Source organism: Eulemur rufifrons, chromosome 27, assembly GCF_041146395.1.
Source record: "Eulemur rufifrons isolate Redbay chromosome 27, OSU_ERuf_1, whole genome shotgun sequence".
In the NCBI taxonomy this organism is placed as follows: domain Eukaryota; kingdom Metazoa; phylum Chordata; class Mammalia; order Primates; family Lemuridae; genus Eulemur; species Eulemur rufifrons.
Window position 1 is genome coordinate 23,822,720 of NC_091009.1, and position 1,140,172 is coordinate 24,962,891.

Below are 1,140,172 nucleotides of genomic sequence, written 5' to 3' on the forward strand. Positions count from 1 at the left end.
AAAAAAAAAAAAAAACACCAAGACCACCATTACCGCTGCTCTCTCCAATAGCTGCAAACGGTCGCTTTGCCTATAGTTTCTTAACATCCAACTAAGATGCCTCATAAAGCCTGAAAGCCCACAGTGCCATAATCATAATCACTTTTTAAAAGGGGGGTAGGCAGGAATACACTAATCAGGCACCCCGTGGTGCCTCTCTTCCTCTTCCTGTTCTCCCAGAGTTGGAGGCCTTCTTCCAGAGAGCATGGGCCATGGGTCCAGAACCACAATTCATTCATTTTCATTCATTTGTTCATGCATTCGGCTATCAGTCTTTTTTCTTTTTTTTGAGACAGAGTCTTGCTATGTTGCCCAGGCTGGAGTGCAGTGGCAGTTGTGGCAGTTCACAGATGTGATCATCGTGCCCTACAGCCTCAAATTCCTGGCTCCTCCCAACTCAGCCTCCCAACTCAGCCTCCCAAGTAGCTGGGACTACTGGCGCTCACCACCAAGCCCAGCTTATCAATCCTTTTCTAAGGAAACCTTGTGCCTTAGACTTAGTGGTAGTCTCTGGAAACTTTTTTAAAAATTACATACGGTGCCTACCTTCCAGGAGTTTACAGTCTGGGAGATAAAGCATTTGACATTTTCCAGGAGTGAGCAGCATAACCTCCCCTCCCTTGCCTGCCTCAAGCCTGTGTTTCCACTGAATTTGATCTCTATCTGTGGGCCTGTCTGCACACTGGACTACCGCCTCCTTAAGTAAATACTCAACAGATAGGTGTTGGTTGGATGAATGAGTAGCACTGCCTAGCGTGGTGGGGATAAGCCCAGCGTCTGCACCCTGAGGGGACCCATTGTCAACTCCCAAAGTCTCACAGAATCCCAATAAGAGTTTTGAGACCCAAGACTTGCAAGGAAAGACCAAAGTTCCCTGCAGCCTTCCTACTTCCTTGCAGCACCCTCCTCAGGGGAGGCTGATTCCTGACCCAGACGCCCTGCGGGGAGGGCTGGCCTGTCAAAGCCTGCATCAAAGAGAGCTTGAGAAATGCAGAGCCTCGTTAACAAAGGGTCCAGACAAAGGGTCCAGACAGCCGGGGGCAAGGGTTTGAGGGGGTGGAGGTGGGTGAAGGGAGGCCCTAGGGTGCCAGGGGCTGCTGCTAGCACGTTTCAGAGCTAAAGAAAGAGAAGCACAGGTTAACATTAGGGCCAGGACCCGGGCTCTGCCACGCCTGTTCTGAAGCTGGGGCTGTGACAAGCCTAGGGGAGAGGCCCAGGCTTCCTCAGGCGTTCTGCCGGGTGTGGGGATAGAGCCAAATTGACAGGTGACGTTGGAATTCTCCATTTCCCCTGTTGGAAGCAATGGGCCTGCCCCTCCCCCGTCAGGGTGCAGGTTCTCGCAACTGCTGCCGTCTCCAGAGGCAGAATTGCCTTTGCTCTGAGAAGTCATCCGGCCTCTTATCCATGCTCTTGTGCAGTAGGGTTGGGCTGGAGGTATAGACTCTGGGTCTGCAAAGTGGTCACAGCCAGGAACCCAGAAGAGTGACCTTCTTCATCTGGGATTTATGAAGAGGCTTCAGGGAGCTGAGGACTGCAGGGGGCTCCGGGAGTGGGGGGCAGCTTCTGAGAGCCAGGAGCCTGCAGAGCAGAGGCCTTCCCTCCCCCACCCCAGGGCGGCTCCTGGCAAGAACACAGGCAGGCAGGGACAAGGGGAGGATGGGAGAATGTGCAGGCCCAGCCGTGGGGGGCTCTGGGTAGGACTCTGGCCATACGAGCATCCAGAGACCTGCTAAGATACAAGGGTCCTGCTTGTGGGGCCATGGCTGCTGGGCCTGAGCACAGTGTGACCTCCTTTGGCAGGAGAATGGCATTCCTGCTGGGTTCAGGTAGGGTGGAAGGATCATCCTGGGGTTTGGTGTGCCTTGGTATCAAAACAAAGGTTCAGCCAAGTGGGTCCCTGGGGCCTCAGCTCAACCCCCCCCCCAACCACACGTGACAGAGGTGAAGAGCTCAGCCTCTGGAGTCACATAGATCAGAGTTCAATTCCTGGCTCTGGCATTGATTAAGCTGTGGGACCTTGGACAAGTCACTTCATCACTTTGAACCTCAGTTTCTTCATCTGTAAAATGGGTATATAATACTATTTATTAATACAACATAGAAGTGTTGTGAGTAGTCCATCTTCAGAAGAATCGAACAGTTGGGGCATGGAGAAGACCAGTGACTTGTGAGAACTGTGGATGGGGGGGCCTATGTGGGCAGGTGCTGATGCCTCTGCGTCTGGGAGGCTCTAGACACCAGGCAGCTGCATTCCCTTCATTCTCTCCGTGCCCCACCCCAAACACCCAGTCTGGGGAGTCTAAGCTGCAAGGACCTTGGAGACCACCCAAGGCTGAGAGAAGTGTCAGCCAGCTTCTTAGAGGCAGGCCTGGGACTGGAGTCCTGCCCTCCTGACTTATTCTGGCAAATACCACAGGGATTAAGAGCACAGCTTCTGGAGTCCCTCAGAGCTGGATTCAAATCCCAGCTCTACCATCAACCACTTCATCTCTCTAATCCTGTTCTCTCATCCCTAAAATGAGAATAGTATTTGGCCACACCTGGGAGTTATGCTGGTCAATATGGCAGCCACTAGCCATGCGTGGCTATTTAAATTTAATTAAAATTAAATAAAATTAAAACTTCATTTTCTCAGTTGCACTAGCCCCATTTCAGATGTTCAACAGCCACATGTGACTAGTGGCCACTGTTTTGGACAGTGCAGACATAGACTATTTCCATCATTCTAGAAAATTCTATGGGTGACTGTTGCCTCAGAGGATAGCTGTGAAGACAATATGAAACAACATAGATCAAGTGCTTAGCTCAGAGCCCGACTCTGAATAAACAATGCCGCTGTCACTGTTGTCCTCAAAGTCTCCTAAGTGGTCCTCTTCCCGGCCAACGGTGGCCCGAAGCCCAGGGCATTCCTTGGGGGCATGGCCACGGTGGCTGCCTGAAGGTACCACAGCGACACATCCCCTGGAGCCACACTCCGAGGCTGGGAACGAATTGTTCAAGCTCTGTACTTTCCCCATGAGGAAACTGGGGCCCAGAGAAGCACAGTGACTCTCCCAAAGTCATCTGACAGAACCGAGGGCAGAGTCTGTTTCATAACTCCTCACCCAGTGCTCCGTCCTGCCTCCCTGACTCGCAGGCTCTCAGAGCAGGCTGCGTCAGGATTGTCTGGTGGCTTCTTAAAAACTCCGATTTGTAGGACCCACCTCAGATGCGATGAGCCAAACTCACAGGCTCAGGAGCTCCAGGTGCTTTTGATCTTTAGCCAGTTTGGGGGCACGAGGCCAGGAGCCCGGGCCTGGCTGGCTCAGGCCGCTGGTGGAGGAGTAAACAAGCCAAGCTCAGGGAGCAGAGGCCTCCCCTACCCCGCAGGGCCCCCTCAGCTGGTCTCCCCAGTGTGCCCTCTTCCACCTCGCTGACACACCTCAGAAATCCTCAGGATGCCTTGGCAAAGGCCAGCGAGCTAGGCCCTCAGCCTGCTCCTGCTGGGTGTGACAAGGCAGCTGCCCTCGCCAAGGTGGGCCAGGCTGGGGCTGAGGGGGCCAAGAAAGCGCTCAGACCTCAGCACAGTGCTCCCTGAGGGACCGTTTTTGGTCTGGACACCTTGACTTTGCCTCAAGCAGGTTGGCCCATGACGAGGGAGCCAGTCACTCCAGCCCGGCTGCCAAGAGCGGCCCTGACAAGATGGCCGCTGGCCAGCCTTCCGCGTTGTTTGGCTCGGGAGGACTGCTCTCTCCGACGGGAAGTCTTTAATCTCCACAACAGCGGTAATCACGAGTTCATAGAGTCCAGCTTCCCATTCCAGGGAGCTCAGTGGGATTGGCGATCCAGTCCTTTGCAAGGACAGACCATTTTGTGTGAGCACAGCAAGTGTCTCGCTACCCAGCGGACCTGGGAACACAGACAACACTTGCTGGCATCTGCCCCTGTGTATCTGTGGTGTAGCTGTTGCCCTGGGAACTGATGAACCAATGGGGTGGGGGTTTAGGCTAGGGGTGGGGGCTGAATGGCTCATAATCACTTTCCAGAAAGTTTCCCTGTTCTCCACAACTGGCTTGAGACCTTCCCTGCTCCTGTCAGGAAACGCTCAAGAATGGGGATCCCTTGGATGGGTGGAACCTGTGTCTCCCGCACTCTGCTCAGGCTTCACAGGTCTCTCATCACAAGCACCAGCCTCCTCCCCTGGCCCCAGAGAGCAGAGCCCACGGAGACCTCATCTGGCTGGAGCTGAAGTTCAGAGGACCCTGGATTCTGACACCCACTCCCCAGAGAAACGGACATTGGGGACATCTCCATGTGGCTAAATGGCCCCTCAGGGCACATTCACTCTTCACCCACAATTCACTCAACAAGCCTCAGCTGAGGGCTTGTTATGTGTTCCAGCCTTCGGGAACTGCGGCGAAAAAGAGACACAGTCCTTGTCCTTGTGGAGCTTACAGGGGATCAGGGCGGTAGATGACAAACAGGTTAGTATATACAATGCAGTGTGAGTCAGGGAAAGGGCTATGGGTGAATGAAAGCAGAGAGAAGACAGGGAGGGAGGGGCTGTTGGTGACAGGGCACTTGCAGGAAGCAGGCTCAAGACTCCCTGCCTTTCCCTGGTGTGAAAACATCCTGGACTTCCATTGTCCCCTCCATAGGTGGTGTCTTAGTAATCAGAGGCTAGGCTGGCGAGGTGGCTCATGCCTGTAATACCAGCACTCTAGGAGGCTGAGGTGGGAGGATCGATTGAGGCCAGGAGCTCGAGACCAGCCTGAGCAACACAGCAAGATCCCATCTCTAGAAAAAGTAGGAAAACAAAGAAAAGAAAGAAGGCAGAGGCTAAAATACCCATTGCAGACCCCTTGTTTGTCCCCTCACTACCCCTCACGCTACTTTCCTGACAGTCTACTATTCCTCTATCTAAAGTTACCAACCGTGAACGACAGAACTTTTGTGAAGTGATAGGAATTAGCAAGGAGATGTTGTATCCGTTACATTGAAGGTCACTTGAACTCAAACCCAGGGCTGACAGTAAGCTGTGCTCACACTGCCATGGGCTTGATCACAGGGAAGTGTCCCCTGTAGGCTACTCTTTTAACTTTCACTCTCCTGACCTTGGAATCCTCCAGCCGGTCCCCTCCTTTTAGGATAACAGAGGTGCAAAGGTGTGATTTATGATATGGGAAGGTCTGCTGGAGGCCAGTTTGTTGGTGTTGACACCAAGGCATTCACACTGGCCGCCGCCTTGCAGGGACGGCCCTGCTTCCCTGCGACCGACTGAGCCCGTGAAGAGAAGGTAAGACGGGAAGTGGGAGGAACGGCCTTCCGGGTCCTTTGCTGCCTTACGTTCTGGCTTCAGAATTCGAACTTACAACACGGGTAATGCACCAGCCTGACAGATCACCCTACCGAAAGGAGGGTGGGTGGCGCGAGACCAGATGTTGCTCAAAAGTGCAGCCTCACAGCCTCCACTTCCCCTGCGTAGAGACGGCTCCGCTTCCAGGGCTCACCATTGGCCTCTCCATCTGCTGACTCATCCTCATGCAGCTCCAGCCCAGGAAAGCTGAGCGGAGCAAGGAGGCCTATTAATAGCCTTTTCCTGGGACACTCACCCTGCCTTTTTCTAAGACGGTTTGAGAACCGGCCTGATGCCCTGTCCTGCGTTCCCACCCCTACGCCACCAGCGCTGTCCTCACAGAGACCCAGGAGTAACAGTGCTGGGCACTGACTCGTGCCTGGAGAGCTCCGGAGCTTCCATTCTGTCACTTCGAGATCTGTCAGCTTTTCAAGATGGTAGCCTGCTGATTTTGGTCAGAGCGCTAGGCAGAGGTGGAGCCCTTCCGGAAGTGTTCCCAGACGGGTGCACAGGACCCTACCCAGCTGCTGCCTGGGACGCTATGGTGGTGAAGAGGAGGGTGCAGAACAAGCCCTCCAAAATGTCCCCAGGCCCAGCGGGAACACAGGTGCCCAGCCTGGGGGGCAGGACGTACCAGCACCAGCCAGTGTGGCTGGGTGTGCCCCGGAAGAGGCTCTGCAGGCCCTGGGCTTCTGCCCGCTCCAGGGCACAAGTGGAGCCCAACTTGGCCAACACCTGTGCTGTGTGGTGGGGAGGCCAGGCCGCCTTCCTGGCCACAGCCCCTCCCAGAATGGCCTGCTTCGGGAGGAGAGCATCATCTGCTCCCACGGTGACAATCGGTGACAGGCTTGAAGAGCTAAGAAGTAGTCCTGGTTCTTGATCACTGCGTTGGGGGACTGGCCTGCACATTCTCCACGGGGGCCTTTCGAGATGAAGGGGAGGCAGCCTCATGTTGTAGAAAGAACACCATTGTCTCATCTCGGCTTTGTCGTCAGCTGTGTGACCTTGATCAAGACGTGCCCCCTCTGGGGCTGCAGTTTCCTCAACTATTAAAAGATAGTGTTGGACAAGATGAGTTTTAAAGTCCCTTTCAGACCTGACCTATCTCATTAATATCACGTGCCTGTTCAGGAAATGACCTGCTCAGGATGACAGGAGAGGAGCTGAGGTCAGTAGATGGAGGTGAGGGGGAGAGGAGTAGAGGACATTCTCTCTCTCTCTCCCCACCCCCCCACCATGCCCCACGGGCAGGGCCATTGCTCCCGGGAAAGCAGAGTCCCTGGCGTGGCTTTTCCAGGCCTGAGGCATGCCTTCCACCCTTAGGCACTGTCAGCTGAATCTCTGCTTCCTCCTCCACCCCCAAGCCCCACAGTTCTTCCCTTCCCCCCAGCTCCTTTATGCTCAGGTCAGGATTCATAAGGCTCCCAGGAGTAGGGAGAGCTTTGTGAAGGAGGGAGAGCAAGGTGAAGGGGGTCTGAGGCAACAGGGGTGTTGGGAAGAGAGGAAGAGAGGGAGAGAAAACTTAGAGCCTGATGAGACCTTGCCAGAGGAGGTAACCTCAATGCTCCCCGCTGACAACCATTAAGACCTGTGTGGCCCTGAATAAGTTGCCTGCCTTCACCTTTCCATCTGTAAAGTGGGCACACCTGCCCTTTCTGCCACAGGAGGTTAGCTGGGAGCATCCACAGCCCCTGGACGGGCTGCTGTTGGCAGGGGGTGTCACTGGGGACCAGGGGGCCAGGGCTTCGTGGTTTAACCTCTGGGCAGGGAGTAGCCCAACCCCCAGCTCCAGGATACCTCAACACCCGTGGAGGGGAATCCAGGCTAAGGTGCCCCTCCCCTGCCCCTGAACTTGGCACGAAGGCAAGATGGAAGCAGCTGAAATGATTTGTTGGCTGGCGCTCCAGCCTGCACGTCTGTCTAGCAATTGCTCATGCCCGCAGAAGCCACCTAGCACGCGGCTCCTGGATCCAGATTTCTGCAAAGCAGTGCCAAGAAAACATGGGAGGGAGGCAGGGCATCTGGCCGATGAGCTTGCTTGGAGCCAAGAGGGAGTTTTTGGTTCGAAAATGGATTGTCTTTTGCTCTGTTGATATTTCTCTGGCATTAGTTTGCTGACTGCAAAAGAGAGGCTTTCGGCCAAAAAGTAAGTGTTCATAGAACAAATTGGCCAGTGAGAAATAACGCAATGTAAAGAGAGAGGGGAGCTTTCCTTTGCAGCGCAGTATCGTAAGAACAATAAATATGAAGGAGCAAGGTCCTAAGAGCACACGTTCTCAATCAAACTGGCTGGGTACAAATCACAGCCCTCTGACTAATTGTCTGACTCGGCCTCAACTTCCTCCTCTGTGAAGTGAGGATGATATAGGTGAGGCTTACACTGAGGGTTTTTTTTTTTTTTGTAAGGCATAACTGTACCTGGTACATAGTAAGTGCTTAGTAACTAGCACTTGTTATTTTATTACAGACATTTGGCACCATTGTCTCTATTGTTAAGGAGATTTAGAATCCAGTTGAAGAGATAAGAAACAAACATGCAAATTTAGATGATGAACAATATTTTGACCAGCTCAACAGAGCAGCACATGAGCAGGGTACGTGATTGATTGCCAAGCGGGAGGGACAGCGTCCTGAAAGGCCAGGTGGTCTTGCCACGGCCACAGTCTGCTTCTAGGCTGCCAGGCCTCGCCTCCCTTAACCGTATGGAAGGGGACAGCCATGGCCTCTCCACAGGTGTTTGGAGAACATCAGGGTGAACACCTGACCCAGCATGGGGTCGGCCACAGGCTAGGCAGGGACCTCGCAGGGCCTAGAAAGATTAGCTGTTCCAATGAGACTGTTCCCAGGAAGTCTGGACCGGACGCAGGGAGAAACTGAGGCAACAGGCTGGGGGAGCAGGAGATGGAAAGAAAGACATCCCGAGGTAGAAGCGGGGGCTGGGCAGGGGCAGGTGGAAGAGACATTGCGAGGGAACAACAGCAACGATGACCAAGAGGCTGCCTGTTCGCAGAGCTGGGGCCAGAGCAGAGAGAACAGAAGACAGCATGGGAAGGCCACAGGGAGGCTTTTGATGAAAGACAGGAAGAAGCCGCGGGGCAGCCGTGTTCCTGCGGGCCTTCTGAAGGAACCTGGGTGAGTCTTTGATCCCGGTGACCAAGGAAGCTGGACCGCGATGCAGAGAAGGGAGGGGCCGTGGGGGGCTGTGCTGGGAAGAGGGAGGGGCTCCTGCCTGGGAGGCTGGGAGGACACACGACAGGCAGAGGGGCTGAAGGAAGGAGCGGAAGAGGACCTGGAAACATGTGAAGACGAGTTTGGTTGGAGCCCAGGACTGGAATGTCAGAATTCAGAAATACTCAGAGAAATACACAGTTGTGTAAATTAGGCTGCGTTTAGTTGTAAGCAACAGAAAACCAAACCAAATCCGGGCCAAGCTGCAGCAGAAATGGGCTGGTTCACATTTAGGAAACGTCACGAGGTGTGGCAGGCCTCAGCCAAGGTCAATCCGGAGTTCAAAGCCACGCCAAGAGTCAAGGTGGCAGTCTGCCCTCGGTTCTTGGTGCGCTCTTGGCTGAAGGATAACCAGATACACCAAAGTGTCAAGTCCAGACTATCATCCTGGCCCCCTGACTCCCTGCTTGGAAAAGTCACCAGCAGGACCAATGCAATGGAATAACCTCAGGCAGGACACAGTTTCACATTGTAGAATAAAACAGGTCTGTCTCCACCAGTGGAGAGACAGACAGACAGTCTCTGTCTGTCTGTCTCCACCAGTGGAGAGACAGACAGACAGTCTCTGTCTGTCTGTCTGTCTCTCTCTCTCTCTCTCTCTCTCTGACGTCTCAGATTGTTTCTTTTTATTAGCCCAGTCTTGGGGCAGGCTCTCGGGAGGTGTGGGTTGTTATCAAATGTCAACAGGTGTCCTCAAAAATTCCAACTGCATTATATGAGCTCTCTCTAAGAAAGCCCACCTGGCGGGGAGTGAATCACAATGCAGATTCAAGCTAACGGCATAATAATTACCCTTAGGTTACTCTAGGTCACTTTCTAAATTCTACTGTGCCCGGGCTGGGAAATTCCCAGATTGATAAAGCCTGTTCTCCTTCCCCGGGTGTGGCAGTTGCTCCTGCTAGGATTAACGGTGGGACAACACCACAATGGAGTGCCCACCCCTACCCCTCTTCCCAGGTGGAGCAATTGCTTAAAACAGCACCAAAGCAGGGCACCCTTGTCCCGAGAAGGGCCGGAGACCCAACCATCTACCTCTCGCACGGAGCTTGCGTTTACCCCTGTCCTCTCTGCTGAAGGAGGCTCCATCCTAACTTCACCCCCATGGCTCTAAGCCAGTCTACCAAATGACCAATTTGCCAAAAACAGGATTTAAAGAATATTCTTTTTCAAAACAGTCAACAAATGTGCTTTTATTTTTAATGTGATTCAGAAATTGGCTTTCAGTGAATTGCTTTCAGAAATCTGTTTTTAGGCAAATTGCCCTGCTTCCAGCTAGTCTTGAGAACCAAGATGGTTGGCAGCAGCGCTTTGGACTATAAGCTTCTCAACTCACGTCCAGGAGAAGAAAGGGCCTCTGTGCCCAGCCTTACCAGCCGAAGCCCCGAGGTTCACGCTGGTGGTTCAGCTGGGCTCACACTCTGTCCCCGGAGCCAGTGACGGCAGCCTGGAGAACGTGCTGGCTGGCTCGGACCTAGCTCAGAGTCTTTTCCTGAACCAGTCACTCGGGCTGGGGTGATGGAGATACAAGGGGGGCTGTCCCCATTCCAGCCCCACTCCGGAGGCTGGGAGTGGGCGAAGTCACGCCCAGGGCACGTGCCTGGCGAACTCCTGTTAGGAAGGCCACAGAGTTGCAGATGTGGAAAAAGTAATTAGCAATGTCATTTATAGCTGGTGACAGTCTTGAATAGCCAGCCAAAGAGTTTGGACTTTATTCTATCGGCGGCCAGGTGACACCGGAGGTTTTTAGATCTGGGGAGGAAGCTCTTCTAGGTGGTGTTTTAGGAAGATTAATCTGACTGTAGAATGGATGCAAGTAGGGAAATGCGAGCAAACCAATGGGGTGACTAGGGAACCAGGGAGAGAGGTAATGAGGACGAAACTAGGGAACTGGAGTGAGAAAGGAAAGGAAGGGAGGACTGTGAAGTATTCTGAAAGAAGAAGTAATAGGTGTCTTATCAGACAGTAGGTAGGTGGGTGGATGGTAACAGGGAGGAGTCAGAAACGGCCCCAAGGCCTCTACCTGTGTAAAATTCTGGAGTTTCTGCCCCATACCCTTAATAAACCCTTCATCTGAGATCTGTCCCCTCACTCTTGGTGCTGTTTCTGCACCAATTGTTTTGGCAGCCTGGTGCTCCCTTCCCTCCTGGCAACTGTCCGCCCCTCCCCCACCCCTCCATGGCTATGGTGGAGGCCACCGTGTTTATACACAGCTTTTGTCTAGGGACATCTGACCCAAGATGGATCGATCGGAACTCTTCCTCAGCTTGGGACTAGCATGGAGAAAGTGATGTCTGTCTTCGGGAGGCTGAAGATGTGATTGGCGCAGTCAGTGACCTGCTGCTGGCCTCCTGCTTTCACACGGACGGAGGAGCGCGAGGTCTCTCCGTGTTGCATGACGCCGGTCTGCAACCTGGAGAAGGAGGAGGCAGATGCAGATATGGCTGCTGGGGCAGAGCCTGGGAGCAGCTGCCTGGGTGCCCGTAGCTATCAGATTTCTAGATGTACTTCCTGTTCTTGGGTTCTGCAAGACACCCTTGGCTTTTTCGTATACACTTTAAGCAACTATTTCTGAAGTTGTGAAATTAGGAGTAGCCACTGGTTCTAAAGAGAAACTGCATCAGTTTGGAATTCATCTGCTCTACCAGTGCGTGTCCTGGAGGTACTCGAGCTGGCCCACTGTGTCGAGGTGTCGTGGGTACTTGGTGAGCAGACCCTTCAGTAGAGAAGTAAGCCATGGCAGTGAGTGAGGCCAGACAGAAAGCGGAGAGAAGTTCAGAGGAACCTTCAGAACAATCACAATTTAGAAACTGGAAGGTATAAGGGGACCCAGCAAAGAGACAGAAAGGGATTTACCAGGGAGCTGGGGGAGCTGGGACCATAGTGTCTAAGAATCCAGGAGAGGAACAAATGCAAGGATCTTAACCAATAAGGAAGTATGGGTGACGCAGGGCAGGCTTTGGGGTTGGTTGATTCCGCAGCTCCCGGATGTTACTAAGAACCCAGATGCTTTCCATCTCTGCCCTGCTGCATTTGGCATTGGCTTCATCTGATGTTGACTCCCGCTTTGGTTGAGAGGTAACTGCAGGGAACTGGCACGGTGGAAGAGAGAGGAAGCACTAGCCCAGTGAGATTCATCAGTGAAATGCCATTTACTGATCAGCTTAGCTTATAGGACTAGCCATCCCCTCGTAAGCTGGGGATGGGGTCAGTGTCACCTGAAGCCTGTGACAGCAGAGGACGTGGGACTCCAGCTGAACATGATCAGGGTTCTGCTGGGGAGGGGGAGCTGCAGAGGCAATGAACTGTTCCCCCAACACGTGCCCTGCCAGGCCTGCAGGAACTGGCCCTGCCTCACTCAACTGTCTCGCTCTTTCTGCTTTGGTTTTTTTTTTTTTTTAAGAGACAGAGTCTCGCACTGTTGCCCCGGGTACAGTGCAATGGCATCATCGTAGCTCATTGCAACCTCTAACTCCTGAGCTCAAGCAGTCATCCTGCCTCGGCCTCCCAGAGTGCTAGGATTACAGGCATGAGCCACCGCGTCCGGCCTCACTCTTCCTGCTCTGTAAAGTTCCTAGAATGTACTAGGCTTCTTTCTCTTTCATCGTCTTATATGCTGACCCGTCTGTGAGGAACAGTCTCCATTATGTGTTGCCTGTTCTTATATAGACTTCAGTTAATGTTAGTCCTTAGAGAGAACTTCTCTATTCTAAACTGAATTAGGTGCCCCCTCTCTGGCTTACGTCCCTGTTGGAACCGAGTCCCAGGTTGTAAATATGTTTCTATTACGTTCACTTGTTGCTCTGTGGGGCGGGGGCCGTGTTGTTCTGCTCAGCAACAAACCCTCAGAGCTCAGCATACAGCCAACGCTCGGGACACGTTTGGTGAATGAATTCAATATTTCACTCATTTCTTTTTCTAACTCATATCTATTATCTTTTTTAAGCACCTGAGACATCTTTGGAGATTACTTAAATATAAAGATTTCTACAAAACAATACACATTCCGGAAGAATAATGACTTTAAATGAACGTTAATAATAAAGAATGCTTTGAAAGCAGGTAACGTACCAGCAATGGAGCAGAGAGGTATTTTTTTTTATCATGTCCAAGTATCTTATGGTGCACATCAGTGACCCTTACGTAGATAAGGACGAGACCAGGGCAAATCGGTGAACTAGTTCAACACCATCTCGGCTCCGTCTCCCACCTCACTACTTACACTAGCAGACGTTTATCAGATGCTTCTTCCGTCCCAGCCACTGTGCTGGGCTGTGAGATTTGGCCCCGGTTTCAATCCTGCTTCTAACAGGGGTCCTAGCACCTCCTTCTCCCTCTCTGGCTTTCCTCAATTCAATGCCGCAAATATGTCTGGAACTCACAGTAGGGTGGAAGCAGTGATAAATGAGTGAGTCCGGGACACTCCTCGTGCTACGATGCACAACCATGGTTGTGAGGTGCTGCGAGATTTTGATTCATGAAGGTTTACATTAGGGTCATTCTACTACTGAGGCAGGAACGGAACTAATGCATCTTAAGAATGGGTTTCTACTAGAAAGATTGAAACAAATAAGTTTTTCTGATGAACCCTCCAGTAATCCAGTGAGGATTCTATTACCAGAACATTCTAGCCTGCTTTGCTAGTTAGAGTTTCTACACAGAAGGGGCTTACAGGCTGGCAACGTGTCAAGGAAGGAGGCTGAAGTTTCATCTTGAAGTCATGTTTACACGGCACGCGTGCTGTTTCTGCTCAGACTGTTTGGCTATTTGAGATGGCCAGAGGTGACTGTTGGAATTTATGGGGGAAATTAAGTCTTTGCCCCTTCCCAGCTGTCTCTTGGAGCTACCACTGATCCAAGTTAACTGAAGCATAATTGCATTTTGTTTATCAGAATTTCGGCTATCTCAGGCTTCAAAATCTGTGAAGATTTAAAAAAGAAAACTTCAAAGGGAAGAAGCAGCAGTGGTCTGCTCTGATAACTTGTTCATCAATTTATTTTCCAATTTCCCCATCCTCTTCTCTCAAAGGGGAGCATGAATGAGAACCTGACTCTCAGGCAAGGCTGATGTCCATGACAAGCTATGAGATGGAGAATATTTATCTTTTTGTTGTTGTTGTTTGGTTTTTGGCCTCGAAAAGAAAAAATAAAAACAAAGAAAAACGTTGTTAGAATGCCAAGTTAAAAATCTGTAAACTGGCAATATGGACGCCTATATTTGCCTATTCTATTCTGCAGGGACAGCGTGGCATCAAAATCAGAGGAATGTGCTGTGCAAATGCAAAGGATGTAATTTAATAGTTACCAAATGGCCTTTCATGTTTTATTATCACTGATCCACTTCTTGCACACTGAAGAAAAAAATGACGAGTGTGTGTTTACCCTTCTCACTTGTGCTGAATGAACACATTTCACTGAAGGAAGGCAAACCTAGACAGGCCTGGTTCAATTGCACAATCGGATATTAATACAGTGTTTTGAAGATAATTGCTTTATGACCTCAGAATGAATCAGCTCTCGGGTCAAGGAGACATTGAACGCAGCAGGCGACACACCTGCCGTCCCCCCATGTGGTGCGGTTGTAGCTCAGTGGGGCTGAGCTTCACTGTCACACCACGTGTGTACCATACTCGCAAACTGGGTTAGTGAGAATGTGTGAACTTGGATTGCATTCTCGTTCTCTTCTCTAGACTATGCTTGGGAAGCTAGGTTTTGTGATTAGGCAATCCTACCGGGTGAAAGCTCTTGATGATGATGACGCTCCTTACAACAGCTAACATTTATTGTGCACCGACTGTAGGCCAGGTACTGGACTAAATGCTTTATGTCCTCATCTTTGGAGCCCTCCCAACACCACCGTGAGGTGTGTTTTGTCATCTCCTCATTTTTCTCGTCTTGCAGATGAGGACTTTGAGCAGCCAGCAGTTGAGTCACTGGCCCAAGAGCACACAGCTGGGATTCAAACCTAAGTGTGCCCGGCTCAGAAGGGGATTTCCCGAGAAATGAAAGTGTCGAGGTCTTGGGATCTTGCGCTTACAGGGCCCCTTGCAAGGCCCTGTGCTTAATTTTGAGTTTGTAGTTTTTTATTCTTTTTCTTAAAGAGGGCTTCTAAATCATGTTAGCTGAAGCTCCCACAAAATATGAATCCATCCTTGGCTTGACCTCAGAGCTTCCATTCTTAATCTCCAAACTGTAGTTTCTAGACAATCATAAATAACCTTAGTGCCAAGGACTGGCTTATTTCCCATCACATACTAGGTGATTTGTTCATAGTAGGTGCTCAATAAAGGTTGAATGAGAGCACATATGATGAGTAAGTGTCCAACTTGAAAACCATGTCATGGTTCAATTACCACTGTGTATTCAAGACCATGGGATGGAATAAAATGATGTGAGCCCTTCAAAGAAACTGGCTCTTTTCCGACACAGAACATGAAGTAGCAGTTGAGTTTCTGCCAGGGTAAAAGAGCAGACAGTGTAGATTTTTCTCTGTATCCTTTGTCGTTGGTGAGTCCTGGGGAATGCCACACTGATGAATTTGTGGTGCCTTCTTCTTTGCACACACTTCCATAGGAGACACCTCATTTCACTTAGCTTCTCTAATTAATAAAAGGAGAAAACAAATTAAAAGGAAATCCCTGAGGTAGCTGAGACTCAGTGTGCCTAAGTGGATAAACAATATAATTGGAATCGCCTCCCCTTGTGAAAGCACTGTACTCAGGCCTGGCTTTGAACAAGTAGTTCTTCTCGTTTTGCAAGAGTTTGCTAGTGTCGTTTCAGAGGAAAGGCTAGGAGGAAATGTGTTTAAAATACAAGAGAGTTTTTGGTTAGACACACAGATGGTACGGATTGAAACATATTTGACGTAGCTATTGAAAGAAGTTGGTGAGTGTATTATATGTTCCCCATCTGCCAAAAATGTAATCTTCCCTCCAAGCATGTACCCTTTCAGGCTGGAAATTCCAGCGTCCTCATGGGAAGCATTTTTCCCACAATTTACACTGAATTGTGTGTCAGAATGAGGACGTTCTATGGAGAGTGGCCCACCCATGGGAACAATTAGTGGTGGCACCCAGGACCCCCGGTGCCTTTCCGATGACCTGATTCCAGGGCCTTCTGCCTACTGTTTTCATGCAGAAGTGTTCCCTGATGCAGAGGACATTGGTCCACCTGGGTCTTGATGCCTTGAGTACAAAAGCAATGACTTGGTATTATACAAACCAAAGCTAACTTGGCTGCTCTTGTCTGTGACAGTGATACAATCAGCAAAATCATACATTGTTGATCAGATACTGGGGCTGAAGAACCATTGATACACGCAACAACTTGGATGGAGCTTAAGAATATTATGCTGAGTAAAAGAAGCCGGACTCAAAAGGCTACATATTGTACGATTCCATTTATATGACATTCTGGGAAAGGCAAAACGATGGGGATGGAAGACAGATCAGCGGTTGCCAGGGGTTAAAGGATAGCGGAGGGTTTGAAGGGCAAACACTTCAAAAGGGCAGCAGGAAAGAATTTTGGGGGATGATGGAACCGTTCTCCACTTTGACTGTGGTGGTCACACAACTCTATGCATTTGGCAAAACTCAGAAGTGTGCACCTCAAAGAGTGAATTTTACTGTATGTAAACTAAAAACTAAAATACAATAAACCTGTAATTCACTAGTACATGTATAAACAGGTCGGTGGAATATCATAGAGCTAGAAATGGAATCAAGTATAGTTAATGCATTTTGCTAAAGTTGGCCTTTCAAATCCATGGGAAAATACATGGTGCTGTGAAAACTGGCTCTTATCATTAAACAACAACAACAACAAAAACCCTGACCTTCCACCTTAAATCAAAATAAATTCCAGAATTAATTACATACGTAATGAAATGAGAATAATACTTAAATGAAAACAAAAATGAGAGTACTAGAGGAAAATATAGATGCAATAATCTTTGATGGGGAAGGATTTTTTTAAGGACAATTTTAAAAAGCCAGAAACCATAAAGAAAAAAAAAAGAATTGATTTTCTTTTTAAACAAACAAAGAATAACCACTGATAAGTTAGCAGACAAATGACAAACTGGGAAAAATATCTATGACACATATGATAGCCAGAGATATCTGTAGCAGATTCTGGGGTGCATCACCCAGACCCTTTCTCCAGTATCGAGGTGTCAGTCCCCCAGCTTTCACGGGGGGTTGTGGCTGACAGCTCATACCTGAGTTCCTCTCCTGCAACTGTCCGCAGCTGAAGAGGGGCCTGAGGTTATGCCCCCCTCCCTGGGGGCAGCCCTCATTCAATGACTGGTCAATAAAGGGGAATAAAGGCCTGGGCCCCTTGTCTCAAGGTAGAACCGTGAAGGGCCATCCAGCTCCAGAGCCCTCTGTGGGGTCAGCTAAGTGAGGCCTTTGTGGCAGTTCAACTCCTCCTTCTGGCCAGTCCTGCCGTTTTGCCTTCCCTTTGTTTTTGATGCCAAGGGCACTCCCCGGTGAATGCCTATATGGACATCTCTGTCTCAGTCTGTTGCTGGAAAACTCAACATAAGAAAATATCCTTAATATGTAAAGAACTTTTATAAATCAATAAGAAAATAGAAAAATGGGCAAAAGACATAAAGAAGAAGGTAGGCCATCACTTTTTCTCTATTTGGATACTCTCTCCTGCTGGAGAGGTAGGATTTCTGTCTTCCCCTTCACTCTGGGATTCTCTCTCTGGACTTTTCCATTGTCTGTTGAGTCAAAAAGGCTGCAGCCACCACCACTTGGGTGGCCCGGATTGAACAGTTTGGACCAGCTCTGCTCCTGGAAGTGACACGAATGCCCTAATGGCCTGGCTGCCTGCTTCTTGTGCCTTCCTCTTGTTGCCTGGACTTTCTTCTCCACTGGACACAGTGAGATCCAGGATTTGGGGTGAATTTAAGAAAAAAGTGAAAGAAAGAAAGCTACCCCATGCCTAAGTCACAGGGTCTCTGCGTGAGGCCTGGCCTAGACCAATATGCTCCACGTGGGAGGTCAGGGCTCGTGTCTCAAAGACAGTCTTTGCTGTCAGCCACTGTTCTCTAAGGACGGCCATCCCTCAGGGACCTCATGGAGAGAGGCCACTGGCCAGAGTACAGGGTCTGAGCCTTCCTGGGCTCCCTGGCCAAATGCTACCTTAATTTCACCACCATCCTCAACCCACAAATGTAGGCGAGAACTTCTAGGGAAAGTGCACAGCATGAGAAAAGAGTCGCAGGGTGGAAGCCTTCTTAACATGTCTGGCTCAGCCAGATGGCTCTCTCAGAAGTTGCTTTTAGGGAATTTTTGAAGTTGTAGATCATATCACCAGAAAGGGAAAACAAGCGTCTTCAGCAGATTCCATTAGAATAAGGGTAACCCATGAGGTCATGTCTGGTGATGATAGAATTATTAAATATCTTAATTATTTATTAATTTATTCAAGGCTTGAGAACACTGGCATTAGCATTACACAGTACAGACTTTCAAAACCAAGCCTAAACACCACCTGGCAAACCACACGAATGAGCAAGGAGCCGCAGACCACACTTGAGATTGAGTGCCCTGAGACGTGGTAAGTGATGAACAGTCGACTTTCTGAAGCTATGTTCAAGGGAATCAGGATTGAGTGGAGAGTAGAATTTGGCCACCTCTTGTTGCAGTGGTTCTTCTGTTGGCGTGCACACCAGAGACTCCCGGGCAGCTTTTGCAAACTCCACTTGTCCCGCCCTTGCCTCTGCAGACTCGGATTCAGCAGGTCTAAGGTGGGGCTCCGCATCTCAGTAACCACTGATTAAGGCTGATCCCTAATTAGCAGATGGGCAACTGAGACCCAGAGAGAGAAAGCAATTTGTCTAAGGTGACAATGACAATTTGCCAAAGAGCCAGGACCAGCACCCAGGTTTCCTGACTGATCCAGTGTCCTTTTTACTATCCGAGTAGAAGTGCAAAGAAATAGTTATTCTTATCCCAACTGCCTAATTACGCTCAATTACTCAAGTATCCACCTCAAAGAATGGATGGGGCTCTGTGCTTGGGAACACAGCTCAGAGAGGTGCACTACTGCCACACAAGCCTGCCATTGAGTCACAGCGGCAGACATCCCTGTCCTTTACTGTCAAAGACAAGGCCACTTGCCCTGTGTATTCCACTGTAGTAGACAAGATAATGTGTGACACACATCTCCCTGGTTCCTGTACGCTCTTGCCCTGTGGTTTGTGGTTGTGGTTGCTTGTTTACAAAACCCGACTCTCCATTTATGCTATAGCTTCCCAGAGGGGCCTCTCTGCCGCTGTCCTTTCCTAGTTGTTTCCCCCAAAGCTGCTGAGTTTGACAGTTGCATTGAATGCAGGAGACACATCCCACAGTATCAGTCAAGGGATAAGTATTTGTTGAGAGAGAGAGTACACGCTGTGCCCATGTTTAACCATGCTGTAGTTAGAAGGCATTCCAGGGTGTTGGGGAAAAGGAGGATAAGCTGCCTCAAAGCTCCCTTTTGGAAAAGTAGGTCCCCTGATTCACAGGACACCCAAAAGAACACTAAAATGCATTCTCCTGGTGAAAAACATCCTTTGGCTACTCTGGAAAACTTCTGTTCAACCTGTCTACCCTAGGCCTGTCTTTATCAGCTCAGCTACATGCCATTCTCAACCAGCTCGAAAGTGCCACGTTATGTAGCAGAGATCTGTCAGCTGCAGGTTTTACAGCTCCCTGGACATTTGGACTTGTCACCCATTACAACCACCTGTGTTTTACAGTTGAGGAAATCTAGGGACTGAGTGTTTAAAGCCCCGCCAAGGTCACTCACATGGAGTCCAGAGTACAACCAGAGCAGAAGGGAAACTTGCTGGGTTTCTAGAATCAAAGGACACTGTAGCTGGAAGGGATTTAAGAGGTCGTTTGGTTCACTTGCTTCCCTGCGGGGGAACAATGAAACCATCCAAGACTAACAACTGGGGGCAAAGGCTTCACAATGCTTCCAACCTCTTGCTTCAAGTTCTCACTTCCCCACAGTTCTTCCTTAAGTCTAACCAAATTCTCTCTTGCTGTTACTCTTTCACCCTCTCAACCAGTGTTTAATGGAGAGACAGTGTTTCTCTACTGTGAGGCCTTGCTTATTCTATTAAGAGTCGGCTCCAGAGAAGTCTTTTTTTTTTAAAGAGATGGAGTCTTGCTATGTTGCCCAAGCTGGTTTTGACTCCTAACCTCAAGCCATCCTCCCATCTCGGCCTCCTGAGTAGCTGGGATCACAGATGAAAGCCACAATGCCCAGCTCCAGAGAAGTCTTGAACAACTAACTCACTTGGAGAGGCTCCGTGGGGGCTGCAGTAAGCAAAAGCAGACTTTTCTGTATTTTTGGCTCTTTCCTGCTCTGCCTGAATGTCAGGCAATTGCATTTCCTTGATCCACCCTCTCCAGGGATTACTCTCCCTGCAGAAGGCAAGGCTGAAAGACAAGTCGATGGAACGCAAATACAGAAGATATTGAGCAACGGTATTCACAACCACAGTACGCTGCAGGGTGAAGGGTTTTAGGGCAAGCTGATGGAAGGGGTTTTTCTGATTCTGATGGTTATTGTTTAAACGGTATCTGCTCCAGAAGGAGACTGTGTCATCCCCTTCCAGGAGAACTTAAAGACGGGAGAAGGTCTCGTTATAGGGACAGTTTCATTATGCTCCCCAATGGGAGAAGAAAGATGGAGAAATGTTTTCTGAACTCTTGCCAACTTTACAGTGGCTCTTCCTCTGGTCTGAAAAAGCACCAGTTCTAAGCGTTTCGAAAGATCAGAGTGTGTGAAGAAACTCATAAGCAAACTCCAGCTAAATGAGATCGCCTTTGAATTTGGCTCTCACCCTGCATTAAACCAGCAAGGACAAGCCCAAAACGAGATGGTTCTTACATGACTCCCTGGGCAAAGTTTTGAAAACTAACAACTGACATTTTCTTCTTGATATTTTCCCACCCTACTGCCTCCTTCAATTAGACTGTGCGGTGGGAGGAGAAACAGACTTCTAAGATTATTCCCATGTACAGGATTTTATTTTGTTACGTCTCCTTTGGGGGGAAACTATCCACTAGCATTTGCATCAATTGCTCTTGAATTGCTACCTAATATGAAATGCGTCAATTGGGAGAAGAATTTCTCTTAGCCAGTTCTCCCTAGAGGTAAAATAAGATATTTCATACTCTATGCAGAAGAGCTTCAAAGAAAAAAATATGACAAATCTACGGCCTGTTCTTTGCACCAGCACTCTTCAGAACACTTGTCACCAATCTCTTCTAATCTCCCAACAAGCATATCCATCAATTAGGAAGTATTTACTGAGCCCAGCATTATACGGGACAGTGTGGGGCTTACCCCCAAATACAAGGTTTAATCTCTGCCCTCAAAAAGTGTCCAGGTCAGTGAGGATATAAGACTAACTTGCAGGAAACAATCAGAGGCTAATGCTAGGAAATATACATTTAGGTTCTCAGTGGCATGAAGCAGACCTTAAATACAACAGGAATTCTACCATTAGCGGATTGAACTAGTCAGGTAGCTTTTAGTAGAGGTATACAGCCTGAGCTGGCTTTCAAGAAAGGAAAGATTTTGGAGAGGCAGAGCAAAAAAGAAACAAACAAACAAACAAAAAGAAGTAATAAGAGAATTATGAAAATTTAAACTGGCATTTAAAATTTTTTTTTTCTTTAAAAAATTTTTTTTTATTATTATTATTATTATTTTTTTTTTTTTTGAGACAGAGTCTCACTCTGTTGCCCAGGCTAGAGTGAGTGCCGTGGCGTCAGCCTAGCTCACAGCAACCTCAAACTCCTGGGCTCAAGCGATCCTCCTGTCTCAGCCTCCCGAGTAGCTGGGACTACAGGCATGCGCCACCATGCCCGGCTAATTTTTTCTATATATATTTTTAGCTGTCCATATAATTTCTTTCTATTTTTAGTAGAGGTGGGGTCTCGCTCATTGCTCAGGCTGGTCTCGAACTCCTGAGCTCAAACGATCCGCCCACCTCGGCCTCCCAGAGTGCTAGGATTACAGGCGTGAGCCACCGCGCCCGGCCTAAAAAATTTTTTTTTTCTTTTTAAAATTTTACTGGAGCCATGCCTCTTCCACAGCTGGACAGAGCGGTGCCCGGCACTGCCCCAGGGGTTGTGGGCTCACCATGAACTTATTATTATAGATCATTTCAATCATATAAAAAGCTACAGAAGCCCCATATCCTCAATGCTCAGCTTCAGTCTTTCTCAACTCATGACCAATCTTACTCCATCCATACCCTCACCCACTTTCCCCCAGCACCTGGATTACTCTGAAGCAAACCCGAGACATCAGATCATTCCATCTGTAAAAATCTCAGTATTTCACTAGCATTTTGATGTAAGCATGATCAAATTATACAGGTCAGAGCGTGTTTCAAAAAACAGCACAAAACTGAAAATCTTGGCATAATAAAAAGATCCCGCAAGCCTCAGCCAGTGGCACATTTATTCCCAGTTCTATTCTGTTCAGTGGCATCCCAGTACATCAGAAGAATCCCTAATGTTTTCTGGGAGGAGGTTGCAATGTATATGTCCAGAAATGCATGCTTTTTGCTGTACTGCTCAGACCTTAATGGAATGTCGGAAGCATATGGACAAACACTTGTCCCTGTACGTCTGCTGCAACTTAAGTATATTTCTCTATGCTATTTTCAACATAGAGCAGAGTGGTATTTTGAGAAGACATGCCTTTCTTAAACCAGAGTCCAACAAAAGTGGCCAGTGGAATCTGAGGGTGGGGGGACAGTCTGGGTCTGGGGAAGAGAGGGAGCGGGTAGGAGTGGGAGGCAGACAGGGCAAAGAGGCTCTCGAGGCTCCGGCTGGATGTGAAACTGAGTGGGAGGCAAAGAATGAAAGTGGAACATGTTAATCTTGGAATGAGGATGAGTCATGCAGAAAATGAGATGCTTTCCCACTGATGCTCTGAATAATACCCCTTGACTGGGAAAAGAAACCAAATAAATGTTGCTTTGATGGCCGTGGCGATAGACATGGCATACAAAGTGTGCCGGAGAAGATGAGGCAGCCCTCCTTGCTCTCTCGCTCTTCCTGGGTGACCTGGAGCAGACCGTTTAACCTCTCAGGATCTCACACTCCTCATCCTCAACAGAAGGGCAGTGAGGCTAAGATTATCTCTGGGACCCTTGAGACCAGCAACATTCAACAATTCGGTTAATGGAAATGTGTCATGAAAGAGCAGGTAGATGTGGATTTGGGGTGACCTTTGGAGGGTGGCTGCTAGCAGTAGGAGCAGCAATAGCAATGGAGACGACACATACCATGCCTAAGCTGTAATATGGGGAGATAAAGTAATGGCACTCGCTCACATTTATTAAGTACTTATGTGTCACTCTACTAATCGGTTTACGTACATTATCTCCCTCAGTCCTTAGGACAACCCTAGGAAGTAGGTTCTAATATTATCACAGTCCTGAGGAAACTGAGGCACAAAGAGGGTAAGCAATCCACTTAAGGACCATTGCTAGTAAATAGGAAAGCCAGGATTGAACCCAAGTCTACCTGAATTCCCTTAACCACTGTACTACTCGCTTGCCTGTTAGGCCAGTGAGCACAGCATAAGTATTAATACTAACATCTTGTATTTTATCATTCAGTCAAAATCCAGAAACCTTCATTATCTATCTGACACAACAGCCAGCTTAAAGGGGTTTCTGCTCGCCAAATCTGGGACAAATTCAGCACCAAAATGAAGTACAGTAATGAATTACAAACCGCTGAAGAAATAGGAAGTTGTGAGTCCTTACTGATACATAAATTAATGGGGAGCAAGGAGGGCTCCTGCGTACAGCAGAATACCAAGAGTTGGCTGGTAAAGGTGGAGGGACCCTTGGAGCCAAAAAACATCCTCATTTGGAAATCATCGCAGTAAAGACGGGATCAGGCAGGAATCATCAATGGATGTGAAATCTAAGGGGAAATGTTGGTGAGCAAGATATCTGCGTGGTCTTAAAAGGATCTCCCCAAAGACCGATTATTAGCTCAAAGGAGAAAAAAATTAATTATATAGTTGAGAAATTGGGCAACACCTTGACAGGGTGATAAAAATCTCCATTACCAGAAAGGGGCAGATGAAGTCGTGTGCCTCCAGCTGTGATACCCTTAGAAGGGCACGATGTTAATTTTGCGATATTCCAGCCAAGAGTGCATAACAAGACATCACACAAATGCAAAATAGGAATGTTTCATTTAAAAAAAAAGGCAAGGGAAACTGTATCCTTAAAAAATGTCAACACCGTAAAAGACAAAGGCAGGCTGTGGAAATGTTCCAGATTAAAGGAGGCAAAATGGGCTGACCACTGGACGTAAGCCTGTCCCAGGACTCCGCGCTGCACAGGAAGGGGAGGGACGGGCACTGCTGCAAAAGACATCGTTAGAGCAAAGGACAACATTGGCATATGGACAGTACCAATGTAAATTTATGAAGTTGATAAATTTACTGTGCTTATGTAAGAGAATAGTCCTATTTTTATGAAATGCACACGAAGGTATTTAGAAGTGAAGGATTATGATGTATGTAAATTACCCTCATATAGTTCAAAAGAGAGAGAGAGAGAATGCAAAAATAGCGTCAAAATGAGGATGGGGGAGAATGACCTGAATTGAGCCCCGAGAGTAACTGTAACCCCACTGGAGAAGCTTCTGCCTGAGCCGGCTCCCTGCAGTTTAGGGGTTCACCAACCAACCGAGGAGTTAGCCGGTCACAAAGAGAACAGGCTCCCAGGTGAACATGTGAGAGTAAGTCCACTGTGAGAAACATCAGAAAAACCAACATCTTTGTATATGTTAGGAAAAGATTTCCAGGCATGGGGCTATAGCCTAGTTATTTCAACACAAGTCTACCCAGCACAAGAATTCGCCTGTTCAAGCTCACCTTCCACTTGCAATATATATTTGAAATATATTGTGACCAGAAGTTTGACGGGCAGTTGGGAAAGGCGGTTGACAAGCAGCAAACTGCTGTCATTGACAAGGACACAATACATGCTAGGGCTTGGGGACACTGCAGCATGAGAAACAAATGAGTTCTTATTGTTGCCATGGACTCGAGTCACTACCCCATGCTAGGCCCTAGGGATACTGCAAGGTAAAAGAAATGATCCCTGTCCTCAAGAAGCTTTGGGGAGAGGGAGGAAGACACACAACAGGGATACATTACAGGGCAGTAAACAAAAAGGACCAAGCATGCGTGTTCTTGTCATTGTATGTTAGTTTATGGAATAGGACAGTCAGGAAAAGCTACTGTAGGTGTGTGGCACCAAGGCAAGCGGTAGGAGTAGCTTTTCATTCATTCATTTACTCGCTTTTTCATTTATTCAATCGTGCATTGATTCTATTTTTTTAAATTGCAAGGTACTGTGCAGACACTTAGAACAATGAGATAAAACATGCTCAGGGGAAAAGGAAAAAGTATTACTACTAATGATAAAAGTGTGTTAATGATAGTAATAGCTAAAATCTAGTGATTAAATATTTATTAGCTATAAAACTGTATTAGTTTCCTGTGGCTTCTGTAACAAAATACTACAAACTTGATGGCTTAAAACAACCGAAATTTATTGTCTCAGGGTTCTGGATGCCAGAAGTCTAAAACCAAGGTGGTGGCTGGACTGGGCTCCCTCCAGAGGCCTAGGAGAGAACCCCCTTCCCTGTTTCAATTTCTGGTGGCTCTTGGCATTCCTTGGTTTGTGGCTGCCTCACTTCAATCTCTGCCCTCGTCTTCACATGGTCTTCTCTTCTGTCTAATCTCCCCTTGTATCTCTTATAAGGACACTTGTCATTGGATTTAGGGTTCACCTAGATAACCCAGAATGAGCTCTTCATCTCAAGATCCTTAATAACATCTGCAAAAGACCCTTCCCCCAAATAAGATAACATTCCCAGGTTCCAGGAATTAGGACACAGACATATCTTTTTGGAGGCCACCATTCAACCCACCAGAGGCCCTTTCCATGGACCAGGCATTGTCCTAGGCATCGTATATGTATTAACTCATCTGATTCACGACAACCCAATAAGATAGGTTATTATTTTGGTCTCCATTGAGAAAATGGAGACACAGAGCCATTAAGTAACTTGGAGCCATCACTTAGGACAATTTGACTTGAATAGAGAGCTTGTATTGAAGAGTTGTGAGAGATAAGTTTGGATAGAAAAGTCAAGATGACATGCAAGATATTTTAAATACCTGGATAAACTGTTAGGCCTTATTCTGTGGGAAATGGGAAGCTACTGGGAATTTTTGAGCAACAGCAGCATGTGAGTATTGATGCATGGGAATATTAATCAGAAAGCACCGTGTAAAGTAGATTAGAGAAGCAGGGAATGGAAGCCTTATTAGCAAATGCTCACATAATTGCTAAGAATGATGATACAGGCCTGGACCAGAGGTCTGGCCACAGAAACCGAAAGGAATACTTAACAGCTCGTAGTTCTTTTCATCCCAACATGTGGAGCCAGACTCTTTTTTCCATGTGACTTAGCTCTTCCATCTTCCTAGGTTGCACATCAGGAAATTGAGAGATAAGACGCTCTCCATTGCTCCAGTTTAACAGATACTGGTTCTTCCATTAAAGGATTGCACTCAAAATTTGGAGGCACTTACATGAGCATCTTCTAGAAACACAATTTCCCCTAACTCTGATTGTGGTCACTTCTAAGGCAATGGCACTTTGGGGACTGAACAATGTCTCTCCTGAGGTTAAGAGATGGTCAACTCTGACCTTATGATGGAGTCAACCTGGAAGCCAATGTAAAGCATAAATAAAGTCCATATCAAGGGCTCAGGGGAACGGTCTGTAGAGATGGATATCATGAAGTTAGACCTTTGCTCTCTTCCTGTAGAATCAGCAGACAGACGGAAGTGTCTCTACTCTCATCTCCCAGCTACTCTTCTTGGAGTCTATTGCTATTGCTGCTCCTGGTGCAACCTGAATACTAAACACCCTTCATTCATTTTTGGTCTTTTAGGCTACCTGTGAGGATTTGATCAGTAGTGCCTGATGGGACAGACATGTCTTGTCGGATAATGGAAGGTTTGCATGCAAGTGGTACTGTGAGTGGTACTACAGTGGTACTGTGAGCGGTTCTACAGTGGTACTGTGAGTCCTCAGCCCAACCCGTTACTCAGGCTTCAGGGGCCATTAATCCTGGCCAGAATAACAAAATGTTTCCAAAAGCTGTAAAGTCATTATTTTTCTCTGACATAGCGTAGGCAAAAGCCGAAATGCTTATTTGCACCTGGAGTTTGATTAATTGTAAAGAGTACTTTCCTACAAGGAGAAGACATTTGATTTCATTTAAAAATTTAATATAGAAGTGATATCTGTTCATTTTAAAATAAAATTCAAATATGACAGATGAATATAAAATACAAAGTAAAATTAATGAATTTTTAAGCATGAAGATATTTTTTTCTGGGAATCTCTTAACTCCATGCACTCTCCTCCTTCCACAGTTAAAAGTGCAATGTTGTAATGCCTGGGAACTCAAAGTGTGGCCTGGGACCATCCATGAGCTCCATCACCCGGGAGCTTGTTGTACATGCAGAATCTCGGGTCCCACTGCAGACACATTCGGCCAGAGTTCCCAGGTGATTTGTGTGCAAGTTAAAATATGAGAAGCACTGGACTAACAGATTGAGGACACTGTTTCCACTAACATTAGCCCTTCGGAGGATATTCAGGTTGTTAAAGAAACTGAAAGTAAGAAATGGATAAAAGCGGTAGGCAGAAAACTAATTCCTCCAACAGAATTATGTGTGACTAGGACCCAATTTTGGAATATATCACTAGAGAATCAGAACTTGGAGTGACCTGTGAAAGAGGTGTCACTCACAAGTAGGCCACCTCCCCTTAGTCCTTATGGTAATTACAAATTAATAAGAAAATTATAGAACCAGAAACTTTTGGAATTGAGATGAACTATAGAATTTGCAGTAGTTACTGCATATCGGTCTCAAGCCTCAGACTAGGTTTGTTCTCCCCAAATCTGGGTATGAAGTTAAAAATAAAAATGTTGCTAGGGCCTCACACTCACAAGCTGTGGGATCTTGGGCAAATTTCTTAACTTCTTGGAGTCTCGGTCTATAAGCTACAGAAGCTGCCCTGCAAACTCCATAGGGTCATCATGAAGCTCAAAGGATTCTGAAACCGTGTGAGAACCTAGAATGTTATCATGGCAGATTTCATGGGTGGGTCCCAGTTTCATCCAATTAATTGCCTCTTGTGTGAGATAATATCCCAGCAGAAGGGTGGTAGCCTACTTAAAGTAAAGAAAAAGGTGAGCTAATTAATGAATGTGTCATGAGGTTTACTACACTGTCCGGAGGAAATGGGTCCTCTGATCCTCATGTTGCAGTGTAGATACAGGATTGTGGGTGTTCAGTGGGATGTGGGATACAAGGATCTGTGGGATGAATACGAGAATTACTAAGTTGAGAAAAGAAAATTTATCAACATTCATTCATTCAACAAATCTTTACTGACTACCCCCTCTCCCATGTGCCAACCTGGCTAGGGACATAGGTGACCAAAAGCACACACTTGTCCCTGCCCTCATAGAGTTTATGATCTAGTCAAATATTCGGTTTAATGTAAAATTGTGCTTTTGCTAAGTGCCACAAAAGAGCAGGGCAATGAACTGAGAGAATGTATGCTGGAGCGATCTGACCTGGTCAGAGGGGTCAGGGAAGACTTCCTGAGGAAGCGATCCTTGAGCCAAAAGCTACAGAATGAGCAAGAATTAATGTGGGAAGCGGGGAGGGAACAGCGTGCTAGGAGGAGGAACAGAGCACAGGCCTTTGGGCAGGAGGGAATGTGCGGACTCATGGTGGTCAGAAAGGCCAGTCCTGTTAGGTGGAGTGACATCATGGGGCTGGGGAGGGCAGCCAGGGCCACACTGGGCCTGCCCCAGCCCTGTGCACCCACGTGGTTCTCCTCCAAGCACTGGGAAGCCACTGAAGGATCTCAGCTGCCATGGTGGTGGGGGTGGTGGAGGATGTGTATTGTGCAATGATCAGAACTGGGTTTTGAAAAGATCATTCTGGCAGCAAAATGGAACGTAAGTCAGGAGCAGGAGGGCAGAGTGGATGTGTGGAGACAGGCAGGATCCTTTTACAGTCTAGAAGAGAGATTGGAAACACTCCCCTCCATGGAAGTTCCAACTCCTGCCATCTAAGTTCTGCCTTCCCAGGCAGCCTTCCTTCTAGGAGGCCCTGCCCACCACGAGAGAGGGCGGGTCTGTGTAATGAGCTCACCCCTCTAGACAGAGAAAGTGAACAAACTGGGGATCTGACTGGCAAATGTGTCCTTTCTGAGTCCACGTGAACGAGTTCTCCGCAGGTGAATTAATACAAGCGTAGTTTGTGAATTTGTGAGTGGAGAACTCAGCCCTGGGTTCATGGTGACCCCAAGTACAGGTGGCCTGAAAGGCCCCACCTGCCAGTATCCACTAGGCAGCTCTATCTTTATTCACCTCTTAACTCCAGCTAAGAAACCACTGTATACAACCCCTCACTGAAAAGATGCATAAAGGGATCCCCAGAGAGGTTTAAGAACTTATCCGAAGTCACAGAGTAACTTTTAAGGGCCAGTTCGCTGAAATTGCTATCATCCTTATTAGGTTAACTGATCCTTTCAAAATGCTCTGCCGGTCAGCATCATCTTTATAGACAAGTAGTGGATAGAGTCATACATTTTTACATTAAATTTCATTTTTTTATACTTTTATATTACCTTTACTAGTTGGAGAATTTCATTCTTTTTAAAACTTCTATACTTTGTGCTTTAATTACAATCTCTAGCCCCAAGAGTAGAAAGGCTAAAGAAAGAATAGGCATTCAGCCTAAACCTTCAAGCTTTCAACAGTTTCTGCTATTATGTGACACCGCACCCAAGAAATTCGCAAATGCTTTTAATGAGCCTTTCTGTATGAGTGTCAGGGCCTTTATGTCTATTTAATTTCCAAGCATGACTAGAGAACTTAGATCCAGTTTTCAGTCTCCAAGAAAAATGAGCTTCCTTTTGCTGCTAGGCCTCACCTGCCATTCTTTAGCTTACCCAGCAAATACAAAAGGCTAGGCAACTCCTGGGCCTCCCACTGTACTATACGATTCTACTCTCCACGCTGTTCCTGTTTTCCCCTTTGCTTCCACGTGGGTTTCCTGCTCTGTTTCTTTCGTGTGGTTTCCCTTACACCTCTGAGATCTTTTGTGCTGTTTCTGGGCTTTATTACGGCATTGTTACTATTCTTTGTTCTGCTGACTGTTCCTCTGAGATCAGCTAAAAAATCAAACTTGGCCCTTATGTTGCTAGAGATTTCAGTTCATATTTATAATAATTATTCAAGTATGTTCCAAAAGACAAACATAAAACCACCAAAATCTGATTTCCTCATCATTTTTGCTTTCAGATTGAACATTAGAAGCGATTTACTGTCAACCAAAGTCAGATACAACCTGGTTTTCACATGGTTTTGTTCCTGTCTTTCCAAGCAAGGTACAGACAGCTTTATACACTCCTGATTTTGATCACCCAGATTCAGAAGGATGTTTGTGTTTAGCAGTTCTTACAAGAATCCTCCCAGATTCTTTTAAACTTTCATTGAGAGCAAGGAGAATCCAGAGGGCTTTGAGATTGCAGTTTGTGGTAAGCACTTGACTTTCATTCAAATTGGCAGTCTCTTTCCTAAAGGAGCATTATTTTGTCATCTTTAAAGTATGCTGGGTTTAGTCAGTTTGGATAGGAAGCAAGTCATCAGGAGATTTCTCAAACTTTAGGACGAAAAAGCCAAGCCATCTTACTTAACCTGGGGCTATAACCTCCAGGGGTGTTTGTGCATAATCCTATAGTTTGCCTTCATTTTAATCCATTCCTGGCTGTATAAACACTATCCTAAGACAACCAGCTGAAAAGGGAAAAATTTGAGTCAAGTTACTGAAGTCTTTTGCCTATGCTAGGGGGAAAGAAAATTTGTTTGACTGAAATGTTTTGCGGTTAGGTAAATGGTATTACTCTCTCTGGAGTGCATGCTTATAACTTTGCTACAACCCGGAAAATATACTGCCCTTTCACCCCTAACCCCCTGCCAGGTTATGAGGGAATAATGCACATTGTCTGGGAAATGGCTTAAATGTGTACACGAAGTAGTTCTCAGAAGTGACTACTGAGTTGAGCCTCTAAGCCTGTTTTTATATGGGTCTAAACATCTCCCAATTTAATTTGTTTAGTTATTGAAGGATTGCTACCCTGTTTGTGAAGCATTCCTGACTTTAGCATCTTATTGATTCTTCTTGGGTATCAAATTCTCACATTTAGAGACATCAACTTTTAAAATAAAGGGTCACAGCAGCCCCCAGGGGAGGTCAAAGGGTCTTCCAACTACCTCCTGGACATTTCCATCAAGATATCTTGACTCATGAGTGGCTCCCCAATTTCTATATAGGAGGGACTGGTTGGAAGGTTTGAAGCTGTGTTTAGATATGATCAGAAAAATGTCAATTGGCCATATCAAAGGATAGGAAGTTGTAAAATTCAGTGATCTGGTCCTCAGCACTGTCAAAATCCAGACTTCACTTCAAATTAAGCACATTAAAAATGGAGCTCAATTTTTCCGTTAAAACCAGCTCCTTGGCCCTTCCCTTCCCAACTTTCTCACCTGTTTAAGGCTGTATTTTCCTTGTCAAGTTAGAAATTTAGTGACTGTCTTTGTTCTCCTACGTAGCTTTTGCTTTCCCAATACCCAATTAATCGTCAAATTCTACCAAGCTTTCCTTCATAATGTCTTGGAAACTTTCCTCTATTCTTTTCAAAAACAGAAACAGAAAGTGAGGATCTGGCTCTCCAGTCTGGGGAGATGAGAAACACACCACATAAAAGGGGGAAAAAAATTATAGGAATAATAAGAACACCAAAACAATGCAAATAACATATCTTCAAATAAGCCTTATGTACAGATCTTAAAAATGGCTGGCACTGTGTTTTCTTGTAGCAATCTAGAGCAGCTGGGGTCCTTCCTCCTGTTCAGGGACTGTGGTGAGGCCTTTGGGGTCCAGCTCAGGCCACTCTGATGATTCCAGCCACCACCTAACCTTAAATCATAAGCCTTTCCCTTCTGGATCAATTTATCTCCACCCATAGCACAATGCATGTATATTCAACCTAAACCAGTGTTAGCGCAATTTATGAAGAGTATTTCATTGTATTTTAACGATGCTATGTTTATATTTTATATATCTCCACCTGGACAAAAGCTCATTCCCCCTCCCCATAGCAACCGACACAGGATTCCACTGTTTGTAGTCTATAAATAAAATGTTACATCATAGAGCCTTAGAATTTTACAGCCAGAAGGAATCTTAAGAGTTTCATTTGTCCAACCCTTTATAAACCAAGAAACAGGTCTAGAGAGATTAGGGGACTTGCTGAAAGCCACACAGCTCGTTAGTCACAAGGCAAGGACCAGAACTCAGGTTTCTCCTGCTTGAGGTCTGTACCCGAAATTGTCCTTAGATAATCAGTGACAGAAATACCTGACCTTACACAAGGTCCCCTGGGGATGACGGTGATAGGGGTAATTTGCTTCACTAAAACATTTACAAAGATTCATCTGAGCCACTTGCAAGACCCTCTGGAGGACTAACTGCTCTGCTTGGTGCTGAGCAGAGTCACAAGTTAAGTGCGGCACTTGTTTATGAATCTGCCGGCCTAATCTCAGGCTCCTCTGACAGGCGGGCCCACCCAAGGGCCCCGCACGGAGGGGCTCCCCCTCTCGACCCCTCCCTAGCCTCCGATCTGTCACACAGCCGCCGCCGCGCGGCCCGCCCCCACGTGGACTCGGCTGCGAGGATCAAAGTCTGTTTGCAGCCCGGCCCCGCAGGTGTTCTGGGGGCTATAATGACCCACAGCGTGGGAGCCCGGACTCCGCAGCGCCAGAAAGGCCCCGGGCTGCCCCGCCTTCTCCCACTGCACGCGGCCCGCGCCCCCACGACGTCCGCCGCTGCACCCGGCCGCGGCCCCCAGGCCCACGCCCGGCTCCGGGAGGAAAGACCCCGCCCCCATCAGTTGGCGCCACGACCCCGCCCCCTCCCGCCCCTCTGAGCCTCCATCCAATAGAGAGCGCGGATGGGCGGGACGCGGCGGCTGTCGTGAGGGGGTTCTGACCAATGGGAAAGCGTGCCGGGCCTGGTGGGCGGGGCGTCAAGGCCTTGTCACGCTCGGGTCCGTGTGAAAACGGGGGTTCCGAGTGCAAAGCAAAGTTTTTTTGTAAACCGTCTGCAAAGGCGGGGGGGCGAAGAAGGCGCCCGAGACCGGGCCGAGTGCAGCTGCCGTGGCCGCCGCCTTTTTAGCTCCTCAGCCGTCAGCTCCTCAGCTCCTCTCTCCAGTAGCAGCAGAGAAGACCAGCAAGGAGAGCTCTCAGATGCTCGGAGCCTTCTCCGCGCGGAGCTGCCGGTCGCCTTCGCCCGCCGCCCTCCTGTTCCTGCTCCAGCTCGTGGTGCCTCAGCTCCGGGAGCCCCTGCTCCCCGCCGCCGCCGCCCCGGTGTGGGTGTGGGGGCTGCTGGGGCTGAACCGGGCCTCGGCCCCGCGTCCGAGCACGGCCGCCTGAGGAGCTGCTCATCGCGGCTGGCCGAGGGCGCCCACAGGCGCGGGGCTCGGCGGCTTGACCCCGGGCTCGCCCCCGTGCGGCCGCGGGGGCCCTCAGCGGTTTCCCGAGCGGCCTGACTCCGGCGGCAAGAGCCCCGCGTCGCCCTCCCTCCTCAGTCTCCGGGTCGCCGGCCCTCCGCGCCTCGCCGCCGCCACCTCCCGAGTCGCCGGGCCGCGCTCGGCGGGCCCCTCAGCCGCAGCCATGGGGTGCTGGGGTCGGAACCGGGGCCGGCTGCTGTGCATGCTGATGCTGACCTTCATGTTCATGGTGCTGGAGGTGGTGGTGAGCCGGGTGACCTCGTCGCTGGCGATGCTCTCCGACTCCTTCCACATGCTGTCGGACGTGCTGGCGCTGGTGGTGGCGCTGGTGGCCGAGCGCTTCGCCCGGCGGACCCACGCCACCCAGAAGAACACGTTCGGCTGGATCCGGGCTGAGGTGATGGGGGCTCTGGTTAACGCCATCTTCCTGACCGGCCTCTGCTTCGCCATCCTGCTGGAGGCCATCGAGCGCTTCATCGAGCCGCACGAGATGCAGCAGCCGCTGGTGGTCCTCGGGGTCGGCGTGGCCGGGCTGCTGGTCAACGTGCTGGGGCTCTGCCTCTTCCACCATCACAGCGGCTTCAGCCAGGACTCCGGCCACGGCCACGGTCACTCGCACGGGGGTCATGGCCACAGCCACGGCCACCCCAAGGGGGGCCGCGTCAAGAGCAGCCGCACCGGGGTCGGCGACATCAGCGTGGCCCCCGGCGAGCAAGGGCCTGATCAGGAGGAGACCAACACCCTGGTGACCAATAGTAGCAACTCTAATGGGCTGAAGCTGGACCCAGCAGGTAAGCAGAGAAAGTCGCCGCCGCAGGTGGTTGGGACTGGGGAGCCCAGACCCTCTTGGCCCTCGGCGGGATGGCCCGCACGCCCCCTGGTGCCCGAGCGGGCCCGCGCCGCGCCGCCTCATTCGCGCTCCCTCCTGGTCCCTCCTGGTCCCTCCTGGTCCCTCCTGGTCCCGCACACACCCCGCCGCACCGGGAAATTGGGTCCCCCTTCAGCAGGAGTGTAAGGAGTCTGGGCGGTGCGGGTGTGGTGGGGTTTATGTAGGTGGGGGCTGTGAGTCTGGCCCTAGGAAAAGGGTCAGGAGGTGACCGTGATGCCTATGCAGTCCTAGAGACTTTTCTAGTTATGGTTATAATGGGATCAAAAATCCCTCCCAATTCAATTCCTTGGCCCTTTTGGGAAACGGAGAAAACCCCCAATTCGTCCTTAGTTGTTGGGTGTTGGAAACATTGCTCTGCCAAAGTAGTTCTTGTGCCCATCGAACAAGTTTCATAATATTGCATTCACAGTGTATCAACCTTGGTTAAAGGTTTCTTTTATAGACTGCAATGTATGTTTCAGCTAATGGACCCGTAACCCTGAAAATCATAGATTTAGGATCTGTCTGGGCAAGTTTAATATTTACTTCACTTGGGACTTTTCATAATCGTACCGAAATGAAAGTGATAGTAATTCTTTTCATCTTATATTTTTCATGGATGCTTTTCATTCTAAACATCAGTGCTGTTGAAGGAAATTTGGAAAATAAATGTTGAAAGGAGATGGGAAAGAGTCAACCAATGTCCTACTACCCAAGCTCAGTGATATTAACAATTTGGTGCATTTTCTTTCATTTATATTTATTTACTATATTATATCATACAACATAGACAATTTTCCTTTTCAAGTGCATGATATGTTAGTGAAATTCAAATTGTACGTTGAAAGGTTTAATGAGTGAATTTGCTCTCACTCCACCCAGCAAGGTGTCATGTCACTCCAAAGAAAATGAAACTGCTGTAGCGTGTAGTTCCTTTAGGAGATCAATACTTTTGCTTTGAAAGCTAGGGCAAGTAGTGATCATTTAGTTCCAACTTTTCTAATAGTCTCTGTGATTATTGATTTGTCAGTTTTTAAACTCTGTCTACCAAGAGGCTTTTATATTCATGATAAAAGTTTAAAAGTTAAAACTGGTTTTATTCTCAAGCAATTAACCTCAGTGACAAAGAGTGACTCGAGAGAGCCCAGCGTCAAAGCAAGCATTTTATGTTAGTAGACTTATACATAGCTGCATTTAATTTTGGGTGATAGAGTTCAGTTTTGTATTTTCTTTTGTATATGGCAAAAAGTATAGCGGAATGTTTACAGGACTGAGCCCTATAGAAAAGAAATACTTTTTTGGAGGTGTGTAGGAGAGAGGGTGGTTAGGAAAATGGAAAAGCAATATCATAATGACTTAATTTAACCCTGGCCATTATGTCTTGGATTGTTCCCAGAATGTCAATTTATATTAAGTTGCTCTGAGCACCTATTTTTATTGTGCTTTATGAAAAAAATTTTTCCTTCTTCACCACTTAGATGGAATTAGACTAGGATGTTTATATAAACACTTTAAATGTAATTGATACAAAATTTTTATTTCTTTGTAGATCCAGAAAAATCCTTAAATAATGATGCAGTGGAAGTACAAGTGAATGGGAATCTTATCAGAGAACCTGACCGTATGGAACTGGAAGAAGATGACAGGGCTGGACAACTTAACATGCGTGGAGTTTTTCTACATGTCCTTGGAGATGCCTTGGGTTCAGTGATTGTAGTAGTAAATGCCTTGGTCTTTTACTTTTCTTGGAAAGGTTGTTCTGAAGGGGATTTTTGTGTGAACCCATGTACCCCTGATCCCTGCAAAGCATTTGTAGAAGTAATTAATAGTACTCATGCACCAGTTTATGAGGCTGGTCCTTGCTGGGTGCTATATTTAGATCCAACTCTCTGTATTGTAATGGTTTGTATACTTCTTTACACAACTTATCCATTACTTAAGGAATCTGCTCTTATCCTTCTACAAACTGTTCCTAAACAAATTGATATCAGAAATTTGATAAAAGAACTTGGAAATGTTGAAGGAGTTGAGGAAGTTCATGAATTACATGTTTGGCAACTTGCTGGGAGCAGAATCATTGCCACTGCTCACATAAAATGTGAAGATCCAGCATCATACATGCAAGTGGCTAAAATCATTAAAGACATTTTTCATAATCACGGAATTCATGCTACTACCATTCAGCCTGAATTTGCTAGTGTAGGCTCTAAATCAAGTGTAGTCCCGTGTGAACTTGCCTGCAGAACTCAGTGTGCTTTGAAGCAATGTTGTGGGGCACTGCCACAAGCCCTGTCCGGAAAGGATACAGAAAAGACCCCAGCTGTTAGCATTTCTTGTTTAGAACTTAGTGACAATCTAGAGAAGAAGCCCAAGAGGACTAAAGTTGACAACATCCCTGCTGTTGTGATAGAGATAAAGAAAATGCCAAACAAACAACCTGAATCATCTTTGTGAGTCTTAAAAGAGATGTTGATATATGACTTTTTGCTTTAAACTGCAAGAGGAAAAAGACTCAATTGAAATTCTAAGTTTGCCAAGTAGTGTAATTGAAGTACTTGTCTGGTCACACAGTTTAATTCTATTTTTGTAAGAACATAATGGGACTGCATAATAGAGTTCTATATTACAACTTTGTGATTATTAGTACAGAGTACAGCTATGCTGTAACAATTCTGGAAAGCCAGTTTTAACACTATGTTACATTTTTGTTTAAAGTAAGTATGAACCTTATAACATAATGACATTTGATTTCCAGTTTTCCCGTGATAAAAATTAGGGGGATAAATAAATTAAAATTGTTACTGGAATTTCTGTGCTTTTCTTTTCCCCCAGTGTTATACTTTATTAGAATTATATTAATAATTGCTAGAACTCTAAAATCATCAGCAATTTATTTCCTTTAACATTTTAGGTAATATTTACGTGCCCTTTGAGATCATTCCATAGCATAATGGGAGCATATTTTAAGAGTGACTCATGGCTATTAGTAGGGAATAAAAGTTACTATTCTGTATTCTATATTGTTGAATATTAGTCTAATGAATAGTGAGATAATTAACAAATTGAACTATAGTTTACACACAATAGGGCATATGAGAAGTAAGAGCAGGGATGGAAGTTTACCAAACTAAATACTTAGATTATTGTATATTAATATTCAGACCACATTTCTAAACTGTTTTGAGAATTTCGACTCATTTTATCCTACCAAAGTTAGTCTAAAACATGGACATGTTCACCAGCATTACTTGCTTTCAAAGATTGGTATAGAAAGAAACATTGAGCTGAAAGTTTACTCACAAAATATATAAATATTTTTAAAGATGTTAACTTAGCATCTAATAATTACATGCTAAATGCAAGCTATTAATGTAATTTTTTAAATTGTGAATGTTTAAAAAAAAAAACTTTTCAAAGTTAAAGTCATTTCATGGTGACCAGTCATGAATGGATTTTAAAAAGTTTTCCAAGCACAACCAACAATGCTTGTGTTTTGCCAAGAGCCACTACCTTGAAAGAAAAAAATCAGGAAGTTAATGCAATTTGGATATTAAATTCTTAGAAAACAAGATTAATATATAAAGCATTCTATAAGTCATCCTGTCTTGACATTGCTTGGATCTTCCAATAGTGGCTTATTTTGCAAGATACCACCTATCTACACAGGAAATTGTTCTTGGCTATTTCATTTTTGCTATAGATTTCAAATCCGACACAAATATTATTTAAGGATATTTAAGTTATATTTTTCTTGACTGAGGGGTTATGCTTTGTGATAAGAATGTAGACTTTTGTCCTCAAAGGGATGGATATTAGCATCAGTTATCATGTATAGCTCTATTTTTCTAGAAACAAGGTATTCTGACTACTTCAGTAACTTTTATAGCTGACTACTTTTGGGATTGGCTACCTTTTGGGATTTGAAATAATTTGTTGTTTAATGGGTCAGGAGATGAAAGTGTTGGAATTTGACAGTTACTTTTTAAAGGGATGATCTTTGTGGTGTTTTGTTTTGCTTTTCCTAATATAAGCCTGTTGCTGGCAATGGGCCTATTTAAAACAGCTGATTTTTCCAATGAGAATGTGGTAATTTTAGGAACGTAGTTTGTAAGTTCACATTTACTATACTGGGCCAAAACCATAACCTGCCAGTTCTGCAATACATCTCGATCTTTTAATACTCTTATCTGCTATTGTATAATTTAATTCCTAAAGTTACCTTGAATTTTGCAAAAAGGTTTGGGTTTCTTTTTTGAAAAACAGCATTTGGGGGATCTCATTATCTGGGTAGATGAGAAAAAGCTGTGAATTGTACTTATGTACATTCCTGATTTAACACTTTATAGAACATTTTATTAAGATCTGAAAACAATGTTATATAAACATTTTGGCAATGATACAATAGATAACTGGTTAACTATATTACATTCATTGGGGTTTTCTTTACAAATGCTCTATTTTGGGTCTGCGTTTTAAAGGAGGTATGACTTCTAAATATAAGACATCAACTGAATGAGGATTTTAAAAAATGGTATATAAGCATGGGACAAGGGCTATGGTTTGTTTTTTTTCAAAAGTGCTTTGAAGATAACAGCCTTTAGGTTTTAGTTATTTCACGTCTCATAATTTTTAAGTAGCTTATATATAACAAAGTGGTACCATAAGATTTTCTTTTTTCAAAGGACTTTGTCATAGCAAAATCAGTGGGCACTGACTCACCTTTTGAGTTTTAGTGGAGAATTTATTTATTTCTTTACAATGCACTTTCTAACCCATTTTAGCTATATTAGCATAATCCTTAAAAAAAAAAAAAGACACGCTTTATATTTAAATATTGTCGGGATTTAAGTGTCAGTTCCAAAGTAGTTTATTCCTTTCTGAAAGAAAATGAGGGAAATATCCTGAATTATTAGACAACTTAAAACCCAATATTTAAATATGCTGTTTTACAACACTGCATCAGTTTTAGGAGTTGCATCTCTCCTGCTGGCTCTTTTATATTTGAGCAAGATCAGCATAGAATATGTGTTTAGAAACTTGTCTGTTGTGTGAGTTTAGTGAAAAAGAGGTGCTGCATGTACCTGAATTAAACCAATCAGAGTTTTTCCCAAGCCTTAGTGATGAGAGATTTGATTCTCCATTGTCACTATTTAGCTTGGATGATTGTTTAGTTTTTTTTGAAGGGTACCTGCATTGTAAAAGTATGGACTTGAACCTGAAAAGCAAAATCCTTAAGAACCTTGCTATGTGTGCTTTAATGTCTTAGAAAACAATATGTTGAATAACTAAGGTATGTAATTTGAATAGGAAAAATTTCCATCAAGTGCACCTTGGAAAATCAGTAGGTAGAAGGCTACGTTAATATGTTTGTGTCTTGTTAACATCCTCAGTTAATTAGGAATTTTTGAAAGTTTTGAGGGAAAAGACCTATGGAATCTAATGTGAAATATTTAGTAGGTTAACTGGTATTGAGTTGAAGATTTTTACTGTTATAAGCAGATAACATTTGAATGATAAAAATGTCATTAACCTGCTGTCTTAAGATGTTCACACAAATACAGAGAGTAATTCTACAATATAAAAATATTTATTTTAATACTGAGTTTCAGTTAAGTCATAAAACAGTGTTAAAAAACTCTTGGGAAGGTAGAGGGATTTTTGTTGTTTTTTAAATCGAAACCATGTCATAACAGTGTTTCACCATCTATGAAATGGGAATTGTAATAGCACTATTTTGATGTAGCTCTACCAATATTATGTGGTGATGCTATTTTGTTTTACTAACAAGCTCTGGAATATTTAGCAGTCATTTTCACTGGCACAAGAGCCTTTTGTATGTTATTCAATTTAAACTTTTAAACCAAAAATTTTATGGTCCAGTGTCTTTGGCAAAAAGATGCTGGAGGGAATGTAACATACAATTAATGTGTGATTATATATAAAAAACACAAATTGCCATGTTATGGTTCTGCCTTGAAACAGCACAATGAAGTATATCAGTGTATTCTGTGATTCTTTATGAAACTTCCATATTGTGTTGTTTTTGTGTCTGCTGTTGCCTGTCCTTTGGACCAGATGTGGCGCAATTAAATGCAGTTATCATCTCATTAAATGCAGATGCAGATAAAATGTCTTTAGTGCTGCAACATTTTACTTAACTTTTTGTATGTTTTATGACTGTGTGTTATTTTCCAAAGCTGTTCCTACCTCACCATGAGGCTTTATGGATTGTTATGTATTATAAATGTTCTATATGAGACAGACTACTGTGTTTCTTCTCATTTATTAAAAGTTAAGTAGAAAAATAAACTAATTTTAATATCTACTTCGCTTGTGCATATGGCCTCCACTCCTATACTAGGCTGGGTTATATAGAAGAGGGTTGGATTTCAGGTATTGAAAGGGAAATTGCAGTTTGACACAAATGTTACTAGTGTGTGGAGTGACTGGGTTACAAGACAGTGGTGTAGAAAAAAACAAATAGAAGTTGAAAAGGTAACACTGCAAAGGCTCACTAATACAAAATAGTGGCTGTGAAATGTTTTTTGGTTATAAGGATTGAGCTTATAGATTATGTAGTTATGGTTATGCTTGTGATAGCGTGATTTTATATATACATATATATAAAATACATATATAGGTTTCTGTCCCTGGTTACTGGCTCATAACTCCCATAGCCCTGCATACAGTCTTTTGCTATAATGTTGGGGCGCTTTAGGCCTCAGGAAGCAGAATCTCTCTTTCTGACCTGTCCTTTCACTCGCCCAAGGTGAAATCTGCTTGTGAGTCAAAAGACCCTCCTTCCAGAGGAGGTCCTGCTCCATACCCTAGAGAAAGGAAGGCTACACAGAGAGGCCAAGAAAAGTCTAAACAGACAGGCCTCCTGGGTTTAGATCATGTGCTTTTTGTTCCATCACATTTCTACACTGTTATCAATCATGCTTATGTAATGAAGCCTCCATAAAACCCCAGAAGGACAGGGTTTGGAGAGCTCTGGGATAGCTGAACACATGAAGGTTCCTGCAGGGTGGCATGTCCAGGGAGGGCATGGAAGCTCCGGGCCCCTTCCCCTATACCTTGCCCTGTATATCTCTTCATCTCTATTCTTTGTAATATCCTTTATAATAAATGAGTAGATATAAGAGTTTCCCTGAGTTCTGTGAGCTGCTCCAGCAAATTAATCAAACCCGAAGAGAGTCATGGGAGCCCCAACTTGAAGCTGGTTTAGAAGTTCTGCAGACCTGGACTTCCGACTGGTGTCGGGGGGAGGGGGTAGTCTTGAGGACTGAGCCTTCAACCTGTGGAATCTGATGCTATTCTCCAGGTAGATGGTGTCGGAATCCAGGAATTAAATTGGAAGATACCCAGCTGGTGTCCACTACTTGTTGGTAGGGAAAACTCCCCACATTTGATCACGGAAGTTGTCTTCTCTGTTGATGATTGTTGTGGTACACGAGCAGAGAAAAAACACGGTTTGGGTTTTTCTCGAATGCTGCTTCTTTTTATACTTGCTATTTTTTATTTATAAGCACAGTTAGTAACGAGTATTATTAAGTATTTTACACCTACAAATCATCTGAAACTATTAACCCAAGAGTTAGTACATTAGTGTAGTTATATGAGCCTCAGGACGATCACAAATGTAGTTTCTCATATAAAAATTTCTTGAAAGAACTTGTATTTCTGGGCCTGGCGCAGTGGCTCATGCCTGTAATCCTAGCACTCTGGGAGGCCGAGGCGGGAGGATCGCTTGAGGTCAGGAGTTTGAGACCACCCTGAGCAAGAACAAGACCCTCATCTCTACTAAAAGTAGAAATAAATCAGCTGGACAACTAAAAATATATAGAAAAAATTAGCCGGGCTTGGTGGCGCATGCCTGTAGTCCCAGCTACTCAGGAGGCTGAGGCAGGAGGATCGCTTGAGCCCAGGAGTTTGAGGTTGCTGTGAGCTACGCTGACGCCACGGCACTCACTCTAGCCTGGGCTACAGAGCGAGACTCTGTCTGAAAAAAGGAACTTGTATTTCTGGCTGGAAGACAGCCCTTGAAAAATCAATTGACAATAAATGGCAGTGGGTAAGTAATTAAGGGAATTGAACTGATAAATACAGCAACTATTGCGAAGAAGGGATAAGAATCTTCGGGGAAAGGGTTAAGTAGCCTAAAACGGAAAGGAGTAGGGTTGAGAGACGAGGAAGGATGGAATAGTATAAAGTGGGGGCCAGAGACGTGAGAGGAGATTGTAAAAGAAAGGGTTAAATGTGCCACACCAACCAGTCGGAATTTGGTTTTATAGAAAAAGAGGAAGCTATCAATAATTTTTGAGTGAAAAAAATGAGAAAATGGAAAAGGTGAAAAGGATAGATTTGGAGTGGGATGTAGGCAAAGTGAGGCAGGAAGACAAATCAGTTTACCAGGTAATTCAATGCTAAGAGCCTGAACTAGTGATTCCCAAATACACGTGCCTGCATTTACATATACCAAATTTCAATTGATTCTACACACATTCATTTTTCATATTTTAACATTTCTGAAATCACAATGCATAGCTACAATCCACGGTATCTTATAATTGCTGTTGGCCATTTTTCCTTATCGAGATGCGTCTTACTCCTCAGGGTTCAGAAAAGAATTAACCTTCCCAGGCAATACGGTCTTTCAAAAAGTATTTGCCAACATTTCCGAAAGCATAATTTCATGTCCTATGCATTGCACGTTTGGACGAGAGCTGTTTCTTTTGAATTAAATGAAAATATTCCAAGAAAGTCAAGTAACATTTGTTTTTAAGCAAACTTCATAGACACTTCTGAGCCTTCAGAATTGACCAGCATTTCCACTCCCCAACCCCACATGCAGCCTATATAGCCTTTTTCCTTTTAAATCAAGTAACTTATGCATTTTTAAAGCATTTGGCATTTATTAAAAAAAAAACCCAAAGTAGTCAGAAATCAAAACTTTCTTACCTAAATTAGACTTTCTTAAGTTATGCTTTAGTACTATTTATTTTGAATAACATGGGGGAGAGGAATTACAACCTTTTTTAGGATTTAGGGCCTGTCTTGGTTTTAATTCAGCCCTGTGGACAAGTGCCAATCTTTACAAACTAGTAGTGTTTTCACCTAAATGGCCATATGGTAGTATTGTTTTGACAGACTAACTGCTTCTACTGGAGCAGGAAAGCTGTGGCTTAGATGAGCTCAGGGTTATGCTGAAAACGGGGTCTTTGGGGCATGAGGAGCAGAGATGACTGAGGCAGATGTGGATAAGGAGACACAGGGAGAAGATCACCGCTTTTCAACGGGGGTGCTATTAGCATGGGTGGGATGATTCATCACTGTGCAGAAATGTCCTGTGCATTAAGAAGTTTAGCAACTCTGGCCTCCTTCCACACAAATGCCTGTGGTTACCTCCCTTCCCTGCCCATTATCAAGACACCCCAACCATTTCAGATGTCCCCGAGGGAGACAGTATTACCCTACTGGAAACCACAAAAGGCTAACCCAGTGGGTTCCCTTCTAGTCTTTCCCACAGGAACCAAATGCTACATCTGGTCCCTTCCTTTTACATAAATCCTTTGTGTTTTGCATGAACTTCAGTTTCTCCCTTAAGTCCAGGAACCATGCTTCCATACCTTGATAATCAAATTGAAATTCTGAAGGTTTGATTTCTGAGGCTAATATAAGCCGTGATAAAAGGATCGCTATAGGACAAGGTAGACAAGAGCTCCTCTGATCTTTTAAGAAGATTGTTCTGCCCAAGAAAACTGTAGATGTGGCCATATGAATTTGTCATGGAAACCCTTGGCTAGCTCTTTTGAAGTATAAAGTAAAAATGGGTTTCTGGCAATATAAAAGGGACTCAAAACCCAATGCCTTTTATTAAAAATCCAAATTTGAATATTCATATCAAAATTTACAAGGACTGACCCTAATTTTTCTTTGTAAAGGTAAAAAACTCAAGGACAATATTAAACAACGTTTCTGTGGACTTTTTATAGCCTGGAACAAAGGTGGCCTTTAATGACACCTGCCCTGGGCTCTTGCATCACGCTTTGGATTCCTCTGGAAGGACATGGTGACAGGACAGTATTTATCGATAAAGCTATTGGGTCTCAAGTTTCTATTCATTTTTAACAATCAATGCGCTGGAAAAATTGGGCTGTAGACAGAATAATGCCCCCCCCCCAAAGATGTCCATGTCCTAATCCCTAGCACCTGTGAATACCTGTGAGGGACTTCACAGGTGTAATTAAGGCTCTGGAGGTGGGGAGATTATCTTGGATAACCTGGATAGACCCAGAAGCCTCCTGTGAGAGGAGGCAGGAGAGTCAGGGAGAAGACCGAGACGACAGATACTAAGACAGGAGCAAGGGTTGTGGTGAGAGGTTGGAAGGTGCTACACTGCTGGCTTTGAAGATGCAGGAAATGGGCATGAACCAAAAACATGGGTGTCCACAAGAAGCTGGAAAAGGCAAGGGGACAGATTCACTGGAGTGATGTTCGCCACATCAGTCTGTCCTCCTTATCTTTCTGCTTGTCCCACTTAGTGCCTGCAGAAGGAACACAGCTCTGCGGACACCGTATTTATTCCATAAGACCCAGTTTGGACTTACGTCCTCCAGAACTGTAAGATCATACATTTGTTCTGTTTTAAGCCACTGAAGCTGCGGTAATTTGCGATAGCAGCAATAAGAAACTAATATACATATAGTAATGCATAAATATAATTTAAGCACTAAATTTTTATAGTTGCTATTACAAAGACTCTGCTCTTATTGGAGTTACATTACAGACTAACTTATAAATCAAATTTGGTCAGAAAAGGGCTGGACACTATGAATGGTGGTGGTGGTGTAACTTTTTGCTTAATGCTTATGCAATAATTTATGTGAGATAAGTAAGTTTATGAAACATTGATCTGTGATTTTGAGATAGGAAGGCGAGGGTGAGGTTGAATAGTGAAATGAGCAATTTTCTTTAGCTATAGGTGTGTTCTGTTTGTGGGTTGAGATACCAAGTTTAAGGGGTAAATAATTCCTTAAGGGGTTTGGTGGGAACCCAAACTTCCTCGTGTGCTACAATGAGACCCAATCTGAACCAAGGGAGAGTTCACAGTGAGAATCTACCTCACCTGGACTAGATCGTGACCTGGGAAATCCCTCAGGCCTCCTGAGACCACTGTGGAGCGGCAGGCTGTTCTTTTTTTCTCCGTACATTTCCTCTTTTTGTCTCACATAAAGCCTGTCTCCTCCTCCTTTCCACCTTCCTCCTCCCTCTCTTCTCTCTACCCTGCTCTTCCAAACCCTACCCCTTGTTAGGCTTAAGACCTTGGCTTGCAGTTTCAGTTTTTAGATCTGTGAAACGGGGATAGTGCGGCCCTTACAGAGTTCTTGTGAGGAGCACATGAGACAAACTAAGCTTTATCTACCACATTCTGTGTTTTACGGCTGTGCTGAATGTTTTAGCCCGTGTAATCCTCACAATCACTCTGTGAACTAAATGCTGTTATTATCTCCAATCTAGAGATGAGGAAACTGAGGGTAAGAAAATTGAATGGCTTCCATACAACTGCTTTGAGCCTAGTTCTGTCTAAGCAGGGTCTGTGCTCTTAACTATGACATTAACACTGTAGAGCTGTGGTCCCCAACCTTTTTGTCACTAGGGACTGCTTGGTTTCATGGAAGACAATTTTTCTACGGACTCGGGAGGTGGGCACGGTTTCAGGATGATTCAAGCACATTACATTTATTGTGCAGTCAAACCTCTGTGCTACGATAATCTGTATTTGCAGCCGCTCCCCAGCGCTAGCATCATCGCCTCAGATCATCAGGCATTAGAGTCTCATAAGGAGCACAACCTGGATCCCTCGCATGCGCAGTTTACAGCAGGGTTCGGGCTCCTATGAGAATGTAACGCCGCTGCTGATCTGAGAGAGGTGGCGCTCAGGTGGCGATGCCAGCGATGGGGAGCAGCTGTAAATACCAATGAAGCTCGCCCTGCCCTCACCTCCTGCTGTGCGGCCCGTTCCTAACAAGCCACAGACCTTACAATCTCAGGCCCCCAGGGTTGTGGACCGCAGCTGAAGAGTATCTAGCACAGTCTCTGATCTACATATTCAACCATATAGCAAAGTGGTTATCCCTGGGGTCAGACTGCCTGGGTTCAAATCTCACGCTTGCTGACCGTGGGACCTTGCATAAGGTACTTAAATTTTCTGTCTCAGTTTCCTTATCTGAAAAATGAGGGTAATAACAGTATTTCCCCTAGAGGGTTGTCCTATAGATCGAATGAATTGAGGCTGGGCACAGTGGCTTATGTCTATGATCCCCATACTTTGGGAGGCTAAGGTGGGAGGATCACTTGAGGCTAGGAGTTCAAGACCAGCCTAGGCAATGTAGCAAGACCTTGTCTCTACAAAAAATTGAAAAAAATTAGCTGGGTATAGTGGCACACACTTGAGCCCAGGAGTTCAAGGCTGCAGTGAGCTATGATCATGCCATTGTACTCCAGCCGGAGCAACAGAGCAAGACCCTGTCTCAAAAAAAATAATTTTTTTAAATAAATAAAACTGAACTGTCTGAGACACTCTGAGTGTGCAAGGAGTGAGCGAGCTCTGGGGTGGGTGAGTCAGATGAACAACTCTGAGTCAGCAGCTCAGGCATTTCTGGGCACGGCTAGCTGCTTGGGGGGCTGATTGCCTTGGCGTTTTAAACTGTGTTTTCCCTCTCTTAATTACAACTTTGAGACAAGTCACACAAAGAACACCTATTTGAAATATGTTAATGTGTGGCAAAAAATAATGATTCTGCGGATTTGCTTCAGTGTCTGCTTCCCGAGATCCCTGGGTGGCATTCATTTGATAACTGTTATTTTGTAGGACATGAAAATGTCTACACTCATTCAAAATCCAATGCACAAAAGAGAAAAGATAGTGCTGATTCTGTCCAATGTGGTTTTCCATTGACTGGCATAAAGACTGCTCTTGCTGTGGGCGGGTGTTGTAAAGACAGGCTTGCGCGGAGCGACCTGGAGCCTCTACGACATCATCATTGAAAGCAAAACACTAGCATTTCATATTTATTTATTTTTTAAACCAGCTAATTTTGCTGAGTGTATAAATTAGGTCTTAAAAGTACTTTTTGTCTATTTTTAATATGGGACACATGGTCAACATACATTTGAAAACCATATATATGTACATAAAATACATATATGTACATACACTAATATATGGGTCTACAAATATTTTTTCTTGTTCAAATAAACGAAAGTTAGTGGAACAGCTTTCGCCACTTACTAACATCAAAAAGTTGAGGCTGGGTGCGGTGGCTCACATCTGTAGCTTTGGGAGGCTGAGGTGGGAGGATCACTTGAAGCCAGGAGTTCAAGACCAGCCTGAGTAACATATTGAGAACTGATCTCTACAGAAAAATAGAAAACTCTGATGGCGTGTGCCTGTAGTCTCAGCTACTTGGGAGGCTGAGGCAGGTAGATTGCTTGAGTCCAGAAGTTCAAGGCGACAGTGAGCTGTGATCGCACCACTGCACTTCAGCCTGGGTGACAGAGAGATAAATATCCTGTCTCTAAAAGAGAGAAAGAGAGAGAGAGGGAGAGAGACAGAGGTGTTGAAATGTGAGATGCCTGTTAAAAAGGGTTTACAGGGCAATTTTAACGACATCAATCTAAAGTAAAAATATTGTTCCCTCGTAAATCACTTCTTCTATGGAAAAATGACAAGGTGCCTGGTCCTGGTGCCAAGTATATCGTGGGTGGGGGTGGGGTGATGGAATGATACCTTAGTGGGACAGGCTGCGGCACGTCACCAGGCTGGGAGGGGGAGAGGAGGCAGGTCAGCTACTGCACTGTGGCCACCCCCGCTCTTTCTCAGTGGCAGGAGCAGCACCGCGGTGTTACTGGTCAGGGACAACTCTGCTGCAGGCTGGCGGGGGAAGTAAAGGGACATCTGCATGTAGGACACCATTTCTCCCCCGGGTCCAGCATCACATGTACACAAACTAACTCTGCATCTGGCGTGGTGGTCAGGGCATGGGTTTGGGGACAGAGAGATGAGGGTTGCGGTCCTGCCCTGTTTCCTGACTTTATCACTTTAACCTGGGTGAGTCACTTCGGTCTTTTTAGGGATAACAGCCGTACATGCTACATGGGATTATCGTGAGGATCGAAGCAGTAATACATGCACAGTCCTTGGCATTGGGGCCCTGTATTAAATAAATGCTCAATAAATTTGACCCTCAGGTGAAAATAAAATTCTCTACTTGCTGTCATTGAAATGTCACGAACATGTCCCCCATTTCCTTTCCCTAGGAATATTATCACTGGTCCATTCTCTGCAATTCCAGAAGGTAAATATTATTCTCCCTGAACCAACCCCAAAATGAGGCTTAGTTAGAGATTAAATGTTGTTCCCTGGGCTAGGCCTAGAGATTCAAACCCGGGACCCCAGACTTTTGATATTTCCCCTAATGCCACACTCAAACCTCAAGGAAGTTTTCTAGGATGTTACTGTTTTCCTCGGAAGCACAAATTGACTTATCCACTCAACAAATATGTATTGAGTGACTATTAGGCAGCAGGTACTGTTCTAAGTGCTAGGGATATAGGAGTGAACACAGACACAAATCCCTGCCCTTGTGAAATGTACATTCTAGTAAGGCACAGAGACAATAAAATAAAGAAGTAAAATGGAGATTAGCAAGTGATAAATTCTAAGGAGGGGGAAAAAAAAAGCAGGGAAAGAGCATCACTGAGTGTGTGAATGTGAGGTGGGTCGTTGTTATTTGTTATTTTAGATATAATAGCCAGGAAGGCCTCAATGCACAAGAAAGAGATATTTGCCAGCCAGAAGAGGTGGAGAGGAAAGCCTCTCAGATTTCCGGCGAAACAAGGTGCAAAGACCCTGGGGTGGCAGCCAGCCAGCTCTTGGAGGGCAGAAGTAGACGCTCTGAAGGAAGGTCTGGAAACAATTTCTTCATCTTTTGATTAGACTGTGAAGCAGCCTTCTTCCCCAAAGCGGAAATTTCTAACATTTAGACTTCCCCTTAAGTAGCCACCAGTCCTTTGTTGGGTCACTAAGGCCTGGGGTTGAAGCAACCTTGGGGAGTAGGGCTAGCCGGCACTTTGGGCTGAACGCATTTTGATTTGTTGTGTAATGGTGGCGATTGCCTTTGAAGGTTTTCCACGTCCCTCGGATGCTCTGCAGAGGAAAGGAAGGGACCATTTCTCAAAGCCTGACCTTGATGTCCACATCTCACTGCTTGGACTCTTAGACCTTTGAACAAATGCTTCGATTCCAAAGTAGAGATCTTCCAGCTTGATTTTACCTTCCTGGAAAAAACGAGAGCCTGCTGAATACAGCAAGTGAGAGCAGAGACTTTGGAACCAGAGATCTGGTTGAAGTGCTCACTCTGGTGTTTATGGGTTATGCAACTTTGAGCAAGTTACTGACATGCAAAATGAGAACATTAGCACTTATGTCTTAGGAGATTGAGTGCGGTGATGTAGAGGCCGTGCCTAGCACGGTGCTAGCACTTAGGAGAAGCTCAGCAAATGATCACGGTGATGATTTTTACCCTCCAGAGCACTCTTGTGCTAGAGGAACAGCCACCTCACTACTCTGTCCAGTTCCCAATCCTCAGCTAAATATTGATGAAATTGTGGTCCCTGAACATCCAGAATTGCAACTGCAATGGGCTGCATGATCTCCATGGGCACTGGGGGAACTAGGTTGGGGGTGGGAGTGGAGCCATATCAGATAAGCCAGTTAAATTCAATCAACTTCTGACTGCCTGCCCTGATACAGAAGGGCCTGGGTGTCCTTCCCACTGGCCTTAGAACAAACTGTTCTTGTGCCATTACTTGGGCAGGTCATCTGCAGGTGGATTCTGGGAAAGGGAGACCTGTTTTAAATGTAGCAAGAGAGATCACTATTTCAAGGAAATCTACATTGTGATTTAAGAATGCAGATCACTATCTCCTAATGTTTGGTTTGCTAATCCAGGTTTTCAGATTTTGATGTGTGTATTTTTGTGTTGGCAAAATCATGTGTTTCCTATCAAATACTTCTGGGGATATTCACGGCGTCGCAGAATCAAAGAGTAGCTCACTACTCACCAGAGTAGCTGGGACAGGTGCGCACCACCATCTTACATCCAATGTAACTGATGGGGGTCCATCTCAATCTGAGTTTCTTTCTTTTGTAGATAATCCATATTCTTTTCTCCCAGGAAGGACGCAGAATTTTCTCTTTGGTGTTCTGGGATTTTGCTACCATGTGTCTAGACAAGGATGGGCTGAGAGAGGAGGGGTAGGTGAGAGGATACGTGGGGGTTTGAGCCCTCGACTCTTCTCACTATCTACGTCCTCTGAGCATGGGCCTCTGGGTGCTACCACCTTCTCTACAATCCATGTGCTTTCTTCCTTTCAGGGACCGCACCATTTCTGACCCAGTAGGGGTTCTTCTTCTTCTTGTTTTGAGCTTGACTGTGGATTTATTTTATTTTTAAATTATATTTTCAAATATTAGAGCTAAAACTATGAAACATCTGCAAGAAAAAATATCCTTACTATCTTAGGTTAAGCAAAGATCTCTTACAAAAAGTACAAACCATAAAAAAAATTGATAAATTTGGCTTCATTAAAATGCAAATCTGTTCTTCAGAAGGCAGTGTCAAGAAACTGAAAAGATAATCCACACACTGGGGGGGGGGGGGGATATTTGCAAAACACATATCTGATAAAGGATTTGGAAGAAGAATATGTTTTTAAAAAAACTTCTTAAAATGCAATAATTAGGACCAAAGAATCCAATTTTTTAAAGTGAGGAAAAGATTTGAACAGAGTTCTTTATCAAAAAAAGGGTATACATGGCAAATAAGCACACGAGAAGATGTTCGATATCATTAGTCATTAGGGAAATGCAAATTACGGCCAGAATGAGATCCCACTACCCAACCACTGGAATGGCTAAAATTAAAAAGTCCTGGGTTCAAAGGATACATCCACCTCAGCCTTTGGAGTATCTGGGACTACAGGTACACACTACCACACTCTGCCAGTTTAGCAGCTTTTAACAAAGTAAAATATACACTTACCATATAACCCAGAAACCCTACACCTAGGCATTTACCCAGGAGAAATGAAAACTTACGTCCACACAAAGATCTGTTTGTGAATGTTTACAGCTATTGTATTTATAATCACCCCAAACTGGAAGCAAGCCACATACTCATCAATTGGTGAATGGGTGAACAAATCTTGACATTTTCACACAATGGAATACTATGTAGAAAAAAAAAAGAGCTTCTGATACACAGAACACAGATAAATCTCAAAGGTTTTATGCTAAATAAGAGAAGCTGGACTCAAAAAGTTCGCATTACATGATTCCTACCTAATGATATTTTGGAAAAGGCAAAATGTAAGGACAGAAATCAGATTTGTGGTTGCCAGTGGCTGAGAGCTGGAGGGAGAAAATTGACCATAAAGGTGCACAAGAGCTCTTTGGAGGCGATGAAAATGTTTTACCTCTATGGGGGGGATTATATGACCATATATATATATATATATATATATTTGTCAAGAGCCGTAAGCTGTACACTTACAAAAGGACTGAATTTTTTTTATGTAAGTTATACCTTAAAAGATTCAGACATTAAAAAAATGTGTTTTTCTCCACTGTGATTTGTATGACTTGAGCCAAAAGAGAGAGCTCTAGCCTGCACTCAGGTGGTCATCTGAGGCCACTCCCTTTTAATGAAAGGAAAGGAAGCTAATATTGGCAGGGGTGTACTGTCAAGATTGTAAGAGTTAAGTTTGCCTCCATCTTATTTCGTCTTTGCAGAAACTCTGGAAGGAAGGAACCGTTACCCGTGTTTTACCGATGTAGCTACAGAGGCTTGGGAAGCTAAGTGGCTCGCCCAAAGTCACACTGTCAACACAAGGAGAGTTGAGATTCAAACTGAGGTCCTTCTCATTCCAAGGTCAGATACTGGGGCATTTTTCAAAGCATCAGGCTAACTAACACAGGAAAGTGGATAGAAGGAACTCTAGTTTCTTTCTGTCATGTCTTCCTCTTCTTCCCTTCCCCAAGAATGAGCAGAAAGTTTTCTCCCTACAGGTGAATCTATCAGCCAATGAATCAAGTTTGCTATATTTAGGTTCTCATGAGTAGGAATGGGGACAAGAGAAACGTTTCTTGGGTCAGAAGAGAGTGGAAAGGGTGGGTAGCCGTGACTGCTGGGCTAGGAGTGGAGACACAGGGGCAGTGAGGGACAGCTTTCTGTCTGAATTGCTGATTCTATCTTCTGGACCATGATCTTTTGGGGACCTCCCTCCTGTTTGGTCTCCTCTGTCACAGTAGCCCTGCACTTGGTAGATGCCCTGCCTGGGATTGCCCTGTAACCTGTGTGGTTGGTGACAGAGCAAGCCCAGCTGCCCCTGGCCCAGGCAGGCCCTGCAGTCTCATGGGGTGGTGCGTGCCTGGCAAGGCCACCGGAGCAGGTCCCGGGAGGTCAGCCGCTGGCAGGAACTCTGCAAGCCAGCACGTGAGAGGATAGGAAAGAATTTGGAGCCCCTGAGTGCCTGGGAACGGGACACTCTGCCTTGCTAGCTGCGATTTTCCTTCCTCCCACCTCCTTCCTTGGCAAAGCTAAATAATGAGGTGCATCTCGGCAGCAAAATCCAAATGAATTTTGCTTCCCTCTGCAAGGCAAGTCCAGCTGCATAGAGAAGGGAGGGCCCTTGAAAGGTATTTCCACCTTGGCTTGCCTTATCAGGTTAGTGGAAATGGACCTGTTGTTCGTACTGGTAGGTTATGAAAACCCTCAAGGAATGTGCAGAAGGCAGATTTAGTCTGAGGAGCCAGCAGGCCAAGGAGCCGCTGAGCAAACAGTCCGGTTGTTTGCATAGCTGGGGTATTGGTGACGGGGAGCTTTTGCCTGAAAGCTGCCCCCACGGTGTTCCTGTGGCTCCTGGCAGCCCCATCCCGAGAGGGTCTGCAGGCGATGTCTGATCTCTGCTCAGCGCCAACCCCTGCCTATGCCTGGGTGGCTCCTCCCATACTGTCCAGGGCACTGAGAAGCTCAGCTGGCCTTGTGCCCCGTGAACTTGATCTCCACTGACGTCTCTACGGGAGGAAGAGGGGGGATGAGCCCCAGTGACAGGGAGGTGGGGGAACGCCGCATCTGGCAAGTCCTGATGCTCTTGAGCAGCGAGGGCTGGGCGGGGCAGAGCCGGCTCCCAGCAGCAGTGGGAGGACTGGCGGGAGGAGGAGGAGCTGCAACCTGCCACCATAAAGGGCTTGATTGAGTTGCTGACTCAGAAGCTCGAGGCTGATCACCGGTAATGACAGCCCCATGTGACAGTGAGTCCCATCAAAATGCAAAGACCTGTTTAGTCCCAGAGCCCCTCCTCCCTGCCTCGTCTAAGTGGGAGGGGCCTTTCCAGAAAACAAATCCTCAGACCTCCCCACACTCCACTCCAAAGGCAAGAATCACCTTTCTGGAAGAGGTGTTCTCCCTCCTTTCCCAAACACAACGGTGATCATGCCAACCCTCCTCCAGATCTTTAGCAAGACCTACAAGGCCTGCTGGTCTGGCTCCTGCCGCCTCTCAGCCTCATGTCACACCTGTGACCTCCACCCCTGGTCATTGAATCCGCAAAACAAATAGCACTGAATACCTGCCCTGTGTGAGGCATCCCTCTGGGCACTGAGGATATGCCAGGGAACCAGATAAAGCCCTGACGCCATGCTGTTTACAGGAAGATGGGGGCAATGGTCAGGGTGGGAGGCACCACATTGAGATTATGGAGTTATTGGTAATAACACATCTACAGAGCGGGCGGCCGAGATGCGGTGGAGGAAAACCCACTAGAAGTGAGGTCAGGGAGTGGAGAAGCCAGGGGTGCTGGTGTGCCGGGTGGCCTGTTGACACCAGTCCCCTTCCCCTCGCTGCCCTCCGTGGGACCGCAGGGGCTAGAGGTCTGGGAGCTGCATTTCCCAGAATCCCCTGCCATACGTTTCTGAGTAGTTTCCACAAACAGCAGGCACTTATGAGAGATGTGGAAGACGAAGAGAAGCAGAAATAATATTACTGTTTCTCTGGAAGGGCAATGGTGGACGAACACGTGAGCTTTGACTTCACAGATGAAGATTTGCAGATCTGCATATCACCTGTCTCTGTGATGGAGTCTGCGGGAAGTATCTCATGGGAAGTTTCCAGTGCTTTTTGTAACTTCCCAGTTCCTTGAAAGCTGGTGCCAAATTTGAAATCTAGTGGCAGCTTCCCCGACTTTTGTTCCTTCAGCCCTTCCAATTTTTTAAAGTAATTAATTCCCTGTACTGAATACCTTTGTGCTAGAAATACCTAGAGAGGTTTCTTTCTTTGATGTTTCTTTAATACATCAGATCCCTCCCATTGGCTTTTTGTACCTGCCTGGTATTTTTTTAGACAGAGTCTTGCTCTGTGGCCCTGAGTAGAGTGCTGTGGCATCAGCCTAGCTCACAGCAACCTCAAACTCCTGGGCTCAAGCGATCCTCCTGCCTTAGCCTCCCGAGTAGCTGGGACTACAGGCACAAGCCAGGATGCCCCACTAATTTTTCTATTTTTAGTAGAAATGAGGTCTTGCTCTCACTCAGGCTGGTCTCGAACTCCTGAGCTCAGGTGATCCACCCACCTCGGCCTCCCAGAGTGCTAGGATTACAGGCGTGAGCCACCGCCCCCGGCCTGTACCTGCCTGTTTGAAATGCTCTGCCCCATGCCCTCCTTTTTACCTAGTTATCCTTCAGCTCTGAGCTCAATTATTCCTTCCCTAGGGTTGTTGTTCTGATTATCTTTGCTGCATAACAAACTACCCCAAAATGTGATGCAATCAACAACCATTTTATTATGCCCAGGAATTTGGAGAGGGCACAGTGGGCATGGCTTGTCTCTAGTCCACAATGTCTGGGGTCTCAGCTGGAAGACGCAATCAGCTGGGGGTAATTGGATTGCTGAGGACTGGAATCATCTGGAGACTTTTCTGTCTTTCTTTCTTTTTTTTTTTTTTTTCAAGACAGAGTCTTGCTCTGTTGCCCCAGCTAGAGTGCAGTGGCGTGATCATAGCTCACTGCAACCTCTAACTCCTGGGCTTGAGCAATTACCCTACTTCATCCCCCTGAGTAGCTGGGACTGTAGGTGTGCACCACCACCCCCAGCTAATTTTTCTATTTTTTGTAGAGACGGGGTCATTGCTCTTGTTCAGGCTGATCTCAAACTCCTGACCTGAAGGGATCCTCCCACCTCAGCCTCCCAGAGTGCAAGGATTAACAGGCATGTGTCACCATGCCCGGCTCATTTTTTCTATATATATTTTTAGTTGTCCATATAATTTCTTTCTATTTTTAGTAGAGACAGGATCTCGCTTTTGCTCAGGCTGGTCTCGAACTCCTGAGCTCAAACGATCCGCCCACCTCAGCCTCCCAGAGTGCTAGGATTACAGGCGTGAGCCACCTCGCCAGGCCTCTCTCTCAGTATTCTTATCTCAGTTTGTATGTATTCATTATGGTGAGAGCTTCATTCGGGGCTTGCAAACCATGGCAGGGGAGGGAAGCTGGCCAGGTGTAAGAGGAGATAATCCTGAACCGACAGAGAATGTTCACACTCCCTGCAGCAAGCAGCCACATCTGAGCTCTGGCTAATTGCTGTCCTGAGGGAAGGCAGGCCCAGTACTGCCAGAGCTTCCAGTTTTTCAGGAGGGTTCAGAACTCAGGGTGTTTATGTGAAACTTTCTAATTTTAAAAAGGCTTCACAGGTCAAACGTCCCCAATGCCCGGCATGTAGTAGGCTCAATAAATAATTGTGGAAGAAGTTAACAAGTGTCCCCGAGGTTCTCTCCCACTGCACTCCCCACGCCACCTGCCATTCCTAGCTTGGGTTTCTGCTGACAAAGTCAAAAAGGGGGCACACATCACAACTTGAGGAGTGTGGGTGGGGTGTTCCAACCCTTGGTCAGGGGCTGCAGGGGATGATGGGTGAACCAAGGAGACCAAGCAGCCACACAGGCCTGAGATTGATCATGATCCACAAAACAGCTCAAAAGGCGGCCCACTCTGCCCCTATATTGCTTTATTTTTCTTCTAAACAACTAAAATGGTCCGAGATATATAATTTATTGTCTGTCCTTCCCACGCACCAAGCTAAGTCTCATTCATTTTGTTCACTCTGTACCCAGGGCCTAGGAAAGTACCTGACCTAGAAGATGCCCAGTGGATTCTTACTGAAGGAAAGTCCAACAGGTGTTAGAGAGGAGCCTCAGGGAGTTAAGCACCTTGTGGGAGGTCACAGGTAAGTGAGGAAGTGAGATTAAACACACCTGTACACACACACACACACACACACACACACACTCTGGTTACAAAGTAAGACTGTAGTTGATATTTTGATGTAGAAGAAATTCCTGGGCATACTCTAGGGCTATGTTTTTGAAAATGCTTGTGCAATTTAAGAATATAATTGTCAAAATCAGTTTCCCTATAAAATATTATAGGAAAGAAAGAGATTAAGGAATTTTGGTAATCTTTGGGAGGCATTACAGGCTTCATGATTCTATTCTATTTTATGCAAAACTGTGAATATTTAAAAATATGATTTAAATGCAGAGCTCTGGCCAAGTGCAGTGGCTCATGCCTGTAATCCCAGCACTTTGGGAGGCTGAGGCAGGAGGATCACTTCAGGCCAGGAGTTTGAGATCAGCCTGAGCAAGAGCAAGCCCCTGTCTCTACAAAAAATAGAAAAATTAGCTGGGGGTGATGGTGCACACCTATAGTTCCAGCTACTCAGGAGGTTGAAGTAGGGTAATTGCTCGAGCCCAGGAGTTTGAGGTTACAGTGAGCTATGATGATGTCACTGTGCTCTAGCGCAGGAAACAGAGCAAGACTCTGTCTCAGAAAAAATCAATCAACCAATTAATCAATGCAGAACTCAGTCCTGGGGAGAGTAAGGAGCAGAGTGAGGAAGACAGGCATTCGAGGGGAAGTGTGGCTTAGCCTCTCTGACTTCACCTGGAGGTTCATAGCAGAGAGCGTTCTGGTTTCCTTCTTTTGTCTGAAAGACATTTAGGAGTGTCGACAATTACATAGGCTTTTGGTTTTTTTGGTCTTTTTGTTTGTTTTGGAGACAGGGTCTTGCTTTGTCACCCAGGCTAGAGTGCAGTGGCATCATCATAGCTCACAGCAACTTTAAACTCCTGGGCTCAAGCAATCCTCCTGCCTCAGCCTCCCAAGTAGCTGGGACTACAGGTGCGCACTACCACGCCCAGCTGATGTTAGACAGTTTTTAAAAAAAGACATTTGGAAGTGTTAACCTTCTTCAGGTGGAGCTCACCTAGCTCAGCTAGCCGTGAAGTCACATGTTTTATAGGTTATAGTGTAACAAAAGTACCTGGTGCAGACCCAGCATAAAGACACCTCAAAATGCAGCCACTTGCAGTGACCAGCCACCTGCCTCTGTTGCTCATGGGTGCCAGAGATGCTGGGGACCCAGAGGAGGCCGCCTATTGTGACATCCATTACCAATAACATGCTGATGGAAGGTCTGGGGAGAGAAAGCAAACCCTAAACAGAGAAGTTTGTATCCTTCCAGCTTTCTTCCTATGGAACTGGGATTTGAACCCAGAGTTGCCTGCTCCTAAACCCTCCCTCTCTCCATGGGTTTTGCAGATGACCTTCAAGTATTTTTAGAACACCAGTTGATATTTCTCCTTAACAAATAAGTTAGGATAGCTTCTGGGGTCTCCCCACCCCAAGTCACCCACTTGTCTCCTCTACCTGCTTGCCCTCCAGAGGCAGAATTGCGGCAGCAATTTGGGGTTGCAGCCCTTCATCTTGACGCTGTCCCTTTAAGAGGGATGCCCTGCACCCCTACCCACCAGGGGGCCAGCAGTGCTTGGCGCACAGTGGATGCTCAAGAAGTAGGTGTTTGTGAGAGTATTAGCCACTATTTAGCACCTCCTGGGTGCCGGGTGCAGTGTTAGGTTCTCTGCAAACACAATCTCCTTTAATCCTCACAGCAATTATTTCCCCCCTTACAGATGAGGAAATTAGAGTTCTGGCAGCATAGACTGGTCCCCGCTCACGGAGCTAGCTAGTAGTGGAGGCAGGATCTGAATGGACTCCATCTGCCTTCGCAGCAGTTCCTGCGGTGTAACACGCACGGAGGTGTACAGGGTGTACGTGTGTGCGTGGGGGTGCTGGTATTTAACTTGCCCGTACCCACTGCTAAGGGCCTTCAGATCAAAGCCGTCATCCTTTGATCTCTGCGTGTGAGCAGAACTTGGGAGGCAGCTTCTTCTGGAAGGGAGGTGTTTGGAGAAGCTGCGGGGAGGAATGAATGGGAGGAAACAGGTCAGGGCGGTAGGTGGGGCACACTGCAGGCTAAGTGACACGGGCAGGTTGGGTGACAGCTCAGCCGGGCCCCTCAGTTTGGGACAGGAGGGCAATTAGGGAGGGGCTGCCATGTACCGAGGTCACGGCTGGCCCCATCGGAGCTCAGCCCAACCTGAGTGGTGGTGGTGGTGGTGGTTTTATAGCTGGACCAGCCGGACTTGTTCTAGCAGCTTCTTGGCTTTCCAAGGCCTTCCCTTCCTTTTTCCCAGGTCACTAAGCTAAGGAAATGCAGCATGTATGTGCCGGGCATCTGTTGTCTAATGTAATCCTCACAGAAACGTGTCGTTTCCACTTTGCAGCTGAAGGTGTGTTCACAGCAAGGCAGGAGGGGGCCCTGCTGTTCCTGCCGGACCCCTCTCCCAGCCGCAGCAGGCTGCTGCTGCTCACATCAGGGCAGGGCCGCCTCATCCCCTCCTCTGCTTCCCCTTTGACGGAGCACTCCTCGTCCTCAGATACACTGACGACTGTACTTACTCGGTCTGTTTCTCACCCCTTCCAGAACAGGAGCTCCACGAGAACAGGTCTTTCGGTTCCTTTCTGTTTCCTGACGTGCTTGGTCCCCACGTCCCACTCAGCTTTGTGCACGTTCATTGAATGCATTAAAGACAGAATGACAATAGTGGTCACAGCTGACTCTCACCGAGCACCCACCCTGCCCTGGAACCGCTCTAAGCCCTTTGCACGTGCTCATTCATGAGTTCAGTGAGGCACAGCATGGGCAAGTAACTCGTCCAAGGTCACACAGCCAGTGGGCAAGCATTGCAGTCTGGTTGGCCCGAGTTCCCCGTCGAGGATCTTCTGCACACTCCATGGCTTTTATTTAATACATGACCCTGGTTTTAGCTCTTCTCATGTGTGGCGTGGCCCTGTTGGTGGCACCTCCTGCTCCTCCGTCAAGTGCATAGTGACTGTCTTGTTCACTGTTGACTTAACCTCTTTGAGGGTAGGGACTGGCCTCCTTCATCTTTATTGCCACTTTGCCACGCATGGCGTCCAGCCCATTGCAGCGTTTCCTCTCCGTTTTCCTAGTTGGCTTTTGTAACCACCCGAGGAGGCGAGAAGCACAGGTATAACCACTCCACTGCCCGCATTTTGCCACAGGCCCAGAGAAGTGGATTTGTTCCAGCAGGAGGAGGCAGACTGTAACTGGGCTCTAGGTCTTCTGATTCAGCGCCCTCCTGGCCACAGTCCACTGGGGTGGGCACCCACACAACATAGCTCCGTGGGTTCTGGCTGCTGCCCAAGGCTTTGGTGGGGACCACGACCTGTTAGAACCAGGCAAAGGCAAAATACATGTATTGGGGGTGCAGGGGGTGGGAGAGGCCTCGAGGATCCAGCCAGACACTTTCAGCCAAGGCTTATGGGGGCTCCCTTGGAGCACATGAGCGTGTGAGGGGCCAATACAGCCCATGAGTGTATCCGTCAGGTGTGCTTCACAGCAGACAGGATGCAAAGCAGGGTATATTTAGCCCGCGGTTGCTGCCGGGGGCCCAGCCCAGCACCTGCTGTCTCCCAATGGGGAAAGTCTTCGGGGTGTTTTCCTCTTACCGGGGAGTGTGTTCCTTGTGGGGCGTGCGGCTCGCAACGTACTCATGGCTCAACCAAGAAATGGAAACATGCTCCCTGGAAGAAACATATCACAACTGGAAAGAGAAGATCTTTATGTCCGTCCTTCTTGTTGGCCCCTGAAGGTGTTCTGCGGACAGATTCATGCTGGGACTTGCGAATGGTGGGGAGAGGTTGTATTCACACATTCATTCATTCGACAAGTACTTATTACACCTCTACTATGCACCACACTGAGCTTGTGCCAAGAATATACCAGGAAAAACGATATACCCACTCTTCTTACTGAACTTTCAGTTTAATGTGGAACAAGTGTTAAAGGATCCCTGCTGCTACTTAATTATTTTTAGGTGCCAGTGCTCTGACGCTTACTGGATTGCATGAGAAGGTAAAATAAGGAAGCTTTTTCAGGTTGGGAGTCTAGGAAGGCTTTCTGGAGGAAGTGATGTTTAAGCTGAGTCCTTCAGGCTGCCTAAGAGTTCATTTGGCCCCTTGCTGGGAGGAGGGGGTGGGAGGGGCTGAGCAACAGCTTTGCAGGCCCAGGGAGGGGCGCGGGAGAAGACCTTAAAGTAGAAAGGAGTGTGGCTTCTGCGGGTTACGCATGAAGGGCTCCAGAGTGGCGGGTGTCTGGACGCTGAGCAGGCTGGGAGACACAGCCCTGCCCCGTGTCTGATGGGGAAGACAATCAAACTCAACCACAGGAGTGGCAGGGACATGGAGGTCTGCAGTGAGGGGACAGTTGCCACGAATAGACAAGTTCCTTCTGGAAGGCTTGCTGCAGAAGGCGTATCTGGGGTTTTGGAGTGGGAAGCGTCCTGATTTGGCAGAGGGTGTAGGAGTTTGAAGAGCTGTGTGCAAGGCTGAGGAAGTGGGGACGAGCCTGCTTTAGGTTGGAGGGAGTGGGTGGATGACTCGCTTTGGATGTGTACGTTCTGTCTCTCCAATTAATTTTAAGAGCTACTATTTATTTCACAACCACTGTGTGCCAGGCAAACACCGGTCTGTTTCATTCAATCCTTAAATAGCTGTTTGAGAGAGATAGGACCGTCCCATTGTACAGATGAGAAAAAGGAGGCCCAGAGAATTATTAAGTCACCTGCCCATAGTGACACAGAGGAGAGGTGGTAGGACCCATGATCAAAATTTGTCCGCTCTGTATGTAGCTCATAAACCTTCTATCACCCTTGGCTTCCTGGTGACACACCTCAGGGATTTTCCCTGCCTGCTCTGGGGACACACCAAGGGGTTTGCAAGAATTGATTGGCAACACGACTGGTATAAACAGACCTGTTTGTGTGCATCCCACCTCCTTCCCAGCCGCACAGAGGAGCAGCTCGGGGTTCATCCCCCAAAATGTGAGGCCCGGGAGGGTGTAAAGCCCTGCCCAACATCCTAGACTAAGTCAGAAAAAATTGGAAAACAGTCTTTTCCTCCATTTTGTAACCTCGATAGGTATCGCTGGAACATGAGCTGCATGTGGGCAGGGGTTCTCGTTTATACCAGAACAGGGCCTGGCACATAGTAGGCACAGGGTGAATTTTGTTGAAATAAATCTCTCTGTGGGCGGTGCAGTGCTAAGGGGGAATTTCACACATGCAACCCTGCCCTCTGGCAGTTCCTGGACTAATCAAACACAATGCAACACACATGCATGTGTTCACACGCACACACACCCAGGAACCAGGAAGCCAATCCTTTTTTTTTTTTTTTTTTTGAGTCTCACTGTCACCCAGGCTAGACTGCAGTGGTGTGATCATAGCTCACTGCAACCTCAAACTCCTGGGCTCAAGCGATCCTCCCGCCTCAGCCCCGGGTAGCTGGGACTGTAAATGCACACCACCACACCTGGCTAATTTTTTTGTATTTTTTGTAGAGATAGGGTCTTGCTCTTGCTCAGGCTACTAATCTTTGAGTCTTTGAGCCAAGACATTCGAGAACAGCTGTTCTCTCGCTGGACTGCAGTACAAGGAAATAGTGTTTATCTATAACAAGGTGGACTTGGGTCAGACTTGAGCCAGCCAGCTCATTTTGCCCAGCAGTGAAATGAATAAAAACACAAACTAACCAAAACCACCTAATATTTCTTTTTGGAGGTTTTTTTTTGGGGGGGGGAGGTAGGGGGGCTATAAATCTTGAATGTACAGCCAGATGGATTTGTACGTGTGTAATAATGTGTGTATACACACACACACATACACACATATCTCTCCATTCTCCTATTGACGAGCATTTAGGCTGTTCCCAATTTGGAGGGTTTATGAATAAAACTGCCATGAATACTCCTGCACATGTCTTCTGGTGAGCATAAACATTAATTTCTATTAACTAGATGTGTTCTTGCTGGGTAGGCTCATGTTTAGCTTTTGTGAATTTGCCAGAAAGTCTTCTAGGCTGTATCAATTTATACTTCTACGAGCAATACATGAGAGTTTGGAGTTTTTTTTAAATTTTTTTATTTTTGAGACAGAGTCTTGCTCTGTTGCCCAGGCTAGAGTGCCGTGGCATCGGCCTAGCTCTCAGCAACCTCAAACTCCTGGGCTCAAGTGATCCTCCTGCCTCAGTCTCCTGAGGAGCTGGGACCACAGGTCCACGCCACCATGCCCGGCCATTTTTTTCTATTCTTAGTAGAGACGGGGTTTCACTCTTGTTCAGGCTGGTCTCAAACTCCTGACCTCAAGCAATCCTCCTGTGTCGGCCTCCAAGAGTGCTAACATTACAGGTGTGAGCCACCGTGCCCAGTCGTGGAGCATTTTTAAGATGACTCACCTCCAACTTCGCTGGCCATGTCCTGCAAGATGGGCCTGAGCTATTGGGTAGTTGAGCCAGACTCCCCATGTCCTAGTGACGCTGTCACCTGACCTTAGGCATCAAGGATTCTCGTGGAGCTGGGCAGAGGCAGCTCCGTGCGCTGACAGCTGATCTGCCATGCCCCAGTGGGTTGTGCTAGTGTCACAGTGACGTCTCCAATCTGCCCACAAATAAAAGGTGGGTGGCGCTATTTATTCTGGAATGAATTTGTAGCTAGAAATTCACCTACCACAGTAGAATCTGGTCTTCTTCCCTCCTCCCCAATTCTCCACTCCACTCTGCTTCCGCCCTCCTGTCAGAATTAATAGCTGCTTCGAGAAGAAGCATCAAACGCTCTGGTCCCAGGGGAGGGAGCGGGGAGGAGAGACAGTCCCTGGGGTCTCTCACCCCACTGAAGTGGCTGAAGGATGAAAACTCCTTCAGGACCTCCGGGGGCGGGGACAGGAGCAGACAGGGAAGGGTTATGGAGAGGGGTTGAGCTGCCCCAGCTAACTTTGAGAGGTGTCCTCCAGGGACACTTGCCCCGCTGTTGCCACAGCAAACCCATAATTTACTGTGTGATCACAGTTTAAAAAACAGAAAGTCAGGGTAGTTCTCACTTGCTGGGCTCACCTCCGCCCCCATGCCAGGAGCTCCTGGGGAGAACCAAGTAAAAGGGGCCACAGCACTCGCCCAGGGCACATGCTTTGGAGTCAGACAAACCTGGCTCCGTCCTTTACTGGCCCGAGGCCTCGGGCAAGATGCCGGAGCTCTCTGGAGCTCTCTGTGCTGCCGTCTCCTTGTCCTCGAAAGGCACATACATGGTGGAGCACACACTTCCCAGGGAAGCTCCGCTTAGTCGACAGGTGACGCGTGTAACGACATTAAGGGCACAGGGTGGGCGCTCGCTGCGTCCCCTCATTACTGTCATTCTCTGGGAGTTGGGGGAAGGCAGTCAGATGTGGGGGGGAGGCCAGATTGTCCCGGGACCCCTATCTGGGGTGATCTAGGCGGCGGCCAATGTGCAGTAAGGCCACCTGCCTGATGTCAAGATCTTTACTGAGAGCAAACAGAAAAAAAACAGACTTGGACTGCAGCTAAAAAAATTACAGCGAGACATAAATTGAAGTGGGTAGCTAGGTAAGCTGCAGAGTCACTGTTCATGAAGGTCTTTGAAAAGAAGGGAGAGTGTCACCCCTGGGGCTTGGGGATGGGGTCCTAATTGGTGCCAGAGGAATGACATACTGGGTGGTGGTCACTTAGAGCCACTGGTCTCCCCCTTGGAGGCCAGGCCATGAAGAAGGCGTGGCTAGCGTGGAAGTGGCCACGAGTTCAGCTGTCCGCAGCTGCTGGATTCAGCGCCAGAGCCGGGCCCTGCCCACTGCTCCCTCTGGACTCTATAGCCCAGCCATGGGCAGGGTTTGTGACCCTCTTCCCAGGGCTCTACACCTGGCATTGTCACTTCTTCCACCCTCTGGAAGGCCTTGGCCTGCCCTGGGGACCCACCCCAAGTGGCTTCCTTCCCTTGGCTACTGTGCCTTTGAAACTGGCTGAAACATTTCCTGTCCCAAGGCACAGTTGGGCTAATGGATGCCTGGGCTTCCTGTCTGCCCCAGGAGCTACAGCCAGGACTGTGTGAGCCTGGGCCAAGCGTGAGGAGGCAGGGGTGTGGGGGCTTCCTTCCAGTTCAGGGAAGGGGCTGGACAGGAGGCAGGGCCAGGCTGAGCTGGTACTGCTGGGGCCGGTCATGCACCCAGTCTAGCACCTTGAGGGCTGGGTGGGTGGTGGAGGGATAGGGTGGTAGGGTGGGTGGTGGGGGCAGAGCTCCATTTCTGTCCCCCTAAGGCAGCCTGAGGTTGCTCCCTGGGAGCAGGGCCCGAGGCAGTTCACTAAAAGGACCAGTGTACATGAAACCACTCTAGGTAGCTTCAGGCAGTTGCTTCTGTTCAACTCTCTGAAGGCTGCATCTGAACCTGGCTGCAGGTCTCAGTGCAGGGCTGGGGTTCACTCTGCTGCTTCTTCGTGCATCTCGCCCTCTGGGCTCTGGGGCTCCTTCCCTGAAGGTAAAACTACTGGCAGTGGTAGTAGTCACAGTAGAGGTCCCGAGCCAGAGAACACCCTTGCCACTCCCTGCCTACAGAGTCCTTGGACCCCCGGCAAGGTGCCAACGGGTCTAAGGCTAGGAATGGAGTCCCAGGCAGGCCCCCAACTCTTCACTGCCTTAAGGTGGGAAGCAGGGGAGAGGACCCTCCCGCCCCCTGCAAGGTGCTGCAGCCAAGGCCACAAACACAAACAGGTGTTTCTGAAACTGCTGAAGGTCAGACACCGAGAGGGGCAGGGTGAGGATGAGGAAGGACTGGGGGAGGAGCAGGGAGAGGAGGGGTTCCAAAGCTGTCTTGTGGGGCATGGGCCTAAAGGGCCCTGGGCCCCTATGGGGGATGGACAGAGGAGGGCTAGGTGGAAGATGTGCTCATTTGCATGCTATTTTTGCACGGCATTTGCATGCTTTTCATGTACTGTCTAGAGAACAGCACCGGGGACTCCCAGGCCCCACTCTCTTCCCACCCTCCCTCTCTGAGGCACTGGGGCTGTGAGCCCAGGCGGGGAGAAGTGGACTAGGCTCCCCTCACCATGGCCCTGTCTGGGTGGGGTTCTCTGAGTCTGAGCAGAGGGTGAGGCCCCACAGTAGGGAAGCCAGGGGTAGGGGAGGGTATGTGGGACCAGGGGAACCCCCTACTAGGAGGCTGGGGGAGGCGGGTGCCAGGTGTCAGGTGAGGAGCTTTCTGGCTCCAGGCTGCTCTCTAGGCCAGAGCCGGAAGGAAGGAAGCCCGGTGAGGTGCCTCGTCCTGAATCCTTGTGAAGTTTCGTTTCCTGCTGCAAAGCAGCTTTGGCCACCGAGCGCCTTTCTTCCCCTGGCCTTGCACCCCCACCCCAACCTGCCCTCTCCAGCCCCTGCCCATCTCACATTCACCGTGGGGGCTCTGAGCAGATGGGAGGGGTCCTGTGTCCCTCGTCCTGCACTCACGGTGGCTGGCCGGCTTCCTGATCAAGCAAACACAGGGGTTTGTCTCGAGGCTCTTGGATGGGCTCTTGGGCGGCCTGGGGGGCCCGTACTCCAGCCGGCTTCTGACTGGTCAAGGGCGGCTAATCCCAGGGGGCCCCGGGATTAGCCGCCTCGGACTCTGGGTCAGCTGGGAGGAATTCGTCCCCACCCTGGTATGTGGAGCTCCTAGCTCTTTGTATCTTTTTTTTCTGACTCTCAGTTTTCTTTGTTCACTCTCATGCCGTTCATGTGCGGGTTTTTTTTTTTTTTTTTTTAATGAACTCAGCCTCCTTAGCCCTCCCAGGGCACTTTGCCTGGCATCCCCCGCCTGCTCCACCGCCGCCGGTGCCAGGGCTCATTCTGTGCCGGGTGGAACCCGGGCTGCCGCCTTATCCTCCTTCAAGGGGGCTTCTCACCCGAGGAGCAGACAGAGGCAGCAGGAGCAAGACTGGACTGCGGGGGCTTAGCCTCCGGGGAGAATTTCCTACTGTGCAAAGCCAGGCACAAGCACGGAGGGCTGGGGAAGGCTCGGCTGTAGGGGAGGCCTCCCTGGGCCCCGGAAAGCAGGACTGGCCAGGCCAAGCGGCCTGAGAGCAGCCCCAGCCTGCTGATCCGACTCCTGGGAAGTGGCTGGAGTTCATCTGAGAGGAGAGGCCGGCCCAGCTGAGGCAGGAGGCCATTATCAAAGCCAAGAAACAAACCAGCCAGCTGCCTGGCCTGGCCACAGCCTTGGCGTACCCAGGAGCCTTTGCACACGCACCGTCTAGAACACTCACAAGCTCAGTGCCCAGCGTGGAGCTGGAGCACGGGAACACACCTGCACACACTCACCCGGGCTCACAGGCTTTGTGCACGTGCACAGTTTAGAATACACCAGCAGACTCTGGTAGACTTATTCTCCAGCATTGTCTTCCTTTAGCTGAAGCTCCGTCTTGTCCTAATCTGTAAAATTTTGCCATCTTGGAGCTCATGGGCCTTAGAGTTCATACGGCCCACCCCTCCCCTGATTTCACACTCGACAAAACTGAGACCAAGTGGGGTCCAGCGACTTTATCTAAGGTCAAACAGCTGATAAGCAAATTCTCTCTTGTGTTATAGAATTTGGAACTTGGAGACGACAGAGATTTGGGCAACCTTGAAGCCCAGAGCTGGGAGGAAAGGGTGACAAGAGTTTGGAGTCCTAAAGGCCTGAACTCATCCAGGCTCACCCTCTTTCTACATGTGTGTCTTTTGACAAGTTACCAAACCTCTCTGGGCTCCAGCCCCCTTAGCTTTAAGGTAGGCGTGACCAAACCTACTTCGCAAGCTTGTCCCGTGGCTCAGTGAGTCACACACATTGGGGGCCTGGCACGGAGTCAATCCTCAGTGAATGCTTCTACAACTGCTGCATTTGATAAGGTGGCATCGCAACCAGCCACAATGCTATTTAATGACACTTACCACGGGCCAGGCTCTCGGCTTGGAGCTGGGGAGACTAGGGCAAGTGGGGCGTCTGGGGTGGGCGGACTGTGGGGTGAAGGTAAGTAAGTTCTGTCGTGTTGTGTGACTGGAGCCACAGGGGGTGCCGAGGAGAGGCCGAGCCAGATGGTGTGTGCCGAGTCGGTGGAGGGGGAGGTGGGAGCGCTGGAGAAGCTTCCGAGAATTTGAAGAATGAACAAAATCTACCCAGGCAAAGATGAAGGAAAAAGAGACTAAAGCTGAGTGAATTTCAAGGACAAACACCCAGTGGCCAGAGACAGTCTGACAGTAGAGGTACCCAGGGGCTGGAAGGCAGAGACAGTGGGATTCGTGTGTACCAAGAACATAGTCTTTGACCCGAAGGTTTGGGAGCCTCTGGCTGCAGCCATGCCAACACCTGCATTCTCCACAGAAAAGCAAATTTAGAAAATAATGAACTTTGCTTCAATTTACTCTTTTCTTCTCAAAAGTAATTGCTTCATTGTTTGCTAAAAAAAAACAAAAACAAACTTGCTTTATTAAAGGTCACAGGTGGATGAAAATGGCGGCACGGACTGGGTTCCTTAGTGTGAGAGGAAGGACTTCAGCCATACCTGAGAGACGGAGCCGCTATCCCTGTCCCGATGCTTAACAATCTGCTGCTTTGGGTCTTTAACCTGGAGGGGACCCTAAGCCCCCCAGCTAGAGACTCACCCTACATCAGTGTACTTAACACATTGCACCTGATAGTTCTCGAGCTTGTACTCAAGGTGGTGGTGGTGGGTGGGGAGGGGAAGTTTTCAGAATGTTTCATTTATTCAAATTTATTCGACAAATATTTGCCAGGAGCATTCTGGGTGTTTGGATTAGGGGCTGAACAAGATGAGATTCCTGCACTCCTGGGGCCTACATTCTAACGTAGGCACTTTGTGGCTGACGCCGATCTCTCAGGAAACAGGCTGCTGTCCCAGCAAAGGGGAAACAGCCAAGTGGTTAGGAGCCCGGTGTTTCTGAGTCAGACTAACCCTGGGTTTGAATCCCATCTGTTTGAACTCAGGCAAGTGACTTAATCTCTTTCAGGCTCTCAACCTGCACAGGAGGTTTTGAAGATTAAATGAGATGAAGGCCGTGGTGTGCTTTCTACCAACAGGTACCTAATAAGCTCTCAGTAAAAGATAACCACTAGCATTAATGATCTTTGGGAGAACTCAAAAAGCTAAGTGAATGAGCAGAAAAGAGGCTGTAATATGGTGGGAGGGTGATAATGAATTTAGGGAAAAACAGTCCAGATCACATTCCAAAACCACCGGTGGGAAGGTTTCTGAAGGGCTGGGACTGGGCTTTGTTCATTTTACACCTCTGATGTCTAGCGCATAATCGCTCATCCATCATGAGCCCTGAATGAATGATTCTCAGTGGCCAAGGCCCAGGAGAGGGACTGGGTGTCAAACAGTTCCAGGAAGACACTATTCCATGGGCTACTCTGGCCAAGAAAGGTCAATGGGACCTGGGACATCATCAGGCACTGGGTCATTTGTGAAATAAGCAAACACTGCACGGATGCCTGGTGACACATTTTTGGGAAGAGTGCAGAGAGCAGAAAGTTCAGCGGAGAGCAGGCTGGGAGCAGGGAAGGAGAGGGGTCATTTTGCAAAGGGCAAACCTTGGGGAAAGCACCCTGGAAAGTCTGTGGCAAGAAACACCTTTGGTCCAATGTCCTTGCCTTTGACCTTCAGCTGCCTCACCATGAGCTGCAGCAGCATATGCTGTTCTCACTGCTTCCCTTCAAACAAGCATGAGGGGCGTGGGTTTCCCACCCAAGAATAGGACTCTGGGAGTCTCAGGATGGTCTAAGACCTGACTGGGGAAGGGACAGCCAGGATCTGAACAAGAACAACCAGAAAAAGCGTCTAACACAGCCAGGACACTCCTCAAATGGGGGGACTTCTTTCCCTGGTTTGGGGAGGAATTCAGGGATGTTTGGGCAATACTTCATCCTCGTGTGCCCCCAGATCCGGAGAACGTTAGAGCCAGATAAAGTTCTGGTCCAACCCACACATCAGACACTTGGGGACTGCGGGTCCCAGAGCGGGGCAGTGATTTGCCCAGTGAAGTGGGATCAGGACCCACCCCAGCTGGCTGACGCACGGGCCACTGCACACGGTTTGCAAATGACTCACACAGACGATCTCCCAGCTCCTCGCTGAGACATCCAGCTGCCTACTTGACATCTCTTTTTGGATGTCAAAGGTTCGTCCAACTCAACGTGTCTCTGATGGAACAAATCAGCCTGGTTTGTTCTCCTACAGTGTTTCTGGTCTCCCGACTGGTGGCACCACCCAGCCAGCTGAGCAAGCCCAGAAGAAAAAGTCCTGCTGATTTTATCTCCTCAATACTTCTCCAGTCCCTCTGCTTCTCTCTACTTTCTTGCACCGTCACCCTAGGCAAGCTGCTCTGAACTTTCACACCTTGACTGTGACAGCTGCCCCCGAGGCCACTGTGGACCTACCCAACCTATTCCTTGGCAATGCAGCCACGTGACATGACACACACACACACACACACACACACACACACCCTGCTCGGGGAGACTTCAGTGGCTTCCCTTTGTTCTTACAGTAAAGACAAAACTTAGCAATGTGACTTCCAAGGCCCTGCATCATCTGGCTGTGTCCCCTCTCTGCCACCAGCTCCCACGTCGCAGGGCGCTCCCCGCTTTCTCCACTGCAGCCACCTGGCTTCCCTCCGGCCCTCACCGTTCTCTCTCCAGCTACAGGCCTTTGCCTGGAACGCTCACTCCCTCTCATCCGGTTAGCACCTTTCATCCTTGAGATTCCAGCCCACACCCCACTTCCTCAGGACAGCCTTCTGGAGAGGGCCACACCTCCCACATTACGCTCCTCCTCCGGCACCTGTCTCAGCCCGTGCCATACGTACGTTTAGTGAGCTGAGCGTTCAATGAGCGACTTTGCCTCACTGTGCTCCAAGCTCCAAGCAGAGACCACGGCTGGTTTTGCTCATCGTACCTGGAGCTCGTAGTTCAGTGCCCGCCACGTGGGAGGCACTTGGATATTCACTTATTGAACAAGTGGCTGGATGCAACGCTCTGTTCGTTAAGACTTCCTCTAATGGCGACACTATGGAGAACTGCCACTTTCCATCCGCAGGTGGCCTCCGTGCCTGTTTCTGGAACAAATGGGAGGCTGGGTGGTGAGATGCATGTGAACGTGGTGGGGCCACACAAGCTGTCTCCTAAGCATGTCCTTCATATGTTCCCAGAGAAGATGCCCACGCACCGGCAAGTGGGGAGAAAGGTAGGTGACGGTCGGATGCCCCTCCTGTGATTTGACAAAGGGTCACGTGCACACACGTGCCCGCGAGGAACAGAGGACGGTGGCATGTGGGTGACCTTCCTTCCTTCCTTTTTTCTTTGTTCTTTATCAGTCTTCCATCATGAATATGTGTTATCTGGTACAGAAGTAAAAAGTATAAGCGCTTTTCTGAGTGTATGTTCCACATACACACACAGTTTTTTTTAAAATGGAAGAGCCTGTGTTCAGACACCCAGGAACGAGACCTGCATCTCCCCTCAGCCTGGGACCTTTCTAAGGTTCACATCATTTCACTTCCCCTCTTTATTCTCCAAGCACCCTCCTCCTCTCCCCATCTTGGTCAGCACTCTTAGTTTCAAGTGACAGAAAACCCAGCTCAAATTAACTTAGACATAAAAGGAAACGTAGGCGTCACATAGCTGGGCCATTCCAGGCGTCGTCATTCTAGGTGCTCGAGGGACGTCCTCAGGAGGGGTCCTTCTCTGTTCCTTGGCTGGGCTCTCGTGGTGGCCAGATGCCCACCGGCAGTCCCAGGCCCATATATCCCACCAGCACAGAGAGTTTCTTTTCCCCACTAGTTCCAGCGAAAGTCCTGGTGCTGATGTCTACGGCCAGCTGGCCAGCGTGGGGCGTGGGGGTGCAATCTCTCATGGCCAGGCCTGGGCCAGGTGCTTACTCCTGGGCATGGGCCCTGTGGGAATCTTCCTGACTACACATGGGTGGTTGAGAACCGGAATGCTTTGGTCAGAATGACAGGGAAGGGCTGATGGGCAGGCCAGACAAAAGGTGACTGTCACACACTGAGCACCCGGCTGTGCACACAGTAGGTGGTTAATCTACAGTGGTGACTGGCTGATCTCGGGTTTGAACCATCTGGGGAGGGAGAGAAGTGGAGAGCCGGGCAGCAGGACCTTCTCTGGTCCCACATCAGCTGTGCAATCTCCACTAGTCCATCTATGTCAATAGGCTTCGCTTTGCACCCAGGGAGGGGGCTCCGGGTCCACGCAGGTCCCACAGGGTGAGGAGGTGGAGGGCCGGGTGTCCCCGTGAGCTCCTCCAGACACGGGATGCCCACGAGGCCGAGCTGGATAACCTGAGGACCTGGGGCCCAGCCTGGCTAAGGGAGCCACTCAGGGGACATGAGCGCCCCTGTGCCCTGCTCCCCTCTCAGCAGGCTGGCCCACGGGCTGGCAGGTTCCAGGTGAGCACTGACTGAGCTTCAAGGGATGGAGCCTCTTGCACGGGGCGTAAGATGAAGAGGAAACATCGCTTGTGCCTTTGGGAAGTTCCCAGACGGATGCAAGATCTGTAACGTGACCAGACCGAGCCCACATCTGGTGGTTTTGGCTGATGTGTCACCCTTTGGCAAAGGGACGGCATGGTGACCACCTCTGTCCCAGAGTTTAGCTCGCCCCCAACCCCCCTTTGTGTCCCTTGTCTATCCTTCCACCTCTGGCCCTGGTTCATGTCAATCACCCCACCTGGTTCACTGAGCCCCACCCCCAGCAGTGAGAGAAGCCCACTGTCTCTTCTCCCTAGAAGGTGCCACCAGGCAAGGCTGGTCCAGGCTCTCTCAGCTGTGTCTCCGCCACAGACAAAGGCTCTAGGAAGCCTGAGCCCGGAGTGAGGAGTGAGGCCGGTTTGTGCCAGCCTTGGAGGCGGTTTCCCCGGGTTCCTCCCTTCCCAAACCCTCCCTCTGCGGCTGGGGGGAGGCAGGTGAGGGAGAAAGTGACCGTGAGTTAGGGCTGGGGAGGTGAGCAGATGGAGTGTGCCGGCTGGCAGATGTGTGGAGCTAGGAAGTCACGCCCAGCTCAGCAATCCCTGGAAGCTTCCTGGAGAAACTGGGCTCAGGAGTGAGATCACAGGGCCTGCTGAAGCCGGCGGTGAGCCCTCGCCCTTCTTCCTGCTTCCTCCACCTGCAGCACCTGCCTCCGCTACCCCCCACCTGGCATTCCTCTTCCTCCCTCTGCAGCAGGCCTGCTCACACAGTGTAGGAAAGGCCGGTGTTAAGCCTGTGCACACACCTGGCGGTGCCTTGGGCAGGGACTCCCACAGGGGTCTTCCTTGATTTTTCTGCTGCCACCCAGGAGACAGATTGTCATATTCCAGGCAAGTTCATAACAAACACTTAGTGAATGAATGGATTAATGAATGAACATCTGTTATCTGATGTGAACCCTACACCAACCCTTTGAGGCAGCCCAGACGGTTATAACAGTAACAACCATTTACAGCTGGGGAAACTGAGACAGAGAAATTATGTGTCATCACATAGGTGTGCAGTGACCAAGTGGGGTCAGAACCCATGACCCTAGGTCGTGCACTAATGCCTACCACTGGTCTCTTTCGCCTACCTGCACCCTCTCTCTAGTCCCCGTTGGGGAGAGGACAGCAAGGGCGCAGGCATTACGGGGGCAGATTTGCAGCCCGCTGGCTCTGGGCTGTGGGGACAGTCACTCTGGGCTGCTCTCTCTGGTGGCTGCTATGGCCTCACCCCTGGATCCATTCTGTGGGTCCTCTCCCCCTTCACTCCACTCAATGCAGGGACAGCACTCTGGGTCAGCCTGCCCAGTGAGTCACATCAGAGGTGCCACTGCAGTTAAAGTGAAACCTGGCCAGCTGTGGGCAGTGACCTTTGACCTCCTGGCAGGTGAGTGCTGGATTAAAAGTTAAGTGACCTCCTTAACTACATGGCCATAGGGGATTAGAGAAAGTAGAATTCTCCGGGGGTTGCAGGTGGGAGATGCTGGGATTTTTGAGCATCTTTACTGGTGGACCCCCGCAGCAGAACTGGAGGAGCTCTCCCGGCACCCCAGCAGGCTTTAACCTGGTGAGTGGGCTTCAGGGGAGACAGCCTTGGGGTGCTGGGAGAGCCCCCTGACCCTCCAAAACCCACTACCAGTTCCCAGTGCAGCAGTTCCTAAGGCTTGAGGTCCTGAATCTGGCGGAGGAAGGTAACAGTGCTTTCCATGGTGTTGGTTACGTGCTTCTTATTGGCAATTAATTTATCTGATCTTCTCCAGACAAGGCTGGGCAAGAGGCTGACCTGCCCTGCCTCCCGACCTTGGCTCCCTGAATAACCCCACAGGCCGCCTTTTGAACTAGGGCATGTGGGGTGCGCGTGTGTGGCTAAGCCGGCCCAGTCATCTCAGCGGGGAGGGTTTATGGCTTTGGGAAGGCACCTTCTCGCCACTCTGCCACCAGCCCAGCCCCGCCAGCCTGCCGCGCCCTTGGCAGGACCCCGCCAGTCCCGACGGGGCAGACGGGCGCCCCCTGCCGACCGCCGAGGAGCGGCACGTGGGCGGGCAAAGGCCGCTCGGCATCGCGAACCCCGCGACCCCCGTCCCGGGTGCGAGGTCCCGGCTGCAGGGAGCTGCCCGGGCCGCAGTGACTCAGCGCAGAGGCAGGCACAACGCGGAGCGCCGGGCGGGCGGGCCTGCTCCCTCGCCCTGCCGGGGCACTCCCCCGGCGCCCCAGCCGCCCCGCTAACCCTGCAGTTAATGATTAATGTCTCCTCCGGGCAGGAGACGTCTAGGGGAGGGAGCCTCGAAGGCTCGTCCAGGCCCTGGCGGGGGCGACACTCGCGCCAGGTCTCGAGGTGGCGCCTGGGCTGACGGCTGGTAGCAGGGGAAGGAGCTGAGCCGCCTGGGCGGGCGCCCTCTCCCCTGACCCTGGTGTCCCCAGGCGTCGCACTCAGCCGCTTCCCTTACCAGATGCCCGTCCAGTGCCGGCCTCCGTGCCTGGCACCGCAGGGCGCTTTCACATACATGACTGATGGCCCCCTGCCCATTTTACAGATGCACAATCTCAGCAAGCGGAGGTGGGGCGCCCCAGGCCTCCCGTCACAGAGGCAGAGCGGGGATTCAGACCCACGCACGCCCTAGACACAGGCCCGGGGTCGCTCTACTACCCCACAGCTGCCCCACTCCAGGGACACTGACGCCCCAGTCCACCCATTTAACAACCGCCGGAGCCGAGGGAATAAGAGGTGGCACTGCCCCGCCCCAGCCTGCAGGGGTCACTGCTCCCTTCTCCGCACGCTCATTATTACCCCAACCGTAATCAGTGAGAAAACCCTGCCAAGGATCGATGTCAAGCTCTCAGGGATAATAGTTCCTGTTGTAAAATGCTCCTCTGGGCCGAAAGCGATCGTTAAGTGAAGTGCCGGGTTAAGTGAAGTACGTGCCCGGGTCCAGCATCACCCTGGACCGGTGGGGATCTCGGGCCGAGGGAGTCCAAGGTTCGTTCCGCCGCTCACCACAAGATGTCGCTGCTGCTCACGGTTAGAGGGCACCGAGCAAGACGAACTCCCAACCCCAGACCTCACTGAATCAGAAGCTCTTGCGGTGGGGCCAGCAATCTGTGATTTTCACAAGCAGTCCAGGGGATTCTGAAGCACGCGCAAATTTGAGAACCACTGGTATAAGTCATCCTACAGTCCCGCTGCCCCTGAGGTCTTCCGCCCCTGCCAGGTGGTCAGGGCAACTCAGTCTGTCACCCACCTAGAATTCCCACCCTGCTGCCTAACTTGGACAGGACCTAGCATCTCAGAACTTCAGTTTCCACAATTGCAAAATGGGGATAATAGTGCCCAGCAGACAAGGTTGTAATGAGGTAAAAACGAGACAGTGTCTGAAATGCATTTGTGAAGGATGAAGAACTATGCTGTAAGGGTACGTTGTGACTGGCTGATTTCATTCCAAGTGACAAGCTCTAAAGACAGTTGAAATTAGCTGGTTCTGAGGGTTCCATCCTCTCTCTTTTCTTAACATTCCTGTTTCTCTCCCCGCCTAGAATCATCTTTCAGCCACCCAGGGAGAGCCACGTTCAATGCAGCAGCTACGGCACAGTAATAGCTTAACTTCCATCGAGTAGTCATCGTGTTCTAGACCCTGAGTGCAGGGGTGGGATGGCCAAGCCAGTGTGCAGTGGGGAGGCATTGCGGGTCTAAGCTTGAATCCTAGTTCTCTTTCTTACTAGATACTTAACTTTGAATGAATCCCACTGACATGCTTCATGTATTCCTTGGACAGCCTTTTCTATTTCCTTTGGTGACATTTTATACCCCCCAAAATACAGAAGAATCATTTGGATTCCCGTCCAGTCCCCTCACATTTGGGCTCTTTTTTGAATTCTAATTCAATTCTGTCATGGAGCCTGTTTACCTAGAAGAAACACACCTTTCTGTCCAACTCCCTCAGAGGTATGTGAATTACTGACCTGTCTTGAGTTATCGTACTCAACCTGGTACCAACAGTGTGGTTTTCCGTATCTGTCCAAGATCCAAAGTCCCTGAGGGAGTGTGTTCAATTGCCCATCCTTGGCTGGCGAGGAGCAGGACACCTCATTGACTAGAGTATCAAGACTGTATACACAGCAGAAAGAAGTAATTCTCCAACAGAAAACAAATCCCAAGTATTAATAACTTTGGAAAAGTACACCTCAGGGCAGAGGGAGAATTACACTTGTTTATGAAACTCCAAGCTCTGGTGCCAGGGTGAACCTCCATTATCCTCATTATCCTCACCTCCTGGGGGTACCATCTGGACTCTGTAGGTGAATGTCCTTGTTCTAGGGGAAGTACACACTGGCATATTTAAGGGTAATGGGGCATTTCGGCTGCAGCTTGCTCTCAATGAGTCAGAAAAAAGACTCATAATAATGGAATATATGTAAAAATAGAACAATAGAGGGAGTGTGCAAATGAAATGTTAATAGTTGGGAAATCTGGGTGAGAAGGATATGGGAGTTCTTTTAGTATTTTTACAACTTTTATTTAAATTTGAAATTATTTTGAAGAAACAATATATTGAACAAAAGAAGAACATACAAGAGAGAACATACTGTATGATTTATATGAATTCCTACAACAGACAAAGCCAATTTATGGTGACAGAAATCAGAACAGTTGTCTCTGGGGGAGGGTGGGGAATGGAAAGAGGCAAGAGGGAACTTTCTGGGGTGATAGATATTTCTTTTCTTTTCTTTCTTGTCTTTTTTTTTTTTTGAGACAGGGTCTTGCTCTGTTACCCAGGCTGGAGTGCAGTGGCACAATCATAGCTCACTGTAATCTTGAACTCTTGGGCTCAAGTGATCCTCCTGCCTCAGCCTCACAAGTAGCTGGGACTACAGGTATGTGCTCATGCCTGGCTAAATTTTTTTAATTTTTTGTAGAGATGGGGTCTTACTATGTTGCCTAGGCTGGTCTTGAAATCCAAGGCTCAAGTGAGCCTCCCACTTCAGCCTCCCAAAATGCAGGGATTACAGGTGTAAGCCACTGCACCTGGCTGATAGATGTTTCTATATATTGACTCAGGTGTTGGTTATGCAGTGTATATGATTATTAAAACTCAGAGTATGGTACACGTCTGTGCACTTTATTATGGGTAAATTATTCTTCAGTTAAAAAGGAGGTAGGGAAAATACATACAAGAGAAGATTAACAAAGCTAGAAATTGGTCCTCGACGAGACCAACAAAAATGAAAAACCTTTGTTGATACTGACCAAGAAAAAAAAAGGTCTAATATCAAACTTACAGCTAATATCAGCAAGGACTAAGGGCATCCCTACAGATAAAGTTGAATGTAAAAAGATAATAAGAGATTATTATTTGTTAAATGCTATAGTTAGATTTAATGCACTTGTCTTATGTATTCTAAATCACAATAAATTTTTTTTTTAAATTAAATGGGTCAGAACAGCAGGACAAAGGGGCAATAAAAGTAGGATGAAAATAAAAACAAAAGATAAAGTCAAGAGAAAGGTCAGCCAGCCAGTGCAAGGAAGTATCACGGAGTATTAAAAGTCAGCGTGCTATTGGCCTGAGGTTAGAAAAATCTCGTATTTCCTGAATGTTTGTTCTGCACTAAGTACTTTGTGCTACTCTCCTTTAATTCTCATGATAGCGTACAAGGGGGGTACTTTTATTACCTTTGTTCTTTACAGACGAGGAAGCTAAGGTTTAGAGAGGTGAAATCACTTGTTCAAGGTCTCACAGCTAGGAAGGAGCAGCTGGGTCCAGAGCCTGCGGTACTGCCCTTGAGCCGGTGGGCAGGGCTGACGGGTGCCCTGTGTACATTGCTGCGTTTTCAGTGAGATGCTGTGACACAGTGGGAGCACCTAGAATGTGATGGCATCGACTAAGAACTCATTCATTCAACAAACAGTTATTGGGGGCCTGCTGGGGGCCAGGCACTGGGCTCGGTGCTCAGGAAATGATTACGAATAAGACAGACAAGGCTTAAGTTTGCATTCTAGTGCAAAGAGAGATACATAAAGATAAATAATAAAGAAAAGAAATAAATAGCAAATTCAGATGTAGTGTTATGAAGAAAATAGGCTGGGTGCAGTGGCTCACACCTGTAGTCCCAGCACTCTGGGAGGCCGAGATGGGAGGATCGCTTGAAGCCAAGAGTTTGAGACCAGCCTGGGCAACATAGAGAGACCAAATCTCTACAAAAAATTAAAAATTTAGCCAACTGTGGTGGTGCGCCTATAGTCCCAGTTACTCGGGAGGCTGAGGCAGGAGGATCGCTTGAGTCCAGGAGTTTGAGGCTGCGGTGAGCTATGATGACACCTTTGCACTCTAGCCTGGGTGACAGAGTGAGACTCTGTCTCAAAAAAAAAAAAAAAAAAAAAAGGAAAAGAAAAGAAAACGTGGTAATAGAGATAGCTGGGGGTGGGGACAGTGGATGGATACCAGAGTTAGGGGGAAGAACTAGCTTTTTTCCCCCTCTTTTTTGAGCAGAGTGACGGAGGCACCCCTGTGAGGGTCTGCAGGAAGGGTGTCGGGCTACAGGAACAGCAAGCGTGGATGCCCCGAGGTGGAATCGGTCTCACTGCCTCTCAGGGGCAGGAGGAGCCTCCACCTGTGAGGCCGGGTGGAGCCAACCAGAGAGCAGCAGCCGGTGCCTCCTTTCCTGTCGGCCAAAAATAAAACAAACTCCTCCCTCCCCCTCCACCTCCTGCTTTCTGGGGGATCCTTTACATTTCCAGGCTCCAACCCTGTAAGCTCCTCCTTGGAACGAGGCCCCAGTTTGCCCAGGAAAGTTACAAGTGAGTGGCCCTGTCAGTGTTGCCTTGGGTGGACGAGGGGAGCTGACTTATGTCACAAACAAACCATCTGCCCTGGTCTGGCCCAGTGGCTAAGCTCCAGCAGCCCCCCGAATCTTCCTGCCCAACCAGGGACAATTCTACTTTCTGTCTTTTTTTCTAGAAAGGCCGTGGCAGGTGCGGAAGCCTCCTGGGGAAAGAGGGAGTTGAGGAGACGCGAGTCTCTTCTCATCTCCTCCGAGCCATGCCCTCAGCATCTGCTCAGCTGGGGGTACGTGTGTCGGGATGAAGGTGGGGTGTGCTGCTTTCCCTGTCCTGTGGCCTGTGGCTAAAGCGAAAGTCCCCAACTGTATCAGTGCTCTATTGCTGAGTAACCGGAGTACCACAGACCTAGCAGCTTAAAACAACCCACAGTAATTATCTCCCAGGTTCTGTGGTCAAGAGTCTGGACACAGCTTAACTGGGTCCTCTGCTTAGGAACTCACAAGGGTGCCACCGAGGCGTGGGCTGGGGCATGTTCTTACCCGGAAGCTAAACTGGGGAAGAATCTGCTTCCTAGCTCACTTAGGTTGTTGAAGAATTCATTTCCTTGAGGTTACGGGACTGAGAATCCTGGTTCTGGCTGGCTGGAGGCTGGAGACCAACTCCAGCCCCTAGAGGCTGCCGGCAGATCCTTGCTGTCTATACCTCTCCAACATGACTGGCTACTCCACCGAACCAGCAAAAAGAGTCTCTAGAGCAAGTCGGCTAGCGAGACAGAACCGTATATAAAGGTGAAATCAAAGTCATCGCCTTTGCCATATTCTGTTGGTTTAAAGCAAGTCACAGTTCCTGCCCACGCTCTTTCTATTTTTGTGTATATCCCATTATCATTAGTCTTTTTCTGAATGATTTGAGAGGAAGCTGCAGACAAAATACCCCTCAAATACTCCAGAGTGTCCTTGCCCCCAAATAAGGGCACTCTCCTACAAGAACATATAAAATACAGCCTTCCAAGTTAAGAAATCAACAGAGACTCAGCATCACCATCCAATCTGTGGACCCTAGAAGTCTCTGATGGTTCCCTTGCTTTATAGTAGATGATGTTCCAGGTTGGTCTTGTGCATTTCTGCCCATACCTGGAATTGGTCTCTTCCCCAAGGAGCCCTCATTATTTCTAGGGATAATTGGCATTTCAAGACCATAGTTTGGGGCCTTGGCATCCATTTTTTAAAAATTTAATTTGGCTTTAGCCCAGGAGTTTGAGACCAGCTGGGGTAACATAGCGAGACCCCGTCTTTACAAAAAAATGTTTTTTTTTTTTTTTTTTTTTTTTTTTTTTTTTTTTTTTTTTTTTTTTTGAGACAGAGTCTCGCTCTGTTACCTGGGCTAGAGTGCCGTGGCGTCAGCCTAGCTCACAGCAACCTCAAACTCCTGGGCTTAAGCGATCCTACTGCCTCAGCCTCCCGAGTAGCTGGGACTACAGGCATGTGCCACCATGCCCGGCTAATTTTTTCTATATATATTTTTAGTTGGCCAGATAATTTCTTTCTATTTTTAGTAGAAACGGGGTCTCGCTCTTGCTCAGGCTGGTCTCGAACTCCTGACCTCGAGCGATCCGCCCGCCTCGGCCTCCCAGAGTGCTAGGATTACAGGCGTGAGCCACCGCGCCCGGCCTACAAAAAAATGTTTTGAAAAATTAGCTGGGCGTGGCGACACGGGCCTGTGGCCCCGGCTGCTCAGGAGGCTGCAGTGAGAAGATTGCTCGAGCCTAACAGAGCACGACCCTGTTTCTAAGATAAAATAAAATTTAATTTGATCTTGCATTGCATGCATTTTAAAAATATGTAAGTAATTTCATAAAACAATGTATTATAATGCCTATTACGCATCAGGCAGTTTCTGGAAGGTTAATTATAAACTAGCATAATTTAATAGCACCAAATTTCCCCAAAGAAGTGGAGGAGGCCTTGTGGGCCCATGCTAGGGCACTAGTGCAGTGAGGCCTCAGTGACTCCTTGGGGACAGAGTGGCTGTTGCCGGAATCTGCAGAATAGCCAGGTCTCCCAGCTGGAGCCTGGAGCTCGAGCGCCTCCGTGTCTGGCTGGTGAGGGAGACAGTGTTTAAGTGGAGAACGAGGCCAGGTAATGAGGGCGGGTGACTCCTGTTGCCATGGTTCCCAGCTCAGGTGACCCCAGGGAGCAAGGGCAGGGCGGGAGGAGCACAGCTGAGCCCTCCCCACAGCCTCTCCAGGCAGCCCCTCCGGTGTGCTCCATGTCGCCTGACTTCTGCATAAACAGGTAAGAGTCTCAGGGGTCAACAGAGAACTCTGAGCACTGCAGTTGCCCCTGCCCTGCTCCCGGGCCCTCACACACAGGAGCTCGGGGTGGTTGCATTTGCCCCAGTGAACTAGGATTGAGGAAGAGCTACGGAGGTCAGAGGTGAAGCCCCAATAGGAGCCCCGGGGGGCTGTCCACCAGAGTCTGTTCCTGGCTGACTCAGGCAGCCCACTGGGCAGTCCTGTGGGCAGCAGGACTCTGGGTCAGGGTGCATGGAGGTGGGGGGGACAATCTCCTCCCCTTCCATCCCGGGGGGTCCCTCCTTGCTCAGCCCACCAAGAATATGTATCATTTGGAAGACTGCCAAAATGCCTCCTCTTTCAAGCTGCCTTCCAGGACTATGAGAAGAGAAAGTAACACGGCATTCCACCCAACATAGACATGTATACATAGTCACACACACACACACACACACACACACACACATGGCTCACCTCCTCGCCTCCTCCAAATAAAGTGCTCATCCCTGTCACGCACAGAACACGAGATGTGTTTGGTGTTCACGACTGAGGCCAGGGGTGTATATGCCCAGGGGCTTCTGCCTGATTTGTTGATGCCACAAAGACAGCAACGGGCAGGGCAGTGGTTTGGAAGGAAAGAGCATCGGTTTTTGTCCTGGCTTTGCTGCTTACTGTGCTATGTGACAAGCTGCTGACCTTTCTGAACCTCTGATCTCAGCAGGTGTGGGAGTAAAGGGCATCCAAGCTCCTCGAAGCGCTGGCGCTGCCGTTCCGGGATCCTCAGTAGAGCAGCCCAGGGACGAGAGGACGGGGTGTTTGGTGAGGGAGGGGGAGCCAGCAGGGAGGGACGTCCATGGGTGTCTCTGGGTCTCTGAGCTCCCGGCCCAGCTGCACACAGCCTGCCCCCTCCTCAGGCTGGGAGCCCCTTCTCCACCTGCCTTCTCCACCTCCGGCCTTGGCGCCAGGCCCTGGGGCTGGCACAGGGTCCGGGCCTAGTGCACCTTTGTTGAGGAAATGAACGTGGGGTTGGGCGTGGGGGGTGGATGTGGTGATTGAAAATGGAGCACTTTCATAGTCCTTTATGAGTCTATCAGAGAACACGTTGGGGCAGAGGCTTCCAGAAAGAATCGTTCTCAGCCCTTGTGCCAACAGCAGGGCATCCACTCTGACTTATGGGGAACGTTGGGCCAGCCGTGCTCTTGTCCTTGGCGTGTCTTCCCTGTAGAAAGGAGTTGTGGGACGAGTTTACTGAAGGGGGACCCTACGGAGGACAGGGGAACCCAGAGCCTCAGCGTCGCTGCTGTACGAGCCCAGCCCTGGCGAGGTGGACGCTAAGAGAGTCGCCAGCGGTGAGCAGCGGGGACACCCAGGAGTGGGGCAGAGGCCAGCCGGCCGAGGGCTCAGGCATCAGAAAAAGGGGGACTGGGGGTGGCTGGAGGGAGGGGGTGAAAGAGTCACCGTCAGAGGGGACGTGGCGGAGTTTGCTGTGCAGCGCAGGGCGCAGTGAAAACCTCGCTATGAACTTTTCTATACAGTTTTCAGCAACCTCTGGATCAGGAGTGGATTCCATGGGCATCGATGTGCCGTCTAGGATGGGGGGATGGTCAGCCAGCACGTGGTGAACGAGCGAGTGAGAAACTCCTACGTCTCTCCCTTTAGTTCCCTGTGGTTTCTCATATATATGTACATTTTAAACAGAACGAGGCTAGAAAGAGGAGGGGAGAGGGGAAGGGGAAGGGGGAGGGGAGGGGGGAGGGGGCCTGAGCCAGCCGCCGGGAGGCGGTGGGCTTTCTCGTCTTCCCTGCAGTCAGACACGATGCTTCCCGTCCGGTGCCTTCTGCCTTCGTCTGTCTGGGCTGCTGTGACAGAATACCATAAACCGGTGGCTTATAAAGGACAGAAATGTATCTCTCGGAGTTCTGGAGGCTGGGAACTCCAAGATCAAGGTGCCGGGGGATTCAGCGTCTGCGAAGGGCCCATTTCCTCGTTCGTGGACAGCGCCTTCTCGCGTGTCCTCACGTGGTGGAGGGGCAAGAGCTCGCTCGGGCCTCTTCCGTAAGGGCACGAATTCCATTCATGGGGGCTCCACCCTCATGACCTAATCACCCGCCAAGGCCCTACCTCGTCCTATCATAACCTCGGGAGTCAGGACGTTAACGTACGAATGTGAGGGGGCCACAAACACTCAGTCAGTGGTACCTGGAGAGGAGACGTGGCCACGGGAACGGAAGGAGGCTGCCTGGGGTGGGAGGTGTGGGCAGCTGCGCCTCGCACGAACATTCTGTCGGTTTGGTCCAACCTCCTTCAGGGTTTGGGCTGCCCAGACCTGCAGGCTGAGTGTTAGAAATGGTTGGGAGCCATCCCCCCTGCCCGGAAAGGCACCAGGGGGAGGGAACAGAAGGAGCACACACACCCCAACACGCAGCCAGGGCTCTTCGCTCACCTCCCTGCAGTTTTTATTCCAGCCTCGCACCCAATGGCTTCGTATTTCCACGTCGCCGATCTGTTAACCAGATGCCGCCTACGAGGCGATGTTGGGGCTGCGACTTCCACTGATGCCCAGTGAGAGAAACAACCACCACCGCCTTTTCTCCCCAGTAGAAACTCACACTCAGCAGGGTAATCGCAAAGCCTGTGCTAATGGATCAAAATAAAGGAGCGGTCCACACCCACAGCCAGCCCCCTGGGAGTTAGGCCTCAAGGCAGCAGGCAGGGGCGGAGGTGGGGTAGGGAGACCTCCCTCTCCTGGTCACCCGCAGCACTTGAACACGCAGGGGAGGGGCCGGCTGTGTCTGGAGGGGGGCCGTGCTGGAACTCGGCCCATCCACAGGTGAGTCCCCGGCGTCACAGGGTCAGAAGTCCTGCAGCTCCATCCTGCCTTGGCACGAGGCTGCACCGGGATCTGTCCTCTGCTGGCTCAAAATGCTGGCCTGTGTGATCTCATTTACATTGTGTGTGTGTGTGTGTGTGTGTGTGTGTAAGAAGTATTAGGACGAAGGCACGACTCGGGAAAAAGGATGAACCTTTTCATTCAAACACAGAATGGTCAGTAGTACACCCAAGGTGATGCGCCTGGCTGCATCTACTGCAATGCCACTTAGAGCCCATTTCTGTGCCCGGCGCCCCTCACAGGGCAGCCTGCATCTGTTTCAGTGCCAGCTAACGTCTGCCAGGCGCAGGCTGGCACACACGTGGCCCATAGCCACAGCAGTCTGCAAGTGACAGAGTGCCCAGAGAGCAGGGACAGGCAGCAGGCCCAGCTGTGAGTGTGGGATGCTGGGATGCTTCTGGCGGCCCCAAATCTTACCTCAAATACCTCAAAATCAATGCTTTATGTTCCATGTTCCCTTTTCCTCTTGGATTTTTTCCTAAGCACAGCCCCTCCTCCAGAAAGTCAGAAGAACCGTCTGCACTTGAGCTTGCTTTGAGGGAAGGTGAGACTTTAGATGAGCAGAGAGGGACAGGTAAGGGATGCGGCAGGGCAGAGGCAGAGCTGTATCTTTGCAGGGCCCTGCTCCGCAGCCGGAGTCCCTCCTCCCCTGTTGGAAGTCGGTGGAGAGAGGGGACCCCTCCTCAAGAGCCCCCCACTTGGTTGTGGGGCACATCTGCAAGCAGCAAGTGCACCTGCCGCTCTGCAGAGGGTTGGGTGACACCCAGTTTGTGCCATGAGTGCTGGCTGGAGGAAGAAGGGCCCAGAGTGCCACCCGGACACAGGTGCTTTCTTGCTGCCGGGCCATCTCAGGTGTTGCGCACGTGTGTGTGCGTGTGTGTGTGTGTGTGTGTGTGTGTGTGTGTCAGGTCAGCCACTCCTTCTATAGATAATGCTGCTCCAGGAAAGAGGCTTAGGCGGGTCTCCATGGCAACCGCAGCTCAGGAGCTGGCCCGCCTCCGCGGTTCATCTGGGAAGCTATGGCTTCAGCCTCCCGGGACACCTCCACCACCCCCCCAAGAAACACCAGCCCAGGCTAGATCCTTCCGGTCAGGGCTGCTTTCTCTCGGCAAAACTTCTCAGAGACAGAAAGAGGGAAAAGCATGAGGCGCCAGCCAGCAGCAGAAGAGAAAAGGAGGGAGAGGCTTAGAGTGTCGCCTGCCCTCCCCTCCCTGCCCTCCCGCGGCTGCTGAACTTTCTGCTCTTCCCTGAAAAGATCCAGATACTCTCTTGGCCCAGACTGGGAAGTAAAAAGCAGGACCCTGCTGCAAACTTGCACCTCAGCAGAGGCTGACCTCAGCCAGGTAAGAGGGCGGTGTCCCCAGACCTTCCGACCCGCACCTTAGAGCAGCCACACCTGTAGAAGGTAGCGCTGAGGCCGGAGCCGGGAGGGGTGGCCTCAGGGTGTGGCAGGCTGGGGCCCCCGAGAGCATCTGCATCCAGGGCCCAGATGGCCACAGGTGGCCCCTCCAGTTTTCCTCAGCTCCACCCGAGTCGGCAGACCCTGCAGCATCCTCGGGGCCAAGGCCTGTCCTTGCTTTATAAACTCACGGGGAGGCCACAGCTCCGGCACCAGCAGCCTCTCAGGGAGAACCCAGCCCCAGTGTCTTCTCTTCCGCTTTTACGGAGAGGACACAGGCGGGGAGAAGACAGGTGAACCCTCAACAGAGATCCCTGCATGGATTGGAGAGCTGTGATTCGGGCACCTACTAAGTCCCAGGCACAGAGTCAGGCTCTAAAGATGCAGCAGTGCCCCAGACACGTGGGTGACATGTGGGCCTCAGGCTCCTTGACCACAGGCAGCCTGTGAGTCCCCAGTAACACACCCAGGAGAGCAGGCCAGGGCAGACTGGTGCAGCGTGGAGCTCCGGGGGAAAGACCGGGCTTGGAAGGAAAGTCCAGGCTGTGACTGTGGGATCAGGGTAGAGTGTCTTGGGGATTGGTCCCCTCCAGTTAGGGTCAGTCGGACCCGCACACTCACTCCTTTCTGCTTGCACCTCTGCCTCGGTGTGAGAACTGACTGCCATTCATTCGTGCATTAATTTAGGAGCCACTCACCAAGCGCCTACTGGGTACCAGCAGATTCGACAAACACAGCTCGTACCCTTGCAGAGTGCATGGCTGCGTGGGGCAGAAATACAACCCAGACTATGAGAAAATGTTCGTTACAGATGCGGTGCTGATGGGCCCTTGTGCCAGGCCCTGGTGGCCTTGGAGATCGGTGCTCCCTCAAGGGGGACAGTGAGGGGCAGGCTGCAGGGGGGTCCCGAGAGATGAGCAGATGTTTGTCAGGTGGGTGGAGGACCCACAGGGCAGGCCCTGTCAGAGCTGGCTTGGTGGATTACAGGTTTTCTGTGATGTCAAAGAGAAATAAGGTCAATTTGTGATCTGTGAAGTTGGACTTGGGCCTGAGCAAAAACAGGGCCAGGAGGAAGCTCAGTCAGAGAGAGGAACACCTACTAAGTGGCCTCTGCCCAGCCAGCCTGCCCGATCAGGGAAGCAGTCGGGGCTCTGGGACAGCCGGGAGTAAGTGCTGCTCCATGTCCATGGCCCTAGCCTGCAGACACCCAGCTCAGCTTCAAGGTGGAGGGGCCTGGGCCACTTCCCCTGGGTGTGGCTCCCTTTGCACTGAGAAACCAGCATTCCTGGCCCAAGGGACTGCACTGTCCTCCACCGGGGGCTGGGGGCTGGTGCAGGGCCTTGGCACTCATAGAAGCGCTGAGGCTCTCACCCCCCCTGCAGGGAGACTGGGCCTTGTTTCCAGCTCTGAGGAAGCCCCCCCACCCTGCTCCCACCGCTGAGACATCCCTAGTCCCCCTCTGACTGCTAACTGCCTGGAACCAGAGATGACTCTTGCCGGCGAGGCCTGGGGGAGGTTTTTCCAGCATAGCTAATGAGCCACAGCTGGCAGTAGTGTCTCCCAGGGAGCAATGGAAAAGACATTAACCTCAGGGATGTGCAAAAATAGGCTGAAGGGAAGGCTCAGAGAGCGTGGGGGTGGAAGGGGTAATGAAGGGGAAAGGAAGGAGGAGAGACAAGATTGGAGAGTAGAAGATAAACGGCTTGGGTGAGTGACGCCAAGGGCAGAGACAGCACGCGAGGGGTTTGCCGCTGTTCCCTGGGTGAACCCACGGCTGCACCACGAGCTTTCCTTGAAACAGGGGGATCAGGTCTCCCCACCCCATAAGCAGAAGCCAGGAACGGGGCTGGGGTCAAGCTTGCACCAATCCAGGAGGTCCTTTATTTTTTGTGCCCTTGACCCCCTTGGAAATCTGTGAACCCTATAAATATGCTGTCAGAGAAAAATCTCCTAAATGCATACAATTAAGTTCATTGGATTACAAAGGAAACCAGCTCTACTGAAACACAGCTATCAAAATATTTTTTAAAAACAATTTGTGGGCGGGTTACAGTGGCTCACGCCTGTAATCCTAGCACTTTGGGAGGCTGAGGCGGAAGGATTGCTTGAGCCTAGGAGTTTGAGGTTGCTGTGAGCTAGGCTGACACCATGGCACTGTAGCCGGGGCAACATAGCGAGACTCTGTCTAAAAAAAAAAAAAAAAATTGTGATATAGTAATATATGTGCATCTCTATCAACATGCAAAATAATGGCATCTAGTGACAGGTCTAATAAATGCCACGATTTCATAGTAGTGATGAGCATACCTGATATTCCAAGAATAACAACTTGAAAGTGTTATGAAAACATCTATAGCTCTGCTGGAGATAAAGTCACAGGTGATACTGATACTGCTGTCGTCTGTGGCCCTCAATCGTAACTAAAGGAAATACTACATTTCATTTAAAGGATTTTGGAAAAAAACATGATTTCCCCCCTATTCAATTCATAAATCTCTGAATTCTCCCTAGGACTCCACAGTAAGAATCCCTGCATTAAGTGACAGTGACAGCCACAGATCTAGGGGCACCAGCTGCTCGTTAGTTTATGAAGCACTTACACAGACATTACCTTATTTGATTTTCACAGTAACCTCAAGTAGGTACCCTTATTACCCCCTTATAGATGGGGAAACTGAGGCTCAGAGCCACGAGGCTGACTGGACACAGGCAGCCTATGGCAGGGAGGGGAAGGTCACAGGACCTGAATTCAGGGTTTCTCTGCTGAAGCCTGCATGGTTTCCTCAGCACCAGCCTGAGCTGGAGGGCGGGTGGGGGCATAGCCAGGCCACCAAGCGTGCCCCTGGGGTCAGAGGCGGTGAGGTCGGAGTGGGGGCGAGAGTCTGGGTGCAGGGGAGGTGGGGAGAGGGAACGGAAGGCAGGCGTCACTGGACAGCAAGCCCTGTCCCCACCCCAGCTCCCAGCCCAGGAGGGACACACCTCCCCAAGGTTCTCACAGAGGACCACGGGGTTTGGAGGGGCCTTCACAATCACAGGGCCCCCATCCCACCCTCCTAGCTGGCTTTCCTTTCTTCTCACTTTGCGTGTCACTCCATTTGGTCAGCTTTCCATCTGTGGCTTCTCTCCAGCTGTGGGGCAGGGACAACGTGGCATGCCCTTCAAGGCTCTCCGAATTCTTTAGCCATGAATTCACCTGCTTGCGTCCTAACAATTACAGCCCCGATCATTGCACAGGATTTTACAGTTTACCAAATGTTCCCACATACTTTCTCACTTCAGCCTCACGGGAACCCGGCAGAGTGGGCTGAGCAGGTGTATTAACCCCATTGTAAAAACGCAGACACACGGCCAGCTGGCTAATGAGCTCGAGCCGAGGCACACAGTGCGTGCTTGGTAGAGATTCCCTGGTGTCCCCTGCGCTGGCCGTCCCGCTGAGGTCCGGGAGGGTCCCTCTGTGCAGGAGAGCTGCGCCTGTTGTGTTGCAATTGCTCCTCGCTTGTTCTCCTCCCTCTCGCGAATGCACACTCCTGCGGGAGCCCCAGCACCTGGCACAGGGACAGGCATGTCACAGACACTCCCCTGTGTCTGCTGAGTCTCGAGTGAGTGGGTGAGTGGGTGAGAACCTTCAGTCTCCAGACCCCACGTCCGCCCACACACCCCGCTGTGCTGTGGCCTCGGCGCCCAGGCCCGTGGGAAGAGGAGAACCCCACGGCCACAGAAGTGAGTAGAGTAGAAGCCGTGGGCAGAGGTGCTGGGGAACAAAGCAAGCCCACCACACAGAATGAATCGGGACGGCTTCCTGCAAAAAGCAAGTTTTGAGCTAGATTTTTTCCAACTTTTAAATTACGAACATGTGCAAACATGTAGAAAAGTTGGAAGAATAGTGCAATAAACGCTCATAAATACTCCCAGATACACCAGTTGTTTATATTTTGCCATATCTGCCCTGTGTGTTCATTTGTGTGTGTACATATTTAGATACACTTGCCGAACTATTCGGATGCAAGACACGCAGGCACCCCTGAGTGTGCCCGCATCACCTCTGAGACTGCGCTATGCCGATATTCCCCACCCTGAATACAATTTTGATACTAAGAAAATGATCATTTCTTAATATTCAGCTCATATTCAAATTTCCCCAATCATCCTAATTTTTTAAAACAAGGATTCTACATCAATGTTCCTGCATTTGAGGCAGATCGTTAGTGCCACTGACTGAGCGGGAAGCAGGCTTTCTTTGTGGGAATGCTCTGAGGTCACAGTGGCGCTGCCGTGGGCGGGGTGGCCAGCCGGAGGGTGAGGGGCCTTGGAGCTTGCGCCGAGGAGTTGGCTCTGTTAATCCAGAGCAAGGAGGGGCAGACCCCGAACTGTGCACGGCACCCGGGAAGGTCACTCTTGCTGTTGTTGAACAGACTACACCCGGCACCATGTTACTCCCTGGCCTCAGCCGTGGGTCAGGTCCTGGGACGCCCTGGGATAAGGCGGCCCCCTCTGGCGTCCGTCTGGCCTGCCACCTGCCTCCCTGTCCCTCTTCTCCCCTGCTCCCTTCTGCTCTCTCTCTCTCCTGCCCTCCTTTGCCCTTAAGAACTTAATCAGACCAGCTGAAGAGCCTCCTGGGAGAACAGCTGGCCCCGGGACAGAAATAGCTCCAGCAGAAACCTTGTCTCCGCCAAAGCCTGCAGCCCTGGCCAGAGTTGAGCAGAGCATGGAGGGCAGGGAGGAAAAAATTCTGAACACCCTCCTCCCCCTGTGAGGCCCCACACCTCAGGACTCGGGTGGCACCACCCCGCCCGGCCCCTGCCACCTGGCATAGGGTGAGGCGAGTGGCAGGGCAGCTGGCTCTAGGGGCCCTCAGGTCGGGAGCATGAGCCTGACACCCAGGGAAGAGGCTCGCTAGGTAGATTTGTAGCCCAGCTGCACAACTCTCCCTCTCTCTCTCTCTCTCTCTCTCTCTCACACACACACACACACAGAGGCAACCCCAGTGACTAAAGCACCACACGGCAACCCTACCTATCACTCTGGGATTAATCCAAATAAGTTAGAAAATAAGGATCACTCCATTTATTTATGGATGCTCATTGCATATCTGCTATGGGCCTGACCCTGTGCTGAGTGCTGGGTGCTAGGCACTGGGAGCTGGGTGCTGGGAGCTGGGTGCTGGATACCGGGTAGGACGATGCACAGACCTGGTTTCTCGCTCCGTCTGGAGAGGGAGAGGGGCACACAGGCCACCACAGCACGGCGTGACCGAGCCATGAGGGGCCAGCCGGAGCGGCCTGGCAGCAGGGAAGGGAGGGTCAGGGAATTCTCCGAAAAGAAGCAAAGTGTGTGCTAAGCGCTTTAGTCAAGAATGGGGTGATTGACAGTGTCTACGTGTGTGCCCAGACCTGAAAGCGAGAGTGAGCTGGCACAGCAGGGGACGAGTGGGTGGGCAGGACTGGGGAAAAGAGGTTTGGTGGGGGACACAGGTCAGGAAGGACACAGGCGCCGCCTGAGAAAGGCCCTGAAGCCACATGGAAAGGTCTGAGTTTAGTCTCGGGGGTGCTCGGGAGCCACGGAAAGGCGGAAGCGTGGCAGAGCCTGGACGCGGGGCGATGTGCAGACAGACCCGCACCGCCCGGCGCTTCCACCCACGGAGGCTCCTCCCGCGCCGCAGCGAACCGCGTCACGTGAATCCGTGCTACAGCTACTGTTTCAAAAACATTTGAAAGGAGTTTTGCAACTGATTTAGAATTATTACTCATTTCAATGTTTCACATTTCTGTGTATATTCTGAAGCCAATGACACGTTGGGGTGAGGGGCTGATGGGCCCCGGAGCGACAGCTCGCAGACGCCCGCGCGCCGGGCCGGAGCCGCTGCTGGGGGCGGCGGAGGAGAACTAGTCTCCAGGCAGATGGGGCGGCTTTGTGGGCAGGGGACAGCGCTGGCTGGGCTGTGACACAGCCCAGCACGTTCAGCAGCCCTTGCAGGAAGGAGTGACCTGTACGTATCCGGGCCCTCTTCAGTGGTGTCCGCTGAACACCTGAAATGCCACCATTCACTCTTCTGGGGTTAAGCATCCCAAAACGCAAACACTCCAGGAAAGGTGACACATTTTGTTGCAACACCTTCCTGTGCCAGAAGTGATGCGATCCCCTGCCCCCAGGCAGAGGCTCCTGGTGTTCGTGGCTCTCAGGACAGAGCACACCCCACCCCGACCCTCAACACATACACTGCAGCCCACCCTCGTTATTTGGGGCACGTGAGGTAATTCAAGGCTGAGAAGAAAACTTCCTAGCTGTCCCTGACCCCAAGAGCACGGTCTGATGGTCTGTCCTCACCTCCCAACCTCCCAGGAAGGGGTCAGCGGGGTACTGTGAAGCCCCCCAGTTTCAGAAAGACCCACTCCTGCTCTGTCCCAGCAGGCCGGGGGCCATGTCCCTCATCCCCTGGCTGCGGTGGACCGAGGCCTCGCCCCGGCTGTCCTCCCGGAGCCCAGCTGAGATGGTGCTGGAGACGCTCATGATGGAGCTGGCGGGGCAGATGCGAGAGGCCGAGAGGCAGCAGCGGGAGCGCAGCAACGCGGTCCGGAAGGTGTGCACCGGCGTGGACTACAGCTGGCTGGCCAGCACGCCGCGGCCCGCCTACGACCTCAGCCCCGGTGAGCGGCTGCAGCTGGAGGACGTCTGTGCCAAGATCCACCCGTCCTACTGTGGGCCTGCCATCCTCAGGTGAGCACGCGACGGGGACCAGCCCCCGGGAGGGTGGCTGCGCTGCTAGGGGCCTAGACGACCCAGTTATCTGTGAGAAGGAGCAAGGGAGGGAAAGGAATCTGAAAAAGGCCATGGAATACCAGCTAGGGCTAGATGTTCAGAGGGAGGCAGAGGGCAGCTCCTGGAGGAAAGTGAGTTTTGATGGGAGAGAACCCAAGGCCTTGGGCTTCCTGTTCTCCCTGCTGGGCTGTTATTATCCTGGATTTGGACACAGCTGCTTCCTTCTCCTTTGCCAGTTTATCTTCAACATCATCTCCTTAGAGAAGTCTTCCCAGGCAACATCTCCAAAATTGGTTTCTTAATCATCCTATTTTATATTAGCTTGCACACTAGTCTGCCTGTGGGGTGAGTGTGAGTGTCTGTGTGTGTGTTAAGGATTCAGAGCTCGGGGACACTGATTAGAGCTTGGTACAACAATGTTCCTGAATATAAAAGTAGCCGTATAAACATATGCTCTGGCCGCATGGTCCTGTCTTGGCAGGATTGGTATTAAAGTCAAAGAAGCATCAAGTCCAAACAACCAAGAGTAACTTCAAAATAACTCAAGTTCTTTAATGCATTTCTCAAGTTCTTCATCTGCACTTCTTGTAAAGGAGCATAAACCCACAATCAAATGTTTAAAAATTCCCCTTAGTCTCCCCAAATCTTCCCTCACCCATCACTTTAAGCAGCATCAGCATCTACAGTACAGCTTTTTCTTTGGAATTCTCCTGAAAAGCTTCTCTCCTTCAGCCCCCTCCACACTCCTTCGGTTCTGTAGTCTTTTTACCAACCCCTCCCCTTCCTCCAGGCTGAGAACCTCACCCTCTCCTGTTTTTTTTATTCTGCCTCTCAGAAGCTCCCAAAATGCATCCATGCCACAAGCACTGGGGACAGGGGGTGGGGTGCAGTCCCAGGTGCTGCTGATGAGACCTGAGCTGAGAAAGCAAACCCACAGGTGAGGGGACGGCTGGGAACACTCACATGGGCACGATCTTCCTGTCTCATTTCTGGTCTCAAGTCACTGGTGAGAAGTTTGAGAAGTCCCGACTCTCCATGTGGTGGAGGGAACCGATATTAAATAGACTTGCTGAAGTTAATTCTCGAGCTCTAAGCAAAGACATTCTGGGCAGAGGAAAAGCTTGGGAAAGCACACAGGGACCCCACAGAACCTGGGGCAGGGAGGGCACACGTGACTCTTCCTGGCTGGAGTGCAAGGTGGCCTGGGGAAGCAGCAGGGGACGCCTGTGCATGGCAGACAGCTCACCCCGCCCAGAAAGTGACAGGCACTATGGAAGGAATCTCACAGGGCAGTGGCATAACCAGATACACGTTTCAGAGAGACCATGCTGGCCAGCGGGTGGAGAAGGGGTGGGAGAGGGTGAGCCTGAAAGTGTCACATCGGTAGGGCTGCCACAGTGGAGGGCTCCCCTTCATGCTCTGGCATCGACAGCCTTGGGTAAGTCAGGATCTTTTCATGCGTTAGCTCATTAAATCTCAGAAAATGGGCAGCCATTACCCCAGTTTACAGACGAGGTAGCTGAGGCCCGTGGAGGCCAGATGGGGCAGAGCTGGGATTTGAACTCAGGATTGCCTGAAGCAGTAGCAGCAGCGCGGGGTGGTCCCTGATTCTCTCCAAGGGCAGGGCAGAGTGGACGAAATGGGAACCGACCTGGAGGATGCGCAGGGGCCGCTCGGGGTTAGAGGCTGCCATGCGCCTGTCGCGCTGTAGCCGGTGCCTGGCCCCACCGCGCCCTCCCCCTCCCGCCCAGGTTCCGGCAGCTGATGGCAGAGCGTGAACCCGAGGTGCAGGAGGTGTCCCGGCTCTTCCGCTCGGTGCTGCAGGAAGTCCTGGAGAGGATGAAGCAGGAGGAGGAGGCCCACAAGCTGACGCGGCAGTGGAGTCTGCGGCCGCGCGGCAGCCTGGCCACCTTCAAGACCCGCGCGCGCATCTCCCCGTTCGCAAGCGACATCCGGACCATCTCTGAGGACGTGGAGAGGGACACGCACCCGCCGCCCCGGACCTGGAGCATGCCCGAGTTCCGGGCGCCCAAAACCGACTGAGCCCCACCACTCCCCTGCTCAGGAGCTGAGCCACCTGCAGGAGGGCATGATGGGCTGGTGACCTGGTCGCTGGGTCCCGGAACCTCCCCACCCACCCGTGATGAGAACAAAGAGGCGACCCCATTCCAAGACACTGCTGCACGATGGAGCAACCTCTCCCCGCCCCACCCTCTTCCTGTGGCCATAAGGCCGAGCTGGGGCTTGGAGCTGCATGGGGCCTTCTCTCCCCTGACGGACAGATTCAAGGCCTTGGCAGACAGACCATGGCCCCGTCCCCATCTCCTGTTTCTGCACGGAAAGGGGAGAATTGCCCTATTTTTTTCAAGACCCGAGTTCCCACCCCAACCTCAGGGATGTCCCACTCGGCCCTACTCCGTGGGTGATAAGGGGCCTGTTGGGTGGTGTCCATTCTCTGCTGGCGACTGGCTGATCTCATCCCTGCAGGTGGGTCACAGCCTCATGGGCGGGCAGAGCTGGAAGGGACCAGGGAGACCATTAGATCCACTCTCTTCAGCTAGTCAATGGGGGAACTGAGGCTCAGAGAGGGACACACTTTTTCCGCCTTAAACTGTAGCCAGGTCCCCATGGGCAGTGAGATTGTCCCTGCACCAATAGTCTCTGCCCCTGAGTCCTTGAATCCTTGAATCCTGGGCTATGATGGGACAGGACCAAAGGCTACATCTCTACCTACTTGTGGTCTAATTCATCTCTTATCTTGGCATTAGGGTGGGGGTCTAAGCTGCTTTCCAAGAAAAGTAGCTGGGGGAGGAGGTAGGTTACCTGTTACTGCAGCCCACAGTGTCACCATGTAAGATGCAGCTAATCCCCAGTGGCTCCTCCCAGAGGATCAGCTTCAGGGCCTCAGACTTGCTGCTCTGAAGAGCCGGGGTCTCTGTCCCGGAAGTCACACCTGCTCTCCAGCTTTCCCCAGGAAGCGATGCCCAAACCCCTAAGGACCTCGAGGGACCTGGGTGAAATGTTCTAGAAGAGCTTTGTACAAGCTTCACTGTCCTATTTTCTGACATGGCTAGATCTTGATGATGGACAAATTTGGAAGGCTGGGCGGCCTCCCCACACACCCTGGGGGTTGAAGTGGGGTGTAAGGGGCTGGGTGGGGAAAGTGTCTACCCCCAACTACCAGAGCATGCTCAGAACATGCAAGTGGATCTTAATAGTAGTCTAAGTAAAATGCCAGGAGGAGATACATCAACAGGGGGAAAATCCATGTGTTCCCTGACCAAGCTCATTGGGAAAAAAATTTCTTTTTTAATGATCTGGTTTTGGATTATTTTCACTTGAATCTGGACAGAGCATCATTATTGTGGAAAACCTCTCACAAACACTATCAAGTTAATTGGTTTATTAACATCATTGGTGCAAGTTGAGAATCACTTAAATTAGAAGATACACCTTAAACATCTTACATACTTTATTTGAGGACATAAGAAAGTTCATTCAGTTGCCAAATTTTTGAAGTAGGTCCAAGCTGTGTTCACTTTTTTATGACATGTGTGTGTGTTGTCTGGCAGGAGTTCTACACTTAAGTTTTATTGGTTTGCATTCTTTAATCATAAGACTAACAGGCATAAACAAGTTTTGGAACAAGCAGAAGCGACCCTTGGTAAGCAGACGACTCCATTGGTAGGGGCAAAAGTGCTGGGGGAGAACCAGAAAAAGGCCTACAGGCCGTGAGCTTTCTGGGTGCCCTGGGTATGCGACGGCATGTATTTTCAAGGGAATGGTTAACTTGGGGGGAGGTTCAGAGGAGGCCAGATAAGAGAATGTCTATGATTTTCCTCCTTCCCTACTACCTTAAAAATACCTCTTCTTCCCAAAGAAAGGAAGACCTTAGGCTTTCAACGTGGTGTTCTTTTTTAAGTTTAAGGAACTGGCTGCCACTGAAAACCTTCCTTGCCAACCTCAGCCATGACGGAGAGAACCCACTGGCCTCTGCAGACACTGGTTGTCCTAGCGCAGCTGACCCCAGCTGGTGGCACTCAAATTCATTGAGGGTCCAGACGTTGTTCCTCTGGATTCAGGTTGTTAACAAGATTAATGATGTCTGCTTCCATTTCTATTTTTAAAAACACAATAACCACAAATAAAACAACAAAAGAGTTTGAGAGCCTCCTTGTGAGTATTTGATGACGGGCTGGTGGCATCCGGAGGGCCTGGGTAGAGCACGCTCAAGATTGGGACGCGCAGCCTGTCTGCACTCAGCTCAACGCCACTAGCCGCCACAGGGAGTGGGTGGGTGTTGGAGCACTTGGTGACTGCATTATTTTTTCTTATTTTATTAGTTTTTTTAAAACTTGTTAATTATCAAAATTTTCAAACACTCAAAAAAGGAGAGGGAAAAATTTAAGGAGCCTCATATACCCACAACCAACATTTAGTTGTTACTAATATTTCACCGTATTTGCTTTATCTATTTTTTTGTGAAATATTTTAAGATAAATTCCAGACATCATGACATTACACCCCTAAATACTTCAGTATGCACTGCACAGAAATAACAAATTTTTTCTACGTAGCTACACAACCACTGTCACTCCTAACACACTCAGTTCATATTCAAATTTCCCTATTCCCAACAAATAATTCTTGCAGTTTATTTCTTTGAATGAGAATCTAATCAACCCTCACACTCTGAAAAGAAAGTTACAATTTGTTTTATACTTGCTCATATAGCGGCATTTAATTCCACAATGAAGCACTGTTGAAAGACAGAGTGCTTATGGAACATTCGTGTTGACAGGAAATAAGTTATGATCATAGTTCTGAAATTAGCCTAAAGATGCTCTTTACTCAGATTCTTGTTCTAGTCATTTGATTAAAATTCTTCCATGGTTACAACCGAGATTCCCTCATACTTTGAAAAGTCACGTTAAAAAGTGATAGCGACACTATACCTAATCTGACTTTTCCTTTGATGAAAATACTTGTCACGTCCATGTGTTTTATTTTCTGAGACATGCTTGCAAATAGCAACCTAAAACCTCCCCTTTCCTTGCTATTTAGAAATAAAATACTAAAATTTACCAAAATCACTTAAGGGAAATCTCAAGAGTTCCAATAGTAGGTAATGAAAAAAGTTTCTGTCTGTTTTTGATGCCATGATTCACCATGGAAATTTCAGGCAATGTCTTAATATTCCTATTGTCCCCCAACAAAACACAATATGTTACTTCAAAATTTATTCACCAACAAATCTTTTTTAGACAATTATTTTAAATTAGCACCCTGACTCATTTGTTAAAAGGGGAAATTGACATCTGTTTCCCTTTAAGAATACTATTACATATTGTATTAAATTAGCATTGCAATATTTAGCAAGGTGCTAATCTAAAAATAAAAACATTTACAAAAAATCATTTCTATATCATCTTCAAGGGAAAAAATAATGATTTTTTTAAAGTTTCTAAAGATGTTCAAGACTTTTTATATTACTGAGAAAGGTGTTCACAAGCCAACAGAAGTTGGGAAGTGTTTTCTAGAATGTTTTATTGTATTGCATTCCAGTTACAATTCCCTTGCTGGAACAAATACAACATTCTCAAAAACCCTGCAGTTAAACTTGGAAGTTTTCCAGCCCAGTCTCCCCCTCCCAGCTACGATTTGATTTGGGGAAAATTACATTCCAGGAACAAGCTGTTCCTCTCTGGGAGGACTGAGTAGTGCAGCTAACTGCTCAGAAGCCATTTCTGGCACCTGCTCAGGACTATGGGCCTCTGCTAGGCTCTCAGTAAGTGTCCAGGCTCTAAAACCCAGGGCAAAAGCGGATATAGTTGAAGTTAGCTTCTCCTTTAGCCTTCTCCTTTTGTATTACAGAAAAGAAATCGAGCCACTAGGCAAAGAAGCTGCTCCAAACTGTAAAAGGAATGGGAGAAAAATGTCTTTTGTCCAAATAAGCCAGCCCAATAATATTGCTATGGACAGAAATGGCATTGTCATCAAGACACTCCTTTATTATGTCTGAATGGTCCTTTACAGTTTACAAAGTGATCTTGACCAGGAGGTGAGGTACGTTTTGTCCCAGAAGTGGAAACCAGGGCTCCTTCCACGTGCTGCCCTGCCGCTGCCTCTCGGCAATATAGATCCTCAGGTGCTCTCACAACAGCTCCCAAATCTTTGGTCTCTGTACGCACCACACAGTGATGTGAATGTTTATGGTTTTGCTGTCACCTCTTCCCCATCCCCACTGGCCCCTGCCTCTAATAGTCTGTGAAATCCTTAAGTGCAGGAAGCAGGTCTTTCCCCTCTGTGTCTCTACCTTCTGTGTACACAGTAGGTACTTCATAAGATCGTTTTCCTTTTAATATCATCTCAGTTATTTCAAAGAATTTAATATTACCTTTAATCCCATACCAAGATAATTCACAGAAGCTCACACCCACCTTTACTCTTGCTGCAAGGACTACATATAAGGTTCTCATGGATGGGAAAACTAGAAAGTTCCCGACTGCCTAACTTTCTGTTGCCATAACAATCTTCTGCTCAGGTATATACAACGATAACAGCTGCTCATTGTCCCTAGTATGAAGTCAGCTCATCATTGTCACTTTCTTTTTTTTTTTTTTTTTTGAGACAGAGTCTCACTCTGTTGCCCAGGCTAGAGTGAGTGCCATGGCGTCAGCCTAGCTCACAGCAACCTCAGACTCCTGAGCTCAAGGGATCCTCCTGTCTCAGCCTCCCGAGTAGCTGGGACTACAGGCATGCACCACCATGCCCGGCTAATTTTTTCTGTATATATATTTTTAGCTGTCCATATAATTTCTTTCTATTTTTAGTAGAGATGGGGTCTCGCTCTTGCTCAGGCTGGTCTCGAACTCCTGAGCTCAAACGATCCGCCCACCTCGGCCTCCCAGAGTGCTAGGATTACAGACGTGAGCCACCGCGCCCGGCCATCATTGTCACTTTCTGAAGAACTTTTCATTTTAGTTGTTTTCTTCCTTTACCTCTGCATCTTATCTTAAAAGGTTTCCTGTTTTTCATCCGTGATCAGAGTTTGCTCTTCCTCAGGGGGAAAAAAGGAGTTTAACAGTGGAGCTAAAATTATGTGAATTTTGGGGCTATTGAACATTCTGGATTATAGTTCTCAAAATGATTCTCCCACTTACATCTTTGCAAAACATTCACCTCTCTGAGGCTCCTGTTTCTCATGTATTAGATAAGCACAGCTACACGGTCTGCCTTCCAGGCTTGTGGTGAGGTTAAAATAAGATCAAATCCCTTGAAAACTATAAAGGAACTTTCAAATTTAAGGACTCCCAGTTGTCTGTGACAGTCTTCCCTTCAATTAGGACAGATAACGGACAGTTGGGTGAACGCAGTGAAGAGCATTTTTCACCTTTCTTCCTCTGGAGTGTCCAGACATGGCTCTTTCATCATTACCCTTGAGCCCAATTCCCCTAATCTTTTAGATCTGTGGTTCCCAAGCTTGGCTGCACATTAGATCACCTGGGAGCTTTTTAAATATTCTGGTGACCAAGCCACACCCCAGAATAATCAAATCAGAAACTTGGGATGGGATCCAGGCATCAGTTTTTCTAAAGCTTTCCAGGTGGTTCCATTGTGCAGCGAAGGCTAAAAACCATGGTTTTAGGTTACTCTTTCTGGAGGACTCAGGAAATTCTTTGTTGGCATATCTGAATATATCTGAATCTAACATATGCCCGAATGATTTCATTTCAATAGGAGATGAATGCACTTTGGAACTATTATAATGGCCTTGTGTGATCTTCTGTTAGAGACAGACGGTTGCAAGGTTGTTTATCACATAGATGTTTACCTTCTAAGATAGATGTTTACCATCTCCTTAGCAGCATTCAAGAAATTCTTGAAGATGAAATGTGTCTTGTAAAGAATGCTGCAAATACATAAATTGCTTTATTCTATAGCAACGGAAAGATGGAGAAAGTGATGGGATCTGACCTGTTTCTTATAAACCTGCAAGAACACAATTGTATAGGATGACAATTACCTGATGTCTGTTACGGACACTATTTATAAGGGGGGGGGTGTGTGTGTGCGTGTGTAAGAGAGAGACAGAAGGAGAAATCAAGAGAGTTGGGATCCAGCTGGTGGAGTGGCTGGCTGGGGCTGGGTCGTACAGAACCGTTTCTTCTTTTCTTCTTGTGCCAAGTGGCAGAAGTCTGAGGCAGCTGGTAAAGGTAAGTGAGAGGCTGAGGGTGCTGCCTTTGTCCTCATAACAAGTCACTGGGGACATGCTGTGATCCAGTGGGTTTAAAGCCATCTTCAGACACAAGCTGGTCCTGGGAACCAAGCTGGTTCTTATCTGCAGAGGCCCTGTGAGGGCCCCCTGGTGGTCATGAGAGGCTCAGCAGAGAGTACACAGTGCTGGCTGCGAAGTCTCCGTGGATCAGCCTCTGCACCAGAGCAGAGTGGGCTCTGGGTACGCCGTTCCTCTCCAGCAGGAGCAGCCCACCCCCACCACCGCTTAGCAGGTTTGCCTGGGATGGCTCTCGGCAGGAGGAGGCGCGGGCAGCAGCTGCTGCAGCATCACATCCTCTCCCAGCCGCAGAATGGGTCATCTGCTGTGACATCTCCAAACTGTGTGACCTTGGCCCAGTTAATTAACCTTGCTCAGTCTCAGTTTTCTCATTTGAGAATATTTCACATTTGAGTAATAATATTTGCATGACACTGTTGTGGGAAATAACTAAAGTCAAGGCACATAAAAAGCCCTTGGTTATTCTGAGTGCCTCAATGCATATGCAGAGGCTGCTTGCTGTGGCCTGTGTGTGCTCCTGCTTCCCCCTTGCTCTCTTGCCCTCTGGGTCCTCCATGGCCCGTCCCCATGGTGTAGGCTCTGTTTCCCCAGGCTCAGCTCTGGACAGCTCCCATCTAAACCACATCTCATTGCTTCCATTTTCTCATCTGAGCTCCACTCCAACCCTAGGAGGTAGATGAGGCGGCAGCAGAATCTCCAGTGCAGCCAGGAGCTGAGCAATTTGCCCAACATCAAACAGCAAACTACTGGCAACAGCAGCAAGAAAACAATCTACCATTTTGGGACACTTACTACGTGTGCCAGGCACGTACTGAGCATGATGCATGCATTTTCTCATTTTGTCCTCACAAACAACATGGTGAGGCAGGTAGGCAGGTATGTTTATTATTGTTGTACAGATAAAGAAGCAGAGGTTTAGACAGTTTGGCTTTTCCAAGGTTATAAAGAGAGTACCTGGCATAGACAGGACCTGAACCCATTTCTCATCAGCTGCAGAGGCCTCTCTGTCTCTTTGGCAGTGACTTGAACCCAGTTTTCTTGATTCCAGAAAACTGATTCTTTCACAACATGATGCTATGCTCCAGGAACAACGTAGCAGATCCACAGCTACCAAAAGCACGGCACTTATGTTTTAGTATTAAATAATGCCTTCTCTTTGCCTGGAGACATTTCTGCTTGGGATAACTTATTGTCTCAAGCTGAACAGCCAAAAATTTGTACCTCTTATAACTCAGTTCTTTGATGGCCATAATCAGTTGATCCCCAGAAGAATATCAACCCCAGCCTTGTTTTCACAGCAGGGCTCAAAGGGAGGAGAAACATAATTCACTCTTTTCTTCCCCTTTCCTATTTACTTAGGTGTCATTATCTCTTACTCTGTTGGGTGTCATTTTTGGTTTTTATGGACCCACTAAGATAAACAAATCACCATTAACCCAGGCAGCCTGAGAACGGATGATACATGTGGCCTGGCTGCCTCTTAAGATACTTCAAGTCCATTTACCCTGAACGGCTGAGATATCTAAGAACACACACTTGCTTAGCTGAGGGTGATACCCCAACTTGACCCACACAGATGTCTCCTCCCAGCCATATGCCCTGTCCATGTGACTTGAGCTTTTCACAGCATGGTGGCTGGGTTCTGAGGGAGAGCGTGTTCCAAGATGATATATGGGGGAAATGATGTATTGTCATGTGCTAAACATCTCTGTAATCAAATACAAAGATCTTATTGTAATTTTGCTTTGTATTCCTGGGGGGAAAAACCCTTTAAGGAATTATGTTCAGCAATAATACCACGTTAAGGTACTAGGAACAACATATTTAACTCTAACTTCAGCACAGAATAGTACTCAAGATATTTTTAAGCTGTTTGCCTCAATAACAACATAACAGTACCTCAATTTCTAATTTAAAAAAAATCAACCCAGCACTCTCTTCCATCATTTACTTCTAATAGGAGCTAGTTTTAAAGGCAACTATAAAGTACATGGTCAGGTAGGTTAGACTGGATACACATTCACCTATAAACCTAAAGAGCAAAAATCCCAAGGATACGTAAAACTATCAGAGGCAACAAAAAAGACCAACCTGGAGTACTGCTACCTACTTTCTTATTTTATAAAACACTGTGATCATTTTTAGAGTGAAAATTTTTAGTTGGAAACTCATAACCAATGTATCTAAAATAAGAGTAATGGAAGATTACATCATGCTCCAAAATATTATTTGCTCCAAATATTATTTGAGATTATGAAAACCTGTAATACTCATTGAAAGAAGGGGCTATTATTGAAAAATGGAAAAAAACTTGGGAAGAAAAACTAAACAAGAAGCACACAGATAAGTCTTTACCTTTTTTATGCCATCTTTAAGTCTTCTGCTTTGTGTAGATTAATTTTGGTAAAATATGATGAAATTATTTTATATGTAATTATCAGGCATAATATTCAAGAAAGCAGACTCATTCTCCTCCTTCCCTATAAAATATTTGAATTTGGGCTAAGCACCCTAGGATTGCCAGGACTGGCTTGGACTTCAGGCTCTCAAGCATTGGATGTGGGCCTTCAAAACCAAAATATGATTTCCAAACTTTATTGTGTGGTAACAGAGGATGTGAAGATTGATTTCGTGAGTCCACCAATTCCCTGAACTCTTCAATGTTTTTATAGGTTTCACAGTACTGGGTTCTGCATCCTTGCTTGGCAACCTTACACCAAAAAGGCTGAGTTTTGGAAATCAAAAATTTCAGCCTGGTTTCAGCCCCTCTGTAGACAAAAAAGCAGAATTGATTAGCAGAGATTTGCTACTTGCCTTAGTATATATACCTACACTTTTCTTAATAATTGTCAGTAGAAAACAAATTTTGGACATCATTATATTTAGATGAAAAGTAAGCTGTAACACTGAAGCTTTACTTCAAACTCTAAACATGTAGTCATTAAAATGTTAATATTATTAATCATCAAGTTTTATCATCAGATTAAATAAACATTTTATACGCAGTGGCTTTATTTCAGCAACTCCATTACCTGTGCCCTAAAAAATGGGAGAAAAAAAAACTTCAATTATGAAAATCTAAATTTCAAATGATAAGAGGTTATTCTATGGGAAAAAAGAAACACAAATAAGGATTTATAAAGAATAAATAGAAATACCCCTTAACATGTTGAAATTTTAAAAAAAATGTTTAAAAGAATGAATAGAAATGAATGGTAATGGAAATAACTGATAGTAAATTTCCCGGATTTGCAAATATTGTATATTTATTTTGAAGGTTGGAATGTTTAGCAATATATGATCTTAAATTGTTTCAAGTCAACTAAGTGTTTAGTATTAGTTCTAAATAAATTTTGTGAGAGGTAAGGCTTATTAGTGAGTTTCTAATTCTACAAAGATAAAATCCAATGCCAATTACCAGGTAAAATTTTACAGTTATCTTTGACTGTCTAATTAGGACATATTTTAGTGAGGTACAACAGTTTATAATGGAATACAGTACTTTGTACATTTTTCTCTTTTTTTCCCCAGAGATAGGGTCTGGCTCTGTCACCCAGGCTGGTCACTGCAACTTTGAACTCCTGGGCTCAAGTCATCCTCCTGCCTCAGTCTTCCAAGTAGCTGGGACTACAGGTGTGTGCCATCACGTCCGGCTAATATTTTTATTTTTTGTAGAGATGAGGTCTTACTATGTTGCTCAGGCTAGTCTTGAACGCCTGGGCTCAAGTGATCCTCCCGCCTCTGCCTCCCAAAGTGCTGGGATTACAATATTTGTATGTATTAAATGTTAATTCCTATTGTCTTTTTGCTCTTTTAAAATTTTTAAATTTTATTCATTCTTTACTACAGTTTTCTTTTTCTTCCAAAAACCAATAAAACATTACAGTATCGTGTTTAGTATATGGCATACTTGTTCTTCAGCACAGTAACATCACCCAATGGTATGTGATGCCATCTGAGGCACTCTGCTGCCTGGATTTCTAGACCCCAACCACAGCCGGGCAGAGGGATAGACTTTGTTCTTGTACCCATTTAGCCTTGTATGGTGCAATGGGAAAGGAGAAGAGATCTCTGCCACTGCAGATGCCTTGACTGAAGCTGGGAAGGGAAGAAGCTTTACCTCTGAGTATAGTTCAGAATACTCATTATTACAATTATTAAGGAGAATATTCAGAACTTGGAAATAAGGTTAAGTGATGGCTGATGACCTTTTAATCTCATACTCAAGCATGGTTTAAAGAGGCTACCTGGCAATCATCTAATTATCATCTAATTCTCCAGGGAAAATAATTTTGATGGACAGAGTATTTACTCTGGCTTGGAGCTCACACATGTACATAACAAACAACTCTACAGCTAGAGGCTAACTTAAATGAAATGGATGAAGTGCTATGATTTTCTTCTCTGTTCAGTAGAAAGGATAACTTTAAAAGATTACGGCTTTATTGCCCTGTAGAATAGTTTTGTATCTAATTTAGCAATCTTATCTATGCATTCCTTTTTTTTAACCCATTCATTATAAAAAACAACAATAACCACATTTTTAATATTATCATTTGAACTAGCTTTTTCATCCTGCTGGTTCCCTCACTGAGTTAAATAAAACTTTGCCATGTGCTCCCCAATCTATTTCATTCTAATTTAAATCTATTTAATTCTAACCTTAGAATTATGTTTCTAAGATTATAATATTTGCCTTTTATTGCTGGCCAGAATTGTGCCAAATGGCTATTCCTAGCTGCAAGGGAGGTTAGGAATTTAAAGATTTACTTCTCAGTCTTTGTAGGCTAAGAAGGAAGGAAGAAGTTTCAAGACAGTAACCAGATGTGAGGGCTATCTGGCTGCGACATCTGTCACCCCACTGATCGCTAGGGTTGATTCAGCTGACCTGGCTGGCTGGCTAGGCGGGTGTCCCCTTCTTCCTTCACTGCTCCATGTGTGTCCTTCCTGAAGCTGCACACTTGGTTGAAGAACACGACCTCATGCAATAGAGGAGGACTGTTCTTCGCTCAGGGATATACAAGTAGTTGTGCTCCCCTGTTAGAACTCCAAATGAGCTCTCAAGAGAGTAACCTATAGGAACCGTCACTAACTGAATGCGTGTGTGCTGGTAGATGGTAGGGAAGTGATGAGAGTGAGAATACTGCATTTTCAATCTGCATTTGCTGAAAAAAATCTGCACATAGGTGGACTCCTGAAGTTCAAACCTCAATTGTCTGTACCATTCAAGGGGTGACTCTACTTAACTTTACAAATACTCTAACAACCTTATTCCCCTTTTCCTAGGAAATAGACCCTTTATATTTAAACCCTCTTTTTCCTGCCTAGTATAATTTACTCATCTTTAAGGTTTGACTAAACACCATCATCTCCTTTGGGGAGACCTACATGATCTACCAATGTGAAACAGAATAACCATTGTTCTGGATATCCATGAAATTGTACCCTTATGGCAGTATTCACTTTCCAGAATTTTCTGCTTTCTTGGAGCCCACAGAAAAGTGTGCGCAAATAAAAAAAAAAAACATAGTCACAAATACAGATATAAGTGTTCAAGTTCGGAATCACATTTAGCAAGTTAAAGTTAATTTCTAAACATATTTGTAAGCACCTGATTTGGAAGGGTAGATAGAGCACTAACTATTCCACACAAGATAGAAGATAAGATGAAAACTAACTTTGTCATTTTGATCATATTTATTTTCAAAGTCATAGGATATTTTATTTTCAATAGATTCTTTTTCTAAGGACACTGTAATTCTGTATTTTAATTACACTAAATGACTCCAAGAACATCATATGAAACTATGTTAATACATATTTTCAAAAATAAAATGTGACAGAAGGTGCTTGTTCACTGAATGTCGTCTTTCTCAGTGTCCAGAGATAAAAAGAATCCAATTGGCATTTTTTAATGTTTTGAAGTATGTGGGTCTGCACTACTATTCTCTTTTTTTTTTTTTTTTTTTGAGACAGAGTCTCGCTTTGTTGCCTGGGCTAGAGTGAGTGCTGTGGCGTCAGCCTAGCTCACAGCAACCTCAAACTCCTGGGCTTAAGCGATCCTACCGCCTCAGCCTCCCAAGTAGCTGGGACTACAGGCGTGCGCCACCATGCCCGGCTAATTTTTTCTATATATATTTTAGTTGGCCAGATAATTTCTTTCTATTTTTAGTAGAGACGGGGTCTCGCTCTTGTTCAGGCTGGTCTCGAACTCCTGACCTTGAGCGATCCACCCGCCTCGGCCTCCCAGAGTGCTAGGATTACAGGCGTGAGCCACCGCGCCCGGCCTGCACTACTATTCTTGATACAAATATTCAAGAGATGATGATATATACCTAAATTTTAAAGTATCTATACATTTATATAACCAACAAGCAAAATTATACATGTAATGTTTTCCTGAACATGTTGGACATTATAATCTTGTTAAACCAGTAAAAATGTAAAACAACTACCCAAAGTACTGCAGAATAAACTTCATAAACATGAAATACACGATACCTTGAAAAGGTGACGTATGTGGTCGTTTCTTCCTTTTTTTCCTCTCTTTCTTTTTCTTGATGTTTCACCTTTTGTTCTAAAAAATATTAAAGATTGCTTCAATAAAGTAAAGACACGTAGACCTTACTTATTTTTGAATAGTGACTATATTTACATGGTCTAAAATTTAAAAAGTAAAAAGTCTCCTTTTTACCCGTCAACCAGACACCTAAATTTTCCCTTAGTCGCTTAGGGCTGCTATAACAAAATACCACGACTGGGTGGCTTAAACAGCAGATATTTATTTCTCACAGTTCTAGAGGCTTGGAAGTCCAAGATTAAGGTGTCAGCAGATTCAGTGTCTGGTGAGGGCCCACTTTCTGGCCTGTAGAACACCTCTTCTCACAGTATCCTCACAGGGTAGAGAAAGGAAGCTCTCATGTCTCTTTCTCTTCTTATAAGGGCACTAATTCCACCATTAGTGGAAGGGCATCATTCCACTAATTCCACTATTTCTCCACCCTCAAGACTTCATCTAAACCCTAATTACCTCCCAAAGGCCCCACCTCCTAATACCATCACATTGGGGGGTCAGGACTTCAACATATGAATTTGGAGGGAGTACATTCAATCCATAACATTTCCCAAAGGTAAGAATAGATCTTAAAAATTTTCTGCGTATCTTTCCAAAGATAGTTGTATGCATTTATAGACTAATAGGCATATATGTTCTTTCCTTCACCATCACTATTTTCCATAAATGGTAACATATTTTATAAGCCATTCTAAGTGAATATAACTTGAAGGCCATTCCTAATCAGTAAGCAAAGGATTCCTTAATATTTTTTATGACTGCAATGTAGTCCATTGTATACAGATTTCAGAATTTATCAGTCTACTGTAGACAGACATTTGTGTTGTTTCCAATATTTTACAAACAATATTGCTACAAATGACATGTAATTGTGTTATGTTACAGGTTTGTGAAAATATCCTTAGAATAAATTATTAGAAGTGAAATTGAGGACTAAGGATTATGTGTATTTCTAATTTTAATAGATACTGTCAAATTGCCCTCCACTAAGGCTAAGTCAATTTTTTTCCTCACCAGCAAAGAGACTACCTATTTCCCCAAATCTTTACCAACATGGTATGACAACAAACTTTTGAATCTTTTATCTGATAGGTGAAAAATGGTATCTCCAATTAATTTAAGTCTGCATTTCTCTTATCATGAATAATTTAAGCATTTTTATATAAATTTAAGAGCTACTTGTATTTTTCTTTTTGTGAGTTGTCTGATCATACCTTCTGCACATTTGTCTACTGGGCTATAGGGCCTTTTAGGATCAGTAGTGAGCTCATTGCATTGGGGGAGGGATAAACCAGACTAGAAAACAGGAAAAAAAAAATCTTCTAGGACTTCATTTCTAAAACTTTAGCTTTTAGAGGAACAGAGAATGTTCCATGTATAGATTAAATATTTGGAAGAAACATTAACTAAAAACAACTGGGCTTTCTCATCTCCCCATAGCCCTACCCCAAGCTGTAAAAAGCCAGAAAGAAATTTCTACAGACTGAGGAAGAAGATATGGTGGGAAAGTGATGAGTTATAGATATTGATACATCCTTAAAAAAATGGGTCCTGTACCCTGTTTCATAGAGTACCAGGGAAGCAGTAAATGTCCATACAAGTATGAGGGCTCTGAGGTGGGGGGAGGAGAAGGGTTGAATTCTGAACCTTAGGGTAGTAACATGAAACCAGAGAAGAAATGACTGGGAGATGAGATTATGCTGACCAGGCTCTAAATAATCTTGCATTTAGTACTTAAGCATGGTAGAGAAGGAGCAGAATTATGCACACACCCCTACAGGTGATACAGAATAAAAGAGAGAGAGTACCACCATACCTGAAGGTACCAGGCAGACAGGAACGAAGCCATCTTAGTGACAAATGGTGTGGATCAGTGACTGAGGACCAGACTGGATCATGGACATCTCAGAAGGTACCTGCATGAACAGATAATACTGAGGACTAGGTGAGTATGTGTACCTTCTCCCTACCTACTCTTGGTAACACAGAGACTACCCCTACCCCACTCCCACCTCAAAATTACACCCAAAGTAAGAAACTCCAAACTGACTGAGATCAGGTTTCCATTCCCCACTAATGAACAAAAGCTTCAAAAAGAAAATAAAATGAATTATGGAAAAATAAAGTTGTGTTTCTTTCACTACTAGGATAGAGATTCATACCCATACATTATGACAGAGTTGTTCATATTATTCTCTGTAAGTTCTTAAAGATATGGATCTTTAAGATATGTTGATATATCCCCTTTTCACTTTTGTACCTATTTATTTTTTTAGTAGATTCATCAAAGTTTTGACCAGTTTATTGGGATTTTTTCAAAAATCCAATTCTTGGATATACAGTCTATTTTTCCTGTCTCTTAAAAGTCACTAAGATTTTTAATCTTTATTATTTCCTTTCTCCTACTTTCCTTTGAGTTGTATTTTAGTTGTTCTCTTTTTAATTTCTTGATTAGATGAATTCTGTTTTCCTAATTAGACCCTGGATGGTATCACATTCATATAGGTGAATTCATTTTATGGCTTAAATGAGCAAATACAATTTTCTGTAACAAACATATGGCAGAAATTTGGTAGCTATCAAAGTTAAAACTTATATTCAGGACTATTAAACACATTCTTGGTAGTAAATTGCTTACTAACTCAGAAAACTTCTTGCCCTTACTTGGCAAACATTTAAAGAAGTCCTGTAATCATGATTAGAAGAAATTGAGCAAGTATGCACTTAAATGTAAGATTTTGCCCATTAGCCTAAGGCTTTTTCTTACCTATACCACTGAATTTCCTGAAACATAAATATTATTTAGCCCTTTCTCCTTTATCTGACTGAGGATGGTAAAAACTATTTTAAATTCTCAAAATACTTGTGGCAAAAAGATTATTTCCTCTCAGTGTTCTTGTTCGCTATCATTGTACATTATGGCTTATAGTTTCTTTCCACTGTAACAGGATGAATCAAAGTATATTCAGATTTTTAATTTTTATTTGTATATTATCTTCAAAGAAAGCCTAGATATCACCAATGGAATACTGTAAAAGGAGGGAATTAACAGCCAGAAGTTTATCTTATGATCAAGAAGGAAAAATGGTGTAAGACTTATATTAATAGCATAAGCATCTTCTCAATTCTGGTCCAGGTGTCTCATATGCTGAATAAAGAAATAAAGATGCAGACAGGATGACAAGATCAAGGTTAAAAGCAGAATTTTGACAAAAAAACTGGATTTTGTTCTCTGTCCTTACCTTTTTATACACTGACTATACAAGGGCCTGATGGAGCAAAAAATACAAAATTTACCCTGAGAAATCTGACTATAAACACAACTATTGTTATAATAAACATTAATTAAACATTGTCCATTTTTAAAACCCAAAGGAAAACAGAAGGAAAAAATAAAAATAAGAGCAGACATTTGAGAAAATAGGAGGAGATGCAACATACAGAATCAATGAAGCCAAAACTCGGTTCTTAAAAAGACCTACAAAAGACAGTCTCTATTATGATTAAGAAAAAGGAAAGGGCTTATAATCGCAGCACTTTGGGAGGCCAAGGCAGGAGGATTGCCTGAGCTCAGGAGTTCGAGTCCAGCCTGAGCAAAAGTGAGATCCCTGTCTCTACTAAAAAGAGAAAAATGTTGGGTGTCATGGTGCGTGCCTATAGTTCCAGCTACTCTGGAGGCTGAGGCAGGAGGATCGCTTGAGCCCAGGAGTTTGAGGTTACAGTGAGCTATGATGATGCCACTGCACTCTACCCACTCTGTCTCAAAAAAAGAAAAAAAAGAAAGAAAGAAAAAAAGGAAAGAAGTGGATATAATTATAGACCCAGCAAAGATTCAAAAGAAAAGAAGTACATAATAGTATGAGTAATGTTATGTCAAAAAAGGAGTAAAACTTAGGTAAATGGATTAATTCCCAGAAAAATATAGTTTAACCAAAACTAAATCATGAGGGAATTTTTATTATCTGAATAGTCTTGTAACCATTAGAGAAATTAAATTTACAGTTAAAAATCTTTTCACAAAGCAAAACCAAAAATACCAGGCCCAAATGGTTTTATAGGTGAGTATCACCAACTTTTCAAGAAACAGAATTCCAGTCCTATAAACACTCTTGAAAGAACAGAATAAAAAGGCCTATATAATCCTGATCTCACAACCATACGAGGTTTTTATGAGAAAGAAAAACTACAGGTTTTTCTTATGAACATAGATGCAAAATCCTGAAGAAGATATTTGCAATACAAATCCAGTAATGTATTTAAAAAAGATAATATACCATAACCATGCTGACTTTATCCCAGTAAGCTATGTTAAAAAAATAATAAACATAATTTACCATATAATAGACTAAAAGACAGAAACTTTATAACCAGGAGATGTCAAAAATTATTAAAATTCAATAGCTATTTATCTTAAAATTCTTATCAAAACAGGAAAAGAAGGGAACTTTTTAAAAACTCAATAAATGGTTTCTACAGAAAATCTATAGCAAGCATCACTCTTAATGGCAACATTTTAGAAGCATTCCCTTTAAAACAGACAATAATACCTTTTATTTGTGCTTCTATTGTACTAGATAGCCTATATTTTATTTAATAATTCAAAAGAAGTATAAAGATTAGAAAGAAAAAGCAAAGCTGCCATTATCAGCAGATACTGATACAAGTTATTAGAGATAACAAGAGACTTTAACATGTGGCTGAATACGAAATCGATTTACAAAGTTATTAAATATCTATTAACCAGCAACTAATGGTTAGAAAATATCACTTATAATATAGTAAGAATAGGAGATACTCAAAAATAAATTGATAAAATTGTAAAAGTTTTATTGAGGATATTAAAGAACAGTAAAACAAAAGAAAAAATACCACATTATAAACAAACTCACTGTTATAAAATTGTAAATTCTACTCCAAATATGCATAAAGTATTATACTAAATAAATTAAATTTAGAAAAGCAAACTGATAGTCTATTTTTGCTAACATAAAACTATATATGTGCATTACATAGTACATAAAACTATGTACATTTATTTATATCAATTTCATTTATTTCCATCAGTATAGACAAAGAACCTAAGGATATATACCAAATATTTAAGGGGCATAATCACAGGGAAATGGAATAAAGAGAAAAGAGTGCAGAGCCAGTTAACCTTTTATTTATTTACCTCTCTATTATTTGCATTTTTTTCATAACACATATGCTATTTCTATTATCTATGTTAACATAAAAATTGAAAAGAATCTAAAGAACTGTAAGATTTTATCTGTCTGTATACTGTCCTGAGTAGTATTTGAAAAGGAGGACACTATTAGATTAGTATCACCACGTTAACTACCATGTTAACCATTCTTTGCCTTATCTCTCTTCAAATTCTTTGTATATTTTGTGTTTCTTAATTAATAAGTTCAGTATCCTCTAATAGCCAAATCTTATTCTTAAATTATTCACAATTACTGACCTTTCTTTCTTTTCTCCATTTATTCCTTTTCTCTCTTCTCTTTCTCTTAATTTTTCCTTTGGTATCATCTAAAAGTTTTAAAAAGAATTGGAAGTTTCAGCTTTATCATTTAAAAAAATTTATTGATTAAAGAATTTGAAGAATTAGAATATTTAAGATTGATGGTTTAATTAACTTTATTACGCTGATTGGAAACATCCTGAAAGATAACAAATACCATATAACAATTGTTTAATTATAGTTGTATCCCAGTATTATAATAAATATGTGGCACTTATGAACCCATCTAGAGGACAATATTCCTGGATCCACTATAATCTAAACTATAGTTAGGGTTCTACAGAGCGTAAACTTTTACAATTATTAGCAAGAACTATATGAATGCAACTATTAAACACTTTATAGGGATGAATTGAGTATTTTAAGAAGAAAATGGAAAAGGAGACTGATATGATTTGGATATTTGGCCCCTCCAAATCTCATGTTGAAATTCGATCCCCAGAGTTGTCCACAAGATGGCTGACTAGGGACATTGGTCACCAAATCGTCTCAGAAGGAAGGAGAAGTTTCAGATGAAAAAAAACAAAGCTCAGGTGTGATTCTGAGGGAAAAGTGCCAGAACCTACCAGAGATTTCATGGGAAGAAAATGCAGAGCAGAACAAGGAGAAGCAAGACATCAGCAGAGATCAACCCCTGAGAAACTTGGAGCCCCATGGAAAGGGTAGGTGGGGATTTTCCACCAAGCACTACCTACTAGTAGGGAGGACAACTTATACAGCCCATTATAATATTTACTGACTCCATCATACAGGGTGTGGCTGATTCTTACCCACAAGCACTACCTCAGAGATTAAACTGGGTGTCCCAGTATAATTCATACTGTTAAGAAGACCAAATGGCAGGGGAAAGAGAAACGATTTCAAAGACCTCCCATCATCCCCCCTCAACAAGAGAAAGGGAATCTGCCCACACACCTAGTATACGACTGCTACAGCCTACAAATAACTAGCAACTGAGAAAACCACCACACTAAGGATATCTATAACCAAGGTATCCATCCAGAACCTAGACTCCCATCAAAGTACCCACAAGCAAAGCCAAAGGCTCTTACCCAACATATGCTACAGAAACACCCATAAGAGTGAGGGGGATTTAAAAAAAAAGCCCCATCTAAACTAAAGAAAATTCAAAAACAAGAAGCGACAGCAGCTCTAGATGAGAAGGAATCAACATATGAACTCTGCAAGTATGAAACTCACAGTGAAAGGACATCCCCAAAGGAGCATACCAGCTCTCTAGCAATGGATCCCAACCAAAATGACAATATTGAAATGACAGATAAAGAATTCCAAATATAGATTGTAAAGAAGCTCTATGAAATCCAAGAGAAAATGGAAAACCAAATGAAAGGAACCAGAAAAACAATTCAGGAAATAAATGAAAAATGTACCAAAGAGATAAACATATTTTTTAAAAAAAAGCAAAGAGAACTTATGGAAATGAAAAATTCACTTAAGGAAATACAAATACAGTGGAAAGCTTTAAGACTAGACTAGACCAAGCAGAAGAAAGAATTTCAGAGCTTGAAAACAACTCTTTTGAATTAACCCAGTCAGTCAAAAATAAAGAGCAAAGAATCAAGAAGAACAGTCTATGAGAAATATGGGATTATGTAAAACAGCCAAATATAAGAATCATAGGCATACTTTTGGGTGAAGAAGAAAAAGCACAAGGTCTGGAAAAACTGAGGGAATAATTGAGGAAAACTTCCTTGGTCTTGTTAGAAATTTAGACGTCCAGATACAAGAAACTCAATGGACACCTGGGAGATTCATTGCAAAAAGAGGGAATCGGGAATCACCAAGACATATATTCATTAGACTGGCCAAAGTCACTATGAAGGAGGAACTCCTACAAGCCGTGAGGTGAAAATATCAAGTTAACTTACAAAGGAAAACCCATTAGGCTAACTGCAGACTTCTCAGTGGAGACCTTACAAGCCAGAAGGGACTGGAGCCCCATCTTCAGTCTTCTTAAACAGAACAAATGCCAGCCTAGAATTTTGTTATCTTGCAAAACTAAGTTTCATGTGTGAAGGAGAAATGAAGACTTTTCCAGACAAGCAAACACTAAGGCAATTTGTCACAACCAGACCTGCCCTGCAGGAAATACTCAGAATTGCATTATACATGGATCAGCACAACAGATAACCACCAGTGTAAAACTACCCAAAAGCTAAAGCTCACAGTTCCTGTAAAACAATAGCACAAGAGGGAAAACAAAGCAGTATCTGATTCTTCTTCCTATATTCAGTGAATATTCCTTGTGTGCTTTCCGCCATCAATGCTGAAAAGGCCAATGCTTGCTTTCCCAGCTTCCTCTGCAGCTAGGACATGGTATGTGATCCAGGCTCAGCCTATCACTGCCCAGGAGCTAATATCACAAAGCGGTAGAGACATTTTGGCAATGGTGGCAGAATGTCTAGAGGCAGCAGCGGCAGTGATAACAGTAGTGGCATCAAGTGATGGTGACAATGCAAATTGGGGCATCCAGGTTCAGAAGTGGCAGCAGTGGCAGTGTGCCTTAACTGGACTGAGCTCTGTGGCATGACATTGCTACAGTCTGGCTGCTAAGCTTCACTTTGTTCTTGTCCATATTCACAGACTAATTCTCTAAGCTTCTTGGCAATTCTGTGAGTTACTCAATGTCCTTTCAATAAATTCCTTTCCCATTTAAATCCGCTAGAGTCAGTTTCCTTCGTTTACAAGCAGGAACTCTGATTACACCGTTAATAAATCAAGAAATAAAAGTATAAGCATATGACTTCTCACACTTTTGATATTTAAAAAAAGAAGTATAAGCATACTACTTGAAAAGAATCAGAAACCCAAAGGCCAATAGTAGTTAGCACATGCAATTCCTTTAGCCTGTAATAAATCTTCCCTAATTCCACTTCTTTGCTTTTGTCTAGAAAATGCCTACTCATGCTCTAGTTCTCAATTTAGATATCATTTCTTCTCCAAAGCCTTTCCTTGTCCCCTTGACATATGCATGCCAACTCATAGCGCTTATTTGCATTGTAATAAACAATTTGCTTGTATTTATTGCCCAGTATAATAAAAGTCCTTAGCTGAAGGGACCATGCCATGCTGTACCATTATGTCTGGTACATAGTGGGTATGCTCAATATAAATTAGTTAAATAAACAAAAATTATGAAGGTTTAATAAATTTTTTTCCTAAAGCACTTAACTTACAAAGGCAAAAACCTTAACAGGGTGATAAACATACCTTCAGTACTCGAATCCGTCTGGCTCCCTGAAGAAGATGACGAAGAAGAAGGAAACACGCGATCATCTGAAGAATAAGATGCCCCTGATCTATGTCGACATCGGTGATGTTTCTGGTTTCTCTTTTTTTTTCTCTTTTGTTTGTGTTTATCTTAGAGAGATACAAAATGGAACACAATTATTTTCCCAAATATTAGCAACATAGGAAAGAGAAACAAATATATTAATTTATAAAATGTACTTGAAATTACCCAAAAGGCCTTAAAGCAAGTATAAACTCCTACCTTTGTAACTGTCAACTCTGGCATCTTCAGCACTTGTGTGTGTGGACTTCTTATCCATGTCTATAAAACCAAAATATTGACAAGTTATTAGAGAATTTAAAAAGCAAAATGATGTTTCTTGGGACAAAGAAAATGGAAATGGGATCAACCTCAGCACTATTAACATTTTGGGCTGGATTATTCTCTCTTAAGGGCTTTCCTATACATTTTAGGATGTTTAGCCATATCTCTGGCCTCAATCCACTAGATGCCAATAGCACCCTCTAAGTGTGACAACCCACAATGGCTCCAGACACTGACAATTGTCCCTTGGAGGGCAATCACTGTTGAGAACAATGCCACTGATAACCACTGGAGTAGAGTAGTAGTGATAGAGATGGAAAAAAGAGGATGAATTCAAGAATCAGAATGACCAGGAATTGCAGGTGGATTGGCTATGAGAGAAAGGAAGAAATAAAGGACGACTTCTAGATTTTTGACATGAGCAATTGGGTAGAAAACAGTATCATTAACTGAGATATGCCAACACTAAGGAAGGAATATGTTTCCATCTTTGTTTCATTGTTGACTCAATACTCATTCAGCAGCATGTTGTTTAATTTCTATGACTTTGTGTAGATTTGAGTGTTTCTCTTAGAATTGATTTCTAGTTTTACTCCACTGTGGTCTGAGAAGATACATGGTATGATTTTAATTTTTTTGAATTTATTGAGACGTTTTGTGCTCTAAGATATGATCAGTCTTAGAGAATGTCCCATGTGCTGATGGAAAGAATGTATATCCAGTAGTTTTTGAAAGAATGTTCTGTAAATGTCTGTTCCATTTGTTCTACCATCCCATGTAAATCCAGTGTTTCTCTATATATTTTCTGCTTCGATGATCTGTCCAGCTCTGTCAGTGGGATGTTGAATGGAATGGTCAGGGTTTATCTTCAGGTGTTTCTTCACTGCCATGTAACCTATTGTCGAGTTGTCGCTTAGGGCTTGGGCTTTCATAATTCTTCCTATGTTTGCTGTCCAGCCATATGTGCTTGTGACAATACAGCATGGGGACGTCACCAGTTTGACACAACCACCTTTTCAACTTTTTCTCCAAGATGTCTTTCATGATTTTGCAGAGATTTTTAAACTTTGTTCTCTTCCTGTTTTTTTTTTCTCTTCTTCATCTTCTGGAAGTTCCAAGCCTTCTTTGGTGACTGACAGCAAAGGTTCCCTCAAATTCCTTCAGCTGTTGGACACAGCACTCATGGATTGGCTCGATCATATAGACCACTTCTAAGCCATGCTTCCAAAGATGTTCCACCAAGGCTGAGTTATCTGGTCCTTGGTCTCACCTGTGATATAGTAACGTTTCCCGTTTTCCTTCATTCTGGTGCAACAGTCCTTGAGAGAAACCATCTCATCATCAGAAGCAGATGTGTAGTATCGCAGTATCTCTGAAAACTTCTTCCAATTTTGAGAGTCTTCATGTGTTCCAAGCTTTATGTTTTTAGAGAACTGCTCACAAAACTTTTTGTAGTTCTCTTTATCTTCTGCCAGGTTTTAAAAATTCTTCATACATTCTGGATATAAATCCTTTGCCAAGTATGTGATTTGCAAATATTTTCTCCCAATATGCCTTGTCTTTCATTCTCTTTACAGTGTCCTTCATATAGTAAAATATTTTAATTTTCATGAAGTTCAATTTATCAATTTTTCTCTTTATACATAGTGCTTTTGGTGTTGTATCTAAGAATCCTTTGCCTAACCCAAGGTCACAAACATTTTCTCCTATGTTGAGTTTTGTGGTTTTAAAGTCAGGTCATGCGAATCCATTCACTTCACTCTTCATTTTCAAAATTGTTTTACTAATTTAGTTCCCTTACCTTTCCTCATAAACTTTATAATCAACTAATCCATACCTACGAAAATCCTGCTGGGATTTTGATTGTAATTGCTTTAAATTCATAGATCAATTAGGGAGAACTGACATTTTAATGATATTGAATCTTGCAACCCATGAACACAGTATGGGTCTTCTTTCATCAGCATTTTGTAGTTTTTAGTGTACAAATCCTGCATGTTTCATTTGATTTATACCCAAGTATTTCATTTACAGGGGAGGGAAGCAGATTGGTTTCTACTTACTCACTTCTAGTGTAGAAATATGACTGATTTATGTTAAACTTGTATTCTGCAACCTGTTAAAATTCGCTTTTTAGTGCTAAGAGGCTTTTCTGTAGATTTCTTGAGATTTACCATGTAGACAATTATATTATCTGCAAATATGGATAATTTTATTTCTTTTGCAATCAGAACACCTTTTTTCCTCCTTTTTCTTGCCTTACTGTAATTTCTAGGACTTCTAGTAAAATAGTGAATAGGAATAGTGAGAAAAATTCCCAATCTTGGGAACATTCAGTCTTTTACCATTAAGTGTAATGATAGCTATAGGTTTTATAGCTGTCTTTTATTAGGTTCCTTTCTATTACTAGTTTGAACTTTAAAAATCATAAATGGATGCTGAATTTTGTCAAGTGATTTTTCACAACTATTAATAGGATCATGAAGTTTTTCTTGTTTAGTTTGTTAATATGGTAGATTATACTTATTGGTTTTCAAATATTGAACTAGCCTTGAATTCCTGGAATAAATGACTGTTGGTCATAATGCATTATTTAACATATTGCTGGATTCAATTTGCTAATATTTTGGGGGGATGTGTGCACCTTTGTTCACGAGGGGTTTTAATTTGTAGTTTTGTTTTTGTATTGTCTTTATCTGATTTTAGTATCAGGATAACTAACACTGGTTTCATAAAGTGAGTTGAGAAGTTTTCCTTCCTTTTCTATCTTCTGGAAGAGTTTGTGTAGAACTGGTATTACTTTGTCCTTAAATGTTTGGGGAAAATTAGCTGGTGAAACTACCTGGGCCCGAAGTTTTTCTTTCTTTCTTTCTTTTTTTTTTTTTTTTTAACACAAATTCTATTTCTTTAACAGCCATGGAACTATTCAGCTTACCTGTTTCTCTTGAGTGAGTTTTGGTAGTTTTGCTTTTGGTCAGTTTCACCCAAGTCATCAAATTATTTTTTAATGTCTGTTGGGTCAATAGTGATATCCCCTCCTAGAACATGTATACTATAGGAATTACCTAGAACAATAAAAAACTGAAGACAAAGTAGAGCTAGGGCATAACTTCACCTCAAACTGTTGTCATTTCTTCATGTCTTTCAACTCCATATCCAGTCAAATACCAAGTCCTTTTGATTTGTCCTTGCCAATATTTCTTGTAATTTCCCCTCATTCCCAATACTTCTTGGCATAGTCTCCTACCTAAACTATACCACCTAACACCTAAATAGTCTCATTGCTTTTTACCACTTTAATTCAATCATCACACTGCTGCCAGATTTATTTTTTTAGAACTCCAATAGCTCTACATGGCCTACAAAATAAAGGCCCTCCACATCTGGCTTAGTTCTGTCTTTTGAATCATAGTTCATTGTGTCTCCCTAAATTAGTGGTTTCCAACATGTAAGTTTGGAAAGAGAAATCATTAATCTCCTAAAATTGATTATAAAATGTTGTATGGATATGAATTTTACTTCCAGAGCAAAGTCTACAGTTTTCACCAAATATTCCAAATGAGAAAATTATGTCCAGTGAATACGTCAGCCTAATCCTTGTCTCTATATTAAGAACATACTATATCCTCCAACCCCCTCAACAGTTCCCACTTCAGTAGAGTGATCATTTTCCTCTCCCTGAATTTAGATTTACAATCTTTTAGAGATCTAGCCTAACCTTAACATTTTACAGATGAAAAAATAAGTCTAGTAGTTAACTAATTTGTCCAAAGTTACTCTTGTAGAATTTGTTTTCTGTGCTACTGAGATGGCACTTATCTGCTCTTTTATGTGGTCTTTTTAGGAATAAATGCCATGTTTCTCCTTCAGGTCAGCAACTTAACCTCAGATTTCTTGGAAATCCCAATTATCTTATGTAAACTAGTTACTCAAATGTTTGCTGTTAACAGTGATGATAATGAAGCTCATACTGAGGTTGGCGAAGGGAGCTGGTCAGTGGGGTACTTTTTTAAGGAGGCTAAGCACATTTTGGAGATACAAAATATTACTAAGCTCAGAGCTTAGATACTTGATAAAAATGAACACCTCAAGGGTCTGTGTGATGAAAGCTCTGAGAAGATGGTTCTCAGGCAGAGGCCAAACTTCTATAAGCAGGGACATTTTAGACAGCATTCAGAAAAAAGAAAATTCCCCAGGAGAAGAAACTAAAAAGAGGGGATGCCCAAGTATTTGGGAAAAAGAGTGGTAACGGGGCCAAGTTTAGAGTCAACTACACAACAGATTCAAATTTCAACTCTACCACATCCAAGCTCTATCACTTTGGGCAAATTAACTTCTCTGCACCTCAAGTTTCTCATTTGTATCTACTCGAAGATTAAATAAAATGCGTGTAAAGCGCTTAGGTCAGTGCCTTACTCTTTAGGCACTCTTTTGTTATGAAGAAGAGGGGAGGTTAGGAAGGGAGGAAAGGGGCACTAAGGGGGATGGTCCGTGATAGAGATTTTTATTAGGGGGTGAGATTTTGAAACAGAGGGTGTACTCCCAAAGAGACTAGGGGGAAGAAGCGGTGGCGGAAGCAGTCACATTTTCACGGTGTTGATCTGCAGGAGCCCATCACGAAGGCAGAAGAGCTGAGCACAGACCAAGAACACACCCTCTAGAGTAGGCCAAGTCGACGGCCGCTAGAGATCAGCGCTTATAATTAAAGACACAATTTGAGGAAACTGTGAGCCTGGGAGCAGCCTCATTAGCGGGGTGGGGGAGGGCGGGGGAGGACTGTCCAGGGAGTGACCAAGAGGCTGGTGAGGGACACAGAGGGACCTGAAGAAGAGTAAAGTGTGGGGGAAACGGTGGCGCGGCCTCTACCGGTTTGCTCTCACACTCTTTACAGCCATAGCCCCGGCTGGTACAGTCACTTACTGGAAACTGCAGAGAAACGACCTTTTTTGCCAGGCTTCGCAGCCCGGCCGGAGGGTGCTGAGGAACCAGGGCGGCAGACGCCGCTGAAGCTGTAGCCCTACAGCGCACTGCGGCGCTGGCGGGGAGGGCAGAGCGTCCGCGCGGCCGCGGAACGGAAACGCCCAGCCTACGCCATAGACGGGGGCGGGCGCAGAGGCGGCTCTTCCGGTCTCGCGAGCTTTCCGCGGCGGCGGTGGGCGCCGTAGGGGTGGAGGCCGCCGGTGACACCGTGGGATCTCCGGCTGCGGCTTCTCCGTCCGGAGCCTTAGCGAAGCGTTTTCACACACATCGTGAAGAACTTTAAACCCTCGGGCTGATTTCTGTAGTAGATTATCTCCAAATAGCAAAGATTGCCCGAGATTTGTTTGGGACTCCCTAGATTTGCCAAGATATAATACTAGTACCATGTTGAGAATTCCCATCTGACAATGTGGTTATTTCTCCATTAAATAAAGTCTTCTTCAGACGAAGTGTTGAGATTTTCTTGGTGTTTTGTGCGTTTCTTTTGTGAACTAAAAAAATCCTAAGCCCTCTGCTAACTGAATGGACCCCTCTGGAACAAGGGGGCCCCACAAGCCCCTTAAAACTGAGTTCCCAGCCATGACCGGATGGGAAAGAGAAAGCACAATTGCACGATATGACTCCCATAGCCTGTTAAATATATATATTTGACGTACCTGCTCAGTATAAAGTCCTGTTGCCTTTTGTCTCTTTGAAGCTCGCATGCCTGACTTCTGGCCTGGCTTGGCTTCCCAACCTGTTAGAATGGCCGCCAAGCAGGTTGGTATCGTTTGTCAGAAATCAAGCTCTCCTTTTTCCAAAGTATAAACCTCGTTTATATTTTTTTTAGTTAACACTTTTTAGATATCTTCCTAGCTATTTTTGTTGTTATTGTATTTTGTTTTCCTAATGGACTATTACTGTACGCTAGGATAGTGTGGGTTTTGATCGGTCACTTCACTGAAACTTCATATGCTAAATTTGACAGATAACCTCTGATTTTGTGGGTAACAATTTATCTGTAAATAACTATTTCAGCTTTTCCCAAGAATCCAGTGCAACTCTGACTAGTAGCCACAGGAATACTTATTTCTTTCCAGAAGTTGTTAGGATTTCATCTTATGTTTCATTCATGATGTTTTCTGAAGATTTATTTTTTTAATAAAAGGCAATTTGTTCTTTTCATAGTTTTCCAAGTCATTCTACTGTTTTTTAAAACCAAAAAATGATTATGTTTTAGCAAGTATTTTCAGTATCAGTCTCTGAGATGATTGTATATTGCTTTTCTCCATTACTCTACGATAAAAGAATGGCAGTAATAGATTTTCTAATGGTGAACCATCTTTGCAATCCTGGTATGTATTATTTTTCAGTGCATTGCTAGATGCAATGTGCTATGTATGGGGCCAAGGGGAACTCTGAAGTTTTGCTGAAAAATCAACTCACAAAAGACAGATTAATTGGAGGAAAAGCATACAAATTTATTTAATGTGTATACATGGAAGCCTTCAAAATGAAGACCCAAAGCTACAGGGAAAATTGCCCATTTTTATGCTTAGGTTCAATAAAGTGTGGACAGCTTTGTAGAAATATGATTGGACAAAAACGGTATTATCTAATGGTAATAGACACTAAGTGGGGAAACCCAGCAAGGCCTGTCTAGATTCTTGGCCTCTCTGAGCACGCATTCAAACCAGGTAGGTCAGATAATTTCTTTATAGCTAGTTTTTACACAGGGCAGAGGGAAAGCTGGAGCAATATTTTTAGGTTTTATGTCTGGCTTTGGGGAAAAAGGGGTTCTGATTTCTATGCTCCACCTTGGGGAAGAGGAATTCTAGTTTCTGTGGTGAGCCTCAAAGGAGAATTGAACTGAGAAGGCAGGAGGGCAGGAGAAGATCAGAGAAAAACTCTTGCTGCTGAGGCCTTCCTTTGAGGGTGTTGTTTTCTGAGCTCCAACATGTGTATTTAATTTCAGATTTTTGTGTACGTACCTAAATTGGATTGGCATATGGTTTTCTTTTGCTGTCCTGGGCTAGTTTTGATATGAGGTTGTATTAGGTCTTAAAATGAGTAAGACAGATTAACTTTTTGTGTGTGTGTGGAGACAAGGTCTTACTCTGTTGCCCAGGCTGGAGTGCAGTGGTGTAATCATAGCTCACTGCAACCTTAAACTCCTGGGCTCAGGTGATCCTCCTGCCTCTGCCTCACAAGTAGCTGGGACTACAGGCCTGCGCCACAATGCCTGGCTAAATTTTTAAATGTTTTTATAGAGATGGGAGTCTCACTCTGTTGTCCAGGCTGGTCTCGAACTCCTGGGCTTAAGCATTCCTCCAACAGTGGCCTCCCAAAGTGCTGGGATTATAGGTGTGAGCCACCGCACTCAGCCAACTTCTTTTTATATGACCTGGAATAGACATAGCATGTGAATAATCCATTCCTTAGGTTCTGAAGAACTCATCTTTAAAGCTATCTGGGTGTGGTGCTTTTTAAAGGGATAGTTTTGGTTTTCTTAATATAGCTCCCATAGTTATTGATATGTAGAATTCTTTTGCTTCTTGAGAAAATTTTTTTTCTAGAAAAGTATACATTTTATTTATATTTTCTAAATTTTAAAAAATCTCATATTGTTCTCATTTTTATATATGCTATTGGAGTCTTTTTTTACTTTTTCTTGATTAGATTTATCATACCAGCTTTTGGTTTTATTGATAAATTGTCTTAAAAGATACTTCTCTTTCATTAATGTCTACCTTCATTAATTTATTTCTTTGGGTTTATTTTGTTGTTCTTTTTATAGAATCTTGAGTTGAAAACTTAAATTTTCTTTAAAGTGTTTAATATGAAATATTACAAGCATGTATAAAGTCACGGAGAATAATATAATACACACCTATGTACTGACTACCTAGCTTTATCATATTTTAACATTTTCTCATATTTGCTTCAGATTTTAATATTACATGTTCAATTAGAGCTCCCTGTGAACACTTCTGCAATCTCACTCTCCCCCTCTTCCTCCCCAAAAGTTAACTACTCCCTTGAATTTGGTATCTCTCATTCCCGAAAGCTCTTATACATGCTACATATATATGTAGCTATATAAGTAACATATAGTATTGTTTTAGCATGTTTTAAACCTAATGTAAATGATATTCTATAACTTGGTTTTTGTCACTTACAGTTATGTATGTGAAATTTATCCAGGTTGAGTCATACAGTTCTGGTTTTTTCATTTTAACTGAATAGTATTCCATTGTATGACTATACCATAATTTATCCACTCCCCAGTTGCTAGCAATTTAATGATTTCCGATTTTTGCCATTATAACATGAATTAATGGACATTCTTGCCCACAGCTTCTCAGACATATGGTAAGAATTGGTATAAAATGGGCATAGTACCTGCCTAGCATAGTTGTTAAAAGGATTCATTACAGTATTGCATACATTCAGTTTAATACACTGAGCACCTGCTATGCACTGGAATTAGACATGGTTCTTGGCTTCAATGATCTAATAAGGGAGCAGACATGTAAATGCAATTTCAGTATGATGTAACCTTACTACTCTTCCTGTGTCCTCTCTTGTCCCCCTTCTAATCTATGCTCCACACAAAGTAATTAAAAAAAAAACCACTCTAATCAGATCATGCGTCCCCCTGCCAAAATCATGTGAACTTTCATTACACTTTACATAAACCACAAACCTCTCACCATGGCCTCAGCACTACAGATTCTGAGTCCTGCCTCCCTCTAACCTCATCAACTACCACTCTTCCCTCTTCTGCTGAACTCCCGCCACGCTGGCCTCTTCTCAGTTCCTTGAACCAACTTCCTTCGGCCCCCTCTGTGCAGCATTCCGATCCGTGCCACCAGCTCTTCCCACAGCCGACTCATCTTTCAGATCTCAGCTTGATTCGGTCAGGTTCTCAGTTACAAACATCAGAATCCACTCTGCTTGTGAAAGAAAGGGACTTTATTAACAATATTATGTAGCTCGCAGAATCTCCAGGAGAGACAGAGGCCAAATGTGGATGCCACAGTACCCAGACACACTCTATAGCGGTCCCCAAAGTTTTTGGCACCAGGGACTGGTTTCATGGAAGACATTTTTCCGTGGCCCGGGGGTGGGGTGGTGGGGCGGGCCGGTGCGGAGCGCAGGCAGTGATGTGCACCTGCAGGCCTGGCGGCTGGGGACCGCAGCACCAGAAGATCTAGTGAAAACCTGCTGCAGCCACCACCACTTTGCACCTCAACTGCGACTTCCACAAACCCTGGTGCTTGCCACCCGGGTAGCCAGAGCTGAGCATGTTTCCTTCTTCACCTTGCTCACTTTCTAGCTGAAGTTTTGCATTGACTATCCCTGCTCGGTGACACCTGGGTCACATGCCTGAGCTGCAATGGGGGTCAAGGAGGCAAGTTTTCTCATAGGAAATCCCTCAGACATTATAAGGTGTTGAAAGATGCTGGGCATTCAGAAAGCGTGTCACATGAACACTATCATGTTGCCTCAGCATAAAGGCCTGCCCTGAGAACCCTAAGTACTTTCTCCCAACCCGGCCCCATTACCCTGTCGCTGTACTCTGTCATTTTCTTCAAGGCACTTACCACAACTTGTATTGTTATATACTTAACTTGTCCAAATGCCTTATAAATTCCGGAGCCACAGAGTCTAGTGTCCCTGTAGAACTTCAAATAAGTGTATTTCAAGCAGACAAAAATAATTTTAAAATGTATTTTAATCTTTAGTGTGGGTCTCTTGGAAGAAAAAAACATCAGAGAAATACTTACAGGATCTGTTTAGCTTTTCTCCATCCGCCTTTCCCCTAGGGCTCTCCTTTCAAAGGTATTTCTGCCTATTCTCTTATTTGCATAACAAGCATCCAGAACCCGTCTGAGAGATACATTTTCTCAGGGCACAGGGAAGAGAAGTTGAGAGGCAAAGTCTTTCTCAGACAGAGGAGGCTGGGAACACTCACACTGATTGTGTTTCTTTACCACTTGTGGTCGACCTACAGAGTATAAATTTGAGGAGGATAAGGACAATATCCGTTCTACTTGCAACTCTCACAGAATCTGACAAATATATTGTCAATTAATATTTTTTGGGGGGGACAGGCATGGTGGCTCATGCCTATAATCAATCCCAGCACTTTGGGAGGCTAAGGCAGGAGGATCGCTTGAGCCCAGGAGTTTGAGGCTGCTGTGAGCTAGGCTGACACCATGGCACTCTAGCCCAGGCAACAAAGTGAGACTCTGTCTCAAAAAAAAAAAAAAAAAAAAAAAATAGGTACTCCCCCGTCTCCACCCTACTGTAATTCTTACATACCTTTCTCAAGAATATTGACTCCCCCTTTATGCCTAGCATATTATTTTCATCAGGAACCAAAATTAGATCAAAATGGAAAGAAAATTTAAAATCTTCTTGCTATAGAATAAAAATAACTATTCAGATCATAAAAGAGGAAAAATCGTTTACTTGGATTTACTTTTTTTAAAACAAAAATCACAATCCTTATTTTCTGAAAAAGGAGTGCTTTTTTACTCTAGAATTCCTTGTTCTGTCATCACTTAAACATTATTTCAATGATGAAGGGACTCTGAACTCTTAAGGAAACCATGCCATGACACACTTTATATGCATATAATTCGGTTAAAACACAAAACCAGTATTTTGACAAATTCACTTTAAAGTGTTTTTCACATCAACTGCTTAAAACTAGTTACAACAATATGATCTTCCACTCCCAAGGAGCACAAAGAGTGACCTTGGACATGGTTACGAACATTGAAAGCATGCGGAACCACCTGGGTCTGGCCGTGTGGGCTAGAGAATGCTTCCTGGGTTTGTCTGAGGGGGGGTGTTGAGCAACAGCTGTGCCAGAGCTTTTTCTTTGAATTTAATCCTTTGGGATGATTCCTGCAGTATGAGTCTTCAGCATCTTGAAAATTCCACAGAAGAGATTAAGAAGGTTCCTATCATTCCCAGACGGGACAAATCATGCTTCCTCTATAGGGTTAGCTGTTCAGAAATTGTAAGGTGCATGGTCATCACCCAAGTGTGCTGCTCCACGGTGGCCCTTGGCCCATGACACTTGTCCTGGCAAGTTCAGGGAGGCCTGCCTGCATAGGAGCAATGGTAAGTGGCATAACAGTGCGTAAGGGCTCAGGAAGATTAGGTATTTTTCTGTTAAGCTCAGGCTTATCAAGTGTCACAAAGACTCATCTCAACTTGTATATATACCTTCAGACCCTACAGATAGATGCATAAGAACATGATCATTTCTGTTCTTCACAAAGTACTCAGGACTCTAACAAGAAACTTCACAAGTTTATATAAATGCCCATTTTCATACCAACTTATGAATTCAAAGTTCTCAGAAAATGGGAAATACTGACTGCTTTTAGCAATCAGTTTTAAATGGGGAGTACTTTTGACATCCACAGGAAATTATAATGGTTTTCTCCCTAGGTTTTAAATTTCTTTTATCCATTTATGACATTTTCTCTATCATATACTAAATTCTGGCCAACCTCACATTAATTTACTATTATTACCAAAATACCTTCAAATTATTTGTATACACACATATATGTCTGTATATATATTTATTTGGTTGACTCTTACTGCTAATATTTGACCATTTTCGACCTTTGAAAATTGTTTTCTCATATGGTTGAACCTAATAAAATCTGAACTTTAGCTGGGTGGATTTATCTCCTTATATATTACTATGTAGTATCATTTGCTTTACTTCAGAGCAGGAAGAATGAAAATGCTTATCCTGTTCACCAGTTTTTATGCAGCCTTCCAAAACTGTGCTTGCAAACTGCTGGTAAATTTCATGAAAATATTTAAAGGTGTAGTAATTTCCACAAATTAAGTATTTAAGTAAAAAAAAAAACAAAACAAATCTGGTCCAAACTGGGGATATTGTCTTCACAATTACATCCCCCACTACTTAACTGGAACAGCTTACCTTCTAAAAAGATGGCTTTGGCAGGTTTAAGGTCAGGTCTAGAATCAACAGGCCAAACAAGAAAATACCAAAGCATTTTCAATTGGGAATTCTCTACGTCCGCAATAACATCAGTACTATAGACTGCCTGAGGCCGTGCTAAGCACCAGTAAAGGAGAGAAGCCTCAGACCTTGCTTTCAAGAAAATTACCATCTTTCAAGGGATATAAAAATATAAATAACAAGAGGATATTCTAAGAGTATTAAGTTTCAAACTGGGACAGAATAAAATGTAAAAAGACAGCACTTCAGAAGTTTTAAACTGACGTCAAACATTAAGGGCAAAAGCCAAAGACGAATGTGCACCGAGTCTAAATCCAGATCAATATGACAATCCAATGTGTTCTCCTCCATGATTCCGGACCAAAGAAGTCCTTTTATCACCCCATAAACAGTCACTAGAGATCCTCCAGGTCAGTTAAATCCACAGCCACTTTCAAGAACAGGGTGTCATCTTTAATGTAGGTGTTCTTGGGATTCTCCAAAACGGAATGAGCCACAAATCGGGGACAGCCTGATGCAATGTTCATCTCCCCATCGGGTCTTTTAAAGCTGCTGCTATTGGGGTCAGCTTTGAAGGTCTCCATGATGTGGTTCTTTTTGCCGCTCTGGTCCAAAAGCATCAGAGTCACCCTCTGTCTGAATGGCCACTGCAACAGTGAGTCAAACTCTCCTCGCATCACCACAAAGTACAGGGACAGGTGCGTCCCCTTTCCAGACCCGTCCCCATTCAGGTAAGCTCTAGCACAGAGCCGGTAGCCGCAGCGGCTGGTGTAGAAGGACTGGCTGAAGATGGACACTATGTGTCCGTCCACCGCCTCCCTCTTCTTCATCTTGTAATCTGTCACCTTCCAAATGAGCTTTCCGTTATAGCAGGCACCCTCTAGCAGCTTAAATCGCTCTTCATTTTTATTCAGCTGTGCTTTATGAATATTAATGTGCGCATCATGTTTGTTAGTCTCTCCTTCTAAAACAACTGCAAAGAAAAAAAAAAAAAAAAAGGATTCCATAGGCTGGAAAGTTGTCTTTAGAATTTGCTCAAAGTGGAATTTTGCAACCTGAAGAGAACCAACAAAATTTTGACATCCTAAGGGTGCACTGAAATTAACGCCCACAAATAGGCCATTTATACTCATATTAACTCAGGGGATATCATGTCTCAGTAAACTGGCACCAAGAAAACCCGAATGTGCGCTCTTTAAACTGAAGCTCACTGAAATGTAGAGAGGAAACAGAGCATTGGACTAGTGAAGGTGGCATGGTGAGCCCCACGCTTTTCTAAGTAGGATGCTTTTAAACAGCCAAACCCTTTTATATTTTTCCATACCTAAAACAATGACCCTGCCATATCTCTCCCTTAACTCTTCCATTATTTTCCACTTTCCTTAAAAATCATCACTTCCTGTTCTTGGAATTTCCTGGCCCATTTCCATCCCTTGCCTGTTTCCGGCCACCCCACCCCACCCCCACCCAGCTCGGGGCTCTCCCTCATTTTTGCCTGAGTGGCCAGAATCTCATGCTGCTCTTTCACAAGTAACACACTCAGATTCAACCATTGTTTATGCTGGACACATGTGACTCTATTTGGCCAGGCATTCAGTTGTTTCACAAGCACATGCAGACAAACAAGTCACCAAGAGAGAAGTAAAATATTAGACATACCTAATCTTTGATCATTGTTTTCTAGCAGGGTAATTTTCTGTTTCACGGTATCAATCGCTTCCGTCAAAGACCTCAGGTCGAATTTATTTTGTTGCTGGTTAACCATTTGTAATAACTGACGGACTTGAGCTTCGAGCCAAGCAGACTTGTCAATGTGACTGGCAAGAACCTTTCATTACCAAATGGATCATATCATTAAAAAAAATTAGTTAATATTTTCATAATCCGTTGAGATTAAATTTTTTCAACTCAAACATTTCACATTTAATCAATTAATGACATAAAAAATGCAAGTCCAGAAGAGAAAATTCAATGAGGATCACAGAGAGGAGCCACCTAATTATCTTCCTCTTCCTCTCCTATGGCAGTGCCTGTTCTAAATCTTTGAACTTCTCTTTATCTAATTTTAGCTCCTCCCTCAATTTCTCTCCACTTGGTTCTCTAACCCATCTTACATATATGTCTATTTCCATGTTGTCTCTCCTCTGGCCTCATCACTTTCTTCTCTTCTTAGAAGCTACTCTCCTGATTGACTCCTGCTCTCTGCTAGAGGCAGAAAATGGACTGGAAAAGGCCCACCTGCCCTGCCCTGAGCACTGCAGGTGGCACGGAAGGCCCTGAGTAAAGCTGAAACTTTCAATTTCTCTTTCAGGTGGAAGAGATTAAGTAAAACTACTCCACCCTTGCCCTGCATGCCTTAATTCTGACTGGTCAGCCTTTGTATTCGGAAGAGGTCAGAACTGAAATGGTAATGTGATAAATTTTTTTGTGGACATGCCCACACCTCTATAGACACACACACACATATACATACATATATGTATATACAGATGGTCCCTGACTCACAGTAGTTCAAATGACAATTTTTTTTTACTTTAAGATGGTGCTGAAGAGATAGGCAATTCAGTAGAAACCATACTTCGAGTATCCATATAACCATTTTGTTTTTCTCTTTCAACAAAGTATTCAACAAATTACATGAGATATTCAACACTTTGTTATAAAATAGGCTTTGTGTTAGGTAGTTCTGCCCAACTGTAGGCTAACGTAAGTGTTCTGAGAATGCATAAGGTAGGCTAGACTAACCTATGATGTTCAGCAGGTTACGTGTATTAAATGCATTTTGTACTTAGGATATTTTCAACTTAACAATGGGTTTATCAGGACATAATTTCATTTTAAGGTCAAGGAGCATCTGTACATACATATATACACATACATTATACATACATATACATATGTGTGTGTATACATATATACACATGTGTATACTTACATATACACACATATATAATTTCCACACACATATATACATACACAAATATAATGTGCTGACACATTACATATACTCATATATACACACACACATATATATTAATCTATATAAAATGTGCTGTATAAGTATAAAATGTATAATTTCCAAGTATGAAAATAGCCTAGATATTCTGGAATAATCCAAATTTCAAATATATTGCACATGCCATGTCTTGAAATCTTTTTTACTGTAAATTTTATAATCATGATAAAGACATTATTCCTTGGGAATTTGTTTGTGATTAACATTCATAATTTACAAAGTAAGTTTTTTTCTATATTTTAGTGATGTTTAAAGCATTTTCTTCCCCAGGGAATTAACAGTTTCACTTTGTTGACTGCAAAATACAGAACTACAGATGCTCTCATTGAATCTGAAATCAAGTGATTAATACTGACCCAACGTTACGTAAAACCACAACTGCCATAAATTATATGGAAGTATTGTATCAACGTTAAATTTACTGACATTGTTAAATGTAGTGGGGTTATGTCACAGACCTTAATTCTTATGAAATACATATTGAAGTATGCAGATGCAAAGAACCATAAAACATGCAGTGCACTCTCAAATGTTAACACACACAGAGATTGGGGGGAGGAGGAAGAGCGGAGGAGCAAATGGACCAAGATGTTGACCATGCGTGAACATGGGTGGAGGACATACAGGTGTTCTTTGCATCATCTTACTCTTGCAGCTTTTCTGTACATTTGAAACTCTCACTGCCAACTGAAAGACAAATCTTGGTGTTGAATGGAAAGGCCATTTCTCACCTGGATGTTTGAGAGGAAGCTTCCATTTTTGCCAAACAACTGTGCGAACTGCTTGAACTCCTTTTCGAATTTCTTTACAGTTTCTGTTAGCTGCTGGATTTTACTTTCTTTCTGTTCTAGGCTCTTATATAAGTCAGAAATCTAATAACAGGAATGAGGAAAAATCAGATCATTGTCATGCAAGCATATAATTATGTTAAAATAGTACTTGCGGGTAAGAAATTATTTTTAGGGAAGAAACATACATATATCGTTCTAGGAAAACATGTACAGGTAGATTCCTACATAATTCTAGGAAAATATTTGCAGGCGGTACCAAAAAAGCAGATCCACAGACTTTCTCACCAGACTTTTCTAACCTAACCCACTATGATGGTTCATCTAATGACAGTGACATCACTTGACTGAATTTCCTGAACTAGTTCTGTTCACTCATTCAATATGCACTTAGGAAACAACCACAGATGCTGGGCATGGTGGCACACACCTGTAGTCCCAGCTACTTGGGAGGCAGGAGGATCACTTGAGCCCAGGAATTTGAGTCCAGCCTGGGTAACATAGGTGAGACCCTGTCTCTTAAAAACAAAGACAACAAAAAAACAACCATAGGGTACTGATCATCATACCACATTAAATGCGATATGCACAGTGTCAATAGTAATAATCCTAGACATCTGCTTAATGTCTATCATACCCACATGATCACACCCATTCATAGCTCTTTTAATCTTCAAAGAACCCTATGAGTTAGGTATGAATATTAGTCCCACTTTTCAGATGAGGAAACAGAGGTAGAGAGTTTAAGTAACCTGTCCAGCATACAAGCTAGCAAGTGGTAGGCAAAACACGTGGGTAGCATGTTTACTCAGAATTTGTAATCTATTTGAGGGAGCAACCGGAAACCTAAAAATGATCCTAAACAACTTATTCTCACACCCATTCAATCAGCAACAACTGCCAACTTTAACTTCTAACACATAATATTATAAGCAAAAAAACTTTTACATCCATTTCTCATTTCATCTCATCTAGTTTCAGCCTCATTAAGTCTCACCTAGGCTGCTAAAGCAGCTTCCTGACTGGTCCTACACTATCTCTTCTGCCCTTGACACACAACAGAATGTAGGTTCCATGGGAGCTGGGACTGGCATGGATCTGTAATGGTCCACTATAACTCCAGCCACTGGACTGGTACCTACCTGGCACCAGAAGGTGCTCGATAAGTATTTGTTAAATGAATGAACGGCATGAATGCTCTCCCTGTCTGTAGTTTTGTTCTCCAATTTGTACTCCATACTGTGACCAGAATAACATTAAAAGATAAACCTGGGCCGGGCACAGTGGTTCATGCCTGTAATCCTAGCATTTGGGAAGGCCTAGACAGGAGGATTGCTTGAGGTCAAGAGTTCAAGACCAGCCTGAGTGAGACCCCATCTCTACAAAAAATAGAAAAATTAGCCAGGCGTGGTGGCACACACCTGTAGGCCCAGCTACTTAGGAGGCTGAGGCAGGGGGATCACGTGAGGCCAGGAGTGTGAGGTTGCTGTGAGCTATTACGATGCCACTGCACTCTAGCCCAGGTGACAGAATGAGACTCTGTCTCAAAAAAAAAAAAAAAAAAAAAGAGGTAAATCTGGTCTTGAGCCTCCTCTACTAAATGTCTCTAGCACTTTCTTTTACAGGTCCTACATGATCTGTCCCTGGCTGCCTTTTCAGCCTCATACCCATTCATACCCATTCACATCTTATGTGCGCTCTGCCCAGCAAGACCACACAACTCCCAGGCCCTGCCCTCTCAGACGCTTCTCTCTTCATCTAGAAACTACCACTTTTTAAGCCTCCACTCAAGGGCACATCCTCTCAGAAATATTTCTTTACTAACACCATCCACCCAGACCTCCTCTCCAGTTCCATGATACCCTGACCATACGCTAGTGCATAACTTATCCTTGTCGTCCTTATAACTTGCTTTTTTTCATGTTGTTTTGGCCTTTTTCCTCCACTGAATTGTTTCTTGAGACTATGTCTCCCTTATCTCTTTATCCCCTGAGCCTAGTGCCGTGCCTGACCCACAGAGGGCACCTGATACATGTTTTATGAATGAATTCACAAACAGCTTAAACAACCATTTGCTCTCTGGCTCCAGAATCCTCTATGTAGACTCCTAGAACTGACTTCCACCTACCCACCTGACCAAAAGCAAACTCAGCGTCTCCTCCCCCCCGCCCCACCTCTAATCTGCTTCTGTTCTTGTAGTGTCCATCCCAGTTGATAACATCACCATGTTCCCTGCCTTGCAGCTGACAGCATGTCATTCAGCCTCAGAATGTCTCTTGATGCCCTCTCTCCATCCCACGCCATGGCCTCGGTTCAGCCTTCACTTTCACCTCCGGCATCTTGCTTCCACCTAATACTGAAATGTTCATTATGTGTCAGGAGCGGTGCTAAGAGCCTAAATATATGATCTCATTTTACCTAACCGCAACCCCATTTACAAATGAGGAAGCTGGGTAAGAGAGAGGTGAAGCAGTTTACCCAAACTCACATGGTTAGTTAGTGTGCAGCTGGGCTGCAAACCCAGGCATTCTGGCTCTAGAGCCTTCAGCTCTTACCAAGCACTGTGCTATTAGCAGCTATCTTATTTTTAAAAACCAAGCAATTAGGTGGCCAAGCATTTTCCAATTCAAAAACCTCCATTAGCTCCCTATTACTGACAAACATTAGTCCAAACCTCTGGCCCTTAAAACCTTTCTGAAACAAGGCAGAGTATGAATGAAAAAAAAAAATAGTTGAATGCATAGTGTCCAAAACTTAGCTTACATGGAAGGCCACTGCAATCTGGATCTACCACACCCATCTCCAGCCATTCCCTGTCTCACACTCGGAAGTTCATTCACCCTAAAATCCCATTCCCTTGATTCATCAGCATCTCTCATGCCTCTCTGCCTTGGCACAAGCTCTCCCCTTCTGAATGTCCTCCTTCCATAACATTTTAACTGACAAATCTTTCTCCTTTAGAGATGCAGCTTGGATGTCCTACCTTGCAAAGTCTTCCCTGACCCCCCAGAGCAAACTGCTGCAGCCTCTACTCCAGCCTGAGTTATGGCATGGACTATGAAGCACGGCAACTCACCTGTTTCCATTTCTGTGAGTTTTTCAATGGTAAAGGCTATGTCTTGATTGACTCAGTGTCCCTAGCAACAAACATTGTACCTGACATATGGTAGACGTTTGCGGAATGAATGGATGAATCAGACAACCGATATAGAAAGAACTTGGGAACGCTACTAGGCAGCACGCCTTCCACCAAGGTTACCACTTAATAAGTCTTTCTAATTTTCTCCAGCATCTGACCCTGGAACTCACATACCTACTTTAATATGGATCAGACATCATAAAATAATTCACAGTAGTAAAATTCAGCTCCTTCTCTGAAGATGGATGGTTTTCTTCCCTATGTGGGCTTGAAAAGTCTTATCTTCTGAGATGTTCTAGCAAAATAATTAACTTTTATAATAATTGCTCAATAAAATCAGCATTTATTGAGGTTACTATGTATGCCACAGGCACTATGGCAGGCATTTGCACATATAATTTCACCTGATAATCACAGCTCAGTGACGTAAGTATGTATGTACCCACTTACCAGGTTGCAAAGCTTCTTAAGGACAGAAGTTTAGACTTACTCCAAAATTTATAAAACCCATAGTGCCTAGAACAGATAGTCAACTATTGTTTCACAGTAATATTAATTTAATTTAAAAACATCCAACACCTACTAAGTGCCAGACATTAACCAAAGGGTGTGTGGACCGGCTGTTGAGAGGCAGTCGTGGTGTACCACGGGGAGCTTAGGATCAGAGGATGTGGGTTTGAGATTGAATTCTGCCACCTTACAAGTTAAATCACATCAACATTTCTTTGAGCTTAGTTACTTCATCTGTTGAATGAGGGGGCTGGACCTAAAGATTTCAAAGGCACCTTCCAATTCTAATGTTCTACAAGCCTATGAGCCTGTTGGCCACTTAGTAGAAAAATACCTACCTCCAGTCGACTTATATTGAAACAGAGGAGAACAGAAAAATACCAGCATGGAGCAGGCAAATCCCAATAATTCCATTGCCTCCCTTATATTATATTTAAACTCTTGAACATTTACCTGTTCTTCTAACTGGATGTTCTTTTCTAAAACCAAAAGCATGTGGTCCCGCAAGGCGGAATGCTCGTGTTCCTGCAGGCTCGCCCGCTTATCCTTTGATATGAAGAGAAAAATAAGTCAGTTGTTGAGAAGCTCGGAAAATGAGAGGTGGTAGGATATTCTGCTAAAGCAGAGCCTTAACAACTTTGCTTCATTTCATAAACATGCACCTCTTTCTCCGTAGGTTGCAGGACAAATGACTCCACTGGGTCCCTTTTCCAGCTTTAAGAGTCTACAGTACCTGTGAGACACTCTTAAACTGAACAGAGAAAGAGAATCAGGCCACCGTTAAAATTTCAGTGCTGATTTCCTCCCTTGGTCTGGGAGTATATGACTGTGGGTTAAGTGCCATAATTATCATCTCCTAACTAGTCCCATATAGACCTATCTCCTTGGCAGGTTATCTCCAGATCCGTTTTAAGCCAAGACTAATTCTCTCTCCTATCAAGCACATCTCTATGCTGACTCCCATCGCTGCCCTGCTGCCATGAGCAGGAGGTATGCAACCTGATTTTAATTTCAGCCCACACAAATTTGTTGCCCTCAAAATCACAGAATACATTTGCAGGAAGAAATGGTTGCTTTTCCCCTGATCATTAAAGTATTTATTTGCAAACTGCCTATATTACTAGTAAAAGCAAATGTTAGGTGTTCCAGGTGATGCACGCAGTTTAAAGCAAACATTTATCATCAATTTCCCTTCAGTGTAGGGTTAGCCTCTTTGGTAACAGTTTGTCCCAAATAAGGTTCCAGAGAATAACCTGCCCGGCTACCCCAAGCTCTGGCACCGAGGTAAGTTCTAGAATACAACCCAACTGGAGGTCTGGGTCTGACTCTAAAGATCCTTTCCAGGGCTGGAAAGCAATCCTGCATTTCATGCACTAGAAATGTAAACACTATCCTTTTTGCAACCGAGACAACCACAAGACAAATTGATGTACTCCTCACTTATTTTTTTTAAAAAGGTTTCTCACAATATACATTTTTTCAAATAGTTTTTTTTAAATAAAAGGAATATATGCTTAAATCCAACAATACGACAAGACGTAGAATGAAAAGTAAAAGTCCCCTTTTCTCCATCTCCACACCCACTTCCATAGTCTTACTCGCCAGCATCAGCTAAGATATATACACATTTTTAACATAAATGAGAACATACTATATTTAATGCTGTTACATATACCTCATTCTTTTTATTAGATGCATAGTGTTCCAAAATATGAATATATAATTACATAGCTAGTATTTTAATGATGGTCTTGTTGGTTGTTTTTAGTTTTGTTTTTTTTTTGCTATACAAACAATACTATAATAAACATCTGTGTGTGTGTGTGTGTGTGTATGTATGTAATCATTATATACTTATGAAAGGATATCCGTGACATAAATCCTAACAGTAGAATTGCAGGGTCAATGTGTGGGCTCATTTTTTATTTTCATAAATATAACCAAATTGCCCTCAAAAAGTAAGATACCACAAATGTTTTAATCTTTGTCAATTTGATGGTGAAATTGTATTTCTTGTTATACTTACATTTATTGAGGAGTGAAATTGAGTACCTTTTCATATATCAGCCAAATGAATTTTTTCTGGAACTGCCCATATATTGCATTGCAGTGCCTATTTTTTTATTAAGTTGAATAAGTTATTCCCATGTAAAAATACTTACATATTAAGGAAATTGGCCCTTTCTTTATCTGGTCATATGTTACAAATTTTTCCCCCCAGTTTGTGGTTTGCCATTGACTTTATTGATGTATTTTTAAAAATCATATATAAGTTTTCAATACTTATGATTAAACTTATCAAAATTATATGGCTTCTGGTTTTGTGTTAGTCATCTAAAAAAGGGCTTCTTTATTTTAAGAATAAAAAATTCACTCATTGTTTCTCCTAGTATTTTTATGATTTTTAAAACAAATTTTTTATTTTGGAGTAACTTTAGGTTTACAGAAAATACGGAATGATAATATGGAACATGATAATACTTTACAGCCTAAACTTTGATCCATCTGAAATCTGTTAAAAAGACTAGAGATCAAACTTCATTTTTATTTTATATAATTCACTGAATAATTATTTTAAAAGTATTAAAAAGGTAATAAAAAATATTTTAAAACATGATTTAAGTCAATTTTGTTTCAAAATACTTGATGATACACAGAGATACCATAAAACCAGGATTTGTAATTGTAGGAGGAGTGATTTCAGAAAGTTCCAAAACCAGGTGGAAGCAATGGAGTCACAATTAGAAATAAGATATTGTGAGGGTTAATTTTATGTATCCATCTGGCTATGCTATGGTGCCCAGTTGTTTGGTCAAAACTAGTCTGGATGTTGCTCTTAAGGTATAGATGTGATTAACAATCAGTAGACTTTGAGTAAAGCAGATAACCCGCCATAGTGTGGGTGGGCCTCATCCAATCAGTTGAAGGACTTAAGAGCAAAAACTAAGGTTTCCTGAAGAAGCAGCACTTCTCAAGACTAACACAGAAACTCCAGCCTGAGTTTCCAGATTGCTGGCCTGCCCTACAGATTTTGGATTTGCTAGTTCTCACAATGACATGAGCCAATTCCTCAAAATCAATTTCTCTCTCTCTATACACATATACATATATATACACACACATGCATATATATATATATATATATATATATACATATATACACACTATTGGTTCTTTTTCTCTGGAAAGCCCTAATACAATTACACTCTTTTTAAAAATTCTCAGAATTATACGTCCTTCTGCATCCTGAATGATATCCAAGAGTAAAACCATTTGCCAAGTGAATTATACAATAGAACGCAGAGGCAGAAACAGAAAGGGGAATGACATCCCGTACCTTTACAGTACAGCCATAGTGCTGGAAAGGGCAGTCTTGTTCGGCTTCAGGACATACAGCAAGGTGTTCATCCACCTACGAAATGGACAGCCTCGAGCTTTAGAAGTTCATCACCAACTCTCCACCTGCCTGGTATCACTGCAGCAAGCAGGGGGCCACGGGGGCTTGGGACGAAGGGAGGGGCCAGGTGAGGGAGAAAGGCCTGGTGAGGGAGAGCTATGGTGCAAACCCGGGAGAGCTCGCAGGGAAAAGGGAAGATGGAGACACCGTTATCATGGGTGCAATTCAAGCCTTGAGCTCTTGGCTATGGGATTTTATCACGTACAGGCCACAGTAATTACTAAAACCTTATCTGACATATTAGTAAAATCTACACAGAGCATTATTTACAGTTACCTCAGTTCTTGGAATAATCTGCAAACACTTGTTGGGACAAGGTACCGGGTACTCAGGACACAAGTTTTCCTCGTGATTCTGAAACAGAGAAAGTGCTATAAAACTAAGCCAGGGGTTCTCGTTTATGGGCTCATGGTGACTACACGAATGTCTCCTTGGGGATGTGTGTCATGGGGCTCACTCTCTACAGCAAGTTATGGCCCAGTTCTAAAAAGGATTAAAGATGTCTGTTTTCTTGGTATAAATGGACTTCTACCAACGGAAAGGTTTTAAGGTTTTTGCAGAACTTCTCTCAGATAAACTAATTCTTTACACCTGATTCTATACAAAAATAAACGCAGAAAGATTCTTCTGATATCCTACCTGATTTACTGTGACCACTCAGGCAGAATTTAGCCTCATAAGGACGACTGTTGTGTGTATATATATATATATGTGTTTTGGGTTTTTTTTGTGGTTATTTTTTTTTTTTTTACCTGTAGATTGATGACTACCACATCCTTTTTACAATAAAGGCATTTTTTCTCTCGAAACTGACAGTATGCGCTCAAATGCTCTTTCAGATCCTTCCGCAGCACTGGTTCCCGACAGTTCTCATTAGAGCACTGCACAGCTTGAAATAGGCACTGCTGAAGATGGTCCTGCGACAGACAAGGGCAGGCTGGCGAGATCCACCGACAGGGGCGGCAGGAGGGAGGGACAGCGGGCAGGGGGCAGCCAGGCAGAAAGGCTCGCCCTGCGCAGGGTGGGGGAGCAGCGTCTCAGGGGAGGCCGCCCACTGCCTCTGCTGGGGAGGGGGTGTGGGCAGGGCTGCTCGGACTGGAGGCCGTGGAGGCCAGCCTTGTCTGGAAGGAATCAGGAGGACGGGGGATCATGGGCAAAGAAAGACGAATGCCACGCTTGTTTTAGATGATCTAGTAACATCCTCTTATTCTCAGGTTGGTTCCTTAGTTTGCCAGCCCCTCGAGGACATTTTTATTTCTTTTATGCACTCTCCATCTCTACTCCCAGCACCGAGAACTGGTCTCCACACAGCAGGTGGTGAAAGACAGGACACAGGGAAAAAGAAGGAAGGAGGGAGGGTCAGACCCTAACTCAATGAAGGAAAGGGAAGAAAGAGGAAGAAAGGGAAGGGAGAGGAAACTGCTTGCAGAAGTCGCAAAGGAAAGGAGACGGGGAAATACAGGCTCACTGGCCCAAGAGAAGCTGGGAATGGTCAGACTTGTAAAATCAGGAAATATCCTTAACCAGAATATCAGAGAAGAGTGACACGGATAGTGTTCATTCCAGGGTTCTTCACATTCTAGATTTTTCAAAAGCAGGCCTATCTCCATGAAAACCTTTGTGATACTGACAAGTTAACAAGATCTTAGTGAACTTTTCTCCCTGCAAGATCCTTTAAAACAGGCTTGGCAAGCTAAGGATCACAGGCCAGATCTGGCCTACTACTTGTTGTTATAAATAAAATTTTACTGGAGAACAACCATGCGTACTCCTTCACATATCGTCCCTAGCTGGTTTCCCTCTGAAACGGGAGAGCTGAGTGGTGGTGACCGAGACCGTATATAGCCTGCAAAGCCTAACATGTTTACTATCTTGTGCTTTTTTTTTTTTTAACTGTCTTGCTCTTAACAGAAAGAGCTTGCCGACCCCTTCTCTGAAGGAAAAGAGAGCAAACAGTTTTTTGACAGCGAGATAAATAAATATTATAGCTGTTCTTTGCCACTGGTAGTGAGAAACAAATGGTGGTGATAGTTGAAATCTACATCGTCTCTAAAATTCACTGATATTACTCCTTAACTCTCACCCAGATAGCCAACATTCATCATAATGCTTCTCGTAATACCCTACACCTTATCTTAGGGGAAGAGGGACAAGGATAAGAAATGCGTGGAAAGAAACCAGCCCTTGTTCTCTAGAAGCCTGGGATCTGGTCACTAACGTTCTTCATGGTCCATTTGAATCTCATTTCCTTTGTAGGTGTAGTGACAACAAAATTGGAAAAAAGCCTCGCTCTAGGACCTGAGCATTTAAAACAAGTGCAAAGGACACATGAAAACACAAAAAATGTTTCACGAACCTCCAGAGAAATCCCTGGATTAACAAAGAAATCATTTACACATTTATAACCTCAGTGCCTAAGGGATTTGGAGGTATGTAAGAAAAGAATGAATCATCTGAAATACATGTTCCTAAATGTGTGGGTGCAAAGGGGAAATTTCAGCAGCCTCCAGGCAATTCCCTGGAAGCTGGAGATGCCTGAGTTTTCTCCATTCCTAGTGTGATCAAAACTGAGAGGGGCCTGCCAGGCAGAGCCACATGTCTAAGCTTCCCATTTTAACATCCTTCCCCAGCTAGACGGAAGAGCAGCTTCAGAGGCTTGCCTTGAAAGGCACTCCACTCCCTTCACCTACGCTTCCCTACACCTTGTTTGTCTGCATCTCCTATCAGAGCTTCACCTTTAAACCACATCCTATCTCTGTCCTGGTTTGAGTGATCCGCCTTAGATCATAACCCTGCGGGGCAGGGTGCACAGCTGCTGGGAAACACCTACCACAGCACCAGCTGAAAGAGCAAATGCTTTCAGGGAGAGACTCTCACAATTGTGTCTTTCTGCCGTCATTCCCTGGCTCCCACCCTAGGCACCCCAAATCCTTCACAGTTCCCCCGAAATGACATGTCCTTGCCTGGGTGTTCCTTTAGTCCAGCATGTCCCACACCCTCTCTTTTGGCTCAATGATCCCTAAGCCACAATTTAAGGTCCCGCAGATACAGCATGTCTTCCACGGGCTCTATACAAAATAACCCTCCTAGTCACCCCTCAGCCCCTGGCGTGCTGCAGCACAGTAGCTAACTCAGTGCTGGACTGGGAACCCTCTGAGGACAACTCAGGGGATCCTCGTACCATACTTAGCCCAGTAACTGTCACATAAAGGGTTTAATGTGCGTCACTGGAAAAATGGCAAAGGCATTTATTGTTCATGAGTAATACCAACCTGGTAACGTCCCAGAATAATCTTGGCATTACATCCGGGAGCATTTTTGCAATATACGTACAAATTGAGGACTTCCCTTTTGCAGCAATTGTCTTTAAACACCTAAAAGATAAACACGATAGGTCTCACACAGTCCAAAACTTCACAGCAATGTGAATTAAAGTATTATTAGTTTGGTCTTCAAGTATACCTCAAAAGTTCAGTGGAAACTTCCAGATAGTGGTTAGAATGGAAAGATCACACTCACCACCATACTGAAAAAAAAAAAAGAGGCTGTCTCAGATACATACTTCTAACAGGCCACCAAACATACGAGCCAGGTCACTCGGCCCAGAGCAGCAGGCTGCAGCTAGGAAAATCTCATGATGAACTTGACTCCACATGCTCAGAGGTGAGGAGGTGGGGTTTGGCCAAAAGTGATGCTTAAGGCTTCCGGTCCCAGGCCAAATGTTTGTATTACTCATCAAATAGTGTCGCTGACGCTGTGCTGGCTTGCTATTTCAGCACAAACCAGGGGTTGGCAAACTTTCTCCATAAAGGGTGAGACAGTGACTATTTTCAGTTTTGCAAGTCACATTACAACCATTTCTGTTACCACATTTCAACTCTGCCATATACAATTCTTACATGAATGGGCACAGTTGTGTTCTAATAAAACATTATTTATTGGGGGGATAGAAGAAAACATTTATGGACACCGAAATTTGATTTTCACATAATTTTACCATGTTACAAAACATTGTTATTCTTTTGTTTAAAATAAGTTTCTATTTTGAAATAGTTTAAAACTTACAAGAAGTTGCAAAAGTATAAGGATTTCTGTGTATCCTTCTTTTGATTTTTTTCAACTATTTAAAAATGTAAAAACCATTTACTTAGCTCACGGGCCATATAAACACAGGTGGCAGGTTGGATTTGTCCCAAGATTGTAGTATGGCCACCCCTGGAGAGTGGGTCAGACACTATGCATAGCACAGCCCTCTGCCAGGCATTTACAAAACACATCACAAGGAATACAGAGAAGGAACATGTATGTCAGAGCAGGTGTTCAGGGAAAGCTTCCTGGAGGAGGTGATTAGCTGAATGTCCTGTAACAGAATTTTAAAGGAAGAAAACCGACCTTAAAGGGAAGTTTTAAAGGAGAAAATCTTCATGACCATGAAACAGGCAACAGTTTCTTACATACAACACCAAAAGAATAAGCAACCAAAAAAAGAAAAAAAATAGATGAATTAGACTTCAATAAAATGGAAAACTTTTGTGCTTCAAAGGACACCATCAGGAAAGTGAAAAGACAACCCACAGAATGGTAGAAAAAATATTTGCAAATCATATAACTAAGAGACTTGTAACCAGAACACATAAAGAACGCTTATAATTCAACAATAAAAGATAAATAACCCAATCTGAAAGGCAACTGAATAGAAATTTCTACAAAGAAGATATACAAATAGCTAATAAGCACAAGAAAAGATGCTCAACCTTATTAACCATCAGGGAAATGCAAATCAAAACCATAATGAAATACTGCTTTACACCCACCTGGAAGGCTATAATCAAAAAAGACTGAGAATAATAATTTTTGAGGAGGATTTGGAGAAAGAAGAACTCTCAGGAATGTGAACTGGCACAGCTAGTTGCTCTGGAAAACAGTCTGTCAGTTCTCAGAATGTGAAACACAGAGTTCCCATCGGACCCAGTAATTCCACTCCTAGGTACATACTCAAGAAAAATGAAAACGTAGGTCCACATAAAAACTTGGGCATGAATATTCATAGCAGCATTATTCATAATGGATCCAAAGTGGAAACAAATGTCCATTAATTGATGCATGAATAAATGCAATGTGGTATATCCACACAAAGGGATGGTCTTCAGCAATAAAAAGCAATGAATAGAAAAGGTTCATTCTACAATGTAGATAAACCTTGAAAACCTTATACTAAGTTAAAGAAGCCAGCCACAAAAAGCCACATATTGTTTGATTCTAGTTATAGGAAATATCTAGAATAGGCAAATCCACAGAAGCAAAAACTAGATTAGTGTTTGCCAGGGGCTGGGGAGAGGGGCAAAAGGAAGTGACTGCCAGATGGGTACGGGGTTTCTTCTTGGGGTGATGGCAACACTCTGATACTAGATAGTGGTGATGGCCACACAACTCTGAATATACTAAAACTCACTGAATTGCACGCTTTAAAAGGTAAATTTTATGCTAGGTGAAATAGAAGTACATCTCAATAAAGCTATTATTAAACATCATTATAATAACAAAAGGAAATTTTAGAGATTAACCAGATGAGAAAGCGAATTCCAGGGAACAGCAAGTTGCATTTCTGTTCCAGCAGCAAAATGTGACTGGAGCTATTTGGAGGAAGCGGGTGAGGAAGAAGCAGGAGAGGAGGCCTGAGGGTGGGGGCGAGAGTGTGGTCAGTAAAGACCCAAACAAGCTTCTCAAACAGGGGTGGGAGTCGGGTCTGACCTGACCCCCCAGCAGAGGAATATGGATCCCAAGGAAGTAATCCCCTTGACCACTCTCCTGCTCCAACCTCGATGTCCAATCCAACCCAGGACACTGGCTGCCTCTCCATCACCCAGAGAGCTGTTAAACGAAAGCAGTAACTTTCTTACCTCCTGAGATTTGATGACCTCCTTATCTACAGGGCAGATTGGCACTGTGTTTAATTCTCTGGAGAGAAAAATTAAAATGGAGCCTAAGTTAGGTGTTTACCCCAACAGCTCTTCCGAGAGCAGCCCCAGCACTCCAGCCCCGGGCAGGCTGCTCCCTGACTTTGCACACGCTGCTCCCTCTACCCAGAAGGTGCCCCCTGCACCTCTCCTTCAGAACCTCTCCAGTCTTTCAGTCCGCCTGAGAAACTCCCATTCATGCCCAGGACACAAACACTGAGCCACGAGGACAGAATTAAATGTCCCCTTCTCCTTTGTTTAATCCCACTGGTCCACATCTTTCTCCTTCGCTAGACTGAGAGATTCTAGAGGGCAGATGTCTGGTCCTGGTCCATGCTGTATACCTCTAACTCTTCACCTCTGCACACGAGAGCTTAGCTGAGCAAAGTGCCTGGAACACACAGGTGCTGAATACAAGAACACGTGAATGAAGGAGAACATGCCATGGTAACCCCCTTGCAAAGGTTGGCAGCATGAAACAACTGCCTTACTGCCCCTATATGAGCCCCCAAAGCCTCCTTCTCATCTCTCCTAGTTTCCTCCCTCAAAACGGCATGACCCAGGCTTTAAAGCTGCCCAGGAGTAGACAGCACCCACAGCAGCGAGGTCCCTTCTGGATGCGACAGCACCTCTGTCTCGAGGCAAGGAAAGGTCAGGGTGACTCTAACACAGACACCATCAGATCCAGGCCCTTCCCAACAGCCAGCTCCCCAGGACAGAGTATACGTCCAGGTCTGCTCTCCCGTGAGAAACAGGTGCAATCTGAATTTTAAGAAAAGGTGAGTATCTATGAACTGAGTGGCCAAAAAAAATGAAGATTATTCTTCAGGCCCTCACAGAGGGGCTCTGAGAGAATCCCTCCTAATATTCACGATGCTGAGGCCAACCACAGCAGCTCCAAAAACCATGGGTACAATTGTCACAGCTGACACCGAGATGCCGGGATGCCGCGGCCAGGGCGGTGGGCCCCGCCCACTCACCTCAGGGACAGAATGCAGTGCTGGCAGAAGCGGTGTCCGCAGCCCGTCTGGTGGGGGTTGTGAAGCACCGAGTGGCAGGAGGCACATTTGTATCGCTCTTCCAGCTGCTCCACGAACCGGTACTCTGCATTGGGCTCAAAGTCCAAGGAAATGGAGTTGCCGGAATTCTGGCGGAAGAAACCACAGGGGACGCCTCCTTGCTCCTCTGAATAAGCCATTCTGGGGGGTCTGAGGAAGAGAAGGGAAATTAAGCATGCAAACACCAAAACAACTACAGCCATCAGGTGTTTTAGTTATTGTTTCATAATTAGTGAACATCATTCACATGGTCATCCTGTTATGACTCTGTAACAAAAGTGACACCTCCTGCCACTGGAGGGCTCCTTCCTGCAAAGGTGCCATGTCTTTGGGGTGCTTGGGTTGGAGGCTGGACCAGATGACTTCTAGCAAGATTCTACAAGGCTTCAACCCTCTGTCCATCAACCTTTTAAAGGATGCTAAATTACCGTGTCAGTCTGGTCACATGCTTGGACAGAATGTAGCCAGATGTTAACTACATTATAAGCAAACTGTTCACAAATTCTTCTTCCACTCCATTGAGAGAACGGAAAGAAATGTTTTGTTAAAATTTTTCAGAAGCAGGAAACTTGGACACAAATACATTTCTCACACTATACATTTGTCTATCACTGTGACTGCAAAAGAATGAATGTTTGTATCCCCTGCCCCCCCCCCGGAATTCATACACTGAAATCCTGGCCCCCAATGGGATGGTATTGGGGGTACAGCCTTTGGGAGGTAATTAGGTCAGGAGAGTGGAGCCCTCACGAAAGGGATTAATGCCCTTATAAAAGAGGCCAGAGAGTTCCCTTGCCCCCTTGCTGCCATGTTATTACATTTGTTATTATATTATTACATATTATTGTTATTACATGTTATTATTACATATTATCACAGTAAGTCTACAACCCAGGAGAGAGACCTCACCAGAACCCAACCATGCTGGCACCCTGATCTCAGACTTTCAGCCTCCAGAACTGTGAGAAATGAATTTCTGTTGTTTACAAGCTACCCAGTCTATGGTATTGTTATTGCAGCCCAAACTAAAACAAGTACCAAGCCACGTCATTTCTCACCTGAACTAAATAAGAGCCCATTAACTGCTTTCTCCTCCAATCCATCTCCATACTATGACCAGAGTGATACTTTCAAAATGCAAGTATGATTTAAAGTTATCTCCTCTCATCTTTCAGTGGCTTCCCAGAGCGCTGAGGGCAAAGTCCACAATGCTAAGCAGGGTACAAGACTGTATCCTCCTCACCCAGCAGCATCCTGGACTGGTCTTCCCTTACTTTCCGCACTCCAGCCACACAAACTTTCTTTTAGTTCTAATACATCATGCTGTCTCCTGCCACAGGGCCTTTGCATAAGCTGTTGCCTTTGTCTAGAGTATGTCCCCATCCCCTTCGAGTCCTCTTCGCTTAGTTAACTCATATTCATGCTTCAAATTTCATTTCAAGCATCATATCCTCAGGTAAGCTTTCTCTTCTCCTCCTGGTCTAATGGCAGAAGGCCTACCCACCAGTCTGCAAAACAGGCAACGGCCTTCAGAGAGTGGCCGGGGGATATGGGTGAGTGGATTTGTTACTATGTAATCCTTTTTAAATTTGAACATGAAAGCATTACCTATTCAAAAATAAATAAACATATAAAGACAAAAACTAAATATCCTCTAAGTTATATCCAGGTTCCTCTCCTTCAGAGCAATACTTGGCTTGAAATTAGACACATACTTGTGTGATCACTTGATTTATATCTGCGTCCCTCAGTGACACACAGATTCCATCTGGTGTAGTTCATCCACGCATCCCCGTCCCCTAGCACTGTGCCTGGCACTGTGAACAATTCAGCTATTTGTTGAATTAATGTTATTGAATGGACTTTTGGAAAAACCCTCAATGGAGCAGCTGTAATTAGTGTTGGCCTCTAATATAATGATTCTTACCCTTTTTTGAGCAAGGACTTCCCTCTACCTTGGAAAATGTGATGAAAACTCTAGATCATCTCTCCACAAAACAGCATACACACCCAATCTCTGGGCATTTTAGGACCTTCTGGATCTACTGATGGTCCCCCAGTTAAGAACAGCCCTGCCTCCCCAGCAGGAATGCTGTTAATTTGGGGTACAGTGTGGGAAGTGGTGCTTTCAGAGAGTCTCTGGCAAATGGTTAAAAGATGGGAGGCCGTCTGGGGTGGTCCCTGGAGATGTTCTTCCCCGTGGCTGGGTGTGAGGAGGCCTGGCCTTCACACGCACTTGCTCTGGCTTGCTCTTGAGATCCCTCCTGGCTCCCTGCCGCCGATGAGGTCGACTGGGTCTGGGAGCAGCTGTGTGGCCTGACAAGCTAGGCGGGGTGCACGGCCCCCTCCAACACTCAGCCCCGCTCAGGGCATCTGCTGACCTTTCTCTCCTGCACGCTCTGGTGGGCCTCTCGCTGCTGGGGTGTTCCGAGCCCGGGGTGTGGCCTGTGCGAATGGAGCACAGTAAGCAGCTGGCCTCTTTCAGCAAATAAAGCTTTCACCCAGAGAAGCCCAGCAGACCGGGGGCTTTTTTCTTCTTTAATCCTGGGGTTGTTTGAGACCAAAGCCCTACCTTTTTCCCTCTGCATGTTTCCTGCAAAACTTCAAGCGTAGCAGGTGAGCAGTAGGAGACAGGAATGTTCCCCTTTTAACATGGTGGATTCTTGGGATTTAACAGAAGTTTTAATCCTGCAGATGGAGAGGCACAGCACTTGACTTACCTGCACGGCCCCGATAACCAAGACCCACCTTTCTCTCAGAGAACTGGAAGAACCGATTTCAAACTGCCCTCATCTGCCCTGGGTTCTCTAGTCCCAAGGGAGGTTGACACTTCATGTCCTATACCCTTATGTTATGTACTGTGCCTCTCTGAGAGTCTCTCCTGAGAGCAGGCACACATCTGTGTCACACAGCATCTAAATCTGGACTCTCAGAGATGCGCCCTGCAGTCACGGCCTCATTCAGCCCCCAGAACAAAGCAGCAGGATGTACAATGCTCAGTTCGGGCTCCCCTCCACTACATTCTATGCTCTTCCTGCACAAGAATCTACTGCACTCAGCTCTCTATGTTCATCTTTCTCTACAACAGCAGTTCTCCAGCATTTTGGTCTCAGGACCCCTCTTCATACTTGCTATGATTTGAATGTATATATCCCCCCAACATTCCTATGTTGGAACCTAAGACCCAATGTGACAGCAGGGCCTTTAGGAGGTGATTAAATCATAATAGACGGGATCAGTACCCTTGAAAAGGGCTCAAGGGAACTAGCTAGGCTCTTTAGCCCTTCCACCTTCTGCCCTGTGAGGACGCAGGAACATGGCACCATCTTGGTAGCAGAGAGCAAGCCTTCACCAGACACTGAACCTGCTGGCATCTTCACCTTGGACTTCCAAGCCTCAGGAACTATGAGAAATAAATGTCTGTTCTTTAACAATTATCCAGTCCGAGGCATTTTGTTACAGTAGCATAAACAGACTACGCTAACACTCTTAAAAACCAAGGAGCCAAAGAGCCTGAATAGCCAACACAATATTGAAGGAGAACAAAGCTGGAGGACTGACACTACTCAACTTTAAAACGTATTACAAAGCTATGGTAATCAAGACAGTATGGTATTGCCAAAAGAACAGACAGATCCATGGAACAGAAGGGAGAGCCCAGAAAGAGCCCCATATAAATATGCTTAACTGACTTTTGACAAAGGCACAAAGGCAGTACAATGACGCAAAGATAGTCTTTTTAACAAACGGTGTTGGAACAAATGGACATCCACATGCAAAAGAAATGAAACTAGACACAGACCTTACACCCTTCGCAAAAAAATTAACTAAAAATGGCTTACAGTTGTAAATGTAAAATGCAAAACTATAAAAGTCTTAGAAGATAATATGGGAGAAAATCTAGATGATCTTGGGTTTGGCAATGACTTTTTAGACACAACACCAAAGGCACAATCCATGAAAGAAAGAATTGATAAACTGGACTTCCATTTGATTTTGCTGTGAATCTAAAACTGTTCTAAAATATATTTTTTTAAATTGAGGAACCCTAAGAGTTTTTGTTTATGTAGGTTATTGATCTTTACCATATTTGAGATTAAAATCAAGGACTTGTTTGTTTTTAGTGCTAAGGAAGGAAAAAACTGTGGAATTTTAAAAATATTTCCTTATTAGGCTGGGCACGGTGGCTCACACCTGTAATCCCAGCACTTTGGGAGGCCAAGGTGAGAGGATCGCTGGAGGCCAGGAGTTCGAGCCCAGCCAGGGCAACACAGCAAGACCCTATCTCTAAAAAAAAAAAAAATACTAGCCATGTATGGTGGCACACACCTGTAGTCTCAGCCACTGGGGAGGCTGAGGTGGGAGGATTATTTGAGCCCAGGAGTTGGAGGCTGCAGTGAGCTGTGATCATACAACTGCACCCCAGCCCAGGTGACAGAGCATGAAACCTTGTCTCTCTAAAAGAAAAAAAAAAAAAATCTCTTTATTATTAATTTACTTTAAGATAGTAAACCAATTTTGTGTTAAACTAAATAATATTTTCATGAAAAATAGCCATTTAAAAAAAAAATTAGTGAGAAGAGCAACACCATTTTACATTTTTGTATATCTCTTCAATGTCTTGCTTAATGGAAGACAGCCAGATTCTCGTATCTGGTCGTGTATTCAGTCTGTTGCATATCCCACATCATGCAGCTTCTGGAAAACACCTCTGTGCACTCATGAAAGGAAGAGTAAAAATGGCAAATGATGTTTTAGTAGTACTACTGTGAAAATAGTTTTGGCCATGCCGATCCCCTGAAAGGGTGGTCAGGGAGCCCCGGGCAGCAGTGTGCGAGTAAAGGTTCAACTATCTACTCAACTGGGGAAGAAAGAGCTCCAGTTTGCAGCAGCTGCCAATTTCTGTGGTTAAATACTCCCACAATGGCTAATTTCAGGTTACCAATGCAAGAGGTCACTGAACTCAAGTTGTGAAGAGAAACACACAATTGGCTCTCATCTGAACCTACCTGAACTAAGTAACAGTCTATTAAGGGCTTTCCCAGCAAGAGCCACGCCAGCACCCAGGGGCCCTGCTCTGTTGGGCTGCTACGTGGGCTTGTGCCTTGTCAGCTTTGCGCTGGCAGGCCCAACACGCTGTGACTGTCACAGACGGTCTCCTTGCTGCTGCGGAACAGCCAGCAGAGGCCTGAGGACTGCACGCCCCTTCCTTCCTCTCCCCACTCATGTGTGTACTTCCTGCGCCTGTTCAACCTGCCTAAGTCAACCACCGACTCTGTTCTCTCTCTCACCTCTTGTTGTCTTATCCAGCATTTGTTTTCATGAAATTGTGTTTTTACCTCATTACACATTTTAAAAAATAAGACTCATGTTCAGCTATAAAATACGGACTTCAGATGTTTCAGAGGGATGTTCTGGTGCATAAACAGAACTTTGAGGTCTCCCAGGACAGGGTCTGTCTCCTTCCTCTGAAGCTTTCTCGGGTCTGGACCCACTGTGATCACTGACACTGACAATCACAAAACTATAAAGGCTGTTTCTTTACCTAACAAATACATTTCTCAGCCAAGTGTGGTGGCTCACGCCTGTAATCCTAGCACTCTGGGAGGCCGAGCTGGGAGGATAGCTTGAGGTCAGGAGTTTGAGAGCAGCCTGAGCAACAGCAAGACCCTATCTCTACTAAAAAAAAAAAAAAAAAAGAAAAGAAAAGAAAAATTAGCCGGTGTGGTGGTGCTCACCTGTAGTTGCACCTACTCGGGAGGCTGAGGCAGGAGGATCCCTTGAGCCCAGGGGTTTGAGGTTGTGAACTGGGCTGATGCCACAGCACTCTAGCCCAAGCAACAGAGCCAGATGCTGTCTCAAAAAAAAAAAAAAAAATGTGTATGCATATGTATATATATTTCTCTAATTAATTAGACACTTGCAGCTGGTATTCTGTCATTCCCAGGCAGCTATTTAGTGGAAATGAGTAAGCACTCCATTTTATTAAAATCTTTCCCCTCTGTGTATAATAGCTTATGTAATAGGAACAGCAAAAGAGTTTAGTTCTTGCAAATCAGAAAATCATCAAAACTCCCAAAATAGAGCCTTGCTGCCGTCAACAGCGTCTTCCTCCTGCCATTGATGGGAGGTGCAGCGTGGAGTTCGTGCTGAAGGGTTAGTAACTCAAGGCAAAAGAGACAAGAGAAAATCACATCCCAGCCGCTCCCTAAGAACCCTGAGTTTCTTTTAAACATCATCTTTGTGTCTCATAAGTTGAAGCATCTTTTCCATGAGAATTTTTTAGGAATTCCAGAGGAAAGCTGTGGATGCCACAGTTTAAATTCTTCACTTGTGTATTTCTTCTGATTCATTTCTGGGGAACACATAATAAACATTCTAACATTCTGAAGCAGTGTGAGTTTAGCCTTTAGTGACAACAAAAAGGACACATCTTACAGAGTTTAGCCTCAGACTGAACAAAGAAAAATGTGGTGTGTCTGTCCATACGACCTCCATAGCCCCCCAACATCTTGTTTGGATATAATATTATAGTTCATAAGATATAAGCCCAGAAACTACATCTCCCGGGTTTTCAAGTTAACTCTTAGGGAGTTACTGGTTACTACAGATCAAATCCCACAGTGAAAAGGGCACGAGATCAGAGACCTTGGCTTGGTCTCTCCTCTGCCACTCACCAGCTTGCCCACCTCGGGCAAGACACCCCCACAGTCCGCTCGTCTACACACCCCTCCACTGATTCAGCGTGTTAGGTCCCAAGAATGCAGAGGCTGTGACGTTGGGTCTGCCCTTGAGGCCTTCTAAGGGCGGAGGAAATCAGAAACAAGAAATTACGATATGCTGGTGGCAAGTACCACAAAAAGAGATTAAGACAAAAACCGCTGTAGTCCAGATGTGGAGTAGCTTGCATGTTCTGGGATGTCTGTGCTGATTCCACAGAGAATAAATCATCTCTGATCTTGAAGAAAAAGGAGGCATTGTTAGACAAAGGAGATAAAAGAATTTCCCAGAGGGTATCATGAAAGTTCTAGAATGGTTAATACCTAACTGTAGCAGGACTGGAATTAAGGGAACATGTCAGTCATTCGCCTGTGTGCTCAGATGCCCTGGCCTGAGTCAGGAGGTGGGGGGAGGCTGGACCCCACAAGCTGTTTCCCAGGCTCCCTGGCTTCCGGCTGGGTTCCGGCAATGAGAGGCACTGGCAGGAGACTGGGGGTGGGAGGAGGTGGGAGCCAGGGACTTCTCCCCCACCCCTTGGTGCTGGGCAGCATATCGGCAGTGACTGGGTCTCCTCCATGGCTCTGATCACCACCAGATGGCCCCTCCCTGTGGATGGGCTGCTACGAGGCAAACTGCCCACTTCTCTTCTCTGCGCAGGCCTCGCTGGGGGCATGAGGAGCCCACTCCCTAACACCCACATTCAGCTGCAAATATGTTATTCCCCAAACCCACCCAAGGCCCAGCAAAAGGTCCTGGGCTTACAGAGGAGAGCTGTGGCTGGCGGTAAGGAAAAGTGAAAATGCCCAATCCCAAGATGCAGTGACCCAAGGGGTCTCTGGGATCCGTGCCCTGGGCAGTATTGTGATAGAGAACAGCCCTGGGTTGGAGGGCAGACGCTCACCGGCTAGAAGGGTAGGCAGTTTCCGCTCTCACGGTCACGCCTGGCCTTGAATTCTATGATTCTGCTCTTCCAGGAAGAGCAGTTATTACCAGGAAAATTTAAAAAAAGGAAGAGGGAATGAAAAGCACTTTATCTATCACGTTATCCTCCCAGCACAAGGGAGAACTGAAACGGGCTTGAAGTTGCTCCAAAGCTCTGTCTGCGACAGCCCAGAGAGATCTGAAGAAGAAACCCGTGCAGACAATGCCAGGGCTCTGCTCCAACCCTTAATCGTCTCTCCCTCCCCACTGTTGGGCAGATTATTCTCACAGCTTAAAACCACCACCCCCAAAACCTCTGGGTACCTCTGTATAACCAGGCCGGTTAGACAAAGTGGAACCGGCCTTGGGGAAAGGCAGACCCAATGAGACATTTTCCCTCAGACCTAACGTGGCGTGGAGACCACGCAGAGACCAGGTGACACCACAGCAGCCAGACAGGATGTGACAACAGTCCACCAGCCCACTGTCCTGGCCCCAGGATGACAGGCTTTGGTGTCTCCGAGGCAGAGACAGGGAATGTTTTCTTTTCTTTATGATTTCACAGAAGGTTTTCTTGGGAACAGAACAAAGAATGATGTGGTGTGATAGTAACTCCTTTAAAGGGAAGTGTGACTTCTCTCCAAGTTGTCAGGAAGCCTCCGGTTCCCCATTTGCATAGCAGCAGTGAGCACTGTTGGTGGACAGCAGGGGGTGCAAAGGCTGAAGGCATCCCTGCCCCCTCTGCACACCCGCACACGCCTGGGTCAGCCTCACTCACAGGGATGCCTTTAGTGGAGCCCTCTGCCCTCGGAACCAGCCGCGTCCACCTGACTCCAGCGGATGCTTTGAAGGTATCCAGGAGATCTTCCAGGTTTGCTCTCAGAACTCAGACCGAGAGAAAAGAATAATGAAGAAAGCACCACAGATCTTCTCACACAGAAGCCTTCCCTTGTTCAGCCCCAGCCCTGGGCCCCATGCGCTGGGCTCTGGCTGTCACAGGCCCCACTGCTCTCTAGGGGACCCGGGCGAGCTCCTCAAGGGAAGGGCTACACTCATTAGTCTCCAGACCCTCAGGGTTGGCTCCAATCACCGTTCAGTAAATAAGAAAGGAAACTGAGGGGTAATGAGAGTCCAGTGGGAAAGGGCCAGGAAGACAATCTAGCAATCTAGCACAGCTCTGACTGAGCCAGAGGGCAAGGGGACCATGTGAAAAGATGTAAACGGGATCTAAGGGCTGGAATCAGATACGGGTTAGGGTGACACTTACTGAGGCTACGTCCAGGCACAGAGCCAGCTAATGTACACGCTCATTTCAATCCTGACAACAACCCTGTGACATATATACTACCATCATTCCCCATTTTCTGAATGAGGAAATGGAAGTTTGGAGAGGTCCTACTGCCATGAAGCGGTGGAGGCCCTCAGGGGATAAGGACAAGCTGGGATTCCTCCCTGCCACTCCGAGGCCCACCAACAGGCAGTGGTTACCACCACGGACTCTGGAGTAGACCTGCCGGGATTCAAGTCCTAGCTCTACCCCTTCAGAGCCATGCGACCTCAGGCAGATGACTTGGTGTCTATGCTTCTTAGTTTCTTTACCCATAAAATGGTGATAATGATAATAGTAGTTACCTCATAGAACTTCTGAAGATTAAATAAGTTATTAATAACACTATACATCAAGGGTTGGCTGGCCCACCACTTGTTTTTATAAATAAAGTTTTATTGGAACGCACCACGTTCATCTGTTTACATATCATCTATGATTGTTCATGTGCTACCACAGCAAACTTGAGTAGTTGCCACACAGGCCAAATGGCCCACAAGCCTAAAATACAGTGTTACTACCTGGTTCTTTACAGAAAAAGTTTGCTGATCCCCCTGTACATGAAGAGCTTATAATGGTGGAAAACAGGAAGTGCTGTAAGGGCCATTGCTAAGCATTTGACCCCGAGCCCCTCCATCAACATGCCCCACTCCAAGGATAACCTGAGTGCCTGACACGCCGGGCACTGCACCGGGCTGTGGGCACAGGGGGGAACAGGACACATGGTCCACACCTACAACCTAATGGGGGACAAGGGACTAAACAAACAGAGGTGGCAGTTACATGCTGTGATAAGCCCTTAGAAGAAAATAAGCAGGATGTGGAGACAGAGAGAAACAGGGGCAGCCACTTTAGCCTGGAGGCCTCAGGGAGGAGGGGGTAATTAAACAGCAGCAACCTGAAGGATGAACTGAAGCCAGGTGGGGGGCGGCAGGGAGGGCAAGATGAGTTCTGGGAAAGCCCGGAAATGAATGTGATCGCCAGACGTGGTCCTGTGGGCCCAGCTCTCCCTATGGTCAGTCTGCCAGTGAGGCTCAGGCTCACAGCCATGGCCTTCTGGGTGGCCCAGCACACTGCTGACTCACATTCACTCGGACTCCCCACGCTGTACGTACTTCCATGGTTTTTCCAGGTACATACATAGAGCTTTATCATTAGACACCTGCTGCCCCCATCTGTCCCAGACGGTGCTGCTCCTCTCACCTGGGACCCTTAAAGATCCCAACTGCTTTCCTTCTACCCAGAGCTGCCTTTCTGTTGCCATTTTTCTCATTCCTCTAATACATGCTCCAAACACATTTGTCTCCTCACTACATCCAATGGATTTGAATTCAGGGTTACGCCTATCTCCCACTAGACATTTATTCATTCAATCACTTTGTAAATCATTTCCTTGCCAAGAACCTACCATAGGCAGACCCAGACAGGAAATAAGAATGCAGCATGGTGGGCCCAGATTCCCCAGCCCCTGGAGCTCTGGCCCACTGCCCTCCTCAGCCCAGCAACACCCCACCAGCCACTTTCTCCCCCTCTCCTCCCTCCCTTTCCTGGCTCCAGAGCAGCCCCCGATGGAAACACACCTTCCAGATGGCGCCTGCCGACCTGTGTCCCTCATCAGATGCTATCGTCACCCCTCCTGCAGCCTTTCCTACCCTCTCAAGCTCATCTATACTCTACCAGGAATAAACCGGGGGGCCTGAAACATCTGGGCATTAGGGGTGTGTGTATGTGAGGCCCTGTGTGGTCTGGAAAAACATATCATGTTGGTTTGATGATCTGAAGTGCAATCACATCATCAGATTTGCTGATTGGTCTCTCCTAAATTGCTGCCCTCCCGCCCTTTATGTGACATTTAGTGCTTCCTTCTTGAAACTCCCTGATCCCTTGGCCCTTGGGCTCGTTCTCCCCCCAGCCATGACCACACCTCTAAAAGGCTCCCGATCAGCACCCCACTCTTACGGGGCTCCCTGAGGCTGAGTCAAGCCTCTGCTCGTTGTCCTGGACACAGCTCCCACTTCTTCTCGTGTGGAAGGTCCCCTCCTCCCCAGCCGACTGTGCTTCTGAATGGGGGTGGGTTTGCCCACTTCATCGAGTCATGGGGCTGTCACCTCAGACTCACAGTTCTCTCCCCTTCTCCTTCCTGACCATCCTGTTTGCTCACATCGACACGCACAAAGAGCACACACTCCAAAAGTGAACGAGATTCCAGTGGCCCCTGGAGCAGAGGGACCTGGGAGCCTGGATACACAGCCAACAGATGACAGTTTAGATTTAGCTTGGAATTCAAAAGCACTTCCAAGGGAGGACTGGTCCCAGCCTTCACCCAGCCCACCCTCCATGGCCTCAGGGTGCTCTGAGGAAAGAGAAGAAACCTGAGACCACCCCAGGCAGGCTACAGAACAGATACCCAATGAGTAGTCAGAAACTTTGGCCTGATCTTTTGGTGACTTTTAGCTACCAAAGGTCAACATCATTCTATCTGTGCCCCACCGTCCCACAAATGCTCATCCTAACAGCTGCCTGTGTGTTAGGTTTATGTCTCCAAAGCTGACCAGAGACGTGTGACGTACCCACAACCGCCTCCTGCCCAGAGCTGGGAGAGTCTGTGGCGGGGAGTGTTTTGTAAGAGGCAGAAAGGGCAATCCCCTCTGCACTGGCAGCAAGGCCAGACCTGGCCCGGGTCCAGGGAGCAGGCAGACAGGACCAGAGGCTCTCATGCCAGCCTCGAGGGGAGAGACCTCCTGGGGTCCACTACCCCAGGCACACCCCAGATGCCCAACCCACACACAGCAGGCATCCTAGAGTCCAGCTCGAAGAATGCAGCCCCTTGGGACAACATTTGACATGAGGCTGTTGGGACTGATGGGCTTGATGGGGACGACAGAAAAGGGAAAGCAGGTGGGAGCAGAGGAGACCCGAGAGAAGCAGACAGAATGTGGGGAATGGCTCCCCAGCCCACAACAGAGCCAGCCAGCTCTGCAAGGACTTAAGGGATCAGCTAGCCAAGGGTCTCACATTTTTTAAAAAACACTGAAACCCATCAAACCAAATTTTACGCAGAAACGTCAATAAATAAAAAGAGCATACAGAACTATTCTGACTGAAGCGGCCTGTTGGGTTTGCTCCAATCTCCACTGCTCTGGCAGATCTTCTGATTAGTCCTAGGGGAGCCACAGTGTGATTTTTCAAGATGATGATGACGATGATGACGATGATGATACTTGACACGTACTTTCCAGCTCGCGCTTTTACATACAGTATCATACCCAGTCCCCACACTAACCCTGTACCATGGTCATATTTGTCGTGAAGTATATGAGGCCTCAAGATGTTAAACAACTTGCCCCAAATCATACAGCTGGTACACAGTGGGGCAGGGATTTGAATACAGACTTCCTGACTCTGTGCTCTGTGTCACGGCTAGGAGAAAATGTACCACAGCCCAGCCAACACCAAAGGGGAAGTCTTTTTGTTGTTGTTGTTGTTGATTTTTAAGACATTTAAGTGCTTAACCAAAGGGGATTTTTTTTTTGACAGAGTCTTGCTCTGTTGCCTGGGCGAGTACCATGGTGTCAGCCTAGCCCACAGCAACGTCAAACTGCTGGGCTCAAGCGATTCTCCTGCCTCAGCCTACAGAATAGCTGCGACTACAGGCTTGAACCACCACGCCTAGCTAACTTTTTCTAATTTTAGTGGAGACAGGGTTTCACTCTTGCTTAGGCTGGTCTCAAACGCCTGACCTCAAGCCTCGGCCTCCCAGAGTGCTAGGATTACAGGCGTGAGCCACCATGGCTGGCCCAAAGGGGAAGTCTTGATGAGAGGCAGTACAGCCTAGTGGTTACAGACCAGCTTTGACACCAGCATGCTGGGGCTCAATCCCTGCTGCCATTTACTGACCAATGTCACCTTTTCCTCATCTAGAAGATGGGATAATAACAGTACCTGCCTCAAAGACTTAGATTAAGATTAAATGCGTTAATCCACATAGCTTACTAGCACATACTACCTAGCACATAAACAAGTACTTAGTAACTCTGCAAGTCCACCCTTCCCTCCTAGGCTTCAGTGAAGCCTAGTGAGGGATAAACTGTGAATAAAACTTCAGATTTATTCAGTGCCTGCTGCATGCAGAGGCCTGTGCCTTATTCTATCATGGGAGGGGGTGGAGTGGGTTATCAGACAGCTCCCGTCCCCAGGGAGTTTTAGGTCCAGGTGGGGATCACCCGTGTGCACAAAACCACAGCAGCAGTTCTCTGAGCAGTCAGGTCCTCAGACGCTCTGCAAGGAATCCACCCTGGAGCATGATAGAAATGCTGGCTTGGACGCCTTACCCTAGAGGAACAGACCTCTGTTTGGGGTGTCTATTTGTTATAATAGTCTAGCCTACTCTAATATACTTCAGCATCAGGATCTCTCAGGAGCAACTAGAAGTCTGATTTTTCAGAAAGTTCCCAGGCTGGATTCTATAGCCTGTGACAGTGTGAGAAGCACCAGCTGGTCACCTTTTCCTACTTCTTGGACCTCCAGGCTGGAGCTCGACCCCCTCTCTCTTCTATCTGCACTACTCTCTTAGGGAGCTCATCCCGGCTCCTGGCCTTACATCCATTTGTGGCTGACAACACCCTGATTTCTACCTGCACTCTGGACCCCTCCCCTGGACTCCAGATTCACTCCAACCACTTAGGCCATCCCTCCCCATCTCAGAGGCATCGCAACCTTAACCCATCCAGTCCCCACCCCAGCCTGCTCCTCCCACGGCCCTCCTCCCTCTCAGTGAAATGGCACCACCCACCCCTCTGCTGCCTGGACCAAGAGCTTTGGCGTCACCCTTGACTCCTCACCTACTCTCCTTCTCATAGCACCAAATCCTATCGGCTCTTCCTCCCCGCCTACCCCAGCCTACCCACCTCTCACCATGTTCGGCATAACCGCCAGGTCTAAGCTGCCACCGTCTCCCCACTGGCCACGGCATTAGCTCCCCAGCGTGTCTCACTCTGCCTTGCTCCTTTGTGGGCCAGTCACAACCCAGCAGCCCGTGACCTTTTATAAACAGAAGTCAGATCTGCGCTCCTTTGCTCCACGCCCCCACCACACCCAAGGTAGAAGCCGGTGTCGGTGGAGGTCAGGGCCCAGTGTGATGTGGCCCTCCCTTCCCTCTGTCCTCATTTCCTAGTGCTTCCCCCTTTGTCCCCTCCCTCCGGCCACGCTAGCCTTGCTTTTTCTTGAACAGTCAGCAGAAGAGCCTTCTGCTTTCTATTCCCCCTGCCTATAATACTCTTCACCCTGACACCCGAAGGGCTTGCTCCTTCACTTCAGGAATCTACTCAAATGTGACCTCCCCAGTGAGGCCTTCACTGACCACCCCACGTGGAAACCCAATACCCCAGGCAGCCCCAACCCCTGCTGCACTTTTCTCCAAAGCGCTTATTACCATCTAACATAGTACACGTTTATGTCTGTACTCTCTGTCTCCTCCTACCAGACTATAAGCTCCATGAGGGCAGGGATTGTGTCTTTTGTTTACTAGGGTCCCAACACTTAAAACAGTGCCCATGATAGGAGCTCAATAACTACTTATCGAAAGACTGAACAGCTGCCTTGGTGGTACCCTACAGAAAGCAGGACAACCTCTCTCCCGCTTGGGCTTAAATGCTTCACTTCATCTGTTTGTAAATCCAGAAAGTTTACCAGTCACAGCTAGAGAGGGCGAGGCTGGCTAATGATGGCTGATTTGGGGTGGGTGGGGGATGGGGACTGGGTGGGACGTCCAGTGAGAGGGGGAGGGGAAACCATGCCACACGAGTGAGGCATGCGCAGTGCTTCACTGACATAGCAATGTGTAGCCTCTGGCAAGGGGCCCAGTGGGGAGCTTTGGCCTAGCAGCCCCAGGTACCTGGGAAAGGGGGTTAAGTGCCGAGAAGGATGCATGAAGGTGGACAGGCCAACAGTTCAATTCTATAAACATTTATGGGGCCCTCACCCAGGTGCCAGGCATTGTGCAAGCTGCCAGAGATCTAAAATCCCATTTGCCAGGTAACACAATGCAAGGCCAGCCTCTCCCTTTCAGCTCACTCTTGTTTTCAATGTTTATTTCCAGCCTTTCTCCTTACAAACCTTGACCACTCCCCCTAGTCTCACCAGGAAACTCCACTCCTTACTGCACAGAAAAAAATAGAAGTCATCAGACTAGAACAACCTCCACTTCCTGCAGCCAGACTTGCATATCTCCTTGCACAGGGCCCCTAACCTGCCCTCTCCCCCCTGGGGTGGCAACAGAAGTGACCCTCTGAACTGGGCCAGTCTCCCCAGCTGTCGTCCACCTGGCCTGGGCTCCTGCCTCCTAAAGGATCTTCTGATGTTGAGTCTCACCCACCTGCGCCTGCTTGCTCATCAGCCTCTCCCTTTCAGCTGGCTCCTGCCCATCAGCATTCTAACAGCCCCAAGTCTCTCCTAAGATTAAAAAAAAACCCAAAAAACCCAAAAATTCTCACTCTCAGATTTCCCTAAAATTTGTGCTCTCCTTTCTCCCGCAACCAAGCTTCTTGACTCACCCTCATCTAGACTTCCACTGGCCTCTCCTCCACCCAACACTCAGCCGCTCCAGCCACTTGCACCCTCACCAACCCCTCAAGCTGCCCTCACCACGGTCACCAGAGATTTCTGGGTCACTGGTGCCAATGGTCAATCTTCAACCTTCACCTTATCTGACATCTCAGCAACCGCCCACTCTCCATACCCAACTCACACACCGTAAAACACTTTCCCTTCTGCTTCCCTGAAACCACACTGTGCTGGTATCTAAGACCACGTAAAAACAAACAACTCCCAGTTGTCACTCTCTCTCCAGCCCAGACATCCCCTCTGCGTATAGACCCATCATTGCTGCCGCCTACCTGGCACCGCCTTTAGAAGGCCTCACAGGTGCTCCAAAGCCAGCTCAGCCCGAACAGAACCCACCCCCCTCTCCCAAGCTGCCCCCTCTCCAGAGCTCCCTCTCGGCCAAGACTCATTCTCCACCTTGCCGCTGTAGCCAAACTGGCATCGCTCTTGGCAATGACTTCTCTTCTCCCACCCCCGCATCCAATTAGTTACTGAGGCCTCCTGAATGTACCTCATAAATCTGCCCAGCCTACTTCACTCCCACGACCAACCCCTGATTCAAACCACCGTCCCCTCCTCTCTCCTATAACTGGTCCTCCCTCACCTGCTCTTGCCACTCCAAAGCCTTCTTCACACAGCAGCCTGATTGAGCATTTGAAAAAGCCAAGCTGGTGTGACTCCCAAAACCTTTTCAAAGTCTCCCATTACTCTTAAGGCTCCCAATGCCTAACACACCCTACAGGGCTCACGCCCACATCTCTGAGGTCACCTAGGAGCTCCCTCCCTCCCCACTCCTCATTCCCCAGGCTCTCTGGTCTTCACGCTGTTCCTCGTATGAACAGAGAACCTTCCCTCCTTACAGCCTTCACCCAAAGGCTGGTGTCCCTTCGCTCAAGCTGTGGTCTCTGCTGCAGACATCCTCTCTTCCCTCTCTCCCCACCTCTCGCTGAGCTAAATGCATCCAAGCCCAGCTGCACATCACATATGCAGCTAAGCCTTTGTGTGTCTTTTCGCGGGTTAGGTTCCCCCTTCCTATGACGTGCTCTGTAATCACCTACAGCACTTACAGGGAATGTAATTAATTGTTTATATAATTACTATACAATATTAGTCTTCCCCAGCACTCAGAAGGCAGCACTGGGACTGTGTCTATCTTTTTGAAGGTGCTGACACAGGCAAGCACTCAAATATCTGAGTCAATTAACAGCTGCCACTTGGGATGCCTATAATGTGCCAGATACCATAGCCATGAACTTCACATGGTTGTGCCACTTAATCCACACAGCAAACCCAGGAGGTATAGGTATTATTCATCTTCCTATTTTACAGATCAGAAACCTGAAGCTCAGGGGATTACACAGTGTGTGCAAGGTACCACAGCTGGTAACTGCTGGGTAGCGATTCAGGCTTGTCTGCTGTTAAAGCCAGGCATTCACTCACCTCTTACTCTCTACAGCTCACTCACTTGGACAATGTAGGTGCCCAACCAAGAAAGATGGACAAAATGACCAACTATATCATCTTTGTTCTTCAGTCACTCTTCTTCTACAAATAAGAATTACAATTCCCCTTTTCCAAATGAGGAAAATGGGGTGTGAGGGGTTCAAAGGGTCACCTAGCAATAGGTGGCTGTGCTGGGCTAGAACCCAGGTCTTCTGGCTCCTTGTCTAGGGTGATTTTCTGTACAGTATAACTATACTTGGGCACTGAGAGGACAGTACCGGCGGGATTATGGAGAAAAGCTGTGCAGACAAGAGCTAATACAGCAGGCCTGAGACTGCTATCCCTGGAAAGGTCTGCTTGCAAGGATGGCCCTTGGCTGGCATCTAGGAACGTGGATATCAGGAGGCTCCCACCACCCCAACTGATAGGAGTGGCTCACGGTGCCTAAAGTGTTTGTGCAAATAGTGTGGTTTATGCTGAACACCTGTTTTTCTTCTGGAAGTCTGGTATTTTGTTATGCGCTAGACAGAGGTGCCTACATGACCAGCCCTCAATAAAAACCCTGGGCACTGAGTCTCTAACGGGCTTCCCTGCTAGACAACACTTGACGCCTGTTGTCACAATTCACTGTTGCAGAAATGAAGCACGTCCTGCGTAATTCCCACAGGGGAGTCCCTTCCAAGACTCCAAGAAGCTTGCATTTGGTTTCCCCTGGACTCAACCCTATGCACCTTTTCCTTCGCTGATCTTGCTTTGTACATTTGTTGTAACAAATCATGGCTGTTGGTATGACCATATGCTGACTCCTCTAAGTCTTCCTAGAAAATGAGAGATGAATTTTGAATTTGTTTTGAAAAGGGTGACAGGGCATGGACTAGTAGATTAAAAGAGGAGGCAATCTAGGAAGGAGAAATGATGTGAGGAAAGGCAAGAATAGATAAGTCAGGCGTTTACCTACAGCTGTTTACCAAGGCTTGAATAGAGTTGATGGTGAGAAAATCTAGCACTGCAATTATGAGGTGGAGGAGATGGGGGCTACAGAAGTCCACTTGTTAGAAAGATCCAGTGCAAGTGAAGTGAACCACTTAACACTATACTATACATGGGGACGGGACGTATCAAGGAAAGACTGCAAGAATTTAGAGTGTGGCTGTCCACAGCAATATGCAGCACTGCGCGTCCCTGAAGGTCTGTGCAAATGCTACTGAGAGCTTGAGGCAACATCCCAAATCACTGAGTTTTGAAATAAACCACCTTAACATGAGGAAATCATTCTGCCCCAGAATAATCTATTTCACATCCCTTAAGGGTGACTATTCCCTTCTTCCTTTATCTCTCAGAAACACCTTTGCCCAAGTCCAGTATTCCTTCTCATCCCTCTGATCCACGTCTTACTTCCCAGAAGGGCTTCCTGGAAAACCCCACCCAATTTCTCAGTCACTTCCTTCATTATGCATCTGGTTAGCGTGCAAGCCTTTGCTTTATGTTCAATTGTTTTTCCTTTACCCCAGGGAGGCACGGTAGGTTTTCCCAGGTTGCATCACAGGTATTGGCCCAGCCTCTCCCTCAGAATCCTAACATCGTGAAGGCAGAAGAGGGACTTTCAGGATCTCTGCTTAGCTTAACCCCACCCACCTGCCTCCCTTCTCCAAGGTCAAGGGCCTCCCTGAGGAACGCCTCAGCACACAGGCTGGCTGTTCTAAGCCATTGCCTTGGTAAGGGAGAACGGAAAGGGCCCTGGGTGATGGCTCTGTATCAAGTCAACCTCATCCCGCTCTGACTTCACCATCGGATCTCACTGAAGTAACTGGTCTGCTCCTGGCAGTCAAGCCAGAGCCTGTATTTTGCTTCCCAAATCTGTTTTATTTCTTCTGCTGGGTGCCTGTGTTGGGTCCCTGCCAAGCACTACTCTTCCTCCAAAGCTGCAGCCTACTCTGCCCACAAGTCCTTCTAAGGACTAAAATCCTGCCCCTGAAATCTGAGCCCTAGGGCACTAGCCCTGGATGCCGCCTGCCCCACGCTGCCCACCAAGGACTCAAGCCAGCTTACCCGCACGATGCCCTGCTCCATCCCAGCTCACCTACCCTGGCCCCTGAGGTCTACCTGGTCTACAGATTGCAAGGTGGCAGCAACAAGCTAGTTTAAATGATGGTCTACCCTGGCACACGGCAGTTCTTTTGCTTGTTTTTAATTTAAATTTGAAGGCCTTTAGGCTAGGCATGCATTTTCCAGCTCCCCAGAAACCCCACAACTCTCTATCTCTGTTAACCACATGGAAGAAGAAAACCAGTTTTACTGAATACCTGCCATACACTAGACTCTGTTTATATACAGGCTCATCTAATCTTTTCAACAACCCCAAGTGGGAGACATAACTATCTCTGTTCCCCAGTGCGAATACAGACACTTATGGAAGTTGGGCAACAGCTATGTATTAAGGTGGCCCTTCTGCAGCAATATGGAAAAGAAAATAGGAAAACGAGTGAATGGATAATTAAGTTTGTCCAGGAAAGAGTCTGTGGCCCTGAACTGGGAATAGATAGTAGATCAGGACTGGCTAGCAGGGATAGGACAAAGGTGACCAAGGAGCAACAGCTGCCACACTTGGGGAAAGGTAGAGGAAGAGGAGGCTTGGGACAGACATCTAAAGGGGCTCCAGGCTGGAGATCAGTGGCACAACCATAGCTCACTGCAGCCTGGAACTCCTGGGCTCAAGTGATCCTCCTGCCTCAGCCTCCCAAGTAGCTAGGGGTCTCGCTATGTTGTTCGGGCTGGTCTCAACTCCTGGCCTCAAGCGATCCTCCTGCCTTAGCCTCCTAAAGTGCTGGGATTACAGTATGAGACACTGCACCCGGCCTTTCCTTGAAAGTGTTGGTTTAAGCCTTGGGAATGGAAGAGGGCTCGAGGGAGAGGAGCTCAGGGAACAGGATGCTGGCCTGAAGACCCAGCCTTGGCCCCACACTGGCACTTGCAGGGCAGAGGACCAGAAGGTTAAGGAAGGGAACGCCAGTGGGGGTGGTGTGGCAGCCTCCCGGAGATGGGCAACAGCTGCACCGTGGGCTGGAGCAGGCCTGTGACCAGTCCTGGAAGCCTTCACCGGCAATCCAAGCAGCACTGCAGGTGCACAGCGCTGAGTGAGGAAGACAGCACAAGTGCTGGCCACTCTTTCCAGAAGCTTGTTAGTGAAAGAGAGAGAGGAGAGGGACTGGGAAACACGGAGTCTTCTTGTTTAACAGAAAACCCGAGCTTGTTGGGGAGGGAAGGAGTCCGTGGGAGGGAGAGGTGGAACCTGCCTGGGGAGAAGGAGAGAGCTGAATTGGAAGTGTCGGTGGAGAAGGCGCTCTCACCTTGGTCTGGAGGAGAGCACTTTCTCCTTGAGGGAAAACAAAGCTGCAGGGGAAATTCCAGGGATGTTCTGAATTGGTGAGACAGGAAATCGATGGAGCCTGTGGTGTCAAGAAATGAGACGGGGATCTGCTGAGAGTGAGGTGGTAGACCCTGCCCCCCCACACCAACAGGGTGTATGCCGAGCTCTGTCACTTAACAGTGTGTACAAGGCCTGCACATCAGATGGACGCTGTAAAATTAAGTTCAGTGTACAGGCCATTTGGATGCTACACACAGCACAATCTAAACACGCATCACCACCTGCCGCCAGATATCGATAAACAAAATGTGCTCATCACTGTCACTGTAATTTCTTGGTCCGGCTAATGAGGATTTTCACTTTATTTCTTCCCTGGTCCTCCACCCCACTCCCTCACAAGATAGGACTTGCCAGAGGCCATACCAGTCAAGGCTGCTATCTGATCCCTCCAAGTTTTCCCCTGGGCAAAGCAACAAACTTACGCTGGCCCAACCCTGGCAGCGGCGACAGCAGGTGCCCTCCGGCCCCGGGGATTGCCTCTGCCCTGCCGCATGTTGCCCTCTACCCCATCACACACACACCCGCCTGCTACACCTCTGCTGGGGTGACAGCTCCAGTCCAGGGGAACCTCACAACAGCTCTTCAGAGACTGTGTCTGCCACTGCGCCCTCTCTACTTCTTCTGGTTTATTAACTCTTAAAGACCCCTGATCGGTGACAAAGGTGTCAGGCAGCTTTTGATGACTATCTTGCTCGTTCTCTCATCCTCCTCCTGCCCAGAATCCTGGCTACCTATAGTCAAGGTACTATGGGACGAGCACAGGAATTGAAGTCAGAAAACTTGGGCTTGGGTCCTGCCCCAGCCCTACGTGATGAGAGATCTTTCAAACCACTTCTGAGCCCCAGCTTGCAACCAGATAAAGTGGAAGGAATAGCACCTGCCTCTCCCTTCTCCTTGAAGAGGTAGCGGGAGTTAATCAGATGAGATGGGCTACATCTAAACTGTACAGTGTCCTTCAGGCAGCTCAACCTCTCTCCCCGAAGCTCTACCCAGCACATGTCCCTGGCAGCTCAGAGCCCAAGGGAGGCAGACCCCAGATGAATACAGTGCAATTTAGCCAACATCTGTTTAGGCCTACTCTATGCCAGATTCCAGGATACGCACAAAAGCAGACACTGGTCTTGCCCCGAGTCTGCCTGGCTGGGCAGAGCTGAAGGACTGGGTGTCTGTTCATGCAGTAGCTAAGGCAGTTTCCAGCCCAACTTGCTCCACGTTGCTGGGAACAGACCACACAGGCATCACTGGATTCTGGGTCCCTTCGCTGGTCCCTCAGATGAGGAAGGGGTGGGCAGATTTGGCTGTCTGAGAAACCAGGGGGAGGGGCCTGGAGCAGGGGAACCAGAGACCTTAGAGCTCCATGCCTGGTCCAGAGGCGGAGCTCGAGGGGTTATTTATACTCTCAGTGCTTCACCCCCGCCATCTGAGAGATGTGAGGAATAGTCCTGCTGTGGCCTAACTCAAAAAGGTATCATGGAGGACAAAATACGAACAAAACAAGAGCCATGGGAAAATTCTTTGAAAAGGAAAGAGCTTCACAAACAAGGAGTTATTTTTTTTCTTCAAAGTCCTCCCCAGTAAAGCTGAGATAAGCATAGAAGGTTCGTCTTAGCACTGAGGTTCCTTTCCCATCAGCCTAACGGGACTGACTCAGAGGCATCCAGCTCCCACATTCTGCAAATCATCCTCCCTGAAATACCCCAGTCTCTAGAGTTAGCACTTACGGTGGATGGGGTGCCATCTCTTTTCCATATTCTCTCCACCGCCCTACTACCCACGTCCAAAGGGTACTTGGTGACACTTGCTGACTGAGGGAAACACAGTCATCCTACCCCCGCTACCACAGACCTCAGCCAAGAGGACCTAAGAGTCACCTTCGCCATCACTTCCGCTCTTCCAGATCCTGGCTCAGGCTGGAGACTTTCTCCGGCCTTTGTCCAGGATCTACGAGCTGCAGCGAAAACAATAAGAGAACCAAAAGTCTTCACAGAAGCTAGGTGTTTTCCACTTCCATCTCACATCCATCTTTCCTGCAACAATTTCTGTCTCTCTTGATCAAATTAGAGTAGACTTAGGGGTGGGGGTGTTTAGATGATCAATTATGTTACCACCCCTGTTTTCAGCTTTGTGTGTGCATATGAGGCAGAGCAGGCAGCTGCACTGGGATTTGAGAGGTCCTAGCCCAGCCTTTTGCTGCCTAAAATTATCTCTCACACACCCAGAACCGTTCTATTCCCAGAAACACTTCAACAAACTTCTTTGCATTTTATGTCTTCCAGAACTCTTTTAAAATGCAAATCTCTCTGGAGGAAGGAACCATATTCCACTGGCCCTAGCCCAGCTCTCACACGGCACTTGCCCAATAAATATTTGCTGAATTCAATTAGTTGCGAGATGCCTGTGCTCACAGTACATGGGTCAGGGCCCAGGGCTGCTGCGGAGGACGGGGCCAGCAGGGGGCTGCCCGGGCAGGGAGCCTCTCCTCGGTTCACCAACCTTAACACTCACCTAGGGCGGCTCTGCCTGCCACAGCGAGATAACTGAGTTCTCACGAAAGTAAATCTGAAATAGCCAAATATGGAAACTCTGCAGGAGGGGGCAGAGCCAGCAGAGAAAGTCTCCAGAGTGGCCCGGTAGGACCAGCAGCAACAGTGCAGCACGATAATCACCGAAAATTCTCAGAATTGCTAAGACCCCGCAGAGTCGTACCACGGGGAGACCATCTGGGGTGCAGAACTGAGATTCTGCGAATTCTCTGGGTGCCCCCGGGCAACTCACCTGACCTCTCAGAGCCCTGGTTTGCTTCAAGACCCCTTGGAGCTCACCTTCTGCAGAGGGGGACTGTTCCTAAACGAGGACGCGCAAACCAACAGTTGGTGGCGGTTTCCATTCCTCGCAAAATTAAAGTTTCATTCTGGAGTTGCTCTGGTTGGAAAGTCTTGCAAAGGTGGAGGGGTGCCTAAGAGTGCGGAGGGAGGCCTGGCCCCGCTCTGCAGTGCGGGTGTGCGGGGCATGCCCCAACGTCCACCCCCGCTGCGCACCCCAGCTGAACTGGCCCCTCCGTCCACAACCGCGCTCCGGGCCAGCGCCCCAGCTCGGGACCCCCCAGTCTCGGTCTTCGCCACACCTCTCCCTTGCTAAGAAAACCCACTCCACGCCGCACCCACTCGCCCCCATCCGCGGCCACCCGCCCCGCCGGCCTCCCGCGACCTCGGGCCCAGGCCCGCTGCCTCCGGCCCGGCCTAGCCGCCCCCTCGCGCCCTCCCCGCGCGGGTCAGGGGGTCCTGGCCGGACGCGAGCGGGCGCTTTCGGTTTCAAAGTAACCGGGACGAGCCGAAAAGCGCCCGGCGCTCTCCTCACCCCAGCCCTTCGGCCGTGGGGGGCCCGGCCGGCGGCCTGCGGGACTCACGTGTGGCTGGCGCGCGGGGTCAGCTGGCGCCCGGCTCAGGCTCGCCGCGGCTCCGGGCGGCGGCGCGAGGCGGGGGCGAGGCCTGGGGCGGGGACAGCGGGGCGGGGGCGGAGGGGCGCGGGCGGGCGCCGGGGAAGGGCGGACGCGCAGGGAGGGGTCGGGCGGAGGCTGGGACGCAGCCACCCCGGCTAGAAATCTAAGCTGCCCCCTCTGGAACCGTTAGGACCTACAAATGTAAGTCGTCTCTGATTTCCCTCACGTGCGTTTGAAGTGTAGACTTGCTCTTCCACCAGCGACAACCAGGCTCAGCTAATCCTTTCGTGTGTGGACCCACTAGCTCAAGGGCTGAGGTCTGGCTCAAACCAGTCCTTCCATGACCTTCCTTCCGTCATGGGTTTGCCAGCCGTCTATCCTGCTGTTGGCCTAACACTAGCAATCTCTTAGAGCTACAGAGCTTGCCTTCCTGTCAAGGGCTTCCCAGACATCCCCGGTGGTCCTCACAACAACCTGGTGGAGTAGGCCTGGTCGCCCCCATTTTGCAGATGAGCTGTCTGAGGTCCAGAGCAGCAACATGAAGTGACGTGCCAAAGGCTAGACGCACTCAAGTGCTGTAGCTAGAACTTGAATCCTAAATACAAGGCTCTTTCTCACAATACATTCTCTCCCAGGGTGTCTGTGCTGAATAATATTTATATTCTATGTAAATGAAATGGACCAAAATTTCAATTCTGGCTTCTTCACTTTCAGTTAGGCAACCGCGGGAGAGGTGCTTAACTGCCCCGAGTTTCAGTTACTGTACTCATCTGCAAAAGGGGAGACTAAGATCTACCTTGGGAGCCACCAGCTCAGATGGGCACAGGAGCAGGAAACAGCAGGAGGGAGGAGGTTGTGCTCATGGGGAGACGGGAGGGACACGGGAGCACCAAGGAGCGGCTGTAGGCTCGCGATGCCAGCCTGAAGTTACCTGGTCTCTTCTTTTTCAACAAGAGCCAGAAATCTAGATTCAAACGTTTTGTTTGGTGAGCCAGATTACTCTGCGAGGGAGATAACGCCTGTGGGCATTGCTTTGGGGCTCTAGATCTCGCTCACAGTCTTCCGGCGAGAAATAAAAGAGATGGCATTCCTGTACCCTGACACAGGGTAGGTGCTCAGGAGCTAGGTCTTCTCCCTGTTCCCCTGAACAATACACCTTTTATGGTTGCCTGCTTCTCACTTCTCTTCTTATTACCCCCACAGCATAATATAAGTCCATATGTTTTTTAGAAGTTATATCTCCTTTCACTGGATGGAAACATCAATGTCTAGTATGCTCATGTGCAGGTAAGCCCAGGGGCCCCGTGCTATCATTGACTGGGGTTCACTTATCTCTCCCACTTCTCTCCCCACCAACTGAATAAAACAGTCAGTTTGTTCCAAAAGTGCCATCCAAGCTTTAAATATGATGGAATCAAAGCTGGGATAGAGAGTCTTTATTGTGGTGGGAAATGGGTGCTGCATGACTCCAGGAGTCTAAGTGGGAAAGAAAATGATTTTAGATGGATGTTAGAAACCAATGCCATAATCTCAATTTCCCCTTGTTGATCATGGAGTGGAATTTGAATTGCATATGTTTATAAATGTCTATATAAAATAAACATTAGGCTGGGTATGGTGACTCATGCCTATAATCCCAGTACTGAGGCAGGAGGATTGCTTGAGATCAGGAGTTCAAGACCAGCCTGAGCAACATAGCAACATCCATCTCTAGAAAATTCCAAAAATTAGCCACATGTGGCAATGCGCATCTGCAGTCCCAGCTACTCAGGAGGCTGAGGCAAGAGGATCACTTGAGCCCAGGAGTTTGAGGTTGCAGTGAGCTATGATGATGCCACTACACTCTAGCTCGGGCAACAGATTGAGACCCTGTCTCAAAGTAAAATAAAATAAACATTAAGTGCTTACAAATGATAGCTAACATTTATTAAGTTTTATATACCAGGTACTGTGATCAGTGTTTAAGCCCTATTTTATAGATGAGAAAATTTATCTACTGAGCATTTTGCCTGAAATCACAAAATTCTTTGTTTGGGAGAGATGGAATTTGAATCTGGGAAGTGTGGTTCTGGTGTCTTTAGCCACAGACCACCCTGCCCCTCAAAGAAATGGTTGATGTGAGTTCAAACAAAACAACTTTAAGACAGAGACAAATTTTAGCAGTTTTAGTGTTTTGAAAATATTTGGTATTAAGTTCAACATTACCTCCAAAGCAAATTCAGCTACAAAATAAGAGAATTAGAGTGTACCATAAAATTTTACACGGAAGGAAAGGGCTAGCCCTTTTATCTGTTTCTTCTGGACACCTTAAGATTGCCCCAGGCTTCAGAAGACACGGATTTCAGCTGTTTAATTTGCTGAGAGGTTGCAGCCCTGGCTGTCAGTGTGAAGATGGTGCTGATGGAGAGGTGAGGGCGCCGCCTACTGGAATCGTAGTTGAATGCATTATCTTCCTCGGGCATCTCCTCCGTAACAAGACTGATCAACGTAGTGGGTTAGTGGAGAAAAGCAGAAGGTCATACTTTCCATCATCTAAAGATTGGTGAGATCACACAAGGAGGGGAAATAGTCTCCTTGGGCCTCAGATTGTACTTCTAACTTCCATTGCAAGTTGCAATGGAAAGTCTTTCTCCGTAATAGGACCACACGTGGAAAGTGTGATATGCTGTAGCAGAAAACCACTCCCAGGCAAAATGCAAACCTCAGGGAACTGCACTTGCAGAATGCTCACTTGCAGAACGCTCACTTGCTCACCAAGTAGGTGTTGCGCTGAGGCAATAAATGAATGTCTGTGGCTTTTCTGTGTATAATTTCCTAACCTAGTGATATGTGGTCTCTTTGCTTCCATCAAAGTGTGCTGACTGCCACAGAAGAGAGGCAGGAGTATTAGGAGCAGGGCAGGGAGCTTCACCCAGGACTTTTGTAAATTTTTTTTAAAGATTCCCTTTCCAAAGGAGCCTATGTATGTGCATCCAGCAGCTGCACTTTTAGCTTAGGAGCTTAAGAAAGGCCCATGTTTCTTTTGTTCCACCTTGCTTTACACTATTGTTATCTGTGTATAGGTTCAGCACCAATTTGAAAAAAGCAGACTGTCTTCATTGTACACCTGGCTAAATGTGAATTCTGTCCATTTTGACAGTGTCTTTAATAAGATTTGCACATACAATTCCTATCATTTCTGGGAAAACATTTTAACATATTAATTCTGCATAGTCACCATAAGGCATTAAAATATAGATTTTGAAGATTTCACCTTAGGAATCATGAAGTAAGATCATAGGTTTGATTGGCACAATTTGGTCTTGTTAGATTTTTTAAATAGGTCAATAACAAGGGAAACCATTATTTGGTATTTCTTTTTGAGGATGGTGCTTGCTCTATATGGAGAGATTTCAAGCAATGCTCTTGTAACCCTGGTTAGTCATATCTTCCATTTCACAGAAAATAGGACAGGAGCATTAAAAAGGAAAGGCATAAGTTCAGGAAGGGCCAATCCTGGTAAAAACTGACAAAGCTCTAATGTCTTTGAATCCAACCACACCTCAGTATTCCATGACCTTGCCCCTCTATCCTGAGAAATACCTTCCATTGGCACAGTGAGGGTCTCTCACTGTGGGACGCCTTCTGGGGCTGCTGCATCTTTTGTTCAGAATTTCAGTTCCATACTTTTTCTTTTTTCTTTTTTAAACAACTTTACTGTTATACTTTTAATACCATAAAATTCACCCAATTGATAAATTTTAGTAAATGTATACAGTTATGCAATTATAACCACAATGAAATTTTAGAACAAATCCATCATCCCTTGTGTTTATTTGCAGTTAGTTGGTTCCCACTCCCAGCCCCGGCCTCAGGCAAGAGAAGGTCTGTGTTCTGTCTCTATAGTTTTGCATTTTTTGAAAAATTTCTATAAATAAATATGTAGTGTTTTGTATCAATTAGGGTAAGGTTTTTGAGTTTCATTCATTTTGTTGTATATGTCAGTAGTTTGTTCTTTCTCATTGCTGAGAAAGTATGCCATTGTATGGACACAGCACATTTGGTTTATTCTCCAGCTGATAGACATTTGGATTATTTTTAATTTTTGCTATTATGAATGATGCTGCTGTGAACATTTGAGTACAAGTTTTTATGCGTACATACAGTTTCATTTCTCTTTAGGTAGATATCTAGGAGTAAAATTACCGGGTTGTATTGTCAATATACATTTAATCTTTAGAAATTGCCAAATCGTTTTCCAAAGTGGTTTTATCCTACTACATTTCTACCAGCCATGTGAGAAGGCCCCAGTTCCTCCACATCCCTGACAACACTTGCTATTGTCAGTCGTTTTAATATTAGCTATTCTAGTGGGGGTTGCAGGTATCGCCTTGTGATTTCACCTTTACCTTATGACTAGATGATGTGATCGTCTTTTTATACACTTATTTACCATTTGCAAATCTTCTGCCCACTTTGATCTTTAATTATTATTCTGTCCTCATTATTGACTTGTAAGAGTTCTTGTATTTGAGTTGTAAGAGTTCTGTACATATTCTAGATACAAATCTTTTATCAGACATATGTTTTACAAATATTTTCTCCTGGTCAGTGGTTTGCTTTTTCATTTTCTTAATTGTGTCTTTTGAAAAGCAAAATGTTAGTTCTATGACATACAGTTTATCAGTTTTTTTCTATTATGGATCATGCTTTCGGTGACATATTTTTTCTGTTTTTCTAGAAGTTTATAGTTTTTATTCTTACATTTAGGTCTATGATCCATCTCATGCTAATTTTGTGCATGGTATGAGGTAAGGATCAAAGTGGGTTTCGGGAGGAGTTTTTTGGTTGTTTTTTTTACATACAGATATCCTATCATTTTTGCCAGTGAATCACACTTTTTCATTGACAATTAATTGACCATATATGTGTGGACTCTTTCTTTTGTTCCATTGATCTATGTGTCCGTCTTTACAACACTATCGCTCTGTCTTGACTACTGCAGCTTTTTAACAAGTATGGAAATCAGTTAGTATAAGTCACCCAATTTTGTTCTTCTTTTTTAGGATTGTTTTAGCTAGTTTAAGTTAGAGATTGGTGGCTGTTTTTATAAATATAATTCTATTGAGACATAACTATGCCTGTTCATTTACATATTTTCTATACTGGTAGAAATGAGTAGTTGCAACACAAAAGTTTGTGAACTGCAAACCCTAAAATATTTACTATCTGGCTATTTATAGAAAAAAGTTTGCTTGCCCTTGGTCTAGGTCCTTTGTGTGTCATGTAAATTTTGAAATTAGCTTGTCAATTTGTGCAAAATTAGCCTGCTAGGGTTTTGACAGGGATTGGGTTGAATCTATAAATCAGTTTGAGGAGAATGACCATTTTAACAGTAAGAAGTCTTCCAAACCATGAACATGGTATATTCCTTCATTTATTTAGGTCTAATTTAATTTCATTAGCAATATTTTATAGTTTTTGGTGGACAGGTTTTGCACATTTTTGTTAGATTTATTCCTAAATGTATTATTCTTTTTTATACTATTGTGAATAAAATTTTCTTAATTACATTTTCAGGTCATTCATTCCAATTATATGAAAATTTGATTTCATATTGATCTTATCTCCTGTGACCTTCTTAAACTTACTCATTATTCTAGTAGGTTTTTGGAGATTTCTTAAGATTTTTTACATGCAAGATTATGTAACCTGCACATAAAAATAATTTATTTTGATTCTTGTTTTCCAAACTGTATGCTTTTGTTTTTCCTACCTTATTGCACTGGCTAGAACCTCCAGGAAAATATTGCATAGAAATGGTGACAGCAGACATCCTTGCCTTGGTTCCAATCCTAGGAGGAAGCATACAGTTAAGTGTTATGTTATGTGTAGGCTTCTTGTAGATGCCCTTATTAGGTTGAGGAAGTTTCCTTATATTTCTAGTTTTCTGAGAGCTTTTACGAATAGGTGTTGGATTTTGTCAAATATCTTTTCTGTGTCTATCAACATAATCATGTGGCTTTTGTGCTTTGTTTTACTAATATGCTGTATTGCAATGGTTCTCAACTGGAAGTGATTTATTCCCTAGGGGACATTTGACAATGTCTGGGAACATTTTTGATTGTCAAACTGGAGAGGAGGGTTCTACAGGCATCTGAGGCTGAGGATTCTGTTAATCATCCTGTAATGCACAACAAAGAATTATCTAGCTTAAAATGTCAGTAGTGCTGATGCTGAGAAACCCTGGTGTGTTGCAGTAATTGGTTTCTGAATGTTAAACCAAACTTGCATTTCTGGGATAAACATCACTAGGGTATGTTATATAATCCTTTTTGGATGTTGCTGGATTTGATTTGCTAATATTTTGTTAAAGATTCTTGCATCTCTGTCCATTAGGGATATTAGTCTTAAGTTTTCTTTTCTTGTGATGTCTTTACCTGGCTTTACCAAAATGAGTAGAGAAGTGTTTTCTTCTCTTTTATTTTCTCAAAGTGTTTTTGTAGGCTTGATATCATTTCTTTCTTAAGGGTTTGATAGAATTTACCAGTAAGCTAACTGGGCCAGGAATTTTCTGTGTGTGAAGACTTTAAGTTACAAATTTGATTTCTTTACTTGATTCAGGCTATTTCTTTTGAGATAGTTTTGGTAAGAACATGTTCATTTTATAAAGGTGCCCAAATTTGTTGGTATAAAGTGTTCATAATATTTCTTTACAATTTTTTCTAGGTTATGTAGTGATGACTCCTCTTTCAGTCTAGATTTTGGTAACTAGTGCATTCATTTTTTTTCCTTGGTTATTCTATCTAACCATTTTTCAATGTTGTTGACTTTTTCAAGAGGCAACTTACTGGTTTCAGTGATTTTCTCTATGGTTTTCCTGTTATCTATTTCATTTATTTCAACTATGATCTTTATTTCCTTTCTTCTGCTAAATTTGAGTTGAGTTTGCTCTTTTCTTGTTAGCTTTTTAAGAAGAAAGCTTATTGATTTTTAGATCTTATCTAAAATGTTTAAAGCTATAAATTTCCTTCTGAGGGCTCCATTGCTCCCTCTCATAGATTTTGATATGTTTTCACTTACATTCAGTTCAAGATATTTTCTAATTTCCCTTGTAATTTCTTTTCTGACCCATAGGTTGTTTATAAGTGTGCTTAATTCCCAAATATTTAGAGATTTCCCAGTTTTCTTTTTTTGTTGCTGATTTCTAATTGCATTTATTAAAACTCAGAGAACATGCTTTGGACAATCTGAATCCTTTTCCATTTATTAAAACTTGTTTATGGCACAGACTATAATCTATCTTGAAAATATGTGCACATGAAAATGTTTATTCTGCTGTTGTTGGGTGACATGATCTGTAAGTTTCAATCAGGTAAAGGTGATTGATGGTGTTGTTCAAATCTATGTTCTTACTAATTTTTGGGTTACGTATTCTATCAATTATTGAGAGATGGGTGTTGACACTGACCATAATGGTGGATTTGCCTGTTTCTTCTTGTAGTTTTACTGGGGATCCTCTTGATGAACTGACACTTTTATCATTACTGAATGACCATCTTTAACTCTGATATTCTTTGCTTTGAAATCTTTGACATTAATGTAGTCTTCACTATACTAATACTTCACTAACAATCAAATTTGTTTTGATTAATGTTAACATGGTATATATTTATCCATTGCATTAGTTTTCTATTGCTACATAACAAATTACCCCCAAAACTTAGCAGCTCAAACAACATGCATTAATTCAGTTTCTGTGAGTAGGGAAACTGGGACACAGCTTAGCTGAGTTTTCTACTTTGCTTATCATAGGCTGCAATCAAGGTGTTGGCTGGGCTCTAGTCATCTCAAGGTCCAAGTGGATCCATTTTCAAGAGCATATGGTTGTGGGCAGGATTCAGTTCCTGGCAGGTTCAACCTGAGGGTCTGAATTCCTTGCTGGCTGTTGGCAGAAGGCTGGCCTCAGCTCCTTGCCACATAGGCCTCTCCAACATGGCAGCTTGCTTGATTAAAGCATGCAAGCAGAGGAGGCAATATTTTGCTGGTAAGACACAAGTCACAATCTTATATAACCTACTCATAGACATGACAGCCCATCACCTTTGCTATGTTGTTGGTTAGAAGTAAATCACTAGGACGGGCCCATACACAAGGGCATGAATACCAGGAGGCAGGAATCGCTGGGGGCTCTTCCAAATGACTGCCTCTAATTTGAGGTTATCTTCTGAGAATATCACTGTTTTCCTGCTCTTTTTGCCTTTACGGAGTTAGGAGTTCCTTAATTCCGTGGGGTTTTGTCATAAATTTGTCCCCATCTGCTGGTAACTCCTCCTCTGGCTTTCCAGGAGCACTGCTAAAGATTATTTTGGTTTTTATATTTCTTATCATTTCAGTAAGATTTTTGGGGGAAGAAAAAAAAATAACTACGTTCAATCTATCATCTTGAACTGAAAATTCATCTTTTTTGCGCTGCACTTTAAATTTTTAAAAAAGTGATGTCAAAATACACATTTTCCTTATTAAGGTGGCTATAAGTAGGAAGGCTGTAAGTGTAAAAATCGCTTACATGCATTGATCAGGTATTATATTCCCTAATTTACAGATGAGAAAACAAACTGAGACTCACAGAGGTTAAGTAACTTTTCTTTTTTTTTTTGAGACAGAGTCTGGCTCTGTTGCCCAGGCTAGAATGCCGTGGCGTCAGCCTAGCTCACAGCAACCCCAAACTCCTGGGCTTAAGCAATCCTCCTGCCTCAGCCTCCAGAGTAGCTGGGACTACAGGCATGCGCCACCATGCCTGGCTAATTTTTTCTATATATATTTTTAGTTGTCCAGATAATTTCTATTTTTAGTAGAGATGGGGTCTCGCTCTTGCTCAGGCTGGTCTCAAACTCCTGACCTTGAGCGATCCTCCCGCCTCAGCCTCCCAGAGTGTCATCTTTTATATTCTATTTACTCGCTTAATTGTCAGCTTAAGAATAAATTTTGATCATAACTTACCTTCATCCATATTACACTAGAATTAAAACATACAGAAAAATATTTTTTCACTAATTTTACCAGATGTATCCACAGTGATTTATTTTTAGTTATGTAATTTAAAAAACATTTTGGTGTAGACGTTTCAAAAATGATAACCCTGAAATTAATGAAGATGGTCAAAGATTTCTAGGTTTTGCTTTTTTATAAAAATCAATATTTAGAATTTCACAGTGAAGAGGTCCTAAATTTCTCATACAACATGAAATTATATAAAAATAGAAGACATAGACATCTTTAAATCTTTAATCCTTTGATTAAGCAGCAAGCATATCACTCTTCCAGGCCAAACACTGCTTAAGCAAAAAAGAAAAATAATGACGTGCAAAATATTTACAAAATATGCAAAGCACACAATAAAGACATCTCACTATATACATGTGTCATATTACTAACGAAGCTAAGATTTTTCTACTGTGTGCTCTAATGTATGTAAATCAAATTACAGCACATCCCTCAGATACAGCACCTTGGCCCATGTCTGGGATAGAACAGATTTTATATGAATCACAATATACTGAACAGCTGGACAGATGCTGGTGCTGACCAACTTGACTGACATCCCACATACTGTGTACTGAAGGTCTACTGACAAGAGACAAGACAAGGAAAGCTGCAAAGGTATAGTATCCACATATGCAAGACAATCTAAGTGCTTTAAAAAATGCTTTAGATATTTTCTTTTAAGATATATAACTGTCACCCGAGGCTTTTAAAGAAAAAATAATTATACATTCTTGAATATTAAGAATTTTTTATCAGTTAAATTTTATCTGGTTATAATCCAGGGGCAAGAACTATTTAAGATGAGCCAAAGAGAAACAAAAGGACCAGTGCTGGAAAAAAGTTTTAGATTATGCCAGAACTTAAGAGTCTTTATGGAAAGAAGTGGCCTAAAATTGGAACTTAAAACTAATCAATGAATTTAAACCTACAGCTCTTTAATGCTGTAGAGCCAATGGTAGGGGCTATTTTTCCTGTATTTTGGGACTACATGACCTTTCAAAACAAATTAGGGCTTTACATGTCATTTCATGAAGTAGTTCTAAATGTGGTAAGAATGTGAATGTGCAAACATTTAGCTTTATGTTCCACTAGTATATAGCAATCTAAGTGATCTGTCCCTCTGCATAAATCATGATTCCAATATGAAATCATTGTATCAAAAATATTAGTAACACACTGAAATACTATCACTTGTAAAATATCCTTTGTAAGTGCTTAATGATTATGTGTTGAAGGAACAAGCCTTGAAATGTCTTTTTGTTTCTTTATAAAAAGGGGTCTCAGCATTTTTAGTTAACAGCACAATTGTGACAATATACTGATACATCTTTAGATAACACAGAACAAATTCTTAAATTTATTTTATGAAATAATGTTGATGATTTAACCCTAAACCAATCCCACGAGTACAGGTTGGCTGCAAGGAATACACAAATGTATCCAAATAGTACAATAGAGATTTATCAAGAAAACACCCTTCATATCAAATGCAGACCATATTATTAAGTATGAGGGCAATTTGAAGCTCATAAACTAAACACAAAAAGGGTATTGTAAATAAATGCATCCATAACCATATCTCTACATAACTGACAAAATATAATTCTTTTCTAAAGTCCCCAAGTGTAGGCAACTACTAGTTAAAAGCAGATAGCATTTAGAAACATAAAAAAAATTTTTTTTCAAAATTAACTTCATTTTCAAGGAACTTAAAGACATTATATTTCAACAAATTAAGTCCTCATTTGTATGTAAAATTATTATTCCAATCCTCTCATTACTGATGACAGGTCAATGACCTATAAACAAGGACTTTGCACTGGGACCCTAAACTGTATGTTAAAGGTTAGTAGGTTCCGTACATTCTTTGTGGTTTCATATAATTGCTTTGCAATTGATTAAATTGCTTTCTTTTAAAGGAATATATTAAAATTCCTTTAGGAAAAAAAGCAACGTTTTTTTGAAAAAAGGGATATGTAGCTATAATTTCTTAAATATGCATAAAATGAACATATGTCAAAATCTGAAATGCAGGCTATTTATTCTTGCACTCCTAACATAGGAAAATGTTTTTAAAAAATTAAATTAAAGAAAACAAAAGCCAAACATCCTTAACTTAAGAAACTTAAGGAGTTTTCACAATTCCTAAGTCAAAATTCCTGTACTAAGAGCCTTGACTATGAAGAGGCAGGAATATAAAGAACCTCAATAAAATAAATACAGTAAAAACAAACAAAAAAAACCCTTGGTATATAGAATACATAAATTTTTTTTTCCTTTTATGAGATCACGTTGCTGAACGTATACTCTAGAAAGGAGGCTAACTAGAGGCTGTTTGTTGTATAGGGAACTGAAAAATTTCTTAGACATCCACTTATGCTAGTCCACTGCCACAGAACTAATTCGCAGCCTCAGTATCTAGGAAGGATTATTCTTTCCTCTTTTGCATCAGTCAGATGAGCATTGGTATAATGGTGGGGTGAGAAGTTACTGCAGCTCTGTCCAATCTAATTTTTAGTGCAGTGAGGACTGTGAATCTGTCTGAATTCCGATAAGTGATGGTGGCTGTTGACCACCAACCGTGGACAACACTGGTCTTGGGTTTAGACGGGGTGGCATAGAGTTAGCAGGGCGAATGAGAGGTGGTGGAGGCTGGTTTAAAGTTGGCCGGGGCTGGATGAACCGAGCCTGCTGCTGGAGTGGAGGAGGCTGCCGGTGAAGAGCAGGGGCAGCAGGCAGTGTTGGACGAAGAAGTGGTGGAGGCTGGTTCAGAGTGGCAATGGGGGCTGTTGGTGTTGGAGTGGATGATGGGGCAGGAGGTGATGGACCCAGAGTCCGAGGAGCCTGTGGGGTCTGTGCCTAGAGGTGAGGAAACAAAAATACATGTATGAGATGTAAGTCCTAATGAACTTAATACAAAATAGTTTGGGCTGTCACAGGAAAAACAAAGCAAATCAAAACAAAACAAAAACATAACACCAGTGTTTATTGGAAGCACAAGCTTCTTTTATTTTAAACAAAACAAAACAAAAAATCAAAAACCAACGAGGCTACCAAACAGGCATCTTTATTTGTAAACAGCTTAACACTGGAAATAAAAATAAGACTATGAAAGAACAATACACTCTCCATTCTTCTAGAATCAGAACTTAGCATGTCATTATGACTTAAGAGTCACGAGAGATGCACCACTGAGTAAGTGTATTGTCAACCTTTCATGCTCATTTAGCTAGTCCTCTGACAAATTAACCTTATAGAACACCACACAAAATGGTGATTCCTCAACTCATATTAGCTCAAATTCCATACACAAACACACCTCCTCTTCTTCATCAGTGCTCTTCCCTGATGGCACATTAGAAGCACTTTTTGTCTCCTCCCCTAAAGTAGAAGCATCACCATTAGAAGCCTGGGTTCCTTGTTCTGCTTCCCATTCCTGCAATACCTCCTCTAAGTTAAACCGACGCCTGTAGTTTACAAAGAAGTTCTTCACTTGGCCAACAGTCTTGTTGCCAATTACATCTGCAATAGCTTGAAAATCTTTACCATATTTGCGGACACCTGGAAGGCAAAGTAAATAATACACCTGTGAAGGATCAATAAGGAGAGCTGTGTGTACTATACATCATGCACACACAAAAGATACCAGCAATGAAAATCCTTTCTGATAAACTCTGGTCATTTCTCAATTCTGAGATAGAGGCTAAGATATCAGGGTCACAGATGAAAACTATCAATTATGTCATTTCATCGAGCCAGCCACTTGCCTTCAACTGAACAATCAGAAACTTACCATTTTTTACATACTCAGTTATTTTCTCCAATCCTCTCTTGAACTCTCAAATATAGTCCATTTATTGTAAAGCATTGAATTCTTTGTTCCATCCTCAATTCCACATTCATTTATTTCCCTAGTAGCCAGTCACCTAAATTTGAGCAACATCGTTTGTAAACAAAACTGGATGGGAATGAACCATCTGTCTTATCCCCTCAATGGGCTGAGTGAGTAGCCTCAGGGTTCCCCCATTAAGAAAAGCAATATAATTTTGATCTTAATACTAACTTCAACACGAATGCTTGCCTATCCCACCAGGGTACCAACAAATAGAAATGAGCTAAAAATTTAAACAGAAAAAGAATCATCATCACAAGCTGATGGATTAAAAAAAGGGAAGATATTTTTCAGAGTCAGTTGGACTTTAACTCATTTAATAGTTCTAAAGACTATATGTATGAACGATTATAGTTAAAGAATTAGGTAAGAATAGTGACTACTTGAATAGCACTTGTCCTCATCATTACAACCTTAAAATTAAGAAGGGCTGTATATTGTTATTTGAGAACCTAACTTTTCATTAAGGGAGTTTCATTATAATGAAGGGTAATAACTAATTTATGAAGCTGAGATTATCAATTATGCTACAGAATTTAAAATGGATAATAATTTGCTCTTAAGGGAATTTAAAAGAAGTTCATAGACTCATTCTAGAAGGAGATGCACTTAGATCAAAACATAAAAGTTGCCAAAAATTTTGATTTTACAATTTGATAACTGCTTTTTAAAATACCAATAAATAATAACTCATTAATGGAAGAGATGAGAAAGGAGACAAAAAATGGGGGCCTAAATAAACTTAACATATATATAATCGCAGATGAGAGAATAATATATAGATATGTTAATACCCAGCAGAAATGCTAGATATATTCTTACTGATACCAATTAATACGAAATACCCAATTACCTTAAAGAACCATCATCATGATGTGACACAATTCTGTTTTTAAATTTTACTCTTATTTTAAACTAAGAATTTGGAAATAAGCATCTCTAGCTACATTAAACTAGCTGGGCTTGACTCTAAGGGGAGTTCCTTTATCTTAGGGCATTTTGGGCAGGAAGTCTGACATTATTATCCTATAACTATATCCCATTTTTAATGTAGAGTTTTGGGTTTGTAAGCTATGCTCATTTGCTCTGTTCTCAAAGGGAAAGACGTGCATAACAATAAAGTAATAATGATAGATGTTGTTTACAATGTTTTATCAATATAAATGAATTTATATTCCCACTAAATCTATGAGTTGATTTCCAGTTTGAACTCTACAGTTGAGTATGAATTCTAATGGTGACTATACCCCACTGAGGATTTATTTGGCAATAAAAACCCAAGGTTATTTCATAGTAGGAGTTATGGTTACACATTCAATTAGTTCTCTACTATACTATTTACTTTAGAAAATAGCAACTTTTAAAAGGCTGAGTTTTTGTGCCATTTCTAAATCCTAAATTTGAGACTGCTGCACTGACGAACTACTAATTAGAAACCAAATATAGTGTTCTATCAGCGTACTAATTTTCTTAAGGGATACTTAATTTACACTCTAGCAATGGCCAAACCTACTGAATACATGAGTTGAGAAATAAAAATCTTAAATAAGTTTAGGATTAGACTGTATTCCTAGCAAGAAGTCACATTAAGACTAACTCTGACTCCAAGTGTGCAGATATTATAACCCTCATAACACCTATTTGTTTTGCAAAATATATTCCAAAACCATAAGCTGTCCAAGTCTAATCCCATTATTTAACTGTGCCTTCTTCTGACTCAACCCTTTTGAGAGTAATTTTAATTTTCTCTTGCTCAATGGACTTTACCTTGTCACCAATATTGTCACAACTATAAAACTGTGAAAGCTTAACCAGCTTTGTAAAACTGAAAACGACTTCTTGTAAGAGCTAATTTAGTATTTCTAGAGACTTTGAATGTCAAGGACTTTTGCCAAGTCACCCAGGTATGTGTATTATTAACTCATGCATGCCAGTCTAAAATCTTAAGGCTCAGACCACACTGCAGACATCTGTAGTTTGGGTGAGGTTTACAATCAGTGTCCTAAGAAGTGTCCTAAGAATTAAGTATGCCCAGATATTAATTCCTTCAGCCTGCAGGATGGCTGGACATGGTCTAGAATAGCTGGAGCTCCTTGGCAGTCTCCTCAAGACACAAGCAGCTTTATCTGCTTGCCCTAGTGAGTTGTGACAAATTACATAATTTTCTCTGTATACACGAAAAAGGTTGGGAAGTACTGCCCTATGGAATACAAATCAGCATCAGCATTACTACAAGGCTGAGTACATAGGAAGTGCTTAGGATGTAGGATTTTTCTTCCCTGTAAGGCGTCATTCTATTTTTCTTCCCCAAGCCACAAGAGGCATCACATTTCCAATGACACTGCTCAACAGCATGTTTTGGTTAGAAGATGGAATTCTTAAGTTCTATACTGTGGTTAGCACACAGACAGACAAACTCTAGTGAAACACTGACTTAATGGGACTGCTCCTTCAGAAAAAGTCCCAGCTAGGCTTCCAAGACCACTAGCAGGGGTAGTCATGAGGAGCAACTAACTTGAACAACTTAGTTTCAATCTGTACCTGGGGGGAAGGGCAGTCCATTATTTTCTCATAGTTTATAACAAACAAGGCAATCTGATTGCTTTCTCAGCAAGGGAGTTAAATATAATGATTAAATCCATCCCCCTTTTCCTGAATATGTAAAAGGCTTAGGTACATTTGAACCACTGTTGTTAAGTTAAAGTCTCACTCTAGGGCAAGAGGTCAGTTTTCAAAGGTTAGTGGAATGAATAAATATTTAGAGAACTCTCAAAGAGGCAAATAATAAATTTCCCAGGAAAAAATTGTTTTCAAAGTTCTAAATTTCATTTGAGAGTTAAAAAGAAACAACTTGGCTTCCTATACTTGCAGATGATACCTTATAATCTTTAATATATACTTTTAAAGTTTTCTTTGGGAACCAACATAAAAATATAACTCAGGATATTCTGTTATAATTACGTTTTATGAAAGCCCACATTTTCCAACCAGTAATATATATTGCTCAACAAAAATATCCATTTTTTTGTTACATTTCTGGTTATACTTTTAATTTTCTAAAGAAGATGTTTTTATTAATAGGAAAGACTTTAACATAGCCACTATCTGAATTACTACAAATTCTGAAGTAGGAATGTCCACTCGTATTTTTTGAGTTCTGGCTAGTAAGACAGTAACTTTAGTAGCATTTCTATGGTGTTTCTCAACTCTGAAAACTGGATCAGATTTTTTTTTTTTTTTTTTTTTTAGCTAGAAGAGATAGCATGGATAGCTGCTTTTGGTATGTTTAAAAAGTTAATTTTAAAATTGGATTTTAGACTACCAAAAAAAACCCCACCAAAAGGGAAAACATTAACAGTAGCAAGCTGCTTTTGTGTTGTGAAATTCCAGAGGATTTTTTTTTCCTCTTTTCATAGTAAAATTTCTTAAAGTGAGCGTGTAACTTAATATAATTGGGAAATATTAATTTTTCAAAAGTCAATTTTTTTTTTTTTTGAGACAGAGTCTCACTCTGTTGCCCAGGCTAGAGTGAGTGCCGTGGCGTCAGCCTAGCTCACAGCAACCTCAAACTCCTGGGCTCAAGCAATCCTTCTGTCTCAGCCTCCCGAGTAGCTGGGACTACAGGCATGCACCACCATGCCCGGCTAATTTTTTCTATATATATTTTTAGCTGTCCATATAATTTCTTTCTATTTTTAGTAGAGATGGGGTCTCACTCTTGCTCAGGCTGGTCTCGAACTCCTGAGCTCAAACGATCCGCCCACCTCGGCCTCCCAGAGTGCTAGGATTACAGGCGTGAGCCACCGCGCCCGGCCAAAAGTCAATTTTTAAAATAATAGAAACACTAACACCCAGAAATTCCAGAGATATTGTTCTTTTCAATCAATAAAACATAAATTTTAAACTCAAACCACTTGGGAACATGCATTTCTTTCCACTTCCTATAAATCACTTCAAGAATTCGGTAGGTAGAAAAGATATCAATAGCAGTAGAAAAGTGACTGATGCATATATATGGGAGAGCTAAAAGTAAAAAAATCATATATTCTCTTTCCAAAGTCTATCCTTTCTGGGTCTTATATTCCCATCTTCCTTGTAGTAAGTTAAATTCCATTACAAAAATGATGGAAATTTTGAATCATTAATTATTTGAAGTAAGTGCATCAGAGGGCTGACAATTATATTTTTGAACCTCCATTCTAATTGTTACAATAGAAATGGTATGAATTTCTTATTTGCACTTCCTCTTGATTATTCATGTACTGGGTTACCATCTTATATTTTTATCAACTGCCAAATCTATTTTTTTCTCTTTTATGAACCATTCTGGCTTTTTTTTCACTATGAAATAAAATTAGAAAGAAGACAATTTCTAGTCTTGTAACTTTATTTCTCCTAAAAAGAAATGAATGTATGAACTATAGGAAGATAAGGTAACTTTTACTGTAAGCATAGCCCACTTGAACACAGCTGTCATCTTCTGTTTTAAATGAATGAGAAGGCAGGTAATATGAAAAAATAAAAATTAAGGTTGATATCTTGAAAAAACTGGAAAACTTTTTGTTGTTTATCCTAAGATAGCATAAAAAATTTACTTGGGGAGCATGATTTTTTTTTTTTTTTTAGTACTAGTGACTAGGAAATGAACATATTTAAGAAGTGACCTAAAATTAAAATGGCAAATGTTTTATACCATGCTTCTGCCCCCTACACACTTTAAAGATTGTTTGTACTATCATTTAAATGTATTGTTGTTTTTTTGAAAATAGCTAATAACTGTTTTACTTTACATAAAAAAATGATACACCTAGAATCTAATGCCTTTCTTAATTCTTGCTAAATAAGGATTATTTATCATATGAATATCAAGTTTGATTTAAGGGTAATTTCTAAAAGCATTATAGGTTAGAAAAAATATTTATATATGACACAAGCTACAAACAGGAATAATATTTTACCATTAACATAAATATGTGCAGACCATAACTGGTCTCACTATTAACTAATTTTTTATAATAGAAAATTTAGATTCTTAAGGCTGGAACAGCTGATAGAAATTGTAGAAGTACCTTTTCTTAGCAAATATTTTAAGAGGATTAAATTAGCAGCATTGATGATACTACCCCCCCCCCCCAGAATTCTTGAAGAATGTTATTAAAATTATAACATAGGTAGAACCAAAATTAACATAACAAGGTGATAGATTACAAAAGTATAAACTGATACCTATTTGATCTGAGTATGATTTCCCCTCTTCCAGTTAAGGAAGAAAGAAAGGAGAACTTACTCAAATGGTTAACAGGTAACAATAGTACAAGTAGATGGGACAGGAAAGGTGGGAAATAATATGTTTAAGCCCTAGGAAAGGACATTGTCTTATGTTTGTTTTGAAAGAGTTACAACAAAAATGTGTATTTAATAGTAAAACTGTAAATCTTATTAGTGGCACTAGAGTCAGTATTTCTTTCTCCAGGTCACTGTAATAGTCTATTATGAGCAAGATAAAATAAAACATTAACAAATGAGCACCAAATCAGAATATATGTGTAAAATGTCTTGAATATCAAGTGCTATACAAATTAAAACATATTAGTATCAAAACATAATTTATTATTACTTTGTAAAACTGAAATGGTCATTAGGGTAATACACACATAGGTTTACCACAAATAAAGATTTTAAAAAATAAGAAAAAACAAAAACAACTGACTGATAAGTACTTCTGGATAGCAAACTATACATATTAAAATAGACACTGCAATTACGCACCTTAATCACACTGAGACTAAGGTATAGGTGACATTACTATATGATTATACTGTTTATAAGACACACTTCTCAGTATATAAATGTGTGGGCACATGAGACAAAATGGCACTTTTTAATTCTCTCTAAAACAACTATTTTGGACATAAATAGCCTTATATTGTTTTATTTTATGTAACAACAACAAAATATCCAAAATGAAAACAAAAATTCCAAAGAGTCAAAATAAATAAAAATAGAGACATTAACACCATTAACGCATCACTAAGAAAGTACCTTCAAAATCCTAAGAACATTCATACTTCCATACAAACTGCTGCATTAGTGTAATTTATTTAAGGGGTTAGTTTTTAAATGTGCATAATACAATACTGAATGTACCTCAGTACAGAGGAAAATCTTTGGTTATATGTATTAATACTCCATTTTTAAATTTTGATATTTATAAGCTAAGATATATACAAATCTTACCATTCCCCTTCCCTTGAATGCAGCTTTGTGTAATATCCAACCCACCAATAAGAGTCAATGGACCTTAGCATTTAAAGCAGTGCTGTGGAGCGCTATCAATTACTAAGTGCTGTACAGAGAAACAGCCCAGATTTCTCCTAGGAGATTCTCTTCAGAAACCCCTTTCACTGGGATAATTTCTTATATTACAGTACAGAGTTAATATACTAACCTTTAAGCAACTGAATATTGGAAACCAGAGTTCAATCCTTATTAGGCTAAATACTATGATGGAGGGAAATATAGGCTTTACTTAAATAAAAGCAATGTCCATTCAAAATCACTATGCTAGAGAGCTATAAGCCATGCATAGTTCTAAATGAACATGAAAAAGCCACTGAAAATGCTCACTAATTTTTTACACAAAAATTTAAATTATCAGAGTCTAATTTTAAAACAGCCATTACTGAACATTATGAACTAAACCTTGTTCTGACTCATTCAGAAACTTAATTCTACAATTACGGATGTGCTCAACGCACATCCAGCACCCTGTGTCTCACTTATAGTATCAACTCTTTATGAAATGACTGTTATGCTGTGTAGGCCAAAGGAAAGGCTGACATCATCCTGCTGGCACTCTCCTGTGACATCTTCAAATCATACTGGCTGGCTAGTTCTTACTCTTTCTAATCCAAACTGCAGAATCATCTATCAGTCAATCTTTACATTATTTCCATATTTGAATGATGCTAGCACAGCTTGTATTAAATATGTTCTCTGATGAATATTTGGAAATATTTTTAAAGGTATGCTTATATATTTCACTGGGGCCTCACTCTCTCATAGCCTAGATAAAAGCTATTAGTACGCAACACAAAGAAGGTTCATACAGGAAGAAAGAAAATGTTGACCAAACTTTAAATTACACAATCAGTCCTGCAGATAGTTTAAGACAAAAAAAAAAAATCCATAACACTGAATAAAAATAAATTTGTCCTTTTTGAAGTAATTTAAACATGAGAAAATCCAAGTTTAAAATGCTTCCACTTTGCCCATGGGTATTCAAAATACAAAAAGTCTTCTGCCATATAATTAAACAAAAGTGTCTCATAAATAGTGCATTTAAAATGCTCTATGTATATTTTTTGATATGTCTCTAAAGTCTCTTTTTAAAAATATGTATACTTAAAGTCAGGTTTCTAAGCATTCAGTGGTATATCTCTTGGTGTGATACAATGAAAGTTTAAGCATACAGTTAATATTTTTCAATACCTGACATTTATCAAATAGAGAAATAATACAGAGTAATTAGAGAAACAAGAAACATATCATAGTTTATTTATGCTTTTAACTATAAACTATGAGTTACCACAAATGATATAGTAAGAATGAACTCAACTGTAGGAATACTGAAGCAGAGGTAGAGAGGGCCCACATAACTTTTTCATGCTTATCATCACCATCAGTTATCAGTGCTGAGAACGCATCATGTGCTGCTCAGGATGCAAAATGCACACAGACTCAGTATGTCACATCCACAAATACCACACAGAATTCCCGGTCACCAGGACTTTGTGGTGAACACAAGAGCCCTTTCTTGATCCATTTCTAAAGGAAGGGAAGAGCTATGGTAGTGACCTTTCATGACAAATAATTATTAACAACAGTAACTGCTTATCTTTAATATACCTTGCACTGCTAGAAGCTGCTCCTCTGTGGTCCAACGGGCATTAATTTTCTGATTTGACTACAAAATTAAAGAGAAGTTTCCTAATGAGGATATGAAGACAGACATTTTTCCAAAGTGCTCATTTTTTTAACTTTTCACCAAAATCACAGACATGAGGTTACTAAAACTGATTTATGAAGATTCCATTTTTAGAAGGATTTAAAATATATATTCTGAGTTACCTTTTACCCACAAAAAAGATACTGAAAGGGAAATGTACCAATTTGGAAGAATGACCAACATTCACATTTATGCTCTAATTAGAGATATTAAAACTTGAGAAAATCTGTTAGTCTCCCATTTTCTGACTACAATGTTCATATCACACATTGCAGATAGTAATTTTGGCCTCATTTTAAACATTTAATGACTTTATTTTCTTTAGAGAGGATCTATGACTCTAAAACGTCTTCCCTTCATATTTAAACCTATCCTTATTCCCCCTAAAACAGTGGTACAAATTAGCGTAGGACTACAGAACAAGCCTAAGTCCTAAAATATTTCTTTAAATTTCTGAAATAGAAAGTGACCCTCGATTATGAATAGATTTTTTTTTCTTCCAAAAGGCCATAACATTCCTCCCAATATTTTTGTTAAAAAAAAAGAATCCTTAAATCTAGAATTTTTATTATGGAAATATTACAATATCAAATACCTAATCAGATTTCATTAGTGGATAGCCACTGAGTAGTAAATCAAGGACTTTGACAGTAGATGGAGCAACAGAAATACATATACCTGCTTGCAGAGGTTTGCAGAAGGGACTGCCAAGATTAAGTGGTGTGGTGTAATAAATACCTGGACGTGCTGGGCAAAACAGAAAGAAGGCTTCCTTTGAGAAGGGGTGTTTAGGTCTTACCTCACCCAAGGTCTTAGCAAATTAAGAGTTTCTAGAGTATACAGAAGTTCTAGATAATACCAACTTTCTCACCATAAGTGAAGACGTATAAGTATTCAGAAGAAAGAATAAAACAAAAATTCAAAGTTAAAAACAATTTTATGAGAAGAGAAAGGAAAAAGTAAAAAAGGACTTAGAATAAAGGAAAAAAAAAGCTAAAACAGAAACCACTGTATTCCAGACAAGGAGATTAAAACGGGACAGCAGAGCAGGCCATGTAGCACACAGTGGACAGGACTCAAGGTTAGGATCCTGGTGATGATGCAAAGGAGACAGGAAAAAGGAAAAGAGAAGGAGGGGGAAGAGGAAAAATTATGAGGGACATAACAGAAGCAGCAATAAAAAAGTGAACCAAAGCTTAAAAAGTGAAAAGAAAAAGGAAACAGAGGAAAAACTAGAAATTTAAACATAATGTTCCCCAAAAAGGAGTAACAAGAATGGAGCAATAGGTAACACTGGTTGAAACATAGGCAATCTGATGCTACCTTGGCTGTGAAAGGTAGATGGGAAGGTCCTTGGTACCCAAGGATAATTGGTACTGAAACCTATTTAAAACAGGTCCAAATATTTCATAGTAAATGGTGAACATATAAAGGGTTAATTGCAATTTAATCTGAAATATGAAACTAACACTCATGAAAATTAATTTTTTTAAAAGTTAGTGATTTTCAGGTGGTGCAAAGTCAACTTATGCAACCAAAATGTCGTACCCCCATAATATTCTGAGAGAAAAAATAGTGATTTAGTTAACATGTTTTATTTTTTGGCTATCTTTTCTGACTATACAATGGTGCAACATCCTTTGGCTTTGAAAGTCGTATGATCATAAATAGGGTCACCTTTGTTTTGAAGGCTTCAGTAGTTTTCTCAAGGGCCTCCTAATTCTTTGTTATTCAAACTATTCTTTTTTGAAGTGCTTGCCTATGAGTCATCATCTTTCTTTCTTCAATGGTTAATTCTGCTGGATACTCATATGTCAATGATTTTGTAGGTGACTGAAGTCATTCTCTTGCACTTTAACAGCTATCATGAAGTTTTTCATCTTTTGCAAAGTTTACAATTTCATTTTTGTTTGTGCTGTATTTGCACTGTACTAGCAAGAGAGTGACAGAGAAGGATGATGTGATGAATGGGATACAGAACAGCTAATGTTAATTAGGGAGAATTGGTGAGTAGAGTCCAATTTTATAAATGATCAGTTCGTTGTGAATATGTTCTCATTTGGCAACTTTTGCTTCTCCATGCATTCCTTAACAAGTATTTGGATATTGAAGATCTCCTATATAAACTACCAATACCTATCTATGCTGCAGGTTGCTCTAAGGATTAAATATAATCTGAGGATATATTTAGAATATATCTAAAAAAGTATCTAGCACGGTGCCTGAACAAACAAAAGTTGATTAATTCCTGTTTGTTGAATCTGAAACTTGAGGGAAAGGTATCATTAATGACAAGGGAACAAAAAAAATGAAATAACATGCATTATGAAAATTTATTTTCATCTAAACTTCATAAAGTTTACAAGAAAATCAGGAGGTTGGATGAATATAAATAACTAACTAAAATTAAAAAGTATAGAGTATAATGGGAAATTCAAACATGAGAGAAAAAGTTACAATGACTGAAGTGGGGAAAAAGAAAAAGGAAAGTTGGAAGGGTTGGAGATTGAGATGGGATTTAGAATAGAAGTTTCTGAAAGGCAAAACTGAGGAGAAGGCATTCTCTGTGTAGCGAAAAACCGGATTTGTGTCTGGAAGAAATGATAAACCTGGAAAATTGATAATATTTAACTTAACTAAAATATGAGAAAGCCACTTTTGGAAGGACAGTAAAAATCAAGGTTGGTAAGTTCACACTAAATTTAATAAGTAATACTTGTGTTTTTTTGGGTGAGGGGTGTAATTATAACCAGAATAAGACTTGAAGCCTAGAAAATTGATGCCGTTAAGAACCCGAGAAGTCAAGAAATGCCGATGTGGGAAGGCAAGGCTAAGAGGAATTTAACGTGGGATACACTGAGAATGAGGTATTAGGTAGGACATTCAGGTGGAACTCAGGTTCCACTTGAGGCTAAAATACACTCATTCAAACACATTTTTGAAGACTCTGGGAAATGTTTATAAGGGAAAACAACAGAGTCATATCTTACTCAGTATGAGGTTATAAAACCAGCCTATGAATTTTTTTTTAAAGTTGTTTTTTTTTTTTTTCAAATTTAATCTTGAAATGTCTTTACAAAGTTAGCCAGAGGCAGGCACACAGTGTCTCAATATATCCACACAGCCAGGTATTCCTCCGGCACTGGAATGGACCACTTTTCAGTTAAACTCCAGAAGAAGCTGTTGGTTTGAATTTAAGGTAGTATGTGTTTGTTTACTCAATGGTGAAAATTCCATCCAACATCCATAATGAAAGGATGTCACCCAGCTTTGCATGAAAACATCCATAGATGGGAAATTTCGACCTTCAAAAAGCACTTCTTTTTCAGTTATAATTCTTCCCTCCTGGATTCATTATTCTCCTTGCCCCGACTTACCTATTTATCTCCATCCAAAACAAATCAAAGTGTAACAAAACATGCCACCAATACACTCACTCTCACATACTTTCAAGGAGACACGTTAATTTCCTATTTTGCAATGATTTTGGATTTATCACTTGTTTCCATTCCTACAACTACTACCCAACCCTACTAATACCGATTTACCATTTATCACTCACATACTTACTATTTCAGCAGCTATAAAGTTTCCCTGTTCTAATTTATCCTGTATAATAATGCCAGGATAATTTTCCTAAAATTAAAATTTTTCACTACATCCTTCTTATATTGAAGAAACTTTCTATATAACTTAATTTAAAAGGGAAACTTCTCTTTCTAGCTTTCACAAGGACTATTTTATTCTGGCCCTTGCCCACTGATCTCTATCACAAAGAAGCCCCTGCTCAACCCTGTTAACATCTCTCATATACTGTGCTCATTCCTTCTCTGCATCCAAGTTGGCCTTCCCAAGCAGACAATGTATGTCTCGAGTAAAGATTGTTTCAGACTTCCACTGGATTCTCACTAGCAATTAGCACAATAATGAACACATAATAACTGTTCAGGGAATATCTGTTGATTAGTTTTTAAAAGAGCTTTTAATTTCCCCCCACTGGATTTATATTTTGAATGTACTGTTCAATACCAAACCATTGTTCATATTATTTCCTCTGCCTGAAACGACCTCCTCTGCCCTTTTTGAATGTGCAAAAAATCCCACTTATCCTTCAAACCTCAGCTGAAACATCCCCCCTCTAGGAAATCTTCCCTGATTATCCTAGCCAGAATGAACAATGTCTGTTTTCCTGTACACTTTTCTTATAATTCTATCATATAACTTTTATCAGTTTGTCTTATAACATATAGGTGCAAGGCTGTTTTTAAAACAGGTGGAAAAAAAATCACCCAAGCTTGTCCTCATCTCTATGTGTTTCCGTCTTCCCATATACCCTGCCTATAGTGCCTAACATGGTGCCTTACATGAAACAGGCAATCAATAAACATATGTGGAGGTGAACAGACTTTCTCCACCAAATTTGTCCCTCAATGAAAATAACAAATACAACCAAATTAATAAGTAAAGCACCTTAGTAACTGTTTACTTCCAGTGGAGTTATTTCATTTAATGGCCTATTTTAATTATTCCAAAACATTGTTTGCTTAGGTATAGTCTAACCTAAAGGTAAGGGGATGGGTTACATGATTTTTCAAGGTCTTTACAGTGATTGTTAATCTAATATTTTGAAATATATTCAAGTCGCCCTTCTCTCAAAAGCAACAGAAATAATATGATAAATATATCCTGAGGACTTTCTAGATGATAAAACATATATATATTTTTCAAATCATGTAAGTTCAATAAATCACCCCCAAAGTAAAATTCAAATCTCAATGTATAGAAGATAGAATGCTAAGATTTTGGCTATTTTATTTTTATCAATATTTTTACAATAAACCAAAAGATATAATAAATGTTTAATAACTTCTAGCCCAGTAACTGTATTAAAATGTTGAGAATCTAACTTTGCTATTATATGAAAACATCCAAAAAGTAAGAGGCAGCATGATATATACTAATCTAGGACTCCAATCAGGACTCTAAGAATCTAAGACATAGCTAGAATTTCATTATTTACTACTACTGTGATCAGGAACAAGTCAGTTAACCCCTTTGAGTTCCAGTTTCCTCATGTAAAATAGTATCTGCTTCAAGTACTTGTATCAATTCATGTAAAGATCAAATGAGGTAGCATAGAGGAAAGTTATAAAATGCTAATGCACTGTCACATTTTTCTTTACATAATGCTAGTGAGTGAAACTGTCCTGTAATCTCATGAAAAATATGAGATTACAATTATCCTTTTCTTGAAAACTTGACAGACTTTTTCTGTAAAAATGTCTTGGCCTGGTGTTAAATGTTAAATTATTCCTTCATTTTATTTAATGATTACATATAATTCAGCTTTTCTTTCTTTTTCAGATAATTTTGGGAAAACATTTTCCTAGGAATTTCTGTATTTTAATTTTGAAACTTGTTAGCATAAAGTTCTTCCTGCTATCACATATTTTTAATATCTGCTATATTTTTTTGACTTAGATTATGAAATTATAGGCATTTAATATTTTTGCTTTTATGTATTTTAATACTTAAATACAAAGTTAAAATATTTTAATACAAAATTTAAAATAATTATTTGTTACAATAATATAACAAAAAAAGGTAAATTTTTTTTTTTGTATTACAACGTCCTTAAATAAATGTTGCTAGAATGTTTGTCAGTTTACCTGTGGTTTTGGCATGACATACCAGTCTATATATTTTTCATTCTTTTCCATACTCTAACCTTCTTGAAAAAGATTATTCAAAACAACAAACGAAAATAACTTTCCTCATAACAAGCCTTCCTTCCTGAAAGACTCTAATGATTAAGAGGGCATGTGGTTCATTGTATTTCTGAAGTACTAGTCTTGCCTCCCCCCAGTCCCTCACACATATTTCATTTGTAGATATTTCAGTCAGCCTGTGATGAGGGAGTGGGCAGGGTGGAGGAAGGTCCCATTAAGACCAAAGAAGATTATTTGATTATCACATACATAGAAAGGCAAATTCAGGATATGAAGCATAACATAGGAGTCTTAGAAAAAGAGAGAGAAAATAGAAAAGATTTCATAGTAGAAGCTTCTGTAAAAACACTTGATTGGATCTTAAAGACACTTAAGTACTCGTATAATTACCACACGTATCAAAAACATATTTAGGTTTTCAGCCGAAATACAAATAAGATTTGAGAAAATGACCAATCTATACCTTGTTTTTAGATTTTTTTTTTCAGAGATATAAGTACAAGAATGTAAGTCTACATAATAAAATCCTAATTGGAAATCTGAGCCAAAAGACAAATAAATTAAAATAAAAATTTGTTAAACTCCTTTTCTTGTGGTGTTTTTCTTGCTGTGTTACCAATTCGCAGAGGCAGGAAAGGGCTTTGAGCAAACACTGCTGTAGACCCAGAAACGCACTGGCTTGCTCATCAAAGAGCTTCTGCTGTCACATATATTGTCCTACTGGTATAACTAGTTTCCCTAATTACTTTGCTTGATCTGAATTGTTATGGGCAGGAAAGAAATAATTTACCTTAAATACAAAACGATTAGCCAAGCCTCAAAAGATCAACTATCTAAATGAAAAAAACAGAGACATAACAAATTATCCTTATTTTGAAATCTTCAAAGTACCAACAACACATATGTGTCCAAAATAGTACTTGAACACTGAATAATACCTCAAAGAACAAAGTTTCATTATATTTAATCACATATATTTTTTAGTAACATACCTCAGGAGGTTTGAATTCTTCAATTCCACCTTCCATTTTCTGTTTAAGTGCACTGTTTACTTGCTTAGCATTCTGAACCTTCAACAAAATAACCCAAAATGTAAATCAGATCACGTACTAACGTAAATTTTCGAATAATCAATAAATGAAAATGATATATTCTAAAATTTGCTTAAATTTTATTACAGGACAACAGACATACATATTACACTTAGGGTGTGATACACCACTCATTCAACTAATGAACACATTAATACACACATCTAACAAACTAATAGACTTTGAATATCTTTTAACACTGGCTCTTAAAACCAAAGACAACTGGCATAGATACGGATTAAACTGCATGAATATTTCCTATTACCATAATGTTTTGACCAAATAACAATTATTCCAATAATAATAATAATGGAGGCCAATATTTATTAGGTGTTTATTATGTATAAAATGTCATTTTTAGTGCTTTATTTGTGCTAAATCAATTAATTCTCACAATCACCCTGTGAAGTAAGTACAATCAATTCTGCTATAACATGATAAATGCATTCTTAAAAGTTACTGTACTATACAAAATCCACAATAAAAACTAAAGGGCCCACAGGGAAAAGGAGGTTGGAACACAACATTCAAAAACTTCATCAATGATACATAAGAAAACAGGAACCCAACAAAAATGGGAGCACAGTTCTACACATTCTAAATGGTTAAGAAACCCACAAATGCTACAATAAAGATGGTAGTTTACCTTGAAAAGAACCCAAAGGTTTCTTGTGGAAGTGGGTGTTAAAATGGTTGCAGCTTGTGAGTTATTGTTTTGCATTCATGGTTTGACTAAAGGCTAAGCATTCAATCAAATATATACTATATATACTGTCTTGAGTATAAAGAGTCCAGTGTCACAAAAGTCAAGGGAAAGGAATTCCAAGAAGGAAGAAATGGTTGACAGCGTCAAACATTACTCAGTAGTCAAGGGAGATAAGAACCAAGAAGGAGGCATTAGACCTGACAATTTGTTCATAAACGATCTGAAGACAGCTTTCAGTGGTACAATAGGAATGGCGTATAGGGCACAAACTAGATTGGAAAGGGTCAGAGAATAAGTGGTGGTAAGAAAGCCGAGGAAGCTAATGTGTGGTCTATGTTTATTGAGAAAGTTTGCCAGGGAAGAAAAGAGAAATAGAAAAGCAGTTTGGGTGAATAACCAGGGCCAAGGGATAGAGACATCTGAACATGTTTAAGATACAGTATTTTGGTCCCACACTATACTGTTGCAAGGTACTTACATTTTATAAGAAGTGGTGTACAGTAATGCCCCCTTATCTACAGAGGGTATGTTCCAAGACCCTAGCAGATGCCCAAAACCTTTGATAGTACTAAACCATAATACACACAGGTTAAATGTCTGTTATCGAAAATACTTGGGACCAAAGTGTTTCAGATTTGGGGGGATTTTTGGAATATCTGCACAATACATACCAACTGGGCATCTCTAATCTGAAAATCCAAAATGCTCCCATGAGCATTTCCTTTGAGAATCAAGTGGGCGCTCAGAAAGTTTTATATTTTGGAGCATTTCAGATTTTTGGATTAGAAATGCTCAACCTGTACTAGGTTTTTTCCTATATATCAATGATAAATTGGCACAATAAGAGATTAACAACAGTAACTAATAATAGAACAGTAACAATATACTACAATAAAAGTTATATGAATGTGGTCTCTCTCCCAAAATATCTTATTGTACTGTACTGTAGATAACTGAAATCATGGAAAGCAAAACAACAGATGAAGGGGGACTATTGTAATATTAACTCTAAGTACACAGTGATAAGCTAAGGATGCATATTGTAATCCCTAAAAGCAACTACAAAAAAGAAGAAAAGAAAATGCAAAGAGATATATAGGTTGTTGCAAGAGTAACTGCGGTTTGAGCATTATTGACATTCGCTGTTTGATACTGCAATACATTCTTAAATGTGGTTACTTTATACGTCATTTTAATGTGCATTTTTTGCTTTATTATTATTTTTTTTTTGCTAATGACTTATCACTCACTATTTTATATTTATTTTAGACTATGGAAATGATGTTAGACAAAAAGCAAATTCGAGTGATTTTCTTATTTGAGTTCAAATAGGTCGTAGAGCAGCAGAGACAACTCAGAACATCAACAACGCATTTGGCCCAGGAACTAACTGCTAACGAACATACAGTGCAGGGGGGGCTCAAGAAGTCTTGCAAAGATGATGAGAGCCTTGAAGATGAGGAGCACACAGTGGCAGCCATCGGAAGTTGACAACAACCAACTGAGAGTAATCATCGAAGGTGATCCTCTTACAACTACATGAGAAGTTGCCAAAGAACTCAATGTCGACCATTCTATGTTTGTTCGGCATTTGAAGCAAATTGGAAAGGTGAAAAAGCTTGATAAGTGAATGCCTCATTAGCTGACTGAAAAAAAAAAAAAATCGTCGTTTTGAAGTGTTATCTTCTCTTCTTGTACGCAACAACAAACCATTTCTCGATTGGATTGCGACGTGCTACAAAAAGTGGATTTTATATGACAACCAGCTCAGTGGTTGGATGGAGAAAAAGCTCCAAAGTACTTCCCAGAGCCAAACTTGACCATAAAAAGGTCACGGTCACTGTTTGGTGGTCTGCTGTCGGTCTGATCCACTACAGCTTTCTGAATCCTGGCAAAACCACTGCATCTGAGAAGTATGCTAAGCAAATTGATGAGATGCACCGAAAACTGCAAGACCTGCAGCCGGCATTGGTCAACAGGAAGGACCCAATTCTTCTCCATGACAATGCCCGACCGTGTGTCACACAACCAATGCTTCGAAAGTTGAACGAATTGGGCTTTGAAGTTTTGCCTCATCCACCGTATTTACCTGACCTCTCGCCAACCAACTACCACTTCTTCAAGCATCTCGACAACTTTTTGCAGGGAAAACGCTTCCACAAACAGCAGGATGCAGAAGATGCTCTCCAAGAGTTCGTGGAATCCTGAAGCACGCATTTTTATGCTACAGGAATAAACAAACTTATTTCTCATTGGCAAAAATGTGTTGATTGTAATGATTCTTATTTTGATTAGTAAAGATGTGTTTGAGCTTAGTTATAATGATTTAAAATTCAAGGTCCGAAACTGCAATTACTTTGGCACCAACCTAATAGCTGAAAAATGTAAATATGACCATGGTACACCTTTCTTTAAAGTCCTTCAGTGGTTTCCTAACTCAGGATAAATTATAAATTTCTTAATATGACTGTCTTATAAATCCTTGTCTACCGTGATTGTAATCTGCTAAAGGCAAGTAGAAACTAACGAAGAACTCTGACTTTCATCAGACCAATTATTTTTAAAAGATAATATTGGCAACAATGTTTAACCTACAGCTAAAGAGAAGTGGACAGAAATAATGAACAAGATAGTTATTTTTAGGCAATAGGTGATAAAGGCCTGAACAAGGGTGGTAGTGACGGGATAAAAATAAGAGGATTGGTTTAAAGGAAATTTCAGAGATAGAACTCACATAACTTGGTTACCACTTGGGTGTACGTGTGTACAGCAAGGGAGGAATCAAACACGATTGCAATGTTTCAACAGACAGGAAAAAAAACTTTTGGAGAAAGATCTAGCAGGCAGTTGGAACTATGGCTATGGAGCTTTGGAAAAGTTACAGCTTGAGAAATAGATTCAGACTTTACTGGCTTATAGTGTAGGGTTGGTTGACATTGACCAAGAAAATACAGATTTAGAAGAGTACCTAGATTTAAGGAATATGAAAAAACAAAGACCAACAAACAAAAAACAGGAAAAGATGACTGAGAAAGGCCAGAGACCTAATAATATCCATGAATGGAGTACTTACTATGTGCCAGGCACTGTTTTGAGCACTTATCGTATATTATCTTGTTTAATTCCTCCCAGCCACCATATTATCATCCCCATTTCCAGATGAGGAAACTGAGGCTAAGAGAAGTTAAAGAGCTCCTCTATGGTTACACAGGAAGGAGATGGTGTAGCCAAGGTTATTTATAGGTCCGCTGACTCTTAACCACCTCATTATGATGATACCCCTACAATACTACTGCTCCTACTACTGATGAGGATGAAGACAACAGCCATTATTAACTAAGCATTCAAAATGTGCCAAACACTGCTAAAAAATCTACATGTACCATTGCAAATAATTCCCAAAAACCTGCAAGAGAAGTATGACTACTGTCCCTAACTTCATAGATGGAAAATTAAAGTTTAGAGAGGTTATATAATTTGCCCAAGATCACAGAGCTAACAAGTGGCAATGCTGGGATTCAAATCTAGAACAGGAAGAGATATCCTATAAGCTGGACACAAGATAAACTTTAAAAAGTGAAACTTACATAAATGGGGGCTGAGAAAATCCGCAAACAACTGAGTTCAACCCAGGTAAAACCAGATAAGCAAAATGGACAGAATCATTAAAAATATTATTTTTATAAAATACCTGACGTTTTAGAGAGATCAACTCCATGTCCAGTTGCCTCAGGATGGTGTTGGCTGCATTGGGACTACAGGAAACAGCTACCACATCTTCCTGGGTTAAATACATGCCCTTAGGTGGACGGCACTTAGAACGCTGAGAATGATGGCGATGTTGTAAACTCTGATACTCTCTCCTTCCAAGTCCAATCTTGCTAGTTTGGACAGGTTGTTCAGTACTACCCTAAGAAAACAGGGACAGAATAACAGGTCATTTGGTTTTCACAAATGTATTATATAAACTGGAAGCAGTCTATTACGCAGTAATACTAGAAGTATCTGCTGCACTAAGTACAACTAAAAAGCTATAATACTTTTAACTAATTATCTTATCTACTAGTCCACACACACACATACCACTCACCAACTGAGGGGAAGCATATAACATAATCTCCTTGGTTAACTCACTTAATCAAACATTTAGCTTCTAGTCCCACAGGACTCATTTTAAACTCTAAATTTTCCTGTATTTAAAATTTTCCTGTTTGCTTCAGGATGAGATATATTTTCCCTCACCAATAAAGTACTGTGAACTTACAGCAAAAAAGAAGCACTATAACTTACTAAATGCAAAGTTTTAAAAAAAGTAAAAAAAAAAAGAAAAATGGGACAAATTAGAGATTATGACATGGCAGATTAGACGGCTGGTAAAAAAGAGATAACATTTCATTTTCATGTTAGAGTTGCTGAAAGAGAATTATGTCTCTAAAGGTTAAAAAGGACATGGAATTATCTTAACCCTGAAAACATTTTTAAACTCCTGATCTATGAATAAAATAAACGAATTTATGCCTCAGAAGAGGTTAGGAGAGTTCTAAAAATGACCATGAAGTCCTAAACAGTATTTCATTATTATTTATAATATTCTTAAAGTGTGATATAAAACAACAATGTTCTTCTGTGCTTCTGAAAGAGGAATACATTAGAAACTGTGTCTATTATGCTGAAGGCTATGTCATTGAACAGACCTAATAATCCAATTCTTTAGAAAAGGAACTCCTGGTAAAATTCATAAAACAACTGTATAATGAAGCATAATCCACTTCATTGCTTAAAATCCAACTCTAAGCAACACATGTCAGATTTGATGTTCAGAGAAACTCCTCCCAGGGTAGCACCCTAAAATGGCTGGATCAAATATTTTTTAAAAATTCTTTTAAATTTACTTCTGAGCTGGCCGCGAAGTGAGGAAATTCCTCAGAGGCCAGAAATGATGAGAAAGCAAGAATCCAGAGGGATAAGCAAGTATGCAGTAGTTGGCATTTGCGGAAAGCCCAAGCTTCAGTGGACAACAGGTGCAGGGGACAGGAGACAAAGCCAGTATGCTAGAAGGGGAACTCCATTAGTGTGCCAAGTAGAAAAATAAATCCTTGCTCTGCAGAGGGAGAGAATGATTAAAGGGAATCATGCCCATCTCACCCTTGGCTGAGTGGAACAAAAAGAAATCAGAAAGTCTCCTCTGAGAATCTCTAGCCATAGGCCTATATTCAACAGGCTGAGGCCTAAATTTATTTATTTATTTTTATTCCAAAATATTAAGGGGGTACAAGTGTTTTTGCTATACAGGTGAAATGTATAATGGTGAAGTCAGGACTTTAGCATGCCTGTCACCAGAATAGTGTTCATTGTACCCAATAGTGAAGTTTATCCCTCACACCTCCCCACGTGGGGCCTTAATTTTATGATCTGTCTGGCCTGAAAAACCCCAAATTGAAAATTTAATTTAAAAGTGTCTCAGGTTGGTAGCACCTACAGAGACTTAGCAGAAGCAAATACAAATCCTTTCTAGAAGAATGCACTTTAAACCTAGGTCCCAAAAATTGTTTACAGCCAGGTACAGCTGCCTGTACCTTAGAAACTTTTATTCATCAACATTTTGACTATTTCTTTGTTTACAATTATGTAGTTTCTTGGCTTATTAAGCAGAGCATGTACGTCAATTTTGCCTTTTCTTAAGGATTTTAAATCATCCTTATTATCATCATATCGAGGAGAGCATCATATAAGTGCTTTTCTAGATGGAGATTCTTTCATCTCTTCCTTTCACAGGCAGCTTTCAGTTTTCACTGACGATGTCAATATACCTGGTACTACTTTTCAATCTGCTATAACATGGACCAAACAAAATGTTTTCAAGAAAAACTGAGTAACAGAACCAGAAAGCTTGATTTTACACTTAATACTATATCATTTAAGGGTGGTTTTATTTCTTTTCCATGGATTAAAAACTAGGGATCACAGCAGGGCTTTTATACTTCTGAGTAGATGAGATAAGCCCAAAATTACTGAAACCACTGGCTAACTAGGGTTCTAGGTATGACTGCATTTCCAAAAACCTCTCATTAACATTGAAATTTACTACCTTCTAAACTCTTATATAAAAAAGTTTTTAATATGAAGTACTGCACATTCTTCTTCAGTGATTTGTAGAACAATTACTAGCACTTGTAATGATCATCATTACCTCTTTTTTGGCTTCTTTTTTGGGATCATAATCACTATCATTCCCATCCATTGGGTGTGTTTCTTCCACATCATCATCACTGAGGAAGAAACAAAGATTAGTAAACTTAATTCCCTTCTTTTTATTCTATTCTACTGCTCTTATCAAACTGTAATATACATTCTAACAATTCTACTAAATACTTGAACAGAACAAGAGCTCTCCTTGGGAAGATGAGCTTGCAATTTATATTTCTGTAGTATTTAGAAATATTTGTCCTGTTGAGTAAACAGATCATTTTAGCAAGCATTTCTAGCTCAAAAAATAGAGATTCAATGGGAAAGGGATTTTAAAAAAACATCATTTGGGAAAGAGAACACACAATTTGATATAATGCTTATAATTTCAGTTCTCCAGTTGGGGACTAAACACAGACAAAAACGAAACAAAATGATTTTATACTACACCAGAAAGATATAGCTACACTAATGGAGACTTCAGTTACTGAGGTAATTGTGAAAAGAGCCTCTTCCACAGAATATATTCTTTAATATATTCTAAATGTATGTGTTGAATATATCAATACTAAAAGGAAGCATTTGTGATTACAGTTAAAAAAGTTGAAAAGAGTTCTTACTATTAAAACTTCTGCCACTCGGCTCTTCCTGTCAGATCAGAAACATGAAATTAAGGATAAGAAATGTTTACAGTGTGTTGTGGTAATCTTTCTGCCTTAGGAAATATAAGCAATCCAAAGCAGTGTCCCTAACAATGTAACTATATAAGGGCGTCCAACGTACCTGTCACCCTGATTATGTCTATTGGCTAGTTTACGAGCCTGGCGATCCATCAGACTTGTCCTAGAGCGAGTTTTTTTCCAGGAATAGTAGTATTTTACAAGGCTTGCAATTGTCTTATCTGGTAGCTTAAAAAAAAAAAAAATCATGTCAATATTGGCAAATTTAATTCATAAACTCTGATTAACAAAATGAATACTTTTTATATTCTTTGACAATTAATAGAGGCATAAATCAAAGATATTTATGAGTACCTTATGAATTATCTAGCTAAAAAGTACTGTTGTAGTCACATTATCCCATAATACCAATTTCACTGACATTTCTGAATGAATCAATATTCCCATTTGTTCCTGGTAGGGGGGGAGAATATCACAAAGAAATTTGGAGAAAATGTCCCCAAAAGTCCCCAGCATAGCCATGTTAATATTCGGTATTTGTTTTCCTTAAAGAGCTACTCAATTATTTTTTTCTCTCTGTAAACTGGAATTTTAGATATAATTCACATAATATAAAATCTACTATTTTAAGTGTACAATTTAGTGTACTAAGTTGTGCAACCACCTCTATCTAATTCCAGAACATTTTCACAACCTCAAAAAGAAATCCTATCCTATTAGCAGTCATTCCTCCCTTCCCCCAGTCCCTGGCAACCACTAATCTACTTTCTGTCTCTATGGATTTGCCTATTTTGGACATTTCACATAAAGGGAACCACACAATATGTAACCTTTTGTGTCTGGCTTCTTTCTTTAGCAAAATGTTTTCAAGAAGAGCTATTCAGTTCTTAATAATGAGTTTTTAAAATCACCTTGTTTTAAATCTAGGTCTTAAAATGCTAAATAATGCAAACAGGCTTTCGCCACCAAATAAATTCTTTTTAGTACTAAAACGACTAATGATCATGCACTGATTTGTCAGTGATAAGCAAAGATGCAAATTCCCCACCAAAAAGGTTCTCTTTGATTATGGAAGACACCTAGGTATATCTGTAAAACATTATCTAATTTTCATCTACTCAGGTTAAAACAGTTTAATAATGCAGCAATTTCTCAGATTTGTATTATTTTGACACAACTCTAAAAATTCAGGGATTCGAAATATAGAGCAGTTTTCCTTCTCAGGGAAAAAAAAAAAAGCAGCACCTGGACAACACTGAAATAATATGCAATATTTAAAAACAGGCTTTCATATCCAAAAATATATAAATTAGAAAATAAAATCTTAAGGTCAAAAAATGAACATTTAAAAATAAAGCTGAAATTATGACTTTTTTCCTGACACAACCAACATTTAATAACTCTATTACACATACATTTAAGTCAAAATAAAAACTACTATAATGAAATAGCATGTAACTGTCATGTATGAGTGGTTGCAGAAAGTAGCACTGTATAAAAATATACCCATTTCAAAGTATTTTGTAACATTAAATTTAAAAACTTTTTTGTATTTAATAATTAGGAAGTATTCAATAACAGCATAAGAGATCACTCAGGTACAATCATAGAAAGACCAAAATTACCATACCATTTGCTGAATCCTGTGAAAGCTCTTTCCATGAAAACTAAAGGCTTGTTCAAATAGGACTTTATCTTCCACTGTCCACTCATCCGGAAAGGGAGTGAAATTAGGGAGATCAGCAAGGGACTTCTCAATGTTATGTTTATGCCAGAACAACATGCCAAGTGCCTTTGAAGAGAAATCATTCCCCTTTGGTTTTAATGGACTTATGTTCCATCACACTTAAGAAAGTTAAACACAAATTAGATTAAAATCTTAAGCCTATGACTTCAACTGAAGATACACTCACAGTTTGGGACTTTTAATCAGGGGCGCCCAGGTAGCAGACCTCATTTATTTATTTCTTTTAAATCAGGGCCTCAGAACAGTGAATGTTCTTACATACCATATTTGTTGCAGAATCTAGGAAAAACAGTGAGCTGAGGAGAGTGACTATAATTACTACTAAAGCAGGTTTGTAGGCTCGTGAAGACTTTCACCCACATTTATTAATTTCTCAATGTGTAGAAAAAAATATGCTAAAAGGGAAATAGTCAATAAATCAATACTTGAATGAAATCAACACTTAAATGAAACTATTGATTATAACACAAAACCAGAAATGCTCAGTTGGGACTTAGTAGAGAGAAATTCAACTTTTCCCTTTTTACAAGTATATCACAGGCTAACCACTTTTAAGATGTAAAAGTACCTCCAATGCAACTTTAACAATTTTTTTACCACATATATTTTTTAAAGTTTCTTATTATCATAATATATATATAGAACTATAAGGAAGCATACAAATAACTTTAATGATTGATTACTATGTCATAAGAAAGCTGGAAACGGATAATTTCCAAAAATTTCATAAGTTTCCCCTCTATTCTAAGTAGTAGGCCTTTCTCTTAACTGTAAGGTATTGAGTATGATTTAGAAGATAAACTTTTATTTTTAAAAAAGAGATACAGCAACTTTTTATGTTTTTTATTTTTAATTTTGATTTTTATTTTTGAGACACAGTCTCACTTTGTCTCCCAGGCTGGCATGCAGTGGTGTCATCATAGCTCACAGCAACCTCCAACTCGTGGGCAGAAGCAATCCTCCTGCCTCAGCCTCCCAAGTAGCTGGGACTACAGGTGCCCACACCACCATGCCCGACTAATTTTTTCTATTTTTGGTAGAGATGGGGTCTCGCTCTTGCTCAGGCTGGTCTTGAACTCCTGACCTCAAGCAATCCTCCCACCTTGGCCTCCCAGAGTGCTAGGATTACAGGCATGAGCCACCACACTTGGCCAGCAACTTTTTAAATAGTGACTTTGAAAGTTAATTTCTGCACTTTTAATAACAGTCCTTTAAAATAAACATGAAAATGAATATATATGTACAGTTACATTTTAAAGGATTAACTTGCTAAAACAAATATTAAACAGAAAGGCAAGGGTTAAAAACAAAATAGGCACTCAAAGGTAGTTTCAGAATCCACAAAAAAGTTAATTACATTTAGATATATTAATATAGAGATAAAATAAACATCTTAATTTCACAAAAATATTACTTTACCATGTTATTAACTATAGTTAGCTCTTGGTAACCAAGGGTATAGATAATTTACCTTTCTTCTCTTAAAACAAATCTACCTGGTTTACTATTAATCTTTTTTTTTTTTTTTTTTTGGAGATAAGAGTTTTGCTAGAGTGCCATGGCATCAGCCTAGCTCACAGCAACCTCGAACTCCTGGGCTCAGGAGATCCTCCTGTCTCAGCCTCCTGAGGAACTGGGACTACAGGCATGCGCCACCATGCCCTGCTAATTTTTCTATTTTTAGTAGAGATGGGGTGTCACTCTTGCTTAGGCTGGTCTCACTCCTGAGCTCAAGCAACCCTCCTACCTCAGCCTCCCAGAGTGCTAGGATTACAGGCATGAGCCCCCGTGCCTGGCCTAATTCTGATAAAGGTTAATATAATATTTAGTTGAAATGACATTTAAGAATCTCTATTTCATTTTTCCATGTTCTCCATTCCCTCATCACTATGGATAATGAACCATGATATATTTATCTCCATGTACAGGGAAATAGATATATCATATATAGATATACCATATATAGATATATCCTTTTAAAGTTATCTAACCAAAAAAAAGCCTTTTGTGATTTCATTCAAAATTCAGAAGTCTTAAATATTTCTTTAAATAAAAGGTTTAACTCTTAGATCCTTTAGAACAAAAAGTCAAAAGAGAATTAAATTTTTTTATAAATAAAAGATTTGTTTTTAAAGTCCTATCCATGTGTATTTACCCCCAAATTCACCAAAACTTACTTTTTATTTTGGTAAGCATTTGCCAGAGCAATATTGAAGGCTCTCAGAAGCTTTTAGAACTCAAAATAGAATAGGAAACAGGCACTGAGAAAAAATGTTCAAACCCTTGAGATGATTAATGTTCATAAAAGAAAAATCCTTAATGCTGAAAGGTCAGATTTTGCCAGGACTTTTGTGGTATCTATAAGGTTGGTCAAACTTAGGCACTTTCTTAGGACAGAAACTATCATGCAATACTCTGTGGATCTGATAAATATTAAGAGGAGCCTTAGTGTTAAAATGTTTCTCTACATACCTGTTCCACATTGTAGCCATGCTTCTCCTTTGCAATTGCAATATATTCATCCACTGTAATGAAACAATGTTATATAATTAATTATTCTCATTTACTTCATTTACTCAGGTCTACTTTTTTTTTTTAACAGCAAAACAAAATAATTTATATTCCAAGGGTAAAAAAAAGTCAAAGCCATCTTTTATGAAACATCATAAAAAGAGATTTATATGAACAGGATCAGAAGCTCACCTGGTTTAAAATTTTATTTAGTATGACTTATCTCTATGACTATATATCATATACTTATCAAATTCAATAACATTACTACTGTATTTTTTTTTGTATGAAGAAAAAGACCAATCTGTGGGTAGCCACCAGAATCTAATTACATTGTAAAATACAATGATAATTTATTGATTTTCTGTTGCAGTTTTTATTTGAAGAGACTTAGCTATTTAAGACCCTTTCTCATGTTTAGAGTTGGCCCAAAGCCTTTATCATTCCACTTCTGATTGCTGTAGAAAGGATGGTTTATCTATATAGCTTTGCCAGGTAAACATAATAATGACACATTTAAGTATGCTTCAGTATCCCTAAATGTTCTTAAGCTCTTCCTGCTTGCTATGCAAAGAGTGTCTGAGTATTACATTTATCCTCTATATGTAATTAAGCCAGCAGAACTATTTAGATAAGCAGTTTCAATGATGATCCACTGGCTATTTGAAGGCCTCATTGCTGAGAAGTCTGCCACATTCAACAGGACTCAATTTGATGTGAAGTCCATATAATGACCCTTTAAAATTACATACACACACACATACATATATATATATTTTCTTTAAAAATATATTTGAGAAGCAGTGGTTAAGAATTCTGATCCTGGAACAGCTTGTCTACCTGGGCTTCATTCTCAGCTTGTTGCTAGTTTTTGGATTTTAGCCAAGTAACTCATCTTTTTGTACCTCAGTTTCCTCACTTTAAATTGTTGATAAGAACAGTACCTTCCTCCTAAGATTAAATGAGTTAATAAATGGAAAGTGCTCTAAACAGCACCTGGCATATGTTAAGCACTTAATACGTATTTGCTATTATTACTGGTCAGTACAGTTTAATATATGAATATGCTACTGTAACAATAATGCTGTTAGAATAACAACTATTTTTTTATGGGTGCTGTTATATATTACTAAGTGTAAGCTTTGGTGCAGAAACTCCAAATATTACATTTTGTTTAGAACCCAAAGCACTCAAATACATGACAGGCCTAAATATATGCTAATTAAATTTAACAAAAATATCTTATAGTCCTATAGACAGAAGATTAAATAACACCAACTGACCTGTGGGTCTCAACCCTGGCTATGTATTAGAATCAGTGCGGGAGCTTTGTTCTTTTTTTGAGACAGAGTCTGACTCTGTTGCCCGGGCTAGAGTGCTGTGGCATCAGCCTAGCTCACAGCAACCTCAAACTCCTGGGCTCAAGCGATCCTCCGGCCTCAGCCTCCCAAGTAGCTGAGACTACAGGTGCTCGCCACCATGCCCAGCTAACTTTTTCTATTTTTAGTAGAGACGGGGTCTCACTCTTGCTCAGGCTGGTCGTGAACTCCTGACCTCAAGTGATCCTCCTGCTTGGCCTCCCAGAGTGCTAGGATTACAGGCATGAGCTACCACACCCAGCCAGTGTGAGAACTTTTAAAAAGTAAAATGTCCAGACTCCACCTCTGAAGATTCTGATTTAATCAGTTTGTAAAGAGACTAGACATAAGTACTTTATTTTTTTTTTTTTTTTTTTTTTTTGAGACAGAGTCTCACTCTGTTGCCCAGGCTAGAGTGAGTGCCATGGCGTCAGCCTAGCTCACAGCAACCTCAAACTCCTGAGCTCAAGGGATCCTCCTGTCTCAGCCTCCCGAGTAGTTGGGACTACAGGCATGCACCACAATGCCTGGCTAATTTTTTCTCTATATATTTTTAGCTGTCCATATAATTTCTTTCTATTTTTAGTAGAGATGGGGTCTCGCTCTTGCTCAGGCTGGTCTCGAACTCCTGAGCTCAAACAATCCGCCCACCTCGGCCTCCCAGAGTGCTAGGATTACAGGCGTGAGCCACCGCGCCCGGCCTAGACATAAGTACTTTAAAAAAATGTTCCCCAAATGATTCCAATACATAGCCAGGGTTGAAAACCACTGCCCTAGACCTTCAATCGGATATTCCACATGGACACCACACTACAGGACATGTTGGCTAAATTGTTTTCCACTGTGCTAAGAAATGCATCACCGTATAAAACCAGGCTAAAACAGCACAATTCAGTGACACCCTGATGCTCAATTTGTGAATGAAAACTTTTGCCCATAATGATGACTGAACCTGGAAAACCCGATAGTCTCTTTCAGGTTCTTAGTACACAGTCCCAGGCCAAATGAATAATTTGTTTTTTATTAAGAATGCCTCAGGGCACCCATTTCCTAGATTACCAGCTAGACCTTTTGCTGGTGTTCTAAAGCTCTTAAATAAGAAGCGTTATCAGGTATGCAGAAGCATACTTAGTTTCCAATTTTTCTTATTGCATCAATACGCATTAGACTTACTATACATATGACAGGATATCATTAATTTTCATGGGCCTAAATGAACCGTCATGAGACATCTTTAAGATGTTAGTAAATATTCTAAAAAGACAAGTTTATTATTTCACAGCTGCTAGAATTAGCTGTTCAATGTTGTTGTTGTTATTTTAAAAATTCAATGATAACTGAATGGAGGGGTGGAGATCTTAGTGTTGTTACCTGCACGTTTCCTACATCTGATGTGCCGCAAAGGATCAGGTCCGCTACATCACACTGAAGTCTAAAGCCACACCATGATTCAAGAGGTGCATGGTCAATGATCCAGAAGGTCTCCGTCCAGAAATGGAGGGCACAAAGATGACCTGATGGCTGCTGAAGTCAGTTCTTTTCCCTTTGCTCTTTAAAATGGTAATGATAGTGGGCTCTTTGAAGTTTGAAGGCATTTCTTTACAGCTCCACATACTGAGGAAAAGCCTGTGCAGATGTCTACATAGTAACTCCCTCCCCTGCTTGAGGATTTAAGCAGCAATGCCATCAGATCCTAGGTTTTTCATTCTTCATGGGCCTGACACAAATTGGAATGATCAACCCACTATCTTTCAAAAGGAAAAACATTCTAACAGAACAACCTCCATTAAAAAACAAAATAAAACAAAGACAAAAACTGTTTTTTATGAGACTCTAAAAGAGCCAGAAACAAATATAAGTCACATTTTGAATTGGCTGACAGACCCCTGTTGACATTAACATTCAATTTCAGAAAACTTACATTTGGCATCTGGGATACTGTGATATGGAGACCATACAAGCATTCCTCCATTGTCTTTATCTGTGTACTTTGTAGCACCTGGAGAAAAAAAAAATTAATTACTTTGAATATGATGGACTTTATTTACATTCAAAATAAGTATAAACAAATTAATCTTTATTTTTATTTCAGTACAGGTACCTGCAAAGGAGGACAAAAAAAGTATAGAAAAACAAAGGGAAGGAAAACAGATTTATATCAAATATCCTATTTATGAAAATCAAGGATATTTTGAAAATGCTGAAGTTTACCTCCTTTAAAGACTTTCTTAAGTATGTTAGATAGCCGTAACTTGACAGAGTAGTAAATCTGATTTAACCTTCCATACATTTGTTAGAGATCATCAGTAAAAACTCAGACTTTTTAAACTAGAGAGAATGCCTCAAGTATTGTTTTATCCCATACCTAAATGGGCCAAGATTGCTATGTTTTTAAATACTTATGTCTGCTTTTATGGTTTTTATTTAATCTTATTCCTTCCTATGAGTCTGCCAGCTACTCCTTTTTAAACTGAATTTCATTTATTTTATATTTATAAAAGTATGTGCTCTGCATAAGAAAAATCAAAGATGTAAAAGTTAACAATGTGATTTCTTCTTAATGTAATTTAAAAGTCTACTTCTAACCTAGAAGCATACTATCACTTTCTTATTTATTTCAAATCTGTTATAATCCAGAAAGTCATAAAAATCAAGCCCTGTTAAAACTGCATGTAAATTAAGAATAAACAGGATGAATGAAAGCCTCACACAGATATGCCAGCGCCAAGAACATGCCCACAGGTTCTGTCTTTTATTTACTAGTTGGTCTTTTTCTGGCTTCCACCAAATCCTTAGATACATTCAAGTTAATTTAAAACTATCAAGAAATGAAGCATTGCTGCCACGTTTTAAGCAGACTTGTCTATGAGTATGTCACAACTGACTTTTATGAGGTACTGATAACTACCATTAAATAGGAGAATTCCAAAATTACTCACGTAAAATATTAATATAATTCTGAAGCTAAATTGTGATCATCTATAATCGTGTAAGATATCTGGAATAAAGAACATTCATTTCTAGGGCTAAGGGAACTATTAGTATAATCTCCATCTAGAGAAGTTATCCATCAAGCAATAATTTAATATCATTCAATAATTTTTTTATTTTTGAAACATCATTTATCACTACTGTATATTCAATCAACAATTTCTAAAGAATCATACACTATTCTTAAAATATGAAGCTAAAGTTATCTAAAAATTTTATGTATAAGGAAAAATTAAGCATGAAGAAAAATGAAGAAACACTATCAATGTATTAGACAAATAATTATAAAATAAATCTAAAAACAAAACTTTCTGTATTTTCTTGCATCTTTAATAAAAGAGGACAAAACCAGCAGCTTAGAATTTAAGAAAATACAAGTTAGAGGTTCATTAATTAAAATTTATAGTCAATGAAAATAAACTTTGACATGTCTTTTACAAACTTCAATATTAAGATACATATTTAATTTTTAACTATGTAAATAAAAATACAAATACAAAATAGCCAACCTACTCTGATGGAAATAAAACAGAAGTCCTAAGTTGGTCAGAAGCCTTTATTTAATTAATAAAATCTAATGTTACTTCCAGTGGATATTCAAAACTTCAATCCTTTAACATGGAACTGATTCCTTTTGCACAACTGATTGTGATAATAAGATCATTTAAATCCTACTTAACAGAACATGGAATGCAATAAAGAAAGGTTTCCATTAAGTCTCAAGTTTTAACAGCACATCATGCTTAATATTTAAACATATTTCCTTGCATCTCACATCTCATTTTTACATTACAGAAAGTCTGAATTGAAATATCTTTATTAAATGTCTCTTCTGAAACAAGTATTAAACTATTTTTTAAAATATTTTTCCCCATGAAAAATTACAGTTACATTTCCAAAAAAATTCTGAACATTGTAATTAAGGGTCTGATCTGACAGAAACTGGCATTGAAGCTGTGAGAACTAGCAGCTCTTCTAATACAGGGGGTGGTGGGTAGAGGGAAAACAATCCTGTCTGATAGCAGAGAATGCCTAATTAGGCATTTCACAATGTTCTTTCCGAAAATCTGAACTGCATTCCACTATTTTCAATTACATATGTGTCAACTAGGCCTAAGAGATGACTGATGTTCATAGGAAATAAGGGATATTTTAGAGCAATGGTTAAGAGTGTGGTCTGTGGAACCATATTCCCAGAGCTTGAATCCCAGCTCTGCCACTTGGTTGCTATGTCACCTTGGGCACATCTAATTAATCTGTGCCTCAATTTTCCTCATCTCTAAAAATATGGATGATGAGAGTACCTACTTCACAGAGTTGTTAAAAAATTAAATGAATTAATATAAGTGAAGTACCTGGCTTATGGTAACCATTATATGAGACTTAATCATCACTGCTAGTATATGCTTATTGAAAACAGCTCCCTTCTTAACTTCCCTTCTTTATCCTGAAAAGGCTTCTTCTCACCTTGTCAATCAACTAAAAAATAAATGAATAAAACCTCATGGGGCTATAACTCAAATGGCTGATGTCCTCTCTCACCAACCCTTTGAAAATGAGATTAAATAGATGAAATAACTTTTTTTGTTTTTCTGGCAACTCAGATTTGCTTCCCCTCCTATAAAATAATAGGATAAAGTAACTTTTACTATTAATTTATTTACCCTGTAGGATGCTTATATCCAATAAAATTTTACCCTTTCCATTGTAAATGTCGGAACGAACTAAGATGTTAGTATTTTAAGGACATAAACCCAATGTTTATTTTGTCTATCTATATGTAAGATTATACCTCAAAACTGTCTGTTAGAAACCATACTGAGAATCAAACCTGATTTATCAATAAAATAATCACGCCTTGTAAGTATCCTACCTTCTAAATGGATTAACAAACCAAAACCCAGATCGTAAACCATAATTTTAAAAGACTATAATAGTCGCATATTAGTTCTGAAAGCAAAATTGTTGAACAATCAGTTTAAAAGTTCTAAATAAAACATTTAAAAGTTTAATCCCTTTGAAATCATTTAGATCTCTTAACTGCAATTGGTAAAGTACATTTATGAAACTACTGGAGAAAACCAACAACTAAAAAACAAAAATACAATTTGAGAAGCCAGGATTTCTACATCAATAGCATTTCAAAGTAAGTACAAAAATAAAAATCTTCTATTAAGATTTCCTTTAAGATATTAAAAATAAGGACTTTGATGGACATCATGGAACAAATATACTACATTAAAAACTTAAATATTGAGAATATTAAGATGCTCTAAATATTTTTAAAATTTTTACTATTTATACATAAGGCCCTAAATTACATAGTTAACATATCAACTTCAAACTGGGATAAACAAAGATTTTCCCGGGGAACATGAGCATGAATATGTTTTAAGAGAATCAATTTTCAGACCTTTAACTTCCCTATGTTCTCATTCCCAAGACAATCTACCTGAGAACTCACCTGTCGTCTAAGCTACATGTTCCTTCTACTTGTCATCCCCAAACAAGGCATGTCTCTCACACATTCCAAATATTACAAGAGTACATGGCACAAAATTGTAAAACCTCCAGGGTTCCAAACAGGGTGTCAGCAAAGTCCTCCTTTACTCAAGGCACCATAACTAATACAATTTTAATCAATTATGTATTAATTGTAATAATTCAAGCCAGAAGAGATTTAACACTCAGAACCTTATGTTTTCAAGAATAGATGTTATGGTGATAGAGAAGTTAGGTGATCAATAAAGTACTTTCAAGAACAAAAATATAGTATGGAAAATAAAATTCTGTGGAAAAAATGCACGGAAATGATTTCATAGATAAAAAGGAAAAATGTAAACTTTCAGAATGTTAGGAGCCTGTCTATATATTTTATAAACAGATACTATCACATCACCATAGTATTTATATTGAATTGGATACATTTAAAATAAGGATATAAAAGCTTTATTTCAAAGTGTTAATTTTTTCAATACACCAGAGATTACATTCTTCAACTATTTAAACTTAGTGACAAATAATAGATACCATCTTTAAAATATGTGAGAATGTTTTTCCAAAATTATTTTATGGGTATGCAAGCAATGTATTTTGAAAACCACTGCTTTATATACATTAACTTCCACTTACTCTTGTGATACACTCAACATTATCACCCTTTCACAAAGGAGTCAGGCAGTTCATCTAAGGTCATTATGCCATATTAGATTAAAGGAAAGAGGTGAGACTTAATCACCACACAAAATTGCTTCTCATGGTGTAAGCACAGTCAGTAGGCAATAAATAAATGTTGGGAAGATCAAGTAAAGAACTGAAAGAAAATAATCAAAACTCCAGTTAGTAAATTATAAAGACATCATTAGCAAAGGGCCCATATATTAAGGTAAATTGTCCCTAAACTCTTAATTTCCATAATTCCAATATAAATGTCAATTCTTCTCATATTCTCTAAAATAATCAGTTTACTAATTCATTATTTATGTGCTTAATTTCTATCATCACTATCATCTCTTCCAATAAAAATATTCTCCACAAAAAATCCTCTTTTAATTTTCCTACATTCTGATCATCATAGTATCAGCACCACAAGGAATTTTTCTTCCAAATGATTTGTGGCGCTATGGGTGAGCCATCTTCATAAAGAAGGATTGAGTGGTTTGAGACAAAGATAATAAAATGAGAAAAAAAGGAGAGGGAGGAGCCGACCATTTCTCAATTTCTATCATTAGTTAATAAATCTCTTTTCCTTATTTTATCTTTTCCATGGCAATGTGTTTAAATTCTGACCTAATTATATTGAATTGATATGAAATAAAAACTTTGCACAACAGTTTAACACTTAGAATAGGAATAAAATAGAGCAGCAGTACAATGCTGAATGGCATAGAGGCTCAATATACCCTTGTAAAAAGTATCTAATAATTGATAATCTATATTTGCCTGACAAGATTGGTCTATCCTAACTACAAAAAAAAAAACCTTCCTAAGTTTAAATCCTAACAGATTTTGATTGTGTCCTTGGGTTTGGTATGCTTCTGGAGAAGATTATTAAGCAGAAAATGATTAAGTGAATTTCAAGAATGTGATGTTTATCCTTATTCTAGTAAAATCAATTATAGACTGAGTAAATAAATTAAAAATATGGCTTTAATTATTTAAAAAATAGTAACATTTCAGTGACTTTTTTTCTCCACAAATATTTTATTTGGTTCAAAATAAGCAAAATGTTGATCATCAATTAAGTTTGTTAATCCAAATAACAGCCATGTAAAACCACCTAAATAATATTCTGTTTAAATGAATTATTCCTCAAATTTTCAAATTTGTTAGTGTTTAGTTTATCATGAAACAAACAAACAAAAAAAATGTTTTACAGGGATTGGGCCATGGCATGTACAAGTTTGTTCCAGCAAGAAGCCTGACTCTTAAACACAAGACCCTTAATCAATCCGGGTATAGTTGTCTATGAAATGTTGACTCAGAAATCTCCCCGATGGGGCAAAGAGATAGGTAAGTTTATAAACCTAAGAAATAGTTCTAGCTGCTGACTTCTAATTTGGAAATAACTTTATCAATACCAAAAAAAGCACACAGTACCAATGAAAGCTCCAAATCAGAAAGGTGTACATAAACCCAGAATTATTCTTCATAATTATAAATTTTACTCTTTCCTGACTAACTGCCATATGCCCAGGCATTTAATCCTGGCAAGAATTCTATGAAATGATTTTTATAGCTAGGAAAACTGAGGCTCAGGGAAGGCAGGTGATTTGCTCAAGCACAAAAATAAGAGTTGGGAATTGAATTCAGTCTATCTTAAAGCCAAAGTATGCTCTTTCCAAATGTCAAGCTAAACCCTGAGGCAGCAGGGTAATGTGAAAGTGCCATTCACCTACTGGCTACATCAATAAAGAAAATTAGTTCTATAAAGCATTTAAAATTATGTGAAGCCCACCACTACACACACCAGTAGCCTTTGAATAAAATGTATTCACGCCATTTAGAAGGCAACCCAAATCTAGTGAACATTATTGTTTTTACCTATTAAAAAAGAGACTGTCTTGACAATCCTTTTAACACTCATTAGTTCAGCCCCCTCCCTTGGGACAGGAGGAACTGCTACCTGAACTCTTTAAATGATTAGTAAATTTTCTTTGTTGTCCTAATGTGGGGGAGGAAAGAAAATCCCCCTCTATACCCTGATAATTAAATAAACATGCTGTCCGTCCCCACCCCTCCGACAAAACGCAAGCCCTATTAATTTCTAACACCGAATTCCAGAGTTATCATGAGCGGGCCCTGGGCAAAATAATGACATAGCTATAAGAAAACGAAAAGGTGGGGCCCCTTTCAAAGTCGGTCCGCAGCCTGAGCTAAGAGGGTCTGGGCAGGGTGGGGAAGGCAAGGCGCTCCACTCGGAGAGGCTCCGGAGAGGGCGCTTCCATATGCGGAACTCTCGCCCAATCCCCGCGCCCGCTGAAATCCCGTGACCGCCAGGGAGCCTGTTTGGAGAAAAGTAGACAGGGAGCCCGCAAGCTGGGTTGGCAGAGGACGCTGGAACCTGGCTGCTCGGGGAGAAAATGTCTCCTTGGCAGCTGCAGCCACTGTCCTGTGGTCTGACTTCCTAGGGCTGGCTCGCGAGCGAGGTGTGCCGCCGGCGTCTCCCCACCCCCTTCCCCCACCCCTTTTTCTCCCCGCGGCTCCTGCACTCCGCAGAGATGCCGCGACCAAAGCTACACCACCTAGCCAAAAAGAAAGAACGGAGACAATCCCGTCCGCGCGAGGGTCGGCGGGGCTCGCCCTCGGCGTCCGCCGGTGACAGTCGCCCCGGTCTCCGCCGCCCGCCTGGCGGAGCGCGGCCCTCCGCTCCCGGAGCCGGCTCGGTGGCAACTGACATTTGCAGGGTTGGTCCACACACAGCCCTCACGCACACCCTCTGCTCCAGCCCTCGGCTCCGCCGCCGCTCCTCCCCCGACCTCGGACCCCAGCCTCCGCCAAGGGCCGTTTTCCCTCTGCTCATCCCGACCCCGCTTCGGGCGGCAGGGTCAGAAAGGCGATACCAGCACCGGGCAAGTCGCCTCCAAAGGGAACCATGTTAACCTTGCCATGCACACATCTGCCCACACGCCCTGTGTCACAGCCCGGCCAAGCCTGACAGCCTCCGCTCCACGGATGCCTGCCCAGCCCAGCCCCACATCCCCTCCCAGCCCCACGCCCGGACCCCGACCCCGTCTACCCCAAACCAAGCTCAGAAAAAGGGAGATGGGATTTTGCTTAAGCAAATATATCTACCTGGATCAAATTCAGGGATCCGAGCTTGGTATTCAGCTCCGACTCTCATCCCAACATCTGCAAAGCAATGCCAAAAAATAAAAAAAAGAAGAAGAAAAGAAAAGAAAGAAAAAGAAAAAGGAACAGACACTTAATAAAAAATAAAAATCGCTGGATGGAGGAAAGAAGCGGCGGGTGGATGGGAAGATATTAACTCCGGGCACTCCAAGAGATGGCAGCGGATGGGGGGTGGGGAGGGGGGGCGAGAGCGGAGGATTGGTCGAGGGCGGAGGGACGGGGGTCGCGGGGGGTGCTGCTGCACTGCACCGGGAGTTCGAGGCTACCGCAGCGCCCCGGCTCCGAGGGGAGGGAGGGCGGGAGCGCGGCGAGGGGAGGGGGCTGGGGGAGGGGTGGAGGGAGGGGGGCAGGCGGGCTGGCGGGGAGGAGTTCGAGGCTACCACCGTGCTCGTCGTCGCTGCTGCAGCCGCTCTCGGGCTCCGAGTAGTGCAGCCCGCCGTTGGTGGACGAGGCGCCGCTGCCGCCACCGCCCGCCGGGCTCTTGGCGCTGCCGTTGGCCGATCGGTTCTTCCCCAGTAACTCGGGCCCTTTCTCCATCATGCCGGGCATGGTAGAAGAGGGGAGGGGGAAAGGTGAGCAGAAGAGGTAGGCGTCAGGGTGAAGGGGGAGATGGCTTAGAGCGCGGGCGGGAGGGAAAGGAGGAGGAGGAGACGGCGGCGGAGGAGGAGGAGGAAGGTGTTAATATGGAGCCGCCATAACCGCCCCGGTCCGGCAGTAGCGCAGTCGCCTCACAACAACCCGCCCCGGCCCCGCCTCTCTCCCCTCCTCCCTCCGCCACCGCCCGCCCCGCGCAGTCCCGGGCACCCCTCTCGGCCGCGCCGCGCTCTACGCCGCCGCCGGTATCACTCCGCTCCGCAGGGAGGTTCCGGCCGTCTGGTGGGGGGGGCAGGGGGCCGAGAGGAAGAGGGGGAGGGGCGGGGAAGCCCCGCTCGCCAAAGGGCTGGGCAACCCCAACCGAGCGCTAATAAAATAGCCGCCGAGGCGCGGCCGCCGCTCGGGCTTCCTTCCTAGGGGGCGCTCCGGAGCGCGGGCGAGAGGCGCACGCGAGGGAGCGGGACTCTTTGCCCTCTCAGGGCGGAAGGAACGCGGCCAGCCAGAGAAAGGCCCGGCACGACCCAGCAGCCCCAGTCGGGGGGAGCGGCCCCCCTTTTGCTGAGAAGGCTGCGAGTTGGGGCTGCCCTGCGGGCCTTGACTGGAGCGGCCCTGCCCAGATACTGCGGCGGGTCGGCAGCGCGGCTCCCGGGGCTCCTCCGGTAGCGTGGAGCTGGTGGCGCGCGCTGGTCCGCGGTGCGGTCGCGCAGTCTAGCGGGGCGGCCTTGGGGTTCTGAGGCCCAGCCGGCCGGAGTAGACTCGGCCTGAAGGGTCTCGATGCTACAATTTTTGTTTCTGAATTTCTCAACTAAGGCCCAATCCCCTGGGGAGACTAAGGGTGGCGGGATGAGTTTCCGGAGCAATGCTGCCCTTCTCCCCCAGCCCTTTTTCTCTGTCTTCCTCCTCAGACCTTCCATTTTTTCTTTTTTGCTACTTTAATAGTTGGGGAATGAATGCTGTGAGTGGGGAAATAACATTAGGACGGGGGGTGCCCTTGCCCAGTTGGCGCTTTCGCAGTGTGCGCCGACCTGTGGTCATGGCTTGGAGCGACCCGTGGAAAGGGCGGAGTCCTCAAGTAGAGGTGAGGCAAGACTGCATTCTGGCCGGGTTTCCAGCCTGGAAGGAGATGTGCTCTGTAATGCTTTTCTAAATTGCATTAGGCAAAAGCAATAGGAAACTGCAATTATTCCTTCACCAGATTTGAAGGCATCTGCTGCGTGCCAGGCTGCCTGGCATTGGGGGTATTTATGATTTTCTTTTTTTTTCCCTCATGAGTACGTAGAAATAAGTAAGGACTTACTGTGAGTGTCTAGTAAGCAGGTGTAGGCCGAGCAGTATTTGGGGTCAACGGTTAGATACTGTCCAAACCCTTGAAAATAGATTGTTCTGTAAGAATTCTATTATAGGTCAATGCAGAATGGATCATACCAGAAGTGAGCCTCTCTGGTCAGAACAAGCCCTTATTGAGAGAAATAACATACCTAGCTTAGGTATTGAGCCAAAAAAAAAAAAAAAAAAACCCTGGGAAGTAAATATTTGGCAGGACCCCTTCTGAAGTGGGACGTCTGCTACGCATATACTAAACTATCTGGTTCTGGTAGTGGAGATCGTCTCATTTCTCTAGTTAAGCTTGATATGACTGCATTAAATATTTGAATCATACAACTAAACCTTTTATTCTGTTCCTTTTCTCAATTAATACAGTTCTGAATGTTATTTTAATCCCCATATGGCTTTTCTACAAGGAGAGAATGCCCTGGCCAAATGAAATGAATAGCCATTTCCCTTGACAGTTAAAATTTTTCATTGTAAAATAATACACTGGTATTTTGGTTTTTATGCAGGAGCTTCTAATGAACATGATTCAACTCTTGTCCTGCAACACAAAAGCCAAGACTGAAACTGAGGGAATTCACCAAGGTGAATGCCACTCTGAGGCCTCCTAGCCCCCCAGCTTTCTAATACCCCAACTTAGCACCACCTCCTATGCACTTTTATACAGAAATGAATCTGCATTTAGATCAGAAATCAAAACATTGCAAAGATTTGAAGAGCTTTGTAACTAATTTCTGTTTATGAGTAAAACTCTTAAAATGAAAAGATTCCACTGTTTGAGTACAGCAAAGAGGGCAGAGCAGAGAAGACTGCATTCTATTGGGGAAAGAACCTAGAGGAGGAAGAGTATGTCATTTTTAAAGAAGGAAAGCAGGTTTCTGTTTTGCTCCTCAAGAAAAGGAAAACAGGCCGGGCGCGGTGGCTCACGCCTGTAATCCTAGCACTCTGGGAGGCCGAGGCGGGTGGATCGCTCGAGGTCAGGAGTTCGAGACCAGCCTGAGCAAGAGCGAGACCCCGTCTCTAATAAAAAATAGAAAGACATTATATGGACAACTAAAAATCTATATAGAAAAAATTAGCCGGGCATAGTGGCGCATGCCTGTAGTCCCAGCTACTCGGGAGGCTGAGGCAGTAGGATCGCTTAAGCCGAGGAGTCTGAGGTTGCTGTGAGCTAAGCTGACACCACGGCACTCACTCTAGCCTGGGCAACAAAGTGAGACTCTGTCTCAACAAAAAAAAAAAAAAAAAGAAAAGGAAAACACCTGACGCTGACTGGGTTCTGAAGAATAATGGGGCCGGGCGCGGTGGCTCATGCCTGTAATCCTAGCACTCTGGGAGGCCGAGGTGGGCGGATCGTTTGAGCTCAGGAGTTTGAGACCAGCCTGAGCAAGAGCGAGACCCCACCTCTACTAAAAATAGAAAGAAATTATATGGACAGCTAAAAATATATATAGAAAAAATTAGCCGGGCATGGTGGCGCATGCCTGTAGTCCCAGCTACTCGGGAGGCTGAGACAGGAGGATCGCTTGAGCTCAGGAGTTTGAGGTTGCTGTGAGCTAGGCTGACGCCACGGCACTCACTCTAGCCTGGGCAACAGAGTGAGACTCTGTCTCAAAAAAAAAAAAAAAAAGAAGAAGAAGAATGGGCCTTAGAATGATTTTCCAACAGTTAGCAAGTACAAAATAGAAAGAGAAAAGGTGTAAGGAGAAAGTCTTGGAAGTGCCAGTCTATAAGGAGGTAGAGGAAGTTAAGAAGAAGCTGGGCAAGGAAGAAGAAAGCTTTAAGAATAGGTTAGTAAACAATGTCCACTGGATGCAGAGTCATGAGAAGGGTTTAAGAAAAGGCCTTTGGATTTGTCAACTAGAAGAATGTTGGTCATTTTTTTGGGCTGGTGTTTTTACTGTTTTTTTTTTTTTAATTTTACTATTTTCATCATATTTTAAATTTGGAACAGATAATACTTTCTCATAGTTCCAAAGGCAAAAGATAGAAGAGGATGTACTTCAATGTTATATAGAGATCCCAGCAATTGCAAAAAGGCAAGGAAAAATGTATAAGGATTGGAAAGAAATGCATGAATCTGTTATTTGGAGAAACATGATAGTCTATCATATTTTAAACATAAAATTGAAATCATCTGAAAGTTAGTATTAAGTGAATTTAGCAAGTTGCTGGATACAATGGTATCTTTTAAAATCAATTGTATTTTTATATGCTAGCACTAAACAATTAGAAAGTGAATTTTTAAAAAAGTGATACCATATACAAATGCATCAAAAATTTCAAATACCTAGTGTATTAGTTTCCTATGGCTGGTGTAACAAATTACCACAAACTCGGTGGCTTAAAACAAACTTATTTTGTCAATGTTTTGGAGGTCAGAAGTCTAAAATCAGACTGTCAGCAGGTATGCACTCCACAGGCTGTGGGTGATAATCTGTTCCTTTTTCCAGTTTCTGGTGTCTGCTGCCATTTCTTGGCTGAAGCCACATCAGTCCAAATTCTGCCTCTATCTTTACGTTGCCTTCTCCTCTGTACGAGTCTCAAATTTCTCTCTGCTTCTCTTCTATAAAGACAGTATGATGACATTTAGGGCCCACCGGGATAATCCAGGATTATCTCATCTCAAGATCCTTATTTTAATCACTTCTGCAAAGACCCTTTTTCCAAATGAGGGAACATTTATAGGTTCCAGAGGTTAAGATCTGGTATCTTTAGGGTTAAGATTCAGCCCACTACACCTAAGAATAAATCTTATGAAAGATGTGTAAGAACTCTATACTAAAAATTATATTATTGAGAAAAATTAGAGAAGGTCCAAATAAGTGAATGGATATACTCATGTATTTGAAGACACAATATTGTAAAGATATCAGTTCTACCCAAATTGACTTACCAGATTTAGTCTAATCTCAATTAGAATCCCAGCAGGGTCAACTAAAGAGCAAATTTGGAGGATTTATACTACCTGATAGTAATACTTTAAAAAGCTACAAAAATAATTCATTGTGGTACTGGCATAAGGATAGAAAATAAATCAATGGAACTGAATAGAGTTCTCAAACAGATACTTAGGTCAACATTTTATTTATACAAAGATGACACTGTCATAACATGGAGAAAAATGCACATTTCATTAAGTAGTGCTGGGGCAACTGCATATCCATGTGGAAAAAAGTAATTTTGATGCATACTCATACTGAAAAAAAATTCTAAATAGGCTGTAGACCTAAATGTAAAAGGTAAAACAACTGCACTTTTATAACTTTGGGTTATAAAATATAAAGAATAGTCAAATATTTCTTAAACAGGACATAGAAATCACTATAAATGAAAATACTGAACTTTCTAGGCACAGAAAATAGTATGGAAATTAAGATGTTATGTCAGAGAACTAAAAATAGTTTTGTATTCTTGAAACATGAAGTGAACTCAGGTATGCAAGGTCTGAACCACATAAAGCCTTTTATAGCATTCAGAGGGTTAGGCAATTTACAGATAATGAAAAAGGGTCAGAGATCTAAGCAGAGAGTGATTGGGTTCAATTGATATTTTAGATGGAAATAGAATTTGGCAAAGAAATCAATTAGGAGGCTGTTGAAGTATTCAAGAAATGATGGGGCTGAAATTATGGCAGTGGTAGCAAAACTAGAGGCAGGGACAGATAGAAATATTTAGTAGGTAAAATTAGCAAAATCTGGGGATTAACTGACTATGGAAAGTAAAATGGAAGGGAAGAATCTAAACTGAGGCCAGGATTTTGGCTTGGGGTCTGGGTGGATGATTGTGTCAACAACTGAGATGGTGAATACTGAAGACTTAGGAATTTGAGGAACATGGAGGATGAATTTATTTCTGGATATATTGGGTACTCCAGGGGAGATATCCAACATGCTATTGGATATAAAATTAAGATCAAAGCTAGAGAAAGGGATCTGTTAGTGATTGTGGCTAACTAAGGTCATAAGACATGTCTTTGTCCAAACAGGGCTGCTATAACAAAATATCTTAGACTGGTTAGTTTATAAACAACAGAAATGTATTTCTCACAGTTGTGGAGGCTGGCAAGTTCAAGATCAAGGTGTTAGCAGATTTGGTGTCTGGTGAAGGCTGTCTGCTTCATAGATGGTGCCTTGTTGTGTTTTCACAAGGTGGAAGAGGCGAGGCAGCTCCCTTCAATCACTTCCAAAAACGCCCCACTCCTTAATACTATCACACTGAATGTTAGGTTCCAACGTATGAATTTTGTGGGAACACGTACATTCAGACCGTAGCAATACCTAACTAGACCACACAGGAAGAACATGTAAAATGAAGAGTATAGTGAGCTGAGAATGAAAAGCAGGAGAACACCAACATTGAAGGGTTGTGAGAAGAAATTAGAGAAATAGGAAAAAAACTCTAGGAATAAATAATATGAGCCTACTCCAGAAAAGTGTTCATATGGATAAGAAAAGAAAAAAAGGAGACTACACTTAGTGTAGTGAAGCAAAGTAATTATAGAATTATAGCCAACAATGTGTATATATGTAACTTTTTTTTTTTTTTTTTTTTTTTTTTTTTTGAGACAGAGTCTCACTCTGTTGCCCAGGCTAGAGTGAGTGCCGTGGCGTCAGCCTAGCTCACAGCAACCTCAAACTCCTGAGCTCAAGGGTTCCTCCTGTCTCAGCCTCCCGAGTAGCTGGGACTACAGGCATGCACCACCATGCCCGGCTAATTTTTTCTATATATATTTTTAGCTGTCCATATAATTTCTTTCTATTTTTAGTAGAGATGGGGTCTCGCTCTTGCTCAGGCTGGTCTCGGACTCCTGAGCTCAAACGATCCGCCCACCTCGGCCTCCCAGAGTGCTAGGATTACAGGCGTGAGCCACCGCGCCGGCCTATATGTAACATTTTAAAAGTTGAAGTACCATATGCTGTTATTTTTCTCCCTATTATCAGATGGATGTTTAAAGCTGCAATTGTATACTAAAAAAAAAAAAGACAAAACTAATGTTATCTGGGTCTATGTACATAGTAAATGCTTACTAAATGTTTGCTGAATGCAACAAATTTGTCTGAGTTCTAAATTTAAGCTTTTAGGAATTTTTCTGTAATAAAATTAGATTTTGTCTATTTTTTGTTATTGTTATTGGTTTTTAGCTTTTTTTTTTTTTTTTGAGACTATGTCACTTGGGCTAGACTGCAGTGGCATCATCATAGCTCACCGCCACCTCAACCTCCTGGGCTCAAGTGATCCTCCTGCCTCAACCTTCCAAATACCTGGTACTACAAGAGTGCTCCACCATACCCAGCTAATTTTTCTGTTTTTGGTAGGGTCTCGCTTTTGCTCAAGCTGGACTTGAACTCCTGGCCTCAAGTGATCCTCCTGCCTTAGCTTCCCAAAGTGTTGGGATTACAGGTGTGAGCCACACCGCACCCAGCCTGGTTTGTAGCCTTTAAAAACAACACACACGTACATATAATGGAATATATGTGACCTTTTCAAAAAGAATGAAGCGTATCTATGCCAACATAGAACAATCTTGAAGATATTTTAAGTGAAAAGGTCAATAGTTAATACAGCATTCATGTATATTCATATATGTGTTTGTAGACATGTGTCTATATATCCTTTCTAAATGTACACACATAATATATGTAGCTTTGTATACATGCTCAGAATGTTTCTGAATGAGTACATAAAAACTAGTTCTCTCTGAGGAGTGAGTGTCAGAGACTGCAATGGAAGAGGGTACTTATCTTCCTGTGTATTGTTTTTTTGCATGTTCTTACCATGTATATGTATTACTATTTCAAGCAAATAAATGTTTAAAGAATCAACTAATAGACAAAACACAGATAATTATAGTTAAAAAACAAAATATTAATGTAAAAGTAAAGTCACAGCTAATTGAAGCTAGTATAATGAAAAGGAAGGATGGAAAGGGGATAGGAGTGTTAATATCCTCATTTTACAAAAGAAAAGAACTTTCAGCAGGGCAAGAGTTGTGGACTGTATCTTTATTCACCAACTATATAGGCATATAGGAAGCACCTCACTAGGACTCCTGTTTTATTCGTATTATCCAGCCCCATACTGATTTTTTTTTTTTTTAAGCCAGTCAAATTTAGTAGTGGTGGGTTGTATACCAACTTTAGTTACACTAATGTTAATAAGTTTTGATAACCCACTACCATAGAACCATAGGACCCGATTTTCTTTATGATGCCAATTTTGCTGAAGAATTTATTTTTTTATTCTTTGATTCTCCTTCATTATTACTTTAGAAGTGCTGGTCTTAGAATAAGTTTAACTCCAAAATGGAGTCAAGTGACGTTGAAAAGCATGGCCAAGGGACTGCATAACATTAAAGCAGCTCATGTTGGGCCCAAACATATTTACAATAGAGAGAAGAAGGCTTTATTTTTTTAATTTTTAGAAATTTATTTTAATATTTTTAGAGCCACTGATCCCCAAGGGTGGCAGGGGAAGAGGGGATCCTGTAACATTAAGAACTGAAAGGATCTTTGGAGGTCTGGTGACCCTCTTTTTCTTCACCCCCTGGAATAGGCACCATTTCTGAAGCTAGAAATGTAAACAGATTTCCATTTAAAACAGATATAAACAACTGCATCACAGAGTAGATCATTTCATTTTTTTAAGAGGTATAAGTCTTGGAAAATATATGGGGTTTTTTTGTACCCAAAGTTCACCTATATATAAGAGAAACCCCAAATAGCAGTATCTTAAACAAGATGAAAATTCGTTTCTTTTCATGTAAAAGATACCTGGAAGTAGGCAGGACTGGTTGAAATGACAACTGCAGTGACCTTGTCAGGGATCCAGACTCCCTCCTTTTCACCCCTCCACCATTCCTGGAGTGTTACTCTTGCCTTGTGATCCAGGATGGCTGGTATGGTGCCCGTCACAACCATGCTCCACGCAGCAGGACAGAGGTAGGAAAGGCAGAAGGGCACACCCCTCTCATTAAGGAGACTTTCTGGAAGCACTGCAAACCATTTGTGCTGATATATCAAGGTCCAGAATGTAGTCACATGATCCAGCCAACCTCAAAGGAGGCTGGGAAATGTCAAAGTGCCTAGCAAAAATCAGACTTCCATTGCTAAGGACTAGGGAGGAAATGAGTACTGAAAGGCAGCCAGCAATTTGTCACAGTGGCTCTTTAAATATTTAAAAACAGCAATCAAGTCCCTCTTAAGTTTCTTTTACAGACTAAACATCATTATCCCCTTCCACCAGTCTTCATTGATATTGTTTTCAGATCCTTCACCTTTTTGATTGTCTTATGAATATGCTCTAGTTTATACTTAAAATAAGACATGCCCCTCCAACTCTGTGAGATCTGATTGGTACAAAATCAATTGGCAATATTTTGGCCTGGCGGGGGGAGGTGGGAGAAAAAAGAAAAAAAAAATGTTGGCCTCTTTTCTTGTCATATTTTTATTAATCCACCCTAAAATCAGCTTCCTTGGCAACAATTGCACATGGTTACTAAATCTGGAGTCAACTGCATCCTCTGGGTCTTTTTTACATCTGTTGATATTTAGCCTTGTCTCTCCTCACTTACACTCCAGCAGGTTTTTTATTTTCCATTTTTCCCCCCCGAGTGAATATAAATGTATTGCTATTTAATTTCGTCTGCCTTGTTTTAGCTGATCTGAACATTTTGGGAACTATTTGGATTCTAACTTTCTTACCCAACATATTATATGTCTCACATGTGGGCATTTGCACCTATAATAAACCAAATTTCTAGTTAAGGGCAGAAACAAAGTATTAATTTATATCCTCAGCATTGGGTACAGTGCCTAGTGCATGGTAGATTGTCAATGTTTGTTTAATGAATGTATGCTGCAGTTAGAAATAACATTTTCTAGATGAATTTTTTTTTAATTCTGGAATTATTTATGACATGAAACTATGAAACCTCCCTATCTTTTAAAATAATATAGACTTTTATTTGGGAGAATTATATTTGAATGTGCACATAGTCTTCTAAATAGGTTATTTAATAATTATGTTAAATTTCTTTCTGTTATATGACTTTGTAAGGATTTGTTTGGCTAAATAAAAAGAAAGAAAAAGACTAAACAGTGAAAAGTTTAAAGTTTACATCTTAATTTTGCCCCCAAACACTGTACCCTTACAACTCATTCTCTTTTTGCTCTCTGTTTCACAAATTATAAAATAGAATTCACAACTTTTTAAAATATTCTTTTAAAAGTCTTGTTTAAAAAGACTTTTAAAAGAGTATTTCATTAAACCAGTCTATAGGGAACTCTAGGATCCAAATTATGAGGTAATCTGAAGATTTGGGGATAAGATTAGATGTCAACCACTAAAATGGAAACAAAGCAACATTAAATCGCCCTATGAAAATAATCTTACAAAATAACTTTAAAATATTTCAGAAATTTGCTGTTCATGGGATTGGGGGGACTCCTAAAATACTTTCTTGGAGAGTGGAGATAGTAATCTAAATATCATGTGTCGAATAATCTATAAATTTGGCACTTAGACATTAATGACAAAAGCACAGTTGCTGGCAAATAGTAATCATTCAGATGTTAATTATGTAGGCATGAGAAATCAAATCAGAGTTTCTCCAGAATTGATCAAGGAGATGGCACCCTGAATCTATACAGTGGTCGCTTATTTAGATAGAGACATTCCTGGCAATAACAATACAAAAAAAGAATCTCTTTAGGATATAAACAGGATTTTAAAAAGTAACTGTTGCCACCTTTGGCCCACACAAGTACACACATTGTTGTCCTATTTGGAATAAAGGCTGCCCGGTAGAAAGAATTCTCTCTGACTCAGAGAAGGATCAGCTTTTTTGTTCTATTGAGACCTTCGACTTATTGGGTGAGGCCCACCCATATGCTGGAGGACAATCTGCTTTACTCAGTGTACGGATTTAAATGTTAATCTCATCCAGAAGCACCCTCACAGACACACCCAGAATCATGTTTGACCAAATAAATATCTGGGCTCCCCGTGGCCCTGTGAAGTGGACACACAGAATTAATCATCAGAGCCTCTTCATGCTTTCTTAGAACAGCAATCATCCTCAATCTACCTCTCAGGTTGTTCCCTCCACCCTCTCCCACACTGTCCAGTATCATGCTGTCCAGGTGTGTAGCCGAGGAGCAACAGACTGTACCATCTAGCCTAGGTGTGTAGTGGGCCGTACCATCTAGGTTTGTGTAAGTCCACTCCATGATGTTCGCACAATGAAGAAATTATCTAACGACACATTGCTCAGGACATATCCCTGTTGTTAAGCAACTCGACTGTATTTACAGTGAGGTATTCAACCCCTAAGGCTATTCAGTGGTGGCCGGGGGAGTTCACAAAACTACAAAATAAATGTGGCACATCTTCCAAAAACGCCAGTGTTCATACCCTGCATCCCAAACCCTTGGCTTTCCAGAGTTCACTTGAAGACAGTTTCCACACACTGCGAGTATCTCAGCTTAAGCCCCTGTGTCTCTCTGCTTTGCCTGAAGGCTTTCTTCAGCCCTTGGGGAGCTTGCTCTGCCGCAGTGAGGTGCAACACAGAAGAGGCGGTGTGAGCGAACACCCCTGGGGACAATCTCTAACCAGTGGGGAATAGAGTGGGTGGATAAATGTCCTAGCCCCTGGCGGGACAATTCTGAGGTATGTTTCTCAGAGGATCTTCAGGAGGATTGAGCCCTAGTCTCCCAGAGCAGAAACCACTCATTAAACCCACTCAATGAAGCACACTTATTGGCTTTTTTCCTTTCCCTATCTCACTTTCTCCATTTCTTTATCTGTGCTTCTTAAGATCATCTTACAAATAAAATTTCTACACCCAACTCTTTGTCTCAGGGTGTTGTTTTTTTTTTGTTTTTTTTTTTTTTTTGAAACTCAAACTAAGACAATGTTGAATAAATTAGGTTCCTCAGAAAGGGGGTCATGTAATTGGAGCCACCCCAGTTCCTAAGCTGGCTGCCCAGATTTGAAGTCTGTCCCTGTGTCAGACACTTGTGACCACTTCAGAGTGTCTTGGCCTCACTTGGCCGGCTTATCTTTTATTCCAAGTACTTATGTGGGGACCAGTTCTCTGCATATTCTTTCAGCCTCCTCTGGGTTTATCCTGATAATACCTCACCTCGAGCTTGCTTCTCACTTGGGGTTCACCTGATGTGCTGTCTTCTGACTACTGTAGAACTAGAAAGAGCTTTTTCAGCAGCTGGAAAAATTTGCACAAAAATAAGTTCACTAATAATGACCAATTCACATGCTTAGAGAAATGCTTTTTTTTAAAAAAAGATCATATATTTCAACTTTGATTTTTCATGATTAATTACATTTTTAAAAATTTTATGTAGTGTTTAGCTTAGCATGTCGGCGATACTTTATTCATTTCATCTGCCAACAACTGATATTAGACTGATAATTTACATTTAGTATTTAAATTTTATCATTTTCAATTTTACTTAATGTTTAATTTTTTATTTAAAATGTATTAAATACTTAGCTTCACATCTTAATTTTATGGATTAAAAATCTTAAAAATGAAAATATTAGTATTTCAGTTGTTATTTGAATCAAATACTACAATTTTGGTATTATCCGTATCCCCTGATATTACGTTGATTTTCTTTTAAAAGCTGCAGTTCTTTCATAAAATGATCTCTGATTTTACTCCAAGGAAACTATGTGTTCACTCTCCTCAGTAGATTGTGCAGTTTTGATGATAATAACCATCATACTTCATTAATGGAGCTCAGGAAATTTCACCCCAAAATATGCCTCCTTGGTATAAAAAGTACTTTGAATTAAAGTCCCTTTGAGATCAACAGGCCCTTGGAAGGGGCTTTCCCTCTAGCTACATAACCCGACTGGACCCATCAAAAGAAGAGCCAACTTCCCTTCCCTTCCCTGTTACCTCACTATATGGCAGGAAAGAAAATCAAGAATGCAACCAGACCTGGTCCAAATCATTATAAATGTAATACCTCTCTCTCAAAGTTAATTTAATTTGCAAAGGGAAATCATTTACAAGTCAGTCTGTTTCCCCCATATCCATTCATCCTCCCTAGCAACCATCTGTTGCCCCTAAACAGAATTACCTATATTCCTCATCTCCTCCTCCCTTCTAAAAGGAACATATAAAAATATCTGGATCCCATTGGGATATTGGGTAATCACTCTGTGAGTCTCCCTGTGCACACGGTAAATAAACCTCTTCCTCTTATTAATCTGCCTTAATTGTGAGTTGATCTTTCAGCGAACTTTCAGGGGAAAGGTGAAATTTCCCCTCACCTCCACATATTGGATCACAAGGTCCTTGAGTATGTATAAAATGGGAATTAATTTTATTAATTATAATGGGGGAATATTCCTTTCGGTGTTGTTGAGTGTTTAATAAGAAGGACCTGAACTGGACCAGCTCTGGCTATATAGGAAAATTGAGTTGAGCATAGTTGTCAGGGACCAACTGCACTTCACCAAGACACAGCCAACCAGCTGTCTCCTCTTTACATTCAATCACGTCTAGACCTGGGGACCATCTGTGCTATGTAATAAAAAGTTAAAATCCTTATGCCATAATAATAATTTTGAAATTTAATATATCTGAAGCCCTACTCATAAAAATAATTAAACAAAAGCTCTCATTTACAGTTGCAAAATTCATTTTTATTATTTTCTTATTATCTAACCTGTTTGGCAAGCAGCTTAGTCATGATCAAAGTAAGGTAATATAGATGGAAGCAATATGTAAATTGTAAAATTTGCTACACAAATGAGTCTTCTAATTAAGAGCTACAGTCTTCTTTTCTTCCTCAGAGGGAATAATCCTAAATCTGCTAACCTTTATTAATAGATTTTCATTTCCAAACACATTAATTCTGTTTTTTGAAACCCCATTACATTGTAGGCAGAAATATAGTCCCATTCTGACTCTTTAGATCTGACATGTCCAGCTACCAGGCCAGGGCAGACTTCCTAGGCCTATCTCAGGCTGCCTGACTTAGGTTTCTAGTTTTTAGAGAGGTGGAGTATGTTTTGCTTGTTCAAATTCTCCTCGTTGTAGCATTAGGTTCAATCATGCTACCTTTCTCAATAGCTTTTCTTTGAAAGCCCTGAAAAAGTTAGCTTCAAAATTATTTTAAATAATGAACAATACTTTACACCCTCTCTATCTACACCCTCCCCGCCCCGTATATTTTTGAAAATCGCTAAAAGGGTAGATTTTAAGTGTTCTCACCACAAAAAATTAGTAGGTGAAGTAATGCATATATTAATTAGCTTGATTTAGCCATTCTATAATATACACACATTTCAAAACAACATGTTGTACATGATACATATATGCAGTTTTTGTCAATTAAAACATAAATTTTAAAAAAGAAAAAATAAATTAACGTATGAAATATATAATACATAATGTATCATATTAGAAGGTGATATGTGCTGTAGGAAAATAATGAAAAGCAGGGCATAAGAAAGCGCTGAGAGTACTAGCATGGGTGGTTTGAAACTTTAAACAGGGTGTTCAAAGTAGGTCTTGATGAATAGTTGAAATCTGAGAAGATCTGAAGGAGGTAATGGAGTTAGCCATGAAGATAGCAGGCCAAGAGCATTCCTGGCAGAGGAAACAGACTGTTCAAAGGTCCTAAGAGGAGAGCAAACCTGGTGTTTTCAAGGGAAAGTTAGGAAGCCAGGATGGCTGGACTGGAGTGAGTGAGTGGAAGAATAGCAGGAGAAGAGGTCAGAGGATTGAGTAGGGGGTAGTGGTAGTAGAACAAGATCCTATAGAAATGGGGGCCATTGTTGGTAAGGACTTTGGCTTTACCATGGGGAGCCAATGGACGGTTTTGACTGGAGAAGGACATGATCTGGCTTATGCTTTAAAGGGGCCACAGTGGTTCCAATGCTGAGAATAGACTGTAAAGAGCAAGGATAAAAGACATGAGACATAGTATGAAGTATATGAAGTAGCATGAAGCTCCTGCAGGGATCTGGAAAAACACTCATGGTGGTTCAGACTAGCATGGCTGCCGTAGAGATGGGGAGAAACAGTTGGGTCAGCACAGTTGGCTGACAGATTGGAGTGGAGAGCAAGAGAAGCTGCAGAGTCAAAAGGGACTCTGAAGTGTTTAGTCCAAGCACAAAGACATTGAAGATGTTATCAACTGAGATAGGGGAAGCTAGTGGTGGAGCAGGTTTGGGAATGGAAATTTGAGTTCAGTGGTGGTCTTGTTGAGTTTGAGATGTCTGTTAGACATTTAAGTTGAGACATGGGGTAAACAGTTAGCTATACAAGTCTGAAGAGAGGGCTGATTTGGATACATAAATTTGAGAGAAGGGTAGATATGTCATTTTCAGGAGCCAATGCAAAGTAAAAATGAGAGCTCCTTGCTAAAAAATTATTAAGAATTTCAAGATGGTGACAGCAGAGCATTAAACCAAGCACAGGACCCCCTGCGGATGGGGCTTTGTGACTGCACAGGTCACGTGCCCAGGAAGCTGGCCTTGTTTGTGAGTCGTTGGCATATATATATGATATTTAAAGATTGGACAAGATCTTCAAAGGAGTGAGTGTAGATGGAGAAAAGAAGAGGACCAAACAATGGCCGCCGGGGCACTCTGGCATTAAGAGGTTGAGAAGATGAGGAGGCGCTAGCAAGGGAGATGGAAAGTTTGGAGGAAAACCCCTATAGAGTGTGGTGTCCTGGAAGCCAAGAGACAACAGGAGGCAGGAGAGATCACCTGCATTAAATGCTGCTGGGAGTGTAAACAGGATGAGGACAGGGAATCGACATGGAATTTAGCAACCTACAAACTTTTAGCAATAATACATTTTAATTTATTTTTTATGAGAAACTAGGCAAAACTAGTCAGGGAGTATCACAAACCACAAAACTTTTGGGAATGATGGTGAAAGGAGTAGAAATAAAAAGAAAAAACCTCACAACTTGTAATTACTGAAAACAATTTTTTGATACTATGTGGCAGCGAAAACATTGGGTCGTAGTCCACATTCGTAGAAACTCCCCTGAAGTGTATCACATTCCTACCTATAATCTCTGTTATATGAGCGATTTTATTTTAAAATCTTGGTAGATTTGGGACAGATAAAATAATACATCTTATATGGGATCAGAAGAGGATTTTCTGATTGGGGAAGTTTTTCCCCAATTTTTTGGAGAGTAACTTTTTCGTTAAATATCAAGTGTTTGTAAGGTGCTGATAATGTGTCTTAAAAATAATATTTTATAAAAAAATGTAGGATCCTTGAAAAGAAAAATTGCTTTTGAAATACCAATTATTCCTCCTTTCTTCGTTTGCATTTCTTATCATATTATCTCCAGGTTCTTTGGTAAGAGGCTGATATGGAAGGGCTTTGAAACAAGAAGAAAAGTCTTCCCAACCTTGAACGTAAGGTAATTTTAAGTATCAATCTGCAGGCATCAAGGGGGTTGTTCAAGAACAAAGCTTCATCTGTTGCCGGTTCTTATGCATTTTAATGCACTGTAGTCTAAGACTAAAGGGGAAAAAAAGTTTAACAAGCTTCTGACTTTGATTAAAACTCTTTTGGAGGTTTTTTTCCTATAAACATTTTATAACCCAGAGAGTTAAGTAAGGATGTTGTTTTTAGAAGAATGAGCCTCGCTTTGGAAAGCATTTTCCCAGAAACCTAAAGCCTAGCAGACTGCACCCCGGTTTTAATATATTTCTGTGGTTAACAGGATACAGCAGTAGGGGGCATCAAAGAGATGGTAAGTTTGTACCTAGACAATAATTATAATTTTGTGTTAAATATTGAGTTTGCCTTTACAGAGAGAATAAACTTACATTTCAAATAGCAAAGAAAGTTCTGCAAAGGACCTCTACCACACCCGGATCCAAGTTATCTGTTGTCAACCACCTTTACTGACTCCTTTGCCAATTATCCTGGATCTGCACAGAAATTCTTTTTATACGGGCATTTTAAGCACCACAAAGAATGCATGATTAACTTTTAGAGATAAGCAGTCTAGAATATTGGAACTGTAGGTTATGTTTGTAAGATATCTTTTTCTGAAGAACAAGACTGTGGTCATTGGGATGAAATGAACAGAAATCTAGTACACAGAGAAAGATGAAAGACGGGAGAGGGGAAGAAGACAAGCAGAGGTGCGAATGAAGCTGCAGGATCCTGCTTCTGCCTCCCCAACCTCATCTCCTGCCTCCCTCCCCTTCCTTCACTGCCTTATAGCCACCCACGTCTTGTTTTTGTTCCTCTAACATTCCAAATACCTTTCTCGGAGACCTTCCCTGTTACCTTATCTAAAATAGCAGCCCACTGCCATTGCTTGCATAATATCATTTTGCAATCAAAGTCTGCAACACACTCTGTAGGTACCTTGCACATTTTGTAAAAAAATGTTTTTTTCTCAGTCTCACCCACTATAATATGAGCTCTTAGAAAGCAGTGGCCTTGGCTGGCTGAATTACCAGTCCCTAAAACAGTACTTGATCCTGAGGAGTGTTGCATAGTTTTTTTGTTGAATAAATGAACACAGTTCATTTTACATCAGGATAAGCTCAAGTATTCAGAACTTTAGTATAACCTCATCTATAATTTTTGGATGCCTACATTTGCTATGTTTTGAAGCAGAGAACTGTCTCAATTTACTTGCTACTCTGTGCAACAGCTCAATTACATGATTAGTCAAAAAATAAATATACGGGCCAGGCACAATGGCTCACGCCTATAATCCTGGCACTCTGGGAACCGAGGTGAGAGGACTGCTTGAGGCCAGGAGTTAGAGACTAGTCTGAGCAAGAACGAGACCTTGTCTCTACTAAAAATAGAAAAAATTAGCTGGGTGTGGTGGCATACACCTGTAGTCCCAGCTACTCGGGAAGGCTGAGGCAGGAGGATTGCTTGAGCCCAGGAGTTGGTGGTTGTGGTGAGCTATGATGACACCACTGTACTCTAGCCTGGGGGACAGAGAGTGACTGTCTCAAAATAAATAAATTTACAAAATGTATTAACTATGATACCAAGGGAGATTATAAGAGACAACCATCTTCCTCCTCTTTGCGCATTCTTCAGAGCATAATGCATATTTACTTATTTGAGATTACTGCCTGTGTTGCCTTGGCTGGAAGAGCTTTTCTGTATTATTTCACAAGAACATTATGTTTAAGTTTACAGAGTCTAATTAGGGATAAGAGATTCTCCCATCGTTTTGTGGAACTCTTAAAAAGTACTTAGAGCAGTAGCAAGCTCTTTAGGTTACATTGTTACCTAGTTTCATACACTATGGAGAAAAATCTAAAAAGTTAAACTGCCAACTGTTACTCTGCCTGGGTTCTCTTCACTGTAAACTTGGTTTTGGGGGGGGGGTGAACTAAAACCTGCTTAAAAACAGTTCACATCCTGGTCCATAGTCTGTATTATGAGTGAGAGTTTGTTGACTGATGTAAGACCTAATGTGATTGTTTTGAACCACTGTGAAACTGGAAGGGAAGATGCCTGAAGTCTCTTCCTAGACTCAGTGTGCAATCTTGACAAGTTTAGTCATTTTTTTACTTTAATCTTATTATCTATAGTTGTGAATCTATAGAACATACCATGTTTGGACCTTACAGTAAATCATTCTACAGAAATAGAATCTTAGTAACAAAAATGAAAATTGCAAAACCCCAGCATCTATAGCTTATCCTGATTACACAAATTATGCACGTACAAGATCAGGACATTTAAAAAAGACAAAAAGAATATGGGAAACGTAAAACCTAGAATGTTTTAAATTTAGAAGCTACCCTGTTCCCATTTTCATGTTGGTTCTACCTTGCTTTTTAAACCTTCTCAAATTAGTGATTTATTATTTATTTTTTTGAGACAGAGTCTTACTCTGTTGCCCTAGCTCGAGTGCAGTGGCATCATCATAGCTCACTACAACCTCAAACTCCTGGGCTCAAGGGATCCTCCTGCCTCAGCCTCTAAGCCTTCCTAGTGGCTGGGACTAGGGCACACCACCACGCCTGGCTAATTTTTTAATTGTTTGTAGAGACAGAGTCTCACTATTGCCCAGGCTAGTTTTGAATTCCTGACCTCAAGTGATCCTCCCACTTTGGCCTCCGAAAGTGCTAGGATTATAGACGTGAGCCACTGTGCCCAGCCTGGACTGTTCTTATTTGGGTCGAATATGTTTGATGTTCTCTGACCTTCCTGTTCCTTGATATTTTATCTTTCTCAAATTTTAGAAAGTTTTCTATTATTTCTTTGGATTAGCTTTCTACCCCTTGCTCTTGCTCAACTCCTTCTTGAACACCAATAATTATTAGATTTGGCTTTTTGAGATAATTTTCTGTATCTTGTAGGAGATCTTCATTCCTTTTCATTTGTTTTCTCCTCTATGTGTTGTCAAATAACCTGTCTTTGAGATCACTGATTCTTTCCTCTGCTTGATCCATTCTGTTCTTGAGAAGCTTTAATGAATTTTTCAGTTCAGCAAATGTGTTTATTCCCAAAATTTCTGTTTTTTTTTTATTATTTTAATCTCTCTGTTAAACTTCTCTGATAAATTTCTGAATTACTTTTATGTGTTATCTTGGAGATCATTGGGTTTATTTACAACTGCAGTTTTGGATTCTTCATCAGAGAGCTCACATAGTGCTGCCTCATTAGGGTCAGTCATTGGTTCCTTGCTTTGTCCATTTGCAGAGATCTCGATCACTGTTTGCTGTTGTTTCTTGTGGATATATGTCTATGTCCTTGCATTGAACAATTAGTTATTTATTCCAGTCTTCTCTGTCTGGTTTGTTTTGGGGTTTTTGGATATATTTGCTTAAATTTTCTTTACTGCTAAGTTGTTGCCTCCTTTACAGCTCTATGTGGTTCAACTGAGTTCTAGTAAAGAATTAAAGTGCTGCCCTTCCTGAATGGGGGAGGTCCCAACGGTGGTATCTTGGCAGTGTGGGAGGGCTGACTAGGGTTCATGCCCAGGGGACCTATGGAACGAACCTCCTACAGTGTGGTACCACTGAACAGCCACCATGACTTGGTGTGTCCTTTGGCTGAGTTACAGAGCAGAGTTTCTAGGGCTGGAGATGGTAGTGTCACTTCCCTGCCCCTTCGTGTCTGCCTGTCCTCAGGGATATTTCTCTCTTCAGACACCTGTGATGCTCCCTTTGGGTTAAGGCAGGCACAAGTCTCCCGCCAGGAACCCAAGATGCTAGAGAAGCTGGTTGTCCACCTTAATCTCAGTTTTCCAGTTTAGAAACCAGGAGTTGGAGGCAAATTTCCTGCACATTTGGTGCCAGGCAGAATTGGGGGAGGGTAGTCATGGAAGTCCAAGTCTCTTACCATCTGCGTGGATTTTTTTCACTTCTCTGTGTCCCCAGGAACTGTCTCATCTTCATATTTGAGTTATGAAATATTGCTGGTGATAATCTCAGTACTGTGTATTATATTTGTTTTTGGTCTTCTGGGTGTGGGGGCAGAAGTGGGGAATGAAGCCAGCTTGCTTCTATGCCACTATTTTGGAGCCAGAACTCCTTATGATTGTTTTAACTGTCAATATTTGTTTATTTTTAACCCTGTATCTATCATTCCTTCCTTCTTTATACCTTGTATTACTGAGCTTCAATTAAGAATCATTTCCCTTTTGCCTAGAGAACTCTTCTATTTTTAGTTTTTTTCCTTTTGTAATTGAGATTTTGTTGGCTGTGTTGAGGATCGATATAGACATTTCAATTGTACGCAATTCTTAACATACATATCCAAAATCTAAAAAGCCATTTATTGTAATTCTTTTTTGAACATTTATTCCAGTGACTTTCCAGTTTAAAATTTGGAGGCAAATTTTCCTTAAGAGGATATCAAGTACCAGTATCAATCAAATGTTGAGAAGCTATTACGTAAGTCCCACCAATTTATTTATTAGCATATATATACTACATACTCAAATTTTCAATCTTTCACAGCACATTAACAAAGTTATTATGAAAACAAGACTACCATGACCAAAGATGTTAGAATGTACACAATTCTGACACAGCCATGATCAAGGAGTGGTTTTGTTTAAGAAATAATTCTAAAAAACATGGGACTAGAAATAATTTAAAATGTTCAGGACATTAAATGCCGGCCTGGGACTCCATATTGCCTTTTAGTATGCTCTGTATTGTAGGATTTAAAAACTAACCCCCATCTATGATATGTTAAGCCGACACCCAAGACAAAGCCTCCCATAATTCAATATCCCACACTATTTTCTGGTTGTACCAAAAGATAAACAACCTATGAATGATTTCACCTCTTAAAAAAAGACATATTTACACTTAAAAAATGGGATGAGGTGGGATTCCCTCCTTCTTAAAAATGTTTCCAGAGCTGCTAAAAAACTTGCATTTACAAAATAGTTGATAAAAATATTCCTCTGGATTGTACAGGAAGGAAGACAGGGGTCACTGATAAGACACCGTGTCTGATATTAATCCGACGTGGCTTCTCTCTCTCCTTCCTCAGAGGCTGGACTCTCCCCGGTTTTAGCTTCTCCATTTTCTGCAGGTAAATCTTTAGTTTCTTGGTTAGCCACTTGGGCCTGCTTTCCCTTTGCTCCCCTTTTCCCTTTTGATAGCACTTTTTTGTCTGAAGATTTATGCTTTGCTGCTGCCTTTTTGGGCTTCGTTTTCACTTTTGCAGGAGCAGGTGTAGCAGACAACCGCGCTGATCTCTCGGGTTCTTCCTTCCCCGCGTCTTTGGCCGAGCTGACTCGCGTCTTCAGCGTGCCGGCGGCGGGGAGGGCGCCTGCCGGGTGCTCGCGGGCCGCGGCGCGGGTAGAACCTTCTCGAAGCTGGGCTGCCTCGCAGCTGGTGCTCCTCCCGCCGCCGCCAGAGCTCCTGGAGAACTCTTAGTATTTCTTTGGATGTAGATCTGCTGGCATTAAATTCTTCCAAGTTTCTGTCTGTCTGCAAGTGTCTATTTCACCTTCATTTTTGAAATATATTTTAACTGGATACAGATTTCTAAGTTGGTTGTTACTCTTACGCCTTTCAAGATTTTATCCCAATGTCTTCTGGCTTCCGTATTTTCTATTGAAGAGTCAGCTATCAGTTTATGGTTACTTTTTTAAAAATTATGCATCTCTATTTCTTGGCCACTTTTAAGATTTTTCTTTCTCTTTAATTTTTAACAGTCTTACTATAATGTGTGTAGATATAACTTTGGGGGGGATAGGGTATGTATTCTGCTTGGGGTTTTAGAGCTTCCTGAATCTGTGTCTGTCTTTCATAAATTCTGGAAGATTCTCAGACACTGTCTCTTCAAATACTACTTGGCCATTCTCTTTTTCCTCACCCTTTGGGACTTCATTTATTATTTACAAATATGTTGGTATTTTTTACCAAGTTTATAAATCCATTTTACAATTTTCTTTTTTTCCATGCTTTTTATCATTGTGTTTCAGTCTGTATAATTTCCTTCTGATAGATTGTCCAATTCGCTATTACCTCTTCTGCTGTGTCTAATTTGTTGTTAATCATATATAATGAGTACTTTATTTCTAAAAATTTATTTTAATTTCTACGATTTCCACTCAGTTATTTTTTTATATCCCAGTTCTTCAGTAAAATTCTCCATATTTTTATCTGTTTTCTCCATCATTCCCTTGACATTCTTGAACATATTAATCAAGTTATTTTAAATTATGTATTTGATAACCCCAAGATTTGGAGTTGATGATCTGATGATCAATTTATTGATCTGTGTTTATTTCAATTATTTGATCTGGCTCAATTTTAATCGAATGCTGGACATTGTTCATGAAACTGTTTAGAAGCACTGAATGATGTTATCTTCCTCAAGAAAGGATTAATTTTTTTTCTTGTCAGCATTTAACTAGAGACAGATGTCATGAATTTCAATCGGGCTTTGAGATGGTTAGAAGCTGGGTTTAAAGCTCTGTGAACGATATTACTGTTATGCCTTTGAACTTAGAAAATAGTCATTCAGGGACCTCTACCTAAAACCTGGCATATTGTTCAGGATTCTTCCTCCAGTTCAGGCTCTGAACTCCAACTTTTGTCTGTTTAATTCCCCGAAATTTCCCAAATCTCTGCTTATCCTTTAAATATATTAACAACTATGTTTTTTTTCTTGGTTTGTTTTTACTGCAACTGTTCTTTTTCCTTTCCTCAATCCCCAGAGATTTAGGATTCAGATAATTCTTTGGGGTAAAATCCTTGCAAAATGTCATACTCATATTTCTGTGATTTTCTTCTCTTTGGGACCCTGGCTATTCAAATCTTGGCTACTCTTCTTGTCTTAAACTCCAGTTTTTGTCTTCCCATTCCCATAAGATTACTAAAAGCTATTGGTCACTGTTTTCTGCTCTGCCTCTGTCTCTTAGCTATGAAGGGAAACGGTGGAGAATGTCTGGTTTGTTAAAATTTGTTTCCTTTTCCTGTAGGATTTTGACTTTCCTGGTCCAGCTGCCTTAGTTGCTCTTCAATATCTTCAAATAGCTGTGTTTTTTGTATTTTATCTAGCTTTATAGGTGTTCTTGATGAGAGTGTTAGTTTGACAAGAACTTCTCTTAAAAAGCTTAACTTTAGACTTAAGAAGTAAAAGCCTAAACCCTATATAGCCTTTTAATGTTAAGAGAGACGTCCCCTTTCCAATTGCTACTTATTAGGCTCTCTTAAATTGTTAGCATCCTCTAGTTACACCCAATAGAAGAAAGCTTTCAAAGTTGTTCTCAAAGCATTTCTTCTGTCCTCTCCGCTTGCAGTATAATCATGCAGCTGTTCATTGTGTGTCTATCTCTTCTGCTACATCCGTCCCAGCAGAAGGTCTTTAGCTGGAACAGAACAAAAACTGCCAAATGTAGTAGTTGAAAGGGAGAAACACAGGTCTTCCTTAAGTAAATAATTTTGAGGAAAACCCTTGTCTTTTGCCCACTGGGAATCAGGGTAGTGGCCAATATCAGGGCGCTTTTGTTCTTAAGTAAATAACTCTCTCTTGTCCTACCTTCTATAGCATATCCCCCAGATGGTTATTATCACAACAGTGACTTTTCAAATTGTAATTGATACATCTCTGCATTTGCCACTACAATGTATTGGACATAATTTTTAACGCTTTTTGTGATTTGGCATCAATGTGGTTATCCATGATCCATTGATTGAATGTCGTCATGTTCCAGGCACTGAGCATGTGATGGCAAACAGACACATGGTTGTTCTGGCCTGTGACAGAAACGTCATGCCTCGAGGAGATGACTCAGGTAGAACTTAACTCCTCTTTTTCCTGACGACTGCCAGGCTGCTGTCCTATCTTGATTCAGAGTTGTGCTGTCTTCTCCCTCACTGATGCCTCGGAAATTGTGTGGTTTGTAGAGCTGGGTTCTTCCACATTGCATGCAATTTTTCTGGTTTTGGTGGTGATCATATCTTCTTTCTTGTTGGTACTTCTCTTCTCCATGGTAACTTTTTGAAGCTGCCAGAATGATGTGACTTTCTTTCTCTTCCTCTTTGTTCAGCCACTCCTGCATGGTTGCCAAGGGAAACCAGATAAGTAAGTATTAAGTGTAATATTAATTGAAATGTTCTGTGTCTCGATAGAGATAAGTGCATGACTTGTATGGCATCTATTTTAAACTAGCTTCAGGCTCTTCCTGCATTTACCTTAGGCTTTTTATCAGGCTCACAGATGTCCCAGAGTTGAGGTTCTTGGAGTCTAAGCACCAGGGGAGAGAGTCCAGACAATGTTGTTGGGGAAATGGGGGAAGGGCAAAGCATTATGGCATATTTAAGATGGTCTTTTTTTTAAAAAAAGACTATGATATGAATAAGGACAGGCCTAAATGTATTTTTCATTCATTCTTAGCAGCTTCTGCCACCAGTTCCCAAGTGGTAAAGAACTAGTGGGAAAAAACAGTCACTCACTGGATAAAGTCAGCTAACTTCATACTGTCCGTCTTTCACCTTCAATGAGCAACCTCAAAAAATGGAAGTAGTTAAGCCTTCCACAACCTCTGAAAAGACTGCTACTTAGAAGGTATTCAACAAACATTTATTGATGTCAATTTAATTGTAACAAAGTAAGTGAAAGAAATATCAAGCCATAGAAAGCCAAAGAAGGGAGGAAGTAACAGAAGGTATCTTTACTGACTTGTTTTGAGAAGTGAGGCACATTGATACATTTGATTAGTGGAATGCCAAGAAAAATAAGTATATATTTTAATTTACAGACAAGAGATGTTTTCAAATCTGTGTGTCAGACAGATTGGAAGGTGGTCCTCATGATCCCTGCCTTCTAGTGTTTGTGCCTTTGTGTAATTCCCTTTCCTTGAGAGTAGATGGGGTTTAGGACTTACTTTTAACCAACAGAATATGAGAAAAGCAATGGCATGTCATGCCTGTGATTATATTATGTTATGTAAGACTGTCTTGCTATTATAATAGACTCACTTTACAGACTCCCCTTGCTGGCTTGGTGAAGTAAATAGCAATGTTGGGGAGACCTACCTGACAAGGAACTACAAGTCACCTCTTGCCTCTAGCCAGCCTCCAGCCGGCAAGACGCTGGAGCCTCTTACAACCCCAAAGAAATGAATTCTGCCAACCACCTGAATGAAGTTGGAAGCAGATTTTTCCTCAGTTGAGCCTCCAGATGAGAACACAGCTCAGCTGACACCTTGATTGCAACTTTGCAGAGGACCCAGCTAAGCCCTTCCTAAACTCCAGACCCACAGAAACTGTGAAATAGTAAGTGTGCATTGTTTTAAGCCCCTAAATTTGTGTGATTTTTTTAATGCAGCAATAGAAAACTAATACAATCTGCATAGTCATACAATTTTACTACCTTTATTTCGTTCAGAGTGATTTTCCTAACTTATTTTCATACTTAATATGCTGTTTGAGTTTTAGGAAATGAAATATCCCGAGATCAGCAATTTTATGGTGTAATCATAGGAACAATTTGACTCTGGGGAACTCACAAGAAAAGTGTTTTTTAAAAATGATCTCATGCCAGCAATTCCTCTCTTGGGAATCTGTCCACAGAAATAAAAGCCCATTCAGTAAGTGAGGATAAATGTATAAGTGTTTTTTTTTTAATTGCATTGTAGTGGCAAAAGAACTGGAAACAAATTTTTAATAGCTGTCGCCAAATTGCTCTGCAAAAAGGCTGTTAAAATTCACATTTCCACCAGCAATGTGTAAGTACCCTTTCTCTAGTTTCCTGTAATGGAAAGCGCCTCTCCATCTCTACTAGTTTGTTAGGGCTGCTGTAACAAAGTGCCACAGACTAGGTGGCTTAAACAACAGAAATTTATTTTCTCACAGTTCTAGAAACTGAGAGTCTGAAATCAAGATGTCAAAACGTTGGTTTCTTCTAAGGTCTCTCTCTTTGGCTTGTAGTTGGCTGTCTTCTCTTGTGTCTTTACATCTCTCTTCTGTGTTCAAATTTTCTCTTTTTCTAAGGACACCAGTCGTGGGATTAGGGCCCACCTTAATGACTTCATTTTAGGTTAATTACTTCTTTAAAGACCTTGTCTCCAAAAACAGTCACATTTAGAGCTACTGAGGGTTACAGTCTCAACTAAATTTTGGGGGTGACACAATTCAGCCCATAACACCATCATTTTGGCTTAGCTCAAATATCACTTCCTCAGGAAAGCCTTTTCTGACCCTCAGAGAGATTTACATCCCTCTGTCACATGTATGCATGTGTATTTACATATATGTAAATATACATGCTTGTATACGTATCATATATAGATACATGCATATGTACACATATGTCTATGTGTATCTGACTGCATTTCTCCTTTCTGACATATCATAGTTGTAATATTATTCCATTTTTTAAAAAAGAAACAAGGGATGACCCTCCTTCATGTATATATTTGTATGTTTGTATGTAATTATGTGAATATGGAGAATGGTATAGAAGGATACAATCTAGATTGGTAACATTGGCTACATGGGCATTGAAGGGGAGCGTATGGTAAGGAGAGTGGGAAAGATGTAGTTAGCAAATAAACAAAGATCAACAACAAAAACTTGCAAAAATATGGTGTTCATGTAGCATAACCACGTATGCATGGGTAATATAATGCAATTTATTCTTTTTAAGAAGTTTTTTTCATTGCTTAGCTATTATGTAACAAACTCTCAGTGCCATAGAGCAATATGCATTCATTTAGCTTCCACATCTGGGCTTGGCTGAGCTGGCAGGGAAGGCTTTGCTGGATGTGGTTTTCCTCCTCTTCCTGGGATCAGCAGGCCCTCTTGGCAGGCTGTTATCATGGAATGGCAGAAGCTCAAGAGGTCAAGTTGAAACATGAGAGGCATCTATGGCCTAGGCTTGAAACTGGCACATTGTCCTTCCTCCTCCTTCATTGGCCAAAGCCAAGTGACCAAGTCAATGGGCGGGAAAGTACACTCTACTCATGGATGTGGGGGTAGGGGAGGCAGCTAATATTTCTGAGTAATCTACAACAGTTATATGAATATGTATTTAGAATCACACATTTCAATGTACTCATAAAGAGCTTTATGAAAAGGATAGGCTCCAAATGAATGAGAGTTATCTGAACATGGTAGACTTTGAAGTCATTTATACATTTTGTTCCTTTTACTTGAAGTGTTGTTTAATTTTTTTTGTCATGCATACACTGTTTGTATAAGCTAATAAATGACAATAACAATATTTTATTGGAGAACAAAAAGTAATTTTTCAGATAAAGGGGATGGTGGGGAGAGGGAAGGGCAGTCTAAGCAGAGAAAGCCCTCCGGAGTCAGGCGAGCTTTGCACACAGCCATGAATCCATAAACAACTTAAGTAACAATTTCTTACTTTGCCAACATCATTTTGGTCATTACGCAAAATCACTGAGTAATATAGAACTCAGTTATAACCTGGCATATTACCATGCTAATTTCATTTAATAATGATTTTATTCTATATAAGAAAATAATGAAAACAGTGGATTCCAAAAACCTAGTTGATCACTGATCAGCCAGGGAGCTTTCATATCATTTTAAAAGATACGAAAGCCGTACTGCTGATTCGAGTAAGTGAGGTGGGGCTTAGAAATCAGCATTTTCAAAAAAAAAAAAAAAAAGAAAAGAAAGAAAGAAATCAGCATTTTCACAAACTCACAGATAATTTTTATGATTACCCAGGCTTGGAAACCACTGGATAAAGACAGTTTTGTAGGCTTTTTTCCAGCTTCCCTTCTGCTCTACAGATAAACAGATGATTTCTCACAAAATGAAAAGAATTAAATTTGTGATTATTATGGGCCCTTTAGCTGTCCTGAAGGATTCATGCTATCTGTTTATATTGCCCCCAAATCACCGTGATAAACAACAATTGCCATGCCCTCCATGTTACTTAGCTGTGTAGACTCAGACTTTATCAGCAGCCATGAAACATATGGACCTGATTCTAGGGGTAACATATCTGTATGGTTGTTAGGGAGAACTTACTTAGTAAGTGAAATGTAACAGTTCATAGAGATTCTGACATCCATGCAGAACATTTTCTAATAGTGTTGAAAACCCTGCATGTAACAAGAGCACTATTCCCTAACCTAAAAATGCAAATCTTCTCTTAGATATACAGATATTGGCTCAATGACTCTGGAGGTACATGTCCTAGATACAGGTATGGAATAATCTCCTGAGTTTAATTTTTAAAAAATTATTTGGTTCCTTTTATACTTTATACTTAATAGTCAGGCTTTGAGCCTGCTTTATCTTCTAGGTAAGCACAAGATCAAACTCCTTGGGACAAGAGGAAGGGATAATAAGGCTATTCTCCATACCCTGGCTAAGGAGACAGGGGAAAAAACTAACGTCCCAAATTTGGTGGGGTGCGGAGAAATGGAAAAGTTTCAAACCCTTGGATATGCAGGAAGAGAACTCTGTAGAGAGAAAGGGGAGGCAATCCAAGCAGGCTATAAGTCCTCTGACAAGCTTGTCAGACTTGTCTCAACACGGAGAGCAAAATCAGATTGGTAGACAGTTCACAATCTGGACCAGTTTTCAAAATTTCTTGGTATTATGGCCAAAGAAGTTTGAAATTTACAGAGATCCAAGGTAAAGTAATTTTCCCCTCATATTTCACATGGGTAGGATGTGCTGAGAAAAATAAATGGACCTAACCTAAAAGTACAAGAATACATGTTTCTTGTCCTCTTGCCCATTTTGAGGGTTGGAAAATTCCATCACCACCCGTTGCATCCTAAATATCTCACTTGCCTCATCTTGGATGGTGTTTCTTACTCTAGGCTGTAAAAGATAAACACAAAGTCCTGTCAGATACAAGGCATCTCGATTTTAGCCACAGGATTGGCCAATCTGTCCCTCGTGTCAATAATTAGGAGGTGCAAGAAGAAAGTGTGGAACAAGTAAAAATGTGATTAGAATTAAAAATGAAAACAAAAGTTACCAAACTCAGCCCAAAGTCTGCTTCTGTTCAAACATGCTGCCTCTGGTCTGGGGGAATGCCATCCTAGTGTGGCTAGACGGAAGGAGTTCCAACATGGCCCTTCCTCTCCCTCAATTTTTCCATCCATTACTCTTCCCTCATAGCATGCCATTTGTCACGATGTTAAAGGTGGTAATTTCTTTAAAAAACAGAAACAAAACTCTTCCCATCCTTCTAGAGATATTTTGTATAACAACCAAGGTAAAAACACCGCCTTCGCTTATCGAGGAGAAGAAACTCGACCAAATGAATATTACTTCACTTTATGTAAACAACCTAAATATTTTTGTGTCCAAATCTACTCAGTAGTTTCATAAAAACAGCTGCACATTCGCTTCCAATTTGAACTGGTAAAGCACTTTTAAAACCTTTTACATTTATTTGAAGTGCAGCTAAGATGTAGTACTCAAGTTCAGGAAATGGCTGCAATTTACTTTCAGATTTGGACTGTTTCGATTTTGTTCTAGTGTCAGCTTAGGCTACCACAATTAAATCGGTCTTGGAAATAAAAGGATGAGTCCAGTTAAATAAATCTATTTTGTACTAGCATTTGGTCCTTGCTAAGAGAAGAGTCTCTTCTTCTTATTAAAGGAAGAACAGAGTGGGAAGTGACACGTTGATGATGATCATGGGTTAAAAAGATGATAATACAGCTATCACCTGAGGGTTCAAAAAGGGTGGGAGGAAGCAGAATGTTTTGATTGTTTTAACAATGTGTTAAATTGTGTTCTCATTTGAGTCCCAAGACAGTGACTCAGGAAGAGAAAACAGAAGGGAAGGAAAGGTTAAAATGAAGAACCATTCTGGAATGTTGACAACTGTTTCAAAGCACTGGGTTAAATGGCATCATTTCTTCCCTCACTCTTTGTAAACTCAAGCCCTTAAGTGCATCTTATTTCTCAAACAAACAAAGTTTGTTTTACCTTTGGAGAAGTCTAAGGATTTTTAAAAATTTTATTTTAATGCTAAGGGCTTAACCAAAACTCTATCAAAAGTTACAGAACAATTCAGATTGTTTTCATTGTGTTAAGAGGACCAATGATAGTGTTATGGTCTGAATGTTGTGTTGCAGCCTTAACCCCCAACACTAGATACTCTTATGTTCTTCTTTTTTTTAATTCTTCTTCTTTTTTAAAACTTTTGATTGAAAATGGAATGTTGTAGGTGACACATTGTATAATAGTAACAATGGATACTCTTATGTTCTTCTGATGATTGTTTATCTTTTATTTTAATAGGCAGCTAACTTGCTTAGACTAAAACTGTTACTGTCCCATCAGTATCTCCCGTGCATTCATAATGGCTGACCAGTAATATGGTAGGATTTATACTCATATTGTGATACCCTTGCACTTCTAGGGTTATACATTTCCAGCTGCTCTTTCAGGGAACTCTGTTCTCTGTCACACTGAGTGGGCAAAGCTTTAGTTTTGTGCGTCTGCAGATAGGAGTTTGGAGGAACATCCTAAGGCAAAACCATGAAAAATTCACAATTCTTACCATTTCAGATATGGATTTTCTAATGTAATCTTGCCTCTGGTTTCTGCCTGCTTCTGGTCACTTTTGAATGCCTTTAAGTAGTTGTCTTTCAAAAAATGCTTTGTTCAGGTTTCATAGTTGTTTTCTGTGGAATGATTTGCTTGAATACTTCACACCATAAATATGGGAAACCAGACTTTCACTCTTATCTTTTAAATGCACTTTTGATGCATTTATAATTCTATGCTAGTAACCTTTTCTTATTTCTTTTTAGTATTTTAAGAGGTGTTCAATGTCTTCTGGCCTCCATTGTTTCTAATGAGAATTTAGCTGTCTTTCTTATCATTATTCCCCTGTATGTAATATGTCCCTTTTTCTCAGGCTGCCTTAAGAATTTTGTTTACTTTTGCTTTTTAGCTGTTTGATTCTGATGTACTTGGTGTGTGTGTGTGTATGTGTACGTTCAGTGAATCCTAAACTTAGATAAATACATATGTAAGTACAGGTTGAATATCCATATCAGAAATGCTTGGGATAATAGTTTGGATTTTTGAATATTTGCATTATACTTATCAGTTGAGCATCCTAAATCCAAAAATCTGAAATCCAAAATGCTCTAGTGAGCATTTCATTTGAGCATCATATCAGCACTCAAAAAGATTTGGATTTTAGAGAATTTTGGATTTTGGATTTTTGGATTTAGAATGCTCAATCTGTATCTGTTTTTCATAAAATTTGTGAAGTTTTTGTCAATTATTTCTTCAAAGGTATTTTTTGTCCCATTCACTCTCTTCTGTCTTTCTGGAATTCCAATTATACACATTAGATTTATTAATTTCTTAAAAATATTATTTAAAGCAAAAATAGTAACATTACATAGTGAGATTTATAACATATATAGCAATAAAGTATATCACAAAATATAAAGGGATAGGAATGAAATTATACTGTCTTACATTTCATTTGTGCAATATTCACCCGAATTAGACTGTAGTAAGTTCAAGGTTCATATTATAATCTGCAGAACAACCACGGAAAATAATTCAAAGATGTGTATCTTAAAAAACCAATAGAAGTATTGAAATGTAATGTTAAAAATATTTGATTTAGCCAAAGGAAAAAGAAAAGGTTGAGGAGAGGAAGTAACAGATAGGACATATAGAAAACTATCATAAAAGCAAAGCAGTAAACACAATCTCAATAATCGCATTCACTGTAAATGGATTAAACACTTCAATTAAAAGGCAAAGATTGTCAGATTGGATTTAAAAAAGACCCAAGAGAATGCACTTAAAATATAAACACACAGGTAAGTTCAAAGCAAAAGGATGGGAAAAGATATAACAGGAAGCAGTAAGCATAAGAAAGCAGGTGTGGTTACACTAAAATCAAACAAAGTAGACTTTAAGACAAGGGCTATCACCAGAGATAAAGAGGGACATTTTATTATAATGAAAGGATTAATTCAGCAGGAAGAGATTAAAACCTAAATGTCTATAAAGCTAGCAATAAGACTTCAAAATATACGAGGTAAAATTGACAGGAGAAGTATGCAAATCCACAATTTTTAACACCTCTCTCTCTGTAATTGCTATAACCAGTGGATAAAACTAGTAGACAAAAAGTAGTAAGGGCATAAAGGATAGGTAAACCAATTTGACCTTATTAAAAGTTATAGAATATTTTATCCAACAATTACAGAATATGTGTTCTTTTGAACTGAATATGGAGTGGTTGACAAGTTAGACCACATGCTGGGTCATAAAATAATTCTCAGTGAATTTCAAAAGGTTGAAATATTACAAAGTATATTCTCAGAACATAGTAGAATTGAATTAGAAATCAATTACAAATAAAATACCTAAAAACATTCCCAGATAATTAAAGAACACACTTCTGTATAACTCTTGTCAAAGAAAAAAATCATAAAGGAAATTAGAAAATATTTCAAACTGAGTGATACTAAAAAATAACACATCAAATGTTATGGGAAAATGTTTATATGGTAATTTATTTGTTTAAAATGCTTATGTTAGAAAACAGGAAAGGTCTCAAATCAATTGTCTCACTTTCTGACTCAAGAAGCTAGAAAAAGAAGGGTGAATTAAAGCCAAAAAAGGATAAGAAAGAAAATAATAATGAGCAGACATCAATAAAATAGAAAATGTGCAAACAATGGAGAATAACAGTTAAAAGTTGGTGCTTTGAAAGGAATAATAAAGTTGACTGACCAAGAAAAATGGAGAGAAAACACAGACTACTAAAATCAGAAATGAAAGAGGGATATCACTATATAGATCCTACAGATGCTAATGAACTTTCTGGGGTGATGGAAATATTCCATATCATGACTGATATATTGTTATGTGTATGTATGTTTGTTAAAACACATTGGATTGTACACTTAAGATCTGTGCATTTCACTGTGAGTAAATTTTACCTCAATTAAAAAGTTAAATTGAATGTACTGTGCTCTCAATTGGCTTCTTTCTTTCCTTTTCTGTGTGCTTTTGTGCAAACCAATGTTTAGGTAGGACTTGAATTTATTCAACCCGTTCTGTAATTTGCAAATGCAGTCTTTGACCTATTCATTTTGTAGTTACTGTAATTGTATGTTCCTACTTCCTTTCCTCTTAGATTATGAACTTCACGAGAAGAGGACTGGCTCTTCTGTACGCCGTGTTCCGAGGACATCATGGGGTACCGTGAACTTTGTGGGTGCTTGAAAGCTATCTGGATTATATCTTGACTCTCAGCATTTGATCATAATTAAAGCTAGCAGAGCTAAACCAAGACAGGATAAAATATCAGGCATTTAAGAGGGTGAATTAGAGCATGCCTGGGAATGTTTGTGCATATACAGCACCTCTCTCTGTTCCAAAACAGATGAATAACATTTTGGGTTCATTTCACACTGTTTCTTTTCTCTTCATTACTGAGCATGATTGACTTCCTGTTTTTCATGCTCCCAGAAATCACCTCAAAAATGTTGCTCTGTTAGGAAAGAGATGACTGTGACCCACTTCTTGTCGGAAACTTATTAAACGGAAATGATATCACATACAATGCATAGGAAAAAAAATCCCTAATGTCAGTTAAATGTGTATATGAGTATGTACAACATTCCCATGGGAAATATTAATGCTAATTAAAAGAAATTCAAATGGGAGGGAAAACATCAAATGTACATCGATGTCTTGAACCTAAGAGAGTGGATAAGGTTCACTTCTCAGAGTGTGCCTGTGAAGGACAAGAAGGGGTGAGAGGGACAAACCCATGGGCAGGCAGGCGAGAGAGAGAGAAAGAAGAGGGCGAATGGGGCCAGCACTTACGTGAAGGCATCGGAGGTTTGAGTTCATCAGCTGAGGGGCCCTATGCTCCTTTCTCTCATCCTCAGCATTTACTGTGCACTTATTTTATGTCAGGTGCTTTGCGGGGCTCCAAGGCTATTGTAACTGTCCCTGCCCCTTGGAGCACTCTGGACTCCTGGGGGTATCGTGGGTAGGTATTGAAGGTCTCTATCTCTGGACATTTGGGCAGCTTTCTGTCTCATTGTGTTTGCTTCCTTTATGGATTCCCGTACTCTCCCCACTCCCTGTTTAGAGTTCAAAGTCGCATGAAGAAACATGCTGTGTCTTACCACCTCATCCCTTCTCTCTCACAGCACCTAATGTGGTGGAAGCAGTAAAGCCTTACTGTCCTTAAGCCCCGCCAACAGGGTCTTTGCCTTGGACCTTATGCCTCAGAGGGCTCCATTGATCACAAACTCCAAAATATAAATTTATTAAGGAACCCATGGACAGGGTAGCACTTGTGGTATGGTCTCAGCTGTGGCACAACATGATCCGGAATCCTAAACAGCCCCTCTCAAGACTAACAGCATTCACCTCTTTGTCTCTTGCCTGATGTTCAAAAAATAAAAGGTGACTGTGTCTGAGTGCTGTGAAGGTGCAAAAACAAACGTTACTTCTGAGGGAAGGATTTGAGCAATGCAAGTGCTTAGGTAAGAGAAAAAAACAAATTAATTAACTTGTCAATTCTTTCTTCTCAGATATATCAAGACAATACATTTTTGCATAATGAATTATATCTTAATACTGTCCAGCGTCCATTTTCTTGCTTACTCTCAATAATTGCGCATGGCATCTGGGAAACATTTTGCAGTATTAAATGATTCATATGACTCTGAAACTTATCTATATGTAGATCTAGACATAACATGTGAAGCATGATCCTGATTCTTCACATAAAATCTTAGATATAGACATTGATTTAAAAGATGGCAAAAATTACTATATGATAATGATTTATATGATGAAATGAAAATATTCTGTAACATTTTAGCAATTATAATGATTTACGCTATGCAGCTTTGTTACAATGCATGGACATGATGCATAAAAATCCATGATTTGTTTCTGAATCTATTGCTTTAGGGATTTTATTTCAGTTGCTGTTGTCTCAGTGAAATTTCTCCAAATTGAAATTAGTAAAAATAGAAAAAAAAAATGTACATAGGGACTTTTGTGGCTCAAGAAAAATTATCTAATTTGGAATTACTTATAGTAGAAGCAAATTATGTGAAAATCTTGATTATGACCACATACATGATTTTGGTAAAATGAAAGCAACAAAAGTAAATCTTATGGAATAAGTGTAATTAATGAATTATTTATGCCTCTCTTTTGTTAATCATCCAATTGTCACTGGTTCATCAACAGAACACCCAGGCATGTGCAATTGTAATTAAATTCAATTGTTTTTGATATTTAGCTGACTTGTGATCATATAAAAAACATAGTTTTACACATTTTTGAATGTTATTGTTATAAAAGGTAATTAGTCAAGGTAAGAGGTTAGAATATATTTTATTTGAAAGTTTACTAATATTATTTATAACTTTTAAGTATTTTCTTTATTGGTGGGTCTCTGTTTGTATTCTTGCTCTGGACCATGTAAATGTTAGGGGAAGTTCCACAAAGAAGTGTGTGATTAATGCATTTTTGTTTATTGGTTGATATAGGGTCTTCATGGGAAATAAACATTTTGTTCATGGTTAGAACTGTTTTTATTTTTAAAAACAAATAGTGCTTTGATTTACTGAAAATCTTTCTCTAGCTGTTTGAAACAGAAGTTTCTGGTGGTTTCTTTTTCTTCTGAACAATTTCCTTGTTTTTAAATGGTATTTGCAAATGTATCAGTTGGCTTCCTTTGCCCTTCTCTTTCCCTTCCCCTTTCTGAAAAGTTCCATGGTAAAGTCAGGAGGAGGTAAAACAGAGCCAGGTGGGCATCACATCGCATGGAGGATGGCCTGGAGGGGGAACAAGATCCCAAGCGCTTTGTGAGGAGGATCCTTGCAAGAGTCAACCCGATGTGGTGAGTCAGAGCCCAAGTGGGAGGAAGAGGCCATCCATGTGTGGGGGTCAGAGCCTGACTGGGTCAAGAGGGCATTCATCAGAGGGGCACCCCCACGAGGAGTGCCAGAGCTCAAGCGGGGTGGAAAGGGCACCAGGTGTAGGGGCAGCCTTGCATGAAGTTTCAGAGCCTGGCAGGAGAGAGAAGGCCTCTAGGCAGGGGAGACATGGCAGCGATAATGGGAGACTGATTACAAACAGGGGGACTGGTAAAAAAGTAAAGATATCAAGAAAAAGGGAAGTCAAGATTTTCACTGTCTAATGGGAAGGGAGAAAATGAAAATGAAAATGAACACTATGGTATTAGATTGGAATTGGTTGTATCTATGTGAACTCATGACTTTCAATAATATAATAAATTCAAAAAGATAAATGTAGAACTAAATATAGATGAGGAGGAGAGAGAGAGAGAGAGAGAGAGAAAGAGAGAGATAGCCTTGCCGTAGCAACTTCCCAGTAACAAATGAGCGTATCTTTCACCCAGGGTTTTAAATGTCATTTTCTACTAAAAAGAACCAGGGGTTTCCAGAGATATGACTGGGCTAAAACTTTTGGAGCATCTTGTTGAGTGGGAGAGCAAGAGAGTGCCCTAGGAATTATAGGATCCTAGGAAGAATGGGTTATATACCTTGTTTCAAACTGCGTCAACACAAAATATTTATTAGTTACAAAGAGAAGAAGAGTAAGTTTATGGTGGAGCGGCCTGGCAGATACCAGCTTAATCAAATGATTAAAGCTGATATTATCAGTGAAGGAGCCAATCAAAATGTACCACCTGATAGCCTGCAGTGAGGAGGACATAGCATTGTTTCTGTAATATTTCTGCCAAAGATGCACAACCTGAATTTAATCATAAGAAAATGTAAGACAACTCCCCATTATGATACATTCTATAAAATAACTGGCCTCTAATTTTCAAATGTGTCAAGGCCATGAAAGTCAATGAAAGACTGATGATCTGTTCTGGGCTGAAGAAGACCAGAGCTAGGACAACTACATGCAATATGTGATTCTGAACTGGACCCATAAAGGACACTAGTGGGACAATTGGGGTCTGAGGACAAAATTGTAGTGTAATATCAGGGTTAATTTTCTGATTTTGATGGTTGTCTTGTGGATCTGTGAGAGTATGTTCATGTTTGAAGGAAATACACGGGGGGGAGATTGGGGGAGATAGGACATCAGGTTGGCAACTTGCTCTCAGATGGTTTGGGAAGAATCTCTACTCACAACTTTTCTTTAAATTTGAGATTGTTCCAAATGAAAAATTTTTATTAAATATAAAAAGCTAAAAATAATTCTTTATTAAACTGATACCTGAAAATGAATAGGAAATAAGAAATCCGGTTATTTTTCTTTTGGTAACATTGGTACCAAACAAATCAGTATTAGCCAAGTAACCTAAATCCACTTCCAAGAGCAGTTTAAGTAGGACGACCCAGGGCCTTTTAATGAAATGGCAGGTGTTCAAAGGAAACAAAGTTTCAGTTAGGAGGAATAAGCTCTGGAGATCTATTGTACAGAGTGGTTACTATAGTTAATAGTAATTGAAAATTGCTAAGAGGGTAAATTTTAAGTGATTTCATCTCACCATAAAAAATGATAGGTATATGAGGTGATGGATCTATGAATTACCTTGAATTTTTTTAATCATTCCACAGTGGATACATATATCAAAACATCATGTTGGATCCCATAAATATATATAAGAAAAGAATTGCAGATAAAATGTGGGAAATTAAGTGCCTTGCAAATGATAAATAAGCACAAAATGGCATTCAACAAGGAGGAGAAACCTATATCCTGTATGAATACTCACTACTGAGGTCTGAAGTACACTGCTGAGAGTGGAGTATATTTCTACATTATTAGAACAGAAAATAGCATGTGTTTCTGCCTGGTAAGGCAGAGCCTCTCAAGTGACTGCAGTGTTAATTACTTGATTGATTGATTCCTCCTGGCTTTGTCATTTCTGTGAGACCTGGACAAGTCACTTAATCTCCCTGTGCCTCAGTTTCTTCATATGTAAAATAAGGTTAACAGTGCCTACCCCATAGGCACTCACAGGGTGAACTTAAATAAGTCAATGTATGTAAAGTGCTTAGAACACTACCTGATACAGAACAAGTGCTATATCAAAGTGTTCGCTATGGTTTTTGTTGTTATTATTGGCATTAACACATTCATCAACAGTATAATTTGCACTTGCAAATATTCATAATGACATTTTGTCACCCTACCAGGAGTCGAAAGAAGAAACTTTCCCTGCTGTGGAAGTCACCTACACCACCCTCTAGTCTGTGTCCCTTTGGACTCCCCTTAATAGCAGAGTGTCAACGCCCAGCACGCCCTGACCCCAGCTTTCTCATCCTGACCGTAGGACCCCACTTGCAGAGCTGGGAGCCCTTGGCCAGTGTACCTAGAATGTGTCTTTTATTTTCTGGTAAATGGTTCATTGTTTTCCTTTGTCTGACTCTGCCTTTGGGATATTTACCTATTCTCTCCCTCCTCTTAGAACTAATCAAACTGGGACTATTGACCAAACTCTGCCTCCCTCTGTGTCCCACAGAGCCCGTTCACTTTGTTTCATTTTGAAGTCAACAAAGAATCTTCCATGCACTCGAAACAGAAATACTGTTGCATTTTTATTTGATGTTTTGTATCTTCAATAACCATTCAATGCTAAGGCCCCCAAAGTCAAGGATTATAGAGCACATCGAACACTGACCCAGGAAGGCTTACGAAATTTTCTTAGGATCCTGTGGAAAATTCTAAGCTTCACTTATTGGTATCAATCAGTACTTAGATTTCAGTTCTTGTTTGTTTCATCTGTTTATGGGATTCATTTGGACAACTCCTTTATGGTCTGTGACTCATGTATTTATGCCTTTTATTGCTGTGTCACTGTGAAGAGCAGATGGCAGTAAATAAATTTTGACTTGATTTAAGGAATTGAATTTCCCTTGTATTTATAGATTGCCATTTTTAATGTTGTTGTCTCTTCTAAAGTTGTTTGCTTGTGGACTTCTGAGAATATACAGTGAAAGCCTGTATTTCCTTTATCGAGTCCAGCACTTATGCCTAACTGTATACATCTGTGGATAGACTATGAACTTCAGAGTTAGTTACAGCTGGGTTTAACAGTGGCTCTTCAAGAAAGTAGTTCACAATAGCTTGTATGGGTTTGGGCAATTTTCTTCATCTGTAAAATATTGACTATTATTTCTCCAGAAGACCACCAGACTAAATGCGGCTTTCTCACTACTGCCAGAAGAAGACAGGTAAGTTCTGGAAACTTGAATCGCCAAGGAGGAGCACTTAGATTTTGATCTCAAATATTTAGGTAAATTATTCAACTTTGTTAACTCTTATAGAAAAAGAAAAAACATTGCCCAAATTAGTTAAAAGTCATTATTTAAAGAAAGTAAGGTAAAATATTCTAAAGATGTCACAGCATCAGAATAAAGTGGGAGGTCTGAAGATCAGGTTTCTTTAGGGATTTTTTTCCTCTTTGAACTTGCAGTCTTTGCTTTTGATCACTTTCATCAGAAAACAATTTCAGAAACTGCTCATTCAGTTTGTCTCTACTTTTATTGATAAAGTTCTTACATCCATAATGCTCTATTTTCCCATAATGCCCCCAGCCCCCGTGCACACACGTGTGTGTTTCTCTCTCTCTCTCTGAAGAATATAGTCGTAAGGACACTCTCAACACAGAACTCCTGTGGTTTCAAAGAGGAGCTCTGGATCCTCTGAGAGTCATTCGTTCAGATCAGGTGCAATTGCCTGGATGTTTTTCTTTTCTGCCACCATTCCAGTTTTAGAGGAGGCAAGCAGGGCACATCTGGTTAAGGGCATGCTTCATTAGCTTCAAGGTTAATAGAATTGTGACTTTTCTTTTTTTCCAGGGATAGCAGGAGGATAAGATGAATAGGAAAGGGAAATTGAATACAGTAAAATTCCATTCTCCTTTAAAGAACTAGAACCCCCTTTATCATTCATATGCACGAGGTGGAAGGAATTGAAGTGTCAGCTGACATCTGATCATGAAAACCTCACCAAGGAATGTCTGAGTTTCTATAGAATTTAAAGCCCCAGACTAGTCTATTTTAGCTTCCAGGCAGGAGCTAATTCTTATGGCTACCGTAGGCCTCTCTTTCATGTGGCATTGGACTAATAATAGCTTCCATTTATTGGCAGCTACTGTGTGCTGAGAGCAAATTCAGCACGTTCTCTACTCTGTCTCGTTTAATCCTCATGACAACAGTGAGACCTGTTATCCTCACATTACAGAAAAAGAAACTTAGGCTCAGAAAGATTAAATAAATTACCAAAGGTTAGACACCAGCAAAACTGTAGAGTCCCACTTTTTTTTTTTTTTTTTTAACTCTAAAACCTATATCCCAAAGGCAATATAGACAGTGATTAGGAGTGTAGACTTTGAACCCTCATGTCTGGGCTCAGTTGTATAACCTTAGGTAAGTTGTTGAGCTCCTCTGTCTCAGTCATCTCATCTGAAAGCGGGGTTGTTAACCCAATTAAAAATGGGCAGAAGATCTGGACAGATGACACATTTATAAATGTCCTATGTCCTATGCTCAATGTCCTACGTCCTATGATCAATGTCCTACGTCTTTAGGGAATTGCAAACTTAAACAACGAGACACCCTTACATACCTATTAGAATAGCGAAAATCCAAAACAATGACAACACTAAAAACTGGGAAGATGAGGAGCAATAGTAAGTAACTCTCATTCATTGCTGGTGAGAATGCAAAATGGTACAGCCACCTTGGAAGACAGTTTGGCAGTTTCTTACAAAGTTAAACATACTGTTACCATATAATTTAGCAATCATTCTCCTTGGTATTTATCCAAGTGAGTTGAGAATTTATGTCCACACAAAAACTTGCACACAAATGTTTATAACTGTTTTATTCATAAATGCCAAGAGTTGGGAACAATCAAGATGTCAATAGGTGAATGAGTAAACAAACTGGTACATCCATACAATGGATTATCATTCAGCAATAAAAACAAATGAATTATCAAGCTGTGAAAAGACATGGAAGAATCCTAAATGTATATTGCTAAGTGAAAGAAGCCATTATGACAAAGCTACGTACCATATGATTTCAACCACATGACGTTCTGGAAAAGGAAAACTATGAAGAAAATAAAAATATCAGTCATCGCCAAACCATTGGCACTAAAGGGAAGGGAGGAGGGATAAACTGGTGGGGTATAGCGGATTTTAGGGGCAGTGAAAGTATTCTGTATGCTACTGTAATGGTGGATACATGTTACTACATACTTGTCAAAACCCATAGAACTATACAACTCAAAAGAGTCAACACTAATGTAAAGTATGGACTTTAGTTAATAGTGATATGTCAGTATTTGTTCATCAATTGTAACAAAAGTATAACATGAATGCACAATTAATAATTGGGAAAACTGTGTGTGTGGTGGGGGAGTTGAGGAAAAGGATGTTATGTGGGAACTGTACTTTCCACATAATTTTTCTATAAATCTAAAACTTCTTGAGAAAATAGATTCTATTAATTAAGTAAGAAAGTCTACCTCAAAAAAAAAAAAAGGAAAAAAATAAAAGAGCAAGCTGTTGTGAGGGGATTCAATGAATATGTATCACTCATAACAATGTCTGGCGCATGTCAAGTCCTGAATGGAAATGATGATGATGATGATGATCTCTATTACTTCCTTGGAGGTGATCAGACATTGGCCTTATTGTGCATGGGGCAGCCTGAACTTTTGATGGGAAATGTAGTGTGACCTTAGACTATCAACATAAACTGAGTACTTCTGTTTCCTCCTCCATAAAATGGGGGTAATAATTATACTTACCTCTTAGGTTGTGCAGATTTAATGCGTTAATACATACAAAAGGTTCAGAACAGTGCCAGCATGTAAGCATACAATAAATATTAGCTACTTTACTTACTGTTTCTATACTATATCCCAACCCTTAGCATTTCATGGAGCCCTGCTCAAACACACTATTTTTTTTTTTCTTTTCTTATTCCTATTTCAGCCTCAAAGCCCTGGAGTATGTTTCATCTCTATATCTCTGGACTTAGTATGGGGCACAGCACTTGGAGATGCGCTACAGAACAGAAGAATGGATGGAACTACAGAACTGAAACCTGGATGCAGCACTTCACCTGCAAGGAGTTGTTTAGCATTCAGTGTCATAAGAGCATTTAAGTTATAGGTCTTACACGCAGTATTAATGGTAAGTAGCAGATTTACTTTCCTAAGGGTACTCCTCCCTTACTATCCAATGTGTGTGGGGCTCTTCTTTTAGCTTCTTGAGTTATTCTAACATTTGGGCACTTTCTCTATAAATATGTACCTCCCATCTCTCCCCAGGCTTACTACCTGGATTATATTGCAATGAATTTTAGCCATTTGATCATCACCCCAGTTGTCATAGGTTCATAACCTTATGGCTGCCTTTGAATTTGAAAAGTATCCTTTCTGGCATGTTAAATTCCCCTCATCAAGAAAGTTTACTTAGAGTTTAACTTCATAGTCTGATATGAATTCTAGATTTCAAATAACCTCTAATCTTTTGGGGGACAGAATTATAAATATTCCACCAGAGTTACTCTTTTTCTAGAATGGTTTATCTATTTGTATGTATCTCTGTGTTTGTATATGAAAGATTGTATTGTTTTATGTTTCCTTATGAATCCAACAGATATTTAAACTGTGTAGATATTTGAATGTTCTCAAAACAGACAGAATCACTTATCTGAATGCATAAAGGTTGAAGTATTTAGGTATAGCTCTTCTAGAGAAGAAGGTAGGACCAACAAAGACACAGTTTTAACAAAAACAAAAGAGATTCTATTGATTTGCATTTTTTAGATGTGGTACAGTCATGTGCCACATTGTAACGTTTTGGTCAACAAGGGACCATATATATGACTGTGGTCCCGTAAGATTATAATGCCATTTTACTGTACCTTTTCTATGTTTATATATGTTTAGATATACAAATACTTACCATCATGTTACAGTTGCCTACTGTATTCAATACCATAACAGGCTGTACAGGTTTGTAGCCCAGGAGCAATAAGCTATACCATATAGCTTTGGTGGGTAGGAGGTTATACTGTCTAGGTTTGTGCTAAGTACTCTGTGATGTTTGCATGATGAAATCTCCTAACAACACATTTCCCAGGACTATCCCAGTTGTTACGTGATGTATGACTATAATTATGATGAATGTGAATGCATGAAGATTGGGATCAAGTTCTTCAAAACGAAAATATCTAGGGAAAACATATATACGAGGTATGCTGATACCATAGTGATTATTCTCAAGCTGAAAATACATAAATACTTTTTTACAAAGAAGCTAAATCATAGTTTGTTCACTGGTCCTCTTGATTTGTGGATCCTTAGAGGTCTAAAACATAAATCTTCATCTTTCAAGGTAGCCTGGAGGATGCGTTTGGTTTATCAATGTTGAAGTCATGGAAAATCCCCAAAAGAGAGAGACTGCTCCCTCTCTGGATAGTTTATCAATTAGTCTGTGAATGCTCAATCTTGTTAATGAGTCAATGGTCTGTGATTGTTGTTTGTCCCAGCTTCACAGGGAACTCGTAGGCATAGAAAACAATATTATGAAGTACTTTTTGTTACTTAGAAGAGAGGCACTTTGCAAAAATAAAATGGGTATATCTTTAATAATATAAATTCCTTTAGAACACTAAGAGTTTACTCTACCCAGGGTATCTTGCACACAATGGGTCCTGTATAATTATAAGGGAGGGAGGCCTCTGCAGAGCCAGGTGTGATGCCAGCATCCAGGATGAGACGATTACAATCCCAGATACTCAAATGACTTCAATAGCCTACATAAAACGAGTCTTTCTGCCCAATTTACCTACTCCCACTGCAAAGGTATAAATACCTCCTACAAAGGTATAAATATCCCATAACTTCCGTAATGTTGTTCATTACAATCAGTGCCAACTGGTTATACTGTCTCCAGGTTTAGCCCATTCCAATATATTCTCTACTTTTGCAGCTGAAATCTTTCTTAATCCCATGACTTCTCTCTTTAAATCCTTCGATGGCCTCATTTGCTCTTTGAGAGAGTAAACCTGTAACAGGGCTAACTAACAAGGTCTAACGTGCTCAGCCTGTTAACCTCTTCAAACACATCTCTACGCACGCCTCCTCTCATTCTTAGATTAAACTACACCACCTCTCGGCCTTCTATGGCAAAGCACAGATACTCTGTGATCTTTCTGGGGGTGCTGGAAAGCGAAGAGGCAGTCAGGGCACATGGAAGGAACAATCCTGCATGCGTAAGGTTTGTCCCTGGCACATAAATGACTGGGATCTCTGTTCCAGTTAAAAACAAAGCTGTTTGCTTCTCTTTCTCAGGACCTCGTGTAGCCTCATGGTTCCGGCAGTGGGTAAGAAGCTGGGTTATAATGGCGTGCGAGATCCTCTGGGTCTAAGAATCTACCTTTTTCTGCTGGGTAAGCTATCTGTGCCTTGGTTTAGCATGTTCCTTCCATGTCTCAAAATGTCTAACCCCAGGTAGCTGTAAGAATTGAGGAGAAATATTATAGTTGATGAGGCAACTGAATTATTGCCTTCTGTGAGTTTATTATCATTCCTAAGGCACTACCACCAGAGGTGTGCTGTAAATGTATAAAAACCAGCCCTCTGGGGAAGAGTGGGAAGCCCTTCTTTGCAGTGTGTGCTTGTGTCTGTGGTGTAAATATGTCCACCATGGTAAATTTCAAGCTACCAGCATGCAGTACCTCACCAGTATGGAGCTGAAAAAATAGATGCTATAAACCTCAAGAGGTAGATAATAGTAACATAGTAAAATAATATAGTATTAATAAAATAGTAAAGTAGTAAAATAATTAGGAAGTGATGAGTTTGAGCAGTTGATAGCTTTATTTTTAATATAATTAATTATATTTTAATTTTTGTTTAATTTTGAATAATGGCTATATTTAACAACTGGCTTGCAAAATTTCTGAAAATTTAACAATCAACTCTCATAAGTTGGCATAAGCCAGTTCTATCATATCACTGAATACCATTTTTCTCCTCTTAGCATAAAAGTTCTATTCACATTAAAATTCAGCAAACATGAAACTCATCCTCCTGAATATGTCTGTAGGAAATTAACGTGTGTGTAAAGGCAGATATGTCAATTAGTATTGAAATTATTTTATAAAAGTAAATAAAGGTTAGGAGATATTACACTCATCTCTTCTATCAGGCTATTTTTTTTTTCAGTATCTTTTTTCCACATGAAGGGAAAACAGATCAACTTAATAATGTATGCAAGCTTATATCTCAAACTCCTGGGCTCAAGCAATCTTCCTGCTTCAGCCTCCCGCTTAGCTGGGACTACAGGCGCATGTCACTACACCTGGCTAATTTTTTCTATTTTTAGTAGAGATGGAGTCTCACTCTTGCTCAGGCTGGTCTCAAACTCCTGAGCTCAAGCGATCCTCCCACCTCGGCCTCCCAGAGTGCTAGGATTACAGGCGTGAGCCATCATGCCTGGCCTCACAGAGTTCTTGTAGGGATTAAAAAGTACATACAAAGTGCTTTACACAGTGTGGCAAACATTAAATGCTATTATTGATTATTAAGTGCTTAGCCATTATTGTTTAATCCTTATTACTCTTTTATGAAAGTTGTTATTAATTCTCATTTATAGATGAAAACAGAGGCAGAGAGAGGTTAAGTCACTTGCCCAAGATCACACAGCTAGTAAGGTGTAGAGCTGGGTCTGAAATTGGATTCTGTTGACTCCAAAGCTCATATTTTTAACCACAACGCTAACTGACTCCAGTAAAAGATTACTTTTTTCTCCTTTGCTATTCAGTACTGACTGAACTCTCAATCAACTGGATCTGTCAGAGTATCCCGATACAAGTTGATCCTCAAAAAGTGTTTGTAGTTAGTAAGAAAGCCGGTCCTTCCACGAACCATTTCTGAAAAAAAAGTCAGTGCTCCCCAGAAAGCTGTTTGTTTGCATGTCATTTCCCATTTTCCCCATGCACCAGTGCTAATATGATTTCTTAAATGCTGAAAATACTTGAGAAGCTAATTTTAGACCTTCCCCTGTTAGAAACTAGAAGTGTGAAACAATGAGTCGGTGATCCAAACAGCTGTCTGGCCTTTTCCCCGTTACTTTGTCAATCACAGCACTGCTCTGTGTCTCAGCTTTCATGAGTTTATTTTTAATGGCCCATGTAAAGTAATTTTTCTACATACACAAAATAAGATGCTCTGTAATTTGCAACTCTTCTGTTGCTCTCCCAACCCCGAGGTAGCACTTGCTTGCCTTTGTTTTCATGTCATTTCCTAACCTCTAGGCACGGCTATCTTGGTACTCCGGCCACCTCTGGAATGATAGTGGCTCTCTGTTATTTCCAAGACCAAGCTGAAACTCATTGTGCTTGGTTTATGTAACCCATGTGTCAGCTGTACATGTATTACCCATTGAGAGCTAAATAAGGTCACCTCAAATCCTAGGAAATCCGAGTTCCTAAGATTTCGGTGTCTCTGTGGGGTGCATCTTTTGCATCAGCGCCTCCCTTATGGGCTCATGTTTTAGTGGGTTGTGCCTCTGCAGCAACTCAGATGTGTCATTCTGTTCCCTTTAAAGTTCTACAGACACTTATGGAATCCCCTAGAATTTGCCTGTAAAATTAGCTGACTTGAAGCTAATTTGGAAGGGTTTACATAGCACCTACACAAATGAATGACGTCAGATTAAGCATTAGGCATCCATTTTTTGAAATGCCTTTTAGCTACTCCGACTCCAGATTTTATTACTGGCTCTTCACCTTACATGATCTCCAATTGCATGTCACATTCCTGATTCTCCTCTTTCCCTCTTCTTTCAGGAGCTAAAGCAAATTTCTTTCTTTGTTTTAGGAAGATCACTTTAGCCACCTCCTAAAATGTTTTCCTTGGTCCCCGCTGACATTCATGCCTTGTGCTCTATCACCAAGCAGCATTCCAAGTACTGCCTTGAAAAATTAGAGAAACCTCCCTCAGAGGAATTGTGGTACCAGCTGTTAAGATAATACATGTTTCACTTCCATTATATCAAAAAGCCCATTTGACCTCCCTTCAAGCTTCACCCTTCAAGCTTACCCTTCAAGCTTACCCTCCCTACTGCTCCTATGCCTCTCTTGCTACCAACATACCATGTTCATTCTCAATACCATATTTTAAAAACATTGTAATTATTCTCTCTGCCTGGAAGCCTCTCCCATCCTCCCATAAAAGGATATATGTATAGATTTTTTGAGACAAGTTCTTGCTCTGTCGCCTGTGCTCAAGTGATCCTCCTGCCTCAGTCTCCTGAGTAGCTGGGACTACAGGTGAACACCACCACTCCTGGCTAATTTTTCTATTTTTTGTAGAGATGGGGTCTTGCTCTTGCTCAGGCTGGTCTCGAACTCCTGACCTCAAGTGATCCTCCCACCTCTGCCTCCCAAAGTGCTAGGGTTACGGGTGTGAGACACCATGCCTGGCTCCACAAAAGGATATATTTTTAAAGAGAAAATCATGCATCTTGTGCAAATATTAAAAAAAAAATCCCACAGGTCATAGATTTTATTTAACTCATTAATTAGTGAGGGAACTGGTACGATGCTATAAAAAAAAAAAAAAGATTCAAAGGCGAATCCAAAGAGCAGACATGTACATAGGCCATGCAGATCATTAGGAAATGAATTTGCTTCAAAAACGTAAAACTGGCTTCTTCAACAGTAGAGCAGGACAATCAATTGAAGCTCCATCAGAAACAATTCATTTTCATGTCTCTGGACAAGAATAATTTGCATTGTTGCCAGTTGTCTATAACTTACAGAGTTATAGTTTAAAGACCGTGAAAGGCAAAAAGACCCTGTAGATTAGAGATCTTGGAAGTATGTGCTAGACACACTGCCTATTTTTCATCGAGGACTTCCTCCTGCCGTCTTTTTGGTCCATTTCAAAGGCTTTCATGATTTTCCCTTGTACTCTCTCTCCTCCTATCATCTCCTGCTCCTCTCTCTTTTCCACTCGATTTAGCTGTTCTGCTTCCCAGTGATTAATTCTTCCCTTTCTGGGCACTCCCAACCCACCTGTTTAATAACCTACCAGCAATTTTTCTAGAATGAGCATCAAGCTAAACTGTGGTTTTCAAAATAATTCATTTCTTACCCATTTCAAACAAAACAAAACCTTTTCTTGTGTTTAGGCTTCCGGTACCTCTAATTTTTCACTTAGTGGGGCTTGGAAACTTGAATTGACTTTAGCCATACAGTTTCGTAATATGTTTTTTCCATATTTTAGATTTCAATTTCTTCTTTTTGTTGGAGGAAAATCGACTCCAGTTTAAATGTTATTCTCTTTAACAAAGAAGGTAGGAGCAAAAGGGACCGTGAGGAATTCCATGTTCTCTGCCATTTGTGACATTTCTATGCATGCATGTTCTCCAATTTGGTCCTCTGCTTTATATATTCATTTTCTTGTCCTAAGAATAAGATTTTGGTTGCCTGCAGCATTTTACTCAATTCTCAGAATGTTAAGGGAGTTAGTCTCTGGCATTTGTTTCACAGGTTGATACAACTCTTTGACATTTATCTTTTGTTATTTCTGCACTTACGTCCCTCTAAAGAGGCAGTATTTGGAGAGCTGTAGATGCTCTGGTTTCTATATGTCCCTCTTCACTTCTTTCCTTACCAGGATGATTTATAATAGTACTTTCAGAACTGTGTTGTGATGTTTAATAGTTGCTTTACACAGGTAAGTTGAATCAAGGCTCCTGAGTATTCCTTCTGTGTAGTTATTACTAAAAGGTAATTAAGTGACTTGCTAGGTAGCCACAGAGGGGCCTGTTAATGCTGAGATAGTACTTACAGAACAGGACGGCCAGAGCTAGTAAGCACAGTGAAGAGCAGAGGAGCCTGCGTCGTGGGGTGCATCTGCAGTCCAGCTACTTGGGAGGCGGAGGCGGGTGAAAGGGGCGGCTTTGCTGAAATCACAGGAAAAATATCTAATCCCCAAATTTCCTAATAACAGCTAAAGATCAATCCTACAAACTCTCTCTCTCTGCAGGCAGGCACCCTGCCAGGTTCCGCTTTCCCAACGTCTAAAAGGAGCCCAACAGATAAAAAGGAAATGTAAATCTTTCTCTTTACATTTGCCAGAAGCTGCTTTTAGAATTTGCTTTGTAGCCTCAAGGTGTTCCAGAGAAGCTCCAGGATGGACAGACAGCAGGGGGGCAAACTCCAGGCCTTAGTTTCCTGCCCCCAAACCGTATCTCAGGGGCAAAATCACACCCCCACGATAAGCCTGACTACGTCTCAGAGATAACCAAGCCTCCAGGAGCAGAGAAAACAAGACAAACGGGCAACCTGGCATCTCCCAGCTGCCTCCTGCCAACTACTCCACAGCCGCTTCTGCTTCACCCGACAAGAATCACTATATTTTTCTTTCTCTTTGTCCCCACAAAATCAGCATCCACTTGGCCTCGGTGCTCGCCCCCTCCTCCTTCTGTGGGGTGCCCCGCCCTCTCCGTCTCTTTCCTCTCTCACTCTCTCATTCTCTCTTGCCTTCTAAAGGGATAAAACAACTTTTTAACTTGTGTATATATCCTAATCTCTGTGTGAGAAACTTTTCTCCACCTACGCCGAGAGCACCTACAAGGCTTCCCACTGTCAACGGGGGGGGGGGGGGGGGGGGGGAAGCTAAACTCTGTAAAATAATTTTTTTTTAAATTTAATCTTATTATGAGAGATACAGAATTTCAGGTTACGTACGTTGCCCATGTACCGCCTGTCCCCCCAAGTCAATTTACTCTGAGCCAAATTTGAGGACCATGACCCGGAGCCACGCTCAAGAAGCCTTGAGCAAGTGGACTCGCTGTGGCTGGGTTACAGTTTGGTTTTATACATTTCAGGGAGACAGGGGTTACAGGTAAAGTCATAAATCAGTACGTGGGAGGCATACATTGGTTTGGCCCGAAAAGGTGGGCCATCTCGAAGAGGGTTATAGGTGGGTTTAAAGATGCTTTGACTTGTAATTGGTTAAAGACATGAAGCTTTGTCAGAAGCCTTGGAATGTTTTAACCTAAGGAGCTGTTTATCAGAGATAGGCCACCAGACATAGATTTGTTGTGTAAATTGAGTACCTGCAGGTCTGTCTTGAATACCCTTAGGCCTGGTAATGGGTTACAAAGGATGTCCCCAAGAAGGGAGGGGGGCATGATAAGGCATGTCTGACCTCCTTCTCCTGGCAGGCAATTTAGTTTTAGGATATTCCTTTGGCCACGAGGGGGTCCATTTAGTCAGCCGGTTGGGGAGGTGAGCCTTAAAATTTTATTTTAGTTGACACCACCCTAACTGTGGAAAGATTGCTTGAGCAATTGACACCGCATACAACAGGGTAATGAACCTCAACCCTGGTTTTTGTGATTACTAAGGTTCTTTCTTGCTAGCCCTTTGTCAGAGCGATCACTGTTCCTTTAAGAATAATAACAGCTAACACATAGTGCTTGTATTGTTCCAGGCACTGTTCTAAATGCTCTACATATATTACCAAATTTAACCCTCACAATACATATGCAAGCAAAATGGGTCCTTGTTTCCTTCCTTATGCCATTTTCTTCCGAGTCCAAGTCTCCTGCGGGTGCAACTGAGAGGCAGAGCCCAGGTCACATGCTCACCCTTGGTTGTGAGCCAGGCCGGCAGTGCAGGCCCTGGTCTTTGCCTTGGGGTAGGGGGAGCAGGTGGGACTCAGGATGAAGGAAACAAGCACAATATGGAAATGCATTTAAAAGATGCTGGGAAACCATAACACGAATAATGCCACTACAAAGACGTAGGAGGAGAAGGAAGAATATGGGATCACAGAGGCCAAGGGAAAGGTGTGTTACAAGTGCCCCCAAGAGGTCCGGTAGTATGAAGGCTAAAAACGTCCGCTGGCTTTAGTGATATGGATGGAGGTGTTAATGACCTTAGTGAGAACCATTTCAGTACAGTGACGGGAGGGGAAGTGGATGAACTGGATTGGAGAGAGAATAGGATGTGAGGAAATGGACACAGTGAGTTCAGGCAATTCTTTAAAGATCAAGAGCAGAGAAGAGGAGAAATACAGGATAGAAGCTGGTAGAGTGGGAAGAGGTGTCAGGGGATTTTATTTATTTATTTTTGTTTATTTTTATTATTTATTTTTCTTTTTTAACCTTCTTGAATCAAAAGGGGATTTTTATTTTTAATACTCACATGCAGGATTCAGCAGAGAGGAGACGTGGAAGACCCACGATAGAGAAGGTATAAAGCTGCCTTCTGAGAAGGCAGCGGGGTTGGGGGCGGGGGGGTGAGATTGAGAGTGCAGTACAGTTTCCAAAGGTGGAAAAGACGAGAGGACAGTAACAATTGCAAACAGGTGTTTGTGGCAGAAGGTCAAGGGAATTCGCATCGTTGGCTCTAATTCTCTGGGAAATGGGGCACAAAATTGAAATTGGGAGAGTGAGAAGGATGGAAGAAGTTTTAAAACGGTGAGGAGTGGAAATCAAGCTGACCTAGAGCAGTAGACCATGACCGCCAGGCGTGCCGAGGGCTCTGCTGGGGTAGGACATTGTTACGGGACAGCGATGCCAACCTGGCCTGTTTTGCAACTTCCTCCAGCGTGGCTTAGCTGCCAGGATGCAGACCCAGAGGGAGCCGATCTTGTGCTTTATCCAGAGTTGGGAATTATGAAAAGACAGAGGCAAGGGAGTCTAAGGTACGGGTAGAGAGTTACTGAAATGACAGACTATGCCATCTAAGCTGAGTAACTTGGGAAGTAAAGGCCATGGTGGTGGTAGTGCGTGGTGTTAATGAAGAGGGGAGTTCAGTGACCTGAGTAACCTAAAGATCCCGGGGAATGTTTGTGGTGGACGATGGTTTACAGATGTTTTGGGCCAAAAGCAGACGTGGGAAGCGGCCTCTAAGAAAGTTTGCAGTGATCCTTGCCCCCTGGTATTCACGGCCTCACGGCATCCCTTCCCCTTGAGTGTGGGCTTGAGTTTTCATGAGCAGAATCTAGCAGAAGTGATGGGGATGGGACGTCACTTCTGCGACTGGATCACAAAAAGACTGCGAGACTGTGGCTTTCATCGTGGACACTCACTCTTCTGCTGTCACTTGCTTGCCCTGTGCAAAGCCAGGTGCCGTCTTGCGAGCTGCCCTATGCAGAGACCCACATGGCAAGAAACTGAAGGGGGCTTTTGGCTAACAACCTGTGAGGAATTAAATCTTGTTAAAAACAGGTAAGGGAGCTTAGAAGCAGCTCCTCTGCTCGTTGAGCCTTAAGGTGAGACTGCAAGCCCAGCCAGCAGCTTGATGGCAGCCTCGTGAGAGGCCGGGCACCGAAGGCTCCAGGCTGAGCTGCACGTGGATTCCTGAGCCAGGGAAACTGTGAGGTAATAAGTATGTGTTGTTCTAAGCGGCTAAATTATGCACTGATTTGTTATGCAGCAATAGGTAACTAATATAGCGGGGCTATCAAAGTCCTAATTAGATACTCAATATTTTATTAAAAGACAAAATAAGGTCTTTTTACCAGAAGTCATGTTAGAACGAATTGCAGTAACATATAGGTTCCAACCCCATGAATGAACTGAGGAAGTTAACTGGAAAAGAAAGCATCAAAGGATCTTTTGAGAAGACTGAAAACAACTGAGACACCTAATAGTACCCACACCACCATGCCCAGTTAATTTCCCCATTTTTGGCAGAAATGGGGTCTCACTCTTGCTCAAGCTAGTCTTGAACTTCTGACCTCAAGCGATCCTCCTGCCTTGACCTCCCAGATACTAGGATTGTAGGCATGAGCCACTGTGCCCAGCCAAGATTTTTAGTGGTGTTTTAGTCTTTTAATTTCTTCAAGTGTGCCAATAAAAATTATAGTTCAAATTACAAAAGAGTGCCAACACACACACATACACCCACACACTTACAAATTGAGAACTGCTGTAATAGTACATTTAAAATGAGAGACATCTCCTTATTTCTTTTTCTTATCAGGTGGCCTACTAAGGCTTTAACATTGATCATCTCAAATGAATAGCATCTGTTTCCGTTTTATCTGCGCCACTGAACATGAGAGCTCGTTAAAATCTAAAAAATTTTATCAATTGTTTATGACTGTGTTCTTCCCCCATTCTTTTCTTTATCTCCCTTTCACAAGCTGGATTATGAGGTTGCTTTATGAGTTTTTAATATTGTCATGAAAAATCTCCCCTTGGGCATGTTTGTGCAGTAGATAACACAATCTTGAGAACTTTATTCAAATGAACTGATTCTGATGAAGTGGGCAGACACCAAACCAGCTCAGCTCAGTACCAAATACATCTCAGAGTTCTCTTCGACTACTGTGATCTTATTTGTAATACAACAAACGACCACTAGGCGGAGCTAGGGTTTAAGAAATCACAACGGCGCTGTGTGACTGATACGATGGGTACAATGATATTTTAAGGAAGAAGTATATCATTACTTTCATTTCAAAGCCTGTGACGGCCTCATCCAACTCTCTGCTAACAGCAGTCATCTGTTTACTTTGTGTTTACACAAGACGAGACAAAAGGATGATATTTGTAATGGCCCGATCTATTTAGTCACTCCAATAATGATGTCTGACCTTGGTATAGAGCTTTATGATTTAGAGTGCTGTCCTCTACATAATCTTGTTTGATCTTCACAGCAACTCTGAGAGATTGCTGGGAAAGAATTAGTTCTTCTGTTTTTGAAATTAATTAACTGAGACAGGGTGTCTTTGCAATACATTAGGATGTGTCAGGATGGTTACCCAGACAATTAAGTTCCAGGGACAGTTTTTCTCTTCTTACGTTTTTATGCTGGCATTTGACTCAGTCTGAAACTAGTGAACTATCGACTCATTGCTTCTGTGGGGCATAGGCTTAGCCTCCTGTCACACCCACTGGGGATATATAGTAGAAAGACAGGTACAGAGGATCCCCCCAAAGAAGTGAACTAAGGTCGGTTGTCTTAGCTCCTGCCTAGACACCTTGGGTGTATGAGATTCTTCCTTATACCAGGGACAGCTATAAAAACTAGTAGGTCACCCTCTGCACTGCACGTTGCCCTTCAAGCCAAGGTTACCGTTGCTTAATTAATGCCACCCCCCACTCCCACCCCAAGCATTTGCCCTTGGAGACAAGTCCACCATTTGTGACAGTTTTCAGGCAGTTTGTTCCTGTTTCCAAAGCTTACATACTGATCATAAGAGGTTGTGCTTCAGCTAAAAAAAGTTATGTCTATACATATATATTTTCTTGGCCCTTTTGGTAGAATATTCACTGGGTAAGTGTGGAAATCAGGTCAGTCAGTCAGGAAATTTACCAAACGTCAGGAGCCTGCATATGTGCCTGTGGTAAAGACAAGCCATCTGTCAGTTACCCCGAAACTTACAACACCACTTCGTTATTAATAATTGCTGGTAAAACCCTGGCTTCAGAATCAAGGTGGGGCAAATTCGATCAGGCTAAGAAACCCTACAGAAAGTCAAAAGGTGTTCCCGGAGCCTCAGAGGTCCGGGGACCCCGGCCTGAAACAGAGCAAAGGGAGAGTCACATCTTCATGCTCCTCCAAGACTCGTAATGACCTTGCTGGGGAGGAATCCACCAAGAACGCTGCTCACAATGCCCTCCTCTCTACCCAGCCCGAGGCGCATCCCGAACACAGTCCCCGGCTGTTCCCAGAGGGTGGCGCTGGCATCCCAGCCTTGGCCCACGGCCACCTGCCGCTTCCCGGCTGCGGCGGGAGCCCCCTGCTCCGTCTCCCGCAGGCCGGCGGGGGGCTCGCACCCGGTAGGGGGCGCCCCCGGCCCAGGCGCGGCTGCTCCCTCCGCCCACCCGGAGGCGGCTGCAGAGGGCCGAGCCCGGCGCGAGAGCACTGCGAGGCGGGCGGCAAGGAGGGAGGCGCGAAGAGGGCGCGAGGCTGGCAGCCAGAGGGAGCCGCCGCCCCTGACCGCCCGGGTCCCCGTGGGGCGCATGGGGCGCTTCGAGCCCGGATCGCGCGTGGGCCCCGCGCCCAGCTTCCTGCTGCCGTGAGAAGCCGCGCCGGGACGCCCCCCAGACCCGGAGCTGCCGGGAGGATGACCATGGCCGGGGGCAGGAGGGGACTGGTGGCGCCGCAAAACACGTTTCTGGAGAATATCGTCCGGCGGTCCAATGGTAAGAGCTGCAATCGGATTTCGGTTACCCAGGCTTTTTATCCGTGCCTTTATCGCGGACGCCTCCCGCCGCCCCGCGCCAGCAGATGCAGCAGCACCCGCGGGCTCTGCCGAGGAGTCGCTGCGCGGGCGCCCCGGGCTGCCTCCGGGAGGCAGGGAGAGGTGGGCAGGGCGGGGCGGGGTCTGGTGGGCCCCCATCCCAAGAGGAGAGCGCCCCCGGGGACGCCTTTTGGGCCTTTCTCACGCCGTCTCGGTCTCCTCTCCGAGAGAGTGACAGCTGCGGAGCGAAGTACTGGGAAAAGTGATGGGACGCTGGTCGCAGCAGGAGCGGCAGCGCGCTCCCCGTCGGTCCTGCCCCCGCGGCCCCCCGCCGGCCCAGGCTCTCGGGCTCTCTGGCTACTCCCCGGGGAGAGCCCGCAGTGGAGACAGGCAACTCCAGGTCCTGGCCCCCTCGTAATAATGTGATGCAGCTGCCTCCGCCTTCCATCCCCGAAGCTGAAAAAGTCAGAGGTGTAGGGACTTGGGGACTTAGGGACGTGCTGTTGGCTGCCTGATTCCAGCCGTTCAGCCACCCGCCCACTTCGAGGTTAAGGTTCGTGAGGGGCAGATGGCTTTCTTGGAGTCAGGCAGGACGTGGAGGGCACAGGTGCAGAGCAGGCTAAGTGGTCACCTGTCACGTTTCCCCTCTTCCAGTCCTACAACTGTGTTTTACGCCATTCTTAAGTCTTGCTCACCTATCACTTCCCAAACTCATCAAGCCTATAAGTAGATCCATTATCCAATAAACCGATCCTCAGCATTCATCTGTATCCCTGCGGCATTAAGATGGACAGTGGCATTAAGATGGACAGTGGCATTAAGATGGACAGTGGCATGAAGCTCTGGGCGGCGAGCAAGGATGCAAAAGAGCAGGATGCAAGGACCAATTTCAATCGCCTTTCGGACCCCCGCGGAGAGACCCCAGCCAAAGAACTTGCAGAGCAAATAGGAGTCCTGGCAGTTGGAAGGTGCAGCGCACACCAGGTCATCAAACAGCTACAACAATAGAGAGCCAAGCCTAAGATGCTCGTTGCGGGCTCCTGGACCCCTTTCCTTCCAGAGACAGATGACATTCTTCTACCAGGATGACATGAGGAGCTAACTCAGGAAATGGTTTTAATGGTGTAAATATCACTGTTTCAGACCCTTAAGGAGCTTGTGTTTAAAACGATGAGCTTTCATTGGATTTAGTTAGGGATTCTGGGAAAGGGCATGAAAAGTGACTTATGCTACTAAGAAATACTCTTTAATTAAATAATGTGATTTAAGTTTATCTTATAATAAAACACATCAACTAGCATAGCAAATCATCATGTATTAAGAACTTATTTGGAAATGATCACGTCTTTACCATGTGCCTCTTAAGAACAAGAATATTGAAGAGTGTTTCACCTCTTCCTTCAAGGTCTTCCTTATTCAAACTAAGGTGGCTTTTAGAGCAATGTCACAGTCATTACCTGGAGAGGCAAGGGGATGATATTTACTATGTGAACAAGCCACAGTGAACTCTTCTGCCATAAAATAGCTGGAGGTGTTCATGGATTTTTAAGATAAAATCATTATTTAAAAGTTACTGTGCTGTTAATGCCATTGTTATTGTCCTGTTAAGGGGTATGGAGACAATCTTGCAAATTTGGGGACCCCATTGTCAGTGACATCAACTTATAAATACCAATGACAATCTCGTTTCTTCCGGTGAAGAGGCAGTGTCCTTTAAATGAGAAGGGAAACCTGTATTTAATGTATACTGTGTATGTTTTTGTATGGAGGGAGCAGGAAGTGAAACTCACATGTTACAGTCACAAAGGTGTTGGGTTTGTAGGAGAACCTTAAGGGTCCTGGAGCTGAGAAAGGCAGAATACCTTCTAGTTCAGTTTATCTTCTTAGAGCCACTTCTCCGTAAGCATATATAGGATATCAATAGAATAAGTTGCTGGGAATATTTTTAGCGTGGGTATTTTCATTTCGGCACCAGTCCTAACAGCTTGATTTTAATTAAACAACCAAATGAACATTATCAACAAAACAAAACATTTTGGGAGAGTTGGATGAACTCTTAAAATTATCTATTTCTCAGAAAAAAAGGTTCTGATCTTGAAACATGGGATTTCATTTTTTAGTGATCCCTTTTATAATATTTCCTGAACAGGAATGGAAAAAAATTGTGAACTCTTATAAATATCACAATGTCTGCATGCATTATGTTATTTTACTGTGATGGAAACAGTCTATTTAAAGATATTGATTGTCTCGTTTTAAACTCCACAAGCCTGTTTTTGGACATTACAGTATTTAAATAGCGTTTTACCTTTAAATAGCAATACTGGATGATCACTTTATTAGGTATTTTCTGCCAGTGGTCCTGTGTGGCATTAACATTCCTCTTTTACAGATCAGAAAACTGAGTCCTAGAGATTAAGTAACTCATTTAATGTGGCAGAGCAGACAGTGCCTGTGGCTGGTGTTCTCCAGAGAATATCAATCATACATCCTTCTTGTAGCATTGTTTCTCCAGCTCTTATGACTTAGTCTGTGGAACTATTTTCATCATCCTTAAAAATACTACTCAGATTATATGCTAATGAATAATAGAACTGGCTTTGTTTGGGGGTTGTTTGAATATCTGGTGTCTGGAATATCATAAAACTGTAGGATGAGACAGACCTTAAATAATTTCTAGTCTACCTCTTCTTCTCCATCATTGTATAGGTAAAGAAACTGATGCAAGTAACTTTCTTCGTATATTTAGACGAAAAACTGATGCGGCCCCAAGCCACTTGACTTCAGTGTCATGTTCTTTAGGGTACACCATGCAAGAACTTTCCTTGTGTTACCATTCTATTCTCTCAAGAACCATAATTTCCCAGTGGAGATTAAATAAAATGTTATAACAACAAGAAAAACATCCATTTTGGCTAACAGCCATGCTACCACATCCAAACAGAATCCTAGGGCAAAGGAGAGGCTAATTATATTTCAAGGAAGCGGTCTTTCACCTTGGTCAGTGGTTTAGCTGAAGGCAGAGGTGTGATAACGGGCACTTAACATCTGTGTGCCCCATTACAAAGCACCAGGTCACTTTTCATAGAATATCACCTTTGATCCTCATAGGCCAGCAGAGGGGCTGCAGAGTTTCCATTTTCGAGTTTAAGGAACTAAGATTCCTCAGGTTAAGTGATTTATGTACTGTTAGTAGCATGAGGCAGAGTTAGAAAAAGCCAATTAGAGGCAGATCAGGGACTAGTCAGCAGTCGTTACTAGTTTATTCATTTAACCAAGATTTATATATATTGAATGCTGGAGATACAGTAGAGAATCAGAAACCCTCTTTTTGATTAAAAAGTTACATTCTAATGAATCTTGGTCCAAGGTTCTTGCCCCTGTGCTACAGTGTTGTCTGGCTGCAACTGTTATTTAGGCCTGTCACTGTATTTAAAAAACATTCCTGAGCTTTTTTTTACTGGTCTTGCTGGCACTAAAATCTACTTTAACTTCCTTTGATACATTTTGAATTCCATTTGAAGGAAAGATTTGATAATTATCCATTTTTTGGATTGTTGTAAGTAGTCAGCAGGAATAATTAACGCCCCAGATCTGATTTGATTTTGGTTATGATCACGTCAGTGATCATTTTAAATGCGACTGCTTTGTTGCCACATAGGCAAAGCCAGCCCAATTCTATTCATGGTTGGGAAATGTTGTTCCAGAATATTTTTTGATGGTTGCTTAAATCTGCAGGCACTCGTTGTCAGAATGCTCGCTGAAGCAAATAGGAGATCTGTCTCAGGAAGGCTGGCAGACCTTGGTGCCAGGAAACTACAAAAATATTACTCTAAATGGTCCCATTCTAGGCAGAACATATGTTTTAGTGTTCAGGAACCTATATCAAACAATTGTAGGTGCCAGTAGAAATCCATGCACATTAGCAGGAGTGAAATGCAGCACATTTTGGTACAGATTTATGTACATGTATAATTTACAGATTGCTAAATCAGCTGTGTTTTTGTATAGTGTTAAGTTGGTTCAGGTTGTTGATATAATTGGTTAGCAAACAGGATGGGAGCCATGGGTAATGTTGTGTCTTCCCATAGATGTGTTGAGCTGTGGTAATATTTATAAAACAGAGAACTGGTTAAAATCCATTGTGGCTCTGAAAGGGGAATGGATGATAATCTGGATTATTGCCAGCTCAACAGAGCTTGTTTTTTCTTGCAATAGGTTCTAAGATAACCTTCAGTCAAGGCTCAGCCGTCTTTCCCTGAAAGTGTCAAAAAGTTAAATCTGTTGATTGATGTTAGCTGGGGATTGAGAGAATGAAGCCTTCTGATTTAATGTTAAGGCAATAAACCTTATGAACACCATGATTTTTATGAAATCCTTCTATTTTAATAATCTATCTTAAAAGAACGGATGCATTTGAGGAATATTGTAGGTAAATTGAATCCTTGGCTTCATTCTTTCTGACGCCAGCTCTTCCTTTATGGTTGGACTTCATTTGGCAGTAGATCCTTGAAGCTCTGTAATTCTTTCCTCCCCTTTATTTTTGGTTAGTTAATGGCCTGTGAACAAACATTTAAAATCTACTTTAGTTATTTGTTGAAAGGAATCCTTTTCGTAGAATGAGTATCTGCTTTATACATTAGGATATTTGGACCATCAGTTTGTTTGTTTTTTTGTTTCTCTCTCTCAGTGGCCACACCTATAGCTGGTGAGAAAGAGAAATAGAATCACAGAACCTTAGGTCTGAAGGGCTATATAGGCAATTCCTTTTTTAGTGTTCGAATCCTCTCTGGAACATCTTTCCCAATGGTTATCCAGTCCATGCTTGACTAACTTCACTGATGGGACACTCACTTTATTACAAGCAATATTTTGTTTTTAAGCAATTATGGTTATGAATCTTTTCTTTCTTTTCTCCTCTCCTCCTCCTCCTTCTTCTTAGCTGCTGTCGTTTGGTTTCCCTAAAATATGTCCTTTTATAGCTACCGCTCATTCGAGGTCTGACCCATGGAATAAAACCTACCTGGCCCACTGCTTTTTCCAGTTGCCAACCTTTTTAAAAAGATTTTTAAACAGTTATTTTGTCTGATTCTTCCTTTTGTAAAAATTTTTTTCTCATTGTTTAATATCACAAACAGAGAAGCACATAAAACAAAATTTTGTGCATCTTAACACATTTCTGTGGAGTGAATGATGTGTCATAACCACCTATTTCAAGAAATAGGGTCTTGCCAGCACTGCCGAAGCCACCTAGGATCCTCCCGATCCAACTCCTTTACTCACCTCCCAAAGGGAGCCTCCTGATTTTATAGTGATTGCTTTTTTGCTTTACCTCATAATTTTACCACCTTGTTTTGCATTCCTCAACGCTATAGTTTTTTTTTAAATCTGTTTTTGAGCTTAATATACATGGGATCATGTATTCTTTTTCGAGTTGGCAATTCCTCCATGTTGTTGCATGTATTGTTGATTCCTTTTCACTGCTGTATAATACTTCCATGTTGTGGCCATACCACACATTTCTTTTGAATCCATTCTGCTGTTGATGGACATGTGGGCTGTTTCCAGTTTTGTGCTATTAATGCAGCTACAAACAATCTTGCACATGTCTTTTGGTGCATGTGGGCACACATTTCTCTTGGGTATAAACCTGGGAAGCATATGGTTAACTGTGGCACATGCTGCCAAACAATTTTCCGAAGGGTTTGTATCAATGTATACTCCCACCAGCAGTATATGGGAGTTTCCATGACCCCACATCCTTGCCCACATTTGGTATTTTTTCCTTTTTTTCTTTAATGGCGACATTGCCCAAACAATCTAGGAACTAATAAAACAGGGTCATTTAGAGTTATGTTAGTAGTGAGCACATGATAAAATGAAATGAAAACAAAACTGGCTCTTGTCCTTCGGGAGGTATCAGTGTCTACTGTGCGTTTCAATGTTCTCACTGAGAAGCTCCCTCACACGTGATTGTAAATGATGTGAAAGACTCGTACAGTCAGAATTATGTGCAAAGCCTGCATGCAAGGGTGGTGGGTTTTTTTTTTTTTGGTGTGTGTGTATGTTTAGGAAATTCATTTTCTTAAATTGAGAAGCAATAAACCCTGGGGACAGAGATTATGTAAGAATTAGAGCTGGAAGGGAGAAGGAACCAGGAAGTGAATGATTTATATTTGTTTCAGCAAAAGAAATAAAACAAAATGACCGAAGTCAGGACACAGATGTAGTGAAGGAATCAAAACTCAAAGGAAAATTAAAACAAAAAGCAAAGGCTAGTTTGTGGTTCAGTTTGATGAGCATGGCGGACCTCCTATGTGCCCAACACTGTGCTGAAGACTGGGGAGACCAACACGAGTGAGGCTGTCGGGATACTGGGTCTCACTGAGGAATCCCTGATGGAAACCAACATTCTTTGTAAACCTCTCCAAAGATTTAAGAGATGTTATACTGATTCAACACTTACTACATATTTTTCCCTTGTAAACACCTCACCCGAGATTATTCTTAGATTTTATAGCTATTTCTTTTTTGTGAGGTTGGATGTGGGATGACCAGATCCTGTAAGTGAATTAAAAGGAGAAGATAGCAGAATCAGGGAAGCTTTGTTTTCATGTGGTTGAAGTTTCCTTAAGAAAAAACCTCATTCCTCTGGGATATCCCATTGCTCTGTCTTCTTCGGCATGCATCTTGGGTTGCTCATCCACTGTTGGAGGGTTTCAGCATATCCTAGATGCTGGAATGTGTCTGCTGCTCTGGTTGTTCACTATGCAAGTGCAGTCTTGCTGAACAGACTGCAGTCTGGCCAACTTCAGCATCTCCTTTAGTTCTCGTGGTCTCTGCTTGAACAGTTAAGCACTCCCGTTAATGACAAAACTACTTAAAATTCTTCTGAATAGGTACTATAGAGTTATGCCAATAGTCAATTTGCTTACTCATACTAAGATTGTTCATCAGGTAAATTAAAATGACAACTCTTTTGATTAGTCCTATGTTGCATAAAGCTGATGTTCTGAAATTAACTGAGCCAATCCTATAATTATTAATGCAATTATTAACAGAGTGCCTCAAAACCATCATTTCTCATAGCTTTTTAAAGGTTCTGCAATGACATCAGGCACTTCTGTAAAGAAGAGAAATGGCTTCTTGTCTTCTTTCTCGTCCCTTAAAAAAATGATGTAGGCATCCCCCACTGGCCTTCTCAGAGTGCTGGAGTCAGCAGTTGAACGATATTGGCAAGATAAATTTTACTGATATTTATCTTCCGCTTAACTTTGGTTTGTATTAAGAGTGAAGTTGGAAAATGTATCTTAGACTAGAACTTCATGATGATGGCAAAGAAAATGGAGTTAATTTGAGTGATAAGACTATACTTATTTCAATTAAATGGATTTTTCAGTTTTTATTTTATTTACTTTTCTCCCTTCTCAGCATTAGTGGGACTGAATATATTAGAGTTCTTTGCTGCTGCCATTAAGGTTGTGCTTTGAGCTTCTGTGTGGCCCAATGAACTGCCTTATCTTCTGTTTGCCTCCCTAGAACGACTCTCTTTTCTTCTCCACTGTGTTCTGTGTCCTGGGAGGCTGACTTGTATAGATTACTCTGTAGGCTTCTGGCTGACTTCAGCTTGTGGGGCATTCCCCATGAGATGGGAGAGAGAATTTGTAGCACTTGTTCTCCTAGTTCCCTCCCTGCAGCGTCACAGTAGCCTAGCTGTTTTCCCTTGATTAAAGGTTGCATCGCCAGCTTGCTCTCTTCCGATTTGGGTAGGTTTGGAGACCTAAAGCTTCCGTCTGTTACTTACCTGGGGTACTGCGCTATCTCTTGAGGTTTTCTTTCTTTTTTTTTTTTTTTTTGAGACAGAGTCTCACTCTGTTGCCCAGGCTAGCGTGAGTGCCGTGGCGTCAGCCTAGCTCACAGCAACCTCAAACTCCTGGGCTCAAGTGATCCTCCTGCCTCAGCCTCCCGAGTAGCTGGGATTACAGGCATGCGCCACCATGCCCGGCCAATTTTTTCTATATATATATTTAGCTGTCTGTATAATTTCTTTCTATTTTTAGTAGAGATGGGGTCTCGCTCTTGCTCAGGCTGGTCTCTAACTCCTGACCTCGAGCGATCCACCCACCTCGGCCTCCCAGAGTGCTAGGATTACAGGCGTGAGCCACCGCGCCCAGCCAAGGTTTTCCTTAGTGGTGTGTGGGAGCAGGCTGCAGATGGCTGGTGTTACCTCTCAAGATCTGATCATGCACATCTCTTCCCTGTTCCTGGTTCAGGGACTTCACTCTGGAAGCTTGAAAACTGCCGTAGTGGGGACATTTACACCTTAGAAATTGGCCAAAGATATAAATCAGGGCTCTTTTCTGCCCAGAGTTGGTTTACTAGCACACTGCTGCTTATACTTCACCCATGCCTTTGTAAATAGTTCCTTTATTAAACTCTCCCCAAATTACCCATGGAGTGTGTCATGTTTTCCTGCCAACACTGACTGAAAGAGACAGTTACTCATTCTATGGATGAAACCTTTCATCCAGACCAGTAGCAGTCAAGGGGGTGAACCTGGTGAGAGGAGATGCATTCAGGTACTCCTTTTGACATGCAAAAACGCCTGTCTGCCTGACAAAGGGATGCTTGCTTTTCGGTTCAGTGAGTTGGTCACCTGCAAGCTTGATGAAATGCTTTCATGTTCATTTTCCATTTTTTTTTTATCATTCTAGAATGAGGAAATAAATGTGTGTGCTCAATCTGCCATTCTGAAATGATAACCAATACTTTTTAAAGAAAGAGGAGGTCCTAAATTCTAGCCACTCTTCTTCCATCAGATGAAGTTCGCCTTTATACTTCCCTATCTAGCTATAACACTCAGGGACTGTGCTCCAGCCAGACTTCTGCTGCTCTTCTCTGTTATTCTCTTCATTTAAAATGCCTCCTCTCCTCCAGCTCCCTAGTCCCTGCCTCTCACATGTCTCTAGTAATGCCTTCTCTCTGGATTTCCTGATTTTCTTCTTCCCTTTCTGTCTCTCTCTTTGGCTCTTGGCCTGACTCTCTTTTCAGTATCTCATGTCCTCTCTCCTCTCTTGGTCTCTTGCTTACTCTCTAGGTCTTGCTGTTGGTCTCTTGCTCTTGGCCTTTTCCCCTCCCCATGCCCTATGCCCCTCCACCCCCCCACTCCCCGCTCCTTTCCTCATCTGCCTGTCTTCCTGCCTATGTCACTATCTGCCTTTAGCCTGAGTTGCCAGCTGTCACTGTCTGCCATCCATCTTTGTCACTATCTGCATGTCATTGCTGTCTACCTCTGCCACCATCCATCTGTCCCTGTTTTTTGTCTGTCTGTCTAGTCTCTGCCTCCATGTATCCATGTCTGCCTGTCTGTCTCTGTCCAGTTCTCCCTTCACATGGCCTCTGTAGCTGCTCCCCTGTATGTCTGTCTCAGCTCCTTGTTTCTCTCTCAAGACCATCTTTCTCCATTTACTCACCAGCATGTACATGGTCAAAGATGTCTGCTCAACTCTACAGATCTCTCAGTGTTAGCGTCTTAGTTTTTGTTTTGGAGAGAAAAATCTCACTGTCCCATGGCTGGTTTCGCCAGTAGTTCATTCCTGGTCTAGTCTTCTGTGACTTGGGCCTGTTACCGAAAGTTCGGCACTTGTCCCTCAAGCTGCATCAGAAGAATGAGGACCAGTGGTTTGAGGAGAAGGAAAGAGGAGTTTATTAATCTGCTGGCAAATGAAGAGAATGGAGACTACTGTCTGAAAAATGCCATCGTCTTTCTGAGCAGAAGTACAGAGCTTTTAACGGTTCTGATCAACCCCAGCTTCTAAAAAAAAAAAAAAAAGAACAATCTCTTCTTCAACTAATATAATCTCGTGACCTCCACTGAATCCCAATCTTTGGCTAAGAATGATCTCCTGACCTCCGCCCAGATTAATCCCATCTTCTGTGGCACAGAGAACAAAGGGCACTTCCCTGCCCCTCCTGCCCACTGGCCTGAGGCAGGGATGCAGGTCCTAGTTCTCAAGAAGGAGTGGGGGATGTTTTAAAGAGACATAAAACATTTTTGCTGATATTTCAAGCCATTTCTTCTGTTACAGGCCTGGGTGGTGGGGTGGGCTAGAGAGTTTTGTGATCTGTATAGCGAGGCAGATAAAGCCAGACAGGGAAGCTGGGCATAGCCTTCAAATGGCAGGGGTGTCCCCTGCACTCCCGTCATACCTGGGACAAAGTATATATGCAAATATGTGTTGTATTAAACTGAGCTGCTCTGAGATTCTTTCCATTCATTCTGGTACTATACTCTATCCTTGCTAAGAAAGTTTTAAAATAATAGAGGAGGCAAATATAAAACTAACTTAAAAAAATTCTTTTTCTAGTACGAATTTTTTTTGAGACAGGATCTGCTCTATCACCCAAAGAGTGCAATGGCTTCATCATAGCTCACAGCAACCTCAAACTCTTGGGCTCAAGCGATCCTCCTGCCTCAGCCTCCCGAGTAGCTGGGACTTTAGGCGTGCATCACCATGCCCGGCTAATTTTTCTATTTTCTGTTGAGATGGGGTCTTGCTCTTGCTCAGGCTGGTTTTGAACTGCTAGCCTCAAGCAATCCTGCTTCAACCTCCCAAAGTGCTAGGATTATAGGCATGAGCCACCACGCCCAGCCCATTAATATTTTTATATTGCTTACTTTGCGTCACTATTTTTGAGTTCTGGTAATGAATGTTTTTTTGTGTTATTCAATGATGTTCTAAGACTTTTTTGTTCAAAGTGCCCATACAGACATGCATTAAGACATTAGGACTATAAGAATGAAAATAAAACACATGATTGATTAATCTATTGAGTCACTTTTTAATAATTGATCACATAGATGTTTCTTAGCAGTAATTCAACATATCACTGACCTCTTATTTATTAAGTAAAATATCATTCAGTAATCAAAGTCTATATTTCAACACATTTTTATATGTATTTTCATTCCCTTCCAGACTTCTTGTGGAACTGATTCATCTGCTTTTATTGTTTTAAAATCCTTAATTTGATGCTGATTGAAGATGGAGGTCATCCTTTTGAAACCATGTACTTAGGGATAAATACCCAGTAAATGAAGTGTTTGAGTTTGCTTTTGAAATTGAAATCTCTCTCTCCATTGTAATTTACTGACTTAATAAAAAATGCATTTCTGTAGGATATTAAAATCAGGGAAAGCAAATAACTATTGAATTTCTTAGGAGTTCAGTTTGTCTTGTGCAAAGATTAGACCCTTGACAATTTAGAAGAGTCATTTTCATGGAATTTTATTGGTGAAAAATATAATAGAGCCACAAAATGCCTTTTGCTGATACTAACATTTTAGATGTTTTATTTAGGTGTATCATACTGATTTAACTTCTTGCTTCTCATTCTATCTTCTCCATTCTCCCAAACATTACCAAATCTGGATTTTTTTAAAAGCAATTTCTGGTATGGATTTTATTTAGGTTCAGGTAAATCAAACTATTGTTTCCTGGTATTTGTCTAGTGCTTATACATAGTTTTTGTTCTCATCATTTATCTCAATCATTATCTTTCTATTGTTTCATTGTCCTAAGAGAAAGGAAAGTATATTTTTACTTAAACTTGCTTTTTGTAAGAGCACTGCTATCCTCAGAAATCTATAACATTGCAAAGTATCAGGAAGACATGTTCTCTTCTAAGTAAAATATCTCAAGTTATTAGAAATTGATTGTGAAATATTTACTGTAGCCCTCCAAATGACAAGTGTTGGCAGGGAACAATAAACTTGTGTGAACTGTTTGCTGAATGTAGCTTTTATCTGTGTAATTGCCTAAACTAAGCCACGTTTCTAAGTCATTGCTTTAGTTAGTTTCTCCTTTGTTATTTGTGGTGATTATGAGGAAAAGCAATTTTTAAATAATTTCTTTTTAGAATATCTCTGTGTTATGCTTTATGGGCAAATGGAAGGTTTAGAATGATTTTAACACTTCTGACTATTGTAATGTAGTTTGGCTCATGCCTCATCAGCTGAAGAAACTTTACATAGTAGGGGGAGGGGAGACATTTAAATTTTAGAGACTGTTTTATTTTATGAACCAGAGGAGAATTGTGTGTGGGTTGAGGAAGGTTGAATTTAGGAAATCGTACCTTTAATTGCATGCATTCTTGCAGCTACAGACCTCGGAGGGCAAAAAGGCATCAGAGGGAGGCAGTAGAATCTGGCTAATTTGCATCGAAGACCTGGAGACATAGGGAACTTTCAGATGAGAGCCATGAATAAATCACGGCAAGGGCAGCCAGGTTGAGCCTATACATTTTACTGAACAATTTAGAAGGGACCTGATCAGTTCAGAAAATATTAATTTGGAGGCAGACTTGGAGCTTCAGAATGGGCAATTGGCTGATTGGAAGTTATACATTCTACTTGGAAAAGATTATATCTATATCTATATCTCAATATATGAAGAGCATATTTTTTTCCAAAGACACATTTAGGCATTTTCAGTATATATAAATGGACCCACCAGTAGTGATTTATTTCTACTGTAGAATCCTTTGGTATTTGAACATTAATACTGCATATCAAGTCACATATTAATACTGCATATCATGTCATATCCCAAATCCAAACAATTCTGTCAGCAAAAGCCTGATACAATATGTGTCACCTGAAATGTATTAAGTTAAATTTAGAGGGTGTTTCTGATATTTTTGAAATGACCCAAGCTATACAGAGTCCAGCATTAAGAAAATGATATTTCAGGGTAATGACTGGTTGATTACTCCATGTGGGTGGTGGCTTGCATGTTGCAGATCTGATTTTTTTTTTTTGAGGTTTCTTAATTTGACTAAATTTTCCAGAAAACCAACTCTTAATTTCATTGACTTTTCTGTTTTCTCTTTTATTGATTTTCATTATTTTGTATTTTTCTTTCCTTCTATTTACTTTGGGTTTAATTTTGCTCTTTTTTCCCTAATCTCTTAAGGTGGTCACTTTTGGTTTGCATCCAGTTACTTAGAGAGTCAGATTTTATTGGTGTGAGAAGCATGGAGATTTAGTTCAATCTCCGCCCTCTCAACACAGGGGATTACCCACAGCTCATTAGGGACAACACTGTGACTAGAACCCAACTTGTCATCCCCTTTTTTGTTCTTTCAAATGGTGCTCTGGGAACTCTAGGGATTGCTGTGGAAGGGGAAGAGTGGATTAATAGGATGTCTTTTACCCCTCATTCTTCCATTGATTTTCATCATCGATGAGATTCCTTGGTCCTTCTCCATGTAATGTCAGGACCTCTTTCTCACTAGGTAGCCTCTGCTTGTGGAGTCTCCATGTGGCCTCTCCAGCAGCATAGGGGGACTTCTCACACAGCAGTTCAGGGCTCCCAAGAATGCAAAAGCAGATGCTGTCAAACCTCAAGGCTTAGGTTTGGAATTGGCACAGTATCAATTCTACTGCAGTCTGTTCACTGAAGCAAATCACACACCCACTCAGATTCAAGAGGAGAGGACTATGCAAGACCATGAATGTGAGGAAGCAGGGTTTATTGAGGGCTACCAATGTAATCTCAACTGTTTATAGTGATACTTTGACTGTACTAGCTATCACAGAGTAGGGGACTTGAGACCTGTAAGGGGCTGGTCTCTTCTAAAAATATATCTTTTTAAAATTTCAATGGATTTAGGGGACACAAGTGGTTTTTTGTTACATGGATGAGTTGTACAGTGGTGAAGTCAGGGCTTTTAGTGTACCTGTCACCTGAATAGTATACCTTGTACTCAGGATTGCTTTGGCTATTCAGGATCTTTTTTAGTTCCATATGAAATTTAGGATTGTTTTTTCCAATTCTATGAAAAATTACATTGACATTTGGAGGGGAATTGCACCAAATCTGTAAATCACTTTGGGAAGGATGGACATTTTAACACTATTGATTCTTCCAATCCCTGAGCATAGAATGTTTTTCCATTTGTTTGTGTCATCAGCTATTTATTTCATCAGTATTTTGTGGTTCTTCTTCCAGAAAAATTTCACTTCCTTGGTTAGGTATATTCTTGGGTACTTTATTTTTTTTGCAGCTATTTTAAATAGGTATTGAGTTCTTGATTTGATACTCAGCTGTTATTAGTGTATAGAAATGCTACTGATTTACATTAATTTTGTAATTAATCAGATTACATTAATTTTGTAACCTGAGACTTTACTGAATTTATTTATCAATTCTAGGAGCCTCTTGAAGGAATCTTTAGGGTTTTCTAGATATAAGATCATATCATTGGCAAATAGGGATAGTTTGACCTCATCTTTTCCAATCTGGATGTGCTTTATTTCTTTCTCTTGCCTTATTTCTCTGGCTAAGACTTCCAGTACTACGTTGACTAGAAGTGGTGAAAGTGAGCACCCTTATCATATTCCACTTCTTAGGGGGAATTATTTCAACTTTTATCCTGTTCAGTATGATGTTGGATATGGGTTTGTCATATATGGCTTTTATTATTTTGAGGTATGTTTCTTCTAAACCTAGTTTGTTAAGGGTTTTTATCATAAAGTGGTGTTGGATTTTATTGAATGCTTTTTCTGCATCTATTGAGATGATCATGTGGTTTTTGTTTTTAATTCTGTATATGTGGTGAATCATATTTATTGATTTGCATATGTTGCATCATCCTTGCATCCCTGGGATGAAACTCACTTAATCATGGTGATTTTTGTGTTGCGTTGTTGGATTGGATTTGCTGGTATTTCATTGAGAATTTTTACATCTGTGTTCATGAGGGATATCAGGTCTGTAGTTTTTTTTTTTTTTTTCTTATGTCCTTTCCTGTTTTTGGGATCAGGGTGATACTGGCTTTGTAGAATGAGTTAGGGAGGATTACCTTCTTGTCAGTATTATGAAACAGTTTGGGGATAGATACTGGTTCTTATTTGTAGGTCTAGTAGAATTTGGCTGTGAATCCATCTGTAAAAAGTTATTTTTTAAAAAAAGAAGAAAGAAAGTGAAATGGATTTACACACCACCAGCAGTATTTTGGAAGGGATCATATTGTCTCTTTTTCTGGACATATTCATAAGAGTCTCACCAGTGTGATTTGGGCAGTGCAAGGAGTCAGGAAAGTGGATGATCTCTCAATACCCTTGGGATCTCGGAGCTTTGATTCTTGTTAATGTATTGGAGCCCATTTTACTCTCATTCCCTCCAGATTTTTACTCAGTTGAAGACTGTCTGAAGGAGCCAAATCAGGGTCAAAATTCAGTATCAGCTCTATTACTGTTAAACTGGATTAGAGAACATGGCAGTGCCATTTGTCTCCTTCCTCAAGCCTAGACCTTGGCTTCTGGATCATGAATTACTGACCTACTCCTAGGCAAAGAAGCTGGAGCTGACAGAGCAGAGGTCTAGCAGGGCCTGTCACAAGTAGGTTTTGAGTACCACAAGGAGATAAGTAGCTCAAACCCTCTCTTTCCCCACCATGCTGGGGTATAGGCAAGTCTGAGAGGCCAAGACACACAGAGTGGATTCCTCTTGCTCTTGAGGTACCTAGAGATGGCTTGATCAATCTGATTATGGAAGGATAAGTGAGGGGGGTGAAGAGAGGGGGCAAAAGTATTCACTCTAATATTTCTTCTTTCTAGGGATAGGTAGATACCCCTTCCTTTCAGTGGAAACCCCAGTGTGGAAGGATAAGTTTTGCCCTCATATAATCTCTTTATGAAAATAGAGTTTTATAGTGGTGCTCTATCCTGCCAAACACAGAGTACTACTAGGGACTTTGAGGCTGTTGCAGAATTCGCAAGTTATGGCTGTGCTGATTCTATTAAAGACTGATGAATAAGTTATATAGTTGAGAGCATTGGCTTTGGTATTTGTGATGGTTAATTTTATGTGTCAACTTGACTGGGCCATGGGGTACCCAGATATTTAGTCAAACACTATTCTGGGTGTTTCTGTGAGAGTGTTTTTCAATGAGTTTAGCATTCCATATGAATTTTAGGATTTTTTTTTCTATTTCTGTAAAAGATGTCATTGGAATTTTGAAAGGGATTGCATTGAATTTGTAGATCACTTTGTATAGTATGGATGTTTCAACAGTATTAATTTATTTAGTCCTGCAGTCTTCAACCTCTGTGGCCTGTTACTGGTCTGTGGCCTGTTAGGAAATGGGCCATGAATCACTGCCTGAGCTCCACACCCCACCTACCTGCCATGACACCACCGCCCCCATTCCCAGTCCTTGAAAAAATTGTCTTCCATAAACTAGCCCCTGGTGACAAAAAGATCAGGGACCACTGATCTAGTCCATGAACATGGAATATCTTTCTATTTATTTTTGTGGGAGATTGTGCTTTTTGATGAACTGTCCAAGCAGTGGGTTACTTCCCTAATTAAGTTTTGCTTAGCTTCAAATTTGTTTTCCACTTACTGAGTGTGGAAAATAGTAAATAATCCCAGAGTAATTTATGTTTGGATGTGGAATGGCACGTCTGTGCATTTGGCTGGAAACTCTGTGTCACTTCACTAGAACTCTTGTATTTGGCATTCTCAACCATCAGGAATATGGCCAACCACCTGGAGGAATTAGAAAGCCTTGGCTAAGCAAAGTTGCTGTTGTAGAGTCTTGCACTGAAATTTATGCACTTTCTTCAGGAGATTCACACTTTCTGAGCCTGTTTATTTTTATGGCAGACATATTTCTAGAGGCATGGTGGCAAATGTACTCAGACCCACCTAGGTTTATTCCTTTATTTTATTTAATAGGTCTAATCTTCCCCATAAGCTCCTGCTCCACTGAACAGCAAAGGGAGACTGGTTGTAGGGGAATCTAAACTTCCCATTTAGGGGTATCTTTTGGGTAGTTCAGTCTCTTCTGGGTTCAGATTCCAATTCTACCCATCCCATTGCTTTCCTCCAAGATGGCGTGTGGCATGGAAGTAAGCAGCACTTGCATGACCTCTGGAGCCTCAGAAAATAAGAGGGCCTTATTTTCTCCCTCTTTTTTCTTGGGTCTCTGACAGTGGTCCCTGGTCTGCTGATTACTGGGCACCTAGCTGATCTCTAGGGCTCAAGTCTGCAGCTGGTGAATTCTTTTGAATGGAACAGAACTTGATGCCCCTGCCCCAACTCAACACACATTCTCTCCCCGCCCCCTCTGTCTGTGTGTATATGTGATTTGATCTAATCTAGGCTCTCACTGGCTCTACAGCTCACCTCCCCCTCCCCCATGGTTGATCCTAGGCTTGGGAAGTTTGATATGCAGCCCTTGGCTATAAGGTCAGGTCACTCCACCATGATAACCATCTGCTTATGCAACTTCAGCAGCCATGGGGCAGCTGGGAACTTCTGGGTCCCTCCCAGACATCATGGGAACTGAGGGAGGCTCAGGAGTGCTAACATGGCCAGGTTTGCTGTGCAGCAGGTATCAATCACCCAGTGTGATGTTCTGTCCCACCCCTGGACATCAGATGGGAAGCCGGGCACAAAGTCTACCCTTTTCTCCTCTCCTGTTCCTCCTCCTCTTTTATCATTGTGTGGAAGCAGGACTGTTATAGAAATCAGTCAGCACACTAGTTTTAAGAAGTAAAAGATGGTAGTTTTCAAGTAAGGGAAGAGACAAATCATTGAAAAGACAGGAGAACCCAAGCATTTAGAGGCAGAATAATTACTTCTACCCACATTAATATCTCCTGAGGGCATGATTGTGTATCACAAGATAGAATAACAATATATGATGACAAGAATGGTAATCATAGAAATGGTCTGATTTTAGTACTTAATGGTATAAGAAGGAGACTGTAATATAATGATTAAAGGCATGGATTTTGAAGTCAGATAAACCCAGGTTCAAATCCCAGCTATACACTGGTATATCTGGCTTTTGTGCATCCTCAGAGACTCAGTTTCCTCATGATAAAATGAGGAAATCCCTGACACTCCATTCAGTAAAGTAGTACCACCTCACAAAGGTTGTTGTAAAGGTTAAAAAACCCACCATAACATGTGGTAAAGTACTTAGAACAGTACCTGGTACAGAGTGAATATCAATAAAATAGTACGCATTCTCATTAATACCTAGAATATAACTTAGGTAGAATCCCTTAGTTCCTGATGATATATGTGGTGTCATGGTGTTTGTATGTAATTTATAAACAGATTGTGCTCTGAAAGGTAATTTGTAGGTCGATTGTTTGTAGCTTAGAATTAAAAGAGACTGTGTTTGCTAGGAATAGGGGAAGGGGAGGGGGAAGAATTTCTTTACTATTGGAGGCAAATGGCTTTGTAGCTGAGACTAGAATTCTTTTTTCCATTCTCTCCCAGTCCTTAGATAAAGAGGGAATTTGTAGATCTTCTATCACAGGGTGTCAAGGGAATCTCGCTCTCTGGGAGCTATAATCTCTTGCTTGGGTTAGCAGTGAGAAGAAACTATTCTGGAATTTTAAATTTTATGGTGAGAATCTTCTGAGTGGATGATAGGCTGATAATTCTATTCCTACTGTGCTTCCTATTTTTATGCTTCCTGACTAAAGTCAAAGAATATGCTAGTAGGCTGTAATATGTACACCTGGGAATGCATGTGGAATTATGAATACCTTTAAAAGATGATCAGAATACTTTTATGAGAAATTGCAGTGATATCTGGAGCTTGAAATTTATCCTGCTCTCATTTTTTAGAAAATGAAAAATTCAATCAATAACACAATTTTCTATGATTAAATTAATTAAAAATTAAGTATATGCTTGTTTTTATCAAAGTAATTTAATTCATGGTTACAAAATGAACAACCCTCCTATGCCTTGCCCTTCCTCTTATCCTACTCACCTTCGTTGAAGGCAACAAAAGAGACCGTTAAACCTACTAGATTTCAAAAGAACTTTACACTTCTTTCAGACTACACTGTTCAGTTTAGGAAATGTTGAATTTATTCAGGGAGAGAAGACCAACAAGAACAGTTATTCTGCCTCCAGAATAAAAAGCCAAAGTTCTTTGACTTTATTCATTCAAGACCCTTTCTGGTCGATCTCTAGTGTCACCTCCTGCCACTTTCCTGGCTTCCTTTTGCCTGTCTGCCCCAGCCTGCTCTGTGTCCCGTGCTGCCGGTCATGCCTTTGCTCGCGATGGATCCTCTGGCTGGAATGTTCCCTCCCCGCCCCCACCTTCTTGCGTTGACCAAAGACAGGGATCATGTTGTCATTTCTGTATCTACTGTTTTTGTATTATTTGTATCATATCTTAGACATTCAAAATGTTTAAATAAACCTTACTCCTCTTTTTAGACTAGAGCAAGTTCAAATGTGATCGCCCCGGAGTCACAGCACTTTGTCTTTCTCAAACACAGTCAGTCATTTTCTTACCTGTTTGTTTAGTTAGTTGTGTACGTGTCCATTTGTCCTGCTAAGTTCCTGGAGTGCAGGGACCATGTCTTATCAATCTGGATACCCTGTGTCTTGCATTGTGCTTGGTACCTCGTAGGCACTCAGGGACTACGTATGTGTGTATGGGAGGGATGGAGGGAAGGATTGGCGGTAGATTTTCATTAAAAGCATGTTTATAAAAAATAGTAGGTTTATAGATTCACATCATAAAGGTTGTATTTTATGTTCCTTTAAATAGATTTAAGCAGTCTCAAGGATAGATTACTGTATTTAGTGACTCCTCCTCACTCTCCCTCCTCTATAAGGTCTTGGCTCACCCCAGCCTTTGGCTCCTCTCAGTCCCCACCTTCTTTGAAGTCTTCTGTCTTTAGTGCTGTTTGCATAAAGTGGAATAATTTCCTCAAACCTGACAAGTAAAAAAAAAATCAACCCAACTATAAGGGTGGAGAAGCCTATCTGACCCAAGAATAGTTACCTCCTTACATAGATAGGGAGGGATGGTTACCCATATTGTGAATAAATTCTAAGTGCTGTCCTAGAACACAATTAACCTCCCAATTAAATGAGGATATTATATTACCATTATTTCACTTTATACTGTGTGTGTGTGTGCACGTGTGTGTGTATATATATATATAGATAAATATATATATACACACACAAACCTCCAGTTTACAACAAAAGAAGGGTGTGTGTTCTTTCTTTTTTGGGGGGGGATGGCTGGAGGTGGGTGGATACTATGTGGGGAGGAAGGAACCAAACTAAAATAATGATAACATGTAAGTTCTGAATGTTATTTGCTTAATAGAAGTCCTTGAAAAGAGGGACAGCTGATTTCCTGAGCACGAAAAGTAATGAAGACTTTAGATTTTCCAAAATATTTGAAGTGATCAGGCTCTGTGGCTCATGCCTCTAATCCCAGCACTTTGCGAGGCTGAGGCCAGAAGATCGCTTGAAGCCAGGAGTTCAAGACCAGCCTGGGCAACATAGCAAGAGCCTGTCTCTAAAAAGAGAAAAATATCTGGGTACAGTGGTGTGCATCTGTAGTCCTAGCTACAGGCTGGAGGCTGAGGCAGGAGGATTGCTTGAGCCCAGGAGTTCAAGGCTTCAGTGAGCTATGATTGTGCCACTGCCACTACAGCCTGGGTGACAGAGCAAGACCCCATCTCTGTTAAAGAAAACATACAACCCCCCCACCCACAAAAATGTAGGAAGTAATGATAGCATACTAAGCCAGTCATACATATCTGGCTTACTTAAACCCTGCATCATAAGTGAGTGATGGGCTGCTGCTCTGTGAAAGGGTCCCAAAATACAGCTCTGTGGTTGCAAAATTTCAAAATCAGTGTGAAGGTTCTGTTGTGTGAGCATCTTGATCAGCCTCTACAAAGCACTAGTGTTAGAAGGGTCTAGTTGTTATTCCTGACCAAGGGGAGGGTTCCGTGGTATGTGTGTTCCACGAGGCGATGCTCAATGCCCCATCCTCTGCCTCACCGAGAAGTCCTCCTCCTAGGATGGGCAAATGCTAGGCAGGATCAAGAAGGCAGATGCTGGACAGAGCCCAGAAGAAATTAGCTTTGGGTTCTCTTTTGCTCTGTGTTATCCATATACTTTCACTGAGATGAAAAATTAGGATTTGAATATGTCTTAGGGGAATCTGCTAGATTTCTGCAGGATTTATTGGTTGGTTGGTTAAGCGTCCTGTCTTTACTAATTTCTTTTTGGAGTACAGTGACCTTAGTTAGCATGTGCATTAGAAATATTCTTCTAAAACACTGTTCTTTTGCATTCTTCACAGGGCCATATTCCTGTTCAAGAGACTATATTTTGGAGGGAAACAGAAATACCTAGACCGATTGATATTATTTATGTCCTCATTGAATCTCAACTAATGTCTTGCCTCATGTGCCCTTTTCTTTCTTTCTTCTTCTTCTTTTTCTTCTTTTTTTTTTTTTTAACAGATACTAATTTTGTGTTGGGAAATGCCCAGATAGTGGACTGGCCTATCGTGTACAGCAATGATGGATTTTGCAAGCTGTCTGGCTATCACAGGGCAGAAGTGATGCAAAAAAGCAGTACCTGCAGGTATTTATGTTTGGGGTTGTTCTGGTAAACTATCGTGGTATCTTCTGGAAAAACAAAATGACTTACTCTGTTTGGGAATTGCCTTTACCTCATTCATTGTGTATTCAGGAATATTTATTGCGATATCATCTCTAGTTCATGCACCATACTGGGAAAATCAACGCAAATGTAAAACGTGGTTCCCACGTTGACAAATTGCAGTCAGCAAGATGGGAGACAATCGAGAAAAACTCAGGAAAACCATTTTATCTATAAAATGTGAACTCAAAGTTTTAGATTAAATTCAATGTGAAATTAGAAGATTAAATGAAAATGAAATAAATTTTAGATGATTGAAGTAATTTTAAAAAATTTATGAGCATTTTAGAAGAGTAACTATAATGTTGGAGACAAAAGCCTTGTTCACAGAGCTTTTCCTCAGCCGAAATTCTTTACTTAGAAAAAGAGAAGAGAAACAATACTTTGTTGCTTTCTAATTCATGCTGTTACATCTCTCTGTCTGATCTCTTAGCAAATTGTGCTAACAGCACAGCTGGTGTATTTGACAAGGATGCCAACCAAGCAGTGCCCTTGGGCTGTGGCATTAGAAAAGCTCTTTCAAACATCTTCAAGGTGTTGAGCTGGGCATGTAGCCTGGATCCTGCCAGCCATTCCCCTGCTGTGCCCTGGCAAGGTCTTGGCCCCCCATAGCCTTTGGCTCCTCTCAGTCCTCGCCTTCTTCAGTCTTCTGTCTTCAGTGGTGTTTGCACGATGTGAATCATTTTTCTAAACCTGCCAGATCAAGAAATAAACTCATCTAGGAAGAGTGGAGGAGTCTGTCTGACCAGGCATAGTCTTCTGTTTTTTGAAGTTGCATTTTTGTATATTAAACCAGCCAAGGAACTTTAGTTTGGTGAAAAGTATTAAATGCTTTAAAAGATTTCTATTTTCTTAAATTTTAGATGTTTGGGACTAAGAAATGGAAAGTTTATAATTTATTCCCCCTACTGCTCAAAGGTTTAGAAATTGTGACTCCTAATGCAATAGAATTCTCTTATATTCTTGTGTGCTGTTATCGTCTTAAGTATTTATATATTTATAATGTACATTTACATCTGTATCTATATTGCACACATACAATCAGAACAAGTTGAGAGAGTTGGCTTATTTTGTAGTGTGACTTGAACAGCCTTTCATTACCTTTCTTTCTTCTTATTGGCTATAACCAGACACTTTAAGGAAATCAGATAAAATAGCTTGCTAATTTAGCCAAATTTACTTTTATGCACAATTCTAAGCAACTTATTTAATTACCTGAAGATGTCCCTTCTCTAGAAATAAACACATATACCTTTGCGCTAGCTATATTCCTGATAGCTTAGGAGTCTCTTTTACTTATTTCATGCATTACATTTGCAGTCCAAGGTCTAGGTCAAGGAAACTTACACCTACCAGTAAACTACAGCTTGAAAAAGAACATGAGACTAATGAAGCTGGGTGTAATTATGGCACTTCATTTATTTGAAGACTCAACTTTACAGGGATTTGTTTTACCTTGTGAAGGAAATTGCTAGCATATATATTATACCATCATTTCACTTAAATGGAGGTCACTTATCTAGAAAATTAAGTCAGAAAGAGAAAGAAGAGAAATCCTCTTGTTCTCAGGTAGGGCTAAATTAGTCTTGATCTACTTTTTAAAGATAATTCAAGAAGCTCAGTTTATTATTTTCCTGGCTTACAGGTAAAGAGTACAACCAAAAGCAGAGTACTACACGAGATACGCAAATGGGCAACAGATTAATCACATCCCTCAGGGGGCTGGGAAGGGACATAAAATAATAAAAGTGACACAGAATACATCAAGTCAACAGCTCGGGCTCTTCTCTTAAGGGGTGTCAGAACTCAGAAGCCTGCAGTCAGCCTAAGGCTGTGCCAGTATCAAGCTAAGCATGGTGCTTGACTTGGTGCTTCAGTTTGAGATCAGGAATTGCACTTGATAACCTCTGAGGTTCTTTGTACCTCTGAAATTCTATGAATCTATGATTCCAGTCATCAAGAAAAAGTTAGATTATATTCAGTATGCACAGTTTAAAGATAGAAAGTGTATTGTTCAGGAACCCATGCCACTGTTTCTGCATCACCTAAGACAGAGGAGTGGTAGGAGTGGTCACTGCTGTCCTTCTTAGTTACTGTTGCCTTAGGGCCTGAGGGGGGCTTGTGGGCACCTTTGTCAGAGAACTGGACTTTCCAGCCCCACTGAGAGATGGCTTTTCTCATCTTGCATTTTTTTTGGTGTCCTGTGCGATAGTTCAGTCTGTTTAGCTGGGGATATATCGTGTTCCCAGAGGGACAAATGTTGGTCGTCAGACCATATTCAGTGTGAGGCCTGCTGAGACCAGTATTAGGAGGTGGAACTTCTACTCTCCTAAAGTTTTCTCTAATTTCTTTACATGCTGCTTATTTACCTCCTTAGCCTACTTTTCTCCAAACTTGAGCAGCAGGGAGGTGTCTTAGTAAGAACATGTAGGATTTTATTGTCTCAATTTTTAAAACTCATTGCTGTTTTTCCTTTTTTGGGTGAGGGGCAGGAAAAAGAGCTGCACAAATAGTGGCTGAATCTTCTGTTTCTTTTCTTAGCTGTGTCTAAATGTTTAGAGCATCAGATTGTACCCCTTCTCTGGTTGGTGAATTTTTGTGATTTTTCCTTTTTTATGGGGGCTCATTATTTTCTTGAGAATTAGAAGAGGAAAAATGGTCCAAACTTACTTGGCCATCTTTACCAGGAAGGCTCCCAGAGTTGTATTTCTAAAATGAAATCTGATTATGTTTCTCCATTGCTTAAATCCCTCCCATATGCCCCCATTGCTTTCCAGATAAAGTTTAAATTACTTCCCATGGCTTACAATGCCACGGTCTCCTCCATGACCTGGCCTCTGCTTGTTTCTCTATATTATAAATGGCAAAATTTCCCTCACTGTCTATATTCCAGTCAACTGAACTACATTCAGGTTCTGGAATTAACCTGACTCTCCCCTCTGTGCCTTTGCACATGCTCATCTTTTGCTTGGCATATTTTTCTCTCTCCTTTTCTCAGTCAGTTCCCCTTTGCTTTTCACACCTCATTTGATCTTACTTCTGGGAAGCCTCTCACCAGCCAGAGAGTGCGCTGTGCCTACTCTGTGTGTTCTGTAATTCCTTAGATGTGCTACCCTTGTAGCACTGATCATACTGTTTTCCAATCTGTTTTCTGAGCTGCTGTTTTCTGGTGCAGATCTCTCATTAGACTTTTGGTTTCTGGGAGGAGTGATGGAGTCATATTCATAGTCAAATCACTAAATCTTTTTGGATTCAATGAATGTTTTGACTGTGCGTGTGTGTGTTCCATAGTGCACAGCACAGAGCTGGGTATAGGATAGATAACATGTGCTTGTAGAATAATAAATACTTGTTAATCTAACGTGAGCTTTCTGGTTGATTTGCAGTTTTATGTATGGGGAACTGACTGATAAAGACACAATTGAAAAGGTGCGGCAAACATTTGAGAACTATGAGATGAACTCCTTTGAAATTCTGATGTACAAGAAGAACAGTGAGTATTCAGACCATTCTGAACCATACCTTTATGTGTTTAGAAAAGTAAAATATCTCCTTTTCCTCTGTTGTCTTGGTTTTTCTTCTCTCTCATCAGCTAAATGTTGTTACTTGAAGCCATTGCGTATGTTGGGATAAATGTTATTGATTGATCAGTTAACACTGTTCTTCATGGGAACATTTGTTGAGGTTCTTGTAACTAACCAGTGAAGACTTCATCTGTTTTGCTGCGGAGTTAGTGTTTTCCCTCTTAGCTTACTTACGGTGAATTGCTTAAGGCATTTGTAGACTTCAAGACTTCTTAAAGCAGGAGGGGAAGGGTCGGACAGAAACTCTGTCCAGTTCATCTTTGTATCTGTCTTCCACATCACCCAGCACAGCCAGTAACACCAGTAGGCATCCAATTAAGAGTTTCGGAATAAAATTTTGTTCTCCTGGTGACCTCAGGAGATAGTATTAACTACAGCTGCATCATTGATTTGTATTCATTTTGGCTACGATTACTCCCCCAAAGTATGTTAATGAGGTTTTTAGGTCAATAGCTATACACAAGTATAAACCTTGCTTTTTCCTTGGGCGGTTTCCTATGGAATGGAGATGAGCTCTGTCAGAAGTATGGAAAGAGGGGCATATGGCCCTAGCAGGGCTGCAGAGGTGTTAATAGCACTTTGTCTCTGTTTTTAAAACACTATTTTGTTTATAAAGAATTCTGCTTTTTTATATGTGGGATTGACTGGTAGGTAACTGGTTCAATAGAACATTTCCAGAGTAGGCCAGATGGCACATGAGGATAAGTGTTTATTCTGGTGGCATTCAGGTCTGAGTGATACGTTTTGCTCTGGGAAACAAAGAACACATGTTGCTTTTATCTAGAAGGAGCTGGGAGTTTTTTTCAGTCTGGAGTGTTGGAGCAGGTGACTGAGAGGACTGTTTGCTTCCTGGCCTGTGTGGATGCTGATCTGAGAGATTGGCCCTGGCCATCCACAAGCCCAAGAGGGCTGTTCCCACAGCCTTCACACTGGAGTTGCTGCCTCGCTCTAGGGCTGGTTCCCACCCCACCACTAGCTACAAGAGGAATGAGGTGAAAGACTGTGAAGGGCCTCCTGCCAGTCCCTCCGCTATAGGGGAACACAACTCAGAGCAACGGCTCTTACCAGAAGTGCTCCAACAGTGGCCGTCTCATGGGATATGGTCTGCACATGCGCATTGAGCTAATGGAGTAAGTTAAAGGTTTTCCACACTAGCAGCTTTGTGTACTGAATACTGTGGCTTTCCCCATGACGCAGAACTAATTGGGTGGGTCTATCACATGAAGAATGCCCTGCATTTATGCTTTGCTTTAGCATTTTCACGCTTCATTAGACTATGCATTTAACTTGCCCCAATTCAACTATACATGTTTGGCCCAGAAGGGAGAGAGAGGGAAACATAATTTAAATCGTGTTAGTGATTGCACTTGCCGTTCTCTTCAGTTAGCACGTGCCCCAGAGTGAGTACGATATGGGAGAGGGGAATCTGCTGTTTCTCGGTGACCTTGGGGGCTGAGGGCCCTGTTTTATGAGTATCTTACTGACAGTGATTTTGGTATTTGAAGTTCTGTACTTTAGGTTAGACATGAACTATCTATGGAAGCCAACTAGTTCAGCTGATGGGCTGCCAAAGAATCAGCTTCTCTTTCCGCCCTGGAGGTTGTAATGGGCTTACTGTGGGATGAACAATAGTCTCCAAAGTGGCATGTCAACCTGGGCGTGGGGCTCCACCTTATGGGTGATATTAAGACATTTTCAAGGCTAATTGTGGTCATACCCATTTTTTACCTTAGGCTTTAAGAAAATAAACTTTGTATAAGGTATGACTCTATTTTAAGATGTTGATTCTCTAAGCCCTGTCGAGTAGGCATGGCTGAAAGTTAAATTTCTCACCCTAGGTCATGTAGTGCTGGGACCTGTTGTCCAGTGTTTACTCCATGGCTGTTCTTCTCAACCTGAGTGTGGGTTCAGGGCAGGGCCGCCACATATGGTCGTGCAGGTTATTCCGTTTATGGGGGTCCAGTGGAAACCAGCTTGCGATTTCCTTGCTGAGTCCTCATGCACCCTGGTCTGGAAATGCACATATGCTGAGGAAGGAGTTTCTTTAGTTTATGCAAAGATATGTAGTTGGCCAGCAGGGACTGTATACAAGGCCAACCCTGTACATAAATATGAAGCATAAAATTGAGGAAATTATACAGATAATGTTGATTTCTTCCTAGGACCTGCTCACTACCCCCAACTTCCTCCAAATCTCACCCTCTCCTGAAGCATTTAGAAACTTTAAATTATTTGTTGAGTCTGGGAATTGTATAGTTTTGCCAGATTCTGTGTTTTTTTCAATAGCTTTTATGGAGCCACTACCCTACGTCAGATGCTAGGCTTGCTGCTAGGGATGCATTTGTGAAAAGACAGTGTCTGCTCTTACAGCATCTGCAGGGCAGGGCAGGGCAGCACACACAGAGCAGAATCCTATGTGCTTTGATGGTGATACCACATAGGTGGGTCACTTAACCCCAGTTTAGGAGGTCAGGGAAGGAAGTCTTCTTAACGGACATGAATTCCATGCAGAAACTGAGGACAGGTAGGAGTTAGACATAGAACAGGGCAAAGAGTATCCCAGGCTGATGAAAAGCATTTGGAGAGGGCAGCGGGGGAGAGCACTGAGGGTTCAAGAGCTACAAAGCAATGCTTCTCCAACTTTGATGAGCATAGCAATTCACCTGTGCGTGGAAATGCCTATTTGTAGGCAGTGGGTCTGGCAAAGGGGCTGCGGCTCAGCTCCCAGGTGATGCTGATGTTGTTGGTGCACGTAGTACACATGGAGTAGCAAGGATGGGAAGCAGCTGTAGTGAAGACTGACTTTCATGCCACCAGGTTGTGTCTCTTTCATGGCTGTATCCCTTGCACCCAACCCAGTGCCTGACACACAGAAAATACTCCACCAAAACTCATGGAGTAAATAAATATATAAAGAAGGGGTAACCAATGAGGCTGGAGAGGTTAGGAAGGGCCAGTCATGCAGCCAGGTTAAAGAGTTTAGTATTTGTCTTAACAGCAACCGTGATGGGGGACAGGGTTGGAGTGAGGGCCATTGAGGAGTTTGAAGGATATCAAGGATATCATCATTGCATTTTAGAAAGAAGGCTGCAAGCTGGGCGTGGTGATGGACACCTGTATGTAATCCCAGCAACTGGGGAGGCTGAGGTGGGAGGATCCCTTGTGCCCAGGAGTTCAAACCCAGCTTGGGGCAGCATAGGGAGATAGGGAGATCCAGCTTAAAAAAGAAAGAAAGAAAGAAAGATGACCCCCGCCTAGCGAGACTGGAGGTAGAGAGGCCTGTTAGGAGTCATCCTGGCGACAAGATGATTGTGGCCTCGTCAGGGGAAGAGGAATTTGAAAGGGAGAGATGTCCAAAGGGGTACGAGGGGTAGGCTGAGGGTAGGACTTTGTCAGTGGCCTCCAGTGATCTGCTCTTTCCTGCTTGCCGGGGCCCCAGACAGAGCCAGGAAGTAGGAAGCCGCGCATTTCCGGTCAGGTCCTGGGACCGAGCCTGAGATAGAAACACTGGTGTCTAGGTCGGACATAGAGGCAGTGCTTGGTGAATGTTTGCTGAGTGACTTTGAAAGGAATTTGGTAGTTACCAAGCAACAGTTGAGTGAAAGAACATTGCGTGATTTACAGTGAGGGCTTTGGAGCAGTGAGCAGTGTGGCGACTGGGAACAGAAATGGGTCTTGGAGAGGGAAGAGGACCTCAGTTTCTCTTCACCTCTGTGGAGACAGAGTTTGGTTCTACTTCCAAACTTTGCGGTTCAATGGAGTGAAACTTATAGCATTTGAAAGCAGGGTAGAGTCCTGTGAAGGAAAGCCCACTCCTGTTGAGATTTTTAAAAGTGAAATGTCACAGTCTAACAATATTTATTTTTTCTCTGATTTTTAATGCATTGTTTATCATGGAGAATACACAAAGAGAAATATAAAGAAGAAAAACACCTCCAAAACTTAGAGAAATAGTACTAATTTTTAGATGTGTTTCCTTTTAGTTTTTGTGCACATCTTACATAATGGATATTTTGACATATATGCAATTTAAAACTTGTGCGTTTATTTAATCTTTTATCACAAAATATCCCCATCATTAAAATTCTTCATAAATATTATTTAGAAAGAATTTTATTAATGCTTCCTCTGTTGGATGTTTATGAGGCTCAAATTTTCTTTATTAAAAACAATTTTGAGGTGAAAATCATTGTGCAAAGATAGTTTGTTGACATTATGAAATATTTCCTAGAAGTTGAGAATTGCTGTGTCACAAACGTGAACTAAGGTTTCTGAGACATTTGGCAAATAGCTGTCCAGCAGAATTGAACCCACTTCCAAGTTCTCATGCAGAATATGAGTGTCTGACTCATTGTACCTCTCCAGTATTGAACAGTATAACTTAAATGATCAAATTTTCCGCAATTAATTATTTTGTTTAATGAGTTTTTTTACTGCTAGTGAGACTGAAGTATTTTTTCTTATTTACTATCCATTTAAAATTATCCTTTTAAATGTTAATTGTTCGGATTATTTGCCCACACATTCTATTTAAGACTAGTGATTTTCTTACTGATTTTTACAAGATTTTAATAAATTGCTTTGGTTCTTTCCCCCCCACTTTTATTCTTTCCTATTTGCAAGGACAACTTTGTAGAAAGGATCTTTTATTGATAAGCATTAATATTTGTCCTACCATTTGGGGAGGTGGGAATAATTAGTAATTATTTCCTAATTACTAACTAATGAGTAATTAGGCTTCATAGTGTGGTTTGGAATGAGTGTGTGGAATACTGTTACATATTTTGAAGGGTGGATTGTTTGAAAGATTTCTATCTATTGGCTGGTCTGAAAACCTGGCATTTCTTTAGTACTATATAGTTCACATTATTACGTCCCTCATATTCGGTATATGATTTTCTTACATCAATGACAGTCATCATTAACTGATTCAGTAAATATTTATGTGGTCACTCTTGTGCTAGTCAATTAGTTTTTCCATTTTCAAACAAGAAAATGAAGAAGTATCAGCCCTGAGTAAAAACAGTACACCCTGCAACACTCCCTAGCGTGTGACTCTACAGTTTGTGCCGTGGTTGGTGGCCCAGAATCTGAGAGCTTTGGATCAGCTTCTCGGTCAGAGAAGCCCAGGGACAGGCATCTTTCAATGGTTCTGCTGAGCCAGCACGGAGAAGCCTACAGTAGGCTCAGCGCTGTGCCGGACCCTGTGGGCCACAGAGGTGCAGATATGAGAAAATGGCTCAGCCTTTGGGGAGGTTACAATCTAGTCATAGAGACAAATCTAATAAGACAATCATACAAATTTTGCTTATTTTCCAAATGGGTTGTCTTTTATTTATTCAATGGTAGGAGCTGCTTATATGCAATGGTTATTGATCCTATTTCAATAGACATATTGAAAATTGGGAATTTTTTTCTTTTAACTTTTTTTTAAAAAATAGAGGCTTTTTTCTTTTTCTTTTTTTTCTTTCTTTTTTAACCATGTGGAAGTGAAAAAGTTTTGTGTCAGTGTTTTCCTTCATGCTTCTGAGTTTTATATAATACTTAGGAAGCTCTTCTCTTTACCTAAGTAATAAAAATACTCTTCCATCTTTTGTTCTGGTAACTTTATAGTTGTGTGAAAATATTTAGAACATTAAACCATTTGGAATTTATTTTTATATATTACGTTAAGTGTCAATCTAACTAATTTTCTGCATTGCTTATTTAGTTATCCCAGTACTGTTTATTAAATAAACCAGCTCTTTCTTTTTGATTCAAAATGCCTTTTTCTTTATATGCTAAGTCCTCACACATTCATGGGTATTATTTCTGTGCTCTCCTTTTCCAAGAATCTTTTTGTACCTTATTAGCTGTGTGAGTTTGGTTAAGATACTTGCCCACTTACAAAGGACATGAACAGAAACTTTTCAAAAGTAGGTAGACTAATGGCCAAGAAACATATGAAAAAATGCTCAACATCTCTAATCATCAGGGAAATGCAAGTCAAAAACCACAATGAGAGACCACTTATCCCCAGTGAGTATGGCCTTTATCAAAAAGTCCCAAAACAATAAATGTTGGCGTGGATGCGGAGAGATAGGAACACTCATACACTGCTGGTGGGACTGCAAACTAGTTCAACCTCTGTGAAAAGCAATATGGAGATACCTCAAAGAGATACAAGTAGATCTACCATTTGATCCAGCAATCCCATTACTGAGCATCTACCCAAAAGAACAGAAGACATTCCATAAAAAAGACATCTGCTCTCGAATGTTTATAGCAGCACAATTCACAATTGCAAAGATGTGGAAACAACCCAAGTGCCCATCAATACATGAGTGGATTAATAAAATGTGGTATATGTATACTGTGGAGTACTATTCAGCCACAAAAAACAATGGTGATCTAGCACCTCTTGTATTATCCTGGATAGAGCTGGAACCCATTCTACTAAGTGAAGTATCCCAAGAATGGCAAAATAAGCACCACATGGAGTCACCATCAAATTGGTTTTAATTGATCAACACCTAAGTGAACATATAGGAAAACATTCAGCAGGTGTCGGGCAGATGGGAGTGGGGAGGGGATGGGTATATACACACATAATGAGTGCTGTGTGCACCATCTGGGGGATGGACATGCTTGAAGCTCTGACTCAGGTGGGGCAAGAGCAATATATGTAACCTAAACATTTGTACCCCCATAATATGCTGAAATAAAAAAGAAAAAAAAAGATACTTGCCCACTTAGGCTCCCCATATTTAACATGGGGATAATATCATAGTAGCTATTCCACCTTACAGAGTTGTTGTGAGAAGTAAACCACACTGTGCCAGGGCCTGGTCCCATTGTCAGTGCTCAAAGAATGATATTATTTTCATTGTTGTTTGTTCTGGGGCCAGTGCCAGTGACTCTTAATTACTGCAGTAGCTAGTCCCTGTTATTATTTTCCTTTCTAATAATTTCAAATATTTCTTGGCCATGCTCACACCTTTATTTTTATATTTGAATTGAATTTCAATTCGTCAAGCTCCAAGAAAAACAAATAAAAGAACAGCTGAGATTCCTATTGAAATTGCATTAGATTTATTTATTAAATGGAGAGGGTTGACATCTTACAAAATTGAATCTCCTCATCTGCAAGCAGTGCAACTCTCTCCATTTATTTCGGTTTTGTTTTGTGCTCTTCAAGGCTATTTTAATTATGCTGAGGGTTAAGCATTTGTTTTTCTAGCTTTCCCCTTGTTAGGGTCGAGACTGGCCTTCTTCCCTCAGAATGGGCAGAAGCAGCTTCAGAGTTTCATTAAGCACCTTGAGAGATATTCTCTTTTTAAGTCATTCAGACATCCTTTTGAAGTGAGATTGGGCATTTCAATCCTATAGGTGAGGAGTTTAAAAGGAAGGAATAAAGGAAAGTAATAGTTTTAAGCACCTGTGTGTCAGACGTGTGGGTATTGTTACTTCATATTAAGTGGGTCTATTATCCCCATTTTACAAATGAGGAAGCTGATGCTGAGAGAAGTTAAATTAATGCAGCCAAGACACACAGTAAATGAAGAGAAAGGGCTCGAACTCAGGGCTTGGGACTCTAAATCAGGTGTTCTAATGCCCAGTGGCCACTGCTTCCTCCTGGTGCTGTCTAATCCTCTCTGTACTTGTCGTTTGTCTCAATAAATTTGACCCCAGATCAATCGATCTCTTTTCTAGGGCAGGCTACCACTCCTATGTCTAGTTTCTGGATCTATCAAAATGGCCCAGCACTATGTGGCCCTTCCCAAGAGTCAATCACAGTGGCTTGGTCTATTCTGTTGCTGTTGAACACGGTCTGGATGCCCAAATGGCTGGTTATAGAGAGTATCTGGGAGGAGGCCCGGGGTAGGAGGAAGATTGATAGAGGCCAAAAATTCTCCCAGACACCTGAGCATTGCTGTTTTGATATCAGGTTGCTGGGGTTGAGGAATCCCAAAGCCAAGTTAGGTTGTGAGGTTTATTACTGCATAACCTAAGGGAGCTATATAAGGGGTGAGAATCAGTAACCAGGAATAGGTGTCTGACTTAGAACTGCCCTACCCTTGGGCACTCTCCGCCGGGAAAGAGCCTCTCTCCCAGGAGCAGCAGCCTCTGCCATCAGTAGGGTTGTCAGATGCTGTGTTGTACTGGGGTTTTACATTGTGCTTTCTTTAATAGGGGGTTTCTTTAATAGGGGTTCCTTTGTCATTTTTGCAGAAACAGGACATCAAATGCTTGCTTTTCTCAGTTTTCCATGGTAGACACTTGGGTAAGGAGGCAGAATCTTAACCTCCTCTTCCTTATTTTCTGCATGTATGTGAATATTTGTGCATTTATTGTCTCTCTAGTATCTTGATGGAATGGATCCTGCTGCAGAATCTGGGCTCTGGGAGGGACCTCAGGAGGCCACCTGCCACAGCCTCTGCCTGCAGGCAGTTCAGTGTTTGAATGGAACAAAAGTGTTTCTGAATATCTCTGGGGCTTTCAGAGGGGTAGAAGGGGAACTGGATTGGGTGGGGCTCCAGGTTCTAGATAGTTCACATTCACCTGAAGCAACTGTTTCACACATTGAGACTTTGAATAACATTTCATTAAATAAAAATCCTTTGCTCTTACATGGAAAAGCTTGAAATACTGGTCTATGCCACCTAGGAGGGACTCATCTTCTCTGCTGGAAGAATTCCAAAAATGAACATTTAAGCCCATTCTGCTTGCTTTCTTTGATTATTCGGGTAGTGATAGTGTGAGATGGAGGCAGGTCTGAGTGACCATGAAGACACTGGAAATAGGATTTAGTTTTTTTAAAACTCAGCAAGCATTCCTAAAGCGCCTACCCTGCCGAGGTAGGGTGCCCAGCTTCACAATGGCACCCTCTGGAGTTGAGTGACACAATGGCCTCAACGATCCCATGGATAACACTACATTGAATGCCATTGGAGTAGAGGTGCAGGGTGGTAAGACAGAGAGAGTAGATCAGGTCTCCTGCCCTTGGAACGGATTATTATCTATTTAAAGAAATAGTCCTCAGTTGTTAAGGTTTGAAGAGGGGCAATACATAGCACTTTCCTTCCCTGTCCGTGATCAGAACCAACTGAGAGAGATACAGACTTACCTACCAGTCACAGGTGGCACTGAAGAACTGCAGGCATCTCCTCCAACCAGCCATCTCCCCTGCCCTTTGCCTTCCCCCCTAACATTTATAGAATGGAGGAGCAGAGCAGAGAAGGGGCCAAGCTACACATATTTATTCTTTGTCACCCAAATCACCAACCCAGGGAAAAAACCCAGAGTGTTAGATTGAAAGATGTTCCTTTACAGGGAAGCACCAGATTAGAAAAAAGGATGTTCTCTCCCTCAAAAAGCCCCTATGATCAGCTCAAGATGAATTCGAATCCAATACATCCTGGCTGTTACAAATTTTTGGTACAAGATACATATTTAGATATTGAAAAGGAATGGTTAGAGTAGTGTTCAATCAAGGAACACTGCTGGAAGGAGGCGATGGGCACAGTTTGCTGGAGAGATGCACACAGCTTCAACAGATTGACCTTTTGAAATGGGGAGAGTTCATCCGTGGTGAGGTTGAACTATGGACAAGTGAAAAAGACCTCCCAATATGCCATTGGAATAGAGGTGCCTCTAATAAAATGGTTTTCATGATCTTGGACACGTGGGTTGGCATCGTCAACCCCAGTAGTCATAAATGGGATACAAAGGTCAGATGGCACAGCCCCAGCTGGAGCAGCTGCCAGGCATCAGACCTGGCTCGTGCAGTGCAGCCATGGCTCGCAAGGCTGCAGCTGGGAGGGGATGGCTCTGGGGGTTCTAGCAAGATGAGGCTCTGGTATTAGACATCATGAGTGGGGCTCCTCTCGTTTGATTTATTGCTATTTTGACAAATTAGGGGTATTTTCCAGTTTACCATCTGAAAAAATGTTTAAAGCTTTCTTTAGAGCAAAGAAAAAATGGTTGTTTGATTTGTTTGCTTTTTGTTTGATTTGTAGGGGTGTAGGCTCAGTTGCTGTTGATGCTTTCTGTTGAGTTTTCTGTTTCATTGAAAATGGTTTAAAATCCCACGAATTCTGAGGAGGGGACTGGGAGAAATAGTAACCAAAAACAGTGGATAATTCACAGGTCATATTCTTGTTGATTTTGAAATGCTATGTGTGATTTTTGTACGGTGGATTTTTCTTTCAAAACATGTTTTTCTTAAGACGACATTATAATCTGTTGGTTGTCTCAGAGCACCCAGACACTGACAGCTGAAAATTATGCAAAGGGAATGGAAAGAAGATTAAAATTACCTGTGGATGAATACACAGATAATCAAGATTTAAGGAAAATATATTTCCATTTGATTTATTTGCTGCCTCTTTGTACATTTTAGGGTTATTCATACTTACATGTGAATAAGTGGTATAGACAAATCTGCAAGCTAGTTATTGTTAAGTTAGATTGGCTAATTAAGCCTAATGTTAATCAGGGATGTCTGACTGTATATGTTGTATAGGATACAGTTTGATATAATTATGGGCAGAAAGACCCAAATGACCTCTTGGGGATCTATGTTCATCTCAAAGGTTCAATGAGTTCTCTATCTTATAAAATAAAATAACACTGAGCACAGTTTCTGGCATTAGGAAGCTCTCTAATATTTAACAACATGGGGAAATAGTTATGGTATTTTAATTTGAAAATGGTTATAAAATACAGGGTGTCCCAAAAGTCTTCATACAAAGGAAAAATTTTGTAATGAATATTTTATAAATAAAGATACATTTAGCTACAATTTCCCATTTTCCCCATGTATGGAAACTCTTGAAACATGCTGTAGTATGTAAAATATTATCCCAGTTATTGAAAATTCAGCAAAGAGTTATTAAGTTCTTCTTATATGCCAGATGCTCTTTTAGGAACTGGGATACAAGAACTTGGTAGGGAAGAATATACCATTGCCTTGTGTCTCATTTAATTTTGTATCACAGAATAAACTGGTACTTCTTGCTGTGTTGTTCTCCACGGATAGAAAATGTTTGTTTACTTTCCCTAATTATTTTCGGGAGCCAGAGAATGACTGTGCAGATATTTGGCCATTGGTACCTGAGTTGATGCCCTGTCTGAGGAGCCAGTCAGATGAGCTCTGCCACCTCTTTTGTGGATGAGGGCCATGCTTAGGAAGAACTTGGCCCCCCACTTCAGCTCAGGAACAGAGATTGACATTGAAATATGTTCATTTCCTGAGGCACTAATGTGATCACAGCCCAAACCTGCTCGTAACCCTCCCTTTCTGAGGAGACTTTGCTGGGGGAATCATTGTGGCGATCCTTTTCTTCTTCGGTGTCTTGTCATTTGTTACTGTGTTAGATGTTTTGGATTTTTGTTTTGGGGAGAGGGACTTACAAATAGTTTCTTACCCATGCTTGGTATGTGAGCCACATTGGTGAATTCCTGAAGTGAATTTTGCCACTGGGGCCCTTTAGCAATGGACAGAGTTTGAAATTCGAGTTTGCGTGGTCTGTTGGCCATGCGTGGTCTGTTGCCCATATGGGCCCTTACCTTTTACTGTCCACTGTGTGGTCTAAGGTAAGTCTTTAGGTCTCTGGACCTAAGTTTCTTCCATAAGATCAGGTGGGATTTTCAACCTATTTTCTAATTGTTTTACAAGGGTTAAGAGATCTGTACTTGGAAAACTATTTGAACCGAAGAAAACCCCCACTGAGTAGTCACTGTGAAAGTTTTTATTCCAGCAAGAAAAGAAATTAATGGTGTGATAACCTCAAGGAATGAGACCATTTAAAAATGAATTGATATCTGTACCTTTTCATTCCCACGTCTTTGCTTCCATAGCCCCCCAAATGAGAATGCAAATTACTGACCAACCTTTTGATATTCCTTTCAGGGACACCTGTGTGGTTCTTTGTGAAAATTGCTCCAATTCGAAACGAACAGGATAAAGTGGTTTTATTTCTTTGCACTTTCAGTGACATAACAGCTTTCAAACAGCCAATTGAGGATGACTCATGTAAAGGTTTGTAATTCTGATTTGTACAAATACATTTACGCCTTTTTTTTGCCTTGAGTGTGGCTCTTGTTACAGAGAATTTAAGGTTGCCAAGGCAATCTCATCACAAAGATGAAGATTTAAACTTTAATTTGTGTTGGGTAAAGTAATATGCCATTCTGGAATGTGTGAGGGGAGGAGAGGGAGAGAAGAAAATACTTTGTTTAGGAAAGCATTTGAATCGATTTCATACCTTTTAAAATTAACCCTTTGCAGTATTAGTTAGACAGAAGAGGGTAGTTAGGCAACTCTGGTATCATCAGAATCTTTTCAGATTTTTGCAAGACAAGTGTCAATCACTCAAATGTGGCAGTCCTTGACCACATTTCCTCTGATTTATGTAGAAACTTTCTTTGATTTGACCAAGTTCTACCATTCAAGATTGTTGAAGCAGACTTTAGCTCATCTCTACTTCTGTGGTTGATTAAGTCTGTGGCCAGTTACTTCATTTGGAAAATGGCATTAATGAGGCCAGGGTCTTGAGGCACATTTCCATATGGGTCATTTCATGAGCTCTGTGACCACAGTTTTTAGCTCTGTGACTCACCTCAGCACATCATATGCAGGTACTGTTTGCATCATGTGGGGGACCTAGGAAAGGAGATGGCTCAGGATTTTTGGAACAACTATACCCCTGAAGAGGTCCAGATCATCCAAATATACAAAAGATGGCATGTTATTCCCAGAAGTTTGGGGTTAGGGGGTGACATAGCACTTCTTTCACATCCTTCTTTCTTAACTTGCACACAAGATAACCAAGAGGCTAGAAACCATTTCTTCTTGCAGGGCTACCTGGCTCGGTGGTCGATTTTCCAGCCCTCCCTGAGAACTCTACTCCTTATGGTTTCCTGAGATGCAGCAAAGAGATGAGAGTAGAGTCCAGGGGAGAATCAAACTGGGACATATTCTTCTTGATGTGACAAAAGTTTTTATTATGAAATGGGCATTACAGGAGGAAATAAAAAGCATTATGGGGATGCTCTTCAGAGGCTACGTTCTCTGAGGGTATTTAAAATCCTGGCATATTTAGACATCCACATTTACGGAGTTCAGAGCACAATGCTGTGTATACCAGTGCATCCTATTTTTAAAAACTGTCTGATAGTTTAGTAAGTCAATTTCAGCTTGCCTTTTGGTTTTACAACTGCAGTAGATGCAAAGTGTCTTAGCCAGTGTCGCAGGCTCCTGAAGTCTCCCTTTTCTTACAGATTTGTGATTGCCTGATTTCTAGATTGCCTGATTTGAAGCTTTCTCAGTGCAATAGGTATTACATGGCAATAAGTCTCACTCATGATGAAATGGTATCTTGTTACTATATAGAAAGGCCAGTTGCTTTTTTAACATAATAAACTCATAAATAATATTTTAAAGGCAGTTGGATACTTTGACACTCAGTTTTGTAAGTTTTCTCTTAGAAATTTAAGATACGTGATTTGGTTGAGTCAGATGTTTTCTTTTTATCACACTGGAACCTTTGTAGGTGATGTGCAAGTGTTATTTAGCAGGAAAGTCATACCGAACAGAGAATGCGCCTTACCTGCCACCCAGGGGCCTGCATTTGATTCTCATGAAGCTTGAAAGGAGATAAATCAGAGTGACGTAGTGAGACTCACTTAGGTTTATTTTCCAGGAATAAAATGTTCCACTTCATTTAACCTGCCTCAGTGATGCATGTCTTTGCTGACAAGTCTTAGTACACACACATACGCACATGTATATACCATAGACCCTCATGAGTACACACACACACACACGTATACACATTTACCCTATTCCCTCTTAGCTGAGGAAACCAGATATTAATTCTCTTTGTCAGTGAAATAAATAAGAATAACTTGTAGCTTGAGATGTAAAAAAAGTTTAAAACACACATACACACACACACACACATTTTAGCCCTTAATGTAGGAATCCTGCGATTATAGTAGACCATGCTTAATGTCTCTTCAACGACATGACTTTATAAGCCTGTCCGTTTGAAATGCCATGGCAGATATGTTCACACCCTCCCCACTTGTCATGTCACTGTGCCCCTAGCCCACTGTGTTCCAGTGGTCTGCTTAGGTCAAAGTCAAATTTTATATTAGTATGTTTATGATGGAAGCGCATGATAATTCTCCAGGCCTTGTTAGTTGTAAGTCCATAAACTGCAGTCTGGCTGCAAGGATCAAATCTGTGGTTGGATTGTAATCCTGGCTTGACATTTCTTCTCGGATGTGTTCTCAGCCGCTCGTTTCCAGCAGACCAGCTGGATTTTCAGTACAGCACCTCAGTCAGCGTTAAAAGTCTTAACACTCTTGCTGATCCAGGCTGGTTTAAAATTCACTTTTGAGATGGAATGGAAGGGTGGAAAATCTAAAACCCCAGGACATTCCCAGGTAATTGTTCTGTGGCATAGCTGCACGGGATGTCTTCCCACCATCAGATTAGCCTTTTAAATCAACGGTGCTCAAATTGTCTTTAAAATGACTTTGTTTTCTATGACCATTTAATGTCTAACTTTGGGACTCAAGGGTGGGATGAGTGCGTCTTAATAGTGGTGAGAAAAGCCAGTTTGTGCATTGCATTTGCTGCCAGACCACCCACGAAGGGGCCAACACATGGGATAATTGCCAGTAGATTCTTTCAGCATCTGCCACAAGGTAACTCCCCTTCTGCCTCAGGCACAGGTGCTGGCCCTGGCCTTGGTTCCTGAGTCCCGTCTTTGATTTGATGCATCAGTTCTTACTGTCCTTTTTATGTGTTGGCCAGGCCCCTGACTTCCTCACCTTTGCTTTGATGTCTGCCTTTTGACTAATTCTCTTACTCTCTGACAAATAGTGCCCACAGATGGCATGGAGCAGGGAATGAAAGCCAAGCTAGGTTTGCTGTTCGGTAACAGGGCATGTATGTGTGTGTGTGTGTATGTGTGTGTGTGTGTCTGTGTGTGTCTGTGTGTAAAGGCTGAATAAGAGATTAGGTGGGAATTCTTGGTTAAAATGAGAATCCGTGATGCTCCAGCAGTTTCATTTTTTCCTTATCTCTTGCTTTTCTGTTATGCAAGATAATTGGGAGTAGGCTGCAGGATATGTTTCTGTACCGTTCTCCCTTCCGAGGAGGACAGGCAAACGGGTAGAGAAGAATTAAAGTGTAAGGTTCAGAGTTTTCTCTCTCTATATTGCTCACCAAAAGATGAGTCACCCCTCTTGTTTTCTGTCTTACCCCATGAAGTAATCTCTCATATTAAAGGAGCAAATTCATTTTGAAAGGTCCATGTATTTACTTCTAAATTCAGAGTTAAACTTGAGCCAAAATCAGGCAACAAAAGGAATGTAAAACCTTAGAGGAGATTTTTAAGAGCCAAAGACTTAGAATATTGAAGGTTGAAGGTTCTGGCAAGCTGTTGTAACTGTCAATCCTTCTCCATGTGTCTTCATGTCAGATATTTATAAGCTGCTCTTAGGAAAGATACAAAGTAATAGATAACAAGCCACAACCTCACCCCCCCACCCCCGCACCATAGTAACATTTTATCTCTATCCCTTAGGATGATGGAAAAGTGATGATTTAGTGACCGCTACTTGAAGGAGCCATCCTCAATTTTTGGTTACTTCTATAATAAATTGGTAGGAAAGAGATTGTGGGAAGAGATTTGAGGACACTTAGGCAGTGGTCCCCACTGACCGTCCATCCTGGTACCCTTTGTCCACTATTCTCTGCTGGACGTTGGGTTATGGCATCAACTCCTCTAAAAGAATTTGTGACTTTGTATATCATGACAAGGCTGGCCTCTTTTTATTATCCCTGGACTTACCCTCAGAGGAGCTAGAATTTTAACCTATCCCTGAACCATCTCTTCTGGCCTAGAGGGATGTATGGGCTACAGCACCCTCACTGGTGGCTCAGCCAGGTTGAAACCCGGCAGCCAGTTCAGCCATCGTGGGGTCAAGGCAGGGGGAAGCAGTCGTCCTTCCTGGGAATGGAGAAAGGACTCAGTAAATACATTTTCCTGATTGCTGATTGCACACTGTGTTCCCCTCCTTCTGCCTTTCCTTTTCAGTTTTCCTCTTCCCCTCCTGCCCACCCCCTCTCCTTTTCCTGATCATGTGATGTCTTTGATCTTCCCGTGGCACCCACAGCCCTGCTGTGCCAACTTTGCTGGAGACATTTGTGACAGAGCTGGAAGAACCCTGGGGTTTTCATTTGAGCTCAGTTCAATGTTGAACTTACAAATGGGATATCATTGGAGGAGTGGGCACAGAAATACCCCCTAAAACTAAACTGAGTTTATGAAATGGGCTGCTTATCTTTGGGACTTTATATCTATTGGAAGCCCAGACAGAAGTAGGGAAGTGAGAGGAAAAATATGTCCTTTATCCATATTTATTTGACACACACACTTATTGGGTGTCTTTTGGGTGTCTGGCCTCAGTCTGCACACCAGGAAATGTGCTGCACACAGAAAATGTCTGAGATAGAGCCTCTGCTTGTATGAGTCTACTTGGGGGAAGAGGCAGACAGGTGAGCAGATAAGAACAATAGAGCATCATCAGTGATCTAACAGAAGTCTGTGTAAGGCAAGTGGGGGTATGACAGAGGGGACAGGCAATGCTGGCAGGGGTACAGCAGCGTCTGGGAAAGGCTTCCCTGAGGGAGGAGGGCGAGTCAGCGGCCTTATTTTCACTGTGGAAAGTGAGCAGCTGGCTTCCCTGAGCAAGACCATCTTGAGCTAGACTCTCATTGGGTTGTCCCCTCCCAGTTGGCCTTTTGAACAATAGGAGCTTCAGTCTCTCCAGAACTGGTTCCCCTGATGGCTCTGCTATAAGGGACATCATTGGTCTAAATTGTGTGTTATCATCTCCCATCAAATTGGTTTTCTCTTCCTGTGTTTTTAACCTCATTGAATAGCTGTCACCACAGTCACCCAAACCAGAAACTCAAGGGCCACCTGGATTGCCTCTTCTTTCCCTCTACAGCTGTTGTTCAGAGTCCTGTAGATTCTGCCTCTGTAGCTGCTCTCAAGTCTCCCCTTACCCCCTGCGCAGGCCACGGCACTGGTCTAGGCCTGCGTGGTCTCTTGCCTGGGGTCCTGACTTATCTTCTGTATGTCAACCTTTTTTTTTAGTCCACCACTCATACTGTTGTTCTGTCCTTCTAAACTGCAAATTGGCATAGGTGTCTCTCTCCTTACCATATTTAGACTCTGCTGGTTCCCTCTGGGCTTTAGGATGAAGTTCAAATTTCTTAACTTACTATGTTTTTGCTGCCTAGATTCACCCGGTCTGGCCCCTGTCGGCCTCTTTAGCACCACTGCAGGCCACCTGCCCTTTCCAAGCCACGCCCCTTCATCCAGCCACGCTGAATGTTTCACTCTTCACTGACATAGCACCTTGTTTTATGATTTTCTGCCTTTTTAGGTGCTGTTCCTCCTGTGTGGAATGTCTTTCCTTCCTTCTTGAGTCCACCTAAGTTTTACTCATCTTTCAAAATTTTGCTCTAGTGTTACCCTCTCCAGGAAACCTTCCTTGACTCCCGGGCCTGGATTAGATGTGCCTCCTGTGGACAGTCTTGGTCATAACTTCCTGTACTCATCTCCGCCATAGAACTTAGCTTGCTATATCATGATTTTTTATTCATTTGTCCGTCTACTCTACTAGAGTATGTGCTGTCTCAGGCCAGTGTCTTATTCCTGTTAGTATCTCTAGTATCTATCTCTAGTGCCTGGTCCATAGTAATTATGCTTATAGAATTAATACACGAATAAATGAATCTATTATCTGGCTAGGCATGATTGCTATTATCAAGTATTTATAGAGCAGAAAGGAAAATATGGGGTTGGGAATTTGGGAAAGAATTTATTTCCTTCTTTCAGCACAGGCAGAGTTACCATCCTGGGGAGAAGTGTGACATTTCACACTGCCCGTTCATTTCCCATCCTACACCCACTCACCTTCCCATGCCCTCTGCTCAGCCTGCTGAGAGCCAGCTCCTTCCAGAGCTACTTTCTTGGAAAGAGAATCAGGGATAGGCCAGAGAGGGAGAGGCCAGTCTGAGCATGGGGAGATGCCCAGAGGTCCAGGGATCTTCCTTTTCAACCTTTTATGTTGTATCAGCTGATGGACCAGGGCCCTGAGCTCCCTCCCAGGTGGGGTCTGGGGTGTCTGCCCTGGATCTCCCTCTCATCAGTGTTCCCACAATGTGAGTTGCAGTGGTGGTAGTGAGCCTTGTGGATATTTGCATGTGCAACTGTTTTCTACCTGATTGAAAAATAAACCTCTGCTCTTGTTGAAAAGCTTTGCAGAATTCAATTCCAGCTTTGTTTTGGGCCAAAGCAGTTTCTGACTCTGAGACTCTAAGAAATCTTACTTCACAGTTCCCACAGCACATTCATAAGTGGTGCATTTGGGGAGATGTCAAAGACCCCCGTGGAGTATGTGCTGTCCCCTCCTGTTAACATGAATGGGATCCCCACAGTCCAGCCACCACACATCTCTTTCCAAGCTGACTCCAGCAGTTCCACATCTCTGCTTCATGGCATCAGGGTAGATGAAAGCACCACTAGTTTTTATCAAAGCCCAGCACTTCTGGAATGAGATTACAAAAAAAAAAAAAAAAGAACTGATTTGCTATTCTTGCTATGTTGACAAAAATTCATCTGGATCATGCTTCTTAAAAGTTGTGCAGAAAAAATAATAAAGGCCATTCTTCTGCTTAACTCCATTGTCCTCTGGATTCTAAGTCTGTCTTGGAAAGGAGCTCCAGGGTAAAATTTAGCAGATGAGATTTCTACTGGAAGGTGCTGAATGCTTGTGAACTCTAAAGGATAAAAAAATAAAATTGCCTAGTTTTGCTTTTAACTGTCATGTAAAAATAGTTGCACCCTCTGCTTATTTGCTGTATACCTATGGTTTCTGGAGCTCCTGAAACCCAAACCTTGTCTTCTTGAAGACCCTGACAGGCTTTCAAGGGTCTCATGGGGCAACTGCCATGGTCATAACTTTGATGCAGATGGGTTTTTGGATGTTAGAATGGACGACTGTCTTTGGGGGCCTTTAAAAGCAGTCAAGATCACTCAGACATCTTAGATTCTCAATAAAGACCTGCCACCAACCATCCTTCCCCCATCCCGAAGCAGACTAGGATCTGCTGGTGCTTTTCCCACCTACCCAGCGGTTGAATTCATTTCTTATTCCCCTGGCCTCAGAGAAGGTAATCATGGAATGGCCATTTGACTAGCTTGTCCATGTAAAACCCAGAACCAGCTCAGTTTCTGTAAGGTCAGACAGACAGCAGGGAGATTGGGAACAGCCAGAGCCATGTCACCATATCAGAGAAACATCTCCATTGCCTGATATTACCTGGTGGAAAACCCTTGGACCAGAGTGGAGAGATTGGTGTTCTAGACTCTTTCTCATTGTCTAATCACTCTGTGCCTTGGTTTCCCTAATAGTACAATGATACTAAAACCTGCCCTACATAAGCCACAGAGCTATGATTAATATGAAAGTGCATGGAAAAGCAAATTGCTACACACTTTCGAGTGGGTCAAGGTGCTTTTCTGAGCAGTGAGTCTTGCTCGCGGGGATGCGGAGTGACTCATGGGCTTTCAGGACAACGTCGGGGGTCTGTTTCTGACAGTGTAACAGGTGATGTGAATGTCTGTGCACCTTCAGGATGTGGTTGACCCTGTCTTTTCACTCTTCCACATGCTTCAGGCTGGGGGAAGTTTGCTCGGCTGACCAGAGCACTGACAAGCAGCAGGGGTGTCCTGCAGCAGCTGGCTCCTAGCGTGCAAAAAGGCGAGAATGTCCACAAGCACTCCCGCCTGGCAGAGGTAAGGGCAAGGGCTTGGCTCATCTTGAGCCCCATTTCTAGGGGGTGCATGGACTGAGGAACTGGCACAAAGCTAGTGTGCTGTCTTGGAGGGGACCTTCGGGATATCCCCAGACTCCTGTCTTGGCTGGATTGCAAACCACGATGTAACGTGTGACATTGGGTAAGTTCCTTCACTCCTTTGAGCTCTGCACTTTCCCATATGTAAAAGTAGGCTGGAAAAGCTCTGTTCCAACTTGCTTGAGATTACAGGTGTCAAATCACTTTTTTGAGGGGGTAGGGGAGGAGCTGGAAGTGCTTCATATACATGAAAGAATTTTTACTTATAAACCATAAACAATTTTGTTATTTGAGCGATAATATTATTATAGTAATAGAAGATGCAGGAAGCAAAAAGAAGAAAATAAAAATTACCTGTAATCCCACCGACCACATAGCATTGTTACATATTTTTAATGTGCATTTAACTCTTTTCTTTGTATATATCCTATTTCCTGAAGACTAAGAAATTCATTTTCTTGACACGTTAATATTTATGAAGTTGAGATGCATCTGAGAATCCTTGTGTACGTTGGATGTGGTTGTGTTGCCTTTCCTTTACTTTATATAATCATGAACATCTTTCCAAGTTAATAAATATCCTTAAAATTATTGTTATTCTAAGTTTTGTAGTATGGAAAATTTAATATTTTTCCTTTTGTGGAGAGAAATGAGAGGCTGGGAAGCCTTGATGAGGCGTTTTATCAGGGTTAATGCTCCCAACTCACTATTATTTGCTTTTGGTGGCATCTGGTCATTATTTCTTCAACTAGACCTTGGTGAGGCTAATTAGAGGCCCTACCCTCCACATAGCAAACTTTTATCTTACCCAAAGATGACAACATATGCTGTCCCTTTGCCTGAAGGTGGCCAGCCATTCCTTGATCCACGTTTGGATGGTGGGGCCCCTTTCTGACCTGGCTCCAGGGTCCTATACCCTAAGGGAGAAACTCCCAGCATGCTGCAGCTCACAGTGGGTACCCTGCATATAGGCACCAAATGTCAAATGAGTTAACTACAGATGATCTCTTTGTAGCAGCCCAAAGCTTTTGCCAATAGTGGGGATGGGGAGTATTGGTTTGTATCATGTTAGAGAAGGAGAGACATTTGTATGATGGCAGCTTCTTTTTTTGTCATGATGTGGGCTTGGCTTATGATAGGAAAAATACTAAAAGAGACCTTTCTACTCTCAGCCTGCACTTTCCCTGCTTCTTCTTATGATTAATAAAGTATGGCTGGGCGTGGTGGCTTGTGCCTGTAATCCTAGCACTCTGGGAGGCTGAGGTGAGAGGATCACTTGAGGCTAGGAATTCAAGACCAGCCTGAGCAAGAGCGAGATCTTGTTTCTACAAAAAATAGAAAAATTAGCTGGGCATGGTGGTGCATGCCTGTAGTCCTAGCTACTCTGGAGGCTGAGGCAAGAGTATTGCTTGAGTCTAGGAGCTTAAGGTTGCAGTGAGCTATGATGACACCACTGCACTATAGCCAAGGCGACAGAGTGAGACTGTGTCTCAAAAAAAAAGTAATCTCCTCTCCTGATTCTCTCCCCCATGCTCACTCTTATCTGGTCACACCGGCCTCTTTGCTGTTCCTTGTACATGCCAGGCTTGATGGCAAGTGTTTGCGCAAATGTCATTTTCTCTCTGCAGCTACCGCTGTCAGTCAGGGTTATACCCGAGAAACAAAGCCGGCAGGATGTTTATATATTAAGAGAATAATAGGTGATTGTGGGGGTTGGCTAAGCATGTCCAACATTTGTAGGGCAGGTCGGCAGACTGGAAACCCTTGGGAGGAGCTGACGCTGAAGTCCACAGGCAAATTTCTTCTTCCTCAGGGAAACCTCAGTTCTGCTTTTAAGGCTTTTCGACTGATTGGCTAAGGTTCACTAAGATTACAGGGGATAATCTCTCTTCCTGAAAGTCAACTGATTGTAGATGTTAATCACATCTATATAATATATCTTTACAGGACCACTTAGATTAGTGTTTGCTTGAATAAGTGGGTCTGATGGTCTACTCAAGTTGACACATAGAACTATTACAGTTCACCCTCTTATCAACTTGACACCCATATACTTTTCTTTAAGCCATAATTAATCTCCAAATAAGACAATAACAAAATCATACTTCTGCCTAACATGATACAATTATCCTATGTACAATGGAAAACATGCTAACCCTTTCCCCCAAAGAGGATGAAAAGTCATTGGTGATGTTCACTCTTTTTCTTTATGTCCTGTAATTTAAATACTGTGATATAAAATTAACTATTATTAATACATCTTATGTTATATGATAAGGGGAAAAGAAAGGGAATAAAATAATAGTATTTGATAGATATATATTCATAACAAAATAAAGAAGAATTACCCAACTCCTAGTCCTCTTCTCAATCTGCTGTTTTCTTCCACTTAACATCTTCCAATGTACTATACAGTTTATTTATTGTGTTTGTTGTTCACTGATAAATCCTAACCACTTAGAACAGTGTCTGTCACATAGTAGGTGCTCAATAGTGTTTTTTAAAAAAATTGATTGATAGAATGAAAGAAAGGAAATGATGCTAATGTTTTTGTCTACTTGTCTGGCATAAGTAGTTGCTTATTGATTGCCAATAGGAGGCAAACACCTGGGTCTCATCTCAGGGGCTAGTAAGTTTTAATTAGCCTGGCTAGAGGCTTATTGATTTTTATTGATCTTTTCAAAGAACCAGCTTTTTTTTTTTTGTTAATTTTCTCTGTTGATTTCCTGCTTTCAATTTTATTGCTTCCTGCTCTAATTTTTGTTATTTCTTTTCTTCTGCTTACTTTGGATTTAGTTTGCTTTTCTTTTTCTACTGTCCTAAAGAATAAGCTTAGATTATTGATGTTTACTCTTTCTTGTTTTCTAATACATGCATTCAATGCTGGAAATTTTACCACAAAACAAGTCTCAGGAAATTTAAAAAAAATCAAAATTATACCATGTATCTTCTCAGACCACAATAGAATAAAACTATAAATCAATTCCAAGAGTTACACTGAAATCTACACAAAGTCACGTAAATTAAACAACATGCTGCTGAATGATCCTTGGGTCAATGAGGAAATTAAGATGGAAATCAAAATAATCTGCAAACTTAAGGACAAAGGTGACATAAGCTATATCAAAATCTATAAGATTCAGCAAAAGCAGTCCCAAGGGGAAAATTCATACCCTTCTATAAAAAAGACAGAAAGCTCACAAATTAACCACCTAATGTCACATCCAAGGAACTAGAAAAATAAGAGCAAACCAAACCCAAAAGCCAGCAGAAGAAAAGAAATATAAACTAGCTTGTTTTTTTTGACAGGCTAGTTCGAGGGTGGAGCTGGGCCCTGCAGTAGTGGTGGAGTCCTTGGCGCCACAGGGCCTGGGGCGGTGCTGGCAGGCTTTGGGCAACAGTTCTTTTGCTGGTTTCTTCTCATCTGAAACCTCTTTTCTCAGCTCAGGGCGGATAGGTTTGCAGCACACCTGATCTCCTTAGCTGGTAACTCTCCTTACTAAGAAGAAGGAGAGATCCCTACATGGCTCTTTTGTAACCTATTCTGGAAGATTGACCCGGTGGGGCTGGGGTGGTGGATGCACTGAGAGCCTGTAATGCAGCTGATCTGTGTTGTCCTCTTCCCATGTGATTGTCACAGTCTAAGCTGGTGCTGGATGATCTTCATGTGCCATGGTGGATTGTTCCCCAGGCCGCTGTTGGAAGCTTGGGTTACGGGCTAGGAGAGACTCTCTCCACAGAGGCTGGCATTGTGGGAGATTGCTCTGCCTGGGTCTCTTCATGGAGGTGACAGTGGCAGCTGGGCAAGGCTATCTAGGCAGTGGTTGTAGGTGCCCAGGCTGTGTGCGTTCACTCCAACTGGGTGCAGGTGTGATGGCAGCTTGAGGATAGTGAATCCTTGGGGGAGCTTTGGACTTGGTGAGGCTGTCCTGCCAGGCGGCCAGTGGGAGGAGCCTCAGGGGCAGGGCTGCGGGCCTGGTGGTAGCGCTGGAGCCTCGGGGGCAGTCTGGGCTGACCAACAGCGGCCGGGAGCTTTGGAGCTGGGGCTGGGGGGCTCAGTGGCAGCGCTGCAGCCTCAGGGGTGGCGCTGCAGGGCCCTGCAGCAGCGGTGGAGCCTCAGGGCCCCACAGGGCCTGGGGGCAGCGCTGGAGCCTTCGGGGCAGAGCCTCAGGCCCAGGTGCAGCAGGAGCCTTAGAGCCGGGGCCACGGGCTGGAGGTAGCACAGGAGCTGCGGTGTGGGACTACAGAGTGGGAGCCACAGAGGCAGAACTGCCAGCTCGGTGACAGCGTGGGGATCACAAGGGCGGGGCTGCTGGGCGGGCCCTGGACTGCCCAGGTGCCCCAGAGGCGGTCGCGGAAGGGTTTCTCAGGTGGTGTCTGTGGTGCTCATTCTCCTGAAATTCCCCTGGGCTGGGCAAGGTTGCTCAGTTCCCAGTTACGGAGCGAGCACACAAGACCTGCTCGGCTTGCTCCCTTCCCAGCCCAGCGGGGCTGACGCGGAGGCAGCTGCAGCAAAGCTGAGCCCTGTGCAGACCTGGCACTCTGGGCCTTAGAGCTCAGAATGGTGTCAGTTGCAGCAATCCTGGAAGCAAAGCCACCAGGTCCCTGCTGTGCCTGCTCTCTAGTACAATGTGGCCGCACAGACTCCAAGCAGCTCCCCGCTCAGCCCAGAGGTCTGCTGGTGGCGGTGGCGGCCCCCTCACAGCTCGGGATGCAGCGCCCATAGGGGAAAGGTGGAGCCCAGGGTTCCCTCTTCCTCTCCTTCCCCACGTGTGGGTGCTTCCCCCAGCTACCTCTGATCTTGCCCAATGGATCACCCCTCACCTTATCCTTCGCTCTGAGTGTTCCATTGCTTCTCAGGTGATTCACAACGCCCTTTCCACCAAGGCCCATCCGTAGGTGGGCGTCCACCTGCAACTTTCAATCCTGTCCTTGAGAGCAGCACGCTAGCGCTGCTTCTAGTCCGTCCGTCATCTTGCGGCCCTCGCCCCCTCCCCCCCCCCATTCCTTTTCTGATGTTCTTTATGTACATCTTAGTGTCTGACCTATATCATTTTTTTTTAATCTCTGAAGAATTTCCTTGGACATTTATTGCAAGGCAGGTCTATTGGCAAAAATTCACTCAATTTTTGTTTGGCTGAGAAAGTCTATTTTTCCTTCACTTTTGAAGGATAATTTCCCAGGGTACAGAATTCTAGGTTGGCGGGTTTGTTTTTCTCTTAACTCTTTCAATATTTCACTCTACTCTCTTCTTGCATGGTTCCTGAGAAGTTGGATGTACAGTGGACCATTGAACAACATGAGTTTGAACTATCTGGGTCCACTTATACATGGATTCTTTTCAATAAATATTTTTTTATTTCTTGGAGGTTTATTGGAAAATTTTTTGGAGGTTTGTGACAATTTGAAGAAACTTGCAGACAAACTTTACAGTCTAGAAATATTGAAAAAATTAAGAAAAAGTTAGGTATGTTATAAATGCGTAAAGTATATGTAGAGACTAGTGTATTTTATTATTTACTACCACAAAATACACACAAATATAAAAAGTTAAAATTTATTAAAACTTATGCACACGAACACAGACCATACATGGTGCCATTCTCAGTTGAGAGAAACGTAAACAGATGTGAAGATGCAGTATTAAATTATAATTACATAAAGTTAACTGCAATACACACTATATATTAATACTACTGTAATAATTTTATGGTTACCTTCTGTTGCTATTGGTGAACTTTAGTGTTGCAAGTATCCATTTAAAACGCTGTATAACACTAATCATCATGTGAGCAGTTTCTCTCTAGTATATTACATATCCCAGTAAAAAGTGATCTCTCAAAATTCTCATCGTGGATCTCTTGTGCATTTTTCACTGTGTTAGTGCAATAACGTAAACCTCAAATAACACCATGGGACCCATACGAAGTGCCTTTAGTGATGCTGGAAGTGGTCCCAAGAAGCAGAGAAAAGTCTTAACATTATAAGAAAAAGTTGAATTGCTTGATATGTCTGTAGATTGAGGTCTGCAGCTGTGGGTGCCTGCCATTTCAGACAGATGATTCATCTTGTAAACAGATAATGTAAACTTACGGTATCAATAAATACAGTCCAGTACTGTAAATGTATTTTCTCTTTCTTATGATTTTTCTTAATAACATTTTCTTTTCTCTAGCTTACTTTATTGTAAGAATATAGTATATAATACATGTACAAAATATATGTTATTAGACTGATAATATGATTGGTAAGGCTTCAGGTCAGCAGTAGGCTATGAATAGTTCAGTTCAGGAAAGTAGTTCAGGGAAGTCAAAAGTTATATGTGAGGCTGGCTCACACCTGTAATCCTAGCACTCTGGGAGGCCGAGGTGCGAGGATTATTGGAGGTTAGGAGTTAGAGACCAGCCTGAGCAAGAGTGAGACCCCATTTCTACTAAAAATAGAAAAAAATTAGCCAGGCATGGTGGTGGTTGCCTGTAGTCTAGGCTACTTTAGAAGGCTGAGGCAGGAGGATTGCTTGAGCCCAGGAGTTTGAGGTTGCTGTGAGCTATGATGATGCCTCTGCTCTCTAGCCTGGGTGACAAAGTGAGACTTTGTCTCAAAAAAAAGAAAAAAGTTAGATGTGGATTTTTGATTGTGTAGGGATTGGTACCTCAGCTCTTGAGTTGTTCAAGGGTCAACTGTAATTCTTATCTTTGCTTCTTTATAGCTGTGTTTTTTTTCGCCTTTGGTTTCCTTCAGGATTTTTTTGTTATCTTTGATTTTCTGCAGTGTCAATATAATATGCCTAGGTTTGTTTTGTTTGGTTTTTGTGGCATTTATCCTGCTTGGTGTTCTCTGTGTTTCTGGGATCTGAGGTTTGATGGCTGACATTAATTTGGGGAGATTCTCAGTGATTATTGCTTCCAATATGTCTTCTTTTCCTTTGTTTGTCGTCTTCTTCTGGTATTCCCATTATGTTCATATTCCACCTTTTGTAGTTGTCCCACAGTTCTTGGATATTTTGTTCTTTTTTTTTTTTTTTTTTGCTTTTCAGTTTTGGAATTTTTCTACTGACATATCCTCAAGTTCAGACATTCTTTCCTAAGACATATTCAGTCAACTAATGAATCCATCAAAGACATTCTTTATTTCTATTACAGTGCTTCTTATCTCTATCATTTCTTTTTGGTTCTTAGAATATCCATCTCTCTGTTTATATTGCCCGTCCTTGTATGTTGTCTACTTGATCTATTAGAGCCATTAGCATATTAATCATAATTGTTTTAAATTCCCAGTCTGATAATTTCAACACCCCTTCCATATCTCAGTCTGGTTCTAATGCTTGCTATGTCTTTTTTAAACTATGCTTTTTGCCTTTTAGTGTGCCTTGTGACTTTTTGCAAGCCAGCCATGATGTACTAGGTAAAAGGAACTGCGGTAAATGGGTCTTTCAGTAATGTGGTAAGATGTCAGGGGAGGGAAAGTGTTTTATAGCCCTACGATTAGGTCTCAGTCTATTAGTGAGCCTGTGCCCCTGGGCTGTGAACTTCACGAAACATTCCTCCCCAGCTAGAGCTGGCTAGAGATGGGTATTTCTCTTCCTCCAGGTCAGTTAGGCTCTGATAAAACTCCAATAGGTTAGGCTCTGGTTAAGTGGTTTCTCCTGAGTTCAGGCCTTGTTAAGAACAGAGTGCCTTGGCACGTTTCAAAATTGTTCCTTTTCCCCTCCCACAGCCAGAGTTTTTCTCTGATCTTCACTGTGAGAACCTGGTAGAGCTCCTGGGGGTGAAAGTCACAAGAGTGTGAGGGCCGTCCTCTCACCGGGTCCCCCTGGGGTTTTTAACTCTCAGACTTGTCCACACAGCCTACAGCAATTTTGCAGTTACAGTGTAGGTTTTGCTGCCCAGTACTGGTTCCTGTGCAGATTTCTACTCAGGCGTGTCTGCTCTGGTAAGTTGTGATTCCCTGTCTTCACCTGTCTGCCTTTCCAGTTTTGGGGCTTCGGTTTGCCCTGCGACCTCCCTTCTCCGATGGATCTAAAAAGAGCTGGTTTTTCAATCAGCTTTTTGCTTTGATATTAGGAGAGAGTGATACGTGCTGGGTGGGCAACTGGAAGTCTGTAGGAAGTTTTAAACGGAAAAGAATCTGTTCCCTGTCGAGGGCCTATAGCTGTTATTTTATTTATTTCTCTCATTGGTTAAGTGCCATTGATCCAATGGATACCTCAGTGAAACCTCTACTACCTCTAGGGAAACATTGACCTCTCCTACCTCTAGGGGAAAAAAAGCACACGGAGACTGGGAATGCCAGTTTTGCATTTAAATGGGTCGCCCAGGTTTCAAGGCTCATTCATCTCCGTGTTCAGCAGCTCTTCTCTCCTGAGCTCAGGCAGTCTGGCTTTAGTCCTTACTGTAGACCTTATATTTCCTTTCTGGACTGATTCTAGAAAAGAAGGAAGCATTTACTGTGTGCCAGATTCTGTGCTTCTTGTCCCCTCCTTTAATCCTCTGAACAACTTGGAGCGGTTTTACAGAGGAGGAAACTGAGGCATAGGCATGTTTGCTAACTTGTTCGAGGTCACCTGGTGGTAAGTGGTGGAGTCTGGATTGCGAACCAGGTTTATCTGACTCTGAACCCAGCCTGTTTCCCATTTGGGGCAATTCCGCTGATAATTGTTCCTATTTTCCAGCCTTTTGCTACTGCTTATACCAGGGTGACCAGGATTTTTGGCTTTAGACCTGGTAGGGGCCTATGAACTTTCTCATTTCAGGATAGGAAACCAAGTTTACTTTCTGATCTTAAAAATGTCTTATGTCGGTGCATAAGGTAGGCTGGACCTTTGCTACAGGCTGGGTTCTCTGGGACGCAGACACCGAGTAACACCTGTGGGAGAAGAGGGGGAGGAAGCAGCACTGGGCAAGGAGAGCATCAGGCCGCAGTGCAGACCCCCTGGAGGGGGGGGTCTCTGCCAGCCCCACAGGGAGCTCTGGAGCAAGGACTGTCCCTCACAGAGCAGAAATGGCCAGGCCCTTAACTCTCTTCTCGCTCAGTCATTGGCAGGTGTTCACCGGGAGCTCAGCCTTCTGTCCCGTAGGAACTAACAGTTGGAGGCTACCAGGTAACTATACCTCCTGCAGCTGGGCAGAGACTCCTTAAAGAGGGATCTGAGGGGCCATCTCTGGATCTACCACCCTTTGCTGCTATGACTCCTTCTGCCTTTGTAAGGCGGAAAGTCTCAGCAGGATTTATCATGTGGCCTCCGCATGGGAGTGACCCTGTTGGGGTTTGGTCTGCCTGGGACCACTCTGTGCTCTGGCCTCTGTCTCCATGGAACTGCTTGTGGGGAAGACGTGGAAGGGAAACCACCTTTTCCTGCCACATCCTCTCTGGAATCTTCCCAGTGAGGGAGCCAGATGAGATAGGCCACTGTGATGGCTGGAGCAGGGGCACATTCGTGTAGGCAGGTCAGGGGGTGAGTGGTACCCAGCTCACAGCTCATGGTAAGTACAATTAGATGGCACATCTGGTAAATGCCATCCATATATTCTGCTGTTTTTCATGCAGATTACAGGAGTAGTGGGCTGAAATAACATTAAAGGTTGCAATCCATTTGGAAACTTACTCAGCTGTGTGGTTTTGGGCAAGTTATTTCACCTCAAACTCCTGGGCTCAAGCAATCCTACTGCCTCAGCCTCCCAAGTAGCTGGGACCATAGGCATGCACCACCATGCCCAGCTAATTTTTTCTATATATTTTTTAGTTGGCCAGATAATTTTCTTTCTAATTTTAGTAGAGACCGGGTCTCGCTCTTGCTCAGGCTGTTCTCGAACTCCTGAGCTCAAATGATCCACACACGTTGGCCTCCCAGAGTGCTAGGATTACAGGCCTGAGCCACCATGCCTGGCCCTATTCTCCTGTTGATGGATATTTTTTTAATACCATTATTTGGTTATTACAGAAAATGCTTCAGTAAACTTCCCTGTATATATATTTTTAGTCTTAATTCAGAAACTTTTCAAACATTCATAGTAGTAGAGAGTAATTTGACAAATATCCATTTTCAAACTACGATGTAGAAATTGCAAATGTTGACAGTTTCTCGCTTCACATTCTTGACAATCTAGAAATTGTAAATGTTGACAATTTCTCACTTAAATCTTTTTAAAAATTAAAATATCACCTATAAAGTTGAAGTCCTTTTAGAACTTATTACCAGAGGCAATCATTACCCTGAAGTGTGTGTCTCCTTTCTATTGATGTTTTTATATTTTTATTACTTATTTATCCATAAAACATGTAGCATGGTTGTGTGGTTTTCTTACATTTTTGAACAAATGATATCAAACTTTGATATTTTGCAACTTGCATTTTACACCTGACATTGATTTTTAAGAACTTTATTTTGAAATAATCAACTACTCATAGAAAGTTGAAAAACTGGTACAGAGAGAGTATCCTGTGCTCTTCATCCAGCTTCTCTCAATGGCATTATCTTATGTAGCTATAGAATAAAAGCACAACCAGGAAACTGACATGTATAGAATCTTGTTAATTAAACTAAAGACCATATTCATATTTCATCAGTTTTTATGAGCTCTCATTTGTGTGTGTGTGGATGTGTATAATTCTCTACAATTTTATTTCATGTATAGATTTCTGTAACCACCATGATTAAGATACAAATCTCTTCCATTACCCCCACAGAACTGCCTTATACAACCCCTTCCTACTCATACCTCCATCCCCATTCCCTGGAAACCATGCATTTGTTCTTCATCTCTACAATTCTATCATTTTGAGAATGTTATATAAATGGAATGATAGATAATGAACCTTTTGAGATTGGCTTTTTACTACTATAATTGCCTTAACATCCATCCAAGTTATCGCACATATCAATGTTTGTTCTAATTTTCCATTGTGTGGATGTATCAGTTTGTTTAACCATCAATCTATTAAAGGATGTAGAGGTTGTTTCCAATTTTGGAGTATACGAATAAAGCTGCAATGAACATACAGGTTTTTGTGTGAACATATGTTTTCATTTCTATGGGATAGATGCCCATGAGTGTAATTGTTGGGCTGTGTGTGTGTGTTTGTGTGTATGTGTTTAAGGGTATATTTAGTTTTATAAGGAAATTGCCAAGCTATTTTCCAGTTATAGTTGGCTGTATCATTTTACATTCCCACAAGTAGTGTGTGCGAGATCCAGTTTCTCTGCATCCTTGCCAGCATTTGATATTTACACCCTTTTTTATTTTAGCCATTCTAATAAGTAGGTAGTAGTGATATCTCATCAGGGTCTTAATTAGCATTTTAATAATGGTTAAAAATGTTGAACATCTTTTCATGAGCTTGTTTTCCAACCATATGTCTTCTTTGGTGAAATGCCAGTTCATATCTTTTGCGCATTTTGTAATTGGTATCTGTTTTCTTACTGTTGTAAAAGAGTGTACTGTTCACACTCTTCCCAGTAATGTTTGAGAAGACCATTCATTTCCCATATGCTGATTCTCACATGGTAGTGTTAGAATGCTAAATTTTTCCCAATGATATTTCATTTCATTTTAGTTTACATTAGCTTGATTGCTAGTGAGTTTCAACTTTTAAAATGTTCATTAGTCTTTCTTTCCTCCGTAGATTTCCTGTTTATATTCTGTGTTCATTTTTCTGTTAGGTTATTTGTCTTTTCCTGGTATATTATTCCTATTACCATTTAGTAATATTCTATCTGTATAAACATTTTTACTTCAGTTATTTTGGTTAATATTATACATGCTTTCTTTGAGTCAGCATTTTCCTGGTTTTTTTTTTCCTCCTCTTTTTACAACTTTTCTATGTGTCTCTCAGTCTACATATATCTGGCTCTCCCTTTTCATTAAGAACAATATCATAATCAACAACGTCTAACTCTTACAGAGAACTTAAACTCTATACCACTCTAATACTCTGCAAATGTAGTATTAATCTTTTACATACAAATTATATTAACCAATTGTTCCAATAGCCCCGTAAGGTGGGAGTTACTATGGTACAGATTATGAAAGTGAGGCACAGAGAGATTAGGTAAGTGGTAGCATCAGCAGTGAGACTCAATCTGACTTCTGGTACTATGCTCCTAACTACTATGCGAGAGTATCTACCTTTAAGTAAAAGACTTTAATCTGTTTATGTTTATTGTTCTTACTATTTTTTTTTTTTCTTGAGATAGAGTCTCGCTTTGTTGCCCAGGCTAGAGTGAGTGCCGTGGCATCAGCCTAGCTCACAGCAACCTCAAACTCCTGGGCTCAAGCGATCTTACTGCCTCAGCCTCCCGGGTAGCTGGGACTACAGGCATGCGCCACCATGCCCAGCTCAATTTTTCTATATATATTTTTAGTTGGCCAGATAATTTCTTTCTATTTTTAGTAGAGATGGGGTCTCGCTCTTGCTCAGGCTGGTCTCGAACTCCTGACCTTGAGCGATCCACCCGCCTCAGCCTCCCAGAGTGCTAGGATTACAGGCGTGAGCCACCGAGCCTGGACTATTCTTACTATTTGGAATCTGCTGGCATTATTTTAGTATTGAATTTTATGTTTTCTGTTTACTATCCCCCCTTTTTTTTCCTTTTCCCTCTTTCCCTCCGTCATTTTCTTCCTACTTTCCTTCCTTCCTCTCTCCCTCCCTTTCTCTCCCTCCCTGATTGTCACTCAATTTCATTTCTCTCTGTTGGTTTGAAAAGTCTACACTCTATTTTTGTTCTCCTATTAATTAAATTTATATATTTTTAACAACACACCTATCTTAAAGCTAATCACTGTATCTAACTGCTTCTAGAACAAAACAAGGACCTCAGAATACTTTAAAGTACTTTCATCCATACTCTTGTCTAGCATTTTAGTTTTTCCTTATCTTTAACTTCACCATTGGCCATTATTATTTTTCTTTTTATAGTTAATACCTAATTTGATTTGTCAACATATGTTTTACCATTTTCTTTGGTTATCATAAATTTTTGTTGTTGACAGCTTGCTTCTGGGCTCAGTTTCCTTCTTGCTGAAGCATATCCACAAGTAGTTCCTTCATAGAGAGTCTTAGAATAATAAATTCTTTTAGTCTTTTTATGTCTAAGTATGTCATTATTCTTGCCTCTTTCTTAAATCATAGCTTAAATGAATTTTTAATTTTAGGTTGACAGTTACTTCTCATGTCTAATCTGTTCATTGAGTTAGTTTTATTTCTTTTGTTTTAAATATATACTTTTTTCATTTCTAGAAATTGGTAGTTCTTTTTCAAATCTTGCTGTTCTTCAAAAATAATGTCGTATTCATGCCTGCTAACAGCTCTTTCTTTGTTATTGCTTCAGAAATGTAGACATATCTTAAATCCTCTTGGTGTTTCATTTCCTCTTGTGGTGAGTTTATCTACTACTGGAGTCTTTTGGTGGGAGTCTGTTGGGTCCCAGGTTGATGAGGCATCTGAATGTGGCGGTTGAGTCTATCAATGCTACATACTATAGTTTCACTTGGTCCATTCCAACTGTTCTGTAAAGATTTTAGCCCTGAGGCTCCCAGGCATGTGAACAGTGTGAATTCTAGCTCCTTACTTACATATGGCACAGGCTTGGAGTTCTGATATCTCACAGATAAGATTTTTCTACCCAAAGGTCCAGCCAGATGACCAGTTTCCTTTTTATGTCTCTGAGACAAGGGGTAGAGATACCCTGTTCTGTTTTCTCTGTTAGGGCAGCCCTTTGTCACCCCAGCAAGAGCATGTGGCTTCCCCTCCTGTCCCCTGCAGTATATACCTGGTTCTGATAACTGTTGCTTCTGAAAAACTCCTATGCTATTTAGTTTCAGCTCTTACCATTGGTTTTGTGTTCCTGTTATGTTTCTGATACCTGAGGTTTTGAACATTTAATAGTATTAAATGTTTTACTTTTTTTTTTTTTGAGACAGAGTCTCACTCTGTTGCCCAGGCTAGAGTGAGTGCCGTGGCGTCAGCCTAGCTCACAGCAACCTCAAACTCCTGAGCTCAAGCGATCCTCCTGTCTCAGCCTCCCGAGTAGCTGGGACTACAGGCATGCACCACCATGCCCGGCTAATTTTTTCTATATATATTTTTAGCTGTCCATATAATTTCTTTCTATTTTTAGTAGAGATGGGGTCTCACTCTTGCTCAGGCTGGTCTCGAACTCCTGAGCTCAAACGATCCGCCCACCTCGGCCTCCCAGAGTGCTAGGATTACAGGCGTGAGCCACCGCGCCCGGCCTAAATGTTTTACTTTTTAAACATCATTTCAATGTGTTTGGTATAGATGGACAGTTTACCCGTATTTACTTAGTCCTCTCTATTGACTGTTAGCTTTCTAAACACTCATGCTAGTATGAATATTATAGATTACTTGAAGTGGAAGTAAGAAGACAGGATGTGAACATTTAAAACTGGATAGAAAGTGCTGACGTTCAAAAAACAAGGTCATACCAGTTTATACTGCCCATCTAATCACAGATGCGAGTTTCTTTCTTCTCTCACCATTACTGATATTCAATACTACTCATTGTTTACTTAATCTTAAATTTTAACATTTTAATACATTTTTAAAGGAAGAGCCTCTATTTTTTATGAGCTGCACAAGGACTTGGTCTGATAAATATAGAGGGTGCTTTCCTTATGTTCATGAGAGTACTGCTCTCAGCCAGCCATCAGTAGGACGTGTCTCAGGAGCATGAGATGGCCCAGAACTCACCTCTGCAGGCAGCTGGGCAGATATGCAGAGAGCTGAAGTTGGGATGAACTTTACTTATTGAACACATGCACGGTTAGGCTTGCCATCCACATTTCCCTGGTGATGAGTGGGTGCCCGTCTGCTGTTGAGGGAGAGCAGGAGATGGTATGTCCAGGCTGAGGCCACATCAGGGTCCTTAGTTTTCTGGTCCCACAGCCCAGTGTCACCAGTGGAGGCTACTAGGATTTATAGGAGCAAAAATGTTATTCTTTTTCCTAGAACAACCTCCCTTGTTTCTCAGTCATTGAAATTGAGATTTCCTGCTTCATCCTTTTTTTTTTTTTTGCGGGGTGGAGGGGGGAGGTCAGTTGCATTTGGCTCCTAAGACTCAGGGAAAAGTGATAACACTGAAATGACTCCTCACTATGTGGATCTATTGTTTTGGAGAAGAAAGTCACTTCGGAAACAGGAAATTCTACCACAAGTACCTGGAGTTTGAGTTCATTTTGCCTCTCACAAGGAGTCTTTTAAAATCCTGACAATGGTCTCAATATGGGCAATATGGCTGTGCCTGTAGGTGGTAAGTTTGCTGCTACTGGAGGGCTTTGGGATGACCACTTCATGGTACGTTGAAGGTGAGCTTGGGAAGTGGCTGGGCTGGTGATGGCCTTCCTGTTGCCCTAAGGCCGGCCTGTGCCTCGTTGCTCCTTATGCACACGGAGGCCATGAGGTTCTACCTGGTTGGCCCTCTCTTGTCCGAGGCTGGGGTCTCGTGAGGGGGTTCTTTGCTTTTTTCCTGGGAGGGCCGTTTTGTGTATGCATTTATTATATTTTAATAAACTTTGCTTACTTAAATCAGGCAGGGGAGAACTCAAATGTTCAGTGATGCCAGGGATCAACTCTGTACTTGATTCTGGTGAAAAAGTCATAAATGACCAGTTGAAATCAGGTTAGGGATTTTCTTCAGCTTTTTTTTTTTTTTTCTTTTCTTTTTTTTCTTTACAGACAGGATGATGTAGTAGAAAGAGAAAGAGATTTGGAGTCAGTCTGACCCAAATCCTTCTCTAAAACTCTACTACATTCCAGCTGTGTGACTTTGTAAGTTACTTAGTCTCACTAATCTTTCCTCATCCTCATAAAATAAGGATACTACCTATCCTAAAAGATTGTTGTGAGGATTTGTGATGCTCTTAAAGACAAGTCTGATCTTATTACTCCCTGCTTAAAAATCCTTCAACGTCTTTTTCTTGCATCTTGGATAAATTTAAAATTTACTGGTGACTTACAAGACCAAAAGCACCTCTTCAGCCTCATCTGGCAGTTCCCCCAGACTCCGGCCCCCACCTTCAGCATCAGCCAGATTGCACTCACGCTTGTCAAACTCTGTCTTGCCCCTGCGCATTGGAACATGCCCTCCCCTGGCCTGGAAGCTCTTAGTCCATCTCTTGGCTGGGGTACTTCCTACTCACTCTTCAAGTTTCAATGTAGATCTCACACCTCCTCTGCAACTGCCCCACCCCAATCCAAACTAGTTAAGCTTCCTCTCAGAACCTGTCCTTGCTATGTACAATTTACTCTTTGAGCGTTCGTGACACTGGAAATACTTTGGTTTCATACTTGCCTCCTCCGGTAGACAAAAGCCCATGTGGGCAGAATTGGTGTCTGGTTTATTTTTATCCCCACCATCAATCACAATGCTGCCATGTAGTAAGTACTTAGTAAATGTTCATTAAATGAATGAAGGAAGAATGGAAGCAAGTACCTGGTTTAGTGCCTGACACTTAGTAGGGTCTCAGTGATTGTTGGTTCCTTTTCACATTAAGCCTTTCTTCCTCTGTCAGTTGTCTACTTTGATCACGGATCATGGAAAACTATTTGTGACTGACTTGCTAATGATGACAACGTTTTTGTGACTCAGCCTCACTACTAATTCTAATCATCCTGAATTTTAGAAATATAGCTGAAGATTTTAAGATAAAATGTTAAAAGAATACAGCTGAAGCACTCAGCAAACTAAGAAGAAACCAAGATTGTTTCCCAACTGCATTCCCACATGGGAGTATATTGGTGAAGGTGTTATGTGGGTTGGTACTGGACTGTAACATAAAGTATATGGGTTAATACTTTTCATTGCTTCCCACTGCCCTTATCTCTTCCATTAAAGAACAAGTGCATCATGGAAAAAGTCTTAAAAATAGCACCTGCCTGGTTTATGGAGAAGGGTGTTTGACAGGAATTAAGCCATTGTTTAGCTTGGGATGTCTGAAGACCCAAATCAAGCTTTATTTTGTGACTGGAGCACCACCTAGTCTTGTTAGCGTCCAGCTCTCCCTTTTTTCTCTGAGTATGTGGCTGAGTTTGTCTTCACTTTGTAGTCATAAAAACCCAAGTTATTTCTAAACAGGGGAGCTTTTCGGGATTGTACTGAGGAATAGAAAAAGCACACATATAGGTGCCTGGTGGGGGTGCCTGGAGTAAGGAGTTTAAAGAATTAGGGTTTCTTGTGACTCACAGAGGGAGGGTGCTTGACACAGTTGTGGATGATGGCAATGGTGGTGTTGATGGAGGGTGTTCTACCTGTGCCCTTAAATAATCAAGGAAGCCATTTTGGTGGTGAGCGGTGTATCCTCTGGGGCCACTCTCAAAGAGGAAGTTCTCTGTGTCTGACTTAGCTTTCTCTGCTGCCGTCATCCGGGGAGATGACAGCTGATGTTCCCAAGAGATGGCTGCTGGCTCCTTCTGCTCTTCTTGGGGCCCATCCTGGCCAGGTCTTCAAGCTCACAGGAAGACTTTAGAGTTTGCCCACAGCTTTGCCCAGTGCTACTGCCTGGTTTAACCCCGCATCTTCTCTTTCTAGAATCCTGCAGTGGTCTTGCAGCAGGTCTCCCTGCCTTCAGACTTGCCCCTTCTCCACACTGCTGCCCAGCCACCTTCACCAAGAGCACCTCTATCATCAACCTCGCTTAAAATTCTTAGCTGTACATCAAGGGCTTAGCAAGTCCTTCTCTCCTTAAATAAACTTTGTGTCCCAATGTTGCCCTCTCTAGTCCCTCTGAAACACAAGGGCAACAACAACAAACTAAAAACTCAGCTGAGCTTCAGTCACAGCAGGTCTCCCCCACAGTGAGCTCTTACACTGCCTCCTTTAAATGTCTGAGCCTTTGCACGTTCGTCTGCCCAGAATGCCCTGCATGAGTTTTGTCTGCCTTGTGGCTCAGCGTCAGGGGAGATCTTGACAATCGTTTCACATCTAAGTCTTTTCTGATCACCTAAGGCAATTAGTTTTCTCTTTTCCTTTGTTGTTAAAGTGCTATTACGTGTGCATTTCTTACCACTTTTTTAGTAATTTGTTTACACATCTCTCTTCTGTTCTAAGCTATGCATTCCTGTGGATAACTTTTAGTGTCCAACTGTCCATCAGACATTCAACCAATGGTTGTTTTTATTACACTGTAAGGATCCATAGACTTGATGGGGTCTGTGAGGATACTTTCTTTTCTTTGCTCCCTAAATAAATCTGCTTTATCAGTCCCCCTTTCTTCTTAGGCCATTTTAATTCTGCTATTCGTGGTCCCTGATCCTTGAGGAAGCCAAGGACTTTCTGGATCGCGTCAATTTAAGGTAAAAGGATATATTCCTGGAAGATTCCAGGTTCTGTGAGCTGATTGCTGGAACCTTCCTGATTCTCATCTAGAAACCCCTGAGCCAATATTTTTATTTGCACAAAAATATTAGTTTCTGAATACTGCTTTACCATTCACAAGAATACACACACACACACACACACACACACGTATACATACATACATAAACCCACATTCACGTCTCTATTCTGATTTGATCTTCCTAGTTTCTTTCTGGTGTAGGGGGTATTAGCTTCATTTTTCAGGTGAGGAAACAGAGGCATGGAGACCTTGCCTTGCCCAAGGTTGATCAGCTACGAAGCCAAGGTTGGGTTTCCAGGCTGAAACTGCCAGGTTCAGGCTGCAAAAGCTGTATCTTGATCGACTTACTGTGTTTGCAGCCCCCTCTCTAAGGCTTTCCCCACCACCCCTTCATTTCCTGACACGTCTTCTCTGCTCCCCACCTTCCTGTCTCTCACATGTTTACATGTACACACACGCCAACAGTTCACATTTTTTTTTTTTGCTTTTGAGAACTTTTGTATATTTTATTTTATTTTATTTTATTATTTTTTTATTTTTTCCCCATCCCCTCCCCCACCCTCCACCTCAGTCTGATGTCCAATTGGTGTCGTTCCCAGATTTGTATTTAGGTGATGATCAGGGAAACCAATTTTCTGGTGAGTACATGTGATGCTTGTTTTTCCATTCTTGGGATACTTCACTTAATATAATGGGTTCCAACTCTCTCCAGGAGAACCATAGAGATGTCGTATCTTCATTATTCCTTATAGCTGAGTAATACTCCATGGTGTACATATACCACAGCTTACTAATCCAATCATGTATTGATGGGCATTTGGGTTGTTTCCACATCTTTGCTATTGTGAATTGTGCTGCTATAAACATTCGGGTACATGTGTCTTTGTTACAGAATGACCTTTTTTCCTTTGGGTATATGCCCAGTAATGGGATTGCTGGGTCAAATGGCAGGTCTACTTGAATCTGTTTAAGATACCTCCATAATGCTTTCCACAGGGGTTGCACTAGTTTGCAGTCCCACCAGCAGTGTATTAGCGTTCCTGTCTCTCCACACCCACGCCAACATGTGTTGTTTTGGGTTTTTTTGATAAAGGCCATTCTCACTGGGGTTAAGTGATATCTCATTGTGGTTTTGATTTGCATTTCCCTGATGATTAGAGATGTTGAACACTTTTTCATTTGTTTGTTAGCCATTTTTATATCTTCTTTTGAAAAATTTCTATTCATGTCCTTTGCCCACTTTTTGATAGGGTTGCTTGATTTTTTCTTGCTGATTTTCCTGAGTTCTAAATAGATTCTTGTTATCAGTCCTTTATCTGATGTGTAGTATGCAAAAATTTTTTCCCATTCTGTAGGTGGTCTGTTTATTCTCTGGACTGTTTCTTTGGCTGTGCAGAAGCTTTTTAATTTAATCATGTCCCATTCATTTATTTTTGTTGCTGCTGTGATTGCCTTGGGGGTCTTCTTCATAAATTCTTTGCCTAGGCCAATGTCTGTAAGAATCTTTCCTACATTTTCTTCTAGAATTCTGATTGTATCACTCCTAAGGTTTAAGTCTGTTATCCACCGTGATTTGATTTTTGTGAGAGGTGAAAGCTGTGGATCCTGTTTCAGTCTTCTACAAGTGGCTAACCAATTCTCCCAGCACCATTTATTGAATAGGGATTCTTGTCCCCAGAGTATATTCTTTCCCGGTTTGTCAAAAATTAGGTGACTATATGAGGATGGTTCTATATTTGGATTTTCTGTTGTGTTCCACTGGTCTGTGTCCCTGCACTTGTGCCAATACCAGGCTGTTTTAAGAACCATGGCCTTGTAGTATTGTTTGAGGCCTGGCAAATTAATACCTCCCATTTTGTTTTTGTTGCTTAAAATTGCTTTTGCTATACGGGGTCTTCTTTGATTCCATACAAAGTGTATAATTATTTTCTCTATGTCTGTAAAGAATGATGTTGGTAATTTAATAGGGAACAGTTCACATTTTTTAATTCATTTTTTGTTGCCTAGTGTGTGTATAGTTTATCCATTACAAATCTGCTTCTGAGGACAAGGTCTATGGTTGTTTAAGCCAGCACAGCGTATTCTTATGGCAGAATGTGACTTCATGGTTGAGACCGTGCTGTCCAGTGTGGTAGCCACTGGCCATATGTGGCTGTTAAGCAATTGAGATGTGGCATGTCTGAATTGAGAGGTGTTGTAGGTGTGAAATACATATCAGATTTCAAATTTAGTATAAAAAAGAATGTAAACTGTCTCACTAATAATTTTAAATATTGCATGTTAAAATGGTCATATTTTAGATATATTGCATTAAATTGTTGGATTAAAACATTGAATGAATTTTAGCTCTTTGACTTCTTTTTATGTGGCTTGCTAGAAAATTTAAAATTACATGAGATTCACATTTGTGGCTTGCATCATATTTCCATTGGTTAGCGCTAGTGTAGATATGGGCTTTTGAATTAGACTTGGGTTTGAATCTCAGTTTCATCATTTAATTAGCTTTGTGGTTTTGGGCAACTTAGCTTCCTTGGACTAATTTGGCAATATGGATGAACCTGGAGGACATTATGCTAAGTGAAATAAGCCAAGACAGAAGGACAAATGCTGCATGATACCACTTACATGAGTTATTTGAAATAGTCAAACTCATAGAAGCAGAGAAAACAGTGGTGGCCAGGGTTTGTGGGGAAGGAGGCAGGGGGGAGTGTTAGTCAAAGGGTACAAAGTTTTGGTTATATAAGATGAGTAAGTCCTAGACATCTACTGTACAACATAGTGCCTATAGCTAATAATACTGTAATTATATACTTAAAAACTTGCTAAGAGGGTAAATATTAAGTATGCTTGATCACACATAAAAAAATAAACAAGAGGCAGGAAGAAACTTTTGGAATAATGGACAGATTTATGACATGGATTGTGGTGATGGCTTCAAGGGGGTATACTTATCTCCAAACTCATCAAGTTGAATACATTAGATATGTACAGCTTTTTGTATGCCAGTAGTGCCTCAAAGAAGTGGTTTAAAAAAAGAATTATATAATTATTTGGATCTTCTTTTCTAGCTTCTTTTTTGGCTTAATTTGTTCATCTAGTTCATTAGTTCATTCAACTGGCTTTTGTTAAACTTACTGTGTGCGAGGCCCTGCGCTATGGACTAAGCATATGGTGGTGAGAAGAGAAATAAGTAGCCTGCCCTCGTGGGGCTTATGATCTAGTGAGAGAGACCTCTTTAAACATGGAAACAAGCAAATACATGTATTATTACAGTTCTCCATATGTGCAATAAAAAGAACAAACCTGGTTATAAATATTAATAGGAAGTAACAGAGGAAGGGAGGTGGTGAGGAATCTATTTTAGATAGAATGTCAGGGAAGGTCTCTATAAGGAGAAGGCTCTGAAGCTGAGACCTAAAGGTTGAGAGAAACCCATCCACATGGAGAGGACGGAAGGTGCTTTCTGAGTTCCAATATGGGAAAAGTTGGTGTCTTTGCAGAAAGCCAGTGGGTGGAGTGTGGTTGGCAAGGTCGGAAGGGCTCAGGTGTGGTTGGAAAAATAGGTAGGGGCTTGTTATACATCACAGCAAGAATGTAGATCTTGATTAAAGTTTGGTATAAAGAGCTGGAGGGTTTTGATCAAGAAAGTGACCGAATGGAATACAAGTTGCTGTATAGTGTGTGAATTTGAGATGGGCAAGAATGGAAGTGGACAGAAGTTAGGAAGCAACTGCTATGTTTCTGTGAGAGAATGGTGCATTGGAAAGAGTTTTAGAAGTGAGCTGAAGAATAGTGAATGAATCCTGAGTTATATTTATTTGGTGGTAGAAGCAACAGAACTTCCTGACAGATTAGTTCTGGAGGTTTCCTTGAAGGGAGCGTTGAGCTGCACACCTTTGTGCTACCAGAGCAGATGAGAGTGGCATTAAGAAAGCCAAGCAAGGAGAGTGTTTCAAGAAAGAATGAAGATCTGTGAAATGCTGCTGAGAGGCTGAGTTAGATCAGGATGGAAGAATGCATTGGATTTAGCGACATTGACTTCGACAATAGGTATTTCCTTAAAGTGTCAAGGCAGTAGTCAGATTAGGGTGTGTTTAAAGTGATGTGAGGGGAGAAAGTAGAGACATTATGTTTAGACTTCTTTTTCAAAAAGTCTGGCTGTTAAGGGAAACAGCAAAAGGAACTGTAGCAAGAAAGGGGAGTCGATTTATGTCTAAAGATCCTAATGGAATGATCCCATAACCAAAGAGAGGTTGATGGGAAGAAAAGAGGGGAAAGGAGGGGCTGAAACACTTGAGATGTGAGCAGGACGAGGCTCAGAGGAATTGGCCTTTGGCAGAAGAGGGCACTTCCTCTGTTGAAACAGGATGAGGTGGGTAGGTGAGGATGGAGGCTGATCTGTAGATATGTGATCATTGAAAGATGCAGGAGCCTCTCTCTGGTTCTGTTTCTTCCGTGATTCATAAGGCGAAAACATGAGCCAAGAGTGAGGTGTGGCAGAGAACAGGACTTAAGAGCTTAGAGTAAGATACTATGATCTCTGACCCACCTCAGCAAAACTCAGTCTGCATGATGACATTCACCGGACATGGAAGAGTTTCAGAGCGAGTGTCATTTGCTCCTGCTCTCTTAATCGAGTTAGGTGCAGTTTAGGGACTGGGGTATGCACTGTTCAGGGAGACAGGCTCTGGCCAACGTGGCTGATTGGGGATTCAATTGGGTCATCCTGGAGAAGGTCCACAGTAGGAGATGGTGCATTCAGCTATGAGCTGGTTTCATAAGGTGACAGACTGGCATGTTGCCATCATTCAGGGACTCTATGGAAAAGCAGTAGTTTATCAAGAGTCTGTGTACAGTGGGGAAAAAAGCATTGATTTTTAAGAAACTTGACTTGGGCTTAAGGTCCTGTTTTGTCATCTGCAATGTGACTATGAGCAAATTATTTATCTTCTGAGTCTATTTTCCCCATCTGTATAATAAACGAAATGCTAGCCTGCCCATCTCATGAGCTGTGGTGATGTATGTCAATGTGCTATGAAAGGTATTTCAGGCTGCACAGATGGATGAGTGAAAAGACTCGGAGGCTTGGAGCCGGCAGCCTGGCTTCTCCTCCCAGCTTGTCTGCTTACTCACCCCTTGCATGATGCAGGGTGAGTCACTTCACCTCCATTGTACTGAGCCTCCATTTTCCCATCTGTAAAACTCCCTCACAGAGTGATTATAAGGATTCAGAAATACAGTAGAGGAGTCTGGAAGTAAAAATGCTAGAGAAGTGTGATAGATGAGTCAGTCTGATTTCCCTATTCTTTATTGAGAGAAAAACCCTGTTTTCCTTCTAGAGTCCCATCTTCAAGATGAGCATTCTTTGGCCCTATCAATAATGGCCTGTAACGGGCACTTCCTGTGGGCAGAGCCTGGTGCTAGAGTTGCAGGGGGAGGGGTAGGGAGAGTGGGAACTAGTGACGTTACACCAGGAGAAGTAGCACCTGCCTTTGGGGAACTCCCAGTCTGACTGAGGGAATAGGACAGACACAAGCCCCTCCCAGGAAGTGCATTCTGAAAGACAGCTAGCGCTCTGCCTTGGGAAGCTTCCATTGTATAAGACTAATCAAAGGAAGAAGCTATAAGCACGTGCTCATACTAATAAGGGCGAAAAAGAGGTGAGGGAAAGTATTGAGTGTGTTGTGGTCACTGGGACCATGAGACCAGGTCATTTATCCAAGAGTACCCTTTGTCTCTGGTGAAGCTCAGTTTCTCTGCAAAGCTTCTGCAGCATCACTGAGCATCTAACACAGTGCATGCCCCTATGGCTGGACAAGGTCTGTATCCGATTTGTTTTAACTCAGTAGCCAGAGATTCCATCCGTTTGGAGGACACTAATCCCTTTCCAGATCGTGATATACCAAATGACCCTGAGAAAGCTTTTTCTCCTGAGGGTGGGGGTTGTGGACCTCATCAGAGCGATGGTGCCACTTACCTTTCTAGTCGGAATCCATTCTCACACACGCTTCTGAAGAGAAAGGTGGTCGGTCTCATGGGAATCCTTCTTAGCAATATGAATAGTCATTTGTCACTATGCTAAAAAGACTGTTGAAGCCAGATAGTTAACTGGATGTAAGATACTCTTGGTCAAGGAATTTTTCTTAAGGATATTGATTTTTTCTAACAAAGAACTCGCTTTACAGAATTTTCATCTTTTTTTCTGTTTTCTGTAGTGTTGTGATAACTGCTAAAGAGTTCAGAAGAGAGTGAAATATATAGGATCTTAAGTCAAATCATAAATGCTTGGTCTTGCAGGAAATCATTCGTAGCCTTTTACGTAAAGACGTGGAAATAGAATGGGTCACATTTATTGTGATCAAATGTCCTAGCAATCAAAAATCTACTTTTAGAATGCCAATACCCTGTGGTTTAAATGTAAAAGGCTGCATCCCGGAGGCGAGAAGGGGGAAACTGAACGCAGGTCCTCATCAATCCTCCCTCTCTAGCCTAGTGCCTCTGTCAATCCTCTTTGAATACGTGTTGTAGCAATATCAGCAGGGGAGAGTCTCTGGTCAAGCTGGCATTTTGGGGAGGTATGAAGACACTATTGATTCAGGCCTCACTCAGGCAGGGCCAAATAGAGTCCCGGAAAGAATCAGAATGGTAAATCTACTTAGAAACAGTTATAGATTATATCAAACTGTCACAGGAACAGCCATTTTTCTCTGAAAGGTCATTTCCTCCTGAGGGTTTGTTACCAAGAACTATGGAGCGCTAGGTGGCTTTAGTTTGGAATCAGCAGGGGGCTGCTTACTGGTGGTATTTTTTGAGTTCTTGTGCTGAAGAGTCTTATCACCCAGACTGTATCTTGCAAACATACAACTCCTCCCTAAATAACTTTCCTCCCTTTTCACCCTGCCTTTTTCTTAGCTGCGTGCTCAGGACCCCTTCTTTGAAATACTTGTGATTCATCTACATGCGGTTGATTTTTTAAAATTTAACTTCTTATTTTGAGATAACCATAGATTCATATGGAGTTGTAAGAAACAAAGTGATCTCATCTGCCCTTTACTCAGTTCCCCTGATGTAAACTGAGGGAAAATTGCAAAACTATAGTATAATATCAGAACCAGGATATTGACATTGATGCATTCAAGGTACAGAACAAACATTTCCATCACCACAAGGATACCTCATGTTGCCTTTTTTTTAATGGTGACACCCACTTGCTTCTTGCCTTCACCCCTTCCTTAAGCTCTGGAAACCACTAATTTATTCTTTTTATATAATTTTAGCATTTCAAGAATGTTATATAAATGGAATCATAAGTATGTGATCTCTGGGGATTGTTCTTTTTCAATCTCTGGAGATTGATCCAGGTTGTAGTGTATCAGTAGTTTATATCTTTTTATTGCTGAGTAGTGTTCTATGATGCAGATGTATCACCTGTTGAAGGATATTTGGGTTGTTTCCAGTTTCTGGCTGTTATGAAAAAAGCTCCCATAAACATTTATGTACAGGTTTTTATGTGAACATAAGTTTTCATTCTTCTGGGAGAAATGACCAGGAGTGTAAGGGTCATATGGTAGTTGTGTATTTAGTTGTTAATAAACTACTAAACTCTTCCAGAGTGGCTGTACCATTTTACATTCCTACTAGCAAATACATGATCTAATTTACCTGCATTCTCACTGGCATTTGGTGTTGTCACTACTTTTTTATTTTAGCTATTCTGATAGGTGTATAGAAATATCTCATTGTAGTTTTCATTTGTTTCCTTAATGGCTAATCACACTGAACACTTTTTCGTGTGCTTATTTGCCATCTGTGTATTATTTCAGGATAGTATGAGGGTACAAACATTTTGGTTGCATTTTATGTCTTTGCCTCACCCGAGCAAGGATTAGAGGCATGCCCTTCCCCTCTACAACGCTCACCGCGTCCATTAGTTGTGAGTTTACTGCCCCCTCCCCAACCCCTTAATCCCTGGAGAGTATTACTACCCTGTAGCACCATAGTGTTGATCAGTTAGTGCTGATTTGATGGTGAGTACATGTGGTGCTTGTTTTTCCATTGTTGTGATATTTCATTTAGTAGAATGGGTTCCAACTCTATCCAGGACAATAAAAGAGGTGCTAGATCACCATTGTTTTTTGTGGCTGAGTAGAACTCCGTGGTATACATATACCACATTTTCTTAATCCACTCATGTATTGATGGGCACTTGGGTTGTCTCCACATCTTTGCAATTGTGAATTGTGCTGCTATAAACATTCGAGTGCAGATATTTCTATTTTTAGTTTTTTGAGAAACCTCCATACTGTTTTTCATAATAGCTGTGCTAATTTACATTTCCACCAACAGTGTATAAGAGTTCCCTTTTCTCTATATCCTCACAAGCATTTGTTATTTTTTGTCTTTTTATGATAATAGCCATTTTAGCTGGGGTAAGATGATATCTCGTTGTGTCTTTGATTTGCATTTGTCTGGCTATTAGTGATATTGAGCATTTGTTCATATATCTGTTGAGCACTTATATGTCTTCTTTTGAGAAATGTGTAGTCAGATTATTTGCCCATTTTAAAGTCACACTATTTGTTTTTTTTTTGCTGTAGATTTAAGTTTCTTGTATATTCTGGATATTAATCTATTGTTGGATGGATAGTTTCTCTCATTCTGTAGGTTGTCTCTTCACTCTGTTAATTGTATATTTTGTTGTGCAAACCTTTTTAGTTTGATATGACATTTGTCTATTTTTGCTTTTGTTGCCTGTACTTTTGAAGTCTTAGTCCAAAAATCTTTGCCCAGACCAATGTTCTGAAACATTTCGCATATGTTTTCTTCTGAAAGTGTCATAGTTTTGGGTCTTAAATTTACTTTTTAATCCATTTTCAGTTGATTTTTGTATACAGTAAAAGATAATGGACTAGTTTCAGTCTTCTGCTTATGGATATCCAGTTTTCCCAGCACCATTTATTGAAGAGCCTGTTCTTCCCCCAGTGCGTGTTCTTGGTGCCTTTGTCAAAAATCAGTTGGCTGTAAATGCATGAATTTATTTCTGGGTTCTCTGTTCCATTTGGCTATGTGTCTGTTTTATGCCATTACCATGATGTTTTGCTTACTACAGCTGTGTAGAATATTTTGAAGTCAGGTAGTGTGATGCCTCCAGCTTTGTTCTTTTTGCTCAGGATTGCTATGGCTATTCAGGGTCTTTATGATTCCATATAAATTCTCTAATTTTTTTTTTATTTCTTTGAAGAATATCATTGGTATTTTGATAGAGATTGTATTGAATCTCTAGATCACTTTAAGAAGTATAGATATTTTAACAATATTAATTCTTCCAATCCTTGAACATGGGTATCTTTTCCTTTTTTAATGTCCTTTTTAATTTTTTATCAATGTTTTATATTAATAGGTTTCCTTGCAGAGATTTTTCACCTCTTCAGTTAAATTTATTCCTATGTGTTTCTTTGTAGCTATTGTAAATGGGATTTCTCTTCTTGATTTCTTTTTCAGTTTGTTTGCTATTGGTGTATAGAAATGCTACTTATTTTTGTATGTTGATTTTCTATCCTGAAAATTTACTGAATTTGTTTACCAGTTCTAACAGTTTTTTTTTGGTAGAGTCTTTATGTTTTTCTAAGTACAAGATCATGTCTGCAAACAGGGACAATTTGACCTCCTCTTTCCCAATTTGGATGCCCTTTATTGTTTCTGTTGCCTGATTGCACTGGCTGGGACTTCCAGTACTATCTTGAATAAAAGTGGTGAAAATAGGCTTCCTTATCTTTTTCCAGATATTAAAGGATAGGATTTCAACTTTTCCCCATTCAGTATGATGTTAGCTGTGGTTTTGTCATATATGCCCTTTATTGTTTGGAGGTACATTTCTTCTATACCTAATTTGTTGAGTTTTTATCATCAAGGGATATTGAATTTTAACAAATGCTTTTTCTGTGCTGAGATGGTCATATGGTTTTTTCCCATCATGTTGTTGATGTGATGTATCACATTTATTGATTTATGTATGTTGAGTCATCCCTGGATAAATCCTTGCTGTTGAATTCAATTTGCTAGCATATTGCTGAGGATTTTTGCATCTATGTTCATCAGGGATAGTAGCTTGCAGTTATCTCTTTTTTGTTGTTGTGTCCTCATCTGCTTATGGTATCATGGTAACGCTGGTCTTGTAGACTGAGTTTGTAAGAATGCCTTCCTCTTCAATTTTTGGAATAATTTGAGAAGAATTGGTACTAGTATTTCTTTAAAAGTTTGGTAGAATTCAGCAGTGAAGCCATCTGGTTCTGGGCTTTTCTTTTTTTTTTTTTTGCGAGATTTTTTTTTTATTATTGATTTAATCAGTTTCATTACTTGTTTTTGGTCTGTTCAGGTTTCCTATTTCTTCCTGGTTCAATCTTGGTAGGTTGTATGTGTCCAGGAATTTATCCATTTCTTCTAGGTTTTTCAATTTGTTAGTACACAGTTGTTCATAATAGCCTCTAATGATTCTTTGTATTTCTGTGGTATCAGTTGTAATATCTCCTTCTTAATCTCTAATTTTATTTATTTGGGATTTCTCTATTTTTCTTAGTCTAGCTAAAGATTTTTCAATGTTGTCTATCTTTTCCAAAAACAAACTTTTCCTTTCATTGCTTTTTGTTTTGTATTTTTTAGTCTCAATTTCATTTATTTTGGCTCTGATCTTTATTATTTCTTTCCTTCTACTAATTTTGGGTCTGATTTGTCCTTTTCTAGTTCCTTGAGGTGCTTCATTAGATTGTTTATTTGAAATCTTTCTACTTTGTTGATGTAGGTGTTTGTTGCTGTGTATTTTCCTCTTAGTATTGATTTTTCTATATCCCATGGGTTTTGGTATGCTGTGTTTCTGTTTTCATTTGTTTTAAGAAATTTTTAAATTTTCTTCTTAATTTCTGTATTGATCCATTGGTCATTGAGGAAAATGTTGTTTAATTTCCATTTATTTGTAAAGTTTACAAAATTTCACTTGTTATTGATTTCTATTTTTCTTCTGTTGTGGTCAGGAAAGACTCTTGATATAAATTTGATTTTTAAAAAATTTAAGAATTGTTTTGTGGACTAACATATGGTCTATCATAGAACAATGTTCAATGTGCTAATGAGAAGAATATATTCTGCAACAGTTGGGTGAAATCTGAGCAATAAATAGTCATTGAATGAAGTTTATTAATTTTTTGAGCCTCAGTTTCTCACTTGTCATATAGGATAATAATTGTCTAGTAAATCAAAGTTGTAGTTGTGCATGGTGGCATGTGTGTATAGTCTCAGCTATTCTGGAGGCTGAGGCAGGAGGATCGCTTGAGCCCAGGAGTTTGAGGCTGCAGTGAGATATGATTGTGTCATTGTACTCCAGGCTGGGGAACAGAGCACGACTTTGTCTCTTTTAAAAAAAAAAAAGCAAATTTGTATTTAGAATTAAGTAAGGTAATAAATGTATGTGATTTACTACAATGCTTGGCTCATAGTAAGTGAAATAATAGTTTGTTATTGTTTCATTCTGACTATTTCTATTATAATATTTACTTCCATTTTCCCATACTCCTCTCATACCTGTTATTATACCCAATGAACCATCCAGAGGATTATGAGCATTTGTCAGTGACAGATGCTGACTGGTTAGATATTTGCAATTAATCCTAACTTAGTTCTCTCTTGGCCATATTTTTCTGTACAGGTCCTGCAGTTGGGCTCAGACATCCTTCCCCAATACAAGCAAGAGGCGCCAAAGACTCCCCCTCACATCATCTTGCATTACTGTGTTTTTAAGACCACGTGGGATTGGATCATCTTGATCCTGACCTTCTATACAGCCATCCTGGTCCCTTACAATGTCTCCTTTAAAACCAGGCAGAACAATGTGGCCTGGCTGGTTGTGGATAGCATCGTGGATGTCATCTTTTTGGTGGATATTGTGCTCAATTTTCATACCACCTTTGTTGGACCAGCGGGGGAGGTGATTTCTGACCCCAAACTTATCCGCATGAACTACCTGAAGACGTGGTTTGTGATTGATCTTCTGTCCTGTTTACCATATGATGTCATCAACGCTTTTGAGAACGTGGATGAGGTTAGTGCCTTTATGGGTGATCCAGGGAAGATTGGTTTTGCTGATCAGATTCCACCACCACTGGAGGGGAGAGAGAGTCAGGTACATCCCTCAAATCTCAGACCTTGTTGTCATGTCTTTAAAACTGAATTAAATGTGGGTGGTTAACAGCAGAGTAATTAAATGGGTGGGAACTAGCATGACTGATGTCCAGAACAGAGGGAGCATGCTTGACAGATACCCTTGCCTGCTATTCCCATCCTTTGGAGATTGGGCGGCTCTGCATGTCAGTGAATGGGTGTGAAAGAGACATAAAGCTTACTCTTATTCCATGTGAATGCAAGCCACTGGCTCAGGGGTGGTGGGGCTGCAGGAGCAGATATGCATGTCCACTGCACGGGTGAATCTGACACTTGGTATTCAGTTGCTGAATGTCTACCTATTTGTTGATTATTCTAATTATGGGGACTTTGCTTTTATCTGCTGCTGACCTTTCGGTATTTGATAGCTGATAAACTTCTCATAACAGGGATACCATTTTTCCCCTAAGTTTGTTCCCTCTTTCTTTCCTTCCTTCCTTCTTCAAATTTTGGAATGAGTTATTTCTTTGCTAAAAATGAGCTTTGGAGGTAACTGTTTGCTGAGATACTAAGATACCAGCTTGTGGTTAAGAAGAGTGGTGATGTTTTTGGATTACACTGCTGTTTTAGTCCATTTTGTGTTGCTTGAAAGGAATACCTGAAACAGGACAATTTACAAAGAAAAAAGGTTTGTTTGGCTCACAATTCTGATGGCAGGAAGGTTCAAGACTGGGCATCTGGTGAGGGCTTCAGGTTGCTTCCACTCATGACAGAAGTTGAAGGGGAGTGGGGACATGCAAAGATCATGAGGCAAGAGAGGAAGCAAGAGAAAGAGAGGGGAGGTCCCACACTCTTTTTAACAACCAGCTCTCTCTGGAACTAATAGATTGAAAACCCACTCACCTCTGAGAGAGGGCATTAATCTGTTCATGGAGGATCCTCCCCTATGATCCAAACACCTCCCATTAGGCCCCAACTCCAACATTGGGGGTCAAATTTCAACATGAGGTTTGGAGGGGACAAACGTCCAAACTATAGCAATTACTTTGGATTGTTAGTCCTACAGGCAATGGAAGGAATTAAAAGAAGATAAATGCCCTGTAAATGTGTTAGAATTAGGACATGCTCAGTCATTGTCTGAATGGGTGCCTGGGACACGTTGCAGCAAGAAGGGCCACTGGGCTGGTTAAAGTGATTTTTTCCTTTGAAAAAGCAAGGATGTCAAGTCATTGCAAAGAAAAATGTCAGATTCTTATCTAGCTTGTGTTGTATGGGAATTGTTCTTCCTTTTTCGTACTCCTAGTTGACACTCCAGATGGATTAAGATAAGGCAGTTCATTTGATAAGTCTTTAGCCTTGTTCAGCTATGGGCCCTCATTGCCTTGGATTACAGAGGACCCCACGGTCTCAGTCTGGCTGGGTTGCTAACAGGGTGGGTAATCTAGGAAGCCACCTGGAGGCTGAGTTGAGGCGTGACACATTCTCAGGGTGCAAGGGCTCATAGGACACAGATGTGAAACAGTTGGAAGGAAGAGCCTGCTCCCTGCCAGGATATCATGTCCTGGCCAATGACTCCATGTCTTACTGGTGGAGTAATGATGCCTCTTTGCCTTTAGCTCAGTACCAGCAGTGGGCGAGGACACTCCTCTCTGGGAGAACCAAACTACCTACCACTTTTCTCTCCAGTGAAGAGTAGCTCTTCCTACAAAATGCTGCTAAACATAGAGCTAGAAGGAGAGAGTTTAGGTGCTCAGATGCTCTAGATCCAGAACAGTCCATGCTTTTATCTGGGTGGTGTGTTTTAATATACTTTAAAATCCCAAGGACTAATTTTCTGGGTGGCTTGCGTAGATTTTCTAGAGGGATTAAATGAGTTAAGACTGATCTTTTACAAGAGCAGATTCATCGCTAAAGTGAATGCTGGAATTCTTAAATGTGAATTTTAGTACATGTTGGAAATGATATTTTTCTCTGTAAGCACATTTCTAGAAGATTTTATGTTAGTGAGGAAAATATCATTTTGGCTTAGGTAATTCAAATGAATTATCTCAATCTAAAAGAGCTTCTTATACAGATATGGAAAATGGAATTTAACTTGAAAAAAACCAGTTGAGTGGTTTTTATAGCAATGGTACTAAAAATTTTGCAAATAAATAGAACAGTTCTTTAGCTTCCACAGATTCTTATTAAAAATGGGCATAACTATAAATATACATGTAAATGCCTCAATATTACCTGGTGGGTTAACAGAACAGAGAGCTTCTCCCCAGGGACTGTGTACATTGGGTTGGCAATCCTTTGCCATTATTTGTGAATATCCCAGTGGTAGTTTCTGATTGCTAGATTCATGAAATAAATCAGTGATAGGAGAAGTGTCACTTATTTGTAGCTTTCTAGTTGTAAAAGGGTTTACTCTACAAGCTCTTACTACCACTTCTTGATCATAAATAATAATGTAAATATTAGGGGATTATAGCTATGATTTGCTTCTATAAAGATTTGATTTTATATTTGGTAACTTCTTTTAAAGTTTTGTCCGGACACCCAAAATAATGCCCTTTCATAACAATTGTGGTGATGCGGAAGGAGATCAATGTGAGGAGACTGACTATTTGGCTTTTAGTCCTGTTCGTATCACCTATTAGGACAGCTGTGAACCTTGTGTATGTCATTTAGCTTTTATGGATCACAGTTTTCCTGTCTACATCTTGGGGATGATACTGTTTTACCTTCCTGAAGGCACAGTGTTTGGGTAGTGGTTTGGCTGGTGGTGGTTAGAGGAGGTTGCGGGGAGGAGCAGTATGAAGGTCATCCCACCTGGCAAATCTGGATTAGGCTGAGGGGAATCCCTTTGGCTGGAGAATTCTGATTAATAGCTTAGGAGGTTCACGTTCACCACATGCTCTGTTACCCATGATCTGTTGTGGAGTCCCTAAGCTAAGATTGCCGCTCCCTCTGCTCTAGGTTCTTTTTCTGGGAGAGTGTGGAGAGAAACTAAGGAATGACTGACTCATTTCTCATCAAAAATACACAGAGCTGAATTATCTCTGGTGTTCTCCTAATTATGCCAATGGAGATCAAAGAAGATGGACATGAACAGTGGTGGTTTTGCCATCTGTGTGTGGAGTGGGAGTGGGGAGCTCTCGAAGTGAAAAGATTGGACCCACCCAAGGCCTGGGTCAAGACGCACTAGAGGAAATTGCTAAAGCAGTTGTGAATTCGGCCCTGTGGACATAACCCTTCTCCATGATTTAAGCCACACAGACTATCCCTTTGGCTAAACTTGTTTCACTTATGTAGATGGACTGCATTTGCGTCATTTTCCAGTCTGTTGGTAATAATCTGTTTTGGAGGCTGTATGGGAATATGTTTGTACATTAGTTAAACTGGTTAGAGGACAAAAGGTCTGGAAACTGAGTGAATTAAAGCTTGGAATGGGTCTGTCGAAGCAAAAGACTAATGAGTCTCTTTCATGCTCTTAGTGGATTGTTGGCTTAGTGCGCTTCATCGACTAAAGATGGAATTATTATTGACAAACCAGATTCACTCTCCCAAGGAAACCTCATTGCTTATTGCAATTGGAGTGTGGAAGTGCAAAGGGGAGAATGGGGCCAACCATGTTATGTCCCTGGTCTCAATTCTGATGCCTTAGAGCCTGGAAGTGGCCAAGAGCTTCTCTTCCTGGCTCTGCAACTTCAGAAAGCAGCACGACTAGCTAGTGCCAGCGATGCAGCTGACACTTGCCAAGAGCCTGCTCTCCTGGGAGATGCTCACCTTAGAGCAGAGCAGGAGCAAGGTGTGCCCATGAAAAGATGATAGCACCGACGACAGCATCCGTTTATTTCATGCATTTAATTTTCCAAAACACTTTCACCCCGGTGTGACTTTGCCATCCAGTTGTGCCACCTTGTACAAGTCACTGCATCTCCCTGGACTTAGTTTGCCTCACCTGTATGATGAGTCTATCCCAGCTCTAACCTTCTGTAGCTCCAGAGCGAGTATTTTCCCTGTTTTGCAGATGAGAGGAAAGGGGCAGCTTGTCCTTTTGGCTGATGGCATCTGTTTAGAGGTAATGAAACCGACCCTAGTCTCCTGACTCCTAGGCTTGTGCTTTTTCCTGTGGATCATGGTGTCTCATCAGGGAATCTGGAAGTTGGGGAAACCAAGCTGTGCATTTCAGCGCCTGGGGACCCCTCTCTGAATCATTCCCTGGCATGTCCCCTTCTGTTTCCCTCAGGTTGGTGGACCTCACAGCTGAGGGACGAGAGGTTTGGGTCGTCAGCCTGGGTGACTCTAACCTGTCACTGGGACATGTGTTCAAGAATGGACGCTGAGGACAGAGGTCGGCAGTGACTCCAGGGTCTAGTTGCCTGTCCTGCTTATCTCTCCTTGGTGAATGTTGTCACTTCTAAATTCTTCTAGGTTCGCTATTCCCAGCTTTTCCAGGCATTTCCTTATCATTGATGCTGAAGGCCAATTGGACCCGCGTATTACTTATCCTGTTAATTTATGGTTGTCAGTCCTCATTTGTGGCACCTTTTAGTTAGAAGGCTACCTTTTCAATTTGTACCCAGGTGACTCCTCTGCTGTCTAGCTGGAAGCCGGTAGGAAACTATCAGGTGAAAGTCATGAGATGACCAGGGCTTTTCTTCCCCCGTGTTGTAGCAATACTGTACAGGTGCTGTCTGTGGCTCATAATAGCAATTTTTTTTTTAAATTAGTGGACTTTATTTTTTTTAGAGCAGTCTTAGTTTATAGAAAAATGGAGTGAGATGTACCGAGACCACCCTGCCACCTCCTGCCCCCTACGTTTTTCCCTGTTGTGAACATTTTGCATATGTGTGGTGCATTTGTTACAATTGATGAGCCAATGTTGATATATAATTGTTAGCTAAAGTGCATAGTTTACATTAGGGTTCACTCTCAGTGTTGTACATTCTGTGGGGTGGACAAGTGTGCAATGACATGTATCTACCATTACAGGATCATACTGAGTAGTTTCACTGCCTAAAACATCCCCTGTGCTCTACCTGTTCATCCCCCCACCCCCACGCCCTTCCCGCTGTCACTATTCCTGGCCACCACTGGAATTCCAGCACCACTGATACCTTTTCCAGAATGTCCTAATGTTGGAATCATACAGTACGGTGTCTTTCAGATTGGCTTCTTTCACTTAGCAATATGCATATAAAGTTCCTCCATGTCTTTTTCTCATAGCTCATTTCTTTTTATTGCTGAATAATATTCTATTGTATGGATGTACCGCAATTTATTTAGTAACAGCAATTAAAAAAAATCATTACTGAATAGCATGTGTTATTTCAGCCATGATCGGTGCAGGCCCTGTCCTGGCTTTCCTCCTTCTGTGGGTCCCTAGATGTGGAGAGGTGAGACCTCGGGACTCAGAGCACATCTTAGCAGCCTGTGACAGTTCCTGGACAAAAACCAACAACATTTCACACTGGTCATTATGGCTGATAGCACAAAGGGCAGAAAAACTAAATTGTACTACAGTGTCTTCGCATTTTTTCCTTGGCATTTCTCTCTTTTATGTTTGTGCGTAGTATTTCTGCCATCCAATTATTTTGGTAAAAAGAGGACAAAACCAGACACGCTGGAGTTTTCACTCTCACGTCTCGTTAGCGGCAGGAAGTGCTGCAGTTTCTCTTTTGATGATCTCGACTTGCCGGCAGTGCCGGGGGCTGAGTCTGATTTCAGCGATGTGAGTAATGCCGCCACTGCCCCGGTGTTGGCGACGTTGCCCAGAACTTTTCCTTTGATTTATTTGTTTCATCAGTCTTCTTCCCGACTTGTGCTCACGGTGGGCGAAGGACTGTGGAGGTGACGTCAGAGGCTGCAGATGGAAACTGGGCTGTGGGTGCTGTACCCTGCGCAGACCCCTCGTTTTGATCATACCTGGGGCCGGTGTGCACGGGAGCAGGGGAGGGGGCCGGGGGAGCATTTTTAACAGCAGAAGTTGATCTGCTTTCTGCAAGCGGTGATTTACTGTGAAGCTGTGATCCCAGAGGTTAAAAAAAACAAAACAAAACTAAATCCTAGAAGAAAATGTCTCTGAGGCTATGAGACAGCTCTGTGCTTTGGAGTAAGATACTCTCGGCTCCTGTGCCTGACTCCCGACTGCTGACACCGTCTTCCCTCTCGGCCTCCTTCCTTCTGGTCAACCCAAGTTGTGCTTCTCTCTTAATTCTCTACCAGCTTTTCTTGGTAACTCTTTCAGGGTGGTCCTTCTTTAAAGAAATCGTATTGACTTTGATGGTAGGGGATGGGGGTGGATATAACTCCCCCAGGAGCTCCCCGTCTAGCGGGGGCCACAGATAATAGGCCCTGATGGAGAATGTCACTCTCTATTTATAATTTTATCTCTATTTTCTCTCTTCTCTGTTCCAGAATTCTAAGGGCACTTAGGTTAACCCTTTGTACTCTATCTCCCATGTCTCTCTTATACTCTTTTTTATATTTTTTGACCTTATGTCTTTCCGTGGTTCATTCTGGATATTTTTTTCTGACTCATCTCCCAGTTTCTCGTTTCACTCTTGAGCTTTGCCTAAGTACTTTTAAACTCTTCCAGTGAATTCTTAGTTTTGGTGGCTGTATTTTTCAAAGTTAAAATTGTCATTTGGCTTATTTTATACTTTCAAATTTTCTGCTGAAATTCTTGATCTTGTCTTTTATCTTGTCAAATACCTTAAGGATAATTATTTTAATGTCTACATTTGATAACTGAATAATCTGGAGTCTCTGTGGGCGTCATCCTATTGTATTATATTGTTTCCCTTAGTTTTCTTACAGATTATTTTATCTGTTTATGGGCTGGTTATTCTTTTTTTTTTTTTTTTTTTTTTGAGACAGTGTTTTGCTTTGTCACCCTGGCTAGAGTGCAGTGGCACGATCTTAGCTCACTGCAACCTCAAACTCCTGAGCTCAAGTGATCCTCCTGGCTCAGCAAGTAGCTAGAACTACCGGCGTGCACCATCACACCTGCCTAGTTTTTGTTTTTTTTTTTGTAGAGACAGAGTCTCACTGTATTACCCAGGCTTGTCTTAAACTCCTGGCCTCAAGCAATCCTCCTTCCTCAGCCTCCCAAAGTGCTAGGATTACAGGAGTAAGCCACCACGCCTGGCCCATGTGCTGGTTATTCTTGATTGCATACTGGACATTCTGCATGAAAAAAAATCATAAAAATATTTTGGGGCCTAGAATGGTATTATTTTTCTTCAGAGAATATTTAAATTTGCTTCATATGTGTAGCTAAGAGCACTAACAACCAGACTCACCTGAATGCAGTTTAAAGAGGTGATTTGAAACTGTGTTTCAAGACTTTTTCTGGCTCAGTTTGCTGTAGAGAATAGCCGTTGTGGTTCCAACTAAAAGCAGGACCCTTTCTTTAATAGCTTCCAGACCTTTTACTTTTGCCCCCCTAAATCCAAGAGCTGTGAAAAGCAATGGTCAGATCTTCCTCCTCTTAGCTGCCTCCATGGAATTGGCAAATACTCCAGGAGAAAACCTTCTCCAAATGCTGGACTTACTCTTTGGGTTTCCATCATCTCCTGGATTTTGGAGCCATAATCCTTCACTGCCCTGCTAGCGCATGCTGCATTCAAGCTGATTTTATAAAAGAGTCTGTCCAGGGCTTATCGTTGTTCTCAGTGGGAGAGTTCATCTGAATTTATTAATCTATTATTACCAGAAGACTCTAATTATTTCTTTGGGAAAAATCATTAGCACTATAATTATTGGGGCAGTGGCAATGGACATTTTAAAGGCTTTTGATACATACTATCTGCTTGCCTATCAATAAGATTGTACAAGTTTACAAAAGTTCATGCTACTTTTCTTTTATCTCACCATCACCAGATATGAATTTTTAAAATTGCCAGTTAGATAGGTCAAAATCTCATTGAGTTTTTATTAGGACTGTCATTTAGACTGTCTGGATTTGAATCCTCTTCTTAGCTATATGACCTTAAGCAATTATGTTTAACCTCTCTGTGCTCTGAAATATTGGGATAATGATTATATCCATCTCATGGGATTGAGGTGAGGATGAAACATGTTAATCCAGGTGAAATGAGTAGAGCAGTGCCCAGTATATCAAAATCTCTGTTAGCTTGATTGTTATTTTTTTATTAATATTTATCTCTTCTTGACTAGTTGTTAGAGTACAATGTTATTGAGGTCTTTGCTCATGCAGTTCTTCCTAATTCCTATATTTATCTCTCAAAATCTTAATCATCCTTTATGGCTTAAGCTCAGGTGTTCCATTACTTGTGACACCTTGTCTGAGTTCTCTGAAACAGGTGTAATATATTTTTCTATTCAGCCCCATAGAGTATTATTTACCACTGGATTATACATACATTCTGTCTTGTACTACACATCTACAGTCCATTATACACAATTCCAAAATCCAAAATTTATAAATTTTCATAGCTCATTTTGTGGCAAAACCTCTACTGACATGAATGTACTTGGAGAGACCTGAGCTGATGTTTACTGCTTATGGTCTTCATGTATCCCACTTAGTCTAAATATTCGTACATTTCTCTGCAGAAATATTAATGTGCTTGAGGATGGGGTGCTGCTCAACTCTGCTTATGGTCATATATGGTACATGGACCCTATTACCTCTCTGAATTCTGAAACCCATATGGTCCTAAGGGGTTTGGGTAAGGTGTTGTAGACATATTTAGATAGTTGTGTGTACTGTAAGTTTAGGAAGCATGTCTTAATTCTCATAGAACATAAATATGTATATGCTTATATCATGTATATAACATATATATTTAATGGAAAAATTTCAAAGAGAATGAGGAGAAGAAGGAAGAATAACAATATTTATCAGTTAGGGATTTAATTTGGTAAATAGTAACAGAAATACCAACAATAGTGGTCTGGAAATAGGAGTTTAGTTTTTCTCACATCATTTAAAAAACCATTGGTAGACAATTGCTGATGCTGATTTAGTGGCTTGAGTTTATCTGGGCTGAGATTTCTATGATTCTCTTGCTCTTTCCATGGGGTCACAGGATGGCCGCTCCAGTTCTGGTTATCAAGTCAATGTTCCAAATAGAAAAAAGGAGGCATGGCAAAAGGCAAAAGAGCGTATGCTTCCTGAACCTGTTCCTCTTTTAAAGATCTTTTGGAAGCCCATTTAATGATTTCTCTTTGTGTCTCAGTGGTCAGAATTGCGCTGTGTCATCTACCCCTCTCTGTAAGGGAATGAAGGAAATGTGGTTTTTAGCTTGGCAAATTGCACCCCAACAAAGTAGAGAGTCCTTAGAAAGAAATGGATATTGGGTAGACAATTAGCAGTCTTGGGTAGTATTTTTTGAGAATTTAATAAGTGTTTAATGAGTGCTAAATATTTTGTATGCCTCATCTCTTGAACTCCTCATAAGACTCTTATGAATTTGGCATATCATCATCCCATTTTACATACGAGGAAAGTGAGGCTCAGAGAGGTTGGCCATCTGCTGAAGATCATACTAATCGTAGTGTTGGAGTGGGATTTGAATACAGGCTTGTTGGATTCTAGAACATACTTTCAACCAGTGTGCTACACCTCTACTGGGGTATAACTTTGAAAGGTTAGGTAGAAGTCAGGTTATAAAGAGCTTTGACTGTAAAAAATAAAAAAAGTTTAGACTAACCCCTGGCCCACATCATTATTTTCTAAGTGATTTCGATTACATTTCTGTGCTAATCGGATCCATTGGCTTCATGCTATGGGGTTCTCCCTTTTGTTGAACCTGGTACCTTTCTCTAGCCGGAACTTGGAAAGGGGCCTATCCTTTAAGATCGGCAGAGATGGCACCTTCTCTTTGAAGACTCTCTTAGGTTGACCTGGTCACTATTTTATGCATTCCTGCAATAATCTCTGCACACACAAACCAAAGTTTCTTTATTTTATAATCATATAATCTACTTACATGGTTAATTATGGCCAAACCAATTTGACTGGAGTGAAGGGATTGTATCTTGTTCCTTTGTAATTTGTAACACTTGGCACAGATTTTGGCACACAGTAGGCACTCAAATATTGACAGAATGAGGAAAACGTTGCATGGGTGAATCAAGATCACACGATTCAGGATAATAAGAAAAAAACAAGTCTGTGGAAAGTATGTGTTTATTTTAATGATAATGCTGAACAATTGATGGCATCATCATTTGAGTGTGATCGATACCAGCTGTTCATGAACGGAGGTCTGGTATGTTTACAGGAGAATGTCAGCAATTTTGTGTTTTGAGTTAATTAACATATGCTTTTAATTATTTTACTGCCTTTTAAGGTTTAGAAGAGACTTTCTTTACTAATACTAAATATTTATAAAGTGCTCCATACTGCCTATTTTCTTCTTTGACTCTCAAAAAACCTCTATAAATACAGGTTTTGTGTGTGTTACCTTCTGACTATTGATGAAGTCTGAGACACAGAGAGGTTGGTGACTTTTTCAGAAGCACACAGCTAGTGAGTGACAGAACAAATCTTGTCTTCTCACTCTGAGGTGCCAGAATTACGTAATGTTTAGATGGTGACTTGTTTAGCCTTGAGTTCTCCACAGACTGGGGGTACAATTTAGCTTAGATACTTCTGGTTTCTTTGGAATTATCCAGCCCATACCAACAACAGCATGCCATGGCCACAATATATAGAAAAGGGAGTACAAAGAATGTGGAAGTGATACTAAAAGGTTTGGAGTATCAAACCTTCTCAGAGGAATTCGTGTTAAGCATATTCCTCCAAGCATAGGAAAGGTCTATTGATAAGACATAAGGTTTGCAGATTAGCTAAAGTGTATCTCAGGGTGTTGGTTAAGAAAGAAGAGAGCATTGGCAATCTGTGGCAGGGGCTTTTGTAAGAAGTAAAGACTTTAAGCCTTCCTTTAAGAAATAGTATTTTCTCTCTGTGCACGTATACTGTTAATATATTAACAGTTTTTTGAAGGCAAGATGGTAATCAGTGCTTATTGACTACATGAATGTCACCATGTGTATATTAGAAATCAGAGTATATGAAAAACACTTCTTTTAGGTAGAATGAGAAACTCCTTAGTAGAGCAATATGAGATGATCAAGAAAAGTCCTTTAGAAATATTCTCTGTCCCACTAGACTACTTAAAATTTCATGATATGTTATTTTTTATATGTTTACATATTAATCAAAGTAACTTAAGCTTCAGTGAGAGAGAAGAGTGTGTGTTCCACTGGCAGACCGTGGCCATGTGTTGTGGGATCCTAGACAGAGCAGGGTTTCTAAAGCATGACTGGCCTCAGAGACATGAATGGAGATGCTGAAGACAAACTGTCCTTGTCCTACTGGTCCAAAGATGAACCTACAAAAGTATTGCAAATAATGAGTGTAGATTTAGGTGTGTTGAAAACAAATCAGTAGATCCATTTGAGGCTATTTAGAAAAGATGGGAGAATTCTCATTAAGGGGAAACATAAAGAAAAAATAGAAAATAAAGAGTGCTAAGCAATAGAAGAGACTTCTTTTTTTAAGTTACGTGTTTATATAACCAGATTTCTTTGAAATGGATGTGTAAAAATGAAAAGATTCCAATTGAATAGCAGAAGCAACAAATAGCATGGTAACGCTTAGAGGAAAGAACGGGACTTCGTAAATAATGTCATTTTAAATGTTTTACAGAACCCCTTATTTATGTCTCAATCTAATAAAAGTGTTTTTTAAAAAAGCAACCACTAGAACAGATGAGATAGTAAATATGAGTGTGTTTTGTGTCTCTGGGAAAAGGTATGACAAAAACATGCTGCCTCACCTCTGTATTTATTCAGCAGTTATTGATTAAACAACCCTGTCTGACGCTGTCTCTTATTAGGTAAGTGCCCTTGTGCACATTAGTTATTCTCTCTGAACCTCGGTTTTCTCATCTTTAATGAGGGCAGTGTCTACTTGCGAGGTGTCCTGGAGATTAAATTAGATAATGTATGTAGACTAGTGCAGCGCCTGACACACTTGTAGCATTTAGTAACTAGTACTGCTGTTGTTTTTAGCCTAGGAAATGATCCAAAAGAGCAATGACTAACCTCACAAAGACACTTGGTCCTGGGAGATTTGATATTGGGAAGCTCCTCTTTATTGCTGAAGATGCGGGATCGAACCTCCTGATGACCGTCCTTTGCTGGAGCCTTGGCTAAAAGTGACAGGCCCCGGTCCCAGGAGAGATTTTACATTAGAGCCGACTCTAAGGCCGAGCCAGAATGGTAGTGCTGAGGGCTGATTCTGTTTTCTGGTTTTTCTTTTTAATTTTTAAAGTTTTTTTTTTTGTATTCATAATTGACAAATAATTGAAATTGATGGGGTACAATGTGATGTTTTGATATATACATCGTGGAATGATTAAATCAAGCTAATTAAGATTACCTTGCCTATTTGTCATTTTTAATGGTGAGAACATAAAATCTCTTTGAGCAATTTTGAGATCTGTAATACAGTATTATTAACTATGGTCACCATGCTCTGCAATAGATCACTAAAACTTATTCCTCCTGTCTAACTGAAACTTTGTACCTTTTGACCAACATCTCCTCAACTCCACCTGTGCACCCCTACCCCCACCCCTGCCTAGCCACTGGTAACCACTATTCTATTCTCTACTTCTGCGGTCCCCAAGCCCCAGGCTGTGGACTGGTACCGGTCTGTGGCCTGTTAGGAACTGGGCTTCATGGCAGAAGGTAAGCAGTGGGTGAGGGAGTGAAGCTTCATTTGGATTTATAGCCGCTCCGCATCACTTACATCACCACATAAGCTCTGCCTCCTATCAGATCAGCAGGACATTAGATTCTCCTAGGAGCATGAACTCTGCTGTAAACTGCACATGCAAGGGATCTAGGTTGCACGCTCCCTTATGTGAATCTAATGCCTGATGATCTGAGGTGGTGAAGCTAGTGCTGGGGAGCGGTTGCAAATGCAGATTATCATCAGCAGAGAGATTGGACTGCACCATAAATGTAATGCACTTGAATCATCCTGAAACCATCCTCCACCCCACCCCCCGGGTCTGTGGGAAAATTGTGTTCCATGAAGATAATTTTGTCTCTGGTGCCAAAAGGCTTGGAGACGGCTGCTCTACTTCTATAAGTTTGAATTTAGATTCCACATATAGGTGAGATCATGCAGTGTTTGTCTTTCTGTGCCTGGCTTATTTCACTTAACATTGGATCTTCCAGGTTTATCCATGTCTTTGCAAATGACAGGATTTCCTTCTTTTTTTTCTAAAGGCTGTGTAGTTTTCCCGTGTGTATATTTACCACATTTTCTTTATCCATTCATCTGTTAATGAACACTGAGTTTGATTCCATTCTTAGCAATGCTGCAGTGAACACGGGAGTACAGACATCTCTTTCACACACTGATTGCATTTCTTTGGATATATACCCAGAAGTACAATTCCTGGATCATATGTTGATTCTATTTTTACTTTTGTGAGGACTGCCTTCTGGTTCTGGTACAACCTGGGTACATATTAAAATCACTAGGTTGCCTGTTGGAAATATATATTCTCAGGCTCCAAGCCAGCCTATTGAATCTGAGTCCTCAAACATGTTGTCTTTAATATACCCTCAGATGTGTTCTGTAGCCATCCCAGCTTTTGATGGCGGACTAGCATTTGGATGCTTTCCTATTGGGTTGCGTAGTGGTGTCACTCATACTCAAGGCTCATCTCTTTGTTCCCTGTTCTCCTGAATCTTGGAATGTCTTTGAACTTTGGAGCCTGGCTCTGTTCTTCTCTCAGAGCCATGCTTTCTCTGAGTTCTTAAAGCCTACGCCATCCTTCCAGATTTGAATCAATAAGCATTTACTGAGCACCATAGAGGCGAGATGTGCAAACAAAGCAGAAAAAACCCTTATTCCCTTGCTTTTTGTGCATTGTTCTGTTGCATCTCTTTATACTATAGTGGGGATAATAAAAATTATACTATAAAATGGCTGCCATTTATTGTGTATTTACCATGTGCCAGGCACATTCTAGACTAAGTGATTTATGCTTATCATCTAATTTAATTTTTCCTTCACAACTCATTGAAGGAGGCTCACCTCCATTTTACAAAGAAGGAGACTGTTGGACTTCAAAGCCCTGTTCATTACCACTTTGTGGTTGCTATTTGTCTCTACCTCTGCTAATTGGTCAAAGAGGGCTTGAAACTTTAGTGCCCTCCCCGACCTCTTACATATGCTAAATGCACCCAAAATGTTGTTTTAGTAAATGAATGGATGCGAAGTTACTTGCAAAGTGCTCTGAGAGCACTTTGAGGAAGGAGTGATTAAATCTGAGTATGAGCACAGTGGAAGATTTCATGGTCAAGGTAGCACATGGGGCATGCCCTAAGGGAGAAGTTTTGACAGATGACACTGTGACCAAGCAGATTTTGTCCATTGCCATTGCTAGAATGATTCTGAATTGGGATGCCAGTACTCCATTGAGAACTTTAATGTCATAATGCATCTGGGTGAGTTGGATGGGTCTTAGCCTACTTTTGATATCTGTTGATTGATTTAACTAACATTAGTAATAGACTTCCTTGAGCCATAGTTTTACAAAGTGGAGTTTAAAATGTGGAAAACATGTACAGATATTTAGATTTTTAAATTTCTCAGAGGAAACAGGTGTCCTGGTGTAAAAGATGTGCCTCTGTTTGTTGAGGACCAGCTGAAGACATGTATCTTGGACCTGGTCCCTCTTAGAGAAGAGGCAGGAATGCCAAAGACTAGGAAGTTTTAACCAGGGGAAAAGTAGTACTAGCAGGGAGGCGTGAAGAGGAGCCCTCGAAGTTGAGCAGATAGTATAGCTGAGATCAGGAGGTATGAACACGTGCGGCGTGTGTGCAGGGCTTGGAGAGCTGCCCTGTGGGTGGCTGGAGCAGAGCGTGGGAGGTGAGGCCTGAAAGGTAGGGTGGGCTAAATTGTGGAAGGCTCTGAATTCAGGGTACCGTTGGGTGGTGGTACACATGATCTTTATCTAAGACTGACTCCAAGGTGGTGGATTGATTTTTATATCATCTTAGTCAGTGGGAACCAAAGTAGAGACCTTTGGAGAGCATTCTTTCTTGCCTGTTTTCCCATCGTCTGTTGTCATAGTGAAACCTAGATTGGTTAGGTTATTGTGGAATTCTAAGTCAACTCTGTGTTCTAATGTGTTAGCACTTAATATTTTTCATAGCTCTTTTCTATATGCAATTTCAATTTTGATTCTCATAATCAAAATGGATGGAATACCAATCCTGGAACCAATAACAGTTATCAATTATTGAGTTCCTAATATGTGCTAGGCACTCTGCCGATCAATGCTTTATCACCTTGAATCCTCACAACTGTGCAGGGTAGTTGTTATTTCTGTTTTGCTGATAAGGAAACCAAAGCTTAGAAAGGTGAAGTAACTTACTCTCAACTTCTAGAGTCCCCTCAGGGATAGAGCTGGGTTTAGAAACAAACTCTACTGCCTTTCCATCTTACCGACGGGGACCCTGAGATCAGGAGACGGTACCTTGCCTAGGGTCCCACTTGGAATGATGAAACAATAGCTTGCCCAGGTTATTGTGAATCTTTCCTTGACCTGTGAGTACCCTGCTGGCCACTAAATCTCCCTAGCATAACACTTGGTAACATGAGTAAATAGCATGAGTACATGGCCAGCAGGCCCTTCTGGAATGTTCAATAGTCATTTTTCTTCATTTACTCTAAGGATCCATGGTCCTCTCTCCCTTGATAGTTGGGAATCATAGCCCCTAGACCTGGCAGCTTTGTCATTATACCCTCTTCCCATATTTACAATTGAATTCGCCCATACTTGCTCTGTAAATCTGTAGAAGCAGGCTGCTTATAAAGGGTGATTTGACAGGGCTGTAACTCCAGCCTGATTCAAGATGCTGCCGTAATTAGTTCTAGATCAGCATTAGCTAAAGTGAATATAATCCATCATGCTTATTAGATGTGGTGGGGAGATGCACACCCTGAAGGATCAGCAGGAAGGACACGTTAAATAGAGAGGAGCTGAGTGTTTGCCTAGGCAGCTGGGTATACAGAGCAGGGAAGCGTGTTCGCAACACAACAGCCTTTCTGCGATGGCACAGAAGATATGGTAGGGACTGGGGAAGAAAAAGCACTTAGAAGCTTTAAAAATAAATCATGCTGGTTACAAAGTGCCCCTTATAAAAATCAAATAGTCATTCATGAGAGTGGAAAACAGAATAAGTGACTCATCAGGTAATGGCCAAAGATCTTTTCAGGCAGGATGGAGGTTTCTCCAGGTACCAGGTGTCCAAGTATCTTGACACCTATAGACTATCCTGGGAGTCTCAATGGTTTTCACTACATTTGGGAATTTTGACTGTTATTAGTCTCCTGAAGTGCTACACATGAGATACTCTATATCATAGTTGCTTAGCAGCGTTTTTCATTTTTGTTCCTCAACATCAAAACAAACCTTTATTAAGAGCCTGATTTTAACAGGCGCTAGGGCATATGAGTTGTATGGCTCTTTTGACTCTGTATTTTGGAGGACATGCCCTTGAAGACATCACTATCGTGGCTGGCTGCATAGACACCAGGATCAACTCAATTTAAGTACAGAAATTGATAGACCCTAACACTGGTTTGCATGTATATCCCAGCTGAGGAACAAATCTCAGCTCATGGCTAGAACAAGAATATTCACAGACTGGTTTTGATGTCCACTTCTGTTCACAAAATTAGTATCTTTTATTTTTGTTTCATAAACACATTGGGAATTTGTAAATAATTTCATCCATAGCATAAGTGAATATCTTGAAGAGTCCTGAACGTGTGTGGGGCAGATGCACTGAAAAAGCACAAAGATTGGCCCATGGTACTTTCTTTTGCCACTGGTGGGCCAGGCCATGATCATGGAGATACTTACAGAGGATATGAAAATGTCACTGCTTGGTTCAATATATTCCTGGTAAAACAACCTAAAATGTATGACAGTAGTACCACTTTTGCAAAAAGAAGAAAACAAAAAGAGCTACCTAGTTTTCATCTTCTGTTGGACACTTTGCCGCATTGACTTTATTCTGCATCTCACCTTATTGTAGCTAAAAGCTAAGGAGATACATTGACCATCTCTTATTTTTATCCTATGATAGGCATGTCACTTTCCAACCTGTGATAGAGACACACACAGCTAGTGAGCCAGCACCACCATTTTGGTGAATGAAATTTATTTGCTTTATTGAATATTGTCAAGTCTAATCTCAAGCAGACAGCACAAAATAAAGCATAGCTTCCATTTTATTGTTTTTCTTCTATAATAAGAATCTGGCTTTCTTTGTCTTCACCCTACTACAACATGGGTGCTGCTTCACTGCTGGGCCTCATATATTAAACAGAAATATTTATGTAGAGTGCTTATAAGTCTTCTGTTCTCAAAGAACCCAATTCCAATGCTGGTTCCCCAAATTAGTCATTATGATTATTTATTATGTCTTGGGGCTACACTTTCAAACGTGTTACTTCTAAATATTTATCTTGCTATCAGGACCTCAATTTCCTAGGTGATGGCTTACTACAATGGTCCTGGCTTGTGTTATTGTGTTTAGTTTATTTTAGGTTTATATGAATTTTTAAACAGTGTCCGCAGATATTGTAATAATAAAGCTTTTATGTCTTTTTACATCCTTTTCTTTGCCGTTATTTAATTTTATTCCCAATATCCCTGTGTGGATGTTGAAAATTTTACGAAAAGGGAAAACAAGGATCAGGAGCACATGACTTATTCAAAATCTTATTGCTGGTGGGACTGAAGATTGGAGATCTTGGTTGGAGGTCAAGGTGGTGAACTAGAGGCACCTGCACAATGTCGCCCTCATGGAGAGAATAAAAAATGGTGAATAGATGCCCACCTTTGGATCGATCGTCTGAGCAGGAGCACTGGGAATCCATGGAGAGGAGGCAGGAGTGAAGTGAAAAAGACAGAAGTGGTATGAGCTGTTCTGCAGGACAGGAGGTAATTAGGGGAAAGAGGAGAAAATCCCAGACTCCATGCTTCCATTGAGGATACTACAATGGGAGTGGCAGGAGGGCCCTCTTACCACTGCAGGCCTCTGGACTGATCCAGAGATCTGACTGAAGGCTGTGTAGCCGCCTTGCTCCAGAGAGGAGGGACGGCTGGCTTGTGAGCCCTGGGCGCTGTGGCTGGTGCCATTGTAGCATCACAACCCTGACTTTTGCCCAGGAGTCAGATCTGTGACTGCTGCCTCCCCCCTTGCCCCTGCCAGGTAGGGAGGGAGTGGGGAATCCTGGCACTCGGGTGTGCCCTGTGGGCAGGTGACATATGCCCCTGCCAATGCAGCCTCTGGGGGCCCTGGGCAGAGCAGGAGACCAAGGGCCCAGTACCTGCTTCTGGGGCCTAGGCAATCCTCTTCAACCATACTTCCTGTGGGGCCTGGGTGGAGCACATGCTTGTGGGCCTTGGTGCCCACTGCCAGGGAAGCTGGACCTCTGCCACTGATGTCCCTGCCTGAGAAGCCCTGAATGGGGCAAAAAAGCCAGTGCAGCTGTGGCCTTTGGATCTGGACCATCTGCGTGACACAGACCCTCACCTACCTGCACAGGTGCCCTGGGTGCTGCACCCTACCTTGCCTGTGTGTTACCCTCCATGTGCATGAGCGCCATGCCCCACAGACCTACTCCATCCCAAATAGGCACCCTGCACCCTGCACAGGTCTGCTCAGTTTAGGGATCTGACTCTGCCCTGCATGTAAGCTGTGACCTGCTGGCCCACTCCACACCAGGGACCACTCCACCCTGCACCCCATGGGCCTCTGGGCTGCTATGCACTAAAACCTGCCATGCCCTGCACCACTCCCTGTGCAGACCTTGCCCAGCCCACATGCCTGGCACCTTGGCTGCCCAGGACTGTATTTGTATACACCACACCCAGCGGACCACCTCCATCTTGTCTGCACATGCCACACAGCCATTCAGCTCCACCTGACATGTGTACCTGGCACTGGGGCCAGCCTGGTGACAACTGCAGGAGAATAGGAGACATGTAGCAGAGTAGCAGTGTTAAAGTCTCGCAGTGTATATGCCCCTCTCTTGCCTGCTTAAGTGTCCGGATTAGGACCCGTGCATGCCATCCAGGGACTCATCCCTATCTTCACCAAGCAACATAGGTCTCAGCAGAGAACAGGTGTACCGTATCTACTATCTATATAGAGCTGAGAGAAGTGGCCCCAGATGAAAAGATACCATCATAAAAACTCTTGCAACGTGAAAACACAGGTCTCGACACCTCCAAAGGAGCACAATGGCTCTCCAGTAATGAACTCCAAATAAAAGGAAATTGTTGAAATGACAGAAATGGAATTCAGATTATGGATGGCAAGTAAAATGAATAAAATTGATAAGAAGGTAGAAACCATTTCAAAGAAACCAAAAAAGTAATTCAGGACATGAATGAAAAATTCACTAAAGAGATAGCATTAGAAAGGAAATAATTTCAAAACACAGCAGAAAGCTTTAACAACAGACTAAACCAAGCAGAAGAAAGAATTTCAGAGCTTGAACACAGGATTTTGAAGTAACCCAGTCAGTAAAAAATTCAGAAAAAAAAACCCCAATAATGAACCATTACTGAAAAAAATATGAGATTATACAAAGTGAATGAATATAAGAATCACAGGTATCCTGAGGGAGAAGAAGAAAAAGCAATAAGCATGGAAAACCTATTTGAGAGTACAATAGAGGAAAACTTCCCTGATATGGCTAGAGGTTTAGATATCCACATACAAGATGGTCATTGAACACATGGAATATTCATTGCAAACAGGACATCACCAAGACATATAGTCATCAGTGTGACCAAACTCAAAATGAAGGAAAAACTCCTGCAAACTCTGAGATGAAAGCAACAAGTTACTTGCAAAGGAAATCTCCTAGTAGAGACCTTTCAAGCCAGAAGGGGTTGGGATTCTGCTTTTAGCATTCTTAAACAGAATAACTGCCAGCCAAGAATTTTGTATCCTGTAAAAACTAAGTTTTATAAATGGAGGAGAAATAAAGTCTTTCCTAGACAAGCAAACACTAAGGGAATTTGTCACCACTAGACCTGCCCTATAGGAAATGCCTAAAAGTGCTCTGGAAAAGAACAGTTGATACCCACCAATGTAAAAACACCCAAAAGTTAAAGCTCACAACCCTGATAAGGCAGTAACACAAGGGAGAAAACAAAGCAACTAGGTATCATTCAACATGATTACCAGAAAACTAGTATCTCACATATCAGTACTAACATTGAATGTAAATACTCTTAATGCTCCTTTTAAAAGCTATAGATTGGCTGAATGGATGAAAAACACACCCCAGTTGTATGCTGTTTCCAAGAAACCCATCTAATATAAAGGATACTCACAGACTCAAGGTAAAGGGATGGAAAAAAGTATTCCACACAGATGGAAACCAAAAGCAAGCAGGAGTAGGTATTCTCATATTAGATAAAATAGATTTTAACAATGGTAAGAAAAGAAAAAGACAGTCATCATATAATGATAAAGAGAGAAATTCAGGTAGAAGATATAAAAAGCATAAATATATATACACCTAACACAAGAGCTCCTAGATACATAAATGAAATACTACTACATTTAAGCAAAGAAATAAACAACATCATAATTGCTAAGGACTTCAATGCTCCACTGACAGAACTGGACAGGTCTTCAAGGGGGAAGATCAACAAAGAATGGACTTAAATGGGACTCCAGAACAAGGGGACTGCATAAACATTTACAGAATGTTCTACTCAAAAACTACAGAATATATGTTCTTCTCATCAGCACATGGGATATTTTCTAAGATAGATCATATGATAGCCCACAAAACAAGTCTTAGAAAATTCAGAAAAATTGAAATTGTTTCCTGAAATTGTTTTTCAGATCACAGTGGAATAATACTGGAAATCAACTCCAAGAGGAACTCTCAAATCTACAAAATGTCACAGAAATTAAACAACATGGTGCTGAATGATCTTTGGGTCAATGATGAAATTAGGATGAAAATCAAAAGATTTTTTGAGCTGAATGGCAAACATGACACAAACATCCAAAATCTATGGGAAACAGTAAAAGCAGTGTTAAGAGAGAAATTAAAGCCTTAAATGCTTAGATAAAAAGGACAGAAACATCACAAATTAACAACCTAATGTCATACCTCAAGGAACTAGAAAAAGAAGAATAAACCCAAAGCTACCAGAAGAAAAGAAATAACAAAGCTGAGATCAGAACTAAATGAAATGGAAACCTAAAAACAAAGGATCAATGAAACAAAAAGTTGGTTTGTAGACTTCTAGGTAGATGAACCACAAATAGAAAGGAATAGACTCAAAAATCAGAAATTAAAAAGGAGACAGTACAACTGATACCTCAGAAATACAAAATATCATCCATGAGTACTATGAAAATCTCTATGCACACAAACTAGAAAACATAGAGGAAATGGATAAATTCCTGGAAACACAACAGCCCAAACCTCAATCAGGAAGAAATAGAAATCCTGAAAAGACCAATAATGAGCAACAGAATTGAAGTAGTAATAAAAAATCTACCAATAAAAAATTCCTTGGACCAGACAGATTCACAACCAAATTTTACCAGACCTACAAAGAACTGGTGCCTTTCCTACAGAAAATTTTCCATAATATCAAGAAGGAGGGAATCTGCTCTAACTAATTGTATGAAGGCAGTGTCACCTTAATACCACAGGCAGGAAGGGACACAATAAAAAAAGAAAACTACAGACCAATATACCTTATGAACATAAATGGGAAAATCCTCAACAAAATACTACCAAACCCAGTTCAACAGCACATTAACCCATTGACTGACACACAAAAAAGTCAGAAACTTTTCCTTGAGGTCACAATGTTTTATTACAAAAATAGAATAAAAACTTTGAGTGTAATTTAAAGGTAAACATAAATAGGAAAATGAAATGTATTGACTTCTATTCATTGAATTCATGTTTTTAAAATTAAATTGTCAATTGTTACAATAAGAATATCAAAAAGTAAGATTTTATATATGCTTCCTGTGGCCCCTGGGTCAAAAATGAGTGAGTTAAATACAACTCTCATGGCAGTTAATGTGTTAAAAAGACAATTCATCATGGTCATGTGGGTTTCTTCCCAGGGATGCAAGGATAGTTTAACATATGCAAATCAATAAACATGATTCACCACATAGAAGCAAAAACAAGGACCACATGATCATCTCAATAGATGCAGAAAAAACATTTGATATAATCCAGTATCTTTTCTTGATAAAACCCATAGCAAACTCAGCATAGAAAGAACGTACCTCAAAATTATATAAACAGTATATGAAAAACCCACAGCCAACATCACACTGAATGGGGAAAAGTTTAATGCGTTCCCTCTAAGAACCAGAACAAGACAAGGGTGCCCACTGTCACCACTTCTATTCCACATAGTGCTGGAAGCCCTAGCCAGAGCAATCAGGCAAGAGTAAGAAATAATGGGTATCCACTTTGGGAAAGAAGAGGTCAAACTATCCCTGTTTCCTGACATAATGATCTTATATCTATACAACTCTAATGACTCCACCAAAAGACTCCTAGAATTGATAAATTCAGCAAAGTCTCAGGCTACAAAATCAATGTGCACAAATCAGTAGCATGTCCATATTCTAATAACAGTCAAGCTGAAGGTCAAATCAAGGACTCAATACCATTTGCAATAGCTGCAGAGAAAACAAAATACCTAGGATTGTACTTAACCAAGGAGGTGAACGATATTTACAAAACACTGATGAAAGAAATCATACATGATGCAAACAAATGGGAAAACATCTCATGCTCATGGATTGATAGAATCAACATTGTTAGAATGTCCATACTGCCTCAAGTGATTTGTAAATTCAATGCAATCCCCATCAAAATACCAATGTCATATCTCACAGATCTAGAAAAAGTAATTCTACACTTCATTTGGAACCAAAAAAGAGCCTAAATAGTCAAAGCAATTTTAATCAAAAAGAACAAGTCTGGAGGCATCACATTACCTGACTTCAAATTATACTGCAAGGCTGTTGTAACCAAAATAGCATGGTACTGGTATAAAAGTAGGGACATGGACCAATGGAACAGAATAGAGAACCCAGACATAAAACCATCTATCTACAACCAACTTGTCTTTGACAAAGCAGACAAAAACATACACTGGGGAAAGGAAGGCTTATTCAATAAATGGTGCTGGGAAAACTGGATAGCCACATGCAGAAAAATGAAATAAGATTCCTATCTCTCACACTATACAAAAATTAATTCAAGATGGATAAAAGACTTAAACGTAAGGCATGTAACTGTAAAAATTCTAGAAGAAAGCTTAGGAAAAACTATTCTAAACACTGGCATTGGCAAAGAATTTATGGCTAAGACTACAAAGGCAAATACAGCAATAACAAAAATAAATAAATGGGACTTAATTAAATTAAAAGGCTTCTACACAGCAAAGGAAATAATCAGCAGAGTAAACAGACAACCTACAGAATGGAAAAAAAATTTACAAACTGTACATCCAACAAAGGGCTAATATCCAGAATCTACAAAGAACTCAAACAAATCAGTAAGAACAAAACAAATATCCCTATTAAGAAGTGGGCAAAAGACATGAATATAAGTTTTTCAAAAGAACATAGATGGCCAACAAGCGTATGAAAAAATGATCATCATCACTAATCATCAGGGAAATGCAAATTAAAACCACAAAGAGATACCACCTTACCCCTCTTAGAATGGCCATTATTAAAAAGTCAAGAAACAGTAGATGCTGGTGTGGATGCAGAGAGAAAGGACCACTTACTTACATGCTATTGGTGGGATGGCACATTAGTACAACTTCTATGGAAAACAGTATGGAGGTTCCTCAAAGAAATAAATGTAGACTTACCATTTGATCCAGCAATCCCACTACTAGATATCTACCCAAAGGAAAAGAAGTCATTTTATCAAAAAGACACCTGCACTTGAATGTTTATCACAGCACAATTCCCATTTGTAAAAATGTGGAATCAGCCTAAGTGTTCATCAGTTCATAAGTGGATAAATTAAATGTGATATATATACATATACACACACACCATGGAGTACTACTCAGCCATAAAAAGGAATTAAATAATGTCTTTTGCAGCAACTTGAATAGAACTGGAGACCATTATCCTAAGTGAAGTATCTCAGGAATGGAAAAACAAACACCATAAGTACTCTCTAATAATTGGGAGCTAAATGATGGGCACACATGGACACAAAAATGTAAAGGACATTGGAAACCAAGAAGGGGGGAGGGTGGAAGCAAGTGAGGGGTAAAAACTTATCTATTGGTTACAATGAACACTATTCTGGTGGTGGGCACACTACAAGCCCCAACTTCAGCATTATACGGGTATCCATGTAACAAAAACATCTGTGTGTGTGTGTGTGTGTGTGTGTGTGTGTATATATACATATAGTATTTTGAAATTTAAAAAAACATTGGATTTCATGACCCTAAATCAATTTTATAACTCTTGCCTGATTGATTCCTGAGTATTTCCTTTGGGATTTAGATGAATTTTGCTTATTGCATCCTGTTTCAAACCCACCCCCACCCCTACCCTACACACTAGACTGACACATGTGCCCACATACACATGGCCACACAAGTGTATTCCCCTGGCACCCCTTACCTGCTTCCATGAAACCTTGAAACCTTGAAAATTTTTGCTCCTTACTCTGTCTCTAAACAATCTCTATTTCTAGAACTCAGAGGGAAATGAAAGCAGTTAGAACAAAGGGAACAATTCTAAAGCGGAAAAAAAAAAATCTGAGCAAGTTTCTCTTCTCAACTTCTCAGGAAGTTTTGCCTGAGTCACTTGCATGGTGGCCCCATTTCTGCCTCACTTTGACAGTACAGATGGACCTTGGACAGTTTGAGCATAATTATAGAGAAGGAGAACCTGGTTTCAGATTATGTCATTCTTTATTGAGATAGTATTTATAGCTAACAAACCAAGAGATTTTTATATTGAAAAAGTTTTCCCTATGTTAATGACCTGATTCACTTGGGACAACCACACAGTCACTCCTACTCAGTCACCAAGAAAGCCAAACACTGTCTATTCTTTTTTCATGCTGGTGATTTTCTTCATATAGCCATGGTGTGATAAGGGATGATTCATTTTCTTGTCTCTTCTATGACTCATTCATGGACTGAGGAGCCCTTGGGACTAGATGTAGTTTCCAAAGCAATAATATCTATAATGCTAAGCTTTCTTTTTGACAATCAATTCCCTGGCTATTCAGTCCCACATGGTCCACATGTAGAATAAGACCTGGGTTATACTCCCCGTTTCCATCTGGCTTAAATATGCCGTAAGCACTGTCTGCCTGCACCAGGTAAGAGCACGAGTGGCTTTATCTGAGTTACTTTAGCACATGTCACCCCCATTCATGAAATGGATTTGTTCCAGAAAGCCAAAGGATTACTTAGAGAGAGGGATATAAGAGTTCCTGTTATGGGATATTCATGAAACCTTTCTACTTTCAAGATACCTAATGAAGATTTTTAAAACTGTCATAGTGGAAAATGCATAGGCTCTGGAGCTAGAGGACTGAGGTGACGTCTATAACTAAGCCTCAGTGTCATTATGTGTAAAATGTAGGTAGCATTGTCTGTCTTGTCACATATATACATATAAATGCAGACACACACACACTACGCAATTGCCTAATACATTATGACATCTCTTCTAATAGCTTCTTATTTTGTTGTTTCTCCATATATCCTGGGTGCCATTCCCCCTGGAGAGCGTAGGATTAGAGTAGAGAACTGGGTAGACTCTCTCTCCCTAGTACTGTTCATATCATTGTCATGATAATTCAGGAGCAAGAAGCAGAATCACTTTCAGCCTTAGATTGTATCATAAAGCAGTACAGATTATTCTTTTCTTTGGGCTTCCGGCTGACCCACTGGTTCATTTGTACATGTCATTTCTTTTTTTTTTTTTTTTTTTTGAGACAGAGTCTCACTCTGTTGCCCAGGCTAGAGTGAGTGCCGTGGCGTCAGCCTAGCTCACAGCAACCTCAAACTCCTGGGCTCAAGCGATCCTCCTGCCTCAGCCTCCCGAGTAGCTGGGACTACAGGTATGCGCCACCATGCCCGGCTAATTTTTTTTTTCTATATATATTTTTAGCTGTCCATATAATTTCTTTCTATTTTTAGTAGAGGTGGGGTCTCGCTCTTGCTCAGGCTGGTCTCGAACTCCTGAGCTCAAACGATCCGCCCACCTCGGCCTCCCAGAGTGCTAGGATTACAGGCGTGAGCCACCGCGCCCGGCCTGTCATTTCTATATTATGTTCCATCAATATACTTTTGTTAATGTTACGGTTTTTTAGTTTATAAGACCTTTACCCCAGTAACCTCCTAGGTTGATTGCTGCCTGCTAGTATGTTGGAGGGTAGGGACATCAGGCTCTCAGCAACATGCTGCCTATAAATCTTATGTGAGTTAGTTCTAGAAAGATGACTTGATGTATCAAGTCCCTTTTTTTTTTTTTTTTTTTTTTTGAGACAGAGTCTTACTCTGTTGCCCGGGCTAGAGTGCTGTGGTGTCAGCCTAGCTCATAGCGACCTCAAACTCCTGGGCTCAAGCAATCCTCCTGCCTCAGCCTCCCGAGTAGCTGGGACTACAGGCATGCACCACCATGCCTGGCTAATTTTTTCTATATATATATATTTTTAGCTGTCCATATAATTTCTATTTTTAGTAGAGACGGGGTCTCGCTCTTGCTCAGGCTGATCTCGAACTCCTTAGCTCAAACAATCCGCACGCCTTGGCCTCCCGAAGTGCTAGGATTACAGGTGTGAGCCACTGCGCCTGGGCTACAAGATAATCTTAATACGTGCTTTATCTCAGAGAGAGAGAGAGAGAGAGAGAAATCATTGAACTGCATACATTTCTGGGGTGGTTGTGGTGAAACTGAACAACTCATACCTTGAAAACTGTTATAAACCTTTGGGAAAATAATGCAGTGATAGATGACAAGAGAAATATATTAATGTAAACTTTTGGTCCTAATCCACTCTTAAAAATATTCATTTGGAAATAATTCAAAGTGAAAAATCCTGTATGTATGAGCCAGTTCTTGTTTGTTTAAACTTATTGTAGATAACCGATTAGTCTTATAATAGTGAAATGGTTAATATATCATTTGGATGAAATATGTTTCCATTTAAAAATAGCTACAAAGACTAATGACATGGATAAATATTTATAATATTCTCATAATCAAAGAAAGCAGGCTTTAAAATTATATATTTCCTATTTTTAAACTGTGTAAAATCATGTACGCTGGGCCTACACTGGAAGGAAACATGCCCTGTAAGGTTGATGAAATTAGAATTGACTTTCTCCCCTTTTTTAAAAAATTCCATTACTCTTTTTGTAAAATTGACAAAATAAATATGACCCTGAGAGGAAAAAAAAAAAGAATAACATATGGAATTAGAGTCATTTAAGTTAGAATAGAAAAGAAAGGATGGATGGATGAGAATTTTGTTTCATACATTCAGTTGACATGATTTGGTGGTTGGTTAGGTATGAGATTGAGAGAAAGAGTCTCTGTTGACCATGAGTTTCCATCTGTCTTAGAAAATGTTGACTCCAGTAACAGAAAGAGAGCAGGAGTGCTTTTGCCATCTAATTAACATCTTAACTTTATCCCACAAGTTTTTATATATAGATATTTTCATCATCTGATAGATCTAAATATTTTTTGACCTCTATTATAAGTTCTTCAGTGAACCATAAGTTATTTAGAGCATTCTGAGCTTGGGCCAATTCATACCAGCTCAAGAGAGCAATTGTTAAATTTTCAGAAATTGTGAAAGTTAGTTGTTAAACACAGCCATTATTAAAAATAAAATTGTATAAACCTAATTATATCAAAAGGTAAACACTTATAATACATTATTTCCTATTTTACTCCATTTCACTATTATCTATAGTCTCAAGGTTATTTCCATCTGTGTATGTGGATAGTGAAAATATTCTATACTCTGCTACTGTGCGTCTCTTCCCAACTGATGCTCAATGCGGTCATGCTGATAACCTGAAATCAGCTATGGAAAAAGCATTTATTCCATGGAAATTGGCAAACTCCACAAATCAGGACATATTTCATTCTGGAGAAGTGAGCTGTTAAGTATTTATATATTTTTATATTATCTGAATTTATTTTTTAGTGCATATAATTATATGTATATACACACACATATATATATATATATATATACACAGTTTATATATACTTAAGCTTTAAAAATGCTATATACTGAGAGAAATGGTGAATTTAGTGTCCCTCCAATCCACTGTTGTGTCTTTAACAAATAGATGTGATGAGGAGTATGTAGTAGTTCACCTTCAGGGGTCAAGGAAAGGTACAGAAAACACCCAGTGGTCCTTAAAAACCCACTCTTGTGCCAATGCCCGTGACCTTATATAGGCATTGTAAGTTCTATTTATGCTATATTGGCTAATGCTTCCTCCCCAACTTTAGAGTAGTGTTTTTCCTATTATTTTTCCCCAAATACCCCCCAAGTTCTAATAATAATATCATACATTTCAATAATGCTTTATAGATTACAAAGTATTTTTATGTATAGTATCTCTTAATCCCTGCAAAGATGCCATGAGGTAGGTATTATCATCTAAAAGGCTTCCTCTCATTCTGGCCTTTAAGACTTGCCGACCAGACTGTGTTTCCTTGTAGCTTTTGTCAATGTAGACTTCAATTTTGTCCCACTCCACCTTTGTAATTCCAGACTAAGGAGTTTTAATCTTTTTGCCCGTGTTCATTTGGAAACCTCTCCCCTCCTTTAATGATTTCAATTGCCCCATAGTTACTTTTTTCAAAAGCTTATTTATACACTGGGAGAAAAGAAAGATAAAACTCTGCTTTTAACAAAGAAGCTATAAAAGTTGGCAAGCCAGTTTGCTTTCTGATGAAGACAATCATTGTAGAGGCACTAAAAGGAGAGATTGATTTTTAAAATTCATTTCTCAGTGCAGTAGAAAATTATCGTTAGGGAAACAATCATTTCAGTTACAGAACACAATGAAATCATGTTTGCTTCATCAGGAAAGGTCTACATCTGCTGGACGAGTGTGCATTCAAGTCGGAAGAGGGCCGGAGTGCATTCACAGCAGTAACAAGCCTAGGTGGTTCTTCTAGCAACAGGAAAATAGACTAAAATCTTAAGGAAAACCTTTAGAACAAGTGCTTTCAACAACAGTCTTGCTTGAGTACATACTGACTTGAGTATTGTCTCATCTCTCTCCTTCCATTCACTACCCAAAGTCTCAAAGAAACAGTAAAACTAGCTGTCTGCCTCTAATCTACTTAGTCCTTTACCTGTGACATCAGGCATCCATCACTTCACTTCATCTGCTCCCTCAAAATTCATAACTCTTAATCATCAACTTCAATGACTTTTCCTCACTCTCTAGCACCCACATGCGTATGATTCCCTATCTACCCTTTTAGCCCAACTTCTGTCAAAATTTTTATGTATTAATTTCATTCTGACCTTTAGACATTTCAACCTGGAAGTCACACTGGCATTTCTAATTTAACATATGAAAATGGAAATAACGTTATTTGAACATCTACATTTCACGCTCAATAATGGCAACAAAAAATGAGATGATCATCTAAGCCTATAGCCCCTAGACCTCTTCTCTTCAAAGGGAGAAGTTGTGCTCTGCTCTGCTCTGGTCTTGCCTAACAAGTCATAAAAGTAAGACCTGAAGAGATCAAAGTATACTCAGGTAACTTAATGGTATCCCAGAACAAAGCTTAATAATATTCATAGGAATACAAAAATAGCCAGCACTCAGTGAGGTCAATTTACAACGTCTGGCATCCAGTGAAAAATTATAAGCCATGCAAAGAAGCAGGAAAATATGCTACATAGGAGAAAATCCAATCAGTCAAAACTGACCCCGAAATGATACAGAAGATAAAATTAGACAAGGCATTAAAACAATTATTAGAACTGTATTCTATATGTTCAAGAAACAAGGGAAAAGACTGAGCATGTTAAGTAGATCATGAAAGATATTAAAAAAGACATCAAAATTCTAGAGATGACAACTACTATAAAGGAAAAAAAACATTCTGGATGGATTTAACAGTGGATTAGAGATTATAGAAGAAAAATTTAGTAATCTTGAGGACATTCCATTAGAAACTGTCCTAATGAAACACAGAGAGGGAAAAAACACCTGAAAAAAATCTGGATAAAATGCTGTTAAGAGAATGAAAATACAAGCCACATACTGGTAAAAATATATTTGCAAGCCACATATCTAATAAAGGATTTTAACCAAAATATGGAAAATACTCTTAAAATTCAATAACAAAACAAGCCCCAATTAAAAAATAGTCAAAATATTTTAACAGACACTTTACCAAAACAGATATAAAGATGGCATATAAGCACATGAGAAGATGCTCAGCACGATTAATTTTCCAGGAATGACATGAAAACTATGAGATACCACGACACACCTATTAGAAAGGTTAAAATTAAAGACTGCCCATACTAAGTGATGATGAGGTTATGGATGAACTGGAACTCTCATACACTGCTGGTAGGAATGTATATAGAACAATCATTATGAAAAATGATTTTAAGTTTCTTAAAAAATTTAAATTTCTTAAAAAACTAAATACATACCTGTGTTTCAGCTATTCAGCTTTCATTTACCAGATAGAAAAGATAGCATATAACCTTATAAAGCCTTGTATGTACATCTTCATAATAGCTTTATATGTATTTATTTAAGTGGACAATCCAAAAGTCTATCAACAGGTAATAGATAAGCAAATTGTGCTACATTTGTATAATAGACTCATCAATATAAAGAAATGAATTGTTGATATATGCCACAACATAGATGAATTTTAAAATACTTTTTATGAATGAAAGAAGCCAAAGTATACATTGTATGATTTCATTTATATAAAAATTCTAGAAAATTCAAACTAATCTATAGAGGCAGAAAGCAGATAGTGGTTGCCTGGGGAAAGAGAGCAGGCTGTGAGATGGGAGATTATAAAGGGGTGAACAACTGGCAGGTATGTGTGATTTTTCTCTAAGAGCAAATCTTTGGATTGACTTTAAATATCCAAGGTTAGTAGACTTGTGGGAGCAATGGAATAGAAAGACAAAAGAGCTGGATATTGAAGATGGTTGTTGGGGGGTAATGGAAATGAACTTTATTTTAGCTCAGAGCTCTGTATGTTCTCATCCCCTCCCTGTACTATGAGTATTGTTAGTTTGTCCAACTCTTCCGCAAGCTGTGAGCTCCATAAACAAGTGACCAGTCTTAATGTCCATGCCCAGGTCAGGGCCTTGACATAGCCAGGACTCCATAAACCTCTGTTGGATGGACTGATGGAAAGTTGAGGCCATATGGGGAAGGGAGTTATCGACCAGGGAAAAGGGAAAGGTGTAGTGTGTACTTGATGGGTTTTAAGGGCTGGTAAAGTAGGAATAAAGGTGTGAAGTAGTTGGAGGGGCTTTGTGACCAGAGATGAGTACATCAGTGTTTGAGATTTTAGAATTTGTGCAACTCCATGAGGTGACACGTCTTTAGATATTGCCTGGGCTGTGGGTGCTGAGGGAGAGAGGAGGTAAAGAGTCAAAGAGGAAGACCAAGTGCTCACATGCTGGGTGACTTGTTTGAGAGACGGAAGAAACATCACACAAGATGTGGGCACTTGGAGGACTGTGTACCCCAAGCAACTGTCCTCAGGGGGTGACCGAGGGGCCACAAGGTGGAGAGAGAACAGCAACAAGGAGGAGTAGGGTGGGATGGAATACAGGCCTTAAACCTCAAAGAAGAAAGGGCTTTTGCAAGAGAGAGGAAGGAGAATGTTCTAGAAAAGACAACAGTGTGTGGCGTATAGCTGTTTTCATTTAAGAGGGAGAAGGAGAATTGGCCTGAGTTCAGTCAGGCAGTTATTCTGCTTGTACTGAGGTGGTTGTATTACTTTAGTTCTTACCTGAACAGTATTCTCTCTCTTTATATATAATAAATAGTCAATAGTTATAATAAGGCTTTGATATAAAATTACACCATTACAGAAAAAGCATAATCTACTGGAGTTTATCCCATTACCAGTGCATTTTTCTATGCCTGAGGAAAGCTTATTCCATTAACCCACAGAACCGTGACCAGAAGAATATCTAGAAAGAAACGCTTCTGCCAGGCAGCTTTGTAAACTCAGACCAACACGCTACTAGCAGATTGCGTAGCTTCCATTAGCCAAACTCCAGAGGAGCACCATCCTGGCAGCTATGCCTTGTTACATAAATTATGTGCACAGCAGGTTCAAATGCTCTTAAAGCATCAAGAACATTCTCTTTGAAATATATTAGCATAAGTGTTTCCATCTCATTTTCTCACCGGATCCTACACTTTACAAACCCTACCTGTATTTTCCTCTGTATGTTGTCCCAGTTTTCCTGGATGAAGGCACTTGACCCCTTTCGCACAGAACCCCTGTACAGAGGGGGTCTGCCCCTAGTGGAGCTTCTGTCATAGTCCTGCGGAAGGACCACGTCCAGCCTGGTCTTTGGACCCCTGAGCGTGCTGTTTGAGTCTGCAGAGATTCCCACTGCACGTTTACGCTGAGGCTATTTGGAAAAACTCCCTTTTCCTCCCCCTCTTCATTAAGAATGACTCTTAACCCATTTAACTTCTGAATGTCCTTTATAGCACTTTAAACATTCAGGTATTATCTTGTTAAACTTTTAGAATTTTTGCTTACTTTTTGTCTCTCCCACTAGAAGATAAGGTAGAGATCTCATGTGCTTAATGTCGAATCGCCACGGCCTGGCACGAGGCCTGGCACCCGGGGCCACTCAGTAAGTAGAGCTCTCAAGCCAGTGTTTGTCAGTTGTTCCTGGATCTTTATTAAAAAGAAGATAAAAGTACCTACTTTGTGCAGTTACTGTGGTGATAAAATTAAATGATGCATGTAGATCACTTAGTACAGTATCTGTCACATGAGTTACTAGTCTCAATAAGAGGCAGGTAGTAACTGGACATATTCTGGAGCCCTTGTTCAGGGTCTGTCTTTGAGACATCTGAACTCCTGAGAAGGGAGAAAATAGCGCCCGTCAGATTCCCGCTTGCCTCCGCCTGCCTGAGCAGTAGATGGTGCCCTGGTGCTCAGGGGTAGAACAAAAACGGGCTCTGTTGCCTGGTGAAGGGGAACATGAACCCGGGGAAGAAACTGACCTCCTATATATACATGTTTTTCTTATTCTCTTTGTGTCTGTGTGGTTTGGCAATCCTTCCCTCACTGGCTTCTGGTTTCAGAAGAATACTGTGTTTGATGAAAGCAGGTTTCACATGGTTGGTTCACCGTTCTTCCATTCTTCCTTTTTAAAATCCTTCTTGTGCCCAGCCTATTGATTCCTAGCACCTTTGTATGTTATCTCATAATGTTGTTGCTAAGCCTGTAATTGGGCTGAGTGGCTCCGTGCACAGAATATAATTACTTTTGCAGTACCTTGGAATGTGCCCAAATAGTGACCAGAAGAACAATTACAATGGGTGATATGGCTAATTGTGACAGATCAGCAGAGAGCACTGATCATGTCTTCACTGAAATCAATGGCAGAAACCTGGACCATCTTCTAGTGCACCTGGTTCATTGAGTGGTTTCTCATCTCCCCAGTTATTTAACTAGCATTTGCGAAGTGCTGTGTTCTGTGCAGCCCTCTAGAAGGTACCGTGAGCTAAGGGAAGTGGAAAAGTAGCGAAGGGCATGGGTCCTGCTTTGGATCTTGCTGTCCTGTTGAAAGAGAGAAGATAGACTGGGATGTAACAACTGAGGACTGCGTACAAAAAGTCTGTATTCAAATTGTTTCATTAAGCAAAGGGGTAATCTCTTTGGGCTGAGGTTAGTTAGGGAAAACTTCTTGGAGGAGATGAGCTTAGAGTTTGGTCTTGAGGAAAATGTTAAGATTTGAGCTGACAGGGTTAAGACATCAGAAGGGAACTTGAAATGCCAAAGCAGAGGAATAAGCAAAATATATACTAGGCACTCCAAGGAGAGAATGGGGCTAGACTTTTGGGGTGGTGATGGCTTGTTATGGGACATGAGTTTGCAGAGGACATGAGGATCAGCTGACTCATGTGTGAATCTGAACTTGGTCAGTTTTCAATGGCTCTGGCAGACCCTGGGGAATTCATTGTATCTTCTTTTTTTCCCTTTAAATATAAAAATCATATAATAGCATTAAAGAAAATTATGATAAAAGAAAATTATTTATTATACATCACCCTAACCCAGGGTGACCTGTGGGGGCAAATCTAGCCCACTACCTGGTATTGGGCGGCCCTTAAGCTAAGAATGATTTTTATGGTCTTCAATAGTTGAAGAAAGTCAAAAGAGAAGAATAGTATTTTCACCTGTGAAAATGACATGAAATTAAAATTTCAGTGGCCATAAATAAAGTTTTATTTGAATACAGACATATTTCTTCATTTATGTATTGCCTATGGCTGCTTAGGAACTACAGTGGCAGAGTTGAGTAGTTGTGATAGAGACTTTATGGCCACGAAAGCCTAAAATATTTACTGTCTGGCCCTCTACAGAAAATGTTTGGTGACCCCTTCCTAATACCAATAATTTTTCATTTCTGCCTATTTGATTTTTTATCTAAAATGTACACATAATTATATATTCATATACATTTATATGCAGCTTTTCTCACTATATCATGAACATTTTTCTATAATAGCGTAATTTTAATTTCAATGAGTTCATATTTGTATAGTACTTTACAATGTAAAAAATGCTTTATATCCATTATCTTGGCTTATGATCACAACAACCCATGTGACAAAGGGGAGTGTTCCCATTCCGTGGAACTTTCATGGTGATTAAGTCATGTGCTAAAAGTCAAACAGATAGCCAGCCAGTAAAGCCAGAATTTCTGACCCCAAATCCCTTATTCATTTTACTTTACTGAAAACTATATAATTTTTTTCCCAATTAGCAATTAACAATTCCTCTATTTTTGGATACATATGCTATTCCCAGTTCTTCCTGTTTATCAGTGGTATTTTAGTGAACATCATGAATAGACTGATTGATTTCTATTTTATTTATTTTAAGGGGAAGAATTTAGATTTAACATTTGCTTTTCCGCAGAGAGACTCAATGGTGTGAATAGGGTAGGGACTGGGCTATAAGTAGGGGGATAACTCTATGGCAAGTGGTCTCACCCTTGTTCAGAAACTGCCTCCTCAGAGGTTGATCTAATTTCCAAAGTCATTTAGCAATTATTTGCAGGGTGCCTGTAGGCACCAGCGTCAGGGACAGGTAGGTTCTGGAGCTTTGGTGTTGAAATTAACAGAGTCTCTGCCCTCAAGAAGCTAACAGTTATGTAAGGGACAGTGAGGGACAAGTAGGTTGGTCATGATATTGCACAGAGTGAGTTCACAACAGGGATGTGTACTGGGTGCTTGAGAGTAGGGCCGCTCTGGCTGGGAGGTCAAGAAAGAGTTTTAACATGAAAGATAAGTAGGGAATTGTCTGGGTGAAAGGGGAAATGGAAGACAGCGAGAAAAGATGTCATTTCAGGCATGGAGACCAACCTATGTGAAGGACAGGTGGTAAGACAGACCAGGACACATCTGAGGAATTCAGATCATTCATTGTGGCTGGAGTGTAGGTGTGTGAGAAGGCGGAGCCAGGAGGAGAGAAGGCAGGGGAGCAGGTAAGGGCCAGATCACTAGGGTGGAAGTTAGGTGGGTGAGAATAGCTGAAAGTTAGACAGGTGGGCAAGAATAGTACAAGAGGAGAATAAAACACAAGACTGGGGCCATGTTGTTCCCTTGTTTATTGTGAGATCTGTCTCTTGGGCTGACGTTGATGCCCCAGAGAAGGCCATGCGGTGTATTTCTGCATCTAAAGTTAGATGAGTAATACAGGCGTTTCCGGAGCCAAGGGTATCTCAGTGACTGTCTGCCTCACAAATAAGTGTCCTAGTTTTTGTTGCGGAGTAAATGGGAAAGGATTTCCAATTCAGAAACACGGTTTTGGCCTCCAGGCTTTCACCAGGGAAGGGCAAGCTGTCCTGCCTCCCTAGGGTGGGCTGGGGCTGTGCACTCCCAGGCGTCCAGGACACGGGGCATCCTGGGATTGCTCCCTGGCCTGGTGCTCCCTAAGTCTCCATGGAAAGCACAAGCCATGCCTCCGGCCACCAGGAACATGCTCTGTACCAACAGGAGATACAAAGCCTGACCTTCCTGGTGTGATTCCTCGAGATGTTGCAGTTATTTTATGAAGACTAAGTGGGATAATATTCATAGAAGAGCTTTGTAAACTGTTAAGTGCTCGGTGGATGCTATGTATTCGTTCATCCAACTAGCTATTATCAAGGGCCTGCCATGCTGGCAACATTCTGGGTGCTGAGGACACGGCAGTGCCTGTCAGCACAGTGTTCAAGTTCTAGTGCAAGGCGTCAACAAACAGCAAGCCTCTCGTATGCTACATGGTGATAGATGCTCTGGAGAAGAGTGAAACAGGGAAGGGGAGGAGGGTATGTTGGGTGAGGGGTTGCAATTTTAAATGGGATGTCAGGGAAGAAGGTAGCATTTGGGAAACAACCCCAGGAGGTGAGTGAGGGATATGGGGTGCAAATATTCCGGGTAAAGGAAAAACCAGTACAAAGCCCTTGAGGTGGGAGGTGCCCAGCCTGTCTGAGGAACAACAGAATTCTCTGTGACCATAGGGGAGGGAGAGGAGGAGGATGTGAGTGGACAGTGGTAGGAAACAAGGTTGGAGACGTCCTGAATCAGGACAGAGAGCATTGCAGAGACGTGGGCCTTGGGTACCACTGTAAAGACTGTGGCTTTCATCCTGAGAGGAAGCCACTGGGAACTCCATGTATTATAACTTCTTCCTCCGCCCTGTTCTGGCCTCCCTGACCTGGGTGGTTTAGGTGCGAATCTAACTTTGCCACTTAATCCCTTTGTAATCTTGGAGAAGTTACTTCATCTTTCTGTGCCTCAATTTGCTTCTTTGTAAAATGGGGATCACAGTTGTTCGTAACTTACAGGAGTTATGAGAATTAAATGAGATCACGTTTTTAATAGGCAGCACATGGTACATAGTAAACACTGTGTAAGAGTTTGTTAAAAACAAAAAATTTTAAAGTACTGCATCCTGAGGACTCAAACAGATATTTATGTGCACCGATACTTGTTAGCAGCGCTATTCACCATAGCCAAAAGCCAGAAACAACTCAAGTGTCCGTCAGCAGATGACTGCATGAGCAAAATGTGGTCTGTACACACAGAGTGGAATATTATTCATCCATAAAAAGGAGTGAAATTCTGACACATGCTACAAAATGAATGAGCCCTGAAAACACTGCTAAATGAAAGAAGCCAGCTACAAAAGGAAAAATATTATAAGCCTCCACGTGTATATGGTTCCTAGAATAGGCAAATTCATAAGAGACAGAAAGTAGATTGGAGGTTACCAGGGTCTGGGGGGAAGGGAGGATGGGGAATTAGTGTTCAGTGGGTACAGAGTTTCAGTTTGGAAAGATGAAAAAGTTCTGGACGTGAATAATGGTGATGGTTGTATAACATTGTTAATGTACTTAATGCCACTGACCTGTACACTTAAAGATGGTTAATATGGGGCCAGGCGTGGTGGCTCACGCCTGTAATCCTAGTGCTCTGGGAGGCCAAGGCTGGAGGATCATTTGAGGTCAGAAGTTCAAGACCAGCCTGGGCAACATAGCAAGACTCCATCTCTACAAAAAATAGAAAAAATTAGCTGGCATGGTAGCGCGTGCCCGTAGTCTCAGCTACTCCAGAGGGTGAGGTGGGAGGATCACTTGTGCCCAGGAGCTTGAGGTTGCAGTGAGCTGTGATGACGCCACTGCAATCTAACCTGGACAAAACAGTGAGACCCTGTCTCAAAACCAACAAACAAAACAAGGTGGTTAAAATGGTAAATTTTATGTTGCGCATTTCTTACCATAATAAAAAAAATACTTCAGCTTGGTTTCTTTTAGATTTGGCCACGTGGAGTAACTTGTACTGTATGAAGAGTCAGGAAACCAGGGTTTGTGTCTCAGCTTTGTCATTTGCTGCTCTGTGCCTGGAACAAGTCACCCTTCCCTGTACTTCTGGTTCCTTATCTGTAAAATGAGGGGTGTGGGCCCAGTGATCCCTGGGGTCTCCTCCCGATCGGAGGTTCTGTGATCCCAGAACTCCTGAGGCGAGGCTTTTATCCTCACCCCTCCACTTAGATCCAGGCAGTTGAGCAGTCCCTCCCTTTGGCAGCTTCCTTTGGCCATCTGCTTTCTGGCCTGGGGAACTGTGGCTGCTTGCTTGCCTGGAGGGCCTTTGCAGCTGAGGGATCTGTTCTGCACAGATATGGGACTGTGTCCTAGTATCACCAGGAAGGGATTTAAATTACTATCCATCAATGCACCATGACTTTAAAAGGTATTTCTAAATAATACCACTACTGCCACCAACACTCATTTGTAGAATTTTAACTTTCAAATAAAATGTCCCTATGAATCATTTTGCTGTAGTCTCATATAATAGTTCAGGTGAGAGTTGGGGGACCTACGGAGTGGCCCCAGCTAGGCCACCGACTTTGGGATTAGTCTCTTTCCCTCTCTGGGCATCAATGGCCTCGTCTGAGGTTGGGCTGAATGTCCTGGGACTCTTTCAGTGCCCACTTTGTTTTACTTCTGAGCTGAAGTGATTTGGATGGTAAAGAGCTCTTGAAGAACTGAAGCCAGCTTCCTGTCCCTGGGCCTGGAATGTGTGGGAAACCCTAACTATGGAGTCCCCATGGAACGTACACGAGATACTGCCCCGGGTAGTCCCAGGACACCAGCCTGCCTCTTTGTAGGTCACCTTATAAGAGCCTGGAGTCCTCAGTCTGTGCAAATACAGCAGGGACCAAATCTAAGCTTTTTCATGGCACTTGTCCTCTGGGGATAGAAGGAGCGTCATCTTTTTATTTTACCACTGCTTTTTTTTCCTTATTATTTTTTCCATTCTGCTACTTGTTGTGTACACACAGCCAGATCACTGCTTGAAAAGAAGGTGAGATTCCTCAGTTCTCTATTACTATAGTCAGGCTGATTTGGGGAGAGGATTTTCTGAGTGAATGGGAGAAAATACGCTGATTTGGCTTATGTTTTTGGAACAGCCATGGAGACTGATTTCATTGCTTGTTTTTAAAAGTCTAATTGTAATCAACACAGAACTCATCTTTCATGGCTGCTCGTCCAACAGTTAATTCACAAAAAAATCTATACATTAATATAAAATGGGGAGAATTATAGTATTTGTCCTATATGACAATTATGAGAATTAAGTGAGTTAATGCCCGTAAGACTAAGAGTTAGGACTGATTAGAATATCTCAAGTGCTTAATAAATTGTTGTTATTTGTCATTACTTAGTAGGATTGGGTTGACACCTTGGGGTCTATGTACAACTTTTCTACTAAAATAGACTTGTACGTGGCATGTCTGTTACTTTAGTAATTTCTCATCAATATAATCAAAGAAGTGCTAGATCTTTTAAAGCAAGTTTAGAAATACAAATGCCTAGCTATAAATTGTATTCTGTAAGTTTTCATTATTTCAGATATCCTTGTTTTTTTCATGCACTTATTAGGTGAAACAGACTTTTACGTAGCCCCATGGGGGTCTACGCGCCCAGAGCACCAGTCAGGATCCCCACCCGCTTTCCTTCAGCTTACACAGCTGTTTCGGTTGAATATGCAAGACTGCTTGTTTGCAACTTTTCAGAGAGGGGGCATTATTTTCTCTCTTCTTTAACCCTCTAGAGGTGACTTCTTTCTGACAATTTAGATCCTTTCTCTTCTTTTCACTGAGAGGAGATAGTTTCTCCCCTTTATGACTCTCTCTTCTTTTTTGGCTTGATCTTTGTAGCTGGAAGACAGCAAGGTGGCCATCCTCGTGTAACAACAACTAAGAATTTTATGAGCATCAGCATGGTATACATGCATTTTTCCCACTTTGCAGGTGAAGAAATGAAGCTCCGAGAGGTTGGGTGACCTACTGTGGTCACAGAGCTAGTAAGAGCATGCCCGAGGCAGGACCGGGCCCAAATTTGTGCCATGCGTTTAGATTGAATCCCACATGTGATATGGTACGTGCATAAGACTCCTCACGGTGGCCTTGTTCTCCTAACAAGAATTCAATTTCTTTTTTCTGTGGCTTCTCTTATTCCCCAGAGTTGTAGTTATTGATTATTTTAATCCACACAGAATGATGACTACCCTTCCTTTGCCTGCTTCCAGAAACTTTGGAACTATATATTTACTGGAAGCCTCTTAAAGGAGCCATAATTTTCTTCAGAACATTCCTACAGAGATTAATCCCCAGAGGGCCGGATGGCAGTAGAGAGGAGCTCTGTGTGTGTCAGTCGCTTCACAGAATGGAAGAGTCTAGAGTGATTAGTAGTCTCATGCCACTCTCTGCTGAGCTGCAAGGAGGAATGGCCCTCAAGGGCTTTAAATCTATTTGTGAAGCTGGACAAACCACGAACAATATCAAAGGTAAAATACTGATCCTCCTTCCAGCTGGAAGGGAGCCCTTATTACCTTAAACCTAGAGATCCATGAGTTAGGATCATGCTGTCTCCCTGAGAATCTTCTGTTTCTCCCTGTGCCTTTCAGAAGTATCACAGGGCCCAGTTCACCCTCATGGCATCCTCCATGGGAACCTGCTTTGATTTCCCTGTGGTCCCTCAGAAGTGTGCTCAGTGGCTTGCCAAGCTCCTTTCCTATGGGTGCTCTGCGCCCCCCCTCCCCCATGGCTTTGGTTTGCCCAACACAGGCAAGCCAGTCCTGAACCTTGGGGATGCTTAGCGCCCTTCCCAATTCTCACAGCCATGACCCAGGTGTTTGGGCTACTCACCTGCACTTCACCATACCAGCCTCCCCAAATTCTGGGGAACATTTTGCACATCGAAACCAGCTTCTTGAGCCTCCCTGCTGTCCCCAGTGGAGGCCTTAAGGCCATACCACAAATTCCTGGAACTTGTCAGGAGGCTACACATTTGAGTGGCTTCCACTTTCTTACTTGAGTCTTGGTCTTGGGTAAGGATGAGACTGAAGTGGATTATGTTTGGGGACAGAGTGGGTGCTATTTTAAAGCCAAATTAGATTGTATAGGGAATTAACTGTGGCTCTCCTCTGCATGGAATAGATAGTGTCAGCACATGTGGTCAGGAGGCCCACGCTTCCTTGCTTCCTCGAATCTTGCTAGTCAAGGTGATGCTTCCCTAATGCCAGTGCTGTTCTGTGTCAAGAGCTCTGGCCAGGAAGTGGTAAGTGGACCAATACTCAGGCCCGATGTCGAAAATGTCTATAGACACAACCCTTATGAAATTCATTGAGGTTTTCACCCCGACCAGACCCTGACATGTTGTCACCTCTGAGAATTTAAATCAAATTAGCCTAAAGCAAATTAAGGACATGGCTAATTCTTTATCAATGTCAGAGCTCTAGGACACAACAGGATTTTATCGCTTCTTTCAGAATAAGAGAAAATACATTCTAAGCTATTTAGATTCATTTCACTTCTCAGAAGAACAAAACCTGAGATTAGTATTCTGAGAAGATGGAGAGATGCCTTGATAAAACCAGATTCTCTATTCTGTATCCGTCATATTTTATTTGGCCAATGATAAGGATTTCAATTTTCAAGGCCTCTAGAAGGAAAAAGAGCCTGATGTATAATATCACAACTGAGTATACAGTTTATTTCATGGTTTGAATTGTAAACCAAAAGGAAGTGGATGATTTTAAACAATATTTCTAAACTTCCTTCAATGATTGTTTTCTGTGGAGATTGCAGATGTGCCTTCTGGACGCATTATTGGATTAAGCAAATGGAAGTTTGCAAGCTCTCCCATTTCTGGTTGAAAGCTCCTCTTACACTCAGTAACCACATCCTGCCCCTGAATGTGGCCAACAGACCTGTTAAATGAACTAGAAGAAAGTTCTCTTTATGCACAGGCACAGGACTTGTGCTGCTTCAGTCCTTACAGTGGCAGCGAACTTGGGTTTGCCACCGTGTTTCAGTTGGCAGGCTATTTTCTCTGTGCCGATGGTAGGCATGGGAGGGCAGGGAATGTATCTTCTTTGTTTTTGTATCACTGGCAGCTCTTGCCTGTGTCTTCCTGTCCTTAGTTTTCAGGAAACGATTGCTGAATTGAATTAAACAAACCTAAAGTAAAATGTTGGAGCAATGGATGGGAAGCAAATTATATTTAAGCTTCAGTGAGTAACTTCCAATAAAATCTAGTAAGCCAATTTATTCCATTATGCAGCTGAAATGGCTTCGCAGTTCTCAGTGGTGGGATCGTCACGGAACATTTATTCTTAACGTCATCTCTGTGGTAAAGACAACAAGCAAGCCGAGCTCTGTTAATAAAGTAGTAAATCCTTGTAACAGACCACTAGATATACTACCATCACCGCTTCTCGCAAGTCACAGTTTAGGTTTCCATTCGACAAACACTGATTGAGCATCTGCAAGGAGCGAGAACTCTAAAGATGGAGAATGAAAGGCGCTGTCTGTAGGGCAAAGGGTTAAGAACATACTCTTGGAAGTCAGTTGATCTGGGTTGGAAATCTAGCCCTGCCACTTTTTACCTGTGCCGGACTGGACAAATAATACTGTGTATGGAGTCGGGTAGCAACTGCCCACCATCCTCTGCCTCCCCTCCCTGCTTCCTTCCCATGGCGCCCTTCCCCCCTCGCCGCCTCCTATCACCTGCCTCCTTCCCTGCACTTTCTGGTTCTTCCCCCTGACCCTTCCTTGCTCCTATTCCTGCCACCTCCTCCTGCCTGCCCTCCTTCTACCGCCCCTCCCCCGCCCCACTCCCTCCCCACCCTGTCGCTAGTCACCCCTCGACATCCCGACCCTGAGCACCCGTTGTTTGTCACATCGGCATGGGGTGTGCTGTGTCCCCATGGCTGGCTGTGACAAGGATGGCACTCGTGGCACTACGCTTGGTGCTGTTGTTCCTGGCCGAGGCCTTTGAAGCCTCTTTGGACTGTGCATTTGGTCAGCGTTCAGGATATAGAACACCAGACTGTGCTCAGTATAAATTACCAGTATGTCCCAGGGACTTTAACCCTGTGTGTGGCAGTGACATGTCCACTTATCCCAGTGAATGTACTCTGTGCGTGAAAACCAGGAAAACCAGGACATTAAAATCATCCGGGATGAAGCATGCTGGTGGAGCAGTTTACAGGAAAGAAGACGGAGAGACCACCTTCCCTGGCACGCTAGATAAATTTCACTTCCCCTTTTCTCTTTTCCTACGTTTCTTTGCCTGGGATTTGTTAACTCATGTTTTCTGAGAGGGGATGTGGAAGACAGCCACGTGTAGTGATGGAGAATGTTTGTTTCTTGACTTTCGCCCCTTGAGTTAATTAAGCATGTTGCCCAGATGACTTGTGCACTGTTTTATTTAGTTGGAATAAAATTAGCAGTGAATTAAAAAAAATACTGTGTATCAGTTTCTTCAACTGAAAGTTGGGTATATGATATACTTAACCTCAGAAACTTGTGAGGAGTGAGATACTGCATGTAAAATGCTTACCGTTGCCTGGCACTTAGGAAGCGTTCGGTAAACGTTAATTATTGCTCTCATTAGAGGTGTGCTTCCTGACCTCAAGGGCCTGGCAGCCTAATATAAGGCGTGACAAATGCCATTCCTGCCTCGGGATATTTTGCACTTGCTGATCCTTCTGTTGGAACATGCTTCACTCAATACTCACGTGGCTTGCACGCTCATTTCTGCTTTTACTTAAATGCTGATATCTCGGTGAACTTTTCCTTTGCAACCCTGTATAGCACTATCCCCTTCTTCCTGGCACCCCTTATTTTCATTTCCTGCCTAATTTTTCATCTTATCATCATATAAAAAAGCATTTACTTATTTATTCTGTTTATTGTCTGTTTCCCCCCAAGTCAAATGAAAGTCCCGGGAGGGCAAATATTTTGGTCTAGTTTGTCACTGATCTGTTACCAGTGCTTGAAACTACATGTGCCTCACGTTAGGTGCCGAAGAAGAATTTGTTGAAGGAATGAATGAAGGACCCTTCGTGGGAGTCTAGAGGGGAGGACATGTCTAGCTCTGCCTGTGTGTATCAGGGGTGTCTTCACAGAGAGGTGACTGTTTCTGTTGAGTCTTAGGCCAGCAGTTCTCAGTGTTTCTCTCATTAAGACATATGGGAGGGTTACATTCCTGTGTTTGCTAACTGCTTGACGGTTTCTAAGATGCTCCCATAGCTATACTCCTTTCTCTATAGGTCAAGAGAGCAAATTAGAATTCAAGTGAGAGTGATATTATTTTGGGGGATAAGGTCAAATCCCTCTAATATTTATTTTAAAAGGTAAACTACTTTCACAGTTTATACGGTGGTAGTTTTTAGTAATAAAGATGTTGTGACTGATCTTGCTACTGGGGTATTGAAAACTGTATTTGAGGATGAGTTTTCCAGACAGACAAGCCGGGGGACAGTATTTGAGACAGAAGGAACAGCATGAGCAGAGGCACGAGGGCACAGTGTGGCAGTGGAACCACAGATAACCTGGTGCGACTAAAGCAGAGGAGGCCTGGGAGGGAAGTAGTGGGAGATGGGGCTGCCCCAGGCCAAATTGCAAAGGGCCTGTTTGCTAAACTAATTTTACCCAGAAGACAGTAGGAGACGTTGCCTAGTGATTCCAAGTAGGGTTGTGTTATATTTTTAAACTTTAATTTTATAACCTAATTTTTTTTTTTCCTTTTTGAGATAGAGTCTCACTCTGTTGCCTGGGCTAGAGTGAGTGCCGTGGCATCAGCCTAGCTCACAGCAACCTCAAACTCCTGGGCTCAAGGGATCCTCCTGTCTCAGCCTCCCGAGTAGCTGGGACTACAGGCAAGCGCCACCATGCCCGGCTAATTTTTTTCTATGTATATTTTTAGCTGTCCATATAATTTCTTTCTATTTTTAGTATTTATTCTATTTAGCAATATTTCTTTCTATTTTTCTATTTTATGACTTTGCCTCACCCAAGTGGACGCTCACCACATCCATTAGTTTTGAGTTTACCCCCCACCAACCCCCCAATCCCTGGAGAATATTATTACCCTGTGAGCACCAGAGTGTTGATCAGTTAGTGCCAATTTGATGGCGAGTACATGTGGAGCCCATTCGTCCGTTCTTGTGATACCTCACTTTGGGGGATGGGTTCAAGCTCTATCCAGGAATATATAAGAGGTGCCAATCACTGTCGTTTCATACAATTGAGTATTATTCCATTGTATACATATACCACATTTTAATAAGCCACTGATGAATTGATGGGCACTTGGGTTGTTTCCACATCCTTGCAATAGTGAATTGTGCTGCCATAAACATTCGGGTGCAGATGTCTTTATTGTAGAATGTCTTTTGCTCTTTTGTTTAGATGCCTAATAGTGCTATTGCTGGATCAAATGGTATTTCTATTTTTAGCTCTTTGAGGTACCTCCAGATTCTTTTCCACAGAGGTTACACTAGTTTGCAGTCCCACCAGCAAGGTAGGAGTGTTCCTATCTCTCCGCATCCACTTCAACATTTATTGTTTTGGGACTTTTGGGTAAAGGCCATTCTCACTGGAGATAAGTGATACCTCATTGTGGTTTTGATTTACATTTCCCTGATGATTAGAGATGATTTCATATGTTTCTTGGCCATTAGTCTATCTTCTGTTAAAATGTTTCTGTCCTGTAGGCTTTCTTTATTATTATTCTTTATTCTTTTTTGTTTTTATTTTGTCTGACTGGGTTATTTCAAGGGACCTTTCCTCAAGTTCTGAAATTCTTTCTTCTCATTAGTCTGTTTTGACATTCTTGATTGTATTTTCAATTTTATTCGTTGAATTCTTCAGCTTTAAGATTTCTGTTTGGTTCTTTTTTATCTACCTCTGTTGAATTTCTCATTCAGATCATGGATTGCTTTTCTGATTTTTGTTGAATTCTTTGTATTTTCTTATATCTCACTGAGTTTCTTTAAGTTCATTATTTTGAATTCCTTTTTAGTCATTTCATGATTTCCTTTTCTGGGGGTCTGTTACTGGAGGGTTATGGTGTTTCTTTGGCAGTGGTATGTTGCCTTGCTTTTCATGTTTCATGTGTTCCTACATTGATATCTGAACATTTGGTGGAACTGTCACCTCTTCCAGTTTTATGGAGTGGCTTTCATAGGGAAGGACTCTTTTCTGCAGGTGTGTCCTATAGTGTCAGTTGGGTAGGGCACTTGGCTTTTGTTCTGGGTAGGTGCAGTAGTGTAGTCTCCAGGTGGTTTTTTGGCTGTAATCATTGTCAGCAGTGTCTGACAATGAGTGCCTCAGTGGCTTAGATTGCAGTTGTTAGTGGAGGCAGTGGCACAGCTTTGCTGGGGTAGGTGCTGCCTGGCTGGCTGATTCTCAAGCCCTGTGATGGTGCATGCCGGGTGAAGTAGCTCCACTTGGTTCCTGGAGGGCATGCACAGTTGGTGGCAGCTCTGGCAGTTTAGGGGTGATGTAGTTTTCTGATGTAAGAAGTCTCTGGGGGAAATGTGATTCTCTACCATATGGTGCTGTTAAGTTTTTAGTGCACTAATTTTTTTTTTTTTAATGTTTGGAGTATTCTGTTTTATTTATCTCATTCTACTGAACTTCAGGCAAGGCAGAAAAAAACCTTCAAATTAATAGCTTGAAATACTTTTAAACAGCTAGAATTCCAGCTGTTAATGTAATGAAAGATAACTTACACAATATTACACAACTATGTAATAGAGTATCAGTGTAAACATAGATAAATAACATAATGAAGAAGTGCTTGTTTTAGATTGTTGCAGAGGTGCCTTAAAATGAGGAAGATGTCTCTAATAATTCAGACTCTTTAATTTAGTTTAGAAAATGTTCAACACCCTTTCTGAAAGGGCACTGTGCTCTAGACCTTCCGTGGGCCTATCAGTTTCCTAAGGCTGCTGTAACATGCTACCACAAACTGGGTGGATTAATACAGCAGAAATTTATTTTCTCATAGTTCTAGAGGCTAGAAGTCTAAATTCAAGGTATTGGCAGGCCATGGAGAGAATGTATTGCACACCTTTCTCTTAGCCTCTGGTGGTGCTGGCAATCCTTGGCATTCCTTGTCTTGAAAATGCATCACTCTAATCTCTGTATCTGCATCTGTTACCTGATAGTCTCCCTCTGTGCCCATCTCTTCTCTTCTTATAAGGACATCAGTCATAGTGGATTAAAGATCCCCCCTCTTCTAGTACTACTATACTTGCAATGACCTATTTCCAAATGAGCTCACATTCTGAGGTTTGGAGAAGGACATGGAATTTGGGGGGACTCTATTCAACCCAATACATGGGGCTTCTAAATTGGATAACAAATGGCTTCTGCCTTCAGAAGATACAGTTCCTGATATAGTTGGGGAAGTGGACAGAGGAAACTGATGCAAGGCGATGTGTTCAAGTGGTAATGGGTACAGAATACTGTATACACATGGAGGAGTCAGTGACTAGTTGTGACTACATGGTAGTCATGAAAGGCTTCAGGGTATAGGTACTGACAAGCCTGAAGAATGACTAGTATACAGAAACAGAAATGCTGGGCATTCTTGATTGAGGGACCAGTCCGAGTAGGCACAGTGTTATAATTGTGCACCTACTATGTGCGATGTGTGAGACTTGTAGAGTGTATGGCTAGAGGATTGCATGGCCTTTGGGTAGTGATTACATGTATGGTGGTGGCCACTGGGAAGGGATGGAGAAGGGAGGAGAGATGAAGTGAGAAGGAGATAGGAAAGGTGATGGAATCCTCATTGTTTCTTTCCATGAATGACTGCCACAGAGTGGGATCTTCAGAGGTAGTATGTAGGCGTGGTCAAGGGGAATGGTCAAGGATAGGCTGGGTGACCATTCCCTAAGGGAGCTCTAGTAGACATTGCTGAACTCAGAGGAGCTAGACTAGCTGATTTTTTTTCTCTCTGTGCTTCAGTGGATGCAGAGGACTGCGTGAATGCTATGCTTTTTCCTAGCTCTCCAGTTCAGCAGTTATTAGGTAGAAATATCTTTTCACTGATCATATCTTGTGTTTCTCACTAGCTATTACGCTTTTTATTCCTCCTTCCTTTCTTTCCATTGCACACCTTCCAGGCACTGGAGATACAATAGTGGACAAGGAGACAAAGTGTCGTTTTAATTTCTTCCCTATGGCACTGGCACGAGGAGTACATAGTAGGTTTTCCATACATGTTGCTTTGAGTTGGGTATGAGTGAGGAAAAATGACAAGGCACTTTTGCCCAAGGCAGTAAGTTCTGCTTCAGAGTAGAACTGCTTTGAACGATGATTTCGGGGACCTCCTTATGAGGAGGTGGAGAGTAGGAGGCTGCTTATGTGATGTGTGATTTCTGAGTCATCAAAAAGGCTCCTTTGCCTCCTAAAATATCTCCTTCATGCAAGCTTTAGGTGCTTTTAATTCCACTAGTGGAAGTTGTTTTCCCAAGGTTTTCTCCTCTGCTAGAATGTAAGTGCCCTGTGGAGGGAGGATCCATTTACCCTCATTAGCTTTTTGCCCCTTAATATGAGGGTTTTCTCAGCCCTTTCTGCATAACAGGTTTTTGAGAAAAGCACAGAAAGGGAAAGGAGACCCAGGGGAGGAACATTGGATGTACCAACAGTAAACTTTGTCAAAGTTAACAGTTTGGATGAGACTGACCCTGGGGGTGCAGTCCCTTGGTCTAGAAAAATCCTTTATGATTCTTGCATCCAGCCATTTGCTTGTGTATGTTGGACAAGAAATGATTATTTCTGTTGTAAGTTTTATGGCTATGAAACTGTTGTTTTGTTTTTTAAAGGGCCATAAATCTCATCTTTCCCACTCTTCCCTCAACGAAAATAATTTGTGTGACAACCTGATTTCCGATCTGTATTGCCAAGGCTGTGCCACGTACAGTTTATGTGTTCAGAAGGGCTCTGTGTTTTTCAGGGTAGGCTAATGCTACTGTGATGAATATTCCCCAAAGTGTCAGTGGCTTATTTCAGAGGTTTCTTTCTCATTTATGTCACAATACAACTCAAGTTGATTGGGGGGAAAGGGTGTTCCATGTAGTCCTTCAGGGACCCAGGCTCCTTTCATGCACTGGGTTCACCATCTTTAATACATGGCCTCCAGATCTGACTAGCCTCATCTGAAAGGCGTTGTAGGGGAGGAAAAAGCACGTAGAGAAAGCATACTTATTTTTAACTGCATTGGCCTGGAAGTGACACAGATTTCACCCCACAATCCACTGGTGACATCTAGCCCCAGGGACACACCCACATGGAAGGAGATGCGAAAATATAGTTTAGTTGTGTATCGAAGAAGAGGAAACAGTCTCAGTGGGTCTCTGATACAGGCTTATCAGAAAGCATTTATACATTTTCATTCTGTCTGCGACATAACTTGACCCTTGGGTTGTTGTCATTAAGAGGTCAGTGGACAAGAGAGAATAGCAGTGACCTAGAAACTTTCTAGTGTTTAGACAGTGAGAAACCATTCAGTCTGCTTCATGAAGGACACATCTTTCCTTGGATTTTTGCTATATAAGGGAGGACAATGTCTTGATTCAAAGAGATGTCTCTGTTTTGTTTGCTTGTTTATTTGCTTTTTAATGGATGTAGTAAAAAGCTAAAGGCGATTTCTCTTGCATATAATCTTGCGATCATTTTAGAATAGGAGTTTTTGTGGTTTAAACAGTATGACTTCTCTAATATGTTTGAATTCTCTTTGCTGATAAGAGTATGTTAGCATGTGGAGAAAATTTAGAGGTCCTCAATCCACCACCCTCGTTGTCTAGAGAAGGGAATCCAGAGGTAACTGAATTATCCAAATTTGCAGCAAGTTAGTGTTAATATGGGTCTCAGACCACATCGTCTAGATTTCTACTCTGGTGTTCCTTTTACACCATGATGCCATTCCCTGCAGAACGACTATTTGGAGAATAGGCCTGGCCTGGCGGGATCAGTGGACACCAGCCAGAAGGGTAGAGCCTTGACCAGATGAAATCAGAAGGTTCCTTTTAGCTCTCAGGTTTCTTGATTGATCTTGTTAAGTATTAATAGGTGGTGTCTGATTGTATGATCCCTGGCCTGACAGAAGTGATGTAGCCTTTCAAGAATTTATAACTTTCCTGAGAAAATAGAATCTTATTTCTTGAGTCTTCTCAGCTATTTCTTTAATTCATTTTTAGCTTTTTTCAGCTATTTGTTTTTCTATATCTTTTTTAAATTATAAAAGTTACAATCATAATTGTAGACATTAAGTAAATATATAAGTACATAAAAATATATACAAATATAGTAAAAATTTTCCTGTAATTCCATAACTTGATAATGCAGCAATAACCGCCATTGATGTTTTGGTGTGTTTCCTAACCATTTTCCAACACATATATATTTGCATACTTATGTACAATATAACTATAATAAAATGTTATGCAATATTATGCAATATGAAATATGCAACCCTTAAAAGTTGTTTTAAAGTAAGTTATGGTATGGAAAGATGCTCATATATTTGTTTACTTATGCAAAATATAATTCTATTTGTTTTGTTTGTTTGCTTGTTTGTTTGCTTTTCAATGGAAGTAGAAAAAAGCCAGTGGAAATCTCCATTCCACACATCTTGCGATAAAATTTTAATTTTATTTTTTTAAGAATTGTATAATATTGCATCTCATAGAAATACACTAGGCTTTAAGTAATGGTCCAGGTGGGGAGGAGGGCAAGGAGTAATATCTTTGGTTCTTTTGGTTGTTTGACACCATGTTCCTCTTCTCATAGGGCATCAGCAGCTTGTTCAGTTCTCTGAAAGTTGTCCGGCTGCTCCGTCTTGGGCGAGTGGCCCGAAAGCTGGACCACTACATTGAGTACGGAGCTGCTGTGCTGGTCCTGCTGGTGTGTGTGTTTGGGCTGGCCGCACACTGGATGGCCTGCATCTGGTACAGCATCGGGGACTATGAGATTTTCGACGAGGACACCAAGACGATCCGCAACAACAGTTGGCTCTACCAACTGGCAATGGACATTGGCACCCCTTACCAATTTAATGGGTCTGGCTCAGGGAAGTGGGAAGGTGGTCCCAGCAAGAATTCTGTCTACATCTCCTCGTTGTATTTCACCATGACCAGCCTCACCAGTGTGGGCTTTGGGAATATTGCCCCATCCACAGACATCGAGAAGATCTTTGCGGTGGCCATCATGATGATTGGCTGTAAGTATGACGCTGCTGGGACAGGGGTGGTAGGGACATACTGTTTGGCCATCTCTTCTGCTAGCTGGAAATAGGGCAATGGCTACTGTGCCAGCAGGATCAGGGGTATAATAACTTAAAAGAAGGGACAAAATTTTTTTTAAGACTAGGTTTGCAGTTATTCTAATAAAGCAGTACATGCTCACTGCAAAAAAAATTTAGAAAATACAAAAGAATACAAAGTAGAAAATAAAGTCTGTCCATAATTCTATATCTCACAGATAACTGCTGTTACTTTTGTTGTCTTCTCTTACAAGGCTATTTTCTGTGCATATCTGAACACACAGATACAGATTTTTATGAAGTTAAAATGAGATCGTGCTACACAAACAATTTGGTAAACTGTTCATAGAACAGTGAATTGTGGAAGTCTCTCCATGTCTGTTTTTTTTTGCCTTTTTTTTTTTTTTTTTTTTGAGGCAGAGTCTTGCTTTGTTGCCTGGGCTAGAGTGAGTGCCGTGGCATCAGCCTAGCTCACAGCAACCTCAGACTCCTGGGCTTAAGCGATCCTACTGCCTCAGCCTCCCGGGTAGCTGGGACTACAGACATGTGCCACCATGCCCGGCTAATTTTTCTATATATATTTTAGTTGGCCAGATAATTTCTTTCTATTTTTAGTAGAGACGGGGGTCTCGCTGTTGGTCAGGCTGGTCTCGAACTCCTGACCTTGAACGATCCACCCGCCTCAGCCTCCCAGAGTGCTAGGATTACAGGCATGAGCCACCACGCCTGGCCCTTTTTTGCCTTTTGATAAAAATTGTATATATTTTAAGGTGTATGATGTGATATTTTGATATACTGTACATATACATAGTGAGATGATTATAGTGAAGCAAATTAACATATCCATCTCTTCCTATAGTCACCTTTTTTTGGTGAGAGCACTTGAAATCTACTCTTTTAACAAATTTCCTGTATACATTACACTATGGTTAACTATAGTTACCATGCTAAATTAGGTCGATTTAAACATAGCTCTAGATCTGCACAGCCCAATATCATATAAGAATAAGAATATATGAAAAATGAATGTAAAACATCTCATTAATTATCTTTTTTATATTGGTTATATGTCAAAATAATAATATTTTAGATATATTGGGTTAAATAAAACATTATAATTTAATTGGTTTTTTTCCTTTTAAATGTGGCTCCTAGGAAAATTTTAAATCTTATTTCTATTGGCTAGTGGTGGTCTAGGTCAACATTTCTGATATCTGCTTGATAGTTGAGAAATTTTCCAACTCAAAAAAGAAAAAAAGAAAGAAAGAAAGAAAAAAACACACACAGAGACAAAAAGGCTCTTATCGGGTTGAGAAATAATAGGTTATTGGAGTAATTTGACTGCATTGAAAAACAACCCTAGTTCTTGAGGAAGATACCTAAATCTGAATCATTTACCCATTAACCATTGTGTAGCTGTTCCTAGTGCTGAGTCTAGAAACAAGTTTTGGCTGCAAACGGGAATGAAGTCCCTTCCTTCAAGGGAGTCTTAGGTGGGAGTGAACCTAACAGCAGGTGGGGAGGGCAAGGGAGGAAAGTAAATGTGCTTATGTGGGTTCGATTTATTCTGAAACTGCCAAGAGCACCCTGTTGGCACTTCAGTGACAAATTGATCTGGGAGAGAACAGTCCCCTGGTGAAGTATCAGTTGGGACAGTGGTCTGGTTACTCTGGAGGACTCTTGGGCTCTGGTTCCACAGGCAGCAACCTTTTTGCTTGATGTGCTCCTTCAGGGTGCAGTTGACGAATTGATGGTTACACCAGCCAGGGACACCTGGGGCTTCAGCTGGCCTTGCTTTGTCTAACTGACCAGAGAGCCAGCACCCCACTTTGTGAGTGGACTTTGTTACCCCAAATTGTCACATTTGCTGCTTCCGACCTCCTTTTACGCAGCTATCTCGTCATGTCTGATGCAGCCCTTTCATAAAAGCCCTCTCTGCAGGCAGAGCTCGCCTGAGAGTATTTACAGAATGTGTCCAAGGGGGTAATTGATTTGTGAGAAGCATGTGCCAACGGAGCTTTTGGGTTTGCTCCTTATTTTAAAATGGGTTTTAATAGAGATGATTGCTTGGCCATGGGAAGCAGCCTTAAGGATCTGTGGGTGGCTAATTGCTTCAGCTTAATTAGAACTTGAGGTGCTTTCTCATGGCACAGAAAAGGATTTTAAGACCTTTTGCTCTTCTAAAACTGTCTTAGCTGTGACTGCACCTATTTTTTAGGCCGTGCTTGCAGCATTTTTGTGAGCCTTGGGGCACCCAGTAAACAGCCAGATGCACCGCGCTCAGGATGCGATGTGATTTCCTTCTCTTACAGGGGGAGACGAGACACTCTGTCAGTCTAAGTACCTCATTATAGCCATTACAGAGAATTTTCTAAGAGTGGTCAGTTAGAAAATGAGCTCCATTTCATGGGCTCCCCAAAGGCTTTCAAATATGAGTAGATTTCCCTGCAACTCCTTACCTGGAAGAAAAGAAAACAGTTCTGGTGGCATACAATAAGGACAAGCAATTTGCTTTTTTCCAAAACCACTCTTCTATGGAGAACATAATTTCTTGGGTAGAGTCTCCAGGGAAAACCTTGATGATTACCACCTCTTTTCTCTCCCCACCTTCTCAGAGTCAGATATTTCTATTTCTTTTTTAAAAAAGTATAATACATGGGTAGTCACCTCTGCATTATGCAGCCAACTATGATGTTTAGCCAAGCACATCTATTGAACACCATTTCCTGAACACTTGTTATTTTCTAGGCACTGTGCTAAGTATGCCACACACGATTTCTGCTGCTCACGACAACTGTATACTTCAGAGGTGATTATCTCCATTTCGTAAGGAAATGGAGGCTCAGAGAAGTTCACTCACTTTCCCAAGAACGTGGGGCTCGTAGACAGGAGGGACAGGAATCAGATCCAGGCCCCTGTCCTGTGATGCATGGCCTAACAACACAGACTTCCACGGTCTCTCCATGTTACACACGGACACATTGAAAATTCTCTCCGTAAACTTTAACAAGCCAGCAGTTTCTGCGGTGGAAACTTTCTCTGCTTGTTTGTTGTTATCATATTAATTTAAAAACAAGATTATGGTACAGACTCAGGGGACCAGGTGCTTAGGAAGTGAGCTATTTTTCAGCAACATGTCACTTACCGTTATAGCTATTCCAGTCTCCGTGTGACACACGTCTGACAAATTCTGTACTAGCAGGAAAGTTATTGCATGCCGTGTAATGCGTTAGTAATTACCCTCGTAAACTCACATTCCAGACAACCTTTGTTCAGGACAACTGCTGATGTCTTATTAGATTTATGGGGTTCTTGTTTATCTTGCTTTGCCTGTGTGTACACATGTGCACACTTACCTCCTTCCTGTACAGCTCACAGGACTGGACTGGCACCAGAGTGGAGATCTCTAGTGATGGGAAGCATCGATCGCAGCCTGTATTTATGCAGAGGTTGCCCTGGCGGTCAGGCCTAGCATTCCTTAAGGGGTAAAAAGAGACACAAAGCCAGTGGGCTTTTGAATTACTGGGTAGTTATAATTTTTTTTCCTCTTTGCATTGAATTTTACGTGCCTTAGTAATATTTCTTGGCTACTCTGTTGCAGTGTAGTAACCATAATATAGATTATCCAAGCTTTGTGTTGCCTTTCCTCCCTGATCTGTGCTCTGAACATCTCATTACAACTGAGCTAATTCCCCCAGAGGATGCCAGGAAGCAGGAAAACTAAATATTTTCAAGCTAGCCCACCTTTCTCAGTTCTGATTTAAAAAAAAAAAAAAATGTGCATTAGGAAAGGTGAAAACTGTTGGTTGAAAATGAGGTTTTGTGATTAGCTCTGGGTTTCGGGGATCTATGACATCTCCAGCTGCCTGGTTTTATGTCCAACTTCCATTCTGGGGTCTTGGTCTGGACCAGAGAAAAACCAGCCCCTCCCCTGGTCTCCCTGCCCTAAGTCCAGCAGGGACTTAGCCTGAGGTGTGGTGAATAGACTCACTTTTTTGCACACGTCTCTCCTATGTATTGGTGATGCTGAAAGAAGCACAGGCCACACCAGCCCCCTCTGTGACATCTGGGAGAGGATCTCCCCCATTCAAGAGGCACGTACTGCCTTCCCCGACAGAGACCAGGCTAGGTGCTAAGGATTCAGAGACTGCCGCCATAGCTGGTGCTCTCAGGGAGCCGACCGTCTGGCGGTGGTGGAGGTGGGTGGGGAGGACAGAGATAGGCCCTATCAGCCCACTGGACATGACAAAGGCCTGGAGATGGAGTCTTCACCGTGGCTAAACCTTGCCCTGGCCTCCCAGGGCTCCCTCAAAAGAGGAAGCATTGTCAGGGGCAGAGTCCCTTTATCTGGGAGGTCTCAGTTTCAGGTTAGGGACATGACCCCGTCTGAGGGAGCTCTCCAGGGAGAATTTGATGGTGAAGAGACGGTTCCCATTTTCTAAATATGGGCTTTGCACTTTTCTGATTCTTTCCTCATAATGTCACTGCTGTCATCCTGTCATTATAAGTCAGCCGCATCCATTTCCTTTCTCTCTGATAACGGCAGGGGGTCTAGACGTCGTCCTCCTCCGGACGTTCTCCACCCCCAAGCCTGGCATTTGGTCTCCTGCCTCAACACTGCACACCTGTCTCTTTGAATTCATTCCTTTCTTCCCAGTCCTCCTCCACCTCAGCTCCTTAGAACCCTAGCGAAATGTCAGTGCTAAAGGGACTCTCGTGAGCATCTGTTTGGTCCAGAAGAACCTCTCCTTCTAGTTCTTCTGGGCCAGATGCCATCCTGATCGATGCTTCAGGCAACCTCCCCCCAGGCCTGGGTGTTCCCAGACAGCAACTGGGTCTACCCCTAGTGGTTTCCTTATATTGTCTTCTCTCGTAGTGGAAAGGGACACCAGGTATTGCACCCCCGGACACTTGACCGAGCAGCATGCTTTGTGGCCTCACTTCCATTTGGATTGTCACTTGTATTCAAATAGGGGTTTTTCCCTGCCTCCTTCATGACCTTGTTTAAAGAGTTCTTATTTATTTCCATTTCACTTTTGCTGAATATCCATTTTTGCATTCTATATCAATATACGGGTTTTTCTAAAACGATGTGGTTTACAACTCCCAGGAGGTTAAAATGATACTTTTAAGAGACTTCAAACACATAGGGGACTCTTAATAAATATTTATTGACTTGTTGAATCTGAACAGCTGAGAAAGCCTGGATTTTTAGAAGGAGTCTTCAGTGCTCTTGGCAAAGATTCTTTTTTTTTTATAGCATATGGATTCTGCTGCTGGACAAAGACCCAAAGTTACAGTGGCATCAACAAGGCTTCCCGAAAGCTTAGGGTTGGTCTGGCCACTCTGCAGTCAACAGAGACCCAGCTTCTCTGCTGTGTTCAACACATGACTTCCATATGGGGCTCCCATATGGCTGTTCCAACGTCAGCCATATATTCTTATCCCAGAAAGTAGAAAGAAGAGAAAGGGGAAGGTTGGCCACACTCCTTGCCTTTGAGACCAAGACTAGGAAGTTGTCTAATACTTTTGTTCCCATCATTCTCTGAAACTTGGTAACCTGGCCACGCTGAGCTGCAAGGGAGGCTGGAAAATATAGTCTTTACTTTGGGTGGTCATGTGGCCAGGTAAGAGTACAGTAATATAGACAAGGAGAACAGATATTGGGGGATGACTGTAAGTGTCTGTCTCAGCTTTCTTCCTTTTCCTCATCTTCACTCAATTAATACCAGGAACTATTAGCCCTCCAGGACAGGCAGATGCAGTTGTAGCTTTATCCCGGAATTGCTAGTTGAGAGGCTCAAGTCCTATATCTGCTCTGTGCTTTGGGTTGTACCCTTTACTTTTTATGGATTAGAGGTAAGAGGCTATCCTGACAATCTCACTTGGTGGAAGTGAAAACTAAATGGGATAATGATGTATGACAGCTCTTAGAAAAAGTTTAAAATTCAGATGCCATGATTTTATTGTTGTTAATAACAGTGATTGTTTCTTGCTCTTCCAAGTTAATTCTTTATTTCCTGTTCTTAGAAAAAAAGAAAATAATGATTGCTGCTCCCTTCTCAGGAGCATGAGAAGGCTGTTTAATTTCATTTTTGGTTTCTGTTTATTTTGGGAAATGGGGCAGTGTTCAGAATGCTGTGGGAGAAATAACCTTTCATTTCTCATTTATTCTTAGAGTTCTTTTCTGGCCAGAAAATCAGCTTATTTTTCTCTAGAACCTGATATTTTTAAAAGTTCTGCCTGCCACTGTGCATTTCAGTTGGATATCCCCATCTTTGACACAACCTTCAACTAGTTCTGTCTTCCTCCTCTCCTCCCTCTCTCCCCTCCTTCAGAACTCTGGTTACTCCCACCCTGTTCTCAACCCTTAGTTACTTTGTGCTCCTAAGGCTGATGGACCCTGTTCTGTGTTTATTCACTTGCACTTACTTTATACTTCTCTATGAATGATCTTATGACATCATAGTTATTTTTTCTGCCTGCTGTATATTTGATCCAGCTCTAGTGAGACTTGAAGCTTCTGGAAGGTAGCACTTGTGATTTCCCTGTACTTCCTCATCTCCTTGTGCCTGGGCACGTGCTGCTGGAGTGTAGGAAAGAGTGGGGCCTTTGGAACCGAGGCTTCCAGGCCCACTGCTACCCTTGATCAATGCTTGGACCTTGGGTAATGTCCTCAGCTGAAAATGGAGGTACCGTTTGGGGATGGAAAAACAAAAAGATGCAAAGTATCTAGCCCAGTGTTTCCACATGGGCTGTTTCAACAAGGGTAGCTCTCTCTCTGCTCCTGTGTTTCCTTTCTGGCAGCACATTTATAGGACTCAACAAACAATAATGTTTCTCCAACCATTTATTGGTCCTTTGGGTGTGCTCTACTTTAAGAGAATTTGAACTTACATAAAATATCAGATGCATTGTAGTTTTTAATGTATATGTCATTAAATATAAGTATATCTGGATGTGAGCTTCCCTGGATAGAAAGCTTAAAAAAAATTGGCCCCACTGCTGAGCAAGTTATGGGAAGCTCTTAAATGAGAAGTCATTTCGTGTGGTTGGGAGGCCTTCCAGGAATCTCTGTCCAGGCCTGACTGACAGGATCTTCACTGGGCAGGAGTGCTCCCTCTGGAGACGGGGAGAAGGGACTAGAAACCGTCATGCCCTGAGCACTCAAGACATGCCGGGTGTCATGCTGGGATGTTTTTACTGCCCAACAGCCACATTAACAGATGTTCTTATCCCTGTTTTGCAGATAAGAAAACTGAGGTTCGGAGACACAAAATAACTTATTCAAGGTCACAGTTTAAGAGGTGGCTGAACTGGGTTTTGAATTCAGTTTTATCTGACAACAAAGTCTCGCCCTTGTTTTATTGCTCTCCTTGCTGGTTATTTTGGAAAGTGGCGGGAAAATGTCCTGTGCGGAGTGTGTGTGTGTGTGTGTGTGTGTGTGTGTGTGTGTTGGCGCAGAGTAAAGAGTTGGGGAAAGAAAGGGGCAGTGGAGAGATGGCAGGGAGAGGGCGCTTTTCCTGGAAGATCTCTCTATTATTTTGCTGTTTTTTTTTTATTTCAAAAAATTTAGGGGATGCAAGTGTTTTTCGTCATGTGGATATATTGTATCATGCTGAAGTCAGGGCTTTCAGTGTAACTATCACCAGAATTGTACACATTGTACTCAATAAGTAGATTTTTGCCCTTCACCCCCTCCCACCTTCTTAGTTTCCAATGTCTGTTACTGCTCTTTATGGCCATATACATCCTCCCTTTAGCTCCCACTTATAAGTGAGAACATGTGGTATATGTTTTTCCATTCCTGAGATACTTCACTTGGGATAGTGGTCTCCAGTTCCATCCAAGTTGCTGCAAAAGACATAATTTCATTCTTTTTTATGGCTGAGTGATACTCCCTGGTATGTATTTGTGTGTGTGTGTGTGTGTGTGTGTGTATAGAAATGCTACTGATTCACGTACGTTAATTTTGTAACCTGACACTTTACTGAATTTATCAATTCTACAAGTCTTTCAATGGCGTTTTTTAGGGCTTTCTATGTATAAGATCATATTGTTGGTAAACAGGGATAGTTTGACCTCCTCTTTCCCAATTTGAAGGCCCATTATTTTTGTCTCTGGCCTGACTGCTCTGCCTAGGACTTCCAGTGCTATGTTGAATATAAGTGGTGACAGTGGGTACTCTTGTTATGTTCCCATTCTTAGGGAGAATGGTTTCAGCTTTTCCCCATTCAGTATGGTGTTGGCTATGGGTCTGTCAAAAATGGCTTTTATAATTTTGAGGTATGTTCCTTTTATGACTACTTCATTGAGGGTTTTTTCAAGAAGGGGTGTTGGATTTTACCAGATCCTTTTTCTGCATCTATTGAGATGATCATGTGGTCTTTGTTTTTAATTCTGTTTATGTGGTAAATCTCATGTATTGATTTGTGTATGTTGGGCCATCCTTGCATCCCTGGGATGAAATCCACTTGATCATGGTGAATTATCTTTTTGAAATGCTGTTAAATTTGGTTTCCTACTATTTTGTTGAGAATTTTTGCATCTATGTTCATAAGGGATATTGGTCTGTTGTTTTTGTTGTGTCCTTTCCCAGTTTTGGTATCAGGGTGATACTGGGTTTGTGGAATGAGTTAGGGAGGATTCCCTCTTTCTTGTTGTATGGAACAGTTTCAGTAGAATGGATGCCAGTTCTTGTTTGTAGTTCTGGTAGAATTTGGCTGTGAATCTGTCTGGTACAGGGCTTTTTTTGTTGGGAGAGTTTTTATTACTGTTTCAATCTTGTTATTTGTTATTGATATGTTCAGGATTTCTGTTTCTTCCTGATTCAAGCTTGTGGGTCATGTGTTTCCAAAAATTTATCTATTTCCTCTAGATTTTCTAGTTTGTGTGTGTAGAGGTCTCCATAGCAGTCACAAATAATGTTTTTTATTTCTGTGGTATCAATTGTCATGTTTCCTTTTTCATTTCTGATCATGCTTATTTGAATCCTTTGTCTTTTATTTCTGATTGATCTAGCTAGAGGTCTATCAATTTTGTTTGTCTTTTCAACAAATCAACCTTTTGTTTCATTTCTCCATTGTATTGTTTTTTGTTTGTTTGTTTATTTGGTTGGTTTTCATTTTGTTTAGTTTCTGCTCTAACTTTTCTTATTTCTTCTGGTAGTTTAAGGTTTGGTTTGTTCTTTTTCTAGTTCTTTGAAGTGTGACATTAGGTTGTTATTTTATGATCTTTATTTTTTTCATGTAACCATTTAAGTCTGTGAAATTCCCTCTTAATATTGCTTTTTCTATATTCCATAGATTTTTTGGATGCTTGTGTCATGTTTGTTGTTCAGTTCAAAAAATACTTTGATTTCCGTCTTAATTTCCTCATTGACCCAAAGATCATTCAGCAGCAGGTTGTTTAATTTCCATGAATTTGTGTAGATTTGAGAGTTTCTCTTGGAGTTGATTTCTAGTTTTTTTCACTGTGATCTGAGAAGATCCATGGAATGATTTTGATTTTTCTGAATTTATTAGAGTTGTTTTTTGAGCTAACATATGATCTATTTTGAAAAATGTTTATGTGCTGATAAGAATGTGTATTCTGCAGTTTTTGGGTGGAATGTTCTGTAGATGTCTGTTAGGTTCATTTGTTCTAGAGTCCTATTTAAGTGTAGTGTTTCTTTGTTGATCTTCTGCCTTGATAATCTGTCCAGTTAGTCAGTGGAGTGTTGAAGTCCCCAGCAATTATGATGTTGCTCTTTATTTCTTTGCTTAGCTGTAGTAGAATTTGCTTTATGAATCTGGGAGCTCTTATGTTAGGTGCATATATATTTAGGATTTTTATATCTTCTTGTTGAATTGCCTTCTTTATCATTATATAACAACCAAATTTTCTGTTTTTAATCCTTGTTGATTTAAAGTCTGTTTTATCTAATATCAGAATAGCTATTTCTGCTTATTTTCAGTTTATATTTGCATTTTCCAACCCTTTACTTTGAAACTGTGAGAATCATTGTGAGTTAGATGGGTTTCTTGGAGATGGCATATACTTGGGGTATGTTTTTTTCACCCATTTAGCCAGTTTACAGCTTGTAAAAGGTGTATAAATACTGTTTACATTCAATGTTAGTATTGATATATGAGATATTGTTCTTTTCATCATTTTGAATGATATCTAGTTGCTTTGTTTTCTCCCTTGTGTTACTATTTTATGAGTTGTTAGCTTTTACTTGCACGTGTTTTTACGCTATTAGTTATTGATTGCTCTCTTCCAGGTATAGAGTTCTTTTAAGCATTTCGTATAGGCCAGGTCTAGTGGTGACAAATCCCCTTAGTGTTTGCTTGTTTGGGAAAGACTTTATTTCTCCCACATTTATGAAACTTACTTTTGTAGGATACACAATTGTTGGTTGGAAATTAATCTGTTTAAGAAGACTAAAAAGGGGACCCTAGTCCCTTCTGGCTTGATAAGTCTCTGCTATTAGTCTGGTGGGTTTCCATTTGTAATCTACTTGTTGCTTTCATCTTGTAGCTTGTAGTATTTTCTCCTTCACATTGGTCAGGCTGATGACTATGTGTCTTGTTGATATTGTATTTGCTATGAATCTTCTGTGTGTTTGATGACCCTCTTACTTGTGGATATCTAAGCCTCTAGTGATACGGGGAAAATTTTTCACTATTATTCGCTCAGATAGGTTTTCCATGCTTATTGCTTTTTCTTCTTCTCCCTCCAGTATACCTGTAATTATTATATTCATTCACTTTGCATATTCCTATGTTTCTCTCAGTTTTTGTTCATTGTTCTTTTTTCTGCATTTTTTTTTTTTTTTTTTACTAACTGGGTTATTTCACAATCCTTGTCCTCAAGCTCTGAAATTCTTTTTTCTGCTTGGTCTAGTCTGTTGTTAAAGCTCTGCTGCATTTTGAAAATCCTTAAAGGATTCTTTCATTTCTTTAACTTCTGTTATCTCTTTTCTAATATTTCCATCTCTTTAGTGAATTTTTTGTTCACATCCTGAATTGTTTTTTTGTTTTTTGTTTTTTGTTTTGTGAGATGGTTTTCTACCTTCTCCTCAATTCCATTCATCTTACTTGCCATCCAAAATCTGAATTCCATGTCTGTCATTTCAACAATTTCCTTCTGGTTGGAGTTCATTACTGGAGAGCTTTTGTGATCCTTTGGAGGTTTCAAGACAGCCTGTTTTTTTTATGTGGCCAGAGGTTTTATGCTGGTGCCTTCTCATCTGGGGCCTCCTCTCTCAGCTCAAAACACATGGCTGATATGGTACACCTGTTCTCCTCTGCTTGGACCTCTGTTGCTTGGTGAAAATAGGGATGGGTCCCTGGATGGTGTGTTTGGGTCCTGCTCCAGGAGGCTGACCAGGCAGGGGAGGGGTAGATGCACTGTGAGCCTTAATGCTGCTGCTCTTCTATGTCTCCCCTGTCCCCCTGTGATTGTCACTAGGCCACTGTGGCAGGGCTGGCCCCTGGTACAAGGTGCATACATACAGTGTGGCTTGGTGGTAGGCCAGGGCATACATGCGGTTTGAAGGAGATTTGCTTAGTGCGGCATTCCCATGCGCAGGCCTTGGTGGCTGAGGTGCGAGGTGCGAGCAGGGTGCAGTGCAGATGTGAGGTATAGTGGGCCTGGGGGACAGAGCAGGCCCCCAGTTCCAAGTGGGCCAGTGGGTCATAGCTCATGTGTGGGACCCCTGGACACAGTGGTCCTGTGGGGCAGGGCACCTGTGTGAGCTAGAGCAGGACTGTGGGGCACAGTGCTCGTGCATACAGGGCATGGTAGCAGTGGGACAGGGCACACACAGCACTCAGGGCATCTGAGTAGCCCAGGTTCGCAGTGTGTAGTCCACCCAGATCCAGAGGTGGTGGCTGCACTGGCTTTCACCCTGCTTGGGGTCTTCTAGGCGCTAGCAGTGGTGGTGGTCCAGCTGTCCCAACAGTGGCAGTGGCCACCGAGGGCTACAAGCATGTGCTCTGCCTGTTTCCAGCAGGAAGTGTGATTGAGTAGGATCATCCAGGCTATAGCAGTGGGTGCTGGGCCCATGGTCTCCTGCTCTGCCCAGGTTTCCTTGTGGCAGCAATGGCAGCAGTGGTGCATGTCACCTGCCCATGGGCCTACGCAGGTGCTGGGATTCCCCACTCCCTCCTCACCAAGCGGGGCAAGGGGAGGGCAGCAAAAACAGATCTGACCCCTGGGCAGAAGTACCATTCTGGGGTTGGGCTGCTACAATGGCACCAGCCATAGCACCCATGGCTTGCAAGCCAGCCATCCCTTCTCTCTGGAGCAACACAGCTGAACGGCCTCCAGTCAGGTCTCTGCATCAGCCTGGAGGCCTGGTGCGGTGGAGGGCTCTCCTGCCGCTCAGGTCGCCGTGTCCTTCAGGGGAAGTGTGGAGCCTGGGATTCTCGCCTCTGTCCCTTTCCCATGTGTGGGCACCTTGCCTCATTACCTCTGGTCCTGCTGAGTGGGACCCTTGTCCCACTTCTGTCTTCTTCACTCCTGCCTCCTCTCCGTGGATTCCCAGTGCTCTTGCTCAGAGGATGGATCCAAAGGTGGGTATGTATTTGCCACGTTCAAGCCTTTCTGTGAGAATGGCATTGTGTAGCCCGCTTCTAGCCTGCCATCTTGGCCCCCTCTATTTTGATTTATAATTATGGTGATAAAATACCTGATTGCCTATACTATGGGAGGACATTAACCTTGTTCATAGCTGGATTACTGCACCAGGCAGAGGAATTTATCAGTTTTAGATGTTAGGAAGCTCTGATGATGGAATGCCAACTGATGAGGGTCATTAATCTCTGACTTTATGGGTACCCACATCATTTGCAAAAGTTTTTTGTTTTTTTTTTAAAAAATAATTTCCATCCAAATGGAAATTGTATGTGGAGATGTTGCTGTAATCAAATCTTTTGTTTCTATTTAGCTTCTGTGTTGATTGTCATCTTTGAAACTCACAGTAGTCCAGGGGCAGGTAGTGTTCTCCCCATTCAATGGATAAGGGAACTGTGGAGTGACTTTGCCAATGGTCACCCAGCTAGTGAGAAGCAGAGCTGGGCTCGTCACTCCCAGCCCAGTGTTGTTCTTGCTCTTGTAGATCACCATGGCAGCAGTTGGTACTGGAAGCCACAGACCACACTAATGCCAACAGATTGTGGCAGCTGGTCCCTTCCTGGGATATCCGCAAAGCTTGAAGAGAAGGAGTGAAGCTGGGCAAAGAGTGGTTAAACCCTTCATTCCACTATCAGCAAAGGAACTTGATTAACCAGATTTCACACCTCTTCAGCTGCTTGCTGTCAAGCATTTATTGTGGCTCTTAATTGCTAGACTGACAACTACAGGCAGCTAGAGAAAATTCATGCAGAGGAGAAAAGAATTTTCCTTTCTTTCTTTAAAATTGGTGGGAGGAGGGAAGCCCACAAGGGAAATAGTTTCTAAAAATACATAAATAAGTATGGTCCCTGAGAAAACAAATGTTAGATTTACCTGCACGTCCCCAGAACCTCCATCAGTCAGCAGTTAGCTGAGTACCTCTGGGTTCGTTTGAGTCCTGCCCTGTGCCAGGCACTGTGTATGCACCAAGGATGGAGCAGTGAATGAGGCAGACACAAGCTCTGTCCCCTCTTTGCTTGCAATCTGGTGGGGGAGCCAGATGAGTCAATAAGTGAGATGAATCTCCACTAAGGAAAGGACAGGTTGTTATGGGAACATGTACAAGGACCTCTCCCCATTGAGGAGGTCAAGGAGGGCTCAGGCAGTACATACCCCATTTATCTGAGAAGAGCCCTGGGCCAGCCACTGAGGGCCTTCCTGAGATTTATCACATTGCGTTGATGTGTTGATGTCTCCCTAACTGGACTTCAAGCTGCCTTAGGTTAGAGGCCGTGTAAGCCAATCCCTGGTCCACAGTGGGCTCAGTAAATATTGAATGAGTGGAGGAAGGCAGGAAAAATAAGATACCATCCCTTCCTCAGTTTGCTTACAATCTAGTTTGGGAAACACAAACGTAAACAGGGAAAACCATGTGAAACTGGCAAGCATTAAATGTTCATGAAATGAACTTTCAGACTCCTGGGAAGACAACAATCATTTCTGTAACGTGGCAGTGAGGGTGTTATGAAAGAGAAGAGATTTTACTTGGCCAATGAATAATGGGTAGGATTTGTATCACTCACAACAATGGGTACGTAAGAACACTATTAATAAAGATGAATAATTGAACATATACTGTGTGCAGAACACTTTATATACATTCTTCATTCACCTCTCCTAACGCCCCTAAGTCATAGGTTTTGTTATCCCAGTTTTACAGGGGAGGAAAGTGAAGCTCAGGGAGGTCCTTATCTTCTCCTGGCTCAACCTTCTTATGAATGGTGAAGCCAGAATGCAAACCCAGATATCTGACTCCCAAGCTCATTGTCTTTCCACCACTCTGAGTGGCCCCTGCAGTCACTATCAGCAATGAGGATGGCCCTGGAGCAGAAGGCTGCAGAGAAAGCAACCACCACCCCTTCCTGCCAAATATTGGGAAGAAAGAAAGATGTGCTCTTCCTAGAGGGACTGAGCACCTGCTCTGTGCCTCTTGGTTTGTCAGCCCCATAGACTCCGTTTTGCAGTAGGCTAGTGCTTGGTGACCACCTCTGCCAAGAGACAGGGATTGCAACCCATTGCAGTAAGGCCAATTTGCTGAATTTTTTGAACACCCAGATCTCCATGGTCTTCAATTTAGAAAAGGCACTGAGATGTGGTCTTGATTTTTTACTTGGAAGACTCCAGCAGTTATTTCTGGATCCTATCACTCAGTTTGTTAGACCCAAAATACCATAGCCCATGATGGTACTAGTTCAGCTTGTTTCCATCAAAGACTGCCCCTTTCTCCTGGACAGCCCCCTTGGAATCAGTGCTACCCAGAAAGGAAACTATCCAGACAATAAAGATGATTTAGGAATGCCATCTCCACTGTCAATGAAACCGGCCAAGCTGCATATGCATCTGACTTTAGGTCAGCAGCAAAACTTACATTTCTATAATCATATAGCATAGAAAATCCATGCGATCAAAAGAGATAAGCATGGATATGAATCCTGGCTGTACTACTTAATAGCCAGGTGAACAAACTAACTAATTTCTAGGCCTGTTTCTTCATCTGAAAATGGGAATGATGCAAACTAAATGACATAAATGAAAGTAAAGTCTCTTTCCTTTTAGAACCTTTGTTTCTACCTGGTGTTCAGTCCAGAGTCACAGATGGCCTATTAGTTGACGTTGATGCCACTCTTTACCCTTTATCTGTATTGTTTGTTCATTAATTTGGGTGAATTTTTCCACCATTCCACCAGGGACTTTGGTAGGTGTTGGATGAGAGTGTAAAGGCAGGGAGAAGGTGTTATGCACGAAGCTAGTAATCGAGAACAGAGATAGCACAGTGCTTTGTATGAGAGGAGCTTGATAAGGGTTTGTTTGTAGAACTAAATGTCAAGAAGAAACTCTTCTGGTGAGGATGCAGCAAAACAAGGAGGTGTTAGGGCCAACTCCATAAATCCTCCCCTGACAGAGACTTTGCAGCCTCACAAAATGTTTCCATTTTCACTTTTCCCCATTGTGGTCCTCTCTGCGTACGTGAGAGAGAACAATTTTAGCTTTCGTGAGCTAGAGGTCTGGCTCTGAATCATAGCTACATGGTGGTAAAAACCCACCATCGCTGCAAGAGAACTTGGCAAGGAAAGAGGTCTTGGTAGGAAGAGCGAAATGAAAGGGCAGAAGTCTTTAAAAGAAAATCAAATATGCGAAAAATCACCAATGAGTCCTGCAGTTGCTGATGCCCTGCTTGCCTTGATCAGGAAGATGACCCTTTGTTCCTCCTTGAGGGAAGGAGATGGGAAGAGGAGCTGGTCTGGGCTGGAATGGGGGTGGCTGAGCCAGAGCTGGGTAGCAGGGGATGGCAGGGGGGGATGTTCCTCTGCCTGACTGTAAGCACCTAAATTGGGGCCAGACCCCCTTCTTCAAGCTCCCTGGGTTTGATATGTAGGACGCAGAATGTACCCATTGGAGAAACTACAGTAAACTCCGATTTCCTATAGAGCCAGGTCCAAATGTGCAAATTAACAGAAAACAGCAGACTGCAGTCTTGCACTGAAAACACAAAGTGATCGGGGCTGTTGGGCCATGAGACTATCCATCAGGCCCAGCCTTGCAAGCAGGAAGGCCAGGGACAGGCAGAAGCCACAGTTTCTCCCTTGGCTGTCTTTTTAATTCCTTCCCCCCTGGGAAGCTCAGGTGTTTAATTACACAGAGCTGTGCTCACATGCAAGCGCAGGCAGCCTTGGCTGGAATCCAGCACCTTGACAAGTGGAAGGGAGGCAGGATTTCCGAGTGAAGGCCTTTCTGAACACATGGTTGAATGTGTGATTTAAGCCTTCCCTCTTTGCTTCTCTCTCTCCCTCCCTTCCACAGATATTTATTAAACCCCTACTATGTGCCAACCACTTAGAAATGGCGAGAGGACAAATGGATAATTAGCCATTCTTTTTCTGTGATAGTTAATGGTCTCATGGGTACTCACAGAGATTGAGTTGTCAGGATTGAGAAGAACCTCAAAGTGGTTTCCGAGGTTGTACTGTGAACCCTGTTTCTACCATCCTTTGCTTTTGCAGTTGGCTTTTGGAACCCAATTCCATGACTTGACGTTTATCCCAATGTGTCTTCCCACCTTCCTTGACTATACCATTTTGTGAACATAGACATGGAGCAGAGTCACAGTAACAGGAACAAAACAACGGTTTCTTTTTCTGTTGCTTACCAACAAGATCGTTAGACCCCAACTTAAGTGATAGGGTATTAGTGATGTCTCACGTTGACTTGGGGTGACCATGGCTGCCTAGTCGTCCACCTGATAGGATCTGCTCTCCTTCCCTGGCCACTCCTGACACATACCACATGGTTCCTCCATTGCTATGTGAATACCCCCTGCTGGCATAGATCCTTTTCTCCATCAAAGTGCGGATGTTACTTTTACTGTGCCACCCCTCATGATGTGCAGAAACTCAGTAGTTTGCTCCAATGTGGGGGAAGCATCTTCCTCCATCGGTGCTCAACTCTGGCACTGGGACAGAGCAGGATCATGTCATGCTGCCAGTAACAGAATACGCCTTTCCTTTGACTTGGTTTTGTTTTCTCCAGTCCCTTTTCATAGACCCTGACTAGAGTTTGGTCCAGAAGACACTGTGGTGCTGGACTCTTCCTTTCCTGCTCTTGCAGAATCTCACCCTATACCAATGTTCCTAGACAAAGCTTGTTCTTGGCAAGCATCTCTACATGCAGAAATCACGTTGCTACTGTCCTGTGCTTTGGCAATGGCTTTTTAGACTCAACTTCATGATTCCCAGTAGGGTGGGCCCTTCCCCATTGGGCGGTTAAGGAAGGTTGTTGTTCCCTGACTACTTGGAGGTATAACCCTGGGGAGTGGCCATTTGTCCCCACACACCACTCGCATCTCGGTGGTTCCTGGCATCTCTCCTATAAATAAATTTTAGCCTTTTTTGTCTCCACGTGCTCGCATATAGCTTTAACCGAGTTACAATTTCAAATTTATTTTTATGATTGATTGTCAAATATATGATTTGCAAGTTTTTTCTTCCATTCTGTGGGTAGCTTTCTCACTTTCTTGAGGGTGTCCTTTGATGTACAGAAGTTTAACATTTTGATGACGTCCAATTTATCTTCTTTTTTTTCTTTTGTGATTTGTGCTTTGGGTGTCATAGCTAAGGATCTTGATCTCTAATCTACTCTCTTGGTTATTGCCTCCCTAGCCTCAAGTCGTCCATGAGTTTGATCAGCATGACAGCGGTTGGAGGGTGTTCTGGCCCATTATTTCTTCACGTTCTATCGTGCAAAAGCAGGGCACGCTCTAGAGCCACTCTTCTCCCACTCTCTGCAGAAACTTACAGGGGGCATTTCCCTCATCTGCCAGTGAGAGGATCAGAGTGAATAGGAGGGAAAGCACCGGACCATTAGGGACACACACAGCTCATAAACCCCCAACTGTATTATGGATCGGATACTTGGACACACTGTTTTTCACATTTCACCCACTGGTTGTCTCATTTCCATGTAGTGAAGAAGGCATAGAAATAGTTATGAAAATCAGTTTTTCTGGGATACTGCTGAAAGCGGGAATCAAAACTGTCACTGTGTGGAATGACAGTAAGCACTACTGTCCAGTGGGTGCCCCTGAGGGTCAGAGGGTGTTAGCTGAGTCTGGAAGGAGCCCTGCGGTACTGAACGGTGATAGCTGCCCCGGCAGCATCTTGCCGTCCCCTCCCCGGCACTGTGTCGCTCATGATGCCGTGGCAGCCAGACGTGACTGCTGCTCCCCCCATATGGAATCATCGACCTGCTTTTCACAGTCAGCTGGGCCCTGGGGACCTGGCTGTTGCTTATCCCCAGGCTTAGAAGCTGAGAACAAGGCTTAGGTCGGGGACAGAGCTCTCATGAGGTCACATGCTGACTTTTCCACAACCAGCTCGGCTGAAAATAGAACCCACAGCTTCTGGGAGTTCAGACCTGACTCCATGTTTGCCACCTCCCTTGCCCCCTCCACCAGCTGCTCCTCAAAGGCCCTGACACCAGCTGACAGAGAGCGAGGAGAGCACATCCACATGCAGAAATATGCAGGTGAAGTCTGAGTGGAGGGAAGTAGGGCTTACACTGGACTAAGTGGATTTGATATAGGAAGAATGAAAATAGTAATTCTCATTCCCTACATTGATAGACTGCTTTGGGCAAACACAGGGCTTTGTACGTATTATGCCCCTTAATCCTCAGAGTAACACAGTCAAAGAAGTGGGGCTCAGCGTGATTGACCGGTTTTCCTGAATGACACAGCTGCGGGGTGGAAGAACCAGTGCTCATGCCTGGGTCTTCTGAAGTGTTCCCTCAGCAACCCACAGCTGCCGCTTTGAGAACCCCACTGGGAACGAGGACAGGGTAGTCCAGTCCTACCTTGTTCTCTTTTCACTGAAAGACACGGTGCTCGCATAGAACTCTCTGGCTCTAAATCGTCACTGGGAACAGTTTATTGGTGGCGGTAGTCTCAGTTCACTCGGAGCTACATGCCAGGATCTGAAGGCCGCATATCTTACTCTATAGACCCAATGTTTGGCTCGGGGAGGCGTGTGTGTTGGCTGTTTGGATTATGGTCAGACTAAGGGAGGAGCTTTAACTCCAAGCCCCTGGTTTTCTTTGTGTAGAAGCTCAGCAGTACCAGGAAGCCTTGCTTTTCTATGTTTGGATCAGTCAGGATAATGACAATGTTCGTGATGATATTAAGAGCTAAGATGTGGCCAGGCACAGTGGCTCATGCCTATAATCTCAGCACTTTGGTAGGCCGAGGCGGGAGGATTGCTTGAGACTGGGAGTTCAAGACTGGCCTGGGTAACATAACAAGACCCCATCTCTATAAAAAAGTAAAAAAAATATTAGCTGGGCATGGTGCTGTGCACCTGTAATCTCAGCTACTTGGGAGGTTGAGACAGAAGAATCACATGAGCCCAGGAGTTCAAGGTTGCAATGAGCTATGATCATATCATTGCACTCCAGTCTGGGTGACAGAACAAGACCCTGTCTCTAAATAAATAAATAAAATTTGAAAAAAGAGGTATGATTTATTGGACACTCACTATGGGCAAAATACTCTTAACGACTCATTTAAGCCTTGCAACCCTATGAGATGGGGCTATTACCATCATTCCCATTTTACAGATAAGAACACAGGCACAGAAAGATGCTAAGTCATTGGCCTCAAATCAGCTAGGACCTGAAGGAGCTGGGATTCATAGATTCCAATTGCAAATACTAAGTGCGTATTAAAGACCTAACCTACGTCCAGATCCCAACAGTCAGCTTTCAGGGGTGACTCTGTCTCCCCCTGTGCTACTTCTTTGCCTTTGCTTCTGCCTCTCTAAGAGGCTGACGGTGTGCAGGGTTGTGAGGGAGGGTGAGGTAGGGTGATGCCTGATGAACGTAGGCAGTAGAGATGGTCTTCTGTTCTCCTTGCCTGTCCCCGCTGATGTACTCACTTTGTGTGGCTTTGGGAAGCTCCCCAAACCAGGCGTTACCTTCTGAGCTTCAGTTTCCTCATCTGCAAAATGGAGGTGAGGGTGTCTCTATGTCACTGGCAGGGTGGTTGAGAGGCTCAGACATAATGGCTGTGAAATCCCTGGCATGAGGCCTGGCATACAGTAAGTGCCAAATAAATAGCTGCTGGAATTACTGATTGCTGTTATAATTATCCCTCTCCTCTTCCTTTCTGTCCTTACCCCAGACAGTGACGTGGGTGTTGCCTAGTGAGCACTGTCTAGAAGTTGTCTGACCCCTGCCCCTGTCCCAAATTGGTACAGAGACCCATGAAGTGCAGGAAGGTACCAGCCCCCACGCATCCTGGGCTGCAGAGCCTGCTCCTTTTGCGGTCAAATGGCAGGCTTTATTCACATATTCATGCCATTTGCCTTTGGAATAAATTAACTAATGCTCCCTCAAGGAGAATTTCTCCACATCTTCCACAGAGAGTATCTCCTCCCTAACTGCTAGTCCACTGGAGATGGGGGCCCAGAAGTGGGGGGGATAGGGAGGCTCGTGGGGTCAGCAGGGACAGAAGCCCAAGAAGGATGCCCTCCTCTGTGGTGTGAAGGCCTCTGATAAGGTCACCACTTTGCAGGGCTGACTCAGCCACTGCTTTCCTCTTCTAATCAGGCTTCTTGCAAAGCAGTTATCTCATTATTTAAATATCCATCCTCCAGTTGAATGTTCTCACATTCATAACTTAATGACCTTAATTATGCACATTAGTGAGAAAAGTACTTGGCATTGTATCGCATTGCCTGCTGACATTCCTTAGAGGCTTATAAGTCATTTCCTGGTTGGGCCCATAAAGAGATCACAGAACAAGAGAACTACTAAGGTACAAGAGCCCTTTCCATGCCAAGCGTGGCTCACTGTTCTCAAAAGTTAGGCGTGCTTGGCTTGGCTATGCTCTGCCTTAGAGGTGAGGCTGGGAAGGAGAGACAAACAGGCATCTGGAGTGGCGCCAGTTCTGTGACTGCCCCTAAGGAGCAGTTTTGCTTTTCTAATCCTCTATGTTTTACTACCTGGAGATGGGAAAAGTAACCTTCATCTCTCCCTTTCTGAGAGGCAGACAGTTAGATTTGAGTTATGTTCTGCAGCTTGGAGCCAGGACTTTGCAGAGAGGACTTCAGTGGGGGGATCCTTGAGAGTTGACTTGAGGTGTCAACTCTTATTCCAATGGAAAGGTGAACAGGACCTTAGTCTCCTGGTTATGGCATTTCATTTTTTTCTAAATGGTTATTGAATGCCTACTCTGTGCAAGGCATATCATAGGTATTTCTTGGTAGCAAATAGACCCTTTTGTACCCTGAACCTATATATTAATATAAATGAGAGATTTTTTGCTATTTGTTGATGTAATGTAGTATATGCTATGTCTGTCATCCATGCTTAGAGAGGATGGTGGGAATGTCACTGGGTTATCCAAATAAAGACAAGTCCTCTTGCCTAATTGTGCTTCTGGAGGAGATCAGGAGAGCCTGACATTATCTCTTGATGCCATCAAGGGGCCATGAGCCCTTCCCAAGTTCTCCCAGAGAGCTTGCCAATTTACTGTCGATGTTTGACAAGCATAATTTATTCATTCATTTGACAAAATATTGAGCTGAGATTAATAAAACAATAAACTTTCAAGAGGCAGCAGTCTAGGAGGAGACAGACAAGTAGGCAGACAGTTTGATAGCATGTAAGTAGCCCTGTGGTTGTGGTTAAGTGTGGGCTTCTAAGGGAAGACATGGATAGAGGTGACCTAAACCGGTCTCAGGGGTCAAGGAACGATGAATGTTTACTGTGACCTGAGGGTGGAAGAGAAGTTAGCCAGATGAAAAAAAAAAATGAGAGACAGCAGGGCCGGAGGCAGACCAAGGATCCATTGCATCTGAAGGGAATGAAATGCATTCACACAGCTGAAGTGTAGCGGGAGAGAGCAACTAGCGAGAGTCAAGGCTCAAGCAGAAAGTAAGGGCTACTTTTGAAGGGACATATTAATATGTGTCCAAGAGCTTGCACTTTCTCCTACGGGCAGGAGGAGGTATCCAAAGCTTTTAAGCAAGGAATATTATTATCAGAGATTGGAATGGAGGGGAGCAAGACGGGAGGCAGAAATGACAGGAAGTTTTTGTATTGTTTTAGTGAAGAAATGATGGCATGAGCTGAGGCAGTGGAAGTGAGCATGGAGAGAACTGGAGGGATTCCAGAAATATTAAGAAATTAGATGGACAGCTCCTGGCAGTGCCCCTGCCTGGGGTTGGGGACAGAGTGTGCCCTTGTACTGTGGAGGGCCCACTTCACCACGGGCTTCCTTCCGAGCCGGGCAGGTAGATGCGGCATTTTAACAGTGCCCGAAAGCACCACTTTCAGCCATATGGCAGGTCTGTGGGCGGCGGGGCAGCAGCAGTGGAAACAGACGGGCTGCCCGGCAGCGATTATGAATGAGCACAGCTCCCAAAGCCAGGACTTCCCTTTCAGCCCCAAAACAGAGCCACCTCCCTCCCACCACCACCACGTGTGCACAAGTGTGAGGGCCCGGGGGTCACCAGATGGTATTTTGGCCACATCTGCTCACGCAGGTAGGGACCGTGGTCAGTAGCCGAGCAGTATCTTTATTCTCTTTCTCCTGCCTGCCCTTTGCTTGAGTGCCTCTGGGGTAAAACTGAAGAAAAGCCGTGTCTTGATGGGATTATTTTACTAAAGGAACAATTGGATCCTAAGAATCACTCTTCAGCCATTGCCATGTGTAGATTTTGTCTGTTCTGCACAGCTGAGAACCACCCGCTCTGGTGAAGGGGTTGTAGGCGGGAGCGGGTGCCCTCTCCCGTCATCTCCTCTCGTTGCTTCATTTGCTGGCACTTTGTGTTCCTTCAGGGCCTATTCATCATGGTCCTCCTGCACTCCTCCGTCCCTTGGGGCCACCTACATGTGCACTTTGGAAGCCGTGCAGCTCAGGGCCTGCACCAGAGACAGAAAGTGCCCCGTGTCTTTAGTGAGCCCAGCCCTTGGCACTCTCTGTGAAGTGTGGTGTTTGAAAAAGAGAAGGCTCCCATCTGTCCTCTGAATGCCTGAGGTTTGAAGGCCCAAGTGCTTAGATGTTTGTTTTCCTGAAGTCATTACCCATTTATTTTTCTTATTTGAGCCACAGGACTTTGCTGAAGACCACAAGCACCTTGATCCAGGCTTAACCCACCTATGCACTCCTCCCCCTCCTTGCCTCCATCATCATCCACCCTCCTCCTCCCCCTCACGTGGGCCTCCGCTCTTCCCACCTGGGAATGACCACACTTAACCTGCCCCGATCCCCAAGCATGGCCTTCCCTTCCTCTGGCTTCTCACCTCCCTTTCCCCACTGCTGTCTCTCACTCTCCTCTTCCTGGACAAGTCTAGGACTTCCATTCTGAGCCACAGAATTCTTCCCCAGCAGCTCAAGGGGCTTTGAAGGAGAGACTTTCTCTTTCCCCTCAGCCAGGTTTTGGGCCCTGCTGCTTTGCTCAGAGGTGAAGGCAGGTTCCAGCGTCGCTGGCTACAAGACCACTGCAGGGGCCCAAAGCCTCTCACCTGGCATGGGAGACCAGCAGTCAAACCTTGGCTGTGAAACAGCCTGTCCGTGGAGCCCCTCACCCTCGGTTAGCTGTGGAGGAAACTGCATCAGGGGAGACGGGCCTCTCCTTCGTGATCTCCTGTGTCCAGCTCAGGGGCTGCTGTTGACACAGATAAAACTACACAGTGGATGCAAGGTCACTAAGACTCTTCACTTGCCCTACCCCAGCCCCATCCTACCCCCAGCCCTGACATCCTAACCTGAGAGCTTCCTTGAAGTCACTAGAAATAGAAACGGTTAAGTCTGCTTAGGAACTATCTCTTGGAGTTCAGTTGAAGGGGACAAGGGTTGGCAGGGTGGGATGGGGTGGGGTACATGTGTCTGCCTGCCCCTGCTAAACTCCGCAGCCCTGGTGAAATAAATGCCCTTCCAGCATTTCAGGGCCAGGGAACACAAAGAGGGAAGAGCTGATCAAATTTTTTCATTCTGGCTTTGGCCCCAATGCGGTGGGCTGCTGAGACCCAGCTGCCACGAGCCAGTGAGGAGCAGAAGCCTCTGGCCCACTGTGACTCTAACAGATGGTGGATGCAGCAGCTCCTGAAGGCCTGGTCTGGTTCCCTGGTTCCCCCAGCAGCGAACAATCTGCGGTCTCTTTTCCTCTTTCTTTTTTCCAGGTCCTTGTGCATGTTTTGGAGTTGTTTTACCCAAGTGTACAGAAGTCAAATTAGTGGCCCTTCTCTCCATGAATCAGGAGTGGGAGGAGGGGCCCTGGCCCTTGGAGGACTTCCAGCCTCATTGGTACCATCAGCAGAGGTACCACTCAGGAAGTCCATCCAGTAGTCACTCTATGCCTGCTCCTCTTAACTGTCTTTATTTGCGTTATAGTACCATTCCGTCTTTATCTAGCAACATTCCTTCCAAGCCTCTAAGCATTACTCAGGTTTTAGAATTTATACAGAGAGCTGTCTGTGTGGCCTGTGCTTTTAAAATTTATTCGTTGATCACGTATGTATTGAGTCCTGAGTTTTCAGTGCTGTGCGAGGCCGGGGGGATCCCAGAGATGGATTGTTCTCAGAGCCTGCCCTCAAGGAGTTTATAATTTGGTGGTCTAGCAAATAACTCCAAATCAAAGTGGGTGTGCTGAATGCTACAAAAAAAGTCCCTAGATAAAGGGCTACAGGAGTTTAGAGAATGAGAAATGACCTTCAGGAAGAAATGTCTTCTACAGTTTTATGAACAGGACTCTGAAAATACCAAGTCAATGGGAGTGTACTCCTCAAAGCTTTATTACATTCATGACTGGTAAAGCAGGGATTGATTCGTGGATCATGTGGCATTTGATGTGCATCTTAAAGAAGGCTCTGCATCATTTGCATATAGCGATGGGCATTTATCTGTCCATCTGGCCAATGGAGATGCACCACATACCTTAAGCAGCCAAAAGAAGAGCAGTCAGGCCAAACCTGCCTGGGAATTGCTGATGGTTTAGTGGGCTTAGGACACATGTTTAAACAAGACAGCTAGAAAATGCGGATAACTCACAGCCGAGGAATGCCAGTATGCAGGACGAGTGGGTCCCGGAGAACTGGGCTGGAATGACACAACGCATGAAGCTGTGCAGAACAGGCGGGAAAAGGTATTTTGAAAGTGAGGTGTGGCTTTCAGAGGTCAGGGATTCCAAGCTATAGGAGGTGTGGTCTCTGTCCCAAACAGCTCAGCCTCTAGGTGACTATTAGATCCTGTCACACAAGACAGATAAATGCGATAATAACACACTATGTGAAACTGTTCTCCTCTATCTCGGGATCAACAGGGTTGACCTGAGTCCCCAAAGCAGCTTTTCCTCCTGACTTTCTTATCTGTCTTAGTAGGACTACTGAATACCCAGCGACCACGCCCCAGCCCCTGCGCCTCCTCCCTGGAGAGCCTGGGGAGTCAGCATCCACAAGATCCCTGGTGTCCTCACTCCCTTAGCTTCCTATTACCAGCCCCCGACCCCAGTCCACATCACTCCACGTGGGCACAGCACAAGAGCCTCCTGGTTCTGAACCCCCACTTCATGCTTCCCCTCCTCCCACCGCCCCACACATTCGCACCCGGCCTGATCACCCACTGCCTTGTGGAGAGGACTTGGCGGCAGAGTCCTGTGAGCAGGATGTGGTAGTTGCCCAGGTAAGAGTCAGTGTGAGCTCTGACCAGGGTGGTGGCAGAGGAGATGGAGAGAGGCAGGAAGATCCGGGATGGACTTTTGGAGGTGGGGCCAACAGGACCAGATGATAGATTGCCCGCCGAAGGGTTGAGAGCAGAGGGTTCACGAGACTAGCGTCTTACACTAAAAAGCTGAGTTAACGGAGGTGGACCAGGTGTAGAAGTTGGGGTAGGGGCACTCTTCAGGGGTAGATCATGAGTTTGGGTTTAAATATGTTGAGTTTGAGCTACCCAAGAGATGTAAATAGAGAGTTGGATTGTGGGTCTGGGAAAGAGGTTGGGCCCAGAGTTATAAATCTGCAAGCCATTGGCATCTATCACTCTAGTTAGAGCAGGACGTTAATCGAGTTTATGTTGTTAGGTGTGGCTTTACTACTACAGGTCTTGGCAGGAGGGGTATGTATGTTTTATTTTTACTGGCGTAATGTGATCTGTGCATGACCGTAACAAGGGTGCCAAAGCTGGGCCTCTTTCTACCTGGCAAGATTGAAGAGAAAGAGGAAGAGGAGAGAACAGGTACCATCTGAGTAAAAAAAAAAAAAAAAAAAAAAAAGAAAGAAAAAAGAAAAAGGCTGTTCACGAGGGAGACCCTGTTGTTTCTCTAAGTATTGTCTACGAGATGAACCCAGCCATTGGGTAGTCCGCCGGAGAGACAGGTTGTGTGAGCCATGCACAAGCTCTCCTAGCTCCATCGTGACCTTGACCCAGTGCTTGTGCACCAGAATTAGTAAGGTGGCTAATTGCAGGGAACCTGCCTCAGCACTACCCACCAGCCTGGCTATTATCCCTGCCTTTGCCCAGAGTTCCGTTCCAGGAAGTCTCTAGACAGACTAAACATACCCAAGTGTTTCACACCTCCCACAGCCTTCCCTAGCCCACCAGGCCTCGAGAAACAGATTCGTCCTTTCAAATGAAACGGGAGTCTTGGCTTATCTCGATTCAATAGTTCCAAGATAGCTATAGCTGAAAATAAATGAACAAAAGAACTTGTAAATGCCCTTCTGCTCAGACTGTCTAAATAGCCCCGGCTCAAGTTCCGACGGGAGCACCAGAGATGATTAGCACCAGATGCTCTGTTGCCTTCTGAGTCCTCGCGGTACCTGAATGGGGACTGCTCTGAGCCAGCCTCCTTCCCTTCTGGGCATCGCTGTATTTTTGAACTGTTTTAGATTTGTGTAATTATTAATATTTAAGTCTGTCTCTGCTCTTTCACTCCCCTTCTCTGTAAGCTCTTTACAATGAAAGAACTGAGTCTACCGTGTTTACCACTGTATTTTTAGGGCATGGTATACAACCTAGCAGACAATAGGCATTTAGGGTTCAAGGATTATGCTCATTTACTGCCCCTTTACCTTAAAGTTTCTTCCTTCATGGTGGGTCTTTTCTACATCTGTTATCATGGGTTTGGTTTTTAAAAAAATATGACTTTAACATGTAGCTTTGTGGTGTTGTCTTTGTGAGACCCAGATAATGGTTAACAGCTTGGGCCTTAGCGTTTGACAGATACTGGGTTGAATTCTGTTCTGCTCACTTAACAGATGTGTGGCCTTGGACATGCCGCTCAAACTCGCTGAGCTTCATTTTCCTCACCTGCAAAAGGGGGACAAGTTTCTTACCTTAAAGTGTTGTTGTGTGGATCAAGTGAAGTCACAATTCCTGGTACAAGTCCTGGCCCACCAGTGAGTGGGAGTTAAACACAAATACATTTTGAGAGCTTGTCTTTCCCGTTGTTCTTTTAGATCAATGGTTCTCAAACTTTTTGGTCTCAAGATTCCTTTATCATCTTAAAACATTATCAAAAATCCCCAAGAAGTTTTGTTTGTATAAGATACAAACAAATACATATTGTTTTAGAAATTAAAACTGAGAAAAAATTTAAAAATCTATTAATTCATTTAAAAATAACTAATAAATTCATTGCATGTTGACTATGAGTATGTTTTTCAAAACAAAAAAGAATTTCATGTCAAGAGTGGTATCGTTTTAAACTTTGAAAATCTCTTTAATCCTACGTTAATAGGGACAGCTGGAGTCTCATATCTACCTGTGCGTTCATTCAGTCCGTTGCAATATCACACACCATGTGGTCTCTGGAAACTCTGTTCCCTGTATGCTTGTGAGAGAAGGAGAATGAAAATGCAAAATAATGTCTTAGTGGTATTAGGAAAATAATTTTGAACTTAAAGACCCCCTGAAAGGGTCTCAGGGACTCTCCAGGGTCCCTGGTCACACTTTGAGAACTGCTTTTCTAGGTACTGGGTTCTATAAAATGGGGTCGTAGTCAGATATTTGGGGCTAATCTGAGTGAGCAATCAACGAGATGGATTGAAAACCTTTGTGAGCCGAGCCCTGGAAGGTGCTTGTTAGCATCTCAGAGCCTGATCATCCTGAGTTCCTTCTGTCCTTCGTCCCCAGCACCCAGTCAGGTAGGTAGCTCTCTGAAGTGCCTTCCTCCAGCTTTTCCATTCTTTCTGTCTCCCCCAAGTCCAGGCCCTCTCTATCCACACCTGAATGTCACCCCCGGGATTCTGCTCTTGGGTGTGACATTGCAATATAGGAGAAAGAACATTCTGGCGCCACCCAGATCGGCCACAAATTCTGGATTCATTTACTGTGAGGTGCATCTGTAAAAGGTGGCTGATGGGACCTCCTCTCTTGGGGGTCTTGTAGTTCAAAGTGAGATCATGACGCCACACACCAGGCACAGGCCTGGCTCACAGTGGGTGCTCGACAGTGAGTTCTGCTCCTTTCCTGTGCAGTCTCAGCCAGCTCACCCTCTGGGCTACACCGAACCCCTTTCCTCTGAACCCCTAGGTGCCTAAAGCCGATACTACACACATTTACCACTCACTTGCAAGTTGTGTGTTTCTTGCCTTCTGTGTCTTATTTTTCAAGATGGGAAGCCACTAGAGGGCAAAACCATGCCTCAATGTTTTTGTGCCTTCTATGGGGCTGAGAGGTTTATAAATATTTACTGTTTTGTGTAAAAGAATTACGTATTTTCGGCCCTTGCCAGATGAACAGTTTAGTGGGATGACAAACTCCATTTGTACAAGGCAATATAGTTGCACTTAGACAGTGTCGTTATAAACCAGTGACAATCAGCAGGCAGCTCAGCTCCACTGACAACAGAGATACCTGCCACAAACATATCTGTCTAACCAGGAGATTTCCCAACTTTTGCCAATGGTAGGCATATTTTGAGTACTTTTCAATATAATGCAATTCACAGGAAAGAGCAAAAAGAATGTAGTGCCTTAGTGTTGTTTAGAAAGGCGTTAGACTAAGCCAGATGTCACTGAAAGAGGCAGGTGAAAGGTGGTCCTGACCAGCCACTGCACGACTACCGTCACCCGCCCCTCCAGAGGTCTCACCACCTTAACAGGCCCTTGAGGAGGCCCACTCTGCTTAGAGCATGCAGACTGCGGGCCTTTCTGTCTTGAACATCGGCTCTCTTTTTCTCTGCCTCTGCCTCTCAGCTTCCTCTGGACCTTAATCCCTTAAAGTGCCCAAAATGGCAGGAAACAAAGGCCCAGGAAAAGAAGCTGTCTGAAGGCAGGCTTTGCTTTTTGCTGTTCTGGTACCGCTGCCCCTCCCACACGTGTCCCCAAAGGCAGGTGAGCACACAGGGCCTAGTACTGACTTGCAGCAGGGAAGAGAAAAGAACAGCAAGAGCAGGACAAACCCAAATTAAGATCTCAGCAAATGATCCTGTCTCATCTGAAAATCACAGACGAGCTCTTTCATACTCCACAGGATCTTGCAGGAGCTGCTGGGACGTCACTGTCACGTGTCCACGAAGGCACAGTTGATTTTCTTGCCTACTGGTGCAGGGCACTGCGGAGTGCTTGAGAGAAAGGCAGTCTCTAAAGTGGATTCCATCTAATCTCCTGCCTCCTGATGAGTTGATAAACAATCCAATCACAATGGGTCATTATTTGTCATGATTTTAAAGATTTTGAAGCCAGGCACGCTATAATCTCCCTTCCCTACATAGTTTTTTGTGTAGTCCATTCAGCTCCATCTCTTGCTCCTAGATAAGAGGATTTCTACTTCTATTTTCTGCAGAAGGAAGCACAATCGGCCAACCCCTTTCTCCTAATGGTCCCTCACTGACTTGAAGACCACCCCTCCTCATCCGCCATCACTGTGGTCACATTGCTCCCGCAGTGCTGGCTAAGCGAGAGCTTGTTTCTGATCCCATTGTGAGTGGGGTAAAGCCTCCCCTATCCTCTGGGCCATGGAATGCTCCCTCCAGAAGACCATCCCATTTAAAGTATGGAGCCGGGCACAGGCAAGGATTTATTTGCCAAGACCAAAGACACTTGTTTAGAAATGCTGCAAGGACATGTTAACAGGGTATCCTATTCTGCTGCTGCTTATTTGCTGGGAAAAGCCAGAAAAAGATGGCATTTTTGCATTGTACAGCCATCCACAACCCCCTCCGTAGGGTATCAGGAAAGAAAAGCCTACTTTTTTGCTTTTTCTTTTCTTTTCCTTGTCTGTTCCTTGTTCTTTCTTCCTCTCTCCTTCCTTCCTTTCCTCATCCCCTTTCTTATTATCTTCTTTCTTTGTGTATCATGCTGGCATGAGTTCTCCTAAAGAAAGCTAAACTGTCCCCTGGGAGTCCCCTGGGAGCCCCGAATGTCCTCCTGTGAGGTTGTCAGGCGGGTTCCGCCCAGCCTTACGGAAAAGGCCTCCATTTCAGCCTGATATCTTTGGTTTTATATGTAAAAACAAACTCAATTCTTCAGTGATTTAGGTGGGCGTCTGGAGTCTGGGGCCCCGTTTTTTTCTTATTCTGTCTGTTCACTGGCCAGATTCTGCTCTTCAGCCAGTCTAAGGTAAAGACAAGAAAAACAAAAGGGCATTTTTAGACCTTATATCTATCACAACTTTGTTCTGTATGGACTAGACGGTTTGAGGACAACTGCCTGCAAGTCTGGTCACTGGCCAGGTTTTCTCCAGGGTTTTCTTTTTTGTTGGAAGGGGTTTGCTAGGTAACATTTTAAAAGGATACATTGATGACACCAACTTTATCACTTTCCTATGGTTGGGAGGGGTTCAGGTCAAGGTCTTAGAATAACTGGGGAAAACCAGTTCTGGACTTGACATTTAATCATGGTGGATTTTAGTTTCCTACATAAAATGGGAGAGCATGGTCCTATCTCAGCTAAGGTCCAGGAATGGGGAGAATTCACTGAGATTGTTGGTATAAAAGCTCCTTTATGTTTCAGCTCTCATTAAGTTTCTTCTCATGTACCCTACTCATGATAAGCAATACCAGTAACAATTGTTGACATCGTAAATTACCCCGAATCTCTGGTGGTTGTCTGCAATGTTACTGTAGGATCGCTTATCTGATCACCTGTCTATGTTAATCTCAGCCACACAGTATGGTTTAGGATGCGTCTGTGTGTATGCACGTGCCTGAATGTGGTGTGGCTCTGTTGGAGAAGTGAAGGCAGAGAGAGATGGTCCTGCTAAGTTAGAAGAATGTGAGCCCCAAGGAAGAATGTGAATCTGGGGAAAGGAGGATACCCTGCCCTTCTTCCTTTTCAATAGCCACCTCCGAAGAGTATTTTTTTCTTTGGTTTAGAGAGTCTCTCTTCTCTGATACCATCTCTACTCTGTCTTCTGCTCTCAACTTTTATCCTTTTCCTATGTTCAGTAGTCCTAATGTCTCTGTCTCTAGACCCCTGTTGGTAATAAGTGTGTGGGAAGACAATTACTGGTCAGAGAGGCCTTTTATTGCAAAGCATCCTATATATGAGTGAGACATGGTGCCTCATCACTCATCTTCCTTTTCCACCTAAACACCATTTCAGCTTCTGTTGACTTCTTAGGGATATATTAGAGCTGCGGTCCCCAACCCTCAGGCTGCAGACCTGTGCGGGTCAGTGGCCTGCTGGGGGCCCACCCCTGGGCTGTGTGGTGGGAGGTGGGTGGCAGGTAGGCAAGTGAGGCATCATCTGTGTTTGGGGTAGCTGCCATCACTTGCATCACCATGTGAGCTCCGACTCCTGTTGAATCAGCAGTGGCATTGAATTCTTATAGGAGCGCAAATCCTACCATGGACTGCACATGCCTGGAAAAAAACAAAACAAAACAAAAAAACAAAAACCAGAAACTAAAACCAAACTAAAGGTCCAACAAAGTACGTGAAACAATGCTTTCAAGATACTGGGCATCAAGCAACAATGGACAGTGATCCCTGAGATGCAGGAAATAAATGAAGTTAGCCCTGTGATTGCCCCAGCTTACTGCCTTGAGAGAATGTTCTGGTTGTGGCTCTAGGGTAGGGGGCCCCAGGCTGAGCCTGGGGAGAGGGAGCTGAGAATCTGGGACAGACCAAGGCAGCTAGATTTCACAGAATAGAATATTGTCTTAGACTGTTTTCTACTGTTATAACAGAACACCACAGATTGGGTAATTTATAAAGAAAAGAGTTTATTTAGCTTATGGTTATGGAGGCTGGGAAGTCCAAGAGCACAGTGCTGGCATGTTGTGAGGGGACCTTCCTGTTGTGTCATAACATGGTGGAGCGCGTCACATGCTGAGTGGGCAAGAGTAAAAGCCAGAGGGAACTCGCTTTTATAACAAAGTCACTCCCACAGTAACAAACCCACACTGTGACAGTGACATTAATCCATTCATGAAGGCAGAGGGATTAAGTTTCAAACACATGAAATTTTGAGGGATACATTCGAACCATAGTAAGTATCAAACAGGAGACGGCTGCACAGGCAGAGTATAGAAACATGCAGAGAATCTCCCTCAAGCCTTCAGTGGACTACTAATAAACACATGTGAGTGAAGAAAATACCCAAGGCCAGAGAAAGAACCACCCAAAAGGAATAGAGAAAACAGTGATTGTTGCTTACAGAGGGCTGGGAAGAGGTCCAGTTCCCTCCAGGCAGACTGGATTTATGGGGCAGTGGGTTGAGTTCTCAGAATAGTCTTTCCTTGGCTTTGGGGAATAATTATCTCTAGACTAAACACTGCTCTGATCCCATTCAACAAAGCTTAAAAGACAAGACCTGTAAGTATAAAACTGTTTCCAAATAACTGTGTCCCAGAACAAAGCTCAAAAATATTTATAGGAGTACAAAAGTATCCAGGACCCAAAAAGGTCATATTCACAATGTCTGGCACCCAATAAAAAATTTCCAATCATGCAAAGAAAGAGGAAAATACAATGTATGATGAGGAGAAAAATCAGTCAATCAAAATTGACTTGAACTGAGACAGATGTTAGAATCAGCAGACAATATCTAATTTAAAGACATTAAATTAAATATTATAACTATATTCCATATGTTCCAAAAGTTAATAGAGACATGGAAAAATTTATCTGATGCAAATCAAGCTTTTAGAGATGGAAAAAAACAATATCCAAGATAAAAATGTACTAAATGGAATTGATGGCAGAATTGACACTAGATATTATGGAGAGAAGATTAATGGATTTGAGGACATGACAATAGAAACTATCCAAAATAAAGTACATAGAGAGGAAAAAAATTAAGGAAAATGAACAGAGCATCAGTGAACTACACCACAACTTCACAGGGCAAACATACATGTAATTAAAGTCTCCAAAGGACAAAAGAGAAAAGAAAAGATAGAAACAGTATTTGAAAAAATAATGGCTGAAAATTTTTCAAATGTGATGAAAGCCATAAATTCACAGATCCAAGAGCCCAGCAAGTCCCACGCACAAGAAACATGAAAAAAAAAAAACAAAAAAAAACAAAAAACAAACAAACAAAAAAAAACAACAACCACCAAAAATACCCCTATGCCAAGGCACATCACAATAAGATTACTTAAAACCAATGATAAAAAGAACATCTTAAAAGCAGCCATAGGAAAAAAATACGCTACGTATCAAGGAACAAAGTCTTCCGATTTCTTGCTGGAAAGAATAAATATAGAAAACAATGGAGCACCATCTTTAAAGTACAGAAAGAAACAAAAGTGTCAACTAGAATTCTCAGCAAAAGTGTCTTTCAAAAACAAAGATCAAATGAAGATATTTTAGACATATAAGATCTGAAAAAAATTATCACCAGCAGACCAGCATTGTAAAAAATGTAAATAGAAGTTCTTCAGACAAGTGGAAAATGATGCCAGATGAAAATATGGATCTATATAAAGAAATGAATAGCACTAGAGATGGTGGCCTCTCTGCCTGAACTTTCTTCTCTTCTTTGCTGACTAGTTTCTACCAGTCCTTCATAACTCAGCCTCAACCACTCAGGCTGGAATCGGTGTCCTACCCAGAGTACTCTGTGATTACCTCCTGTATTGCATTTATCGTATTATAATTGTCTGTTCCATTGTCTGACTCTTCTAGGAATTTATGAGTTCCTTGAGGGCAGGGACTATGTACTGATACCTGGCACATAGTCAATAATCAACAAATCCTTATTGAGTGGATTAATTTTCTGAATAAATCATGGCAGTGGTGAGACATAAAGAGCTTTGCCTGCAGACACTTCTGAGGCAAAGCCATTAAGACTTGTCATGGGTCATCGGAGGTAGTAGAATCCACTTCGTGTTGGTCCAAACTTTAGTCATGTGTGGGTCCCTTTTTGCCATATCTAAGTTCAACCTATATTATTATTTATTTAACATTACTGTTTAAATGGGATCATATATTTTTACATAAATAGATATATTTAAAAAAAAATACAGTGTGACCCATGCTGAGATGGAGGCATGAATGGAGGAGCTGTTAGTGAGGGTGATGCCTTTCTACCTCTGAGAGCCGAGGAAGCCTTTGCTGTTGTTTGCATGAATGAGTGAGGTGTCGTTTTAACAGCTCTAAAAGTAGGAATAGGCATTTCTTCAGGCAGAAGAGTGGGGAAAGTTTATACCTGGCGGAGAGTACTGCACATACAAAAGCAAGGAGGCTGTTCTGCAAATGAGTTTCAGACATTCAGGGAGTGGTTATTGCAACTGTGGGGCAGGATATGAGGGGTTTATGGTCAGTCTATTCTTGGCCGCAGGCCTGATCTATCTGTGCCGGGTAGTGCCTTTGGAAGGCAGACAGAGAAAGTGTGGTTTCAGATATTGATACTTACTTAAATTTAGAAATCGCCCTTCAAAGGTTTGAGTGACTGCTTAGCGCCAAGTCAGTTAACTTTGGCCCTGAGCTGGTCCTGGAAGAGTGAGGCTCACTCACTGTAGTCCAGTGACTGACCTTTGCCCTCTGCCCGGTGTCTGAATATGCCACTAAGCCTCAGCTCAGGAACTGTGGTACAGACTGGCCTGAATGCCTGGTAGAGAGCAGGACAATTTGTGAACAGACATCCAGCTGCTCTTCCCAGCACAGCTTTGGTGGGGCAGTGACCACCTCCTTGAGGCAGATACGGCTCTAGGCCAGGCCTGGGAAGTGAGGGCAGGGGTGAGGGTGGCAGACGGGTTTCCTGGCTGTTGCTGCTCCTCTCCCACCAAAAGTACATGGAGAGTTATCTGGAGACTGAGAAAAGATCATTCCAGGGTCTGAAGTCAGGTCTGGGTTTGAGGTCCCAGCTCCCTGACTTACAAGTTGTGTGCCCTTGAGCAAACACACTTCACCTGTCTGAAGCTTGGGGTCTCCACCTATACAGCGGAGCTGAAAAGAACTTCTCTGCCTACCTCATGGGATTCTCACAGGCTCCATGAGGTGACAGATACAGGAGTGCTTCGTAAGCCCTCAGACACGCTGCAGGTGACAGTTGATTGTGTAGGAAAGAGGAGATGTCCCCAGGCAACAAAGGTTTTTGAGGAGGAGCTGCCTTTGGTGTGGACACCACATTGTTGGACCTGATGCTGTTGGAGCTAAAGGTGGCTGTGGTGGGACCTGGGCCTCATGTGGCATTGTGGTGAGGCTTGCTGGGGGCTCTGTCCCTTTCAAAGGGCAACAGCCCTGGTTCTACACAGGCATGTGCCTACGGGTGCAGTAATGTCTTTGCCGTGTCTTTGCTACTCTCTAGTTCTTTTTCTGTCCATGCTTCTCTCTAGATCTGCGAGAGGCACCCAAGGGCTTAGAGTAGTCAGTCGCTGCAGAACTGAAGAAGCTGATGAATCATTGTCCAGAGCACATGCTGGGAGGAAGAGGTTTGCCTCAGACAGAGGGAGGCCAGGCCCTTTCACCATCTATGTTGATCCTTTGGTGAACCTTGTTCAGTCATTCATCAGTGCAATACGTTTCTACCAAACATCTCGCATTTCAGACTCTGTACTACGTTCTGTTTCTTTTTCCTGAGTAGTTCAGCCTCCAGCTTGCTTGGCATTGATGAAACTGGTCTGCCCAAGGCAGAATATCATAATCCTGTGAATTTGTATAGCTCTTTTGTTATACGTTACAAAGACTTTCACGTGGCTGTCCTTAATCCTCAGCAACAGTGTGAAGTACGTAATATGATTTAGGTGCAGTTTAACCCAGGCTGGCTGAGATGCAAAGAGATTAAGCAACTTGCTCAAGGTTGCACAGCTAGTAAGTGGTGGACTCAGGATTTAAACCTAGTTTCTGATTCTAGAATCTCAGTGCCAAACCATAACAGGACAAAGCACGTGGTGCCTTGTCTATAAAGAAGGCCAGCAATTGTTAGGACGTGTTCTTTGCAGTGGTGTTCCAGTGCCAAGAGTGTATTCATAGAGAAACTCCTTAACACCCGGATCTGGTCTGGTCACTGTGGTGTCTCAATACGGATGAGACAGGTGGACTAGGTTTGCCTTAGCCTCACGCCTGGTGGCCAGGAATGAAGAGCTTTTCTCTCTTGGAAGCAAAGCCCTGATGGCATCCTTTGTCTTCATTAGCACACATTTGCTGCTCTAAGGCACTGTGCTTACGCATATGACTGAATTCATTTGCATTCATTTCTCTGAAAAAGCCTCCAATTGTAAGTTTTTCCAAACACTCCCTCCCCCCAACACCATACCTAGCACTTGTTTCTGGTCTATTGGATTTGTAATTTAGGAAGAGAATTAGGTGACTGCATTTGTTAGGGCAGGATTTATTCATCGTGACCCCCTCCGCCGCTGCTGCGGGAGCTTATTGCTCATTCTTCCACCGAGTGTTCTTGCTAAGTGCTGGTGGCTGCGTTTCACAGTCTTGTTCACAGTTTCTATGTTTTACTGGGTATTAATGACTCCATTTTGCAGAGTGCTAATGTGGTGACGCTTTTTCCTTTTCAAGGAGGAAAAGGTTTAGAGATTTTGCCTGATTTGGCTTCTAATTAGGATGTAGTTTAGATGCAAGCATCGATTTCTCCTTTCCAAACAAAGAGAAACACCTCAGCAATCTTCCAGCAAGCATACTCAGCCTGAAAAGGGGCTGATTTCCCCCTCCTACTCCCCATCCTCCCTATATTTGTGTTTGCTTCCCCGTCTTGGCTGCTCACAAGTATACTAAAAGCTGCTCTGACTCATAGCAAAGGAGCCAGAAAGTTCCTCTTCTAATCTTGAACATTCCATGCTTTGAAGTGACAGGGGGGCAGTGGGTTTGTCATTTGAGCCTGCTCTGGCATCTGCAAGCCTCCTTCTCGCTGAGCGCTCTGGAGTCCTGATGGACATTTTTGATCCTGAAATCTGGGGAGTGAGTTTAGATGGTGCCCATTGGTGGTGGGGTAAGAGGATTCCTTCCAGAGCTAACTTTCCCAGAGTAAGATTCTGTCCTCCCTCAATAGGAATTTAACTCCATTCTCTCACACCCTGATGAGGACAGGCCTTACCCAGTCCCCATTTTGTGAGAATATTGCTTACCTGCATGGTGGCTGTACCCATGACTACACATCTCTATAAAAAATAGCTCTAGTGGGTACCTCCCTTTACAATTTTTTAAAAATTTTGTAATAGACTTTATTTTTAAAGTGGTGTTAGGTTCACAGCAAAATTAAATGGAAGACACAAAGATTTCTCATATACCTCCTACCCCCACATCTGCATAGCCTCCCCTATTATCAACATCCCCTACCAGGGTGATACATTAGTTACAACTGATAAACCTACACGGACACATCATTATGGCCCAGAGCCCATAGTTTACATTAGGGTTCAGTCTTGGTGTTGTACATTCTATGGATTTGGTCAAATGTATGATGACATGTATGCACTATCATAGTATCATACAGAATAATATATTGTCCTAAAAATCCTCCGTGATTTGTCTGTTCATCCCTCTCTTTTCCCTAACCCCTAGCAATGTCTGATCTTTTTACTGTTTCCTAGCCTTTTCCAGAATATCATATAATTGGAATCATACAGTATGTAGACTTTTCAGATCGGCTTGTTTCACTTAGTGATTTAAGTTTCCTCCATGTCTTTTCATGGCTTAATGCTCATTTCTTATTAGCACTGAGTAATATTTCATTGTCTGGAGGTACCACGGTTTATCCATTTACCTACTGAAGTGCTTCCAAGTTTTGGAAATTATGAATAAAGCTGCTGTAAACATCTACATGCGGGTTTTTATGTATAAGTTTTCAGTTCATTTGCGTAAATACTAAGGAGCGTGATTACTGGATTATGTAGTTAGAGCATGTTCAGTTTTATAAGAAACCACCAAACTGTCTTCCAAAGTGGCTATAGTATTTTGCATTCCCCCCAGCAATGGATGAGTGCTCCAGTTGCTTCACATCCTTGTCAGCATTTGGTGTTGTCAGTGTTTTGAATTTTGGCCATTCTAATAGGTGTGTAGTTGGATCTCTTATTGCTTTAATTTGTATTTCCCTGATGATATATGATGTGGAATATCTTTTCGTATGCATATTTGCTGTTTATCTTCTTTCACAAGGTGTCTGTTAGGGTCTTTGGCCCATTTTTTAAATCAGATTGTTTGTATTCTTATTGCTGAGTTTAAAAAGTTCTTTATATATTTTGGCTAACAGTTTTTTTTTTTTTGAGACAGAGTCTCACTCTGTTGCCCGGGCTAGAGTGAGTGCCGTGGCATCAGCCTAGCTCACAGCAACCTCAAACTCCTGGGCTCAAGCGATCCTTCTGCCTCAACCTCTCGAGTAGTTGGGACTACAGGCATGTACCACTATGCCCGGCTAATTTTTTTCTATATATATTTTTAGCTGTCCAAATAATTTCTTTCTTTCTATTTCTAAATTTCTATTTTTAGTAGAGATGGGATCTCGCTCTTGCTCAGGCTGGTCTTGAACTTCTGACCTCGAGCAATCCTCCTGCCTCGGCCTCCCAGTGTGCTGGGATTATAGGCGTGAGCCACCGTGCCTGGCCTATAATTTTATTTTTTGTTGTTCTTGTTTATTTTGGATTTAATTTGTTCTTTTTCTAGTGTTGTAAGGTAGAAGGTGATTGATTTTAGATCTTTCTTCTTTTCTAATATATGTACTCAATGCTATAATTCTCCAAGTATTGGGGGATTTTCCAGCTATTTTTTGTTGTTGATTTCTAGCTTAATTCTATTGTGGTCTGAGAGTAGACATAGTATAATTTCTATTTTTTAAAATTTGTTAAGGTGTCTTTTGTGGCACAGAATGTGGTCTGTCTTGGTGACTGTTCCATGTGAGCTTGAAAAGAATGTGTATTCTGCTATTATTGGGTAAAGAAGATTCTACATGTCCATTATGTCCAGTTGATTGATGGGGTTTTTGAGTTCAAGTGTGTCCTTAATGATTTTCTGCCTCCTGGGTCTATTTCTAATAGAGAGGTGTTGAAGTCCCCAACAGTAATAGTGGATTTATCTCTTATCCTTGCAGTTCTATCAGTTTTTGCCTTGTATACTTTGACACTCTGTCATTAGGTGCATACTCATTAAGAATTGTTATGTTTTCTTGGAAAATTGGCCCGTTTATCATTATGTAAGTTGTCACCTCTTTTAAGCAATATATCTAAAGGAGTTCTTTTAGCTGGAGTTGTCATAAAGTTCAAAGATGGCCAATATACAGAAATAATTCAGTATAATATTGAATTCATATGCCAGATTTACAATTCAGGAAGAGAATTAAGTGACTTTATTACTTATATGTTTAATTAATTTTTTGCATTTGTATGTTTGGCTTACATTGTTAATGACAGAAGGAAAGTGATCATTCATTCATTATCACCTGTGTGCCAGGCAATCTCCTTCTGGAAATATCATGATGAGCAAGATAGACAAGGTCCCTGCTCTCTGGGGCTAATGGTCTAGTAGAGAAAACAGGAAATTAAATAAGTGATAACTATTTCCAGTGGTAGGGGAGCTCTGAGTACAAAGGCTGTAGATATCTTTTATATCTTGTTCAGAAGGTAATACAGTGATATGCATATAGGAGTTTTGAGTTATTTGTAGAATAAATGGATTGAATAAATTGTATGGAATAGTGCAGTGATAAAATGGGAGCAGATTTGGGGAGGGACTTTTGTATAGTGATGGGGTCTCATCATTGTCAGTACTGTTGCTGATGAAGCTGGTGGGCTCTGATGGAGGTGTGGAAAATGGAATATCACATGACTTCAATGTGCAGGAAATGCATCCTTTGGCCTGCCTGTTTCGATGACCTGCCCTGTTTTCAAGACTGCAGCTTCAGTCATCTTGCCTCATGAAATGTGGGACTCAGTGTTGCTTTCCTTGCTGATTTACACACCTGTGAGGCTACCTGTGGGATTGCACTCAGTGTCCTGCTTCAGACCCCTAAGCCCAATCTTCCACCTTCCCCCCATGTCCCTGCCCTTCCCCTCTCTTCTTCTTCGTACAAATGACCACATCAATTACACCTCTAATTAGGCACAACACAGCTAAATTTCTAGAAAGCAGCTTTCTGCCTCCAAACAAAAATAGTACTTTTTGCAAACAAGTCATTTGTCCTGATTGGTGAACTGTAGAAATCAGGCTTTGTGCCGATGGCTTTTTTTTTTTTTTTTTTAATTCAGAGGAAGAGCTGCAACATAAATTGACTTAGAGATCCCTCAAGAAAGTGGGAATTACCTGAGCTCATTCTTTCTGAGGCTGAGAGCTAGGGATAAATGCTAGGAAAAGCAGGATGGAGAGGGTAGGCTGGTGCACTTAATCCATTTTGAGTTGATTTTTACCATGACCTTCTGGAGGCAGAACAAATTACGACTGCATTTGGTCATGCACTTAGAGGGGTGTAATGGTGCTAAGTGATAATAAGGGTGCTAAGCGTTTCCATGAGAAAGCTAGATGTCCTTCACTGCGCTATACAGAGCTGGGCACTTTGTATTCCTCATTGCTTTAGTGCTCCTTGAAAGAATAGGATTGCACTGGTTTCCTTCTTCAGTCTGTTGACATTGAATGTTGCCCAATTTTCATGCCTCTCAAGAGAAGCTCATAAAATTAAAGGCCCTACAGAGATGGGAAAACCTTAGGGAACCTCTGTAGATGTGGGGAGAAAAGCAATTAAAAGATTTCTATCTTTTCTATGGACCCAGTTATTCCTGGCCCTAGTATAATTTCAGGGAGTATGTCACAACCAGTCCTATTATGGCAGAGTGAGGAACTGAGTCTTAGAGAAATGGACAGACGTATTTTTCCTACTGTGTTAAATAACCAGATTCCAGAGTGGCTGTCAACTGAAATGGAGAATACAGAGGGAAGAGTAGGATGGGAAGGAGGATACATGAGGGGTTCAGATTTGGAATTGTTAAGTTTGAGATGCCAAGTAGAGATGTTTCCAGGGTTCTTTAATCTGATCTACCAGTCTATTTGCATATCATTGCATCCACATCTGCTGTTTTAATTAATATAGATGTTTAATATATTTTAGCTGGTAGGCCCGCTTTCTTTTTTGCTGTTCTTTTAAAAAGTATCTTAATTATTCATACGCTATTATCCTTGTATTGAAATTTTAAAATCATTTTAAGTGCTCTAAAATCTCTTGAGAGTTTGCTTGGAACCATTTTTAGCACATACAGCAATTTGGGAAGAATTAACATTTTAATAATATTGGGTTTTATAATTAATGATTTATTTCTCCATTTATTCAGGAATTTTTAAACATTTCCTGTGATGTAGGCTTGATAAATTTCTCCATAAATGTTTTGCACATTTTTGTTAGGTTTATTCCTAGATGTTTTACACTGTTTGTTGCTACTGTGAGTAGTCTTTTTTTCCCTTATTAAATTTTCTAATTGATTATTGCTTCTTAAAATAATGCTATTGATTTCTGTGTGTAGATTTTATAACCAGCAAGTTCCTGAACCCTCCTATAAGCTCTAATAATTTTTCTCATGACTCTCTTGTATTTTTCTTTTTTTTTTTTTGAGACAGAGTCTCACTCTGTTGCCCAGGCTAGAGTGAGTGCCGTGGCGTCAGCCTAGCTCACAGCAACCTCAAACTCCCGAGCTCAAGCGATCCTCCTGTCTCAGCCTCCCGAGTAGCTGGGACTACAGGCATGCACCACCATGCCCGGCTAATTTTTTTCTCTATATATTTTTAGCTGTCCATATAATTTCTTTCTATTTTTAGTAGAGATGGGGTCTCGCTCTTGCTCAGGCTGGTCTCGAACTCCTGAGCTCAAACGATCCGCCCACCTCGGCCTCCCAGAGTGCTAGGATTACAGGCGTGAGCCACCGCGCCCGGCCTCTTGTATTTTTCTATATACGTAACTATTTACACTTAGAATTTTAACTCTTACTTTCTAATTAATATCACTCTTTGTTCTTATTGACTTTTAGGACATTCAGTAAAATATATTTTTTTCTCTTTAGATGTTTTTGTTAGACACTATTGCTGAAGGATGAAAACTTTAAATCTTAAGCAGATATATTCTTAACATTTGCTGCTTAAATATGCTGTTTTTTGTCTTCTGCCTGATAGCACGTACCATAGTGCCATATGCTTGCTTTGTAACAACTGGCAGGAACATTTGTACCCCCATAATAAGCTGAAAAAAAAAAAAAAAAAAAAAGAAAGAAAGTTTCCTTTCACAAAGTCTTAAAGACATAATGTTCTTGCCAGTATAATATTTGACAGTAGTGGTCATATTAGGCTTTTTCCCTTGTTTCTGACTTTAATGGGAAAGCTTTTGAAGTTTTACCATTGAGAGTAATATTTGCGCTAGGTTTCTGATAAATATCCTTCACAGGTTAAAGCAATGCTTTTCTAATCTTGGTTTATCTTTATTTATTTTAATAGGTTTAAGAGGCACAAGTTGAATTCCATTTTATATATATATATATATATATATATACACACACATACATATATATTGTATTGTGGGGGAGTCTGGGCTTTTGGTGTACCCATCACCCAAGAAGTATACATTGTACCATAGGTAATTTTTCATCCTTCACCCTCTCCTACCCTCCCTTATTGTGAGTCTCCATTGTCCATTATACCACTCTGTATGCCCTTGTGTAGCCATAGTTTAGCTCCAGCATATAAGTGAGAACATATGGCATTTATTTTTCTGTTCCTGGGTTACTTTGCTTAGGATAATGGCCTCCAGTACCATCCAAGTTGCTGCAAAAGACTAATTCTTTCTTTCTTACTGCTGAGTAGCACTCCATGGTATATGTACACCACATTTTCTTAATCCGCTTATGAGTTGATGAGCACTTAGATTGATTCCATATGACTGTGATTGTGAACTGTAGCTCGATAAACATATAGGTTCAGGTATCTTTTTGATATAATGATTTCTTTTCCTCTGGGTAGGTACCCAGTAATGGGATTGCAGGATTGAATGGTAGATTTACTTTTAGTTCTCTGAGAAATCTCCATTACTGATCTCCATAGAGGTTGTACTAATTTACATTGCCAACAACAGTGTATAAAAAAAAGTGTTCCCTTTTCTCACAATTGCAAAAATATGGAACCAACCTAAGTGCCCACCAGTAGATGAGTGGGTAAAGAGAATGTGGTATTTTTATTTACATACACACTTCCCCCCCATGGAATGCTACTCAGCCATCAAAAAGAATGAAATAATGTCTTTAGCAGCAACTTGGATGGAACCTGGGAATGTCTAAAAGTGAAAGTAAAGGGATACCAAGCTGCTTGACTGGTAGTTAGGGAATAATTATTATATAATCCTCAGGTCAGGCAGAGCAATAGTATACAGAGTGCATGGAAGGGCTAGCTTTAATCATCACCGTTGTCATCATAGCTAACATTTATTAAGCATCTACTGTGGTCCAGGCACTATGTAAAGTAATTTACATGTATTATCTTGCTTAATCCTTAAAATAACTCTATGAGATATGCAGAATGTATTGTTCCTATTCCGTAAGTATGGGAGTAAACTCAAAGAGAGTAAGTAAATTGCCTAGGGCTACCCAGATAATAAGTGGCAGAGCTGGCAGCAGAATCCAAAGGCCAGAGTTGAAGTGAAGATGATTATGTACCCTCAAGCCTAATGATCTCACCTTTATGAAGTGTATTGGTGCTGAGTAGGGAGAGAAAAATACAGCTATAGAGGGAAGAATATATAAGTATCATTGAGGGCCAGGGAGATATCAGAAAGGGTCACACTATAATGGACTAGTTCTCATCTCTCTCTGTCAAGGATCTTCAGCTTGACAATAGGTATTGAGAAAGAAGAGGAACTAAGATTTGAGACTTGACGTGTCCACTAATAAGGCATGACTAGTAGGATGCTGAGGCCAGGATAAGAATGTCAGTGAAAAGCTACCTGACTAACAGAGGCCACGGCTGTGACAGAGATGTGAGTGTATTTAAAATAGGCTGTGTGTGAGGGTTGGGTGACACTGCTCACAGTGGGAAAAAAGGAGCTGAGAATCTTAGCTGGGAGAGCACCTTGTGCTTCTTCATTCCATTTCTGGTGCTGGGGAGCCCAAAGTGTTCTTGGGTACAGAGAAATCCATCAGATCTAAATCAAGTCTTGGATTTTGCACAGCACAGAAAGAGTCTTAGGAGGAAGGTGAGGGAAAAGAGGTACAACACTGGATCTTTTCATTGCATTAACATAGATAACACCAGTGACTTCTACTTCCAGATAGGAGAGAATGACTAGAACTGAACTTGCCCTCTTACTGTAAACAACTAGAAAACCAGACAAAATCTATGAAACTACTCCTTTCAGATATTAGACAATGGGCAATGCAGTTCTATGACCCCTCTAAGAATGGAAACAAATGAAATAAGCCCTGTGATAGTATCAGTTTTCTGCCTAGAGGCATTTTCTAGACAATACAGCCCCAAGAAGAGCATAGTATCACTTAATTGAGGAGATAGAAATTTGAATTTGGAGAGGCTGAGTGGCTAGAATGTGCTAAGTAGAGAAAATGCTCAGGATCTGCATAGAGGTCCTCTTGCATCTACAGCTCAGTACTATATGTAGAGCGAAACTGGGTAAGTCAGGCAAAGAATTACCAGGTAGCTGTAAGCTGAATATTCCCAGAGGCAATACAGGGCTGGTAGAAGTTTGAATTCTGACCAGCCAGAGTGGAGGACTCTTGTTGAGTATCAAGGGCATTCCAAAATGAGTCACAGCTTAGTTATAGGATTAAATAAGCCCTAAAGTCTACTTGATAGTTTTAATAAAGCCCAAAAAAGGATAAAAAAAATGTAAATAAATTACCTTCCTGATAGAACATAGTCCAACACTCATTAAAGAAGACAACGAAATTCATCATTCAACAACATAAAAGAAACAATGCCCAGTATCCAATCCCAAATCACCAGGCATGCATAAAAGAATGATGAAATTTTATTTGTATCATGCATTTTTTTTCAACTAAAGCTGATCTGTAACATACTTTTGGACCCATATTTATCCTGGATCCATCAACTACCTGAGATGGAGAATGACAGTAAGGATCTACATGGGAATTCACCTGTCATGTGCTTTGCCCCACAATCTAGGCTAAATTTCCAAATAAAAAATATCTGTCTTAAAGGATTGGGGGGAAAGTAAGCCCTCAAACATAGCTTCCATTCCATCTGGAGATAATGTTTTCCAACGTCTGTCTTTGTTACATAAAATGTATTTATTAGCAAGAGAATTAGCATCTATGAGTTACAAGGCTTAGCTGCAGCATTTTGTGTACACTGTGAACATTTAGGAATCAAATGAACAATTTCTGATAAATGAGACATTTTTTTCTTCTTTTTTTTTTATCTTGTTATCATTGCCCTAGAACCCAACAATTAGTTTGCAGCACAATGTTCTCAAAAGACTAGGAGCTTTGAGTTTGAATAGGTTGTTAGCAGACTTAGATCTAGATTTGATACTGCTTCTATTCTTAAAGACTGTGTGACCTTGGAAAGCTATCTAAACTTTTTGAGCTCGGTTGCTGGTACAAAATGGGATAATGATAAACTGTTTTGCAATATTATCATAAGGACTAAATTAATGAACTGTCCTATGAAAAATACCTGTTCCAGTCTTTGCACATAACAGCTCTGCATTGAGAGACTATAGGGACATTTGCTTAGCTGTTGACAAATGGAGATTGTCTATTTCAAAGATGGCTTTAATATTACTTCTCATCCCACATGCTCTTTTTAAAATGAACCTTTGACACACATTCCATGCTCTTGAATCTGGGCAACCTTGTGATAATGGCAGAAGTGACATAAGATTTCTAAGGCTAAGTCATAAAAGGTCATACAGCTTCTGCCTGATCCATTTGGGACACCTGCTCTTAGAACCCAGTGACCATCCTGTGAAGAAAGTCAAGCACATGTGTGGACCATGTGTAGGTGTTCCAGCTTTCAGCTTCAGGTGAGGTTTGAGCTGACAGCATGGGTCAGCCATCAGTTACGTGAGTGAACAAGCCTATAACTGATACCAGTCCAGTCTCCCCAGTCTTTGAGTCTTTCCAGCTGAGGCTCCAGATACCAAGAAGCAGAGACAAGCTGTCTCTGCTGTGCCTTTTCCAAATTCCTGATGCAGAGAACCTGTGAACCTAATAAAATAGTAGTTATTTTACACCACAAAGGATAAGATGATTTGTTCTGGAGCCATCAAAACTAGAATTGTCTCTACCTCCTTTGACTATTGTTGTCCAATTGTCTTGCTCCCTCCACAGGAGTAGAATTTGGGCACCAAAGCTGTAGCCCAAACCCTTAAGGTTACCATCCGTGTTAAGGTTACCGTCTGTGTGCCCTGGCAGCTACCACTTACTTTGTGTGCAGTTAATCCTCACAACAGCACCAGAAACTATCTTCCTCCTCCTTTCTTCTCTTCTCCCTTCCCTTCTTCTGTTAATATTTTGCTGAGTTGAGAGGAAGAACTTGGTGGTAGCCTCTTACCACCAACACTGTTCTTGAAGAGACATGAGAGGGGGTCCTGAAGCTGCATAGTGTCCCTTGGCCCTGCAGTGCCTTCATTTCTCCACTCCTAAGCTGCCCTTAGATCCCCCACATCCTCACTGCCTTAGCTGTGCTTCCATGCTGAGGGGCGGAGAGGGCATTCTAGGGTCATACTTAGCCGTGAAGGCAGCTATTATGCTGTCGAGATGAAGGAAGCCTCCTCCAGCACCATCCTCTTCATGCCGTAGGCATGTGAGAGCTGGGCTGAGTTGGTATTCCTTAACAAAGAACTCATGAGGCTCTCTGGAATGTGCTGTTTCAGCCCATGCCTGCCCTGGCACCTCTGGTTAGCAGGTTCTCGAATTGCCCTCTCCTGAAGAGGGTGCATGCATGTGTGCTGGTTTGGAGCTTCAAAAATCCCACCATCTGTGGCCTTTTTACACAGCAGGGGAGACGCTAGGCTAATGGGTGGGCAGAGTTCAAGAGCACTTCACGTGGAACACCTGATATTCTGGAATAGAGGGGTGAGCACGTTTAGCACAGAGACCTGCACTGGGAAAGGGAGACCCAGTTGTGGCTGCAGCCCTTCCTGTGGCAACACTGGCGAAGCTCGTCCTGTTGGCCTCAACTTCTGACTTGCCCTGCTCACCTAACAAGGGTTGTGGAGAGAAGGCTTGAGAAGCAACATGGAAGGCCAGGGATGGGGATCCCGCTCAGATCTCTTACATAAATGGGGACACATTCCATAAACTCTGTCTCCTGTAACCCAGCCGGAGATGGTATTTGCTATGATCAAGGGGGAAAGTAGTTTTGAATAGATCAGTCCCCAGCTCAGAAACCTCCAGTTACTCCCTGTTTCCCAAACTCCTGATCCTGGAGTTTAATGTGATGTTGAGTCTGCTTCAACCATCTTGCCAGACTACAACCTGCTGGTAATCTTATACTCAGCAACTAGTAATACAATTTTGGATGAGGCCTTTCTGGGCCTGCACTTCATTTCTTGTAAGATAAAGGGGTTAACCTAGATGAGCTTGAGATTTTGAGAGCTAAAAGGAATCTTAGATTCTACCTTCTTCCACTCCCTTCTTTGCTCCCATAGTGCCTGACGCTCTGCTAGGAAGAGAGTACTCTTGGCAGGTGCATCGTTAGGTTCACCAGGAAAATCAGAGCAGGCCTCTCTGCCCCTTGGCAGGCATAAACTTAAAATTTCCCTTTTTGGAAGCTCTCCATGGGTTCAAGAAAGTTCTCTTGGCCATTCCTGCCTTTCATGGGAAATAAGTGATGCTGCTCTCTTCGTGAACCTTCCAAGACAAGTCTTCAAAGCCTAACTCAATAGACGTGCCCTCAAGTCCCTTCTCCCACCTTCCAGGACAGGGCAAGTGGCCTACGGCATTTGGTTTTCTCGGCAGACAGTCAACTGGCTTCAGGGAATCTGTGAGTAAGAAGGGGATGCTCTTATCGGTTTGTAGATATTTGTTTTGAGCAAAGTAAAAAGGAACATTCTTTAATCCTGTCTCTAACTATTGAAAATATCCAGGCAAACTTTTTTGATCTTAGGCTCAAATTTCTGGGTGGTCAACTTGGTTTCCTCCAAAGGTCTGGCCTTATGCATTAACAGAGCAGGCATCCACCCTCATGGTGTGATTTCTGGAGTGCCTATAAGGCCTCAGGCTCCTATATTTAGTCCCTTTTTCTGTGGGAACAAGCTCCCAGATGCTTGAAATTCCTTTAAGAGGGGTAAAGCCTTTCATTAGAAAAAGTATTAAATGTGTAGTTGCTGGTGTGAACAGTGACCTATTGACCTGTGTGTGCTCTAAACCAGTGCTTCTCAGACCTTAACGTGCATACAGATCACCTGGGGATCTTGTTAACATGCAGATTTTAATACAGTAGGCCTGGGGTAGGGCTCGTGGCTCCGCATTTCTTACAAGCTCCCGGGGAAGGCTCTAAGCCGGGGCTTCTCAACTGAGAGTTCATCCAGATTATCCATGATGCCATGAAAAAGTTTAGATGCAAGATCTTCGTTATAGACCTGTAACGTTGAGCACCTCCAGAGGAAACATCAGGCGTGAATGTTTTTTTTTAAAAAACTCCACCCAAGATCCTTACGTGCTTCCCAGGGTAAGAATCATTCCCGAGATTAGTTTCTCTTGATGGGACGTTCTAGCCAAGAGATGGGGGTAAGGGGGGACTGTCTAGGGTTCACTGTAAAGGCTTGAGCAGAGAGAAGTTAGGATTCTAGGGTGAAAATGTGTCCAAGTGAGTGATTCATTCACAAGGCCGAGACAGAGCTGGAGACAGAGGAAGAAGCCGCTAGGCAAATGACCTTGCCTCCCGGCCTCCATCTGTGTTGTGTCGCTTTAATGTCTCATCCTGATCGGCTTTCTCATCACCTCACCCTTCAGGTAAGCTGCTCCAGAGATCAGCGGGGGAAATAGGACTGGGAGGGGGAGCGGTTAGGGGTTGGGGGAGTGAGCGGTAGAAATCTTCCCTTAATGCTCATCCAAAAAGTAAAGAGTGGAACATTCGAGTTCCTTTCCGGGGGTGTCTCTGGCTCTCCTGAAATGATGGGAGTGGAGATTATCCCAGGCAGGCTCTGGTTTGTGAGCGCTATGTAAACCATTCCTCCCAGCAAATTTCTCTAAAGAGTGGTTGATACTATGCTAAGAATGAGTTCAATGAAAATTGTGTTCTCCAGCTAAATGTGGAAAATAGGGTTTTAGATGGCAGCTGCCCAAAGGTTTTGGAAGTCTTGTTCTATAACAAGCTCACCTGAGAACTCAAGATTCAGTAAGAAGAACGTTTGAGAGGGTCTTGATGATGGAGGTGAAGTGACAAAGAAAAGCTAAAGATGATTCTAGAATGTCAACCTCCTTGCCTGGGGCGTGAGATCACCTGCCAGCCAGGTGGCATATTGGATTAATAGTAAGCTAATTGCCTGAATTTTTTAAAGCTTGTGAAATTATTCTTTGAGAATAAATGAGCTCTCCAACTGCAGTTCAAGTACTTGCAGGTGGAATGAATCGCTGCAGGGAGAAAGCACTAAGGGTAAAAGTGGATTATAGCCGCGCCCAGCGCCCTTGCCTATGTGTGAAAGCGTCACGGGCACTCCCAGCTGAGTCGGAGGCTCTGCTACAGAAAGGCGGCCGGTGAGTGGGGAGGGCAGGGGACCCCGAATAGCAAATGAGCCTGCTGAGACTGGGCTTCTCTCTCCATGGTGATAGCGGAGCAGCTTTGAACTCTCTGGCTAAACTATATTCTCCATACCCTTACCTGCTCTACGCTTTATGTTTAGTTCCTAGCTTAAAGAAGGAGAATATGGTGAAGGCCACATCCTTAAAAACTGACAGACACCTGGACTTGCCCCTTCTCCTCAGGTGCTCCCTGTAGCCATGGCCACAATGCCCACACCTTTGGTGAAGCCATTGGACACTGGAGTGTGGGGGGAATGTTATTTGGAGGAAAATCAACTTTGCTTAGAAGCCTGCAGCCCATAATGAGGGGTCTGAGAAAGCCTGGGTTCATGTCTATTTCTTTTAAAATCTCTTTAAAAACTATATGAGAGAATCGATGTTTTAGTCGCCTTTCTGCAGTTTCTACCCCTCCGACTGTGGTTCCTTCCCCTGGCTGTCAGTGAGTGTTTTTGCCGGTGACTGGTGATGTCTCCGGCCTGGGCTGTGGATTGTTTGAAGGTGGATAAAGCTTTAGCTGATGCTCTTGCAAGAAGACTTCCAGAACTTTCCCGCACCAGTACCATTACCCTCCTTCATCACTAAACGTCTATATTCAGGTGATGTCAAGTTAAAATGAATAGAGCCTTTTCAAGAGAAAGAAACTGCAAAGTGTAGGCGGACATTTTCATTATCAGCTAAAAATCTATTGTTGAATTACCACTTCCTACCCCAAGGGTTGTCTTGATGCTAAAGCCAGGGCTGAGGACAGTTGTCCAATTCCCTGTACCCATCTATGTACGGGCTGAATACAAGGTGCAACTTGCACCTTCATGAACCACCCCCAGGTGGGTGATGCACTGGGTCATCACTGGTTGTGACTGCTAGCTACCGCTTGCCAGCCGGCTCTCCAGATCTTCCAGACATAAACTCTGCCACATCCCTTAAAATTCTGTTATCAGGAGATGTTCACATAGTTATCATGGATACAGGTTGGCTCTGTAGATCCAGCTTTTGTGAGGCTGTGCCTCTGGTTCTAGATTATCCAGGTCCCTTTCCTTTTCAATTGTTTTTTTTATTTTTGACCATACTGGAATTAGACACTGATCATTTATCCCTTCTCTTGGACTACCTGAATTATCTGAAGCAATTTGTTCTCTGAGTCTTGGTTTCCTCATTTGTAAGTTGAGGGGATCCCTCTTCTGTTTTTGTTATTTTGTGAAATGAAATATAAATTTTGTCATTATGATTTGATAAATTGGGATTGGGAGGAAGAATCCATTAATATACTGTAATAAACAAGGTTTGTGAATTTTAAGTTAATGAAGTTAATCGGTGAATTCCAAATTTAAAGGCTCTTTTCCTCTGATAATTGATCATTTGCTGAATTGTTCCTGCTTAACGTAGAATTATAGATGTCAGGGGCAGAGTGTTTCTGGAATAACATGATTTTTGACCCTTTGTTATTTAATATGTGTTATAAAAATCATCAAGATAGTCAAAGACATTGTGTCAATACGTAAGACTTTGGTCTCATGTTTTTGGCTTAGATAAACCCTTTTACTGCTGGGGATATTAAATGTCACCTGATTGAAAGTCATCAGTCTCCTAGAAGAAGAATTCACAAGATGCGGAAGAGAACTGGGCAGAATTTAGGGAAGGATATTGGTCAGAAAGACAGGACTAACAATGGATCCATTTGGCAAGAAAGATGTGAGCCAGGGCCGTGGCAGGACCTGAGAGGTCTCCCAAATGTGTTTTTCTGACACAGGGCTAGAAGCAGTCATAGCTTTTTCAGCTCTTAAAGTTCAATATTTCTCTGGTGAGTTGTACTCAGGCTGGGTCTGGGCTCTGTGTAGTGCCCCGTCCCTGGGGAGGAGCACCCTTGCCCACCCAGGAGCCTTTGCTCTTCCTGCAGGACAGAGTCCCCTGGGGGATTTGAGGTCCATCAGAATCTCTGACACTGCTGAGCTCAGCAGAGTTGGCTCTCGTGGCAAGCTCTAGCCCTCTCTGTCATCTGTCTTAGTGGCCAGGCCTTGAGGAGCAGTTCTAGCAACAAGGACTTTGTTGCCAATCTGGAGCCACCTTCCAAACCCAGCTTTCTATTATTTTGTGCTTATTATGCTCCTTTAAGCCACAGAGGCCCTGCCAGCTAGGTGTTATCTCTGTTTGACAGAAAAGGAAACTGAGACTCAAAAAGCAGCAAAAGTTCTCATGGCCAGTAAGTATTATAGCAGAGCTGGAAGTCGAATCCAGCTCTGTCCCGCTCCAAAGCCTTTGTTCTTTTCATCACAGCTGCCCAACATTACCTTGGAAAAATGAACATTTCAGTGGTTTTCAATATGGCTTTTTCATTGGCTTTATAGTCATGCCTGATTTCCACCGGCAAAGCTACCCCGTGATGGCAATGTCAGAACTGGGGAAACAATAGAAGACCTGGGTCCCAGAAGAGAGGACACGTCACTCACATAAGATGTGGTTGTGAAACCTAATTCTTTTAAGCATAAACAGATGGCATAGTTGTGCCTAGAATTTATAAATTGCCTTTGGCTGTGTGGGTCTTTTTAATGAGCTATCTAAGAAATTCTAACATCTTCTCTTGATGAGTGAGGCTAGTGTTAGTTCATGAAAGAAAGGGAACCATGAAATGATTTTAACGTGAGACCTGCAGAATGTCTATAGCTGTAGAAGCACTTATTGCTTCCCTCGGGCCAAGCATGGTTGCCTAGACACTATTTAAACAGCGCATCCTTATCTTTGGTGAGGTGAGTAGGGGCTCTAAGAGTGAAATTCCCTTTCTACAAGGGTTCTGTTTATTTTCTGGTTCACAAAGGATAAGGAGCTCTTTAAGAATTGTTTCCTCAGCAATTTGTGGGCTAGAATCATTAAAATAGAGAAGTTTAGATTATAAATTAAAATGTATTTGTTCACAAAGGGCAGAAAAATAATAAATAAATAATAAAAAAAGAACGAGCATTTACTGTCCTGGCCAAATAAATCCTGCATGTGCAGCCCATGTTCATTGAGGGACCCCGTGTGCTCAGCACGACTCGGGGGCTCTGCGGGAGTTGCCTGGCCTGCCCCTCTCCAGCCCTCTCTCACCACCTCCCCATGCTCCCCATGTTCCTAGCTCCAAACACCTGAGCTGCTTTGAGCTCTTGAACTTGCCAAGCCATGCCTTCCCTCTGGGCATTTGCCAGTGGTGTTCCTTCAGCCTGGAAACCCCCTTCTCCACCGTTTCCTCTGCTGCCTTTTTCTCCTCCCTCGCACATACCTCCCTTCCAGATTCTTCCTTCACCTCCAGCAGGGAGAAAGCCCTGCTCCCTACCTTGCTTCCTCCCATCCCTCTAATTTGTAATGGTATCTTTGTCTGTTACTGACTTACTATTTCTCCTCGTTCAGCTAGTCTTTAAGATGTGTGAGGGTAAAGACCAAGTCTGATTCGTTCACCAGAATATACTTAGCAGTTAGCATGATTCCTGGCACGTGATGGGCAGGCACACAATAAATAGAGTCACGCACCGCATAACAGCATTTCGGTCAATGACAGACTGCGTATATGATGGTGATCACAAAGGATTATAGTACCGTATTTTTATTGTACCTGTTCTGTGTTTAGGTATGTTTAGATACCCAAACACTTACCACTTGTTACAACTGCTACAATATTCAGTACAGTATCGTGCTGCACAGGTTTATAGCCTAGGAGTCATAGGCTACACCATGTAGCCTAAGTGTGTAGTAGACTATCCCGTGTAGGTTTGTGTGAGTACGCTCTGTGGTGTTCACACGATGAGGATATCACTTCACGATGTATTTCTTAGAATGTATCCCTGTATCATTAAGCAATGCATGACTGTATTTATTGATGTTTATCATCAACTGATGAAACTGAAGGTCAGAGAGTTAATGTAACTTCTCAGAGTTATCTGGTGAATGGCAGAGCTAGGACTCTAATCTAGTTCTTGACTCCTGAGTCCAGTGTTCACTTAGCTTTACAGTGCTGTGTGACTTTTGAGAACATAGCTTTCTTTTTTTTTTTTTTTTTTTTTTATTATTTAAGACCTTTATTAACAGGTGCTTGCAGTTTGTTGACTTTTTTGAAAAAATCAAGTTGTAAACTTTTATTACAAATTAAAAATGAAGTTCTTAAAAATCTCAACTTGACCAGATATGAAACAATTTAAAAACCTTTAAAGGCGCATTGAGAAAAACCAGGCTTTTTTAAAAAACACGTTTGTTATTACCAAAAAAGACATCTTTAGGTAAAAATAATAAAAACCCCATGCTGCATAGATAATGCAGATAGTTCTAGTTATCTGGTCAACGGGCAAAAAGCAAGCACTTAAGGTCTTCAGCTCCAATCTTGTTCATTTCTTATTGCTGGAATTTCATATTCATTTCTTCTTGTTGGATGACTAAACCGGACGATGGTGGAGATGGTAAGCCGGCATTTACTCAGCCCCGCCCTGCTCAGCCTCGGGAGCGGAGGAATTCTCAGCTGGTGGATCGGCTGCTTTTGTGTCTTTGCCGTCTTGTGGTTTAGGGTTTTCTGGGCGTCTGCGTCGGTAATTGAAGTTACGGCGGTACCGACGTTGAGGCGGCTGCTGACCTTGGGTCTCATCTCCTTGATTCTCTTTATCCTCTTCATTGCCGTCCTCTCTGGGCTGTCTTTGGCGAGGAGGGCCCCTGCGGAATCGTGGTCTATAACCCCGATACATATTCTGTCTTACTGGTGGTCTACCTTGTTCTCCTGCACCCTGGTTGTCAGCACCCTCCATCACTTCTCCCTGTACAGGAGGGTTCGAATACTGTGGTCGACGCCCATAGGGTCTCCGCATGTAGTAAGGTGGGAACCTTCGCCTGAGGTAGGGCCGGCGTTGTTGGGCCTGGCCTTCAGGAGCACTCTCCGATCCCTCATTCTTTTCCCCACTCTCACTATTCTGGTAACTCTGCTGGTAATTGCGTGGAGGACCCCTGCGAGGTGGATAGCGTCTATAATGGTTACGGTCTGCTGCATATTTACTGCCTTGAACTGGAATTCCACCAGGGCCTGTAACATTTGCTGCCTCCGCACCCTTTTCTCCTTCAACAACATCAAACTCCACAGTTTCTCCATCTCCTACACTGCGAAGGTACTTCCTGGGGTTATTCTTCTTTATGGCAGTCTGGTGTACAAATACATCTTCTTTGGTGTCATTCCTGTTGATGAAACCATATCCGTTTCTTACATTGAACCATTTTACTGTCCCCAAAACCTTCGTTGCGATGACCTTCTTGTCCCCGCCGGCAGGCGCCGCCGATGTTTGGCCGCCCGGGCCACCGCTCCCTGCGCCGCTGCCCGTGGTGCCGGGCTTGGTGTCGGCAGCGCTGAGGGCGGGGGCGGCGGGGGGGGGCGGTGGGCGGCTGCTGGGTTTCGGCCTCGCTGCTCATGGTTGCGGTGGTGGTGACTGGGGCCGGCTGCGGCAGCTGCGGCTCCTCCCGATATGTGATGGTAACTAGGCCGGCGGCGGCGGTGGGGCTGCACAGGGCTCTCTGGGGTCCGCTCTCCGCTCCCGCTACCGATCGAACTCGAGAACATAGCTTTCTTGCCACACTTTTGAGTTGATGGAAACAGTTTCTTTTTACTCTTATGTCTTAGCTCAAGATTCGAGAAAGTTAAAGAATGAAGTGCCTGGACACATTGGACCAAGAACACTTTGAGGGAGAAGATAGCATGTCCTCTGTTCACTAGGAGCTTCTGGGCTCAGGAGTCACAGCTGTCTGAAGGCTGGCAGTGCAGTGACCAGAGAAAGAGCAGGCTTGACTCCTGTTTTTCTGTGTCCCAGAGCAGACAGCACACGGCTTTGTCTTCTGGAGATACACAGGCCAAGAAGACTGATACAGATTGAACAGCCCTTTAGGTGAACAAGAAGGTTGATCTGGCAAGCAGTAGGAGGCAGCTGCCTACTCTCTTGATGGGTCTTCAATGACTTTTTTTGTGCATGAAAGGAGAGGTACTGAGCATGGCTGTTGGAGGCCAGGAGGCTCTAAAGAAATGGAAGAAAGATCTGGAACAAGCTCTAGAAAGTGGGCTTTCGATCTCCCCCAGGATGCTGACAAGCAAAGCTCACTTACCCTTTCCTCTGATGAAAGGCTTTCACTCATGGTGAATCCTGCTGTTAGAAGTAGCATTGTTCTGCCTCTTGGCTTGCTGTTGGGACTGTTGTGTCAGGCCTAAACGGGTGTTCCGAAGTCCCTCCAGAGATTCTGCTTTGCCAAGGTCGACCTAGCAGAGCTTTGGGAGGAGAGAGAGGTCTGCCCGTCTCCAGACCCCCTTTGGATTCAGCAGCCAATCTCTGGGTTCTGCATTTAACACGGATCCAAATGCTTTTAGATAGAAAAAGTTATTTGCTTTACTCTTTCCTGCTGGCATCTTTCCCAGATTGTACTCTCTTTCCCCCTTCTGTGAAGTTTTCCTTGACTTCTCTTCCGTTTTTGAAAGACTTTCTTCCTGAGACAGGCACTGAAACAAATGTTTTGCTTTCCTTCTCACATGTGTTCAGCTTCCTTCCCAGCTACGTGGAATGCTCCCCAGGGCAGACTCCAGGTCTCACACAACATGCTGTTCCTTCTAGTCCCACAGTGCTCCCAGGTTCTCCATAGAGACTTAGACTTAAATCCTAGACGGTGACAGCAGGAAGGGACTTGGTGGTCATCTTGTCAAGGAGTTTCTACCTGGGCTCTGTGGCCAAGTGTGGGGGAGGAGTGGGGCAGATGGAGCTCCCTTTCCCTCCAACCTAAGCAGCTATTCTTTGTTTACATATTGAACTTCATCTAAAATAATGTTGCTTGATTGAAAGGCTCATGGCTTAACTAGTAGTTCAAATCCTCCAGGGAGCCCATGGTGATCTAAATGAATCCACATAGAAATTCTTCATCTAAATGGAGATATTGAGCTTTGAATGGGCACCCTATTGTCTTTAATTCTATCTGAATTATATATATATATAATAGAATATTTATAGAATTCTGTACAAATAATGTATATTTTAATATGGGCACATAATACAGGCATATGTATATACACAGGTGTGTATACTTATAAGGCCAGGTTCCAATGCTCACATCTTTAAAGAAGTTGATATCCTTCCATCTGAAAGTAATTTTGCATTGCCTTTTAGCAGGCTACTTAAACTTATTTTTTCTCTCGGAGTTATTTCACTCTGCCTTGAATTGTTATTAGTTGTATACATTTCTCTGACTTGCTGTACTCTGTTTAAAATTTAAGATGCTTAATTGTTTATATTTGTAACCTCTATAACACCTAATAATGTGCTCTGTGCATGTAATTAAGGAATCAGTATTTTATCTGAGAAGAATCACAAAGTAGAAAAAGTTGACTAGGAAGCCCAGTTGATAAGAATATAGGATGTTAATAAGAAGCCAAAATTTCATACTTGGGCTTCATAAGGACCTAGTTATTTTTTCATATAGAAAAATGTCACATGACCAAAGATTGTACCCTGGCCAACCGTCTCACAGATGTATGCCATTATTCACAAGGTGGGGCAGAGATGGTACTGATGGCTTAATGCGAATTAATTTCCATCACTGGAAAAACAACTTTAGCTGTAGGGCTTATTATAGAAGGCTAAGAATGTCAGTGTTACAACGGACTGTATGTGGGTGGGATGCCTGGAGTCCACTCGTGTACTAATGATCTAGGACAGGGGTAGTTAACATGGACTGTTGAGTCTTGACAGAATTCAGCTTAAATGCATATTAAGTTGAATTAAGACAAGAGTCAGGAAAAGCAGCCACATGACCAACCAGCTAACAAGAGAAACATGAGCATTAGCAGATTTGTATGGTTCGTTGCTCCAAATTCTCTGTGTCAAATCATTTTCTAAGTTGTAAAGTGATAGGAAGGAGAAACAGTGTGTTGAGTAATGTAATCCAACAAACATTTATTGGATGCCTACTATCTGTAAGGTAACGTGAGTAGGTTCATAAGATATGACCTCTGCTTTTCAAGAACCTACAACTCTCTCTGATAGTCCTGCCTTACAAATACTTTACCACAGTGGTGGGCATTGTCAACATTTAATGTACTTAGAGTTGAGATTGCCGAGAAATTAACTGTTATTCATCCTAAAGTGCATTTGCCTTCCAGGATCTGGCCAGCCTTTCTGTCTCCCACTCTTCATCCCTGGTCTGCGCACTTAGAACTTGGGGAATGGTTACATTTTATCTAGGTTTGCTTGTGGGAATTTTGGTCATGGGAATTTTCTAAGATGCTAAAAATCTTAGAAAACAAAACAAAACAGAAAAAGGGGTGACAAGTTTATGTGTTACAAGAACTACTGCATGGAAAACTTAATTTAGGTTCCTGTGAAAAGTGTTAGAAGATGAAATTTAAATGTGAGTATATTGTAATTTCCTTATAGCCACTAATGATCATAATGAAACTTCACTTCTAACCAGTGATTGAATTACAGTGAGAATAACATGACCCTAACTAATGGAAGCATTCAATGTGCTTCTTTGCTGTGGACCTCATTTGCTCTTTAGCCATGACATAAACAATAGGTCATTGTAGTTTTTGGATTGGGTGTTCCTCTGCACATAAATAAGATTTTTGTCATCTTGCTTTTAAATCTAGTGCTTATTTCATATGAAGATACCGAGGGGCAGGAATATCTTCTGACTTCCCCATGAACAATATGGAAAGAACTTGCCTTTCTTATTGACACTGCCTTTGCCCTCCTTCAATAATCCAAAAGACTGTAATTTTTAAATTTGTGAGAAAATTGGACATTTGTTGGTTAATTGGCAATATTTGCATGCTACAATTAGCCTCATTATGCTTCAATTATATTAATTAAACTCTTGTCCTGGAGAGTAGGCATTGACTCATTTTCCTTCCCTGCATCTCTCCAAATGTGCATCTGGAAGCTGCTTCCCTGTGGTTTTGTGAGCACATGGGGCAGGGTCTACTTTTTTTTTTTTTTTTTAATCCTTATATCCCCAGCACAGTTTGAGCATATAATATATATTTAATGTTTGTTGAATTGAATCATATAGAGGCATAGTTTGGGAAATCCATGATGGTAAATCCAGTGGCTTCTAAACTTGTTTGTTCTCCAAGTACAACAAATGCCAGCCCACACAAATGCTTTGCAAATCCTCCCATTCCCATCCATTTTACTGCATTAATAAAATAAAATAATAATCTACATGTTAGGTGAGCAATAGGAGAAAGGAAGAAACCTATTCGAATGCCAGTTTTATGCCAGGCACAGTGTTAGAAACTTTCACATACATTTTCTTATGTTTTCACCAAAGTTCTTTTTCCCTTAGCCCAGCAGGTGGTTTTTAACAGAAGCTAGCTGAAGCAAAAAATCCGTACGGGCATCAGACACCGCTGAAGGGGATTGATAAACATGGATCAAGACAGAAGTCCTTTGTGGTCTTATCATTAAGTCAGCATCTGTTGGAAAAACTTTTACTAGTTGATATACTGACAGCAAGCCATACCAAATTACCAAATCCTTCTTATTTCTTACTCACTCAGGGTAAATTGCTATTCCCCTGGACAAGGCAGCTGAGTTTCTGAAGCAGGGCTGTATGTGAGGTAGAAGTGAAGGCCAGTTGCCTCCCTAGGGTGTCTATGCTTTAAAAAGAGATGAACTTGGTGACACTCTAATAAATGTGTCCCTAAAACAAAATGTGATTACAAATAGCAAAGAGATGCCTTCAATCCCCGACAGGAAATGAATATTAACGCTGTGCTCCTTCATGCACAAACATGTGCTAAATGAATAAGATCCTGTGGCTCTCTGGTAAACACTCTCTGTCATTTGGTTATTTTTAATTGGCCTTGGCCTCCTTAGGCTTACCTTAATGTCCATGTAAGGGCACTTTATCTTCGGCATGGTGAGTGTTGGGAGATTTGATTTCAAAGAGGAAGAAATTCCAACCCCAAAACTTACTGGTAACAGATAGTAGAGTTACAGAATAGAAAAATCAGCATTCAGCAAGAATGGAGGAGCATAAACGTTTGTCAAATAGATTGGTCCTTCCACCTTCTAAAGAGGTAAGCATATTAGTGGCTTTTTAAAAACAAATTATACAACAGGATGCTCCCGGGGGTCGAATTCCTGAAGGTGATTGTTCAGCATATGGAGAACCAAGCACTGTTAGTTAGGACTGGAGTATAAACACCTAGATGGTGCAGGCAAAAGACCAGGGACAGGGACTTGGTGTTTTCTTTAAATACCATGCACACTCTGGAGAGGATTAAGAAATACGTGAAGTGCTGGACGCAGTGGCTTATGCCTGTCAGTGCTGCCAGCACTTTGAGAGAGGTGGGAGGATCACTTGAGGCCATTAATGGTCTATCAGAAAGGTCTGGTGGTCTAAAATGCCACTCCCATATTTCTTGGAAGCACATTAACTCAACCTAAGAAGAAGCAGAGCTATACACGAGCCAGTTGATCCAATGTAATATCCATCCCTTTTTCTTGTTCCTTCTAAGAGCTTTCCCTGCCTTCTGCAGGTCTGGTGATGGGTCCATATTAGATGACTTTGAGTGTTTTGCAGGCACATTCTGTATTTGCTTCACTTATGGCATTTTGGGGGGAAAACTACTTTCTCATTAATTTTGGCTTATTGATTTCTTAATACACATAATGAATGAGGGACTGTGGGTGGTGGGACATCCATCTCCTGATGGGAAATGATGACTCCTTAGAGTTCTGGCAGACTACCAGGGTCATCAACCTCATCATCCTCAGGGGGTTTTCACCCTGTTTTCCTTAAGCCTCAGCTGTTTTGTCAACTGAAATCTGAAAATAGTAACACTATACAGCAGTGATGTGAGTAATAATCATGCCATGCCTTGATTACAGGATCCAGCCCTATGCTCAACACCCAGTAGCCACTCGGTAAATGCTAGTTGAGTTTGAATTCTCCCAGCATTGCTGGCTCATCACCTCATTAAATCATTGTACCTTTGGCCAGCATAGAATGGTTATTTTTCATCTTGTCCATTTGTTAGCTCAGTCCCTCACCATCTGTGTTCCCTGTCTATCTGCCAACCTAGAAAAACCCTCTTTGTGTCTCTAAATGAAGAGTTTGTTTTTTTTATATAACACTTTTTATATTTTGTGTTTTATTAAAGTGGAGTGCTGTCGAGTATTATTAGTTCAGGGAAATAATTTAGTGTCTTGTTAGAATAATTAAGACCTTACGTGATCTGTAGGTGAGCTTCCATAGCCATGGTAGGGGAAGAAAGCAACGTGCTTTTGTGCTCTGGTGCTGTTTTTGGCTGACAGAGCAAATGGGGAATCCAGAGCTGGTGAGGGCAAAGCCAAATTTACAGGTATGTCAGATTTACTGAGCAGGTGCATGCTGGGTCGGCGTCCGTCCCCAGAGCTTATAGTAAGTGGAATTAGAGCACTCAATGGGTATTCCTTTGGGGAAATTTTTTCAAAGAAGGAGCTCATGTTATGCCCAATTTAAAACATGCTTATCAGACATTTTCAGGATTCTCTCACATTGTGTCATCATCATATATTTCTTTTCTGTTTTTTGTGGGGCGGGGGGGAGGAGTAGATAGAGTTTTGCTCTGTTGCCCAGGCTGGAGTGCAGTGGTGTGATAGTAGCTAACTGCAGCCTCAAACTCCTGGGCTCAAGCAGTTCTGCTTCAGCCTCATGTGTAGCTGGGACTACAGGCATGCCCTGCTATTTTCTTATTTTTTGTTAGAGATGGGGTCTTGCAGCAACCCAGGCTGGTCTTGAACTCCCAGGCTCAAGCTATCCTCTCACCTCAGCCTTCCAAAGTGCTGACAGCACTTACAGGCATCAGCCACTGCACCCAGCCCTTCTATATATCTCTTAATCCTTTCCAGAGTGTGCAGGGGATTTAAAGAAAACACCAAGTCCCTGTCCCTGGTCTTTTACCTGCACCCTCTAGGTATTTATATTGCAGTAGTATTTATAATCCATTAGAGCCATTTGTACTTCATAGGTTCGTTGGTCCCTAGAAAAGAAGACAGAGCCTTGATATATACAGGGGAAAACTCTATTAGTGGATAGTTTTCCCTGTATTAAAATAAGAGATTGTAGAAACCTTGAGGTACAATATGTTAGCAGCTGCTATTCCCACCTAGATTCAAGATTCTGGACCCTCATGGCCCTATTACCTTTTCCCATGTCCCAACTCCTGTAAAGTTGTCGCAGTAGGTGGCTGAGAAAAACATGTAAATTTCTTAAGTGGTCTTAAGCACTTCTACATTTAATCTAGCTGTGTAGGAGTAAAAGTAACCATTTCACAATTAATTATTATTTTTCCCAGTCTGACTCATATTCTAAAATTCAGCCTTTACTGTTCAGTGAGCAAAATAAATTTCCCATTCCCTGATGGCTCTTTACAGTGTAGAGGATCCCAGAAGCCTGGGGCCGGAAGGAACTAGCTGAGAACTTGTAGTCTACTGGGTCTTACAGGGGGGCTTGAAGGCTGGTCTCTTACGGTATTAATATGATGTTGAGCCACCATGGCTTCCTTTTATTATAGAAGCGGACCAGTAGAAATGACAAATAAAGCATGGAACTGAGATGAGAGTATCTACTTTGGAAGAGGATGAGCCGTAAGCTAATGATTCTCTTAAATGCGTAAATGGAATGTAACAGGAAACAACCCCATGTGTTGTCCATTACTGACTGACCATTTTTCGGGGTCCAGGTTTCCAGTTGAATTTTAAGTCGCAGGGACAGATTTTTGCAGACACTAATGCTCTCTTTTGCCTGATTTCCTTCTGTCTACTGGCCCACCTTTGCAGGACAGCTGGCCTGGTGTCTGTGTGCGGGGAGAAAGGCAAAAGGGCCACACGGGGTTCAAATCCATGAGTGTGACCTTGTTAGAGAAGCGTGCTTACCAGGGGTGTGAACTGTGGCATCATTCCTCCTGATGGTTTTGGTGAGCTTGTGATTTGCTGGAGTTCTGTTGTTTTAACCATAGCAAAGAGGCAATTAAGAAACCCGAGGAGCCTTTGAGTCTGAAATGATACTATAGGTCCGCAGAACACTCACAGCTACTGATGCAGGCCACCGCCTTGCCTGCAGGCCGTCCCTTGGAAACAGATTTAGCTTCCCTTCAACATCTGTAGAGAAGATTTCAAACTTCCTTTTGCAATGCCACTTTGCCAAATGCTGGAACTAAGTTCTCCCAAGTATCTCATCCCAAGACCACCTGGTGTGATGTTATTATTTCCCTTTTCTCCTTTCTTGATGGGGTGCAGAGGAGAAGCTCAACACTGCTCACACAGAGCCCTGCACGCAGAAGCCCCTCCTGCTCACCTCAGGCAGATACGCCAGTCACTGGGTGCCAATCAGCCCCAGTCAGCTGTTTTTCATGGCTTTTTTTTTTTTTTCTTGTTTTCTTCTTTCTTTTCCTTCATGATATTAAATATATTTTCTTTTCCTGGCCCTTCATTTAGTTCCCTCAAAGCCTGAAAACAGTCAGGAGAATGGCTGCTGCTTTGGGTTGTTTGGTTTGGTTTTGTTTCAGATCTAACGTGCTTAAAAGAAACCAAAAAGCAACAACATAAACAAAACGAAGCAGCTCTAGAGTGTGTGCATTGCCTTTACTGAAAGAAGATGCCCTAATGCAGTTAATGGTGGTTGAGAGATGTCAATTTTTTGATCCACTTTGTCATAGACTGAGAAAAATAAATATGTGATCAGATATTTCCTGGAGAAAACTTGCAGAAAACATCAGGAATCTCTCTCTCTCTCTCTCTCTCTCTTTCTTTCTCTCTTTCTCCTTTCTCTCTCTCCTTTCTTCTCTCTCTCCCTCCCTCCCTGCCTTGGGTAGCTTGCTCACAGGTCCTGGGGCCATTCCCTTATTCCAGCTAGTGATGTGATTCTTCATTTGCGCTAGGGAAGATAGAATCCAGCCTAAGAGTGCTAAGACATTTCTTCCAATACGAATACAAATTGTTTTTCTTTAAACCTCTGTCTTCTGAGTTTTAAAAGGTACATAGAATACTTCTAAATGAAATTGAGTAGACTATCACTTTAAAAGTAGAGTCGAATTTGATGTAAAGTTTTTCTGTCCTATAACCCTCAGGGAACTTTCCTTACAGAATCGTGAAAAGGCTGTTTTATTTTTAAGAAAATAGACATTTGTATGGCAATCTACAAAACGTGTTCACAAAGTTATAACAACGATAATAATATCTGGCATTTAAAAACTGCTGACTATGTGGCAGACACTTCTCTATGCATTCCGGGCACTAGCTCATTTAATCCTCTCAATAACTATCAAATAGCTGCTATTATTATCCCCATTTTCACATGGGGAAACTGAGGCATCACGGTACTGAGTGACTTTCCCCAAATCACATAGCCAGTGAGTGTTTCGGTGAAAGATTTAACTCTAAGTATGGCTGATTCCAAGGTTCTTGTGCAGAATAGGATTTAACATTTCTTTTCCTTCACTTTCGTTGATTTTTTTTTTCCCTCCTCCTCTGTAAATATTTTACTAAACTCAAGGCTTTTGTTGAATCCGTATTATGAGCCAGGTACTGCACTAACCTGTGGTGATAACAAACAAACAAATGAACTTCCTGACCTTAAGGAATTCACAATCTGAATTTGGGGAGTTTACAGATAAAAAAGACCATGGCAAGTGCAAGCCAGGGTGCTGAATACTGAAATAGAACTAAGTACAGGGAGCTCTGGGAACATGGGATGGTGGCTAATCAGCCTAGGGACTGTCCAGAAAAGCTCTGTAGAGGAGCTGAGTCTCCAAGAATGAAGGGAGTTAGCCAGATTGAGACTAGGAAGATGTTCTGGACACAAGAAACACCCTGTGCAAAGGTTCATATGTATTTGAGAGCATGGAGCCTTTGGGGACCTCCAGGAATGTCTGTGTGACACAGAGGTTAGGGTTCTTTAGAAGTAAAGCCAGCATGATGGGCAGGATTCAGCTCATGAAGAACAGCGTATAAGTCACGGATCAGCATTATTGGCTTCTGGGAGCTACTGAAGGATTTTAAGCCGGTGTTGTAGAGAATGGGTTAGAACAGATGAAGTAAGCTTGGAGGCATGGAGGCCTGTTTAGAGGTTATTAGAATTGTCTAGATAAGAAATGAAGGTCCTGACCTAAGACAAAGGCAGCGAGTCCAGCTTTTCCTGCTTCCCCAGGATGTGCTTAATTGATTTGTTTGTTAGTTCAGCAGCCGGCACCTCTGCCTACGGTCCATGCCACCACTGAGTGTTTGCTCCCTGTCTTCACAGTATGTGCTTTTCTTTGTCTTTCTGTACAGCAATTCATGTACGCGTCTCTAGGAAACCCCAGTGCCTTCAGACCAGCCACCATATATTTTTTTATCTTTGTATTCATTGCAGAAGTACTATGTCTTGTACAGGTTTTTCAAGTTCCTGGTGAGGATAGTATCGGTTCAGCATGCTGTAGTCTAGAGCTCCCTTTTGGGAAGTGTTAGGAAGAAAAGGTGTTTGGAAGGGAAGGATGAGGGAGGAGAATGATTTTGCTCTACAGTAAATTGAGGGGTGGCGACAGATGAGAATTTCATATGACTCGGCTCGGACTCTGCCAAAGTGCGTCAGCATTCTTCTGACACTTAAGGTAATTTCCTGGCAGCCTTATCGTTTACTTTCAGTAATGTTATACAACTTCTGTTCCATCTCTTAAAAATAAATTAGATTTCAGCACAAATAATTAGAGGTAGGAACAGCATTTGCCTGTTAACCTATGTCCCTAAGTACAAAGCTACCCTGTTCACTGTCGGTAAAATCCTGCTCTCTTCCCTGTACATTCTGTGGGGGTGGCCCTATAGCTCAGGGGCTTTCAAAATTTCTTTATCTTATTAAACAAAAGCTTGCATGGAAGCCCAATTTAGAAATCAAAGTTTTATAGGGAGCTGTTTTTGTTGAAGCCAGAAGCCAGTTGAGGGCCTGAAGTCCTATCCAATTGTCCTCTTCTCCATCCTATTCCTTCCTCCAAATAAATTAGAGGTTATGAAAACCACTGATTAAGATCATCAACATTTTCCCCCTAACTATTCACTTTGACCCAATTTCTCTTAGGTGTCCAACTAGTATTCCATGTAATTTTTAACAGGCACTCAGTGGTTTTGTTTTTGTGGTCTAAATTGCTTTATTGCTCTTGGAGCCTGTGTCTTCCTAGAAGAGGGGATCTGGCTCCTCTTCTGCCTCCCTCCCTCTTTTCTACATTCTTGTATGCCGTTCTCTAGGACTGCCTGGAAGACATTCTTGCACCTAGCAATAGGTGCCTGTAAAGACCCTAAATCAGAAGCAATCATTTAGATAAAAGATTTCCTTTTTGAGTCCAGGAGTTTGAGACCAGCCTGAGCAACATAGTGAGACCCTGTCTCTGCAAAAAATTAAAAATTATTCAGGGGTGGTGGCGTGCACCTATAGTCCCAGCTACTTGGGAGGCTGAGGCAGGAGGGTCGCTTGAGCCCAGGAGTTTGAGGTTGCTGTGAACCATGATGATGCCACTGCACTCTAGCCTGGGCCAGAGAACAAGACTTTGTCTCAAAAGAAAAAAAAAAAAAAAAAAAAAAAAAAATTTCTTGGAAGGATAAATGTTAAGGAGATAATGTTTCCCTTAAATTTATGCGGTTTAATGTTCTGGTTAAAATTTAATTATAGCTCATGGAGCTCTGGTGCACATGAATATATTTATGGCCTTTGTGCTTGTACCGAGTGTGTTAAAATTAATACTTGGTCTTACAGAATAAGAGGCTGAACTCCATGCCTGGAGATTTTTCAGGATAACTAGGAGGTTTAAAGAGATCAAAGAGAATGCACCTTGTTTGTGCCTACAAATGAATACGTAGCTATTTATTTTTATTAAATGCACAGGAAAAGGATCTGCATACATAAAGTTTGGTAAAGGATTACTTGTTAGAAGAAATGAAAAACATTCTGTGGCTATGAGATGTTGGGCAATCTGTTGAAGATCATCAGCCCAGTTCCCCCCTTTTTCCAGAAATCTTTATGACTCATGTACAGACACTCATCAAAGCGAGGGCAGGGGAGAGGGGGTCTTTCTGTAGGCCAGGTAAGGTGGCTGTCTTAGCTATAGTTTGCTATTAAAAAACACCATAGACTGGGTAGCTTATAAACAACAAAAATGTATTTCTTATAATTCTGGAAGCTGGGAAGTCCAAGGTCAAGGCACCAGCAGATTTAGAGTCTAGTGAAGGCCCACTTCACTTCCTAATTTATAGACAGCCGCCTTTACTCTGTATCTTTATGTGGCAGAAGGGGTAAAAGAACTCTCTGGGGTCTCTTTCATAAGGACACTGATCGCATGAGGGCAGAGCCCTCATGACCTGATCACCTACCAAAGGTCCCACCTCCTAAGACCATTACTTTAGGGATTAGGATTTCAGTATATGAATTTTGGAGGGACACAAATATTTAGTCTATAGCAGTGGCTTTATAATGAATTCTTTCTGTTCAAAAAATAATTCTCAGGTTGTGTCCTGTAAGAAACCTGCTTTATAAACATAACATATTCAGTAATTGTGAGATCTGTTAGTGGTAATTACTCACTTTTTAAAAGATCTTTGCAAGTATTTACCCAAATTCCTGAAAATAGCCCTGTCTTAGTGCTTTCCAGGGATTGTTTACAGAATATTCGTGATCCGGAGTAAGGAGAAGAGAAACTTAAAGCTAAGATTTTTAGGGATCTGCTGGCTCTCTGAACAATTGTTCTTCAAAGTGGTAAAGTATCTCTGACGTGATTTAGCTTCCTCAAATTCAGTTTGTACTTATCTGTTTTTCTGAGAAATGCGACACCTCTTTAATGATTTGTCTAGAAGATTATAGCCATTGTAATTTGCTGATAGTTGATTTGCTATATAATACATAGAACATTTCAGTGCGTAGAAAATCTGCAACCCCCTTGAGGTGGCTTTTAGAACTCAGTGAAAAGAAAGGGTCCTGCCCTGTCTAGCATGGAGAATTTAACTTTCTCTGACTTTGACTGATGTCACTTGTGAGCTCTGAAAGGAAGTGCTTATCTAGAAGTTTTATTATCCTGCAGAAAACATTGGCTTTATTTTTAAGTTACCTTTTTTTTTAATCTCTTCCTAGAAGGATACCAAATAATCCTGGTTATCCTTAAAAATATTTATGTTTGAGTTTTCTAATGTGTTTTTACAAAGTTTTAATGTAGGACTATCTGATGTTCTGGAGAGCCACAAATCCTCAAAGCCAACAAAACAAATCAGAACAAAGGAAGAAAAAAAAGTAGAAGATCTGAAAAGACTCTGGAGCATTGGGAAAATGGGCTCATCAAGTTACACCAAAATATCTAGAATAATCATTTAAGCTTTAAATATCTCTTGAGTGCTCAATATATACCAAACACTTACTGGCTAGTTTAGGTCTAAGGAGAGGATTATCAGATATCTAAGCAGGCTCAGATAAGAGGTCATAGTCTTCTAGATCACACCTTACCAGGAGTTCTCTATTTTAGTACATTATAGGAGTTTGGCAAATTGGGACATAACCAGAGAGGACTGACTACATGGAGAAGGTTCTGGAAGGTGGCTTTTTTGTTTGTTTGTTTTGTTTTGTTTTTGAGAAATTGTTGGAGAAACAAGGACTGTTTATCTGGAAAAGGGAAGAAGATTTTTGGCAAAGAGGACATGAGAAATATCTCTAAATCTGAACATTTCAATATCATAGCCACTGATGACCCTTAGCTATTTAAATTTAAATTAATTCAAATCAAGTAGAATTAAAAAAAATTAGTCCCTCAGTTATACCAGCACATTGCAAGGGCTAAATGGCCATGTAGTTACCATATTGTTACCGTATTGGACAGCACACAGATACAGTACGTTTCCATCATCTGCAGAAAATTCTCTTAGCACTGATCTAAGTACTTTTAAAATTTCTTGTAAGAGAAAGAATAAACTTATCCTGCATATCTGCAAAAGGTACAGTTATGCTCAATGGAGATGAACTAGGGAGGAGAGTTTTCCAACACTTGAGCTGGGGAGTAACATAAGAAGCAGAGTAGAAAGCTCTCTAAGAGGGGAAATATTTCTTCTTGGTGACTCTTATCAGGGATGCTGTGGGAGAGGGGACTAGATGACTTCTGGAGCTGTCAGACCTTATGTGCCTATCCTGTGTCCGGTGCTATGCCATGGCCCAGCCAGCCCACTGAGGCACCTGTTTACAGCTCTCTGCAACTTATTCCATCGCTTGGCACTAGGAAGTAGCTAGTGGCCAGGCAGAGTCTGATCCCAACCCCCTGTCTCACTCTGTCTTAATCTGATTTGAACCCTGGGAAGGATGGCAATTTACAAAGCTCATTAAAAGCTTTCAATGAAATTATGCCTAGAAAGAATTTATTTCTATAAATCTAAAAATGGATATATTTTCTGAATATAAACATGGGTGGATTATTGATGAAGACAATTGAAAGACTTGTTTTCTAACCTGTATCTAGGTTTGAGTTATCCAAGATAACTGAAACTTAAGCAGAAATAAAACATCAACTAGAAGTTGGCGACAGTATTTTCCTTGGATAAGCTACAAAGCATGTAATGGGCCTGTGTGTTTGGAAAGGCTTGTGTTAGCAGGGTATCTTTATGGCAAAGTCATGCTTGCTCAAATACTTGGTCCGAGTCTCAGAGAATTGAGGGGCCATAATCCGTAGGTATTTATAAAGCTCTCTAGCAGCTTTTAAAGAGAGTATGCCTGAAAATTCAAGTAATTATTTCTGGAAACCTAAAACCAAGGTTGGTTGCCTGAGCACATTTGTTAATTGAAGCTCGATGGTGTTGCCCTGAGTAAGAACCTCAACTCTGGCCAAGCTTGGGCAGTTTTATCGGTCTTTTAGAGTTCTGCAGTGATACTCTCAAACCTCCTGAGGGTACCAGAGGAGGAAAATGACATGAATTAAATACATGAGGATTGTCTCTGCGAGAGGTGAGAACAGAGAAAGAATTGTAGTCCTCCGGAGTCACTGGAGATAGACTGTGGTCTGAATACCTCAGTCTTCTGGATTGACCTTGTCATTTTTCACACCCTTTATGGGAAGTCATTGTCTGCTACTTAAAAAAAAAATTTTTTTTCCCTTAGCTATTTATTTTCAAATATCTTTTAATTTGCTCCTTTGGATGGTACAGCTTAGTTTCTCTTCCTCCTCCTGTTCAACCCGGGGTACATCTGGTTTACCGCTATCTAATGAATGGGGAAAATTATGCTCTAGGGAAGTGTTTTGTCATTGAGGTGGTCCAACCCAACCTGTGCTTGCTAGCCAGGTGTCAGCTCTGTCTCCTGACTTTCAAGGGAAATGTCTCCTCAAGACAACTTTATTTGCCAGGGTTAGGATTCTTTAGAAAAGCATCCTCGGTTTGATCTGGCTTCACCGGGAAAGGAGCTCTTGACTATGCCTGCACGTGTTTGAGGGAAGCTTCTATGGGGGGTGACCCTCGAAGGAAGTTAAAGGATGAGCAGGAGTTTGCGGGCAGATGAGAGGGAAGAGCATTTCAGGGAGAGGCAGTGGCCTGTGCAAAGGGAGAGAAACATCAGAGCTTGAGACAGTTAAGGGAAACTCGAGGATGTTTCTGTGAAAAGAACTAGTAGGGGAGTCATTCATTTATTAAGAGATATTTATTAAGCACGCATGATGTGCTAGGCACTGGCCTAGGCACCAGAGATGCATTAGTGAATATAGCAAAGATCCTTGCCCTTATGGAACCAATATTCTAGTGGGGGGAGTCAGAAAATAATTATTAATACACATAATAAAAGTATTCTATTAATTATTTCTACAGAGCTTAGAACAATGCTTGCCACATTCTAAGGGCTATATGTGAGGGATCAACACACTGCATAGTTTTCTGGTTTATTAGAAGGCAGTAAATGCTTTTGGACGGGGGTGGATCATGGAGTTTGGTAAAAGAAATCATAAATGCCAGGCCGGGGCGGGGTGGGGGGGGTGGCGCGGGGCGGGCATTGGAAGTGAAATGTAATGTTACAGCCTCTTTGAGAAGTCTTTTTGAAAAAGTTTAGTTGAGCCAAGACTTAAAAGAGATGTGGTTAGTGATAAATTATTTGGGGAAAGGGCCTTTCTGCATAGGGAACAGCCAGTGCAAAGCCTCTGAGGCAGGAGAATGTGAAGAGGGAACGGCAAGGATGTCGGGGTGGAAGGAGGAGGTTGGAGAGAGAGGAGGGGACAGATCAGAGGGACTTCTGGGTTGTGGTCAGGGCTTCGGCTTTTATTCTGAGTGAAATGGGGGATGTGATTTGACTTAGTGTTAAGGGGTCCTTCTGGCTGCTCTGCTGAGAATAGATTCTAGGGGGCAACATGAATGGCGACATGAAGAAGCAGCTGGCCTGGCTGCAGCACAGGGTCCCGATCTTCACAGGGCCCTAAAACAGCACTAGGAATGTGATAAGAAAGAAATCGTTCCTACTAGAACTCATCGTAGAGAAAATACTTCACATTGTGGGGAAACAACCTGGGAACACGTTTAGTTGGGTAACAGACATACCTATTGAATGCCTTCTGAGGAGGATAGGCTGGTTAACAAAAGGCGAGGCCTTTGGTTTTGCTGAGTGGGAGCTGCAGTTCCCTCCTTAAAGTGGGGTTCCCGTTGAACCAGATTGCTCAAAGGGCCCTGTGTATCATTCCCACTGCCCTAAGGAGAAATGAAGGGGCCAGACCCTACATGACATTGAATAGCCCCCACAACATACTCAAACACACAAGCCCTGCATACTTCCGGAATGGCCTGCCTTTCCCCCCTCCAGAACCTGTAGGAGAATGTTGACATCCTTTAGCATAAAGCAGTTTTACTCCATACTTCAGTGATAATGACTCTTGTTCTTTGTTATTCAGAAAACCATTGCAAATCGTTTCTGAAAGGGTCTGCTTTTGAATAATGCGGTTGAGTTGAGAATGGCTTGGAGCACTAGCTGCTACTGTCCTGAAAGATGTGAACCCTTCACCCCTAGGAGTGGAGCCCAAGAGGTCTTTCATGTGGAGTAATCCCCAAAAACACATTTCAGAAAGGACAGCCTAGTCATTAACAACTTACTTAAATTCAGCACGCTTTTATTGAGTGCCTACTACGTGGCAGGTCCTAAGGAAGAGAATTAGAGCTTTGTGTCATTGGCTGACTCATTCCTGGGCTATATGGTGTGTCAGGGCTTGTATGATAAATCAGTAAGGATTTAGCAAAAGAGTAAAACTACCTGAAGCTCATAATCTGTTGGGGTAGTGTGGGGAGTGGTCAGAGACCCTGATGACGATAGCATGTATGGTAAGTGCTCTGAGATCTCGATGTTGCTGTGGGAACATTGAGGAGGCAGTCCTCGTCCATGCCTCATTTGTTGGTTTTGTTTCGTTATGTTACGTCCTTTGCTTATTTATCTTTATATTACATTGTGAGTTTCTGTGTCTGTTACTTTCTATATTTTGCAGTGCCTGTAAGTGGGGGCTTTAGAAAGGGCTCATGATGAAGTAATGACAACTACTGTCATTTTTTGAGTTCCTCCCATCTTCACAAACAAAATCTTCCCAATTAATTCTCCGGTAGCCTATTGAGGCAGCCGTTATTTATCTCCATTTTATAGATAAGAAAACTGAGGCACGGAAGGACTATTTTGCCCAAAATAACAAGCCAAGACAATGACTATTGGAGCTGGTTTGTGGACCCAGATCTGTCTGACCCCAAAGCGTTAACTATCAATACATTCTGGATCCATCACCTTGTGGTATTAACTTAAGCAGATGATTTAATGTGTCCTAGTCTTCAGTTCCTCTTATGGAAAATGGGACTCCTTCCCCTGCCTCTGTCTGTCGTACGAGGGCAGCTGTGATGTTCGAATATAAACTGTAATGTGCAAATACAAGGTATTAAAATAATGACTTATTCAGTATACAGTAAAAGCTCCTTTAGCATAGAAATTGTCCTATTCATCTTGATATTACCAGTTCTTAGCCTAGATCCTTGAAAAGCAGAACTTGTTAATGTTTGGGGCATTCTAATAGAAGGAGATAATACACAGTAATGAGGGGTTTTGCAAGCTGGTATTTTTAAAAGGTTGGAATTGTAGTTATAAAATGATAAAGGATAAATTTATATATTCAGTCCAGCTTTAAGAAACCAGAGCTGTGATAGCGCATGTGTTTCCCACCAGACTCCGAGTCTTCACGAGCCAACCCTGCAGGCACCAGGCAGGGGCCGCCCGGGCTCTGTGCCACACAGCCTGGTCAGGAGGGGACAGGTGATCGCTCACTGGGTTCTGCACACAAAGGCACCTTTTGCAAAGCTGTTTCTCACACATAGTCAGTTGGAAGGAGAAACTTTCAGAGTACAAATCATTTTCGTTTCTGTGTATTCAGAGTGACTGCGGAATTGCTTGAGCAGGTCATTTCATGGTGAGAAGAAAAATACTTCTTAGATGTTCTCAAAGGAAATTCTGAAAGATGAACTGAAGGTTGTCAGCTTTCTTCTTTCTTATGGCCACGCTCTCTTTAAAAAGAAGGAAAAGTAACTATAAAGTTCTGTTTCACGTGAGGCATGAGATGCCGTGCCCCCTACATTGTTGGACCTTTTCAATCAACTCCGTTAGAGTTGGTTTTATCATCTAAAATGCACTGGGCTGATGTGAGATTCTATCCTGCTTGCTTTGATTTTCTTCTTTGTGGGCAGGGTTACTAACTCCATAGGGAATCACCTTCTAAAGTCACGGGTGTAGGGATAGGAGCGAACCGGGAGAATGGGTGTAGATAGCTCCCTATAAACTCATTGTTGCAAGTAGAAAGCAACTCAGATCTCACCTACTGATGATGATTATGGAGAGTCATCCACAAATTAAAAATTAAAATGGTAGCCAATGGCCCTTCTCAGCCCTCTAGTGCTTCTCAAGCAATCTGTGGTGAGGAACTAGTGATTTTTTTTTTTTTAAATATCCAATGCATCTCAGACTAATACTTTTTTCAAAATATAATAAAATCTAAAATTAGAAAAATTAAATGTAAAGAGATGGAATAAAATACAAATCCCAATTTTTATTCAATTCAACAGACATAAATTTATATTTCAGTAAACATATTCAGAACATAGAGAAAAAAGAATACAAACACTGTGTACATTTTTTATTTGATGTGTATATACACAGGTGATTAATATAGAGAATCCCTATCACACTTGTACTTTTGTCTGCCGTGAGCACATGGGCATAGGAGCATGCTTCTTGCCTACTGACTTGTCTAATCTAGGTTAGATTGACAAAAACGCTATTCTCAGGGGACAGACCATGGAACCCAACCTGAGTGCACCAAGGACACAAGTCATGGTTCTCGTCCATGGGGACCTGCCATGGCAAGGTGGTCCCTGGATGTAGGCTGGGAACTCAGCTGGGGCTGTGAGCCAGGGACTTAGATTCCTTCCCATGTGGGCCTCTGCACAGCCTGCCTGGACTTCCTCACAGTGCGTTGGCTGGTTCCACGTGTGAGTGTCCCGAGAGATCAAGGCAAAAAGGCATGGCACTCTAGCGACTTAGCCTCAGAAGTCACACAGCACCGCTTCTACATGCTTTATTGGTTAATGAAGTCTCAAAGGCCTGCCAGGTTGAAGGAGAGAAGCGCCTGGATCTTGATGGGGAAGTGTCTAGACTGTGGAAGAGCAACTGTGTGACCATATTTAGCAAATAGAATCTGCCATGCAAGCCATTCATTCATTCGTTCAACAAATATTTATCAAGCCCTTAGTATGTACCTGGCACTATTAATGTCTAGGGACTTAAAAATAAATAGGACGTGGTTTCTGCCCTCAAGGAACTGATAGTTGTAGGAGAGAAAGATGATAGAATTATCCTTGGTAAAATGTTGTAAGTATTACACCAGAAGTTGGTACAAGGTACAGGGGCAGCACAGAAGAAGGGAAAGTGACATTTCACTTGTCTCTAAAAAGGTGGACAGACCAATAGTTCTCAAAGTGTGATCTGTGGATCCATGGGGGTCTCTGAGACCTCTTCAGGGAGTTCATAAGGTTAAAACTATTTTCAGAATAATACTAAGATATTATTTGCCTATATCACTATTTGCACTAATGCTACAAAAGCAAAGGTATGTAAAGTGGTTGACTCCTTAGCACTGCGGTCCTCAGTCCCCGGGCCAGCTAGTGTGTGGCCTGTTAGGGATTCGGCCGCTGCGTGTCCCTGTCCCTGCCCCCACCCCCTGGTCTGTAGAAAAATTGTCTTCCAGGAACCGGTCCCTGGAGCCAAAAAGGTTGGGGACTGCTGTGACATGAATCAAAGCAGTTTCCAACTATATTAATAGTCATCATATTCTCCACTGCCGTGCACTCATATCTTTTTTTTTTTTTTTTTTTTTTTTTTTTTAAAGCCTTTTGCTGTCAAGGGTATCATACAAAAAAAAAGAAGCCAGTTTCGCTTAAGAATGCCTTTAATCACACAATAAATTTATTTAATTAGGAAATCTCAACCCCTGAATATCTCTTAATATTCTATTAAGAGTATTAATATTCTTTTTTCTCTGCCCTCTCCCCTGAGAATATTAATATTCTTAATATGACAAAATGAGATATATATATCAAGCATGCATGTTGAAATACTATGGTAGGTTTTTTTGTTTGTTTGTTTTGAGATAGTCTCACTCTGTCACCCTGGGTAGAGTGCACAGGTGTCATCATAGCTCACTGTAACCTCATATTCCTGGGCTCAAGCGATCCTCTTGCCTCAGCTTCTGAGTAGCTGGGACTACAGGCATGCGCTACAATGCCTGGCTAAGTTTTCTATTTTTAGTAGAGACGGGGTCTCGCTTTTGCTCAGGCTGGTCTCGAACTCCTGAGCTCAAGCAATCCTCCCACCTCAGCCACCCAGAGTGCTAGGATTACAAGCGTGAGCCACCATGCCCAGCCCACTATGGCTGTTTTAAGGAAAAGCAATTGAATTCCAAGCTTAAGTATCTGCTGTTTCATGGAACACCCTTTTTACTTGAAAGAACGATTGACAAACTATGATTATCCAGATTTGCGTATTTGGCAGAACATTTTCTTGAAAATGAATGAGGTGAGCCCATCACTTCAAGGAAAACAACTGACAGTATTTGTTTGCCAATGATAAAATTAAAGCTTTCAACCAAAAATTAGAATTTTGAAAAACTGGTATCTATCGCTGTGAGTTCAACAATTTCCAATATAAAGATTTTTTGGCTGGGCGCATACCTGTAATCCCAGCACTTTGGGAGGCCAAGGTGGGAGGATCACTTCAAGGCTAGCTTGGGCAACATAGTGAGACCCCATCTATACAAAAATAAGTAAAATAAATAAATAAATAACCTGGGTGTGGTGACACGTGCACCTGTAGGCCTAGCTACTCAGGAGGCTGAGGCAGGAGGATCATTTAAGCCCAGGAGTTCGAAGCTGCAGTGAGCTATGATCACAGCACTGCATTCCAGCCTGGGCAGAGTGAGACCTGATCTCTAAAACAATTTTTAAAAAGAAACAAAAAGCTTTTGCTGAGATTGGTGATTTTTAATGAATGTGATTTTTTAATATTGTTTAATGAAATATGTTGATTTTTGGAAGATCTTTAAAAGTCAATGAACTCATATTAATTACAAATGACCAGTACATGACGTTGCAAAATCATGCTGGGTAAAAGCCATTGAATGTGTGAGAGAGATCAATGGGTTAATGCAACAGAAAATGAAAAGTTCATTGATATAGTTTCAGATTCCACACTGCAATTAAACTGTAAGAGACTACCACTTGTTAAATTTTAGGACAGTACCAAAGAAGAATGTCCTTAGTTGCCTGAAAAGGCTATTAAAATATCCTTCCCTTTTCCAATTACATGTCTGTGTGAGGCTAGATTTTCTTCATACACTTCCACTCAAACAACATAGCACGTCACATTGAGTGTAGAAGCAGGTAGAAGAATCTAGTTGTCAACTATTAAGCGAGACATTAAAAAGATTTGGCAAAATATAAAGCAACAACACTCCTCTTACTAATTATTTTCTATTTTGGACAATGTTGTTATTTTCATAAAATATGAAATCTATGTTAATGTGCAATGAGTGTATTATATTCAAGCGAATAAATATTTTGAAGTTTTCTCAGGTTTCACTTCTAATAGTATAAATATGGATAGATATAATCCACATAAACAAAAGCTCTTTGTGGTTCTCAATCTTTTAAAAGTGGAAAGGAGTCCTGAGACAATGAATTTGAGACCCAGATGTAAGGGGCACATTTGCGGAGATAATGGACATGATGGGAACAAAGGCTCAGAAGCTGAGCAAGAGAACTGGGCTCGTTCAGAGCACTGCGTGCAGTTCAGGTGGGCCTCAGTAAAGGGCAGGAGACAGAATGGTGTGAAAGGTGAGGCTGGTTGGGTAGGCAAGGGCAAAGGGCAAGTGCAGTGAGAGTCCTTAGGTCTCAGACTGCCTGCATTTAAATCTTGGCTCTACCACTTGGGTGCTGTGTGATTTGGGGGAAGTTACTTAACCTCTCTGTATCTCAGTTTTCCAAGTACTTAAAAGAAGGATGATGATAATTGCACCTGTTGTAGAGGGTTGCTGTGAGAATTTGAAGAAATAATCTCTAAAATGCTTGGCATAGTGCTTGACACAAAGAAAGCACTCAATAAATGTTTGCTATTTTGTACTAAGGCACTTGGCTTTGTTCACCAGTAAGAGAGTATACAGGGTTTTAAGCAAGGAAGAGGCCCGAACGGATTAGGATGTGCTGTAAGGAAAACACAGGGAGGAGAGTGTGTGTTGTAGTCGGGATTTTTCTTGACGCAATACGGGCCTGAGAGGAGAACAGTTACAGCCGAGTTCCTCTGGCTACTTTTGCGAGTCTTCAAGCTCAGGAAGGCTCTTGGGCGTCCTAGTGCATGGCTTACTTTAGGAGCAGTTTTTACACAACTGAAGTCAGTTCTCTTTTGTGGAACATTTCATTGACCTGTTGACTTCCAAATCTGCGTTGATGTTTTTCTTCTTTTCACTCCGGTCTTCACGTGCATTACCACTTACGGAGTCGTTTCGCTCTCAAGTAATTGGCTGCCTGGTACCCGTTTTCACATTACCATAGTTTCCGAGGTGACCAAAAGTTACCATGGTCAGAGTCAGTGGAACTGGAGCTGGGCCAGGAGCAGCTCATGCAGAGAGGTGTCACGGGTGGCCAGGAAGTCACTTGGTAATACAGGGAGCGAAATTCAGTTCATTGGTAATGTATAGAGAGTCTGCTCTGTGCCAGGCACTGATGAGCAACGGAAGTGAAAAGATATCCTCCCACCCCCATCCTGGAGGAGCTTGCTTTTTCTTCCGGTAGGGGGAATGAGGTATGCTTGCTTGCACAGAACTATGTTTCAAGTATTGCATTACAAATGCTGAAACAGATGTAAAAGCAAGGTGCCTTGGGAACCCAGAGGAGAGCCTGTGTGAGGCTTGGGGAGACCAGCAAAGACTTGAGCTAGGTCTTGAAAGAGAGAGCGGTCAGGTTCCAGCAGATGGGAATGGGCAGATAAGAGTTTGTATGTGAAGAAAACAACACGGTGCAGATAGGCTATGTAAAGCAGGCAGAATTGGCAACAGATTGATAATTTGTGGGACCCAGTGGGAAAGGAAAATGTGGGGGCCCTTGTTTGAAAATCATTAAGAATTTCAAGACAGCAACCGTAGAGCATTCAACCAAGTGTGGGACCGTCTAAGGGGCAGGGGCCCAGGTAACTGCACAGGTCACATGTGCAGGAAATGGCATCCAGAGATATATCAGAAGTAGAGTTTTCGGGTAACTGAGTTGAGAAGGGTGAGGAAAGGGATGTGTAGAAATGATACACGATGTTTAGCATGAGTGACAGAGACTGATAAGAAACATCAAAGGAGAGCCTGGCGAGTGAGGAAGTTGGACATTCAATCCATGTTCTTTGACTGATTGGGTGACTCTCCACAGTGATTTCATTGCTCTGCTCGGATTTAACCCAGGCCATAGGAGTTCAGTGGTGGAAATAACTGAGTATGTGTAAATTCTTCAGCAAAGGCCAGTCGCTGCACTCTCATATTTAATGAAGCTCTGAAAATGTCCACGGGTCCACAGCACACACTGGTGGTTTGATGGACAAATCTTGATGAAGTGCTAATTCAAGTGTCTTAGCCTGGCCTAAAGCCTCACATCTGGCCCCCGCCCACCTCTCCAGCCTCATTTCTCACTATTCCCTTTCCATATCCCACACCCCAGCATGCTGAGCCAGTTGCCTTTGCTTGGGAGTTTTCCTTCCCCATTCCCCACCGTACCCCTGATTCCCATTTATCTTCCAAAACTCTTCTCTGAGCATGCTGCGTGCCTGCCCACCCCCACCACCCCCAGTCTGACCACACCACATCTGTTTGTGTATCCATATGGGACCAGGTCTTACTGGAGATAAGTGCCAGGCCTGGCCCAAGGGAGATGTTTGCAAATGTTTGTGGAATTAATGAATACATGAAGAGCTGGAGTTAATCTATCGGACCAACATGGTTGTCCAAAAAGCCTACTCCATTTCAGATTAAATAGTTGTGCAGTTTCTAGTTGCAAAGAGGGCCCATGATCTGCAATTTTTTTAGCTATGATGTACTGCCGCTGATTAAATAACCTATTGCCAAATTAGACTCAGAAAATCCTATTTTATCCTTCTGACCCCCGCTACCTGTTCTTATGACCAGAACCAGGGGGAAACAGGGGCGTCTCAAGTGAGGGGTGGAGTGGGAAGGGTCTACATGTGTGGATTGTCTGCAGAGAATTTAAAAACATTAATGTACCGGTGAAAGTTGATCTAGTTTTTATCATCACTGTGTGCTATGGACTGAATGTTTGTGCCCTCCCACCCCAATTTATATGCTGAAGCCCTAATCCCAGCGTGACGGTATTTGGAAGTGGAGCTTTTGGGATATAATTAGGTTATCAGGGTGAATCCCTCATGGTGGCGGGATTAGTGTCCTTTTAAAGAGACAAGAGAGATGATCTCTCTCTCCCCACCACGTAAACACACAGCAAGAAGACAGCTGTCTGCAAGCCAGGAAGAGGGTCCTCACCAGGAAGTGCATTGGCTAGCACTGTAATATTGGACTCCCCAGTCACCAGAACTGTGAAAAACAAATGTCTGTTGTTTAAGCCTAACCAGTCTATGGTGTTCTGTTGCAGCAGCTTGAGCTGACTAAGAAGCTCCCTGGGGAACAGTGCAGGTTTTGGATCACCTCTCTCAGAACTCTTTCTATAAGCCTGGGCCATTCAGAACTTCTTTTTTCCTCCTCCAAGCCCAGGAATCAGGTTTGCAAGTGGATGGCAATCTCATTACAACCTTGGGGCCAAGCCTGGCCCTTCTAGAACTCTCTGCCTCCTTTCTTCAGGTTCAGGGTGGCATCCAGAGAGCCCATTGGCTCAGAAGAGCCTCTCTGAGTTGAATTGAAATCTAAGTTTTAGAAGGAAAATGGGGAGATGGTCATTCTTCTGCAGGAACTGGGATCTTTGCCCCGTTCCCTGAGGGGAACAATTTATAGGGGAGAGAATGAGGTTTCTGGTCTGCCATTCCTGGTCTACTAGCATTTGCATGACTTGTAGACTTCACTCAGTGAAAGCACATATTTCTGAAACTTCTCCCTGTGTGCTGAATTAAGTCAGAAGCAGCAGAAGCTATGCTAATTTGAAAACTCTTACTAGCCAACATTTTCTATCAGAATTAGCAAATCACAAATTAATTCTATAATGGTACATTGATTGATACTCTGTCTTAGCAAACCAAATCAGCAGTTTGAAAGGTATAGTGGCGCCAGTGGATCACTCAGAAAAACGTAGAGGGTGAGTGTCACCGTGTCCCTAAGCTGGCTGTTAGAATGAACACCCAGCAGGCAGGGTGCTCTCGCCCCTCCCCCGGAACCTGTGAGCAGAGCAGCATCCCCATCGTGGGGTGCCGGTTCAGAGATTTTCATGTCTGTGCTGAGCCCAAGGGTGGAGGTACCAGTGAAGAGCCCCACCCCATTGAGGATAAAATCCAAATGACACCCTTCGTGACGTAGGTCTTATCACCCCCTAGCCTCCTCTCTTAGGCCCACCCTGCCACCACCTTTGAATTCTAGACATCAGCTGTGCCTAGAGGCTTGCAGTTCTTCAAACAAGGTTTGTTTTCTCAAGCTTCCTGGCTTAGCCATGCTGTTCCTTTTACCTGGAATTTTACATTTTCCCTCCACCCCATCATTTAGAATAATTCAAGACTGAGTTCCAGCTTCTTCTCATCCAGGAGGGCTTTCTTTTTTCAGTCCCATAAATGGGGTCAGTTAGATGCCTCTTCCTTATTAGTTTGTTACTTTTCTCCATCATAGCACTTAGCACAATTCATCTGCTGCCTTTTTTTTTTTTTTTTTTTGGTCGTATTCATATTTGTGTCTATCTCTCATGCCCGGCAGACTGCAGGTATAAAGTGTCTAATCAACGTAGATTGTGTTTCCGGTAGAAGCTTCCCTGGCTACCTCTGTGGGGCAGCCCTCCCTGCCTGGCCCTCTATGGAACAGGAATTTTCTCTGGGCTCTTTATATAAGAAGGGGATGGGGAGGCCTGTCCCTGTTTCCAGTTGGATGGTCAGGCCTGACCTCTGCTGTGTTCTTGTCAGTTTTCTGTTCTTGGGGGTGCCACACCCTATCCCTGTTTATTGATGCTTTGTTCAGATGGACTTTTTGGATTGATTTAATTCTGTTTCTGATGCTTCAGACGTCTAATCTGAAGTTTTACTCCTGCTTCTCCTTTCTCTTCTGCCCTGGAATAGAATCTTCTTGGTTCTTGATGCTCTCTGGGTGGGTCTCCAGTTGTTGGCCTCTTTCTGAGTGTGGTGTGTGTACATAGGGGTTCAACTCTGCCCCGTTCCCCAACATCCCTGCCTGCATCCCCCTAAGTTTCACTCCTTTTAGCTCTCCCATGTGGCCAGCATGTGCTCACTCACTACAGATGCTGTCTGTCATGTGGGCCACCAAGATGATTAGGGTCAAACTGCAGTTTACGGGTGAAACCAGGTGAGACTCAGAGCACTTCTGATAGGACCCAGGTCTCTTTGCTTTACCATTAGCATGATTTAAAAAATTTAAGATGATGTGATTTTTATATAAATGCTCTGTATTAGTTTCCTACTGCTGCTGTTAACAAATTAACATGAACTTAGTGGCTTAAAAGGGCACAAATGTATTCCCTTACAGTTTTGGAGGCCAAAAGTCTAAAATCAAGGTGTCAGCAAGGCTGTGTTCCTACTGGAGGCTTCGAGGGGAAAAAACCTGTTCCCTATATATTTTTGGCTCATGGCATCTTCCTCACACCACTCTGAACCTTTTGCTTTGGTCATCATAGCTCCTACGTCAGCTTTTGTCCTTCTTGTTCCCCCATAAAGACCTTTGTGATTACGTTGGATCCACCTGGATAATCCACAATAATCTTCCCATCGCAAGACCCTTATCACATCGGCAAAACTCCTCTTGCTTTGTAAGATAACATACTCATAAATTCTAAGAATGGGGATGTGGACGTCTTTGAGTGGGCATTTCTCCATCTAATACATGCTCATCAAGGCAATTATAAAATATTTTATCAAGCCAAGTTAATAAAATGCTGGTACTTAAGTTGAAACAGATACAACATTTCTGTATGAATTATCCATTTTCCTATGAATTTTACCCCAAAACTTAGAGGCTTAACACAACAATCATCATTTATCTCTCTGGTTTCTGTGGATTAGGAATCTGGGAGCAGCCCAGTTGTGGTCAGATGTTGGCTAGTGCTTCTGTCCTCTGAAGGTACGACCGGGGCTGGAGGAGCCACTGCCAAGGTGGCTCCCTGACATCACAGGCATCTCCTTGGGTACACAAGTGTCTTCATTGTCCCCCCCATCCACAGAACAATATGGAAGCCAAAATGCCTTTTTATGACCTAGATTGGGCTGATTATTTTTTTTCCCAAGCACTCTTGTTACAGTCCCAGTAGCTACATCAAGTCAACTGTTCCGTGGTAGTGTCATGGTTAACTAAATGGAAGACCCAGAGGAATTTGCTACTCAGGCCTTTTCTATTAAAAACAACAGCAATATTATCAACAGAAGAATAGAATTCAATGATTTCTGATTGATATTTTTTTGACACATTTATGAAAGGTGTGTAAATACTTCACCAAACAGCTAAATACAAATTGAAATGTTGGGTATTTTTTTTTCCCTAAATCTATCAGTCACTGCTCAGTTTGGTTTTCATTTTTCTCTCTGCTGTCAGGGTAACCTTGATCACCTTGCAGCCCAGTGATTCAGGGCGGGAAGCCTGTCCGAGGTGTCATGGCAGACACTCAAATGTTGACTGTGCAAAGCCCTTGTGGGAAGCTCCCTTCCCTCCTCCTGACTCTCGGCCAGCCCTCCTAAGCCAACTCTCTTCCTGAAAAATAATAACTTTCCTAGTTTCCAGGCCAAAAATCACCTTTCTCTCTATACATTGTTCCTTTACCTTTCTTCTTCCAAATAAGAAAAGGGGAAAAATAAAAACCATGATATGTCTCTAGGCTCTGTAAAGTCTGAATCTAAGCCTATGATTATTTCCTCCCAACTAGGAAAAAGTTCCTGTATCAACTTAGTTACTAATTTCTTCAATTAACTCTCCTTTTTTTATTTTTTTAAATCATTACCCAAATAGCCTTAAACACTTCTTTGGCTGAGCCTATTGTTTTATAATCTGTTTTATAAAGACACTGCGCTCTTTCCCTTAAACATTTTTAAAATAGTTGAACATAACCAGACTTTTTCAAAATAAGGCATCCAGTGGTTACTTGCAGATTAAATTAGAGGCTCACAGATGGGGATGAGGTAATGGTGCCTGTTTAAGTATCATGGGAAGTTTTAAAAATTGACTTGCTCGCCCTTTTCTCACTCCACCCCTGAATGTAGGTAAATTTAGGAAAATGTAAATTTTTTTTTTTTTTTGAGATAAGATCTCATTCTGTTGCCCAGCTAGAGTACAGTGGTGTCATCATAGCTCACAGCAGCCTCAAACTCCTGGGCTGGACTCAAGCAATCCTTCTGCCTCAGCCTCCCAAGTAGCTGGGACTATAGGCACCCACCACCACACCTGGCTAATTTTTCTATTTTTTTATAGAGATGGGGGTCTTGCTATGTCTCCCAGTCCAGTCTTGAACTCCTGGCCTCAAGCGATCCTTCTGCCTCAGCCTCCCAATGTACTGGGATTACAGGCATGTGAACCACCATGCTGGCTGGAAAATGTAAATTTCAAAAGGTTCTGGTGATTCTAATATGCCTTCTGTTTGAGAATCATGGTCGTGGTAGTTCCAGGTAGGTAGGGCCCATCTCGGTACTGTTGATTTCTACACATGAGCCACACTGGGGAACAGAGTGGGGAAGCCAGATGTGATGGTTCTGGGAGGCTTCTGAAAGAGAGTTATGTTTTAATCTAGATCGTCCATAATAATAATATAGCAAACAACTGACATGTGCTGGGACACTTTATATTATCACACTTAATCCTCACCAAAATCCTACCGTAAGGCAGATGGTATTATCCCCTTTTTACAGATGAAGAAAATGGAGCTCAGAGAAGCTAAGTGTTTGGCCCAAAGTCACATAGCAAGTAAGCAGAGCTAGGATAGTGAGTATGACTCCAAAGCTCTGACTACAATGATGTGTCAGATTTGGTGGAACTAAAGTAGCAGAGACTCATGGGGTAGATAATAGCAAGAGAATTACTTCCTACCTGATCAAAATCTTTGTGGAAAACAGACATCTGGGCTTATAAGAAGTCCTCAAAGTCAGTTATGCACACCGCCATTAGCCTGGAAATTGTCTTTCTATCTCCAGGAAGATAAGGAAGGCCAAGTTTTTGTCATGAATAAACCTGGTATAATATACATTTCAATTTTCCTTTCTAACTCAATAATCATGATCATATATTAGAGCTCAAAGGGACTTTAGATCCCAAAGAGTTCTGCTTCCTGTCTGACTCCCTCATTTGGCAGGTAGCAGCAGAGTATAGAGCAGTGGTTCTCAACGGGGAGGGGGGGGGAGCAAATTTGCCTTCCGAGGGGACATATGGCAGTGTCTGGAGACATTTGTCATCTCACAGCTGGGATGTGCTGCTGGCATCTAGTGGGTGGAAGCCAGGACTGCTGCTACACATGCCGCGATGTACCAGACAGCACCCCACAGCAAAGAATTATCTGGCCCCAGATGCCAGTGGGGCTGAGGCTGAGAAGGCTGGTGTCAAAGGTCAGGGCGTGGATTTTTGTATTCCATGGTTTGAATCCAGCTCTGTGTATGCTTACTAGCTGTGTGACCTTGGCCAGCTTACTTAACCTCTCTGTACCCCATTTGCAAATGAGGCTAATGATGATAGTCCCTGCCTCATAGGCCTGACGAGAGATTTAAATGAGTCAGTATGTGTGAAGCATTGGAACAGTATTGGTGCATAGCTGACATGTGCGTTTGCTGTTTGGAAAGCAATTTGATGCAGTGGTGACCAGTTTCCAAGCCACAGCCTGCTTGGGTGTGATTCCTCCATCTGTTACTTACTGGCTGCGTGACTTTGGGGAAGTCACTTAAACATTCTTGACTCAGATTCTTTATCAGTAAAATGAAGATCATAATAATATCTACCATTAAGATAAATCATGTATGTAAAGTGGTCAGAACAATGACTCACACATATAGAGCTATATAAGCATCAGTTGTTACTATTACCCATTTATTCATTCATTGAACACAGACTTGGGCCTCCTATGCCCAAAGGATGACGTCACTTGCCTTATAGCTATTCAACAACAGAGTGAGGATTAGGACCACTGGCTCCGGCTGCAGGAATAGCTTTGTTAGCTATGATGGGTTTATAACTCTCTACTTCTTGACATCCCATGTGGTAGAAGGCTGGGAGATCTATCATTCTGGGCAATTATTATTTTAGAGACAATGTAGCGAGAGGCACTGTGACCTACAGTGTCACTTAGCAACTAAATGATTCCAATTCTGCCTTTGAAAAGCCAAGAGCCTGATGGTTTTTCAGTGAGGAAAATCAACAAATGCTAGAGGTACTGAGATTAGAGTTGTCAACAGCTGGTGAAGCGATTTTAATTTCTTTCTATTATTGCTGGAAGAGCTAGTTCTTTAAAAGCCACTCTGTCCAATTATTAGGATGTTCCAATGTAGTTCATCATGGTGATAGTAGTGGCTTCTGAAAAGTTTTTCACTTTTATTTGTGTTGTCGTGTATAGAAGAAAAAGTTTGAGTTTTGTGAAAGCTTGTAACTTTAAGAGTAGATGTAATTACTGTTGGAAAATGAAACTAATTAAGGTTAAAATGCTTGTTTAAATGGCTCTAAAAATTATATGTTATTTTATTTATTTTTTTTGCGACAGAGTCTCACTCTGTTGCCCAGGCTAGAGTGAGTGCCGTGGCGTCAGCCTAGCTCACAGCAACCTCAAACTCCTGAGCTCAAGCGATCCTCCTGTCTCAGCCTCCCAAGTAGCTGGGACTACAGGCATGCACCACCATGCCTGGCTAATTTTTTCTATATATATTTTTAGCTGTCCATATAATTTCTTTCTATTTTTAGTAGAGATGGGGTCTTGCTCTTGCTCAGGCTGGTCTCGAACTCCTGAGCTCAAACGATCCGCCCACCTCGGCCTCCCAGAGTGCTAGGATTACAGGCGTGAGCCACCACGCCCGGCCTATATGTTATTTTAAATGGCTTTATTAGATTCTTTTTGATAACTCACATTGGAGAAATATAAACTTAGGGCTGTCATTATGAAGTAAAGCAAGACCTGGGTTTGCATACCCAGTGCCCTGGAGCTGAGTGGTCTTCCCTTTGCAATCAAGAACTCAGCAGGCTCAAAATAAGTAAAAGTAGCAAATTATTTGAAGACCTTTTCAACCTGTGTCTGACCTTCTTGATTCATTTGCAGAAGTAATTGCCTGTGGAAATTGCTGTGCTTTTATCTGTGGTGCTATTAAAACACCGGTTGAAATGAGGTGGCACAGACTGCATTGTTAATGGATTACCGTGGAGCAGGCGCTGTTGTTTCATTCGGCAGATGAGAAGTAGCTGAAAATAACCTGTCTCCCCTGTAAGAACTGTGCTTGTTAAGTGACATTCGCCAACACGGCCAAGTTTGCATGTGGTATAGGAATTTGTGCTATTCTTAGCAGGTTATTTGAGAATTTTCAGGCTTTGCTTGTCATCAAATGGGGAATGTATGTGTTTTATATTCTCTGTTTTGGGGGGCTACTTTGTGTGCTCATGGCAATGGCTGATCAGGTTGAAGAGAAATGAAGGGATAGTGCTGGCAGGAAATTCAGAGCTGAACAGAGTCACTTCCATCAGAGAGTGCCATGCAGCAGGTGCTGCTCACCTGTGGGATCACTCTCTTTCTCTCCTGGCTTCATCACCATCGTTCTGTCTGATGGAGTAGGGTTAGCACCTTCAGAGCCCCTTTGTGCATTCTCTGTATAGCCCAGTATTTTTTTTTCCCCTCGGACCATCATCCCTCCTTGGGGTGGGGCATCATACTTAAAACTCATTGGGGAAATACTAAGGACCAGTATGGCATAAAGCTGTGCTTCTCAAACTTTAACGTGCCTCAAAACCACCTGGAGAATTTGAAAAAAACATAACTTCCCAGGCTTCACCCCTAGAGATTCTGATCCATTAGGCCTGGGGTGGGCCTGAGAATTTGCATTTCTGCCAAATGCCCAGGTAATGTGATGCTGCTGCTCCAAGACCACAGTTTGAGAAGATTTTGGATAATTGAACCAGAGCAAACTCACCTCTTTGCAACAGGCTTTTCAGTGGTTTGTCCACAGCATTTATTAAGCAGCCACTGAATGCAGAGGAAGATGCCCCTGAAATGACTCCACCACAATTCCTGCACTCTAGAAAGTCTTCTATTTAAGGGAAAGCACAGGCTAACATATCACAGCAGGGTTTAACCACTCAAAGCCAAGAACTGAGGAGACCAGAGTCCAGGGATGATTGATTGAAAGATATTAACACTGGATAGTTCAGGAAGGAAAACTAAGCTTCACTATGGACCTATTCCATGCCAACATTGTGTTTGGCATTTGTCATGTGAATTCATTGAATCTTCCCAGCAACCCTGAGACATCAGGGTTATCCCTCCCCTTTCATAAATAAGGAAACGGAGGCTCTTACGCAAGTGTACGGCTCTTTTCTTTTCAGAGCCTGTGTCATTTTCACTACACCATGCTGCTTCCCAGCACAGCACACGACACACCTGGATGTTTAGTTAGTGTTTGTTGAATGAAGACATCTGATGATTAAGTTAGCGAGGTAACATTTTCAGGAAATTATTAACTCTAGAGAAAATTGTTTACCTTTAGTCTTTAACCATCCTGCTATTAATTTATTGAGCATTTATTATACACCAGGTATTGTGATAAGCATTTTATATACATTATCCCATTTATTAAAAAATAAAACTATAAGGCAGTTATCAACTCTATTATATACAAATAATTTAGAGAGGGTGAATGATTATCCTGAATTGGATAGTGGAATGAGGATTCCACATGGAAGCCTTTTTGTCTCCAAAGCCCAGACTTGGCATTCTCCTGTGCATCTCTCTCCCATACCAGATTGGTCTACTAGCGTGGCCATGACTAGTTACTTCTTTTCCTTCTTATGTTGCTACCCATTTCTGCCCAGACAGTGAGTTTCATAGCTATGGCTTTCAAGACATAGGAAATAAGAATTTAAAAGTTAGTTGCCAGTTACCATGCCAATATAAACATTATCCTCACACCCACTGCATCATTATCACATTAGAATAAGCAAAAGCAATAACAACAGCAAAGACCAAAAATACTACTTTAACAAAATTAGATGTGCTGCTATTATGGGGGCCAGATGAAATGGAATAAGGGACCGAGTCTGGTTCCCAGGCCTTATTTCCTCTCCCTCCCCTACTCCCCCCGGGTCTATAATTACTCTTCAGCCCTTCCTCATCCATGAATAGCTTCATTCGAAATCAGTAAATGTGTAGTTGATATTTCAGCTGATATGTCAAAGTTCTCAGCATTCATGGATTTTAGAGCTTGTTTTGGAGGCCTCTGTGCATGATGAGCTTGGTTTAAAATGTCTCTTTCTTCTGGACCCTAGTATTGTCCTGTAATGAGATATTCTGAGTCCACCTATATAATTAAAAAACAACAGTCTTCATTCAGGCTGCTGTTCCAGGTTACTGTCTTAACGACACGCCATCTAATGTGTGTCAACTGTCTTGACAGTTGACTCCAGGACAATTAACTGGAAGAGAAGATAACAGTGGGGGTTCTCTATGTACCAGCTCAGCATTCTGGGTACTTGAACACAGTATCTCATTTAATTCTGCCAGTGACCCAAGGAAGTGAGCAGGTATTTTCTCTCTCTCTCTCTCTCTCTCTTTTTTTTTTTTTTTTACATGGAGAGAAACAGAGAGAAAATGAATTTTTACATCTGGCCACACAGTTCTAAGCAGCTGAGTTGGAATTTGAACCCAGGAGGGTATAACTCTGAAGACTCCTTTGTTTCCTTATCAAGAGATAATATTGTGGGTGCGGAAGTCGCTGGGTTCACCTGTATGGATTTGCTGGGCTGCCCTTAACATAGAACGCAGAAAATTCGACTTCTGAACTCTTTCTCTGTCTTTGTAGACCCTGTTTGCTCTATTTCATTAATGACTTGGAAGTGAGAGAGTGTCTCTGGACCACTCAGCAATCAGTGCCCGTGTTGTGTGTGTTAATGACCTCCCCTCCCCCGGCCTATCCCCCACACAGCCACCAGTGCGGCTCCCTGATTTAATGAGCAGTTCGTCCTAACCAGATGGCCAGCTACGGGGAATCAAGGATCATAAGACTGGAGATTTTCTTTTAAGGGAAATTCACATAACTAGAGTCTTTTTTATTTTTTGGCAAAACAATGGAATTGAGTCTCCTTAAAATAAGCAGCAGTAAAGTATAATCTTAATACGAATAGCTATTGCGCTATCTGGTTTAAAAGCAAGGCTTGGAAAGGGCTTCTATTTCCACAGTGTTTCTGTTGGTACCTATGAGACCAAAGGGTGGCAGGGTAGCCAAGGTGGGAGTGGAGTTGAAGGATGGGAGAGGAGATGAGAGAGTGAGAGAGAATTGCTACTGTCTATATTTAGAAAAGACTGGCTTTTATTAGATAAGCCACTGTTTCTTTTTGATCTATCCGTGTTCTGGAAAAAATAATCAGTGAATAATTCAACCAGCGCTGATGATGAAAATGAGTTAAAACCAACATTTATGTTCATACAGTTGACTCTTTGTGTCCACTCCCCAAAGGCTCCAGGTATGAGGTTCTCCCGAGAAGGGTCAGGACAGTCTGCACTGGGAGGGGGTGGCTCTGGCCATTGTCCTGCTCTGGACAAGTTGGACATTCTGGGACCCTGGCTCAGGGACCACTCATGTGCTGTTTCTTCTCCTGCTCCTCCTCCTCACCTCTAGCACTTCTCTATGCCACCATCTTTGGGAATGTGACGACCATTTTCCAACAGATGTACGCCAACACCAACAGGTACCATGAGATGCTCAACAGCGTCCGGGACTTCCTGAAGCTCTATCAGGTGCCGAAAGGATTGAGCGAGCGAGTCATGGATTATATCGTGTCCACTTGGTCCATGTCCAGAGGCATTGACACAGAGAAGGTAAGGAGGGCAAGGAGCTCCGGTAAACCACTTGTCTCTCGCCTTTCCCTGTGGGGGCTGGGACTCTCCTAGGGCAGTGCTTCTCAAACCTGGCCGTGCCCAGAATTCACCTAGGAGGTTCTGGATTCTGGGGTCCTACCTCCAGAGGTGTTGATTGCTTCCAGATAAGCCTTACCCCAAGACCAGCAACTAGGTGACATTATTTAAGAAATTGAAAGGGCAAGGTATGTCTTCTGGAAAAGACAGAAACTAGAAAGTCTAACTGTCCAGGGAAGAATTTCTCAGATTTGGATGATGGTAAGAATCAAGTCCACAATTAGAGTAGGGTGATCAGTATTCCTGATTTTCCTTTTGCCCAGGCTCCAACAATAGCGGTACAGCACTAGTACTGATCTGGTCTTTTTTCAAACTTTTGTTATTTTGTTCATTATAGATTTTTTGCATGAACTTTAATTTTTTTTAAAAAACTTGCATTAAACTATGATTCATTTTGATTACTGAGTTTTTTGTCATCCCCTTATATTATGTGCCCAAGGCTGATACCTGACTCATCTCACCCAAGTCTTGACCCTGATAAGAATCCCACAATGTGTTCATTAAAACCAGAATCCCTACCTCCATCCCAGATCTATGGAATGAGAACTTGGGGGAGACGAGGGGGACTTTTAACAAGTACCCATGTCATACCATTTATCACACAAGTCCAGAAAACACCAGTCAAGGGTTTATGTCTTCATTGTTCATTGACTTGATCAGAGCGTCAGTTAGGGACCTCTCTCCGCATGTTTTCCCACCTGTGAAATGGAGAGGGTGATAAATCCCTATTGTTCTCTGAGTTGTGTTATTCTAGATGCATTTCAATGAAGTGAAGAAAATTGGTGGTACTGGAAATAATAGAAAAAAGATACAATGGACTTTCTATTATTCATTTATGAGCTGTCTTCTTTGTATATTTTCTGTAAGCAAATATTTAATCCCAGATCCATTTTGCTCTGCTTCTCAGTCTTTTCACCCTACTTTCCTTCCTTTATCACTAATACTGATTCCTTTCACTATTAGAATGAGGAAAACAGAAAGATAACACTGTTGCAAAAATACCTAATGACACATTCAAAGCCAAGTTCAAGTGACTTTGGGATCAGTTATCCATGTTCCTGTCTTCCTCCATTAGAATGGACAGTTGAGAGCTGACAATTTAAAAGGAAAAATTGAACAGAATTTAAACTGATCCTCAACTTCAAGGGAATGTTACTTTGGTTTTGTTGACTATCTGCCATGATAACAATCACAGTGTCACTACAGCCCCAGCCACCATTTCTTGAACGTGCATCAAGAACCGATATTTCTTGCATTTCTCCTACATGCCTGGCCCTGTACTAGTGCCTCATTTAGGGTCCACAAGAGCTCTGGGAGGCAGCACTTGTTAGCCTGTTGAGGGGATAAGGATGAGAGGGCCTTAACTGCTCCTGGTCACAGAGCAAAGAATAACAAAACCAGGCTTTGAATATAGTTTTGTCTGACTTCAAAGCTTGTGCTTTTCCTACTATTACTTTTTTTAAAAATTTAAAACACATGCTAGAGGGAAGAAGGATGAGTCCAGAGTTGTTCTAATTTCTTAAGTAGGCAGGGCATCAGCTGGAACTGAACTTAGTCCCTGGCTTTGCCAATCACCTGCCCCAACTGCTCCTGTTGTTTCTGCTCTACTCTCTCAACAATGCCTGTAGGTTCTGTGGGTTCCTGGCAGCTGATGGAGCAGAAAGGAACTTTGATCTCACTGCCCTGGGGCTCCTTTTCCCAGGCACCAGGATGCCTTTGTAAATCTGGTCATCTGGAACGAAGCCCTTCCCCACCCGCTCTGCAGGGCCAGGCTGGGTGGCTGCCCGTGGGAGACAGCACCGTCAGCATTTGCCTCTCTTCCCCCGAGACCCGTGGTCTCACTTTCCTGGAGGGCTTTGGGGTTTGCCCCAGGTCCTGGTCCAGATGGAAGAGGAATAGCCATGAAGTCAGCTGTGGCAACTCATTGCAGGGCCCGGCCTGGCTTGGGGCGGCTGTTCCTCCTGGCAGGGGCTTGTGGCAGGCAACTGCTGGGGAGAGAACCAGTCCTGTGGTCCCACCCTCTCCCTGGCTTCCCCTCCTCTCCATTCTAGGTCAGAATGGTCAGGGATGACCAGGGGAGCTGGGGGGTGGGCAGGGCACCAGTTTTAGAGGTAATTCATTCGTGATCTTGAGCCCATCACTTGTCTCTCGGAGCCTTAGTTTCCATGTCTGTAACACATGGAAACTAGATGACTTTTAAGAAAAGATGACTTCGAAGGCACTTTTGGCAATGACCTTCTGGACTTCAAAGCCTCCGTCAGATGACCTGCTGCTGCTGTGACACCATCAAACACGAGAGCTCACAGACATTGAGCACTTATGTGTGCCCGGCATTGTGCCAGGACTGTCCACACAACAGGTTATGGAATCCTCCGAAAATTCTATGTTCAAGTTCAAAAATGAAGATTCCGGGAGAGGAGCTAAGTGTTGCTTCAAGTTCACACACCTGGTTGAGGGCTGAGGCTGGGCCTTGAATCCAGATCTGCCGGACCCTAAAGCCCCTTCTCTTTGACCCATCCCTCTGTCCTGCCCAGCCTGGGGGACGTCCATGAGCCTCCGTAGTGACATTTCCTGAAGGAATAGCAAGGATGGTCTCTCCCCAGTACCAAGCAGTGGGGGAAAGGCAGCCCAGGAAGGCTGTGGGGTCTCAGGACTGGGACCCTCCCTCAGAGAGAGGAGCTCCAGACACCCTTCCCACCCCAGCGTAGAGCCAGTGGACGGACCGTGGACACGACGGACGTCTGTGACAGTCTGCAGCTTCCCCACCCCGGCTTCCCTCACCTCCGCACGCTGTCCTCTCCCTTGCTCCGGGAACGGTGCCCATGAGGAAAACATTGTCTCCGTGCCAAGGCCTTGTTCTCTAGCAGCCTCTGCCGGCAAAGTCTAGTCCAGGGGAAACCAAATATTTAAAGGTGAACTCACCTGGAGAGTAAATCTTGGTTCTGAACGACCAGGCACAACTGTGGCATGACATGTGACATGTGAGTGTTCCCCACTCCCTGGCGATCTGCTTGGGGAGAAGAGGACCCAAATTAAGTCTGCATTTCTGCAGGAGTCTTGTTCTCAATGAGCCTTGTGGAGGGTGCTCTGCCCAAACGCTGACGCTCTGAATCTTCCTCTCTGCCTTGGTCAGTCTCCATCCTCATCTCCCAGAGTGCTGGTTCACTTCCTGGGCATCCTGTGAGCCCAGAGAAAGAAGACAGTGGCACATGGAGGGAGGGGATCTGTGTTTATGGAATCTCCTCCTGGGGCCAAGCGTCGTTCCAGGCAGTATACCAGTAGATGTGATTTCATTTCATCCTCACAAGTCACTGTTAGCAGTCTGCATTTTACAGGAGAAACTGAAGTGTCACTTGGAGGGGAAGGAGCTGGGGTTTCAGGTATTTGACCTGTTTCCACTGCTATGTGTCATGCACAACACGGGGCACCCGACAAGGTGGGGGATATGGGTGAAGCCATCAAGGGCAAGGCGAGTTTTGAGCTGGGTTTTGAAGGAGGCTAAGGGACTTCCAAATTTGGGAGATGCAGAGGCAAATGGCTTGTGCTAAGGCGAAGAAGCAGGGGTCGGAAAGTACCCAGCACCTCAAGGAAACTGTCTTCGCTGAACATGTTTGATTTTATGCTCCCAGCTTTATTCACAAGCTAGGATGGGAGAAAGGATTATTTAGAAAGACTCCTGATTTCTCTGCAGAAGTTCATTGGATGGAGTCCTATTGTGTTACTTAATGCTTGCTATGTAAGCGGCTATGCAATGGGTTTTCTTTTGCAAAGATGTATTTCAGGGAAATATTTCTAACTTTAGAAAAACCTGGGAATTTTTTATTCCTTCAGGAGATGAGACTTGCGTGGCCTCCTACGGTTCCCATTTTTGCTTGAATTCCGACATGCTGCCAAGATGCCTCAAGTCAAATTACAAGCCCCTTTGGGGCAGCTGCCCAGTTAGGAAGTGGTGAGGATGTAACGTAGGCTCTGCTGCCAAGCTATGCAGTCTGAGACCCCAGCCCTGCCGTTTCCTGGCTGGGCAACTTTGGGCAAGTTATTTATCTTACTTGGGCCTCGGTTTCCTCATCTGTAAAATGATGTAGTAACAGCACTTACATCATAGGGTTTATGTGAGGGTTAAATTAGCTAATGCATATAACATTTAATGTAAAATCAAAACCCTTCCCAACCTCTCCTATGCTTATTTCCTTCTTTACTCTCCTCAGCACTTAGCACTAAATTTTATTTATTTTGCTTATTATTGGTCTCCTCCCACTAGATGGTAAGTTACACAAGGGCATGGACTTTTATCTTTTTCTTTTTTTCGCTGCCGCATCCTCAGAGCCTAGAAGGATGTCTGGCGTACCGTAAATATCAAATGAATGGATGATTCTAAAGGTCTTGGCAATACCAGGCACACAGTACATGTTCAGCAAATGTTACTTTATATCTTTTTAACATAATAACCCATATTCGCTCCTTCAGCAGATCATGTCAGTTCTACCTTCAGAGCGTACTCTGAGTTTGACCACTTCTCACTGGCTCCACTGCCAGCGTGCCGGTCCGAGTTCCCCTACCTCCCACCTGGACGACTCCAAGAGTGACATAACTGGGTTCCTTGACTCTCCACTCTTGCCGCCCTACAGTCGGGGATCTCTCACCCCACTCGCTGGCTGTGATGAGCCTGTTACATCAGGTCATGCCATCCCCCTGCTCAAAAATCCTCCAGGGTTTCCCCATCACACTCAGAATAAAATCAAAGGCCTATTATAGCCTGAAAGTCTCCCATGCTCAGTGTTCTCTCTGAACTTCATCTCCTGCCCCTTTGCCCTCATTCATGTTGGCTGTTGCTCGGGCCCCTTTGTGTTTGCCATCCTCCTGGAAGGTTCTTCTTTCATGTGGCTCACTATGACACAATTTTCAGGTGTCAGCTTAAATGTCACCTCCTACTGTACTGGTCTACGGGAGTCCCACATACTCTCAGCCCCGACTCTCAGACCCGTGTCCTGAGCATTTAGCCAGATTTTTTTTGGACACTGCCTGTCTCTCCCATAAGACTGTAAGCTCCACGAGGGCAGGTACTTTGGCTGGAAGAGCACAGTCTGGCCTAGTGAGTGTGTTGCTTCTGCCCCTGCGGTGCTGAGGGAAGTGGGCTATTGGTCACAGTAAGGACCCTCACACTGTTTCTTCCTGTGCCTGGCCAGGTCCTGCAGATCTGCCCCAAGGACATGAGAGCTGACATCTGTGTACACCTGAACCGCAAGGTGTTCAAGGAGCACCCAGCCTTCCGGCTGGCCAGCGATGGCTGCCTGCGGGCGCTGGCTATGGAGTTCCAGACGGTGCACTGTGCCCCGGGGGACCTCATCTACCACGCAGGAGAGAGTGTTGACAGCCTCTGCTTTGTGGTGTCCGGCTCGCTGGAGGTGATCCAGGATGATGAGGTGGTGGCCATCCTAGGTAGGTGTTGGCTTTGCCAGACGGACACCTTCTGCTACCTGGTGTTGGCTTAGCTACTGGGCAGCTCAGTGCCGCTGCCACCTTCAACCAGAGATTGCTCCAAGGGCAGGGCCATCGTTGCTGGAGGGCCATCCACTCATCTGTCCAACAAACAAATATTTGAGTGCCTGTTTTGTGCCATTTGCTGTTTGAGGCGCTTGAGGTGTTTCGGTGACAAAAATGCATTTTGTCCTCAAGGGGCTCCCTGACTAGTAGAGGAGAAGAACAAATAAACATTTACAAAACAGAGGAAGGGGCATCTAATCTAGTATTCAAGTGGGAAAGATTCCTATACCTGTACTGAAACCTAACGTGAGAATAAGTTAGCACAGAGAAGAGAAGAGATGAAGGAATATTCTAAGAGGGGATAATGCACGAAATCCCAGCAAAGAGAGAGAGGGAGAGAGAGAGAGAGAGAGTGCACGCGAGAAACGACTCGGGGAACTGTGAGTTATTCGATGTGGCTGGAGCGCACAGAACAAGAAGGGACATGGCGAGAAATGAGGCTGGGGAGAGAGCTAAGCACTAGGCAGATCATGGTAGGCTCTAGAAACCGTGTTAAGGGACTTGAATTTTATTTGGGGGAGCCAAAGCAGGAGAGAGACACGATCAGATTTGTACTTTAAAAAGATGACAGTAGTTGTAGCTTGGAGAGAGGATTGATAGAGGGAGGGGGAGGCAGGGAGACCAGGTTGGACACATGTCATCTAGGGACAAGCTGATGGTGGCCTGAACTGTTGCGGCAGGCCGATGGAGAGAAACAGACGGAGTTGAGGTATTTAAGAAGTAGAATCACTAGAACCTAATGACAGATTTGCTGTAGGGAGAGAGAGAGAAGTCAACGAGGACCGTAGGGTTTCTCACATGGATGACAGGGAAGCTGGTCCAGCACACACAGTAATAGGGGACATGGGAGGAGGAGCAGGGACTTGGGGGGACATGTTGGCATTTGGGATGTTGAGCACCAGTGGCTTTTGAGAAATTGATCTGATTTCCTGGGATAACTACAGAGCAGATCCTTATTGGGGGCATGTCTCTCTTAGGCCAGCAAGCCATTATCATCATAATAACCATCATTTATGGTCATCTACTCTGTGCCAAGCATTTGTAATGCAGATTCTCATTTAATCCTTACAGTAATTCTATGAAATGGTTTTATCATCCCCTTTTTGTAGGTGAGACAGTTAAGGCTCAGAGAGGTTAAGGAAATATCCTCATGGCTGGTGAGGTCCACGGAGCCAGCATCGTGGAGTCCTTCTGACTCTAAAACCTCTGCTTCGATCCATTGTGCAGCATTGCAGTCCTCACGATAGTGAATGTACTGGGCTGGCCCATTAAGTTACCAGGCTCTGCTAGACATCGTAGATGTGTGTTTTATCTTTTGCATGTGATTTCTTAGGAAACTGAGGCAGAGAAAGATTAAGTTACACTGAAGTTAGAATTGAGATTCAAACTACATAGAGACATAGATAGTATTATTTAAAAAACAAAACAAAACAAAACAGAACCCAAACTGTGTTCCTGCTTCACTGGAGTACATGGTACACAGCTCCCTTCCTGCTCCCCTGGCCCTGAGCCAACTGGCCTTCTTGATTACATTTTGCTCAAGCTAAACCAAGGATGATTTATATTCCTTCAGCATATGCTGGCAGATGGTCAGAGGGAGACTGGGATACAGACTGGGTGGGGAACGGAGGCTGACCTCTTTGCTAAAATAAGTGTTCTAGAGTCCATGGTAGCCATTAAACTCTGCAGACCAGAGTTCCTCCCTCCCTTGCCCCCTTATCACAGAGAAGTGAGACTTGACCGTGTATAAGGAACAGGACACATGAAGGTTAAAGCCTTGGATTTAGTATATCTGAAGGGAAAGGGCATTTATCACTACCTTTAATATACTCACCAGTGTCCTTGAGAAAGAGGACTTTCTGCTGCTAATAGCTATTGGGATGTTTGCCTGGCTGAGGAGAAAAGTAAGTCTCCACTAGTGAGCAATCCTTTGAATTCAAATTACCCGTTTGGTGTGGGGTGACTTTTACCCATCTCCCCACTGGTAACACACCATATGCCTTTCCAAGGAATTTGGCCTGGTGACCAGCACCATCCTCCTTCCCTACCTATGTGCAGGGCATCCTTAACGACCCACCCTCAACAGCTACACTACTAGGAGTTGGTCTGGACCCCTAGACCAGACATGGAGGAATGACAGAGCTGAAGAAGGGGAAGGGAAACAGCTACCTCCTGCGCCCCTCTTGTTTCCCCTGAGCCTGGGCTTCTGGTGGGGAAGCAACCAAGGCTTGATTTAGTGTTGATTTACTTGGTCAATTGACTGCTTCTCTAAATCCAGCCCTCTGCCTCGGGCCCTCCTGGGCATCCTGCCTGCTCCAATTAGCAATGTGGATGGGAGCTCTGAAATAGCTCCGCAGCTTTGGATTCAAAACGGTTGTTGCCCTCAAGCTGTCCAGACTAGAAAAAGCTTCTCCAATGTGTCCCCAGGAGCCAGGTTGGGTCCAAAAAGTAGGTCCGAGCTCAATATCCTAAATAACCTGTCTCATTTCAAATGGCTCTTATTCTATAAAAGGACAAGATGACTCCTTTGAGCCAATCTGACTTCTGGGCCAAGAGACGTAAGAGATTCCAAGCTATATGCTCCTTGGCAACTTAAGTTTAGAGTTTTGTTGTTGTTGTTGTTTGTCTCTAATTAGAATATCTTGCTCAATGAACTGAAATCAGTTTGTGCTTGCAAAAGCATCAAATGGGTATTGTAACTAGATCTTCGTTGTCTGTTACTGCCCTTCCGTTCAATCTACCTAAAATTTATTGAACACCACCTACTGTCTGTCAGTCACTTTCATAGAGGTGGGGACCTAGCATCTTCATGATGACATTAGTCCAGCCTCCAAGGAGTTGGTGTGAGTGGAGGGAACTGACAACAGAGAGATATAACCATCACCCTGCATGATGAACATTGCCACAGAGAGAATGCAGGTGTTGCAGAGGGTCACTGGAGGAGCCGTGAGCAGCTATTATGTATCCAGTGCTCCAAAGAAGATGGAAAATATCCAGGGAATCCTTAGTTATCACAAGCAGAAGGCTTTAGAAAAAAGGCCAGAGCCCGTCCATCTCATTCTTTTGCTCTGTGTAGTCTCTTGTTATCAGTTCACTCATTTACATTCTGCTAATTTGGTTCCTCTTTCCAGTTCTAATATTCCACCCGCATTCTCTGTTTAATTTTAGCACACACTCCAAGAATGAGAAAAAAGGGTCAGTACTCATAACTGAGTGTGTTTAGTATGTGTTAAAAATAAAGTCCTTTCTGATTAAAGTCTTATAAACAAGAGTGGTTTTCAAACTTTTGTGACTGCAACCCACTATGTGAAATGCATATGACATTGCAAACTAATACACAAGTGCGCACACAAATATACATAAACCTCAGTACTTCTCTTGCTACATGAAATGCAACCTAATGTTTTCTATTAGATTCTGTTCTCTTTCATTTAAAAAAAATTGAGTGTCATGACCCACTAAATTGCTTTCTTGACCCGATTGCAGCCTGTAGTTTAAAACATGGTCCCACAAACCTAGGCAATATTCTCTGAGAACAGAGAGCATGCCAGAAATCTCTTAAGATCTCTTTCCCCCTGCTGTTCTCTCTGCCTTAATTTTGACATGACATCCTCCCAATCTCCTTTTGGAATTCTCATAGAAATCACTTAATGGCTTCTCAAATTTAGTTTCTTGGCTCCTTGAAATAAATTCAAGCTTTTAGCATGTGCATTTTATTCATTCGGTTTTTAAAAGTAATTTTCTTTTAATTTTTATAGGTATCAGCATAAAAAGATGTAGGTACCATTTTGCCCCTGCCCAAATGGCACTATTAGCGTCTGCATGTGAGCTGTTATCTTGGTATTCTTTTTACTGTTTGGCTCACCAGCTAGCATCAGGGCTGTGCTTAAGTGTGTTGAATATCTCCCTGTGTTTCTGTCTTATAAGTGCAGTATTGATACAATCTTGTTTCGCTGTAATGTAGTGTCCCTGTAGTAACTTTTGTGCGTTTTGCATTTTAATACTTAATTTATATTTTAATCATGGGTCATTTTGTGTCTTTTTTCCCCTTCTTTTTTCCATTCTGTTGGGCAAAACAGAAGTCCCATGGCCAGACTGCACCAAGTAGTGGGAAGAGCCCTGGGCTTGGAGCTGCAGGCTGAACTGTAGCCCTGGCTCTGCGCTGACTCCTTACAGCAATTGCCTCTGAGTGGTTAAGAGTCTTCCAAGGCCTCTTACATTTCTCCTAAGCCCATTGCACTGTATCAATTGTGTGTTTACTCACCTTTCTCTCCTGTGAGCCCCAGGCCCTTTAATTTTGCATTTCCAGCGTCTAGCACACAGCCCAGCACAGGGAGGCACCAGGAATGGAATGGAATTGAAAGGAAGGCAGGCTGGGCTGTGAAGGGCCCCCCAGTCCAGAGTGAGACTTTATCTTGTGGGGATGAGGGGCCCAGAGAGAGGTTTGGAGAGGGAAGTGAAAAGAAGATTTGGGTCCCACAAATACAGAGGCATGGGGACTAGCAGGGAGGCTCAGGAGAAACGGTGAAGCCTTGAGTAAGGTAATGGAAGTAGGCCAGAGTCCAGCGATAACAGGGAGGAGGAGCTGCCAGTTGGGGAAGGTGAGGAGGGGGGATAGTTTCCAACAGGGCTAGAGCAGGAAGAGGGAGGAAAATGGGTCTATTTTGTTGAGTTTGCAATGTCCTTTTAGAGTAAATCCAGGCCTCGCTCTCAACCAGAGGAAACTCTTCTCCATTTGTGGATGGGCCAGAGCCTGTCCACGGAGGGGAAGTAGCCACAGGGAAGGTGGATGAGCAGCCCCAGCTCACGTGGCACAGATCCTACGTGAAGTCCTGTCACTATTGCATTTGGGGTTTACATGTCCATTCTCTCTAAAGCATAGGTAAAGGCATGAATACTTGTTCACAGATGAAATCTTTTTTTTTTTTTTTTTTCAATGGAACACCTCCCCCTACTCACAGTTCCTAATTTGGAAGCCACTCTCATCTTTGCTTAGATAGTTAGCTTCTTGGGTCCATGGATCTTGTTTGGATATCAGTGCAGCATGTATTCATTTAGCAATGTCACAGCATAACATGGTATTAGTTTCTTTAGGGGTACAGAGAAAATCCTTGCTTGGGGGAATGTTCTGTCACACTTGGTGAGACAAATGCATGGTTAGTGACAATAAATAACATAAGTACTCCTTTCTATAGACTTTCTAGAGTGAGCAGGGAAATGTTCACGGAGGAGTAGAAGCTGAACTGGGCTTGGAAGGACCAGTAAAATTTCGTAGGCTGAGTCCTTAAGTGGGAAGTGCCGCATGAGCCTCTCGAGGCGTTAGACGTGGGAATGTGTGTGGCATGTTCAGGGACCAGTTGAGCAGAGCAGACTTCCTATGCTGCCGGGGATTCTCAATTTTAGTGAGCACAAGACTCAGCTGGGAAGTTTGTTCACGATGCCAGGTCGCAGCTGCTCTGCGTAGATCCTGATCTGTAGCTCTAGCGTGGAGCCTTGGAGTCTTCATTGCTAACAAGCCCCAGAAGTGGTAGCACGCAGGCGGTTAGAGGACTCTACACTGCGAGAAACGTGGCTTTAGGTGGTCACTTCGGAAGGTTTTTGTGGGATGGAGTGAGATGATGAATGCGGGGAAGGTAGTAAGGCAGGGAAGCGCTGGGTAGGGGAACTTTGATTCCATTAATTTAAACTATATGAAATTGCCAATTTTCAACTTTTGTGACCTACCAATTGATAAGATAAACTTCCTAGTGATCTATGTAAGAGGCAATGAGGGCCTAGCGTAGGGTGGTGGCTCTGTGAAGATGGAGTCAGGGTTTGGACAGAGGAGGGAGGGCATTCTAGATGGAAAGGACGGTGTGAGCTGAGGCCTGGGGAGGGACAGTGGGGAGGGTGTTTACCAACCGTAAGAAACCCCGAGAGCTGGAGCTAAGAGCCCTGTAGGGCAGCAATGGTTATGGGGCTGGGGAGGCCTGTTAGGGCCAATCTGTGGATGGTTTAAATGCCAGCATGAGGAACCAGGCGGTGGGAAACCACTGAAGGTGCTGAGTAAAGTATGACACCCTTAAAGCTGTGATTTGTAAGGATTAATGGATGGGACAGAGAGGCCATTAGGCAACTATGGCTTATGGTGCACACGAGGAGTATTAAAGCACAGGCAGTAAAAGAGGAGACAAGAGCAGAGTTGCCAAATAAAATACACGATGCCCACTTACATTTGAATTTCATGTAGATAGCAAACAATTTTTGGCATAAGTGTTACTCAGATATTTTGTGGGACGTGCCTATGAGTGAAGTTATTAATTTGTATGAAGTTCAGTTTTACCTGGGCATCTTGCATTGTTATTCGCTAAATGTGCCACACATGTTTGGGAGGGACAGGTGGATGAAACATCATGAAGGAGAGTCTGTGAGGTTGTAAATAATTGGATGTGGGGAGCAAACGGAGGTGAGAGAGGTGATTCTGTTGTTTGGGGAGTGGGGAAATGATAGCACTTTGGTAGGAGGCCAAGTCAGGGTGAAGAAGCAGTGAGAGAGAAACTGATGGGCTTCAGTTTGACTTGTTGCATTTAATAGGGGATCCAAATGGGGGGTCCGCCAGTTACTCAGACCCTCTGGGTCTGGAACTGGGAAAAGAAGCCAGAGCTTACAACAGAGATTTAGGATTCAGAGGAAGGAGTATGAGATGGAAAGAAAGAAAGAAAGAAAGACACCGAGAAAACATATGAATGTTTTTTAAGTGGCCAAGTGTTTCAGTGCATTTAAAAAGAAATGGGAAAGCTGGGCACAGTGGTGCACGCCTGTAGTCCCAGCTACTCAAGAGGCTGAGGCAAGAGGATTGCTTGACCCAGGAGTTTAAGGCTACAGTGCATTATGATTTGACCTGTATATAGCCACTCTACATAAGCCTGGGCAACATAGCCAGACCCCATCTCTTAAAAAAAAAAAAATGCAAGTATAGCCATTCAAAATGCTCATAAGGGATTATAAATTATATTAGTAATTTTTATGATAAGCAAAGTAAATTAAATACAATTTTTAAGTGCAATATGATCTTAGTTATGTGGAGGAAAAAAGCATTTATAGATAAAAGCCCATAAGCATCTTCACCAACATATTATAGTGCATGTCTTGTTTGTGAGCTATAGGAGATTTTAATTTTCTCTTTTATATTTGTATGTCTTTCAAGCCTTCCTTAAAAGAGCATATGCTACTTTCAAAATGAAGAAAAATTTTGTTTTAATTTTCAAGTAGGTATTGAGAAAGTTAGCATTATTTCAAGTTTCACATATCATTTTGGTTATTACTAGGATATAATTTTAAAAGAATGACATTATTCAAATAGGTGTCTTGACAGCATTTCTTTACTGATCCAATGGGGGGGGGGCGGAAATGACATTTACTTTTGTATCTACTACCCAACCCCTCCCTCTAACAGTCCTTGAAGAGGAGGATGGCCAGGCAATGAAAATAGAATGACTTATCTAACAAAGGTCTAAAACAACAAGAACTTTGTGTAAACCCTCGTTGTCCTAATGATGGAGAAGCTAAATCTTTCACAGAGATGTTTCCTGAGATCCTTGTGGGCTGGAGGGTGGAGGGGGTCCCCACCGTGCTGCCATCGCTGTGCCGCAGTGCTCCACACTGCTCTGGGGACTTGGTGAAGTCGCTGGGTGAACGTGACTGCCTCTTGCCACATAATAATGGTGTTTGCTCACTCTCAGCACATGGGGAGGAGGCTTTGTTTAAGTGTCTCTCTAAACACACCAACCAAGCATTAATATTCATATAGCTGTTCCATCATCCAAAGCAATTACATTACAGCCACACTTTTTGCAAGGAGCTATAGTGCTAGAACTTCAGAAATGCAAAAGTAGTTGTATCGGGTAATGCATGCATTATCTGATTGAGAGAGGTTGGGGGTGGAGTCCAAGTGCTCTTTCCTAATTCTGTTTTTGCTTAAGCAATTTAAAAAATTGGTTTGCAGTCTCAGAAGACACTAGCAGTTAGGAGAGTTGATCAATCCTTCTAAAGGAAATTCTCATAACTTTAGTGTCCAAAGGGACTGGTTGAATCATAAATTATGATAAATCAAGGTAGTTGTTTTCATGATGATATGAAGTTTTATTGGCATGCAAAATATCTCACATATAATTTTAAGTTGTAAAAAAAAGAATATATAGTGCACTCTCTCTCTTTCTCTCTACATGTGTATATATACATGGTAACCTCAACTACATAAAAACGCATATATAAGTAGAAAAAAGATGGAAAGTGTACCAAAATGTTAACTGAGGTTTTCTGGATGATAGACTTTAGAATAATTTTTATTGTCTATTTTTTCAATATATTTCAATTACTTTCTACAATTCACTTATATTTTATAAATAACCACAAGAGGAAAAAATAAAGCCAATTTTCATTTCTCATCTGTAGCAATCTTGGAAAATTGTCCCCTGCTCTCAGTGGAAGCTTTGTGATCTGTTTGCTTGGTGGAGAAATATCAGCTAATATAATTTTATCTAATTGCAGTTGTGAAGAATTGTCATGTTTCCAAGCCATTGCTTAGACTTAACCTTCTATGGCTGAGCCCCCATTCAGACAGAGGTGCCAGCCTTGTTTGCTCATGCTCAGCAGAGTCCCGACAAGGAAGGCTGGTGACCCATATTTGGGTGAAGTTTTAATACTTTTAAAGAGAACACTTGTGTCATAGGGCAATTTCTAGCATGCATTATCTTTATCTCTTCGTTTTAAATTTATAAATTCTCAGCTTAGCATTAAGCTGGATGACAGTAAATTACAGGAGTGTTTCTGAGCAGATCAGCAAATTCCTTTCTTCCTGAGTGAGGTGGACAGTGTAGCTACCTGAGGATACCCAGGTTATTACACCTGGACTGGGGACCAATCCTCTCTCCTCAAAGTCATCCAGCATGAGACATTCTCAGTCTGTCACATGCTGCCCACCTTACAGTGTTCCTCTCAGACTCATCTTTTCATTGATGTCTTCATTTATTCATTCCATAAACACACCAGGTACAGTTCTAAGGGCTGGAGATACAACAGTGACACAAACAGACATACCTTTCCCAGAGCTGACCTTCTCATTGAGGAGACAGACAAGTAAATATGTATTTTGTAACACAATACCAGGAGTTGTAATAAAATTAAGAGCAGAATACTGTGAGGGCTTATATGACTGGCATCTAATCCAGCCCAGCCATGAGCAGTCAAGGAAGGTGATGTCTGAGCTGAATCCCAGCAGGGGCCGCAGGGGCCATGGTGGGTGGCAAAGGAAGATTCCAGGATGTTCCAGTTATTATTGTCTATGGTGAGAGCAGCATTAGGAGAGTACAAGAATGAGGAGCAAGATTAGAGCAGCCTGAGAAATGAAGAAGAGTGGGCGTTGGGTTCAGGGGTGCTTAATAAGTCACGTAGGTCTCCCCAGAGTTCTGAACTGAGACAGACAGTAAGTACAACAGGTATAGGTCAAAACATCACCTTTTGCTTTCCAGATAGACCTAGTATTAGAGAATTTAAATGCTTTATATTTGCATCCGAGAAGTCTTCTCAGTATTGAGGCCCAGAATCAGACCCACCCTGTGGTGCTGACCAGCACAAGCCTGCCCCTACGGGTCGGCTCCATACATCTGGCTCGGAGGGTTAGAAGAACATGCGTCTGGCAGGAGTTTGTTCCTGAGGAGAGAGCAGGGAGCTGGCCGACACGTGAGCATGTTCTCCTTCCAAACTCAGAATCAGATGAAGGGAAGGGGAGATTAAGGGAATGATGCAACTGGAACCACCTTCCCACAGAAGGAAATGCCAGGAATAGGGACATATTATTCCCCCTTAACAGTAAAAACAAAGAGACAGCGTAGATAAGACTACCGAGAAGTTTAGCTGATAAAGGAAAGTGAATATAGCCCAAACCAGCTATCTTCGTTCACAACCATCCAACATTTTTTCCTGCTATTTGGAAAAATCCGCTCTCTTTCATGTGTATCTAAATTCTCTGGGCTCACCACGTAAGGCCAGCCCCATTCCTGTCCTCTTTACGAAATCTCCGTAGTCCTGCCTAGCCCAGCCTCTCCCGCATCTTGGTGTGACATTTTGTTGTGGTGGCTTTACACTTCAGTGTTACGCACGTGTGTAAGTTTTGTCTCGTTACATTGTAAGCCACTTGAGCAGAGAGATGATCTCATACCCTTCTGTTTCATCCCCCTCAGTCGCTGGAACCCTGCCTGAGCCATGATGGGTAAGGCCACCTTGCTGAACTGGGTTGAAATGTGTGCAGGGAGATGGTGAAGCGTAACCCCACTTTTAGAAACTTTCAGTCTCCCAGGTGCCTGGGAGAAGAGAATCGGGTGCAGTCCCCCTAGAACCTGGCATAATCTTACAGGTTCTTATGTGGGTTTCACTGACCAGACATGTGGCTGACGTGCCCAGGTGTCGAGTCACTAATGCAGAGATGGTTTGCAGAAGAGCATAACCATTGCTCTTCTTTGTACCAACCTCAAAAGAAAACAAATATTGCTTGAACATCTCTGAGCTCTCTTACAAAACCTAAAATGAGACCAAACTTTTCTAGAAGTAGATGACTGTCTAAGAAGTAGAGTGAAATGCAGGCCTGTCCCCGGAGCCAGGGCCTTGTCAGCATCTCTGCGGTCCCTGCTTTCTTTGTTGGCATAATAGATCAAGTAAAACATGTTGGCTGAGCACCTGACACCCCAGCACAATCAGATAAGACCTGGCGCTTAGAGCCAAGGCTGTATTCCTACTCACAGCTCGGATGGGAAGGCAAGTTGATGAGATTTCCACTGTGTCTCTCTGTCTTTGATTTATGTTTTCACATCTGTAAACGTAGCAGATAAAACAAGGTCACATACCGCCAGCGGCATTTATTTTTGTAAGAGGGATAAGAAGAGCTTTGTAGCTTTATTACAGATAAGAGATGGCAATATTTACAAGATGTCAAAAGTTTTTGCTTACCTACTCTCCCCCATGGTCTCAGGCAATCCAAAGGAAATAGCTGTAAATATATGTGGGAGAGTTTATTAATTATTCCATAAACTTGAATGGCTGGACGTCAGCACTTTTGGGGTGAGGTTTGGAGCAGGGTCCCTGGCTGGTGCATGAGCCTGGCACGCAGGGAGTCGTCAGCAGCCCTGGCCCTCTGTTCCGCAGTCAGGGCTGGGCTGGGCAGTGGGTATTACCAAGGTGGATACCACTCTAGCTCCTGGATCTTTTGTTCTGAATGTGCTGCCAGAGTCTCCATCATCATGTTACTGCTCAGACCTTCAGATACATGGAAGTCCACACTTCTTCCTGGTGCAGGTGAAGAAAAGATCTATGGTCGACACATTGTACGGCCCCCCTGGACCATGGAGTTCTGAACTGGCTAGGATACAGGTTCAGCTGCTCCAACAAAATCCCAAAAGAATGGAAGCTTAGACAAGGTAGAAGCTTATTCTTCTCTTGTGTAGCAGTCCAGGTATGAGAGGGCTGTTGTGGCAAGGCTGTTGTGGCTTAGGGTATTGGGCACCTAGCCTCATACTAGAGTGTTGCTTTACCCTAAAGTAGATGATTCCTTTGGCCTCCTGGTCCAAGATAGCTCACAGACTCATTGCTGCCAGGAGGAAGAGTCGGGGAGGGGAAGAGGAAGGAGACAACATGATCCTTCCCTTTTAGGGCGTGACCTGCATTGCGTACATCCCTTCTGCATACCTCCCTTAATCAGAGCTTAGACAAATGGCCACGCCTAGCTGCAATGTAGTCTTTATTTTGGACATCTTTGTTCTCAGTTCAAAATCATGGGTTCCATTATTGCAGAGGAGAGAACTGATGTGGGGGAACAGGTGGAAGCCTGCCTAGACCGTAGCTCCTTAAGGTCAAATTTCTGCCTCCAATCTAGCCTTATTGCCATCACCTACCATGGTGCCCACCACAAGGCAGGTCTCACTGAACATGGATTGAAGCAGGAGGGGATACAGAGGATAGCCCACTGGGAGCATTGGGGGGAGGCTCTGCTAGCTTGGGGGCCACACAGCAGTCACAGGCAGGCAGTGAGGCCTCTCTGGAACTCACTTTTCTCTCTTTAAAATGGGGCTGATAATCCCTGTGGAATTTGCTTCACAGGGCTGTTGGGAGGACTCTTCTTTTACAGCAGCTACTATTTATTGAGTACTTACTGTGTTCCAAGCACAGTGTTAAGTTCTTTGTTCACATTCTTCCATGGAAACCTCACAACAGCCCCATGAGGTGGTGTCACAGTCTGTCCAGGCTGCTGTAACAAAATACCAGAGGCTGAGTGGCTTATACACAGCAGAAATATATTTCTCACAGTTCTGGAGACTGGGAAGTCCAAGGTCAAGGTACCAGCAGATTTGGTGTCTGGTGAGGGTCTGCTTTCCGGTTCATAGCTGGTGCCTTCCCACCGTGTCCTCACATGGAAGATGGGGTGAGGGAGCTCTCTGGGGTTTCTTTTAGAAGGGCACTAATCTCAATCATGACAGCGATACCTTCATGACCCAATCACCTCCCAAAGCTCTCACCTCCAAATACCACCATATTGGGTTTAGGATTAGCATACGGATTTGGGGAGGCGGGGGTGGGGGACACAGATGTTCAGACCATAGCAGGTTGGTATTGTTATCGACGTTTTATAGCTGAGTACATTGAGGCTGGGAGAGGTTAGGAAGATGTCAAATGCTGTTCATTTATTTGTGCATTCGACAACCATTGAGTGTCTGCCATGTGCCAGAGATGGTGCTGGGGGTGTGGCAGTGACAAGTATGGTGGGTGCTTCCAGAGGGAACAAGGAATGCACAGGGCACACATAATGGGGAGCTGCTCTGGTCAGGGCATCAGAGAGGACATGTGGGCGTATTTTGAAGGATGAGCAGGAGTTGTCCAAGGAGCGGGTTGGAGTGTCCGAGGCAGTGCTGGGAAAGCCCTGATGTGTGAGGGGAGCCAAACTTAGAGGGACTCAAAGAATCCCAGGGTGACTGGAGGGCAGAGAGGGAGGGAAAGAGGCAGGCAGGGGCCAGTGCAAGCCTCCAGTGGGGTGGCCCTGGGCTTCCAGCCAGCTCATCTGGCCCTGAAACTCATGTTGAAAGAGCAGATGATCAAGTTCTTGGCAAACATGCTGGGGGCGGGACTGGGGAGGAGCACATTGAGGCATATTCTCCTTTTGTCTTACTCGTGTCTCTAAGAACCTACAAGGGGACCTGGATTTAACATACCTGGAACATAAGACGAACAGGTGGTCTGAGAACTGTCTGAGTCCTTGTCATTGTCCCCCTGAACTATCCAGTTCAGTGGGTGTGCAAACATTCTGCTTAGGGCTTGCCTGGAAAGATTAATCCAGCCCCGTTTATATACCTCATAAGCAGAATCTTCCCAGGGCCAGGAGAGAGAAGGCCCCTTCCCCAGAGCTCCCTCGGCGATCAGCAGTTGCATTTCACCATCCTTATGAAGTGAGTGAAAAGCCCCCTTGTGCGGAAATGGCTTGAGGACAAAGGACTTTCTGATGCCCTAGGGAGGAGGAATAAAAGCAGTGGGGTAGGTGGAGAGGGGCAGCCCTCACTGCACTCTGTGTTTCTAGCACTTCTTTCAGCCCCCCAGAGAAGCCCCTCCACAGAATAGTGGATCCAGATCTTTAAACAGCTACTCAACAAATTAGTGTTGGCCTCTCTCAGTGTATAGAGTATGGAAGGTGCTTAGGTGAGTTTGCAGCTGAATGAGGAAACCATGCACGCTCCTCAAACCATTACAAAATGTAAACCAGCAACACTTATCTCTACAGGTGAGTGAAGGAGCAGATAATTCAAAATGTGGGGTGATTCAGAAGCTTCTGAATGACTTTCTGTTTCGCTAAGGAGCCTGATCCTTGTGCCTCAGGGCCTTTGCACATGCTGTTCCTGCTACCTGGAATCTTCTCCATGCTTCAGCTTTATGCTGGGTAACTTGAACTCATCCTTCAGGTCTCAGCTCAGACATCAAATCTTGGAAGACTTCCTTACCCCTTGAGCTTAAGCGGGTTACCCCTCCTGTCCTCTCCCCTATTATAGCCCTGAAAATGTCATAATCTCCTAATGTCTCCATCTCTCACTGCATCAGTTGTTCCACTGTTATATCTCAGCCCCTAGAACAGTGCCTGGCAAAAGTTGCATGAAACACTGAATGAGTTCTTTGTAACTGGTTGGGTCTAGAAATAATGATCTTAGCGGCAGATAGTGATTTTTAACTTCAGAATTATGTTTTGCTAAGTAAAGGATACCACTATGAGTAGTCCTTGAGGGGCACATCATAAAGAATAGTGGAGAGAAGCAGCCAGAAATTTCATTTTTTGCTCTGATGCCTCAGGCCAGCCAAGCTCACTCAGAACCTGTCTTTGAATAAACAGGGCCTTCTCTGGAGGGTTCCAGACTCAGTTGTAGGGTTCAGATCAGAATTGCTTCCTGCAGTTCTTTAACATTCAGGAAGGCTGTGTGATCCTTCCTAGGCCCTGGTTCTAGCACCTCTTGAATTCACCCTGGTCTCCCTGTCGGCCCCACCCCCCATTCCTACCCACCTCCCTGCAGCCTCCTCAAGTGGCCCTTCCGGGCTTTGCCCTTCACTAAATGAAACTGCCTGCAGGGGCTTGGTTTTCTCCCATGATGGGCCCCCTGCAGAGATGGCCCCTCCCTGTCCCTGTGCCAGGGCAGCCCTGTGTCCTCCCTCCCACCTGTTTTGTGGATGTTCTTCAGTCCCATGCTCGTCCTCCATAGGGCTGTTTCTGTCCAGCAGAAGTGAAGGTTCAGTGAAGACAGTTGAGAGGGCGAGGAGGAGGAGGATTAATTAGTACTGGGATGTTTGCCTGGAGTTTTAATTAGACTGTCTTTCCTTACTTCCCCCACTCCTCTTTTCTTTTCCCCAGCTCAGAACGTCTACTTAGAATGTTAGTATTTTAGAGACTTGGAACATTAGGTTTTAACATTCTGCACCCAGAGCCTCAGTGTAATAAATAAATCAATGCACTGATTGCCTCCAGTAGTTTGATAGCCGAGCGCGTTGGGGTACCTTTTGTTCTTGAGTGAATGATCATTGCACACACTAGCAGATGAGAGGCGAATGTGGGTGTCGTACTTGTCCGGGTTTCTGATTTGCAACCCTGACCTGGGAAGTCATTATTTCCAGTGATGTGTGCAACTTACGAGCAGCCTGCCAAATGCTCTGTATCCTTCCCTTTGACGGTTTTCCCAGGTTATGTATGTCATAAAAACATTTCTCATTTGCCCGAATAGTCCTGGGTTTGTTTTGAATCTGACAGGTCCTCTGACACCACATCCTTAAATCTCACTAACAGATAATTTATACCCAGAATGCTTCCTTGACAGGAAGTGAAGTTGTATGATTTTCAATTTGGGTTGAAAATCAAACTCGAGTTATGACAACACTGAGACTCCCAGGCCCCGCCGTTTAATCTTGATTATCTTACCGTGAAATACTTTTTGTAGTAGGAACTACCCTCCATTTATTGTTTCTGTGCAAACCTTTGATTGGAAAACTTTTTACCATGGGAAGGTTGTCATTTCTAAAGATATACTTATTTATTTTGTGATGTGTTCCAACCACAATATGGTTGCCCTTTGTTTTGTGCAACAGATATGCTCCTGAAGAGTTGTTTATAAACTGAATTTTTTTTGATAAATTCATATGTTCAATGCACATGAGGTGCTATTATTTTACCTAATGAGTTCTTTTATAATTAAAAAGTACTCCCATATTTATTTGAGAAGTGTAATGTTCATATATTGGATCTTGTTTAAATGGGGTAATCTTAAAAAGAGTCAGGCAACATTACCAATTCATTTCTACTCCCAGTAGTTATAGTTTATACCATGTTTCAACCCAGTAGGAGACTGCAGGTTTTGTAAGCTCTACATTTTCTCACTGATATTCAAAATGTTTCCCCAGAAAAATCTGTCCCTGTTAGAGTCCCTCCTTCCTCTTTCTCGTGTCATTCTTTCAGGGAAGGAAGTAGGGAGGCCAGCTCAGAGCTGGGATGATTTGTGATGTTCTGCTGTAATACTAGGTAACCTATCAGGTAATTCCTCTTGAGCGTCTCAACCTAGAGCGCCACGCTTCTGTGTATTCTGGTTATCTATTGTGTAGCAACCTCTCCTAAATTTAGTGGCTTAAGAAATTTATTTTTGTCTCTGACCATTCTGTGGGTTGTTTAGCTCAGCTGATTGGTCCTCACTTGTGCTTCCCACGTGTAGTTGCTGGCAGATGTTGGCCGGAGCTACTGTCATCTGAAGGCTGGATTGTGCCAGATAACCAACTGCCTGGCATGACTGGCAGTTGAGACTGTCAGCTGAGAGCTCAGCTGGGATATGGACCAGAGCGTTTACATGTGACCCCTATGTGGCTGCGCTTCTCACGTGTTGGTTGGGTCCCAGAGGGAAAGTCCCAGGAATGAGTGTTCTAAGAGATCAAGGTAGAAGCTTCAAGGCTTCTTATGACCTTACCTCAAAATTCCAGAAGGTCACTTCTGCCATATTCTGTTGGTCAAGGCCAGTGACTACGGCCAGCCCAGATTCGAGAGGAAGGGAATTGGGCTTCACCTCTTGATGTGAGTTGCAGCACGTATTATAATAGGGAAAAGAATGGATGGGGTCCATTTTTTAACTATCTGCCATAATGTTTCAGAGGAAGAGCATTCTCTAGCAGAATAAGATGACATAAATATGAAGGGCACATGAGTTATTGTGGGAAGTGGAGGGAAGTTACAGAATGCTTAATATGTAAATTGGCCAGCCTTGTTGGTTGGAACTCAGTACTAGGGATTACAAAATGAACAAGCCAATTTCCATGGAAGCCAGTTAGTGTGCCTCGGAGAGAAATGTTCCCCGCTACTCACCCCAGCCCTAAATTAGCCCTCCCATATTACAGATGTTTGGAAAAAATAACTTGGTAAGGGAATCTAAATAGCACAGATTTAAAGAGATATTTACCTAGAAGCTACCCCAAGCATGTATCCTACTCACATTGAGTCAGTAAAACCGTCTTCATAAATTAGAACTAACACATAGAGAACTGTGAATTAATGCATCCAGTACATTTGTCTTTCAGCTTACATTTGGAGGTGCTTAGAGAAGGCTGCGCCCATGGAGTATCTTATATTTTTAAAGTAGATACTTTTTGATGTTTGAGAAAACGTAAAGTTCTGTCCATGTGCTTGAAAGTATAATTGCCTCCTTAGCCTTGATTAAGAAAACAGCTGCCCTGTTAATCATACGGAGCTACAGGTACCTGGACTCCAGCTATGGAGCTTGGCTGATCCGGTGCATAGGCTGACAGTTCGCTTGAATACATTACTTTTCGCCCTTTGTAGCATTTTCCCCTTCCCCCGGCATACTCCTCTCTGGCTCCCTGGGGATTCAAATTTGTGTTTATCTGTGCTGAAAATTTACAGGCAAGATAAACAACATTTTAAGCTATTTATAACCAGAGGCTGTGCCAGGAATGAATTAGGTTTTGCATTAGACATATGTTAAAATGTTGCTTGCTGGGAAAGGCAGAAAGAATGTCCCTAGGTGTGGAAAGCAGATGTTTAGAGATGATTGGTACAAGTTTGACCCAGGATACGGCCGTGTGAGATTAGTACTTGCTTAGTTTGGGCCTCTGTAACAAAATACCTGAGACTGGGTAGCTGATAAACAACAGAAATTTATTTCTCACACTTCTGGAGCCCGGAAGTCCGAGATCAGCTGCCAGCATGGTCAGGTTCTGGTGAGGGCTGTCTTCCGGGATCTAGACTGCCTACTTCTCATTGTATCCTTACATGGTGGAAGGAGCACGAGAGAGCTCTTTGGGTTCCCTTTTATAAGGGCATTAATTCCATCTGTGAAGACTCCACTCTCACGACCTAATTACCTCCCCAAAGCTCTACTTTCTGATATCATTGCGCTGAAGGGTAGGGTTTCAACATATGCATTGGGCGGGGGCGGGGGGACACAAACATTCAGTCCATAGCATTAATCTATTGACTTACTAAATGTATTCTTGTGGAGTGGTAGGAGATGCCATTTATGCAAGGCCCATATTTTTGTACTCCCAGGAGGGTATTTGGCAAGGATAAGGGACATACTTTGGAAGGAGGTATGGGAGAGAGGACGAGGAAGGAGGCACCATACAAATATTAAACCTTAAGGTGGTGGACGGAGTATGGGAGCCATAGTACCCCACACTTACCTGACTTCTTCCATGTAAATCATCCCAGACAGAGGAGACCTCTCCTGCTCTTCAGTTCCCCATTGAAGAGTCCACACCCTCCCCACTGGTAGCCTAAACACTCACCTCTCAGTGAGTCACAGCAGTGTAGACCCACAGTCCACCTTCCTTCCTCACTTCCCTGCTGCCTGCAAATATTGATTGAACTCCTACGATGCAACAGGTACCGTGTTACATGGAGGAATAAGACACATGAACTCTCAAGTTGGGAGACACATAAGAAACCAGTAAACAAACAATATAATCACAGACTATGATTAGTGTTACAGAAAAGGGGGTGTCATAAAGAATAATGGATGTCTCATTTTGGACAGATGATCGGGATAACCTTTCAAGGAGGTAACATTAATGATCTCAAAGCTATTGATCAAACTTTGACGTGTGTTATGTGATATTTTAAAGTTTCTTAAATAGCATGTTGTTAAGGTTCAAGTTGAAATTGTTTTTGTCTTTCCTGAGCCCGAGCAGCAGAACGCGGAGTGGATGGCAACTCTGGAGAGCAGAGGGAAGCCGGCTGGGTGGCAAGACCCCTCCTGGCCGGCACTTTCCTCATGACGGCCTTGTCTCCTTAGGGAAAGGAGACGTGTTTGGAGATGTGTTCTGGAAGGAAACCACCCTTGCCCAGTCCTGTGCCAACGTGAGGGCCTTGACTTACTGTGACCTGCATGTGATCAAACGGGACGCGCTGCAGAAAGTGCTGGAATTCTACACGGCCTTCTCCCACTCCTTCTCCCGGAACCTGATTCTCACCTACAACCTGAGGAAGAGGGTGAGCTGACCATTTCAGTTCTCTTCTACAAAGAATAGTCCTGCGCACTTTGGTCAATCACTGTGATATTTAAGTCCCTTCACTGTGTATTTAAGTGGAGTAATTGGTTCTAAAGAGGTCCTATTCATTGCTTGCTTGGCAGAGCTTTTGCTATAAAATGGAGGAAAGAGAGAATGTTGCTAGATTAGAAGACGGATCAGTTTTGGTGCAGAAGGGATTTGTTCCTGTGTGTCTGTGGGCTTTTTTCCCCAGCAATATCCAGACCTCCTCCTAGCATTGTGAAAAGATGAGTAAAACATGAGGTTGCTAGTCAATAAATGCCTGCATGGGGCCACCTAATTAATGTCAACTGAACTCTCCCTGGTGACCGGGACCTGCTGAGTGGTGTGAAGCCAGTAGCCAGCCAGCTGGTAATGATAATTTTTTTAAAAGAAGTGAAAATGATTTAGTTGCATCAAGAAAATAAGAAAGACGTGGAATTTGATTGTCTAGAGAATATTTTGTGTATAACTGCCAAGTAAACTGGTTGAGAAACGATTAGTAGCTTAAGAACCAGACAGTTTCTCATCTGAAGTTGTTTCTTTCATCCTCAAATCAGAATTGCTCCATCTGTCTCTGTGGGGATTGAAATATTTGTCTTGTACTCGTTGGGTTTTCGTGACTGATTTTCTTGCACTTCATGTATTGCTTTTGGTTAAAACATTAACAAGGTAGCTCCGCACCTAGAGAAGTCTTCTAGAAACGTTGTCATAGGAATCTTTCCCAAAATGACCTCATGATCTTTCCCCCAAATCTGTTCCTCGTCTCCTGGTCCCTGTCTCTATTTACAGTGTCGGATTTGTCCTGAGGTTCCAGGTTCAAAACCCGGGCATCATTGTTGATGTTGCTTCTCCCTCGCCCATGCCTTGGGTTACTCATCGGGTCCTGTTGGTTCCACCGTAGCTCCCAAATCTGAGTCCATACTTTGCTTCCCTCACAGAAGTCTCAGGGCACAAAACCCCTCATTACAGACCCTCCCCGTGCCCTGGCTGGATCATGCCGTGGGCTCCAAACTCAGCTTCCTGCCTCATGTTTGCCCTCTGTGCAATGCTCCCTTCTTATGGCCACTCAACCAACCTTCCTAAAACTAATCTAATCATGTCACTTCCCTCCCACCCCCGACTACAGGATAATGTCTGCATGCTTCAGCATGGCTTATGTGGTTGTCCACATCTGGCTCACACTTAACTCCCGATCCCCGACCTCAACCCCTCCTCCCCAGGCCCACCCCTGCCACCATGAAGATTCCACACAGTTCTTCAAGCATACGATAGCCGTTCAGAGCACTGTGTCTCTGGCATGCTGCTTCCTCGGCCTGGAATTCTTTTCTCTCCTCCTGTGTATGACCAACCCCTGTGAACCTTTAAGACCGCTGAAATGTTTACTTATTTCTTCATTCATCAAACCCAGTACTGTGCCAGCTGAACTAGGCTTGACATATAAAACCAAATTATACTTAATTCCCCACCTCCAGAAACCTGAAGTCTAATGGAGAAGACCAGCACAGGAAGGATAACTGCAGCATACAGCGCTGAATACAGTGGTTGCGATTTTGTTCAAAGTGTGGCGGGGGCAGAAAGAGGGAGGGCAGCTCGGGGGAGCTGGGATGAAGTGTCAGGGACGGTGCCTGGGCTGAGTCAAAGGATGAGTTTGCCCAACAGAAAGGCCAGGTCTTTGACTTGGAGGGCAGTTGGAGCATAGTCTGAAGGAAGGAAACAACCTTTTGTCTTCCAAGTCCTTTGTACAAGGTTCCAAATGCCTGTCATGGGGTTACCCCTACGGTATTCCTCCAGCTGTTTTAAGTGCCTTGAATTGCACTGAGTGTCGAGTCCCTGCTCCGAGACCTGTGAGGGCAGGGACTTGGTGCCTTGGCATCCTCAGTGCGTAACCGAGTGTGGGGCACCTAGAACTGACAACACTTGAGGATGGTAAAGAGAAAGAGACGGCATCTATGGGTCTCGGTTTCCCCATCATAAAATGCAAAGTTGTGGCTAGATGCTTTTCATGAGTCTGTGGTTGGAAACCTGGGCGTTTAAATTCCAGTCGGGGGTTGTGGGTGGTAGAGAAGGGTGCGTTCATAGTTCTTCCTGGCTGATCTGTTGGCTGGGAACATGGAGTGCTTGCTGGTGATACTTTTAGCCACGTGGATTCTCTTAGAGTCTATTTTTTGATTTATTCCTTCTTTCTATAAAAGCAAGTTGATTATAATCAGCTTTCAGTGTTGCTGGTAATGTAGGTTGAAAAAAACATGCCGTTTGGGTTACTTGGAGGAGTAATCATATTGGAATAATCGTGGATCAAGTAAATCTGTCTTAAAAAACAAAACAAAACCAAGAACGACAACAAAAACAACATCACCTCTGCGGTCAGACTGGTTTTGTAAGTACAGAGTGATTGATAGCTCTGCGGAAGAGAAGACTCGGGGGTCATGTTTTTGAGGGACTTTGCACAGCCACGAGGTGCAGGGGAAGAACCAAAGTTGCAGACAGAGTTTAGCACAGTACAAGAAAGAAAGTCCTTTGAAAAGATCAGAGCTCCCCAGAGAATGAAACAGGCTGCTCTGAGTGGTGTCAGGTTTTGTTGTTCTGAGGGTATTTGGGCAATTCCTAGGTACCCACATTCAGAAACATCGTGGAAAGGACTTAGGCATCTGACGCAGAGTCAAACTAGTTGGCTTTCAAATTTCCTTCCAACCCGAAGTGCCTATGTATGACACTGGTATGGAGTCAAAGGGATTTTAGTGAGAGCCTTTGTGTAAAGAGGTAGCCCATTCTTTTTTTGGAAAAAAAGCGGCTTGTCCTTTTGGGTATTGCCATTGTAGTCTCTCATTGTGTCCTTCTGAGAATTAATTCGTAGTTACATAGAGCATAGAAGATGAGAACATTACATGCATGAATTATTCTTGTAGCTATTTTGTTTTCCCCTGGCAAAGTGAATTGTATTCTTGTGACTGTTTCTATCTTGGCAAAATCAAGTGTGTTATTTGCTAAGATTCTGAGTATACAGTGCCTTCGGCATCCGTGGAAGGAGTTGTTTGATCTTGTAGGTCTCCGCCCGTGTGCACAGAGACTGAGAGGGAAGGCACCTCAGTGGCCGTCCCGTCTCTTCTCCATTTTCCCACCACCCTCATTTTACAAGTATGACATGTTATAGAAAGGTCAGAGAGCTGGGTTGGTAATGAAAGAACTGGAGCCAGAAATGACGCCTCAGCCAGGAGCCTTCCCGCTCCTTGCAGCTTCCTGGCCTGCTCTGGCCTCTGTAGTCTAAGCCATATCCCTTTATCCCTAAACCCAGGTGTATGAGCACCACTGTCTCTCCACTCTACTCTTGGGACCCAACTCAGGAAGGGACCTGCCACCTTCCTCCCTTTCCCTCCAAAGCCACAAGGCAAGGCAAGGATGCAGGAGGCAGAACCTGGAGGCCATTCTAGTATCTTGACCTTTAGCCTTTCTTACTTGTGGGCTCTGAGCCAGACTTCTGCTACTTAGTGCTTCTGTTGGTCTGTACAAGCTATAAAAGCTTCCTCATCTGTACAATGTGGATAACGAAAATTTCTACCTCATAGGATAGTTGCAAAGATTAAATAATACTTGCAAAGCTCTTATACCCAAAGCCTAGCACATACTAAGTGCTCAATTAAGTTACAATTTATTTTTATTTTGGTTTTGTCCACGTGACTGTTCTACCTTTTATGATCTTGTGCCTTTTGAAAAATAAAAAGAAGGCAATTCCTCTGCCTTTGCTCATACAGGGTTTTTGCTCTGCAGAATGTTCTGGCGGGGGGGGGGATGCCATCTTTTCCTTGTCTCTGCACCTCATGCAGCAAAGGAGGGGCCTGCCACTCTGGGAAGTAGAACCCATTGCCGGCCTCGCTGCCCCCCTCTCCTGTCAGTGGAGAAGTCAGCACTCACCCCCTGTTTTGGCCAGATCCATTCTTGGAGGGAAAAATCAGGCTATTTTGAGACCTTAGGCCAGTCACCAGGGAGTCAAGAGGAAAACACAGTCATGAAAAGAAGGGGCAGGTGAGCCTCCCTCATCCCAAACCCCAGCCTCCAAGGTGTCAGCTTTATGGGCATTTTCCTCCAGGCCCAGAGTCCTCTTCTGTGTATAATCAGAGCTTTGCCTATTATTAATACTAAAATTATCACCAAATTCAGATATTGCACAAGCTACCACGTAATGGCAGTATGTGTTTTATGTCCGCTTACTAAATATTCAGAACAGCCTCATGACATTGCCATATCATCCCCATTTCATCCCCATTTCTCAAAGGAATAAACCAGAAGACAGTGGGGAAGGGAATCCCCTTTCTGAGGTCACCCACTGAGCAAGTGGCATTTTCTGACCCTGTGGGTGCTCCTCTGGCCATGCAGTGTCACATCCCGTGGTGGGCCTTCATGAAGTGTGAAGTGTGCTCTCAGCTCGTCCCATGTCGGCCTTCTTTGGCTTCGGCTTTCTTCCAGTCTGTTGGCTTTTCAGGGGCGGCATGGGCTGTCTCCGAAATATCTCTGTCCAGCACACTTAGAAGCATGCACAGTAGTACCCCAGGCTGGAGGACATGAGACATTTCCCCCGGATGGTAGTAGGGACACCAGGCACACCGTTCTTGCTGGGCGTGCCCGGGAGGCGTGGCATCCTTCACCTTGGTTAGGCAGCAGGTTAACCCTGCAGGGATATTAGTAACTTGCTAGAAAGATCACTGCCTTGAGTCTAAGGACCTAGGTTTGAATACTGGTTTGACTACTGACTAGCAATGTGCCCTCGAGCAAGTTTCTGAACTATTCTAAGCCGCTGTTTCCTTATCTGTAGAAAGGGGCTACTATAAGTCCTTTGTAATTAGATTTATTGAGAAGCTCACATACATTAAAACAAACAAAAGTAAAAAATGACATAGTACCTATAGGAACCACTGAGCACGTGTTTGGCCCTTTCTCCTCCCCACTGCCCATCCCCTTCTTCTCCTCCAGTCTTGGAGTCCCTGAGTTCACACGTTGTTGCCCTTGGTTTCTAGCCAGACCCATTTGTTTAATCAGTGTTTCACTTGGGCTCTACTTTCCTTTCGACTGAGATGAGGTTTCTCTTCCCAGGTCCTAGGGAATTGGGTTCTCCTGCTGATCATTAGGACAGTGGAAGAAATGTGCCACAATTAAATGATGTACAGCAGATGAGCAATTAGGTAATTAACAGCAGTCGGTGCATGGGATAATTGGCATGTAGGTAATTGGTGGGGTGGTTCTTACTCTGCGTAGGGCTTTATTTTTACAAAGCCAATATTGTGTACTGAGTCTGTTTTGCAGTGTTTGCTTATATTAATTTGTTCCAGGATGATGTTTTTTCTTTTTTAGTTTGATTAAGGCCCCAATCTAGTGGGTTTGGGAGGGAGCTGGAACTGTAGTTGCTGATGCTTTCAAAGCAGGGCCCTTCTGATGACTGTTTTCTAGAACTGAGGTTTCCATAGTGAACTGTCTTGAATACCATATTTACATTTCTAGCCTACTTTAACCAGAGAGCATTTTATTCTGGAGAAGAGAAAGCATCGGAGGCTTGGAGAAATCTCTGCTCGCAGGTGGAATTGGAAAGCCTTTCAATTTTCTCCCTGAACAAATTCCTGTGGAAGGGCGGTAAGAAGGGAAGACCATGAAGCCAGGTGCTTAGAAATGTCATCCACTACTCCACGGAATCATCACAGCCTAAGTTTTTACAATGATCTCTGCGCAGCCCATATTTTCCTTGTCATCCCTCCATAGTGTGGGCTTCTCTGAAATTAAAATCATCTATTAGTCTGTCAAGCCAAGAAGATAATAAAATCATGGTGTTGGAATTAGGGGCGGGATGTGAGTGACATGACCATAATTCTTTCAGAACAACACAATATAAATAAAAATCAAGTTCTTTTTTCCTCAGGAGGATCAGCAAGAAATGTTAGGGACCTATGTGGTCTTCTTTGGATCCTCACTGGTCCCCAGTACCCCAAGAAACACATAGCAGAACCCATAAAGATCCTGGGGGTGGGAGATAGCAGAAGTACTCCTTGCTTCGTTATGTATGAACCAGCTTAAACCGCAGTTGGTCAGGCTGAATCAGGCTGTTTCTAAGGAAGCAATAAAGTTCTGCACTGAACATAGGCTGTAAAGCTAGATCTTCACATCTGGGCTCTGCCACTTGCTAGCTGGCATGGTGGTGGGGGGTGGGCATTGAACAAGTAATTATTCCTCTTCTGTGGATTCATACTGCTGACCCTAAAGGGTCACTGCGGAAAGGATGGTAAAGTGCCGGGTATGTTGTCGTACGTGCAGTCGGTGTATAGCCATGATACTTCCCTTTCATTACCCACAGGAGTGGGCGCAGCAGAGTAAAGAAGGAAGATAAGAGCCGTGATAATCTGGCTCACAGAATAGTCACATGGAGGTAGTAGAGAGAGGTGGTTAAAAGTGTGGACTCCACAGTCAGAGTACTTGAGTTCAAATCCTGGCTCTGCTTAGTGACCTTGAGCCACTTACCTAACCTCTCTGGGCCTCAATCAATTCATTTATAAAATAGGGGCAATAGTAGTACCTTAGCATACTTGGACATGGCAAGTTCTCAGTGTATGTGTTGCTATCATTATTTTTATGAATGATGATAATCATCAAACTTACTACTTAGCTTTTCTGGAACTTAGAGGTCCTATAAGGTGCTAAAAGTTTTTAAAGGGGAGTGAGGGGCTGAATTGTAACACCGAGAAATCCGAATCTCTGTGCCTGGGCCCCTCAAGTCGCACCAGAGAACCAGGTGGCTGATCAGCGAAGGCTGGTGCAGAATGGCACTGCTTCCTCCAGTGACAGAATGGACAGAGAGAGTGGCAGGGTCACATGTGGGGGAGGGGCAGAGAGAGGGAAGTTGTAATTTACCTTAACTCTCATCGAGTTACTTGGCGTACTGTTATACATTGTGTTTGCTACAAACTAGAAACGATCTGGCCTAGTTTAGAAGAGTATAAGGCCGATGCAGTCCTTTGGAGGAGAGTGGTACCCTTAATAATATTATCCTGGGTGTATGTGGTTGAGTCCTAATAAATGGGATAGTGCCAGTGTGTCCCAGATCATGGGGTCAGGCCTCACCTGAGCAAGTTGGCTACTTGACATCGCAGATGTTTGGCCCAGCACTTCTCATTTATTTTGTCCCTGCAGTTTTTTTAATTATAAGTACCTACTGTCTATTATAAAATACCTATTACTATCCATTACAGCTTGTGGTTTACAGAATATCTTTAGGAATCAGGGACTAGATGCTCTTTTATATCTCTCCCGGCTCAAATGGTCCCTGACCTGCAGAGTGAACGAGCCTTCCCTGTAAAACATCAAGAAGCTGAAAGATACTCCAGCAGTGGGGGTCTCTGTCACTTGGTCCTCGGTAAAGTCCCAAACAGAGATCATTGGCAGAGTCACGCTGCTTTCTGAACATCTTCCTGAACTCAGCTCTCCCCCTCCCTGTTACAAGTGGTCCACTCATTTTCTAGTGAACAGCCAGCCTTATGTTTTCGAAGAGTATTTTGTCTTCATTTTGGCAGCACATGTGCTAATATTAGAAGGCTGTTGAAGGATGTTTTCTAACTGGCTTCAAAGTCCCTCCTTGTAAATTATATTCTTGTTCTTTTATTGGTCCACTCAAATTTGATGTTTCTGAATCATCTGCCATAGTTTTTTTGTTTGTTTTGAGACAGGGTCTCACTGTGTTGTCCAGGTTAGAGTGCAGTGGCGTCATCACAGCTCACTGCAACCTCAAGCTCCTGGGCACAAGTGATCCTCTCACCTCACCCTGTGGAGCAGCTGAGACTACGGGCACGCACTACCATGCCGGCTAATTTTTTCTATTTTTTGTAGAGATGGAGTCTTGCTGTATTTCCCAGGCTGGTCTTGAACTTCTGACCTCAAATGATCCTCCCTCCTTGGCCCCCTAAAGTGCTAGGATTACAGGCAGGAGTCACTGTGCTCAGCCTCATCTGCCATGTTTTTGTGCTTCCTTGTTCCTATTTAAGTGTCCTTTCCACTCTTAAAAATTTTCTCTGTGGTTTTGAGCATGTCCTTATAAATTTTGCCAGTCAGTCATGGAGGCTTTTATTCTAGCCACTGCTTTTGGTAAGGAGAGAGTCAGGATTTGAATCCAGGCTGCCTCTCTTAACTCTCACAATGACAACTACCTTCTAAGATGGGACGTTAACAGAAATAAACAGAATGAATGAACGAACCAACCAACCAACAAAAAATATACAAATCTACCAACCAAATTCAGCATGTGCCTCCCTTTTGTTATTGCTAGATGGTATCTATAGAGACACCCTTCTTTCTTCTCCCTCTGAAGCTTTGCCTATATATCTCATAGCATCTTTTCCCCTTTTCTCTCCCCCAGACCCTGGGTTTAGAGTTTTCTCAGTCTCTGTAGGTACCCCTGATGCCAGCATAAAATAATGAACACCCTCATTTATTAAGTATCTCCTCTGCCAAGTAAGTGCTAAAGCCTTTACTTGTGTTATTGTCTCATTTAGGTGCTGAGGAAACTGACGCCTAGAGAGGTTAAATGATTTGCCTCTCACCCAATAAGCCAATTGGAGGTAGAATTCGAGTCCAAGTTTGCAGTCACCAAGACCCTGCCATTGCTTTTTTGCTGTACCTCTCCCAAATGGTGACCCCCATGTCCCTGATCTTGGAAGAACATCCCTGGCTCAGTACCCCTGGAGGAGGCTGTCGGCCCAGTGATGGCTTTGCAGGCTGCAGCTGCCCTATTTCCAGCGTCATTCCCTTAAAGCAGCAGGCCCTTGGCCACCGCCCAGGGACACCTGGGCCCTATGGAGGCACGACAGGGCTTGATGGCTGATGACATTTGATCATTTGCTGTTTGTTCAGAGGTGGAGGAAAGGGATGTGGATGAGTTCAGATAATCCAGCAATGGAGCAGAATGAGGCTGAGCCATCCTCCTGACAAGTAGCCGTGTGGCACGTGGCTTAGCTCTGGTACCGTGAAGGTAGCACGAAAGCCTCGTGATGCTCTGGCAGGAGTGTTCAGGGCTTCAGTTTGCTTCCGTCCATCAGGAGAGGCCAGAGAAGTGACCAGTACTTAATCAGGAAGGCGTCTTTGCCTGATGGGCTGATGGAGAACAATGAGTTTGAATAGCTCACCCATGAGAACCTAGGAAGGGAGAGCCTGTTAAGAGAAGCCACTAGCCAGTTTCCCCATCCCCCGAACTTGTTTCCAGTTCCTTCTCTACCTGGTTTTACCTAAGAGGAAATTGCTTGAAGACCGCAGAAAGGAATTGTCTCAGACTTTCAGGGTAGGGCAGCCTTTAGGGTTGGTTTTTCCTGGAGGGGCCTAGAAACCCCAAGGACAAGTGGATCAACATGGACTAGGCAGGGATGTTCCCAGGGGGCCAGCAGTGAGTTTGCTGCCTCTTCCACCCTAACTCCCACTTTACTTGGCAACGTTATAGGGACCCAGCTGCTCCTGAAACCTTTCACTTCCCAGGCTTTCACATCCACCCAGCTGTCCCTGAGCTGCCTACACTGGAAAGAGACAGCACATTTTCCACGATAGATTTAATTTTTAAAAAACCTGTAGCACTGTGATGATGCCACTACACTCTAGCCCAGGTGACAGAGTGAGACCCTGCCTCAAACAAACAAACAAACAAACACCTCTTGCTACAGGCAGCATACTGAAGATTGTACCTTTTCTCTAGGAGATCTGTTTGCAGGCAGCTCCTGCGTTCTACTGTATTTCCCAGCACACTTCTTGCTAATGCTTAAACCAGACATGAAAATAACTTCTGGTTGGCAGAGTATGAATTTTTAAAGGATACTTGTTCATGTTATAGCATCCAAAACCCTGTACTCCTCAGGCTGGAGCGAGTATACTTAGCACCCCCTATTGGTGAAGTGTGATATTGCATCCTAACTCTATTAGACCTTTGTAACCATCTGGATGAACCAAGATGTGAAGCTGGATTCCATAACTGTGAGCAGGGAGAGGGCTTCTCCAGGCATGGGAAAATCCTGTGAGAGATGGCAAGGGATGGAAGGATAACATATAAAAAGAAGAGAACATCTGTGGAGTTGGGAAATTGAATTCTTAATAGAATATCAGAAATCCTGGCAAAGAAAAGTACACTACTGAGGGCTCCATAACTAGCAGCATGCCATGCAGTTCATGGCTGACCTCTCCTTCCCTAAAGGCATGAATTCAAGCACTTTTGCAATAGGAATGTGGCTTAATTTGATTTCATAAAAGCAATTATGAAATGATGATGTAAAGGAAGTGTGAATAGTGCTGCTTTTCTCTGATATCTTCTCTAATTGGTTTTCATTTGGCTGTGGAGAAGATTCAGAAAAGTTGCTGTGATTGGAAGCTACTTCCCTTTGCCCTAGGAAAGTGGGGGTCTAGGGAAAGAATTGGGCTCAGGGAAAGAAAGGGGCACTGAGAAATAAAGGCAAAAGATATTCATAATTGGAGAGTTTCAGGAGGATGAATGGATTTTGCAAATATTATTTATTGAAAAGAGGAGCCTGGTGCCTGCTCTGCACAGCCAAACTTTTTGCCCAGGGAGGCAGATGCTTTTGCGAACCTCAAACTGTGAGCTGAGCTAGAAGAAAAACACAGGGAAGGGTTTGTGTGCCAAATCCAGTTTTCCCAATCCTCCTGCCTCATGGCCAGATGAATCTAGCAGCAGAGTAGCTTTGTTTAGCTAGTATGCTGCATGTTGAGGCAGTTGAGGAGCTGCCAGGATTTTTATCCTGGGTTTTGTGTTTAAGCATTTCCTAATTCTTCTCTGACATTTCTCTCAGGTTAGAACCTGAACAGGGGTGCTTTCAGCTCTAAGCTTGTTGACTAGTGCTGGAGTCAGCTCCTAATTATCTGTGGTCACGAAGAACAAAACTCCTTGGAATCTATAAGCAGTCATTTTAAGAGCACTTGCATTTCCACCAGCCCCAGCTAACCCGTTAGGCAGAGCTGCATTCTGTGCCCATGAGCAGGGGTAGACCTCCCCCTACCTCCGCCCCCTGCCTCTCTGTACTTCCTTCTTCCCGTTCTGCCACTGCTGGGGGCTGCTGTGCATGCACAGGGTCCCAGAGAGGACTAGAGCATAAGTATCTGCCCCTTTGTCACTCTATGGGCTTTGGCTACTACTATCTCCTGCAGAGCCAGGCACTGTTTATACGTGGACATGCACGCTCCTCTCATACCCATGGCTGGAAGTTTGCTTGCTTCCCCCGATGTACTATTCTGTCTGCCAGGAGTGTTGCTGCTGTGTGGATGTGTGTCTGTGTGTGCACGTGCCTGTGTGCATGTGTTAGCAACATTTCCTCCTGTCAGTGACAGGAGAGGTAGCCAGGGACAAGAGGGCTGGATAATCCATATAACTACTACTTGCATCCCGTCACCCCAGAAGTGCCATTTCTTTGCCAGGTGGTATTGTTTTGGAGTCAGCTCTGCTTGGCCAGAGAAGTATTTTCTTCTTCCTTTGGGTCAAAAGTAAAGATTGGCCTGACATTCGTAAGCTTGAAAACCCTGCAAAGTGTCACTTGGTGGTCAATTGTTATCTGTGCGTGTGTGTGCTTCATGGAGGGTGAATCCCCATTCGGGACCCCTGGCTTGAGCACAAAATCCTTAAGAATTGTAATGGGCTGGCATAGGGAGGGTAGGAGGCCTGGGGAGAACAGAAAGTGCACATGTAATGCACTCTGGGTGCAGAGCCTTTTAGTCCAGGGACCTCTTGAACCCCTTGTAGTGTTTATGAATAATTGATGCCTACAACCCTCCTCACCCCCCTGTGAGTTCATATGACCCTAAGGCTTTGGTTGCAGAGACAATAGGTGCTTTTCTGTTGAAATGGTGGGAAGCCATGCATCCAAAGCCCCGGTCCCTGAGCACAGGAGCAAGAGTCCAGGGCAGACCCTGCTCCCTCCCCTTACCAAAGGCAAGGACAGGCTCATGAAGGAGCCTGGCCTCTGGGCTCCCTTAGGCTGTCAAGGGCATCCAGACTCAAAGTTTCCATTGTATTGACTTAGTTTCCACTTTATTTGTACTTTTTCTATTATTTATGTATATCTTGTATTGTCTAGGAGTCTCAGATATTCCTTATCAGTCTTGAGCTCCCTGAGGAAAACTATCATATTAGAAGCTTCTTGAAAGTACTGTGATACCTCCCCCCTGCACTCAGACGGGGGATCCCCAAATGCATTAGTTTCCTATGACTGCTATAACAGATTACTATAAACTTGGTGGCTTAAATCAACAGAAGTTTATTCTCTGTCACTTCTGGAGGCCAGAGGTCAGAAATCAAGGTGTCAGTAGGGACATACTTCCACTGAAGGCCGTAGGGGAGAATCCGTCCTTGCCTCTTCCAGCTTCTGATGGGTCCTGGCAATCCTTGGCTTGTGGCAGCGCCACTCCCATCTCTGCCTCTGTGTTTAGATGGACTTTACCCCTGTGACTCAGGGGGTCAAGTCTCCCTCCTCTTCCCCTTATAAGGGCACCAATCATTGGACTGAGGGTCTCCCCTAAATCCAAGATGATTTCGTCTTGAGATCCTTACAACTGCAAAGACCTTATTTCCAAATAAGGCCACATTCACAGATACCAGCGTTCAGGGCTTTTGAGGGGAGCTCAGTGTAACCCACCACACCACCCTTTGCCTCCTCCCCCTTCCCTCTTGCTGATTCTCTCCCTCCTCCTCTGCTGTTCTCTTTTTCTCCTTTCCCCTCACTCCCGTCCTTGAGCACCTTGAGCCCAGCAATAGGTATCTTCTTTTCTTGCAAAGAATATTCTTGTGTAAATTGCATTTCTTCTCCCCAGTGGTTCTTGGAGGAAGATTCAAGCATTTGGTTAACGCCAGTTCTTTTGACTCACAGAGTACGATATCATTTTCCTTTGTCTTCTCATGAACAGTGTCTGCCTAGAACCCAGTGGAACTCTCTGCTTGGAGGAGAGATCACAAAGCATAGGGGGCATTAGGGTCTCAGGAAAGACTGGTATGAGACAGGAGAGTGAGTTTCCTGCTGCTAGGGGTTGTGAGATAGTGGTAAGGAAGACCCAAGGGTTATGGCCTGTCCTTCATGTTAGATGGTTAAGAACATCTTTTGTTGACTTTCTAGCTCTGATCTCTCTCATTTACTTATTCTAAAACCATTAATCATTCCTTACAGCCTCAGAGTAAAATCCAGACCCAGGGATCTCATGTGAACTTGTACTTCCAGTTGCAGTTCCGGTTGCATCATCGTGCTGTCCCCGGATGCCCCAGCCCCACCGGGCTATGCCAGTCACAGAACACACTATACACTCACTTCTGTGTCCCCTCTCCTGGAATGTCCTTCACACTACCTCACCTCCTCCTATCAAAACCCAATGTAGCCTTCAAAACCCAGCTCAGACTCTATTCCTGCTTGCAGCTTCCCCCGGTCTATATCCAGCTAGAATCTCCCTCTTCTCTAATTTGGGTTTCCATGGCATTTTGTTTGTCCTTTAGAGCAGGTATCACTCATGGTTTTGTATATGATTCAGCACATATCTAATTCCTGTCTGCATTTGGGGGCTTTATTCATATTTTTATTCCTTGCATTTCTTCATATGGTACCTGGGCTTTAGTAAACAATGATGGAAACTACTAGAATCACAACTAAATTGGCACTCACTCAGCCTTTGCAGTTCAAGTCTAAAGTTCACAGGTGGGGATTCCAGCCCCCACACCTTCAGCCAGCCTGGTCTCTTACCTCTTTCCAGCAGGTACCTGCAGCCCAGCTAGCCTGCTGTCCAGTGGCCCCCACCCTCCACATGAGGATGAGCAGCTGTCACACTTTGCCTGGAACTGACTGTCCTGATTTTAGCACTTAAAGCCCTGCATCCTGGGAAACCCCTCAGTCCCAGGCAAACCGGGATCATTGGTCACCCTACTCCACACTCACCCTACTCCCGACTTGCTGAAAATTTTTGTGAATTGAATTGTATGTGCAGACTCTACCTTTATCTAACCATTTGTCATACAGCCACGAAAACTGCTTTCTTCCCCTGCAGGTGGGCATCTGGCCCTGGCCCTGCAAAGCCCCCCTGCCCAAGTCTTCCCCCACACTCAGCCTCATAAATGTGGTATCTGAACTTCCCTCCAGCTAATCAGCCTCCTGACCCACTCTCTGTCCTGCTCCACCAGCCCAAACTCTAAGCTGGGCCATGTGGCTGACCCTCCCAATATTCTGCATCGTATAGAAGAGAGCCTGGGAATTTTGGATCCCAGATACACTTCTCCCCTCTCCAGAGCCACAACTCAGAGGTGCCTCGTCCAGTGAGTTCTCCCTGGGAAACTCCTGCCAGCTCATCACCACTCCACCATTCCATCTCTAGGGGCTCTCAAGTGATTGATCAGGATCTCTTGTGGGAAGTGCCTGTTGCCCTGGAGTAGGTGACAGAGCATGGGTTCCACCCACCCCAAATTTGCCACCAGGGAAAGTTCTTAACTTCATTTGTGTTAATTGTAAAATGAGAACATTAGCTGAGCTCTCATATTTTTACCAGCCTTACCAAACTTAGATTCTAAGGATATCTGCCTGTTCCGTCTGCTCCAGAGAGCATGAGATACAAGCGTCTTGAGCAAGATGGCATTGGAAAGAGGCTGCTGAAATCTCATCTTGCATTGGCTCATTCCCCGCCCACCACTTGTCCCTGCTTGACTTGCAAAGCCTATCTTTATCCTTTGATTCCCCTGTAACCCTATCCTGGTCCAGTCAAAAAAGCTACCACCTACAGCTTAAGCGATTTTAAAGCACAATTAGAAGACCATGATTCCTTCCCGTGACTTGGCTTATAAAACTGCAGATGTGGGAGGAGAGGTTCAATTCCTGAGGCTTGTCCTGGACTCAGTTTCCACCCGACCCAAAACTATGTCTGACTTTTCCCTCTGCGCCAACTCATCAGGACACACTTGCTTCTGCCCTTGAATGTTTCAAAGGTAGCTGAGTCTACTGAAGCAATGCACTGCGTGACCTTTCCAGCTTAGAACTCTAAAATGAATGTGTGCATTCATGTGTGTACACAGACAGATACATTTAATGTTCGTACCCCACTTCAATTTGAACAAGGCACTTGCACGTATTTTATCTTAGCTGATCCTTGCCACAGCTTTGTGAGGTTGGTACTATTGTTATCTCCATTTTTCCATACAGGGAACCTGAGGTTCAGAGAAGTGTAACGTAGTATGTGAGAGTGAAAGTGTGTGGTGGAACCAGAACTTGAACTCATATCTCCCAATTCCAAATCCCACGCCCTTTCCGCTAGCCCCCTCCCTCCCTGCGGGGTTGCTGTGAGCTACGGAGCCGCCTTGGATCCCCTCCTGCAGGGGCTCCTAGAACATTCTGCTAACAGAGGTGGCCAGTGGGTGCTGCCTGTGTCCCGGGTTATTTCTGTAAACTGGCGTCTCTCCCTCGAATGTGCACACAGGTCAGCTGGGATCTTGTTAAAATGCAGATCCCGGTTTAGTAGGTCAGGGGAGGATCAAAACTCTACATTTCTAACAAGCACCCAGCTGACGTTGTGTTGCTGACTGGACACCCCGACGCTGAGGACCTGGGCTTGATGCAGAGCTGTTTCTCCCCTCCAGGCTCTCAGGGTATTGCCTGTGCTGTCTTGTCTTTGCCGTCCTGTTCCCCCATTCGAGGTTTTCTCTCTCCTTCTAGTGACAATCTGGCCATCTATTATTATCCCCATTTACTTAGAAGCCCAGGTGGAAATTCTCCCAGGAGCCTTTCCTGGGTGTGCTACACACTGTCTGCCTCTCTACATGCAGGTGGTGGGTCTGCCTGGGCTCTGAGGTGGCCCGGGGCGACTTCCCATCTAGCCAAGGAATTGGAGACCTGTCCTATTTGGGTTCTTCTTGAGGGGCTCGACCTGGTGGGAACCATGGTGGCATTGGAGCAGGACAGGAGACTGCAGAGTGTGCAGGGTTGAGCCTCCAAAGCCAGGCTGGACCTGCCCAAAGCAGGAGGTAGGGGGAAAATTCAAACTGGGGTAGAACGAGGAGCCAAAAGGTGGAGGCCCAGCAGAGGCAAGTGGGCAGGGGAAGGGGAGGCTATGCACAGGGAACAGCCAGAAGGCTGACGCCCAGGGCAGCAGGAACAGGTGGGACAGGTGGGATGTGAGGGGCCAGGAGAGGTTTCGGGCCTGAGGCTCTGAATAAAGCCGCGAAGTGGGAGGCCTGGCTCAAGGGGACTAATATAGGGAGGCCTCAGGGGTGACAGGAGCCACGTGGGGTCAGACAGCCCAGCAACAGAGGGTGAGCTGATGGCCACAAAGCCAGGTCCAGCCCTCCAGTTAGGAAAGCACCTCAGAACTGATGCCACCCAGGGTGGGCCGGGGCATCCTTGGTACAAGGGGTTGGATCTGTGGGAAAGGTTGCACTTGTTTCTCTTGGCCTTGTACCTCCTAGGGGAGCAACATGTTTTGATAGAATTATTATTATGATTATATAACTTATATAGTACCATAACATTTTATTTTTGTGGGTTCTTTTTATTACCCTTCTCCAGTAAGAAGCTTCACCCTGAGATGCAGCCCTGTGTTAAACTGCATTGTCTCTAAAACAAATCTAAGGATTTTGAGTGTAGGGATTACGGTTTGGGAGCTCTGTACATAATAGTTGCTCAGTAAATGCTTCATTAACCAAGAGTTTCTTTCTCCTTCTGCTCTCTTAAAAGTGGCTGTCTGTGATGCAGATGGAATGTGGGGTGTGTGCATTTTGTTTTTGATGGTCACGGTTAGGCATGAAGGGGTGATCATAGAATAAGAGAGCCCAGATACCCACCCTCCCACTCCACCCCCACAGGGAGGTCTGCAGGCCACCTGGACGCAGGAGCATATCGGCATGTTGGCTACTGTTGGCCTCCTGTATCTTACACACAATGAGACACCCTGGGACCTGGCCGTCACACCCTTGCAGCTGTACCCCCGGCAGGGGGAAACCAGAACTCTGCCCCAGAGCAGAGCCAAGGCACATGGCTGGTAATGCCGTTGTGCCTGAACACGCACGCATGCTGGCACGTGCACACACATACACACTCACTCACTCACTCATACACATACACACGCACTCACTCCTGAAGCTGGTCTAATCATTTGTCCCCTGTCCAAGGATCTCATCTCGGGAGTTAAATTACATTTACATAGTTTTCTTTGTATAATGATTACATGGTACAGTTGTGGGAAAATACATTATTTTTTATGATGATGAATATGTCTAATTTCACAAATACAAACCAGTTGATGGAATAGCCAAATTAGAATTTGCAAAATCCTAAACTATGAAATCATATTAAAGAACTAGATGGAATGCTATTGCGTTGAAGCATGTCTAACAAAAAGGTGAAATGGTTTGCTATTCAGTAGAGCAGTTATTTGCATAGGAAAGGGGCAAACTGTGTATTCCTTTACACCTTATCTTCTTCCCAAGTCTTCATCGTTTGTTAAGCTGCTCATTAAATTTTCCGGTGAATACGGTGGTACATGTCAGCCCTGTCCTTTCCATGGTAAATACTAATTCATGGAACCTGAATGTAAAATGCTTTGCTATCATGTGCCCTTTCCTCCTCCTGCCCCTTCCCCATTCCACACTCGGAAACTGTGGAAGGAAATGGGAGCTCCCCTGGGGGTGGATGACATGTGTGCTCCTCATTGAATTCCCCCCTCCCCAGGCCCCAGGAGTCCTGAGTCCTAACCCAGCTGTGGCTGCGGCTGGCGAGCAGCTGCACAGACCAGACAGAGGGGACACAGGCCAGCACTGTGGCCATGACTCCCTGCGGCTGGCCAAGGCGCCTCCATGCTCAGTAACATCAGGGCAGGCACACAAGAGCCAGACAGCCATAGACGGTGGACTCATTTCTTAAAAATCAATTTGGCAATTCCTCTCTGCTTGATAAATCCATCACTTTCTACTTAAAACTTAATCCCGTCCCCCAACCAGAAAGGTGGTGGTTTCTCTAGCTCTGTCTTCCCTCAGTGCAGAGTAAAGTCTAGTAGTTTCTTGAGTTTCTCTAATGAACAGTCTATCTACGTTACTGGTCCAGGAGATTCCTGATATTAGGGAGGGGCGTGCTGAGGTCAACATTTTCCCCCTTCCTCTGTGCCCTTGGCGTGCCCTCTCCCCAGGGCCTGAGGGACTATAAATTACGAAAAGGGTGCATGACATCATAATCTGCATATTGCAGCCCCCGTGCTGTCCCAGGGCTCTGGTCAAGGACCAAAGTAGGGGAGTGAAATAGAGGCTTCAGGAGGCACCGGGATGGATTCCAAAGAGGGCTGGACTTGAAGCCAAAGTTCACATCCTAGTGGCACCACCTAGGAATTGCATGACCTTGAGCAAATTCCATCACTTCCAGGGCCTCCATTTCCTTATCTATAAAATGAGAGGGGGAGCATCTCTGCCTTACTTACACAACTGTTATGAAGTTCACATAGGAGCACGAAAGGTGGTTTGTTCGCTTTAAGAATCTGCACAAGTATAAAGTGTGAAGCCTTGCTTTGGCTGTGCAGGCTGTGTGTGTATAAGTCCAGCAGGGGTGACCGCAGAGTGACAAGGGAATGGAGAAGGGGGCTCCTGGAGCTGGGCACCATGACAACCCTGAAGGTCAACCTCTCCAGAGGGTCGCGGCACCATGTTCATGGATAATAGGCAGGACCGGATCCCAGGATGTTGACCAGCAGGGGATTGGCATACCACAGCCTTTCCCTCCATGTGGCTGCCCCAGCTCTCTAAGAATGGCCTTCCCTGCAAGGTGTGGCCTGCACAGCACTCTGTGAGTGAAAGCGCCACTCCAGTCTGGTGCCTGAGAACACCGTCCTCAGCCAGAGTGGCCTCTCTCCTGCCACACGCTGCCACAGGGCTAGGTCTCTCTCCCAGAGGAGGGCTGCTGGCCACATGGCCACTGTGGATGCCCTCCCGACTCCCCGCCTCTCTCCCTCAATGCTTGCCCCAGAAAGACTTCTAGAACTGACAGCTGGAGAAGAGGAAGCTGCTGGGCACCGAGGCTGGGCCAGCCCAGCACTGCTTGGACGTGGGTGGGGGCAGGTGGGAGCGCATTCATGTGACCGACCTTGGGATGGTGGAGAAAGCTAGTCCTTCAGGGGTATTAGGAGCAGTTAAAGTGGCCATGCTTTCCAGAACAGAGTGGAGATGCCGGGAGCCCCTTGCTACCGTGTGACTCCGGCTTTGCATTGCGTTACACCCGACAGATGGCTTGTAAGTCTGGTGACCACGGTTCCCTAATTGGCATGCATGGTCAAACAGAGGTCTTTCCCACCACTTTCAGAAGCAAGTGGCCATCTGGAAATAGAGTTTTGGATGCTAAAACACCAGAATTTCCAGGTTAAAAAAAATGGAGCAGAATATTTGAACCCTGGCTGCCCTAGACAAAGGGAGAGGATGGAATATACCCATAACCATTTCCTCAGAGACCTTTCCTAATGCCCATGCTCCCAGTTTGTTACTTACCTTATTGGCTTTTACTCATAGCACCCTATTTTATTCATAGCACTTAATTTATAATTTTAATTAAATTATACAATTTTTGTTTAATATTTGCCTTTCTCGGAGTAGCTTTGGCCCCTGCTGTGTCGCCAGTAACTAACGGTGCTCATGCAGGGTGGGTCCTGCTGGCCTTTGCCTCCCAGGCACTAGGCACGATTCTCCACATGTGGGCCCTTGTTAAAAAGGCAAATTCTTGGCCCCACCCTAGACCTTGTGAGAATCTCTGGGGCAAGGCCCAGCAACCTCTGTTTTATCAAGTCCTGCGGGTGATTCTGGTGCACCCTGAATCTTGAGAACCGCTGTGTTAGAGTTTGGGACAACGCCAGAGATGCAGGGGTCTGGATGCTGCCTGCTCGAGCCTATGGGAAACTGCTGCAGCTCTCAAACCAGGAATCCCACTTCCCGTCTGACGTCCTCCAGCGTAGTTCCCCTGCGACCCGGAGATAAAAGCCATGGGCACCAGGGCATCGGGAATTCCGCCCGAATGGAGGGAAACCTTGGAGCACAAATCACTCTTTTTGACCAAAGGTCATCTTGAATGAATCGTTGCTTTTGCTAAGATGTATTCGAGTCAAATTCCCAGAAGTAAAATGAAATTTGTTTCAGCTGAATTTTCAGAAATAAAATAATGCCTTCAGAATTCACGGTGACTAGATTTGATCCATTGTCGCTTTTCTTCATGGTTTTTGTGTTCTTGGCCTCTCTGTGACTTGACTTGTTGCTGGGGAGAAGGCCTTCGTCAGTTAGGCAGCACCGTCCACTCTTGGCCTCGGCTCTCGCAGGTGACTTCCCGACCCTGCCCTGGCAGCTCACCCAGTTGTCTTCCTTCCAGGAGTTATGAGAGCACTATCTTTAATCGATTGACTACAGGTAAATTAAGTAAGATTTGCCTGCGGGGAATCCTGTCCACCCTCTTTAATCTAGCTGCGCTTTTCTGCCCATCCCCCACCGCAGTTCCTTCCCGTGGTCCTTTAGCATAGTCCCACACTGATGGCCACGAAGGGACACCTGCACTGCACGTGACCCCGGCTGCCCCTGGAAGTTGACTGGCTGTCAACTGTTTCCACTTGGTACCTAAGACAGGGCTGGTCCCCAGTACATAGAACACTGGTGGTTCCCACTGTCTGCGATGCACATTCGGTGGTACAGGGCTCTCCACCCACCATCCGTGCCTCCCTCCTCCCCACGTCTGCTTCCCTGAAACGTTGCTCGGGTAGAACAATCGCTCAAGCGCAGTGTGGGGTCAAGATTCCCAGGAAGGAAAACAGCCCAAGTACAGTTTCAGTTTTCACTTCTGCCCGACCCCGTCTCTTACCACTGTTGCTTTTTTCCTGTCCTCGTTCCTTTCTCCCTTTTCCTCCCTACCCACACAAGCAGAAGGAGGGAGGAGCAAGACTGCTGAAGAGGAATCGGTGTGGCCCGGGTCCTCCTGCACTCTTCTTGCCTTTGATTCGTTTACAGCATTTATGTAGAGCATGTTGTATTAAGATTTACCATTGTGTTTCAGTTTAGTAATAGGAATTCATTCCTCCCATTTTAGGTAAATTTGGGTTTATAGGGGCAAAAATGAAGAGGAAGTTTGCAATATTCTATCACTTTTGATGTCTTTATTGTCACGGATCATGTGATAACATGACTCAGAAAGCCCTTCTGGCACAGGGAAATGAAATTCAAATCAAGAATGTGTCCAACCCACTGAGGACAGAGTGCTGCTCCAACTGTGATGGAAGGGTTCGAGGTATTAACATGCCAGGGGGTTGCTGGCTGGCTCTTCCAAGATCCATCCGCACTGTGCACTGGCTACCCTGAGGGTGTAATTAGAATAGCCACTTTTAGAAGAGTCTATTAGTTATTTCCCAATGTCTGTTCTTCGCTTATTCCATAATAACAGAACCCTTATTTACAACTTGGAACGTGGTACGCCAGCCTCACGTACAGCTGAGAGTGGCCATGTGACTCCACTGCGGCTAATGAAATGTGCGTGGAAGAGTTGTGCGCTTACGTTTAAGAGTGTCCATGAGGACAGAGCAGCTCGTCCTCCCTGTTTTTATTCCTGCTGTCCGGAATGAGAATGTAATTGCTGGCATTCCTGCAGCCACAGATCCATGAGAGTGGATAAGATCACCTTGGGAGTCAATAGAGACAATGAAAAGTTCTGTGCTTGGGAAGGTGGAAAGAAATCAGTAGAGTTGTCGGGGTGGTGGCAAGTGCCTGTAATCCCAGCTACTCGGTAGGTTGAGGCAGGAAGATCACTTGAGCCCAGGAGTTTGAGACCAGCCTGGGCAACATAGTGAGACCCCCCATCTTAATTTTAAAAGAGTAAAATAAATAAGAAAATAAATAAATCAAAAGAGTTGACTGGGAAGAAATATCCTGCAAAGTAGAAGGAGAACTAAAAGACAGTTATGCCCTAGAGCAGTCCCAGCCTTCTTGGCATAGGATGTGGCGGGGGAGGCGGAGCTCACGTGTTGCAAGTGAGGCGGCGGTGGGGAGGGGCGAGGGGTGGCTCTAAATGCAGATGAAGCTTCCCTTGCTCGTCTGCCCACTGGCTGCTCACCTCCTGCTGTGTGGCTTGGTTCCTAACAGGCCATAGACATGGCCTGGGAGTTGGGGACCGCAGCCCTAGAGAACAAAAGAAGAAAGTGATTTGAGGATGGATGCTGAACAATATTACATAATGCTGATATATTGAGTAAAGACTGAGATTTTCCCAATTGAGGAATGACTCTTGAATTTGGCCACAGGAAGGTGTTAAGTTTAGCCTAAATCTGCCTCCTTACATATTTTAAGTGTAGCCTAACGGTTTCTCCATGCATAGTGAATTGTGACCTGAGTGTATAAATAGGCTATTCTTGTATTTAATAGTAATCACAGAGTTTCAGCCAATCATAGGGGGCTGACTATTCAAACTGTGTTCAGATAAGGCTGTTACTAACCCAGCTGTTTCTGTACCTCACTTTCCTTTTTCTGTCCATAAATGATGTGCAACCTCGTGGCAGCCCCAAGCATCTCTGAACCTATGCTGGTTTGGGGGAGGGCTGCCCAGTTTTGGAATCGTTATTTAAACTCTGTTAAATTAAAAACGAGAAAGAAAGCCCTTCTACACACACTCGATAACACATACCCCAGCCATGTGACCACTTTATCAGAACCGGCAATGGGCCAAGTTAAATCAGCTCCGCTGGTGGAAATCATTGAGTCCTTTTGGAGACTTGATTTTATGTGACGGGAATGCAGGTACCTTGATCACTCTGGTTGGGAATGATTCAAGGGTTTGATTTCAAGTTTGGTTTTGGGACAGCTTGTCTTTCTCATATTTTAGCTTTGGGAACTGGCTTTGCCTGATAATCTGTGATTCCTCCATCACGTTGATTGTGCAGAAATGTTCCCCACCCCTCCCTCCTCTTCCTCCTAACTCCCTCTTATTACATGCAAAAGAGACATGGCGAGTGTGTCTTAGCTGTCACAAGCCTGAGTTTGGTTCTGCCAAAGTCTCTTTTAATAAAGAAAAATATTTTTAACCACAAAACTTAATCAGAGACTTTTTCTGGAAGTTAGGGGAAAGGGAAAGAGAAGGAAGCTAATTTAACATAAGGAGATAACTATTTCAAATCCACCTAATTAAATCCCAACAGGTAAATAACAGAGGATGAGGGCAATAAGATAGTGGCAGCCTATAAATAAAATTCTGAAAAGTTTCCCAGAAGAGACCAGCTTCTGGCAGTGTAGGACTGAGGATCTAGGAATAAAAGAAGGAAGAATAAACCCAGAAACAATAGAATTAGGTAATCAAGAGAGGCAGAAGCAGAACTGAATATAGAAGCCTCATATCATGGCTAACATTTCTTTGGGTGTAAATATAGTCACCATTGTTAGAAGGTAAAAGTTCATTTGTGAAAAAAAAAAAAAGAAGATAGGAGGGAATGAAAAGAGCTTTATCAGAGAGTTGATTTTGTGACGGTATTTGAAGAAAAACGGTGCAGGCATTCTTTTCGGAGATAGTATTTCCTGATGTGGTGGGGAACACCTTGAATGTATGGACAGAAATAAGTGTGTGTGGTTGGATTGTCTTCATCTTTGTGTGTGCCCTCCTGCCTTACGTACCCCTCTATCCGCGTATCCATTTCCTTCCTTCCTTCAGATTCCTGGGTAGGTTTCACTTTTTCCAGGAAGCTTTACTATCTTAGTTGATATCCCTTCAGCAGCCCTTTATTTAACTCTATAGAGTCCCGGCAGATTAAGCTTTGGTTTGTCGTGTTCATGTGTTTGTTTTTCCTCCTGGTACCCTGGATTGACCTTTAGGACAGAGACTAAGATGGACCAGCAGGGCTTTGCTACCTGGTGAGTACAAGCCCTGGAGTCCTGAGCTGGGTTCACGTTATGCGACCAGCTCCATCCTCCTAGAAGACACTGTCCAGAGTGCTGATTGACTGTTATGCAGTTAAGGTGACTTCTAAACTTGTAGATATCTTTAGCCTGAAAACTCAGTTTGGCTAAGGCCCCGTCGCCAATTTCCGAGTAAAACTGTAAGAATTGTAGTTGGCATTGAGAAAGGCTTTCGGTGGGCACTCATGCCAGACCTGTGCTGTGACCCCCACAGAAGAGACAGCTACTGGGGAGGTCCCTGCAGGTAGGGCTGTCTGGGAGCGGTTGGGCCTGGCAGAGGGAGGAGGGAGGAGTCCTGCTTAGACAGGTTCAGCAGGAAATCCTCTCACGTGATCAGTTGCCACCACTCCCCCAGTTCATCTGCTTTGCCAGTTAATTATCTTTAATCCTTTGGGATTAAATGCGGCGTAAATAATGATAGACGTGTGAATTTGGAGTTTTGAAGTCTGTGGTTCTGTGTTGCAAGATTTCAGAGCCCTGCCTGCTGGAATCATGGATGGTGCCGTTGGAATTAGGACTGATGATCTTTTTAAATCTACTCAAGGAGAGTCGAGTGTTATTTCTGAGACGTAAGAGAGAGGGGTTAGTTGAAGATGTTCCAGGCATTAACTTGTTGGAGATTTAAGGTGAAAGAGGACTCGTGACCAGATGCTGCACAGGGATGAACAATGAAGTGGCTAAGACTGGCCCTGCTACCCTGTCCTCCCACATTCTTCCCTCCTTGTCGTGCACCCAGATGCACCTGTATCTTCCACCCCTGCCTCTCTGCACAGCCCTGCCCAGACTAGCTCTCCTCAGAAGCACGTGTTCTCTCTTCCCTATCACAGTCATCCTCCCTGACTGCCCCTCACAAGAGGGTTTCCTCTTAGCCAACAAAGTGACAATCTCAGGAGTGCCCTGGTAAATGCCCACAGCTGGTGTGGCTAACTCCTCGGAGGGCAATGCCATTTTAATAACTATAGTGATATCTAGAATTTGCTCACGTGAAAACGTAGATGTTAATGCAGAACCTTAACCCAGACCAATTATTTGCCAGTGGAGTAATTTAGGCATCGTGACAGGCTGGTGTGGAAGGTGATTGAGATAAAGGAGGCTTCCTGGGGGCTCTAGGTCCCCTACTTTATCTGCACATGCCCAGACAAGAGTCGTGCTGCTTTGTAGCTACTTTAGTCTGGATTAATCCTCAGGTAAACTCCAACCTTTAGCCAAATTCCCTTTGCTTCCTCTTTCTCAAGCCAGAGCATTTTCCCAACTTAAGCTCATTTGACTTGAGTTCCACTCAGAAAATCTCTATCCAATTTGCACAGCTTTCTCAGAAGTACATTTTCTCTAAGAACTTACGGTGAGAAAGAAAAAAAAAAAATAGGCCATGTCAAATGATACTTTGTTTTCCATTTAGTTTGCCTCATTTAATTGATAATTTGATCACCTGGTTCTTCTGTCCCCAAAAGCAAGGAGAAGGAGCCTGTCTCTTTAACTCTGAGAGATTGACAGGCCAGCAGCACCTGAGGGGCTCACCTCGGAGAGCTGCTGTGTCCTGGGCTCTGAATGACATGTCACCCAATCCAGGAAGTGTTGGGGGACCTTGCTATGGTCTCAATGTTGTGTTTCCCCAAAATTTATATTTTGAAACCTAATCACCAAGGCGATGGTGTTAGAAGGTGGGGCCTTTGGGAGGTGATTAGGTCATGAGGGCTCCACCCCCATACATGGGATCTATGAAAGAAGCCCCAGAGAGCTGCCCTCCCGTCCACCATGCGAGGAAGGCACTATCGACGCACACAGAGCCCACAGCAGACGCTGAATCCCAGGTGCCTCCATCTTGGACTTCTCGGCCTCCAGAAGCGTGAACAATACGTTTCTGTTGTTTAGAAATTACACCGTCTAAGGTATCTCTTCTTATAGCAGCCTGAGTGGACTAAGACAGGTCTCCTCTGTGACGAAGACCGAACGAGGTTCTGTCTTAGACGGCAGGTCGTGGCAGAGCCTCTGTCCCTGAGCAGTGAACATACGGTAGATGGGACGGCTGGCTCGTGACAGTAAGCAAAGCAGCGATTTCTGCTAGAGGAGCCTGCAAGGGCAAAGGCCAGTGTAGACTTCAGTTGGGAAGAACCCTGGAACTTGTGCAAGAATGGAGCCCCTTCCTTGTCTGACCCGCTGTCTCCCAGGCACCTCTCCCAGCCTGTTGTTCACAGTCCCACCGTGGGCCACTCAGCTGCTGAATGTGAGGCTGCTGTGTGGATGCTTGGGCCAGTGGTGCTCCCCAGAGGTTCTGCTGGTTGGGTGTGGTCTGTGAGGCCATGTCTGTGAGAGGCACTCGTCCTCGGCCAGCTCGCCCCTCTCAGAGCTGTGGCCTGGTGATGGGGGCTGCAGCCAACACCGTTTTGGATGTTCCTACGGCCACAGCTGGGCTGGGCTCCTCTGATCCGATGAACTAAATGCAGGGGCCTGCATGGCTCTGGGGCACACAGGGACTCCAGTTACTGGGTGACACTTATTTGCTTCATTTGCTCCATGCTGACACAAGTCAGCTTTGCATAGACAATCAGAAGTGGCCGAGGTCAAAGGCCCGGTCTCTCCGTCTCAGCGTGGGTGGTGGAGCACCCTGCAAGCCCGGACGGGACGGGCGGGGCAGACTTTTCATGTATCGATTCTCTCCCTTGCTCCGTGTTTGCTCAGGTAGTGGTTTGTGGGCTCAACAAATGTACTGAGCGCTCTGTTGCTTGACCTGGGAACTCCATCAGAGCCTCCCTGAGACAGCTGTGTATTTGAACAGCAATGCATGTGTTTTTAAAGACGGAATTTAATCTGGTTTTATACCATTCATTGTTTTTTAAAGGGCATATGGCATTTCCTGACATCCTAGCTCTTTCATAAGATTTCCTCCGGTAACTGGAAAGAAGTCCCTGAATTCCTCTCTGTCCTGCCCTCGGTAACACACCCCTGTCTACTTTCTCAAACTCACTTATTTAAGCCTTTGTAAAATAATTTTTCTACGGAGAAAGTCCTGTGAAAGAGCAAACAGAGAAGGGGGCCACCCAGCGTGAGGGACTGCACAGTGCTGGTGAAGGTTGCTGGCTCCGAAGCCAGGTGGCCGGGGGCGCAAGTCCCAGCTCTGCCTCTTCCTACTGAGTGCCATGGAGCACATTTCTTAACCTCTCTGGGGTACATGGCAGACCCAGGGTTTTTACTGCAAACGTCAGGGCTCTGATTTAAAGAGACATGTACACATGACTACAGTAACTATCAATAATGTTTCCTAGGAAGTTAGGGAAGATGATGGGAGAGCCAGAAATATTTCAGCATCATTTCTGCTTTTAAAAAGCTTGCACCTAACGGGAGAGAGAAAATCTAAGAAAAATAACGGGGGAGAAGACTCTCAGCTCTTCTCTCCCCCTATTGTCTAATTAGTTGGGCCTTTCCATGCCATAGGTTCAGCTGTCTTGTGAACCACAGAATCCTCGTCTTTAAGAAGGAAGAGGAGAGTTAAAAAAGACAGGATGAATCAGGTAACTGCTCGGGTGCCTGCCAGGATGGCGTCTGGAGGAGAGGGTTATAATGGCCATTGTGAGTGCATTGCAGATCCCAGTTCAAAGCAGAAAAGCCGCTTGGTTTGATTATGGCTGGGCGTGAGTAGGCATCATGGGCATTCCAAATCGTCTTAAGTGTCGATTGAAAAGGATGAAGTTAAAACACAGAGGGGGTTTCTGGGCTGTAGCCTGGGAAGAGCTTCTCTGCAGGGCCATGTAGCCCTTGAGGCCAGATCAGTAATCCAGACAGTTTACGTTCACTTTTGCTTCCTGCCACGTCTGACCCTCTCAGAAAGTCACCCCACACTCCTGCTAACCCCTGACTTTCCCTCAAAATAATAAGATGCTGCACTGGGAAAAGTTAGAGAAGCAAGGGAAAATGGCAAGCTTCACCAATGATTACCAGACACACTCGAAATTGTAAGGGATGAGAGACAGGGAATGAGACTGGGTTATCATCCAGCTGCCTGTCAGCTTGAAGCCGATTTGCTGCCCTTAAAAAGGCAACTTGTGAAGAAGCTGCCATGGTGCTCGAGGTCACCTGGTGAATGGTGTGGGCCGTTTCCCTCCTTTTTTTTCACCTCCCCTGTCAAGAGCTCTTTCTGACATAGACTAGCCATGCTCTGATACCCAGGGGCTCAGCCCTGACTTTGTCCCTTTGGAACCTGGTAGCACCTGCCTTTTAGAAAGAAGGGAATTTGGACCTTGAGTCTAATTTTCCTGCTTAGCCTTAGGTAGTGATAGTTCTGGGCTGCAGCTTTGAGATGTCGTCATCACACATCATCATCATAATAGCAAACACTTATATGGCATTTATTAGGGGCCAGGCACTATTCTTAGTACTTTGCAGATATAACTGTTTTAATCTTATTCACATGGCACAGTTGTCCTGAAGAGCAAGACCATTGACCCTTATTTTAGAGTAAGATTTTTAGCTTTACGAAGAGCTGACTACAGGAACGAATGACGAGGGCCCCGCCAGAAGTTGGGGGACTTTCTAAACTCTGTTTCTTGACTGACTTCACTGGGCCTGGGTGTTTAATATCCATGAAAGAGGGTGGGGTGGGCAAAAAAAGACAATGGGTATTCTTTATATATATAGATGTCTCAAAGCAAGCTGATATGGCAAAATCTACAGCACTACATGGCTCTGTTGTGGACTTACACCCTGTGCTTTTACAGATTTTGAGAGCTATTTGTAGAGTACTGATAACATGTTTTTGAGAGGGGTCACCGTCTTCATCCAGGAGGAAAGGTCTTATCAGTTTCCTAGGATTTTTCTCTGACAAAGCCTGAGGAACAAGTACTGCATCTATTATGGAATAAGGTAGATTGATTTCTTTTTTACAATAAGTTTTGAGGCATTTTGCACGTAATTTATTACTAATGATGGTCAACTACAAATGTTTTCACATGATTTACTTTAAAAAATTGTGCTGCATTCAAGGTTCTCACTATAATCATGCCATTCTCACTGATCTTTCAATGTGCTTTCTTGCATGGAAAGAATTGTGGAGTTACAGCTCACAAGCTGGGAGAGCCACATGGCAACGTACAGTGTGTTTGAACATCCTCTGGCACGTGTCAGGGTAGACACTGTTGCCCTAAATATTCAGTGTTAGACTTCGAGTATTTCTACCAGATGTTTCCCTTCAGTTTTGAAGCATGAGGACAGGACACAGCTGCAGTTTTTCTTGATAATTTCTTAACCAAAGTTCAGGCCAGCAGCAGGAGAAATGAGGAAATAAAATCTAAAGAAGCAGCCACTTATTATGATTGATTTGGTCTTGTATCCTGTACACTGAGTTTTCTTCCCTTCTCCACCTACATGCTGAGGAATTTAAAAACACAGAATGGATGGATTGGGGGAAAAAAAAAAAAAAGATTATTTCTCCTAATCCTTTTCTGCCTGAATGGAAGCCTGGTTTCAGTTCTGTCTATAATCTAAGCCCAGGCATGTTGCAGTTTACTCTGACCTTTCTTTTCCCTTTAGTAGTCTTTGGTTCTTACCCGACAGTGTTTGCTTTGGCTTGTGAGTCTTCAGGAGGTGGGGACAACATCTAAATTGCTCTAGGCAGTGCCTTGACCAAGAAAGTACCTAATGGAGGCCCTTTGGCAGGCTGGGATGCAGATGTGGGATCAGAGGAGACGGGCATGCCCAGCCCAGCTGATTTCCAGCAAGACATTTGCTGGCTCTGTCTATGCCAGGTGAAGTGACAACTCAGAATGTAGAGCTGCACTTTCTACCTGAGGGGCTGTCTATCCAAGTTGCTTTTCCTTTGTAAATACATTTGAAGCTGGCTCTTCCTAATGAGCTGATCAGTATTGAGAGTGGCAGCTGGGTCCCTGGGTGGCTGTGTGTGGAGAATGACTAGAGAGAAATTTAGTTATCATTTCCGTGCCATCAAGGAAAAAATGTACTCCAAGTTCATACTTGGTAATTGCTATATTGAAATCTATTATTTCTCCATTAGTCTCCACTGGTTTATTATTTCACCCACCTAATCACCTGTCCCTCTATGTCATCTCTCCTCATACTCTATCCACCCATTCCATCCACCACCATTCATTAAGAATTCCTTATGTGCCAGGCATTGGAAATGAAAGGCACCCACAGTCTCTTTCACATGGTGTCAGGCTCTGAGGTTATCACTAAAGCAGGCACAATGACAGCTTGGAAACACAGAGCTCATCAGAATTCAGGTAGAGGGGCCAGAGTCTTCAGACTCCTAGGCATCGGTTCATTATGACTTAGAGCAGGTGTGTGCCATCTTTAGTTCCTGAAGAGCTTATTTTAACATGTAGGTTCTAATACCAACCCCCAGAGATTGAGATTCAGTAGACATGTGGTGTTCCCCAGAAGTCTGCGTTATAACCAGTAGCAGTTGGTTCTGATGTAGGTCACCTGCTGACCACAGAGAACTCAGCTAGAACTTGCAAGTCTCATTTGTCCTGTTTTAGTGTTTCATCCAGTTGCCTCACTTTGCTCTGCAGTTTCAATCAATCTCTTTTGTTAGGAGGATCACTTGAAACCTCTGTGGGATTAACCCTATAAAGACAGGAGACAGGCTTCAGAGGGGTTTTGTTTTTTTAGTTTGGCTGCATCCTATTCCACAAGTGTCTTGTGGGCTGTTTTGAATATTGGAGAGAGGATAAAAATATACCTGGTTCTTGCATGTTAGCTGAAGCTGGACTCCAGAGAGAGCTTACCAAATCATTTCCAAAGGACAAGACTCCCTTGTGCCTTGATTGAAAGGAGCTTGTTTTTTTTTTTTTTTTTTATTGAGGTCAGTTTAATTTTTTGTATCTCAAATGGCACAAAATCCAGATATACTTTTTGAGAATATCAGTATCTCATCCTGCTCCTGTACCTACAGTTGTACATACCCTTTCCACCATTTCCTCCTAGACAATGAAAAGTCAACCAGAAGCCTTTCTCCTGAGGGTTTCTTGAGGAAGGTAAGCCTCTATGTTCATGTCAGAACTGTCAGATACTTACCACGAAGGAGACCCAGTGGGAATATGCCTTTGCCTTGCTAACCAAAACTATGGCTTCAGTATTGAAATACATACTTCTCTTTTTCACCCCTTGAAATATACATTTCTCTCTCTCTGCTGGCCAGAATAGTCTCTTGTATAGTGTAAGGAACTCGTGATAGAGCAAGAAAAGACATTTGTGCTCTTTCTAATCCCACACAGCATCAGGACACAAATAATCATTCATCATCATTAACAGTTGTTGACCTTTTAACACATGCCAGGTAGTAGTTGGGCCAGACTGAACGTGGTGACAAAGGCAAGGCCTCAGGCTCCCTGAGCTCATTTTGGCTTCTTATTTCATTCGTGGTAAAAGACATGGGAGGGGTTTCCATCTCCAGCCCCCTCTACTGGGGGTTGAGTAGGCACTTCTGTGCTGGAACCTACACTTTTGGATGACCAGAGGAGAGTGATCGCCCTGCCCTGCTGGGCACTGTCCAGGGTCCTGAAACATTAGGCATGTTTCTCACTTTGATTCACACTGTTTGGGGTTCACTGTGGTACATACGCAGGAGAAATATTTGTCAAATCCATTTGCTTAATCACCTCATCCTGCATCTGAAGTTGCCATGCTTAAAATAAGATAAATGTCAGGGTGACTAGCTTAGGTAAGGGGGCACATGCCCTGGCCACAGAAAAGTTTATCTTGTGCTGCAAACTGGCCCAGGAGGACTTGAGCATGACCTTAGTCCTGCCAGCACTGAGTCTAAGGAGTTGAGCTGATCTGCCTGGGATGACTCACCACATACCTGCCCGAGCTTCCTGACACTGCAGGGTACAGATGCCAACCTGGCAAGGTTCCTTCTGTCCTCTGCATGAATTATTACAGGCATCTGAGAGGAGCCTTTCTTGAGCTGTTAGTTGTAATTGGATTCATGAATAATCAATTTGCTACCAAGTCGCCCCATTTGTTTCTGCTTGCTTGTGGTGTAATTGTGCATTGATGAATCACCAAATGAACCTTCTTTTCAGAAGGTGGGCAAGTGCTGCTGCCTGGCTTGCCAGGAGCTGATACCAAGATCCTCCTCCTTTACCCCAGTTTATAGCCTGTACTGGGGAAGCTCTCCCTTTTGCATTGGAGTAGATGAAACATTCTTGTAAATTTTTGATGCGTTGCTTTGTTCTTTCATTCCTTTGTCAAAAAGAACATATACAGTACACCTCCTATGTGCCAAACTCTGGGAACATGAGAATGATTAAGATGCAGTCCTGCCCTCCAGAAGCTTATAGCTCAGATAGGCACACAGATAACTGTAATATAATATCATGAGTTCTGTGATTATGTGGAGGTAGAGATGTCTTTGCAGAGAAGGTGACATTTGTACTGGGCCTTGGAGAGTGAGGAGTTCAATAGAGAGAAGATGATGGGCATCCCTGACAAAGAACACAGCCCCAGCAAGAATGAAAATTTATGGATGTGCAAAGCCTGGTTGGGGAACAGTGAGTAGTGCTTGGGGGCTCAGCACAAGGGACTGGAGAAGAGAAGGGGCCAGAGAGCCATTTTGTGAAGGGTCTCGAGGGCCCCTTGAACCCTTCAGATGAGGCAAGTGCAGTCCTGGCTGCCCTGCAGAAGTGAGCTTCTCCAGCTGGTCCTTACGATTCCATTCATCCTCCAGGCCTCTGTGCATATTTCCTCCATTCGGGCTTCCTCGTGTCCAGGAGGCCTTCCCTGGTCACTTTTCCCCACCCCCAGGCTGAGTTAAGGGATCCATGGGCAGGTGCATCATTTAGACACCACAGTGGATTTTAATTAACTTCCATGTGTCAAGCTCCCATGCCAGACTGGTAGCTTTCCTAGGTCTGGGGCTGGACCTTATTCAGTGTTTTGTCCAGTGTCCAGGGCAGTGTTTAGCATAGAAAGGGTCCTCAGTAATTGTATCTTGGATGAATATATGAAAAACTGAATGAATGCCTGAAAACTCCCTGTAAGATGGAGCCTAATATGTCACATCTAGGGGTTCAGAGGTACTTTCATAGGTGATTCTGACACTAAAATCTGTCTCTGTGGTAGAGCTGTCAGCTGAGGGCGGTAGGAAGCCCTTAGGAGCAGAGGTGCGGTGAGAGGGACATTAAGGCCGGAGAGGCCTTACTGCAGATAGAAGCTATAGTCTGGCCTGGAGGAAAGGGTTAATCGGATGGCAGTGACAAGCCGATCATTTCTGTAAGCCAAGCCTTTGTGTCTCAGCCTAGATGTCTCAGCGAGAGGGTCTGTGGTGGCTCCCATCCTCAGGAAAGCATTTCAATAGGGAAAATTATCTTCCATCATTTCCTCATGACAGGAAAAGTCAGGGAGATAGGATGTTCTGTCTCACGTAGCAGCCAGCGGAAGATGTTTCAATCATGATGATTTTGCCCTAGAAAATGAAGACTATTAACTGAAGCATTCATTGGAATTGGCAGCAGGACCCATCTGTCTGAACAGATGAGGTATGAGGGTGACATTGGCCATGGATGCCCTTCGTGAGTCAGTATTCTCACTGTGGCCTTAGGAGGTGATCCAGACCCTGAAGTCAAACTGCAACTGAACCCTGTAGCACATAGCTGGAACTTGATGGTAAGGTACAGGTTTTGAATATCTGAGAATCCTGTTCAGAAAGCCCATGCATTCTGCTGCGGAGAAAAGACTCTTAGCCCTCAGCCCGTTTCTTACCCTATTTATAAGAAAAGTAAACACTATGCCAAATAGATTTCCTTTTTCTGAATTCCAAGTCTCCTATCTCCAGTAGGAACACTATTTGATGAATAGTTCTTTAAATCTCTGGATTGATCGTTTGTGACTAACAATGTTGCAGAGAAAAAAATGAGCAGAGGCCTAAAATCAGATTCAGATGCTAAGTCTACTGCGCACTGGATCAGTGGTTATTTGGCCTTGGTTGCACATTGGAATCATCCAGGAGATTTGAAAAATACTCTACTCTAGAGATTCTGATTTAATTTGCCTGAGATGCAGCCTGGGTACCGCAGTTTGGGGTTCTAAGGTGCAGCTGAGGCTAAGAACTACTCTACTAAAGAATCACCTTAGAAATTTACCCGATCTCACTGGGTCTTGTCTTGTCTTTTCCTTTCTTTTCTTTCTTTCTTCCCCCCCCGCCCCCCCGGGAAATTGGGAATTATAATATGAGCCTCACAGAATTGTGAGGATAAAGTCAGACAAGGTATGTTCAGTAAGGGATGACTACTATTATTATCACATTTCTAAACATGGGATCACAGATGATCCATGTAAGCTGGTAACCTTGAGTCCCCTGTATGAATGACACAAACCACAGTTTGCCCAGCCACAGTAGGGAGTGTGAGAAGCTGTAGACGGCTTAGTGAAGCCGTGTCTGATCCATGGGGAGGAGTGTTCATCTCACTCCAGGGACATTTCACAGGCCTTCTGTCCACATGAGGACAGCATGTTGGCCATCAAAGCATCAGCACTGCACAGACGTACTTCCACTCACTTACATCCCTTTGTTAACCTTTTGAGTGCTGGACTTTTCTACTCCCATGGTTAACTTGTCTTCTTTGTTTGAGAATTGTTGGGTTTTTTTGTCTGTTTTCCCACTTAAGCTTAACCAAATCAGGACCCTAAGACAAGAGGAACCAAGAGAATGGAAAAATCTTGATTTTATTTTTTACTTTGCTCAGCACTTTGGCTGATAGTCATCAGATTCTGTTATTGGAGTATTTTTTATTTTGATGAAGTCATCAAGGTTGCTAATGCACTTTATTCTAAAGGAGGAAACATTAGGAAAGAGTTTCTTATCAATTCTTCCCTGGGGAGGGCTTCTGGGGGGGCCAGGATGGACTGTCCCCTCTTCCCTTTCTCCAGTTCAGAGGAGTGGCTGGATCCAAGTAGAAGGGCTCCCCAGGGTAAGGGGGCTGCACTCACTCCTAGGGCAGAGATCATTAACATCGGCTGCCATGACTGTCCGCCATGATTGACCACGCTTGACCTCATGATGACCACCATGACCCTCCTTACAAAAAACACTTTTCTGATGGCTTAAGGGTGAGAGAGGTCCAGTTTTACTCTATGTAACATATTTTTAAACCTTAGGTTTAAAAAAACATAAGGTATCATTTTTTTCTTTTCAGGAAAGAAAGGGATTGGAGAGACTTTAAGAGACACTGGCTATGGGTGAGGCCAGGCAGGTTTCCTGTTGGGGTTTTCTATCTGATCTGCCCCGCTTACTTAAGTAGTTTGGTCAAACATCTTTACTGATTAATTTTCCCCTTACAGTTGTGTGCCCTTCAGAAGTCTGTTTATATTTCCATAAATTTGTGTGGATTTTATCAGGTTAAGTTGTTTTCTCTGAAGCCTGTCAGGAAATGGAAGCACATTAACTCCAGCAAGACAAGTGTGGTATTTTTCCAAAATAAGGCTGGTTCCCTACACAAGTGGCTTAAACAAACAGTGAAATTTCCTGGAGGCTGTCCTCCACCCAGTATGTAAATTGAATTTCTCTTCTTCCATCCATTGGGCTTTAGATTGCTGTATTTTACTGGACTCAATGCTGAGGTATTTCAGAAACTCACAGGGAAGGGCCGTCATTCATTCCATCCACTTTTCTTGAATTCATGCACGGTGCCAAGCCAGGGGAGAGAGGATGAATCAGATCCCTCAGGTGGCTAAGAGGGGAAATAGACATGCAAATTATCTGTTATAATTCTGGGGGATAAGGGCAATGACCACGGGGTAGAGGCACATAGAGGCAGGAGTGGCTGAGGGCAGGATTCATCTGTGCCGTGAACACCACCAGGCACTTCTCTGCCCCCTGCTCCCTGGGGCCCAGGAGCACGTCTGATCTCTCCGCCTGAGCTCTGGCTTTGCTTCCTTCCCTGGCTCTTCAGTGGCTCCTGCTATGTGCCTACGCAATTAACAAGACAACCACCATCTCTCTGTGTGGCCAGGGGAGGGGGAGTGTCCCTGTCTGCAAAATGAGACAGTAAAATATATGTGACTATATATGAGCACATATAACAATGAACACTAAAGCCAAAACAGCCCTTGGAGCCCCAGGGAACATGTGGGGGATAAATCAATAGTCCCTTCCCTCTGTAGAGCTTCATCTTTTACGAAGTACCTTCCCCTCCTCCCCTTTGAGCTCCACTGCAGCCCTGTGAAGCAACACAGCACGGACCATTAACCCTGTTCACATAGGATAGGGAGGGGACTGCTTGGATTTGAAGTCCAATATTTTGGCCTTAGAACAGATTTTTTTTTTTTTTTTCACATCTTCGTGAAGCTCACGGTCCCTTATGAGGATCCAGCTCAGGGTCCTGGTCTGCTTGCAGAATCTGGGGCTGGACCCCACTGGGGGAACTTGCTAAGTGTTCAGAGATGGCTTGATTGGCAGTGGAAGGAAGTGTCAGGGTACGTGGGGGAGACAGTCATCCTCAGCAGACCCTGAGTTGTTTTAGAAAAAGAAGGACAAAAAGATGGATCTGGTCTGTGGTCCCATCCTGGAGACAGGGAAGAAGACAGCTCAGACCTAGCCACTGGCCTCTAATGTCTTCTTTCTACAGCTTCTAACACATCTTTTAAAAAGCAAGGAGGGGCTAAGACAAAGTTTACTCTGCGCCTTGTGCCTGGGAGCAATGATGTCTCTCCATTGAGGGAAAATCTAAATTGTATTCCAGCCATCCACTTCTGCGCAGTCTTCTTTTAACTCTCGGAGTCATATCTGGGATCTCATTATTCTCGAAACAATTCGAAAATACCTCAAGAGAAAATGCATTTTATAAGATCTCAGAATTTTATTAACTCAAACCACCAAGTGCTTTGACAGCTGGTGGCAGCCTTTGTGAGCCAGAGCTCTAGCATTGAAGAATTTTCATTAGAATTAAAAAACACTCTGATGATCAGGCTAGCTCCTGGGGGTGGCTAAGAGCCAAGACAGTAGAGCCTGGGTTATGCAGGGTAATTTTAGGAGCTTTTAGTCACCAGGGTCATCAAGCACCTATTGTGTGTGCAAATCTAGAGCTGGGGGAGGGGCCCTAAGATATAGTAGGGAGAGTCCTGTGGCCTGGGTTCCCAGCCTCTGCTCCCAGGCACTCAGGACTGCTGTGTACATCTCTCCACTCTCTGGGTCACCGAGTCCTAGCTATAGAATGAGGAGTTGAATTTGAGTGTCTTAGGGTCTTCCTAGCTGCAAAGTTCCAGAGGAAGTGGTATTGGTTCCTAAAGTTACAAAGGTAGGAGATACAGAGGGAGAGAGATTATAACATCACTGTCAGAGCTACTCTCTTATGATGACATATAGTTTTTATACTCTGTTCTACTCCCACTACCTCGTGAGGAGGCCCAACATTCCTGGACAACAGCAGGGAGAACAATCTCAGCTGCTATAATTGTTCCTATCCCTGGTGGAGAGAGAGATCTACCACCTTTTCCTAGGCCAGGCTCCCTCCAGGCAGGGACTGGGCCAGGAGAGCAGGTGAGACAATGTAGAGATGCCACTACATGATTAATGACACCATTTTTGGCCAGACTTTGTGGAAAGAACAATAGGTCTCTATTATTTCCAGTTCTTTTGAGAAAGCAAGTACAAGTTAACCCATTAGATATAATTAAAATTCTCTCTTATGACTTTGTCTTCAGCACAGATTCCTTCCACGTTCTTCCCGTGACTGTCCCCAAGCTAACTTGACCTTGAGTGACACCACCTTGTTTACTGTTTAATTGTGTATGGTTATTCTTACTGTGATATCATTGCCATATAAGTTGAGGGTTTCATTGGCAAGCCGATGCCTTGTTAGCCTTCACTGAAATTCTGTTTGGTTATACCTCCTGACTTCTTGGCTTGCCTGACATTTTTAGTCAAAAGAATGTTAAGAATTCTTCAATGCCCACCCTCACTCCCACTTCCCACACATCTTTATTTTCTTTTTGTATTTCTATATATTGTGGATGACCAAACTAATTTTATTTCACCTAGAAATCTTGATGCTCTCTCAGCCTTCTATAAAGCCATTTTCTCCTGTTTATTGTGTCCAGGCCACAGTTTGCAATCTGCCTTCTCCCCGGTCCTGTTGGACCACAGCGTGTCCCATCTGCTATGGAAGTGTCCCCCCTCAGTGCAGTGATGTGGCCCTTGTTTTCAGGGAGGTGAAAAATCTGCTTGTTCTCTCCCCTCTCCCCATTTAAGAGAAATGAGGAAGGAAAAGTAACCTAGTAGGCCCGGCCTTGGGTCAGGCGTTTCACCTTTGTCTCATTTGATCCTCATCCCATTTTGTGCTGTGATATGGATTGTCTTCAAAATTTACAAATGGAACAGCGTGCTTCAAGAGTTAAAAGAAATATCCGTTAAAACTTAAAAGAGGCTGAGTGTGGTAGTGGGCGCTTGTAGCCCAGCTACTCAGGAGGCTGAGGCAGGAGGATCGCTTGAGCCCAGGGGTTTGAGGCTGCAGTGAGCTATGATCGCGCCATTGCACTCCAGCCTGCATGACCGAGTGAGACGCTGTTTCAAAAAAAAAAGTTACAAGAAATTATGCATATCATTCCACATATTGAGTTATGCAAGATAAATGACTTTATTTTTCTATGATTCAATTTGTGTTTCCTTATGAGCCCCCCATGCCTACAAATAGCAAAACCTTTGTCCTCAGGAAATTTGGGGCCACTTTCTACATTTCTCAGGGGTTGAGCTAAGTTCTAACTAACGCTGTCCAGTAGAATTTCCTGAGCTGATGGAAATACATTTACACTGCCTATGCAGTAGCCCCAGCCATATGTGGCTAATGCAACTGAGCTAATGACTTTTTGATTTTACTTAATTTTAAATTAAGTTTAAATAGCCACACGTGCCAATGGCTACCATTTGGAACAATGCAGTTGTGGGCAATTTACATGGTGTGGAGGTCGCCCTTGGTTGGGGGCTCCTCCTGGGAGTTGTCATCTACCACAATGGGAACCCTGAAAATGATTTTCTTCCCATCAAGATGTCCAGGTCATTGATCCCCACGGGCTCCTAAGTCTTCTCTGGTTCCTGACCCCGTGGTTCTCGAGGGCAGGCTCCTCCTTAGACACCCCGTGCACGCCACTGGCTCTGTGCTACGCTGTCTAGCGTGGTTGCTGCTGGCCACGTGTGCTTACTGAGGACTTGCAGTGTGGCTGGTCAGAACTGAGATGTGCTGAGAGTATAAAATAGCCTACGGATTCTAGAGACTTCGTACTTAGAAAAAGAATACAACATATCTCATTAGTGGTTTTTTAGGTTGATTACCTACTGGAATATATGTAATAATTTGCTTTAATAATACCATACAGTTGGGGGTGTTTCCCAAAAGTCTGGATTGTTGTGCAACATGCTTTCTTAAAGCAAGACCCATCCGAGTGTTTAGAATGGAGCACAGATCTGAGCAGGAACAGGGAGGTACTTAGAAAATGAGATGTCAGGGAATGTGACATGTGGATCACCTTCCCTGAGGGACTATTCCCATTGGCCCTGGAACTGCTTCCGTCTGGAGTCCGGAGGCCAGGGTAGCAGGACCCCTGGAGCATCTTCTGAAGTCTCTGCTCTTCTGTCGGAGACCTGCCCTGCCGCCACCGAGGTCTCCTCCTGTCCCAGGCCCCTGCTAGGCTGTGTTGGTTCAGCTACTGACCTCGGAGAGCGTCTCTCCTCCAGGCCCCACGGAAGGTCACGTGTGGTTGTTTTTATGATCATTGTTGCTAGCATTGAACTAGAACCTTCAGCCCCATTTTCTCAGCCTGAAAAGCCATAGCAACTCATGATTGTTTATAACAATTAGCTCTTGATAGGAAAATTCTGCCCTGGTGATTACGGTGCAAAATCCTGGGGGTGTTTTTATGAAAGAGATTAGTAATGCGAAGTTGAACCAAGCCAAACTAATCCCGTTAAGATTTATATTGTGTGTTATTGAAATCTGGCTATTGAAGGCTGAGGCTCAAGGCAAAAGGGGATTGGGCTCCTTGTCCCTCCCCAGCCTCCTACAGGGAGTGGCGGGAGGCTCGCTCGGTGCCTGGGCGTGAGTCATCTGGTGCAGGCAGCACGTCAGTGCTTCCAGAAATGGCCCTTGGGCCTGTCAGAGTGGGTGGAAGCCTGTCCTTGCCCCTGAGAGAGGAGAGCCAGGGGTTTCTATCCCCAGAACTTTCACTGAGTCACTGTGGCTCTTTGCTGCCGGCCCCCCCCCGCCGTGGAGGCAGATCCTTGCCGTGGACCCGACCGAAGCTTTCTCTGCACGCCTGGCTGTCACCCTGCCCCAGGACCGGCACAGGCCTCTGATGGACACTCTGTGCTGCTCAGACGCCACCATGCACTAGTCCCTTCGGGAGCCAGACCTCTGTCTGAGGAGACAGTACACACCCTAAAACATTCCAGAATATCAGCGGAACGATAGCCAGGAGAAAATGGAGTCAGACATCAGCCTCACTGAGGTGCTGCATGAATCACGTAACCCAGACACATTTCTTACCTTCTTGCTCGTGGCCTCTGGAGAAGACGCCCCTGGAGAGACAGAGTATACAGAGGAGTGCGGGATGCACAAACGATACAGACAAAAGGGATACAGTCTGCAGCCCTCTGAAGGCAGGGCTGGTGTCATGGTCCTCTGCGTCCAGCACACAGCACAGTGCCTGGCACGCAGGAGCCTGAGCTACCTGTTTGAATGAATGAATGCATGAAGACCCTATTTATGATTACGCTGCACAGGAATATTTTGACCCCTGTGTGGATGTGTCAGGCTCATGGCACACGTCTTTGTCTTTAGTCCCCAACAACCCATTCACTGACAGCAACGCTGGGTTTTGGGTTAAGCAACTTGCCTAAAGTCACATGGTGAGTAAACAGCAGACAGAGGGCCCAACGCTAGAGAAAGACAAAACAAAACAAAACAAAACAGAAAAAAAAAAAAAACAGAACAGGAAGGAAGAAATATTTAACGAGCACCTATCCTAAACCAATCTTCATTATAAACCTTTTCATCTACCTTATAACATTTACATTGTATAAAATTCTGTGAGGCAGACTTTCCTCTCTGTATTGACAGCTGTAGAAACTGAGGTTCAGAGAGGTTAAGTGATCTGCCCTCGGCACACACAGCCATTGGCTGTTAAACAGAGAAGGTGATTGTCGTCCACATGCAGTTCCACAGCCCAGAGCTCTTTCTGTGACCCCCCACTGCCCCTCTGACACGTCCTAGACATCCCTCTCATGGTTCTCACGGTGGAAGCAGTGCAGTCAGCATGTTGGTCTGAAGGTTGGAGAAAAATACCAATATTTACCCCCTTTTGTTTGGGACAATACTGAGAAGCCACCCCCTGAGTGACAGGAGAATGTGTGAGCCCTTCTAGGGTCCCAGGACGCTTGAGTCTGATCAGTTGGTGCTGAATTCCTGCTAGCGTCATTCAGAGCTGCCTCAGCCCTGAAGGAAATTAACTTCTGTGTGTTTGACCTCTGAATTTCCCACCCTTTAAAAACAGATCGTCTTTAATACAACATGAGCAGACATATATTAATCACTGCTTATGTTCCTAGCCCTAGGCTGTGTCCTAAAAACACAGAGATGAATGAGACAGGATAGAGGAAAAGGCAGAAGTCTATGCCAGAAGGAAGAATAAGTGCCAAGTAGAGGCACTTGTCATGTGCAGTGGGGACAGTTAATTCATCCTGGAAATTATGGGAAGGCTTCCTGGAGGAGGGTGGCATTTGAGTTGGGCTGTGAAGTCTAAGAACTTCTCTGGGCAGAGAATGAAGGATTGGGCATCGCAGACTGAAGGCAGAGATAATCAAAGACAAGATGGGCTGTTCTTCCCCACAACCCCTTCCCCACGTCCCCACACCTCTGGACAAACACCGCCCAAAGCCAAGCACAGTTGGGAGGGCAGGCTGTTTCTTCATGCGGAGTAGGGGAAGGGATCGCATCTTGATACACATTTTATCCCCAGAGCCTACCACAGGCCTGGCAGTTAGAAGATGCTCGCTTAATATTTATGGAAGAAAGGAGAGAACAGACCACGTTCCCCAAAGCCAGAGCAGAACTGCCTCTTCGGTGCCACAAGCGTGATTTGGGCACTTGGTGATCTCTTTGTGAATTGAGGGCTGGGTCCTCCCAACCTTGTGTCTCTCGTGATGCCATCTTTGCTTTGGCCTCTAGGAGACTCAAGCCAGATTGGTGTCATCTGTCAGAATCTCATGGTCAGTATTTGGCTGTTTCTCATTTCCTACCTTTATTTTCCTTCTGTCTTCATTTTCTTCTTTATGTCATCATTTATCTTGTGTTTTAAACATCTAAGTCATTACCTTTGGATTTGTTCTTTGAACCAAGGTGGGGACAAAAACTTTTTAAAGTGAACAAAATAAATTGGCAAACACAGGAGCAAGCCCCAGTTAAAGGAATATTGCCTGCATAGTGGCACCCTTCCTGGTGGAGAAGGTGGATGAGAAGGAAGTGTCAGAGGAGCCAGGTGGAAGAGAAGGCAGGCGGCTCTTTTGCTGGGGGTGACGGGTAGGTGACTGTTCACAGCCTCCCCAAGACCTTGGCACCAGGCCTGGGGCTCACAGGCTAGAATCCCAAGGCTTGCAGGCAGGCACAGATTCCTGTTAATGTGGATATGCAGCTCTCTGAGCCCTTTTAATGAACTTAAAGCAGGAATGCAAGAGCCACAGACATTGGGAGCGAATGTTTCAGGCGAGCAAAGATGAGTCTCCTGAGTGGATATGAACCGAAGCACCTGTGGCAGCAGCAGCCAGTTCTGCCATCACCTGCTTTGCACAGGACTGTTGGAGGACTGGACAGCCGTGCTGGCCGATGAAATAAAACAGAGTAGATCTAGCATCAAAGTTCTGCTCCTCATGCTGGAAAGGACAGACTCTGGGCCAGACTTGGAAATAGCCTGAAAACAAAAACCTTTCTCTTTCCCCTTCCCTTCCCTCCCTTCCCCTCCCCCTCACTCTCTCCTCCTTCCTTCTGCTGTGAGGTTCCAGGCAGGTCTTGTGCTCTTTCCCCACCCTCCCTCCCAGCCTTAAGCCAGGCAGTTTTGATTTCAAGGGCCAGGAAGTGTCGAGAAGTATCAGAACGCAACCCCTGAGGAGGTGTTGATTCGAAGTGAAAACTTCACAGGGGCTAGATGACTTTTGCCACCTTGTTTGACTTTCAGCTCATAGAAATATTATTTTTATCCATGAGTTGTTTTAAGGAAAGGCAAATATCACTCGTGGTTGGTGCAGCATTACCATGTTCCTTTCATGGATCCTGGAGACTTAAGGTTAGTATTTCGAATGGTAGGGCTTTTTTGGTGGCCATTTCATCTTCATCTTGTCTGTGCTCTTTGCCGGGCTTCATGGTGTGGGCCGAGCGTTGTGCTCAGGAAGTACCCTCCTGGCTCACTGTTAGGAATGGGCACTGTGGGTTGTGACTCCACTTGGGGACCACGGTAGCCCTGAGGAGCTGTCCTTCTGCCATTGCGGATAGCAACAGGCTGCCCAGGTAAGGGACACCTCTAGGCCTGGGGTCCAGGGGCTTCATCTGCAGAAACTAACTGGCCTCTGAGAGTCACAAGCTCCCACTGTGGCCTTCCTCAAGCACTCCTTCATCCTGTCCCTACTGTGTGCAGGCAAAGTCCCCGGCTACCCAAATCTCAACTGCCAACGACCTCAGACAAGTGAAATAACCACAGCACTTGCAGGGTGCCATGAGGGATCCTATTTTATGACAAAGAGGAGGTATAAGAGAGGCATACCCAAACCAAGGTGTAGAGTGAGTCCCAGGGAGATGATATCTGGGCAAGGACCTGAAGGAAGTAGGAGCTGGATAGACAAAGAGGAGGAGGAAAGGTAACTCAGGTCAAAGGAACAGCATGTAAGACATCTCAGAGGCTGCAGAGAGACAGGCATGGTTGGGATCTTAAAGAAGAGCTGCATGGGAAGGGCCTGGTCAGAGATGAGCCAGGTTCCACAGGCCCTGGGATAAGGCTGACCTACCCCTGATGGGCCTATACCTGGGAATGGGAGTACAAGTTAGAGAGATGAAGGGGAACCAGGCCAGGGAAGCTGGTTAGGGTTATAGAGCAGAGGGCAGGGGCCTTTTGATGACCCTTGATTGTCCTCTGGTCACTGTAAAGGTGCAGCGGGCTGGCCTGGATTAGAGGGAGGGAAAATGCAACGTGTCAACTCCAAAGTCAGTGCTGGTCACTGGGTGGGGACTGCTGAACTCTCTGGTTCGAGCATGGGGGTCGTGAGGGCAGGGTGTGCGTAGCAGCTGGTGATAACAGGAGCTTGTGTTTGAGGCCAGGCAGACCCACATATGACTCCCAGGCCTGCCACTTACTAGCCGTGTGGCATTAGGCAAATGACTCCATCTCTCTGAGCTTCATCTCCTCATTCTGCAAAGCAAGGGTAAGAATACAGCCATGCACAGCGTAGCACTGCTTCAATCGCTGATGCTGGGTCCCTACGTTTATAATGGAGCTGAAAAATTTCTATCACCTGGTGACATCATAGCTGTTGTAACATTGTAGCACTGTTACTTTATTTTTTAAAATAAATTTAGTGTAGCCTGAGTCTGTAGTGTTTATGAAGTCTACAGCAGTGCACAGTAGTGTCCTAGGCCTTCACATTCACTCACCACTCACTCAAGGACTCACCCAGATCAGCTTCGAGTCCCACAAGCCCATGTATGGTAAGTGCCCTATACAGGTGTACCCTTTTTTATCTTTTATACTGCATTTTTGCTGTTCGTTTTCTATGTTAAAATGTTTAGATACAAATATTACCATTGTGTTACAATTGCCTTCAGTATTCCATGCAGTAACATGTTTGTAGCGTAGGATACCATGATAGTCTAGGTGTGTAGTGGGCTGTACCATCTAGCTTTGTGTAAGTACGCTCTATGATGTCTACACAATAAGAAAACTGCCTAACAATCCATTTCTCAGAACGTCTCCTGTTGTTAAGCAATGCGTGACTGGATCTGTATCACATATCGCTCTTGAGGACTAGTTAGCATAGTGATTGTGCAGGGTACCTCACATTGCCTCCCGGTGGGATATTTTCCCCAAGACTCAACCATACAGACCTCGGTGCTGGTAGCTCCCCAGAACCATGTGGTCGGGCTCCTGGGCTAGGGAGGACCCAGGCACAGTGCCTGCCCAGCAGTCAGAGCTATCATTTCTCTTTCTTTCATTCTGTCATCCATCCATCCATCCACCCACCCATTTCTACTTCCCCTATGTATTTTTAAACTAGTAGGACTATGGGTCTGACCTTAGTTAACTTAGTTTCCTGATGTTACCATCAAGGACAGACAAACGGTCTGTCTTAAGTCTCTGTATTAGTTTGCAAGGGCTGTGATAACAAACTACTACAAACGAGTGGCTTAAATAACAGAAATTTATTGTCTCATAATTCTGAAGACCAGAAGTCCTAGATCAAGGTGCCTGTAGGGTTGATCCCTTCTGCAGGTTGTGAGGGAGAATTTGCTCCATGCCTCTCTCCTCGCTTCTGGTGGTTGGCTGGCAGTCTCTAGCACCCCTGGGCTACTGCTGCGGCACCCCCATCTCTGCCTTCATCATCACATGGTGTTTTCCGTGTGTGCATACTTATTCCATGTCAAAATTTTCCCTTTTTATAAAGACACCTGCCATATTGGATTAGGGGTTCCCTGGTCTTGGGCCTCAAATACAAATACCTCCTTCACCCTCTTCCAGGGAAATGAAATTGTGCTGGTGGGAGGAGTTGGGGGCTGTTGAAGAAACCCCACAGAGACTTTTCATTTTGGAATTGGGAATCTGAATGTTGCAACAAGACCAATGGAGCACCCACTGCCCTAGCGGGAAACCTTCCCAGAAACTAAAACAATCCAGTTAAAGTTATGACATATTTCAGACTGCAGCTTCAGTACTGTTGCCTGAATGAGTGAGTGGATATTAATGCAAGAATGAGTTCAGTCCAATAACCTACAAAGACCCCCCCTTAGTGGTTCAGTCAAATAACCCTGCAAGAGTAAAGGAACTGAATATAATCTGAGAGTGATCAGCACTTCAAAGGTCAGTTTATGGAGACTGTAAATATGAAAGCTGTTTATGAACTGTAACGATGTAAATATAAGATCTAATGGGGTTGACTCTTTCATCAAACAGTATATTTATATCAAAGACTAATCCAGGGCAGAGTGCTGTTCTTAATTTTAAAAGTGGAAGAGAGATCATGCTATGTGCAAAGGAGGGTTGTGCACCTGTGGCTAGGAGGATCAAGGAAGGCTTCATGGAAGAAGTGGCATTCCTCGGTCCTTTATAAAAGAGAGAGGATTTGAACCAGTGGATGTGGGAGTAGGGGAAAGGAAGGGCAATCCAGGCTAAAGGCAGCAGGAATGGGCTCTGGAATGGGGTAAATGGTGGGCATGAGGCATGTGGAGTCCTTCTTTGCCTGGAGGATGAGACAGTGAAGGGCTGTCACAAACACGCATGATGCTCTATGTGTTGTGCTGTGTGTCTGCGTGTGTTTGCGTTATCCTGTCCAGCCTTGTCATGTACCTGAACTGCATTCCAGCATCACAGCTTGAGCACACTTAAGAGTGGGTAGTAAGCAAGAAAAAAAAAAAAAAGGCCTCATTTGCAGTTCTGTGAAAATTATGTCTGTCTGAGTAGATTCATGTGAGATTTCAAGGGAAGGCAGGGAAACCTTCTATTTGTTCCATCCCCAGGACCAGACACGTTGATAGTCCTTTTATAAGCTCCTAAGGGGAGGGAATGGTCTGACTGTAGGAGTTTCATCTTTCTTAGAGCTGAGGGACTTCTTAGAAAATGCTCTGCAGATTGGGCACATCTGGAGCCCACAGCCTGTCCCTGGGCTGGGGCATTAACCTAGCAACATGGTGAAGATGGCCCATTTTCCCCCGTGTGGCCAGCCGGCTTCCTGGCCGAACACCTCAGCTCCGCCTGCCAAGAGCACAAATCAGGCAGCCACTTTATTGACCATATAAAAAAAACCACGTGGGGGGAGTGGAGCAGAGCCTGGCTTGGGTTTTTACTACCAGTAATTGTTTGTGCTGTCCCTGTCCTTGAGCAGTTCTTGATGTAAATAGCTCTCTCTGGGAGGAGACTCTGGGTCAAGCCAGGGTAAATGCCCGCCTGCCTCATTCCAGACAGACTCTGCGTGCCCAGCAGGGACAAGGCTTGGTGCTTCTCAGTGCTGGGGGGACAGGGACAGAGACCTCACTGCAGAGCTGGGGTGGGGTAAAGAGCATTCCCAGGGTGGGGGGCCCTGCCCATCTACTGATTACCGGGCTCCTCCTTCCGTCCATCCTGGGCATGAATGCACTCGCCCACACCTGCCAGACCCCTCTCAGACACTGGTCAAGCAACAATATGTATGGAGAGCTGGCCCCAGTGCCTTTCACCAATCCCTGCACTCACGCACGCACTCTCTCTCTCTCTCTCTCTCTCTCTTTCTCGCCCCACACACAGACACCTGCTGTTTTCCTGGACTATGAGTTCCCAGAGAGTAGGGACTATGCTTCCTCCTCTACACCCAGCCTTCCGTATGACCTGGCACAGCTTGGGTTCAGTACATGTTTGGCAAATGTGAGATGACAGAAAGAAGGAAACACCAATCGGGGCCCTTCCCCAGCTCTGGGGCTCTTCCACTTATTTGCTAATATATCCTTGAGTCTCAGTTTTCTCATCTGCAAAATGAAAATAACAGCATCTTGCCTGGGTGGTGTGATGAGAATTAGCCACTGTGCTCAGCACAAATTGCTAGTAAATGTTTTTGTTGCCTTCATTTACTTGGTAAGAGGCATGGTCTGAGACGCAGAAGAGCCAGCTCCCAGTTCAGGCTGCCATGTTCTGGCTCTGAGGCCTGGAGGAGGTCATTACCTGTCTTTGGGCCTCAGTTTCCTCATTTGTAACACAGACAAATTAAACAAAGTGGTATGTGCAGTCCTTTCCAGCCCTGACAGTTTGTGGTTGTAATTAAATCATTAGGCATCCATCAAACAGGTTCTGAGTCACTAGCCATGGCTCACATAATCCCAAAGAGTGGCTAGAGCAAAGGCCAGTTTAGTTGACTTTCAAATGCTTTGCTCATTTTGTTAGATTTTACTTTCCATGCTGCATTTTGTTCCTGCAAACAGGAAAGGTTGTTTGCGTCCCCTGCACACACCAATGACGAGGGAGAGAGGGGGGAATAAGCCTTCCGTGAACACACAGCCCCATCCAGGCACAGTCTGCAGCTGCTGGGCTGGTGTCTGAACTCCTGGAACTGGTGGCAGCAAAGGCCGAGTGAATTTGGAAGAGCTACTTCCTCTCCTCCTGTTGGCTACAGAAGAGTTCATGGAAGAGGAGAGATTTCAGGATGAATCAAACTAGTGACAATGAGGAATAGAACTAACTGGCAAAAGGACAGGATCTGGAGCCCAGTTCCCTGGGTTTGAATCTCAGTGCTTCCCCTTAACCACTCTGGGTCTAATGTCTTCGTCTGTAAAATGAGGCTAGTTGTAGTACCTACCGCAGGGTTATTGTAAGGGTTAAATAAAATGCAGTGCACAAAGAGGATGGCATCAGCTGGCTTTAGCGTTCAGTGCTGCTGCTGCTGATTATGATGACAGTTGGGGAGCAAGGTTGAGGGGTAGCTTGGTGTAGGAGCAGAATGGAATTGGGATGGGGATACCCAGGTACTAGGGAGACAGGCGGTGTAACCTGGGAGGGGAGAGGTAAGGCAGGGGGGTTGGCTGGTCATGAGAGGAGGACCCTGACCTACAACTACAGAGCAAGGGGAAATGCTGATCCCACAGGAGGAGGGAAGACCAAGGAGAGGAGAGACCCTGAGGCCTCAGAGTTGAAAGCCCTGAGATCTGTCACCTTAGCACTTTCCTTCTAGTATAGCTTCAAAGCAATGACGTCAGATTTAGAGGGTGGATTTAGCCCTGTTTTTCAAACCTGTGGACACTAAAGCCAAATGGATTCTACCTCTGGGCCAGGCTTGACCCTCTGGCTTCAGTGGGACTAGAATTCAGCTCCCAGCAGCAGCCCCAAGACTCTCTCACTGCTGCTCTGACGGATGCGGCTCAGTTAGCCAAAAATCACACACCTCCAGAAGTTAATTTTCTCTGACCTCCGTGTGCTCACTAGGTGAAGGTCAAACCCCCGGGGAGGAGAGACTTCAGAGGCCTGTAATTCCTCCCTGCCAGCTTTGTCAGCTCCTCAGGTGCTCAGGCAAGCGGCCAGACCAGAGTTTGCCAGCCTGCAGGCCGCAGGAGAGTTCAGGCTGGGAGACTTAGAAGAAAGGGCTTTCTCACTAAGGGCCTGAGCTGACAATTCCTTCCCCCTGGCGAGGCTGGCAGGTCTTGCCTATTTCAGTACTTCTCAGCGGGTGCCCTCTGCTTCTCTCTCCCCTCTTAGCCTGGCAGCAGTGGGAGAGGGGAGGGAGGATGAAAGGTGACTTTCTTCAAAGCTCTCAATGCAGATGAGATCAATTCCCATCTCCTGAGCAGGTGCTGCCCCCCTCCCTGCTTCCCCTGACTCTTCCTGCCTTGGAAAACTGGGACCAGGCCCCCCCCTTCGACCCCCCCAGATCAGGCTGATCCGGAGGGGAAGGAGAGCTTGGGCTTGGAGTCTGGTGAAGAGAAGGCTTCTGGAGGAATCATTGCTGTCCTTGATTATGCAAAGTGTATACAGGGAGAAACAGTATTGACTAGCTGCTCTCCATGTTTGGGAAGGAGTGAGCAAGTGAATTGGGTTTAAATAAAAGCAGATGAAATTGTGTGTGTATATAAAATTGACTGTCAAATGATTAAATACAGAATTGGCTACGGAGGGTATTTATGGACTTCTGACTCCAAAGCTTCAAGAAGGAGGACAGCGTTTAGGATTGGAAGAGCTGGGATCTTGCCTCTCAGCCTCTGCCTCTTCGTTTATACGAAACAAGAACACTTGCCCCACATACGCGATCTCAGATGAGACGATGTGTGTGCCAGCTTTCTGTCAGGCATAAAGCAGGAACAAACGTCAGTTGCTGTATTGTTAATAAGGGCAGGAATAATGGCTGTTTGCATAGAATAGTTTAGAAAGTCATTGGCCTGAAGACAGAGGACTGGCCTGGGTGACCTCTTAAGGTCCCTTCTGATTTTAGCATCACCCTTGGGTTCCTCTGTCTTTATTATCAGAGGAAACCAAGGAGGAGAAACAGGAGTGAGTTGGCGGAAAGGCTGTGTTAGGCCTGGGGTCTCTAATCTACCAGGCATAGAGATTGTTATAGAAATGAGGATGATAACCTAGACATTGAAACTGGCCAGGAAGTCAGGGACCCTCCTCCTATTGAGACATCAAGCCATTGTGCTGCTCCTCAGCTCCCTCCCTCCCTTCCTTTAGACCTCCCAGCAGGGGGGCAGGAAGGGCCCCTGCCATTGAGACATGTTCTCAGGTGGCTCCAGAAGCTTCCCCACCCTTGACCCAGGGAGATTGCATTGTGGTGTCTGCTCTGGCCAAGGCATGTCTCCCTGCACCTCTCTCCACCCCACCCCGGGTTCCTTCCTTAAACTCACCGCTAGGCGTCAGTGATCATCCCTGAGTGACACGTCTCATCTCTCACTGGGCTCTCGGCCTATGGGGCACACCCTATCCTTGACTTGGAGTATCGTCTTTGAACACCAACTTCCCCCTGCCTGCCACCTGGATTCCAGTTGTTCCATCTATGCCCTCACACTTTGGGGCTGGGCCAAGTCACAGCATAATTAGAGACTAAGAGCACACACACAAGATTACAGTGTTGGCCTAAGAATGGACTATCATACTTCAAAATCAGGTGTTGACCGTGCTACGCTGGGCCGTGGGAAGGACACAGAAAGGTGAGGCATGGTCTCTGTCCTCAGAGATCTCACGGGAGAGTTAGAAAGACAACATTTAATCTTTTGTAGCAGCATCAGTGAAGAAAACATAATGACATGAGCAAATATATGTTAATAATATTAATAGGTAGCACTTATTAAGTGTGTACTATTTATGTGTTAGGTCCTTTGCATGCATTATTTCTTTAAATCCTTACAGTTATTCTATAAAGTAGGTGGGCACTGCTATTAGCTCTATTTTACAGATCAGGACACTGATATTTGAATAGGTTTAAAAAAAACCTTGCCAGTGAGATATGAGAATGCTTGTTTCTCCACACCCTTATCAACAAAGTAGGATGTCCAACTTCCTTCTTTAGCAAACTGATAATTGAAAAAATGGTATCACACGGTAGTTCTAATGTATACATCTCTTATTACAGACCATACTGGAGCAAGAGGACAAGGGGAGAAAACTGAACTAATGTAGTTAGATATCTGGAATTATAATTGATGGGCTATAATAGAGGTATTAGAACATGTGAAATAAATTAGTGATGGGTTCGTGGACAATCAGGCAGATGAACGAATGAAAGAAAGAAAGAAAAAAGGAAAGAAAGGTTGTATTAAAGGGGGAAAAAAGCTTACCCAAGCTAATAAACAACAGCAGAAATTCAAACTCAAGGCTGTCTGATCCCAAGGTTGGTGCCTTAGGATCTTAGAAGAAAGCTCTGACACAGGAACTACGTGACCTTAGTGAAACACTCTTCCTCTCTAGGCCTCAAAGTCCCCACCTAGAGTAAATGGGCTCTATGAAAAGTACAAACCATAAAGGAAAGACAAATTTGATCATATTAAAGTGAAAAACTTTGGTACGCAAAAAGGCCATAAGAAATGATTAAAAGACAAGCAGTAGACTAAGATGGTGGTTAGCAAACTATGGCCTGAGCCAATTCGGTCCCACCACCTGCTTTTGTAAATAAAGTTTTATTGGAACACATCCATACCCATTTGTTGACGTTTTGTCTGGCTGCTTTTGCACTACAGTGGCAGAGTTGAGTAGTTGGGACAGGTTGTGGCCCACAAAGCCACAAAGACCTAAAATAAATAAAGATGTGACAAATCAATGAGAAAAGGACAAAGAAAAGAGAATACAGGGTTAAGGTGGAGAGAAAGGCAGCAGACTGTGGAGGTATTGAAACCCAGGCAGAGCTCCTCTGAAAGAGTCAGAGGGTTCCTGGTCCCAGAGGTGCTCTATACCCTGGTCTGGGACCTCACACACGTGGCCAGAGGAGCCCAGGTGAGAGTATGAGACTGGCTTGGGACACCCCATACCTGCTGCAGGGAATGTGGCAGGAACTTGTGAGTCCTGCCACTAGGCAGAAAAGTATCTTCTCCTTGTACCAAAGATGGTAGTCTTTCATCCCCTGTTTAATGCTTCTATAAGCCTTTTTGTGTTCTTGGTGGCTTTGTGTAACCATCGCACATAAAAAGATGTGTCTTGTAAGCACTATCTTTGGTGGCTTCTCACTTCCTGGGTTGGTGGCTCATCACTTCCTCAGTTGGCTCTTTTTCAAGGGGCAGTAGCTGGAAGGAGGACTCTTCCTGAGATGGGAGGGGACCTGGGACCATCAGCTCTAAGGTCTTGCTATTCGAGCCAATTTAACTTAATCCTCAGGAGCTGCCACTGATGCGTGACTGAGTCCTTGGCAGCCTGGCAGGAGGAAAGCAAAGTAAGCTTGGGTTTTGGGGCTCACACCTAGGTTCAAATTCCGACCAGCTCTACTGCTTATTGGCTTCTTTGAGCCTCAGCATCCACATTGAAATTAATCATAGTTGTAACCCAGCTGCCAGCTATACTCATCTGGTTAGGCGGATACTTTTTTTTTTAATCCAGAAAAAAGTCATGTTTAGAATGTGGTCCATTAGTGAAATGATTTTGAAACATCACTGAAAATTGTGAAGGGTTGGGAGCATGGACCAGAGGAAGCACTCGGGATTGTGTGGGTCCTGCCGGTGGTGGGCAGGGAAACTCTTCAGGCACCTTCCACCCGCCTCTCTGCTTCCCACTGTTCTCCTTGGCCTCTGCAGAGTGGCTTTGCCCACTGCCTGGTGATCGTGCCTGGCGATCGGCCCACCCAGGCCTGAAGGGTTCGTTCCACTCCTGCTCCAAAGGTGGCTTATCAATGCTCCTCCCCCGAAGACTGGGGTTTTCTCTTGGCCATTCCTGTACTCATGCTACAGAGATATTCCTCTGCCAGTCTTGGTCTGAACACGTCTGTGTCCACACTGTACCCAGGTTTGACCAGGCGTGGCCCCTTCAGCCACGTGCAGAACTGTCCCTCCCATTGAATTAGTGACACACAAGAGCCACATTCTCAGGATGAGGAAGGCAAGACCTTAAATCCAGTGTAGGTGGCTGTAGACACTGCATTTACTCAGTGTCAGGGGTGCTGTGTGCTCTATAACATTTTAGCTCATTTAACCCGCATGCCTGCCCCATGGAGTGCACTGTTCTCTTTACAGTGGGCTCAAGAATGGAACAGAGAGACCCATGTAGGGAGGAGAAGGTCCAAGATACAGAGACAGAGAGTGCGGGATGGAGACCCAGATGGAGAATTGTGCTTGCCTTATGTAGGTCTGTTACACTGTAGGCTGGGAGGTGAGAATGGTGAAAAGAAAGTGAGTCCCATTTTCAAATAAAGGTGGAAAGCCCGTTTTCTACTCCCAGCGAGTATTGGGGAGGAAGGAGCAGCTGTCCTCGGCCTCCACAGGAGGATGCCGGCTGGATGGCAGGCAGGGGGCTGGGCCCGCAGGCTCGGGTGGCAGACGAGTCCGGGCTCAGCCTCTTACCCACTGAATACAGTTTTGGCCTCAGCTTCGTCTTCTGTGCAATGGGATGACAATAGTGGCTGCCCGTAGGTTTGTTGTCCAAGTTCAGAGCAGTAACGTATTCAAAGGGTTTAGATCAGTATCCAGTGCACGGGAGAGCCCCGCGCCTGGTGACTGCTATCACTATCAGATGATTCATGGCTCCCTCCCTCTCTCCCTCTGTGATTTGGGTACATGAAGGCTCATTTCTCTGACATTTTGATGTCTCTGTGCCCTCTGCCCTTTTTCTTGCTGTTTCTTATTTCTTTTTGCCTTCCCGGCGAGGTCCCTCTACAAGGGATCCTTCTCTTTCTCTTCCACCTTCTCTTTATCTCGTTATTTTCTACCTGGCCTTCTCTAAGGCCCTTTGTCCCTCTCCGGTGCCTCGTTCCCCTGTCCTGGAGCCATTGTCTCCCCTTCACTGTCAGAGCAGACCTAGGTGAGGCCAGTTTGCAGGGTTTATCCTCCTCCTGCCTCCCCTTCCCCAAGAAAGCCAAGTACCTGCTTGGAGTCTGTGGGCCGGGTGGTTTATAGATGTGGGCTGGAAAAGACAAGCAGATCCTTAACTGCTTTCAGCGTCGAGGTCAGCTGAAATCATTACTCCTAGAGTGAACACCACACCAGCCTTCCTGTTCTACATTGGATTCAGGACTAACTGCTGCCATTTGTGTATATTGAGAGAGGAGAGAAACGCAGTCTGCAAACTGTCTATCCACGTACCATGTGCCTGCGGTGATATCGTGTGGAAAAAAAAATAGGAGTAAAGGAGGTGGAAGTGATACCACCACTTGGCAAGCGCCACAAGCCCCCTGATTTCGCATCATCTGCCTCCTGAAAATTAAAATGCCACTTTCCCAGATGCACCGACATGGATTACTCTGCCGGGAACAGGCTTGCCTGGTGTGGAGCTGGTGGAAGCAGAAGAGGGTCCTCGGAAAGATTGCCCTTGGCAGACTGCATGACAGGCTCCGTTAGCAAGGAGCTGGTCCCCGAGCCCTGGCGATGGGCTAGAGAGAGGGGCCCCCACCCTGCTGTGTCCGTGAGTGGCAGCGGCACGAGTGTGCCCTTGGCCTCGGTTGGACTGAGGATTTTGTGTGAATGCGCAGTTTCAGAGACAAACTATTGCATTGCTGCCTCGGAATGAGGAGCGCCTGAGTGCGTGATCTGGGACTGAAATCAGCACGTCCCATGTCTGCGTTTGGCAGGAGCGTCTTGCAGGGAGGCGAGAAGGACAGGGCAGAGTTGAGTTCTCAGCGCCCAGGCCTGGAGCCCGGTCAGGGGGAGGCGGCACTGGATCTGGGGGATCAACAGGGGTCACAGTTTATCATCATCTCATTGATCCTCAGGGGAGTTCAGTGCCTGTTTCGGCCCAAGATCAGAGCCTGGCGCAGGTGGGTGTCCTGCCCTGTTTCTGTGTTCAGCCCACCAGGAAAGTCCTCTTAGTCCCCAGGTGCTCAGCTCTCTCCAGGACCCTGCTGACCTTCCCAGGGAAGCTTCCCAAACAGAGAAGCACGAACCTCTTCCCTTTCTGGGGTTCCTTTGCTCTGGAACCTGTGGGATCCCTGTCCCCAGTGGCAAAGCTTGGATATCAGCAGACTTGGGCTCTTGTCACAGTTCTGCTCACTAATTGAGTAAAACATCAGCAAAGGACTTAACCCCTCTGAACCTAGATTCCTCAGCTTTAAAAGAGGAATAACAATAGTTTCCACTTCGTGGGCTTGTGGTTGAGAGTTGAAAGATGAGGTATATCGAATGCCTGGCATCGGTTCTCTGCAGCCCTCTGAGGAGGGGGTGTTGCACATAGAGTGGTGGGGCCCCTGAGGAGGAGGCACCTGCGGCTGGTCCCCAGATCTCTGGGGGGCGGGATTTGACTCAGCATGTGCTGGGGTGTGGGGAGAGCCTGGGAGGTGTGTTCTGACTGCTAAGGTGCACGGCTAGGAGCCTGCAAGGCCTGTGTAGGGGGCACCCAAAGCAGCTGCTGGAGACTGGGGCTGAAGCTGACCATTGCTGCTGGAGACGCAACTGCAGGAGCAGAAAGCGGAGGGGGAGCCCCTTCTCTCTTCCTCCTGCCTTTCAGTCTCCTGCTGGGGCCACCATTGGCAGACCCTAACCGGAAGCCAGCTGGCATGGGAGTCCAGGAGCCTGCGTGGCTGGCTCCCAGCACCTGTTTAGATAGAGCATGGAGGGCGGACTTGGTGGTGCTTGGCCGCACATAAATAACTGATGCACACGTGCACACACACATGCACACACCCTGGGGCTTACTGTCTCATTTCATCCTCATGACGTTCCTCTGGCAAAGAGTATTATTCCCAAGTTATCAACGACAAAGACCAGAGAAGGTAATTGACTTGCCCAAGTCATTCACTCTGTCAGCCCCCAGACAGTCACTGCATGTTTGCTGTGTGACAAGCACTGTTCTAGCTTTGGGGCCACAAAAGTGGACAAGACAGAGCTCGTTGCAACAAGGAAAGTTGTAGTATAATTGGGGAAGGGGAGACAGCGGGGAGATAATAAAAACACACAAAAAGACAGGTGAATACCTCAGTAATCTCAGGGGCTGAAATCAAATGCCGAACACAGTGTAAACACATTAGATGCTAATGGGAGGTTAGAGAAGGTCCAGGTCCCAGGGGACAGAGATGTCAGCGACTAAATACCAAGAACCGGTGGCCACTCTGAGTCACCATCACATCTGTGAGGTGGGCGTCATGCTGTCAGGAGTGGAAAAGTTCTCCATCAAAGCACGTTCCGCAGAGCAGCAAGTCTGCCGGCATCTTGCTGTCATGACTAAGCCAGGGAAGGCAAGTGAAGGCCTCGGGCAGTCGGTGGCAGGGCCATAGCTGCTGCTCAGGAACCCTCAGCTGCCCCCTCTCATTAGCAGAGTGGCATCATGGCCAGTGGCCCAATCCATGGTTGAGAACAGAGCCATGTCAACTACGTAGATCAGTCTCAGCATCGTAGAGGTTGGGCTGCTCTGGGTCTCGCGAGAGTGGTGAAGACACATGGGCTGTCAGCGGTCATCCGTCCCTCTGTTTCTCATTCTCAGTGGGTCCTTCCGTAAAACACAGCCATTTGCCAGATCAGCCCAGGCCAGGAAAGCTGTTGGACCATCAGCTTCCAAGGGGGAAGGCTCTTCGTGCTTTCTTTAAATGTGGACCGACCATCTCATGCATCTCATACAGCCCCCTGTATTCAGTAGGCACTGCATAGAAACTTTTTGAGTGGTTGATCAGAGGCGTTTCCTTGTGGCATGAGGTTTTCAAGAGTGTGTCATTTCTCCCTAAGAAAGAACCTGAGGCTTAAAGCCCCAGGGTTGAGGAACGCAGGTTAGGTCTAAGAAGTACAGAACAGTGAGTCTGTCACGGCATGGAGGCTCTGCTGAAGGGGCCTGGGACAGGGGACTGCCCAGCCCCAGGGATGTTTTACTGGGTGCTGGGAACTGCAGACCCTGGGCTGACAGTCCCTCCCCACCTGGGAGGCAGGGTGTGGCTCTGTTCCCCGCTGTATGTGTCCCCTGCAGGCAGAGGGCTCAGGCAGAGAGGCTATAAATAACCCAAGGCGCAGGCAGAGCTATTTTTGTCTTCAGATCCAGTGCCTCAGGCCTCTGCCAAGGACCAGCCTGGGGAGGAGGGGAGGAATACCTGGTGCCCAGGAGGGCAATGCAGAGGGAGAGACGGCAGGAAGTAGCTGGTGAGGGGGAGGGGCTCTCAGTGCCAACCAGTCCGTGGGGCCCCTTACAAAAGTGAATGGGATGGCATCAGTCTTCGTGGGATGTCCCTGGGGGCTCAGACGAACCATTCTTGATTAATTCCAGAAGGCGGCACTGATGCTGCATGGTGGTGCCCACCCATGAGCAGTGCATTAAGAGCCAGTGGACCAGGGTCCCCTGAGAGCAGAACATCTCTAGCCTCTAGGTTTTTCGTGGATAAAATCCAGTGGGACATATGTACATTCCTACTCCTCCTACCCAGTGCTGTGCCGAGGTCACCAGTGGCCAGCAGGGGGACTGAGAACCTCAGCATGTCTGGGGAGGCAATAACCCAAATGCCTGGGCTCATGTGTTATGCAGCCCTCGTTCTTGTCTTGATTGATCAAAGTCTGGATTTCACCCTAGGTCGTTTGTCCAACAAATTAAAGGGCCACACAACCTAATGCACCTAGAGAGTTGTTCTCTCTCTAAATGCTCTGAGAACCTTGGCTTCTTGGCCTCTTTCCTTCCCTTGGCCAGATACTCTCTCTACTTCGCAGCACTGCCCTGGTTCTTTATAGCAGTCGCCAATGGACAAGGACTGAGAGAGAGTAGTAGAGAGGGGTGGCAGGGCAGGGACAGAGGTCAACAATATATACTTAGAGAAACTGTCCTTTTCTCAAAAACCCAAGCATTTTCCCTAGTAGAATGGCGTGGCATGGACGGGGACTTGGATTGCCTGGGTCTGGGTCGTAGCTCCATGGCTTTGTCATTTTAGGTAGTTGCTTACCCTTTCTAAGCTCAGGTTCTTCATTTGAAAAATGAGGATAATAAATGTACCCACCTGCTGGCGTTTAAGGATGACATGAGATGGCACATGTGCAGCATTTGACACAGTGTCTGGCACGTCGGAGCTCTCCATCCATGTCAGCGCCTCTCGCTGGGACTGCCACCATGGAGACATCGCTCTACACTGATTGGCACTTCTGCCTTGTGTCTTGAGGTGGTTGTTCTGTTTGGAACATCCTCGCCCAAACCCTTCACCTTTTGTGCCCGACTAATTCCAGCTCATCCTTCTAGAATCAACTCAAGGGTCGCCCCCACAAATACATTTACTGAGCAACTATTACATGTCAAGCACTCTTCTTAGGGGTTTACTTACGTTATCCAACTTAATCTTCATAATAGCCCTGTGAAATCAGTTGTAGCATCTGCTTCTATAAATGAGGAAACTGAGGCTTGGGGAACACAATCCCAAGTCTGCCTGAACTGCAAAGCTTGTGCTCATGCTACCCTCCCCGCTGATGCCACAAGTTCCTGCCCCACCCCCCCACCCCCGGCCCCAGCCCCGGCCCCGGCCCACTCAGAACTTAGTGCTTAAGCTGTGAGGTTACCTGTCCCTTGGTCCCTCTGGGGCCCCCGTCCCTGAGGCTCAGAGACTCCCAGGTTCTGCACTGTCACCTGTTGATGATGGTGCTGAAGGGAAAATGTGGCATTTGGTTCCCTGCTAACAGAAGCGTTCATTCTGAGCGAGTTAAGTGGCCTTTTCCAAAAGCAAAACCCAATCGACTGCCTTATCCTATCAGCCCATCTGCAGTTTGTTTTTCCATGTTTTGGGTTTCTTAAAGGCCCAGTTTGTTAATCTTCGTGTTTTATGCTCTGCCATAAAACCAGGCAGGGTTACTGGTGGAGGCCGAGGGAACTCTGAGGAAAGCTACGTCAAGAGGGCCTGTAGGGCTGTCGGGGTGGGCCTTCCCCTGAGTCGGGGCCCGCACGGACCCAGCTCTGGGAGGAGGAGAGGCCTGGCCCCACTCTCATGGAGCCACGCTGTGTGTGTGCCCTGTATACGGTGGGTGCTCACTAAATGGTTGCTTGGCTTTGTGCCTCCCACCCCAGACAGCAACTCAGCTTTTTGTCAGGTCTCAGAAGAAAGCGTTGAAGGTTGTTGCAGGACCTGCCAGTTTCCTCTTGGTCGTCCCTCAGGGACCCGGGACTGAGAGACTCATTGGGGCCACCCCTCCCCCAATCCCAGGCAGCACAGGAGGACTGAATGTGGCTGGAAGTGGGGGTGCAGGCAGAGAGCGGCACAGGGGCTGGTGTGGTGTGTGACCACACTCACACGTGAGCACCAGCCCACACACAGTGGACAGCAGAATGGCGGTGACCTTCCGATCCAGGGCTTCCGGGAGTCTGGGTTAGGGCTGTCAGGATCACCTGCGAGCTTGTTGCAAATGCCAGTTTCCAACCTGCCACGGGGACTTCGCACTCGGTAGGTAACCTCTCCAGGCGGTTCTGAGGTGCAGCCGGATTCGGCTGATCTGGCCCAACCAAGGAAGGGCATGACTTGCCCAAGGCCACACAGTGACCAGCCAGTGGCAGAGTTGGGACCACTCCAAGCCTGTGCTCTTTCTACTGCTCTCTGTTTCGGATTGGGGACACGTGTCTGAATCCAATAGAAAACAAAATAAACCCCTTTTGGTTTATCTGTGGTTTTCTATGACTCATTCCTCAGTCCCTTGCTCATTTATGCAAACCACTGAGGTTCGACATTACATGTATATTTTTATTCCACGATCTGAGCTCTTTTAAGTAACTGTGCTCCCACTCAGGTACCCTTCCCACATCCTCGTGCTGTCAGGATTGCAGGGGGTCCGTGCCCCTCCCAGGCCTGCTTTCCCCTCCACGTGCCGCTGGGACCCCGAGGAGACTGAGCTCCCCCTAGCCCAGTCTTGGCTGGAGCTTGAGAAGGGCTCAGGCTCAAGAGGGGCCAGGCTGTCCTTTAATGCAGCCCAGAAGGAGGTGGTCTATTATCCTAAGTCACCTCACACCCCAGGAGGATTGCTTGTTCAAACTAAGTTGAAAATAGTTACCCAGAAAGCCCTGTAGCTTAAGGATCTGAATGTCAATTCAGTTTAGCTCAACAATCCCTTACTAAAGTCTGCTGAGCCTCAGGGCCATTGCCTGGTGCAGCCTCAGAGAGGTGCCAAGCTGGATGAGCAAGGCACAGAGGCCACCCCTGCCCTGCAGGCATCCTCTGTCTCCCCATGTCGAACTAAGTCACAAGCTGCTCAGCATTTTGCTTGGGCCTCCCATGCCCAACATTCGGGCAAGAGGAAATATATGCCCCTGTGGGCTGGCAGAACTCTGGCCGGATCCAGGATGGATCCCGACTTCGCCCATTACCAGTGCCAGACTCATGCCGAGAATAGAGAAGTTGTCTGTCTCTAGGGCTGGGCCTTTCCGGTGGGTGATTAGAGGACCCCTGGAACAAGCTCTCCACCCCTCTGTTGGTGTGGTCTCTGACTAAGGATCCTTGATGTGAAGAAAGGTGATGTCGAAATAAGATGGAATGAGAGGTTGTCCTCATTGCAAAAAAGTCCATCTCAGGGCTACTTTTAAATATCAGCTCCCTGAGCTCACGTAAGAGTTTGAAAAACAAAATCAGGCAGGGGTGATGAAATGAATATGAGGTCAGTCTGAAATGAAAATGAGTGAACATGGAAGTCCTTTAGGATTTCATTTCCACACGACCCTTCGGGGGCCTGTGCACTGTGCCTAGAGGAGTTACCTGTGATCTCTTTTTCTCTCTCCCCATTAGACCACAAACATCAGAAGCAGATTTTGAGGAGTGGGGGGAACACACCTCACTCCTTTTACTCTAGCACGGGCTTCACATTCAGGGGAATGGCCACAGTTCAGGCACTTACATATTCATTCATTGGCCATTTATTGAACACTTCATTTGCCAGGCATGATGATCGAGGATGAAAAAGTGCAAACTGAGCAAGGCATCGCGCCTGCCTTAGGAGAGCTGCTTTGAAGGGAAAGACCGAGGCTGCTTTTCACAATAGGTTGCAATGATCTGTGGGATTCTGTGCAGCTGCCCTGAGCTTGGCCCCACCAGGAAGGGGTTTTCTGACCTGGGGGTGGGGGGAGTCATGGAAGCTTGTAGGAGTAGATGACTCCTGAAGGTCACAGAGGAGTCAGGTTGGAGGGATAGGGAAGGAGATGAGACACTAAAGGAGCTTCGGGCACAGTGAGCTGGGCTTTGTCCGGGACCTGAAATTGTTCAGCATGGCCAGAAAATATAGAATGACTGAGGGGTGGGAGGCAGAAGAGTTGAGCAGGGACCAAATCATGCAGACCTCGTTAGCCATGTGTGATAGAGTTTGGACTGATCCTGGCCTGTCCATCAGGGGCAATGCGTCTTCAACAGAGACCCCAAATCTCAAACTCCAGGGGCTCCGCAATAAGTTAGAAATAGGAGGCCCCATCTAGCTGGAACAGGGAACAGGGAACACCTTCCCATCCATCAGGGCTATGCACAAATACAGAGGGCACCCCATACGCCACACATTGATATAATTTCAGTGTTTTCTAGAGGGGCTTCTGGGGAACACTACCTATTCAAAAGAGAGGATCTGGGGGAGCTGGCTTAAGAAATGCTGCATACAGTGTGGTCTTAGACATTCATAAGGCACGTTAGCATGTTAAGGCTCTGAGAAGTCCTGTAGTAAAGCAACCAGTTCACCATTGTAGTGTGGTCCAAAGTCACTTCACATTGAAACTTTCTCCCCATCATAGCTCCCATTAAAGCCTCATGGAATAATTTTGGAAAAGCTGGACAGACTTATTCCCCAGGCCTCCAACAACAGCCTGTTCAGCACAGAGCATCCCAGGTTATGGGGTTTGGGGTCTTGCCCATCATTCCAAGGACATACTCTTGCTGTGAGGAACTATGGAGCATCTCTCTCCAAGCAGATGGAGAGCTGCTGTGGCTGGTGCTGGTGGCACAAACCTCATTGTCGTGAGTCATGCAGCCACCCCTGCCCACTCAGATCTAAAATACTTGGGAAAATGCACGGTCATGGCTGGTTCTGACACAGACTTCATGACTAACGTCTCCAAAAATGCAGCTGAAGTTAGTGAGCAGGGCCCTCGACCCCAGATGAGCAAAGCTGTCAGGCCACATCAGCTCTCTAGGAACTCCTTTTGCCTTGTCCCCTAGGGGTTGCTGGTTTTACTCTCGGATTCTCAAAGGAGGGCCCAGGCATTTCTGCAGGGCAGGTAGCTCTTCCCTGGCTCCCCTGCCCGTTGGTTGAGATAGTCATGTTTAGGTGGGCTGCCTCTGGCACACAGGATGATGGAGGGCAGCCTAGGACGAAGCTTCAGAAAAAGCTAATAAGCTTCAGAAGAGTCAGCACTGACCCAGAAACCCAGGGCTCCTCCTACAGAGAGCCCCTGCCGGTGAGTGCCTGAACTTCAGGCACTGGCCACACGGCCACGCCTGGCTGGGTCAGTCCAGGATTCTGACCCGTGGGGCATCTGGTTGGAGAGCCCAGTGTAGGCACATCCTCAAGGACGAGCTCCCCCTTCCCTTCATGAGTGTCTGCCAAGAATGCACATTAAGCCTTTGTAAACATACCAGTATACTCTACTGTACAACCTCTCAGGATAAGTTTTGTTTTGACGTCAGTATCTGAAGAAGAACTTCCTTAAGTCTTAGAAAATCTCATTTCAAATCTCGAGGGCTGCTCCTGACCTTTAATATTGAGAGAGTTGGTAAAAGGACCATGTCTATGTGTTACAGAACAAACCCTTTCTTTTACATTATAACATTGACTGTGACCTCTGTGATTTCATCTTTCCAGAAAGAAGATACTCTCCAAGCTATTAGTTAGCTGATATTTATCTGTTATCCATTCCTTCTATTTAATACAAATATTTATTGAGGGCCGCCTAGGTACCAGGCACTACTAAGTGCTAGAAACAGTGAACAAAACAGTCCCTGCTCTCTTAGGGCAGAAAATAAGTAAAATTTTATTTATTCATTCAACATGTTTGTTTTTGAGGTTTTTTTTTTTTTCTTTTAGTATGGATTTAAGGGGCACAAATGTAGTTTTGTTACATGGATATATTGCATAGTAGTGAAGTCTAAGGTATTATTGTGATCCTCACCCAAATAATGTACATTGTACCCACTAAGTAATTTCTCATCCCTCACCTCCCTCCCATCCTTCTGAGGCTCAAATGCCAATTATTCCACACTCCATATGTGTACATTATTTTGCTCCCACTTGTGAGAACATGTGGTATTTGTGAGTTATTTCACTTAAGATAATGGCCTCCACTCATGCTGCTGCAAGACATGATTTCATTATTATGGCTGAATAATATTCCATTAATAGATATGATAGAATTACATATGTATCTATACACACACATATAATCTCACATTTTCTTTATCTAATGATATGGAATCAACCTAAGTGTCCATCAACATATCTTTGCTATTGTGAATAGTGCTGCAATAAACATATGAGTGCAGGTATCTTTTTGATATAATGATTTCTTTTCCTTTGAGTAGATATCTTTGAGTAGTGGGATTGCTGGATTGAATGGTAGTTCTATTTTTAGTTCTTTCAGAAATCTCCATACTGTTTTCCATAGAGGTTGTACTAATTTACATTTCCACCAACAGTGTATAAACATTCCCTTTTCACTGCATCCTCGCCAACATCTTATTGTTTTACTTTTTAATAGTAGCCATTCTGACTGGTGTGAGATGTTTCATTGTGGTTTTAATTTGCATTTCTGATTAGCGATTTGAGCATTTTTTCATATGCTTGTTGGACATCTGTATGTCTTCTTTTGAAAAATGTCTGTTCATATGTCCTTTGCCTACTTTTTAATGGGATCATTTGGGTTTTTTTTTTTTTTTATTGTTGTTGTCGAGTTGAGTTCCTTATCAATTCTGGATATTAGTCCTCTGTCAAATATATAGTTTGGAAATATTTTCTCCCATTCTGTAGGTTGTCTGTTCACTGTTGATTACTTCTTTTGCTATGTAGAAGCTTTTTAGTTTGATTAAGTCCCATTATTCTATTTTTCTTTTGTTGCTTGTGCTTTTGAGGTCTTAGTCATGAATTCTTTGCCTAGATCAATGTCCAGAAGAGTTTTTCTCAGGTTTTCTTGTAGTATTAAGTCTTTAGTTCCTCTTGAGTTGATTTTTGTATACAGTGAGAATAGGGATCCAGTTTCATTCTTCTGCATATGGCAATCTAATTTTCCTAGCACCATTTTTGGGTAGGGTGTCCTTTCCCCAGTGTTTGTTTTTGTTGACTTTGTGAAAGATCAGTTGGCTGTAGACATGTAGCTTTATTTCTGGGTTCTCTGTTCTGTTCCATTGATCTATGTATCTATCTTTATACCAGTAACCATGCTGTTTTGGTTACTGTAGCCTTGTGGTATAATTTGAGATCAGGTAATGTGATGCTTCCAGTTTTGTATTCTTTTTACTTAAGACTGCTTGGCTATTCAGGCACTTTTTTGATTCCATATGAGCTTTAGAATTGTTTTTTCTAATTCTGTGAAACATGACATTAGTATTTTGATAGGGGATTGCATTGAATCTCTAGATTGCTTTGGGTAATTTGATCATTTTAATGATATTCCACTCCATGAGCATGGGATGTTTTTCCATTTGTGTCATCTATAATTTCTTTCATCAGTGTTTTATAGTTATTCCTTGTAGAGGTCTTTCACCTCCTTGATTAACATATTGCTAGGTATTTTATTTTACCTTTTCTTTTGGAGCTACTGTAAATGAGAGTGATCTTTGATTTGGTTTTCAGCTTGATCGTGACTGGTGTATAGAAATGCTACTCATTTTTGTACATTGATTTTTGTATCCTGAAACTTTATTGAATTCATTCATCAGATCTATGAGGTCCTTGGAGGAGTTTTTAGGTATAAGATCATATCATCAGCAAACAGAGATAGTTTTACTTCCTCTTTTCCAATTTGGATGCCTTTTATTTCTTTCTCTTGCCTGATTGCTCTGACAAGGACTTCCAGTATTATGCTGACTAGGAGTCGTGAAAGTGGGTACCCTTGTCTTTCTCCAGCTCTTTGGGATTGCTTTCAACTTTTCCCCAGTGTGATGTTGGCTAGGTTTGTCACATATGGCCTTTGTTATTTTGAGGTATGTTCCTTTCATGCCAAGTTTGTTGAGGGCTTTTGTCACAAAGGGGCACTGCATTTTATCACATGCTTTTTCTGCATCTATTGAGATGATCATATGGTTTTTTTCCTTAATGATGTGATGAATCACACTTACCGATTTGCATATGTTGGACCATCCTTGCACCCCTGGAATAAAACCCACTTGATCATAGTGTGTTATCTTTTTGATGTCCTGCTGGATTTGGTTTGCTAGTATTTTGTTGAGGACTTTGGTATCTATGTTCATCAGGGATATTGGTCTGTAATTTTCTGTTTTGTAATGTCCTTGTCTGGTGTTAGTATCACCCCGATACTGGCTTTCTAGCGTAAGTTAGGGAGGACTCCCTCTTCAATTTTTTGGAATAATTTGAGGAGGATTGGTACCAGTTCTTCATTGTATATTTGATAGAATTCAGCTATGAATCCACCCAGTCCTGGGTTTTAGGGGGAGACTTTTATTACTGATCTAATCTTACTACTCATTATTGGTCTGTTTGGGATTTCTATTTTTCCCACCAACCTTGGGGGGTTGTTTCCAGAAATCTCTAGGTTTTCTGGTTATTGCCTATAGTTATTCATAGTAGTCTCTGATGATCTTTTGTATTTCAGTGGTATCAGTTGTAATGTCCCCCTTTTCATTCTGAGTGTTAGTCTAGCTAGTGGTTTATCAATTTTGTTTACCTTTTCAAAGAATCAACTTTCATTTCACTGATCCTTTTTTTTTTTTTTTTTGGTCTCATTTATTTCCTTCTGCTAGCTTTCAGTTTGGTTTCTTCTTGTTTTTCTAGTTCCCTGAGATGCAATGTTAGGTTGTTAGTTTATGATCTATTCTGCTGACATAGGCATTTAATGCTATAAACCTCCCTCTTAGAACTGCTTTTTCTGTATCCCAGAAGTTTTGGTATAAACTTTTTGATTTCTGTTTTAATTTTGTCATGGACCAAAAGATTGTTCAGGAGCATGTTGTTTGATTTCTATGTCTTGTTTCAAGAGTTCCTCTTGATGTTGATTTCTAGTTTTATTCTAATGTGGTCTAAGATACTTGACATGATTTTTGATTTTTTAAAACTTATTGAGACTTGTTTTATGTCCTTACATACAGTCTATCTTGTAGAATGTTCCATGGTTGTCAAGTAGAATGTTCTGCAAATGTGTTAGGAGTTGATATGTAAACTTTTAAAAAGTAAAAGATACTGTGGGTAGTCCTCAGGGAACTTTGAGAGGGGATAAGCTGGTATCTTGTTCAGGAAGTATTGCTTATAAGAAATAAAACCCACTCAGACCAGCTCAAGTAAAAATGGGAGATAGTGTTAGGAATCAGACAGCCTGCACAAATAAAGGCCATCTTCTCTTTTGGGTGCATTCACATTCTCATCCATTTTCCCTCCCTCCTTCTCTCCAATCCCACTTCCCTTCCTTATTCCCTTTGTGTGGGGAGGAAAGAATTGGCATCTTTACTACAAAATAGAGAGTACTTAGGACAGAAAGGGCTATTAGAGTTTGGAGGTGAGAGAGTGCAATGGAATCAGGAAAGACTTTCTGGAAGAGGCACTGTTTCAGCCAGGTCTTGGGGTGAGGGGACAGGGTAAGTTATCTATCATCTGCATTTGGGGCCCTTGACAGGGTAAAGACAGCAAGATTGATTTACACCTACAGTGGGCCAGTGCTTTCATGTTTGTATTAGCTTTACTCCAAGTCTGAAAGGTAGAGATTCTTTCCATGTTTTAAGGAGGAAGCTGAGACTCCGAAATTAAGATAGCTGTCTAAGGCTATAGGGTTAGAGGGTATGGCTGGGACTTAAATTTGCCAAAGTCCATGCTCCTGGAATGCCACCATGTGTCCCTCCCCAAGACTTGGGCTGCTCACATGGGGCACAAGGTTTTCCAGATGGAGATGATGCTGGCCCAGGGGAAGAGCCCTGTAATCTGGGGCCTATGCTGTACTTTAAAGCCAAATTCATGAGTCTATTTTGCTGCCTGTCCTCTGCATGAAGTACTGTCATCAATGGAAGACATCTAATGGCTCTGGGGTTTGATGGCTTGAGTATAAGTGCCTCATATACAACTTATCTGTTACATGACAGTTAGCCACTCTGAGCCTTAGTTTCTTTGTCTCTAAAATGGGGATAACGTATGTCCTAATGATCTTACAGTACAAGGAATACATGAAGTAACATTGAAGTGCCTTATGAACTGCAAAGCACTGTCCAAGTGTAGAGTATTATTGTCAGGACAAACTCGAGTTTACAGGCCTCTAATCTGCTCCTCAAGGATAAGAACACCTTCCATGTGCAACTAGCTTTTACTCTTCACAGCCAACCACATTCACTTTGGGTCCAGATCTGGGGGTGGCAATGGCAGTCTTAGCTGTGTCCTGCCTTGGGACTCAGTTGAAAGTCCTTGTTCTAGAGTGTGGTTCAGACCAGAGATGCTCAAACTTGCATGCATCAGAATGACCCAGGAGCTTTTTATTTTACAGATTCTAGGTCTTCCCCTCTGGAGATTCTAATGGAGTAGGTCTGAAGTCGGGTCAGAAAAATGATTTTTGAAAAGCTCACCAGGTAGTTCTGAATGGCATACAAAGTGAGATGAAAGGAGGCCCAAGCTCAGAGGCCAGGATGATCTCCTGGGAGGGTGGTGCTGTTTGGGGTCTCCAGCCTCCTAGCACATGGGGATGGAAAGAAGAGGCTTTGTTCCTCTTGCAGAGGATGACAGGGAGAACCAATTCCCTACTATTGGAAAGCTGGGAACCAGTGTCCAGAAAAGCAAAGTGATAAGAAAGTCAGTCATGAGAAAAGCCCCCTGAGGCCTTGCAGGCTGGAGGGAGAGAGCTATGATTGGCAGAGAGGCTGAGTGTGGCTAACACAGCATGGCATTCTTTCTCACTCCAGATCGTGTTCCGGAAGATCAGCGATGTGAAGCGGGAAGAGGAGGAGCGCATGAAACGGAAAAACGAAGCCCCCCTGATCTTGCCCCCAGATCACCCTGTCCGGCGACTCTTCCAGCGGTTCCGACAGCAGAAAGAAGCCAGGCTTGCAGCAGAGAGAGGGGGCCGGGACCTGGACGACCTCGATGTGGAGAAGGGCAATGTCCTCACGGAGCATGCCTCGGCCAACCACACCCTCGTGAAGGCCAGCGTGGTCACGGTCCGCGAGAGCCCTGCCACGCCCGTGTCCTTCCAGGCGGCCTCCATCTCTGGAGTGCCAGACCACGCCAAGCTGCATGCGCCAGGGTCTGACTGCCTGGGCCCCAAGGGAGGCGGGGGCGACTGTGCCAAGCGCAAAGGCTGGGCCCGCTTCAAAGATGCTTGCGGGAAGGGCGAGGACTGGAACAAGGTGTCCAAGGCCGAGTCGATGGAGACCCTCCCCGAGAGGACAAAGGCGTCTGGCGAGGCCACGCTGAAGAAGACAGACTCGTGTGACAGCGGCATCACCAAGAGCGACCTGCGCCTGGACAACGTGGGTGAGGCCAGGAGCCCCCAGGACCGCAGCCCCGTCCTGGCCGAAGTCAAGCACTCCTTCTACCCCATCCCCGAGCAGACGCTGCAGGCCACCGTCCTGGAGGTGAGGCACGAGCTGAAGGAGGACATCAAGGCCCTGAACGCCAAAATGACCAATATCGAGAAACAGCTCTCAGAGATACTCAGGATATTAACTTCCAGAAGGTCCTCTCAGTCTCCTCAGGAGCTGTTTGAAATATCGAGGCCTCAGTCCCCAGAATCAGAGAGAGACATTTTTGGAGCAAGCTGAGAGGTCTGTTGGGGGAAAAAAAGAAAAAAAAAAAAGTCAAAGACAAAAACCTGCAGCCCTACCCTCACTACTCACCCCACGTGACCAACAACTCTCAGATAGGCTTTTCCCGACAGAAAATCAAAACGGGGCCAGTGGCTTAGGCATGCTCACTATCTGGAAGAGAGACAGGAAAGGCGGCGTGCTCCTGCCCTGCAAGATGGCAGCTGCGTCTGAACCGTCTTTGCACAATTTTGGAAGAAGGGGCATGCTGCCTAAAGGGTATTTTCCTTCATTTTTAATTTTTTACTACCATATTTCTACTGGAACAGAGCAGCAGCCATTTGGGGATTGGTGGGGGGTTGCCGAGAACCCCCTGTGTACATACCATGCTGGGCTCCTTTGCCATGACCCCCCCGCCAAAGACTTCAGTGGGCCAGGGGCTTCCCAGCATCCCCCGTCCTTGTACAGCCCGTGTCTGCCATCAGCTGTATTTTCCTATAGTCGTCATTTGGGACAAGGGGAACTTGAGGAGCAGGAGGGCAGGGCCCGTCAACTTTCTGTCTCTAGTGGTTAAGGCCAAAAAGCATCAGTGGGTGCTGTGGGTGCCTCCCATGGATGCTTAGAGCCGAGAATCCTCAGGTCTCCTTCCCCAAGAGGTGAGGGTCAGAGCTGGCGAGGCACCCTTGGGATCCCCTGTTGTGGGGTCCAAGTCTGCTCCTCAGCGAGAGCTGACAAAAAGGGCTCTGGAGGCCCCAGACGAGCCTCCAGCCCTGCTCCATGCCACTGCCTCACACACAGACTCCTTTGCTTCTTTTCTTTCCTGACCTCTCCCCAAGTGTCCCCGTGGCATTCCTCAGGGTACAGAGTGTCGGCAGGAAGGGTCAAGAGCCCAGAGTTGCTTTATTAAGACACATGTGACCTCAGAAAAATGACTGTAGCAAGTGCTATGTTTATATTTTGATTCCCATCGGGATTGCTCTTTGGAAGGTTGTATTTTGTCCACTGCATGGGGTCATTATAGGACACTTGGGAGCCATGCTCGGCCTTATTTTAAAGCCAACCTTCCTGTTTCCTACTAAAGTCAGTAGAACTCCAAGAGAAACCAGGTAAAGACTGAAGGGCCATGGCTGTACTTTCTTCAGGAGCTGGAAAGAGAATGAAGCAGGTGTTCAGCTGTCTGGGTAAGGGGACGGAGAGAGGAGGCCCTGGAGAAGGAAGGGGCTCGGAGCAATGGTCACGGAGCTACCTCTGGGCCATCCAAGTCTATATGCCATGATGCATGGGGCCACAAGCACTGCCTCATAGTCACCTGAGTCAGGTTACTTGTCTGCTTGGGCTTCTCTCAGTGGCATCTGAGAAAGTAGAGAGGAGAGGTCTTTTCTAGGCACGATGGAGCTAGCCCAGGTTATGCCCTAGAAAGAGGTTGCAGGACCTTAAACAGTGACAAGCAAGGTTAGAAGTTCAGCTTAGAGAGGAGAATTAGGAGCACAGGTGACAGCAGGGACTCCTCCAGGGCCCTGACCTTTGCTTGTGGCATATGGTGACCCCCTTCCCCTACACTTCTGCCCTACCAAAGATATCCAGCATTCTGAAAGCCTCTGGTCCGAGCCTCCCCTGCCCAGGCAAGTCCCAGGACTGGGGGCTCAGTTGTCTGGGCAGGGCTGCCCTCTGCTGGCTCCCAGGGTTGGCATAGACAGCCCCGGGAGGCCAAGGGGAGAGTCCCGCCCCGGACACCCTGCCCACACACATGTAGCTTCTCACATGAGGCTTACAGGGGCTGGCCCAGGCTAGGACATGGTTAGATTTAGCCTCAGACGGCAGTACAGAGGAGGCAGTGGTAACTGTGACTCTGGATAGAGCCGTGGGGCCTTCAGCCTCTTTAACTGGAGAAGCTGCCAACTAGTCCTTGGGGCAGAGGCTGTAAAATAACCTGCAATGCCCTCTACCCCCTGATGTTCTAGTTTGCCATTCCTTAAACATGCTCCTTAACCTGCTTCTAAAGTTTAGGATCCACCACTTTCAAGGCAGGCAGGGCCCCTCGTCCCCCAACATCCCGTTGCACAAGCACTCACCCCTGGAGACTTTGTTGCCGCCTGGGGAGTTGATGACAGGCTCCTGGTCCGGCATCTGGCCATGGTGGAGATGCCCTGCTGCTTCCTGCCAGCTCTGAGGGGCAAAGATGCTGGGGAGGCTTTGAAGTCCAGACTTGAGTTGGAGGGAGGCAGAGCTTCAGGAATGCACTGCTGGATCAATGCAAATTGGGCTAATGACTGGAAGCCCAGATCCTGCGATGGGAATCTGTTCATCTCAGGGTCGCAGGGCCCACAACGTGTGCTCCTGTGACTAACAGTGAGCACCCCGAGTGTGGCTATGTAGGTTTTCATTCTTCTCCATTTGAGGATTAGAGGGATTTTTTTTTTTTTTTGCTATAATGGTTTTCCTGAAAAAACATTTTTTAAGTGAGCCAAATCTTTCTCTTTTCATGATGTGCTTGGCTGCAGGCTGCTTTGTGCTAACTACCTATCCTTGCTAGCACCCTACGCTGGGTTCCCAAGCAAAGGCCGTGAGCTTCAGACAGTACTGACCTGAACCTTCCGGTATAAACCGTTATGTGGTGGCTGAAGAGAGATTAGGGGAACAAAAAGTTACTAGGTTCAGACAGAACATTTAGACTTTAAAAAAATTATGCTGAGAGACATAGATTGGCCTGGGACATTTTCTCCTTTTTGAGGGGACAGGGCATGATGGGTTGCATCGTTGTCCATTAAGTGCTGGTTACTCGTTCTCTGCTAAACTCTTTACTTTGAATGTTGTTCTTAGGGAAGCTCCATTTCCCAGCGCATATCCTGACAAGCTGCTTTGAAGTGGGGAGGTCCTGCCCCTGTCACTTGGCTGCTTGTTGAACATGCTCTTTCCTCTGCTGATGGAGGTGCGGGGGTAAGAGTTCACTCTAAGAAATAAGATGGTCAACGGGATGCTGTGTTTGTTCTTGGTGAAGGGTGCCAACTCCAGCAATGGGTGTTGCCATCCCATATACCCAACACAGGGCTCCTCCACTGGGCATTACACAATAGCTAAAGGAAGGAGAGGAGGGAGGCAGTCATTGGATTAAACTCTGGTCTAGTGCACAATTAATGCAACTCATTAATTGCATTAATGCAAAGCTACATGATGCTAAAGGCTACAACCTTAATGTTACAGCATGGTCTGAGTGTTTAGAAATCTGTGCCCATTTCAAGCAGCCTTCTGGCAAACTTTTGAAAGTTCATTTCTTGCTTTGAGTTCTCGTTATCCAATTCCCGGGGCCTGTCATACCCTCAGTCTCTTAGCTCCTATGTGCTGCTGTTGTCCAGACGTCAGCCCCTCTCCTGGAATCCTCCTCTGTCAAAAGCAGAGCTAGCTGGGCAAGGGGTGAAAATGCACTCCACCACCACCCCAAGCCGTACAGCACGCTTCTTCTCCAAATCCTTAGGTGGAAGGTGAAAGTATTAAACCAACTGTCAAACTTTTGTTCAAGCCCACGTGGGGACTCTACGAATGCTTTAGGAGTACTTGGTGGAGGAAGATCGTGTTTCCCCCGTTGCACTAACCACTGTATCACGTGTACACTCAGGAGCCCTGGTGGAGAGAGAAGTTGCTGATGTGCATTTCATTAATTGAGTGTACAGTGTTTTGCAATACAGACGTTTAGCCTTAAGACCCCTGAATGGAACTCCAGCTGTGATGGAGCCGCCAATGCCCCGAACTCTCTCCTCAGCCAGTGTTGCTTACCAAGGAGGCTTATTGAGGGCACACTTGAGCCCCTGGACAGCCTCTCCTCTGTTGCTGAATCATTGCTCCATATACTGCCTTCTCACTTGCTTCAATAAAAATTAAAAAGTTACCTTCACCAGCTCCTGTGCCCTCCACCTGGAGGAGACTTCACTGGCCTCTCAGCACTAACTGCAAACATCAGAGAAAGCACCATTTTCTCACCAAAGGTGTTCCTGTTGAGAAGTTTTAACTTCCACCCCCGACAATTCAAAAGAATCAATGTGAATTTGTCTGCAGCTTAAATTAGTTTCAAATGAAACTTCCTTCTCATGTGAGCATATCAGACTTATTCTGGAACCTCTAGAACTGGACTTGAATACCCTGCAGGTGCCCGACCAGCAGGTGCCCTCCCTGCCATTAAACTTTTCTTAGAGCCAGTGTCTCTCTGTGACTTCTGAGTCATCCAATGGATCCATTAGTTGTTCAACGAGAAGTTCACAGATCTTGTATCAGGATATGAACTGACTTATGTTAAGAAGGATGCAACCCCCCCCCCCTTAATGAATGTATTCTCTTAATATTCAGACACTGTATTTGTGCATCAGCTGGAGACTGTCCACATCTGACATTTCACAGACCCCACAAGGACACTTCTACTCACGAGCAGTTCGTCATTCTGGGGCTTCTCCTTTTATTAACACTCTTTCCATTGAGTCTGCCAAATCCTTTATTGGGTTTTTTTCCTTTGCATCTGTCACTTTGTCCAAATGAGCATGAATAAACAAAAGTGCAAATGGGCTGATACTATTTTTGTGGTCAGCTGAGGATGCTGCCAGGAACTCCGCTGTATGTCTGTGGCTTGGGAATGTTAAGAGGAACATGCAGGCTCCCCATTGATGATATTCCTTTCTCAACATTTTTAAACAAGCACAAATGATATTTGTAAAAAAAAAAAAAAATTAATTTTATTTATTACGGTAATAAACTATTTTATACATGATACTGGTTTTTGCCTTTCCTTCAATAATTTTAAGTCAATGAAGTGGTGTTCCGATATGACAGGATGATATTTTCTATTCCTTTTCAAGAGTTTGGGAAGCTCCAATTTGGAAAGCACTTGTCTGTGGTTTTTGACAACATAAAATTCTGGATATGAAGACATGTGGCTACACGATCTTAAAGTAGAGCTCCATCTGCATTACAAGTACACAGAGATTGCCCTCAAAATGGGGCATCACTGGACAATTGTATGACACATTGAATTGAGACGTATCTGAAGCTGACCTCCCACTTAGACGTGAACTTTTTCCCTCCATAAATTGAGGGGATACAAGTGCAGTTTTGCTACATGGATACATTGCATAGTGGTGAAGTCTGGGCTTTCCATGTAACTATCACCTGAATGGTGTACATTGTACCCACTAAGTAATTTCTCACCCCTCACCAACTGCCCCCCCACCCTCCTGAGTCTTCAATGTCTACCATTCCCTAGGTCCCTGTGTACACAGTATTTAGCTCCCACTTATGAGTACATACAGTATTTGACTTTCTGTTTCTGAGTCATTTCACTTAAGATAATGGCCTCCAGTTCCATCCATGTTGCTGCAAAAGACATGATTTCATTCTTTTTTTTGTGGCTGAATACTCCTCCAGTGTATAATATACACCACATTTTCTTTATCCAGTCATCCATTGGTGGACACTTAGGTTGATTTCATATCTTTGCTGTTGTGAATAGTGCTGCAATAAACATATGACTGCAGGTGTCTTTTGGATATGATTTCTTTTCCTTTGGGTAGATACCCAGTAGCGAGATTGCTGGATCAAATGGTAGTTCTATTTTTAGTTCTTTGAGAAATCTCCATACTGTTTTCCACAGAGATTGTACTAATTTACATTCCCACCAACGGCCTATAAACGTTTGCTTTTCTCCACATCCTTGCCAACATCTATTTCTTTTTTTTTTTTTTTTTTTTTTTTTTTTGTTGAGACAGAGTCTCACTTTGTTGCCCAGGCTAGAGTGAGTGCCGTGGCGTCAGCTTAGCTCACAGCAACCTCAAACTCCTGGGCTTAAGCAATCCTACTGCCTCAGCCTCCCGAGTAGCTGGGACTACAGGCATGCGCCACTATGCCCGGCTAATTTTTTCTATATAGATTTTTAGGTGTCCATATAATGTCTTTCTATTTTTAGTAGAGACGGGGTCTCGCTCAGGCTGGTCTCGAACTCCTGACCTTGAGCAATCCACCCGCCTCGGCCTCCCAGAGTGTTAGGATTACAGGCGTGAGCCACCGCGCCCGGCCAACCAACATCTATTTCTTTTAACTTTTTAATAATAGCCATTCTGACTGGTGTGATATGGTATCTCACTATGCACTTTATTTGCATTTCTCTGATAGTGATGTTGAGCATTTTTTCATATGCTTACTGATCATTTGTCGTATATGTCTTCTTTTGAAAATGTCCATGTCCTTTACCTATTTGTTACTTGGATTATTATTTGGGTTTTTTTTTCATGAATTCCTTGTAGATTCTGGATATTAGTCCCTTGTTGGATGCATTGTTTGCAAATATTTTCTCCCATTCTGCAGGCTGTCTGTTCCTTCTGTTGATTATCTCTTTTGCTATGTAGAAGCTTTTTAGTTTAAGTCCCATTTGTCTATTTTTGTTGCTTGTGCTTTTGAGGTCTTAGTCATGAATTCTTTGCCTAGATCAATGTCCAGAAGAGTTTTTCTCAGGTTTTCTTCTAGTATTTTCATAACGTCAGGTCTTACATTTAAGTCTTTAATTCATCTTGAGTTGATTTTTGTATATAGTGGGAGACAGGGATTCAGTTTCATTCTTCTGCAGGTGGCTATCCAATTTTCTCAGCACCATTTATTGACTACAGTGTCCTTTTCCCAGTGTATGTTTTTGTCACCTTTGTCAGAAATCAGTTGGCTGTAGGTACATGGCTTTATTTCTGGGTTCTCTATTCTGTTTGGAAGTGATCCTTTTTATTTTGAACAATTTGGACTAAAACTTATATAAAATATATTAATGCTTCCTGCCTTTTAAAACACAGTATGAAGAACATAACTGAATCTTTGCTGAATGATTTAGTATCAACATGAGTTTTGATGTGTGCCTTATTTCACTGATGGTCTCAAACTATTAAAGGACTACTTGCCCCTAATCTAAATAGTCCTAATCTAAATACACTGGCATGGTTTCAGTTCTGCTATTATTTTAATAGGTATTGCTTCTTGCTCATGGCAAGACTCCATGATACTGCCAACCTGAGTTCTTATTTAATATCTCGTGGACTACATTTCAAACAAGGCTCTTCTCTTTCTACAGGCAGTATAACTTAATTTGGCGATGAGGAATCTGTGTTCTCCAAGCCTCTGCTTCATCTCCTAGGGTCACAGTAGTATTTTTAATGATGTCCTCCCTTCTCATTTTCAACTACATTGCAGAAAAGCATAATAAAAATAAGTTAAGGGTGATAGTGTTTAAAATTCCAAATGGTAGGTGTTGATTTCAAAAGTGTCACCCACTAAAGCACTCGCTAAACATTACATTCTTTAGACATCTTCAAGGGTGGAAAATAATCTCTTGGTGAATATGGTTTTTATAATTAGTCAAAAGGACCAGTAGTAATACAGACCTAATTAATGAATACTACATTTTGGGTGCCAAATGGGGTTCAACTATTTTAAAAAGAGGTTTTTTTTTGTATATTTTAAAATAAAACAATTGCACAGAGGAAAGGCCTCAGAGGCTTTCTCAAAATGCACCGAGAAGGTCTGTACTGTCAAGACAATTTGGCTTCTCATGTTGGCCACACGAAGGGAAGGAACCCTACCGTATAAGATACATTCTGGCACATCTGCTAAAAAACAAACTCATGGTTACTTTCTTATATTCAGTCAACAGTTATATTAAGCAAAGGGAAGAATCTCAATTTCTTTAAGGGGAAACCCCCCCATTGCTATTCTCTCAATATATAGATTATACAATTATGTGTATAATTGATAGATTTTTTTTCTCTAGGCCTATAGTGTTTAATAGAACAAAATGTTTTCTGCTGTCACTTCAAACAAAGTAATCTGAAGAAATAATACTTTTAACTCTTCTTGTGTGGTCCTGGGAATTAGTCAAAATGACTGAGGCTTACATGTCCTTCAGATGCCTTGATTCCTTCCTTGGTGATCATCTCAGTGATTCTGCTTGAAGCTCTTGGTCTTGACCACCGAGCCAGGTTGGGATCAGAGGATTCTGGGGCTGGAAGTGACCTTGGGGCCTTGTCTAGTCTTTTCCCAACATCGTGCCTGAAGTTGCTCAGGGCTGATGACATATCCAGTGTCCTCAGCTGAACTGCTCTGTGTGCCCAGGCGTCTTATTTAGAGCAACTCCAAGAATTTAGTTCATATGCATGGAGAGAGAAGCATTATCATTTTCACATTACAGCTGAGGAGTAGTAAGAGGTCAAAGAGAACAATGGTCCTGGATAATCCACATATTGGTTAATTAGACCTTAAATACAGAGGTAAACACAGTAATCATTTATTCCTTCCTGAGAACCATTCTAAATCATCTAATAGTTTCAAAGAGGCTGAGCATGTTGGCTCATGTCTGTAATTCCGGCACTTTAGGAGGCCAAGACAGGAGGATCACTTGAGGCCAGGAGTTTGAGACCAGCCTGGGCAACAGCAAGACCCCATCTCTACAAATAAATAAAAAACTAAGTGGGCATGGTAGCATGAGGATTACTTTAGCCCTGGAGTCTAAAGTTACAGTGAGCTACGATGATGCTACTGCACTCTAGCCTGGGCAACAGCATGAGACCATGTCTCAAAAATATATATATAGTTTAAAAGAAATTCAGGATCATTACTTTCAAATATATCCACTGACTCTTCCAATATAGTTTAATAATTGACTACGCCTATCTGTTTTTATATAAATGGTGTCTTTGGAAGAGCTCAAAATCTTTTGCATTATTTACATATGCAGATATATTAGACACACTTCCCTAATACCATTTTATACTCCTATTTTTTTCTTGGCAAGCCCTTTCCTTCCAAGTAAACTTCATCCACACTCTCTCTGGCTGGCCACAGATCATGTTAGTCCACGAGGTTTTACTGCATTCATTTGGGCACTGACTCCTCCCCAGGCTCATTCCCTCCTTAAAACTTCTCAGCACCCTGGAATCTCCTGCACCATGTCTCTCCCTCCTTTACCAAACCACCTGCTGAGGCTGCTGCTGCTGCCCAGGTCTACCCGCCCCCTCTGACCTTTTCAGCCAACACTTAATGTGCCCGCCCCAGGTCATGGACATCTGGCCCCTCCATCTCTCTTCTAAGCAGAGCAGCTAGGAAGGAAAAGAAACTCAACAAAATGACTTGTCCTGCACTCCAGGAGTTTAAATCTCACGGAGCTGATAACCACAGCCCAGGCACAAGGGCCATACCATGTTGTAAGTATGAGACAGCACTAGGTCCAAGTGAACTTTTCACTCAACAATTCACATGCCTGAGATAAGTTCTCCCATAATCGTATGCACTTCGGATTTGAATTTTAAAGCTTCTTCAGTGCCCACCACAAAATCCAAAGCTAAACAGAAGCATTCTGAATTATCTACCACTTGGGGCCATTGGTGGGCTCTATCCAGTGTCTTTCTAGAGTGCATAATCAAGTCATATAAATGTATTCAGATTTTAAACATGTCCTGACAAATATTCAAAATAACTCTACAAAAATGTAAATTATCTATGTACAGAAAAGGCTGCATTTGAATCCAAACAAAACAATATAGACCACTGAGCATGAACCCCTGAATAGGATAATAACTTTTTTGGGACTTACGTGGAGAGGGTAGACAAGGCCCCAGGAAGCCGTCCTTATCTTCGGGACTTGCCTGATAGCACCTTTCTGTGGATACACTATGCTGTGGCTTTTACATTCTGATTCTTTATTGTGAAACAACTGTCAGGTAGAGGAACTACCACATTCTCTGCAGATCTCAGCAACAAGCAGCCACACGTAGATCAGCCTGATGAAGTTCAAATCACAGGACTCCCTGGGTACAGACTCCTTGGAATGCCACAGGGCTGCTTCTGACTTCTTCGACTGGGTAACGAGAAACAGAGCAGAGGCTTTGTCCCCTTCCCGCAGAGGAGCTGAAGTATGAAGCTCAGAGCCTAGTGTTGGTTCCAGAGACCACACTGCAGGACATAAAGAAGGGAGTCTCTTAAATAAATGTCACCAAAATGTTTCAGAAATTCTGCCCAGTAGAGGACAGGCCTATCACCAATCAGGACTTCTGTGCCTCAATCAAGGAATGTCCATTATATTTCATTCCTGGTAAAGGAGAAAAGAACCCAAAGTTCCCATTGAACCAGGTTCTAGACCAAAATGCCACCATGTTTAGCTGAGCAAGGCAGTCTACCGCTCTGGACCCCAGCTTGCTCAGCAGGAAAATGATGGGTTGGGGTAGAAGATCTGTAAGGCTCCAAAGTTGGAAGATCATCTGGTTGTCAATTTTCTATGAGAGCTCAAGCTTCCAGCCCCAGTGAGGTAACTTCAACAGAAGATGAGCAGATGTTTATCTCTTGGAGATTATCTTGGAGTGGGAGGTCAAGGTGAAGCACCGTTTGCCTTGGAGGCCCGCAGCGGGGCTGGCCTGAGCCTGACGGCATTAGTCCACAGTGTAAGTCTGGGCCCAGGCAATGCCCACGTGGGAGTAGCAGTACAGGAATCCCAGGACAGAGAGGGTCACCCACGGCCAGCCTGTAGAGGGAGGACAGAGATGGAAGAGCCATTAGAACTGTCAGGGACAGGACCTCCCACAGGAGCAAACTGCTCCCTTTTGGAGAAGGCAACCTGAGAAACAAAATGGGCCTTGGTTTACACAGTAAGACACACGCTTCCTGGAAAGTCAGCCATAACTGGAACGCCAGCAAGGCACGTCCTGTATTCCCATCCAGGTCGGCATACGATGAGGGGGTGCACGATCGCAAATGCAAGCCGCGCTTGAAGACAGGGCAAACTTTTAAACAATACATGTGTGGAGGACTAAAGCAGTTAATAATCAAAAAAGAAAAAAAAGTCCATGAGTCCCAGAATAAATCTGAGCATTATATCACATCGAGTGCCATTTGAAAGTACACAGAAGAGGGAGACTAAATTAAATATTTGCTTTCAAAACGCAAAGCTTTTAGCGATTCCTTCCACAAATACTTGTCTTAGAATCTCTGATGTTCTTTTCTTTCTCCTTTTTTTAAATTAACAGCCCTTTCTACCGAGCATTTGTTACTTAACGATCTTCACATGTTCGATATGTTTCACTTAAACATTTATTGGGGGCTTTGGAGAACCAGAAATGCCGGGGAAGATGCCAGGTGTCAAAACAGAAAGACCCAGTCCTGTGTCAGAGGTGCTCCCGGTCCCGCTAGGAAAACACACACCCCAGTCGGATTCATGACACATGTAGTAAATGCCAGGTAACGGGGTGTACAGAGCACACTGAAACTGAGCCATGTGGGCTAAAGCAAGAGTGTGTCTGATGGAAAGGGACAGGGACAAGCTACCAGAGAGACCACCTGAAGTGCGAACATCACAGGGCATCCAAGGAACAGGGATCGTGTGATATGGCTGTTGCGTAGGGACGGGGCAGTCGGGCAGGGGTAGGAGTAGGAAGGAGACTGCGGCAGCCCCTGAGGGTTAGGTAACTCTGGCAGGCTCTCTTCTTGCAGTGTGGACCACTGGCTGCCATTATTATTAATAGGGCATAGCTATAATAAATCACTGTAGCACAGTGGTTAAGTGGGCAGGCTTTAAGTGGGATGAGGCTCAAGTTCAAATCCCAGCTCTGCTACTTGCCAGCCATGTAACCTTGAGCACATTAATGAAGCTTAACGTACAACTCGGGATAGAACAACTTAATATTGTCCTTACATGGATGGAGTGAAATGATGTAATGACTTGCATACAGCAGGCACTAAAGAAAGGGAGTAACAATGGTGGAGACAGGGCCTGGAGAACTTTCTCCACTAAGATGAGAGTGACCACAGGGAAGTCACGCCCTGGTCTTCCTTGCTCCTCAGACTGGCTCGCCACATGCACTCACTCAGGCCCTGCAGTCAAGACAGGTGAGTGTAGCAGAGGACCCCGGCAGTCTAGCTGCAGGACCAGCCCCGCGCCCACCTCCTGTCTGCCAGTCAGCCAGTGTGTTTGTTTCCTGTGGCTGCCATAACAAATTACCAAACTTAGTGGTTTCAAACAACAGAAATGTGTTCTCTCACAGTTCTGGAGGCCGGAAGTCCAAAATCAAGATGTCAGCAGGGTCACCCTCCCTCTGAAGGCTCTAGGTACAAATCCTTCCTTGCCTCTTACAGCTCCTGGCTGGCATCCCTTGGCTTGTGGCGGCATCACTCCAATCGCTGCCTCCATTTTCACGTTGCCTTCTTCCTTGTGTTTCTCCGTGTCATCTCTTCTTCTTATTGAGGACACCAGCTATTGGATTTAGAGCCCATCCTCATCCAGGATGATTTCCTCTCAAAATCCTTAACATCCCTACATTTGCAAAGACCCTGCAAAGACTTCCAACTTAAGTCACACTCTGAGGTTCCAGGTACACGTGAATTTTGCAGGGAATACAATTCAGCCCAGGGCAGCCAGGTACTTTCCCCGAGCTTCAGGATGGACCCATCCTGTCTGGCGGCCCTCAGACCTCTCGCCGCCTTGGCTCAGACACAGATGCTGGGGACTGGTCAACACCTGTTCCTCAGTGGGCTCAGGGGGCAGGATGAGGGGAGGGGGCTTCAGGCACAGGAAGCCTCCTAGACTTCAGCTGTGTTTGGGGTGAGGTATCAGTGGTGTTTGGGAAACAAAGGGCCCAGAGGCTGCCTGCAGAGGTGGGCGAATGGGGATGTTTCATCTACACAAAGCTGGGCCTGGGCATTGCACAGCTGTGCTTGGCACCATAGCTATCAAAGGGCATCCTTGGAAAGCTGCCACCCAGCAACAGACCTGTAAGGAGAAAGGTCCCCAATACCGCCCAGAGGTAAGGCATACATACATGTTTGGTGTGGGCCACAGCTAGGCCCTGAAAATTTTCCTTCCTGTTACTGTATACGCCATCCAGAGAGGCAGCTAGATAGCAGTTAGGAGACTTGTAATCCTGACCGTCCTGTGAGAACCTACCAGGGCCTCAGTTTCCCCATTACAGTAGGAGCTTGGAATAATTTTTTAAATGAGCATTTTATCAAAGAAGATCACAGATTTGGTAGTGTTTTTAAAAAATGTTTCAGAAATGCAAAGGATTAATATAGGGTCACCTGAGAATTCTACTACATATACACAGCTCACTAGACCGTTTAATACATACATGTTCCTACAGACAGTAGTCCCAGAGTGGACCAGGTGGCCGCCAAGGACCCCTTATCCTTTCCCAACCTCAGGAGTAAGATTCTTGATGACAAGGAACAGACAGATTCTACAAGTCACTTTTCAACACTACTCAACCAACACTTCCTGAGCATTTGCTTTATGCCTGGCCCTGCCCTAGATGCTGACATCAGCCTCTTGGTGGTGGCCTGTAGGCACAAGGTCTTTGACAGTGACAGCTACTAAGCAAGCACTAATGTGGCCCCAGGGGGTGAGGGTGGCCTTGGCTTGGGGGCAGAGCCTCCTCTTTATCAGGACTCAGATGAGGATAGAATCATAAAAGTGGAAGTTAGGTTCATACCAGGACCTAACAAGACCTAAATCGATGATCAGTTTTTACCAGATCACAGGTAGGCAGCAACACAGATATTATGAACAGGTTGCTGGCAAGTCAGACAACAGTTGCAGAGATTGGGTAATATAGTTAATAGGACATTATTTGACAGATATAGCTAAACGCAGAGAAGTAGGATGTATAGCATAATAGATTCAATTAAGAGGACCAACGTAGGTGGCACAGTAGGTGGAGTTAATAGGATGTAGGTGGTTGTATCATGACATTGTTAATAGGATATCAGTGAGTTGTATAATAATTGCAGCTAATGAGAAACAGGTAGGACACAGAGGGAAATGGCTGGAGTGAAGTGAAAGTGAGCACTGTAATTTCACTTGAGGTTATTATAGCTGGGCAATTCTCTGAGCAATTACATCAGTCTGAAAGAAGGCCAGAGGCCAGGATATTGAAGGAAAAGATCATCACACAGGGCCATGAAAAGTCAAAGGATATTTTTTTCTGGAAAGTGAAGGGATAAGAAGAAACAGGTCTCATAAAAAACTTTGTCTAAAAGGTAAATGTGAAATGGGGCAGCCATCGTGGAAAACAGTACGGAGGTTCCTCCAAAAATTAAACACAGAATTACTACGTACCTACCCAAGAGAACTGAAAGAACTAGAAGAGATATTTGTACACACATGTTCATAGAATTATTCACAATAGTCAAAATGTGTAAGCAACTCCAGGGTCTGTGACAGATAAATGGATGTTAGGTACATACAATAGACTATTATTGCAGCCTTAAAAAGGAAATTCTGACACATGCTACAACCTAGACGAACCCTGAAGACATCATGTTAAATGAAATAATCCAGACACAAAAGAATATTATATGATTCTACATATATGATATATCTAGAGCAATCAAATTCATATAAAGACAGAAAATAGAATGGTTGCCAGAGGCTGGGAGGAGGGGGAAATGGGAAGTTAGTGTTTAATGGGTATAAAGTTTCAGTTTTGGACAATGAGAAAAGTTCCAGAGATGGACGGTGCTGATTGTGTAACAATGTGAATGTACTTAATGCCACCTAAAAATGGTTAAAATGGCAAATTTTAGGTTATATATAATTACCAACAACAACAACAAAAAAAACCAATGCTGAATGAAAGAAGCCCCTGGCAAAATAACACATAATGCATTATTGCATTTACATGATATGCAAACTAATTTATAGTTACGAAAAGCCTATCAGTGGTTGGGGCGGACCGGGGCTGGGGGCTGAGGGAGGGAAGGACTGCAAAGGACACGAGGCATCTTTTGGGATGACGAAAATTTTCTGCATCTTGACTGCAAGAATGGTTTCAAGGGTGTATACAACTGGCAAAATTCATCCAATTGTATACCTTGAATAAATGCAGTTGATCATGTATTAATTTATTTCTCAATAAAGTTGGCATTAAAAAAATGTTCAGGGTCACAGTGGGACATCAGCAAATCACAGATTTGCAGCACTGGGCTACCGTGTCCTGGGCTACACATGCCCCGAGGTGGCAGGAAAACAGAATTCATTTTTTAAATGATGATGGGTCTTCAGTCCTTCATCTTCCTAAGGGCAGGGGGACATGCTGTGAACACTGAGCTCCCCTGGTCACGCCGTCCTCCACTGAGGCCTCCAGGCAGCAGGACAACCAGAGCAGCCCGTTTTTAACCACGCAGATGCGTTCGGCAGTAGGGAGGCTGCTGCAGCTGAATCAGCACAAATCCCTGTCCCAAGGAAGAAATCAATCCTTCCTAATGGGAGGGAAGTTAATTGAGTTGCTGAATCGTGTATGAGCTATCAATTACCCCATCAAAGGCCCATGTGGCTGTCAGGCCGGGCAGCACTCCCGGGGCTGTGGCCGCCATCTTGTCTCCAGCAAGGCTCTTTCCAAGGCCACGTCCTGCTCTTAGCCATTTTTAGGAGGAAATGGTTGATGACCAGCACGTGAACAAATGGGCAGGGGCACCTTCTTCCTGCCCTAGCCCTCAGCCACCCAGCACCACAGTCTCTGTCTGCACGTGAATAGTTCACAAAGAGTACACCATCTACTCCACGGTTTACAAAGAATGCACAATCTCGGTTAATTCTCACAACACTCTAAGGTAACTACCATTTTCATTTTAAGAGGGAGAAATTGACGCTCATAGAGATAAATAACTTGTCATAGAACAGCAGATTCTTGAACTGTGGTTTAAATCCAATACTAGTCGTCTTGCTTAAAAAGCCACATTGCCTCAAAAAGGCCCAGAGTTCACACCCCAAACCTAGGGCATCAGGTTGAATCCTATCGGAACAACAGCCTGAAGAATGGCAAGTCTGTCCTTTAGTTTTTTAATCTACCATTATCTACTACTCATCTACCATTAACACTGCCTTAGCTTCCTCCCTCCTTTCGCCCAGGCAAGTTTTCTAGCCATTGGCTCCGGCGCCTTATTACCTGCTGTCCCTCCAACTGGCCCACTGCTCAGTCGTCACCCTGCTGGTTCACAGTTCCCCTGAGGGTTGAAGAACACCATGAGCCTCCCAGCTTGGCTCTTCAGTCCCTATAGATAGACTTACAGACTCACTTTCTGGTCCCATGGAGCAATGTCACCCAGTGACTCAAAGCCACCGTAAGAAAGGAGAAAGAAGAGCTTCCTTTACTCCTGAGCACCACCAGGCTGCAAAGGAAACAAAGTTCACCTCCTGAGATAAACTCTCCTTGGTTGAAGCCTAAGTCTGCACATGGGAAGGATGTACTGTGACTATTAAATGTCACCAACCATCCATGTCCCTGGGGGGATGCATGTGCATACGTAACAGCCCACATAGTCATCCTAGTGAAGACCAGTGTGAGGCTGACGAATCTCGACCTACACAGAGGGGGCGCTAATGGGCTGGCCCAGAGAAGGGAAACACAATGAAGAGGTGGTTCTAGGAGACGCTGCAGAAGAGGGATTCGTGGGACTTGGTGACCGATGGATCTGGGGCCCAAAGACAATGTTCTCTCTCACTGACCCTGAGAACGGGCTCAGACTGTGGCTCCAGGCTGACGTTTAGCTGGTGCCCATCGAAGAGACCAGACCCAGTGTTAAAAGGCTGATCTGCTACCCTGCTAGTTGGTAAGAGCCACAGTGCCAGCCTCTCCCCCATGACTTGTCTTCCAATACAACAACAAAAGAGGTAACACCTGGTTCTGCAGAGGCCTCAAGGACCTGCTCCTGCACTTGGCCACCATCCCTTGGATCTGTGTCTATGCCCTACTCCTTGTTAGATATTTTGACTACCAGCCCCCGCATCTTATGCATACACTGTTCTGCTTTGGTGGCATTTTCTACTTTGAGGTCACTGGAGGACAAGTGTTTCTTTCCTTATAGAACTAGCTCACGCACCAGGCCCCGGCCCTAGGGTGCTGGCTCAGGACCTGACCACTGCTCGCACCTTGGTGCTCTTTGTACCCCGCCCAGCTTCACCACCATCGTTTCATTAACTGTTCAGAATGACTCTGTGCACTGCTGCCTTCGTTAAAAGAGCTGGCTCCTGACAGCACTTTATATTTAACCATGTTCAGATTTGATCGCGGGGAATGATATGGTGCCTTGGTAGCTTTATTTAAATCTTATTTACTCCAGGAGTTGCAGTCTGGAGCTACCGCGGAGCCATTCATCAAATGGTCGTGAGCCTGCAGACCTTCCTCCAGAGCTAAATTTAGAGTTTTAATCTTAATAAAGCTATAGGGCAGGAGCCTTTTCCCGTCAGAGGGCGGCCACTTTATCGAAGGATACACAGTGAGAGCAAAGCCGCCCCGGCTAAGCCTGCAAACTGCTGGGTCTAGTTCCAACACACAGGGATACGGACGGACATTCTGAACAACAGGCTCTTGCTGCTACTTTACGGTTCTAATAACAACTTTTTACCTTCACATAGTTTGCAAACCCGGGACTCAGACTCAGGTTTTCAGGCCCCCAGTGTTTTTCATAAAATGCTCACCTCTTTCACATCCGCTCACGAGAAAGGACTAAATGGTTCTGGTCTGTTCAAAATTGAAGTAGGAAATCCTAGGACAGTGAGTCCGCACGGGAATCACCTGGAGGACAGGTCAAAACAGACTGCAGCCCCACACCCCACAGTTCCCGATGCAGGAGGTCGGGGGTAGGCCTGGGAATCTGTGTTTCTAGCAAGTTCCCAGGTGACGTGGGTGCTGCTGCTCCGAGAACCACACTTTGGGAACTGCTGTTCTAGGGGAACTCTGCAGCAAGCTGAGGGAGGGGCTTTCTACCAACGGAGCTGAACAGAGTCATAGACAGATTGGGCTCTGCCATGCTCGGAGCAGCGGAGACAGACATTTACTAAGCATCACGAGTTGCCAGGTACGTGGCTGGGCACATTCCACGTTCTCACAACCACCTATCAGGCAGGTAGTATCAGCTCCATTTCATAGATGTGGAAACTGAGGCTCAGGGAAGTAAAGTAACTTTCTCAAGGTATGAAAGCTAATTGGTCACCAAAGCGCACTTAGAACTCAGGGCTGCGTAACTCCAAAGCGCACTCGGCTGCCTAAGCTCAGAAAGTCACTCGCCTCAGGTCACGTGGCAGAAAGGCTCAAACCCGGGCTCCCGCCTCCTGGCCAGGTCTCTCAGCCTCCAAATCTCATTTCACCCCCTCATTCTGGGCACCCAAAGGAACAGGGAGAGGGAAGCAGCAGGCTGGGTTTTCCAGACCTTGGCCATCAGTAATTCACTCGGTCACCCCATCTCCTGGAGCCTCCGTTTCTCGGTCTTTGCAGTGGGGACAGGGACAGCATCGATGAGCACGTTTATAGCCTTTGCCTTGCTCAGCGCCTAATTTAGACTGTGGGCATGGACGAGCATGCTCCCAGTGCCTGGATGATCCTTCCTTAAAACTGTCAAAGCCAGAATGATTTGGCCCCTGCCGTGGGCTGAGCCTCCACGGGGCACTTAGCAGGAGTGGCCGGGACCACCCTCAGCGGGCTTCCTGCCCACCCGAGCCAGGGTCGCCTGCCAGGTGCCGTGCGCACATTTCAGCAGCACAAACAGCGGCGTTTAATAAATCACGTTGTTCACAGTCAATTTCACATCCTGATGAAGCCAGCCTCTGCCGCATTTTTCATCCTCGCAGACTCCCGACACAAGCCCGCAGGCGAGCGCTCGCTGGAGCACTCACCGCCACGAAGTCAAATCATTTCACGTGAAATTGAGGAAGTGGGAAGAACAAGCCAGAGCCACTTTTTCTTATTCTGACAGCACAAGCGGAAGGCGGTGCTGGGAAAACACATATTTTTCTCTTTCCAGGGTTGGCCAACTGGGTGGGGGACCCGCTTCCCAGAAAAATTGTTCCCTGCCGTGGGTGCCACAGCTCCAGCTCCAGCCACGGGGGCCAGGGCTGCGCAGTGGGAACACGCCTCCCCAGCTGTTTCTCTTCCTTAACTCGTGTTCTTAATCCAGCCTAATTAGGGCTGTTGTTCATTGTTAATTCATGACCACATCGTGTAACACAGCGGATGGTGCCTGGCAAACCAGCTAGCGAGAGCTGCTTTCCTGAAACGAAGGGATGGCACACGGTGAGTCGGGCCCCTGCTGGACAGCTCTGACAACTGCCCGCCCACGTCCGTCTTTATGAAGCGCCTACTGTGTGCTCGGCGTTTGGTCAGGCAGCCTCCATTGCTGTCATAGGCGCAGTCTGCATCTGCGTTTGAGGCCTCATGAGAACGTGCCACCGAAGGCCGAGAGCACCCCCTGGGGCCACTGCGCTCCTCACCTGCACCTTCGGTTCCGTTCCACAGCTCTGTGATCCCAACGTGCAGAGGACAAGAGGCTCAGGGAGAACACAGATGGCAGAGACAGGATTCTCAAACACTGGGCAGGCTGGGATGATGGGCAGACACCAATAGATTGCAACTGAACAGATCAAAACAGCTGAACTTAGCAGGTTTGTCTTCTAATCCAACTACACAAACACAGAACGGCAGAGTGCTGGGAACCTGTTACAGGAGGAGTGGTGGGTGGGTCTGGTGATGTTCACCTGGAAATACAAGGACTCTGCAGAAGAGAAAGTGGTTGCTGAAAATACCTAAAAGTCTGCCCCACAAGGAGGGAGGTGAAGATGTCTGAGCACCCTCAGGGGCAGGGCTGGGAGGAGGGAGGACACACCAGGGACGCTTGGGTGGCTGTTGCCCTCAGATGCTGAAGCAGGACTGAGCTTCCTGTTGGGGAGCCGGGCAAGGCAGGGGCAGGATGGCATGTGGGCTGTGTCACAGCAGAGGAGACTGTGTCCCTGGATGGGAGGTAGGACCATGTCACTGGGACCAGAGCATGCATGGTACGACGCTCAACGATAAACAAAGGTGAGACTGAAGAAACACAGACATGGGTTGCGACTGCAGAGTACTCATTTATAAGACTTCTAAATCCCTACTTTAGGTAATTAAAAATAAGAGTTATGGCAAAAGCCCTGAACAAGAAACCACACCTCTGTGTACACCCGGCCTCCATTTTCTAAGCTCGTGGGACATGAAGTCAATTACCGGAAGTGACCGTAGTGTAGGCATCGTCTACACTTGTGGGCGTGCTTGGCCCTGAACACCTGGACTTGGCAAAGGCCAGCAGGGCAGGAATGCCCCCTCCACGCAGCCCCCTTCCTGCCACCACCAAATGGAAATGTCAGAAAGAACGGGAAAGGAAGGAAAAGAACGCAATGCCTAAACTATGTGAACATCTTAAAAGGTGATGTCAGCAAATGTGTCTGACATGTTCTTTTCCGAAAGCAGTTGTTAGATTAAAGGGCTCCAAATTACTTGAATCTCTGAGCAGAGAACACAATGATAAAGCCAAGCTCCCAGTGGCAGGGACAGCAGCGGCAGCTCTTCCCGGAGCTCTGTGAAGTGACAGTGGGCTTGGAACGCCAGACGCTGCTCGGGAAGAGGAAGAAAATGTTCCTGCCTGTCAAAGATGGCTTTGTTCTCACCTCACTGCTCCCACTTACTGTGTCTGCAGAAGTTTATTTTGCTCATCAACTTGCTGAGGAATGGGGCCGGTCTGAAAGCCGGAGGTATCTGTGCAGCAAGAGCTTTTCTGTGCGTCATCTCCCAGCGGCTGCTCCTCTTAGGCCAGGACTAGGGCTGGGCTGTCCAGAGCCACCCCCACTCCGTCCCCTGCTCCTCCTGCCTGGACAAAGGCAGGCTGGCTGTGCCTGCGGTGCAGCTGGTGGAGCTTTCTCTTGGAGGAGACTGAGCCCATAGGTTTGGTCTTACCTGTGCTGATTTTAACCCCCCCTCCTCCTGAGCTACCTTTCACCTTCCTCAAAAGGAACTCAACAGACAGAAGTACAGAACAGTCCTCAGATTAGTTCAGACAAATGTGGCTCCAACACTTACAAATGATATTTGGAAAAGGCATCTTGCAGTTTGGGAGGCTGAGGCAGGAGGATCGCTTGAGGCCAAGAGTTTGAGGCCACAGAGACCTAGGATCTGTTTGTGCCACTGCACTCCAGGCTGGGCAATGGAGCGAGACCCTGTCTCTAACAACAAAGAAAGGCATCTCATCTCCTAGGTCCTGGCGTAAGGAATAGGTAGGTAGGGGTAAGAAGAGCATCCAAGCTCAGGGGATGTCATAGCAGTGGTACCGTCCACATCTCCCCTTCCAGCCAGCCGGCTAGAGAGGGAGCAGCTTGCTCATCCCTCAGAAGCACAGAGCATCTAGGTGGTCCTGCACATAGGGAGGAGGCAGCCCTGGGATGGAGCAGCTGAGGTGTCAGGGGGCCAGGGGCCCCTCTCTGCTAACAAAGCATCAGAGCTGCCAGGGATGCATCAAGGGCTCTGATGTCACTGCTCAGGGCAGGGAAAAGGAACACAGAAGACCCCACAGAGCCTGCAGACAAAGGGCTCTGCTGATGGAGGGCGGAGAGGACACAGAGCTGCCTCCCACCACAGCTGCTCTTCCCAGAGTGACCCGCTTCCCCTGCAAGAGTGCAAGGCTAGGGAGCCACATGGGAGCACAGGACAAGCACGGCTGCCTGGGCAGTAGCCAAGGTCAGCGCTGCTGTCATCTCAGGCCACATGGGAAGCAGGGGGCTCAGGAGGGGCATGTGTGCTCAGCCCGAGAGTAAGAGAAACCACGTGTAGATGCCTGCAGACTCCACTGAGGCCAACCGATTCCAGGCACCAAGTTATGTTTTACAAGTGACACTGTCACACAGAAGCCACTTCCCGGAGGTCCAGAAGGACTCCACCATGTGGACACAAAGACAAATCAAAAGTTTAGCGCAGAAAAAGGCCACGAGGTCACGTGAAAAGGGGACTGGACCTTACCTCTGTCAATCCAGAAGACAGAACTGGGGCTGACAGCCTCCAACGGGGCGTTACAGGAGGCAGATTTTGGCCACTGCCCCAAGGAAGCCACAGCACTTAGAGCCCCCCGGTAAGAAGGGGCACCCTGGGCTCCACCATGCATTCATGGGGTTCAGGCGGCTCTGTTAGGAAGGTGTCCACTGCAGACGTCTGCCTCGGGTGGGAGGCGGGGCCAGATGACCCCTCCAAGGTCCCTTCTAAGAGGTCACAGTCCTAGAAAATGTAGGTCCTCAAATCATCTTCCCCTCCCCTTCCCCCCAGGAAGGTACAAACTAAGACCACTCTGTCGGGAGCAGGGAGGGGGGACCTCCTGCCTGTCGTGGGAACAGAAGGCAGCGTTCTAGCGAGCCGTGGGAACGTCAGAGGAAATAACACATTTTTCCTGACGTGCTTATGAGGATATTCACCTGACGTCTAAAGTGACTCAGACGCTTTTTTCCACTCGGGTTACGCAGAAAGACGTTTGTGCCTTCAAGACCCGACGCTGAAGGAACACTGTGTTGCCCTCAGGCTCCCAGCTCGCCGATGGCCCCACATGCCACCCAGAAGCCCTCTCTCAGCCCTGCTCCCTGGGCGGCTGGGGTCTGGCCCTGCAGGAGCCTTTGCAGGAGCAAACGCCCAGCAATCTGACAAACGCCCATAGGGAAGCGTTTCCTCTTCACCTGCTCAGAATCGACCCCCTGGAACCATGTGTCTACAAGAGCAGAGGAGACAGGGGCCGCTGAGCCAGGGCAGAGGAGCAGCAGATCAAAGGCAGCTGGGGTCCCGCAGGGGTGTCAGAATAAGGCATTAGCACCGTCCCTGCCCCCTCCGAGCTTCCTGTCCAGGCAGCCGAGGGCAGAGAGGCAGGGTCCTTTGGGAAGCCCGTCCTGCCGTTTATTCTCTTCCTGGTAGTCTTTGCATGGAGCTAATTGTGGCCTCCAGGGAAGGAGTCTCAGCTGCCGCAGTTTCTGGCTGGTTATGTTTGTGACCTCAGAGCACAATATTTACACGACGGAGTCCTTGTAGAGCTTCCAGATACTTCTTCAGTTATGGGTCAACTCAGGGCGTGGAACCAGCCTTCAGTTACTTTCTCTCATTCTTCCACAGCGATGGGGCAGTGTCCCCAGAGCTGGCTCTGTGGCCGGGATCTGCGTTTCTCACCCTCTGACGGGTTGCATCTATCCAGTTCTTCCTGTGTCCCAGCAACCGGAGCTTGAGGTGGTGGCTGAGGAAGGCGTTGGACAGTCCCTCCTCCATTCCCCGGTACATCTCTGACGATGCCCTGGGTGGAGCGCTGGCCTAGGCCCTTGGCACCTTCCCCATCACAGAGCCTCCCACCTTCCCGTCCTAGGGACGGCTGGGTTCGTTCCATGGGGGAGATCTGGTTCTGTTCTTGCTGTTTGGCTGGGAAGGATCTGATCCGAAGATAAACTAGACCTCACGTGACACTCACCAATACTTATTGAGCTCCTACAACATACAGGGCACTGTGCTAAGCGCTGGGGATACCAGAGAGATTAAAAGGCTGCCTTGCAGTTAGGGAGAAAAGAATCCGATGCAAAAAGATAAATCTGACCCCAGGGTGTTCCCTGATGTGAATGAATGAACAAGTCAGCATTCAACGTTTATTAAGCATTTTCTGTGCAGTGAACACTACACCAAGGGCGGCGGCATGTGGGATGGAGAGGCCTGGCTTGTGCCCTGGGAGAGCTGCAGTCTGGAGGAGGAGGTGGCACAGGCATGCATGGTGGGGAGGACACAGAGCAGACGGGGCTAAGGAAATGGGGAAATGGGAACAGCCTTGATTCTGATGGTCACTAGTGCATGAGCGGGAAGGGCCACCTCACCTCAGTGGCTGTGCCCTCCAGCAAGACTGAGAAAGGATTTTTTTCCCCAAAATTTTAATCTGTTTTTTGGCCAGATAATGCATAATAGAAAATTCAAAATGTACCAAAGGGTAAGAAGTAACTCTCGACTCCTGTGTCCAATCCATCAATTCCTCTCCCTACGGGCACTGCCCGGTCCCAATTCCTTGTTTATCCTCCCACAGACTTACTATGCACAGGGAAACATCAACATACATATTTTTTAAATGGCATTTAAAGCCGGGCATGGTGGCTCATGCCTGTAATCCTAGCACTCTGGAAGGCCAAGGTGGGGACATCACTTGAGCTCAGGAGTTCGAGACCAGCCTAAGAGTGAGATCCTATCTCTACTAAAAATAGAAAAATTAGCCAGGCAGGGTGGTGCACACCTGTAGTCCCAGCTATTTGGGAGGCTGAGGGAGGAGGATCATGTGAGCCCAGGAGTTAGAGGTTGCAGTGAGCTATGGTGACGCCACAGCACTCTAGCCCAGGCAACAGAGCCAGACTCTGTCTCAGGGGGGAAAAAAAAAAGGCATTTAACTTTTCATTTTGAACTATGTATTATTTTTGAGCACAAATACTACCCATAGTGTTCATTCCTTATTTTTCTAGGTTGTGTATCTAGAGGATCGTTCCACGTCAGTACATGTAATGCTGCTCCGTTCTAACGGCTTCTCGCACGGAAACCTCCTGGTCGAGTCACTGATGAATATCTCCCATCTATTCCGACTGCTTCCTTTGCTCTTGGCAGCTGGGTCCACCTCCAGTTCAGAGCCAGTCACAGGACGGACGACGTTAGCCTCAGCCACGCAATTTCTAGGCCACTCCAGGTCAGGGCTGCCGTGGATCTCCCCTCTCCAGCCCCTTCCCTGGGTCGCCTGTACTGCCAATGGAGCCCTGACCTAGAGGCCACCAGGGTCGAGGCAAGGCACCTGCTTTATTCACTTGGAGGCCCGGGTTTTCCATGCTCCTCTCTGGAATGGTCCAGGCCCCATTACTAAGCTCGTTTTACTCCTCAATTCTGAGCAATTCCTATCGGAATGGAGGAGGAGGAGGAGGGGAAGACTGGACTCGCTTCCTAGTTCCAGTCCTTGTCAGTATCCCTCCAGCACCCGAGGGCAGCAGTGGCTCCAGCCTCCAGCTCCTGTCGGTGCTCTCAGCTCAGCTGCACTTTGCTCCCTCCAGATCTGAGAACCAGCCGTGCAGCAACCCCTGCTCTGATGTTCAAGCACAAGCCACAGGGCACAACCCAGAAGTCTGAGCCCAGCCCCTAAGGGCCTCTTCCCTGAGATCCTGGAGTCCGGTGATCCACCTCTTCCTCTGTGTTTCCCCAGCCCTAAGGATAGTAACTGTTTTCTATAGTTACTAATATCTGGGATGCACTCAGTGTCCCTGCTCTTTCAGTCTTCTAATACCTGTGTAATCCACTATATTAAATCCCTCCTGTTTAAATACCTAGGATGGTTTCTGTTTTCCAGACTAGATCTTGACAGATATATCGTCTAACTCCCAATTATAGACCAGAGACTGAGCAGTGCCCACTGTGGGGACTGCCAGGGAAGGATAGGCAAGGAGAAGAGTGTGCCCTGCATAGAGGAGGGACCTGAAACTTTGGGGGTTCAGCCTTGACGGAGAACCAACTGGAAGGTTTCTCATCAAAGTGTTCTCTTTCTTCCATAATCAGAGTCACAATCTGTTTTTTAAAAGAAAATTAATTACTCCAGCCTCCCTTCCGAGCTGGTTTCTCTCTCTCTCTCCAGGGATAAGACCATATAGCTCCGAGCAGGCAATTATCCAGGGCTTTCCAATGTGACATTTAATCAGCAAGATTTCAGAGTGCTGGTGATTTTCTCTTCTCCTTTCTGAATTTCTAATATGCGAATACGTTAAAAAATTATGTTTGGCCCTCTTGGACCAACTGGGGGAAAGTGTGCCATGAAGCAGAGGAGCTGACAAATGGCAGGCCTGCCCAGGGCCCACAGGCCCCAGCTTGCTCCCTACCTTCCTGATCACCTTAGAAGGAGAGAAGGGTTCCAAGGCTCATCTCGTCTACGCTAATATATAGCTATGCAGCTGATGCAGGAAAAAATTAAAAATACCTTCTAAGAGCTTCCGAATGTTCTGATTAAGAACTTGAGTTGTATTTGAATCCCCTAAAATGTATTTATAATTGGCTAAATTCCAAAGCTGCAAATAAAAGGCCCTAGTATGATGTTTGCCTTTTTAACGAAAAGAAAAATAACCAGATTATGTTCTTCTCTGGAATAGTATTTCCTACCTCCATGGCTGCGGCCAGTTTCAGGAGCCAGAATCCCCAGCCCCAGGCAATGAAGAGAGCCCCGCCCTCGGACTTGGGAGTCCCGAGCTCTCTATCACTTGTTATCGCTACACTCTAACTTCTCTGGGCCTTTTGTGTTCTTCTTAAAACCAGAATTACCAATCCCTACTCAAAAAATAATCATGAGGATTAGAGCCATTTAGTTTTCCACTCATTCACCAGGATGCCCAAATAGCAAATAGTAAGAAACCCAAACCCCAAGCAGCAACCTTGAGCTGCTTACAGAGAGTGTCACAGTGTTCGGGACCCCAGCCCTCGGCATCATGCCACGTAGGCAATGCAGACAACTTCCCTTCCCTTTCTGTTGGCGAGACAGGGGCAAAACCCTGCAAGAATGTACTTTGACATCTCACACCTATAAATCCAGAAAAGTTTCCTTAAGCCTAATACTTGCCATTGAACAAGTGCATTTCTGATACTAAATGATATGAGTGGCCTATACAGGTACGGAGACAAACCCTGAATCGACTCTCCTTGCAGACACATCTTGCCCTTTTGTTGGTTCTAATCCCTAGGCTAGCTGCTGTTATTTCAACCTATGATCCCTTCAGCAGGGTGATTCCTAACACCAGCCTGGACCCCATGCCCGTTACTCATTGGCCAGACAAGCTGGTTGACACCACATATGACAGATGGATGTCATTCTTGACTCTGCTCCACGTGGTGCCTGCCAGAGGTGACATGAAACCTTAGGCAGACATCTCTCACGCCCAGTGTGGACAGTATGATGGCTCCAGGCAGCCCATCCTCGCACCTGGAAAAATACTACATCACCCTTTCCCACTATCTGAGGGTCAGGTAGGTCAACCTCAGTCATAGCCATGTTTGGTTCCAGCAAAGTGCTGTATTCGGTGTGCCCAGCACCGTGCTAGGGCTACCCGGGGTCTGACCCACTCGGGCCTCTCCAGCCTACTCTGTGGGAGCTGACGGGAAGCCATATTTTACTGAGTGACTCCCTTGGCAATTATGCCACACTTAGACTCCTGAAAATGAGTCTGTATTCCTGAGCTCACTTAGACATGGAGAGAAAAAGGGGCTCCTCGGTGGTCAGAGGGGAGCCCGAATGTGCTTCCAAACCCTCTCTGAAGACAGCCATGCATCTGAGGATAATCCCCATGTGTTATATACTAGAATCAAATATATAGCCAAATACATGCAAAATATTCCCTTCTACTCTCCTCAAGTATCTGCTGAGGCCAAGATTATACAGTTGGGCTGACTCCAAGGACTTGAATTACTGGAAGCTGTTTTCATATACACCAATTGGGTTATTTAACACAAAATTCAACAGTGCTAGATGTGTGAGTCTGAATACATTATAGAACCATTATGCTGGGAGTGGTGTCACTTGAACTGAACCACATATTCCCAGAACATTTCTGCATGCAGGCATGTCAGCTCAAACGTCCATAACACAACCAGTTTCTGCATTTTGCATAATGTACATTCAGACCTCCATGCGATTTTCAAATTAATCCTGCATTATGTATTAACACATACACAGTACATACAACCACTGATTTCTCCATAGGGCAAACAAATCCTCAGCTGGAGAAAAAAAATAACTGCTGGAGGATGCATGCGGTGTTATGCATAATCAGTCAGCTTGTGGGGCCGTAATGCTAAATGTATGTGGATTTAGGGTCTTGGGGTAATAACCAAATAGCACTGAATGAGCCGATTGGATACTGAGGACAAGATTTAAGACCTCCACCAGCGAGTAATGAACCCAGAGCAGTGCAACAGCAGGAGAAAAACAAATGCTGCAAAGATGGAGAGAAACTTCTCTCCCAGACCAGCCCCACCCAATTACCCTGCTGGGGAGGAAGGGCCTGAATAACAAACGCACATCTTCAAGCCTCCTTCAGCCAAATGTACATCGACTATATGTTTGTCCTAGTCCTCTGAGGATCGGCAAAGCAGCACTCAATTGAACGAATATTTTTATCGGTAGCTGTTCTGCAGTTCTCCCCTGCAAAAGTGATTCAGATGTCAAGACTGGTGACGTTGCATACACACCACGAGGGTCTAAAAAGGTTATTACTCACATAATGAGGCTTTCTGGGGACAGCAGCCCCCAAGCCAGCTTGTGCAAAGGGAGGGCAAGTGGCTTTGGTTTTTATTGTGGCCAGGGGTAGGGCCAGGGTAAGCAGTGGCTGGGTTTGCAAAGTTTGAACTTCCTGCCAGCACCCAGGGAAGGAGCAGGTCCATTTTCTTCTTGGCTGGCCCAGAGGTGGGAGGACACAAGGGGCTGAAGGAGGGGCAGGGCTTGAAAGCTGTCAGCAGTCAAACGTCACAAATGGAGTCGGGCCCTTTCTCACTGTTTCCTCACTTGTTCAAGCTGCCGTCGGGGTGGGGTGGGGCGGGCTTTAAAGCTCTGCTTTGAAATTTCCCTCTTATGTGACTCAACCTACCTAAAACTGTTTCCTCATCAGTAAAAGTTGTATAACATTTAAAATAAATGTTACACAGATGAAAGGAAACTGGCTCTGTGCCCATACATAACAGATGTTCAATAATTGTTTCTGAATCTGGAAATTTAAGAAGAAAAATGTTTCCCCCACCATAGCCCCACATCTACTGTCAGTTTAATGTTCTTGTGAAAACCACAAAGAGGCCATCAGCTCTCGGAAGGCTCTAACTCCTTACCAGAGATATTGGGATGGGGGGTGGGTAGAAAGTGGGGTGGAAGGGGACAGAAGGTCGGTGGCGGTTGGGGGTGGGAGGCAAGCAGGGTGGTGGTCAGGGCACTGCACAAGGCCACTCTCCCAAGATGTGTCACATGACACTTCTGCGTGGGGCACCTGTGCTGGTCACAGTGGATAGGTAGGTGTCCAGGCTAGAGGGAAAATGGTCCCAGTGGGGTGGGGAAAAGGACAAGAAATGGCAGGTGTTTGGGGTTGAATTGTGTCCCCCAAAGGATATGTTGCAACCCTTAGTACCTCAGAATGTAACCTTATTTGGAAGTAGGGTCTTTGCAGATGTCATCAAGAAAAGGTCATACTCAATTAGGGTAGGCCCTAAATCTAATAAGACTTTGTCCTTATAAGAGAGACATAAACAGGGGAAAATGCCATGTGACAACAGGCTGGAGTGACACAGCTGCCACCCAAGGAACATGAAGGACTGATGGCCACCACCACAGCTAGGAAGACGCAAGGAAGGGTTCTACTGAGTCCTGGAGGGAGGAAGCCCTTCCGCAGCTTTGACGAAGGGCATCTAGCCTCCAGAACCGTGAGAGCATAAATTTCTGTTGTCCAAGCTTGTGGTCCCCAACCCCTGGGGACGAGTACTGGTCTGTGGCCTGTTAGGAACCAGGCCACGCAGCAGGAGGTGAGCAGTGGGCAACTGAGCAAAGCTTCATTTGTGTTTACAGCTGCTCCCCATCACTCACATCACCACCACCTGAGCTCCACCTCCTGTCAGATCAGCCGAGGCATGAGATTCTCACAGGAGCATGAACCCTGCTGTAAACTGCACATTGCAAGAGATCTAGGTTGCACGCTCCTTATGAGAATCTAGTGCCTGATGATCTGAGGTGGAGCTGAGACGGTGATGCCAGTGCTGGGGAGCGGCTGCAAATACAGATTATCATTAGCAGAGAAGTTTGCACAATAAATGTAATGTGCTTGAATCATCCCAAAACGATCCCCCTATCTCACCCCCAGTCCATGGAAAAATTGTCTTCTATGAAACCAGTCTCTGGTGCCAAAAAGGTTGGGGACCGCTGGTCTAAGCCACCCAGTTTGTGGTACTTTGTTACAGCTCTAGAAAGCTAATGCAATACGGAAAAGATTATTTATTACTTTCATCTTTTTTTACTTGAAGATTTTAGTGTGCAATATTACTCAAAATTGGAATAGCTAAGGACACTAACTTTTTTTTGTTTTAGAATGAACAAATCTCAGATCTTCATTTATTGCTAACTAGCCATTAACTCCTCAGAATTATTTTAAATATACAATGAGAGGATATTTTATATAAAATATCTAGTGTGTTGGCTCATAATCATTTTTATATTCCATGGTTAATAGTAGAGCAAATTTTTAAACAGAAAATAAAGATGCATTTCTGCAAGATCTGTAAGCAAAGAGAAAACGTTAACAGTGATTTTCTCTGGGTTATGGGATTATGGGTCATTTCTCTTTCTTTTTTATTACTTTCAAATTTTTCTTACTGTGATTAAAAATACTTGCAAAAGAAATACATTTTTACTTTCCAAGAGATATTGTTATTCTCATAAAAGCAGAAAATAGGATTCAATATCTTCTTGTCTCATGGTCTTTTGTCTTGACTTTTGAGCCTAGGGCTCCGGGTTATGTTCATAGCTTCTTGATTAGGCCTAAAGGGATTAGCATGGAGCGCAGAGTGGCAGGAACATCCATTTGCTCCTTTAGAGATTAGGAAAAAAATGAACTTATCCAGCCAGTGCAAGAAGCTCAGGTCAGGGAGCTTGTAAATAATTTCTTTTGATTTCATATAATAATATAGATACTCCTTCTCATTCTCAGGGGTTTTCAAAAACAGCCCTTAAAAGTCCAGTTGCTTAGAAGTCTCTTGTAACAAAAATCAAACACATTTAAAAGTAAATAGAAAATTCTGGTTCTCCTATGATCTTCCACAACTTTCAACTAAAAACTCTGCACAAAATACACAAAGCAACTACCTGAGTGCCCGAAAAACCAAACAAAATCCACGGCTTTTGCAGGACTCAAAACTTGGTGAAGCACAAGGGTGAGTTTCCCCCACTTTTCCCCCTCTTTTATCTCTCGGCTGTGCCCAGAAAGCAGATCCCAACTGTGGAACCGCAGAGTGGAGCAGCAACATGAGGGTTAAATCTTGTCTTTCTGGCCAGAGCAACCAAAAAAAGGCTTCCTGTGGGATGGGGGGGCGGGGTGGAATCTCGAGAGGAGCGAGGGGGGAAGGAGCCCCCCATGTATGAACCTCTCCACCCCTCAGACTCACACCTGAGCTGCACAAGAGAGACCCAAAGTGGTATTCTGGAAGGCCTGGGCAACTAAACTAACATTTTGGTCACGGGTAAGTCCCAGGCGAAACCCCGAGTGGTGCAAAGCAGACCCAAAACGACACAGAGAAGGCTTTGAAGACTGAACTGAGAATGAAAGCACAGAACTTGCAGTTGGAACCTAACCAGGTTAATTGTTCTACAGCTTGATGGTGGCGGTGAATGCACAGGTGTATACACTTGTCAAAATTCATTATATACGGTACTTAAAAGGACTACATTTTATTGTGTGCAGATTATACTTAAAATTTATTTAAAAAAAGAATACTGACAAATGATAGTGTCTGCATAGTAATGAAGATAGTATCTGGTGAGGAGGCAGCAGGTGTGAAGGGAAGCACATCCTACCTGCTAAGCCGGGTGGTCTTGAACAAGTTGTTTAACCCCTTGAATTACTTGTTTCCTCGTCTGTGAAACAGAGATTATAACTGCTGTTCTAAAAAATGTTTGAGGACTAAATGGATTAATACGATCAAAGGCCCAGGCAAGTGCAACTAGTAAACACAAGAGGACCTTTAGCTCTGAACAACCACTTGGAGGACATGGCCATGGGCAACAAGTTACAAGGAGAGCCTTACCAGTGGCAAAGGCCGTCAGGCAGATCCTTACTGCCACTGCAGGTTTCCTGAAGAGGGCCCCATGGCGGGGAGGGACAGATGAGGGGACCTCCAAATTTCCAAATAATTCTTTTAAAATGTGTATCTTTTCAGCTACAGATCTTAAAAACAGAAAAAGAATTAATTTCCCCAATGAAATAAAAAATTCCAGAAGTATTACATCTCCATTCTTGGCATATGAATACATCATTTTCCAGCAGCTCTAAACACCACTGGTTCCTCTATGTGATGTTTCCAGATGCTTCTGCAATTATCTCTGCCGTATTTAAACTCTGTCCATTAAATTGAATAAGATGTTCCCTTTTTTCTTCCAACAAAGCTGTCTGCTGGCAAAAAATAATGGAGCTAATGAGAGACGACACGAAAGCCACTCTCTGCAGGCAGGTTGTTCACACAAAACCTGTAAGCGATTCATTTTCCAGGCTCAGTGGTGATCTCTTCAACCTCTGCATCTCCAGCTTCAACTGGCATGATTACAATGAGGCCTCAAAAAAGAGGAAGGAGTGACTCACCCTCCATGAGTGGTATTTCATTTGTTATTGATCAAAGACCAGCACTGACTGCTAGCTTTATACTTGTTTCCTAAATAAAAGGATATATCAATCTTGTAGAGATGCCAATTCTCAACAACTCTTTAATATGTATTCATGTAATTCCAATCTAAAGCCCACAAAGTTAGGTAAAAATTGGCAGGATGTTTCCAAAGTCAAAAATCTGGGAATACCCGAGACAATTTTGAAGAATGAAGGTGAAGAAATTACATTAGTAGCAACAACAATTATAAAACTTTACAAAGACAGTAGAGTGTTGGCCCAAGAAGAGACAAACCATTGGACACTTGACTGCTAACAAAGACTGCACTATAGGTCTCTGGGGAAATGACAGCCTTTTCAAGATGAATGTTGCTGAGTCAATTAGATATGCAAATGTAAGTAGACCCCCCCCAAAAAATCTTGATCCCTATCTCACACCATACACAAACATTAATCCTAAAGGGACTGAGGATATAAATGGGAAAATTTAAAAAGTAAAGCTTCTAGAAGATAATATAGAATGATATCTTCATGAGCTTGGGGTAAACAAAGATTTCTTACTGAGGACATAGAAAGCACTAATGATGAAGGAAATGATTGATAAACAGGACTTGATGGAACTTCTGATCATCAGAAAACACTATTAAAAAAGTAAAAAAGAAAAACTAAAAAAGCAGCAGCCACAGAGTGGGAGAACATATTTATAATACATAAAACCAACGAAAGACTCGTACCCAGAATATATAACCTATAAATCAAGGGAAAAAAGGCAATTGACTCAATTTTCTTAAGTGGCCAAAAGACTTCTAGAGACATTTCACAAAAGAGAGTATTCAAGTGGCCTATAAACATATGCAAAGATACTTAAACTTTAGTCATCCAAGAAATGCAAATTAAAATCATAGTGAGATACCAAACACACCTACCACATTAACTGAAATGAAAAAGACAATTCCAAGCTCTGGAAAGGATACGGAGCCACTGGAATCCTGGTGCACACTAGTGAGAGTACAAACTGGTACAACCTCACTAGAAAACTGTGAACATACACATAGCTTGAGGCCCAGCAGTTTCCATTCCTGGGTATATACTCAATAGAAATGTATACCTATGTGCTCTTAAGGAAACACGTACAAGATTTTTAATAGTCTCAATCTAAAAACAACCTACAAGTCCGTCAACAATTGAACAAATATATGAATGGTGGTATGCTCACATAATGAAACACCATACAGCCATGAAAATAAATGAACTACTGCTACACATAATGATACTGATGAATCTCTCAAACATAATGTTGAAAGAAGCCAGACACAAAAGAGAAATACAGTCAGTTCTGCTTTTACATGATGTACGTGTTCCTAAAACTCACCACACTATGCAAACTCATGCAACTAAAATCACAGGGCTTATGAGATAACAGGATTAGGGACAGAGCATTCAAAACTTTGCCAGGGACACATTTAAAAAAAGATATAGAAATCTCAGGACATAATGTTAAGTGAAATAAGCCAGGAACAGAAAGTTAAACACCACATGTTCTCACTCATATGTGGAAGCTAAAAAAGACTGGTCTCATAGAAGTAAAAAGTAGAACCAAGGATACTAGAGGCTGAGAAGGGGAAGGAAAAGGCAGAGACAGGGAGAGATTTGTTAAAGGATATGAAATTATAGGTAGATGAGAGGAACAAGTTCAGTGTTCTATACCACTGTAGGATTAGTACGGTTAACAATAATAGATTATCTAGTTTCAAATAGCTAGGAGGAGGATATTGAATGTTACCAACACAAAGAAAAAATAAATGTTTGCAATGATGGATATGCTTCTTACTCTGATCACTATACATGATATGTATCAAAACATCGCTATGTACCCCATGAATATATACAATCATTACTTGTTAATTTTAAATATATATGAAAAAGAACATAAAAAATAGAAATCTAAAAGTGATAGCACAATTTTCCACATGTAAAATAATTAAGAAATGCATGAATATTAAAATAAATAGCACTTTATGTTGACAAAGACTTGAAATTTGCTTGTGGAAGTGGGCACAGGAAGGGCTGCAGCTTGCAAGCTATTGTGACCTGGTGGAAGCAGCGTTACCAGAGACTGGGTGGAGTGGGCATCACCAGATGTGGATGGATGTGGCTCAGAACACACTCATCAATGAACTCTGGGGGCTCGCAGATGTCTAAGATGTGCACATGTGTATTTCTATTGGGCTCAGTTCAGCTGGGCTAAGGTTTCTGCATTCACTTAGAGTTTCTCGAGGACGAAATTGCACATAAGTAAACACTAAATTACATTATGCTCAAACTGTTCCCTAATATATCAATCACAATGGCAATTTGCATTTTCAAAACAAGCATTATAGCAGAATTGATAGTACCTTATTATTCTATTTAAATAAGGTTCAAACATGGCTAAAATTTATCTACATCATTAGATATTACGATGTTGGTTTCTCTAGAGGGGGTTACAACTAAAAGAGATCATGAGGAACTTCTAGAGTGCTGGGTACTGGCTACATAGGTATGTTCAATTTTTAAAAATTGATCATGCTGCACACTTAAGACTTGTGCATTTTACTATATGTGTTATGTTTTTGAAAAGTTCAAAAATGGAATACTACTTTCAAAATTGAAAAATAAAATCAATCACTTTTAGGAAAGCTTCCTGGACTTTTAAGACAGGTCATGAGATTTTCCTGACCCACTGTGTGGACATCCAGTCCCTCCCTCAAAACACATACACTAATTACTGACACCATGTCACAAGCACTGATATAGCTTTGTTCAAGTAGTGTTCAGTAGCTCATCCTTCATACCCGAAATAACAACACAGTAGGATTCCCGTAAATAATCACATCCATACAGACATTAATAACTAGGAAAAGCTCAACATTTTCTTAGTGGTGTGATGTACTAAAAATAGCACTGAAGAAATTAGATGACAGGCATTCAAATCCCAGCTCTGCCACCTACTATGTAGGCAAACCTAGCAGGTCATTTAATTTGAATTCTAGTTCAATCTCTATCACAGGACTATAATGCAAATCAAAGTGTAAAGAGAGATGTATACATGTAAGATGCTACTGTAGTATTTTCTCTCTTGTGTTCAACTGAAATGTAGTTTATCCCTCCTGTTCCCTTGTTTGTGTGCAGTAACAATGTTTTGGACATCAATATCCCAAACAAGGATAGCTGGTGTTGGCTTTTATTTTTTAAAATACAGTCTCATGTAATAAGGGCTTCTGCAAAGGTATTTGGTGTTCTGATGGATTTACATGTTCATCAGAAAAAGACGGGCATCCTGAGGTATGTTGCAGATCTAGGGACATTTTAGAGCCCGATGACCACCTTTTGAAGTCAGAACTCAGTTATCTGTGTTCAGAGAAGAGTTTTCACTACACCTAACATCCACCTCCCCATTCCACCCCTTGGCCTCAATCGTCTGCCTAAGGCCACCTCTCCTGTCTCCAAAAATTCAAGCTGCTTTTCCTATCAAATCAAGCAAATCGGATGGAGGCAAAAGTCCAATATAAAATAGTGTTCCTAAGCCCAGACGCTGATTATTTAGATAAATTAGTTTGGATTATCTATACCACTGGATATATGAAAGTTGCCTAGGACTACTGGGCTCTTGTCTCCTTCAAAAATCTTAAAGCACTATCATCTACCTGCTAACTCAGTGGGAGAAGTTAACACGTAGACTTGTTTCTTCTTAGCCACAGATCAACTCTCTGGGCTGAAAAAATGGGCACTAGCAGAGAAATTAAAAGTTTCCCATATTGTTAACTAATGCTGGCATCAACAGAGCAATTATGGTAGAGTATCTCAGGGTGATAAAAGGAGTGAGCATTTCAATCAGAGTCACTAGTGGTGCTCTTTAAAACACAGGTTCCTGGGTCTACCTTAGGCCTACTGAATCAGAATCTCTTAGAGGTAGGGGCTCAGGATTCAGCATTTTAAATAAGCTTTCCAGGTGATTCCCATGGGCAATAAAGTTAGGAAACAAGTGTACTAGAGGTTAGGCAAGGGAATAGCTGACATCATTAATGATGATATTAATAGAAAGGGGAGCAATCTCATTAAGAAAGCTGTTTTGAACCAGGCCAACCTTGAAACCACTCAATATTGTGTTAATAATGAGGAGTGCAGCTACCAGGCATCAGACTTGCACAGAGCCACACGTAGGAGACAAGAGTGTCATACATAATTTAACATTGAGTTGTCACAACGAATAAACAGCAGCAGAAAATTTCCAACACACCATTCAGAGGACTATTCATAGGTGAGATGTGACCCAGGTGTTCCTGCCTTTTTAGCAAGCCCCTGGATATGTATCAAACTCTTCTCAGTCCCCATTTCTACAAGTCTATCTGTTTACTAGGTGAATCAATAAAGAGCATTTCCTCTGGAGAGCTTGGAAAAGTCATCTTACACTAAGCTGCAAAGCATACGGACAGCGGAAATGCCAAACTAGCATGATGAAAAAGCTGGGACTAGCACAGTTGCTAGACATTAGCAGATGAGTAATGGTTGGTTGTTTTTTGTTTTTCCTTGATTGATAGAGTGAGGGAGAAAGGAGAAAACGGGATGGGATGAGATGAGAGGACAGAAGGAAGGGCAAAAGGACAAATGAATGGACTGATGGAAGAAGGAGTGGACAGCTAGATAGGCGGATGGAAGGATGGATGGATGGATAAATGGATAATGAGACCGATGGATGGAGAAACAGATAGAAGGACCATGTCAGAAGAATTATCTTTTAACCCTAAACTACTAATATTTTATAACAGCTTTTTGAGATATAATTCACACACTGCATAGTTCACTCATTTAAATAATACAATTCAATGGCTTTTAGTATAGTCACAGAGTTGTGCAACCATCACCACAATCAATTTAGACTATTTCATTACCTGCCCCCTAAAAAACCCTATGCTCATTAGCTATCACCCTATAAATCCTTATCCTTCCCAGTTCTAGGCACCTACTAATCTACTTTCTGTCTCCATAGATCTGTCTACTCTGGACATTTCATAAACAGAATCATATAATATGTGGTCCTTTGTGACTGGTTTCTTTCACTTAGCACGTTTTCAAGGTTCATTCATGTTGTAGCATGTATCAGCACTTCATTTCTTCTTATTGCTGAGTAACATTCCATTGTACGGATATTCCACATATCATTTATCCATCCATCAACTGATGGACACTTGAGTTATTTCTACTTTTTGGCTATCAAAAATAATGCTGGTATGAACACTAATGTGCAAGTTTTTGTGTGTACCTAAGTTTTCCTTTTTCTTGGGTAAATACCTAGGAGTGGAACTGCCATGTCATATATTAATAGTAACTCCATGTTTAACTTTTTAAGGAACAGCCAGACTGTATCCCAAAGTGTCTGTTTTCCATTTCACACTCCCATCAGCAGTGGATGACGGTTCCAATTTCCCCATATCCTCACCAACACCTGTCATTTTCCATTTTTTATGTGTTTTTTTACTATAGCCATCCTACTAGTTGTGAAGTGATATCTCACTGTGGTTTTGATTTGCATTTTCCCAATGTCTAATGATGTTGAATATCTCTTCATGTGCTTATTGGTCATTTGTGTATCTTCCTTGGATAAATATCTATTCAGATCTTTTGCCCAATTTAATTGGGTTATCTTTTTATTGTTGAGTTATATATTGCAGATACAAGTCTCTTATGTGACTTGCAAAAATTTCACATACTCTGGTTGTACTTTCATTTTCTTGATGTCCTTTGAAGCACTAATTTTTAGTTTTGATGATGTCCAATTGATCTATTTTTTTTGTTGTTGTTACTTGTGCCTTTGGTGCTATATCTAAGAAACCATTATCCAGGGTCATAAAGATTTATGTCTATATTTTTTATAAGAGTGCTAAGATTTTGGCTCTTACATTTAGGTCTTTGATCCACTTTGAATTAACTTTTGTATATGATGTGAAGTATGAGTCCAACTACATTCTTAAGGGGTCATGGGGTAGAAAAATGTAACATTAATATATTGTTAATATATGTATCGTGACATATATCATTAATATAACGATAGTACCAATAATAAACTACCATCAGTGAGGACATACCATGTGCCAGGGACTCTGCAAGGTCACTGTCACTATCTTGTTTAATCTCTACAAACCCCTAGCAGGTAGGTATTTTTCTCAACTTACAGGTGAGAATCTGGGTGCTAGAGAGGTTAGGTACCTTGTCCGAGGTCCCATACTAGTCAATGACCCCATTATGTCCGACTGCAGAGCCCTTTGCTACCATCCTACACCACTGCTGTAACACAGCTCTCAGAAATCAGGGGAGATCTCAGACACACCCAACATCTCTTAGCCAACGTGAATTCACTAATAAAGAATTTACCTAACACCACCTATTTGTATTTGAAGCACGTTGTCCTTTCTTAGATGTTTCAATTGTCATGTTTGACTCAGAAGAAAATAGGATTTCTACAGAATCTAAGAAACACTTCTATTTCTGGCAATGGCAGGTAAGTTTTTGGACCAATTCTCCCACCAGAAGAAAAAAGAAATCCTAACATTGTCAGATAAATATTTTAATTTTTTTTTTTTTTTTTTTTCAAAAAGTTGACAATGTTCTGGCAAAACAGTATGGAATAACCAGGCCAAAATCTAAGAGAAAATGAGAACCAAGGGACACAAAGAAAGTTCTTAAAGCTGTTTTTGTCCTGAAAACATCTACCTGTCCAAACTGTGCTGCACCCTTGGGAAAAGATAAGAGAAATAAAATCCCAGAGCGTGGCAAAAGCGATGAGTCTAACAGGTGACCCACACAAGCACATTAAGCTGGGGCCCAGGAAGGAATCGTAATCACCCTCAGGTTACAGGTGAACCAGAAGTAAACCTACTTCCCCACTCCCCTGCCTGGTCCAGAGGCAAAGGGGAGGGAAGTGAATCCCTCCCCCTCAAGGGACATAACCACGGGTCAAGCTCTATTCGCCCGACAAGTATAAGCACAAATTTTGTCTGGGGAAAGGTACCTTCATCCTAGGCCTGAGGAACAACTCACATATAATTATGCAAGATAATGAGCAGCACACAGTCAAAGATAACCAAGCATCTAAGGAAAGAGATGCTATGGGCAAGACCCAGCAGTAAAAGAACACAGCAGATATAGATACATACAGATTAAAAATACTGCAAGTATCAAACATAGATTATAAAGCAACTATGCTTATTACATTTAAAGAAACAAAAGAAAAATCTGAAAATATTTCTAAAATATGTGCAGAGAACAGGAAACTATAAGAGGTGCCCCCCACCTTCCAGAGTGAATTTAGCCTTAAAAACACATTAAAATTCAGGCAGTGTAGTGAGCAAGCTGCTCATCTCTGCAAAGGACCCCTCTTTGTTCTGGCATTTTTCTTAGCACTTGCATAGCTTCTTAAATTCCAGAGGCAAAATTAAGGAAACAGAGAAGAAACCTTTCTCCAACATTCAGAAATTTATCTATGGTGAGCTACCAAAAAAAAAAAAAAAAAGAGGAGAACCCTAAACCTCAAGTATTTTTGCCCATTTCAGTTTCCAAAACCAGTAAACTGCACAAATTACAAAGACTTAACTGATTTCCTAAAATTCTCCCTGGGAGAATCCTGAAGATTTCTTCTTCCATCTTTCCTGTCCTTTGGTACCTGGCAGCCACAGCTGAGGTCCTTGTCATCCCTCATACAGCCCCTGACTGGTGTCCCTGCTCCTAAGACTGCTCCCCTCCAAATCAGCCTCACACCACCTCTGCAGCAGCAGGTAACGTGGTGGGGGCAGCCGCTGTGAGAGTCTTAACTCAGTGCAGAGAAAAATGGACCCCGTGGGGCCCAAACGCCTGTCAACAGGAAGCTATTGACCCCTGAATGAACCAAACAGGTGCTGAAAAGATTGGGGGGGGGGGCGGTTTGTGGCTTTATTTTCAGACAATGAAAAGTTTTTCTCTATGGTTTTCCCTCTTTTTTACTGAATATTCACTGAAATACTCGAGTGCCTTAATGACACTCAAGAGAGGTCACCACGGTTCTGGATAGAATTCCCTGGGTGAGGAAACGTTCCCCTGGATTCCACTTTCCCAAACTTACTGCAAAGAAAAGAGCCACAACCAGCCCGGCTGCCGTCTTCAGCGGCCCTGCCAGCACTGCCCGACGTAGCACGTGGCAATCAAAGCACGATTTTGGCAATCGTAGGCCTGCAACTCTTACAACAGCCACCCTGAGACAGTTTTGTTTCTCTATTCATTCAACCAGCGTGACAAAACAAAACGATCTCCTTTTTCCACCGCTTTCTGGGTCTGGGTAAGGGTGATGATATTAGAAACAGGCTTACATAACCGAATACAAGGTCTGAATAAGCCTAAAAGAGGGAAGCAGGAGTCCTTCACCTCCTAAGCAGGCTCAGGATGAAAAGAGTTGAAGGGACACAGACTGGTCAGTGGCCAGTCCCGATCAGCCCCAGAAACTGCAAGGTCTGACTCTCGTCACCCTCCTAGCCCCCCAACTAGTAAGTCCTAAGAATCAGAACAATGAACCAGGTGTCTCAGACTGTCTCTGACAATGACACCCAGGGACGGTCTGGGATGAGAACAGTGGTTGTCTGTCATGACTTAGGCCTCACCAAGCAGAAAGGGAAGAGTAGTATGATGTAAAGAACGCAGGATTTGGAGTCGAAAGGCTTGTAATCTCATCTGGTTTGGGCACTTACTAGCTGTGCAATTCTGAACAAGTGTCCTAACTTCTCTGAGCCTTGGGGTTATTAGTAATACTGTGACAATGTCCGCCCAAACGATCTCACAGGGTAGTTAAGAAGGTCAACTCAACCAGCAAATGGCAGATTACTTAATAAACAATAAAGAGTTAAAACAGTACCAGTGGATGCTGCAAAGAGGTATTAAATGATAGTCAGAGAACTCGGGAAAACCTGAGTGCCAGGTAGCCCAGACGTCTTATGCAAAGCAAAGTCAGGGAATAATACTTGGTCATCAGCTGAGGCTCTAGCCCCACGCCCTGCACAGAGCTTCACTTGGTCAGGCTGGACCACAGGGAAGCCCCTTTAAGCTGTAACAGCCTGAATGTACCAACGTCCCAGATTTTAACAGTATGAATTACACACACATGAGTAAGAGTGTGTGTGATTATTTCTCTTCCATATGCAGAGCTGGTTTAGGCCTTGGCCCTCAAACCATCTCCCCGGCCTTTCCTGGCCAAAACCACAAAAAGGTCTGATTTTCAGATGAGAGACCGAGACAGGCTCTGCAGGGAGAAGAGGGAGAGATGGCTGTAAAGGAGAGAGAGGACACAATGGAGCCAGTTTGACTCTTATTACCTCTGCAGCCCCACGGAGTCATCTACACAGGGTCACACTCTTGTGCCAGCTCTTCGGTCCCCTCTGAATATGCTACTGGAACAGACTGCAAAAATGATCACAGCCCTTTACTCCTACCTATATCAACATCCTTTGTAACATAATTTTGCAGCTTCTCCCATCAGGAGTTGGAGTCTATCTCCCCTCCCCTCGTATCTGGGCTGCCTTTTTGACATGCTTTGGCCAAATGAATCACCAGAAGTGATAGTGCACCAGTTCTGAGCAGAAGCCTGAAAAGGCCTTGCATACTTTCTTGTTCTCTCTATTAAACTGTGATGACTGCCACGTGAACAAGCCTGGACAAGTATGTGAAGGATAACAGATCAACACGGAGCAGACCTGAGCAAGCCAATTCATTCCAGCCAAGGCCCAGAAACATGGGAGCTAAGGCCAACAACTCCAATCCACAGATGACCCACAGATATATGCCTAAGGCTGTCCTAGATCAGCTAGGCCTGAGTTGACACATAGACTAGTGAGCTAAACAAATGCTTGTTTTTTAAGCCATTAAGTTTGAGGGTAGTTTGTTATGCAGCAGTGGCTAACTGATACATGCCAACCCCAACCACTGTCCAGTCTAGATCAATACTTCTTTTCCTTTGGGCTATGACGAAGATGAGGGAGTGGAACACAAGGGGATATGTGGCCTTCTATCCCCTCTGAACAGTCTTCCACTGGGTGATACATACCACAGGAGTACAGCAGGATTTTCTAAAGTCCAAACAACATAGATAACTTTAGAAGAACGGATTTCCAGGTCCTCAACTTCCATATACACAAACTTCCCTAAAAACTAATCTAAGGTCAAGGTTCTCTTTTCTCCTTTTCCCCTCTTTTTTTTTTTTTGGATACAGAGTCTTGCTTCATAGCTCTGGTAGAGTGCAGTGGCATCACCCTAACTCACAGCAACCTCAAACTCCTGGGCACAAGTGATCCTCCTGCCTCAGCCTCCTGAGTAGCTGGGACTAGGCTAGGACTACAGGCATGCATCACCACGCCTGGCTAATTTTTCTATGTTTAGTAGAGATGGGGATTCTGCTCTTGCTCAGGCTGGTCTTGAACTCCTGAGCTCAAGCAATCCTCCTGCCTCAGCCTACTAGAGTGCTAGGATTTCAGGCGTGAGCCACCGCACCCAGCCGTAAAATAACCTTTATTCTACCTTTACAAAGGAAAGGCAAGCCTCTCACCTGCCTTATTTCACCTCAGAATATTGCTCCAGTATGTAGAATTCCATGGGAGAAATGAAATACAGAAATATGAGATTAAGGCCTGGTGTGGTGGCTCATGCCTGTAATCCTAGCATTTTGGGAAGCCAAGGCGGGAGGATTGCTTGAGGCCAGGAGTTCGAGACCAGCCTGGGCATTATCAAGACCCTGTCTCTACAAAAAATTAAAAATTAGCTGGGCATGGTTGCACGTGCCTAAAGTCCCAGCTACTCAGGAGGCTGAGGCAAGAGGATCACTTAAGCTCGGGAGTTTTGAGGTTGCTGTGAGCTATGGTGACACCACAGCACTCTAGCCCAGGAAACAGAGTGAGACTCTGTCTCCAAAAAAAAAAAAAAAAAAAAAAAAAGAACCCAGAAATATGAGATCAAGGAAATATGACTGTGAAAAAGCATCCTGTTCATATATATTTTTAAAAGAGTAATGGTGGATATCAAATCACTGAGTCACCTAAAATTTATGTTACTTAAAAGTACCAATTTTACTCTTAAATGTCAGTATTCATATTATGGCAAAAATTAGACCTTCACAATTATTTAAATTTATCATAGAAGAATTTAGATGTCTACTTTAAAAAGTATAACTAGATACATAATTTTTCAAAGTTAATTCAGTAGCTTACCAGGCGGCAGATAAGCAGAAGAAAAAAAAATTATACAAAGAAATGATTCAGTATAAAGCCATCTCCCCCAACATCCTTCTCTTAAGCATCTGTCATAGTGGTATATTCTACCTCACATTAGTCAGGATGCCCTTAGTTACAAGCGAAGGATCTGAGATCTTACCCTAGTTATAAACAACAAATTAGCCAGTCACAGTTTCATGGGTGCCAGAATAAGACACGAGACTCCTGGGTCTGAGATGAAGGACTTTATTACTCACAGCAACTGCAGTGGTCAGAGTATTTATGCCATTTCCTAATCCCTGGATCCCACAGCACCGTGTGAGGAGGACCAGAGGGTGCCTGCACACGCGTAGGTCATGCTACAGGAGAAACACTCTGGGCTTAGGAAACTGAGTATCTTACAATGGCCAGTAAGCCTGACGACCTTCGCCTCGGAGGGAGATGTTATCTTCATTATACTGGAGAGTAAACCAACTTACCCTTTACTTTGGAAGACAACACTGTATCTTCTAAAGATGTTTGCTATGCAAATATTCTTGGAAAGAGTCTGGAACAAAGGCAGTCTGTGCCTCTGTTTACGAGACATGCAGAAACACAAGAGATCCCCGAAGAGCTGTCTCTCAACACAGACTGAGTTTTTAACAAAGCTCCTGTAACTGAAAAGTACACGGACGCACTAGCTTCATATACTCCTGGATCCGAGGGCTCCAAAATATATGGCTTCAGTTTCTAACTTGCAGCTCTGCTTTCCCCCGAGCTGGCTTCCCTCCCTATGTGGCTATCATCCTCTGGGGACGGCAAGAGGGCTGCCAGCAGCTCCTGCCCAGCATCCTGAAAACGCCCCCAACTCCAAAGGGAAGATAGCTTCTGCTTCCCGAGGGTCCCAAGAAAAGCTCCGGAACTGCACTACATGGGGAGATGGACCCTACCGCCTGGCCAGTCCTGGATCCATCTGATCCCCAGATCTTAGATGTGGGGTGTGCTCCCCCAGAATCGCACAGGTTGAGAGTGGGGTGGGAGAGCTTTGTTCCCAAAGGAGGAGCAGGGCACTGTTACCAACAGATGCTGAGGGAACAAAACCGCAGCTGTTCCCTCTGCCAACCTCTAAATTCCCTGCAGACAACAAAGCTCTCATGTTCACTTCTATGAAATTCAAGTATATTTCTTTGTACAGGCAGATTTACATTTTAGTAAGGCTAGTGGCACATCCAAATGGCTATTTTATAACCAAATCTCTTTATAAAGAAGCTTTTGCAGTGGAGACACCGAGGGGTGTTCTGTGTGGGAGCAACTGTTCACTGAGCGTGCCAGGAGGAGGCTGGACAATGGCGCCTCCAAAGTCGCCCGCGTCCTAATCCCCGGGACCTGTGACAGTGACCTCACATGGCAAAAGGGACTTTGCAGAGGTGGTCAGATCAGGGATGCTGAGATGGAGAGACTGGAGCATCCAGGTGAGCCCGATGTATTCATAGTCACCAGGGTCCTCGTAACAGACACAGGAGGAGCCCGAGTAAGACAGGAGGGGATGAAATGACAGAAGCAGAGGGACGGAGGGAACCAGATTTGGAGACGCCACACTGCTGGCTTTGAACACGGAGGAAGGAAGCCAGGAGCCAAGAGCAGCCGGCCCCTGTGAGCTGGAAAAGGCGAGGACACAGTCTCCCTGCAGCCTGCGGAGGGAGCAGCCTTGCCGAGACCTTGACGTTAGCCCAGCGAGACCCGTTTCAGATTTGTGGCCTCCTGAACTGTTAAAAATAAATAAATAAATTTGTGTTGTTTCTAAGCCACTATGTTTGTAACAATTTGTTACCGTAGCCACAGGAAACTAATGCACGTGGCAACAGAAAGCAAGTGGCCAGCGTCCAGTGCACTGGACGCTCCTAACTAGCAGAAGTTTCACACAACCTCACAGAAAGGAGATTTACACGCACTCCGGTTGAAAGTCCTTCCACTCGCTACTTCTCATGTCGCGTGCATGGTTACCTGGCCTGAAAGACTTTCCGCAACACTGATGCCCAAGACCTCTGAGTGGCCGTGTGGCACACAGCACAGACACAAAAGCCTCTGCAAGGCTTGAAATTCAGATTCCAAGAATGACCAAAATGGGCCAATGCCATAACCACAGATAAATCACCGACTCTTCATCTATGTATCGACTTCACCACCAGCACAATGGGTGGGGAGCTCCTGCCTCTCAAACTCTTCTAGAACATTCAGAGGGTCCAGGGAGGCAGAGCAGAATCAATGAGAGAAATGAAAACTCCATTCAGAGGCAAGAGCTAGTGACGATGGTGAAATGAAGTAATCGCAGAGGATGGCCTCGGAGATGCTGACACCTGCCCTCTGTCCTCTCTCATCAGAAATGAAATTTTAGTCCCAAGAATTTAAGCAGCTATGAAGGGACTGAGTTTCTATTTAACCACAAGCCTCCAGAATTTTTAGTGCAATACTCCAGTTTAGCTTTAAATAAGATGCCTGTCCAGAACCATTTGAGTCAGGAGACAAATAAACTGCTCTGACAAGCTAGTAATCAGGGAGAAAATATACTTTCTTCTTTCTCAGCTAGAAATAGCAAGCAAATATGGGGACCTGCATATGAAAATTACCAGCTCTTCTCCCGCTGCAGTCTGAAGAGAAGAAGAACCAAATTCTCCTTGCCTTTGCATGGGGCCACTCCAGGAGACAAGGATCGAGGCAGGGTTTGCCAAAATAGATCGGGTAATAGAAGAAGGAAAACAAACAAACACATGCATGTAATGTGTGCTTGTTGAAGAAACTGCACTTCAATGTCAAGGATTTAAGATAGACATGAGAAAGCGTCTTCCACCAACACATGCTTTCGAGAGCCAAAGGGTTATGTAATAAGCAACGTGCATTTGTCTCTGCAAAGCAGGACACAGCGGAGTCCCTCCTAGGACAGCATTGGGGACAAGTTCCCAGCCACAGTCTTCTCAGATACACAGACCAGCTAAGTCCTTTAAATAAAGCATCTGGGGCCCAAACATTCACATTCCTCAAGCAGCTTGAAGCAAACTTCAATAGTAAAAATTTGGAGGTTTTCTTTAAAAAAGCAAAAACATAGATTCCTTATTCTCTGCTGAAAAAACTGAACATTATTTCTCCAACCTCAGCAGCAGAGGTAACACTTGTGGACAAAAAATGTTTTGTGCGTGACATATACCAACAGAGCTTAGATTTGCTGCTCAGCATTCCTACCCCTTGGCTTCAGACACCACCTCTGGACAGAAGGGAAGTAGGTTCACAGCAGAAAGGGAAGGGTCTGGTTTTATAGCCTCACATCACCCATGTCACCTACAGAGACCAGAATAGAGATTTTTATAGAAGCCACTGAAATAAACCTTGTAGTTTAGAGCAAACAAATCTATGGCTAAATTCAGTGTACTGGAGACAGGGAGATACTGACTTTAAGACAAGTCCTCCAGGCTAATTCTAGGAACATCAGTAATGGTGGGAAAAGGCTCCCTGGGAATTAGCAGGAATGGATCTTCTAAGATACGTGTGTATCCTCATCCCATCAGCTGTGAGGCTTTTGCAATTCTGCTCAATAATCCCTGCACCCAAGACACCCGTCTGTCTCCTTCCTGCTCCTCCGGGAATCACGTAGGTGGCTCCATGAGAGGGAGGCAGTGCAAGTGACTCTGCCTCCTCCCTGCAGCAGGTCCCAATCCATGAGGGCACAGAGGCCAGGGTCACCTTTCTGTTCAACCTGGGGGTCTAGATACCAGGGAGTCTCCATCCTCTACAGACAGACTTCCTCACTTACTTCACTGTATTCTCCCTACTGTGTAGAGATGGGGCTTGGAGCAACAGGGACTGATCATGTGCCCAAAGAGGACAGAGATGACAAGGCTGTCAAAGTCCTGGCTCATTCATCAGCAGCCACAGGTACAGGTCCACAATCCCTGAACCAGAACCTCTGGGGCCAGAGGAGTTTCAGAGTTCAGATTTTTTTTTTAATTTTATAAAGCTAATATATTAACACCTCCAGCAGAGTCAAAGGAAGCATCCTATACACTCATCAATTATTTTTTTGCACCAAAACATGAATATTCATATTAATCCTCTGTCAAGTTTATCAAATTAGTCATGAGATGAAATCCAGAGTCCTCAAAGATGGGAGATTTGGCACCATCTGGTTCACTTTCCTCCAAGAGATATCTGAACCACGTGACTCAGGGACAAGGACCCACAGCAGAGAACAAATGGGCACCTGCCAAACCCCCAGCAGACATTCCCGGAATCAGGAGGCCCATGGGACACGCCAGCTGAGATCCAAACAGGTTCATTTCGAGAAGCCCCAGCAGAAGATGCTTTCTAAGCTGAGCTTTCTTGGCCTCAGAACCCAGAGGAGAAAGGATTCCACAGAGCCTCTGTATTTGGAGGATGGGGTCCCCGGGACTCTGGCACCTGAGTCCATAGAGGACACAGTGTCTCCAGGCAGAGACCACGATGGGATCCACACCATACAGCAGACCAGATTTTTTTTTTGTCTTTTTTGTTTTGTTTTATTTTTTTATTTCAGCATATTACAGGATGGGAGGGGGCAGACCAGGTTTTTCAGAGCCCTGATCCCATGTGACTGACATTAACTCTACAGGGTGCTACACAAGTCACGCTTTGATCTTTCTGCCTCCGAGAAGCAAAAAGGACATCTTATGTCAACAGCTACTGTCCTTCTCTCTGCCCCCTTACGTGCTGGCCTTCCCGGGTTCCACCTTCTACCCAGTTCTCACTCCACGCAGCTCCCTGGCTACTGCACCCACCCAGGGCCTCACCTACGACCTTTATGCCCTTGGCTCCCACGACACCCTCCTCCCCAAGTCCAGCTCGTATTTTCAACTGCCTCTTGGGCACCTGCAGCTGGGCGCACACGTGCCTCCCCTGCTGTGCCACAGACTCCTGATGCGCACCGACTCCTGCCTGCTTCCCGACAGCCGCCTGCCCTGCACTGGGGTCGGCCGTGCCACTGGCTCTGGCCAACAGCGCGTAAGCAGAAATGTCACGTGTCGCTGCTGGTAGAGGTATTTAGTACCTGGTGCCCCAGCCTCATATCCTCTTCCCCTCTACGGCGCCAGGACAAGACAGTGGAGAATGAAAACAAACATTCTAGGTACTGCAGTCACTGCTTAGAAAAAGCCACTGGATTTGTACTGCACCATGAGAGAAACTTCTATGGTGAAAAATTACTAGGATTCCGGAGTTTCTGACACAGCAGCCAGTGTTGGTTACCCCAATACACCTGCCCCCTGCACCTGGCAAATGCCCACTTACTGCTGCAATTCAAACACCACCTCCTCTGCGAAGGCCACCGTCCACAGAAAGCCAGCCACTCCGTCCTGTGACCCCCAGCAAATCACTCACACATCTGGCACAGCAATGCCCGAACCTACTGTTTGCATCTTTGGCACGCATGTTTGTGTGTGCTTCCTTCATCCCTGTATTTTCAGTGTCTTGCAAGTAGCACCAATACATGTGATTTACTGAAACAAAAATCAGAGCCTTCTCACTATGTGATAAGCAAACCCCAAGTCGGTACTTTCCTCCAGTCCCATGTTCTCAGCATCGTGCTAGGTTCCGTGGCAGGAGGCAAGTAAAAGACACTGGCACCCACCTTTGTCTTTAGATCCCCTGCACCCATCATCTCCTGTCCTTACTAAAGGACAGCTTTCACTTAGAAAGTACACAGTCTTTCCAGGAACTACCAGCCGAAACATCTTACAGAAAGCAAGATCAAAGAGGGGTTTTTAGTGACAAGATTAAAGTAGAATAGGACTCTCCCTCGGCCCTTTAAACCTGGCTCGCCCCAGCCTGCCGCAGCTAGGATCTATGACTTGATTGCATTCTGCAATCACACAGCTGTGCCAGGGTTATTTATGGTGTGAAAAGGGCCTAAAGCATTGCCCGCTCCTCGGGAACCCAGATGTGGAGCTGACAGGCCAGCCGTCCAGAGTGATGTCGTCAACGCTTGGCAAAGCTTCCCCAACCCAAAGCACAAGACCATGTTGCTAGTCAGGGAAACAGAACAGGGTTTTTTTTTTTTTCTTTTAAAACACAGTGAATTGGATACACTGAGTATCCAAATCTCCCAATTCTCTTAAGGACACAATGTGACTCTTAGTCCTAGCCCCACGGATACAGGGACCATCAACACATGATGATCAATTATCAATGCCATGTTTTCACAACTCCCATGCACAAGCATTTCACCTGCTGCAGGGATGGCTTTGCTGTGGACGCTGAGACGATCCACTTGATGTACATTAAACAAAACGTTGGCCACTAGTGCTGAGACAAAAATATCCACAACCAAGAGCTATGGCAAACACAGACACCATGCCCACAGCTTCAGGAGCACACAAGGAAGCTTCTAGGACATATTTCTAGTAGGACATTCAGAGTAGTAAATGGAACAATGTTAGACTTTGCAATATACTGTGGGCTGGGATCTACAGAGAGTAAGTGCGTGCCTTAGTCTGTTTTATGTTGCTTATAACAGAATACCTGAAACTGGGTAACTGATAAAGAAAAGAAATTTATTCCTTACAGGTATGGAGGTGGAGAAGTCCAAGGTTGTGGGGGCTGCATCTAGTGAGGGCCTTCTTCTCTTCCTCTTCCCACAAAGCCACCAGTTCCACTCCAAGATAACCCATGAATCCATTCACCCATCAACGATGAATGGATTAATCCATTCATGAGGGTCCAGCCCTCAAGATCCAGTCACCTCTTAAAAGCCTCACCTCTCGATACTGACAGTTGGGGATTAAGTTTCAACATTTTTGGAGGGGACTCTCAAACCACCGCAGTGGGGAAGATTAAGCAAGATTCAATAGGTGAAAAAGTAACTTAGTAGAAGGCAGCGTAGAGTTTGGGAGAGCAGGGACAGAACATTGTGTTAAACAGGCATCACATGTGGTAGATTATGCTGCACATCAAAAAGAGAGGACACTTAATGTCATAGCTGAACACAGGAAACTGTTCCTGACTGGCACGTCCAGAGGTCACACACCATGAACTTAACAATGAATGACTTCCCCAAATCCCATCCATGACACCAACTGCGTGGGTGGAAAACAAGAAAATGACTGAAAACAGCACCGTCGGGAAACTCACCCTGTATGAAGATCCTATTCCAGTAGGTTTTCCCGACTTGATTGCCTCCAAGGAACACCAGGTTGGACAGGATCAGAATCGAGGTGGAACAAGACGCAAGGGCGGCGTGGAGGCGTCGGCGGACTCGCGGGGAGAGGTGTCGGGCCTGCGGGGAAAATGGCAAGAAGGTGTCTCATCACAAGGATGCAAGAAGCAGGGCTCAGACGTCAAGCCCGGGATGCTCCCCCACCCCCACCCCCCGAGCCTGAGCCAGGTCATTATTTAAACAGCTCCCCAAACTATTCCTGCAACACGTTCATTCTGGTCTAAGGAAAGAAGGGACACACCCCAAGTTGTTTCTTCCTCTTGCCAAAATGGGCTTCTCTATGACGTGTGTAATATGAGTACTGAAGCTAGGTAGGATTTAGAAGCCCTCCCACCCCCGTCTCCACTTGTTTTTTGCATGTAAATATATAGGTGCAAGAATCCTAAACTGCTCTCCACAATGACTAGTATATATAGCTCCACAGAAAGAGCTCAGAGGGAGCTTCTGGGCCAGTTCACTTGACCCTGGGAAGCCACCAACCACCCTGTAAACGTGACGCACTGGTAAGAGGAAGGGTTCAGGATGATCCGTTCGAGCCAAGCCCACCGCAGGAATCAGACCCCAGGCCCACACCCCACTCCCAGCACTCAGCAACACCCTAGAACAGCAGCCGCATCAAGGTGCTTAAAGACTCGAGGCTGGAGAGATGGTTCCAGCAATCGTGATAAAGAATCTGCTCATCCCTCCTAGCTCATTATACTTTTCCTTCCCGTTTTTCCTCAGGGATTTCATAAAGGAAACAAAGCCTTTATTTCTCAGCATGGACCATGCTGGTGGCCCTTCCTGAGGGAGGTCACCGAGCCGTGTCTGGTGTGTGTGAGCCCCACCAGCACGCGGTCCTTCGGGACTGCGTGTTCAGGATGAAATGCAGGCATAGCACAATAGCCAGCCGTGCCGGGCCCCGGGGTTTCTGACAAATACCTCAGCCTAATCCAAGGACACAGAAAGGAAAGCGAGCACAGGGTCTGGAGATATTTCCTGAAATCCGCTGGAAACCTAACCTCTCTGGGGTCACATGCATCAGCTGTGCTCCAACGGCAATTAGAATTCCGAATGAATGACTCAATGGCAGTGGCCCATGCAGGTCGTGGCGGGCTAAGCCAGAGGTGAGTCTCCAGCGGGTGGCCCTGCTGTGGCTGCTCCGTAAGCTGCAGTCCGTGTCCTCTTGATCTAGAGAAACACACTCCTGACCCCTCCTTCTCTCTCCCGCCAGCCCTGGCGTCTGCCCTGTAGGCGTGTGTCTGGCTGCTACTATGTATCCTCCCTGCACCGCGGTTCCTGCAGCATCACTTTGTGCTTTAACCACCACCTGATGGAGTGTGGCCTTCTCACGGATGAGCTGTGCTGAGTCGTGGACTGACCGAGGTGTCACAGCCTGGATGTGATTGTTCCAGAAAGCTCTCCAGAGATGCAGACATGTCCCTGCTTAGAGGCCACCAGGCAAGACGACCTCTAGTCTCCCCCCTGCTCTAAGAGGCCACGAGCAGGAGGAAGCTGTCAGACAAGACCAGAGACGAGGTAACTACACGGCGTGAAAACTGGTAATGAGAGAGAAATGGGGCCGAAGCAGGCTGGATACTCAGCACTCTTAGTCTACCAGTTTCTGCATTCTAAAGCAGAGGCAGAGATTTTCTGGCCATTACTGACTCAATTAGCAGTAACTGGGGAGGCAGGGTGGGAAGCAGTTGGGAGAAAGGGGGAACAAGTCCAGAATAATAAATCAAAATGTAAATTGCCTTAATTGGGCACAAATGCATCCATATAATTCTCTCCAGGTACAGGGGCTCCTAGTGACACATTTGATTCTAAGGGACCCGATGAGTCAGACACTCCTCCACTTCTGCTCTAACCCCAGTCAGTCTCCCCTAGCCGCACATCCTGTGAGGGGAACACAAAGGCCCCGTGTGATCTTTCCTTTATTAATGTCACCTACGGAGAGTGCACAGAGCTTGCTTAAGCTCCAAGTGGTTCTCTTGTTCCAGGCAGTGATTACAAGTATTAAACAATCAACAGAGACACACTGAGAGAAGATGACTCTCTTTCCACGGGGTTGCTAGGCAGGGGAGGTGCTGTCACCGGGTACAGGGAAAGGGCCACGCTGGAGCAGGGGGCAAGGGGCAGAGCAAGGGAGGGGACAGGGAGCTGAATCCTGGTGGCAGAGGGCTCCCTCCTTCCAGTCCCCAGGCCCCGGCTCCTGCAGATGTCCCTTTGATTCTGTGACTTCCCCAGTATCTTTCCCAGCTACATGATTCAATAAATTCCTGTATCTACTTAGGAAAAAAATGTCAGACACCAACTGTGATGGAACTTCTGATCTCAGAGATGGGGGGGGGCACCTGAAATCTGGAGCAACTGACTACAATTCAAGTTTTAGAAATAGGGTATTTTTTTTAAATAAGCAGGAATATTAAAGGCACAGACTGGTAGACTCAACTAACCATTAAAAAAAGACTTAAAGTTGAAATCAAGATGCCCATAGGCAATTCTTGATTATCCCCCAGGGTGAGTGGGTGGGAGACAAAATAGATGATGATCAAGAAAATCCCAAAATCTAATTTTAACTAACAGTCGCATCCTCTGACAAAACCAGCCATGCCAACAGGCATCGAAATGAACAAAGCACTGCTCCTTCTCATCACGAATCCACAGGAGGACAGAATCATGGGACACAAGGAAGGAAGAAGAGGGCCCATCTGGATAATCCGCAAAACGATGATAATTAACAGCAAAGGGGATGTGACCCATGTCTCCTCTTCAGGTTCCCTGACACACTGCAGAAAGTGACAGGTTTGACATTAGGGGTCTCCCTCTACCTCGGGCACCAGCTGGCCTCAGCCACTGGTTCACAGGAATTCTAGAGGCAAGAACCACACTTAGGGGCCCAGGAGGAAAAATGCCATATGAGCAAGGCTGGTGGGTACAGTCCCTTGGGCCAGCCAACTCCATCAATACATCTGACTTTCAGAATCTCTAGGGCCACGGAGCCAAAGTCCCCACATTAAATGCTCCGATCCTTGATATTGATGAATCGTAGACTAAATGGGGAAATGTCAGAGTACAGCTATCAGGTCTGAAGATGAGAATTGCCCACTTGATCAGATAAGGCAGTAATGCACAAACAGAATCTGGTTTTCATTAACACAAATTTATCAGGATAAAAAAACAGCTCTGGGCCCATTGTGGTGGCTCACACCCATAATCCCAGCATTCTGGGAGGCTGAGGCGGGAGGATTGCTTGAGCTCAGAAGTTCCAGACCAGCCTGAACAAGAGTGAGCCCCTGTCTCTATAAAAAAATAAAAAATTAGCCTGGCATGGTGGCACATGACCATAGTCCCAGAATTTGAGGTTACAGTGAGCTATGATGATGCCACTGCACTGTAGCTGGGATGACAGAGCTCTGGTCTTGTCCTGGTCTCTTCCTAGAGGATGAGTGAGGCTGTGGCAATCTGACATCCTGGCAGCAAAAACCTGGGAGTGGCACTGTCCCCCAGGGGGGTAAGTTTTGGGGCATTTTTGTTGTCTCAGTGACTAAGAGGCAATGTGGCATGTGGTGGGCAGGGGCCAGGGATAATAAACTGTCCTGCCCAAAAGGTCAATGGCGCCTTGTTGAAAAGCGTGAATTGTTCTCTTCCATGTTTGTTACAGAGCAGAGTTCCTGCCTGAGTCATGGAGGCATCGGGAATAATGCCAAAAACATGCCCCCTTTCCTCTGGGGCCCGGAGAAGTGCGTCCTGGGCAGGGAACGTGTTCCCAGCACCCCAGGGCCAGGCCGTCCTACCCATGCCCACCACCTGACACCAACTGGAGAGTGAGGAGGGGTCTCCTGCGCCCCAGCCACAGATGGGCAAGGTGCAGCGACCAGTTCCACCCCTCCTCCTCACCCCAGCACCCCTGAAACCCAGAGGAAAGAAAAGTACGGGAGGTGAGGCAAGTTGGAAAGAACCGCCATGTTTCTAGGCAGGGGTGACCAGCTCTTCCCATGGTCTCTGACTTGCATGACAGAGGGGTGGGCTGGGGCAGTTTCTCCCATGCAAATGCCAACATAACCCACTCTTTGGGTCTGAGGGCCTGGATACAGCAAGCCCCTCAAACAGCCAGAGCTCAGGCAGATCTCCAATTCCTCTGTCCGAGGAAGCTGTCTCTGACCCAAGAAACAGATGGGATGTGGAGATGTTTTAATGACACTTGGAAGTGGCTTGAAACTTCCCTCTAAGACACTGACGTCCAAAGGTGAAGAATGTAACCTACACCAAGGAACCCTTAGTTTTTCCCTGACACCCAGTGCGATTCCACCAACTAACCCTTAGAGCTGAACCAAGTTTCTGTCAACCTAGTTTGTGACAGCAGGTTTGTCACACCTGCTGTGAGGTGTGCACGGCTCCTTGTGTTTATTCATATCTCTATGGCAACTCCTCCATCTTTTCCAGTCAACATCCTGGGCCTGCAAAGTCCAGGATTGGCTGGGGCAAAAAGCCGGGCCGGGGGTTGTGGGCTGCAAAATCTGGGTCAGCAGTGGAGCTGGAACACCCGTGGGGCAGGGAGGCAGATGGTGTGGCGAGGCTGGAGGCTGCCGGGCTCGTGGGCCCTGCGCGTGTCCACACGGGGCTGTGTGTGGGGCTGAGACTGGAGGTGGGGACAGGCTGCACAGCTGGGGGAGCAGATGGCTGGAGGAATGGCTGCTAGGGACTGTGACAAAGGCTTGGCAAGTGAGACCTGCTGCTGCCTATTTTTAAGTGGGGGAGAAGCTAAAAACAGAAACTCGGTGGGTTTGAGCAGCTGGACACAGTTCTTCCGTATAATCACTGAAGTTGTTCATTTTCTAATAAAAATGCCAACCAGAGGGTAAGAGAGGATGAACTGGGCAATGGCAAGAGAGGCAGCTGGTGGGGCCAGGGAGAGAAACAATGGGTGAACACCCCACAGGCCGTAAAGATGAGGCCAAAGACAACAAAAGAAACAATTATAACTCTTGAGAAACAGAAGGATGGCCAGGATGAAACACTCAAGGTCAAGAGGACTCAGATTCCAAAGTTATTCCAGGGTCCCTGTCCCATCTCCATACCAACCCGTAGGACATGTTCCCTGCTCTCCTTCTCAAAACACTTTGGCCATTTCCAGATAGAAGTCTGTGCTTTGTCACTTTCCCCTCTCTCTCACGTTCCTACCAGCATGGTAGGTTCCTAAGGGATGGGGCAGGGCTGGTTCTTCATTATGCATCACCCAAACCCAGGCACACTGTGTGTGAGCTCGGTAAATATCTGATACCCATCCTCTCTCTGCCCTAAGTAAGTTACAGACTCTCCTGAGTTCCTTAGTGTTCCATCCCATCCTATACCCAAGCCAAATGAATAAATGAGGACACTCAGAAAGCAATACCTCCTTCCTCAAGTGTACAGAGCTTTAAACAACATCCAGCCAATGCAATTACATTTTCCAATCTCTGTTTGCACTGAGATCTAAGAAATGTATGCTCTCGAGAGAGAATCAAATAGCTGCAGTGGTGAAGGCAAAGCCAATTTTGCTAAACTGGACATGCTACCTACTCTGTGGTTTAGATGCCCAGCTTAGTTAAAAACTGTGGAGGCCATAATTTAGCATCTAAAACCATGAAGTATATGAAGGAATTTCAGAGTACTTTCAAATAACTAAGGAAGCAACTAGCTTTCAGTCTAGTCAGGTGCCTGGGGTCCTGCTGAAAGTTCTGGAACAACCAACAGTACTGCCTTAGCCCATGTTCTTCTTTTTCCACTGCTATAGACATTCCTTATTCATGAATTGGAAGACTTAGTAGTTATCTACAGATTCAATGTAATCCCTATCAAAATCTCAGTAACATTCTTTGCAAAAATAGAAAAATCCATCCTAAAATTCATACAAGATCTCAAGGGACTCTGAATAACCAAAACAATTTTGAAAAAGAACAAAGTTGAAAGATGCAAACTTCCTGATTTCAAAACTTACTACAAAGCTACAATAATCAAAGCAATGTGGTATTGACATAAAGATAGCTATATAGACCTATGGAACAGAGAGCCCCAAAATAAACTCTCATATATGGTTAAATGATTTTCAACAAGGGTGGTAAGAGCATTTAACAAGCAAAGGACAGTCTTTTTAACAGTTCTGGAAAACCTGGATACCCACATGCAAAAGAAAGACCCTTACACCTTACATCATATTTAAAAATAAACTCAAAATGGTTCAAAGAAGAGAACTATAAAACTCTTAAAAGATAAGAGAGAAAACCTTCATGATGCTGGAAGTAGCCATGATTTCTAGGATATGACACCAAAAGCACAGGAACAAAAGTAAAAATAGATAAACTAGACTTCACCAAATTAAAACTTATGTGCATCAACAGACACTATCAACAGAATGAAAGGGCAACCCAGGAATGAGAGAAAATGTTTGCAATCACATATCACTAAGGGATTAGTACCCAGAATATATAAAGAACTCCCACAATTCAAATAACCCACTAAAAAAATGGACAAAAACTTGAACAATTATCCAAAAAAGATATACAAATGGTCAATAAGCATATGAAAAAATGTTCAACATCACTAATCATAAGGAAATGCAAATCAAAACCATGAGATATCACTTCACATCTTCTAAGATGGCTATAATAAAAAAAAAAAACCAGAAAATAACAAGTGTGGGTGAGGATGTGGTAAAAATGGAACCTTTGGGCATTACTGGTGAGAATGTAAAATGGTACAGCCACTGTGGAAAACAGTATAGCAGTTCCTCAAAAAACTGAACACAAAATTGCCATATATGATTCAGCAATTCCACTTGTAAGTATATACAAAGAACTGAAAGCAGGGACTCAAGCAGATATCTGTATGCCAATGTACACAGCAGCATTATTCACAATAGGCAAAAGGTGGAAGCAATCCAAACGTCTACCCACAGAAGAATGGATAAATATGACATATACATATAATGGAATATTAGCCTTAAAAAGGAAGGAAATTCTGACACATGCTACAACATGGGTGAATCTTGAAGACATTATGCTTAGTGAAATAAGCCAGACACAAAAGGACAAATACTGTATGATTCCACTTATATGAGATAACTAGAACAAATTCATACAGACAGAAAGTAGAACAGTGGTTCCCAGGGACTGGGAGGAGGAGGTAATGAGGAGTTATTGTCCGGCAGGTAGAGTTTCAGGTTGGGATAATGAAATAGTTCTGGACGTTGATAGTGGTGACGGTTACACAACAATGTGAATGTACTTAATGCTGCTGAATTGTACACTTAAATGTGGTTAAAATCATAAATTATATGCTATATATATTTTACCACAAGGAAAAAATGAATAGGCTTTGTCTAATAGACAGATGTATAGAACAGTGAATAGATGCAATTTCCAAACACCTGCGGACCATAATCAAACTGAACATGTACCAAGCCAAGAAAGGAGCCTAAACACATTCTAGAAAGTTATCATGGAGGCTATGCTCACTGATAACACTGCAATAAAATAAGAAATGAGCAACAACAAAAATGTGCAAAAATTAACACGCCATTAAATTTTTTAAAATTTCATTCAGTCAAATCATATATTTAAGGAACAGTAAAATAGGTAAACTTTAGCCATTATAATGAATTAAGAAAATAAGGCAAATAATTAAACAAGAAAAATATATAGGATATTTAAAAACTTTTAGAGATTACACAGCAATATGTTTTGAAACTTAACTGAAAAAGAGAAATTATCTAGAAAATATAAATTACCTAAATTTCAAATAAAGTAGTAAGCCTGAAAAAGCATAATCATAGCAAAATTAAATTAGTGGTCAAAGCTCTATGCTCAAAGAAAATTCAACCAAATGATTTTAATGGGCAAGTTCTACCAGATAGTCAAGGAACAAATAATTCACATTTCACAGAAACTGTTTTAGATGGTAGAAAACCATAGGAATCTTCCATTCTTTTCATGACATGAGCATAACCCAGACATCAAAGTCATAAAAAGCTAACACAAGAAAAGAAAACCAGAAGCTAACCTTTATCCCACTGGCTGCCTCAAAAACTACAAATTAAATAGCAGCAAACTGAATATTAGAGTGATTTAAAAATACTCTCAATTGAGTAAGATTTATCTCAGGAATGTAAAGATGATTCAATATTAAATAGAAACATTAGAAAATCCATGTAATTCATGGCATTAAACAATTAAGGAGAATACTGTTATGATCACTCAACAGAAGCCAGTAAAGCATTAAGCAAAATTGCACACTTGTTTGTGATTTTTTAAAAAAGCTAGAAAGAGAAAGCTTCTTTAAGTTGAAAAAGAGGGTATGCCAAAAACCCAGAGCAAGCGTTCGCACAAGCTTCAAGAAAAAGACATTTTCTCCTATTACCCAAAACTATACTAAAGAACCTAGTCAGTAAAAGAGACAATTAAGTGCAGTAAGAGTTAATTTTTGTCAAGGACAAAACTGTCATTATCTGTGGGTGACATAACCATCGATATAGAAAATTCAGAAGAAAGAACTGAGAAATTACTAGCATTAACAAAAAAAAAAAAAAAGATTCAAACAACATCGATGCAAAACGGTCAACTAAAACCAAAAACCAATACCTTTCCTATATAATAGCAATAATCCAAAAAGAAGTGCACATGACTTCTAAGAAGAAATGATAAAATTTTATCTAAGAACCTAAGGGAAGATTTGAATAAATAACATTTTCTATGGGTTGAATGGTGGTGTATCCTCCAAAATTCACATGGAAATTTAATCCCCACTGCGGTAGTATTAAGAGATGGGGCCTATAGGGGAGGGACTAATTCATGAGAGCTCCACCCTCATAAATGAATTAGGGCTCTTACAAAACAGGCTTGTCAGAGTGGGTTTGCTCTCTCTGGCCCTCTGTTCTTCTTCCTCTCCCCATGAGAAGACACATCATTTGTCCCCTCTGGAGGATGCAGTGACAAGATGCCATCTTGGAAGGAGAGACAGGACCATAACCAAACATGCTGGTGCCTTGATCTTGGACTCCAGGACTGTGAGAAAGAAATTTCTGTTCTTAATAAATTACTCTGCCTCAGGTATTTTATAGCAGCACAAATGGACTGAGACAATGTTAACTCTACCCAAGTCAAGCTATAATTCAACACAAATTTAATACATTCCATTAAAAATACTAAAGGGAGTTTTGAGGAACTTCATCAGTTCTAAAGCTCTTATGGAAGAGTCAACATGTGAAAATGGCCAATGCAATTTTGAAAAAGAACCAAAAGAGGTAGGGACTTTCCCTATCAGGAATCAAGACATATTAATAATAGAAAACTCTAGTATTTAAAACACAAATAATCAACTAGATCAATACAACAGAATAGACAGCCCAAAAATGAACCCATGTATTTTAGATATTTAATATATATGAAAGGCAATCTTTCAAAATCAGTGGAGAAAGGACATCACATTCAATGAAACAATTTTAAAACGTAAAAACCATTCTTAGCTGCAGGCCTTACAAAAACAGGCAGTGGACCAGATCTGGCTGATGGGCCTCAGTTTGCCAATTCCTGCCCTGTTCCAATCTTGGTAACTGCCCTAAAGAAACACATATGTACAACGAAGCTTGAATTGTCATCTTCACTGCAGATGCATTTGCAAAAGAAAAAAACAGCAGGAAGATGGCTAAATTATGATATATCCATACCATGCCTGATTTTGCAGATCTACATACACTATCACAAAAGCATCTTCACAAAAAAATCAGTGAGGAGGAAAAGAAGCGCAAATTTTAGAATATTTATGTATTTCTTAAACCCCTCCCCACACATACACATGCAGTAGTAAAGGTATGGAAGACTATACTGAAAACTGACAATGGTTACCTCTCTCTGGGGGAGGAAAGGAGCAGGGTGTGTTTGTTGGGGCATGGGTATCTAAGAGGACCTTCAGTCCTATCACACACACACATTTTAAAGAGTATATGGTCATGAATGACTTCATAAGTTGAAGAAGAAAAAGAAAAAAACAGGGAAATCTAGCAATCTTTCCACTAAATGACATTAGACCCTGGTCACCTCCCCGAGCACAGAGTCAAGGCACATGGGTGGGAAGTTAGAGATGTTCATGGCACTGGGGGCTCCCTCTCCAGGCAACATTGAGGTCCCTTGGGACTACTAAATAAGCCTGGGATGTGACAGCTATGGCCTCAGCTATATCCTGTTCAAGTGCAAAAACAACTGCTTAGGGCAAGGCCTGCTATTTAAGCAATCTTGATATTTTAAACTCTAAAATTGAGAGACAGGTAGAGCATTCCAAAATGATTTATCAAGTGGCAGCACAGAAAACTCTTCTAGTGACATCCATTTAAACACAGTAGGTTAAGTATCTCTGCTCCCTTCAAAACCCTATTAGAAGGGGAGTAAACATTTGAGAAAGGTATATATCCACAGACAAGGAATGGAAGAGAAGAGAATAGCAAGTGAGACAAGTCAACCCATTTTTATAAAATACAGCAGATGGAAAAATTGGCAGATTTGAGATATCTGAATACGAGATGCCAAAGAGAAGAAAGGCATTCATGTACCAGACCCCTGTAAGTTCCAGACATAAAGGCACCATGTATCACAGATGGCAAGAGTGAGCCATGAAGGAAAAGCAGGGAGCTTGGTTACAAATCTGGGTAATAAGCATGTAGACCCCCACGTTTCCCCCTCTTCTACCCCCATGATGAGGTTTTTCTTTTTCCCATGGATAAATTGCATCAGAGTGACTCTAAACTCAGGGACAGACACAGTGACATTTCAGAATATCAAAGATATTTGCATTAAAGCTTCTAGAGAGAAAAACAGATCACACACAGAAATTAGAATGACCTGTAATCCCAGCATTTGGGGAAGCTGAGGTGGGAGGATCACTTGAGCTCAGGAGTTCAAGGCTACAGTGAGCTATGATTGCACCACTGCACTTGCAAGTCTGTTACTTAAAAAAAAAAGAGAGACAGCAGTAAAGATAAATGCTAGAAGACAAATAGTATCTTCAAAATTTTCAGGAAAAATTACTTTTCAACCTGAAATCCAGCATCTAATCAAGTATGAGGGCATAATAAGACATTTTTGGAAATACAAAGTCTAAAAAAAATTTACCTCCCATGATCCTTTTCTAAGAAAGCTACTAAAGTATGTGCTCATAACCAAATCAAGGAGGAAAAGAAATAAGGAAGAGACCCGGGGCACAAGAAATATGTATTAATAGTATAGCAAAGAAGAGAAGGCAAACATCAGGACATAGCTGAATAGCAGATCTAAAGAGCAGGGATCCAAGTGGGAAAGGAGGAGAAGAATCCAAGAGAGATTTTCCAGGAAAAGAAGAGAACTGACAGGTTACCAGATACATAACTTACCAAGTCAAAAACTATCGGGTTTTTTCAATTCTATTGGAGGGATTGGAAAGAAGTGGTGACAGTGAACTAATCAAATAAAAAAGGCAAGGCAATTCTTACCCTGAGTGGGGGAAACACTTGTACAAGAAAGGAAACATATTTATTTTAGACGGTTTGGCAGCAAGCCACACTCACCATGGCGATCACAATGTAAACACTTCATGCTTAATTAACCAAAACGGAGTTAGCATTCCATTAGGAGAAGAAATAGGGAGGTCTAAGAAGCTAAAACCTCATGTAGAAAGCAGTTATTATAATTTTATAATTCATGTAAGGAAATAACACTAAGCATATGCTTTACAAAGATGAAGGTAAATATCAGAAACAACTAAGAGAATGGAAAGTGGTTGCTGGGGAGAAGGACATGGGGTGGGAGGGAAGGAGGCTGCTCTTTTAATGAAGCTTTGTGGTAATACTTATTTTTTGAACCCTGTATATACATGACTTAAACTTTCTGGGTTTCAATTTTTCTCACAGTAGAATGGGGCATTGATAACACTTACCTATAAGGCTACTGTTAAAAATCACAGGAGATGACGTGGCCAAACTGCCTTTGTGAACATTTCCACTTCACTTGGACTGATTTTGCAGAATAGTTATTCCATAAACGGGTTGGGTGGAGCCACGATTAAAAGCCAAGTTGTCCAAGAACAGAGGGTTGGAGTGTCAATCAATCTGATACTCAACATCCAGCGGCAAAGACGCATGAAGCAAAGGCATGACCCAAGTGGGCAGGGTTTACCAAGGAAAATCCAGGAAGCTTAGAATAGATCATGTGTGACTGGGTTTGATTCCTTCCGGAATTTAACTAACCATGTGTTCTTAGATAAATTGCTTTACCTTCCCCTGCTTCCAGTTTCCTCACCTGTAAAATCGGAAGTAGTAACACCTGCCTGGAAGGGTTGTTGCAGTGGATAAATACAACAAAAAATGAGAGATCCTTGCATGGTCTCTGGTACAGTTTCTTCTTTGGCAGAAGATGGAAGCTACCGCAGGCCCACGTTAGTTTGCTCCCGAGAATGAAACTCTAACCTTCCATTTCTAACATAAATCAAGCACACAGGATCAGCAAAGCCTCCTGAGGGTGGGCCCATCCTGCACGCCTCTCTCTCAGTAATCTTTAATTCTACAAAAATGTGCATTTACTATAGCAAAGGTTGAAACTAGAAATAAGCAAAACCAAGAAACTAGGTATCATAAATAATCCCATCAGCAAGAGTCAACCACCATTACCGTTTTAGCGTATAACCTTTCATACACTTTTCTGTGTTGCATTTGTAAATAAAAATAAGTTTTCATTATAGTGTAGCTATTATTCTTCATTTTCACTGACTACGCCAAAAACCTATTTCCTCACAATAAAACTATTTTAACATCATCACTTTCAATAGCTGCACAGTTTGATGGAGGTACCGCACCTATTAGATAAGACTCCTTCCCGCCACCCTTCGGAGGATAGTCAGTGGCCGGTTCCGGCACTTACCCCAGCCTGTTAGGTGAACTACCGGGTCGATACCAGAACAAAATGCAAGATCCAACTTAAATTGCGTGTTTCAATACATGTCAGTAATCACAAGCACATTGATACCAACCCAGTTCATCTCAAACGAGGCCAGCAGCTGCTCGATAGGCTTTTTTAAGCAGAGTTTATTTCTAGGTCTTGGGAGGAGTGTGAGATGCTTTAGAAGAATTTTATTTTGGAAGTCCTACACGTCTCTGCCTTCTCAGAGCCTTAAAAATGAACACATACGTGCACATACACATGCTGCACCATATACAATCATAGCATATGTACATACATAAATACACACTGTGAGAATATATTGCACTGAGTATATGCAAATTATTTTGGGAAGAAACAAGAAGGCTGATTTTCCTTACATCAATAACAGGAACAGTGGAAACTCAAGCTCTCCCACCTACAGATTAGATTTTGGGAGAAAAAGAGACCCATATTTGGAAACACACATCCAAATTTCCAACATGTACATGATAAGAATTTTTTGCGTTTTCCTGAGTTCATCTATGCAAAGCTGCTAGGACTGTGATTAGAGCAACCACCATTCATCTGTGCTGTATAAGCAGAAATCAGAGACATGCAGATAAAGAATCTATTAACAATTCCATGAGCCACCTAGGAAAGCCAGTTCCATTCAACCATTTACATACAAGCCATGGATCTCATCTTTGCTTCAGTCTCCTTGAAACTCACATTTCCTAGGTGAGAGTTTGGGCTGTGCCTTTAGCAGGGAGAAGGGATAAGAGTGACACGATAGCAGCAGATGACGAGAGTGGGACACCTGCCTTATTCCAGCCGAAACTGAGCAGACAGGAAAGGCGGCAGAAGCCCAAGAGCTGGCCAGTCCTGGTGGCCATCGGTCCGGGAATAACTGAAATAGACTCTATTTCAAACCCTTCTCTCTGGCAGATAGCAGACTCACTAATGGAAGTTAAAAAGAACCTTTGAAAATGCTTTTGCCACACTAAACATATTTGAACTAAAAGATGGAATTATTTCCAGAATTCTACCTCTTAGAGCAAAGAGGTTAAGACTTGGGCTTTAAATTCCCACAGAGAAGAAAATGTATAACCAGGGAATTGCACAGCGTGTCTCCTGCATCGTTAATGATCCATAGGAGCGGGGGACAATGGGGGTGGGGCACCTATGGGTCGTAATCCACCGAGGAACACACTGTTCATAGCAACGTGCATTTGCTTTTTCCAGACAGAGAGGCCCGGGTGAGTGCTAACAAGCTGGCACAACAGGCTGATTTGGCATGTGGGATTAATATGTTAATTTAATGCTCCCCTATTTGGTTAAGTGGTTTGCATTTCTAAATTTCTGAGCATGGCATTCAAATCCCTTTACACGGGGACCATTTGGGCTCTCTAACCTCCTTTCCCTGCCTCTGTCACATCGGCCTCCTGACCTGAGCACAGCATGCCCGTTCCTGACTGCAGCCTGTGTGTGCACCACTCTGCTGGCCTGGCACGCCTGTCTTCTCCTCCCCCTCCTGACCTAGCGAAATCCCACTCATGATTCTTTAGGGTCCTACTCATTCCCAAAAGCTTAGCTCACGATGACCACCATACCCCTGTGAACACCAGCTGCCTCGATGCCTCATTCTCGTCACTATGCACATAGCACCTCACACCAATCCTCAACTGGCTTGCACACGTCTTGCCTCCCAACTGGATCGCAAGCTCTCCTCAATCGCTGTTAGCACGCTGGCATGGAGACGTCACCATCCTCCAGCCTCACCTCACTCGATTCCTGAATAGCGTCATCACCAATGACAATCCCCCCTCCAAGAAAAACCATCTTTTCTTGGTTTATATGCAATCACCCTCTAGATTTTTCCTCCCAGTTCCCAGCCCCTCCTCCTCCATCCAGCTTCTAAATATCGATGTCCCCCAGCTTCTAAATATCGATGTTCCTCAGCTTCAGCTCTGGCTGCCTTTTCTCCTCTTTCCATACTCTCTCTAAAGGGTCTCAGACATTCTCATGACTCTAAAATATCACCCATGTGCTCCCAGTGTCTCTCTCTAGCTTGGACCTTTCTTCTGAGCATTGCCCAGGAAGGCTAGGTTAATCAGTCTTTCATGATGTGTATGAAGACCAGTTCATTTGTCATACTGATCACTTAGCTCTTCCTAGAGAGAAGTTCTCACTCCATGGTTTTATTGCCTCTTTAATCCAAAGCAGCCATCAAAGATGATCATCTTTATAGAAAGCCAGGCAAGACACTGTCATTCATAGGGAAACTGACTTATTACAGACTCTACGATTACACACTGAGAGGCCAGCACGCCACCTACACGGAAGCACTGAAGGAGAATGCCAAGAAAAAAAAAAAAAAAACCAGGAAGGAGGAATCATGCCTCATTCAGCTCAGAGTTTTCCAGTCCTCTACAAAATGTTGTCCACATAGGATGCTGAGAAATTTTTTTCCTAAAAGCAAAAATTAAGAAATAATGGACCCGGTTGACCATGCCTAAAGGGCCCAATCTAGAAAGGGTATCAATCTGGAGAAAATGGCTTAAGTACAGTATGTGCTGGATCTCTACTTGTTAAAAGAAATCCAAGTGGTGGAGGAACGGAAGGCCATGAGCCATCGTCAAACAGCACAACTCTTCTCAGACCAGTTTGCTGTATCTTCCCGCAGAGAGTTAGCTGGGGCTTGACCACTGACTCACAATGAAAAAGTTGTCCAATCAGGCCAGCTGATGCGTTCGTCTTGCCAGTTGTTGAGTTAGGATTTCACAGAACTAAGTAACCACAGTCTCGATCATGTTGATCATTTTACAATCAACCATCCTTTTAAATCGGCTGATCTCTCAAGCTTAATGGATTTCTCTACCTCTATCTTCAAAATCAAACTGATCAATATAGGCAATAAACAGAATGAACAACGCCACAGAGCTGTGGCCTTTGGGTTCTCTCTGACACACCGGGACATCCAACTCGTCCCAGGGCCAGCAGACTGACCTCAGTGGTTTTCACTGGAGGCACCTTTCCTCAATTAAGTCTATAAATAGAAATTTTACTGCTTCAAAGAGGATATAAATCAGTTCAGCAGGACACTCTTGGGGCAAAGATGAGGGGACAAGGGCTGGGAGAGGAGGACATATTTAAATTATTCAATGCAATGGGAATCAGGGCTTGGGGTGGGTAAACTGTTTGAGATACAGATGCTCCTTATAAAGGAATCACCGACCACCAGCCTGAAGGTGTCTTCCTTCAAAGGAGTGATCAAATCAAGAAGTGATGTCGCTCTACTGCCGCTTCAAAATGTTTCCACTTATTAACAGATTTCAATGCTGAACACAAACCCTCGCTCCCCTGGAGAGTACTTGTACAGAGAAAAGCGTGTTGCCTCGGCAGTAACTCCTCGACATCCACCCAGCTCGGGTGCTTTATGAAAATGCCTTTTGTCAGCTTCCTACAGCTCTGTGCCTCTCGGTGACTCACAACCAATAATCCTCCCTCTCCTAAAGCAAGCAGGGTACCAGGAAGGCTAATTCCTCCCTACCCCTTTCTTTCCTATATATGTATATTTTGTGCACTAAGCATTAAAATAGCATTTTGCTATCACTAGACCTATTAGTATCTATGCTGCTACAAAATAAAATAATCTCCTGGTACAATGTTCAATAATTCTCAGCCTTAGTCAGTTCTTCCAGTATTCAAGTTACAGTCTTCAAGACACTGTGTAAGCCTATTTCCTCTCACACTCCTCTCAGTGAAGTTAGAATCTCATTACCATTGTGCTAAGTCCAACGGAAGAGAATACATATAAGGTGCCCAAAATAAACAATCAAATGCAACCTGACTGAGTTAGGAGGGTCAGTGGAGGGTTCCCAGAGAAGGTATCACTCGAGCTAAAATCTGAAGGGGAGCAGGGGTGGAGGGGAAGGAGAGAGCGCCTCCCAGGAGACAGAAGCAACTGTGTGCAGGGCTGAGGCTGGAGGGGCCAGGTATGTAATGGACAGAGGTGAGGGAGCAGGGGCATAGAGGAGCAGGGACAGCCACCAAGATAAAGATTGGCAAGGCCTCTTAGGTCACCTGAAATATTGAGGACTTGCTGAGAAAATGGGAGCCACTACAGGATTCTAAAGAGAATAACATGGTTAGGTTTCTATTGAGAAATATCAATCTGTACCATGACAATAACGAATTCAAGTGGGAAAAGTAGAAGCAGGGGACTAGTTACAAGCTACCCGGTAGACCAGGCAAAACGTGACAGCAGCTGGAATCAGGGTGATTTCAGGAGAGATGCAAACAACCAGAAAAAAATTCAAGATCTACTTAGGAGGCAGATGTGCAGCATATACAGATGAACCTGAGGCAGAAGGAGATACAAAGGATAACTTCGCAGTTCCAGCCTTGAGTAATGAGATAGATGACGGTGGCATTTGTGGAAATAGAATGACAGCTGGAATTACTGGGAAACCAGGGTCCACGAGTTCAGTATTACACATGCTAAGTCTGAGACACCTGTGAGACATCCAAGTAAAGAGGTTCAGTAGCCGGTGAGATACATAAGGTGCCACCACTAATGAAGATCATTTTAAATAAAGGCAGAATCAAACATACTACATTCTTTTAAAGTTTTCTACAAAGATGGTATATTCTAGAGTTGCACTGCTCAAAATGGTGGCCACTAGCCATGTGGAAGCTACTTGGATTTAAATTAATTGAGATTTTTAGGCCGGGCGTGGTGGCTCACACCTATAATCCTAGCACTCTGGGAGGCCGAGGTGGGTGGATCACTTGAGGTCAGGAGTTCGGGACCAGCCTGAGCAAGAGCGAGACCCCGTCTCTACTAAAAATAGAAAGAAATTATCTGGCCAACTAAAAGTATATATAGAAAAAAATTAGCTGGGCATGGTGGCACATGCCTGTAGTCCCAGCTACTCAGGAGACTGAGGCAGTAGGATCGCTTAAGCCCAGGAGTTTGAGGTTGCTGTGAACCAGGCTGATGCCATGGCACTCACTCTAGCCAGGGCAACAAAGCAACACTCTGTCTCAAAAAAAAAAAAAAAAAAAAAAGATTTTTAAAAAATTCAGTGTCTCAGTGGAACCAGCCACATTTCAAGTGTTCAGTGTGCTAGTAGCTACTGTATTGGACAGTGTAATGGACATTTCTATCATCACAGAATGTTCCATCAGACAGCCCGGTCCCAGAAGATCAGATGGCTTCTTCTTTATAACACTCAGCTCTGACTAGTCTTCTGGTGAAGGCTCAACTGTCAATCTTCCAACACCAGGAAATAGAATCCTACTTTTAGCCATGGGGTTGAAGAAGAAGATATGGAGAAAAAGAAAAGGACTGATAATCCTTGTTATTCAGGTATCTGTCAGTCTATCTTAAAAAAAAAAAAAAACCAGATCAATTCATTTATCAATTCCAGTCAAGCTGAGAATCAAATCAAAGACTTAATACCTTTTACAACAGTAACAAAGAAAATAAAATACCTAGGAATACACTTAACCAAGGAGGTGAAAGATCTCTACAAAGAGAGCTACGAATCACTAAGGAAGGAAATTGCAGATGATGTAAACAAATGGAAAAACATCATGCTCATGGATTGTCAGAATCAACATTGTTAAAATGTCCACACTACCCAAAGTGATTTATAGGCTCAATGCAATCCCCATGAAAATACCAACACCATTTTTGCAGATACAGAAAAAATAATTCCATGCTTTGTTTGGAACCAGAAAAGAGCCCGAATAGCCAAAGCAACCTTAAAGCAAAAGGTATAAATCTGGAGGCATCACTTTACCAGACTTTAAGCTATATTGCAAGGCTATAGTAACCAAAACAGTATGGTACTGGCACAAAAATGGAGACAAAGACCAACGGAACAGAACAGAGAACCCAGATATAAAACCATCCACATAGAGACATCTGATTTTTGACAAGTAGACAGCAATATACACTGGGGAAAAGAATCCCTATTCAGTAAATGGTGCTGGGAAAATTGGATAGCCAAATGTAGAAGACAGAAAGAGGATCCATATTAATATCTCTCACCACTCACAAAAATTAATTCAAGATGGGTAACAGACTTAAATCTAAGACACAAAACTATAAGAATTCTAGAAAAAAATGTTGGAGAAACTCTTCTAGATATTGGCCTAGGCAAAGAATTTATGAAGAAGTCCCCAAGGACAATCACAGCAATAACAAAAACAAATAAATGGGACTTGATTAAATTAAAAAGCTTCTGCACAGCCAAGGAAACAATCAACAGAGCAAATGACAACCTACAGAATGGGAGAAAATATTGACATGCCATACATCTGATAAAGGGCTAATAACTAGAATCTACAAAGAACTCAAGCAAATCAGCAAGAAAAACTCAAGCAACCCCATTAAAAAGTGGGCAAAAGACATAAACAAAAGCTTCTCCAAAGACGACAGACTAATGGCCAACAAACATATGAAAAAATGCTCAATGTCCCTAATGATCAGGGAAATACAAATCAAAACCACAATGAGATATCACCTAACCCCAGTGAGAATGGCTTTTATCAAAAAGTCCCAAAACAATAGACACTTGCATGGATGTGCAGAGAAGAGAACATTTACACACTGTTGGTGGGACTGCAAACTAGTGCAACCTCTATGGAAAATAGTATGGAGATTCCTGAAAGGACTAAAAGTACACCTACCATTTGATCCAGCCATCCCACTACTGGGTGTTTACCCAAGGGGGAAAAAGCCATTTTATCAAAAAGACACTTGCATTAGAATGTTTATTGCAGCACAATTCACAACCATAAAAATGTGGAATTGACCCAAGTGCCCATCAATTCATGAGTGGATTAATAAAATGTGGTACATGTACACCATGGAGTGCTACTCAGCCATAAAAAAATGAATTAATGCCTTCTGTAACAGTCTGTATGGAACTGAAGACCATCCACCTAAGTGAAGTATCACAAGACTAGAAAAACACATGTACTCACTATTACATTGGAATTAAGCCATCAACTCTCATGCACACAGATGGAGGTGAAACTCAACAGAAATCATGCAGGTGGGGGGGGGCAGGGTGGGTTGGTGAAATCACACCTAAGGGGTACAGTGTACACTATCTGGGTGATGGGTACACTTATAACTGTCTCAAGCAGTACAGAAGCAATCCATGTAACCAAAACATTTGTACACAGTAATATTCTGGAATTAAAAAAAAAAAAACAGATGAAGGATACATGCCATGGAGAAAGGGTACGATAGTGAATTTTATTTATCACCTGACTTGGACACAGAGTGCCAAAACATTTGATTAAACATTATATATGGATGTGTCGGTGAGGGTGTTCCTGGATGAAATCAAGATTTCAATCAATAGACTGAAAAGAGCAGATTGCCCTCCCCAGTGTGAGTGGGCCTCATTCAATCTGTTGAAGGCCTGAATAGGATGAAAGGCTAAGAAAAAATTCTTTCTCTTTGTCGTTGAACCTCTCTTCGAGCTAGGACACTGGTCTTTCTTGCCTTTGGACTTGGATTGCAACTTACACCATCAGCTCTCCTGGGTCTGAACTTCTCAGCCTCCATAACCACATGATCTAATTCTGTATATTAAATATCTTTTACACACACACACACACACACACACACACACATATCCTAATGATCCATTTCTCTGAAGAACCTTGAATACTACACTAAGGATGGGAGGGGCATGAGGTATAAACTCACACTGTGAAAATACTATCAAATAAGTTGTGGAGACTTAAGTCAGATGAAATTAGGTGCAAAGGAGGCATTAAGTCTTTATTTGGATTTTGACAAAAGAACAGGAAATGAATTCATGGAAAAAAAAAGGCAAGAAAGGTAACCTAAATGAGGAAACAATTTATTCAAAAACTGAAAAAAGTTGTGTGCCTGTGAAACACCAGCCATTTTTTCCAAAGGGAAACAGAGTCTGTGCCGAACTGCACAAGAAACAAGAGTAACGGAGGAAGCCCCTATGGGTGGACAAGCAGGGGAAGAACTACCAACCCAATTTGGAAGCAGTAATTGTGCACTGACTTAACACGGAGGCTAACGAGACACTGAGACGAACGGTGGGAATACAGAGTAACGGGCTCCGACCCCACACTCATGAAATACATCATCTAATTAGCCACAGCCACTGATGGGCTTCCAGGGTAAAAGACAGGTGATAAAAATAGGTTTCATAAAGTATGTTCTTGCTCAATAAATATGTAAACCAAAGATTCTATTTGCAACATACAAGACAAATATTTAACAAAAAAAAACGGACATCAAAAATTTCTGTGCACCTAGATGCCCAAATTGCAGATGGAAGGTCAAGTGGGGTGAATTGCGTGAGTGTCCCGGAGTAAGCTGTGACGGCTGTGATGGGGCGGGAAGACTTTCAAGCGCTTCATCCTGTGAGTACGTGTGCTTGCGCCTTGATTCATTTTGAACCAAAATTAACAAGCCATGGGCTACGTAGCACTGTTGGGCTACTCCTTGAACATCTTAGATTTTTTAAATTTATTGGTAGCATAAGCTATGGCTCAAAGGCCACAGAGCACTGCTTAACGCTAAATTCAACGTTAACGTTAGACCCTTCATGAAAGAACGATGGAAATGTGTTACAGGGCTTCAGACTGGCCTGAGAAGAACCTTCTGGCTTTCAAGAGTGACGACTTGGTTTTCAGGCTTTGGGGAAAGGTGTTCAGATTAGAGGATGAAGATTAAAACCTTTATGATATCATGGTTTTTGGTTTTCTTATGTGTTACATAGCCTTGGCTTTCATTGAAATACCATTTCTTTTAGAATTCACTGACATTTCTTTCCTGCTGATTGCTGGGTACTACTGCGGAATAAAATATTTATCTTTAAACACGCATGAGCATAGTTAAATTCCCTCAGATGTAATATTTGGCTATGTGGTTTCTATCAGTTTTTACTGAAATAACTGTCCACGTCTATGGCTATCTTTATAAAAACACATGCAAATGTGTTCTGTTTCAGTGGGTTTAAAAAAAAAATGTATTTGCTTTAGTTGGTACTGGGTGGGATTTAGCCACATTAATCACTTTTCCAGTAAATTTTCTGTGTGTGATTGACTAACGCGAACACTGACGCCAGCACATTTCTTTCTAGCTACTTTTCTCAGGATTAGCAGAATATTGCTGCATCTTCAGAACTGATGACTTCCTACAAGACTCTAATACATCATATACCACATTTGCAAGATAAAATCTGTGCCAGTAGTTTAAAATCACTTAAAATGTGTGTGTAAAGAGAAGGGCTTAATTAATTTTCCAAATCATTTTCCTGTAGAGTTGCAACGTGTCTTAAACCCTTAGCTGTTTCTTATGCTACTGCATACAGTACCTACCAAAGATTAGAAATGCCAACACAACTCAACTTTGGCAAGGGCATTCTTATACACTCTTGGTAGGAGTATAAATTAGTATACTTTTGTCTGCAGGGAAGTTCAGAGTTAATAAGCAATAGGCATACTGAAACTTAAAGATGAGAAAAACCTTTAACCTGGTAGTTTCACTTATGAGAAGTCATCCTGGTTGTGGTATTCATCTCAGTACAATGGACAGATGCAAAAAAATGGGAATAATATGATTACTAATACTAGGAGACGAATTAAACAAATTATGGCATATCCACGTAAAGGAATTCTATGTAGCCATTAAAAAGGGTTGTTAGATATATGGACTCAGTGACTTGGAAAGGTGGCTCCAATACAACCATCTCTGTAATAATACCATTTGTTTTAAATTCTACATACGTATGTGCTTGTGTATATATACACAGAAAAAACTTAGAAAAATGGGAATTAACATGGTTTCTATTAAGGAGATATTTTTCTTTTTTTCTTATCTGAATTTTCTAATTTTATAATAAATATGTATTATTTTTATAGTTATTTATTCATTTAAATAATGACTACAGAAGCTTCTATTCTAGCCACCCTGCCTCTATGCACATGGGCTTGGAACCAACATGGCAGGAATGGCCCATGCATGCCAAAGTGAATCTGATGACTCCTGTCCCTCCCAAACCTAGTCCCCCAAGCTCAGCTGTCCCTTGCCACATGAGCAAGGATCCTGCTCACCAAACCGTCCTGGATACAGGGGGTCTCCACGAGCCTCCGGACTCCATTCTCCACGGTCACTCCCAGCCAGTTGAGTGCTGCCCAGCACCAGAGGTAGTCGTGGCCTCCATGCCAGTAGCTCACAAATGCAAATGTCATCGCAGTGGAAAACAGTGTCCCTAGCAGGCCGTGCTGGGACCCGCCCACTGGAATGTACACATACCTGGAGAAAGAAGAGGCGGTTAGGAGCTGTGAAGAGGGCTGCGCCACACCACCACCTGCTCCAGGGCTTGGCGCTCTGTGGCATGTTGCTATGCATGATAAGCAGATCCTTCCCTACTTCCAGGAGGCCACAGGCCACTCCTTGAACTCTCCATCACGCAAGGACTTGGAGAAAACCCAAGCCTCCGCTCGGCCGGGCTTTAGGTTAAATGAACACGCAGGCTAAAGAGCTCTCATTACCAGACCAAAATGGCACTTACAAGAGGCAAGGCGAGAAGTAATGAATTTAGATTTTCTGGAAGGGATGCACCCAACCCTGGCAACCCACTCACAGTATGGCAATTAAGCTTCTGGCTACACGGGGATACCAACCTCCAAGGCAGGTATGTATTTTACAGCTCAGACTACTCAGTTTATGGCAAACCCATTATTTAGAGACAATTGCCAAGATCAGGCCCCTAAACCTCAGGAGCTGGGGTGCAGCAGAGGGGGGCCAAACCCGGTTTCCCCAGGTTTCCAGGCAAGTTGCCCAGAAATAGTGGTGAATTCACAAGTAAAAAAAAAAAAAAAAGCTATGTTCACAGGGCAGCCAAACTACCAGCCAAAATGCACAGCCACCCCCTGGGTATGTTCTTCCTTGCTGAGACAGCTGCCTGAGTACACACAGAGAGGACTGTGGTCTTCAATCAGCATTTGCCTGCTTGAGTTGGACAAAACTCACACCTCGGGTTGTTAGGACCTGGAGAGCTAGGAGCGTACCCTTCTTGCAGTAGCCTTTTTAAGAAGCCCACAGGCCTTTGTTTATTGCTGGTCAGTACTTTTTTGTCCAACTCTCCTCCAGGAAAGAAAAAGAAATCATCGTTTTCTGTCTACACAGTATGTTCCAGACACATTAGACACTTTATATGCATCACTTTGTTTGATTCTTTGAAGCACCATATGTTTACACCTGATGCCCCAGCTTCCCAACCAGTTTAGCATTTGTCATGTTTCCATGTTATTTTAACATTTGAGAGGAAATTTTATTTCAAAAATCACTTTTGAATAGAATAATTTATAGGCAGGCAAGCCAAAAAATAAAAACTAATTTGTCAGTGAAGAAATATTTCAAAAGACTATATGATTGTAATTATTTTTAAATGTCTCCTCGACAAAGACGCTCTCTCCTTGACTAAACTTTCATCAGGCTCCTCTAAGCCATGACCTTGGTATCTGTCCTTGTCAGGCCTGCGTCACCCAGTTGTAGCAAGAATACTGCTAAGTCAGTTTAGAGAGAACCCCCTACTTTCAAATATCCAATCACCCTCCATATCCAGCCAAATTCCTGATCACCCACCACTGGTATCTCATCACGCCAGCCTGCCTTCTGCAGGACCCCTGTTAGGAATGTCCTATGCTTCGGTGTTTCCTCTTCCTAACTTTCCACCCAATGACCCCCACCCTGCCCGTTGGCTATATCCCACTGGTCCACGCTGTACTCAGAATTGAGCCCAGTTCTACACTGAGGTCTCTTTTCCCCATTGCAATAGCTCCTGAATAAAACTTGTTTTTGCCGCTTTAACCACCATCCAGCTCTGGTCTCTCTTTAACATTCTTCACTCTCACATGTGTTCCAGTTTAGATGATGAATTACAGGATCGCCTTAGATAACCCCTTTTATGGGTGAGAAAACTGAAGCTGAGAAGTTAACTTGCCGAAGGTACCCAGCGAGGAAGGGGAAGGACCAAAATGCAAATCTGCATCCATGGCACCAAAGCCAATGCTTTCCCTGACATCTCTGGGCTCATTTTGAAAATCCTCTATTTTTCACCCCAATTAGAAACAATTGAACTGGAAGGAACGTGAGAATGTAGCCAATTCAGAAATAAGTAAAGCAAAGGGAATAATTTATCTTGTGTAAAAACAGGACCATCTTGACAATCAAATTAGCAAATAGGTATCAAACACTCACTATAGATGAAGGGCTCTTCCATCTGCTGTTGAGCATTTATTTAGGCCTTCAGGGAATTCCTGGCATTACGGGAAACACAGAGACGTCGTTCCTACCATAAGGACAGGTATACGTGGTTGTGAAATGATAGCAAACAAGTCCCATCATTAAGCTACGTGCTATGGTACAAAGTAGACCAGGAGGGTGTAAGAGTATGGGGGAAAAGAGGGTGAGCAAAGACAAGTGGGGTATGGGAGGCTTCAGGGCACAAGTCTCCACCTTGGCAAGGCCTAGAGGATGAGCTTTGCTAGGTAAAGGGGAGAAGGTTGGGTGCAGCACCAAGGGCACACAACAGGAGCTGGGCAATACGCCAGAGAGGCCTGACAGCCCAGGGCACAGCGGGCTTGTTTGGTGTTCTGCCGCCCCCTAGTGGCTGCGTACGTATTGGTGCAGACTACGCCAGCAGATGCAAAGAACGGCCACAATTCTCTGCATGGAGGTAACCACTGCCCCAGCACGAGGCTGCCCTTCACGTTACACAGTCAGTGTCGTGTGTAACAAGGTTGTGTATCCAAAAAAGAAAGGGGAAAAAAAGGTGATCAAACCAATTTCAAAAGGAGAAAGTTTAGGGAAACTTTGCAGAGAACTGTTTTAGTAAATAAGTTATCGAACACTGTCTTCACTGAACCTAACTTCATGTTGAGATTTTTATTGTATTTCAATATATAAAAGTGAGCTACGCCGTATATGTCAGAAAACCCAGTAGAAACTAAAAACCTCTCATTCGCCACATCAGTGGTACTTGGTATTAGACTCGACTCCAAAAAGGACATGTTTTCTAGCTTGTGATGAGGAAGCATCTAGCCTCAAAATGACATGCATGGCTATTTCAGGCGTCTCCTGGAACCAGGCTCTGTTACATTGCCTTCGAGATGACAGCCGACAAAAATATGAGAATTCCTTTTATTCCAGAAATTCATATATGGCAGGTCTCCAAGGATATGGACTGCTTGTTTCCAACCAGGAGAGGGTATATGGTTTCCAGACTGGAAGGTGCAACCCCCCTTGTTTACTCTTAATCTCTAGAAGGCAGTAGGTGTGGTAAGGAGAGCGAACAGGTTATTTTCTTTTTCAAATTCTACCAGTCTTGTGTCAGTTCCATGATTAATAAAAACAGAAACATGTCTCTTTTTTAGAAAAGCATTAGTATTAAACCACTTACTAAGATCTGCTGCACAGTAAATTGATTTCCCAGTGGAAGAAAGCAATCAGCACTGTCCTCTCAGCAAAGCACAACTAAAAGGATTCCTTCTCATCAGTGACCATGTCAGTTTGAGTCTTCACAAGGCCTGCCCCTGCCTGGCTGGCTCCGCGTGGTCACAGCTTATAGAAAATGCTGCTTGAAGATAATATCCATCTGCAACCACCTTCTTAATTTAAAAGCATCTCACAGAATCAATGCAACACAGCAAACCCCCAACTCAGGAGGAGAAACCTATATAACATGTAGATGGTATTGATAATGTCAACCCTTTACTGAATACTCATGCACCAAGCAGTTTATGTAAACTATTTCTAATCATTAAAACAACGCTGCAAGGAAATAATGACTAGGCCTGTTTTACACTGGAAAAGTAACATCTGAACCTAGAACGCTGTGGTTTCAGAACCTCCAGGCTTATGTTCTATTGGTGATGTTTCTCTTCTTTAACCAAATCTTCAAAGCAGTCTCCACAGGAACATGCACTAGTATTTTATTAACTGGAAAAAAAAAAATAAAGGAGTCTTGCTCAAAAGAATAATGCTCATTATTTACAAAGGAGTTTGAGCCCATGAGCTCTGTTAGCTACTTCTCAGTGCCAGAAGAACAGAGGTATAACTGCTACTTTTGAACGGACTGAGTAGTTACCGTCTGTCTCACAAGCAAAGATGACACCTGCTTTCTTGACCAGCCTGGCATCCTGCAGATGTCTATGTCAGAAGGGGGGCATAAGAAGTTGGTGGTTAAAACTCAGCAAGGCACAGTGGTGCGTGCCTGTAGTCCCAGTTACTCGGGAGGCTGAGGCAGGAGGATCACTTGAGCCCAGAAGTTCGAGGCTGCAGTGAGCTATGATGATGCCACTGTACTCTAGCCTGGGTGACAGAGCAAGATCCTGTCTCTACAAAAAAAAAAAAATTGGTTGGGGTGGCTGCTGAGTATGAGTACAGGTAGGGAAAAGAAAGTATCTGCTCAGAAGAGGGAAGGGTAGGAAGGGGGAGAGGGAAGAAAAACTACCTACTGGGTGCAGAGTACACAATTCAGGTGATGGGAACACTAAAAACAAAATCACCACTATATAATTCATCCATGTAACCAAAAACCACTTGTATGCCTAAATCTATCAAAAAAAAAAAAAAAACCAAAACCAAAAACCCAGCTCCCTCCTAGCCACTATGAAACACAACTCAAGAATATGCCCTAGAGCAGTGGGCGGGTGGGGCGAGAATCCACGTGATAAACACATTAATCATAAGATCACAACACTTCGTCTTTCCAAGGACCTACCCATCAGCTCCCTGGCTTGCCAGCTTATCCCCGAACTCTTTGAGACTGACTAATCCCAGCCCCCATCAAGGTAGGAAGATGAGGCACCTAAGACACCGACAGACTTGGCTTTTCCTGCCCCATGCACGGAGCCGACGTGGGCTTGCCAGGGCCCCGTCTTCACTTACCTACTGCTTGGCAGGGCTGGGGCAGGCAGCTGCCCACATCCTCCTCCAGCTCTGCCTTCTCTTTCCACCCTTATTCCCCTCTTAGCTCTCTAAAATCCTCAATAAATGGGGTTTTCCTGTCTCCACACCTTTAGTCATACCATTTTCACATCTAGGAAATGCTCCTCCCTCCTCTCTGATTTTCCAACTCCTACTCAGTCTACAAAATCCAGTTGATTTTCTACCTCCTCCAGAAAGTCTCCTTCGAATTTTCCAACTTTCTATTTAACCCAGAGAACCTACTGTGTGTGCCACTGACTGAACAGCTATTTACTAAAATACGTCTTTTCTATTATGGTTATTTTAACTAAATTGTAAGATTTTTAGTACCAGATATGTGATGTGCGTGTATGTGTATGTTCGTGTGTGTGTGTGTGTGTGTGTTATATAACTACTAGTCAACAGTATTTATATACCTAACAGCATAATTTTCATTTACTGTTCATGGCTTCTAATAGCTTTTAAACTTATGATAAATTGTCACCACTGTCCTGGACCCATTATAAGCAATTTGGAACCAAGGATAATTATAGGTCCTGTACCGGTTACTGAGAGAGACTTTGAAAGACACCCATTCCCAACGCATACAGATACTTGGAGAGCCCTGCAGTCTCTCCACACTTTATATTCTCACTTATCCCATTAAAATCAAAAGCATGTGTCCTCAAACCTCTAGAGCACCCTGATGTCAAGAGATTTACCACCAAAAAGAAAGTACTAGCCCTTTAAAGACTACAGCCTTTAGGAGCTAGGAAAGGCAAGACTTCTGGCTTTGTCACACTGGTGATGAGGTGCCCTCGCCTTGGCTTCACCCCCGCTCAGATGTCTCTACAGGGCTGCCTGTGCTTTCTACAGCCCAGCTCTCACGGGCAGTGGCTCTCCTGACCCATCCCTGGCTCTGGCTTTAGCCTTAGCCCACATTCTAGAGCTCTTGCTCACGTCCAATGATGAACCACTGCTGTTAGAGTGGAGATGAGGTTATTTTCCTGTTATTTTTGCAAGGCAATCCCTTTCACCACCCACTAGTCAAATCTCCACCCTCCAGGTAGTAAACAAAGGCCTGGTGTTTAGTTCTCACAAAGAAAGCTATAGGTCTGCTTATAAAAGTTTTCAAAGGAAGATGCACACAGAAAATAATATAATTTACTTTTAATATCTTTCTGTCCAATAACAGATCATAATGGAATTTAAATAAGTAAAAACCAGCAGTTGGTTAATGGGCAGAAGGCTAAGAGGGGTCTACTTTCAAAGCAGAGGGAATATTTTGAGCTAGGCTAATTCTCAGCTCCTTTACTGAAAAATGCTGTATGCAAATTTCATATGCAATTCTGAAACAAGGCCTATTAAAAATTCTATGCCCTATTTGGAAACAGAACATGGTGGAATTTATAAAATAGAAATTAAACTCAAGCTATATTTAGTTTCTAATTAAACTTCCAGGTTTCTGTAATTAATTGGCAACATTTTAAAAATAATCTTTCTTTTCCCCATACAAAGCTGGTAGTGCTGCGCTGATGAACCCAAACCTGACGCTTCCATTCTAGAGAAAGATTCAACTCCACCCTTCATAGTCCAAAACCCAAACTGTAGCTCCTCTTACTGCAAGAGAGGCTGAAAGAGCAGGAATTGCTCAACTCGATCATCTTTGCCACTAGAACACAGCCCAAGCAACAGCAGCAGCAAAGCACAGGACAAGAAGGAAGGCAAGGCTTGAGAGCTGGACAACGTGACCTTGGCCGCACTCTGTCACTTACCAACTTCTGTAACCCTGAGTTTGTCAGTTAAGCTGGCTCAGCTTGAATGCATACACTGAGCATGCATTGGGAGCACCAAAACCTTCTTTGAGTATCAGGTGCTGTGAAGAACAGGTAAGACAATGCATGGATAAGGACTCTGGAGATTTTATTTTATTTCTTAATTGTGGCAAGAACACTTAGCAGGAGATCTACTCTTAACACATTTTTAAGTGCACAATACAGTATTGTTAACTACGGGTACAATGTTGTACAGTAGATCTCTAAAACTTCTTCATCTTGCGTAAGTAATATTTTATACCCACTGACTAGCAACACCCTCTTTCCCCCACCTCCGAGCCCCTGGCAACTACCATTCTATTCTTGCCTTCTATAAGTTTGACTATTGTTGGATCCCTCATATAACTCTCATCATGCACTATTTGTCCTGTGACTGGCTTATTTCACTCCATACAGTATTCTCCAGGACCTGATGGCTGCACTGGTGAATTCTAACAAACATTTAAAGAATTAATATTAACCCTTGTCTAACTCTTTGAAAGAATTGAAGAAAAGGCAATACTTCCAAACTCATTGTGTCAGGCCAACATTACCCTGATAGCCAGACAAAGATATCATGAGAAAACTACAGATCAATACCCCTGATGAAGACGGATGCAAAAATCTTCACAAAATACTAGCAAACCAAATTAACAGCACCTTGAAAAGATCATTCATTATGATCAAGTGGGATTTATCCCTGGGATGCCAGGATGGTTAAACGTACACAAATCAATTAGTGTGATACACCACGTTAACAGAATGAAGGACAAAAAACTCCATTATCATCTCAATAGATATGGAAAAAGCATTTGATGAAATTCAATACCCTTTCAACAAACTAGGTATGGAACAAATTTACCTCAACACAATAAAGGTCATCTGTGATAAGCTAACATCATATTCATCATTAGAAAACTCATTTTCCTCTAAGATCTAGAACAAGCAAGAACATCCACTTGTCACTTCTTTCCAACATAGTATTGGAGGTACTGGCCAAAGCACTCAGACAAGAAAAATAACTAAAAGGCATACAAAACAAAAAAGGAGTAGTAAAATTATCTCTGTAGATAACACAATCTTATATGTAGAAAACCTTGAAGACTCCACAAAAAACTTTTTGAACTAATAAATAAATTGAGTAAAGTTGGAGGATACAAAAGCAACACAGAGAAATTATTAATAGTTGCTTTTTAAGATACAATGTACTATCCAAAAAGGAAATTAAGAGAACAATTCCATTCATAAATAAAAAGAAATAAGAATAAAATGCTTAGGCATAAACTCAACCAAGGAGGTAAAAGATTTGTACACAGAAAACTACAAAACAAAGATGAAAGAAATTAAAGAAAATTCAAATAAATGGAAAGATATCCTGTGCCCATGAATAAGACTTGGGAGATTTTAACACTGCACATAAATGAAAGGACACATACTTACCAATAATGGACCAAGCAGCAGCACACTTAATTTGAGAAAAATAATGTTTTCTTACCAAATAAAAAAGTCCCAAAGGGGTATAAGGAAACTTCTGGAGGTGATAGATACGCTTATTACTTTGATTATGATGATGGTTTCATGGATGCATGTATATGTCCAAACTCACCAAACTGCATGCATTAATATTGCAGTGTTTTCTATATTGATCATGCCTCAATAAGGCTGTTTTGTAAGTGCCATTATCATAATGACTAGTACCTCCTGTATGTTTCATAAACACTTAAAGGCACTAAGAACTCTAGCCTGCTTTCTCAGGGGTGTTTCTCCACTTGAGACCATTATCCTTAAAAATGCCACCATCAGATCAGGTCACTTAATACTAAGGGGTCAAAGGTATGGATTCAACACCCACAGGTATCTGTTGATTATGCTTGATCCAGATGACAGCCAGCTGTTCTCCACGTACCCGACCCTGGCTACAGAGGGGCCTGCAGAAGGTGTGTGGGTGGTCAGGATAAGGCAGCCTCTGCCACAATGTGGTCCATTCACCAGCGTTTTGCTATCAAATCACTGTCACCTTCCCACTCAGTTTCCCCCTTATCTACTGAGTACAAAGTCACCTAACCACGTCCTCTCCTGGTAATGAGTTACTACTGCGTGGACAGGCCCTAAAGAAAGTCCTTGTACAGGTTTATTCGTTTCACCAGTGTCAAGCAACATAAAAATGCCCCAGAAGGTCAGAGTCTTGGTGATATATGTGTCTTTATAGTGTTACAATCGTCCCACTACAGACTACAAAACAATGACAAAAAGTACTCTTTAAGATGCCACACTTCAAAACTAGCTTCCAGACACAAATAGGGTCACAGAAAGGCCCACGGGGAGGTGAACACCAGAAAGGGGGACACGTACTATTTCCCTCCGTGCGGTTTCTGACCCTCTCTTTCTGCTCGAGAGCACACTGAGGCCTCAGCAATCCCTGGGGCTCCCTGGCCCACGTCTATTCTGGGTTATAAATAAACACCATATAAAACAGATTCTTTGGAGGTTTGAGCAAAGGAGACAGAGAGGGAGTTCACGCTCTTTAGTGCTGTGGAGCTGAGTCTAATCGCTAATAAAAAGGTCCTTGAAGCCTCAGTTTAATAACCACCAAGATTTCCTGGCTGCCTGCCTGTCTTCCCACCTTCCTCCCCAGAGGATGCTAAAAGCACTTACAAGCTTCCCTGGGCCAGATGAAAGGGGGAAGGGCAAGAAAAACCAGAAGTAAAGGGGCAAATCAGGATGTCTGTATGATGGAGGTATGTATGATTCTCCCACCACAGAGGGAGTGGGTGGAGGAGAACGAGCCCATCCTTTCCCTCCCTCTAATGCATCCCCAGCCTTTGCTCAATAAGCAGGTCCCAAACCCAGGGATCAAAATTACCACTGTCCCAGGCACACACCTCCTCTCATTAGCAAGTGCACTATTTGTGTCTCCTGGGTGTTCCCTTTGATCCCTCCCTCTCACTCATATCCTATTCAGTGCCACTCCTGCTGGTCCTAATCTTCAAACTCATTTATCATGGCTGTTAGGAAAATATTCACCATAAAATGAACTTGTACAACTTAAAGGTTACTGTGCTGGTACAATGCCGCGGGGTCTCTAGAAGTGCTCTGAATACAAGTGCAATAAAGAAGTGTCTAAGCGATTCCTGAGCATTTCACTCTCCATCTGGGTTTCTAGGCTAATGATCTGGAGACAGCCTTGCCGGACGGGCCCCAGAGGCAGGGCCCATGGCCTTGACAGGTGCACACTCTAGGTTCCCATGGCAACACAGTACCTCGTATACAAAGTCCAGTCGGTTGGTCAGTTGAACAAAAACTAAAATCAACAGGTGAGGTGTATAACATGGAGGAAAAGAAGTGGCACGTTCTTCATCCTCAGGGAGAATCTAGTCTGATACAGTTGCCCACCCACAGTGGATTCCCACTGCATTGTGTCCTAGATGAAAACCCATCAGCCCGGCTTCTTCAAAGTCATTCTCCAACTGGTTTCCCCCAATGGCACCAACTCCAACTCACTGGCCTCCGAAATAGATTCTCCACTCCAGATACTAACTTCATTCCACACAAGGGGCCCTGCAATCACACCACGCCATCCCCCAGCCATGGAGGGCCCTGGACAGTCTTTTCCACCATTTGATCTCTCGAAAGGCGTTTGACATTCACTTTAACGAAAACTTCCGCATGCCAGTCTTGCCCTTTGATTCATCATCTCCATAGGACTTGTGTATTCATCTCAGCCTAGATGATTCCTTTAGCCTTGCTGATGCACTGTTTAGTTCTTCTGAGCCATCTGCCCAGGTCTGACAGTATGTAGGAGTCCTCACTTCACATCAAGCTACGGAACGCAGGATGGTAACACTTCCCATTTTCATTCCCCCCGAGTCTGATTTAGACTCTGAGTTCAGGGCAGTACTCAGTAAATCCTGGTCAACTCCCTTCATCTCTTCTTCTCATCCTCATCCTCCTCATTTCCCTGATTCATTTTCCTTTCTTCTTTTGACTGTCATTCTCTGTAAATAAAAGATGATTCTCCAGCTGGAAACTGTGGCCTCATAAGTAAATGTCATTGTTCCCATCTGCCACCGCTATGTTCTCCCCTAAAGTGTGGAGGGGTGTGGAGGGTAATATTTATAAAGTCAGACTAAATCACGGGTACCCACAGGAGATGCCCGGAGCATGGGGGTCAGCTAGCAGGGACTGAAGGCGGGAGACACATGCCAACTCCAATGTCCCCAAGGAGGCTGCCAGAACTACCAAAGAACAGGAAGATTTAACTGAAGAGGAAAACTCCAGAGTGAATCGTTTTTAAAATTAAAGCACTCAAATTAGGATACGTAAGATGTGTGACGTTAACTTTTAAAGCCTCCAGTTAAACCATGGAAGCGCTCGTGGGTATCAGATATCTCCGAGGAGAGGGCATTCAGGAGGCCGACAGGAGTATGGTTTCGCCCCTCTGCTGGATCACTCGGTTAACTTTCCTGACAAAACCTCTTCCTTGGCCACACATGTCACTTCTACTCCAGCGTGTTAGCTGGTCTCGAGGGGGGCAGTGTGGGCTCAGGACCTTTGTCGGAAATGAACACATAGACACATACGCACCTTAGAGCACAGAGTAGGGTGGAGTGACGATGTGTTACTCAGGATCACACAGGGAGTGAGGATGTGTAACTCAGCGTCACAGGTTTCAGTGACAATCACTTTCTTGGGCTTTGATTTACAACTGGGAACACTAGAAGTGCTAGGAAAGAACTAGGCAATAAAATCTCTCTAAAGGTCTGTAAGAGCCTGGGGACATTTGGGACACAGTGTGAATGCTCTTGAAGAGCGATGACATATCACAAAGTGTGCTGTTTTGCTCCTGGTTCCTACTCAAGAAGAGAGGATCTGTCCTCCCTAACCGGTTTTCAGGACAAAGAGCCTCCTGAAACATTAGCTTAGGCGCCTAAGCTCCCCATTTTCCACCCCTCTGCTGCCAGGAAGTTAACTCTGGTCTTTTAACCAAAATTACAATGCAAAGGGAAGGAGCTATTTGAATCGTGACTCAGGATGACAAATCCTTTCCCCTAATAGCACATTTCTATCCCCCAGCGGAGCTGCTTTGCCAATTCAGACATTTGTGTTCTGGGCTTTCTTAGAGTGTGACGGCACATTGGCAATGAAAATGCTCATCTAGGGTGGCCACAGATGGAGTTCAATGCCCAGAAAGGGAGAACAGTGGAAGAAAATACCAGCAGGTATCATATGGGTACTGCTCCCAAATTCAAGACTGTCTTCTGGAGGAAGAAAAATAAAGGTCTCAGAAGCCGAAGCAATTTTCAAATGATAATCAAAGTGAAATGGTCGCTGGTGGCCGCTCCCTCCCCGGACAGAAACGAGCACTCTGACAAGTCGGCTTTGACAGAACTGTTTCCACTGCCTCGCCTTTACCATCATTATGATGCACAACCCCTCCCAGAGACGACACCTTTTAAAGCTGGGCACTGGGAGGGAAAACTGATAGTGCTTCAGTTTGGGCATGAATGACAATAAATCTGCAGCAGCGTCCAACACGGCCCGGGCCAGTGCAGCATTTACGGAAACAAAGCAAGAGCATCATCCCGTGCTCGGGAAACAACGGCCCAGTAAGCATTTTCCCTTAATGTAGGAAGCGCTGCCCGGATGATGCTGCTTATTAAAAAAATCCCATGGTAATTGAGTGAACTCTTGAGTGCACATTAGAGATTAATATTTTAGGAGCTGGCATTTTACAGATGCAGCCTAAGGTGACATTAAACGCGTGTCACACAAGGCAGAGTCTTCTGCAGATTGAAAATGCCACCACTCATGCAATAAAGTCATAAGGAATATAAAGATGTTAACCATAGAATTGGATTTTTTTTTCCTTCTGAAACAGGATCTTGCTCTGCCACCCGGGCTAGGGTGTGTCGTCATAGCTCACAGCAACCTCAAACTCTTGGGCTCAAGCCATCCTCCTGCCTCAGCCTTCCAAGTAGTAGGTGGGAGGACTAGAGGTATGTGCCACCACGCCCAGCTAATTTTTCCATTTTTAGTAGAGAGAGGGTCTCGCTCTTGCTCAGGCTGGTCTCAAACTCCTGTGCTCAAACAATTCTCCTTCCTCGGCTTCCCAGAGTGCTGGGATTACAGGCGTGAGCCACTGCACCCAGCCTACAACTGGACGTTAACATGGTCATCCGTGCTGGGAAACAGCCACTTCCCAAGGGTTGGGGAAAGCTGAACTGTACTGATGACATTTCACTCGCTTTCAAGGCTCCCTCTCAAGGAGGGCCAAGATGAGGAACGCAGTTTTATGAGCAGGAGAGTACTGAGCTTGACTTTCCCTTATCCCTGACAAAGGCAGGTGGAGAGGCTGAGAGGTAATTAATCACTCCTTGGTACAGGTGGCTGGTGTAGCTGCAGAGAGAAGCCAGGTCTTGAGTTTGGGAAGCAGAGAAGCAGCCGGGTTCATACGAGAGATGCGCTGTTCTCAGTTCTTCCCTCCCACACCCTTCTCCTGCCCTCCAAGACCACAGAGGGTGAAACTACAGAGAAGGGGCAGCTCCCAAGCAAAGCTAATTCACGGAAACCAAAGAACAAAGACATTCCTTCTGAGTGCCCGCATGCCCGTGCAGTCCCATTTATCCCGGCTCCATCCCCTGACATGAATCTAAGGCTAAAAACCAGTTCGGATCAGACACCATCAGCTTCCCTGACACAAAAGGGAAGGGCATGGAGGAGATGCCACGTATCTGGTTCATGTCCAACGATAAGGCGGAGGGCAGGAGGTATGAGTAGCTGATCCAGAGTTCACTACCTTTGCCTTAGGTGGCACAGATCATGTCACTTATTTTCAGAACTCAGTAAACAGATTCTTTTTCAATTCCACAGCCATGGCAAGGAGATTGGAAGGGCCTCCTTCAAGAGCATTCCCTATTCGTCTAGAATAAGGCGGCCCAGGAGAGAGGGTGGCCACCCATGCTACAAAGCACTGGGGCTTAAGGTGAGGCTGTGGGCTCAGGCCAAGGAGCCAAGAACTAGCCAGAGGGATGCTAGAATGGGCCTGACTGAAGGGGGCGACCAATCCACTCTGTAGGATTCAACTGTGGAGCAAACATTCCCAGAGCATCTGGTCGGCACCACTTCTGCGACAGTTTCCTGCTGGGTCGCAGTTGCAGCTCACCTACCCGAGAGCACTGCCTTAAGCGAGCCCTGCTGCAGCTCAGTCCTTTCAGCTTACAGCATTCCAGCTCCTTGGTGAGGAGTTTGCTGGGAGGATGGAAATCTCTACGCTACGCTGCACAACAGAGGGGTGACTCCCAACTCCCACCAGCAAAAAGGTCTCCTCGGCCTGACGCCTGCCCTGGTGTTCCCCGGCGCACGCACGCTCCCGGGAGGTGGTCTGCGGCTCGCCCTCCAGCTCAGCAGCACCACCCGCCAGGCACACGGCTGCCTCTGGCAGAGCTGTAGGGTCCCCAGTGTTCTCTCCAGCATCTCCCCAGCCCCCAGGAGCCCCAAGTTCCCGGGGGGCTACACAGTGCAGTGTCATGCCCAACACCACTCTTGAAGGAAACTCGAGTCAGGGTCTCTGCTGAGCACCGCAGGGCTGCACAGCTCTCTGGAGGACCCTAATCCAAAGTCCCCTTGGCAATGAGACACCTCACAGGATCACGGTCTGAGCAGCACAGGGACTTGGCAAAGGACCAGGCCCCCTCCTATGGCTCTGGATGAGCTCCCGGACTTCCCATGGGTCCACTCCCAGGGCAGCATGCAGGCTAGAGATCATTCCTCCCTTCTGACAGTGCTAAGGTAAAATGTCTCCCTTTCAGGGAACAGGTTTCTAGAAATAAACCACAGAAACTCTAATGGTGGCTCTGAGCTACACCTATAGAACCTGATATCACATAAACCGTACAGAGACTGTCCACTACAATCAAACCAAGTGATTACTTCCACCCAACCATGCTTGTGTGTATTTGTGCTTGTGAAGGGAACATGCCTACAAAAGATACACTGAGTATCAACTACGGGCTAGGTGCTGTGATAGACACTGGGATAACAAAAAGATGGATGGAAGTATCAATTCTTGTCTGGAATGGACAGTCTAGAGGTAAGCTCAACACATAGGGTGCAGTCAAAAACACAAAGCAAAGCAGAATGAAATAAATGCAGCCTAGAGATAGAACATCCACCTGCTGGGGGACACGAAGGGGCTGGCTGTGACGGGGCTGCCCCCAGGGAGGGACTCGTGATGAAGGCCACATCTGAGGCAAAGAAAGAAGGGAATACAGAGAGGGAGGGCTCTGTTTTGTCTTTATTGGCTAGTTGACAGCAATCACAATACAACCCTAATAACACTGACACACTCTAACAAAGCTAATGTCAGAGGAAAAAGATTATCATTGCCTTCCTGAGTCTTTCGAGGAAAAGAATCTTAAAAGTTGACAAATTAAAAGTGATTGTACATTTCACTTTAGAAAACGGTAGACTACAAAGAGGCATTTAGACACAGGATAAAGACACGACATGAAATGGAGCTTTCTCAACGAATAGAAAAAAACAAACTCATTTTCTCCCGCTATACTCCCATGGCACACTGCTGACACGGGATGTGGGGGGCGTTTCCCCACACGCCAAGCAAGCAATCGATTCTGCAGTGACACCAGCTGGATGTCCTCTGACTCAGTTCAGTTCTGACACTCTCTACCTGGAGATCGCACCAGGTAAGACAGGTTGGAGGCTTGGTGCCAGGTTTGGATGCTGACTGCAAGCCCCAGGTTTGCACCTGTGCTTCTGACTGACTGGCTATAGATCAGGCTTCCCACGACGCTGCCTCTGTGGGTTCCGTAAGTTCGCTAGAGCAGCTCACAGAATTCAGGGAGACACTTACTCAGGTCCACCGGGTTTATTGTAAAGGACAACGGATACAGATGAACAGAAGCATAAAGCAAGATATAGCGGAAGGGGAGTGGAACATCCAAGCCCTCCCTAGGCACACCACGCTCCAGGAACCTCCACATGTCCAGCTTTCTAGAACTCTCCAAACTCAGTCCTTTTGAGTTTTTAATGGAAGCTACATTACATAGGCACGACTGATTAAATCATTGACCACCAGTGATCAACTTAACCATGGGCCCCTTTCCCCTCCCCAGAAGTTAAGGGGTGGGGCCGAAGTCCCAATCCCCTAATCCCGCCTTAGTCTGGTGACCAGCCCCCGTCCTGCAGCTACCTAGGGGCAGCCAGCCACCAGTCAGCTCATTAGCATACAAAAAGGCACTTATCACTTGGACGATTCCAAGGATTTTAGAAGTTGCATATGGGAAAACTGGGATGAAGACCAAATACCTATTTCACGATATCACACAAAGAGTTACCAGAGAACCAAGGGCACCCAGACACATCTGGGTGTGGAAACTGCTCCAGGAATGAGCCTGGCTCCACAGGCAGGTCCCTGGGCACAAGCAAGGCTCCGTCCCCACCTCCATGACACTGAACAGCTATGACTCACACCAGGCCACAGAGTCTCCATCTAGGACCTTAAATTTATAATCTCTGCCCAGCTCACCTCATAGGATTATATAAAACGATCAAATAAAGCAAAAGGGATGGAAAGGAACTGAAAGATAATATAAAACAAATGATTATTACACTGATAGTATATGGATGATAGTATATTAGGGACACTGCCACCCATCATAATAAGAAAAGGAACTTCCATTGAGTTAAATATTTTGCTTAATAAAAAGAAGAGACTGACTTACTATGAACCAGGCACTGTGCTAAGCATTCTACAGGTATTATTCTATTTACAAAACTACCCTGGGAAAATTTCCCCCCAATTTACAGAGGAGGAAAATAAAGCTCCGAGAGGTCATTTACTTCCCAAATTGAGAAGCTGGCAGATTTGTGCCATGCTGCCATCAAAGAGCATGTTAACTAAAAAAAAAAAATAAGGTTTTATACTTTGGAAAAAGAGTTTTATTTCCCTAAATGATAGCAACCTGCTGGGCATCCATTCCAACAGGCTGGGAAGCAGAGCCCCGGCAAGAAGCCAGGCACAAGTGCTTCAAAGAAGAGACAAAAGATAACAAGATTTTATACTGAGTGAGGTGGTCAAATATACATATTCAACAATCTATAGGAAGAGTCATGAATATTTATGAGGAAATCACATGTATGCAGTTGTGCTTTATCTCTTCCAGCCCCTTATGGTTGGAAACTCAGTTTTAAGGTGTTTCTGGGGCCTCCTTGGCCAAGAGGGATCCATTCAGTTAGCAGAGGGCTCAAGGTTTCTTTTTTTTTCTTTAGTTCACAAGCAGAACTTTTCATCAACTAGTGAAAATTAAAGGGAAGCATGTTCTTTTCAATCTGAAATGTCTAAGAGTAAAAAATGGTGGAAGAGAAATTGAGATTCAAGTTTGTCTGATTTCAAAGCACATGCTCTCTTCACCCATGACCAAGTCGTTTCCCTGTGATGACTACGCGTATCAGGTCTAGATAACCTATATGTTTAACACTAAAAAGACTATTAATATTTAATATTTCTTAGCTTTTTAAATATCTATTGAGCCCCTGGTAAATGCCAATCACCATGTTCAGGGCTTTCTATAGTATTTCGTTTTCATTAGATGGTTCTTTAGCATCTTTTAGCACCTCAGAGTCATGTTTGTGAACCTAAGTTATCATCATAGCAGTAAAGCATGGCGGTTCTAGATGATAAAGTGCCCAACTCACTATGAGATAACAAGAAAAGTCAATGCATTTCCGCTCAAACAAATGCGGTAGAAACAGCAAGCACCACTAAGTCCAAAGGCCAAGAGGATACCCTGTTGCCGGCCCATAGGACACTAGGGATGGAAGGGAGGCGAGAGGCCATCTCACACAGAGACCCTGAACCACACCCACACTGGGAGTCATCCAGCCTGTACCTCCACCCTCTCAGCCACCAAGAAATCTTGACTTTTTAAATAGTCTTTTCTGCTTCTAGACAACTTAGACCAAAGAGAACATGCTCCCTGGTACTTTTCCCAGTTGGTTCCAGCTCTCCTCTTCAAAGAAACACGGAGCAGATGTCAGGCCACCAGCTGGAGCCTGTACGAGGTTCTCATCCCCCTCTCCAAGGGCTCACTTCTGCCTGCTCCATATGCTCAGTTTCACTGTCCATTCTCTCACACCTAGCTCCAACCCCCCTCAACTATCTATCATGGTTTCTCTTTTGCTAGGTATTTCCTAGTTTGCCTGTGCTCCTCTGGGACTGTGGCACCTGAAGTAGGTTGGACATTTATGGAATGATATGAACAATGAAGAACAGACTACAAATACCACATTCCTTTTCTAACCACATATTTGGATCACCTGCAAGTATTTCCTAAGCATCCACGATGTGCCATCACCACGCTAACACTAGAGACATACAAGAACGTGCTCACAGAGCTCACATGCAACCCATTCTTGAGGGAGCCTGTGGTGTCGTTTGTTTCAGGGCAGACGGGTCTCATACCAAAGCTCGCACCTGCTACAGTTCTGAGAAAGTCACGGAGGCGTGCCCTCATCTTCTACCCTAACCATGTACGTCTTTATCTCCATCAGCACCCACCCACTCATTCATCCCTTCTCTTTTTCCATGACTAAGGCCAACTCTGCTCTTCAGCTCTGTCCCCTCTGCCTCCTGAGGTACCAGGCTGCACAAATTATGTTCTTCCATCCCACATCCCACCCTCAGTGTCTTTAACCAACTTATCCAACTGGTTCCTCCTTAGCACAAAGATATATTCCAGTCTCTCCCATTTCAAAAATATCTTTCTTTCATCCCACATCTTTTTCCATCTCCAATCCTTTTTTTTTTTTTTTCATAGCCAAGTATTTCAAGATCCTTCAAAGAGTAGCCTACACCTACTCTCTAAGTCCTCTACTGCCATTCACTCCTGAACCTGCCACAGTCTCACTTCTGCACCTCCCCATCCATTTCTACAGCCTCTGTCAAGGTCAGCAGCGACCTCCATATTGCCAGAGCCAATGGACACATCTGCGTACTTCTCTTATTTGGCTTGTCTATTACATTTTGCATTGATGGTGCATTCCATTTTCCTCTTTTGACGATTTCTTCTTTATGTCCTACCACTACTGAACTTCTTATGCTCAGAAGTAGTCGTTTTTTAAAAATCCAGAAATAACTAGCAGTGACCTAACACTTTTCTATAAATAGACACAGACATGAGCTTCTTCTAAGAATAGGAACACACACACTACACCTTAGGAAATTGCTCTGTTCACCTAATCTATCATGAGCATCCTTTCGCATCTTCACAAGTCACTCTGCAGAGCTGCCAGCACAGTGTCACAATCAAATTAAATCCTGCGTGGAGCTCGTGCAGACCAGATCGGGATCTGTGTCTGTAACCTGCGGTCTCCAGGACATTCTGTGGGAAGACCTGGCTGATTTTGAGGACGGCAGCATCATGCAGTGGAAAGATGTGCGTTTCGGAGCCAGACAGGCCTGGGTCCAAATCTCGGCTCCACCGCTTAAATCATCAGCGTGACTCTGCAAAGTGGGCTGAGATCTATATATAATGGGTGCTGAATAATATATGCCGAATGGAATTAAAAACTAGATCTGTTACTAAATCCTGCTTCTTATCAACCTTTACTGACAAACATCTCCTCTAACACTTATAATCCACTCCATTTATTCAACAGATATTTCCTGAGTGCCTGCTATGGGCCGAGCAGATGGAGATTACATTGTTTATTTAAAATTGTGAACAGAACAGACGAGGTCCCTAATTCTCATAAAACATTCTAGCAGGGGAGACTTAAAATAAGCAGGTAAGCAAAGGAATAGGTGATACACTTTTAGACTAATAATTTCTGTGAAAAAAATAAAGCAAGATAAGGAGCTAGAGCCTGAGCACATCATTTAGAATCTCAGCATATATGACACCATGTTATTTGTTACTCTCTCCTGAATGTCAACCTATACAACCTTAACTAGGCTATAAGCTTCTTGGACCTATGGATCATGCCTTGTAAGACTTTATTCCCTGTGATACCTTTAGAGTGACAAGCACATAGTGTTACCAGAGCTCGGCACTTGTCCTCGAGGCTGCATCAGAAAAACAAGAATAAGCGGTTTGAGTTTGAGGAAAAGGAAAGAGATTTATTAATTAGCCAGCAAATGAGGAGGATGGAGACTACTGTCTGAAAAATGCCGTTGTCCCAATAATACGCAAAAACACAGAGCTTTTAAAGGGTGGGTTTCTCAGCTTCAGGCAACTGCTGTTCAACTACAGTTGATGATCCTGATCCTCCCCCCATCTCCTTCGAAGACAATCCTGTGACCTCCGCCCTGGACCTCCCTCCACTGGGGAGGGCTGAGCCACCTCCTGTAGCAGAAAGAACAAAAGAAATTCCCCTCCCCACACTGACCTGAACCAGGAAGGCAGTTTTAGTTCTCAAAAAGGATTGGAGGATGTTTTAAAAACACAGAAAACATTTTTGCCACTTTTTCAGGCCATCCCCTCTGTGACATATTCCCCACTGTCAGTATTTCCCTTCCATATCTATGGGAGGAGGCGTGACTGCTCTTTTACAATAGCAGATGCTCAAGAAATTTCTATCAATTGATTAAAGAAGGAACTGACTAAAGAGGCTTCTGCCACGTTAGATACCAGCTAATTCCATGAGTTACTACTTGACATCGTTATGAAATAAGCAAACTTTAGAAGCACAGTCTCCTCCCTACTTCCAGACCAGGACCCCATGCTTAGGGATAAGCTGACCCCAAAACAGCCCCATACCTTCTGTTTCATTTCTCCAAGCGCCTTTCCCAAGGACGCCCGGTCACACCAGGTACCCCCCAGCTGACCCCAGCTGCACACGTCTGGCCTCGAGAACAGCCAGCAAAATTCTGAATGGAGCAACAGGCTCTTTCCTATAGGGCCACTTGGCAGTTATGAAGAAAGGGCAGAGAATGTTACCAATTTGGAAATGAAAGTTTTTTTCTTCCTCACTTTGCCAAAGCCTGTCAGCACTTTTTATCCAGCAGGCCCTCAAAACCAACCAGAAAGCAGCAAGAAAAAGTTACCAAATTCACTTCCTAATGCAGGAAAGCATATTTGTTCTTCTCCATCCCTTCATCTTCTCCATCCCTCCTAGAGCTTCCCCTACAACCACTAACTATGTAATACAAAAGCCAACAAAAGCAGATAGGTAAGACCCAAAGGCAAGTGCTGGCGGGTGGCCAGCAACTTATCTTTGGGACAAAGATAAAGCATCTTTTGTTTCCAAATAAAGTAACAAGAGAAAGAAGCACAGAGCTATCCGGGCAGGACAACTTGCTGCAGCACTCCTCTGCAAAGCAAAGTCCCGATTCCTTCTGTAACTACTAGGGACATTGAAAGCACCACTTATATCCATTTTTTATCCACCCACCCTTTGTTGGCTATTTTCTATTAGAAGGTTCTGTGCTAGGTGCTATGGGAAATTCAAACCCAAGTAAGAAGAAAAATCTGCCACCAAGTAACTTACAATACAACATCACCTTCAAATACAAGGCTGAATCAACCATTCTCACTGTTCAAGTGGTAGGAGAACTTCCTAGGGAGCCAGGTACTTATAAAATGTGGCCACTTTGCCAGGACACATTAGAAGACCACGCAGGAAGACTGCCCTTCTGGCCCTCCAGGAAATGTATCCAAATGCCCCTTCTGGCCTGCTCCTGGACACCTGGGTACTCATCCAAGAGCCTCCCTGACGGCAGCTGACAAATAACGGGCCCGCTCTGCTACCCAAGCAGAAGACATCCATGCCAAAGTGTGACTTGGGTTACAGTCGTCAGGCTGGGGACAATTCCAAATTTTCAACTCTCTGTACCATGGGTTTCAGGATTTGGAAAGTGGAGGAGGAGGTTGGCTTGCCTTGGACTCATCTGTCCTCCAAGGACACCTTGAGGTTCATGGGGGTATTTATTATGAGTCCTCAACTTGTATTTTTCTGTATCACCTGTCCAGCAATTCGCCAAGGATCAGTTAATAACCCATGCATTTCATTCTTTAAATAAACTACATACTCGAAACTGGTCCCAGCAACACTCAGCTTCCCTCCCAAGGTCTCTTTCTCACCTGTGAGCCTTTCGTCCCTCTGGGCCTTCTCTATGCTCCTCCAGCTCACTCCGGGCTAAGGGCTGAGCATGAGTCTGTCCTGAGTGTGGGTGACAATCTGCACAGTCAGTAGGAGGCATTGCATGTATGTGGGTTCCCCCCCCCCGTTTCTATGGCCACAATGTTACACTGTCCTCCCTGCCCACCTAGCCCTTCGGGAGACCATCAGCTTGGAGCTCTTTCTTCAGTCGTACTGAATTATGCTGACTCTTACACACTTGCTTTCCCAGAACAAATCACACCCATTTGTGACTGGCCAGCTAGATTAGGGGTGAAATCTGTGGTCTGTGAATTGTTATTCTTGGGCAAATTATATGAAGTTAAATCCCATCATCTTCATCTCATCAGTACCAGTCTCCAACTCAAAGAGCTAATCAACATCTGCCAAACTGCAATCAAATCAAACATGGCAAGAGAGCAGAGCTGTCGTGTCAGGCTGCCCCCCTGGAGGGCTGGGGCCTGAAGGATGGTGCACGTGGGTATCAGTGGAAGGAAAGAGTGTTCAGGGAGAGGAGAGGAAGGCAGCAGCAGGCACCAGCAAGCCAGCAGGGAGCGCAGCCCGGGTGCAGGGGAGCAGTGGGAGCCAGGCTGGACACTTACGTACTTACGCACCTGACAAATACCTGGGGGCCAGCCACACCTGGGGGACACAGTGATAAGCAAAGGAGACATAGCCATAGCCCTTGCTCTAGGAAAACTGACCTTTTTGCAAGAATGCACTCAAGTGAGTTCCTTTGCTTCATCGTTTTAAGAAAACCAGGTGAAAGTTACCACTTAGGAGGAAACTCACTCCAGAGATCAGGCAACGTGAGACCACACTGGAGGTGGCTGGTGAGCCTGTGACTTTCATACCCCCCCCCACCCCCCACCCCCCATGCTGGGGACGAGATGAGAAAAGCACGGGAAGAGGGGGAGCAAAGGAAAAGGAACAAGAGAGTAAACCAAACCTTCTGCAGACCACAGTTCTGACTCTTCACAAAATAATTTTTCAAATGAAAATTGTCATAAAAAATAATAAATCAAGGGGAAGGACGCGTGAAAGAGAAAAGAACAAAGACGCTGCTCTTTCAAAAACATCGACGCTAATAAGCAGATTCATCGGTGGGAAGAAGTTCCGATCAATACTAATCAGGCTCAGCTGGCCCACGTTTCCGTGCAGGGTTTAATGACACTTCCTAGCCCTTATCTGACTGGAGTCCCGCACACGCATGCTGATGAGGCCAGCGCGGAATTTACAGCTCGGCTTCTGAGAGAGCCCGAGGGGCACAGTTTCTGTCCAGGTGTCTGTCAACCAATACACACGAGGCTTCGGCCATTAGTTCAACCAGTCCCTCCAGGTTCCCACCCACATGCGTGACCACTACACAGGGCTGCAGCCTGGTATCTCAGGGTCCCGAGGAACAGCACGTGGAAGGCCGGCTGCTTTGAAACAGCACCAGCTCCCCTCTGAAAACAGAGGACCAGAGAATCCCTTCTTGTCACATTCCCCAGCTGCCCTCAGCTGGTCTGTGCCATCTCCGTGGACTCCCACGGATGGGTGGCCACTCTTTGAACATGATCCCTTAACAGGACGGGGGCCCAGTTCCAGGACTCCCCAGCCCGGGTGGTCTCCCAAGTCCAGTCTCATGCAAGAATTGAAATTCTTCTCCTTCCTGCCCCCAGCACAGGCGGCATCTGTGACTTGCTCTACCAGCTTGGGGAGAAGAGGGAACAAGTTCTGTAGGCATATGTTTCCTCTTCCTGACAATCTGGGCTTCACCCCAGTGCCAGGGTGGGGAGGAAGAGAGGTGGCAGAGGGGGTCTTCTCAGGTGAGTGCTTGGGCCAAGTAGGTAGCCTCTTTCTGCAAGCTGTCTCTGCTTCTGCAAACTGGTTGGTAGTTTTTCTTTGTGGCAAATGTTTCTAAATGCCAGTCTTTTGTGGGTGGCTTTTATTGGTTCCTTGGAGGGATACCAGGCCCTGGGTGTGAGATAACCACCTCAAGTTCATCGTATTGCCCTCTTCCTCCGGCCTCTATCAGAAGAGCCCCATACTCCATAGCCTCTTGCTTCTGGGGCCCCCTCATCTGGTGGGCAGCCTTCTTTGTAGGTGAGGGAGATGGGAAGAAGAGAAAATACCAGCAAATGGCTCAAGCCCAGCCACCTCCCATGGGGCCCATCCTGCAAACAGGAACCTTGTGTACTGTAGCCTTGCCAGACGGCCTGAGTGTGGACTGCCTGACCACACCCTCTCGCAGCCCCTCCATCCCTCTCCTGACCCTACCTCCAAACCACAACAGCTTGGGGCATTTTGCAAGCTGGTGGCTCTAGTCCTGATTTAACTGAAGTGGAAGAGTTGAGGCACACCCAAATTTTATGAGTTATTCTCCTAGGGTCTCCCTCTCTCAGCATCATAGAGGGAAAACACACCTCCTTCCCTCAAAGGTGGATAATGTAGGAAATGAACATCCTCTATTTATAAACGCCTCGCTTGTCCTAAGCCCCCTTCCTGTCTTCAGCTCCCTAATACTGGCAGGTAGCGGGTGGAGGGGCTGGCAGCCTGGCTCTGACTCAGGGCTCTCAGTAAGTCCTGGCTGCACCTCTCTGAAATTACAACGTGGGCTTAACTGCCCCTCAGCCCAGTTATGGGTCTCCGCCAGCTTCCCAGAATAAAAAGAAAAATCTCTCTTAGCGTCAAGTTCCAATAGTTATCCACCCTTAGCTCGGATCTCCAAAGACCTCATGTCACACCTTAAGAAAGACTGAACGGTTCCGCACACATCCATCCCTAAAGAGAGGAAGTCAAGGAAAACCCACTCTCCTGCGTTAGAGATGGCGTCTTCTCATTCAGAGGATCTCAGCTCTTTTACGGTATAAGCTGGACCTCCCCGCTTCCTCCCTGGCACCTGGCCACACGCACCCACGTGCCCATGCACGCACCTTCTCACAGCACCTCCACGGACTCACCGCACACGCCCTCCCACCTCGGCCTCAGATGCACACCCACAACCCTCACATGGCGGTTGGGGGGGGGGGTGGCCTGGGCCCTGGGTAGACAACAGTGCCTTTGTCCCCAACCCCAAATCTCAAGCTCAAGGCACAAACCCTCCACTGAGCTCTGAGCACCAACTGAATGGCAAAGCTCCCTTGGCCTGCAGAGTTACAGCTGGAAAGTGCAAATCCAAACCAAACCAAAGCTCGTCTTCAAAAGCCAGGATCAGAGCAGCAAACTGAGAGTATAACCCTAGCTGAATTAGGAGAGGGCTATGCTTTTCCTAAAAGTAACTAATTCAACAAATATTTTTGGACCTTTCCATTATGGCAGACACTCCAGAGGGCACCGATGATACAGCGGGAACAAAACTTGAATCATACAATTGTAACGATGTGCACCCTTATCCTAAAATTATGAGCCTGTCTGGTTTATCTTCATCGCCACCATCCCAAGTACGATCACTATCTCTTTCTGAAAACGCATCCACGGCCCCCCATCTGCCCCTCCCCACACGGCGTCCCTAACCCCACAGCCCCAGGCTTCGCTCTCACGGGGGGCAATGCGAGCCCGTGATGTATGAGAACATAAACGGAGCCTGCTCCACGCCAAGTTTTCAATAAAAATACAGATCTAAGTGATGAATATTTTATCAGGGAAGAGAACAATTTCAGGGCCATTTCTAATAACATGTCAACCCCAGGCAGGCGTGCAAGGGAGCTGGAGAGTAACGAGGTGGACAGGCTCGGGCAGGAGCCAGGGCCCATCAAACCAGAGAGGGAGGGAGGGAGGCCGAGCCCAGTGTGGACCGCACAGCTCTGAGCCACCCCAGCCTCCAGGGGAGGAAGCCGAGGCCCACAGAGAGGTGACATGGGAAGCTCACGTTGCAGGGAACTAAGCCAGCCCCGAACACCAAGGTGCCTGACTCTGGCCCCAGAGAAGAGTCCTGTGCGATGCTCCATGAGCACTGAGCAGGGTCGGGGACAAAACCTGCAGGAGACTATGAAACGCCATTGCCAAGTGAGCTGTGACTCCGGTACGCAGACGGGCGGGTTTGGGTCTTACCACTCGGCACTTCACCCCCGTTTCTGAAGTCTCTCTCTTCTTCCTTCCTATGTGTGTGTCTATCTTCCCCACGATCCTAGAAGCATCTCAACGGAAGAAATAACATCCTCCTCACCATCTGGAAGGTTCCTGAGGCAGGGGAAGCTGTGTAGCCTCTCTGACCCCAAGCCTTTCAGAGCCTCTAAAGGCAGAGTACAAAGACAGGGCCAAGTTGACAGATGACGGAGAGCCAATGGTAAGGGGCTGCCACACTCTGAAAATTCGGCTTGGGGTCCGACATCACAGGACAGGCTGTCCTTGCTGTAAGTTCCTGCTGTAGGCCAAGAGGCCAACCCTGATCCCGTTTCTGGGCAGCAGTGGAGCCACCGGGGCAAGAACACCCACAACAAGCGGATGGAACAAGCGAAGGGGGAGCAGCGTCACTTGAATGAGGGAAGAGCTACATTCAGTCCCTCACTGAGCACACACTTGCTGAGGGCCAGGTACTGTCCTCCGTGTTGGGTACGGGGGTGAGGCAAACCTGCTCCCCGTCTTCACAGACCCCACCGTCCAGCAAAGAGAGAGACAGGCTGCTAACACGGGTGTCAGACCCCAAGGAGGGCAGAAAATACCCCGTGAGGGTAGAAAGTCAAGGCAGGCTTCTTAAAGGGAGTTAGGAGATGCGTATGTATGTGGGTGGTGCCGTTAGCTTTCCTGACCGGCAGCGGTGGCCCTGCCCGGGCACGGCCCTCAGTCCAGGACAGCTGCCCACCCAGGGGCACAGCCCTCCCCAGAGACAGCCACATCCATGACAGTCCTGAGGGGGAGGGCCACAAATGTCCACCCGCCGTCAAGGCAGGACAACCACGAAGGATGTCCCAACTCCGAGCCCCAGGGGGCCCGCTAAGTGATGGCTTTGTTGCAAGTGAACGAAGTTCAATTCTCCTTCACCCCCTCACGGCTCTATCCCAGCAGCACCTCCCAGTCAACTCCCTGCACACAAATCTCCGCCTCGGAGTCTACTTCCCAGGTGAGCCCCTAGAGCAGCCGGGCACAGGCAGAGGCTTTCAAGAAAGGCATCTCAGAAGGGCTCAGATCTGGCATGTAAGTTACTTACATCATAACCACGCAAAACACTGAGTATTTGTCAAAGATGCAAACTCTCTCCCAAGCCCTCTCTGAAAGTTCTGAGAGGTCCTGAAGAATCCACACGGAAAATTCCAATGCCCTGAGAGCTTTCTCGAAACTCATTCCTGCCACCTGCTTCCCGGCATATCATCCTCCTTCTTCAACAGGTCTGTTTGTCGCCAGAAACAGACTGTTAGAGCCATCATCGGGAAGGCAGATGGGGAGAAAGCCACCGTCGAGACAGTCAGTAATGCTGAGGGAACAATGTCATTGCCCAACGCTTTTTTCTTAAACTGCCGGCCCTGGATTGTGAAGCAGAAAAAAAGGAAACGACTCTTAACACCATAGCCGATTCTCAGTAAGAACGGCTCGTTTTCCTGCTAGATTCCATTTTCACCACTTTGCACGAAGACATATAGCTCAGGCACAACTGAAATGGCCTTGAGGGTAAATAATAAAAATATAAAGGTCCACTTGCCAAAACTTCAACGTTACAGAACTTTTTAGGAGCTTTTTCCTCTCTGCAGGGCTTTGCTATTTACAAAGGCAAAAGCTTCTCCAAAGTGCCTTCGTTATTATACCAAAGCAGGCTGGGAGCCGATAAACCAATTTGTTTTCCCCTCAATAAATCGTTCATTAATGTTGCTATGACATTTAAAGTTTAAAATGGTTTTATGACTTGAGATTAAAAAAGAACCGTTCCAATAAATTTCTTATAACCGAGAGGATTCCTGGCATTTTGATTAAGTAGTTCCTTGCAATGATAAAGTTTTATCTTGAATAATGAAGGGGGAAAGCATTAATCACTTTAAAGTCACTGCCGGCTGGTCTCTGGAGCCCAGGGCCCAGCTGCCTCTCCTCAGGGGTTACTCAGAAACACAATTTACAAAACAAAAACAAATAAACCTACCAATCTTCTAAGCAGGGTTAGGGTTTTCAGAGTAATTACTAAATCTGAGCTGTCTCCAAAATGGTACACATGCATCAGGACTGTGACAAGTCATGCTGGGTCCCTTCCTCCCAGTTGCTCCTGGATGGTGGGTGGAGGTTCCTCCTTGCTTGAGGAGGATGAAGGCCCAGCCCCCTGGCCTGTCCTGCAAGGCTCTCCCCAATCTAGCTCTCCTCTTGCCACAGTCCCCTACGTGGGCCTAACTGCTCCAGCCACACTGGACCTTGCTCTTTCCAATCCTGCACTCATCTCCCAGCTCTGCACCTCTACTCCTGCCGTCCTTTCTCTTCAACAGGGCTTCCTGCCCCCACCTGCCATGCTCGGTGAAATCACATGCAAACATTCAAGCCCAGCCCCGAAATGTTGCCTGGCTTCTCCAGGCCAAGTTGATGGTCTTTCTTCTGTATTTTCCTATTGCTTTATTTATACCTCTAGTACAGTACTCAAAATACAACAATCCGGTAAGCTACGAGCTGCTTTGTGTCAGCAACAATGTCTTTTCCATTTTCATGTCCCCAAGGCCCACTATGTTGCTTGGCACACAGTAGACACTGAGAGAATGTTAGCTGAATTGACCAGTTAAATTACAGAGTAACTCTGGCTGGTGAGAACCACGATTGTATAATCTAAGTGGAGAACCAGGATAGTATAATCTAAGTGGACTCATCTAGACTGAACTTTAAGTAGCAGGAGAAAAAGAAGCTACAGTAAGAAAACAGCCTTTCCTGATGACCGTCAACAAATATCTAAAAGAATCTATTAAGTACCAGCTATTGTGCTAAGTGTTGGTAATATAATAATGAGCAAAACCAGGCACAGTTCCTGCTATGACGGAGCTTATAATCCAACAGGGAAGAAAAGCAACCACACCATTTCACAAATAAATGAAACCCCTCCACCAAGAGGCCCCAAAGAGATAGACTGTGCTGTTTGGAGAGAAATAACAGGAGATCAGAGGAGGCTCTCGTGAAGCAGTGATGACTAAGTTGAGTTCTGAAGGGAATGCTGATTAGGCAAATGAGGAGAAGGAAAGTATTCTAAGCAGACGGACCAGCTTGTGCAAATGCCCTGTGGCAAGAAGAGAAAAATGTACATTCAAGGGACGAAAAGAAAACTTGAGACTGAAGTGCAGAGAGTGAGGGACACACAACGGACGAATAGGCTGGAGAGGAAGGAGAGGTAAGCGAAGAGGCCAGAGCAAAGAGTTGTGTAGGTCAGTTCAAGAATTTTGTCTGTATCCTCAAAGCAATGAAAACCACTAGAGTGTTTTAAGGAAAGGATACCGTGATGAGAATTGTGTTTCGAAAAAATCCATTCTCCCCAAATTCATATGTGGAAGACCTAACTCCCAATGTGACTGTATTTGAAGATAGGGCCTTTGAAGAGGTCACTAAGGTTAAATGAGGTCACAAAGGTGGGGCATCATCCACTCAAACTGGTGTCCTTATAAACAGAGGAAGAGACACCAGGGATGGGCATGCACACAGGAAAGCCTTGTCAAGACACAGTGAGGAACACCATCTGTAAGCCAAGGACAGAGGCCTCAGGAGAAACCAAGCCTGTTGACACCTTGATCTTATACTTCCAGCCTCTAAAATTGTAAAAATAAATAAATAAATACATTTCTGTTGTTTAAACAAAAAAAAAAAAAAAAGAAGAAGAAGAAGAAAAAGCCATTCTCATTACAACATGGAGAATGGAATGGGGGTGGGAAGGGGAGACTGCACAGAGGTTGACCAGATGGCAGATGGGAAACAGTTGTTGAGACAAGACCTGAGAGTAGCAATGGGTATTTAGAGACAGTAGGAAAATGTGGGGGACATTAAGTGTGTAGAATCAACAGACTTGGTGCTTCACGGTGAGGACAAAGGTGGTGTCAGAGATGACTCGGAATCTGGTGTAACAGGAGAGGTGATGGCAGGGTTTACTGAGATGACAACTCTTCAAGAGATAAGATACTGAGGAAAGACTGTGAATCATGGTGAACAAATATGTTCTGAATGAACTGGGAGAGGGAGAACCAAACCCAGGTGAGAGCCAGATTAGGAACAGTTGGCACAGAATTCTTTGAAAAATACCCTGGAACCCTACTGGACCCTTCTTGACTTTCTCTGGATAAAGATATTTGACAAGGTCCCTTGACAGGAGTCCACACAGTCAGAAGTCACTAAGCCTGTGTGTGTCACCAGTGACATCCCAGCCCAGTGGCCATGCCTAGCACTCGAGAGGCCCCCATCCCAGGACCAGTGGTGGGACGATGAGGCCATGGGCAGTGCATGTCTGTTCCCTCTCTGTCTGTGCGGGAAACAGAGTCCCTTTCTCAGGGGCTCAGGTATTTGAGAGGACCAAGGATGATAGGACAGATGGATCTCAGATCTTAAGGACAGCTCACGGGCCACCTGCAACCCACGGCACAGAGGGGAGAAAAGTCCACAGTGTGTTCTGGGACTAACGACTGCTTCAGCTGTCTGGGTTAAGTGGAAGACGAAGAAAGCGAGTGTAGGAAAATAAGGCCAGAAAGGTGAGTTGGGGTTAGATATGAGGCCTCGACTGGAATGCCCCAGAATGTCACTCTGTGGGCAGAGAGGAGCTACCAGAGCTTCTGAGGAGGTCAGTAGACCCTGACCAGTGTTCTGAGAAGGCGAGGACGCCGTGCAAAGGATGGACTAGGGGGCAGAAGAGCACAGGTGACAATACAGAACACAGAGAGATGGCCATTGGGAGCGTGCTATGAAGACACAAGAGCCTCAACAATGAATTCAAAGAAAGGAAAAACTACTAAAGATCAAACTTCATAAAACATGAGGTTTTTTTTTGAAGAGTCAAGAGAGATTTGAACAATCCCTTTAATTTTTCAGATAAAGCACACAGAATCATCCTCCTTATGAAGTTAACCCTTCTTGCCCCCTCCTCCATTCATGAAATTTGCTTGTTTTCTTTAAAACACCTGCTTCTTAAAGGGCTACTCTGTCAGCTCCTGATCATGAACTCACTAAATGTGCCCTCCCTTTCTCAGCAGGTTTGAGGTCCCATCGAGGCTTTAGAGCAAGAAAACCAAGACCTTTAACCCTGAAGCAAATGCCACCTTCCCCCACCACGCTCGTCTGTGAGCAGCAGTGCCCTGTGAACCCACCTCTGTTGGCACCCAGCTCTGAGAACAGCCACTAAACCTTTTGCATTTATAAAAATAAACCACCAAGAGATATATGCACACACACACATAAATATATTCACATGTGTGCAATATATATACAAGATATTTAATATGATTTAGGAAAATATTGATTTTTTAAAAAAACATTAGAAGCAGCCAAAACTGTTTCAGAATTTTATCTATTTCCTAAAGCTAATATTGAAATGGCAAAAATAGGAAAAAGAAACTAATGCATTTGCTGGACCAGAAAGGAATCAAAATGTGTTTTTCAAACATACCAGAGTGATGACTATGCCCCTGGTAAGCCAGGGGTGACAGTTTAGGTGACAGCAAGAAGTTGGGGGCACCTACAGGGCAAACCTCCCACCCTCATCTGTTTATTCCCTGCCCGGAAGCGGGGAAAGGCAGGCAGATGGATAAACAGAGCAGTCAAAATCTATAAGGATGCAAATGTATCATTCCTGTCAAAAGACACATTTTACTCTTAACCCATCTTCAAACAGTTTGAATTTCACCTGCCTTTGCCACCCAAAAATCAGGGCTGAAGGCAGAGAAAATAGCCAAGGGGCTGCCATGGGGGAAGAAAACAGAGGAGGAGGAGGGAGGAGATGAATCCACCAACTGGCCAGTCAGCCCCTGTGCAGACATTCGGGCACGGGGGTATCCACTAGAACAAACACTGACGAACGCCCACTGGCCAGTGCAGAAAATATTCCCCAAGAGAGGGTCACACGCACAAGGCTGGCCTGGGATGCCGAGCAGATGGTGAATCCTTCCCAGGCCCCAGGCTGAGGCATTCAGACCAGCGAGGATACTGACAACTCCACCTACATTCTGCAAAGTTCCCTGTAGAAGTAGGTATTCCTTTCTGGGACAGTCAACCTTTACGTGTAACGTACTGCCTGTGAGACTTCAAGTCCTTAACCTCAAAGAGCTAGAGCTTCCTCATTTAGAAAATGGCAAAAGCCCATATTCTATCAGGGTGCCAGGAAGACTGGGAGACAATGCCTGTAGAAAGCCTAAGCATAGTACCCAGTGCATAGCGGGTGCTTAGTAAGTCCTTACTATGTTGCTCAGTGTTGTCTCTAATTTTTTTAATATAAAGCTTATCTTTTATTGCTTTTATTTAAAGGTCAACACTTAAGGTGGGTATGGTGGTAACACGCCTATAGTGCCAGCTACTTAGGAGGCTAGGCAGGAGGATCCTTGGAGGCCAGGAGTTCAAGGCTATAGTATGCTACAATTGTGCCTGTGAATAGCCACTGCACTCCAGCCTGGACAACATAGCAAGACCCCATCTCTTCAAAACAAAAAATCCAATACTTAACTCATTGAAGCAAACAAAGTATACGTATATATACAATACACATATGTGTATGAGTGTATACAAATTAATGAGTGTGTGTCTAAAGAAAAAAAATCACCTATTTCCACCACCAAAGAAAACCACATCAATATTTTGATATATTTTTTCCAAGTTTTCTCCTAGGCAACATTATGTGAATGTTCATGTTCGCTACCTTGTTGTAGGTATATTAAACTGCAATTGTAACGCTGACGATAAATGCTACCTGGGAGAAAGGCTATTCCAGAACATCTTTTATGTCAGATTACAGGATTATTGCCCAAATTAGAAGTTATGATCTCTAATAACATTCTTCATTTTTGAGTTGCCATTGTGAAAAGCAGCACCAAACCTTCGGCCGTCTTCTATGTCATTGGAGTGACTAAGTCATCAGGCTGGTTACTAGGTGACCGGTCTCCTCAGGACGTTAGTGATAAAATTAGCTATTAAGCCTGACGAGAGTCCCACAGAGCCATCCAGTCCTTACATACTTGTTCATTATTTGATTTGTAACTTTTATTTTCCGTCAAATAACTTCTTTGATTAAAAGTTGCAAGGTGGCATATTTCGTAAGTCCCTGAATCTCAGAGGATGCCCTTGGAAGAACTTTGCATGGAATGAACAGATACATCCTTCTGTCTGGGAGGATTTGCTGCAAGGACAGACAAGGGACAAAATTCAAAGGATGAGAGGGCTTCGTGGGAACAAGAGAGGAAGTGAGACAGCTACTTTGTCTCCGTGTATGGCTTCTCTGCTGCTCTCCGGCCCTAGTCTCTTCACCTTTCTCCCTCCCACAATCAGTCCTCCGCCCCAACCCCGGAATGTTAGCTTGTACGCAGCTCGCCTTGCCGGGGTGCCGACTATAACTCTAGCACTTGTGACTTTTCAACTCCAGTCCTCAACTGTCGAATGCAACATCTTCTCTATCCCAAAATCCTCGAAGAAGAATCTAGTTGGCCTGGCTCATCTCTATTTTGCAGATCTGAAGTCACAGGTTGCTTCCGAGAGAGGTCTAGTCCTACTCCAATCAGTGCAGCGGGAGATGGCACGGGCCCCCGGCTCAAATGCCTACCTCCTCGATGGATCCTTTCAGTTGAAGGTGACTCTACGAGAAGAGGGCTTGGCCAGAGCAGGCACCCTACAGAATTTTTAGAGCAGTCCTTCTGTTGACTTCACACATTAAAACAATTTAACTGGATATAAAATTCTTGAATCACAATCTCTTCCTCTCAGTGCTCAATAGACCTTGTTTCACTGTCTTCTGGCAGGAAACATTACCAAACAGATGTCTGGCGTTTTTTTCTACTCCTTATAAGTAACCCTGTTTTCCTGCTTGGATCCTTGTATAGATTCTGACTTTGCTCGGTAATTTAAACATGATGGCAGAACGCACCTCCATATGGCTCTGTCTATGCATTTCGCCTGTAATATGGTTGGTTCTTTTAAATCCAAGAAAGTTCTCTCCCTCATGTTTTATTTTTTTCTATTGCCTCTGCTCTCATTGTCCTGATTCCATGATTATGCCTGGTATTTATTCTTTTCTCTTAGCATTTTTATTTTATTTTATTTTTCTAAAATGTGGAAAGTATGTCGAGGCTGCCTTCCACATGGGAGGCAAAATTCTGAAGTGTCAGTTCTGATATTTACGTTCTCCAAAGTGGATTTTAATTATGTGACTGCATTCTTATTTTTCTTGAAATCCTTTCTTATTTCACCTAACTCCATTTTCCTTCCCTTCTTCTCTTCTATTCATGACTTGGTGCTCCTGTTTCAGACATGCCACATCTTATATCACACTGAGGAAAGTCAAGAATTTTAAAAATATTTCTCTCTTTTTTTTTTTTTTTTTGAGACAGAGTCTCACTCTGTTGCCCAGGCTAGAGTGAGTGCCGTGGCGTTAGCCTAGCTCACAGCAACCTCAAACTCCTGAGCTCAAGCGATCCTCCTGTCTCAGCCTCCCGAGTAGCTGGGACTACAGGCATGCACCACCATGCCCGGCTAATTTTTTTTCTATATATATTTTTAGCTGTCCATATAATTTCTTTCTATTTTTAGTGGAGATGGGGTCTCGCTCTTGCTCAGGCTGGTCTCGAACTTCTGAGCTCAAACGATCCGCCCACCTCGGCCTCCCAGAGTGCTAGGATTACAGGCGTGAGCCACCGCGCCCGGCCAAAAATATTTCTCTTGTTTCTTACAATAACTGCCTCACAGGTCTGCTCTTCCTCTAAGACTCGGGGTGATGGCTCCTTAACTTTACACTGAAATTTTTTTTTCCAATGGCTACATATTATTTCTTTTTTCCACATAAATCCTTAGATGAAATAAAATGTATTAATATTTAGTATCTATCAACAACTGCTATCTATCAAGGAATATATTGCGCCTTTTACTTTTTTATATTGCACTGGCATTATATTTCATGGATGGAAATAACTCATTTTCATAACATAGTGTAATAGCAAATTATGGGATACAATGAATCCACTCTCATGAAAGTCTATATGGGGAAAAACAAAAAATATAAAATATGTACAATTGTTTGAAGGAAAACAGCCATACAATATAAAAGATAATGTAATCACTATTTCCAATTATGAAGAAGAGAAGAATCACTTAATGTTTTTTGTAGCCTCTACCTACCAAAAAACAACAAAACCCAGAACCACGGAATAACTCTCTATAAAGTTAATGAAGGAGGACTTCAAATGACCATCATTTATCAAAATTATTGTTCTTCTAATTGAAAAACATAAAGGGAACAGTTTACCGCCTTTCACTTTGTTCTCTGTCTTCTTAAGCAATAGTCAAAGCTCCGCAGGCAACACACTCAAAGAACAAAATTAAGTGCCAGTATTCAGTCCAATGTCAAGTTTCCAACAGGTGTTCTCTGATGCGGTTCTTCTCCCCTCAGGGTGCATTTTCTTCTACCCCATCCCTTGCTTGTCTGATCAACTAACCAACGTGACATATTAAAGTGACAATTCCGGTGCGTTGGCAGGGTCGTTCCTGTCTTCACTGTCACCCACTGCGGCCGACTCGTGGAGGGTGGAGTCGAGCCGAAACGCACCTCGGTTGGCCCAATCCCACGTTGCCCTCTGTCTACTTATTTTGTATCACTGGACTCTCCACACTGGTGTGGACAGAGGGGTGCCGATGCAGTGAGGAGGGACACGACAATAGCACTGGGACCAAAACAACTGTGTAGTAGGGGAGAGCAGCTTGCTCTTCTGGGTGGAACAGACCACGAGGTTCTGAACTGGTGGAACAGGCAGACGACAGGAGAAGGGCGAAGAGGCTTCCTAGCACAGCACGCACAGGCCGACTGCGTCTGTCAGACTAGTTAGTCCTCTGCACTGGGTTCAGGGAAATTTCTCCCCATTTCTGAAAGCAGGCTCAAGTCTAGTCCTACTATGCAGTGTTTATTTTTCAGTGTTTTCTAGACATGACAGTGGGCAGTTGAGTGAGGCTACATCAGAGGCCACAGACAGGTACCATTTTAAACTTGAAGTCCTATAGCCACCTTTTTCACATCCTCCTCTACGCATGGTTCAAAACCAGACGATGGTATTTTTTTATAGCAGTGGTTCTCAACCAAGAGCAATTCTCCTCCCCACCCCCATACCCTAGGGGCATTTGGCACTGTCTGGAGACATTTTTTATTGTCAGCACTGGGGTGCTACTGGCATTTGGCAGGCAGAGGCCAGAGATGCTGTTAAATACCTGAAGTGCACAGAATGGCCTCCCACAACAAAGAATTATCTGGTCCGAAATGTCAATAGTGCCAAAGTTGAGGAATCCTGCTTATGGCAATGGTCTAATCCAAAAAGAAGCCCCACGGGAGAATGATTTAAGAGGTGTCTTTGCTACTCTCCTGATCACCTCTCCATGGGCACCATATTCATTAACTCAATGTCCCAGTTCCATTACCTTCCTGTTGATCAGGAGACACAAATCCTTCTCCAGCTCAAATGAGAAAGGACAGCATTTTCCCCTCTTGTTCTTCCACGCCTACTGTAGATGACACAGCAGAGGAAAGATTTGGTCACTAACAGGGAGATGCTGAAGAGCCCCCAGTACACCAGCGGTAATGTTTGGGCTGGCTGCACTCAAACAGCAGACAACTGTTACCCCAGTAGGAAACTGGAGAGAACCGGCCACACTGATCAAACAAACAAAGGTCAATGAATACTGAAAAGACACTCCCAAACTCACCATCAGAATACCGGCCGTAGCTATGAACCACCAGGAAACAACAGGAATCAGAGACCCTGAGTTGGGTGGGTGAAGGACAGTGAGTACCTGTGTGCTGGAATGGGTTCCATTTACACAAATGCCCCAGAACATTCACATAGGTTATTTAAATATTTTACAGCAGTGGCTTCAGTGATGAAGTGCTTACTAAAGCTCTGAAAGTATTTTTCTCAATTAAAAAAATATTTTCAAAAGGAATCCCATCACATGAAGACAGCCAAACCTGTTAGTTATCGGCACTCTGATGGCCAGTGACAGCTAGTGGCTGGACCTGACGTGCACATGCGCTGATCCCCCCCGAAGCAGCTCTCTGCGAGTTGGGGAGCTGCTGCTAGTCGAGTAATTGCTGGAATTAATCTTGAGCACCCGCAAGCTGCTCTTCCAGGCTCTGTAATTCAGAGCTCACGGGGTGCTTAACCTGGATTGTTTTTATGTACAGGAAGTAGGGGACTTGTGAGCTGGGGTAGGGTGGGGGATTGTTTCATAAAAAGAGTATTAATGAAATAAATAAAACACAACAAAACCCTAAGAAAAATGTATAAATTTCTATTCCATATAGTGTGAATAATCATCTCTGCATGTCCTCAGGTAACCACAGTTAAATATAACAGGAGTGTGCAAAATCCACCAAGTCGCAGTGCAGTGACATAGGATAAAGTCTGAAAAGAAGAATCATCAGGCTCCACGTGAGGCCAACAGAACCAGCAAGGAGCTAGATGCGGGACCACAGGTGCCTGCTCAGCAGTATCAAGACGACCCTAGCAGAGCTTTCAGCAAATAAAGGCACAATTATCCCGGTGCAGGGCAGCCAGCAGGTGTGGAAAGATGTTCTTCCACCTTATACAGTAGCCTGACACTCCTGGTTCCCCCACTGGCTTCCCCTGTCTCCTCTCCCAGCCTCTTCCCCAGCCCCATCTCCCACGTGACCTTGCGAACCAGTGGGCACCTGCATTGTGACACCACACCGAGCTACCAGATGCCAACACAGGCTCCTTCAAGCTGGGCCTTTTATTGCTCTTGGAGTCAGGATTGATTTCTCAGAAATTTAACAACGTTTAGTGAAAGCAAATCAGCAAACTCTCCATTTCCTTACTAAAGAAAGCCAGGGATATGGAAATCATACAACACACCTAAACATCATTTTATTCAGTAGCTTCACTGGCAGGACTAAAGAACACTTTTAAAGATCCCAATTTAAAGTAATGATGACATAGCTAGATTGTGGGGGTGCAGGGCTTGAAAATGTACCTATAGGTACACCGTACACAGATGGTGAGAAGGAGCTGCCACTCTCCTGCCTGCCCCAGCAAGATGCATCAGGAGCAGGATGGAGAAGCTCTTACAGACAGAAAGCTGTAGGTTGTCCGTTGGTCTCAGAGGTAATTACAAACATGTTTAAGCCATGGAAAGACCATCTCTAGACATAAGCCAAAGAGCAGCATCTGGGCATGCAGTTTTCTCAGGCGTACCCATTTCCCTTGGAGTTGACAGTCTCCAAAGATGCTGTTTTCTGAAGCAGCCAGCAACACCTGTACTGCTCCAACAGCAAAGCCACCGAGAGAGCACCAAGCCACCTCACCCCACTACCACTCCTGGTTGTGCCCAAATTCAGGTGCCAGTGAGCAATGGTAGGGCCAAACGGTGAGGATCAGGGGCGTTCCATCATGTAAGACATTTATATGGAACAAATGCTATGCCATGGGGTTTCAAACAGGAGCAACGACAAGAGGCCACCAAGACACTCACAAATCTAGTGCGGACGAAAGACCCAACCAACTACGTTCCACAAACAGGATGGAAAGAAAATAAATAGTCCAGATTTGGCTCAGCAATAGAATATGAACCCAAGTCTCATTATTCAATTATAAATATTGTCCTTAAGAGGTTGTCCCTTTCTCCACATTGCCCACTAGGGCACTTCCTTCCTTCCATATTCCACAACAATTAACGAAGGCTTGTGCTGTGACATTTCTACGGAGTCAATCTTCCTGATCATATAATAAACGTTTCCTTTCTCTCCCCAACTAGACCACAGAAAACTCAAGCAGTGGCTCACTTCTCTGTCCCATCATTGACCTTCACGGTGTCCTGCAGAGAGTAGGAGCTCCGCACATGGTGCTAAAGGAAACATAAAATCCCAAATCTTAAACTCTGCTAAGGGGCCTGAAGAAGACCACAGTTTTCGGACTGCTCAGGTGCTTACAGGAATCTGTCTACCTTATTCGAGTCACAGAATCCTACCATTATACAAGGTCAGAGCTAGAAGAGGCCTTTTAAATCATAAGGTGTTTTACAAATGAGTCATTGATGCCCAGAAACAAGAAGTGACGTTTCACTGCAAAAGCCAGGACTAGAATCTTGGGCCACTGAAGTATCCGATGAAAGTGAAAAATGTCACAGAACCCAGAGGTAAAATGAGGAACCTCTTCCACAGCAGAGCAGAGGCGAGCAATATATATCTGCCTCTTATTCCGACTGAAAAACGTGCTGTGTAATCAGATGCACTCCTTCAGCTAAATGCTTTCCAGTTCATTATCTTGCTTTAAAATGATTAAAATATTCGAAAATAATTATGTATTTCCATTTCCAAAATGGATTTCACTGTAATGGACTCAGTATATTAATAAACGCATACAAATGTCACTCTATGGAAAACATATTGTCTGCAAATAACCTTTCAATTAGAGTCAGATGCTGTGGGCTTTCAGATGCTAGAGTGTTTTCATTTTCAATGGCCTGGTCACATCCGAAACCAGGCTGGGGGCTAACTGCTCTTTCCTGCTACTCCACATAGTTTTGGAGGTCGCACCTTCCCTTAGGATCGCGTGTGGCTCGAAAGCACCTTGGAATTGCCACCTTTGGCCCAGAATGTGCTCCTGAATCTGTCCTGTCAATAAAGATCATCCCACCCTCGCTTGGCACTAAGAGGTTCCCAGGCTGACTTGGTGAGAGGAAAGGGAACAATGTTAGTCGCAGTCCACGGGATGGTTCTCATCAGATTCAAATTCAACAGACATGGACCAAGGGCCTATGAAGCATCAGACCCTGAGAGAGGCACTTTCGTGTGGGCTTCCTCTTATATCCTGAATCAGGCGGTATTGCAGACTAACAGGTAAGTCAGAGATCAATTACGGTTCCCCCCAGTTAAGGAACTGTCCTCAGTATGTTAAATGCACTAACAAATTTATGACAGTGTCATTATCTCCACTTTACAAATGAAAAATCCAAGGCTCAGACTTAGTATGTGGTAGAGCAGGGATTCGATCCCAGGTGGTGTGACTGCAACCTATGCTTCTATCGAGCTATTCCACCTTTCTGTAGCCTGTATCCGTCAGAGCGTCTACTCCTCTAGTGGGGTTCTTCCTCTCCCTCTTAAACAATGCAGGGGACCAGCTGAAGCCCACAGACTATTTACAAGCCAGGGGTTCTCCATGTTTTCAGGTTTACACAGCACTTTCAAATACAGTCAGTTCTGCTATAACACACTCTTTAATTACCGTAGTTCACGTATGCAGCCATGCACCACGTAACAATTCGGTTAATGACAGACTGCATGTATGAAGCAGTCCCACGAGATTATAATACCGTATTTTTACTGTTTCTTTTCCATGTTTAAATATGTTTAGATGCACAAATACTTACCACTGTGTTACAACTGCCTACAGTATTCAGTACAGTAACATGGGTATAGGTTTGTAGCCCAGGAGCAATAGGCTGTATCACACAGCCTAGTGTGTAGTAGGCTATACTGTGTAGGTTTGTGTAAGCGAACTCTATAAGGCTCACACAGTGATGAAATCATCTTACAATGCATTTCTTAGAATGTATCCTTGTCTAATCAATGCATGACTATAATTGGTAAATAGGACAATGCCCTTATAAATAGTAATTATGACTGTTTATATGCATTTTTTCTTAGCATGTCAATACTTTGAGCATCTGAACATAGAGTTCGCTAACAGAACTGACTAGATTACTGTACCAGATACCCATTCATCCCGGGCACAGTTCTCCCAGGTCCTTCTGTAAAACACCACCGCAAAATAAAGATCCAGAGCCATCTATCCTGGCCATCACTCAAGTGTGTGCAGAGTCTGCAAATGCTTCTCCAGCTCATGTGGTCCCTCTTCAACACTGACTTGCTGGGAAAACAAGACAAGTTACTGCCATGACCCATGCTTATTTATATACCATTCAGAGTTTTTAGTTGCAAACAACAGACTCTAGCTACTTTAAGCAGAAAAGGAATTTGTTAAAGGACATTTGCTCACGGACTATCTACGTAGACCAGAAAAGTAGGCTAAGGGACAATTACTTTCCCAGACTGCTCCAGTTCACCCTGGTTCTGGTGTCACTGCCAGTGGCACTGTGGCTCGCATTGCAGAACCCCCGTCCATGCTGCATGGGAAGTTCTCATGATCATCCCTGCTGGAAACAGTTCTGTGGGGTGCCCTCTTGTTCTTGTGATTCTCTTCTGAATCAGAGTTACCCCGTGGGTGCATCTGAGTGGCGGGGCCTGGGACGCACTCTGGTACCAGCTTCAAGGGAGGCCCAGAAAGTGACTTTTGGACTTGCACTTTGAGGCAGCAGAGTATACAAGGCTAGAAATTCCTTAAAGCCAGAAAAATGTTCAAAACACACTGGATAGAGTACAGAACAAATTTTGTACAGACCTCGGCAAATACTGATCTCTTGGTACTAGGATGATGCGACACCAAGCTTCTTCCCCACAGCAAGTTGACCCCATCCCTCACAGCCTGCTAAACTCAGTGTTCTGTCTGACGTGCATCAGCTCAGCAGCATACATCCTCATTGTCACAAAACTTGATCTTGTGTGTTGACCGCCATTAGGAACCATCCCCAAGCTTCCGAAGATGCGTTTACTAATGAGTGATGTTCCAGAGGGTAACATATTCCCATGCGCACAGAGGGATTCTGACAATCCCCCAAAACAAATGGAGGCTTCCAGCACGACATCTGTTACCTGGGACATCAGGAGCTCCTCAGTCCTGTAGACTGCAGGGTACGCCCCATTTCCAGCGTGCTGATTATACCGTCACATTTTTCTCATTCAGGAAATCTGGATGCAAATGAATCTGCTCTAATTAACACCAACGTATACATCATTGCAAACACTGGTATTAGTATTGGTAACAGATTAGTAATAATATTCCTCACAACAGATCCTTCCACTCCAGCATATCAGTAGGCTACACTATGCATTTTCTACTGAAATTACCTTCTCTTCAGTATGTTAATTCCATTGTCTAAGTGAGAACTTTTGACATGCTAGAATACATTTGCATATGTAATTTTTAACTACAGCTGTATTCCTTCAGAAAATTTCTTAGTTATCCGTTTCCAAGTTGCTGCTTAGCATCTAAGCCTGACTTCGATCTTTAAAATGCCTTTCAAGGCCTTCCACAGCCTGGCTCAGTGTGCCCCTCACTCTTGGCGCCCTGACCACAAGGACCTTCTTTTTATTTCTCCTCCTAAAATGCACCCTGCTCCTCCCATCACAGGAGTGTGAGTATAGTTTTCCCTCCACGCCAAGCACCACATCCTGGGAGAACCTTCCCCATGATCAGCCCCCTTCCCCACCCCAGGGTGCCATGCGGGGCACCCATCTCTTCCAGGAGACTCTGAGCGGGGTGCTGAGCAGGTCTATGCAGGGAAAAGGAATGGAGCATGCACAAGAGGAAAGAAGTAAAGGAGCATGGCCTGCTCAGGAACAGAAAGAAGCTGCTCATGGGGTAAGAGCTGTTTGTTAAGTGTGGAAAAGGCAGCTGAGAGTATGGCTGTGAAGGCAGGGGAATGACCAGGGAAAACTGCCTTTGTTTATTTGTAAACTGTGTTTTGATTCAGTACCCCAGGGGGACATGCTGGAATGAGGAAGCAGCTAAAGGTGAGATTCGCAATGGAAGGATGGTGAAAACACCAGGGGGCCTCAGTTAGGATGTGGGTAACAGCGATGAAGGAAACAGGCGTGTACAGTTAACAGTTAACAGGAGGAACTGACAGAATTAGGGACCAAAATGGGTATAAGTGGTGAGGAAGAAAGAAATTGCCAGAATAACCCCGAAATTTCTGCCCTGGTGCCCCTCTATGAGATAGGGGAAGAGTTGGGTTTGGGCTCGGAGGAAGGAGAAAGTAGGCAGCAAGTTCTGTCTGGGGCCAGCTGAGCGGCTGACAAGGGGGCTGTGGCGACTCCGGCAGGTAGCTAGAAACAAAACAGAACCCCCGGGATCTCTCCAAGGGAAACAGACAGATGGCCTGACCCCCCAGACCAGCACCATCCAAGAGACCTTCCTGCAATGAGGCAAAAGTTCTCCATCTGCTCCATCCAATAGGATCACCGGTACCTACACGTGGCCACTGAGCATTTGAAATGTGGCTACTGCAACTAAGGAATTGAATTTGTAATTACTGGGATACGAAAATACTCGACTTTCTTCTTCTCTGAGCCCACACAGGGCTTTTATGGAGGCTGCATTACAGAGGCATGGTTGATTATGTCATTGGCCATTGGTCACCAACTCCACCTTCACTCCTCCCTCTATCCTCCCCATTGGTGTAATGAGGAGGGTGGGGCTGAAGGTTCCAACCCTCTTATGTGGTTGGTTCCCCTGACAACCAGCCCTCATCCTGAGGCTATTCACAAGCCCACCAACAGTTGCCTCATTAGAACAAAGATACTCCAATCACCCAGGAAATTCCAAGGGATTTAGGAGCTCTGTGTCAGGAACTAAGGTCTAAGACCAAATATCAGAATGAAAGGTTTCTCCTAGCACCCCAGCTACAAGGATTTTAGGAGCTCTGTGCCAGGAACTGGGGGGCAGAGACCAAATACATATTTCACATGACATCAAAATATCACAGTAATTTTCCTGAATTTTAATTTAAATTTAAATAGCCACATGTGATTAATAGCTACTGTACTGGCTAGCGCAGAGCCAGACAACAGAAGCTGCTCTCTAATATTAGAAACTCAAGGCTGCTCGTCAGAGGTTGCTGAGACTGGAATGGATCTTAGGGTTTATCTGGCATAATTTTCTCTTCTCACAAATAAGAAAACCAAGACACAAACAGGAGAAGTGACTTGCACAAAATCACTGCAGCAGGAGAGGGGGAAGGCAGACCAGAGCCTTGGTCCTCCGCATCTGATCCAATGCCCTTTCCAAGTCACAGGCTGCTTCTGTTAGTGATGCAAAAATAGCTGTAATTTGGTTTAATTCTGGTATGTGGAATCGATGCAGCTTATGGGCAAAACCAACTAAAGATCATGCACTCCCCCTGCCGAGCTAGGCATCTCCAATGTCCATCAGGTAAGTAACGCTATCAGTTATCTTAACTGCAAATAACAGAAGCCACTCTAGTTAGTTTAACCATGAAAGGAATTTATTAAGGGTAGTTAGGCAGCTTGCACAACCTCTGAGAAGGCCTCAGAGCCACCACCAACTGCTCTAGTGGGGACCCACCAGACTTGCCACTGGGCTCGGGGGAAGGGGCTCTCCATCACCGGTGCTGGGCGTGGGGTCCACCCCAGGACTCTGCCCCTGCATACTGGTGTCACTACTGCCACACTCACCAGTGCATTCCACGTCCCACCTCTGCCCACCTGTCATTCTCTTTAGAATCCAAATCTCAGGTACAGGGGATCTAAGACCCTTGCTGCAAGGAACGATAGTGAGTTTCTGGCCTCCACCAGGTGCGGTAACCCCATGAGGCAGAAAGATCCCCTTGCAAAAGGAAGAGGATTCAAAACAGGGCAACAATGACACTCAACAAATGGCCTGTCGGGAAATCCACCTGCTCTGGCCGAAGACCAGAGATCTCACGGCTCCGGCCCGCCTGCTAAGCAACATCCCTGACTCAGAGCTTTCTACATTTAAAACTGTCTCTACATTGCAAATATCTCAACTGAGTCACCAGGGGCTCTTTTTAATTTTTTAAAAACATACATTTATTCACAGGAACATCTGTATTGATAGAAGCTATGTATGGTGGGAACTGAATTATGCATTTCAACTCTCAAGCGTGGAGGGTTTCTTTTAGGTTTTTGTTTTTTCTTTTGCATCTGGATTTCCTAATTAATAAACCTAAATAGACCGCAGCCGTAAAGATGAATAATTCTAACATGTTTCTCCTCAAACGAGGTTAACGGTAGGATCAGAGCAAGGAGCAGATCTGGGAAATCTTCCAAGAACTGAAAAGTAACGAAATGTGGTCTTTTCCCATCCTAAAAGTCTACAGAAGAACGAGGAGGACAGTAAGTCACTCCAGGTGTTTGAGTCTGACAGAAAGAAGCACCAGTGAAGGGGCCGAAGCCCAGGCTCGCTGAGAGGCCAGACGACAAGACGGGGGCCTGTCACCCTAAGAAAGCTGCAAACCTCCATCCCACCTGCACGGCCCAGCCCCGGCCCCAGCTCTCCCCTGCTGCCCACACTTCCAGAGAGCCCACCGCCACACTCCACCATCACATAACTGCCTTCAAGTTGATGTACGCGTGTATAATCCCATCTTTTACAAAACACCAAGCGAACAGAAACTGAAGGATATTTTAGGGCTATTGTTACCCAAACGCAGTAGCGTTCAGAGCAGCCGGTTGTCTGAGAAACCTCCCTGAGTAGTGGGACAGACCTGGACCACCGCAGGGCAGAGGAATTTCCCAGCTAAGCCTGTCAGAGTGGCTTTCATGTCACTCCCCTACCTAAAACCCTCCAAGGGCTCCCAATGCATTTAAAATGGAACCCAGTCCTGGTCACAGTCTGGCTATTTTCTCTTCCTCCAGCCACGCCGTGGACTCCTCGCCCCTCTCCCCGCCAGCCCGGGCTTCCCCCCTCCTCACCCAAGCTCCTTCCCGCTCAGGGCCTGGGGCTTGTCCTTCCTCTGCCTGGAACGGTCCAGCCCGGGCCCCTGCCCTGGCTACCTCCTCCCCCTCATTCCCGGCGTGGCTCCGCGGCACCCGCTGCCTCAGTGAGGGCCTTCCCGCCACCCCCTCCAAAGGGGCGTCACATGTGCACCCTCCGCCACGTCGTGGGAATTACAGCGCTTGCTTACTTGCTTTCTTTTGTATTTCTTCCATTTTAAAAAACTATATTGTGATAAAAAACACTTAACATGAGGTCTACCCTCTTAACAGATTTTTAAGAGGATAATGTAGAATCAACTATAGGCACCACGTTGTACAGCAGATGTCTAGAACCCACGCACCTTGCAAACCTGAAACTTTATACCGTTGATCAGCAATTCCCCTGCCCTCACCCCGGCAACCACCTTTTTTTTTTTTTGCTTCTATGAGTTTGATTATTTTAGATGCCTCATAAAAATGGAATCATGCAGTTTTTTCCTTCTGCTACAGTGGCTTATTTCACTTAGCTAATGTCCTCCAGGCTCACTCATGTCATCACATGCTGCTTTTTCTGTCTTCCCCCGCAGGGGTGGGAGCTGAGTGTGGACAGGGCCATCGTCCAGCTTGTTACTGCTTTGATTCCGGCACCTAGAACAGTGCTTAGACCACTTAATGTGTTGCACAAGTAAATGGGCTAAATGACAAGTAGATGGTTACTAAGTCCTTTTACATTTTTAAAAATTAAACTTGGTTCACTCAAACATTTGTAAAGGCCCTGTAGACATCAGACACTATGAGTGCTACGGTGAATATCCAGGTGAATCAGACCCTGCTCACCATCTGGGAGCGGATGTGCACCAGGCACCAAAAGCCTACTGTATTTAAAGCTATGGGCCCCAAACTTCCCTGAGCTTAGAGTCAGCTGGGGTGATTGGCAATTATACTGATTTCCGGGCTCCATGCACATCTATTACAGCACAATCTCCGTGAGCGGAGTGTGAGATCTAGAACGTCCCAGCAGATTCCCAGGCCCCAGGAAGTTAGGAAGGCAGGGCTACTGAGGAGGACAGAGGAAGGCTGCAAGGAGCAGGCCTGAGAGGGGCAGGACGCGGAGCCACACTGACGGGGAAGCGTGAGCACTTGGCTCAGGGAATGCAGGAGCAAAGGAAAGCCAGGAAATGGTGGCGTGGGGACAAAAAGCAGCCTTTGGTCCCGTTTGTGAGATGAGAAGGAAAGGTAGCCCAAGACCCACTGTGGTGGGCTCAGGACATGGGTGACAGTCTAGCTCGGAGGAGGGAGGGACAGCGTTGGAGCTGGGATTCCGGGAGATTGGTGGCCACAGGTAAAGTAGACAAAAAGGCACGAAAGAGGAGGAGAGCTGCAGGGGGTTCCTGCAACCTCGTAGGAGAGGAAAATGAAAATCTGTGCGGTAACTAACACCTGCACAGAGAGCTGCTGCCCATAAAACGCTTTCTACCTACTTGAGCCCATTTGAGCCTTGCAAGCAACTCCCCCAAACCAGGAATTATGATTTCCAATTTACAGATAAGTAGTCAAGGTGTCGGAAAAGTTAGGTGAGTTACCTGAAGTCACACGGGTAGCAGGACAGTGAGCCAGGACTCAAACCCTGTGACTCCATTCCAGAGGTGAAGTGGGGATGGGTGGCAGGAAACCAGCCTTTACGGAGGCCCCACGGTTTCCAGGCACACGTCTGAGTGGTTAGCATGTATTATTAAATCTCGCTTCAGCTCTGTGAGGTGAGAAGCCCAGTTCATGGACCAAGGTGCACATTCTTTCTCCAGAAACAGAGACGAAGGGGTGGACGTGAGAGAGGTTAAGGAGACAGAGTCAGCAGGATTTGGGAAGAGCCTGGGTGCAGGGCGATGATGCAGGGGGTCTCAGCCCCCCGGAAGCCAGGTGACTTCTCTGCAGCACCTGCCTGCATTTGCATTAACTGCCTCCGTGAGGCCTGTTTGGGTACCCGGCTTTCCTCATTCACACCTTTTTCACTTTCTATTGAAAAGATTGTAAAGCAACACCACACAGATCATTAGCTTCTGGTTTTCATATATCACAAGTGGAATTAAAGAAAGGTTTAAAAGAAAACAGTGATACAGAGTCACTTCAAAGGAAATAAGTTTGCAGCAGGCGGGGATGAAAGAGACTTGGGGACTCCTCCCAGGTGCCTCTTCTCCCCTCTGGCCGCCACTAAGAGATGATCAGTGGTGCCTAATTAGGGCTGCAGAGACATAGACTTTAGACTCACCTCAGGTGGGAGAGCAGTGTTTTAAGAAGCTAATTCACTTTTTATACCACTATTACAAATTGTTTCCTTAGACAAACAGAAGTTGACTTCTATGTTACATTTTCAAAATAAATTTAAAATCCTATGCAGCAAGACAAGTATTTTGCCTTTATCACCTCTGTGTGTTTAAAAATGTATACATAATTGTTTTATCTTTCTTTTTTTAGTGGACCCAGGACATGCATGCGCTTTAGCTGTTTCTGAGCTGCTAGACTGAATACTAATGCTAATTATTTTCCCATTACTGTCTGGGTCTTACTCCCAAGATCAAATATGCACCCCTCTCTCCTGCTGTTTCCACAGCAGCTCAGAGCTCAAACAGGTCTCAATAGCCCTAAAGTGGATACAGGACAGAGACTGACTTGTCCCTAGATCCCTTCCTTCTCAGGGGGAGTACTTTAGCCTGAATTAACCCTTAATTTGATCGCTTGGCTTCTTAAAGATGCAAGGCAGACTTTTCTGGACAGTTCAGACACCACACAATCCAAGACATACTTCAAATGATGATGGACAGACTTCTTTATCAATACCAGGAATGCTGCAATTAACTATAGCAAATGTGGTGGTAGGCTTTGTGGTATCTAAGATAAAGAACGTTAAAAATTATCCTGTGATTCATAAAGCTCAAAACTTCCATGATTTTTAGCCCTAACACCACTTCTATTCTGCTGCAGGGCTCATTTATGAATGGGTCAGGTATCAATACAAGGTATCAACAAGAAAAAGCCAGAAGCAGGTAATATTAGTTCTGATCATTTTAGAATTCAATAAACCATCAATTCACATATTACTGAAATTCACTGCCCTTATGGCAAGTCAAAGACACTCCAGACTCTACTGGAATATCTGCACCAACCTCAAGAAGAACAAAAGATACTACAAGAAGTGAAGAGCAGTCTCATTCCACCTTCTCTCTCCTCAGAACAAAATCATGCTTTAAAAGGTGCTCTTTTAAATAAATGTTAGCATTTGTACAGGATTGAATGTGCACTATACTGAACACCATTTTATATGCAGAATATATTAACTTATGGAAAGGAATTTATCTTCTGAGGACTATATTAACTGCAGCAATCTCAGATAGCTTTACAGCCCTTCCAGACGTTCACTGCCTTTTTGAATTTGCCAAAGAAGCATCAATGGCATGATTTCCATACTTTGCATTTCTGCAGGTCCTAAGAGGATATCAAGACATTATTCTTATGCTTAAAGTAGTGGCTCTGATGAACTCACACATGGTCTCTGGATCAAATGTGAAAATTGATGATAAAGAAAATTTCTTCTGCCGTTTTTAAAAGATTTTTAGTTATTTACTTATTTAGAGACAGAGTTTCACTCTGTCACCCAGGCTAGAGTACAGTGGTGCAATTATAGCTCACTGCAGCCTCAAACTCCTGGGTTCAAGCAATCCTCCTGCCTTAGTCTCCCAAGTGGCTAGTACTACAGGCACATGCTATGATGCCCAGCTAACTTTTTCTTATTTTTTATAGAGACAGAGTCTTGCTATGTTGCTGAGGCTGGTCTCAAACTCCTAGCCTCAAGCGGTCCTCCCACCTTGGCCTTCCAAAGTGCTGGGAATATTTTGCTATTTTTTTTAAAAAGCTAGATTCTTATTTGAAAGGGATTAAAGAGCTAAATATAAACAATATAGAAAATAAGAAGAAAATACAGGTGAATACTTCTCTGATATTTAAGTTTACAAGCATAAAAGCAATTAAAAATTGCAGAAAGGGAAAATGACAAATTTAATGTTTCAGAGAAACTGGGAGAAGGCCTCAGGTCACGTTTTAAAAGTCAAATGACCAAAGCTAAGTTGTTGTCAGGGAAGGGGGATGAATGGGGAGAGGTTGGTCAGAAGGTACAAAGTTACAGTTAGATGGAGGAGTAAGTGCCGTGTTCTACTGCACAGCAGGGTGGCAGTGGTGACTGCAAATGCGAAACAGCTAGACGAATGGAATGTTCTCACCACGAACACATGATACATGCATGAGGCGACAGATATGCTAAATACCCTGACTTGATCTTATACAACATATACATGCATCAAAACATCAAATTATACCCCATAAATATATACAGTGTGTTAATTAAAAAAAAAAAAAAAAGTCACGATGGCATCCTGTATCACTTATAACTATTTGCCACCCGAGGAGCTTAGACAGGAGCAGGTGGGGGTGAAGGAGAGATAAAAAGCAAGTACTATGCATCTCTTTTATTATTTTTAAATTGGCAAATAAAAATTGTATATATTTATGGTGTACAACATGTTTTGAAATGTGTTTACATTGCAAAACGGCTAAATCAAGCTACTTAACATATGTATTACTTCATATTTTATCTTCTTTTGTGGTGAGAACACTTACAACCTACTCTTGACAACTTTCGATCACACAATACATTGTTAACTATAGCCACCGTGTCGTACAATGGATCTCTTGAGCTTATTCCTCCTATCTCAGAGAAATGTTTTATCTTTTGACCTGTATCTCCTCAATCCCCACCCCCGGGCCCTGGTAAACATCATTTTACTTTCTGCTTCTACATGAGTTTCACTTTTTAGATTTCACATATATAAGTGAGATCATGCATACACCTTTCCTCTTAAAAGAGGTAAGGGCAGGCTACAAGGCTACAATTCTGGGTAAAATGAAAAATGCCATAATGAGTTTGATGTGCACTGTCTGGGGGATGGACACGCTTGAAGCTCTGACTTGGGTGGGGGGCAAGGCAATATACGTAACCTAAACTTTTGTACCCCCACAATATGCTGAAATAAAAAAGAAAGAAAAAAAATGCCTCAGGCCACAAGAATCAAACCAAAGATCACATTTTTTAAAAACTTTCTTGCCAAAGCTAAACTCAGCTAAATTTAAACAAGCCACCCTATTATCTATAATGAAATAGAGCTATTTTATTCCATAATCTCTTTCCCCAGGTTTCTTTTTTTTCTTTTTTTTTTTTTTTTTTTGTAGTGTCACATTAAGAACTCCAGCCAATACGCTTCTTCTGAGGCTATTCTTAGGTGAATTGCAACTGTTGCTTCCTGAAACTCTGTCTCTGATTTCTACAAGACGCAAAAGGATTGAGCTCACTGAATATTCCTGCCGTCATCATGAAACACCAATACCAAAAATGTTCACATTGCATTAAACATGACAGCTCCTTCCTGTCCCGAAGCTCAATGGAGCACAGCTTAAAAGGAAGCCGTTCCTTCTTGCAGTTGCCTCAGCTGAGATCACGGACAGGGCTCTTGGCTTTGTGGAAATTTCATCATTCCAGAGAAGCTGACATTACTCCCATCAACTTAAAAGATGCAGCTGATTAATTTCAGGCATGCTGCAGTTTCTTTTATGCCAAACACTAAGCATTCAACACAGCCCGACAAACCAAAGTACACGTTAAGAGCTTGTTGGAGCTGATAAATGCAGTTCATCTAAAAAAGAAAAAAAATATCCAATTTCTCCCATATTTCCTTTTACAAAGGGAAATGTATTTTCTTCTCTTGGCCAGCACAGAGGGAGAAGGATTCCTCAAGTACCATCTCCCACCCGCCCCTTGCTCTTCCAACTCTATAACATATTTGTGACATATTTACAGGAAAATGCCACTGCTCTCTGGGGTGGCTAAGGGACCACTCATTGCCCCTGACAATCATCCTCTGCTTCTCTCCACCTGACTGAAACTACTTTCTCTTGCTTCAGAGGGCACTTGAGACCTTCTGATGGCTAAATCCAAGAGTTCCTCCCGTTAAAAAGAAAAAAAATCCCCACTCCACCTCCCCTGTCCACCAGATGCCCCATCTTTCTTTCTCCCCTTCACAGCTTAACTTCTTAAAAGAGCTGTTGTTACCATCCCCTCACTGCCCACCCCACTGTGCCCCCACCCTCTTCCACCTGGCTTCAGGGTCCTTGTCCCTTTCAAACAGCTCTCACTAAAGTATCCAATCATAAACAGGACTTGGTCCCATCAGCTTTGACCTCCCACACTTGGGGCAGAAAAGCCCCACTTTCTGAAGACGGCTATAAATAAAGCGGCAAGACACCCACCCCATGCTGGGGTTACTATGAGATGGAAAAGTGATTCTGTTCCCAGCAATCAGCTCCCTCAACCCCATCCTCACCTCACCACCTACTCCCAGGCTGGGAAGAGAAAAGAGGAAGGACTCCTTGAGTCTTTAAGTTGTCCGCTTAGTGGAGAGTGCTGTCGTGTGATGGCGACGAAGCATCCTACTCAGAGGCTGGGGAGGCCTGCAGGGAAGGGACGTGCTGGTTTGCTCTGCCCCTGCCCGAGTGAGGGAAATGAAAACTGCAGGGAGATGGCAGGGCAGAGAGAAGCCTTACTCCTCCATTCCGCTTGCTTCACAGAACACTGTTTAGGGTGGCCAGGTAGAGCATCTCCCAGTACCCACCCAAAGGGGCCAGAGGACCCTGGCACCAGTCATATTAGAGCCACCTGACCTCCCTTCTCCTTCCTCCAGACCCAACACAGGAGAGATGATTGGATCTCAGAAGAGGGAAAGGGAGGAGGGAACCCAGGGGCAGACCACTGCTCATTCAAACCACAAGCCTGGCTCAGGGAAAACGTCAAATCAAATGTCTGTTTTTGCAAGTTACAGTATTCTCTGACACATCCAAGTGACCGGCACGTGGAAAGCTTAATGACCATGTGCTGAATAAATGACAGAACAGCTTCTTCATAGATGACATGCCTGCTTTCCCATGACTGCCGGTCCTTTATCCCTCCTGCAAAAGTACATTTCCCCTTGCAGTGTCAAGACTGGTGGTTTACACCAGGGGGCCCCAACCTTTTTGGCACCAGGGATTGGTTTCATGGAAGACAATTTCCCCGCGGACCAGGGGGTGGGGTGTGGGGAGGGTGGTTTCAGGATGGTTCAAGTGCATTGCATTTATTGTGAACTTTATTTCTATTATTACATCGTATTATATAATGAAATAATTGTACAACTCACCATAATGCAACCTCTATGCTAATGATGATCTGTATTTGCAGCCGCTTCCCAGCAAAGGCATCACCCCTCAGCTCCACTCAGATCATCAGGCGCTAGATTCACATGAGGAGTGTGCAGCTTCGATCCCTCACACACACAGTTTACAGTAGGTTTTGCGCTCCTATGAGAATCTACCACCACTGCCGATCTGACAGGAGGCGGAGCTCAGGTGGTGATGCAAGCGATGGGGAGCGGCTGTAAACACAGATGAAGCTTTGCTCGCTCCCTCCCCTGCCGCTCACCTCCTGCTATGCAGCCCGGTTCCTAACAGGCCACAGACTGGTATCATGGTACCTCAGGTTTACACACTACCATCTGTTTCAAATCCTGGAGAAAGCCAGGACAATCCATATTCCTTGAGTCTGGGGTAAGCCAAGGAGATTTCAACGTGCAACCCTGGATGAGTCATCAGAAAAGAGCACAAGGTGTACCTGGCCTCACCTGGAACGCCACCACATCCAGCACAGAGGAAGTGCTGCTGGTTGAGGATACAGGTGATGTCAGTTACGTGTACTTCCCCTCAGAGCACATCTTACCAACAGGGAGATGGTCCTGCCCTGCAGAGAACTGAACCACCAGGACACCTATCCAAAAATCACACTGGATCTACAGACACTTATGAGCAGACTGTTAGAATTAATTAGCATTTAGAGCCACATATTTGCAGGAAGCAAATCACTCTCCATGATTTCTGGTTTCCTCACCATCTCTGGTTTACAGTCTTTCAGCAAGCATTTCTGCTTCCCTCAGTATTTTTGACAGGCATTTTAACAATCATTTTTCACCATTATTAGAATAATCCATGCTAATTATAAAAAACTTAGAAAATACAGCAACGTTGGTAGCAGAAAAAATATCATGCATATTTTCTTACAAACACTATTAATATTCTGGTATATTTCCACTTAATCTCTGCTTGATTTAATAGCTATTTAAAATTAATATGCCCCATAAGCCAACTCTGGTAAAAAATCACCAGTGAACTAGGATATAAACTGCCATCTGCAATCTCTTTCAATTAGGAACAAGGCTGTATCTTCACAACCATAAAACAACCAGTAGATTCGGTTTAAAAAGATTAAATTCAATGGAGGGAAAATTGGTTAAGTGAGTTGTTTAATGTCTGAATACGAGCTGGCACTCCTCATTTTTCTGTTATTAATAATTTTTCCAGCAGCCTAGTAGTTGAAACTAAGCTAGTCCAAGATGTTGGGTAACCATCACTTCAGATATAAACTACTTTACACATTGATTTCCTTAATTATTTAATCATGTTGATTCTGGGAGACTCAAAAATCCATAGCATTAGCAATGTTTTCTTGACAAGTATACAATTGCCATTATTTGTCAAGATACTTAAGGATTTATTTTCCATTTCAGTCTTTCATAATGCAATAAATATGCTATTTATTGGTATCTAAAACAAAAATTATTGGCTTACCTGATTAAGAAATTATGCAGTCCAACGTCAAAATACCTGTTCAGAGGAGACATAAACAAGCATATCAATAAAAAATATTTACACTAATGGTTGACTTGACAAAAATATACATAACTTATACTCATAGCATGATGAATAAATCAATCACTCTATGACAGTGTCAGCAGGGCAATTACCTGGGAATTTGCTGGAAATGCAAATTCTCAGGTCCCTCCTCAGATATACAGATTCAGAAATTCTGGGGGTGAGCCCAGCAGTCAGATTTAACAAGCCCTCCAGGTGATGCTGATGCAGAAACACTGCTCTTTGGTAGCAAAGGTGTCTCAGCAAGCATAAGCCGTGCTTTCTCTAGAAATAAAGGCCATGAAGGTGGATCTCCCAGGTACCTCCCACTTTCCTAAGAGGTGAGTCCTTTTGTAATACTAGTGTCTCAGATGTTTAATTATTGAAAAATAAATGAAGTAGGTTTTCAAAGCACAAAACCACACAGCCAAAGGGGAAAGGAGGGGTGTCAGCTCTGGTCTTCCAACCCCCACCTAGTTACAGTCCCTAGAGCTTTCTGCCTGCCCCATACCTGGGTCTGCCCTGAGCAGAGAAGCGAGAAGACCTGTAACTTCACACACTAGGTGGCAAGCCTGCCACTGTGCTCAGCATCACACCAGGAAATCTGTAAGCCCCAGGCCATGGTGGACCCTTTAAGTCACAGCCTTCCCCTGACACCACCATACTGGCTTACTCCATATGAATGGCACTGCCTTGGTTTCCCTAATTAGCATGCTTATTCTCCTTGAACCTTGGACCACTTAGCCAGTGTCCTTCTCTCCCTTAGGTCTGGCTGTGAGTGAAAAGAGTGGGTGGCCAGAATCATATTGCTGCTGTCCACCAGGCATAATTGCACCCCTGACACCTAAAGGGTGGAAGTGTATGTAGATTATTAATAAAACAAAGATTCCAGCTTCCTTCACTCATCCAAAGCTTATTGAGCCTTTTAAATTACATTAGCTACAGAAAGCAACAGACTATTCCAGAAATCACAGGACAAAACAGACGTGGAAAGAATCACAGACAGCCTCAGTGTAGTGGAGGGGTAGGAGGAAGAAGATGCTGAAAGAGTAATGAAAAGTTTAACAGTATTAATAGAAGTTATTATTTAGTGTTTAGCACGTGGCAAGTACTATGTTTGGCGCTTACATATATAGCCAGTAAATTGGTGTCCCCATTTACTGGGGATGGAGCTAAAGTTCAGAGAGGCTAAGTGACTTGCACAGAGCTCAAAGCCAGTAGAGGACAAAGCTGGGAGCCCGAAAATGCATGAATTGCTTGCTCTTCCCAAGCACCCCGCTAAAAGTGTGGGCTCTCACTGCTTCTCGTTAGCACTGATGAAAATGGCTGCTCATTTTAAACACCGACGCCTTCCTGCTTCCAGCTGATTTCCACCTCTGCTGGTGTGGCTGCCCTGCTCCAAGCAAGCCCACCTGGCCCTGCTCCCCTGTGCACACCTGCCTCTAAGTATAAGAGACTTTGCAACGACTGCAAAATATGGGTAGGATACACACCAGCTGTAATTTAATGCTGCCTATCACCTTCCTTGGATCACGTGGGGAAGAAAGGCGAGGCTTTCTAAGGAGAGTAAAGGGTTACAGTTTCTTGCCATGCAGACAGCACAGCACACAGAGCGGAGAAGGGGGACGTTAATAACCAAAGCCAATGCACACACAGCGCTTGACATGTGCCAGGCACTCTCCTACTCTACACACACATACACACTATCTTTGCAACAATGCTATGAGGTAGGCACTACTATGCCCACTTTGCAGAGGAAGAAACAGAGGCACAGAGAAGTTAAGTGACCATCCCATGGTCACACAGTTAGTTAGGGGTAAAGCCAGCATCTGAACCCAGATATTTGCCATTAGCTAGAAGATCCCCAAGGAAACAGAGCCCTGGTTTTGAGGAATACATGGTATTAATGCAAAAACATTAACTTCCTGATACTGGTTATTACAGGTTGAACATCCTAAATTCAAAAATCTCAAATCCAAAATGTTCTAAAATGTTCCAAAATCGAAAACTTCTTGAGCACCGACATGACACTCAAATGTTCATTGAAGCATTTCAGATTTCAGGTATTTGGATGCTCAACCAGTATAATGCAAATGTTCCAAAATTTGAAATAATCCCAATCCAAAACACCTTCTGGTCCTAAGCATTTCAAATAAAGGCTACTCAGCCTGCACATTGCAGTTATGCAGGAGAACGTCCTTAGAAACACACACTGCAGTATTTGGGGGTACAGATGTATCATGTCCACAACCAAATCTCAAATAATTCAGGGGGAAAATCATGTGTACTATGCTTCTAGTATTTCTGTGAGCTTATGATTATTTCAACTTTAAAAAAATAAAAAATAAAACAGCACAGTCCCTGCAAATGGAAAGCCAAAAAAAGTTCATGCTTTTTACAGAGAGAAATTAACAGTGTATGCTAAAATCAGAATCTAATTTCTATCACTCTGATTAATTTTTCCTCATATTTTGTTTCTGAGCTGTGAACAAGCATATATGAAATGAAAATCAAAACTAAATACCAGTGACAGATATCATACTGGTGAGAGAATGAGGTCATCCTTAAAGCTGTTCTTCTTCATAAGAGCTGTTATCTTAACCTTACCAACCTGTTCACCAAGAAGTCACGCTAAACATTAACACGATGCTAAAGGTTTGGCCCAAAGAATTTATGTACCTATTATCCTGTTCCCATTACAAAAAAATAAAACACATTTATAACTATCAACTGTTATGTAAATTTACATGAGTTATTCTGAAAAAATAATGCTGTTATTTCATCATTGTCTTAATGATAACTTTAGGGATCATATGAGAAAATGATTGTGTCCAAAAGACAACTGTGGTCTCCCCACCAGTGGTCTAGCCTCATGTTTCGATTATTTGAATTTGTGGGCTATTTACAGCTTCCTCAGAATCAGGAGTTCATTCTTTTTTCATTATTATCATATGCTGACAAATTATAGTTGTATATATTTATGGGGTACAAAGTGATGATTTAATATAGAATGATTAAATCAAGCTAATTAATATAGCTATTACCTCAAATACCTGACAGTTTTTGTGATGAGGACAGTTGAAGTTTACTCTCTCAGCAATTTTGAAATATACAGTGTGAATTTCCTCTTGACCGTGGGAAAGGTGATTGAGGCGTAAAATAAGCCCCTACTTTATAAAACCTCATGTCTTTATTCTTAGTCTAGTAGCTAGTAAATGGCTGAATCAGGATCTAGCTCAGAGTATCAAACACCAAAGTCTGTGTTCCTTCCTTCATGTATTCAACCACTCACTCATTTAACAAGTATTTACCATGTTCCTGTGCTGGGAATTCAGTAATGCACAGCACTTAGCCTCTGCTTAAGGACAGAGCCTAGCAAAGAGATGGCAAAGCCAACAGTAATTTCAATACAATAAGATCGATATCAAATAATGTTCTCCCCTGATGGACCACAAACCCTATAAAGGCAAGAGCCAGAGCCTGCTACCAAGCAGATCCTCAATAAATATCTGCCGAGTGCATCAGCGTGTGAATGATATGCTGCAATAAGGCACTAATGCCTCCGTATGCTCTGGCACTTAGCGTAGTGCACTGCAGATTGATTGATTGATAGGCTCTAAAGCAGTTATTTAACACCCCCATTATCATATGTAAGTGCATAAAATAAATACCCACAGATAGAAATGGGCTTTCTCTTCTGAAATAAGATACTTATCAAACCATAGCACAATTATCATCACCTTTCAAGAATATAATCTCACAGCTACCAGCCCAGAGTAAACCAGGATTTCCTTACAAGGAGACATTAAGAACAGGAATCCTGTGCATATATTCTTGGTTTCTCTAAGAACTTAAAAATAGGAAATCTTGTGTGTGATGGAATTTTTGTCGTCTGAACATCAACAGATAGCAGCAATGGGAAGGGGGATTTCAGCTGGACGTGAAAAGGAACTTTCTAACAAGCTGCAGTATCCTAACAAGGCAGTGACCTTCTCATCACAAGATGAGTTCAGCTGTGGGTAAAAAGGGTGTTTAGAGGAAATTAGACCATCAGACGGAGAGCTGGAACGTCTGCCCTTTAAGACTCTTTCTAGCCTCAGGCTTCCGAGTCTAGTCTCAGGCACTTTCAGGAAGCATCTCCAAACGCTCACTCACTCCGTAGCAGCAGCTCTTGTCTGATAACCATCAACAAATGAGCAGGCTGTGCCTGGGCTAATGCTTCCGCTGCAGCCCTGATGCTTTATTTATGACGATGATGACGGCTGTACTCATTAGGGCCTCACAGTGCATAAAAATTAGGCTCGTTCAGCCTGACAAAGTGGTGCTGCACACATACTTACAGAGCACAGAGGTTTATGTATCATCTTTGCTTAGAAACACTCCCCCTCCTCCCGCCACCTTCGACAGAGAAGCCCACACAGCACGTCTATGGCAGAACTCCGACCAGACCCATGGCTGGTTCCACAACTTGTTCTGCTCTACCAGGCTGCCTGCCCCTCAGGATCCTGTACTTCCTCTAGGCTGAGCTTGGCTGACTGGGAGCTGGGAATAAAAACAGCAACAGACTGTAGCCAAAAGTTGCAAATACCATACAACCAGCGAGGTATGTTTTAGAGCCACTGTTGTCATGGCCACTTAGCGTGGCACACGCAGGGCAGTATTTATACAACGTACCAACATTCAGCTCTCCATCCTTGCCTCTTCCTCTTCTATTTACAGCCTTCAGTCTTTTATCTCTAGACTTGTTCATCCCCTTAGCAGGCTTCCAAAGTTTAGCTTTCACATTTCCTGCCTCGGAAGTTTGAAAACCAGCTTACAGAGGTGGCCGTAAACACCAAATCCAACCATGAGGACAACAAAGATTATACCTAGACTCATGAAGCCCTGACTAGTTCTGTCTGGTTTACCTAATTTCCCAGCACAGAGAAGACCTTAAAGTTTATCTACTGAAGACCTAAAGTTATCTACTGTAACTTTCTCACGGCTAATCGGGAAACAGAGGATAACGGACGTGAAATAATTGAGATACAACTAGTAGCAGAGCAGAGGCTGACAGACCAGGTCCCCCAGACCCCAGTTCTCTGCTCAAAGCATCCCAACGCTGCCCCCAACTCAGTGTAAATCGATGACTATTTTGTAAGAATGCCTGGGACACATGCTTTGAACAGGCTCCCAGATGGCACCTTCTAGTAACTGGCACCGTATCATGCCAGCTTCAGCTCCATCCATGAACCTGCGCATCAGTCTGAGATTCACAGCCCGCTCTCAGTCAAGAATAAAAAGCCATGCTGGGGCCGGGCGCGGTGGCTCACGCCTGTAATCCTAGCACTCTGGGAGGCCGACGTGGGCGGATCGTTTGAGCTCAGGAGTTCGAGACCAGCCTGAGCAAGAGCGAGACCCCATCTCTACTAAAAATAGAAAGAAATTATATGGACAGCTAAAAATATATATAGAAAAAAAAATTAGCCGGGCATGGTGGTGCATGCCTGTAGTCCCAGCTACTCGGGAGGCTGAGGCAGGAGGATCCTTGAGCTCAGGAGTTTGAGGTTGCTGTGAGCTAGGCTGACGCCACGGCACTCACTCTAGCCTGGGCAACAGAGTGAGACTCTGTCTCAAAAAAAAAAAAAAAAAAGCCATGCTGGGAAAACAGTGAAAAGTGGAAGTAAACTCAGGCTAGGACGATCCCAGCTGGCAGTCAAACCGCACTGGGTGAAATGCCGAAGTCTCGTGGGAAAGCAGAAAATGGGAATTGCAGCCCTGGGAGGGCCAACTCCGAGGGGCAAACATGGTGAAATAGTGCCGGGTTTTCACATGACACAGTGCTCACCCATGAGATGAGTGTGTGTGCCATCAGATTATCTGGAAGGACACTCTGGAAACACAACCCAAAAGCCTGGAGATCTCAACATGTCCCACGGTTGGGGAACGAAAAGGTGAGAAGGCACCAGCGCCAGGACTAAGGGGCTCAGGAGTGAAGAGATTTCCCAGATGACGGGAGAAACCACAGCCCACTGCATGTGGAATTAGAAATTCAAGGTCTGGGCTCCGGTTCTACCGCTTAACAGAATTGGACCTTGAGCAAAAAAATTAGTCCTTCCATGGTGCAGTTTTCTTAGCTGTGACATGGAGATAATGACACGAACAGCAGGAGGAGGAACAAATGCAGTGGGTACAGGTGCTTCATAAACATCGTACGTATGTTCAGGATTATTTTCTCTCCTCCTCAGACTTTATTAAGTTCCTAATAGGCTCTTCTCCAAGCTGCACTGATGCTATATTCATTCATTTATCCAGCAAATATTTACTGAGCACCTTCTAGATGCCAGATACTACAACAGAGACTTAGAATACAACAGTGAGCAAGAAAATTCAGTTCTTCCCCTTGTGAATATTCTGGAAACAAGTGCTTTATCAGATATGTGATTTGCAGATATTTTCTGTCTATAGCTTGTCGTTTCCTTTTCTTAAAGTGTCTTTTGAAGTGTAAAAGTTTTGAATTGTGAATAATCCAATTTGACAATTTTTTTCTATTATGGATCACATTCTTGGTGTTGTATAGAAGGCATCTTTGCCTACCTCAAGATCCTGAAGAATCTCTCCTGTGTTTTCTCCTAAAAGTTTTATAGTTTAGTTCATACATTTAAAGTCTGTGATTCGTTTTGAGTTAATTTTCGTGCATGGGTGAGGTAAGGGTTTAAGTTTATCTTGCTTGTTGTCTCTTCACGTACAAATGTCAGTTGGACACATGTGCCACCATGAAGGTCACTGGCAACATTGATGAGTGTGGTTTCACTGGGCAGTGGGAATGGAAGGCAGACTAGAGCCAAGCACAGAGCGAAGGGGAAGGAGAGGAAGTAGAGACACTACTAGGCATAGGTAGCTCTTGACAAGGGGTTTGGGACCGAAGGCGAAGAAGTTGTGTCGTAGCTGAAGCAAGATAAGACAGACAAGGTTATTTTGTGTTCATTCAGGGGCAAATCTCCCATTGATAGGTGACAGGTACAGAGATGAATGCAGTCGTCAGCCATCTGGTGGAGGGAGATTTTGTAACAGATTATGAAGCAAAGTCATCAGCGGAGGGAAAGTGGATAAGGGTTACGGGGTGGGCATTTGCTGGTTTTGCTTATTTGCTTGCCTGCTTGCTTTGGTGGGGGGGGGCCTGACTTCCTGTGAGGACATACATCTCATCCACTGCCGCCCGTTTTAATAGGACAATTAAACCTCAGCCCCGCCTTCGCTAAGAGCATGGGCCAGGCAGTCAGGCTGAGCCAATGGATTAAATCCCGAGTGTAGAGACAACAGGGAAGAAAGAAAAAAAAATCAGTGAGGCTGATTCACCCCAGATGTTGCCCCTTGATATGACGAGGACACCACTTTGCTGATATAGCTATAATAAATTGTGTTAAAGCAATTCTATTAAAATATGAATTTATATATTATTGTCCACTAAAATAATGTTTCAGTAGAACTTTAAAGTTACAAAGCACCATCACAAACATTTCTTTCTTAACAAACCAAGGAAAATAGGGCCGGTATACTACACCCATGTGACAGCTTTGGTACCTAACAGGGCCTGGCCTACGGCACTTTCTACGGACTCCATAAATGTGTGAGTGAATGAATGAAGATTAAATGATTTGCCTACAATTACACAGCTAATAAATGACCCAACTTCAACTTGAACTCAAATAACCTCACTAAAAATTTAGAGATTTTCAAATGGCTTATATGTTATAAATTAAAAGAGATATGCCTGTCAAAAGATTATGTTTAAAATTTCTGGGCTAAGACAGAATTTTTTTTTTTTAATTCTTAAGGAGAATACAGTGTTTTGGGGGGACCTAAAATACAGCTAAAGTGGATGGTAACTGCCGGAATAGGACGATGGATACAGTTTCCCTCATATTAATAAAATTAAAGTACCTGCTAATAAGGTGGGCAGAGTCTTGTTAAAACAAACAAACAAACAAAAAGACCACATGGTATCTGGCAACTCACCAAGGTGGTCTCAGATCAAGCAAGGCAGCACACTAGATGTGCCAGATACTTTTTGTGGATATTCCATCCTCCTGGGCACTGGTCTGTACCTGAGGGGTGAAAAGGCTATAAACCAACACTTCCCAGAGTCCCTTTTTTGGCTGATTTCTGATTAAGTTCCTCCGATGAGAGGCACTCTCAGGAGACTGAAAGCAAAGGCAAGGAGGGCCAGTTTTCCTCTGGGAGCAGCTGGGCACAGGCCTGTGGGCATCAGCAGACTGCAGATGCGGGTTTCCCAAGCTGCTCCTGGAGTGGGGGCCTCTCCAGACACCGCCTGGGTGCTGCAGGCCGCCGGGGTCAGCAGCAGCAGCCTCCTAACCCCACCCATCAGCCCCCACCTGTGGGCACCTCTGGTTCCCTCTATTTAACACATTCCACCCAAAATACCTTGAGTGGTTTCTGTTTTCCTGGCCAACCTCCAATGCATAGATGAAAGGTGGCAGAGGTGTTGGGGGGAAAAGGGAGAAAGAGGGGAGGGGAGAAGGACAGATGTGTGTGCCAGGAGACTTGAGGCATCTGGAAAGGGCAGAGTTGGGGGGAGAGAATAAGAATGGGAGAGACACTAGTTTATTTAATAGTGTGTCTACTATATGCCAGGCACTGCACTAGATGCCAGGTAAATAAAATGGAATAAAGCAGAGTGTAGTCCCCAGGGTTCAGTCTAGTGGAAATGTAAGTGATACAAGGAATTCAAAACACAGTGACAAATGCCAAGTAAGAGGTAAACATGGGATGCTGTGAGAGCCCATAAGAAGGGTGTTTACATGACACCAGCATGGGGGTAGGGCAGGAGAGGCATGCAGGAAGGGCTTCCTGGAGGTGGTGATGCTCTGGCTGGGTTTTGAAGACTGAGTAGAAGTTGGCCAGCCTGGGCTGGGAGGTACTTCCCAGGCAACATGTCAATTCCACAGTACCTTAGGCTCCTCACACTGGAAGTCAACTGGCAATGACACCCACAGACCAGCACTGGGGTTGGTTACTGACAGGAGGGGGAGCTGGGGCTCCAGAGTCAGAGGAGATGGTGACAAATATTCTCTGCTGTCTTCCAAGCAGCACTTGTAGCAGTGATGCCCAGAGGGCGACCAAAATCAACAAAACAAAGAAGAGAAAAACCTACATCCCTAAGGGAAAGGCTGAGAGGGCCCTGCTGAGCTTTCTGCCCAGGTTGCCCTTGGCAACCACACTACTGAGTATCTCCAAATAGAGAACAAGGATATGTGACTTTTGCCCCACCCCCAACCCCCCCAAAAATTATAGAGAGACGTGGGCCTCGGCATCTGTGGATGAAGTAAATTGGACCCATGATAGCCAGAGCTTCAAGAACCAAAAGAAATTAGGCCAGGCCTCAAATGGTTGGGGTTTGGGAGCTGGGTAATTAAACAAGTCAATACTTACCCAGAAATGTCACCAGGTCACAAGAATTTAACACAAAGCAAATGTTAAGGCTACTATTAACACAATCTTAAAAGCTGAATAATGCCTTCTCTGCATGTTATATATTACCAGTCAGTCATCTTATTAGAAACTCATTCCACCCTACAGCACGTCACTTATGAATACATTACAATGAGTGATTATTCATGATGTGTTTGATGAATCTGTTCATTACGGTTTGAAAAATTGCCATCACATGACCCCTTCTCAATGCTCTGGTTTCCCCTCTTAGAATACTTGAGCATTTGGCTCTGCCATTATTAGTAAGCCAGGGCCAACCAGTTTAAAAAGTGTGTACACAGCCTTTCCCCCCTTTCCATACTGAAAACTAGAGACTTTTTACAACTGGGATTCAGAAAACAATAGTCATTTTTTCTAAAAAGGCTACTTAATATAATATATGTTTAAAATAAATCCGATACTAGTGTCATTCTCCCTAATTTGTACCTTTTCCTTTCTCAGTTTTATCTTCATACTAATTACATATAGAGGCCATGATAACAATGGGCATTTGATATTTATATTTCCTACTTGACTGTCCAAGATATAAGCAGAGTTCTAGGGTTTTAAAACTAGGTCTCCAAGGCTTTGCTCACTCTCCTATGCTCACCAATTACTAGCGAAATTTCTAAGTCTCTCCTTGGGCATCTCTTTCACCTAGATGGCTGAACTAATCTATGGTCTTGCAAGAACTAGACAGGACATTCCATGAGGCTAACTGGTGCAGCAGAGGCAGCAAGGAAAAATCAGAACAGTCTGCAAGACGGAAAACTAATACATAAAAAAGCACCTGGCCTGTTCATAAACCACCACGCCAAAACTTGAGTTTTGTTTTTCACAGTTACAACACCAAAGCCAGGTCAGTGGGCCAGGCCTGCAGCAAATGCGTCAACAGCCCATTGCCCAGATGGCATCTGGACAAACAGGAAGTCACTTCATACAGCTGACTGACGGGGTTGCCTGGTCTTCAGGGACATGTAAAGGTTCGAACATAAAGGGACCTTCAAAGTTCTCTTGTTCAGCAGTTCCCAACCTGTGCGTTCAAGCTGTCAGGAGTCCACATCTGTGGTGTCGAAATTAAATCTCTCTCCCACTGAATGTTACCAAAAATGATATAGGATTCAAAGAAAAAAAAAAAAAGAGATCTTACTTCAAGAAATAGGAATCATATTACAAGCAGTCTCCAACATTTTAAATTTCACATATTTCCAGGAAAATCAAAATTTACTACATTTAATAGAAACACTGAAAAAAGTAGTATCATATGTCTATTGTACCACAAACCTTGTTCTTCTGGACATAAATACATTCAAGAGAATAAGAAACTTAATTTCTTTATATGTATCGAGCCTCTACCGGGAGCCACACGCTGTCGGGTACAGGGATGGACAGACCCTGCTTGCAAGATCTGACAGCTTAGGGGTGCAACTGACGCATAAGTAAAAAAAAATTACAGTAAGCCCAGCATTCTGGGAGCTCTTCTTCAAGAACAAAAGAACCTGGGAGGCCACTGAGAATAAACAAGAACTCCAATCCTCCGCTGTGACTGGGGGATGGAGAAAAGCCCTTGGTTAGTTACAAAATCTTAAGCCGGAACAGACCCGCGGCTGCAGGGCTGACAAGCAGGAGGAGCATGTTGAAGCACGGACAGCAGACACCACACCAGGCCTGTCTCGTAGGACAGTTCCTTTCCAATTAATGGGAAGCACTTGCTTTCTATCAAGAAACCACTCTATTTTGAAATTCCCACAATTGTAAGTTAAGAGCCACTGACCATATGTTTTCACTTCGTGTTGTACTTTCTAACTTGTCTTTTAACTGTTTAACTGAAGACTTCTAGCCTGCTTAGGATCTATTAGCACTTCAAAGATAATTAGTTCTTTTCTAGTCACTTACACTAGGAAAAACAAAAACTATCACCTAGGAGGGCTAGAACAGATTTGTTTTTCACAGCAGGGTATCTCAAATCATATTACAAATCATGTCTGTAATTAGTCTACAAGATTCCTTTAAATAGGGCACAGTTTTATGTATATAGTAATCCCTAATTCACAAAATATAAAAGTTTAATTATACCCCATTTATCCACAGGTAGAATTTCCCACAAGCTCATTACCCAGATCACACTCACAAGCAGGTAGGAATAAACAATTGACAAGCATAAAGGCAGAAAGCATACCTGCTGTCTCAGCCCATGGATTGCATTCTACAAGAGAACCGAATCAAGCCCACACAGTTGTGCATAAAATATGGCCACGAATTTGAAGCCAGAACCCGACAACAGCAGATACACTTGGCAGATGACCAGACAGGTAAAAAAATGCAGCATTAGAGAAATCGCAAGTACTATGAAGGGACAAGTGTACAGGCTCAATATATTTGGGGTCAAACAGTCCCCCATAGCCCAATGAGACTTCAATTCTATTGTTTCATTGTAAAAATCATTCGTGTTCCTATTCATGATCTTAGTCGCTGGTAATTAGCCATGGGTGTAGAGAGTATCAATAGAGCTTCCTAAACTGGCTTCTGCCAGCGAACGTGCACCTCTGCCTAATGGTGCACACTATTAGGCTCTGCAGAGTGGTGTTTCTTAAACACCTTTGCACGTGACCCACATTAGAAAATATATTTTCTATCTCAGCCCAGTATCCATGAATACGCAGAAGTTGTGATGGCCAGTCTCCAATGTGGCCTTCCAAGACCCGTGTGTAGCCCCCTCTCACACTGTACCAGGATCGGTCTGTATGACTGACAGAAGAGAAGAGGAGAATCATAGCAGAGGTGATAACGTCCCACTTTTGAAATTAGGTCGTATTAATAAAAGATTCTACGGCTTCTATCCCGGGGTCATTCTCTTGGTCTGTCTTAGATCCTGTGCTCTGGTGGAGCCCAGAGATGCTGTGAGCAGCCCTAACGAAAGACCCACGTGCAGAGGTGCTGAGGCCTCCTGCCAACAGCCACAGGGTAAGCTTGGAAGTGGCTCTGGCAGCCCAGCGAGGCCTGCAGGGGGCAGCAGCCCCGGCCGACAGATTGTCTTCAACCTGAGTCAAACCATTTAGCCAAGCAGCTCACAGATTCCTGACTCCTGAAAGTAACAAATGTGTGTTGTTTTAAACTGCTAGGTTTGGTGGTAATTTGTTAACACAGAACTACATAACTAATAGGTATACAACTGAAATAAAATTTTCAAAAAAACTCTATTTACCTTTACTCTGAGCAGTGAATACTGATATTTTCTATTCTACTCCGTTTTTCAAATGCTGCCTGAAACCCAATAAAATGATTCTAACCCATGACAGATCATAATCTTAGTGATCCAATAGATATTAATAACATACCAAATATCTGGAACCCCATATATGTATATACACACACATTTATACATACATACAGAGAATGTGTGCTTTACTGCTAACAGATCATACCTACATCTGTTATTTCAACTGATTCTCACAGTAACTCTGATAGTAAGGAAAGGATTAAAATCTCCACTTTCCAGATGAGTTAAAACTGGCAGTAGAGAAAGGCTATTTAATGTGAGTAAAGTCAAGGAACTAAGACCAGCAGAACTGAGCCCAGCTCTCAGGCCTTCTGACCCTTGATGCCCCTCCCCCCACATTAAGCCAGCTTTGCTGCCTCACCCCAGATGTAATCTATCACATAAAGTTTGTAATATAGTATGTATTTCTATAAATATCTTTATAGTAAATATATAATACACTTTTACAAGTCTTTATTATGCCTACTGAAAGTTTGTTCTCCATTATATGGATATCCGCCCTTGATTTTCTCCAAGTCACCCAGGACATTACACTTCCCTGGTTTTCCTCCTAACTCACTGGCTGCCTTTGCTGATTCTGACCTCTGTCAGAGGGTCAGGGCTCACCGGTCCTCCGTCCTCTTCTCTCCTCCGTGGACTCAAGTCCTTGGTAGTCTCACCACCCAGCCTCAGGGTTTTAAATGCTATCTACATGCTAAAGACTCCCAAATGCTATTTCCAGCTCAGACCTCTCTCCTGTACTCCAGAACCATATACCTCCCTGCTTGCTAGCCATCTACCTGGGACGTCTAAAAGCAAATTCAAACTTCACACATCCAAAATGAAACCTCTGATTTCCCCCTTACATCTGCCCCTCCCATCTCAGTTGATGACAACTCCAGCCCACCAACTACTCAGACTCAAAACCTTGCAATCATCCTTGATTCTCTACCCCCACATCCAATCCATCAGCAAACCCTGGTGGCTCTACTTCAGACATACCCAGAATCTGACGACTTCCCACCACCTCCACTTCAGTGGTCTCCTAAAGGGCTCCCCTTGCTCCCAAAAGGCCATTCTCCATGGGGCAGCCAGAATGATCCTCTAAAAATCCAAGACCGAGCACTCTTTTACTTAAACACTACAATTTCTCCCACGACGCTCAGAGGAACAGCTAAAGGCTTCACGATGGGCTACCAAGCACTGCGTGTACACGATTGAGGCAAGGCGGTATAGCAGTATTAAGAGTATTAACGTTTAGGGGTTTTAGCCAGAGTGAGTTCAAGGAATCAACAGGGTTGTGAACCCTACCCCCAAAATGCTGATATTTTCCTGCTTGAACAGAAGAACAAAAGAATTGCGCTTGTCTTGTGCTGCCTAGACCACACACCTAGAGGGTCACCCTCAATTTCAAGGGCCTACTTTAAAGAGAGATTGACAAAGAGAAACAGGTCTAGGTGATACCAACCAGGGCGAGGAAGGGATCTGAAAGTCTACTTAGGGGCTGACACAGGAGCAGGTAAGTTTAATGTGGATGAGCAAGGGGTCAGAGAACAGTATCTTCAGGTGGATTTCAATGCAATTATGACTACAGCCAAATGGGCAGCTTCCTGCCCATTGGGAAGTTTCCTGCCAGATCAGATTCCCTTAGTAACCTTGGCACCTAGTATTCAAGGTTTTAAGTGCTACCAATATGCTAAAGACTCCCAAGTTGGCATTTCTAGCTCAGACTTCTCTTCTACACTCCAGACCTGGGATGGTTAAATTTAAGTGTCAATTTGGCTGGGCTACGTGGTACCCGTTTGTTTGGTCAAACACCGGTCTAAATGTTGCAGTTAAGGCATTTAAAAATGAGATTAACATTTAAATCAGTAGACTTTGAATAAACCAGATTATCCTCCATAATGTGGGGGGGCCTAATCCAATCAGCTGAATCCTTAAAGAAAAGACCGAAAGCCCCCAAGGAGGCAGGAATTCTGTCTCTGGAAGTCTTGGGCATCCCTTGGGACTCAAAATTGCAACATCAACTCTTCCCTGGGTCTGTAGCCTGCCAGCCTGCCGCCCTGCAGATTTCAGACTTGCCAATTCATTAAAATGCATAAATACATACACATATATACATGCACGTGTAACCTATTGATTCTGCTTCTCTGGAGAACACGGACTAAAACAAGACCCACATGTATCCTCCCTGCTTTTTTACTATCTCTACCTGGATGTTTCAAAGAAGTTGCAAACCTAGCACCGTGAAGGGTGTTATAAAAGAAATCAAAGTTTTGGATGGTTGTTCAAAGTAGAAAGAAGGTCCCTCATGATCCTTCCAACCACTGCTATTCTGTGAGTTAGAAGGGCATTTGTTGGAAAATGAGGGTGCACCAGCTGAAAAGGGTGAAAGAACTAGACAAGAGATGGAGCCCAGTAGCCCTCTAAGCAACGACAGTCAAAAAGGTTGATGAAACATTTGGGATATGAACCCGTCCACTAATGGGAAGAGCACTGCAACTGTGGCACACAGTGGAACTCAGACGTCATTCAGTCAACCCTCTCTTCCTGTACTGGGTTTTGCTGTAACCCCTAGACAGTGGAGAATTCCTCTTTATTAAAATGATATCCCTTAATTTGAGCTGAAACTGTCCTGTATCATTCATCCCAGTCTTGGTCACAGTACCACCATTTTAAACAATGCAAAGTAAGTAAATGTACCCTTCCACATTTGAGCCTTCTATACATCCAAAGACAGCTATTTAAACCCTCTCCTAGCCATGTCGTCTTTCACAGAGTAACTCATTGCTCAGTCGAGTAGGTTTCCAGCTCCCTAACCATTGCAACCACATTAGACACACTCTAGTTTGGTAATATCTCCCAAATTGCTTTCCCTCACCCATGCATCCATCCATCTGTTCATCCATTCATGCTTCCAGCATTCATGCGGACACAGTAAATAGGCAGTAGATACACAAATGATCCAGATATAATCCCTTTTTCATGGAGGCCAAGAGAGTGAGGAATTGTCTATTGGGAAAGACCTACAAGTAAACACACCATTATTGTACTATGCGATAAATGGTAGGATAAAAAGATGAACTGGCCCTGTAGGAGCCTGTAAGATAGAGAGAGAGATATTCGGGTAGGCTGCTCAGAGCAAAGGAGCCTAGACCTGAGCTGAACTTGGAAAGTTAAGGAGGAGTTAGTAAGAGGTATAGAAGACAAATGTAGAGGGTACAGTGGGTGGGTGAACGTGGAGGGTGACATTCTAGGCAGAGGAAGCAGCTCATAAGAACTAGAGACAAAAAGAAATACGGTCCATTCGGGTAGGGAAGAGATGTGCAGATAGTTTGCTATGACTAAGAGAATAGGGCAGAAGAAAACTGAGAACAGAATACAAATCATCACAATAATAGTGAACATTGGGTGTTGAGTATATGTCAGAACTCATTTAATCCTCTCAATCCTGTAAAGATACTATCATCATCCTCATTTTACATATAAGGAAGCTAAAGCCCAGAGAGATAAATAACTTAACTAAGGGTTCTCAACTGGTAAGAGGCTGAGGCAGAATCCTAGACCAGGAAGGGAGCTCCAAGGCTCCCAGCAGTAACCGCTGCCTTCCGACCACCTCCCTGAACTTGCTCCTACGACACAGGAGGAGTTTGCGGTTTGTCCTAAAGGTGCCAGGGAGATACTAAACTACTTTAAGCAGAGGAAAGACTGGATAAAGACTGTCTTCTAGAAGAATCTCACACTGGTCTCACTGCGGGAATTGGGGAGGGGCCGGGGGTGAGTGCAGTGGGGGTGGGGGCCATTGCTGAAATCAGCCTGAGAGACCTGGACCATACGGACTAAGGTCTCAAGGACCTTAGCAGCACATAAAGAAATCGCTGCCCCTGTTCCATCCCTTCCAACTTTCACTCAAGGAACCAACACACACTCTCACACTCACACAAATGGTATCTTCAGGCAGGTTCTATGAGACGGCTGCATAATGAAGATGCTTAAAACACATACTGGCTGTTTTTAACTTTTTCTACACGGAACTTTTTTTCCCCTGTGCTCCTTACAATGTGTTATTTTTGTCTTCTGGTGTGAAAAAATTATTTTTGCAATTTTGTATTTTAAGCATCTTTTCTAAATTGAAAGTAAAAAAATCTCTATTTTGGAATGTTTTCTTAGTAGGCGAATGTCTCCATAATCTCTTCCCATTACTGAGTTTACACTTGCCAAAAATTAAGACATGACACTCAGGTTAAATGCCACAGACCTCAATTTAGAGTTCTGGTACAACACCAACGTCAGGTCACGGGTCCCTGTTTCGTTCCCTTTGTAAGAACATTAGTTTTGACTAATAGCCTCATTAAGGGGTTTTGCCCGAGGACAGACAGGGAATTCAAACCTGGGAAGGTGTCTAAAGTGTCTGACTTGGTCACAGTATCAACCTCTCGGATGAACATGAAAATTCTTAGGTTTGATTTTCCAGCCTCAGCTTTCATGTCCCGATGAGAGAGAGAATTCTCCTGGGAACCAAGGCTAAACAAGGGCACTTCAACTCCACGTGGAGACAGCCAAAGAAATCAGTAGGCGCAGGTCTCCACTCACATAAATGTGTAGTCATGACTTCTGGTAGCATACACCTGCTGGTGGCGGAAATTTCTGAGATGCTCAGAAACATCTTTTCTTTCTTTAGAGTGTGTGAAAGGCCATAGTTATTCCCCTATTTAACAAGGCTTTCTCTCCCCTCTTCCAAACCACTCCCTGATTCCCACTCCCTGACTTGGAAGGCCTTGGCAGTGTGTGAGCCTGGACTCCAGACCCTTCCTCAGATATCAGGGGACAAAGTTCAGATGCCAACCTGGGCTGATTCAGGAGCCCTGGTACTCGGCATCAGATCTCAAAATGGCGTGTTTCAGACACATTGTGGATTTTTACGGTTCCTCCCCCCACCCCCCTACTAAAATGGCTCACATAATTCCTTGCTTCCTTCTATATCTCAGCAGTTAGTAGAGGCTCTATGTTAAGACATGAAAAAATCATTAAGGAACATGCCCCCTACAGACAAGCCCACTCAGCTGATTTGAAATAATCATGAATGGCGTTATAGCCTTCACAAAGGACTGGCACTACTGGCGGGGATGCATACCCAGAAGTGACATGGGGCATCCACAGACCCTCCAGAGACCCTCTTTTACTCGAGACATGCATTTATTTAAGTGTGTTGAACATATGCTCTGGTTAAGAAGGTCATGGGCAGTTTTCCCGGACCCACAGACGATCAGCACGTAGGAAGCCTAACCTACAATCTTAGCTTCACAAGCTCCAAATAAAAAATGCAAATACAGGAGTTGACAGTTACCAGGACAACACTGAATGCCAGTTGCTAAAGAGTAGAAAAAGAACATTATCAAAAGAGGCCCTGGACAAGGGAAACCAACAAACTATTTGGAGGCGGCCGACAACAAAATAACAACACGGGGACAATTACAAACACAAGTCAAAACACACAAAATAAGAACCTCGCATTAGGCCTGCTTCTCTCTCATAAACACTTTAATCAGTATTTACTCAACACTTACGTATTAAATTATGTAGAACAATTATGTTGTTCAACTGACAGGGCCTCAGAGTGACTTTTCAGTCATTTCTCCTAAAGAATCCCAGCTCAGCTCTTGCCCCCGGCTGGTTTACCTTCAACTCCCTTCCCTCCAGGTTAACTCATCTCTCTCCTCACTCTCCTCTCTTAGCAATTCAGGGCCAGCAGAAAACTATTCACCAACAGCACAGCCTTTTGCAAAACTGTCACATTGTAAGAAATAACATAGTGTTTTTAAATGAAGTTGCATCCGAAATGAATAGTATCAAAATAATCACTTCTTAATCAAAGAGAATCAATGAGTATGGGTGGAAAACCCATCACTTAGGATTTTTCAATTAACAGACTTTGTTGTAACCCACTCAAGTAAAGCATTGCTTCTATTGTCCACCTTTTAGCATGGAAATTCCCTTTTTCTGTTAAGCCAAACTGAGAATGGGCCCCATTTTGGCTTCTTTACTATGTCCATGAATGTTTTATCTCTTACTCATTGCATTCATTCATTCATTGAATGAATAATCACTGAACACCCACAGGTGCCAGGCATTGTTTTGGCTCTTGGAGTATATTCGCGAACAAAACAGACAAACATCCCCACTTTTAGGGAGCTTCTATTCCAACAGGGTGAGGCAGACAACAATACACCCTTCTTATGTGTGTAACAGGTAACTGGAACATGTTGTGTGTTCAGGCATGCTACGTGCTAGAACAAAAAGGAAAGAGAAAAAGTGGGGTACAATGGAAGTGGGGTGTGGGTTGCAATTTTAAGCAGAATGGCCAGGGTAAGTCTCACTTCGAAGGTGACATTGGAGCAAAACGTGAAGGAGATGAGGGAACGTGTGACACAGAACTGTGGGAAGGGCACAGCAGGCAGAAGGAAGGGCCAGGTGACCTTCACAGGTTCCCTTCTGTGTTATGAACTGCTCAGCTGATCCAGCAAATCCTCCAGTGTAGAGGAGGAAAAACTGCTTCCTCCCAACCTTCTGGATCTCTGGCTAGTCTACAAATTAAATTGACACAAAACAGATTAACAGAAGAAAAGCAATTTTATTTATGCACATTTGCACAGGAACCCCACAAGGAAGCAGCCAAATGCCTGAGACTAACATCTCCTCCTGAGCTATGGAAACGAATAGGGCTTCTAAGGCAAATTATGGGAAGGTGAAGGGAGGAAAGGTCTGGCGAGTAAAGGTTGTCTTGGTGTGCAGATAAAGCCTCTGCCTCCTAGTTCTTTTCCTCGTACAGATACCTTTAGTAAGAAAAACTTCGTTTATAAATGTAAACCTCCTTTACAAAAGGGGAAATTTATACTTTAATTTCAGGCAGTTGAAGAAAAGATAAGGAGCTTTTCCTGCATTGACTGGTTCTTAGTTTCTTGTAGCTCAAAATTAATATGCCAGGCCGGGCGCGGTGGCTCACGCCTGTAATCCTAGCACTCTGGGAGGCCGAGGCGGGTGGATCGCTCAAGGTCAGGAGTTCGAGACCAGCCTGAGCGAGACCCCGTCTCTACTAAAAATAGAAAGACATTATATGGACAACTAAAAATCTATATAGAAAAAATTAGCCGGGCATGGTGGCGCATGCCTGTAGTCCCAGCTACTCGGGAGGCTGAGGCAGTAGGATCGCTTAAGCCGAGGAGTCTGAGGTTGCTGTGAGCTAAGCTGACGCCACGGCACTCACTCTAGCCTGGGCAACAAAGTGAGACTCTGTCTCAACAAAAAAAAAAAAAAAAAAAATTAATATGCCAGAGTGGCGTATTTTGGGGTGACGTGTGAACCCCTTCACCAGCATCTCCAGATCATTCTTCTAAGCTGCAAGCCATTCACTAGCCACCCCTCCAGTGTCACGTCATAAACACGTATTGAAACACACACGTGCTTCCTGGCTGTCAAAATAAACGTGGAAGAGGATGGGGCTCTATGGCAGCGACCGCAAACCTCCCTTCACAACACCCCTGGCCTTGGGCTTTCAACAGGAGACCCCTGAAGACCACTCTCTTTCAAACCCAGGAAGGAACTCCAATAGATGTCGCATAGCTCTGCAGGAGACTGTTTATCCGCTTCCTCAGCTAAAACACTCTCTTGGTTGCTTTTCCTTAAAGTATCAGCTAACTCCCTTAAGCACATCCTCACAGTTCTGCAACCCCCTCTGCCCCACCCTTGGGCCTGAGCCCCTCGCCCTGCCCTCTGAGCTGAGCCCCGGCCCTCTGCACAGACACGTGGTGCAGGACACCACAGCCCAGCTCCCTCCTGTCCTCGCCCACCCCCACCCCCGCCTCTCCGCACGAAGACCTGCACTTCCTAGGAGTGAAATCTGAAAAATCACATCACAGGCATGAAGTAAAGACAATGAAAACAATTTAAAATAATGATATGGCTGGAAGTTGAGAGAGACTAGGGACTTCATTATCCCTCCTTTTCACATCCTTCAGGGGCAGATGTTTTCCCTCCTTGTCAAAGAGACCAGGAACGGTGTTCAAAGCCACGGCATGATTAGCGGATCAGGCTTTCCTTTAGGCTAACAGCCTGTGCTGGCTTCAGTGACACGGGGAGGGGACACTTGGCAACAAGAAGAGAACCCAGAGGCTTGGTTCCTGAGATGAATGATCTTGATGCTTGAGTTTTCAGAAGCCCCTGACTTTCTAAGTACACAAACTAGAGAAAAGGCACTAGTAGATAAATATTGTAAACACTGGGAGCAAATCCCTGTGATCGACCACCTCAGAAGTTGGCCTGATGTATAGGAAACACTGTTCTTCCCCCCACACTGCAGGTCTGTATGTGGACTCTGTCCACGCAAAAGGACATACACTTGGTCAGCCTGCCCTTGTCTAGCAGATAAAGACAGAGCTGCAGACAGCTGGAGTACCCAAGTAGAGCACCCAGTGTCCAGATAAAACCTCTAATTATTAACAACGTGAATAGCACTTTTGTCATCTCCAGAACAATCCTTCAAAATGAGTGAAGAAGAGATGAGAAGCTGATTGGAATGGCATCATTATGGGTAAGCATTCACTTAATGTAGTCTTAGCAAGAATTTTAAAATATGCCCTTTTTATCACAGCAATTTTTATAATAAAGTAAACCCACTAAAGATAACCAAAACTGATCAGGACATGGTGACATAAATAATCCATTTAATCAATGGGAAATTATACAGACTATGAAAATATCTGCAAAGAATGTTAATTGTCATACAACAATGAATGAGAAAAAGAGGAAACAGAACTGTATAGAATCCCATTTTAGTAAAGAAAAACACACACATGTAGGAAGAGACCTAGAAGGAAATAGTTCCCTGTGTTTTAAGTTGGTTATCCCTGGGTGATACCACTTCTTGTTCATGCTTTTCTTCATTTTCTCACTTTTCTAGAATGAACATATATTACTTTTACATTTGGAAATAAACCTTTCAAAAATAAGCCCTTTAACAAACTGTTCCAAAAATTCATTCCCAGTATTTTGAGAATACTGTGTGTTCTCCTTTCTCTATATTATAGCTAGCAAATGTATTAATTAAACCTCCTGATCATACCCGTCATTAAGGATAACTGAGGGGGTAAGAAATTATTAAGGAAGAAAAACCCCTGAAAAGTGCCTATTCTGCTGGACACAGAGCAGAATCCTTAGGGTTGATCGGTAAGGACAAATACGTGAGAATACTAATTGAAGCACATAAATTCCTACTTCAACTTTTAGGATTAGAATTTTAAAGCTGAAGAACATTTTAAAGATCCTAAATCCTAGTCCCTCTTTTAGTATTATTATTAAAGGCAACCGAGACCCAATATTATAGCTTATCAAACACCCTCTGGAAACTCAAGACCACATAGGGCACGCAGTCTGAGATCCCATGGTCCAAGTGGCCCTGGAACCTGAGAAGTTGCTGGTAGAAAAGGCCCACGTGTCAGTCCTGCTGGGAGCACCCAAAAAGGAGACAAAACGGGCCCCATTCTTAAGCAACTGTGAAGACCAAGATGAAGGCCACAGCTTGAACCAGGGGCAGACTGGTAAACAAGTCTACGGAGCCTGACGCTCATTCCACCGAGAGGACGACCTGCCTCAGAGCGGCCAGGCTGCAGGAATGTGTGCTGCCTGTCCTAGGGGGAGGAGTTCCCATGTTAAAAAGCTAGTTACAGAGGCGTCTTCTTTAGGCCTCATTCCTATCTATGTCTCAGGCCCACCTCTTTATTCTCTTTCCTCATTCATATTCTCACGTACTCTCTTCTCCCTCCTGTTGTTCTGGTAGCCACTCAACATGAGGCAAGATACTAAGAGTCCAGTCTGGGCTCAAAGAGGAGCAAACCTGAACCTCTAGCCCACACCCCATCTTATGATACTTGGCACACAGCCAGCCGTGACCCCGAACTCACAGATACTGCAGGGACCAGAGAGGAAAGAAGGGTGATTGGCAGGGCAAGGTTTGTAAATGTGAGGCATCTTTCTCAAATACCATTTGGGCATGTACACCAAGGACACAGAAGCCAGGTTGTGGGGCTCCCCCCGGCTAAGACCGAGACAATTTGAGCACCAAAAAATTCAGTACAGTGATGAATCATAAACCGCTGAAAAATGGGAAGTGGTACGTCCGCACAGATAACAAATAAATAAATAAATGGTGGGGTTCTTGTTTACAATAGAATGCCAAGTGCCAACTGTTAAGTACCAAAGTTGGAAAATTATTTTGCAACCATCAAAGACTGGCTCAGGAAAAAAATCATCCATAATGCTAAAAATAGGGGGAAATTTTGACATACAGCAACATATTTGCATGGTCTTCAATTATATTCCATAGATTTTTTTTTTTTTTTTTTGCTTTGCAATTAATAAGAAAAGTAACTATGCAGTAGATAAATAAAACAACACTCTTCCAAGATGATGAAAGTTAACGTCACCAGTCAGAACACTTAGACATGTGTCCTCCCAGACTGGATACCCTGAAAAGGATACATTTCTGATGTATTATTTTTCCTTCCCAGAATTTATAATATAAACTGAATCACGAGGAAATATCAAAATGGTGAATGTTCTATTCAATAACAGAACGATACTCTTCAACATCGTAAAAGACAAAGGCCATGTAAAACTCCCGGATTAAAGGAGACCCCAAAAATCCAATTACATGTTAGTCTAGCATTTTTGTACTTCACCCTCTGGGAGAACTCAGGCCTGGAGTTAATAATAGGGTTTATCACTCCTTATATGAATAATCTATAGGTGGAAAATCAGAAGTTTTTAGAAAATTCACAGACCTCTTACACAACCTAGCTGAGTCCTGCAAAATAAACAAAACCAGCGCTGTCCTTGAAGATGAGCCTGCCGATCGGCCAGAATCCTATTTGGCCTCTGGGCTTTGCTTTTTAACTAATATTTTTTCTCTTTCTCAATTGTGAATTCACAGCATTCTGAACACAGCTCTTACTCTGTGGCAAAAAGGGATTGATTCTTACATTACAGAAAGATTTACGGTATAGAAGTGGATTTATACTTATTCTACCTTGGTTGCTGGGTCTTTAATCTCCTTTCCAACTGAACTTTCAAAAATGTAATACGTTAGGAGATGTACAGTACACATAATAAAAATAACTTCCTTCACTGAGCTGGCTGCAGCTGACTTTAATCTGAGGCTCTAGTTCATTTATAAATTAAAAATACATCAGATACTATTACTTCTTCCACTTTATATAATCGACATTATTTATCTCGATTGTGGTTATTAAACATACTTAGAAACTGATCTATTTTCACATCACCCTCCCTTACCCACTCACCCCCTCCACACCCCCCACCCCCACACACAGAGCCTAAAGCTGGAAGGAACCACAAAAAAAAAATCAAGCAGACCCCTCCCCTGCCTTTGGACAGCAAGTCATCAGGAGCCTTGCTTCATAGATGAGAGGCAATCACGGCCCAGGGGCTGACTTAAGTCCACGCAGGTAGGTAATGATAGAGGTGGGGGGTGGTGGTTAGGATGTCCAGTAGCTCAGAGAAGTGTTCTCTCTGCTCTTTTAAAACAAACGCAGAGCATTTCTAAATTATTGCACTTTATGGTCTAGCTCTTTAGCTCGTCTTGCAAATCACTAAAATGGTTTGATTCATTACACTTAATTTCCCACTATTTGAACAGTCCCAAGGCTCTCCCCCATGATAACAGAAAGAAAGGTTTGTGAATTTTGTGCCGAAATAACAGCAGAGTCACAGTGACAAAGGGCCACTGAAACGGAGACAGTGCTTTAGTATGATGTGTTAGTTATACTGACTGGTGGTAGATCTGCAAGAGATGCATTCATGTTAGACAATGTGGATAAAAAAAACAACCCTTCTCATGGCTCCAGCCTCCCCAAGCACGGAAGAGGCTACATTTAGACAGCACAGTATCTTTGGAAAAGAACGTCTGGCTTGGAATCCAAGATGGAAACTGAGATCTGCTTGAGCACATGAGGAAATGAGAAGAGTGATAAAAAGCTACTGTCATAAACATATTACACCTTTTAGGTAGTGAGAAATTCATTTAATAAATTGATTGAAGCCTGAAATCTAATTAAATCTAAAAGAGGTAGCAACCTGAAATGCTAATGAGTTCACGCTCAAACTGTATACACGGAAGCTCTGCCATGCCTGCCTTTAATAATGCATCACCTAAAGTATTTTCTGTATTCATTATAGCAGTGCGGCAACGTGACGTGAATGATTTCCCTACTGCACTTCAGATACAAACATCTTCACGCAGGCAATCTGTTTAGCCACATTCCCCTGCCCAGTCGAGGTGGACGAGATGTGGTTCTCCGGGGCTGGGATCGTGGTTGTAAAAAGGAAAGGTGAAACTTAGTTAGGAAATATGTATCTTTTATTCAGAAAAACAATGGAGTATTCTTCCATCTAATTACTGCCACCCTATGTTTAAAATAATTGGAATGTGCAAGACTAGAAATGCAGAGTGCCAAATTGCTTTATAGAAACTAAAGCTTTAATTAGTTCAATTTCACGTGGAAGCACACCTTCAGACACCCTCAGACAGGCTCCTGCAGCATCAGGTACTGCAACCCTATGGCTCTTCTCTCCTCCAGATGCTTCAAAATGGCAGCTAAGTTCCAAGAGCTCTGCTCCATTTGTGACCTGGGAGTGATTTAGGGACAAGGAGGTACAGGAAAGTTCCTTTAAGTGGTGAACACCCAGGCTTGGCTCTGGATTACTGTCAACGCCCTCTTAACTGGTTTATTGCTTCTGCCTTGACACAGTGCAGTGTCACTTCTCAGCTTAAACCTCTTTCCACATCTCCCCATCTAAGATTCAAAAAAAAAAAAGATGCACAATGGCTTACAAAGTCCTCTCCCACCTCCGTTTCCTCCATATTCCATGACAGCCTCACTGGCCTCCTCGCTATTCCGTGAGCACTTCAGGCATGCCTCTGGCCCTTTGCACAGGCTGCACCTTCTTCCTGGAGCACATCTCCAGAAACCTACATGACTCACCTGCTCTCTTCCAAGCGTTCATCAAACATCACCTTCTCAGTGAGGCCTACCACTGGCAGTCAATCCTCTTCATTCACAGTTTCTGTATTTGCAAATTCACCTATTCACTAAAATTTATTTGTAACCCCAAAATCCATACTGAAGGCATTTTTGTAGTCATTCATAGACAAGCTCAGCACGGTAGCAAATTTGAGCCACTGACATGCTGAGCTCAAACTAGGCACACTCCACCTTCTTGCTTCAGCTCTTACTGTAAACAAGTGTCCTTTTTGCCATCTATTTAGTGCCACTTTTTTTCACATTTTTATGCCTTTATTGGTGATGTCACTGTTTAAAATGGCCCCCAAGCACAGGGCTGAACTGCTGTCCAGTTCTCCTAAGCACAAGAAGGCTGCAATGTGCTTTATGGAGAAAACACGAGTGTTGGATAAGTTTTGTTCAGGGACAAGTTACAGTGCTGTTGGCCATGACGTCAACGTTAATGAATCAACAATATGTAGTAAAGGTGACCTTAAGCAGAAACACACATAAAACAAAGTTACATATTGACCAGTGGATGAAAAGGTTGTGACCAAAGGCTGGTAGGAACCTAACTCTGTATTTCCCCTAGAAGCAATGGTTTTTAGTCGTCACTAATTCAGTGCTTGCAGAAATGTCATTGATTGTATACTGCAACCCTTCCCCAGAACTCCAAATCCCTCTTCTCCTGCTCTATTTTTTCCACAGCATTTATTATGTCCCAACACAAGATATTATTTTCTTATTTATTATGTTTATTATCTGTCTCCCAGCTTAAGAGCAAACTCCAGGAGAGCGTGAGCTTTTGCTTATTTTTGGACTGCTCACAACCATATCCCCAGCACCTAGCTCAGCTGCTGGCACAGAATGGGGACTCGGCAAATGTTTGTTCCATCAATGAATGAATGAACAGAGGGATGGAGAGTCGGAGCTCCCCTGAAGCAGTGGTCTGGACGAGTGCCTTCCCAGAGGATAAACACACGAGTGTATCCAGAAAAACAAAGGACTAAGGTGGGGATTGTGGCCTGGAGAGGGACCATCAGGAAGGAGTCAGAGAAACATTCCACAGTCTGCTGAGCCCAAAGGGAGGTGGAGGCTACAAGGGGCAGAGCGCGTTTACCTGCAGGCTCTGAAGCTGAACCCAGGTAGACAGTTACCAGGGTTCCAGAGGCAGACAGTACACATGGGAGGTGCAGGCCACCACAGGGCCCAGTGTGCAATGACTCCAAATAGAAATGCGGGTACCAAGAGCCATATTTCATTAATCCTTGATAAATAAAATCCCTGATGGTGCAACCCCCTGGAATAAGCTCATAGAGCTGTCCACGTAAAAAGCAGCTTTGTCACAGCTCAGCAGCTGCGGGTCAGAGTGTCTGCCCTGGCGGCCTTTGACTGGGGGACTCGAGTTTGACTCCTCAGCCTGCAGTCTGCCCACGGGGTCTGCAGTACAGAGGTCAGGTCCCACCCAACCCTTGACCACGCCAGCCACACAGGTCACATTTTAGTTGACAGTGATTGCATCAAAGGCAAATATTAGTAAATGATCTTGTTAGTAACTTTAGGAAAATTACATCTGCTGTCTAATGGGACATGAAACAGAATACACAACCTACGAAACCAGTCCTTCGGATTTCCCTATGGTTCAACCTCTTCGGAGTGAGTGACCACACGACTCTCTGGAGGAAATACACCGTATCTCGGATACATCACATTTCTCTCTATTGTAGAATGAGAAATCCTAGGGGACCTAAGATCTTAGTTGTCAATTTTTGCAATAAAACCACAGACTGCAAGAAGGTACTTAATCCCAACTGCAACAAAAATATAAGTAGTCTGGGAAATATATTGCTGTGACAATTACTACAGCCAATTAAGTCAGCTGCCAACTAGATAAGTAATATTATATGCAGATTTACATTTTGATGACAACGCGTCATAATGAGATTTGGGCCACTGCCACCCCCAAGGCTCTGCACATCCATTTCCCTTAGTCTCCTAATAAATGCTGCTCCCTATGACCAGCTGAACTAGAATAATACAGAATCAACTAGAATAATACAGCAAACAATGTCGCCTGACTGCCTCTCACTCACGCACTCATTGCAACCCAGGTAGCACCTGTAGGATACACATAATGTATGTTTTAATTAACTTCTTAGAAAATCCTCTATACATTGCAGCTAGCAACATTTCCCAGAAATGTAATGCCTCTTTGAACCTGTCATCTCTATTTCAACAGTGAGGCTATGTCCCTGGCATTGCTTTCCAGAAGTCTGGTAGGTCAGGTCTCCCATGTAAACAGTCTCGCAGAGACCTACATCCCTCCCTGCAATGGGATGGGCGGGGGTGGCGATCCCCCACGATCCTGGGAAGGTGGTCTGCAGGACTCAGCCAGCAGCCGGGACAGGTTGAGCATCCCTTGCTGGGTGGCAGAGTCCCTCATCCGTGGGCTTCTTACACACGAGAAGCAATTCTAGGGGAACAGAGGGAGGAGGGCAGGGAAGCAGAAGTCGCACAGAGAAAAACAAGCTGCAGGGCAAATGCATCCTGCGGACAACAAATGGGGCTGCTCATTTTTTCTAATTTTTGTGGCTGTACAATAGTGGCCCCCATTTGGTGTGAGTGTCTCTAAGTTTGGCTTCCCTAGTTCCTTAACTCTTCCATCAAAGAGCTGCCCTCCAGTGCCCTCTCCCTGCCTTGGAGCTGGTCAGGGTCATCTTCCCCCATCTCTTTAGCCCTTTTGTGGTCCCATCCCCTGGGAAAGTCAGGAGAGCTCCCATTCAGGGGCCTGGAGCCTGTGACCCATGTGAATGTAAGATACCGAAAATTCAAACACACTTCCAGTTACTCATGGCCATGACCCAGGTAGTCTACAGAGCCATGTGTGTCAGGGACAAGGAAGCCGGAGAAGTCAGCTAGCCCAATGCCTCTCAAACTTTAATGTGCATCTAATGTTCCTAGGAGACCTCGTCAAAAAGCAGATTCCGATTCTGTAGGTCTTGGGTGGGACCCAAGATCCTATGTTTCTAACAAGCTCCCAGGAGTAGCTGATGTGGCTTTCCTCATACCATCTTGGGACAGCAATGAGCTGATGCCAGGCTCTTGCTAAACCCAGACACATTGGCTGCATTAAAGCAAAATACTAGATACAAAATAAGGAAGGTATGACAGTCCCTGGCCCGTAAAAGCCCAGTGGTGTTTTGCCTGATAGGAGAAGGGTCCAGAGTGAGCCCTGCAGTGCTAGAAAACCCAGCACCAACGTCACAGAGGTGTGAGAGAGCCACACGGGCTGGACTGAGGAGCAAGCACTTGTTCTGTACCACTGCCACGTGAGGTGAATAAGAAGAATGTGGAAGGGCAGATTGGAGCCAGGCTTGTACACCATGCTAAAGAATAAGACATCATTTCCAAGCATGACAACTAAAGAATCCATCGTAAATTTTACCCTGCGGGTTAACTACAGCTTACAGTTGTAACAGAAGACAAAGTGTTCATTTTGTTCGGTAGGTGAGCAGTTGCACGGTAGCAGAGAATGTTGCTAGTATGCCAAGAGAAAAGCCTTTGAATGCCTGTGCAGACAGGTGGATTGGAATGAAGATGGCAGGTGGGCCTGCAGTGGCCAACACAAAGCAACAGTGCCTGCAGCTACAGTAGTCTGCAATCTCAGGGCTAACAAAACAGAAGACACTAAATACTTCTGCCTTTCTTCTTGATGTAACAAGAGGAGGAAACGTATCCACCCACAGTGCTACTGAATGTACAAAAATCATCACGTACTTATCTATCAGCAAATGCATTTATGCATCAAAACCTTTCTCACTAAGATTAGAATTTAAATGCAGTTACCACTTACTAGCTACATGACCTGGGACATATTACTTAGTGCCTCTGATTCTCGTTGATGATGATAATATCTAAATCATTACTTAACAATACTGTTACACAATAATAAATAAGCTAATTATAACAGGACTTTTTTAAAAAACACTAAAACAATGCATTTTGTTCTCAGCAATCCCTGGTTGCTAATGGTTGTCTGGCTACTCACAAATTCAGAATCAAATATAACTGAGTCAAACCTTCCAGTATTTTCCTTTATATTACAGGAAGAATACCCTGCTCTACCTATAAGGTCTAGGCCACAAGACTTCCTTCCCTAGAGAACAAGAATACGTATTTCATAGGAGAAGGTAGAAAGAGGAAATAGAAAGCCTGTCCCATAGATGAACCACGGGAAGGGATAGAAAGAGAAGGAAGAGAATGAAATTATTCAGACCCATGTTCTAGCTTCCCCTCCCCTCAGCTCACCCCATGGCATCCTGAAAGGGAAGTCGATCCTACAGGTGGAGGTATAAACCCGAGCAGAGAGGCTCTGGCTTTCCTTGCCTGTTAGGACTCCAATGCACCGTCTTGCAGCATGCACTCTACAGCAAGGAAGCACAATCATATCTAAATAATTGTAGTCAGGCAGAGTGAAGGAGGGGGCCTCACTGGCACTGCTGAGCCCCCTTCAGAAAGCTGTGGCAAGAAAAGCCCTAGATGTTTCTGCATGAAAGGGAGTGAGCGAGGTGAAGATCAGAAAACCAGACTAAAATCATAAAACCATGACAAATGGCAAGGTGAGCCCACCACCAAGTACACAGGCATGCCAGGGCCCGGCTGGGACTCCACAGGGTCTGCCTAGTTAATAAGAACTGGGGTGAGGCCAAGTCAGGGAGAGAGGATGCCTGGGCCCTAGCCAAGCATGCTCTCTAGGCTCCCTTTGTTGGATCCACTGTTATCCACTGCACCCAATGAAGACAAACTCTTTCTTGGATGCTAATGCTGAGTCTTTCAACACACGAAAGATGGAAACATTCACATTTTAAAGAAACACAAAACCTACAACGCATGCTGCCAGAGGATGGGCCCAGAAAGTCTCAGGTCAACACAGGAAATAGAGACTCTAGCAAAAAATGACATTTTATCATCACCATAAATGCAATTAGGATGGCACCTTCACTGGAAGTAAGTTAGACTCATACTTAATCTGTAATCCAATTTTTCTTCATCTCTTCTTCAAGGAAGTGGGCAGAGCGGGAGGATCACTTGTTCTTTCACTCAGCAAATACACTGCTGAGCACCTACTATGTACCAGGCCCCATGCTAGGTGGCAGGGATTCTATGGTGAGTAGTTCTTTGAGATGCTAAAGAAAACCTGATTTAGTAGCTTGTAGATCCCCAAGTTAGGAATTCCTGCCCTATATAAAAATAAACGTCAGATGGAGTGTAGAAGGACTTTCTCAGCTTATGAACAATGGCAGAAACTCTACAGGAAAAGAATGAGAGGCTTGATTGCATTCAAATGTGAAATTCATCCATCGAAAATTTCTGTAAACAGCTAAGAGAAATGGCAGGTTGCACTTGGAATCTGATCCTCAGAACTGAGGTGGGGCAAAAGCAACACTCTTCTGGGGACAGGAGGTCTGAATCAGAAACGAGAGCCAGAAGCAGAAAGACTGGCAGATGGGGCATTTCTCCTTCCTCCCCGGCAAGACCTGACCCAGCCTGGCTGAGATAAGGAAACAGAGAAGAACAGGAGAACAGTCATCAAGGTGGCTGCAGGGATGGGGACACAGGAGGAAACACTGGCAGGAGAAATTAAGTCAAATTAAGTCTATGTGGGACCACGTGAAGCCCCCCTCCCTCCATCGGGGCAGCAGTTTCTGGATTGCTGTTTGTAACACAAGGGATGGAGCCCAAGAACAGAGGTAGGGTGTGAGTGTTGCCATGGAAAGTACAAGCGTGCTTCATACGTGCCGATCCACGAGGCAGGTATGATGCCATCTCCACTTTACGGAGAAGGAAACTAAGGGAGGTCACCAGCTAATAAATAGTGAGGCCAGGATTCAAACCTCGCAGTCTGGCCCAGATCTGTGCTCTCAAACGCCACGCTCCGGTGACTGGTGACCAGCGCCCTCCGCTTGAAGGTGCCTGGTGTTCCAAGCAGCAGATTGCTTCTTACGCTAAAAGCCATCAGTCAAAGAGCTTATAGGTAAGTGAGAGAACTAAAAATAATAGTAATGATAATAATCTCCCACACGGGGAGAAGACGGAGAGAAGGACACACAGTCTCTGAAGCAAAAATAAACCCAGGAAGCAAAACATGACGGTGGGCCACAAAATCTTCCTCCACTTTTGGTAGCCCTTCTCCACTTTGATCCACGGACATCTACATTTGGAGGGAAAGGTAAGGGGATTTTAAAATATGAACGTTAGGAGAAGAAAGGTTTGTTTTCCGAGTCTGTTGAGATGGGACCACGAGAGAGGAGGGTTGACTGAGAGAGGTACGCGGAGAAGTGAGGTGACACAAACGGACCCTGTTGCAAAGCCGCGCTAATGAACCGAACTCTGCTGGTTCATGCAGAGGGAGAGTCACGCTGGGACAGATTTGGGGGACCCCCATGCTTCCACTTTGAAATCCACGTCGTCCACATATTGTTACCCACCCCTGCCACCTTCCACCACCTCCCTCCACCACCCACCCTTATCGGGACTTTCTTTTCCAGGAAATTAAAAAACACATGGTGTAAATTTTACTCTCGTGTCTGTAATGATTATTAGGTAATATTTTGGTGCCTGGGTTTGAATCCTGGCTAGCTCTGTCTTCAGTGCTTCAGTATATGATTTTACTGAACCCTCGCAACCACCCAGGGAGGCAAATACTACGATTAGCACTATTTTAATACCTCAGAAACTGAGGAGTAGGGAGGTTGGTGGGGGTGGGGTACTTCAGCACCAGGAGGCTGGCAGCCATCTCCACTCAGTGTGGCTGGGATTAACAGAAAGATAGAAGCGGAAAGGAATGCAGGTGTCACCTAGTGACAAGGTTCTGCTCCTGGTCGTTCACCCAGCAGATAGGGAAACCGAGACAAAAGCGACATGGCCAAGGCCCCTCTCCTCTGAGGGCAGAGCCCGTGACTCTCCCACCACGGTCTCTGCATCTGAATCACCACACCTCAGGCGTGGAGCTGGACCGCAGCCTGTCCTCGGACAGTCCCGTCGCCGCTCCCTGCTTCCCCTCAGCACGCAGCTGTCAGCACCTCTGGCTCTGTTAGATTTTCAAGCCAAAAAAAAAAAAAAAAAAAAAGTACTAAGAAGCTACCACTTCCTGAGGACTTGCTATATGCCAGACTCAATCAATCCTCACGTCATCCCTATGAGGCAAGTACTATCGCTATTCTCACTTTAGAGATGAAAAGATTGGCCCAGGGAACTTAAATTATTTGCCCAAAGCCATATTGTTAGTATGTAGCAAGCTCTATAGTCACTAGACTGCCTCCAAAAAAAAAGTGCACTTTTATTAACAGCATCTATTCTACCTTTCCTTCTTTATATTCACCCTATTCCTGCTCTCTGCCCAGCAATGCTGGTACACATGGTATACATTTCACCAACTCCATGTCTGCCACCCTGCCCTGCAACTGGAGGTTAAACATAACTCAAAAGTAGGACTGATGCACAGGCAGCAGCCCGTGGAGCTGGTTCATCACCTACCACACGTCTGGACCACTTTCCACCTAGGGCCCTAAATTCTTCTACTGACTGAACAGCCCATGCAATCAATGCCCCACCAAAAGAAGAGTCCTCCAGTTCCTCTCCACTCCCAGCCTGAAAATATCCCCATACATTAAGGTCTAGCAGCTACCAACAGCACCCCAGATCCCTCTGGGATAAGCAGTGATGCACGAGTTTGCCTGTGTAGACCTGAGAGCATCGTAATTCAAGAAATGCAGAGAGTTAAGCTGCGCAAGATTCCTCAGATAACTGAAACTGACTCATAACTCACCCCAGCTACCATGGGAAATGCTATCACTTTGCACGCTTTGCTTCCATAGCTGGAAATCAAATGTCAGATTAGGATCAGATGTCTAATTTGGAACCTCAGACATGCAATGTCATCTTTAATGACTCCTGGCAAAAGATGCTCATTCCAGATCTCAGCTCATCTTAATTAAAACATGAAACTTAAAAATTAAGCAGAAAATTCTCCATTTCTCAGGTCCATAAGACCACAGAAAAGTCATGCAAGTGGGAATACACACGCTTCTTAGGGTCTTGTTATGCCTGCAAATATTTAAGCAGAAATTATATGAAAAAAGAGCTAGGAGAGAAACAAAATAAACAAATCCGTCAGGTCCTAAAGTTTCAGGTTTGAGCCATCTGGGTGAATAGCAATTTTTCATGGTCAATTTGAGCTATCATGTCGAGGAATATTATCTCTCTGGTAATGGCCAATGTCATCTGTTCTATGATGTTGAGCTCAGATGCCTCTGACACAGCAGGCTGCTGGCTTCGAGTCTTCTCTCAGTGCTAAGTGGGCTGAAAGGTGGAGCAATCCGCCAGCACAGTGTAGGTATGTAGGCGCCATTCAAACAGTAGGCTAAAAATTCATTTCTCATCATTAATTCTGAAACCCATCCAGTATAGATTTTCTTGAAGTTTGGGTAACCATCAAACGATCTCCAGATATTGTTTTTAAATCGATTCCCTCCACTTCCCATCCACCCTGCCCTTCGTGTCACCATGTGAATGGCTGTCATGGCCAGCACAGGAACACGTGTCACCAGCTCTCATATCTGCTCATCACTAAATTCCTCTGAGACCTAAGTCCAGGAAAAGGGAGCCATTCCCTTCCCGAAGCAGTACCTCAACAGATGGTCCAGAAAAACTCAGGTAAAGTTAGCGGTTAGTAGAAATTACAAATTCAAAACTCTTTTTCCCCTTAACAAGCATTCTTAAGGAGGAAAGTTAGAGCACGGGGATGAGAACCAGTATCAGGGTTACGCTACCAGACACTGAACAAGAAATATGGTAAGCCTCCATCTGAAAACAGTGCAAAATACTAAGCTCTAATTTTTATTCTTTTTTAAAATAAAAACCACTTCTGAGCCATAGCTTGTATAGTGTAGGCTCAGGGAAAGTTAATCTCTCTTCCTAAATTCAACTACTAAGTATGGAATGGCCATCAGGTACAAAGACTCCAGGGTTTCTAAGTAGAATTGGAAAACTGGAAACGCCTTTAAAAAACTTAAAGGGAATAAAAACGTGGAGGCAAGACCTATACCCAAGGCATGCTGAAGCAGCTGGGATAGGAGTCTAAGTCACTCCGATAATAATATTTCATCACATGCCCTCAGAAACACCCCTTTTTAGAACCATGTCACCCCAAGAGGCCACCCCAGAGCCTCCTCCTCAGAGTAACTTTTTACAATTACTCTCTTGCCCACATTTGTCCTAAAACTTTAACTGAGAGGGAGGAGAAACTGTTTCAACAGCCTGGGCTTTAAATCATTTGAGTCTAATTCTAATCAAGAAAACAACAAAGGTCTTGGCAAACATGGTCTCTCCACCTCTGGGGTTTATATAGAACTGAGGGTCTTTCTTGGAGAAAAAAATAAATTAAGCAACTAAAATAAATGACAGTAAGAAATCACTCGGAGGGTGTGATATACTCAACTGTCTGAACTGTCTCTTGTGACAATCAATGGATTGGTATTTGTGGATAAGAAGCCAGGAGCCGGCATGGCTGCCCGGAAGTCATGATTTTTTATTATGCCAGCCAATGCTGGAGAAGCCTTTTAGGAGAACATACTTCCCAAGAAATGCATTAGTACAAGCACTCACACCGAGTACGCAGAGGAAGCATGCTGGGCTCACACCAGACACTTGTGACACGTTCCCACAACATGCTGGGTCCCAACCCACTGACTTAGTAAATTCCTTTCATGAGTAAGTCAAAAGTTAACAGAGCCTTCCAACCAGGCTTACCCTTTGAATAAAAACACATTGCCTGGCTTTCTATTTAGAGAGAGCCCCTTTATCATCATTTCCCAATCTTGCCATTAAAACGGGGCAAACTTGTGATATTTGATGAATTAAGGGCAAATCAAAGCAATTACTTGACATTCCTTGCAATAACCATACGAAATTTCTAATCCCAAGCAGCAAACTGGACCCAACATAAAATGTGTTTAAAAAGGCTTAGAGAAATTCAGCATCTGTAATAAGTTAGCATGTTACACCAGGACATTGACTGCTACCCGCCTGTGTGAATAGCAAGGTTAGACAAGGCAGTAGGTATTCACTGAGCTCCTCCCCTACCTATATCTTTGAGGTTTCTGCCTGCAGACACGAAATAAAAGAGCGAATGAGACACATGAACAAATCAGTATGGCAACTCTGAACAGGGCCAGAACTAGGGAGAGGCACACAGGGCACCTAGAGGGCAAAGTTTAGGCAGGCACTGACTCCCACGGCTGTGACAGTGCCAACCCTGAGGTTCTCACGTGAGGTCTGCAATTGCAGCAGCAATTCTGTCACACGTTACACCCTGGAAGGGATAAGAAAAACACAGCAGCAAGCAAGTGCATCTGGAAAACATCAATCAGAAACGGCAGGGGGCTAAGGGAACAAAGATTCCAGACTAACCACAAGTTTATGGGGGGAAAAATCAAGAATAGTAAGAAAATTCAGAAAAAAAAAAACATCTGTCTATCCATGTCCACTGAGTATAGGAATAATGTGAGGTTTAAAGCTAACATTTGTAAACATCTACTATGTACCAGCTGCTCTAAATGCATTAGGTGATTTAATCCTCAAAACAACTTTTGGAGATAGGTATTATCATTACTATTACTGTTTAAAAGAAAATGGAAACGTAGAAAAATTTAGTAAATTGACCCAGATCTGAGAACTAGTGAACAGCAACACTCATCTATGCTATTATCCTGAGTCTTATTTTTCTTAACAGTCCCACTTTTACAGGTGTCATTTTCAAGAAAAAGAGAAATCAATAAAATAATCAATATATAGTAGCATGTCCCTGAGTTGGCAAGAAACCACTTCAAACATAGCTCAGTGTACTGATACACAGACTTAGAGAGAAACTTTCCTATCTTACCTACATAGCTCAATAATAATTGAGGGAGGCCCAAAAAGCACCGATTGTCATTTTGTTATTGTCAGATGAAGAAATCAAAGTGCCAAATGTGGCTCGGATGAGGGGCAGGCAGAGGACAGTGGCCTGAACTCTTCAAAGTGGGCCCAGCCCTGGCTGCTCCCACCGGATGCCCCTGGAGGACGTTACCAAACCGAGCGACTGACCTCCACATCCCGGTGAAACTGCACATGGTGCTCACGCAGCGGGGCAGGGGCGGCGGCCTGAGTCCGTCCAGGCGCATGAGCAGCGCGGGGACGCCGAAGAGCACCAGGTACTTGACGTAGAAAAAGAGCACCTGCGCCAGCGCCAGTCCTCCTGGAAGGCAAAGGGGCCGGTCAGACACGGATGAGAGGCAGAGCAGCCTCCTCGGAGAGACCAACCCCCCGGGGGGCTGTGCCACCTCCCGCTCCTCCAGCCGCCCCTTTCTCCCTCCAACCCAAACATTTTAACACAGTAACGGCCATGTGAGTTGTATTTGACTCACACTAGTTTTGAGCCTGGGGCCTTGTGAAGCCCATGTAACTCACACATCTCTTTACCATGGGAGCCACATGAACTGTTTTTCAAGTTGCACATAATATACCCACAGAAAATAAGAAATAACAACTTTTTCATTAAATGAGAAAGGATTATTTTGTTTTTGAAGTTTTTATTGTGTTTTTGTAATAAAACACCATGGCCCCAAGAAGTTTTTTTTTCTTGTGTGGCAGTCAGTGTGTTAAAAAAGTATCCCATGTTGGTTTTAAGCAATGAAATTTTGGGATTCACAAATACTGAACTCTCATGATTATGCCAGGCAACTTAGCACTCTTCACTGCCCTCTTAGCTGTCATGCTTTTACAAAGACTAGGAAAGGGAATGCCCAAAAAACATATATTGCATTAAAAAAATACTATTAGAAAAGGAAAATCCTTCCCAAATCCTTTCACAACCTACATGAGTCCACACCCACTAGGCTAGCTAGAATCAAAAAGTCAGAACAACAAGTGTTTGGTGAAGATATGGAAAAACTGGAACCATCATACACAGCTGCTGAGAATGTAAAAGTGGAGAACAGTTTGGAAAACAGCCTGGTAGCTCCTCCAACGATTCAACAGTTACCATGCAACTCAGCAATTCCACTTCCAGGTAGATAGCCAAAAGAAATGAAAACACGGTCACACAAAAACTTGTACCCTAATGTTCATAGCACCATTATTCACAATAGCCAAAAGGTAGAAACAACTTAAATGTCCATCAACAGATGACTGGATAAACAAATCATACTATATACAGACGATGGAATATTACTCAGCCATGACAGGGGCTCTAAATGGTCCCAAGTGAACTACCAGACTCTGGTCAGAAAAACTCTGGAGCTAGAGATGGCAGGACACACAGAAGGATGACTGATTAAGGGCATGATGCCTCTGAGCAGAATATGATCAGCCCGAAGACCTGAAGGTGTCAAAGGACCTACGGAAGGCTGTGCGTGGTTAAGGCCAACCCGAGTCCAGCTCTCACGTCTAGGAAACATCACAGACTTCCGTTCCCTGTGAACAGGAGCCAGATCAGGGAGAATGGGTTGCTTTGTGTCTCAGGTACTGTCTTTATTTTTGACACTATTCTTGTACAATTGTCATATCCAAGGTATATGAACTAAAATCTATAGCTGAGTCTACATTGTTATGAGTCCCCATTTGCACAAAATCTTCACCATTTGTTAGTACTTTCACATAGAACTAGGCTAACAAAAGGATTGATTTTGTGTACATATTTAATATAACCCTATAGCTAAATTTAATTGAAGGTAAAGTAATTGGGTTTTTTTTTTTAACTCCTCTACAGAGGGAAAGCACAAGAAGCCACACATTTATTAATATGCAACAAGCATTCTACCTGTTACTGAGTATTTCTTAAGGATTAAGATACAAAAAGGCTTTAACAGATTCTTTTCCCCTGAAATTTTAATAACTGGTTTGCAAGCTTATAGGAAAAAGACAATGATTTTTAAAGCATTATAATGGTAATTTCTGCATTTTTTAAAAATTGTGTTTGCATCTGTGGGTTTAACTAGTTTGCTGTCTTGCTGTTGATTTTCATCATCCCTATGAGAGATGCATGGCTCATTCTTGACCTAAAAATTAGTCTTTCCCCTGTAAGATCTGGTCTAAGGTTTCAGGGTTGACCCTCAAGACTTTGCGACATTCTCTCAGGAATATAGTAGGCAAGGTGGCAACATAGGAATATAAATGACTTTAATCTGAAAGTTATTTGACATATATAAATTGAACTAACTTGCATCATGGTCAAAAATATAACATTTTACTATTTTTCAATACTTTAAAAATGTTGCTAGGTTTGTATTCAAAAGATTCTTTAATCAGCAAGAGTTATGATAGATTTTATCTAACCTCACCCTTTCCCCCAAAAAAGCCATACATGAGTTCATGTATTACACTCTCCCTTGACATTCATTCATTCAACAAGCAACTTGGGTTAAAAGAAAAATATACCATTCTTATCTAAGACATTACCTGTATACCAGTTACCTGGGCACAATGAGGTAGGTAAGAATCAGCAAAGATCACAGTAGTCTGAGGGACAGCAGGTACGCATGGGAGATGGAGGCAGGGAATAGCTGGTGTTTTAAATAACCGTACTGCGACTTGCTACCCTTTATGATGCCCCATCAAGCAGGCATCTCTTCCACTGTGCAAGCATGCACCATGAAATTATCTTCACACCACACAGAGTATCTGTAATTGCACAGTCAAGTTCCACAGTAGTAAATCCCAGAGTAGCTTTGGGTTCACACTGCATTAATTTTAAGTAACCTCGGGATTCTAATCCAAGGAGAGAATTTATAAAAATTAATGGTTTTCTACTGTATCCTAACAAACCTTAGAATGTTTAATGCCTCAAATGGATGGAGAAAGAAAAATATTAGGCTAGGTGATATATGTGTGTGTCCCCAGTTTTCAAAACAAGTATCAAATGCCGAATGTCTCATCCCCTTCCCCTCATGTGATGCTGTAGTATGAGGAAAAGCAAATGGATGACTGTTAGCATTTCATTACCATTTAGATAGGTGCACAGACATTATTTCAACAACAGCTGGTACTTAAATGCTGAGTTAAAAACCCCTCTGACTACTTACAGTTAGGAGACAGGTTTCTAAACTCCAACCAGTGAACAGTTAAGGCATTCAAAATGGACTCTAATGTACATTCCATGAAGCTTTATTATATCTTTACCAGGTAAGAACTTACTTTCAATCGTTTTCACCTTTTCGCCTCCTCACTCACTCTCAAATCCCTTGCCAAAGTTCTCTTTCCTCCCCATAAACTCATAGACCTGGATTTACCAAGGAGAAATACCTATCAATAATGAATGCAAGAAATATGATCTTTTTGAGTTCTTTTAAGGAAAAACCGTAAGTCACTGTCTTTGCATCCCTTAATCCGAGGCTCTATCAAGTTGTGGTAGAGTTCTAGTCGGCCACATTTTGTCTTCTTATAAGATTCTGGAGTTCAAAAGAAAATGAGAGTTCTTATCTTTTAGAGAGATGACTGAAATACTTATGGATAATGGTAAGATGTCTGATATTTGCTTTAAAACAATATGCGGGAGAATACAGATGAAAGAAAAGTGGTCATGATTTGATAAGAATTGAACCTGGGTGACGAATACATAGGAGTTAATTCTGTATTTATGCTTTTAATTTTAGAAAATATAGTTTTCTAAAAGGGGAGGCAGTAAGAGCCCCCATCTGAACCCTGAATTTTAGCCAGCATGTGCAACTTCTTCCTCACCCACCAACTGAATGCATGTGCAGGGGATGATGAGCAAAATGGACCTGTCTCAGCAAAATTCCACCTCCTTGCTCACCCTTTGTGCATAGAAAGTATGAAAAATGGTAAAATGGAGAGGTAAATTATAGGAAGAAGAAAGCAGAGAATGCCAAGGGGCAGAATAATGAACTAGCTTGTATTCCAGTCCTTGGATTGTTGGGAATTAGCAGCCTATGAACAATGTCTTCCTAGGAAGATGCCTTGCCACGATCTTCAGAATTATGACAATGTTTCTGAAACGTATCTGGTCCCAAGAACCATCTGGGATGCTGTTAATCATAGAGATTCCTAGCCTCTCCTTGAGAGATTCTGATTCAGTAGGTCTGAGCCAAAGCCCCAAAATCTACATATAAAACAAGCACTGGAAAATTATGATCCGTCAAGCTTGAGACATCTGAGTTAAAAGGATCCACACCCTGCTCCCTTTTCCCCACTTTCAAAGAGACATATCCAAGTGTAAATAGCAGTTTTCTTGGGAAAGATGAGATTATCTTTTTGTTGTTCACTTATATTTTCTGATTTTCATGTAGAGCAAAGAAAAAAGTCACCTCTCTTGCTCAATCTGTTTGTTACATGGCAGAATTTCAAAGATAATGTTCCAAATTCATTCTGACATTCACCACTGAGTTATCCAAAAAGAGAACATGCAGGGAATTTCAAAGGAAAATCTTGTGCCACAGGATTGACCTTTAATTGTATTGGGTAGAGGCTGTTATAATTTTGACAAGCACAACTGAAGTGTGGAGAGCCAATGCTCTGCTCGCTTGAGAGGGAAGATCAGTGGTCCCCCAGACCCAATCTAATGCTCTGTTAGAGAAACCAAGCCCCGAGCCTCTCCGCAGAATTGTGCTGAAACAAATACCTTCACAAATAGAGCCACAAACAACTTTCAGCAGAACTTAACACCACTCTATTCCATAACATAAGGGGTAGCATAAGAGAAAAAAATGAAAGTCATTGCCAGTTATCAAAGCCCCCCCCCCAAGAGTAAACCCTCAGGTAATGTTCAGATCAGCTAGCATCGCAGGGGAAAAAAGTCAAGTAACCAGGCCGTGTATACATTTTATCTTTGCATTTATTTAATCCATAGATTCACTATAAAATATTCCCCCTGCTCTTGTCATAGTCCTTAGGGTATGTGAAAATGATTAAAAATGTACCAATTATAAAAGATGACATTTTTAAAGATCCTTCAGAATAGGGAAGTTATATTCTGAACATCTCTTCACAGAAGAAACGTTTAGAAAAGCAGGATGTGTCCAAGGCCCCAGAGATCTATGTGGATCTTCCACGTTTTCCCAGCTGGCATCATCCTCGCCAATAGCTTTTTTCTTTTTTTGGAAATAGGATCTCACTCTGTTGCCCAGGCTACAGGCTACAGTGTAGTGGCATCATCATAGCTCACTGCAACCTCATACTCCTGGGCTCAAGGGATTCTCTCACCATGGTCTCCCAAAGTGCTAGGCTTACAGGCGTGAGCCACTGTGCCCACCAATAGCTTTAATGGCAATATTCTCACTACTGAGTCCCCAATGTGTATCACTAACACCAGTGTTTCTCCTAAATCACAGAACTGTAGATGCAACCTCCCCCAGACATCCCCAGTTTATCTCTGTATCCACAGCCCCCACACGGTATCTGGCACCCAACATGTGCCTAATAAAGTCTTGGAGAGTAGATGAGTAGAACTTTATGGAGACTTAACAAAACTTTGTTGAACTGATTTGAATTAAATGACTTTTCATTGATCATTACTTTTTCATTGATCACAGTTAGGATTTGAGGAAACTCATCCCAATCATTCAGCCCATCTAGCCTTCCTTAATATGCCCAGTGTCACAAAACTGGTGACGCTTCAGGTCTAGAACACTGAATTTCTGTCTCCTAATCAAAAGTAGCTCATTATAGTAGTGCAGAGGGCAGAGGGAGGCGTCATCTAAACCTGAGGGCTCAGGAGAGGTAGCCCAGAAGTGAGGTTTTGAAGGAGGAGTTAGCTAGATAAAGGAAACCTTAAGCAACAGCATGAACAAGGCACAAAGACACGGAACAGCCCAGGACAGCTGGGGGGCAGCATGTGCAGCAATGGCGATACAACATCAGTGATGGGAAAGGCATGATCAGAAAGGGTCACGCAAGTCAGCTAAGAAGCACAACTTTACAGTGAAAGACATGAGAAATCAGGTAAGTGATATGATTTTTTGTGTGTGTTTTAGAAAGATCAGCCTGAAAAAAAGAAAAAAAAGCAAGAAAGAAATGGGCGATGGGTTTTGCTCCTAAGGGGAGAAAGGCCAAAAAGGGAGTGGACAGAGAAGACAGGAGCATGGCCAGAAGCCAGAGTCTGAGTTTCAGATTGGAGGGGGTGGGGGGTTGGTCAATCTTTAAGTTGTGGGTGTAACTGTCTCCAAAACCTTTATTAAAGTCCTCTAACACAAATGTCTCCTCTGAACCGATTTTTGTGTGTGGTTGTATGTGTGTGTACCGTGAATGGTGTGTGTACACAAATTGAGAAAAATAGCCAGATGCCTTGTGATACTCAGAGTGATGCACAGTAGAGACGGCAACACGATCTCTAAACAGAACTAATTCTATAGAAGCAAGAGACGAGAGACAAGAGGCAGAAGTGACCCAGAATTGGACATCCTAGGAGAACACTGGGCTCTGCTCAGGCCAGGGAACCGAGTGTCAGGCCCATCTTACCTAGAAATTAAGGGGCAAGGAGACCCTCACTGCCAAAATCCAGTGACAATCTGACCTAAGAGGCTACATAAAAACACGTTCTACATAAAATCAGAAAACTAGAGTAAATGGAGAATTGTTTTTTCATTTCATGGGAGAATTTAATGAAAAGAGCTTAAAGTAAAAAGACTCTGGGACATCACGGAAGCTGGGGTGAGAATGGCTACTTTGGTAGACTCCCTCTCTCGGCCCCTCCCTCCCCTCCCCTCACTTCAGTACTTTGTAAATTGCCCAGGAGAGGCTCAATATTGGACTAATAAAATTTTGTCTAATTTGAATTGCTCAAATGACTGCTATCTTTTACTGCCACCTCCTGGCCCTTTCTAGTATGTCTACCCTGAACTACCGATAACCACCCCCTTACACAGACTCAGACAGACATACACACACACACACACACACACGCACACATAGAGTATCAATTATTACATTCAAGATTCTCCAACTAGGCCGGGCGCGGTGGCTCACGCCTGTAATCCTAGCACTCTGGGAGGCCAAGGCAGGTGGATCGCTTGAGGTCAGGAGTTCGAGATCAGCCTGAACAAGAGCGAGACCCCGTCTCTACTAAAAATAAAAAGAAATTATCTGGCCAACTAAAAATATATATAGAAAAAAAATTAGCCGAGCATAGTGGCACATGCCTGTAGTCCAAGCTACTCGGGAGGCTGAGGCAGGAGAATCGCTTGAGCCCAGGAGTGTGAGGTTGCTGTGCGCTAGGCTGACGCCACAGCACTCCAGCCCAGGCAACAGATCTTGTACATCTACAATCACAGTTATTCTTCTCAACCACCATATAGAGTTCTTTGGGTAAGCACTGATTCTTATCTTACAGATAAGGACACTGTGATTCAGTGTTTTTCCCAGGTCATAGAATTACCAAATACAGGGTTAAGAATAAAACTCAGATCTTCAGACCCCCCCCCCCCCCCCCCGAGCCCATGGAGGACACCTGCTCTTAACAGCAAACAAGAAGAGGCTCTGCCTGACCGACAGCACTTTTCATACATTCAGCAAATATTCTCAGAGTGTCAATCATTAGCTATCTACTGCCACAGCACTGGGGACACAATGGTGGACAAGGCCATTCCTACGTCCATGGCACACGGTGGCGGGAGGCAGACAACCAGGAGAATTGCAGACAGTGGCGAGCCCCGCGCAGAGAATAAGACAGGGTGATATAAAAAACTGGTTGGCTATTTCCGTGTGAGTCACCAGGGAAAGCTTCTTTGAGGAAATGACATTTAGCAGAGATGGAATGACAAGAGAAAGTCACACCATGGTGAAGAAGAAGTGCATTCTAACCTGAAGGAGCAGCTAACGAACGCCCTGTGCTTGCCACATCTGAAGATGAGCGAGGAGTCCGGTGTGCTGGAGCGTAGAGGGAAGGGAGGGATGAGACCCATCACAGAGCTGTTAAGGAGGATCGGTCTGGCTTTAGCCTAAGCACAGTGGAAAGCCATCACGCTACTACAGAAACATGCTGCTTTCCCACAAGGTCACACCCGTTCAGAACAAGTTCTATACCCAAGAACCCCAAAGTCCTAATTGGCCCATGTTCCTAGCACACAATGATTCAAGTCTTTATTAATATTAAATTCTTCCCATAAACAGGGCGAAGTATTTGAAAAGACTAAACCCAATTTATCTTGCAAGGAGAAAGGTTTGTCCCATCTGAAAACACACATTTTTAAGTGGTAGCTTCATAGCCTCAACATTCGGGCACGATGAGTTCCAGAAAGCTCTGCAAGGCTCCCGCGAGGCCCTGGTTGTCTGTTAGCAGAGCTCAGTTCAGACAGGCTGGGGAGACAGCCAAGCACCACGCATTGCCCACCTGACAGGGACACCTCCCACGGGCCAGGCCCCTCCTGCACGTCTCATGGTTCCCTGCTCAGCCTGCACCTAACTGCAGCTTCTCCAGACTCAAAGCCTTCACCGTCCTACAGCAAAAGGGAGGTTCAAGAGCACCCCAAGCAGGGAGCAGGAAAGGAGAATCAGGAAGACAGAGAAAGGCAGGGGAAGTGGGAGGAGATGTACAGCCTTCTAAATAGAAATGCCTGTCCTAGCAATGCCAGATTACTTGACTAAGGGAAGTGACTTCTAAGGGACAAAGCTAGCCCCTTGCTTTATTTTTCTTCAGTCTGTGGCATTTTCCAACAGCATCTACTCTAATTTATGTTCTTAGTTGCAAAAACACTAAGAATTTTAAATTTCTCACAGTGGTGTCTCACAATTAACCCCACGTATCTATTTTTAAATGTTTCTGTTTCTTAGCAGATGGTTATCTGTGCTCTGTGAATCAGTCTCATTCTTTACTCATCCACTCAATAGATATTTATGTGCCAGATACTGTCCTTGTTGCGGCTGACACTGCCATTTGCCTACCCAATATCCACCTGCCCTTTCTTCCTAACGGAATCTTGATTTTGCTCAGGGAACAATGTACCCACTTAAAAATACTCTGCCTTCCCAGAAGTCTCTGCACCTAGGAGTGGCCGTGACCCCGATTTTGCCAGTGAGAATGTACAAGTACCTACAGGCTTCTGAGAAAACTGTTGGTCCAATGAAAGAAAAAGAATTTGAAACACAGCCTTTTTGTCTTCCTATTTTTCCCTTCCAGGAACACATTTATGATGCAGAAAGGTGAAGAAGCCATTTTGAGACCACAGCTACAAAGGGGGAGTGCAGCCTCCCTGGGGCACCTCAGTCAACAAAAAGAACTCTGCTCCTACCAGTAACAGCCTGACTCTCAGAAACAAATGGCCAAGGCTTACCAGTCATTGAATATCTGAAAGACAGAGACATGAACCCCAGGAGGAAAGAAGAAACTGGAGAAAGGAGTGATCTGAAGAGAAGGAACCCTCCCTCCAGAAGGCCGGAAATGAGAGAAGACACTGTGATCCGTGACAATGGAGGCTATAAAAGACCAACATTCGGAGGATAAGAGAGCTCTTGAAAATTAAAACTAGGAAAGTTAATATGTTTAAAATATATTAATAGGCAGTTTGGAAGAAAAAGCTGCAAAAATAGCCCTGAAAACAGCAAAAGGCCCCAAAAAGAAGGAAAATGGGAGACAAAGTGTTAGAAAATTAGAGGACCCGTCCAAGAAGTCCAATGACTGAAGGCATCAGAAAGAGAACTCAAGCAGAAAAAAAAAAGAGGGAATTATGAGCAAAATATTCGAAAATATTATACAGAATTAAAGTAGTTTCATTTTTGAAAAAGGCTCCGAGTATCCAGTACAATGGACGAAAATAGCCCCAAACCTTTACCAAGATATATCATTATGAAATTAACTTTTAACGCATTCGATTGTCTGCATAAATCATCCAGCGTTGGTTTCTGCTACATTCAAGGAAGAAACTGGTTCAGAAACCGCTATCAGGCACCCGCACGCATCACACACTCTGGAAAACCTAGGGAATCTAAATTTGGTTATCTGGATTCTTTAGAAGTTAAGGAATGAAAATCCGGCTACTAACAAAGAGTGAGACTCTGGAAGGTATGTAATGGTTAAACTGTCAATCAAATCATTGCCTGGGGTCACCCGGAAAGCAGCAGCCACTCCAAACAAGACTCTGGGTGACCAAGGGGACAATTCCACAGAACACTGTTCCAAACACTATGATACGCTGCCCAGATCTCCCTTCAGGAATGCAGGGCTCATTGTCCCAGCCGATGGGATGTGACCAGTAGAAACCCCCCAGCTGTTAGGCTCCTCTGGGGTTTGCTTCTGCTCAGGAAAGCTGCCTGGTCCAAGGTCACATACCTTTCTGAGGCAGCCTGCAGCCCATGACTGACTGACCGGGGGTACAATGGCTTATCCCTCCTCCCTCTCCTTGGGCCAGCCCTGAAGGATCATCCCACCCAAAGAACCTCCCACAGGATCAACTGAAGCTCCCGTGAAGATGGCATCACAGTTCACCTCTCCCTCTGTCTTCCTTCCATCCCTTTCTTTCCACAGAGGTTAATCGCAAGAGAACTCCCCCAAACAGCTGCAAGCTATCCTCCCTGGGCAACCAGCCTGCGGCTACTAAGGGCATGAAGTCTTTCATGTCAAGAAATATGCTGTAGGCTGTTTGCTTCCAACTGCCAGGGAGAGGTTAAAGAATGAGAAGAAGAAGAAAATGACAGGCTTAAATTGTTAAATTCTCAGCTCATGAACTGAAACCCAGGGACCTTTTATGACTCTGCTAAAACAATCTCTTCTCTCTTGCAGTCGTAAGGCTCAGTAAGCAAGAAAAAAGAAAAAGAACCCCAAAAGTTTGATCCTTAGGCTTATTAAATTACACTGTCAGCTGAATTCTCACCCTTGCAAGACATCTATAGATGTGGGTACCAATCTACAGAGAGTAGAACTTCTAAAAAATAAAATGGGGATTTATTATGGTTCAGAAAAGCCTCAGTCCCCAAGCCTCAGGGAACACCCCTTTGCCATCAGAAGCAGCCCCTCTGTCCCTGTGTAGTAAGGCTGACCTGGCCTTGCCTCAAGATCCATGTAATGAGGTCGCTTGAAGGAATTACTTTGTAAGAAAAGGCAATTCTCTTCATCCTTCCTGCTCACTACTGTCTAGAAATGGACCCCAATGTGCCCCCAAGGGGCCTATTACAAGGCTTTACTCCAAAAGAACTGGAAGGTTCTGTTATTGCACGTTAACAAAAATATACCCAATATGTGTGGGAATGAATTCTGAGGATTCTAGGAGTACAAACGGAACTTAGGGGATGTTGTTGGGTGTCTCCTAGTATTACAGTGTCGATGGTTAGTTAGAGGAAGACAACAGCAGCCAAACATACATAGGCCTTGCAAGGCTTGGTCCTCTCAGAAATAGAAATTTAGATCACACCACTGAGGTAAGAACCCCAAATAGCAAAAGTACTGACTGAAAGCAAAAGGAACACGGAAGGATGGGAAATTGAAGGGAAAAATCAAACCCCAGATCAGGCATAGAAATTAGCTTGCTATGTATCAAAATATGACATTCTCCATGGAAACAGACAACCCTAAAATTTATATGGAACCAGAAAAGACTCCAAATAGCCAAAGCAATCCTGAGCAAAAAGGACAAAGCTGGAGGTATCACACTACTTCACTTCAAAATACACTACAAAGTTATAGCCACCAGATTAACATGGTATTGGCATAAAAGCAGACACACAGACCAACAGAACAGAGAACTCATATGTAAATCTACACATTTACAGCCAACTCATTTTCAACAACGATGCCAAGAACGTACCAACAGGGAAAGCGCACTCTCTTTGATAAATGGTGCTGGGGAAACTAGATAATCATATGCAGAAGAATGAAATTAGACCTTTGTCTCTCACCATATGTAAAAATCAACGCAAAATGGATTAAATGCTTAAATCTAAGACCTGAAACTATGAAACTGCTAAAAGAAAATGTTGGGGAAATGCTCCAAAACATTGGTCTGGGTAAAGATTTTTTGTGTAAGCCCTCAAAAGCACAAGTAACAAAAGCAAAAATAGATAAACGGATGGCATCAAACTAAAAAGCTTCTCCACAGCAAAGGAAACAATCAACAAAGAGACAACACACAAGACAGGAGACAATATTTGCAAACTATCCAACTGCCAAGGGATTAATAACCAGAATATATAAGGAGCTCAAACTCAATAGCAAAAAAAAATTAAATAATCCAATTTTTTGAATGGGCAAAAGATCTGAACAGACATTTCCTCAAAAGACAACACACAAATGGCCAACAAGTATATGAAAAAATGCTCAATTTCAGAGAAATACAAATCAAAACCAAAATGAGGTATCATCTCACCCAACTAGAATGGCTTTTATGAAAAAGGGAATAACAGATGCTGGCAAGGATGTGGAGAAAGGGAAACCCTCGTATAATGTTGGTGGGAATGTAAATTAGTGTAACCACTACAGAGAACAGTATGGAGGTTCCTCAACAAAACTGAAAATAGAACTACCATATGATCCAGCAATCCTACTACTGGATATGTATCCAAAAGAAAGGAAATGTATCAAAGAGATATCCATATTCCAAGTTTATGGTAACACTATTCACAATAGGGAAAATACTGACTCAATCTGTGTCCGTCAATGGAAGAATGGATAATGGAGGATGGAGGAACGGATGAAGAAAATGTGGTATACACACACCATGTATGTATACCACATTGTATTCAGCCATTACAAAGAAAGAAATCTCATCATTTGTAGCAACACGGATGGAACTAGAGGTCATTATGTTGGGAAATAAACCAAGCACAGAGAGACAAATGTTGCATGTTCTCACTTATGTGGGAGCTAAAAAAAAAAAAGTGGATCTTATGGTGAAGATAAAGAGTAGATTGGTGGTTACCAGAAGACAGACAGGGAGGAGAGGGGATAAAGAGAGGTTGATTAATATGTATAAATGTACACTTAAATAGAAGAAATAAGACCTTTGTTTAATAGATCAGTAGGGTGACTGTAGTTAACATTAATTGTACATTTCAAGATAACTAGAAGAGAGTAATTTGAATGTTCCTAGCATAAATACTTAAGGTAATGGATATCCCAAACCTGATTTGATTATATGAATATATAAAATTATTACATGTACCCCGAAAACATGTGCATTATATATCAATAAAAATTTTAATTTAAAAAAATGGCAAAAAAGAAAATTAGTTCTAAAGCATTTACCCATATTTTCTCATTTGCTGTATAAGCATTTATATATAAATCTTAACTAATACTCTCCTTCGTTCCCATCCCTTTCCTCTAATATTTAATATAAAATGTGTTGGTGGTGGCCAACTCTACAACTGAGCGCACAGTTACAGAATATTAACATTGTGACATAACTCACAGAGACACAGACACCCCCAGAGAGCCTGGAATTGGTAGTTACTTATGAATTGTTCCTCTCTAGGCAAGGAGATGTGCATGTTGTGTTTTCCACTGTGTAAGAGATAGTTGTGTATCTTCCTGAAGTCTGTGGCACACCCCCCTTGAGGACTATATCTAATAAGGTCTTCTTGTTTTAATTTAAATCTTGTTTGACCTCAGCAGATGTGGAGAGGAGCTGGTCAGCATCCTCTTCCTGAATATTCCTGCATAGTAACAAAATTCAACTTCCCACTGGCCTTCAGAAAGCTATAATTACGATCCCTTTCCTCACCAGTTTGATTGCTTTTAATTGCTAAAAGCTGACATAATAAAGCTCCCCCAAAACTACCTCTATTTTCTCATTTCTGATTATTCTTCAATCTTGGCCTCTATTCCCCCAAAATGGACAATGTCAACTGCGACCAGTCAACCATGACACCCCTTTGCCGAAGCAAAACAGACTCTCTTCGGTCCCCTCTCACTTAGCCTCTCTTCAACTTCTGATGAATTGAGCACTTCTTTTTTCTTGAAACCTTCACAAAACCATTTGTTTCCCAATCACTTGCAATTATTCCTTCTCACTCATTACTGACTCCCCTCTTTTTCTACCTGTCTCCTAAACGTTAGTGTGCTCTAAAGTTCTACCCTTCCAGCAAGATATGTCGAATGCACAGGCCCAGAGGGGGCAGAGGTAACCCCACGTAGGGCTGGAACAACCCTGGCATGGGCGACATCCACAGCCAAAAGCCCTGTTCACCTGGCACTCAGGGAACGACTCTTCCTGGAGCCTGGTCTCCACCTGAGAGGCTCATTATAGCAGCTCTAAGCCTAACTGCAGATTGAAGTAGAAGGTTAAAAATAATAATAATCAACATCGCTCTGAAAAGAGATAAAAAATAAATGGGAAGAAAATTTTGACATCTCCAGGAGAGGATTAAAGAGAATGAAAGAAAAACAAATGTCACCCCGTTGCCATGGAGCTCCCAATGTCCTCTCATTTACAGTGAGTAGCAATTGAGCCCTGACAGACAACCAGCCACCACTGCTTTTCCTGTCTCCACCAGGAGAGGGTTTAATACCTTCTGCAGAGTGTGTGAGTATCTTCCACCATTTGATTAACCACATCCAATGAATCCCACCATAAACAACCTCATTACATTCCCTATTCCTCTTAAGTTTGTAGTGATCACTTTTTTGAATAATGCAAGGCAAGTATATGATTTCCTCTCTTTGCTGCCTTATGCAAAATCTTGGATCAATCACTCGTTTGGGTATCTGGCTACTCACAGGAACACCAGTCTAATGTCGTTTGCTAGACAGACTCCCTGTGAACTTTTACTTCACCGGAACCTCCACGTGAAGTATCATTAAGCACCTGTGCGGTGAGCACTGAGGGAGAAAGACACCAGAGGTGACAGATGCTTCTCTAAAGCAGCTCACTGTGCTGGGGAGTGTTCAGAGGGGATCATTTCTGGACAGGGCAGAATGTTACCCAGTCCTGAGATCCCTGGAGAAGATCAGTTGCGTGTCTTCTAGCATGCAAGACAGAGGTATCTTTTCTGTCTAGGCTGCTGCCCGACACCCAGCTGCAACTTTAAGATGGGAAAAAAGGCCATCACAGGAGAAGAGAAAGCCCTACATCAAGAGAATAAAAGTGACAGAAGCAAAAAAAAAAAAAAAAAAAAAAAAGTATATCTTTATGATTTCAAAAGGAAATCAGGAACAGCAGCCAGGACCCAATGCCCATATGGTCTTTGCAAACTTTATTACCTTCTCATGCTTATTTTATCTTTCTGAACATCCCAAGAGAGATCAGCCCCAAGACCCTACAGCTGGGGTGAGGCTGTGTACTGGAAAGAAAGGGGGTATTTACTGTGATGTACTGCACCCCACAGCAGCCTGGGGTACAGAAACCCTGAGGAATGGCCTGGGGGCGGCAGGACCACCTGAAGGAAAAAGACGTAGTCGGGACCCACCGGGCTGTGCCACAGCAAGGCCATCTGAGACGCCTTGGCAGGGAAACAGAACACACCAGGCATCATTTAACACAGTTACAGCAGCAGGTTAGCTTTTGCCTGTATTTTTTCACCTTTGATTTATTCTACAACACTGGCTTACCATCCCCCAAAATTAACAATGTGAACCATGACCAAAGTCAGCCATGACTTCCCATTCACCAACGTGAAAGACTCTTCAATGCCCTCTCATTCAGTCTCTCTTCAACTTCCAATAAATTGAGAGTTTTTTCCTCTTGAAACCTTCACAAAACCACGTTTCCTCCTTTGTGTATCAATATTCCCTCTCATTCATTACCAGCTCCTCTTCTCCTACCTCTTAAATTTTGGCATTCCCTGAAGTTCTGTACCTGGCCCTCCTTTATCCTCATTCTACACATTTTTCTAGGAGATCCTGTCACTCCCATGGCCTCAATTATCACATAGGTGCGATGGCTCCCAAATGTCTGTCTCTACTGCCATTCCCTCTCCTGAGCTCCAGTTTCATGTTTCTGACTATGGTACAGTCATCCCCCATGAATCCATGGGGGCTTGGTTCCAAGACATCCCTACCCCAGTACCAAAATCCATGAATGCCCAAGTCCTTTACATAAAATGGTATAGTATTTGCACATAACCTCAGACAACCTTCCACATATTTTAAATCATCTCTAGATGCAAGGGTGGGGAGGGGAGTGGCTATAAATACAGATAAAGCTTCACCGGCTCACCTGCTGTGTGCCCCGGCCCTTCCTAAGTCTCATGGGAGACAATTTTTCCATAGACCAGGGGCAGGTGGTGGCAGAGCTCTGTGGCCCAGGGGTTGGGGACAGTAGAGATAAGGAGTAACTTCTTCCCCTTTTGTGTCCTCTGTTCACCAGATCTATATGGACATCTACCCTCACACCTATATATTAATAACTACACATGAAGAAAACCAGAAGTCTTCATAGATGGCTTCTCTAGAACAAGCTTAAGAAGAAGGACTGTATCTCATTCATCTTTATATCTCTAGGGCCAAATCCAGAGCGTGACAATAAATGTCTACTGAATGGAGAAATGAATATGACAACACGCAGCTCACATGTTAAGAGAATTCAAGATAAAGGCATTTTCAAGTTTGGAAGGGGTTAATATGAGAAGGTTGCTGTTTTGAGGCAGGATTTGAATAAGAATAGAGCAAAAATATGGGTTGGCAAAGAAAAGGTTATCAGGAAGGTGACTGTATCATTTAAATCATGACAGTTTGGAGAATGAAAGGAACTGTTAATAATTATGCCAAGGCAACAGGTATAAAATAGGGCTGCAAAATGGAATACGTGGTAACCCTACAAATTATGAACCTCAAATTAATGGTTTTAAGAGTGACATGAAACAATTACAAAAAATTAAATCATCATATTTTCCTGGCTGCCTCTTATACTAATTTTTAAAACTTTCAAGAGACTATACTGCTATTTTGTATTCAGAAGTAGGCATTCCTGGTTGCCCCCCAACAACTCTCCCCACCAAACCTTGCTATTGGAAATTCAGTTTGGTTCAAGTGTCCAGCCTCTTCCCCATAGTGACCTGGGAGAAATTCCTGCTTTTAACTAATCATGGGCTGATTGTGCTGTGGGCGTAGGACCCAGTTAGGGCCATGAGATATCAGGAGACACTGCTGGGGGTGCATTTGGGAGAGTTCCTCCCTCTTAAAAAGAGGCACAGTGGAACTTCCATTTCTGGCAATATAACAAATTGCCCATCCAGAGAATCATTCCCAATGGAGAACACCTAAGAAATGCTAGATAAAATATTTAAAATCATCTTTTTAAATACATATATGAACTATTTGGAAAATAAAGGAAATCCTTGGAGGCCAGAAATAATACAAAACACAAGCAGAAAAATGGGTGAACAGTGGTGCTTATCTTTGCCCTGGTAGCACCTGCCAGGCCACAGGTACCTAGAGCTTGGCTGTCCATGAGCCACATGTGAAGACAGGTGGCAATGCTCAGAGCCCATGCAGGAGGTCAGAGTAAGATCACACATAAATCCAGATTTCCAAAGGCCAAAATTCCCATTACCTGTGTGTCCCCCCGAAAACCCAAGCCAGAAATTTAAAGTGGCACCACGTTGGTAACAACTACAGACACCTGGCAGAAATAAGCATAAATCTTCTCTGGATGAACATATTCCAAACACAGACACCAGAGAATTCCCAACGACAAAACAGCAATTAAAATGAGCTCACAGTTAAACATCCAAAAACACGAGTGCAAATGGGCAGAAGTAAAATGGAGAATCAGGCCAACAAAGATTGCAGATGTACAATTACCAGCTATAGAATATAATATAAATGTTTTTCATGTTTGAAAACATAGGAAACAAATTTGAAAATATATGTGCAGTGCTTCTGAGTCCTGAGGTAAAGACTGAGGAAAAAGAAAAAAAAAAAATATATATATATATATATGTGCAGGAAAGAAAAGCTACAAGGAAAGACCTTGCAGATATGAAAAAATACCAGAAAGAACTTAAAAAATAATTGATAAATCAAAAAGATAAAAAGCAAATTCAAAATTAGAAGATTAACCAATTAATTTAACCCAAATAGCAAATCAGTAATATGAACACACACTAAAAAGAATCACTTCACCTGGCTTTTGAACACAGCATATTCACTCAGTATATATCTATTATAAGAATAAAAAGAACAGACATAATTTCTTAAATGTCAGTTTTTATTTTTAGCCATAATTATTGAATGTAATTTTGAAACTATTTTTGTATGTCAGAACAAATAAGGTATTCGTGTAATCAGGAACTAAGATTTTCATTAATAAAGAAGGAATGCACAAATATAAAGTCAAAGTTTCTACAGAAAAAAACAGTAAGGTTAAATTTGAATTTAAAATATCAATATGAATTCATGTTTTATAAAACTCAGGTTTTATAAAAATACATTTCCTACATCTGTGCACTGAAAATCTTCAGGCCTCCAAGCATGAACACCCCGGTAGCAATGATCACACCCAGACCTTGGCTCCTAAATATAATTCCCCCACTAAAACGAACCAAGGCTCATTTGACAATTTGGTTGATTCCAATACAGGGCCAGGGAAAATATAAGGTGAGTGCCGGGACATCTTTTATTCTAGAAAGCAAGGAAATGCTCAGAGGCAAACAAAGGCATGCCAAGAGAACACAGAAGCCAGCATGACCAAATTTGGGAACATTTTACCATTAAAAAGAAAAATCACTGTATTTCATCATAAAACAAAATTATTTAACACTACCATTGAAGGGGAGTATTTCACTGAACTTTTTACTCTATAAAATAATATAGAAAGAGAAACTATTACACACTTGCCCTGTCTTTTTAGGAGAAACTATATTTAACCCCAGTTTATGATGGAAAGGTCTTCTTTACAAAAAAAACTCCAGCTATCCCATGCAGACCTAATGACAGATTTAGAAAATCAGCATTTCCAACTCCTAGTGAAAAAAACAATTCAGGCAAGGTTCATCCAAGGACCTTAAAACTATTCACTAACACTATTCCAGGTTACTGGGGAACAGAGGATTCATATAGCCCTGAATTAATACCCAACATGTTACTTGCTAATTGAGAAAGGAGAAATGTACCTTTACAAGAAAGAGATCTGGCAGCCACCACCATGTACAAGTAATTAAACTTAGTCATGGCAATACTGGAAACCACCTGACATTATATTCATCTCATGGATACAATACGAAGTATACAGTATCCTGTAGGAAGTGATTTTGCCCCCCAAAAAATAAGTTTTATTAAGTCAATCTCCTAGAGGATCCAGATCTTTCAGTTTACAGAGAATAGAAGGGATAGAAGAATCAATTTAAGAATAATGCAATGAAAAAAAAATCAAATAAATCCAGTGTGTAGAACATTCTATAAGGTCTCTGGACTCTTCCAAAAAGTCAGTATCACTTATAATAGTAGTTGAACTAGTCTAGATTGAAGTAGATTAATAGAAATGAAATCAAATGATACATTCAGCTGGTTCTGGGTTGAGAAAATAGCTTAGAAATATATTTTGGAGACAACTAGGAAAATGTGAAGGTAGACTAGATGTTAGATGGTATTAGAGAATTATTTTTTATGTGTGATATCTAATTGTATAATAGGTAGAACATTATTTTTAAGCAAAAAGTTAACAATTGTTGGATCTACATAGTAGATATAGTATTTATTATAGAATTCTTTCAAACTTTCTAGATCATTAAAATTTTTCATAAGAATTGGGGAAAAGTTTAAGTATATAATATCACCTACAAGGTATTATAACTAAAAATAATTAACTTTAATCCATGCAGCTTTTTGATACAACTTTTAGTTTACAAGAAACAGAGGGTGTAAAGGAATAAGCTAAATGACATTTTGAGAAGCCAGATGACAGAACATTCAGTATGACAACTGGCCTGGTCCCTTCAAGTCAGTGTCATAAAAAGGACTGACGTTAAATCAAGACAGTCTTAAAGGACAAAACAACTAGATACAATCTGTAGTCCTGGATTGGATACCTGCTTGGCCAAACTAGGTATTAAAAGACATTTGGAGTCAATTGGTAAAATCTGATTATTGTCTGGGCATCAAAGGAGAATGAAAATTTGGTAATGTGGAAGGGAAGAGATCATTGTCTAAAATAAATCTCAGGTTATAAACTTGTACATATAAAAGTTTTTATATATATACAAAACAAACTCATTTGGGGAGATCATAAATGTCTATATAAAAAACTATGGGGAAAAAGATGAAGGACAAGTAAGAGATTTTATCAATAGTGATCACTGGATAGATGGCTTTTGTTTTAAAATTTTGGGTGATCTGTATTTTACCACTTTCTATAATGCAAATGTACACAATAAAAAAGACTTTAAAAGCTTTAGGAAAAAAAAAAAACAGGAGAGTATCTTTATAACCTTAGAGTAGGAGAGAATTGTTTTTAAAAGACCCATAAAAGCAAGAAGCATAAAGAAAAATTTATCCATGTAACTACTTTCAAATAAAGTCTGTTCATCAAGAGATCACATAAAAAACATTAAAACTATAAAACAAAAGAAAATACTAATATTTACAACACCTATAACTAAAAAAGATGATAACATAGAATAAATAAGTCCTGTGAATCCATGGGTAAAAGATATAAATCCCAGTAGAATGGGCAAAAGTTATCAACAGTTATTTCATTGAATAAATGATACACCAAAGTCGTTTAAGTGTATGAAAAGATGCTCAAATTCCTTAGAATCAGGGAAATGCAAATTATAATCATGAGATATAACATACACCCACCAGGATAATGGAGACCCTCTCATACACTGCCGAGAGGAGTATAAATTAGTTCAACCAATTTAAAAATATTAATAATTTGGCATTATCTTATAAATCTTAACATGTACACTGCTCACAATACCTATTTCTAGGTATCTATACTAGAGCAGTGTTTTACAAACTCTAGATAGTGGCTCACTCAATTTAGTGGTTTCCAACTAGCATTTTAAAATAAAATAGTATAGAACAGAAAATAAAATATCAGTGTATACTGCAAGTGGCTTAAGGTAAAATATGGCTTTGTGAGAGTTCACAAACACACACACACACTCAATCCTGTAATGCAAGATGCATTTCTTACATGGGTCTTATGCCAGAGAGTTTGAAAACTACTGCACTGCAGGGAAACTCTTACCCATGAAAGGGCCAAGAGACTTGCAGAAATGGCATTATGAGGAATAGCAAAATCCTGGAAAAACTCCAGAGTCCTCCTCTATGTAGAATGGACAACTTGTTGTGCATGGATGCACCGGTATGCTGTATCACAGCAAAAATAAGTGGTACATTTAATAGTCACATGTATCCACATGGATGTTTCTCAGAAACATAATATTAAGCACAAAAAAAAGCCATAGAAGAACATACTAAGTATGAATCGATGTATATGAAGGTCTTAAAATATGCAACGTAAGGGATTTAACTGTGATAAAATTACAATGAAAAAGAAGGAAAGAATAAATACAGAAATCAGGTTACCCTTTTGGAGAGGGTGAGAGAGGTGATGGGATTGGAGGTACAAACAAAGGGCATCTAGCATTCTAGTTAGTTCTTAAGCCAAGTGGTACACACACAAGTGGATCACTGGTGCCATCTTTGAGTCACTACATCTACCACGTTAAGCGCTGACTGTAGGTGTAATTGTTACAGGGGTTGACTTTTCCTCATTGTTCGAGCCCCACTTTGAGTTGTGTTTTCCATTACTCCTAGTTAAGAACACTCCAACTGATAAACTATCATTTAATCCTATTCTGTTTGTCTAATAGTATCATTAAACCCTTACAATATTAGTCACCCCCCAACTATAAAAACATTTGTTTGGAAAGGAGAGACCATCAGTAAAACAGCTCAGCATTTTTTTTTTTAATCCTAAAAGGCTTTTTCCTTGGAACATTCTGATTAAGTGCATGTGAGACCAAGGACAATCAAGATTAAAAAAAAAAATCTATAAATCACCAAACAGATAAGGAGCCAGGCTTGTCCTCTTGCCCTCGGCAGGGAGCAGCTTCATCTGCCCAGGAGATCACACAGTTGCCGTTAGAGCCCCGGGCTGTGGGTCAAAACACGGGCAGAATCCGGCCAGCGCAGGAGAGAGAACAAGGAAGTGGGGAGATCTAGTTCAGAAAGGGGAAAGATCCCTGCTGTCTGGCCAGAGGAACACAGAACAATCGTGTCTCCACAGGCAAACCCCATCCTGGAGACCAGCCCTGCTGAGGAAACAAGATTTCCATCCCGCCTCTCTGGCAGAAAGAAAAGGGTAGGCAAGAAAAGGGGGCCCACAGAGGGAAATACAGACACACACACACCACGTATTCTATCTACCAGACATGTTGTAAGGTACACCCTTGAACTGCATCATTACATTTAATCCTCAAAACAACTCTGCAAAAGTTAAGTCTCCTCGTTTTACAGATAAAGATGCTAAAGCTCAGCGAGTTTTAGTAAACGGCCAAAGGTTACCGGCAAGTGGTAGGTGAAGCTGGGACTCAAACCTGCGGCTGACTCTAACGCTCATGTTCTTTCCTTTATCGAATACACACGAAGAACAAGGAAGACGGTGGAACAACTCAGGCTTGGGTCATCACCTCTCAGAACGGACTCAACGGCTGCCCCCAGCGGCTCCCGCCCTACGCAACGCTGGCCACGATGGGAAGATACAGACCCAGCTAAGGTCAGTAGGACTTCCTCACAGGGAGGGGTGCGACCCCCCTCGGTTCCCAGACCACAAGCACAGCCCCTGCTCTCCATCAACCACATCCAACACCTCCCACATGCATACTCTCAGCCACCAGGGGAAGTTAGGTTAAAATAAAAAGGAATTTGCTCCAGGCAACTACACCCCTGCCCACCCCCAGTCCAGCTCCACTCTAACTCTTGGTGCTTGTCCTACTGTTGGTGATTCCCACAGTTACCTAAGGTCCAACAGGAGACAGCCCCGAGGAGGGGGATGCTGCTGTAGATGGCGTGCATGTACATGAGGTGAGCCATCAGCTCCGCCAGCCACCACCAGAGGAGGATGCGGCCCAGCCCCAGGACGAGGACCCACAGGCTGGCCTTCAGGGAGCCAAGCTCTTGCTGTTGCATCTGAAGTAGAAACAAAAGAAGTCATTAGACTATGCCTGGATTTCCAAAACAGTCCCCTAGACAATGTTTTTAATAAACTTCCCACAAACATAACTGCTGTATGGACGAACAGAGGGTTGGTTTGGTTTGCCTTGGGAACACTCCATGTTCTTGGGTGAAACAGTCGTATCTGAGCTTGAAAACGGTCCCAAAGTAAGAATAGGGTGGGATCCACAAGTGAGCCCAGTGCCAAGAACTAAAGACAGGTCCTGTACCCTCCACCCCAGCAGCATCCTAGGAAAAGCCCAGGTGCGAGGGCAGCACTGGGTATATTCTTCTCCTTGGGACCCCGAGATCTCTTTGGGCTATAGGTGCCTCCCTGCCCGTCTTCATCCACCACCAACTCACATCTGGGGCTGGTAAAATCAGAGCCCCGTAAAAAAGGGCACAGGACTGTCAAGAGAAAGGGAGAACGAGGAATAGAGCCAGACAGCAAGGTTCAAATGAACTGTGGGTGGTCACTCCACCTTAAGTTGTTTTTGAAACATGGCAGTGTCAACACAAGAGTGACCACATGTGAGACATGGGAAGTCATTAGGTCACGAGAGCAGAGCCCTCAGGACTGTGACTAATGCCCTTATAAAGGAGGCCCCAGAGAGACAGCTAGTTCCTTCCACCACGTGAGGACACAGTGAGAAGGTGCCATTATCTGTGGGCCTTCACCAGATACTCCCTTCCAGCACGTTAGTCTGGAAATTCCCAAGCCTCCAGAACTGCAGGGGAAATTTTCTGTTGCCTCATCAGCCACCCAGTTTATGGTATTTTGTTATAGCAGCCCAAATGGACTAAGACAGAAAATTGGTACCAAGAAGTGGGAGTGCTGTTGTAACGTGACAAATACCTAAAAATGTGAACTCGGTGATGGGTAGAGTCTGGACGAGCTTTGAGGCACATGCTAGAAAAAGCCTACATTGATTGCTATGAATGGAGCTTTAAGGGTGATTTTGGCAAGGGCTCAGGAAGAAAAGCTGTAGAGAAAGCCTCAATATTCTTAAGGAATACCTAAGTGGTCGTGAATAGAAAGGCCTTTCTTACGATTTATTACTGCCGTCCTCAATCCCCGGGCTGCAGGTCTGTGGCCTGTTAGGAAATGGGCCACGCATCACCACCTGAGCTCCACGCCACAACCCAACCCCCCAATACCACCTGCACCGCCCACCCCACTCCATGGAAAAATTGTCTTCCATGAAATCGGTCCCTGGTGCCAAAAAGGTTGGCAACTGCTGATTTATTAGGCACCAATGAGGAACTTGTCATTAGAATCTGAAGGAAAGGCGATTCTCTGTTATAAAACAGCAAGAAACTTGGCTGAATTGTGCTGTGTGGCAGGCAGAACTTTTGAGTGAAGAAATTGGATATTTAGCTGAAGCCATTTCTAAGCAGAGTGTTGAAGGTGTAGCTTGGCTCAGCTTGGCTGTTGATAGTAAAATGGCAGAAGAAAGAAGTGCTTCAAAAACAAAGTTGTTCATCAAAAGGGAAGTGGGACTTAAAGATTTAGAAAATGCTCAGCTTATCCACAGTGCCAAGAATGAGAAAGCTTGTTCTGGGGGAGAACACCAAGGCTGTGGCCAAACGGCCACCAGACAAGGAGACCAGTCAGCCATCAAAACGCAAGTCAGGACCTGTTGTCCCAGACAGGGGAAGAATGACCCCAAAGGCAATTCAGAAATCACCAGGGCTGCCTCGCTCATCATATACCAGAGCACAAGGGCCTGGGGGACAGAGCAATTTCAAAGGCAAAATGGCCACCACTGCCCAGTGCCACCTTGCAGTGTGACTCTGCTACCACCCTCCCCAGCTGCCTCAGGTGCAGCTCCTCTGGGCCCCAGAGAAGTGCAGTATGTGCCGCAACCAGCAAAGCCGTGAGGGGTGTGGCAGCCCCCACTCAGATTTCTAATGATACCCTGAAGTGTCCCGGGGCCCAGGCAGAGAACTGCCACAGGGGCAGGGCCCACCCAGACAGCCCCCACTAGTGCAGTGCCCAGCAGAGCCATGGTGGTGGGGCTGCCCCCGTGACCCCAGACCAGTAGAGCCACCGGCTCAAGATCCCGGCCTGAGTGAGCTGCAGGAGGCACAGAGCTGCCAGGGGGGAAGAGCCACCACCCCCATGTGTCCAGAAGGCACCCCAGTGTGTCTGGAAGGCTACACCTCCACCCTAGTGGGCCTGTAGGGCACAGCAACGAGCCAAAGATGACTATTTTTGAGACATAAGATTTTGGGCTTGCTCAGGACTTCCTACGCCTTTCTTCTTTCCTATTTTTACCTTTTGGAATGAGAATGTCTATCCCATGCCTGTCCCACCACTGTATTTGGAAGCACGTAGCTTGTTTGATTTCACAGGCTCACAGCTGGAGGGGAATTTGCTAGAGAATAAATCATGCCTTGAATCTCGCCTATATCTGTTTTAGATGTTATTTAAATGAGACTTTGGGCTTCAGACTTTTGAGTTGATGCTGGAAGGAGTTAATACTATTGGGGATACTAGGACGGAATGAATGTATTTTCCATGTAAGAAGGACATGAATTTTGGGGGGCCAGAGGTAGGAGGCTATAGACTATTAACCCCCCAAATTCATGTTGAAATCCTAACTCCCAAGGTGATGGTTCTAGGAGATAGAGCCCTTGGGAAGCCATTAGGTCATCAGGCCAGAGGCCTTGTGATTAGGAATAGAGCCCTTATAAAAATGACCCCAGAGAGCTAGCTAGTCCCTTCCACCCTGTGAGCACACAGTGGAAGGTACAGTCTATGAACCAGGAAGCAGGCCCTCACTAGACACCAAATCTGCCAGTGCCTTAATCTAGGACTTCCCAACCTCAAGAACTGAGAGAAATAAACTTCTGTTGTTTATAAACCACCAAGTTTATGGCATTTTGTTACAGCCATCCCAATGGACTGAGACACAGAGTGTCCATTAGTCTGTGGGGGCAAGAGCTCAGACCAAGGCAATTGACAAGGCTAAGACAGGAAGACGCACCAAGATCACTCTAGACCAACAGATTGTCAGGCCTCTCCTGGTGCCCAGACTCTTGGAGAGCAGCAAGTTTTCTGGCTGAATGTGATAATGGCCTCAGAAGCAGCGTTGACAGAAATAATCGTCACACGGCTGTTGTGGCTCCAGTTTCTGAATAAGCAACTGCGCAGGTGGCCGGCAGGCCTGAGCACAAGCCCACCCCACGCTCAGGTCCCCTGAAGGCCAGGCCTGCACCGGGTATGGAGCCCTGTTCCAGAGAGTAGAGACGCAGTGGGATTGGAGGGGAGCCAGGAGAGGCCAGAGCAGATAGGCCTGCAAGGCAGTCAAGAAAACACATCCACCCAATCGTTTCCCAGCTCCAAGCAATCACATTCCCAAGTCAATTCAAAGGCCTCCTTTTCCTCCCCAAACCATGTGCAGTCTAGAACGACACAGTATCTGTAATTAAGAAGAACCATGCAGTCCATTCTGAGGCCCACTGGCTTCCCAATAATGACTGACCTACCTTCTGCAGGCCAAGACTTCCCTACCAGGTTTAATAAGGCTTAATTATGTGTCTCGGGCAGGACTAGAAGGGCTGGACATTTCTCTGCAATGCTTCCTTTTTGATGCTAAATGCCTCCTCATTATGAGGACAGAAAAGTTTATTACCTAATTATACAAATAAATGCAGTAGAAGGAAAACCATACAACTTTCCTTTCTATTTGCTTTTACCTTAAAAAACAATGGCTATTTTTCTTTATTCATGTCATTACAGTCTATTTAGACTTTCAATCTAGTTGACTCCCTTTTATTTAAAAAAAACAAAAACACTCAGCATTTGTTCCTTGTCAACCCCAAGAACAGACACGCTGTACACAGCCCAGCTAATGAGATGGGCTGCTCTCTTGTCCGCATGTAAAATACATCACCTGAGGCATTTCAAACCTAGGCGATTGCCAACCTTAAGACCACTGGCAACTGCCATCATGCAAATTTTAAGTTCAGGCGCCACTGAAAAATCCACATTAACTCATCTGCAAAGTGCATTTCAAAACGGATTGTATTTTAAAACCTCATTTCATGCAAATTGCATAAAAAGGAATAGCAAAGTCTTTCTCTCTCTTCCAAAGATATTCTGATGATTAAAGATGACAGTTCTCAAAGATGAAAGGTCCCTTTCCTTCACATGCTAATAATACATATGTTTGAGAGCACCAACGAAAGCCTTACCCAGAGCCAGTTATCAACTTGGCCCTTTCTGCTCCTGACTGCCTGGCTTCTCTCTGCTTGGGTCTGGGGGCTTTGTAGCAGGTGTTTTATTCCTTTGTAGTGGGTGTAGTTCCTCTGCATTCTGTGGTCACAGACCATACTCTTACTCCCAACGCATCGCTCCCTCTTCAGACCCTCACTGCCCCCTCCCCAGCCCTCTGGACCACAGCCAGGGACACAGTGACCTCTACCAGAACAGCACGTGGGGCCTGCCGGTGGTGTTGCTGCCACAGGACTGGAACCCGGTCTGGCCAATTTGAACCAGACTCGTGCGTCCACCAGGCCACACTCCATTCCCTCCCTCCTGTCACCCCACGTCAGCGTGGCAAGGCTCATGTCTCTAGTCCTTCTACCCAACCTGCATTCCAATAGCCTCCCTTTGCCCCATGTCCCTGGCTGTAAAGTGGTAACCACAGTTTTGCTTCATAGGGTTGTAGTGAGGATTAAGTTAGAACGTGTAAAGCCTGGCCCGGAGTACTCAGTATTATTTATTATAATTAGCATCACTGCAGGTGTTCCCTAGAACCAGAGCCCGTGGCAGACCCTGGGCAAAGCCCTGGGACACTCCCTGCCTGCCCAGCGCTCGCCAGGCCCAGCTATTCAGGGCTGGGACCACCCCCGTACCTGCAGCAACTGCCTGGGTCTCTTCAAACAGAGGGGACCAGCACACTGGCCTCCTCCGAGGTGCAGGATGGCCGCTGCCCAGGACCCCCTGCTGCTGTGCCCCTGCCAGACTGGATACCCAGGCCTCAGTTCTGGCCCACACTCACCCTGGAATTGCCACAGGCATCTGGCTAAGAACGTCAACAGTAATGACAGTAAGAGTTAATACTCCTAGTACTGATGCGCCAAGCCACATTACCTATTTAAAATCATTTAGTCCTCACAACAGCCCTGTGAGGGAGGAACTACTATTTTTTCCATTTCACTGGTAAGGAAACTGAGGCATAAATAAGGTTAATATCTCACCAGATGCTCTCAAGCCAAAACAGAGGGATTCAAACCTGGGGAGTCGGGCTCTAGAGCCTTTGCTCTGAACCTCCACGCCAAATCCCCTGAGGTGGGGGAAGCACCCAAGGAAGAGCCCCCGGCCCGCCACACTGAGGCCCCCCTTCCTCCTTGCACCCCAGCCCACCCTGCACGATTCAGCCTGTTCAAAGTTGAATTGTCGCAGCCCCACGCTCCACGCTAAGCAAATAAACAGCATGTCCTGCTCTTCCCTCAACCGCCCATCCCTGCCTCACCCTGGCTCAGTATCTGAGCTCCACAGAAACACAGGACAAAAATAAATCAGGCCCATCAGGCTCTAAATGCCACCAGAAACGGCGTTCAAGTTAAGGCACAGAGGTAAATTTTTACCTGTTCATGACTGATGTGTGCAAATGTCACCTGCCTTACATTACAGAAAGCACCTCTTCTATACTTCCCGCATTTTGTGTATGTAAACTTACATGCTAAAAACCTGGGCGAAAGACACATCCTCCAGGGGTGTGCCTAACATGGCCATTTTGTCATTTGGAGTTTGCAGATTCCCAGCTGGGCACCGATTTCCCTCCCGGGTTGGTTTCCACGATGGGGTTCTGCTGCCCCCTGGTGGTGCAGCCTCACCCTGCTGCTCTGCATTGTTGAGGACTATGAATTTCAGTACTACCAGTGCTTACCGCTGAAGGCACTGTATGCATTCATTCATTCATTCAGGCACTTGTAAGCACAAATCCTGCTCACAAGCTCTTCCAGTCAGCTTTCTCCCTCCCCATCCCAGCCTTTTGCTCCTGGTCTCTCTGAAAGAATCCTTTTACCACTGGGTTAGCTTCTTGGTTTAACCAACCCCTCCCCCTTTTAAAGCCCCGTTGCCCATAGAAGGGAAGCACCCATATAGGCACCTCCACAACTGTGGAAACTTCCTGGCTTTTTGTATGTGCCCTATAGCTCACTGAACATTTTTCCTTTTCTGGGTTGACTTTTCTATGAATATTCCCAAACCACAGAGAAAAATTTTAATTTGCCCTTCCAAGGGCCTCCACTAAGTCACCTCCTCTGTCTTTTACACCAGTGGTCTCTAGCCTTTTTGGTACCAGGGACCAGTTTCATGGAAGACAATTTTTCCATGGATCCAGGGGCAGGGGTTGTGGGGAGATGGTGAGCGGCTGCAAATACAGATGAAGCTTCGCTTGCCCCTCCTGCTGTGTGGCCTTGTTCCTAACAGGCCACAGGCCATCGGGGACACCACAGTTTTACACAATAATTTTAAAAATACAGATTTTAAATTACTTCATGACAAAAGAACTATCCTATGCAACCCAAACCAAGGTTTGAGAAACCACACCTTAAACATACATCTACCTAGAATGTCAATTTCACTTAAAGATTTCTGAAGGGAAAAAAACTTAAATACTCTCACTGGCTATTTTAGAACATTATGTTATTGTTATAATGCAAAAATATAGTTTTGAGTACAATGCATAACTTACAGAAATTTTCAAGACAAAAGATTTCTAAGAATGCTCCTTTTTTTCCCAGGGGCATCCTTCCTGTTCCCCTTGACCCCAGAAATGTGCAGCAGTACTGTTGGCTCTCCACGTTAAACCATGCTGCCAGGCGTGTGTGTTTGTTGTACATGTGTATGTACATACATGCTATTGTCGCCTCCATCAGAATTGTTTTGTTTTGGTGGTGGGGGTAGAAACGTCCCTTGAGAAACACTGCTGTAGGTATTATTGATTACTAACACCTTAGGTGAATTAACTTAGCAAACATGTTCCATGAAACTAGATATGGGTTAAAGGAAAGGAAAAACAAACAAAAAAGAAATTTCTAAGTAGAGGGAAAGGTGAAGTCGGAACAACTAAGGCAGCTTAATCAACATGGCATTTTGGACAAGGATGCTGTGCAGAGAAGGCAGACAGGGCCCACACAGGCTCCCAGATCTGCAAACTCACCGTTGCCTTGGAAATTTCTTCACCTCCCCTCTGTTTTCTCACCTAGGTCACCCTTAATTCCCAGGCTACGGCAGGGCTGTTTCATAAGCAGTTTGTGAATTTAAGGGGAAACATTCGCCAACCAACAGCTGAGCAACATTTTCTACTTTTTCAAGTAATACCATCATAATAAAACTTTTTCTTTCCCTAGGACTTCACTGCAATGGACACCAACTCCCAAGTCCCTTTCCGTGTGCCCCAGTTATCAGCTCCAGTGCCACACTGGAGAATGAGAATGGGGACCCCTGGAGCTAACATACATGAGGCAGATCAACCTTATCTCCCCCATGTATTTGGTCTGTTACGTGAAAACTCACGACAACTGAGTGTGTTTTAAATCTATGGGCACACCTGAATGAAAAGATCCAAGAGTCCTAGATAGGACCACAGCAACAAGGTCAGAGGCTTACTCTACACATACCAATCCAACCCCCGACGGGCCCTACCTGTGTGACGAACTCCGGGAAGCCAAGGATGGGCCCGTTGTGGAAGACCGGGTAGTAAAAGACATAGGCCAGCATCCAGGGAAAGGAGTAGGCGGCACGCTCAGCTGGCAGCTGCCGCCAGCAGAACTCGAGGCTGAAGCTGGTGTAGTACAGGCAGCGGACAGTCAGCGTGAACTGCAGCAAGTAGTACTCGTTTTCTGTCTTGTACCACCTTCTCTGCAACATCAAAAGGAGAAAACTACCTTAGAGTGTCCAGGAGGGACATCATCCAATGAAGGTGCTGGCCAGCACGGCCACCTTTATCTCAGAAGCCTAGAAGCCCTGGGGAAGGAGATCCCTTCCGCAGGTAGAGCAGGTGTACCATAAGGAGAGTCAAGATTCAGTGAACACCAGGTAAATTTCAATGCTAATCAAAGCAAGCCATTAATGAGCAGTGGGGAAAAGAACATCTATAACAAACTTCACATCAGACCTGATGCAACAGAATGAAGGTTTCCCTGGATGTGTATCTATTAGACACATCCAGTGGAGATTAGCTACATCCAATGGCTACTTTGACAGCTCTGACCACAGAGGGACTTAAAATGCCATGTGAGATTTCTGTCTTCAACATATTTGTCTTTTGGCTCTTCTGTTAATTTGGCTCCGTATTGAGTACTATTTGCCAAATAGCTTTAGAGACACGTATTTAAAAGAAATAGTCCCTACTCTCATGTTTAAATTATCATAGAGATAGGTTTGTAAAAATGCAATCATGACCCAGCATGAAACGAGAACAAGCCTGTATAAAAACTTGCATGGAACAAAAGACAAGAAGGAAATGTGATCAAATGTTAATATCAGGGGAGCAAAATCATGAATCATTTTATAATCTCTACATTTTTCTATATTTTCCATATTTTCTAAAAATACATATATTGCTTTTTAATGAGAAAAACAATTTATGGAACTATATACAAGATATAGAATTGGGTCAAAGGAATGAGTAGTTAATTTGATCTGTGAGGGTCTTTTAAGACTGTTCACAGATAAGCCAACCACTGAACAGAGTTTCTACTCTTTGTCTAAGACTTCAGCAGCCACCAAGGGTGAGGAGGACATGCGTATCAGGAGAACCACAGGTGCAAAAGCATGGAAACCCAACTAGTTCCTAGTCATCTGATCTCCTTCTGCAGTGTTTTTGAAGTCACCACAAAATGTGCACAAAAAGTGAACATTTATTCACCATCAACATCCATAACTGATGCTAACTGTCCCCGAAGAAATGATAAATTAGATTCTGTATACTGGTCAGGTCCCCAAAAACATTAGGTGTATGTTCATATTTTTATTGCAAATCCATTTTTAAGCACACTTGCCTAATTAATCATTCTGGGAAGGTAAGTATCTTTTGTTAAGACAGAGTTACTGCTTGATTTACTCCCATAAATCCAGATTTTGACATTTGTGTTTAAAACGAAGTATTAGCCCCAATCCATTGGTGAGAGCAAGAAAAATTAAGATAGTCTAACAGCAAAAAATACTTGAACTTCTGAAAGGCTACTGAAGGGTGGCCTTGTTAATAAGCTATCTAAGCTAAAAATAAACACACAGAGAAATAAACTCACAACACATAATTACCCCTCTGAAGAGAAAACTCACAGCACAACTGCCCTGGGACTCAATTCATTGTCTTCAAGCCTAACTCATTCGTTGTATCTATGAGTTTGTTTCACAGCCTTGAAGGGCCCCAAACAGACAACAGGGGTGCAAGCTCTCTGCCTCAGTTCCTGCCAGGACTACATTTCAAGAACTCAGATAAAACCAGCCTCACAGAGAAAAGAAAAGATGGAAAAGCAAACACAGCCACTCCACAGCCACTTCTGTTATCAGTCTGCAGCAAAGAAAAAAAGCCATTTTTACCCTTTAAAAACACTAAGCTACTTTTCCTCAGCTGCTGGCATTTCCTACTACTTTCTCTCAGTGCTGTGCCATTTTTCTCTTTTTTTCTTTCTTTTCCTTCCTTTCCTTCTTGGGAAAGTAAATAAACTTTTTACGTCTTTTTATCCTAATCGTTGTGTGAGAAATCTTTCTCAAACAGTGCCATGAGCTCGTGAGTCCCCACCCTAACAGCTACAATTTTCATAAAGTCACTTAACATTGATCTCGTTTGACCCTGGGAACGATCCCGTAAGGAAGACGGAGCAGCTGTTACTTCCGTTTTAGAAATAGTGAAACTGAGGCTCAGACGTTACACGGCTGCCTCCAGCTTCAAGAGGAGGAGACAGTGAATAGAAGAGACTAGAAACGAGGGCACTGGCCCATTTTTCCCCTCATGCTCCACTGTGCAGATCCAGGGCACACGAGTTCTACGTGCAGTCGCCCCAATCAACCAGCGAGTGAATGAACGAATGAACAAAAAAAAGATGTCACGGGAGTTTCAGTCCCACAGTGATTGAAGAAAGAGTATCAGAAACTTCCTAAGATTTTGCAAGGAATGTTAATGGGGTGAAGGTAAGAAATAAAGGACAGCCGCAGAAAAACCGATCAGTTAGTGTCATATACCATTCAGAGAGCTGCTGGCTCGCTCACCAGCTGGGACACAGGAGCAGCAGCACGTCACATGGAGCCTCAGGGGACACTGCACGTGCCTACTCCTTCCTCTAACCCCACCGGATCTCCACGGGCACACTCGCTCGGTCAGCAGGCACCTGCAGGGAACGGGCCTGTGTCTCACACACAGGGGCATGGGAACACCGCCCTTCCCCTCGAAGAGTTTATATTCTCGTCCACAAAACCAGACACACCAAGCAGTGGATATCCACGTTGCATCGTGCAAAGTGAACACAAAAAATCCTAAGCCAGCACAGAGCCCAGCACTAGTGAAGCCGTCAGTACAACTCATTGATTTCATCCGAGGACTCACAGAAAGAAAACAAACTGGAGTTGGAGAAGAGTTTTATGCAGAGATAGGAACTGCACTGGAGACTGAGGTCTAAGCCTACTTGGAAAGAGACAAGGGACTCTGGTGGACGGGCATGGGGGGGAGGTTGGTTCCAAGAGACAGGGTAGAAATGTGCACATGTGTAAAGGGAAAGATAAGCAGATTAGCCTGACTCAGACAACAGCTCCTGTGGCCCTGCTTGGGCAGTGGCTGAGAACCAGGCTAGGGAAGGCGGCTGATGAAGATGGAAAACAGCCACGGCTCTGCCCTGGGCACATGGCCCCATGTTCTCAGAGCTGTGAGTCTTTCAAAAGCTGGCCACTCTTGCAGTTGACTGACCCTGCTCTAACGCGCAGATCCCAAGAACAGACACTGGAGCTGGGGCCCTAGATGTGAGTTCTTTTTGCCACACATCGCCACCCCAGGGGAAAGCTGCCACTTCTGCATGGTCGAGAGCTCCACACAGACCGTCCCTCGCAACCACAGATCCGATGGCTTCCCTGGCAGCTTTGACGACAAGCTGGATTTCTCCAACTTGAAAACAAACATTCAACAGATAGGCGAGAGAGAGAAGCTCAGAGTGGGCCTGAGACCAGCAGGGCTAAGTCTTCCCAGTTACCAAAGACACACCCAGACGGTCTGGAGTTGTCCAGGGGGTGGTGCACACAGGAGATGAGCAGAGAACGTACTACAGGAATCGGAAAAGGTGGCGTGGGGAGAGTTCACCCATGGGTGCGATCAGCTCAGCAACACACACCAAGCTCCTAAACCTGGAATGCAGTCTGTCATCCCGTGGGCCAAATCTGGTGTCCGCTCAGAAAATAAAAATGTATTGTTATTGCAATTAAGAAAAAATAAAGCTAAGAAGGTAAATACCTATAAAGGAAAAATGTACTAATGCAAACAAAAGCCATAAAGAAATGGGGTTCAGGCCCAATGTCAACCTCCATTAGCACAAAACATTGTTAGGTAGTTGAGACTGTCAATGTCTTTGGGTTTCCAAAAATGAAAGCTAGTTCTGGCCTTTGGGGCAAAACACTTTGTTTTCACGTTCTAAATTCAAAGAGTTTCCAGTGGAGTTAGTGCACGGATAATAAATAAATCTGTTCCATCAACTAAGAAGAAGAAAAACACGTGCTTTACCATCACACGGCCATGTGGGCATCAGATGAGATGAGGAATAGTGAGTGTTCCCTACAAACTATAAAGTGCTCTCCAGATGATTTTTATTAAACGGCTAAGGGACTATTTGTTTCTTTTCCCTTTTTTCCTGCCCCTCTGGCTCCTGTTACATCTGGCACCCTCCATGCCCACCTGAGAGAAAAGGTAAAGGGAGCAACATTTTGTGTCTTAGCCAGACACAAAAGATTGCAGAATGCCCCGCCAGGGTGCACATGTATCAACACTGTATGGTCACTAGGGGGAGCCCCATGATGGTTCTACAATTGTCTCTTGTTTGAAAACAAAGGTATGTGCTGAGATCAGGGCAAAGCCAACGGGGCCTTTTCCTTCCCGATGGCAACAGAAAGACACTTACCTTGACTTCTTCCACACCTTGCAGCCTCAGTGTGGAAAGCAAGAGGAGAGAACAGAGCCATGACAGGACCAGCGACCGGAACTGGGCCACACAGAAGGAGATGACGGTGTGGAGCAAGACCATGGCCACACCTGGGGTCCCCAGCACACACCAGCAGGCCCACATCCCATAGACCATGAGAATCCAGGGTCTGTGCTGCAGAGACACACGGGGGAGGGGGGGAGGGAAAGAATTAAATTCATGGGCATTGCTGTTAAAGGTTCTACACGTAAGAGGATAATATTTATTAACCCAATAACCAAACTCTTCTCACTGTCCCGGGAATTTGGTATAACACAGACCAACAAGATTCAAAAGGACTTTCTACATTAGCTCCCAGAAAATTCCATGAGATCCACCCAGAGGCAAGTGATCACTTTCCTGCCTTCAACCAAAGCCACTCAGACCCCCAGGTCCCACTACAAGAAAATGTTAATTAAGCTGACTTTTCAGTAGATCTTATACTGTGGAAGCCAGAAGACAGTTGGAAGAGCTGCCAACCTGGCACACCACACCCTGCATACACCGTCCTTCAAGAACAAAAGTGAAAGAAAGTGTCAGTACAGATTTCTAGGGAGTCTTATTGGGAAAACCAGGCTCTCCAAACCAAAAAAGCCTTTCGAAAGTCTAAGCCAGAGACTTAAAATTAAACGTGTAATTACGTTTTTTAGCATATTGTTTACAGACAAATTTATATCACAGAAAAACTGTATCATACTTACTTGCTAGGATAGTGAGGACTTTGCACAGTCTAATACATTTATTCCCATTTTAGGAGAGTCAGAATATTTTTTCTACTTAATTATCAAGTAATTTATACTTATTACATTAAGTAACTACATAGGTGAATTAACATGTCTTTGCTTTTATGATATACTCTTGGTTATGTCTGGTTGGTAAATCCTTATTTGAAAATTGAAATAGTGTTTTAACGTTGAAATGCAAAAGATATCACCATGGTTTAATGACTCAAGCTTTGAAGTCCAAGGGCCTAAATTCAAATGCTGGTGTCTCCATTAACCACCCGTGTAACCTTAGGCAAATCACTTAATCTCTCTGTACCTTAATTTCTTCATATATAAAATTAGGATAATAATACCTATTTCGTAAGGTTATTGTGAGGATTAAAATAAATTAATGCCTGTAAAATGCTTCAAACAGCATCTGCATACATCGTAAGAACTCTACAAATACTAGTTGTTATTCCTCAAGGGAACTATGATGTCTCATGGATGTGCATTTTAAAATGTGGCCCCCAGGAATACACCGAGTTGAAAAGTGGGGACTGGGGACTGCCCAGATTTAGGTCTTCTTGTGAAAACATAAAGTCTTCTTTCAAGGAAAGGTAGGTGTGGTGTGTAAATTGTAAAGCCCATCCTTAGATGCCAAGTCTTCCAAAACACTGCCTGCGTACTGTTCTTTCCCAAACCTGCACTTCAGCCCAAGACAGAACATTTTAATTGTGAAACTAGGTTAGCCATTTTTAAGCTCCAAGAAAACCAGAGAAATCCGAAGTTCACTTTTACTGTTTTTCCAGCCTAACTACCCACAGAAAACAGCCACATAAATTTGCTTTCAAACTTTCTCCCAAACACTCGCCTCTGGGTAGAGTCCAATTATAAGGAACAAGGTCGCCAGAGACTATTTTAAGAGATAGTTTTAACAAACGAAGAACAGGAGGTCCTTTTCCAACACTATCGACAGCATTTACCATTGGAATTCTTTTTCATGCGTGTGTGGCTATGTACACAGACACAGTTACATTTTTATTAAGTGCTATTTGATCCATTTGGAAAAAGCTGGTTTGCTGGGATTCATTTGGGAACTTACCACAGACTGAAGCTGCTTCAACTTGGAAAAGGCTGAAAGAACCTTCAAGAAATACTTGACAGTGCTGTGTAAACCTCATCTACTTGAGAGATCCTATGATAAATTTAACAGTGGTTTCAAAAGCCACCTTAGGGCAGACAAATTTGTCCCATATTCTCATCCCCCACGGTTTCCCTCCTTCCAAAGAGTACAGGCAGACAACATTTAATACTGTTCTAAGACATCACAGACACTCATGTTCTCTACAAACCTTAATATTATCCACTTATTCTCCCCCAAGGAGTATAGCCAACTCTACTATGTATATTCATGGCACACAGGTAATGAAAAGTATAATAAAAGGTATGGATAATATAAAAACAATTTCCTGCATAGAACTGTTGGATAAATTAGAACCCCACTAAAATACTGGTTTTCATACTTCATCTATAAAAATGCCACTGTAATCCCATTCTCAAAACACCATTAGAATCATAAGAGCATGATCAGCCTCCCACACCTTGTTCTCCACCTCTCACGATGGCAAGGCAGTCCCCACCATGGAATGAGGCCTTAGGCACATTGGCCCGGCCACCATCCGTCCCACACACATGCCTGGATCTGAAGCAGTGTGCAGAGAGGTCCAGGGACAGCAGGGTGGCATTGCCCAGCAGGTCAAGCAGCAGCATGGATGACCTGCTTCTCTGGGCAGTGGGAGAGCTTTTCCTAAGCACTTCGAAGACCAATTTCACATGCAAAGGCCTAAAGACAGCCCCGCCCCGCCTATCTCTACGCCAGCTGTGCTTATGTATTTATCAAACTTTTGTCTGCCTCTTAACTGAAAATGCTTAAAATCAGTATTAAGCCTCTGACATCAACTAGGCCAGAGTATTTTTTAGCTTTACAAAAACAAAATAAAACGTGTTATGTTTTATTACAAAGCAACACTTCTGACTCATCACTAGAAGGGCTTTAAGATCGTCTTCCAAATTTTCAGGGTGATCTGAGCACACATACAAGGTTTTGGTCACACAGACACTCTATGCCAAGCTCAAGTTTCAAAACTCCACCTAAAAAGTCAAAGTAGCCCAGTTCAAATGGTTCAAATCATGATTACAATTGGAAATTATTAGTCACTTGCAAGAAGGCACAAAGAATCCTGCTGCTCAAATGAAGTGTACAAACAAAACACAGCCTTAATTTAATGTTGGGCTATGTTGTTTCTCATTTAGAAATTTAGGCTCTAGTCAGACAACTTTTATATAATGCTCTTTTTCTAATGGAGATTTTTATTGAGATAGTTGTATTCATATGCACTTATAAGAAATACAGAGAGATCTCTTGTACACTTTACCCAGTTTTCCACAATAGTAACACTTTGTAAAATCACAAATATCACAACCAGGATATTGACATTGGTAGTTCACCAAACTTAGATTTCCCCAGTTTCTCTTGTACTGTGTGTGTGTGCGCGTGTGCGTGTGTTTAGTTCTATACAATTTTATCACATGTGCAGGTCCAGTACCCACCGTGGTAGAGACACAGAACAGTTCCATCACCACAAGATCCCTCCTATTCCCATATCCACTGCCTTCCCCCCTCCCTTACCCCTCTCATCCCTAACCTGGCAACCACTAATCTCTTTCTTTTATAAAATTTTGTCAATTCAAAAATCAGAGTATGCCACCTTTGGGACTGGCTTTTTTCGCTCAGCATAATTCCCTGGAGATTCATCCAAGTCACTGTGCCCATCAATGGTTTCAGCTCTTTCTTATTGCTGAGTAGTTTTCCACGGTATGAATGTATCACAGTTTGTTGAAATATTTACCTGTTGGAGGAAATTGGCTGTTTCCAATTTGGGGCTATTACAAAAAAAAAAAAAAAAAAAAAAAAAAAAAAAACCTTATGCAAACAGATTTTTATATAAAAATAAATTTTCATTTCTCCGGGATAAATGCAAACTTGCTGGGCTGTATATTCGGTTCTATAATAACCTGCCCAACAGTTTTCCAGGGAGCCTGTGCCATTGTACATTCCCACCAGTAATGTACGAGTGATCCGGTTTATTCCCACCCTTGCCAGCATTCGGTGCTGTTACTATGTCTTCTTCTGAACCATTCTGGTAAGTATGCAGTGACAACCCATGGTGGCTTTCATTTGACTTCACGATTCTCTTCTAAAGGGTAACAAAGTGGGAGCGACCTGAAACTTGAGACTGACATGAGTTGAGACATCTCTGCCGGAGCACAGGATGACAGCCCCATCACAGAAACTGCCCTGACCCTTCAACTGTCTTTATTCCAGGATCCTCGGCTTCTAATAGAAGACGAAACAGAAAGCAGGGGAAGAGAGAAAACTTTTAAAATAAGAAAGAAACTATACTCTAATAACGTGAAAATCTACTGTCTTCCAAAGTCTCTATCTGTCCCACACTTAGCTCCTTATAAACAAAGGCTACTTTGCCAATGTAGACAGAATAGAAGGGAGTCACTTCACATCTCTCCGCCCACTACCTGTTTTCCACCCACAGGGTCTCTTACGCCTCTACTTGTGTTGGGGGAAACCACCTATGGCTAATGCCAGTAGGATACAGAACAACTGTAAGAACCTGCAGGTTAGTCCCAGTGGACCCTCCTGGGGGTCTAGCCAATGGAGCTGGCGCATGTCCAAGGCTGGAGTCAGCACCCCTAAGAGAACACCACAGACTTGCCCTCCTTGCTCCAGAAATCTATATTCTTCCCACCTCCTTCACGAGGAGTCAGAACCAGCCACAGGAAAAACTGGCAGACACTGCCCCTTCTCACACCATCTCTCCTTCAGCTCGTCCTGTGCCGTGGACGCCAATAACCAACGTGCCCGAGTGGTTTCCCTGGTTAGCTCACCTCCGTCGGGAGGAGCAAAGGTGTAAAGTCTTGGGCAGGATTCCTACTGGCAACAGGATCAGACTTTGCTGTGTATTAATACTTTTTGCACATCTGCCAGCAAACCACTCGGTGGGAGCATTATTTGAGAAATGCAGAAAGGAAATCAATTGATATTCTTAGGCATGGCATGATTTATTATATACTACATAATCAATCACAGCTGCTACTGAAATAAATACACTCTATATATGTGTATATATACACACACACATATAATATATAAAATCTCCCCAAACACACAGAAAAAAACAAAACACACATCCCAGAGTCTGAACGCCTGCATTCTAGCCTGCTTTTCCTGGGAGCAAAGGCCAGTGGGCCCACACAAAGGGAATGTCATCCCTCCTAAGCTATGCATTGATGGAGGTAAAAGAGTCTGGTGCCAGGAAAACCGTTAGTGCACGAGATTTCTATTAGGAGCATGGATCTGAGAATCTGCTGGAAGGGAGCCTGTTCACCACGGCCTTCCAGAGGCTAGTTCACTCCTCTCCCCAGCACTGTGGGACCCGCTCTGCAGCCCTCTGCATAGCCTGTGGCCTGTGAGCTCAGCTGTGGGGCCCAGTGCTAACGACGTGGGTTCTCCCAGCCAGAGGTACGGCAAAAACTGCTCTGCAGTCAGCAATGGCGCCCACCTTCGGCCCCCCACACCAGGCCAGCCTTCTCAAAAAGTTCACGCAGGGGTCATTTTAGCTCCGAGGACAGAGAACGCAATGTCTCAGGTGGTGGAGAGGCCACGGTGGCATTCGTGAAAGGAGGCAACCGTCTGACCCGCCCAGCGCACACTCCAATCACAACAAAGCCACAGCCAAAGCTCGGGGCCATGACTCAGCCTCCCCTCCCAGGGCACTGGCTCCTGGTACAGTCTCGCCAAAACCCAGTGAGCCTTACCCAGAAAAAAGGCGTCCAACCTCGGCCACAGAGCTCAGTGGAAAGTTTTATTACTTACCATGGTTTAAAAAAAAAAAGATAGATTATACTTTTGAAAATAACCTGCCTCCCTGGGGGAGGTGGTGGGATGAGAGGAGGTGGAGATGGGAGCATCCTTCGGGGCCCAGGCTGGTAACGGCAAGAATTGCTAATGCCCATCCCTTCAGAACATTGCCCAGAGCTTAGGAAGCCTCAGAGAATAGGGCAATAAACAACAATGGCAGCCCAAATCTTCCACCCTGAATAAGTACCAAAAACAACTCCCCGAATGCAGGCCATCTGGAACACTCAGTCCAGGTGGCGAAAGCAGGGAGCTAACGAGGCCAAAGCTGTTGCTTATGCTTACACAAGGGCCAGGCAGACTCAGACAAAGAAAGCACTGTGCCCCGGCCACAGCCGAGCCCTGCCCACCAGCTGTCTCACAAATCAAACCTGTGGTCGCACAGGGGACGAGAGACACACAGAGGGAGATGACTCAGTGCGCACTCTGCCTCATTCCAGGAAACACGCAAAGAACACCTCCTACTGACGTTGGCTAAGACGTGCTCTGCAGAGAAAGACAAGCCCACCTGTCCACCCCTGCCTGACACCGCGATGCAGAATGCTAAAATAGGTGAGCTCCATTTCCTTCAAGCCACAGCTCAAAAGCCTCCTCCGCAGAGGCCTTCAGTGACACCAGAAGGGCAGGTGTGGCCCACACTTTCTCCCAGCCCCCACTGTAGCGAGACCCACCCCCACATCGAGTCCAGGGAGGGAGCAGTGCCCGGTTTCCTAACTTCTCCCTCAAGTTATGACTGTGACTCCCCATGGAAAAGGCTGGGCTTCTCAATCCTTTCCCCCAGGCCACGCTTGAAAAGCAATTGCTAGGAAAATGTTGGTCTGGATGACAGACATGGCCTCTGCCCTTGAGGACGGTGGAATCTCAAGACAGTTGCCTTCTTTGTTGAACACCATAGATAGGACTGCTCCGGGAGCAAAGGCTGGCAAGTGACGATGACAGCAGCAGCCACCGCTGCCTTGGCTGTCCTCACATGCAAGCATAACCCTGAAGAACACTTGCTCATTAGACCCTCTCCACGACTCCCGGAGGCCAGCAGCGTCATCCCGGCTGCAAAACTGAGGAAACGGGCTCAAAGACAGCAAGTAAGTTGCTCGAGGTTACATGGCTTGAGAGTGCCGAGGCAGGGATTCGCCCCAGTGCTCTCAGCCACACCAGATACTGCCCTCCTCAAGTAGCAGGAGCTGCAATGCAAATATACACACAAACAAATGGAGAGACACCGATATCCTAACATAGGTGGATTTCTGATGGAGTCAGGTGTAAAACAGGAGCTAAACAAGGAGGTGGTTTGCAAAGAGGGAGGCGTATCCACTCAGGAACAAGTTATTCATCTCAATCAGGTATTCTCGTCAGGGGCTATACCACCTCCAAACAAGAGGCAGGGGCAGATTTTGTAGGCTAGGCCTAAAGCGAGAATGGAAATTGAAATCAGTTCAATAGTATGAGTTTTAGGTTATTTGGTTTTGGGGGGCAAGAACACCCTACGCTTACGTCTAAAGCACAGACATACATGTAATACATGAACAGATACACAGGCTATCTGTAGAATTCTGTAGAATTAAAGGTCCATAGAAGGAGAAGGAATATTCATAGTTTATAAGGTATAAATAATGAAACCGCACCTGCATACCCACCACCAGCTTAAGACAGACAGTCCATCAGTGCTTAAGCAGCCCTAGGTATCTCCTCCCCCCCACCGCGCCCCCCACTATCCACTTCCCTTCCCAACCAGATGTTACCACTATCCAGAAATTTATTTTAATGGTTCATTTTTCATTGTAGTTTTCGACATGTATCATTTAGTTTGCAAACTTCTGAGCTTTCTATACATAGAATCTCATCTGATATATTCCTCTGCAACTTGCTTTATTAGCTCAGTGGTATGATCCAGAAATTCATCCACGTTGATAACTAGAATTCATTCTATTTCATGAGATGGATTCACTACAGTTCACCCACTTCCCCGTAATCAACGTTTGGATTGCTTCTGGCTCTTCATTATCACAGACATCACAGCAATGAACATCCTGCCTCACACCCCCTGGCTGGCAGAAGAGATTCTCCAGGGAGAATGTCAGGATTAGCAGTGGTAGCTGTGGGGTAGATGCCTTTTCTAGGTAACGTGTTACTAAGCAGTTATATCAATATATATTCACACCCTCTCTGTGTAAGGTCAGATGGCTACTTGATGTCATTAGGGGATTTTTGTTTTCTTTTTGCCAAACTAGAAAGTTTGAAATATTATAGTTTTAAGATGCATTTGTTTGATTACTAATGAAGTTGAACATTTCTCAAGTTTATTGGTCATTTGTGTTTCCTCTTCATTTCTTTACCATTTTTCTATTAAGTAATCTGTCTTTTTCTTATGAAATTTCTTTATATATTCCATATACCAATCCCTGGTAGTTTGCAAATTACATCTGTATTAGTGACTTGACTTTCCACTTCTTTATTGTCTCTTTGGAGGAACACAAGTTTTAACTATGTTAATTTTAGTATACTTAAATTTATCAATGTTTTCCTTTGTAATTCGTACTTTTTGTGTCTTGTGTAAATAAGAAAGTTTTCTCTACCCCAAGATCAAGAGATATCCTCCTCTATAATCTTTACTAAAATACTTTTGGTTTTTACTTTAAGTCCTAATGCTCCTTGAAAATTATTATATATGGCATGAAGTATTTATTTTTTAAATATGGCTAAACATGTGTTGGCACTATGGATTGAATAATTCATCTTTTCCAGCCAGACCTGAAAGGCCAGCTCTGTCATAAATCACATTTCCATCTATATAGTTATTTTCTAGATTGTATATTCTGTTCCACTGGACTATTTGTCTACTCTGGTGCCAATATAATAGCATCTTAATTTTTATGTCTTTATAATATGTCATAACATCTGGTAGGGCATATCAACTGACTTTGGTATCAGTCTTATGCTACCTTCATTAAGATGACTTTGAGAATGTTCCCTCTTTCTCTTTTCTGAAAAATCCTGAAAAAGATTCAAATTACATTTACTTTGGATGTTTGGCAGTATTGGTTTATTAGACTAGTGGGGCTTTTTTTTACAAATAGATTTTTAACTGATTTTTCCTGGTTAACAGTATTATTCAGTCTTTCTATTTCTTTGAGTCAGTTTTGTTGTTGTATTATCTAGAAATTTGTTTTGCCAAAGTTTTCAAAATCATAACCATCAACTTGTACACAATACTCTCTTACTACATTATTTCATCTCTGTAATATCTATAGTTCCCATCCCTAATATTGGTTATTTGTACATTCTTTTTCATGATCAATTTTGTCATTGATTTCATTAATTTCTGCTTTTATTTTTGTTTTCTTTCCTTCTTTCTCTGCTGTTTTTTTTACCTGCTGTTCTTTTCTAACTTCTTAAGTTGCATGCTTATCTTATTAATTTCAGCCTTTCTTTTTTAATGTGAGTACATAGGATTATGGCTTCCAAATTAATTACCACTCTAATTGTATCCTACAAATTTTGATAGCTAATATTATTTTCCATTCATTTTCTAATTTCTAGTAAGTTTTCTTCCTTGACCTATGAGTTATTTGAAAGCATGTTTTCTTTATCAATTTCTAGACGAATTAGAGTTTTCAGGTCATCTTATTGTTTTTGCTTTTCAACTTAATTTCACTGGGATTAAAGAAGTTAACCTATATAAAACACATCCTTTGAAATTTGTTGAAAATTCCTTTATGGTCTAGTATGTGGGTTGATTTGTATAAATACTCTGTGTGTTCTTAAACAGAATGCAGGCTCTCCAGTTGTTCAATGCAACAACTTTTATACATGTGAATTCTTTGTATCAAGCTTTTTACTTGTATTTTTCTTTATTGGGCTTTTTTTGTTTTTTTTTTCCCTCCATAGGAAATCACTTCCTATCTCTTCCAGGCTCCCAAGACTAATATCCATGTCTTCCGATTTCTAGCTCAGGACCCATTCTTCACACAAAAAGCAAAGGAGAAAGATATTTAAAAGGAGAGAACACACATAATCGTACCTTCCTTGCAAGCAGCGTGGCCATCTGAGACACTGCCACGTGGCCAAGGAGAAGCCACGCCAGCCACTGCTTCCCCCATTCCATCCAGAAGCTCCACTCAAAGTCAGTTGGGTCCTAAACAGATCAAAGCAGGAGTTTATCAGAAGGATTTCAGTACATGTCCGAGTCAGAACACAAGCTCCGGTTAACACAAACCACTTAACTGTGAAATAGCACTTATGCACATCAAATCCTGTCCCCACCCACCTGTCCTCTCCCCTCCAGCTTGCTGGTCCCATTGCCATTCCCCAAAGGCACCTTGTCCTTTCTACAACTCAGTGTCTTTCTTAAAGCTGATCCCCCGGGACCCTCTAGAAACTATTATCATCTCCGTTATGTAAAAGATGTAACAGAGGCTTAGGAAAGCGATTCATTTAGCCATGGGCACCTGGATAGTGCAAGTAAGGAACTGAGACTATCCCAGATTAGACACCTAGATACTTTCACTAACGAGAGGAATGTAAGTTGGACACTAATAAAATTGCTCAAGGGCAATCGTGTTAAATCTTGCTGTCATTTATAGGCAGGATAATTTCATAGAGAAATTAACTAATTTCATATAAACTTAGAAATCAAAGAACGACAGGTACACTCTGGGTCCAGGTAGCACTACTCCGTGTCTACAGTGGTACCAGGTTCCACGTCTATGAAGCTCTGGGCAGGGGCAGGTGCCCTGACAAGAGTGGCCATGCAGACACCTGGGAACTGACACCTAAATGCCACGGCCTCAGGAGCCCAGGGAAGATCCCGGCGGCCGAGCTGAGCGTGGGGAGAACACACACAGTGACTGGCCGCCCTGAAACAGCCAATGCAGGCTGGGCCCGTGAGCATCTCAGCACCACCTTGGTGGATCGAGGATTTGAGGCCTCAGAATTTTCTAACCAAAATGGCTGGGTGGGAAAGGAATCCTGCAGTGACTACTGATACGGAACCCCTCACCCATCTCTGTAAGAGGAACTTGGATGGAGCCCCCTTAACTGGATTTAGAAAAAAATACGGATTTTTTTTGTACCTGAGGATTGTGGGGCAATGCATACCAGTTACACATATACTAAAACTTTTTTGTTCCTAAGGTAAAATACAGATAGAATTGATCTTGATCCATATCAGACTATGAAATCAGAGGTAGCAAGCCTAGCAGCTAAGACGGGAGGCTGGGTTTGGGTCCCAGATCTGCCCACAGCCTGACTGCGATGACCTGGAACATGATGCTTAACCTTTCTGTTCTGTTTCTTCAGATGACAGTAGTACTCAGAGATTTTTTTTTAGGTTTAAATAAGAGCATATATACATCAAAAGTTCAGAAAAGTGCCCAGCACATAGTACTCGCTAAGCAGTAGTACCTGCCACTAACTGCTAATCCCATGTGCTTCCTCTCCTTTGTTAACCACCAGCAAAACTGTATGCTTTGCTTTGTGCCACTTGTTAAGAACAGTTTGCCTGTTTTCCCAAATAAAGAAATCCAACGCTGTGCATTCTCACATAACACATGCTCCCCACACCTCAAGATCCTGATACACACACAACCTGGTCAAAGAGCCCCTGTTACCTGGCTAAAAAGCACAGATCTAGTTGAATTCCTCCTGTCTATAGACAACTACGTCGGGACCCGGGATGTGCCCGCAGCCACACAGCCAGGCAGCAGAGCAGAGAACTCAGACCCTACACCTGGCTCTTCATTCCTGATCCAGAGCTTACTTCCCCACCCTGAAATTTCCAAATTAATGGAGAATCACCTAACCGAATAAAGGTAAAAAAGTTCAAAGGGTATGTGGTGATGTCATGCCAGTATTAATAAAATACCACTTTTGTAACAGGGATACAGGTAAAAAGACACTAAAAGCCAATACTGAATGTTTTTTTTAAATACCCCACTCAAAAAAATTCCAACATTTCAGCTTTTTAAATACAATGTTTTTGAACACTAAGAATAATATTTAGAATTCATGACCCCAGGCTTACCTCTGCCTCAAGACTTCAAGGTTTTCTTTCTTTTTTTCCCCCATAAAAAAAAATAAATAAATAAAAGATACAACACAACAAAAAAGACTCTGTTCCACCAGAAGTCAGAAGACTCAGGACTACTAAAAACTCTGTGCTGGTAAAGTCCCATCAACAAAAATGACACATGGTCTTTTCACCACTAATTCTTTCAGAAAATATTTATTTAAAGGAAATAAAAGTGTCTCCCTCATGTCTATCCTTCTTAATTTATTCTTCTCAACAAAATTGTTACCTAAAGGAAATGACCAGGCAGAAAAGCTGAGCCAATGAATAGAAGATGACAGTGAGTGATATGGGTGAGAAAAATGTTGACTCACTGCTTCTAGAAGCAAAGGCTTTACGGACTCCAAGTTCAATCACACATTTCAAGGCAAACATTAAAGCCTCAGGTCAGGAACAACTTCTTCATGTTCTATTCCTTCTCCCATTTCCTACTTGACCCCATGGTTCTTAGTCAACTGGAAACGTCTTCAGTACTGTAAGGGGGTCAGATAAAAGGGGCATATCCTGGCCAGAAAGAGCCAGAAGGGCTCCCCACGGAGGAAGGGGAGGCTGTGCACTCTGGGAAAGTAATCCACACCCAACCTGCTATATCAGCGCTTCTCACACTTTTATGCGGCCTATGCATAAAACGTAGATAGATTGTGATGCAGTAGATCTGGGGAGGGGTTTAGGATTCTGTATTTCTAATAAGCTCCCAGATGATGCGATGCTACTCGCCTGGGGACCACACTTTGAGTAGCAAGGATCTACGTGACTAATTGTGCCTTCTTACAGCTGAACGTTCATAAACTCAGAACCCTTAACAGCTCTGACACCAACCACCTAACATTCGCCAATGGGGCACTCATCACCCTGCTCACCCTTGAAAGCTCCGAGCACTTAGATTTAAGAATTCACTGGACTTGATGAATTAACAAATGTGCTTGTTTATTCTGAGCCTTGCAATCTGCATCCAGGCGACACTGAGCTCAGAGGGACACAATAGTTCTGGATCTCTTAAATAGGAGCTGACTTTCTGGTGAAACACTGTTTTTCCTATTCCAAACAAAGGAAAGGGAGTGGGCCTGATGTTCTTAACTGCATCTTTTCCTACACGCAGCAGCGTTCTACCCTAGGCTAGACACGCTGTGCGGGGAAACACGTGAATAGAATTCCTCAGCACAAGGAGCTCAAAGCCTAAATGGGAGGACCCCAGCCCCAACACCACCGCACCCCACAATCAAGACACACTGAAAACCAGCAGCAAAGCAGGAGAGGAGACAGTGGTGCGCTTCAACTGCACATACAGCAGTGTTCAAATTCCTGGGCTCAATTGCGCCTTCTCCCAGGAAGCCTTTCCTCATCCATGGGTTCCGTCTGGACTCGGCGTCTCCTGCTCACGCTCCCACAGTACGCTATGGTTACCTCTATCAGAGCAACCTGTCACATCTTGCTTAAATGCCAGGTTACAGAGCTGCCTCTGCACTAGACTGTGGGCCCTTTTCTGGGAGTGTCTACATAGATATTCAGCGTTGTATCCCCCACTCAAGCAGCACGTACAAGATGCTCACTAAGTTTGTTGAAAAATTTAAATACTTATACAATGGGTCAAACCATTTTTAAGAACCTAATATCAGCACAGTCTCCCGGGAAAGGGGAAGAAGAGATACAGAAAGTAGAGAACCTGGCACCTGCCCTTGAATAAACCCAATTAGCGAACGTAAATGCACACAATAGCTCTAGTGGATGATCCGTTCTGCGGATTGTCGTCACCAACCCAAGGCCCGTTCTGTGACAACATATCAATTGCTCCCTCTAGAGACGTGGACAACGTAGAGTGCTGTTGCAATAGGGGACCTATTCCATAATTTAGTAAATTTACTTCATAATTACATAAATTAAAATACAGGAAACCCTTGGAATAGTGCCTGGCATTTATTAAGTACTATGAGCATATCTGTTAAGTAAATATATAAACAAAGAAACTCTATTTTACTTTAATTGACTTAGAAACACAAATCCAGAAACTTTCAGGTTACACATCCTGAAACAGAGGCACCCAAAGGTAAGGTGAGAGAGTTGAGCTGTTCGAGATCCAAACTCCAGTCAAAAGAAGGTTCTAGAGACTGTGGACTGGAAAGAAGGGAATCCATGGTTAACATAAGGCAACAGCAGCATTCATAAAAGCTACCAAGCCATGGGAAAGCAACCATCTTAACCTCCTCTAAAGAAAACAGCTGCTCTGTCTGGCAGATTGATCGGCTCAATCACCACTCTCCAAACCCCTCCTAGCACGACTTCCTGCACATTAGAGGGTATAAGGCTGGAAACTGCATGTTCCAAAACTCCTTGCAACTGGTCTCTCTGCCGATGCCCTGACTTTTGAACAAATGCACACACTGTGGCTTCTGAAGAACAAATGCACACACATGCACACACTGTGACTCTGAAGAACAAATGCACACACTGTGGCTTCTGAAGAACAAATGCACACACTGTGGCTTCTGAAGAACAAATACACACACTGTGGCTTCTGAAGAACAAATGCACACACTGTGACTTCTGAAGAACAAATACACACACTGTGACTCCGAAGAACAAATGCACACACTGTGGCTTCTGAAGAACAAATGCACACACTGTGGCTTCTGAAGAACAAATACACACACTGTGACTCCGAAGAACAAATGCACACACTGTGGCTTCTGAAGAACAAATACACACACTGTGACTCCGAAGAACAAATGCACACACTGTGGCTTCTGAAGAACAAATGCACACACATGCACACACTGTGACTCTGAAGAACAAATGCACACACTGTGGCTTCTGAAGAACAAATGCACACACTGTGGCTTCTGAAGAACAAATGCACACACTGTGACTTCTGAAGAACAAATACACACACTGTGACTCCGAAGAACAAATGCACACACTGTGGCTTCTGAAGAACAAATGCACACACTGTGACTCCGAAGAACAAATGCACACACTGTGGCTTCTGAAGAACAAATGCACACACTGTGGCTTCTGAAGAACAAATACACACACTGTGACTCCGAAGAACAAATGCACACACTGTGGCTTCTGAAGAACAAATGCACACACTGTGGCTTCTGAAGAACAAATACACACACTGTGACTCCGAAGAACAAATGCACACACTGTGGCTTCTGAAGAACAAATGCACACACTGTGGCTTCTGAAGAACAAATACACACACTGTGGCTTCTGAAGAACAAATGCACACACTGTGGCTTCTGAAGAACAAATACACACACTGTGACTCCGAAGAACAAATGCACACACTGTGACTCTGAAGAACAAATGCACACACTGTGGCTTCTGAAGAACAAATGCACACACTGTGGCTTCTGAAGAACAAATACACACACTGTGGCTTCTGAAGAACAAATGCACACACTGTGACTCTGAAGAACAAATACACACACTGTGACTCCGAAGAACAAATGCACACACTGTGACTCTGAAGAACAAATGCACACACTGTGGCTTCTGAAGAACAAATACACACACTGTGACTCCGAAGAACAAATGCACACACTGTGGCTTCTGAAGAACAAATGCACACACTGTGACTCTGAAGGTGAAAGACCACAATGTGTGGCCTGAGACTCTCTGAAGGAACAGTGGCAGAGGCCCTTCGGTTGCTCTGCAGCAGCCACGGTGGGGACTCAGGGGTCCAAGCAGTCCTTGGGGAACTGAAACTTCCCGAGGTGGCAACTGTTGCAAGCGCACCACAGCCCTAGCTTCTCAAGGCAGGAGCTGTGCGCCTGCAGTGCTTGTGCACAGTGGCTCTGGGAATTGTTCCTGGAAGCTCACTTAGTGCCTGTACCTACAGGCCTTTCGACTATTCTGAAACGTATCCTTAAATCCCTTCGCTAATTCCCTTTTTAAAATGACTAGAGTGGATCCTGTCATCTGCAGTGGAGCCTGGATGAACATACTCTGGAGGAAATGTCTCTTCTCATGGGAATCCAGCTCGAGCTTTCTAATAGAAGCACTATGAGAACAACTCACTTGGAAGAACACTATTCTGAATTAAGTATTCAACAGAGGAAAACGAAATGGAGGAAAACTCCAGCTGGGCCAATCCAACAAGTGTTCAAGAACTGGATAATGAAGACAGTGAGTGTTTACGTCAGAACTCGCTCACAAATGCACGTACATATTTCAAAACCAAAAGATTTGTAATGTTCCCAACACAAAGCAAAGATAAATGTTTAAGGTGATGGATGTCCCAATTATCCTCATTTGATCATTACACATCGTACACAGGTATCAAAATATCATATGTACCCCCCAAAATATGTACAACTATTATATATCAAGTAAAAAAAAGAAAGAAAGAAAAAACCAAGTAGACAATGATCTAGCTTACCCACCAGTCTACATTTTTCATTATCATACCTTTTTCCCCTCAGATAGAGAAAACTGAGTGGAGAGGTGAATATCGTTATTAGTTTCCTTATTCTTATATCCAGTATGCTGTAAAAACAAAATACAACAGAAATACTGGACATCTTTCCATATCTATTTCCTAACTAGCATTATTGTTTACTTCCAGACCACATAAAATCCCTAATTACTACAGAGTAAAAGTTATCTGTGATCAGAGAAAACCTTTATAAGGTTCTTGAAATCATAAATGTTTCCCTTCACATTCAAAGGCAGCAAACTCACCTTAAGGGCCTATAAATCTCTAGACAGAAAAAAAACACAAAAGGAGAATAATTTTGCAGGAATTCTGCACAGAAGAGGCATTGCTCTCTGGATGAACTCAGACTAATGATTCACTGAGCAATTATTGGAAGAGTTTTCTTTTCCTTTCAATAGCTGCTTTGCCATTTCTAAAAGAATTTGAACTAAACCATTTTCCTGCTTACAATATGGAGACAACACTCTCTCCCAACCAACATGTCCTTAAGGATAAAATGCTTCCACTAACAAAACTAATTTTTTTCCTGTAAATAACAAAGTCTCTGCAGAAACATCTCTGCTATCCTGCATAGGTGAAGGTGACACTTACAAGGGGAGGATGCCAACAGGACAGGCAAGAACTGTACCCGTTCTACTGTGCCCCGCCCCCAGAATCTTCATTGCCCCTCACCACCCAAACCAGCCAAGTAGGCCCAGGGTAGAGAGGAGGTATTTTGTGGACAAAAGAGAAAGCCGCTTAAGAGGACTTCATTAAATCACAAGGACCTAATTAATGTGGGTAAATTCTGTGAATATCTTCAAGACAATTGTCAATCTAAACTCAGTAACAACCTCTGGTTAGAACTCTCTACCCACCTATTTCCTAGAAGTCACTCTGGAGTATGCAAGACTATGCATATCCTTGGTGTAACATGGATAGATTCTGTTTCCTTGCCCTATTTATTTCCTATATCCTCCCCTTCTTCCCAAAGCTAACAGTGAAGGAATCACATGTTTAACAAATACATTAAATTCTAGTAGGAAGTCAAAGGTACAAAAACCTGTATTATTTTCCCCCACACCGCTCAAATTGGAAAAACACTAACCCTATTTTCTACAAGGTATATGGAGAAAAGAGCTGTAAACAATGAATGAGACTGATGAACAAGACAGGCATCACGACAAAAAACAGAGTAGAATGGGATGACTAGACAGCAAATTACACAGAGTCACGACTCGTCAGCTCCAAACTATGCTAATAAATCACACATCCCATTAGTGTCACTTCCCCAGAATACCAAAAAGATGAAGCAAGTCACAGTAACATGGAGGAAAAAAACATCCCCAGCCCGTTGGCGGCCACGGCCCGTGAAATGGCCCTCAGACTCAGAATTGGCATTCTGCTTAGGAAGTCCTCACACATTCAAGAAAACTCGTTTATACCTCCTAGTTTATACAGTGGGCAAACACTAAAAAACTGGAACTCTAGGTGGAGTCCCAAAATGCTGGAGGTCCCCAGGGCAGAAGGCCAATTAAGAAAGAAAGAAAGAATTAGAGAGAAAAAGGAAAAACTAGCAATTTTGCCATCCATCCAGGGAGAGAGGAGAGGAACTCGTGATTCTAGATACTATTTTTCTCCTTGAATTTTACACACTGCATGAAAGACCAAGCAAGTAGGCAAGCAGAGTTATGTGGAAGGATTCTCCCACACATCTTTTAAATCTGTCCCCTTGGCCCATTAGCTGCCCAAGCTGTCCAAGAGAGACCTCCCCTCCCAGAGCACCCCTGATCATGGTGAGACCACAGTGGTTGGTGCCTGGAAGACTGGGGACAGAGACAAACAAGAACCAGAACCAAAGCCCCCCACATCCTCAGGGCACACAGCCCTCCCCCACTGCCCACTACTTCACCCGTCTCTCTTCAGAAACTTATTTGTGTGTTAATAAAACGATTTATCTTTTTATGATACCTAAAATTTACTTTCAAACACATCAACACACAGACTTCTGGTTCCAGGCAAGATATAATAGGCACAGTTCTCCCTGTCTCTTTCACGAAGGACAGCTAAAAGCAAACATCCGGACAATATATAAAACAAACAGAAGAAGATTCTGAAAGGCAGAAAGAAGAGCACAAACTGGCTAGGGACCTCAGGACTTGAGGAATGACAATAAACAAAACTAAATAAACTCACTGGATGGGCTTAATAGCAAAAGGAGATTACTTAAGAATTATTAAACCTAAGAACACACAATGTGAATAGAGAGAAAATAGACTGAAAAAATAAATACAGCCTCAGAGACCTTTGGTATAACAACAAAAGATCTAATATTTGAGTCATTACATTTTCCAAAAGAAGAAAAAATGTGAGGCTAGAAAAATATTCAAAGAAATAATGGCAAAAAATTTCCCAAATTTGGCAAAAGGCATAATACCTAAGGATTCAAGAAGCTGAATGAACCCCAATCAAATTAAATCCAGCAATGAAAAGACAGCTTGGCAAAACGGATTGCTAAGAAATGAACCAACTCTATGCTGTCTATAAGAAATACACTCCAAACATAACCACATGGGTAGGTTGAAAGTAAAAGAATGAAAAAGCTATGCTGTACAAACATTAATAAAACAAAGGAGCGACTGTATTAATATCAGATAAAGTAGACTTCAGAGAAAGAAAATCACCAGCATCAAAAAGAGTCATTACAGAATGATAAAAAGACTGATCTTCTTGCCAAGAAGATATGACAATCCTAAACATGTGATACACACACACACACACACACACACACACACGGTGGTTTCCAGGGGCTAGAGATGAGGGGGAGGGTGAATATGACTATGAAGAGGCAGCACAAAGTATTTCTTTGAGGTTCTGTGTCTTTAGTGTGTTGGTGGTTACATGACTCTACACACATGATAAAACTACATACAATTATACACACACACACGCACAGGAAGGCCCGTAAAACTGGTGCAATCTGAATGAAGTCTGGATTGTATTAATGTCAAATTCCTGGGTTTGAAAGTTCATTCTAGTTATAAAAGATTCCCCACTGGAGAAGCTGGGTAGAGGTACACGAGACCTCTCTGCATTATTGCTGCAGTTCCCTGTGAGTGTGTTAACTATTTCAAAATAAAAGAATTCTAAAGCAAAGAAATCGCACTCAAAGTCCCAATATACAAAAGGGATAAAACAAGTTTCTATGGTTGAACCAGGATGGGACTTAGAACCCAGCTAGCCAGACCTCTACTTCGCCCTCTAACGGTGACTCCAGAGGCACTATGAATAATTAAGGTGTTTGTGGAATCTTAAAGTTGATGACTCACTGCTCATTTGCATACCCATAATACCCTGTATATAGTACAATTCTTTGAGGCTTAAAGGAATATTTCCATCTTGACATTTCTAACTATGACAAGTTTACTTACAGAATTGTGCAGACTCCAGGCAGTAAGTAGTTCTCAGAGCTTAAGGGCCACCATCAATGAACTAGGAGTTGCCCTTACTAGAGTAATGAATTACAGCAAACTCCCCCATACTCTGGTTTCTCTTCAAATCGAATAAATCTTTCGCCTTTTACTAAAGATTTCCGTGGAGAGGAACAATTCTGAGTTTTTACTCAATTTTTTGAGGCCTTGCCTTAGCAAGGCTAATCATGTGGTTACCAAAAAAAAGTTAAAACTCTTCTAAAAGAAACACCGTAGCTTGCTGGGATGTAACTGTTTCATTTTTAAGTTGTGGTCTAAGTGGTATGGAGTTATACATGAGGAAGTTCTTTTAACTAGCACCCTGTAGATGGCAAAAAAGCTTTTCCTGCTGAAGTCTGCTAACTAGCGTTGTGGTTGTCAATAGAATTTTCCCTGGTGAAATCTGTCTTGCTAATTAGCATTATGACTGTTACAAACATGGACTGGCTGAAATCTAACCTTTCACACAAGATCTTTTTTAAAGGACTTCATGGATCCCAAAGAACAGGTTGGTATAAGCTGGTTCCTACCGCTTGCCTAATAAATGTTTAATAAATGTCTACGTGTGTGACAGAATTTGATCTAAGATTTGCTTTCATAAAACCTGAGTGCAAAATTATGATAGAATAACTAACCTTCATCCATCTCAAAGTTTTCAGCAGCTACTGTCATCCCTGAAAGTGGCCGTCAGTCAGCTCCCCACACAAAGACACCCCCCTTCACATCTTCTCCCACATGCCCCATGATCTTGCTCTTACCTTGCTGCTGCTCCTAATTTCTTTTTAACAGAGACTTATCAACTGTCATGTCATGATTTTAAAAGGTAATAACCTTTTTAAGAATGCTGACAGCCACCACTTTTAGGGAACGTACTGAGAGAGGGAAATGTTTCTCCTCCTCCCCACTTCCCCATACCTTCTTCACCAAATTTCAGGTCTAAGCCACTATTCAACCTGCTAGAATAATCCTGCCACCCCTCTTCTCTCTGAAGCCTATCTGTGAGAGCACTTATATAGAATATTTGTGTGTAAACTAACTTTAATCTACCTCCTCGGGACAGTTCTTAACACTGAAAGTATCCAAATGAAGAATTCAGAAACAGTGCGTTAGCATCTGAAGGATCCTAACCTGAAATCCACATCCCAGACATGGCTACAATTCCAACAATTCCAGTATGGTATCTAAAGTTACACCTGAGCGTTTACTAGCATGAGTGACATTAGAAATAAATATTTTACCAGTGAAAAGAGTGGTACTCAACATTTAGTGGGTTAAAAAATTTTTTTTTCAGTCTCCAACATCCTTATAAGAATGAAGCATAATAATCTCTTGAGCCCAGCATCCAAAACATCCTAGGACTAACACTCTTTTGGTCTGTGTCCCTTCACCTAGTAAGACTCTATCCTCTAATCAGACTAGAACTGGAGTGGGGCTGCTTCAGCCAGCAGAATAGAAATCCATCAGCCTCAGAATGAGCCCTTCTGCAAGATGCTTGTTGAAGAACCTTCAGACAGACAATAGAGGCTTCACAAGCTTTTAGGAACAGGTTCAATGATGGTTTTTGGTACCTGCCTACGTAATAAACATTTGTATGTATAGGAGAATTCTGATCTTGACGCTTTCCTGTGACATGCCACTTGGGAGCAAGGTTGTGGGAGAGAAGACATTTAATTCCTGCCCACCTCCAACTGCCAGAAGCTCCTAAGAATAAAACCAAAGAATCTGAATTTTGTTCAACAACCAAATAGGTTTGGGTCAGTTCAAAACATAATACTTCTCTTCAAGGCACAGCTCAAATGCAAGTCCTCCAGGGAGACTGCTCTAGGCATTCCAAGGTTAGAAACTCTCCCAGCAATTTTTGGCTATTCCAGTAAGGAACAATCATGCATACAGAAACACTTTGTTAAATGTCACGCCGGGGCCAGTTTTCAGGCAGGACGCACAAGTAAAGCCAGTTGTCCTGGCTGTATATAGCCCCTATTGTTCAGATTAATTAACGTCCATGACCCTTGTTAAATACTTTGAATGCCACTTCTATTAAAGCTATATGTAGGGACCGTCCCTGGGCAGGAATTGGCTTTCGCCCAGAGTCAGCGAAGCTGGACATGCTCCTTGAGGCCAGAGGTCAACAGGTCTGCACTCTGCCTGTTGAACAAACAAACTGTTCCCTATGGCAGACAGCCAAGGGCCTGGGGTCTTGCACGCAAGCCAAGGCGTCTCATTGGTCTCACTGTCTGCACGCAGTGATGAGATCAATAGGATGAGTTGAAAACATCTGCCTCCCTTGAGCGATCACCCAGAACGAATGGAACACGTTACCTCAAGGCATCAAAGAAAGTCACATACCAGGAAGTAGCTGCTGGACAGAAAGAATATAAAAATAAAACGACTGGCGCTGTCGGCACTACAGTCTTGTACCATCTTTGTGTGACTGTGTATTTCTTTCTGTGTTCATCCCCTATTCTGCAATCGGGCCGCAACAAGTGGCGCAGCAAGCAGGGTCTGTGTCGTTCAGGACAGAGGGACCGAAGGGGCACTCCTCTGGCCATCGGTAAGCAGCATCCAACAGGGGACTTTTGGGGGAAAAATGGGGACTTCCCCCTCAGCACCAGAGCATAAATATCGAAAACTAATTCAGGGACTTTTGTACTCTGTAGGGGTGGAAGTGAAGGCAAGTACTTTGAAACAATCATTTGCTCTGGTGCAGCAGCACTGTTACTGGTTTCAATGTCAGTCAGAAGTGCAACCAAATCTTCATAGTTGGCAGCAAGTAATTAAGGCCTTTCGTGTCGCCCACCAGCAAGGTGAGACTATTGACTTAAAAATCTGGACCATCTGCAGCGCGATCACTCAGGCATTACGTTTGTTGCAGACCAAATCAGAAAAGGCTTATGCGGGTGAAGAACCTGAAAAGGAGCCTTTGCCACCCCGGGCCCCTCCCCTGAAGAGTTCGGGGGGTGGGGAGGAGCTACCAGATAAGGATCCTCCCGCTGAATTGCCCACTCGTGCAGATATACGAGAATTAATTTCTTTGCTTAAAAAGAATAAGGTGACTCCAGGCCCCTCACCTCCACCTTCTTTTTCAGTTTATCCAGTTCGGCCTTCTGCCCTTCCAATGGGATGAAACTTTAGAATTCCTTTTACCCAAGGGCCAGATGATGATTTCCCCCTTCCCCCTGACTTTGATGATCATCCTCCAAAACCAGATCCTAACGTTATTATTCCCTGATCCTTTGCATTTCCCATTACTCGGCCAGAAGTGCCTCCCGGCCAAGATCCTAATCTCCCTAACGGAGGATGGAATGTACAATATCAGGCTTTGCAATACAAATTTTTAAAGGAACTCAAACAGGCTGTTCAAGCACATGGACCTCAGTCCCCTTTTGTTACTGGCGTGATTGATGCTTATTCTGGTGCTAATATTTTGTTGCCTACAGATTGGGAACAGCTGGGGACAACAGTTCTGGAAAGTCCACAGTGGCTACAATTACGTAGCTGGTGGATGGAAGGGGCTGGAGTACAGGCTCGCCTTAAGGCGCAGCAGCAACCTCCTGGGCCCACGGAGGAGCAGCTCGCTGGGACAGGACAGTATGCTACCTTAGAAGCCTAGGCAGCCTTGGGTGATCCAGCCATAACTCAGGTTAAATTGATTTTCTTAAAGGCTTGGAGAAAAACTGAGACCTCTGGCTCTTGGGCCCCGTCCTTTGCTAAAACTATGCAAGGACCCGCTGAACCTTATACTGATTTCTTGTCTCGGCTAAAAGACGCTGTTCAGCGCGGTGTCAGCTCCACCGAAGCAGCTTCTCTTATAACTCAGTCCTTGGCTGTAGAAAATGCCAATCCAGATTGCCAGAACATTTTATGCCCTTTACAGGCTAGTGGGGCTTCCTTAGACGAATGTGTCCGCGCTTGTGCTGGTGTTGGTGCCGCTGCTTAGCACGCTGCCTCGCTGGCGGGAGCTAATCAGAAAGGCAACAGTGAACCCGCCTGTTTTAACTGGGGAAAGGTTGGGCATATAAGGAAAGAATGTAGGCAAGGAGGACATAAGAATTCTGGTCCTCCCCCACGAGCCCCTAAACCGCAGCCTTCAAAACTGTGCGGCAGATGTGGAAAAGGACATCATTGGACTAATGAATGTCGGTCAAAATTTGGTAAGGATGCCAATCTGCTCCCTCCCATTAATGGGACAAATGGGGACACGCAGTCGGGGAAACTCCCTGAGGGCCCCCCTGGCCTCAGGGCCCCAACAACAACGTGAGTCCACAGGAAATATCTCCTGTCTTAGCAATTGCTCTTTATATACCTGCCTTAACTGCTCTTCATGGGCCGACTCCAATGCTAGTTCACAGAGTTTATATGTCTTAAGAGCCAGTACAGAGCTTTGGATTCCAGTTAATTTATCCCGGCCCTGGAGTGAATCTGCCTTAATTACCACCTTTTTAAATAAAATAACTTCCTCGAGCCACCGAGTTAAGAGAGCCATCGGTCTTATAATCGCCGTTGTGGCTGGATTAATATCTATAGCTGCCACGGCCGCTACAGCAGGAATAGCGTTGCAAAAGTCTGTTCAAACCGCTGACTTCATCCGTAAGTGGCATGAAGACTCCCACCGACTGTGGCAACACCAACAGGAAATTGATAGCCACTTAGGAGGAGAAATCATGCACTTACAAAGGACTGTCCGATGCATGGGAGATCAAATTCAAGTCCTCAGCACTCAGTCATTTTTGCGCTGCGATGGGAATTCTTCCAGGTTTTGTGTTACGCCTATTCCTTTTAATAGTAGCAAACATCTGCAAGTTCTAGGCCAACTGCTAACTGGAGGGCGTAACCTGACGGCTGATTTACAAAGCTTAGAACAAGAAATAACCAGTACCTTCCAGGAGGATTTGCCAGAATTTAATGAACAAGATTTCTTTCAAGGTTTGGCGAATGGCCTGTCACAAGCTAATCCTTTAACTCCTTTTAAATCTTTCCTTAACAGCATAGGAACTAATGCCGGAATTTTAGTTGTCTTTATTCTTTGCCTGTTTTTAGTCTACAGATGCTGGCACAACCAAAAAATAAAAATCAACCAACGTAATCAAAATATCATGATGGTCTTTGAGCATATTCGATCTCAAACTTAAAAGAGAAGGGGGAGATGTAGGGACCGTCCCTGGGCAGGAATTGGCTTTCGCCCAGAGTCAGCGAAGCTGGACGTGCTTCTTGAGGCCAGAGGTCAACAGGTCTGCACTCGGCCTGTTGAACAAACAAACTGTTCCCTATGGCAGACAGCCAAGGGCCTGGGGTCTTGCACTCAAGCCAAGGCGTCTCATTGTCTGCACGTGGTGATGAGATTAAGAGGTTGAGATGCAAACATCAGCCTCCCTTCAGCGATTGCCCAGAATGAATCGAACAGGTTACCTCAAGGCATCAAAGAAAGTCTCGTACCAGGAAGTAGCTGTTGGACAGAAAGAGTATAAAAATAAAACGACTGGTGCTGTCGGCACTGTAGTCTTGTACTGTCTTTGTGTGACTGTGTGTTTCTTTCTGTGTTCATCCCCCGTTCTGCAATCGGGCCACAACACTATATATATGTCAGCCTGGCATTCTTAAACAGAGTATAAACTTTATTTTTTTTTTTTTAAACTTCTTGAGGAAAGAAAAAACACCCCTTATTTTCCTTAACCCACAGCACTTATTTTGCAGTCCGGGCCACAAAGCAAGGAGTAAGCAAACACTTATTTGTAAACTGACTGGTTTGTGGCTAAGAAATTTCTCACCATTCCAAATGGTGGATTGTCTTTCATCTCTGCATCCAACTCCTGGACACATTAGGAGACTTTTAATAGTGTGGATTGAAGTGAGCCTGCCCATCTGGTTGAGGACTTCTTGTGAAGGAACAATGGTCTCTTGGCGACGTTTGCTTTGTTTCATGTGTCTAAGCTCTGGTGAGTTTACAGAGGCTAGACTTAACCTTATTTTCGTGAAGCTGCAGCCCCTCAAAGATTGTTAACCGCGTTTCTGTCCTATCTCTCCTTCCCTCCACCTGATGGGAGCTGATTGCTGAGTGGCTCAGCTGTGCGTGTGAATTTTCTGCCTGTCCTTATTAACAGAACATTGGATTTTTATACAGCTCTGCCCTTTCACTGAGGGAAGCTCAGCTGAGGCAGATGCTTGTCCCATGCCAGCCCCTCCAGGCAAAGAAAATGTGGACTGAGGAGAATCCAAATGGGAGGGGCAAGAACCCCAAGGATTAGTGATGGAAGGAAGGTTCCCGAACGAGCACACACCAGTTTTGTGTCCTTCTTGTTCACACAAAGAACTCCAGCTCTTTACCTGTCAGCACAAGACCACTCCTAGTCCCATCCCTGCTGGATTTTCTTCCTGATGTGCAGGAGGTTTGCAGGTAGGTAGAGAAAGAGGAAAATGGTAGTGATTTCCTGGAGAGGACAGAAATGGGAATTGTCGCTCTCTGCCTTGTGTAAAAATAAGGATCTGCAATTGATAAATCTCAATTTGCTTATTAACAACCCTCAGCCACCGACTACCCAGCTCTGCTCTCTCTTTTCTGTCTATGAATTCATGGAAATTATTATGTTTTGTGTTAAAAGTCCTTGAAAAAGCCAAAGGAAAATAAGGTGTAGTTAGAACCAAGGATTTAGTGCTGCAGAACTAACAGATGAAGTGTGTGGGGGTGGGAGGGGGGAGGAGGAGGAGGATGGCAGGGCAAGGCAAGGCAATCAGTCAGAGGGCTCTGGAAAGGGTCCACAGAAGAAATGACACCTGACACCCTTCAGCGATTGTCCACTGTTCTCTGGATAAAGTCCAGATTCCCCACGTGGCACCCAATGGCCTTTATGACCTGTTCCCTGCCCTCTTCACACTCAACCTTCCAGCCAAGCTGAATTTCTCTCTCCCATCCAGGTCCTCAGGCCGGCTTTTCCCTTCACCGACCTCTCCTGTCTCCCAGCCACACCGCAGCCTCAGGCCCTGGGAGACGGGGCTCATGAATCCTCTGTCTCTAACAGGCCCCAGTGGCTGGTTGCACCACTGACCTCGCCATCTCCTCATCACCTTCCCCCAACATTCAGGGCCCAGTAGGAAAATGACAGCCTGGAATGTCACGGCATCCCAGCACATGGCCTGGAAGCCTCTCACACTGTAGGCGCTCCATGAATATTTGTTACATGAATCAAAATGGAGCATTGCTGTTCTCCTGAATTATTGAAATACAAAGGGATTTATAAATAAGTTAAATCTTAAAATCTTTATCAGCAAAGCCTGAGTAGCTAAAAACTGTCTTTACTTAAGAAAATTACCTCTTCTCTCTATGTGCAAAGACATTATTCATTATTATTACTATCATTCACTATTCCAGCTTCCCTTTATTTCCTCGTCTATTCTTCCGCAGCCTTCTCACAGGCACTATAAAAGTCCTCTCAATTTATTTCTGAAAGGAAGGCTTATTTACAGGTATGCCTCGGTTGCAGAAACCTGCCACAGGAAAACGTGGCAGGAAAGAAAAAAAATTGATACATGCAACTCTCTTCATAATGCATTAGGAGTTTGAGCGCTCCTTTCAGTAGTAGCAACCCCCTTCTACATTTCAACGTCTCTCTGTAGACCACACCTCCTTGCCACAAAGCGGGGATCAGTGATTCTTAATGCTAAAGCAAGGCTATATTCATCCACTGAAGAAAAAATAACCCCAACAAGTATTGAGCATCTCTTCTGTACCCAGCACATACATGCTGGGTGTCTCCTGTCCATCCCCCCTCTTCCCCCATAACCTCCCATCCCATAATCCAGGTAATAAAACAGGCTCAGAGGAGGTGATGATTTTCCCAGATGTAGCAAAGCCAGATTCGAACTCAAGTCCATCCAACTCCAAACCCATGCTCTTTCTATTATGACAAGTAGCTCGACTCAGAAATAAAAAAAGGGGAAAAATTAAGGACACAACACAAAGCTTCACTTGTATCCGTTTGATTCAGACCCTGCTGGCTAGCAGCTCATTTACTACGTCAAGCAAGCAACATGGGCACAGACACATTTCTCTCATCTCCCTGACGCCACTGCAGAGAAGGCCTGCAAGAGAAAGCCAGCCCCACGTGGACCACACACAGGCTCCCGGCACACAGTGGCCCAGGAGGCCGCTGGCGCCCGCACGGGAGGCACCCTGAGCCCAGACGAGCAGACATGACAAAACAGGGCGCAGACACAGAAGCATACGGAGTCGGAACAGCCCTTGACAGCTACAACTGCACGAGCTCCCACACCACATCTGGTGTCTCGGCAAGACCCATCAGCATCATCCCAAAGAAATTACGAGGCTTGCAGGCATTCCTGATTTGGGGTATAATCCTCCAAGCCCTAGCATCATCTAAAGGACTACACAGTCAGGCCCAGCTCCCTTTCACTATCCTAAATGAAGCTTCCTTTTGAGCCACCATCCCCCCAATATGTCCTTCTCTTTTCTAATTATAGCAATGCCCACTGAATGGCATATCTCTTCTACTGATGACCTTGCCACATGCTGCCTGTTCTTTAGAGCTCAGTTGAAGGTCAACCTTCTCCTCCCAAAAGCAGTCTGTGATTGCTGTGCTAATGAGGGTCTCTGACTATAAACACTGTGCACCTGGCATCCACCTGCATGCCCATTAGATGCACTTAGGACTAGTGCATTTTACTTTAGTGCTGCAACCTGGCATGTTGGTGTTGTTCACTCTCTCCTGCAGTTGAATTCAATAAAATACTCACCTACTCTATCCCAGGCACTGAAGATACAGAAATGATTAAATCCCAGCCTTGCCCTTGACGACTCAGCCTAGTAAGGCATGGATAATATAAAATAAACTTCTACAAGTCAATTTGTCAAAACACAGTATGCAATATGATCCAAGCATTACTATCACAGTGCCCTGTTTAATATCACCTTCATATCATTTTGCTCAATCTGCAGCTGTTACATCTGTTCCTTTATTTACTGTCAATCTGTTCCCACTGGGAGACACTAGGATGGGAACTTTGTCTAGTTTCACCACTGTCCCCAGCACTCAATATGGACTTGAGCAGAGACACACACTTAGTAAAAGCTGTTTTGTGGCGGCAAGTAAAGAAAGAGGCCAGGAAGTGTCAGGAGTGGTGAGCACCAAGCCCAACTTCGAGGTTCAGGCAATGCTTCCATGACAGGGAGACAGGGCTCAGATCTGAAACCAGAGTGGGGGCCACACAGGGAAGGGGTGAGGCACAATCCAGAAGAGAAAACAGAATGAGCAAAGGTAAGAATGGCAAACCAGCATGTCAGGGGAGTGGGGACAGGGCCCTTAAATATTGCTGTAGACCAGCTGTTCTTAAGTGTGGGAGATTTTACCTGCAGAAGGCATTTGGCAATGCCTGGAGATATTTTTGCTTGTTGAGACTTGGGGCAGGGGATACAGCTGGCATCTAACTAGGCAGAATCCAGGGATGCTGCTAAGCATCCTGCAATGTCAGAGCAGCTCCCCACAACGGTCACCTGATCTAAATTGTCAATAGTGCTGAGGTTTACCACCCTGGCTGCAGACAGCATGCAAGCGATGTCAGAAGACATAGGCTTTCTTCTAAAGTTCACAATTTCTATTTATACTTAATATCTTCTTTTGATTAGGATTTGGACCAAAGTAGCATTCACTTGCCACCTCCTATAGCCTCTGAGAGAAATATTCAGCAAGGAGTGTCCACAACCTAAGGACATTTAGGTATCAGTTTCCTTCATCTGTTTATCCACCAGGACTCATCATTTTCTGAATTCTAGGACTCCAAACCACTCACCCCATATGCAAGGTAACGAGATATGGAAAGATGAGGAAACCAGAGGTCCTCACTGGATAGATGGTAAGATGGACAGAGGGATGGACAGAGGGATGGACAGAGATTGGTCAGGATGGCAAACGACTGAGTCCTTGGAGCACCAAGGTTAGGTACCCGGGCCTTGCATCCTTCTCCACAAAGGCAGAGTTGGCCTGAACGCCAGCATTCCTGCCCCAAAGGCTGCAGTGGAGGATGCTTAGAAGGGGTCACCTCCCCAGGACTCGGGAGCCCCAGCAGGGGGTTAAGCAGCCAGACCTGATGGAGTGACAGGGAGCCGGGAAGTCAGTGAAGACAATGACCCTTTGTGTCTGGAAGTAACACCACACTACGGGGCTGAGCCTGCCCTTGACAATGACATCTGTGATGGCTCCAAGACCTCCTGGGGCCTGACCCCGGGTTCAGTTTCTCATACTGCCTCACAACTGCTTCTCTTTAGCTAAGTCTCTGAAACATGTTTGCTTCATTTTGCCCCGGCAAACAATTCTGTATTTTCAATTTTAACGACCTTTTTTTTTTTCTGTTTTAAGAGATCTAATAGTGTTTTATTTCTGAAGAGTAGATCCAAAATACTCACAAGAGCTATCTCCCGTTACACCTCAAATTCCACTGCAACAGAAAGCTTGCCAGATTTCCTCATCTCGGGAGTGGGCACACTCCTACCCACCTTACATTCTTATTGCTAATCCTAAGAAGGGCTTATTTAAATTTTACAAAAATCTAGCAATGGATGTCGTGAATGAAAATTTGATTTACATCTAACTTTTCATGGAAGTATCTGGTAGATAGAACAACAAAAGCCAGGAAGGGCAGCCCACACAGGGCAGGATGCTCTTTGTAGTCCCAGATAAACGTGGCCCTTCTATCTAATAGTGTCTCCGTACAGAGCTGGGAAAAGGGACAGGTTACCCCACCAAATAAAAACTGGCAACTGCAGTAAATTTGTTACAATTCTAAGCAAGATCTGCTACTATCAGAGTGGGAAAATGTCAGTACAAGCAGTACCCAGTTTGGAAATGAGTCGTCTTCCAAAAGTTCATTTGTAAGTAGGATGTTCAGAAGTTGGAATACAAGATTTTACATCCCAAGCCAGCGCACAAAAGCAGATTGAATTTATAATATATTTGGTACATGACATATTAATACTTAGAGAAAAATGGTAAAAAAAAAAAAAAAAAAGAAAAAAGAAAAAAATGCTTTGATGTTTTTAAAACATATCAAAGTACTTAGAAAACAAATACACAGCTCCTAATTAGCCTTGACCTAAACCCCAAACCGTGAGCTGGGCGCGGGACCTCCTGTGATCCAAGTCATTACCGAACTGGGGTCCTAAGAAACTGAAAGGGGAAGAATGACAAGAACCCCAGCCTCAAAGAGAAAGGGGTTGTGGGGGGAGGAAAAAGTCTAGCAGCTCTCAACTGGAACAGGAAGATCTGGTACTGACCCATGCCCAATTCTAGAGCAGAAGTGCTGTCGAATCCAGAAGGACACAGGTAGGTGACAGAACCCTGGCCTGCTACCAACGCAGGCAAAGTGAGCTGCAGCCAGCCCCCTGCCACAGCAGCACTGGGGGGAGGAGGGGACAGGAATTCCCAGCAGGCTCTGCAGCAGTGTGGATGGCCCAGGGCACTCAGATCCCAGAAGGAAGGTGTTCCTGTGGGTGCCAGCAGTTGGCACAAGGGACCGCATTTGATTCTAACAGATTTGGCCAGGTCAAGAAGGAACTTCCCCGGGGCTTTGCGAAAGTGAAAAACCATGCTAACTGTTAAGATACTAGAAATCTGCTTACGTAACCTTAAGAACAAGGGACAAGGAGATAAAGACCGTGGGAATGGCTTCTCCTACACAGCACAGCCACGCCTCTACAGAAGCAAAGGCGCGTCATTCCAGATTGTTGCCCAATACAGTGCCTGGGTCCACCCCAAATACAAAAGAGATGCAAGACATTGAAACCAGGTTTGAAAGTTGACATTTATCATTCATCTACTTGTACCTTCTTTAATCCTCCAAATAAAGCGTCAGTCTCCAGCTCAAATTCTCGGTCCAGTTCCTCTTCATGTTCTGACAAGAAAAAAAGTCTCTGTTAGTCACAAATCTAAACAAAACTGGGTTGGCTGAATAGCAGGATCATTGAAAGAATTGGACCATGTCCTGGAAAAGCAGCCTGTGGACTGGGCTGCAGGCATGGACACATGCCACACTCCTCGACCTTTCTTTCCAGTGTTCTGTGACCTAAGTTCCTGGAAATACACAGTGGGGCTGATGGAAATTCAGCTTGTAGTAAGGGTCACAAAAGGAGAGGGACACAAGGGAAAAGAGCTTTCAGTACAAGAAAACACAGGAGGGACCAGTGCAAATTCCTCACTTACAGAGGCCGTTAGAAATTTTTACATACACCGTGCCACAAAATTATGGTGATTATAAGTGCATTATATGACATAATGCTAACAAGATATAATAAAATGGAATCATAGAATGGCAGTAAGCGTGTTCATACATAAACAATGCAGTGGATTTACAACAAAAGATATAACAAAAATCTTCAAACACTTCTTGAGGGTATACGATTAACCAGGCATGGTACTAGATACTACGAATGACACAGAACACGAATGTCATGGCTTTCATCCCCTGGGGCTTGCTGTACACACTGGGGAAGAGAGACAAACAAGGAATAGGAAACCACAACAGTGCTGGTGAGTACCACGATGCAGGAAGTAACAAGGGCCACGGGGCCTGACTTGGAGGTCTGTGTCATGTCTAGTAGGCAGCTGGACGGGTGTGGGTGCAACTCAAAAAAAAAAAAAAAAATGCCCTCAGTTTAAGACTTAGAGGTGCTCAGTATAAAGGTAGTGACAAAGGCACCAGAACGGCTGAGATTTCCCCAGAAAATGACAAAGAGCACATACACAAGAAAAGGGGGAAAAGAAATAATCAATACTTTTCACATCAACAAAAGTTCAAAAACCACAGGAAATCAAAAAGGAACTACCCAGAAGGAAAACCAGGAGAGTGGCATCAATAAAACACAGTCATGAAATGATGCTGGTTTCAGAGCAGGATCAAGGCGCAGGTTCACACGCTCTACGTGCAAACAGCAACCCCAGCCCCAGACCTCAGGCAACACTGCACTTAGGAACAACAGGAAAGGGAGAGGTGCCGCACACCGGCCCAGGTACAGACTGCGAGACTCTGGGCGCCCTCCCCCCCCACATCACATGCCACGTGCTCTGGGGGTGCTGTAGAGATGCATGACTGTAGCGGGGCACTGGTCCTTTCTGTTACAGCTGCACACAAGGCCATGCTGGGTGTGTACGCGTGTGTAGATATGTGTGTGGCCATCGCACACAGACTCAAGTCCAAGGGAACAGTCAGCCAACACATGACAAGTTACTGCATTCCAATGAAGGAACAGGAATCTCTGAATTCATGAACACCAAGAGGTGGAAAACGTCTCTGGCCTCTTCCCTCTTCTGTTTTGGCTTCACTTTCACATGAAGTGCAACCTCCGGAAACATCAGAATTATGCAAAATTAGAACAAAGCAAAACCTTGAGCTCTTTTTCTTCCGTTTTAAGAGAGTACATTCAAAAGCAGTGAAGTTTACGTGCCGACCTCAGATTTCCTGAAGCTGGAACATAGCTCCCCCTAGTGGGGAAAAGGAACCCTACACAGACAGGAGGATGAAATCTGCCCGATGCTGCCCAACGGAAAGACAGCCGGAGCCACATCTGTGATTTTAAAGTTTCTAATAGCTACAAAGAAAAAAGGTGAAATTAATTTTATATTTTATTTCTCCCAATATATCCAAAGTATTGTTCAATATGAAATAAATATTAAACAATTATTATTTTACATTCTCCTTTCCTTACTAATTCTTCATAATCCAATGTACCCGTCATCCTTACAGCACGTTTTCATTCGGACTGGCCACGTTCTAAGCGCTCAGTAGCTGCATGTGGCTGACAGCTGCAGTATTGGACAGCATAGCTCTAGACCAAAAATCCTCCCTCCTGTTTTAGAGAATTCCTACAAATCACCTTTGCCTGATTTCTTGACACAAACAAATGCTGTGCGTTTTAAACTATAACTTCAATCCATTCACGGGCCCTTGAGAAATCACCGTCTTACGTTAGCTGAAGAGTCACAGCTGCAGAATTCAGCAGCTACAGGAGAGAAGCAGCGAGAACTTGCAGCAGGAGATCTTTCCATGAACAGCAATGGCCCCCCAGCACTCCTGATTCCACCTTCTCGGACAGTGATCTCCGAGCCTCACCCTTTGGGCAGGACTGGAGTTTTCACCGTAACTCAAATGCAGTCAAGCAAGAGGCTGCTACCAGACAGAAAGAAGCCTTCTGTGCCTGGGAATTCTCTCTGTGCCACACAGGACTGACCACCCGGCACAGCCAGCTCTTTAGTGCCCCGGTTCCATTTCCCCAAATTCAATGCTCCGCAAAACTGCCTGAGGGCACAGAAATGAAGCCATCTCTGCTACTGAACCCCGATGACATCAGCTACCGATTCCTCCCTCCAACAAAAGGATCCATCGAAGCTCCTTCCCACCTACCACAGGAGGCGATTTGCATTTTAATCCCTGCCAGTGGGCTGCGGTGGCAAACCATTTACTTACAGCCTATAACTAGCGTACCCCTTTCGCCCTCAACATTTTGGTGGGAAATTAGTTCTGGGGTGGGGGTAATTAGAGGGCAATAATTGGGACAGAGGAAAACACACATACATGCCCTAAAGTGATACAAGCCACTGTGTCGCACACCCAGTCATGGTGGATGTGTCCTGCTGTTTCTATGCGTGTGAAAAACTCCAATCAGCTCCTACTGATTCTTTATTTCTCTAGGAAGCCATGGGTACACAGTGGACTGTGGAACAAATCAGAGTGGAAGGGGGGGGGCAGAAAAGATGGGCTTCTAATGATAAGAGAATTTAATGGCAAGCAACTCCCAAACATTCATCTGCAGATTGTCCTATAGACAAGGGGTGATAAGGTACTGGGTTTTCCATGACACCCTTGAAGCATGGGGGCTCTTTGTCCCTCTCCCAGTTCCCACTTGTAATTAAAATGATTTAGAAATAACCCAAGCAAAAGGAAATGAGATACTTAACCGGGATGCAAAAGGTTAGCCTTCATAAAGGGCCTTCGAACCTCCCAAATAGGGCAGCTCATCTGCGGCTCACCCTGAGGAATTCCAGGTCTCCCAGGGCAGACCACCAGGTGAGCAATTTGCATGGGAATCCTTAGTGCTCCTGGGAGAGGTAGAGGAAGCCCCAGACTGAAATGGAAACAAACTATTGAGCCAAGAGGGAGTAAGCTCTATGCACATTTGGTGTGTGGGGTTCAACACCCCAGCTGGCTGGGAGCAGAAGGGAGGAAGGAGCAGCCGTGGGGGTTCCAACACTAGGGCTCGCCCTCAAATGCCCTCCAGCCCAGTCCTGCCCCAAGCCATTGTAAGAGGCTTGTTAGAAGTGTTAAGAAAGCAGATTCTCTGGAAGCTGACATTTCCCCCATGTAGGGTTGGAAAAATCTTTCCTCTTCCTTAGATTGATAGCTGAGGCCACTATAATGAAAGACAGATTAACAAGAGAAAAACATTTATTTAATAGAAGTTTTATGTTACATGGGAGCCTTCATAAGGAAATGAAGGTCCAAAGAATCTGTTACATGAGTATTTTTACGCTAGGTTTGATAAAGAGTGGACAGCATGGAGACAGGTGTTTGGACAGAGTATCACTCAATGGTAACAAACTGAGGGACCTTAGCAAGGCCTGTTTCTCGTCTGTGATTCTTCATCTTCAGAGATGAGGATGTGCTTTTCCTTTGGGTGTAGAGAAGGCACCTCTCACCTGAGGGTTTTGTGACCTGCTTCAGGGGAAAATGGGGGGAGCAGGTGAGGGTGCCCTTCCCGCTTCTGCTATGTTCTCAAATGCCCAGGTGCCGTATTTTGGGTTACCATAATGACAGTGTCAACACAGCAGGAAAACACCAATGCAAGCCTGAGTGCAAGGAAGGGGTAGGCTAGCGACTTGGAATCCCAGTAGGAAGGCAGCGATTCAACTGTCTCCTAAAGACCCTGGCCACAGGCAACAAAGGAAACCACAGTAAATACGACGTGAAGCATCATCAGACAGAATGCCTGGAGCCTTGGCTGGGCCACAACACTCAGCACTAACACTTCGAAAAAGGCTGTCCAGTCCTGGGCTCCTGGAGGAGCCATGCATTTGGGACCTTTCACAGAGCCTTGCTAACTCATGGTGAGCCAGCTCACCTGGTTCCAAGGGCAAGGACACCTGTTCAAGAAGTTTTCCCATCCTGCAGGGCTCTCCGGAGTTAACAGCTATCTTGCAACCAAATCCCTTTAATCACAAACTAGGCGGAAAAGTTACCTCCTTACAAAGCCCATACCCTGCGAGAGGCTCGTGTGCTGTATGAATAAAAAAGAAGAATTAATCTACAAAAGAGCTGCTGTATGCTTTTCTCATAAACCAAGATTAGTAATCATGAAGGCCACAGGTTGGTATAGGAATAAACAAAAGGTAGAAAGTGAATGTGTTCAACTATACCAGTTGTATCGCACCTTAAGCACACCTACTATATAAAAACAAAGACATGGGGGTGGTGATTCAAATAAATACTCTGCACCATAAAAACCAAAGGCTCTTTAAACATGAGGGCTCCCTGGTGTTCTGGAGTCTATTTAAGGAAACCTTAAGTATAGATCACTGACGATTAAAGAAATGAAAATAAAGCACTTGTGAAATGAAAAGGCAAATCAATGGAAAGCACAATTCCATCTATAAAAGTGTCACTAATGTGCAACTTTTCAGGAAAATAGCTGCTTCATAAAGGAAGGTGTGCCTGGCTTTATAAAGTCAGAAGGATCTAGGGTAGCTGTGATCATTAGAAAATAATCTTCACAGAGAAAAAAAGTAAAGATGGCAAAATTCATAAATCCAAGAACTTGAAAAAGTAAATAAACCTATTAAATAGACAAATATTTGCTAAATTTAAGATAGCAGAAATGAGACACATACAATATTCAAAACATTGTAAGAATATGACATACAAATGTTAATACGTTTGAAAATGTCAATGAAATGGAAAAACATTGCTCACACTGACTTAAAGAAAAACCTTAATATACCATAACACTGAAAGATACTGAAAAGTTTTCATTGAATCTACTTGCACAAGACTTCATGCCTAGATAACACTTAGAAGTGAATGAAATCTAACTTTGACACAGACATTTCAATATATACTAAACAGTTCCATAATATGAAAAAATAGAATCTTCCTCATTTCTTTTATAAAGCTAACAGAATGCCAATATTGGAATCTGAAGATGAAACAAAAAATAAAATAAAATAAAATTGCAGGCCAATCACTCTCACTTAGAAATCAATACTTTTTTAAAAACTTAGGGAAAAAAAGCAGTATATTCATTAAATAAAAATACGGTCACAGTAGGTTTGTCATAGGAATCCATATGGATTGCTACTAGAAAATATGTCAGTAGGTCAAAAAAGGAATAGGTGCTTTAAAAACAGATAATATTCAACACTATTGCCAATTTAAAACAGCTGGAAGGCTTCCTTAACTTGACTTTAAAAAATAAACAAATCTTGTTCAACTTTTCACTAATGGTAAAAACAATACAGAGTTTCCATTAAAGTCAGAATTAAAACAGTTTAACATCCAACTACTATATTATTCTAGATGTCTTAGCAAAGCAAAAACTGATGAAACAAAACCAGTATCATTATCTGTGGATGATATTATCTAAATAGAAAAACCAGGAGAATCAAATGATAAGCCAATGGAACACAAGAGAATTCAATAGATTGTTGGAACACAAAATAGATAAACCAAAATAAATGCCTTTACTATAAGACCAGAAATAATCAGCTAGAAAATGTAAAAAATTGAAAAAAATCCCAATCATACAAGGAGGAAAAAAAAAGACTCAAATAATCTCAAGAAGAATTTCAGCAGGGCCCAATTACGAAGAAACCACAAAACTTCATTAAAGGAAGTCCTTGAATAAACAAAGAAATTATATTCCTGGATGGAAAGACACAATATAAGAATGCCAATTATTTACAATTTAATTTCTAGGTTTATTGTAATTCTAATTAAAACTCTAATGAGAGTTCTTTGGGACTTGCCAATTTCAAATATGTATCTGGAAGAATAAACTGGTAGGAACAGCTAAGAAAGGTCTGGAAATAAAGAACTATGTGTAGTAACTTAGTCCACCAAATACTTAAGCATTTTATAAAGCAAAAATAATTAAAACGGTGCAGTACATACGTGAGAATTGATTGGGAAATCAATGCAACAGAAGAGACAGCCCCTCAAATAGTCTGGAGGGTATATAAGAATTTGGTAACATGACCAAGATTGCATCATAATTCTATACGGAAAGACAATAATGTTTAGTTACCTATTTGCAAAAAAATAATTTAACTCTTCATTTTACATCGTATACCAAGTACACTGGAGATGGGTTAAAGAACTCTCAACCGGCTGCGAGGTAGGACAGAGAGATGCAGGCTCTCCCACGGAGGTGGTAACTGGCACAGCCTTCCCAAGAGCAGCCTGGCACGGCGCATCTATTAAGAACCTGGAAAACATTCTTGTAGTTTCACTCTGTAATTCCTCTGCTGGAAATCTTCTGCAGAACAATCAGATTCGATACAACAATACAAACTCATTCCTTACAAAATAAATGAGCTAAGCATTCAACGCACGCAGATGGAATAAAAAGGCATGGAGCAAACCCAGAGAAAACAGTAAGGAAGGAAATAATAAGATACGGGCAGAAATCAATGAATCGGAGAACACAAAGAAACAATTGGGAAATCTAACAAAGCCAAAAGCTGACATGATTAATACAATCTCTGGCACAGGTGATCAAAGAAAGAAAAAAACAGGAGGGAGGGAGAAGTGGAGAGGGAACAAGGGAAGGAAGTAAAAGATGCAAATAAACAAAATACACACGAACAATGAGAAGGAAACAAAATTTAAAAATAAGTTTTATGACACACAATATACTAATCAAATTGAAAACCTGCAATAAAATGTACAGATTCCTAGGAAGCCACAAAATGTCAAAATGGGTACAAGAAGAAATAGAAAGTTTAGGTGGTAAATTGAAATAGTCAAACACTTTCCCTCCCAGGTGCCTTTTGTTTTTTAAACAGGGGACCTCCTTATGTCACCATTTTTTAATAATGATAATTCAATTGTTTTCATTCCAAGTATTGAGTTCAATTGATAAGGGCCTCTTTTAGGCAGAGGTATCAATTCTTTCTCTCAAGGCTTGTGACGCAAGCCTTACAACAATGCACGGCACGTGGCATCTTTCTTCACATTAGATGTAAACAGACATAAAAAGTTCTACATCTACTAAACCACAAGGCACAAACTTAATGCAGGAGCTGTGAATTAGCCACAATACTGCAGCGCACAAGGGATGGGGTCACCTCGAATAGCAGACCCCCCTCCAAGTATTTCCATATGACTTTGAGATGGTCTATACTCGGTAGAGTTGGGGAGAAGGGGGCATTCTGTTGAGTCCCTGCTGTGGTTTGCTGAGAGATCCGATTTGACTACGGCTGTTTGATCTGTCGTCTCTAATGACTCGACAGCCCTGCTGCTGCCGATGGAAGGAAGCAGCGAAGGAGATACCTGCCCACGCCCCGAGAGAGCAGCTGTGCAGATGCCCACCTGTGGCATTTCACTTAATGCGTTTTGACCCTCTAGTATGTTCTAGGTACTACATTTGCTCCAAATACAAATGCTCCAAAAAAGTTCATAGAAGAGAGAATTTTTCCAGTGGCCTACTTTTATAACGTGGGCAAGCAGCACTTTTTCCTGAATTAGAAACTGAGATGTGGAACCAAGAAGGCTCAACACTGCACCAGTTGAACGTACTTTGGCAAGACAGGGGGATCTGGCTTCCATGCGCTGAACTGGCAAAACCATCAGAGGAAGATGATGTTTCTTGGAAAAGGCTTGAGAAACACTTTAGCACTGACAATAAGAGGAAAAGCATAAAGGATAAAGGAAGCTTCAGGCCTGGCAATGGTCAGTAAGAAGCCGCACCGCACCACAGCCTCTGGACCAGCTGAAGGGCAGAGAACTTCTGTACTATCCACAGAGGGGTCCCCCACCCATCCCAGCAGCTACCACCACACAGAGAGTTTAAAGTTCAACAGCAGAATAGACAAAAGAGCTTCCCCTTTAAAGCAACCTGCTTTAAGAAATTGTCAATAAATATGAACGACAGAATAGAAAAAAGTATTGAGTCTAGAGTTGAACAGACCTGGGTTTAAACCCCAGAGCCATTACTTATTAGATGTGTGACCTTGGACAAGTATCTTTATTTATTTATCTTTGAGCTTCAGTGACCTCATGTGACCTATGGAACTTCCCAGACTGGGTTTTAAGCGATCTGCAGCTTCCACTTTTGTTGCACTTGCAGGATTGCTTGCGCTCAGGAGTTTAAGACCAGCCTGAGCAAGATCGAGAACACATCTCTACTAAAAATAGAAAAATGAGCCGGGCATCATGGCCCAGGCCTGTAGTCCCAGCTCCTTGGGAGGCTGAGGCAGGAGGGTCGCTTGAGCCCAGGAGTTTGAGGCTGCTGTGAGCTACGATGATGCCATGGCACTCTAGCCAGGATATCCGAGTGAGACTCTATCTCAAAACAAATAAAAAATTAAAGAAATTAAAAAATAAAAGTCTATTCAAAGGGGGGAATCTCACAGAACAGTGAGAGATAATAAACAGTAGTTATCATTTTACAGCACAAAGCTTCAGGATAGTTTGTTATGCAGCAGTGGGTAATGACACCCATTGGTGGAAGAGACCGCTGACTGACTGCTAATGGCCATTCTTGCTTTCTTTCTCTCCAGCAGAACCCTTGAGTTCTGGCTGGATAAACATCCTTCCAACCAAAGATGACATTTCCTAGCTTCCCTCTCAGCTAATGTGTTCACAGGACGAGGTTCTGGGTTCAGTGCATGAATGAATATGATATAAGCAACTTTCAGCTCATGCTCTGAAAGGGAGAGGGTCTGCCCTCTCCTTCCTTTCCATCCTTGCCGCCGGTCAAAAAGCAAACGTGACAGCTGGAGCCGGAACAGCCACCTTACACGGGGTGGGACACATGTTGAGAACGGCAAGGGAACATGTTAGAAGGAACCGGGTTTATGACACTGTTTAGACACCATACCAGCTGTGGACCACAGTTATTTTGAAGGCTACGTTTCTGCAGCCTAGCCTGCCTTTTAAGTGATACCTATCTTATAGGGCTGTGCTGACCATCAAATGAGATGAGGTACTGAAGTGCCCAGCACAGCGCCTGACAAGAGCAGGTTAGCTCCTTCTATGTAGGCTCTGAGAGCTCCGAGGGTCCAGCAGGGGGTGCAGCTGCTTGGTCAGCCTTGACCAAAGAACAGTGCGCATCTACTTTAGATGGTCACCCTGTACCTAAGCAGATGGGCTTTGAGTGGGACAAGTGCAAAATGGCGAGAAAAGTCAATCCTGGTGATCCACAGGGCAGCAGATGCTGAAGGCAGAGCACTCTCAATTGTACTTCCCGAAACCTACCTGTGCCATTTTCAATGACTATGCTACTTTCAACATGCCCCCTGCCTTCAAGATAAATCCGACATACAGTGTCTTTCCCCATCTAGCCCTGCGCTTTAATCTAAGCTCAACTCTTTCCACTCCCACATCATACTCTGCACGCCAGTCCTGCCAGGGGTATCACAGCTCCCAGATCATGCTATTCTTTTCCCCACACCGACGGCATCGTACAAGCTTGTCTGTTTATCTCCAAATCCATCTCTGTCCATAGTTCCTCTGCCTTCTTCTCTACTTGGCTGACTCCTGCTCCTCTTCGAGACAAGGCTCAGTAATAACCAGCACCTCTTCAAAACCATCCCTACCTACGGTAGAGACTGCTTATGGTACCTCCAAAATTCTTTCTTCCATAGTATGAGATTTAGGTAGCACATGGCCACCAAGTTAAAGACTACATTTCCCATCCTCCCAGCTGTGACTGAGTGCTGACCAACTGCATGTGAGCAGGAGTGACAAGTGCTACTTGCCAAACTGTCCTTAAAGAAAGGAACAGCTCCTATCCCCCCGACTATGGGCTGGATTGAGATTTGAGGATGGCTCATCTCCAACATGTATCATCTCTAACATTTAGTATGTTGACAAAGGCAACATAACTAAAGATGGCAGAACAAGAAGATAAAAGGAGTCTGGGTCTCCAACACCATCGAGCTGCCTCCATACGTCTGAAATGTCTGAGCAATGATGAAAGAGAAAATGGTTCACTTTGAACCCTGAATGCAAATCTCCTCCATGGCCTTTCATAGCCATTGAACTAACCCCTCCTATTAACGAAGGCAAGCCACAGAATCACCTAAAAGACCCAGGACTGGGGTAGAAAACTTCACGTTCTCAGGTCATTGATTCAGACTACCCAAGACTAGGGGGAAGCAAAGCAGGGCCTGAGTCACCCTGAGCATACTGGACCATTTTCCTAAATCTTCCACCTCTGCTCCTTTTTTGATAGGAGATCGGAAAAGCATGGGGGCTTACCTTTGGAGACTTTGTAAACTTCATAGAAAGAATAGAAGTGGAAGCCTAGTGAAGCCAGCAGGTAAAGAGACAGCTCCCATCGGGGAAGCATCGCTCCTTGTCATGGAGGTTCCCAATGCCCACGTGGAACGACTCTGAGAAACAGAGACAAAACGTTAAACCACGGACATGACACTAGAGGAGAGCATCGTAACATCAATTCAGCAGTCTGCACTCCCCGAGAACAAGGTGATACAGACATAGCCCCCATCAGACAGCCCCCTCCCAGTGAGCTTACCCCATGCTGCATCCAACACACATCCACACCTGCCTGCCCGCCCAGTGGGGGTCAGGTCTTTTCCTAGGAGTTCCCACAGCCTCCCATCAGTTTTCTAGTCATCGTATGATACACCTGTCTTCCCCTGAGGAGTGGACTTTCAATGAGCAGAGACCATGATCTCCGACTTCCCAGCACCTAACACAGTGCCTGGAATGTAGCAAGGTATGACTAGGTGCTCTAAAAGTAATAAATGGCTTTAAAAGCCTGAATAAAAGAAAAGCACAAATAATCTCCAAACCTCTTCTAAGCCAACAGCCTTACCCCCCTCATTCTCTGCTTCAAGTATCATTCCATAGTTGTTCATCAGAATGGAATAAAAACTGCTCTGCCTTCTATGCTCTGTATACTTCTTAAAAGGGAGTTAATGACAGGACTCCAGGCAGCTGAGGCAGACACTGCTCACTGCCCACTCCCCAATATTCAGTCTCTCTTCTTACACAGTGATTGAATTTTTACCTGGACACATGGATGCTGAACTCAACACTGCATTCTAGCCAAGTGTAGACACTTGACTAGTTCTGGCCAAAGGAGTGTGAACAAAGGGATGTGAGGCTGTGGCCATACCCTTCCTTCCCTCCTCCCTTTCCTGTTGAGCAGAGTTGGAACAGCCACCCTGGGCCAAGAGGTGACAGAAACATGGAAACATAAGACAGACCATCTCATTCCTGGCTCCATGTACTACCCACCTCCCACCTCCAAAGCTCCCCCCGACCAACTCTATCTGGACTGTTCCATGAAAGTGAAATGCAATTCTAGGTTGTTTAAGCCTCTACTATTCTAGATCTGTCATGGCAGCCATGACTAGACTCTAAGTAATAGAGAAGGTAATGGAAAGTTAGGTACTAAAATTCTGCCAATTAAATGGTCCCAAGTGTTCCCAAGTAACAGAATTAACTAAATGTAAGCCTTTTTATGACCTTCATGGCTTTACTTAAACCTCTCGAATATGTCTCATTGTAGATGCCAAATTAAGAGCAAAATTTTAAGCCTCACAGAAGTATTTCTGATATGTGACATTAATGCCAAAACCCAGAATTCACACACATCATCTCATTTTGTTTTCACAACAGCCTGGTGAAGTAGGTGGGACAAGGGAGGCAGGCATTTTACAGATGACGAACGTGATGAGGTCACAAAGCCAGAAATAACTGTGCCAGGACAGAAAGACAAATACCGTATGATCTCACCTATGTGTGGAATCTAAAAAAGTCAAACTCACAGAAACAGATGAGAATGGTGGTTGCCAGGAGCTGGGGTTGGGGGAGATTTTGGTTAGAAGGTACGAAGTTCCAGTTAGACGGGATGAATAAATTCTGGGGATCTATTGTTGAGCACAGTGATTATCGTTATTAACAATGTATCCTGTACTTGAAAATTGCTAGGAGACTAGTTTTGGTTGTTTTTTTTGTTTGTTTGTTTTTTGTTTTTTTGAGACAGAGTCTCACTCTGTTGCCGGGGCTAGAGTGCCGTGGCATCAGCCTAGCTCACAGCAACCTCAAACTCCTGGGCTCAAGGGATCCTTCTACCTCAGCCTCCCGAGTAGCTGGGACTACAGGCATTGGCCACCATGCCCAGCTAATTTTTCTGTATATATTTTTACTTGTCCAGCTAATTTCTATTTTTAGTAGAGACAGGGTCTTGCTCTTGCTCAGGCTGGTCTCAAAGTCCTGAGCTCAAACAATCCAGCCGCCTCAGCATCCCAGAGTGCTAGGATTACAGGCATGAGCCACCACGCCTGGCCTAAGAGACCAGATCTTAAACGTTCTCACCATTTCGAAATGGTAAGTAGGTGAGGCGACAGATATGTTAATTACCTTGATTTAATCATTTCAATGTATATGTATGTCAAAACATGTTATACACCATAAATATGTATAATTTTTATTTATCTAAATCAATGAACAAACAAATAAAATAAGTACGTAACTGAGCTAGGGCTCAAGTTTAGGTCTTTGGACACCAGGCCCCTGCCCCACCCCTCCGCCACGGCCAGCGCCCTGAATGCCAGTTTACGGAGTTCCTCGCCCTTGCAGCAGGGCTCCCAACCTGCCACACACCAACTCCTTTCTTCAGGCTCCCAGGAGACAGAGCAGGAAAGGAAATAAACCTCCGCATTCATAAACCACGAGCTCAGAAATCAGTGGTCCTCCATCCATAGTGCCCCACGGTTAGTACTTAAAAGCCACCCCGAAAGTTAGGTCTGGGTTTCACCTGAAACCTACGAGATCCAGAAGCAACCAAACACTCACAGGCCTCTCTCTAAAGCCCTAGTACTTCAACACTTTCGTGGGTTTCTGCTATTTTCCAGAACCACTTCTAGCTTCATGCATTTCTACTTACACTTTATTTTTGTATACTTGCATCTCTAGAAAAACTTAAGATTCCTTTCTGGAACTCCATAGGAACATGGTAGTCCTCACTTTAGCAGGAAATTAATTTTAACTCCTTGGTTTTACGATGTCAAAGGCTGTTGGTATGATACTGCATGACCTCCTCACCTCGCTAAGAACCTGTGATTAGCAAAGAGCTGAACTCCTAAAAATGCTACTGAAATTTGAACTTAAATAATCTGGTAGATTAAATGAAAGTTCTAAAGCCCTACTCTGTGGAAGGTTTTCAAGGACAGTCTATCTGGGGCAATTCCCCTGCATTAAAGATTTAACCCTTTGGGAACTAGAAAATTCAGTTTTATAACATTTCCCCTCTTAGTGCTGCTGTTAGCTATATTGTGCAGTAAGTCCCCACACTTAAGGTGGCTAGTAGGTTCTTGCAAACTGCGACTTTAAGCAAAACAACCTATAACCAAACCAATTTTACCATAGTTGAATCGATTCAAACAAGAGTTAAGTTCCTACAGCATATTTCTGGTCCCAAATATATCACCAAAATTCTAAAGACAGACCCACAACATTCTCATATTAAACACTGAAATAAATGTGAGCTATACAAGCATTTAAGAAAGATTAATAACAAGATCATTATTTACTCGTTTTGGTAAATCAGTAAGTGATGATAAGTCATATTCGTGATGGGTTAGATAAAGGAACTAGTGTTTGCAAAGCAAAAATTATAAGGAGCTCCCACTACCAACATGTAGTCCAAAACCAGTCACAGTTAGGTCAGGCTCACTGAGCGCTTCTGCACTGCATCATTTATTGTTGTGCGTTTGAATGATTATCATAGATTTTATGACTTGTTATTTTCCAATCATTTCTATTTATTCATTCATTTTCCAACCCGCTTATTCCAGCTCAGGGTCTAGGGTGGCCGGAGCCCAGACTGGCAGCTCAGGGCGCAAGGTGGGAACCAAGTCTGGCCAGGCCACCGTGCCCTGGCAGAGCACACTCACACACATCCACACGCACTCACACTGGGACCATTTACACACGCCAATGAACCTCACAGGCACAGCTTTGGGATGTGGGAGGAAACCGGAGTAGCCGGAGAGAACCCATGCAGACATGGGGAGAATGTGCCAACTCCACACAGACAGTGGTCCTGGCAGAGAATCGTTATGTTCCTTATCAACAGGATAATATAACAATGTTAAAGGAAAAGACATTATTCTAGGACCTGCTGTACATTTTGCAGACATATACACAAAGATACATAGGAACTAGCAGCAAAACAGCAGATAACTAGCAGAAAAACTAGCTGCCTCACCTCCAAAATTGGGGGATTGGACCAAATAGCTTCCATCTGACAGTAAATGCTGGCGCCAAACCCACCCGAGGAGACTCCCAGCTCTGACATTTATTGGCTGAGAAACTTGGGGAGGTAACAACCTCTGAGATATGTTTTCTCATAGGGTTGAATGATTACGTGTAAAATGCTAAGCCCATGGCCTGGCACTGAATAAGCACTCAATAAACACTAGCAGTCACCAGTTAGTGAATTCCACTCATCAGGAGCCTATCTACCCATGACTCTGGTTTTCTTCCTAAACGGAGGAAATCGAACTGACCTTCCCTGGGTGTGGCCATCCTACCTGCATCTGTACCTCTTTCAGCAGGCTGGCAATCCCAGGGTTTCCTTTCATGTCTCACTGTTCTTCCCATACCCAACCCAAGGCCAAACTGTGCCTGGGGCCACCCAAGAGCTGTCTGCCCAGTGCCTCTTCCTCACTACCTCTCTGCTGAGCCCCAGGGGAATCATGCAGTACTGTGAACTTTATTTCATCACTCCCTCAACTGCATGAACCACCTCAAAACAGACACACACACATCTTTTTTTGAGAATTTTTTTTTTTTTTTTTTAAGAGACAAGAGTCTCACTGTGTCGTTCAGGCTGGAATGCAGTGGCACAATCATACTCACTGTAACCTCAAACTCGTGGGCTCAAGGGATTCTCCTGTCTTGGCTAACTTTTATATATTTATTTATTTATTTATTTATTTTGTAGAGACAGAGTCTCTGCTATGTTGCCCAGGCTATTCTCGAACTCTTAGCCTCAAGCATTCCTCCCACCTTGGCCTCCCCAAGTGCCAGGATTATAAGCATGAGCCACAGACCCAGCCTCACTTATCTTTCTTCGTCACATCTCCTTTCAACTTTTGCCCACTTATCTCAAAAAAATTATCCTGTTTTTTTTTTTTTTCCTCTGTTCATTTCAGCTGCGCACCCAAAAAAATCAGAGTAGATGTATGTTTTAAAGGATCGAGTGACACAACAGCATCACACAAAAGAAAAGCTATACATTTGGGAATGTAACTAGAACTTTTTTTAAAATGTCCAAGCCCTGAAAGGTTCTCAAAAAATCTCAGAAAGTTCTCAAATTTCTATTTTGCATGTCCTAAACAAGCATGTTCTTTTGTAGGCAGAAGCTACCAGGACGAAATCAAGGAGGTTCTTACTCCCATGTGTAAGTGATGCTACTTTCCTATTTTTCGTGCATGGATTTAGTCCTGTAGCAATGTCATCAGCTGCGTGGGTAGCCAGGAGACAGCCTAGGAACTAATCACCATGCACACCATCATTTCTATAGGAAACGGCCAATCTATAGGGACACAGCCTGTTTTTAAGCAGGAGTCTGACTGATCAATCTACATAAATGAGGTTGCCCCACTGATGAGCGAGAGGGAAAGAGGTTGTTGGGATGTCTGATGGTGAGGAGAGGTGTCTGAGAACATTTCCGTCAGGGTGGGAATATTGGTCGGGATGGGAACAGGAGAAAATGTGGTAATGAGGTGAAGGGAGAAGAGGAGCCCGAGGGCATTGTGCCTTCAACACAAATGATTTCAAGTTTGGAATTGTGGCCCTCCAGATCCCCAAGTGCGGCCCCTTGACCGGATCGACCGAAAGGATTTGTGCTGTAAAATTTGGATTTGGTCAAAAGGCCACACTCAAGGATCCAGAAGGCCACAGTTTCCCCACCTGTAAAAAGTTGGCAATTCAGGCCCTCAGTAGGAAGCGGAGAGAAGGTGCTGGAACCAAGACACACACATGAGGAAAAATTAGGTTGCCCCTGTTATAAAACTAGTGCAGAAGTCAAGACAAAAAAAAAAGGAAAATAAAGAATATAAAACAGCAATTCCAAACCTGTAAGACCACAGGATCTCAAAGCTAAATGTTATTGACGAGAGTGAGAAATTCAAGGCAAATGAAGACAAAGAGAGAAAATGCGTTTAATATTAGGTGCTGGAAGCAAATCATAGCAAAGGCTTGCCTGGAATCAGAGGGAAGGAAGTCAGAATGGAGTAACAGGGACCTTTCTCTATCTTCGTAATGTGTACAAGAGCCCCAATGTTGGATATTTCAAAGAAAAAAAAAGCATTATCTGAGAATCCTAGAATTCACGAGGTGCACAGAATAAAATCTTAGCTATAAAATGGTAAGAACTCCTCAGCTAACAGAGCTTTTTCTATACAGAGAGACTCACATTTGCATTTACTTTGGAATTTAACACTACACCTGCTTTCAAATATGCCATCTACTCCGATCCTCACAGGAGGGCTAATTTTTTAGGTCCCTTTCAGGAACCAGCAGTCTGCTCGGGGAAAAAGTGATCTGCCCAAGGACACAGAATAGCCAGCAATGGAGCCAAATTAGAACCGAAATTCCCAACTCCCACACTTACAGGCAGAAATCGTGTTCCTTAATCTTGGGAGAAATGGTGCCAAAGCCTGAAGTGTGCATATAAACCTAACTGCTTTAAGGTGCTTTTTTCCCCAGCAATTCCCAATATCACTTCAAAAGTACTTTATCTTTATTTCTGATGCAGGCAACTAATGGATTCCAACACTTCCATTTTAAGTTTTTTCTGCTCCTCAATTTGACATGAAGCACTAAATGGGCTATAACCAAACACTCACATGCACCAGAGGACTTTAAAAAGGCAGCTCTCATCAGGAAGCCAACAATCCTTCAGTGCCAGCATCACCTCACTGCTACCAACTGTCTGCTCACTGTCCTAAACTAAGGTTTCCCTCTATTAAGTTTTCTTATACTTTAGTAAGAGCTATAATAGTAAGTACTATTTACAGATTACTATGCTGGAAAAACACAAGTATTATTCTCATTCAATCTTCCTAGCAACGCTTTGAGATTGGTACTTCTCGTAACCTCATTTAACACAAGAGGAAGCCAAGGCTCAGAAAGGTTAAGACACTTGCCCCAAATCACACAGCTGGTAAGCAGCAACGCTTAGATTCACATCCACCAAGTCTCACTCCAGAGCCTTACCCTCAACCATCTCACTATTCTTACAGAGTGTACTAGATTCATTTTTTTCCTAAATCAATCTATTAAGAAAGCTAAAAGGTAATGTAAGATTTCTAAATGTAAAAGAATTTTTTTCATGTCAGGTATAATCTTAGACGCTCCCTAAGGAAATTTGAAAATCAACTAAATGTGATCAAAATACACATGAAAACCATCGAATTCATGTACATTGCTTAAAGATTTACTGAAGAAGGCAAACCAATTTACCTTGGAAATGAGAGGGGAAAGTCGGCAGTTAGGCAGAGATAAGGGTTGAGTAAAATTGAAATAGTTCTAAATTCAGGAACAAATGAGCACTCTGGAAACCGCAAAGTAATAAAAGTGAAAGCAGCACATGCCCACTGAAATGACAACAGCTTTGAAGAAAATGAAATAGTGGTGCAATATTCTAGCATATTTGGAAAAAGCAGTATGAGGCTTTTGCTCTTTTCCAGGGTCCAATTTGATGGAACAGAAGCCTATTTTGCACAAGTCTGGTAGTCGAAGCTCATTCACACGAGGTGCCTGGCTTCTCCTCCATGTAGGCTTGAGTTGGCCTTTTCAAAATATGGGAGATTCAGGGTTCCAAAAGAACAAAAAGCAAGAGGTTGAGAGCCTGAGGCGGGTGGATTGTTTGAGCTTGGGAGTTCCAGACCAGCCCGAGCAAGAGCAAGACCCTGTCTCTACTAAAAAAACAGAGAGTAGCGGGACAGCAAAAAATATTTAGAAAAAAAATTAGCTGGGCATGGTGGCACACGCCTATAGTCCCAGCTACTCGGGAGGCTGAGGCAGGAGGATCGCTTGAGCCTGGGAGTTTGAGGTTGCTGTGAGCTAGGCTGACGCCACGGCACACTAGCTCAGGCAACAGAGTGAGACTCTGTCTAAAAAAAAAAAAGGCAAGAGGTGCAAAGTCTCTTAAGGGTCAGGCTTCAGCATTCACAGAACACTATGGATCAAAGCAAGTCAAAACGCCAGCCCAGATTCAAGGCGGAAGAGAAAACAGATCCCCTCTCTTTATGGAAGGAGCAGCAATGGCACTTGAAAAAGGTCATGGGGACACAGTCTAACACACCAGGGTTATTGTAGTTACTAATGAATAAAATCTGGGAAATGAGTTTAAAAACTACATTTCACAGTGGATCTTTATTATATAAAATGTCACAAAAGTTGTTCTCCCCCATGTATATAATTTAAAAAAATTTTGTTCCCAAATCAGAATTTCAAAATCAGTGTGGACTTTCTATCTCCAGCCGGTTTGGGAATTCCTTTCACAATAGCCTACTTGATTATTTCCAGTAACATTAAAAAGCAGAGAAACACTGTTTCTAAGCAGTTCCGATTATTACCATGTTTTTACTGAAGCTGAGTCAAAATCTGTCCATTTCTAAAAACAATCTTGTGCCATTAGTCCTATGTTACCTTCTGGAACTAAAGGCATGGAGGCAAGACAACGTGATATAGTTTAGAGGACTGCTCTGGAATCAGAATGCCAGTTTGAATCCCAGCTTTGCCACTTCCTAGCTGTGTGACCTCGGATAACTTGCTTAACCTCTCTGTGCCTTAATTTCCTTATCTGTAAAATAGGATAATAGCAATCCTTAGAAGGATGCTGTGAGGATTTAATAAGTTTATTAAGTCATAAAACAGTACCTTGGGCATAAACTCTCAAATGCTTATTCTTGTTTTTAATGTCATTGCTATTAGTAAGTATATTAAAAAGGCTTATTCTTTCCAGTAATATTCCTTTGAATATTTAAAAATAAATAACGCCATCCACTCCATCCAAGCCCTCTTTCAGACCGGTAACATCTGTAATCCCTTTGACTACGTCTTCAATGATTTGGTTTCCAGATCCTTCACCTTTCCGTCAGTTGTCTCTTTATATTAATAGTATAGACCCCTAGAACTGAATCCAAAATACCAGATGTGGCAGAGAGTGAGTAGGGTAAAACCATACTTCTCTTCTTTCAGAAACTGTACTTCCAATAATGAAATCTTAGACCCAATTCTTCATGCAAAAAATATCAATGAACTCCTCCTGAGAACCAGGAACGGTGCTATCTGTGAAGATAAAATATTAATATAAAGATCCCATCAGTGGGATCCCCCTAAGGGCAGCTCCCTCAGAAACGTCCATGTCCTAATCCCGGGAACCTGTGAACATGTTGCCTTGCATGGCAAAAGCAACTTTGCAGAGATGATTAAGGATAATCCTGGATTATCTGGGTGGGCCCAACATCATCACAGGGTTCCTTATAAAAGGGAGGCAGGAGGGTCAGAGACGAAGGTGTGATACGGTGGTAGCAGAGGATGGAGTGACATGTTTTGAAGATGGAGGAAGGGACCACAAACAAAGAAGAAAGAGACAACTGGAAGCTAGAAAAGGCAAAAAGGTTCTTCCCTAGAACCTCTAGAAGAAGTGAGCCCTGCTGGCCCATTTTGGACTTCTGACCTCCAAAACTGCAAAATAATATGTGCTCTTTTAAACCACTAAATTTGTGGCAATTTGTTATAGATGCAATAGAAAACTAACATACCATCCCTGCCCTCAGTTACTTCATGGCCTCAAGGGAGGAAAGTACTTCACTAAAAGGATTTATATAAAACAGATTGTTTTTTTAATCCAATTGTCATAAATTTTAAAAACTTAAATTGGAAGAAAATTAAATCTGAAAACAAAATCTTGTACTCAATACTCCTGTAGCATTTTTTGGCTTCTACCTCATACTGATACCAATCTTATAATCAAATGTAACTCTAAGCCTTTTTAGATGAACTTCCCTTAAGCCAGATCTCTGCTGTTAAAGACTGGCAAAAAAGGAGTCAATTTTGTAAGTTCTTAATCTTGAAAGGCTACTGATGTGATATTGCTTTCTTTCCCCTGAAAATTCTCAACTATTTTAAATCTTTTTAATCAGTAAGAATCATGTCCATCACATCTTACATACCTCAGATTAGAAGCATTTGAATGAACTAGATTTTTAATAATATTTTAAGTAAACTTTTTATTAAAATATACTTAAATAAGGAAAAAATCTTAACGCTTTCAAGTGGACTCACTCAAGCAGTTACCACTGAAGAGATAAAAAAATACTGAATTCCTCAGAAGCCCCTCTGTCCTGTCCTGGTCACTAACTCCATCAGAGCTGACCATTAGCCCGATTTAGTTTTGCCTGGTTCTGAACTTCATGTAAATGGAATCATAGTACTTACTATTATGTTTATCTTTTTGCTCAGCTTTGTGTGAGACTCATCCATGTTGTTGTGTGAGGCAATAATTTGCTCATTCATATTATAACATTTCATTGCATACACGATTTATGCATTTATCCATTCTACTATCTAGGAACATGTGGGTTGTTTCTAGCTAGAAGCTAGTATGAATACTGCTCAAAATATTCTTTTATGTGTCTTTTGGTGCACATATGTGTGCCTTACTGTTAAGTATCTCAGAATGAAATAGCTGAGGTCACAATGAATGTATATGTCCGCTTTAGTAAGTGATATCACAAAAGACATTAACAAAGCAGTTTACACTAATTTTCATACCCACCAGCAATGTATGAGGGTTCCAGTTTATCCACACCCTAACCAGTACTTAGCACTGACAGTCTTTAATTTTAGCCACTCCAGTGAGTATATAGTGGTATCACATTGTTGGGGTTTCTTTCTTTGCTTTTTTTGAGACAAGATCTTGCTATGTTGCCCAGGCTAAAATACAGTGGTGTGATCCTAGCTCGTGGCAACCTTGAACTCCTGGGCTCGGGTGGATCCTCCTGCCTCAACCTCCTGAGTAGCTGGGACTACAGGCTAGTGCCACCATGCCGGTTAATTTTTCTGTTCTTTGTAGACATAGGATCTCCCTATGTTGCTCAGCTGGTCTTTAACTCCTGGCTTCAAGCAATCCTCCCACCTCGGCCTCCCAAAGCACTCCAATTACAAGCGTGAGCCACTGCACCTGACCTCCCATTGTAGTCTTAATTTGCATCTCCCTACTTTCTAATGAGGTTGTTCACCTTTTCATGTGTTTACTGGGAATGTGGAGACCCTTTTTTCCCCTACTGAATGGTCCATCTTTTTCTTAATGATTTATAGAAGTTCTTTCTACACTCTGGGCATGAGTTCTCTATTTGTATACACGTATTACAGATAACTTCACCCATGCTTTACACCACCTTGCCTTCTCCTTATGGAATCTTTGGATGAACTAAAGTTCTTACCAGTATTTTCCTTTACAATTGGTACCTTTTGCGTCCTATTTAATAAACCTTTGTCCCTAGGTTATAAAGCTATTTTACTTTGCTTTCTTCCAGAAGCTTTACTCTTACAGCTTTTGCATTTAGGTGTATGATGTATCTTCACTGATTTTTGTACATGAGATGAGGTAGATGATCAAGATTCATTTTGTCCATATGGATTTCAATTGACTCAGCATCCTTTACTGAAAAGGCCACCCTTTCTCCACTGCACTGTCACCTCTGTCATATATCAGGAGACGACATATGTATAAGCCTGTTCATGGATTCTCTACTCAGTTCCACGGTCTGTCTAGACTTGTGCCAGTATCACACTGACATAACTCCATACTGATCCAGTAGCTTGAGTCCTCCGACTTTGTTCTTATATTGTCTAGAATTTCCAGGCCGGGCGCAGTGGCTCACGCCTGTAATCCTAGCACTCTGGGAAGCTGAGGCAGGCGGATTATTTGAGCTCAGGAGTTCAAGACCAGCCTGAGCAAGAGCGAGGCCCCGTCTCTACTAAAAATACAAAGAGATTATATGGACAACTAAAAATATATATAGAAAAAATTAGCCGGGCATGGTGGCGCATGCCTGTGGTCCCAGCTATTCGGGAGGCTGAGGCAGGAGGATTGCTTGAGCCCAGGAGTTTGAGGCTGCTGGGAGCTAGGCTGACACCACGGCACTCACTCTAGCCCAGGCAACAAAGTGAGACTCTGTCTCAAAAACAGGGGGTGGGGGGGGGAGGAATTTCCAGATAAATTTTAGAATCAGCTTATCAACTTCTATTTTGAAAAAAAGTCTGCTGGGATTTTGGTTGGGATTACACTCAATCTACAACTCACCATTATCTTAAACCTTCTTTAATTTCTCAGTGTTTCAGCTTGCAAAGAGTTTTTCTTCATGAATGGGTGTTGAATTTTACCAAGTAGTTTTTCTCCTTTATTCTGTGTATGGGGTTGAATAACATTTGTTAATTTTCTAATGTTAGGCAAAGTTTACATTCCTGAAATGAATCCCACTTGGCCATGACTATCCTTTTTTATAGATTTCTGGATTTGACTTACCAATACATTGTTTTAAGACTTTTTTATCTTTTTGTGAGCCTTTCGCTTATAATTTTCTTGTAATGTCATTATCCAGCTTTAATAACTGGGTTACATTGGCCTCAAAAAGCAATCTTTTTCATCTTTTTAAATGTTTGGAAAATTTCACTACTGAAGCCATCTGGGCCCAGAATTTTTTCTATGAAAGGATTTAACTACAAATGCAATTTCCCTAATAGATATAGGGCTACTCAGATTTTCCAGTTCTGACGTCTCACATGAGGTGTGTTGTGTGAAAACCTTGTCCATTTCATTTGAATTTCCCAATCTAGTACCACAAAATTGTTGTAACATTTTTTTAAATGTCTGTGGGATATGTACTGATAATTCCTTTCTCTTCCCCGACACTGGTAATACTATACACCACTAAGGCTCATTTCCACTCACAAAAAAAAAAAAAAAAAAAGAGAGAAAGAAAAAAGGCTGGTGTGCACCGTGACACACATCCACAATCTCAGGAATATTCTCCAGCAGTATTACCCACAGAAGGAGCAGAGCAGGTGGAGTATATAAACAATCCAGCAATTCCCTCTTAAAAGCTTTTACCACCAGAAACAGCTGTGAACCTGAGCAACAGGAGACACTACAGGAAACGCCTATTAGGAATGTGCTGGGGTGGCCAGCAAAACCTCAGAAAAGCCACCACCAAGCAGAGTTGTAAGCTGGGATGCCCAGCCCTCCTCTCCCAAGGTGACCAGACATAGAACTAAGGTAACCATGAAATCATAAATTTTTTTCTCATACATCTTTATTTTTAGCCATCTATAGCTGAAAAACAGTATTTCGTTGGATTACAAATGTGGACAACAAGCCATAGTAAGACCAGTTTGGGTGACTTTGTCACCAATAAAAGTCACAAATACTTTCCTATCACAGTGCAGCTGTTGCAGAGACTTTAAAATGTCATTTACACAGGCATCACTACTTTGAAATTACAGGAGTTATTTGCTACAGCACTGAATTGTTAATGCATTAATAAAGAAGCACATATACTCACCATAAATTTGTTTTTAATACTATTTTGATGACTTTGTTTCAATATCTTTTATGACCCTATTTTTTTAATGCCTTTTAAAACACTGACTTCCCCAGACTCCAAAGAAGTCCATAGCACCAAAAAAAAAAAAAAGAATAAAAAAAGTATGTATATATATAGACAGATAGATAGATAGATAGAACCCTTAGGAACTCCTAGGAGGAATCGAGGATTTCACGCAAGGCAGGGAAATGCAAGGCAACATTTAAGGAGCACTTCCCCCTGGGCCAGGCCCACGCTGACTACTTCCTGATGTCATCTACTAGCTCCCACCAGCATTGAACTACCCACAAAAATGCCTGCCCCCTCCAGAGACTTGGCCTTGACTCTAGGTTGAGCCATCTAACCTACTTCCCAAGAAGGGGACAAAGTAAAAAGTTGATGAAGCACAGGCTTTGAGCCAAAAGAGGAGTCCAAAATCGCGCCCCGACCTGTACTACACTTCGTGGCTTGGGCCCCCCTCCATAAGTTTATTCCACTGTGAAAAAAGGTAACATCACTTGTCTTTCCTAGTTACTGTAAGATTTTTAAATAATGTATCCGAAGCACCTGACAAGCATACGGTTCCCCTCTATTAACATGAATTGAATCTCTCAGGTCAGAACTGTCCCAGTCCCACACTTACTCACAGGTAGGGCCCGCCATCGAGAAAGGAGGGAGAATGAGAAAAATGGAACAAGAACAGAAACGAAAAGAATCACGTTAAGTCCAGTATGAAAACCACCACTTCTTTAATGAAGCCCTCCCTCTCCCTGTGTTCCCATAACACTTAATCACGTGCAAGTGGATACCTAGTTCTGAAAATGAATGAGAAATACAGAACAGAAAGGGACAGAAACAATGTATCACCCCCGCATGATGCCAACCACCAAAGATGCCAACCCCTTAACCGAACAGTCTCGATCCCGTAGCAATGAACACAGAAAGCAGCACGTTTAACACCAACGCCGCCTCTAGTACCTCCGGGGAGGACTGGGGGGGAGGAGGGCTTTTCCACCCAAAGATTGGTGCCACCTGAAGGCTAGACTAAGGAGAGATCAGGGAAACTGAGTCCCAAGAGTAGAAAGCAAAAGAAATCTCTAGCTTTGGGGTCGCAGCAGTCGGGCAGGCGCACCCCTAATACTTTCAAGGGGACCAGGGTATCCAATTCCCCCAGCGGTGCTAGAAATCGGGGAGGAAGCCGAGCAGAGAGGGTGCGGGCAGGGGTGCGTGGACTTGGATCGGCAGGCGGGAACCCCAGTAACAGCGCCCCGACCCCCGCCTTGGCCCCGCCGCCTTTGTCTCCTCGGCCGACCGGGAACTTCCTCCGTCCCGCCCCCGGGCGCGCACACGGGAACCGGGGTAGGAAACGCAAAGCGTCTTCTGCATTTCTTCTTTGTAACACACTAAACAGAAGCAAAAAAGTCAGCACCTCATCTCCCCAGGATCCCGCACGGTCACCAGCTACCAACCTCCGGGCTGTCCCCGGCGGCGGCGACGTTCACGCGCGCCACGAATTCCCAACACCCCTCTCTGGGCACTTCCGAGTCCCGGCGGCGGCGGCGGCGGCGGCGGCGGCTCAGGGCTTCCCGTGTCGCCGCCTGCGTTCCCCCCACCCGCAGCCGCCCTGTGCCGGAGCAACCCCGCGCGCGTCCTCGGAGCGCGCCCCCGCCGCCGTGCCCGCGCGCCCCGCGCTCCAAAGAGCCGGACTCGGGGACCCGCGGCGTTGCCGGGGCGGTGGCGAGCAGGCCACGCCGGGGGAGGAGGAGGGGACCGGGGGTAGAGAGGCCTGCGTCTCCGCACCCGGTCTGCGTGCAGGCTGGGGCCCCGCTTCCTGCGCCGAGCCTCGAGCGCAGACCTCCCCCCCACCCGGGTGTTCACCGCAGGGCTGGGGCCGTCTGCAGATCAGCTGCACGGCGGAAGTCACCTGAAACTCGAGGTGCGCGGTCGATCCAACACCAGTGGTCCCCGTATACGGGTTGCAGGCCACGGGAGGTCGCCTGGTGCGGTGGAAAGAGGGCGGGCTTGGCAGCCCTGGCAGCTTCTCGAGCTTGCTGGGTGAACTTAGCCCCTGGGAGCCGCCCTGTCCACCTCTGTAAGGCAAAAATAAGCTACTCTGCTTTTCTTCGCAAATTAGAGTGAAGATCAAATAGAATGAAGTTTATGAATTGTAAAGCAACTTACAGATATCACTACTGCAACATGGATAGCAGCGATTGGGGATGGGTCGTGAAAAGAGCAGACGGTCTGAAGAGGCCTCAACTGGATGTGATCACGACGCCGTCTTGATGCCGAGTGCTGCTGCTCAGAGGCCTGCAAGCCTGATCCGAGGCAGAGAACTTGCCAGAGTTCCACCGATTTACCTGAGCAGATTCACCTGGGCCATCTCGTTAAACCTCGGGCTTCTAGATCCCTCCTCAAACCAAACGATTCAGACTGCGCAGGGGAGGGGCGGCTCAGGTGGTTCTGTGATGAGGTCAGTGTGGATAAGGGCGCTAGGCCGCAGGGAATCACAGAGGTTGTGTCTAAGAAATTTAATCTAGCAGCCATTGATAGGGTCCAGAAGATCATTGTTATTTTTTTTAATTGCAAAATTCTCCGGGAAGCCAGAGTATGGACTCTCTAAGAACTACAACTATCTTCTCTTTCAGCTTCCTCGATCCCACCCCCAACACCTAGTACGGGATGGCGTTCAGGAGGCAGGTGTTAGTAAACTAGCCCCAAGTAGGAGTGCCAGATTTAAGGAATAAAAATTAAAATTTATTTTCAGATAAACAACGGGTAAGTTTTTAGCATCAATATAGCCCATGCAATACTTGGGACATAGTTACAATAAAAAAAAAAAAAACCATCCGTTGTTTATCTGAAACTCAAATTTAACTGGGTATTTTATCCGGCAACTCTAGATCTAAGGATTTGGCAGAGGAGGGTGATGGAGTAAGAACTCAGCTCAGGTAGCGTCAGACTCACAGGCAGGGAGGAGATAAGCTCCTACGTTATCCCTAAAGAGGCTGTAGGATGTTAATGTAGGTTCACAGTCATTTACACTTAACCCCTGCATTTACACTTAACACTGTGTAGTGTTGAGTGCTTTCACCTGAAAGCACAAAGGAACATAAAGATAGATTTGACCACAGGCAAGTCAGAAACATCAATTAAATAAAAATAGCCAACATTTAAAGGTAAGCAATAGACTGGAGAAAGTATTTGCAGGAAATACACAAAGTGTTTTTATTATATATAGCTTTAATACAACTAATAAAACACTAGAAGCCAAGTGCGGATGAGCAAGGCACATGAAATAGTCAATCCACTAAAAGTTTTATAGTTTTAGCTCTTATATGTGGTGTTTGATCCATTTCAAGTTAATTTTTGCATTTGGTCTGAGGTAAGGATTCACCTTCGTTCGTTTGGATGTGGAGACCCAGCTTTCCCAACACCACTTGGTGAAAAACAGGCATCTTTTAATGGCCAGAGTTTGGAGTGGAAGGAATGGATGGCAGGAGACTGTTTCTCTTGGAAGTATAAGATAAGATGATTGGAACAAACCAATGTCAAAGTCTAAATACCAGGAGAAAAGTTGGGTTTGAGGGGTGGGAGGATTTCCCCGCTCTCTTTAATGCTTCACACACACGCAGAAGTGTCTGGCCTTCAAAGAGCTGTGTCTGACTTGAAGCATTCAGGCCTCCAGGACTTCCTGACTTGGAGCCAGAGCAGCCAGCCCAGGGGCCAGACATGACCAGAGAGGCTTGCTTGGAAGTCTTCTGTTCTGACTGTGCAGGCAGAGCCAGGGAGAGTCCTCCCTGGTGTTGAGAAGCAAACTGGGAATAGAGCAAATTAAGCAAAATTGATGATAATTGAGGTTTAGAGGAGGGAACCAATTTGTGCCTCGGTATTGAATTTCTTTAAAAGCAAAAATATCAAAAGTGTATGTAAATGTGGGTAATTAATGGTCAGTCACTCTTCACACTATTATTTTAATCATAAGTCATTAATCGGGCACCTGCACTGGGCTTGTTTTCTTTCCGACTCTCAGTTAGCAGGGCCTGCGTATCCTGGTGGGGCCTCCTGTCCAGACAGGCAGCCCCGAGCACCTGTAGCAACTCTCCAGACAGCAGAACTGGTGCTCAGAAGGGATTAACCAGGCCAGCCCTTCTTTTAAATTCAACCAGGACTCGGTCATCGAAATTATACTCATTCAACAGAGGGACAAATGATTGCTAAGACTTACTTGATAGAGGCTTTAAGACAAAGGATTGAATTTCTAATTATGAAATTTCACACCCAAGCAATAATAGAGAGCTATTCTGGAGGATTCACGAAACTACCCAACCCTGACCACCTGGCACAGGCTCTCGTCTGCTCCACCTATGAGTATGTTAGCCCTCGTTTATGGTGATTTTTGATAATCAATATTAAATTAGCATTTGTCCAACATCTACTTTACACACAGCACAAAACTGAATGCAGGGGGTAGATTTTTTTAAAGTGAAAAAAGACTTGTCCTGCAGGAAGTTGAAGTCTAGCTGGGGATTCACCAAATCTACACAAAACAACTAACAAATAATAAGCATAATTAAAAGGATATAGTTAAAATTACCCATAAATGTTGAGGGATGGACTCATGTCAGTAGCCTGAACTACACAGAGCACAATTCAATGTCACCTCCTCCAAGAAGCCTTCCATGGCCACCCTGGCAAAATTAATCCCTGCCCAGTCACTCTCTATTCTATCACATTATTCTTTTATATTTTCCTATAAGCACTGACCACTCTCTGAACTTCTCTTGTTTGTTTGCATATTTATTATTTATGTCAGCATTACTTAGACTACTCACAAAACACAATACATTAGTAGATTGCAAAATAAAGCTAATGGGTCACAACTAGACTTAATTTTTTTAATGAAATAGAATAGAGTAGAATAGATAATTAGGATAGAAAATATGAGAACACATCACTGGACTTTTATTAAGAATTGTGAACATTGTTGGAAAAATGCATCCAATTGCCACGAACAGGACTAAAAGAGCTAATAAAAGACCGTGACAAGTGTCAGTTGACTAGTACAAGTCATTCTATCTTCTAAAAACAAACATCTCATTTGATTTTCTGATATATGATGTGAACATGACCATCACCATGATAAGACAATTAACAGTTTATATTTTATGTTAACAATACTCAGAGTTCACTGTAAAGCATTTTTCTGAAAGGACATTATCAAGTGAGGTGTGTCTCAAGTTTGCATCAAACGAATATTTCATTAAACTAACATGAATGTCCCTGTAACAGAATTTTTCCTTTTTAGAAGAAAAAAAAATAATGAAGTAAAAATTAGAGGAATGCCCAAGTTCAGCTGCCAGATATCTAGAACTGTAAACACTGACAATGTTGGGAAAACCATCGATTCTAATTAGCAAGCTTCAACTTCATTTGAGGTGCATTTTAAAAAGAAAAAGAGAATGCAAGGGTTTCTAAGGCAGATTATTTAAAATATTTTTTCAGTGTGTAAAATCCAACAAAAATGACAAACCCCAACATATTAATTGTAATGGCACCTTCAAAACTAGCAGGGCACTTGGAAACACAGCATGCTGGACTTGTCAACAAGAAGAAAAAAAGAAAACATCATGAAGGTTGATAGATTTGTTGAAGAGAGCTCATTAAATAGCCAAAATATTGACATGTTTTGTTCAGATTGGAGCTAACCATCCCCTCATGCTGAAGAATACTGAAATTCATTGGTTGTCCTAAGAGAACATAAAGGAAAGCAGTAAGCAGGGTGAATAAACTCAGACGTGACAGTCACATTTTTCTAGTTGAAAAGCAATCCCATTCGGAAAGCAATCTCGTTTTCAAAGATGATGTTTGGGATTTTAAATTAGAATATTTAACGGATGCCTCTTAATGAACTGAAATGTATAACTTCAGGGAGAAAACAACAATACAATTCAGCAAGTCAAACTTTATTGTCCTTGTATGTTCTGGATTGGAATAAACTTAGAAGCAGAGAAGCATTCCCAGTGCATTAAATAAAATCTTGCCTGATTCTTGTTTTTGTATTGCTGTTTGGGGAATTTTTTTCTATGCTTCAGTTATTAATAAGGCAATGTTAACTTTATGTTTTTAGTTTTTCATATGTAATAAAAGCAAGTGTTGTTCTACAAAACTTTGATTCTGTTGTATAGGGGAAGAGGGGAGAAGGAATATACTATAATGCTGTACAAAAGTATTTCTTCCTGGGAAATTTAACAGAGGGCTGAAAAGCATCAGTGAGCATCTGCCCTCCCCTGAAACCAGCCTCTGTAGAGGATAAACTCCAAAAGGGCAAGAGTTTGATCTTATTCACTACCAAATCTCCAGTAGCACCTAGAACAGTGCCTGGTACATATTCAATAAACATTTTCTGAATAAATGAGGGAACTCACCAGATTGAAAGGGAAAAATCAACAGTCTATAATTATATTTTATTTCATTATTGAGACATCTTTCTCTCTTTATAGATGTGGGTTTTAGAAAAGATAAAGGGAAGTTACGATGCTCATCTTCTGTAATATGTGGGCCCGCAGGTTGTGAAGAACCAGGAAGGACTCCCAATCCCTTCTAGGTTGGGGGAAGATCATGGATGACCTTGAACTCTAGGCCACAGGGAGCCCTGGGTGGAGAATGGCAGGAAGGATGGGTACAAGTCAAGCTGCAGGCCTGTGCAGCAAGACCATCACCTTTCAAACCTAGTAAAAAGCAGCGGTGCCTTGACAAAGGTTGCTGGGCTCTGTCTGAGCTGAGAGAGAGAGTCTAGTCTCCATCGGTCATTTGATAGAGGTGGGGTAAGAGCCAAGGAATGAACAGACATGACACATGGTCTCTAGATATGGAGGGCAGGGGAAGAGTCAAATTTAGGTTAGCCCTAATTTCTTTTTTATAAAATGAGAATAATATTTGTACCATATCACAGGGATGTTACAAGGATTAACTGAAATAAGGGTGCTAAACACAGTGCCTGACCCATAATATACACTGAATCATAATTAGGTATATTGCTATTACCATTACCAACAGACTATATAATATTTGGAAATATTAACTGAGTTTTTTTCCTTTGTGCTTCTTTGTACCCGTTACTCTTTTCTCTCTCCTTCTGTCATATTCCATACACATTGTTCTCAGACAGAAAGTAGATAAGACTGAGAAGAAAAAAAATCTGTTGACTGTCTGAATGGATTTATTTTAAACCCATAGTAGAGACAACAGCTTGAAAGGCAGGACTTTCTTCTACTCCGAAAGCCGTGCATTTTGAGAAAGAACACAACAAGTGTATAGGCGTTTCCTAATTTGGGGTATGGGGCCCAGCAGCCAGCCCCAGAACAAAATAAACCCACTATTAAGGGAATGTTTTTCAAACTGTGGGCCGAGACCTTCTCTTGGAACATAAAATTGATTTATTAGGGTAAAACCAGCATTAAAAGAAACAAAATACAATGCAATAGAGAACACCAGAGTTCATTGCAAGGTACTGGTAAATATTGTTTCATGAAGCAGCTGTTTCATTTGTGTTGTGTGCATGTACTCAGCCATGATGTAAAATGTGTTTTCTATTGTGATCATAGTCAAAGAAATTTGTACATCACCAGGAACTGCATAGCACAGGACACATGTGTCTGTCCTCTCAGAATGTCCCAAGGAGAACCACAGCTCCTGGGAGAATTCCTGCATCCAAGAAAGGTGTTGGAAGAACAGAGTAGCCATGGTCTAGAGTGGCGGCACAGAGACGCAGGCACCTTGGTAAGGTAGGGGAAAGAGCTGAGAAGTTTCTGTGGCCACCAAAAAGGGACCTATAAGGGGACCTGAACAAAACCAAAAGGACCTGAAGGAGCTGGGGTCTGGACCATAAGGATGTAAACAAGGGGAGGTGATGGTAGAAACTTGGACATCAAGGAACTGAAGCTGGCTCAGGACAATGGGACCACGTGGGAAGAGTCACCCATCAGTGGAAGCTGGTGTGGACAGAATGTCATGAGGGGCCCGACACTGCTCTCCTCCCCAAACCAGCATGACGCATAAGCTCTGCCCTTCCAGACACGTGCCCTCTGCAGCTAGAGACTGAAAGGACATGGGAACTGCTGATTAGCTACCCAAAAGAGACCGTGTTTTAATTCTGTTCTAAAACAGAATGGGCTGGGTTAAGCAGATGTTGGAGACTGAGTTAATGATCTGAAGTCAGTCCTGGGAAAATAAAGTTACATCTTTGCACACCAGCAGGTGCATGTTATTATTAAGGAGGCCTCTGGATTTGGCAATTAGAAAGTCATGAACAATCTCCAAAAGGGCAGTTGCCATAGAATGGTTAGGACAGAAGCCAGGTGGGAAGGGGGTCACCTACAGAGTGGTCAGAATACACTGCTCTCTGTACATCGGATACATTTTTATTCAGGCAAAAACTGACAAACTGAGCAAAGGGAAGGTGATGTCACACTGATGCCCGCAGGATGGTGTATGGGATGGAAGGAATGGGAGGAAAGGTATTCCTAAGAGTGTGTGTGTGTGATCAGCCTGGTCCTGACTTCTGTCTCCCGGCGCCACCTCCTCCTTGGGGCCCAGCACCCTGGAACCCGCGGAGATCGGGGCGCCTGTGGAAACGGTCCAGCCTTCCAAGGAGTCCCAGGAGCCTCTTTTAATGTCATGGCTCCCGATTTAAACCCCATGGCCCCGGGGCTGCTGAGTCCCACTGGCCCCTGTTCTCGGATCACCACTCTGACCCTTTTCTGTGTCCTCCGCAGTCACTCCAGTTGCTCGGTCCCAAGGGACAATTCTATAAAGGAGCTCGCACGCAGCGTGCAACATCGAGGCGAGGGATCTTGGCCAACCACGTCTCTCAAAGCTTGACTTTTCCCAGGGAACAAGGACCGTCTGTCCCACCCTGGCACTCACTTCTCTCCCCCACCTCCGCCCTCCACGTCAAAGGCATCTCTGGGGAGGAGGCCGTGACATCACTTCCCTCGGGTGGTTCGGGGTCACCCGGCCTCGCACCCGCAGCCTCTTGGCCGCGGCCCCGAGGAAGTGAGGCAGCCGGGCGCGCCCTGAGCCCCTTCCGGCCGGGCCTCCGAAGCCTTGGGAAGGGAGGGCGGCTTCCAAGTCCCTCAGCGCCTGCGGTTCCCTCGGATCGTTTGCTTTAGAAGCTGCGCGACACTGCAGGGACGAAGAGCCACCACTAGGTGGCCGCACAAGACCTTGTTTGTTTTGCAGGTGCCAGGCCGGTGGTGAAAGAGACGACCCTGCCCCGCCGCTCGTTGGGGTGGGGGGTAGTGCGGAGAAAGGCGAGGCCAAGACAGAAGTTTTAGAAAAACCAATGTTAAAGTATCTAAATTTACAAAGCAGGGTAGGGAGGTAGTCTTCTTAATTCCTATAATGGCAGGATCACAGAGCTAATAAGGAACAGAATTCCCTTAATACTTTTCATCATTTTTAGCTCATCAGTTAGCAGAGAGAAACCGAAGCATTAACCTACTCATATTTGTGGCCACAGAAAATGAATCAGAAATGAGGACATTGCATGTGATCTGACCTCCTTCTAAGAATCGGATTCATTTTCATTCATAATCAAGAGTGTGATAAGTGCCTACTGGGTGCCACACCTGCGCCAGCTGCTGAGGAGACAGCTCTGAACAACACTGGCAAGACCCTGGACTCTCATGGAATTTACACTGGAGAAAAAAAAATGCACGTACACTGTATGTAGAAAAAAACTGTATGCAATTTCTCTGGCTCTGCCATTCTGTGATTCCATGATTGCAGCCTGCTGTTGCCCAGCCCTCACATGTAGACGTATGGGATCAAACGACTCCGTTAATCCACCAAAATCAGATGCCCTGCAGGTTTTCTGGAGTAGAGTTGCAGTGTAATTTCCAGCATGTGGTCATGTTACCATCAGTAATTCCATGAAGAAACGATGCCATGGAATTTCCAAGCCTCTCTCTATCTATCACCTTCTTCTTAAGTCACCTGTCAGTGCCGGGACATACCATCTGAGATGCGGGCCGCTCCTGGGGAGGAAAGAGCAGTGGGCACGCTGAGGACCACAGGCTGAAATACAAAACTGGAAAATAAGAAGGAAAATTACCCCGAAATCCAGATACCAAGAATATTGTGGAAAAACTCCAAATAAAAAGGTGTGGCATTTTTAAGCACTGCCAAACTTATTTCTCCAGCCCAGTCGAACATGACACGATGGAAGCCAGCTTCCAGATGCCCACGTGAGAAAGTGTAAGTTACAGACCCAGTGTGGAAATCAGAGCTGGATTTGTGTCTGGCCTGATCTGTAGGAGGGCGCGGTGTGCTTTGTACCCACATGTGTACACATGAGCACATGTGTGAACTAGTTGGGGGAAACGCTGTTCATGTAGAATCCTAGAACACCAGAGCTGGAACATACTTTCGAGCTAATTTAATCCATCCTCTCATTCTACAGACGCAGGAATCAGGCCTGCAAAGGAGAGGCTCTTGCCCAAGATCCCAGAGTCACTATTGACAGAACTAAGACTATAACCCAGTATCTTGACTCCAGCTCACAACTCCAGTCTCTTTTATCTGCTCTTAAAGGACTACAGAGGTGTTTGCTGCCGTTCTTATTTGGATTTACTTGATTTTCCTTTATGTGTTGTGGTGGTTGAACGGTGCCAACCCCTGTGTCCCCTGTTGGAAAAAAGATACAAAATCTGTGACTATGACGTTATTTGAAAAAACAGTCTTTGCAGATGTAATGAAGACTCTTGAGAGAAGATAGTTTTTGGTTAGGGTGGGTCCTAAATCCAATGACAAGTGTCTTTATAAGAGAAGAGAAGCGGAGAAGACCCATGGAGGAAAAGGCAATGTGAAGACGGAGACTGGAGTGACGTGTCTACAAGCCAAGGAATGCCAGGGTTTGCCAGCAGCCACCAGAAGCTGGCAGAGGGGCAGGAATGGATTCTCCCTCAGCTCCTCCGGAGGGAACCAACTCTACTAGCACCTTGATTTTGGACTTCTGACTTCCAGAATGGTGAGAGAATACATTTCTATTGTTTTAAGCTACCAAGTTTGCGGTGCTTTGTTACAGCAGCTGTAGGGAACTAATACATGTGTATTTCTCGGTACCATTAACTGCCTTTGTTCTATCCCTTCCTCACCCTGGAGAGGAGCAGTTCTCTTAGCACAGTAACACATCGTAGTTAGGAGACACCATTGCTATTGGCAGGAGAAAGGTTGCTTAGGGGTGGTCCTCTTGGAATAATATGTAAATGTTGGATTCTAAAGGCCACTAACTGAAACCAGCCTTGAGAGATCTTCAGGAAGGGGCTCTCAGATGCCCTAAAGCTGTCTCTAGTATGGCCCCAAAGGATAGCCAATGGGAAAAGAACATAACAGGTCCCCCTCCCGGCCCCCAGATGCCAAGTGTGATCATGACTGGTCTTTGTTAGAACTGTGTTCTCTCTGGTAATATGAGAGGCTGTATCAGTGAGATCATTTCTTTATCGCTTAGGTCTTTAAATGTCTTTGGATGGTGCAGGGGAGTGGGGGGATCAAACCTCAAGTGAATTTAAAATAGAAATGGAATTATAAGTAATATTATAAGGGAAATCTATAATGCAGTGCCTTCGAGTCTATTTTTCCTTTTCATGTGGTTGTTGGCAAGTATCTGGAATGAGAAACAGGATCATCCTTTTGGGAGGCTTTCTCATAGTGTTTCTCACTGTTGCAGAAATAAACATACAACTTTAATTTGTTCCCCAAAGGAAGGAATAATAAAAAACAACCCACTCAAAACTAGTCAGAGTTGCTGGAAGAGTCAGGAAACAGCGTTTGTGGTTTGATTGTTTGTTTGTTTGTTTTTCTTCATAGTTTTCCAGGAAATCCAGTCGAGATGGTAGCTGCCCTTTGGGTAACACATGTGTTCCAAGGGCCAAAGAGATTGATGCATGTGCTGAAACTGTCTGATGCCCTGAGCACATCTCTCCATCTGAGTTCATGGCACGCCCAGGGCAGGGCTCAGGGTCATGGCTTGCAGAAGTCAATGGTGTCATTCTAAGGAAAGCAGGACAGCTGATATCTAACTAGGTTAGAATAATGTCATCTGGTGAATTACTTTGAGCCCAAATTGAGGTTTAAACATGTCAGAGAATGGACCTAAACTGATGGGTTGACAAGAATAGTCAATGTACAGGTTTGTGGTGTGGGGCTGCAACAGAAGGGAGGCAGTTTGGTGGCCACTGGGTGAGGGGTGAAAATGAAAGGCCAGCATGGGATCCATTCCATGCCTGGCACCGCAGCTTGGTGTCTGAGCCCTGTTTATGGAAAAGTGGGTGGAGCTGAAGCTGAGAATTGGTCTTCATGAAGGACTTCATGAGGCCTGAGGCATTAATATTGAACTTTCATTGTTACCTTCCCAAGGGACCAGCATGACACAGGTTGCTGGATGGATAGGCTGGACCACAGTGCTGCTGCAGCCCTCACGGATTGGAGACTTTGGCCCCTGGAGTTAGCTGGCATAGATGTTGAAATTCTGATTGTGGTGGCCAGAAGCTTGGACAATGGAGAGCCTTTGTGGACAGAGGACACTGGGTGAGGTTGGGGCCAGAGAAAAGGGGATAAGCCTGTAGTCTGTTGACTGTCCCCATTCATAAGGACATGTGAGACACACTCTATGGAGTCTGAGTGGGACTTTGTTGAAACAGGTAGTTGAGCACATGGCAAGAAGAGCTGATAAAACTTGGGTTACTACTATCAAGGTGACCGCCCCCACAAGCCCCTGAGCCCAAGAAACATTAGGGTTGACATTACACCTCTCCTGTCAGGCTATGTTTTCAAACTGTGCTCCATAGTCATCTAGGTGTTTTGAGGAGACCCTCGAGATTGGGGGAGTAGCTCAAAGCAGGTTCTGGGCCTTCCACCCCCAACCTAACCACAGTGGTCACTATTTCACCTATTTCTCCTATAGTAAAAGAGAGGTTTTGTAACTAACAAAAAGGTCCTCATAGCTTAACAGAAAGTTCCCGAACACTCCTGCTTTAGGTCTCCTTTGACTAAGCCTGGCAACTCATACCTAGTAGATTTTCAGTGAATTACATATTTATTTGTATATACAATCTAGCCAAAAGAGGATTCGAAGCAGTAATAACTTTTTATGAATGGATGAGACTAGAGTAAGTGATTTATTTCTAAAACACATTGAAAACAACAAAGCAATTAAAACATTAAGTGTTTGGGAATACTATTTCTTTTGCACACACCAGAAAATGAACAAACACAAATCTTAATGTGTGATATTTATATTGATTCTATCCATTGGAAATAAGCAAAATAGCAAAAGATCATGAATACATTTGTTATTAACTATATTTCAAAGTTATTGCTGGTTGCTTGGGTCTGTTTTTTTTTTCTTTTTTTTTTTTTCCTCCTCGTTTTTTTTTGTGTGTGTGTGTGTGGGTCTATTTCACAGTTGTTGACTAATTTTTCATAGCAAGAAAATATAATGGCTAACTCATAAATTGTGTTTCTGTATGCATTCAGATGAACAGATTATTATTGGTTTAAAAAATTACAGCTCTATTAATATATAAAAATTGTCTGAATGTTGTTAACAGTTTTAAATGTCATTAGCCTAATACATCATAACACACATATCAACAAGTATGTCCATCCGGGCAGAAGATCTCAATGAAAATAGCTTTGAAAATAGAAGTACACTCTGAGGGCCAACTACAGACTTCGCTGATTGTTTTTCTCTATGGTAAGTTGATGGACCATTCGCGGGAGCCTCCCCATTCTAGTAACTACGGCGACCAGATGGGCCTGCTCAGGGCAAAGCATTCTTTTGAGGGCCGGTCGAAGCCAGCGAGATCAACACATGTGGAAAAGGTCTTGTCATAAATCTACCAAATCCCTTGTGACTTGAACTAAGCTGCTAAGAAAAAAAGGGATAAAGCCAAACAAAAACCAACCATGATTTTCTAGAATGCTCTTGAGAACTTTACTTTAAAAGGTAGACAGAGTTCTCTGAAAACCTCCTCACATGGTAAGATTTCTTTATTTTGGTCTGTGCAGGTCGCAGCCATAGGAGCAATTCCAAAAGAGGGGTCAGCATTGCCTAGGATTCCAGATGAGAGCCGGTCGCGCTGCAAGCTGGGGGAAAGGGGACGTCAAATCAGAACATATGGACCAGACGCAGCCCTTCCCCACGCAGCTATAGCCGAGTCCAAGGGACGTGGCACAACCGCCGTCTGTTTCCAAGCAGGAAAAGCGATCCAGGAGGGTCTGATGAGAAGGGGCCAAATGGGAATCCAGTTTCATGAGTTCTTGGCAGCGGCAATGTTCACTGTTAGGGGTAGACTGAAATGCTAACAGGAACCAGCCAGCTCCATGTGAGGCGTGAGACTGGGATTAGGCCCAAGTCCTGGGAAGCTGAACTGGCAGCAAGCAGCTAGGCGGCTGGAACACAGGCTGGGGCTACCTTGGATGCCAAAGATTAGGACAGAAGGGATCAAACAGACAGCCTGGCTACTCGTGCGCCTGGCAGCCGGCTTCAAGGCTGTGCTCGCAATGTTCCAGCCGCAGGCCAAGGGCAGCAGCAGCGGATCCTCACATCCCAGTCTTGATGGGAAAGAAACGTGGCCTCCGGCCTGTGCTCTCATAGCCCATTGTAGCTAGAACAGGGTGGAACAGAGCTGGGGATCACTGCAGGAAAACAGGTGATTCCAGCCCTAGAAAATCCTGATTTTAGAGTCGCTAACTTGGGCAGGACAATTCCCAGATTAGGTGTACTTATTGGTAGACTACCACCAAATTCCTGATTCTGCATCTATATCTTAAAAATGTGCTTTTACTAAGAAACCAAGATCAACTTTTCTCTGGCTGAATGAATGTAAGTCAATTCTACATTCAACATTGGTAAAAAAAAAAAAAAAAATCCTCTGAAGAATTTTTGAACCCTCTGGAGAAGCTCAAGGAGGTAGTGTTAGCTTGCCCATTTTCCTCCATTAAGCAGACTACATCTTTGCTTTTGTGCCTCTTCCCCAGAGGCTGGGAACCAGGCCCAAAAAATGTTGCAAAGAAGGGGTTTTCTAATGTAAAACAAATTCAGGTTCACACTTAGACAAGACTAAATGCAAATGTGCAAAATCACGTCATAGCTTCGCTCTTAATTTTTATCAGTCCAAAAAGCAAGTAGCCAGAAGCCGCTCCAAGTCCTGACTCTACAAGCAAGTACCTTTTGCTGTCTGGAACCAGTTTCCACCATGCCACATAACCCCCTGGAAGATGAGCAAAAATCGCTTTCAACTTACTACTTGCAGCTGTTTGGAATTCCACATTGCCGCTCTGCTGAGTAGCAGAGCCTAGCTGGGCGCGCCGTACAGTAAACACATGAATCTCTGCCAGCGCTGGCATCTAACAGCACCATGATTTGCAAACATGTTGAATTGCTATTTTATTCAATAAACGGAACTTACAATAGAAAATAGATTTGGAAGTTACATCAAACTTGTTTACCCTGTTACAGTGGGCTGGGTAAAGCTATTGTGCTTTGGTGATGAAGGAATCCCTGTCTGGGGGAGAAGCAGGCGGAGTTTCTGCCATTCTTTCCTAGGCTAATATTAAGCGCTCAGAGTATACCCAGGCCACACTGACACGCTCTACGTGAAGCTGGACACCCCCGCCCTTTAAGACCTCTTTCCACAGCGCTAACTCCATAGTTTGGGTCAACTCATACTAATTATGCTCTCGTCTCCTAGTCTCAATGTTATTCACCAAATGCCACTTTTCTATATGTGTTCTAAGAAAATATATAATCTATATATTAACATAATATTGGGTGGAAAATATATATGTATATATGTGCACGTACATACATGTGTATCTGTGTATACATGTGTGTGTATGAATGTGTGCGTGTTTGTGTACGTTTCCTCATGTCAAGGCTGTGCCTTCTTCGTGGGCTGGGAGCTCTCCAAGGGCAGCTGGCTGGGTTTCTCCCTCAATCTCAGAGTTTCCTGGGAGGATGCTCTGCCTCCCCCACCAGTCAAGAGGCCCCCTCCAGCTTAGGACTGGAACTCCCTGCCCCTTGTTGGGGAAGAGAAGGGGCAGTACCTTCTGAATGCACCATCTGAAGAGAAGGCAGTCAGCACCCAGCAGAACAACACAGGGGGAGGAAGAAAACTCTCAAAGATTGGCCCACATAATAGCTGCTCTTACTTTGCCAGCTTTTTGCCTCCGAGCGAATGGGTGTGGTCATTATAAGAAGGCGACTATTTCCCCAAAGTAAATAGGGTATGCTATTTGGTGGAAAGGGAAATTGTAAGAGAAAGTGTCTCATTTCTGCAGTTTGAAAGCAGGCAATCTATGTAGTCTGGGTGTCTATTTACACTGCTTTGCAGCAATAAAGGGTAACATTACCTTAATAACCTGCTCATCTGAGGCAGGGAGGATACTTAAGGCATCAGAGAAAGAGGCATTTACTCTGATGAGCCACTTTCCCCAAACAGCACAAGATCGACACCATTTGCCCAGGAGCTTTTTTTTTTTTTAATTTCTAAAAATATTTCCTGGTTACTACTTGTGATCAAAGACACAGTCGCCCTTGGCCCACCCTCGGGCAGCACCTCAATTTCCCAACTCCCACCTCTGTGTGGTGGGGCGTGGAGCGGGGGTGGGGGTGGGGGGCAGGGGAGGGAAAATACATGGAACACTAGACTTGGAAAGAAGAAAATTTTACCAGTTAAAAACCCAACTAAGTAATTGTGAGGCAGAAAATGGTTTAGTAATTTGACCTCAGTGCTTCCAGAAACACGTCTGGGAGGGAGAGTATCCAGTCTGCTCTCCAGACGCCGAGGAGCAGGAAAGTTGGATTTCTTGCCTTTTTCTCTTTTCCGAGAGACCTCTGGACATTTCTGACCTAGGCACTGCTTTCTTTCAGGCAACAGGAATATTTATTTCAAAATGGCCTTTCTTTGACACCTCCTCAAAGGCCACCGAATGACAAGCTGTACACACTCCCACACCCAGGGCCACAAGGCATTGTTCTTGGTTCCAGACGGCTTGGAAACCTCTCGTCTCAACTTGCATTTAAAAAGGATCTGAGGACAGATTCAGAGAAGATTTTTTTTCCATAGATATGGCCTGAGGCATATAATGTATTTTTTTTGTCATCAACAACTAGTACTTACAATGCAAGCAGACGCCTTTTCTTTGACGGAAAAAGCTTAGCTGGGTATTATGGCCATTATGGGGACTGGGAGTCTGTAGACACAGTAAACTCATTGATTCAGACTCAGCGAAATCAAAATTTGATCATTTTGACCTTTGAAGAAAGGGGTGAGTCTTTTTACTTTTTTTTTTTAGCCTGTTTAAAAAAGGTGAACTGAAAGGGTAGGCGAGATCAGAGGAGGCACGTTCAATCTATCTGGCATGCTCCTAAGTGCTCCAGACGTTGCCAGCATGGAAATGGACGCTGCTCGCTACAAAACAGTCTTATCTGTTCATTAACCAGGCTCCACAGAACCATGAATCTGCCTCTGAAAAAACTCTATGAACAGTTAACTCAAATGTGATCATGAAACCAAAAATACTTGAAATGGATTCAGTCTTTTTTTCTCTTTTTTTAAGAGACAAGATCTTACTCTGTCGCCTAGGCTGGAGTGCAGTCATGCGACCATAGCTCACTGCAGCATCGAAGTCCTGGCCTCAAGCCATCCTCCTGCCTCAGTCTCCCAAGTAGCTGGGACTACAGGCACACGCCACCACGCCTGGCTAATTTTTTAAGATTTTTTTCTGTAGGGACAGGACTTGCTATGTTGCCCAGGCTGGTCTTAAACTCCTGGCCTCAAGTGATCCTTCACACCTTGCCCCCCGCCCCAAAGTACTGGGATTATAGGCGTGAGCCACCACACCGGACCCTGGATTCAGTCTTTAAAATGATTTTGTAACACAGGTAATAATGAGGTGGGCAAGTATAGGTTGTGCCTTTGTAAGAAGGTTCCTCATTCCAAAGAGTAAATGAAATGTTTGTCAAAGTGCTTTGTAACTGTAAAGAGCTATCCAAATGTACTTTCTTCTAGCAGCCCTATCATTAGATTATAAGACCTTTGAATCTGAATTTCCTTAAGTGGAGCCTAGTAATCTGTATTTTTAAACACGATTCCTTAAGTGTTATGCTATTAGGCTTGGGAATCACCTTGATGTGGTCCCTGGACCAGCAACACCTGCACTACCTGGGGACTTATTAGAAATGCACCTGTACCCGAATGTTTATAGCAGCACAATTCACAATCGCAAAGATGTGGAAACAACCCAAATGCCCATCAATTCATGAATGGATTAGTAAATTATGGTATATGATTACCATGAAGTATTACTCAGCTATAAGAAATAACAGTGATACGACATCTCTTTGGTTCTCCTGGAGAGAGTTGGAACCCATTATATTAAGTGAAGTATCCCAAGAATGGAAAAACAAGCATCACATGTACTCACCAGCAAATTGGTTTCCCTGATCATCACCTAAATGCACATTTGGGAATGATACCAATCGGATATCAGACTGAGGTGGGGGGTGGGGAGAGGGGATGGGTGTATGCCTACATGATGAGTGCGTTGAGCACCGTCTGGGGAATGGTCACACTTGAAGGTGCTGACTCAGGGAGGGGGGTGGGGAGAGGGGATGGGTGTATACCTACATGATGAGTGCAATGTGCACTGTCTGGGGAATGGGCACGCTTGGAGCTCTGACTCGGGGGGATAGGCGGTACATGGGCAACGTATGCAACCTGCACTTTTGTACCCCCATAATAAGCTGAAATACAAAAAAAAAGAAATGCAAATTCTCAGCCAGAACGCCTGAATCAGAAACTCTGGGGTGAGGTCCTGCACTCAGCATTTTAACAAGCCCGGCAGGTGATTCTGAGCCAAGTCAAAGACTGAGAGCCGGTCTAGGGAGGTCTTGTTAAAATACCTGGGATGTGGGAAGGGTGAGGAAATTCTGTGTTTTTTTAAGGAGCTCCCAAGTGATGCTAATGTTGCCAGCCACATTGTAATTAGCAAGGACCTGGAAGGCACCAGCACCCTTCAGAAGAAGGGGTTCCAGCCCTTCAGGGCCACCTCAGGCCAATATCTGACAAGACTGCAAAGGCAGAGAATTTCTCCTCCTACACACATCTCCTTGCCTAAGGAACGGTGTGGTATGTGTGGGAGGGTCCCTTCTAAGTTGCCCTTTGGACAGTAAGAAGGTATGGATTAGGAGAACAATCAGATGCTGTGGCCCTGTCTGAGCTGCCCTTTTATGTCGTTGGAAAAGGGGTGACAAGAGACCCCAAACTCTTGTATCACAGGGATGGCTTTGTTGGGGGGGGTGGTCACCCAGCACTGGGAGAATTCGACTCAGTGTCTTCTCTGGAATCTTTTTACCAGAATGGGTTTTTGATAAGGGGAAGAAGAGAGAAGAAGAGCTAGTTCAGAATTCCTCCAAGATGACTTTTTTTTAAACTCCACAACCTATAATAGCATCGCCTCTCATCTGTGTCTCTCCCAAGAAAGCCTGTCTCTGGGGAAAATGTGGCCAGAGAAGGCTTTGATGTTAGACTCACAAGGACAGCTCCAGCGACGGAAAACACAGACACTGTATTCAAACGAGGAAAAGCACTAGGCAGAGCGCCTGCCCCACCTGTCCCTGGTTCCCGGTCCCAGTGCCAGCCGCAGTGACATGGCCCTTGTCAGAGAACAGGGTGTCGAGAGGAGGTGCTTCTTGAAGGGGAGCAGCATCTTTCTGGGATTTAATGAGATCATTTATTGTCTCTTTGCTCTGATGAAGATGGTAAATGTGACGGGTGAAATATAAAGAATAATTAGTCCCAGAGGTGAACCCATCCCCTCCAAGATGTCTTTTCTTCCCCCTCAGCCTGTTGAAAAGTTTACTGCTTCCAGATGTGCCTGATTTCAACAGTAAGAGGAGCCGGTTCCTTTTGAGCTGCAGACTTGTCAGGGAAAAGCTGGTTTCTGAGAAAAGGCTTAAGCCTGAGAGATGACTCCTGCAGAAGGCGCTGACGTGGGGAGGAAATAGGGCCACAGGAAAGCACCGCTGGCCTCCCAGAGGCCTCGCCCTGAGGAAGAGGTGGAGGAAGGCTTAGGTCACCCCCCATCCCAGTAGCGACTGCTCACTAATTAGCTATTAAGGAATCCGGCAGCCTTTGAAGGAGACGTTGGTGAGGAATGCCTTCCTCAGATCCCGCCGCTGCTCCTGCAAAGCCAGCAAGCCCCAGCCCAGCCGGGGACTTCCTGCTTCCCTGCAGCTCAGGACAGGCCTCAGCCACCGTCTGGAGGGGCCGCTGGAGCCCACACAGCCCTCTTTGATGAACACCAGCCACTCCGGCTTTGGAAACATAAGCCAGTTGCCTGGTAGCTTGGAGCGAATCCTAAGGGCTACGAGTCCCCAGGGACTGCGTGATCCAGCCTTGTGACCTCAGAGGGTGGAGGGTGGGGGGGAGATAATATACAAGAGAGCTACCTTTTCTCTCAGTCCACTCTCCTCCTGAGGCTTGCTGAAGCTGAGGGGCACCCCTGAGGAGGAAGGGAGGTGGGGAGGGAGGACATGGCCACATGTGGGCCCCAGGAGGCTGGGGCAGTGAGGGAGCCCAGAACCCGGGATCTCTGCTGGCAGGAGGGACCAGCACGCAGGCAGGACAGAGTGACTGAGGAGAGTGACTGAGGAGAGTCAGAGTGACTGTGCCCCCCAACCACCACAGATTCTGCGGGGAACGTCACGGCTGCAACTCCCATGTGCTGGAGGCAGGATGGGGTGTTGCTGAGTTTGTGAAAGCTATATCTCTCCCTTCCCCCACCCTCCCTCACTACACTCTCACAGTCTCTCTGCTGTGGTCTCTCACGCATGCTAGGCCTGCCCCTGTGTCTTAGCTTGGACTACCCCAAAGCAGCCTCTGAGCTGGGACACAGCAGGGTTGACTTATCTATAGGCACAGTGCCAAGGGCCTAGAGTACTTTTGAGGCCCCATGAAAATGTTTTAATTTTTTTTTTTATTTTAGAAACAGAAGGCCAGGCGTGGTGGCTCACGCCTGTAATCCTAGCACTCTGGGAGGCTGAGGTGGGAGGATTGCTTAAGGTCAGGAGTTCGAGACCAGCAAAAGTGAGACCCTGTCTCTACTAAAAATAGAAAAAAATTAGCCAGGCAACTAAAAATAGAAACAAAAAATTAGCTGGGCATGGTGGCGAGTGCCTGTAGTCCCAGCTACTCCGGAGGCTGAGGCAGAAGGATTGCTTGAGCCCAGGAGTTTGAGGTTGCTGTGAGCGAGGCTGACGCCACGGCACTCTAGCCTCAGCAACACAGTGAGACTCTGTCTCAAAAAAACAATGAAACAGAAGAAAAAATGGAACTTTAGCTCAAAATGCCTTAATACATAATATTAGGATATTCATTTTTTACCAATGCAGTCATAAAATGTTTAAAATTTTTTTTTGTTTTTGATGAAGAGCCTCCTGGCCACAAAGGCGAAAATGCTTAGGACCCACAAAAGTCACAACGCGGCCCCGGGTGCAAAAACTCTAAGTTCTTTATACAGCACACGTTATGTAAGTCCTCAAAATGGTCCCACTGTTACCCTCATGTCACAGATAAAGAAACTGAGGCCCTGAGAGGTTGAGTCACTTGCTCAAGAGCCCAGCTAATGGGTTCTGGAGTTAGAATTCCAGCCATGACTGTCTGGCTCTGTAGTTCTTGCTCTTCCCTGTGGTCAGTAGAAACCTGAAGAACTTAGGAGGGCAGCAGGGAGGAAAAGTTGAGTATGGAAGATGTGCCTTCTCTCTCGTTTCTCAGGAGCGGGGCCAGGGAGGACACCCCAGCCTCTGGCAGCTCAGCATCTGCAAACAGCCGTCACTGTGCATCTCCGCAGACTCTTGGAGCTGCTCCGTCTGCCTCGGCCAGATGCGTATTTGTGGCTTTCCTCCTTGGCTCCTTTCCCTAGGTTTTCATTCCTTTTATTCTGAGATGGAGCTGAAGTTTTTCCAACAGGGGCTGCAGTGGACACCCAGAAGTCAGTAGGGACTCCAAAAGGAAGTTGAGGCTGGGGAAGGGGGCCAGGAAGAGGGGGACCAGCCTAAAGTACACAGCACTCAATTCTTCATTATGCACATGTGGCCTGACCGCTGGTGGACCGGCTCCAGGAAAATCTGAACCCTGAGCTTAGCCTCCCTGCAAGCTGTGGAGGCCAGGCTTGGATGTCCCCCTCCCCCACCAGCCAGAATTATTTTTTTTTTTTTTTTTTCAAATCATAGCTGCAGAAAGCAATGATCTGGGGCTCAATATACTTGGATCCTCTAGTCTCAGCTGCACAGCGAACTTGAACTGTGTGACCTGGCGCAAAAGGCAAAATCTTTCTGGTTTTCAGTCCCCTCATCTGGAAAAGGAGGAGGCTGTTGGACGCAGTGATCTTTGAAGGTTTAATAATTAAACAGAAACGTGTGTTTCTAAGTTAGTGAGTCTAGAAAGATACGTCTGTTGCTTGGAAAAAAAAAAAATAGTCACCAAATGCCAAAGGCCACCAAGGCCCCTTTTGGCAAGTGTTCTATTGAAGACTCTCCGGGAGCTGCCCCCACCCCTTAGGCGGGGGTAGGCAAGGACTTCAGAGGTCATGCCTCCTGCAGAGCATCTCTGACAACGACGTCTCGGCAGTCGGCAGTCGCCGGGCCACTTTGGGGGAGTCGATGGCGGAGCTGGGGGCTGCCCGTGCCGCAGCCCTGGCGACGGAGGGTCGGGTTGTCCGCCCGCGCCGAGCCAGGGCGCCCCCTCCTGGGCACCTTCCCCCGGCCGAGCCCGGGGCCTCCCCGCGCGCCCTCCGGCCCAGGCCGGGCCGCCGTCTCCCCGGGGCCCCGGCGCGGCTCCGGTCCGCGGAAGTCGCGCGTTCTTTCTTCCCTTTCCCCACGCCAGTCGAGCTGAAATCTGATCACGGAAAGTCTGGGGCGGGTCCCAGACCCGGCCGGTCTGGCTCGCGGCGCCTGGGGAGATTCCTGCTGGAGGAACCTCGGCTGGGCCTGCCGAGGGGCGGGAGGTCGGCCACCTCCGGGACAGGCCTCTTTGTCTGCGTGGGCGAGGGGCTGGCAAAGCCCAAGAGGGAATTAATTGCAGGGGCGGGGAGGAGGAGGGGGCCCGGGTAAGCCGAATGACACCTGACAGCTCTGAGAGCTCCCCCCAGCCCCCGCCGCTGGGGGGTGGTCCTGCTAATCCCCTTCGCAAGAGGAAGCTAATTGCTGCAGCCAGAGAAGGCAGGATAAAAGCGAGCGGGCACCCACACCCACCAGGCCTGGAGTCATGCTATTTGCTGCTAAATTAATATAATTATATTACCTAATGCAGAAACCACGTTAAGAACTCCGGCTTTCGGCTCCAACTAGGAGCTTCTGATGGGTTAAAGGCAACATCTTGGTTTAATTCCCCCCCTTTTTCCCATCCTCCCCCCTCCCCACCACCACCAACCACAAATGTCAGAAATAAATTATCGAAACCAGATGTAAGGTTTTGGGTGCACATTTTCAGGCAGTTCTGCGCTAACAGATGTCTTGTATTAATAATGTACAGTTGTGACAGGAAATATGGTTTAGAGTCCTGGAAAAACATGAAAGCTAATTCCATTACCCCTTTTCATGGTACCTACCTCTCAAATGCTCAACTGGTTTGGATTACAGTGAAACTCTAGAGGAAAAACGATTTGGTCTGAAATGGTAACTTAGCTCTGCTTTCCAGCCTCTGCCCTGGAGTAGCACCCACCTTCCCAGGCACCTGCAGACCTACATTCTGTGTTCAAATAACCAGAGATGAGAACATCTGGACCTGGCCATTCCTCAGGGGAGGCGCTTCCAAATGTTCCCTCCGTTCCTGTTCACAAGGACATGGCAGACAGTAAAGCACAGCCAATGATCTCAGCTTCACGTTCTTGCCTGGGACAGTCCCCTTAAACCTGGCCTACCCCCTCATGCTTCACTTGGAGCACAAGTAAAAACAATAAAACACTTTTATGCTCAAGGAACCAGATAAATCCTGGTAATTGATCTCGGGAGAGGGATTATTAAGGGGCTAAGTGCAATGCTTTCCAGAACTGGGGGTGTAATAAGCATGAAGCCAAACAAATGCACAATTTGTTATCTGTATTTCATCACTTGATGCACTGCAAGCACCTGGCTTGAAAATGGCTTTTCTTCAGGAGGGGAGAAGGCACTAAAATAGCTATAACACATCCATTGACAGTTATGCTCTGTTGCTGAAAAACGTCTGCACTCTCCACATCTCACACAGGCAAGCATGCTCAGGAAGGTCAGAATGTTCTTACTCTGCCCTTTTTAGGGATAGATTCCCTTCTGCTTTATGCCCATGTACAATATAAAAAAAGAAAACTCTCTCAAGGTCTTCTTCCCTGTTACCCTGCACCTATGAAGAAACAACAAGGTAATCGATCAGCAAAGATATCTAACTGTTTGGTCTGAAATAGTGACTTAGGTCTCTGCTTTCGAGCCTCTCCCCTGGGGTAGCATCCACCTTCCCAGCCACCTGTAGACCTGCATTCTATGTGTAAATAACCAGAGATGAGAACATCTGGATCTGGCCACTCCTCAGGGGAGGCATAATAAGACCCGTGGATGAGAAAGGCTTTTCTTATCCCAAGGAATAGTGAAGAAAGAAAGATATCAAAGATATCTTCCAGTTCAGTTGGGTGGGACCAAAGAATAACAACATCCAAAATAATAGCCAATCCTAGTGAGAGCTTACAATGTGCCAGGCACTGTCCTACCTGTTCTCACACCTGTGGCATCTACTCCTAACAGTACATGATAAGGCGGGTGCAGTGTAGTTACATCCCTCATTTACAGAGGAGGAAACTGGGCTTTAGGGGTGCTGAGCAATCTGCTGAAGGCCACAGAGTTAGTGGCGGAGCCAGCACTCAAAGTTAAGGCTGATTCCAAAGACTGTTTTTTAACAACCTCAATGATGAATCTTGATAGGTAATGAAAGCATGTTGTGAATTATGGGCAAATATGAATTGTGTCATTCTTTTAACAAAACTTCTTTTTTCCAGGTAAGGTGTACAGTTAATGTCCACAACGTATTAACAAAAGACCTGTGTTAATGGTGCCAATAAGCCTTGGAGAGGAAGAAGCACTGAGGATCAGAAATCAGAAGTCCTGGCTTCAAGCCCTGGCTTTCACCCTCCCTGGCTATAAAATTAAAGCAATTAGTCTCTTTGGCTTAAGTTTCTCCACCTTTAAGGTTGACATGATGATACTTGCCCTGCTTGTGAGGAGCATATAAAATAGTGGCTCTTCAAATTTTTAGAAAGCACTAGATGAAACCCAGTGTGTGTGACCTTGGGCACATTCCTTTACCCTTCTGATCCTCATTTGTCTTAGCTATGAAACTGTGGGATTGAATTAAAGAACATCCAACATTTCAAGGATGAGTGTTAATGGCATCATTCAAAGGAGCAAAAGCCAGGAAACAGAGAGATTCCTTCTGAGAGGGAATAGCTGAATGCCTTACTACACATCCACACCGTGGAATATTCCATAACTGACGAACATGAAAAGTCAGAGCTATGCCATGTAGCTGGGAGGAATTTCTATGAGGTGGTGTTGAGAGAGAAAAGATGTGAAAAAAGTGTATAAATGATCTCACATTCACAAAACAATGAGCAGCACTCCCCCCCGCCACCACACACCCCAGTAGGTGCATAAGTACATATTCTACATGGAATTACATTAACAAAGAAAAAAATATGGGAAAATATACCCCCAGCATTAAGGTGGGTAGAAATTGGGGCGAGGGCTGATCATAACAAAGGAAATTGGAAAAGACAGACTGCATTTAAAAATAATACAGGAGCATGTATTTGCCCAACCCAAGCATTCATGTAAAAATCTCCACGTGAGGATACATGCTATGGTTTCAAAGATGAGTCAGTTGTAAATTATCTAAACAAAATAAATAATTTTTTCATTTAGACCTGCATCTAGATGCAAGAGATTACTTGTATACATAAGCATCAACCTACCTGTACTCTGAACACAAGTTGTATGTCAATGGAAAGTTCCCTAATATTTGACCAGACAGCTGCATGAAGTGACATCGTGAAAGAAGTGCAGTCTAGGCAGTAGGGACAACAACGGCAAAGTCCAGGACGAGGGAATGAGCGTGGCGTGTTTGAGAAGGAAACATGATCTGATTTGTCCCATCCCCACCCCAGCCACTGACCTGGTTCAAGCCACCACCGTCTTTCACCTGGTCTCCTACGTGGATAGCCAGTCTCCCGGTTTCTGTTTTCTTGCTTTCTCTGGTTGATTCTCCACTCCAGCAGCCTGAATGATCTTTATAAAATGCAAATGAGATCATGTTAGAACACTGTACAAAGTCCTCCAAGAGTTTCCCATCACTCAGAACCACGTCTAAAGTCTTCACCTCGCCTGACAAGATCCCCAGGATCTGGTGCCAGCCACCTCTCTGACCTCAGCTTCTACCTTTGATCACTCACTGGCCTCCTATCTCTCCCTTGAGCAGGCCAAGCGCACACCTGCTGAGGCTGCCACCTGGGCTGTCCTGAGGCCTGAAGTTCCCATCAGTGGCCCATGATTCCTCCAATTGCTCTGGCAATAGATTTAGGAGTCATTCTTGACTCCTTTCTCTTCTCACTCCTCAGCCAATCCATTGGCAAGTGCTGACAGGTTTCCATTCTAAAGAGATCTCAAATCAGACTACTACTTATCACCTCCACCAACAGCCCTAATCCAAGCTGCCACCATCTCTCCCCTGGATGACTGCAGCCACCTTGCTTGCCATCTTGTGTTCCAAAGCTTATTCTTCATGCAGTAGCCAGAAGGATCTTTTAAAAAAGGAATCCAACATTCAAACAACATTCACTGAGCCTAGCTATGTGCTAGGGTCTATTTGAGTTGCTGCAGATTCAGCAGTGAACAAAATAGAAAAGGCCCCTGCCCTCACAGAAACAAAGGTTTGTGGAAGAAAATGAAGAAGAGTTCTGTTTTGTATGTGTTAAAATAAACAGTTGATTTAATTGGCCAATACTGTCAAAAACCTTTGTACATAGATACAGCAATAGCCAGTGACATTCTGTTGTTGTCTCTTTAGCAGTTTAGTTTACAAATTCAGCATTTAGGAGGCTGTATTTTTCCCTGAATTGGAATGCTTTGCACCCAGCTGGTGGTAATGTCTTGATATCACATTTCAAACTACAGTATGTAGGTTGTACCCAAGATCTAGTTTAGAATGATAAAATTTCTAGACATCTTAAAAATGAAAAATATAATTCTTTGCTAACACCTATGAAGCAAACACTCCATTTGGATAAGTTACTCATGAAGCAAGCTTTTCAATAAAACACATAGGCAACGATGTTTACCTACTGACTTGTGTCAGTTCCAAAAAGGATTGGTGGGGAACAACTATTCAGAATTGGGCGATTTTAGCTGTCATCAATCACAATTTAATCTAAGTTTGATCTTATTCCCAAACTTTGATTAAAATGCTTATTCCAAGCTACCTTTAATTTTACTTTGGATGTTTGCCCCAAGCACCTGGAGAGCAAGGATTGCGGTTTAGTCTTCATTTGACCCCTGTGCCTGGTATAGTCCCTGGCACAAAATAAAACTTTGCTGAATGGCTGAATGAATGAAATTTTCCTAGGGCAATCTTTAAATCTAAGCCCTCTGACCAAATTGGAATAAACACAGGCATAAAATACCTTTCTAGATTTTCATGGGCATTACAGCAAGAACAGTATTATAACCGCACCCTTTCCCCAGCCAAATGTTAGAATTTTTCTCCATGGCTCTCAGCTCTTTTTTTCTTCCTAAGATCCCTATTTCAAAAGAGTTCAGTTGCTGGAAACAGAGGTCATTATACCCATTTTAAGCAAAAAATACTCTTTAATATCAGGAATTAGATGCCTGAAATATTATTAGCAGGGTGGAAGCAGAAGTCTCTAGACTGACTATGCCTCCGGGAATGGTCCCCAGAATGGGCCCAACAGGGGAGCCGCCAGCTACGTGGGTAAATCTGAAGTTGATGAATTAAAAAATCCATGTGGCCATGGCTGTGTTACAGCAAGTGTTACAGTGGGTGGTCCCGAGGAGGACAAACCGACTGGCACACGGAGAGTCGGAGAATCAAGGTTTATTTGCCAGCGGGCTCAGAGGGGTCTCGCCACCAAATTCTGAGCCCCGTCTACCCAATTTTTCCCGCTTTTATTAAGTTGGGGTGGTCCAAGGGGTGGAGTCTCAGGTGACTAATGCCCGCTAGGTAATAGGTTAGGTGATGTGTCAGGTTAGTATTATGTTGATGTACCAGGTAATAGGTTTAGAGTTAAGCTTATGTGCAGGTAATAGATTAGTTGATGGGCCAGGTGATAGGTTAGTATTATGCTGATGGGGGTCTTCCATTGGGGGTGGGGGTCTCAAGTGGCTGCTGTGCCAAGTAATAGATGGAGGTTTTACTTATCAGCTGTAGCTAGATCCAGGGATCAGGAATCTGTCACCACCACCACCACAGCCACCGCCTCCTCACACCTACAAGTAATGGCAAACTGCTATTGAAAAACACAGTGTCTGCACGGCCATGCTTGCTGCTGGTTCCATGGCTGGCTCTGGGCAAGACCCTGAGGTAGGACAAGCTGAGCTGCTCGCTTATCCAGTAGATACTTGGTAGCCAAAGCTGCAGGAAGAGGCCCTTTGTCTCACTTGCATCAGGTCAATCTAATTGCACAACCTAATTCTCACGTAGAACACTAGCTGCAACGCAGTCTGAGAAACACAGAGTTTGGTCTACCAGCCTCTGTAAAGCATACAAGAAATGGTACTTGGGAAGGTGGAATAGGTGCTGGATACCAGCCAACCACAACCACTGCAGCCCTTTCATCCATCTGGCGGAATAACAATGATACAGCATTGGCTACACGCCGGGTTGAAGAAGGAAGAACTACCTGTGGCATCCCTGCTTCGAGAGCATTAGACTCTTCTATGAACAAACAACTACCCACTTTTACAGGAAGAGGAATTACAACTCGATTAACATGCGCTCACACTCCACCCTTGATGAAGCTGGGGAACGAGAGAAAGGAACAGAGAGAGACATGAAAGGTGGAAAAAGGAACGGTGAGAGAGGGAGAATTTTCCATTTTAAATAGGCCTCTTTGACTTCATATTGAGTTCTTTGTGGCCATACTGAATGTCTTCAGCTGGTCAGTGTGTGGGGTGGGGAAGAGAGACACAGCTGTCCCCAGGCTGAGAGGAGAGGCCCAGTTCCTCCTCGTAGGGGTCTCTGGGCGTCTGGCTTGGTAAGCTGCTCTCTGCTATTATGTGGTTCTAATTAAACACAAAGCTTGACCCAAAAAAAAAAAAAAATAGATAAAATAGTGAGAGCCAGAAGGCAGGAATCGGAGAATTCTGATGGGGCCATTGGTAGAACACTGTTCCACACAAACGTGGAATTACGTGTCTTGGGGAGCAAGGGAGAGAGAGGAGTATATATGGCAGTGGGCAATTGACAAAAGAACCCCAAGAACAGTTGAACAGTCTCCTGAGAACCAGCCAAGCAGAAGGAGAGCCCCAAAGCTGCTCACTTGCCTCCATCACCCAGTTAGGGTGCCACCCAGAGCCATCGCTAGCACCGGAACAAGCTAGGCTCTGAGTGCTCACTCTGGATTAGGGTTGACGGATCATCGGCTGGACTGCCCCTCTGCTCAGGTAAGAGCCACTCAGCGACAATGGCCAAAGACTGAATGGTGCTTGGGGAGTGGGACTGTGATTTGGTCAATGACCACATGAGGTCTAGCCAGGAGGAGCTGCGGAGTTAATGATAAGAGAGAGGAGTGGGGAATAAATGGAATTCCATGTTTGGGAAAATCTATGTGGGGAATCTTTTCACCTTAAAAGGTCAACATCCCAGAGCAGCAAGGAGAAGGGCCTACCTCACCAGGGCTCTGCACCCTTACATCCATTGCTCGCCTGGAGGGACATGTACAGGGAGAGGCTGCCCTCTTTAGGTGAGCTTCTGGGGCCATCAGGGAAGAGCCATCAGCTGTCCCTGGGGCCCCATTGATCTTAGATAGCCTGGCCCTCATATTCTTCAGTGACCTCAAGGACTTCTCTGTCCTTCCTTATCTCTGTCCAGGATTTCTGGAGTCAGGACCCCATCAGAATTAGCAGGAAGAGCATCCCCTCTTCTCTCTGTGCCTCAGATTTTTCCATCTTCAAAACGGAGGGGATAAAACTACTTTCCTCCAAGGGTCGTTGAAAGGTTAAAACGAGATGTAATTAGTTTAGACATTACATTAATATGTAATTAGTTTAGAACAGAAACTGGCACATGATAAGTGCTAAGTAAATATTGTCAGCTTTTGTTGTTTTATTTCTGTGGATTCTTTTCAGAAGTTGGAGATCACAGATTGTCTAGAGGCAAGCCATGGTGGAGAACTGAGAATGAGATGGGGAAGAGAGAGAGGATGGGGAGGAGAGAGAGGATGGGGAAGGACAGAAGCTTCTGGAAGGGTGACAGGAAGCTTTGGCAATGGATCATGGCAGCAAAATGTCAGAGTTGACCAGCCAGATGAAATGGAGCCTAGAAGAGGATAAGAGTAACAAGGAGTAAGAATAAATGTGGCTGGGACTAAATGGGTTAGGATCCAGATTTAGCTACTGGACCTAACGCAAAAATAATGGTGTCTTTAACAAAGCTTATTTCTCTTATATGAGATTATGGGTAGGTGGTTCTGGCCTGGTATGGGAGTTCCATGGTCCTGGAGATCCAGGCTTCCTATATCTTGTAGGAGAGCCAAGTTTCCTCCTTTGTGTTGCTCTGCCATTCTGAGCATGTGACACCACTTCTTAGTCTAAGATGGCTACCCCAGCCCCTGCTGTAACGTCTTCCTACCAACCAGTGGCAAGGGAAGAAAGGTCATAGTGAACATACTTTTCCTAACGAAGTGACCTAGAAGGTACACATATCACTTCTGCTCATGTCTCATTGGCCGAGACTTAGTTACATGGCCATATTGTGCAGCAGAAGAGGCTGGAAATGTCCTTAGCCGAGTAGTCATGTGCCCAGCTAAATCCTCGTGATTCTACACTAACGAAAGGAAGTGAAAGTGGGTATTGGGCCAACCAATTATGTCTGCTGTAGAACCAACACATATTTTGGGATCCCAATGGAATTTTTATTCCTAATGATTTCTGAAAACATCTCAGTTGTACCATATTGTTTCTGACCGACATTCAAAAGGCCAAACTATCTACAAGAGTTGGAAACTAGAAGCCACCTATGATAATCCCTGATAACTACCTAAACACCAAAACCTTAACAATGTTGATGGGAAAAGAGACTTGAATTGTCCAATTCCTCTCCAGGAAAATATTTTGAAGACTAATTAAGTCAAATGACTATTAAATAAACCTTCTTTCTCTTGATTGACTCCATCCATTACCATTGAGATTTATTAAGCAGCTTACCTTTTCTGAGAAAAGATTATTAAAGGACAGAACATGTGGAGCTTTTTAAGCTTGACTATAATACTCACTTAAATTATTATTAGATTCTGAGATATGCTCTGAAGGTGATGAAGGAGCTTTTTGGATCAGAGCCAAATGCTAATGCTGATTTCAACAGCTGAGCAAGGTCTATGCAAGCACCCCAGGATCGCTCCCCTTCTCTGTCCTGCTGTCTGATGCCTAAGACATAGGTTTGCATATGTTGAAATGTTTCTATTTGCCCCAAGCCCTTTCTAGAGGGAATTGGGATAAAATAAACCATAATAGGGATCTCTTCCTCACTAGAAAATAAGAATGAGGCCATCGCCTTTGTCTTTCCCTATTCCTCTCCCTGATAGGTTTGTAAGTTTTTAAATGAATATATCAAAAATGTGCTGTGAAGACGGGTCACTATTAGGATCAGTGGGCTTTTCTGCCTTGCAGTTGCCCTGCTATAGAAGGTGAGAAAGGAGGTAGAGAAGAGAAAAGGGAAAAGAAAGGAGAAAGGAGAGAGAGGCAAGGAGTTCTTATCCTTTGGAAATGTTGAGAGGCCATCAACTACTTTGACAGACTGGTGAAGCCTCTGGACCCCACTGTATGGATATGCCACATTTTGTTTGTTTATCTTTATGTAGATAAAATAAATGTTGGTTGATGGACATTTGGGTTGTTTCCACCTTTTGGCTATGATAGTAATGCTGCTCATTACTTATATTATTCACAATAGTTGTACATTTGTGTACATGTTTTTGTCTGGGCATGTTTTTATTTCTTTTGGGTGCATGTTTAGGAGTAGAATTCCTAGGTCATGTTGTAACTATGTTTAATCAGTTGAGGCACTGCCAAGCTATTTTCCAAAGTGTTGTACCATTTCATATTCTCACCAGCAGTGTATGAGGGTTTCAATTTCTTCACATTTTCACCAACACTTGCTATTATCTGACTTCTTGTTTCTTGCCATTTTATCTCATTGTAGTTTTGATTTGTATTTCACTGCTGATTAATGATGTTGAGAAACTTTTCATGTGTTTATTGGTCATTTGTTTGTCTTCCTTAGAGAAATGTCTATTCAGATCCTTTTTGAATGGAGTTATTTGTTATATTATTATTGAATTGTAAAAATTCTTTATGTAAGTCCCTTTTCAGAATATTTTTTTGCAAATCTTTTCTCCCATTCTGTGGGCTGCCTTTTCACTTTCTTGATGGTGCCATTTGAAGCCAACAAGTTCTTAATTTTGATGATGTTCAAATTATTTTTTTCTGTTACTGCTATCTAAGATAGTTTGCCAAATCCTAGGTCATGAAAATTTATCCCCAAGGTTTTTTTCTAAGAGGTTTGTAGTTTTAGGTATCATATATAAGTCTTTGATTCTTTGTGAGTTAATTTTTGTATATGGTGTGAGGTAAGGGTCCACCTTCATTCTTTTGCACATGGCTATCCAGTTGTCCCAGTATCATTTATTGAAAAGACTATTTTCGCCATTGAATAGTCTGGCATCCTTATAAAAAAATCAGTTGACCATATGCAGATGATTTTATTTCTGGACTCTCAATTCTATTCCATTGATTATACATCCATCTTGTGCCAGTACCACAATGTTTGTTTACTGTTGCCTTGTAGTAAGTTTTGTGATTGGGAAGTATGAGTCTTACTTTGTTTTTCTTTCTCAAGATCGTTGTGACTATTCTGGGTCCTTTACAAATCCTTGTGAATTTTAGAATCAGCTTGTCAGTTTCTACAAAGAAATAGTGGTTCAAATACCATAGATTATCATTTTTCTTACCAGTATTTGTGTATTTCCTTCAGTGGATATTTCTTCATTTGCTGTATACCCTTAGGTCCATTTCCAGAGCCTTTAAATGTTTGAGTCCTTTTAAAAATAGTTTTCATCAGTTTCACCAGGGAGCAGTTCTGTGGAGCTTGTCACATCATCATAGCTGAAGACAATCTCCTCAAAAAAGGATTATGTAAAAAAAAAGAAAAAAAAATTCCTACAACTCAAAAACAAAGACATAAACAACCCAATGTTGATGAAGATATGGAACAACGAGAACTTTCGTACATTGCTGGTGGGAGTGAAAATAAAATGAACACTTTGGAAAACAGTTTGACAGTTTCTCACAAAGTCAAATGTTTCATCTACCGTGTTACTCAGCAATTATACTCCTAGACATTTAGCCAAGAGAAATTAGAGTTCTATCCATAAAAAGACTTGCATCATAATAGTCATAGTGGCTTTATTAATAATGGCCTTGAAACAACACAAATGGCCATCAATTAAAAAATGTATAAGAAAACTGTGATTTAGGCATTCAATGGAATACTACTGAAAAATAAAAAAGAATGAACTTTTGATACATGGAGCAACACAGGTTTTGAAGTAAGGCATTTGGATTACTGTGTGACCTTAGGCAGGTTACTTGGCCTCTCAGAATCTATGTTATTATTTCTGTAAATGAGATTGTTGTGGGTTGAATTGTATCACCCCCAGAAATTCATGTGTTGGGGTCATGACCCCCAGTACCTCAGAGTAGCATTATTTGGAGATAAGGTCTTTAAAGAGGTAAGTTAAAATTAGGTCACATGGCTGGGCCCTAATCCAATATGACAGGTGTCTTTATAAGAAAAGTGAGTAGGCCACAGGCACTATCTTAGTCCATTCAGGCTGCTATAATAAAATATAATAAATGAGGAGGTTTAGACACAACGAACATTTGTTTCTTACAGTTATGGAGGGTGGGAAGTCCAAGATCAGGGCTCCAGCAGATTCAGTGTCTGGTGAGGGCCCTTTCCTCATAAACGGCACCTTCTCTCTATAAGCTCATGTGGCAGAAGGAACAAGGAAGTTCTCTGGGGTCTCCTTATAGGGGCACTAATCCCATTCATGAGGCTCCACCCTCATGACCATATCACTTACCAAAGGCCCTGTCTCCTAATACCATCACATTAGGAGTTAGGATTTCAACATATGAAATCTGGGGGGGACACAAACATTCAGACCATAGCAGACACAGACAGACAGACAATCATATGAAGATACAGGGAGGAGAAGACGTCCACCCACAAGCCAAGGAGAGAGGCCTCAGAAGAATCCAACCCTGCCAACACCTTGGTCTCAAACTTCTAGCCTCCAGAACTGTGAAGAAGTTAATTTCTTTTTTTTAATAGTTTTTATTTCAAAATATTAGTGGGTATAAATGTTCTTGTTAGATGGATGAATTGTATAAGGCTGAATTCAGGGCATTTAGAGTACCTGTCACCAGAATAGTATATATTGTACCCATTAGGTAGTTTTTATCCCTCACCCCTATTCTACTCTCTCCTCTTCTTAGTTTCCGATGTCCTTTCCACCACTTTATGACCAGGAGTACCCATCGCTTAGCTCCCACTTGTTAGTGAGAACATGTGGTGTTTGTTTTTCTATTTCTGAGATGTTTCACTTAGGGCGATGTTCTCCACTTCCAACCAAATTGCTGCAAATGACATTATTTCATTCCGTTTTATGGCTGAGTAGTACTTCATGGTGTGTGTGTGTGTGTGTGTGTGTGTGTGTATATATATGCCAAATTTTCTTTATCCACTCATCAATTGATGGGCACTTAGATTGACTCCACATCTTTACAATTATGAATTGTGCTGTAATAAACATTTGAGTGAAGGTGTCTTTTTGATAAAATGACCTCTTTTGCTTTGGGTAGATACCCAGCAGTGGGACTGCTGGATTGACTGGTAGGTCTACATTTATTTCTTTGAGGAATCTCTATACTGTTTTCCATAGAGGTTGTTCTAATTTGCAGTCCGACCAACATTGTATAAGCATTCCTTTCTCTCTGCATCCACACCAGCATCTATTGTTTTTTGACTTTTTAGTAATGTCCATTCTGACAGGGGTAAGGTGGTATCTCAGTGTGGTTTTAATTTGCATTTCCCTGATGATTAGTGATGTTGAGCATTTTTTCATATGTTTTTTGGCCATTTGTCTGTCTTCTGGGAGCAGTGGGCTGTACCATACAGCTAGGCGTGCCGCGGGCTGTGCCATCTAGGTTTGTGTAAGTGCACTCTATGATGTTCGCACAGCGGAGAAACCACCTAACGACGCCTTTCTCAGAACATATCCCCATCCCGAAGCAACACGACTGTATATGCAAAGCAATTAGAACAGTGCCTGATATCCAGTTTTGCTATTATTACTATCACTTCTGTTTCCTATGAACATCTGAAAAACCCATTACTGATTTTAGTTTATACGTGCATAATCCATGTCCTTGCCTGCAGCAAGCATAAGAGACGAGGGCAGAGGGGGAGTCGGAGCTGGAAAGGCAGAAGCAAGCCATGGAAGGCGCCTGCCTGGCACCAAAGGCCGCTGGACGGCCCCCCACCGGCCCCCCAGCGCCCCAGCCCCGCCCCCGTCTGCCTGTGCTAATAGAATTCAGAAGGTAACACAATCCTCAGGCTCTGGATTCCTGGAGGACCCTGGCCTGGGGCTACCGGGAGCTGGCAGGAGGCCGGGAACAGAGGGCTCTGATAAAGATCAAGTGCCCGCAGCCCTCCCGCCCCACCGGGCTGCCTCGTAAGCCTGGCCTCAGCGCAGGTTTGCAGATTTTCTCCAGTTGGCTGTCTGGCTTCCTGGGGAGAAAGCGTTCAAGCCCAGAGCGCCTCAGGAATGGCAGTCTAATCAGACCCATGTGTAGGGGAAACCTCTAGTCCCTTTTCCTTGTTCTCGCTGTTTCCATCCCGGGAGGAGACAGAAGTAGCCCGGTAGGGGAGGGCCTCTCCTTGGGGCAAACCTGGTGGTCAGGGTCCCTCCTGCCGGCCCCACATGTGTTCCCCCAGTCTGGAGCTTAGAGACCTCCTCTCTGTCACTCTGTTGGGAGTGGGAGGGGGACCTGGATCCAGGCAAGGCATTTGTTTGTTTCAGTGCAAGCAAGCATCCACCGTAACACAAGACAGTTGGGACTGAGAGGGAAGGAAGGCAGAAAACACACAGAAAGCAGGAGACATCCTCCTTTCGAACCCCTCCGGCTGCAGGAAGACACAGCCCCTGCCTGGAGCTCCCTCTCTGAAGCACCCACAGATTATAAGAGGAATAAGACAGAAACGTATTAACAAGAATATAATTGTGGCTGGCAGAGCTGTAAGAGGTGGTTACAACCTCTTGTAACACAATCTCTAAAGAGAGAACAGGGAATGGTGTGGTGATGTGCAAAAATTCCTTTTTGACTGTTTGAGGAGCCAAATTCCTGGCAAAGCATGAGCAGCCATGGCAATAAACCGCCTGGAGTGCTTCCTGCAGCCTTCTCACTGAGATTTGGAGTCAATATTTCCTGAACATTCTCGTCTACACCGTGTACTGCATAGGTGCTTCTACACATCGTTGACTCTCATTACTTATGGCAGTCATGTTCTATAAAGTCACTGCCAACCCTGAACCTTTTTGCTCCTTGTAGAAACATAGGGTCAAGTTCCTGTGTGCCTCTGGTCACAACATTTGCATCAGCTGATCAATACATAACCTTGTTTTATGTGTGCTTTGGTTTATTTAATACATTTCATTGACGCATTAACTTTGAACTCACAGCAACTGCACTATAACTCATGCCTGAACAAAGCTTATCTAACACATTATTTTCTTGGTAAGGCTCATCAGAGCCTTCTTGTGCTTGGGAACAGAAGACACCATTTCAGCACTATGCTCGGGGACAATTTTAGAGAGTGGAATCACCAACAAAAAGCACAAAAATTAAAAAACATGGCACTAAAGGGACTTCAATAAGCACACTTGTTCACAGCATGAAAGCTGAGACAAGAAGGCAGAGTGAGCCTCATTTTACCTCAGCTGGGAACAAGCGTGTTGGGTGACTCAAATTCCTACTGCTCTGTACATGTCCACAAATGACCCCAAAACACATTCAATATTAGGGGTTACAAATAAATTTTAGTGAGTAGGTGAATTTGCAGATACAGAGTCCACAAATAATAAGGATTGACTGCACATTATCCCATTTACTTCTCCTAACAATTCCATGTAGTGGGTATTAATATTCCCATTTTAGTGATTAGAAAACTGAGGCCCAGAGGGGTTATGTGATTTGTACAGGGTGATACAGCTAACAAGTGATACTTTGAATTTTTCCCGTATCAAGTGTAAGACATTTCACTTGCAAAAAACACTACCAGAGAAGACCATTGTGCCTTGGTCAATTTTTTATTCTCTATCTTATTCACTATACCTAAATGGACTTGTTCTATTGCTGTGGGTTGGTGTGTTCTAACTTATTTGGAGGTGCTTGTGGGCATGGAGAACTGTATCCCTCTTCCATGTTGAACGCTAAGCTTCCTGAGTACACAGAGGCCCTCTCTTGATCTTTATTCCTCAGGAACTCTGCAAGCAGATTCTTGAAAAATCAGCCCACATCCCTACCCTGGATTCAGCTACTGCTACAGGCCTGTAGGGCAGGCAGTCTGGGGCAAGTGTGGGAGGCCACAGGTAGGCTTTGTATCAAGTCATTCAACAGATGCAACAAATATTGGGCCCTTGCTATTTATTTACTTAGTCCAATGCTGAGCTATGCTCAGGGTCACTGTAAAGACATAGGAAACATCTTCAACCTGGTCCTCTTTCAAGGAGGTCACCTGTGGTATGGAAGACTAAATAAGACACAAAGATCAGGGGCCCGTCCGAGCCATGCATGGTGTAGGGCCAAGCATGGTGCAGCCTTCAGTGGGTAAGGGCACCCATGGGGGCTGGAGTGGGTGCTGCTTCATGGCGACAGTGTCTTGAAGTGGGCCTTGAATAGAGGGGGATAGAAGGAAGGAAGGAGAGGAGGCAAGGCATAGCCGGCACGGATACTGATGTGGCCGGAATCTGGGTTGCAAGCTCAGGATGGGGCTGGGCAGTGACCCAAAAGCCATCCAAGAAAGAACCCATGAGGGCATGGGAGACAGCAGAGCTGGTGGCTGAGGGTTGGAGTCTGAAGATGCACAGGAAGCACATTCTCAGTTTCCTCCCCCGAAATGCCGAGTGGAGCCCCAGAGAAGTTCTTCCAACCAGGTTCATTGCCAGTCCCAGTAGGGCTTCAGCCCCTGCCCACATCTGAGTCCCTGGGTGTGAGGAGCCGGGGCAAACACCCAGCCTGACAATAGGACATGCTACAGAGACAGTGAAATGCTCTGTCGGTGGTTGTATCATATCCTCAGAGACCCAAAGCTGCCTTTACCTCCCAATCCATTTATTAGACACCCCATTCTCAATTCATTCCTTAATCCACCCCAGTCTGGCTTCTGCTCCATTTCTAAAAAAGTCATTTTCATGAAGGTCACCAACGGCCTTCATGTCACTATATCCAAGGCACACTTTTTCAGTCTCCAACTAACTGGATATTTTCCTCCTAGAACATAATCATCATATAGTCACCACCATCATATTGCACTCACCAGAATGCAATATTCTCAGAAACTAGAATAGTTTGGCATAGTAGGTGCTTGATAAATACTTGATGAATGAATGAACTTTTTTCCGATGGCTTCTGTGACACCATACTCTCTAGTTTTCCTCCCCCTCATCTGCTCCTTCTCTGGCTCCTTTGTGGATTCTTATTCTTCATCCTGCCATATAGGGTCACTCCAGGCCTCCATCCTAGGTGCTCCTTTTCATTGGGAGATCATAATCCTTGGGAGACCTTTAATTTTCATCTGTGGCAGATTATATTGTCCAAGGCTGGCCACATCTCATATGTATCCCGTCCCACATACTCCTCTTACAAAGTAACTGATCCCCTCCCACCAAGAAGTGGGTCTAAGTTCCCTCCCCTTAAATCTGAGTGGCAGCTTATGACTTCCTTGGTCAATGAAATATGGTGGAAGTGACACTCTATGGCTTCTGAGGTTAGGTCACATAAAGGCTACACTTTCCACCTGGATCTCTCTCTTGGGATTCTCACTTTTAGAACCAGTCCACCCTGTTGTGAGGAAACTCAAGCCACATGGAGAGGCCACATGTGGCTGTTGAAGCCAACAACTCCAGCTAAGGTCTCAGCCAACAGCCAACATCAACATCAGATAGTTCCAGCTCCCAGCCATTGAGTCTTCCAACTGAGACCTCAGACATTGTAGAATAGAGTTAGGTCATCTGCTCTGTACCGCGTCCAAAGTTACAACACAACCAAACCATAAGAGATAATAAATGATTGTTGTTGCAAGTCATTAAGTATTGAGGTAATTTGTTACTCAGCAATAGACAACCACAATACCATCTGTATGCTGATATCTCCTAAATTTATATTTCCAATACAGTCTTCTCTTTGATCTCTAGATCCATATATCTAATTGCCTACTCATCGTCTCTGCTTGGATGTCTCAACGAGACTGTGATCTCACCACATCCAAAACTAAATTCTAATTTTCCCACAGCTCTGATCCTTTTCCACTATTTTCTTTCTCAATAAATGACTCCACCTTCCAACCATTTTCTCAATCCAGAAACTTGAGAATCATCCTTAATCCTTTCTCCTTCCCACCCCTGATTCACAACAAATCCGTCAACAAATTCAGTCAATTTTATTTCTTAAATGCCTCACAAATCTCGCAACCTCTCTTCATCCTCACTACCATTCTGATCCAATCCACCATCACTCCTTGCCTGCCTCCATCCATGCAATGGTTCCATCTCCCCAAATCTAGCTTGCTTCTCTCCAGTTTGTTCTTCACACTGCAAAGTGATCCTTATTTACAACATCTTGCTCTTAAGATCAAAACCAGAATCCTTAACATGTGCAAGACCCTGTGACCTCTCAAAATTTGTGCTCTCCTCCCTTGGATCTCTGCTCTGCACTACACTGCCCTTTGTCAATTGCAGGAATGGGCTGTGCTCCTCCCACCAGAGGGATATGCACACAAGGTCACCCTCCCAGGGAAATCTCCTCTGTCCCCTGTTTTTTGCTGAACTACTTTTTGTTCATTCTTTAGATCTTGGCTCCATGAAAGAAAAATGTTCTGACTCTCCCTCGCCTGCTATGTAAGGTCTTCTATTTTATGTCATTGTCATTCCATGTTATTTTGAATCACAGTATACCTGCTATAGTTTGGGTGTTTGTTCTCCTTGAACCTCATGTTGAAATTTGATCCCAACGTTGGAGGTGGGAGCCTAATGGGAGATATTTGGGTCGTGGGGGCAGATCCCTCATAAATAGATTATACCCTCTCTAGGGGGTGGTGAGTGACTTTTCTTAGTAGTTCCTACAAAAGCTGGTTGTTAAAAAGAGCATGATACCACTCCCTTCTCTCTCTCATTTCCTCTGTCACCATGTGATCACTGAACATGCCTTCGCCTTCTACCACGAGTGGAAGCAGCCTGAGACCTTCAGCAGAAGCCAAGCAGATGGACCCATGCTTCTTGTACAGCCTGCAGAATTGTGAGCCAAATAAACCTCTTTTCTTTATAAATTGCCCAGCCTCAGGTATTCTGTTATAGTAACATAAATGAACTAAGGCAATCTCTCTGTCTATAATTGCACATCATCTGTGAGATTATTTGATTAACGTCTCTCTTACAAGACGAAAGTTCCAAGTTGGCAGGAACCGTGTCTGTGATGCCCCTAGCACCACGAGGAGGCATCCGTGACTATCTACTGTTTGCGGAATGGATGATTGAGGGGATCCAAGGTGGGTAACTAAGCAGCAAGCTCCAGCCTTGGGGGCCAGGGACACATTTCTCAGTTGCAGGGGCCCAGTAATCCAGGGGATTCTGTTGTGGACCACACAGCACACTTTTCCCTCTCCAGAAGACACATTTTCTTTTTAACAGAATGTAAATTTTCTTTAGGTTTCAAATTCCATACCCTAAAGACTGTGTAGGGATGGGGTGAGGGATCCCAATTAAACTAATCAAGGTAATCCCCCTATCCAGGGCTGATTTAGGAACAGGCATGGACACAAAGCTAGTGAGGAAGGGAATTTGAGTTTTAAAAAAGGGACAAGAGGATGCTCTTGGATGACAATGTGGTACTTGGAGACACTGTAGCCTTTTGTGGCCCTGAGGGAACAAAGACCCTATAAATGGCAGAGGCAAAGCCAGCTCTTCAATGAGTACAGAAAATAGCCAACCCTGGGACTGCTTGTTATATTTTCCTTGTTGGTTTAACCTTGGGTTTCTCAACATCACCACTGACATCTTAGACCATGTAATTCTTTGTTGTGGGCATTAGTCCTGTGCATTGTAGGATGTTGAGCAACGTCTCTGGCCTTTACATACTAAATACTAGTAGCACCTCCCATCCCAGTTGTGATACCCACAAATGTCTCCAGACCTTGCCAAATCTAGCTTGCTTCTAGTAAAATTGCCCCCAGTTGAGAACCACTGGTGTAAGCCAACTGAACTAAATTTTCTATTACTTGCAGCCAAAAGCATCTTAACTAATACAGCATGCACCTGCCAAATGTTGTTTACCCATAGCAGATTAATCTCTTTTTACCTTTCCACACCCACAGCTGCCTCCAGCCCCACACCTGCTCACAGACCCATTTACACCTTCCCACCAACTCCATCAATCACAGCCTTGTCACCTCTGCTTTGTACCGAGTCTCAGTGTCACTCACTGCCCCCACCCAGCCACAACCATCTCTGCCTTCCCTGTCTCCTGCCACTTGCTGAGGAAGCTGATGACAATGTTCTCAGTTATCTGCTCTCTGGTATTTCTCCCAGCTCATCAGGATAAGGCCAATAGAAGTTTCCCTTAAACTTCCCCTAACAAGGCTCTTTCCCCATCCCTCTATTCTTGCCTCATTAGTTTCGTCTCTCCATCCATCCATCCATCCATCCACTATTCAACATATATTTTGCACACTTACTGTGCGCTAGAAGATACGATAGGCACTGGATATCAAATGGATTGAGATATGGAACTTGTCCTTAAAGAGCACACAGTCTGGCTAAGAAGATAGTTCGCTAAGCCAATGAGAAGTACTACAAATATGGAAGATATCTGACCTACTAAGAAAAAAATGTGTTTTCACACCCTGAGTGGCCTTCGAATTTAATTAGGTATTCAAGATGATGGTCAAAAGCGGTCTTTATCTATTCATGGAGCAAGTCTGGCAGCGCTGCATCTGCCAATGTGGTTAGTCCAGTTCCAGTAACTGGATGCGCTTGGGAGACATAGGAAGGCCTAAGTTTGACTGTGTTCTGTTAAGTCAGACTTTTCTTTTCTTCCCCTCCAGACTTTTCTCCAACTGGTCTGAATTAGTGAGGTCTAACTGTTTCTATTTAAAGAAAAAGGCAACAAAACCTTCAGGGCGTGCCTCCAAAAATCTTGCCAACACACACACACACACACACACACACGCACACACACGTCACCACCACCACCGACTCCATCATCCACACACTCTGCCCTCGGGACAGGGACACACAGTGACACACACTGTCAGGCAGTTAAGGAAAAAACAGAAATTGGGCATCAGTTCAAACAGCTCGAAGTTAAGAGATGGAAGGCGGCCGCGGGCAGGGCAGGGCAGGAGGGGGTTTGGTGAAGGAACCGCTCCAAGCACAACAGAAAAGGTCTCGCCTGAAGATGCTGGATTTCCTCTTGGTTCTTTCAAAGAATGAGTCTCTGGTTCTATTTGGCTGGGGGGCCAGCACTTGTGGGGTGTGGCCTTGGGCTCCTTCTTCCCCTGCACAGTAACTCTATTGTTCACAAACTGTGGCCAATTTATGGAAAGAGGTGGAATGTTTATGTAACTGACTCTGCTTTAGACAAGACGTTTGAAAGGGGAAAAAAATGACAGATGGAAGGAGGCCAGTCCAAACAGGGTTTTTCTTCCTTTCTGGACACAGATGTTGGAAAAATGAGGAGAGGGAAGGAGGGAGGGAGAGAAGAAAGTCAGGGACTGGGAAGGAGTGCCAAAGTCCTAGCTGGCCAGAGACAGCCAGAGTCTGTCTTTGTGGCCAGGGGCAGAGCCTTAGAGCAGAACGTCCATTTTTGGAAGCTGCTGTTTTAATTAAATAGGTCAACCCAATCAGGGCAGCTCTGGTGTGGGGTCTGGATCTTGTTAGCCTAACATGGGTGGAGTGGGGCTGGCCGTGGGGGAGTGGATCCCCTGGTGTGCACATAGGGGGTGGGGGCCTGAGACAGGGAACTTCTTTACTGCTTTCCCCAAAGCCAGGCCCCAGGCAGCTGGAGCTGCCAGGAGGGCCAGACCACAGATGGAGAATGCGCTTCATTAAGCACAGTCCGCTCTGCAGCCTGGAGGCCCAGGCAGACTGGAAAAATTAGAACTGCTTTGAGGGGGAGCAGCAGGGACAAACCTCACCCCTCCACCCAGCCCACGTCGGGGGTAGTTAGGGAACAAGCCTCATACCTGTACTTTCACTTGAACCTTGGTTACGCACTGAAGGTAAAAGTTGTAGCAAGGAAGAGATGAAACCTTTGTCTTGCAGGTTAGAAGACCCCTGTCCTTGGGAGCTCCCTCTGATAGGGGAGACAGCCTCCTGCCCTTAGCCACTCCTGGGTTGATGGCGGGAAACCCAGCCCTGCACCTAGGGGATGCCCAGCAGATGCCCCTGGCCCTGGGGTCCCCAATCTGATGGGAGAGGCAGGACTGCATTACGTGAAGCAATCATCAAACTCATACAACACTGGCAAGAAAACAGGCTCTGGTGAATTTCGTGCTAAGTGAGATGTTATATACTAAAGGATTTATATTTATAGTGGATTGGGGTCAGGAAGGGTTCCTAGAGGAGGAGAGTTTTGGGCAGCAAGGATGGCTGTGGCTTGGCTAGGATAATAGCCTGTGTGTGACAGTCTGTGAATTACACATTCTTAGCTCTCAGGGGGCAGGACTTAGGAGCCCATGTCCCCAGAGGTCTCGGTTCAACTGGCTGGGGATGGTGAGATCGGGCCTGAATGTCCAACCTCTCATGGTAGGAGAATGACAGCAAAGCAGCTGACTGCCTCCCTCTCCCCAAGGGATTGCCGGGTCCGGCTGCAATGACATCTCTGTCAGCACATCCTACAGGCCAGGACCTGTCGGGTGTCCCCAAGAACAAGATGACCATATAATTTATCATCTAAACGGGGACACTTTGGAGAGGGAAGAGGCGTTATTAATTATTATGCTGGGCCCACAGGCATAAATCAGACCTGTTCCAGCTAAACCAGGACATTTAGCTGCCTCCCTTCCTAAGATCTTTAAGGGTCTTGGTGAGTGCGCAGCTGAGGGTTATGACAAATCAAAGGACTAGCTTCAAATATTCTTCTCAATGCCTCAATTCTACTCCAAGATTTTTAGAGAAACATGATTATTATGTTAAATAAGACATGTATATATATATACATATATATATAGTGTGTGTTCTTATAAATAGTTTATGTGTGTGTAGGTGTAGATATATATATTTCTAAGTCTTAATAGGGATATCACATATAATACAGAAATCACATGAATTTTAAAAAATTATTCAATTGAAATGAGAGACCTCAAGAAACAGCTGTTGTTGTAGCAGGCCTCTTGGAACTATGTCCCCAGCATCTTGGGGGACATCATCATAGGTATATGTCCTTCATAGTTGCCCAAATCTTTCCAACACCTGCTGCCTATTTTGGTAGTTCTTCAGAGGACGTATCCTACCTTCCCAAGGAAAAGTAAAACAAAACAAAACTGCCTACATTTTCCAGTCTCCCTTGCTGCTGGAGCAGGAAAGTGATTTTGGTTGCATGAATCTGAGTCAATCTTTGACTCAGAACAGACTTACCTGGGGACAGGGACCCGGCAGGAAGGGGTCCTCCCTTTTTGCTGGCAGCAGGTCACAGCAGGCACAGAGGGGGTCAGAGCTGGCAGGCAGCGTCCTGCCCACGACGGAGGCAGCAGCTCCCCTGGCAGCCAGATCTGCCGTGTGGCTCTGCGACCGGCCCTAGAAGCTCATCCCGCGGTCGGTCTGTTTTTCCATTCCTCCCACTGGCCTTAACGAATCCCTTATGCTCAAAACAGGTGGGTAGGATCCCAGCTTTTCCTGCTTTGTTTTACAAAGAAGGACCCTGATCAACTCAAATGATTCAGGGACAAGGTTTGAGGAGACTTTTGTTACATACGGTGTGAAGGATGGGGAAATTGAGCCCCAGGGGATGAAATGGGGGCATGACACGCAACATCCCATCCATCCAGTGCCCAGCCCTGGCCTCTCTCACCCTGGGTCCACATCCAGTTGCTCCCCACTGCTCTTCCCCGTCCCCTGCCCTGTCTCTGGGGCCATCACATGGCATGTCCCTGCATCCTCACACTGTTCCTCAGAAGCAGAGAGGTCAGGGGATCCTTCTCTCTGTCACTTGGGAAGGTAAAATGATGTCCAGAGAGTGCAGGAGCTTGGCCATTGTCGTGTGGCTGGCTAAGGGTGGAGCTGGAATGACACATCTGTTCTTAACCTTGATCTCTCTGAGAGGGGCTTGGAGCCCAGCGCACAGCTCTGCAGACCTCATTCTGTTGGTGTAGAGTGAAAAGGGTGGGCCGACTCAGATTGCGAGTCCCACCTCTGCTCCGAGGCTGGCATGACCCTGGGGAAATCACTGACCCTCTTTGGGCTTCGGTTTTCTCATCTGTCAAATGAAGAAGTTAGACCAGATCACTAATTCTTAACCTTTTGGGTGTCATAGATTTTGTTAAAAATTGGATCCTCTTTCCCCCACCCTATTCCCAACCTCCCCTCCCCCAAACATGCACACACAATATTTTCTATAAAATTTCAAGGGGGTCATGAACTGTTTAAAGCCCATTTATTCAGTAAGAGGATACGAAGTTTTTTCTTTTAATCAGGCTCCCAAAGGGATCCATGAGCCCCAAATTACAAGAGCCCTGTGCTCAGGCCTTCCGGGGCTGTGGCTCTGGAGAGGCTGCCCGAAAAGGCTGCCTGCTGAGCTTGGCTCTGCCCTCAAAAGAGTCTTTCCCATTGTTGGGCCACAGTTTTCTTATCTATAAAATAAAGATAATAATATAAATATTATCTAAAATAATATTTTAGATAATTATTATCTAAAATAAAGATAATAGTACACTATAAAATTGTTGGGAGAGTTAGACCATAATAGAGGTGAAGGTTTTTTGTAAGCTATAAAGTGTTTTATAAAGGTGAGCTCGGTCAGCCAGCTCCCTTTCCCCTTTTCTAAAGCTTGAAAGTGGGGGCGGTGACATCAGGCCGGTGTTGGCAGAGTTCCTGGTACAGTTCGGGCCTGAGAACTGGACTCCAGCCATGCTGCCCCTTGCAAATGGGTGACCCTCTCCCCGCTCATGGGGCCTCACTGAGGCCCGTCATGCTTCAGTTCCAGGCCCACGAACCGCACTTCCACCAGAGCTCTCTGCTGCCGGCAGCAGCGGCCGCCCCTCCGCAGGCTGACCGAGGCTGCCTGGGAGCATCTCGCAGACCTGCCCACTGTCTGGAACGGTCACGTGCTTACCCTCATTCACCCACTGCTATTCCACAAGGTAGCAGAGAGCAGTCAGGGAGGAGGGACGGGCACGGTGCATACAGTGCCATCTGTCCCAGCCTGTGGTCCTCCCCGTGACACTCCTATTTCTCAGACCACACATCTAAATTTGGGGTTCAGAACATGTGAACCCAGGGCTCATGTCTGCTTGGGATGCTTTCCGATGGAGGGCACGCAGAGACAGGCCGCTGCAGCCTGATTAGGGGCCAGGACACACACTCACACATGTACACACCCAGTCACAATCGCCCCGGAAGGGCTGCGTCTGTCACAGGCCTGGCCTGGCCTGCGTGGCACCAAGGCGCTACATCAAAGGAGAGTGGTGAAGTCAGCGATTACTCGGGCATGTGGCTCACCTTCCTGCCAATGTTTTCCCGGACAAGACTTTACTTGCCACCCGCAATCTCCCTCTCCGGTAACAGAGAGGATTAAAGGCTCCTCACTCTGCTCCTAACAAAAGCCCTCAGCACCCTGGGACGCCACTGTCTGCAGCTCGCAACCTGCCTGCCCGGTCCTGGCTCTACTCGCTCTCAGATGGCCCCACACAACCCTCCTGGGGCGTGGGGATGATGCAAGAGGCATGGGCCAGAGCCAGCCCAGCCCAAGACGTTGACCTTCCGGTACCTAGGGCTTTCCACTGGGAAGTTCCTGAGAGTGAGGGCAGCTTTCGTCACTTTCTGTGTTCCACGGCCTCGAACTAGAGAGATGGGCTGAGGGGCCCCAACAAGCAAGAACACGGTGCCCAGAAGCCAGGGAGAAGAGGGGATGTGGTTATGAGCCAGATGGGAGCTGCGTGAGTCCCTGTACAAGGGATCATGGCATCTAGGCCTGGACCTTTCCAGTGGTAGCTGCTACCCACGGGGCTATTGAGCGCTTGAAATGTGTCTTGTCCTGATCGATTTGTGTTATGAGTATAAAATACACACCAGATTTCAGACTTAGTACAAAACAAAAAAGAATGTAAAATATCTTATTCATAATCTTTATATTGATTATGGGTGGAAGTGACAATATTTTGTTATATTGGGTTAAAAAACATCAATTTTCCAAATTCAACTCTTTGAATTTTTTTTTTTTCTAGAGACAGGGTCTCATTCAGTTGCCCTGGCTGGAGTGCAGTAGCGCAATCATAGCTCACAGCAACCTCAAACTCCTGGGCTCAAGCGATCCTCCTGCCTCAGCCTCCCAGGTAACTGGGACTACAGGCGCACACCACCACACCCAGTGAATTTTTCTATTTTTTGTAGAGACGAGGTCTCACTATGTTGCCCAGGCTGATCTTGAACTCCTAGGCTCAAGTGATTCTCCCACCTTGGCCTCCCAAAGTGCTGGAATTATAGGTGTGAGCCACAGCGTCCAGCCTTTAACTTTTTTTTAAAAATGAGGCTACTGGAAAGTTTAAAATCACATCCGTGGTCTGTGTTATATTTCTATTGAACAGTGCTGGTTTAACGAAAGCAAAGAGCCCACCCAGGGTGTCAGCCACGGAGAGAGGACTAGAAAGGGAGGGCCTGCTGTGCCCACTTTGCAGTCCCTGCCAGGAACAGTCCTGTTCCGCTGGGTACTGGATTCTCTGAACAGCTTGCCTGAGAATCAGACAGACCTGGAGCTAGAACCAGAGCTCCCGACCCGATTCTAATGCTTTGTTCCTTCAAGACAAGCCCCCTCAGCCCCTCACTCCTGGGGCTGGGTTGATGAACTTGTGGCTCATGGTGCAGGGGAGGGAGGAGCTGCCCCCAGGACTCTGGGCATCTGTCTAGGGGACCTTCACTGCTGGACTCACTGAAGTTTCAGGGACCAGGGGGTGGTGGTGGTACTTGTTTTTTTTCCTGCTGGGAGAGCTTGTCACAGCCTCCAAGCTTAGAGAAGAGAGATACCCCTTCCAATGCAGGGCATGTTCTATTATTTATTAACCCCGAGGAGGCCTGCCCACACTGGCCTTCCAGCTGGTTAATTGGATTTCATGACAACTTTTTTAAAAAGAATGTTCTGAGGAGCAGTGTTGTGTCCTGCCCCAGGGGTCCTGTGAGGTTTCCTCTATCTCCTTGAAAACGCAGCCACTGCTGTGTAACGCGGAGCTTTAATCATACAGACATGTCAGGGTAGCTCCGGCCCCATCGGAAGCAGTGGTGGGGCTGACACAGCCACTGATGCTCAGGGATGGGAAATAAGTCCCTTTCTGGGCTGCAATGGAGAAAATAGACACTGTGCTTGGTATGTGGGGGACTGTTGGTTAATTTCTGTGGCACTTGTGCTTTGATTACAGCCCATGGTAGGTGAAAGTGTGCTGCTTATCAGATGTCACAGGGCTTGCGTTTCTGTCTGGTGAGGAGGTGCTAACAAATATAACATAAGGTCTTGTGATAATAGCTCTTACCAAGGGGGAGGGCCCTATGTGAACAATTACTTTGTGAATGGGCAGCTAAACACTAGTATGTCGTGGATCTGTTCATTGTTCTTTCTCTGTGGCCAGTTTTGTTGCAGTTAAGGTTTCATCCAGAGGATGCTCAGGGGTGGGCAGAAGGGGAGCTCCCTGCTGATTCATGGCCACTCACTGTCCCATGGCCTAAGCAACAGACAAGGAGAGGTACAAGGCCTGCAGTGCAAAATCTACTTATGCATCAAGTTGCATTTTCAAGGACAAGCAAGAATTCTTGGTGTTATGGTGGGATATACTGGAGAGCTCTTTTAAACCGTTAGATTCATGCCACAGTGGCTCATTTATAGGGATGCCTATCGAGGATGGAGGTTGGGAAACTTAAAACAAAAAGGCAAGCAGCTGACCCGTGTCCAGTATCTTCCTCCTGGGGAGTTCTGATGCTAGACACTTAAGGTAAGTATGTGCCCATAAACCACTAGCCCATGCACCCCAGGGAACAGTCCCATCCTAAGATTTGAACCCTGGAGAGAAGGGATGGGGGGCACTGAGCCACCTGAATTCCTAGGGATGAGGCTGTCGTGAGTTCAGATAGCCAAGGAATCCCTTTGACTGGGGGCGTGGGGGTGGTCTCTCTTCCCAGAGGACTTGCTCATACCTACTAAATTGTCCCTCATGTCAACAAGGACAATGATCACGGAGCTATTAGCATTATGTGCCTGGCATTATGTAAAGTGACTTCCATGCATTATCTCTTTACACATCCCAGTAACTTAGTTAGTATTTTCATCAGCCTCATTTTACTCCTAAAGAAACCAGAGCTTAGAGAAGTCAAGAGATCTGCCCAAGGTCACAAAGTTAGGTGAAGCCAGGATGGTTATTAAGATCTCTAATTCCAAAACCCACGTTTAGTTCCTACTTTGTAATGCCTGTCTAAAAAAAAAAAAACAACCCGCCCCCTCAAACTATGATTCTAGTTGAAAAGTAATTCAAAAGGGGGGAATATTCCATTTTTTTGTATCATGGAACAGGCCTATAGTAGTCCTGGAAGGTCTCATACAAAATGTGGACCTTGACTTGGCCTCGAGGGGAAGTTACTCTTTGCATAAGTGGGGGCAGGGAGAGGTTATCCCAGGCTAAGGGAAAAGCAGGGGTGGAGGCTGGGAGGTGAGAAGTTGCAGGTCAGCAGAGAGGACATAGAGAGGACAGACGAGGACAGACGTGGCCTGAAGCAGAAGGTTCCCCACAGAAAGCAGAAGGTTGGGGCTGGGCACATAGCCTGGGCTGAGGTCTGGAGGGCATTGAGAAGTCAGGCCTGGGAGGTTACATGTGCCTGTTGAGCAGGTGATTTAGGCCCATCAGCCACAGAAGAGAGGCGAGGGGAATGTCTGGGGTTCAAGGGGGTGCTCTGGGCAGGAGTGAGGCCTGGGGTATGTGAAGGCTGCCAGGTGCCATGGCAGGGGGGCAATGGCAGTGCCTTATCCAATTTAAAGATAACTCGATGGAGAGAACTAATTGTGGGGGCAGAGGGAGGAAGCAGAGGAATTCTGGTGATTCCGAGACTCCACTTGGAGGATGTGGACAGAGGATTCCTCCCTGCAGCTGGTCCCCAGCACCGTCTGAGGCCACACCCAAGTCTGGAGGTTCTCGTCCCACTGGGCACTGGCACCTGGCAGACCTGGCTTGGGGCTAGGGTGTCCCTTCCCAGCTCCTCCCTGCCCCCCTCTGCAGATAAAAAGCTGAGACATTCCCCATTTCTCTAGCCTCTTGTTTCTCTAATTTTATGATTGTATGAAAATAAGGTTCCCAAATTGCCTTTAATTAGCTTTAATAAGACAGCCTTTTTGCTAATTAAAACAATTATTAAGAAACCATTTATTGAGAATGAACACAGTTGTTAGAACCTAGGAGAATTCTGAACTCTTAATAAGAACAACATCAGCCACTACCTACCAGCCCCATGGGGCCACCAGCTTCCCTGCTGCACTCCTGAACTCAGACCAGGTGGTGCTCAGGCTGGGGACCCAGGGTTTCCACCCTCTCGCCCTCTCCAGGGCACCTTGGGGCCAGACACTGCTTGCTTGTCTGAGGCTGGTCCTTCCCGCGTCCCCCCCTCCCCCCAACTGGGGCTCTCATCGCAGATGTCCGGAGAAAGTGACCAAGCCTGGTGCAGGCCGAGCAAAGCTGCGCAGGCATCAGGAGGCGGTGATACCCCCAGTCATTTCTCAGCCCGGGGCCTTTATCTCCAGGGCTGTGGGAAGCGTGGGTGGGCCTGGGTGGCCTCAGAAGCACGTGAGCCTCTGGAGCTTGGTGATGCTAAGGGGACTGACGGAGCCCGCACTCGTGGAAACGCACAGCCCTGGGTAACGCGGGAGTTTGGGGCCGGTGGAGCCCGGCAGCTCATTTCAGTTCTGTCCTCCCTCTCCGGGAAAGCTGCTCTGGCAGCAGGAGGTAAGGACTTCTGTCGAGAAGAGGGTGAGGGGGCTCAGAGACGCCTCGCTCCCAAAAGGAGGAAGCAGGAGCAGCGAGGCGAGGCCCAAGCGCCGGGCCCGAGGCACCGAGGTGCAGCCTCCCGGTCCAGGGTCCCCGGGTCCCCGGGTCCCCGGGCTCTGACCGCTGCGCTCCCTCCCGCCCTCTCTCCAGCCCGCTCCAGGCTGCGCAGCTGCCGACAGCTCCTGGGTGACGGCGAACGGCTTGTGCTGTCATCTTTCCTTCCTGGAGGGAGGGGCCTAGGAGCAGGAGTCAGGAAAAGGCTACTCGGGGACCTTTTTGTGACGCCGGGGCCCAGGCGGAGAGAAGGACGACCCAGGTCGATGGTGGTGCCGAAGGGGCTGGAGAATATGTCCCGGGCATTTTCTAGGGACGTCGTCTGGGCCTCATCTGCCTCCTCGGGCTGTGGGTCCTGCTGCACCCTCAGATCCCCTCCCCGACAGTCCTCCCAGGCTCCTTCCGGGGACCTGGTCAGCTTGAGGTCTGGCAGCACTTGAAAAGCAGCGGGATATTTGTTTTTGTTTTTTTAATTTTAATTTTTCCATGTTACCGTGGAAAGAACATGGGCTTTGGAGTCCCACAGCGCTGGGCTCCAATTCGGTGGGCCGAATGACTAGCTTTTGTGACCTTTTGTGACACTTAACTGAGCTTGCGCTTCCTGACAACTCTTTTCCCGTGGGGCTGCTGTAAGGCTTGAAGGCATTAATGGAAGTGAAGTCGCCCAGTCGCAAGCTTGAGACGGAAGCGCGGGTGTCGGAGGCATGTGCTCTTGACTTCAGCCAGGGAAGGCGAAGGACCAGTTTCAAGGCCCGAGGCTCGGCCGGCCCTGGCCTCCTGGCTGGCGGCCGGGGTCAGCGCCCGCGCTCGGCGGTTCCCAGCCCCACACGTGGCAGTCAACGCGAGCGTTTTAAGAAACACCCACGCTGGGGACTTCAGCAGAGGCCAATTAGTCTCGAGACTCAGGGGTGGGGCCGGGGCCGAGGGTTTTGTAAAAGCTGCCCAAGGGGGTTCCGAGGTGCAGCCGGGATTGAGAACTGGTGATTTAAGTAAAAACGACCACTGTTTCCGGGAAGGAATAAACAAAGAGGCCTTCCAGGGGCGGGAAGGAAGGGAACTGGTGGGGTTCCCTCTTGTCTGCAGGTGGCCGGTTCACACCCGCATCACATGCCCAGGGACCCGGTTACACGCACGCTCAGACACACACTCATGGGGACCCACACTCGTCCGTACATCACCCCCCCCCCCCCGCCCATTCACGCAGTCACGGACACTCAGACCCACACCCACTGTCTTCTCTGGGCGAGTCCCACAGCCAGGACCCAGGCAGGGCACGCACGCCCGCCGGGGGCCCGGCTCCGGCGCTCCGAGGGTCTCAGGCCAGGCGGCCCGGGACGCGCTGCTGCGGGTGACAGCGCGGCTCCTCCGAGCCGAGCCCCGGGCTCTCCGCAGAGCCCCCGCCGGGCCGCGCCGCGCTCGCTCCGGCTCTTTGTTATGCTAATTCCCCTTCCCAGCTGGTGCCAGCTGCCTGCACAATGAGCGCCCGGAGCCCTCGCCAGCCCTCGCCAGCCAGGGAGTGGGGGCGGGGCGGGGGGGGCACCTCGCTCTGAGCACCCCCATTCCCAGCGCGGCTCAGCCTGGCCGGGTGGTGCGCGGCCCAATAAGCAGCCTCCCCTCCCGCCCCCGCGCCCCGTGCTTGCGGGGCCGCGCCCCTCGGGGCCTGCAGGGCATCCACTGATTCATTCCAGTCGCCCCGGCTGCCCGCCCTCCAGGTGCCAGGGCTTGATGAAAAGTAAAAGGCTCCTCGGCGGCTCGAGAGCTGTGCGGATGAAAGAGAAGCAGCCGCCTCCCAGACCACACAGCTAATCCTCCCATAAACCTCGAGCAAATAAGGGAAGAGGAAGAACAGGCCGGCTACAGATGTGGAGTGCAGCCTCCGGGGATCCCCAAATTAAAACTCGTGCAGGGGAAGCACTTGGACCACCACCAAATGACACTAATTGGGTTATGGGACCATAATCTTGGCTGGTATGGAGGAAAAAGAAAACAGTTATAGTCACAGCTGCGAGAACTGTCTTCATAAAAAGAAGGGGAAAGTCCGCTATTTTATTGCGCATAAGCACGAGAGAGAAGAGGGTTCACGGATCGCCTGCCTGCGTGGTGCAGGCAGGCTGGTTGCTTGAAGGCGAGGACCATCTTGTGGCAGGAGGAGCAGCGTTGTGCCTGGCTGGCTCCGGGTGTGCAGAGCTAATGGGCCAAAGGGGGAGGGGGCGCACTCCGGGGGGAGGGGCGGAGGAACTGCATTGAGAAGGGGCCTATCTGGAGGAATGTATTTCAGACAATAGGTTAGCAGCCATATGCAGAAAACAATCATTCTGGACAGGATTTATTTTCTAAGAAACATCCAGAAGCAGTTTCTCAGTTTCACTGGGGGAAAAAAAGCCATTCTGGCGAAGGAAAGGAAAGGGTGACATGAAGAAAACTCAAGTGAAAATCTTCAGAAGATCCCTGGTCGTCAGACTCACGAATGTGAAGGCCAGAAGAGAGCAATCTCTTCGAGGCCACCCTCATTTGACAGATGGAAAATTAAGGCTGGGAGAAGTTAAGGGGCTTGTTCACCGTTAGACAGTTAGTGGGTGGCAGAGCTGGGTGAGAATCTGTCTCCTAACTCCTACTCTAGCCTTCTCACCACTAACTTGATTATAATTCTGTGGCTAAGAAGCCACAGTCATCTGATCAGAAATCAATACAATAGGCCCTAAGCAAAATAAAAAGTTAGGAGATTTTAGAATGATTGAGTTAAACCTTGTCTGATCTATAATGAGAATAAGAATTAGAAATCAATTCATTCTTGCAAAGTCCAACCCAGGATTCCTCTTAGTATGTATCTGTTCATACATCCCTTAAAACACCCAGATGGACAGATGACCCCAGGGTTTCTTTAAGAGTTCTTTCTGTGCAGAGACCAATACTGTTGCCAAACAGAGAGATGTCCCTTGTGTCTTAAGTCATCTTGGCTAAAACTAGCTAGGTCAAAGCTGGATTGGTTGAGAATTCTAACTCCTCATCCTAACTGGTTGGAATCCTATTTCCTGGAAAATAAAAATATTTACTCCAGCTACTTCCAAACACCCCGAGGATAAAGGTTTGGAGATGGCCAGCCTGGATCTCCTTGGCAGGTTGAGGTATCCTGGCCTCCCAGTGCCTCTCCCGGCTGGCTCAAATGGCAACTATTGTTGCCAATCATGAGATCCTGAGCTCAAGAGGGTAGGGGGAGAACCTGTTGCAGAGAAGCCCTGGGCCCACCCTGGTATAATACTGCATTTGCTTTCATTACACTCTGGGGCCCATTTCCCATTCTCAACCCATGTGGTTTAATTTTGTTCTCATTTTAGTACCTACCCATCAGCAAGCCTCACTACAAGTGTACCTTACCTTACGGAAAAACATATGCTCTTGAAAAATTGAGAGAGATGGAAATGTAATGTTGTAAATTGAATCCTATTTTTAAGGTATCAGTTGGGTTCTGAGTTTAATAGAAATGCAGAAAGGGATGAGAATTCAAAGTAGGGATAACAAACCCCTAGTTGATCTGCTTTTTAAACTTAAATCCTGTAAGTGGTAACTGTATCCTAGTTCTTTTATGATAGGCCATGTCCTCAGTTATGATTATCTAGAAAATTCTGCTTTGGCCTCTGTTATCAGGTATAAGAACACAAGGAATGGGGTTTAGTCTAAATTATCCAATTTTTTTAAACTCAATATTGTGTTTTTTCTAAGTAAAAACTAGGTCTAAGAGAATCATTCAGTACAGTAACTTTATAAATGAACTTTAGCAAATCCTGGGAATGAATCAGAATTTAGTGGCTTTCTATCTTTTCACTAGCAAGGGACACCTCTTATTCCCTTTAGAACAGCCAATGTTCTGAAAGATTCTGTCTTTTAAACAAATTGCATTTATTAAGGTTGATGCCTTCATTTTCCTGGTCAGAGTATCTTCTTAGTTGGTGATAACTGTGTTAACCCAGCGCTGATTTAAGTCCAGCCAAAGGTACAACATCTGACATGGGGTCAGCCTGTGCAATCACTTTCAGAAAATTTGATGATTTGCGATAAGCCTTTTGAAATATTAAACACATTTCAGGGCCACCAGTGACTACTTTTATAGCTAAGGGCTCTGGACCCCAGGTTTGACACTATCCCCCTATTTAATTTCAAGTTCACTGTACAGAACCCAAGAGGCCGAGCACTTTCCACCCACAGGAGGATCAAGCATCATCAGATCCCACCCTCTGGGCATCCAGGGACAGTACCGGGGAAATCACAAAGGCTCACTCATTGCACATAATGTGCACCGAGGCAAGGTCTCTTCCCTGATGTTAAAGCCTTTAATCCTGATAACCTTATGAGGTGGATAACATGTGCCATCCCATTTTACAGACAAGAAAACTGGGGCACTAGAATGTAAAGTGACTTGTTGGCCAAGTCCACGGTTGCACAACTACAGTGACAGAGCCGAGATTTACATCCAGGCAGTCTGACTGCAACCCCTACTCTCTTAACTCTTGGCTGTATTCCAGTCTTGTGAGAAACCCACAACCTCTGTGCTTCTAAACTGAACAGGAGAGAGGAGCCTTGGGCTAATGTATATAACTAGTCACAAGATGGTTTGGTGGCTTTATTGAAAAGCACAGCGTTGGATGGGCGAGGTGGTTCACGCCTGTAATCCTAGCACTCCGGGAGGCTGAGGCGGGAGGCTCACTTAAGGTCAGGAGTTTGAGACCAGCCTGAGCAAGAATGAGACCCCATCTCTACTAAAAACAGAAAAGTTAGCTGGGCATGGTGGCATGCACCTGTAGTCCCAGCTACTTGGGCTGCTGAGGCAGAGGGAGGCTGAGGCAGGAGGATTGCTTGAGCCCAGGAGTTTGAGGTTGCTGTGAGCTACTTGGAGAACAAGAAACCCCCCAAGCTCCAGAGAGGGCAGAGGAGCCAGTTCTCTCTTTCTGCAAAAACATAAAGGGAATCCTTCAGTCCCTGAAATGTTTTTTGCTGTCTCCATAAAGAGGTTTGACAAAGAAAAAATAATTCTGTCTCCTTTTCTTTATAGGCTTTAGACTTTTCCTTAAGGAAAGTGAATTTACTCTCCACTACATGTGGACCACTGTACTTCTCAGACTTCCTCCACGCTACTGGGTCAGAGATCAACATCCTAACCTTTTGCTGAAATCCCTTGCATAGCCTGTCATTCTCTATCTTTTCCTTATCGTGCACACCGGGGTGTTGTGAGATTTTCAGATGGTATAAATGACTGAGTGCTGTGCCAGGCGCATCTCAGAGAGATCTACTCACCTCTTGATTTCGACGATGCAAGGGTTATACCACATCTGAGCTTAGTTCATTGCAATTGCCTTAAAGGGCATCTGCAGAAAAAAGCACTGTGTCTAGAAGTATCAGAGCTGGGTTCATGTGAGAGCTGACCAGAGGAGGCAGCGGAGGATCACATGTCTGATGCATGCACTCAGCTGCTCCCGTGGAATGACCTGGATGGAGGCAATGACTGCTTAAGGCGAGGCTGGCCTGCGTAGCACAGATCATGGGGCATGTTAGGCCCCTTTCCCCCAGAGTTCTGATATTTGCCTGTTATCTTGGGGACCTTGGCAGAAAGCAAGATCACAACTTACATCTCTGCAAGTTATTTTCTATGTGTGTTCTCCTCCTCCTCCAAGATATGGCATTTTCTAAGATTTTATAATTTTAAATCAAAGGAATAGTTATACAAATGGGGCTGAGAAATATGAGAAATATCATGAGAAACAACTAATACATCGCCATACGTTCTATCAGTTTCATTGTGGTCAAAAGCAGGTGTTTCCACACTATAAATAAGTAGTTTGCATTTTCAAAATTAACAAATTGGATCAACACCAAGGAAAAAAACCAACCATAGACAGCCCACCAGAGAATTGTTTACCAAGGAAGATGAAGCTCATGGCGATGGTTTGCAAACACCACGACTAGCTTGTGTAAATTCCCTTCGTTTAGTCATCATTCTTCAGCCTGTCACAGATATTGAAGGGAAATGCAGAAACAGGAAATTACAGACTATTTTAAACAGCATGTTTTATTAAACTCACTTGCTGATGCACTTTATGGCAGGATGCAAGATTCAAGTGTTCATAACTTACATCTTTGCAAGTGCCTTTCTTAAGTGAGTTCTCCCAGCTAAATTATGGCATGTACCCAGGGCTGGAAACAATCTCTAAACTAGTAACTGTCTCACCCCAGGTCATGTAGCTATATCACATAAAATGGAGAAGTTTTAGCCTTGTGAAGAGAATATACCTTGCTTATGCACTAAAATTCTAAGAAAGCAATGGAGGCATCTGGCAATAACTTAAAAGATGCTTAATGCATTTATTTTAAACCACAGAATCAAAACACAGTGATCTTAAAATGAATTACTAGAAACCATACATTGTCTCTTCTTTTATTATTTAAATACTGATTTCATTCTTCTCTTCATGGGACAGTTCTGCATCTAATTTAAACCATCATTGCTTATGCCATGCTGAATCCTTGTCTTTGAAAAAGCCTAGTAAAATTGGCTGGGATGTGATAACCTTAACCACAAATGAAATGACTTCAAATTTAAGGGGCTGTCATAAAAATAGAATTTAACAACTAATTGTTTGCAAAAACGTTTCCTGCTCACAGTAAGTTTGAAGGGTATAAAAGCCTCTGCATCACATAAGAATCCTTAAATCCTTGTCTACTATTTGTTGTGAAGTTGATGTCTCTTAACATCCATTTCTTCTACAAGCTGTTCTCTGCTCTCCTGATACACAAGGTACATCAAGAGGAGCTGCAATACAAGTTCATAATTGGAGGGGTGGGCAGCCATGCTTTGGCGGAGTCAACTATGAGCTCTAAAAATAAATACTTTCATTCAATTGCTTCAGCATTTATTTAACGAAGTGGCATGTAAAATGTTCTAAATTTCTATTGTCTTAATAAAAGATCATGCCTAAGATGCTTTACCCTAGTTATCTAGATTGGTTGTCAGATAGTGGCTTCTACTGGTTTGGGGTTTTTCTACCTTCCTCCAAGGCCCCTGCAATCGTGTCCCTAGGAGCCCCTCAAGGTGAAGTATAGAGTGATAGGATTTTAAGAGTGGAAGCATATACTGATGATACCTTTGCTCTTTGGAAATGGCTTTGCCAGACCGTCTTCTACAATTAGCCCCTTCAGAAAGGAAGGACCAGAGAGACAAAGGTTAATGATTTGGTTAATGACAGGCACCCACATGTCTAGGGGACTCGCAATGAAAGGCATTCTTGGGGGAGCAGAGCTTAATTTATCTTTTGAAAGTCTGGATTCTGTCACATCAGGTTTCCTTAAAGCAGAGCACAGCAATGAGAGAAGGTGCTACTTCTGGGTGGGTAGACAGCAGCGTGGGGTGGAGGGTGTCTTAGCTTTTCCAAGTCTCTCCAGATAAAACTATAGAACCCAGTTAAGAGATTTAACTTCTTATGAAGGGGTGCCTTGGCCACTCTGGAAAAATCTAACTTAATATCTCATGAGTAGAACAACAATGCTGCGTGCATAGGAGGTGAACATGTGAGGTGAGGTCCTAAAGCTCTCACCTACTAACAACAGGAACATTTTTGTAATTTGGATGGGTGTTTAGAGATGTGAGTTGTGTGTATGTGTGTGTGTACGTGTGTGAAGAAAAAGAAATTTTTACTATGCTAGAAATGTCCTAGAAACAAAAACCTGATGACTAAATATAACCGATTTTTATGCTGCTGGATTCAAAGGCATCCTGCAAAATCAATTCTAGTGGGTTATACTGAACAGGTGCACTGGCCCACAGCTCAGGTGTGTGCTGTTGAAAATCGCCACCTCCGTCATTTTACAGCTTTGCCCATCAAGCAAAACGGTATCTGGTAATGTTGGAGGCTTTTAAAAAGCAAAAGGTAAGTCCTTTCTTTCATATTTAAATCTCCATGAGGTATTATACTCATAATAAGAATGCTACATTTGACAAATTAATTAGCTTTCAACTAGCTTTCCCACTTTTATCAAATAAAATATTAGCTTCTAAGAATAACATTAATACAGAATTGTACGGAATACTACTAATGATACTCTGTAAAACTGTTATAAACATTTACATAGGGGTCATCTTCTTAACAATTTGACATTTCATAAAAAAATCAGCTAATAAGATTCAGTATTTATGGTTTCATATTATGCAATTTTTTTCATAGACTTTCTGAAAAATCTCTACATTCGTTCAGATATAACCTTACTGATCACATCATCCATTAACATTGTGCATCTTAATCAACAGACATTTAAACTTGTAAACTAGGACCATTCTAAAACACCTGCCAGATTGGCTTCTTAAAGTAGTCTTTTATTTTGAAAACTCCTGTGTGGCCCCCGTCCACTACAGTTCCTAGACATTTTGAGTTTTTTAAAGGAGACTAATGGAAAAGAGAAACATAGCCAATAGCCATTAAAATAAAAAAAAAAATCTTAATAATTTTGATCATTTTAATAAATATATATCAAGAAAACCTCACTTTATTACAACACATTCATATACAAGCATCTATCATCTAAGTTTTCAACATCAAATGTTTATCAAATATTGAAAATAAAGGACAAAACATTACTAGACTATTTAGCTATAACACAAGAACATATTTTAAAAATTGGTCCTTGTGGACAATTGTCCAAATGATCCTACTCATACACTGTATGAATGAGACCTATATTTAATATTAATAGCAATAATTAAAAAAAAGCTTTATCTTGGAGAAACTGGGAGGACTTACTTATTTCCTCCATTTGGCATTTGGTTCCCGTGAAGTATTGTTTCAAGAGGTCCAAGTCAATTAGTGAACTTGGAAACCTGAATATAGTTTAGCAGGAGTTGGCTGGAGTGGAAGGAAGGCTGGTAGGAGGGCCACTCTGAACACTTTTCAAACGCACAAATTAAAGACATTATTGAGAAAAATGTTGACCAAATACATAGTAACTATCACAGATTACATCCCATTTCTCCAAAATAACTTTCCCAAAACTAAAATCTTTACATTCTTTAAGATAAACCTCATTGATCACCACATCGTTTATTAACATTGTGCTTCTTAATCAACAGCAAAAGTCATATATAAAAAACCACATGCTTTTATAATCTAAACGAGTGAAATGATGCAAAACAGATTAAAGTATAATGCATGCCACTGGTTCATGAACGTCATTGGACAAGAAAACAAAACAAAACAACCCAAAACCCAGAAAACCCAAACCCCAGCAACAGACCGTTGCCATAGAAAAGCTCAAGCAGCTAGTGCTGGTTTCTAACAGCTCTCTACATGGTTTCCTCCATCCCTATTGAAAAATGCCAAATCCAAAAGCAATTGGGCATCAAAAATAAAGAATAGAGATGTCGAATCAAAGGTTGAACACAATAGTTCAAAGTTAACAGTTTCCAAACCATATTGATCCACCCTGTTTTTTTTTTCCTGTTTATCAAATCCCTGCTGTAACTCTGATTTATCCTTAATTTTCACATTGGCAAAAATTAAGTTGAAATAAGGCACCAAAAATCGCCCTGTATAACACCTCTCTGCAAGCCTCATCACCCATCACAGGCAAGCCAGGAACCTGCAGGGAAGACCCTCTCTGCAGACTGTTGACTGCCGCCCCTAGACAGGTGTGTTTCATTACGTTACATCCCATTTTCATCTGTCACAAAAGACTGTTAAATATAAATACTTAACAGCACCATGAAGCCATTTCATCTAGCTCCCTGTCTTCAGTCTTTTATTTAAAAAAAAATACTGTATCATATAGAAGAAGCAAACATCTTTGCTGGTTATACTGATTTGCTTACCAAACAACTACCAAATTAATTGGCAAACATGTTGAAACTTCTCACCTAGTGACAGGCTCCCTGGGGGGAGGCAATGGAAATATCACAAGGACACATTGTCCCTCCCCCCATCTAATCTATTGATCTTTTCTGTAAGAAAACTAAGATATACTTTTAAGCATGAAGTCAACTGTTTTCTTGGTAAAATCACATTTATAAGTAGCTCGCTGATGCCTACTATACAGATGTTGTATGCAATCTGCTCTCCAGGCGTTAAAATGACACGGCGTGTTCATGGCATAATTTTATCAGTTGTACAAAACTATAAAATCCATTCAAAATAAAATTTATGAGAGCTAATTGATCATGCTGTGCATGCTTCAGAGTTTCGGTGAAAAGATGGCTTATATTTTACTTCCTTTGCTGCAGCACAGTTTGTTACTTGGTGAAGGCTCCTTTTTCCTCAAGGACTTTTTCCAAGACTCACTTATATTGTTTCTTTCATTATATCCAGTCTCAAAATAATCATAAAATTGGCCTTTGCACTCAAAAGCAAGGTCATTTCCCACAGGTTCATGGCTGAGGGGGCCACCCTCTCTGTTGGTGTCATTATTTGTTTTCTCGTCATTTAATTTGGCCTTTTCCTGAATACCAAGTGATCTGACATTGGTAACAAAGATTTCATTGGCGGGTATCTGGCCATCACTCTTGTAAATAGGTGCGCTGCCTACATCGAAATCCACCTGGTGGGAACAACTTGGTAAAGGCAGAGGGGGAGAGGAAGAGGAAGATGAGGAAGAAGAAGAGGAGGAAGAGGAGGCAGCGGTGGAGGCACTTCCGACACTGGCATTGACAGAAAGGGGTAAATTTAGGTAGTGGCCGCCACATTCTTGGTAAAAGCAGCAGGCATGAAACTTGTCACACTCCTCCTTGGCCATCCGTGGTCGCTTTCGGTAAGGACAGTCTTGAGCCATGAACCACTCTTGGGCAGAGGCGCCATTGAATGAGCAGGCAGGGAAGCACCAGTTATTCTGCATGATAATTTCTCCGTGGATTCTTTTCATCAGATTGTTTATAAGGACAGATCTTCGGAGGTACACCTCAGGATCATCGATAAACTTTAGCTTTTCTAAGGACATATAAAGGATGTGGGCTCGTTCCTCAAAAATTGAGATGGTCTAAAAACCAAAACAAGGAAGAGAAAGCTTAGGAAATGGACTATATAAAAATATCATCCCAGCACATTTCTTTCTTGGCAGTGTCTGGGTGTGGGAATGCTGTGGTCTTGTTTCCCCAGGGTTCCTTCAGAGATGCTGTCCCCAGTGGCGCTGACACCCCCCTTCTTTACCTGGATGGAGCTCCTACCCCCTTCCTAACTCACTGATATGCTCAAGCACCAGGGATTCCACCCCCATGCAGACCTCAGCAGGGATGGGTCAGGTTTTCACTCTTTATGGCCCAGTGAGGGAGATGCTGAAACACAAGACTAATCTAAGCTGTTAGAAGTCAAGAGAGCAATGACTTTGAGGGGCAGGGCAGAGGGGTGGTGACCAGAAGCAGGCACAAGGAAGGATTCTGGTTGCTTGGTTCCTGACCTGGACATTAGTTACATTGGTATGATCACTTTGTAACATGTATCAAGCTATACTATGACACTTGTACTTTTTTATGTGTGTGTATGCATATATACATGTACACACAGACACATACACTCACATACTGTACATCCATAAATGTTTTTATAAAGATGTCAAGGTGCAAGTCATAATGAGAATACTTCAAACCATGGTCTAACCATCAAGAAGTAGGAGTTTTGGCTTTTGGTGCTGTCTCTCTTTTAGTGCCCTGGGTTTCATACTTGCAATTGTGCCTGCTTGATAAGAGGACAACAGTAATGAATGAGGCTCAGACCCTCACTGGTTCTGTCAATTGGGGACCAAAGTAGGCTTCCTTGTTGGGCTGGGCAGGAGAAGAGATGCAGAGAGGAAATGAGAGGACTCGCTCCTGAGCTGTGTGGTCCTGTCACTGTGTGATGGTTGCTGCAAAGCCAGTAGCGGTTGGAAAACTGCTACAGCCACAGCACAGGAACTAAAAAGGAAATCAACCGCTTGTGTCCTGGGGACCTGCTCTTCCAGGTCATAAAAAAAGCAAACTGGCTGCATAACCTGAAGAGCTGTGAACTGAACCAGCCCAGACTGACCAAAGGCAGGAACTACACACGCAGGGAAAAGCTCAGCACCTGCCAGTGGATGCTGATGTCTTTTTATGAGCAAAGTAAAAGCAACATCTAAAGGATGGGGTGTCAGGGTGTGGGAGAGGGCAAGAGGAGACAGAGAGGAAGATGAATTGAAAATCTCTCTGTGTTTCAGACAACTATGGTTTGGGATTATACCCCTCCTTGATTAAATCAGCAGACAGTTATTCCATATACTTTCCCCATCCTATTATTTTCTCATTATACATGCAAAAAAGTTAGCTTTGGTCTTTTCTTGGGAATGAATTCTGTATTGCAGCAAACTTAACATACATAATGAATGGCCAATGAAGTGCATGTTTCTACTTGCATGCACACTTTCAAGTCTACTCTTAAAAGGTCAGGAAAAGCCCTGTGTCACCAGCCCCACGTGGAAACACCTAGAAGTAGCATTGGCCACAGGAGCTAGAGCTCAGACTGGGGAGAAATGACTGGAAAGAACAAGTGCATTTCCCCGCACATGAAAGTGCGGGAGAACCTTAACCCTAAATGCAACCTGAGAAATATTAAGTCATAAGTGAAAAAAAAAAAACATTCCTTGGATTATATAATTTTGTTATTTCTGGGTGGAAGAGCTCTTGCTGGCTTTCTCTTCAAGTACTTGTGAAAAATAACACAGGACCCAAAAAAGTGACGATTAATGTGGTTCTACTGAGAAGTGGTTCATTTTCATTGCTTGGGCGAAACAATTTAAATTCTGGAAATGGATCAAGCAACTGTTACTAAGTATCTTAAACTCAATAAAAATAATGACTATTAAAAAAACATACTTTATGGCTACAGCTGCTGAGTGGTGGGTGAAAATCCTCTTCTTCCACATACTTCCTCTTAAAGTATGTGATCTTGGATGTTGTTATAGGATTTGAAATTCCCCTGTAATGGGATCCTGTGGTAATAAATCAGATATGACAAATGACATGTGGTTTGCCAGAGGTTCTCCAAACAAAATACTTTTCTTTCCTTTCCTTATAGAGGATAACTTGGCTACGACGTATTTGTCTGTACATGTGGTGATTAAAAATAAACATTTGTCTTAATAGTTGCTATCACACCGAATCCTGCAACCCAGGCGAGGCAAAGATTTCTAGGCAATTATAGAGGAAAATGACATATTTCAGCATTTACCGAATACTCAGAATCTTAATTCAATGCACAGGCAAACAGCAAAATTCATAAAGGGGAGGAGTGTAATTACTCTGAACTGTATTAGTATTTATTCAAATTGTTTAATTAAATCCATGGTAACATAACACCGCTGTTCAAATATGTACATCTTTAACTGTAACCCCTGATAACCAAACAACTTAAAAATACTAGCTCTAAGTTAGTAAACAAATGGTTTGTCTGCACCTTGGAACTATAATATTCCTTCTTTCAAAACATGAAATTTAAATTTTTGACATTTAAAATTAAAATTTTGGGTCACTAAAGTCCTTTTCACTCTCAAAACAGTAACATGTAAACCACGAATAAAAGTAGGGTCTAATTTCTAAAGATCCCACTTATTAATCCTTTTTTAGCAAAACAGATGTCATCGAGTATTTGTTTTGTATTTTAGTTTCTTTTTGAAAGATAGCTAGTACCACACAAAATCCAAAGGAACTTAGTCAATGAGAAGAAAGAATCAGGAAGAACATATTTCTATTTTCTCAGCTTTAAAATTTTTTTCCCTGGAATACCAAAGCCAATTTTGTGCTTAATAAAAAGAAAAGGCACAAGCTGCTGGCCCAAAGTGCAGATTCCTTTTTGTCTCAAGGGATAAGGATTTCATTTGCAAGCCCGCCAGGACTTTCGTAGCTCTGAGAGAACCATACAGTTTTACAGGGTAGAAAACCAAAATCCAGACTCAGAGTTTCAATATCTGCTTTGGGTCTCTTATAAATAAAGACACAAGACTTATGCGCAAGCAGCAGCACAGGTAGATGCAGGCTTGAGAGCAATTTAAAAATCACCTCTGGTCCTTTCCCTGGAGCCCTAGACTGGCATATGGGAGGGGCACAGGCAGTCTGGGAAGTCCCTGGAGCATTAGCCCTATTCTCAGCTCACAAGGGCACCCCGGACACCATCTCCCGTCCACCAGTCTGGCCACAGAGGCAGCGTGGCAAGGTCAAGGGCAATACCTGTCAGTGGGGGACCAGTGCCCCGGTCTCCTTGCAAAGGAGTCTGTGCAGGCCCTGGGGGGCTCGGGCCTCCATAGCTGTCAGCCTCCCATAGTGTTTGGTACCCGGCAATTTCAGCAGCTCCTTCCGAGACAATGGGCTCGCAGAATCTATTCATGGACAGAACCAGAGTCATCTCTGACAGCCTCAGATCTGAAAAAAAAAAAAAAAAAGAAAACAGAAAACAGCCCTAATGATGAACAAGCCTGGGGATGGCCTTGGCATCTTCATTCCTTTGCTTTGGGAAACTTTTACTCCTCGGCCCTCCCCTTTTCCCTGAAACATTTTATTATTTTTCCAAAGGAAACCTCAGCAAACCCTCCTGCTGCTATTAGCTCAGTCTCTGTGTTCAGCAATCTGCATTTCATGGGCGGATCTTTAAAACCCCATTTCTTATTGTTCTCAGATTCCCCTCAGCCCTCTTCCAGACAGCTGCTTTGCCTCCTGAACACATTTTCCTCCTGACCTTCCCGCAGAAAATGCACCGCTAAGAAGCCAAAACCCTTGCGCTTCCTTTCTATTAATAAGGCAAAATCAATTTTCTAGTCAATCCCCTGGGAGTCTCTTTTGATGAAATCCACTAATCAATCAAAAGAAAAGGGCGGGGGAGGCAGAAATCTCCACCGTGATTCCAACTGATGCTCTGAGGTTCAGTCTGTTCCGCTGCCCCTACACCCTCCTCCTCTCGTTTCCGCAGGCCAGTTCCTCTACAGCATTCTGGGGCTCCCTCCACTTTCTTCTCCCAGAGCAGAGCAGACAGAGAGACACTTGGTAGTTGTTTCCACCAGCCCTGATCGGCCTGAACTGGATCTGCCTCCAGTCAAAACACTGCGAGATGAAGACAGAAAATTGGCTCCAGTTTCAAGCCGTGAGTTGCAGTCCCACGGGAGCCAAGCACAACATCAACGGAGCAGGCAGAATATTAAACAGGAGCCAGGGCTCTGGGGCCAGAGGCAGCCAACAACTCTTTACACTGCAAAGCCCAGACACAAGGCAGGAACTTTCCAAGAGGCAACACATCACTGCCCTTCTCTTGGGTTCACTCCCTTCCCGTAGGCCTGCGGAGAGATGGGAGCCTCTCTGCTCTGTGATGCTCCCTGAGCCCCTCCAAAACTCAGGCAGTGGGGCCACTTCCATGGGGCTCAGTGGCTTTACCTGGCCCAGTGCAGGGCTCAAGGTAGGGTCAAGAGTAAGTTCAAGGGAGAAGAGAGTCTGATGTTGAAGTCAAAAGATGCAGGGGCCATAGACCAGTGGCGACAGCAGAGCAGCCTCAGTGCCTGGTTAACTGCCAATTCCCTCAGGAGACTCAAACCTCCACCGTCTCACTTTGCGGTTTAAAGAACTGTCACAAAAGTGATGTCGGGCTCCTTCCTGAAGATTGATTGTCTTTCAAATATACACTAGGGGTCTAGTTCTGGCTTTCTTTTCCAAATTATACAGCTTGTAACGTTTTTGGGAAAGGGGGACTCTATCACTGTCTTGTGGGAGACTATTACTACCCACATGCTCTAACAAGGCTCTCCTTCCAGGTAAAAGGAGGAAGACCACCAGAGTAAGATGAAATAGCTTCATTAAAGTGACGATGTACTGGCTAACAGAGCAGCTCTTGGCAGCAATGACTCTATCTTTCACCCAGTCTTCTCTCTGAGGTCTTAAATTCTGTCCCAACCCCACTGAATAATGAAGCAAGACCTTTTGACAGGCCGGGAAGGTGTCCTGGTCAGTGGGTGGAATTAGGATGCAGCTGATTTGGGCTGCTAAACCACCTTCCCCTTCTACGATGTTCTCCAAAGAGATATCAGAAGGACTTATTAGAAAATCTTATAAGAGAAAAAAAAAAGAGGTTAATTTTTCTCTTTGAATCATCAACCAAGAAATTTTACCTACATTGATTTAACAAACTAAGCTGTTCTGCCTATCACCCCTCAAATTCCACGTCCAAGCAAGGTAAAACACTTCATGATGATTTATTCCCTGGAAGACTCTCATGAAATGGTCCAATTTCCTAACCTATTCTAAGAGACAATTGTATCAGATATTATTGCCAGGAGCACATGAATTATAGCTTTTTAATAGAATCAGTAGCCCTTTCTTATTGAGGGAAGCAACATTTTCCAGCTTGAAATTTACACTCACTTGTGTGCTGGATTCTGGGAATAAGATCCAAGCCTTTGCCTATGTAGAATTTTATTACATATAAACAAAAGCAGGTTGACAAATTCATGTCCCTTAAAAAAGAAAAGCATTTGCAGGCCCCTAGCAGCAATTACCTTTGTTTAATAGGACATTATATGGGGCCTGTGCTGTTTTATGTTAGTCAGAGTTTGTTTACATTTTAATGACTTTTTGGTAGTAGCTTTTTTGGTTGTTAAGGATTTCAGTGTTTTTATTTGTTAGCATTTTCCAGCCTATGAAATTCTGTCATCATGCATTTGAACTTGAATCTTGGCATAATAGTTCTTATCTTAGCTGGTTCTTTTGTTTACAATATCTAATTTCAGTAAGTTTTTCTTGTTTAAACTGGAAACTGCTACACACAAAATCCTAAACTAGAAAGGCTGAGTGCTTTAAGTGATTTATGTAAATATGAATAAAACATGAATGGGTTGGGATTATCTGGGAGTGGGGAGGAGAGTTTGCAACTGGGTCTTCCTAGTCTGTTTAGAACTTACACTGGGATGTTAACAAATTAAGAAAGCAAGTTTAATGATCATGAAAAATCGGACTGTGCAGTATTAAGCACCCATGTTTAACATGAATCTTTATTTGTATTATATGTAGAGATCCAAACTGTCATTCTCTGTGTGATCAGATTTACATTATAATTCTGTGACTGAATTCAGAAGTTCAAGTCTACAAATTCATGTGCTGTTAATATTAAATATACACAAAGATATATATTACAGCAAATTTTGTCTTCTTTACACCAGAGGTGATCGGATTAAAAAAAGAGGGTGTTAAAGAGTGTTTTGTCTACGCACGGGTTTAAAAAATGTAAAAAGCGCTAACCCTTTATCCTTGGGTTCCTGCAAATCTGTTTTGTCGCCCAAGTAGATGTAGTGGAATGACACCTCAAGCATTCCCAGAAGGCTGAGGGCTAAAATGTCAAGCTTTTCCAGCAACTGTTCACAGTAAAGTTACCAGGCATTTCTATACGATTTGGTTTTTCAAGAGAGAGTGGGGTTTGCTCTTTCCTCGGAGCCATTATGATGCTAACAGGAGTGGCTGGCACACAGAACTATGAATTCAGTGGCACCTTGAATCTAACAGCGGGTTCCTGGGCATTCTTTACCTAGCCCTCCTCCCACCTGTCTTTGGACATTAGAGAACATTTTATTAGGAGCATTATACCAGTCTGATTATAACACCGGAAAGCAGGGAAGGACAGCGCTGGTATTTCCAATGCACCACTGATGCTGCCAGTCTTAAATGTTCTGCCCAGGTGGAACCAAGCCCCTGACCTCCACCTGGTCCCTAACATGATCTCAACAGCTAGTATGGCTCGTGGTGGAGGTGGTGGAAGGGTCTGGAGGGGCGGAACAAAATCCTTCAACCCTTCTAGACAGACAGATGTCGCTTTACTGCCGGTCCCTGCAGTACACCTGTCTGCCCTGGAAGTGCGTTTCTCAGCTGCAGCCCCGCGAGGCCAAAAGCTTTAGGCGGGTCCTGGGGCTGGGGATGCACCAAAGGGAGCCCGGGTGTCCCAGCCTCACTGCGGGTTCTCTCCAGCCCAGGCCCAGGAGGGGGTGGGTCCGAGGTTTGGGGGGCCGACTCCCTGCAGCCGGGCGGCAGCCACCGCGTCCAGGCTCCCGCTCAGACACACCCCCGGGGACCGGTGCGGCAGCCCCTCAGCCCCCTCCCGGGTGGCCGGCAGCCCCCGGGCGGCCGCTGGCCGCAGGAGAAAGTAAACAACACCCCAAGAGTCCGGGAACAAAGGCAAGTTGTCTTCACAGTGCCGGAGCCTTGTGCCTCTTCTGAAGAATAAGAGCTATTATTACTCGTTATGTCTTATCCTTTTTTTTTTTTTTTTTTAAACCAAGTTTCCTTCTAAGGGAAATAAACACCAAAGGTAGGATTCCAAGGAAATGACTCACGGCAGGGCTCTGGCGAGGCTGGCCCGGGCCCCCGCGCTCCAGCCCGCGGCGATGCCCGCCCGGCCCTCCCTCCCTCGCCGGCCAAACCCACCGGGAGCCCGCGGCTGCGGAGCCCTGCGCGCCCGTGGGACCCGGCGGCGTGGACGCCACCCCGGCCCCGCGGCCGCCTGTGCCCCCGCTCCTGCGGCCGCAGCCGGGCACTCGGGAAAGTTGCTAGGGCCGAAGAGGCGGGAGGGGAGGAAGGGAGGAGAGAGGCGGAGGCGTGGACCAGGCGGGCAGCAGCCTCAGCCCGCCGGGGAGGTGAGCTGAGGACAGAGGAGCCGCCGCCGCCCGCAGCGCGGCTCGGCTGCCTGGGAGGAGGGTGCGGGGGCGGAGGTGGCGGAGGACAGAAGGTGTCAGCTCCCGCATCTATTCCTTTTTCTTACAAACGCGCGCTCCTGACATCCACAATCTCTCCCTCCCCACCTGCCAAGCGCCGCGGCGTCCGGACCTGGGGACATCCCTTCTACTGATCCCCGTCCCCTAGGGTGAGGGACTAAGCGGTCACCGAGGACCCCGAGGTCTCACCGGAGCTGCCGTCCCCACCCGCCCCTGGACTCGGCTCGGTGCGCGCGGGTGGCAGCCCGAGCAGCCCTAGAGGAGGCGGCGGTTCCCGCCCTGGAGCAGGCGACGCGGCGCACGCCAGCCCCTGGAAAAGCCCGCGTCGCCTCCGTGTCCAGCTGTGCCCTGGCCCGCACGCCGCGCCGGCCCGCTCGGGCCGCTGCGAGTCCACTCGGTGACCCGGCGCTGCCCTCGGGCCAGGAGGCCGCGCGGGTGCCGGTCCGCGCGGGCAGAAGCCCCGGGAGCCCCTGCCCTCCACCCGCCCCGGCCCTCGCCCCCGCGGCCCGCGCGCAGTCCGGCTCTTACCGCGGGGTCAGCGGGGAGGCGGCGGCCGCAGCGCCGGAGCTGCTGCTGGTCCGCCCTGGGCTCGGCGCCAGCCCGGCCGCCGGTGCACACTCGCGCGGGTCCCGCCCCGGCGGCCCGGTCGGCGGTGGCCGCTGGTGCGCGGCGGGCTAGGGTCCCGGCAGGTCCCGCCGCTGCGACTGGGGCGCTGCGCCGCCGTCGCTGCAGACGGTTATGGTAATGAGCGGCTCTGTCTAGCGAGGAGCGTGTGAAACCCGTCAATCCTGTTTGCCATTTCCCCGTGGATTTCCGAGGAGAGGTTCTGCAGGATGCCCCCAGGGTGAGAGAGGGAACATGACAAGCGCGCCCGCTCTCCCTCCCTCCCTCTCCTCCCGCCGCCGCCGCTCCTCCGGCAGCACACGGGGCGCCTTCCCCGCACCCCCACCCCAGCCCGCCCCCTGCCTCCTTCCCTCCCTCCCGCCTGCCCTCCTCCCTCTCCTCCCCTCCCCTCCCAGTGCCCGGGGACACGCGGGCCCAGCTCCAGCCCGCAGCCCAGACCCCACGCGCTCTCCGGCTCCCGCCCTAGCCCTGGGGGCTCGGCTCCAGCCCAATAATGTATTCACTCTGCAACCTTCTGAGATGTCTCGTCTTTTTTTATTTGGTTTAGTTTTGTTGTTGTGTGTGCGTGTGATTGAAAAAAAAAAAAAAATCTGCGCCTTTCCCACCCTTTGCAAAAGACTTTCTTCTCCTTTGCCACAGCAAACGGAGATGAGAAACAGATGTCTTTGCAGGGCCAAGCAGTTACTCTCCCCTCGCCGCCCGCCCCCGCCCGGTCCCCACCTGAGCTGCATATGTATAAAAAAGCAACCTTGGGCCTGCTGCAACTTGAATTGGCAACTCTTTCTGGGTGGGGATCCTCCAGAGAAAACCTCCAGGAAATAAAAAGTAATAAAGGAGGTTGTCTTTGCTCAAGAGAATGTAATTGAAGCCCCAGAATCAGAATATTTTGCAAATAGTAATTTTCCCCTATATTGGGCTCAATTGGAGTTTGTTTTTTTAAAACATTAATTCATAACTTCTGTCTAGGGACCACTCCATAGTCGAGATGGGTCATTTCAGGTGTAATGAAGGCAGAGGCTTGGAAGGCATAGACCTAATAAAATCGGGAGACGGCACCTGCACAAAAGTGTTACAAAGACTATAATGTTTGTTTACTGCTACTATGCCAGATGTGCTAAATATAACACTTCTTTAAAACAGTGATCCTCCGACTGTGAAAAACCAAACCTCTGGCTGCCTGGCTCCCTAGGAATCAAGGAGCTGCACAGACTGAAAATCAGGGAGGGAAGGAACAAGATCAAGGATGAGGATTAGCATCTGCAAATTGAACTCTATCTAATTTGCATGTTTATTTCTTAGAATTGTAATTAAATTTGTGTAATAAATGTTTTCCATTTTATTTGTACACTTAAAATTTGGGTGACTGACATGCAGTTAAGTGAATTTCCTTTTTTTTTTTTTTTAAGCAAATGCAGTTTATTCAATAAAGCAGCAAACAAATATTAAACATAATTAGAACTAATCTGTTCTGAAGGTGTTTTTGTTGAACTTTGTACATTAAAGACTCTCAGAGGTTTTAAGGGTATTAGGAAGCTGAGAGAAGGCAATTATGCTGAAAACAGACCAACCCAACAGCCTACCAGGATCATTATTTCATTTTTTCCAAAAGACATTCCAGGGTTGCATGCCTAAAATTGGGAATTGGGCATCAATCTTGGCTTTATTCTGAACCATATTAAATTGCATTGGCTCATGCTCGATGTAGGTCATTATGATGACAATTTAAGAATTGTAAAGATGCCATTTTGTATAATCAATGGGAGTTGCATGTCCAGATTAAGGGTAGAATATAATTTTCATTTGAGTGGGGGAGGAGGGTAAGGAAAGGCAAAGGGCATTTAAAGCAGTGCAAGTCCTTAAAAATCTAAATCAGTATCTAAAACTGGTTATTGTCTAAGTCAAATAAAGAACTAAATGTGAGGGCTTGGAGGCATGGCTTATTATGGTTTTTATCTCCCTATATTAAAGTTTTATAGCATTTAAAGGACTATGGGGAAATCCCCACATACACTTGGCTGTGTCAAAATGCATAAAACCAAAAGGAGCAAATTAAGCATAAAATTGAGAAATAACATGAGACTAAGTATCAGCATGGGTGCATTGGCATCTTTGGAGCTTTGGCTCTGACGAATGAGCCTTCTGGGAAATTGGCATTGCCCTTGGGTGGAGAAGACTCTTGGCTTTAATGTTACAACAAAATGACATCACAACACAAGTATCAAATCACTGTACTTCACAGCACCCTTGCAGTTCTGAGTATAAACTAGACCCTGTCCTGTTCAGATACATTAGCTTAGCATAGTTTACTGACAGCTTTCCCTGCCCTACTTTTAATCCCAAGCTTAATGTTTTCTGAGATTCAATGCCCAACTGTTGACAATGTGAGCCTGTGTCTACAAGTAGGAAAGGCAGTCAAATGTCTATGGAATGAGAAATATCATTTAAAAATTTAAAGTAAGTGATGGCTATGGCATGAGAAAAGAACTAACTATAAATCAATAATGAAATATTTGAAATGACTGAATGTTATTTATAACGAGGTACAATATTCAACTGAGAACTATGATGTCAGCATTTTGGGATGTGTGTGTGTGTGTGTGTGTGTGTGTGTGTGAGAGAGAGAGAGAGAGAGAGAAGTTCCAAGATACAAGTTTGATTGTAAAACTTAAAATACTTTGAGCTGCAAATTTACTGAAGGCAGTGATAGTTTTTCTTCAGTTAACAAAGAAAGTGCCAGACTTAAAACTGCTGAAAGCCATTTCACAAAAACTTTTTCTTATTACATAGGGAGATTTCACAAGTAAAATGTGACTTATTCAGATTGCTGTGGACACAATGCCCATGTGGATTAATAAAAAGTCTGAATTGCTGGCTTTTAAAAAAAATGCAAGCTTTTTATAGCAAAAGAAGGCATCAACACTCAGTCTCTCGAATTCCTCTTCTCCTGATCTCAAACGTTTTTTATTAGACTTTCTTATTCCATTACCCCATTGAAATTCCATTGCAGTCAATGTCACCAGTGACTTCCAGATTGCTAAATCCAAATGTCGTTTGACCCAGTTGCTCATTCCCTCCTCCTCCACACACCTTTTATCCTGGCTTCCAGGACCACACACCCCCTTGGTTTGCCTCCTACCTCTCTGGTTGTTCCTTCTCAGTCTCCTTTGCTGGTTCTTCCTCTAGGACCTCTGAATGTTGGAATGCCTCAAGCTCAGTACTTGGACCTTGTCTCTTCTCTCTAGCCACTCCCGTGTGGACCTTAGCCAGTCTCTTGGCTTCAAATCCTGTCTACCTCCTGATGGCTCCCAAATTTATATCTGCAGCCCAGACTCTCTCTCCCGACTCCAGATTCTGTGCAGATGTCTAATAGGTATCACAAGATACCTAGTACAGATCCCAAACTCAACCCCTGATCTTCTCTGCTCTCCCCACCTAGGCCACCCTTAATAGTCTACATTAATAAACCACACTATTTTTCTTGTTTCTGTGGCAAAAGAACTTTTTTTTTTTAATTTCATCTTATTATGGGAGATACAGAATTTCAGGTTACATACATTGCCCATGTACCGCCTGTCGCAAAAGAACTTTTGAGTCATCCTTGAGTTTTTTTTTTCCCCTTTGTACCTTACATCTAAAACATCAGAAAGTCCTTGAGACTTTACCTTTAAAATTTTTCTAGACTCTGATCACTTCATCTCTACTCCCAGCACCCTGGTACGAGCCATCATCATCTCTCATCTGGGATATTGCAATTAGCCTTTTGACTGGTCTTCCCTCTTCATTCAGTCTTTGGTCCTTTGTATAGTTCAGTGTCAGTGCAAGGGCTAATGTTGTCAATTTTTACTAAGACTCTCTGTAAGGGCCCCCTGACCCCCCCCCCACCTCCCTCCTTTCACTCAAAGAAAAAGCCACATTCTTGCAATGGCCTACAAAGACCCGAAGCCTCTCTTTTTTCCCTCTGACCTCATTCTGCCTCTAACCACTCCAGCCACTCTGGCCTCCTTTCTGTTTCTCCAATATATCAGGCCTTGCTCACCTCAGGACATTTGTACTGGCTGTTCCCTCTTTTTGTTACGCTCTTTCCCCAGAGAGCTGCAGAGGTGAATGTTCACCTCTTCCACATCTTTGCTCAAGTATCACATTCTTAATGAGCCCTGGCCACTCTGCTTAAAATTCTAGCACTTTGCCTTGATATCCTGCTTTATTTTTACCCAGAGGATTGATTGTCTTCTGACAGCCTTTAGTTCATGTGTATATTGTATTTATAACTTCTCTTCTCCCGCTAGAAAGTAAGGTCCATGAGGGCAGGGATTTTTGTCTTTTTTGTGTACCCCTGTATCTTTAGCACCTAGCGCAGTAAAAGTGCCTGGCACACTGAAGGCACTCAATAAATATATGATGACTGATTGAACAAATGACCGACAGTTTTATGTATATACAAACCCAAACAAGGCTAAAATTGTGCTACTCTAGCGTATGTAGAAGGCTGAAACAGGCAGTTAGTTTTATTACCTCATTTTCTTCTTCTAGAATTCTCTGGTCCAGTGCTCTCATCTGCCCTGCAGTATTCCAGGACCTGAAGACATCCCCAAGATTCCTGGCACCCAGTTGTTTCATGCTGCCCTGCCTGCCTGAGAGTCTCCAGTACACGATTTTAACCAAGTGGATGCTGGTGCTCTGGACTGGCCTTTCTTTCCCCTAACACAGATTTCCATCATTGCCAATATGCTTGTCCTAAGCTACAAACTTACAACCTGTGAAAAGTTGCTCCCCAAGACCCTCTAATGTCATTTCATGGCAAAGCCATCCCTTCAGAAGCCAGGAACTCCACTTTCTTTCTTATCCTCCTTCAAAACTCGCTCAGAAATACTTCAATAATTATGTGCATTTTCTATGCAGGAATTGAGCTAGGCACTGCAGGTGAAGTAGAGATGAATAAGACACTGTTCCTAGACTTATCGTCAATATAGTGAGTAGCATAAGACAAGCATAGAAATAATGGTACTACTTAGTAAGTCATGGCATAGTAGATGCCATGGGAGTTCAATGGTGGGACGATCACATCCAGCTGGGGGGAGCCGGAAACACTTGAGAAAGTAAAACCTGAAGTTGACCTTGAAGACAGGCAGTGCTCAATGGGTGGAAATGGAGCCTGGGTGAAAAGTACTTCCAGTGAAGGAAACAATTTGAGGAAAGGCACATAGGTTGGAAAGCAAAGGGTATTTTTAGAGAAGAGTGAGTGCTCTGGTCTTACTAAAGTGTATGCGAAGGTAGAAGGTAGACGAAGCCTTATCATAATATACACTGAAAAACACGATGAGTTTGATTTTAATTTAATAAGCAATGGGGAACATTAAAGATTTTTGAACTGGAGGATGATCTGATCAAAGCCGAGCTCTAGGAAGAGTAATGTGCAGTGGAGACTGGTGTTGGGAATACCGTGTAGGTAGGACGCTCTTTCGGCAGTCCGGTGAGGAGTCATTAGTCCTCACCAGGTCTGCATTAGAGAAGGGATTCAGAATGGGCAGACAAGTGTGAGGTATCACAAAGTTGGAATCTTAGGATATAGTCACTGATTGTAAGGAAGGGAATAAAGAAAAATGACCCTGAGGTTACTATTTGAGTTACCGTGTGGCTAAAGTAAACCGTAACAAATGGAAATATTACCTTTTTTGTTTGATTTTCCTTTTCTTCTTCCAAGGAGAGTTTTCTCCCTATATACTTTTCCTGCCTTTGGCAGTAAAGGCCTATACAGTTTTTTCTTGACCAAAAACCTAAACGCATAGGTCCACACTGTGCCAGGGCACTAATTCAGAACCAGGTTTGAAGGGAATGTACTGTGTTGGCTTGGGGTATGTTGAGCATGAGGTGTCCAGGGAACAGGTGGATGGAGATGTCCAGTGGTCATCGGAATATTCTGGTCTAGCCAAGGATAGAATATGAGAGCAAGTTATAAAAATTTATGATTATTTCAATAAACATCAAGCTTGAAGTCTTAAGATTGAATGAAATTATTGAAGACGTTTCAAAGAATTAAAGAGTGAGGGCTGAGGCCATCATCCTGAAGAATCTGATAAATGCATTTGTTCAGAAATGAAAATAACATTTTGGGCTTAATGTGTGACCTCTTTTGGGGATATCTGTATTTAATGGTGTACAAAGAGCCTTTTGGCTTAAAGGTAAAAGAAGAAATTTGGGATGGGGTGGCGGAGTTTGGGTAGTAGGTGTTCTCTTCTAACTGTCCTGATATCACAACACAGAAGTAGTTATATGCTGCTGTGCTTCCTCATTGGCTGAATTTACTTATTTACTGTCACAGGTGGAAAGTGATTTAGTATTTCATGAGATAATCCTGAAATAATCCCTGAAAAGATGTAAATCATTGATAATGGAGTGTTATCTCTCAGGGGTATTTGTATTTTAATAGAAGTATCATAATGCTACAAAAACTTTAATGAAAGCAATTAATAATTAATGAGATCATTTCAGGTGTAATACAAGCTAGTAAGTGTTATTTCTGAATGGAAATCACATAACATATATGGTCCCTTGCTCAGGGTACTATTTGGAGGGACTAGTATTAATGAATACATAGGAATGGTTTACAGTAAACATACCAATTATTTGTAAAGAGATGTCATTCTAATGTACTTGGTAAATTTTTCAGTTACAAATTTTCTATTGAAATACTTTTAAAGCTATTAATATTGCATTAACTAGGAGTGTGGTAACCTGGCGTACATCTACCCCACATTCATCCCAGGCTTCAGGGAAAAAGTGGGTCATAGTTGGGTGTGAAATTTGGGTGGGACCTGGATGACCCGAGAGGAGGAGGAAGGAAACCTCCCAGGCGCTGAGGGGTAACATGCGTGAGTTACCCCTCAGTAAACTTTTTACATAATGAACAGAGATAATAAGTAAATAAGAAAAATGGTGACATGAGTATTTTCTGGGAATATGATCTTTTTTGCTCTATTTTCCTTTTCTTCTCCCAAGGAGAATTTTCCCCCTTATATCCTTTCCTGCCTTGGGGAGCATGGGCATATACAGTTTTTTTCTAGACCCAAAACCTACACACAGCGGTCCATGCTGTGCCAGAACATAAATTCAGAAGTATGAGTGACTGAGTAAAGAGGTGCAGGGTTTCATCTGAAACCCGAAGGCAGGTTTTGGTGCTGGGGAGAGGCTATGCAGGGTTGCGTGGGGGGACCCAGAGCTGGACAGCAGAGCATAGCCCAGGTTAAATATAACTAAATATAACTCTCCCCATGCAACAGGGGGAGGCTTCAAAAATCATACGTTTTGTCTTCCTGTTTAAAAAAGACACAAGCCAAGGGAAATGAGATTTTAAAAAGGGGCAGTCTGTGGAGAAACTGTAGCTACTAATAATCTGATTTCAAAACGCCTTTCTTTCTCTCTTTGCTTCTTCTGTACATTGTTATAAAACAGGAAGGCTGAATAGTTATATGAAGCTTAGGGATACATTTTTGATACTATATCATCACAATAAAGAAGCATTTATTAAGTAACTATTAGTTGCATTGACACATAGAGAATTAATCCAACATAGTTTTTTTTCAGGAGCTGGAAGATTTGTAGATACTGGCAGTATTTTCTTGAGTTCACTCTACCTTATACATATGTAATTTCTAGAAGTCTTTTCATCTCAATGTATAGCTAGTCTATTTTTGTTTTTAGCAATTTCAAAAGGATTAAAGCCTCAAAGAAGAGTTTTGGTGGCTGACAAGGGCCAGAATATATTCTGATTAGGTTAAAAACATAAGCTATATAAGAAACTACAGATTGAAGTGTTATGTTTATTAAATATCATAACATTTATTTCAAGTAATATGTGCTTTCTTGACTAAAATAATTAGTGCTGGGTTTAAGTGAAACGTGTGTACTTTTCACAAGCTTTGATTTTCATAGGCCAGACATTTTATAGTAGAGAACTAAGATAAGGAAATCAGTGTTAGGAAGGCATAAATCCCTAATTAGAATGAAAATATAAGGGAAACATAGCATTTGCTAATCATTCTTCCATCTGTAGGCATTAGCGTTGCCTTGATTTAGAGCTCTTTGATATAATGTCCACGTACAGAATGCACATGCAGTGAACTGACTGTATCGATAACTAGTGTCAGGAAAGGGGAACTCAAAAATCATGTTCTGGCAGAGAGATACCTGGAGACAAATTAATCTTTGAGCATTTCATTTTGTATTCCTATCTTCTGTGTTGTATAAAATGTGCAGGCATATCAAAGTTCACAACAGAAACCGCTTATACCATCAGGAAGACGTATTTGTTTTCAGCAATGTAAAGGAAAAAGCATACAATTGGGGGAGAGAGAGAGACAGAGGGAGAAGGAGAAAGAGAGAGAGACAACCTGCAGCAGACATCACCTGAGTGGGAAATTACACATCCTGCACACACAGGCAAGCTCTGCACACACATGCACAGAATTCATCTCTGACAATTTAATTGTTTAATGGTAGGACTAACAAGGAATCCTTTCTAAAGTAATGGCATATAAAGGCTTCCTAGTGAACTTAATATTCCTGCTGCATTTGATGGGTGTTTCCCATTTGTGCAGTTCTGCCCTAACAGACTCCTGGTGTTTGATGAGGGGAGGGAGGAGGGGCGGTGGTGTCTGTATTCAATAGCAGAGTCTGGAGAATGCCTTAGCCTGTGACCTTAGCCATTAAAGCAATAAATCCGAGGCCACGATTGGCACCAAAGCAATTGCTCAGGTCGGTTGTAATGTCTTGGCTTGCAGTCCTCGGATCCGGTCTTCCTGGTCTGGAGGCTGGGTGTTTTGAGTACAAAGCCCTTGCTTGTCTGTTTTCTCTTAGTTCGCTAGAATCAGGGCTTGGCAGCCATGCGTGCTGAGGTTGCAGGACTTCAGTTTGACCAGTCTTCTGGATACTGACATGCGTGATGCCTCAGATGCTAAGGCTGGGATTCTCATCCTGAGCTGCAGTCTCTTCTCATATTTCCTTATGGTTCACCTTGCTCATATGTGTGCTCTAATTGGATCGTGGCGAGCCTGCCTGTTATAGCAGTACACATAACAGCATATACTGCTTGGAAGAATAACCGTCTCAAGACACATAAAGTTCTCAAAGCAGACCCTCCTAACATGTGCTCTCCTTTTTTAGTTTCCATTCTTAAATCTACACATTTCACATTTTTTACTCTAGTTACTTGGCTTTGAGGAAAAAAAAAAAAAAATCATTGCCTACATCAGAGAAACCCAGTGGAGGTGGTTTGACCACAATGGAGAAGTTCTCTGCCCTGGAGCACAGCTTTCCTTCGGTTGTGGAACAACTCCCACCACGCCGAGTTGGCTCCTCTCTCGGAAGCACTATCTGTGTCTTTCAGTCTAGGAAAAGGCTTAGTAGGCAGAGTCGAAAATGACAGACTATTTTTAACACACGCTTTCTACCCCACAGTTCTGGTTCTTCCTTCTATTATCATTACTTATTCATAGACTTTTATTCCCAAATATCATTACCCTTTACGGTAATAGGATCAGCAACGCAACCACTTAAAACAAAACAAACAAATGCAGGAATCCAAGTCTCGCGTGCAGAAATGTCTTCCCTGCTAGTCCCAGTGCCCTGCCTCCCCCTGACTACCTGGGGGAGAAGCAGTTCTCAGCCGTCACTGAGCAGCTCTGCTGCTTCAGAAATGCCAGTGGGACAAAGGGGCTTGGCAGTGGGGGTGACACGAAGTCACCAGCAGTCTACGAGAACAGGAGAGAGGCAATGAAATCTGACAAAAAACAAGGTAGAAAGTAGGGAGTGGAGAGAGGTAGGAGGCAGGGAGAAAATGAAGAAGGATATGCCGTGGGCCTTCCCTAAACTCAGTTGCAGCAGAGGAAAACCCATCTAAAACAGACCTCTCTTTTAATTTACAGTGACTCTAAAATGGGGGACATATAATCATTACCTGCCCAATAACAATAGCTACAATGGCTTGAGGACCTACTATGTGCCAGATGCTCTCTATAAGTTATTTGATTTGTACAACTTTTAATAGTGGGTATGATTATCTCCATTCTACAGTCAAGGGGACTGAGACTCAGAAAGGCTAAGTGACCTGTCTAAAGTTGCATGATTTAATTCAGTGGACCTGGAATGTCAATTTAGATCTTATGAGTCCAAAAACGGTGTGTACATCCACTGCGATTTTTTCGTACCGATTCCCGCTGTGTTATACTGCCTTGTATTTTATTCAGTCATTTGTCTCTCCACTCACATATTTATTTATTTATACACCACCTTGTTCCAGAAATGATTTAAGATGGTGCAAATGCCTTGGAGTTATACACATATCTCAGCAGCTTGCACCGGGCTCCTACACTCGACATTACGCATTTGTTGATTGATTGAGCCGTAGAACCTCATTTGTCAAGAGTTCAGAATTCTTTCACTGTGAAGTCTCCATCCCTTCTTGTCTTTAAAAGTAGGCCAGCCAGAAACTGGATGGCTTAGATACAGGGGCAAGAGACTGGACTAACTAATCTTCCAAAGTCTCTTCTAGATCTGTGATCCTATAAAGGACTAGGTTGGCTTGAGTAGTGGGAATTATTTTCTCTTCAGTAATGAATTACAGAAATGTAAAACAGTGAGTTAACGGGGGGGAAATAGTTACTATGGAGTAATCTGCCGAATCCTACCTCAATCATGTGATCATCCACAGTGATCACCCACGTAGATGGCACGCACCTTTGACGTGATGTATCGAAAATGGCACTTTACCTCCGTGATCTTCCTCTCAAAGACCCATCACTGCAGCCTAATCATGTGAAAAACATCAGATATTCCAACAGAGGGACGTTCTACAAAATACCTGACCAGTTCTCCTGCAAACAGCCAAGGTCATCAAAAACAAGGAAAGTCGGAGAGCTGTCACAGTTGAGAGGAGTATAAGAATCTAACGAGGCAGGATGACTCACTGTAATATGGTATCCTGGAATAGAAAAAGGACATTAAGTAAACTAAAGACATCTGAATAAAGCATGGACTTTAATTATAATGTATCTATTGATATTGGTTCATTAGTTGTAGCAAATGGGCTATACTAATGTAAGATATTAATAATAAGGGAAAACAAGTGCAGGGTATATCTGTACTATCTTCTCAATTTTTCTGTAAATCTAAAACTGTTCTAAAGAAATAAAGCCTATAAAAATATTTTGGCATCCACAAACATACACATACAGAGCTTTTTCTTGAATTAATGCGATTTTGTTTCTCATTGATCTCTGGATTTTTATGACTGGCTTTTAATATCTGAAGAGAGGGCTAAGTTGCTAAGGAAGCACCCACTCAGTTCCTGGTTACTGGCAGCTAATTCTTGTTGAATGAATGAATGTCAAAGTCAGTGCAGCATACATTTTCTTGGCTCTAGGGTGCATATTACTTTAGTTGGGTTTTAGACCTTTCGGTGGTGGCACCCCTGCCCCAGCATACACCCCTGGTCCAATATCAAGCTACTCCAGGTCTTAGTATCATTCTTAAGAATGCAACAAGAGTTTCTGAATCTCTAGAAACTGATCAAATAATTATCTCACTTCAAAACTCTAATACCACATCCTGTTTGGATTACTATTAATATTTATTGGTAACTCCCGATGTCTTATATGTGGCAGTATCAGTGACTTTGTCACTAACAGGAATCACAGATACTTGCATATCACATTATAGTTGTAAATATCTTGAATTATTGTTTACACTCATCACTACTTTGAAATTATGGTAGTTATTAAATTTGCTACAGTATCTTGATACTTAAAGTATTAATAAAGATGCACATGTATTACTATATCACAAATTTGAAAATATTTTTATAATTGTATAATATAATTGGTTTCCTTTGTAATCCTATAGTATCTTAAAAATACATTTGAAAACGTTTTCCTGAGAAGGGGTCCAAAGGCTTCTCCAGATTCCTAAGGAGGCTCATAGCACAAAAATCGTGAAGAGCCCCAGAAGTAGTGGAAAGAACACTGAACCAGGACTCATGAGTCCTAAATTGTGTAATCTCAATCAAATCCCTTGACTTCTAAGATCCTCACTTATCTCACCAGTGCCAACTCATCACTATTATTATTTGTTATGTTTGGCCATTAGACTGAAATAACTTTTTACCAAGGTTTTAAGTGCAGTTCACTGCCGGGAACATTTCTCACCCAGTGATTTAGGCCATGCTTACATGAGCAAAATGATATGGAAAATTGAGTCAATTCTCTGGATAATAATTCATGCTAATAAGTTTCTACATTTGCCTGCAACATTCAGATAATCAAAGAAAATGTGTTTTTAACTTGAATTATCAGCATAGCTATATCACAATTCTCAACTCTACTCTGAATGCATAAATTCAAGTGCCAGAATTGAAGTTCTTAATAACACGAAGAGGAATAGGACTTTTTCAGGCCCTTGTTCTGAAGATACTCCCAATATGCACATTGAGATAGTGCATCTATTCTAGAGACTTCGTGGTTGACTGTGCATCAAGACACATGCACACCATTGATTAGAAATTTCTTCTGTGTTGGGTAAGCATTTTTAATTTCATTTGTATTCATAGGTCCCTAAACCAATTGAACTTCTGTGTAATACATAGGGTTTAGAACAGTGTTGTCTTTTTCAGACCCATAGTAGTTTGTCTGCAGAGAACATTTATTTCCTTTTTATTTTAATTTTATTTTTTATTTTACAAATTTTTATATATTTATGGGGTACACGTGCAGATTTGTTACATGGGTATACTGCGTAGTGGTAGAGTCTGGGCTTTTTGTGCAACCCTCACCCGATTAGTGTCTGTAGTACCCATTAGGTAATTTCTTACCCCACACCCTCCTCCAACCCTCCCACCTTCCAAGTCTTCAATCTCTATGTCCCTATGTACTCATTATTTAGCTCCCATTTATAAGTGAGAACATGCACTATTTGACTTTCTGTGTCTGAGTTGTCTCACTTACGATAATGGCTTCCAGTTCTATCCACGTTGCTGCAAAAGACAGGATTTCATTCTTTTTTAGGGCTGAATAGTATTCCACACACCAAATTTTGTTTATCCAATCATCAATTGATGGACATTTAGATTGACTCCATATCTTTGCTATTGTGAATAGTGCTGTGATAAATACCTGCTAGTGCAGGTATCTTTGATATAATGATTTCTTTTCCTTTGGGTAGATACCCAGTAGTGAGACTGCTGGCTTGAATGGCAGATCTATTTTTAGTTCTTTGAGAAATTTCCAGCAGAGAACATTTTAAATGGAAAGGCAGGCTTACCCTTGCCTTAGAGTGTACAGATCCTAAGAAAGCTATATGCAACTATTTACTTTCACTGATCTTTTAAGAAAACTTACAAACCAAATGGAAACTGAAAGGACTTGAATTAGTTAGAAAATCAAATGAGGAATGCAACTGGAAGGTCTTAGTGAGTCTGATCCCTCCTACCCCCGATAGATTCATCCAGTCTAAAGAAATCAGTAATCATGTTTTCTTTCTCTATCTCTTCCCACAACTTTTCACATATAACTATACAAATGTACCTCTAAAGAAGAATTTAATTCAATTGGTGATACAATTATGTTGAGAAGACATACTATAACTTCATTGACTCTCTGGAAAATCTGAGGAAGAGACCACCACTGAATAGGAAAAGCACATTACAAATTATATTAGTTTGCTAGGATTGCATAATGAAGGACCACAAACTGGGTGGTTTAAACAACAGAAATGTATTGTCTCACAGTTCTAGAAGCTAGAAGTCTGAGATCAAGGTGTTGGCAAGGCTGGTTTCTTCTGAGGGCTGTAAGGAGAATCTGTTCCACACTATTCTCCTAGCTTCTTGTGGGTTGCTGGCAATCATTTGTGTTCCTTGGCTTATAGAAGAACCACTCCAATCTCTGCCTTCATTGTCAGATGGCATTGTCTCTGTGTCCAAATTTCCCCTTTTCATAAAGACACCAACCTTGTTGAATTAGGGCCCAGCCTAATACCTCATCTTAACTAATTTTATCTATTTTGTCTATAGAGATTTGCCTGTGTGAAATCATACAGGATGTAACATTTTGTGTCTGGCTTCTTTCAGTTAGCATAACATTTCTGAGATGTAGCACGTTTCATTCTGTTCATTCTTTTTAATTGCTGAATAGTATTCCATTGTGTGGATATACCATATTATGTTTATCCAAGTGATAAACAAATGATAGTTGATGCATATTTGGGTTGTTTCCACTTTTTGGCTATTACAAATAATGCTGCTATGAACATTTGTGGGCTAGTCTTCATGTGGACACATGTTTTCATTTTTCTTGACTAGGTATTTAGGAATAGATACTGGGTCATATGGTAAGTTTATGTTTAACTTTCTAAGAAAAGCCACTTACATTTTAAGCCTCATCTCTGAATGTGAATTTAAAGTCTTTTTGCTCAACTTAAGGAACTTCAACCACCTGTAAGCAATAGAGAGGTTTATAAAGTTGGAGGGAGAGTGGGCTGTCACTGAAGGGAATTCTGATTTCATTCTTTAAGGGTGATTTGTAGCATGCCTCTGGTTCTCACAGAAGATGAGCCATGTACTCTCTGGACCAGAGAGTCTCTTTTTATTTTGGGAAAATTGGCAAATGCTGCTGAGGTCAAGCCTGGCTTGCTGCAAGGGTTGAAGAAGACTTTTCTACAAGGGCCAGCATTCTAAGAGATCTGCCAGGGAATCTTCTCCTTCTGGACAAACTGGCAGTCTGTAGCCTGAATTCAGCCTGTAGATATGTATTATTGGCCTACACCAAGTTTTAAAGGTTAAATTTGAAATGTTGATAGGTTGGTCATGCATTCTCCATTTTACCCACATTTTCTCCCTACTCACTACTGACTAATAACAGGAACAAAGTTAGAGGACTCACATTATCTGATTTCAAGACTCACTATCAAGTTACAGTACTCAAGACCGTGTGGTATTTGGTGAACATAATGGGTAAAGGGAAACAAATATAGAGTCCAGAAACAGACCCACTCTTAGGCAGTCGTTTGATTTTGATGAAGATACAAAGGCAATTTAACGGAGAAAAGAGAGTCTTTTCAAGAAATGGCACTAGAACTATTGGACACTCATATGCAAAAACCCTACCAAAAGAAACAAAAGCTAAAAACCTCTTGTCTTTAAAAATACTGTTGATAAAAGGAAAAGAAAGCCACAGACTGGAAGAAAATATTTGCAAAACACATATCTCCTAAAGGACCAGTAACTACAATACATATATAAAGTACGCTTTAAAAAAATACTTCAATAATAAAGAAACAAATAACCCAATAAGAAAATGGGCAAAATATTTGAACATACATTACACCAAAGAACATATACAGATGGCAAATAACCACATTAAAAGATGCTCAGCATTATTAGTCATTAGGGAAATGCAAATTAAAATCATAATGTGTTACCACTATACCTATTAGAATGGCTTACATTAAAAAACATAACAAAAACAACTTTCCATATCAAGTGCTAGCAAGAATGCAAAGCAACTTAATGCTTCATATATTTGATGAGAATGCAAAATGTTATAGCCCCTTTGGAAAACAGTTTGGAATTTTCTAATAAAGTTAAACATACACTTGCCATATGACCGAGAAATCCTACTCCCAGGTAGTTACCCAAGAGAAATGAAAATTTACGATGTTCACACACAAAAAATTGTACATGAATGCTTACAGCTGCTTTATTTATAATCACCAAAACCTGGAAACAAATCAAATGTCCACCAACTGGTGGGCAGGCAGAGAAACCAGAACATGCATACTAGGGAATACTACTCGGCAATAAAAAGGAGCAGGCTGCTGACTGATACGCACCGCATGGATGAACGTCCAATGCATTCTGCAAAGTGAAAGAAACCAGATGCAAAATGGTACGTCATATTTTATTCCATTTACATGACATTCTCAAAAGGGCAAAACCAAAGAAGAATGATTGGTGGTTGCTGGAGGTTGAAAGTAGGGGAAGAGCTGGAATATAAAGGAGCATGAGGAAACTTCTGGGGAGAAGGAACTATTCCATATCTTGAATGTAGTGGTGGTTATGACTGTATGCATTTGTTTAAATTCATAGGATTGTAGACTGCACACTAGAAATGATGAATTCTCCTGTATATAAATTAGACCTCACTGTGCCTCAAAGAAAAGCCTATAGGGCTACTTTCACCCTTAGTATTTATATATAGTAACCTAGAGGTTCCAGCTAACCTGAAAATATGGAGACAGTATCTCTTTCTTTGGCTAATTATTAAGGATTCAGTATGAGAAAAGGCAGCTTACCAAATTTAGCATGTATAGAAGACACTCAAAATTGTGGAGTATTCCTTTAGCACCAATCTAAATAAAGCTTTCCTGGTCATATTTATAGGCATGCTCACATTTTTACCTCTCTAATATAGCTGTTAGGAATACGAAATCTTTTCAATTTCCACTTCAACTCTGAGCATTTTTCATTTAAGTTTTCTGGCGTGCGCGCAGTATAAATTCTGTTGCATCACTTTACACCTTTTGTTGTTTCTGACTGCAGCACTTGCAAATCATGTTTAATTTTGTTTGCCCAGAATAACAATGAAAAGCTAAAAAATATATATTCTATTCACACTTCACACTCTTATAGTAACAGAAGAGCCTTAATGCACTTCTGTCCTCTGAGGAAGCTTGTGGTAAAACAGGAGAAACATTATGAATAATTAAAAATATGATATTTACTCCAGGAGAAAGATAAATCTTTGAAAAATCTCTGCTGGCAGAAAGCTTCACACTCAGGTACCATATCCTTATAAATAAATTGCTAGTCTTTTCAGGTGTCAAGAGATTTCACAGTCAGATATTAATGAGATAAAGATGCTCAACTTGATCATTAAGGGTGGGAAGAATGAGGACTGAGTTACTTCTTATCATTCTTCCTTGTTAGCTAACGGGTAGGTACCAGATGCTTTGCACTGTGCCAAAACTAGAGCTATAAAAGGGTAAGCAGATCCTAGATGGAAGAGTTTTATTCTGAGAGATTTGATTTCTAAATATTCAGACCTTAGGAAATTAATTCCATTTTTTTCACCATAGAGACAGATCTCTATGTCTTTTACATGATTGGCCATTCAACCTATCCTTGTTTTGCATATTATTACAGAAGAATCTCTCTATTCTCTAGGTGAAGAATTAAGGTCAACTGCAAAAAGAAGTGATCAGTCAGTCAATCTGTCCAGTCAATGGATATGGTAATGGCTGGGCTTCAGTAGACCTAGGATCTAGCTCCACTGTGACACTAACCAGCTGTGTGGCCCCGGATAAGTCACTTAACCTACCTGGGGCCTCAGTTTTCTTATGTGTACAATGATGCATTTGAATCTGACAATCTGTAAAATCAACTATAGCTCTAAAATCACTGCTGATTCTGCCTGCAACATCAATTTTCAAACTATTTGAAAACAATGTATAAACCTATATTAAGTATAATTAAATCCTTGTGAATTCAGAATGCATTTCAAAACACTGCATTCTTTAGTCACTACTATGAACAGCCTAGCAAAGTTCTGGTTAAATAGAAGTTTCAGATTAATGGAATCCTCATTAGATTAGCTTTAACAAGTGTTTCACACAAATATAAAATTCTAATTGTAATGAAAATTTTAACCTCATTTTAATAAAATAAAACCTAATTCTGTAATTAATCAGGAAACAAAGAGTTGAAACTCCCTTCTACATGGGTTGAAGTAGTTCACAGATAGCATTTCCAATTGCCAACCAGTCCAGACTTCCACTGGTGTGAAATGCAGATTATCAGCTGGTGTTTATAAAAAATTTTGGACAAGAGAGAGTATTCTAACAGGCCCTAAGTAGGCATGTGCAATATATTCTATGCAGATTTTTAATATAGTCAATTGATTTAGAAGCCAACAAATTAATAAAAAAGGCAATGAATACAGTTAACCTCCTTTAATAGGATTATGCTAATTAGAATTTGTGATATTTGGATAAGCACCAAGTTGTAGTTTACATTTCCTTCCCTTCTATCTTCCTTCATTCCACTCTTCCTTCACCAAACATTTACTGAATGGTTGCTGTACCAAACTCTGTAGTTGCAAGATATTAAAAAACATATCAGACAAAAATCTCTTCCCTTAATGAGGGTCATGATCTATCAGGAAAACGTAATTTTACCATTATAAAACGATGTGAGAATTCAGTGATGAAGATATACAAAGGCTATTATGGGACAATTTACTTACCTTGGCACTGCCACTCACACACGTGTACACACACACGTGCACAAATTTGTGTGGAATGATCATTTCATATCAAATTTCAAAGAAAATCTTTCAACCACTCTTAAGCATTTTTGAAGCATTACGTTTACATATAGATAACATACTCATCCATTTTTGCAAGCAGGTAGCAAAAAAAATACCTGAGGATGAAAGCAAAGATTTAGCTATTAGTGCATACACTGTAAGGATTGTTGTGCCTTTTTGGTGAATTGACCCGTTTATCATTATGTAATGTCCTGCTTCATTCCCAAGCACTGTGGACCAAGTAATACTCTGACAGTCAGTTAATGGAGGGAAACAAATAAATGGAATATCTGTTATAAGAAGTAGAAATTGAAAAAAATATATTCTTTAACGTACTATAGAAAGCAGTTGCTCGGATTCTGCTTGAGTCTGAGCAGGTACATGTTAGTGGTTAGTGATAACATGTATGTGTAGAAATAGCTTTTTTATTATTAATAGTCTGAGATGCATGATTTCTAATTAGGCATGAAACAACAGTAAACTTTGCACATTATTCATAATCATATCAGATATTTACTGACATATAAATTGTTTCTGTAAAATCCGTATGTTTTATTATAAAATCCCATTGGATAAATTCTATTGCTTTCCCACGGTTTTGTGCTTTGTCTTAATATTATTTTTGAGCACCCCTTTGAGTTTATATTACCGCATTTAAAAATCATCAGTACTAAATAAATAAGCAGAATGCCTAACACAAAAGAGAGAAACTAATCTACACTGCCGTCTTTAGACCAAATCTTCCTTACCCAATTATCTGGATATTCTGATGAGAATTAATGGAGCTCAAGGTTGTGCTGACACCTTGTGTCTAAATACATTTGAGAAAAGTTTTGCAAATTTAAAAGAATTTGAATATGAAACCTAATGTGTAGCTGTATCTACTTCACCATTCCTAAGGCAGGAATTTCGAATTTCCTCTCGATCTTATTCAACCACCCATTTCACTTTCCATTTGCTCCCACACTACGCGCTGTTTGGTGTCGTAATATAGAAAAACGTTCATGCCCCAAGTAATGCAATCATGTTATAAAAGTAGATCTCTTTAAAACAAAAAGTATTTCAAACACTTTTTTGCTATTTCTTTCTCTCTTTAACTCATTAACGATTTAGGAAATTACCATTTTAAACGTTTGTCTGTTATCTGTTGGTTTAGAACCTCAATGAGAGTAGAAACCACACCTTCTACTGTAATTCTATACAAAATTTAGGGAAGTTTTACATGTATGTAGTTACTTTCATAAAAAGAATTCCGAGAACTAACATTTACTGAGCACTTACAAACTTTATCCTTTAATAAACAAGATTCATAACACGTAGAACCGTCATGTGCAGAGCCCATCCACCAACCCGCCATCACCACCAGAATCTGTCTATACATTTTTGACACATTTTGAGTAGCCCAGAAGCAATGAATAGTTCTGAGCCATCTCTGCTTGAGGTCTCTGACACTACTAAATCTAAATGAGGGCTCCATTTTCTAAATACTCTTCAGAATCCTTAAGAATGATTATATATGTATCTGCAACTTAATCTTGGGTTTCACTTATCTGTGTGTAGAGAAAGAATGCCAGTATCTTTCTGAAAGCTCAACTTGACATTGATTACTCACATGATGTCCTATTCCAAGGTCATTGCTTGTTGTCAGAATTCAGTAGAACCTTCTTAATGTTCTAGTGCCACTGAAACCATTGGCCACCTGGACATCAATAGTCCATGAGAAGAAAGCTAGAATGCTCTCTGTTTAGTTATACTGAGATAGTTTCCTGCAACAAAGTGGCTTGTTTGAAGAATAAGTCTTTAAAGGTATAGCTCAGTTAGTTCATAAATACATGGACACATTTGACCCAAGATGGGATCAAGGCTCAAGGAAAATTTGTTTGGGATGAATTCCTTTATCAGGTGTAGGAACCAAGAGCCCTTCCATTAAACTTTATTAGGTCTTGGTGCTGATATGGCTTATAGGTTCAAACAGCAGTGTATTAGTCAAATGCAGAGAACAGAACCCACTCTTGCTATGGAACTCTCGAAAGAACTAAAAACAGAAACTCTAGGCTGAGCTTCAGGAATGACTATCAAATCTACCGCAAACTTGCTGCCAATGGATCTCCAGGTTCTGCTGTGATCAAAAAGTTGTAGAATCAGGAATCTTCTGTGTTACATCTTTTGCCTCTAGAATCACTCTGCCTTGTGACAATCAACATACCACCTACCAAACTGCAATGCTCCTTGCATTAGTGTTCTATTACTACGTACTATGGGACTATGGTTTATATCTCCCCCAAAATGTATACATTGAAACCTAATCCCCAATGGGATAGCATTACAAGACCTTTGGGAGGTGACTGAGTCAGTAGGGCTCTGCCGTCATGAATAGGATTAGTGTTCCCAGAGAGCTAGCTGGCCCCTCTACCACATGAGGATGCAGCAAGAAGGTGCGGTCCTTGAGGAAAGAGGCCCTCCCCAGACATCTCCAACACCTTGATCTTGGACTTCCCAGTCTTCAGAGCCGTGAGAAATAATTTTTCCTTGTTTATAAGTTGCCCAGACTAAGGTGTTTTGTTATAGCAGCTGGAAAGGACTAAGACACTGCATAACAAAGTACCACAAACTTAGTGGCTTAAAACAATACCCATTTATTTTCTTACACCTCTGTGGATCAGAAGTCAGGGCACAGCTCAACTGGGTTCTCTGCTCAGGGTCTTGTCAGGCTGAGATCAAGGTGACAGCGAGGGCAATGATCTCATCTGAGGCTCAGGGGCCTCTTCCAAGCCCACTGGTTGTTGGCAGAGTTCAGCTCCCTGTGGTTGTAGGACTGAGGCCGCTGTTTTCTTGCCGGCTGTCAACGTGAGCTGTTCTCAGCTTTAGAGGCTGCTTGCCATTCCCTGCCACAACACGGCAGTTTGTTCCTTCACGGTCAACAGGAGAGTGTCTCTCTGACTTCTTTTAAGGACTCACCTGATTATGAAGTCAGGCCCCACAAGATAATATTTATAACTTAAAGGCAACTGAAGAAGGACTTTAATTACATCTGCAAAACCATTCACAGAAGCATCTAGATTAGTGTCTTACTGAGTAAGTGGGAGAAGGTGCATACACCGGGGGGAGGGGATCTTGGGGCCATCTCAGGATTCTGCCTACCACTACACATCACTAAAACAGCACACAGCCCTTTTAGCCGCAAACTGCAGAACCTCTCTCTCTGCCATGGTGTGCACCAGAAAAACGAATGCTTCATACCTTGTCTCTCCACTTACTGAACTTGGTTCACATCTGTAAAGCTAACTACAAAAGACTAGGGAAAATGTAGCTTTCAGCTTTCCAACCTCTGTGGTAATGAAAGGAAGTTGAAATGGATGAGGAACAAACCGATTCTTGCTATCTGCAATATCCCTTACGGCAGATTAAAGATGGCTACAAATTCTTTGCTACCCCTCCCATTTAGAGATGAAGTCTCATTTCACTCCCCTTAAATCTGGGCTGGCGAGAGTGACTTGCCCCACAAACAGAAAGTGGCAGAAGTGACAGTCTAGGGCTTCTGAAGCTAGGTCATAAGAAGCCTTGCAACATCTGCCCAGGTCCCTGATCACATCCATTCTTGGAGCCCTGAGCTACCAATTTTAAAAGTCTGACTACCTTGAGGCCACCATACTGTAAGAACCCCCAAGCCAGCTCCTACCCTGTTCTGGCCTCCAGCCATTCAAGTCACACCACCTGAGGCCCCAGACGTTGCAGAGCAGAGACGAACTATCCCAGCTGTGCAGAGATGGAGATAGTTGTGCAGGATCTGAATTCCAGATCCATGGATGCATAAACAAAGCAAATGATCATTGTTTGGAGTAGTTAGTTACAGAATTTGGTGCCAAGAGTGGGGTGCTACTTTAAAAAAACCTAGAACATATGACACTGGTTTGTGGACTGAGTTGCAAGTGGAAACTGGGCCTTAAACAGACTATTTGTGAAAACCGTCGGTGCCTCATGAAACCATTAATGAAGGCTTGAAGGATGGCAGCAAATCAGAGCCCGGGGGAAAGAGCATGCGAGGTATGTACCAGCAGAACAGTTAGTCAAACCGTGGCCTGGAGGAATGTGGGAAAGAGAAAGATCTCGAAGCTCTAGCTAAATAGGTTTCCAGGCAGAATGCTGAAAGTGCTATTAGGCTTTCTTTAGTTGCCTATGATAAAATATGAGAAATGAGGAAAAAATTAAAGATGGAACTGTTCAATAGTTGAGAACTTAGAGGACAATGTTAACCCAGGACTTGTTGGGTTTGAAAATAAAACTGTTTCTTATCCCCAGCCTCTTTCAGCAAAAGATTCTCCAAGTAAGAAATGGCTTTTGAGCAAAGAAACTATTGAAACGGGTCTTGTTGGATTCCATACGTATTACAGACTGGAGGCTGCTATGAGCCTCCCCTCTTTCGAATGGCTGTGCTGACTGCAATTACCCTGTCCTTGTGACACTATTGGATATTGGGTGTGTAGAGGAGGCAGGTAACTTGTATTTTCATTTCACTGTCTTTAGCTCAAGAAGAACTGTCCTCAAGGAATTGCATTAAGGAGCTCATCTTGACTTACACGATGACATGCTAGACTTTGGGCAATGCTCAAACAGGATGAGACTTTTGGGAGCCTTGGGAGGGGGTACGTGTATTTTGCATGTGGGATGAGTGCAAATAACTTGTGGGCAGAAGACAAACTATCGAAGATTGAAGAGGCTGCTTCTTTGAAGAGGCAAAAATTCTTTGCTATTCCTCCCACTGTTAGGGGAAGTCTAATTTTCTTCCCCCTGAATTGGGGCTGGTTTTAGTGACTTACTTGACCAATAGAATGTGGCAGAAGTGATGTTCTGAGGTCGTAAGAAGCCTGCAGTTTCCTCCCAGGCTTTGTAGAACACTTGTTCTCAGAGCCTGCTGCATAAGATATCTGCAATTGGTGAGGCTGCCATGTTCTGAGGATGCTCAAGCCTCCCATGTAGGGATACCGTGCGTTGAGAGAGAAGGGCCTGGGGTGGCTGGGCACATTCAGGTGTTCCAGCACTGAGGTTTTGGGATCATCCCATCTCAGACTCCAGACATTATGGAGCACAGATGAGCCTTTCCCTTTTTACCTGTCCCAATTCTCCACTCACAGGTTCATCAACAAAATAAATGACTGTTTTTGTTTTAAGCTACTAAGTTTGGAGGTTATTTATTATTTATCCATAAATAATTAAAACACTGCCCTTCCCTCTCAGGGATCTCACTGTTATTTCCTGGGATCCAGACTGGGTTTGGTCCTACCTCAGTTCACCAGAAACATTGTTTTGTTCTTAAGCCTCACTGGAAGGTAGAGTTATATTCTCACCCCTTCTCCTATCAAGGGGGTCTCAAAAGTGATGCAATGGAATTTAAACTGAGTAAATCCACACTTAGCACTTCTGAACTTCAACTTAGCCCAAGGAAGATTCCAACAGGGACAGGGGCAAAGAGAAGTTCCTGCCCAAAGACAATGTTCTGTTATAAACAAATACATTCAATTAACACATAAATTCCTGAAACATCTAAAAATAATATTCAATGAATAATAAATATAATTAATGTTATAATAAACATTAAAGCCACACATTTTTTTAGACCTCCAGAGGCCACCCATTCATTCACAGTCGGAAGATGCTGGAGAGTAGATCCTGCACCTCGAATTTCCAGGCAACACCCCTACTTAGTCCCAGGTCCCAGCTACTTCAGAAAAAAAGGTGTAGCACTCGGTTGCTATCAACAACAAAATCAAAACCAAGGAGAGAATCGGAAATAACTTCAGGAACAAAGTGTTTTTGTAGTGGCAATGAGAAGGAAATGACAACTGTCCACTAACGGGTTTCAAGATATAAAGACTAAAACACCCTGGATGATACAAATGACGTTTTTCCCCTTTCTGTGCCTCAAGCCCTTGGCACCTCTCTAGAGTTTCTAGTGCGCGTGGCACGGTTTTAGTTAGTATTTTATTTTCATACCAGGAGCCCCCATTTGACATCTTGAAATATAGCCCTGTGACTCCCGTACGATTTTACTCAGAGGTTTTAATGGAATATACATTTCTTGCTTAATATTAATATTGCTGCCTTCATAGCTCCAATCAATCCAACTTGGCAGGCATTTTATTTCAAAACTATCATATGGAGCAATTTCCCCTTCAAGACATTTCACTCTGTTGCTGTCAAAGAGAGACCCATTTTGAACAAAAACTTTAAAGTCTGTGTCAGTTATGGCCTCCTCTGGATACAGAGTGTAGCCAAAGAGATTCTTAGGACCAACTTTTAAAGGACTACTTCTTGGAAGAATTGTGCATACAGTTATATTGTTACGCACTCTTGGGTTATATTCACAGGAAGTATACAGGAGTTGATATTCTTCATAGAAATATGCTAGTGGGGAAGAACAATGAAGCATTCTAATATTAACAATACCGAAGGTCTCATAGTATTTTCATAAAATTATTGGCAGGTGTTGGGGAGCTTGAGAAATTAATCTACCCCTTGCCAGCAAAATTTAATTCTCTTGATAGTGATAATCTAACCATTGTAATTGATAGTCAAAGTAGACAATGCGTTCAATTACATGTATAAATAATCTATTTTAAAGGGCTAATAATTAGAATTATATATAGGTTCAAACTGTACTTGTAATGATGATGGATTTGTCAAAAATATTTTTAAAAATCTAGATTTATGAATAAGATACAGGTTATAACTAAGTAATATCACTTAACAGGAGTGTGGCAGATTTTACTTCCCAAAGACAGCCACCAACATATATCACATCTCCTGCATTCCCTCCACTTGTACCTGAGCAGACCTTTGTGACTGTGTCAGCTGACAGGGATTGGAGGAAGTGGCACCTTGTGACTTACAAGGCTGGGTTATACAAATGCCACGCACTCTGCCTTGTTCTCTTGGGGTGCTTGCTCCTGGAACCCAGCCACTATGCTAGGAGGGAACCAGCCAGGACAGCTCCTGCGTAGATGTCCCAGCTGACAGGCTGCATCGACCACCAGACAGGGGAGTGAGCCTTCAGATGATTCCAGCTCAATCATTCCCAGCCTGTGAGTTATTCCAGCTAATGCTGCATGGAGCAGAGATGACGTGTCTCTGCCAAGCTCTGCTCACTTGCAGATTATGAGCAAAACAAATGACTGTTGGGTCTTTTAAGTCACTCAATGTGGGATGACTTGTTACTCAGCAACAGAGAACTGGAACAGATCTTGGTACCTGGGGATAAATGAAGTGCTACCAGAACAAATCGTGTGGCATTGGCTTTGGGACTGGATAGAGGGAGAGCTGGCAGGGCTTTGAGGAGACACTGTGTTAGCAGGGACCTAAAGGACTTTGAGGAAGCTGTCAGGGAGGGCTGAAAGGAAACTGAGGAAGATGTTATTGGAAGCTGGGGGGAAAAAGACCTTTGTTTTATAGTGGCGCAGAGCTGTCCCTAAAGTCATCTGCAGTAATATTGAAAATAGGAAATGTACCTAATACAGTCAATAATCTAGTTAAGAAGATTTGCAGGTAAAATATTGAAAATGCCGCCTGACTTCTCACTGGCTATACGTTAGAAGAGAGATAAGAGAAAGAACAGTTAAATATAAGGAGCTAGGGCTTGCTGGGTACAAAAATTAACTGTTTCTCATTTCCAGCCTCTCCAGATGGCAAATGATGCTTGAATTAAGAAATGGCTTCTAGGCAAATTGACGGTGCTGCAGAAAAAATGTGGTCTACGTATAAAGCCAAGGGCATGACTAGAAATCGCTTTGTTAAGACCTCAGACAGACTTAAGGTGGTGTTTTATAGACCTTTTCAGGCAAAAATTCAGATAAAAATCTTTCTAAGGGTCTTAAAGAAATGTCTCCCTGTTCAACAATGGGGCATCTAAAGATCTTGGGAGTCTTGTCCCATAGAAGCCCTGCAAAGGTTCCGAGGAAGAGAAGAGCTTCTTTGAAGCGATTTGTAGGTGTAGCTTCTATCAAATAGGGTGGATTGGAAATTAATACACAAAAATCCCGCAAGGGTTTTAAAAAAAGTATATTGCTTGGACTGAAAGGGAAAAAGACAGCACAAAATGAAAAGAGGCCATTGGACCCCCCAGCTTCTAGAGGCAGAAACTAGTCTGGTAAAACTGCTGAGTTCCAAACGTGGGCTACATTTTATCGAAAAGGAAGAAATCTCAGAGGGCAGAGTCTTTCTGAGCGGTAGGGTTTATGATGATTACCCCCTGCCTGTCCTGCTGTTGTATGTTGGGTGTGTGTCAAACATGTCACTTGTCTTTTTAGCCCACAGTTCTTCAGAACGCTATTCAAGGAGGTGAACCCAGGAGCTGTTCCCAAGGAGCCTCACCCACACTTAGACCTAATGGACTGCATGTTAACTCCATAATGATAAGATATAAATACTTAGGACTCTTGGAAGAGAGGTGTGACTGTATTTCGCATGTGGGAGAGATGTCACCAAGGCCTGTTCAGAGTCCTTGAGTATTTCCTTTTTCTCCTTTTCTATATTCCCTCTGTTACTACCTTAGTCCGAGCCCTCAACATTTCTGACCTAGTGACTCCAATGGCCTATTTATTTACAGGAGATCCTGCTTCCAGCTTTTCCCTTTGCTCCAACCTATCCTCGAAATTGCTGCAAGAATGGTCTTTAAAAAATGAAAATTTCATGATGCTACTGTCTAGCTTAGAACTCTTCAGGGTTTCTCCAATGTCTACTGATAAATGTGAAACTCTTACCAAAGTAGGCAAAGGCCTCCATGTTCTGTTCTTTGCTTGTCTCTACAGCTGCAGTTCCCAATCCCTGGGCAGTGGATGGGTACTGGTCTGTGGCCTGTTAGGAACTGGGCCACAGAGCAGGAGGTGAGTGGTGGGGTGAGCCAGTAAAGCTTCATCTGTATTTATAGCCACTCCCCATCGCTCGCATCATTGCCTGAGTTCTGCCTCCTGTCAGATTAGTAGCGGCATTAGTTGCAGGAAAACAAGTTGCAGAAAAACAAGCTCAGGGTTCCCAATGATTCTGCATTATGGTGAGTTGTATAAATATTTCAATATATTGCAGATCAAAGGAGTTAAAATCAATATGCAAATAACACATAATGTTAAATATAGTAACCTGTAATGATGAATAACTTCCTAAATCCATCTGTAACAACAGAAAATGATGACTTAATGATTTGCAAGAACGCAGATGTGCCAATTTTTTGCTCGAATTTTACTTTATATCAGTTGTAATTCTCTGAAAGATATAAGCCATGACCAAGATGTAAATGATTTTTCCCAAGTTCTAAAGAATTAATAAATCATCCCTAATGGAGACATTATTTACAATTCAGAAAATTTTTTAGTGAACACTTAAGTAAGTCTGTTACTTTTGCTTCTTCATCTTTAAATGTCTTAATAATAGAAGTCCAAAATGTTTGAGAAAGGGGGAAGAACTCAGCAGCCAGTACTGGGAAAGGATACAAATTCCTTACAGGGTAGCATAGGTTACATTATGAACCCATTTATTTTGAGCAGAAGTGTTGCATGTTTTCATTATGTTTCAGTAGAGACAACTCTTTATAAAAAGAAAAAAAGTCAACCAGACCAATTGAGCATTGGTGTTCTACTCTTGAAAAAAAGTTAACTAAAAAAGGCTCTGGTTAATTTATGAAACTAAGGATTCAAAGACAATCAGAGATTAGATGATGTAGCAACTTTAATTTCTGTCAATTTTAGAGCACCAAATGTTTAAATTCTTTTTCATATGCAAAATAGTACTTGTTAAGTCTGTTGTTGTAAATCTTTCTTGCTGGAAATAAAATGAACAAGGTAATGAAATATGAAAAATATCTAAACTCAATGTCTTTGGGAAACAATACAACTACCTAATAAAAAGGAATTAAAAATCAACAAACTACTTTTGCCAAAGAGAAAATGATTTTGTTAAACAGAATGACAACACTGATATGAATGATGATAAATTCACATAAAATTAAAGAACAAGCTAAATAACAAGGTATAGTCCAGCTAAAGATATTGAGGCCATCTTAAAGCTACTGAGTTTTATTCTTGATTTATATGAACTTTAAAGAAGATTGTTTTAAAATGTTTGAATTTATCTGTACGTGTATGTTCTTTGGAGGCTAGATATGACTTACAATTAAAGAAAATAAAATGACTCAAACATGTTGACAGCAATATTTTATAGCACGTTTTCATGAGATTCCTTTCAAATCCAAGATCTTAATAACACTGACATGTATCCATCTGATATTTCCTTATGTACGCAATATTATTCTATTTTGTGTAACAGTCCTATTAACATTTATTTGTCAAAGATAAGAAGTAGGGCTGATTTTTATGTATCACCATCAGTGAAGTCAGATGTGTACCCAATTCATGTGAGTACTAAAATGTGAACAGATTTCTCACATAAAGGTGAAGAAAAGTAACTTTTAACCCACACAAAAATTTATTCTCTGGAAAATTAAATTGCCATTAAAGTCTCCTTGGAATAATAATTTTAACATTGTTTTACATTGTTTACACAGAGGTCCGCAATTTATGTAATACAATTATACAAAAGGAAAAGGCACCGAGACAATCGGCGTATAGTGTCAATAGAAAAGCAGATGAGAATAAAATGCAACATGTAGCACATTTTCAATTACGTGAAAACGACTGGAGATATATATATGCTCATTCTATAAAATGGACTGCTTCACACACACATCTCTTTATATTTTTGCCCAAATATTCAAATTAGTATGTGATAATACAACACTGTTGTTAACCACACAGACATTTGTATATATTAATAAGTGCCATTAATGGTTTAGAGTCACTAGCAAATAAATTGGAAACGATTTCAAACCAACAGCAATGTTAATCAGCAGTGTGTTTCTTCAGGTTGTTCAGAGAGTTTTGCTCACAGAGCATTTAAACTTCATCGCACTGTTATATCCATTATTAGAAAAATAAGTAAGAAAGCTCTGTAGAAACTATACTATCAAGGAAGCTTCTTGCCTCAAAAAAATGAAAGAAAAAGGAAGGAAGGAAGGAGAAGGGAATATTGAATAAAAAGACTCCACTAATTGAGTTTTCCATAAAAATTACATTATTTTGAGAAATAAAATATAATGCAAGAGTATTTAGCAGTGATAAACCTCTTGAGTTTTAGAAACAATAAATCTCAACATTTATCAAGACCCTTAAAACCCATATAATAATTATTCTTTCTCAAGACTAATTTAACTGAAAAGCAATATTTACACACTTTCTTTCTTATTTCAAAATTCAAGTAAAAATCTAGCCAAAGTTTGGCTGCCTCTTTTAAATAGCTTTAAAGATTCCTCAAAATTGCTGCCACTATATTATTTTCACCACAAAAACAAAAGTCATTTCAACAAAATTATGCAGAAACATAATAAATTAATTTTGTAATGCAAACTACTACTGGAATTTTTCTCTTGGTAAAGTTGAAGTAATATTTATAACATCAAAATGATGTTTGGAAGTATCTCCATTAATTTCTAACTGTGCTTCAAATAATTGTTCAAATATACTTAAATAGTAACAAAGTCAACTAATGTGAAAAAGCTACCCTGATCTCCCTTTGCACAACATGTGATATAATTACAGAATATTGTAAATATTCTGAATATTTATCCAAAAAGATTGCCCCAAACAAAAACAAACACTCTGCCTCCTCCCCCTACTCCACTGAAAAAAACTTCTTATAACTCCAAGGTATTTATTTCAGTTTTCTATTTTTTAAAATTGCGTGGTTGAAGCAACATGTGAAATTTTAAAAACCAGGTGTTTTTAAAGTCTTCTCACAACACTTAAAATAAAAAAAAATGTGCAAGCTAGAAGGGGAAGGGAGAAAACCAAAAGGGGGGAATATGACATAATGATCATAACGACCTAAAATTCCTCACTTCTAAGAAATTGGCTTCTACTCCATTCTAACTGCAATTACATTTAGGTTTTGGAGGTGCCATCCTGTGTCAGGGTTCTGAGATACTGATCCTTTACACTGATCCTTACATCCTTTTCTCCTATGGGTGCTCATGCATTACTCTTATCAACATTAACAGGGGTTATGAACAGGAATTGCTAGAGGACCTACCCCTGAGGGTATAAATGGTTTGATCGTTACTGAAAATTATACCATCAGGAAGAGGTTAGCATACTCACAAATTGATGAATGAAGTGCTGTTAAGAGATTCACAGCCATTCACCCTCAACCAGATGCAAATGGCAAAGAGAAACAATAAACTCAGAGGTAAGGAAAAATTCCTATTTTCTTATTAAACAAAACAGTCATGTTTAATATTAATTGCTTAGATTTTTATGGAAATACACACTCTAGCAATATCTGAATATATTAAAAAATTTTGAAAAATTAGTTTTTCAGTATATAATGGAGTACTATATTTTATCTGTTGGATATTCATTTTAAACACATTGTCAGGCGAGAGATCCCATGGAAAAGGAATAAACAGAAAGGCAGTAAGGTTTTTCTTTTACATAGTCTTGAATATTTAAAAGAGAAGCTCAAATATCAAATAGTACAAAGTGTGTTTACTGATAATCAGAATGATAAAGAAGAGGGTGAAGAAGGGTCCTAAAATAATAAGACAATTTATGATTCAGACTGTCAAACTGACATTGAAATAATGTCAAATGTCTTGCACAACTATTGCCACAGCAGTGACTCTGTTCTCATAATTAATTAGACATTTTTATGTCTTAAGACGTTGGAATTCTACAATAAAATTATGCCAAACTTTTGTTAGATTAATAGTCAATTTCCTTTTCTGCTCCCAGCCCATACAAAATGATTTTAGGGGACTTCACACTATTGATAAATACACAACCAAAACAACAACTATCACAACAGCAACAACAACTTCTCATGATTAAAGAGTATTATGCTTTGTTCCTTCTGTAGTCTCCAAGAAAGCCCATCTGCTCCTACTGTCCAGCCCATGCAATTAAGAGAAAAAAGTCAGGGTAGCATTTTTTGATGGGTATTATTCAGCTTTGATGAACTAACTCTGGTATCTAGTGTAAATATGAATAAGAGTAGGAAAAAAGGCAGGGAGGAAGGAAGAAGAAATGTTTTTTAAAAGACATACTAACAGGGAGAGAAAAGAACAATTTTTTAATGTTCATTTTTGATAATGGACTAATAATTCCAGTCCATCAAACACTATCAAATTAAGATTATATTAACCAGATTTCAAACTATATGACCAGATCAAACACAGTGATACACCAGCAGTCATAAAACAGCCTAATTCCATAACAATGTTATTTCAAATATTCAAATAAAACCTCGTTTCTCCATAGGTTGATCACAGATCTACGTGGGGAGAAAAGAAAACATTCAAAATATAAAATATATTCATGTGCAATATTACATCACAAAAGGAAGTGCGGCAACGTTTGAAATGAGGGGAAGTAGATACTCAGACGCACCTTCTCCACAGCACTGATTCTGAGAGGGAGTTTCTGAGGCTGCCCTATTAACTTGCTGTTTGAAATAAAGGACCTTAAGCAAAAGCAAAGCAATCAAGGGACTAGAGATTAAAGCAGAAGTGATAGAGACACCGCTGTTCCTGCTGAAGCATCCAGGACTGAAGTCCGTCTGATGCATGTGATGACAACGAGGACATTTAGGATGATGACAAAGAGCAGGAAAGCTTCCTCTACACAAGAAAGGCCAGTCTTTCTTCATTTAGAATATGGACAGAGAAATTATTAGATAAATATCTCCTCAGACTCTCTCTTTGCCTTATCCTTGTTAAAAAAGCTTAGAAGGAAATATTTGAACAATAAAAAGGAATTTTCAGAAATCACAAAACCAGCATATTTATTCATTGTACCAAGGAACACTTTGAAAAAAAAATTACGTTGAATGTGAATGTACAGAAACTCATTATTAAATGTTACTTTTTATTTTTTCATTAAATATCTTTCTGTTTGAGGAAGCACAAGAAAAAGATCAATAACATTAATCCTAGTCTTAATCTCTCTCTTATTTATCACTATCACACTTTAAGGTCTAATCTACGGGCACTGAAACATTGCTATCAATAATGCTATGTAATGAGCTCAATATTCTATACCAATATATCTTAGACAGCATTCCTGGCAAGCTTAATAAAATATAGATTCTTGGGCTCCTCTCCAGACCAAATGAAATAGAATTTCTGGAGGTGGAGTTTTGGAATAAAAGTTAAACTCCCAAAATAATTCTTAAGTACACTTTAGTTTGGAAACCACTATTTTATATTTTGTCCTTGGAAAGAACAGGTGTCCTGGAGTTTGATGGGAGTCTAACCCATGTTAGATAACCAACTCAGGGGTTATCTTCTCCAGGATGATTTTTCTGAACTCTATGTTGTACTCTACTAAGTCTTACAGTACTCTACACATACCTCTATTTTAACTGAATATGACATCACACTGAAATGACATCATTCTGTGGCTATCTTCCTAGCTTAGAAGACAAGTCCCATGAGGGCAAAGACTTTCCTTCAACCAAGTTATCTCTGCATCTGCAGCACTTAGAACAAGACATCGCACATAGCTGGTACTCTTAAAAATATATTAACACATTAAATAAAGGAATAAATAAATCCATGTATAACACAAGATTCACAAAAAACTGAGAACCATGTAACAGTATGATTGATTTCTTCCATAGGGAATTTAATATCCAATTCAATATTTATTGTCTGCCTACTATGAGAAAAGGGGTACAGAAAGATAATGACAAGGCATTTACTATTACCTAGGGGGAAAGAGAGACATATGTAACAAAACTAGCTATAATTCTAGAGTATAGAAGAAACATAAATAACTTGCAATGAGAGAACAGCGGAAGACAAGAGTTTTCCTTCTCCTTTTGAGTAAGATATGGACTCACAGACACAGGCTGTGTCCTTCACAGGGTAGAAACGGGGTCATATACAATCAAAATACCTTGGATTCCCAAAAGTGGCCAAGGAGCAGAACAAATTGATTAACATACTTTCATAAAGTAAGTATTGGCTAAACTGGAAGAGAAAATTAATCCCAAGTCTTTGAAAACCAAAGTCACCTACAAAGTATGACACAAAAGTACCATCTGTATCCTGGGCTGGAGAAGAAGAAAAATCTCTGATTTTCTTTTCCTCTTTGTCTTTTCTCTTTCCCCAGCTGGTTCCCCCCACCCCTCAGTTCTGTCATTCAATTAAGGTGGGTGGGATTACTGATGAATAAAATGTTGTCCTAACTGGGGTTTTTTTTTTTTTTTTTTAGCATCTAGTAAAGAGGGCTGCAACTGCAATATGCATAATGTGGGTTTTAGAGTAATTTACACCTGGGTTCCAATCCTAGTTCTACTACTTACTTATTGGATGATTTTTGGAAAGTCTGGTTAACCTCTCTATGCTGTAGTCTCTTCACTGATAAAATGGTGATAATATTATTTACCTCACAGTATTGTGAAAAATCAAACAAAATAAATTATTGTGCTAGATCTTAGTAAATTGTAGCTGTTACCACTATCACTATTCAACACTTTGGAGGGCAAAGATGATGTTTTAAAATTAGCTTTAGAAAATGCTTTGCAGCCTGCTTAACCTTGTGCTCAACATTCAGTTTGGTTGGTAATAAAGATACTGATGGCTACCTCCAATGTAGGCCACAGATGAACTGGCGACAGTGGATGGACAAGAAATAAGAAATGAAAACGTCTGAATAATAACTATCAATGTGAAATAATATAACAATAAATCAATGTGAAAAATCTCTATGAATTGTCCAGTTTATGCAGGCAAATGGCAATTTGATGCAATAAATTTGTATCATTTCTATTCAAATATGGATAAGGACCTTGAAAAATATTTTTAGTGACTCTGTTCTTATGCCATCTAAAATTTACACTTTCAAATAGCCTACTTTTTGTTCACTGGAAAGACTATGATACCATTCGATCTCCCATGTACCTTCACCTTGGAGAACATCCTCAATTCTCTGACTTCTTCCCCTATTGGTACTATCTTGCTTTGCAGTCATTGATCATGCTTCTGATTCACCTGGTAAGTGAAATGAAAATGATGATGACATAAAGCAAATGATTTAACATACAGCCCCTGGCACCTGCACTAGGCTGGATGAAACCACCCTACCAGGCCCTACATTTAAGCATGTGTGTACTAATCAGAATGGTTTAGATATTTTCTCATTGGTTTTTCTTTTTCAAAAGTGTGGTCCAATTTATTATTTTTGTTAGCAAATACAGCATTATTGAGAATTCACTGAATGCACAGTAAGACAATATGCAAACAGATTTCAAACAAAATGTGGTTGGTACTGAAGACACAAGAGTACAGAAGAAAGCTTCTGAAAGGTAAGATGATATGATACTAAGCAAATTCTTTACTGACTTGACATACATTTTCTTTCCTGGGCAGCAATAACTATATCCTGCAGCTCATTCAGGAGATAAAGCAAGCCAGTAATTCCAGACTCACGGGCTCCCATAAATGCCAGTTAATTGTCATATGTGGACTATCTCATTTTATTATAAAACTTAGAGGATTTTAACAGAACAATAAGAAAGTGGGTTGTCTTTCTCAAGTTTCTGAGCCAACACCTGCTGCCCACCAGTGGGCCCCTATTTGCTATAATTACTGATTTACAAAGATTTTGCCTTTAAGCTTTCATGCAAATTCAGGCACACAAAAAACCAGCAGTATTGTCTTCTTGTACATTAGACTCTGAGAGTGAAGTGGGTCTCTTGAGCCCTATTTAATCCTTTTCTAAAAGAACAGACAATGTTGGGGAAGTAATTACTCTAAGTTGTGTCACTCTACAGGAAAAAAGATGTATATTTTGCTATGTGTGGAGGGGAATGGCAGCAGATAGCACCCAAAACCAAATACAATATCTTATAAGTATATAAAGGAGAAAAATAATCCATAAACTTGAGAAATATTTTTCTATTCAGTATCTGAAAAAGCCAGGGCAGCTTCACCTTTACAAATAAATATACACAAACGTAAACATATACATGTATATGCTGTGTGTATAGGTATGTGTGTTTATACAGACATACACACCCATATAGATAATTTTTAATCTTTGAGGACTTGGCAGCTGGGGTGGAGGTAGGGTCTTTCCTGAAATTTTTAGAAACTGATGATTAATTTTTAGGCCATGAAGGATTTGATACTTATACCAGATAAACCCCTAAGGATATATCAAATCATACACACAATTCTGGGCATAGTCTGAAAAAAGGTAGATTTAACAAGTAACAATAGTTAGGTCTTTTTCTCACTAAATGTGAAAGCACCAAGCTGGTCTTATTAATGTGTTTGATTAAGCTCTGTTATAGCTACAAATAAGACTGATAACTTTTTATTAGGAAGATACCAGTTGTTAGCAATGCAGTCAGTTGTTTCAAAGCCAAAAAAGATAATCGTAGCATCAAATGCCTAAGTCCAATTTCTCAGTAAAATCTACATTCCCCCTTCAAATCTTTTTCCATACTATTCTAGAAAATACTTAAATGAGATATTCTGCCACTTGATTCATGTTCTAACTCTATAATCTAACTCATTTATTTAAACAAACCCTGGAAAAAGCTTATTGATGTAACAATAAAAGGATACATTTTTCCCTTTAATGCAACTCTGTAACACACATTCTGAAACTTCATGTCACCCAATAAAGCATTTGTATTTTTTCTTATAATTCACGTATATGAATGCATAGAGCTGCCACCTTTTAAACTAAAAAAACCACAGAAGGTCTTTTTGGATTTCTTTTAAGGCCCTTCACTACAGCCAAGCTGAAGTAATAGTATCTATGCATGGTTTTGTTATTATGGTAACAACAAGTTCTAGTTTACAATATATATAGTACTTAATTGGGACTAGGAACAATGATATACTGCATTTTAGTAATTGGTAAATAGTATGTTTTTGTCTAATTTAACTAGAAATGAGAAGAAAAAAATATTTTCCATATATACAAAACATAGTCTATTTAATAAAGTATATGCATAAAATTATATATTAGGTAAGAAGCAAAATTAAAAAGAAAACAGCTTACAATATTCCTGATTAGAGTTCCTAAATATAAAAACAACAAATGAAATTGCCTTGCCATTTTAAAAAATTAGTACATTATACAACTTTTACATACTTCAGAGGAAATAAAGATCTTGTGACACTGTTCTGAGGAATCTTTACATTTATAAAAATCGAAGGCCTAATTTTGCAAATACAACTTTCAAGCTGTATGAGCAAATTTAACTTACATGAAAGGCACAAGATGACATCACGTTGAAGAACGTTATCTGTAAATTTCATAAAATATAGTCACAAGTCACTAGAAACTTCATACGGAATCTCAGAACTGTTTTAAACATGATGTTCTGATTCAAACTGAGCACTGGATAGTCTTTATATCACAAATATAAATTGAAGTCAGAGTGAAGATTTAGAGAGAGAACAGTTTCTTATTTTGAATGCTATCTGCTTTATGCAGTGTTGGTTACTAAATATTTAGAGCAGATAGTTAAAATTTTCTTTAACTTGAATTGTTTTCAATTTTCAACAGCTTATCTGTGTTTTCAGGTTGTAAAAAATGTACTTTCACATTACTGTAATTTTAAAGAGTCAATCACTGAAATAAATTTTAAAGTAAAGTCCTGCTCTATTAGCTTCCTACATTGGAATACAAGAATACAGGAAGTGCTTTCAACAGAAAGTTACATAGTTCTACAGTACAACCTGTCTAAAAGACTTGCAAGGGACCAGTACAGTGACTTGGTCTCTTTGGATCAGGCAAAAGCAGAGGCAAATGAAGAAAATGAACATTTTAAAAAATAACATATTTTTAAAATTCCTGTATGAAAATGAATACTCATTTGCACTTAGATTTAGTGCTGAGAAGAACCGAGGCACAATGAAACTAAGTGCACAAAGGGAACATATGTGAAATAAAACAAATTTTCCATCTAACTGAAACCTTCACCAGTATATATGACTTGGAGAACTAAGACCAGTTGGTTGGAGAACTATTTTTTCATATTTAAGAACATCACGAACACCAGGGACTGGCCAGTCAAAATGTTTTATAAATAACATGTAGGGTGATACTAAAAGAGTGTTGCAACTAAACTTCTGATCTTTAAAATCACTTCTAACTTTGATTTTTTTATGAAATTACTGGCTCTTTCGCTAAAGTAAAATTAACTTCAAATCAAAAACATGTTATCGAATCTCTGGAGGACTGTTAGTTTAACAGTGATGATGGAAGTTTCTTGGTTTCCCAAACAAGCTCTACCAGAGACATATCTCTTCTTCATTTATGTCAGTATTAGCTGTTCTTTCCACAAAACTGAAAGCATGTTGGTAGAATGTTGAACATGATTCTTCAAAGAATAGGTCTTCTAACGGTGACTAGGTAGAAACGGTACTGTGGCGATCAGAAATATGCTGCCTTGGGTCACATCTGCTGCTTATCCTAGTCATCAGGACTCTAGTAAGGCATGCCATCTACATACTTGCTGTCCTTTCGACTCTTTCATTTCAGTCCAGTGATTCAGTTCTTCTTCTCCAGAGCTGTTCAGACCTAAAGAAATCCAGCCTATCATCTCTTTTCTTTTCATGCTGCGTTTGTTATACACAGACAGTATGAGTGTCACATCAGAAAGCTGAAATAGGGCCACTTGAAAAACAAAAGTTTCCTTGTATACTGGGTTTGGCTGCCCTCTGCGGATGGATGTCTTGCATTTGGACATCTCTTGACCCATGGAATTCAGCAGAGTTAACTTAACATATGTATCTAAAGGAAAAAAACAACATACCACCAATATCATTTGAAACAAACTCAAAACAATTTGCTTATAATATAGGCTAAGAAGATTAAGTATTTATACTTTATAAGGATATGGTGTATACCATGCTTAATAGGAATTCAACCAATTCCATTTTGATGTAGATGTTTATAGTAAGTGACAAATGCTGAGAATGCTAAGAAGGCCGAAAAAAAGTTTTTTGGGGTGATGATATCTCAACCTCACTATTTCTACATAATAATTAGAATTTAAAGGTATACCTCATAATCCTTCCCCCACCCTTTCTCCCCATCCTTGACCTCCCACTACCCCCTGCCCATCATCCCCATTTAGCTTCACTAAGCAGGACGTCATAGCATTAATAGACACTTAGCAAGCTCAATTAGCCACAACACTGTAAAGCATTCCACTGTGTTTTCAGAGAATAAGAATAAACAAACAAATAGAAATGAAGGCAAATGGAGAAGAGGAAAAGAGGAAGACAAGAATGCAAAGATGACATCAAAACAGCTTAGGATGAAATGTCAAAAAAATCTCTGCATGGATGTGGTTTTTAAATATACTTTAAAAACAGTGAAGGGCCAAAATGAAGCCAAATGCATTAAGGGTTCAAAGTTCAGCAAATGAAGTAAAACTTTCTCCTGGTTTCATGCAAGAATACATTTAATGTGTTTTGGGGGTAGTTAAAATACTATCGGATTGCTTTTTGGCACAATTTAATGTGAAATTTTAAGTATGATATCTTAACTATTTTCATAAACTATAAAAAAAATTGATGTGATGTTTAGTGTACAAAGTGAAACATGACAGTTCACTGCCTGATTGTCTGGGAGATAAATCCTCTTTTTAAAAGATGGTGTTTTCAAGTTCTTGAGACTCATGCAAATGATCTTCAGCATGTTGATCCATCATGTGTACTTCATATCAAAATTTCAATTAATTTAAAGTAAATTGCAATATTTCTCATGAAATATTTATTTCTATTGTCTGAATCAAAGTACAAATGAATGAACAAATAAAAACTTTTAAAAAGTTTTGCTTATTTTAGAGATACTCTGAATACCATCATCCATAATCAGAGATAAATTCTAAGTTAGTTTTATTTAAAGTACCACAGATAATAAATGTGCATTGTTTCGGAAACCAACATGGTGGACAGCTTCACTGCTGGCAAGTTTTAGGGTATTTTGGTTTTGCATGAAAAGACAACATCCAATTAGCCTCTATAGGAACTCACCTCGGATTATATAAACCTGTCCACCTATCAAGTGTTTTAGACAACAGAACAGTCCATCTGACAACAGGGGGTGGAAGGCAGTAAAAGAAATAATGACCAGATGTCAATCGTTGGGTGAAAGAGGGTCAAAGGTTAGAAGTAAAGAGGAAACACTGTTCACTGGAGTGGAAGAACACAAAACTTTAGCATTTTAATTCAGGTAGAGGGTCGAACAAAAGGGTTGTTGGGTAAATTTCATGGAATGAGAATTTTTAAGGTCATGTGTAATCTTAAATAAAAATTACACTGTTTTATAGAGGGACATCTTTTGATGATATTCTCTTGGTCTAAAGTACATTGAACACAGAATCATGCAAATTATCAGACTATAAAAGACTGAATAAAAGTCATTACAAGGATCGTTATTATTATGCTAAATTTTAAGTTTAACATACTTTTATTACTCCTAATATGATATAAAAATTAAGTTATACAAAATAAAACAGAAGTATCGAAATTTTTGTTCTTGAGTGTTGCTACTATTTCTTTGGATAAAATTGGGATTATTCAGTCTGTAACATAGTTCAAAGCCTAGAACCTAGGTAAATATGAGGGGCTACAATATTATATAATATATATACTCTAGGACAAACTGATAAAACTATCTTACATTTTACTTTATAAATATTCCACTTTCAAATAACATTATTTTTAATGTTGACTTATATTTACTTACTAGTTACCTCCCAACTAACACCATTAATCATCCTTATACTGAAGATCTGATTCTAAAACAATGGCAATTGCTATAACCTACTCTTTAACCTGAAAGAGCAACTCTCTGCTGTGGGTGTTAATCTTTCTAACCTATTATCTAACTCTGCCCCTGGTATCCCTTCATTTTAGTTCTGACTTGTGTTTCTTGGTTTCAGTCAGAGTGGCTACAGTAAGGATAGAAAGATAAACATTTCATTCTGCTTTTTAGCATCTCCAGTTAAATATTTGTTAAAAAAATTTATTAAACTATTAACTAAAGCATGAGTGGCAAACTGATAGCTTTGGGCTCAACGTGACCTCAAATGATGTTTTGTTTATCTGGCAAGGGGCATACATTTGTGAATCCGAGTGTCTTAGGGCAGGATATGCACTCTTGGGGTTGTCACAGCCCTAACATGCTCCCTATCTTTCATCTACAAATTTTGCTCATTTAAGTTCGCACATTGCAGGCCATTTGAGTTTGCATTCTAAGTGTGTATTAATGAAGATGATCAAGTCACACTTCCAAGTCTGTTTATTCTAGTAATTGCTTCTTTCCTCCCACTGAATTTTTCCTTCTGAAATGAGAAAGTGGACAATAGTAATTCCATCCTTCTTTTATGTACCTTAATCTGATTTGAGTCTCACAATTTACCCTGTCAGAGACAGTACCTTAATTTTACCTACAAAGAAATAGACTTAGGGGAGTGAGGTCATTTGTCCAAGGGTAGAAATACGAATATATTATAATTTAAACTTTCAGACTTTTAATTCAGGGATAGATATATTCATGACATACATAAGAAAAAGCTTTCCAATATTACTTGGGGCAAGCCAAATATGTTTTTATGACTTTTTATCTCCATTGAATATAGAATTTTTATGGCATTTAGAAGTAAAGTTGATTTAATTCGAGGGTGGAAAAAGTTTCCCCTCCTTTAATAATTACTTGCTACTTGGAATAAAAGACTGCATTAAGCAAGTCTGTGAGAAATCTTTAAGCAGATTTAAGGTGGCATCACTATTCAAGATTTCTTTTCAGATTTTTAGTATAGGGCATTAACAGCTTTAAGTTTAGATATGTATAAAGAAGCTGCTACTTTCCCAGTTTACCTCTCATAGATATTAACAGTTTTAGAGGTACATTGGGTAACAATTTCTCTGTGTTGCCATAACCTACCCTCCTCTCCTGAACTAAGGGAGAGACGAGGAGAGAGGAGTGAGAGGCATATTCAGGACAGAGATCTGCCATCTAGATTTCCCTTCCTAGCATCCAGGGTAGATGGAAAACTATCCTTTATTCTGTTTGTCCTGGTAACAGCAAAGCCCATTTTATTAATATTAAAGAGAAGGCTCTGCTGGCAGTATTGGGTTATAATTTTAAAGGAGAAAAAAATGTGAAGTAACAGCTTCTTCTTAAATTGTTAAGGTAGAAAGGGAAAATATAGAAGTAAATATAATAGTTCATAGTGTTGCATGCAGAGAGAAAACATAACATTAATCTTCAGTTAACAACAATAGCTATACACATTCCTGTTCATATTTGCGAATACTATTCACTTTTTTTAAACCCTGTAACTTTTTCTGGCATTAAAAGATAATGGCTATGATAGGGATAATTTATTCTGCAGACACCATGAAAATTTAAAAGTTCTGTCACCTTATAATTAATATTTTGAATTTCAAATTTTTCTACTTCCCAAAAGACTGGAAATAGAAAACATGAAACAGATTAGCTGATGATTACACCATTTCATTTTGATTGGTAAAGACTAAATGATAGGATTGAAGCCCCCTAACGCTGAGAGTCCCATAAGTGCAGAAAACATTAGAATTAAAAAAAATTTTTTCCACTCACTGGGTGGTCTGTTTGCTGCCAAGTTTTTGAAGTGGCTGCCTTTTATCACTTCTGCTGATAGTCTTCCAGTTGTGGCATTATAAAGCAGGCCAATGAGAATTTCTGGAACTGAGCCGTGTTCAAGAGACTGACACGAGGATGTACTTTCACTACAGGACATTTCTGACATGCTCATTTGGGAGTCACAGCCCTGTAATAAAAAAATGAAATTTTTATAGTATTTTGCAAAAGAAATATATTAAGAGATAAGTTGTTTATGGCATGTTTTATTGGAATTAGGAAGGTAAATCACAATAAAGACAAGAGTTGCAAACCAAACTACCCAAACATCAGATGAGAATTATTATCTTCAGCATATTTTAGTCCTTGATTCTCTTTTTATTATACAGGAGTCAAAGAAGTAATAGGAAATGAGAAGGTTTCACAAATCTCTCCATATTTATATATAAATCAGAGAAAACAAATTTCTTACACTTATAGATTTTAATAAACTATTTTCTGAAAGTAAAAAATTGCTGTTTAAAAACTTATCAAACTCAAAAGACTGGCAAAGATTTAGACTTAACTGTGTCTTTAAAGACAAAGATTAGCAAACTTTGATTAAATAAACAAAACAAAACCATCTGCTACTTATAAGCCAACATCTAAAACCCAGAGACACACAAAAGTTGAAAAGTATAAAAAAAAATTTATCATGCAAAAAAATAAGAAAAGAAAACTGATGTAGGTATTAATATATTAGTATCAGTCAGGGTTGGCTTTAAGGCAGTAACTATTATCAGAGATGAAGTAGTACCCTTAATAATGATAAAATATTCAAATTACTAAGAAGTACAATAATTCCAAATTTGCATGCATTTAATAATATGGACTCAAAACATAGGAAGCAAAAATTGCCAGAACTACAAAGAGAAACAGAAACCTGTAACCAGTGGGGACGTTAGCATACCTCCCTCAGTAACTGACCAAATGAGCAGATAAACAAATACAGTAAGGATGTAGAAGATTTGAATATCACAACAAGCAAAACTGCTTAATGGTCATAAATAGAACACTGTATTCAACAACTACAGAATAAACATTTTCCCAAGCATACAGAATTTTTACAAAAATAAAGTGAACAATAATTTCAAATGATGAAAATTATTCATAATTTTTTGATTGACAAAATCCAAACCCTTTTCTAGAGGAGAATAAAATCCTTGTATTTTTAGAAATTAAATATATACTTCTAAATAACCCATGGTTAACTAAATGATAACTAAAATAAGTGATTGGAAAAGACAAAAGTGGATAAACTTCTGCAGAGTCCAATTTAAAAAAAAAGAAAGAAGGCAATAATAATTACCAAGAATGAAAAAGGAGATATCACTACATTTTCTACAGACCATGAAAAGATAATAGTATATGCAACTTTCTTCAACAAATTTGAAATTTGGATGTAATGGACATATTCCTAGAAAACTATCACTAATCAAAAGAGAAAGAAGAGAAGAGAAATAGACTATCTAAACAGTCAATAAAGCAATTGAATTTGTAATTAAAAACTTTTTCAAAACACACATAAAGCAAAAAAAATAAAAAACTTTAGCCCAGATGGCTTCATTAGTGAACTCTAATTAATAATGCTAGTCTTACACAAATTCTTCCAGATAGTAGAGAAAGAGGAAACACTCATCAACTTCCTTTAAGAATCCAGCAAAATATTAAAACCAAAAGCTAACAAGGACATTATAAAAAAGAAAAATTACAGAATTTTCTCATTCCTGAACCTGGATTCAAAAACCCTACATATACTATTTACAAAACAAATCCAGCAACATTTAACATCATACTTAATCGAAAAAAAATTTAATGCTTCCCCTTTGAAAATGCCAACTATTACCACTTTTAGTCAACACTGTAGTGGAGACACTAGTCAGTGAAGGTCCTAGCCTTACTAAAGCAAAAAACAAAAAGTATAATGATTTGGAAGGGGAGTAGATAAAAAAAGTCTTTATGTGCAGATTGCATAATTATGTACACAGAAAATAAAAATAAATCTATAGATGAACTATATTGGCATATAAAGGTAAAATTTAAAAATCCATATATTACCATGTATCAGCAATAAATCTGAATATAAAATGTATTAAAATAGTATTGGTTACAGCATAAAAACATGAAATATCTAGGAATAAATATAACAATTGATATGGAAGGCTTCTACAGAGAAAACTATGAACATTACTGAGATAAACTGAAAAGTGCTATATAAATAAACTATGTTTATATATTAGAAAGCTCAATTTTGTAACAGTCTCTCCAAATTGATCTATAGATTAAATGCAATTCCATAAAAATCTCAATAGGTTTATTTGCATTTGCTCAACTTCATTAGCAATCAGGGAAATAGAAATTAAAAGCATGAGATAACACTATACAATAAACAGATGGGCTAAAAGAATACCAAGTATGGTGAGGACCAAGCAATGGCAATTCTCATGTTTCTCTGGTGGAAGTGTAAAGTGATATCACTTTTTAAAACATTAAAAATATACATACCCTATGATCTGGCAATTCCACTCCTACATATATACCCATCAGAAATACATGCAATGTTTATCAAGAGACATATGAAAGAATATCCACAGTAGTATTATTCATTTTGGACCCAAACAGTAGAATGGATACATAATTTGTGCTGAGTTCATGCAATGGTGTACTTCACAACACTGGAAACCAATTATAACTGTATTTATAAAAATGATTTTGAGTGGAAAAATACTGGACCAAAAAGGATACCTAGCTGCAGAATTCCATTTATGTAAAGTAAAAACAAAAAACACAAACAAACAAAAACCCAAACCAGGCAAAACTAAACCTAAACCAGTGTTCCAGATGCATGAATAGGTGGTAAAGTTATCAGGCAAAGCAAGTAGTTGACATAACATGAAAATTGTGGTTAACTCTGGGGGTGGGAGAGAAGGAATAGTGATTGGTAAGGGCACAGTGGGGGTTTCTGGGGATGCTGGCAGAGTTTTATTTCCTGACCTTAATGGTAGTTACATGGGTTATGCTTTGTGATCAAGGGGTTGTACATTTCTAGTTTTTATACCTTTCTAATGTGTGTTGGGTTTCACAAGAAAAAAGATTTCAGAGAAGAATTACATGATGATCTATCACCCATGATGGATGGCTCTGGGTAAAGAAAAAAAGAATTATATGATACAAGGACACAGTGTACACAAATTAATATACAATGATAAAAATAAATATGTAGGACTTTCTTTGAAGATTTCCAAACAGATTCACTCTATGAGTTAAAGAGAAAAGAAAAAAAAAAAACTATAACATTATTACCTCTAATAATATAATTTAAAAATTTTAAAATGTTTTATACAAAGCTTCAAATTTAAATCTACTACTGGCTGTATCAGTAATGAAGGAGAATTAAGACATACCTTGGAACTGAATTAACTCATTGGACTAATATTCAGAAGGATAAAATCTCATATTTTCAAATTATAACTCTAAACCACAGAGTGAAAGCCAAAAGGAACACACATCTTATATTCTTCAATCATGGGTACACAAAACACATAAGTTTGGTATGTTTTCATGACAGTTGGAGCAGAAAACATAATTTTAGTAAGTTTCAATTAGGATATATCATCACTTATGAAAATAGTGTCAAAAACATGCTTGAGCACATTTGGTGCATTTGTTACATTAGGCTATTATACTAGCAGCATCTGTTAGAATATTGTGAAATACATTTTTCATAATATAGTACTTTTCACATGAACCTACATACAGGCAGATAGTTAGATGTGAACCTAATAGTTGCTTATCAACACAGTGGCCACACTGCCACTTTTGAGAAACAAAGTGATGTCCAGAGAAAGTGATAAGAAAGGCCTTTCTCACTCCTAAGGAAAACACTCCTTACTTTACTGCTGTGGAAATTCTTATGTCTAAGCCCAAGAAAAAAGCAAGAACATTAAGATCCTTGTTGATCGCATTCTATTTTAGTAAGCTCTACTGAAATACAGTAATGTTTAAATGACAGAAAAAACTATTCTCTAAGAGTTCATACTGAATTTATACCTTAGGAAAAGTGCTAATCTCAGGGCCTGTCCACTGACATTAGTGTAACTGCCCATTTAATACTTGGAGAGTTGTGGTCGTTCAAGATCACTCGGCACAACAAGCACAGTATAGAATAACTATGTAAACAGAATAACTGTAGTAAAAACAAATTAAACACAGATACTGTGTGCTTCAGTGGCATCTTTCCTTAGACTATTCCCCAGGGCATGGTGGTCCATTCAGTACATATTCAAGAATCTCCACCATCCACCATATACTCCCTCTGCAGACCCCATCATTAATTTATAGCTGGGGCTTGCCTAGGTGGCTGTAACTGCAGGTGATTAACCCAAAGTCAAACAAATTCCAATCATAACTAGGTGTACTTAAAGGAATAGTCCTACAGGCTCCCCAAAGTAAAACTTCCCACCTTGCATAATATTGTATTTCTTTGTAATACTTCCCCTCCTTCCCCCTGACTCTTAAGCCCTAGGGTGAAGGATTATAAGCAATTCTGTGAGAGTAGAGAAAATCTAATTTTTCAGAGAAATGAATAAACTCTATGTGTTTACCATAACCAGAATTACTGCTTAAGGTAGCCATTGCATTTCCTTAATGGTGTTAATAGGTTAAAATTAGGTGGGAACTTGTAAATATATATAGAAAAACCATACCATTAAAAATACAATTCCCATTAAGTAAACATACTGGGGTTTTTATTAATATTGAATTTATTCCAGCTCACTTGCAACTACTTATACTCAACATTTCTCAGGTGAAACTGCTGAACTGTACAATGATAATTACTATAAATTTGAATAACTTCTGTGGCACTTGTTCTCACTGTGGCTGGAAGATTGCATTCAGTTTTTTTTAATTTTATTTATGTATGAAATGCTCCCATTATACTTTTCTGAAAATGGGGCGGAGAGGGCGCAGAGGGTGCTGAAGTGTGAAACGAGGGAAGTCACCTGCTACCTGCTGCAAAGTTGTGGCCCCCACCCATGGTGAGTCTCACCTCCAGCGGCACTGCTCCCTCCTCGGGCCCTCTCCCAGCCCAGGGAGCTGGGTAGGGGGAGATAACCAGAGGCAATCAGGAGAGAGAAACAGTGTAATTGCTCCAAATCCCACTCCCCTTTCACCCTTCACCCCACAAATCCAGCGTAAAGGAGAGCCAGTCTGTATTTCTGTAGGGTTTGCAAAAACACCAGGTGATCTAAAGGATAGCCCACTGAAGTGAGCTGTGGATGGATGGATAGCTTAAATTTCATAATGGTGCTGGATGCTAGTCTGCCTATAACAGTAAGCTTTATCAGGATACTTTTGGTTGCAAGGGACAGAATATCCAACTTCAACTAGCTGAAGCCAATAAGTTCTCTCGTGTTGCTTATGTAACACAACAGTTCCGTAACAGCGGTAGCTTCAGGCACTCATTGATCCAGGCCTCAACCCATGTCACTAGGAACCAGTTCCCCTTTAACTATTTCTCAGGTTTGTTTCCTAAATTTGGCCTCATTCTCAGGAACACTCTTCCTTCCTGGTTGCCAGCAGCTCTGAGTGTTGTAGTAAAGAGGAAGACAGCCTTTGCTCAAACCAAAGCGCCAGAACTTGCTAGTTAGGGCCTCTGAGGTTTCATTCTAGAGCTTTAGAATAAAGTCTGCTTCAGCAGAAGTACAGGGGCAGCTTGGTCTTGCAAGCAAAATCTGGGTACTGTGGGCACAAGAAAAAGTTACAGATGCCAGGCAGAAAAACAAATGGCAACCACAGGGGCCACGCAACTGGGGAGCTGGTGATGCCGCTGTCGCTCCAATTGCGACTTCCCTGCTCGGGCTCTTTGCTGGATCTGGTGTGTGGTCATCAGCCTTGCAGGAGCCACGGAAGAGGAAAAGAGGCTCAATGAAACGGAACATCACTACACGCATAGAGCATAGCTCTGACATTCAGGTTAGCCAGGGAAGAGCTAAAACAGAAGAAAATTTTCACTTCTTCTTTCATAGCCCTATATATTAACACTAAAATATTAATATATCTGATAAGAAGGTTTGAGATAGAAGAAAAATAGTAAAACAAATAAAAACAAAATATTTTATATCACTAGCATTTGACTACAGCATCATGTGGAAATGGTCATGAAAATATCCCTGCTCTGATCAAAATTTATGTATATACATGTATATATAGATATGCACATATTATTTTTTGCTGTATTCAATATGAACATATTTAACTTGGGTTTCTACATATATACTTATAAGTGAGATTGGTTTATAACGTTTACAAGTTTCTTTTCTCATGCTTTCCTGAAATAATACCTATTTGAAGAATATATATGTGTGTGTGTGTGTGTATATATATATATATACATAGGCATATGTGTATAATTTTTGCTGAATTCAATTTAAAAATGTTTAATTTAGGATTTCTGCATATATGTTTATAAATGAGATTGGTTTATAATTTTCGTTTCTTATGTTATTCTTGTCTAGCTGGTGTCAAAATTAGACAAGCCTAGAAAGAGAAGAAGAGAAGTCGGGAACCTTTCCTTTTCTTTTCATTCTGTGAAATAGTTTATGGAATACAGAAGTTACTTGTCCATTGAAATTGGGTAAAACTTGCTTCTAAAACTCAATCACTTCTTTCTTCTTTCTTTTAAGGAGACCTTTTGGTTACTGATTTAATTTATTTAATGATAGTAAGTCTTTTTATGTTTTCTATTATTCCTAAATCACTCTATAGAAATATATATTTTTCAAGGAAATCACTTATTTTATCTACCTTTTCGAATTTATTTCCCTAGAGTTATTCTCTTATGATTTTGAAATCTGCACTGAATTGGTGGATATATCTTCCTTTTCATTTGACATAGTTTCTTTTTCTTTCCTGTTGAGTAACTCCAGGGGCTTATCTATTTTATTAGTAATTTCAAACAACCAGATTTGTTTTAGTTAAACCTCTTTATAATTTTCCTTTAATTAATTTCTACTCTCTTTTCCTTTTCTAACTTCTTGAGTTGGAGAATGCTTAGCTGATCAATTTACATCATTCTTATCTTCTTGCAAATATAAGGCTATATATTTCCTTATAATACTGACAGAGCTAAACTCTACAAATTTAAGTGTTTTCATTTTTGTTTGCATCTAAATATTTCTAATTTTCATTATGCTTTATTCTCTGACCATGAGTTAATTTAGAAAGTTTTTTGTTTGTGTACTCAAAAATATAGGTTTTGGGGGATTGGAGGGGCTTCCTCTTTTTCCTCACCCCCTATTACTCTACCCTCTCAGTCATGGACTTCCAGCTGAACACGCCTCCTCGCTATTCCTTGAACACCACACACATTGCGGGCTCAGGATGGGCTGTTCCACCTGCTTGCACTGTTCTTTCCCCAGATATGCACATGGTTAACTTCCTCACCTCTTCCAAGTCTTTGCTTACATGTCATATTCCCAATGAGCCTTATCCTGACCCTTATTTAAAATGACATCTCCATTCCCAGGAGCATTCTTGATCCTGCTCACCTGGTTTCTTTCTCTCCCTATAGTACTTATCACCGCCTTGCATACCACATACTTATTTTATTTATTATGTTTATCTGTCCCTCTCTCCCTTCCTTAACTAAAATTAAACTTCATGCAGGTCAAAATTTATTTCTGTTTTTCATTAATGTATATTGAATACCTAGAACAATATCTGGGCTGTAGGATGTGCCTAACAGATGTTTGTGGAATGAATATCTAATTTCATTGTAACGTGATTAAAAAAAAATGAAGTTCATATGATATTGACTCCTGATATTTGTAGAGAATACCTTTGTGGCCTAGCATATGGTTGACTTGTGTAAATGTTCTATGAATGCTTAAAGTGAATATTTTTTAATTTATTGGGCAGAGATCCCATAAGAATCCATTAAATCAAATTTTAAAATTGTCTACATCCTTACTAGTATTTTATGCTTAATCTATCTCTGCTTATTTCATTTTTCTACATGACTATTTTAAATGTTTAACAATCTCTTGGCTCACCACCACTTCTTCCATCTCATTTCTTCCTCTAGAATTCATTATTTTTCTAACAAAAGAATATGCTTTAGTAACTGTTCTGGCAATGATTTATGGGTGGTAAATTCTCCTGGTCTTTGCCTGAAAATATCTGCAGTTTGCCCTCTCCCTGAAGTGATAATTTAGGTGCTATACTATTCCCAGCTGGTCGGTACTCTGCCTTGGCACCTTAAAGATATCATATTAATACCACTGCACTGCCTTCTGGCCTCCACTGTCGCTGCTGAGAAGCCTGCTGTTAGTCAAACTGTTGTTCCCTTGTATTTTCTTTGTGGTTGCTTTTATCACTTTGTCTGGTGTTTCACCTTTTCATTGCAATTTTTAGGGGTGTGGATTCATTTTTAATAATTCTGTTGAGGACCTCTGCTTTCTCAGTCTGATGATCTATATATTTCAAATACTTTCTCTTATTTTCTCTCGTCTCTTATTCTGAAGTTCTTACTAGAAAATATGCTTAACATTCTCACTCTACACTCCAAAACTTTCATATATTTCATTGATTCTATTTTTAATACGTTTATTTTTCTTTCTAGAAGTTCCATATGGTCATTATTTAAATCTGCCCCTTTTCCCATATTGTCTTTCCTTGTGGTTGCTATGACTTCATTTATCTCTTTATTCCTTTGAAGTATATTCATTTTATAATCTCTTTCACAGTGTTCTATTAATTCTAGAGCTGCCAATACATCTTTCTTTTGGGTCTGCTGACTGTCATTCATGGTCAATCCTTTCTTCTTGCTTGTACTTTTTAAAATGAAAGTTCACCAATGCTTATCCACAGATCACTGGTTTTTCAGCTGTGGCTAGTGAAACACCACTGAATTTCATTTTTAAAGTACAATACTATTTAAAAAGTAAAATAAAAGCAATACAAGTACATAATGAATAATAAAATAGAGCTTTTGCTGGTAAGAAAAAGCAAACTTTGGAGCCATATTTCTGGGGGTCTTTCGGTTACGAGCATGTGGCTTTAGCAAAGTATTTAGCATCTCTCTGCTTAAGTTTAACTAAAAAATTTGGAATAACTGTGTTTACTTCTTCAGTAGTTATACTAGTTGTTAACATTTAGAGAACACTGATGTATTTTATTTGTACTGCATTATTTAATATATCTTGGACTAAACATTCACCTGCTGTTTCAGTTTAATTGATAAATATTTGGAGATTGCAAAACAAGCTGTTTAAAAAAAAGTTACCATTGTAACTTCTTATTTATGTGAATCAGAATTTTTTTCTAAATTGAGTAATTAAGATTAATGAAATAAATTGGATTGGATTTCAGAGCAACAGCAAGACTAAAATGTATTAATCGGCAATTGTACAACTGTAGGTGCCTGAGCTTGGAGTAAGACAGACAAGTTTACATGTAAGCTCTAACATTTTACCATTTGTGTAACCTTGGACATGTTTTATAATTTCCTTGAGACTCAGTTTCCTCATCTGTAAAAGGAATACAGTAACACTACCCTGTTTTATGCTATAGGGTAGAATAAAATTTTTATTCATCAAAACAACCTTGTTAATTTCAGTGTTTGATGTTACATATAAATATAATAAAATAAGATTTATATTTAAAATATCACTTTTTCTTATATATTTGGGTTATAAATAATATTTCATTTGAAATACAGGGTTTGAATGCTTGAAAACCCATGCACCACACTATCTTTAGATCTTATTTCTAAATGGTCAAATCACCCGATTCTAAGCATTGTAAGATTGTGCTGCCCCCTGCTGGCCCAGTTTCTCTAAAATATTTTGAGTCTTCTGAGAAGTCAAAACTTACACTTTGGTAGTATATATAGTTCAGGAATCCTAAAGCCTGGAGGACTGTAATAATGTAGATGGTAAAATATTGAAAGTTGCTCTAAATAACATATGACATTTGTCACGACACTAAAGTATAAACAATCTGAAGGTGGGAACAAATGAACATAATATATTCCCAACTGTTGTATTTAACACATTCAGATATCCAATTCCAAATAACCACTACAATTGCTATTGTTTAAAGTGCTACTGATTCCTGGTGGAAAATTAACAAAATATACACATTTATGGCTTAAATTAAATAACCTGTGAATATTTCCCTGATTATTTCACTGAATTAACAGCAACTTGATCTTTATTCCCCCACATTAGTAGCATTTGTATTGTGGCTGGTTGCAATATATTAAAATTACATTTTCCATGGATTATATTTTCCAAATCTTGGGCATCTTCTCTGTTTTAATCTCACATAACCAACGAGATATATCCTGTTAATTTTTCTTCCAGAAAGCATCTCAAAATTGGCTCTTCCTTACTACTAAAACTCTTCTAATAGTCTTATTACCTAATAGTGCAAAGAGTACTTGACAAGAAATCAAAAGACCTAGGAGCAGCTCTACCTGTTGCTAGCCCTAAGAATTAGAGGTAATTTACCTATCAAGAGTCTAATTTTTCTCCATTATAAAACAGAGATTCTTGTTCATGTCCTGTCAAGGTATAAGATTGTGTGAGCTCACATACATAAGTGCTTTGAAATATAACTTTATTTCTATAATGCAGTTGCATCTTACCCACCTTTTCCCCATTCTAATGCTTCCTGTACACCATTACCTATGCACTCTGTCATGGATGTACAGAATGGAAAACAGAGGATGGGGGAATTGGAGACAACGGCCACAGGGGAGGTCTCCTATATGCTCAATTAGTCATCCTCCATGTCCACTTGATCTGTTACTTCCTTTTTATTCTTTGAACTTTTGGCCTCTCTTTTTTGATAATGTTCTTAGGTCTTTCCTAACTGGAGGGTCATTGTGGATCAGCTTATCACACTCTAAGCTCCCCAATCTCCATGCCAAGATAAAGACATCACACACTGCTAAACTAGACTTTCATAAAATTGGCTTTGATGGTGACTCACTTCTATTCAAAAATATAGGGCAGACTGGTAAAGTAGGGACCTACCTCTGAAAGTCTGCTTTTGTATAAAAGCAACATGAACACTGGCAAAAATTGCCAAAATAAACTTTTTCAGAACTCTGAACTAACCAAAGGCTTGCAATAATCCAAGAAATATTTATTCAAGAAAAATGGCTGAATATTATAAGAACAAAAAGTTTTGTCGCATTTTAAATACACACTAGTCCCGTTCCCCTCTTGCTAGTTCTATGGTAGCCTTAAAAGCCAATGGCCTCACAACTATGGTAGCTGTGAAAACCAGCAGCCTCGCAGACACTGGGGGGAAAGAATGGGTTTGAAGTCCCATCCCCAGAGAATTGTCATTACTTGACTTGTCTGACAGCCCCATGAAAAGTTCCATTTTTAGGCTTTGCCTTGATTTTACTTGACTCAGAGATTGATCTGTGTGAACAGAATAGTTGTAGTACCCTTAGGACATTTGTTGGAAACAATCAGTGGCAAATATTTAACATTGCAATTGCCAAGGAAGCAGTACTAGTTGGGGCTAACAAGAAGCTGACAAAAAATAAGCGGAAAATCTGGGGAATGAGATGTTCATAGGGAGTTTTGAAACGTTCCAACATATTTGGGAATCTAGAAGTCTATGCACATGTGTAAGGCTATGTGCATGCCCAGAAAAGACCGGAGAAGGTTCTAATCTCTCACTTCTAGCTGACTTTGTTGCTCTGTGCATGCAGGAAGTGAAGGCTAATGCATAGTTGTAAACTGGCTGCTGGAGCATGGAAGGCATGCCCCAATACACACAGAACCTCTCAGTAAAGACTAAATATATTCAAGGCATTTAAGGAAATCTCTGTCCAATCATTAGCTGACCATTAATCTACTTGAACAGAGACTTCAGGGACTGCACATAATAGATAATACATATTTTACAAAGTTAATTCAAGAAAGTTATCAAATAAAGAGCAACAATAAAAACAACAAAGAGCAAAAACAAACCACGGGGGTGAGGGTGATTTCAAGAGTTGGCCTATTGTAATATTTGAAATGTCAAGTTTTGAACAAAAAATTGTAAGACATGCAAGGAAAAAGGAAAGTATGACTCATAAAAAGGAAAACAGTCAGTCAATAGGAACTGTCTACAAAAGCTCAGATATTGGGCTTAATAGGTAAGATTTTGAATCAGCTCTTTTAAATATGTTCATAGAACTAATGGAGACCATGTCTAAAGAATTAAAGGAAAGTATGAGAACAATGTCTTGCCAAGTAGAGAATAAGCATAAATAGATAGAAGTTATATAAAAAAGAAGCTCTGGAGCTGAAAAGTATAATAGCTAAAATGAGAAAGAAATTCAATAGAGGGCTCAACAGCAGATTTGAATTGGCAGAGAAAAGAATTAGTGAATTTGAAGACAGATCAATTGAGATTATCCAGTCTGAGAAGCAGAAAGAAAAAAAAGAAGAAAATGAAGCAAGCCTCAAAGCACATCAACATATGCACAATAACAATCCTATAAGACGACAGAGGGATAGGTACACAAAACATTTGAAAAAATAATGACCAAAAACTTCCCAAATTTGATAAAAGACATTTATGTGCACATCCAAAAAGCTCAAGAACTTCAAGTAGGATAAACCAAAAGATATCCACACCTAGACACATAGTCAAACTGCACAAAGTGAAATACAAAGAGAGAATCTTGAAAGCAGTAAAAGAATAGTAACTCATCACATTTAAGGAGTTATTAGAAAGATTAACAGCTGACTTCTTCTCAGAAATCATGGAGGCCAGGAGGAAGTGGGATGACATATCCAAAGTGCTGAATTCAACATCCAGCAAAACTATGTACATTAAAAATGATGGAGAAAGAATGGAAAAATAAGCACCGCATGTATTCACCATCAAATTGGTTTCACTGATCACCACCTAAGAGCATATTTAGGAATAACATTAATCAGGTGTCGGGCAGATGTGGGGGGGGGAAGGGGATGGGTGTATACATACATAATGAGTGTGATGCGTTTCATCTAGGGGATGGACACACTTGAAGCTCTGATTTGGGGGGGAGAAGGGCAATAAACATAACCTAAACTTTTGTACCCCCATAATATGCTGAAATAAAAAAAAATTCCTTCCCGTCCTCACTTCTTCCCCCATTTCATTCCAAGATGCACCATTTCAATGATTTTCTTGCAAAGGCCTTAAATTTCCTTGCTTCTCGGTCTATTCAACATACTTGACAGGCTGGCAAAATGCTAACCTTGAATGAACCTAATAACTCTTTGACTATACTGGGGAAAACATCACACAATGGGATGGATTGGAACTTTGGCCATCATCTGGTTATATTTATAATCTGGTTATACTTCTCTAATAAATTTATTTTTCTATTTTCTCAATGATTATAAATCTTCCATTCTCCTAAAATCAGCTGACCCAGTCTCCTTTCTCCTTACTCATTCTTGCCTCCTGCTTCGCACTCACACATACCTCAGTATGTAGAGACTTCCTGCCAAAAGATGTACAAACTTTCCTACATCTGGATCCTCTCCTTCTTTCATACTGTTATAGGAGGAAACATTCTTTCTGTGTCATGCCAATTTCTTCACCTGTTGTCTGGATCCAATTTTCTCCAGCCTTCTTAAAAACACTACATATCTCTATTTGTCTCATATCCTAAATATTACTCTTCACTGAATTTGTCTCATTCGTATATAAAGATGCTCAAGTCTCATTCATATTTTAAAAACCCTTTTGAATCACAAACTACCTATAGACAAGGAAAGAAGTGCTGGAAGCAATCAGGCAAAACAATTCCCAGAACTCACACAGACCTGGAAATAATTCACACTCTGAACAGCCAGAGTGGCGAGAACTCATAATATATGGGGCATTGGATTAAGTACTTAGAAGGAAATTAATTGCCTGAGTAGTGGGGCCAAATTAGCCCTAGAATAAAGAATGTCTAGTTTTCTACAGCAAAACTTAAAAGCAAGCCTCAAAAGGATCAAACTGTTTTCAAGCAGCCTGACTAAGTCCAAGAACAAAGCTCAAAATTATAAGAAAACAAAGGAATTCAGACCCAACAGTGTAAGATTCACAATATCTGGCATCCATTAAAAAATTATCAAGCATGCAAAGAAGGAGGAAAATAAACCCCATAAGGAAAAAAGTCAATTGACAAAAAGTGACCCAGAAATGACATGGGTGATAGAATTTATAGATATGAACATTAAAATAGCTATTATAAATATGCTCCATAGTTCAAGACAATAGAAGAAAAGCATGGGCACGTTAAGGAGAAACAAAGAAGATATAAAAGACACCCACATTTAGCTTTTAGAGACTAAAAAGTACATCTGTGATGAGGAATACAGTGGACTGGATTACCAACATGGTAGACACTGCAGAAGAAAAGATTAATGAATCTGAAGACATAGCAATAGAATCTATCAAAAACTAAACCAGAGAGAAAACATACAGAAAAAAAATTAAGTACAGAGGATCAGTGAGTTGTGGGACAACTTCAAAGCATACCAGAGACTCAGAAAGGGGCCAGATGGTCAGAATTAATATTTGAAGAAGTAATGGCATGAAAGGCCCCCAATTTAATTAAAACTATAAACCCATAGATCTGAGAAGCTCAATGAGTCCCAATCAGCAAGATTTGATATAAGCGATGAACTTATAGCTCCTTGCTTTATCAACAATTGCATGGTGGTGCTGTGAAATGATTTAGGGAATGGAGGAGGCAGAGGAACATGTTTAAGGGTAGGGGCAGAAACGAGGTCAATATTGTGTATGTTGAATTTACACAACATACTAAAGGTATGAGGCTTTAAAGATATACAGAATGTGAAAGCACTTTGTTACCATCAGTTGAAGTGTTTTACAAATAGATTTAAGTATAGGTTCAACTAAGGCAAGAAACACAGCCACACTAGAATCCAGAAGAGGCTGGGGACTTCTCAGTACCACGGATAGTTCCACCACTCAGTTTCTTCCAGTCTTTAATCCCAGAAGGCCAAAACTTATATTTAGCTGCAATACTCTAAAGTTTATACCTGGTGACCATTTTATAGACACCTGAAAAAGAGGAAACTCTCCCCGACGTGCCCATGGGTAAAGGCTCTCCTCACCCTGCACAATTACTTGTGACAAAGAGTATGGCTACATCTGTATAAATGGTCAATGTATGTTAGTGGCTATCATTGTTATCAGCATACGTATAATCATCATCATCATCATCATCATCTTAGACCTCACTGATAGACTGCTGAGGGGTCATTAACCTACAAAAATCATCAAGCAGGGCGAGCAGGGCATCCTCATAGAGGAGTGGCACACCAGCTTTAAGCAGGGTGAAGAGGGTGTTCACGCTGGGGATGGGAGGGAAGGTACAAAGCAGTGACTTAGTATGGAGAGAGAGCCCAGATGGGCAGCCTGGTGGTGGCTATCAGATCCTGAGCAGGATGAGGGGGGCATTTCCACAGACAGGTGGCCTTGCACGGGATGTAAGAACCTTAGCAGGGTAAGGAAGACATCTCGTTGAGGGCACTGACAGATGACATGAAATGGGCTGTCAGCCTGAGCAGGGGGAGGTGGCCATCCATTTAGAAGGCTGGGCCACTGTAAGAGTAAGATCCCAAGTAAACTAAGTAGAGTGTTTCATGGAAGGGTGGTCTACTGCAGGACATCAGAGCCCAAGCAGGGTAAGTAAGGCAGGTGTCCTGCCTCAGGGGCAGCCTAGTATGCAGATTCAAAGCCTGTGCAGGGTGAAGAGAGCCTTTACCCATGGGCAGGTGGGGGAGCAGGGTGCAGACTGGTATAGGTATCCGAGGCCAAGCACAATGAAGACTTCATGTAGGAGGAAAAAACTGACACAGGAAGTTGGAAGCTGGGCTTGGGAATGAGAGTATCTACCAACATATAGAAGAAAGGATGACTGCAATAGAACACTGGTTACATACAAAAGGACTGACCAAATAAGTTAATATATTAAAAATAACAGGAGCCATGCTTTTCACTATCAAAGAAGGTAGTTAAAAATACAAAAAGAGAGAAAATTAGTACGGACTCTGGTGCTGAACTGAAATTAGTAGTCTCAATGTGAATGCATGGCTTTCAACATTTAGATATAGAAATGTGTGCAAATATGTATTTTATTAATAGAATAAAAATAATTAAAAAAAGAATAGTATTTCATAACTCTTGCCTCTATGAAAAAGTGTTATGAGCCATTAAAGATACTTATATGGTATGTATCTGCAGTCACCAAGCCCTGGGCCACAGACTGATAGCGGTCCGTGGCCTGTTATGAACTGAGTCCCACAGCAGGAGGTGAGTGGCAGGTGAGAGAGTGAAGTTTCTTCTGTAGTTACAGCCACTCCCCATCACTCGCATCACCGCCTGAGCTCTGCCTCCTGTCAGATCAGCGGTGGCATTAGATTCTCATAGGAACCCCACTGTAAACTGCATATGCGGGGGATCTAAGTTTTGCGCTCCTTATGAGACTCTAATGCCTGATGATCTGAGGTGGAGCTGAGACGGTGATGCTAGTGCTGGGGAGCAGCTACAAATATAGATTATCATTAGCCAAGAGGTTTGACTGCACAATAAATGTAATGAGCTTGAATCACCCCGAAACCCATCCCTACTCCCCGCCCTATGGAAAAATCTTCCATGAGACCGGTCCCTGGTGACAAAAAGGTTGGGAACCACTGGTATATATCATTCTGGTGTAAAATTAAGACTTCAAAAACTTACACTTTCCTTCATATTTTATAACAAGTTCTACTTAAGACTATCCATACCAAAGGGAGAAAATTTAAGAAATTATTCATGCAGAATGTTCATAGGGACAACATGGATTATGAAGATAATGAACGGTGAATTCTCACTAAAAGGAAACCAAATTAAACCATCCTTATGGAAAAAATGGGTAAAAGGTGACAGTAGTAGTGGCGACGGTAGTATGTAATGGTATTAGTGATAATGATACTAATATTAGCACAACTAATATTTATTGAGTGCATACTAAGTCCCAGGTGCTGTGCTAACTACTTTACACAAATTAAAATCTTAAACACATTCTCACTAAGCAATTAGGACAACGATGATTTCAGTTTAAATTTATAAACACCTTGAGTTTCAAATTTCCTTTCTTAAACTTTAAAATGGTAATAACAATTCTCTTATGCCACAAAACAGACTATTTGAAGATTAGTTCTGATTCAAATTTCAAATCTTATGAATAAGTTACTGACAAATGAAATAGCAAAATGATTTATATGTTCATTAAAATATGAATATAGAAGGATATTTCTAAAAGTCTTAATGCAACTTCATAGTGAATTCTCTAGCCACCTGAGTTATTTAATATGATGTTATTACTGTTGTTTTTGTACATACTCTCATAGAGCATTAAAAGCATTTCCTAGGAAATGAGATGGAAATAGCTATAGAAATAGCAATGCTTTTTTATTTCACTTTTATCACAATGTGCTATTTTAGAACGAATTTTTTAACGCCATCTTCATTTCTTGTTATTTTACAGTGTGAATTTTAGGACAATCCAGGTGGAAATACACCATAAATATGGCCTTGAGGACAGTTAATGAGACACGTGGCATATTTTCCCAAATTCTTGTTCCTAAAAGACCAATAAAGTCCAGGAAATAATGAATTTGCCATTGTCCTCTTCTTCTTCTTCTTTTTTTTTTTGAGACAGGGTCTTGCTCTGTTGCCCAGGCTAGAGTGCAGTGGCCTCATCCATCATAGTTCACTGCAAGCCTGAACTCTTGGGCTCAAGTGACGCTCCCGCTCAGGCTCCTGAGTAGGCGCGCACCACCACGTCTGGCTAAGTTTTCTATTTTTTGTAGAGATGGGGTCTCGCTCTTGCTCAGGGTGGTCTCCAACTCCTAGCCTCAAGCGATCTTTTTGCCTCAGCCTCCCAAAGTGCTAGGATTATAGGCATGAGCTACCACCATGCCCAGCCCCAGAATTGTCAGTTTCTAAAAAATTTATTTCTAATGTCTTCAGTGCCACAATAAACTTCATTTAAATAAACTGAATCCAATCTAATCTATATAAGAAAATATAATCTATAATAGTCTGGGTTACATATAATGAACACTGGTAAAAAAAAGACTTTTTCATGGCCATAATGACTTTAATTCCTCTTAAAATGTTTTTCATCTTTTTCTGTTCTCAAAATATACCAGGAAAAAACAATATGCCAAGATTCTAATGAATCAAGGAGATAAATAACTTTAATAATTAACAATATATCTGAAATTAAATTAAAATTAAATAATATTTAACAATATATCTGAAAAGTAAAATTTTGAAAGAAGCCAAGGTAATGAAATGGTTAACATTTACTAGTGGTGAATAACTGCTTCTTTCCATTCAGATCTATTTCAAACTACTCAATAAAATCCAGTTCCTACTAAAATAAAGTATTTTAGTTAAAACTATTTGTTTTAAATATAACTTTTAAACTAAACTTTTAGTTTAGTTGGTTGCAGTTTGAGCAGAGTATTTTGGAAAAATATTTATACTATTAACAAGTCTTAGAGTTTTCGGAATGATAAGGTTTCTAGTTAAATCTTATGGTCAGACCCAACAGATGTCTCAGAACTTGGCAATGACTCATTTTAGTCCTATGGCTATACAGGAAATAACAGTGAAGAAGAATATATGGAGATAAGATAGATTCTACAAGGCAATGGCAATCAACACTATTTAGGCAGTTTCCTGTAGAACTTTGTAAAGATACAGATACTTGGACTCCATGATTCAACAGGTCTAAGTAGGAGCCTGACATATTTATTTTTAAAACTCACTAAGTCATTCTAGTGCAATCAAGATTGAGAATCAGTTTTCAGGACTTAGTTCTTGGCCAATTAAGCTTATCAGAAAGATACTAATTGTGTGAAACACAGAACTCAAGGTTCCTAAGGGGATGTACAGCAAAGTCTGCCTAATTATGATGTAGCATCAGACTGATTCAAATAGGATTTCATCTATAATATGTCTAACCACTAAAGCTTTAGTGAACTTTATTTTCAAGAAATTTAAACAAACATTATATTACACATTAGTTGGTTACCTCCCTAGCAACCATTCCATCACTTCCTTCCAGTAGTGGTACTGTGAACTTCACTCCTTTGCAACTCTCATCTGATGTGACTTGGGAGGGGATCCATCGCCCAGCTCCAGGGCATAAGCTCATCAGCACAGCCCGTTCCTGTAGCCACTGTGACTGGTTCTGGAATGGGCATGTAATCCAGTGAGACACAAGGAGTTTCAAGAGGGCCACTATGTGAAACACGATTTTGAAGCTGATGTACGAAGACGGGTAGGAGAGTGGCACAGAGAGAGAAACCAGTACCTTGCTAATGTTATAATATTTTAATTATGCCTGAGGAAAGCCTACCCTCTGGGTCCTCCATTATTGCTTAAGCCATTCTGAGTTGGTTTGCATTCACTTGAAGCTAACACAATCTTAACTGATGCAAATATTTACTCAGTGTAATCTCTTGCTCCTTATGAGTAATGTCAGTTAATTAAATGATGGTGTGGGATTTTCTAAAAAGGAAACTTCTCTTCATATTTTTACTATAATTTCATTTGTACTTCTTTATAATTCTACTCCTCTTAATTATGTTTTGAATGCCTAATGAACATACATTGTTAAATACTTGAAAAGGAAACCAAAGACAATAAAAGATGGAAAGATCTGAAGAAATACAAAAACAGACAAAAATATATCCTCAGAACTTGACACCAAAATATTATCACTCATCTAATTCACATCCACAATGGTCTTTGGAAAAACATTTTATATACCAATACCTCTGATATTTTAGCGTAGGCAACTATCACTTGGACAATTTGTTTAAAATAAAAATTCTTGGGCTACTTCCCAGTGATTTTGATTCTATGGATCTAGTGTTGAGCCCAGGAATCAACACTGTTCAAAAGTATTCCAGGAGATTCTAATGCAAATGGTTAGTAGAGCTCACTCTGAGAAATTCTGTAGAAGAGGGTAGTGGATCCACTTCAGAACAAATATTTCAGTTTTTAAATATCAATTTTTTGAAGAGTGGTATTTCTAATATAAAATATGAAGCAAATATTTTCCAAAGGTAAAAAAACCTAAGTTCTTATTAAAAGAAGATGAAAATAGATTGGCATGTAGAAGGGAAAAGAAAGGAATATTGTGTATGAATTGCAAACTTTTGTTTGCTTTTACAACATAAGATAGCTGTTCACTAGTCAACAGACTACATAGGTAAATCTACCTTGAAAATAATTAATGGTTATATATCATATCTGATCATCCAATTAAATATAAAATAATGTATATTTGGAAAGAGGGGAGAAATTTAAAGGAGAAATCATTCATTTTACGTACATTTTTCCAAAAAGATATTTTAACATGAAAGCATAAATTTGAATTTATGAACTTCAAGTTTATATAAGCTTGAAGCTTGCTACCAAAATCCCTGGTTGTAAGCCAGAGTGAACAGTTGGTTGTCCACTCAACAGCCATTGCCGATCTCTTTATTTCTTGCTGGAAGGGCTCTCCTCCCACTCTGGAGTCTAAAAATGCCAGGCACTTGCATTTCTAGTCTCTCTGGCAGAGGCCATGGGCATGTGACCAAATCCTAGCCAATGGAATCTACGAGGAAGTCTGCTGAGGGCATCACTGATACACCAATATACTGTCACCTCCTCTGCCAAATTCCTCAATAAAGAGTCTCCTTATCAACACCCCAAAGATCCCCATTTCTAGGTTGCTAGAGCCACTGCCATGGGACTGAGGGTGAGGATGGGAAATGTATGTCTTATTACCCAATGGAAATCAAGTTTAAATGGTTTCCCTAGAATCTTTAGTGCTTTTGTAATATTTAGCCTTAGTTCAAACTCCAAACACTGTCCAAACACTGATTTACAAATAAACTTCTGACTTATAAATGAATACAGAAACACAATGCATTCACTATGTGGGGACTACCTGTAAAACCACACTTAATCATCTTTCCCATTTTAAATACTCAAGACTCTGCTCTGAGAACCCCAATCACTAAGGAACACAAGATTCTCAAATGCCTCTACTTTTCTGTATGTAACCAACACAATTTAGTAAACTGTTAATTGATTTGAGCTATGAGATTTTAGGATCGTTAATGAGTTAACATATTTCATAATACATTCTAGGGTACAGAAATATTGAGGAAAAAAATGACAAGAAACATCCAAAAAACTCAAAATTTAAAAAGAAATGGCAGGGAGCCACAGAGAATCCAGTACTTTTTCATAAAATTATTTTGGTCATAATACATTTTCAGCAGCCAGTACTGATGATGAAAAGAACACTTTTAGTTTTCATTTCTGGTTCTATTTTACATTGTATTTTTGTCCTAAAAACCACAATCTTGACATTTTAGGGATTCTGAGGGGTTTTTACAACTAATAAAAACAAGTTACATGGGAATAAAGATATGTTCATACTTTAAACTTGGTACTATCTACATTCTTAGACAAATCCAACCTCCTTTTAGGTCAAATTTAGTATGATAAGATATAATGATAAATTATAGAAGAGCTACAAAAACAGACTGTGGAGACAGATGGATTTAAATCCCTGCTCTGCAACTCACTACGTGTGGGGGCCCTGGGCAATGCAGTTAACCTTTCTAGGCCTGCTTTTTCAGCTATAAATTGAGGATAACAGTACCAATATCAGAGGGTATCTGAATTAATACACATCAAGTGCTTAAAACTGTACATAGAGCATGGAATCACTATTCAAGCTGAAGACAGAAAATGAATGTTGCCCTTCTCCACCACTTTCTACTAATGTCATCATTCTCAGAAATTACATGTTAAAAACCATTTTAACTAGAATCAAACTCTAGTTATGACTAGCAGTGTCTTAGTATAGCATGGACTGCCTAGATGTAAATTTTAAAATCTGAAAAAATCTCAGACCTTATTCTAACATTAACACTAAACCTTTACTGTGAACTGAGTCAGGGTTCAGTGAAGGAAACAGAAATCACTTTGGGTGTTTTAAGACAGATTTAATTCAGAAAAATTAGGTGATTACCAAATTGTTGGAAGATACAGAGTAGCAGGATTTAGGCTGGTTTTGTAGGAATGACTCCTAGAACACCAAAAACTGACCTGCTAAAGGAGCTACTACTTTACCAAGAAGACAGGGAGATACATTAAGAGGTAAAAAAACATACTACCTTAGCTCAATCAAGAGATTGGGAAGTCATCACTGCAATTACCTCTTAGCATTCATGAAGCTGAAAACTAGCTATTAGAATGTTACTGGAGGGAGAAAAACATCTTTCCTTAAACTTGCCTGCCTGAAGCAATAAGAAAATGGCCTCTGCCTCAACTTCACCTTGCAAGTCATGTACAAATGCATTTAATTGGTAGAACCTGATTAGCATCCAGAACTCTAGGGAATCTCAGAAATATATTCCTCTGAAATACAGGAAAGAAACTAGAAAGGGCTGGGAATATTTGCAGATTGCCAGGCAATGAAATGTAACACAGTAACTCTAAAGTACAGTTCTGTCATCTGTAAAATGGGGATAAATGATACTCACAATAGTGCTGTACTTAGGATTTAAGGAGATTATACACAATACTTAATATGGTGAAAATAACTTTTCCTTTCAATTTTGAAGCCTTCGCTTAACTGTCTTCTAGCATCTAGCTTTGCAGTTGAGCAGTCTGATGCCCTTCTGATCTTCATTTATTTTTATGTTGCCTGAGATCTTTCAGGATCTTCTCTTTTACCCCTGGTGTTCTGAACTTTCATAATGATGTGTCTAGGTCTGAACTTTTCATTTATTGTTCAGGTCCTTTATTTGGAGACGTAAGCCCTTCAGCTTTGGCAAATTTTCTTGTATTTTTAATACAACTTCCTCCATTCTGTTTCCTTTTTCTGAGTCACCTGTTAGTCATATGATCCTTTTCTTTTTTTAATCTTTCCATCTGTTTCTTTTCTACTCTATATTCTTTTTTTATTTTCTGAAGACTTTATTCACTCTATCTTCTACTAAGGGGTTAGCAAACTTTTACTGTGAAGAGCCACGTAGTAAATTCTTTGCTTTAATGAGCCATATTATCTCTGTTGTAACTACTTACTCAGCTGTTGTAGCTTGAATACAGCCATTGGCGATACATAAACAAATGGGAACGGCTGTGTTCCAATAAAACTTTCTTACAAAAACAGGTGGAGGGCCATAGTTTGCCCATCTCTGTACAGACCGTTCTACAATCTTATTTGTAATTTACAGAAGTCACTTCTTCTATGCTTGTTCCTCTTCCTGAGTATTTTGTTTTTAAAAAATTTATGTCTTCTCAAATCTTTCTAAAGACACTAAAAATTAGTTTTTAATTTTCTTGTCATCTTTGCATTACAGATTCTTTCTGTTGGGTAATTTTATTTTCTGTTTATCCTAAGTTTTCTCTTTCCTGTTGGAGGTTTTCCATTCATGTCTTCTGAGCCATGATTACTTGTTTGTATAAACATTTAAGAATATATCTCTAAAATGCTGATCAAAAACTCTACACTTTTAAAAAAAGTTTGTTTACTGATAGGCATACGTGTGATGTAATGGGATCAAGCAATTTCCCTGGGGGACCCTTAAATGCCAGTATGGCGTGGTCTTCGCTTGGAATCTTGAGTTTGAAGAACCTATGATATTTACTGCCCAAGGGCCAGAGACAAGCCCGCCCACTATTCCTGATGCTGGATTGAGACACAATACACTTCACAGATTTTTAGTGACTCTCTTGCTTTTAATCTTTAGACTCATGCTACTCTATGCTGTATCTGGAAGTATGTGTGGTTCTGGGGGTCAGATTAGCTCTCTCTTTCTTCTATGCGCACTTTATGCTAAGTTATCTTCATTCCACAAAGTCTTCTAGAAGTTGGTATATCTGATCTGCTGATACCCTCTTTCCAGCTAACTTTGACCTTGTGGGTATAAATGTGAATGTACACAGATGTGTGTATTTATTTTTGTAAACTATGAAACTATCATTTTAGTGGAAATTACAGGAAGAAAAAGAAATAATTATATGTGCTTAATCCACTATCTTTAACTACAAGAATAAACAATTCCTAGCGTTTTCTTTGGGCACTGACAGTTTAGGCCACCTTGTTTAATATACACTAAAACTTGTCAGATATTAATATTTAAGTTTCTAAAGCTCAATAATATTTTTATGAACTAAAAACCTGGATTCAGAAATTACGATAACTGGACAGAGCTAAGTATATAGGGGAAAGACTTTGTTATGCAAATCTATTATTTAAATGAGATTTAAAAGAGAATGTTTGTCCCAAGAGAGCAAATTTATGTACTGTAAGAGTACGAATTGATTTACAAACCACTGATAAACAAATCATAAATGTTAATCTATAGTTAATATTAATCTTAACAATTCTTGGCATGGAATATTGTTCACAATTATTCACTGCCCCACACTGTTGACACCAGGCTTTGCTAAATGACTTGCTTACCAGAGGTCAGTAAATAACAGGCTGCAAATTGAATGCTGCATGCAGTCTGTTTTTTGTGCACTCACCATGTTAAGAATGATTTTACATTTTTAAAAGAGGTTGTAAAAAAAAAAAGTATGTGACAGAGACCATATGTGGCCTATGAAAAGTAAAAAAAAATTAACTCTCTGGCATTTTACAGAAAAAGTTTGCCAATCCCTGCTTTAGACAATGAAATGTAAGTGGAAGTGGCATGTGTCAATTTTAGGCAGAAGCTTTAAGAGACAAGGATTAGTCTGCTATGTCCTCTGCCATGACAACCAGCAAAGCTTCCAAAAGAACCTCCCCTATCAGTCTGGATCTCACAGTGAAGCCAAGGCATGGAGGAGAGCCATAACTGACCCACAGTGGACATGGAGCATGAGTAAGAAAGAAGCTTTTGTTGCTTATAAGCCATTTAAAAGTTTCAGCATTTGTTATCTCAGAATAACTTAGTCTAAGCTTGATATATTTTAATGTAATAGGAGCTACTATGTATGTCTGAAAATAAAACTACATTTATTTAAAGAATATTTATGATTCAGACTTCTTAATAATTACTCAGAATATATTTCTAAAAAGTTGTATCTTAGAAACATTCAAAGATTGAATTATAATTAGCTCCTGAAAAAGTTATTTTACTAGCTACTTGTATTGTTGGATTAAATAAAGCACTTTCACTTTCTTCTTTTCCAGATTGTTACTTTTCTTCTGATTTTGAAACTTGAAAAATACAGTGTAAGAATTTTTACAGACTAGCACCTAATTAAGAAATTAGAACATTAAATTTATTCATACATGAATAAGACCAAATAATAGTTAGCATTTATTAAGTTCCTACCCTGTGCCAGATGATGTTCTAAGTACTTTATGTGGATTAATGCCCTTAATCCTTACAAAAATTTTATGAGGTGGATATTATTATCACTTTTTACCAATGAAGAAAATCAGGCACAGAGAGGTTGAGTATTTGCCCAAGGACACACAGTTGGATGGAGTGGGGAGCCAAGATGTGGACGCAGGGCCTGCAGAGCTGCTACGCTCTCAACCCTTAGTCTACACCACCCTCCTAAATGCAAACATAAACTTGGTCTTGAAAGTCTGACAATTTTGGCATTACAACTGGAGACTTCTATTATCTAGTAATTCTTTAATCTTTTGTGATCAATCACAAATGAATTGGTATAAAAAACCATTTTTACAACATGAACACAGTTTAAGGGACAATGCCAACTTTCATTTCGGGGAAAAATATATACCCCTAAAGTAAGTTGACAAATATGAAAAATGTACTTCTAATGCATGCTGTCTTTTATAAACCAAAATAGTATCTTACTCCCTTAAAAGCCATATTAAAATCTAATCAGTTCACTGATTACTTTTTATTATAAAATACAGAAATGTTAAGACATATATATAATTTTTATTATACAAATTATAGTCACATGTCACTTAATGGTGGGGATATGTTCTAAGAAATGCACTGTTAGGTGATTTTGCCATTGTGTGAACATCATAGAATGTACTTACACAAACCTAGATGGTATAGCCTACTACATACCTGGGCTGTATGGTATAGCCTATTGCTCCCAGGATACAAACCTATACAGCATATTACTACTGAATACTGTAGGCAACTGTAACACAATGGTAAGTATTTGTATATCTAAACACAGAGAAGGTACAGTGAAAATGCAGTATTATATAATCTTCTGGAACCACCATCATGTATGTGGTCTGTCGTTGACTGAAATGCTTTGTGGAATGCTCCCAAACTAATTCTATGAAGCCAGTATCACCTTGATACCAAAGCCAGGAAAGGACACAACAAAAAAACTACAGACCAATATCCCTTATGAATATAGATGTAAAAATTCTCAATAAAATCTTAGCAAACTGAATTCAACTACACATCAAAAAAACAATTCATCATGACCAGGTGGGCTTCATCCCAGAGATGCAAAGATGGTTCAACACATGCAAATCTATAAATGTAATTCACCATATAAATAAAAGCAAAAACAAACACCATATGATCCTCTCAATAGACACAGAAAAGGCATCTGACAGAATTTAGCACCCTTTTATGATAAAAATACTTAAAAAATAGACATAGATGGGACATACCTCAAAATTATTAAAGTCATATATGACAAACCCAAAGCCAACATCACAATGAACAGGGAAAAATTGAAAGCATTCCTGCTTAGAACTGGAACCAGACAAGGTTGCCCACTATCTCCACAGCTATTCAGCATAGTGCTAGAAGTCCTTGCCAGAGCAATCAGACAAGAGAACGAAATCAAGGGTATTCAAATGGGGGCAGAAGAGGTCAAACTATTGCTCTTTGCTGGCAATATGATATTATATCTAGAAAACCCCAAAGATTCTACCATGGAAAACAATGGTGAACCAATACCTCTTATATTATCTTGGATGGAGTTGGAGCCCATTCTTTGAAGTGAAGTATCACAAGAATGGAAAAACAAGCACCACATGCACTCACCATTAAATTGGCACTACTTGATCAACACTTACATGCACATATGGAATTAACTTGTATCAGGTGTTGGGCGGGTGGGAAGGGGAGGAGGGGATTAGCCTAATTAAATATTGCTTGTACAGGGAGGGTTGTGTGTATGTTTGCATGCCTGGGAGAGAAAGAATAAGGTTACTTTATTAATAAATAAATAAATCCAATAATATTAATACATATAATAAGTTGAAGGAGAAATAAAACTGAGATGAGGAAAAAGGGAAAGGTTATTCCAGGCAACTGTTACAGAGAGTAACATAGTACCAAAAATGCCAGTGAAGAAAGTAACTGGGGTTACACACGAAGAAGGAGCACTACAAGAACAAAGCTGAGTATAGGAGAAAAGTTCAAATTGTGACAGGGACATACCATGGTAGGAAGGATAACGGACAACATTCTAGCTACTGAGTACGGTGTAAGAGATGACTAAAGCAAATACATATTCATATTAAATTATACGGTTAGTTCACGGTTCTTATTTGAAAAAACAAGAAGCTAACTCTGACTCATAAAGTGGAACCACAATTTATTAAAGGAATAAGGATGAATCGAGAGTCACAGTAATGGCTAAGCTCCTAAGAATAAAGTCTAAAAACCACACTGCAGAACTGGTCTGGTGAGGAAACTCTGTTGCTGCTCCCACTGGACTCATGTGCCAAGGACTTTTCTTTATTGCAACTGTCACTGGCCTGGCACCAATACCATTTCTACACCAGCAAAGCTATGTTAGAGTTGCTATTGTCTCTAAACACCACACTGTCCACCATCAACTTCATGGAAAACATGATGGGAGTGCAGTGTCCACTTCTTTGTTCAGTCTATATTGAGGTTTCCTGGAAGTGAATGAGTGGTAGAATCTAGGTTACGTAGCTCATACCCTACCTACCAGTGAGAATGGGGAAGTCAGTTTTATAGCTTACCCTGAAGTAGTTGGGACTTCCCCAGACATTAGAAAATTGTTGAAAAGATATGAAAGAGTGAGAAAACATAATAAATGTCCACCACAGGCGGGGCGCGGTGGCTCACGCCTGTAATCCTAGCACTCTGGGAGGCCGAGGCGGGGGCATCGTTTGAGCTCAGGAGTTTGAGACCAGTCTGAGCAAGAGCGAGACCCCATCTCTACTAAAAATAGAAAGAAATTATATAGACAGCTAAAAATATATATATAGAAAAAATTAGCTGGGCATGGTGGCACATGCCTGTAGTCCCAGCTACTCGGGAGGCTGAGGCAGGAGGATTGCTTGAACCCAGGAGTTTGAGGTTGCTGTGAGCTAGGCTGACGCCACGGCACTCACCGTAGCCTGGGCAACCGAGTGAGACTCTGTCTCAAAAAAAAAAATAAATAAATAAATAAAATAAAAATAAAAATAAATGTCCACCACAAAACGTCATATATTAAGCATACAAAACTCATCTAAAATTCACCCATCTCTGTTCTTACCTAAATCCCTTCCCAATATGTATTAGTAGAATCAGAGAATATTAGATATAGATAAGACCTTAGAGATTATTTTTGTCTAATCCTCTCATTTTACTAATGAGAAATCTAATGCCCCCAATTATTAGATAAGTTTACACAGCTAGTTAGTATAATAGAAAGAAATCACGCTTTTCAACTCTTAGTATAATATATGTTCCATCATCCAATGATCAACGAGGCATACCTCAAACCACATCTGTATCTTAATGTTAAATTTTAATCTAACCCTCAGGAAAACTTACTGTTTAGTCCCCAGAAAGTCATTTTGGTGACACTAGTCTTTTTTTCCTTTCAATGTATTAATTCAATCAGTTCCTGAAAAACTAAGACACTAAACTTTTATGCAAAATTCTATTTTTCTATTATTACTCATGAAAATAAACTATAAACTTTAAATATATTTTAATTGTAGTCTGTAAAAACTTTGGTTGGAGTAACACTTTCCCTTGCCAAAAGGCTAACATTCTTGCAACAACAAAAACAATAATACTCAGAAGCCACTAGAATGTTTAATTATGAGTATATCTCTTCCACATATATTATTACATCCTACAAAATTAGAACCAAACTCACCCAAGTAAACTATAATCATGAGATTTCTCCATATAGTTAATATTAAAACTTAAGCAAAGTGAATATCTACATTCTATTGCTATTATATTTTTTATGACAAGACAACTGATAGACAGAATTATGAGTATTAACCTCACAATTTTGGTGTGCCAAGTTGTTTTGGCATAATAGCCAAAAACAAGCAATGGGATTTTGAGAAGGTGTAGAAAGAAGAAAAACAAAAGGGAGGAACAATTAAACATAGCTATTGAATTTGAGAAGAGTGACAAGGCAGAAAAAAATTCTCTAAGAGCAGAAGATGGATAGTTTTATTCATATTTAAGTGTTATGTCTTAAAACCTATTTAGCACTTTTTCCTTTTTGTGAACACTCCTCAGAAACTTATTGTACTAGTTGGTAAAAAAAGATTATAGAATGAATGACTATAGGCTAATATACATAATGTAGATGCATATAAAAATTATTTGGTTTGACCAGAGATAAGCCCATATTATTTTCTATGGCTGCATTTTCTTTGTGAAATGAATATAATTAAAACAACACTGGGAACAGATAATTTAAAATAAATAAGGCAATGCAAAATACATACCTCTTGATGATACAGTCTTTCTCTTCTCATTTAAATCAGTTATTTCTATATAAGAGTATATTTACCACAGAATAACTAGTGATCACTCAGACCAAATAATGAGAAAACTTTAAAAACCATGTTAATAAAGATTATTCAATTTTATGAAAAATTAATTTTCCCCCTGAAATACTACCTGCATGTTATTTTTTTAATCTCCTCTTATAAACTATTGATATCATTTAAAAAAGGCATTTACCAAAAACAGTAATCCTGAAACTTTAAAAGGATAACAAGTTACTCATTTTCCTAGTAAAGATTAAATTTTATCCTACAAGCCCATATGAATATATTTACCATCATCTTTCTTTTTTTTTTTTTTTAACATCATCTTTTTGTATTTAAAGACGCTAAAATCATCTAGTTAAGATGGCATGGTTCAAAAACATCAAATGCTCCCTGGTGTAAATATAATGAGAACCTAAACTTGGACTTAAGCTTACACATTTAAAAGCTTAAAAACAATCCTATTGCATTACTAATCATTGGAATTTGAGAAAGAAAAACAAAAAACAAAACCTAAAAAACTATACCTTTATTTTAAAATATAAATCTATCTAAAATGTAGAGATTTATATTTTAAAATGCTTTTTATTCAATATAGCAGAGAGGAATAAATATAAATCATAATTTGTACTTATAAGATATCACAGATTTTCTCACGATCTAAATATAATAACTATCTGGCATAACGTATCTCTCTGGTTTAAATAAACAGTGTAGACATTTCTCTCCTGTGATTTGCAATACCTTGTGGGAATACAGTTAAAAATATGGAGAGAGAGAGATTTGCAGGCGATTATACTCTGGAGGAAAAAAGAGAAAAGAGAGAACTAGCTCAAAGTACGAAGTTTAAGTGTTCTCCCAGCAATACTTCAAAATCTTTGTTTAAAAAGGATGGAAGATATAATGGGGGCCAGATTTTCTTGAACCTTTAAAACAATTTCACAGCAGCTTTGGAGAGATTATGGAGAGGCACGTCCTTGGCAGCAGTTCATATTCTGTATGAGAAAATAATTTCTGCATTACAGCAAATAAGTTATGAGACTAGATAGTTCTAGTTTTGTATCATCTAGTTTTAACCTGGAAATAAAATAATAAATTCTATAAGGAGTTTGGATGATGTCATAATCAACCACTTAATAAATGTTCAACAAAAGAACGAACATGTAAGATCTTGGGGATAGAATTCTGTGAAGCAGAAAATAAAATAAAATACATAAAATAAATCATGAATCATCTTCAGGGGCAACTTTTATAGATAAGAGAAAATTATATCTACCTATCCAGGGCTTAGAAATTTTTGTAAAGGTATGCTTACTATGTAAAAAATGGACTAAGAAAGTTGTTGGGTTGATTATAGATTTTAAAAATTCTGTGTATTATATACCATGAACATAAACTATATTCAGGCCACTTGATGAGATACTCACAGAATGATTGTAAGAAGGTTCCAATATCACAGGCAATGACATTTTCCCTTGAAGATTCAATTTTGTTAAATAAAAAATCTTTTCCCCCACAATCTTTTCTTTTTTCATGCGATGTACACCATACAGTCTAAACCGAACTGCATAATTTCCAATCATCTCAGATTCAACATGATTAAATTTAAATGTTTCTGTGAAGACAGGGCATGGTCCTCTCTGGATGCTGGTTTTTGCTCTCTGTTTCTTTATAGGTAGAAGAACAAGGTGTACTTGCCATGAGTTGCCACCTGTCCTGTTATAAGTTGGGATGTCTGTGACAGCTGTCACTGTTACCAGAAGCTTCTGTTCTTGTGAGTCATAGTCAAAAGTCACATCCAGTGTGCCATATTTAGCTTCTGGCTCAGGATCAAAAGGTTTAGGAAGCTGTGAAGATGATCCTCGAGCTGATATATCCTAAGAAAAGTAAATTTAAATGTTTTCAGTTTTTAACTCTATTCTTTAATCTAACATGTAAATAAATATCTGGTATTTCTTTAGGAGGAGGATGTAAAAACAATTTTCCTATGCTGCCACAAAGAAAGTAATACAACAATAATTAACAATCAACTACAATCAAAAGCTACCCTATAGGGCCAGAGTAGTATAAGCAGTAAGTTAAACTCAAAAACATTATGTAGATACATTTAGAATTTACTATTCATCATCACAATTTTTAGAAAGTTGGATATGTTTTCATAAATGAGAATTTAAAATATATACTTTAATGCATATCTCTGTTTCTTTTGTAGGAACTACTAAATTTTACTTTCAGCCTTGTAAATAATGAAACTGACACCTCAGTATTATCCTAGAGAGAAAGAGAACATAAATAAAAATATAATGCTATTGAAAAATTTGGTTCCATTTTTAGGGTTTGTTCTAAAATGTTCACATATGCAAGAGAATATAAATATATTTAGACTTATAAAACAATATAAATGTGAAATATAGAAGTGTAAACACAAAGTATTTACAGCTAAACATTTATTCTCCATATCTTAATATTTATGGAGACTATATTTACTTCACAGTAACTTAAGCTATTTTTTAACCAGAATTAAAAACATATTACTTTATAATATTAATTACTGCTGAGAATGGCAGAATACACATTTCAGAAGTTCGAGAAAGACTGACACTGTACAGTTTAATTGAGAAATTAAAAGAAATTGTACCCATTTTACCTGTAATTGTCTCAAATTCCTGACAGCCTAAGTACCATATAATGAGGATTTCAGCTAGTTACTGACAATGCCAAACCCATATCTCTGACCTTTTAACTATACCTCTTTGCCTCTTCAGGTATTTTAATAAAGTTTAAATGATTTTCATTTTAAAATGTGGACCAATTTTATAAATTTCTATAATTTTCTAAACTTTGATTTAATGCCTACTGTGGCAGCAAATACTAAATTTCAGTCTTCCCTTCTTCCAGTTAACTCAAAGAAAACTCCCTGAGTTTTGGCTAGAAACACTGCCCACAGGAGGCTGTACTTCAGAGACTTTCTTATAGCCGATACGACTATGTGACTCAGCTGTGGCCAATGGGAGGCAAACAGAATTCATGCATGTAACATCCAGAGCAGGTTTATATAAGAAATCACTTGTCCTTCACTCTCTTTCCATCTTGCTCTTCGCATAAGCAGATATGCAGACGGGATGTGTGGGTCAGCTCGGACCATGCAGACTAGGACAATACCCTAGGGGATGGCAGAGTCACAAAACTGCAGAAAGTGGGCCCCTGACTGATGTTGTAGAGCAAAGCCACCTACTCACCCGGGACTGCTGTTAAACAAAAAAGAAATAAGCCTCTGTGTTTCTTAGCCATTGTATTTGGTGGTGGTGGTGTCTCTTTGTTATACCAGTTTAACATGTACTCTAACTATTGAACCTACTATGTGCTAGGCCCTATCTTAGTTTGGGAGAGTTCTTCTTCCTGCAGAAGAGAACCAAACAGACACGAGTGTTTGATCTTATAAATCTTACATGCTAGTTGGTATCATGTATGGAAAAAAGGATGATAAATGAAGAACAATACTTGGGGAGAGGGAACAAACTCACAGAATTCATTTTTTAATGCAGTATGAGGAAATCAGGTATATGTATTCTTACTGTGTTACAAAAACATAGTTTACAGCAAAATGTTTTAATGCATACCACCTCATAATTGGTAACTGAAGATTATTAATTATATGGCTTTGGCATTTTAATAAAATATTTTCTAAAATAATGTCATGACAGCTAAGATTTTCAGTCATAAAATTTTTATAAGGTCCTAGATAGCTATTTCTGAATTTTATTTCTCTTGGTGCCCCCCTAATTTTTTTCTTTCTGAGCATTTTAACAATTCTCGTGAAACCCAAGGTTAAAAGGGTGAGACCTTTACAGACAAAAGCTACTCGGTGCCTTGTGCAAATAGGCAATAAGAAAACAATCCTTCCTTTCAAGATGTCTGGATCAAGTTTTAAAAAGCCTTTAGCTAGCAACAAGTCAGCAAGAGTTTATGAACTCTTGCCATGGAATTCTTCTGAACCCTCTCTTCTCTTTCAGTACAATCATGTATGTGGATAGGCTCTAAGATAGCGAAAGCCTATATTAAATCAAGAGGAAAGTAAAAATTTTCTGTTTGACACATAATATCTATAACAAGGATGCAAAATAAACTTGAAAAAAAAATGAGTGAATTTTATACTAGCATAGGCTATCAGCATTCTACATCTCAATATTTACATGATATGCATTGCTATATTGTTTGAATATATTCAATGCTGCTATAGAAGATACAGAAACAAGCAGGATGGAGGAAATTCCAAAGAAATGTTTACAGCTAGCAAGTTAGCAGCTTCTGAAATATGGGCAAAACTCACAGTGTGTGTTAACTATAGATAATGAGTAAGGAAGTAGCTTGTGAGACATAGGCAGAATTCAGACTATATATTAAATATAGATAGTAACCAAGTTAGTAACCTTTAAGATATGCCAAAGACAGATGGACTAAATAGAAAATGTGATGGAACAAATGAGTGTCATCTACAGAAAGGGATGAAAAGCCCAAGCCGTATCAGGCAGCTCTGGCTGACAGCTTTGTCACTCATGTTCTTAAGCAATGCAGATAAAACCTCCATCTGCCTGGTAGGCTAATTAGCAAGTTTCACTGGTAGCCAGGTATACTTGCCCCTACATCTCTGCCATAAAACAAGTGTGTGCTGTTGGCTCTTGGTACTTTGTTCAAATCTCAATTCTGGTCCTTGTTACCACGTCATACATAGGGATGCTGATGGAACAGAGACAGTGAGACACAACATATGGGCACTGCATAAACCAGGACTCACACAGTGCATCCTTGCTACCTATACCTACTACTGGCATCCTATCCCTAGAAGTGTTAACTACCTCGTCTTGCTTCTCTTAGTTCTTGTTTTGTATTTGAAATAGATTAATTAACACACATACACATACACGCACAAAAGCAAGCATAATCTGAGCACGTTAATTTGGTCTGTGATTCCTCTGGGAGAGCTTGCCTGGTGGTGTACTTGGAGGATACCATTTTATCAAAGTAAATTCCCAAGTAACTATTTATTTCAAGAAGGGCAATATGACAGTTGTTAAGAGCACTGTTTCTGCAGTCAGACAGACCTGGGTTTGAATTTCAGTACCACTGTTTAAGAGCTGCTTGTACTTGGGCAAATAGCTTAACTGTCTGAGTATTAATGTTTTCATTTTATAAAACAGAAGTAATAACTTCCTGAAGACATGGTGGTTAGAATTAAATGAGCTGACAATGTATAAAGCTCATAGCAAAATTTCTAGCACAACTGGTGATAGCTATTATTGTAGTTGTTAATTCCATAATCCAGGCTTCACTGTTAACTTGTTAGCTACCTGTATAGTTTGCAAAACTACAAAACAGCTGTCTCAAATTTGTTTAGGTGATAGAACACAAACAGACATTCATCATGGAAAATCATAAAATACTGATACAATAAACTTAAAATATCAATGTATGATGCTCTTCTAAGTCAGATACTATAATACTAGAAATACTAGAAAAGCAATAATAGATACAAAGTGTTTTTAAAAATTATAGAAGAAAAATCTAAAATTAAGGAAATTCTATCCACAGCTTAATTGTTCTGTGTACTGGAAAACTACCTCCCTTATTTAATTTTGGCAGAAGATCAGAAAATTCACCTATTAGGAAAGTGAACATACTACAGTATTATTGAATGTTGTCTGGAACGAAAGTTGTAAAAGCTTGCACTCTAAAATTTGAAAAGAAAGTAAATCCTAAAAATAAATGCTACCTTACAAAAACCTCTAGATTACCTTGATAGCTTTCATCACTATAGAGAGATTAAAACAAATTGTTTTAGACTATGGTAATATTTCAAAACAGCAACACAATTATTTTTCGTCGTTTTCACATTTTGCTCCAAAAAAGTACTTAAAACTCAACAAACCAACCACCCTGAATGTATGAAGACATGAATTCAAATTTCATTAGTAAAACTGATCGTCATTTATTCTTTCCATATTCTATGATATGAAATTACAATAAGATGATTTTGAAAGACTTATGAAAAATTAATGAGTAACATAATAGTAAAAAATACAAAAAAAAATAATATAAATAGTAACCCAAGATTAAAGAAGAAGGTAAATACTTCAAAATGTTCTAAATAAAATGTTAAATAAAAAAATCATCTTTAGCTATGCATCTTCCTTTGGTGGCAGGGACGTGTGTGCCTGTGCCTGTGTGTGTGTGTGTGTGTGTGTGTGTGTGTGTGGAGTTGAAGACTAGTTGGGACAGTCCTGACAAGTTTGTGGATAAAGATTAAATTAAGGATGGACACTAGTACCATAAGCCACAAAGGAATAAGATAGTGATAAAATCAATCCTTTTTACCAAGAGGAAAAGCAAAGGATTATTATCCTCTAAATAACATTCGTTTTCAAACTTCTATGTACTTTTACTTACTTCAGGGCTCAGGACTGCAGTGCTGTCACTTGGAACATCTTCTTCATATCCTTTATTATGAAAACTTTCTATTTCATGACCTGTGCTTCCTTCACTTGGGCACTTGTTATATGAGCATCGTGGACTGTTGCTGCAGTGGGAAAACTCACATTTACTGTCCCCAATTTCTGAGGGTGTACATGAGAGATGGGGAGAACCACTGTCATCCTGATACGGTGGTGGCTGCAGTTCATCCAGTGGGGGTGTTCTTCTCATTCTCTGAATGCAGTTTCCTGACAATGATTAAGAATCTGGTCACTGTTTCCGATTAGTCCCAACAGGCAGTACAGTCTATAAGAATTGTAAATAACTTTAAACTGGATTTAAAAAATTGTGGCAATGTAACTATTATATTTACTAATGAGTTCTCTTCTTCCCTAGTTAACAGGTGGAAATAAAATAATCTGGTTCCCCACTCCTCTCCTCCTGCATAATATGATTAGGAAAAATAAGTCAAATACTGAGAGAGATCCTGTTCTATACCATAAAAATGAGAGTGATCAGTATTAGTTAAATAGTTTATTTATGTGGTTCTCGCTCTCAAAACAATCCTGCAGCATACATACTTCATCTATTATCTTGTGATTTGTGGCCTTTCTAGCCAAAGCATAACAATATGGTAGGTAAAACAAACATAAAAACCTCATTTATTTTCTTTAGTTACTGAGATGAACTTAAACTAGCATTCAGCTAGTGGTGTCAGAGCTGTTTTTCCATATCTGTCCTGGATCCAGAGTCCTAAAATGAGGTGGAGTGTTAATCAGGCTCAATCCCTGTTTGCTAACCTCCATCAGTCAGCAAAGACTGGAGGCTGCATTCTGTCTGCTCTCCAACTTAAGGGCACCCCCCCACCCCACTCCACATCTGTGTCTGTATTCCTGCTAACACACGATTTCCCTCTGTCTACAGGAAGCACCTCCACCTCTAGCAGGAGATGTGAAGCCACATTTTCTTTCACTGTTAAATTGTCCTTTTAATTTTTACCTCAATGATTTATCTCAACGATTGATAATTAACATATCTGTGAACAAGGATGGAGCTGGGGGCTGAAGGGAATAGAGTCCAGTATACAATTTAAGAATAGTTAAGTCTGTGTAGATAAATCCTGAAGGCAGTATCAGATATTAAATTTAATTTTTATTTTTTTCTTTTAATGAACTGTGTATCTCCTTTTTCAAAAGGGGGTGGTTTTATTACAACTGTTATGGAGTTCCATTCAATGGCTCCTCTGTTCTTCCTAAGAGAGAAAAGCTTTAAAAATTTTAAGCCTCATTTTAAAATTACCACAATGCCTGGTTCAAATGAAAAATAAAAATTTGTATGAACTTAGCATAAATGTACATATTCATTCAGAAGTCCTAATTTTGATAAATGAACACTAAATGTCTTACTTATTGTGTCTAATATACAGTTGTCCCTCAGTATCTGTGTGGGATTGGTTCCAGGCTCCCTACATACCAAATCTACAGATGCTCAAATCTCTGATATAAAATGGTGTAATATTTGCATATAACCTATATACATCCTTCATATGCTTGAAATACTTATAATACCTAGTACAATGTAAATGTTATGTAAACAGTTGTTATATTGGTTAGAGAGTAATGACAGGAAAAAACATCTGTCCATGTTCAGTACAGACATAACCATCCATTTTTTTCCAAATATTTTCCATCTGTGGTTGGTCGAATCCATGGCTGTAGAACACATGGATACAGAGGGCTGGCTATATTAATTTTAGTTTATAAAACATAAGCAAAAGGTAAAAAAGTTATTCAAATAATACAGTTGAAGCTAAATTAAAGACAGACTAGACCCACTGCAAGTAGCAGCCAAAACCCCGTAACATTCCAGAATAACAGACAAGTGGCTGTAAGTGATTATCTAGCATAATCCATTTATATGGGGTAGGTAGGTGTGTGTGGCTGGCACGGTTGTCAGGCTGACGTCACCAGATCCGTAACCTCTTCATCTCCCAAGCAGCATTCCAATTAGGGCTGGCTAACGAGATCTATGCAGAAGATTTCAGAGTGGGGCTTCTGGGAAGCTTTTGTTTTCCTGATAAAAGCAGGCCAACTCGACCATGCCCCTTTGTCCCTTCGCCTTTCCCCTTCCCTCCTGCTTGGAAGTGTAACAGCCCACCTTGTGACCATGAAGTGACAAACATGAGAATGAAATACAGGATGGAGAAGAGAAAATGGAGGGTCTGGGTATCTGAAACACTACTTAGCTATCTCCAAACTTCTTGATGCCTGAGACAAATAACTTCCTGTTTGTTAAGAAAACAAATACCCTGATGGATTTTTTTTATTGTTTCTAAATACATTCTCAACTGATACAGTTTATAAATCATTAAACCAATATCCCTTTCCCCTTTAAAAATATATATTTAATCAGCCATTGAATTAAATTAAATGGTAATACCTAAATACATGAAGTCAAGTAAAAATTACCCAATGTAGTGGTCTAAGAGTCAGCACACCATCTTTTCCTGTACCTTTTTGCTCAGAAGACAGCTGATCTTTCCTAAAGTCTCTGAGCATATCAGCTCAAAGATCTCACTGGACAAAATCGAGTCGCAGGTCTGTTCCTCAACCCATCACTGGCAGGAGAAATGGGATTACCATAATTGGCTCAGATCAATCAGAAGTCAGTAAAATTTGAAGCTGGGCATGGGGCCAGCTTCTCTGTTCATATCTATATGGAAAAGAGTAGATGACTGAACAACGCAGGACCCAGCAGGGAGGATGAAAGAGAAAGGTAAACAAACATGATTTAGTCCTTGCCTTCCTTATCCTTCAATTTGGCAACTTGACCTCAGTTTTTATCTTGCTTACTTTTTCTCTCTGTGGTTCTTTTTTTCCTCAATAGCTGTTCCACTATAATAAACTTTTTCTGAACTTCCTTTTGATATACCAGCACAGTATAATTTCTGCCTGGTAATAATGTTATACTTTATTTCCTCTGGTTTACTTTTTTATATTGGGTCCCTGCCTACCTGCCAGCCACCGAGTGTATTTCCACAGCAGAGCTCCAGTCATCTGGCTCTTGTTTAGATTTAGTGTAACTCTTGCTCCAGATACCAAGGAACAAGTTACATAAAATAGATTTGTTTATAATTAAAGATGCTAAGTAGGCTCGATTGGTAGACCTCATTACTGCTTTCTAGATTTGAGAGAAAGAATGTTAAAGCTGTGAATTGGAATATATAATTTATTTTAGCCACACCATATCCTCAAAGTTTTAAAAATAATAATACCAACCACTCTTTTATCTTTACTTTCCACTTTACTTTTGTATTTTACATTTTAAAATGAAAAGGCAAATATGGTTGGAATAAAAATTTCATTAAAAATATATAGTTAAGAAGATTTCAACTTTTTAAACTCTTGCAATAATCTCTTTTTATTCTAATTGGCAATTACTTTATGATATCTTTACAGTGTAGACAGTATAATCCAATACTGTCTATTTAGTATAGTAATAACTAAGAGTAGGCTTAAATTAATATTGGAAAAATTTTAAGACAATTGTTTTATAGAGTAATAGAATTTATATTATTGTTAAATTATACTGTAAACATCAACCTTAGGAAGAAATTTAGTAGAAATTTCTGGGATTATCAAACACTAAAATGATGATGCTCTTCCATTACTTTAGTTCTTGCTTTACTACCTAATTTTATATTCTTATTTTTATGGAAATGATATATCCATAAAAGGATTCAGGCATGGATATATTTTAAGTATTTTAATTTACCATCTGCATATTGCATAGCACCTACAAAACAAGACAAAGTATTTTCTTACCCTAGGAAAAATACCATGCATGCATACCCAGAATATGACCTGTAGCTCTTAATATTATGTTTTATGAGAGTGGTGAGAACCATAGTTCTAAAATATGTTGAATATTCAACAATTGCAGAATTTACTTTTCTTTCAAAGTACCTGTGGAAATTTGCCAAAATTGATTATGTGCTGGATAATAAATTAAGGCTTGACACATTTCACAAAACTGGAAATATAAAGAGAACGTTTTCTGACCATTGTGGAATTAACCAAGAGATAAGAAACAAAAATATAACTAGAAAATCTATAGAAATCTAGACAAAAATAATTAGAAATTAAAATATACTTCTAAATAACTCATGGATCAAAGAAGAAATCACAATATAAATTAGAAATATACTGAAGAGATACCATGAGTTCATATATATAAAGAAATAGATGAATATATTGAAAGATTGTGAGGAACAGGATATGTATATAGTTACAAAGTACCTTCCCACAAAATGCTTATTAATTACAAAGGGTAACTTTATAGTGAAGAATCATGGTAGTAGAGGTCAAACCTTAATGAAGAGATCAAAGTGAACATTATGAGGAATGGGGTAAATCAAAATTGTACACCATTTGAGCAGACGAAATGAGAGGAATACTTCTTACAAAATAGAATACTTCTATAAAATAATTCCATAACCTATCAAAAGAGACCCAAAAAGAAACAGGAAAATTATATAAACATATCTATTATGGAAATTGAATCCATATTTTAAAACCTCCCCAGTAAGGAAAATTCCAGGCCCAGATGGCTTCACTAGTGAATTTACCATTCAAAGAAGGAAAAAAAAGAAAAAAAATTCTACCAATCTTACACAAAATATTTCAAATAATATAAAAAAGAGGGAATACTTATTTTGTGAGACTAGCATAACGTTGACACCAGGACCTGAAAAAGTATCTTACAAGAAAAAAAAAAAAGTATATGCCTAGTGAACATAAGCTACAAAAGTTCTATATAAAAGATTAGCAAATGAAACCCAGAGTTACACAAACAGGGCACTATATCACAATCATCTTGGGTCTACACTAGGAATGCAGAGTTATTCTATAAATGCAAGGTGGATTTAACATTCAAAAATTAATCTAACTCATCACATTAAAAGAACAAAGGTAAAAAGTAATATAATTGTAACAGAGTTTTAAAAAGCATTTGATAAAATTCATTATCCATTAGTGATAAAATCTCTGAGCAAACTAGAAATAGAAGGCAATTTCCTTTATCTCCTAAAGGGTATCTATGAAAGTCCTACAGCAAACATCATATATAACGGTGAAATGTTGAAAGTTTTACCTCTGAGATTGGGAATGAGACAAGGATGCCTGTTATCACCACTTCTATTCAACAATGTACTGGAGGTCCTAGCCAGTGCAATAGGTGAGAAAAAGAAGATGTAAAATCGTTGGAAAGAAAGAAATAAAACTATCATTACTCTCAGATGATGATCATGATGTAGAAAATCCAAAATAATTTAGAGATAATCTAAAAGAGTTAGTAGGTAAATTTAGCAAGATCACTGAATACGAGATCAATATTTTAAAAAATCAGTTGAATTTCTGCACACATGCAATAAACTAGAAAGTAAATTCTAAAAACAATCCCACATATAATAGCATCAGATAACATCAAATACCTAAGAATAAATCTAAGAAATCACCTTGCTGTTATTTTTCTAATTCTTGGGTTTACAATTAGAATGTATACTCTTAGCAACTGGTGGAATCCAAACTTTGGCTTTCTAAGCAGTGACTATATAAATACAGCAAGGGACAGCTGGAAATCATCAGAGCTTCCTTTCTCCAGCAACAAGGCATCTCAAAAGAAAAGCAGAGACTAGTCTACCATCAGAGTCTTGAGAACTGCAGGTTGGTAAATGCCTCCACTAGTTTGGCTACTGCAAAAAAACTAATAGGCTTAAAAATGATGGCAGATCACCATAAACTTTAATTAGAAGATGAATTCAATGGCAGTTGCCACTTCAGATAGAGTGTCCTTTTTGAAGAAATTAAGATAGCCTTGGTATCTGACATGTAGCTTTAACCTAGCAAATGCTTTTTCCTTCACAACAATCCAGACAGAACAAAAGTTAACAGGTTGTTTTCACCTGAGAAGGTCAGCAATACCTCTACTGTTTCAGGGAAACGTAGATAATGCTCGTTCTATGCCTCAACCTGCTCTGCAGAGACCATGGCTGCCTCAACACTCCACACCACATCTCCTCGATTCTGCTCTACATGACAACATGCTATTAAGACCAGGAGAGAAGAAGACTGAGACATGAAGTGCCTTGGTAAGATACACACGAGAGACAAGTGAGAACTAAATCCTATGAAAATACAGGAGCTTGCCACCTCAATAAAGCTCCTGAGGATCCAGGGATACGATGGATACTCCTCCCAAGGTCAAAGAGAATTTACTACCCCTTGTGTTTCTCCCACTAAGATGGAGACAAAAGGCTCGGCTGGCCTCTTTACACTTTGAAAGCAGCACATTCCATATTTGAATACTAAGGCGCTAACAGCTTTGAGTAGCATACAGAGCAAGATAAGTCTCTCCAGGTGATTGAGGATGCACGGAGGAAGTGCTACACTTCACCTTTAAGACTCAGCAAACCAAACGGTGCTCAAACGTCTGTAGTAGGTCATGACATGAAAAAGTATCACTGGGAAGCTCTGACAGAATTGCAGTGGAGGACTCAGAAATTACCTTTTTTTCTGCACCTTCAAACACATTTTATTAGAAAACAAAGTTTAGATTAGTTTTGTACTATGGCTTGCAATGCGAATCTTTCCTTGGTTTATTTTCCTGATGGTTTGAAATAATCCCTAGCTCAAACCAGACCCCACATACAGCTACCAACTTTCTGCCAGTACAATCTTATTCAGTACATCTATTTTTTGAGTGATATATCAGTTCACTGCCTCTCATTTCTTGACTCTTAAAGCTTTGAAACAAGACCATACTCAGCAAGTAAAGTGAAAAGTGCTTCTTTTTTGAGAAACAGCTCCTGGTTTCAAACAGAGATCTACTGGAAGATCAATGGACACCAGGCAGCAACGTTATTCAACTTGTCCAATACGAAGTAGATGGCATGTGACCACTTAGCTATAAAGTTGGGTATGTCCAGCTGTACGCCATCACCAAGAGAAACTGGCATGTATTAGATGAGGACAGATTAGACTTTCAGACTAAGTGAGCTCTGAAGGTACAGATAAGTAATACAGTTATGCCTGTTTTCTTTTGTTTAACTTGTATCCATAACCTCATTAGGAGTACATTATGACTAGCTCACTGAGGGTAAAAAAGTTACATCTAGTGATATGCCAATACCAACAGAAGTGAAATGTTCTGATACTACAGTCCCTTTCAGAAGTGGCCCTGAAAGACAATAGAGAAGAGAAATCTCAGTGGAATTCCTAGTAGTCTATTTGGTTTTCAACTTCGCTTAGAATAAGAGTTGGTCTCAATTACTGGGTAGCTGCCAATGTGGTCTGGTTGGGTGTAAGGACTTGGGAGGAGCAAGACTAGAAGACTAATTTCACCTACAATGGCTCTACAGCTTGGAAACATTTACATCCTGCATACAATTTAAAACACAGATATGCACCAAATATCATTATTTCTAAAATTTAACCCCATATATTCCAAGTTTCTTTCTCAAATTGAAAAAGTTTCTAAATTTCATAACTGCATTTACCCCATTTATTTGCATTGCTCCTTAGATTGAACTCCTGTTGTCAAATAGCAACTGAAAATCTTAACATTTAACTTTTCTATCTATTCTACAAATAGCATCAAAGAATTTTCACAACTGAGCTCAGCATGACTTCTATCCAAATGACTCTCTAATCCCTATCCTTAATCATATTAATCTTTAATCAAAAGACTTTCCAGATGTTTCACTATCATATGCTTGTCAAGGTTCTAATTCAAACCCCGTACAAGCTATAGTAGTATTATGATTATAGTATTATTATAATTTTGTTTATTGTGTTTTGTGAAAGTGTTTTGGAACTAGGTGTTGTGTAATTAAGTGCAGGTTAATATAGTGGGCTAGTTCATGATGCTCATAAAGCTGAGGCCATAGGTTTATCCCTCCGGTTGTGTTCATTATATGCCGTACTAAAAACTACAGGCGTATCTTGTTTCATTGTGGTTCGCTTTATTGTGTTTCGTAGATATGATGGTTTTCACAAATTGAAGGTTTGTGGCAACCCTGAGTTGAGCAAATCTATTTGTGCCATTTCTTTAACAGCATGCGCTCATAGTTAGCATTTTTTAGCAATAGAGTATTTTTTAAATTAAAGTATGTAAATTGATTTGGCATAATACTATTACACACTTAATAGACTACAGTATATGGTAAACATAACTTTTATAAATACTGGGAAACCAAAAACTCGTGTGACTTGCTTTATTGCAATATTGACTTTATTGCAGTGGTCTGGAACCGAACCTGCAATACCTGAGGTATACCTGTACATCCCTAACTATATCCAGAAGCAGACTTAGCCTTGTTCAGGTTCTGGGGGGGAAACATTTTGTTCTTATTACATAGTATTATAGTTCTACAGAGCCAATTCCATAATCTTTAAAGGTCTACACCTCACTTGCAGGACAGTATCCTATGTATCTTTAGCATACTCCAAGAAAAGCCTTAGGAATCTAGCCTCTGCTCCAGCTTCATCCTTCAGCCCTTCCCCTTCCCAGAATCCTTACATCCTCATCCAGTCACAGCCACACAATGGCAATTTCCCCAATGTGCCATACTCCTTTATGCTGCCTTTGGTACATCCTCCTACCTTGGCCTGGGACGTCTCATACCTTCTCTTCCCTTTTACTTAGGTAACTTCACATAATGTCCTGCAAGAATCAGCTTAGTTTTTACCTCTTGGAAAAATTGCAAAGATTCACTCTCTCTTATCCTTCCCAGTTGCATTTGTCACCCATTCCCAAACATACCCAGTCTCTCCCCAAACACACACACCTATGCACGCAGGTTGGGCTAAGTGTTCCTAGGTAGCACACTTTGCTTCCATCATTTACAATGTATTACAGTTATTTGTTCAAATGTTTTAACTGTGAGCTCCCTGAGAGAGCTCCCTGTCTCTTTTACCTTTGTACTTGCACTGCCCAGCAATGTGCTTGAAACATAGTTGCTAAAACACAATTATTAAACACTTTGCTGAATAAAGGGCAAAATAATTGTTGCCAGAAGTATTTCCTCAATGTGACCCAACCATGAAGTGCCAGGGCAGTGAAACCTCTGTGTTTACATGTCATGAACTCACACTATATTTTTTGTTTTAATATTAAGAAATAAAAGAGTAGATGATATTGAGAGATGTTACTAACTGTGCAAAGTGTTAGAACCCTTCTAATTAAAATACGTCACAGAAATACCAGGCTGTTGGAAAAATAAGAAAATAATTACTTTAAAAATTTCCTTCCAAAAACAAATGTTAGAAAGTCTAACAAGAGTAGGTAAATAATGACTAGATATTATAAGTCTGAATTATGAATATGAAAGTGATTTAGGAGGATTTCTTTTAGAGGACATTGGAGGGTGTTTTATTCACAAAGTTGTTTAAATAATTAAATGAAATGACATATAGGAAATTCCTACTAGTGTTCTTGTTAAAAGACAAATTTGATTTTAAATATAGAGTAGGCATTTCAAATTCATTGCTATAAATTCACTGAGCTATCCTAAGTAACAGCAATTTTTGAGGACAAAATAAAAAAGATGACTGGTATTTCTCTCACAAAATCTCACAAAACTGAACTAGAAAGATCTAGGATTAAATTGGACAATACATATTTTATCACCTTTAATAATATGAAGACAACTCAATATCAACAGTGACCAGCAGGTACAAGATTTCTTTTTGGAGTGATGAGAACATTATAAAATTAAATTATGGTGAGGGCTGTACAACTCTTGAATTATACACTATAAACTGGTGATAAATTTTTTTATTTATTTTAGGAAATGGAAAATAACCAATGTTCTTAGAAAGACAAAAAAAAAAAATGTAACTCCTTTTTGGCCTGTAAAATATACATAGATTTATACTGAATGATGTTAACAGGGTTGTTTGTTGGGGGTTCTACACCAATAAAAGTAAGACTGAGAACAACCAATTAGATTTTACTTATGACATAAATTGAGGATGTGATCTCAATTCTTTAAGAATAAAACAATAAGGAAGCTTTATTCTCACTTCGTGTTAAAAGACTTCAGGCATTCTGAGGACTTTTTATTTTTTCATTTTTATAACACCAAATAACCAGACACTTCAAAAATAGATGGCTGAAATAGTAGCAATTTAGGATTATGAAGCAGTTAAGTGCTTCACAATGTTGATGTAATACAGCAATTATAGACCTCTGTAATTCAGCAAAAAGCCTTTGTTTTCTTGTAGCTCATATTGAAACTATACAATAAGAATACTTCCTTATTGTCACAGAAAAGGGCTCAAATTTTTAAAAATTTTTGCATTAATGTTTTGACCACTGTTATGAACTCACCATAGAAATTTATTATTTTGTAACTAAAAATAAAATGAGGCACTAAGGGGGAAAAGGTTGTATAATGTTAGAATTTTGATTAGCAATCACAGCTGCACCAGAATTAGTTTCTATAGCAACAGGAAGAAATAATGTGTTGAAATGCAATGCAATACAAGATTATATTCTACAGATTGCAATTCAAAAGGAAATCTTTAAAGAATTTTGTCTTAAGAGTTATTAATCTTTTATCCATCATAATTCTCTAACAGAAAATACTTAATTATTTGAGTCTATTTTTTTCCGAATCCTGTTTTACCTCATTCAAATTTAGTATGTTCCAAAAAAGACTGAAAATTTAATATACCTGAACAATAAGAATTTTGGCTACTGTCTCATTTGCATTTTAAAACAAAAATGCATGGGAGTCATTCCTGTGCATTGTGTATATAGTACGTTCCTAGGGTAATTCAGAACCTAGAAGGAAAAGCCTAAAAAGTGCTGTTCTGAATAAACTATGTTGCAGGGATAAGAATTAAAAATGATAAGCAAATACTACATTTATATCAGTATGAAGCTAAGTCTCTTTTTTTTTTATCAATGTGTACCCCCATGTCCAAATTGTCATCAAGGAACTACACTACTAGAGTATTTACAGTGTATATCTCCCCTACTTTAGTTAAAAGAAGACAATCATTAAATTTAAAATGCTGCTCATACTATTTCTAACAGCGAAAAATATTATTTCACTGTATCTTCTCTAGTTCTAGATATTTTGGGCAACTCATTAAAAGCATATGTCTGAACGTTTTATGTATTTTGCCCTTATAATGAGACCTATTACTGTGGCTTACTCTATGCCTCTGAGTTCCAAAGTATCTTTGGAGTTTCCATGGATACCAGTGACAAGCATTCTCTCACAACTGCTTTATGTGTCTCATCAAACATAAGAAAACTGACATGGCAGGAATCAAGCCATCCAGATACTATGAATTTATAATTGTACCATTATTCATGCTTCAAAAAAACCCAAAATATATAGTTTTAATTAAACAAGCCAGCTAAAAAGCAAACTATTTTTAAAAATCTGAATAAACATCAAATCATTGGGTGGAAAATATGAATTATAATAAAAGAAAAGGTATAAACATTAAAATAAGCCAAGGTGACAATCCATCAGTGATTCACAGGATCCAGAGTAAAACCTATAACTCATAGTAAATCCGGGTTTAGATCTTTAGTAATGAGAACTTCTAACCATACTAAAGACAATATCTCAAAGGGATATTCAGCTTATATAGCCCATAAAAAGACTTCAGAAGAGCTCATTTATGAGAACATTGCCCAAGATTAAGTACTGACTTGTAACAAAAACAGTGCAAACTAGACTAGAATTTTTTTTATTATTATTATCAGGAAAAATCACTAAAAATTATTTGGACTAGGTCAGAATAATTTGGACTATGTCAGAATTATTTCATTCTACCTATACTTCCTTCTTTCTCACTATTTCTCCATCTCTGTGTGTGGAAGAAGTATCTTGTACAGTTATTGAAAGATTATGAAATGTTTCTAAATAAAAACCACAAGAATAGTTAAAGAAAATGGGATTACTCAGTTTAAATGAGAATTAGCTGGGAGAAAAATAATACATCTTTGATATTCTTAAGACTTACAGGGAATGTTTAGTATCTGTTTTTCCTCATCACAAAAAGACTATAGCAAAAGTCTAGGCAAAAAAAAAAAAAAAAAAAATACACACACACACATACACACACACACACTCTCACACACACACACAAAACTATCCTTGTTGAATTGAGTTGACTAGCAGAAAAAATTTACCCACCTAAATCAGCTTCCCTCCTGATCTGCTGATTGCTACTGGAGACTCAATGCCATGTTCTGTTAAGAGTGGTTTGAGCACATGGCATAAGGACTTATTCTAAAAAACTGCAGTCCCCAACCCCCAGGAACTGGGCTGCACAGCAGGAGGTGAGCAGTGGGGACAGCCAGCCAAGCTTCATCTGTATTTACCACCGCTCCCCATCGCTGGCATCACCACCTGAGCTCCGCCTTCTGTCAGATCAGCAGCGGCATTAGATTCTCATAGGAGCGCAAACCCTACTGTAAACTGCGCATTCAAGGATCTAGGCTGCAGGCTCCTTATGTGAATCTAATGTCTGATGATCTGAGGTGGAGCTGAGGCAGTGATGCTAGCGCTGGGGAGAAGCTGCAAATACAGATTGTCATTAGCAGAGAGGTTTGACTGCACAATAAATGTAACGTGCCTGAATCATCCCCAAACCACCCCCACCCCCACCCCAGTCTGTGGAAAAATTGTCTTCCATGAAACCGGTCCCTGATGCCAAAAAGGTTGGGGACTGCTGCAAAAAAGCACTCATCTAATTTCAGTGTGCCTCTGTGGGGAGCGGTCTAGGCCTCCTAGTGTATCCGCCCAGGACATGCATAGTCAGGCCCTCCACCTATCCCTGTGGGACACGCTTGTGGGACACACCTATCCGGGGCTATAAAAGCAGCTTGCATTTCCTGTTCGAGGTCTCTCGCCATGTAACTGTTGTAGGTGCCTCATTAAACTACTGCTGGAAGAACTCCAACTGGTCGTGTCGTACTTGCTGGCAACTGCGGCGCGACAAGTGGTGCCGAAACCCGGGAACTCTCGCACCAGGCGGAGACGACCTCATTAGAGGTGAGTTCAGAACCGCAGTAGTAGAGGTAGAGTTGGACCCCCACCTTTGATCGTGCTTCACTATGGGAAATTCCCCGAGCGCCCAGCTGCTCCGTGCTCTACAGGAGCTTTTGGCTGCACGAGAGTTGAAAATCCCCGAGCGTGTCTTACGGCATTTTATGCAGGAAGTAGATCGTGTGGCACCATGGTTTCTCCACTTGGGCTCTTTCACCGTTCCGAGCTGGGATAAATTAGAGAAGGACCTTCGCTGTGCCCATGCTACTGGGCTCCTTCGAGAGTGCGTCCTTCCTATTTGGGCATTGGTGCGCACCTGCCTAGAGGACTCTCCTTGTAGTATTCAAGTGCAGCAGGGGCAGCAGGCTCTGAGTGACTATCAAGATAGTATGTCAGAAAGGGATAAGGGTGGTCCGGACCGGCCGGGGCGTTCGAGAACCCGGTCGGAAGAAAAGCGGGGAGCCGCCCGCAAGGGAGGGCGCTCAGGAAGGCGACGGGGACGCCCGTTGCCCGGCCCATTATCTAGGGAGGACGTGGCTTGTAAAATGGCCGCCCTCCATCTGTCTTCTTCTTCTTCTTCTTCTTCTTCCTCTTCTTTGTCCCGCTCTTCTTCCTCGTCTCGCGAGAGGGAGGCGGAGCTTTCTCCGGCCGATAAGGCGGACTTGGAGGAGGCGGTGACGGCGTATGAGGCGGAGCGTTATCGCCCGCCTCCGTATGCCTCCGCCCCTCCCCCACCAGTTGATGGCGGGGGAGGTACATCTTTCATGTCCGACAGGGTTCGGAGAAAAGTCAGCCAGTGCTTTCCTGTATTTGAGGATGCCAACCAACAACGGCACCATGAGCCACTCGACTACAAGCTACTGAAGGACCTGGCCCAGGCAGTGCAGGCTTACGGTTGCAATGCTGCTTATACTAGGGGCCTGTTAGATCGTTTGGCTGCCCACGCTATGACTCCTAGTGATTGGGCCAGCACTGTGCGGGCTTGTTTATCCGCCGGGCAGTATTTAGATTGGAAATCCCTTTACCAGGAGGCTTGTGTCAACCAAGCCCGTGTTAATGCTCAACAGGGTCAACCCGCTTGGAACGCTGATATGCTATTGGGTTTGGGTCAGTGGCAGAACAATCAAACCTGTTTCCCCGTACAAGTATATGCTCAGATTAACCAATTGGCCATAAAAGCTTGGCAGCAGCTGCCTAATCGGGGACAGGTTGCAGGTAACTTAACCAAAGTGGTTCAGGGACCTACAGAGCCTTTTTCTGATTTCGTGGCTCGTATGGTGGAATATGCGGCCCGCATTTTCGGGGATGCTGACACGGTGATGCCCCTGGTAGAACAACTAGTGTTTGAGCAGTGCACTGAAGCCTGCCGCAATGCCATTGTTCCTTGGAAGAACAAGGGCCTTACCGCTTGGCTTAAAGCTTGCCGGGAGATCGGGGGCCCACTGACCTCTGCAGGACTGGCAGCCGCTATCGTGGCTGCCCGGGAGAGTGCCAATGTGACCTGCTATAACTGCGGTCAACAAGGGCACATACGGCGACAGTGCCGGGCTTCTTCGCGCCCGCGCCCCCGGCCTTCCCGTGCGGTGCCGGAAATCTGCTCGCGCTGTGGCAAGGGGCGTCATTTGGCCTCTGAATGTCGATCCGTCAAGGATCTTCGGGGGCGGCCCCTGGACCCTGCAGGGAGTGCCCCCGCTGGAGGTGCTCGGCCTAAGGTCTTTAATGTGCCAAAAAACGGGAGGGAGGGCCCTTGACCCCAGGGCCCGCAAATGTATGGGGCCTTCCATCAGTCCCCGGCGACGCCAGCGCTGATGCCTCAGCTGCAATCGCCGTCACTAACGCCCCAAGGGAGGTCCGGCGAGCCACTTCGGGTTCCGCAGGATTGGACCTCCGTGCCACCACCCTCACAGTATTGACCCCTGAAATGGGGTGTCAGCCAATTCCTTCGGATTTTAAGGGACCCTTGCCCCCAGACTCTGTGGGTCTAGTGATTGGTCGCTCTTCCTCAACCCTGCGGGGCTTGCTTATCCATCCAGGAGTTATAGATTCTGATTTTACAGGTACAGTACAGATATTGGCGACGGCTCCCAGAGGGGTCGTTTCCATTTGCCCAGGGGATCGGATTGCTCAGTTGCTCTTGCTCCCGAGCCTCCATGCACGATTTCCCGCTGCCCCCCGTACACGGGGGACAGCGGGTTCTGGCAGTTCTGAGGTCAATGCTGCATATCTGTCCCTTCATATGGGTGAGAGACCTATGCTCCCCCTTATAATACAAGGAAAGTCTTTTTCAGGTTTGTTGGACACGGGAGCCGACTCCAGTGTCATGTCATCTAAGTGGTGGCCATCCGCATGGCCCACTGTCCCTTCCACCCAGACACTTCAGGGTCTTGGCTATGCTGCCGCCCCTGATCTAAGTGCTGCTCATCTTCACTGGAAGGACTCTGAAGGCAATCAGGGCACATTTCGCCCTTATGTGATGCCTCTCCCTGTTAACCTCTGGGGCAGAGATGTTTTGAGTCAAATGGCCCTTCGTCTCACTAATGAGTATTCGCCACAAAGTCAACATATGATGCGAGAGATGGGCTATGTTCCTGGAAGGGGACTGGGGTCTCGGCTGCAAGGCAGAACCGAACCCGTTGAGCCTCAGCCTCGCCCCCCTCGGCATGGTCTGGGTTTTTCGTAGGGGCCACTGAGGAGCAACCGATACCCATCCCATGGCTTACGGAGAAGCCGGTTTGGGTGCCTCAGTGGCCCCTCTCCACTCCCAAACTTTCCGCTGCACGTGAACTAGTCGCTGAGCAGCTTCGGTTGGGACACTTGGAACCCTCTCGCTCCCCTTGGAACACTCCTATTTTTGTTATTCAGAAAAAATCAGGCAAGTGGCGACTGTTGCACGATCTTCGTGCAGTCAACGAACAAATGCAGATCATGGGTCCGGTGCAGCGCGGTCTCCCTCTTCTCTCCACCTTGCCCCGATTTTGGCATCTCCTTATTGTAGATATTAAGGATTGTTTTTTCTCTATCCCGCTGCACCCCGATGATAGAGAACGTTTCGCCTTCACTGTTCCTTCCCCAAATCATGAAGAGCCTGACTCTCGCTATCACTGGAGAGTCTTACCTCAGGGGATGGCCAACAGCCCAACCATGTGTCAACTGTATGTGGCAGCAGCTGTAGCTCCCGTGCGCCACACCTTTCCTTCGATTAGGATTCTACATTACATGGATGATCTTCTTCTTTGTCATTCCGACCCTTCATATCTTCACCGTGCTTATGCCACTTTGTGTGCTCATTTCTCTTCCTATGGGCTGCACTTAGCACCCGAAAAGGTTCAGGAAGGTGATATAGGGGAGTTTTTGGGGGCCCACATAAGCCCCTTGTCCATTCGTCCTCAAAAAATTACTATTCGGGTAGATGGTCTTCACACCCTAAATGATTTCCAAAAGTTACTAGGTGACATCAATTGGCTTCGCCCTTATCTTCGCCTGTCCACAGCACAGCTGAGCCCTTTGTTCCGGGTGCTGGAGGGTGATTCAGACATATTGTCCCCTCGCGTTCTGACTCCTGACGCACGACAGGCCCTTCGGCTGGTCGAGGAGGCGATACAGCACGCCCAGTTGGTTCGGATCCAGCCTGATCAGCCTTTTTCTCTTTGCCTTTTGCCCTCTTTGGAGACACCTACTGCAGTTCTTTGGCAGGAGGGCCCTCTGCTCTGGATTCACGCGCATACCTCTCCGCGACGGGCCATTGAGCACTATCCTACCGCGGTTGCTGATCTCGCGTTGTCTGCGCTTAAACTCTCCTTAACTCATTTTGGGGCCCATCCTTCTGTTCTCCATTGCCCCTATACTAGAGCTCAAGTACAGATTCTCTGTGCCTCGGTAGACAGTTGGACAGTCCTTCGATGCTCTTTTTCTGGTGTTATAGACAATCATTTCCCCAAGCACCCTCTTCTTCAGTTTGCTCTGCGACATCAGATTATCTTCCCCCGTGTCACGTCTTCTGACCCTCTTCCCAATGCTACTACAGTTTATACTGATGGGTCCTCTAATAGTACGGGTAGTTATGTTGTCAATGGCCAGGCCTTCACCGCTTCTTTTCCTTACTCTTCCCCTCAGCATGTGGAATGTGCCATCGTTGAGTTGGTCCTCCGTACTTTCCCAGGACCACTCAACATTGTCTCTGATTCTGTCTATGTCGTTCAGGCTGTTCGGTTGTTGGAGGTGTCTCACGCCTTGAACCCATGGAGCACGGTATTCTCTTTATTCTGTGCTGTCCGGTCAGCCATCCACTCGCGCAGTGCGAGGTTCTTTATCACTCATATTCGGGCCCACTCGCTCTTGCCTGGACCTATGGCTGCCGGCAATACCCTGGCGGATCGGGCCACGAAATTATGTTGGCTTGCTTCTCCTTTGGAAAGTGCCCGCAACTTCCATTCGTTGTACCATGTCCCAGCTTGTACTTTACGCCTTAAATTTGGTCTCCCCCGCGCCTCTGCGCGGGAAGTGGTCCTCCAGTGTGCGGACTGTGCACCTTTCCGCTCACAACCTTCCGTGGGCGTCAACCCGCGGGGCCTTCGGCCTCTCCAGGTGTGGCAGATGGACGTCACTCACATTCCCATGTTTGGTAAGTTGTCTTATGTTCATGTGTCCGTAGATACCTGTTCTGGGGTTATCCACGCCACTCCTTTAGCTGGAGAGCGCGCCTGTCATGTCGTTACGCACTGTCTAGAAGCATGGGCTGCCTGGGGCAAGCCTGAGGTCCTTAAGACTGATAACGGCCCGGCCTATACTTCCCGGGCCTTTCAACAATTTTGCCGCCGTCTCGGCGTTACCCATCGCACTGGCTTGCCCTATAACCCCCAGGCCCAGGGCATTGTAGAACGCGCCCATGGCACAATCAAAGTCTACTTACAAAAACAAAAGGGGGAGGCTGGGGCTTTGGGCGGTGGCAGGTCTCCCAAATCTGCCCTATCTCTTACTCTATATACTTTAAATTTTTTGCTGCTGGATGACCGTGGTCGTTCGGCGGCAGATCGCCATGTGGATCCTGGCCCCCCTCTTTCCGAGCGGGTGATGTGGAAAGATGTGCTTTGTAATCAATGGAAAGGACCGGATCTGATTCTCAGCAGATCCAGGGGCGCTGTTTGTGTTTTTCCACAAGACGCCCCGGACCCTATCTGGGTTCCGACACGCCTCACGCGACGCCTCAGTCATCCTGCTGCTTCCTCGCCGGCTCCTGACGACGATGCTGTTGTGGCGGATTCTGCTTTCCCTGTCCATGACCCTCCTCGCCCTGGGAGTGCTGTCCAGGGCGAAACGTCGTTGGGCCATCCTGCCTGTATTCCCGAGACCCCTGCCGGTGTCTCATGATTCGCAGATATTCCCCCGGTTCTTTATTACCAATGCTTCCCTAGGACTTCCCTACCTCCCGTGGTCCAACGAGTCTGGAGCGGTTCCCGGCAATGAATCCTATATCCTTGCTGGGTCCTTGTGCTTTACTACCATTATCCCGACTAACGGCAACCTGTCCTGTATACTTCTTGCCAACCAGACGGGTGCTTGGGTGGACCGGCGCGTCCCCGCAACGGGACCTTTGCTAATGGGACTTTTGTGACAGGGATGTGGCCTGCGTTACACAAAACTGTGAACATTTGAGACCGCTGCGTCAGGCGCTCAGTTTTCCAACGTGACCTTCGGTCCCACGCCTGTTTGTCTCTGGCCTCCATTCATCTGGATTGTGGCCCGCCTGGAAAACCATACGGCCACCCTTAACTGCTCAACCGTAAACTGCACGTATACACGTTGCTGGAATGCCTCAGAACACAGGAAGGCCATGGTTGCACGCATGCCCCGGTACGTCCCCTGGCCGGTTGACGCACCGGATTTGTTGGTTCTCTTTCGACATCGTAGGGACTTTGGCGTGACAGCTCTTGTCTTTGCTATTGCAGCGGCCTCCGCTACGGCCCTTACCGCCGCTTCGATCGCGGTGGCGGGCGCCGTACAAACGGCACAGGTCCTAAATAACCTGTCAGCAACGGTAGCAACTGCCTTGGACACACAAAGCTCTATCAACTCACACCTGGCGGGAGGGATTATGCTCCTAAATCAACGTGTGGACTTGGTTCAAGAACAGGTGGACAGTTTGGTACAGCTCGCCCAGCTTGGTTGCGAGCGACGACTGCCGGGATTGTGTATTACTTCGATCCCATATTCTAACCTTTCCCAGGCGGCCAATCTCTCTAAAGAGCTTTCTCGGCTGTTACAGGGCTCTTGGTCTGCCAATTTCTCCAAGCTAGCCACTCAGTTACAACTAGAAATCACCCATATTAATTCTACCCGGTTAGATCCTATGCTTACTGATGGCCTCCTCCCCACCTTTTTGTCGCTTCTACACGGGGTTCGGGAATGGGCAGGTCTTGGATCCCTGGGCCTGCTGGGATGTCTTGCTTTTTGGCCTCGTGTTCTGGATGCTCATGCGTGTCCGTTGGCAGCAACAAAGGGATCGAGTGGTCATGGCTCAAGCCTTTGCTGCCCTTCATGAGGGCTCTCCTCCTGGAGTGTGGATAAGCATGTTACATACGGACGGCAACTACCGCTTTTCCCCTTGACAGCATGGCGTGGCCCTTGCACCCCGAGGGCTTGTCCCCATTGCACCGGGAAGGGCGCGCGACCCCTGTTTTGTGGTCAGCCCTTGCACCTTCATGAGCTCTCGCTCATTGCACTGAAGAGTGGTGACCATACGCCCCTTGGTGAACTGTGACCCTAGATCCGGACTGGGGCTTCCATTCACCATAAGGCAAAAACAAAAGGGGGAGCTGTGGGGAGCGGTCTAGGCCTCCTAGTGTATCCGCCCAGGACATGCATAGTCAGGCCCTCCACCTATCCCTGTGGGACACGCTTGTGGGACACACCTATCCGGGGCTATAAAAGCAGCTTGCATTTCCTGTTCGAGGTCTCTCGCCATGTAACTGTTGTAGGTGCCTCATTAAACTACTGTTGGAAGAACTCCAACTGGTCGTGTCGTACTTGCTGGCAACTGCGGCGCGACATGCCTCTTCTGTGCCTACATATAACAAAGTATAAATCACTTAAAATTCCAAGTTTACTCTGTCTTTCTCTCCCAGGAAATGGTAGACAACAGGCATTTATAAATAGTACCTATTTTGTGCTAGGCATTATGCAAGTTACTGAAATTCCACAGGCCTTCCAGAAGAAAACCTAATGTATGAAGCTTTTATATCAGGGACAAGGAAAATCAATAAAGCCCGAGTCTGAAGCTGTGATCTGCTATTAAGAAGTGAACATTTTTAACTCTCTGGGACTGTGTCCAAAAAAAATGAAGAAAACAATCCAGATCACTAAAGTCCTTATAATTTTAACTATAATGAATCCATAATATTTAACAGTTCCATTGTCAAACTGGAATAGAATAAGAGATTAATTTTCTAAAAGTGAAAACTGCTAATGCTGCAATGGATTATTAAAGAGAACTAGAGAATCTCCTTTCTTGAAAGTCTACTTACTCTAACAGAGTTTTATCTTATAATGTTTGAGATGTAGGTCTTCCTGCATGACTACATAAGCTCTCAAGATCCTTAAATATATGGCGGTTGCACAATGAAGAAAGAGATGGAGAATGGAAGAGATGCTGCACGCCAATGTTAAAACAGGAGAAGAATGAAAACATTGTTCCTTCTTGCGAAAAAGATGTTTACATCAAGTAATGTAAATGACCACTATATTTTACAAACATTTTACATTAATATTATGCTAGATCTCAATTCAACTTTAATGTGAACAATGTTTTGCTTCAATGCTTCTAAATTCCTAAAGCTATTCAGATTGTGCTCTTTCCTGAGGATATTTTTAGAGACAGATGCCATCAAATGTGGAGACCATCAAAAATTTTTGCACACTATTATTATGCCCCTAAGAAATCACATCATGACAAAGTCAAAAGAAGAAGAAAAAAAGGCACAGAAAAAGTAGGGTAAATATAACAAAATAATATGGTACAAATAAATTCAAACACAAGAATAACTATAAAACTACTGCAGTAAATATGTATTAGGGAAGGATACAGCAGATTTGAACACAATAAGCTTGACTAAAGGACATTCATAGAACCTAGCAACCAAGAATTAAAGAATACATACTCTTTTGATGAACATATTGGACATTTACTCCCCAGACACACAAATACACTAGCCACAAAAAGCAAGTCTTAACAAATGGCAAGCTGGTATTACATAGATTTTGTTATCTGCTCACAACATACTTAATTTAGAATTCAGAAAGAAAATAAGATCTTTTTTCAGCTTAATACATTTGGATATTTTTTATCCAAACTCAGGAACTGAAAAAAAAATCATGATAGGCATTAGAAAAATCATAAAAACAAATGAAAATACAAATATTGCATATTACAATGTGTAAAACTAAAATGATATTTAAAAAGGAAACTATAGTCTTAAATGCACATTTAGAAAACAAAAAAAGATTGAAAAATAATAAAAGTAAGCATCTAGCTCAAGAAGTTAAAGAAAATATGAATCAAAAGATAAGAGGAAAAAAAGGGAAAAATGAAGACAAAAATTAATGAAATTAAAAAAAAAAAATTCAATAAAGCAGACTAACAAAACCCAAACCAATTTCCTTGAAAAAACTAAAAAAAAATTTTTTAAAACCCCGATATGGTTAAGCAAAGAAAAGAATATCATTAAAACTTTATAACCATAATTTTGAAAACTTATACAATAAAAAAATTCCTGGGAAAATATAATTCATCAAAACTGACTCATGAAGAAATAGAGAACCTAATTATATCTACATTTAAGTACTGAATCAATAAAAATCTAGCTACAAAAAACTCATTATATAAATGATTACAGACTGATTCTACCAAACATTTACAGAACAGATATTCTCAATCTTCTATGATGTTCTAGAGAAATAAAAAAGAAGAAATAGTCCAAAACTCATCTTATAATTTTAGTAAAACCTTTATTCTAAAATTCAAACAAGGACAGTATGAGAAGGGGAAAATGTATAGCAAGCTCCTATAGAAACATAGCTGCAAAACTTTTGGGAACAAAAGAGTAAATCAAATATACCATAACCAATTTGGTTTTATTCTCAGGAATGCGAAGTTGGTTTAGAAAAAGAATGTCTTTTAATATAATTCACAACACTAACAGATTAAAAGATAAAATCTGTGTAATTTCAAATATTGAAAATGATAAAACTAAACATCAATTAATGATTTAAAATAGTTTTAGCAAATGGGGAACAAAGGGAGTTTCCTTAATTCAATAAACCATATCTTCTAAATATCCAGAACAAAATGATAAAAGGAAAACATCAGAAGCGTTCCCTAAAGGGGGACAGGAGGAGGAGGAACTTTCGCTAGTATTAAACATTGTATGAAGTTCTTCGCCAGAGCTAGAGACAAATTATTAGAATTTATTAGAATAATAAACAAGGTTGCTAGATAAAATACCTTTTCTAATAATTTGCCTATAGAATCCCTTTCCTTTTCTAGGTAGACAATCAAATCATTTTCAGGCAATGCCCGTTTTATTTCTTCCTTTTCAATCTTTATACCTCACATTTCTTTTTCTCTCTTATTTGTTCTTCTTAGGAACTCCACAACAATGTTGAATACCACCCACCAGATTGCCAAAAATGCACAAGTCTGGCAACTATAAGCATTGATGAAGACATAAAAGATTAGAAACAATGCTTATACATTGCTAATGGGAAGGTAAATTTTAAAAATATGTATAGAATACATGCACAAATACCAACTTATAGATCATGAAGATATATATATAGAGAGGTCTTAGAATCTACCTAATTATTTCATTTCCTAAAAAACAGTTCTTAGAACATAGTAAATTGTCAGAACCTAAGAAAGCTAGATCTCAGGCTTCTGCTGCTCCCACAGTGAATACTCAGGTCCTACAGCAGTAATGTTAGAGAGAAGCTTGCCACTGTCCCCAATTCCATCCCCAAAGCCCTGGTTCAAAGCCTATGGGGAGAAACAGACCAAAAAAACAGACCTTCTATTCTCTTCCCAAAAGAACTGACTTCTTTTGCAACAGAGTGTGAGGAAGTTAAAGCCCAAAGGAGCTATCAACAACAGTGGAGGCTGTGATGAAAGGCAATGAAGAGCTTTGTAGATTTAATGAGGATACAGGCTAAACTCCAGGCTAGCTAGTTCTTAGGAGAACTAGCAGGAAAGAACAGGGAAATAAGATAACCGAGAGAAGACCTCCTACTGTCAGAACAGAAATCAAACACTGACCTCAGAAACTGTTCCTTCAAAGGAGGCAGAATTTCACTGGATTAGTTTACAGAGCAATTTATGCCTCAGGGTATTGTTGACAGCACCAGAACAATCAGCTGGCAATTAGTGGAGTTTAACAGCTTAGCTGTGGTTAGAGAAAGAGAGGAAGAAAGCATTACCAAAACCATTACCATCCCAGGATGACTGCGGGCATATCCCAAACTGCACCTTCCTGAAGAAGAACATCAGAGGTGAACACTGTGGGAGAGAAACAGACTTCACTAGAACAATCCAGTCAGTTACTAAACAAGTAAATAGCAATAACAAGCTCCAGGATAGAGGTACCAGTATCTAGGTTTGCCACAATATATTATCTAAAATGTCCAGTTTTCTATAAAAAATTAGGAGGCATTCAAAGAAACAGGAAATTATGCATATATACCAGGAAAAAAAGGAGGCTAACAGAAACAATCCATGAGAGAGAACATACGTCAGATTTATCAGTAAATGACCTTCAAGTAGCCATTATAAACATGTTCACAGAATTCAAGGAAACCACGATTAAAGAAATAAAGGAAGGTATGATCACAATGTTGCATCATGTAGAGAATATCATCAAAAGATTAGCAATTTTTTTAAAAGAACCAAATGGAAATTATAGAATTGAAAAGTATAACTAGAAGGTCTCAACAGTAGATTTGAACTGGAAAAAGAAAGAATAAGTGAACTAAAGGGCAGATTAATAGAGATTATGCAAACTGAAAAACTGGGGGGAAAATGATGCAGAGAAATAAACAGAGCCTCAGAGAAACATAGGACATCATTATGCTCATCAACTTTTGAGTAATGGGTGTACCAGAAGGAGATGATAGAAAAAAGAGCAGAAAACTATTTGAAAATGTAGTTTCAAAAAACTACCCAAATTTATTAAAAATCAATAACCTACACATCCAGGAAGCTCAACAAACTCCAGATAGGATAAAGGCAAAGAGATGCACAAGGAGACAACAGAGCAAAAATGCTAAAAGTAAAAAATAAGGAGAAAATCTTCAATGCAGCACAAGAAAAACAACTCAAAATACAAGGGAACTCAATAAGATTAACAGCTGACTTCTCAGCAAGAAACAATGGAGGCCAGAAGGCAGTGGGATAACATATTTAAACAACTCAAGATAAAAACATGTCCACTAAAAATCCTATATCCAGCAAAGCTATTTTTAAAAATGAAGGCAAATCCTGAGTAAAAAGAACAAAACTCGAGGAATCATATTACCTGACTTCAAATTATACTACGGACATGCAGTAACCAAAACAGCATGGTACAGGCAAAAACCAGACACATAAACCAATGAAACACAACAGAGAACCCATAAATAAATTCATACATCTGCAGTGAACTGATCTTTGACAAAGTTGACAAGAACATACAATAGGGAAAGAAAAGTCTCTTCAAAAAATGGTGCTGGGAAAACTGGGTATCCGTATGCAGAAGAATGAAACTAGAGCCTTATCTCTCACTATATGCAAAAATCAAAAAATGGATTAAAGACTTAAATTTAAGACCTGAAACTACTAAAAGACAGCATTGGGAAAACGCTTCAGGACATTGTCTGTGCAAGGACTTCTTGAGTAATAACCTCAAAGCCAGGTAACCAAAGCAAAAGTGGACAAATGGGATCACATCAAGCTAAAAATCTTCTGCACAGCAAAAGAAACAACCAACAAAAGAAATAAACAACCCACAAGATGGGAGAAAATATTTGCAAACTACCCATCTGACATGGGACTAATAACTAGGATACAAAAGGAACTCCAACAACTCAAAAGGAAAAAATCAAATCATTTGACTAAAATATGGGCAAAGGATCTGAACAGACATGCAAATGGCCAACAGGTATATGAAAAAATGCTCAACATCATTAGTTTTCAGAGAAATGCAAATCAAAACTACAATGAGATGTCATCTCACCCCAGTTGAAATGATTTTTATCAAAAGGTAACAATGAATGCTAGCGAGGATGTGGAAAAAGGCAAACCCTCATACACCGTTGTGGGAATGTAAATTAGTGCAACCACTATGAAGAACAGTAGGGAGTTCTAAAAGTAGAACTATCATATGACTCAGCAATCCTATTGCTGAGTATATATCCAAAGGAGGGGAAGTCAATATATTAAAAACATATCTGCACTCCAATGTTTATTGTAGCACTATTCACAATAGCCAATGACTGGAATCAACCTAAGTGTCCATCACTAGTGAATGGCTAAAGAAATTGTAGTACACATACACAAAGGAATATTACGTAGCCATAAAAAAATGAAATCTGTCATTTGCAACAACACAGATGTAACTGGAGAACATTATGTTAAGTGAAATAAGCCAAGCAGAGAAAGACAAATCTCACATGTTCTCACTAATATATAGGAGCTAAATATTAAAACAATTGATCTCATGGAGACAGTGGGTAGAGTGATGGTTACCAGAGGCTGGGAAGGGTAGTGGGAAGAAGGTGATTAAGTGGGGATGGTTAATGGGTGCAAAAATATAGTTAGATTGTTAAATAGAATGAACAATATTTGATAACACAACAAAGTGACTATAGTCAACTATAAGTTATAGTATACTTTAAAATAACTAAGAGAGTGAAATTGGAATGTTCCTAATACAAAGAAATGATAAATGCTTGAGGTGATGGATACCCTAAGTACTCGGTGTGTGTGTGTGTGTGTATCCATATACACACAACTATTATGTATCCATAATAATTAAAACAAAAAAATTTTAAAAAGAAGACAAATAAATCTTTCCAAGATAACTAAAACTGAGAGAATTTGTTTCTGGGAGATTTATCTTATAAAAAATACTACAGAAAGTTCTTTGGGATGAAAGTAAGTGACCCCAAATGATAATCTGAATCTGTAAGAAAAAACGGAGAGCAACAAAAAAAGGAAAATAATTATAAAAGATAGTAGAAATGCATTTTTTTCTATTAACTGATTTAAAAGGCAGTAGTATAAAATAATATGTATATAATATATTACTAGGCCTATAACATATAAAAATACAATATGTGTGTAATATATTTGTAGTGATAACACAAAGGAGGGAGAATCGAAAAAGGCTGTACTGGGCTAAGGAAAAGACTGTAATGGTAAAGTACTAATTTATAAAAATGTATTGTTTGGTTTTTAACATTAATGGGTGTAACATGTATTATAATAAAAAAGCACAAAAGGAGAAAAGAGAATAGAACTATTTAAGAGTAATGATTTTATATATCACTGGAATTAAGCTAGGATAAATCTCAAGTTGATTTATTAGGTCATTAAATATGAAATGTCCAATTTTGAATCAAAAGTTCAGTTTATTATATCTCAAACAAGAAGCAGTACAATTAATCAAAGTATGCACCTAAACTAGGAACCCTTTTTTGCCATCTTAACAGTAGCTTGTTTAAGCAAGCAGTGAAGCAGCCTGGAGAGCAAGTGGCGATATATGATTTGACTTATATGTGGTACCACTTATATGGGGTAAATTTTATACCATATATATTTTACTACAGTTAAAAAATTCACTGGAGTGAGAGAGCTAAAATCCAGCTTTCAAGTGATTTGGAAAAAATGAATGATGAAGATATGAAGGCATTGTCCACTAGCCCTTAAATAGAGTTTATAAGGAAAGGAAAGAAGGTGTTAGTACAGAGTAAACAAAACGACTGGAAGGATATTATATCTCAAGTCAATTTCTAAGAAATACTAAAGAACCAAAAAGAAGATTAGAGGAGTATATTGTTCATACACGGAGGTCTAGGAGTGTTTAAAAATAGAAGGAAGTGAATTATGGAGAGGAAAGAAGTCACAAAATAAAAAAGAGTAAGTGACTGCTGTAACTAATCCCAAAGGAAGCCAAATGAAGAAAGCAGTAAAGGCATAGGAAAATTATCTGACCTCAAAAATATAGAGATGATAGCTAAAAATAAACAGATATTTTGAAATGGAAAGGAGGGACATCAAAAAGCTTCATGTTGGTAATTAAAATCTGCATTAAAAAATAATCAAGTTTTACATAGGGTGAATGTTGGAAAAGAAAGAGAAAAAACAATAAACACTCAAGTTGAATGTGATATTATTCAAAATAGCAGGAGAGTTGTTTTAAAGTTCATTTGAAAGAATTAATGCACAAGAATACTCATTAAAAACTGGATAAAGAATATAATGTTACTGTACTAGACATTGTAATAGAGAAATTAGTTGGAACAGAATAAAGTTCAGAAATAGATACAAGTCCAAAAAGGAATTTAAAATATGATAATAGTACCATTTCAAATTGGTTGATTAAAAAATTAGATTTTTCAGCAAACAACATAGTGATAAACAACTAGTAATTTGGAGTGGAGAAAGCTAGATCACAATCTCAGTCCTTGCAGGAAAACAAATTATAGCTGGATCAAAGATTTACAGGTGAAAGATGAAGCCATAAAAACATGAAAAATTTTTCCAAACCTCAAAACAGAAAAAGTATTTCTGAATATAACATAAAAATTCACAACCCATAAACGAAAAAACTGAAAAATCTGACAAAATTTTAAAATTCTAGATCAGCAAAATCATCAATACAAAAAAAACTAGAAGAAAAGATATTTATTACATACAACAAAGGTTAATATTCTTAATATCCATAAGTCTTATGAATTAATAAGAAAAATATTATCAATGCAAAAGAAAAATGGGTCTAATTTGCTAACAGTCTCTAATAAATACACATATATACATATACACATTATAATATTATAAGCACATATTATATGATATAATATATAATTTAATAATGCAAACACATAAGCTATAAAAACTATAAAACTATAAAATTATAAAACTATAAAAACAAAAACATTTAATATCAAACTCTAAAGCTAGCAATTATTTGCACAATTAAAGAACTATTATGACTTCATGAGAATGTACAGTTAGAAATGTAAATTAAAATATGTGTCAAAGACACAGATTGTACTTAGAACTGACTATTTTTTCCCAATTTGAAATGAGAGCAAAAGATACTGGATTTTATGAGACTAGAATGTCAAATTTCACTTGTAAACCTCATTTAGTTGTACCCACTGCAATTCTAGAATTCAAAATGGATGCATTGATGGCAAGGTGGTAAAAAACTAGCATCAAAAGCTTCCCGCCTATTTATTTAAAAATATGTTAGAAACAGCATGTCTAAGCAATCAACTAATAATCTGTGAAAGGTATTCCTTATTCACTTGCACATTATTGTGTTTTTGTTTTCTACTGTCAAAAGTTCACAGATGAGAAAAAAATCACTGACCTAGTACATTTATCAGACAGTATCTTTTATATTTGTAGAATACAAGTTATTATATTTGCAGTCAACCATTTGCAGAGATCATCCCTGTATAGTTTTACACTGTAAGAATCAAATTTCCAAATATGCACTTGGTTATTAGTTCTATTTTTAACCTGCCACTCATATACTGTCATGTACTTAAAATTCAGAACATGTTTACATTATCCATCCAGCAGGCTAATGCAACTGCACACCAGACAGTCATGCATAATTCAAATCAACATCCTCAGGCTTGGAACTCTAAGTCAAAGCTGCCTTTAAAAAAGCTAGGGTGTGACTTTAACATGAATAAAGTATATCTAATTTTTCTTTTTATGTGACAAATTGATACTCTCTGCAATGGAATGCCAAAAATGCAAAGCCACTGTAATAGATCTTTACACCACTGAAAAAAGAGATAATTGAAAAATAAACAAGGTCAGTACAGTAGTCTTAGAAAATTAATTCTAAATAGTGAAAAAGACAAAGCCAAATAAGATTCAAATAGCAAAGCTCACATTATAACAATAGATTATATGAAGTTTAGCTAACAAACAAAACGTATATAAAATTATAAAATCAAAGCTCTAAGTTATATCATGAATTGGCTGTTCTTTTTATACTTAAATTCAGGCTATGGTTCTATATTAGTAAAGTCAGTTTCATTTAAATTGCTTAAATATTTAATAAAACCCCACTACTAAATTTCTGAAATGAATAATATGTCTAGATGGCCCAGGCCTAGAAAAGCTTGAGTCTATCAAAATTAAATTGAGGTTTACTGGCTAACTATGTTAAGATACAGCACTGAATATACATTATTCCAGACTTTAGTCTCTGTTACCTTTACAGTAGATATTTGCTTTTAAAATAAGAAAAGAAAAATAACCGGGTCTTAGTTTATAAACTTTTTTTAGGCTACTAAAAACATATATGTTTACCAATAACTTGAAATGTGACACATAATTGATTAGCCTCTGGATTAAAATTCTCCAAAGCAAGAATAAATGTATATATTTTGATAATATTTCTTCCCAGAAGCTTCAAATTTGACTCGTCATTTAAAGAAACCCTCCAGATATGAACGACATCATTGCTTGCACAACCCAACTCAATTATAAAAATTTCATATTAGTCCTATTCAATATTACAGACATACCAAACATAATATCCTCTACCATGACAGTCCATTAATGTCAAAGTGCAGTAATATGAAAGATGAAATTAATGGGATAGAGAGAAAGGATTCAATGGTATCTGAGATAATGAAAAAAAGATTAAATGGCAAGCCTTTGGGAAATACAGTAAAGGCATGGAAATCCTCTCAATGAAGACAGGGAATCCGGTTCAGGTATACAAAATGTATCTTTTCAGTTTTCTTGTAGAGAGGAAAAACTTAAACAAATGTTCAGATGACAGAGTGAGTAAATCAAAGATGTCTTCATTGATTAAGACCTGACTTTAATTAGGAGCTTATAGATAACACTGTTGGCCAATTCTGTTCAGTAAGTATTCTGTAAGAAAGTAGTAGAAAAACATAATAACAACAGCAAATTGAAAACTTCCCTAAAAAAAGAAGTCTGATCTCACTTAGCAATAACAGTGGCATAGACCATGGATTGAATATTTTTTTCTTTTTCTTTTAGAGGCATATTTCCCTTTAAATTTCCATATTTCTTGCCTACAAGTACAACCAAGTGATATTTAAAGCTCTCTAAAGATAAATTTAGAGTTTTCTTCCTTTATTTACAAACCTACTTTTGAATATTTGTAGTATTGCACCAAAGTTCAAACAGCATAGTATTGTCATCTTAATTTTGATATAGAGACAAATGATAAGTTTTAGAAAAGACTAAATGAAAGATTATGAAATATAAACTGCATACATAGTTTATTTGTTGTAAATAACTTTACATATCATACTGGAAATTATCAAAGCAATAAAATGAAATTTTAACAGTTTTACATAGGAATATAGGACCTCAGAATGTGAGAACTGGAATGAACCTTAGATCCTATTGCCTAATCCTAACATTTCTGTAAAAGGAAGCACAGAGAGCCTGTGACAAAGTAACAGTTTACAAGAAGGGTAAGATCAGAAGCCATGTCTGCCACTTACAAGGCTGCTGAGTACAGACCTGTACCACCATGCATGGTGGCTCTAACAACTTACCTTAAGTATGTTTAAGAAAAAAAATGATGTTGCATACAAAGTTTCAATGTAGATGTAGCAGAGGCCAAAGCTAGACTAGAGCTGAAATTTAGACCCCTAGTGCAAAGCGGTGGCTAGTAAATGATTCCACCTGCCAATTCTGGCAATGTATTCATACCCTGGGGGGGAAAAAAACAAGCTGTGCATAAACTGAAAGAATAGCCTCTTTAAACTCTGTTAACACCTTGAAGCCCACAACTCTGACAGAGGATTCCTCAAACTAAGTACAATGCAGAAGGAGAATTCTTTTTCTCACTTGCAAAAGAATGCTAAGCTGTCATGTCACAGCAATAACTGAGTGCCACTAGTACAGTTTAGAACAGTGTTGAGATGTGTTTTAGGTGGCAGCAGTGGCCAAAAAATAACACATTAGAACAACAGAGGTCAAAAAGTATGAAGTAGCATGGCCTAACTTGTCAGTTAACAAATGGTACTCTTTGAGGGTTTCCTAAAATAGAAGGAATGGGAAATGCAAGAGATTAGAGTGTATGAGCAGGCAAAGCTGGCATTATTAAGAATCATTTATACTATTAATTCCCATTATTTAGAATTTACATACATATAAAAAATTTCTCTTATTGAGGTTAGTAGGGGTAAATTTATCAACTCTGAACTACCAAATTAATTCCCCAATTACTAATTATATTTTCTCCATAACTTTAATTCTGGTCTCCATTAATTATAGAATATCGTTGATACTTTATGATGTATATCTTTAGGATACCCTATATGTTTATATGTACTACATATATTAGAAATATACTAAAGCTGAATCCAACCGATTTCAAATACGTAAGCAGTGTACTAAACAGTCTGCACTCAACAGAGTATAACATGAAGCAGCTTAATTTTTACTCTAATCGCTTTTAATTGTATGATGTTGAATTTCCCTCATCCTGCCCTTAATTTGATCTCAAGGCAGAGTTCATTCATTCACAGTCACTTTCTATTAGTAAAGAATCTCAAGCTAGTAGAATTTAAAACTCCATTCCCAGGTCTAACTCAAATCTTGTCTTTATACCTAAGTTTCTAACTTATAAAACAGAGTTAATAATAGTTCAAAGCTCACAGATCTGTCAAAACATTAAATGAATTAATATAAGTAAAGGGCTTAAAACAGCGCCTGTTACATAGCAAGTACTATGTAAGTATTAGCTTTTATTGTTCCCTCCCTCTGATGCCAACTAATCTTCTGCTCATAGAACTTTGAGTGGGAGACAAAATGAGCTCTGCACTTTTAATTCAACTTACTCCTGCACCTTGGTGACTTAGTTCTAGGATACCTTCTTCCCATCTCTTTTGCATCTCTAATTACCCTGATGAGTTGGGGTAAGGAAAAGGAATAGCAGAAATCGCTGGAATTGCTTTATGGCTGCCTGTAGGTGGTAGGAAGGTACCATAAACCTCATTCTAGTTCTGGAAGGCTGTGGTAGCTTTTGCTGATAAGGTGGCTTCTTCATAAATGACGCACATAATTCATTTGGGTGATGTTCAGCTTCATCTCAGCCTCCCCCATTACTGAAAACTTCTTAGAATAAGGCAGCCAAGTGTCCCTTTCCCTGTGGTCAGCAGTTCATGCTTCCAAACTCCTAATCAGGTAGAGCATCTCCTGGCTTGCTGATTGCCAGATCAATCTAATAGCTCTTGTAACTTCCTGGACTTTCCATGCTCCTTCACATGGAGTCTCAGAAACATATGCATGTTCTTCACAAATCTCAAATGCTCTCTGAGAAGTAGGATGGGGTAAGAGCTATCAACATACTATATCCCAACTTTCAAACTCCAACTCTTTTGTTTTCCTTCCCTGTCTCCCATTTATTTAATATGGGATGGGAGTGGGGGCATGGCAGTTGGAATGATATCTAGGAGTAATAAAACCAGTTTGGGATACCTGCTAATACTTAGGGAAGTGCTTGATCCAGACTGTCAGTGGTTGTTAGCTCAAGATTTTGGATAGAGGTCAGGGAGATCGAGTACTATCACCTCCTCATTCCAGTATTGAGTCCTTATCACCACTTCCAGAATAATGAAAGCTCCAGAAAAAGTCCCATTAGACATTCTGATTACAAAATTAATATAGGGATAAATTATCTTCCTCCAAACATCAGTGTAATCTGTTGTAGGTACAGGCCTTGAGGCACTACCTAATTAAATGCCCCTGTGAGAACAGACAGGGACTGATAGTGTATGTATTCTATATATTCTGAAGGATGACCCTCTGTACCCCGAGTCACAAGAAATCTGCGTATGTGAAAGAGAATTCTGTTGTCACACTATAAGGAAGCGGGAGTATAGCTAACTGTCAAACATGAATGATTTATTATCCCATTTTGTGGCAAATCAGGATGAATGTAAAATTAGGGAGGGCATAAAGCATGTTAAAGAATCAAACCAAGTAGTCCAAATATATAAATCATTAACAGAATTAATACTTCATGGTAATGAGGGCAAAAGAGCTTTCAGTTAGAAAAATGAGGTTCACAACTATCTCAATTAAATATAAAAATTATTGATTTCTTAAATTTGTAACTAGCAAGTACTATGTGAAACACCAGAAATTTACACTGACGTGGTGAGATAAGTTAATGCATGTAACAAAAGAGTACCCAAAGCAATCTAGGGCTACGGATATTCTGAGAACAGAAAGAACAATCTGTGGGAGTGTTGGCAAGAAAGTTTCATGGCAGGAGTTGGCCTTAACTTTGGCCTTGCAATGCAGAACTAAATAGGTAGAAAGAAGATACAATGTTCAAACTGGAGTACAGGATCAACAAACATACAAAGCCAGGAATAAGCATGATGACCACAGGGAACCGGCTAACTAGAGAAGGTGTTAAACAATGGGAGAACAGCGAAAGGTTAATTTAGATATTTAAGTTGGTCTCCAATCTTGTGATTTCAACTATCAATACTATTAACCAGAGGCTTTCAAAAAAAACTTTTTAGTTATAGAACCCTTTAGTCTAATTTATTTAAACAAGAGAAGAAATAAGGAGCTAGATCTCTGTCCCTTCATTTTTATTGCCTGCCCTTCATTTTATCTTATTTCTAGAGCAGTGGTGACCAACCCTTTAGGCACCAGGTACTGGTGTCATGGAAGACAATTTTTCCATGGACCCGGCTGCAGAGATGGGGGCGGGGCTGGTGTGGTGCGGAGCTCAGGCGGTGATGTGTGACCCATTTCTATCAGGCCACTGACCAGTACCGGGCCACGGCCGAGAGTTGAGGACCGAAGTCCTAGAGCAAACCACTACCAAGGATCCACAGAACTCGTTAATGGAAAACTATTGTGGAATTTTGGGGGGAGATTTCTAAACTACCTTTTAGTTTGTTCAATTCTCTAGTTGCATACCCTACTGCTTCCTAATTTACCCATGGTGTCACTGAAAACTCCTGAGAGACAATAGCCTCATAAGGCTAAATATTGGAAATATTTAAGTGAGTACAGCTTTTGTAATACTACGTCATCAAATGTACTTTAAAGAATATAAACCTATGAAAATAAAGTACTATGTGTTAATTTATACCAATATTTCAAGTGAATTTAAAATAAGCAAACTTTGCCTCTAATTGTTTAATTACAGAGTTTTAAATTTAAATCCAAGATTAGTCTTAAGCAAAAGAATACTTTTAAAATATAGCATTAAAAAAATCTTATTTATATGGTTTTTTTTTTTTTTTTTGAGACAGAGTCTCACTCTGTTGCCCGGGCTAGAGTGCTGTGGCATCAGCCTAGCTCACAGCAACCTCAAACTCCTGGGCTCAAAGGATCCTCCTGCCTCAGCCTCCCAAGTAGCTGGGACTACAAGCATGCACCACCATGCCCAGCTACTTTTTTCTATATATATGTTTAGTTGGCCAGATAATTTCTTTCTATTTTTAGTAGAGACGGGGTCTTGCTCTTGCTCAGGCTGGTCTCGAACTCTTGAGCTCAAACAATCCACCCACCTCGGCCTCCCACAGTGCTAGGATTACAGGCGTGAGCCACCGTGCCCGGCCTATACGGTGTTTTTAAATGTTCAGTAAGAAATGAAATACCTTAGTTTAGAAGTGGTTACTAAAAGGTTTGTTAAAGGTGAACTGGTGATGGTAAGTGGGAAGTCATTTTTTTTAATATATATATTTTTTATTTCAGAATATTACAGGGGTACAAACACTTTGGTTACATATATTGCCTTTGCACTGCCCAAGTCTGAGCTACAAGCATGCCCATAGCCCAGAAAGTGCGCACCGCACCCATTAAGTGTGAATTTGCACATCCCCTCCTCCCCACTCCCACCTGCTGGATTTTTGACGAATGTTATTTCCACATGTGCACACAGTGTTGATTGATTAGTTCCAATTTAATGGTGAGTACATGTGGTGTTTGTTTTTCCATTCTTGTGATACTCTGCTTAGAAGAATGGTCTCCAGTTCCATCCAGGATAACACAAGAGGTATTTAGTCCACCATTATTTTATGGCTGAGAAGCCATTTTAATTTAAATTTTAATTGATATCTAACCAATAACTATAACTGGAATTAACTTTTTGTATGGGAGACAATCCTATTTTTAAAGGTAACATCTGATAGGAAAAAAGATATTTTGCCCTCTCGACCAATCAAATATCAATAAAAACCAGCTATTCCATTTTTTAAGATAGTTTAAGTATGAACTCTTATTTTTTCAACAAATTAAATTAGCAATGTGTATACCTACAGACTTAATTTTATGCATAAAGACCTTTCATACATACAAACATATTAATAGCTACCATTTATTCAGAATCATTATATCCCAAGACACATAGTGTTTCCAGTCCTCAGAATAACTCTTTAGGATAGGTATTATTAGTCACACTTTACATTTAAGAAAAGACTCAGAGAAGTTAACTATGTCACGTAGATAATAATCATTGAAGATGGGATCTGAATTAAGTTTGTCCACAGCTTATTTATTTCCTGACTCAGGTGAACAAATCAGAATATGATGAGAAACAAGAAGGTCACGCCACAGAGTTCCAGGAAGGCTCAGGAATTGAAGGCATCAGGTACCACGGAAGGCAGTGGGTGAGGTGTGCGCTGAAGACAAGAGCAGGCACATGAAATCCTGCACAATACCAACACCACCAACCCACCCCAAACTGTGTCCTCCATACTAAGCATCAATGCATCCAATTAAGGAACATCAGGCATGGGAGAAAGAGAGGGCGTCAGACTAAAACAGAAGTGAAAATTTATGCAATGAATGGTGAAACCCTCAGCTACCTTTTATTACTCGGTTCCAAGAGTGCTAGCAGTCAAGCACCACATTTCTCACCAAAGCAGAATAATGTGGATAATGGAGAGTTCTTAAAAATTAAATGGCCTAAGAGACTATATATAAACACTGACATGTGAGGCTCTCAAAGGAAATGATCATATTCCTTCCCAATCAACTAACAGCGAAGCCCACCACTGACAACCTCAGCCCTGCACACAGTTCCTAATCTGCTTTTCTATTGTATGAATCACGCTTAAATATGACAAAGAATCTGAAAACCTCCAACATGAAAGAGAATAAAACAAAACAAAATGGAACAGATAACATAACAAACAAAAGCTTCAAACAGATAAAAGAAAAGAATATCCTTTGTGATGAAAAGATATTACAATCATAAAATCAGAACAAATACTGTAAGAAAGGAACCATCAGAGACTGAGAAACAACTCTTGATATTTTAAAATGTGATAGCAGAAAGTCAAAGTACTGGCAGAAACTAGGATATTCAATATCAAACTAATAGGCGTGTCAGAAAAAAGAGATAATGGAAGGAAACTGAAAGAAAAGATTCAAAAAATTTTCTCATATCTGACGAAATGAGTATTCACACTGAAAGGGCCCAGCAAGTGCAGCAGCATTAAGAATGACACAAGCTGCACCCAAGGTACGTTGCTACAAAATTTCACAATACAGGGGAGAAGAAGAATGTACTTAAAACTTGCAGAGAAAATAAAATATCATCTAAAAATGAATGAGAACCAAAATAGCACGGGCTTCTTATAGCAACACTGTGAGAAGACAATAGAGCAAGGACTTCAAAATTCTAAAGGAAAATCATTTCCAAACTAGCATTCTGTACCTAGCCAACCATCAACCAATGATAAGTTAGAATAGAGATATTTTCATATGTGCAGCACCTCAAAAAGCTCAATACACTATTTCTCTGGAAGCTACTGGAAGATACGCTCCCTAACAAAATGAGGAAGTACACCAAAAAAGAAGACTGTTGGCTTTTCATATATTAATATATACATGAATTACTTTAATAAAAAAATTCAAGATGTGATGATGATTAAGACCAGAGTTAGAATTAATGGTTAATGGCTTTAGATTTCAATGAGATTGGTCCCAGAAGTTGAACATTTAAGCACTCATTCTATAGACACGATCCACAGAATTGCCTAAAGGATGCTAGGAATAGTTACATTTAGCTACTTGACAAGATTCCTATTACTGATAAAGTAAACCAAAAAATTCCTTCCTGAACAGTTAACTTATCCCCCTACCGCTTATCTCTCACATCTTCGATCCTTTCTTCATAGACTTTATAGTATTATCTTCCTAAAACAAGAGTCAGGTCATGTAATATTTTCACTTAAAATTTTTCTAATGGCCTTCACTGCCTAAAAAAAATTTCAAATTGCTTAGCCCAGCAGCTAAGACCCTAAATGATCTATACTAATCTAACTTTTCAGTTTCATATTTTACTACCACTACTACAGCACACAAACCACCTGCTGCTTTTCAGACTCAGCAGAAAGTTTATTTTCTCTTACACAACTATTTTTCTATCTCTGTGTGTCACATAGCAGGCATCAAAAAAATACTATGGCATAAATTAGTGATTTACTGTAATAAAAGAACAAAAAAGATTCTATTACAATATAATACTATCTTCTAAGTCTGATGATAAAAAGTTAAAGTTAAATAAAAGTTTATATCAATAGTGTATGGATGGATATCAAATTTCCATGTTTTTGTGTAACATGGACATCTTTGATCTCAGCTATGTCTTTATGTGTAAATAAAGGAAAGAAAACTTGTAGTCATGTAGGATATTGTATAAAACTGTAATACCAGTAGCAGTCACAAGAAACTAGTAGTAGTCACAAGAAACTGTAGAGAATATGACAGAATGACCTTGGCATTTAATACTACACCTAAAACTTAAAGGTAACATTAAAGGTCGATTAAATTTTCATAAAAGGGAAACATAAACTTAATAGGCATGTGGAACTATTTTTTATTTTAAAAATTTAGTTAATATAGCTCATTAATTTCCTGTTAGCAACTTACTGAATGGACCCTTAAGCATTTATAATGCTTCCTGCCTGTTAACTCTTTATTAATTTTTAAATTGCCTTAGAATGCCATTGGTTCTGTTAAAACCTAAAATTGGCTCCAGTTTACCAAGGGAAGAGGAAACTAAAGAGTCTGAATATACTAAAAATTCTATAATTAGAATCCAAATAAATTGCTTAACTTTATTTATTAAAGGGTAACTTAACCAAGAACTTGAAAAGAATCCAATGAGTTACTATTAACAATTTGTTTGACAACAGAGTGTTCCTGACTGATTTAAATACAGAATACGAATCAAGAAATTTGACTATAAGCAAAAAGGATCCAAAATTTAACATAAGTAGCAGACAACAAGAAAATTCAATAATCTAAAAATAACTAAGATATAATTAGCACTCTCAGTCATATTAAGTATAAAGTAAAGGAAATAAAACAGCATAGATATTGAGCTAATTACTCTTTCAAAGAATCTGATATTAAAATTCTATAGAAAGTAGTCTGGTTGAATAAGCTGACTTATTCAAAAGCATACCCTGCAGATGTAAAAATACAAGGAAGGACATCTCTATGAACTCACATGGAGTGATTTCCAAGATACACGAAGTAATGAAAAAGCAAAAGAAAAAAAATATATATATATATACACACATATACACAGTATTCTACCTTTTATATAACAATGAAGGGAAAATAACAAAGTAAGCATAATTATTTTTGCAAAACAAAACATGGCAAGGATAAACCAGAAATTAACAAAAGTAGTTGCCTACACAGGTGAGTGGGAATGACATGGAGGGAATAAAATAGGAATGGGATTTGAGTATACCTTTTTGTTAAGCTTTTATTTTTAAACTATGCTAATGTTTTACATGTTCAAAAATAGAATTTAACTGATAAAAACAAACCTAACATTGAATGGAACACAAAAATGTGAACTAAACTGTATTTATTCTAGATAACTAACCACAATGAAATAAACAAAAATAGTTACTCCATGTAACTTTATTTTTTTTTGAGACAGGGTTTCACTCTGCCACCTAGGGTGGAGTGCAGTGGCACAATCATGGCTCATTCCAGCCACGAACTCCTGGGCTCAGGTGATCCTCCCACCTCAGCCTCCTGAGTAGTTGGGACTACAAGTGCACACCACTATGCTCAGTTATTCTTTTTATTTTATGTAGAGATGGGGTCTTGCTTTGTTGCACAGGCTGGTCTCAAACTCCCTGCCTCAAGTGATCCTCTCGACTCAGCCTTCCAAAGTGTTGGGATTACAGTCGTGAGCCACCGTGCCCGGCCCCAAGTAACTTTTGAACACAGTACAGTGTATAGCCTTATTAGATATATTCTAAGGATAAACAGAATGCAAAAAATTCTTGAATTTTATTTAATAGGTTTATTGTTGGTAGTGGTACTTATGTTGCAATTCCCAAACTATTTTGTATGTGTTGTAGGCCTGAGCTAATGAATAAATATATGAATTTTGTTAGGAACCATGGTTCTATGGGAGAAGGGAGATACAAATACAGAAAGGAGAAAGAACAACAACAACTCTTGTACCAAATTAAATTTGTGGTATCAAAATGAACTCTGTCCACTGAAAGAGTCTAGAAGCAATGATACCCTGAGGCAACAAGCACACCTAGATCTTGATTTTTAATGCTATTCCTCAGAAAAAGATTCAGGGCTTCTTAAAAAAAAATGGCTGGGCAGGGAAAATACAAGATAAGATTAGAACTTTGTTTGCCAAAAATGTAAAGTAAGGAAGTACTCAAGATCTGATGGGGACACATACACATCAATAAGATATAGGAGTCAGCTTGAACAAACAATTCATAGTCAAATTTGGGACAATTTGAGAATCCAAAGGAAAAATTACAGGAATGGGTAACATTGAATAAAAAAATAATCTACAAGTGCTAATACTAAAAAAAAAAATAGTAATAATTGATTTAAGCAAGAATCACCAATGAACGCTAAAACCATAAGGTACTGAGGAACAGGATATTCACATAGTCTGAAAGTACCAACCCAGAAATTATTTACTCCTGAAAAACTGGAAAAGGGATCTTCTAAAATGGAGTGATCTGGTGGACACCACAACACTTAAAGAATCAAAGTTAGTGCCACCAGTAATAATTGAGATCATGTGGCCCCTGATGGAACACACTGAACACTTTATCCCATGTAGTATTCCTGACAAAAATGTTAACCTGAAAAAAGTGAGCATCTTTGCAATTCACATTTTGCATAATATATAACTTGCATTTCCAATTCTTGAGCTATATAGTAAACCTATGCTTGCCAATTATAGTATTTTAAAACATCTGTAACTCTTTCAGGATATTTAATAAGAAATACATTGAAAATATGCTCTAAATTCTTCAAATTAGAATATATAGGAAAAGGAATAAACAGTGAAAAAAGAACTATAGCTAAGACAAAAATCCAAATAATTCTTTATTTTGGGGCTACATTAATTCAATAAACATTTATTGTCTACCTTTATATGTGCCATACTCTTTGACAGTTGCTAGAAAAATAAGAATAAGGCAAAGTACCTGCCACCTTTGTCCTTTTCATAAAAACTTCTAATAATTAATCCAATGATAAATATTTACCTAAATTCTGATTTAAAAGGACTATATAATGATTGATCTAAATTAATCAGAATATGGGGAAAAAAATATGAAACTGTTGTTTTTAACTTGCACTGTTCACTTAATAATTTATCATGAATATTTCCCATATTATTTCATATCATTGTACAAGAAATAATGTATACACTATGAGGACATACTGTATCTAACAAGATATACTGTTAGACTCTTTGATTCTGTAAATTTAAATTGTTATTAATGATAAAAAAATAATAAAAATAAATAAATTAATTAATTAATCAGAATAATCATTTGACTATATCAATATAATAAAGTCACAATATAAAATAAATATTAATTAATTGTAGAATTAAAAACAGGCGATCTGGAATCAGACTACTTGGTTTGAATCCTGGGTCTACCGCTTACCAGCTGTATGATGTTAACGTAATTTTACAGTTTCCTCATTTGTAGAATGAGGATGATAATACTACTTAACTCCAGAGACTTTGTGAAGATTAAATATGCTAATATACACAAAGATCTTAGAATACTTATTGGCAACCACACAAGACTCTCACGGGAATGTTTACAGCAGTATTAAGAGCAAAAAACTAGAAATGTCCTAAATGTTCATCAATGGGGGAATGGATAGACAATAGGTGGTATATCTAGACAATGAAGTACTATTTAGTAATAAAAATGAACTGCTGATATGCTACTTCAACAGATAAACCTCAAAAACAAGCTAAGTGAAAGCAACAGACACAAGAGACTTCATACTGTATGATTCCAATTACATCAAATGTCCAGAACTGGCAAATTTATAGAGAGTAAATGGGTGGCTGCCTGATACTGAGGGGGATAGTGGTGATTAACTGTAAATGGGCAGGAGAGATCTGACTGGCTATGAAAATGTTCTAAAAATAATTTATGGTGATAGTTATACCATTCAGTCAAGTTACTAAAAATATCACTGAATTATATACTTGAAAAGAGTAAATTTTATATGTAAAACGTAATTCAATAAAGCAATTTTAGACAAAGTACTTGGTGAAAAATATGCTTAGTATATATTAGCAATTATTAAGATAAGTCAAGTAATTTTCTTTGTACTATATGAGTTATATTACCAAATATAATCAAGATATAAAAATAATATAGTTCCCAAGGACAAATAAAAATACAATAACATTTGCCAAACACTTGAGAATTAATGAAAATATAATGATAATTTTCTAAAGATTCAGAAGTTAAATATCCTAGCTATAAAATATTCTACCTAGACTAGAAATAAAGATTATTAAATATTCTCTAAAGACTTATAAAATATTGTTTTAATGTAATTTTACTCATTTATTACTAATTTCATACAAAGTCTACTATTTATTACTGATAAAGACACCTCCAAACTACTAACTCCAAATGTTATTCTAAACCAAACTACATGATGCTAAGAAGTTGCATTTCATTTGATTCAAATCCTTTTTGTTTATTAAGTACCTTTACTATTACTTCTTGAGATAAGAAATGGCAAGAGGAAGGCTTTTGTTCACAGCCTTCATCTTTTAGGAAAGAGTATTCTTTCAAAAATGCTTGGTAGCATTATTCTGTTTTTAAAGCTCATTTCATATGAATGCAAAAATAATAACAAAAAAAGAATATATCCTCCCTGAAAGTGTACTAAACTTACAAATTTTTAAATGTGTTAATTTGAAATGTAAGGGTCTGAAATAAATGAGCTATAAATTAACTATATTCAAAGCATCTCATATTTTTCATAGAAATCTAATTAATTTGGGAAAAGCACTTACTTTGTATTTAGCACTGTTTTGAATAAACAGATCCCTGATTTGACAAGGTTTTATAATACATTAAGATTCTGTTGACTAATTTACACTGATGAAATTAACTTCCACATTTTTCACCATATTAGAACTTTCAACCAAATGTGTACAGCACTGAATGATTCTATTCTTTTAAAATCTAAATACATTGAAAATTTAGAAATATTCAGTACATAGATTTGTTTTTATTATTAAAGAGAATCATTTCCTGGAAATTTCAAGGAAGGGGAAAACCTTATAGATTTCTCACTGTCAGCTCCCATATTCAATCTGAACTTTGTTGCTTCTGGTTCTAAAATTTATCTCAAATCTCCCTACTTCCATCCCCACTGCTACCCCTGCAGTAGAGACAAACTGTGATATCATTTGGATTACCATAACGACATCCTCCCGTTAACTTGACTTCCACATTTTTTAAGTTACACACCACTCTTTGGATGGCTAAGCTAACTCAATATATTGTTAAGTTCATTTGTTTCATTGTGCTTTTGGGTTTTAGGCAATGTGGTTTTAAATTTAACTTTGTTTTATTACTACGTAATACAAGGTTTGTCAGAGAAGTCTGGCTTCCATCCCTGTCCCTGCAGGACAGTCCCTGATGGCCCTGGCCCACCCAGCTCCTCCTCTGAGCCTCCTGCTTGTAGTTCTTGCAGTGACTGAAGAATGTACGTAGAATGCAACATGCAGAGACAAGAAGGAACTGTCCAGAACTAGGGCTATTTCCTCAGTTCCTCCTCGAATAGACCAGCTATGCTTGGCTCAGCGATCCCAGTCTCCCCGGAGTATAAAACTCAGGACGCAGTGTTCAGGGTCCCTCAGCTGCAGCGCCACACGTGGTGGGAGAACACGTAAATGAGATTCCATCAGCCTGGGGCAGCTGTCCTGAGTCTTTGGGGACAGGCTCACCAAGGATCCTAGGCTTCTACTTATCTTGTTGCCAATCTGTGAGTAATAAAGTGGCTCTGCCCATCTTTTTGTGAGAGTGTTCTATCTCACCAGATTCACGCAGTAGAGAACCTTTACAATCTCCTCTATCCCGTCCTTCCCTCCCTCATGAGTAATAATTTTTTTAAGCTTTTGTTTTTTCTTCCATTATTTTCAAATATAAGCAAATATAAACATATTCCCCCTTTCTTAGATAAAAGGCAGTATAGTATACATATTGTTCTACACCTTGCTTTTTTCACTTAATACCTGCTGGACATCTCCCAATAGCAGTATAAATATTAAGCATCCATGTACTGCATATACTCACCCCCCATAACACATGCACATTTCCTCCTCTAGGAAAGAACATTTTTATAAATTATAGGGTTTCACCTATTTTAATAATAATCAAACCAAAATCAGTGATCAGCTCAGGAATGACATTCAGCCATACAGTACCAGCATAGCTTTGGTTTCCTCGTTTGGAAACCTTTGAGGCTGTTTGGCACCTGAGCAAGTAGCCAAAAAAAGTTCCACCTTCTGAACTCCTCAAAGACTTGAGAGGGTTGACATAAAGCCTCCTATCTGGCTCCCTTAGGAGTGCTGGGTAGGGCCTGCTGTGGCACCCACCACTTCTCTAGTCCTTACGTGTCCTCACAGACACTAGAGGAGAGAGCCTGGGCACTGGCATCCCAGTGGACAAATGCTCAATGCCTATCTGTCCTACCCAGCTTGAGACCACCTACTGGCTGCCCACATTTCTCTTGTATAACTCCTCATAGTAACTGCAGCCTCCACAGGACTCATTCTGAAAGAAGTAAAGGGGTAATGGAAGTCACCACAGTATCATCTTTGTGTTGCACTGTAGACACTCCCATAACAGGATGGAAATCATGGAAACCCACCAATTTGGGGCTGGAAAGATGTCCTAGATAGGGAACCCCTTTTCAATGCTCTGAGTTTCACAAACTCATTGAATGTCCAGTTAACACCAGCAAAATAATATTAAATTTTATTGATAAAAATGACAGCTAACACTTACCTATCACTTATTCAATGGCTGGCATTGTTATAAAAGAATATCTGCTGGGGTTTTTTTTGGTATTATATTATCATCGTGACAATTTACCAGATAAGAAGAAAACATTACCACAGAGAGGAAGATGACAGAACCAGGATTCAAATCTAGGAAGCTCAACAACAAAGCTTCCACATCTTTCCCTCTCTTTTTGTGCCTGTCTGCTCTGTCTCTCTCCCTCTTACATCCATCTATTCTCAAAGATTAAGTTCAGCATTACTAAATATGACCTTCTAATAAATTATTTTTGCACATTAGGTAGTACTAGTGATTGTGAATATAGAAAAACAGGACAGTTTTATCCAGTCTAGAAAACATTTCCATATAATTGTTGCTTAGTCCAGCAGAAGCTAATAAAGCATTCTGTTCCATGAATACCATTCATATTAAGAGAAAGTTTCTAGTTGTTGAGAATACAAGTCAACTAATGGCTGAAAATTTAATGCAGAATTAACTGGAAGACTTTGAGATAGTTTCTAATGCCAAATCAAGGTTCAGAAAAGCATATCATTTATCTAGCAGTAGCAGCAAACATAAGATTGCATCAACACTTTCTAAAAATTGTTAAATGATTTTGGAATTATTAGAATAATGTGATTTCTTACAACTAACCCTTTGGTAATTAGTTTTATAATAGATTAAACCCTAATTTTTCTAGAGAATAAAATTAATATATTGTTCAATTTTTATTTACTTTTGATTCATATATTAATTTACAGTATCATACCAGTTGTTAAATATTTTCAATATCACCTATGGGTTAGCGTAATGCCCTCAAAAATGTACAGCACCCTGAATTATTTGCAACACAGTATAAAACGCAAACACACAAAAATCACACGAGGAACTCTTACTAAAAAACACAAAATGAAAAGAACGCCTCTGAGCAGTGAAGTTCAAGTTAGAGTCTTGCAGGAACAGAGAACGCCAAGGAACATGGTAGAAAAGAAGTCAAGTTTTAGAAAATTATTAAGAACATATTTATCCATAAGGAAAAATCAGAAATTGCTAATATGTTAAACCGTATAATAATATGTTGTACAATTTGTATATTTGATATTAAGTTTTATATACTGGCATAGAAAACTATATATTTGAGCAGCATAAATGCAGACTAAAACACACTATGTAAAATAGAAACCCATTTGGATTTAAAAATATATATGCAAAAAAAATGTCTATAAAAGTATAAAAAGTGGAAGCAATGGTGTTCTCATGATGGGAATATGAGTAATTATCTTTTTTGTTCACATATAACTTCTGATTTTTCTATAATGAACACGTATTACACAATAAAAGTAGCAATAAAGAATTTATTTGGATATAAAAGTTATACAAAAAGACATTTTCTCATGTTACATTATCTAAAGTATTTCAGTGGAGGAGTTCAGTGCATTCATTCTGAGCACAGATGCTGTGTATTTAAATCTTGACTCTTGCATACACTTGCTATTAACCTTAGGCAAGTTTCTTAACCTCATTGTGTTTCAGTTTCCTCATCTGCAAAATATGGATACTAACAGAACTTGTCTCTTAGGGTTATTATGAAGGTTAAAAGTTAATTTGTGTAAAGTGTGTAGGATAGTGTTTACCATATAATAATTCAATAAATTATAGCTATTGATATTTACAGAACTGTAATTAACCTTTTATCAAGGTAATAAAAATACACATTTTTCAGACTTCCAAAATATTTTAATCAATCACCTTTAAAAAGCTGTTTACTATGAAACTATATAAAAGCTTAAGGGTATATTTTCCTCATAAACTGGTGATAATTAAATTTATACTTAAGAAGCATTTCCAGCCGGGCGCGGTGGCTCACGCCTGTAATCCTAGCACTCTGGGAGGCTGAGGCGGGTGGATCGCTCAAGGTCAGGAGTTCGAGACCAGCCTGAGCGAGACCCCGGCTCTACTAAAAATAGAAAGACATTATATGGACAACTAAAAATCTATACAAAAAAAAAAATTAGCCGGGCATAGTGGCACATGCCTGTAGTCCCAGCTACTTGGGAGGCTGAGGCAGTAGGATCGCTTAAGCCGAGGAGTCTGAGGTTGCTGTGAGCTAAGCTGACGCCACGGCACTCACTCTAGCCTGGGCAACAAAGTGAGACTCTGTCTCAACAACAAAAAAAAAAAAAAAAAAAAAAAAAAGAAGCATTTCCAAAGTTACCAACAACCAAAATCCCTGGATATGTTCTTTACTCAACTACTGAAATAAGGCATGATGACCAAAAGATTGTTTAAACTGTAAAAAGGAAAGGGCTTTTTTCATAGCTATTATATCTAGATATTAAATAACTGCTTTACTATGACTCAAAATCCATTTAAATGATCTTACTTTTGGTAGACGGCATCATTCAACAACTCAGAGATTTAAATATAAACAGAGTTTCTGAGAAAATCTTTATCCTTATGAGTACATATCAAGCAAAATGAAAGGGATTCTAAGGCATCAAAACATCTCTTAGATTCTTAAGGTAATTTATGACTCACACATCACAAATTTCAACATAATTTATTTTCTCAAAGGCAAGAAGTCTCAAAAAGAGAGCTCCACATTAAGATTGCTTAGATGAGAGATTTTTTCATAATTTTAAAATTAAAATAAATAGAATGTCAGCTTCACTTCATCAAAAACTGATAATTCAGTTGATATTTACCTCTTTGATATGGCTCAGTAATTATTCAACGTGAATGCAAGAAGAATATCTACATTACCATAATTTATAATTTGTATAGTTATATCTCTAACTCAAGTTGCATGGTCTGACCCCATTATTCAATAAAAGTTTGTATTCAGTCAGTCTCTTCTCCTTTCACTTCTCAAAACTCAAACCATGATTAATATCTGCCCAAATATGAGACAGACAGAGCATGTCCTTCCGGCATCCATCATCCAAACAATTCAGTCTATGCTTTTACTATTACAACTGACTTCTACTTTTTTTTGTCTCCCCTATTTCTTATTCTAGCTTGTACTATTGTGGAAACTGGAAAGAAAGGATATTTGAATGATCCCTCCCCAGACTAAGGCTCAGTTTTAAAGCAAACTCTAAAAAAGTGCTGTAATTTTAGGAGTGTTACGAATAAATTTAGAGAATAGATAAAAAACAGTTCAAATGCATAGGTAAGTCTGAACCACAAATAATGTGTAGAATGGGAAACATGGAAGAGCAAACTGGGAGAATAGTGTTGGAAATTAATCAGTTTCTAACTATAGTCTTCACAATAATTTTTTAAATAAGAAACCAACAGCATTGATACATTCTTCAGTTCCAGTATTTATTTGTAAATATTTATACTCTATTATAAATACTTACTCCAGTATTTATTTGTAAGTATTTATACATCACTCAGTGTTGGGCTTTTTACTGAGTAGCAGAGTCAAAGTCACTTATAAGAAAAATGAAAGAAGCAAATATGATGAGTTAATACCATAAACAATTATGGTTTCATGCTTTAATATTCTGATTAACTAGGTTTTCCTCTGCCTCCTTTTTTTTTTACTTCCTTTTTCAGAAAGAAAATAAGTGATAACTTAGAAACTTTTAATGGGAAAGAATCTTCCCACTGGTGAGAGAAGAAAACAAGATTTGAGAATAAGAGATACTTGGAGTTGGATAAACCCGATGAAATGCTCAGGGCAACCTAAGGGGAATCGATGGTGGTAGAAAGGTAATAGAAGAGACAAACAAGTAGGAAGAACTAGTAGAAAACCCTGCTCACTTGGCTATTTTCCTAAGCATGTGGTAGCAGCTGTATGCCAGTGAAATTCCTTCGTGTGGATGTCATTCTCTTATGCTGGTACTATACAAAAATACCTGAGTTAGATACAAATGATAGCAGTGTACTTAATCTCCCATAATCTACCATCTTCAGTTGATTCCAATGACATCATTCTCCAGGAAAAGGAGTGACAATATGAGAAAAGAAACATGGGAGAGACTAAACTCTGCCATGGCATCTAAGTGCTCCACTAAGTATTACTGTCCTACTGTACTTCCAGACATTGTCATTCTCTGCCAGTTGCCCCCAAGTTCTGAAGGTGCCAAAGTGCATGGTAGACCATAGTAAAGAGGAAAAGACTGGTTTTCTCTCCTTTATGTTATTCTCATTTAGAAAGTAAAACAATTTAGACACAGAAAGACAAATACTGCATGCTCTCACTTATAAGTGGGAGCTAAGTAACGTGTACACACGGAAGCAGGGTGTGGAATGACGGACAATCACCACAATGTGATTAGTTAAGATGAAGTCTTACTGGAGTAAAATTAGCCCCTAATCCAACATGACTGGTGTTCTTATAAAAAGGACAGACTTCAAGCCTCAGGAACTATCAGACAATAAACTTCTGTTTTTAAGCGCCCCCCCAAAAAAAGAAAAAAAAAAGAGAAGCTATAAATAATATGAAGACATTCTAATTTGATCTTCATATGGAATCATCTTTAATAGCTTTCTCCTATAAAAATGGAAAGTATTAATTAGCATGAATGGAATTTCAAAGGTTAGTCTAGTTCAGCAATTAAATGAGAGATATCCACAAACTATATTTGACTCTGACCTTTTTATAAGAGAGATTTATAGAAAATGCTCTTAATTTTAAGCACAACACAGTAAAAATAAAACTGTGAACAAAAGGAATTTGATATATTATTTTAATGTTTATTTTTCCTAGAAAAATTTCTTACAGATGTCTTCCCTTTTTGTAGTTCCAAAAAAAAAAAAACAGAAGATTAATATGGCCACCTAGAGGAGAAAACATGATCAACAAATATGCTATTACATTTTCATACTTTTTCTAGAATATCTGTACTTCAGATTTATAACATATAAACTGCTCTAAAGGACCAACTGACGAGGTTCATCTTGTATGAAATAGACTTGGGGAGAATATTAAAGTAGCAGTGATGATCTAACAAAAGCCAAACAACATTAATTTTGCAGTCAAATTGACAGGTACAGTTTTTATAACTTGCTGTGTACCTTTAGGTTAAAAATTACTTAATCGACCTAAAGTCTCTTTCATTTCTGCAAAATGGGGATAACCTTACCTCCCACAATGAACCACAATGAAGACTAAATATGACAGTGTGTACAGAAACTAACAGAGTCAGGCACACAGTAGGAGTTCAATGAATGGTAGATCTTACTACCGGATCTAAGTTCTCCTGCACTGGTCTCTCCTAACCCCTATTCAGGTCCTCTCTAACCTTCTCTATCTTGCACATTTGTTTCTAATATTGGCTGTTCCAAAGCTTCTCTACTGGAACTAATTAGGGTGTTGCGAAATGTACTAAACCTTTCTTAGCAGCACTAATAAGGTAATACCATGTCATGTAAAAAATGTATATTTTAAAATATTTTCTACCTTCTAAATCCTTTTATATACCTCCGCCTTCATCAGTCACGTCTAACATTTATAAACTTCTGTGATGGTAACATGCAGAATAAAGGGTCAGAGCACTGAGAAGTGTAACCTACTCTATTCATCCCTTTACTTGTGCCTCAGGAAAATGAACCAAATCCTGACAAGAGAACTGTACCCAGTAGTCCTCTCAGGTGAGCAGCCATGCAGTGAGCATGTTTCTGCAGAGGCAGCTGTGCTGAGGGGCAACCATCTGGTGGAGACACACATGTATATTAAAAGCAAATTCCCCTCCTTCCCAAATAGGTATCAGAGGAGTGTGACTATCAGTGTGGGTTGGGGGCAGAGGTGAATGGCTGGATTACAAACTGCTTCAGTGACCTCTCTCTTGACTCTGAAAGTTGATAAGGAAAGAGTAGGTGAGTAGATTGTAAGAAAGTGTAGGCAGCAAATGTACACTTTCTTACCACTTATTCTCTCCTTAACAACATTCATTCTGACTTACCTCATTACTCTAGTAAAACTTCAATTGAAAATTATTGATCAACTTCTACTAGACAAAGGGGCTTGTTCAATTCTCATCCTCCCCAACCTCTCTGCCCTCCTTAAAACTCTTCTTCCATGGCTGGAAAAATATAACATTCTCCTGATTCTTCTCTTTATCTCTTTTACTATTTCTTCTGTTTATTTACATGATACCTTTAATTCTCCTGTCAAAGGAAATGATCTTCTGATCTTTCCTCTCCACACACTCTCCTTCATCAACTTAATCCATTCCCATGGTTTCTATTCTTTAAGCATACATGATCTGAAAATTTCTCCCCCAACTGTGTTCATGATTCCAAGATCAATAGCCATTTTCAATTGCTTAAATATCCTGCCTCATCACATACATAAAATCACTTATTATATCTCCTAGTCACTCCTCACTTCCAACAAAAAATATATCCCCCTCTGGATTTCATATTTATGTTAATGACTCCATCATTCTCCTAGTCATACATGATAGAAACCAGCATCATCTTTCATACTTCCCTTCATTTTCCTACTGTTCCAAATACATTCAGTTTCTAAATCCAGTAAATTCTACTCCCTTAATATCTCTTGCATCTTCCTGTATTCCTATTGCCACTACTGTAATTCAGATTTTATCGTTTTCCACATAGACTGCTCCAAAGACCTCCTTAATTGATGTCTTTCTGTCTCCCTTTCTAATCAAATTTTCCTGTTCTTTCCCTACCCCACTGAACCTATTTCTAGCTTTGAGCTTTTAATAAGCAATAACCTGATCCCTCCACCCCCACCCTGTCTAAAAATAAATAATAATAAAAATTTAAAAAAAAGAAAAAAAATAATAAGCAATAACCTGTGACACACAAGCCATTCTCTCAGGCAACTGTTATGTTACATCATCAGTTGGTCTCTTCTCCATTCGAAACCCCAGTAACAGCATTTTAACAAGGACAGCCGTTTCCATCTGGATATTCTACAGACACATCAAACTCACCACAAGTGACACTAAATGATCTTCTCCCAGAAACTTCTCTAATGCTCTCTTAATTAATTAAATATCTTGATTCCTCACTCACTGCACACATTCAGTCATTCATCAAGATATGCAAAGTCCATCCCTAAATCTATGTATTCTTCATCCCTAAATTCATTGCTAATGAGGATCTCATCACTACCTAACTGGTCCTTTCTGCCTCCTATGTCTCCCATTTCCAATTCATCTTCTGTGACAATAGTTAGATAATGCTTCTTAAAAGCATTGATCTGAAAGTGCCTCATTTTCCTGCAAAAACCTGTGAAAGCTCTACAGCTCCTGTAAGACAATATCCAAACTCCTGAGCAGCGCATTCAGTCCCATTACCGGCCCCTTTTCCTAAGTTAGAGGCACTGAAACAAACTTTCCTTTGGTTTCACGATTTCATCCAACACCATTCCATGCTTGTTGAAGTAGTTCTCACATCCAGTTCACCTAATCTGTAAAGACTCCATTAGATTTTCCCATGTCTCTCCCTCCTTCTGTCCTTCCACAGTACTTTCTTCATGTAACTAACAGACCTCTCAGCATATTACATATATACTCACCAGTCTTCCTCCTCCAGTTTGTAGCCTCTTTGAGAGAAACAAGCTTGTTTTATTCACCTTTATATTGCACTATCTAGCATAATGTATGGCACATAAAAAGCTTTCAACAAATGTTTATGAAATAAATGAATCTAATTAAAAGATGCCTAAAATCAATCTCTCTGGATATTTTATCAAATAATTTAGGGTAGAAATTTGTAGAAAAGTGCAGGATGGGTCCTGAGTATATGTGTAAAATGAAATGAGAAAGCCATTCTGGGACACCTGGACCAGTTCCAGAGGTTAAGGCAAGAACAAGCAGAGCCACCTAGGCTGTACCTCGCTCCTCACTACTCTTCCCATAGGCGACAAAGTCATGCTAGAATAACAAACCTACAAAGGAGAAGCTGTCAAGACAACAGAGGGGTACAAGGGTGAGAGGAAGGAAGGAGGGACAGGGAGAAAAATCCTGAATGCATGTGCAAAAAGAGAAGTGTGTAGGGTCACAGATGGCAAACTCATGACTACTCATCATTATCACCATCACTGTTTTCACTACAATCACCTTCAACTGCATTTACCGACCACTTACCTATCAGATACCAGACGCTACAGTAACTGTACCACATATATAATTTAATTTTCAAGGTCAGTATTATTCACACTTTACAGACAATGAAACAAACCTAAAAACAATGAACTATACTTCCATAGCTAATATGTTAAGAGATAGAGCCAGAATGTCAACAGGATCAGATTTCAAAACCTATTCTCTTCCTTTTCTACTATTCATGTGCCAGAGGTGTACATAAGTTGGGTACTAGTTTTACCGCTTTGCATTATTTATCTCTGTAAGCATGTCTTGTTTTCCCTAGTACTAAAAGTATATTTTTGAGGGCAGACTACATGTCTAATATTTTTCACTCATTTCCATGCATCTCATAATGACCATTCTATATAGTAATACCATAACATTTGATTATTATTATACCTGTGTACAAGCAGAAATAAAAATGCTGTATCAATCGTTAGCATAAAGCGAAACAGAAAAACAGATGATTTGGTCTCTGATGACTGCATGTGCTATGATATGACTTTAAGTCATCAATGGTAATAGGCCTAAAACACAAACCATCACTACAAAATCAAGAACAGTTTGTGTTTCTGTATAATAATAAAAATTATATCTAGGATATATTGTTCTTTCCTTCAATATGGGTATAAAGATAATAATTACAAAGAGTAGTCGTACACTCTACCAAGCAAGTGAAAAATTTATTAATGTGGAAATACACTTTAATTAACGGCAAAACCTTTTTTATGTTACAGAAAGATGTAAAAACATGCAACAATGGACTTGTATCTTCTACATAGGTTGAGTTCTAAAGTCAGTTTTTGCACAGAAGGCAAAATCAATTAGAGATAGAATAATCCTTGAAATTACTGAAATCCTTGACAAAGCCTTGAATTGCCTTTAAAGCATAGCATAATACAGTGCCAGCTCACAATAAATCCACCTCAGACAGCTTTTCCTCCCACACAGAACAGATTACCATTTCTTCTGCCATGTGCCAGGTGAAGCTCTTGGCTGATGTTTAGGGGCCATACTGAATGGAAAAGCTACAGGGGCCATATTGAACGGAAAAGCATAGGTTTGCACACTGGAATCATATTCAACACCATGAGACACTTAGACTCTATCAGTTCCTATAACAGGTATAGAAACTGATCCCACCTGAGAGAACAGCAGATTCACATTTTCCACCTCATGCTTGTTAGGCACACGTTCGCTGTGAAGCGAGAGCTACAATGATCACATTATTTAAATTACTTTGTGTTTTGCTTTTGGGTGCTTTGGTATTGTTTTTGATTTTGGGCTTGAGCCTAAAGATTTGAATTTGAATAAATTACATTCCCAGAAATTTGACTCGACTCTATGTGCTCTCGTGTTTATTATGGAACAACAGATGCCTAGAATTTCAGGCACAAATAATCTAATAATGTAGTGTGTCATGTAAAAAAATAAAATAACCTATCTTACCTTCATCCATTGATGCTTCACTACTGTATCCATCATACTCTGCAGATAGAGGACTGTATTTTTGTCTTGTTTCCCAAGCGTAGTTCTTTTGTCTAGAATCTGCCAATGGTAGTCTGGAATTGTGTGTTCTGGATAAGGCCTCATGATATTTACCCAGAGCTTCATCTTCACTTTCAGAGGATGAGCCATGCTCATCTTTGTCCATGTAGGAATTATCTATTTGGAATAAGGAGAACAAATGATAATTTTTTTGCACGCCCCCTTCACTTACTTGCCCTACTGGGCCTCTCCCAAATAATAATTTTAATGCAATGAAAAATGGCAAATTTGGTAAAGTTATAATACATATACACACACGTATACATATGCACACACACAAATATATATATGCACATATATACATATATATACATAACCTGAATATTTAGCTTTAAAGAAATATAATTTTATCATGTAAGAAGTCTAAGCTTTAGATTCTTATGTTTTAATTAAAAAAATCAGTTTGTATACTCCAATTATATAAATGTTAGTCACAGGGATTTTTCAACTAGGTTACATATAAAGGAAGTTACAGTATTTGCCATTTTACAAAATATTTTAAAGGATCAGTAACACATACAAATGAAGTTATAAATACTGCCAGTGCATATGGACCTGATTCAAATAATGTGTGTTACATGACACATTTTTGATTCTCATTTTGGCCAAAATTTTCAAAACTGACAACGCTCAGTACTAGCAGTGAAACATAGAAATGGACAGATAGTTTTCTCTCTAGGAAAGTTATAATTGGCACAACTTTCCTAGAGAGCAATTTAGCAAAATATATCAAACTTTTAAATCCTCATAATCTTCGATCCATTTCTAGGAATTTATCAATTCCATTTCCTAAGAAAATAATTAATAGATGAGCAAAGATATATTTTTGCAACAATTCACTGCATTGTGTTTACTAGCAAAAGAACACCAAAATAAGATTATAACCTAAATGTCCATTGGTGGGCCTTGGTTAAGTAAACTATGGTATATTTACTCAATGATATACTATACAGTCATTAAAAATGAGGAGATGAACTTACAAGTATTCACAGGGAAAGAATAACTACACCACCATGTTAAGAGAAAAGAAAAGGTTAAAAGGAGAAGGTATAATTATATTCCCATTGAAATATACAGACACACACACTACAGCATATGTATGCACATACAAAAATGTCTGGAAGGATATATATCAAATTTTTAACACTTATTACCTGTGAAAGATGGGATTACTAGGAAAACTTTACTTAAATACACCTAAAGTTCAAACACATTTTTCAGGAGGTATAAATTTTATATTATTTTAAAAAGCACTAATTATTACCATTTTTTAAAAAAAGATAAACATTTTGAAACTAAACCATGTTGACATTCACTTAAACCAAGATGCAACTTTCTTAGAATTATAAAACAATTCTAGAAAGGTGAAGAAATCACAGTAATTAGAATTCATTAGTTCAATCAGCTTATTTTCCTCTTTATATTCAGTTGAGATCAGTAAAGGAATCAAAGTTGAAATTTGGGTGGGAAGCCCAGAATAAGTAATTTTAAAATATACAACAGAAATTAATTGTTTAGAGTTAGGAGCTTAGATGTTATATAGTCTAAGTCCCATTTTTTAATTCAGTAAAATAAAGCCATGAAAGAGTAACACTATAACCAGTGTCACATTCTGCACTGCCCAGCATGTAGCGAATAGTCACCTGTGGCTATTTCAATTTACACTAATTAAAATTAAATAAAACTTAAAATCCAGTTCTCCATGCTACTGGCCAGTGCTCAGTAGCCAAGTGGCTGTACGGAACAATGCAGACACGTAACACTTTTCCATTGCTGTAGAACGTTCTATTGGGCAGCACTGAGATGGTGGCAGAGCTTGTCTAGAACCAGGGCCCTCTGACTTCCAGTTCAGAGCTGTTGGCCCTTTGTGGTATATCATGGTGGTGATCTTAAGGCAGCAGGAGGGTTCTGAGTTCCTTGAGGAGGGTAACTCTTCTACAGTCAAACTTCACCTATTACAAAATGTTACCTAAAATGTCCCTGCGTTCAGAAATAAAGAAGAAAACTCTTCTTTTTCTTTCTATAGCTTATAATCCCTATGTCAGAACCTACAACACAGGTACTAGCAATATTACAGTTCAGCTCTATGAAGGGTTAATCTATCGGTCAAACAACTTTTGAAACAATTTTTGGAACATTGCATGTTTTATGACTATATTCTCGAATACTGATACTGGTTTCTTGAGTTATCAACATGCTTCTTAATGAAAACAAATAAAAAATTTAAAACTCTGTACTGCTACTTCTAATGTATTTATTACTACTGCCCATTCTACTGTTACTTTCTGAATAAAATAATGTATAAACAATTTCACTTTATTTCTTTATTTTTGCTACTTCAAGTAATAACACTACTTACTACCAAAACTAAACGATGGCTACCAAAAATCAGTGAATCTGACATTCAGAAAACTGCTAGTAGACTCCAAAATGGATAATTTTCAAGAGTGGCATTCCTTCGTAATTAGTTCATCCATCCTGGATCAGCCTCTCCTACATCATTGAAAAACCATCGATGTACTCGATAAACAGCAGATCCCTATTATGTATGCAGTCAGGTAGCAGAACTAAAAAAGTCTTCTTCATTTCTACTGCTACTCAATTTTTTTTTTATTTTATAAGAATCTGAACTTACAAAAAAATTCCAGATGTGTATTTTATAAATAAAAGTGAGTTTACTTTTGGAGCTGTGGTCAGATTAGCAATAAATGGAAATAACTAAAGAATTACCAGAAGTAAGTACTAGCAGTATAAACTACTAGTAGTGTTTTAAAAATTATCACAAATATTGTGGTTGAAAACTATAACTGCTTAGTCAGAATCTTAATTCAATATAAAGAACTCATCAATAGTAATAGATTGTTTATATATACTCACTGTAAACAGACCAGTCATATAAAATTTTTAATGTATGGCTAAATAAAGACATACTCTGAAGCATGTTATTCAATAAAATAAAATCTATTGCTCTCAAGGAAAAATATAAAGCATTTGATATAGATCTTATTAGGACAGATTTGAAGAGCAACACTGTATAAGGGACTTACGAGTTAGTTATAAAAATATAAAATTTGGCTGGGTGTGGTGGCTCACGCCTATAATCCCAGCACTTTGGGAGCCCCAAGCAGGAGTATCACTTGAGGTCATAAATTTGAGACCAGCCTGGGCAACCCAGCAGGAGCCCATCACTACAAAAAATTAAAAAATTAGCTGGACACAGTGGTACATGCCTATAGTCCCAGATACTCAGGAAGCTGAGGTAAGGTGATTGAGCCCAGGAGTTCGAGGCTGCAATAAGCTACAATCATGCCACTGCACTCCAGCCTGGGTGACAAAGCAAGACCCTGTCTCTTAAAAAACAACAACAAATAAATAAATAAATAAATAAATATAAACTTTAAAATGCAACTATACCATACCAAATAAATTCAAACTAAAGTATACACACTACTTAAAAAAAATCATGGAGTTTCTGGCTGTAAAATAAATGGACATTAAGAAAAATTAGTGCTGTTGAAAAATTGGCCAAATAATGCAGGGACCAGGGGCAATACTTAGTGGTGTACAAATAACATAAATGCTTCTGAAATGATTTTAGAAAAAATACCGAATGACTTTAAAAATGCTTCCCAGTAAGAGGATTCGAGAAAGTCTTACATTACACATACAGACGTGTATAGGAAAGTCGAGAAATTTGTCTGATGTTTTACTAATTTAAAAAAAAAAAATCAAGAGAAAATTTAATCACTCAAACCAACATTAGGAGACCTCACCTTTTTCTGGTATTATCTTAGAATATTTTTCATCTTTACTCTTTGTTGTTCTTTTCTTGGCAGAAATGGCTTCATTTTTCTTTTTTTCTATTTCTCCTTTCGCTTTGTAGTGTTTTGTTGGATTTATTTGTTCCTTGATTTTTCCAGGTAATTTATCTTTAGAATTAGTTGATGACACTGGATGTGTATCTTCTTTCATAAAGTATTTCTGTATCATATGTCTATTGCTTGTCCAAGTATCTTTTGCAGAATATTCATTTCCTGAACACTCATTCCCTGTAAATCCTTTACTTTTAACATGTTTTTCAGCTTTCTTTAAATGATCAGAATGCCCTAAATGAGTAAGATGTTTATATTTATTGAAATGCCCTATTTTCTCTTGATCTCCTCCCAAAAATACATGTTGAGACTTACTATAATCTTCTAGTTTATGATTATCTGTATCAATACATTTCTTTTGCTCATACATGTTTATCCCATTGGAATTCTGATTTCCTTTCATTTCTCGGTATCTTACCTCCTTTAAACCATTCTTACCATTATTGGAGAGTCCTAATCCAATTTTTTCACATCTGTCAGTACTTTCAAGTTCTTGACAAGTAGATCCAGCCCTTATATTCTGTTTGATAACTGATACCCCACCATTACTCATGTGGCCTTTCAAAGAAGAATCACCAGTATTATTGATTTCTTGATATTCTGATAGAGTCTGTTGCCTATCATTAATATGTTTAAATATTCTTTCTTCAGGCATTCCTTGATCTTGCTTTTGTGAAACCAAAGTATTATAAGAATTTATTTGTTTTGCTCTGTGCTCTAAACTGGATTGTGTTTTCTGACAATCAGTGTTTTGGGAGACTTCTGTTAACATGGCATTTTTTTGTTTAGAAGTATCTGCAGCTTCTTCTGTTGCAGAGCTTTCCTCTTCTGGGCGAAAGCCGTTTATCAAACTTGTTACCTGCTCAGCAACTGAGTCTGTTAAAGAATAGCTGACCTCCCCAACAGCAGTGGTCAAATCTTCTACAGCACTACTTATTGTGTCTACCAGAGAGGACACTGAAGGCAGATTCTGTTGAAAATTTTTGAAAAATGCCATTTTCTAATTCCTTGTTCCTAAAATGTATAACAGAATTTTCTCTTCTCAAAATATCAACCACTGGGGAACTTGAATTTATCATTTACTTAAATGTTGCTACTAATCAGCTCAGTATTAGTATTTCACATTGCAGCTTTTAATCTTTCTGTAAATGCATTGAAAAAAATATGCTGAAGTAAAGACTCTTGGAAAAAAAAAAGAAAATCAAACCACTTGGTTTAAATGAAATGACATCTTTTCCCACTCCACAGCTAGCATAACAGCAGCAAGAGAATATTTTCCCCTCAAATACTATCGGTTTTTTATTCTATACCTGAAAGAAGAAGTATAAAAAGAATTTTTATTATACACTTTTAGCTTGCTTGTTAATAGTTTATGTAAGGGATCTATCTTATTAACAAACTACCAATATCATTTCAAATTAAGAAAAATACTAAGGGGAAAATATCTAAATAATTTTGCATAAAGGTAAGAACAGGGGAGAGCAGGTGTGGACATCCGCTGAGTGGCTACGACACGTGAGACGCTGTGATTGACACATTTTATCTTATCTTATCTTACAAGAACTCTAGGAAGTAAATATTGTTATTCCTATTTAATAAATAAAAGGCTCAGAAACATTAAGATGGTCCCTGAGACCTTTTCAAGGGATTTTCAAAGTCAAAAGTAGTTTTATAATAATAGTAAAGGGATATTTAACTTTTGCATTCTCATTTACTCACAAGTAAGCACTGGGATTTTCCAGAGGCTATATGACAGATTGAACATAGACATATATATGAGAATCCAGCTTCCTCCTATTATTCCAGGCAGTAAAGAGTTGTGCAAAAAGTGTAAAACAACATCACTCTTCTCATTAATTTTTGTTCCAAACTTTTTTTTGGTTTTGGAAAATATAGTTTTTTTAAATTAAAAATGTTATTTATATTAACATGTAATAGTTACTGTTTTTTTAAACTGATAAAAATATTTTTAAAACTTTTCAGTTTTAACTTTTAATATGGTACATATCAATATATATAACCCACATAAACAACAGTTTTTGGGGGTCCTCAATAATTTTTAACACTGTAAAGGGATCATTAAAACAAAGAAAAAGCAGAAATGCTAACCTAGAGAACTACCAAAGGCTCATAAAAAAAATCTTTAACTAGCACATTCTATACAAAGGATCAAAAAGCAGGACTGGAGTATAAGAACCACTAAACTTAACCAAATAAAAACCATATAAAATACTACAGTTTCCTAATGCAAAAGTCACAGAATATAATTCAATAACTAAGATTCTTATAGGAATGGGCCTACCACCTTTAAGTTATTAGAAAAGCATCTCTCCAACATGCATAGACAAAGAAAAGCAAAATTTCTTGGCTATTGTTCCTCAAAATTCTTCTAAATTAAAACTCTGCTTTTAAAATTCTCAACTTGCTCCTGCTACTATTTATATAGGCTAACCTTTGAAAATAGTAAATAAAAAATTCTTGTAATAGTTTTTAAAAAAATAACTCCAAGGAAAACGTTTCTATAGGAGACAGAATGGTATCACAGCCCTCATCTTTCCTAGTATCTAGTAATATATCCTAGTATCTAAGTAATATTTCTTAGTATCTAAGAAATATATGGCGCCAAGGGAGGGAGTGGAATACTATTTTTTTATAATCAGAATTTATATATAAATTACTAGGTAAAACCATCTCCTCCAAACAATAAAATTATCCATCAGCTAAGATTTAAACAGCAGGTAGAGGAAAAGGGTGAACACTTTCTAACATTCTCTAGGTACATAGGGAAAAAAACTCTCTAGAGAGCTACCTGGACAAGGATTTAAGGTATATAAAGTACCAATATATTCCCTTCTCCCTAAAGCATATCTGCTCATATTATAGGCTCAAAAAATACCTTATATATGAAAAATTACATGTCATTTTGTGACAGTAGACAATTTACCTTTATGCAATATCTTAACACTTTGTGGGCAACAGAAGGAAACGTGAACATAATTTACGCAAGTGTAGGATCCTTTACTCTTACAAATATTAGTTTACTATACGTCAAAACCAACCTTTTTATTGCATATTTTAAAATAAATAAATAAATAAAAGAATAGTAGATGAAAACAAAGGAAGCAGTAATATGATACTTACAAATTTTATCTTGTGAATTCTTCCTTGTACTGTATTCTGAACCAAGATCTGGAAACCCGCCAACATTTTCAAAACAGAACTTCTTATTAATATAGAGAAAAAGGAGCAGCATCAAGATAATAAACACCCCAACAGCTGACAAAAATCCAACTGCCTCTGGAGATACTAGAGAAAAAAAAGTCACAGCTGTAAGCATTTATTTTTCTTTAAGTGACAAATAAGAAGGAAACCCCATACATAAGTTAATTACTACCTTATTTGAATTATATTTTTAAATGATGATAGTTTAAAATAGTTTAGCTTATAAGAAAAACAAACTGCAAAGTTTAATGACAGTCACTCAATTTATTCAACAACATTCATGCAAATTTTCTAAAAGTTTCCTTATAAATTATGTTGGAACAATCTTCCAGAAGACAGGAGTCTACAAAATAGGCAACTGTCCTAGGTTTAATCCACTGAAGAGTATTACAAAGATTTTAACACAAGAATTAGAAAAAATCATTGCCCTGAATGGGCATATTAAGCAAATTTATGAGAACATGTATTGTTATTATTATGCTCTCTAAAAGCTTCAATGTCCCTTTCTTATTAAATCACCTCTGCACTCCCTAATCTGGCATTTAATGCTCCAGCCTCTCTTTTCAATATCACACTCCTGTCAAATGGTTCTACTCATTACCTCACAATCAGCAATATTTAATACCACATTCCTTGTTCTTGATCATCCTCTTCCCCTTGCCTAGAATGACCAACTCTTCTCTCTACCATATCCCACTTGTTCACCCAACCAATAAATATTTTTGGAACATCAACTATATGCCAGGCATTGTTATAAACACAGTTCCTGTTTTCCTTGAATAATTTGGTAAAGGCAGTTACAACACAGTGTAATAAAGGCTATGTACTGGGGAAGAACAGGAACTATGAGAACCACAGGAACACTTAATCAAGTCTTGAAGGGTCAACTAAGCTTTTCTGAAAAGTTATGGCCTGTATGATTACATTTTAAGAATTAGCGGCCGGGTGCGGTGGTTCACGCCTGTAATCCTAGCACTCTGGGAGGCCGAGGCAGGTGGATCGCTCTAGGTCACGAGTTCGAGAACAGCCTGAGCAAGAGCGAGACCCCGTCTCTACTAAAAAATAGAAACAAATTATCTGGCCAACTAAAAAAAAAATATATATATATATATAGAAAAAATTAGCCAGGCGTGGTGGCACATGCCTGTAGTCCCAGCTACTCGGGAGGCTGAGGCAGTAGGGTTGCTTAAGCTCAGGAGTTTGAGGTTGCTGTGAGCGAGGCTGATGCCACGGCACTCACTCTAGCCCGGGCAACAGAGCAAGACTCTGTCTCAAGAAAAAAAAAAAAAAGAATTAGTAAGAATTACTCCAGGCAGAAGGAACATGCACAAAGGCCCAGAGACAGGAGATCACTATATATTCCACAAACTGAATGAAATTTTGTTATGATGATCTACCACATTCTCAAGAGAATTCGGTCTCAAGAAAATACATCAAATTCACCCAGAGAGGTTTTATACAGTGAGAACAGACAAATCTTCAACTTCACCAATCCTTAGCAATCTCTTTTTCCTTTCACCTTTTGCATTATTTGTCACTACACCAATTATCTGGAGTTAAATAAAAACTAAATATTTGTATCCCCAGCCTTACATATAGTATTTGTCACTACACCAATCATTTGGAGTTAAATAAGAACTCAATGTTTGTATCCCCAGCCTTACATATAATATTTGTCACTACACCAATCATTTGGAGTTAAATAAGAACTAAATGTTTGTATCCCCAGCCTTACATATGATAGCTGAGAATGAATCCTAAGCTTCAAACATCCCTACATCCTATAACCTACTCTTTCTTCCTCCATCACTAAAGCAGGAAGTAAAACGTCATCTCCTCCAAGAAACTTTCTTCAATCAGAGGAGCCATGGCAATTAGTGTCTAACTTATTTGTTAAAAAATGAAATTACCAACTGGTCAATGATGAGTGCTTTACTCTCCTATCATTTCACTATTTATGAAAGCCAGGCATACCTGATATAGAAGTGAATACAACATTAGTCTATTCAAAAAGGTGGGTCAATGGTATTGCAGTAGAAGATAGTGCAGAGTGACACTGTAAGGGAGAGGCAATGACAGTGAGAAGAGGAGGTGGGAGGAACTGTAGAAGTGCTAGCTGGACATCAGGTTGGTGCTGAGGGACAATCTCTGCTACCAGAACCAAGAAGTTATACCCAGACATCAGCCTTGCCTGTCCTGTCCTCAGGCTGGGGCATAGCCAAGGGAAGAAAACAGTATTTTAATAAAAGAGGCTAAGGTAAATGATATAAAAGCAGTGGTGTGCATCAAGCCTGAAGGATGAAGTAAAACTGAAAACAGAATAATTATCATCAGCACTTCTAATAGCTACGAAGGTCAGAAGTGGAACAGAATATGGTATGAAGAGGAAAATAAGAGTACTACTTCAATACTATACTATAACTTGTAAATATATACAGGAGTTCCCCTTTTAGCCCAGGCTTGAAACACTCAGAAATTTAATACCTTAAGTGGCTACACAAGATCAGATATTAAGCAGCCTGAAAATCTTCCAACTCTTGGAAAACTAAATGAGAAAGAAAATCTAGCTCACATTATTATACTTAAGAAAGCTAGTTATCACTAATAAAAACAGCAACAAACACATACAGCATATACTATGTTTTAAGCACTTTACATATATTAACTCATTTAATCTTCACAGTGATCCTACTATCATCCCCATTATAATTTAAGACACACAGATATTAATATTAAACCACTGTGCCTGGCTAGTAAGTAGAAGAGTCAGGGTTCAAACCCTGCCTGACTCCAGTGTCTGTTTTAACTACTGCTCATACTACTTCTCCTGTTTTCCTTCTCTCCTTCTCTCCTTCAAAATATTTTAGAATGAATATTAGAACTACACTTAGATACCAAAATCAATAGTATATCCTTATGTTATATGCCAAATTTGAAAAGTTAATAAGAATTTAAAAACTAAAGGTATTATATACAGTACCCTTGATATTCATTAGTAGTGCTCAATAAATAATATAACTAAACTCTCTGTGAGATATATGATCTCCCATATGAATTACCTAAAGACCACACTGCAAAGTAAAAAATGGTTCAAGGCATACCCAGAAAATACAGAAAGTTTAGTTTGTCCAAGATTAATTATTATTTATGTTATGTATACTGAACTGATTTTGGTAGCTATCTTTACTTTATATTTAAAAATGAATATATGTATTTACCAACAACACTGTAAAATATCACTTTTGATCAAAATTCAAGCTTCAATAATAGTGGTAAATTTTATTTTAATTTCTACAAATGAGTTGGACATTTGAAAAAAAAGTTAAAATTATAGTCTTATGAAGGTCAAGGCAAGAGCAAATCCATTTTGACTTTGAAAGTATTGCAGAATTCACTTAAACTGTAGTTTATATTTTGTTACAAAAGAGTATTTTCTATGCAAAGTTTCTTAGAAAAATATTAGGATATACATAAAAATAATTAAATATAAGGGGAATATTTATCTATTGTATTAACATATTTTCAATTTTGATTTACTTTTACCACAATAATACTCTAAATAAAATTTATTTGTATCAAAACAAATTAATTATAACTTCTAAAATAAATTTTACAAGATTATCCTATTCATTATATTTTACGTGTAAAATTAAACAAAAGATACCTATGCTTCCTGTAATTCTGTAAAAAAAAAAAAAAGATAAAAAGCAACAACTTACAATTTGCTTTACAGTGGATGTACCGCTGATTTGTCCCACTGGGCATGAAATACTAATCCTCCAAGTCCATGTCATGGACACTTTAATAATTCATTTAATAGATGCAATTCTATCTCTTGACCAAAATGTGAACTAGATAAGAGATCAACTTTCATTTTAAAAGAACTACTTGTTTTCCATTTAATTAGCTCTAAATATTTTTTCACGTATTTTAATCAGAAAAATTCTACAATCTGTTTGTCCTAGTTAGACATAAAATAGAGAATGATCAGTGATTCTGAGAAACAATTTAGGCAAATAAAAGGTTAATTTAATATGTTTAAGTTTCCTTTTATAACATTTCAATTACTTCACAAATAAAATCTCCCTTGAAATTTGTATGTTATAAATGATGCAAAACTGTAATGATTATATGTAAATCAAAAAAGGAGTATAATACATAGTTATTAACACTAGACTTTCTTAAAAACCAATCATTAAAAAGAGCATTGACTGATAAAAGTAATACAATCCACTGCTGAGCAACTTAAAGGGGTTCTTTTTGGAGCCTACCTACAACGGAGGAGAAGGCACAGATGGCAGTAACATGGAACCCTAAGATGTTGGGGGGGAAATACCTTTTGAAAGAATCGGTTACCTGGCCAGGTTGATCAAATAGGTGCTACTCAACTTGTCTCACATTTTAATCAGTAGATTGAACCTATATTTCCTATAAGTAGAATGTAACAAATTGAAATTTCATTCAAATATCATAACAAGAAAATCCTAATTTTGAAAAAAATTGGAAAAAAGAAAACCTAAACATTCATTAGGTATGGAAAACCAAATACATAATGTATTTAAACCATACTCAGACTTAATAATACTTAATATACTTACAATAATATATTTAAACCAAATACTTAATATAAAAGCTCTGTCAAACATTCTCTGGCAAAAATTTTTCTTCAAGGACAGTCTGATTGAGTCTTCAGAATTACAATTCTAATGATGTTTAGACCAAGACAAACTTATTCTCTTGGCAAACATCCCTATAGCAAAGCACAGTCACTCTTTGAACAACAAATTAGGGTTTAATGCCTCAAAATGTTTCATTGCCTATTCAATGTGTATGAATTCCTTCCAAATTATCTAAATAATAAATGGCACAGGCAATATCTAAGGCCATTTCTTGCTCTCCTTCACTTTTTCAATGATTCTTTGCTCTTCCTTTTCAATAAGATCTTCACGTAAGAATCCATAAGTAAGTAAATCTATAAGTAAGATTTTGGAAATTCAACACCAACTGCCAGAGAATCTTCTAGTTAAAGCCAATCTGTGATCAGCATCAGATATGATTATTTCAGGATTTAGTTCAAACCCTGCAAAATTCTGATAAATACAAAGCAGTTTCTTTCAAATCTCTTAGAGACACAGCATCTTCTTCCTAAATTTTACTGTTAGGCCAACTAGTTCTCTTCTTGAAGTAATTCAAAACATCCTCTGCTCACTCTAAAAACAGCTCTCTCACCCCAAAACCTGATCCATTTTAAAGAGATGCAGCCTTTGCTGAAAACACTGAATGGTTCAAAGCACACGGATTTACTGTGTCTGAAAACATATGTATGCAATCAAACGTTCATCTATCTGACCAGCATATCATGTTCCCTTATTCAATAAACAAACATGTCCAGCACACTTTAGTTAGCGATGACAAGTGCTCAACATCATATTGTGCTCCAGCTTGAATACAGCAATTGGAATGCTGCATTCCCAATGCATACAGAATAAAACATGTGGTGCTCTATTGCAAAGTGGTATCTCCATTTTTTGTGGATGTAATATCTTTATCAGATATAGTGAAAGGAAATATATTTCAAATTTTAAAGAAAAATTACTCTAAAAGGTTCACCAAGAAGATACAATTCTCTACTTTCAGCCGCAGAGTTACTTAGCAACCACTGAATAAGCAGGCAGTGCTGGAGCAGAATCAAGTGGGAACTGGTTTTTGAGTCTTGGTCCTTACACGTTGTAAATACAAATTTTAAGTCATTAAAGTACAGGCTAATTTCAATAAACAAGGTTTTATAAAGTAAGGAGTAATGCTACAAGTTAAGGGTCACCTGAAACCAAATCAGCATTAATTATACAGCTGAAGAAAGAATACGTCAATAAAAAAGAGAAAAGACAGGCAATGAAATGATGAAATTGAGGGAAGTAAAATTTGGTGCTGTACCATGACACATCTTTCAGTAGCGTCCACTTTATAGTTGGAGATCTAGGAAGGTATTATTATATAATTTAATGAACAAGAAATATTTTTATATTTTAAATTGATAAAAATAAAAGACAATTTGCTGAAATTTAAAAAACAAAATACAAAACTTTCATTCTTTTAGCATGTGTCCTTATGCTACCCAGAAGTGATAGGCCTGTTCTATCAATGGAAATGTCTGAGGAGTACTAACTGTAAAACAATTTATTCAATAAATACTAAGCAATAGGAAGCTGAACGAGACAATGTGGACCCTGAACTCAGAAACTTAATAAAGTATTATAGGGGCTCCTAATCCTGACTTGGGAGATCAGGGAAGATTCACTGGAGGAAGTAACTCCTAAACTGAAACATGAAGACTCTAGAATCTAGAAATATGAAGAATCTAGAATAAGAAAGAAGGGGGCAAAGCAAAAAGAAAGAAGAGTACTTATAGTAAAAAGTCCCAGAGACAAGAGATAACGGCACAATAAGGGAATAGAATAAAAAGTATAAAGTCGCAAAAGATAAAGTTGGAAAGTAAGCAAGGGCAAAATCATCAAAGACCTTGTAAAAATTGTTAAGGAGTTTGAATTTTATCCTGAAGGCAATGTGGACTCAGTAAAGTATTTTAGGCATGTGAATGATAAGATCACTCTGATGCACAAATAAGGCTGGGAGTGGAGGAAGACTGGGAAGACACAGTTCAGTAAGTAACTGCAGTAACCCAGGCAAGCAATGAGGATGGCCTAGCTGCCAGCTGCCTCAAATGAGGAGGCTGGAATAGTCTACAGCCATACCACCCTGAACACACCCGATCTCGTCTGACGAGGCTGGAATAAAGAGGTTCTTTTCAGATCCTACCTTCTAGGCTGTCTCACACATACAAGCTAGTAAATGTATATACACACAGAATGTCCTATAGTAATTTTTAAATGCTTTTTCTTTACTTACTCCATTAATGCTTCTATTCCCAATGATAAAGAGGCATTAGATCATAATCACCTAACAAAATACAAATTACTTCTTGACTTTACAAATATATTTAAAAAGGTAGCAGTCCATGCACATGCTTTACCAAACAATCTTCTTCTAACAAAGGTCATATTGATATTCAAATAAATGAAATATAGACTGTGGGTTAAATGCCAAATGCTAATTATTTTTTAAAAACCATCATAGTGGTTACATGGGAAAATATTAGTACAAGTTATTAAAACACCAACTTTCAATTATCTAGAAAAAGATGTAACACCAAGGAGCAATCTTGGTATCTCAGTGAAGCGTGTCAAGATAACTTATTTTGTTTTTGAAATAATGACTAGTTATGTAAACAAGGATAACATTTACAATGTCTACCTTTCTTGAATAAACCTCACAATTTCCTCTAATATGAAATTTCAGTCTAATCAACTAACTTACAGATAGCGTCTACATTCTAGATGAAGACCTGAAAACCCAACAAGTTATTAGGCTTCATGGTAAGCCATGCCTCCTAAGATATCTCTTAGGCACGCGCCAGTTTTTCTTTTTAGCCTTTTGCCAACCTCTCCAGTTTATCATATTTGCCTTTATTGGTGACTGTGCCAAAGAGGCCGTAAGAGTCACACTTCTCCCTAACTGAATAGTCTCTTTTCCTGGACAAGCAATTTAAAGTCAGGGAATAATCACAGTTGTCTATGGGACTGAGTGATGAGATAGATAGATCAAAGTATGTAAGCCTGTATCCAAAACTCAATGACTCAGAATCAGCTTAAAGAGAACCACTCTATAGACCTGTGGTAATACCTTTACCAGTGACCTGAATGAAAGAAGTGAGAATATGTTCCATTAATTTTGTAGATGGTCCTAGAAATACTAGGTTGGACATGATTGCTAATTTACTGAAAAAAAGAATATAGGGACCTCAATATATTAAAGAAATAATACATCAAAACAAAATGAAGTTCAATATGAATAAATTACAAGGTTACTACCTCACCAAAAGTCCAGCACTAAAAAATGTTAATGAAAACACTGGCTCAGTAAAATGTGTCAGGAAAAAAATAGAAAATAATGATATAATACAAATCAAACAGATCGGCATGTAATGTTTCTAATAGGTGAAAACTAAGCCTTCTATTATTCTATTAGATTCTGATTAAAGCAATTATGGTCTCTGATTTCAAAATAAAATTGAGAACACCTAGGTAAGGACAAATTTAGAGACTATTTCACAATAAGGAATAAGAAACAGAAGGAAACAAAGAAAAAGTATTTGTACATGAAATTAAGTTTATGAAGAAAAAAGTATTAAAAAAGAAAACTGATATTTGTAAGGCTTTGGCAATATTCAATGAATTTTAGAAGGGAAAGTGGCTTCCTAACCCTGCTAAAGAGTGTAATGCAATGGTTTAAAGGGAGCAAGTTAAGAGGCATTGTCAGCAAGTGACTGGGCAGCAAGCAGCTTTGCAAAATAGCACTATCTTTGATGAGTTCATCATTGCCTAATGTTTTGTCTTGACTTTTAGAAGTTCAAACACTTGTCTTTTCTCAGGGCTTAGAGGGCCTATATGAGGAAAAAAATGAATTTAGGCATAGAGGTAATCAAGCTATCTTTCAGATCCTGTTACGCAGTAGCCAGATTCAAATAGGAAAGGATATATGAACACCTTTTAAATTTTACACTGGAGAACACTCTCTTAGAAAAACAGAAATGTTAACAGAATGTCAAATCAGGACACACATCTTCCTGGTATTAGAGAGCCTGAAAAGCTGAAACGGTAATTAAAAGGTTGCTTGGCAAGCGCAGAATAAAAACTAAAGGGAAGGAACTGCTATACCAGACATCAAGAATTATTTTAAAACTAGAGTAATTAAAACAAGGTGATATTGGCACAAGAATAGACAATAGACCAATAGGCCAGAAACACACGTGTATACATGGCTTCTGATGTATGACAAAGTGGGAGAGAATCATGTCTTCAATACAGTGTGCTTGGAAAATTGAGAATATAAGGGAAAAATAAATTAACACAATCCATGCTAGATAGATTACAGATCTAAATGTAACATAAATGTAACACTTTTGCCAGTAAATATTATAGGGGAAAAAAAAAACTCTTCATGATCCCAGTGCATCGTATTTCAGCCCCAGTGGCAGCAGTCAACAGCAGTCGTGGCTAGGGTGGCAGAGCATGTCCTCAGGGGGCTTACAAATGTGTGGTGGCCCCACTGCTGGGGACTGCAGGATCACTGCCAGTGGCTCACAGTTCAGCCCAGGTGGCAGCAGCCAGCAGCACCAGTGGCTGCAGGTGGGGCTGTCAAAGGGCTCCAGGGATGTGGTAATGCAGAGGCTGCTGGGCCCCAGCACAGGACAGAGTCTAGTGGAGGCTGGGCTCTCAAAACGCTGCCATGCTGTAGCTGCTTAGTTCTTGGGGATGTGAGTAATCCGGCATAAGCTCCCTCTCTGGAGCAATGCCTTTGTGTAGTCTCCACGCAGCCCTCTATGTTAGTCTCCAGGCCCACGATGGTTAAAGGGCTCTCCCATGGCAACAACTGCAGGAGTCCACAGTGCGGATGTGAACCACTGAAGATCTCTCATTTATCCTGTCCCCATGATGAGAATCTTCTCTGGGCTCTCAGCCAATTCTAACCAAGCAGGCTGCTTCGCTTCCCTCTCCTTCCTTGCCTTAGGTGTTTCCTGTCACTTCTTTGTTGAATTCCAGTGTTCTCTCTTAGATGACTTATTCAAAGTGTGATTATCTACTTGCTATTTCAGTTCTTTATGGGGGAGGCAAGTGCCAGGTGCCTCTAGTTAGCCATCTTGAAGCCCCTCCCATCAAAATTATAACTTATAAGTACCAAAGAACTACTTTAATAAAAGTACCAGGACCAGATGGATTTACAAAGAAGTTTTCAAATATGTTCTAGGACATAGGATGAAAAGCTTCCAAATTCACTTTTCAAAAGTAGCATAATTCTGGTATCAAAATCTGATAAAGGGAACACTACAAAATAAACTATAAATTAGAGGCAGAAAGCTCTGATACACTCAGAGTCAATGAGAAAATGTGTAAATCCAGTTGATAAAAGATTGATTACTAAGATTGACAAAGAAGAAGAGAGAAGACTCAAGTTACCAATATCAAGGTAAAAGCAGAATATCACTACATACCCTATTGACATCACAAGGATAATTTTAAAAATACTACAACCAACCCTATATGCATAAATTTGACAACTTAGGTGAAATGGATCAATGCCTCAAAAGATATAAACTACCACAGCTCATCCAATATGAAATAGATAATTTAAAATGCTCTAAAACTATTAATCTCCAAGCTGACATGGTTTTACTGGAGAATTCTAACAAACATTTAAGGAATTAACACCAATTCTACAGAATATATTCCAGAAAACAGAAGAGGAGGAAATACTTCCCAAGCCACTTTATAATACTAGTATTGCCCTGATACCAAAACCAAAGATTTTTTTGAACCAAGAGATAACAAGAATTTAAGAGAAACAGTCTTGAATGTGAATACTATCAGTGTACATTGCTACAAATTTTATAAACAGCCTTAAGAATGAGGATATTCTTTGGCCCAGAGTCGATTTCCAGCAGTTTTGTGACAATATAAAACATTTTTCTAAAGAAATATTCAGAGCATTTAAGACTTTTTAAATGTTTTATACTCACTGCAGCACTATTAGTAACAGTACAATTAGTTATACATTTAAAACTCTAGGAAGAGCAAATTGGTTAAATAAATAATAATAAATAAATGACAGTATGCCTATACAATCAAATGCTATATCATCATTAAACATCAGATAAACAATAAGAAAATAAAATGAAAAATGGTTAATAATGTCAGAAAATACTCATATTGTAACATGAGGTAAGTAAAACTTCAGAATACAAAACAATCTATAGAATGTGATCTCCATTTTGTTTAAATTTTATATAGACAGTATGTACATAAAAAGACTATATACTAATATTCCAAAATATTAATAGCTGTCACCTGTGCAAGATAAAATTACGTGTCGTATATTTTCAGAACACTTCTCTGCATTTACTAAATGTTTGATAAAGAGCTAGTAGTATTATATGATCAGAAAAATACAATAAATTTTATTTCATTAAAACAAAAATTATATATATGTAAAAGACGGATCCTTATAAAAGGGAATATAGAACAATTGCCAAAATGAAGTCTGAGGAGCACTAGGTCAACAGGATGTTAACGTGGGATTAAAAAAAAAGGAAAGGGGAGTTCCATGATGAAATGTGTTTAGGAAAATTGGGCTAAACGGGGATGAACAGTTTTCTTCAGTGCACGGCTTCTAGAGCCTTCAATATGCTAATTTTCTAACTTTAGCCACCTCCATGACAGCCTCTGAGTGGCTCCAGAGAACAACTAAAAGTCTGGAACAGCACTTGAAAATCCCCAATCTAATCAAATAATCTCACGCTTTAGATATATTTTGTAAAATGTACAAAGTGAGGGAGGGAGAGAGGGAGGAAGAAAGAATTCTGTTTACAACAAAACTGAGGTTCTACAAGGCACAATTTATAACTGTATATTGGAACTAGGATGAGAGAACAAGATCTACAAAAGATAGCAGATAGGAGGTTTGTGAATTTGACTTGTTTATTAAAACTGGATTTATATGCAAAATTTATATTGAATATACTTTAAAATTGCTAATTGCATATATATGACTTGAAAAATCAGACATAGATGTAGCTGAATTCAAAAAACACTATAAATTGAAATGAAAGCAGACATATATCATCGTGTTTAAACAAACACCGTAAATTGGACATTGGAAGCAATAAACATTTCACTGTTAAATTTAATCATTATATACAAATAATACTAAATATATTTTCATATTAGCCATTAGATGGCACCATATATCTACTAGTTGTCATAACTATACTAAACTCTAATTCCCCCATATACTCAAAAGTATAAAATATATTTAACTTTCATGTAAATATAATACACATTATCTTTTATCATTGTTAAAATTTGAATACTGTAAAAGCAACTTTCTGGAATGTTAAAACTCAAAATAAGTAATCTCATTCAGAAATCAAATGGAGTGTTCTAAGACAAATGTTCAAAAGTTAAATATTAGATGGCTAGAAAAATACCTTTTCTAAAGCTAAATTGAAGATAAAAATAATTTTATACTTTAATAACTTTTTTTACTTCTTTTCATTCATAAACCTATATTGTCTGGTTTCTACTTCTCAATGTTCAAATTTCTGTCTCCTCTTCTTAGTTAAATTTCATCATATCTTGCTCTCTCAGCCAGGACTCTGATTTCCTGTGTAGTTTCAGAGTCTCCATCCTGAAATCTCTGCTCCAGATTTTTGTATAGTCTATTTAAATACCAAAAATGACCCCATTATGACAATCACTTTTTCCATTTCCAGTTAAGATAGAGTAACAAGGAACTGATTTACCGCATCACACCTGAAAACACTAAAACAACAGACAACATATATGCAACAATGGCACTCAAGACATGTACATAGGCCATAAATGCAGGGATCATTCAGAGAAAGAAAAAAAAATGAGATGAGCAGCATGATTATGACTTTCCAAGCTTACTGCCTGAGGTGTAGTGAGCTTACTGTACAGAGACGGGTAACCCAAGTACAGCCCAGTGGTCTCCTTGAATTAAGGAGATAAAGCTGGAAGTATAAAGAAACCAAGAGAACTAAAGTCCACAAAATGGATAATAAAAAGCTGTGCAAAGAGACAACTCCAGATTTCTGCAGAGTCACCCATGTTATGAAGTTGAGTACTTCTTAGCACATACATGTAAGGAAACAATCAGAGGCTGGGGAAAAAACTGCCTGAGAGGAGCAGAGGGAAGTGCAATCACATCTTACACAGAGCAAGAAATAGTGACTATTCTCAACATCTAGATGAAAAAAGATCTCAAACCTTATGGGACACTGACTATTGCACTATGAAGGACCTTGCCTCAGGAAATTAACCTTACACTAAATGCAGGTCTTGTCCTTCCTAACAAAAGTGAAAAGCAAAACCAAAGGGAACAAACTGTTCCCAGGTAACTTAACCTATTTCAGAATAAAGCTCAAGAATTAATCAAAATTATCCAACAGTCATAAAAGGAAACTTCACAATGTTTTGCATCCAACAAAAATATTACCAGGCACATAAAGAAGCAAAAACATCAATCAAAACTGACAGGAGGGTGATCGAATTAGTGGATAAGGACACTAAGAGTTACCATGATGTACTCCATGGGTTCAAGAAAGACTGAATGTGTTAAGATGAGACACGGAAATATATCTTTTTAAAAACCTAAATCAAACTTAGAGGGTGAAATCTACGATGTCTGAGATTTAAAAAAAAATACACTGAAAGAAACTAATGGCAGATTAGACACTGCAAAAGAAAATGTTAGTGAACTTGAAGACATGTCAACAGAAAGCATTCGAACTAAAACACAGAAAGAAAACAGTCTAAAAAATGAACAAAGAATTAATAAACTGTGGGACAACTTTAAGTGGACAAATGTATGTGTAATTGGAGTCCAGAAAAAGAGGAAAGAAAAGTAGAAATCAAGAAAACATTTCAGGAAATAATGGTCAAATGTTTTCCAAATTTAATGAAAACCACAAACCAAAAGCAGCTCAATAAACTCAAAGTATAAGAAAAAATGAAGAAAACTACACAAAGGAACATTATACTCAAGGTTAGGCTTAAGGTTATAAAGATAAAATTTTAAAAGTAGCCAGAAAAAAATACAGATTATGTACAAAGGGAAAAAAATAAGCTTGACAAGAGATTATCAGAAATAATACAAGCTAGAAAAAAAAAGTGGAGCACTATCTTTAAAGTATTAAAAGGAGAAAATTAAACTGCTAATCTAGAATTCCTTATCAATAAAATTATCTGTGAAACAAAGCTGAAATTAAAGGAAAAAACTTTGAGACATAAAAAAGTTGAAAGAATTTATCACCAGCAAACCTGCTATAAGAAATGTTAGTCCTTCGTGCAGAAAGAAAATGGTAGCAGATGGAAATCCAGATCTACAAAAAAGGAATACAGAGCGCTAAAAAAGGTAAATGTGTGGGCAAATATTTTTTGTCTTACTGTTCAAATCGTGATATCTACAGAGCGATATCACAGAAAATGATAGAGTAGGAAGCCCCAAAGATTTGTCTCTCCACTGAAACAACCATTAAACTGGAAAAAAAAATCATCAGAATCAACTATTTCAAAACTCTGGACCCTGATCAGACAATTACAGCAACTAGGGACATGCCTGATGAAGGCTGCTAACACTCAGTAACAGAACAGTATGCAAGAAATGACAACCATCCCCCATTCATCAGCCCTGCCGTGGCAGTGGGAACAGCAGCTCATGTTCCCAGAGTGGCTAGCTGGTGCTAGGACGAGCAGTTAAGGACCTTGACCTCCAAAACTTGGGGTTGTGCATTTTGGTCTTTTTGGCAATTCCCTGAAGGACTGGTGCAGATGTTTGCTTTTGTTTAGGCAGTCTCTGGCAATAGTGACTTCCTAGCAGTGGCTACTGAAGATTTAAAGACATGTACATCTTTGTTGTGTTTGCTTTTTTGATCCAGACATTTAAAAAAACCTCTGAGAGGTCAATGACTGACCACAGATATAATAAAAAAGAAACTTCCGTGCCCACACACAAGAATAAATACAGACTTTTCAAAAATAGTCTAGACAAATCACTAAATAGATGACTGCAGTGCTTACCAAAATAAATAAATAAATCAGAAATCCCCAAGGAGCAGGAGAATCTGATTTCCACAGTTACAACATTATAGTATTAAAAATGTTCAGATCTCAACAAAAGATTACAAATCATACAAAGAAACAGGAAAGTATAGCCCGTTCTCAGGAAAAAAAGAATTTCACAAAAACCCCTCTGACGAAGTCCACAAATCAGAAGTACTAGCCAAAGATATTAAATCAACTGTTTTAGATATGTTCAGGGAGCTAAAGTAGGCATGGACAAAGAACCAAAGAAAATCAAGAGAACAATATAAGAATAGGGAATGTCAATAAAGAGACAGAAATTATAAAAAGGAACCAAACAGAAATTGTGAAGGTGAAAAGTAAAACAGATTAAATGACAAGTTCACTAAAGAAATACAATGGCGGATTTGAGCAGGCAGATGAAAGACTCAGCAAACTTCATTGAAATTATCCAGTTTGAGGAGTCGAAAAAAAAAAGAATGCAGAAAAATGAACAGAATCTTAGGGACTTGTGGGATGCCATCAAGCATACCAATGAATATACTATAGTAGTTCCAGAAGGAGAAGAGAGAAAAAAGCAGAAAAATATTTGAAGAAGTAATGGCCAAAAAAAGACTGTAAATACAACACCAAAGGCACAACCCATGAAAGAAATAATTAATAAACTGGCTCACGCCTATTTGGGAGGCTGAGGTGGGAGGATCACTTGAAGCTCGGAGTTCAAGACCAGCCTGGGCAAAATAGTGAGACCCCATCCCTAAAAGTAAAAATTTTAAAAAATTAAAAAAAATACACCAACAACCTTAACAAACACCTTACCAAAGAATATATATAGATGGAAAATAAGCATACAAAAAGATGCTCCACATTGTAAGTCATCAGAGAAATGCAAATTAAGACAACAGAGACACCACATCACATCTGTTAGAATGGCCAAAGTCCAGAACATTGACACCACCAAATGCTGGTGAGGATGTGGAGCAACAGAAACTCTCATTCATGGCTAGCGGGAATGTAAAATGGCACAGCCACTCCAGAAGACACTTTGGCAGTTTCTTAAAAAGCTAAAGATACTCTTACCAAATGATCCAGCAATTGTGCTCCTTAGTATTTTTACCTAAAGAAGTTGAAAACTTATGTCCACACAAAAACCTGCACATGGAGGTTAACAGCAGCTTGATTCATAATTGCCAGAACTTGGAAGCAACCAAGATGTCCCTCAGCATGTGAACAGATAAATAACACTGTGGTATATCTAGACAATGGAATATTATTCAGCTCTAAAAAGAAATGAGCTATTCAGCCATGAAAAGACACAAAGAAATCTTAAATGCGTATTACTAAGTGAAAGAAACCAATCTAAAAAGTCTACATACTATATGGTTCCAACTAGATGATACTGTGGAGAAGAAAAACCTATGGAGAGAGTAAAAAGATCAGTGCTTACCAGGGGTTAGGGGGAGGCGGGGAAGGGATGAAGAGGTGGAGCACAGAGGATTTTCAGGGTAGTGAAACCACTCCATATGATACAATACTAGTGAACACATGTCATTATACATTTGTTAAAACCCTTAAAGTGTAGAACACCAAGAGTGAACCCTTGATGTGTCCATGTAGGTTCACCAATTGTAACAAAAGTACCATCCTGGTGCTGCATGTTGATAATGGGTGAAGTTATGTATGTGTGGGGACAGAGGGTATGAGGGGAATCTCTATACCTTCTGTATACATTTTGCTGTGAACATAAAACTGCTCTAAAGAAATTAAATCTTTAATTTTAGAAAAAAGGAAAGAAAACTGCAGCAGTTATATTTATATCAGATAAAGTACATTTCAAAGTAAAGAACATTACCACAAATAAAAGGGCCACTTTATAATGATAAAGGGGTCCATTCATCAGGAGGTCATAACAATTCTAAATGTTTCTATTAATAACAGAGTTTCAATATAGGTGAAACAATAAAAAATAGAATTGTAAAGAGAAGTACACTAATCCACAATCATCTTCAGAGATTTCAGTACCTCCCTCTCAATAACTAATAGAGCAAGAACATAGAAAATAATTAAGGACACAAAAAACTGGAACACTATCAACCAACTGGACATAATGGACATTTATAAAATACTATACACAATATAGTGCAATACACATTTTTTTCCAGTGTACATAAGATATTTACCCAGATATACCATATTTTGAGTCATAAAACAACTCTCAATAAATTTAAATGGATTCCAGTCATCTAAAGTATATTTTCTGACCACAATAGAATTAAATTAAAAATCAAAATCAGAAATATACCTGGAAGATACTCCCAAATTTGGGAACTAAATAATAGATTTCTAAATAACCAACCTACAGGTCAACAAAGAAATCAAAAGAGAAATATGATAGCATTTTTAACTTCAAGAAAATGTAAACAACATATCAAAATATGTGGAATGTAGCTAAAACAGTACTGCAAAGGAAGTTTATAGTACTCAATGCCTATTTTAGAAAACAAGGTCTCTGTCAATGACCTAAGATCAGGCCACATTCTAAACTGTCACATTCACATGAACTTGTGCACCAGTGCAAGCACCTGATTGTGTTATTGTGTCTTACAATAGTACAGTCTCACCTGGTTGTTTACTTATTGAAATAGCTATCACTACATTACAAATTCCTTTCCTTTTATTCCTGTTACATTATAGTTATTTCAATATACTAATTTTTTTTTTTAATTTAGTGTGAAGGCAGTTTATATTATCTATGAATTTAATTTCAGAATTCTAGAGTGGGAATTACAAAATATTTTCTACTGGATAAAGTTGAAAAATATTTACCTTAAGAAACCAGAAAAAAAAAGAGCAAAGAAAACTAAGCAGAAGAGATGAAATAATAAAGATAAGAGCAGAAATTGATGAACTAGAAAACAGACAAAACATGGAACAATCAATGAAACAAAAACCTGGCTCTTTAAGAATACCAAGAAAACTGATATACCTCTAGCTAGAATGATCACGGTAAAAAATAGAGAAGACAGGCCAGATCCCATACCCCCAGGACTCAATCTTTGCTTGGGGGCACAGAGGAGAGAACCGTGAACTAATCTTAGAAGGTGAGGGAGCCAACATGGGCAGAGCTGAAAAGAGAGCGCCAACCCAGTCCCGCCCAACCTCTGAGGAGCTAGAGCCAGTCACAGGTCCCAAAAACAACACTGCAGCTTGCTCCTTCCAGCAAGCCCAACTTACTGACAGGGAGGTCAATTTGCACTCATTTACAGCATTTGCTGACTCAATCATATAGGACATGGATGATTCTTACCCACAAGTGACACCTACAGTCTCAGAAATTAAACTGGGCGTGGCATTATCTAAACAAAAGAAAATTCAAAAGAAAGAAGCAACAGCTACTCCAGATGAAAAGGAATCAGCAAAAGAACTCTGAAGTATGAAAAATCACAGCAAAAGGACACCAACAAAAAGGAACATCAGCTCTCAAGCAATGGATACCAACCAAAATGAAAACACTGAAATGAAAGTAAAGAATTCCAAATGTAAATTATAAGGAAGTTAAATGAAATCCAAGAGAAAAAAGAAACCCAACTCAAAGAAACCAGAAAAACAATTCAGGAAATGAATGAAAAATTCACTAAAGAGATCAACATATTTAAAAAAAACAAAAAAAAACCCAAAACAAATGGAACTTCAGAATTGAAAAATTCATTTAAGGAAATAAAAACCACAGTGGACAGTTTTAAGAATAGACTATACCAGGCAGAAGAAAAAATCTCAGAGCTTCAAGACAACTATTTTAAATTAAATCACTGAGTCAAAAATAAAGAAGGAATTAAGAAAAATGAACAAAGCCTACAAGAAATATGGGATTATGTAAAATGCCCAAATATAAGAATCATAGACATCCCTGAGGGTGAGGAAGAAAATGCACAGGGCTGGAAAACCTACCTAAGGGAATAATTGAGAAAAATTTCCCTGGTCTTGCTAGAGATTTAGACACCCAGGTACAGGAAGCCCAATGAACACCTGGGAGATTCACTGCAAAGAGGCAATCACCAAAACACACAGTCATCAGACTGGCCAAAGTCAACACGAAGGAGGAACTCTTGTGAGCCATGAGGCAAAAACATCAAGTAATTTACAAAGGAAAACCCATCAGGCTAACTGCAGGCTTCTCAACTGAGAGAGACCTCACAAGGCAGAAGGGACTGGGGACCCATCTTAAGTTTTCTTCAACAGAACAACTGTCCGGCTAGAATTTTGTAACCTGCAAAACTAAGTTTCATATATGAAGGAGAAATAAAGACTTTTCCAGACAAGCAAACACTGAAGGAATTTGTCAATACCAGACCTGTCCTGCAGGAAATACTCAGAACTGTAGTATACATGGACCAGCACAACAGACAAACACCAGTGTAAAACCACTCAAAAACTAAAGCTCAGATCTCATATAAAACAATAACACAAGAGGTAAAACAAAGCAATAAGGTACTATCCAACAGGATGAACGGAACAGCATCCTACAAATCAATTCTATCAATCAACGTGAATGGTCTGAATGCCCCACTCAAGAGACATAGGCTGGCTGAATGAATGAAAAAATATAACTCAACTATCTGCTGTCTCCAGGAAACACATCTAATCCACGAGGACTCATACAGACTCAAGGTGAAGGGATGGAAAACAATATTCCATGCAAATAGAAACCAAAAGAAACCAAGTAGCCATTCTCATATCAGATAAAACTGACTTTAAATCAAAAATAGTAAAAGAAAGACAAAGATGGTCATTGTATAATGGTAAAGGGAGCAATTCAACAAGAAGACATAACAATCCTAAATATTTATGCACCTAACATAGGAGCACCCAGATTCATAAAGCAAACCCTACTACATCTAAGCAAAGAGATAAACAGCAGCTTCATAATTGCCAGAGACTTCAATATCCCACTGACAGAACTGGACAGATCATCCACAGAGAAAATAAATAAACACACAGTGTACTTAAATGGGAATCTAGAACAAATGGGCCTAACAGACATTTACAGACTATTTTAAACAAAAACTAGTGAATATACATTCTTCTCATAAACACATGGAACATTTTCCAAGATTGATCATGTCTTAGGCCACAAAACATGCCTCAACAAATTCAGAAAAACAGAAATCATACAATGTACCCTCTCAGACCACAGAGGAATAAAACTAGAAATCAACTCCAAGAGAAACACTCAATTCTACACAAAGTCATGGAAATTAAACAATCTGATGCTGAGTGATTATTGAGTTAATGACAAAATTAAGATAGAAAACAAAGGATCCTTGAACTGAATGACAAAGGGAGACAAGCTATCAAAATCTATGGGATTCCACAAAAGCAGTCCTAAGGGGAAAATTCATAGCCTTAAATGCATACATGAAAAAGGCAGAAAGATCATCAACAATCTAATGACACGTCTCAAGGAAATAGAAAAGGAAGAGCAAACCAAACCCAAGGCCAGCAGAAGAAAAGAAATAACTAAGCTCAGAGCAGAACTAAAAATGGAAAACAAATAAAAAATACAAAGAATCAATGAAACAAAAAGTCGGTTCTTTGAAAAGATAAAAAAAAATTGATAGACCCCTTGCTAGATTAACCAGGAATAGAAGAAAAAGGACCCAAATAAGCTCAATCAGAATTGAGAAAAGAGATATTACAACTGATAACAAAGAAATACAAAATATCATGTGAATGCTATGAAAATCTCTAGGCACATAAACTTGAAAATGTAGAGGAAATGGACAAATTCCTGGGTTTTAGGATTAAATAACTTGAGAGAGAAACCAAAACTAAATTGGTGACAGGACATTCTGTAAAACGGCTGGACCCATTCACACTGAATGAAACAACGGTGGTTGGTATGTATGACACCAATTCTGTTAAGACAATCTTAGGAATCCATCCCCATTCCTCTTCTCTGAAGGATAAAAAAGCATTTTTTTCTTCTTACACTCTGGGCATCTCAAGTATAGGTCACTGAAACATCTATCTCTAGCAAAATAATGCCTAGACCACTTCTCTTGGACCAACGGCTGGGCAGAAAAACACATTCCAGTCCTTCTGTTCTAGTGCCAATAAATGAACTTCTATTCCACTTCAATATTAGTTATCAAAGAGTACATAATTCAGTTAAATAATGAAGATGGGTTAGGGAAAACTGAAAGAGGCTTTAAATTTCGGAAGTTGGTCTACAAACGTCATTCTGCAAAACACCTTAGTTTTATTAGGTCATTAAATTTGAAATGTCTGATTTCAAATCAAAAGTTTAGTTTATTATATCTCAAACAAGAAGCAGTACACTTATAGTATGAGCCAAAACTATCGACAGTTTTACCACCTTAACAGTAGGTTGTTTATGCCAGCAGTGAAGAAACCTGGGGAGCGAGTGGCAATGAAATAGCAAAAGACGTTTTCCGCAGCTTGTTGAGAATTAAATATCATTTTCTTGCAAGAAGTTATCCAAAGCCCAGAAGAAGTGCTAGTCAGTTGGTGCAAGGTTTGGTGAGTGAGGTGGATGACAGAGAGCTTTCAAGTCCAACCTCTGTAGTTTGAGCAGTGTCGTTTTTGCAACATGTGGTGGAATGTTGTCTTGCAAGAGGATAAGCCTGTTTCCATTGACCAATCTGGGCTGCTTAATTGCAAGCATCCCCATTATTTCATCCAACTGGCTATAGTAGACATACACTATAATCAACTGACCAGGTTTCATGAAGTTGTAGTGGATAATACTAGTGTTGGACCACCAGACACCATTAGCTTTTTTTGATGAATATTTGGTTTTGGACTGTGTTTTGGTACTTCATCTTTATCCAACCATTGTGTCAAACACTTGCGATTGTCAAAAAGAATCCATTTTTCATCACACATAACAATATGGTGTAGAAATCGTTTGCCATTATGTTGTGACAGCAAAGAAAGGCAAGCTTCGAGACGATTTCTCGTCTGACGCTCGTTTAATTCATGCAGAACCCATCTATCCAGTTTCTTTACCTTGCTGATTTGTTTCAAATGGTCCAATATTGTTCGAATAGTAACGTCAAACCTTGCTGCTAATTCATGCATAGGCTGAGATGGATTCGCTTCCACGACAGCTTTCAGCTCATTGCTATCCACCTTGGTCTCAGGTCGCCTACGTGGCTCATTTTCAAGATTAAAATTATCAGAATGGAACTTCTCAAACCACTGATATACTGTGTGTTCATTAGCCACATCCTTCCCAAACACTTTATTGACATATTGAGTTGTCTGCACTGCATTGGTTTCACGAGGGAACTCATATTCAAAAATAACACAAATTTTTGACTTATCCATGGTTTCACAAAAATTGTTCTAAAAAAATTTGAAAGACAATCACAAGCTAAACCATGTGTTTGAAAGAATGAGGACATATCTTTACAATAAAAATAAAACCAAAAGTGTCAAAGTGAAATGTCAGAAATATCAACTGCCTAACTTAGCATTTAAGGAAATTGGACATTTCATACTTAATAACCCAATATATTCACAAAACTCTAATATAACCATAAGAAAAAGAAATAAGGGAAGAGAGAAAATGACACTTTTAGACACGAGTATTTCAGAGAAAGGCAGAACTTAGTGAGGTACAGGACTGGCTCTCACATAGCCTTCATCACCCAATTTGCTCTCCATTTTTATTGGAATTACTCCAATTCTTGTACTCCTATGACCTTTATAATATAGTCTTCCCCCATATCTCTTGAATTTCACTCCCCTTCAAATGCTGAGGGTCTACTTTACTTACTTAGTGTTATATTAACTTACAGCAGCCTCGATTTAGAATATAAAGCTGAAAATAACAAGCATGAGTCAATGCAGTAGGTTCTTTCCCTCTGGGTGCACATAAGCCTCTCATTAAGAAGTTCAAGGAAGCTGAGAATGAATCGAAGAAAATATAGCTCCATGATTTCTACCTTCTATTAAATTGTAAATGAAGGTGTCATTTTAATTATAGTATCTAAAGCCCTATTCTTTGCTACCATCAAGGCTCTATAAATTTACAACCTAATTGAAATTTCTTGAGTCAGGGGGAAAAAAAGCTTAAAATGTACTCCAACAGAGCAGTTATAAAAGTCTATTGGTCCCTCAATTCAAAAATATCTCTTATTAGTACTGTCTAGAAGTTACTGAGCTGTATCAAATGGAAAGATATCTACCTACCCTAAGAATCATAAAAAATGAAAATAGAATAAAATAGAGAAATATAATGCAACTCTAGATATTTTTAAAATAAATTCAAGCTAAATTACATGTTGAGAAAAAGAGCATTTCATTCATTACATACTGTTCAGTCACAACAAAGAAATAAAGGGGAGGAATAAGACAGAATTAAGATTTTTACATAATTTTTAGTATTTCATGTTTGTATGTTGATCTAACAATAGCAGAAGAATGAGTTCACCGGATTTGCATAGAAATTGAACACGGAGGTCTGCTTATATGCCAATACCCAAAGATAAGTGGTCAGAATTTTTCATACTAAGAGCTACTTCCCTGTTCAGAGATCAGCAGTTTGCTGCTTCCTATATACATAGGAAGCAGTTTATATATATATATATATATATATGCCATCATTTAAGTGAATTATTGAAATATTTTAGAAGGCTAATGTTATTAACTCACTAGGCAGTTCTCATACATTCAAAATCCTGTATGTCAAATCACTGAAAGAATGAACAATAGAAACAATCAGAATGTGCCTTTCAGAATTCATACATCTAGAATACATCTGATCCATCGCTAAGAGCCTACAAATTCCAAGACTGTCCCTACCTTCTTCAATAAGATAATAATTATACATTATTATACCAATTTACTGACTACAAAGGCTTTCATATACTTTATTTCATTTTGTCCTAATAGAAGTTTTGTGAAATTAGTAAAGATAACATTAATAATATTACTGTTTTACATACGGAGAAACTGAGACTCAAAGAATTTAGTGACTTAGTTACCCAGCCTGAATGAAGAAAACTGGGAAATTTAATCCATGTCTCCCAATTCCAAATCCTGTACTCTTTCTACTAAAACTAGAAAGAAGAAAAGGTACTTTTTTGTTTTTCTATTCTGGATAATTAGAACTATAAATAGTACAAAAGTAAAGTCTGGTCACTAAGCAAAAAATTCCTAACCTACCCTAGCCCCTCAAGAGTCAGAATATAGTTCTATACTTTTACACATTCTATATGAAAAATTATTACCTACATTTCAGATACTTTCCTAATAGTTTCCCCAAAATAGATAACTAAACCACCACCAAAAGAGGGAAGAGCCAGGATGCATCTGAGGGGAAAGAGAAAGAACGAGAACAAATCTTTCCACCCAGCTGAAAGGGAGAATCTAAGGGCATAGACAATAGAAGATGAAAACCTAACTGGATTTCCATTCATCCACAAAGGAATAGCAGCTAACTCAAAGGAAAAAAGGATAGCACACACAGAAACACTCCTTTAACTGCCAAAAGCTCAGAAAAACAGCACCAAGTTCAGCCTCTCCCCCTAGCTCTACTAACTGTAATCTTCTAACTATTGTGTCCAAATTCTCCTCATCTCTCACATCTTGCACTCTCTTACATTATAAATATATTGTCCTAATACAGTTGTGTGTGAGGACAAGAAACCATTGCTGCTGACAGTCCACAGCCTGTTAGGGACCAGCTGCAGAGCTCTGCCACCCCCACCACCACCCATGGAAAATTATCTTCCATGAAATTTAGGAAGTGGGGGAGAGACACAGCAGAAGGTGAGACTTATAACCACTCTCCTCCTCCCCATCACTCGCATCACTGCCTGAGCTCCGCCTCCCTCCTCCCCACCCCACCTACCCCCGCCCCAGCACTGGTCTCTGGAAAAATTGTCTTCCATGAAGCCGGTCCATGGTGCCAAAACAGTTGGGGACCAGCTGGCTATGGTGACCATAGACCTCTACAACTGGCTCCCTGCCTGCCACAGCTACCTTCTGCATGACACTGGAACCCAGAAACTCCTACCATCTCTTCCACCAAAGAGTAAAAGGTTACTAGAGGGCAGAAGACACAATAAAGTGGCCATAAAAGCCAAATTAAAAAAAAGAAAAGTCACCTCCCACCTGCAATTCTAAGAACTTAGAGGTTGTTGAGAAACGGATGGGACAGTTCCAATATCACACAACCAGTAAGATCACATTATTTTTTTTTTTTTTTGTTGAGACAGAGTCTCACTTTGTTGCCCAGGCTAGAGTGAGTGCCGTGGCGTCAGCTTAGCTCACAGCAACCTCAGACTCCTCGGCTTAAGCGATCCTACTGCCTCAGCCTCCCGAGTAGCTGGGACTACAGGCATGCGCCACTATGCCCGGCTAATTTTTTCTATATAGATTTTTAGTTGTCCATATAATGTCTTTCTATTTTTAGTAGAGACGGGGTCTCGCTCAGGCTGGTCTCGAACTCCTGACCTTGAGCGATCCACCCGCCTCGGCCTCCCAGAGTGCTAGGATTACAGGCGTGAGCCACCGCGCCCGGCCAAGATCACATTATTAATATGGCCTTTCTCTTCAGACATTTGCCTCCTTTATTCACCCCACAAATTTATGTTATTTTGAGCACCAAAGCTGTAATTTATTACAGCAGCTATAGGAAACTAATACCGATTTTGGTATTTGGAAGTGTAGTGCTGCTGTAATAAATACCTAAATATGTAGAAGTAGTTTTGGAATTGGATAATGGGTAGAAGCTTGAAGAATTTTGAGCTAAAAAGCCATCTAAAAAGCCTAAATATCCTTGAATAGACTTTCAGTAGAAATATGGATGTTAATGAATGACTCTGCTAGTGAGGAATAAGAAGGAAATCAGAAACATGGTACAGAAAACTTACATCATCTTAAATGTAGAATACCTAAATCATCATAAACAGACCACTGGTAGAAATATGGATGTTAAAGGTAGAAACGCAGATGTTACAAGCTGCGGGGAAAGGCTCAGAAGGAAACGAGGAACATGTTATTGGAAACTTGAGGAAAGGGGATCCTTGTAATATGGTGGCAGAACGCGTAGCTGAACTGTGTCCTACAGCTATACAGAAAGCAGAACTTGTAAACAATGAACTTGGATGTCTGAGATTTCCAAAAAAGTCTTAATGGAGCAGCCTGGTTTCTCCATGCTGCTTACAGTAAAATGTGAGAGAAAAATAAATTGAGGGGGAAAACTTTTAAGCAAAAAGGAAATAGGACCTGATGACTTGGAAAATTCTCAGCCTATACCAATTGTAAATGATGCTACAATTAGAAGATTCGCTGTCAAGAAAGCATGCTCTGGAGCAAAAGTCAAGGGCGTGGCTCAACAATATTTTGCTATTGCCTCAAAATGAACAGTCTTCAGGGACACAGAAGGTTGTTTGAAAAGATTAAAATGTGACTCACAGATCCCCTCAGCTATTGCCATAGAAGCCAAAAATAGAGATAGGATTACCTAGGAAAGACCTGTGGAGGAGTCTCCTGTCTAATGGAATGAATCTCTACTCACAAGGATTTTGAGAATGTTACACTAGCTTGGATTAAAAAGGACAAGAGACAACGAGATGAAAGCTTTCTGGACTACCAAAAGCCTACCTGCAGAAAACAGGCTGATAAACTACTCAGATGCAAATATGCACATCTTTCATGAAAAAGGAAGAATGACTCATGGGCAAAGTCTTAAACCCAGAGGGTCTCAGGCCTCAGGGCCAAGAGCCACAGAGTATTATTTCCCAGCTTTGAAACCTAATAGATTTTGCCTACTTGAATTTTAAAATTGCTTAGGACCAGTGACTCTTTTCTTCCACTTTCTCACTTCTGCAACAGGAATGCCTGTAACTATTATCCTGTCCTACCTCTCTACCCTGGGAGTAGGTAACTAGTTTCACAGGTCCACAAGTAGAAAGAAATTTTGAACTAGGATAAATCATACTCAGAGTTTTACCCATGTAAATGGGTAAATGTAGGTAATTTAGATTATGAGACCTTTGAGTTGATGATATGTAGATGACATTTTGGGATCTAAGTTGATCCTTCGTAGATCAGGTTAAGACACTTTGATTTTATTTCAGGTAAATGGGAATCCACAAGAATTTCAACCAGCAAAGTGATATGGCCTGATTTACATTTTTTTAAAAAATCACTAATACCTACAAAGGAGATAAGAATGGAAGTAGGGAAACTAGTTAGAAAACTATTACAGAGATCTAGGCAAAAAGAGAGACCCAGACTACAACAAAAGCAGCAGGATGGAAAAAAGGGTGGATTCAAAATGTATTTTATAGGTGGAACTGACAGAACTTAATAAATTAAATATGGGCAATAAGAGAATGAGAGAAATATAGGATGATTCTTAAGTTAGGACTTGAGCAACTAGGTAAATAGCACTATTTACTGAGATGGGGAAGACCAAGGGTACAGGTTCAATTGAGAAAATAAAGACTTGCCTTTTAGTCAAGTCAAATTGTCATCCTAATAGACATCCAGATAGAAACATCAAGCAAGTAGTTTGAAAAAAGATCAGGAAGCATTTAAAACAACAGAACTAGGCAAAATCAAACAGAGGAAAAAGAAGAAAAAAATTAAATAAGTCCAGGACCAAACCCCAGCACAAGCCATATTCAGAAGTCTGACAGACGAGAGAAGCCAGATAAAGAGACAGAGAAGGAAACAACTAGATAAAAAGAAACTGAGTGTGACGTCAGAGATGTCATTTTATTAGAATCGTTGATACTAATTATAATTATTCTACTTTACATACCTTTCATATGCTCTACTCGATGAAAGTCTGGCTTAAAATGCAAAAGCTTTAGCCCTGAGAATTAATTCTGAGAATATTCAAGTACTTTTGAAACATTCACTAGAAGAGGACACTGTACTGAATGCTCACAGGATACAAAGATAAACAGAGCTTCAGACGCTTTTCCACGACATGGCTACAGTGTGAATAAATTTTTTTAAATTTTTAATCATGGAATTAAAATTCTACAGAAAAATGGAAGGAAGTGAAAAAGGAGACTAACAGAGAAATTTGGGCAAAGCATACTGTGAGAACCACCTGGACAGGAATGGAGACAGAAACAAAGAATAGCAATTATGGCCATAATAAAAGGTGTACGCAGATCACCATCTAGCCTAATCTACACTGTTTTCTCCATTGTAGCTTTCTGCTCCCATGGTAACCACAAAAGACCCTCTGCACATTTTAGTTTTCTTCCTTCTAGCTGTCTCTATTCTTGTCTCGATTCTCTCGTCACCTGACCACAGCTTTAACAGCTTCTGATTCCAACTAATCTGTACAGAATTTTTTGCTGTCCCATCAAATAAAAAGTTTTTTTTAAAAGTTTTAGTAGGACTAGGTAGCAGCTATAAAATTACTTAAAACATTTTTAGTAATTCTGGATTAATATACCAGAAGACTAAAAATATTTACACAGAGAAAGAAAACATATAAATTTGTCCCCCTCCCTGAATTTTAGCTAAGAAGCACAAATCAACAATGGTTATAATGCAAGAATCAAAATCCTTAATTTGGCATTTCAGGGAACTGACTTCAATTTCCTCCTTTGTAGTACCAGAGGAAAGATCTATAGATAAGCTACATTTTAATAAAGGTAGATTTTTTTTAAATGAACAGCAATTATAGGCAGTGATTCACAGATAAACTAGTATGACTATGTCAATAGTAGTCACATAAATTCATCTAAGAAGGACTAAAAAATTGTTTTTAACTCTAAAGAAGCTGAGGCTTTTCAGAGCTGTTAAAGACTTACTAAAAATATGCTGACATTTCCCTGGCATGTCAATCATACCCATGTATCACAAATACTGACACTGCTTCAAACCTTCTTAGGGTGATATATTAGTGGCAGGGAGTGCTGCTAGTTGGCCAGACTCAGGAGGGCCAAGTGAGTTTTCAAGAGAGATGAAAGAAATAGAAAGTGCCCCAAGTTTTAAAAGAGATAAGAGTAGTAAATTTATGAGAATTTCTTCCCCTGACCTCCCCAAGTGTATCTTTCCCTTTCTTCATACCATTTCACAGATTTGTGATTACTAAAAAGGAGTTGTGGGGACTCCCAAGGTTCTCCTAGATTCTTCCAAATCTAGAGAATACCTGATTCCTTGCCTCCCACCTAGTAACTGAATTACCTTTCCTGGGGCCACCTTGTTGAACCACCCAGTTGTCAGGTGGCTCCTTCTAAGGAAGCATAGACAGCTGTTGGTGTCAAAGGATGTTGTGGTCTTTGGATATGTTCCCGATATGAATTTCAACCAACTCCTCACATCTCTCTGATGGGGTACAGTAATAGAACAGAAGTCAATGGGAGATCAGCATGCACTCAGATTCCAGACTCTGAAAGGGAACAAAAATCAAACCCTCCATTCTTTGCCTCTTCACCATGTCTAATAACCAATATGCTAGACACCAGGTTTTATCAGCCCATCAAAACTAAACATAAAGTAACAACTCTCAATAGCCACAGAATAAGCAATATGTACTCCATGAATGCTTATCTATAATACAAATAATATTAATATTTATTAAATATGCTTTAGATAAATCCAAATTATCTGCCATCCTACTAAAATTTATTATACATCATTAAACATTCATTTAGTATTTAAATATCCATGCAGAGCACTGACTTACCTTTTCTAATACAGATAAGTTCATGTACTCCACAGGTTCTCTCTCCGCCTGTTAAAAAAAATGTTTATTAGAAGTTAAAAAGATAGGAAATAATGTGAATTTGTTACAAACAACCATTTTAAATTAGCACCTCCAGCTACTCCGGAGGCTGAGGCAGAAGGATTGCTTGAGCCCAGGAGTTCGAGCTTACAGTGAGCTATGATCATACCACTGCACTCCAGCCTGGGTGACAGAGCGAGACTCTGTGTCTAAAAAATAAAATAAATAGAATAAAAATAAATTAGCACCTACAAATGACCTGAGAAAAAAGTTCCCTAATTCTTCTCTTTAAACTTAACTATGATAAATGATTATGATAGTCTGTTGTTCAGAATTTTCCTGAACCCAGAAGGTAAGGTCTTATAAAGCCTTAGAATGAAGAAGTTTCATTCAAGTATGTTATTTTCAATGGCAAGCTTCTCAAGAGCAGAAGTCACATCACCATTTCCCAAGTACCTCTTCACATCATCTAGAAACAAACACTGCAAGGGAGGACCCACTTTTGTATCTGAGCCTTAACATATTATGCAAAGGTCAATTCCGTAAAGGCACTGTTTATATTTTATCACCTATACTCATATTATATAAAATAAAACATGACCCTTTCTTCACTCTCCAGCTACCTACTCTTATAAATTTATAATAAGATAAATTTAATAGACAGCATGATGATAAAAACTAACAAATTTAATCAAAAAATTATTTTGATTATTCTTTTTTGGAAAGAGCCTTTGGTAATGCTCCATTGTTTAAAAAAATCTCTATTTATTGGACAAGAAAACACAAAAAAGTGTGCAAATCTATAAAAGTTCCATACAATTATCACAAAGCAAGCATCTGAGTTACTACAAACTAAGGCAAGAAACAGAACTTTGCCAGTATCCCAGGAGTCTCCCTATCCAGCCTCCCAGGTACCACCTTACTGCCCCAGAAGTAACCACTCTCCTGAGTTCTAACAATATGGCTTAGTTTCATCTGTTTATAAAATTTACATAAATGGAATCATTGAGAGGGCATTTTTGAGTCTTGCGTCCTTCAATATTATGTTTGTAAGATTAATCATTCTATCAGTTGTGGTTGTGATTCATTCCTTTTCATTCTGCATTGAATTTCACTGTTTATAAATATACATACATATACATTGATACATACATATGTGTAATGTGTATATACAGGTACGTAAGTTTCAATTCTACTGTTAATAAACATTTGGATTGGTTTGGGGTTATTGTGAATAATTTTGCTATGAATCTTTTTATACATGCCTCTTTGTTGCCAACATGTATGTTTTTCTCCTGGATGTACACCCAGGAGAAGAACTGCCAGGTTATGGAGTAAGTGTATGTTTAACTTTAAAAGATAATGGCAAATGGTGAAATGCATAAAGAAAATGTGGTAAATATATATATACATCAGAATACTGTACAGTCCTTAAAAACAAGGAAATTCTGTCATTTGCAATAACATGGATGAACCTGAAGGACATTTTGATAAGTGAAATAAGACAAGCACAAAAAGACACATATTTGTATGTGGAATCTAAAAAAGTCAAACTTACAGAGAGTAGAATGGTAGTTACCAGAGGCAGGGGTTGTGAGTGAGAGCGAAGGAGGGCAAGATGGGAAAAGGGGAGATGTTGGTCACAGGGTACAAAGTTTCAGATGGACAAGAAGAATTAATTTTAGTGAGCACAGCATGGTGACTCTACTTAATAATAATGTTTTGTATATTTCAAAATTGCTAAAAGAGTAGATTTTAAATGTTCTCACCACAAAAAATAGTAAGTAGTTGAGGTGATAGATATGTTAATTAGATTGATTTAATTATCCCATAATGCATACAGATATTAAAACACCACATTGTACTCCATAAATATATACTTTGATTATTCTAATCTATCATAAGAGTAATTTTATTATTTACTACTGTATAAATATATATTTCCTTCTCTCAGAAACACAATGTCACTAATGTAAGCTGAATAAAATTTTGTAGTGTTCTGTATATGTATGTATGGCTTTGTAATTATGCTGTGAATTACTTTTAAACTTTGCATAATAAAAATATTAAATAATCATTTTAGCTCATTATAGAAGCTTATTATGAACAGCTCAGTTATAAGAAACAGAAATACCTTATGGCAATAACGTGAGAAATAAAAACCACAATATCCACTAAAAGAAAGTAGGTCATCTGGGAAGCAAGCTAAAAAAACTAGAAAATAATATTTCTACCACTAAAGTAGGTTAGAGCTGCATTCTAACTTGGTTCTGACAATGCCATTGCTTCTTATCAACAATACAGACTAATCACTAGCAAGCAGGAAGATAGGCTTAGCAAGAAGAAACTCCTAACTTAAGGCCATGATTATAAAAGAATTATTACTGAGCAAAACCCTGGGGTAAAATACAGTATGAACCGGAGTATTACTGATGAACAACCACAGACCACTTCCTAAAGGGCGAGAATGAAATACAGTTATGTACTACATAGCTTTAAATGACTGGATATTTACCAAATTATAAGAAGGAACTATTTCCAAGGTGTTAGAAAAATTATGTAATGATAATAACGTAACTACAATGTATATTGAGGCCTATGATGTTTCCATAGGTTACTCAGAAATATTTCTTATCCATACTCATTAAGGCATATTCTCTAGAGGTTACATTTATAACTTAGTTTGAGTTATGTAACTAACTCATGTAAGAAGGGTGTACTTTTTAAAGCCTGTAATTAAAACTAGATTCTTCCCCATATTTAATATAAATCGGTTAGGTTTTACTACATACACCTCATCTTAAATATAACAGCATAATTTTTGTAAGGCTTAGTATTAACAGTAACAATAAAAACTATTGTATTCTAACACTTTTCTCAGAACTGCAGAATGATAATGAAATGCTTCTAAAAGCATTCAGTTTAGCTATATCAAATGAAAGAACCCCATAGGTTAAAAAAAAAAAAAAAAAAGCCAGTCAAGTGGTGGCAAGTGGAGGGGGATAAAAAAGCCACTCAAATAATTATATTTTAAATTTATAGAGTCTATTGATTTGTCAAAGTACTCACAAAAACTGCAAAACTAGAAAAAGCAAGTAAGACTGTGCACTACTGTTCTTGGTACTTGTCCCCAAAATTCTAACCAACAAATAATATTTTACTGATATTCATGTGGAACTCAAGAGCAATCACTATTATCACTAAAATGGAAAGGAATGTTAAGGATAACTAAATGCTAGACAATAAAGTAAAAAAAAAATTTAAAACCATGCTTTTAAGAAATACAAAAAAGATAAATAAACTTTATTACATTATTGGATACTGAAGTTCAATGTGCCTTTTGTCCCCAAACCTTCCTAAACCAGGGAGAGTACAAGGAAAAAGTATGCACTCTACATGTTAAATGTCTATGTTTGTTTGAAAGTCAAAGGCTTAAATACTTTTTCAATCAGAGCTATGGTGAACTTTGTATAAATTTTATGCCTTATTTTTATCTCTAAAAGCAAATCTGAAAAGTTTCCAAAAGAAACGTCAAATTTTGAATCAAAGGCAAGAAATTGCAGGCATACCTTGACTTAGATATAGTGGTAATCCAAAAAGTGGTATGGTGATTTTAATAGTATAATGCACTAGAGGGAATAATTATTTAAAGTAGTTAATTGGTCAATATCTTTAGAAAGAGATGAATCTTCTACTAAGATGAATAATCACTCCCAAAATGAACTCCTGTATATATACAATTTTTCACGCATCAAATTTACTTCAAAAAAATGAAGACTTGGATACCATTTTAGAAGAACAGAATGTAAGAAGTGATTGGAATTTAGAAATAAAGTTGCCTAGCTCACTATATTATAGATAAACAAACTGAGGCACCAAAGGTTAAAGTTGCCCAGAGTCACTAGTTAATTCTCAGGGGAAAAAGATTAGAACACTATGGTTAACATATGTAGGAAAGTAAAAGTTGATTTTTCTTCATTTTTATAAAAATAATGAAAAATAAGAAATTGTTTTCTGATCCTTTTAGACAATTTAAATAAAAGTGAATTTCACAAAAACTATACTTGGAGATAATACAAGCATTGCTCTCGAAATAATCAACTTAGCAACATGGAAATGAGAGAGAGAAAATGACAAGCCTAGTCAAAGTTACCATCTCTTCCCTCAGGCAAACCCATGTAGGAGCATACTGTAAACTGGCATAATCCTTTACAGTTGGCATACGTAAGGAGTATGAGAGAAAATAGATATGTGTGGGCAAACACACACGTGCTGTGACTAGGTGCATATGTGTGTTTGTACATGAATGTACACATAACTTTGAGTGCACCTGGGAACTGGAAAATTTTTTTAAAAAGAAAGAGGGCGACCATTACAAAATATGCACTTGTCCACATGTCTACAGAAGGATAATCTGTAGTGACGTTGTAGTCCCATGAGAATACATCCAGGTACAGGCATACCTCAGGAGATATTGCAGGCTCACTTCCAGACCACCGAAATAAAGCAAAAATCACAATAAATTGAGTCAGACAATTTTTTGGTCTCCCAGTGCATATAAAAGTTATGTTTATACTATGCTGTAGCCTATCATGTGCAATGGCATTATGCCTAATAAAACAACGTACATACCTTAATTTAAAAATACTTTATCGCTAAAAAATGTGAAATAGCATTATGTCCAAAAACCAATGTATATACCTTACTTAAAAAATACTCTATTGCTAAAAAATACTAATGATTATCTGCACCTTCAGTGAGTCGTAATCTTTTTGCTGGTGGAGGTTCTTGCCTTGATGCTGATGGCTGCTGACTGATCAGCGTGGTAGTTGCTGAAGGCTGGGGAGGCTGTGGCAAGTTCTTGAAATAAGACAACAATGAAATTTGCTGCATCAATTGACTCTCACAAAAAATTTCTTTGTAGCATGCAATGCTGTTTGATAGCATTTCTGCCCACATTAGAACTTTCAAAATCAGACTCAATCCTCTCAAACGCTGCAGCTGTTTTATCAGCTAAGTGTATATCATATTCTTCATCCTTTTTTGTCATTTCAACAATGTTCACAACATCTTCACCAGGACTGGACTGCATCTCAAGAAACCACTTTCTTTTGCCCATCCATAAGAAGCAACTGCTTATCCATCTGTTCAAGTTTTATCATGAGATTGCAAAAATTCAGACACATCCTCAGGTTCCACTTCTAACTCTAGTTCTCTTTCATTTGTTACCACATCTGCAGGTACTTCCTCTACTGAACTCTTGAACCCCTCAAAGTCTTCCATGCGGACTGGAATCAACTTCTTTCAAATTCCTCTTAATATTGATATTTTGACTTCCTCCTATGAATCACGAATGTTCTTAATGGCATCCAGAATGGTGAATCCTTTCCAGAAGGTTTTCAACTACTTTGCCAGATTCGTGAGAGGAATCACTACCGATGGCAGCTAACAGCCTTACAAAATGTATTTCTTAAATATAAGAACTGAAAGTCTAAATTACTCCTTGATCTGTGGGCTGCAGAATGGATGTTGTGTTAGCAGGCATGAAAACAACATTCATCTCCTCCTCCTTGTATGTCTCCATCAGAACTCTTGAGTGACTAGGTGTATTGTTAATGAGCAATAATATTTTGAAAAGAATCTTTTTTTCTGAGCACTAGATCTCAACAGTGAGCTTAAAATATTCAGTAAACCATGAGGTAAACAGCTGTGCTGACATACAGGCTTTGTTGTTCCACTGATAGACACTGACAGACACAGGCAGAGTAGATTTAGCAAACTTCTTAAGGGCCCTAGGATTTTTGGAATGGTCAATGAGCACTGACTTCAACAAAATCACCAGCTGCACTGACTTCAACTTAAAATCACCAGCTGCGTTAGCCCCTAACAAGAGAGTCAGCCTGCCCTTTAAAGTCAGGCATCGACTTGTTCTAGCTATGAAAGTCCTATACGGCATCTTCTTCCAATATAAAGCTGTTTCATCTACATTGAAAATCTGTTGTTTAGTGTAGCCATCTTAATGAATTATCTTAGCTACATCTTCTGGATAACTTAGCTCACTGCAGCCTCAAATTCCTGGGCTCAAGCAATCCTTCCAGCTCAGCCTCCTGAGTAGCTGGGACTACAGGAACACAAGCATCACACTCAGCTAATTTTTTTTATTTTTTTGTAGAGATGAGGTCTTGCTATGTTGTCCAGGCTGGTCTTGAACTCCTGGACTCAAGTGATCCACCCACCTCAACCCCCAAAGTGCTAGGATTATAGGCATGAGCCACTGCACCCAGCTTCTGCTAGCTTCTAACTTTTCTTCTACGGCTTCCTCACCTCTCTCAGCCTTCACAGAATTGAAGAGAATTAGAGACTTGCTCTATTTCCTTTTCGTTGTTGTTGAGACAGAGTCTCGCTCTGTCACCCTAGGTAGAGTGCAGTGGCATCATCATAGCTCACTGCAACCTTCAACTCCTGGGCTCAAGGGATCCTCCTCGAGTAGCTGGGACTAGAGGTGTATGGCTGATTTTTCTATTTTTTTTAGCCCAGCTAATTTTTCTATTTTTTAGTAGAGATGGGATCTCACTCTTGCTCAGGTTGGTCTTGAACTACTGAGCTCAAGCAATCCTCCTGCCTTGGCCACCCAGAGTGCTAGGATTATAGGCAAGCCACGGCGCCCAGCCTGGAGCCTTGCTCTGGATTAGGTTTTGGCTTAAGGGAATGCTGCAGCTGGTTTGATCTTGTATCCAGACCACTAAAAGTTTCTCCATATAAACAATAAAGTTGTTTTGCTTTCTTATCAATCCGTGTGTTCACTGGAGAAGCACTTTTAATTTCCTTCAAGAACTTTTCCCTTGTATTTACAACTTAGCTACCTGTTTGGCACAAGAGGCCTGGCTTCTGGCCTATCTTGGCTTTCGACAAGCCTTCCTCACTAAACTTAATCATTTCCAGCCTTTGACTTAAAGTGAGAGATGTGCGACTCTTCCTTTCACTTAAAATACTTAGAGGTCACTGTAGAGTTATTAATTGGCCTAATTTCAACATTGTTGTGTCTCAGAGAATAGGGAGGCCTGAAGAGAGAGCGATGGGGGAACGGACAGTCTGGGAAGCAGTCATAACACACACATTTATGGATTAAGTTCGCTGTCTGATACGGGCACAGCTCGTGGCATCCAAAACAATGACAACAGTAACATGAAACGTCACTGATCATCATAACAGATATAATAATAATGAAAAAAGTGCAAATACTGGGAGAGTTACCAAAATGGCAAACAGAAGTGAGTACATGTTGTTGGAAAATTGTCATCGACAGACTTGCTTGACTCAGGGTTGCCAAAAACCCTCAATTTGTTAAAAATGCAGTATCTGTGAAGCACAATAAAGTGAAGCACAGTAAAATGAAGTATGTCCATATTAAAAACAGAATTAAACCCAAAGATTCAGTTCCTTTAAGATAGATCTAAAAGTCTTTTTCAAAATTAACTTTGTCTACCATGCTTATTTTGACCAGTAGCGTAAATCACAATTTACAGGTTCTATTTATTTCTTCTTGGTCAAACACTGAAAGGCTACTTTAGAAATGTCTTAAATTCCATCTCGTCTAAAGATTCTTCTTCAAGGCACGTCTACTAAAATAGGCAAAGCCTTTAACATTTACCTTACACTTATAAACTGTTATAGCTAATTTTAAACAGATACCTATATTGTACATAATAAGCATGAAACTTTAAATATTTTCTATTAATTATGCCAACTCCCCCCAACCAATTCAATCCACTTAGACCACAGTCATTAACCTCTAGACACGTTTTAGTTTGTCCCTAATTAAGCCCTTCAAGAAATAATACCAATTTCAGTCATCAATTTAAAACATAAAGATCATGGTTTCTGAATTGAGCTAGACTTCAATTCTAAAGTCAGCATCACCCACTATTATCTTTGCAAACCTTGTGCTTGTTACTTCATCTTTCGAATAAGAAAAAATAACTAAAGTCATTTGCAAAGTAGTAGTATTAACCTCAGGACAGAAAATAGCTTTCATCCTGTATACTAATTCTGGTAGATTAGTAGTAGTTGCTGGAGGGCAATGTTGCCAAGGATCCTGAAACCAAGCCCACAACCAGTAGGAAAAAAAAAGATGCCTTAATAAGACAGAAGTCTGCTACAGTCAAGAGAAAGAGAAGTGGTGCTATCCATGTCTGGGATAATGGATATATTAATATGATGTCTGGGCCATGGCAAGCACCCAAAAATGTTAATTCCCTTTGCATTCCTCACCAAGCAGAATACAAAATTCAAAGAAAACTTTGAGTTTGGGCCCTGGAAACGAACAAGAGTCCTGTATAGTATCTTCTCTTCTACAGTACCAGTTATCATTCAATTTCAAACACTCTCCCATGCAAATAGTCCAAAATAAATGTTAATTTTCTCATAGTTCTTAACTTGTCCTCTTTTTGAAAGTTTTCCTAAAAAAAGAAGGGAAAAAAAAAAAGAAAAACCTTCAGGCCTCCAACCCTCTGGGAATTATCCCCCAAATTGGAATTCCTTTCTTTTTGCTGTTGCTATGCAATTACTGTAGAGTTAAAATAGTCTGAATAAGTACTTTCTATACTTTACAAACTCATTTTATCTACAATACTCCTATTCAATAACAGCCCAAACTTTGAGACACACACCACCACTCCAGCATCACACAGAATAACCAACTGTATCTCTGCTCATAACAATATCTTAGTGCAGTATATAATTTGCAAAGCATGCTAAATCTCATTTGAGCCACATATATTCCTATGCATTTATTCAATAATTTTTTCTAAGAGGTATAAATTTTATCTCATAAAATTGAATTTACTGTTCATGAATTAATCTATTTTTCTAAGTTTTGAGCTACTTAATTCAGTTTGTTCAGTTAACTATGTTTTTGACTATTAGAAGCTCATTAACGTAACACAATAAAACCCTGGATAAGTGGTCACAAAAAGTGTTTTACTTAATTGAATTTTCTTGTTAACTGAGAATAAATCAAAACCTTTTTGTTTTGACTACTGCACAAGATCATTTTTTAAAGCTACTAACATGCATGATTGCATGTTCAGAATACTAAAGATAATTTAACATTTCGTGAGACTCTTCTATCTCATGATGACTCAAAATATTATTTTGATGTCATTTCTAATATAGTCCTAAAAAGGTGAAAATAAAAAAATTGTTCTGAATATATGTATGGCTCTTAGAAATTTGTTTGTAAATAAGTTCCTAATAAGAGCTTCCTATGTTGTCAGTTTTCCTCCCTCTAAAAGATGGCAAGTCAAGTGTTCCAATTTGTTAGGTTTCAATTATTACTACATATACACACAAAATATGCATATAATCCTTTTACTCAAAAGTTTGAAATGTCTTACTTACAGTAGTTTGTCCAATCTTACATTAACTGTATATAGGCACTTCACATTAGGTATTAATCAGCTAGCATTCGGGGTTGGGAGAAGCATGACGTCAGCTAAATAGAAATCAAATTCATGAAGACAGTCTACTATACTTCTACATATATACTATGCACAAACATAATCTTTTCAAAGAAACTGATAATGCAAACAGTATTACTCAACAAATTATATAAACTAAGCCAATATATGGTTCTCTCTGCTTTTCTCATTGGCATGCACTATTGCACTCTAATACTACCTTAAAAACAACAAAAAGTGAAATACAACTATGTTTCTAGTGTTCCCTACTTGTTTCTAATTTTGTATGAGTTAGAAAAGGAACCTTGAATAAACTGTGAATTACTCAAAAGTACTTCCAGAAGTCTCTGAACAAATCTACCTAAATATACAAACATTTCTTAAGTTTCTATAAAAACATCAGAAATATTATCCTGTCATAAGTTGAAGTATCCCTTTTAAGAACATCACTGACTAAACTGAACTGTAATTCCTCCAAAAATAAAACATTCAATAAATTACCTCACTCTGCCAGACCGTGGATAGGTGTGACATTCTAATTATATTATCCCCTATGTACATAAAAATGATACCTCTCTAACAATAACACGGGAAACACGAAAGAAGTGTGATGCTCTCCCTCCAGACTAATGATATAACATGTTTCTATTGGATTTTTTAATTCAATATTTCAAACAGCTTTTGAAAATCCAAATTCTGCCTTAGAAATCTTAGCGCTAAAACAAATCCTAAAGAACATCTCAGAATTCTAATGATTTTAAAAATAAAATATAAGTGAAAGTGTGTGGCAAACTATAAGGTACACTATGACTAAAAAGTACATACAGTATATACACATATTATACATTCATAGATTCTCTCTAGTTTAAACTTAAAAATGCCATTCAGATTAAGTAAAGTTAATACAGCTGTTTAACAATAAAGATATTTATTTTTTACTTTAGTAAAACAGTTTGCAAAGAGTCCTCTAATATTCTTATAGAAGAAACAGAAATATGTGGACCAGATGAAGAATGGACATGGGCCAGATCATTAAGGACCAGCTTTATCCTGAGATTTTAAAAAATTTAGGTTTCAGTTTACAAAGATAGCTAGCACTTGTTTGGAAAATGAACTGGAAGGAAATTTAAGACTGGAGATTAGACTAGTTAAGAAACTAATGCAAGTCTCTTAATGAGAGATAAGGGCATAAACTAAAGTTAAGGCACTAAGCAGCATAAATTAATTTGAGATGCAGACTTGGCAGGACTTAGTGATCAACAGGATGGGGGGGAGGAGAATTATAAGACGGGGCTGATGTCCAGGTTTCTAACTCAGATGTCCAGTTATTTTAAAATGCCACTCAGATGGTAAATTTGCAGGGAGCGCGGGAGTATGGAGGCTGGATTTGGTGATTGTGATGACAATTTTAGGACATTCTTAATATCCTAAGCCAAACATTTTGGATTGCTGTAGGACATCCAAGTAAAGGTATCTAGCTACTATTTGGAATTATAAGTCATGAAAATTCTGTGTTAGAGATATGCTTCTGGGCAATGGTCATAATCTATGAAGATAATGGACAGAAATCCATGAAACAATTCAAGAAACTTGAGTTGAGTATACACTATACAGTGGGCCCTCCATATCCATGGGATCCACATCCATGAATTCAACCAGCCATGGATCAAAATGCAGTTAGGCTACAATGGCTGCATCTGTACTGAATGTGTACAGACTTTTTTTTCTTGTCATTATTCCCTAAACAATACACCTATTAATATAACATTTACATTGTGATAGATATAAGTAATCTAGAGATGATTTAAAGTATACTGGAGGATGTGTGTAAATAATATACACATAGTAATACTATGTCATTTTATATAAAGGACTTGAGCATCCTCAAATTGTGATATCATGGAGGGCCTGGAACCAATCCTCCATGGTTACCAAGGCATGTATCATACAAAATCTAAGGAGTACAAAAATGAATAAGATATTAGTCTCTAGGCACTTACAGTTGGACTGGGAAAACAAATTTGTAAACAAGTAGATTACAAAATTGTTCAGTCTGTGCAACTATTACAGCAGTATGTACAAAATAGAGAATGGCAATAGGGTTGAGAGTGGCACTAAGAATATTAGGTCAGGCAGATGACGAAAAGACTAAGAAGTATGTAATCAAGAGAGGAGAAAACTTCAAAAAAACTGAAGAGTCAACACTGCCAGACAGACAAAGGCCAACACTAGAAGAGTTAACATGCTGGATAACAATTACATGTCTTGACAGGCTAGGCTAGAACAATGATTCCCAACTTGGTATCGCCAGACCACTAGGGTAACAATGAGGATCTGTAAAGTATTCTTAAGATTTCAGAATGCTGGCCGGGCGCGGTGGCTCACGCCTGTAATCCTAGCACTCTGGGAGGCCGAGGCGGGTGGATCGATCAAGGTCAGGAGTTCGAGACCAGCCTGAGCAAGATCGAGACCCCGTCTCTACTAAAAATAGAAAGAAATTATATGGACAACTAAAATATATATAGAAAAAATTAGCCGGGCATGGTGGCACGTGCCTGTAGTCCCAGCTACTCGGGAGGCTGAGGCAGGAGGATCACTTGAGCCCAGGAGTTTGAGGTTGCTGTGAGCTAGGCTGACGCCATGGCACTCACTCTAGCCCGGGCAACAAAGTGAGACTCTGTCTCAAAAAAAAAAAAAAAAAAAAAAAAAAAAAGATTTCAGAATGCCTTCTAAAACCTGTACCTTTATCTACAATAGGCTAACTTCTTCACCTCTGATTGCAATTATATTAGCTCAGTGTGGTAACTCCATCATCTTATACTTGTCTGAAGTACTGATTAGCAGTTATATCTCTGACTGATAAAAGGAGAAAATGAGTGACTGTGTAGTAGAAATAATTCGGTGTTGTAAAATAAGGGTTTCACACAGAGGAGGAAATAAAAGTAATCCTTAGTACTTAAAAGGCTAGACACAAGGGCTAAAACGTTGGGCCAGAGTGAATAAGAGTATGACTAATAGTTGTAAATGACCTACTCAATTCAAAACACTGGTTGGCTATGGGAGGGACTGCAGGCACGTGACTTGAGAACAATCCACGTAGAAGACACCATGGTTTTGGTTGATTATAGCCTCACCCTGAGCCAACATAAAGCTCCAAAAAGGCTATTCTAATATTAAGCTACGTAATAGGATTATGCACAAGAAGTGGTACAACATCTTCAACGTATGCTATTCAACAGGACAGCTGGACTGAAATGGCCCACTACTATATTCCAAATATTAAAACAAACCACTACAGATCATCCAAAGGAAGGAATTGAATATTTTGTCTAGACAACACTGTAGTCAAGTGGTAGAAGGGATATCATATACACAGAGAATACACACAGAAGTAGGATGGGCAGACAGAAGTTACCGAATGGTAGACTTCTGGCCAAATATGAAGACCTTACGAATAGAAGCATTATTGCCTCAGAAACAGTGTCAAAATCATCACTGAATGTTTTTATACAAAGGAAGGGTGATCCATCTCTTGATGTTCATACTATATTGTAATTACGTATTTAAAATTACCCGTCTCTACCACTAGAACATGAACTCTTTGAGGGAAGGAACATGGTCTTAGTCATCTTTGTGGCCCCCCAGAGTCTAGCACAGAACCCCGCGTACAGCTAGTGTATAATAAATGCCCACTGAATTAACAGGTGAATGAAGGAACTGTATGTTTTAAGAACTACTTCATTGGAAAAAATGTTGTACAAGATGTCCCCTTGGGCCCCTAAAATTCTAAGATGTCCCTAGTACCGAGTCCTCCTCCAGAACTCATTTTACTCCTAACGTGGTGCGTATAAAGAAACTGCTTTGATATGTGACAAGCAGCACAGCAGACTAACTTGACCTGACATTTTCGTCTGAAATGCTCATATTAACTATAGCTTTTTTGCTGAACTAGAAATGACATAATTCCTGATCTTTATATTATGAAACCTTAAATGCTAAGTTTTAATTTTGAAAATATTTAAGAGTATCTCCAACACAAAAGAATCTCTAGAATATGAGGATTTTAAAAATCTTGTTCTTTAAAACGTCCTAGTAGGCAGAACAAAATCCCATCACTTGACAGAGAAAAGAATCACTAACATTTAGCTGCCAGAGGAAAGAATGAAAGAACTAAGAAAAAGAGGAAAAACTGGAAAATACTTTAAGAAGGACAGGTTATAGGATCACATCTGAATGCTATCTGGCGAATCCTTTCTCATGCTCTGCCTAAGCCTTTTCACCTGCACCACTTCACAAGAAATTCTACCACAGATTGGCTAGGAAAATAAAGTACACAATGTAAATCAGTGGATTTGACTGCTTGATTTTTAAGCTTTGGTAAAAAGCACAGTGGGGGAAAAAAGGTTGAAAGGACTGCTCCAGATAACAAGATTAGCAAAGATTATAGGTAGATCTCATTCCCCATCATTTTAGCTAAAGTAGATATTTGAAACTGTCTGAATGTGTGTCTTGCATATAATAGGTAATCAATCTCTTACATAAATGATATAAATGTAAACACACAACTAAAGCAATTCTGGAGTCCACAGGAGCTCACAAAAAGAAGCCCTCAGAGATGGAGGTTACCAGTGACTGCCCAGCTAGAAGGCAAACCGCTGTGAAAACTTTTATGTAGGAGGAACGCCCATTGAATTTAGACAAATATTGGTATAGCTATAGGTAACCTGCACATCTGTACAGATGAATATACACACTCATACACACACAGGGAAAATTTACAAATTACTTCCACTGTTTGAGTTAAGCTGAGAGTGAGACAGGGCTGGAAGATGTCTTTCACATAAATAGCCTAGATGTGTGATACCAATGTTCACAATATGCTCCTTAACAACAAGACAAAATACAGACACTTCATCCCAGTTACATGTTTCTGGAACCAGAGGAAAACACACTTTAGTGTCAACTCCCTTACCTAGGAACTCAATTTTTATTAAGCTACTTTCTGAAAATGTGAGCACTGTTGGCACTATAACACTTAATAGACTGATATTTGAAAGACTGTAAGAGTGTGCGCTTGTTGCAAAGACGTGTTTACTTCTCTTTCATACAGAAAAGCAGTTTTGAGTTTGGGGAGGAAGCACTTAAGGAGGATATTAAGCTCGCCCCAAATTTCCTGGTCCCCTACAACAGCAAACAGAAGGGGAAAGAACGGAGAGCGCAACACAACATTAGCCCCAAGTAGGGTCGGGGAAGGGGAAGGAAGGGGACAGCAAAACCGGGCTCCCAGTTTGGCAGGGAGGCAGGTATTAAGGAGGACGGTTTGCTGGGGCGGGGGCAGCGAAGAGGGTGCAGCCCGAGCCCCCTGTGGCCCCTCGCTCCCCTGAGCCCGTCCCGCGGAGACTGCAGGGCCGCAGCCGGAGCCCCAGTCCGCGCCGCCAGCGAGAGGCACTCACTGTACCCGCCCGCTCCACCAGCTCTTCCCCGCGCGCGGCCACCGGCCGAGGCCGACGAAACCGCGAGGGCCGGAGAGCCGAGACCGGCGTCCCCGCAGCGCCGCTCCGCCCACCGCCTCCCGAGACGCGGTCGGGACCCCAGCGCCTCCCGGCCGCTCCAGCCCTCAGGAGGCTGCTCCGTCGGCGCGTCGGCCTCCCGGCGCCTCCCAGCCCCCCGCCGCCGGGGAGGTCCCCCTCCTCGCCCGCCGCCGTCGGCCTCCACTTACCTTCAATCGCCATGATGTGCTCGCCATGGACCGCACCAACTGGATGGCGGGGGCGGCGGTGGGAGGGCGCGGGGGACGCGCCGAGTCCTCCAGCGAGAGGGGCGGGGCCCGGCCCCGGAGTCGCCCCGCTGCTCGGCCGCGAGGGGAGCCGCGGGCGCGGCGGGCTGGGGCGGGGCGGAGGAGGGGCCCGAGCGCCCGGAGTGCGGGCCGCCGAAGCAATGGAACCTTCCTGGGGCCGCCGCCGCGGCCGCCGGCACGTGACGCCGCCCCGCCCCCACCCCACCCCACCCCGCCGCCCCCAGCGCGCCTCGCGCGGGGATTCAAAACAGGTGCCCGGCCGGGACAGCCACGGCGCGCGAGACGGGCCCGGGGCTCGCTGAGCTTGCGGGGGCCCGAGCTTCCTCGGAGCCCGGGACCGCGCCGGGCGCCCGCTCCTCGGGTGCCTGCAGCCTCCTGAGGCGATGCAGCAGGGCGGTGGGAAGGGATGTGGTCAGGACCATGGACAGGCCTCCGTGGTTGACAAGGGCTCCCGGATTCCCAGTGGGTCTATTTTGGTTTTGTTTTGTTTTGCCTGAATCAGCCGAACGCTCGCCTCAGATCTGCACTGTGCAGTGGAGAGAAAGCTACTGGGCAAAAAGCAAATAGGACAGATCCTGAGGACAGCAGTGCTCTCTCTCTCTCACACACACAAACACACACACACACACACACACACACACGTGCGCGCGCACTTCACTTAGGCTCGCTCCTGGTAAGCCTTACCACCACCCTGAGCTTGGTTTCCCCCTTGGAAGTATGAGTTGGCATCTGTCCACACGTTGCAAACACACATTCGAGGTCACGCAAAATTAAGGGTCAGACAGACGTTTTGACAAAGGACCTGGAAAACACGTCACATGCAGGTTTTTAAAATTTGCAAGCCTGTGAGCATTGTGAACAGTCACAGGCCAACCAAGAACACAGCAACAATTGGCTGCTTAATTTATACTTAAGGAACTTGAACTCTCAACTACCTTTGATACTTTGAGGACCTGGACAATCAAGGAATAAACAACATTGAGGAATAGGAAGTTAGTGATTCTCACTTGTGGAGAAAATGCAAACTGCTAGTGCAAATTATCTATATTAGGGAATGACAAAAAGAACATACTTCACACCAATGTGAGATTGGACTGTAAATCCAAAGCAGAAATTGTCTTCCAATGCTTTTATATAATCTCTCCCTCAGTCACAGTTTATGTTCAATAAACATTCATTCTTTACCATTTTCATTAGTTCAGTGAGTATCTATTAAGCCAGGCATTATGATGAAAGCTGGCTACAAGCAAGAATTACACACTAAAATGCCTATACTTTAGGGAATCTCTGTGTATGTGTGTGTGTTTACCATAGATATCTGTGGGATTCAGGTAAAATATGTTTGGTTAATGACATTTTCCCCAGGCAACCTCCCTTAAAATAGTCTTGAACTCCAAGACATTGATTTGAACTTGAAACCACAGTTCTAGGTTTGTGGTTTCTGGCTAGCTGAGAGTAAAGCAATTTTTCAACCTTTTTAAGAATTTCATATTGAAGACCAGAAAAATTTAATCATCATTTCATCACCAATTACACAGTTTATATATATACATATATATGACCAAGTTTTGCGACCTTCCATAACTCAGGTTAATATCACTATAGTTTGCTCAGAAAACCTATTTGTGTGTGTGTGTGCGTGTGTGTGTGTGTGTGTCTGTCTGTCTGTCTGTGGTGAACTTGAATTTCAAATTTGTCAAATCCAGGAATTGAGGCCAAGGCTATTCAGTATTGATAACATTTCCCTCTAAATTAGAATGAAGAATTCTTCTTACCAGCAATTACCTTAAAAAAAAAAAAACTGTGTTCTCCAGATACTAATTGGAAAATTTCTATGAGACTAATGTTGGAAAATATCATATGGGTTACCTCAACTTCCCAATATTTCATATAGATTCTGGGTATTCTTAGCAACCACTGGAATTATCTTTTTAATTTGTCTTACATACTTCTATTTCTAAAGTATGATTTTAGGGAGTGTCAATTATTTATAGTTTAAATGTTTACATTTTATTAATTAGACATCCTGCCTAATGATGAAAATTGTTTCTAATCTTGACCTCATACCTCCAAACTACCTTTAGTCTATATACCTTTATACATTAGGGATGTTCAAGAGCTTCTTAATTTTTAATTCTTCATTCTTCTTTATAATGAATTATTTTCAAAATAGTTTCCACACATATAGTTCAAGCAATTACCTAATTTTCACATCATGTGTTATGGGGATAGTTAGGAGCTGAGGTAAGAAAAATAGAATAGAAGAAGTCAAAGTAATTTCCTTTCTTGTGACCATGAAATGGAAATGTTTTTGGTATTTTGAATTTCAAATGAGTATTTCATAGATATATTATTTAATGATAGTTTGATTTCCAGGAGGCCCACAAAGCTTAATTACCCAGTGATGTGGCTGAAACATCAGTGGAAAAATTGAACACTAAAGGTGAATTATGTGGGAAGACCAATTCAAAGGAGAAGTGAAAAGTAGTTTCACCTACATTAACTAAGCAGTTTTCAAGTTCCAAACAAAAACTAACCAACATATACCAATATCATCTTAATAGGAAAGTATGTTCGATGTTACAAAAGTTCCTGATGTACTTTTAAGAAATAGGCTATTTTTATTTTTTTTTAATTTCAAAATATTAAGGGGGTACAAAAGTTTAAAGATGAATACACACTTGTAGCATATATGACAAGATGTTGAAAGGCAGTAGAGACAATGATTAAGAGCATGGACTCCATGCTAAACAGCCTAGGCACAGCTGGCTTCACCACGTGCCAGCTGCAAGACTTGGGCAAGTTATTTAGCCTTCATGTGCCTCAGTTTCTTCATCTCTGAAGTGAGAATAATAATCACAGTACCAACTTCATAGGATGTCTTTGAAGAATAATTGTGTTAGTACATGTAAAAAAATTTGGAAAAGCACCTGGCATATACTAAATGCCATGTCAGTGTTAGATTTTATTATATTGTTGAGGATTATAAAGAACCCTTAAAATCAAATTTTAAAAAAAAAACCCAGTATGTTAGCATCTAATATAAAAAGAGCTGCAGATATGAAAGGTATTAGTATTCACAAAGTAAATACTAATGAGCAATAAGTATGTGAAATTGCTCATTTACCGTTTATAAAATCAATGGAAACTAAAATAAGTAAGACTTTAAAAAAAAACTATCAGGTTGGCAAAGATTTAAATGGTTGACAGTGATTGGTATTGGCAAGGTATGGGCATACGGGCATGTTCCCAAATGTTGGGGCTGGGGAGGGAAGCAACAGGGATAAATTGAGCTAACCAGTTTGGCAATATTTATCAAAATTAAAGATATGTAGTATATTTTTTATCCAGCCATTCTAATTTTATAAATTTCTCCTAAAGAGATAATCAATTTGGCAATACTATAATACCTTTGTTTAGAAGAGTAACAATTAGAAATAATCTAAATGTCCATCAGTAGAAGTCAATTAAATAAATTATGATTCATGCCTACAATAGAATACTATGCATTTATCAAATGTGGATATGGTAGAGCCACATTTATTGACATACAAAGATATCCATGATATATTAAGATCTTTGTAAAAATCTGCCATTTTGAGGGCTTATTCTCTACTAGGCATATCATATGCAACATTTCATTTAATTCTCATCACAACTCTGTAAAGTATATCATATTACTAGACCAATACTACAAATAAGATAAACTGAAGTTCAGAGTCATTTGGTGACTTACCAAGATCACAGCTCAAACCCAGCCCCCCTGGACTCTAAAAGCCCATGTTCTTAATTTCAATGCCATAATAAATTTGTGTTATAGATCAGTTTATACACCAGGAGCCCATTTATTATACATAATAAATATATGTTGTGATGGTTAATTTTATGTCAATGTGACTGGCCCACAGGGTACCCAAACGTTTGGTCAAACATTGTCTGGGTGTGTCTGAGAATGTTCCTGGATGAGATTAACATTGGCAGCAGTAGACTGAGTAAAGCAGAACTCCTCCTGCCTGCCTGCCTTGAGTCGGGGTATTGGTACACTCCTGCCTTCAGACTTGTGTTGAAACAGCAGCTCTTCTTGGGTCTTGAAACTGCCAGCTTTGGGGCTGAAACTTACACCATCTACTCTCCTGGGTCTCCAGCTTGCCTGCTGCAGATCTTGGGACTTCTCATCCTCCATAATCACATGACCCAATTCCTTATAATAAATCTCTTTATATATATAATCATATACATACACCATCATATATATACACATACATGCATACACACCCACATTCTATACGTTCTGTTTCTCTTGAGAACTCTGTCAACAGTTGTTTTTCTCTGGGGCCAGGAGTATGGAATAGACTTTCACTTTCTATTTTATCTTTCTGTGGTCTTTGAATTTTTCACAACTAATTTTAATAGCATTTGGAATCAAAAGTATATAATTATATTCTGAAAATAAAGGTTCATATGGCTCCTCCCTGCTCCATGATGCCTCCGAAATCCTCCCTCCAGCAGAGGTAAGAACCCTGGTGACATTTTGCATTTCTATATATTATGGAATTTAGAGTGTCTCTTCCTAATGGAACGGGCCCTAAACTGAGCTCTAAGTTAGTAACCCTGTTTCATTCATCTCCCTGGTCCCCTTTCACTGAGGAGACTTCAGTGCGGAGTTCCTCAAATAGAATTGGTTTGAGCTAGACAGGGCAACCCAGCCTGAGAGAGGAGGTACATATTCGACCCATTTTGGCTTGTGCTGTCTTCCTTTTTGTTTTTCTAGAAAGGGTTTTACTGCTCTCTCTTAGAGGCCATTGCCTTTTGATTTAGCCTCCTTTTATGTCTGAGGCTTAGTTATATAAGCACAGATGAAATTCTTTCTTTTCTCCAAATTTTCTATGTAGGGCTTTTCTATTGGTGTTAGTCATTGGCAAGGCATTTAACATTCTGAGCTGTATCTCTGCAGCTGAGAGAATCTGGATCCTGGTGATCATTTTAAAGAAAATTTTGGACAATGAAATCAAGGATCCACAAACCAAAGGAGACCCCTGAGCATAAACACCTACAAACTAGGGGCAAAAGTTGGATTTGTATGCTTCTCCTCTCTCATTACAGTGCTGTGTGGGAAGCTCTTGGAAAAGCCCCAATCTTATATCCTGAATTCCCTCACCCTGTTCATATACCACATAACAACTGTCATTTTCTCCATGTATATTAAATAAGAGTATGTTTGTGGGGTCCTTTATGCAGAATATAAAAGTACTAACTCTAAAACCTTGGTTTGTATACTATGAGCCCTATGAGTGTACAAACCAAAATGGCCAACACCTACACTAACCCACCCATCTATGTTCTCAGTTTACCCAAAATAATAAACTGGTGAGGGGACTGGATACGAACGCTGTCCAGAATAGCACACTATTTATGCTGTACTTGCACAATCCTGAGAGTGAGTGCCTCCTTAAATTTTGCACCCTGGGTGCCCCACTTACCTCCCCATTAGTTCTGACGCTGGATTCCTGCCATCCTTAGCTTCCCTGGGTCACAGCAAGGGGAGAGGATGCCATTAGTGGTAACATTTCTCCACTCCCATTGCCAAGCCCACAGTTATCCCTCATTAGTGAAACTGTATTTAGTTAATGAGCAATCCTCAAGAAAGCCCTCCCATAAATGAATGAAAACAGAATAGAGAAAACCTAAGCCAGAAGCAGCACAAATAAAATGGACCTGGAGTTTTAATTGAGAATAAGTTCAATGTGTATATATGGGGTGCCTATGAAAATTATTAATGTAATTTTAAACTGTAATTTTAGATACCTATTACCTATCACAACAAAAGCAGTAATCTCACTCTTCTCTGTCCTAGTAAGAAAATACTCGGAGTGAATTCGGCAGCAAGATATTTCTAATTATATTCTATGAGAAAAAGGCTAAAAAGCTGATAATGTTTAGTCTGAGAAAGAAATGACTCAGGGACTTCGTGATAATTGTTTTCAAATATTTGAATGTCTGCCAGATGAAAAGGGATCAGGCTTATTCTGTATGGTCACGAGGATTAGAGCCAAAACCAGTGGGTGGCAGCTGCACAGAAACAGATCTGGGCTTGTTATAAGCTCTGGTGCCGAGATTATTACTGTTATGAATAGTCCCTCTTGGTTCAGTGTGCATAATAATTGGATTTTTTACCACAATAAACCAGATTGTAATCATACCCTACATGCAAGCTCTACTGGAACAGAATCATGCTAACAGGCCTAGTTAACAAGAACATTAGGTGGATGGCAGATTTGGGAAGCTGCCATCACTTTCCCCTCCTCCTTACTTGGCATTTTTTATGTTTGTTTGTTTGTTTCACTCTGTGTCGGTGGAGGCACTTGGGACAGTTGAAGATGATGTTTTCCCATGTAGACTTTCTTCCTGCTAAGGACCCTTCCAGGAACCTGTGCCATCTCTCCATCCCTCCCTCTCCCACAGTCCAACTCCCCAGTAGCTTTTATTTTATCCCAACCCCCTGCTGTCAAAATCCTAAGCACCGCATGCTAGTTTTGTCAGAGGGACTAGAGCTTAGTCTCTCTCCTCACTGCTCCTCATTTATACTTTTGCTTTAATCCCCAAAGATTCACCTCAAATCTTCCTAAGGTCAAGAAGCCAAATGGAGAACAGTTGATGCTCATATAGAGATTTTTCCACCTCTGAGATTCAATGATTCTAAGACAAGCTTGAGTTGGAAATGAACATGGTGTGCCTGAAGGATGGGCAAATGTGCAAGAGTGAAGTAGCACTGGTGGGTGGTAAGAGTCATATCAGAAGGTTCTGAATGCCAGACTGGGGATCTGAGACTGCCCAAAATTCTTGTAAGGCTTTTAGCAAGAAAGTGATATATTCAAAGTAATGTTCTAGGCAGAAAATTTTACGGTGGGGTACAGGATTGGTTGAAGAAAGTAGAGAATAAAGGCAGAAGCTATTTGGAAGATGCTGTGGCATCCAAGAATAAGACAGTGAAAGCATGGACAATGGCGGCAGCTGTGGGAAATGGAAAGGAACAGTTAGCCAGGAGAGGCACATTAAAAGAATTTTGACAGTACTTAGTATGCTAGACCTTATTAATTAATTAATGTTCAGAAAAATATATCCCTTCTTTTCTGGAAGTTGCCCCTCTCCTGCTCCAGGCATATGATCTGGCCATAAGAACGCTGGTGAGAGACCTCCGACTGCAGAGAGCACAGTGGACTACGGTCCAGCTGCTGCACTGGGAAATCCGTCCCCACGTTTGCACTGACACCGTGTCTCCTACAGGCTGCTCCCGCCAACGACTGAATGTGACAGGGATGCCAGGGCAGATCCATCCAAGGGAGACAAAGGATGCCTTTTCCAGCCAACTCTGCCTCAAGAACTACCCAACACCCTTGCTGAAACTTCCACAGACTGCATGGCAATCTAGGCTCGCTCTCTCCTTCACTTAGGGTCAGACTGCATTATGGTCTGATGGCTTCCCACACATTTCCAGCTCGCTCACTGTGTATTTCCGTTCACACTGGCATTCTCCCTAATAAAATCCTCATACACTTAATCCTGTTTTGGCATCTGCTTATTAGAGGATATGAACTAATAAAACTGCCAATCCCAATCTCTCTCTCTCTCTCTCTCTCTCTCTCACAGACACACACACACACACACACACACACACGTAACACATGATCCAGGCTGGGCCAATCACATAGTGCAGCATCCCACTGCCCACAGTGATTGGTCCAAGGAATATGCACATGACCCGAGCTGGACCAATAAGAATGCCTCCCTGAGACTCACTGAATTTAAACTAGAGGCCAGACTCAGGGTTGGTTGGTTTGTTTTAAGGCACTTGGTGCTGAATGGGTGTGACCTGAATCTGCTATGGGAACTCCAGCCTTGTAGAAAATACCCAGAAACTATAGCTGTCATCCAGATAGAAAGAGAGCACACTCTGGTAGCACCCGCTTGTTGGTTCCAGTTCCTGAGATCCTAGACCTGCTCTAGTTCCTGCAGCTCTTTTTTTGACTCCGCGAGCCACCCCAGGATCCTGCCAGGAAATTCACTTTTCTCCTTAAGCTAGTTGGAGTTTCAAACTCTGTCACTTGACAACAACAGAGTCCTAATTAATATACACAGTGACAAAACAGATATAGGATTAACTGGAGTATATAAAGCAAAGTTGGTTCTAATGTTATAAGCACATGAGACAAAAAATAATGGTGCTATTTACAGAAATATGGGGATTAGAAACACTTAGGGGAGATGATTGAGTCACAACAGGATATCCAAATTAAAATGTAATGAGGTTAATAAAAGATTGAAGCTTTAGTGAAAGGTTTCAGGCATTAGATATAGATATAGCATAGACTTGCTACTTGAAACTAGAAGGTAAAATCAGTTTTACATTCACATTTACATTTATAATATATCTTGGTAGTATATTGGGCATTTGCTGTGTAATGAGATGATAATTTTCTGTATTTTTATTTTGTATTCTTGTATATAACTTAAATGAAATTACTACTAACATACATATCCTTCATTAATGTAATTTGCTAATTAATTCAATTAACTATATTTTTATTTGTTATAATAGAGGCCAAGCAAGGTTAAAGTCAAAATAATGGTTAAACTACACAAACAATAGCATGTATTGCAAGTGTCTCCTTTAAAAAAAAAACCCAAATCCAGTGGGCATGGTGGCTGATGCCTGTAATCCTAGCACCTTGGGACACTGAGGCAGGGTGATCGCTTAAGCCCAGGAGTTTGAGGTTTCAGTGAGCTATGATGACACCACTGCTCTCTAGCCTGGGTGATAGAGTGAGATTCTGTCTCAAAAAAAATATACATATATACATATATACTTGCCTGAGATCTGGAGGTAAAAGAATAAATAAAAAATAAAATAAAATAAAAATTAAAAAAGCCAAAGCCCAGTTATAATTACTTTAAACAATAATTTTATATATCTAAAAGAATTTGAATACAGAATAAAAAGAAAATATTCTATTGATATGTCTTTACAATTATTTTTTGAAAACTAGGAAAAGAAGGAGATTGAATGGTAAATTGTCCTGAAAACTATATCAACAATGGATTAAGTTTTAAAAATTTTTCCTAATTCCAATGTCATTGTTACAACAGTAATACATTTAAGGATAGACAGAATTAAAAAATAAGACTTTTTTTGAGAGATAAGAGAGCTCTTTCCCAGAAAACTGATTAGGCCATAGAGGAGGTGGCTGTGATAATTATGATATTGTGCCATGCCTTTATTGATCTGAATGCTCAATTTACATTTTTCACTAAGAACTTTTGGCAGCAACTGCATAACCTTTGCCAAGAAGAGTTTGCTCTGGTGGCCGTCCAAACTAGTGAGTTAAGCAAAATGTCCCCCAACAGGTTATTAAATTCCTAAGTCTTTCTTTTAAATACCTGTTGTAACGCATTCATGTGTATTTTTCTTGGCTCCTGAAATAAAATTATAATTTTAAAAAATTATTCTTTTTGTAGCAAAGTATATAAAACCCTTTCCTATTGGTGTTTCTCAAAGTATAGTCCTTATAACACTGCATTAGTGTCACTTGGGATTTTTTAAAAACGCAAATTTCCAGATTATACTCACATCAAATGAATCAAAATCTCTAAAGTTAAGGCCTGGGAATCTACATATTTTATTTTATTTTATTGAGACAGGGTCTTACTCTGTCACCCGGGCTAGTGTGCAGTGGCACAAGAGTAGCTTTCAAACTCCTGGGCTCCAGCAAACCTCCTGCCTCAGCCTCCTGAGTAACTGAGACTGCAGGTGCATGCTACCACACCCAGATAATTTTTTTAATTTTTTGTAGAGACAGGGTCTCACCATGTTGCCCAGGCTGGTTTCAAACTCCTGGGCTCAAGCGATGCTTAAGCTTCGGCCTCCCAAAGTGCTGGGATTATAGGCATGAACCGCTGCACCTGGCCTGAGAGTCCAGAGTTTTTAAAAGCACCTGTTGATAATAAAGAAGGCTTTGTGGGCATGGGGGCAGGGGATATATGTGAAATCTCTGTATCTTCCACTCCGTTTTGCTCTGAACCTAAAGCTGCTCTAAAAAATAATGTCTATTTTTAAAAAATTTCATTGGAAATAAATTCATTTTGCACAAAAAAGCATCCCCTTTAAGTGATTCTTACGTAAACCAAAGCTTGAGAACCACTCCATAAAGTCTAATTTTAAATGCAGAATAGTTTTTCATCTATACATGATTTTAAGTTCTGGAATCTAACACATACTGAAAATTTTCAGGTATAAAAAATATTAAAGAGGTCTCAGGCAGAAACACTAGAAAAAAAATTATATTTCTATTCCATGACAAATCTCCCCTTCTCTGAGAATTATTCCCTCAGCTATCAATGGTGAGACCCTGGGAGTCATGTTTGTGCAGCATGCCTTAGCCTCTGGTCATAACTCATTGGGCCAGAGGTAATAAACACCTCTATGACTCGGACGCAACTCTGAGAAAGTTTCAGCCAGTCCAATAGTGAGCTCCAGAGCAACAATTACCTGTTAGAGGAGTTTTTCTTTGAGTATAAGAGGCCAGACCCCAGTGCCCCAACCACACTCAGTCTCTGCGAGGAGAGAGCATTTCTTGCCTTGAACACTGCGGCATATCCTTCAACTGCTCCATGGTTCATATTGGCCTCTCTTCCTGGAAACTTACAAGAAGGAGATCAGTGGGATGAACTGCAGCACTCACCTCTACAGTGGACTGTAGGGTTGTAACTAGTACGTACTTATTGTCTTCCTCTTCCACCATCCATTCTGATTTTACTCACACTGAGCTATCACTTCTGTAGGTCCTGGCAGCTTATCTGGTGGTGTGGCCAAACTCACTTCTGAGAAGTGTGAGCTCCTGACCCCTTAATCAGGTCAGGGTTGCTGCACTTTTCCATGCACAGTCACAATCGGTCAAGGGAGTACCAGGAAGCACTCAAGAGGATCCCCTGCATTCCACAGATATTCCACTCTGTCCTCGTTGTACAACAGCAGCCTTAACTCCACTTGATAACCAGGGTCAACTACCATGAAGAAGATCATGACTCTTCTCTCATGCTGATCCCTGGACACAGAAGTCCAAAGTGCCCAGGTGACAGCTTTAGCTTGCAGTTCAAGAGGACCCTGGCAAGATTGCTCCCCCTTTGGGGACCAGGACCTCTAATCCTGCACAGCTCAGAAGTGTGGGGACAAGAAGCATAAAGTCCTCGGATGGGTCACTGGAAATGACACTCATTGGTTCCCAAGCCATATACAGAAACTTGATTCAGTATAAATGTATATACCGAATCTTATGGGATGTCACCTCATCCTTGCAAAGTATGTGTCCAAGCTGGCACTTTAATTCTGCCTTGGGTAGGTCATGCCAATGCTCTGTCAGACCAGCTGCTCCTGGAAGGTGTGATACACCCAGTAGCTCCCATGGTTATTGGTCTCCTTGTGCAGCTCCTTATTGTCAAGCGGGTCCCCTGGCCAGAAGCTATACTGTGAAGGATTTTATGCCTGTGAATCAAGCTCCCTAGTGGTGGTGCTGACTGAAGCTCTGCAGGTAGCAAAGGCAAACCAACACCTGGACTAAGTTTCTTTGCCTGTGCATATGAATCTATCCCTTCCAGGATGGAAGAGACACAGTGTAGCGAATTTAAAACCAAGTGTCTCTCAAGGAATAGTGCCATAAGTGAGCTCAACATTGGTCTCCGCTGCTGGCAGGTTGGACATTCAGAGGTGACAGTAGTTAGATAAGTCTTGGTAAGTGGGACTCCAGGCTATTGAGTTCATGCATAGACCCCATCTCTGTCACCATTATCACTCTATTCATGTGCCCATTGTGCCAGTTCTTGAGTACTGGATGATTAAGGCTGAGTAATGTCTACCTGGTTGTTCAGTGCTTCTTCCAGGTTGGATGCATTCTGATGGGTCTGCGTATGCCACCATTGAAACAGGACAGCCTTCATGACCCTTGAGGTTTCTAGATCAACTTAGTTTCCATGTCCAACAGTCCTCAAAATGTCTGGGCATTCTTCTTGCTCCCATGTACAGTCACCTTAGTATGGCTGTAGGTGCCTTTAGGGAAGGTATGGAGAAATCTTTAACATATATTTTTTCTTGGGCACCTAGTCATCTTTTCAGTTAATAGGTCTGGGATCTGAAAATTGGATCAGGTCCAACTGGCTTAGGAACTGAGCAAGGAATCAGAACTTTTTGTTGGGGAAACTTCCCTCAGCCTCCACTCACCCATTCTTGCTTTCTTTGGATTGCATGAAGCAGCACCCTTGCTGGCTTCCCATTTGTCCCCATCCCTTCCTAGCAATGCCCTGTTCACTTAATCTCCACAGCTCTCTCGTACATTAAGTCCCCATGGCTGTCTCTACAAATTTGCCAATCAATATGGTAATTGTTTTGCTTGGCTTCTGGTAGTTAAGGGTCAACAACTCGCTATCCCCATTGCTGTTGATGAGTCCAGCTCTGTGACTGCACCTCCTGCTGTCAGCCCTGGCCCACACAGAAGAGCCACCCTTGATTTTCTTAGCAATGCTGGTGCCTACCTCATTAGCACAAGCCTGAGAGTTTGGTAAATGATGTGACTTCTAGGCTCTCCTGTGGAAGATAAACCACAGCTGGGTCTTCTAGCTTCATATATGTGTATTCCAACAGGCCCATGAACCCAAGGCTTTAAATGCCTTCTGCCACCACCTGCCATGGCATCTCAGGCATTTTTTTTTTTTTTCTGCAACAGAGTCTCTCTCTGTTGCTTGGGTAGAGTGCAGTGGTGTCATCATAGCTCACTGCAACCTCAAACTCCTGGGCTCAAGTGATCCTCCTGCCTCAGCCTCCTTAGTAGCTGGTCTATAGGTATGCACCACGACACCTGGCTAATTTTTCTATTTTTAGTTGAGATAGGGTCTCACTCATGCTTGGGCTGGTCTTGAACTCCTGGCCTCAAGCGATCCTCCCACCTCAGCCTCCCAGAGTGCTAGGATTACAGGTGTGAGCCACCACGCCCAGCCCCTCTCAGGCATTTTAACTTCACTTATTATGAACTGTCACTTTCTGCAGGCTTCTAAGAGCCACCCTTCTTCCACAGAGAAGTGGCTCTGAGTCAATGAACTCTTGCCTATTTAGTCTTATTTTCTAGCTTCTGTGCTCAAGCACCATGACTCCTGCCAGTACATGCTAACTAATTTTTGCAGCTTCTTTAAGGTATAACTGCTTTCTTCCCTTTTCAGGTATAGTGTCCCCAGCTGAGCATGCTAGGACTTAAGCATAGTGATTTAACCTAGCAGCCAGGAGAGGAAGAGGGAGGAGCCCTTCAGGGGGCACTTGTTGCCTTGTTGGGGAAAGGACTCTGTGCTATCTTCCCACATGGGGGACATGCTAGCTCCTAAAAGCTGAGATCGACTACTTTAGCAGGCCAGAATGCTTCTCAGTTCTCTTTACGAGTTCATATTTTCTTGATAATGTCCTCTAAAATACTGATACTGATAAAAGTTTTGCCCATGATATTGCTTGATTATAACCCATAAATGTCATAGATTTAATATTTTATAAAATAAATTCTGCTGAACACCACAAAGATGAGAGGGGAGGGACTATTTGGGGGCTAAGTAATTGTCATTACAGAATACATCACATGGGTACATTCCCTGTTGATAAAAGATTTCTCTAATTACCTGAATGCTCTGCTACCTGCTGTTATCATACACCACAACTGACAAATTAAGGTACTCCTCTTGGATGAGCATCTTTATCTTTTTTCCTTAGCAATTTATACAATGACTCCAAGAAAAACAAAGACTGTGCCACTGCCAAGTATTCCCTTTCCTCCTCATTCTGCCTTTGCAGCTCTCCAACAAATATGCACGTAAACAGAAGACCTACAAAGAAGATGTTTTGCCATAGAAATAATCAACCCTACACTACCCTACTGTGTAGACACAGGGGATTTTGACAATCTGTCTTCCAAATGTGTGCAACAGTATTCTTAAGACAAGGACAAAATATTAGAAAAGCTTCACATAATACTCATTGGGCCTACATCTCTGGTCCCCAAATTCCACATTGCTTCTTAGTGCAATATCCCTACTAATGACAACCAGAATAACCATAGGTCATTATCTCTCCTATCAGTCATAGTCCTTCCACTGGGGTACTCCCGAAGCCTTGTGGGCATGTGTTCTGAATTTTTATTTCTGAGTTCAGTGCAATAGCTATCTTTCTTGAAGACCTGACATATTTATATTCTTTAACTCCGAATACCATGTAATATTATTATACCCGTTATACCAATAAGGAAATGGAAGCTCAGAAAAACAAAGTAAATTACTTGCTCAGAGTCACTCAACTAGCAAGTAACAGTCTAATTGACTAAAAAAGTATGTGCTCTGAATTTCTGCATGATATTCTGCGTAAATAACACACTCCTGCATATCCAAGAATAATGAAAACCTATGTCTACACAAACCTGTACATTAATCTTCACAGCAGCATTATTCACGATAGCCAAAAGGTGGAAACAACCCAAATATCCATTTATGGATGAACAGAGTAAACAAAATGTGGTATATACATACAGTAGACAATTATTCAACTTTAAAAAGGAATTAAATTCTGATACATGCTGCAACATGGATGAAACTCAAAAACATTATGCTAAGATGAAATAAGCCAGACACAAAAGAGCAAATATTGTATGATTTAACTTATTTGAAGTTCCAATAACAGTCAAATAGAGAAATACAAAGCAGAATAGTAACTACAAGGGGCTGGCGGAGGAGGAGATGGGGAGTTATTGTTTAATGCTTATAATGTTTCAGTTTGGGGTGATGAGAAAGTTCTAGAGGCAATAGTGGTGATGGCTACACAACATCTTGAATATACTTAACGCCCCTGAACTGACTTAAAAATTGTTAAAACAGTAAATTGTATGTTATGTATATTTTACAATTTTTTAAAAATTTAATAAAGGAATGAAGTACAGACACATACTATAATATAGAAGAAACGTAAAAACATTATGCTAAGTAAAAGAAACATATAATGTTTGAAAGACCATATATGTTCCCATTCATATAAAATGTCCAGAATAGGGAAATCTATAGGAACAGACAGTAGTTGCTTAGGGCTGGGGGGACAGGGTAGTAAAGGGGTGTTAGCTACAAGGTATGTGGTTGCTCTTGAAATGATGAAAATATTCTAAAATTGACTTTGGTGATGGTTGCACATATCTCAGAGAATATGCTAAAAGCCATCCAATTGTATACTTTAAATTGGGGAACTTCACGGTATGTGAATTATTAATGTATCTATCTCAGTAAGATGTTATTTTAAACATTGGCAATAAGACAAAGATGTGCACCACCACTGCTTCCACTAGCATCGAGCCCGAGAGCCTGGCCGGTGCAGTAGAAACAGGGCAAAAAAATAAATGACATAAAAATTCAGAGGAAAAAACCCTAACTGCTCTATTGTATCATAAACTTCCCGAGAGTGTTGTTTTATTCCTCTTTGTAACCTTGGAAATGCCTGAAATCAGACATTTTATAATATAAGTAGGCCTCAAAATTTTCTTAATTAAACTCAATTGAAGTTGAAAGTGATTTGCAGCAGATAGACTAGGCAGTCTCTGCCTTTAATATGAACTTGTAGCCAAGGATGACCAGATATTTGAATAACAAACACCACCAAAATAAAAGAGAAACCTAAAAGAACAGAAAAAAGGAACACTAGAGAAACATAAAGGATACCAAAAGCAGAGTGCTTTTAAAAAATCCTTCAGATTAATGTCCGCAGAGAGGAAAGAGAAATATTGGATCCATGGGAAAAAAGAATAGGATGTTATTTCAAAGGTAGAATCAAAGAACAAGACAGAGCTCTTTGAAGTTAAATATCTGATACCTGAAATTAAAAATTCAATATCAAGTTTGGAACAGAAATAGAAAAAAAGATGAACAAAAGGAAAGAGAATTAGAAAATCAATCCAGGAGATTCAATTTGTCTCATATGAGGTTCCAGAAAGAACAGAGAAAATGAAGGGGAGAAAATTACCGATATCCTATTAGGTTAAATAAAACACAGGACTTTACCACTATACCTAGGATTTAATTGAGATTTTTTTCCCAGTCATTGATTTTAAGTGACATATCAAATTTTTTCAGATAACCAAACTTTTAGTAGGCAGATATTTCGTTGTTACAGATGTTTACCTCCCTAAAACAAAATGTAGTTATAGCTTATAATGATATTAAAAAGAAACCAAAAATAGTCAATTCTCTTGAAAGGTCTTAGGGAGGCTTTATTCACTGCTTGAGGTATAAGGCATACTACTAATTGAAGAATATTTTATCTTCTTTGTATCAATTTCCTTTCATTAAAAACTAATTGAATATTGCATCAAAACTGCACAATATAATTTTAATGACATTTATGAACATTTAAATTTATTTGCAGACTAAGAAAATTAGTTCACGAGTAAGTCTTTGAAAAACTCAAGTAGCAACTTCTTAGAATACATAATGTTATGGGGGATGACTATTTTGTTCATTAGCATTTTTAGGGTTTTAATAATTTAAACAAATTCCTTCTTCCCCCAAAGTTAATGTTTTTCTACATAATGTGAACTGAAGATCTAATTTCATACATTATTCTCCCCTTTATTTATGAAATTACAAGCAGAGGAAAAGAAAATAAGATATGCAGATTTCTAGCGCCAATGCAGCATATGTATTCTGAACTGGCCTCAGGGCAGCAAGGCAATTTGACTTTAAAGCTAAAAAATAGCGAAAACTCAAAACAACAAAAATATCCTACAAATGCTACTGGAGTGTGACTCCCCACACCCTCCCGGCATTCGGGTATTTTTCAGGAATTGTAGCCCTATATAATGTTTTTATTTTGCTTTGGGTTTGTGGAAATGCGGATTCTGAACTGTTCTATAGAACAGCTAGAGCCCAGTATTTGCTCTCTGCCACTCCAAGCTCAATCAATCATGGTGCCCACCTAAACCTCTGCAGACCCCACTAATTTGTGATGCCAGGCGTCACTTATTTAGGTTGGCATACTGGGAATATTCAAAGAAAAGACTGAGATAGCTGCCTAGAAAAGGTTAATTGGGAGTACTCTGAGGAGACACACCTGGAAAGAAATGAGGAAAGCAGGATTGAGTAGAGGGAGAAAGGGACCCACAATGAGGTAGCTCCTTAGGGGTCTGCTGACCCTACACGGAGTCTGAAGCCCACATGAGGGCAAGAGGGGTTGGCCTTTATATTGCATTATTCAGTATTTGGCCATGAGCCACTCCTGACAAGTGACATAGCCTTGGGTGAGGCAGTTCCATGAAACTGAGGGCACCTCCACAGGGGGATGCAGCTGTGAGTCAGCAGCCACTGATACGCCCGGCAGCTGGAAGACAGAAGCTTTGGCCCCGAAGAGGGGATCTGTGCGGAGCAACCCCACGCCCCACACATTTCCCTCCTTGCATCACTCAGGTGCACGTGCTTCCTGGAGTAAGTTCCTCCTAGCAACAGCTTCTGCGGAATTTTTAACGCGGTACAAAATTGTTAACTAGGGACGTGAACGGGTAAAAGAGAACTCTAAGGTATTAGGAAGTTAGCCACAAGAGGAAACACTACCACTCCTAGGGCTGAGGGGACAAAAGAGAGAGGTTGGAATTGTTAAATCCTGAAACCTGAAGAGAAGTGGCTCTGGGGCGGTGACGCTCAGACTGGAGAAAGAAACACTGCTGGGCTGGTCTCTGAGTTGGCAAGAGCGGCTTGCTGAGGCTGGGACCCAAACCTCAGAAAAGCGGCACCTGCTGGGGCTGGAGTCTCCGAGGGGCTGTGATGCAAGTTATTCTGCACATGCTGGAAAAACTGAAAACTGAATTTAGCTGCTGCTATGCTGTGGGATGGAACTGCTGCTGCTGGGGTGAAGAAGTGCTGCAGGGGTGATGCTCATAGCAACTTAGACATGAAGCTGGTAGGGAGGAGAAAGTCCTTTTTCCAGCCTTGAATGCTCCCTCTGGCGCCCCCTATTGGCAGAGCCCAACATAGAGCCAACCGGCAAAGCAGAAGGTGGTTTGCAGAGTCCCAGGGGAGCACCACAAAGCCAAGTACAAAAGGAGGGGATTGAAACTAAGGGACGATGACTTAATAACACATACAGAAATGTATAGGATGGGCTAGAGGACTGATTAGAGACCTGTTTCAATGAGGACACAGGTTTGGGGACCAGTCAGACTCAGGTTAAAATATCTGCCCTTCCACTTAATGGTTGTGTAAGTTTAGCGATCATCTTGATTTTCTGTGTTTCAGTTTCCTCATCTGTAAGATGGAGTTAATATCTGCCTCCTGGGTTGCTGTGGGAAATAATGTCTATAAAACACCCAGCAGTCAGCCTGGCTCATAGTAGTTGCTCAGTAAATGAGTTATGACTAATACCATGGGGAAGACGGAAGCCAGGGAGACCTGTGGGAGACAACTTCAGTAGCACAGGACTTAAGCTTCATGCACTATGAACCATGCTGATGGTAGTGGGAATAAAAATACAGGATAGATAGATGTGCGAGACCTTCAAAAGAAGGATTCAAAAGAACTCAAAGACTCTACATGTTGATTCTTATGGGGGATGAAGGAAAGGGAGAAATCTTCAAATTGGTGACAACACCCTATTCAAATGGAACTTTCCAGTGGCTTTGTGTCAGCCTAAAGAGGTAACTCCAGTAAGCAAAGAAAGGCATGTGAAACCATTGTTGAGGTACTGTTTTGTAGATACTAAATCATCAATTATTCACTCAATAACTTACTTTTGTTATACATAGTGGAAGTTGTCGTGAATCTGGTATATGTGCACCCTGTTGGTGGCATTGTAAATTAATGCAGCTCTTTGGATAAACAATATGAGATAATTATCAAAAGTGGTTAAATGCTTATCACTTTTGACTCAGTAATTTAAAAACTGAAATTCATAGGAAGAAGTTGGGAATGTGGTACATCTGTGACTTTAGATGACAATCTTAGGGGCAGCTACTACTGCTCCCATGAAGTGTTCTTTGGCAACGAAATTGGTTTGACCCAGAATACCATGTTTCATGTCTTGTTCTTATTTTTTGCTCTAAGTTCTGCAAATCAACCAATGGGCATTTTGAATAGCCTATTTTACACAGCCAATCTCTGCCCCAAATTATCCTTCTTCTAGCTCCTTGACTATGTAATTAATCACTGCCTTGTAATTTCTAAATCATATAGGTTCTCTCCACTAAATTATATGCTCTTCCAGAAATCATAATGGATCCACTTAAAAAAAAAAAAAATCCCTGAATGACTCAGGCTCCAGCCCTCACCACTCTCTAGCTTCAGGCTTGCTCTGGGCCCTTTCCCCTGTTTGCCCCGCTGTGCTTCCTTCTGCTTCTCTCTGACAGCCTCAGCAGCCTGTTCCAGATCACAACACCACCAGCTTCCACACAGGGTGGAAGCCTCTCATTCAAAACTCCATCCTAATACATTGTTACCCTTTCAGTTGCTGTTTGCAACCCTCTGTTGACGCCTATGAAAAAGTAGGTCAAAGAATAGAAATGCATGCAATAATCAGTTGGTATGGCCCAAATAATGCTACTAAAAACGTTTGTCCTGTATGACATTTTTAAATTCCAATTATATTGATGATATGGTTGAAATCTGGAAACTTTATTTCCCTTGCAAGTCTTGCCTCTGTTCACATCCTCTGTGTCATGTCACCTTCTTCACAAAGCCTTTCCTGTCCTCTTAGGACAAGCATTGTCCCTATATTCCCTCGGTACATATAATATTGCCCATACCTTTATCATGGCATTTCTTCTTTTGAAGTAATGATGTTCACATGGTTTTGTTCCCCTCTATACTATGAGTATCTGAAGGTGGCATACATTAGGTACTTAATAAGTGTCTGCTGAATGTTTGCTGAATGAATTTATCTCCTTGTGTAACTCTTAACACTCAGCTTCCAGTTATCCACGCTAATGGAAGGGAGGCGAGGCTTAGGATGATATAAAATAATTGAAAATTCTGGAATCTAAGATCCCTGATGCGAAAAGCTTGTGTACTCGGTAATGCAGTCACACGCTCACACACAAACAGCTCGGCAGCCAGGAAGGTTTTAGAAGAAGTAGTCAACTGATTCCGATCCTCTGTAGGGTCAATTAGCCAGTGATGGAAAACAGTAAAGCTGCTGTGGTGGAATTTGCTCTGCCAGAACGCATTTGCGTCAGATTCCCCGTGGCAAAATGTCTTTTCCTGTCACACCTGCAAGCCAACGCTTCACTGCATTAAACTTGCAGGCAATTAGTTACATCCTGGATGCTTTGCCGTCAGTTTAATGCTAGGATGCCTAGAACAAGTTTGAAGAGGTAAGCTGGCCTTGTCCTTGGGGAGGGCCTTGAATACCATTCTCAGGAATGTGGCTTTGAGGAGCCAGTGAAGGTATCAGAGTTAGAGAGCAAAACACACGCACGTGGCTTATTGGTGATCCCTGGGTGGCAGCGTGAAGTGCGGGTCCCAGGCAGGGGAAGATCAGCTGGGAAGGGGTTAAGAGAACAAGCGAAGAAGAAAATCTTTGAATAGAAGTGGGGCTAATCTTCCTTTCCTTTAGACAGAAAGGAAAAAGGGAAGGATTGCTGATTCAGGAAACTGCAGAGAGGCCAGGGAAGGTAAGAGAGTTTGTATTATTAATAGCTGCTCTTCCACGTCTCAGGGAAGAGGGGATGTGAGGAGAGGAGCATAAGATTTCATCTCTGGGAGTGTGGTTTGGTTTGAACCTGGCATCGTGGGGTATTTGGTGAGCTGGAGTCAGTACTACTCGTGATTTTTATTCAGCAAGGACTGTTTACCTTAATAATGCAGTCAAGAGGCATCTGCTTCGGGTAAAAAGTGAAAGAAGGCAAAGGCCGTGGCTGTGGGACAAGAGGTGAATACTGGAAGCTTCTCTGCTCACCTCATGAAAGTGCTTCTTTGTTTCTCTCGATCTCTTTTAATCACTGGGCAAGAACTGAAAGTCTATATTCAACATTTACTCAATGTGTATTTATAGAGGGCCTACTAGGTACACTATTCAAGGTGCTGGGGTTAAAGCAGTGAACAAATCACATTGGTGAACAAATCTTGCTCTCACAGAACCTACATTATAGTTGAGGAAACAAACAATAGAGAAGTAAAAAGCAATAGTAATTCCAGACATTGATTAGTGCTGTAAAGAAAGTAAATCAGGGCAATGGGACGGGTTTGGAAGAGCCATCATTCAGGCCCACAGTCAGGGAAGGCCTTTCTGAGATGGCAACAGCTGAGTGACCTGGGACAAGAAGCTCCAGTGTGTGAAAACCCAAGGCAAGGCCCTTTTGGGCAGAGGGAACAGTGCGATGGCTCTGAGGTGGGAATGAATAGAGTGTTTGAGGAACAGCAAAGGAGCCAATGTGGCTGGGATGCAGCAAGCAACGGGGCGGGGGCAGGAGATGAGTCTCTAGGGAAGTAGGAAGCAGGGAGGTGCAGTAGCCAGAGCTCTGGCCGAGGCATTGGGAGATGGCATTCTCCTTGGCAAAGATGTCCTGTGTGACCCAAGGACCCTCCTCTATGTCTTAGCTTCCTTGTTGCAAGATGACATGAACTCTAGCTTGCCACGGGGCAGGCACTTAATGCCATTTGCTTAAAAGGTGATCTTCAAGGTTTTGTAGCCCATGTTCTAAAGCCAAGTGCTGCTCAGGGCCTATCAGGGCTCTCTGCAAGCTGTTTCCAGGTTCCCTTTCTAACAGCATTTTCCTCTACCCCTTAGGGCTTTTTTTTTTTTTTTCTTTTTTTTTCTTTTTGAGACAGGGTGTCACTCTGCTGGCCAGGCTGGAGTGCAGCGACGTGATCACAGCACACAGCAACCTTGAACTCCCAGGCTCAAGCAATCCTTCTGCCTCAGCCTCCCAAGTAGCTAGGACTACAGGTATGCGCCACCATGCCCAGCTAACCCTTTAGGACTCTTTAGCTGGGCTTTTCTTTTTCCTGTTCCAAAAACACAGTAGACCTTCAGAGGCATTGATGTTGCAGTTTTAAGTCTGAAAGCACAGTCTGGAGGTGGAATTCTTTCTCCCTTAGGGAACCTCAGTCTTTTCTCTTAAAGCCTTCAATTGATTAGAATGAGGCTCACCCACCTTATAGAGGATCATCAGCTTTACTCAAATTCCACTGATCTAAATGTCAATCACTTCTAAAAAATACCTTCGCAGCAAGACCTAGACCAGTCTTTGACTAAACAACTGGGCACCATAGCCTAACTGCATTGACACATAAAATTAACCATTATAAGTGGGAATGGATGGAGGCTTATGAATCTTCATATTCTTCATTATTCTTAGCACAAGTGCACTGTGTACAAGTAAGCACTTGATAAAGAGTTAACTAAAGGGCTATAATTAGTTCTGCATATCTACTCATTAAGCAAATACTATATTTAATGAGTACATACTTTGCACCAGGCTCTGTTCTAATAGCTGGGAAAATAGCACTGAACAGGACTGAAAATAATTAAATTTGACTATTTCTCATTCACACGCTTTGGCATCTTACAGACTGAGTCTGAGAAGTTTTTTTGTTGTTATTTTGTTAGCTAGTGCTGAAAAGTTGTAAGCATAATCCCTTTGTTGGTCTAATGAAAGCTGTCAGAGTAGGACTACAAAAAAAAAAAAAAACGGAGGTTAGATAATTTGCTTAATTGTGTTAGAGTACAATCAGGCCTCCACATCTGTTGGTTCTGCATCCATGAATTCAACCAACTGCAGATTGAAAATAATTTGGGAAAAAAAAATGCATCTGTACTGAATATGTACAGACCTTTATTTCCTTGTCTTTATTCTCTAAAAAATACGGTATATCACCTGTTTACATAGCATTAACATTGTATTAAGTATTATAAGTAATCTAGATTTGATTTAAAATATATAGGAGGATGTGCATAGGTTGTAAGCAAGTGCTATGCCATTTTATATGGGAGACTTGAGCATCTGTGGATTTGGGTATCTGCGGAGGGCCTGGAACCAATCCCCCATAGATACTGAGGAATGACTGTATATGGTAAATAGAATTATAAAAATGGCCCTTCAAGATTTTTGTCCTTGGTTATTAACTCAAACACTAATCTACTTAGTGTTGAGAATGGATTTTGCAGATGTAACTGAAGTCTTGAACCAGTTGATCTTGAGATATGGAGATTATCCAGGTGGGCCTGACCCAATAGGTGAACCCTTTGAGAGCAGAGAGTTTTCCTTGGCTAGCAGCATAAGAGGCAGTCAAAGAGTCAAAGCACAAGTGGGATTCTATGCACCATTGCTGGCTCGAAGAAGGAAGGGGTCACCTGCCAAGTAATGTTAGTGACCTCGGGAAGCCAAGATCCGCCCCTCACCAATAGCCAGCAAGGTTGTGGGACTTCAGACCGACAACCACAGGAATGGAATTCTGCCAACAAGCTGGATGATCTTGAAAGCAGGTTCTTCCAGGAGGAAAATCCTCCAGATAAGGCCAGCAGGCAAACACCTTGATTTTGGCCTTGTTAAATCCTATGTCCAAAATCCAGCAGAGCTGGGTACAGTGGCTCATGCCTGTAATCCTAGCACTTTGGGAGGCCAAGGCAGGGGGATCACTTGAGGCCAGGAGTTTGAGACCAGCCTGGGCAATAGCGAGACCCCATCTCTATAAAAAAGAAAAAAGAAAAAGAAAATCTAGCAGAGCCCACACTCTGACCCACAGAACTATGAGCTAATCAATGGATGTTGCTTTAAGCCTCTAAGTTTGTGGTAATTTATTATGCAGCAACAGAAAACTAATACAGAGTATACAGCTAAATAGTGATATGACCTGTTTTAAATCTTATTTTTTTAAGTATCTGAGAAAGTAAAACTCTTTCTTATTTTAATAATCTGACACATATTTGCATAAAAGAAGAATGCTTTTGTTATGTGGTCAGTGGTATTTATTTATGAAAATACTGCAAATCTGAGACACACTAGTCTTGTTTTGGGTTTAAAAAAAAACACCTAGGTAAAGTATTAAGCTATTATGCTTAAAGCAAAATAAATTAATGGGGATCCATAAGCCACACACACTGGCATTTGTGTAAAATATTTAGCATCGTCTTTATCATGTGTTTTGAGGGTAAGTCATAATATGGTCAAATTCCTGGTGTAAAATACCCCAAGGACTAAAGAACTTATGAAGGAAATGAATAATTTGTTAATGCTTCAGAAATGAAAGCTCTAGGCAAGCAGAGCTGTGTTTCCTGTTCTTAATAAATGTAGATAGATGTGTTTCATGATAATTTAATATGCCTAGAATAAACTCCCACTTTGCATCAGGCAAGTTTCTCCCTCTTTATTCATTAGATTTTTCCTCTAGATCCACTCATCTCCCCAAACCTCTCAGAACCAGTGAAACACACCCTGAAGGCACCTCAGGCCTAAATACTAACTTCTGAGTATAAATAGAATTTGGGAGCAGGAAGGGTGTCAGTGATGGTCTGGATCAAAACACCCACGGCTCAGATGAGGAAATTGAAGCCCAGAAATAGGCCTTGCCCAAGTCACAGAGCAATTGGTGGTGGGGTTGGAGCTAAAATCTTTATTTTTAAGATGGCGAGTAGAAATATAAGGAAGTCTACCTAGTATGACTTTTTTTCAGAATTAACTTGTTAACATACGTGAGCTATTTCTGACAAAATTAGAATATGTAGTTTTTAGTTTTGAATTCCGGGTCCCTAAACAAATATTACTCAAGATGTCTCCATCTTCCTACTTTGTTAACTGTAAAATGGATAGGTTTCTAATGGCAGGCCACGTTTGAGTGCTGTTAGATAGTATTTATGTATATGGCTTAAAATCACTGAAAAGTCCTGCTGGTTAGCTGATCTATGAAAATAAGGTTAGCTTTGACATAAAACAGACTAAGATGCAAAAAGCCCCTAACTCAGCAATGTAACCAGGGGTTCTGAACCTAAAACTACCTTCTTTTTCCCTCTGGATTCTGAATGTTAGATTTTACATATATATATATATATATATATATATATATATACATATATATATATATGTTCTTATATATATAAGAACCACTGGCCAAAAACAGACAAAAATATCTGCTTTATTGACAGCCTGGCAAGTGCGCAATATCTCCACAACGTGGGGATCTGTGGCACAACTTGGAATAGAAAAGAGCTGCTTGTAACTGATGCCAAAGTGGGGGCCTCTCACCCCTGCATGGGAATCTGGGCCTTGGGACAGGCACGAGCCTTCCGGGAGGGGGGGCAGGACGCTGTGTCTGCAGTGACTCCACTAAGGCAAACTATCTCTCTATTCATTCTTTCTCATTGAGTTTGCTTTTCTTACGCTCCTCTTAATTTTACAATGACCAGTTGGGATACTCGTCTATGATCCGGAAATAGAGATTTTTCTCCTGGCAAAACTAATTGACTGCTAAAAGATCTACTTTGGCCTCAGGAGCAAGATAACTGCTTTGTGCCTCAGTTTCTTTGTCTATAGAATGGAGACATTAACTACATCGTAGAATTGTTTAAGGAGGGTTAAATGAGTTAATACAATGCTCTTCAATACATGGTCTGTAGACTCATGCCAGTTGGTGAAGGTTTGATACTGGTTCATAGGGAGATGAGTAAGCATTTAGAAACTTTTATAGCAGTTTGCCAGGGTAATTTTATGTCAAATCTCATAGTTAATAAAAAAAAAACAAAACCCAAGTTTGAATTTTATGTGTTTTTAAATTTTTTTCACTTTTCTAGTAATAAATTTTTATTAGATTCTACAAAAGCATTTGTCCATGACAGATTGCAGATGTTAAAAATACTGGTTCATCATCGCAGACAGCATGAGAAGCACTAAGTTAACACATGTAAAACACTTAAAACAGTGCCTGACACTTCGTCAGCACTTAATAAATGTTAGCTAATAATCATAATAGCACTATGTTGTAACAAATGAGCTATCTGTCCCAAAGATGTATATTCCTGAGATTTATCTTCTATGTCACTTTAAGTTCATCTTCAATTCTATTACATCTCTTTCCTACAGTGGGAGCCATTAAAGGAAGTGCTACTATACTTCTTACCCATTAATCATATATTACCAGACGCTAAATATTTTAACAGCCAGTGTCTGCCATTGGTCTCCAGGGGAGTATAACCAGCATAGCACACGGCTATTGTGGCTGTTACTCTGCCACAAAAGGTGACCTGGTCTTGCACTGTGCCCCAGCAGCTAAGGGATCAGTCTCCCTGACTCATCATCTTACTCACTGTAGCCTCACTGACCTTCTAATGCCCTCCCAGGAGGAGGAAAGATCCCTTTTTTAAGAAATTACACTTAATAGTCCAGGAATTCTTAGGTCACCCCAGTTAGTCCTCAGGTTCCTTCAATCAGGCACTGAAATCTCATATTTCAAATAAAACAAATTCCTAAGTAATAGAAATATGAGTATCAAAATGGTTATACTTCTCCCTGATATTACTGACTGCCTGTAAGTTTTCATTTAGTGCATAAACGAAAGAAGTGGGAGAAGTAAAAAGAAATACCCAATCCATGCAACAGGTCTAGTGCATCTGAGCAGAGTCCCCGCTGACTTCCTTGGATTGCATGTCTTGCTCCCTCCCCATAACTCCCCTCCCCTTTTTTTTTGAGACAGGGTCTCACTCTGTCATCCCAGCTAGAGTGCGGTGGCATCATCATAGCTCACTGCAACCTTCAACTCCTGGGCTCAAGCGATCCGCCTGCCTCAGCCTCCTGAGTAGCTAGGACTACAGGTGTGAGCCACCGCGCCCAGCTGATTTTTCTATCTCTTGTAGAGATGGGGTCTTGCTCTTGCTCGGCCTGGCCTCGAACTCCTGGCCTTAAGCAATCCTCCCACCTTGGCCGCCCAGAGTGCTAGGATTACAGGTGTGAGCCACCAGGCCCACCCAGCAACCTATTTTTCCTTTCCCCTCTTGAATCAAGAACATTAGATTCATATCACATTCTCCTTTTTTTTTTTAATTTCAGAATATTACGGGGGTACAAATGTTTTGGTTACATAAGTTGCCTTTGCACTTACAGAGTCACAGCTACAAGCATGCCCATCCCGCAAACAGAGCACACTGCACCCATTAGGTGTGAATATACCTATTTCCTCCTCCCCTCTCCCACCTGATGAATGTTACTTCCGTATGTGCGTATGTGTTGATTGATTAATACCAATTTAATGGTGAGTACATTTGGTGTTTGTTTTTCCATTCTTGTGATACTTCACTTAGAAGAATGGGCTCCAGCTCCATCCAGGATAACACAAGAGGTATTAGTTCAGTACTACTCACCTTCTCTTTTGAAAGCCGAGTGGTTCTACAAGATTGTGGGCAGGCAAGTCCTGACTCCAGCCAGCCTCATTGTTCCTGTAAATTAATGTTGCAACTGTATCCTGTGACTTAATCTCTTGAGAATTTCATGATGTCCTTTAGGATAATCAAAAGCACAAAATATTGGGATGACAAGATAGTTTTTTTAAAGACGTGCTTGGCTTACCAGGTCACAGTCTAAACTAAAACTCCTTTTGGAACAGTGTTACGTGGGTCCTTTTCTCTGAGAGCGTTTCATCTGGAATGGCCGTCAGAGCTCCTTGGAGGGGCAGGTCGCAGGGCTCACACATTTCCTCTTTATTGGGAGGGGCTGTTACCTGCTTAACCATTCACATGATAATAAAATCTCTTTGCCTCAGAGGAACACAACTAGATTTCTTTTGTTAAAATCTCATTAAAGCCTGATTCAGCCTGTAATAATTTGTTAATAGATGGCAGTGCTGTTTGGCTGAGATTGGGTTTTCTTTCATTTCTTCTCAGGTCTCATAATTGTTGCCTTATCTCCAAGGCATTTGGTTGTCACTGAGCTGTAACAGATGCTGTAGCCACAGCAAAGCACTGGGTACGCATCCCATATCATCCCCATCGTAGGAAAGAGATGTCTCATTAGTGTCCCTCCTTCTATTTTTTCCTTTTTTATGCTGCTTCCTATTCAGCTGAAAAAGATGGCTCTTTTTCTACAAGCAGGCCAGATTCCCAGATATTTTCCTGACTGACGATTGAGTTAAACTTCTCTGCCTCTGGTTGTGTCTACACAAAGCCACCAAAGCAGACAGTTTAGATTTTTAAGAGGTGTTTTCTGAATGTCCATCCAAATGGCAGCAACTAAAGCATTTTCTGAGCCATGTGACAGTCTGTCTGGGGGTGGAGAGGTCTGACACCTCAGGGGCTCACTGTGGGGATCGCATGAAATCATGGTGGTAGAAGTGCTTTATTAACTGTAGCCTACAGACAGGGAGGATCACAAGGTGATTTGGAGTGCCCTAAGTTCCGGTTGAATTGTGAGAGACTCCAGTGGCCTTAAGCCTAAGTAGAGGCAGGAAGTACTTGTACCCATCCCCATATCTACCAGGCTGTGAATTTCCTTTACATAATATAAAGCAGGGGAGGGTGGAGGAATGGGGTTTATGTCTTCATTAGCCCGCTGCACCTGTCAGTCAGCTTCTGCCACCAATCAAAACCCAAGTGTGACGGCTGACCCACACCGTCCTCTCTCAGACAGTTACGGGGGTAAAATTCTTCTGATGATTTGATAGGGAAAATGGGATTCTATAAATACTGCTCCTAATAACATCAATAGCTAACACTTATTAAGCACTTACTTTCTGCCGGGCACTGTATTATTTCCTTTACTTCTCACAACATTATCAGATAGGTATTGTTGTTATTCCCATTTTTTTTTCTGAGATGGGGTCTCACTATGTTGCCCAGGCTGGCCTTGAACTCCAGGCCTCAAATGATCCTCCTGCCTCAGCCTCCCAAATAGCTGGAACTACAAATACCAAATCCACTTTTTCTTACCTTTCTGGAACTACTGCTCATCCTTCTCTACCTTGTCTATATTCTCTTTCCCCTCCAACCAGGTTCCAGAGCCTTCCCATTTTCACCTTCCCTCCCAACAAAACTCATTCACAAGAAAGGGTTTCGAATCACTCATGCAGATAATGCTTAACAGGGCCACCGTGTACCGTTGTAGGGGCTGGCACTGTACAATTCCAAGAGGCTTCACGTGTGGCACTGCCTAGGGATCTCTCTCATGGGGCAGAGGCAAATCTCTGGGCAAGGAAGGAGTGTGAAATGGTAGGAGTTTAGTCACAGTTGAGCTGATGAGAGATTTTTAGAGCAGGACGAAAGGAACCTGCCTCCAGTCTCTGAAATCAAGTAGGCAGCTGCTTCTGCTGATGACTTAGAAGCCTGCTCTTGCTCCCAGTGTAACCTCATAGGCAATTAAAGTCATTCTCATGTTGCCATTTAAAAAAAGCCAATCGACATTATGTTGAAAGACAGCATTTGTCAGCCATTTCCCCTGGGTTGGCCTCTCTGTAGACCTACAGCTTTTCTCCTCCACTAAGGTTAACTTGCCCGTAGAGATTTTATATAAGGCAGAGTCATTTGAGCTCATTAAGCTTGTGGGATTTTTCTACTTCTCAAGTAAATACCTTTGGTGAAATAGGTCCAGCTCTTTGGAATACAAATCCTTAGCTCGAAGTTGCTTGAGTGGAAATTTTTAACAAGCAGCTCCCTCAGCTACAGAGCCACACAAAATGTGATTTTCTTAATGTGTGTGTTCCTGCAAAAGCTAATAAACGGACATTACTCTGGGATGGACACATCCTATTACTCAGCTTGATCTTAATATAACTGGCAAAAACCCATTTGCTGCACTAGCAAACAGCTGAATTCACTACGTCCAGCTACATGAATAATGCCCAGACGGATTCTTGTTGACACAGACAGAGCGCCACTCTCTGGGGCATGACAGGGCTGCCAGGCGGAGCAGCCAGTGTTGCTGCGGTCCCTCCCGCTGCTATGGAGTGTCCCACTAATCAGAAGTCACCACTTGCTGCTGATAGGGTGATGTATGGCAGACTCATGACACCTTATTATTTCTGAGACAAAGGGGATAAAAGGACATCAGAAAGGGGTAATCTCTGGGTTTACTTTGGGGAGGGAGGTGATGTGCAAAAGAGGATGAAAGACTGTTGAGTTAACCACACCTGCAATCATTCGGGGCACCGAAAACTAGGTCGGATTATCAGCCAGTCAACCATGGTAATCACGGATTCTAGGGCTGAGCTGAAGGGACATCTGGTCCCTCACCGAGGGACATCTGGTCTCCTCCCTGCCTTGGGGCATAATCATCCCAACACCTGTGCCAGCCTGGGTTGAGAAGACTTCCCTGGAAAGAGACTGCACAGTCACCTGTCACTTACTCTCAATAGGCATGCCCTGTAGAACAAATTTGGAGAGGGTTCCTGGATTCCAGGAGTGAAAACCCTTGAGAAAGAGAGCACGCTTGGCCCTCTTTGAGAAGCCCAGTGGCCCCCAGAGCCTTCAATAAGCAGCTTTGCCCTACGGAGCATGACGTGACCCTGCAGGACCACCGGGCAGCTCCCTTGGCAATCCCTTCTTGGCCTGAAGCCACCTCCATTTTCCTGACAATTCCCAGATTGCTCAGAAGGGAAGTAAAATCTTCCCACCAACCCAACATCCACACAATCTGACTTTAATTTCCATTGTCCTCAAGAAAGAGTTCATTGTTAAGAGAATTTATTCTTTTGAAGTGTTATTGCTCCAACTGCATAGGTTTCCTGTTGGTTCTCAGCAAAGTTATGTTCTTCCTCCGTTGTCTTTGAGGTCTAGGCAAATGGTCCATGAGCTCTTCATTGAAAACCCTTCCCCACGAAGCTCTTTCTAAACCAAACCCTTCAACCTGATATAATTTCCCCCTGGCTTGGTACTCCTATAGCAGTTTGTATCCAACTGTCACTTCATTCATTCACTCATTCATTCATCCATCAAGTAGTCTTGAGTATCTATCTACTATATGTGGACCAGACATAGTTCTAGGCAGTGAGAACACAGTTACGAAGAAGGCAGATGATGTCCTGACCTCGTGGAGCTTACAGCCTAGTGGAAAAGACACTCAGAAAAAAGTTCCGCCTATTGCTGCTGAGAGTAGAGTCAAGGATTTTTATAGCTGGAGGAATAAAAATCATAATCCCTCCGAAGTCTCTGACTCAGCCTTGGTTCAAATTAAAACTGTAGGTTACAGAAGTGTTTGACAAGCCTTGGATAAGAAGAATCTCTATCTTGATGAACAGTGTTCTTATCCTTTTCTAATTGCTTCCCTGAAGCTGCCAACCTCCAAAAATTGTTTCATGATCCCAAATTCCCTATTTCTCCTTCTCTAATCAGAAGCTTTATTCTTACAGGGCAGTTGCTTAACTAGGTATGAAAGAGAAATCAATCTTATTAAATTAATTCATACTAGTGTGTGAGTGACTAAGCCAGAATCCTCAAAAAGTTTTTAACTTTTTTTTTTTTTTTTTGAGACAGAGTCTTGCTTTGTCGCCCAGGCTCGAGTGCAGTGGTGTCATCATATCTCACTGCAAACTCAAACTCCTGGGCTCAACGATCCTTTTGCCTCAGCCTCCTGAGTACCTGGGACTCACAGGCGTGTGCCCAGCTAATTTTTTATTTTCAGTAGAGACGGGGTCTCACACTTGCTCAGGCTGATTTTCAACTTTTTGTAAGTGAGTTTTTACTAACCCTAAATAATATATAAATTTTCAGGCTTCAATATAAATTTGAAAAAAGAAGGCAATAGAGAAAAGCTTTCTACTAGGTTCTTTGAGGGCAGAGACCATCTCATTTTGGGGATGCTTAGTTACCCTAGCCAATCAATTGAGTGCCTGATTAATATTTATTGAATTGAGAAGAACGTTGAAGTACAGATAGGATAGGAGGTGGGAAGGAGAGGGGACAGGAAGGGAAGTGAGGGAAAAGGAGAGGAAAGGAAGGAGGAGAGAAGGAGAGAGCAAGGAAATCCAAATGAGAGAAAAAGAGAACTAAACACAGCCCAAATTGTGGTACTGTTTCTGGTGTCCTCTGCAGTGAAGGCCCCCGAGAAACTGTGGCAAGGAGGTATTTATTTCCAACATTAAAGGAAAAAAAAAAAAAAAACTGCTGCTGTTTCGGAGTGCCAACAAGAGAATGGAGCCAAGAGATGCTGAGCCCTAAGGAAAGATATTGATCAAAGCCATAAATTTCTGTTTTCTAGCACGATAGCAGTGACTCATGACAGATAACTGGCCACTGTCAATTAGCCTCCCCAAGGGGCCCCTGTACCCATCGCAATGGGTCCCTGATCATCTAACAGTCACAGGAACTCAGGGACTAACCCTGTTAGCTTATGAAAATGGATCTCTGCAGATTCAATACAATTAAAGAGTCCACATTCATCCATAAAAGGCTGCAGTGGAATATTCCACTGAAGCTAAGCTAAACTGGAAACTTGAGAGAGAAGCGGAGGTCAGAAGGCAAGAGCCAGGACCACCGACCGATTTTCTTTAGGGTCTCAGGAAATAAGGGAGGAAATCTTTTTCAGTTGCAGAGAAGGCCCTGGCTACCGGGAACCCAGGAGACCAAACGTTCCTGAATCTAGAGAGAGATGGGCTCAGGGTCTCTGAGCAACAGACTCTTTGAGCAAGATCAGCCCAAGAACTAAAAGGGATGGCATCACTTTTGCCAAAATATACCTCGGGGAATAGAGTCCACACCCTCAGCCGGTGCAGCGTTCCCTCTCCAGCTGCCCCAAAACCAGAGTTGAGCGAAGATGGGAATTTTCCACACTTCTGTTCGAAGACAGCTGAAGAAGCGCTCTCTTCCTCCATCACAGCAGGATCTACAAAAGGAAAGTCCTCCCTGTTTAGTTTTCAGTGAACAAAAGGCACAGGGGCTTTTCCTGTTGTTGTTTTTTAATCTTGTTGGCATAGAATTATCCTAAACCCACAGACTGGGACCCATCAATCTCAGCCCCCAGGTCTCCAATGAACAGAGTCATTATAAGGCACTACCATTTGTCAGCTTCCCTGGTGCCCTCGACAGGGCAACGGCATTGCCAAAATGCGGTCCGTTTCTGTGGACTGTCGGCAGCTGCAACCTTGGAATTCAACCTCTCCAGCTTATTAAAACAACAAATTACCCACCGAGAGAACTGCAGAGTGCATTCAGATGGAAAATGGTCCCTTTTTTATGAAGTGATTTAATTAGGAGCAATTTTCCCATCAGCTCAGTTGTCAGAGCATGGCTGAGGCAGCCATTGAGAAGAGCATTTGGCCTATCTATCCTTCCCTCCCCTTCCTTTCTGCTGCCGCCTCTTGGAAAAGGAAGAAAGTGAAACCATTCTGGGGAAAAAAACAATTCAAGCTGGGAAAGGAGATGATCAGCCCTGAAGGCCGTTTTTGTAAGGTCTCCAGAGAGTCCACTGTTTCAGGCTGTGATTTTCCCACGTGTGCAGTGATTCTCTCTACAAGGAGTTTTAAAGCTCTTCGCTCCTTCTGCTCCTTGTCCCCAGCCATGGTCCCCTGCAGCCCTGGTGGCTAAGAAAATGAAATGAATTTCAAAGGGATCCTTGCTGGAAGTGTGTAACTCTGAAGGATGTTTGGGAGGAGGACTAGTGGGAGGATGAATCCAGTTGGGTTTGTGCTCTCCACAGGCTGAAAAGTTTCTAAAATTGCATTAGAAATCTGTTTTTTAAAGCCGAATTTCCATCTTGGATCACTTGATTGAGACATTTTTGTTGCATTCCCATCTCGTTTTCAGCACTCACATATACGGTATTTTGACACATATGGATGCTCTGTCACTCTGCCCTGTACCCGGAGCCCCCTCTTCACCCTCCCAGATTTAGGAATAAGCAGGTAAGAGTCCCCCAGATGCCAGTGGGATTTTTTTTAAATGCGTGTACAATTTTTCTAGAAGGGGATAAAGATGAAGTTTAGGATGCACAACTAAATGTTTTGCAAAAATGTCCATTAGTGTTGAGAGGATCAGAGCTCCACGAGTTTAGTCTGGAAAGGATTCACAGAGAAGGTGAGTTTTGAACATGCTTTGAAAATACTTGACAAATTTGTGGCTCCTTTTATGCATATTTAATTTTTTCCTAAGAAATAATCATAAATTCTTTCTACTCAACTCACTTATGAAAAGTGGCAGTTGTCTCAAAGGGAAGTATTTTTTCACACTGTTGTAAGAAAGTATCCTTTTTCATTTGGTATGTGGTCAGGATGGCGTATGAGTAATTCTGTGACATGAAACAGTGTGTACAAATGCCAGCTGAGGCCTTGGAGTGGGCAGGGAAGTCAATTTAGTGGGCCATGACCAGCATTTTTTTAAAAGGAAATAGTCAAAAGAGAAAAGAACAGAATAGAAAACATCAGTTTTATGCTCATAGGGTATGCTCATCAGTTTTATGCTCATACACTGGGAACCAGTGTAAAATGTAGTTCTTAGAGTGGCTCATGGAGCTTGAAATTTGGCATCAGAAGACCTAGGTTCTAATTTTGGTTCCTCCATTAACTAATTAACTATGTGGCCTTAGGCAAGAATGAAATTTCCCTTCTTTAAACTTCCCTTTCATCATCTGTGCAATGAAGACTCAGGTAAAATTCTAAAGCTCCTGTGAGTCTATACAATGTGAAACATATAGATTCCTGCAAAAAGGCACTACATCCCAGGGTCAGCTAGGAATGGGTTGAGGGTGTTTTGAATTACCTACGTTGTTGCTCTTCCAATGATATACCAGTGGTGACTCAAGATTTGACAAAGATAAGCCTTTTGATCCATCTAGCAACACTGTCAAAGGACCTTTTAAGTTTATCGCAGGTTTTATGGAAAGGATATATCAAGTCATGACGACATTTCAGAAATCAATATGTCAAAGACAAAATCTTGGCACAGTAACTGGCTTGTCGTCCAAGCATCTCCTCTACCAGCACCTCATCACCCTGGGGGTGGGGGTGGAGGGTAGAAACCCAACCAAGATATGCAAAGCTTTGTGCAGCTGGGATTTGTGCCTTGTCAGAGTGAAAGCACAGATCTCTCTGATGTTCACCATTCAAATGGAATGTCACGTACCGACTTCCAGATCAAGAAGTTCTCTTCTTAAGTTCTGTGCCATAAGCTATAGGCTCACTTCTTTGCAACTGAACAAAGGTCTGACTTTTACCGCAGATGGCCACACCTCAGGCCTCAAGTGTAATCCGTCGTGGCATTGCTCTGCAGACAAGTCCTAGTCTGAGTCAGGACCTCCCTGGAAAGTCATGACCATCACTTCTCATAGGAATGAATGCACTTCAGATGGCCCACTCGAGTCTCTGCATATCCTACCCACATTCCACTGCAGTGTCCTTGAACCTGGTCCCCTCTAGCATCTGAAATTTGGATGTAATGGAACTTGATTTGTCTTCATAATGGGTTATAGCATGATTATAGCAATTGCTGTAATGTTTTGTAATTACGTATTTATGTGTATGTCTCATTATATTGCAAACAGTCTGGGGTCTAGGTTTAGTCATACATCCCATTAGATTCCTCAGAAGCAAGAGCATCACCTGGCACATTCTAGCCACTAAAAAAAATGCTACTGAGATTCTGTTTATCACTAGAGAAGAAAACACGTTATCTAAAACAACAACTAAACTGTTGATGTTATTGTTTGAAACCTTACATTTAAATGAATTGTATGTGGGGTGTCAATGAAATTTACTTCTAACCTAAAGGCATTATTGTAATTTAAAGAGACTTTGAAGATTATCTAGACCTGGGGTTGGCAAACTCCAGCCTGTGGGTCAAACCCACTCCACTGCCTATTTTTGTAAATAAAGTTTTATTGGAATACAGCCATACATCATCTATGGCTGCTTTTGTGCTACAACTGCAGAACTGAGTCGTTGTGACAGAGACTGTGTGACACATAGAGCCTAAGTATTTACTATCTGGCCCTTTACTGGAAAACTTTGCTGACCCCTGATCTAGAGTGCCACTCTCACTTGACAGATAAGGGAACTGAGGCCAGGGAGAGGAGATGACTTGCCCAGACTCATTAACAGCACAGCTGAGACTATATTCTAGGCCTCATTGTCCAGTTTCTCTTTTTGAATATTCCTCTGTTTCTTCCCCTGAATAGCAAATGCTCACTTTGAAGATTTGATTCAGAAGCAGCCAGGAAACTGTCCCCTGTGTTTCTTTGCTTTGCTAAGGAAATACTTGTGAACTTCCTCTCCGAGAGGATGGGTAGTGTCCTATTTTCCCATCTATGTCCATTTTTTTTTTTTTTTTTTGAGACAGAGTCTCACTCTGTTGCCCAGGCTAGAGTGAGTGCCGTGGCGTCAGCCTAGCTCACAGCAACCTCAAACTCCTGGGCTCAAGCAATCCTCCTGTCTCAGCCTCCCGAGTAGCTGGGACTACAGGCATGCACCACCATGCCCGGCTAATTTTTTCTATATATATTTTTAGCTGTCCATATAATTTCTTTCTATTTTTAGTAGAGATGGGGTCTCGCTCTTGCTCAGGCTGGTCTCGAACTCCTGAGCTCGAACGATCCGCCCACCTCGGCCTCCCAGAGAGCTAGGATTACAGGCGTGAGCCACCGCGCCCGGCCCCATCTATGTCCATTTTGAAGAGTGACAGGGTCTCAGCCTGAACCTGGATTCGGATATCCCTGGGCATGTCTGGAGAATCATGGCATGCACATGCTAAGAGGCCTTTCCTGTGAGTCCCCCAGGAAACAGTTCACCTTAAGGAGCAAAAAGCAGGTTGCACAAATCTGGGTCCATGTGAGAGGAGCAGAGGAACTCAGATGGCACTAAAGACACCTGCCTGAGTCCTAGGAAGAAAGTGCTACAACGAGGAAAGAATGGAATGAGTTGTTCCTTAGAGCCTGGCAGGGACATGGAGGGCATCAGACAGCACAGGGCATTTGTGGCCCTGGTGCCAGTGGCTTCGGCACCAATGAGTGGTGGTGTCTGTTGTTTCCAGGTGGCTTCACAGCCATATGTGATCTGTGTGATAGAACTCAGCACAGCAATCCAGGGCAGAACTGGAGATAAATGATGAATGCTAGTGACAACCCAGGGCTCTGTTCTATTAACATGGACACATGTGACATGCTCTTTAGGGTGCCCTAGAGCCAGCAGGGAGGAAAATGAAGAGGCTGGAGGGTTCAAATAGTAAATGGGACTGAACCAGAAAAATGCTCTTTTTTGATTCTGGGCTGGTATAGCAGGTGACAGTAACAGTTGCAAGTGTTAATCCTCTCATCTGCCTCTGCCAGTTTTAGAGTGTCACAGAGGCAAATCTGGGCTCTTCCCAAGCCATATCCCCTGAGGTAGACGGTAAAAGCCTCCAGAGTTCCAGTGCTGAGTTTATTAATCCTGGTTCAATAGGGCAGGGATATACTCCAAGTCATTCAACAAGCAATTCCCTCACTGTCAGATACCACTTGCCTATAAATACAGTCCATGAGTTGATGGCATTGGCACAGTCAACCTAAACTTGAATGTGATCCAGAGAAATGGCTTCTGACCTGTGAGGGGGAAAGCAAAAGAAAGCAAACACGTGTTTATCAACCGTGAATCCCGTCCCTAATAGAAAATACCAGCTTATAAATCTACGATTTAAAATAAGTCAGACAGGGGGAGGTAAGTCTATTCTCCGCATGCAGATGGTTATTTCCACCTTCCACCTAAAGAACACGGAGGGAGATGTCAAAATGGCAAAGAGTCCAGGGAGGAAAAGTAGGCAGGATTTGCAGTCTGGATTAGATCACTTCTGAAAATTATTTTCTGGGCTTGCATGTGATCATGTATTGTGACTTTATTTATAGGCATGTGGTATCTTACCAAGAGTGAACCTATATGTTAAGAAAAATTATCCAAAACTTGGAAATAAGACAAAAATATTGCATGTACCATTTGAAGTCATGCCATAGCATCATCTAAACCAGCCCACCTGAGGGATTATCTGATGCTCTAGGGGAGGTAACTGAGTTAGGTTTACTAATTATTAATGATTAGGATCCACACTCTGTAAAGTTAGATGTTAACTTGAGAAGATTGCTAAGTTGCAAATGACTTTTGTTCAGTAGAAATGCAAATGAATTCTGTCAAATAGAAAACAAACGAACTCCTGAGTCTGATCTTATTGCCATGTAGGACGTTAACCAGTTTTGTCTTACTTTGCAAACCTACTTCTCCAACCTCACTTTCATAGACAGCAGTCTCTTGTACTCTCCTTTGATATGGCTTTGTCATCTGCCGGTTCTCTCACTAATGAGTCAGATAAATCTTTGATAATATATCTGTATGAGAATCATGTTTTTAACATTGTATAGAAATTGCCTTCTCCAAAATTCTCTGTGGGCTTCCCTGTTTATAATTATCCAGCTTATTCTCCATGCATCGTAGTGAATCGGACTCATCTGGCTTTCATTTCTCAGCTGGCAGATTAGACAAAGTCTGGTTTTTGTTTTTTTAAAAAAAGAAAGTTCCTTTCATGTCTACTTTAAGCCAATTCACTTCAGCAAGTTGCTTGGTGACCTTTTCGGCCCAGCATTGTGCTGGTTACTCCATAAATTACAGAAGAAAAGGTCACAGTTCCGTCCTTAAGTATCTTATAGACCAAGTGGAGAGATGCATCACGTGCATTTTATAATAGTCATCTGTTTTGAGACATTGCTATGGTATGTGCAGACCAGGTAGCTACCTTGAGCTCTAAGGTTAATCCGATTTTATTCTAGGATCTAGAAAAAAAAGGTAGCAAGAAAGATGACTGTAGCTGTAACAAGTTTCAGCCTCTGTTGGCTCCCTCCCAAACTAATCGGCCTGGGAGATTGATTTCCCCTTCAGCCAGCATCTTGTTCAGCATTTCTGCTCATCATGCTTCTGGCACTGCTTCCTCAGAGGACTGTCCATCATTCCTAAACCATCTCTGGTCCTCTTGATAAATCAGCAGACAGATGATGGGGATGCAGAATGGAAATTCAGAAAATAGACCGGATTCACAGACACATTCTCTCCTTCTTGTTACCTTGGCTTCTCACATCCGAGAGAATCAGCAGGCAGTCTGGCCGTGAATCGGGAAAGGCGTGTGTGTGTGCGCGTGCGTGTGTCTGGGTGTTGTGGGTGGGGGTAGGTGCACTTGGAGTAAAAGGGAGATTCCTGGGATGAGTCTGAGGGGAGAAAGCGTCTAAGCTGGGGTCCTCTAACCCTTCTGAATTCTTATAGGCCCATCTTTGAGGAATATTTTGGAGAATGATGTTAATTGTACTGTCTCTTCAAGGTCAGAAACAAAGGCGAGTGTGTTCAGTGTTGATACAAAGAAAGAAAGGGGAAAGAACAGGCTTTGGTGCCCACATGTTTGTTTGGATAAAAGGCTGAGAACAGGGGGTAGAGCGGGGAGCGGCCAGACTCTGTTAAACTACTTTTTAAATGAAACCCAGCTGAAGGTCTCCCAGGCCCTTCAGATCCAGATAAGGTTTGTTTGAACTGTCTGGATTGTGGAAAAGCTAGAGCCCTCTCCCATAATTCTGTGAATTATTCAGGGATCTATATGATCTTATTAGCTCTGGCTCCAGCTTTCTGCCACAGCTGAGTTCTTGTTCTTTGCCCTACATCTTGTGGCTGTTTCTTTATTTTCACTCTGGCTTTAACCCAAACATGAAAGAACTTGGCCCTCTTTCCTTGCTTTCCACAAAATAACCATTTGCACATGGAGAAGAAAGAGATTTACATGCAGCAACATGAACTATTTAAAATTGAGTAGTGGATATTCCTCTACTTAAAAGTCCTTTGGCCACCCTGCTTTCTTGCTCTGCTGTCCCCCAGATCCTCTTATTCTTTTACATCAAGGCAGTGTGGTCTGATAGTCAGGAGCATCTTCATGCTCCTGGGAAACCTAGCCAACTGCTAGATTTCACATTCTAGTCTGATCCTCACTAGCTGTGTGCCTTAGGTAAGTCACCTCACCTCTCCGTGCCTCATTCTTCCCATCTGTAAGATGGAGATAATCTCCCACCTACCTCATGAAGTAGTTGTGAGCCTAAGAGGAGATATATATTGCCAATAAGCACATTAAAAGATGCTCAACATCATGATTTATCAGGGAAATGTAAATCAAAATCACAATGACATACCATTTCAACCCTACTGGGATGGCCAGAATAAAAAAATCTGGTAATAACAAGAGATGGTGAGGATGTGAAGAAATCACAACCCTCATACACTGCTGGTGGGAAGGTAAAATGAGGCCGGCTGCTTAGGACTGAGGGGTGGGGTGTGAGGAATAGGAGGGTAATAACTGAAGGACATGGGGTGTCTTTTTGAGGAGGTGAAAATGTTCTAAAATCAACAGTGGTGATGTTTGTACGTATCCGTGAATATTCTAAAAACCATTGGTTGTATACTTTAAATGGGTGAATTGTATGGCATGTGAATTCTATCTGAACAAAGCTTTTTTTTTTTTTTTAAAAAAAGAGGCGATGTGTATTTATAACAGAAAGTTCAGGTCCTGAGAGGAAAGAGATGCTGTAGGAACACCTACAGCAATAAAAACAGCATAAATTAGTACCTCAGTAAGTCACCCTGCTTTGCTTTATGGAGTAGAAGGGAGCCATCACACTCTCTGAGCCAGATTTCTATCAGAGTACAGCTGGAAATCTGTCACTGAAGGGGCAAGAGCTCAGCTGTCATTTCCTCCGAGTTCAGGTTCCTGTGGGGCACAAAGGCAACCCTACAAACGATGGCTGTTGGGTTAGATTCCTTTTTGTGCCCAAGAGCGTCAAGCGGCTTTTTTCAGACCAGGGGAGTTAAATCAATGCGGCCAGATTTAGTCTTCGCCTCAGGTTTCATAGCAGAGAGAGCAAAACTGGGAAATCTCCCTGCCCACCCACAGTGGCCGGGAAGAACTCCGTGACAGGTGTTACACAGCCATTGCCCTCCCGTCGACACCTCCCCTCCGAGTTGTGGCTGGAAGTAGAACGGGAAACAGATCAAAAACTCCAATTCCACGTGTGGCCACTTTCTGGGGAACGATTAGGACCCCAGGGAGGAGCTGGGCTCACTCTGAATATCTCACTAAGGAGGACAGATCTGCTGCTGAGGTGCTGGAGCCAGGGGTGACGCAGGTGGCCCGGGGCTCACTCAGCCACTGCATTTCCTTCATTTGCAAAACAGCTTTATTCAAGCAACTCCCAGAAATCCAGTCTCCTTCAGGAAGCCTTCCTGGGCTACTTGGAAAACAGAGAACCAGTATCCCTTCTACTAGAAAATTTAGGCCTTTCGCTCCTATCAGCCTTCATCTCTGCCTCTCAGACAC

At 42.5% G+C, this 1,140,172-nt stretch overlaps 8 protein-coding genes, 1 long non-coding RNA gene, 1 other non-coding gene and 3 pseudogenes across 17 annotated transcripts; 4 read left to right on the plus strand and 9 right to left on the minus strand.

Annotated features, from left to right (window-relative positions):
• Nucleotides 1-32,929: 32,929 nt before the first annotated feature.
• On the plus strand, nt 32,930-40,522 carry SLC30A1 (solute carrier family 30 member 1). Its single transcript, XM_069459351.1, has 2 exons — nt 32,930-34,119; nt 35,746-40,522. Exons 1-2 carry the CDS (start codon nt 33,492-33,494, stop codon nt 36,648-36,650), a joined length of 1,533 nt encoding a protein of 510 aa, XP_069315452.1. The 5' UTR covers nt 32,930-33,491; the 3' UTR covers nt 36,651-40,522.
• A 51,222-nt stretch (nt 40,523-91,744) lies between these two features.
• On the plus strand, nt 91,745-94,423 carry RD3 (RD3 regulator of GUCY2D). Its single transcript, XM_069459547.1, has 2 exons — nt 91,745-92,134; nt 93,928-94,423. Exons 1-2 carry the CDS (start codon nt 91,839-91,841, stop codon nt 94,217-94,219), a joined length of 588 nt encoding a protein of 195 aa, XP_069315648.1. The 5' UTR covers nt 91,745-91,838; the 3' UTR covers nt 94,220-94,423.
• Nucleotides 94,424-103,004: 8,581 nt separating this feature from the next.
• Nucleotides 103,005-121,157, minus strand: LOC138375777 (uncharacterized). Its single transcript, XR_011231557.1, has 7 exons — nt 121,071-121,157; nt 116,088-116,147; nt 115,805-115,954; nt 112,514-112,581; nt 108,863-108,962; nt 106,974-107,049; nt 103,005-103,240 (listed from the first exon to the last, which is right to left on the minus strand). It is a non-coding gene; the product is annotated as an uncharacterized lncRNA (long non-coding RNA).
• Nucleotides 116,945-121,045, minus strand: LOC138375854 (heat shock protein HSP 90-alpha pseudogene; annotated as a pseudogene).
• Nucleotides 121,158-127,802: 6,645 nt separating the features above from the next.
• TRAF5 (TNF receptor associated factor 5) lies at nt 127,803-151,859 on the minus strand. The gene is made up of 11 exons (XM_069459386.1): nt 151,794-151,859; nt 145,978-146,205; nt 144,941-144,998; nt 142,313-142,414; nt 139,793-139,957; nt 139,317-139,394; nt 138,921-138,995; nt 136,037-136,129; nt 131,878-132,018; nt 129,790-129,958; nt 127,803-129,103 (listed from the first exon to the last, which is right to left on the minus strand). Exons 2-11 carry the CDS (start codon nt 146,193-146,195, stop codon nt 128,526-128,528), a joined length of 1,677 nt encoding a protein of 558 aa, XP_069315487.1. The 5' UTR covers nt 146,196-146,205; nt 151,794-151,859; the 3' UTR covers nt 127,803-128,525.
• A 26,994-nt stretch (nt 151,860-178,853) lies between these two features.
• On the minus strand, nt 178,854-220,947 carry RCOR3 (REST corepressor 3). 5 transcript variants are annotated; one of them, XM_069459723.1, is made up of 13 exons: nt 220,593-220,947; nt 220,153-220,209; nt 212,789-212,866; nt 212,239-212,584; nt 209,471-209,523; nt 206,882-207,043; nt 205,355-205,479; nt 204,576-204,654; nt 202,077-202,295; nt 197,581-197,658; nt 190,760-190,817; nt 182,279-182,520; nt 178,854-181,818 (listed from the first exon to the last, which is right to left on the minus strand). In XM_069459723.1, exons 6-13 carry the CDS (start codon nt 207,032-207,034, stop codon nt 181,474-181,476), a joined length of 1,299 nt encoding a protein of 432 aa, XP_069315824.1. In that variant the 5' UTR covers nt 207,035-207,043; nt 209,471-209,523; nt 212,239-212,584; nt 212,789-212,866; nt 220,153-220,209; nt 220,593-220,947; the 3' UTR covers nt 178,854-181,473. The 5 variants fall into 5 exon arrangements, with proteins under 5 accessions (XP_069315824.1, XP_069315820.1, XP_069315822.1 ...); XM_069459719.1 differs by lacking the exon at nt 212,239-212,584; XM_069459718.1 differs by lacking the exon at nt 212,239-212,584 and having other exon boundaries at nt 181,310-181,818; nt 220,590-220,895.
• Nucleotides 220,948-275,685: 54,738 nt separating this feature from the next.
• On the plus strand, nt 275,686-587,608 carry KCNH1 (potassium voltage-gated channel subfamily H member 1). 2 transcript variants are annotated; one of them, XM_069459283.1, is made up of 11 exons: nt 275,686-275,764; nt 297,122-297,245; nt 300,710-300,816; nt 312,801-312,929; nt 320,657-320,775; nt 350,886-351,359; nt 402,350-402,779; nt 493,600-493,799; nt 499,082-499,334; nt 518,282-518,478; nt 586,730-587,608. In XM_069459283.1, the coding sequence occupies exons 1-11, from the start codon at nt 275,686-275,688 to the stop codon at nt 587,585-587,587; spliced, it is 2,970 nt and encodes a 989-aa protein (XP_069315384.1). In that variant the 3' UTR covers nt 587,588-587,608. The 2 variants fall into 2 exon arrangements, with proteins under 2 accessions (XP_069315384.1, XP_069315385.1); XM_069459284.1 differs by having other exon boundaries at nt 350,886-351,278.
• Nucleotides 457,423-458,575, minus strand: LOC138375637 (Y-box-binding protein 1 pseudogene; annotated as a pseudogene).
• Nucleotides 587,609-597,641: 10,033 nt separating the features above from the next.
• Nucleotides 597,642-845,136, minus strand: HHAT (hedgehog acyltransferase). The gene is made up of 12 exons (XM_069459447.1): nt 845,093-845,136; nt 829,790-829,923; nt 819,147-819,214; nt 797,387-797,500; nt 787,609-787,803; nt 783,149-783,364; nt 775,290-775,461; nt 752,550-752,700; nt 715,539-715,574; nt 661,283-661,484; nt 638,171-638,315; nt 597,642-598,097 (listed from the first exon to the last, which is right to left on the minus strand). Exons 2-12 carry the CDS (start codon nt 829,878-829,880, stop codon nt 598,006-598,008), a joined length of 1,482 nt encoding a protein of 493 aa, XP_069315548.1. The 5' UTR covers nt 829,881-829,923; nt 845,093-845,136; the 3' UTR covers nt 597,642-598,005.
• On the plus strand, nt 807,388-807,503 carry LOC138375862 (U5 spliceosomal RNA). Its single transcript, XR_011231567.1, has one exon. It is a non-coding gene; the product is annotated as a U5 spliceosomal RNA (small nuclear RNA).
• A 60,206-nt stretch (nt 845,137-905,342) lies between the features above and the next one.
• On the minus strand, nt 905,343-909,487 carry SERTAD4 (SERTA domain containing 4). Its single transcript, XM_069459693.1, has 3 exons — nt 909,313-909,487; nt 907,963-908,078; nt 905,343-906,116 (listed from the first exon to the last, which is right to left on the minus strand). Exons 1-3 carry the CDS (start codon nt 909,485-909,487, stop codon nt 905,343-905,345), a joined length of 1,065 nt encoding a protein of 354 aa, XP_069315794.1.
• A 42,846-nt stretch (nt 909,488-952,333) lies between these two features.
• SYT14 (synaptotagmin 14) lies at nt 952,334-1,055,378 on the minus strand. 3 transcript variants are annotated; one of them, XM_069459480.1, is made up of 8 exons: nt 1,055,309-1,055,378; nt 1,054,084-1,054,248; nt 1,046,972-1,047,187; nt 992,774-993,045; nt 987,757-988,206; nt 956,491-956,680; nt 953,898-953,954; nt 952,334-952,647 (listed from the first exon to the last, which is right to left on the minus strand). In XM_069459480.1, the coding sequence occupies exons 2-8, from the start codon at nt 1,054,193-1,054,195 to the stop codon at nt 952,334-952,336; spliced, it is 1,611 nt and encodes a 536-aa protein (XP_069315581.1). In that variant the 5' UTR covers nt 1,054,196-1,054,248; nt 1,055,309-1,055,378. The 3 variants fall into 3 exon arrangements, with proteins under 3 accessions (XP_069315581.1, XP_069315582.1, XP_069315580.1); XM_069459481.1 differs by lacking the exon at nt 953,898-953,954; XM_069459479.1 differs by lacking the exons at nt 953,898-953,954; nt 1,054,084-1,054,248; nt 1,055,309-1,055,378 and adding an exon at nt 1,050,844-1,051,939.
• A 32,968-nt stretch (nt 1,055,379-1,088,346) lies between these two features.
• Nucleotides 1,088,347-1,091,571, minus strand: LOC138375699 (tigger transposable element-derived protein 1-like; annotated as a pseudogene).
• Between the last annotated feature and the right edge of the window lie 48,601 nt (nt 1,091,572-1,140,172).

What these genes read in the sequence shown, in the direction of transcription:
- SLC30A1 (XM_069459351.1), top strand. Translation starts at nt 33,492, where the DNA reads ATGGGGTGCTGGGGTCGGAACCGGGGCCGGCTGCTGTGCATGCTGATG. An exon ending in GCTGAAGCTGGACCCAGCAG is followed by an intron (nt 34,120 to 35,745) that starts GTAAGCAGAGAA and finishes ATTTCTTTGTAG; the next exon opens with ATCCAGAAAAATCCTTAAAT.
- RD3 (XM_069459547.1), top strand. Translation starts at nt 91,839, where the DNA reads ATGTCCCTCATCCCCTGGCTGCGGTGGACCGAGGCCTCGCCCCGGCTG. An exon ending in TGTGGGCCTGCCATCCTCAG is followed by an intron (nt 92,135 to 93,927) that starts GTGAGCACGCGA and finishes CCTCCCGCCCAG; the next exon opens with GTTCCGGCAGCTGATGGCAG.
- TRAF5 (XM_069459386.1), bottom strand. Translation starts at nt 146,195, where the DNA reads ATGGCTTATTCAGAGGAGCAAGGAGGCGTCCCCTGTGGTTTCTTCCGC. An exon ending in TGGTAGTCATCAATCTACAG is followed by an intron (nt 139,395 to 139,792) that starts GTAAAAAAAAAA and finishes TCTCTGTTTCAG; the next exon opens with AATCACGAGGAAAACTTGTG. An exon ending in ACTATGGCTGTACTGTAAAG is followed by an intron (nt 136,130 to 138,920) that starts GTACGGGATGTC and finishes TTCATATCAAAG; the next exon opens with GATAAGCGGGCGAGCCTGCA.
- RCOR3 (XM_069459718.1), bottom strand. Translation starts at nt 220,758, where the DNA reads ATGCCCGGCATGATGGAGAAAGGGCCCGAGTTACTGGGGAAGAACCGA. An exon ending in TTCACAGGATTCAGCAAATG is followed by an intron (nt 205,480 to 206,881) that starts GTATGGTAATTT and finishes TTTTTTTTTAAG; the next exon opens with CTACCAGATAAGACAATTGC. An exon ending in TGATCTCTCTAAAACGTCAG is followed by an intron (nt 197,659 to 202,076) that starts GTATTTTATAAA and finishes ATTTTGTTGAAG; the next exon opens with GTTCAGAATGCTAAGCAAGT.
- KCNH1 (XM_069459283.1), top strand. Translation starts at nt 275,686, where the DNA reads ATGACCATGGCCGGGGGCAGGAGGGGACTGGTGGCGCCGCAAAACACG. An exon ending in TCTGATGTACAAGAAGAACA is followed by an intron (nt 300,817 to 312,800) that starts GTGAGTATTCAG and finishes TATTCCTTTCAG; the next exon opens with GGACACCTGTGTGGTTCTTT. An exon ending in AGCACTCCCGCCTGGCAGAG is followed by an intron (nt 320,776 to 350,885) that starts GTAAGGGCAAGG and finishes TTTTCTGTACAG; the next exon opens with GTCCTGCAGTTGGGCTCAGA.
- HHAT (XM_069459447.1), bottom strand. Translation starts at nt 829,880, where the DNA reads ATGCTTCCCCGATGGGAGCTGTCTCTTTACCTGCTGGCTTCACTAGGC. An exon ending in CTGCATAATTTCTTAATCAG is followed by an intron (nt 661,485 to 715,538) that starts GTAAGCCAATAA and finishes TTCTTTCTCCAG; the next exon opens with GTATGTGTACATTCCAGTGG. An exon ending in GAATAGGATCTTCATACAGG is followed by an intron (nt 598,098 to 638,170) that starts GTGAGTTTCCCG and finishes CTCCCTCTACAG; the next exon opens with GCTGGCCGTGGGTGACCCTC.
- SERTAD4 (XM_069459693.1), bottom strand. Translation starts at nt 909,487, where the DNA reads ATGACTCTGGTTCTGTCCATGAATAGATTCTGCGAGCCCATTGTCTCG. An exon ending in CACTGGTCCCCCACTGACAG is followed by an intron (nt 908,079 to 909,312) that starts GTATTGCCCTTG and finishes TTATTACCACAG; the next exon opens with GATCCCATTACAGGGGAATT. An exon ending in TCAGCAGCTGTAGCCATAAA is followed by an intron (nt 906,117 to 907,962) that starts GTATGTTTTTTT and finishes TTTGGTTTTTAG; the next exon opens with ACCATCTCAATTTTTGAGGA.
- SYT14 (XM_069459479.1), bottom strand. Translation starts at nt 1,051,939, where the DNA reads ATGGCATTTTTCAAAAATTTTCAACAGAATCTGCCTTCAGTGTCCTCT. An exon ending in TGAAGCATCAATGGATGAAG is followed by an intron (nt 993,046 to 1,046,971) that starts GTAAGATAGGTT and finishes AATCATTGTCAG; the next exon opens with GAAACTGCATTCAGAGAATG. An exon ending in CTGCAGTCCTGAGCCCTGAA is followed by an intron (nt 988,207 to 992,773) that starts GTAAGTAAAAGT and finishes TACTTTTCTTAG; the next exon opens with GATATATCAGCTCGAGGATC.